The following is a 919,417-nucleotide window of genomic DNA, read 5'->3' on the forward strand; positions in this document are numbered from 1 at the left end:
GAGCTCACAGTCCATGCTTGTTATGCTGATCGTCAGGGTAAGGGGGAGAATTTTCTCCATGCTACACCGCACTGTTGGATCACTGGCCAAGTGCACATGGGTGGGGAGGGGTCCTCTTTAAAGAAAGGCCCAGGTAGGGAGGATCTGATCCAGCAGGGAAAACACCACCATCTGAGCGCCTGGCCAGGGTTTAGAACGGAAGTGGTGTCACTGAAGGGGCACCTTAGTGCCAGACATAAGGCTGATTAGCTCATTCCTGTCGCATCCATCATCCTTGCAGGTCTCAGAGAAGGAGAGAAACAGTCAGTAAAATGTTCATCTTTTTATTTTAATGGCAAGAAACGACAACATCCAAACTGTCAAAGATGAAAAGCGATGGGAACACAGGCTGCTGCCCAAGCACTCGGCCTGCCAGAGCTGCAGTCCCAACAGAGTTACAAATATACAGTCCTAATGAGTCTAGGAGACAGGAACCGGGCATTGCACAGAATCTCCACCCTCCAGTATTACAAAATACTCTCCTCCTTACATAAAAACAAGCCAGGCTTGGAATTGCACAGCAACTCAGCTCATGGGCGCGCGCACACACACACACACACACGGGGGAAGTGGTCAGCGTGTGTTTGAACTACCTGTACAAAGACTAAGAGTGCGTACAAAACGGGGAACGAGAGGATGGGCTCAGGGTGTAAATGCTTCCAGGCCAGGCTCAGTGTCCCAGCAGAGAGCGAGCAATTTGTGCCATTAAAGAGACATAGTGTCTGTCCTGCTGTTGGCTAATGAGCAGCCATAGCTGGATGATGAGGCCCTTTACCCTGACCCTCTGCATGTGTGAGAGAGATGGACATGGAGATCCATCCATCAGGCAGCATCCTCCATGGTGCCCAGCACATGACCAACAGCCTAAACTGGTTCAGAATCACCTTCCTCTTTAATGCACAACGGCAGGCCCATGATGGCCCACCTGACCCAAACAGCTTGCCCACAGTGCAAGCCAGGGCCTTCAGTTCCCAGGGGCTGCTGCGCTCCTGCATAGGAGAGCAGCACTCACTTTATGGATGCTGGGTACAAGCTTGGTAAACTGCCATTCCCCCTCCCGCAAGCATCTGGAGAGATGGGTCACTCTGGCCCCTTTGTGCCCCAGGGCACGGCTGGATGCAAGAAAGTCCTGTTCCCCTCCCCCGCCGCCTCCCCCCCCCCACCAGAACATGTGCTGGTTGTTTGCTGGTGTCCCATACATCTCCTGCAGATCCAAATCCTCCCTCTGCCTCAGAACTGGGGGCATCTGGCTTGCAACTCATCAATGATTGTGCCTGTGGTGGCCAGGCGTGTGTTGGTTTTCACCATATGGTTCTATCTTCACCTAGGGGGTGGGTGGGTGTCAGTCAAGACCATGCAGAGGATGGGCACACAGCACAGGAGGGGGAATCCCTGGCAGCAGCAGAGACCCAACACCCCTGTCATCATAGTACTGATACAGCAGGTTAATTAGGACAGATCACAGCAACCAGTTCTGTACCAGAGCAGCCCCCAAAGACATAAGCTCCACCCCAACAGGAATAATAGGGGGGAGGGGGGAGAAGTGGATCCAGGGCCTTCCTGGCCCCAATCCTGCTCTCCTTCCACCCATGCCAGGTACAATTAGCTACTGAAAACAAACTAAAAAGCAGGTTCCCGCCCTCTGTAAACAAAACAGAAGGGTGCTAAGGAACACCAGCCCCTCTCCCTGAGCTTCGAGCACAGGCTCCCACAGCCCCAGTGGTCAAAGACCTGCTGGGCAAGTGGAGCTCCCTGGTGCCTTGTTTCTCAGAGCCGCCTAGGAACCCAAGGCTGAGATGGACTCACCAGAAGGCAGTCACCTCCTGGCTGCTTCAGGGTACAACATGACCCACTGAGCCTTCATCTTTCACTACTTGTGCTCCACACCAGATTCACCCCTGAACTACTCAAGTTCTGGTCCGGACAGGCCTGGTAACAGCCTGCCCTCCTTCAGCCAGCTCCCAGCTCCCGTGCTCTGGCAGGGTCAGACACTGGCGCAGTGTGAAGGGTCACACCCCAAACAGCCCTGGACTATTTAAGGCTGCTGCACCCACCCCAGCACAAAGCCAAGTGCAGGCCAGCTGGCTACCTGCTTGATAAGTCTCCCAGGTCCCAGGATGAGAGCTCCCCCCGAGGCAGAGGAGGGAGCCTCATTGTTCTGGAATGTTTGGGGCAGACTGCACTGCCTCTGCCTGGGATCGGGGCCATTGCAGGGAGGTAGCTCCCCCTCCCCTTCTTTATTTGTGTATCTGTTGAAATGAAGGCAAATGAAGTGACAGCAATGGGGCAGGCGCGCGGTGCTGGGTGAGCACGGAGCTCCAAGCAGCTCAGGGCAGACAGGAGGGGCCACACACAGAGAACTGGGGGCCCCGGCCCAGACAGTGGGTGGAATTATGCAGGGCCCCGCAGGGAGCAAGGTGGAGGAGTAGGGAGAGCTCGGCAAAGGGGGACAGGCTGCATCTTGTGAACCATGCTGATAGGGGCCTGGCGTGCGAGCCCTACTGCTTGGGCAAAGCCCTGGGAATAGACTGTAGGGACTACTCCTGCCCTGGCCATGGGGCCAGAGGGCTAGACAGGGTCTCATCTATCCCTTACCTCTAGGAGCTGTAGCTCTTAGGCCCTGGGGTGCTCGTACCAGATGCTGGATCTGGCTCCCTGGGACTCTCGGTACGGGAGTATCTGGTCTATGGCACACTCCAAACACAAGAGGCCTCCCCAATGCTGAAAGGGTTCAGGGCAAGTGTTTCCAATGCGGGTGCTGGCGCGGCAGGAACCCTGTACTAAGGTTAGATACAAGCTCCCTCCTCAGCCTGGCAGCCTCCCTGCTGCGTAAGCAGCACATTTTTTTATCCACACTTCAAGCATGCTGGTGTTCAGCAAATTAGAAACACATGTGAAGGAAGGGGAGGCAGCGGATGAAGTTGGGGAGAGGAATCAGGAAAGAGTGGGGGGAGTGCCAGGAGGAGGAAGCATGGGAGACCCGGGCACATGGCTGAAATTTTGTTGTGGCACCTGGGTCCAGTTTCAAGAAGCAGACAGCTTGCTTGGAACTCAGGGCAGATTTATGGGCATGGCTCCACTGGACATGCCAGGGGTCCCCTCCAGCTGTCGGGGGCAGAGAGACTCAGGGCAAAGGGAGGAAGTAGGAGTAGGAGGTGGTATGTCAACTGGATAGCAGTCAACTTGTCCCAGGCCCCAAAACATCCCCAATTATTCTGCAGTCTGGACAGCAGAGCTAGTGCCACTGCAGGAGCCGGGCTGCTCTCTGGTGACCCCCTGTGGCTGACCCAGGGAGTGGTGTGGGCAGGTTCTGGGGGTAGGCTCCTGAGGGTGGGTAGGGGTGGTACTAGTGGCGATGAGTCCAGTGGAAAGGCAGCACATGGAGCCATGACTGGGGCAGGCAGGTGGAGGCTGAACAACAAGAGCCCACAAGGGCTACTGAGTCTGTTGAGAGGGCACCAGTCATCACTAACTCCCACTTACAGGGGCAGCACAGAGGCTCCATCTCTCCCCAGCTGTGGAGCTGGCTCCTGTAGGGTGCGCGGGTGGGAGAGCTGCCGGAGCAGATCCATCCAGTGCAGGGTGTATGGAATGTGGTGGGAGATGGCGGGGGAGAGCGAGCCAGGCTCTGAGTCCCAAATGTCCACCATACAAATGAATACAGCTTCAGCCAGGCCTGGGTCAGAGCTGCTGCCACCTCTTCCCCCTCCTCTGGGACTAAGTAGAGATCCGGGAAGGGCTGGGCCGGACCTGCAGCATGGCAGTCGCCCTCCTGTCCTGCCCGCACTGGCAGGACCGCGGGGTAAGGCACACTGAGCACTACACAGCTGTCTCCTGATCCTCCCGCTGGATCATCTGGTAGTGCTGTCGATTTTCGAGGTAGGCAGCCAGGTCAGGGTCGTTGGCCTTCTCGGCTCTGTGCTTGGGGGTGTCTCCCTGTGCAGAGGAAAAGGAAGCAAAGCGGAGGTGAAACGTCCAAACTCAGCCCACAGGAGATCCCGCCCCACAGCCAGTAACTGTGCAAGTGTCAGAGGGGCTCCTCCGTCCCCAATCCGCAGAGGCTGAGTCTGTTACAGCCCCTGTCACAGAGCATTGAACCTAGAGCTCCAGCTAGAGCAGCTGGTGCTTTTAGCTCTGGAGGCCCCCAGCTCAATCCCCAGTGTGGTAGCCAAGATGGCAACCACACTTGCACCCCTTTCTCTCTGCCATTTTACGTCCTGCTGGGCTGACCATGGGCATCAGAGAGCTGCTCTTACCATATGGGGAGAACTCTGCCTACAGCTTCTGCTTGGCCTGGTGTCTCTAGTGAAGAGCTGCGACACCACTAGTATTATGCTGCTCTCCTTCCAGCAGACACCTGGGTCCCTCCCTGCCTTAACAACTCCATGCCTGGGGTAGCCCTCCCATGCCTTCCCCTTTCATGGCTGTGTTTGTAGCCTAGTAAACTGGTTTTCAAACTGTGAGGCACGTCGGGGGGGAGGGGGAGGCAGCGCACAGTTAAGTTACTGAGGGGGTGCGAGGACCTGACTGGTTACAAATTTTTTCTTGTTTCTTCAAAATATTGTTGACAAAATAAGGATTCCTCACACTAGCTGCCAGGCTGAAAGATGGAGGAGGAGGGGCCTCTCCCTGCACAGGAGGTTGGGTGGGGGAGGGAGAGGGGCCCTTATAGGCGTGGGCATAAGGACAGGGGTGCAGCCCACCTGTCTGTGTCCTGCTGGGGTCGCTCACCTGGAGTGGGTCACAGGCAGGCGATGCTCATGGGCTGGGGAGCAAGGGGGCGCCCTGGCTAGGTTGGGCTCCCAGCCCCCAGGCATCCATGGAAATAGTTTCTAAGAAAAAGGGGCAGTGCTCCTGGGACATGAATCTCTGAAGGGGGGCCCAGCAAAAGAGTTTGGAAACTTCTGGCCTAGCAGAAGTACTGCTTTCCCCAAAAGCCACAGGCTGGGAGGAGGGTTTCTAGGAGTGCAGAGCCCAGGGTCAAACTGCTGCTGTCCATATTTGGTCCCCTACAGGGCACATGGCCGAGATGTGCGGTGCGCTATGTCTGGTGGGAACAGGTTTGCCATAAAGGGAAGGGAAGCATGACTGGAAGATATAGGTGCATGCTGGAAAGGATACTTAGATTTTGCTAAGAGACTGGAAGGTGCTGGCTAGGTAAGTCCGTGTCAAGCCCATTTGCACCTCCTGCTGGCTAGAACAGAGACTGTCCTGTCACGTGTATTCCCCTCCCCACGCACTGCATATAAAGATGACCAAGACTGGTCTCTCTGACCGTCCAGTCCCTGTAACCTGTGCTCTCTCAGCTCTGTGGAAGGCAGGCTAGACAGAGTGAGGGGGAGAGAGCTGAGGGAGGTGTGGGGATGGGGGGGAGGAGTGAGGTGTATGTCTGGGGAGAGCTTTGAAACACCATCCCTCCCCCTGCCCCTCCCCCCAGTAACTGCTCATGCTCCTCAAGGAGGCTCACATTTCACCAGCTTATTGCAGCCATCTGGACTGTGTCCACTAATGAACTCCCGCACTCCATAAAAAGCAAATCTGTTAACAGCTTTCAGCTCCGTCTCCTCTCTCCTCCCTTCCCCCTCCCGCTGGTTAACTGCCCCAGCTCCTCCGCGCTGAACAAACCCTCTGCTGAGCAGGGCCAAGGAAACCTGGCACTCTGCCGCTTCCATTGAAAACCCCCTCCCCAAGGAGAGTGCAACTTATCCACACTGGCCCTCAGAGCTCAGCAGGGTGAAGGCAGCCAGAACAAGGGGGAAGGGATCCCAAGCCTCTGGGACAATCCACATCTATATTTCATTTGGGCAAACAATGCTCAGACACGCAAGGGTCTCACAAACATGGATGCAGCTGCAGACGCAAGCCCACACACACACACACACAGAGGAACACAGAGGCACAAAGGCAGATAGATGCAAGGCTCACACAAGTCCACTTGCAGTCAGTCAGACTCTCTCCCTCCCCCCCAGCAGGGCTGGAGCCAGTGTGCTGTGCTTCACTGCCCAGTGCTCCTCCAGGAGTCTCCTCAGTATGCAGAATCTAAACGCTCATTTAGCAAAAGGAAATATTGTTTCTCCTCTGACTGCACAAGCCCTGATGCAGCGCTGCCTGCCCGAGTCTGCAGAAACGCAGTCTGAAACAAGAGCTGCAAGGGGCCCTCGGCACAGTCCAACTGATTCATGTAACATGATGAAGCCTAGCCCCATTCTACCCTTGCTTTGCCTGAGGTGTATGGGACCCAACTGTATTGTATGCACATTACCAAACTATTACACTCTGTAAGGATCAGGATTCACATACAGCGTCCAGAATGGGGTTTGTTCTTGTCCAAACTACAGGCAAGTTCTAAGAGGTCAGTGCTGGGGAGGATGCAGGACTTCCTAGACAGTCACAAGGCCAGGTGTGCATTTATACAAACAAATACACCCTAGCTGGGCCCCCTCTCCTACACAGCTGGGCAGTCAGTCCTTAAAATCCCTTCAGCACTGGTGGGGGGAGGAGACTCGCCCCCAAGAACTCAGGGTGACAGACGGACATCCAGGCCGTTCTCACTTCAACAGAGAGGATTCCATGCCCAGAGACCTTGTGGTGGGACCTCAGCACAGCTGCCCTGGCAAACTCTTTCCAGCCCCCACCCAGTCCTCAGCCTCCTACGTTGGTCCTTTTCTCCTTTGTTTCTATGGCCACTCAATGTGCCCCCAAGCAAAGCCATTCCTGATCTGGGCACATCTCAAGGCCCAAGTCATTCGCTGGAGTTAGGAAGGCAGGGCAGCTGCCGGGGAGTGTTTGTAGAGCATCTCCCTGGCTGCTGGCAAAGGGCTTGATCGCGGTCTAAAGCGTTCAAAAGCTTTTATAGCCTCATTAGGCTTGGCTGCCCAGGTGAGCTCCTCTCCTGTATCCCAGCCCTGGGCAGCTCTGGCACCAAGACATGACTGCACCTCTTGGCCATCTACCAGCTCCCAGAGCTGGCCCGGCACTGAGATGCTATTATGTTCATCCCAACACACAGAGCCTTGAAACAGAGACACGTCTGCTTCCCCACTGCTGTACGCCAGTCCCTGGGAACCTCTTGTATCAAAACATAACCTTGCCCTCTTCGCTACAACTCCTCTGGCAGAGACATGACTGCATCCCAGCCCGTGTGTCTTGTTCTTCACGAGCCACCGGCACCAAGACACAGCAGAATTTATTCTGCACATAAGTGACACTGCCTGACTCACTTGCTAACACACTCTGCGGGGCTGGCTATTCTAAAGCATGCCCTGCCTTTGCATCTCTCAGAGCTCCCTCCCCTCCCCATCCCCTCACTCGGGAGAGCTGACAGCGCTGCTGGGAGGGGAACTCTCTGGCAAGACTGTCCTTGCAATGACCTCAGATGGTGGGAAGGGGGGAAAAGAAACATTCCACCCACTCATTTAGAAAAACCACAGGGGAAGCAGAGAAGAGCTAGGAGGAGACACTCTCTTTGTGCAGCTGTAAGGTTCTGCTCCTTAGTGAGTGGGCAGGGCTAGGTGAGATTTTGTGCTCCATGCTGAACTACTGGAGAAGCCTGAGACTCCAGACTGTATCCAGGGACCCCCTTCACATAGGGAATGTGTGGCACATTTGGCTGGGCTCTAAGCTAGTGCTCTCACATTCCCTCCACCGCTCCTCTGCCAAGCCAGCTGGCTCACACCTTCTGTATCTCTGTTCCAGCCATTCACCAGTGCCCCATGTACATCCTTGTTCCCAACACTCCCATCTCCCATTCCCAGCCCGTCTGACCTTACCTGCAGGTCTGTTTTCATGAGTGAAGCCCCAGCCTCCACAATGTAGTGGCAGATAGTGCGCTGGCGCAGAGCGGCCGCCTGATGCAAGCTTGTCTCACCACTGGGGAGAAGTGACAAGAGGAAGGAGTGAGATCCCCAAGCAAAGTGAGAGGGCAAGTGACATACACAGGGGCTGCAGTGAGGGACCCCTGCAAGGGAGGCCTGGGATGGGAAGCGAATTCAGTCTGGTCACACTTCTTCACTAGTGAACCCCACCCCTGCATCAGAGAGCACCTGGGTGAGAGGAGAATTCAGTCCTTGGGATTGTTCAGTCCAAGCCTGGTATGGAAGTGGTGGCTGGAGGTTGCAGTGAAGGCAGCTGGGTATAGAAAACAGGGTTTGGGCAATGAATAATACAAACCACAAGCAACTTACTTCTCTTCTTCTGTCGCATCAAGGATCTCTGCAGGGGCTGGGGAAAGAAAGACAATGTGGGGTAATGAGACCAGCCTGCTTGACAGAGACCACCTTCTTGCTCCCCAGCAATGCACAACACAGCCTCTTCTCACACATCTGCGATCTCCTGAATACCACTACAGAGACCTCATCTGATAACGGAGGGAGACTCAAGCAGCTAGGGTTGTAGCTGCCTGGGAACAATGGCGGGATCTGACCGGTAGGGTTGGGGAGGAGTTGCCCCTGGACCCAAATACAGAGAAATGTAAAAGAAAAACCAGCCCTCATTCTGGTGAGATCCACCAGAACCCAAGCTGTGAGCTGCCTCCAGTGGCAAAAGCAGGTATCTAGCAAAGAGACAGGAGAACCAGGTATCAATACTCAAAACACACCAAAATACACCAAGCCATGTTGCAGCCTCAGTTGCCTCTGGCTTTGGTGAGATCACACCGGTATCACACAGATCTGAGGCCTTGTGTTTGCCAGCGGGAATACATACAACAGAAAGGAGGGACAGGACACTTCCCAACCCTTGCAGGGAGGAGAGAGGTTTTCACTAACACAGCAAGGCAGAGAGAAGGGCATCTGAACACTAGCATCATCCCCGTCAAGCAGAGACTCATAGGGAGGGTCAGTGAAATCGGCCTCCATCTTTCTGTGCCAGCTCCAGGGGTCACGGCACCCCCATCCCAGAGCTGTACCAACAGCTGGATCCGGGCTCCCAGCTTACCATTCTCAATGACGTACTTGACAATCTCCTTGCTCCCCGATTTGACAGCATGGTGTAGCACGGTCTGACCTGAGGAGTCTCGCATCATCAGGTCCCCTCCCACCTGGTGCAGCTCTCGGAACTACAGGAACACAAGTCAGCTATGGATTAGCTTCTCCTACTCAGACCTCCTCTAACCTCTGAGCACCAGAGCAAGAGCTGTGCCTGTGGGAAGGCCCTCCCCACTCTCACCCTGCAGGGCGGGCCTTCGCCAGCAGAACCTGGAGCAAGATTACCTGGGTAGGGAACTGAACCGCTCCCCAAGCTCAGCCAGCAAGGCTACAGCTGCCTTAATCTAATGCTGCATGTGCCAGCCCTCCCAGAACAGGATTCCTTGTTGTGAGCCTGTCTGGACCCCATCCGACACTGTTCGGAGGAAGCTCACACTGTTAAGGACTCTCCCTCACTGCTGTGAGGAAGGAGTCACAGCTGGGGCTGGCAGGGCAATGAAAGACCCTGGCTAGCAGGCACCAACAGGGTGCTGGAGAAGGGATGCTCATGCCACACTGGGGTCCTAGCTAGCTGCTGTGGGGAAAGGCACAGTGCACCTCCAAGCTCTGTGGCTGGGTTCATGGCACATGGCAGCTCTTACCTTCTGGAAATCATTACTTTTGGCAGCAGCTATCAAGGCGTTATCTGCAAAGAGGAGACACTGGTCAGGATGACAGAAGCCAAGCAGGAGATGGGGGGAGAGAGGGCTGCTTGTGCGGGGGAACTCTCTCTGTATGCGCATGCATGCGCACTGGGAGAGGTTGAGCTGCCGCGTATCCTGCAGTGGGGCAGGTGGAAACACCAAGGAGGTGCAGGTGGGAGGCAGCCTCTTTTTCCCAGGCTTCCTTCTGTTTCAGTCTCCCCTGGGAGTAAGAGGCAGTTTCAATAGCAGAGTGACACTGCGCTCGCCCCAGGCCAGTTCACATCGTGCACTTCTGGAGCTGTCTTGGGACACTGCTCACAGCCTGTTAGCGCCTGTGCAATGGGAGCTGCTGGAGGCATGTTCCTCCAGCACCACAGTCCGTGCCGGTGACCACCTCCTAATGTGGGAGAAGGGCCAAAATCTCCCCTCCCTCCCCAGCTGCTGGGCACAGCTGGCTGCTTCCTGCTGACAGTCCCTGAACATCAGGGCGCTGCTGGCAGGGCATCCCTGGGCCTGGAATTCCCGTGAGTCCAATCCCCTCGCGCAGGGCTTGGGAGGAAAGAGGTTCGGGGGAGTCCGGAAATCAGCGGCCACTGGCCAGGCTGGTTTTGCCTGGAACATGGCGTGCACCAGAGGGTTAGTGGGGGGCTCAGCTTTATAATGCTGGGTGCCCCCAGGGGTGGGGGAGAGGTAAGGAGAAAATGGGGGCAGCCCACAGGCTGGGCTGTGAGGGGAGAAACACCCATGGGAGGGGGGAGGAGTTAGACCACATTCCCGGGGGCAAGGCCAGGCCACAGCTTTGGCGAGGTCCGGAAGGAATGTTTTCAAGACCATGGGAAAAGTAACTCCTGAGGTGGAGGGGGAGAGCAGGGCAAAGGGCAAACGCGGGGGTCCCTGGGGAGCCAGCCAGCTGGGATGCCTCTCACCAGTGACTCACTCACACTTCCAGGAATCGGCTCTGTTCAAGCTCCAGGAAACTCGTTCCATTTGCTCAGCTGAGGGAGGCCCCTGACCTTGTGCTCCCCACTCCCAGAGCCCCTGCCGGTGCCTGGCAGAGACAAACCCCACCCGCAGCAATACAGCTCAAGGCATGGGCTTTGCAGGTGGGAGATTAACCTCACCACCCTGTCATTTCCTGCCGTCCCCAACTGGGAGCTCCACACTTCACAAGCAGGCTGGGAAAAGGCTCCCTGCACTGCTCCACTGTGCGAGCAAATTGCTATCAGGTCTCTCCAGGCAGTCACTCCTGCCACTCCCCTCAGGGCATCTCCCCGGAGAACCTGAGCCCCGATACCCCTGAATGGCAGTGCATTGTGCAGTCACTGCAGCCCCAGGTGTGACCACTCCCTCGCCACCCCATAGGCTGTGCAGTGCTTGCAGAGCCTGTGCTTGGCTCTGGATCCCTGACAGAGTGGTGCCATGCGACAGCAGCAGGGGCGGGGCTCTCCAGACATTCCCATCACCCCCGTTTTCTCAGACGACGATAGTGTTCAGTTTGTGGGGAAACACAGAATCAGGGCAGAGACTCGGGAGCATCTGCTAGTGTAACCCTAAGTGTGACAGGAACAGGGACGCCTGAGATGTGCCAGAGGCCTGCAGCGCAAGTTGAAGGACTCACCTTCACGGCAGGGGCAGCCCCCTGCTTCTGAGCTGGAAGAGAAGAGAGGGAGAGATTCAGAACTGATGCTGTCAAATGCCATTGTATGCAAGTCTTCTGCAGCAAATTCCCTCCCCTGCAATCTTCTCTGTGATCCCCACAGACAGAGCCCATCAGCATCCCTTGCTGGGAGAGGCCAGGACTGGACTAGTTGGGAACTCCTTGTGGGAATTTTCTGTAATATTTTTTGAGTCCTCTTTGTGCCTCAGTTTCCCCTATGGGCTGCGCTGTTACTTAAGGGGTAGAAAAGGGCTGTTTGCTCAGATGTAGATATGGGTGTCACCTAAATGTCTGGGGCTTAGTCCCCATATCAATGGAACCTCTGAAAAGAGGACGGAAAATCCAGTTGTCTGGACATTGAGACCTAGCAACCAACGACCTAGAGAGATGTACACTTCCCCGCCTCTCACTGGGGGTGGGGACGGCGCACAGCTGAGCAGCATTTCCCAGGTCTGGAATGAAGGAGGACTCTAGGTGGGGGGATAAGTATTGGCTGCTGGAGGCAGCCAGGGAGACTCTCACCTGGAGCTTGACGGGCGGGGGGGAGAGAGAGAGAGCGAGCGCACGCTTGAACAATGGGGTTCACTACAGCTTGGCTGGGCTCCGGCTAACCAGAATGGACTAGGCTTTAACCTTCCTTCCTCTTTGCTCACTTAAGGACAGCCAATGCTTTGTTCCAGATAACTTCTAACCCCCCCTGTTTTGTCAATGCTGTATGTCACTGCACATGCTTGGCAAGGCGCATTAATCCCTAAAGAGCATACAAATCTTCTGTCTCAGTTGGACTTGCTGAACGGCGCTCGCAGTGTGAAGCAGGAGCGCTGCAGGCCCGAGGTCTAGTCTAAGGAGGCGGTGACGCCGCATGGCTTCCTCTGAAGGAAGTAAGAGACGCCTTTGGGGTCTGGCACACTGAAGGGGTGTCCCCCCCCGACACTGTTCCAAAGCTGGGGCTGTAGCACCAATCCTATGGATCTGTGACACTTCCCCATTGCCGGAGCCCCACCTGATGGCTAGTCAAGCTGGGGCTGTGTGAGTGGCAGAAGTTTCCTGTGTACCAGCCTGCCACACAGTGCACTGTCACTGGAGAGACACTGCTGCTGAGAGGCCAGCTGCATCGATGCCAGCTCGGATAGGACAGGAGAAAGGAATCACAGAAATGTGGGGCTGGGTGGGACATTGAGAGATCATCTAGTCCAGCCCCCTCCGCTGTGGCAGGGCCAAACAAACCTAGACACGTGTTTGTCCAACCTGGTCTTAAAAAACTTCCAATGACAGAGATTTCACAACCTCCCTTGGAAGCTTAGTCTAGAGCCTAACTATCCTTATAGCTAGAAAGTTTTTCTTAATATCTAACCTGAATCTCTCTTTCAGCAGATTAAGCCAGTTACTATTTGTCCTACCTTCAGTGGACATGGAGAACAATTGATCACAGGCCTCTTTACAACAGCCCTTAACATATTTGTAGACTATCATTAGGTCCCCCCTTCAGTCTTCTTTTCTCAAGACTGAACATACCCAGTTTTTTTAAACCTTTCCTCATAGCTCAGGTTTTCTAAACCTTTGATCATTGTAGTTGCTCTCCTCTGGACTCGCTCCAATTTGTCCACATTTTTGCTAAAGTGTGGTGCCCAGAATGGGACATAGCACCCCAGCTGCGGCCTCACCAGTGCTGAGTAGCACAGGACAATCACCTCCCCTGTCTTACATACGACACTCCTGTTAATACACCCCAGAAAGACATTAGCCGTTTTTACAACTGCATCACATTGTTACTCGTATTCAATTTGTGATCCACTAGAACACCCCGATCCTCTTCAGCAGTACTCCCACCTAGCCAGTTATTCCCTATTTTGCAGTTGTACAGCTAACTTTTTTCTCTCCCTAGTGAAGTACTTTGCACTTGTCTTTATTGAATTTCATTTTATTGATTTCAGACCAATTCTCTAATTGTTCAAGGCTGTTTTGAATTCTCATCCTGCCCTCCAAAGTGCTTCCAGCCCCTCCCAGCTTTCTGTCTTCTGCACATTTTATAAGAATACTTTCCACTTTGTTATCCAAGTCACTAATGAAAATATTGAATAGTGCCAGGCCCAAGACTGACCCCTGTGAGACCCCACTAGATACACTGTCCCAGTTTGACAGTGAACCATTCAGAACTACTCAGAGTACAGTTTTTCAACCAGTTGTATATCCACCTTATAGTAATTTCATGCAGACCACACTTCCCTAGTTTCCTTATGAGTATGTCATATGGGACTGTCTCAAAAATCAAGCTGTATCATGGCAATTGCTTCCCCTTAATCAGTAGGCCCATAACCCTCTTAGGCCCATAACCCTGTTAAAGAAGGAAATTAGGTTCATTTGGCAAGATTTGTTCTTGACAAATCCATACGGGTTATTCCTTATAACCCTATTATCTACCAGGTGCTCACAAACTGAAAGACTGAGGGAATAAACCTTGCCTTAGCAGTGACACCCATCCCTTCCCAGACTTGGTTTCTTTCCCCATCCTGGCCCATCTCCACCTCTAATTTCTTCCCTTCCCAGCTCAGTCAGTGGCACCTACCCCATCCCAGCTCTGTGTCTCGAGCCCCCAGAGAACCATCTCCCTTTGCCATGGGGGCTAACAATGGGGAACGAGTTCTGGAGTCTCAGTCAGCCCTGGGCTGATGCGGCTAAGCTACAGCCATGGGTGCAATCCCCCGATGCAGCCCCACTGCCCCAGAGTCACGCTTTCCTAGGGTGGAATACGCATGGAGGAGGAAGGGGAAGATTGTCGGTCTCCACAGAGACCGGCCCTGCTGTCTTTTGGAGACTAGCTGCAGACACAATTCTCACTCGTGTCACACAGAGCTGGTGTTTCACTTCAGAACTCAGGATTCAGAGCTGCTAGGCCTCTCAGGCTGGTCCTTCTTCCACTCCTCTCTCATACCCTTCTCCCCACCCCACAAGGCCATTCTCACCTGCAGACCAGAGTGGTCAGTCTCACCTGAGGGCTGGTGAGGAGGGTGGAGAGGATGAGGAAGAAGGGAAAGCAAAATGGTGCCCTGTGGGTGTGGAGGACGAGTCAACGAGGTCAGGCATGGCGGGCGAGGTGCCCACGGTCTGGGTGATCACCAGCTCCGGGTCCAGCACAAAGAGGTCGTCCTGGGAGATCTCCGTCACGTAGTTGAGGTGCTCCTGGAAGGCAGAAATCAGCCCTTCAGAGAGGGGATCCACACACCCCAGGCCAGTCACCCTGGGGAACCCCCCCCCCACTAGTGACCAGAGCAACAGTCAGTGGGGTGATGGCCCATGGCAGCTCAAAGGAGCTGGCATGAGAATGGAGTTGGGACTGGTGCCACAGCCTCGCACATATCACTGCCAGGGTGTCTGCAGAGATTCCACTGGAACATCGCCTCTCCAAATCCCCTCCCAAATCTCTCATTATGACTATGTAATCCCTTTCCACCCTCAGCGGTTACCCCGGGATGATGTTTGCAGACTGTCAGCACACGCTAAGTGCTCCTTAGCAACCTGGATGGATTCAACTCTCTTAATCTCATCCTACAAGCCCTTATTCATTCCCGTTGCCCTCCTCTAACGCCTTCCAATCTCCCTCTGTCAGCAAGGGGCCCAGAGCTGAATGCCACAGGCCAGGTGTGGGTGCATTAGAACTGCAAAGGAAGGGATCCTCTCCCTGCATCTTGACGTGAGGCTTCTTGGCTTAGGAGACCCAGAGCTGACTCCAGGTGGGATCTCTCCAGAGCTGTAGATAGAGGGACTGGCCCCTCCCTACGCTGGGACTGAGGACTTTGCACCCCCACTCCCCAGAGCATCCCTGGTGTTTTGCAGCCATCTCATTGTAAAATCTTTTGTTTCCTCCTCTCCTTGCAGAGTCTCTCTCAGCCATTCCTGCTCCCGGCGTTCTCCTCCCATTGAGGATCAAGGTTTCGGGTTATTTTTCTCCCAGCTGCAGGATCTACATTTCCCCAGGCTGAGTCTCACTTAGTTGTTTCCTGCCCATGAGTCTAACGACTCTGGGTTCCTCTGGATTTTCTCTATCCTCTCTAGGGTTTACAACTCCTCCCATTTCAGTGTGACCCACTGGTTGCATCATGATCCTCTTTCTAGATCATGAACGGATATATTTAATAACACTTGAGTTTACACCTGAGATCAAGCCCTGCAGGTCCTCATGGACACCTTCCTCAACTCAATACACTGCTATTTATCACCATCCTTTCGTTCAGGTCCTTCAGGCACTTTCCAACCCACATCTCAGCGTTCCTAGCCAAACCAACTTGCATTCATTTTTCAAATAAGACTGTGAGACGCTGATCCTAAGTCTGAGCTATGTCCCAGCCCCTTTACATCATTCCAACAGCATAATGCTCCTGCTGCCCAGCCAGATCTCCCTACTGAGAATAACCCAGTATAAGGTGGATTTCCCAGTGAGTAGGGCCAGCAGCATGACCCTCTGCTGTCCCCACGAGTAGGGGTATATCTAAGTGAGGGACGGGGTGTGTTTGGTTATGCTCTAAGCTCTAGCTATTCTGGGATGCCAGGTATCTAGGGTGCAAGTTAGAGCAATCCCTGGGATCACTCTGGTTTACGATCGAGGCTGAATTAGCTTCCAGCAGCCTCATAGTCCAAGTGGTGCAGAGGTGGCTAAAGTCCCCTTTGCCCTCATGTCCTGGGCTGTGCGGAACCCAGAATGGGGGCCACAGTCTGAGATACGTTACTGGCATCCAGTTATATCCAGTGATTGCACTGCCTCCATCCTCTAACTTTGCGATATTATCAACCAGGGCAATGAGATCGGCATGGCAAGGCTTCTCACTAATCCTCACCACTGCCCACTGCTCCCGGGGGGCATTATCCTCCAGACCTTTTGTCAGTTATTCCTCTCAATATTTCCTCCATTAATTCACTAGGACAGAGGTTGAAGGAGATGGTGAGCCACCTGAAGCATCCAATACCAGATGATCCCAGGGGTGCCTGACTGCAGAGGGCAGAGCACCTCTATTTCCCGGGGTCTACAACCTTCCCAGGAAATTGTATCCCCTTGTCCATAATGTAATCACAGGACTTGGGCAGCATGGGGACAAAGCATACAAGCAGTGGCCCTTGTGCATGCATGTGTCTGCATGTCTGAACACACATGTGCTGCTGGTCAAGCGTAGCTGCGTCGGTCCCCACAGTCCCAAGGCTGCACTCACCTGTGCGCGGTCTATCCTGTAAAACCGATCAGCTGTAGTTGCTGAGAGAGAGAGAGAGAGAGAGAGAGAGAGAGAAAACTGTGATTCCTGCCCCCAGAACCTGGCAGGAGACCAGGGGGCAATGGGACTGTCTATAACCACTGCATTCCACCCCTGGGCAACAGGAAACTGTTCAGCCACCTTACAATCCCTTGAGTGAGTGCACCCACGCAACAGCAGGGAAAACAGTTAACTCTTGACCACAGATGGCCCATCGACTTCCACAATGTGCCCTAAAGACACAGCCGTTCTCTTCATAGACTACAGATCGCAGCACACAACATCCAGCCCGACTGAGCAACCAGCCCTTGTCCCAGGCCCTGATCACCATTAGGAGCAGGAGAAGCAGCAAGGTAAGGCGGGACACACCTGGCTACCTTCAGGCTGCTGGCCTGGAATTCCAGCTTTCTGGGGATTTTCCAGGCCACCTGACCTGCCTCCTGGGTCTCCGGATTTTTGGTGCTGACTCTGTGACACAGACATTGTACAGAACAGAGCCTTGCCTGAGCGGGCTGTGGAGACGACAGCCCATTGCTTACATCAGAGGAGAGATTATCCCTCATGGCCTAACATCCCTCATGGCCACTTTTATTGTGACAGAACAACTGCGGGGACATGGAGCAGCCCAGATGGAGAGCTCAGGCCTTTCTGTTCTCCACTTCCGGGGACTTGGTGCCACTACACCAGGGGTTCTCAAACTGGGGGTCGGGACCCCTCAGGGGGATGCGAGGTTATTAAATGGAGGGTCTCCAGCTGTCAGCCTCCAACCCAAAGCCCGCTTTGCCTCCAGCATTTATAATGGTGTTAAATATATAAAAAGTTGTTCTTAATTTATAAGGGAGGGTCACACTCAGAGGCTTGCTATGTGAAAGGGGTCACCAGTACAGAAGTTTGAGAGCCACAGCACTACGTGTTTACATTATTGACTAGGGCTCATCGCAAACCAGCACCAAGGCTCCAGGCCTTCTGTATTATCCCTGGCCTTGGCAGACCACACTTCCCTAATGGGGCATGGGCTGGACATTGGTCCCTGTCCCCCAGGATGGCAGCAGTTTAAAACCAGCACCCAACATCCACTCTCCCAGTGGGGGCTAAGAATTGCACCCAAGCGGGTACCCAAGAATTGCACCCAAGCGGGTCGATAGTCTGTCCCTCTGTCCTGGGATGCTTGTTGCTGTCCCTGCTGAGCACCAGCTCAAGGGACAGAAAAGCCTCACATTGATATACTGGGGCAAGAGGAGCAGAGTGGACTGGGGGTGTGTTTTGGAAGCACTTTGTAACTCTGGGATGCAGCCGGTAACTATGAAAATCACAATCAAAATTCTAGCGAGGTGAAGGGGCTGAGGAGGGAATGGGGGCTCCTGAGCCTTGTTTCAATGTGGCGAAGAGGGCCAGGACAGATCAGGGTTACTGGGCTCAAGTGGTTTATGGGCATTTTCTCCATGGGCTCTGTGCCCCCCACAGGGCTGAGGACTGCTGCCCAGACTGGGGTTGCTATGGCTGGGCCCTAAAGGGACTGGGGAATTCTCTCTAGGAACAGAACAAGAATAAGGGGGAGGGGTGTCCATGACACAAGCCAGAGCAGATTAGAGGAGTGAAAGAGCCCCGTTTATCCTGTCCCTGCAAGAGATTTACAGCCACGGAGCTGCTAACGAAGGTCTGTAATTCAGCCACTTTAATGAGCCTGTGTCACCCCTGAATGCAGCTCCAACCTCTTTCCTGGCACATTTTCCTCAGCGCTGAATTTGCTGCTGGGAAACCAGCAAAAGGAGGAAATAATCCACAGCAGCAATATCTGGGAGCAGGGATCATGTGAGAGGTGCATGCAGTGGGGTGTCTGCCCCACCCCCGCCGGGTGGGACCCCACACTCCCAGGAGACAAGGGATAGCACCCCTCTCACTGGAATGAACCTAACTTGGCTTGGCTCTCCACCACCGGCCAAATTCAGGGGGTAATGTCTGCACCCCTGCTGGGACTGCTCCTGGCACACACACCCCTCCTGGATGACGTGGTAGTGATGGGGCCAAGGTGTGCTCCTGAAATCAGAGATTTGGTGGGGAGCCTGGAGGGAGACAGAGCCAGAGGGAAATGAACATAAGGCAAACAGGGAGAGGAGCAGAAACTCCAGAAACTTGATAGGAAATAGCAACCTTTCCTCACAGCGTCTGGGACAAGGCTCTGGCCTTTTCATTCCCCTGGTCCCTCCAGCGTCTCCCGGGTGGGGTCAAATGCTGGTCTCCCCCTTGAACTCCAGCTTGTCTGTCTGCGGTCAGGCTCCTCAGGTGGTGCGGCTGGTGCCCAGTGAGTGCCTGGTGCAGGCCTGCTGGCTCTGAAGATCAGTGCAGTGCCCTGCTTGGTGCCCCTGCATGAGCTTCTCCCTGTGTGTTTGGGAACTTGCTCCAGCACCATTACGAGGGCACAAAAGCCCCTATTGTCCCAGGCTGTGGGGGATTCCCAGGGAATCGCTCAAACCAAAAACAGACACACCAAAAATATGCTTGTAAAAGTGAACGTGCAGCCTGGAGCTTCAGGAACAAAGTGTCAACCTCGGGCGGGGGCGGAAAGGGGAGAAGGGGCTGAGAAAGGACCTGGAACAAAGCCGTGTTTGTAAACAAGTCCCCACTGCTTTGCCTCAGCACTCGGGGGCTCCTGCAAACACAGCAGGTTGGGTCACAGGCTCAGCACATCAGGCACTCTCCTCCTCCTCCTCCAGGCACCAATGTACAGCCTGTAATTGAAGGAGATGTACAAACGCATCTCCCCCTGCAGCAGCTATGCTGCTCTGTAGAGCATCTCCTGCTGGAGAAGCTGTCACTGCAGCAGCTCCCCCCTGACCAAGGCTCCAACACTATTCACTGCAGTGCCTCCTGCTGGGAGAATCTGGGACCAGCTCTCAGTTTTCACCTTCCCTCTCCCCGGTCCACTTCCCCTCTGGCCCACACTGACTTGTCATTATCGCACTGGACTTATTTTTCAGGCACAGGGCTCCTAATTCACTTCTCCCCCAACCTCCCACGCTCGGAACACTTAGTACAGGGCTAGGAGTACTCACTTGCTCTATTAAAGACCACAGTACTATTTGTAGTTAGGAAACTCTCCTTGGAAGTCATTGGGCTGGAGTGCCACTGGTAGTCCTCTCCCACATACAGAGGGAGAATAATGGGCCCTTCGGACTGGGGTAGCACCCCGAGTACTGGGGAGGAGAAGGCTGTTTGCACGAAGAGGCCAGTCTGTGTCAGCCAGGCACAGAACGTAGCCAGTGGCTGCACCCAAAGCCCACTCCCGACAGGCACAGAAGATTCTGCAGTGCCTCCCTGAGGATGCGTTCCCAGCCCGAGGGAGCCCCCTGTCCGTCAGACACAGGCACAGCACCTCAGCCCAATCCTGGAGAGCCTGCTCCATGCACAGGCCAGAAGGAAGGACTGGAGGCCAGGTGTGCTGTTAGCAAACACTCCACACCTGGCAGTCTTTGCTGGATTCACATGACCAGCGGCACTGGGCACAGCTGCTGCTCTGGGGGCAGGGGAGGCATATTCCCTCAGCTCAGAGCTGCCGCACTCAGGCACCTAAGCAAACTGAGAAAAAGGTAATGGGGCAACTGCTTGACTGCTGGGGAGCCACATGCAGATAGCACCAGGCCGATGGAAATGATGCCATGGGGTGAGCCAGTCAGTATGTCCCAAGGAACAAGCATTCCCAGAGGGCATTATTGGTCTGGGACTTTTGCTACATCCCTAGAGCGGATCAGAGCTTGACCCCACCTCCCAGGGCAGACCAGTGCTACTGTACTGTATGGAGAGGATACTCACAGTCTAAGAAACACCACTTGGGAGACAGCTTCTGGGATGAAAGTGTCTTTAATTTGGCTCCATCTCCTTCCTGCACAGAGAGAAGAGAGTGACGTTTCCCAGCTCCTCGTTGTTCCCCCCAACCTTTCCTGGGTTCGTTCCTGCACTGGGCGTTCAGACAGGCTCAGATTTATGGCCCTTTGACAGAAGCAGTTTGCATCCAGGCGTGGCACAGAGACAGTGAGGCACAGGGGGGCATGGCACAGGCGGTGGAAAACACAGGCATGGCATGGGGTGCAGCTGGAGACAAATATGCCAAACTCACTGGGGAGGTGTTCAAACAAGCCCACAAGATTGGCACCATGTACATGACAGAGACCCCCGGGAGGGGAGGGAGGCGGGTGATACACACCTGAAGGAGCAGGCACTGTAAAGAAGAAGGGCATGGAAGAAAATCCTGCGAAGAGGGAAGGGGGTGGGTTACCACCTTCATTCAGCTGCCCCCCTTCTGTCTCTCAGAGCCTGTTCTGTGCCCTCTCCTGTATGATGAGCCAGCCCTGCCACCGCATGTAGCCATCCCGGCCTATGCATTCCCAGTACTGAGCCCCCACTGCCCTGCAGCATGCAGCTGGGTTCAGAGTTTAGTGAGGACGTGCTCCAGATGGAATGAGAAATAGGGGAGAAAGGCAGCAGCTGAAACCAATAGCTACGTGTCCCAAGCTGCCCAGCTTCTGTGTGCTCAGACATGTCATCTAAAGCATCAGCCAGGAGACAGGCCAGGCCACTCTCTAGAACCCCCACCCCTTCCAGCTGCAGGAACTTCCCCATGTTGTGGCCATAGTTGCTTCCCATGACTTTATGAGAGGGATGGCACTGGGTAAGGGCTGAGATGCTAGGCCCTCACCTAGCCCATCATCATGGCTGCCCAGCCACCTGCCTGCGAGTGTCCCCGCTCCTGGACACCTGACTCAGCCACTGCAGGGAAGGGTCCATCAGAAATGCAGAGACGAGAGAGAGAGAGGGATAGGCAGGTCCCTTCATGCCAGCCTGCCTAATGTGCTCTGCAATTAAACATGGTAGATTGCTCCGCTCTCTGTGGTCACGGATTCAAACTGGACAGGGATCCTGCAGCACTTCCTAGGCCACAAGGAGCCCACTTTCAGGCTGCGCAAGGCCCCTCCAGGCGAGGCAAAATCCCTTCCAGGAGGTAGGGAAGGAAGAAGCCCAGGTACTGGGCTAGTGCAATGTCATCGGACACTCCCTCCAGAGCTTCCCGGTCTGTGCGGGAGAGGAGAGCTGGGCAGGGGAAAAGCATAAATCCACAGGCACTGGGGAGAGGCAGAACTCTCTGCCCCCCAGAGGTGAGGGCTGAGAAGGAGCTCACAATAGTGCAAGAGGGGAGAGAAAGGGGCACCTGACACAGGGGAGACTGACTGCAGTGTACCCAGGTTTGGGGGAAGGACTAAGATCCTGTGGAACATACTTCAGGGCAGGACAAAGCCTTCTCTTTCCACCTGCCTAGCGGCCTCTCCTTGCCCAACACCCTGGGGAGGACTAGAGGGCAGGGTGAGCAGGATGGCGAAAAGGGGAATAGTGAGGCCAATACACGGGAGCTGTCAGACTCAACAGATCAATGATCCCTCTAGCCTGGGATCCGGTCTCCATCAAAGGCCAATGCTGGATGCTCAGAACGCCATCTGTGCGAGGCTACAATAACCGGGGGTCAGGAGAGACCTCTCCAGAGCCTCCCTCCCCTCAACGATCAGTTCCTGCCATCTCCCACGCCCCCTGCAATGCCTCACCTCCTGCAGCCTCTCGATGTGGGTCCGACAGACCTCCAGGTCACTATCTCCCGGAACCACAATGATCCCCAGGGGCACAGCTGAAAGCAAAGCACAGACATCTCAGGGAGCTGCCTGCTGCCAGTCGTCCCCCCAGTCTCTGGGGCCCTGAGACAGCATGGCCACTGCCCAGTGGAGGACAGCACCAGAGACATGGTGAGAACAACAGGGCATTGCCACTTTGTATAAAACAGGGCTGACCACAGCCACCCACAGAGACTACAGCTCAAGCACGCAATACTCCATCTGCAGACCATGGCTTCATTACAGCAGAGCTGCGGCTGCCCAGAGCTGCCCCAATGGCCCAAAGTGCTCAAGGAGGCCTCCCCCATCACCCCCTAGGATAGCACACTCCCAAAGCCCCCAGGCACCCGGACTGGTCACTCACAGGCTTCCTTGAGCTTCTCCTTGTCGTAGTGAAGTGCCTCATAGTCATGCATGCTGATTCGGTTCACCCGGATTCGCAGCCGCTCGGGCACTGGTTGCTGGCTGCACGCAGGCAGGAGGAAAAGGGCAGGGGTTAGAAAGGAGGCCCTATAGATGTAGGCAGAAGCTCATAGCTACAGTAGCCCAGCCTCCTCCAGCAAGAGGCAACTGAGGAAACTAGGCAAGAGCACTGTCTTAGGGAGCTCCCAGCTAACCAGTACTTCTCTCTCCCAGCAAGTGGTGCTGTAAGCAGAATGGGAGGAGCACTGGTGTGGCAGGCTAGGGACATGGGGTGATGTGCCCAGCCATTCCAGTACTTGACTCCCCCAGGGAGTGGTGCTGCAGGCAGTGTGACAGAACCCCTTGCTAACCTAGTCCCAGCAGCAGGTGACAACAGTTAAGGCTTCATTTTCTGCAGCGGATGGCTGCCATAACTCAAGCCTCCTCTCACTCTCCTTCCAGTGTTGCCCAGAGGTCCTTTGAAAGACTCCCTGCTCATGCCTCTTGGAGGCAACTGTGAAGTGTGAAGAGCCGGGAGAGGCCACCCAGAATAAATGGGTGAATAATGCCCTCTTGGATTGGTACCACCCCATGCCCTGCTGCTGTGGAGGCGAGGAACCGATCCAAATTGGACAAGTTGCTGGGTTTGGGGCCCCCAGGGCTGCCCTGTGCCAGGTGAACGTACTCATTGAGCAGGGGCATGGAGTTGCGTCGCTTGGTCTTCTGCACCATATTGGCCTGGTTGCGCAGGGAGATGTGAATACAGGAGGGTGCCAGCTTGCACGGCTCCCCGTCCACCTGCATAGGAATGGCCTTGGATGTGGTGAGCATCACCTCCCGGCACTGGTGCAGCCGCTCTCCATGTCCACCCACCTGCAAGGCAGCCTGCAAACAGAACCAGGGTTACAGTGGGGCTGCTTGTAGTGAAAAGGCTCACGGCCATACCTCAGAGCAGCAGCATCCAACACCAAGTGGAATCACAAGCAAACTGAGCTTGGAGGGGCTCAGCTCAGTCCCCAGGGAGAAGGAATCCACAAAGACCAGCACACGCTGGAGTCCTCACAGGTGTCTCAGCTCTGGAGAGGCCCTGGGTGGGGAGGCAGGCGAGAGGATGCAGTGGCACACAAAGACCCCAGCAAACAAGGCTTATGGTGTTTGAATTCTCTCCCACCACTAGCCACCCAGGCACAGGCTGCAGGCTGGTGAGCGTTCTAGGGAAGGCTGCTCTGCTGTCCTGCACACAAGGCTCTGCTGTTCCTGGCAGAGGTCCCCCCAAGCTATACCTGGGGGTGCACCTCCAGGGTCCTGCTCCTGACTACACTGAGCCATGCTGGCTGCAGACTGGAAGGTCCCACAGGCTCAGAGGATGGGTGCCGCCTGGAGCCCTCAGGCACAGCTGGATTTCAAGTCAAGGTCGCAGGGTCGGGAGCTGTGGGTCAGGCAGGGTGCAGGGCAACAGGGCCAGAACCTGCTGCAGTGGCTGAGCTGATTTACCAGGGATGTCATGGTGAAGCCGATGACCTCAATGCAGCCATCGTCATGGCGCTGGGGCTCGAAGTCATGGTGCTCCCCAGGGTTGCCCCAGGGCATGGTGCCCGCACAGTACCTGCAGAGAGACAACGGGAGCAGAGTATTACCTGGGACCAACGGGAGGGCTCCTCAAACACCGGGCAGGGAGCTGCTCAGCATCCAGGGGTGCAGGAGCCACTCACCTCGGAATGTTCAGAAAGACAAGGCACTGGGGCTTCAGGTCCTGGATCTTGGGGGTCAGGTCTGTCCCATCACACTGAAAACAGACAGACGGAGAGACAGTCAGACACCTAGGCTGGCTGCAGGAGAAGGGCCCAGCCCTAGTATTTTGGGGGGAATGAACTCCCCATTTCTGAGTGAGAGCTGTTGCCCTGCAGCACCCAAGGAATGTCCCTCATAGTGCAACAGCTGCTTCAGCCACTGCGGTACCAGTTACTGTTACCCCAAAGGAACGATGCCCTGGATTCACCAATCCCCACCGCTCCCAGGGAACGATCCCAGCCCCTCCTCTCCAGACACTCACCACCACTTTGACGTGCTTCGCTAAGTCTTTGGAGCTGCCCGTAAGAAAGTCGGAAAACGCCGTCTGCCAACACAAGGGACAAGGTTAATGCCTGGAGACCGCGTCCCTGAGCACCAGCTGGATCGCATGGACCCTTCATGCTCTACTGAGTCTCAATTCAAGCCCCCGAGACTCCTGAGACTGGGCAAATCCTCTTCCAGGCCTCACTGCACCCTCTGCAGATTGGCCCTCCTGATACAGTGCTGCAGATGCTCCTCACTCCTGACCTGGCGCACCCCATGATAACCCAGCTCTGACAATGGACTTCAGTCCTAACTCGCAACTCCCCCATGTCCAGGCCGGGCCTCCAGGAGCAGCTGTGATCTAGGGCTAGGGCACCTCCTTCTCCAGGTGGGACGCAGTACTGGGGGCACAGAATGCAAGATCATTCTCTGGCTGTGAGAAAATATGGCCAAATAAAAGTTACTGGGCCCAATACAGGAGCAAGACACCAGGCTCCTCAGTGCGAGAGTTATGAGAGGGCACGAAACAATATGACATGCAGTCTAGGGTAACAGCTAATTCTCCAAACCCAGACCCTCAATGGGAGGGACAGCTCTGGGAAGTAGAAGCAACCAAGACTCAAGGGGAAGAACAAATTAGCCAGGGGGCTGCACTGCGATAGGGTTGGACAAAGGCTAATGCAACCTGGGGACTGCATATGCAGAGACCTCATCCCAGGGCAGGAAGCAGATAATCACCCTCTAATGCAGGTCTAGGGAGGTCCTGTCTGTGACACTATTTTTGGGCCTGGGCCCCTCAGTACAAGAAGGCCAGTGGGAGGAGTTCAGAGAAGAGTTAAAACAATCATCATGGGGCTGGAGGGACATACTGATGGGGAGATTAAAAGAGCTGAATCCTTATAGTTCAGACATCCCATTAGTAGCTACCCAGAGAAAGCAGCTTTGGAAATCTCTAAGAGTAGCTGGAGCTTAGACAGACAGTGCTCGTCTCCAAGGAGTCCCACACACTCACCCCAGCATAGAACATTTTATTCCGAAACCGGCTGTTAAATTTCTCTGGATTGGCCTCTAGGGAAAAAGAAGAAAAAAAACAAAAACAAAACCAAGACAGATGTTAGTGTCATTCACTCACTGCCAGGAGCAACTCAGCCGCCTGTCGCCCCAGCCTCGCTCTCCCAGGCTCACTAACCAACCTCCCCCAAGACTCGCCAGCTGCCTCTGCCACACGCCTCGGTTTCTTCCTTCCCCTCCCATTCATTCATGCACACTCTGCAGCTTCCTCTCCCCTATCTGGCTGTTCCCACACTCTTCCTGGTCAGTTCCCCCCACCCTCTCCCCAGTTGGTTCTCTCTCTGCCATCTCCCTACCACAAAGGCGTTTCAATTGACCAAGCTGGGAGCACTCCCAGGTTACAAACCTGCTTCCCCCATTCACCCCCACTCTAAATCTCAAGATTCTCCCACTCTGCAGCCCGGCCCTGCAGCTCTGCACAGAGAGCACCAGCCAGAACCTACTCCAGCCCCCACCTACCACGAGATTCGTGGAACTCGAGTGTCACGCGAGCATCAAAGCCGAGGCTGAAATAGTTATTGAAGACATCGAGGGGAAGCTGAAAAGGGAAAAAGAGGAGGCTGAGAACCGTGGTGCCCAGACATGGGGCTAGGAACGTAGGGTTACTGCAAGGGAGAGATGATACTTCACTAGCCATGTACGGGGCCACTGCCAGCAGAGGGAATAATTGAGACAGAGGCGGCTATTGGCCTGAAAGAGGGATATACTGAGGGGGATGGAATAGCCCTTTCTGCTGCCGTGAGCACATCCATGCTCAGCCCAGGCTCAGCATCCACACAGGCAACCGGGATGCAGTGTCCAGCCCAGATCAGCACCTAGGGTGGAACGGGGTGGCAACTGCAGTCAGTGGATGCTTTCTCTGTGCCAAATGCACCAGGGGTTGGGGCCTGTTTCCCCAGGAACCTTCAGGATCCCCAGAGAGGGTTTTCCAGAGAAGCAGGGATGTCTCCTCTCCACCAAACCCCATTCCAGCTGCTCAGTCCCCCTCCTTACAGGGTCACAGCTGGCTCACCAAGCAGTCAGACGATCTCTGCTCCCTGAGACACTTGCTGTTCTCAGGGTCTCTGCGCCAAAGGAATGGTCTTCTGCTTGCAGCGAGTCCTCCAAGTCTCTTGCAGACCTGCACCTTTGGGCCAGCTCTGGCTGCCACTAGTCCCTGGGGCTGCTTCTCCCAGATGGGAGGCAGGGAGGGGCCTCTGAGCCATGAGGAGAGAAAGTGGAAACGGGGGGGAAATATTCCCTGGGGAGTCAAGTGCTGCCTGAGCTGGGGACAGATGGAGAATGCTGGCCCGTGGAGGAGCTCTGTTTGTCGCTCACCTTGTCTGTGGCCGTCTCGTCTTTTTCCTCAGGGTTCACCTCGGAGTTTGACTCCACCTGGAGATTCCAGCGGTCGAGCTGCACAATGTTTCCCTCCTCCACGTGAGAGAGGATCTTTGACAAGGGCTCGTCCGTGTAACCCTATGGGCCAAAGCAGAGCTCATTGAGCCACCCAACCTGGCTCCCCTAACCGGGGAAGGGGTGGGCAGGGCCAAGTGCCCCAAAGCAAAGAGTGGGGAGAACACAGGGCTGGGATTTGTCACTGTGTAACCTGTAGCCTAAAAGGCTCCATCTCTGTGGGTGTTTTCCACAGTGACTCCCAGCCCACCACAGCAGCTTGCCAGGTGGCACAATTAGTTACTTCTCCCAAGGGGGTGGATTCCTATTTACAGCTGATGTCATTGGTGGGGGCAAAGGTGATCTGGGGAGAAACCAGGCCTCTGGGTGATGCATACACCACAGGGATCCCCATGTGCCAGCCACAGGCCAATTTCAGCCCCGTGGCATCTATGCCATATACCACATCTCCAGCATGTAGCCCTTACCACATCCAGCCACAGCCGCCCCTCGCTGCACTCACCTCCTCTGCTGGGAGCTCTTGGGCACACTGTGCACGGCTCCGAGATAGCAGCGCATGGAGTGCAAGTGGGAAAGCTCCCCACGCCAGAGAAAAGAGCTCAGCTTCCCCCCCCCCCCCCAACCCTGACCCCGGGGGCTTAGCTCCGCTTCTCCCACACACCAAACCTCTGTCCTGCCATCACAGCTCAGATCCCTCCTCCCCTCCAACCACCTGGGCCCAAGCTCAGGAGCCAGTAGTACCAGGGCCCTATGAGTGCCCCCGCCCAGGGCAAGTACCCCTCTCCGCCCCCTCCTCCCGAGTCACTTACCCCGCCCCAGTTCAGAGTCCTGGCCAGGTCATTCCCTGTCCCCAGAGGGAGGATGGCTACAGGAGGAGGGGGATTCAGACGTAACTGGTCCAGGATGGAGAGGATCCACCCCACCTGGCCAAACAGGACAGACACCAAAGAGGCAGCTGGTTACTTCAGAGCCCTACAAGGTGATCAGCTTGAGGGGGTAGAGTGCGTTACCAAGAGCCAGAGACATGGAGACTGGGCCCCCCAACTTCCAAGCCATTACGGGAGATGCTCAGCCAATAACCATCAGTGCTCCAGAGGGGACAAACCACATCCTTCTACCCAATGTTCTGGGGAAATGCCTGCCCCACCCCAAATGGCAAGTGAGTGAGGCTCCCCAGAGGTGGCATCTCATGCAGTTAACAGCCTGTTGGTGCCCTAGTATGTGTCAATGCCCCTGTACAGTGGATTCTGCCAGGACCCATGGGGCTGAGAATCCCCACTGCTATTTGCCCCGACAGCTGATCAGCCCCTTTCTATACCTAACCTACACTGGGAGCGTGAGAGTTAATCTTCCAGGAGTGCTGCAGACAGCTTAGATGGGGGAAGCCTGAACTCACTCTGGTTCCCAAACTTTGCCCAGCTGAGGACTGTGCCAGCAACTCGTCAGGAGCTCAAGGGATGCACCTATATGGCATCAAAAGGAGACCATTGCAGCTGCCCTCATCTCTAGTATGGAGACATAGACCACAAGGACTACTGGCCCCAGCACACCATGCAGCTAGCTTCTGAGATGAAGATGGAGCATGGCATGCTGGGACCTGTAGTCACAGGGGGCGGTGAGCCATATTATAGAACTTGGGGGACCCATTTTGCCCACCTCTGAGCAAGGGGTTTGGATCAAGGCACCAGCCACATCCCTTGATAGCTCAGTGAGAGCTGAGAGGTCAGGGTCACTCACCGTGCCATCCCCCCCACACGCCAGGATCCGCAGGTTGTGCACTTTCCGATACATCTCCAGCCTGCAGGGAAGCAGAAAGCAGAGGGGGTCAGGGAAAGGCGGGAGAATCACCGAGACGCTTGAAGCTGGGAATGCACCAGCCAGTGTTTGCAATGGGTTCCTCTCTCAGGCTGTCCACTGGAGGAGTCACAACCTTAGACCCCTCTCTTCACCCTAGAGCCTCATGGCATCTGACACATTGTAATGAATTTATCTTCACAGGCCCCTGGAAAAGGAAGCCAGGATTATTATCCCCATTGTACAGACGGAGAAACCTCTAGGTGTAGAGAGGGAATGGGATTGGGCCCAGGTCACAGAACAGGCTAGTGACAGAGCTGGGAATAGAACCCAGGAGTCTGGCTCCCAGCCCTGTCCCTTAACCATTCAGCCATCCTTCCTCCTGGAAACACAAGGGAGCCAGGACTGACTGGGAAGTGAAATGGGATCAGTCCCCAGAGACACTTCCCAGGCTTTGAACTTGCAGTAGGTGTCCAGCCACACAGCTCTTCCCAAGGGCCTTTCCTAGAGCATCAGTCCCTCACTAGCGGCCAGCTGGAAGAGAAGGGGCCAAGGCTCCTATTGGGGGAGACAGTGGGAGAAGGGGATGGGGCTCCCTGAGTCAGTACTCACGCCTCTTTGGGGCCGCCCTGGTTGAGATCAAAGACTTGTCGTGGGTTGAGATACCACATGAAGGACTGGATGATCTTGGCTCCCTAAAAGGATGAAAGACTTCAGGAAACAGTATACAGACAATCCCGATGGGGTGGGGTGGGGGGGGCAGGGAGGAAGCAGAGTCTTAGACAGAGGTGATGGAAATCTGCAGTCCTGGGTAGTCAGGCAAGGCCTGGCCTCAAGAGGAGATGCCAGGGAGTAAGTTGCTTCTGTATTTGCAGCTGAGACATCACCGAACATGCTGGATTCTCAGCAGTTGGGATAAAAGGCCTCCATGGAGCTGGCTATCCAGGAACATGTCAGGAAATGTCCCTACCTGATTCCCACCACTCTTGGGGTTCACAAACACCAGCAGGGGCTTCATGAGTGGGGCTGGCGTAGGCTTGATGACAAAGGGTTTCCATCGCCCCTCCTGCAAGAGACACCACAACACCATCAACAAACATGGGGAAACACAACCTCTTGCCTGCATCGGAAATTTAAAGTTACTAAGGTCTAAAGTTGGAGACAAAATACTGAACAAAATACCAGCCACCCCCAGAGCCCCAGCACCGGGATCCACCCCCCAGGGCCCTAGCACTCCAGTGGGAGTGGGATCCACATGCCAGCCTTTCTGTTCTCTTTTTAAACACCCCTTTGAGATACCTTACAATTGCAAATCACCCTCATATCCCAGCACCTTCCCTCCACCTCATTTTTCTCTGCTCCATGTCTCAGACCATACCGTGACCAGCGATCTTCCTTCTCCAACTCCCACTCCCCCCCCACCCCCCGCCAATTCCCAGTCAACACAGGCCTCATTCTCTGACCTCTGCCCCCTTTTTGCTGGATTTCCGCTTGAACGACGTCCTCTTCTTTTTCTTACTGGACTTCAGTGGATTCTAGCAAAGGAGAAAAACCAGGTCAGCAGCTGCCAGTTGAGCAGGAGCTGCTGATTAAACAGGAGCGAAGCCTGAGGGAGTGACTCACCTGGGGGCGTCGGACCCGCAGAATCCAGGTCGGCGGGACGACGACAGCAGCATGAGCCCCCAGCGAGCACGGCTCCTCGATGCATTGCAGCATGAAGCACGACACCTTACTGTGATACTGCGAGGGAGAGAGAATGGAGCACTCGATTGCTGAAGCCTGGCCTGGGAAGCCCAGCTCTGAACACTCACAGCACCTCTGCCTCCAGCAGGGAGCGCTGTAGGAAATGCAGCAGGAGCCTAACAATGTGAAAGCTCCCAACAGGAGGCATTGCAGGGAAAGGGCGGGAACCCTGGCTGTGAGAGGCGCTCCCAGCTACTCCAATCCCAGCCTCTCTCAGTAAGAGGTGCTGCAGGGTATGGGGCAGGAGCTTCCAGCTTGCACTAGAACGTACCCGGCCATCAGAAGTCATTAGGCCATTAACTCAGGGTAGGGCTGCACTCACCGCTTGTTTACACCAGGAACAGCTGATGGCTACAATCTCCTTGCTGTGAAAGGCAAACTTCTGCTGGAAACCCTGCAGAGGGAAGGAGGCGGGTTGTGAAGCTCCTGACAACTCTCCGCAGTGCAGCGAGGGGCACACAGGAAGGGGAACAGCAGCTCCCCAGCTACGACAGATGTTAGCCACAAGAGTCCTTCTGCAGCCAATGCAGCTCGGGTCTCAGTTGGACAGTTCCCCACCCACAGCCCTGGCATGAGGGAATTCAAAATGTTTGGGACAAGCATCTCTGGACCCAAGGGCAAGGACCCAGCCAAAGGTGCCTGGGGGGGGGGGGGTGTCCCTCCAGAACAGATTGGGAGATCAGTTTGTGTGGAAATCTGATGACTGGATGAACGTGGGGATTGAGAGAGTGCTGTCTGTGATGCCAGTAGGCGGCAATGTAGGGAATGGTAGCATCACTGACTGCGAGGGGGCTGCCCCTCCCAGCAGGGCTTGTGTGCGTCCTGCTCCAAGTGGTTCCTCTCTATGTTCCCCACACCTACCACCTTCCCTTTCCCTGCCTAACCTCGGCTTTTCCTTCAGCCCTTCTTACCTTTCCGCACTGCCGGCACTTCCCTTCCTGGCGTCTCCGGTGCACCCAGTGATGCCGGACGACTATGGGCTAAATGGAAACACAAGGGCCAGGTTCAAAGAGAACGCAGAGAAAAGTACGGACATGATCCTGTTAGCACACTCCTTGGCTGGGACCCAAAGTGGCCTTGCCTCTTCTCTGGCCCATACGGAATGGAATCCTCCTCTGCAATCTCTTTAGTACTGAGAGGACACTGCAGAAGCCCCTGGGAACATCTCAGCCCAGACACTGGAGAAGTTCAGAAGCACGAGCACTCAGCTCTGGGAGAGGCCAGGGAGATGAAAGCCCAGACACAGGGTACCTGACTGAGATGCCAGGTGTCTTATCCTCCAGTGCTGCTCTCAACAGCCCCCAGGAGAAATCCATGTGGGGAGGGGAGGAGGAAACCCTATCATGAGGTGCATGTCAAAGGTTTGTTCTGGTACATTTGGGGGGCAAAGAGAACACCCAGGCATCCTTCACCCTAAACAGACAGCATGTTTGCATCATGAGAAAGGAATCTCAACCAGGCTTGGTTGAAAATGCTGGAGAGAACTGTGGGTGAGATGAGCTTCTTTAGACAGGAGGGTAATTTGTTCGTTATGTTTAGTCTCTAGAAAGCGTATTGTGATTTTGTATTATACGTAACCATTTGTTTCCAATATTCTCACTGTCACCTGACTCTCTGTTCTTTGATAATAAATGTATTCTTGCTTTCACTGGGAATATGTGTAAGTGCTGTGTGTTTAGCAGAGCTGTGTAGTCAGCTTTGGGACAACAGGCCTGATAATTCTGTGAGTGTCCAGTGGAGCAGGGGCTGGACTCAACAGGGGATGCTTGGAGGACAGGGAGGTTAGGGTGTGCCTACTGCTAACCTGCAGAGAGAAAACAAGGTCTGCAGAGGCTTGGAGGGGAGTGTTTGCATGGCTGGTGGAGTCAGGGAGCTAACACACAGCAGGCACAGACAAGACTTCCTCACCCTAAGGACAGGCAACAGCAAGGTGCCTCACACAGCCCTGGGTACCCTGGGAAGTGTCACAATTATGACGAATAATCAGAAAAATAAATGCTGTGAATCCACGCTGCCTCCCCTCAGGCAAACCATTTCTCTGCCACAGGCCTAATGGAAAACAGATGCCCCACCTAGCTCACGGTCACAGAAGACACACTGGAGACACCTGTGGCCCTGAACACAGATGACGAAGGCAAAGAGCTGAAACTGCTGAGCTCCAGACCACATCAGTCACTGAGGAGAGAAATTAAGTTCCTCCAAACTCCCTCTGCTCACCCTGTTCTCCCAGCAGTCCGACTTAATCATGAGTGGAGCTAAATCCGTATGCCGATGGTCGGCCAGCACGTGCTGCCTGAACTGGCGCCTCCTCACGCTGGCAACAACAGAGTGCGGGTCATTCAAACACAGCCATCTTCTCTGTGCCTGAGCCTGGGAGCCCCGTGGGGCAAGGGCAGCTCGTTCTGTGACAGGAGACCACCAAGCACAGTGCTGGTCCCTAACGGCTACCGGGATGGCATGTCCACCCTCCCCAGCCAGGGGAGTAATTTTAGGGAGAGATGGAAGAAGGAGGCAGTACGTTTCCCCCAGCTTGTACTGGGTGGTGAGGAGGGGGAAGGGGTGCGTCTGTTTAAACACAGCGTTTCTTCTCTCTTCCCCCCCGTTTTACTCCTCCATCTGGAGGGGAGAAGGAAGCAGCACAGGGTGGGGGGCACAGGGGAGTCCGAGTTTGCTGCTTAGTCCAAGAGCACTCTCTGCCCCCGCTTGCTGCTGAACAGCTGCTGTCCATGCAGTCACACCTCTGTTTATTCTTCCTTCTCTAGGTTCTGTTTCCTACTATACAGTGGTTGGAATGATGAATTCTGGAGGGTGCTTTCCTTATAGCACCGTCGAGGTCTGGGATCTAACCCCTATTTCCTGGTTAAAGCTGGTAAGGTAAGTTTGAGGGATAAGAGAGCCCAGATACCATAATGATGGGCACCTTGGAAACAGATGAGATTAGGTTCTCTATGGAGACCGCAGAGGAGAGATCCTCGGGTGCTTCAAAGCTAGTGCAGTAGCTGTTCAGGTGAATCCCAGGTGTGCGTATTCCCCATGGAGATCTCTGGCCTATGTCCTACCAAAAGCTCCTCTAGACACGTCTGCTAGTTTGGAACTGCCTTAGGACTAGTTTGTGTGGATACTCTCCAGTTCCCTCCACCCACAACTTTCAGCACCACGGAGAGTTCCATATCCCTAGGGAAGGCACAGGGTGCTGTTGCTGGTCACACCCCTGCAGCACAGAGGTTTGCAGGAGAGCTCCTGAGGGGGCATGCAGACATTTACTCCTTCCTGGGTGGCACTGTAGGGCATACTGGAGAGATGGCAGCAAGGGGCACCACAGGGAAAATGGTTTAAAGTGCTACAGTGCACGTTTAACCTGGCCTGGACACAGCCATGCAATACAGACTACAGGGGACAATCCTGCCCTGGCTGGGAGAGATGAAGTAGATAAGACCTAACAGACATACAAGCCAGAGTCCTCACAGGTAAGGGGTGCACAAGAGTTAAGCAGGGGCAAGTTCAGGTACTGTGGCAATAAGTGCAGCTAACCTGGGCTGGGCGATAGAGCAAAAACGCAGCTCTTCTCCCCAAACTCCACACAACCTTCCAAGAGGCCTGCAAAAGTTCAACTGTTTTCATTCTCTCAGGGCCAGCACCAGATGGGCTGAAATTCCTCCTGGGAAAGGCTGGCCTTGAGGTGTCTTTGGATCTGCCCCTGAATGATCTGAGATTCGCCCCATATTAGCACCAATCCCGTGCAGGTGCACTTCAAAGAAATGCCCCACAGGATGGGTGACTGTGCCTCTTCAGTGCCCAGAGGTTTCACAAGTAGCACAGACTCAGGGGCTCCTGCCACACTTGAAAATGCCCAGACTTTCTGCTGCTTCCACAACAAATCAAGCTAAGCCCTTCCCCTGAGCCCTCTGCCACCAAACTAGAAGGGGACGGGACTTCCTCCTGGCAAACACAGCAAGCAGTCCAGCTGAGTCACTCACCTCCCGAACGTTCCTTGATCCCGACTCCCTGAAGGAAGGTTTGCAGCGGAAATTTATCTGCAGATTTAACACACATAAGGGAGGCAACAGTGAAACCATCTACTAAAAGAAGCCTTCTGGAGTCGTGTTCAATGTGGCAGGTCTGGGAGCTTCCTGGGACATTTGATGCTTATCTGGAATCCTCATCCAACCCCCTACCGAAGGAACAATTCACCAGCCCTTGGGGCTAAAATGCCCGGAGATCTGCTAAAAGTCTGTTTCCCCACTAAACTGCCCCCTCAGGAGGCACCTGCCTGTCACGACAATGGTTAGCCAAAGCACACGGGGTTCAGTGCTGGCCCCATGCTGTTGCCCAGGTAAGGGGTAACCAGCAATTCAGGCCCAGGAGCGGCCTGTGTTGGGCTTTACTCACTTTCTCCAGCTGTTCTATGCAGGGCGTATGCACTACAATTTTGCAGGCTGCACACTTGCGTCTGGTCAGAGGTTTCTGCTGAAAAAGGGAAAAGTCCCTATGTTAACGTCAGTATTTATTTACACTCTGGAAGCCTTGGAGCTCCACTCACTCACTCCTCCTCCTCCACTCCGAGGCGGGCACTCCTGAGAGCGAGCAGCTCAGTACACTTCAGAATGGGAAGCCATAAGGTAAAAGCCTCCTCCCTTGATCTGAATGCCCAACCCCCAGCCTCCCTCAGCCCTGCCCTGGGGCAAGAGGCAAAGGCACTCTCCATTGGCCAATCACTCCTCAATCTCTTCTGACACTGGCACCAGGCAGTCAATCACTGCCACCTGTGGCAGTTTTGGTGCTGCTCATCAGGCTGTGACCCCAAGCTCATTTCACCCAGACCAACGAACATCCATCAGATGGGCACCATCCTCAGACCCCAGCACTCGCAGCTGGACCGGACCTGCACTTAGAGAGGGATGGCTGCAGCATCTACGAGGGCATTGCCCCTATGGGCGGCCCAGCCTTCTGGCTTTCACTTCTTGGTTCTTCTTTTTATTGCAAGATCCTTCCTGGAAAGTTCTGGAATTAAATTCTCTCTTGGGGCATCTGGGGTCACTACAGCCACTCACAGAAACTCGGTATCAACTCAGCCAGCTGGGTCCTAGCCACAGAGATACCCAGAGGCCCTGGCGCCTGCTGCCCACTCAAATGCAGCAACTTTCCAGACTCAAAGCAGCATTAGCAGCAGGCAGAGTCCAGAGCAGAACATTTTCCATATCCCTCACTGGCCCCACAAGTGTTAACCCCTTCTTTGTTGGACCCCAGAATGCCCGAGAACTTCCACTGGGGTTCTCACAACAAATGTTTTGGTGGGCTCGGAGTGCGGCTCAATTTTAGGAAAAACTCAATAAATATGCATATACACATGTCCAAACCATTGTAATTTATTTATGTAGGGGTTTTTTTGCAGACACAATAATAAAAATAATGCATAGTTGTCTCTATTCTTTATAAACAGAACAGAAACACAAATAAGGCGCATAGCATGTTCTTGTCTTTTTTCTTGTTTCTTTTGCATTTCTGGTTGCTTTTTTTGAGGGTGGGGAGGGACTGGCTAGCTACTAAGTCTGCTGTGAAAAGTGATATTAACTAACATACAAATATCACTTTTCACAGCAGACATACTCCGTTCCGGCAAGCCTGGGGACAAATTAAGCCCTGGATAGGAAAGTGGGTACAGAGGCAGCAGGGGCCAGGGGCACTGGGAGAGGCAGCAGGGGGGCAGAGGTGATGATGGGGGCTAAGCTTGGGGCTAGAGCCTGCCACCGCAGAGTCAGAGAACGGAGAATGAAGCCTCACGCACAGGGGATGGGGCCTGGAGATGGAGTTCGAAGCCACATGGGTGGAACCTGCCACCAGCCACCCCAAAGGCTGAAGCCTGACCCCCCCCCCCCCCCAAAGTGGGGAACTCACATTGGCTGTCTGCTCCTCCAGCTTGTGTCTCCGCAGAGGAGGGCAAGGCCCAACCATTGATGGCAGCCCTAGAGGAGGGGCTGCTGCTTTGGGTCCCTCCCCCATCACCACCCAGCAGGCTGTGGCCGCAAGAAAAGACCTTGGTGGCTGCATTTGAGAAATGCCAGGCTACTGAGTGCAGAAAGGGATCCCCAGGTTTTTCCACTAGGTGGCAGCACAGTCTTGTATCTAGACCAAGCCGAGCTGATGACGGGGTCACTGTGTCTGACTTACCAGCATCTTGGCCACACAGTTCTGTTCCCCTACATAGCAGAAATCCCCAGAGCCGCTGGTCTCAAACCAGATGTGCTCCCCGTAGATTGCAGTTTCCTGGAAGGCACAAGAGATACATTGTACTTCTCCGATGGGCCACAAGAGTCCCCAAACTTTCAGGGCCTGGCCTTGGATCCCAGCAGTCACCTCCAACATGATGAATATCCCGTTGACCATCCCAGACCCACAATACACTGTGCTACAGAGCACCGCTGTGATCACAGGCTGCACAGAGGCCCACTCTCCAGAGCGAGGGCATATCCAGAAAACCTGCCCAAAGCTCCCATCATGGCCCAGAAGTGTCAGAAATGTAGAAGTACTGCCTGTAGGATGCTATCCTGTCTAGCTGTAAGCAATGGGGCCGTCCAGGAGAGGATTCACCTCATTGCTAGGGAGTTTTCCTGAGATTCAGCTTACATGTTCCCCTTACTTACCGTCACCCGCTCCGAGGTCTGCACCCCTCGCTCTATTACTGGCAGACTGTCACGTCCCCACTCACGCATTGCTGAGCTGAACTGGACACATCTCTCCTCACAGGTCAATCCCTTCAGCCCCCTGACTGTTTCTGCTCTTCTCTGAATGCCCTTCACAGTGTTCCAGGTGAGAACCATCCCCTCTCAGCTTCCAAACACAAGGCCTCTAGGGACGAGGGGACCAGAGCAGAAGGCACTATCCCAGCTAGGTTTCCCCACAGGTGTAGAGAGGGATTGTCCCCACCTCTGAGGATGCAGTTCACAATGGGTGCAGCTTTGTCTGTGCATCTCCGACAAGGAGAGCAGTGCCTTCCACCACTCACCAGGTCTCCATTCCCACGTGCAGAATGGATGGCTGTGTAGTAGCAGTGGGGAATGAGAGCGAATGCACTGTCTGTTTTCCCCAGCATCAAGGCACTTTACCCAGCAACATCAGAAAGCACCAGCTGCTAGCCACAAGGCTACGAGTGTCAAAACAGGAGCCACTTGGTACAGCCTTATAGCCCTCCTTCTGGGAACGGCCACAAGCTGAGTCAGCCACTGTAACATCAGAGAGTCCCCTCCCAAGCACCAAGGAAAATTAAAGGCAACCTACACTCCAGTCCACAGTGCTGCGGATCTGCCTCTCTGATTCACTCCTCAGGGCTAGTGTGGGGTTCGGCTGGGCTACCATGTGCTGGAGGCCGGACTTGGCGATGGCTTTCCTGGAAGAAAGAGGGAGGGGTGGCTATAAAAACAGGCAGGAACATAAATGCACGCAAGGCATCATAAGCTCTTCAGAAGGAAGAGGCTAAGGGGGGCAGAGCATCGTTCATTAGTATCACTCAAAGCCAGAAACCTGGGCTGAGGCTGAATTCACTATAATGACAGGCTGGGCAATATCCACCCTTCCTGAATATGCCATGAGGATGAGCTGGTGAAGGGTTCCCTGCAGTGGTGATATATAGGCTCTCACAAGCCATACCTACACAGTATGCCCCTCTAGCAGTGACCGGGCCACAGAGCAGCTTGAGAGTCTGCTAGAACCCCTGAGCTACAGATCTGGGTTTTGCCCAGGCAGTAGATGCTCATGTTTTTAGATCCAGTGGCCCTGGGGGTTGATGCCCCACTCAGGGGCATCACATTACACACAAAAAGCTTCAGACTTGACCTGGTGGGAGCAGCCCCTCTTCCCAAAGATGGGCAAAGATCACAAGGGTGGGGACTCTTCCTGAAGACATTGGGACATCCCAGAGATGCCCCCTCTCACTTGAATGTCACAAATCGAGAATCGAGAGCCAGCAGAAGTGGGGCAGAGTGCATTGAGAAGTGGGGGAAGCAGCTCACGGCCCCTGCTCACAAGAGGCTCTTGCTGTCTCCAGGTCAGCAGCCATTCACTTGGGACTGACAACCTCAGCAAAGATTTTGACCCCTCCCACCATGGCAGTGCCATTTCCAGTAGCTGCCTGGGCAGGGAGTTGTGCAGCCTCTGAGCCCAGCAGCCAGTGGAGCTGGGCATAGAAAGCTAATTGGAGAAACTGGACACATCCTTCCCCCATCCCAGAAACATCCCCTCTCATGATCCCTTATTCACGCCTGCACCTGGCACCAGCAGCTGGGAGAAGCAGCAAGCACAGGGGTACTGCAAACAGCCTGAAAAACTCAGAAGCCAGTCGGACACACACAGATGGACAAGAGGCTGATTGGCGCTTCTTCAGAGGAGAAGGAAATGGAGACAATGATTCCCTGGCTTCTCCTAGTCCACAAGCGTATGGAGCACATGGCTGGGAGCTGCAGCTAGGCCTGGCAGAGGGTCCTGTGCTAGCCCCTTCCCTCATCCTACCCCAAGGCCCCATGCAGACCCTCCAGCTCCCTCTCCCCACTTGCCCTGATCCAGCAGGGTCTGGTACTCCATGCCAATGCGTCAGCCATGCCCTCACCTTTCCCACCCATGCCAGATAAGCTAGACACCCTATGCCAATCTCTGCTCCCTTCAATACTGCCCCAGCTATGGCCTGGACTATCCCTCTGAACCCTTCCCCCCCTCCACCTCCGGGAACACCATACATACAGCAGCTGGGGGCTCCAGGCTTTAGGGAAGGCACTGGCATAGTTGCCATAGGCAGGCTCAGTTCCCAAGCATTCATATATGGTTTCTGATGGCCGCCTGGCTCTAGTAGGAACCTTCCATCTCTTGGCAACCAGCCGTGCTCTGCATGGTGGGAGCAGAGCGCCTGGCCTGGGGATCTCCCCTGAGAGCCGTGGCTGGCTGAGGCGTCGGTAATAGCCCTGCAGCCCGCAGGCTGCCTTGCTGTACACAAAATCTGCAGGCAGGAGGTGGGTGGAGCGGCGGCGCAGGCAGCCTGGAGCTCGCAGGAGAGACCTCATGCCGATAGGGTGCAGGGTAGGGCTCCTGCTCCTTGGGGGAAGCTTAGCCTGCAGCTCACGCCGATCCAACCTGGCTCCTGAGGCGACAGTCTCCTCCCTGCCACAGCCCTCCTTTAGCTCCTCCCAGGGCGACTCGGATCCAGAGCCTTCGGCACAGGCCATCCGCCTCCCTTCCTCTGCCTCGCTTACTTGGATGAGGCTGGCCAGTAGCATGGAGGGGCCCATGAGTTGGGTATCGATGGTGTGCACCTGGCCCCCGCGCTTCTTCTGGACAGCAAACCTGGGGCTGAGGTGGGGCGGGGTGGTGCTGGAGCGACGCCGGGGGCTCATGCTGCCCTTGTCTGGGGAGCCCAGGCAGGAAAAGCTCTGCAGCTGGGTACTGGACCTGCGGCGGCGCTGTGCCAGTGAGGCCGAGGGCATGCCCACCATGGAGCGCCGCCTGGCTTTGCCAGTGGGCACTGACACAACGCTGGCACGCTGGGAACCCAACGACGACACCTTCCTCCTGAAGTGCCTTTTAAAAAAGGTGTCCATAGTGACTGGGGGTGCCCCGAGCAGTGGCTGTTAACACAAAAACCAGCAATTAAAGGGGGAGGGGCTCTCGTCAAACCTCCTACAAGGTCCGCAAGCCCCAGTCAGGGCTGGGTACTACCACTCTCTGCAGGGAAGGATGCTGTGAGGGAGCTCTGGGGGGACTCAACGGGTACTGTTGTGAGGGGCATCAGAGAGAAAGAGGGGGACACATGGGAAAGCTAACATGGGGTGCTGCTGCCAGGAGACCTATACTGGATATTACAACATTAGAGGCCAATGCAGGGCAAGGAAACCCCCGTGCAAGGCAAAAAAGGAGAAGTGGGATGGTGAGAAGCCTGAAGGGCTTGTCTGGTGGTTCAGGAGTTGTTCATGAGTGATGAGGCAGAACACCTAGATTTGGGGACATCCCATACTGGACCAGCTGGCAGATAGGAGACAAGTCCCAACCCTGCACCTGAGGACAGCTAGGGGCAGTTCTCTCCATGCAGGAGACACCAGCCTGGATTTGCAGCCAGTCTCTGCCTTCCAAGGCAGCTGGGGGTGGGAATGCTGTGGAGGCACTATACTCAGCCCCACTGAGGGGTGTACAACATTGCTCCCTACCTGCCAATATACCGAGCACCTCAAGGATGCTCCAATTTCACGCTCCCCCCCCCCACTCTCCCAGGGGTTGCTGACCATGGCTAGGACAGGAGGGAGGGAAAGGTGTTGGGTATGATCTGGCCTCCATCTGGGTTACAAGGTCCCTGCAGAGATGAGTGCCATTCATTCTGCCCCGGGAGGGAGCAGAGCTGGAACCAAACCAAAGAGGGACACCTCCAGCCCCATGGTCCAGTTCTGGGAAGGGGTCAGGACTGCAGATCCCAGCCCTTCCACTGAACAGTGAATGGATTCTAAGCTCCCACTTGTCTTGACTACTAAAAAGTGCATCTGATGGTGCTGGAAAAGGGCATAAGCAGGAAGGAGTCTGCACAGGGGACCCCTACTTCAACCCAGTCTCCTGATTAACACTGCAACAGTGTATGCTCCTGCAGCAGCTTTCCACAGAGTGAGACCCACAGCACCCTCTTGAGTACAGGACTCCAACTTCAGTCCTAACCGAGCAGAGTCACGGACACCTCTGGGGAGTCTGGGCCTGGGTGCAAACTCAGTCCACCACTTGCTGGTTAAAAGGAGACCTGGGGGTAGTTGTGCAATGACGGAGCACTGCACTGAGAGTCACAGTGCCACTCTGCAGACAAGTGCTTTTCTTTGGCCCGGTCTATGCTTAAACGTTTTCACCATGTAGCTGTGAAAAATTCCTGTCCCTGAGCACTGTATGCCAACCCACCCCCGGTGCAGATGGAAGAATGCTTCTGTGGCCCTAGCCACCGCCACTCAAGGAGGTGGATTACCTACAGTGCCAGAACGACCCCTTCAGTTGCTCTGAGAAGTGTCTACACTATGGCACTACAGCAACGAAGGTACAGCACCACAGTTGTGCTGCTGTAGCACCTGCAGTGTAGGCATGGCCTTAAAGAGATGCAGCCACGAAACACCACTTGCCCCTTGGGTTAGGGACCAAGCAAACATTTAGACCTAATGCACTTGTCCCCACTGAGGCGGTTTCTGTGCCTTTCCCAGCATGCTGAGCTGGGCAGGGTTACTCTCCGCTGCTAGTTCCCTCTGTATCCCACCTCCATCACCATGGGAGCTGGCTCCTGAGGCTCCTTCTCTTGTACTCTAGTTTTCCCTTTCTATGTCTCAGGGACTAGCCCAGGCTGCTATGATCTCCTGGTTCCCAGCACTGGAGGAAGCTGAAGGATCTCATTGTTTAAATGCAAATGCCCTGACAGCACTGAGTTTACAGCCCGTTCCTAGAACCATTGCTCTGCAGAGAACTTTAGGTAAAAAACGGAACTGACATTTTTTAAAGCCAGGTGTAACCGCTGGACTTAGCACTGCTGAGAGGCGATTCCCTTTAACCCAAACTGACATTCGCCTACATTCTCACTTGAGGATGAGGTAATATGCTGAGCAAGATGGAGCATGGCACAGGATGCTTTCAATGCAGGTATCTGGGAGCTCCCTACTCCAGTTACACAGTGATTCCTGCTGGATTTCCCACAGTCTGCAGGAGAACAGCTCCCTTCCTGTGCATGACCCAAGGGTGCATGACGATAGCTCCCCTCTGGGAGATCTTGGGAAGATCCCCTCTTTGCCCACTACCCTCTGTTACTCAATTTCCTCCCTCTCCTGCCACCCCATCAAGTTTTCTACTCGTAAATTTTAAGTGCTGACATTTCAGACATTACAGAATTCTAGACATATCAGATCTTAGCACTCAGAGTTTACAAGTAGAAACTAACAGTAAATGTAGGGCGGAAGGTGCCTGCCTAGCACTTGGAGAATAGAGACTGGTTAAGAGACTTGGAGCAGGGCTGGGGAAATAATCATATCTGCTCTGCTCAAACCCTCACTCTTCAGCTGGAGAGAGCTTTAAATGACTCTCAAGCTCTCTGCCCAGTGCTGTCAGGTTGCCAAGATACTGCAGCTGCAGGAGAAAAGCTTTGAGCAGCAGATGGAGAAGGCTTCAGCACTGGCCTGATGGGCACATTTGTAAATGGAGGCGATGTTATTTGACCAGATCCACACTCCTATTCTCCAGCTAGCAATTCTCTTCTGCCTCTCCAAGCTTCAGTTTCCAGCCACGTGTCCTCAGCCTCCATCCATTTCTTCTAGCCTTAATTCCAGCTATATAGGGTCGGCTCTTTGAGTCCTTCTTCTCTATTCCATTGTCTTGAAGTTTCTTGGCTAGGCTGCAGCTAATGAAATCCTTTTGTATGACATGCATCCTCCTAGGTTTGGGTTTTCCAACCCTTCCCTTACCCTCCACTTCTAAGTTTAACATCCTGTTTCCTATATATTCGTCCGATCTTTTTTTCACATGCCCTAACCATCAAAGCCTCAACTTCTCTCTAAGGGCATGGCTACACTTGCAGCTGTACAGCGCTGGGAGTTAAACCTGTCTTCGTACAGCTAAGTAGGGAAAGCGCTGCAGTCTGTCCACACTGACAGTTACCAGTGCACTGTCGTGGCCACATTTGCAGCATCTGCAGCGGCATTGGGAGCGGTGCATTATGGGCAGCTATCCCAGCATTCAAGTGGCTGCAACGTGCTTTTCAAAAGGGGTGGGGTGGGGTGGAGTGTGACAGGGAGCGTGGGGGAAGAGAGTGGATTTTTGGAGCCGACACTGTGCCTTGCAAGTTCCAACCCCTTCCCCCACCCTTCTCTCACTCACTGAAAGTAAACAGACCAGATAAGCAGCCGCTCCCCAAAACAGACCCCACCCCTCCCTCCCACGCGCTGCTTCTCTCCTCAAGCCCCCTCCCTCCCCCTCTCTTCAAGCAAACACTAGCTGTGGGCGTTCCAAAGGGAGCCCCCGCCTCTGCTCATTCACAGCAAACACGAGCTGGTTTTTTTTGATAAGCAGCTCCGGGAGCCCGGAGTTCACAACAAAACAAAGAGCAGAACCTTCACTTAAAAGGATTATGGGAAGCTTCGGGAGGTCAGACACAGCATACTAAAATTATTCCCTGTTTACACTGGTGCCCCAGCGCTGCAGCGCTATACTCTTTATTCCTTTCGGGGAGGTGGAGTACAAGCAGCCCTGTAGCCAGGGAGATACAGCGCTGTATGTGCCTTGCCAGTGTGGACGGGGAGTGAGTTACAGCACTATAAAGCCACCACCAACGCTGTAACTCTCAAGTGTAGCCAAGGCCTAAGTGGTACCACTTTCACACTTCCCTTCATCTGTTCATTCCAAACATGGTCCACCCTTATAACTCCAAGCATCCACCTTAATATTTTAATTTCCACTGTATTCAATATCTGCCCCTTTCTCTTCCTCAGCCCCATACAAAAGTGAAGGCCTAATTACTGTCTTGTAGATCTTACTTTTCAATTTGATAGGCACTCTCCTATCACAAACCACTCTGCTCACGTCTCTCCAGTTAGTCCATACCTTTCCTGTTCTGCTTATAAATTCGTCGTTGAGTTCACTATTATCCTGCACTATCTAACCTAGGCACTTGAACTTCTGTGCCTTTGATAGTGGCTGGCCCCAAAGACTTAGAGTCTCATTGTCTTCCTTTAGTGTATAATCAAATCTACAGACACACATTCAGTTTTATTTCTGCTGATTTTCATGCCATTTCTTTCAAGTACGCATCTCCATCTTCTTCCACTTACAAGCACACTGTCTGCAAAAGCATACACCTGGATGTTTTCTGTAAGCGCATCAAGCACCAAGGCAAACAAAAAGGGGTTCAGTGATGAGCCTTGACATTCCAACTCTTACTAGAAACTATTCAGTTTCTCCATGTGGCCTTTTAACTATGGTAACAGCACCCGCATAATACCCTGGACAAGTCAGGTATCTGCTTCATTCTCATACACCACCAGCCAACCTCTCTTGAAACACGGTCATAAGCCTTCTTAAGATCCACAAATACCATGTGCAATGTTTCCCCTCTTTTTTCTATATTTTTCCACAGCAATCTTAATGCAAAGATAGCATCCACTGGTGACTTGCCTGTCACGGATCCAAACTGATTGTCACTGACCTTTACTTTTCTTCGTAGTCTCTTATCAATAACTTTCTCCCAGATCTTCACTGTGTGACTCATGAGTTTAATGCTGCCATAGTTACCACAGACTTGGTAAGTAAGAGATAGTGAGCGTATGATTAACTCCTCCTTCCCCCTCTGCCTGGCATGTGGTACGTAAAAATCCTAGAACTGTAATTTTAAGCTAAGTATCATTACATTACAGTAGCATAGTGCGGGAAGGCGGGAGGCATGATTGTGCACTGCAGAGGTCTTTGAAGTTCTAGCACGGGTGTCTTGTGGTCTACAGTCCTGCTAAATCGAAAGTGAACACGAAGGGCCTTGTCTACACGGCAGATTTTCTACTATTCTCCTACCATTGCACTATCATGCAGCTCCACCACAGTGAGCAACAGTGGCAAGGCTAGCACAAACTGGCCAACAGAACTTTAACCACCGTGTAATCTAGAGCAGCTCTGAGCAGCCTTACAGAGTTGCTAGTGCACTGGTGCGTGGTCACACTCAGGGTCATGCTGGTGGTATGCTAAATGCCTGGATGCTGCTATTGTGGTGGGTGGGAATGACTTGTCTTAACACCATTTCCTTCCTTTTTCAGGCTGACATTCTTCAGAGCAAATACACTTGAGCAATCTGAACTCTGAGCTAAAAGGTTTTGTACGGTACTTTGCTATGGCTCCTTCTATCTGGAGGGGTCCCAAAGTGCTACATCCAGTACACACAAGAATCGTGTTACTTACTGTCGGCATGGGACACACATGGCAGCTATTTAACAGCTGCACAGCAATGCTACACAACATCTTAGATCTAAGATGGAAGAAGAAACCCGTGTCCAGTGGAAATTGCAGGGAATTTTAGAGCAGGTTGGCAGAACAAAATAAATCTTCCAAACCACATCATGGGATCTTTTAGGGCCTGCTTGGGTTTGTCTACACAGCATTTTTTGGAGAGTGCGGGAGTGAGCCCCTCCAGCCCGGGTTGACAGACTCTGGCTGGTCAGGCTTGTGCTCTAAAACTAGCTATGTAGTCAGCGCTTTGGAGTCGCGGCTCAGGATGGAGCTCAGGCTCTGAAGCCCACCCCATCACTAGGCTCTGGAGCCCAAGCTCCAGCCAAAATGGCTATTTCAAAGCACCAGCTGCTCAGCTAGTTTTAGACTCCTAGTGCGAGCCCTGCTAGCTAGAATCTGAGAGTCTGGGCTGGGAGGCTTGCTCAAAAATATGTAGACATACCCGAGGGCCGGGACTAATGTGCTTTGGCAGTGCTGTAGGTGGGGAGGACTAGCAAGGGGGTGCCGCAGCCCAGGTTTGAGGGGCAGAGCTGTGCGCAGAGCCCAGACCTGAGGGACGACTGCGTGTTGGGAGCAAGGGGCATTAACAGAGCTGTGAGAGACCCCACAGCAGTCATCGGTCTGAGCCTTTCAGATTTCTATGATCTTGCTGTGGTTTGGAAGCTTTTTAAAATATTCTTTGACGGTAAGATGGGAAGGAACGTTTAGTGCCTGTGATTATTCCAGAGTGAACATAACTTGGGATACGTTGGATAAAGGGGCCTTGCAGAGGCCATCTGGCATTCACCGGGGTGGGGGGAAGAGAAATAATGTTGTATACTCCAGGGCCCTGCATTATTATAATCCCTCTGTACTCACAATGTGGTGGCTTTGATCTGCTAATGATCTGCCATCAGGGTCATGATGAGCTTTCTTAACCGAGACCATATCACTCTGACAAAAGGCAGATGGGGTCCCAGCATAATAAACAGGCTGGCAAAGTCACGCAGGCAGGGTCCTCTGGCTCTTATAGCTGGAAGAGATGAATAAAGTAACCTTGGAAAGAGCCTTTTCCCCCCAGGCAACACATCTCCACGGTCCCATCCTCAGGAGTTTTCTGCCCAGGTTTAGCTGCAGATTCAGAGCCCCCCTACACGCAGCCCTGGGCAGCAGGGACAGCACTGTAGGCCAGGAGAGCCAGTGGAGGAGCACACAAAGCTGCCTAGGCACTAGGAGGAAGATAAGGAAAAACATCAGGAATCCTAACCATTAACCTTGGTTGCTGACCCTACTGCAGAGTTACAATTGGGGATACTCTGACGACAACACAGATGGAGACAGTCCAGTGGCGAGGTTGTCAGTTGCTGATCTACAACTTCTCTGTGACCAAAGCAAATGGCAAGGTTTCACAATAGCAGATGGGCCACAGGTTCCTCACCCAACATCATCTTCTAGGCAAATGCTGCCAGTGGCCATACAACAGAAAGTGTTTAAAGCTTTTCCAAAGTCTCTGCATCAGCCATCTTTGATCACCACAGGCCTGTGGATATCAGCAACAAATGGCTTACCAAGGCCCAGTGCAATTTTTGAAAGCTCGATGGGTCTTTTAAACAGAACTAGACACATCTGTCAGCAAACTGGCTGAGTTGGACTTGACATGTCCAACCAGAATAAATGACACTTACCAAATTTTCTGCAAATTAAGTTGGGTAGCTGCTAATAAATTGATCCCTAGAGGCTATTGCCAACAGTATATCCCTAGGTGGTGGTCAGAGGCAATTAAGTTGTACCAGGAATTCAAATCAGCTGGTAACAAACAGGAACTCATTCAACTGCTGGATCAAACCAAGCGTGATCGATGGAGAGACATTGAGTCAATTAAGATTGACTGTTCTCACTCTAGCTGGCTAGCCTGGCAAACCATCAAAAGACTTTCCGAAGATTATTCTGTCCTTTGCAAAAAGGCGTTTCCAGTCACCACAAATGCATCCCAGCTAGTGGACATACACAGAACTTGGGTAAGTCTTCAGCCATGCAGTCAAAATTGAGCTTTCAGAGAGGTAGCAGGCTCCTACTGTGGATTCAAACCTGATGGCTCCTTTTCCAGACAAAGAACTGGACCAGGCCATAAAGCTTATAAAAGCCAGAAAGACTCCAGGTCTGGATTATATCTATAGAGTTCCTGCTTCACCTAGGCCCAAAAGCTGACTGCTTCGGCTCCTCAACCGATGTTTCCAAGATAACTGCATCCCAAAAATCTCATGCAGGGCAAAGGTTGTAGCTATTTCAAAACCAGGAAAACCACTGGAAGATGAGCTACCAACCCACCTCTTTCCTTTGTGTCACATACTCTTTTAATAAGCTTGTGACACTGATGTGCACCAACGAGGTTATTGAACTACAACTGCTCTTTGTTCAAGCTGGCTTCAGACAAGGACAGTGTACACAAGAGCAAGTCATTCACATAACACAAAATACCAATGATGCCTTCAAAAAGGGTATGAACGGAGACGGGAACGGCCTAGGAAATCAGCCACTCCATCTCCTGAAGCCCAGGCATGATGGGTCCCTCCTGCACATTTTCCAGGGCTTCTCCGTCCAGAAGTGCTTCCTGAGATTAAGCCTAAGTTCCCCTGTCTCCCCAATCATCCCTAGTTACAGCCCTGCACATCACACTGAACAATCCCTTTACATCTTTCTCTGATTGTAAACTGCTTTGCTCACCCTTTAGCTGTTCCTCTAGCACTACTTGAGTTTCGTGTTATTCTTTGAGCTCCTCCACTTTCTTGATCTATTCCTGGTACTGAGCTGCCCAGAACCGAATGAAATCCCAAAGTGGCATTCTACCTTACACACCCTGCCAGTCTTGGCACTCCATCTCCCACCACCAAATCTGCTAGGAGGGCAGCGCTCCAGAGGCTCAGACCAGCAGCATTCAAGACATGCTCTTGCCTTGGGGCAGTGGGTGGGTTCCTGTGGCCTCCTCCCTGCAGTGTTAGTGATTTGGCAAGAATTTGTTTCAAACAGAGGAGAGGGGCAGGCAGGAGGCTACAGGAATTTCCTCACCTCTGACTACCCAAAGCCAAGAGCTTGGCATGGATGTTTTGAGCGCCTGCGGCAATGCCCTCCTTGCAGACTGCTGATTTGCTAACGGGGTGCCAAGGCTGGCAGGGTGTGTAAAAGGCCCTTTCTGGTTTGCTAGATGGGGTTTTTCCTCTGTCGAGGGCTGCCAGCCTCCTCAGCTCAGGAAAACACAAAGTACAAGTGCTATTAATAGCCCTCACCACATGACACAGAGACCTTCTGGGATCTGCTGTGTCCTTGCCATCAGAATGCTGAGGGGACCAGGGGGGCACAGGCCTGGGAGTTCGTCCAGGGAGTGCATTATGACTCCCGCTCAGTTCACATACCATAGCTTTCCCTCAGCTTCGGTTTCCATAGAAATCTCCTACTCCCCCACTCTCTTAATTTTCCCATGCATGATGCTTCCTCAATTCCCCTTTGCCGAGATCCCTACTAGTCCCCCTTCTCAGCCCGGGGCCACTGCTGCTCCCTCCTCCATGACTTCCCCAGCCCACACGCAATGCTGCACAATTGGCCAGGCGCATCGGGGGAGATTTCCTTTCAAGTACCAGGCACTGACCATTGCCAGAGACTGGACACCCAATTAGATGAGCCAACAATCTGATGTGGTGCAGGAAAGCTGGTGTGTCTGAGATCCCGTGGTCTTACAGGTGGGAGGGTATGCTGCTTTCAGGGAGACACCAAGCTTTCTGTGGTTTATCGCTAGGGGAAATCGCTGGTAAAAATAATCTGCCACACACACACAGCATCCAGTTAAAATAATCTGAGCATCAACTGACATTTCTATACATTGCTCTTGCCACCCCAGGGAATGCAAGCACTCTACTAACTTTATACTGAGAGTACAGGAGTCACCTCACACAGCACTTAAATGCACAGACCTCTGGGGTAGGATGTAGCAGCAGTTTAATCACACAGAGCAACACTCCACAATGGTTTTATGACAGCAAATGAAAATCTCTGGGCTACAGGATTCTTCAACGGTTTTCACAGTGGGGATCAAAATTTAGCAGAAAGCTTGCCTCATGTACACCAGCTCTCCCATCTGCTGTCACCCAGCCCTGCTTCCACTCCCATTCGCTATCACAGACTGTGCATGAACACAACACAACACACACAGCCCCTGCTCACAAGAACAAGAAAACAGGCTTGATACTGGGAGGTGCACAGCTCCCCTTGAAGCTCCTGCCGCTCAACACCTTGATATGAGCCCTCAGCATTTTGCAGGATCAGGCCCTTAGTGAGACACAACTGCTCCTCCTTATCTGCCATTTGACCCCAGGGGAAGGGATCCTAGGACACAGAGGGCTCTGGAATACATTGGAACTGACAGCACAGAGGTCTCAGCCCCTTCTGGGCTCCCTGCCTCTACAACTGAGATGCTGAATTACTGTACAGGGAGCAGCTGCTGAGAGGGGTGGGCTCCTGGCTGTGTTTGTTTTCTATTTTAAGCTTCATTCAGTTGATGAACTGCAACAAGTGCCAATGTCTGTGTGAGGAACGGGTGCAGCTGCTCACCTTCAGGCTCAGTGGCTAGTGACAGAGTGCCATGAACACATGCAGCCTTTTGCTACCCCTCAGGCTGGCTGTGGCCTGGGCAATCTCAGCAGTATGATCCTTACCCCTTTTTTCTCACAGGAAATAGGGGGAAGATCTACTAGACAATCCTCAGTTCCAGTCAGTTTGATCCAGGAGAGTCTGAAACCACATGAAGGGATGGGCCCCCCAGCATGCAGATGAGATGCCTAGGAACAGACTGGCTGTTAACAGTGCAATAAGCAGCAAATGACTTCCCCAAGGCCCTGAGATCTCTGCCTGTGCAGCTCGAAGTGCCCAGTGAAGGCCTCTCTGTAGGTGGCACCTCAGACACACCCAGTTGTAACCACTGAGAGACCAACTCCACCACACACCAACATGACATGTCAGACACCTTCTTCAGGAGCTCCTCCCTGCTACTCTAGACTAATAGCTCTCAACCTTTCCAGACTACTGTACCCCTTGCAGGAATCTGATTTGTCTTACGTACCCCCAAGTTTTGCCTCACTTAAAAACTACTTGCTTACAAAATCAGACATAAAATACAAGAGTCTCACAGCCACAAGTACTGAAAAATTGCTTACTTTCTCATTTTCACTATATAATTGTAAATTAAATCAATTGGAATATAAATATTGTACTTACATGTCAGTGTAAGTTTTTTCTAAAGTAGAAAAAACAAGTCATTGTCAGTATGACATTTTAGTTTGTACCGACTTTGCTAGTGCTTGTTGCCAGTTGTAAAACTAGGCAAATCTCTAGATGAGTTGATGCATCCCCTGGAAGACCTCTGTGTACCACCAGGGGTACACATACCCCTGGTTGAGAGCCACTGCTCTAGATAACATTTCACTGGACACAGAAACCATCCTCTCTTACCATGTGGAGCCAACAGTCTATGGCTGCAGACGCTGGTCAACCGCTAAATGCGGAGCACTAGGCCCAAGATACTTGATTTTATTTCTGAAAGAAAAATGCACATGCTCCAGGGTCATGAGCCACATGCTCAGTGGGGCGGGTTCATTCCCCCTTATTCACCGTCATTATATTGCTCTCAATAGTCAGGGACTGCCTTTCTCCCTGGCTCTTCCTCCCCATCCCTGTCTGCCACTCCTCCTCCTTCCCCTTATTCTTTTCCATCTTTCTCTTTCTTCGCTTCCCGAGACTCTAGTGACCTGGTTACATCTCCCTCCAGTGGTTTCCCCAGGAATTGAAATTAGGTGGGGTGTTCGAATTTACAGGGGGGGTGTCAGGACCAATGAGATATATAAAAAAAGATATGAATAAAGTAAATGTTTTGTTAGGATTATGCAAATTTAACATAAGAATAATGCAAGTTACACCAAAACACATAACAGATCTAGATTTCTAAAAAAATATACATTTAAAAAAAAAGTATTTAAATTGACTTTTGAAAAGTAAGCCATCATGGGGTAAGAGGAAAGTCCTCTCATGGATCAGTAACTGGTTAAAAGATGGGAAACAAAGGGTAGGAATAAAATATCAGTTTTCAGAATGGAGAGAAAAATAGTGGTATCCCTGAGGGGTCGGTACTGGGACCAGTGCTGTTCAACATATTCATAAATGATCTGGAAAAATGGGTAAACAGTGAGGTGGCAAAATTTGCAGGTGATACAAAACTATTTAAGATAGGTAAGTCCCAGGCAGACTGCGAAGAATTACAAAGGGATCTCATAAAACTGGGTGACTGGGCAACAAAAATGGCAGATGAAATTTAATGTTGATAAATGCAAAGTAATGTACATGAGATTGTTTTCCAAACTATACATACAAAATGAAGGAGTCTGAATTAGCTGTTAACACTTAAGAAAGATCTTGCAGTCATTGTGGATAGTTCTCTGAAAACTTCCACTCACAGTGTGCAGCGGCAGTCAGTGATTCCCAACATTCTGTTTGCTTTTTTTAAAAAGAACAGAAGCACTTGTGGCACCTTAGAGACTAATAAATTTATTTGAGCATAAGCTTTCATGGGCTACAGTCCACTTCATCAGATGTAGCCCACGAAAGCTTATGTTCTTTTTGCAATACAGACTAACATGGCTGCTACTCTGAAACCTTTGCTTTTTAAAGAAAGGGATAGATAATAAGACAGAAAATATCATATTGCCTCTATATAAATCCATGGCACATGTACACCTTGAATACTGTGTGCAGATCTGGTTACCCCATCCCAAAAAAGACATACTGGAAATGCAAAAAGTACAGAGATGGGCAACTAAAATGATTAGGGGTATGAAACAGGAGAAGAAATTAAAATGACTGGGAATTTTCAGCTTAAAAAAGAGATGACTAAGGGGGGATATGCTAAAGGTCTATAAAATCTTGACTGATGCGAAGAAAGTGAATAAAGTAAATGTTTTGTTAGGATAATGTGAATTTAACATAAGGAAAATGCAAGTTACACCAAAACACATAACAGATCTAGATTTCTAAAAAAATATATAATTTTAAAAAATGTATTTAATTTAAATTGACTTTTGAAAAGTAAGCCATCATGGGGTAAGAGGGAAGATCCTCTCATGGATCAGTAACTGGTTAAAAGATGGGAAACAAAGGGTAGGAATAAATTATCAGTTTTCAGAATGGAGAGAGATAAATAGTGGTATCCTTGAGGGGTCAGTAGTGGGACCAGTCCTATTCAACATATTCATCTGGAAAAATGGGTAAACAGTGAGATGGCAAAATTTGCAGATGATACAAAACTATTCAAGATAGTTAAGTCCCAGGCAGACTGCGAAGAGCTACAAAGGGATCTCACAAAACTGGGTGACTGGGCAACAAAATGGCAAATTAAATTCAATGTTGATAAATGCAAAGTAATGCACATTGGAAAGCAATCTCAACTATACATACAAAATGATGGCATCTGAATTAGCTGTTAACACTCAAGGAAGAGATCTTGGAGTCATTGTGGATAGTTCTCTGAAAACATCCACTCCATGTGCAGCAACAGTCACAAAAGCAAACAATGTTGGGAATCATTAAGAAAGGGATAGATAATAAGACAGAAAATATCATATTGCCTCTATATAAATCCATGGTACATGCACACCTTGAATAGTGTGTGTAGATCTGGTCACCCATCCTAAAAATATATATATAGGAATTGGAAAAGGTACAGAGATGGGCAACTTAAATGATGAGGGGTATGAAACAGGAGGAGAGATTAAAGTGACTGGGAATTTTCAGCTTAGAAAAGAGATGACTAATGGGGATATGATAGAGGTGTACAAAATCTTGACTGGTGCGAAGAAAGTGAATAAGGAAATTTTATTTAATCCTTCACATAACACAAGAACTAGCAGTCACCCAATGAAATTAATAGGTAGCAGATTTAAAAAAAACAAAAGGAAGTATTTCTTCACACAATATAAAGTCAACCCAGGGAACTCTTTGCCAGGGGATGCTGTGAAGACCAAAACTATAACAGGATTTTAAAAAGAACTAGATAAATTCCTGGAGAACAGGTCCATCTGTGGCTATTAGCCAGGATGAGAGGGATGCAATGCCATGCTCTGGGTGTCCCTAGCCTGTTTGCCAGAAGCTGGGAATGGGCAACAGGGGATGGATCACTTGATGATTCCCTGTTCTATTCATTCCCTCTGAAGCACCTGGCCTTGACCACTGTTGTAAGACAGGATGCTGGGCTATATGGACCATGGGTCTGACCCAGTATGACCATTCTTATGTAAAAATTAATTGTAATAAAAATGTTTAGTACAGAAACTCCCCAACATAATGACCTCCCAAGATAGCAACAATATGAGATAACAACCTTGGCAAATAATGCATTTTAAAAATCTTGGCCTACTGGGAAACACATTTATATAAGTTTCCATTCCCAGTCACAAATCTAGCATTCTGGAGCAAAGTGACTAAAATATAGTCCAACAAACAAATGTTTATTTAACGTGCCCCTCACTTTTCCCTCCACCGCACTCCACTCACCGGTGTTGCCCTTGGTCAGTGGAGACTCAGAGTTCAGAAGGGCTTTCACATGAGTACACCTTCCAGGTGGGGGACAAAAAGGCACAGTTTGCTGTGGCCATGGCTGTTCGTTGTGCCACCATTCACTCCACCACTCTGTTGCCAATGGCCCTGCACAGTCACCTTCTGCTGTCATCTACCACTGTGACCTCTGTGAGTTGGTCTCTTGAGGTTCCACCAACTCTCAGTGATTTCAGCTGAGCCCTCAGTGCGGGAACCTTGCTGCTAGTGCAGTCTGGGTTGTCTCTTACACAAAAACACTGTACCTACAGGAACACTGTCCCCACAACAGGACTAAGCACTTAGACCTGATTGTCAGTGATTTCAGCTGCAGTGGTCACTTAACAGAACAAAAGACTATCTATGGAGCCTAATCAGCTCTGTCTTTAAACAGTGGAGAGGGACAGGTCCCCACCCTCTCTCTTGATGCCTTCAAATCATCACAGGCTAAGCACAGTTCTACTGCCCTTTACTCATACAATAAAGAACAACATTTCATCCCCCCCTTGCCCCCACATTCAAGTGGTTTGTAACCCAACCCCAGCCAAAAACTATCACTTGGACAACACAGCTCTGTTTGCTGGATACCTAGGTAGATTAGGTGTGAATGTAACTATAATCTGGCCCTGAAGCCTTAGCCCCCAGCTCATCACTAGCTGTCAGGGAGAGCTCATTTAGACTTTGCTTACAAATCATCATTTGAAATTATTAGGTTGGCCAACATCACCAAAATGAATGCACTGACATCATAAAAAACAGCTGTATAAGGAAGCAAGGAAGCTAGTCTATGGTCATACTTTTCAAATCTATTATACTTTTTCAGATACACATATTTTATCATACACTGTATAAGCTTTTAAAGTGTGTATTAATGTTTCAGTTTAAATTCAGATTTCCAAACAGTCACTAAATTGGTATGTAACTAGCTCACAAAACTGGGGGGGGGGGTGTTGGGAAAATTCAGGGGGGGTGTAGGGAAATCACTGTCTCCCTCCCCTTCTAGTTCCTGTCTGCTTTCTCCAGCCTGCTCCACCTAGGAAGGAAGAAGCACAGTGACAATGACGTGCTCCTGAGACAGGCAATCTTGTCACTCTCCCTTTAGTGCCTGGCTCCCACCAAGAATGGAAGAGACGGGAGAGCAGTGACATGCAGTGTCAGTGCAGAGGCTGCTAACTCACACGCTTTACTCCATAGGGCAGGAATTTCATGGCACAGCCAGATGCCATCCCAGCCTACAGCTGCCCAATCCAGCGAAAGGTCTATACTACAGAATTACTTTGGACTCCGAAGCCCAGCATAGCTTACACAGGGGTAAAGAACCAGAAACAAGACAACTTTGCTGACAGCTCTGCTATCCCAGTTCATCATGCACCTTTGTCTTTTTTGTGCCAGAGGGCAGCATGCAGACTCCCAGGAAAAAAGGAGCAAACAGCCAAGTAAGGCTTCCACCATCAAATGTGAGTGGGAGAGAAAGGAACAGTCATTACACAATTTCCCTCCAGATCTGCCTAAGGGCAGGTCAGGTGGCTACCGCCTTTCCCAGCAAAGATGGAACTGACTAAGCCCCCTTCCATCTGATAAATTCCTGGTCATTCCATTCTTGCTTAAATATAATAATGCTGCCTGCCTCCCCTGCCTGAAGTCATCACATTGAATAATCCCTCCTCAGGGTCTTCTCAAAAGAGCCTCTCTCAATAAAACCCCAGATCCCCCAGCTTCGGCCTGCCAAGCACCCTCACACCTTCAAGCTTCATGTTATAATTACGGCTACAATTTAATCACAGGTATTTTTAGTAAAAGTCATGGACAGGTCACAGGCAAGAAACAAAAAAACCCACAGTCTGTGACCTGTCCATGAATTATACCATAAATACCCTGATTGAATCTTAGGGGGAGGAGGGGTGCTGCGGGCAGAGGAGAAGCCTGCAGCACCAGCTGCTGGAGGGGGAAGCCCCAGGGGACCCACTGCTGGGGGGGGGAAGCCTAGAGGGGGGCAACTGCAGAAAAAACACATTAGTTGGCTGGCCCTGTTGTAACCAAGGGCAGCCACCCTAGGGTTAACATGACCAGGTAACGAACACCCTTTTCCTAATCAAGACAAAGCTTGGAGACAAGCTGAGCAAACACCACTCACCCCCAAACAACGACCACCCACTCTCTTCAGACACCCACCACGGTACCACCCAGACTTGCAGGCTCCCTCCTGCTCTCATGGAGTAAGGATCTGACTCACAGGAGTGCTGGTAAGACCTGCCCCTTAACTACCCCAACCCCTGCTACCAACCCCCATAACCCTACACTCCCCCATGACTCTCTAGCCATGTCTTCATGGGTAAAAGAGATGCATTTTACATCGAGACAGCTTTTTCGATGTCAAATCCCAGTGGAAACAAGACTTGGGTAGCTTTCACCTGGATATAGCCAGTGAAGTAAACTTCAGGTGTGCGTGGGATGGTATTGGGTTTACCTCCGCGATCTACATCAAAATAAAACCACCCGTGACTTGTCCTCACTGCGTTTTACACTGAGAGGCCTGACTCCATGTAAAAAACACACACTTTTTAAAAAAAACCAGTGAACACAAAGTCATTCACATTTTTCTGGTGAGTATAAGACAAAAGACAAAAAAAACAAAAAGTGGAGACCCCAAACTGATGTGGGGAGCTGAAGGCAACAGCGAGACGACAACAGTTGGAGTAATAAACAGCGGTCACAGCACACTGACAGCCTAGCCATCACTGAGTGTTTTGTAGGCGTCACGGAAGAAGTTAGTTTTAAGGAGGGGAATACAGGAGCTTTGAGGTTCTTTACAGGGAGCAAGTGCAATAGGGACGGGTTACTGCTGATTTTGTGATTTCTCTCCATCCACCACTACAGGCAAAATGTCTGGACGAAGCAAAGGGTGACAACTCTCTCCACTACCCTGCACAGGAACTGAACTCTTTCAGGGTTCTGTCTGTAGGACAGTGGGAGAGGGAGAGTCAGAAACCAGCTGGGAATTTTACTGACCACTTCTTGCCCCGTCATTCTGCATGGTAGTGCCCCTGAGACTCCACAGGTCGTCTTCCCCACTGCACTCCCAAACCATACCTAGCCATCCTGACCAACTTCAGGGGGAGGGATAGCTCAGTGGTGTAAGCATTAGCCTGCTAAACCCAGGGTTGTCAGTTCAATCCTTGAGGGGGCCACTTAGGGATCTGGGGCAAAATCAGTACTTGGTCCTGCTAGTGAAGGCAGAGGGCTGGACTCGATGACCTTTCAGGGTCCCTTCCAGCTCTACGAGATAGGTATATCTCCATATATTAATTCAGCACACGCTCCTATAAAGAGTTACCAAATAAAATGTCCTAGCTCCCCTCTTCTTAAGTGGCCCATGTGCAATGCAAGCCTCAGACTGGCACCAAAGAGCAGAACATTTCTCAGTTCCCACAGCTATACACCAACCCCAGATGATACAGTACAGGCTGCCTCAGCCTCTCAGTGCAGTCCTTTCCTCATCAGCTACACTCTTTTCACTGCTCTGCCTGCAGCCCAAAGTCAGTTCTCAGCCTGCTTAAAGGGATCCCATCAAACTGACTTAGGCTCTACATTTAAGTTTTATATTAAGGGTTTGCCAACCCTAAGACCAATGGAAAAGTTCCTGTACAATATTGGAGGTGTGTGTGTGTGTGTATATATATGCACATAAATACACACACACACACCCCTCCATTTTTTTTTTATACAAAGGCCAAAGATAAAAATATTTTGTATGGATCTAAACAATCCCCTGTTGTGTTTGCAACACCAACACTGCAGCCTTGAGCTAGTGCGGGAGATCCAGAAAGCAAAAACGACTGATCCAGTTCCATTGTCCAAGCAGAATGAAGTACAAAAACTGAGCAGGTAGCACGAGTGGGGGGAGAAGACCATTTGGTTTCTGTTTTAATCATCTTAGGGCAGTGGTTTTCAACCTGTGGTCCATGAACCTCTGGGGGGTCCGCAGACTATGTCTAAGATTTCCAAAGGAGTCTGCATCTGCAGCTGAAATTTTTTAGGGGTCCACAAATGAAAAAAGGTTGAAAACCACTGTCTTAGGGGTTACTAGAGACTCAGGGAGGGAAGGACATTAGTGTTTCTTATCTATCCAAGCGCCCTCTGCAGAATTCCATGCATAAGAGCAAAGTAAAGCATGGTGGGAGTTAGACAGTCTCCCCCGGCAGCTTGGGTGCACTGCGAGGCCCAAGATGCCTGGCGTAAGGAAACTAAACTGGTCTTGAGCTGATGTTCTGTCGCAGACTCCAGTGTCATCCCATCTTACAGTATATACAGCTCTGGGGCTCACACGCTGGGGTTTCAACAGACTCAAACCAAGTGACACACTGTTTACAAAAAGTTTGTCCAACAGCCCAGCCGTCTGATTCACAGCTCCCCGCCTGGGTTCCAGCGTTTTCCCCCAGCCGCACAGGAGCAAGAGGGAGAAATTCCTGGCAGGGGTCCATCTGAAGGGCTGTTTGTACTGCTATGATAGCTGCCTAGTATGGCTGCAATGAAACCAAGATAAAGGACTCGGAGCAGCATAGCTTTGCCCATACCATTATAGCTGGACAAGGCCGTGGGTAAACAAGTGTAAGTGCTTCCCACTGGAGAAGCTGGAAAGGCTAGCTGAAAGCATGCAGGAAAGGCAGTAGACCCTAGTCACTCAGCTGCAGGCTCCTGGGCAGCTGAAAACACAGAGACCCTCACAAAAGCCATGGGCCTTCCTGTGACATGCCATGGGGACAGCCCATGCTACAGCCAGAGAGAAGGGAGCTTCCGAGAGCCCAGGAGTCTTTGTCCCACCCTCCCAAACTAATAGAGGATGAATTCCCGGTGAGATTATCGGCTCTTCAGGGCAGATCTGGGTCAGGGACTTTTCCTGCAAACAAGAGTCCCTGGCTGCACAGAATGACTTTGTTATTTCCTGAGCTCCATTAGCATGCTGGGTGTGCAGATGGCACACAGGCAATAAACCGACAGGCAGGTCATGCAGCTGGAGACTCGTGTCCCCTAAGACACCCCTTCCTTCCTCCCCGAAGTCAATTCACACTTGTGCGCAGCAGGGTGGCATTGTGACTACAGTTGCATGCACCGGGGGCCTTGGCTCCAAGACCCTCCGTGTCAACATTCAGGAAACTGGTAGCGCAACACAGCAGCTCTGACCTGCTCCACTGCCCAGAGAAACGGCTCAGCAGGGAGTAGGCTGGAGGGCTCAGAGTTCACCCTGGGATTGGTTCTCTCCCCCTGCCCAGGGCCTGTCCTCCCTGCCTTTTAACCAGTGTGGTGGGGTGAGGAACCCACTCAGCCTATACCCACTGAGCCAGAGATTCACCCCCTTCCCCAAAGCCCTCACTTCCTCCTCCCCTCCCCCCACAACACCACCCAAACGGGAGACCCGACCCTAGGGGAGAGGAGGAAGGGGAAAGGGTGGGAAAAGCCCGTGTGACCTGATCCGATGCAGAGGAGCCGAGTTCCTGCAAGTGAAGAGCCCGTGGCAGTGGAGGAGCAGAGCCAGCCCTGCACAGATTAAGTCCTAGTTTGGAGAGCGAGGGCTCTGTTTATCCCTCCGCCTCCTCCCCACGCTGCAAACTGTGACAGCGCTTGTTAAAATAACTGAATGTACTTCCTCTTTGAGCAGCTCCGAAGGCAGGCTCTCCCGGAGGTGGGCGGGGGGGGGGGAAGAGACTCTCACTGTCTCTCAACTCTCAGACACCCCAGTGGCCCCCAGCACACACACCTGAGTGCAATGATACTTTATTGGTCTGACAAACTCAAGCATAAAAGAATGAGCTCTCAGCTGCTCTGTGTCCGAGATGGGGACAATCTGCCTGGGACAGGACTTCACCCTGTGTTCAAGGTACCCTCACCCCATCCACTGTCATTAGTGTCCATCCCTGACCCAATGGCAGGCTTCTGTATATTCCAAACAAACACGGACACAGCAAAAGGTTGCAGGCAGCCCAATACCAACTCAGATAACTGTCCTCATTTCCCCCGTCGCCCCTCGGCTCTCCCTCCCATGTGTCCCTGCCATTCAGCCAGGGCACGGACATGCCTGGAGCCAGTCACTCCAGCAAACGTCACCCTTCCAACTCATTTCCTTCCCTTTAACAACAGCTTCTCTAGATAAACAGATTTAGTGACATGGCTCCCACTTACAGGGACACTCCATTCATTGGGAGGGATGCGACCGGGGCACACAGTGACTGCACACAGAGAAGGCAGCACATGACGTTGCTGTTGCATTCAGATGTGATTTCATGGAGTAATCCCAACCTAACCCTCCACCCGCCCCAGGCACCACCCTGGGCTGGAGGCTGGCCGAGAGCAGGGAACTTCCTGTTGGACAGTCCCTGTCTGGCCTCCCTGCAGGGACACAGAGAGGGGCACACGCCCTGTTGGTTCCTTTCACAAACTACCCACTTCTGCAACTGCATTTGTACATGTGACAAGAGTTTCTTCTTGAGCCTAAGCAGTGAGATAGAGAGGTGAGGGCTGGGGTGGTGATGTGGCGGGGAGTGGGGGTTTCCTGCTCACTTAGCATTTAATAATTTAAAAAAATAGTAAATTTAGCGCTCCTGAAAGGTGCCGAATTGACAACCCTGGAGACTGAGGCAACTGTTTTTCCACAGATCAAGTACAGCATCCCTTCTCTCCACCTGAGAGATCCCCCTTTGGGGCAAGAAGTCTCCATGGCTCATTCAGTTCTTGGCCTCCCTGCTGGGTCTACCAATAAGGAGGGAGACTAGCATCCAGGCTAGGGGTGGTACGTGTGCTGTGGATACCAGCCCACTAGGGTCTGTATTGAGGTCCATCAAATCATTTCACACAGCAGCTAAAGAACAAGTATCAGATGGGAACAGCCTTTGGTCCCTACTGACATATGCTGGACTGGAACCAGTGACCTAGAGGTGAAAGCCTCCCTGTATCCTATTCACCAGGCCCCCTTAGCCTGCCAGTCCCCTTGATCAGGGTCCAGATAGGAACCAGTGACCTAGAGGATTGCAGCCCTGCATCAATCCGAGTTCACTTGGGCCTGTCAGTCCCTCAGGATTCTCTCTTGTGACCTGTAGAAGTGTTATGGTGCTTTGCCCAAGTGTTGAATACGTCCACCCGTGACACCCAGAAAGTAGTCTGGGGGTGCGACTGTAGAGAATGCAGGCACTGGAGGGTGTTATCTGCTGCTGACATTTTGTACACCCCCCCTCCCAAGTTTTTTCATGTTGCCCTCTACCCACAGGGCCCCCTACCAATTCCTATCTGACCAGACGGCAGAGCTGTGACTGACACACGAGGAACAGCTCCGCAGGCTATGAAGGGGCCATTGCTGCAGTCATTTTGCAGAGCAGAGTGGCACTGAAGACTCACTCTTCCTACGATATTCATAAGAAGTAAGTGAGTCAGTGGTTATTGTTATTTAAGACAAAACCACTGGTAATTAGAGCCTCTAGAAATGCACACAGCTGTACTGAGTCACTGCATGACCTTACTCTGATGGACCTCGTCTTTTCTCCCCTTGTCTCCTTTGACGGTTTGTTCCCCTCACCTCACCATGTCACCTCTAAAATTAGCCTGGGAGAACTCTTTGCGTTTGTTTGAACAGCACCCAGCACACTTTGGGGGCTGGTGAGAGACTATAGTAAATTCATAATAACCAAATGTCAAGGTTCTTTCTGCCAGAGCAGCACAGTCAAACACAGGGCCAGCTGCCTGCTGCTGATGGGTATCTAGAAAGCAGCTCACAGGAAACCATTAACCAGAGGAGAGCCGGGGCCCAAAGGCTGAGCAGCAACTACCGTTACATGCAGCTATATATCCTGACAAGATCTTTGTCACTGCAGAGGGAACAAACAGTTGTAGCAAAGCAGCAGCAGGAGATGCCGGTAGGACAAGACATTAGCAATTCTTGAACCTTGCAGTACAGAGCTGCTGCTTTTGCAGCAAATGCAGTTGGTTTTGGCCCTGTTTTTGTTTTGCTGGCTAGGAAGGGAACCAGGGTTCTGCAGATGCCCAAGGGGGGACAGCAGGAAACATTAACTTGAAGAGCCATGCTCAGCTCACTCTCCAGTAAAGCCCAGCTCGCATACAGGGGAGGAATCTGTCCTACTCCCTGCATAAACACAATCACTTATATCTCCCCCTCTGATGCCAAAAAGCATCTGCAGAGAGCTCCTGCAGGGAGGGGCCTAGCAGAGAGCAGACACTATGCCTCTCCAGCCCCTACAGCACCCCGTTTCCTGCCAGCTCCATTCCAGGCTCTGGGCCATTTCCTGCCCCAAGTACTTGTCTCTTCTAGCTATGAAGAGCAACAGCCCTCAGCTCTGCATGATGTTCCAAAGGAGCCTAAAGGGCCTGCAAAGGGGCTGCCTGATCTCAGGATCTGGAGGGGGTGTGGATTTCTTGGGCACGCCAGTGTGCCTCTGCGCTCCCAGAGTGGTTGGGGTGCTAGCTGTAACAAGCATGGGTGTGGTGCTGAAAGGAAGGAGGCACAAATTGTAGCTGGGCTACCCAGAAGGTGGTTCCTGAGTTGCCCATCATCATCATCATCATCCAGATTCACATAGTGGGACTGGGGGATTATTTTTCCCAATTTATTTTTTTTAAGACATAAAAATTGAGATGTATTTGGCCTCCATTGCTTTCAAGTGTCAGCGAGATGCCAGGTCAGGGTGGTTGGGAGCAGCAGCACAGATCTTTCTAGGCCCCCATCGTAGGCAGTGAAATTCACCCTGCAGAGATCAGCCAGAGGCACTTGTGTCCTACTGACACGCTTTGCATCTCTGGGCCCAGCGGCTCTGACAGCCCTAGGAAAGAACAGAGGCTCCATCAATTCCTGTTTCTCAACTATGTCACATGCAGACTTCCTGTTTTGGCCCTGCAGGAGGAGGACATGCACGTGAAAATACTACCGCCCCACAAGCAGGTGCTCAGCTCCACGTGGATTCTGGCCACCCCCTGAAAAGCCCTTCATAATCCTGAGTTAAGAACAAGCAAAGCTCCACTTCCAAGGTGCTTCCAAAAGGCAAAGCAGCCAAAGGCCCCTCCATGGACCCATCCAGTCCTCCAAAGTCCTGTCTGTCAGAAGACTGTTTAGAGGCCAGTGTGGAATAAAATGGAGGGTTTCATCCAGTTCCCAGTGCATAAATGGCAATCACAGCACAGAGCCTGGGAACTGAGTGGGCCATAGAGGCTGAACTCTTCTCTCTTCCCAAATAGGCTGGTGTCCCCTCCAGTGCGGTTCGAAAGGAAAGAGAAACACTTGCACAGAATCAACAATGCAAATCTCTTTCTAAAGCCCACATACATGAGAGACTAACACCCATGTGCAGTTTGGACGGGGAAACTAAAGGGCTCTGTCGCCTTCTATTGCTGTCACCAGTTTCAGTCTGATGCATTCAAGCAGAAACCACAGCTCTCAGCAATGATCCTCCAAAGGGCTGTTCCCCCTGAGCCACCACCACATAGCCCTGAGTCAAGTTTTCCAAGCAACTGAGCTTGGGCTCCATTCTGGGAAATGCACCTGTAATCACAGAGCAAGCAGCAGTTCCTGCAGGTGCCCAGCCAGCTAGCAGAGTCTGTCATGAAGAGGAGAGAGGGGACTTGGAGGGCTAGGAATCAATGGCACTTCTGAAAAATCAGGCCCAAAGCGACTTGCCTGAAGTCACACAGGAAGTCCATGGCAGACCCAGGAAACAAAACCCAGACTTTCTGGGTCCCAGTCCAGTGTTGTAACCATAAGCCCAAGCACAGTATGCTTTCGCCCATGCCCAGGAGGAGTTTCCATCCTAGCTAATTTAACTGGGGACATTATTATTCATGTAAGCGTCTAATCCTGTTTTTAATCTTTGGTGTCACATATAATTTGTGGTAGTGAGTTCCACAGGTTAATCATGCATTATGTAAATAGTAATGCCTTTTAGCAGTTTTAAATTTTCTGCCTTTCACAAAATGTCCACTGGATTTTGTATTATGAGAAAGGGTAAGTAAGAGTGATTTCCCTCCTCCAGACCATTCATTATTCTGTGTACCTCTATCATGTCCCCTCTTATTTTCCTCCTCTCTAAATTTATCATTCTCAGTCTCTCTTCATGTGAAAGTCTCTCCAGGCCACTAATCTTTTTCATGGACGGTCTCTCTGGCCGGTTTCTTTTTCTGTGCTGTCCTTTTGGAGACAAGGCGACCAAAATTCCAGGCGAGGAGGTAACATTAATTTGTAGAATGGCATAATAGTCTCTCCTGTCCTTTACATAGCCAGACACGCTGATAGGAGCTAGCAGTCCAGGGCTTCATGCAACATGGAAAAAGACCTTTGGCCACTGGCCAGGTTTCTACCTATTGCTTGTTGACACAGCCCACAGTAAGATGACTTTGCTAGTGCCCCCAACCCCAGACTGCTGCCTTTGCTCACTCGCTTCCAGTACTGCTGGGGAAAGCACTCTGGGAGCACCAGCATAAGAGAGCAATCTGAACACCAGGCGTCAGTGTCTCACAATGGTTGGGTGGATGTTGCAGGAATGGGCAGTAAAGGGTTAACATACACAATAATGGGACCCAAGAATTGCTGTCAGCATAGAAGCCAGTTAGCTGGCTAATGGCTTCCTTTGGCTATGTATTTGCCCCTGAGGGGGCAGGCCTGAGCGTCAAGGGAACTGGGGCCAGAGCTAATGGGTAAATGCTATTGATCTCACTCATTCCACTCCAGGCCAGAGCTAAATAACCCATGTGTGCAGACTCTGCTGAGCTTCCTCTCAGAGGAGTGATTTTAAAAAGCTAAATAATCTGCCTAACTGGGCTAAGTTGCATGTGTGTCAGAAAAAAGTCTCCAAATGTTTGGAGGGGTAAATTTCAAAAGAGGGAGATGACTTAGAAGAAACTTGGGGCAGAACTTGGAGCATGAGATGAAGCGACAATGGGTTGGTTTGGAAGGCTTAAGATTTTTGTTGGTAAACGTTGATTTCAATGTATACACACAAACTGACCAAAAATATTTCCACTGATAATAATCGAAGTGTAGAGAGGCAAAGTAAGAAAAATGCTGTGTGAGAACTTGGAGTTTGATTTAAGGTGAAGATTTGGACATATGCTGTGGACAGTGTGTGTTTGAATGGTAATATAGCTTTAACATTCTGAATCTCATCTACTATCATTACATAATTGCTGGCTGACACCCCCCACACATTGTCTGACCCTCCATAATTTCCCACAACTTCAGAAGTGGGAATCAATAAAAATTGGGGGGAAATACTTAAAAATAAACATCAGTGTCGTCCATCAAAATGATTTTAAAAAAAATCAAATTTGCCAAGGCTACTAATGGGACAACAAGCTGAGCTCTGGAGAAAGGTCCCAATAGCAAGACCGACGAGGCTGAGGAATTATCTCCTGGTGGGAGTCTCATCATTGGGAATGGTAGAGCCTGGCTGGACAAAGCACCAGAAAACTGCTGTTGCAGTTACTGCACTGAGCCCTGGGGAGCTTTCCTCCATCTCAAACTCCTCTAAGAGCACAGCACAGAGGAGCACCCGCGCCCCCTGGCGTTCAACCTGCAGCACTTCATTTCCTTCCAAACCTCTTCATTCCGCCTCACAGAGATTTAGGACTCGCACAGTTGTCCCCCAGGCATGCCACACAAAGATGTAGGGTCTCAGCCACACTGCCTCCACCCAAAAGTCTTCCAAGGAGTCCCAGACTGAGCAGTGAACTGCTCACATCTCTGCTTGATTAAGCCTTTGGTGTCTAACAAAGGAGATGTCAAGTATCAGGGGGTAGCCGGGTTAGTCTGAATCCACAAAAACAACAAGGAGTCCGGTGGCACCTTAAAGACGAACAGATTTATTTGGGCATAAGCTTTCGTAGGTAAAAAAAAAAAAAAATCTTACTTCTTCAGATGCATGGAGTGAAAATGTAATGCCTGCATCTGTAATTTCCACTCTATGCATCTGAAGAACTGCGGCTTTTTTACCCACGAAAGCTTATGCCCAAATAAATCTGTTCGTCTTTAAGGTGCCACCGGACTCCTCCTTGTTTTTAACAAAGGAGGGACACAGGACTGGGGATTACAAAGGGACTTGGCCTGGAAGGCACTGCTCACCACTGACCTGCCACCCACCACACAAGGCACTGAGGGAAGAGCAGGAAACACTAGGGTTATTGTGCAGAGAGGATGGCACAAGCACATTAAGCGATAGGGTGACCAGATGTCCCGATTTTATAGGGACAGTCCCAATTTTTGGATCTTTTTCTTATATAGGCTCCTATTACCCCCCACCCCAACCCGATTTTTCACATTTGCTGTCTGGGCACCCTATTAAGTGAAAACAAGGAAACAAAGATCTTCAGAGCAGGCACTACACGCTCCAGTGTGTCTGTGCAGCACCCAGCACAGCGGGCACAATGGGAGCCTCTGAGTGTTACCATACTACAAAGAACAATTAAAGAGAATTTGGGACCAAAACCTGGGAACACCCCCTCAGCTCACCCAATGGAATCTGCCCTCAGGACTCACCTCTCTAGGTCCTGCCCCACTTCAATGAAGAGAGATGGTCTGAGGTCTCACTCCTGGGGCACAACTTGTCTAACGCCAGACATGGCCTGACCAAAGGGGTTCCCATCCATAACCCACCATACCTGGCATGCTCAGACTCTCCTGAAGCTTGGCTTCATGCCCTGATCTGACCCAAATGCCCTCCTGCAACCCCTTGGACACTCTTAGGTAATAGGTAATATAAAGGTAATAATTGGAGATATACCAATCTCCTAGAACTGGAAGGGACCTTGAAAGGTCATCGAGTCCAGCCCACTGCCTTCACTAGCAGGACCAATTTTTTGCCCCAGATCCCTAAGTGACCTCCTCAAGGATTGAACTCACAACCCTGGGTTTAGCAGGCCAATGCTCAAACCACTGAGCTATCCCTCCCCCCATCTAAACTCTTGTTTAGATCAGTAGCTCACAACTTTTCCAGACTACTGTGCCCCTTTCAGGAGTTTGATTTGTCTTGTGTACCCCCAAGTTTCACCTCACTTAAAAACTACTTGCTTTCAAAATCAGACACAAAAATACAAAAGTGTCACAGCCCACTAGTACTGAAATATTGCTTACTGTCTCATTTTTACCATATAATTATAAAAAAATCAATTGGAATATGAATATTGCACTTACATTTCAGTGTATAGTATATAGAGCAGTATAAACAAGCCATTGTTTGTATGAAATTTTAGTTTGTACTGACTTTGCTAGTGCTTTTTATGTAGCCTGCTGTAAAATTAGGCAAATATCTAGATGAGTTCATGTACCCCCTGGAAGATCTCTGCGTACCCTGGGTTGAGAACCACTGATTTAGATCATCTACCAGTCTTAGGTCTTTATAGAGCGCGAGTTGTCATGGTTCTAGGCACTATAGTGTCATAAATCTGGAACTGTTGGGGGGAGGGGAGAGCCACCAGCTGCTCCACTGTCCCCCACCTCTGCGGCCAGCAGAAATGCTCATGGACAGTGACACTGTAAGGTCATAAGCTTCACGGTAGCAAAATAAGCAGGGCAAGGCTGCCACGTTAGCAGATTAAAGTCCAGCAGAGCACTGCCCTCTGGGCCAAGGTTAGTGACACACAAGGTGGGCAGGCAGCCTGGCCCTCAGCAGCCTTGTTTAGTGCAGACACAAGAGGGTAATGTTAGGTGAGACATGGATGGGAGGGAAGAGAGCTCTTGATCAGCAATGCTGCTGCAGCTGCCGAAACTACACGGCTTGGGCAAGCTAATAAAAATGCCACATACTTATAAACTGCTGGCCTGTGCTTTATCCTCCTGGATCCCCAACGGCTGGGCTGGCTGCCCTGGAGGAAAGGGAGGACACCTTTGTGGGGCAGGTGGAGTCTAGGGACACAAAGAGAGTGGTCAGCAAGCTCCATAGACCCCCCCCCCCCCATCTGCCAGCACTATGACATGCACAGCCTCCCCTCCCACCACGAAGCAACCTTGCCCTCTCACCCCCATCCTCAACACCCAGCACTCTGAGGCCCCCACCTTGGTTGCACTCCCCTGGGAAGTTATTGTTTGGGGGAAGTTCTGTGGCCTGTGTTACACGTCAGATTAGATGATCACAATGGTCCCTTCTGACCTTGGCCTCTGTGAGTCACTCCAGCAGCTTAATGCCAGCAACATGTCACTGGAGCCCATACCTGTGCCTTGGGTGTAATACCACATTACTAAATTCACTTTAAATACAATAAAAGGCCACACCATGGTGGGAAGGGAAAGACCTCCGTTTCCATTTTACAGCCAGCAAAGACCAAACACAGCCCTCAGGCCGCTACTGCCATCAGCTGGGACTATCCTGGGAAGTGAGCAGCAGGGCCCGTTTGTGCCCATAGTCAGCCAGCCACCAAGCCCAAAACACACGGGGCAAAGTCTGAAAATTTGCACTACTGACCCTCTGCATGGGACCCCTCAGCCTCTGGCCAGGAGGACAGGATGCCCTTCAGGTCACATCTCTAATTCCTGCACCCCTGGAAACACTGTGGGGACCTCAGGAATGGCAGGGGTGGGGGGAAATTAGACCATATCTCTTCTATATCCTCTTCCACTGATTCACAGCACCTGTAGGCTCAACTCTGAGACAACAGACTAGATGCAGCAGATGACTTTCACCACCAGGTGGCAGCACTGCCCTATGAGCACCAAGAGTGCATGGGTCTGTGTCAATGTGCTTCAAACCGCTGCCTGTGTGTGACCCAGATACTTGTCAGCAAGGCTGAGGGAGGAGAGTCAGGTGGTTGATCTAACAGCAGGAACTGTGTTCCCCGCCCCCGCCCCCCTGTCCATTGCACCACATTGGTTCCTGTCCCTTGGCAGCCCTCACTCCAACACCTTGGCTGCTAGTCACAGCTATTGATTTGAATTTCAAATAAATGATAGAGGCACCTGACAAACTTTGCATGAACCAGCACAAAGCCTTGTTTAGTCAGGGCAGCTGGGAAAACAGGAGCCAAGATATTTGCACCCCGAATTCCACCACAGCTCAACCTCTGGACTCCAGCCTTAGGGAAAAGCAGTCGCACTTCCGACCAGGCAAAGGGGCAGTGGGAATGGCTTACTTGGTTTTCGGTCAGCAATTCAAATCCAAACCAAATGAGTGGCCTGTGTGTGCAGTGAGTTACTCACCACAGAAACTAGAGGTGGGAAAGGGCCCATTTAGCCTGCTGCCTGCTCTCCACAGTATTCAAATTACAGTCAAAGTTTTCAGGCAGGTGACAGCCTGATGTCAGGCACCTGTACAATTGGGTCCTTGCTGACAGCTTCAGACAAGAGGTGTGACGCCCTCCTTTACTTCCCAGAGGAGGCATGCAGGGCAGTGATGAGATGTACACACAGCACCCAAGTCACCGATGAACAACAGTGTCTATTAAAAGCCCCTACCTGGACTGACAGCTCCGATTCCAAGCTCCAGCTGAATGACACATCCTTGAAACAAGGTTTATAAGGCAGCCCCAGCACAGCCTGAGAGGGTTGCAGGACTGCAGTGCTACCCACCTGAAATGTGAAGCTTGAATTGCCCTGCTGCTGCTCCTCATGTACTACACAGGACAGCCCAGTCATACATCCCAGCCTCTCTCTTGGGCAGCCCACCAGCCTCCACCGTAGGGCACAACCAGCTCCCAGAGCCAGCATCCTGCCTGTCCCATGTGCCTCTCCCACTGATCTGATAACCACATGATCACCTTCTGATGGCACCGTGCCCCCTATTAAAGGGGAGAGGGGGACACTCATGGGGAAGATCGCAAGAAAGGAGCTCTTGTCACATGCATCTGGAAAACATGGGACAGCAAGGCAGGGTGGGTGTGTTTCTTGGGGGAGGGGGATTACTGCAGTTACAAGGACTACCAAGTACCTAGATAGGTAGAAAGGCAGATGGATTTACAAGTGGAGTTAGCTGGGTCTGGAGAAGCAATGACACATGCAGGCCTATGTCCGCCAGCATCCAGCACAAGGGCACAACAGCAAGAAAACAGCCCAGCAAGTGTGTCTGAGCCCCTGGCCTAAGCCCTGCTGTCCCCTACACTGGGTTGATCTACTGCTCCACATAGGAAAGGAAGGATTGCTGGATCTCATCTCTTCCCTGATTAGGAGCTGGCTGAGAGGGATGCTACTGTGTTAATGCTCCTGCAAGCCCCAGTAAGACAGATCACAGTTCAATGCTTAAAGAAAGTCACTGAGGGACCCCATCCCAGTGGAGCAGCCCCTTAATCCTGCCATCCCCTAAGGGGGGCAAAATCCATGGAGACCCTCCGGTGTTTTAACACAGTCAGCTGGCTGCCAAGTGCCTGCAGCAATGCTCCTGGGTGAGATGTGCTTTTTAACGGTGACCCCGGGTTTTGCAGTAAGAGGCTTACAGCAGAATCAGGGCAACTCAAGGCACTGGTCATTGATGGCACTGACTAGAAGATAAGATACAAATAATCCGATTGAGAGAACTTTCACACAGAGCAGCCAGCACGTGGCCCAGCACATTCCCCTTCCCCTGAGGGCTACATGGGGAAAGTGGGTCCCAACCAGCATCTGCATGGACCCCCGGTCCTTAAGCACTTCAGGGCTGATGTGTGTTGAGGCTTGAGATTCTTCACCCACCAATGGAGCCAGACAATCTCCCCTAGGGGGAGAGGAGAATTCAGCTCCGGGCTTCCCTGGGCTCCTGACCCAGACTTCAGGAGAGGGAGGGGGAGATGTGACCTAGGAGGAAGAGAAGGGAGACTGCTAGGGCTGAAGCGTCAACTCTACTGGATACACGCGGTGGAACTGCACCTGGGCCATCTGTCACACTAGAGTTCCAGCAGCGGGTGAACGGCAGGCTGTTTGTGGCACCAGCACTTCCCGTAGAGACAAGCTGCACCACAGTAGGGGAAACCCCTTTGCAGTGAGGTGCTTTGTTAGCTTCCTGGGACAGAAGCCCATGGACTCATGTCACTTCCAACACAGACTTGCCCCCCAAATAGCCATCCTGGGAAGAGATTAACCTAGCATCCTGTTCCCCCTTGAAATGGACCTGGGGTGAAGCCCCTTTGGAGTGTGAGGAAAAATGAATCTGAACCAGATTTCTATGGCCCAAGGGGATGGCGTCAGGGCAGCATTTATTGGAACACACCCAAATGTGGGGTTGTGACCACCTTCGCATTGTGACTCAAGTTTGCCATTACTTGCTGCTCCATGAATAGTTTGCTGAGCTGTTAAACTACTCTGTTTAGTGACCATTACTGACAGCAGGGAATGTTCTGCAGGGCACACAGAAGACAGTTGCAGTAGCCTTTGTAAGCACAGTGTGGCAGGCACATGCATGCACATGTGACTACGTGAGCAGTTGGTGGGGATTAATCTGGGATGTTTGACTGAATTCAAATCAAAACCATGCTTCAGTCCTATAGCACCATGGTCAGGTCTCACCTCCCGACCAGGAGAGCACACAACCTCCCGCAAAGGTGAACGATGCTCAGTGTACCAGACCAACATCCAAATCATAGGGATGGACAAATAACTACAGTTGCCTGCAAGGATCCCTCACCCCAGCAGATCCCTCATTGCAGGGAGAGGTGCAAACCTATGACAGACTCTCATCAGATGCAGAACCTGTGATCATAAACCAGAGGTGGAGACTGAGTCACAAAGCACATTCCAAACCTAGCAAGGAGCAACTTCAACCAGCGTCACAGGGAGACACTGGCCATGGTCCGCACACAAAGGAGCCAGAAAGTCCCCAAATGATCACGGACAAAAAAAAAGACTTAATCAAAAAGCAATGAGGAGGAGCTGGGCCAGGACAAGGGAGAGTTGTGGAGATGGCACCAAGCTACCTATCATTGGGCATTAACCCCCAACAGAGGGTGAAGCCCTGCCCTAGGCAGATCATGCCATCTGTGACACAGACCTGAGAGCTCCACCTCCGTTACACACTGGCTGTGTTTGTATAGCTTGTCAAGCCAAGGAAGTATAAACTGAATGCAGGCATTTCACATCAGTGTCTCACTGAATATACTCAGTGCAGGGAGGGGAGGGAGAAAAAAAGCCTCTGTTTCCCATTCCTTTCTCCCACCGGCCACTGGCTTTCAGCTCCCCTGAGTGAGGCAGTGGCCACCTGCACAGCATGACCATGCAGAATTTAACTTTTTATTAGCTGAATTTGGGCCTGATGAAAGATGCCTGACTCAGAGCCCAGGAGATGGAGGCCTCTATTTCTCCCCAGACTGGGGACAGCATAGGAAGCAGACTTCCCACACACCCAACTTTCTCCTTAGCCAGATCCAAACTCCACTGAAGGATCTAGGGATCTTGCTGCAGAAAGTCTCAGCATTCTACAGCTACTTCCGATCCATGCTGAAAAGTGTGAAAGTGTCTAACGGTCGCTGCAGCTTGTTTTGATGTTGATGTCCCCACACTTTCACTAGGCCACAGACTCATCTTGCTGAAGAGTTACAGTCCTATCACAGAGTGGCTGGTCCCTGTAAAGGACGCATGTCCAGTCCTCCTGTGACAAAACGTGTGCTCCCAGTTTGGCCAATTAAGAGGGTGGGGCAGCACCTGGGGGCTAAAAAAGGCCAGGAATGACACCCAGTGAATCAGAGCAGTGTGGAGGAGACTGGAGGAGGTCTCTAGGGAAAGCTTTGCATGATAGAGGTGACAGAGGCACCTGCAAAGAGGAAGGAATTATCATCAAGAATTAAAGCAGAGGGGCTAACTGGCTGATCTTATAGACCCAAAGACAGGGCTGGGAGGCTGAAAAGGGCAGGGCAGGGGGAGGAAGCCAGGGAGAGGATAGCCAGCTGTCCTTCCTGAGCCAGAGAGCCAAGGCCAGAGAAGGCTGGAGAGGGATGAAGGCTGGGAGCAGCAATGGGAGATGCCTGCTGGCTCTTGGAGCCGGACAGCTGGACCTAGAGGACCCGGGAAAGGCAAGGGAAATGAGGGAGGATGCTCCGGGGGTTTCTTCTGAAAATAGCAGGACTGCAAGCCACTGGGAATGGGGGGGGAAAGAGGGCATCCGCATACAGACAGGGGAGGACTGAGAATCTGGGCATGGTTGAAGGCACTAGTCCCTCATTGCTCCAGATACCACACACAAGATGTCCTGAGTTTTTATGACTGCTTGTATTGGGGTGAGAAACAGACTGTGTGTGGGGGACTTTTGTTATGGACTATTTGGACTATATTGTTTTAATTATCCAACCCCATCGAGGTGTAGCACTGAGACAAAAAAGCCTGAAGTGAAGTTATTGGGCCACCGTAGGGGGGAAACTGAGGCAGGCATGCCTGTCATGCAGGGGCATATCATAGGAGGGTGCGCCAGGCAGGGCTACCCTATAACAAGCCCATTAGATGAAAGAGCAGTTCACTCCTCTCGGGGATATTGTTTCAGGCCCTCTACAAGCTCAGGAAGACAATGCTGTATTGGTTACCCTGAGTTCACCTTTCTGAGGTTTCCTTCACCACCACCACCACGGCGAGAAACTATTTATTTATTTAAAAGCAGAGATTCCAGGACACAGTTCTGTGGCCAGGGGTGAATTTAATAGCCACAGAATTGTGGGATACACCGCATCCTGCCAATGTCCTTCAGTCACGCCCTGGAAGGGCCAGCTGTAGGGGTGCAAAGGGCATTCAAGTCCCAAAACCTATCTGGTTTCTTTGCTAGGACTATGGACTGGGGCTAATGAGTCCCACCAGAGGTGCTGGACTCCGCAATGCAGACACCTGCCCATGTGAGGCTGGACTGACAGCCTGACAGCGTCAGATGGCAAAGATGTTCACCACTGACCTGGGCTGCACTGGAATCAATGACCTTGAGGAGGTAACAGGCTCCAACCCTCTCACCACAGGAGACAGCAAGTGCATGCTTGAGAACAGGCTCCTGGGAGTCATCTCAAAGGATGACCTGGGAACAGCAGGAAATGAAACCAGAGGACCAAGGAAGCTATATTTAGAGGCTTCAACAGGTCTCAGGAGAGACTGTCTGCTCCTCTGCATTACAACACAAGAGACCAGCCCTAACTCAGTATCTCTGCCCTCCTTCCAGAGCCATATCACCCTCTGACAGAACCTCTGTTCTCCCCACCTGACAGGGCCTGTCCAGCTCCTCACAACTCAGTGTTTTCATTTCCTGACAGGGCCCAGGCCTGCCTGGCCAATTCACAACATCTCACCACATGAATTCGACCCCACTACTGTCCCGAGCTTTCCTGGTGCCTTACACAGCTGTGTTCTTTGCGTATGGGTAAGGACGGCCCTGAATGTTCCCCTCTGCACTCTAATGAAGGGCCCACTCCCCCAGGACAAAGGGGTTTGTAGCCCTCCCCTGGGTCTCCTGTCCCCTTGACCGGATTACAGAGTTTCCTGGAAGGCACACTCTGGCCCCTAATCAGATTAGGAGACCTGCCACCTTCTCCACAGCAGCAAACATGGAGACAGACTGGGCTTGGCTACACTTACAAATTTGCAGCGCTGCAGCAGGGTGTGAAAACACACCCTCTCCAGCGCTGCAAATTACGGCACTGCAAAGTGCCAGTGTGGTCAAAGCCCCAGCGCTGGGAGCGCGGCTCCCAGCGCTGTACGTTATTCCCCACGGGGAGGTGGAGTACGGACAGCGCTGGGAGAGCTCTCTCCCAGCGCTGGCGCTTTGACTACACTTAGCGCTTTGAAGTGCTAAGTGTAGCCACAGCCACAGACAGCCCACTGCTCTGACCTCTGCAGGGCAGCACAAGCAGGAGCTGTAGCTTGTCACCTCCCCCACAAACAAACAGAAGTGTCAGCAGGAGAGGAGCAGCTGCCCGAAACTCCTGCAGATGCAGCTCAGCTCAGGAGCCCAGGCCTTGGCTCCTGCACAGGCACGCAAATAGCAAAGCCCTTCTTCCCTTTTCCCTGACCATGCTCATTATCTGTGAAGTGAAAGGAATGGGAAGAACCGGAGGTTGAAGGGCTCACCATGGGTAGCTTCTGGGACCCCAGCTAGTATGTGTGTCGGGGTGGGTGGGGAGGGAGGTGTCTTTTCCCATCCCCTGCTCAAGAGCCACATCCAGGCGCAGCTGTCTCTGAGTCCCTAGTGGGACTTCTGCGTTGAATTCTTGACGGGAGCTCTGCTTGGATCACAGCAGGTTGCAGGCTTTAAATACTAGGTCATCCCCATGGCTGTCTGATCTCCATACAGCAGTGATTCTCAAACTTTTGCTCTGGTGACCCCTTTCCCCATAGCAAGCCTCTGAGTTCAACCCCCCTTAAATATATAAAAAAGTGTTTTTAATTGATAACACCATTGTAAATGCTGGAGGCAAAGCGGGGTTTGGGGTGGAGGCTGACAGCTCGCGACCCCCCACATAATAACTTCATGACCTCCGAGAGGTTCTGACCGCCAGTTTGAGAACCCCTGCCATACAGGGTCTCTTGGTTCCTGGAACCAGTCCTCCGCAAGGTCTCTGCACCATTAGCTGCTTTTCCCTGGCAACAGCATGGAGATATATACAAGGCCCCACGTACTACTCTGCAGCAAACTGGGCCCATATTCTGTGGCAAGGCCCCTTGGTTTGTGACAAGAGCAACAGACTGAAAATTTGGTAGTGGATTTAGATGAGTTCACATACAGAAAGGTAGCCAATTAAAGAGGACAGTGAACAATACAGTTAGTGCAATGGGAACTGGGGGAGGAGGAGACAGCCCAGCAGAGTACAGGCTGCAGAGCCTCCTCTCACCCACCTCCACACATACATGAAACAAAGAGACACCAAGTCCCCAAACTGAGTAACACCTCAGAGAGGCGTAGGCGGGAGTTTGCTTTGGTTTCATGTTTGCCAGCACACTGCCTCACCCCACAGACCTTCCCCAGAGTAACTGCTCCTCTCACCCCGTTCCCAGGGTCACAGTGTGACAGCACAGTGCCAAGGGAAGGAGGTCAGCCAGATTCATACCACAAGCTAGCTGGCAGCTCCATCTACAAGCCTGGATTGGGGCTTGTACCGCCATCACTGCTGATCATTAACATCCCCATGGTTTATAACTCTCAGTGTTTGTTCTGATCACCCTATTTACCCCCTCTCACAAAGAACCCATTACACTCCATGGGTGGGGCCCTATTTCAACTGCTCACCTATAGGGCAAGGAAGGTTAGGAAAGGATTTAATCCCCATCACATGCATCCCTCCCCCCTCATGGGAGGGACTTCATTCTGACTGATCACTTACACCATGAGGAGTGGGGTAGCCAGAAAGGTGGTGGGGATTAAATTCCATATCACCTGATCAGCTTCAACCTCTTCATCAGCCCAATTAAAAGAATTGCCCATCTGGGGCCCGGATACATGCACTGTGCGCTTGTCTGTATCAATTCCGGAGCCTCCCTTTATGGCAATTACAAGATACAGAAATAAGCCTGTTCTCAGAATGCATGAACCTATCTTGCTGCAATTGTGGCTTTCAGAGAAAGCTAGTGCCACTGTCTCTTCCGCCTACCAGGCCCATTCCCAGCTCTTCAGGGAGCACTTTATTAGAGGTGTCACCAAGTTCACAGGCATCCTGATGCCCACTCTGGATCCCAGAGAAAAGAGTGGAAAGCAGGGAGAATGCCCTCACTGTTTGGATTTGTTGCCCCTGCAGTGTCACTGCATTTTTATGAGAGCTGAATGTGGTTGTAAGCAGCTTGAGCTATGCTGCAATCCACCTGCAGGATTCCATTGCAGTGAGGTAGTGGTGACACATCAGGTGTCAGCTATTTGGGTGGGTGGGTATCTGGGGCATACATTGCTGATGAAGGCACACACCAGGCAAAGGGCAGGGGGGCTGGCATTGGCTCAGTCTCTCCTACACAGTATTGCCTGTAGTTCCATGTATTCACTGCTTACCTGATTGAATGCGAGAAGGCTGTCGCCATGTCACCTGAGGCTACAAGCTCATCAGCTCAAGCTACAGTGAGCAATGTCAGGTCTGGGCAGTGCTAGGATGGGAGACTTTCAAGGAGCAGTCAAGTGCTTTAGATAGTGGTGTGAACGACTCAGCAGGGGGTGCCCACCTATATAAGTGAGGAATGACCCAAATGCTAGGGGGCATTGTGATGCTGGAGGGGACATCTTTCAGACAGGACATAAACCCAAATTCCTGATCATTTGTGGTCACAAAAGGTCCCTGTGGATTTAACCCCTATGTGCTAGCCACATTCCAGCCTAAGGGAGGTGTACGCTTCTCAGTCAATCACTGTTAGAAGGAAGTGCATACCAGGGATAAAGACTGTCCAGTACTATCCTCCCCAAAACACTGCCCCTAATACACCAAATGCCAGCCCCACCTCACTCCCAATCAGGTGGGACTCGAACCCACTTGCCACTCTGAAATTCACATGGGAGCCACTTGCATAGCAACTGATGCAGCTCACAGGTGATGTCCTACCTGGTACTCACATCCCACCCCAAGGATCACTGTACAAGGACTTTCCCTTTCTCCAAGGCCCACAGAGAATTCTAACTACCCTATATTTTTCTGCAGAGCCCATGACTGAGGTTCTTTAGTATCTAAATCATCCCCATCCAGAGGGGAACAACCTACTCCTCCAGCATGGTGCTTCTGCTGAAAGAAGAGGTACAAGAAAGGATACAGCCACCAAATAGCTGGACTAGAGATTCCAGCAATGCTGGACAGTACAATGTCATGAGTATGCAGGACGTCCCTTCCCCCCGCCCAACACCTCACACCCCCCCCCCACACACACACACCCTGCCTCCTTCTATACTGTCCTGTGTGACACTCCCATCCTCCTCATCACCAAGGGGTCCACTCAGATACACACCCCACAGTTCTCTCCCTACAGATAATGCTGCACTTAAAACTGCAGTATATATACCCTCAAGGACACGTGCCCCGTTGGGAAGGAGAGGAGAGACACTATCTAATCTTGGGAGAAGGACAGAGATGGCATCATGCACTGTGCCAGCCTCTGCCGCCAAATCTGAAACCGGAGCAGAAGGAAGACGCTCCCACTCTGACACTCAGCCTCTGCTTAGAGCCAGCCTTGCGATGGAGTCACCTTGGCAACATGTCAGGCCTGCTCATATCAATATAAGGGCTGGCATGGGAGAGGGAGCAAAGAGGACTCCTGACGAGGATGCGAATCAAACAGTCTCCAGAACACTGAACAATGAGCTAGTGCCCCAGAGCATTAAGGCTGAGGAGGAATGGGGCAAACACTGGGAATCTGACAAATTCAGGTGGGTGATGGGGGAGGAAGCAGCACATGGGGCCTGTAGGCAAGGAAAATGGAGTACAAGCAAGCACCCCAGAGCCTCACAGCCATGGGGACATCACAATCATTGCCTGAAGCACCTGCTAGGCTTGCAGGCTTAATGCTCTGTGAGGGGCAGATGGCACTCATTTCCTACCCTCTCCCAGGGGCTCCAGGATTGTTCTGTCACACCCAGAGAGGAAAGGAGATGTTACTCAGTCAGCTCTGAGAGTGCAGAAACAAACCAGAGAGGCCAGAGTCCCATATCTGCAGAAAAGAGAGCTGTGGGGGAGGATAAAGTTTCCCTTTACTCAACTTACATTCAGAGATTCAAAGGAAACAGTGCTCACTGAGAGTCCAAAAACATCACCAACCCCATCACTCTTGTGTCCAGCTCATCCCCAGGACACTTCACAGCTTAGCCAGGCTCTTAACCCTGTAAAGTTCTGCACCTGCCTCAAAACTTCTGACATTACCAGGAAAAATAACCCTCACATACTCCCCGCACACAGTCAGCAGCTTCAGCTGTGGACATGTCCCAGGACTGGAATAGCAGGGTGTGGGGAAAGGGGCATTGTCAGAGCTGTATATGGACTGCCCGGGACTAGAATAGCAGAGGCCAGGAGGGCAGGAACAAGGTGTATTTGATTCACACTTATTCACCACGTATTACCTTGAATTATTTTGCAATGTGTGAACAGACTAGCAACCGCTTAGTAACACTTACCATACAGGTGACCACTTAGTAACACCCACCATACAGAGCACAGTGCAGCCTCCGCAATGACCAATGTGATTACACACCGACTCAACCAGCTGTCACCACAACATCTGGTCCAGTCCTTTGCCATTGCATATTGTTCACTGCCTAATCAGACACTAGGCCGCTCTCTTGTGGGCAGGAGCCTCTAATTACATCTCTAGGACTGAAATTATGGCCTGTTCCTATCCACACCATCAGCCTCCCACACAGAGCTCCCTGCTCAGCCCAGTGAGGGTACATCTGTGACACACAGAATCCGTGAGTCTAAGGACAGCAGCCTGACCCTGCTTGCCAGGCGCACAGACCTACACAGCCCCTTCCCACACTCCCCATCAAAGCAAGCGGTACTGACACTACTTGCACAAAGAGGAAGCAGAGAGCTTAAATATCTTTCTGAAGAGAAGCTCCTCAGCCGAAGAATGGAATGTGGCCCATGAGAAGAAGGAGAAAGGAGCACAAGATACAGAGGAAGACATGGTGCTTGCTCCTATGGCTACAGCTATATTGCAAAAAACACCTAACAACTCTCGGCAGCAAATCTCAGAGCCCGGGTCAACTGACTCGGGCTCACACTACAGGTTTCAAAATAGCAGTATCTATACCAATGGTTCTCAAACTTTTTTTTCCACGGACCACTTGAAAATTGCTAAGGGCCACAGCAGACCACTTAATGATCTTTCCAAATGTTGCTTGTACCATTAGCTAACTATTGTAAAGTGTTTTCGATAAAAGTGCTATGTGAATAAACCTTAATAATAAATGTTTTTTGTTCTACAAATAAAAGCACAAAACTCATATTTTAATACCAGTAGTCTTACCTTTCTAATGCAATGGATGTGCCCTCTCTCTCCTGCTGTGGGGGGAGGGGGGGTCTCGCCCCAGCAGCCACAGCCTTGGAGCGGGGGAAAGTCACCTCTTTCTCTAGCTGCCGCCGCAGTCCTGCACATCTCAAATTCCCCCCACCCCTTTTTCTCACCCCACTGCCCCCTCCCACCTAACCCCTATTCCCCACAAGGCCATCCCCTCACCTTACATCTTCTCTAGGGTCCGGGCACCTAATTAGTGGAGCCACACTTGCACAGCTCCACTAATTAGGTGGGTGGCCCTTCATTTTTTTGTGTGCGGCCGCCCAGGCATGCGCACCTTAAAGGGAACTATCTGCGGACCACCTGAATGGAGCTCGCGGACCACTGGTGAGCCGTGGACCAGTTTGAGAACCTCTGATCTATACTATACTACAGGTATCAATACTGCCATTTTGAGCCTTGTAGCATAAGCCCAAGTCAGTTGACCTGGGCTCTGAGACTCGCTGCTATGGATTTCCTCCCCCCACCCCCCAGTACAGACATACCCTAAGAGACCCAACCTTTCCTGGTCTGGAGATCCCCCTGCCCCACAAGCACTAAGTCAAGTCACAAACACAGGAGCAACAGGAAACCTGAAGAAACAGCTCCTTCTGGTCACCAGTCCCCATACCCCAACCCAGCTGATATGTGCCTCTCTGTTCATCTGGGATGCATACTGTCCCTAATACTGACTCCTGGGATGCCACTCCCAACACACTTCTTCGATAGCCAAGCTCTGTCTCTACTCCAGCTGTGCTCTTATCTCTAATTGGATAAGAGACTGGAATAATGAAAATTGGGGGAGGGGTTTGTTGGGGTTTTTTTTGTTTTTTTTTTTTAAACAGTGAAGGTAATTAACCATTGGAACAATTTATGAAGGGTCATGGTGAATTCTTCATCACTGACAATGCTTAAATCAAGACTGGGTGTTTTTCTAAAAGCTCTGCTCCAGGAATTATTTACGGGAAGTTCTATGGCCTGTGTTACTCAGGAAGTCAGGCTAGATGGTCAAAATGGTCCCTTCTGGCTTTATTATCTATGAACAGTCCTGCCTCCTCTCGGACCTCCAAGGCAGGCTGATCCAATGCAATGAGAGGATGAGACAAGGGCTTTATATCTAGGAGCTGCTAGATTCTCCACATAAGCCCACACAGAACCTCTTCCACTGGTTTTGCAGGGGAGAATTCCCAATCTGGTTATTTAGTATTTCTATTACATAAACACCCAGAGTCTCCAGTCAGGATCAGGTCCCCATTATACTTGGTACCGTACATACACAAACAGTAAAAAGACATGGTCCCTGCTCCAAAGAACCATAGTCTAAATTCTACAGGAATCAGCAAACGTCAGGAAGTGTGAACCAGCAACAACATGGCTCAAGTTCACTCACCAGAGGGTGAACAGTACCAAGGGAAAGGTGTGTCTAGGGGAAATGGATTGGGTATGAATAATAGGGAGTTCCTTTCTCATATCACCTCCCACCGTAGCAAAAAAACAAAAACAAACACACACACACACACAGACCAATGGTCCATGTAGCCTCCTCTTCTATTTCCAACAGCCAGAAGCTAGTTTCATGACACTATATGCTCGGATTTCTTGCTGACCCTACCTAGTGATCAACTGATGTTCTGAAGTATGAGGATCAATACCCCTTGCGCTTGTACAAAAGCCAATGTCACTGCTGTTATACTAGTGGGGTTTTTTGTTTTCTGACTCAATAGTATATTGCAGCAGTGAGTTCCAAAGTTTAACCATATAGTAAGCAACAAAATAAAGAAGTCCAATGGCAAGCATGAGGGAAGGGGAAGAGGTGTTGTGCCGGACTTGTGAAGTTCTTTGGAAATGCTAAACTGTAGTTTGTTCTCTCCAAACTCTACATACCTCCCACCCTGCAAGTTGCAGCATCAGGAATATGACAGTAAAGACTTGGGCCTGGTCTACATTAGAAAACCATAGCTATAGTAACAAACCCTTCTAGCAGAGATGCAGCTTACACCAGCAAGACTTCTTTTGCCAGTATAGCTCAAGCCAGTCCCCAAAATGAAATAAGCTATAATGGCAAAAAGTACCTTTCTGCTGGTATAACTTGGCTGGGGCTTCTGCAGGCATTGCTACACTGGTTAGGGGCATGATTTATTTCCCCTCGTAAGTGACATAGCTGTACGCACAAAACTTAAGTGCAGACCCTAAGACCAGAGCTTCGGGGCAGCGAGCGAGCTCTGGGCACCAGCACAGCAGGCACCTGTGTTAGGGCAAGCCAGGCTAGGGTGCCCAGGATCCTGAACCAAAGCCCACATTAAGACACAGCTGCAGGCAAGCGGCCCCGGGGACAGTCTGGCCGCGAACACTGCAGCCCCTGGCTACCTGCCCCGCGGCCCAGTTCCCACGAGGGCACGCTGCTCCCTCGCCGCTCACCTGCGCCCGAAGATCCTGAGCCCCGTGAATCTCTTGTTGCTGTGCCTTCGCCCCAGCGCGGGGCCCTTCTCCGGCTCCAGCGAGATCTCCGAGCTGGTGGAGGACGGGGAGCTGGAGGCGCTGGCCCCCGCGCACCCCTCCTGCTCCTGCGGCTCCATGACCCGTGGCGGCCCCCGGGCTCCGCGCTCACCTGCCGCCGGGCGCCCCTGTCATCCCCGTGGGTGCCGGCGGTCAGCGGGGGCCACCTGCCCATGCGGTGCCGCGGCAGGAGCGCGCCGGAGACAGCCCGGCCCCCCGCCTGGCCCCGGGGCTGGGAAAGCACAGCACGCCCCGCCCCCGCCGGCAGCCTGGCTCATGCCCCGCCGGGCCCCGGCAGCGGGCGCGCCCCAGTGGCAGCCGGAGCGATGCAGGAAGAGGCAGCGCTGAGCCGCGCAAGGTAGCGCCCGAGGACCCCGATAGCTGCCCGCGCCGCTGCCTCCGCGCCGCAACGCCGGGCCGCCAGCCCCACCTGCCGTCGGAGCCCCACACTGCAGCCAGCCGGCGGGGCCGCTCCGGCCTCCAGGCGGGAGCGGGCTGCAAAGGGGCGGGGGCGATGCGGCGCGGGGCAGCCGGTGCAGAGCCCCCGGGGAGGGGACAGCCCCGCTCTGGGGCCGCCGCTTTCGGGCCCAGCGAGCTGCTGGAGGGAGCTCAGAGCCCCACGCAACTCTATCGTGCCCGGCCGGGCCCGCCGGCGCCCCAGTCCCCGGCCCTGCCGCTGCGCTCAGCTCAGCGCCCGCTTGCACGCTGGACAGTTCCCCGGGGCACTGGGCAGCCTGCTCGGTGAGGGGGGGGAACCAGCGCAGGGCAGGAAGGGAGGGAAATGACTCGCCAGCGGAAACTGCAGGGGGAAATGAAGGAGGCCAAGGGGATTTGACAGAGTCCCTGGGGAAAGAGCCCTGTGGGATCCTTCCTGACCTCGCTGGGATGGCTCATCCAATGGCTCCCGCACTGTGCAGGGAGACTAGTTTGGTGCTGACTGTGCATATAGTGCCACCTGCTGAAGCACCAGCACCCTGGGGATGTTCTTCGGAGGTCTGCCATCTAAATACTGACCAGAACTGACCCTGTTTAGCTTGAATTAAGATTCTACTGATGTGAGCTTCCTCAGAGCAGTGCCTTGTTGGTGCCAGCACAAAGACTATCTCGGCAGTGCCTTCGTTATGTTTGGATTGGTTCATCTGCAGCAAAGCCACATCCTGCCAACCCTTTCACTTTCATGCAATTGTCTCAACACCTTATTTGTCTTAGTGCATTAAAGAAGCCTTACATTATCTGACACCAAATCAACCTCATATGACAACAGTTAACACCTCTTAGCCAAAAAGCTGCCGCGCAGAGACAAAACTCAATGCCACTGATCCACATTAGAATGAGGATGGTGTCATTCTGGTTAAGGAGGAGTTAACTAGGACTCCAGTAGCACAAGCTTCCACACAGCACTGCCAGGCAATGCCATCTGTGACTCTAGCTGTGTGAACTTCCTTGCTGTAGTGCCCTGTTGATATCCTAGATTTCAGGCCACTTGGTCACCATCACCCCAAGCAAGTCAGAGGCTGAGCTCCAATCTCATCCATTCTCTGTCTAAATGCCACCTTGGCTTCAGCTGGCTCTCCATGTCCCAGAAATGCTTTAGCAAGACCTAATTTACCAGGCAGCAAGAAAGTGTGATCCAGGGACAGCCTCATTCCATAGACTTGGTTCCCCCATGGGAAGCTGCTGTTGCTCCCCTTTGGATCAGTAGCCTGCAAGCAACTCACACAGCAAGACACAAATAGCCACACTGGTAGATGCTTGAGTGGTGAAGCCTTACTGGAATGGGAGCTGGTATCAATAGGAGCAGGTAGCTTTGAAATGAACCCATTCCAGCTCACAGTGTACTTGGAGGGGCAAGGATGTTTCAGGACCTGTCCCAAGGGCCACCCCATGCCTGATTCCTGTGGCTACTACTGTTATTGGCCTATGGGCCATAGCAAGGTGTATGGAGGACTAAAGTGTTTACACAGCAAAGGGAGGAGGAGAAGGACTAGTGCTTACCACTTATCCAGTACTTCTGTGATGGGGTGTTCACACCACACCACCCCTAAAGGAGTTAAAATGGCTCAGAAGGATGTACCTGCCAGGATGGGCTGCACCGAGTGAGGGATACACTGGTCATACAGCCCTCATTGAATCTGAAGCCCAGCTAGGCAGGAAGAGGAGAGCAGAAAGGGGCTGCTCCAGGGGGAGAGAGTCAGCGTCACTCTCAGGGTGGAGAGAAAGGAGTAGGAAGAAGCCTAGGGGAAACAACAGCAAGGCTGAAACTATCTGGATCTTAGCTGCTGAGTGTAGGGTCCCTACGCCGGAACCCAGTGTAGAAGGTGGGCCTGGGCTCCCTACCAGTTGCTGCGGGAGTGGCACAGACAAGGCACTAGACTTTGAAGATTGCCTGAGGCCGTTTGTTTACAGAGACTGATACTCTGAAAGGGGAAAAACTACAGTGACCTGGCCAGAGGGCCAAGCGATGAAGAGAAAGCGCTGAAGTGTGTGGAGTGTGAGAGAGGCCCCGGAGTGAAAGACTGGGACAAAGGGCAGAGAAACCACAAGAAAAGGTGTCAAACCAGTGGCGAGCCACAAAGAGGTGCCCTAGCAGTGAGTGGCATAAACCCTGTGACAACCTCCCATTGTTAAAATTCTCTGCTGACACTACTAACTCCTGAAGCCTCACAATCCCTCTGCCCAGAGGGTCAAGACCACGTCCCCCATGTTGCAGATGGGAAAACACAGGCAGAGGGGGAAGAGCCCTGCCCAAGATCATGTAGGGCACCACTGTCAGGGCCAGAATTAAAACTCAGGAGATCCAGCCCCTCAACTGTGTGTTCAGCACCTTAGAGTGCAGGGGGCCTGTATGTGCTGAGCCCCCTCCCAGTCAGCCTGTCAGCTCAGGAAGTAAAGTAGTGTCGCTCACACTCCCTCTCTCATGCTAGCAGGAAGCTGCTGCCCAAACTCAAAAACAAGAGCGCTTCCCCTTCCCTCTTTTGTTACACTCACTGTAGCATCCTGTTTAAAACTGGACTGTGAGCCCTTCTGGTCAGCATTGTGTTAACGCAGTGTCCAGCTCAATGATACCCAGTGCCAATTAGGGCCTCTGGATACAGATAATGATGATACTAAAATCAAAGCAAGGGGAAAGCGAGGCCAGATTCTCGACTGTGCATCTCCCCAGACGAACCATCTGAATTTTCCCTGGGTGTGTCCCCAAAACACACCCAGGCTTAGGCCCTAAAATCAGCTCTCTTGATGCATATCAATTCAGGAAAGCCCCAGAGACATGGCAGGGACGGTCCAGCAGCTTTCAAGTGCCTCTCCTTAAAAGCTGCCCCATGCGCTCTGTCCACGTCTCTCTTTATCCCCCACATGTCACACAGAGACCTGGACACATTATTTCTCAAGTTCCTAAGCAAACAGATGATTCCAGCAAAGGCAGAAGCAAGGCGGGTTGCTTATTTCCTTGTCCAAACCACCACACAGGTTGCAATATGTTCCTGTGACAAACAGTGAGCGCTATTCCCCCACTGCCAGTATTCTCTAGCCTAGCACATGTTGTGGCCATATCATACTTGCTAAATGGCAAGATCTTTGCAAGAAGCAGGGAGCTGTAAAATTATATTACTCACCATACTCTACTCTCCAACACTATTTGCCCCCTTTGCACCAAGCTCTGGCAATATCCTGTGCACAAGTTCTGAACTGCAGTGTCTCCTATTCTGTATGGCTAGGAAGACTTGTTAAATCATGCAGGATTGTTACCTGCTGCTTGGCCAGCCCTAGCCACATGCTCCTGTTTTCTGTGGAAGAATGGGCAGGAACACCACACACACAGGGTGGGCTAGTAGCCAAACAGGCGTCCTCCCGTTCTGCATCTAAGCTCGTGAGAGCAGGATCTCAGAGCAGCCCAGGAGCTTGCTGGAAACTCCCCTCGCTACATTCTCCAATATTACTGATTACAGGTCACTGCATTTTATTCAGAGTAAAAATCCCTCCCCATCTCCTTGGTGGTTGGGAATGAGAGATCAGCCCAGCTAATTCTTACCCCAGAGAGAGACATGGGCTGAGCTCATATAGCTGCCTCAGAAACTATCGTTCCCCCAGACTGCCCTCCCTCAGCATCTCCTACCCCCACAACCTCTCGGGTTCCAAGCCCCTTCCTTTTGCTGCCTCACTCATACACCCACAATTCAAGCCTATAACGCTTAACTGTCAGAACAAGCAGTAGGAATGCAACTAAAAGGTCAGATGCAGACCACGAGGTTGCTGCAGAGCTGGAGACAGCATCTCCCCAGGATAGGGCTGTACAGTGGACTTGGGTTTAATCCCCTCTATACATTTCCAAGTCAGCGTCAAGCTTATTTCACACTTCGAAGGTCTCTCTATTTTCTCCCAGGTGCTCAAATGTTTTCCTCACAGATTTTGAAATGGAAAGTAGGGCTGTCAAGCGATTCAAAAAATTGATCACGATTAATCACACTATTAATAATAGAATACTATTTATTTAAATATTTTTGGATGTTTTCTACATTTTCAAATATATTGATTTCAATTACAACACAGAATACAAAGTGTACACTGCTCCCTTTATATTTATTTTTATTACAAATATTTGCACTGTAAAAAACAAAAGAAATAGTATTTTTCAATTCACCTCAGACAAGTATTGTAGTGCAATCTCTTTATCATGAAAATGGAACTTACAAATGTAGAATCATGTACAAACAATGCATTAAAATAAAACAATGTGAAGTTAAGAAACAAAAATATATATACATGTGTAGTTTCACTTTCATGATAAAGAGATTGCACTACAGTACTTGTATGACGTGAATTGAAAAAGACTATTTCTTTTATCTATCATTTTACAATGCAGATATTTGTAATAAAAATAATATAAAGTGAGCACTGTACACTTTGTATTCTGTGTTGTAACTGAAATCAATATATTTGATAATGTAAAAAAACATCAAAAATATTTAATACATTTCAATTGGTATTCAATTGTTTAACAGTGCGATTAATCGCCATTAATTTTTTTAATTGCCATTAATTTTTTTGAGTTAATCGTGTGAGTTAACTGCGATTAATTGACAGCCCTAACTGAAAGCTTTGCACGTGCTGGCCTGCTCCACAGATCAACATCCCTGAGGACACACCGAGGTTTTAGAGTTATGTTTAATAATGGAGATGTTGATTTCACCAAGGAAACCTGTTTCCTGGTGATGGGAGCTGCCAATCCTTTTTGCACAGAAAAAAAGTAACTTTGGAAGTGAGATGGGACCCTGTGAGCTCAGTGTCTCTCCCTGAACCAGGCAAAGTCAGGCTGAGGGCTCAGTGTGTAAAGGCTGGAAGGGGAAGACCCCCTGCTAGATATCTGGGGGGGTTGTCATTGTGGGCCAGGCACCCCAGCGAAATGCTTAGTCCTAGGTGTCCCCACAACCTTTTCTAGGCAGGAGTTAAGGAGCCTCATCCACAACCCATTTCCAACAGACTCGGGGGAGGGGGAGGGGCAGACAGTCTTATGACCCTCTCCCCCACCCCTTTCCCTAGCAGGACACACCACACGCTCCATATGCCAATGGAATCAGATGCAGGAACAAACTGACTATGTACGTAGACACCCATTGAATGTTAGAGCCAGGAAATCTCAATACCCTACCACAGCCATTGGGATAAGGGAAGGGGATTACAGGCAAGGATCTGGGAACCCAATAGATACACTACAACAAACTGAGTATATGATGGATTCACATTCGCAAGGTATATTTTACCTTCCATGTGATATCAAAACAGAACCGAACTACTTGACAGCAACGCTAGGATATTCTACTCTTATGTATTTGGCCACTTTTGCAGAAAATATTGTAATGAAGTATTAGTTATAACCTGCCTTTTAAAAAGAAAAAAAACACAGCAAGCTCCAAAGAAACCTTCCCCCTCAAGGTAAGATATAAGTGGCTGCTGTCAGCACTAGAAGCAGAAGGCATCAGCCCAACAAGCAAGAGAAAACTATCAGAGACCCAGGCACAGGGGGGGGTACCTTGTATCTGTGGCCTCTGGTAGGCTTTGGGGGACGTCCCATGACTGGTGCCGCCACATCTGCTGCAGTGCAGGCAGGTGTTCCTCACTGTAGCCTGGGTCCACTCTCCTGCTTCTCCCTGTGGTTGAGTTTTGGAGTCATTCTACGGGCAGGTCCTTGCCAGCTCTCTGCCATCAGAATTGTGAGGGAATAGTGGCTTTGTTCATTCTCTTCACCTGGTTCCTCTTTCTGCACTTCCTGAAAGCACAGCTAACGCTGTTGCTGCACCTCGCTGAACAATGCTCCAGCCCCAGACAGCCCACACCACAAGCTAAGTTCCTTTGCAGAGCTGGGATGCCCAGAAGCCTGTCCAGAGAAGCCTCTACTCCAACTTAGGCAAGAGGAAACAAGCCTTGGTGCACAGGACTCTGGGATGGAGAAATCAGTCCCCCAGGGGCAAAGCACCTCAGATCAGCCAGACACCTCAAAAGAGGCAGCCTCAGTAGCAAATACACTGAATGGCACCCCAGGCTGCCACCTGCCTGGACTCAGGATTGACTCAGACACTGCAAGTAACACACAATATACATGCTGTAGGGACAGTTGTATTCCCCAGGCTTGGGAACATTTCATCTATCCAGGTTCTTATATCACACCCACCAGTGGGATCCAAGCACCTTTCAGATCCAGTAAACTTCACCACAAATTAACAGATCAACAAAACAAGAAAGCACAAGAGTAAAGTCTCCATAGCAGAATATAGAATGTCTCTCACCTCCACCCCCATCATACAGTCACAGAAAATGGCAGCTGCTCAAGACAGGCAGAGAGAGACCTGAGATATTTAAAGGTCCAGTACACAGAAAAACTCAGAACTGTCACAATCACAGCTACTCAGTCCGTCTTATTGCAGCTACTCCATTCTCACTCCAAAACAGCACTAACTAACACTGAGACAGTTTCTGGTAGTGGCAGTTCAGAAGGAAGCCGGGTAAACAAGCTACAGACCTTGTGGAAATGGCAAAAGCACATTATGTTATGAGACTGATATGTCTGAACATGTCTATTATGATGACTTATCATACCTGAAACTCACAGCCACCACCTGCGTCAGCAGGGGAAAAGCAAGACCGCCCGGTGTAATGTGGTGGGAGCTAGACAAGAATGAGCACTTTTACAAGCACATGGCTACTCAGCTTAGTCTGAATCTGCTCAGGCTTTAGGAAACCTTTAGATCTCACCAGACACGCCCAGAGGCTCAACACAGCCCATACTTGCTGAATACAGTTACAAGGTGTAGTCCTGGGGGAATTCTGTGCCACTGCGCACATGCAGAATTTATGTCCCCCACAGATTTCTTTGCTTCCCCACAGAAAAATGACTTTCTGATGGGGAAGCCACAAGAGCAGTTATGCGACCCTCCCCAGCAGTATGTTTTGGGTGCCCAGGGCAGCCAGCAGAGAGGTAAATCACTGTGGTGCAGGTGGTAGGACTGGGGAAGACTCCGCTCCCTACCCTGCTCAGCTCAGCTACTAGTCCTGGCTGAGCTGGGGAGGATGGGACTTCCTCTTTTCCCACCCCCAGATTTCTCCCCCAGCTGCAGGAAGCTCTGCAAACTTCCCCCCTGCACCCTCACCCCCACCCCAACCCTGATTCCTGCACCCATCACTCCTCAGCTGCAGGGGGAGGGATGCCTGTACAGGGAGCTGCTCCCACAACCACCCAACCCCTGTGCATCCAGAACCCCTCATACTCACACCCTCCCGCCGATCCTCACCCCACCACACACTCAGAACCTCCGCAATGAGCCCCACTCCCCCTGCACGTGTATCACCCCAACGAGCCACCCGCACCCGGATCCCCACCCCACTGAGCCACACTCCCCCAGCATCTGGACACCCCCCTCGAATCCCTCACACCCAGACCCACCTTCCAAGCTCTACCCCCCCCACATCCAGACCCCCCCGCTGAGCCCCAACCACCTTCACCTGGACCTCCCTGCAGAGTCCCATTACCGTTGCACCCAGAACCCCCCAACAAGCCCCTGTGCATCCAGATCTTCCCCGGACCCAGATCCCCCACTGAGCTGCCCACATCCAGATTGCTCCACACAGAACCTTCTCAACCCACAGCGGGATCCCCCCACACTAAGTCCCTCCACACTTGGATCCTGACTTGCTGAGCTTGCCTGCCCACACCTGGTGCACGTGGCATGGAGGAGGGGCATGTTTCTGGGGCAGGCCCAGTCCTTGTGCTGTGTCAGGCTTGGATGCAGCCTCCCCACTGAGTCCATGTCCAGGGTGGGAGGGAGCCGCACAGTGATCTCCTGCCTCTGTGCAGCCAGTGGCCTGTGCTCCCTAATGCCATCCTGGAGCCTTCACATTTATTTGGCAAATAAAATTTGCAGAATTTTAAAATATTGTGCACAGAATTTTTAATTTTTTGGGTGCAGGATTCCCCCACGAGTAAAGGTGGAAGAGCCAAGCACTGCATGTCAGTCTCTGACCCAGAATTTGGGATGATAATTCCCCTGGCCGTTACAGACACTATCCAAGGAACACTGGCCCTGTGACTCTAGTTCCACTGATCAAGACCTTGCCACACAAAGGAACCCCCTGTTCTTTGAGACTTTCATATTTCTGTAACCTCCCCCTCCCATTCTCCCTCTTTCATTACAAAGTAGATGGTAGGGCTAACACAAGCCAACTTTCCCTGTACATTTTTAGCCTCCAGCAGCTCCTACTTACTTAGGCCGCATAACTCCAGGGAAACACTGGGCACTTTTGTGACCTGTTCCTCCTGTACTGTGGCAGGTTAATGGAAACACAAACATGCTCCAGCAAGGTCCCTCGCTGGATCCCATTCACATTGCATGTGTATCCCCTCAAGAAAGGCTCTCTGAACTTCCAAAGTCCTGCCCCAGCATGCACCGGGCGTAGTATAAATGCTAGAAAGGCGTCTCTGGGCCAGTGTCTGGTGAACAGCACAGGAGCGGAGGCAGCCTGGTCAGTCTGCTCAGGCTTCAGGAAACCTAGATCACACCAGGCAGGTCTAGAGGCTTAACACAGCCCAGACTTGCTGAATGAGGGTTACGGGGTAAAAGAGCCCAGGGATTGTACGCCAACCTGCTCTGCCCCAGATTTGGGATTGCCCCTGTCACTCCCTCACAGACACTGCCCCCAGAAAACTCGGGGAAGCACAGACAGGCTGCATCCCTGTGTCACTAACACCCACGTGGGAGGACCTGAAATTGCCAACTGACTCTCCCCTACCATGCAGCAGATCCAGGGCAGTTTGCAGCAGCCCTAAGACGGGATCTCTTTGCCCCAGCACTCCCCGGCCAGCCGGCATGGTACTGTACTTCCAGAAGCCTGCCAGAAGATGGCGCAAGGTTCTCCGCCGCACTGCACACGTACTGAGCGAGCGCAAGGAACGCGCCGCGGAGGGAAGAGGAGAGGACCGGGCTAGAGCAGGGTGCTGGGAATGGCACGTGCCTGCCCTCCACATAGCCAGGCTCGGTCGTAGCCCGCCGCCTCCAGGGGCGCTGGAACAATTTGTAGAGTGGGGGTGCTGAGAGCCATTGAACCAAACTGTAAACCCTGTATAGAATGGAAACCACTTTAAGCCAGCCCTTCCCAAGCCAGGACCTGGGCTACACTCAGTGTGAAACAGCCTGCACTTACATGGAGGAAATGGGGCTGTGAGAGCCTCCCCCATGCATTTAGGAGCAGGGGCCTCGTTTCCTACGGGAGTTGCCCTCCCCTAAACTTTTCAGAGGTCTATATGCTCCATTAGAACTTCCACTTCTCCCACCTTTTCAGGCTATAATATCACCTATGTGCTGTATTCTGACACAACTTTGCCACAACAGTTTTCTGAAATGAGGCCCCTGCCTGGGAGCTCTCAGCCTGCTGAGCCCAGGAAGCACCTGCCTAACTCTATGCAGCTCCTGAGAGGGGAACAAACTCTTGCTCAAAAAGCTGACTGAGTTCCAGAGCAGGAGTGGCCAAGTGACTCCCTGACACATAGCACAGGCTGGATTTTTTCCACGTCCTCAGTCCCATGGACAGGATTCCAGCTAGAGCAGGGCAGGTGGAAGGAGAATACATTAGCAAGTGAATCCATCTACCCACGTGGAACAAGGGAAACACAGGGAGTCAGGGACACCTCCCCAAATTCTTCGGAGATCTGAACTACAAGGAGCAAACAGTTTATCTACTAGGCCTTCCTGTCAGCGTGTAGCTGAGACTCTGGCAGTGTGAGCTTCCCCACAGTGGTACCCAGCTGGGACTCCAGAAGCGTGAGCTTAGCTACAGCAGTGCCAGTGAGCAGCAGCCTCTTGCAGCAGCACTCCCTTTCTCCCAGATGCACAGAGGGAAGCCTAGATGGATGGCTCTGTCAAAGAGCTGCAGGCACAGCTTGGTGGGAATAATTGGGAATTCGATTAGGTGGTTCTGTGCAGCCGATTAATGTGATTAAAAGGCTAGCAGGCAGGATTCAGAGGAAAGGCTGAGCTGGAAGAAGCTGTTCTTCCCTTCCGCACACAGTCCCCCTGCTGATGTGCTCTTGCATCTCATTTCCTCACACCCACATTCAATGACAGCAGCTCCAGGATTCTGCTCGGTGTTGAGCTACCCAGGACTTCGTGACAGTCCATGAGCTGCACAGCAAGACCACCCAGAGACTCTCAAAGAGCATCAGGGATAGAGCTCAGGGGCTCCTGCTCTATAAGACACATGGGCTAAAGAAGAATCTCCATTACCTGTTTAGCAGTACAGGACCTATGACACACAACTGAGCAGTGATATTTCCATCCACAAGAGAGCAGTGGTGTGCACTGCCTTACCCAGATAGCTATTCTATTATGTTCCTAGTGCAGCCAGTGGAGTCAAGGAGAGAGATTTAGACCACCTTGTAATTGATGGGGAAGGGAGTTCATTGTGCTCAGTGTAAACATGGGATAGTTTATAAAAGGGTCAAGTTCTGCTGACTTTAATCTTATGAATTAATAAAACCCAACCCTGCACATCCCATGCACTTATAACAGATAATGGTCTGGATAAGCCTTTACTTTACCTGCCTGTTACCCATACAGGGAGCAGTAATATCATATGCTAGCTGAGGCCACAGGAATTAGTGTGTTGGCCATGCAGATGCAGCTCCTATTCTGATTTCAGCCCCAGCCTTACTTCACATCAGGGGGAAATGTCCCATCCAGAAGTAGATGGTGTCACCTGCAAGTACATAGCATCTGGTAGTAGTTTGTCTGACTGTTGGCACATTCAGGCTGGCACACAGCCTGGCACAGGGTAAAGTGGAGGCACTTGGACTGCCCGGAGCCCTAATTCCTGCCCAGGTGCCTGTGTGCCTTGCAGCTTTTGGGAGAATCCAGGGTGCAAGAACACCCAGCCACACTTCCTGTTGTCCCCAGTCCAACCCTATTCCCCAGGGCTTTTGCCAGGGCTCATAACCATCTCTGCAGCTCCTGCAGAAGGCCTTGTCCATTGGGAGTACCCTCCTGAGGGCCCTGTGCAGCTCCTTTAATCTGACTAAAAGAACAGGAGTACTTGTGGCACCTTGGAGACTAACACATTTATTTGAGCATAAGCTTTCGTGGGCTACAGCCCACTTCATCGGATGCTTTAGCCCACAAAAGCTTATGCTCAAACAAATGTGTTAGTCTCTAAGGTGCCACAAGTAGTCCTGTTCTTTTTGCGGATACAGACTAACACAGCTGCTACTCTGAAACCTGACATTTAATCTGACTATACCACAGCAACTGCAAAGGGGCCATTAGGCAGTGGCTCAGCAGAAGGGGTTTACAAATGGGCTGCATCTCAGGCCTTGTCTACACTACTTAAGTCGAATTTGTGGATTCGAATCTACTTAAGTCGAATTTGTGGATTCGACCTTATGAAGTCGAATTTGTGTATCCACAGTAAATACACTAATTCGAATTTCTGAGTCCACAGTAACGGGGCTGGCGTCGACTTTGGAAGCGGTGCACTGTGGGAAGCTATCCCACAGTTCCCGCAGTCCCCGCTGCCCATTGGAATGCTGGGTAGAGCTCCCAATGCCTCCTGGGGGAAAAATGTGTCGAGGGTGCTTTTGGGTAACTGTTGTCATTGAACCGTCAATCACGCCCTCCCTCCCTGAAAGCTCCGGCGGGAAATCTGTTCGCGCCCTTCTCTTGTCAGTTACAGCGCGTACGCCACAGCACTGCGAGCATGGAGCCCGCTGCGATCATCGCTGCACTTATGGCCGTTGTCAACTCCTCGCACCTTATCGTCCACCTCTTCCACAGTCAGCTGCTGAGAAATCGGGCGAGGAGGCTCCGGCAGCGCGGTGACAGAGTGGCGCAGACCTCTCACAAAGCAGGGTACGCCGCGCCGTGGAGATCATGGTGGCAATGGGTCAAGTTCATGGTGTGGAACGGCGATTCTGGGCCCGGGAAACAAGCACGGACTGGTGGGACCGCATAGTGCTGCAGGTCTGGGATGAATCACAGTGGCTGCGAAACTTCAGGATGCGTAAGGGCACTTTCCTTGAACTCTGTGACTTGCTGTCCCCTGCCCTGAAGCGCCAGGACACCCGGATGCGAGCAGCCCTGAGTGTGCAGAAGCGAGTGGCCATAGCCCTCTGGAAACTTGCAACGCCAGACAGCTACCGGTCAGTAGCGAACCACTTTGGCGTGGGCAAATCTACCGTGGGGGTTGCTGTGATTGAAGTAGCCCACACAATCGTTGAGCAACTTCTCTCAAAGGTAGTGACTCTCGGAAAGTTCCAGGACATCATAGATGGCTTCGCCGCGATGGGATTCCCAAACTGCGGTGGGGCTATAGATGGGACTCACATCCCTATCCTGGCACCAGCCCACCAGGCCAGCGAGTACATTAACCGAAAGGGCTACTTTTCAATGGTGCTGCAAGCACTGGTAGACCATAGGGGACGTTTTACCAACATCTTCGTTGGGTGGGCGGGCAAGGTTCATGACGCGCGTGTGTTCAGGAACTCTGGTCTGTTTAAACGCCTCCAGGCAGGTACTTTCTTCCCGGACCACAAAATAACGGTTGGGGATGTGCAGATGCCTACAGTGATCCTCGGGGACCCAGCCTACCCGCTAATGCCCTGGCTCATGAAGCCCTATACAGGCGCCTTTGACAGAGAGAAGGAACTCTTCAACTACCGGCTGAGCAAGTGCAGAATGGTAGTGGAGTGTGCTTTCGGACGTCTCAAGGGAAGATGGCGGAGCTTACTGACTCGCTCGGACATCAGCGAAAAGAATATCCCCGTAGTTATTGCTGCTTGCTGTGTGCTACACAATCTCTGTGAGAGCAAGGGCGAGACCTTTTTGTCCGGATGGGAGGTTGAGGCAAATCGCCTGGCTGCAGTTTACGCTCAGCCAGACACCCGTGCCGAGAGAATATCCCAGCGGGAAGCGCTGTGTATCCGGGAGACTTTGAAAGCAAGTTTCCTCGGCGAGCAGGGTAACCTATGACTCTCCACTTGCTTTCAAGATAAACTGAACCTGGGCCTGTGTCTGTATGTGTCGATTTCGATCTGCGGTTACATACCCCGTTCTCCAAGTTTCCCCCACTTCCAAAGCACGTTTTAAAGCAAATTAATTGTAACACTCATTATTAATAAATCTTTGTTTTACTTTGCATTTCTGTTCAGGTGTTGAAACATGGACGCATACTGTGCTGGGCACGGTGTGCACTGATGTACAGACCGCTTGTTCCATAGAGGAATGACATCCTCCTGCTCCTACATAGGTCTCTGGGGTGGGGGACGGTTGCAAGTGGTTGTGCATAAAGGGGAGGGTTTGCAGGAAGGGGTGGGTTTGCAGGAAGGGGCGAGTGGTGCCTTCTTTGGATAGGGGTTTGGATGACGGCAGTGGGCTGCGGGTTTGGGCGTAGGAAGGGGTGAGGGGTGTGGGGGAAGGGTGAGTATCTGTCCGTGGATGAGGGCTCTTGTTGGGGCTCAGGGCAGCGGAGAGGCTCGTTGCTACGGTGGAAGTGCATGGTAAGGGCAGCGTGCCTTAACATTAAGGGGGTGGCAGGCGCTAGGACCCTGGACAAGCATACACATCACAGAATGACCCGGGGCAGCATACACCACACAGAGTGACCCTGGTGCCTACTGACTGCAGTGTGTGTGTGCCCTGCAGTTGATCATGCCCCCAAGTCTGTACCCTGGTAATGTAGGCTATACCGTGCAATTATAAATCCCCTCCCCCCCCCATACACAAAAAAATCCTCTGACACGAAAGACGTGACCGAAACAGTGAATAACAGCAAACAGCTTTTAATAATCTAATACACAGTGCGGGGATGAAACTTGGATTTGGGACTGGGTGAGCCTGTAAGGGAAGCACTTCTACAAATTTATAGCGTGAGAGGTGTGTGGTACATTAGCGCTATGCAGTGGTGCAGTGACAGTTCTCACGGCCCCTACCGCCCCTCCGTCTTGTACTTTTGGGTGAGGGGGGGCAGGACTTCTTGGCGGGGGAGGGCGGTTGCAGATACACTGCAGGAGGGCTCTGTCCTCCTGCCTGCGGTCCTGCAGAACATCAACAAGGCGCCGGAGCGTGTCCGTTTGCTCCCTCATTAGCCCAAGCAGCGTTTGAGTCGCCAGCTGGTCTTTCTGCCGCCACCTATCCTCCCGTTCGATGTGTGTGCGATGCTGTTGACATAGGGTCTCCCTCCACTGTCTCTGCTCTGCCGCCTCGGCTCTGGAGCAGGCCATCAGTTCCGCGAACATCTCGTCCCTAGTCTTTTTCTTTCGCCACCTAATCTGCGCCAGCCTCTGCGAGGGGGATGCCGGGGCAGTCCGGGAAAGAGCCGAAGCTGTGTGATGGGAAAAGTAAGTGATTTCCTTGAACAGATACATGTTTGCGAACAGTGAACACAGTCTAGTCAGTTTCTCTGAACAAGACCATACAGGGCAACAAGTCTCACGAGATCTCAGGACAAGTTCGAGATTTCGGAATACGCTCTCATTGGCTGCGGCATTGCACAGGAGAGCGGACAAGTGGGGAGAGACAGCTGAATCCGTCTAGCAGACAGTCCTGGTAAGCCTTACAGTACATTCTGCTTATCAGTTAATGGATAGCTGTGCCCTCCCGCTAAAGGCAATCTGGAAATCATATACTCTGACCCTTTTCCAGCCACTCCCGCCAGTGCACGGGAAAGATCAATGTATGCTTTTCCTATGTGGCCTACAACACGTGGCTGTTAAGCGAGGGTCATTGTTATGCAAAGTAAAAGTCAACCATTCACAACAGTAACAATACACTAATTGCCCTAATTAGATGCAGCATTTCATGAACGAGATCACCCTGAGGTGGGTCCCTCGGAGTCACAAAGAGCGGATGCTAAGGGAAGCCCTGCAGAGACCAGGACCATATGCGGCCATGCTTGTGGAGGCGATGATTCCCATGTACATAAGGATGTCCTGGCGCGGAAGAGTGTGCTTCCACGGAGCACCCAACAAGGCACCTCTCCCCAGGAACCTCCTGCGGAGGCTTTTCAAGGACCTAAATGAGACCTTTGTTGAATTGTCCCTGGAGGATTATTGTTCAATCCCTATATGTGTGGACCTACTTTTCATATAGTTTTTCATTGAAAATTTTATATATAGTATTTCTATTTTTTTATACCTGTTTTATAAAAAATAAATGTTTACATGTTTATAGCACTTACCGTCTGATCCTTCCCCTGATTCAGAGTCCGGGTTAACAGCCGGGGAGGGTTGGTAGGGGATCTCTGTGAGGGTGATGAAGAGATCCTGGCTGTCAGGGAAAGCGGTATTGTGTTCGCTGTCGCCTGCGCCGTCCTCCACAGACCCTTCCTCATCTTCCCCATCGGCGAACATCGAGGAGGAACTGTCCAGGTTCACTATGCCATCCACTGAGTCCACGGTCACTGGTGGGGCAGTGGTGGCAGACCCACCTAGAATGGCATGCAGTGCCTCGTAGAAGCGGCATGTCTGGGGCTGGGCTCCGGAGCGTCCGTTTGCTGCTCTGACTTTTTGGTAGCCTTGTCTCAGGTCCTTGATTTTCACGCGGCACTGCGTTGCATCCCGGCTGTATCCTTTCTCTATCATTGCTTTGGAGACCTTCTCGAAGGTCTTTGCATTCCGCTTGTTGGAGCGCAGCTCCGACAGCACAGACTCCTCGCCCCACACACCGATCAGATCCAGGACTTCCTGGTCTGTCCATGCTGGGGACCTCTTTCTATTCTTGGATTGGCCGGACTCCTCTGCTGGAGAGCTCTGCATTGTTGCAGGTGCTGCGGAGCTCGCCCCGATGTCCAGCCAGGACGTCAGATTCAAAGTGCCCAGACAGGAAAAGGAATTCAAATTTTCCCGGGTCATTTCCTGTGTGGCTGGTCAGAGAATCCAAGCTCGGACTGCTGTCCAGAGCGTCAACAGAGTGGTGCACTGTGGGATAGCTCCCGGAGCTACTAAGTTCGATTTGCATCCACACCTAGCCTAATTCGAGCTAGCCATGTCGAATTTAGCGTTACTCCACCTGTCGGGGTGGAGTACCGAATTCGAACTAAAGAGCCCTCTAGTTCGAATTAAATGGCTTCCTGGTGTGGACGGTTGAGCGGTTAGTTCGAATTAACGCTGCTAAATTCGATTTAAAGTCCTAGTGTAGACCAGGCCTCAGAAGTGGAGCAGGGCACAGTTTTTCTCCTGTCCTCAGTCTCCTGGTATCAGCTGCCTTCTCTGGGGTTTGGATGCCTTAGCTTTACCCGTGTTTCAATAGTTTCTCTCTGCAACATAGCAAGCAGAGCAGCTAATGAATGAGCTGGAACCCCTGGGCTGCACAGGAGCCAGCCACAGCTGAATGAGAGCAGAGGTGCAGATGCAACCAGCTCCCCTGGCTGTCCAGATTCCTCTCCTCCGCAGGTCTTGCTGGCTCTCCCTGGCTCCACTCTGCCCTTTGCATGTGAAGCAGGCTGCCATAGAGCTCTCCCCCCACCTCGCTATTTACAATGCAAAGCAGCCCCCTCCCGCGGCTCTGGGTTATATTTAGCTCCCTGGCACAGCCTGTGAGAAGCATCAGGTGCATACTACCTGCCATCCCTGTGGCCCTGCTGAGAAGCCATGATGCTGTAGCCCCAGCCCTCATTAGCGGCCCATGATTCACCTTGGGGCCTCATTCTCTGCAAAGCAGGCATAGGAGCAGACACGCTACAGCACAACCGGTCTCCGTGTGGGGCTAATGCCACGCTGGAGGCCAGGGCAGATAAGAGCTCATCGCTGGACCACTGCAGGCAATAAGCACGAGGCTGCTGCAGCAGGCCCCGCTCTGCCTCAAGAGGGGCAGTATGGGGCTGTCAGCAGAAAGTATCAGGATAGAACAGAGGGGCTGACTGGCCCAAGCAACCCCAGAGGAGAGGGTCTGGCAGGGCAGGAATGAGACCTATTAGCCCCAGCCTTGGTAGAGCAAAAGAGGGCCAAGAGCTAGGGATTGCTGAGTGTGCAGTTGGGCCAGCTGAGGTGACCAGTGCTGGAGCTGGCTGCTGCCTTCGGGGAAGTCTCCCAGAGCCCAGGTGTAGCCCTGCTGGTTGAGAAGGAAAAGGGAAATGGACTCACTCCCTGCTGCTCTCCTGCCCTTGCCAGAGCCACAGCACATTTCCTGTCCTGGGCACATGAGCAACAACAAGCCCAAGCCAGAGGGACAGCTTAGCCTCAGGCTGGCACACTGTCTAACCTCTGTGCCCCTGCTGTTTGCTTTCTGGGGTGCAGTGCAAACAGGCCCAGCTGCATTGGCATAGTTTGACTTCTATATTTTGGGGGAGGAAAGGGTCATAATACTATTAATAACAGGTCTAACTGCTGGATTTAGCGATTGTTAGCGATACTTAAATTACAGTGTACTTGAAATCACAAATGTGGTTCATTCGTTATTTAATCACCCGTAGTTTTTTGTTTTAACTTATTTGCCATGTTTACCAGCTACCACTTAAAAATCAACACAGCATAAAAACAAATTCTTGAATAAATAGAACTGAACACTTTCATGTAACTATGTTGTTGACATTACTAAACTGAAATGAAATCCTTATATGACACGTCAAAATGTGTGTCTTTCAGAAAGACTGGTAGATTACATTTTCTCTTTCCCTATGTCACCTTTTTTGAAAGAAAAACACCCTGTTCTCCTGGGATGGGAGGGCTTTGTTGCTGTTCAATAAAACAAGTGAAAACTGTTTTCTCAGCACAAAACGGACCCTGTCGAGTAATTATGATTTTCTTCAGCACATGCAATGCACACATCAAAGAAATCTGTTGCTAAAGCCTCTCCCCTTTGCCCATCTGCCTAAGCACATTCCACTCACATTTAACCTTCCCTCTTCTCTCGGTCACTCACCTGGGCTTGACACACTCAATGCTGTACACTGAGACGCTTGGGAAGAAGCTCAGATCTTACGTTCACTTGCTACGATGTGATTAGAATGTGGCCCCTATGTCTAGAGGTCTGTGTTTCAGGGACAAGTCTCTTATTTTAAAAACTAGTAAAATTGAAACGGACCCACGCTGGAGTTCTGCTGCGAGGGTGAGGAGTTGCTCTCCTGCCCTCTCCTGAGGCAGCCCATGTGGGGAAACTGACAAAATCTGGGAGCCCCCACCACCATGCAGCAACTCTGTGATGTATCCAGTGGGGGGGCAATGCCCTCCCACGCCCGCCTCCCACCCCAGTCTCTGCCCATGCCCATCTTCCTGCACAGCCCACAGAGCTGAGAGGCTGTGATGGTGAAGGGAGGCTCATGCTGTGAGCTGCATCCCAAGCACCTGCAGGGAACCTCTGCGGAGGTGCCAAAGACATGAGAGACCCAAACTGCTGAGATCCCTGAGGCTGCAGCAGGGACAGGCCCAAGCCCTGCCATGCAGCCCCCAGGTTTCTGCTGGAGAAAGAAGAGGATGCTCCGCTTCAGGGGCTTCGTCACTTGCCATATGTCTTCTGGGGCAGTCTCTGATTCCCTGGCACTGGGGCAGCTGGTGCGGGGATGATTATTGACTCAGCCAGTGTCACAGATGAATCCGAATGTGTCACTTCCTGTGCAGGGCTACCTGGGCCAGTGAGCCAGGGCGGGTTCCCCATTGGGGGCTTGTCTGGGCGTGAGTGCAGGACAGAGTGTGGCCCAAAATATTCAACCATACAGGCCTAAAATGAGGCACCTCAGTCTGGTAAATGGTCTGATTCCCACAGTGGCCAAGCACCCCTGATTGCTGCTGCCAGGCCTGGGAGCTACAGGTGCCTAGAACCGTGGGAAACCAGCCCACTTCAGTAGAAGGGCCTAAATAAAAGGGGATTTGAGCCTAACTTTATGCCGCTTACTTTGACAATTTTGGCTTAAGCGTTGCCCAGAGTCACAGCATGAGTGACTGTCAGAGCGTCAAGCATTAAAATCTGGCACCTGCTTAGCCTCTTATCGCGGTGGCAGAGGGAGCAAGAATTGCTGGTACTTCGGAGGCATCTCCCCAGTGGGGTAGTTGTCCCTGAGTCAGTGAGTTTGTGGCATAATTCAGCGTCATTAGCAGGGTTGGCACGAACCTGCTGCTGGAAGCACTAAATATAATCTGTGCACTGAGCCCCCATTCCACCACTCCATGAACCACAGGAGCTAATTCTGGAAGGCACTAAATATCCAGAGGCTTAAAATATCATTTCTGATCATTTCAAACCCCTTTATATAATGACTGACGTCACCTCTCCCTCATGCTGGCTAATGGGGCCACAGCAGGAGCTGGGCAAGCTAGTGATGCCAGCGGGTAGGGACTCAGAAACCTCATTTATTCTGCTGGCCAGTGCACCTTCATGTGGCATGAAACCTGCTTTGATCAGTGTGACACATGGAGGAGACCGTCCTGCACAGCAGTGTCCACACTCAGCAGCTACCGCAGGAGCCCTCTGCACCCTCCCACATCTAAAGTCTTGGGTAAGCACCTACCGAGTCTTACACCATGACTGAGCAACGGCCAAAGGAGGTGCTCAAGTACAACACGCAGGGCTGCCCTTGTCTAGAAGGGCTGAGCATACGGGAGAAGAGAGCAAGGGCTAGATGCTGCCTGCAGCTCTCTACCCTTCCAGCTGCCAAAGGCTCCATCATATCCCCACCTCACCCAGAGCTGACCTCTTAATCCAGTGTATCATAATGGAATAAAGACCTGCGCCTGTTCCACACTGTCCCTGCAGAGCAGCCAGGCCTGGTGGCTTCACAGGACCCCTAGGGCAGAGTCCTGCTTTGAGACACTTTCCCGCCACAGCACCCCCATCCCGTTTTTGCTCAGATGCCAGCAAAGCCTGATCAGGGCACAAGTGAGATCTCCCTAGTTCTGAATGCCCTGTCAACCCGTCACCTTCACAGAAACACCATAAAATTCAGTACCACAGGCAGAGTCTCTTCCAGAGAGCCCTGGTGCTGGGGGTCAGGATGAGGGGCATCTGCAAGCTGCGTAGGACCCAGGGCTGGAAGAGTAGCAGGGGCTCTGCAGGTCAGGACTGAGGAGTATCAGTAGAGCTGTCACTGGGGGGAGATCAGGCCTGGCATAGCAGGATGAAAGTGATCCCCAGAAATATTAGAGCTGGAACAAGTCCAGGCTGATTAAATTAGGTTGCAATATGTTCCATTCCTCCCCTGGGGGGTTGGGATAATTGCAGCCAGCTAATCCGTTCATGCACATCTGTAGGAAAACAGCTAAGAAAGGAAAATCCTGCTCTGCGGCCTCCACTGTGTACGATAAGCCCTCACTCTCGCTGGTGGTAGGGCAGAAACCTTTTAAAGCAGCTGATAAAGCACCAAACTAAGGCAAATCATCCCCATGGTCCAAACCATGCAGCCTGCTGCACCTCCCAATAAGGCATTTTTGTGAGTATGTGGGGGGCCCAGAGATCCTGACCCAGTAACATGGTGGGGAGGGGCCTGCCCATGCAGGATTGGGACTTCCCCTTTCCCCACTCAGAGGCTAGCAACCAGCTGAGTTTGGTCAGCTCTTGGCAGAAGGTTGCCATACTGCCCTGCCAGAAAGATAGGCATCTTTCTAAGGTACCTGCATGGCCCCCCGGTTAGGGCAGTATTTGAGTGCCGTACAATCTTTATCGCATTTAGTCTCATCACATCTCTCTGAGCTAGGGAAGTGCTAGTATCTCCACAGGGAACTGAGGCACAAAGAAACCAAGAGACTTGCCCAAGGTCACACAGGAAGTCTGTGGCAGAGCAGAGAACTGAACCCAGGTCGCCCCAAGGCCTAAGTGAGCATCCTAATCACAGGACCAGCCTTCTACTCTGCATGTCTCCTCAGCATAAGATATTTAGACTCTGAGCTCCTCAGGGCAGACTCTCTTTGTAACTCATCAGGCCCCCTGATGAATAATCAATCACACAGAGCCCAGGGGAGATTGCAGGATCCAGTGGGATGGATTATCCAAGCCAGCTCACAAGAAAGCAATAGCTGTTCCCCGCCTTTCTCCTCTTGACCCAATCCCATGGCATCTAACCATCCCAAAGTCCATACTGTATGTGCCCCCTCCTACTCTGGGCGAGCAGTGCTAGATCCTGGGTCTCCTCTCACTTACACCAGTGACTCCACAGAGATCAATGGTGTTACACCAGGGTTCAAATGGAGAGAGAGGACAATCTGGCCCCAGGCCTTCCTTCACCTCTTGGAGGAGGGAAAATGGAGTCCAAGCTACTGGAGGCACCATGACATGAGCAGAACCCTAGGCAGGAGGCTGGAGCTACTCAGGAATAAAAACAAAACTAGGTATCCAGACCGGGGATGTGTGTGGTAACGGCTCACAGAAGTGGGCAGCCTCATTAGGGGCCATGAAGAGTAGCAAGAACGCCGTCTCTCCCCCCGGCTAACTTTTCTTGGATGTAGAGGATGGGGGAATTGGGGGCAGAGCAAACTCAGTGGAACAAGAGCCATGCAAGGAGCAAATCATTCCACACTGGGTCCCTTTGCAACAACGTGCCTCAGAAGATTTCCCAGGTCAGAGCTAGAGAACCGGCATCAGTCCCCTCAGCGACTTATCACTGCTCAGGGGTTTTAAGCTCCCAGGGTGCCTGCAGCTGAGGCCCACTGACCTTGTGGGATACAAGGGGGAGAGGAAGAACAATGTCTCAGCTCAGACCAGGAGAGCCCAACAACGAGGAGAGGGAGGAAAATGGCACCACAGAGGGCAAAGCAACTGTCAAGGCCATGCCAGTGTCCTCAGGAGGCAGCTGTGCAGATGTGTGGGGCCTCCCATGCTAGGCAAGGGCCTGAGGAAATCCATCGCCCCATGGATAGAGAAGGGAAGCAGGAGAGGGCAGTTAGAGGAAAAGGGAAAGAGGGGCTGTGGGGATGGTAGTGGGGAAACAGCCTGGGGGAGAGACGGTTGTTTCCCTGGGCAGAGGTTGTGGGGGGACCCTATTTGATCTGTACCTTCCAGGATTGCTGGGCCTAGCACCGGACTTCGGGGAAAATTTAAAGTGACAGGCATGATGGAGAAAAGAACCGAAAGGCCCAAGGTCAATGAGAATACAGGCTACCAGCTATTGAACCAAGAGACACCCCTCACCACCACCCTCTTTCTCTGCATGGTGACTCTCTCCACCCACAGCAGTTTGGAACAAGGTCCCTCAATGGGATAGGTACACCAGGGCTCAGCTCCCACAGCCTCTTGTGTAAAATAACCCCACGCAGACATGGGTCAGTGAGGGGGGTCAGCAGGTGCCCCCAGAGTCATGCACATTGGAGCACAGGCACATCTCCCTGCTACCCCAGGGGATGACCTCAGAAATCTGGGGTGAGAAAAGAAGCTTCTGTTGTGCAGAAGGTCCCACGCACACCTGCAGTGAAGGGCTGACAATGTTTTGCAGCTCCCTGCTACCGTGAAGGGAACAGGGGAGCCGTGAAGTTCCCAGGACTGGCCGGGGAAGCTTCCATCACTATGTTTGCATTATCCTCAAAGTCGTGCAGTGAGGGGGAGGCTCCTACCTGTAGGACACCTGCTTTCTGATGGCCAGGTTCAGGAACTGCTCCTCCATCTGTGCCCTTGCTGCCACTCTGGCTCCTCTCATCTCGTCCAGTTGAGGGTCCAAGTCCTGGTGCAGTTGGAGGCCTGCAGGTTGCATCAGTCCTACACTGCCTTCTCTTGCCGCCCCTTGGGGGTTTTCCTGGGTCCCCCCATCCTCTCTGGCTGGCATGCAGCCTCTCCAGCTCCGGGGCGCTTCAGCCATTCGCAGTGGTGATATGAACAGCCAACCAGACACCTGCCCAGAAGAGTCCTGCTCCCTCTGTGCACGCTGCCTGGTACGCTCAGCCCAGCCCCACGACGGTGCTGCACCTCACTTGCCTCTCCAGGGCCCCAGCAAGGTTCCTGGGGTGGATTGAGTTTCCTGGGAAGAAAAAAAAAACAGTCCAACTTTTTGCCAATCTTATTTATCGGCTTCCTGGCTGGACGGTTAATGCAGCTCAGAATCTGCAGCTCAGCCTCAGTCTGTCTCCTCTGCCCCTTGGAGGGTGGTCAGCAAAAGGCAAACTGGAACAGTCTGGATGGGGGGAACCCAGGCACGGCTGAGCTCCTTGACTGAGATCTGCCTGGCCCAGCAAACGCAGGAGGATGAAGGGGAGGAGGGTGAATAAGAAACAGTCCTGATCAGAAACAGGGATCCCAGGAGGCAACAAAGCCGTGAAGAGCACAGCTCCCACCAGGAGCCCAAGAGCCCAACTCTTCCGCTGCTGGGAGAAGGGGTCAGGGCTGAGTCACCAGGGACCTCAGTGTCTCCTCCAACAGCAGCCAAACTCAGCAGCAAAAAAGAGCAAGGTTCCTGTGCACAGATCCTGCCGCAGAAGCAGCAGCCAGAAGACAGACAACGCACAGAGAGAGGGGGAAAGGGGCTGTGCTAGTGCTACACCGGAGCGCAGTGTCACCTAGAGACACTCCAAAACTGGCACTTAACCCTTTGGAGCCCAGAGAGTTGCAGAGACCTGGGAACACGGCACAGCCCTCACTGCTCTCTGCCAGGGCTCCCTCTGACTGACACACACTATTCTGGCTCAGTCTCTCCTCATGGAGCTAGCTGCCCAGTCAAGTTAACAAGACATGCAAATTCACACGCAGTGAGATCTGATTGGCCTGAAAAGCTGCACAAGGCTGCCAAAGAGTTACAAAGAGTTTCACTGCTCTAGTCTCCGACATGGGGTGGGGCTGGGGGTGTGCAGCGTGCCCAGGGCAGGGCTTCACCCTGTGCAGGGGGATGAATGCCCAGTGGTAGGTAGGTCCATGCTGTCTCAGTGACTCTCCTTCCCTCAGGACCAGCCCAGCCCCAGCTCCTGCTCGTCCCTTTTTGATGAAAAGTCATTTCTCATCCCTGATCATCTGGGGACTCGCCTTGTGTCTCCCTCGTGTCCAGACCTCGGAGCAGAAAGGGGCTTCCGGGCCATCTCTCCCTGTCCTGCTGGTTGCAGTAGCTCCTTGCTGCCCTGGTCCTACTGCCCTTGCTGAGGCCACCCACCCCAGTGAGTGCCATGCTCACTCCCCATCATCACCTCTCAGCTGGTACCCAGGCCAGCCCTGCTGCAACAGCACAGGAATCAGCCTGAGTTGGTCTCCCCCTGCCAAGGCTCTTTCCAATCCCAGGAGCTCCCACCCTTGCCTTCTTCCTCCCTCAACCTCACTGGTTCACTGGCCTTCCAGCCAAAGGGGGGGTGGGCAGAGCTCATCAGCATGTGTCTGAGAGCGGTTGCTGGAGAGTGGCATGAGGTGCTCCCACTCCCACTCCTGGTCCAACTGCAGACTGGAGGAGCATGCAAACACAAACTAGAAAAACCCATCCCCAGCCTCAGGGACCAGGACAGCACAGGACCCTACAGTCTAGTTACCAGAACTTTATCCAGCCTTAAGTGTCACTTGTGACATTTCCCCCTTGTTCTTCCCCTCCTTGGGGTTTACACCTTACAGATGCTGTGCACAGTGATCAAGCCCAGCTCCACCCACCCCACCCACATAGTCGTGACTTGTCACAGAGCCAAGCTCCCAACATGCAGCTCTTCTCTCTCTGTGCGTGAGTCAGCTCCGCCAGCCCCCACATACATTTTGTTCCTCTTCTCTGGATTCCCTCCAGTTGATCATCAGCTTTTCCCAAGCTACACTGTCTGGGTGGAATTAACACCCAAAAGTTGCAGACATTCTTGGTCCCTGACAAAATCAGCGCATTCATTGTTTGCCAGCCGGGCTGAGAGCCGACTGTGTGCTGTGCAGTGTGTTTCCTGCCTGCATGGATGTGTGATTGTTTTATGGTTTATTGCTCCCCACAAGAAGCCTTGAAATCAAGAATATTGGAGCACAATGGAAGAAAAGGACATTTTTCTAGTACTGAGGTCCCCAGGGCTGAACATGGCAACCCAGGTGAGGTCTCTCCAGAGGGTGACTAACCCCCTCCCTGCTCTGGGACTGAGGCCTTTGAGTACCCAGCTTAAGAATTTCACCAGTGTTTCGTGGCCATATCGTTGCAAACTACTATCCCGTTTTCTGCCCCGCAGCCCTGTCTTTCCGGGCCATTCCTGCCCTTCCACCACCCCACCCCCCCCGTTCTCCCTCCTACTGAGGATCTAGGTTTCAGGTTATTTTTCTCCAGCTGCGTTTCCCCAGACTGAGTCTCACCTTGCTGTTTGGGGCCTGTGTCTCTGATTTGCCTCTCAGGTGCTTTTCTGTCTTCACTGGAGATCATGGCTCCTCGCAGGTTGATATAATCTATGCTATTCACCCATCATCTTTCAGCTCAGTCAGGAAGAGTCCAGTATTACTGAGTCTTGACCTTGACTCTGGGTTTACTCTACTTCATACATTACCCTTTGCTTATGTGGTACTGGAGACTGTGCCTTTAAGGGCGGAACTTCCCCGAGAAGAGAGTCTAGATGGGGCGCTGGGAAGCTCCTGTTGCTATGCACAGTCAGCCAGCTAGAACCAGACCCAGAGAAAAGCAGCTCTCTGCAAGCATCATAAGCACTTAGTGATCACTGAACACCACGTGGGAGCAGCAGTCGAAAGGAACTAAGAAATATCCTGAGCGGAAGAATGGGGACTCTGAACTGCTCCAGAATTAACTCTCTGGATATATAGAAAACAACAAGAGAAGGTTTGCACCCCTCCCCCACCCTCTGTATCTGCAAGCAATGGGTGCCAGCAAAAAGGGAGATAGTCAGAAGGTTGCCCTGATTCCTAAGAGCTGGTTCTGAAGCACACGGTGTGCTTACCAGTTGTCAGGGAACTAGGAAAGCGCATTACACAGATTTGAGCAGTACTGTGCACTCCATGCCAAAATGAAACGCAAGAAAGAGGTTTTCAAGCAGAGCACGGAAAGAAAGTGAAACCACACAGGAGTTTGTGACTGCTCCAAGGCTGCAGAGCCAGTCTTGCAAGTTTAGGGTGCAGAGTCCCTGATAAGGGACCAGTTTGGGATTGGAATCTGGGAAAGGGAGAAAACAGCGAGAGACTATTGGAAGCCCCAGAATTCACCCTGCACAAAGCAATCCGAATTTGCCAAGCAAAGGAAGTCACCCAGTCCAGAATGGAGCTTATGAGGGCTGGACAGTGCTTGGACTGTGGAGACATGATAAATGATCCCAAATGTGACAAGAAAAGAGACATGAGGCAGTAGGGCACGGAGAGCTCAAAACCAGCACACGGAACCCACACAAACGGAGACAATGCCTGGCCTGCAGGCTGTAACAAGCTCCACTTCTCCTCTCTGCCACACCCCCACTCTCATTCAAGCAGGTTTATTGTCCATCCAAACAAACCAGTTTCTCAGCTCCCCCCCTTATATTTCAGGGTTTCACTTTCTCCAGCTTCTAGGCCCTCTCAGCCAGTCTCTCCTCCCTCCCCTGACTCTTTATAGCCTCACCTTAACTGATCCAACTGGGAGGGAGAGCCTCTGTTGTATGGGGGAGCTGGACTCACTTCAGTTAGAGGGTCAGCCACCCTGAGACACACCTCCCCCCTTTTCAGGAAAACCTGCCTCTTTCACAGGCACTTATTTTCAGAGCTGCAAGGCCCCATCTGGACAGCTCTCACCCCAAACCCCATATAAATTCATACACATCAGTGTTCCCTAAATTCCCCACAATCCTTAAAGCCAGCCAGCCTTCCAATCTAGCCTTCCCCACCAGGTAGGGTGACCAGATCTCCCGATATGTAGGCATTTGTCCAGGATTTGTCCCGATATTTTGCACTCCTGCGTTTTTGGTTTTGTTTTTGTTTTGCTCCGCTGGTGCGACTCATGTGTCCCAGTGTTTTCTTCATCCCATCTGGTCACCCTACCACCAGGGTAGTCCATGTAATCTTCTCTGGGGCTTCCAGCTGTCTCCACATAGAGACGCTAATTCTCCCTCAAGGTCACTGACCATGATGATCAGGTGACCGGTCCCTTCCAGAGTGGTCCAATGTGCCACAGCTTGCGGCTTTCTTCATTGGAACCATCTGTAGCTTGCATTCTGTGGCTGCCAGTTGCTCTGACAGTTCCCCTGTTCTCATAATGGAGCCCATAGAGCGGGTGTCCTCTGCCTCTCCACCCACAAAGGACCACTGCATTTGCCCCGGCCTCTTAGGCAATGCAATCACTCCACTCTGGGCTCTGCAAGCCCTGCTCTTTCCTGCCAGAGGATAGTAGCTTACACACCCCACCTTGTTACACCTGAGTGCCCACCTTGTTACACCTGAGTGCCCTATCTTCTGGCCACCCACAATGTGCACTGATCCACTGCCTCGGTTTACTGGCTTCGCCTCATTTCAATACTCTGCTTAGCACAAGGCACTTAGACATGTTTATAGTAAAACCAAAGTGAAGTTTATTTAATAGAGCTTGAGTTTAAGGTTCAAATAAAAGGATTTGGAAACAGAAGGTTACGTAAAAGAAAAATGTATCATGCACTCTATAGCTATACTTAAATAAGTTACTTTCCTGACTAATTAGGTATTTCTCACCCAATGGTCACTCCATACCTCGCTTGTCCAGTCCAGAGAGCTGGGCTCTATTTTTCATGAGACAGTCATGCTGGCAGAGCATCCCCATAATGGATAACATTTTGTGCCCCTTTCCCGTCTCTCATACAGTCCCAGACTTTTGTCTCATTTCGTAATCAGGGCGTTTCATTAACTTCAGTTCAGACCTGATGATCCCTTACTGAGCGTTTTCCTTTGGGGTTCTTTTGTCTTTGTCCATGCTCAAGCCTGCATCTACTCCAGACTGTATACAGAAGGTTGCACTGGGTCCAGGGATGTCAGCATTGACTGAGTCAGCTCTGAGACCCACCCTGCCTCAGGTGACATTTTTCACCTCCAACAGTTGTGGAACCTAATATTCTACAAATTACATAACTCTAAAACTATTTCTCATACAACGTCCCACACTAACAGTGATAACCAGCTAGTGCTTAGCTTTGGAGAGACCCCACAAGATCCCCTTCAGTGAAATATTGGGGAGATGGTTGGGCACAGGTATAATATTCCTTTCTGGGCATGTCTGGGTAGCAGGACTCTCTAGGTCCCCACTATACCCTGATCCATCTCTGCCATCACTGTTTGTCCCCGGCCCCTTTCTGTATCTGGAGCCCAGCCAACTCCTGGACCAGCATTAAGCACTGCCGCTTCCCACTCTCTGCCTCTACCTTATCGTGGGCTAATTTCTGTTCCTGTTCTATTAGCAGATAGATAATCTTCTGCTGGAGGTGCTGACATTTTGTTCAACAGAAAACAAGAACGCCAGCCCTGTTAGAAACTGATGTCAGAGTCACTGGGGACGTGCAGACGTATGAAGAGACAGATGAGGCAAAACAAAAAAAATCAATATAATTTGGGGTCACTGGAGGTGCCACCACTTCATAAAAATGACCCTGTGCAGCTCTGTGATGGGAAGTGGTGTCACAAGGGGTTGCCCTGCGGTCATATGAGCTTGTCTCCCCAGACAGACACATACTGAGGAGGAATAGGCGACGCTGTGTCCAAGTCCCAGACAGGAGGGAGATAAGGGATCTGAGTCTGCTGTTTTGCCCAAGAGGATCACAGACAGGCAACAACCACACCATGTTAAGACAACGGCGCCCCAGGACATGGAACAACCAGAACAAGTAGTCTCGCCATCGCCTGACAGCAGTAGTGGTGTTCCAGGGGAGCCCCAGTGCTCCAAGCGACAGTACACGGCAGCTCAAAGACTAATTGAATGCATTTAGTTATGAAGTTGTTTATAAGTATTTTTGTAATTTTGCAGTATATTTATGTTGGTTGTTTTAAGTGTTATTCAGTTTTGACTTGGAAGGGTTGTGCTTTTAAGGGCTGAGCTTCCCAGAGAGTGTTGTTATGCACAGTCAGCTGGAACCAGACGCCAAATAAAGCAGATGTCTTGCAAGCATCTTAAGCACTAAGTGATCATGAGCACCACAACTTATTCTCTCTCAGTTGGTTTTCAGTATATGGGAGAGAGTCGTGCACAAGCCAAGTAGAGTTAATATGTTGCTAAGAAACTAATTCTCATTGACACCAGCTCAATTACACCTTCCTTTTATCTCCTCCACTTGGGATTTTATCAAAGGAAGTGATTGAATTTATTGGGCATGGATTGTGTTGTGTTCCATGCCAAACAAGAGAGAAGTTAGATAAAAACATAAATACTTTTGCTGGAACGTTGCATTGTAACACTACTTTCTCTCCTTGAATTCAGAATAACACATACGAGCCCCAAAACAGAGAGTGAGAAAACAGGCTGCTCCCTAAGGCAGCAAGGTGCAACTCATCCCCCCATACTTGGCTCTTTCCAGACTGGCTGGCTGCTGACTGCCTCAGATCACATGGTTTTCCTCAGAGTTCCCTAGCCAGGAAATGATAGCTTGTCATTTTGAACCAGTTCCCAACACACCACATTTTATTCCTCATAAACTTCACCATGATGATAGCTCCTGGCTCCATCACCAGCCAGAAAGACTCACCATCTGGTAGCACATTCCCTGCTACAGGCTGTTAGAGCAGCGCTGTCACCCAGGGCTACCACCCTTTGCCCCAGCTTTCAAAGTTGCCCATTATGGGGTGACCTGTTTTTCCTTTGGGAGGAATGATATGGTTGTAGTGTGTGAGGTCATGAGCCATTTATTCCTGCAACAGCTGGGAGAGAGGCAGCTAGCGCTCATATCACGCCGGTCCAAAGTGAATTTGAGAGGATCCAGCTCCCTGTCCTTGAAGGGTCTGGCTCAGATTCAGCGCTATGCTCAGCTTCTGGAATTTTCCTGACATTTCCAAAACAAGCTGGGGCTAGTCCCATCAGACTGCCCAAGTGAGTCCCAGCTATGCCCTTCCTTCCCCTTGCCCCCGACTGTTAAGTTAGCATCAATGCCCCGGCCTGCTACAGGAGTGCTTGTAAGGAGAGATGAATGGACAGAGGTACGGTAGTTAATAGATGAAGTGCCAGGAGATGGTGCTAAGTAACATGCAGCATTGTGTCTGAGTTTTATAAGCCCAATATAACTTAGAATCATAGAATATCAGGGTTGGAAGGGACCTCAGGAGGTCATCTAGTCCAACCCCCTACTCAAAGCAGGACCTATCTCCAACTAAATCATCCCAGCCAGGGCTTTGTCAAGCCTGACCTTAAAAACCTCTAAGGAAGGAGATTCCACCACCTCCCTAGGCAACCCATTCCAGTGCTTCACCACCCTCCTTGTGAAAAAGTTTTTCCTAATATCCAACCTAAACCTCCCCCACTGCAACTTGAGACCATTACTCCTTGTTCTGTTATCTGCTACCACTGAGAACAGTCTAGATCAGGGGTCGGCAACCGGTGGCTCGCGGCTCGCCAGGGTAAGCACCCTGGCGGACCGGACCGGTTTGTTTATCTGCCGCGTCGGCAAGTTCGGCCGATCGCGGCTCCCACTGGCGCGGTTCACGGTTCCAGGCCAATGCGGGAGGCAGGAAGCGGCACGAGACGAGGGATGTTCTGGCCGCGGCTTCCTGCCTCCCACATTGGCCTGGGACCGCGAACCGCGGCCAGTGGGAGCCGCGATCGGCCGAACTTGCCGACGCGGCAGATAAACAAACCGGTCCGGCCCGCCAGGGTGCTTACCCTGGCGAGCCGCGAGCCACCGGTTGCCGACCCCTGGTCTAGATCTATCCTCTTTGGAACCCCCTTTCAGGTAGTTGAAAGCAGCTATCAAATCCCCCCTCAGTCTTCTCTTCTGCAGACTAAACAATCCCAGTTCCTTCAGCCTCTCCTCATAAGTCTTGTGCTCCAGCCCCCTAGTCATTTTTGTTGCCCTCTGCTGGACTCTTTCCAATTTTTCCACATCCTTCTTGTAGTGTGGGGCCCAAAACTGAACACAGTACTCCAGATGAGGCCTCACCAATATCGAATAGACGGGAATGATCACGTCCCTCGATCTGCTGGCAATGCCCCTACTTATACAGCCCAAAATGCCGTTAGCCTTCTTGGCAACAAGGGCACACTGCTGACTCATATCCAACTTCTCGTCCACTGTAACCTCTAGGTCCTTTTCTGCAGAACTGCTGCCCAGCCACTCGGTCCCTAGTCTGTAGCAGTGCATGGGATTCTTTCATCTTAAATGCAAGACTCTGCTCTTGTCCTTGTTGAACCTCATCAGATTTCTTTTGGCCCAATCCTCTAATTTGTCTAAGTCCCTCTGTATCCTATCCCTACCCTTCAGCATATCTACCACTCCTCCCAGTTTAGTGTCAGCTGCAAACTTGCTGAGGGTGCAATCCATGCCATCATCCAGCTAATTAATGAAAATATTGACCAAAACCGGACCCAGGACTGACCCTTGATACCGGCTGCCAACTAGACATGGAGCTATTGATCACTATCTGTTGAGCCTGATGATCTAGCCGGCTTTCTATCCACCTTATAGTCCATTCATCCAGCCCATACTTCTTTAACTTGCTGGCAAGAATACTGTGGGAGACCGTATCAAAAGCTTTGCTAACTTCTTATGTGTGCACTTGCAAATGGCTTCTGGGGTGCAGCTCTCAACACTGGCCACAAGAAAAGGTGCAGGAGTCCTAGAGGTGCGGGAGTTTATTGCTCCTTTTCCTGACCGTTCCTAGAGGAGGCACTTTAGGAAACAGGGCAGGAACACTGGTAGAGGGGCTGGGGTCTCAGTTACTCCAAGCCCAGCCTATCCCAGCAGATGCTTAGGAAGCAAGCGCTGGTTGTGTGCCAGCTCACAGCTGCTGCAGCCCGAACCCCTCGCAGCAGGAGGTGCTGTAGCATTTCCATTTTAGCTATTTACTAACCCCTGGAGCTAGTTCATTAGTGACTTTTGTGCTCTGACATTTCCTCTAATACCTGTGCTTGACACCCTGGGCTAATTAGACGAGTCATCTGCAGTGATTCTGGGGGTTGTGGGGGGTGATTTCCCTTCTCCCTGGGAGAACTGAGTCAACATTAGCTGGGGGTGGCTGCCTGTGACATATTTCTCTTAGTGGTGATGACGGTATTGAGATTATGCAGGGCTGGTGAAAGGAAGTTTCGCACCCTAGGCGAAACTTCCACCTTGCGCCACCCCCCGCCCCACCAAGCTAACCCTGCCCATCGCCTCCCCCCTACTCCCCGTGGCAGCTAGTTTGCCTAAGTGGTTGCTCCAGCCCTGAGGTTATGGCTACAAGGAGGGGACTTGGGGGGCGGCCTGTGTTTGCAAGGTCTCCTGAGTTACCTGGTACACCAGTTCCCAGAATTTGGAGTCCCAGCTGCAGGATATTGTTCCAGGAGCTGCAGCTAATAAATAGCCTGGCATGGGAGAGAGAAGCAGGATGATAAACATATCTCTCTCCTTTCCTGTCCACTGCTGCTGTCATCCTGTTTCTATGGGGGAAGGCCTCGTTCTCTCTGTATTTTGTGGTTCTTTTCAAGCAAGCCACTGAGAGCTTTGCCTGCATTTGGAGCCCACGGTTGGCCCCTGTGCACCAGAAGGGAAAAGATGGGAGCGTGGAGAAGGGGCAAGTGATATAATACCCAGGGCAAGGACTGAGCAAGGAGAGATAGGGGAGTTCTTGGGCCTCTGCAGGGTCTGTGCCAGCTGCAGCTCTCCCCTGCCCATCTCCTCAGCTGGCATAGAACAAGTCAGAGTGTGGGGCTGGAGTTTTCAGGGAATCTGCTGCATACAGTAGCTGATTCTGCCACTGAGGGGAGCAATCCTATCTTGGTCTTCAGCTGGGAACAGCTCTGATGTGTGGTGCCCCAGCTGCGTGGTCTCTGGGGTAGCTAGCAGCTGCCGCCGAGGCAATGGATGGACTCTGAGGTGGGTCTGGAATGGAATCCTGGGGAGCTCATCTCACCTCTCCCTTCTCTCTATTTAGCAAAGGCATTTTCTAATTCAAAGGTGGGTGCCTGCCGGTTGGCAGCTGCTGTATCTCTGTGGGGAAGGGACAAGAGGGAACTGGGCGGGCACAGCCCATCATTGCAGCACAGAGCCCATCTGGGCATTTCCTGTCACTTGGCTAGAGTTTGGGACAGAACAGGTTAGCTAAGGGAGCAAAGTCCTTGGCTCTTTGAATTCGGAGTCACTTCCTATTATCACTGAACCCGAGGACGGGCCTCAGCCAGACAGTGAAGGAGGGAGATGTCATGCTGAGGAGAGGAGCTCCAGCGTTGCTCACGTGCAAACCTTGTCTTGGCCAGCCGGTTGGAAGAATAATATGGGCTTTTAAAGGTGCCTGAAGATTTGGGCTTGAGGTGGGTCTTTGGGGTCCAACTCCAGGGAATGGGGGCCTGCAAGATGGCCTTCATTATCGATTAACACTAAGAAACACAGGAGAGCTTATATGGGACTTTTAAGAATTGTAAGCGCTATCTGGTTACTGCACTTTTCGGGTCTGGAACATTCCTGGTGGTGGCAGAGTTTGAAGCACTGGTCAGCTGGTGCTCATAGGAGACTGAGACGAGCAATAAAGTGAGGCTGGAGGTGGCTTGTAAACAAGGGACTTGCTGGGATCCATGAAGGGACTTAGGCATTGCAGTGCTGAGCATCATGGGCCCTAGGAAATCACAGGAACAACAGTGTGATCCACAAAGCCAGGGCTAGGCACCTAGGCTCCCTATGCAAGGACGGGGGAGAGCTGGGTGCCTTACAATGGGATCCACAAAAGCCAGCATGCTAGGCTGGGAGCCACCTCAGCTAGCCAATGGGAGATGCTGGTGATAGGGGTGTGCCCCTTCCAGAGGTAGATGCCTGGGGCTGGGCTGCAAGGAGATGCCTATCTCGGCTTAGTGATCCACAAATGGGAGTCAGCCTATGGCTGAGGTGCCTAAGGTGTTTCTGGCAGGAATGAGTTGGGTGCCTGCTTCACACCACACAAAACAGCTGGAGGAAGATGTGATGCCCAGCTTGTAACCCAGTGCCTACCACACACACACCTGGGAGGGATGGAATCTTACAAGCTATCACAGGGTTAGCTGGTTGCTTGTTTAGGAAAGGTACCAGAGAGAAAACTCCTCCAATCTCTACTTAAACCCATGTAAGGGCTGCAAACGATGAGCAGCCCCCACACCAGAAATGCATAGAGGGAAAAGCCAGAATACCAAACCTGAGTACATTCCCTCCATCTACATCTTTCTGCCTTACCCTCTTCCCCTGGTGACAGACCATGCCAGACCTCACCTAAAGAGTGTGCATTATTTTAAATGCATGTCACTGACTGACCGACCGGCAAGTGCAGCCCAGCCCAGGATACAAACTGCAGCCACATGGATCATAGGGCAAAAAGTCAGACTTCCTTTTCTCTCCTGTACGATGTGGACTGAAATAGAGGGGGGCAGCCAACTCTCCCTGCAAAGGGACTCTGGAGAGACCCTACGTCAGAGATTAACCAGCCACAGGAACTACATCAGATCCTGGGGTGCAAACTCACCCAAAGACAGTGCATCTCACACCCCAGTCAGGTAGTGGGTCCATTCAGCTCCCCACAAAGAAAATGGTCAGAAATAACAAGCCCCGTTCTTTTAATGGGTGACATCAATTCAGATTTGCACCCTTTCCATCTCCGTAAAGTTCCAGGTGTGAAAGCAGTCAGTCAGAGGGGTCTGAACAAAAGGTAGACCACAAGTGTGGAAACATAAGAAGGGGCCACTTCAATCCCTCCAATGGGATGGAGCCATTTGGAACCTTCTAGAAAGCTAAGGGCCTGATTCTCCATTGCCCTACACCTTGTGCAAAGTAGGTGTCAAATGCTACTACTTTTGCTGGTGTAAATGGTACAACAGGTGCAGGATAACAGAGAAACAGGCCCCAAGTCTTTACCCTAAAAGTAGGTGCAGGCATTTTGTTGTGATGCCCACAAAGAGATTTAAGTGCTGCTTTAATTGAAACCTTACCTACGGAGCTACTAATGATGCCCCATCCATAGACATAACAGCCCTAGGCCCATTGGTAGCACTTTACAGATTTTTATTCATAATCCTCACCAACCCATGGGAGGAAGGCAGTAACACTGTGTTACAGATGTGGAAGCTGAGGCACAGTGTACTCCTGGGGGAATTCTGCACCACTGCGCATGCACAGAATTCATGTCGCCTGCAGATTTCTTTGCTTCTCCACAGAAAAATGACTTTCTGACAGGGAAGCTGCAGGAGCAGTCACACACCACTCCTTAGCTGCACAGGTACATCATTTCAGGCACCTGGAGCAGCCAGCAGAGAGGTAAATCCCTGCAGGGCTGGGGACACCCAGCCAGTGGCTCCGACCCTGAGCTGGGATCAGCTGCTAGTCCTGGCTGGACTGGAGACAGGAGAGGACGGGATTTCCCCTTCCCCTGCAAGGAGTGGCTGGGGCTGTGTCAGACCCATTCCCAGAAACCTCCCACAGCTGCAGGAAGCTCAGCATCCTCCCCTGCTTTCTGCCCCCGTCGCTCTTCAGCTGCGGGGGGAGGGGTCACTGTATGGGGAGCTGCTCCCCCATCCGCCCAACCCCCACGCATCCAGATCTTCCATATCCAGACACCTCTGCCAACCCTCACCCTGTACACCCAGAACCCCTCGAGCCCCCCATACCCAAACCCCACCCCATTGAACCTCAACCTCTGCATCTGGAGCCCCTGCACCCAGCACCCCTGCCTTTGGGCCCCTGCACCCAGACCACCTTCCCACTGAGCTCCCTGCACTCAAACCCCCACCCTGACAAGCCCCACCCCCTGCATCCCTCTGAGCCCGCACATCCGGACTCGCATGCCACTGACATGGGGGTTCCACGACCACCACTCCCAAGAGGAGGAGGAGGAGGAGGGTGGTGGTGGTCGGGGACTCTCTCCTCAGGGGGACTGAGTCATCTATCTGCTGCCCTGACTGGGAAAACCGAGAGGTGTGCTGCTTGCCAGGGGCTAGGATTCATGATGTGACGGAGAGACTGCCGAGACGCATCAAGCCCTCAGATCGCTACCCCTTCCTACTTCTCCACGTGGGCACCAATGATACTGCCAAGAATGACCTTGAGCGTATCACTGCAGACTACGTGGCTCTGGGAAGAAGGATAAAGGAGTTTGAGGCACAAGTGGTGTTCTCGTCTATCCTCCCTGTGGCAGGAAAAGGCCAGAGTAGAGATCGTCGAATCGTGGAAGTCAACAAATGGCTACGCAGATGGTGTCGGAGAGAAGGGTTTGGATTCTTTGACCATGGGATGGTCTTCCAAGAAGAAGGAGTGCTAGGCAGAGACGGGCTCCACCTCACGAAGAGAGGGAAGAGCATCTTTGCAAGCAGGCTGGCTAACCTAGTGAGGAGGGCTTTAAACTAGGTTCACCGGGGAAAGGAGACCAAAGCCCCGAGGTAAGTGGGGAAGTGGGATATCGGGAGAAAGCACAAGTAGGTGAGTGCAAGAGGGGAGGGCTTCTGCCACATACTGGGACAGCAGGACAATCAGTGAGTTATCTTACATGCCTATACATAAATGCAAGAAGCCTGGGGAACAAGCAGGGAGAACTAGAAGTCCTGGCACAGTCAAGGAATTATGATGTAAGTGGAATAACAGAGACTTGGTGGGATAACTCACATGATTGGAGTACTGTTATGGATGGATATAAACTGTTCAGGAAGGATAGGCAGGGCAGAAAAGGTGGGGGAGTTGCATTGTATGTAAGAGAGCAGTATGACTGCTCAGAGCTCCAGTATGAAACTGCAGAAAAACCTGAGAGTCTCTGGATTAAATTTAGAAGTATGAACAACAAGGGTAATGTCGTGGTGGGAGTCTGCTACAGACCACCAGACCAGGGGGATGAGGTGGACGAGGCTTTCTTCCAGCAACTAACAGAAGTTGCTAGATCACAGGCCCTGGCTCTCATGGGTGACTTTAATCACCCCGATATCTGCTGGGAGAGCAATACAGCAGTACACAGACAATCCAGGAAGTTTCTGGAAAGTGTAGGGGACAATTTCCTGCTGCAAGTGCTGGAGGAACCAACTAGGGGAAAAGCTCTTCTTGACCTGCTGCTCACAAACAGGGAAGAAATAGTAGAGGAAGCAATAGTGGATGGGAACCTGGGAGGCAGTGACCATGAGATGGTCGAGTTCAGGATCCTGACACAAGGAAGAAAGGAGAGCAGTAGAACAGAGACCCTGGACTTCAGAAAAGCAGACTTCGACTCCCTCAGGGAACTGATGGGCAAGGTCCCCTGGGAGAATAACATGACGGGGAAAGGAGTCGAGGAAAGCTGGCTGTATTTTAAAGAATCCTTATTGAGGTTGCAGGAACAAACCATCCCGATGTGTAGGAAGAAAAGTAAATATGGCAGGCGACCAGCTTGGCTTAACAGTGAAATCCTTGCTCGTCTTAAACACAAAAGAACAGCTTACAAGAAGTGGAAGATTGGACAAATAACCAGGGAGGAGTATAAAAGTATTGCTCAGGCATGCAGGAGTGAAATTAGGAAGGCCAAATCACACTTGGAGTTGCAGCTAGCCGGAGATGTTAGGAGTAACAAGAAGGGTTTCTTCAGGTATGTTAGCAACAAGAAGAAAGTCAAGGAAAGTGTGGGCCCCTTGCTGAATGAGGGAGGGAACCTAGTGACAGAGGATGTGGAGAAAGCTAGTGTACTCAATGCTTTTTTTGCCTCTGTCTTCACAGACAAGGTCAGCTCCCAGACAGCTGCACTCTGCAGCACAGTATGAGGAGGAGGTGACCAGCTCTCTGTGGAGAAAGAAGTAGTTCGGGACTATTTAGAAAAGCTGGACGAGCACAAGTCCATGGGGCCGGATGCACTGCATCCGAGGGAGCTAAAGGAGTTGGCTGATGAGATTGCAGAGCCTTTGGCCATTATCTTTGAAAAATCATGGCGATCGGGGGAGGTCCCGGATGACTGGAAAAAAGCTAATGTAGTGCCCATCTTTAAAAAAGGGAAGAAGGAAGATCCAGGGAACTACAGGCTAGTCAGTCTCACCTCAGTCCCTGGAAAAATCATGGAACAGGTCCTCAAGGAATCAATTCTGAACCACTTAAAGGAGGGGAAAGTGATCAGGAACAGTCAGCATGGATTCACCAAGGGCAAGTCATGCCTGACTAACCTAATTGCCTTCTATGATGAGATAACCAGCTCTGTGGATGAGGGGAAAGCAGTGGATGTGCTATTTCTGGACTTTAGCAAAGCTTTTGATACAATCTCCCACAGTATTCTTGCCAGCAAGTTAAAGAAGTATGGGCTGGATGAATGGACGGTAAGGTGGATAGAAAACTGGCTAGATGGTCGGGCTCAACGGGTAGTGATCAATGGTTCCATGTCTAGTTGGCAGCCGGTATCAAGTGGAGTGCCCCAAAGGTCGGTGCTGGGGCCGGTTTTGTTCAATATCTTCATTAACGATCTGGAGGATGGTGTGGACTGCACCCTTAGCAAGTTTGCAGATGACACTAAACTGGGAGGAGTGGTTGATACGCTGGAGGGTAGGGATAGGATACAGAGGGCCTAGACAAATTAGAGGATTGGGCCAAAAGAAATATGATAAGGTTCAACAAGGACAAGTGCAGAGTCCTGCACTTAGGACGGAAGAATCCCATGCACTGCTACAGACTAGGGACCGAATGGCTGAGCAGCAGTTCTGCAGAAAAGGACCTAGGGGTTACGGTGGACGAAAAGCTGAATATGAGTCAACAGTGTGCCCTTGTTGCCAAGAAGGCTAACGGCATTTTGGGTTGTATAACAGCAGATCGAGGGACGTGATCATTCCCCTCTATTCAGCACTGGTGAGGCCTCATTTGGAGTACTGTGTCCAGTTTTGGGCCCCACACTACAAGAAGGATGTGGATAAATTGGAGAGAGTCCAGCGGAGGGCAACAAAAATGATTAGGGGGCTGGAGCACATGACTTATGAGGAGAGGCTGAGGGAACTGAGATTGTTTAGCCTGCAGAAGAGAAGAATGAGGGGGGATTTGATAGCTGTTTTCAACTACCTGAAAGGGGGTTCCAAAGAGGATGGATCTAGACTGTTCTCAGTGGTAGAAGATGACAGAACAAGGAGTAATGGTCTCAAGTTGCAGAGGGGGAGGTTTAGGTTGGACATTAGGAAAAACTTTTTCACTAGTAGGGTGGTAAAGAACTGGAATGGGTTACCTAGGGAGGTGGTGGAATCTCCTTCCTTAGAGGTTTTTAAGGTCAGGCTTGACAAAGCCCTGGCTGGGATGATTTTAGTTGGGTTTGGTCCTGCTTTGAGCAGGGGGTTGGACTAGATGTACTCCTCAGGTCCCTTCCAACCCTGAGATTCTATGATTCTATGAGTCCCAACTAGCTGCACCCAGACCCCCACCCCACCAAACCTTACTCCCCAGCACTCAGACCCCCCTATTGAGACCCCCACACCTAGACCCCTCCACTGAGCCCCAACTACTTTCACCTGGAAGCGCCTGCAGAGTCCAATTGTCCCTGCACCTGGAACCCCCCCAACAACCCTCCGTGCATCCAGATCCCCCCACATCTAGACCCCTCACTGAGCTGCCTGCACTCAGATTGTCCCACACAGAATCTTCTCACTCCATACCTGGATCCTCCCATACTGAACCCCTCCAGACTTGGATACTGCCTGGTTGAGCCTGCCTGCCCTTGGTATGCCTGGTGCAGAGGGGCAGGGCCCCAGGGTATTTCTGGGTCAGGCCCAGGCCTTGTGCTGGGTCAGGACTGGGTGCAGCCTCACCACTGAGTCCGTGTCCTGGGGGTGGGGGGCTGTAGGGTGATTCCCCACCTTTGTACAGCCAGTGACCTGTGCTTCCCACTGCCATGCTGGAGCCTCTGCATTTATTTATTGATAAATAAAACTTGCAGAATTTTTCAGAATTTTAAATTTTGTGTGCAGAATTTTTCATTTCTTGGCACAGAATGTCCTCAGGAGTAACAGTGGTTGTGACTTGCCTATAGCTACAAAACAAGTCACTGGCTCAGGTGAAAACAGAACTCCCAAGTTCACGCCCAGATGCCAGCTCTGACCACCAGGTCCCACTGCTTAGGGACTTCTGTGCATGTAGGGAGAGCTGGGAGCACGTTAGGGGCAATGCTGCACATATAAGTTAGCAAGATAACGCCTGAAAAAAGGCCCAAACAAAGTGCTGATGCTGCATCTTTTTTTTAATTTTGCTTCTCTAAAGCGAAAGCAGAGCAAGTGACAGGAGGAAAAAAGTTATTTAAAAAAAAAAAAAGGAAAAGGCAGCTGCTGGGCTATATGGGGAAAAAAGAGTCCCCAAAAGGGAGGAAATTCATAGAGGCCAAGCCCGCACTAACTCTTAATAAAATACAATACTGAAAATAAGATCAGAGAGTCTCCAAAATACAATATCTTAAGGGGTCGGCAATAATACAAAATAAGGTTCATTATGTACAAACAATTTCTGCTCTTGGTCTCTGTACAATGGTGTGAATGGGAGGCCCATGTGGGCGGTGCCTAGTGGAATTGTTGGGTAAGGAGACGTGGGGGAAGAGTGTATACTCAGACCTGACAGTGGTTCTGTACTGTGGAGTGGGGCACAAGGAAGGGAGGTGCAGTGGTGTCTGGTGAGTGGGTCCTGGGTGGACCTTGACTGGAGCAGAGTTGTTCTGAAGGATCTTCCTCTTCCAATGCCCATGGCAGAGTGCATGTGGAATCATGGCTGGGGTTTGCTGTGTCCAGGTCTGTCCCAAGTGGCTCCAAGAGACAAACAAAACAAAACGGAGAAGAGAGGGAAGTGAGGGCAGCCCTCCTGCCCCATCCGGTTCCTTGACTTGAAGTCCACAAGTCAGCAAGAGCCTTCCCATCCCTCCTCCTCTGGGAGTCACCTCCTATTTGCAGTCTCAGGGTGGAGGAGGAGGTGGACAGAGGAGGAGAGAAGGGCAGCAGCAAGGTGTTGAGAGGGGACTTCTTTTTATTATTATTTTGGGGGAGGTTGAGAAAAATGAGCCAAAGAAGTGTCTGGAGGAGAGTGAGACCGGGCAAGGACATGGTAACACCTCTTTACAAAAGTAGGGCAACCCAGACCAGGTGTGGTCTCAGGGACGGCTCCAGGCACTGGGCCTGGAACAGTTCCTTTAACAAGGGGCAGCTGAAGGAAGAGGAGCAAGGAAACATGCAACTCTTCCAGCAGGGCCTTTCCAGGTAGGGCAAAGGGACCAAAACTAGCATCTGGGAGCTACAGGGAGATTTTGTGGGGAGGGGGGAACCTCCCTGGGTTGGAGTGAGGCCTCTGACACAGAGCTAGAGATGAGACAGTTTCAACACCAGATTCAGCAAGTCTGGAGTTAAAGGGGTGAATAGCTTGGTAACTTTGGTGCCAGCATCTAGAGAGTGGAGACCCACAGCTCTCTTTGGTGACCCTCATTTATTCCATTTTTTATGGATACTGGGGCCCCACCATCACATGACGGAGAACTTCGTTCCATAAGGAAGAGTCTGTGGGGAGTGGGCTGGGAGGATCATACTCTGTCTTAGGGAGCTTTGGTTTCCCAGGAGCTGTGGACTGAATTTTAAGTCTATTTCTCAGAGTCTGGGGTCTTCCCCACAAAATCTGTGCACTGATCTCTGCAGATGATCAGAATGGAAGTTACGTGGGCAATCCATCAAGAGACAACTAGATCAAGGTAGGTCTTCTCTCAGCTGAGGCAGAAGCATATTAACCATGGAGTGAGGGGAGGAAATTATCTCACTCCCAAATTCTCTAGGAGACTAACCCCAAAGTTACCATGGCCATAGCCTCTCAGCTAGGCAATAAACTTAGCTCTCTTTCCTTCAGGTGCATCTGACATGAGCAAGGGGTACAGAATTGGGCACTGGCCCCTGTATCTGGAGGCTTTGGGGAATGAGTTGGATACCTCTGGGGTCACATACAGATCTCCTCCTCCTCCAGCCCAGCAACAGGGTGAACACACACTGGTGAGGCAATGCTCACACGGGGAGGAGAGAAGGGCTTGGGCAGACACAATCTGTGGTTCTGGCAGTCATTGTGAATCCCATCCGAGAGATCAGCACTAACATGGGCTGTGCGGAAATGACAGGCTGAACTCAAGACCAGCATGGGAGTGTCTGAATGCAGTGTCCTCTCCCACCAAGTCCCCTCAATCACTCAGCGAGGAGGGGAGTCTGCATCCAGAGGGACGAGGCCTTGAGGTTCAGCAACTGCTACAAAGATTCAGCTGTGTCCCTGGAGCGTGCCTCCCTGCGGGAAAGAAAAGACAGCAATCAGATCTGCTGTGTTTACCATCTATTCCCAGCCATGGGCACTACTCCAACCCTAGCCAAGGGAGTGCAGCATTTTCTTTCCCACCCACTGGGCCCACTTCTTTCCACAATCCCAGGAGAGTTAATTTCATACCTCCCCTTATTTCAGTTTTGGGAGCAGAGAACTCCTCTGGGATCCCTTTTTCCTCTCCCTTTATTCCCCACCCACTCTATCTGCACCTAGCTGATCTGCCCTTCTGCCCAGCAGGGTGAGGAGTGAGAGGAAACTTCAATCCCATCTCTGTGCCCCCTTCGGTGATGGCCTCACTGCTCAGACTGTCTACAATGGGAACAAAGAGGGCCAAATAAGAGGGGGTGTATTTTGCTGTGGGTACTGGTTTGTACTGATCAGGATTGGAGTCTCCCAGTCCCAGCCCATTGCACCTGGCCACTGACCAGCCTGAAAATGTTGGAACCCTTTAGCCATCCAGCCCCCTCGTATCTACTGGTCGCTATGCCAGAGCTACTCCACTTTCTAGACCCCACTCTTCTGATCCATGGAGCTTCACGTGGTCCTCTGTTCCCTGCAGGGATCAGCCCCCTGCAGCCACAGTGCCTGGATTAGTGCACTCCCAGGAGACAGAAACAGGAAGGGAGCTTGTCTATCCTGCTAGCTCCGAGCCTTGTGTCAAAGAGCTCCCCTTGCTGGGAGCACAGGGTTACTCTGATGCTCTCCCCCTCTCAGACTCCGCCGTTTTGGGGTTTGGAGACAAAGGCCCTGGAGTAGGTGGGGCAGGGAGAGGAGTTTCCAGCCTGCTTACCTCTCCTGGATCTGCTCTTTGAGGTGAGTCAGAGTTGGGTCAGTTTGGTTCTGGTCCGGGCCCCCCAGCTGGGATTTGCTCAGGTACTTGGCTGTCTCGTGGGCCCTGGCCAGGTGGCCCAGTATGGGCTCCTGAGGCCTCCTCTCCTCAGATTGCCCTTCGTCAGTCTCCCTGCCCACAGGATGCTCCACAGGGAGGAAGGAGCTGTAGCCCTCCTCTAAGGAGCCAGCACCCTCGTCATAGAACAGGAGGCTCCGGGACTGAACTGTAAATGGAGAGAGCACCATTAAAATGCTGAGAACAGGAACAGAACCCAGGGGCATAAGCCGTCCAGCACAGAGTCACCCCAGCACATTGTAAGCCACACACGCCAACACAGCCTGTCCCACTTAATCTGCCTGAGCCTAACACCTACGTACATACACAGCGTCCCTGGAGTACACTCAGCCTGCTCTGTGGGGAATGGAGACGAGTCCGTGATTTTCTTCTCCCATCCTGTCTTTTAGCACCTGTCAGGTTTTGGTACAATGGCAAATGGAGAAGGGCACTGCTGTGAGACAGCTCTCCCTGGCAGGGCCCAGGCAGGCACAGACAGGGGCATAGGCACCGACTTCCCCTCTGCCCAGTGGGTGCTCGCCCACACCCCCGCCCCCAGGCCTGGTCCCCCACCCCCGGCCCTGTCCCTGCACTGCCCTCACCCCACCCCCATTCTACCCCCTTCCCCCAAGTCCCCACCCCTGCCCTGCCTCTTCTCTGCCTCCTCCCCTGAGCGCGCTGCGTCCCCGCTCCTCCCCCCTCCCTCCCAGAAAGTCCTAAGCGCTGCCAAACAACTGATAGGCAGTGGGAGGGAAGTGCTGGGAGGGAGGGGGAGGAGCGGGGAGATGGCACTCAGGAGAGGAGGAGGAGGAGGCAAGGAGGGGGTGGGGGCATGGGGAGCTTGGCTGCCAGTGGGGGCGGAGCACCCGCTATTTCCCGCGGGTGCTCCAGCCCCCCAGCACCCACAGAGTCGGTGCCTATGGACAGGACACTGCTGTGAGACAGCTCTCCCTGGTAGGGCCCAGGCAGGCATAGACAGGGCACTGTTGTGAGACAGCTCTCCCTGCTGTATATCTATCAAGAGGAGAGGGGTTGGGAGCACTTCCAGGGGATTAGAGGAATGTGTCACGTCGGACTCACTTTTACTGGTTGTATAAATGTCTGGTGCTGGAGCTGCTTTCACTGTCTGTGATGTGGAGGAGAATTCCGGGAGACATGGCATCATGGATCCCAGGACCAGAACAAAGCACAGCACCAGTACCTGGGGGTGAGACATTGAAAAAACATCAGCGCTGCCAGCCACAAGACAATGCTGTGATCCCAGCACACAAACCCTCAGCAGTGGGAGCCCATGTGCTCAGATTGACAGCTGGGTCACTCACTCTGCTCATTTTAGATTATCAAGAGAAAGGATTAAGTCTGCTGTCTTCTACTTTTGCTTTCTCTGAAATACTGCCAGCTCCTTGTGCAGGGCAAGCTAGACAGGCAACTTCAGAGTCTCATTGCATGGGTGGGAGATGGTATAAAGAGAAAGGGGTTAGATTCACTAGACAACAGTTTGGGAACGAGGAGCCTACACCTAAGAGGTGGAGCTAGACTGCTGGTACAGACAATGAATACAGTTTGGGGGCATTGTTTAAAGCAGGAGCTAGGGGAAAGCCAACAGGTGCTGAGGAGCACTCAGGCCAAATACATTTGCTAAGGATGTCAGCTAAATAAAGATATCTCTGTATCCAGTAAAGGACAGGACCAAAATGACTGATTAACTGGACCAGTGACAGCCTGAGATCAGACATCCTGTTGATTGATCAGAATTCAGATTAAGGAGTTACATAAAAACAGGCAAATGGTCAAAAATAAAAACTATCGGTGTCTATACGAATGTGAGAAGATGAAAAGCACGAATAGGTGAATGAGCATGTCTGGCAGTGGAAGAAGATCTTGACATAATTAGAATTACTGAAACATAGTAGAATGATGAAAATCAATAGGCTATTGTAATAATTAAAAATGAAGTGGCTGAGCTGCTAACAAAAGTATGCAATCTCTCATTAAAATCTTCTTGTACATGGGAGCCCTGGAGACTAGCAAATGTTTTATCTAACTGTAAAAAGGGGAGATGCTAGGAATTACAGGCTCACTTCAGTACCAAGTGTCCTGAAGCAGGATTAAAAATAAATTTGGAAACACCTGATGTACTAGGAAGAAATCAGCACAACTTCTGTAAGACAAGTGTAGCCTCCCAATCTACTAGAATTTGATGGCTCTGTCAACAAAGGGATGGATAAGGGAGAACTGATTTAATTTATTTGGATTTTCAAAAGAACTTTTGACAAAAGTCCTGCACAAGAAGCTATTAAGAAAATGACTCTAGATGTCACAAGATGAGAGGTCAAGATCTGTCATGGACCAGGAACTATCCAAGAGGCAAAAAACCAGAAAGTACGAATAAATAAGTCAATTTTCCCCATGGCAGAAGGTTAATAGTGGCGTGGCCTGTGTGTCCATTCTAGGACTTGTGGTGTTGAATGAATCTACCAACGATCTGTGAAAAGAGCAAACAGGGAGGTAGCACAAAATGATGTGGTTAGTGCAGGCTAGAGCAGACTTTGAGGTATTTCAGAGGAATTTAACAAAGTTAGATGAATAGGCAGCACAATACTGGATAAAATTCACTGTTGAGAAATACAAGATAATGCACGTCGGAAGGAATAATTTGAACTATTAATACATCTTGCTGCATTAAGCATTAACTAGAACCATACAGGAGAAAAGATCTAGGCACCATTGTCAGTGCTCAATTACAGCTTTTGCTTGATGTGCAGTGGTTGACAAAAAGCAAAGAAAAGGCTGTTTGCATGACGAATGAGATAGAAAATATTATAATGCCGTTATAATGGCATACGCTCACCAGGGGATACTATGCTCAGTTCTACTCACCCACTCTCAAAAAATGAAATAGCAGCTGTAGGGGGGTTCAAAGCTGGGCAATGAGAATGAGTGAAGGCATGGAGAGACTCTGTATGATGAGAGATTGAAAAGAATGGGATTGCTTAGTTTAGAGAGGATACAAAGAAGGAGCAAGAGAGAGTTAAATAATGAATGGTGCAGAGAAGGTAGATCAGACACTCCGGTTTATCCTTTCTCATAATAAAAGAACTAGGGGGAATTCAATGAAACTGAAAGGCAACAGAGTTAGAACAGGTAAAAAGGAATGATTTTTAAATAGTGCAGAATTAATTTGTGGGACTCCTGCCACAAGCTATCTGAGGCTAAGAGCTTAGTAGGATTTATAAAAAGGATCAGGCATTTATGGTTAATGAGAACATCCACACTGACATTAGAGGGGATAAAAAATACAGTACAGGTATAAACCCTCCTGCTTCAGTGCATAAACTTCCCCTGTGGACAGGTTATTTCATCAGAACTGCCTACAGCAGGGTTTCTTACACCTTCTTCTGAAACATCTAGCACTGGCCACTGTTGGACGTGGGATAGTGGACTAGAGGAACCCCTGGTCCCACCTGGTCTGGCAATTCCTATATTTGGCCTCAAAGGTGGGGAATATAAAGCAGTGAAACAGGGAAAAGGCTCTTCTGGGGTCCGAGAAGGATACTGAGGATCCTTGGAGAGAGGGCTGTGTGCTTGATTTCCCCCCTTTATTCCAAGGAAATAATTAGCCTAAATAAAGCCCCTCTTTTTGTTGGACACTGGCATAATATCCACTAGTGATTCAAGGCTGGAAGCATGCTATAGGGAACAATCTCTGGCTTGTCTGGGAATGGGGGGATGGATAAAGGTGCAAAAGGAATCATGGCCAATAAAGAATGGAGGGCCTGAGGCACATACCATTAGGCAGGTTCCGGTCTGTGTGGAAGCCATTTTATATGGTCTGGAGACCTTCCCAGCCACTAGGGCCTGGAGCTTCTGTAATTGCTGGAGCAGAGTCCTAGGAGAGAACACAACCACGAGACAATGCAATGAAGAGGGAACGATCACAGAGGGATATGAGACTGAAGGTGAACTCTCCAATGTCCACCCCAGCTTTTCTCTGAATGAGAAGAGCTCCTTCACTTCTCCAAGTCCTCCCACCAGATAGGCCTGGGAAGCAGAGAAATGAAGGTGATAGTGATGCAGGCAATGGAGCTGAAAGGAATTGGGCAAAGGACACCTCTTCTCCTGCTACATAAACCCCCTCTGCCCTGATCTCCCACAATCAGATTTAGCCAGTCCAGGCTGCCCAGGTACATCCAATACCCAGGGTGGGGTGCATAGTATGGCCACTGCCACAACCCCGCAATACAGGAGATTCCAGTACTTCTGGGAACGGCATGACCCCGCCCTCGGTGGTGTGACCTCACAGACACGGGGTGGGTGAGCTCACACCGGCAGGGGAAGGGCAGCACGCTGTTCAAAATGGCATCCCTCATCTGTGAAGCCAGACAAACCCACATCTGGTTTGTTTCGGTACCAGACAGGGGACAAACCCTAGAAAATTAGGGCTGTCTGGCCCAAACCAGATTAATGGCCTGCCTAGGGGGGCACATCCCATAGCACTACCCACACCCCCTGGAGCATAAGGCTGAGAGGGAAGCAAAAATAAAATGTGATCCGTTTCAACTTCATCTCTCTTGGCAGACGCTGCAGGGGGCTGTGGGCAAAGCCAAATGTAGAGCTGAGTGAATAATTCCTCCTCTGGTTGCCCTGGCTGACACATAGCAGGCTCACTGTCTTGTTTAAATTACCTCACATGTACCCGCCCCCCAGTTCTGAACATATTACTAAAGAGCAGAACTGTTTAGCTGGCATGGCAAAGGAATTTTCCGGGGCGGGGGGGCTGCAAGGAGCATTAGTGAGCCTTGGGCTCTGTAGCCAGGGGGCCCAGATTTTCTTGTAACAAATTGCCTAGTAATTTCCCCTCTGCAGCATTGCCAACTCTTGCAATCTTATTGCAAGTCTTGTGGTAGTTGGTGTTTTTCTTAAAGCCCCAGCTCCTGAAGTCAGGTGATTCCAGGAGAATCTTAGATTTCATGTTTTAAAAGTTAGTTTCTAGCCCGCATGGCCATAGAAGAAAGTGGAAAACATGACCTCCAGAGGCTTACAAGGCCAATAAAATGAACTCAGTGTTTCTTATTTTGTAACAACTCGTGATTTTTAAGCCAATCACATGAATATGGGATCCTGACTCATGACTTTTGAATGCTTGGGATTGACAATGCTGCTTCTGCTCCTGGCTGCTTCTCAAAAGCACAGATGGAGGAAATTCAGGGGTTGTGCTGGGAAGGGAGGGATGGGTTGCCGTTCACAATCTTTCCAGCAGGTGGCAGGCCCCAACCATCTATGAGGTTGCAAAAGTTAAACACCAATTGAAAGCTGGGAAGGCATTTGCCTGACATCTCCGGGGTCTCTAAAGAGCAGCATCTGACCTGGAAGCTGGGGTCAGAGCCTCAGCGTCAGGGGATCAGAGAAAAAGAATCTGACAAAGAGCCTCAAAGCAAGGTCAGGGAGGACAATAGCCCCTGGTGAGCTCCAATCATGGTGGTGGAGTTAAGTGGGAAGATGGGTTTGCTTAATAGGGTCACCGCTCAGTTCCTGTCCCATTGACCAAAGGCTCATGGATGAAAGGAATCCCCATGTGCAGCTGCCAGAGCCTGTGCGGCTGTGAGGAGTGTATCTAAGTGCATGTGCAGGAGGTTGTGAATTCAGAACAAAGGGAACATGTGCGTAGGAATATGTTAAGGAGAGCCCTCCCTACTCACCCCAAACTTCTGGCAGTCCCTAGCTGCTGACTCTGCTCTTGCTCTGCCACACAAGCACAGGGAACGGAGGCCGAGCTAACTCCAATTCCAAATGCTGCTTCCTATTTCTATGGCATGCGTATGTGCCTTCCATGTTATAGATTCAAAGGAAACAAATTCCTGGGGTGGAGAGGCTGCCAGCTCCAAGCACTGAGACCCCACGCGCTCTCCACATTTTCAGCCCAGGAAGCCAGGGGCCTGCTTTAGGGCTGAGAGGAGAGATTTACTCCCTTGGGCAAGCAGCTGTGCCAGTGTCAGACAAGGAGGAAGCTCCCACAGGTTTGGTGGAGCGGGGGGGATACAATGGGATCTGCGTGGGTGCCAGACACCGAGAAGGCCCCGTCAGGCTGCAGGGGATAACAGGGTATGCACTGGTGTCAGGTTTGGAGAGAGCTGCTTTGGGTTAGATGGGACCTATGCCCATGTCAGATGAGGAGAAAGTTCCTACAGTCTGTCCAGTCACCTTGTAAACCTAGCTCTTTCTTCTAGGGAAATCCCAAACTGGTATCTTATGCCCTTGTCTTCTCCCAGGCTTTCTCCAAAGCCCTCTGTGCTTCAGAGAGCAGAGCAAGGGGGTTGAGAGATGAGTGTCATGCCTTCTGGGGCCTCCTGCATGGGAGCTGCCATGGAGACAAGGAGAAGAGTGGAGGGGTTTGAGTGACAGTCAGAATCCAGAGAAGGATTCTGGGCTGTGGGGAGAGGAGAGGAAGGAAGGGAGGCAGAAAGCTCCCTTGCTCCTTCCCTTTCTCTGCTGACAGCCCCTGCCTGGCTGACCCAACACAAACATTCCACATTCTCTAACCAAACCCAGCTGAATTGCTGCTGCCATTGGAGGGGAACCAGGCTCTGCTGAGCAGCCCAGACTCTGCCAGGAATTGGGGGAGGGTTGCCTTTCCTTTCCTTCCAAGCACTCCCCTGGCCTCCCTCCTTGGCAGCCCACCCCAGAAGAGATCGAGGTTGGCTTCTCTCACCTGTTTGCATTTTCTAAGGTCTCCACTTTTTTCCACAGTTCATTGTTTTCAGATGTGAAAGTCTCAACTCTGCAGGAATAAAACCCAAATCCTGTTAGTTACAAATGCTGCATAAAAGAGACAAACATTGGACCCCGTCCTCCATCAGAGTCCAGCCCCTGAACAGCCCTGTGCCCTCAGCCTCCGGAAGATGTGCTCCCACCTTTAGGAGTCAAATGATCATGTGCTGTCCAGCTACATGTTCTCAGCTGATGCTAACAATCAAGGGATCAGAGCAAAGACTGAATCCCTTCAATGCACATTAATTCCTTTGCAGTGTTTCACTCACATGGTGCCAAGTGGCTACAAGATTCAGACCTGGGAAGAGACTCTCACTGGGTCTGGGAGAGTCACTACAGCCATGTTACATGTAGGACAATTTGTAACATATGCAAGGCCACATAGCTGTCTCCATCATCAGCAAATTACATCCATGGGCCATGGAAAACATTAACAGAGGACCTTCCACTAGAACAATTCTGGCCTCTCTACCCTCTGAGCTAAAGGAGAATTTGCATTAGCTGCACCCTATTAGGAAAAGAGAATCCCTGGCTCAAACATGTGACCAGCTCTAGCCATTGGAGGGCAGTGGAGAACCTACACACTCTCTTTTCTCCAAGTTCTTCTCTGTAACTACTATGGTGAAAGCATCCAGCAAAGTACGGGGAACAGCTGAAGGGAAATTTCTGCTGGGCTGGGGGAAGAATAGTGGCCATGGAAGTGACAATAATAAAACAGAAGACTTTCCAATACATACAACCACGTGAAATAACCTTGTTCAGTTTCTGAACTACCCATTCAATATAAAAATTGTGCTTAAAGGGACACAGCCAGGTTGAACCTTTTAACCCCAAACTGTAGGTTTTGTACTAACTAAAGTCAATAAAAGTGTTTTGGTTACACTTGAAATTCCAATGAACATTTTTTGGCTAAAAATTTAAATCTACACTGTAGCCCAAATATTGCAGCACAGTGCTAGAGTAATAAACAGCCATGTACATACAGACACCATGGCCAGGAGTGGGGATGAACCTAGGACCTTCAGGACTGAAAGTACATAACCCTGCCATTCAAACTAGAGGAGCAATCCCATCAGCTGTAAGAGGTAGACTTTTATCCTTAATATGGGCTAACCACCAGAGGGAGACATGCTCACACACACAGCTACTGTATTCCATAAGGGCATAAGAGCCAGAAGGTGAAACTGACTCATCTGTTTTCACAGTAAATTCCTCTCCACTTAGAGAAGAAAGCGAAAAGCTAATTAGGCCTTTTAAAGACTCTGACCACTGTAATGATCTCAGGTGTTATTAATGACATAGGAAAGGGCGCTATTTTAAAATACTGGTCATGAAATTCGATCCTTGCGGACTGGCTTCTGTGTCTGAGAGGCCCATTTGGGGCTCCACACAAATGCAGGGAGTCTCTTGTATGGATCTGGCTGCAGGGCCATGGCATAGATTATTTCTAACCTGATAGTGTCCCATTACTTTAAACTTGTAACTGCAGCACAGCCAGCCAGCCAAACCGGGAACTATGAAGAGAAGTAGACCCTGTTGCCCTAGCTCACATTATAAGGAAAAAACCAAAGCTCAAGCAGGGGACTTTGGGGAACAAACATGGCCTTAGCGTCTTCCTGGCTATCAGCCATTTGCGTCATCATCTTTTCATACAGGGATGAGGAGATTGTATTTAATGCCCTAAAATGTCCATGCTCCCATGGCATCCACCATATGCAAAGTAGATAACAGCCTATGCAGAAAGCAGTGAGATGTACAATTACTCCATATGTTCATGCAAATGTGGGATTTCTGATTTGAGCAGATGCACACGTAATGTAGTGGTAGTCACACTACCACGACCAAAATTTGAATATAGGATGTCAGAAGAATCTGTATTTGGGGATGTACTTGACAAGTCATTTACTTGGTTTGATCCACATTGTAGTTAGCATAGGCTGCAAAGCCAGAAGGGGGCCTGGGCCATGGCCTGACCACTTTTTGGCTGGGCCAAACCTCAGTGGCACTGTGACCCAGCGTGCTCACTCAGATTTCGAGGTGGTGGGCATAGGCGCTCACAGACTAGGAGTGTCAGGTGCTGGTGGGGGATGCACCTCAGAGGGAAAGAAGAGAGGGCCATTAGATGGTGGGGAAAATCTGTGCCTCCCCCCACCATTTTTAACGGCACTCCAAAGCCCCTGATTAGTGATCAGACAGACCACAGCAGCTTCTACTATGGAATCATTCATCTCGCCAAACACGCTACCCGAACAACGGCTCATGGGGCCTGGAATATTGGGGGCAAACAGAATAAGGCAAACAGAAGTGAGTGGGCTTTTTAAGGAATAATCTAGTGCTGCAAGGGTCTGATAGGCTGTCTGGGGGCAGGGGGAGGAGGGGTGGGGGGTCTGTGCACAAACCAAATCTGTGTGTCAAGAAACCCATACAATGCTCACGAAATAACCTGACACCTGTACAGAGAATCACATTTAGAACTAAAACCCCAAACACCCCAAAGTAGGGTGCATGCTGAGGACTCTCCACTGTCAAACAGGTTGTCACCACTACTAGACTGTGCTCTGAGCCACAGAAATTAATTAAAGGAGTCAGCTGAAATCTCAGATACTTTAAGAATATTTTTAACTTAACAGCCCTCGGAACAGGGTACTATCAAGGGCAGCCAGCCCAAGCATTGCAGTGCCGTTGCTTTTGCTAGCAGTCGTATTTTGGACCATCCCTCTACAGTACTGTGATTGGGAGAGAGAGCTTTGGGGCTGATGCAGCCACTTCTGGGGGGAAACGCCTAGAGCTGAATTCCAGCCCCCAGAAGTGGCATGTGGAGTGGACAGCACGGCACAAACAGGATGAGTAGTGACAGTACGCAGGCCAGTGGCCCTCATCTCCAGTAACACCTTTGTTAGGATGCTTAGAAGGGAGGAGAAGACACTTACTTTTTCTCTAGACACTCTACATATTCCTTCTTCTTCCTGCGACTCTCCTGAGCAGAGATCTGGGAGGTGAGGAAGTACCAAACATGAGTCAGCACTATAAGCATCAAGCCACTTCTCCGCCCTTCCCCCCCCCACAGTTTTGTTACATGCCTGCTTCCTTTGCGCACGCTTTCATCCGTCCAAAGGCAGAACGGGCTATCACACTTGCCATTCACATTTGGCCACAAAACACTCAGGAAGCCAAGAATGGGACATTTAGCATTGCCCAATGTGAAGGTTACAAAGCTCTTTTGCAATGTGCCTGAACCCCATCCCCCCACCCCCACAGGCATCTCTGGGGTCACTTGGAAACCTACTGACTCATGTGGCTACGTGATGGGGTTGGCTGGAAAGAATCTTGCCCTAACCCATCTTTGAATTACCCATGGTGACTAATACATGCTGCAGGATCTCATCAGCTCCCCCATGGGGCTCCTGCTAATCTGAGTGGCTCAGGGAATCTCACAGCTGGTACCCAATTATGTGACTGAATATGTATGTTATGGAAGTGCCCAGCGGCTCCATTCAGGATTTGGATTCCTTTGTGCTGGGTGCTGAACAAACAATAGAGGAGAACATGGTCCCTGCCCCAAAGAGCTTACAATATACTTTGGAACAAGCTGCAAGAGGTGATTGTAGGAAGGAGGGGGAGAGGCGAGGGTAACAATAGCAATAGGACGGTATGGTTACACTGGCTGGCTATGACATCTGTGCAACTTGATGTTTCTGAATCATTTAAACCAGAGGTGGGCAAACTACGGCCCATGGGCTACATCCGGCCCGCGGGACCATCCTGCCCAGCCCCATAGCTCCCAGCCAGGAAGGCTAGCCCCCGGCCCCTCCCCCACTGTCCCCCCCTTCCCCACAGAGCCACACCGGGCAGCGGAGCTGCGCGCTCCTGCCAAGCAGAGTGGCAGCATGTCTGGCTCCAGCAAGCGCGGCAGCCGGACATGCTGCTCTGCATGCTCTGCTCGGCATGGTAAGTGGTAAGTGAGCCGGGGCTGGAGGGTTGTATAAGGGGTGGGAGGCCCCAGGGGGCAGTCAGGGGACAGGGAGCAGGGGCGGTTGAATGGGGCAGAGGTTCTGGGGGCGGGGCAGTCAGGGGATGGGGAACAGGGAGGGTTGGATAGGCAGGGGCGGCTCCAGGCACCAGCGCAGCAAGCGCGTGCCTGGGGCAGCAAGCCGCAGGGGGTGGCCTGCTGGTTGCTGTGAGGATGGCAGGCAGGCAGCTTTCAGCGCGCCTGTGGGAAGTCCGCCGGTCCCGCGGCTTTGGCGGCGGGGACGATGATGGCGCTGCACTGGCGGATCTCCCGCAGGCATGCTGCCGAATCCGCATGACCAGAGGACCTCCCGCAGGCATGCTGCCGAATCCATGTGACCAGAGGACTGCCCTCAGGCGCGCCACCGAAAGCCGCCTGCCTGCCATGCTTGGGGCAGCAAAAAACATAGAGTGGCCCCTGTGGATGGGCATGCGGTTCCAGGGGGCCTGTCAGGGGGCGGGGATATGGATGGGGTTGGGGCAGTCAGGGGACTGGGAGCAGGGGGGTTGGATATGGGATGGGGTCCCGGGAGGGGGCAGTTAGGGGACAAGGAGCAGGGGGGATTGGATGGGTTGGGAGTTCTGAGGGGGGGCAGTCAGTGGGCGGGAAGTGGGAGGGGGCAGATAGGGGGCAGGGGCCAGGCTGTTTGGGGAGGCACAGCCTTTCTGACCCAGCCCTCCATCCAGTTTGGAACCCCAGTGTGGCCCTCGGGCCAAAAAGGTTGCCCACTCCTGATTTAAACTATTTGCTTAAGATGTAATGAAATGAGAGACCTTATTCTTGATTTTCCTCCTGACCCTCTTCAGTGCTTTCTCCTCTGCTTTGGTGAGGGGCAGCTTGGTAGGTATGGGGTAGCCCTCGGCAATCAGGGTGCGTTTCTCCTCCTCGGTCAAGAGCAAGGGGCCTGATGTCCCTTGTAACTTCTGAAATACACAGGCAAAGGGTATCAGTGGCAGACAGAGCATCAGCAACAAATCCCACCTCACAGGTCCTCACCACAGCCACCGCAACAGGGGACCTCACTGTAAGTATACCCATGGCAATGGTCTTCACTGCAGCCACGGGAACCTGTCCACAGTGACAGAGCCAGCCAGCTGCTTCCCGCTCTGCTCACTAATACATCTGCTCCCCAAGCTGTTGTTGGCTATGGGCATTTGTTGTAGAGCTCATGAAAAGCAGTTACCACATGTCCCTTCGACGTGACTTCTCAGTTAGTCCTGTGCCAGGAACTCCCTTAAGTGTTCTTTAGTGAATTCGGTGGTCGTGAAAGTGAAAGACTAACCTAATACTGGCTGGAGCATGGCAGTCACAGGCAGGCGCTATGCAAGTCTCTTTTCATCACTCTCGACCTGGCATATATCTCAACCCTGACCTGCAACACTCCCCCTGGCTCACCACTTCAGGCCTGGGGTCCCATCCAGCTCTGCCAATTGACCTCACTCCTGATCTGCAGCGCCCCTCTGGTTATCCAGTCCTGGGCCTGAGCAGAGATTATCAACAGTGAGACTAACAACTAATGTCACCCTTTGACCTTCAGCCAGGTAAATTCTCCCAGCTCCTGTGAGCACAAAGAACCCTGCACTGTAGGCTGTGGTGGAGCTCATATCCTGCTGGAATTCTGATGTCTCCTTTCTAGTTCCTTACGTGTGGTGCTGTGAGGAGAGGCGAGGTGGAGATTGCACTGGAAGAGCGAGCGGCTGGCCGGGCTGGGCTGGAGGGAGGCAGGGACCGTGGACTCTGGGATCCATCACTATCACTGCCATGGCTGCTGGGAGGTGTTGGAGGCATCTGCACCAGGTCATCTAATGGGAAGTAAGGCGAGAACGTTTATCACTACACATCAACCTACTGGGATAGGTGTGGGGCCACGGACAGCACCAGGGCAAAGTGCTTCCATGAGAGAGGGATGGAAAGAAAAAGCACTGCCCCTAGCACACTGGGGGCTGGAGGAGGGCAAGTTAGCTGAGGCTCAACCCAGGAAAGACACAGACAATGTTGGTAGCTTGGGGGAAATAAATGGAAGAACCATCCAAGGTTGTGCCATGACCCCCACACAGAGAGCACATTCTCCATATTTGCCCTTAAGGCGTTTATTGGAGCCTGGGCTGTTTTGGGCCACAGGCACTACCTGGGCACCAAGTCGCTTTCTTTGAACGATGCTCAAGAAGAAGGATGCAAGCTAGCCATCCTTATCCAGGCCTTTGTCGCCTTGAGATTCCATTGCTATGATGTGCTCTGTATGGGGCCTGAAAGCATGCAGGAGCTCTGATTTTGGGTGCTTCAATTTTTGAGTGTCCTGTTTGAGACATTCAGAATCATGGACACTTGAAAATTCAGCCCCAGAAAGCTTGGCAGTTGGACACTTCAGCAGTGCCTCTCATCCCATGTGATACAGCTGCAGCTACAGTCAGTGGTGCCAATTAGGAAGGGTTGGGGGTGAACGCTTCTTCCTCTTCCACTTGCTCAGAGTTCCGTAGGCTGCAAAACTGAGGGGATGGGAGAGGCGTGACCTGACCACTTTTAAGCAGTGGTCCCATACTAAATCAGTACTACTGCAGTGCCACTGAAATTTGACCCTGTTGCCCCTCTTGTACAGATGAAGGGACAGCCAGGACAAATGGTGTTGCAACCTGGGGCACAGGGAGTCTGTTCCTATACAACAGATTGCAAGGGAGTCCCCCGAGAACTTGGCTCCCAGTAGCACTGGCTCACACACTGTGTAGGTAAGAGAGAAGGGAAATCCCTGGGTTGAGGGAGAGCTGGGTCCCGTGTGGAGGAGGCATGAGTGGGGACTGGCATGAGGTCCCTGCCGGGGAGAATGGGACCAGAACTTGCTTCCCAAAGAAATACTTGAATTGGAACCACTTATTATAGTCAGCAGAGGTGCTTATGCTGCCATGTACTTGGCTCAAAGGAGAGGGAATTGTTGGCTGTGGTCCCCTGCACAGGGTGCTAGTCCTTGGATACAGTTCCCTGTTCCGTCTGCCTCAGCTTATATTTGCTAACCTGGCCATGCTGCAAGGCCCACCATTCTTCATAGACGTTTGGGGAAGAGGCAGGCTGAAGAGATGGGATATGGTGAATTTGACGAGGGTCATAGTTAGCAAGGAGGCCAGTTTTATTGATATTCATAAAAGCAACTGTGCTATAGGGTGTACTATAGGGGTGTGATATTTGTAAGCATATTGTTAGTTTTAATTAGTATGAAGCAGATGGCCCAACAGGCCTGGATTTCACATGGCTGTCCAATTTGATCCTCAAAACCCCTGTCTTGGCTCAGGGCCTGCTCCAGGGTTTCTGCCGCCCCAAGCGGGGAAAAAAAAAAAGAAAAAAATCCGCGGCAGCGCGATCACGCGGCTCCACTCTTCGGTGGCAGGTCCTTCGCTCCAAGAGGGACTGAGGGACCCGCCGCCGAATTGCCGCCGAAGACCCGGACAGGCCGCCCCAATAGCGGCCAGAGGGCCGCCCCTTGGTATTGGCCGCCCCAAGCACCTGCTTCTTTAGCTGGTGCCTGGAGCCGGCCTTGCTTGGTTGAAACAGAACATTTCCCACATTCGGTGGCGCCCGCCCACCCGCAGCTGTACGCATGTTACACACGGTGCTTACCATTGGCAGGGGGTTGGGCAGAGGCAGAGAGGCAGCAGCTTCACTGATGCCACTGCTCTTCTACAGCCAAGGGACAATACTTTTACTAGATCTGAATCAGGTATTTCAGACAGATGTAGGACATAAGTAGGTGACATCATAATTTAAGATTCTTCTAATGTATCCCTACAATCTTGGTTACAAAATGAGTTCTCTAATGGATCTTGGTGAGGTGTAGTGCCCAGGACAAAATCAGAGATGTCAGAAAGCATGTCTCAAAAGGCAATGCCTGAATCGAGCCAGTTTCCATCTTTAGGGAGTTTGCCAAAATGCTGAGGATCTTTACAAGGTATCCGGATACCACAATGATTGGCTGGTATAAGAACCAAAACAGTATGCAAAGTCTGTTGTGCCCTGGCTCAGCTATACTGCTCCAAAGCGCCTCCCAGCACACACTCTCAAACACAGGAAGGTCTCCAGGGGACAAGAACCACTCTGTGCCTCGGTTTCCTCATCTGTAAAATGGGAATAAAGCTATTGACCTCCTTTGCAGTGCACTTTGATGAAAAGTGCTATATGGGAGTTAGGCATTATTATTATTAAAGCATTTCAGGGGCTCACACACTTGCCACTGTACTTAATGCACTCAGGTGGCTCTGGTTGCTCAGCATCACAACAGGTCACCAGGTGCTTGAGAAGTGCCTCAGCTCTGGCTTAGAGGGCTGACCCCACTCCTGTGGGCCCTATTGTATGTGGGAGCATGATTAGGCTAGGTCTCTCTGGGGCAGTCAGAGTTCCTAATGGCGCCTTAATCGCGCATTTTTGGACTTCAAATATTTGGGTTCCTTTCAAATTAAACTGAATTTTGAATTTTCTGGCTTTTGAATGGTTGTTTTTGGATAGCTCCAAGGTCCTTTTGAGGTTTTCAATGCTCAGATCTCTCATATATATTTTCAGCTGTAAGGTAGTTTCTTGTGCATAGGAGTTGCAAACAATTCTGTATGTGGCAATTTGTTGGCAATTACATGCTGGAATTCCATTTGTATCTGAACACAGGTAATTCTGCATGAAGATAGGGGTTCCATGGTAATCCACCTCAGCCTGCCCTGTTGTTATTCTATGTGTAAGGCTCGGTGTATCAGAGTTGTTTCGTGTGTCTATATGCATGGCTTGGAGTAACAAGGCTTTGCAGCCAGATCTGTGTAATATTGAGTGGATGCATGACTGGGCTAAGTACCAGCTGGCTGATTCTATTTTCTTACCTGCTGGTACATTTAGAAACTGGTTCACTTCTTTGGGCTCAGCTTTGATCACAGGTGCTGGAGTCATTTCTACTGGAGCCTGTGAAAGAGCAAGAGCACACAGCTGTCTCTGAGTGTCTTTTTCACTTCCTTTCCCCACCTTTCACAAACAGCCCTCGCAGAGTGTATTGATTGCAGCTACTGCTTCACCAACTCTCTACTCTGCCACATTCCACCCCGTGCCCTGGAGTCCGCCCCACCAGCCTGCTCGCTGCATTAGCAGCAGGTACACTGACAACCAACAGCACACAATCACGTCAAAAATCTCTGTCTTTGCCTGAAACACCGAATACAAACAAGTGTATTTGCTGAGGGAGGGGAAGCCACACACAGCCCTGCTGCCATTGCAGATGATCAGGCAACATCTCTGAATGAAGACATTTACCTCCTTGGCCATTAGCCCAGCTCAAGACCCAGAAAGCACTATTTAAACTGCCCTGCCAATTCAAGAGGGATGCCTCTCTGAGATCTGCCTTAATCAGAGCTGGGAGAATGTATACAGACTTTGAGAAACGGAGTAAACCCCCTCCAGTGCTCTTACGACTTTCACCAGGGCCACTGAACAGCTGTTTCTGATCAAATGGATTAAGAGTTAACATGAACAGCACGTTGTTCCCAGCTGGACTGAACTGCCTCTCTGCTCCCAGCCTCCCTTCCCCCATTCCATCACAGGCAAGAGAGATTTTTACACTAAACAGATACATTGCAAACTCCCCCAGACAGTAAACACAGCTGAGGGGGGCCCTTGCTACAATTGTCAGGCACACAAAACCGATCTGCATTTGAGGGCACGGCAAGTTCAAGTTGCGTAAATAATGGAGGGAGTTTATGTGCATTTTTGGCGTGAATAGTTGATTTATTTAATAGAATTGTCTGAAAGGGAAGATGCCCAACATGAGTGAAAAAAGGAAGAGAACCCAGGAAAGGATCTAGTGTACCTGATGGGCCACAAGCTACAAGACAGTTCGGCACCATGCAAGATTGGACAAACCTCCCTTCTCACAAGATCCTCCACCGGAACCAGGGCCAAACAGAGCCCTCAGTCACCCCCATGTCACCAAGGGCAGCAAGTATCCAAGGGTGTTCTTCAGAGAAACAGACATCTTGAGAACTTGGGAGTGGGCGAGAGCTTTGGTTCCTCAGTTCTTGGAAACATTCATAACAATCGTTGACACTTAGTGTGTGGCATCCACCTGCCCTCACAAACAGGAACAACTGGAACCTCAGAGAAGGGTTGTTATCCTCATTGTTCAGCTTGGGAAAGTGAGAGGTTTTATGATGTGCCCAAGGCCACATGACACATGTCAGCGGCAGGGCTGGGAGAAGGACTCAGGAGTATGAGGCTCATATTTGGCCCATTAGTTAATTCTGCCTTCCCTAAAATTATCTCATTGGGGAACCGCCTTTGAACACTCACCAGCAGAATGGGCTCCCCGCTTGATAAAAACAACCCAAGGGCTAAAGAAATATCAGCAGATTGGAAGGAAAGGGCCTTCCATCAAGTAGAAATGCTAGTGAATAACTAGATGGCTCTGGAGCTGGTAAATTGCACACCGAGTGCCTCAAGGACATTGGTTTGAATCTAACCCACACTGTTAATAATTTCAAATCTATTGTGTTGTAGAAGGGTAAATCTTTCAGTGTCTACACAGGAGGAGCAAGTGCCCCTTGGTCCTTTTGCTCTTTTAATTAAAACTGGGGGGTGAGTTTACCACTGAGCCTGAGTCTGTTCTAATTGTCATTTCAAGTGAGAAATTACTAGCAATACGAGAATAGTTGGGCATCAGCTCTGTTTCACCTTCAGCCTCCTGTCCAGGAGGAGCCTATAACTGCAGTCAAGAGGCCCACAGAACCAAGCCAGTGTCAGAGTTTGTTGTTGGGAAGTTCCAGTTACCAGACACACATTCTGAGTAAAATGGGCTCACCTCCTCAGGTGCTGGCAGTCTCTGCAGTGGGTTGAGGTTCAGCGCTGGCACTAAGCTGGCTGCAAACTGGGATTCAGGAAGTTCTGGAGCCAGGTTCTGTTCCTGCTTCACCATAATGGAGCATAGCTTGTGCCCAAGGGACCACACTCCGCTCTCCAGGTCTGAAACAAGCACAGCATGAGAATCAAACTCCACCAAGCTTCTTGGGACACCAGCAATAACAGGACAAGGCAAGAGACATCAGAAGCCTTTACTCTATCTGCAAAGGGTCCCATTCCAAGGTGTGTAGGGAATATAGGTGTCTCTCTTCTGCATTAAGATCTGTGATAGGCACTGCTGCTGCACAAGTGTGTGTACACTCTCAATATTTAAGGGGTCAGTTAATCCCTCTCTTCATGGACACTACTGGTGCTGACATTCATTTTCCAGGTGTGGAGGAATGCATGTATGCTGCTCCACAGCCCCAGGCAGAAGCAGGCTGCAGCCTCCACCATGAGGAGCATTAGTGTGGAGGGAGAGGGAAAGCCCTCTGAGGAATATTTAATGGGCCTTAGTTTCCCCCTCTGTGTGCGTGCTTGGGGTGTGAATATTTAGGGGGACAGGAGGTCACAGGAGTTGGAGCTCAGACAAAAAGAGATAATGGTTAATTCAGAGAAGGTGAAGTCACTTGGCCTCTTTTCTGGAGTTTTGGTCCCATCCTTCCTGCTCCTTAGACACCTCAGCCTGCCAAGAAGCTATTCTGCACCTGGTTCAGGTCATACATCTTCCTCCCTAATGTACTTCCCTTCTTCATTTATCTCAGCACCAGAAAATCATTGGCCCTGCCACACTATGACCGTTAACACAGCATATCACCAGTTAGTGTGCTGGTTAGTTCTAACCATGTCCTGCTTAGCTCTAACCAGGAGGACAGATTCTCTGCCACTACCCTGGTCCCTAGACATTGCTCTGGCAGCAGCTAGGGACTGTAAAGGGGTCATAAAAGCCCAGAAAAGAGTTCCTCTGGTGTAGGACCTGCATAGGGCCTGTGTATGCAGCCATAAACTGCTTCTCTGTGCAGTTCCCAGTGTAAGGAACATGCCAGGGGCAGGGAATGAGTGGTCATCCTGCACTGTAGAGTAGCCTTTAGGCAGCCATAAGAAGGGTGCCATAAGTCAGAACAGGCACTTATGTTGGGGCCCCATCAGCCCTGAGTGTACTCAGAATCCAGGTAGATTCTTAAAGCCACCTTTGCCCAAACTTCTTCTGGGTTATGCTTTCTGGGAGGCACAGCACAGAATTTAGCCTCTGGTTTTTGCCCACACAGAATGTAGTTAAAACTCTGGCCATATAAACCATGTGTCACCCTTGGCAGTGGCCTATGCTGGCTGTCTTCCTGTAACTAGTCTGGCACACTTATTTTGCTGTGTGGACAGGACTCCCTAACTGTGCCTGTGTAACTGGTTGGGCTTGTCCTCCTTCCTTCTCTGTGCAGTAGTATGTCCCCGAGTACATTTCCCCATCCATGCCCTGCGGGTGCTGCTCTGTAGGTATATCCCCCATGCCTATTCCCTGCTGAGGCACTATGGGATAGCTACCTAGATTTTCCCAGAATGCACCAATGCAAACATGATTAGGCACCCTAGTAGGTGTGAATGCATAACACAATAGTGATGGCAGCAAAGCTGCTGTGTGGACATAAGCTGAACTGTTATATGTTAAGGAGGCCAAGTCATAACCAGTCACAGAACTCACAGTTGTAGCTTTAATGTGGATGGGCCCTGTATTCTGGACGGAGGGGGCAAGAATGGGTTACAAGGCCACAGGTAACTGCACCCAGCAAACTTGGATGAACTGTCCCCTCCATCCAGCTGTTCTGCTACAACGGAAAGCTTTACACATCCCTTTCTGTAAGAGGAATGACGCTCCCTCTGCCTGTGAGTGCTGTGGCTGGTGGTCCCAAAGGTACAGATGATCTAGAAACACTGAAGATGCGTCTGGATCCTGCTGTGTGAGTGGTGCCAGGTGATTCTGCCTCAGCACGCTTCTCTAGATACATTGTTTATGGTCAGATATTTGGAATGTGTGTGCAGTAAAAAATACGGACCCATCACACACAGATATGAGAAATTTATTGCTCCTCTGGAAACAGGGAAGGGAGTGAAGAGAAATGAGGGGAGAAGGGGAATATATTTAAATGTAGTGTCTTCATTTCTCTTTCCTCCCTGTGCTATAGAACCACAGCCTGATTGTTGGCATGGAATTGGACTTCACAGATCAACAGCTCACCCACTTGCATGTAATCAGACCTACACCTTCTACTCTAGAGAACTGTAGCCTGCTCTTGGGCATGAAATCATGACTGCACTCCCTGGTCTGCAGAACTGCAATCTGGTACCTGGAACCAGAGGTTCCATATTTGTACCCATAACCCATTAGGCAAGTGGATTCCACTGAAAAGCAAGCTCATGAGACTGATAAGCAACCTGAACCTCGCAACCTAACTGAATTAGTGGGTGCCTAGCCTCGGATGGGCAGGATTCTGAAGTTTTTGAGGACAGCAGGGAAGTATGGAGAAGCCAATGTGTAAAAAGCCACAGCCGGCTCCAAAACTAGAGACAGCCTAGGTTCCCTTGAGAATGCTGCAGGCTGAAAGGGCATACTGAAGCCTCACAGATGTTAAAGGAAAACCATTAGTGGCACTGCATTTTAAGGGCAGCACTAATAGGTACAATGCAGAGATAGATCTGGATTTGGGTCCAAATATAAATACACATTAAAATGAAGGTTTAACCCACACAATTTCAGCATAGGGCTATTGCCCCCAATTCACAGATGGACTAAAACATGTATCACATTCAAATACGAGCCAGATATAACCCTGGACATGTGACTGTGAGTGTGCACATGTATGCACAAAGATATCTTGTACTCATTCACTACACAGATGTGAACTGCACCCTCTGACTAGTAATGTAAGGCTGGCACAACACTTCAGTCCTATTGATTTCAGTGGGGTTTAACTGATGCATAGCCTGCACAAGAGCAATTGTCACCCTCAGTGTCCCAAATATGGCTAGGGTTTCTACAGACATAAAAAGCCCCAAAGAGCTTGCAGTCTAAGCAGAGACATGACAATATATGGAAAGAGGATGCGGGGGAAGAGATGACGAGTGTAACAGATACAAGCTCCTGAGTTAGCTTAGTACAACTGCACATCTTCGTTTTGTTTCATTGCTCCATCCTGTTTGCTTCTCCCCTATCATTATAATCTTTATTCTCATTTATTTATTTTCAACGTGTGCGATTGTCAAGACCACGTGTGTTAAGGTGTGTGCCCTCACCTGCGTGGTTTTTGCTAATTGCCCAAGAAGACTTGCTTCTCCTGAGCCCCCTGCAGGGACGTGTTAGTGTTAAAGTCAGGGCCAGGAAACCCTTCTGAATGTTTGAAGGTTAAGGAAAAGCTGTCAGGCCTGATGTTAGGCCTCTTGCTTGGTGACCCTCTGATGCACTGTCTGAGTTATCGGTACTGACCCTAAAGGTGTTGACTGTGTAATTTGCAAAGAAGAGGCAGCAGATGGCAGTTTCTCTCCTTTCTTGGTGTTCGTTATCACAGAGCAGGGATAGTTCCTGGCTATGATGGGGAAACCTCTATCCCAGACCTTGCTCTTGCTAAAAGGAAGGGCTTTCTTCTCATGTATATACTGAATCAGTGACACAGCTTTTTCAGGCAGCCTGGTGTCCATCAGCTGCCAGGACACCCACACAGTCCCGCAAATTATAGGACTCTCTGTTGGGATTGCTCTAAAAATATCCAGCCATCATGAATTATCCTGAAATGAATTGTTTTAAAAATAGGGTTTGAAATAACTGTTCCTCTCTGTCTTCCTCTAAGTGAGATCCACTCACAAGGAAGCCACTTACTTTTCCACATGAGCCAACTGGCTGCAGGCGGAGACTTGTGCTCCCTATATCCAGGCCAAACCTCACTGGTAAGCTCCAGGAAGGGACTTGAGTCCAGTGCATCCACTCCCAACTTACCAGGGTCCTATGGAACTGCTGCCTGTAGTTTGCCAGGAGCACACAGCACACAGAGACACAAACCATAATCATCCGCACAAATAACGCACAGCAATAAAAATGAATAATTATACTGTGAGCATAGCAAATTTAAGAAAAAACGTGGACCACATTCATAAAACAACAGACAAATTTATCCATTGACTAACTGTACTAAGTCAAAGCAGTTAGGCAGTGCCCCAGTGCTGAGGAGCCTGAATTGGGTCAAGCAGGCCCCACCTCTGCTCAAAGACATCAGCTCTTCTAGGACATGCAGTACATCTTTTGGAGACACGGCAATCTGCATATGGGTTTCTTGTGCTCACCATTGGCATTATCTTCAGTCTTGATAGGCATGAGGGGGCTCTGGGGAGCAGAATCTCCACTGAGCGAGTAGCTGTGCTCTGCCTGGATGCCTGGAGTAGGAGGGTCCAAGTCCATGTCCAGTAAAGGGTTCTTTTCAGCCAACATTGGATCATCAAAGAAACTGCTGAAGAGTTCATTGGAGAAATCCTCCATGTTCTCAGAGAAATGATCCAGATTCTCGGAGAAATGCTGAGAAGGAACCAAGTGAAAGAGAATATTATTGTCAACTCCAGTAGGGGCTAGGGAGCCTTCCACTGAACTGTGATCAAAACTTCAGCAACCACATCATTTGGATGAAAAATAACAATCTCCATCCTTTATTCAGATCAGTGATGATAGCTAGATAAAATCAGCTTTCTATTTATAAGGTAGGGTTCAAATGCTCAATGATATATCTGCCTTTTTATCTATTTATCCTGTACATACCCAACTAGCTATCTCTCTGTCTCCCTTATATACCCACCTATCTGTCTATGTAGGGTTTATACCATATACTATTTAATAGAAGAAAGAGCTCAAGGAAAACTTGCGTGGTAAAAAAATGTAAGTACACCAAAATGTGTTGTTCTGAGACTGTGCTTAGTGACATAAATGTTCCCATATGTTCTCCAAGCAGCAGTGGGCACCCTGGTACCAAAGATAACAAAACCCAACCACTGATTTCTATCAGTGAGAAAACATTAGTGTAATCAAAATAACAGGAAGGCCCCATGTTGTATTTAATTTCCTTTAGGATTTCACAGCCCCTCTGTGGACCCTATGAGAATGTCCTAAGGCCAGTTAACGCCTGTGAAATTCTGCTTCCTGATGAAATTTAAACACCACAGATGGCCGCCTGTTAACAGCAAACAATCATTCCACTGATAGCCAATAAATCTGATCCCATGCAGAACCTGTTTCCCCTGAGAAATGCGCTCCTATTGAGAAATCAGATCACTAACTTTTCCATTTGATACAACAAAACATTGGTGGGGCAATGAGAAAAATGATGGCTACCCATAGCCAGCTGAAAATGGATCCCATTTATCAGCAGAGTGACGCTTTGGGGTCAGAGAGAAGAAAGAGAAACCTAGATTACGTAGGTGGTCTTAAAAGATCTGGATAGAGCTGACTCAAAGTCAGAGAAGACTAGGCAGGCCAGGAGTGGCTAAAGAGGGGAGAATGTGGGGTGGGGCGGGGGGCACTGCAAGCAAAATACTGAAATATTGAGAGCAATGGCATGTGTGTGTGTGAGAGAGCGAGATAGAGGCATATATTACAGCCCTCTGAGTACCAGTGGAAGGAGACCATGTACCAGGAGGAGCCTGAGAGGGTATAGGTGTGTGTATTCCCTTCATTCTCTAAAAGCAGAGCTGAGGGAGGAGTTGGCCAGGGGACCCCGGATATCACACTCCACTAGTTCCTGTTCCAACAGGAAGGTGTGTTTGTTTTACTTTAGCACAATATCTTTCTGCAAACAGAGCTCTGGCACTGAGAGGGTTGGAGAGAGGAGCGGGCTGCAACTGGGCAGCCCCCCTGCCTTGCCAGGGGGAAGATGGAGAGAGCAAAGAGTGTGGGGGGGGCAGGTTTGCAGTTGGTCGCACCCTCCCACGCCCCTGCCTTCGATTTGAAAATCAGACAACAAAGGAGCACTAAGGACGCATTTCTCCCTTCCAGCTCTGGAGTCTGCAACTCCTGCTTTCCTCCTGGCACTAGCTTTTCTGTGCCTTTGTTTCCCTCACCCTCACTCCTGTCCTCCCAGTCACCCCAGGGGCAGGCTGACATGGAGCCATCCAAACCTCCCTTGGGATTACCGAGAGTATGGCGAGGACTGAGAAGGAGGTACTTTCATTCTAAGCCCTGGTTTTCAGACACTCACAGGACATTTGGGCACAGTAAATCTTCTAAGCTTGTTCTCTGGCAAAGGCAAATTTGGTTCAGTAGCTTAGTAAAACCCACTTGGCCCTTTTCAAGTATGCATTTTTGTGCTTGGATGAGTAACAGAAAACAACTCAAAGTTGCCCTTGGCATAACCCTTTGTGAGGAGAAGGCCACTGAGTCAGAGGAAGACACCTGGTTTACCCAAGTTACCTAATTAGCATTGGGAAAGTAGCATCTCTGTCTCTTCCTGTGTGTTTGGAGGCCGCATTGCTCAGAACATTGGCTCTAAAGAGCACACATCCATACAGATGCTGCTGCACCTCCTCTGTGTCTTTTCTTTTTTAAATGAAACAAGCAAACTCAGTGTAAGAAAGGATGATCGTGTAACTATAAGGGTGGGAATGTAAGAAGAAAAGTGAAAGAATCCAGAGTTCCGACATACCAGGCTCCCTCCAAGGTGAGCAAATATACGAAAGAACAAATCCACAGTCAAACCTACGTATGTGCTGAGGGGTGGAGGAACAGCTGCTGTGGGAATCATCAATGACTTTTCTGTGAGTTTCAAATCTCCTCCATAACTTTGTATTAACAAAAGGGATGAGGGTGGGGAGAGAATCAGGGAGAAGTTGCACTGAATCATGCAGTAATTTCACATAAAATCCTCATATCTGCATCCCAACTCCAGTTAGAACAAGGATCCCTGATCACACTGTGGTCTCCCAAGTAGAGGATAAACAGAGGAAGTGTGATGGCATGACATTGATTTAAAACAAAAGGGTCATCTCACCACTGGAGGAGGGTTATTTACAGGTTATAAATGAGGGAAGGTGAGCTTTTTTTCTTAATTTCATAGCTGTTTGGCTCAAACACCAACATTTTTCAAAACAGCCATTGATTTAGGGCACTTTTTCTTTTAGGCACCCACAAATTAAAGGGACTCAAAATGAGTGGCCACTTTTGAAAATGTGGCTACAGATGTCAAAGCTGTCATTACAGAGATGCAAGAGGGCTGCTTCAAGGTACCACTTTTCCTCCAGGGATGTTAGCTAATTTGTACAGTGAGGAGAGAACTGGAGGTGGGAGAGATAAAGGGGTCCATACCCGCTCTGCAGATCCAAAAGGCAATTACATCAGGGGGTGCAAACCTGGCATTGGCCACTGTCGGAAGACAGGATACTGGGCGAGATGGAGCTTTGGTCTGACCCCGTATGGCCGTTCTTATGATTCTGATCCTTCAGCAGATGTAAATATTCTAACTGCCTGTTCACCAGTGCTGCTCCCTTTCATCTCTCACCAGACACTCATTTACCAGCTCAGGACTAATCTAGGGTGTCTCTGAGTGAGGGTAGCAGACCAGGGCTTTGGAGCAGAGCCCAGAGCTGGAGCGTGGAGCAGCACACAGAACAATTAGATTTGTAAATTGTTATTTTTACCCAGAAAAGCTGGCAGGGGCTCAGAAGCAAGAAATGGGTGGGATGGGGGCAGGGAAGGAAAGGAAGGAGAGATAAAGGGGAGGCAGAGCCAATGCGGGTGAATGACTGTGAATGGCTTGCCAACTACAAAAGCAGTTTCTCCTCCCTTGGTGTTCACACCTCAACTGCTAGAAGAGGGCCTCATCCTCCCTGATTGAACTAACCTCGTTATCTCTAGCCTGATTCTTGCTTGCATATATATACCTGCCCCTGGAAATTTCCACTACATGCATCTGACAAAGTGGGTATTCACCCACGAAAGCTCATGCTCCAATACGTCTGTTAGTCTATAAGGTGCCACAGGGTTCTTTGCTGCTTTTAGCAAAGCGGGTGATAACACCACTTTACAATTGGACATATCTATGTTGGAGATGACTGGGCAGTGAACTGCCCAGTCACAGAAGTGCTGTTGTGTCCCTCATGATGGGCTTTGGTCTCCCATGCTGCCAACACATAAAATTAGCTTGGAGATAAATTTCTGAGCAGTAAATTTATCCATGTTCATCTGGCAAAATGATAAAATAGAGTCTGCGTGTCCAGATCCTTTGGTGATGAGCATCCTGAACCCTGTGGTAATGGGCAGTCTAGAGCCTTTGATGATGAACGCCTCTGAAACACATCTAATAAATACATATACAACTAACACAGGATGCTCAAACTCTATCCCCCTGAGGCCTCCACTGGCATCTGGCCAAGAGCCAGAGAGCTGCATCTTATTTGCGTAGAAGGCTTCAGATTTACAACTACCCTCATCTTTAGAAAGGAGCATTGCATATTGGGGTCTGTAGTCTCTGCAGACCACATCTCCATATTAAAGAGGAGGACCTCTGTGGACCACATTGTAGAAGTCCCTGGACTAGACTTTGTATAGACTTTACTTAATGCTCTGGCAGTAAGGAGATCAATAGAGCAAAGGCCAGAAACACACAATTAAGAGTGAGGCCTAAGAAAGGAATTCACAAAGGCTTGGATATGAATGAAGATGAGGATAATAAGGAGATGCATAGAACAGGCTCAGAGTCCCACAGCATCTTCCTAGTCTAGAATCTCCTTCTGGAAGCATCTTCTTCCTGCTAGGTGAGACCTGCCAAGTCTCCCATGGGATTCAGCTGTGATATGATGAAGGATTCTGCAGTGAGCTTCACATAGCTAGAATCTCCCTCATGATTTTTTGAAATCAAGTTCTTATAAATGGTTCAGTTTAAGCCAGCTAGGAAATGTGATCTTCATCATCTTAGTCCAAAAGGAGGGACGTGAAATTGACTTGGAGAAAACTTCTTCCAGATAGGATCCAAAGCTAACAGCTCACTCTCCGTTCACATCATTCCCTCCTGCTATCTCCCCCTCCCTTTCATGCTCTCCTTCTTTCTCATTCCCTTTGACCATGCTCTGCAGCCAAGAAATATCACGAGATATATTTCCAAAGCGGTACTGCCAATGAGCGGTCAGGAAGGGGGCAGCCAAGGGACATCAGCCCCATGGTGATGATGTGCAGGATTTCCTGATCCAAACCACGGTCTCTGGCGCCCCTCCCCTTCAACACTGTTCCATGGAGATGGGATATGCATGTGTGCATGTGTGTGCTGAAGCCATGGAGCAGCCTATCTCCAAACACAGCTATCCCAAAAGCATCTCTAAGATCACAGGAAAATCTGCTCAAGTTAAGACAACTCATCAGCAAAGAGAGAGTGTGAGTCTTTGAGACACTGGTTCCTGCACCCTCCCAAGCCTGGTGACTGACACATGCATTGAATAGTCCAAACATGTTTCCACCACATGTTTTCACCCAGACCTCACACTCAGAGTTGCTTGAATGGCAAGCTCCATGTGTTTGTGCCTCTCATTTAAAGAGCCCCTTCCTGGTATACAAGAGTTACCTTGGGAGCTAGCATAAGACATCCAAATGTGAGCTCTCCATTTCCCCCACCTCAACAGTCACCTGAGCTTGGACCCTCATCTCTCTCCTCCACTAGCCCCACTATTGTGGGCTCTCCCCTCCCCATCTTTTATTGAGCTGCTTTGGGACAATCTCCCTTCAGATTCAGTTCAGTTCTCACAGCCTTGTCACTGCTGCTATGAAACTCAGTGGTTTCACTCCAAAGAGTAACCAGCAAAGAGCCAGTCCAGTTGAGCTGTAGCCCATCCAGAAGTTTAAGACCTTTGCAGGTTGGAGGTACTGCACATGTTGGCAGACTAGCAAATACGGAGGGGATTCTTCTAAGTTTTCTCTTTTATTTTTAAAATATTTTTCCTCTCTGCTTGCCAAGATAAATCTCCCATTCCAGCTGTGACATCTGCATTTCCTTTCTCTGCTTTCACTGAGGAATGAAGCCTCTGCACTCCAGCTTCACAGCAGAGATTTCCTATTCATTCCAAGAAAGAAGAGCCCACATGCTCCAGCCAGTCCTTTCACCCTCTTAAAAATGTGGTGAATTTTAGTGCTCATGAAAGTGAAGGCCTGACAGTGCTAACAAGAGCCAGGCAGAATGTGGGCAGATGCTATGCAAGCTTTCCTCTCAGAATGCAGTCAATGCATCTCCATCCTGACCTTCAATCCCTCCTGCTATCGTAGTCTGGACTTCTAAAGAGCTATTCCAATGCACTTCAGTCCTGATCTGCACACCAGCTATTCCAATCTAGTCCCTCCCCAACATGCACCTCCATCCTAACCTGCAGCTCCCTGCTATTCCAGTCCTTTCCCACAGCTCTGCGAATACACCTCAGTGCTAACCCACAATTCTCCGTGCTATTCCAATCCTGGATATCTATGCATCCCAGCTGAAACACTTCAATCCAATTGATTGGGATCTGCTGACCCCACTGCTATCCCAGGCCCTCAATTCTGACCTGCAGCACCACCTGCTATTCCAGTCTTCAATCTTTCCCAGAGATTGCCAAACATGACGAGTTTTTCTGTAATCGTTTTTAGTGGCAAGACTTCAGAAAACATCCAAATCCCTGACATGCTGCACTTTCAGAAGACTCACAGGCTGACTGTACAGCTCTAGAGCCTGTACCAAAGTTTGTCATTAAAATTAACAGATAGGCATGGGAGGAGGGGAGTTTCACACCATCACAAACAATGCAGGGGGTCCAATCCCGCACAGGAGAGGTACGATATTTACTTATTTTCAACCTGTAATGTATTTTGAAACTTAGATGGAAGGTGCTTGTGTTATTATTCCTTGGCTGTGGCCCCTGTCCCTGACATTTCATGGAATCACAATGAATATCATGCACATTTCATTGCAAAAGCTCCTTCCACAAAATATCTGTGTCAAGGGCCTGGATTTACAATTTCTAGAGATAGGTGCCACATGTCATGCTAGGGATGACGCAGACTCCAGATAGTCAGAAGAAAGTGTTCAGTAAACTGGGACAGGATAACCTGCTACCCCAGATATCATAGAGAGGAAGTGGCAGTTGTTAGAAACGTCATACTACTCTTACCCAGGATCTCTTCTGGATATTAATGATTCCTCTGCACTTTGGCCACATAAAACTAGAAGAGATCAGTTTCCAGCTAATAACTAACTCATTTATTTATTTTACAAATGTTTTCAATTGCAATTTTTTTCTTAAACGTATGCCCATCTTAGATATGTATGTGATTCCAACAATGTAATATACCTCACACCCCTCTGAGAGGTAAGGTAGTGCTATATTCTGCATTTTATAGATGGGGAACTGAGGCACAGGGAGGCTACAGCCTTCTCCGCACCGGCAGCAGCCTAGGCTGTAGGGTACGTATAGCTTGACACTACAGCGAAAAGCAGGCTGCATCCATTTTCGTGTGTAGCCGTGAAAGGTTCTGGTACGGGGCAGGCAATGGGGAAAGGCTCCGGCAGCAGGGAGCAGCTAACACAGCCTTTCCTCACTGCTTTCCCTCTGCCAGAGCCTTACTGGATGCTTTCCCTGGGGTGGGGAAAGGCTCCGGCAGCTCCCTGCAGTGAGGAAAGGTTTCAGCAGCATGGAGGCACTGGGATGCTAACCTGCTAAAAACAGCAGCGTAGATGGGGAGGCACTGGTTGGGCATGTAGAGAGCCGTACATATCCTAAGGTTCTGGTGGGTCTTTACTCACTTAAGCAGTGCCTCACTGCAGGGGCACTGGAACCATGAGAGGGCATGGCCCTCCCACTTTCTAACATGGGCATAGTTTGGGGGGCATAGGGCTGCATTGCCCACCCAAACTTCAAGCCTCAGATAGGCACATTGATTACTTACCACTGCCCAGCTCCAGCTTTCCACCTGACCAGGGGGTGGGTCCTCTGGGGGAAAGAGGAGGAGCAAGGGGATGGGAGTCTCATTCCTCCCCCGGAACTGCTACCAAGGCTCTGGGTAGACATAGCCTAAGTGACTTGCCCAAGATCACACAGGAAATCTGTGGTGGCCCAGGGAATCAAAGTTAAGTTCTAGACTAGTGCCCTAACCATCCTGGCCTGCTTGGGACTCCCTTGGAACATGAGCAGACTGGGGCTATTGGGCCAGTTCAGCCTCCTACTCAGACCGAGAGGGAGGGCGGGAGACCCCTCACCTGGCCCAGACACAGAAGGAGAGACCGTGGCGACCAATCGTGCGCTGTGGCTACCGCACCAGGTCATTTCCACCTGGCAGCTCTGTGCCAACAAGAGCGGGGCCGGGAGGCTGCTGCCAGGGGGGAAGGAAAGCTGAGGAGAGGTGGAAGAAAGGAGGGCAAGCACAGGACGCGAGGAGAAAGGGGAAACGGGCGGTAGGGAGGGCTAGCGAGCTGCAGGAGCGAGGAGCGCTGCTGGAACCCACCCCAGCCCCGGGGCCTGCAAAGGGTTAACCTACGTCCCGAAGAGGCCTTCTAAAGAACACAGTGAGGAAGCTGACAGCCCATTGGCCAGCTCCGAGGGACCCAGGGCCAATGGGGAAGCGCCTGCCAGCCGAGCAGCTGTTCGGCGACGCTGAGCTGTGCCGATCAGGAGGAGTGCAGGGTTAGAACGGAGCTGCTCGCCGCGCGCTCGCAGGCAGAGCCGGGCCCGGGCCGGCCCGCACGTGCAGCTCGCGCGGGGGCAGCCGGCCAGGCCCGGCCCGGCCCGAGGTTGTGCGAGGGGATGCGCTCCTGCCGGGACGCCACCGGCGCTCCGCGTTCCCTTTGGTCCTAGGGCCGCTGTCACCGCAGCTAGCCGGCCCCGCAGCGCTCTGCCTTTGTCACGCCGGCTCCTGGAGTCAGAGGGTGCGAGGCACCCCCGGCAGACAGCCCGCCCGCGCAAAGCTTGTGCCCCCGCCCCCAGATCTCACCCGGGACTCGGGTAGTGCCTAGGTCTGTACGGGTGCTCTGCCCGGGGTGAGCGTGACCTGGGGAAAGCAGGATGGGGCACAAGCACCTCTCTGGGTTTCTGTATCACGTTCACACTGTAGTAGCTGAGCACCTCACTGAGTCATCACTACCTCTTGTGAATAGGGTGCCACTTCCCCCAGGCCACCTAGGACCACGAATGGGGCACAGCCCTTCACAGGGTGGGATTAAGGGGGAAGAAATCCAGCCTTCAGCGAGCAAGTGGGGCAAGTGTCCAAGAGGAGGAAATTCTCCTCCCTTTTGCTTCAGATTTCCATGTTCCAGCTGTCTGTGCTGTGAATCATAGTGTGATAAAGCAGGCGAGCCCAGCAGGTCCCCACGCACAGGATGGGGGTATTCCTACAGAGAATGCTGCTGCCCGCAGCCTGAATTCAGAGCCTGTTGGGGAGATGTAGTTGGTGCATGGTATTTTCATGGTCAGACAAGCTATTGCCTCATTTTCATACAAAGAGACCTTGGCCTCCCCAAGGCCCATGAGTCTGTGCCTTTGAGTCATTGTGTTTGTGTAGGGGTGGAGTGGGAATGGAGCCACACAGATTCATACAACAGATCCACTAACCAGCTGCAAACTGCTAAAACTAACTCAGCCACCCAACTCTTGAAACCGGCATGGCTAGCTCTGAGTTTCCTGGCAGACACTGGGATCTAGACATGGTTGGGTCTAAACAGAACCATCCCTGGTCTCCATCTGCTTCCCTAAAACCAGTTACAAATCAATCTGGATCATGTGTGGCAGTCTGAAGCCCAGGGCATCTGGGAGCATGTGTTGCTATCATGAAGGAAATACAGAAGGCTGGAGGGTGACTGCCCCACTCCATAGAGAACACTCCCAGGGTTACTCAATTCCCAACTCCCACTGACTAACAACCTGACCCAATGCAAGAGAATGTTAGAAATGTCACTTCACACAAACCCACATCAGAGCCGCCTTCTTCCAAAGCTACACTCAGACGGTCACTCACAGAACCCAATTCTAGTTCTCTCTTTCCCTGGGGCTGCATTCAGAGGACATTCACACAAATAATAATCCTACAGTACAAGTCTTCCCTCATTTGTGCTATACAAACATGAAACAGTTAATCCAGGCATGAGATCGGACGGGGGCATAGAAATCCAGTTCAGATTCTTTCACTGCTGGACCTGTACCAGACTTCAGTGCTGCCAGGCTCTTGCTTTGTTTGTTTGTTTTTAAAGGATTCAAGTCCAGAGCACACCTGGGAGTGTTTTGAACTTGTCACACACATACAATCTGCACAAGGTCCCAGTGCTTGCCTGTCTGCAGCCCCTGCTCTCAGCCCCAGGCCACCCATGCAATACCAGTTTTTTATCTGGGTTCCAGTACCACCTTTTAGTTCCGGTGTCAAAGCGTTCTGTGTTCTGACACAGCTTGCTGATCACACACTGGAGCTCAGAGACCCAGTAGCAGAATTCCCAAACCATCTCAAATTATGCTTCACATGAGATTCTTCCAGGTTACTGATGCACCCAGTCCCCATGTATCAGACCTAACTAGGAATCAGATTCTGGTCCTCTGATTCCCAGTGTGATTTGGTCTCAGTACCGCATCCCTTCATGTTTCTGACTTTTTGCCCAGTTCTCTCTGGCTGTTTTTAATGAGTGTCTATGAAGAGACAATTCCAGTCTGGGAGCTCTGTTGACTTAGCACTTTGGTACTCACTCATTCCACAGTTTGCATCTCCATCTGTGGCAGACACAGAGGTTTACTATTCACCCCCTCCTCCCTCACAACCCCCAATGGAAAAATCAGCTGATGGAATGCACAATATTGTTAAAAACACACACACACACTACAGACCACATCAAACCCATGTGGCTGGAATCAGTCATGCAATGCTAACCTTAAACTTTTCACGTCCTTCATTGGGGAGGAATTTTGAGAGACAACCAGGCACTTGGGGGTGGTTGGATTTGTTTTTTAACTTTATGATTTTGTCCCAAAAGGAATAAGGAAAATGTATAAATCACACTCTGATTGGATCTCCCAACAGACACACTAAAAGCACCTTCTATTACAGTCCCAGAGAAATCTAGGTCCACCAACATCTCCCTCACATCTGGGCTCAGCTTGTTTTGTGTAAATGTGTTTGACAATTGGCCATGTTGGTTTTGCTGCAGGGAGCAGAGCCCCAGAAACTGCGAGTATCCAAGAGGTTAAAAGCATCTTGGTAGGTGTGTGATGCTGTGGGTGTGGGGCACAGCCCCCCAAACTGAAGGTACCAAAAGGATTGGTATTGCAGTAGTATGATCACCTGTGCACCATGGGGAACACTTGCATCAAATCTATGCCAAATTTCTCAAATGCAGACAAGGCCCATATATTCTTTGTACAGTGAATATAGATGGAAAGTCTAGTTTGCCAGCTGCAAGGAACTAGCTGAGTCTGCAGAGTCCTGAATGGAGACAGGCAACTCTCCATTCCAGTCATCAGCATCCTGAAGGACAGAAGAAGGAATTCCTGCTCTTTCCTTCTACCATCACTTCATATATAGTACATACACAACAAAAGCCAAAATTCTGCCCTGGATTACAGCTCATCGTAGCCTAATGGGGTATAAAGTCAGAGCAGAACTTGACCCACACACACTTGAGGGAGCACAACCCTGTTATTCCAAAGTGACGCATTTAGACAAATGGGAGTGATCCCTCCCCTAAGGTTAGGAGTGTAACCCCACTTTGGTTATCCAGGAATCTTGCCTTCATAGGGTTTTAGCTGTGAAAACTTCAGCTTTGAGAACTCATAACATCTCCCAATTAAAAATTCTAGCATTCTTTATTTATGGCTATTAATGCCAATAGTATATTCCTATCTCAATCAGCTCTTGTAAGCAGAGCTTCTGCAGAATGACTTGTGTTTCTCTGTGCAGCACTCCATAATGAAACTACAGAAACCCCCACAGATATTTCATTATTCTCTATCCCCTTACTAGTCCAGGCCCCGGCAAAGACTTAATGCCAGCAACAGCTTTGAGAGGAAGCAGATTTGTAATACTCATCACTACTCATCAGTAATGGACATCCTCAGCCCCTTCACTAGGGTTAATGCAGATGCCCTTCTTAGGAGTAGCTTAACAGTCTCAACAAAAGGTTTTTAACAGACTCACTAGAATCCCAAGTGTAAATGCTGAAGGGGTCAACTGAGCCATCAGCCTTTAGAGGCAGATAATGTAAATTCTATGCCATTGTGTGATGACATCTTAAAAAGCATGGTTCTGTTTGTGGCCATGGGAGAGTCCAGAACTCTTTTGGTAAGATATGGGGTTGATGTCTTTTGCCAAAATTTCTCCTCCCCTCTCTGTTGTACAAAGTGTGTTTGTTGGCTGATGCATCCCACCCTGAGGTGGCTCTATGATGGTGGGGCTGTGCAGTTAGTTGAGTGCTTTGGGACAGGTTGCATTGAAAAGCTAGAGGAATGCAAGGAACGGGATTATCCTTATTAACAATTCATCATCTTATAGGAAGTGCCTTTCAAATCCAACTCTGCTACATCTTCATCTCCTCCCAGACACTTTCCCTTAAAAAAATATCCCAAACAGCTCCCACCCCAGGGCTCTCAAAGACGCTGCAGCCAAAAAGCAATCAGAGTTCTCTTGTGATGCACATCTGCATAAAATGTCACTATGCAGCCTGCAAAAGAAGCCAGACCCCAAACTGCAAACCTACAGACAAACCCTGCAGGTCTGCCCAGAGAGCTTAAGGAAAACTTCTGCCTGATGAATAGCAGCAATCAAAATGTTAGGATACATGAGATAAAGGATGGGCAATAATACTGAGAATAATAATATGCCAGGTTCTGAATCAATTGTAGGGGGTCATCTGAAATATTGTGTTCAGTTTTTACCACCCTGTCACCAAAAGGCTAGGGCAGAATAAAAAGAGTCCAGAGACAGTGTAGACATATAAGTGATTAGAGGCCTGGAGAGAGTTTCATATGAGGAGAGACTGAAAAGATTGGGACTGCTTAAAGAAGACACAAGAGATGATATGTTAGAGGTATACAAAATAATGAATGTTCTAATAAAGGTAAATCGGGAGCCCCTATTCACTTTTTATTATAATTCATGTAGGTGGAGACATAGAAGGAAACTGAAAGACAACAAATTTGAAACAAATAAAAGGAATTACTTTTTACTCAGTGAAAAATAGCATGTGGAACTAACTGCCACAATATATCAATGGAGCCAAGATCTTAATAGGGTTCAGAGGATTAGACATTTATATGGATAATGAGAACATCCACTGTTACATTAGGTAATATTAAAAATAAGATAAAAAGATATACAGCTTTCTGCTTCTGCACATTAACCAACCACTAGCTGATGGGGTTAGGAAGAAACTTCCCTTATGAACAGCTTATTCCATAATTGTCACTTTTTGCATCTTCCTCTGAAGCATTTGGTACTGGCAGCTGATACTGGGCTTCTGGAGTAGGTGGACCATTGATCTCATCTGGTACAGCAACTCCCATGTTCCTATGAGCCTGCTGTTCCACAGAGTGTGGGGAAGGAGGGACACAATATAGTAAGAACACAGGCCTGGGAGATAGAGGGAGACTGTTTTGGGGTGGGAATTTGTTTTTCCTTTATGATTAGATTCAGTTATCTCATTCAACCCATTTCTCTCAATACCCAAGGAGTGAATCAGAAACAACCCCTATCCTGCCTCAGGGTAGGTCCCAGAAGAGCAATGGAGGAAGCAGGCTTCTGAGGTGGAAGACAGCACTACGCTATTCAGTTCAGAAGGCTCAGGCTTTAACACCACACACTGCTAGTGGCTTTGAACCCTGATCCTCCATGAAGGGCAACCCCAGACCAAGAAGGTCTGGACCAGAAAGGAGAGAACTTGTGATTCGCAGCTGAGAGGCTTTCACCCAAAATCGCGAGAGAAGTCAAGCCATGCTGCTGGAAAACTCTTCAATGGGCAGACTGAGAGGGAGCTGCCCCCAGCATGTTTATGTAACTAACAGATTGAATAGGGTCTCACCAGCTGCTAAATTGTTTATGGCTTTAAGGCTGTGATATGCACAGGCATCACGGCAAGGGGGGAGCTCTCTGTGAGGCTGGAGCGGGAGGTAAATGTGTCTCTAGCTCTGCAATGTTCATGCTTCTGGGCACGGGCTGTTTTCAAAGTGACTCGGCTTGGAATGCAGATTTCTGACCTGCTGCCAGTAACCCAATGGAAAGTCTGTGCCCTGAAAAACAGATAGGAAATTTAACTTTAACTCGTACTTTGAGGGTATCATTTTCACCTCAGCATCAGAGCTGGAGAAGTGAGAGTCTGGAGAAAGCAGGACAAAGTTAATTTCCTTCTTAGCCCCAGCAAGGTGATGGGCCCTCTAGGTCAGGTTGCTGTTCACTGTTGGGGCATGCGAGGGGCTAACCCCAAGGCTAATTCCATTCTCCCCCACAAGCAAGGCTGTGGTGCTAACTGGTGGTAGCAGGAAGATAGGGGAAATCCATAGTTCTGTGAAAAAAGCATTGTTCCCCTCAGATCAGGGGCGCTAGTCCCTCTGCTCAGCTGGAGAGAGTCCTGTTGCATTGGCTGCATAATAAAATTTCAAGGTTGAGGTGCCAAGGCAGCATGGGTCAACGCCATCCCACCACTTTCTTCCCTCACCCCAGGCATTATATCTCTCGCGATTATCATCCCAAAGAAGGTAGACTTCTCCCTGACAGGGCACAGCAGCTGTGTCCTAAGTTCCTTCCCAGCAAGGTTTCCTTAGATCCCTAACTAGCAAAAAGAAACAAAAGGAGTTCATTCACCTGAAAGCGGAGACCCATGCACTTTCCCGGGAATAAATATCACATTTTCCTTTGACAATGGCAAATCCCCAAAGACCCACCCCTGAACATCCCAAGTCAGGCACATGTATTCCAACTGCAAAGAGTCTGCAGAAACCTGCAGATTTCAGGGTGTTATCACAGGCATGTTTGCAAATTACAATAGGATACAACTGATAATTTTGTAGATTTTAATGCCAGAAAGGACAATTATGATAATCTAGTCCAGTGGTCCCCAAACCTAGGGTAGGGAGACTGCTTTAGCCCTGCCGACTGGACTTTTAGCGGCCTATTAAAATCTCCCGGATTGCTCTTAACAGTCACTGGGAGATCGATGCCAATTCCGGTAGACTTCCGGCCAATCCAAGGAGGGTTGGCAACCCTAGTGGCCCTGGCAGCTGGCCTGGCCATGGCTCGACTCCCAGCCCCGGACCCAGCTTCAGGCCCCCAACCCCAGCTCGGCCGCAGCCCCATCCCATCCCCCATCCTCAGCCCCTGGCCACGGTTCCCACCCTACTCCCAGCCCCCAACCCACCCCCCGCTGCAGCCCCAGCCCTTGGCTCTGGCCCCGAACATGGTCCCGCTCCCAGCCCCGGCTCCCAACTGTGGCTTGGGGGGCGGGGCATGGACAGAGGTAAGGGAGGGCATGAGGTAAAAAGTTTGGGGCCACTGATCTAGTCTGACCTCCTGCATAACATAGACCATAGAATTTCATTCAGTCCAATACTCATAACTGAGCTACTGCATATATTTTGGAAAAACGTCTAATCTTTATTTTAAAAGACTTCCAGTTATGGAAAAATCATCAAGTCCCTGGGTAAATGGTTCCAATGGTGAATCACCCTCACTTAAAAATTGTGCATTATTTCTAGTCTGAAGTTGCCTAGCCTTAGCTTCCACCCATTTAATCTCATTATGCCTTTGTCTGTGGTATTAAAGAGACTTCTATCAGAGATCTTCTCCTCAGGTAGGTACCTATAGATCAGGGGTTGGCAACCTTTCGGAAGTGGGGTGCCGAGTCTTCATTTATTCACTCTAATTTAAGGTTTCTCATGTCAGTAATACATGTTAACATTTTTAGAAGCTCTCTTTCTATAAGTCTATAATATAGAACTAAACTATTGTTGTATGTAAAGTAAATAAGGTTTTTAAAATGTTTAAGAAGCTTCATTTAAAACTAAATTAAAATGCAGAGCCCCCCAGACCGGTGGCCAGGACCCGGGCAGTGTGAGTGCCACTGAAAATCAGCTCGCGTGCCGCCTTCGGCACCCATGCCATAGGTTGCCTACCCCTGCTATAGATCATAATCAAGTTCCATCTTAACCAATGCAACAGCTTGGTGGATACCTATCCTAGCTGATTATTTTGCTAACTATAGATACAATCTTCCTCCCATTAAAGGCAATGGGAGTTTTGACATTTATTTCAGAGAAAGTAGGATCTAGCTATTTAGGTAAATTTTACCATTGAGTTTAAAGATTAATTATTATATTACTTGTATTCAGATTTTAAGATAAATAGATCACAGATGGACGCAAGCAACTCCTCTGGGAAAACAAGAAAGTTTGGTGTGAAATGGTCAACAGTGATGTGAAAAATGCAGAGGTAACAAGATTATTTGACCCCTGGAAAATTAAGGCAAAGTCCCCAGTGGTTTGGCTTTCCAACATTCTTTCAGATACTACCCAGTTAAATAGTTATATAGCCATGCAGAACTGAAAGCAGTGACAGGCCCCGTGTGTCTGGGATGATTTTGTGCCAAAGGAGACAGACAAATCCATAATTAATCTGCAGGAAAAAGGCACGACCAACAAAATATTCCCCTTCTGGCCCCCAAAGAGCAAATGGCTTTTCCTAAGTATGAAACTCTTTTCATTTATTAAATTCCACAACTTGTCAAGTTTGTGCTCCAGTATATGAGTTTGTGACTCCAGGATCTCATCTGGAGGTTCATGGCACCCATTCACTATTCTGTAAGAATTCTTCTGATGTGATCACTCTTAATTTAAATCTCTAGGCCTGATTCTCCCCTGCTTTGTTCCTTATTCTTCCTTCTCAGCCTCTCAAACAGGGTACACACGTCCTTCCCTCCCTCCATGCCTCTCTCCTCTCTCTCTGTCTAATTCTGGTGTCCTACCCTCATTAATTGGGTGATAAATCTCACCCTGCATCTTGGGTTAATTTTCTGTAGGGTTTGAATGGAGTTTTGGAAATGCTCTTGGACAATAAAAACTGTTCCTTTGAACTGGGGCCAGCTGGAAGGAGCTCCCCACACTGCAGCTGACATTCAGGCTTTGGCTTTCATTCTCACCAATTCTTTCCTCTCCTATTCTCTCTAGTTTTTGCAGAGTTTGAGTTTTCCTTGGGATTCATTTATGGAGCAGGCAGTGAGTTTGTGAATCTCTCTATTAATTATTATTAATTATTATTATTTCTGTTTCTGGTGGACCCTCTGAGTGGCAAGGGGTGGTTTCCTCTCTCTGTCCCAGACATAAAAGAGCCCAGGCATGAAACTATCTCTGTTGCCACCAGCCAAAGCAATGACTCAAAATCCTTGGCCCACTCCCAGGAAAGGTGCTGGATTTTCACCAGAGGCTGTCATCTTTCCTCAGCAACTCTCTTGCTCAGCAAGGATCAGTCCCTGCCTCCAGGCAGAACATGCCTGACCCTCCTGCACAGGACCACCTTCAGCACATTATCCAGCAACGAGAGCAAGGCACTGCTCCCTCTAAGCACAGTCAGTCAATGTGGCATCTTAATCAGCCAGTGAAATTCATACTAGACAAAATGTCACTCAACAGAGGCTGAACCGGCCATGTACTCAACAATCCCAGCCCTGAATCCCTGGAGAAAGCAAGAATAAAGCACATGGCCAGGAGAAGGAGTCATGGGTAAGAAGTCATAATGTGCTGTCGTCAAACTGTTGCTTACTGATTCACCCCAGTGCTGTCTACATCTCTTGAATCAGAGCTGAGATCAACATGTCCTTGAGCAGGGATTGTAGCATAAGCATGGCAGGGCCGGGCAATGGTTGCAGCTATGTTACTCTGTGAGGGAAATCTTTTCTTCAGGCCCAGAGCATCCACAAGCTCATCTATGCCCATGCCTCTGTGTGTTGCTCCATTTCGTCAGGATACAGGGATAAACCCTGTACTATTTGCTTCTCCTTGAATTTACCCAAAACAGAAATAACACTGTGCATCTAGATGGGCCTTTTCACTTAAAGATCTCAAAGCACTTTGAAGAGAAGGAAACTGTAGCACAGAGAAGAGAAATGATTTGCCCCAGGTTACACATAGTCAGTGGCAAAGTCAGGATGAAAACTCAGACCTAGGACCTATCCACCGGACCACACTGCCGTAAATGAATGAAAATTAACCACCACATTACTCTGTGATATAGTGTATACAGAGAGTGGTACCAAATTAGGGGGCTTGAGAGCTGATGGCCCTGATGCTAGCAGCTCACCACAGATAGCTTCTCCCAGACAGGGTAGGATGAACATTTAGCACAGTGGGCAGTATCAAACAATGCATTAACCCAGTCTTCCCCCTTTTCCACCAACCCCTGCAAGCCTGGCTGATTTCCAGAGCAGCAATGGCTTTATGATTATTGGGCCCCAGCATACTAGAATTAGTGACTGAGATCACACATTGCCTCTTCCTTCACTTCCACTAGAGTGTTGGATCAAGTAAATTGTGCCTCGTACCAACAGGGGAAGTCCACAAGCTGCAGAACTTGAATGGAATGCAAGATTCTCAACAGTCACTGTCTTTGCTGATGCTTAAGGGCAGGGGCGGCTCTAGACATTTTGCCGCCCCAAGCAGGCTCTAGACATTTCACTGCTCCAAAGCCGCGGGACCAGCGGACCCTCCGCAGGCACGCCTGCGGGAGGTCCACCGGAGCCACCTGCCGCCCTCCCGGCGACTGGCAGAGTGCCCCCCGCGGCATGCCGCCCTGCTTGGGGCGGCAAAATGTCTAGAGCCGCCCCTGAACCAGAGCCGCCTGCCGCCCTCCCGGCGACCGGCAAAGCGCCCCCCGCGGCTTGCCGCCCTGCTTGGGGCAGCGAAATGTCTAGAGCCGCCCCTGCACTGGAGCCACCTGCCGCCCTCCCGGCGACCGGCAGAGCGCCCCCTGCGGCATGCCGCCCTGCTTGGGGTGGCGAAATGTCTAGAGCCGCCCCTGCACCGGAGCCGCCTGCCGCCCTCCCGGCGACCGGCAGAGCGCCCCCCGCAGCATGCCGCCCCAAGCACGCGCTTGGCATGCTGGGGCCTGGAGCCGCCCCTGCTTAAGGGAGACCTCCTCCAGGGCTGAGCAACAACGTTCCAAACATTATCCTGAGGGATCATCCTACTTCCACGCCAAGGTGTTGTTCAAGCCAACACACACTTTGTGCAAGGATCTGGCTCCCAAGGTGACAAAGCTGTCAGCAAAATGGTGTGCAGTTTCTCAGTTTGCAGAAATGCAAAACACACCAGCAGCTACTGAGGACCAGCCAGGAGAACTCCACAAATAGCAACAGGAAATCAAAGTGCCCACACCAGACATGCGCCAGCTAAGAGGCTATCCAGAGCATGAAAAAAATCAAAGCTGGACAGTGGAGATTACATCATGCAGTGGATAAACCTGTGAGCCTGTCCAACTGGAGCCAGGCCAACAGGTCCAGATGGCTGAAGAATGTGCTGAATAAATAGCTACCTCTGTCTCCTCCTCTTCTCTCTTTCTTCATTGTTCACTCTATTTTCCCTCTTTCTTCCCATATTCTCCTCCTCTCTTGCCCTTTTTCTCCTTCCTCTTCTCTCAGAAAAATAATGTATCCTCAAGAGATGGTGCATAAAAATATTGATGATATATTTAACTATAATTATCACATTATGCATTGAAAGGCAGCCCCGTACAGCTGACAGGGCACAGGAGAATTGGGTTCTATCTGCAGCTCTGTCACTGACCAGCTGCATGATCTTGTGCAAGTCACTTCACCTCTCAGTACCTCTTCCCCTCCCACTCATTGTCTATTTAAACTGTAAGTTCTTTAGAGAAGGGCCTGTCTCTTACTATGTATTTGTACAGTACCTAGCACCGTGAAGCCTCAATCTCAGTTTGGGGCCTTTAGGCACTACTCTGGGGCATATTAAAATTAACAGTTAAAATACTGTTAAATCAGACTCTTCTTTGTGCATAACAGTATCAATGGTGCCATCTGATACACCCCATAAGCTCTTCAGACCATCTTCTAGCACTCAGGATAAGTGAAAGGGGGCAACAATTCTACCAGGTTTATAAAAAGCAGGTAAAGGGACTACTTGGAAAAACTAAAATATGTACAGTTTGGCAGGCCTGGGCGGTATCATAAGGGAATTTACTAATAAATATACTGAACCCATGACAATTGTTTTTGATAAGTCACAGAGAACAGGACAGGTGCCAAAGAACTGGAAAAAACAAATATGATACTATTCTTAAAAAATGGACGAAGGAGCAATCCGTGCTAACACCATCCAGAAAATCGAACTTTAAACACAAAGGAAACAACTACTTACTATTTAAGGAAAAAATCTCCAAACATCTACAAGACAATGCACCCATGTGCAATAAGCAGCTTTGGGGAATGTTAGATCAACAGGGATCTTCTATTGTCCCCCAGTTAGCAGGTGTTAGTATCCTGCATAAAGCGGCTGAAGTTCTGCTGGCTCACTGAGACAGGTGCAGCGTGTTAAATCCTTCCTGTATATAATTGAGGTGGGAGCGTCTTTTGGGGACAGAAGCAACTTTGCCCAGGGGGCAATCCTAGGGGCAGCCATACCTAGGGAGTAAGCTTTGATCGAAGTTTATGTTGTGTTATTGAGTTGCAAAGCCCAGGAAGGGGTTAAGTTTTGACACTGACTCAGAGTCTGTTTGTTCTCTTGGGGATGGAGTAGGGACAGGGACTCAAGCCCAGCTTCACAAAGGTACTTAGGCACCTAAGTCCCAGTTTTGGCTCCACTGCAATCCACAAGATTCCTACCAAATCCTGTAGGCTCCTAAACTCACTCGGCACCTACATTTTCAGGGTACAAGTTCTTTCAATACCTATGTATCTACCTCTGAGCATGCACATTGCTGCCTCCCTCTAGGCATTCAGATGTCTATCTCTTGCCTAAGCTCCAGGACAATTTGCAAACTGGGGGAAGATAGACATTTGTCTACCTATGTCATGTGCAGGGCCAGATTCAGTAGGTGTGCTCAGAGGCCACCTAATGAATTAGGTCCCACTCAAAGTCTGATTGGAAGAGGTACCCCTCCGACAGCATTACTTTTAGCCCAGTGGTTAGAACACCTGACTTGGATGTGGGAAATCCAGGTTCAGCTCTCTCCCCCACCCCCAGCTAGAGGAGGAGACAGATTTGAACAGGGGTCTCCCACCTCACAGGAGGCCCAATGGCTATTTAAGTATTTATCCACAGCAGAACAGTCACTGGGCCAGAGAAAGATGAGAATGACTCTGTAGTCCAGTGTTAAGGCACTCACCTGGCAGGTGGAAGACTCCAGGGCCCAGTTCCCCAGCTCCTACCTCTCTTTCATTATTTACCCACCATGGAACAACTTCCACAGGGGAAACTGAGGGAACCCCAAATCAGACTATCCAATAGCTCACTGGTTATAGCACTCCCATAACAGGTGGGAGACGCCTGTTCAAATTCTCTCTCACTTTCTGGCAGAGAGGGGGAAATTGAACCTGCATCTCCCACATCCCTAACTCATTCCTGCAAGAAACGCCTCAGGCACCTAAGCTTCCTGTCACCAAGTGGCTGGTTCCCATTTGTGGATCACTAAACATAGATATCTTATCTCTGAGAAGGGCAGAGCTTAGGACTCAGTATGTTGTCGACATCTCCCACTGGGTAGCTTAGGCGGCTCCCCTATTAGGATGCTGGCTTTTCTGCATCTCATTCTAAGGCATCTCTCTCCCCTCATTCACTGTATACTGAGCCTAGGTGCCTAACTTGGCTTTGTGAATCAGTGTTGTTCCTGTGATTTTCTAGGTGCCTAAAAGTTAGGTTCCATGATGATCAGTGTTGCAGTGTCTAGGTCCTCTTGTGAATCCCACTTCAGTTCATCCATTGGGTTCAGAAGGAACAAATCTTTTTATTTTCAGTTTGGAATATAGAAAGCAAGAGTAGCAATGCAGCATTGTTACACTTGTGTAAATCCTGAAGCTATCTGAGGCCTGCTCTACACTAAGAAGGGGGGTCGAACTAGGGTACGCAAATTCAGCTACGTGAATAGCATAGCTGAATTCGAAGTACCCTAGTTCGACCTACTCACCGGTCCAGATGCGGCGGGGTCAAACTCCGCAGCTCCCCCGTCGACTCCGCCACCGCCGTTTGCAGTGGTGGAGTACTGGAGTCGACTGCAGCGCTTCCGGAGTTCGAACTATCGCGTCTAGATCAGACACGATAGTTTGAACTCCCAGAAGTCGAACTCACCGCGTCAACCGGGAAGGTAAGTGTAAACCTACCCTGAGTAAATCTGGACTGACTTCAGTAAAGTTACTCTAGATTTACTTGGTGTATCTGAGATCAGAATCAGACCTATAGAGTTCAAAGGTATGGAATAAGGATCTTATGACTCCTTCAGTTCAGCTGTATTCATTCAGTGCCTGATTCACTGAAGCCAATGCAAGAACTTCACTGACTACAATGGGCTTTGGATGAGGTCCTTCATGCAGAGTGCTGTGGAAGTAAAGTATATGATACAGTGAGGGACTTCCCAAAGTCTTAACAGTAAAATTAACTCAAATTGAGTTGCATGGGAGCACCATTAGGTGGACTGACATTGGCTATAGGTGTGTAAGCCAGGGATAAATGGAGGCAGGGAGAGGTGTCCTTGGGATAGTGCAGGGAGTAGTTAGCCCAAAAGGCTGCTGGTGGCAACAGCATGTGAATTAAATGTGCAAATGACACTAACTTGGTGCTGTTCGCAAGAATCAAGTAGCAATACCAAGGTATTACTTGGACAGGAACATGAAATACAGCCTGCAGAATATTTGAGGTCTTATGCACCTGGCAGAAACCAACCACAGTTTATAATGCCCAACATTTATGTAGCCCATTTCATCCATAGATTGCAAAGCACTGCACAAATATGAATAAGTATTATCATCCTCCTTAATTAACCTACCCAAGATCACACACCAAGTAACTAACAGAGCTGAGAATAGAACACAGGTCTCCTAACTCCCTGGGCTAATGGCCCATTCACAGGACCACTGACCTTTACCAGCTCAGTTCAATTGGCAAGTAAATTGCACCTCACAGCACCTCACCAACTCCCATGTCACCATATTAGCATGAAAACAACAGAGAGAGTTCAGAGATGATCTAATTACTATGCCAAGAACTTTGAGATAGAGAGACTGAAAAAGGCTTTGAAAAAAAGTGTTCCATCAACATTCTTTAAAAATGTCATAGCTTATTTCCCTTCAACTAAACTGCTTATCTTTCAGTTCCTTCCCTGGGGCAGCTGTTAGCTCAGCCAAAAGCACTTGCCTGTCCTCCCTCCCTCTCTCCTTTGGGTGTCATTAATTTACCATCTAGATTCCATTAAGCCATTCTGAATGCAAAACTTAACTAACAATGAAATGCACCCACAAACATTGACCTCTTCTTTATTCAGCTCTGCTCATGCCTCAGAACAGCCTTTTTCATGTGTCATAGTATGTGCACTCAAACTCTCCATACAATATTTCTTTCTGAAAAAGCTCTACTAGGAAAAGGAGTATCACTAACAGTGGAAATCCAGGAGGATCAAGGACTCTCTGCATATTGGCTGGTGGGGACATGTTGACATAGGTAGAAGCTCACCATGCAAGAATTCCAGCAGCATTGCAGTGAGGAAGCTTATCCTGCTAGAAATGAATTCCAGTGGGTACCAAGAGAGTAAATGTATCCTGCTAGATTTCTAGTAGGCACTGCAGTGAGGAAGCTTACCCTGCTAGAATTCCACTGGGCATCAGAGTAAGGAAGCTCACACTGCAGAAGGACCCCTGACAACTTATCTATAAGCACCAAAAAAGAATGTACTAGCCACCTCCCTCCTATGCAATATACCTCGTAACTGATACAAAATGTATGTATAGTGCTACCTCTGCCACCAAGTGAATGATAACACTCCTGTTGAACAGGAGCTTGATCATCAAACTAAAGATGTTACTTTCTATTTGTTCTAGGAAAATGACCAAGTTTAAGTCAGGCTTACCTAATACAAGTGTCATCACTGTTTGAGATAGTGTGACTCATGCAACCTTAGAAGGACATAGGGTTCATCACAGCCCAGAGAGAGAGAGATGAACAGGGAGAGGTTACTGGACAGCATGTATCATAGTACACGCATTCAAACCCTCCATGTGACCTTGTCTGGTGTGTAGAGAAGACCTACCTCAAGCACCTTTTCACTTTGACACTGACCAGGCCAGAAAAAGTCCATAGGATTATGAAGGCAGACAGATAATGAGAGATTTAGCAACAGAAAGGGTGAGAAAAGGAGGAAGGAGAAAAAAGGAGAGAGAGGGTAAGGGAATACAGGAGACCATAAAGAAAAAAGGAGAGGGGATAGTCAGGTGGGTTCATGAGCATCATGAATGAGAGAAAGGACTTTTCAAACTCTTCTTCCTTGCAGCAGGAGAGAAACGGAAGTTTGTTTTCTAGAGCAGCCAGGAATAACTAGACAGATGTAAACATTGCATGGTGGGTACATGGAAAGCAACTGGATTGAAACACACAGCCTGCCTTTCAGTGCACTACCTGCAGTCACCTCCTATTCTGGCATTGCACTAAGGTTCCCACTCCCTGCTCTAGCTTTTCCTGCTCTGAGAGCAAATACAAACCATGCAATGGTAGACATACTAAGCCAAGAAAGCACCTAACCATTCAGTCCTATTTTTACCAGGCCTTATGTGAGCTTCCCATACAGGAACAAAAAAGGAGATCCTGAGAGTCACCAGCTTGCTTCTTGCTTGCATATATATATCTGCCCCTGGAAATTTCCACTACTTGCATCTGACGAAGTGGGTATTCACCCACAAAAGCTCATGCTGCAAAACGTCTGTTAGTCTATAAGGTGCCACAGGATTCTTTGCTGCTTTTACAGATCCAGACTAACACGGCTACCCCTCTGATACTCAGCTCTCTTCCATCACACAAGCCTAAAACAAATCATATATAGTTTCTATACCATTCACCCAATGAATATCAAAGTGCATATAAACAAAAAAATATATATAGGAGTCACTTCACCCACCAGTGCTGCCACCTCTGGGGTAGGAAGCAGCTGCTGTTTAACTGCACACCAAAAAATACATATTATTATTAATATTAATAGTAAATAACATGTACAAACATTATCCAAAAATTAGATCAGTGAGCAAAGAAGAATATTGTGTTTAATTGAAACTGCAGTGGGAGTTTAGGTTGGTGCAATATAATTACCCGAGATTGAATTTGGCCTGGAGACCAGGACTAACAACCCTGACTCCTATAAAAAGTGCCATGGGATCTTTAATTGCAATAGGTATTCAGAATCTCCATTCTACCTCTGATCGAAAAGATGGTGCCTCTACTGCTTGGGAACTAACCCAGTGCTATCTCTCAAGGAAGGATGGCTACTAGTGAGTCCTCATCACCACTTCTTGCAGTGCCTGGGTTTTCCTAGATAGTCTGCTATCCAAGGAATGACTAGATATGACTCTTCTTAGCTTATTAGAACTGAGATCACAGTTGGCAATGAGCTTTCCTCCCATCAGCTATCTGTTCCTCAACATCAACACAACAGCAAACGGTATAATCAGGGTGATTTTTTTAGTTCCATCTTGGTTCCTGAAGTGGACTTTCCAATAGTAGAGTCAGCTAGTGGGCCTGAGTTGTTGCAATCCAAGTAGTGTGGGCAGAATGCACAGATTTTAATAATTGGAATAATCTATTTTCTAAGTTGTACCAAAATAAATAAATCTTGAGAAGAATTACAATCACCTTTACACCAAAACACAGTCTTCACCACCTGGCTGTGAGGGGAAACCTGTCATGTTGTTACCCTGGGACCAACTTCATAGATTAAATTAAATTCCCTCATCTCCATTGGTATTATAAGGATTCCCTACATACAAAGAGATGGTTTGGAAACATGAAGTGATCACGTGGAGCCCAGAGTTATACCCTTCTCAGAGACAACACATGATTCATAGGGGAAGATTTATAGCCAAAGGTGGACTGTTATTATAAAGTCACTCTCCCCAGGACTCCACTTTAAGAGCCTGTTTGGGAGAGAAATCCATTTATTATTCCTTTTTCCACTTGCTGAAACCAAGCTGCTACTAGAAATGGATCCTGTTCCAGTCTTTCAGAATACAACCAAGATACACCATGGTAAATAGATATTGTAACCAACCTAGTGTCTGTGTATAACACCACAATACCCTATGGGTATTTAGAACCCACTCACTATTCATGAGTATGTCATCTATCTCTTTAAATCCCTCCACTAGCTCTCCCTTCTCTATCGCTTCAAACATAAGCTGCTTGTATTCACTGCCAAGGGCCTTCACAGTCAATCCCCACCCTACCTACCTTCTCTCATTCACTATCAAGTGTTGACACATACCTCTGGTAGGTCCATAATGCCAGCCTCTAGTGCTCACTTGTTAAATTGTCAGACAAGCACCTTGGGGCTTTCATCATGCTGTCCACATGCTTCAGACTCTACCTTATTATCCACCTTCAAATCCCTCCTCAAAACTTTCCTTTGCTGTGACACCCACATAAAATTTGACAATAGCTGTTATTGTGCAGAGACCTTCATGCGACAATACTGGGCTGTATTGTTTACTAGGACTCCTCTATTGGTCCATCTGTATCCATGTTGTCTTTTGACGGATAGTTAGATTGTAATTTCCCTGGAACAGGGACTGTATTTTTGCTCTGTGTTTGTACAGCACCTAGCACAATGGGGGCCTGGTCCATGCCCGGGGCTCCTAGGTACTATGGTAATACAAATAAATAAAATAATAATAATTCAGGTGTCCTAACATGCCTGAGAACCTGAAGGTGTCTCCTACCCATGAGCACCATTAAACTCTGAAATTCCCCCAAGGATAATCAAGTATCCTGACCTATCAACTATCTGTAAAAATGCTGGTTGGGTATTTTCTTACCCACCAGATAGTATTCCCCCAGCATCCCCTCTCCCCACCACCAAAAACAAAACAGCAATCTGAGGTTGCACCAAAGACCAGCCTTCAGGTGTATTCAGCACCAAGGCCAGAGCCTGAGGGGGGAAACCCCAAGCACCATGACAATGGAAGCTGAGAATCAAAAAGGAAAATAGGCATTTGAAGCATGTGATTTACTTCCTTCCTTTGGGTATGTAGTGTGTGTAGTGAAGACCAGCACCAGTGGCTTATCTTGCTATTTAGCAACCAGGCTTTCATCTACTGGAGAAAGGAAGGGGCCAAGAATCCCTCACATATGTTTCTCAGAAGATGAGTCATCCTTTGAATCTAAGTGAATCAAGCCATGTTCCTAGCAGGACTCTTGAGGGTGGGGGTAAAATTAGTTGATTTACAATCTGGGAGGTTTTCCATATTCTGATGCTCTCACCTGATCTATTACAGCAAGGTCCTCCTGCCTCCACCAAAACTGCCAGCAGCACTGACTGCTGGGCATGTCTCAGGAGACAGCAATTTTCTGACAGATCTGTCCAAAGTGCATTTCTAGGTACAGTAATTTAGACACCTTCCCCAACATCTGCAGAGCTACTATCTTGCAGTTTCTGATTCACAATTGCTGCTGCTGCTGACGTGCTCTTCTGGATCGGCCTGTGTAACCAATGACTTCAGCACACGTTACAGGAAGCTTCCACCCTTTGCTCGTTGCTTAATATATTTACTTTGCAAACATTTTCACATAATCCCTTCCTGTTTCTCCCCACTCAGATGCACGTTTATGTCTCTCTCTTTTATTCCTCTTTCTGATGTCTAGCTCTCTGCAAACATGGCCCAAGGCCCTCTCTTCTTGTCTGCCTCTGAACAGCAGCAGTCAGGCACTACCATAACCATCAACTGTGGCATGCCACCATGATTACAGGGATCTCCTCAGGACATGAGGATGGTGGCTGAGATTAGATTGTCCAGCTGATCCCAACCCACATGCCAGAAGTTGTCTAGTAGGAGAGTATGCTGTTTCCAGGATGACGTTTCTCAAGTGTTCCTGACAAAGAGTTCTTAGTTTCCTTCAGAATGTGTTAGGTATACACAACCCTCCACCACTCAACAGATGATGAGACCTTCTAAAGCAGGGATAGGCAACCTATGGCACGGGTGCCGAAGGCGGCACGCGAGCTGATTTTCAGTGGCACTCACAGTGCCTGGGTCCTGGCCACTGGTCCGGGGGGCTCTGCATGTTATTTAATTTTAAATGAAGCTTCTTAAACATTTTAAAAACCTTATTTACTTTACATACAACAATAGTTTAGTTATATATTATCGACTTATAGAAAGAGACCTTCTAAAAACATTAAAATGTATTACTGGCACGCGAAACCTTAAACGAGAGTGAATGAATGAGGACTTGGCACACCACTTCTGAAAGGTTGCCGACCCCTGTTCTAAAGAAAGGTCATATCTCCCCACTGCCAAAAAATAAATGTTGATTTTCAGTTTAAGGCTACAAAGTGACATTGTTGTAGGCTCAGGAGGTACCTTATGCCACAGAGGAGAATGATAGTCCAGTGGTTAGACTGCTAGTCTGTAAAGTCTAAGGCCTTTTTCTGCAGCCACATTAGGACAGCAGCAGCCATGAGCTACAAGGCAGAAAGTCACATCCTCACATTCCATCTAAAGTGCATTAAAACAATGAAATATTGTGCTGTTAAGAAGGTGCTCCTGTCCTAATAGTACCCACCATCACCAGATAAAGAAACAGATCTTTAAACATCTCAAGAAAACTTTGTTTGATGGCATTCTGTCGGGCAAGGAATCACTTATTAAGAGTTGTGATTGTGAAATCTATACTTCTCTATTGTTTTGCCTTCATGGTCCTGTAGCAGGGTGGTCCCCTGCTCCTGCCCTGAAAGGCTTGAAACAGCCCAGGAGAGGGCTGTGGCTGGGGCAAGAAGCCTGGGCTGATTGGGGAAAGTAGGCTCAGCTGTGGCCATGCCCCAATCAGGCCCAGCTGGCCCCTATAAGAGGCAGTAAGCCAGAGGCCCAGAGAGTGTCTCTCTGCCTGTAGAGGGAGAAGGGTCTGGCTGCAGGGAGCTAGACACAAAGCACCTGAGTGGAGCAGGGCTGGGGACAGGCTGAGGAGCTGGGGAGCTCCAGCCTGGAAAGCCCCAGGCTGTGGCCTAACATTGGGCTAACAGGTACTGTGGGTTGCAGAGGGCAGCCCAGGGGTAGGCCAAGGCAGCAGGTCCAAACCCTCCTTGCCAGTGATGAGTAGGCTGATACTGCAGTCTGCCCCAGGGCATGGGACTAGATGATGACTGGCAGTAGCCTTATACTGAGGCAAGGTGGGAATAGTGGGTGGCGGTTCCCTGGGGAGGGGAGACCCTAAGACTGAGGGGTTACTGCCAGGGGTCAGCACCCCAGGTAAAAGGGCACTGGGGTCCAGGGAGGGACATGGGGCCAGAGGACAGGTGGATCATTGGCCTGCAGAGGGTGCTCTGGAGCTGGAATGAGCTAATTCCTGAAAGTCACCAGCAGGAGGTGCTGCAGGGGTGAGTCCGCTCCTCTATAGGTCCCTACTTCTTTATTGTTTATCTGTATGGTTTCTGTCTGATTCTTCGATTGTTTCGGTCACATAACTAATTTTGCAAGATCTAAATCAACTAAGGGGATGGGATACGATTAGTTAAAGGATTGTTTTGCAATATGTTAGGATTGGTCAAAGAATTATTTTGCAGTACTTTAGTTTAAAATGATTGGTTAAGGTATAGCTAAGCAGGACTCAAGTTTCACTACATAAATTGGGGTTCAAAAGGAAGTTCTTTGGAACCTACCTCCAGGACACAGCCCAGGATCAGAGCTGCCAGACTCAACACCCTGCCAATCATATCAGGCAGAAGCTGGAGGAGCTCCAGATAACCTGATCCTGACTGGCCACCAGGAAAACTTTGTTTGCCTTATTGGCAGTGGTGAGCACTGTCTGCTTAGCATATGCATTCTGTTTTGGTAACTGTTAACAAATAGAGGTTAAGAATATTACTGGGTAAGGCACTTTCACTGATAAAAGGCCCTCAAAACCCTCAGAAGAATACGCCCTGAGTCCTAGGAACTGAGTATGGGTGGCCGTGAATCCTAGGAAATAGGTATTGGTGGATGCCTTTCACCTGGAGCCCTAGGAACTGGGAAAGGGTGGGGATGCCTAAATTAACTTGGTTACCCCTTGAGCCCACAGAAGAGTAAAGGTGGGGTGCCCTAGAAAGTGTGGGTAACAAGCCCAGAATTTGCAAGACCTGGGTGCGATTCCCTATATGGCCGTAGTCTTCCTAAGTGACCATGGGCAAGTCAGTTAGCCTCTCTCTGCCACTCACCCCATCTGTAAAATGGGAACAATAGCATTTCCCTACCTCATAGAGGTATTGTGAGGATAAATACATTAAAGATTGTGAGATACTCAGACTACAGTAACTGGGGCCATATAAATATCTTTGAAAATATCAACAGTGGAGAAGTGTCTTTACTTTCTTCCTTTTGATTTCTGATCATAAGGAACTGTACTATTGTGTTCCATTGAGGGCTGCCAATGCTGGGTTAACTGCCCTATTCCACTGATGCTTCTCAGACGTCTCTGGATCAGCTGCAAGGGAATGTCCAAGAAGAGGAGCTGGCGGAACAAAGTGACTGAGCCAAAGGAAAATCTGGGAACGTTTTTTTATTTAAATGCATTCCTTCCGCCAATGTCTCTCCATATCTACTACATCTCCACTGGGGTCACAGAACTATTTCTTGACAAGCCCAATTCTAAGCAGGATAAAGATCATATATTTTTATTGACCTGCCCAATGCTAAGCAGAGCCTGGGAAAGGCTCAGATGCTGTGCCCAGCTTGGAAACTTGGAGACAGCCTCCAGGGAAGAGGGGCTGTGCTCTGTGTAAGACTTGGGTAGAAGAGATTTTGTTGTATGTTAATAACAAGACAACAAGAAGAGGTGATGTTATTGGACACAAGCTTTGGTGGAGTTATTGAGGAGCCTGAGTGAAAGGGAAACTGAGGTAGCCAGCAGGAGGCTGGTGTGTGGATGCACTATCAAAGTCTGTCTGCATATGGGTAGACAATGGAAGCCTCAATAATCAAACACAAGTTTTAATGAGTGGCAACCAAGGAAGCTGAAACATGAATACCGTGTGGCTGGAGACAAGGAACCTGAGGTGTGAACAGACTGGATTTTTAGCATGTGGGTGCAGATACAGAGTATGTCTGCTCTGCAATTGAGGTGTGTGATTGCAGCATGAGTAAACACACCCATGCTATCTTTAGTCTTGCAAGCTTGGGTACCAACAGCAATATGGGCTGCAATGTGGGCTATACAAGCCTGCCCAAGTCCCTGGGTACTTACTCGGAAGCGAGTCCATGCTGAAATCCATGCCGCTGCAGTGTCACTACTATTGGTACCCAAACTAGCTAGATTAAAACTAGCTCTGGTATGTTTACATATTCTGCAATCACACCTCTGAGTGCAGCCTAGTCGTACCCACACAGTGAGAGAGACCAAAGGAAATTGCAGGGGAGCATGGAATATTGGGACAGTTGCTTCTGCCAATACACTGTCTTGGCTTGGCTGTTCCATGCTGCCCCTCAGATTCTGTATTCTAACTGACACAAGGCAGCCTTTTAAAAACAAATGCTTACTGGGTGCATGCTTCCTGAAGGGGGAGAAGTATCACCAGAAGTCTGAACACACTGAAGAGCACAGAGTGAGAAATGGGGTGCTGGAGCCTGAAGGCCCAGTCTCAGAATCATAGAGCTGAGAAGCTTGATACTGAGGAGGGCTGAGAGAGAGTGAGAGCTCCCTCAGCCATCGCTCTGTTAAAACAAGGAGTGAGTACATGTATTCTGAAAAGAATAATGAAAAATGCCAAAGCCTGGTGTGGACACTGCAGAATTCAGAAAGGTTATTGCAATGAGCAAACATCACATGAAGGATTAACCTTATTAATAAACAGTCATTGCCAGTGAAAACACTGAACAAACTCCTCTGTGTTCAAAAGCAGTAAGTGACCTAGAAAGCTGAAGGAGAATCTGTTTTTGCTGTCATTAGTAATATACTCATCTTGATGAACAAAAGGAGCATTTTCCATAGACACCTTTCCCCTTGGAGTTCACTCATCCAAGCACTGATTAAACCCAGCCCTGTTTATGCTTTTTAAACTAGATATCAGTCAGACTCCAACCAATAACACTGTTCTCTTTCAAGCATCCCTTTTCAATCACATTAATTTATTAATTCCAAGATGCACTTAGACCTATGATCCCATTATTTCAGCTTGTAACATCCTTAAATAAAGGAGTTATAAACTACTGCTTAAGTGACAAGACGATTAACTAAGGAAGGTTACTGTTTCAGGAAGAGGTTGATGGTGAACACAATATCCTAACAGTGTCCAACCTCTTTAGAGGAAACTACATTTGCTGAACAATACATGGAAGGGTCTCCATGTTGAACCTCGTCGTACTCTGAAGTGAAATCGTTGATGGTTTTAAGAATTATCATGCAACCATAGCGCTTTGATTTTAAGTGCAATACATTGGAAAGCGATTATGTAAAAATAAGACCTCCTTACTTTACAGACCCCTTCCCATCATTATCACAGTAAGATTTGCTGGATTTACTAAAGTTCATCTTTACTCCTTTTTCTGGCTGTTATCCCTGCAGAGCCACTACACAGAGGGTGAATTGGATTACAGTACATTCAGGCTCCGGTATCATCAACAGATTTGTTATCTGAATTAAGATTACAAAATCTTTATAGTTGATCATGCACAAGAACAAAGAGTCTCAGATCCCCAGGGGAGTCTGTGGTGCGAAAGAAAAAAAAGCTTTTACTTGTCAACTGAGTGCAATAAATCTAGAGTCACTGAGAAATAATGCACATGGAGACCTTTCATGCCAGTTTTGCAGTCACCGTTAGAGCAGAAATGGAATTTAATCAGTCAGGAAAGTAACATACTGAATATGGTCAGTACACATTTTTAAATATAGTGTCATGGCAGGTATCACAGGGTGGTGTTGGTATGTACAGTCTTCCAAGTTATTTTTCTTAGGCCTTGTCTAATTTATACAACTCCCCTTGTGCGGATCCAGTTATAGAGACATAAGAATGCATATAATGGTACAGATTATTTTTATATAAGAATAACCTAATTTGCTGTAAGATACTTTTATACTAATATAACTACATCCATACTAGGGCTTTTACTAGTATTACTATTTCTGGAAAAATAATCATACCCATGACTGAAATAGTTACACCAGTCAAACTTTCAAAAGTATGTAGACCAGGCCTTAGGGTGTGAGCAAATGTTCAGTCTTGAGAAGACCTGCTGTGTGTGTTAGTTTTGCCATGCAAAGGTTCTCAGTAGGGGGAGCAGTGCAAGGAGTAGAAGATTTTGCTCTTTCCTATGGGTATGTCTACACTGCAAATAGAAGTGTGACTTCAGCACATGTAAACATAGCGGTGCTAGATTTGATCTAATTAGCTGAACTAATGTACAGTGAAGTTGCAGCAGTACAGGCTAGCCACTTGAATGTGTCACCAGAGTCCTGGGAGGGGTTGTACAGCCCTTGCTGCTGGGATTCACTGCTACTGACTGAGCTAGCTAGAGCAAAGCTAGCTTAGACATGTCTACATGTTCTGCCATCACCCACTGACTGTCATGTAGACATACCCTTTGCCTCAAGAATTTACTCCAATCAGAGACAGAGGTGCACCCTTGAAGGGGGGGGGGACTTGGGGTGAGATTATTGAAAGAAGGGATTAGCTGCATGCTGCTTGTGACCATCTCTGCTCCAGGACTGATGTATGTGTAACTAAAACAAGTTACACTTAGAATATACCCAAATTCTGTGTCACTGATTTATCCTCCACTGGGAAGGTGACCTGAAAAGCCCCAGAAGTCCTCTACTGCTTGGCAGAGGGACAGCAATATTCATACTAGTTCAAAGCTAAATTTGCTCACAAACACAAAACTCTCACTCCTCATTTGGAACAACATCCTAGTTTGAAGTTTTAAAATGGACCAACTGTACATGTGAGTGCACAAAGTCTGGACAATTTTCTTAAAGGTGAATACACTGTTTTTACACACTGGGAATCAGCTGAATAGATCCCGCCCCCAGTAAGTCACAACTGTGTTAGCCAAGCAACAGATGTTTCACCCCCCAAATGTCATTTTACAAAAAGCTGTTAGCAAGGGAAAGTAGAGGTTTCCAACAGAAGGGCCTGCTGCTCCCTAACTTTAGTGTCTCCAGTACCGCTAGAGTGGGAAGAGTTAGTTAAGCAACGGAACAAAGTGCCAGGACCCGCTGCGGAATTCCCATTAGACGTGGTTTAAAAAACTGGCAACAGTCTTGCCAAAGGGGAGGCTGATCCCTAGAGGAGTCGCAGGAGTGTCTGCCAGTGTGTGGGGGGAGGGGGGTACAGCTGTAGGGGACTCTCAGTGAGAGGGGTCTCAGGCCGGCTGAGCTTTGCAGGGCCATGGGCAGCACTGGCCTTGGGGCGCTCAGTGCTGGAGCCAGGTTCAGGGAAACGGGCGCTGCGCTGCCCAGGCTCACGCTTCCCTGCCCGGCGGACAGGCGGGAATTCCCCGAGCAGCGGCACGACTAGGCGCCGTTTGGAGGGGAGCCCGGGGCACCCCAGGACGAGCCCAAGCGCCCCCCGCCCACCCCGGCTCCCTTACCACATTGCTGAGGAAATCCGCTTCGTTCAGGTCGCCCAGGTCCAGGAAGCCGGAGCCGCCCCCGGGGAAGAGGCGCTCGGAGGGGAAGGGCTCCAGGATACTGTCCATGGTGCCGGGCAGCGCCCCGCCGGAGCAGGGTTGGGTGAGGGGCAGAGCCGCCTTCCCGCCAGCGCGGCGGGCCGGATCCCGGGCGTCCCTCGCTCCCTCCGCCGATCCGAGGCTCGGGGTTACTCCAGCGCTGCCCGGCGCAGCCGATGGCAGGGCCCCGGGCCCCCACGGGGCATGGCTCCTCCTCCCACGGGACGGCTGCAATCCATAGGGCACGGGGGCAGAGGGGCTCCCCGGGGCGGCGGGGGCAGCCGGGGGCCCCGCGGCGGCTGAGGACGGGGGCCCGGGGGCCGCGCCTGGGGCTGGGCAGGATCCGAACCCCGCGGGAGCGTGCGGGGGCCCGGGCTGCCGCCTGGGGCTGTGCAGGAGGCAGGAGGGGCGGCGTACTCCTCCGGGACTCCCCTCTGCCCAGCTGTCACTTTCACACTCCGCAGAGAATCCCCAGGCTCAGCCGCCTGGCCGGCCTGAACATCACGCCCCCCAGCTCATGAATATTAACGAGGGCGCGAGGCATAACTCCCCTCCTGGAACAGCCTCTTAAGGAAGCTCTGGTGCAATGCATTGCTCCTCCCTTGCTCTTGCACTGACAGCTCAGGAGAATGGACGCAACCCAGGGCAGGGAACAGAACTCACGGCAGATCTGAACAGTCATCGGGACTCATGCAGCTCCGGGGCAACCACAGACAGAAGAGACGATGTGGGGAGATGTAAGAGGGAGAATGCTGTGAAAGACCATTACAGGCAGGGGTGACAGGCCGGGGCTAGTCGCTCAGCATTTTGCAGCTGCCCTATGTGCATGTGTGTCCCCTGCACATTCTAGAATTTCTCCTGGACAACCCGATGACTCTTACAAGAATTGACATGGAATTCTTGATGACCACATGTGATCAGAACCATAGTCTTCTATATCATACCAAAGTCAACCTCTGCAGCACTGCGCTCAGTACTCCCTGGGAATCATAGAATGTCAGGGTTGGAAGGGACCTCAGGAGGTCATCTAGTCCAACCTCCTGGCTCAAAGCAGGGCCAATCCCCAGACAGATTTTTGCCCCAGATCCCTAAATGGCCCCCTCAAGGACTGAACTCACAACCCTGGGTTTAGCACTGAGCTATCCCTCCCCCACACTGAGTTTCACCACTTGCTGCAGTACAATGTTCCCTACCATTGTATGGCGTTGGTACACTACTGACTTAGAAGAAAGAGTACCACCTAGTGAATTTCCAGCACCCTATGTTCTAGGTATTCTCTTCAGTACCTAGAACAGGGGTGGCCAAACTTACTGACTCTCTGAGCTGCATGCGACAATCTTCAGAAGTTCAAGAGTGGGGGCTCACCTGTTGGGGCTTCGGCTCTGTGGTAGGTGCCTGCCAGGGCTCTGAGCTTCAGCCCTGCTCCTGCTGAAGCCCCAAGCCCCAGCAGGCACCTTAACTGTAAAAGAGCTGCATGTGGCTCATGAGCCATGGTTTGGCTACCTTTGACCTAGAACATATGAAGATGATTTTCTGGGATGAAGTAAATTGATTAAGAGGCCCTGCATCTGAGGACCATAATTTCAGTTTTGTTGCCAAATTCTTTAGTGGTTATTGATTTCCAATTAATTACCAATTTAAAGAGCTGGGGGACTGTTGGGTCCTAGGCCCAGAATCAAGTACAACAGAAGCAAAGTTATCAAGGTCAATATGGAAGAGAGGAAGGTGATCAGGAACAGTCAACATGCATTCACCAAGGGCAAGTCATGCCTGACCAACCTGATTGCCTTCTATAATGAGATAACTGGCTATGTGGATAAGGGGAAAGCAGTGGTTGAGAAGTATGGATTGGATGAATGGACTATAAGGTGGATAGAAAGCTGGCTAGATCGTCGGGCTCAATGGGTAGTGATCAACGGCTCACTGTCTAGTTGGCAGCCGGTATCAAGCAGAGTGCCGCAGGGGTCGTTCCTGGGGCCCGTTTTGTTCAACATCTTCATTAATGATCTGGATGATGGGACGGATTGCACCCTTAGCAAGTTCGCAGATGACACTAAGTTGGGGGGAGAGGTAGATATGCTGGAGGGTAGGGATAGGGTCCAGAGTGACCTAGACAAATTGGAGGATTGGGCCAAAAGAAACCTGATGAGGTTCAGCAAGGACAAGTGAAGAGTCCTGCACTTAGGATGGAAGAATCCCATGCACTGCTACAGGCTGGGGACCGACTGGCTAAGCAGCAGTTCTGCAGAAAAGGACCTGGTGATTACAGGCCGGGGCTAGTCGCTCAGCTGGATATGAGTCAATAGTGTATCCTTGCCAAGAAGGCTAACAGCATATTGGGCTGCATTAGTAGGCGAATTGCCAGCAGATTGAGGGAAGTGATTATTCCCCTCTATTCGGCACTGGTGAGGCCACATCTGCAGTATTGTATCCAGTTTTGGACCCCCCACTACAGAAAGAATGGACAGATTTGAGAGAGTCCAGCGGAGGGCAATGGAAATGATTAGGGGGCTGGGACACATGACTTATGATGCGAGGCTGAGGGAACTGGGTTTATTTAGTCTGCAGAAGAGAAGGGTGAGGGGGGATTTGATAGCAGCCTTTAACTACCTGAAGGGGGGTTCCAAAGAGGATGGGGATAGGCTGTTCTCAGTGGTGGCAAATGACAGAACAAGGAGCAATGGTCTCAAGGTGCAGTGAGGGAGGTCTGGGTTTGATATTAGGAAAATCTATTTCACAAGGAGGGTGGTGAAGCACTGGAATGGGTTACCTAGGGAGGTGGTGGAATCTCCATCCTTAGAGGTTTTTAAGGCCCAGCTTGACAAAGCCCTGTCTGGGATGATTGAGTTGCGGTTGGTCCTGCTTTGAGCAGGGGGTTGGACTAGATGACCTCCTGAAGTCTCTTCCAACTCATATCTTCTATGATTCTATATCTGGGGGGGAACCCAGTGTGCACAATGATGAAACCTACACTGAGGGCAAAGCAAACCTTTAACCACTTCTGTTAGCACAATTAGCAAAGACACACACACTTCAAACATGTAAAAAGAAAGCAAAAATACATTATTAAAGCAGTCTCTTGTACCATTCCTCATACATAGTCACATCTTTCCTTGGGGATCTGATGGTAAGAGACAAAGATCCTGCTTTGTCTCTGAAATGCCAAACGAATCTCCCTTTTACATGGTGGTCTGGCCTATTATAGGGGCTAAGGGCTGTCATGAATACTCATACAAATACTCAGCCTCCTTTCTCCATATTTAACCTCCTCACCCTAATTATGTTGGGGTATCCCTGTCTGAAAGATTAATATATATTAATGATTTCAACTAATTATCATATACCTCAATTAATTGCCAAGGCAAGTTCATGGTTAAGCATCAGCCAACATTTTATCCTAAAATATTCAAGCCTAGTATCAGCTCAGTGTTCATGTGGTTACTTGGTATCATTTTGTTCTGACCCTCCCCTGCCCCCAAGTACAATGTTCCCAATTCCCCAAAACTGAGGGTCAGTGTTGGGCCACTTATCTGTGCTAAAGTTCATAGGCCGTAAAGTTTTAAGTCAACTTCTTAAGCTAATGCCTTACAGGATTCAGGCCTGTAAGTTCCTTGTGTTACAGCTGAGTAAAGTAAAATGCTGAAGCTAGCTCTATGGATACAGTTTGATGAACTGAAAAAGAAACCTTTCCTTTAGCAGGTTCAGTGTCATCACTGGCTTCTGCAGACAGAAATCCAGTGACTGTATCAGTAGGTACTGAAGTATCCTTGGGGAGGAAAGTCAAATAGAAGATACGTCTTTAGAGAGTTAAATTTTTGAAGGTAAAATGAAAGCATGTAAGTGGATCTTACTGCCAATTACCCTCAGCAAAAGTCAGTGCAGGTGGGCCTGTTTGCAGCAGCCCATCTTGCAGTTCTGTAATTAAAGATTCAGGCACCATTTAAGAGCTTCAGGAAGATTATATGGCTTCAAATAAATAGGATTTATCCCTGTCCTCTCTGATCTTCACGCCAATGAACACTCAGGAAAACCTCTTAGAATAATCCTGTCGAAGAAGCGCTGGTATCTCTCCATCCCTACCCTCATGGCTCAGCCAGAGTAGCCTGAGGAATCCTGACTTCCACAAAGGCTCTCCCTTTATCAATGTCTCAGCCGCCCCAGAGAGGGGCGAGTCCTTACGGACGCCAAAGTGGGCGGAGTCACTGGAGCCTGCGCCCGCCCCCCAGAGGTCAAGGCGCAGGGCAGGAAGTATATAAGTCCAGCCCCAGGGCTCAGAAGCTGCCTGGCCGCCGGAGAGGCCAAATGCTGATGCCCTAGCTCCTGCTGGGGAAACTCCTGCCACCGACCCGAGGACTGGCCATACCTGCAAAGACTAGATGCCGACCAGATGCTGGAAGAGCCCCTAAGCTGGCCAGTACAAACGGACCCCGAGGAGCTGCCCAGTTTACCCCTCGCTCAGTATCCCGAGGAGCCCATGGTGTGGGACGCTGTGGAAGACGCCGCTGAGACAGAGGTACCGGTAAAGCGGGAGGTCGGAAGTAGCCCGGGGGCAGCCGACCCTAGTCTGGCTGCAGCACACCCAGAGCCAATGTCAGTGTGTTGCAGCCAGGATCCCCACTGACACAGCAGCAGGCTGCCTGCTGCTGTTAGGGCCCCGGGCTGGGACGCAGAGGAGTGGGTGGGTCTGCGTCCCCCCTGCCACCCCACTCACGGGTGGCAGTCTCCCCCTCGCCCCAAGGCTCAGGCCCAGGAGCCTGGGCTTGAACTGCTAACTGTTTGCTCAGCCCCTGCCTGAGGGTCTGAGCCCTGAACTGTGGTTTGCTGCCCTGCCCTGACCTAGGGCCTGGGCTTCCAATACTAGACTATTGGCTCAGCCCCTGCCTGAGGGCCTGAGCTCCTGGCTGTTCCCTGCCCCACCAGGCTCATTCACCAGTGCACCGGACTCGTGTAGTGAGGCGGCCTGGCTCCCAGCCACCCCAGAGTGGGGCGAACCCCAACAGTGGACGCTTACAGTCAGGGAAACAAATTCTGCAGAGAGAATCAAGGTACATTACTCCCAAAAGAAACCTGGCTGGTGACTTCCAATGACAAGAGTAACTTAAAAAGGCCAAACTCACCAGAAGGGGATATGCACTTTGGTGACACCTGGAAGGCCTGAGTTTGTGTCAGACTTTGAGATTTCATCCACAACTGAAGCTTCATATGCACACTCTTTTCTTGATTCCACCCAGGTCTCAGGGCTAATGCTACAGCCCTAGAGACTGACCTGAGGCTGCCCCTCACACTAGCCCCCACATGCAAACCCTCTGCACGCATAGTGTAAACTAGGGCCTCAGGCCACTTAAATTAAATTTGCTCTCACTTTACCAATCCCTTTCTGCTGTCCATGAGGTGTAAAGTGGCCTTACTGTAAATGGGAATCATAGACACAGACCAGCCAGCAGAAAGTTGGGCCATGGTTCCAGAGACTTTCAGCTAGCCACTCACATCAGGGACGGATGGTATTTGGGACTAATTGTTTAACATGGGAGGAACCTTGCAATGTCCACAGTGATGCACTTCTTACCCACTGCAAGGAGACACTGGGAACAAAACAAGAACCTTACACTCCCTGTCTGAGCCCGTAGGTCCTGGTAACAGAACCATCTCAGAGCCAGCTCTCTTTTGGGGGCTGGAGGGCTGGACATCAATGGCCCCAATTAGGGGGGGCAGGGGAGGGCAGAAGCCCCCTCCCCCCCAGAGTTTCATACAGGAAGAGTGCCAGCTCCCAGGTGGAGCTCTTAACTACAGCACAGCATTAGCGTGGAATGTGAGTTCTGCAGAGGAGAGGTGCCCCTGCGGCAGGGAGTCAGTATTTTATTTACAAAGAGAGGCAGGGTGATTAAGATAAAAAGGGGCTGGTGATTAAATTAAGGATATGGAAGTTTAGCCTGTAAAAGAGGAATCCCTCTGTGAAGGGTTGTTTTAGAGAGAACATGGGGGGGGGGGGAATTGAGGCAAGAATTCATAAAAAATACAGCAAAGCAGTGAGCCTAGGTTACATACAGAAAAGGGGGCGATTTGGAGGCATAGGTGAAAAGAAGAGGTCAAACCCAGGGAAGGGCTAGTAGTGTATACAGAAGATCCCATTCTACCTGTGGTACTTATGTGGCCCCATCACTAGGGTATCTGAGACTGCGCCTCACAACGTCTAACCTATTTCTCCTCACAGCCCCTTGGCGAGGTAGAGCAGTGCTGTTATCCCCATTGTACCAATGGGGTACAAGGCACACACAGACTAAAGGCCAGATTTTCAAAGGTATTCAGGCACCTAGTGAGATTTTCAAATGCACTTAGAAGGTTTGGTGCTTTGTAAACCCCACTAGATATCTAGCTGCATCTTTGGGTGCCTAGAAACCTTTGAAATTCTATCCTTAAAGCATTGGCCTGGGGCCAGACAGGAACTCCATGGGGGTGGGGAATAGAACCCAGGTCTTTCAGAGGTAGCTCCTTATCCAGCAGACCAGTCATTCTCTCTCTGTTGCATGCTGCAAAAAAAGAGGACTCTGATAGATTGGAGCAAAACCAAGGCAGCCAGTTCTCTGAGACTCCAGCAAACAGTCCCAGGATGGATGTCATGGTTGACAGCATGAAAAGCAGCACAGAGGTTAGAAGGGTTAGGAATGAGAGTCAGATTAGAGGAGACCACTTAATTCCCAAGGGGTGGCAGGTTCTGCACCACGCTGGGGTGTACAACAATGGCTACTGTGCAATTTTACATTTTAACTGACAACCATTTTGTTTAGTCATTTTTTGTTCTGAGTTTGAGAAAAAGAAAGGAATGAGAAAGTGTCATAAGTATCAGATGTGTTTATGCCTCAAATTCTTAGGGTGTCAGCTGTATTCAGGCAAATTCCAGAACAAAGAACAGAAACTGCATCCACAGAGCCCATAAAGTTGACGATTATTGTCATAATTTGCATTATTCACTGGGCACCATGTGTGCCCAGCACTGTTCAGAATATGCCAGAAAATCCAGTCCCTGAGCCAATGCATATAAGATGTGTAACTCTGGATAAGATGGCTCAGATATTTAAGTATGAAGTGTATAATTATTTACCACACATGTTATCACATTGTCAATGTGATGTTTATATCTATGAGTGGAGGTACTGATGGCAATAGAAGTTTTACTTGATTAAGGACTAGAAGATTTGACCCTCCAACTTTCTTTCTAAAGGAAGACCTGTCCAGAGCTCCTGTGCCTGGTTATTTTCCTTTCCTGCCTTCAGTGGCCCTGATATACCTCAGAAGTGTCAATTTTTTTCTCAACTTTAAAATATAGAATTTTCTTGGTGTTTGGTTTTAAATATTCTCCTGTGAGAACTGCAACTCAATCACTGAAGTGTGTTTAAGAGCCTTCTGGAAAGTAACTAGCCTTTAAACAGAAGTGTAAGCAGTGTTGCCAACTCTAGTGATTGTCATGAGTCTCGCATCCGAAGAAGTGGGTATTCACCCACGAAAGCTCATGCTGCAAAACGTCTGTTAGTCTATAAGGTGCCACAGGATTCTTTGCTGCTTTTACAGAACCAGACTAACACGGCTACCCCTCTGATTCATGATCATTGTTTTCCTTAAAGCACCAGCTCCTGGAGCCAAGTGGATATGTGATGATTTCAACCTTCATTCTTAAAGAAAAATTAAGTTTCTAGCCCTCATGGCTGTGGAGAAAGCTTCAAAATGTGACCCAAGTGCACCCTAAAGGCTCAAAAAGCTGAAGGCAAATAAAAAGAACCCCAAATCTGTTATTTTTACATAAATCTCATGATTTTAAAGCCAATCTCATGATTTTTGGTGAGCCTGATTCATGATTTTTGAACATTTGGGATTGGCAATATTTTAAAATGACTTGAAAGTGTCAGCTTCACTCCTGTTTAAGGTTAGTTTCTAGTCTATTAACACCTCTAGATCCCCAGGCAGCTGCAGTATAACCTCATGGCGCCTTGCTCTAGTAGGATGTTTCCAAAGTTAAATGATCTATTCCAAGCTTGGTAAACTGCAAAAAAGTGATAGAAAGTAATCTAGATTTTTCTACAGTTGTTTCAGTTGTTGTATACAAGATTTAGTAACAAAGAATATACATTAAAATTTTAAACCTAACCAGTGTTAAGTGACTTGACACAAGATGTGAGAACATGTTAGTATTAGAGCTGAGTGGGTCTAATATTTATAAAATCTTCTTTTTCATATATAGGAATTAGATAAAGTGCTCCTGTCAGCTAATTTCTAAGTTATCTGCAAAAAAAAACACCCTGGAGTTTTCAGGTGCCTAAGTAGCCCTTGGAATCACAGTTAAAGTTGCCCCCCACCCTCCACCAAAATCTTAAATGGTGCCCCTGCTGGACATGGACCAGTATAGCTACATTACACTTTGATGAAAGAGCCCCTTCTTGATGGTGTTAGAGGTCTGCTCATGCAGTGCCCATCCTGCCAGGTATACTGGAGAAACACACTGATTGGTGCTTAGTTCACTCTGCCAGCATCTAGGCAGAGGAAATGGCTTGTCACTGGACTGCTCCTCATTCTTTTAGGCAGCCCCAGAAGTGCTGAGGAAATAGATGTGTCAGTCTTCTGGGAGTAAGTGGGTGCCCCTGTGAAGAAGGTGAGAGGAGCCATAGAGAAACTCCTACCACTGCGAGAGGAGAGAAGATATTTCCAGCTTCCTCAGGAAGGTAAGAGTGGAGCCCTTTTCTCCTAGCTTTCTAGGCAGAGGACTCTCTTCCCCCTACCCTTCCCTCTAAGGATTAGGGTTGTTCAGGGGGTAATGTGCAAAAGTGGAACTAGGGATGGTGGTGGTAGCAGAACTGAGAGCTGAAACAGCAGTAAGTGCTAGGGTCAGAACTGAGGTGCATTGGTAGAACTATAATAGGGGAAGCTTGCACAGTACCTGTCCTCACTAGCCTAATACTTAGGGCCCTACCCACATTCATGGTCCATTTTGGTCAATTTCACGGTCATAGGATTTTAAAAATTGTAAATTTAATGATTTCAGCTATTTAAATCTGAAATTTCACAGTGTTGTAATTTTAGAGGTCCTGACCCAAAAAGGAGTTGGAGAGGGGGGTCACAAGGTTGGGGGGAGGTTGCGGTACTGCTACCCTTATTTCTGCACTGCTGCTGGCAGCGGTGCTGCCTTCAGAGCTGGGCAGCTGGGGAGTTGGCAGCTGCTGGCTGGATTCCCAGCTCTGAAGGCAGAGCCACCACCAGCAGCATCACAGAAGCACGAATGCCATGGTATGGTTGCCACTCTTTACTTCTGCGCTGCTGCTAGTGGGCCAACAGCTCCAGCCACCCAGCTCTGAAGGCAGCACAGAAGTAAGGGTGGCAATACCATGACCCCCTAAAATAACTTTGTGGGCCCCCCAACTCCCTTTTAGGTCAAGACCCCCAATTTGAGAAATGCTGGTCTCCTCTGTGAAATCTGCATATTATAGGGTAAAAGCACACAAGAGACCAGATTTCATGGTCGGTGATGTGATTTTCATGGCTGTGAATTTGGTAGGGCCCTACTAATATTAGTTTCACTTTTGTAAGCACTAAAATTCACCCCACTAATTTAAAAAAAAATTACTTTGAATTACATAAAGCCTCCCTGATTTAGTGTCTCACCCAAGTTTAACTTAAGGAAATCTCCTTACAGGATCTGAACTCTGATCACCCTTTACACACAATAAGGGAGGATGTGAGGTAGAGCTAGTGTTTGCATTAACTAGGTAGGCGTGTTTTCATTAAAGGTCAAGCAAAGTAAACCAACTTGTTTGTCTGAATTGCAAAGGAAAAACACTTTGGCACTTTCAAACAGGGACTTCTCCATCCTGGAGATTAAAAATATCTCAGAAAACGAAGTCTGCCAGCTCAAAGATCCTGCTTTGTATTTACACTTTTTTTCTAAAACATAAATGTTCTAAGCTCATATTCTCCTGTTGACAGTACTGTTATAAACATGTGATGAATGATCATATTGAACCTTCCTCACTAGTGCTTGTGCTGTGACATCACTATGCTATATCCAGGAGAGAGCTACCATAGCCACAACCATAGGGTTTTGAAAAGGTCACATAACATCCTTCTCACTTTGACCTCAGTGGATACAGGCTACAGCCCAATGTAAATGTTGCCATTGACTTCAAAGGGTATGCACAATCAAACTCTTTATGCCCAATGAGGGAGGTATTTCTGCAACCCGAGTTCAACCCAGGAGTTTTGTATTATACAGAAAGACATAAACAAGATAATTGGGGGTGACGGAAGATGTCACATGGTAACATGAGACTGTCTAGGTCACAGTGCTCAGAGCTCCCAAGCATTATATTCAACTTACCCCTTTATACTTAGCCTATTCTGCCACACCATGGTCCAGGAAGGCTGACTCTTTATAGGGTCATAGACCAATTAAAAAAAAGTCCACACAAAATGCCATATTTCTGCAATATCTCATACCCAGACAAAGGTAAAGACAACACAGTCCTATATGGATAATTTCAGATAAAATGGCAGAAATCTCCCTTTATGGAAACCTGTGCCATTAAAGGAAATTAAACCAATAGGGGATCTATTGATAGACGTTACTCTAAAAACCTATGGAATTTAACAGAGAATGGTCTCCTTTCTCTAGGTTTATGGAAACATCCTATTGAATGCTATAGATGGGTTTTAATTTTCTATTTAATTCCATAGCACAGAACCTACCTTCCCCAGAGGACATTTTATTCAAGGTGCCACCTGTTTATAAGCTGTGATGATGAAGAATTTTGACAAATGTACATTTTCCTTTGACTCCCTGGCTCTCCTTCTTGGAGGGTCTGAAGACAGAAACATCACCTGTTTCTTTGCTTATTGGAATTAGCAAAGGGTTCTTGATAATAAAAAGGATCCTAATCTTTCTGGATTTCTCTACATCTGTGATTGAAAAACACAGTTGTCCTGATTCTCCTTTGGCTTATATGATAATGTAGTGTAATTTATACCTGTAGAAAGGGGGAGTAGAATAATTCCAGCATGGTAGCATTTTACACCCATTCACTCTACACAGGTGTACATGATGACTCAAGATGCATGACAGTGGAGAGTTAGTCTCAGTGACTTTAAATTTGTATACAGGAATTTAGACCATTTTAGAAACATCTTTTCCACTTTACATCCTACAAAACAGAAACTGTTTCTCCAGGACGGAGGTAAGGTGTCCAGTAGTCCTATAGAGGTGGAGCGTTTTTTGAGGAATGTGGGGTGAATTGCAGATACCATTGATTTCATGTTTCTCTGTGTATATACTGCTTTAATATAGAAGGGACTGTTTGGGCTGGAGTCACCATTCTTTTTAAGCCTAGATCGCCAGTTTTATGATGATTCATGCAGTTAGAACTGTTTGTGGGGGATTCAGGATGGTTAGACTGGCTTTTTGGGATTGCCACCATATCATGGAGTTTTGGCTTCAAGCATGGCTGAAAATATCACTTGACCTGTTTAGTTATCCAGCTTGGATGTTCATATAAACTGAACTGCTAGCTTCTGTTACACATTTTCTTCATAGCCTATAAGGTTCTACTGAGTCTATTGGATGCAAACTTCAGTGTGTCCTTTGGATTTGATATTTCTTGCTCTTTCTGCTTTTGTTCCTCCCCCTTTATTTTCTGGCTTATTATTTATTATTTGTCGAATGATGACAGTTTGCTCACAGCAATGCAGAACATAAAGGCAGACAAGACAGTCCTTGTTCTGTGGGGTTTATGATCTAAGGACCCACTTTTATCCTCTCTTATACACAGGGCTGTCTCTAGCCATTTTGGTGCCCTATGCAGCCCCCCCCCCCCACACTGGGTGGGGGCATCCCCAGGCATCCACAGGTGGGGCAGGAGCAGGCTTGAGGGGGTGGGGGGAAATCACCACCCAGCACGAGCCGGCAGCGCAGAACGGGTGGGGGTCGGGTCGCTCCACTTCCTGCCCCAAATTTCCTGCTGCCCTACACAGCTGCGTACTTTGCGTATGGGTAAGGACAGCCCTGCTTATACCCCATACAATCCCTCTAAGGAAAATGGAGCTGCACAGGGCATAAGTGAGGGAAGAATGTCAGCCCAAGTGAGGTACAGGAGCAGAGCAGGCCAAAGATGACCTTTTCTGCACATAAGACACACCAGATGTTGTGGTAAGGATTGAACCTTCATGCAACCAGGGCTTTTAGTTTGTTTTTTGTTTGTGAGGTTGATTTGACAAGTGTGAATAAGGCAAGATGGAGGATGAGCAACCACTGAAAAATCTTGCAGCAAAAATGTCTTTTGAGGCGAGATCTGAAGATGCTTGAACCTATCTTTCCCCTCTTTATCCCTCAGTCCTGCCTCATCTAAGAAATCTGCACACTTTCTCATTTTCTTTCAACTACTGGTTTAAACACAGTTTTCCCTGCAACCGGATTCAACTGCTTTCCATTTCCTGCTTCCTTGTCCATTCTGTCCCCCTGCCAGGTACACAACACCTGTTCCTATCCACCTGGAAGCACTGGGGAAGGGCAAAGATTAAAGAATCGCTCATATCTCACCTTTCTGCTACAACCAGAAGAAGAAGAAAGAGTTATGAGATTAGAGTGTTCATAAATCTACGGCAGCACTTCAGACAAGGAATAAATTGTGTTGTGTGTGTCGTGCGTGCAAATATGCAGAGCTGTCACTGTGTAAGCTTCCTTTTCTGTGTCTGTGAGTGTACACATACTCTTTAGTTATTGAGCTCAGACAGTGTGCTAGGTGTACAGGTGTGTTTATGTGTGCTAGAAGCATCTATGTGTGTCAGAAGAATGTCTATGCACAAATTGTGCTTATTTTCCCATTTGCTCAGATCAGCAGGAAGAGCAGGGAAAAGTGAATAGAATATTAGTTACATTTTTGTATGTGGCTGAGCTCCATGAATGTTGTGGTTTCAGTGAGCACCCTGATGCTATGCAGAGAATGAAGGGGAAGCCACAGAGGTTCACATTAAATTTATTATTCCTAATAGGATGAACTCAGTGCCCTCACACAGGACTAAGTCAGCCTTCTAAAGATTGAGTGAGCCAGGCACAAGAAAGATAGGGAACTACAGAATTATGAAAAGGAAACCATTTTTACAAGACAGAGATCTGCCTGTAAGACCCTAGGAGCTATTCCTATATGGTGCCCCTTCATGGTGTTGTACATATGATTAAGCTGCCAGTCTCAGGTCTTTAATATGTTGGAAAGTTAAGCCTTAACACTGCTAATGGATGAACATAAAGCAACAAGAATGAGGAACTATCAATATTAAAGGTGACGTATAAAGAAAACAAATCAGTATTTAACCTACTTTGATTCTTTATAACTTTCTTTGTTTTTTTTTTTAAAGTTTGTCTTCTCTTTTTTACCTCAGAAACAGAAGCAATATTAAGTCTTGTTTTTGCTGCAGTTCTCCTTGAAGGATCATAAATTTTATGAGCACTGAACTGAAGGGGAGAGTGTCTTTCACAGAGAGGATTTTCCTCCCAACTGTTTGTCAGGCATTTGAGTTTACTGGGCATCAACAAAACCAGAATTTAAAACAATATGAGTAAAAACGACTTCCCCTCTCAGTTAATCAGGACACTCAGGATACTGAGAAGCAGAAGTACATAGAAAAGAATAGGGGCAGATTACAGCATAGAAACTATAGACATATACCTAGGACCCCATCTCCTAGGGTTATGTAATGATATCAAAATCTCACCTTTCATTTAAAATTATGTTTCTAGCCCTCCTGGTTGTGAGGAAAAGCTTGAAAATGTGACTTAAGTGTAACCAATGTGATGATATCTACCTGAGTTTGCAGAGAGCCTGAAACAATAGCTCTGAAGGCTTGAATAGCCTCATTCATCATCTTAATGGTTTGCTAACTCTGAAACCTGTTGCTCAGTTAGTGGGGCAGGGGAGGGTTTGGTCGAGATTAGCCGAGCACAAGACGGAGGGCTTGTCTACACTTCAAATGCAACAGCAGCACAGCTGCACCTGAACTGCTCTAGTACTTCAGTGTAGATAGAACCTGTGCCAATGGGAGGGGTTCTCCTCTCAGTGTAGGTAATCCACCTCCCCATCAGGTGGTAGCTAGGTTGACTAAATAATTCTTCCATTGACCTAGTGCTGTCTACACTGTGGGTTAGGTCATCTTAACTTCGTCACTCAGGGGTGTGGATTTTTTTACACCCTTGAGTGACATAGTTAAGCCAACTTAATTTTCTAGTGTAGACCAGGTGCAAGTGTGAGGCACTCACTGTAGCTATCCCATCATGGTTCTGCTGGAATGGTATTGGCAGCCCCTCCCACACACAGTGGTCCTATGTTGGGGTGGGGGGAGAGCAAGCGGCTGAGATCCCTCCTCTGGGACAAACCTCCATCTTCCTGAAGGCAGGTAGTGGTGGTCCAGAACAGGGGTGGCACAGCTCAAAGCAGAGTGGTGGCAGGCCCCCAACCAGCCTAGCACATGGCTCTGAGGTGAGTGGCCCCTTCTACCACCACCAGAGGGAGGGATGAGATCATAGCATGGGGGCAGAGGCAGGTTGTTCCATGGGGGTGTTCCTGGGAACCTGCGTTGCCTTAATTTGGCCCTGAGCAAAAGCAAGATACATGAAAATAGAATGGAAATAGTTGGGGTCTGAGCAGGAGGACACTGAACACCTTGGGAAAGAGAACAAGTTGAGCTTTGCTTTGACATACTGTGTGTCCTCTTGGCCCTAGTATCAACATTAAAAACTTCAGTACCCAGGTGAAACTCTGATGGGTCACCCCTGCTGACCTCTTGGCCGTGCTGACATTTTAACCCGCTGCTCATAATGGAAGATGCACATGACCATGATCATGTGCGACAGAGTCTACCCACTGATCTGAGCAGAGCAGATTCTAGTACAGGCATCCTTGTCTATGTATAGAAGAACAGCTTTCTCAGACTCCTAAAGGGTTAAAAAAAAGTCTGGATTTCATATACAGAACTGTACAAGAGAAAAGTACAGACTAGCAATCCAGTCATGTCTCATCCCAGTTCAAATGACATTGTTTCAGTCTTGGCTGCCTCGCCCCTCAGAGGGTAATTAAAGACTTTCACTAGGGGGAAAGATAGACATGGTGGAGGAAACCTTTATTACAGACTCATCTCTCAAAGAAAAATAAACCCCAATGTAATGTCTGAGGCAAGTTGCCAGGCTCATCCTTGAGGAAAAAAATTACATTTAGGGCTAAAATAAAAGGGGAGGAAGTGTTAAGAGATCTGAAAGGATCAGAAACATTTCAAGCTATAGTAGAACCTCAGAGTTATGAACACCAGAGTTACGAACTGACCGGTCACCCAGACACCTCATTTGGAACCAGAAGTATGCAGTCAGGCAGCAGCAGAGACAAGAGCAAAAAAAAAAGCAATACTGTACATTACTGTGTTAAATGTAAACTAGTAAAACAATAAAGGGAAAGTTTAAGAAAAGATTTGACAAAGTAAGGAAACTCTCTGTGCTTGTTTCATTTAAATTAAGATGGTTAAAAGCAGCATTTTTCTTCTGCATAGTCAAGTTTCAAAGCTATATTAAGTCAATGTTCAGTTGTAAACTTTTGAAAGAACAACCATAACATTTTGTTCAGAGCTACAAACATTTCAGAGTTACGAACAACCTCCATTCCCAAGGTGTTCGTAACTCTGAGGTGCTACTGTAGTTGTTTTACAGCATCTGGACGGGTGAATCCTGAGAATGAATTTACAATCCTTCACTCACTTTCAGGAGTGTGGGCTTTTGCTCTTGGTTTCCTTCTTTCTTTCTCTTTCTTCCTTCCTTTTTGTGCATGCATGTTCCCATGGTATCTGCATATGGAGTCATCTTCATCACCCTGACCATGGGCCAAGGGAAGAGAGGGGGTCCTAGCGTAACACTAATCAAAGGAGCATGCCTAGGGCTAGAGGTCCCTAGGTGGACCCATAAGAACTCTCCCATACCACATCTGATCTGGATCAAGAGCTTGTACCAAAGGAGGGCCCACCTATGTCCAAGGGTGGGCTCCTCCTCATTCTTCTCTTTGACCCTTTATCAGGTATATTCCTTTGAGAGGGCACATCTGGACCAAAAGCACCAAACTCCTTATGATGTGCACAAAGACTGTAGAGGAATTATTTCTGAGCAGGACATGTCATGTTTTGTCAGTATTTATTGGAGAGCTCATTTTAGTTACATTCAGAGCTTATTTTGTCTACTGCCCTGGGTCAGCCAGCACCTCACTCGCCCAGGGTTCTGTTGCTTTGATGCCACATTTGAAATACCCTCTAAACCACAGGGACTTGCTCCCATGTGGATGTAGCTGTAGGAAGGTGTGTGATGCGAGGGGTGGATTTCATCTGATTGCCATTAAACTGTTTCCAGTGCACTGGCTGAATTTTAATTGCCCTTTTTCACTCAGTCAGTGAGTTCAGGAAAAGATTTACCTTCTGGCCTTTCCATTCAGACAAGTTGACATTTCCAGTCAGAGCTCTTCTCTGATGGAGAGGTTTGACGTCAGGTGGACTGATTAGAAGCTTGAATGCCTGTGACTCATTCAGCAAATGACTGTGCAGAGGGATTCATAACACCTCTCTTCCCTCTTTATCATTTGTTATGGTTGGTTTTAAATAAAGCTAAGCCTGATTCACAAATTCAGGGAAGATGCAGCTCAATGCAGGCTCTAATAGGCATCTCCATGGCAACAGACTTTATCGGGCACACTTGCAAATGTCATTGTTAACAGCAACCCTAATCCCTGCCTCATGCTGGAAGACTAATAGGGCTAGTTTACAGCTCTGTAGGGCTGAAACCAGGTTAGCTGAACCAGATTGAAACTGTTTCAGGATAACTATTTTAAACACAGTTTGGCCCCATCCAGACTGGTCAGCCAGATGATATAAAATGAGCTAGCTTGAACATTTATCAAACGCTAAGGTGGATGAAGCCTTGTTTCCTGATATATTCGCAGAGCTCCCACCTAAGCTGCATTTTCCAAGTGGAAACCCCAGGGTAGCTCTCCTAAATCTGCAAATGGATCAGTTGCCAGTGAGCCCTTTGATATTGCTGTGCACAATATAGCGCTCAATCCAGCATGAATCAAATCCATGACAATGGCCTTTAAGGTCTGTGACAATATAGAAACAACATGAAGCACCAAATACATCTGAGACAACACTAGTAAGGAAGAAACTCTCTCAACACCTTAACTGCTTTGTCTAACCTCAGGGTCAGGAGTGTGCAGTTGTTGTGATATCAATTGACTTACGGGGGGAAAAATGCAACATTCAGGTTTGCATGGCATGGGGATAACAATACTATTTGCAAGTACTGGGACAAGTGAGTCTAGGTGCACCCAAAACTACAGGCCCACCCCCTCAACTGAAGGGGAGGTGCCATTGGACCCAGGCCACAACTGGATACGGGGGACAACAAATGAAAGAAAAGGAGTGAGGTCAAGGTTGAAAATCAGGGAACCAGAGGTGGACATCAAGCAGAAAAGCCCAGAATGCGCCCACTGACCCTTAAAGGTGTCTAAGAAGTCTGTGGATACTGCCCAGAGGAGCTCTGCTCGGCGATGTGATTGAGTAAGGGAGCGGAAATAGACCCCATAGTCGCAGAACACTCCTCGTTCAACTTCCTCCTCCTGGAGTGATGGGTCATCTGGGGCAGCGCCAGGAGGAGGTTGATGAGGCAGTCCCACAACTTTGTGTGGTCACAGATTGGGTGTGAGGTGCAGAGAAAAGTGCAGAACCTTAGTAAGAGGTTCTGGAGGAGCTTGAAGAGAGGCTGCAACCTGACACATCCTACATAGATGTACAGCAGGGTCTTCCTCTTGCCACAAAAGGGACTGGTGTTGGGGGAGTTTGTGAACCTCCCCACGTACATGCCTGTGCTCATGGCTCCATGGAGGAGCCCATGGGGGTATCAATGTTGTCAAGTCTCATGATTTTGTCATGCGTCTTGCTTTATTTAGTGCTTTTCTTTAAGCCCCAGCTCCTGGAGTCATGGGATTACATGAAAATCTTAGTTTTCATTTAAAAGTTTCTAAACCTGGTGGTTGTAAAGAACAGCCTGAAAATGTGACTCCTAAAGGCTACAACACCAGAAGACAAAAAGAAACCAAAAATTTTAATTTTATAAATCTCATGATTTTTAAGCCAATCTCATGATTTTTTTGAGGTCTGACACATATTTTGAATTTTAGGGTTGCCAATCCTGGTATATTCAGTGAGGCAGCTGAGAGCTCTTGGGCTGCACTTTGTGGATGCAGCAGATCAACAGCTTCTACTATAGCAGAAGCATCCTTTTAGGATTCCATACACTGGAGTCATTTTAGCCCCAGGGAGTAGTAATGAAATAAGGAGCTCCCACTACAGAAAAAAGGGATGCTTCCCCCTTCCCTGTGAAAAACAGCTCATCCTACAGCTCCAGACGTGTTGGGCCAATCAGAGACAGCACAACAGGAGCATGGGGAGGACCCAGCTTGCTTGTGGCCTCCAAGAGAAGGGAGAAGTACTTTACTCCGCCTTGTTGGAGCCCAAGCTTCCCAGAGAAGAGAGACACAGTATTTGAAGTTACCCCTCCTCAGACCAGAGACGAAAGAGGTCATGAGAGGACATCATCCTTCTGGGATTGAATACCTAATGTACTCAGGAGCCCCTTACCAAGATTCATGCTGGCAAGCGACGCCATGTCAGGAGTCTCTGCAGATTGCAACGCAGGTCTTTCCTAAATGCACTGCAATGGCCATGGGGTGATTTAACATATGCATCCTTTAGGATTCCAAACACTGGCAGCAGTAATGAAATAAGGAGCAACTGGAAATGATAGGAAAGGACAGACACACATGCACCTCCCCATTTAAACTCTAAAGGACAGGCAGACACAGACCACCCAAAACCCTTTTAGTGACACTGACTGACAGGTTTGTGATTTATTTTCTGGTTTTGCCCTCATTTCATGTTTTCATTTTTTTCTCTAGACGTGTTGTATAAATTTTTTGTACCCTAGACAGATTTAAAATCAACCTTAAATATAGCCCTTGTCGGAGGGGCCACTATATATATTGTGCCACAACACATATAATAAACTTCATGAAAAGGTATCAGTTTGATAATAGCTTTAAATACAACAAATCTTCTATATTTTCATATAGATATAGTCACTCATGATTTTTTAAAATATACTTACAAAATAAAACATTTTCCTGACAAGTATATGGAACCCGGACAATCAAGTTTATTACAAAACTCTGTTCTTTATAGATCTATCTGCACTCAAATCCAAATCAGAATCTCTCTGGGCTCTCCATGACTCTAGTCTAGTCTAGTAAATACCATAGGTGTAGGGAAAGCCACAGATGAAAAGCAGTTGTACCACAATGGCTGGTCCACAATGACTCCAAACCCTAAATTGCTTGCCCTCTGAGCGTGGTTTATGACTGTGAATGATGCTGACCAAGCTTGCTAACCAGCATTTAAATAAAGGGGAGGCAGAAAGCCCTCCTGAATCAGTGTCATTTGCTTTGGGAAGGGTTGACCCAAGGACAGCCGCAATTGGAGGAAATCAAAACCCACTGTCTCCTCCTGGGATCAGAATTGAAGGTCATAAAGCAAAGACCCTTGTAACAAATTTTGGCATCTGATTAAAAATAATTTCCTTTCATGTGCAAATGATGCTTGGATAAGAAGAAATTCTGAAATGAAAAAATGGACCCAGACAGCCAAAATCTGGGGAGAGATGGATGTAAGAAACTTGAAATTAAAGGACAAACACTAGTATTTTAAATATAAACTTTACACCCAAAACTATTAGTAATGAATGTATGGCCTTATTTTTTCTTTTATTTATTTAACTTGCTTCAAAAGTAAAACAAGATTGATTTTATGGTACTGTGATTTGAGGAGAAACTTTGAGAAGTCAGAAATGAAAAGCCATTTTAGATACCATCTGGTCCATCTCCCAGGGGAAGGACAACATTGTCCTCTGTTGTACATTTAGTGTTTTGCCCAGTCTAAAATTATTGTTATTCCAAAGTTATAGGGTTGCCATCACCTTTAATATTCTATAAAGAGTGAAAATGAATACTTTTCAAAGCTAGTAAAGGTGGCTGTTATAACAGGGGTTAATTGGACTCTCTTATTTATCCTTTTCTGTATTATCAGAACCAGAAAATAAGGCACTTAAAAGGCACATTCATACATTTAAAACTGATCAAAGGAAATACTTTTTTATACAATGCATAGAACTCCCTGCCAAAAGTTATCTCTGAGGTACAAACTAAAGATCAGATGTTGATATGAACAAGACAATCCCCAGTTGTACCAGCTAGGAGAAAAAATACATAAATTATCAGGCCAAGATTTTCAAAGGTAACTTATGAATTTGGGTGCCTCGATTTTTGGGTTCCCCTCTTCAGACACTTTAAAGGGTCTTGATTTTAAGCAAGCAGGTGCTCCACGCCTTCTGAAAATCAGGTCTCTTTAAGGTGTCTTCAAAAACTGAGGCACTTTTGGAAATCCTGGCCTCATCCCTTATATTTCAGGATACTTCCCTCATAAGCAGGATAGCGCATAAATATCTATTAGACTTCCCCGCCACAACACACTCTTCCTCTGACACAGCTGGTACCAGCCACTGATGGAAACAGGATACTGGCTAGATGGATCATTGGACTGATGCAGTATGGAAGTTCTTGTGCTCCTGTGACCCACAATAGCTTACAAAAGATCTTGCTTTATTTTACACAAAAGTTAGTCCTGGTGCCAAGTGCCAGGCGAGACTAAAGGTGTTTCCAGCTAAAAGCTCTGCCTAGTCTTTTGTCCCATCTGATCGTTCTCTTGGCTTCATTCTCCATTGCCCCTCCCTGTAGGTTGCTATACTTTCCTACTTCACCAGCTGCCTGGTGGATTATTTTTGTCTTGTATCACATAGTCCCAATGCTGCAATTACACTCTGACCTCAAAGGCTTACTTTTAAAATTACACTGCTTTAGAAAACCCTCTGTCTCGTGGGTTGTGTTTTTATTTTTACATCTAAATGGTTAAATTGTGGGTGTGGATGGGGAGAGAGGAAAAACAGACAGAATTAGAGAAAAAGCAAGGCAGAAGGAGAAAGGCAGCGAGAGCCAGGGAGTATTTTTCTCAAGTTAGCAAAGGCTGTGGGTTCTGGAGAGGTGACACTTTGCTTCTTGGAGACCAAAGGACCCTTTCTTCCCTCAATAGCACCTGCTTCTGCCGGGTAGTCTGGAGCAGCATTAGTTGTAGTCCTCAATAGAGTTTTATTCAGTTCTTGTAACTGATGGACACCATTTCACTTACAGACAATGGCAAGCTGCATGCCACTATATCCCTTACTCTCCAGTCCCCAAATAATTCCTGATAGCAAAGCTAAGTACTTCACATCAGGCACTATGTAAAACTTCTTATTTCTGCTAGTGTCCATAGGGTACAAAGCATTTTTTAAACACGGGAGATATGAATCCTGCACTGAACTGCTCATGGCATAGAGACAGATGAGTAAAAAACTTGGGATAAGAGAGCAACAAATATAGATTCATAGATTCTAGGACTGGAAGGGACCTCGAGAGGTCATCGAGTCCAGTCCCCTGCCCTCATGGCAGGACCAAATACTGTCTAGACCATCCCTGATAGACATTTATCTAACCTGCTCTTAAATATCTCCAGAGATGGAGATTCTACAACCTCCCTAGGCAATTTATTCCAGTGTTTAACCTCCCTAACAGTTAGGAACTTTTTCCTACTGTCCAACCTAAACCTCCCTTGCTGCAGTTTAAACCCACTGCTTCTTGTTCTATCCTTAGAGGCTAAGATGAACAAGTTTATAGTAGTGTTCATAATTATAAGAAAATTGGTTGTGTAAAATAGAGCCAAGGTACTGATTAAGCATGACAGTGTCACTGAGTTTCTTATAGGCATCCTGATCACATCAGTATCCAATACCTTCCTTAGAAAATGGGTGGAGAGAAAGCACTTTATCTGGGCGGTGGAACTTCCTGTCTTGGAAGGTAGGGAAAGGGCCATGGTATATTACTGGAATAATGCGCTGATGGGAAGAAATGCAACAGCTTCGGTAACATCACAGACTTGTGTTCACCAACACCTCTCTGTCTTGGTGTGCATTGAGCAAATTCCCCCCTCCCCCCAAAAAAAATTCGAAGTGGTTTTCAAATCAGTTCAGCTAAACTGATTTTAAAACTGATTGGAGACATAGTGAAGACAAGGCTCCCACCGGCATGAACAGGTTTTTAAACCTGTCCTCTTTATAGACACTTGCTGCTTGGCCAATAGTTGCTCTTCCATCTACCTGAATTGGCATGTGCTCACATATTTACATGTCCTCCCAGGTGCATATCACTTATATCATTTTCTGAACTTGTTACCTTTCTGTAGCTTTTCCGTACTCTGACTATTCCTCAGCTATCACATGGTGAGCTTTGATCGTGTCAAATTTCATAAGCTAAAGCATCAGTCCAGGTTAGTGCTTGGGTAGGAGACTGCCAAAGAAAAACCAAGAGTTGCAGGTGTTTCAGTAGGTGGCACTCTGAGTCAGTTTGACACCAATGTGCCTATGCTGTGGGAGGTTCTGTCTTTTGGATGAGATACAAAACAGAGATCCTGATCACCTGTGGCTATTAAAAATCCCATGGCACTTTACAGAAGAGTCAGGGTGGTAGTGTTGGTGTCCTGGCCAGAATTCCATTTGAGTAATTACATTTTGCCTTCCTACATTCCTCTGGCAGTTTCAACTGGATCTTTTCCCCTAAATTGTTGTTTAGTATTACCATGTGCTGTTAAACAACTGGTCTTTTTCACTTGAGAAGTGGCTGCAATTTACTGATGGGTGAACTCCTTATTTTATATTGCTTGTGAAATGCTTTAGAATCCTGTAAGATTAAAAGGGATTTCTCACACACACACACACCATTTATAATAGTTGGTACAGATATCTTTCTATTCATTTCCTACAACCAGGAGATCCCGGACAGCATGGGGCAGGTAGTGATTTCATAACTGCTTTTACCAGCAGATCCAGAATTCAGCAAAACTTAGAAATGGTGACAGGGGAACCGGGCATGATCTACTGGCACAAGAGAACTCCAAGTTTCCCCCAGCTGGATTAAATAGGCCATATCCATTTACAAGCATGTGCTGAATGGAATGCTTGTTTCACTGGGTATCAATATCCAAGAAATGAGCCCCAGAAATAAAAAATCCAAACTCCAAACTCAGCTCGTGTGACAAGCTCTGATAGTTTGGCCCCTGTTTGGTCTTGGGGTCAATCAGTGAGTCACTGCCTCGGGAGAAGCTTAATTAAGCTCAGATAACACAACAGAACTTGAAAAAACCTCCTGCCCTCCCCCTACATACACATCTTCCTTTGCACATCTGGATAAAAGCTTCCAAGCAAAGCCCAGAGAGAGATGAATGGCAGCAGTAGCTTCAGGCACAGAGTCCCCCCAGGAGCAGGGCTGACTTTCCAAAAAGCATTGCAAACTCTTGCATCAGACAGGGGCAAGAGAAGCCAGAGTTGCTAGCAAGTCAGAAGAGATACTCCGGCAGCTGTTGCCATAGGGTACTGGTTGTCACTCAGCACAGTGCACGGTGTTTTTATGGGGAAACTCATTGCCATGATTTATTAATCTTCTACCAGAGACAGGGCTCAGAATCTTCCCAGTTTGCCTAACACTCCTGCTGCAGGCAAGGCTGAGCCTGCCCTTCAGTACTGGTCTGACAAATCTGGCTCCAGCCGCTCTGCTTTATTAATGACAGGAGCCCTGAAGGGGTGGGATCCAAAGGCATCAGACAGATTTTTTTTTCCCCCTTCATAAGCACAAAAGACAAGTGGAATGTTCCTGAGGAATTTCTTGCCCTTGGAAGGGGTGTAATAAATCTCCCGGGTTTGTGATATTCCGTTTATTCCATGGGAGTCATTCATTATGCTGGCAAAGGATGTCTTAGAAAGAATGTTTATTGGCACTGGATTTCCTGACTTTGCAAGTGAGCAGCCTCCTCTTTTAGAGTCATTGTAAAGCTGTCTGCCGTGACTTAAGTGTGTGAGTACCAACCTGAGGGCAGACTGTTAGGAACCAGGGAAAAAACTCCAAACAGGCTGTTCTATACTTAGATGTCACCAATCAATTATCAAGTGTAAATGCCTCAGGCACTAGAACAGCCTGAACATGGAGTCAGACAGTTCCCTTGGGTACTCCGATCTATCTTGCCATCCAAGTAAGTATATCTTTGTGACAGATGGTCCCTTACACCAAGGATCATGACAATATTCAGGTTACTCCCAGTCCCAAAGGACCAGTCACTTACCCCAGGTCAATTGCACTTTAGATCTCACCCTGAAGACAACTCTTGTAGCCAATCCCATAATGAACTATATGAAGATTTATTAAATAGGAAGAGGAAACAAGAGAGTTATTTACAAGGTTAAAGCAGGGAAACATACTCAAATGAGTTACAATCTTAAGTTTCAAAAAGTAATAGAAGCTTCTACAACATGCAAGCTCTATCTATCCTTTAGGACTAACCCAGGCTAAGCATTGGAGATCTCTGCTTATGGCTATGAAACTTTGCCCCCACCCCGCCCCACAAGTCCAAGTAGCATAGATATCCAGTTTCTTCTTGTTAGGGGTTTTTATCCCCCTTCTCCCTTGTGCTTTGAGCTGCAAACTCAGCTGATGGGAAGAATCCGCTTGCATGACTCATCTTCCCAGGGAGGGGAGATAGTGAAAAAATCTCTTTTGTCTTTTTTATCATTCCACAATAGTCCATCTGGTATCACTGGACCTATATTAATATATACCGTGTGCTGCATAAATATTGAATTTTGACATGATCTATGGCCCATATGCAGGTACTATGCTGAAGGCAAAGTCTGCAGGGATGAGATGTGAACTGCCTGAAACTCTCAACTTTTAATGTAGTGCCTCAGTCAATTTGCAGGGCCCTGGGGAGTTTTCAGCCACCCCTTCACTTGAGATTCCAATTTTCACTATATACACCTCATCTTCCCTGGGTTTTCTCAGCAATTGAGCTCTTCTCCTGTACATGCTTGGTATTCCAGGTGAGGCCTCACCAGTGTTGTTCACAAAGGAGACTTTTATTTTCACTCTAGTCTTAACATGTAATACCTCTGTCTGTACATCTCAGTGTAGTTTTTGCCAGATCGAATCAAATCAAGTCAATTGAATCTCCAAATATTTTATATATGGGCCAGTGAGTATCAGAGTTTCTTGGGTAAGAGATTTATTTTCAACTTATTTGTGACATCTCATTCCACTCACCAGACCTGTGAATATATATAAACCATTGGAGGTGTTTAAAATAAAAGGACCCGAGGCAGTATCTGTCATCCCCAGAAGCTAGAGAAGGAGAGAGGGTGGAAGTGTGAGAAGTTCATTTCAGTTAGCTAGACAACTGAGGGTTGTCTTTTAGTAATAGGATGTCCTTGTCACACCCTGACATCTTTGCAATCAGATTGTCACAAGGTTTTTCACAAGCTATATGCTGTACTGAAAGTAATACAGGAAATTCCCCATGGAGGTTTCTTTTATATACCCTGTTTCTGGAGGAGAAATGTATCCTTTCCTTTCAATTTTTCTCTTTTATGCTGCAAGTTAGATGTTTATTTCTACCCTTTGTTTCCTGTCTCTTTACAAAAATAACATTATAACTTGCCAACTGGGACCAATCAATGGCCCCATCTAGTTCTGAAACCTGCTTCCTGTGGTGCTGGGACAGACCAGTGATCTACCTGGTCCACTATCTTGTATCACTGTCAGCCTTTCGGAAAGAAAACAAGGGTGACAGAGCATCCAGGGAGGTGGAGAGGACTGCAAAATTGTGTTCTCTCCATTTCTCCCCCTTTCATCTTCTCTCTTCTTATGGACCCCCAGGTCTGGTTGATAGGAGAACTGGTTGATAGGAGAGAAAAGCTGAATGGTTTCCTCCATACAAAACATTGCCTGTGGGCTGTTGAAAATGCTGCAGCATCTGAGTGTGAGAGAAGCAAGTATTGAATCTAAATGGGTACATAACTTCCTTGTAGGTAGCCACGAGGGAAGGAAACAAGACCCAAACCAACAGGCCAAATGTCAGGGGCAGCAGATGTGTTTTTTAGGGTGAGAGTGGGAAGTCAGGTCTCCCCAAGGTCTGCAGTGATCCCCATCTATGCTCTCCCTGCTCCTAGGATGGGATCTGGAAGATAGGAAACTTCAGGCCAACAAGGTTCCAAATCAGTCACAACATATTTATGTTACAGGAAATGAAAATGTTTAGAGGGTGAATAAGTAAAAAAAACCTGAATTTGCAGGTGTCACCATAAAACGCAGGTAAATTGACACCCTCAAAACATGACTCCTCCTAAGAGACCAGAGGAAGATACCAAGTAGTTTATTTAAGTCTGTTATCCTGCCCTCTGCCCTATAAGGAGAGATCAATAACCCCATCCACTCTGGTATCTCAACTCCTGCCATACTGTGAAAAATGTAACAGTCCATCTAGTGTGTCATTGGGGCCCACAAGCCTCCCCTCCCCACATGACCGAGTTGCATTGCCAGAAGCATTCTTCCGAGGGCATCCTATAAAAAGCCCCAGTTCCTACAAAAAAGCCTTCCACCTACTTGCAGTTTCCAGGAGTAGCCTGACCATATATTCCGTGCTCTCCCATTCTTGATGCCACTGGGTCTTCACACTTTGACTGCCAGGGCTCCAGTCACTACTCTAACAGCAATGACCACAAATATGATAGAGCAAATAGGGACATTTCTTGCAGTCCCAGATGGTGAACATCTAATGCTCCACATGATGACAACTGATAACCTTTGTAAGTTTACCATTAGCTAGAGTAACGGGAGTTTCTATATTTATCCATGGGTTCAATCCTTTCTGAAGGGCATTACCCTATTTACCTCTCTAGTATCATACAAAAGGGAGTTCAACAATTGTATGATAAACCAGAACTTTTTACCTAGTTTCAATCTATTGCCTTTTAATTTAAATGCAAGTCCCTTTGTTGTTGTAACATGGGAAAGGGTAGGTAAGAAAACATGACTGGCCTCCTCCAGAGTGTTGTCATTAGTTTATACATCTACCATGCAAAAATCTAGAGATAATGCACCTTCGTCGTCTTGCCTTGACTTTTCACCTTTTCTGTGTGGGCCTAGCACTGTCTCACTTTGAGCAAGAGAAACCAACATACTGGTCACTGTGATGGATACTGAAATTAAAAGGAGGTAACAATGAATGCATTGCAGCCTAACGCAGAAGAACATGAAGAAACTGCCCTCTGCTGGCTAGACAGTGCAAATACCATGAAGAGCCTGTCTTGGGCTAGGCAATCTCTCACTCCAGCCTATATAGCAACTGGAAGCTCTGGGAGCATCTCTCAACCCGTGAAGCACCCAGTTCACTCCAGCCAACATTAGAGTCCCGATAGTCCAACATCACCTTAAACCTTCTACCTTTTTCTTTTTTTTTTGCCTTTTCCATGATGAATCATGTCAAACTCTTTAAAAAATTTAACTCCTGGTTTAAAAACAAAGTGCCAACTTTCAAACCAAATGGCCAACCATGCTCTAAGTATAGGGAATGGACACTTTTGTGCAACTTCAACTAGAGGCATCACTTTACTCTACATCTCTAACAATGCCCCTATTTCAGAAAGTTATTGCTTTTTCCAAGACCTGTAGAATGGTATGCAGTGGTCTCACAACACTATACTTATCGTTACACCACAGTTATTAAAAGGATTGTGTGAATGGCAAGAAAGCCACATACATGTTAAGATTGAAGTACCTTTAACATGGTTGGCAATTTTTCATGGTTTTAAATTGTTCTCTACACAACTTGCCTCTAACTAAGACCCGATTCATAGATTCTAAGGCCAGAAGGAACCACTGTGATCATCTAGTCTAACTTCCTCTATAGCACAGGTTATAGAATTTCCCCAAAATAATGCCTAGAGCAGAGCTTTTAGAAAAACATCCAGTCTTGATTTAAACATTGTCAGGAATGGAGAATCCACCACGACCTTTGGTAAATTGTTCCAGTGGTTAATTACTCTCACCATTAAAATATAAACCTTATTTCCGATCTGAATTTGTCTAGCTCAGTGGTTCCCAACCTATTTATCACTGTGGGCTGCATATGTGCCCACAGCGTGTTAAGTGGGCCACATCCAATACTACCTGTATGGCCTTGAGGATGTCACATGGGCTGCATCTGTGTGCTGATTGGGCCGCAGGTTGAGAACCACTCTAGCTTCAACTTCCAGCCACTGGATTTCTCTGCTAGATTGAAGACCCTGGGCCATTATTATATATTTGTTCCCCATTGTTATGGAGTCCCTGAGCGATGCTTTGGGACTGCTCCCCACAAAGCCAGTCAGGACTTTGGGGAGCCTCCTCTCCCTTGGAGCAGACTGTCTTCAGGGCAAGAAGCTCACACGGCTTCACCTCCTGGGTCTCTCCTTGGAGCATTCAGCATATGCCCCTCCATGCGCTTCCCACAGCAAGTCTGCCCAGGCGAGGTCCTGGGGAAGCCAGAGGGTCCTGCATGCACCCCCACTTCGCTTCGCAGTCAGACGTGACACTTAGCCAGCCAGTAAAACAGAGGTTTATTAGATGACAGGAACACAGTCTAAAACAGAGCTTGTAAGTACAGAGAACCGGACCCCTCAGCGGGTCCATTCTGGGGCCCAGCAAGGCAGACAACCCCGTCTACCCTCACTTCCTGTCCCCAGCCAGCTCCAAACTGAAACCCCCTCCAGCCCCTCCTTTCTGGCCTTTGTCTTTTTCCCAGGCCAGGAGGTCACCTGATCTCTTTGTTCTCCCACACCTTTAGTATCCCCTTGCAGGGGGGGAGGGCCCGGACCATTAGTTGCCACAGAGACAGCGTGTCGGCCAGAAAGTGAGGCACCTACACAGTATTCAGAGGAAACATTAAGAACAGCCCCACTTCGTCACACCTATGTAGGAAAATCCACACTTCTGAGTGACGTAATTATACCGACCTAATCCCCTTTGTAGACAGCGCTGTCAACCAGAAGGCTTCTCTCGTCGAAATAGCTCCCGCCTCTTGTGGAGGTGGAATATTTAGGCCAATGGGAGAATCTCTCCCATCGGTGTAGGTAGTGTCTTCGCTAAACACTACAGTGGCGTAGCTGCACCAGCCGCTGCAATGCTATAAGTGTAGACAACTCCTCTTTGTTAAATTAAATAGATTGAGCTCCTTGTCTTTCACTATAAGGCAGGTTTTATAATCCTTGAACCTGCCTTTTTTAGGTAACAGTCTTACCTGAGGCTAGCTGCAAAGATTGTAGCAATTCGGGGTAAATTGAGAACAGCAATACAGGCTTTTCTTATTATTCTTATATCCGTTCTGTATTATGGGTGTGGTGTTCATGCATGCTCTATGGTTAGATTGTGTTGAAAAATAAAGTTAAAGTAGGGACTTATTCCCTTAGATTTGTAAGTAAACTAAATATTCCCTCCCTCACTCACCCCACTTGCTGAAGGGGTCTAGATGGAATTCTTGTGAATGTTTATGTGATTCTGCTAAATATATATTACAAGTTAGAGGCATTTAAAATTACTTATTTTTATATCATTTGGGTCCTTTTAGTTTAATGCTGGGGGGAGGAATCTTCTGAAAAAGCCTAATAAACCTAAAACTTTCTACATTTATACACCTTAATAATGTCTCCAGTATATGGTAGGTGAAGAATTTAATTTCCGTTTACATTTTTGACCATAACCCTTTGTAACTAAATTGCAATAATTGCTGATGACTATTTTTGTCTTGCTAAGGACATTTAGCAAGATTAAAAAAGGGATTGGACATATATATGAATAACAAGAATATCTAGAGTTATCATAGTTAATGCTAACAACATTTTTGGAAGGGATATTAAATCTCATGCTTCAGGGCTTCAGCCAATCTCTATTAGGGATCAGGGTGAGATCTAATATTGGGGCAAATTATCCCACATTTGTCTATTGTGGGGTTCTTACACCTTCCTCTGAAGCTGGCCACTATCGGAGAAAGGAGACTGGAACATGGCTCTGATCCAAATGGCAATACTATGTTCCTATGTCTACAGTATTATCATTGTCTAATATTATTGCTGTTGAATATATGCTCCAGGAGCTAAGCTTTCATTTAAAAAATAATTCTCTTGGAGAAATACTTCAAATATGTTAAACATTGTTTCAATATTTATATTGCAGATCATCTACTACCCGTTTTGCAGTCACTTTGTGCCAGCAGAGCAGCACAAAGAGGCCAGACGCCTGAGAGAGAACTGGTCAGTAACTTGCATGGTTCTCCCCTTCTGTGCTTTGGGCCCCTCATTTCTTTTCCCTTTGAGGAGAGTTTCTCGGTATCAGTGAGCAGACTGGAAAGACCCTGGCAACTTGAGTCCTGCAGGAACCTTGCTGTCCAGGGAAAGCTGGATAGCAGGGCAGAGGCCAGGGGGATTCACGGATTTAGGGGACTGGAATCTCTTGCCTCTTCTGCAGGAGGTAGGGATTGGGGAACAACACCCGCCTCACCCCAAAGTATTTCAAAGAAACTTCCCTTCCTGGGAATAACCCACATATCAAGGGTGGGAGGTGGATTTGGCTGCCTGCTTCGCAATGCTAAGCTTTAAGCTAGCTAACCGTGGGGGGACATCAGATACTCCTGGCTCAGCTAAATACATTCAACAATCCACTTCTCCTGGCTCCGATCCCTGGGCTGCACTGAGCCAGCAATGGAGTCACACTTTAAAACAAAGCCGGAGGACGGACTTCCTGTTCGGCTGGGCGGGCTGCTGAGCAGATGCCGCGGCAGCAGTTTCAGACCTCGGGCTGTTCTGCTTGCAAGGGAAGTTTGCAGTTGTTGTTTTTAAGCCACGGTCTTTAAGCGCGTTTTAAAGCGGAGACCAGGAGAGCTGCGGCGGCGCGTACTTTCCAATCCCTCCCCCCAGACCAACATGTTCGCCAGCATTCAAACCAAACCTCTCGGCTCTTTTGTGGCTCGGGGGCTAGACGCGCGGGGCCTCGTTTTCCCTACAAAGGACCTGGGCTCTTCCTTCCGCCAGCTCTTTCATCCCCACCACCCCCGCGCGGGGCAGGAAAGGGAGCCCTACGAGCCCCGGCCTTTTCTTCGGAAGTTCCGCTCTTGCCCGATTTTATGTCTTATTACACAAAATGGCTCAGGGCCGCCTTCTCAGCTTTCCCCGCGTGATATCGCACATTGCCAGCAGAGGGCGCCAGAGGAGAGGGAATGCGGAACGCTGCAGGACGTGTCTGTTTCTCACTGTGTTAGCTGAGCTTGCCCAACATGTTGCTGCTTAGCAGATACAGCAGGGGCACGCTGTGCTTAAGAGCCGTACAAACCTTTCAGATATACCACGCAACCGAGCGCCAGCTTCCTGTCTATAAAACCTCATGCTCCTCTTCCAGAAACACAGCCTCTGCGAATGGCCCTCTCCTGGGAAACTCAGTGTAGTTGTAGTACTACTCCTTCCCTTTCTTATACAAAGCAAAGCGCACACACACAGCAATACTGTATCTCTTCCCTCTAGTGGCTCAATCCAGGGAGTGAACAGGAGGACCTACTAGAAAAAGCCTCCCTTCTGCTTGCCTGCAACAGACTCTGCAGTAACAAGAGTACCGGTAGTTGCTTAGTTGTTTAAGAACACTATTTTTACTTGGGCCTTAAAAGCAGAAGGATTATGAGAAAACAAAAATTAACCCCCTGAAGAACACATGTGCAGTGAGTTTTTGTTAGTGACAAAGCGGGTGAGGTAATCTTTATTGGACCAACTTCTGTTGGTGAGAGAGAGAGAGAGAAAAACTTTCGAGCTACACAGAGCTCTTCAGGTTGAGGATGTTTTGTTATCTGTATTGAGGTTGGGTTCGTTACATACAGTAGAAGACAGTCCCACTGAAGCCTTTATAAAGCATAAAATGCAAAGTTAATAACAAATACAGTGCACTTGCACATCACATTTCATCTGGGAATCTCTAAGCGCTTTGTAAACATGAGTTAACTAGGCCTCACAACACTACAGTGGAGCTACAGTGTTCACTTCACTCACCTCTGTGGTAGTGTGAAGCAGCTATTTTTCACTGCACATCAACATTATAGAACAGTTTAAGACAGGAAGAAGACTCTGGGATCCAATTAAACTGCAGGCAGGAGCGGCTCTAGAAAATAGGCTGCCCCAAGCAGCCGTGCGCAGCGCCGCCCCTTCCCCGGTCCCGCGGCCGGTCCCCTCTTCGCGCGGCTCCGGCTGAGCTCCCGCAGGCATGCCTGCGGGAGCTCAACTGGAGCCGCGGGAAGAGGGGACCCGCCGCAGTCATGCCTGCGGCAGGTCCGCTCGTCCCGGGCTCCGGTGGACCTCCCGCAGGCATGCCTGCGGCAGGTCCACAGGAGCCAAATGCCGCCCCCCAGGGAAAGGGCCGCCCCACGCGCCTGCTTGGCGCGCTGGGGTCTAGAGCCGGCCCTGACTGCAGGTGGAATTTACAAAGATAGAATGGAATTCACTGAGTTGGAATTTGGTCAGAACATAGGAATTAAACATTCACTCCTTTCAAATGAAATCTTTAATGGCTACAGTTTTACATTCATCATGTGAAAAATGGCCTCTTCAACATCACAGTATTACCTAACAATAGGGTGACCAGATGTCTCGATTTTGGGGGCTTTTTCTTATATAAGGTTTCAGAGTAGCAGCCGTGTTAGTCTGTATCCGCAAAAAGAACAGGAGTACTTGTGGCACCTTAGAGACTAACAAATTTATTTCAGCATGAGCTTTCGTGTAGCTCACGAAAGCTCATGCTGAAATAAATTTTAGTCTCTAAGGTGCTACAAGTACTCCTGTTCTTTTTTCTTATATAGGCACCTATTACCCTCCAGCCCCGTCCTGATTTTTTACATTTGCTATCTGGTCACCCTAACCTAACAGTGTGTTGAAGCATTGGCTCAGTATTGGCTGAAAGAAAAATGTACTACCTCCTGAATCACCAACATTATTTTTGTTGGTGTTGCATCTGAAATACTGACCCATCCCAGTCAGACACAGCTTGTGAGAGCTGAAAGGATCACCACATATGTGGGTATGATCACAAAGCTCTGTAAATAGGAACCTGGACAGCTTAATCAATGGACCATCCCTTTAACCTGAAGGTCTGTATATAGAAGGAAATTTATAGGCAGATACTGACCACGTTGACATATGTGGTGTAATAACCTGACTAGAATGCCACATGTGTATGGCTCACGCCAGTGACAATCTAACCTCCCCAGCAAGCCAAGGTAATGCACACATGGCTGTACACCTTATGGGGGACACAGGGTCCACTCCTCTCCACAGCCATCCAGCACTGCTAACCTCCACATAGTCCTTGCACTTAGGTCTGTGATCATGAATGACTGCAATGGAAGTGTCCAGTGTGCCTGATCTGTGGCACCCTCTGATCTAGTGTGGTGCTACAGGAACTCCCTCCCTCAGTTTCCCTTTGCTCAGGGCCCCTTAAGAACTCCACACAGTCCAAAAGGCTAAGGTAAGATTCCCCTGCTGGGCTCCACTTTATTAAATCCAAACAAAACTTGAAATAAAGCCTGTCCCCTTGGGCTCAGGGGTTGCACAGCCCTTCTTGCTAGGGTCTGTGATCTTTGGGTGCAGCTCTCCCTTAGAAGGGTTCTTTTCTCTCTCTCCCCCCCCCCCCCCTTCTCTGAAACAGCTCCTTGAAGCTGAATCCTGATGGCCTTTTATCTGGTGCATGTGTTCATTATTCAACTAACTACCCAAATGGGCTTGTTCCCCTTAAATTAGCTCTCACTGGTAGCCTGAGCCCAGATTCCCTTTAAAGGGCCCAGCAGCCCCACGACAGGGGAATTGAGGGAGGGACATTTCCTTGCTTCTTCTCTCCCCGTGCACACCATCCAGTGACCAGTTATGACCTGGCCTCAGTGTATAAGGTTAACTTCTAATATGATTTGCTATAAAAGAACAAATGCAAATATGATTCTGCCCAAAAGAGATTGCTATAAAGAATAAACAGCTTGAGTACTTTCTGTTGTGCTCTTATACCAATTCCAAACATACCCACTAATAAAACATTACATGGAATTTAAAAAGTCACCAAGTGATGGCATAAAAAGCTCAGGTGTAAATATTCAGCCCAAAATCCTAGAACAGTGAAGAGAAGGTTACAGTCAATGATTTGAAACATTTTACAAGTACACTAATGTTAAGGTAGGGGGAAAAAGTTATATAAAGATGAGATATTCATGTTCTAACATCCATATAAAAGGTGTCACAACCATTTTAGAAATGGGTCATTTAAATGGTCCAGTTAGATAAGGCATGAGAATAATGAAGTTTGTTCCCTGCTATGGTTCATAAACCTACAAATTGGACCTGTGAACTGAGGAGTGAGAACTAAGTTTACCATAACCCAATCAACATGACCCAGTTTTTTTCTAACATGCTTGGTTCCCTAATTATCATTGCAATACAGTGATAAATAACCCTCAAAAGTTCACAGGCCTGTTCAGCTCAGAGGGCCTTGTCTACACTTGAAAGTTTTACTAGTATAATTATATTGGTTAGGGGTGTGATTTTTTTACCAATATAATTATACTAGTGTAAGCCCTAGTGTGGAGACAGTTATAAAGGTACCTTATACCAGTATAGTTTATTTCCACTGCCATACAAGAACACCTATACCAGTATAAAGCACCCTTATATCCATATAACCGCATCCACATTAGGGGGGTTGTACCACTTTAAGTATATTCAGCAAAGAATGCTGTGGCACCTTATAGACTAACAGACGTTTTGCAGCATGAGCTTTCGTGGGTGAATACCCACTTCTTCGGATGCATGCATCCGAAGAAGTGGGTATTCACCCACGAAAGCTCATGCTGCAAAACGTCTGTTAGTCTATAAGGTGCCACAGGATTCTTTGCTGCTTCTACAGAACCAGACTATCACGGCTACCCCTCTGATACTTTAAGTATATTGGTATATTTAAAATGGTACAGCTTTCTAATGCACACAAGGCCTATATCGCAGCAGTGTCCAAAGGTCCCAGTCAGACTCAGAGAGGAAGGATAGACTGCAGAATAGTAGGGCACTGGACTTGGACACAGGAGCTCCGTGTCCAATTTCTGACCCAGCCACAAACTTCCTATGTGACCCTGACTTGGTCTATCTTGTGCCTCAGTCTCCCATTTGTAAAATGAGTATAATATTGTCCTACTGCCCAGGGATGTTGTGAGGATAAAATTAACTAATGATTGCGAGGTGCTCAGATACTAAAGTGATTGGATTCGTGTGAATATCTAGATAGATGAGGCCCTGTCATGCTGGATGCTGAAAAAACAAAAACAACAAAAAAAACCCCAAAAAAACCCCACCACATGGCAAGGCCAAAGACTTTGAAACAAAATGCAACAAGTGAGTGAAGGATGCGATAAACACAAAGCTTATGATAATAAGTTTACATGGATAGAGGTGTGCAAAGCTTGATGGTTCAAGTCATCTGAAACATTTTTTCTTATATAAATAAAATCAGCTGACATGCCTTCCTCCCCTCATCTTCTCCTCAAGCTAGTAATCATTACTGGTTAGCTGATTTCTTGTAGGCATCATAGCAGTGCAAATCTTGAAGAGCAATCTGAATGAAGAGAAGGTAGTGGGCTTGCAGATTATATTTTTAACTTAACTTTTCTTTCTTTTTAAGATTGTGAGATGTTCCACCTTGCTATGAATTGCTGGCTTCTTGTCTGAATGACATTCCCAACCTGCATTATGCAGGACATGTCATATCAGCCATTGACTCCTGCTGGAACCCAGAGCTGGCCTATGGAGGGGTCAGGTAAGCAGGGTTTTCATTATATATTTAATGGTTTGCAGAGTGTTTAATTATAATCCAAATTATATGACATTTTTATTACAGAACCTTAAAAAAAACCATGTAATATTATAAAACAAGAATCAAACAATCCTCAAGCAAAACCCCACCATTTATGGTGCCTCTAGGTTACCTCCATGCTCTAGTGAGATTGCAAAATGTGTAAGGAGTTCATAGGACTAGCCAGAAAGAGAACTCTATATTCAAGAAATGAGGGGAAGCTGTAATATGGAAAGAAGAAAACATGAGAATCTAGAAACAAATAGGACTGGGGAAGCCTATGCTTTGCCCAACTGAGAGCTGACTTAACAGCTCAGGAACTACAGAGGGGGCCATTTACATGGTGATAGTGCTATATTAGCACATAGGAGGAGGCCACACCTTGTCTGTATACATTAGAGATGATTGCAGCCACCTAATCTTTAATATTGAGATGTTGCTTCTCGTTTCATTGCATGCTCAGACCTGTAGTTTGTGCACACCATAGCACCACATTGAAGAAGTGGAAAATCAAAGTCCATAGGAGTGCATTTGGCTCACAGGTTGCATGCAAGTCACCCTTGAACTACAGAAAGGGCTTCTAGCTAAACAGAAGCATAAAAGAAAATAGTTATAAAATATGTAGACCAATATCATCTCACCAAAGTTGAGTAGAAACTTAAATAACTTGATTTTGAGATATGTCAGAGAAGCTGTTAAGTGAGTAGAGCATTTCTACATATTTTTGATGGAGTGTCCAAGAAAATAAAAAATGTGGATAGAAATACTAAGCATTAGAAGAGAAAATACACAATCTCAGATACCATTAGTACTCCCAATAAATGGAATGTACAGCCTGAGAAATTACAAGCCAATGATGTACCTGTAACATACCCAATTGTAGCCAGTCATGACAAACAGATGTTTGAGTTTACTACAATTCTTTAACAAAGATGGGAGGTCCTCGTTGTGAACACATTAATTGACAGTATGGTCACCTCCATACCTACAATTCCCAGAAAAAAATATCACTTCAGACAGCATGAATGAAAAATGGATACTCTTTAATTTAAATCCATCACGTTTATTAAGGAGCAAAATAGTCAATCACCTGTATCTTCAAGGGCCTTTGCAACTTATTTTAAGTAAATCACATCTAGATCAGTGCCCTGTTGTGCTAGTCAGTGATCATAAACATAGTAGGGGACACTCCCTGCCCTGAAGAGCTTATAGTCTAAATCAGTGATACTCAGACTGAGGCTTGCAAGCTACAAATGGCTCTTTAATGTGTCTCCAGCACATGATATTAAAACACTGTGTGATTTAATTATTAACCAGTCTAAGTGATTAACCAATCAGGATTCTTTTACTATGTTATTGAACCACTGAGGTCTGAATATCATTGGTCTAAATGGACAAGAAGGACAAAGGGTGAGTAAAGTAACTTGCATAAGGTCACACAGCATGTCAGGGGCTGTTAAGAACATAAGAACAGCCGTACTGGGTCAGACCAATGGTCCATCTAACCCAGTATCCTGTCTTCCAACAGTGGCCAATGCCAGGTGCTTGAACAGAACAGGGCAAAGTTATTGAGCAATCCACCCAGTGTTGTCTAGTCCCAGCTTCTGGCAGTTAGAGGTTTAGGGACACCCAGACCATGCAGTTGCATCCCTGACCACCTTGGCTAATAGTCATTGGTGGACGTATCCTCCATGAACTTATCTAATTCTTTTTTGAACCCAATTACACTTTTGGCCTTCAAACATCTCCTGGCAATGAGTTCAACAGGTTGACTGTGCGTTGTGTGAAGAAGTACTTCTGTATGTTTGTTTTAAACCTGCTGCCTATTAGTTTCATTGGGTGACCCTGGTTCTTGTGTTATGTGATACCCAGCCCCTAATCATTTTTTTCTTTTTTTTTTGCTCTTCTCTATATTTTCCAATTCTAATGTATCTTTTTGAGGTGGAGCAACCAGAACTGCATGCAGTATTCAAGGTGTGGGTGTACCATGGATCTATATAGTGACATTATGATCTTTTCTGTCTTATTATTTATCATTTTCCTAATGATTCTTAACATTCTGTTACCTTTTATGACTGCCGCTGGACACTGAGCAGATGTTTTCAGAGAACTATCCACAATGACTCCAAATCCCTTTCTTTGAGTGGTAACATCTAATTTAGACCCCATCATTTTGTACAAATAGTTGGGATTATGTTTTCCAGTGTGCATTACTTGCATTTATGAACACTGAATTTCATCTGTCATTTTGTTGCTCAGTCACCCAGTTATGAATGATGGTCCTCAAAATAAAAGATCTTTGGGAGGTATAGATAAGTCCTCATAAGCAAAGTCATCGACAGGATCCGTTCCAAGTACAAGCTATTGCAATGTTGCAAGACATACATAGATCTATGCATCTGTTGATTTTTGCATTGAAACTTTTGGCTCCAGTTCTACATTCTTCTGTTCCAGTGCATAAAAGGCACACTCCCCATACTCTGGGGCAGCTGTGGGGTCTGACTATGCTCAGTGAGTTAGAGGACCTCAGGGCAGCTCTACTTAATGCTTTTTTTCTTAGAGACGCATGTGCCATGGGAAGCAGAGAATGCCCACAGCCAGGGGTGAAGGGGGCGGGGAAAGGGGGAAAGTTATATCAGGCCCCTGAGCTTGTGGTCAACTAAAACATCTGTAACATCTGTGTAAATAAAATGAAATGGGAGGGAGTGGGGCCCCAATGAACATGATGTCCTGGGGCCCCAAATTTCTCTTGACAGCCCTGGCCACAGTGCAGAGGACTTCAGCCACTCCCCCTCCCCTGGAATGCCTCCTCCTGTTTCAACCTTGCCTCCTCTTGTTCACATCACAGCCTCTACGCTAGGAACTGAGAAGGGGGCTGGCATTGGGCCACCCCAAAAGCTGTATTCAAGCCAGGGATATCTTGCACAAGGGATATTCCTGCATTCTTTATGGTCCAACTTAAACTGCCAAAGCAGTTTAAAGGGGCTGCATTGCAAGATAGAACTGGGCCTCACGTTTAAAACATGCCCAAAGCTATAAAAATGAAAGTAAGTTACAAGATACCCAGTGCACCAGTACAGAAGTCCAAACTCAGGGATCTTCATGCGCCTTAGGAATAGAGAGGCTGCAGAGAACACACATGCGAATAACTGATTTCATTACAGCTATAAGTTTTTTACTTTGCAGCTCATAGAAGGTCATCTTCAGTCATAACAATGCAAACATTTTGTAACAGCCATGAGGCAGCACAGGGCACTCTCTATGCATGTCCAATAAGGTGTTCACTCTGCCATCACCAGATGCTGTTGCTCACATTGGACCAGTAACAAACTCAGAATTTCCATTCCATGGGAAATGTCAACATTTTGAAATGTCCATTCATGCTAATTGGAACGGAAAATTGAAATTTCTCATGAAACAAAATTTCCGAAAAATTTCGTTTCAGAGCTGTCAAAACAATCCTATTGATTCATTTCATTTTGGAAAGGTGGAAGTGCTTTGTTTTGAATCGATCATTTTAGCTTTTATATAATAGCAAAATTGAAGCAAAAAAGTTGAAATTAAACAATGTGACTTTATCAAAACAAAGTACTTGACATTATCAAAATGAAAAATATTGATAATTTTTCATCAAAAATTTTGACATCATTGATACATTCCCCCCCCAAAATTTCAGTTTTATCAAATCAGCATTTCCCAGTGGAAAACAGTTCTATCAGAAATTTTTCAACCAGCTCTATTAAGCGGTGAATTCCTTCTTAAAACTAGCTACCATGTAGACAACAACATCAACAAAATCACTTCTTAAACACCATAAAGCAGCCAGGAATAAAGACACACCATCCTGCAAAAAGTCGTCTCTGAGTCACATATTCCATCTACAATAGTGATTCAAATGTCCCTAGTTGATTTTCATGATGCTTGAAAAAAAGAATCAGAAACAACGGTGTTCTTATCATTCATTTGTACTGAAGTAGCACCTAGCCTTTTGCCCTGAGAGCAAAGGTAAATTTGACCCTTTATAATCCAATGAAGATGTGTTTTCAAGAATGATGGAAGTAACCAATATGCACAGAATTTTCAGAACAATCTCTGATCTAGATTGATATAAAAATATATAAAACATCCATGAATATCCAAAGTGCTTTTACTTGTGGAAGGTGTGTATCTCAGGCTGTACTGACTTTTCCCTGTGATAATAATGTGCCTCTTTGAAGTTTTAATCAAGGTAACATAGGGTGTTATGATACAGCAAATGTTTTTAATCCAAAGAGTGGATAGTTTAACCCAGGAAGCCTTAAGACTGGTTAGCTGGTTACTCAGGCCTGCTCTACACTAGGAAATTAGGTTGGTATAATTATGTTATTCAGGGATGTGAAAAATCCACATCCCTGAATGACAGTGTTAAACTGACAACCCCCCAGTGTAGACAGCGCTCACTATGTCGACAGGAGAATTTTCTCATCAACCTACTTACAGCCTCTCGGGGAGGTGGATTACCTATGCCGACTGGAGAAGCACTCCTATTGGCCTAGTTAGTGTTTTCACTGAAGTGCTACAGTGGCGCAGCTGCACTGCTACAGTGTTTTAAGTGTTGACAACCCCTAAATGATGACTTTTTTAAAACTCTAACCCAAAATATTTATGAAAAACTGTTTCTAATTCGTGATAATTCTGTTTATTTTATAGGCTGTCTCACATGGGATTAGTTTATCGGTAACATACATTATATTGTGAACACTAGTTGGCACAACAAGTATTTTAATATTGCAATTAAATTACTTCAGGTTAAATGCTTGATAGTGCATTTAAATTGATCGAATGCACTGTTTTTTATACTGATAAATTCTGGAAGCAAATGCTTGCCTTAAGATTAATAGTGTATATAATCCTTTTACCCTAATTTACTCTAGTTTTGAACTATTAAGCCACGTAAGTTGTGTTCATCACAAAAAAGGCCACAGAGCACATTAAGCTCTTATATAGCATTTTTCAATCGATAGACCTCAAAGTTATTAAAAGAGAAAGGCAAGCAACACTATCCCATGTTTATAGATGGAAATACTGTGACATAGGCAGGTCCCACCTGCCCTGGGGCTTCTGGTGGCCCCGCTCCAGAATCTGAAGTTTTGGACCTTGGTCTTCTCATGAGATGTTCAACCCCATAGTGCAGGCAATATCTTGGAGACCTTAGAAAGCAGGGCTGAAATTCTCTGACTTCTCCACAAGCCAGGCAGCATTGTCGACATAGTTTTTACCAACCAAGACTGTTTGACCAACCCTGATTCCGACTTGTGCATCAGCAAGTCCTAATATCCAGTTGATACCTGGACAGAATAGTGCCAGAGTGAGAATGCATTCCTGCTGCACACCTTAAGTAGTGTAGAAACATGGCAAAAGGCATGAACTAACGCCCACCCTTGCACTGGTACTGGTGTGATGATTGTGCAACAGATTTAGCAGAGTGTTTGGGACCCCATTATTTTTGGTGTGAGCTGAAGTGCTGACCTATCAGCTGAATTAAAACCCACTTTGATTTTGATCTATGCCACATAAAGCAGGAAGTTAAATTCTCTGTACAGTGCAGCCAGAAGCTGAGGGTAAGGACAGTGTCCATTATTGATTACCCTGCAGAGAAACGTGATTGCTGTGGACAATGATGTCTGTTAACGAGCAGCTGCATCCTACCCAGCAGAACATGAGCAGACCTTTCCAGAGACCGATAACAGTGAGATTGGCCTGTAATTGCCACACTTGACATTGCCCTTGGTTCAGAGAGACAATGATGCTGTCTTTCCATTCTGATGGTATTTTGCGTAATGCCTACACTTACAAGAACAGTTGATGCAGGCTGATGCTTCCAAGGCACCTTTGAACAGCTCAGATGGAATATCATCAGGTCCAACAGCATGTCCATTCTGTAACTTTTGGGTGGCCTTTTGTACTTCCGAGTGATGAAGGATCAGCGTTCATCCCTGGATCTGCAACTGTTCAGTTTGCCAGATCACATAGCTCTAGACAGACATCTGCAGGTCCATGGTTCAGCATGCTTTCAGAATTTGTCATCTATCTGTTCAGGAGTTCATCCGTCGATGAGTAGGGAGATCCATCTTGTTTCATAATGAGGATATAAGTTTGTTTATGGTTGCCAGACAGGTGCATGACGACTCTGTAGGCAGGACGCAGATTCTTGTTCTTTAGGCCATCCTCTGCTTCGTCAGCCAGGCAGCTGACATAGATCTTATGTCATGTTTTGCCATGGCCTGGAAAATGCCAGTCAGATGTTTACATTATTGGACATCTCCCTGCTTACATACATCTGCCTCTTTTGCTAATATATGAAACACCTCTTCAGAAAGCCATGATTTCTTGTACAACTATCTGAAGCCAATTATTCCAGTGATTGCGTGTAATATAGCATATACCATTCTAGGCAATCTCCACAGTCTGAGAGGATATTGAGGTTGCGTAGGTGATCCTTAACACCCTGTGTGTATTTCATGGCTCAACAGGCTCCTCAGAAAGAAGCTGAACATTGTAGCGTTAGTGGACATCTGGCTTGCGAGGAGTGGAAAGATGCATTGAGAGCTGAGCAACAACTAGTCTATGGTCTGAGTTTGCTGGTGCTTCTGCGACATTGAAAATATGGTGAGATGAGGCTGTGATCAGTTTTCTTCAGGGCACATCCCCTATTTGAAAGCTAGGTTCACCAATGGTTATTAAGGCAGCTAAACCATGAGCCCATAACAGACAAGTCCTTGGCTGCAGACAATGTCAAAAGCAAGGTAGTAGTGTCATTTGTGGAACCTGAACTAAAGGGACCTATCACAGTTTCATACCCAGTTCTATTGCAGCCATTCACAGCATTGAAATCTCTGAGCACTAACAGTGTGTCATGTGATAGAGTTGTGGCACACTGATTTATACTAATATACCCATCATTCCTCAGTGATTCTAATTTATGTACCATTTCTATATTATGAAATCCCCAGTGCAGTCTGAGCATCATTTCAAGGAAATATATCTACTATCATAGACTACTTACAAATTGTCATTAGACATCAGACATTACATTAGACAAGCATTTGCTGTTAGAAGCACGTCACATACTAAGGTAACAGCCAGGTGACTGTCTGTCTGAGTCACATCTCTATAACAAGGCACTTTATAGCTCCCATCACCATAGTATCTCAGCAGCTTAATCCTACAAACCCATGTGTTAGAGCATCTGCCTAACTCTAAGGAAATCCTTCTTTTTAGGAAAGCTAATACCTTATACTGAGATACTTTTGTTTCCATAATATAATCCAACATTACAAAGGGAAATGGCATGTTTTGAAAAAACAAAACAAAACAGTAATCATTGATACAGTGATTTGCATCCATAGATTTTACAATAGTGCCTACGTGTCACTTTCCCTTTATTTACATAAGGGAAAAATAGACAGAGAAATCCAGTGAAGTGGATCTCACACAAAGCAAGTTGATGGTAAAAATAGGATTTGAATCTAGATCTCCTCATTTCCATAAAGTTTTGCGATTCCCTGCTGCCTGTCTGAAATGCAGCATTTCAGAATACGCAATCCCTTTCAGTGCTTAAACCTATGTCCTATGTCACTACATGATGCTGTAAGTATCCTTGTGCCACAAGAACTGGATGAAGAGAAGGGGTAGGGGAAGCAACAAGCTATCTTCAGGAGAGCTGCAATAGATGGGAGACATACCCACTCCAACTTTAGTCTAACTAGCAGAGGTAACAACAGTAATGTGGACGTGGTGGAATGGCCTTTTGCATGGGCCAGTCACCTGATTACAAGCCCACTGGGAATCCTGGGGCGCATACTCAGATTGCTAGGCCATGCTGAAGCCTGTGCCAGCATGTCTACACTACTGTTGTTAGCTATCTGTACTAACTAGATTAAAGCTATCACAGGTATGCCTACCTATGCTACAATCACAACTCCACTTGCTGTTTAGACATGGGTTCATGGTGCCCTAGGCATCAGTACCAAATCCTTTAAATAGATTTTACAGTCTCTTTTGGGTGTCTGATGAAGCTAACATATCTTTGCTGTCTGAAGAGGCATCCCTATCTGTAAGAACGTAGTTGCAATTGTAAATACCAAACTGTATTAAATCCCACCCTCCTTCCCATGGCCGGATTACACATAAGATGTTAAGCAAGTAGGAATCACTAAGCAGTGGCTCCAAAATACATATTCAAATGTCATGGTGATGAGTGTGGCATAAGCATTTCCTAGACAGTCATCATGAAGTCACTGCCACAGCAGCAGAAATATGAAACATTTAGAAGTTAAAAACAAAGATTTCAATATCTGATTTTTTAAGAGTAAAACTGAGCAGTTGCAACCCAATTCTCTTTGGACAATAATGTATACCAATGCAAAGTGAGTGCAAAATGTTACCAAATCAGAAGGATAGAGTTTTATACCCACTTTGCATTTCACTTTGCACTGGTGAAAATGACTATACCAGGAGCAGGGCAACAGTCAGTTGGGCTACTAGAGTACAGCCTTGACTTAGTTTCTCCTTTCTGATAGATCATAAATGGGGAGGCAATTTGGTATCTAGTAGGGCTGTTGATTAATCACAGTTAACTCATGTGATTAACTCAAAAAATTAATTGCGATTAAAAAAATCATAATTAATCACAGTTGTAATTGATGTTAATCAATAGAATACCAATTGAAATGTATTAAATATTTTTTGATTTTTTTATATTTTCAAATATATTGATTTCAATTACAACACAGAACACAAAGTGTACACTGCTCACTTTATATTATTTTTATTACAAATATTTGCACTAAAAATGATAAAAGAAATGGTATTTTCCAGTTCACCTCATACAAGTACTGTAGTGCAATCTCTTTATTGTGAAAATGGAATTTACAAATATAGATTTTTTTTGTTACATAACTGCACTCCAAAACCAAACAATGCAAAACTTTACAGCCTACAAGTCCACTCAGTCCTACTTCTTGTACAGCCAATCACTAAGACAAACAAGTTTGTTTACATTTGCGGGAGATAATGCTACTCACTTGTTATTTACGTCACCTGAAAGTGAGAACAGGCATTCACATGGGACTTTTGTAGCCGGCGTCGCAAGGTATTTACATACTAGATGCTCTAAAGATTCCTACGTCCCTCCATGCTTCAGCCACCATTCTAGAGGACATGCTTCCATGCTGATGATGATAGTTAAAAAAATAATGTGTTAATTCAATTTGTGATTGAACTCCTTGGGGGAGAATTGTATGTCTCCAGATCTGTTTTATTGGCATTCTGCCATATATTTCATGTTATAGTAGTCTCGGATGATGACTCAGCACATGTTCATTTTAAGAACACTTTCGCTGCAGATTTGACAAAACGCGAAGAAGGTACCAATGTGAGATTTCTAAAGAGAGCTACAGCACTCGACCCAAAGCTTAAGAATCTGAAGTGCCTTCCAAAATTTGAGAGGGATGAGATGTGGAGCATGCTTTCAGAAGTCTTAAAAGACCAACACTCTGAGGCAGAAACTACAGAAAAAGAAAATCAACCTTCTGCTGGTGGCATCGGGCTCAAATTATGAAAATGAACATGTGTCAGTCCACATTGCTTTGGATTGTTATTGAGCAGAACCTGTCATCAGCATGGACACATGTCCACTGGAATGATGGATGAAGCATGAAGGGACGTATGAATCTTTAGCACATCTGGTATGTATATATCTTGCGACGCCGGCTGCAACAGTGCCATGTGAATGCCTGTTCTCACTTTCAGGTGACACTGTGAACAAGAAGCAGGCAGCATTATCTCCTGCAAATGTAAACAAACTTGTTTGTCTGAGCAATTGGCTGAATAATAAATAGGACTGAGTGGACTTGTAGGATATAAAGTTTTACATTGTTTTATTTTTAAATGAAGTTATTTTTGTACATATTTCTACATTTTTAAGTTCAACTTTCATTTTAAAGAGATAACACTACAGTATTTGTATTAGGTAAATTGAAAAATACTATCTCTTGTTTTTTATAGTGCAAATATTTGTAATAAAAATAAATATAAAGTGAGCACTGTTCATTTTGTATTCTGTGTTGTAATTTAAATAAATATATTTGAAAATGTAGAAAGCATCCAAAAATATTTAAATAAATGGTGTTCTATCATTGTTTAACAGTGTGATTAATAGCGTGATTAATCACGATTAATTTTTTTAATTGTGCGATTAATCACTATTTTTTTAATCGCTTGACAGCCCTAGTATCTACATGTGGTATATACCACATGCACAGGATCTATCTAGAAAAGGATGGTTCAAAGAGAGCACGTTGCCTTTAGCCCTTCATTCTTAGCCCCTGGGAAGAGTAAAAAGGGCGGGTTCCAGCAATTTAGTTGTCCCAGGAATATGTTAATCTCTTCGCAGGCTTCAGTCCAGATTTTTTTCCTTGCTCACATGTCTATTATATTAAACAGAGCTTCTGTCTTCCTGAACATGTAAACATCATGGTGCTTACGAGACTGAAATAGCAATGCATTGTCATTGCTGTGTGGTTGCTGACTGGCTTTCTGACCTTCAGGCATGGCTACACTTGCAGATGTAGAGCGCTTTGAGTTAAACCAGCCTTCGGAGAGCGCAGTAGGGAAAGCACTGCAGTCTGTTCACACTGACAGCTTCAAGCGCACTGGCGTGGCCACATTTGCGGCACTTGCAGCAGCATTGGGAGCAGTACATTATGGGCAGCTATCCCGGCATGCAAGTGACCGCAACGTGCTTTTCAAATGGGGTGGGGTGGGGTGTGACAGGGAGTGTGTTGTGTGTATGTGGAGGGAGAGAGAGTGGGTTTGGGGGGGGGCTGAAAGCATGTCAGCATGCTCTCTTGTGAGTTCAGAGAGCAGCAGACCCCCATCTCCCCCCGTCTCTCTCTCTCTCTCTCTCTCACACACACACACACACACACACACACACAGAGTAATGGTTGATTTGTCTCAGAACAGATAAGCAGCCGGCTGTCAGAAATGGAGCTTTCAAAGGGCACTTCCGCATTCCTAGAGTGATTCAAAACAATGACAAGAGTGGACACTTGACTTTAGGGGATTATGGGACATTTCCAGAGGCCGATCAGAGCGCAATAATGCAACACCTCGTTCACACTGGCAACGCAGCGCTCCAGCGGGGGCGCAGCAAATGTTATTCCTCTCACCGAGGTGGAGTGCCAGGAGCACTCTAGCTGCGGAGTCAGGGCGCTCCACATGCCTTGCCAGTGTGGACGGGGAGTGAGCTAGTGCGCACGGGGCTCCTTTATTGCACTGTAACTCGCAAGTGTAGCCAAGCCCTTCAAACGTCAATCAATCAGAAATCACGGATGCAGGGGAAAAAATATATATATACACGACAGGTCATTCCAGGATGGGGAAATAGCCTATATGGAATGATGGGAGAAGGAGTGAGAAATCAAGAATTCTGCACTTTAGATCAGAGATCAGTTAGCTCAGATCAAAAATAATTTGGATCAGAGGTGGAGGTCAGTAGAGATAAAAGACCTTTTGAATTACAAACAGGGGGACCAGAGATCAGAGAATTTGGGTAAGAACTGTAAGTGTCTGGAGATGTGCAATGGGATTATACATAGAGGGATATTTGCTTCCCTCTCTACTGCTGTTCAAACAGCAAAGGAAATGTCTTAGATGATGACCTTTAAATAGAAAGGGTGGAATATTAGAAAGAGAAGGTTCCATGGGATGGGGGTCATGAATGATACTTGGGGAACGCATTCAGATATGGTGATGGGTGCAACTTAACTGCTTAACCAGATAGATAGTGGCAGACTGGTAGCTGGAAGATGGCAATTAGAGTTGGGCAGCTGAAGAGAAAGGGAGAGACATAAATAAAAGGACAATGACAGCAGCAGGGCACCCATCAGGCATGGGAATAAGATTGGTAAAATCCAAAGAAGAATGGAGAGTAGGAAATAGAGTAAATTGTATGAGATCAGTGACCAGACAGTGAAAGTTAGCTGCAGAAAGGGAAAGAGAGAGAGAGATTAAGAAAACAAAAACAAAAACAGAACCAGGGAGAAAGTGAGAATAGAGAGAGAGGAAAGCAGACTGTGCAATACACCTGAAAAGATAAGTGAGTTCCAAGCTACCATATCTTTCACTGCAGTGAATGTTTGGAAGATGTATTGCTGCCTGAGACAGGTTATGGTAAGAAATGGGGTTTACACATGGAGGGATCTTCTTTCCTCTCTACTGCCAGTCAACCAAAATATGTAATGTTTTGGATGATGCCTCTTTTGCAATTGAAGGAACCTACAGTGTACCATGGATTTTACAATGAGGTTTGGGACGGGGGAGATGGCTCACCCTTGTTTTGGAATGTTTTCAATATTTTAAAGGTGTGTGTGTGTGGTTTGTTTATATCAAACAAATTTTACAAAATTCTGATAAACATTCAGCATCAGACTTTTTATAGAATGATTATAAAAAACACTGCCTACCTTACTGTTCTCTTTCCCCGTTTATCTCCTATGTTTTGATTTATCTTTTCTGCAGAATTTAAACAATTGTAACCATTTCTTTGTAATATAGTTTTAGAATCACTGAAGTCTCTTATTTGTTATTTTCTCTCCTGTTCTCTTGCCTCCCAATTTTTTTTCTCTTCCCCCCCCCACCCCGCCCCAATTTTCTCCTGTAGTCTCCCTCATTTCTTCTGGAACTGTTTTCTTTCACCTCTCTTTTGCCTATATTTTTCTCTTCTACCTCCTCTAATGTGTTTTCCTTCCTTGCTTCCAGTTTGAATTTCACCTTTAATTACTCCCTCCCTCTAGTCTCTCCTCCCCCATAACATGTCTGCCGTTTCCTCTTTTCTTATTCCTTCCCCTGCTTTCCATCTCACCTGATCTCCTCTGGACCCCCCCCCCCATCCTCTACTCCTATTCTTTCCTCACACCCTATTTTCTGTCTCTACTCCTGCCTCTAGCCCATTGTCCATATCATCCCAGGTGCCCTCACAACCCCAATTTCCCCATTTTCCTCTGCTTCCTTCCACCTCTACTGCCCTTCAGTTTTCCCATTTCCTCTCTTCTGCCCTGTACCAATCAGTTTCCCCCCGTTTACCCCTCTCTTCTCCAATCCTTGCTGTCTACACTGTCCCCCTACCTGGGGTTGACCTTGCCTAATTTTACCATGAGGTAAAACTAAAGTGCCTTGTCTTCACTGTTTTTACCATGGGATAGCTCATGTGCGTTAGGTACCCTGAGGCAAAAAATGCAGCTTTTTTAGCAGTAAAGGCAAGGCCAGGGAGAACGAGAGGAAGGGGGAACATAGGCTGAGGATGAATGGGGAGTTTGGGCCATTTCCTGGACCTTGCCAGATGGAGCACGGGAGTGGGATGTCCTTCATGGCTCAGTATGTGGGGAATCTCAGCTGGGGGGGTTGGGTGATGAAAGTGAGTAACATGTGTGTGAGTTGGGTAGTTACAGTTAGGTTGAGAGTAAGAGGGAATATCAGTTGGGGTGACAATTGCTGGGAAATGGTAGGGAGTGATATTAGGCAGGTGGCAGTTGGGGAGTATGGAGCGCCAGTGGGGGTGACAGGAAGTGACAGTTGGAGGGGACAACTGGAGCTGGGGGATTGACATTTCAGGGGTGGAAGAGCTGGCAGATATTGACAGTTGCAGGCAATATATGGGGGAGACAACATGTGACAGTGAATTATAGTTGGTCAACTGGGAATAATAGAGAATGAGTGTTGGGGCATGGGTAATCAGTAGTGACAGAGAGTGTGCAGGTGGAATTGACAGTTGGGGAGTAGGCAGTAAGTAGGGAAGTGGAGTGGGCAGCTGGGAACCACCACTATTAGTGATATTTGAAAATGGCAGGAGTGACAGTTGGGGACTGGACAGTTGAGAAATAAAATCCAAGAATGATCATTGGGAAGTGAGAAGCTGAAGTCTGACAGGAAAATGTAGTTGGGGATAGCACTATGGGAGGGTGACAGTTGGGTGTGACAGCACTTATGACTTCTAGGGATAGTGGCAAGTCGAGCTGGGTAGCTGACAAAAGAAAGGTCTGAAGAGAGTGTAATTACAGCAGCGTGATCCCCTTGAGAAAGAACAGGATTGGGAACAGACCATGACAAAAGGGAATAGGCAATGAGCATTCAGTGTAAACTGTCTGAGAAGAAGTCTGTAAGGAAAATGAGTTGACTCAGTTGAGGAAAACAAAATATTACAGCAGAAGAATGAACCAACAGAATCAGGGAAAATTTGAAACAAACAAAAAGAGAGAGAGAATGAAACAGACTATGATATCCACCTGAGAAGATAAGTGTGTTCCTAGCTATATTTTACTGCAGTGAATGAGGGTGTGTCTATACTACAAATGCTACAGCTGCATAGCATACACACTTACTACAGTGACAGAAGATGTTTTTCCTTCGCTATCGTAAATCCACCCACTTGAGAGATGGTGGCTGGGTTGATGGAAGAATTCTTCGATTGATTTAGCTGGATCTACAGTGTGTGTGGAGGTGGGGGTTAGATGAAGTCTTCACAGCCCTGAGCGAGGTAGCCAGGTTGACCTGTTTTAGGTGTAGGGACCAGGCCTGAGTTGGAATCACTGACTCTCCTATCCTTTATTTAAATGTGAAAATATTATTTATTTGTGTGTTTTGAGGTAGCACCAAAAAGGCCCTAGTCAGATCAGGTCCCCATAGTGATTCAGGTTATTAACACACGAAACACAGTCCTTGCCCTGAAATGTTTACAGTGTAAGACAAAAAGCAGACAAAGGGACAGGGTACAGGATACAAATTGTATGTAAAAGTTAGCAGGGAAATTATATTAGAGACACACGCTGGGTGAGGGAATATCTTTTCTCCTGAAGAAGAGCTCTGTGTAGCTTGAAAGCTTGTCTCTCTCACCAACAAAAGTTGGTCCAACAAAAGATACTACCTCACCCACCTTTTCTCTCTAATATCCTGGGACCAACACAGCTGCAACAATACTGCAAACAAAAAGGGAAGCAGTAGGCATATGACTTTATTTTCCCCCCCACCAAAGACAAGTAACATATGGAGAGTCAAGGAGAGGGAGATCAGTAAAATATATACAACATTGAATACTTACTTTAAAAAAATAAATACACATTGCCTATGCTCTGAATTTGTCTATTGTCAGTCGGCCAATTTTTTGTAGGCCTTTTTTCTCACCCCCTCAGAACCTTAACTTAGGCCTCACTATCCAACCTCAACCATCCACACACTCTTGGGATCAACCACATGAAGTAAGAGTTCTCACCACTTCCCGGAAGGTCAGGGATTTTTTCCAGTTGCTGCACCTTTACAGATATGGGAACTTCCTTTGCAACCTTAGAGAGTGTTCCTCTGCTCATTTCTGCTGACAGACAGATGCACAGAGAGAGCCTTTTAATTAAGAGTGTGGGTTGTATTCTCAATGTGGGGGGCTATGCCTGAGAGTTTTGGTTGAACTTTTGCAAAGAGGAATTTTGTATTTTTATTCTTAAAATAACTAAATAAAAATAAAACATGGTGAATCAATGGGCAACAGTGAAATAGAGGGGAAAATAGGTTGTGTTAAATAAAAATAGAAATTAGGCTGGGTAAAAGTTAAAATTGAAAACTCCAGCAATTTGGAAGTGGGCAGTTGAGGGTAACTTTTATATATAAATATAAAGAAGCTAATGAAATACATATCTAACATTGCCCTGAACTCTGTACTGGTATGTTTTATCACTTTCCCCGACTTTTTCATGTGTCTTTTTAGATTGTAAGATCTTTGGGAAAGGGGCAATGTCTTACGTTTGTACAGCATCTAACACAAAGAGCTCTAATGATTGGGGCCTTTGGATGCTACCAATAAATAATATCCAAAGAAATAATGTCATGGATCAGGAAGGTCATAATCACTCTCTGTAGAGGTCTGTGAGCTCTGTAGTGCACATGGAATATTGTGTTACAGTATTATGAGCAATATGGGTGGGATCCACAAAGGTACCTAGGTGTTGCAATGCTGTGTCAATAGCACCTAACTTCTGCCCCCCCCCGCCATCTTTGCTTGACCCAAAATAACGTTTCCAAGGCATACTGTAGATGTATTTGTGAACCTGTACTTAGCAGTAAAAATAAAAGGAGAAAAAAATCAAGAGACAATAACCAAAAAATACCCCGAGGTAAAACAAATGGCTGTAATCTGGAACAAGTAAGAAACATATACAAAACAGTCTCCACCGTGTCACAAAAAGGACATGACACAGACACCTGCAGAGTCAATGAACAAACACATTTGTGGAAATGACTCCATGAAGAATTCTCCACTGGAGATCATCCATCCTCTTTGCAATCAGAGGCTCGTATACAGTTCACCAGGCTGGCTGGCTGGCATCTGCCTCTAGAAGCTGTGTTCTCCATACCGTATCGGGATAATCAACAAGCATCCAAAAATGATGAATCTTTACCACAGGCATATACAATGATTATGGCCTAAGCAATTAAACGTAAATTAAAAAAAAAACCAAACAAACAACAACAAAAAACACAATTGAAGACAAGTAAGCTGCCAGGCTTGTCAACATCCCAGTCCGTAGCAGGAGGAACAGCAAGAAAATAGAAGCCTTAGTATAATCAGGAATGGTTCACTCAAGGAGGTAACTGTCTAGACTGGCAATACTGCCCCTACGAAATGCTGATTCCACCTCTGATAAAAACCGAGAAACCCAGGAGAACAGAATGAAAATCAGCCTTGACCACTAAGATATCAGCTGAGACCCATGTAAAATTAGTAAAATCAATTAAATGAACAAGTTTTGTTACATGTGCTGCAGTGAGGGAAGAGACAAGACTATTAGAAACAAGATTAGGAATCTTAATGGCAGGGTTATAAACAAGGGGTACAGCAAGCAGCCCTGGGAACTCCAGCCGCCTATCTTGTGTCCTCAGCTTAAAATATCTCCAAGCCTTAAAAAGGCTTTGATAAAAAACAGGTAACACCTCAAAATTGAGGCACCTAGGGTCCAAAAGAAAAAGTTCCTGATCAAAACCCAAACTCCCTACCTACCAAAGAAAAGCAAAGGCCAGTTGCTTCCAAGGAACAGGCTCATCTCCGAACAGTTGCTGCAGAGACTGTAACTGAAAAGTAGTGACTCTGCTCAAAAGATTAATGAGCTATAGACCCACTTCCACAACGGGCAGATACAAAATACTCTGTCTCAGCCAGTGATGGCCATCCCAGAAAAAGTTCATAAACTTTAACTTATGCCACAACATGGAGAAAATTCAATTATAAATGACTAACACCTGCCCTTAGAAGGAGAACTGAGGTACACACCACTTTTGCCTTTGCAACCTCCCCTCCAACTTTTCCATAACTCCCTCCAATTCCAACCCAAAATATCATCCTGTCCCAGCATAATTCCCAGTGCCTTCAAGCCAGTTCAGCTCCACAATAGCCCCATCCCCTGACTATGCCAGTGGGGAGATCACCCAAGGTCCCAGCAGGAGTGTTTCACTCTTCCGCCAATTTATGCAAGCTAAGGAAGCCTGCTAAATAGAGAGCGCTGACATTCAGTCAAAACCTGGACATTGTAATCATGAGTAATTAACACAGTCATATCGTCAGCATATGCAGAGACTATCACCAGAGTACAAGCTGGAACAGGGAAAGAAAGGCATTTACACAGCATGCATAACCGAGGCTTGATGGAAAAAACATACAATAACGCAAACGGTACAACTCTATCTGATTCCCCTACAGAGTACAAAGGGGTGCTCAAAACTCCATTCACCTTAAGTAGACTTTATATATTAACTGAATGCAGGAGACAAACCTGGGCCCAAACCCAAAAGCACAAAGGGTGCAAAACAAATATCCCTGATCTACATAATCAAGGTGTTCTCTCAGTCAAGGGAAATGAACCCAATATTCAAATCAAACATTTTTGAGGCCTAAATCTTTTCCTACTGTGGGATGTAATTATCAAAAATAGGCCTGTTGGGGACAGAAAAGGTCAGATCAAGGATGCATGACTGAACCAATAACAGTTTTCAGTCTATTTGCCAAGGCTTTTGAAAAAAGTTTAGAGTTGGCACAAAGCAGAGACACGGGTCTCCAATTCTACATCTCTCCAAGGTTCCTCTTCTTACACAGAGTAAGAACTGTTTGATATCTGAGTGGCAATATCGTCTCTCTGATGCTTTTCTGAAAAACCTGGAGCAAGTCAGGCCCAGGAAAGGTCCAAACAACCTTAGAAAACTCAGTAGACAAACCATCAATACTAGGTGCCTTCCCTGGAGCAACGCCATTTAGGGCAGAAGTCAATTCTGAGAGTGTCAGCTCCTGTTCAAGTCTGTCTACATCCAATGTTGAGATCCTAGAAAGGTCCTCAAGGAGCCACTAAGTCTCAGATGGTCATATAGGCTCTACCACATACATGTCTGAGAAAAAAAATCCACAGCAAATTTCCTAAACCCCACAGGATCTGAAAGCACTTGGCCTGATGTCATCTTAAAGTGGCCAATCATCTTCCACACCACATGTTTTTCTCCAGGTCAAAGAAAGACTGAGTAGGTGCATCTATTTGAGAAAGGCCCTGAAATCGGGCCCTATCTAACAGGTCCCACAAGAGCTGTTTTTTATATTTCAAGCTGTCATGCAATCCAGCATCAGTAATGCCATGAAAGGCTTTTTCAGGCTCCATGATCCCCAACTCTAACTCCATATTCTGGTGAAGGCTCAGGTTTGTCTGCTATGTGTATTGCTGACAAAAACATTTAAAATTTATGTTACCCACCTCCCACCATTGGTTCAAGGAGAGGAAAAGATCTTTTGAGGCAACCCAGGCTCCCCCAAAATGTGTCCTGAAAGGGAGAATCTTGTAGTATGCGAGTGTTAAAATGCCAGTATGATAACAGTTTTGCATAGAAGGAATAGACAACACAAATAAGACCAAACCATGATTTGAAATCCCAGTAGGGAGAATACAACTAGAATGCAAATGAGAGAAATGATGAGTAAAAACATAAAAACGGTCCAAACAGGCCATTGAGAAAGAGCTGGCACTAGCACTCAACAAGGTGTACTGCTGTGCGTAAGGGTGAAAAATTCACCACACATCAGTCAGGTCAGAAGGCTATAAAAGAGTTGCAAGTTGCTGAGCAGGCAGTGGATGTGGTTCCAAATTCTTCCTATCTAATCTCTGCTTAAGAGTTCAATTAAAATCGCCCCCAAAATTAAAATATCACTTGTCAAACAATTTGTCAAAAGAGCACCCAAGCTCTGAAAAACACACACACACACACACACACACACACACACACACACACACACACACACACACACTAGGAGCACAGACATTAAAACATTGACATTGCTCAAAAGTTGGTTGAACTGTCAATATACAGCCAGGGATAACTTCCTGCACAACCACCAAATCAAGCTTCACCTTGTCCACAAAGAGAATGTCAAGTCCTGCACTTACAGCAGACCCATGGCTCAGAAAAACCTCTTCTCTCCAACCAGCAGGCTAATTAGTTTGGTTACCTGTATCTGTGTGAGTCTCTTGCAAAAATGAAATATCCACCTTTTTCTGGGACGGGTACTCAAAAAGAGCCATTTGTTCTTTTAATGTCCCCGCACGCATTCACATTCAGAAAGCCACATACAAAATTGTCCATCAGACCAGTATTCATCAGAAAAAATAAGAAAAAGACAGACACAGAAACACGCCGTGAACACCTCAAACAAAAATTACCAACTTCTCCAGTATCTATTAATTCCCAACATTTCCATTGTTCAAAGAGATACGCACTTGAAAAAAAATTATGACCAATCTGTACCACTTCTGTTTGTGAAATTCAGACACAGAGAAGCATCTCACAGTAAACTGAGCAAACAAAAACAGATTAAGGTCAGGAAACCAATCTGTCACCTCTACTCCATGTTTCCCTTTAGTCTCATCCAGAAACCTACAAATAGCATCGGAGGTTGTAGATGGGCTCGGCCGAGGCTCGGCCCTCAGTGGGGCATCCCACTGCCTCGCACTAGTTCACTCTGGGCCCAAGCCCTGGGACAGGGCTGGACGGTAAACAAACAGGCAGGGGCTTGGGGCCCTTAGGCGGGGGCTGAGCCAATAGTCCAATAGAAGCCCTGGCCCTAGGTCAGGGCGGGGCAGCAAACACACAGTCAGGAGCTCAGGCCCTTAAGCAGGGGCTGAGCCAGTAGTTCAGTACAAGCCCAGGCCCTAGGTCAGGGCAGGGCAGCAAACACACAGTCTGGTGCGAGGGGGAGACTGCCACCCGTAAGTGGGGTGGCAGGGGGGACGCAGGCTCACCCACTCCACTGCATCCCAGCCCGGGGCCCTAGCAATGGCAGGAGACTCGCTGTTGCATCAGTGGGGATCCTGAGTGCAACACACTGACATTGGTTCTGGCCCTGCTGTGGCCAGGCCAGGGTCGGCTGCCCCTGGGCTACTTCCGGACTCCCCCTCGTAAGGTACCTGGGTTTGGCTGGCATCCTTGGCGGTTCCCAGCACCATCGGTTCCTCCGGGTAACTAGCGAAGGGTAGGCTCGGCTCCTCGGGGTAGCTAGCGAGGGGTAAGCGCGGCTCCTCCTTGGGGTAGCTGGCAAGGGGTAGGCTCGGCTGGCCTGGCCAGTCATCGGGTCGGCTGCGGCTGGCCAGCGTCCTCTAACCTGGAGCTAGGCCACAGACATCTTGCCTCTCCAGCGGCTTGCTTTTAACGGAGCTTTGCAGCAGGGCTTTTCTACTTCCTGTCCTGCACCGTGACCTCTGTGGGGCGGGTACAGGATCCACTGGCTCTGCCCACATTGGTGCTAGGGGAGGCTCATCCCTCAGCGGGGCTGTGGGGTATCCCACCGCCTCGCTACAGAGGTATATACCACCTCTTTCAGGGAGTTCAGGACCCACAGAATCTGACTTTTTCATTCCCTACACACTCAGATTCAGAAGCCCTACCAACCTCAAGGGGGGAATGTCAAAGAGACTGGAGGGAGGGGACTGCTGGGACCGATTGGGCAAAACTTGAGAATTCTCCATGCCCCCAACCAAAGAACCACCGTCAACAGTGTGCTTCCCAACTGCACAGAGCAAACTAGCCTGCTTTGCAGGACCTTCAGAAACTGGAGCCTTCTCCACCTTCAGTAGCTGTTTTGTGCTGTAAGGCTTTGCCAGAAAGTCAGAATCCTGAGCCCAGGCCACAGATGCCATAGCAACAGGCTCAGACTGAGAGGCCACTGAGTCAGGAGCCACAGAACAAATAATACCATCTTTGCAGGTTGTAAAGGGGGACTAGTTCCCCAGAATCAACATTCCCAGAGACACCTGGAGTCTGTTGGGACCCAGTCTCTGCCACAGCCACCTCATGCTGTGCTTTACTCTCAGAAACGCCCACATTCCCAGGCATAGGGTGAACATTCCCAGGGACAGCCTGCCTCTTCTCAGGGTACTGATTAACTGAACGTGTCACCCTCCCACAACAAAAACAGGCCATGTTCTCAGTTACAACAAACACTATGTAGTCACTTTCCTCAATCCTATACTTCAGGGAAACTTTTAACACTTCGTAAGCATTGTTTACTATCTCATAAACCTGCCTATGAAGGATGAGACATGCTGAACCTCTGGGGCTTTACAGCCCAAAGGAATCCTCCTAGAAGGGCTAGTGATAATCACCATAACTTGCCAGGTCTCTAGATAGTGACTTTAACTGCAGGTGTTGGGAGGGGCACAAAGGGACACACCCACCCCACAGAACAATCCTCTCCACAGCCACCTGCTCAACAAGGCTAAAGGGCTTGGCTACACTTACAAATTTGCAGCGCTGCAGCAGGGTGTGAAAACGCACCCTCTCCAGCGCTGCAAATTGCGGCGCTGCAAAGCGCCAGTGTAGTCAAAGCCCCAGCGCTGGGAGCGCGGCTCCCAGCGCTGTCCGTTATTCCCCACAGGGAGGTGGAGTACGGACAGCGCTGGGAGAGCTCTCTCCCAGCGCTGGCGCTTTGACTACACTTAGCGCTTCAAAGCACTGCCGCGGCAGCGCTTTGAAGTGTAAGTGTAGCCAAAGCCTAAGAGAGACAACAAACACAATAGTGTTGATCATGGAAAAAGCAGTTCTCACATTTTTAAACCCAGTCACCTTCCCCAGAGCTAGAACATCCTACTCGACAGAGGCAGAGTCTGGAAGCAAAATCCACAACCCATGATTATGGGTGAAGCCCTCAGGATCCACAACAATCTGAGGCCTCTGTTCCCTTTGGCTGGCCATGTAAGCCCAGAAGGCAGACAAAAGTCTGCTAAAACAAAATAAGCCCTGAAATTATACCCACAACCACAAAACTAAAACACAAAAAAACAAACCCCACTTGCCCAACAGAAAGAAACAGAGAAAACAGCAAAGCACACCCACTCTCAGACATGTTCCCAAACACTTCCACAATCCTCTAAGTAAGTAGTCCAGTGGTTAGGGCACCTATGTGGGAGTTGAGGGACCCTGAATCCAGACCCCCTTCTTCAACCCTCTCTCATTATTTAGCCACAGTGGAATAGCTTAAACGGGAGAGATAGAAGGAGCCCCACATCAGAATATCCCATAGCTCAGTGGTTGCAGTAGGTAGAAAATGTTCAAATCCTTTTGTCCCATCAAGCAGAGGGGCAAATTGAAACTAGGTCTCCCATGTTCCAGATGAGTGCGCTAGCCCCTAGGTTAAAAGTTATAACAGGACACCTCTTCCAGACAGATTCTGAATGGAACCTCATGAGCCGGGCAGCCTCTGAACATGCCTGCCAGGTCCAATCCTATATGCGACTTATGCCCACAAATGCCTATCTGTCCCAACTGATGAATCACTCTGGGGCTTAGTTGGGAGATAGGCGTCCAGATGCCTAGAGGGGTGCAGCAGTGCGTATGCTCAGAGGTAGAGACATAGGCACCTAGGGAATTTTTTCTTTGAAAACGTAGGTCTCTACAGGGTTTGGCAGGAGTTTTGTGGATTTCACTGGAGCCAAAACTGTGACGTAGGTGCCTAAACCTGAGACTTAGGTGCCTAAGTCTTTTTGCAGATCTAGGCCTATGTTGCCAAAAAGATATTAACAAGCTGAAGGCTGTTCAGAGAAGAATAACAAAAATAATCAGGAAACTGGAAGGGATGACTGTCGAAGAACGATAAGAGCTACATATGTCTCTTTTTCCTAAGAGATTAATAAAGAGGAACATGCTAAGAATCAACACATATTCCAAAAGAGAAGAATTATGTAGTCCCTTTTCCTGCCCAGTACAGATGAGGAGTCCTGTGTGTATTAACATACGGTAGAAAGTGATGAGCTGGACAGAGAGCACAGGGTACTTCTAGCCTCCATTAATGGGATGTTGCTGTGCAGCTGCCAAGTTCCTCAGGTCTTGCAGCAGAAGTGAGGCCTAAGAAGGGAGTGAATATTTAAGAGCCTTACAGATATATTGAGGATCAAACTTAGGGCTTGTCTTTACACAAAAGTTGTATCAATTTAATAAAATTGGTTTAGAAACTAATTAGGTTGAATTGGTGCAACCCTCTTATGTGGATACTCTTGAATCAGTATAAAGAAATTTTATATTACTTTAAAGGTGCTCTGAAACTGATTTACAAGGGTCCACACAAGGGAATTGCACTGACTGAATAAAGAAGTGTCTAAAATGAGTTAGTTAAACTATTATAACTTGTGTGTGTAGACAAGGCCTAAAACTCATGTCATTTTTGAAATGCTCATTCTCCATCCATACTCCACCTCTTTTTTTTTTTAACCTTGAGCTCTTAAGAGTAAGGGAACAGCTGCATAAGGGACCTCACACACTTTCCAAGACAGAGGATCACACTTTCTGCTTAAACATACTTACTCCAAGTAGCCTCCACATGTGCTGGTGTGAAACAAACTTACATTCCCTGTTGTTCACCATGTAAGGAATTGCAAGATCAAGAGGTGTGATACACAGGTATATAACTAGGAAAAATGGCATGAAATTAAGAAAGGGAAAAATTTGGCTGAATCTCTGGAAAATCTTCCTGACAATGTGATGTATGATGCTGTAGACTGGTCTCCCAGGAGAAGTTGTGGGAGCCCCATCACTTGGGACTTTTAAACTAGACTAGGAGAAAATACTAGAAATGTGTCTTGGGGAACATTCCTGCCTTGGCTCTTGGGAGATGGATTGGATGATCTCATAGATTTTTTTTTAATCTCTTGTTCTTTGCTCAATATTTCCAGCCCAGCCTATCACTTAGATATTAAGATGATAGGTAGTTTATAAATAACTAGGTGTTTAGTTGTTCTGTGTAGGCCCAGGTAAGGAGCAGTGCAGAATTACTTCACCCCATGGTGACTTCCAAGAGGCAAAGCAGCTTTAGCAGACTAGAAAATCTGGCGATATGTGTTTGTACAGTGCCTAGCACAATGAGGCTCTGATCGGACTGGAGCTTTTGGACACTACCATAAATAATAATAATATTAGACTGCCTCCTCTCAGGCAATCCTAGCTCATATTAAATAATTCTATTGCAACCCAGCACACCTCAAGTATTCCCAGTCTAATCAATGCATCAATCCCACCTAAGATATCTCTGACTTTAAACACATTTTTGGGGGATAATGGAATTCCATCTTATTCAAGTGTAGGCAAAGTGATAATATTGTATATTTTTGTTCCAATACTGAGAGAAGAAATTGTTTGATTCTTTTTAAAGAATTAAACCACTACCTTCTTCATATATGAATCAGAGACTCAGTATACAGCTTGGCCTCCTAGGGAGTTCCCCCAACAAACAGCTCACACTAGCCAGCCAAAAGCAGACATAGTGACCTAGGAAACCAAAAATCAGCAAAAATCTCTGCTGTTTCTGCAGCTGCCTATGGTGAAAAGGAGCCATCTCAATGCCAGAAGGAGATAATCCGCTGACAGCCGGTTATGCTAGTAAAGATGAATAAACAGAAGCTATTCGATCCCCTCCAAGGACTCCACAGTAGAGAGGGAGTGATGCGCAACAGTTCCTATCCCTAAGCTCTTTACAAATAGTAGGGAAACATTTGTTTCTTGGGAATAATTAATTTTTTTCCAGTTATGGTCAAAAATAGAATTGAGGAGGGGGGAGTGATATTGTGGCACTCTGAAAATTTTTCCCTACTATGTATGGTAGTTATTTTATCTCCATGCAGGCAAACAGAGTTTAGGGGGTTTTGATTTATCCATCAAGGCTAATATTTCTACCAAAGACTTATCTCTCTGTCAGGAAGGAACTCCCCAAAGATTTTTTAACTCTTGAATGAATGTCCCCGAAATACCCATGGATATAATTACTGCCTGACCCACTCTTGTCATGCTAGATTCTGCTCTCTGCTGTAACTGTGGAAGAAAGGCACGTATCTTGTGCAGACACTATGTGACAATCTCCACGTTTACAAGAGAAAAAGTTATGTGCCTAGGAATTTAAAAATTATATATATATCGAATCATAATATTATGTAACCTTTATCAACATAATTTTATGATTGTTTTAACTTGTTTTGTTTTGTCTCAGGAAGGCTATTTTATTACATATTTCCATCTGCCCAAACCTACATTCCTGTTGAAGGAATGTGACATCTGCTTGCTATCATTACCTAGGGTCACATGTTCAAGATAATAAAGGGTATTTGCAGAGGGGTAACTTCTCAATCATTTTTAATAGCTGATATAGCAAATTAGACTGGCTCCTATTTCTCTCTGTAATTGTCCCTTTCATTTTGTGTACTCGCGATAATTATATTTTAGCAATACTTAGCACTTTTATATATTTTACATAGACTCATATACTCATAGACTTTAAGGTCAAAAGAGACCATTATGATCATCTAGTCTGACCTCTTGCACATTGCTGGCCACAGAACCTTACCCACCCACTCCTGTAATAAATCCTTAATCTCTGTCTGAGTTACTGAAGTCCTCAAATCATGATTTAAAGACTTAAAGTTACAGACACACATTTCATGCTCACAGTTGGCAGCTCCAGTCCCTGCCAGTAGCTCCTAATTCCCCCTCCTGCTCCTTTATGAAGCAATGCTCTAGTTGAGGCCGATAGTTTGATTCCTCCTTGTTTCCAGATTCTTTGCAATGAAGAGCTTTGATGCTCAGGTTGGCATAAAAGGAGATGCAAATCAGGATGATCTAGCACCAACAAGATAGCTCTTTGCAAAACATCAGCAAGTGCTCCAAGGAGCACCAATGGTTTCACAGATCAGAACTTGGGAACTTCTGTCTTAAGGCAATCAACATTTTCTGATGCAGCTTGTCCCTTAATTCCAGGAAATATTGTTTTGGAGACTGGAGGTATGTTGACATCAATTGAGTTTGTAAGAGTTAATGGGTAACAAATTATACAAGGCCTTCAAACAGCACTATTCATATTTCTTAGTATGAGTTACTACTTTTTAATAAAAAAGTTGTCTTCCATTTCCATAAATATAAAGAGAATATTAGTGCAGTGTAGTATACCATGTAACTAGGGAGTCATAGAATGAAGCCAATTGTATAGTGTAGGCAAATATAAACAGAGTAGAAACTTCTTATGCTGATTGTTTTCAAAAAAACAACTTCACTACTGACCAAATCTTACTCAATTTACTCATGGAAAGAGTTCACTCATGTGAATAAGGTGAGCAGGATTTAGCTGTGTAACTGGAAATGGAGTTTGCACTTTGCAGTGTATTGAAATAATTTGAGACTTTCATTCTATTCACTGCAGTATATCCAAAGTAACGAATAGTGGATCTAATAGAATCAAATCTGAGTGCATTACAGCATTTTGGAAGAAACAGATTTTTTAGCTCCTTTCCACCCTCTAGTCAGCGGCAATTTGTTTTTGGTTGGGAAAGCTAGATGCAAGAGGTTAATAAATGTGTTAACATTATCTATACATCTTTTTCAGTTGCAAAACATGGATGTATCTACATTACTATGATTAATTATTATTTCTGAACACCCAAAAACATGCTCAGGCAACCTTAACTGTGGCATTTACTAACTACTGCGTGATCGACTTTGCAATCTTAATAACATTCTTATAATATAGGCTTTTAATGGAATATAGTAAAAATAAATGATAAATGAAATTATATGGGTGTAGTCATACATATATACACATATATTATGACTATGCCCATATTATTTTATAGTGCAGTTCTTTTATGAAACTTGACTAAGTAAAAAGACACATTCTTACTTAATGGATTTACTCCCTATATGTATTTAGTTATATCACCTTTTCTCTGACATCCCTAATTTCCACTTTGCTTCTTTCCAGTCTGTCCCAAATGCAACTACTAAAATTATCTTCTTCGCATCTATATCAGACCATGTTATGCATCTCTAATGGACTGACCACCCCTCCTCCCTGATGGATTATATTTAAATTTCAAGGACCTGCACAGTAGTGTCCCATTTTACATCTTAGATTTTGTTTATCATGTTTCCCGTAACTTCTGTCATTTAATCAGTGAAGCTAATGTCATTGCATGTTTGGTTTCCTTCTCACATTCCTTGTCTCTGCCCATCTTCTGTGCTGATTCTTGTTAATGGAATGACCTTCCAATCCCAAATACCAAGGTAATGGATGACGTATAAAAAATTTAATTTGACATACTTCTTCCATGAGGCTTTCATACACTAAACTGCATCACCTTTCTTCTTGCCCAAATATTGTATCAGAGAAGGAGAGATACAGATTGAGATAAAATTAATGGCAAAGGTTTTCAAAACTGGGAGCCTGAACTTAGGCTCTGAAGACCATAGTTAGGCACTTGCATAAAAGTGGCCTGATTTTTAGTTGCTTAGTACATTTGAAAATCAAGCCACTTAGGCACCCAGTTGTAGAATTTAGGAGCCTTACTTTAGGCATAGGTTTTTTGAAACTTCGGTCAACATTAATATTTAAAGTAGTTAAAAATACTAAGTTATCACCATCCTCTGAATTTTCCAGTGCATCTTGTTTTCTCTGTATCTTTTTTTTTTAATTGTAAGCTCCCCAAGGCAGGGTTTGTGTTTTTATTTGCATTTTGTATAGTGCCAAGCATATTGCCAGTGCTTAACAAATGGAATAGTAATAGAATGTGCTGCACTGTCTGTTGGTGTTGTCCTTTCCTGTGTATGTATTTTATTGTTTGTAGACAATGGGCTAATTTTCCCATGTGTGTTGTTTACTTGTTGATATATCTATTTCTGTTGTTTGTTTGTTGAGGTGGTTATCTACCTGTGTACAGAATCTGACCGTTAGTGACACGTGTCTTTGGTTTACTGATGTGGCCTTCTGCTTGTTTATGTGGCTTATAATGGCTGATGTGATCTTGTATAAAAGATGTCATTTTCACTTTTGTGAGCTCTTCAAAACTCATGACATGATTTTATTTGTAATCATTGCATTTCCCTCTCTCTCTCTCACCCCTGCTGAACTTTTTAAATGTAGAGGAGAGGGATCAAATCAGTCTGTTGATGGGATCTGGAAGAATGCTGGTTGCAGGATATGGGATGCACCATGATCATCAATTAGCCTCCCTACTACCAGTAGCAACATGTACTGTGATAACTAATGCTAAAAAATTAGTTGAATGGTCTGATATTTTGTTGTTTAATAAACACTAAAATTGGGTGTTGGATGCCCCCTTTCTCCACATAGTGGCAATTGTTCATATGGTTTATTTCATACCTTAGGCTTAAAAAGTGAATAGTTATTCACTGAAATATTTCAAATCTTGGCAAATAGGCTATATTTAATTGTAATTGTAAACAGTGTATGGGGTTGTATGCAGGCTTATCCAGCATAGCCTAAGAGTCCTAGGTAGTGCCTCCCTTATGATTGCTCAGATCTTCCTAAAAATATCATCTTGATTACTAAGGGCAGAAGACACTGCCTAGATCTTGTTAGTCCTTCGCTATTTGTTGGAAGGTACTGGAACCCCCATACTATGTCTGTGTATTTCCATATGTATTAAGGATTAATTTATCTGGTGAAAGATATTCCCTAGGTGACCCAGAAGTTGCAGACCTGATACAGAATTACTGGGTGAAATTCTATGGCCTGTGTCGTGCAGGTCAGACTAGATTAACATAATGGTCCCTTCTGGCCTTAATATCTAACACTCTGTTAGTACATATTATCCTAGAATATTCAGCCAATTTCATTGCTTCACTAAGCATTCCAACGCCTCCTGTAGGAAAATAAATGGTACCTACTGTAACAGAACTACTAACAGATTGAGAGAGGGGCTTCTGACAGGCTTTCTCAGAAAAATCTGCAAGACAAGGTTTAGGGTGAGAAACCTTGTGGAATTTTCTTAAAATCATTTCTTTAAGGTTGAGATATCCCTCCTGCAGAAATGGCCCACATATCCCATGGGTCTGCCCAGATACCGTGAATCCACACGCACAGGCACATTATTCCATTGGATTTGCACTGGTAGGACTTCCTCTACCTGCCACTACCCCTGCAAGGGGAGGGACAAACCAAAGGTAGCTCAGCCTCAGGCTGCATTACTTTTTTAGCAAGAATACTATACTGCTAGTTGCCAGGGGGTACCTCCTGGCTCTGCTCTGATCCACACAAGCCCTCTTAGTCACACATAGATCCTCAGAAACACAAGGATATGAGTGCAGTATACTACAGTATACTAAATAGTGCTTTCTCCAATCTTGCTTTAAATGTCCCAAGCATCAGCACCATGCCGTTATTACCTAGGAAGAAGGAGGGAGAGTGACAGTGGCATGAGATCATGTAATTTTGATAATTTTTAAAAAGTAAATGTTGATAAATTGATTTTCAGCGATACTTCCATATTAATGTTTCATCTTCTTAATGGTGATGTTGCCTTCCAATCTTCTTGGTTTCTGCCAAACTGATAGGAAGACACTTAAATATGAAAAGCAATGTCATTGGGACCAGTTGTTCATATATGTTTTGAGCCAAACCTCAGTGAGATCAAAGGTAATCTTTCCTTTGGCTTCCATGGGCTTTACATCAGGCCCATATATTGCAGAGGTTTTAGGAAATATACTTGGAAGGGAATTTGACTGATTACATTATATCTTTGACATTTACCAGAGAAAGTGTAGTATCTGTATGGATTGAAATTTGAATTTTAACAAACATCAACAACACTTTACTTTGGTGTGTGTGTGTGTGTGAATATTCTCTTGTACACTAATTGAGAAAACAGCCACCAAGTGTTCTTTTAGAGTTTCAGATAAATGATTTCTGGGGTGGCTATGCTGCCACTGCAAAGGAGACACACCAGGTACATGTATGTGGGCACAATATTCCATAATAATCAGTTTGTTTGAAACCTTATCTGGATACCTGGGGGTATAATCAGCTCTTACCACATGCATGAAGCCACCATTAGTGCTCCTGGGAATCATACTCAGACATCCATGACAGATTCTACTGTTTATAGTTTAATTTACATATCTAGTTATGAGGTTGATGAGATCATTTTAATTTTTAAAATCACAGATTTAAAAGCAGGAATGACATTGCAAATTCTTAATACACTCAGTTACACTTCTGATAATCAGTATCTGTGGATTACCTGTTCTCTTCATTCCCTCTGGGGCACCTGGCATTGGCCACTGTCAAAAGACAGGATACTCGGCTAGATGGACCATTGGTCTGACTCAGAATGGCCGTTCTGATGTTCTATGTTTAGAAGGTTGGAGTTATGACAGTAGAATGGTCACATAGTCTGTGTGAGGAGACCCTATTAAGGAGATGAAAGTCATTATTTCTAGATATTCATTAAGGTATTGAATATGTATGACCTCAGTGCCACACAAGATTTATATTCTGCCTATGGGTAATTTTCAAGTACATGTAAATGTTCTTTGGTGGACTTTGTCCAATTTTCTGAATTTACAAGGATAAACTAATTACTAGAATCTCATCCATTTCTACACAATATAACTTATTCAAACTGCATATAACAGATTAAACCCACTAACCATATATTTCACCATCACTAGATTTTTTTTAATTCACAAAAAATAGATAAAATGTAGTGCCCTTCATACAGAATTCTAAACAGAACCAAACACAAGAGTTAGAATGAGCCCAAGCCTATTTTTAGAATACACTGACTCACCTTTTTACCAAAGCTTTCCCACAATAACTGAAGATAGGAATTAAGTATACACATTAACTAAAGACACCTGCTCTGATCTACAGGGTCTGAATACCCACAACTTGTGCTGATGTCAATGCAAGTCACTGAGAGTTAGTGCTACAGCTATGCCGCTGTAGCACCATAGTGTAGACACTTGTGACAGTGATGGAAGAGGTTTTTCAGTTGCTGTACTTAATCCACTGCTCCCAGAGGCAGTAGCTAGGTTGACAGAATTCTTCCACTGATCTAGTGGTGTCTATACTGGGGTTTAGGTCACCTTAACTACATCTCTGAGGGGTGTGAATTCTTCATACCCCTGAGGGACACACCCAGGTTGACCTAAGTTTTAGGTGTAGATCAGACATTATGCCCCTTTAAAAGTCCCAGGCCAGGCCAAGTAAATTGAGGTAGCTGAACTTAAGAGAGGTTAAGAGCAGGCTCCAATATAGTCAACCCATCTGAATATTAAGTGCTGTATTTGTTTGTTATAGATAGCATAGACTGAAGAGGGAAGTGTATAAAGTAAAATACAAATATTTCTTTAAAATGGATAGAGTTTAATAAACATATTATATATTATTTAACATATATGTTCCAGTCACTATACAATAATCTAGGTTATATGCTGCAATGGCTATCAAGACTTTTGTGGCAGTCACAAGCATTTGGCTTCACCTGTTGATTCTCAAGACATCCAAGCAATGCCAATACTGTATCCACTGTAAAAAAAACCCAACAACATAGCTTGGTATGTTCTTCTATGTCTTCATCTTTTAGTATTGCTAACCGCAAGGATTCAAAAATCACGTCAAGACCCCCAAAATCACATGGTTATTTAGAAAAATTGGGGGTCTTTTTATTTGCCTACTGTTTGAGCCTTTAGGTTAAGGTTAGGTGTTCAAGCTTGTATCCACAACCCCACAGGCTAGAAACATACTTAAAAATAAACAGAAGCTGATATTCTCTCATCATCACATGACTCGAGAAGTGAGGGCTTTAAGAAATGTCGGGAGATTCATGATTAAATCATGAGTTGACAACACCAGAAACTGACTGAAAAGCACTGGAAAATTAGCAGTTAATTAAATAAACAATACCACGGTAGCCCAGTTTTTTTTAGACAGTTCTGATAGTAAGCATTCTGGTAAATCCCCACTCACTTTGAACACATAAGAATTCTCTAGATGATAAAATTGTATATTACTACCCAATTACAATGAGTCCCTGAGTTACTCATCATGACTGCTTTATGGATTTAGTTTCACAACATAATAATGAGTTCATCCTGGCTTCCTGAAATATCTGTAGAGATTATACACACACTTACTTTTTTCACAAATTGTGACAATATTAAATAAATAAGACAACATGATAACTGCTTAAAAAATAAAATCACTTTTGAATTACACTAAAAATTGACTTTCTGTAAACATTTCTGAGAATCCTGTAGTGTTTAGCAAATGAAGGGTCCCACTGATTCAGCAATGATGACTCAGATGGGCAAAGTAAGGCCCAAATGTTTTTGAGAAACACATGATAGTTTTACAGTCCACAGATACATGTGAGAAGAGTATGTGTTATCTGTGTTAATATATTATAAATTATAAGCATAAAGACTAATACTTTACAAGCAAATTATTATTATTATTTGTATTTTTGTGACACCTAAGAGACCTAGTAATGGATCTGGGCCCTATTGTGCTAGGTACTGTACAAACACAGAACAAAAAGATTTTCCCTGTCCCCCTTCATACTTATTTTAAATATATACATTAAATGCTTTGGATGTATAAACAGAGTTACATATCTGTATATTTTGATTATATTGCTATTAAAAACCCTAATTTCCCAAATTCCCTCCTTATTTATCTCTCAGATATAACTTATTGCAACAACATTAATAGAAATAACTTTGCCTGTTTTGATTCCTCCTGAAATTTTAGCTTTCCACTATTTTTGAAAAACAGTAGTTTATAGATTACTGCTGTTTTCTGTTACTCAGTAAAGCATGAAACCAAATGGCAGCATCACCCAGAAATAACAGAAAATAAATAAATAACTTAGAAAAACAAAAACAAGTGCATTAAAGGGAAAGAGAAGAGCAGCAGTGAAGAAGCAATGAAATCCTCCCTGCATCCTAAGAAAATGTCTGTACTAATTCTAAAAATAATATGCAAAGAGCTGGCAGTTTGTTGTGGATGGAGGATGGTTGCTCCTGGGAGGTTATAATTTGCTTTGGGAATAAGGATGTATGAATTTGTCCTCTCTTCCTCCTGCCTTGGTGCATTACCAAAGAACCCCTTGAATTGGGATGAGAATGCTGGTGTTTCTCTTTCTCTTCTTTCCCCCTGATGCATCAGTTTCCTGTGCAGAGCCCTTTGCACTGGGGGTGATTATTCTTGTGTTTCTCCTGCTACCCTGTTGCATCAACTTCCTGTGCAAAGCCCCATGCATTGGGGTGATGATTCTTGTGTTTTTTCCTGTTGCTCTTATGTGTCGGTTTCCTATGCAAAATCCTTTACAGTAGGGTAAAGATGCTTGTGTTGCTGCTGCCTTAGTGCATGAACTGCCTGTGTAAAAGCCCCTTGCATTGGGGTGAGTATTTATGTTTCTCCTCCTGCCATGGTGCATCAACTTCCTGTGTAGAATCCCTTGCATTGGGGGTGAGGATGCTTGTGCTTCTGCTAGTGCCCTGGTGCATCAGCTTCCTGTGCAGAATCCTTTGCATTGGGGTGAGGATGCTTATGTTTCTCCCCCTGTCTTGGTGCATCGGCTTTCCTACGCAGAGCCCCTTGCGCATTGGGGTGAGGATGCTTGTGCTGCTCTCCTGCTGCTGCTGCCTGCCCCGGTGCATGCTCCCTCCCGCCTCCGCTGCTGCTCTACTAGAGTTTGCTGCCCTACTTCACTCTACTTTAGTTTCACTCACTTTACATCCGGGTTTTTTCCCTAGGCAATGAGAGCCGAAGCACAGCCCGTTCCTTAGGCAAAGGGAAATAAATTCGCCGCACCAACACGTCAAGTAGTCCCCTCAGGAGGAGCCAGCGAACCCTCCCCCCCCAGCGGAGGCCGGCGACCCCTCCTCCTTCACTCCCAGGGAGGCGGCATGGGGTCCAGAGAGGGGGGCGTCCGCCTCCCCCCCAGTCTCTGTTTCCTCCCCCGTCTCCTCCGCCTCCTCCCCTTCCCCGCTTCAGAGCCGGAGTAGCTGTGAGAGAGCGTGTCGGGCGCGCGCAGCGGTAGCTCGGGCGCGCGCCCCAGGCAGGCAGGGAGGCCGACGGCGGAGTGATCCCGGCGAACGGGTGCTGCGGCCGGGCCGGGTGAATGGGATTGAAGAAGAGTTCAGCTTCTCGGCTTGTTTTTGTGTCACAGTTTCTCTTCTCCTGCGCCTCTTCTGCTTCGTTCCTTTCTTCCCGTCCGCCCCCTGCAGGAGGAGCCCCCTGGGGAGAGGGGGAAGGAAAAGGACCTCCCAGAGGAGAGAGAGAAGAGGAGGAGGAGAAGGGAGCAACCTACCATCTTCCACTCCCAGCTTAGATTAAAGAAAGTGAGAGGAGGAGAGAGAGGAGCCCAGAAGAGGGGGACAGGGAGGCCCAGAGGAGCCGCAGCACCTTCCCCCTATGAAGAAGAGCCCTCCCCCTCAGAGAGAGGTCCTGCCAGGGGGACCCCAGCCAGCCACCACCAGCAGCACCACCAGCAGGGTGTAGTATCCCACCTTTTGGATTCTCCTCCTCCTCCCTATTCTCTCCTTCTGCTCTTTTCTATGAGTAGCTCTATCCCTCGCCTCCCCCGTGCTTTTCTGTCTGTGTCTCAGGGAGTTGGTTGGGGGAGGGTGGAAGAGAATAGCGGGGGGGGGGGAAGGAGCAGTCTACATAGGACGCTTCAGCCAACTTGGAGCTAAGGAGCAACAACTTCAGTGTAAACCCCCCCCCCATCCCAGGCCTCCGACCCCCAAGGGGATAGAGCCCTAGGGGGCCATGTCCTTTCTCTCGCCCCTGCATGCACTGAACTAAGTTTCTGAGGAGGGGGAGCGAGAGATGGAGGTGGGTGACACATTGGGGTTGTGGTGAGGAGCAGGGGGAAGGAGATGACACATTGCACTGGGGATGGGGTGGGGGAGGGAGGTTTATTCCCTCCTCTCTGGTTTTCTTCAGAATGATTATTTCCAGGCCTTTTGCTTTTGGTTTGATTTTGTTCCCTGTGATGCCGAGAGGGAAGTTTTATTATTATTTTTGAAACGATGCTGCTCTGATTATTGAGAATTTGTAGTAAAGCTGCTACTGCAGTTTTTTTCCTCTTTAATTTGCCTTTGTGGCCAGAGCAGTACTGGGAAAATTCCGTTTCTGCAAGTTGTAATTCAGAAGTATCTCCTGCCTCCCTCGTTCTGGGTCTGCCCTTCTTGCACAGGTACAAAGCTCAGTGGAAGGACACCTCTGGGATTTCACACTCCTACTTTGGCACATATTTGCGATGATTAGAGACGTGTACCTTTTCTCTTCCATTTCTCTCTCTCTGTGTAGGAGTGGGGCTGTGTGTGGGACTCTGCCATTTGGTCTAGTCCCGTTGTGCACACCCCTCTCACCACTTCTTTTTCTGTTTGCTTCTTTATTATTCTGAGCTTCACTGTTGATAGGATTTCTTTCTCTCTGACCACATTTTTAGCGTGGTGGGTGCTTGCAGGACTGCACTGTTAGATTTTAGATGAATTTATATTGGATCCGCACATGGAGTCCTTCATTCAACTTCTATTCACTTGAGTGTCACAGAATGAGTGTGCACTGTTAGGGTACAAATGTGGTTGATCAGAGTAATTTCCAAGTTCCTAATTCTTTTAATGGGGCATGGTTGCTAGTGGAGTGGTGGTTTTTGTTTTCCTTGGTTTATAAATGTCATCACAGTTCAGTCACATGCTAGAATATTCTTTGTTTAGATATCAAAGTAGAGTATCTATTCAATATGTCCCCACTTTTTTATTTGAAGTGATGGTGCTCCCCTACAAGTTTTATACATTTATAATTGTAGATGTGAGGTTCTTTTACTTGATGCTTGTTTAGGCCCAAGCACTGAACTTGACATGAACTTTTGTTCATTTTTTTTTATCTCAGTAGTGACTGGGTTTAAAAATATCCTATTGGGGACAGTAATTGTCATGTTGTGTATTGTTGTGTACAGTGGGTCTGAGTGAGGGAAAAATTTGATATGGGCAACTTGTGCCCTGGAATCTTAACATTTTAATAATTAGAGAGTGACATTGCTACATTTGCACATTGGTTAGTTGGATGTGTGCAAAATTTTTCTCAGCCTAAGTTCATTCTAATAAATAATGAATTTATTATCATATTAAACATATATCACTATTTCAGAAGGAAAACGAAAGGGCAGTTACCCCAAATGCTTATATTAATGGGGCACTTTTATTAATATCTTAGAATTTTAAGTATCTAATGTGCTTTCTGCTATTTAAAACGTTGGTTTGCTTTTTGCCTTCTACTCAACATGGACAATGAAAACAAGTGGTTAGTTTCACTTTTGATTGTAGTCAGTTTCATATTTGAGATTTCTTCATTCTCTAACCCAGAGCTGGTGCTGTTTGGATTCCCTATATTGTAGGGGAATGTTTAAATATCAAAAGAAACTTATTTGTCATTAAAATTAATTGAAGAAAAATGGTAACAGTTTTTATAGAAGCTTAATAAAAACTTAGATTGTTTTTAAGTTTTGTGCCTTAACCTACTTACCAGTGTTCCTGTAAAGATATAATGCAAAACACAAACAATGCCCCCACCCCATCCAACCTACAAACTTTTGAAAGGTCTGTTTTAGGTAAAATATGTGAATAGTCCAACATTAACATACTACTGTATATTTAAAATTGTATTTGATTAGCATTTAAGAGCAAGGTCTCCAACCAACCAACCAAAAACTTCACCCACAGCACAGCTAGTGTTTTATAAATCCATACTAGTTAAAGTAGTTATTCACCCACATTTTAGTACAAACATCACTTTTTTTTTTTAAATCTGGGAAACGCTTTGATTTCTGAATGAAATTATAAGTTTTCCTGAAGTAAAGAATTTTGTAGTTTAGTAAATATTGTGATAGTTTTAAACATTTATTTTTCCATGGAATTGTTTTTCACTTTAAACTTTTGTCTTAGTGAGATGAAAAAATTAGATTCTCGTGTGTGTGTGTGTGCTTATATCTTTTAGGAGTTTGAGCAACTGACAGTAGGGATGTTAAGCAATCCTCTTACGTGATTGGAAAGTTAAAGGTATCCTCGCCTTTTGTCATCCTGGAGATTCTCTTTTTGCACAAGCAAATCTTGGTAAGGTATTATCCAGCAGGAGGTGCTTGTGCTGCAAATGCCCATCAGCACCTGGAAGTCTACATCATACCTGCAACATACTTGAGCTCTATTGATCTGGGCAATGAAGGATATGATTTTGCTCCTAAATTTGGGTTACTGAGTTTCATTTAAGAAGTAGCAAGCTTGGTGTACTGATACATAATTAAAGGGAGCCTCTCAAGGTACTTTTCATAATTCAAAAAGTATTTTTACTATTGTCTATGAATAATTAGCCATTGGAAGGTTAATATTTGAAGTCTTTCCTTCTGGTTTTGTTTTTCCCTGTGCATGTAGGGTTATTTATGCATCCTGAACTGGGTTACTCTTGCCAGTTTGTTTTTATAAGGGTGCAGAAGTCTGCTGGGTTGCTGGCATTGACTTTCTTCCCTTTTGGAAATGAAAATATAAAAAGCATTTTATTTTTAAAATGTTTGGAGAGGAGTTATAGGAAGTCATGGATTTTACAGTTGTGGCTTTTTAATATTTGTATGTTCAGTTTTGGCTATCCAACTTTGACAGTAACTCAAAGTTTTAATGTAGAATTTTTAAAGTGTATCCCCTGCCCCTTAGTGTTGAACTTGCATTTCTATTCATAGTACAGGGCCTGAGTATTTCTTCTTCTCTCTATATTCCTATTTTGGGGGTGATATAGTTTTGAAAATGCAAATAGAAATTGTAAACTTTTTGCATATTATTGAACTGATTGGATATGTACAAAACGGTTCAGTTTCTTGTTTTAAAAATATAAAGTTTGTTTTAATTGGGCCCTTGGAGGTTTTGTTGTTTTGTATACTGTTGGAAAGTTCTAATAGTGAAGATATGTCATAATTGTAATTGTTCATGCAGTTTGTTTTATAGGGAAAGAACTGTCCTTTAAATATGAAAAAATTAGAGCTATTTAACTGTTTCAGAGTATTTTGTATGCTTTGTGCTCTGGGGGACTTTACTTGAATGAAATGAATTAATATCATTGGAATTTGTTTACTACTGGTATTTCTAGTTAAATCTAACATAAATTTTAAAATTTACAGAGACTTTGTGGGGTATCTTATTTAGTATGTTTTGGACACTGCATATTAGATAAACTGCCCTGGTGCTTTATTATTCTGTGCATCTTCATGTATATGTCTATAATTAGATATATTTTTAAACTCTCTGCAACTTGGTATGGCCACAGACTATGGAGGAAAGCTTCTTTACAGAATTTAAGAAGTGGACATCATCTTTAACTGTTTCCACCAAGACTTAAGTATCAAGGGAAACAGAGCATAATGCTGTAAAGATATATAATTTTTGAGATATCTGAACCCATAGTGTCCAACTACTGTGGCTAGAAAGAGGGGGAGGGATAGCTTAGTGGTTTGAGCATTAGCCTGCTAAACCCAGGGTTGTGAGTTCAGTCCTTGGGGGGACCATTTAGGGATCTGGGGCAAAAAATCTGTCTGGGGATTGGTCCTGCTTTGAGCAGGGGGTTGGACTAGATGACCTCCTGTGGTCCCTTCCAACCCTGATATTCTAACCTTGTTTTGAATTTTTTCTGTGCCAGGCATGAGGGTACTGTGGGTTTTACCACACAAACCTTTACTTGTACAAATAGTCCCACTGAAATGGAGAATATCTAGTCTCTTCTATAGGTGTGGAGTCACCCTAGAAGAGGGAGCTGGTGCAGTTCCACTGTGCAGAGGGCCATTCCGTGGGCCTGACCGTGCTGGAGGAGAGGCCCTGATATAGGAGGGAAAATGCAAGAAGATCCATCATTATATGCATCTTGTCTTCTCCTACCCCCACATGGGGCAGTGTAAGAATCTACTGAGGCTAGTTCTGCCACCTAAGGTCTGGAGAGAAGATTCCTGCCCCTGTGCATGTTCTGAATGCCCCATCAAGTTACTTGTGCCAGAAACTAGGCTCAGGGTTTTTGCTAATGCTTTCTACTTACACAAAAGTTTGTAGGATCAAACCATATATTGAGAAGGCGGAACAAGTGTGGTACAGGTTTTTGTGTGTATTGACTGCAACAGGCAAGATGTTTGTGTCCTGTCTTGTTAATAGAGGGTGGACTTGAAGATAGTTTTTGTACATGTCGTACATGTAATAGGTGGTGAAAAGATTAATATGTCAAGTTTGGTCTGGGGTCGAGGAGGTGTTTGGCTCGTGTCAGTTATGAAGGTGCAGAGTGTGCCTGTAGAAAGTGGGCTTAATTTTGGATGGAGGGTATTAGGAGTACTTTTACATTTCTTTATTTTCCCAATCTTTTTATTTTGTCATGTTATAAGGACTCCACCAATTTAAAAGTCTCTTCTATATGATTCTTGTTACATACTATTGTTACTTGTAATAGATTATTATAACTATTTTATTCTTTGTTTTTTTCTTTGTACATTTGACAACACTTTGTATATTTAGTTTCGCCTTTTGTGTGTGTGAGGTTTTTGACACAGCAACAATGGAGAGAAAAATATCTTAAAATACTGAATATGTTAGTACTACAACAATAATTGGCAAGGAGACTTGGGACGTGGGAGCTGAATCAACTACTAATTTATTTGTTTTTAAAATTGACTACAGTTTGAGTTGAATTTATCTCAACTCTAGAATTTCATGGCCTTCAAATTGTTTTAAAACTATATAAAGCTCTTTTAGGCCCCTTATATTCCCCCTTAAATTGTTACACTTAAAGCTTTAACAACATTTTTAGTCTTGAAATTTCTATAAGTTTTTAAATAAAGTTTTTTTTTTATTAAAAATGATTCTGTGACACATGGTTCATTATAAGCTTCAAAAGCAAGGATGTATTTGTCTCTGTATTTGTTAATATTAATGCAAACCAGTGCAGGATCCCTTGCAGAGTTTATAATCTCTACAGGAGTCACTAAGTAATCTCTGCCTAGAAGCTCCACACCCTGATGTCTTGACCTATTCCAGACCCTCTCTGTATTCAGTCTCTCTCTCTCTTTCTCTTTTTTTTTTTTTTTCATCTGCTATTGCAAACACCCACTCTTTAGTCAGAGGTAATATGTGGAGGCTGTGTTTCTCAAAAAACTGGATCATGTAACTTAAAAATTAACTCTCTCTCTAAAACTCTTACGTAGATGCTCTCTTAAAAAAATCAGATGTGTCAGGAGTGTATTTCTGTTTGTGAGTTTATTATAGGCATACATTTTATTTTAAATTATTATTTCTTAAAATAGCATTTTTTTCCTGAATAATTTTACATTTCCACACTACTGTGCTTTAGGGATAAAAGGCTACCTTACCAAATTCATTCACTATAAAAATGGCATTGAATATGCCTTAAATGAAGGACAGGGTGAGTGAGGTAATATCTTTTATTGGACCAACTTATTTAAGTGAGACAGAGCTCTTCTTAAGCTGTTCTCCTTATCATGTAATTAGGAATGCGCTCTGAAAACTTTAGCTGGTGTTGGGGACTATCAAATGCCTGAATGGTTAAAATAGAGTGAGGAAGAGGATAGGGTCTAACAGGTTGGAGACTAGGGCTATGATGAGCTAATCTATATTTGGACTCAGTAGGGCTGTGAAAGAGAACTCAAACACAAGAGCCAAAAGATGGGTTTTGTCTTATTGTTTTGGCTGCATACAGAATACAAACTCTCTGCTGTTCCTTCTTCCCTTCAAGTCCTGAAAGGCATTGATTCCTCCCCCACTTCCCGCTGGGGATACAAGTATTGTTAACCATGTGCAGCTCTAAAGTAGTGTAAATGCAAGCAAAATAGTAGTTGATTTCTTTAGTCAATTAATTATCAGAGCTTTAAAATTTTAATGAAAACTTCTAAGTAATAACTAATTATTTTCTAATAAACTGGCTGATAGTAACCATGGCAACAGCTGTCTTTGGCCTTATGGACAGTATTATTGCTGTATTGACGAAGCCTTTAGTTGCTTTTGTAGCCTGTCGGCTATGTGGGGAAGTGCAGTAGAATGTCTTTCAGGTGACTTCAGCAGCATTGCCAGTCCGTTTGTTGCAGTGTGCCGTTGCCTGTCTCTCTCATGTTCCAGAATTTCTTGGCCCTTTTTCTGCCTGCATGTTTGTGGAGGTGCTGATGATGCCTGGCTGCCTGGAAATGCAAGAGCTGTGCTATGCCTCTTAGTACAGACTGTACTTGCCTTTTTTCACTGGTTTTGCAGGGAATATATATATCTTTAATTCAGAGCTCAAAATAATGACTTCTGGGTTTGGAACACAGTATGATTTTCCTTCCATGATAAATCCTTCTTAGAACAGGCTGGTAGGGGGAGCTGCCCTTCCCTCTATTGAACTGGAATACGGTGTATGTTTTCAGAGGCCTATACTGAAATACAGCCATTTAATTTTCAGCTAAGCTCAACTCCCTTTTTAGAGAAAGGGCAAGCTGCTGTTTCAGTGCATTTTGGTGATTGAGAAAAAGAGTAATATATTTCCAGATAATAAGTAGTAGGCAAGGGAAATACTCCCTTCACAAAAATACTTTTCCCAGTGAAAATCAGAAGTGTTGTTTGAAAATCTTCTCTAATGTTATTGAATGTAACAGTCCTGATAAAAATCTGAGTTGTTTAAAAAAATAATGTATGCAAGCCAGAGCCTTTTCTATAGATTTTAATCTAGACAATTGCTGCTTTTTTTTTAGTTATTGGTGAGTTTAGTGATGATGTTGAACTCTGTGTTCATCTTAAATTTGATTAATATAATGAATAATGTTGACTCTGGTATAATGTACTTCGGGATCTCTGTGTGATATGTATATATGATACTGTAAAATGAGATGGTCAAAATATGGCCCCTGGAGATGTGTATTATAGCCTACATCTGGCCTCATCTTAAATAAGAATAGGGCTTATCATGGAGGCTACAGGTCCCAGTATACAGAGCTTTATTTTATTTTAGCAGCCTGCTAGATAAAGATGAACCATTGCATGCTGGGATCTGTAGTTTTCATGAGCCAAACTTTCATATTCACGATAATGGCTAGTGAACACAGCTATACTTTATGTAAACTAGATATGGTCCTCATGCTCCCAGCAAGCTGCTTAAGTGGCCCTTAGTTGAGCAGTTTGGAAATCCTTGATGTTCATATTATGCAGTAGAAATATTCTTTATTTACAAGTTCCTTGTAACCTCCAGTTGAGTAGTTTGTTTAGAGAACAGTAGTTGTTGGAAGACTTCTTTCTGCATGCAGAAGAATTATATAATTAAGTGCACTAATATACTACTTGATTTGTGATTGTAAAGGATACTAATTGTGATTCTTGAGAGTTTTTTACATGTTTCAGAGTAATTCTGATGTTATGGATGTTTAACATTTGGCACCAAAAGTCTTTACTCATCTGCTACCAATATTATTTCCTCCTTCTAAGTTAAAGCATTGTAGCTGTGTGGCTTGTACTGCTATAGTTTAAGGTGAATAGAAAGGGTTTTTGCCTGCCAAGATATGACTTCAGTGTTCTGTGTTTATTGAGGTCCAGTGATACCATAACTAACCTCTAAAACAGAGCAGAGAAGTGCTTTTCTTTCACTGCTTTAGGGGTTAGTGATGTCATTAGCTGTTACCAGGGGAACACAGAACCCTGAATTCAGGTTTTGGCAGGTAAGAGAAGGATTAAATTATGTTCAGATATTTTGATTTCAAGTGTCTTTGAGCATTGCTCTTCATTCCCTAACATAGGGAGAGTTCCTATTGAAGTCAGTGGAAGTCTTGCCTGAGTAAGGACTGCAGAATCAATTAATTAATTTTAACCCTTATAAATATATTGGGCCAATTTAATCCCTTGCATACCTTGATAGGCTTCGGTGGAGTTAAACTAGAGATGAATTTGGTTCAGTTTGTTAATTAATGTTATAAATTTGTTCCTTGTCCAAGGTCTTGCACACCAAATTTGATACAGAAATTAACTGGTGTCTAAATTTTTGCTTTAAGTAAACAAACAGTTTTAACTCTTTTTAGTTATACAAGTATTTAGAGAGAACACCTTTTTGTTATATAATTTGTTCTTAGTGGTTTATTTTAAAAATCAAAGCAGTTGTGAAGTTATGCAAGAGCAAAAAATCTGAAATCAGTGGTTGAAGAAATAAGTTAAAATATTTAAGGCCCCTGTCATGGTTCCTTCCCCACTCTGAACTTTAGGGTACAGACGTGGGGACCTGCATGAGAACCTTTAAGCTTAATTATGAGCTTAGATCTGGTTTTGCTGCCACCACTCAAATTATTTAAGAGTTATTTGGGAAACTCTGTCTACCTCTATCGCCCTCTCAAGTACTATAACCCTTCCCTGGGTAGCCTTGAGAGACTCCTCCACCAGTTCCCTGGTGAACACTGATCCAAACCTTTGGATCTTAAAACAAGGAAAAATCAATCAGTTTCTTAAAAAGAAGGCTTTTAATTAAAGAAAGAAAGGTAAAAATCATCTCTGTAAAATCAGGATGGAAAATAACTTTACAGGGTAATCAGGTTCAAAGAGCCCAGAGGAACCCCCTCTAGCCTTAGTTTCAAAGTTACAGCAAATAGAGGTAAAATCCTCTCAGCAAAAAGGAACACTTACAAGTTGAGAAAACAAAGATAAACCTAACGCGCCTTACCTGGCTGTACTTATAAGTTTGAAATATGTGAGACTGGTTCAGAAGATTTGGAGAGCATGGATTGATGTCTAGTCCCTCTTAGTCCCAAGAGCGAACAACCCCCAAAACAAAGAGCACACAAATACAAGCCTTCCCCCCCACCAAGATTTGAAAGTATCTTGTCCCCTTATTGGTCCTTTGGGTCAGGTATCAGCCAGGTTACCTCAGCTTCTGAACCCTTTACAGGTAAAAGGATTTTGGTGTCTCTGGCCAGGAGGGATTTTATAGTATTGTACACAGGAGGGCTGTTACCCTTCCCTTCATAGTTATGACAGCCCCAATCCTCCAAAACCTTATATATGTACTTGACTTAAACATGTGAGTAGTCCTATTGAAATCAGTAAGAAAACTCACATACTTAAACTTCAGCATGTGTACGTTTTTGCTGTATGAGGGCCTTAGATGTTTAATCTTGGAAAGTGGCTTCTGGGCATATGCAGTAATTAGTTTGCATACAGGTCCTTACGGTAAAAATGTTTTCTCTGATTCACTGAGCAAATCTAGTTGTCCGTATGCTCTCCTTATACCTGTGCGGAATGTTGGAGCTCTGCTATGAAGATCTGAGAGGGAATTTTATCCGGAGTACACATTATTGGAATATATATTTGCATAACAGCTATCCAAATAGTAACTCTCTCTTCTACCCATTATATGCATTTCAAAATATTTTAAATATTTAGATGGTAATGAGCTCCTTTTGAGGCATGAAGTTTATTTTTTCAGAGCTGGTGTATTTGTGTATATTAAGCATTTTATTTCTGGTGGTTGTCTTTAAAACTCATCTACAAAAAAGGAAATAAATATAGAAATTTGTTTAAATAATGCCTTGTATGTAGATATGAGTTTGCAACTAGTTAGTCATAGCTTTCTCTAAATATGTTCTGTATCCACACACAACATAGTTAATACACTGTTAGTAACTGTGTCAGCTAACCATGTGTCACCCTTGCCAGAAGAGTGCTCTGTAAGATAGTGTAATGACCTGGTTACAGGAGGATGACCATTATTGTGCTGTAAGGGTGAAACCCCTAATTATTCTTATGTATCTGGGTAGGCTGGACCTCTTTCCTAGCTCTTTGTAGGGTAGGCCACCTCAGAGGCCATGCCAAACATGTTGCTGGTGCTGCTCTTTGTGCGTGTCTTCCAAAGACTCTAACCCTGCTGAGGTAGTGTGTGATAGTTGCCCTATTTACCCAGAATGCACTGATAAATATACTGTTAGAGAGTGCGATAAATGTGGATGTACAGATGTACGTGGTACACAGTTGTGTTGTGAAAAAAGCTGGTCTGTAAGCCTATCCTGTCTTGTAACAGGGTTGGATAAATGTGTCATGACTTGGAGTGAAATCCTGGCCCCACTGAAGTCAATGACATTGACTTCAATGGGGTCAAGTTTTCACGCTGTTAACAAAAACATAATTGGACCTAGTGCATAAGGGTAAGAGTGAAACTTCACTAGGCAATGTGGTCTAATGGATGGATCACTGGACTGGGACTCAGGAGGCCTGAGTTCTGTTCCTGTCTCTTCCATTGGCCTGTTGGGTGGCCTTAGTTAAGTCACTTAATCTCACTGTGTCTCAGTTTCCCCATCTGTAAAACTAGGATAATGATACTAACCTCGTTTGGAAAGCACTTTGAGATCTACTGACAAAAAGCACTATATAAGAGCTAGATGATATTAAAGGGTTTTTTGCTTTAATTGACCAAAGTAGTAGCCAGAAATTAATCACTGTTATGACTAAGCTATAGCATTGATATAGTCTCTAACCTCTCTTGCTGGTACAACAGAATGGTTTAAATACAAATACCCAACCTTAACTTTGAATAAGTGGTCAATTTTTAACAGCACTGTAAACATATCTTTCTGTAACTTTAAAAAAAAAAAGGAACCTGGAGGGCTCAGGGGACTGGTAGTGAGATATGAAGCCTTAAACTGGCTTGAATCCAGTTTAAGTCCATAATAAACAAAATTTCTTACAATTTCACAACTGTGTGGTCTCTGTGAATTGAGATGGTGATACCAATCCTGTTCCTATAGACATCTGTTTTGTCTTACAAATTCACCATCATATTTGGAATTAATTGGCTCTCTTGTTGGCATTCCTTTCATTTTTGGTCTCTCTGAAGAGATCTGGCAAACAGAACTCTCCCTTTGTCCCATAGAGAGGATGTCTCCAGATTAAGGCTGAAATGAGTTAGAATAATGAACTACTTCTGTCCATTCAGTACTTGTACTTTGGGTCACTAGAGCTTGAGTCCTGAAGTGAATTCTATGTAGGTGGACATTTGTATCCCACAGAGCCCTATTGACTTCTCTAGGACTCTACTCGAGGGCAGGGGAACTCATTGCAGGATCAGAGCTTAAGGTTTCAGTTTTAAGGGCTGCTGATTACCATGTTTTACCAGATCGCTTCAAACTCAAATTAAACAAAACTCCTTCCCCTGCTTCAAGTATTTCTCATTGTTTATATAACAATTTTGCCATAGCTTAAAATTTGAGATGTTTTTGCCGTGTTGTTACGGAGGCTGTTCATGGATGTCTGATTGTTGGTGTAGAATTTTTATAGAAAAAGACCATTGGATCAGTTGCTTTAAAAAAAAAAAAAGTATTTGAGTACTGTAATTGTTATACTGAAATACAGTTGTTTTAGCCAATCAAATCATAGACATGTTGGACAATTACTTTAAATGTTAAATTGAAGGTGATTCCTGTTTAGGGGTTAATAACAGTATCCTCTTGGCCTCAGAGTTGATTAGCTCATGATAAGACTATTACTGTGTTAATAGGAAGTTTGTTATACTGACATTTTAAATTAAATATTGAAATTGTAAATGAAGAAAAAAAGCTGTTTAAACACAAACTAAAGTTGCTGTCAAACTGCTGAAAGGAAAATTGTTTAAATTAAAAAAAAAGACCCTTTTGGACCTTTCTTTTCACAGCTTCTTAACTCCTGTAATTTCCCTTCTTCCTTCAATTTTTTTTTTTTTTTGTAATCCTTTACCCATTCTCCTCACTGCAGGTCATCAGGGTTTTTGTCCCAAAAATAAATGTTCTATTTTGTTTACAGTAAGCCAAATATATCCCTGGCATAATTAGTGACTTCAGCGTGCTACATAAGGGGTAACTTTGTCTCATTGTTTTTAAGAATTGAGGTTCATGTGGTCCCTTGCATGAGCAAAGGGATGAAAATCTGTCAGATCTCTTCTTATGGCCATAGAAGATGTTGTTGGATAGATAGCACTTCATTGTCTGTCTTCATCCAGGCCCGGCAGAAGTTAGTCCTCAGGAATCCATCTCTGTGGCTATGGAAGGGGTGGACCAAAGGTCAGGAGAGGTTAGGGATGGAAGATGGATGTTCTCCATATACTTTGCTGTCTTTCCCTCACCTCTCTAATAAGGTTAAGAAATCCATTAAAAGAAATTAACACTGACAGTACCATTATTAACTTTTGTGTTTACTTCCTCTGCACTGTTGCCCCTTCCTGTCTCGTTGGGCTTCTAGGAACAGTGGACAGTAAGAACCATGTCACATTTTAGAGGACTAAAACTTATTATATTGTGGGAAGGGAGCTTGCCCTTGCTTTCTTTGTGGGACCCTTTCACAGCAGTTTCCAGTCCCCTATGTGACTTTTTTCCTGGCATGTAATGATCAGTCTGAATTGTGAGGGGTTGATATTCTTCCAGTATAAACAATGTCAGAGAAAAGTCTCGAACTGTAGGGAGTGAAAGATGCAAAGAAAGAGGTGAAGGAAAGGAATGAAATATTTCAATGGTTTGTAGTGTGTTTTTTTTGTTTATAAACATCATTTTAGAAGTGGAATTGATCCATTTAAAACTTTTTGGTAGTTTTTTCTTTTTTCGTGTAAAACGTGGAATTTTTCTGCTTCCTGCGACTTTGTTGGTAGCACAGAACTTTAACATTTGAGTGTGTCAGTTAATCTGTACAACGAGATTATAATAGCCATTCAGAACAGAGAGGTGTGCATGATAATTTTATTGGTAAATGACCATACAGTGACTATTCAAATAAAATATCTATAATAATCAGAGAGCAGGGAATTGCAGAACTGGAAAGTGGCATTTTGGACACTTGTGCTATATGAATAACAAACAATAAAAATGTCCATATCTACCTCAGTTGTACAGCAGTCTTGCATGCTGGCTGTGAATTCCATTTAATTTCACTGTACACAAACTAAAATTGTACACTTACACAATTTCTTATAATCTGATTGGAATAAGTGTTCCCATTACATATTTTATAATGTTTGCAAATCTCTCTGCTCATATTGGCTAATAATGGCCATCAGAAAAAAAATTTGCATTAGTAACTGTACAGTTACAGTAGAACCTCCATTATGAACAGCTTGAGAATGGAGGTTGTAGCTCTAAAATGTTTGTAACTCTGAACAAAACATTGATTGTTCTTCAAGAAGTTTACAACTGAACATTGACTTAATACAGCTTTGAAACTTTACTATGCAGAAGGAAAAATGCTGCTTTTAACCATCTTAATTTAAACGAGACAAGCACGGAAAAAGTTTCCTTACTTTCTCAATTTTTAAAAAACTTTCCCTTTATATTTTTTTTAGCAGTTTACATTTAACACAATATTACCCAGTATTTGCTTATTTATTTGTTTTATTTTCTGGTCTCTGCTGCCTGATTGCGTACTTCTGGTTTCAAATGAGATGTGTGGTTGACCTATCAGTTTTTAACTCTGGTGTTCGTAACTCTGAGATTCGTTCTACTCTATTTAAATCCCTCCTGCTGGCTAGTTGCTACTCTCAGAACTCCCAGTCTGTATGTCCACAATAAATGTGGCCACCCCAGCTTTTGATGCCTTCCCCATCTAATCCCAGATACTACATTAAAAGGATGAATTACTTGTATAGAGGGAGGAGAGAGCTAAACCTTCCTTAAGGTCCTTCCAAGGAGGAATAGTAGTAGGGAGATAGAGTGTAGAGGGAAGGCCCAAATTGAGGTGGGTAAGTATGCTTGTGGGCATATGGGGTCTGGTAATTTTGAGAGCAATAACTAGTCAGAGCATAGAGGTGGGAGGGAGAGGGCAGAGAGCACAGTACAGTATAATAAAAATTTAGGATGTTCCTTGTTGGCTAATAACATATCCAGAGTTGCTCATAATATTATATATATTCAAAAGACTTTACAAAGTTTGGGTTAGACTGACAGCTGATGTAAATACGCTTAGCTCCATTTAGATCAATTGAGGTAGTCTGATTTTCATCACTTGAGAATATGGCCCATTATTTTATTCTGTGAGGGAAGTAGGCAGCTAAATATTATTATTCCCATGTTACAGATTAGGGGGCTGAGAGAGAGGGAAAATGATTTGCTCAAGATCAGAGTAAATCAGTTGCAGACCTGGAACTAGAACACAGGCCTCCTTGATTTTTTGCTTAATTCAGTAGAATTCTGCCTCCTGTAGTTTTTGATAGCCTTGAATATGGTTACCTTCTGAACAGGAACATCCTCAAATTATGTAGTTACTGAGCATTACTGTACAAACAGACTCTGCCCCACAGAAGTTTATAGTCTTATAAGACACAGACTGTACAGTTCAGACATACAAATATATTGGGTGGTTGTTCATTCTTGAAGTCCTGCAGATTTCTTTTTCTTTAACTTATATTTGTTGAGTTATCACTAGAATGACAGGGTGAAATGTGCTTTCAAGCAGGGATTTGAATGAGGAAAGGGAGGTTGTTTGGGGCACAAAGAAATGAGGAAATGAGTACTAAATGTAGGCTGTGCACCAAAGAACCATGTAATATTCAGGTTACATAGATCATAGGGAAGCACCAGCTCCATTATAGGTAAGATTAATAAACATTCAAATTAGGACATGTAAAAATTAAGGTTGCATGCACAACCGTAACTGCTCTCTTGTATGTGTGCATTATGGTACGATCTTTCATTGCATTATCAGGTACTGTTTCTTATATAAGGATAATGGTAATGTAGCTACACTTGGACAACCAACACAGCCTTCCTTTTGGTTCAGTTCAGAGAATGGTGCAGTTACATAAAGCTAATTTAATTTCATGATCAGGTGTACTGTGTCAGCCAGTCTTCCCTGTTGTTCTGTGTTTTATCTACTAGGTTGTTTGAAGCATAGTTTACTACATACTTCTCACAGTATTCAGTTACAGGAGTACCTATCTGTGTGTACACACAAGCGGGCAGAGGTTTTTTAAATTTTATTTGTATTGTTTTAGGGGACAGAATTAAGGTTAAGGATTTTTGCTTTCTAACTTCTGAATAAAGCTTGACATAATGAGCACTGAATGAGGCCGTGTGTAATAAGTGGCCTGCTGTGTTTGATACTTAGTAAAGTTAGCTTTATTCTCTGCCATATAAAAAAGTTACATTGAGAACTTTGTTTGTAAAGTGAAGCATTCAGAAGTCAAGAAATGGCAAAGCTATAAGTCCATGTACAATCTTAACTCTTCTCCCTTGTGAGGATGCATTATGATCTTTAATTACATGATCATATGCTATTAGTTCTCATTTTGTTCATTGTGCTGGTTGGACGATGTGCAGTAATTGAATTGGGAGAAATGTATTTTTAAATAACTTGTTAGAGCAAAAGTCGAGATGAAAGATGCAGAGTCAGCTAAAAATGAAAAATATATTTTTGCACATTACATTGTAATTTGTATCTCTATATCTCTGGATATTAGTCATCGACCAGGACCCCGGTACTTGGCATGGTACAAACACAGAACAAAAAGATGGCCTCTGCCCCAAAGACATTAGATTGATAAGGAAACAGTATACACAATATATTGATTTCCATCACAGAATAATATAACACTTTAATTATGACCTTGATATCAGCAAATACTCAGTTGGTGCGTACAGGTTAAAATGTGCAGTTTGTTGTGTGATTATAGGGCTAGCATAAGATTGTAAATAAGATTTTGTATTGTATAGTGAGAGGAAATTAGTTTGATGTATGTAGTGTTTGTTTATCAGTTGGAGGCAGAAGAAAGTTCCCTGTGATGTGAGTCTGCTACTCTAAGTGGAAATAGTTTACATGAGCATTAGAGTATGGAGAAGAGTTGTCCCATAATTTTATGCCTTTTTAGGGTTCCTGCTAGGGAGTAGGGCAGGGTGATGTTACACTTGAAGTTTAATTCCTTTTAAACTGAGTTTTAAGTGTACAGAATATAATACATCAAAATGAGCTACATAGTGCTTAGTAGGTCCATCTGAGACAGGCAACTGCCCTATTATATATGTGCCCACATGGGATGATGTAGACACATACATAGTATGCCTATGGTACAGGGTGTCAGTTTATGGTTTTGCCACTTTGTCTGACAATTACTTGGTAATAGGGCTGTTGATTAATTGCAGTTAACTTACACGATTAACTCAAATTGCGATTAATTGCACTGTTAAAGAATAGAATACCAATTGAAATTTATTAAATATTTTTGGATGTTTTTCTTCATTTTCAAATATATCTATTTCAATTAGAGTGCAGAATACAAAGTGTACAGTGCTCACTTTTTATATTTTTATTACAAATATTTGCACTGTAAGAATGATAAAAGAAATATTATTTTTCAATTCACCACATACAAATACTGTAGTGCAAACTCTTTATCATAAAAGTGCAACTTACAAATGTAGTGGTTTATTTTTTACATAACTGCACTCAGTCAAAACAGTGTAAAACTTTAGAGCCTATAAGTCCATTCAGTCCTACTTCTTGTTCAGCCAATCACTAAGAGAAACAAGTTGATTTACATTTACGGGAGCTAATGCTGCCCACTTCTTGTTTACAATGTCACCTGAAAGCGAGAACAGCCATTCACATAGTGCTGTTGTAGCTGGCGTTGCAATATGACATGCCATATGCACTAAAGATTCATATGCTTCTTTATGTTTTAGCCATTGTTCCAGAGGACGTGTTTCCATGCTGATGGTGCTCGTTTTTTGTTTTTTTTAAAGCATTAATTAAATCAGTGACTGAATTCCTTGGGTGAGAATTCTATTTCTCCTGTTCCATTTAACCTGCATTCTGCCATATATTTCATGTTATAGCAGTCTCAGATTTGTTTTAAGAACACTTTCACTGCAAATTTGACAAAATGCAAAGAAGATACCAATGTGAAATTTCTAAAGATAGCTACAGCACTCGACCCAAAATTTAAGAATCTGAAGCAGTGGTCCCCAACGTGGTGCCTGTGGGCGCCATGGTGCCCGCGGGGGCATCTTAATGTGCCCGCCTCCTGGGAGAGCACCCGCTGGCATTTCGGCAGGGATGCCTCTCGATGACGCTGCTTGTCGCTGACAAGTGACATCATTGAGAGGCGTCGCTGCGGCAGCGACGCCTCTCACTGACGCCGCTTGTCGACGGCAAGCGGCGTCATCGAGAGGCGTCGCCGCCGAAATTCAGCGGCATTTCGGTGGGTGCTCCACCGCCGCAGTAGTCCTTCGGCTGGCGCCCGCCAGCCAAAAAGGTTGGGGACCACTGATCTGAAGTATCTTCCAAAATCTGAGCAGGATCAGGTATGGAGCATGCTTTTTAGAAGTCTTAAAAGAGCAACACTCTGATGTGGAAACTACAGAACCCAAACCATCAAAAAAAAAGAGTCAACTTTCTGCTGGTGGCATCTGACTCGGATGATGAAAATGAACATGTGTTGGTCCACACTGTTTTGGATCGTTAGCGAGCAGAACCCGTCATCAGCATGGACGCATGTCCTCTGGAATGATGGTTGAAGCATGAAGGGACATATGAATCTTTAGCGCATCTGCATGTAAATATCTTGCAATGCTGGCTACAACAGTGCCATGTGAATGCCTGTTCTCACTTTCAGGTGACATTGTAAACAAGAAGCAGGCAGCATTATCTTCTGCAAAAGTAAATAAATGTGTCTGAGTGATTGGCTGAACAAGGACTTGTAGGCTCTAAAGTTTTACATTGTTTTATTTTTGAATGCAGATTTTTATTGTACATAATTCTACATTTGTAAGTTCAACTTTCATGATAGAGATTGCACTACATTACATGTAGTAGGTGAATTGAAAAATACTTTTTTTTGTTTTTTACAGTGCAAATATTTATAATAAATACAAAATGAGCACTGTACACTTTGTATTCTGTTATAATTGAAATCATTATATTTGAAAATGTTGAAAACATCCAAAAATATTTAAATAAATGGTATTCTATTATTAACAGTGTGATTAATTGCAATTAAATTTTTTAATCGCTTGACAGCTCTACTTAACATACAAATTGTTGAGAAGATTTTCTCTTATAGTGGGCATGATACAATTTTATAGAACAATGAATGGTACAAAAACGGTAAATCAGGTACACTTATTTTATCCTCCTTAGTGGTACAAGAACAAAGGCACAGCCATTGAAATTGAAAGGCAACAAATTTTAAAGTTTGTATAAAATTTATTTTCTTTTACTATCAGTAATTTGTGAAACTCCCTCTACAATATTATTGAGGCAAGGAACTTAATAAGATTCAAGCAAGGTTTAGATAACCTGAATAACAAGAATATCCTCAGTTATACAGGATAAACATTTTAAGGGATATAAACCCATATGCTTCATGACATAAGGCAACCAGTGCCTTGGGTTGGAAGAAATTTTAACTGTGGGCATGTTTGTGAATAATTTTTTTGTGGGGGGAAGCTTGTGCTTTTTGAAGAATTTTATGTTGACCACTGTCAGACAGGAGAGATTGGATCAGATGGACCAACTAGTTAAATCCTGTGTGGTGGTTTCATTGTTCCTGGAGTTGTAATACAATAGAACCTCAGAGTTGCAAACACCTAGGGAATGGAAAAGCAGCAAAGAGTCCTGTGGCACCTTATAGACTAACAGAAGTATTGGGGCATGAGCTTTCGTGGGTGAATACCCACTTCGTCGCTATGGTTGTTCTTTCAGAAGTTTTACAACTGAACTTGATTTAATACAGGTTTGAAACTTTATATGCAGAAGAAAAATGCTGCTTTTAACCATCTTAATTTAAATGAAACAAGCCCAGAAACAGTTTCCTTTTCTGTCAAATCTTTTTTGTTTTAAACGTTCCCTTTATTTTTTTAGTCGTTTACATTTAACACGGTCCTGTACTTTATTTGTCTTTTTTGTGTCTTTGCTGCTGCCTGATCGCATACTTCCAGTTCCAAATGATGTGTATGATTGATTGGTCAGTTTTTAACTCTGGTGTTAAATACTCTGCGATTCTACTGTAGTTCTGTTGAAATTGTTACATTTGCAGCAGTTTCTTCACAGACTTGGAGAATACCAACTGCAATGCATTAGTGATACATTGTGTTATACAGATATGAATACCGTATTGTCCCGAGTATAGGCCGCACTTTTTTCCCCTAATGTGAGTGTTTAAACTAGGGGTGCGGCCTACAATCAGGACAATAGCTGCGGCGGGGAGCCCAGAGCCCTTTAAATCCCAGCCGTGGCCGGGACTCAGAGGGCTCTGGGCTGCCCGCTGCGGCGGGGAGCCCAGAGCCCTTTAAATCCCAGCCGTGGCCGGGACTCAGAGGGCTCTGGGCTGCCCGCTGCGGTGGGGAGCCCAGAGCCCTTTAAATCCCAGCCGCGGCCGGGACTCAGAGGGCTCTGGGCTGCCCGCTGCGGTGGGGAGCCCAGAGCCCTTTAAATCCCAGCCGCGGCCGGGACTCAGAGGGCTCTGGGCTGCCCGCTGCGGTGGGGAGCCCAGAGCCCTTTAAATCCCAGCCGCGGCCGGGACTCAGAGGGCTCTGGGCTGCCCGCTGCGGTGGGGAGCCCAGAGCCCTTTAAATCCCAGCCGCCGCCAGGAATCAGAGGGCTCTGGACTGCCCCAGCTGTGTCCCCGCCTCCCCCGCCGCCCGGCTCCGACCCCGGCCACCTCCCCTACCGCCTGGCCCCGGCCCCGCGTACCCGCCTCCGCCGGCCCTGGCCTCGCGCTGCCCGGCTCCAACCCCGGCCACGTCCCCGCCCCCCCCCGCCGCCCGGCCCCAGCCCCACGTACCCACCTCCGCCGGCCCTGGCCTCGCGCTGCCCGGCCCCGGCCACGTCCCCGCCGCCCGGCTCCAGCCCCGGCCGCGTCCCCGCCCCCCCCCCCCCCCCGGCCCCAGCCCCGCATACCTGCCTCCGCCAGCCACGTTCCCGCCGCCCGGCTCCAGCCCCGGCCACGTCCCCGCCTCCCCCGCCGCCCGGCCCCAGCCCTGTGTATCCGCCTCCGCCGGCCCCGGCCTCAGGGCCGCCCAGAGGTGGGGTAAGGGGAGCAATTTGCCCCCGGGCCCAGCAGGGGCCCCCAAGAGAGTTTTTTGGGGCCCCCAGAGCGGGGTCCTTCACTCGCTCCGGGGGGGCCCGGAAAACTCTTGCGGGGCCGGGCGCAGGAGCTTCTTCTGCTCCTGGTCTTCGCCTGCGGGGGGGGCGGGAGGGGAGGTCCTTCCGCTCCGGGGCGGAAGGACCCCCCACTGGCGAGTTACTGCCCAAGTGGGACCCGCTGTCGAAGTGCAGCCCGGTCTTCGGCGGTAATTTGGCGGCGGGGGGCCCTTCCGTTCCAGGACCCGCCGCCGAAGTGCCCCAAAGACCCGCGGCGGGGCCTCCCGCCGCCGAATTACCGCCAAAGACCAGGCTGCACTTCAGCGGTGGGTCCCGCTTCGGCGGTAATTCGGCGGCGGGGGCGCCCCACGGCGGGTCTTCGGGACACTTCGGCGGCAGGTCCCGGAATGGAAGGGGCCCCCCCCCGCCGAAGACCCCAGGCCCCCGTAATTCTCTGGGCAGCCCTGCCTGGCCTCGCGTCGCCCGGCGCCGGCCCTGGCCGTGCGTCGCCCGTCCCCGCATCGCCCGTCCCCGTCCCTGCGTCCCCCGCCGCCCGGCTCCGGCCCCGGCCCCGCATCCCTTCCCAGCCGCCCTACTCTGGCCGGCCAGCTACCTGGTTCTGGCCGTCCGGCTCCTGCCACATCCTCCAGCTCCGGGCTCCGGCCGCGTGACTCCTGACCTGGCCCAGCATCCCGGGGCTCCTGGCTCCAGCCACGGCCGGACTGTAGTGCCGCCAGCCACATCCAGGCAGCGCAGTAAGGGGGCAGGGAGGGGGTGTTGGAGAGAGGGCAGGGAAGTTCGGGGTGGGGGGTGGATAGGGGTTGGGGGGGTCAGAGGGCAGGGAACAGGGGGATTGAATAGGGGCAAGGGTCCTGGTGGGGCAGTTAGAAAGGTTCAGGGGATGGATGGGGCGGTGGGAGGCAGTCAGGGGCAAGGGTTCCAGGGGCTGTCAGGGAACAGAGAGAAGGGGTGGTTGGATGGGGCAGGGGTCCCTGGGGTGGGGGGAGGTGTCAAGGAACGCAGGGGGTTGGATGGGGCAGGAGTTCGGGGGGGGAGGGCATGTACCCTAACCCTAAGAACATTTGCTAATGTTGTTGATTGTTGTGCAGGGGAGAGGGTGAGAACTGTTCCCATCAGTCTCCTTGTTGTCCATTCCTTTTCCCTTCTTTATTTACAGTATAACTACAAAATAGTTTTCAATATTTCTGAGTATATAACATATGCCGTCAAAAGCAGGACTACCAAAAGTGTTAAAAGTGTTAAAAATACTGGTACATGTCTTCCTATTCATTAAATAAAATACTGTTTTACTGTTCTACTAATGTGTATATTTTCTTTAAGTCAAAAAAAGTTAAAAATTTAATTTTTTAAAAATAGCACCAAACTTTAAGGGTGCGGCTTATAATCAGGAGCGGCCTATACTTGGAACAATACGGTATATGTCAGGGGTGGCCAAACTTATTGACCCTTTGAGCTGCATACGACAGTCTTCAGAAGTTCAAGAGCCGGGATGCACCTACCAGGGCTCGGGGCTTCAGCCCTGGAGGGAGAGTGGGTCTCGGGGCTTCAGCCTGGGGGGCGGCTTCAGGGCCTCAGTCCCGTGGGAGGCGCCTGGCCAGGCTCGGGGCTTCAGCCCCACTCCTACTGAAGCCCCAAGCCCCATCAGGTGCATCCTGTGGGGCTGAAGTCCTGAAACACGTTCTTCCCCCCCCCCCCCCGGCAGAAGCCCCTAGACCCACCGCCTCACTGCAGGGCTGAAGCCTTGAGCTCTCCCCACCTGTCTGGTAGATGGAGAATGGGGGGAGGGCGTGTGGGGCTCCGCGAGCTGCACTTTAACTGTAAAAGAGCTGAGTGCAGCTCATGAGCCATGGTTTGGCCATTCCTGGTATATGTTCTCAATGTATTGTAAATGGCTGACGCCTGAGTTGCCTTGCACTTATGGTTTTGTATGTGTTGCTTACATCTACACAGCTTCACGTTAGCATTTTTCCTGAATGCCTTTTTCAAGAGCTGGGAACTTTAACCAATAGTATAAATTCAGTCTGTATTATTGTAATCCCTCCAGTACTATGTTTCTTCTTCCTCTAGTGACATCTGTATATTCCCACTTATAGGATTGATGGTTCCTGGGATTGAGCTGTGGAATATTCTTGATAAGTGTCCATTGGGGGTCTTCTCTCCTTCTCCCTTTGTGGAGGATTCAGAGGGTCTAAAAGGGGCCCAAGCTGCCCTTCAGTTCCTTCTTAACAGCCAAAGTGCAGCAAGCTTATACTGCATGCAGTACCCTTGATGCTTACTTTGTTGATCTTTCCTTTTCTTCTGCCCTTTCAGGGCTGTTCAGTTTTAGTTTTTAAGCTTAATTTAAAAGAACAAATCAAAAATGGTATTTGTTGGGTACAAGCATTTTCTGGACGTGCATGGAGCAGGAGGGCTACCTCGTATCCTCTTATTGATGAGGGAAGCTCCTCAGGTCCAGTGGACTAAGTCTGGCAATGTGTAAATCCAGCATCATCTATGGAGATCTGCTAGTCCAAGTGTCTCTGTGCTGTGCTTAAGCATTGATTAGGTCCCCGGTCTTAACCAGTTGATTGAGACCAGTGCTGAAGTTCTGGTATAGTTCAGATGTTACTGAGGTCCCCGGGTCCCTTCAGGATGACCTCATTTGGTGTCAAGGTCCTGATGCTGTTGATTGTAGTGAGCTAGAAATGGTTTGTCCACTAGAAGAGCACTAAGGTCCTCAGATCTAGCCAGGTTGTCAGAGTCCAGTGCCTAGGGTATAATACCATGGACTCTATAACACTTCATCAAGTAGTTCTTGCCCATTTAGTGTCCACGCAGCATTCTGGGTCATCTTCATGTGGCACAATAGAGTCTGGTAATCAGTGCACAGTGTAAGTGTCACTCAGACCTCTGGTTCTACCAGTGAATTTGGAAAACCACTAGTTGACGTGATTCTGTACCCAACTCACAACAGTAGGATCCTTGGATCCATCTTGTTCAGTGTAGTTCAGAGCCAAATATCCAGCACTGTTATCTTGGATAAACCATTTTTCAGTGTGGTTTGGTGTCCATTACCAGAATACTCAGGTCCTTGGGTTTATCCAGGTCAACTGGGTCCAGCGCCAACACCAATGACTGTCCCTGTAATGCTGCTTACTAAAGGTGTGTGAATGTCAAGGTGCTGAAAGATCTGCACCCTTGATTTTTCTCCATCAACTCTATGCTTAGCAGTCCAGTGCTGAGGATCCAGTGCTGTAGGTTCAGGAGAATTGCATACATGGAAGTTCTACATCTAGCATAAGTGCCTTATAGGTCCCCAGACCTTTCTAGATTGACTGAGTCTGGTGCTGAGAACCTAGCATCATTGACTATTGGTTTTTATAGATGGCACCATAGTCCCCTGATTCTCTGGGGTACTACTGAGTCAACATTCTTAAATCTGGGTCTCCTATCCTGGAGTCTTTCCAGCATCAGACATTTAGTTTCACATACACACTACTCAGCAGTGATTTCTACTAATGGTTTACTTCTAGCCCCTACAGAGACAGTTGAATGGATCTCTAGGCATTCCTTTTGTTGGAGTCCCTCCAGATGAAATCAGTAGAACTGTTCATGTTTTCAGTCTGGGGTCCTGAGTAGGACCTGGAATGGCCTATGTTGGCTCTGAAACCCTTCAGCTAGGTTTCATAACTGAGGTGTCTGAGCTCTGAGACAACTTGGCACTGAAACCCTGGAAACTGTCCTTAGACTCAGATTGAAGTGGCATCATCGTTGCACTATGTAGTGGCTCTAAAAATGACAGACTTTTCATCTGGTGCTGATGCTCTGACTTTTTAACCATCAAATATCATTGTTGCCTGGAGACACCTAGATTCCAAACACCAGTATTAGTATTTTCTTTCGGAAGACGGGTTGTAAAAAGCTTTCCTAGATTGTGCACCTTTATCATTCACTGACATAGATTTAGCAAACCAGCATGCTTCTCCTACTTATGTGCAATTGACTGCACAGTGATGTCCCCTTAGCTTTCAGGGAACAACACCTTTTAAAATAAAAATTAGTTTTGGCAGCCACTCCTTGGACCACTCTGCCTTGCCACTGAAGGTCTCAATTCAGATCTGATTGAGCCTTCTGATGCCACATGTCCAATGCTTCATTTTGGGAATCAGTTCTGCTTCAGTGCCAGGAAGACCTTGGATTTGTATCTTTCATTTGGGTGTAGCAGATTATCTGTTTCAGGTGCAGGTGCCTTGGAAGTTTTTTTTATTATTGTTTTAGCTGAGCCTGATTATTCAGGTAGTAACAGTGCCCAATTGGAAAGCACTTAATTTGTAATTTTGGAATTCTTAACCGAGACTGATACCGACAAAGCCAAGAAATTAGTGTCCTGTGGTGCTATTCATCAGCCCTCACAGCACATGAAATAGTTCCTATAAGGTGACATATGCATTATATATTGCCTTTTAAAGTGACAAACTTGAGCCTACTATTAGGCCAACTATTCACAAATATCCATGAGATTCTTTCTTTCAAGCAGCAAACTTTAACCCCCGTCCCCACCCCACTTAAAAAAACCACCCTGCTATCCTGACCTCATCTGTCTCGAACTCAGGGCATTCATGGCTATATCTAGACTGGTCCACAAATTGATTTCATAACAGTGCAACTGGGTGATACCTTTATCCAGGCTATGTTTTTTGGAAATCTGATGGATCCTATTGAAAAGGAGGAACTTTTGACCAAACAAACCTCTCTTAATGTTGCAGTCTATTACAATTTGAACATTAAGAACTGTTTGAGATCCTACCAGGTGTTGTGGATTGTGATTTCAGCTTCCACCTTCACATGCTCAGAGCAGAAGTCTTTACTCACCTTAAGATAACCTAGTTTATGGAAAGGTTGCATCCCAGTGGGATACTTGAGGTTAATTGCTTTGCCTTGATGGCTGCTTCAAAGGAAGCCGTATTTCTTCTTAGCAATACACTTGGCTGTGCTGTGTACACCATGAGGTGGGTGTATCCATTCAGCTGCTCAGGTGATGTTCATTCCAGTGCACATTTCTCTTTTGCTTCGGGGTGGGAGTCTTGTGTCACAAAGCCCTTGGGACTTTTGGTCTGTTGTTTGTCAGAGTATCCTTTTAATACCAGTGGTTCTCAAATGTATTTGATCGGGTCCCCCTTTTTTGTGTCTGTTGTCGTTTATGTCCCCCTCCCCATATACCACCACCCAGCTCTGAAGGCAGAGCAGAGAGTAGCAACTACTGGCCCGGTGCCCACCTCTGAAAGCAGCGCCTCGCCAGTAGCAGCGCAGAAGGGAGGCAATGTGAAAAGTGATACTTGTCAAGTTCACTTTTCAGAGCAGACTTTGCTCTCCATTGCCACTCTTACTTCTGCACTGCTGCTGCCACCGTTGGGCTGACAGCCAGAGCACTGCCACCTCCAGCTGAGGGATTTGGGGGAGGGGAGAGCCTGAGCCTGGTCTGCTTCATGGTGAGGGATGGGCAGGGCGGGGAGGAGAGCCTGAGTCTGGACTGTAGGGCTCCAGCTGTTGGCGTCGGAGTGGGCGGGGCTCCAGCTGTCCCCTTTATCCCTGCCTCCTGGGTGTGCACGGCCCTTCCTCAGGAGCCTCAGCCACCTGGGGCTGACAGCCCAGAGCTCTTTTAAAGTACACAGCTTGCACCTCCCTTGACACATTCCTGTGCCTCCCTTGGGAGGCCGGCCCCATACTTTGAGAACCATTGCTTTATACTAGGGGTTCTCAACCTTTTTCTTTCTGAGGTCCCCCCAACATGCTATAAAAATCCCACAGCCTGTCTGTGCCACAACAGCTATTTTTCTGCTTATCTAGTAGATTAAAAATCAGGGATGGCATTAGGGGGTACTAAGCAGGGCAATTGTCTGGGGCCCCACACAACAGGGAACCCTGTGAAGCTAAGTTGCTTGCTTCAGCCCTGGGTGGTGAGGCTCAGGCTTCAGCCTTGAGTAGCAGAGCTTGGGCTTAGGATTTCTGCCCTGGGCACCAGTGAATCTACCGCCGGCCTGGCTCTCTAGTTTATTTTGGCAGACCCCCTGAAACCTGCTTGTGGTCCCCCGGGGGCCCTTGAACCTCTCGTTGAGAACTGCTGCTTTATACCATACACCTAGGAAGATGGCATTCCCCATAGCCATTGCTACAGACATAGTGAGATACAGGCCAAATGACCAGTCCTCTATAAACTGTCGTTCATATGGCAAATGTGATTTGGTCAATGACTTCATCCACACTTCTAGTTTCCTTTTCCATTCTGTACAGACCATTATCCTGTCTCTCTTTCCCCAAGTCTTTTTTTACACCCTTGTTATGACTTGGAAGGTGTTTAATTTACTTGACGATATCAAAAGGTATTCATCTAATCTGAAGGTAGCAGCCATTGCATGCTGCCTTGTTGTTTTTTTCAATAGAATTTGTATAGATGTGTGCTTGAAGCTCTGTGTGCTTTGAGGTCATCTGAGAGAGTGAAATTGTGATCACTTCTTATGCTCTCTGGATGACCAGTAAAGAGCTGATGCTCGCCTGGTGGTTTTGCAGTCCTTGTTTACATAAAATGCCTCATCCCACCTTCTGAGGGGGTTGTACTGCTCGTTCCTCTCCCACAAATGGGAACATTCAGGGGCCACTCAAAGGAGAGAGGTTATTTACCATAAACTGTTCTTCAAGAGTGTTTCCTCTGCATAGGCTACGTCTTCACTACCCGCCGTATCGGCGGGTAGCAATCGATTTCTCGGGGATCGATATATCGCGTCTCATCTAGATGGATGCGATATATCGATCCCCAAATGAGCTCTTGTCGACTCCGGAACTCCACCAACCCGAACGGCGGTAGCGGAGTCGACATGGGGAGCCGCGGACGTCGATCCCGCGCCGTGAGGACGGTAGGTAATTCGATCTAAGATACTTCGACTTCAGCTATATTATTCACGTAGCTGAAGTTGCGTATCTTAGATCGATTTCCCCCCGTAGTGTAGACCAGCCCATAGTCATATTCCCTGCCCACCTTCCCCACTTTGGAGACTCCGGTCAGGACTCTCAGATTTAGGGAAGCAACTGAAGGGTGGTTGGGGACGGGGTGAGCAGCCCAAACAAACACTGCTATCTAGAAGATACCTCAGGTCAAGGCCAGGAGGCACCAATCCCAGAATATGCAGAGATGACATTCCTGAAGAACAAGTTTACTGGTAAGTAACCTCTCCTTACGGTTGAGGTAGCACTTTCATTATAACCCTTTTATATTTGGGTGCTTATAATTTTTAGAAAAAAAAAATACTTCTGGGCTGCAATTACTGAAAGGATGTATCACCCAGGATATAAAAGGTTTATCTGGTGCAGGAGGGTGTACTTTATACCTCCTGGCACTGACTTAGCTGAATTTGGCTCCCTGTGGACTGCTACCCTCAAGATGTCAGGACCTGTTAGGGCATCATGCCATTTAAGCACTCTTAGACTGCACAGTACACAGAGTATTTGGAACTTTTATCATCTTTCATCTTATGACATTTCCTCGCTCCCTTAAAAAAGCAAGTAGGGTGTACAGTCCAGAAAATTCAAAGTTATCATTCTCATAGGTATCATAATGTGGTCAGCTTATGCATATATATTTTGGTGTAACATTTCATGGCATGTAGTATAGATTTTTACATGTCAGTAGTTCAGGTTATTTAGAATTTTCCTGACTTTGTTCATTTAATAATCTATTAATATATATTTTAATACAAAATAATAGTTCAAACTAGTTGTTTGATCAGTATATATACTTAAGTTTGTGTGAATGCATATTTTTAATGTTTGGCAAGTTGTGAATATTTTTTTCCTATAAATTAATACTAATCTTTTGTGGAATTTGAACAGTTTCTAGTATACTGCGTAACTGCAGTAGGAACCAGTTAACTGCCAAAAGTTTTCAATTTATAAAAATTGCTCTCATACAAAGGGTTTGTATTAGAACTTTCATTCTGACTTTGCTAGGGTAGGACTGATATTTCAGACACTATTGAGTGGCAGTCTGAAGTTACTTTTTATTTTATCTTTAGTGTCTGATAAGCCAAAGTTGGTTGGTTGGCATAATATGCATATATGCTAGTGCCACCCACCACAAAATCAACATCTGCTGTTTTGTTTGAGTAGCCCAGCTGAGATTTGAATTGTTTAATCCCTTTCTGATTTTTTTTCTCAAATCTCATGTGATACTGAAAATTTCACATCTTAATTATAAGTTAATTTTGGGGGCTGCTAACCATGATATTGTCTCTTTTTAAAATGGTGATAAGGATGGCTATCCTCAGAAGTCACTTTTAGTGCCATTAACTCCCTTTTTGTTTTAGAACTACATATATCTAAGGCAATCACATCTGTAGATTTCACTTGAGTCACTCTTGCTAGTGCAAGAATGCATACATCTCTTGAGCCAGGAAGGGCTGCTGTCAGGTAGAGGAATGGTCTCTTCCTCCTTCCCCTTAATTTCTTTCTTAGCTAGTGCAGGCAGATCTTGGAAGGCCAGGGATTTGGATAGGCCTTGGAATTCTGATCTCTAGAAAACACCTGTTTTCAAAAAGTGAAGAGGGAAGCAGCTGCTCAAGTCTTTAGCAAATGTAAATTCAAGAAAAGGACCATATTTAATGAGGACGGTGTGGCAGGAGTTCAAAGGGGGAAAACCAGCTCTCCATAATAATAGATGGCAGGACTTCCCAATTTATATACAAGATTTTATATAGTCGACTGTATTCCCTTTTCTCCATGCTTCAGTTGTCATTTGTCTTAGATTGTGAGCTCTTTGTGGCTTCTGTCTTTTAACCTGCTTTGTACAGTATCCAGCACAATGAGGCTTCTATTCTGATTGGAGCCTGTAGATGCTATCACAGTTCAAATGTTCAATATTAGCAGTAAAAGTGGATGGTGGTGGCTGGGGAGATCAAGTTGTGTGCTGATTCGATGCATTCTCTGGGAAATCATTAAGGTCACCCTTCTTTAGCAGAATCACTAAGGGAAGGTTGTTATCTTTGTATATATACAAGAAACAGGTGATTGTATTTGATATCTCCTGTGTAACAATTTGGAGGAGGTAATAAAACCCATTCTTGCTCACACTGTTTTTTTGGAGGGGAGGTGCTCAGTTTCATCTCCCTACTTAGCTCAAAGTTTGTCTAGATTTTTTGGATTTTTATTCACATTAAAAAAAATATAAACCTGGAAGTGTGTGTGTATATGTGTGTGAAAACAGCAGCTCCTTTGATCTCCAGAATGTATCTAGTTTCCTTTGGCCTAGAGATGTGAACGTAAGAATGATTATACCGAGTCAGGCTAATGATCCATCTAGTCCAGTATTGTGTCTTCTGACAGTGGCCAATGCCAGATGTTTCAAAGGGAAAGACCAGAGCAATCATCAAGTGATTCATTCCCTATCATCTGGAACCAGCATCTGGCAGTCAGAGGCTTAGGCACACCCAGAGCATGGGCTTGCATCCTTGACCATCTTGGCTAATAATATCCATCGATAGACCTATCCTCCATGAAATTCTAAGGCTTCTCCTAGTACTTAGCTTTCCATTCTGTATGCTGACACAAAGCCACTGGGCAGTCTCTTGAGACTCACTGTTACAGCTTTCACTGTACCCAGCATTCCATTCAGAGCAGAGCTATTAGAAAATGTGTATTGGCACTCAACCTGTTTGCTTCATTCCTGGGTGAACACAGGAATAAGACCTGTGACTGGGTGGACAAAATGCCTACTAGACTACAATGGGTCTTTTGTTTGTCCTGAAGACAAGAGCTGAAGTTAGCAGATGTTGCAGGTCAGACCAACAATATTAAGCCATGTCGGATAGCCTTTTAGTTGGAGAGAATAAAAAGGAAGGAGGCATGCTTCAGAACTGGGCTACTCTGAAAGAGAGATCCTAGGTCTGATGAAGAGAGGACTTGAGGTGCTACGGTCATCACTTAAATTAGAAACCCTATGAGCAGTCCATTTTAGGGCTTTGCCTTATTGATAGTTTGTTAATAAAATCAAACCTCAGGAAGGGGGATGATTTTTGACCCTGCACCATACTTGTAGAATGTATCTTAAAGCAAGTGGGGGATAATCACTTGCTCACAGGGTACAACAGGAAGCAGTTGTAATAGCGCTGCCCCCTTAGCCTCTCAGGGCTGCCATGAAAGCAATAACACAATCTATCAGAGTAAGTCTGATTGTATTTAACAAGCAAAAAAGGCAGCCATTGGTGGTATACTAGCTGGAGGAAAGCTGCTATAAAAGAAGGAAAACAGATCAAAGAAAAAAATAAGGCCAACGTGTTGTGCAATAAATTGAGGATTTTTTTAAAAATTTTTTTAAATGAAGAGACTGAAGGGCTTAAAAAAAGCAGACAAAAAGCTGATGCCCTGGTAGCCCTAAATTTAAAGGGAAATCATTAGCCTGGATGGCATACAGGTTATTTGGAACAGGGTCAAATGCAAAGAGCCTGCTTGACTCACTCAGGCCTAGTGGCAGTTATGTTGGAGGCCTTAGGAATGCAGATAGCTCAGCAAGTATGTTCTCTCAGTGACGTACATGGAGTGTGTGCAGCATGCATGCTAAATGCAAGTGGTTGAATTTGTCTTCACTGCAGCAGTTCTGAGACTATAATAAAACCCATTCTCACCCATGCTTTTTAAATTATTTTTGGGAGAGGGAGAATTAAATTTAATTGCCCTATTTTTGCTCAAAGTTTGAAACTGTTTTTTACCTCGTTTTATTCATTTAAATGTACATAAAAGTAAAAAAAAAAAATCCAGAATGTGGTGTTATACAAAGCATTGATGCCTCTAAGTGTTCTATAATAATTCATCAGTCCATAAAACTAAAAATCCAAGAACACCTTTGTTGTGGTGTTTATTTCCTTTGTATAAGCTATATGCACAGCATATTTTAATTGTTGTTGGACAAAGGTGATCTTGTTTTGAGTGGGCCTTTGTGCTCAGAGGAGATTAGGAATGCCAAATTGACAACCTAGCATAAAGAAATAATGGCCAGTGAAATAAAATAAATGTTCAACTAAAAAGCAAGCCAGATACAAATGTGGAATGAAAATATCCCTTAGTAAATGTTAGCAGACAGTATTCAGAACAGATGTTGCATTAATTCGAGTATAGAAAATGTGGCAACTCTATGATGGCAGTGGAGGAGCAACACTGGTTCTAATCTCCTTTTATTGGCTTCATAGAACCCAAGAGCCAACAGTATCAATGAAAGCTTATTTTCTTTTAAATATGTGTAGGCTTTTATAAAAATAAAAAATTAAGTGTGTGAAACCAAACTGCCTCTATCCCTTTTTTTTTTCTCTCTCCCCCTTTAGGGTTCACTTCTAGGAGGTGACAAGGGAGCTCATTCTTCATGCACGTTCAGATCTTGGCCTATTTTGAAATTTTAAAAGCAAGGAGACATGTTGCTTATTGTTCGTGTTTTCTTTGTCATGTGAACACTTCTTCAAGTAGGAAATCATTTCATGAAGGCTACTGAATTGTAGGTGACAATGACCTATGTAGATCAGTTAGATACATCTGGATCAAATAAGAACCAGCATTTTAAAGGTGAAGGGCTGTATATCCTATTTCCCATCCTTTTAGCCATCTAATATCCTGTTTTTCCTTTTTGAAAATTATCCTAACAAAGGTAAATTAAACTCTTGTATTTTTAACTTGGAAATACTTATAGCAGTAAGCAAAACAAACAAGATTCAGCTGCTTACTTGAATCCTCAGTTCATATCATCAAATGCTGTCTGTTCATTACACAGTTTAATTTTCAATGCACCTGCTAAAATAAAGAAATAAAATGCGAGGGGCAAGATCCTCAGCAGGTATAAATCATTGTAGCTGTAGTGGTTCAGTGGAGCTATGCCAGTCAAGGAACTGGCCCAAGTTTCTGTTACAGCATGTTAACTTTAAAGGTGACCTGCAAAATGGTTTGTGCTATTTTTGCTGCTTTGACGTATAAAGAAGGTGTGAGATGGCTTTTCTGCTTGCTTTTTTTTAAACATTAGAAATACATGTCATCTCTAGTTGCTTACAGTGTCTTTCGGGAAGCAGAGATAGAATTGGTATTCTTATAATATCACAAATACTAAGCAAAAATAACATGGTTAAATAAGAGAGGAAGTGATTTTTATTCTGACTGTTGAAAACTTCGGGTTTTTTTTTGGTTTGTTTTTAAACTCAAATGCCTGACAGATAGTTGGAAGAAAAGCTTTTTTCAATGATTCAACAGTCCGTGCACTTCATTTGAAGTCTGAAAGAGCCCCCAGTGCACATGTCTGAGTTATCAAAAAAACTAAACAACCCCCCCATCCCCCAGCCTAACCAACAAAACAAAGTAAGACAGACATTCCTGATTATTCCAAGATTTAAAACCAAACCAAACCCACAAGCAAGGAACTATTCAAATCTTCTTTATACATCATAAAGGGGCCTGCAGCACGAGTGGTCCAAGCTGTTCTGCCGGCTAGGGTGGAAAATGTTTTTGGTTTCCCTGCCCAAAAAAAAAAAAAGCTGAATGGCACAGCAGTCTGATGTCCCCTGGAAATTGGTACCTAGAGCAATCGCTCTGGTCACCTGCCCATACAACCAGCCCTAGGTAGGGGGCCCAAACCCATTTCTCCCTCACTCTTCCCCTGCTTTGTAGGACAACTTTAAAGGGAGACAGCCTGGTTTAATGAAAGCAAAGAAATCAGTTGAGGTAGAACTTGAATTTACTGAGGCCCAATAGAGAACGTAATTTTAGTATATTTAGGGGTTTAATATACTTCCCTTTGCATGGCTAACTCATTCAGATAATGTTTCATGAACACAATGAGAAAATACAAACAAAAAATACTTTTCATGTTGAAATCACTTTAAAAACATTAAATAATCAGCTCCCTAAGATCACCTACTATGAGATCCCTTGCATTATATAGTCACCAGTGATCTGAACTTGTTTGTGTTTATTTAATACACCCTTAGGGGTGTAATTTTTTTGTCTTATTTGCATAGGAAAATGTCTGCAGAAATTGTACAGCTAACCTTCATCTATGGCTCACTGAAAATCTATTCCTTATTGCATTTGGATCTGATCCTGCAAAGCGTGGAACTGCCATTGACCTCACTGGGAATCTCATATGGAGAGATTTCAAGATTTGGCCAGTCACATGACTTTTTGCCCTTAATGCATAAAAAAGTTTGTTTTAGCAGGTCTGTTTTACTATTTAGTGCAAAGATAGGTTTTTTTGTTTTGTTTTTTAAATTATTTATTAATTTAAGAATGCCTTCTGTAACACTGTCCATTTCATTTGAAGCAGAAAATACATTTTAAACACAGATTTATTCCTTTAAGCAGTATTCCATGAAATGGTTTTCATTGTGCTTTTTCTACGGAAATGGTGTACAGTTAATATTATTTATAAGGTGGAAGTAAAATAAGGTGCCTAATGGGACCACCTACCACTATGATAAAGAGACTTAGGGAAAATCTAGGCTCTTGGGATTTTCTATAAGGTTAGTGGAAGTCTCCTGTAATGAAAAATGTTTTTGGTTGTAAAAGACCAACATTTACAATAAACAAAGTTTATTATTTTAACTTTAGGTAACTATGTTGGACATCATTTAAAAGTTCATTTTCTTGTTTTGAATTTAATTTTCATAATACTTCCCAGAGTGGAGTGATTTTAAATAATTGATTTTAATCGTAACTTACATCGGTAAGCTGGAAACCCTGATTAAAATCAGTTATTTCAATCATGTTTTGCATTTGTACTTTTTAGTTATTTTCCCAACTCTTATTGGTTGGTAACCATTAAAATGTATCTGTTTGCAACTAAATTCAGACCTTACACTAGATTTGATTCTTTTTGCTAACTAGGACAGTAATCTGTTTCTCTACACGTTTATTTAAGGAGTTAAATTTCCGAACATACACTTATTCAGATGAATACATTTTTTACCACTTTTATTTCAGAAAAAAGGTGAAAGACACATTTCTTCTTAGAGTGGTTGCTCATGTGCATTCCACAATAGGTGTGCATGCTCGCCACGTGCATTGGTGCCAGAAGTTTTCCCTTTAGCAGTTCTCGTAGGGAAGTGCCCCAGCGACCCGTGGAGTGGCGTCGCCATGGCATGGTATAAGGGGTGCTGCGCGCTCCCCCGACCTTCAGTTCCTTCTTGCTGCCAGTGAAGGTGCTTTGGAATTGCTCTGCTGTAGCCTTCCCTCCTTGGACTCTGTTAGTTCATAGTTAGTAGTGCCTGTAGTTTGGTTTTCTTTTTGGGGTGTGTGTGTGTGTTTTTTTTTTTTTTTTAAAGTAGTTTCAGAATTAGTTAAGTGCACTCGGGTCAGGGTACGCCCCGGGTTTTAAGTCGTGCGACACTTGCAAACGGTTTATGCTATCTGGGGGAAACCCATCTCAGTGACCACTGCAAGATTTGCAGATCCTTCAAACCTTGGATCAAGAAGGAGCAGGACATTTGGCCCTGAGCCATTTTGATGGAGTCGGCCCTGACCCCGACACCGCTACACCGCTCCAAGTCAGCACTGAGCATTGCGGCATCAGTGCATGGCGACCCAACAGTGCCCTCCACCAGTCGGCACGGCTCCCCATCCACGGGACACTCTAAAAAGGGGAAGAAGAGATCTTCTCCGCCAAGGCACCGGAGCAAGACTGGGAGAGAGACTAAACCCGCGTTGGGCAGCTCTTGGTCCCCATCGGCCTTGCGGCCTCCGACTCAAGTTGAGCAGAGTAGCCCGGCCCACTCCGAGCCGACCTTCCCAGACACCAGTGACCACATTCAGGTGCCCTCCACTCCGGAGGCCCTGCAGGTGGCTTGAGACATTATGTCTCTACCGGTAGCACTGCTGTCATTGTCTCCCTGCTCCAGAGGCAAGCTACTGCTTGGACTCCCGCAGTCACCGCCTGGATGGTACTGTTCACGGTCGAGGGAAGGTTCCTGATGCTGTTCCCCGCTCAGTGACCACCCTGTGCGCAGTGCGTGCAGGTCCCCGTCGACCCCCACCAGGCTGTCTGGCTGGGTACCTACCAGCAGAGGTTCCAGGCACCGTGAAGAGAGCGTGCCCCGCCAAGACCGGGACAGATGGCACCAGAGGTTGTTCTCTCCGGGAAGCTACCATAGCCCCTCACGGTATGGGCATTGACGCCGTTCCTGCTCTTCATCCTGCTTGAGGTCCCCGCCGTAGCACTGCTCCCGCAGCCCTGGGCATTGATCGCCGGCACCCCGCCGTCTTGGATCTGCCTGTCGGAGCCATTCGTGGAGCAGCCGCTATAGACGGTACTCCCGCTTCTCCACACCGGGATCATGGTCTCGCATTCGGCACCGCTCCCAACGCTGCCACTCGTCCCAGTCCCAGGATAGCGGTTGATCGTATGCCAGCCCGGCCTCCCTTCAGAGTCATCAGTCATAGGCCAGGCTAGTCAGACTGGACAGCGCGCTCTGCCGGTGCCACAGCAGGTGCAGTGGCACCGGGGTCCCTGGCCAGCGCAATGGTACCAATGGGCCCTGTGGGTCCTGACACAGCCCCTGATGGTGGCTTGCTCGGTGGCCGGAGCCTCGGAAAGACCGTCGGCTTCCCTCTCTCAGCCACCCAAAAAAGAGTTTGGAGTGCTCATCCCCGGTCCCACACTCAGAAGGGGACCAAGTGGTGAGACCTACGGCACCGGTGGGGACACAGAGTACTGCATCCCCATCCTCCTCCTCCCCGGATGAGGCTATCATGGCCATTTCTATCTGTAGTTAGTGAATTGAACTTAACTGTTTCTGGTCACCATGTTCTTCAAGACTCAGAACTGGTAAATTTCATCCTCTAGTTTTTATCCATAGATTTAGAAGAAGAAGAAGAAAGCAACCCAGTTGGTTTCTTAACTTTGGATGAATTAGTCACTGAACTGATCTAGTTGAATAAACTGGAATGAAGAAAATATTCTTTCCACCTGCAGAAGGGGCTACTGCTATCACAAGCTGGCTTAGCATTCAACAAACTCTCTGATTCTTCGTTGAGTGTTGGTCCCTATTGTATTCATTCCACTGAGAGGCTACACGCGTATGGGATGTGTATAACCCCTCAGTGGAATACACACAGGGACCACACATCTCGAAGAACCTCCAGTTACAGGTAAGTAACCTCTCCTTCCAGGTGCTTAGTCAGTGACTTCCATCAGTTCTGTGGTTTGACTTTAAAACTTGGCAACAAACAGGTACAGCTTCATATTATTTTTAATTTAATTTAAATGATTTTAATAGATAATAAATTTTAGGCTTTTAACATGGGTTGTCATAATTTCAAACTTAATTTTAAGTAGGCTTATGTTTAAAAACAAAAATGTATTTAATTAAAAATATCTGATTTAAAATCAGATGTTTTCTTTTTAAAGAAATAATTGATTTCTGATAATTCTACGGTACATTTTAATTACTCTGCCCCAAAATGTTAGTTGGAGTTTAAGAAAAACTTGAATCTATTCATAATTAGTGCCTGCTGAAGTTAGGGCCTCAAAAGTTTTCACTATTAATCTTTTTCACTTGCTTGTAATTTTCTGAAATACTTATGTATTGTAGTTTGTGCCCAAAGCTGAATTTTCTGGAAAAGTGAGCACATCGCTTCAGTCACTTTCAGTTATGAATATGTGACGAACATACTTTCTCCTGGGTGGGTATCTTTTATGCTTCCACTGCTGCTGGGTTTTCTGCTTTTGTCCCAGGCTTTGGAACTTAGAGATCTTGTAATTTCACTTGGTTGCTGGCTCCCCCTGCTGGCACATTTAGATACTGCACTCTCATCAGCTTCTGCCTCTGCACTGGAAGGTAGGTCACAGCTCTTCTTGAGTGCCCCTCTGTTTTAGAGGCAGGATATTGTATGTTTTTCTTCTTGCTTCTTTTAGCCTACCAACGGTTCTGGTAGGGAGATGGTCTTTAACAAAGGGTTTAGGGAAGGCTGGGGTTTCCCTCAGCCATAGCACTTCCTAGTAGTAGTTGTAGCAGGCCTAGCCCTAGAATCAAAGGGGCCTCCCCACTCCTGACCTCAGCACCTGCAGTCTCTGCCCTACTCACAGCAGCTGTGCTAGTAAGATTACTGGAGCACTTTGAGCTTTTTTCAGAGACAGAATCTCGCTTTTTAGGGCTTTCCTGCCTCTCTAGCTACCTAGCTTCAACAACCTAGTGAGATGTCATCCAGGAGGAAGGACTTTGCTCAGTTTAAGGGGAAAAAATTCCTGAAGTGTGGGACCCTTCACTGGACTGCTGTAGTTGCAAGCTTTTTCTGTCTTGGAGGGTGGGGTCTAGCATCAGTGCCCATTCATTTCTTGTTTTATTATTCTTTGTGATCATTTTAGGGGTTTTGTGTGTTTTCCATCTTCCCACCCAGGGACTGAATAGACTCTCTCAGTCCAGGGAAAGCTCTGAATTCCATCCGGCCTTGTAATTTCACAGGAAATTCAGATCCTGCCACTTTTCCCCTTGTGTGGCACTGAAAGTTCAAAGTGTACTACTGCTCGGAGTCCCACATCTGCCCCACCATCCTTTAGTGGAAGAGAGAGAACTGTACTTTAGTACAATGATTTAGAATACCTTTTCCTCCAATGCAAAGTAGATTAGCTGGTAGATCATATTAATTTCTCTTTAAAAATAATACACCAAGCAACCCAGCTCCCTCCAAGACACTCTCTATACCAAAATTACTGGAAAAGACTGTGGACTCAGAATACATTCTAGAAAGGATTACGTTTATCAGCTAGGCTACCAAGAACTACCAATTTCAAGTAGGTAAGATTACCAGATTGGCCCAGCTTTTCTGTGTGATGGATCCTAAAACACTTCTAGCTCTTCTTTGAGTGCTTCCTCATGTCCATTCCAAAGTAGGGGTGTGCTCATCCCAAGCACCACCGCCGGAAAGTTTTTTCCTTTATTGGTATCCGTTGGGTTGGCTCCGGTACCCCCTGGAGTTGCACACTCATAGAGCCAGTATAAAGGGGCCTGCCACCCCTCCTCCGCCCCTTCACCTCCTTCTTACCGCCTGTGACGGTCGCTGGAACTTCAGCTCATCCTTGCGTTTCTTAGTACCTCTCTCAGTGGACTTAGTTCTCTTACTTGTACATAGTTAGTTAGTTTTTTGTAGTGGGTAAGTTTCAGTTATTTAGTTAGCAAATTAGATAGATTACCGGACCCCACTTAGCAAGATTAGTCCTATTGGGGCTTACCTCGGTCCCTGGGGTTTAAGCTGTGTTCATAGTGCCCTATTCCAGCTTCCTCAAGTATCTGGGGAAAGCCCACATGCAGGAGTGCTGCAGAATCTGTAAAGGGTTTGGACTCTGCACTAAGAAAGACGGGGACACCATGTTTAAGTTCCTTCTCATGGAGGCAGCAGTTCGTCCTCCCTCGGAGCCGAGCCATGCCGTCTTGCACCAAGTACTTCGGCCTCAATAAGAAGTGCCCTGGCTTCTCTTTAGATGCTGCACTGTTCTGCTTCTCCAGTACTGAGACAGAACGTTTCTTCTGCTTCTTGGGACTCCTAGCACTGACAGTAGTCCCCAGTGCCAAAGACCACTCCTGCAAGAGTTTCTCAGCATCACTCTACATTGCCCATGCCAAGAAAGAAGCAGAAGAAAATGGACTGGGGGTGATCCCAACCCTGAGGTCTGTCAGACACAGAGATGCAACCCATGCCAGGCCACTCGGAGATGCCAGCTATTCTCCTGGTACCGTTGACTCCGGCCCTGGAAAGGGCTCTGTTGAGCCCGGCACCTTTGGACTCGCCACCAAGAGAGAGCCATTGGAGCTCAACTACCCTGGCATTACCATCCATACCAGAGGCGTTTGAGGCAGTGAGGGAGTTATTGCTCCTGGTACTGCCGTTCCCTGCCATTCAGGAGCTGTCAGCGGCAGCACCAGAGGCAAGAGTTCCCATGGCACCAAGGCTCCAGGTACCATCAAAAGGGAAAAACCTGTCTCCCTCCCTCCAGGCACCGCTCCACCCTGCTCACCAGGAAGCGATTCCATGGAATTGTACACTTCTTGCAGGAGCTGACACTGCTCCAGCTGGTGTTACCCAATGGCAGGCATGGATCAGGTCATTCCACCGGCAGCCTGGCCACCAGGGCGGTGGTAGATGCCACTACAGTGGTTGTTTTGGAACCCCTGGGCTTTTTCACCAATCCAGGGATCACAGTCCAGGGAGTCCTGTTCCATTGTGTTGAAGTCTAGAGCTCCCCTACCACCATCCCTGTAACAGGGTCCAGGTTCCAATACTGAGCCCAGTGCTGAATTTCAAGACCTGGAAGTGTGAGACCCATCTGGTGCTAAAGGGGAGCCGGAACAGGGCCCCATGCCTCTCCTGATGAGGCGGTGGCTGGAACAAGTATAGCACCTTCTCAGGATGATTATAGGGCGCACCAGGAGCATCTCCAAAGGGTAGTTCAAAACCTGGGGATCCAGGTAGAGGAGATTAGAGTCCTCCCATGTCCTGGTGGATATTCTTGTAGTATCAGTCCCATCAGGAGTGGCTTTGTCCTTGAATGAGGTCATTTTGGACCCCCATCAAGACCTTATGGCAGACCCCAGTGTTCCTGTAACCAACGTCAAAAAGGATGGAGGAAAAAGTACTTTGTTCTAGCCAAAGGATTTGAATTCCTCTACATCCATCCAGCACTGGATTCACTGGTGGTATAAGAGGCCAACAAGCAAGAGCTGCAAGGTCCAACTCCCAAAGCCAGAGATGCCCAAAAATTAGACCAGTCTATTCAACTGGCAACCTCCAGCTCAGGATCGCAAACCAGCAAGCGCTCTTGAGCGGTTATGATTTTAATTCTTGGAACTCAATGGAAAATTCAGAGAACTATTGTCCCAGAAGTCCAGAAGTGAATTCTCAGCCCTAGTCGAGGAGGGAAAATTGGTGGCAAGGGCATCCCTACAGGCAGCCTTGGTCTCTGCATAGTCTGCAGCCCAATCCGTGTCTTTGGCTGTGGTTCTGAGGAGAAGTTCTTAGCTTCAGTTCTGAGGCTTATCCTATGAGGTGCAGCAGACCTTACTGGACCTCCCCTTTGAGGGCTCTTCTCGGAGCAAACAGATGTGAACTGCACAGCCTGAAGGACTCAAGAGCCATCCTGAAATCCCTAGGGCTACATACACCGGCTTCTTCTGTGAAGCACTATAAGCCCCAACCGGCTGCTCGCTTCTATCTGCCACAGTCTTGCTATAGTGAGAGAAGGAGCAGATGATACAAGAGGAGACCTACATCCCAGTCTTTGTCTGCTTCCATGCCTGCCCCCCCAGACCATTGACAGGGTCTAAGCAGGCCTCTTGAGGGGACACTCAAAGATGACATACCAGGACAATGTGTGGATCCAATTTTTCCCCATTTTTTGTGGACCAGTAATTCCACTTTTATCAGGCCTGGGCCTGCATTACCTGGGTGCTATGCACGATAGCACTGGGGTACACCCTTCAGTTCAGTTGTTCCCCTCCTTCCCACTCCTCCTCTCCATCCGTCTTCAGGGATCCTTCTCATGAGCAACTTCTAGCCCAAGAGATGCAGTCGCTCCTGAAGACGGGAGCAGTGGAGGAGGTTCCACCAGAGTTAAGGGGCTAGGGGTTCTATTTCCATCATTTCCTAATCACAAAAGCCAACAATGGTCTCTCACCGATTCTGGACCTGCGAAATTTCAACAGATTCATGAAGATGCTGAAGTTCCTGTGGTCTCGGCCTCCATCATCCCTTCCCCGGATCCAGGGGACTGGTACGCCACCCTGGATTTGAAGGATGCTTATTTTCACATTTCAATCTTTCAGGGAAACGGAAGGTTCCTCAGATTCATCATGAGCCACGTGCACTACCAATTTGCTGTATTCCCATTCGGTCTGTCAGCGGCCCCTTGGGTGTTCACAAAATGCATTGCAGTTGTCGCAGCCTTCCTGAGGAGACATGGGATTCAGAGCTACCCTTACCTCGATGACTGGCTGATCAGAGGTCGGGCCAAGATCCAGGTGTGGAGTCATATGTAAAGTTAATACAATCAGCTTTCCAGGACTATTGATAAATATGCAGAAGACTACTCTCTCCCTGGTTCAAAGGCTAGAATTTATCAGGGCAATCCTTGACACGGTTCAGGCCAGAGCCTTTCTCCCAGAAACCCAGTTATGAGCATTTGGAGTGCTCAGAGCCTCAAAAATCACCCCATCTCCATGGCAAGAAACTGCCTAAAGCTTCTGGGACATGTGCATCATGCATCTACGTGAGACTGCAGCTCAGACCTCTTCAGGCTTGGCTGGTGTCGGTATACGTGCTGGCCAACATCACTTGCAAGTGGTCTTCACGTTTCCCTCTTTGGTGATTTGCCACACCCTTGTTTGGTGGTTGGACCTGCGGGCAGTATGTGCGAGAGTCCCATTCTTCAGACCCCAACTGTCAATGTCTCTCATCTCAGACATGGGATGGGACAGGGAGCTCACTTGTGGACCCTCAGGACCTCTGGTCTCCGGAAGAGCTCTTGCTAGACATCAATGTCAGAGAGCTCAGAGCAGTTTGCCTAGCTTGCCAAGTGTTCCAGCCTTATCTGGGAGGGCAAGTGCATGTCAGTTCTTACAGATAAGATAGTGATTTTTTTTTTAAATATAAACAGGCAGGGTGGAGTACACTCCTCTCACCTGTGCCAGGAAACTTTTTGCTTGTGGGAATTCTGCATAGCCCACTCAATCTACCTCAAAACCTCCTCTCCTGGGGTCACAAAATGAGCCAGGAGATCGCCTCAGCAGATCCTTCTCCAACCACCATGAGTGGTCCATCCAACTGGAAAATGCCTTTCACATCCAGAAGCGGGGGACTCCCCAGATCAGTTTGTGATGAAGCAGAACAGGAAGTATCTTCAGTTCTGCTCCTTCCTGGGTCAGAGCCCAGGATCGCTCAGAGACTCCTTTCTCCTCCCTTGGACAGACCATCTTTTACCCATTCCCTCCCATCCTTCTCATACACAAGGTCCTGCTGTCGGTCAAAAGGGACAGGACGCATCTTATCCTGATAGCCCAGGCCTGGCTGCGTCAACACTGGTACACCGCCCTCCTAGACCTTGGTGAAAACACCAATCTGCCTGTCTCCGTTTCCAGACCTGATCTCCCAGGGCCATGGCTGTCTACATCATTTGAACCTCGAGTCCCTTCATCTCACAACCTGGAAGCTCCATGGCTGAATCCTGCAGAACTAACATGCTCTGGGCCTGTTTGTGAGGTGCTTTTAGGGAGCAGAAAACTATCCACTAGAGCCATTTAGCTGGCAAAATGGAAAAGATTCTCTGTCTGGTCCACACAGAAAGGTGTTTCACCTACACAGTCAACACTACCTATCATTCTAGATCAGGCATCTCAACCTGTTTTCTCAAACTCTGTAGTCATTTGTTCAAAGGCTTGGAGCGGTTATATCCCCAGGTACGGCAGCCACTCCCTCCCTAGGACTTTAACTTGGTGTTGGCAAGGCTATCAGGGCCTCCATTTGAACTGTTGGCAATGTGCTCCCTAGCCTATCTATCCTGGAAGGTGACCTTCCTGGTGGCCGTTGCTTCTGCCAGAACGTCTGAGATCTGAGCCCTTATTTCGGGAACCATCTTATACAGTCTTCTTCAAGGACAAGGTTCAGTTGTGGCCACATCTGGCCTTCCTTCCAAAGGTGGTCTTGCAATTCCATAGTAACCAGGATATCCTCCTACTGATTTTCTACCCAAAGCCGCATGCTAACAAGGAGGTACAGATACTCCACTCGGTGGATGTTAGATGTACATTAGCCATCTACATAGAAAGGACTAAATCTTTTTGAAAATCTACGCAGCTTTTTGTACCTATTGCAGATGGAATGAAAGAGCTTCCAGTCTCAGCCCAGAGAATTTCATCATGTATCACTTCCTGTATCCGCATGTGCTACAACCTGGCAAAGGTCCCTGTTCCTCCTGCCCTGATGGTGCATTCGACAAGGGCTCCAGGATCTTCAGTGGCATTCGTAGTTCAAATTCCTATCCAGGACATTTGTAGAGTGATAATGTGGTTGTCAGTTCACACCTTTTGCGTCTCATTATGCCATCACCTAGCAGGCTAGAGACGATGTAGGCTTCAGCCAAGCAGTATTACAGTCAGCATGCCAGTGAACTCTGAACCCTCCAACTGCACAACTGGTTGGGAGTCACCTACTTTGGAATGGATGTGAGCAAGCACTCGAAGAAGAAGAAACGGTTACTAACCTTCCGTAATTGTTGTTCTTGGAGATGTTGCTCATGTCCATTCCAAACCCCACCCCCACCTTCCCCTTTGTCAAAAAGGAACTGAGGTGTCGGCAGATTGGCAGGCCCCTTCACATCGCTGCTATTAGTGTGTGACTCCAGGGGGCACTAGAGCCTATCTGATGGATATCGCTGAGGGAAAAACTTTCCAGAGGCAGTACTTGGGGCAGGCATACTTTGGAATCCACGTGAGCAATACAGCTCGAAGAACAACAGTTACAGAAGGTTAGTAACCGTTTTTTCCCACTCAGATCTCTCCTCTGTGATAGTTTGCTGAAGCATGTGGTTTGGGACTGGGACATAAACACCATCTCCAAGAAGAACCTTATCTAGGCACTCTTTGAATAAGTGACACTTTTTGGAGGATCACTAAAGAAAGGATTTAAGGATTCTTTGGACCTGAAAAAGATCATGCCCGACCAGCCCTCTCTTTGAGTTTACAGGGGAACTTAAAATTTTTTCACTACAACTTTCAGCAGTTCTGAAAGTCCTATTTCTTTGCTTCTCTTAATCCATCAGCACCAGAAACTGTTTTCTAGGCATAAGTGAGATTGCCTCTCAGCTGGCTTCTCCTGCAGACAGTGAATCTTTGACAGTTCCAGAAACCCAACCCTACTGAACAAAAAATGTTTGTCTTCCTTCCAGACCAGTACCACATCAGATAGATTGACTCAAAATAATTCAAGACCCTCATAGTATGTCAAATTCTACCTTCCTCTATCCTTCCTATTGTCTTCACCTGTCAAATTCTGGATAGTATGGCAAACACATCTCCTTAGAGAACATGATTTCTGTGCTAGTAAGTGAGATTGAGGTTTCTATTAAAGATTCTTCATGGGGGGGAGGGAACCAAGAAATTCCCCTCCCACACACCCCACCGCACTCAAAACCAAGATCTGTATAGAGATTGTGCTACAGACAATGGTTACTTCTTCACTCCTTACAGAATGTTCTCTTTCATTGGAGTTATTAGAAGTGGGAATTAGCTCTTCTTTCATCAGTGTGGCTATCCCTTTTTGGGGTAGAAATCCCTACATTTATGAGCTAGTCTCTGGCTGATCTGAACAATGATCTGATTAACAGTGGAGATCAGACTGTTGGATGGGGGCACAGAGAGGCTCCCTCATGATTCATGGTGTACTCTGGAAATCCCAACATGGCATCCAGTTTTTGGAATTGCAGGCAGTTGTCATTGTCTTAGCGTATGCGTAATGTGTCTCAGATGGCATGTGACCAGGATTCATCACCAAATTTAGTCTGCTGGTTGGATCTTTAGCTTCCCTGGCTTGGGCCAGGTACTGATGGGGAGTGTGATGTGAACACTGAAGCATGACCCCATTGCAGGCAGTAAGGAGCATGATATTTAGCCTGCTTCCAAAAATTCCTCCAGAATTTACAACCCTAGGGGGAAAGCAACAACAAAACCAGTCATATATCTGGACTAATAGGAAGAAAATAAAGCAAAGTGCTGAAGAATGAAACCAGAGAGCTCCTACTGTTCCTTGGAGCAACAGGATCAGTCTATGGAAACCACATACATCCAGGGCACCAGTAACAGCCAGAACAGTTGGGTTAGTTGGCACCAGCTGGATGCAAGAGAATGGGAACTAAATCCACAGATTTTTTTCAGTCAGGTAATGGAGGAACGGTTTTTCCCTTAGGTCAACGTATCAGACAATGAAGCTTTTCTCCCAAAGGGTGAACACTTTTCTTGGATAGGCAGTGCTGCCTTATATCTGTTCTCCCTTCCTTCTAATTGCCAAGGTGGTAGCCACATAAGAGCTTATGTAAACTTATCTCCAAAGAATAGGTGCATGTTGTTCTGTCAAAACCCACTCTGGACTGTTTAGTGGAGAGGCTGATGAACCTGAAATTTCTTCTCTTAGCATGGAGAGAACTTACTTTGTCGTAAGATGGGATATTGATGAGGAGAAATTAAATGTTTTCTGCTTTCAATTTGGTTACTTGGTTTTGTGTAGGAAGAAAATGTCTCCCTGTATATTCTCTTCTTTGTTTTCTAATTTTATTCTCTAGCTCTTCAGTGGTGGCAAAATGCTTGAGAATCAAACATGAGTGCAGTACTTGTGTGCCAGCAAGGGGTGCTGACAGGAAAACACACACAAAACAATACCCCATCACCCAAACTGCCCCAAAAGCAAAACAACACACGAGGAATCTCTACCTCTGCAGTAAGGGATAAAGGCAGAAACCCATCAGTACTGAACTGATAGAGCAGATACAGTTAGAAAAGAAAACTACAGGTAAACAAACTAACTTTCTTTTCCCACTCAGAGAAGAAGGGAGGACTTCAAGGTAATTCAAATGGTGGTTATTTAAGCTTTGAAACATAACACTTAGTGGTCAACGGAGCTGGTTTAAAAAAAAAACCCAGGAAATTGAATTTTTCCCTTTAAAAAAAAAAATAATAATGTTGACTTTTTTTAATTTCAACTTTTTTTTTTAAAAGGGAAAAATTCAATCGACTCGGTTGTATGAATTTCTTAAAATGAGGAAGTCTGGCTTTAATCAGGAGAATAGCTTTTTCAAGTTGGAAAAAACTGGCTGTATAGTAAGCTAAGTTAAATTGAAAACACTTCTGAGAATGGTCAGAAGACAATTACTTGTTTAGACACAAGTTCCTACCCCTTTTTTTGGTGACAGTGCTTGTTCTTTGTGATCAAATAGGCTAGGGATTGCTGTTCTGAAGCTGCTGAAGGAGCAGTTTGTGTGAGAGAGGTGGTTAATGCCTCATTAAAATGCATACAGCAAAATCTTTCCCCAAAACCCAGGGACAGAAGAAAGTCATAGTTGACAATAATAGAAAATCTTGTGACTTTAGGATCTTTCACCAATTTTTGCTGTATTCTACAACATTGCTTAAATTTTAAAACTAAGGGCTTGTCTAAACTACCGCTGGATCGGTGGGCAGCGATGATCCAGCGGGGTTTGATTTATCGCGTCTAATATAGACGCGATAAATCAACTGCTGTGAGTGCTCTCCTGTCAACTCCGATACTCCACGAGAACGAGGAGTGCAAGCAGAGTTGACGGGAGAGCGTCAGCTGTCGACTTACTGCAGTGAAGACACCGCAGTAATTAGATCTAAGTACGTCGACTTCAGCTACACTATTCACATAGCTGAAGTTGCATCTTAGCTCGACTCTGTGCGGTAGTGTAGACAAGCCCTAAAAGTTTGTTACATACCTTGACAGTCTTGTATCTTGGCACAATGTAAACAGATATGCTGCTGCCCTCTTAATCTGGGTTTGCCGAAAATGTTTTCCAGCCAAACAGCAGCAAAAGTGTGAACTCTCTCCTTCCCCCTACTGTTAGCAAAGTGTGAACTTCAGATCCTAATGGGGGCTATTTATATGCTAATATTAATAAGCATGAGAAATTAAATGCAAGGGCTACATTAAAACAACAATGTTGCTCAGTTAAAAATTCAGATTCTCACAACAATATCAATTTAGTCATGTTGTGCAGCCTGGGTGTTTTGTGGTATAGCTCTAAAAACAAGCAGTTGTTTGAGTGAACTGAGGTCTAACCCTCAACTTGATGTCTGTAACACAATAACTTGAATGTCACATCCAATCAATTCAAAAATTTCAGGGAACATTCTAGACATCAGCAGACAGAACTCTATTGATTTTTGGTAAAAATCAAAAACCAGAAAGGAGGATTAGGGGGAACACAGAGCCCCTTATATCTGGTTAGCAAAGTCATTGTTTCACTTGTCTGTGATTTGTCTGTAGATCAAAGAACCAGTTAAAGGCAGCAGTTAACATCGTCCAGCATAACGGTACCCCCATTTCAACTCTGCCCTTACTCCTAGTACAATTTAAAAACATTGATAGCCTTGAATGACTTATCTCCTAGACACAAAGAAAAGAAATAAGGAGCACTCGAAGCCACTAATGTCGTGTAGGAAGAATGAAGGGAGCATGGAGTCCTGGCATGTGTGCATTTGGGAGAATAGGGGACAATGGTGGGAGGAGGCGGGGACACAAGCCCTTGGCACATGGGAGAGGGAGAATGTGGAGGACATATAGCTCCTGCCATGGTATGGAAGGAAGGAGTGGAGGAAACTGAGGGTATATCTTCGCTAGCTGGGTAAGTTGACGTAAGTTATGCTACTCAGCTACGTCATATAACATAGCTTATTTATATGCTAATATTAATAAGCATGAGAAATTAAATTCAAGGACCACATTAAAACAACAACGTTGATCAGTTAAAAATTCATATAACATAGCTGGAGTTGATTTAGCTTAGGTCAGCTTATCCCAGTGTCTTCACTGCACTGCATCGACAGGAGACGCTCTCCTATCGACTTACTTAATCTTCTTGGGGAGCTGGAGTACTGAGGTCGACCAGAGAGCACTCTGCCATCGATGGTCTTCACTAGACCTACTAAATCGACACCTGCTGATTGATTGTAGCAGCATTGATCTCCCTGGTAGCGAAGACAAGGCCAGAATCCAACACGAGGCGCGAAGCCTGGCCAACCGGATCACTGATTTCAAATTTCTGGACTCAATTGTGTTTTGGCACGATATCCTGTTCCAAGTAAATGTTGTAAGCAAGGCATTACAAACTGAGTCAGTGGACATTGTGACTGCTACTATTTTGATGAGAAGCTGCCTTGATTTCATTGTGGCCTACAGAGGCAACGGATTTCAATATGCCATCAGTGCTGCCAAAGAAATGGCAGAAAACTTAGGAGTTGAGCCTGTCTTCAAAGAAACTCCTATTCATCAGAAGAAGAGACAGTTTGGTTATGAGGGCAGAGATGAGGTGATGGGAAGCTCGGAAGAAAAATTCAAGAGGGAGTTCTTTTGCTTGCTTGTTGACACTGCTTGAGTGTCCATCAAAGAAAGGTTTGGACAAATGAAGCACCATAAAAAGACCTTTTTCTTTCTTTTCTTTCTCTCTCTCTCTCTCTCTTTGTATGACCGTAGTAAGCTGCAAGCAGACAGGAAAACACTCTTGAACAGTTGTACGGACCTTCACTGGATGTTGACACATGGGAAATGTTTGGACATCAGTGATAAAGACCTCTATGTTGAATTGGATGAAATCCATCAAATTTTGCAACACGGGAAGCACTCTTCACTCTAAGTTCTCCAATTCATTCATGATGCAGAACTGAAGGACAATTTTCCTAATGTGTGGCTAGCTTTGAGGATTCTGCTCACACTGCTAGTCACAGTCAGGAGTGGTGAGCGCAGCTTTTCAAAGCTTAGGCTCATTAAAACATTTCTTCGATCAATGATGGTTGATAAGAGACTGATGTTGCTTGCTGTTTGATTGCTTGAAAATGCCATTGGCCAGTCTTTGGATCTCTCTGACTCTGTGTTTCAGTTCGTGAGGACAAAGGCAAGAAAAGCGACCTTTTGAACTAAAGGACTAGGGTTAACATTATAAGGCTGTCACCTACTGTAACACTATTTAATACTGGTCCACCCAATGTTCGTGCACAGTTCAATTTCTCAATGTTAGTACATTTCAGTTATTCTTAATGAAAAAGTTTATAGAAACTTAGAGGAAACTAATTTTTTTATTTGCTTATGTATGGCATGAATAAATACAAATTTACAGACCCTAGTGTGCAAATTTATTGTCTTGTATGACAGAGATAAATCATGCATGCAAATCATACATCAGTCGTGAAATGGACTACTAATGCAATAAAAAAAAAGGCATTAAAAGGTTTAACAAATTGGGGGGTGGGGAACCGAAGAAACTCCTTGCGTGGGGCGCCATTTGGTCTCAGACTGGCCCTGACCATAAGGTTTGGTCATTTTTATTTATTTAATTTTGGTCTATCACAGATGCCTGAAATTGAAAACTGTTCATCTGGAAGTACTCTTTGATTATTCTTGGCTGTCATACAGTAGGAGTTTCTCTTTTTCTATTTGTATTTTAAAAACAAGACTGTAGAATAATTGTAGCTGTACAATAGGAAGTTTTTTTTTCCTTTTGCACTATGATTCAGCTTTAGGGTTTTAGCATTTGGCCAGTTTGTGTAATGTTACTACTTTTTTGAAGACTTCTGTTCTAGAATTTTTTTTTTGCATGTCTTGCCATTGTTTCTAAAATTCACTTCAAATTTTTAATGTTTAGTGTGGATGAACAGAAGTATTTCTGGGATAAATAAACATTGGTATTTAACAGTGGCCTCCTTTGGAAGCTTAGGGACAAAGTCAGCACTCCAGTGCATGTGTGGTGCTCTTGATGCAGTCAAAGCTGTGTGTATACAGGCAAGGATAGAATTGGGCCTATAGACTGAATTCTGTGTGCTTTGGAAATTCTGTTGGTCTGAGTGTTTTCCCATTGATGTGGCATAGCTCACTTAGTAATGTTAACAGAAATCACTTGCCAGCCTCAGTGGGGAAAATAGAAAGGAATTCTACACACACATTTGATTGAGGCTAACTCTAATTTCATTTCACTAGGATTTATAGCTGGATCTCTCACTAGTGTTAATAAGAGTCATTTGCACAAATTCCCACACAAAAATAAGAGCAGATCCCTTACACCAGTGGTCACCAATAGGTAGATCACGATTGACTGGTCGATCGTGGAGCCTCTGACAGTCATTCTGAGTCTCAGTCACTGTTGATCAGTCCACAGTTGATCAACAGTCCAGTGGCACAGCAGGGCTAAGGTAGCCTCCCTGCCTTCCCTGTCCCCACGTCACTCCTGGAAGTGGCCAGCATGTCTGATCAGCTCCTTAGGGGGAGAGAGGGAGGGGGTCTCCAGGCACTGCCCTTGCCTGCACCCCCACTGCATCTCAACCCCCTGCCCCAACCACCTCCCAGAGCCTACACCCTGTCTCCCCCCCGAGTCCCCTCCTGCACTCCAACCCCCTGCCCTAGGCTCAAGCTGGAGCCCCTCCCACACTGTAACATCTCGGCCCCAGCCCAGAGCCTGCACCCCAACCCCCTGTCCCAGCCCGGTGAAAGTGAGTGAGGGTGGGGGAGAGCAAGTGACAGGGGGAGGAGGGATGGAGTGAGCAGGGCAGGGCCTCATAGAATGGGCATGGTGTGGCCCCGGGCAGGGGCGGCTCCAGGCACCAGCACACCAAGCGCGTGCCTGGGGCGGCAAGCCACGGGGGGCGCTCTGCCGGTCGCCGCGAGGGCGGCAGGCAGGTTGCCTTCGGCGGCATGCCTGCGGAGGGTCCGCTGGTCCCGCGGCTTCGGCGGACCTCCCGCAGGCATGCCGCCGAATCCGCGGGACCGGGGACCTCCCGCAGGGAAGCTGCCGAAGGCAGCCTGCCTGCCATGCTTGGGGCGGCAAAATACCTAGAGCTGCCCCTGGCCCCAGGGAAGGGGTGGGGCAGGAGGCGGGGTGGTTTTGTGGGATTACTGTTATTTCTACACTTTCTTTGAGTTACATCCTGGGTTTCACTTAAATTCAAAAAGTGACCTTGTGCTTAAAAAGGTTGGAGACCACTGCCTCACGCTGTCATGCGGTTAACTGGTTTGATCTTTGTTGTTGCTGATTTTTTTTTTTTTTTACTACTAGTGCTTCTCTCTGAGTTATTGAAACATGATCTCTGTAATAAGGGGATAGTGAATGATTTACAAATTACAATCTAATTTTTTTGTTAACCTTGCAGAAATCTTACATACCTGGGGCAAGTAAGTTTTTATTTTTGACTGGCAAACCATGTTAAAATTCATACTTAATCATTTTCATAGCATGCAATTATCATTATTTGTGATACACGCTTTCCATTTAAGAAGGATGGCTGCTGTTGTGAGTAGCTGATAATGTGAAGACAGAGAGGTCAGGGGAATCCCCACCTAACATTTTCCACTCTTACATGTAGTGGCTTCCTCTGCATAAATTTATGGGTCATTACTAGCTTTCTCTGGAAACAAGAAGATTCACGATAAGTGCAGTAGAAGTGTGTTTTTAAGATGTTCTTAAATACGAACAAGGTAGGGGACTTGCAGATGAGCTTGAAGAGGGTGTAACATGCATGGGGGCTGGATAAAAGAAGGTATAGAGGTGATTGAATGAAAATCTGGCTAATGGGCAGACAAGTTTGGGAGCATGGGGTGGGGAACACAAAGCTTGAGAAGGGATGATATAGGGGAGAGGTAGAATTTTTAACATGGTGACAAGAAGTCTAAACTTGGTGTAATATATCATATGGGAAGTCAATAGAAGGATTCAATAATGTCATCAAACTGGTCAAGGAAGATGAGTTTAGCAGTGGCATTTTATATGGACTGACAGAGTTGTGTGGGTGTGGGTGACCAGAGAGGAATATGTTGCAGTTATCAAAATTGGATATAATGAGAGGATGAATGAGAGATGGCTATGTTGAAGGGGTATGGACAGATCTTAGAGATATCACAGAGGAAGAACTAATAGGATTGCTGGTGGCATACTTTTATCACAATTTTCCTGATTAATATGGACAAGACATTTTTTCTGAGACCCATGTTACAGGGCCAGTCTAATTTTTACTCTGTTTACAACTGAGTCCACATACAACATGGTTCACAGGTATTTCCTAGCTGTGTAGTTATACGATGTTTCAGCTTTGTCATGAAAAAGACTGTAATTAGTTTCTAACCATTATTCTGCTGTGTAGATGAAATGGCCTTACAGTATTTGTGTAACTGGGTTAGTCAGTCCCACCTGTCAAGTCTGCATGCACAATGGGGGATCCAGTGGATATAGTGCATTTAGATTTTCAGAAAGCCTTTGACAAGGTCCCTCACCAAAGGCTCTTAAGCAAAGTAAGCAGTCATGGGAAAGAGAGAAGGTTCTCTCATGGTAGGAATAAATGGCCAGTTTTCAGAATGGAGAAAGGTAAATAGTGTTGTCCCCCAGGGGTCTATACTGGCCCAGTCCTATTTAACATAATCATAAATGATCTGGAAAACGAGGTAAGCAATGAGGTGAAAAAATTTGCATATGATACAAAATTACTCAAGATAGTTAAGTCCCAGGCAGACTGCGAAGAGCTATAAAAGGATCTCTCAAAACTAGGTGACTGGACAACAAAATGGCAGATGAAATTCAGTGTTGATAAATGCAAAGTAATGCACACTGGAAAACGTAATCCCCACCATACATATAAAATTGTGGGGTCTAATTAGCTGTTACCACGCAAGAAAGAGATCTTGGAATCATTGTGGATAGTTCTTTGAAAACATCCACTCAATGTGCAGCGGCTGTCAAGAAAGCTAACAATGTTGGGAATCATTAAGATAGGAAATATCATATTGCCTCTATATAAATCCATGGTACATTCACATCTTGAATAATGCGTGGAGATGTGGTTGCCCCCATCCCAAAAATATATATATAGGATTTGGAAAAGGTTCAGAAAAGGGCAACAAAAATAATTAGGGGTATGGAATGACTGCCGTATGAGGAGAGATTAGTAAGACTGGGACTTTTCAGTTTGGAAATGAGTTGACTAAGGGGAGAATATGATAGAAGTTTATAAAATCATGTGTGCAGAAAGTAAATAAGGAAGTGTTATTTACGCCTTCTCATAACACAAGAACTAGGGGCCACCTAATGGAAATTAATAAGCAGCAGGTTTAAAAGAAACAAAAGGAAGTATTTTTTCACACAGTGTACAGTCAACCTGTGAAATGCCTTGCCAGAGGATGTTGTGAAGACTAACAGGGCTCAAAAAAGAACTAGATAAGTTCATTGAGGAGAGGTCCATCAATGGCTATTAGCCAGGATGGCCAGGGATGGTGTCCCTAGCCTCTGTTTGCCAGAAGCTGGGAATGGGCAACGGGATGGATCACTTGATGATGACCTGTTCTGTTCATTCCCTCTGGGGCACCTGGCATTAGCCACTGTTGGAAGACAGGACACTAGGCTAGATGGACCTTTGGTCTAACCCAGTATGGCTGTGCTTATATTCTTATGCTCATGTGAGGAAATGGTCCCAATTCTCTAACTTTGGCAGGAACAGCTGAGGCAGTTTGCGATATCTGCCCACAATTTTCCCAAATGCATTGACTTAAACACAGTTGTGTAGTGATGTGTGTGGATAGGCCAACACTGTTAAAGCGCTGCTGTGCTGGGAAAAATGTTGCTGCATTCAATGAAGTATATTAGCTCTGTGTGAAACACAAGTTAGGACTTGATTATGTTTAACATGGATCTGTCTGTCTGTAGTGTAGATAGAGCACTAAGTCATCATGTATAGTCTAAGGCTCTGTCAATACTAGTTTCAAATCCTGTTTAGAAACATCCTGTTTCTAGGGACTGAAAAAATATGTAATAGGAAACACTGGCCTAAACATGACTTTTCTTTCATATCCCATCCTTCTAATTATAGTGGTTTTTTTTGTTTTGTTGTTTTTTGGTTACAATAAAGTAAATTTACATTTTATAATTTAAAGCTTACAATAAATATCTGATCTCCATAATAGAAAACTTTGTTATACAATACACTTGTTATGAAGATTAAAAGTGCTATCTAAAAAGTGCTATACAAATATTAAATATTTAGGTCCCAGTCCTGCAAACACTTGTCTGTGTTTAACTTTAAGCACGTGTGTTGTCCTGTTGAAGTCCGTGGGAGCTTCTCATGCTTATAATTAGTCACAGGTAGAAATGTTTTATGATTGGGGTCTTAATTTTTACAACATGCCTGTGAGAGGTAAGCAAGTATTCTCATTTTAGCAACTGGATAGAGAAGTTAAAGTTGACCTGCAAAGGTGGGTTATATATACCATCTTTGTTTCTATATATAAAGAAACCACTCATACTCTTTTTCGGCTTTCTTTTGTTCAGGAAAATAAACTTTAGAAATATAAATAAAATAAAATTAGAAATATTTTTGTCCCCTGCTTTTCCTTCATGAACAAGGTCAGCTCCCAGACCGCTGCACTGGGCAGCACAGCATGGGGAGGAAGTGACCAGCCCTCTGTGGAGAAAGAAGTGGTTCAGGATTGTTTAGAAAAGTTGAATGAGCACAAGTCCATGGGGCCGGATGCACTGCATCCGATGGTGCTAAAGGAGTTGGCAGATGTGATTGCAGAGCCATTGGCCATTATCTTTGAAAACTCATGGCTATCAGGGGAGGTCCCGGATGACTGGAAAAAGGCTAATGTAGTGCCTATCTTTAAAAAAGGGAAGAAGGAGCATCCAGGGAACTACAGGCCAGTCAGCCTCACTTCAGTGCCTGGAAAAATCATGGAGCAGTTCCTCAAGGAATCAATTCTGAAGCACTTGAGGAGAGGAAAGTGGTCAGGAACAGTCAGCATGGATTCATCAAGGGCAACTTGACTGACTAACCTAGTTGCCTTCTATGAGGAGATAACTGGGTCTGTAGATGAGGGGAAAGCAGTGAATGTGTTATTCCTTGACTTTAGCAAAGCTTTTGATACGGTCTCCCACAGTATTGTTGCTGGCAAGTTAAAGAAGTATGGGCTGGATGAATGGACTATAAGGTGGATAGAAAGCTGGCTAGATCGTCGGGCTCAACGGGTAATGATCAATGGCTCCATGTCTAGTTGGCAGCCGGTATCAAGCGGAGTGCCTCACGGGTCGGTCATGAGGCTGGTTTTGTTCAGTATCTTCATTAATGATCTGGAGGATGGTATGGACTGCACTCTCAGCAAGTTTGCAGATGACACTAAACTGGGAGGAGTGGTAGATATGCTGGAGGGTAGGGATAGGATACAGAGGGACCTAGACAAATTAGAGGATTGGGCCAAAAGAAATCTGATGAGGTTCAACAAGGACAAGTGCAGAGTCCTGCACTTAGGACGGAAGAATCCCATGCACTGCTACTGACTAGGGACCGAATGGCTAGGCAGCAGTTCTATAGAAAAGGACCTAGGGGTTACAGTGGATGAGAAGCTGGATATGAGTCAACTGTGTACTCTTGTTGCCAAGAAGGCTAACGGCATTTTGAGCTGTATAAGTAGGGGCATTGCCAGCAGATCGAGGGATGTGATCATTCCCCTCTATTTGATATTGGTGAGGCCTCATCTGGAGTACAGTGTCCAGTTTTGGGCCCCACACTATAAGACGGATGTGGAAAAATGGAAAGAGTCCTGCGGAGGGCAACAAAAGTGATTCGGGGCTGGAGTACATGACTTATGAGGGGAGACTGAGGGAACTAGGATTGTTTAGTCTGCAGAAGAGAAGAATGAGGGGGGATTTGACAGCTGATTTCAGCTACCTGAAAGGGGGTTCCAAAGAGGATGGATCTAGACTGTTCTCAGTGGTAGCAGATGACAGAACAAGGAGTAATGGTCTCAAGTTGCAGTGGGGGAGGTTTAGATTGGATATTAGGAAAAACTTTTCGCTAGGAGAGTGGTGAAGCACTGGAATGGGTTACCTAGGGAAGTGGTGGAATCTCCTTTCTTAGAGGTTTTTAAGGTCAGGCTTGACAAAGACTTGGCTGGGATGATTTAGTTGGGGATTGGTCCTGCTTTGAGCAGGGGGTTGGACTAGATGACCTCCTGAGGTCCCTTCCAACCATGATATTCTATGATTCCTGGAATATTCTAGGAAATTGTAGGATTATGGTTTTGCAGACACTGATCAAGTAAAACCTGATCAGAATGCAGGAAATGATTTTTATTAGGACTAGGGCTGTCAAGCGATTTAAAAAAAAAGAATCACGATTAATCGCGCAATTAAAAAATGAATCATGATTAATCGCATTGTTAATAATAGAATACCATTTATTGAAATATTTTTTGATGTTTTCTACATTTTCAAATATATTGATTTCAATTTCAACACAGAATACAAAATGTACAGTGCTCACTTTATATTTATTTTTATTATAAATATTTACATTGTAAAAATAAGATGGTATTTTTCAATGTACTTAATACAAGAACTGTAGTGCAATTTATCATGGAAGTTGAACTTACAAATGTAGAATTATATTTAAAAAAAAAAACAACTTTAGAGCCTATAAGTCCACTCGGTCCAATTTCTTGTTCAGCCAGTCGCTCAGACGAACAAGTTTGTTTACATTTATGGGAGATAATTCTGCCTGCTTTTTGTTCACAATGTCACCTGAAAGTGAGAACAGGCGTTCTCATGGCACTGTTGTAGCCAATGCTGCATGATATTTACATGCCAGATGTGCTAAATATTCAATGTCCCTTCATGCTTCAACCACCATTCCAGAGGACATGCGTCCATGCTGATGAGGGGTTCTGCTTGATAACAATCTAAAGCAGTGCGGACCAATACATGTTCATTTTCATCATTTGAGTCAGATGCTACCAGTAGAAGATTGATTTTCTTTTTTGGTTGTTGAGGTTCTGTAGTTTCTGTAGCTGTGTGTTGCTCTTTTAAGACTTCTGAAAGCATGCTCTGCACCTTGTGCATTTCAGATTCTTAAATCTTGGGTTGGGTATCTTGTGGGGGAAGGGATAGCTCAGTGGTTTGAGCATTGGCCTACTAAACCTAGGGTTGTGAGTTCAATCCCTGAAGGGCCACTTAGGGATCTGGGGCAAAATCAGTACTTGGTCCTGCTAGTGAAGGCAGGGGGCTGGACTCAATGAACCCTTCAGGGTCCCTTCCAGTTCTAGGAGATAAGTATATCTCCATTATAAAAAAAAAATAATTAACTTTGGTACCTTCTTTGCATTTTGTGAAATCTGCACTGTAAGTGTATTTAAAATGAACAATGTGTGTTGGGGTCATCATTCGAGACTGTTGTAACATGAAATGGGTAAAACAGAGCTGTAGATCTACAATTTTCCCTCAAGGAGTTCAATCACAAATTTAATTAAAGCATTATTTTTTTAATGAGTGTTGTCAGCATGGAAGCATGTCCTCTGGAATGGTGGCCAAAGCATGAAGGGACATACAAATGTTTAGCATATCTGGCACGTAAATACCTTGCAATGCCAGCTACAGAAGTCCCATGTGAATGCCTGTTCTCGTTTTCTGGTGACATTGAAAATGAGAAGTGGGCAGCATTATCTCCCGTAAATGTAAACAATGTTTTTTGTCTTAGTGGTTGGCTGAACAAGGAGAGGGACTGAGTGGACTTGTAGATTCTAAAGTTGTACATTTTGTTTTTGAATGCAGTTATGTAACCAAAAAAAAATGTACATTTGTAAGTTACATTTTCATGATAGAGGTTGCACTACAGTACTTGTATGAGGTGAATTGAAAAATACAATTTCTTTTGTTTATCATTTTTAAAGTGCAAATATTTGTAATAAAAAAGAATAATAGAAAGTGAGTAGTGTACACTTTGTATTCTGTGTTCTAACTGAAATCAATATACTTGAAAATGTAGAAAAACATCAAAAACATTGAATTTCAATTGATATTCTATTTAATAATGCGATTAATGCAGCAATTGCGATTAATTATTTTTATTGTAATTAGTTTTTTTAATTTATCATGTGAGTTAACTGCAATTAATCAACAGCCCTAATTAGGACTATTAAAAGCTTTGTTTTTATTGACAATTGTTCAACTCAAACAATTGGAAGAAATTCTTTAACTTAAAGATTTCTGTTTAGCGGTAGTGCCAACTTCATGTGCTCAACAGTCAAGAATCAGGCCCCAAAAACCATGATACTGGCCTAAACATTATAAAATTAAAAAAAAATTGGAGGTTTAATTTGCCTTTTGGTTTTTGATCTTATTGGGTCTCGTTTTCAAGTGCGCCCTCACGTTTCTCTGCAAACATGAAGCTTTTTTTTTTTTAAATGAAAGTGGAGATTCTGACAAACACATGGCTCCAGAAGCAGAGGCTTTCAGAAAAATTTCAAATATTTTGAGACTTGACATTGCTTGTTTAGGGATGCAGTTCATATCTCTGGGTCCTTCAAGGGAAATCTAGACTTCTTTTCCCACTCACTTTATAAACAAACAAAGCAAAACTCTCAACTTTTCATGCCTTTGTTATAGGAGGAACAGTACTGACTCTTATATTTAGGTTGCCTGATATTTGAATATATTATTATTATTTTATTATTATTTTGTAAAGCACTCTAATGCCTCCATGGTTTGCAGCAAGGTTTTACATTGGGGGAGGGGGAAGGGGAGGAAATAGGCCTGGAGTCATAGAGGTGCTTTGAACTCAAAAAAATCTGATTAGATAGGGCAAAAGATGAGCTGTCTAAAATCACCATTACAGCTGCTTGTCACAGAATTACATATCTCTAGGAAATGACTTGCTAAACAACTATGTAAAAAAGAATGTTCATGTTAAGACTGCAAAGTCCAGTACCCAAAAATTAAGAAATGCCAGAATTAAGTTTGCCTATAAAAATCTTACTTCTGTCTTCTTGTGCATATACATTTATAATAGTCTTTAATTACATGGTCATATGTATTAGAATTAGGAGTCAGTATGTCCTAAATCCTAATCCTGGCTCTGCTCAGTCTGTGGTCTTGAGCAAGTTACATTGCCTTTTAGTTTTGGTTGTTTTCCCATTTGTAAAGTAGGGCAGTTATATCTATGTATGGGCACTGGGAGGCTTTTGGGGACAGACAACTGTTCTCACGGGATGGGCTCCACCTAAGTAGGGAAGGAAGTAGACTTCTAGGAGGGAGGCTGGCTCATCTGATTAAAAGAGCTTTAAACTAGACACTGGGGGGAGACGGTTGGGAGAGGCCCTGGTGCACTCCACGCCAAATTTATACATTGGGAGTGAGAACAAGAAGATAACAACAGATATAGCCAGAGGGGGACGGTTAGGTGTAAGGAAGAGGGGGGGGACAGATACTAGATCGACAGGTCATACTGGTAGTACTGTGTCCCTACCGAGCGGGGTGAGAAGAGTGAGAGGAGCCCAACAGCAAAAGGTAGGATGTTTGTTCACCAATGCGAGAAGCTTAGGTAATAAAATGGAGGAACTGGAGCCCCTGGTCCGAGAATTGAAACCGGATATCGTAGGAATAACCGAAACATGGTGGAACGATAGCCATGACTGGAGTACAGGTATGGAAGGGTATGTGCTGTTTAGAAAAGACCGATGCAAAGGTAAAGGTGGGGGAGTAGCATTGTATATCAATAATGAGGTGAAATGTAATGAAATAACTAGCAATGCAATGGTTAATACGGAGTCTGTGTGGGCAATGGTCACATTAGGGAAGAAAACTACCAGAGCCTCACCCGGGATAGTGATTGGGGTGTGCTATAGACCGCCAGGATCTAGCTTGGAGACGGATAGAGAGCTCTTTAATGTTTTTAAGGAGGTAAACACTAATAGGAACTGCTTGATCATGGGAGACTTTAACTTCCCAGATATAGATTGGGAAACAAATGCTAGTAATAACAATAGGGCTCAGCTTTTCCTAGACGTGATAGCTGATGAATTCCTCCATCAAGTGGTTGCTGAACCGACGAGGGGGGATGCCATTTTAGATCTGATTTTGGTGAGTAATGAGGACCTTGTTGAGGAAATAGTTGTAGGGGACAACCTTGGCTCGAGTGATCACGAGCTAATTCGTTTCAAAATTAATGAGAGGATAATCAATATTGCATCTGAGACTAGGGTTTACGATTTCAAAAGGGCTAACTTTACTAAATTAAGACAACTAGTTAGGGAAGTGGACTGGACCAACATATTTAGGAATCTAAAGGTAGATGACGCCTGGGGTTACTTCAGGTTGAAATTGCAGGAGATGTCAGAGGCATGTATCCCGAGAAAGGGAAAACGGCTCGTAGGTAGCAGTTTTAGACCGAGCTGGATGACCAAGCGTCTTAGAGGGGTCATTAAGAAAAAACAGAAAGCGTACCGGGAGTGGAAAATGGGAGGGATCAGCAAAGAAACCTACCTTATTGAGGTCAGAGGGTGTAGGGATGCAGTGAGAAAGGCAAAGCGACGGGTGGAGATGGACCTAGCGAAGGGGATTAAAACCAATAGCAAAAGGTTTTTTAGCCATATAAATAGGAAGAAAACCAAGAAGGAAGAAGTGGGACCGCTTAAAACTTTAAACGGAGTGGAGATTAGGGATAATCTTGGAATGGCACAATATCTGAATGATTATTTTGCCACGGTCTTTAATGAGGCTAATGAAGGGCTAAGGAATAGTGATAGAGGGACCGATGGGAATGGAGATATGGGGGTAGACATTACGGTACCTGAGGTGGAGGCTAAACTTGAACAGCTTAACGGAAGTAAATCGGGGGGCCCGGATAATCTTCATCCTAGAATATTAAGGGAATTGGCGAGTGATATTGCTAGCCCGTTAGCGATGATTTTTAATAAATCTCTAAATTCGGGGATTGTACCGTTGGACTGGAGATTAGCTAATGTAGTTCCTATATTCAAGAAGGGGAAAAAAAGTGACCCGGGTAACTACAGGCCTGTTAGTTTAACATCTGTAGTATGCAAAGTAATGGAAAAAATTTTGAAAGAGAGAGTGGTTAAGGAGCAGGAGGCCGATGACAACTGGGATAGATTACAGCATGGATTTACGAAAGGTAGATCGTGCCAAACCAATCTGATCTCCTTCTTTGAGAAAGTAACAGATTTTTTAGACAAGGGAAATGCGGTGGATCTAATATATCTGGATTTCAGTAAGGCGTTTGATACGGTACCGCATGAGGAATTATTGGTTAAATTGGAAAAGATGGGGATCGAAATGAAAATCCAGAGGTGGATAAGGAGTTGGTTAAAGGGGAGACTGCAGAGGGTAGTACTGAAAGGGGAACTGTCGGGTTGGAGGGGGGTTACCAGTGGAGTTCCTCAAGGTTTGGTTTTGGGTCCTATTTTATTCAATCTATTTATTGCTGACCTGGGAACCAAGAGTAGGAGTGGGCTGATAAAGTTTGCGGACGACACCAAGTTGGGAGGTATTGCCAATTCAGAGAAGGATCGGGATATCCTCCAGGGAGATTTGGATGACCTTGTAAACTGGAGTATTAGTAACAGGATGAAATTCAATAGTGAGAAGTGTAAGGTTATGCATTTAGGGATGACTAACAAGAATTTTAGTTATAAGCTAGGGACGCACCAGTTGGAAGTAACGGAGGAGGAGAAGGACCTGGGAGTCCTGGTTGATCGTAGGATGACTATGAGTAGGCAATGTGATGTGGCCGTTAAAAAAGCTAATGCGGTCTTGGGTTGCATTAGGCGGGGTATTTCTAGTAGGGATAAGGAAGTGCTAGTCCCGTTATATAAGGCGTTGGTGAGACCTCATTTGGAGTATTGTGTGCAGTTTTGGTCTCCCATGTTTAAGAAGGATGAGTTAAAACTGGAACGGGTACAAAGAAGGGCCACTAGAATGATCCGAGGAATGGAAGGCCTGTCGTATGACAGGAGACTTGAGGAGCTCGGTTTGTTTTCCTTAACCAAAAGAAGGATAAGGGGAGATATGATTGCACTCTTTAAATATATCAGAGGGATAAATACCAGGGAAGGAGAGGAATTATTTCAGCTCAGTGCTAATGTAGACACGAGGACAAACGGATATAAATTGTCAGTCAGGAAATTTAGGCTTGAAATTAGACGAAGGTTTCTAACCATCAGGGGAGTGCAATACTGGAACAGCCTACCGAGGGAAACAGTAGGGGCGAAGGACCTCCATGACTTTAAGATTAAGCTAGATAAGTTTATGGAGGAGATGGTATAATAGGATAACGGGCTTAGTCAATAGGTCAATTAAGTGCCAAACTGGTACTTAATTGGGTCAAATTGGGTCAATAATATGATATTCTTAACCTCTTTCAGAGGGTATGGCTGGAGAGTCTTGCCCGCATGCTCGGGGTTCAGCTGACCGCCATATTTGGGGTCGGGAAGGAATTTTCCTCCAGGGCAGATTGGCAGTGTCCCTGGAGGTTTTTCGCCTTCCTCCGAAGCATGGGGCAGGGGTCGCTTGCTAAAAGAGTGGGTAGATCGGCTAATGTGGCCTGCATCTTGCAGGAGGTCAGACTAGATGATCATAATGGTCCCTTCTGATCTTGAATTCTATGATTCTATGATACCTACCACACAGGAGTATTATGAGGATTGTTTAGGTAATATCTGTATATAAAAGACTATAAAAACAATAAGTACTCTGAAAAATTGAATCGTACATGTCTTAAGTTGAGAGCCCATTTACTTGGGCACTCAATGTTATTGGAGACTCTTGCAAATTTTGGCTTTAATGTCTGTGTGCCTCAGTTCCCTGTTTGTGGTAAATCTCTTACTTCACAGGGTTGTTGCAGAGAAAAAAATCATAACGTTTTTTAAAATCAGGATTTTCTATGGTGCTCATCTCCATACTATCTGTGAGAAAACTAATAATTCTTTACTCACTGCAGGGCTTGGTTGGTATTCAGTAAATAACGCCTGGGGCTGCACAAATGATGAGGGTATAAAGAAATATTGAACAGATGCCTCATTCTCTAAGTGCCAACCATCCTCTGCACTGAATGAGGCAGAGTTCCTGTGGGAAAAATAGTATGTGATCATGTAATTAAATACTGCATCATAATGTATATATGCACACAAGGGCAGAATTAAGGTTGCAGAGGCAGTCTTAATTCTGGCATTTCATAACGCTTGAGTGCTTGACTTTTCAAATGTTAATGTTCTTTTAACATTTTTTAAATGTAATATATTACGTGAAGCAGCAAAGGTACAAGCCTGTTTTACCACCTCTTTAGGTCCTATTTAAGTGACTTGTCCAAGGCACACAGCAAGTCACAGAGCCTGAATTAGAACTCTGGAGTTTGTGATTCACAGTCCTTTGAGTCCATGGGTTCTCAGGATTACAACCTTACAGAAAAGTGTCTGGGTTGAAACTATTCTGACTTTTCCATATTACTAGACTGGAAGGGGGCGGGGTTTTGATTTGATGGAATTGGGGTCCCAGAATGGAGGACAATCACAGCCTTGGTCATGCTCTGTCTCTAAAAATGGGTGATTCCTTCTTTAAAATAGAGAAAAATAAAATTGTTTTCTTGAACTTTCTACAAATGAATGTTGATTTTTTTTTCTTAATGAAAATTGAGACTTGATCACTCTAAGGTCGTAGTTGTAGATGTATTGTGAAAGCGTCTTTGCTTAGCTTTCCAGAGCCACAGCCTTTTATAGCACTCAGATATAGACACAACCTTAGTATGTTGTTGCTGAAAGGAGACGTGTTTGTGGTGATTAAATGACCTCATTGTGTGGGCTTTAGAGCCTATGAAGGGGGAAAAATGCAATCAAGTGTGGGGTTTGAATGGTTGAGAAACCACTATAATTTGTCAATTAAGGCTGATCTCTAAATAGCTGTCAGTGATCTGGATATTTCAGACCTTGCACTGCTTACATCCAAAATACTGATGTATAGGTTGCTTTGTGTACCCTTATGCAGAAATCAGCTGCTCAAAAAAACTCCACCTCATCAACATTTAGAAATTGTTATAACTTTCCTCAGAACTTAAATAAATAAATAAATAATTGACCCAAGTGCCATACTAAGGAAAAAATTGGTTCTAAACACACAATCTAAAAATTCTGACACTAAGTGGATCTGCATATTCACTACTTAACAGTAGGCATTAAATTTCCTGTACAGATTCTTCCCCAGGTCTGTAAATAGATTAGCAAGTGCAGTCTGTCTCTTGCATTTGTATTGAATCCCATTGACTTTGATGTGAGTGCACATGATCACAAGTCTGCACCAATGCATCTAGTTGTAGGATAGAGACCCAGAGCCTGAGCTCTGCAGTGGGATATCATTGATCACATTTTAGGATCAGCGCCTAAGATAAGGTTTGTATTAACACCCAGATTTTTCTAGCAAAGTTGTAAAATGTGTGTGGATTTTTAGTCTGTGACAAAGTTGGCTGAGCCTAAATACAAATGAGAATGCACTTGTAACCATCATAGTAAATATCTTGGAGTGGAGTTATTATAATCAAGTTGTGGATGGGGTAAGGCCCTAAACACAGTTTGGCCCAAGCTTTGCTATAATTAATTTTGTTACATAGACATGCAAGAAAAAGTGATGGTCAGTTGATTTTTTTCCTTTGTTTTAAAATTTCCATTCCAGTATTGGCAAAAGAAGACCCTCACATCACTGCTTGCACTTCAATCTGGTTTACAGTAACTGGGAAATAATAGAATTATAAGCACTCTCAGTTCTTCCCTTGCTATATCAAACTATATCAAACTCTTTTTTTTCGCCCTTCTCAGATCAATTTCATATTTGTCTGCTACATCTTTTAAAAAAAATAAATCATTTGGAGATATACTCCCCCCCCCAAAAAAATTCTTTTTGTTCCAAACTCAAATTAAATGTTATCTGATGATTCTCTTGTTTTTGTTTTGTTGTAGGGGGGGCTAGAGAGCTGAAGGGGAAAATCTGTTTTCCAGAACTGGTAAGTACCTTTTGCTAGACAAGTAATAATTCAGAATGTACAATATACTTTTATTAAGAGCTAGCATCCATAAATGAAGCAAGAAGTGTTGATGTTTGACTGAAACCAAAATCCTGCCCAGTTTTGCATACAGGAACAATGTTAAAAAACTGACTGAAACTTAGATGTTGCTAACTAAGGTCCCAATCCTGCAAGTGAAATACTTGTTTGTGTGCAAGGATCACTGTGCAGTTTGAAGGATTGGGGCCTAGAATTCCAGTAGTTTTACAGGTCCAGTAGGCTCCTGATTTAGGTAACTTGTTAAAATGTAAAGACATGAATGCTTAAAATGATTGTCAGGATCCTGGGTGAAGGTAAGTGGGACTGGTGGCAGGAGTTTGGGATCTCAGAACTGAATCCAGGGTTCAGAGCCAGTATGAGGGTCAAGAATCAAGCCCAGAGTCAGAACCAGACAGTCAGGAATTGGGCTGAGGCTTAGTTCCAGGTATTGGGATCTGTTTTGGAGTTCCAGGGGGTTGATCAGGAGTCAAAATCCAAGTCAGAGCCAAGGTTAGTCCCAGGAATTCAGGAACAGAGAAGCAGGCAATCATGGCAGCTAGGTAAGGTTCCACATAATTTCCTAGACACTTCCTGGTACATGCCGTGGCTTTATATAGGTTCAGGGGCCCAATCAGAGATCATTAAGACCACTGTCAGATCATTTGAGGAGGAACTTCCTGTGGTGTGCTGTCTCAGCAGATTGTGGGTCTCAGGGAGGGACTAGGTTCTTCGAATGATAGTCCCTATGCGTATTCCACATGTGGGTACGCATGTGCACCATATGCTAGAGTCCGGAAATTTTTCAAAGTAGTGTCTGTTGGCCCTCACATGCGTAGTAGCTACCCTCGTGCTTCCGACTGAAGGTATAAGAAGCAGTGCAGGTTGACACCTTTCCAGTTCCTTCTTACTGCAGCGATGGCCTCAGTTGGAATTGTGCCTTCCTTCACTTGGTTCTATAACCTATAAATAAAACATTTGTAGATAGTTATATTCTTAGATTTGTAGGTGATAGTTAAAGTTTATAGTATAGAGTGTTTTTTTTTCCCTCCAGTTGGGGAACCTCTCCCTGACTCTGGGATTATGCCCAGAGTCTGCTCAAGAATTGAGTTTCCTGCCTTCGACCCTTCTCCATCAGTAACAAACATCAGCAGTGCCTGTACAGTCTGGCTGAGGTGCATATTTCTGAAAAGTGCAGTATCTGTCGCTCCTTCCCACCCAGAACTTGAGCAACCTGGGAGCTTCATCTACAGAAGCACCTGATGAAGGCCCTGAGGCCCCTCTCCGATCTGGGCCAAGGAGACCACCCCCCCACATAGGTCAGCCTTAACTGACCAGCGGTGCCTTTCCAAGCACATTCCTTGGAGCAGGGTCCTAAACATATAAGCCCAAGGATTCTTCTTCAAGGACTCCACATGAGAGTAGAGTGCTCTCTCATGGACACAAAGATAGATCCCCATTGAGGAATGGTCATAAGAAACATGCTTCCTCCCTGAGCCTGTCCAGGTTGGGTGAGATGTTGCATATGGAACCTAAGGAACTGGCTCTGATGGAGACCCCCAGATCAAAGGGCAAGATACATAAAAAGAAATACCTTCTAATTCCATTGGTCATCTTGGTACCGAAGCCTAAGGATAGACTGGTTCCATCTATGAGTGCTAGTCCGGATCGATAGTCAGTACCACCTCATCTATCTAAAGACTGTTTAGTTGCTGCAGATGTACTGGATCTGTCAGATTTAACTGTGGGAATCCCTTGGACACCAAGGTGTCCCGAGACTTGTACAACAACAGAGGATGTATTCCTCCCTTATTCATAGTCTCCATTTCTTTCTGGCCCGGTCCCCCTGATGGGGATGATCTGACTCTGCTGGAGGAGTCAACATCACTGTCCAAGGAACTGTCTCACCTCCAATCATTTGGCTGGAGTGCCCTGGTACTGACAGCACCACTGCACCGATTGAGTAGTTCTCTCACTTGGATGAATCTGAGGAGATGGCTGCACTGGTATCTCCGTGGATGCTGTTAAGCTCCAATAGACAATTGAGGAGTTATGCTTGCCATTCCACTTGGTATGACCTTCAAACCTCTCCATCCCCAGGGACAGCTGGTACCAATGTCTTTGGGGGTCCCCGCGACCTATAGATCCCTCTTTCTGGCCTTATTGTGGGTCTGTGGGATCCTTATGACAGGTGTTTGGACCCCTCTGAAGAGTCGTACCACTCCTCTCCCTCTCACCAGTCAGTGTATGAGGAGGAGGAGATTGAACCATATCCACAGGTACCGAAGGGTGCCTCTTCATCATCCCTGGACAAGGTGGTCACTCCTTCTCTGCCGGATGACCACCTCCAATACCAGGAGCTGCCACAAAGAGTTCCCCGTAACCTACAGATCCTATTAGAGGAGGTCCAGGACTCTCATCACCAACATATTACAGCCTCGGGGACCAAATAAGGTGGCCCTGCCTATTAATGAAACCATACTGGGACCAACTGGAGTGGTATGGCACACTCCATCAGCCTGTGCCCCTACATCAAAAAGAGCTGAGAGGCAATACTTTGTTCCTGGCAAAGGAGCCGAATTATTATGTTCTCATCCTGCCCCTAACTTGCTGGTGGTTCAGGCAGCTCTCGTAAGGGCTAGGTCATACTATCAAAAGACCACCCTGGCAGATAAAGGTTCTAAGGGACTGAAGCTCCTGGGGAGGAAGGTGTTAGCAACATGAAATTGCAGGCCTGTAGAAAACTACCAAGCATTGTTAACAAAATGCAACTTTAATATCTATTCCAGGCTTGCAGTTTTCACAGGACCATCTCCCTTTTGATGAGTTGGATCTCTTCAGTGATAAAACGGACGAGTCCCTGCACTTGCTAAAAGACTTGAGATTGTCTCTGTATTCCCCTAGGATTTATACATTGGCCTCCAGGAGGAAACACCAGAGGCAATCTTATAGACCAAGGCCGCCGCCACCTCATGCAATTTATCAGCTGAGCCTTTGTGCAAACACCAAAAGATTCAGAGGCCTCGCTTCTTGGCCCCCTCTACTGCTCAGCCTCTACTCTTTCTCTCTTAATCACCAGCCAAGAGCCACGTTTGACATATTGGTCGAGACCCATGTACTGTCACTTATGCCAACCCCCCTGTCATCTTTGAGGGCTGTCTTACACTCTTTGCCCACAACTGGAACAAGATCACTATGGACAGCTGTGTTCTGGAGATTATCCGCCAAGAACACTCTGTAGCATTTCTCTCCTTCCCATCTCAGAAACCCGCTGCCCAATCCCCCTTTGGGGACCTCTCTCATGAGGTAATTTTTCAGTGGGAAGCAGAATCCCTTTTACACCGAGGGGCAATAGAGTGCTTCCCACTTCATTGCCGTTGGAGGGGGTTCTTCTATACCCTCCATCTTTTTGAGGGATTAGGAAATATGAAAAGACCCATCCCACACTTTCAGCAACTCAACCTTCTTATTTGAAAGTTGAAATTCTGGATGATTATGCTGGCATCTATAATATCCTCCCTTCAGGAAGTGATGTGGTTTGTGGCTCTTGACATAAAGGGTGCGTATTTCCATGTGGACATTCACCCATCACACAAGAAGTTCCTGCATTTTGTGGTAGGCCAGGAATACTTGGAGTTTTGAGTCCTCCCCTTTGGCTGGCTATGGCACCCAGAGTATTTACAAAGGTTTTCTCTGTAGTAGCAGCCCAGATGAAATGCCAGGACCATACGGTGTTCCCATATGTGGACAATTGGCTCCTGGTAGGCTGATCTTGTCAGAAGGTGAGGTGCATGACAGGCATACAACTTCTAACAGCCCTAGTCATGTGGATAAATGAAGAAAAGTCTGTTTTGTTACCCATAAGGTCAATAAACTTTATAGGGGCAAGGTTGGATTCAGTTTCTGTGAAAGTGTTCCTTCGCTCAGAAAGGTTTCATGCAATGGGCAACCTGATTTCACACATCACCCACAGATCACAAGCTACAGTGCACAAGTGCCTCTCACAGTTTGGCCACATGCACCTACGTGACTCCTTTCTCCAGACTCCACTTGCGGTGCTTGTAGACTTGGCTTCATTCAATCTATCGACAACCAAGGACCAAATCAACTCCAGGTTGCTCCTGCCAGAGTTGTTACCTCCTTAACTTGGTGGTTGAATCCAGAAAAGTTCATGGTGGGAGTTCCCTTCAGCCCTCCCACCCCCAGGGCCACCATTATGACCGACATCTCTCTTCTGGGATGGGGTGCTCACCTGGACAACCACACTGCTCATGGCATCTGGACTCCATTAGAGGCCAGGCTGCATATAAACTTATTGGAACTGAGAGAGATCCATCTTTTTTGCAAGCCTTCCTTCTGCTTATATGCTTACTCCATATACAGATAATATTGGACAATATAATTGCAATGGTCTATATAAAGCGCGCGTGTACACACACACACACACACACACACACACACACACACACACACACAGCAAGAGAGAGAAAAAGAAAAAAAATCTCATCCCCTCTGCCAGGAAGAGGTCAGACTTTGGAACTGGTGCATCAGGAACCACATCACAATACCAGGAATGTGCATTGCCTTATCAACAACACCCTGGCAGACAAACAGAAGCTTTGTGATAGGCCAGAAGTGGGAAGTTCACGACACAGTCGTAAGTGAGATATTTACACAGTGGAGTACTCAGTTATGACCTCTTTGTGTCCCAAATGAACAGACAGCTCCCCCTATGTTGCTCAAGGGAAGTCATGAGTTGCGACTCCCAAGGTGATGCTCTGCTCATGTCCTGGATGAATGGCTGCAGATATGTCTTTCGTCCCATTCTCCTGTTTCTGCAGCTCATAGGCAGGATACACTGCGACAAAGCCAGCATCATTCTCCGAGCACCCCACTGTCCCAGACAGTTCTGGTTCATGGAACTTCTAATAATGTCTGCCTGCCCAGCAGTCAGGATCCACCTCTTCCCAGATCTCCTAATCCACAACTGAGGGAAGACCAAGTATCCCAGTCTGGGTGAAGTCCACCTCACTTCCTGGTTTTTGGATGGGTGTTGGAAATAGAACTCTCATGTTCAGCCCCTGTTCAGGTGATCCTTAACGAGAGTAGAAAAGCGTATTCTAGAACCTGCTATCAGGCCAAGTGAAGACTTTTTTTGGCCTAGACCTGACTAAACCAACATTCTCCAGATACTGTAAGCATCCTGGTTGTTCTAGACTATCTCCTATTCCTGAAGACTTCACGTGTCTCCGTTAGTTCGCTAAGAGTACATGTAACAACGATTAGTGCCTTCCTACCTCTGGTGGACAGATGCTCCATTTTTACTCACAAAGCTACAGTATGATTCATGAAAGGCTTGACCAGGACCTTACCACCAGTATTTAAATCTGCCTCAGTGACACCTTCATCCGTGTCCTAGCCAAGCTCACTAGTGCACCTTTTGGACCCGTGGTGAATTGTACCATGGCCCACATGTTTGTGAAGGTGGCATTTATAGTAGCTATCACCTCAGCGAGCTCAGTGCCATCATGATGGCTCCTCTTTATACAGTGTTGCACAAGAAAAGGTTTCTCTTCAGCTATGCCCCAAGTTCCCCCCCAAGATGGTTTCTGAGTTCCATATCAAATGATACACTTGTATTTTTCCCAAAAACCTAGGCTTCCTCTGGAGATAAGAGACTTCATTCCCTCAATGTCCAGCATGGTCTGGCATTCTACCTGCAAAGAACCAAGCTCATTAGGAAATCACTGAGACTCTATCTCCATAGCAAGATATCACGGGGGCAAGCCATATCCTTCCAGAGGATTTCTAAGTGGGTCTCAGGAGGCGTCTTAGAGTGATGCAAGATAGCAAACATTCCTCCCTCTGGAGGTGTTGCAGCTCACTCCACATAAGCACAAGCTCCCTCCATGGCATTCCTATCAGATGTTTTGCTGCAGGACACCAGCAGAGCAGCCATTTGGAGTTTGATGCACACATTTGCGATTCACTACGCTCTAGTTTATGCCTCAGCTGTGGATGCAGCAGTGGGATCAGTAGAATTGTAAGGATTTTTGCTACCGGCTTTCTTGAACTTGCCTCCAGCCTGAACCCTGCTTGTCAGTCACCCAAATGTGGAATACACATAGGGACCATCACTTGAAGAAGTAGTGGAGGTTACTTACTGTAACTGGAGGTTCTTCAAGATGTTTGGTACCAACTGTATTCCACTACCTGCCCTCCATTCTGTCTGCTTCAGATTTTGTTGGATTTGCAGTGAGAAGAGGAACTGGAGAGGTGTTGACCCATGCTGCCTCTTATATCCTAGGTCAGGAGCATGAGGAGCACTACTGTGCATGTGCGTGCCATTGGACACTGCTTTGAAGAATTTCTGGACTTGAGAGTATGATGCACATGTGTATTCACTTGTGGAATATGGATAGGGACCACACATGTGAAAGAACCTCTAGTTCCAGTAAGTAATCTCCACTTTCAGCAGCTGTCAGATGGCAGTGTGAGGATGTGGGTTTCCTGGGAGCCCTGCAGGCCTGGGTTCATGTTCCACCATCCTTTTGCGAAGTGTCCTGAATATTAAGAATTGAAATGTACAAAAGTAATGAAACATAAAAAGTAAGGTTTCTTCAGCAAAGTTAACTCTGTCCCCTTGCATATAGCTTTTGTGTTCTACTAGGATTAAAAAATTAATCACGATGAATCACAGTTTTAATTGCACAGATTTAATTCTAATCACAATATTAGAATACCATTTATTTAAATATTTTGGGCTTTTTTCCCCTATATTTTCAAATATAGGATCAGGGCTGGGGGCTCTCGGTGCAGGGCTTTACCCCTCCCCGCACTCCTGCCTAGGAAATGGCGAGTGGGGGCTGGCCTCAGCCCCCTCTCGCCACTGACTGAGAAGCAGAGGGCTGAGGCTTCAGCTCACATTGCTGATGCCTCCTGCTGCTCCCACAGGTATGCGATTAACATGTTAATTTTGCTTTCAGTTAATCACAGACATTAACTGCAATTAATTTATTGCCCTAATTGCCACTTAATATGATGTTAAATGTATGCTTTTAAAATATAGTTTATTGACAACATAGTTGGATTAAAGTTGCACTGAGATCTTTAATTTTGAAGCTTTCTAACTTTTGTGTATTTGTTAGAGAAGAAAAACAGGTGCTAGTGCGTTTATGTAACTTCTATAACAGTATAATAAGTGTGTCATTCAATCTAGCTATTAATATTCATATTTTATATATAAATATATGCACTAACTTAACCACATTTGCCTGTTTGTCTGATTGTAGCAAGGTCTTGAAGTCACTAAATATCAATGAAGGATTATTCTTATTTGTGAAGAATCTATTCCAGCAAGAAATTGCACTGTGAACTACCGCCTCCAAAAGCAGAAACCTATTAAGCTAATGGCAAATCTGCTTCTTCAGTCAGCAGCATTCCTAGTTGAGGCTTGGTAGGAACAGTCTGATATACAAAAGATCTATATTCCACAGTCATCTTTTTTTTGCATTGGTGATTACCAGCTGAAGTACAGAGTAAGCCATTTCTCCTTTCCTTTTTAAAAAACACATGAGATTAAACACATTCAGGCCAACACAATCCTGCTCTTTCAAGTGTCAGTCCACTGCCTGTCTAATTGCAACTGTAATTTAGGGTTTGATCATGTTATCATTGAAGTCGAGAGAAAAACACCATAGACATCAGTGGAAACAGGATTGGGCCCTTATAAATCCAAAAAAGCATTTATACATCTGCAATATCACTTTTAAAGTTTTTAATGTCCAGTTTATTTTTATAAATCTCTGCACCTGCACAGATGACATAAAAAAGCTAATGAGTTATCTTCTAGGAAAAAAGATGGTGAACAGCACTCATCCTTTTATTTCTTTTAGATATTAATTTAAGTTCAAGTTCATTAAAAGTTGTAATAGACTTGCAAAATGTGCTTGAAAATTTACCGGCCCAGATACAATCTACTCATCCCTTTACCATGTTGTTAATGAAAATACTTGTGATATTTAACCCACCTGTTCCCGATAGGTCTAAGACTTGTAGGTGTTCATTGCTCTCCTTTCTCTACATTGGTAGCACCTAGTAGAAGTGATCTCATTCAAAATAAGACTTTTTGGAGTATTGCATGTAGTTGCATGCTTAAAGTTCTGACCGTGACTGTCTGACAGTGAGTTACTCCTCCCTACAGGAAAGGAAACTGTCAGTTCTTCTTCGAGAGCTGATCCCTGTGGGGACATGCTCTGTATGCTCAGGCCCAGAAATTCTTCAATAGCCATGCCAGCTCATCTGAAGCTGTGCCTCCTAGTGCTGCCCTCTGAGGGCATAAACACCGGTACGGACCGACTGACCCCCATTTCTTTTTCTGTCACCCATGGTTGGGGATGGAACCTCCTGTGTCCATTTCTTTTCTTTGGTGTGCATCTTAGTTGAGTCTGTAAATACTATAAAAAGTATTCCTTGTTAGTTAGCAAAGTTTAGTGCTTGTTAGTTGGGGTTGGGGTGGGGGTCTTCTCTTTCTAGTTTTCCCTTTTTCTTCAGTGCATCAATTATGCCCAAGTGCCAAGGCTTGCCTGACATGCCCCTTGGTTTTCCTAGTGAGCATCTTCATGAAATTTGTGCTGCCTCAGGGAATCACATGTCTCCCTCAAAGTGCAGTATCTGCCATGCCTTTCCTCCATGTATCAGACAAGCTTGTGATTTCAGGCTCCACAAGCACCTTGTGGCACTTTCCACAGGCCCTGTTAAGATCTAGGACCCTCTCCCATTCTGCTTCCTCTCATCCAGAACCACCAGGCAGCACATTGCTGGTTTTTGGTACTGGTGGTTTTCAGTTCTCCTCCAAACACAAGAACTCCGTGAAGCAGACATGAGACGGACCATGGCAAACTTTCCCACAAGAAGAGGGACAAATCCCCGCATAAGTCCTCCAAAAATATGCCTGCTTTTCCCCTTTCCCTGGCAGCACCAGAGATCTGTATCCTGGAATGAATGCACCTGAAGCTTGTACAGCAAAGAAGACATTGATGGTATCAGGAAGTCTCAGTGCCCAAACCTGCACATGGACAGACCATCAACAACTCCCGTGCCTCATATAGATAGGAGGGACTGGTCTCTCCTTCTCCAACAGTACTGACCATGCACAGACCTTCTGTCTCTAAGACAGCATTGATGGCCCTGACAAAGCCCAGGACCCTGGACAGTTCACCTCAGGCAGGTCCTTGATAGCCAAATCCTCCAGGAATGCATATCTATGGAGACCTGGAGTTCCTGATTTTCACAGAACCGAAACTGTTGCAGGAGGTTCCTGCTCCATCAGTCTACCCAATATTCACCGGTACCAAGCGTTAGCCAGGAACTGGAGGCTCAGGCTCGGTTTCTTTCCTACCTACTGCTCCTGCTTCTGATCAGATGGAATCAAATTCCATGGTACCCCAACAATGAAACATGAGGAGGCCTCTTCATTGGACAGATATGATCTGGTACCGACTGGCCCTCCAGTTAGCTGATTGGAGGACTAACAGTCCAGGCAAGGCTTCCAGATAAACTCTACCTCCCTGCCCTTGTTAACAGCAATTCTGGCCCAGGGACCAATGGTGCCCACCATGGGGGCCACCTCTGTTCCATAATAGTCCATTGCATCGACCTTCCTGGAGCCCCTGGAATATCCTTCCAGGCATCTGAATATGAGGATCCTGAGTTCTGCACCCAGGAATGGTCACCACCAAGCAAAGAAGCACAGTCTTTATAGTAGCAGTTGGAGTACCAACAGTACTAGTGGTACTCACTGCTTCATCTGGAAAGGACAAAATCACCAGCCTCTCCCTCTTCTCCAGACAATTTTAAGCAGTACTAGGACCTTCGAAGGATTGCAGACACTCTCTCCAGAGTCTTTTGGAGGAGGTCTAGGATTTAACTCACAAGCTCCTAGACATACTTCAGCCTATGGATCCATCTAAAGTAGAACTCCCAATTAATGAGGCCATCACAGAACTTGCCAGAGTAGTCTGGCAAACACCTGTGTCCTGTGCCCTGCCCCAAGAGTGGGCTGAGAAACATTGATTAAACTAGCTAGAGACATAAAGGGTAACAAGAAAACATTTTACAAATACATTAGAAGCAAGAGGACGATCAAGGACAAGGGTAGGCCCAATGCTCATTTTGGGGGCGGGGGGGGGGAACACAATAACAGAAAATGTGTAAATGGCAGAAGTTGCTAAATGACTTTTTTTTATTTCAGTTTTCACCACAAAGGATAGTGGCAATTGGTCATCTAACATAGTGAATGCCTATGAAAAATGAGTTAGGATCTGAGGCTAAAAATAGGGAAAGAACAAGTTAAAAATTACTTAGACAAGTTAGATATCTTCAAGGTGGCAGGGCTTAATGAAATACAACCTAGAATACTCAAGGAGCTGGATGACTGAGATATCTGAGCCATTAGCAATTCTCTTCTAAAACTCCTGGATGACGGGAGAGAATTAACTTCAGTACCTGGAAAGATAATGGAGCAAATAATAAAGCAATCAGTTTGCAAACACCTAGAAGATAATAAAGTGATAAGTAAAAGTCAACATGGATTTGCCAACCACAGATTCATGTCAAACCAACCCAATAGCTTTTTTTGACAGGATAACAAGCCTGGTGGATAGGAGAGAAGCGGTAGACGTGGTATATCTTGACCTTAATAAGGCTTTTGATTCTGTCTTTCATGACAGACAATATAGACAGCTGTAGCGGCACAGGAGCCAGCAAACACAGCTGTAAATAGGGGAGATTGAGTGGGAGTTTGCAAGGGGAGTTTGAGGAGAAGATTAAGAGAGCCAGGCAGAGGAACAGACAGGCTAGTGAAGGGAGTGTGTGATGGTCTGGCAGTGTTTTGGTGCTTGTTGGGGGTTTGTGGTGTTGTGGGTGGTTTGGTTTGGTTTGGTTTATCTTTCCCGGACTAACAGGACTTAAGTGAGAAGGCTATGACAGGTACAGCGGCAGCAATGGTAATGACCCAAGCTGTGGAAGACACAATGAAGATTACTGGATGTGGAAGCTGCGGCAAGTACGTGATCTTGGAGGGTGTAACTGAAAAGAGTTTCGTCTGCATGAAGTGCCGCCTGATAGAGCTGACGGAAGAAAAGATCCGAGGACTGGAGATGCAGGTGGAAACTGGTTGAGTTTAGAAGGGGGTTCGAGCGGATGATGGAGCAAAGACATGAGGAGACTGAAGGGAAAAGCTCAGATTAGCAGATGGAAACAGGACCAAAGAACTCTCAGGGGAGACTACTGGGTGAGGAAAGTGGACAGTGGAAGTATGTGACTAAGAGAACCAGGCAGAGGAAAAGTCAGGCTAGTGAAGGAGAAATAGAGCTCAGGAACGGGTTTGCGGAGTTGGAAAATGAAGAATAAGTTTATGGAAGGGATGGTATGATGGGATAGCCTAATTTTGGCAATTAGTTGATCTTTGACTATTAGCGGTAAATATACCCAATGGCCTGTGATGGGACATTAGATAGGATGGGATCTGAGTTAATACAGTTCATAGGGGTGGACCTGAACTCAGGTATATTGAGTTACTTGGGACTGGTTTCGAGTCATGAGTGGTCTCATCAGCTAGCTTTGTCTCAGCCCTCATGCTACAATCCAGTCTTGCCACATTCTATTAGACCACATGGCAACATGCATCTGTGTCACCCTGTTCGTACAAATGCATACACAATGTCTTCAAGTATGGTTATGGACAGTTTATACCCTGAACAGGGACTCCTTGGCCAAGGTCTCTTGTCCATGGGATGTGCTGACAATGCTCAGCTGATGGAAAAACAAAGACACAGTATATGTGAGGGTCCCTTTTGTTCCAGCACCACCTCAAAGACACTTACCACAGACACCTCCCTACTGGGATGCGTTGTGCCTCTCAAAGACCAGACATCCCAAGCATCCTGGTCCCTGCAGGAATCCAGGCTTATGACAGGTTCTTTAAGTATGCAAGAGATTCCTGCCCATCATTTGATCTACACACGACCAGGTCAGGTCAGGTCAGACAGTATATGACTACTGTCTACTCTATAAACAAGCAGGGAGGAGCAAGATTTCCCCCCTTCCCACTTTGCAGAAAAGGGATCCTCCTCTGGAACCTGGTGCACTGGATCACTTTCTCAGCCATTCACATATTGGACTAATGAATTCACTGGCGGACAGCCTCAGCAAGTACTTTCACAGAGACCATGAGTGGGAATTGCACCCATCAGTAGCATAGTGTGTCTTCTGGCAATGGGGAGTCCTGTCTTGGTACCTCTTTACAACACAGCACAACAAAAAACGCCTGGCTTACTGTCTCCAGACAGCCCAAAGTCTCAACTCTGGAGCAGATACCTCCTTGGTGCAGAGGTCAGAACCTCTGATGTATGTCTTCCCACTTCCAGTCCCACTGCTTGCTCAGATACTCCAGAAGATCAAACTCAACAAAACAACAGTGATCCTCATAACTCCCTGGTAGGCAAGGCAATTCTGGTTCACCACCATATCACAATTAGCCTCTTGCCTATGCATCCAGCTTCAGCCAGTCCATAACAAGGGTAAGGTGACCCCAATCTAGTTGTCATACTGTCCTGCAGTAGCCCAAGAGCGTGAGTACCAATCTCAGGGTAGACTGTTAAGAACCAGGACACAACCCCCAAATTGGTTGTAAGATCTATACTTAAATTTAATCAAGTAATTATCTTGCCTAAACAAGGAATTCACTTGCAAGACCCATCTTCATGGGGGGAGGGCTGGGGTGGAGGGGAAAGCGCAAAACAGTCTTGTCCTCTTTAGTGTTCCGCTCTAGTCAGTCCGGTGTCAATGGGCTTTCTTGTCAGACAGGACATAACACATTCTGTTGGAAACTAGCATTTTTTTCTTCGAGTGCTTGCTCACGTAGATTTCATTCTTTGTGTGTTCGCGCCCGTTGGTGCGCGAGGTCGTCGGAGATTTTTGTCTTAGCGGTATCTGTAGGGTTGGCAGTGGCATCCCCTTGAGTGCTGCGCTCATGTGCTGGTATGTCAGGTGCTCCCAATCCTACACCCTCTCAATGCCTTCTTACCACCCATGGTGGTTAGTTGGAGTGCATTTCCTTGCATTGCAAGGGCTAGAGGTTTTCATCTTACTGACTTTGAGCCTTAGGGCCTTGTAAATATTTTGTTTATAGTAGTTTAGTGTTCAGTAGTTGTTAAGTGTAGTTAGCAGTTAGAGTCTCAGCAGGAACTTCGCTCCAGGTGGGGCATGCCCCAGTCTCCAGGATTTAAACCATGTGTGGACTGCAGCTGGCCTATAAGTGACCCCCATAGCAGCTGCCTCAAGTGCCTGGGGGAGTTACACGTTAGAGATAAGTGCCGAATTTGTAAAAACTTTCTGCACCGCACGCAGAAGGAGTGGGATATTCGGTTACAGGCTCGCTTCATGGAGTCTGCCCTTCATCTGGCTTATGTGCTGTCCCATCAGGACTTACTGAGTACCTCGGCCTCTTTGCACAGTGCACTCCTGGTGCCAGGCTCTGCCCAGCACCGTTCCCCATCACCGGTGCGCAAAAAGAAGGCTAGGAAGCATGGCTTCCTGGCACCAGGCAAGAAAGGCCATGGGTAAGGCTGTGTGTGTCGGTCACGGAAGTTATGGAAGTCACGGATTATGTGGCTTTCCGTGACCTCTGTGATTTCTGTACTAGCTAGTGCTGGCTCAGGGACTGCCCAAGCTGAGCAGCCCCTGGGCCAGCAGCAGCAGTTTGGGTGTGTGGGAGGGGACTGATGGGCACGGGGGGGCTTACTTTGGGTGAGGGCTCCCCAGCTCCCACTGGCATAGGCGGAGGAGGGGCCAGGGGGCTCTGCGTGTTGCCCGCAACTCCCATTGGCTGGAGTTCCTGGCCAATGGAAGCTGTCCCTGAGGAGTCAGCATTTGTGGCAGGAACAATGATTGGAGCTCCCCCCTGCCTGGAGCTGCAGGGACACGCGGAGCCTGGTAGGGAGCCTGCAAGCCGCACCAATCCCCTCCCCCCCAGCACCAGCAACATGGCCTGGCTGCGTGCCATGGCTGGCCTGCCCCCTAGACCACCACCTCCTGAGCACCCATGGCTCTCCCTCCACCCCCAAGTTTTATTTAGGGGTATATTGTAAAAGTCATGGACAGGTCACAGGCCGTGAATTTTTGTTTACTGCTCGTGACTTGTCCGTGACTTTTACTAAAAATACCCATGACTAAAACATAGCTTTAGCCATGGGTCATTGGGCAAGGGACCCACTTCGGGCTGCCTGGCCACTCTGGAGCTGCGCGCTTGTGCCTCTCTGGTCGGGGCCCTTAGCCCCTTAAAATGTCCATCACCGACTCCTGGGAGCGGCATGGGACCTAAAACCCAACAGCACCAATGCCTTCACAAGCTCCTCCGGCACATGCCGATGCAGCATGTGCCTCAGAAACCATTAAAGGCTCTGCATGAGGGCAAGCCAGCTGCTAAGACCCCTCAGGGCAGTGGAGTGCTGCCAATCCTCTGAGACAAAGCAGTGCTCTGCACCACAGATCACTGATGTTGCAGCCCAGAACCTCTGGGGCTTGCCCTCAGGCACTGGCACCATGCTTGCGGTCTCCGCTGTCCTGACGTGGATTGCCTAGAGGAAGACGCCAGTCTCCGTACTACCAGTACTGTTCACCTTCCCGCCAGTCATCCTCTCGGTGCAGGTCATGGTCACCTGCCTTGTGGGAGTGCTCCGATGACGATGGCTCCACTGTGGTCACTGAAAGAGGGATTCTTCTGACACAGAAGCTCAGTTCAGCGCCTCACCTAGACTGCACCAGTGCAAATGGGCACCCGAGGCTGTGTCAACATCGATGGCACCTGTGATGGATTGGATCACAGAAACCCCTTTGGGAACTGCCAGCTGATGTGCCAAGACTACTTCTGCCCCTGCTTTCCTTGCCAGCTTGTGACTCCAGCACCCCGTCTTGCTGAGCCAGACATGCTAGTCTGCTCCAACACAGACCCAGGGTCTGAACCACATGCCACAAAGCTGCAGACTTAACTGAAAGCAGCTTACAGAAGTGTTCCTGTCTTTGATACTCCGTTGCCCAACTCCCAAAGGGGTCTAAACCCCAGATAAATCTGTTTTACCCTGTGTAAAGCTTATGCAGCTTTTAGTGGCCCTCCCATGCAGGCTGCCGCTCCGACCGGACCTCCTCTCCCAGGAAGGAGGATGTCTCCTCCACCCCAACCTGGCTGCGCTCCACTTGACAGCATGGGCTGCTCCGTGGCTGAATGAGGAGGAGGGGAGGTGTTCGGAGGGGGTTAGACAAGTCCTGCTCGACAGCAGGAAACCATCCACATGTCGAACCTACCTGGCCAAATGGTATCGGTTCTCCATGTGGGCAAGGGAGAGGGGTTCTTCCCCCCCCTTCTCCGCGTCTATTCAGCTCATCCTCAATTACCTCCTGTCCCTTAGGACCCAAGGCCCGACGCTCTCCTCGGTCAGGGTGCACCTGGCGGTCATTTCGACTTTCCACCTCCCGGTGCAGGGCCACTCAGTGTTTTCACACCACATCACCTCTCGGTTCCTCAAAGGGCTGGATCGGGCATTCCCTTACGCTAGACCCCCAGTCCCGCTCTGGGACCTGAACCTAGTTCTCTCCCGCCTCACAGGGCCTCCATTTGAGCCCTTAGCCACTTGTTCTTGGTTCCACTTATCGTATAAAGTGGTGTTCCTGGTAGCTTTCACCTCAACCCACTGGGTCTCAGCGCTTAGGCCCTGACCTCCGAACCCCCGTATATGGTCTTCCATAGGGATAAGGTCCAGCTCCGCCCGCACCCTGCTTTTCTGCCGAAGGTAGTCTTGGCTTTTCACATGGATCAGGACATCTTCCTCCCAGTCCTCTGTCCTAAGCCCCATGCCTCTAATGAGGAGCGACGCCTGCACGTGCTAGATGTGCGTACAGCGCTGGCCTTTTACTTAGACCGAACCAGGCTGTTCCATAAATCCCCTCAGCTTTTCATTGCTTATGCCAAGCGCATGGGGGGTGACCAGTATCCACCCTGCGGATCTCCTGCTGGATCACCTTGTGCATACGCACTTGTTATGACCTGGCAGGAATTCCCCCGCCTCCTATAGTGAAGGCTCACTCGACGAGAGCTCAGGCCTCGTCCGCTGCCTACATGGCTCACGTCCCTATTCAGGACATCTGCAGGGCTGCTACATGGTCCTCTGTCCATAACTTCTCATCATACTATGCGATCGTCTCCCAAACGCAGGATGACGCCGGGTTTGGTATGGCGGTGCTCTGCCCCGGTAACCTTTAAACTCCTACCCGCCTCCATCAGGTATAGCTCGGAGTCACCTACTGTGGAATACATATGAGCAGTCACTCGAAGAAGAAAGAACAGTTACCTGTTTTGTAACTGGCATTCTTTGAAATGTGTTGCTCAGGTGTATTCCACATCCCGCCCTCCTTCCCCTCTGTCAGAGTTGTCTGGCAAGAAGGAACTGAGGGTGGGGAGAGTGCGCAGCACCTCTTATAGCGCGATATAGAGGTGCCACCTCAGGGGTCGCAGCGGAGCTCCCCCACTACGGGTACTGCTAAGGGAAAAACTTCTGGCACCGGTGCACGTGGTGAGCATACACACCTACTGTAGAATACACCTGAGCAACACATCTCGAAGAACGCCAGTTACGGAACAGGTAACTGTCCTTTCTTAAACCTTGGGTTGAGTGCTGTATCTATTCTTAGAAATCTCGCCTAGGAACCTTCTTTATGTTTTGTCAAATCTGTTGTGAAAGTGTTCTTAAAACGAACATATGGTGGGTCATCATCTGAGACTGTTATAACATGAAATATATGGCAGAATGTGTGTAAAACAGGAGACATACAATTTTCCCTCAAGGAGTTCAGTCACAAATTTAATTAACACGTTTTTTTAATGAGCATTATCAGCATGGAAGCATGTCCTCTGGAATGGTGGGCGAAGTATGAAGGGGCATTGAATGTTTAGCATATCTGACACGTAAATACCTTGTAACACTGGCTACAAGAGTGCCATGCGAATGCCTGTTCTCACTTTCAAGTGACATTGTAAATAAGAAGCAGTCAGCAGTATCTCCCACCAATGTAAACAAATTTGTTTGTCTTAGCGATTGGCTGAACAAGAAGTAGGACTGAGTGGACTTGTAGGCTTTAAAGTTTTACATGGTTTTGTTTGTGAGTGCAATTATGTAACAAAAGAAATCTACATTTGTAAATTACACTTTCACGATAAAGAGATTGCACTACAGTACTTGTATGAGGTGAATTGAAAAATTATTTTGTATCATTTTTATAGTGCCAAATATAATAAATAATAATGTAACATGAGCACTGTACACTTTGTATTCTGTGTTGTAATAGAAATCAGTATATTTGAATATTTAGGAAAACATTAAAATATTTAATAAATTTCAATTAATTAAATTAATAATAGGAGATATACCAATCTCCTAGAACTGGAAGGGACCTTGAAAGGTCATTGAGTCCAGCCCCCTGCCTTCACTAGCAGGACCAATTTTTGTCCCAGATCCTTAAGTGGCCCCCTCAAGGATTGAACTCACAACCCTGGCTTTAGCAGGCCAATGCTGAAACCACTGAGCTATCCCACTCCCCCAATTAATATTCTATTGTTTAACAGTGCAATTAATCACAATTTATTATTTAATCACCGTTTATTTTTTTGAGTTAATTGCATGAGTTAACTGCGGTTAATTGATAGCCCTATATGTAAGTATTATTTTTATTACTAATAATGCAAAGCATTTATTTTGTGTAACATTTTATATGTATTTTTAACTATATTTTAAAAAAAGAATTGGGAACTTCTTCAGGGATCCTCATTCCATTTCTTCGAGAAAAGAATAATAGTGCTATCTGACAAATACAGCAGCTAGGCTGGAAGAATGGTTCAAGAGTTAAAAAGTGGCAGTTTTAAACTGCTTTCTGTGGGTCTGGCTGACCTTTTCAGGACTGGTTTGTGCCCTTAGCTACTTCTGATTATTTTTTCTTCTCTTTATAAAATAGGCTGCTTAACACTCACAGTTTAGCTTTGGCATTGAAAGGACTGTTGGGCCAAAATCAGTTCTTTTGAAAGTGTAACTGGGGTTGTGAGATGAGGGAGAAAGTCAAGAGTTTAGTGAACTTAAGAGGAAGAAAGGTTAGAGAAAGATGTTAATTTTCCTTGCTAGTTTCTCTTGCCCTGTGAGGTGAATGTTGGGCTTACCTAGAGCTCCTTTTATATGGAATCTGATCCGAAACTCTTTGAAATTTAAGGAGCTGCTTAACAACCCCCCCCCCCTTCCTTTTTTAATTGCAACAGACTCTGCAAAGCAGTGCATTAGTGAGACACTGATGCAGTTCTTGGCTGGCTTTGTCTTTGACCTCATGCCTGCCACAGTGTACCTGTGATGTGCACTAATTGCCAGTAATGCATACCCATTTTGCTTATTTCAGAAGGAAAACAGTGGACTGCAAATGTTTGAATCTGAAAATTTAGATTTAGCATGACCCAGACTTTTTAGCTGCACATATGCATGGTACTGCATATACTAACACATATTTTATAAAAATTTTGAACACATAGGTTGTTAAGAGTATTTTCAGAATAATTGAACTTTGCTTTTCATGCCCCACTGACACATTTGACAAATGAATTTGAGCTGTCAGCCCCTCATTAAGGGTAGTTCTTCTTCGAGTGATTGCTCCTATGCATTCCAGTCAGGTGTGCGCGCCGTGCGTGCACGGCTCTTCGGAACATTTTTACCCTAGCAACTCCGGCGGGCCGGCTGGTGCCCCCTGGAGTGGCGCCGCTATGCCGCCTGTTATATACCCCAGCCGGCCCGTCCGCTCCTCAGTTCCTTCTTACCGCCCGTGACAGCCAGCTGGAACTGTGGAGTGATCTCTGTCCTCCACAACCCTAGCTCTCGCTACTTTTTCCTGTATATAGTTCTTTCATTACTTAGTGTAGATAGTTCTGTTAGTTAGTTAGTTAGTTAGTTTTAGGATAAGGATAAGGGGGGTTCCCCCTCCCTTTCCTCTCCCGGTGCGGGCTCATGCCCAAGGCTCCGGGCTTTAAGCCCTGCGCACCTTGCCAGCGGCCTATGCCTGTCGGGGATCCTCACGACTCCTGCCTCCGTTGCCTCGGGGAGAGTCACAGGACAGATAAGTGCCCTATCTGCTCCGCTTTCAAACCCCGGACGCGTAAGGAGTGGGACATTAGGTTAAAGCAGCTCCTAATGGAGGCGTTGCTCCTGCCCCCGGCACCGTCTGCGCCGGCACCGAAGACTACATCGGTGCGGAGCGCACCGGCGGCCCCGAGCCGCTCCGGCACCGAGGCTCCGCGACCTCAGCCAGCGGCACCGAAGGCCCGGCACCGCTCCCTGTCGCCATCAAAGAAGCGCAAGCCGGTGAAGGCAGCTGCCAAGTCCCACGCTGAGGGCCCAGCAGCCAAGTCAATTACGCCACCTGCGGTCTCCGCTGTGGCCGTGCACAGGACGTGCACCGGGCCGTTGACTCCGGCGCCGCAAGGGCCGTCGAGTCCGGCACCGCCATGCTCCCCGGCACCGACCGCGGTTGAGCTTCGGCTGCCATCCATGCCTGAGACTTTCTCTACGGCGCACGAGCTCATAGAGCTCACAGAGGCTCCGAGCCTCCGGCCCCCGGCACCGCCGGTGCGGGCTGTTGTATCGGCGGGAAAGCCGGCAATGATGATCCGGCCCCCCTCTCCGGACGGACGACACAGACGGCGCTCCCGGTCCCGGTCTCGTTCACGGTCCCGACGCAGGTCACCGTCCCGCCGCTCAAGATCCCGGCGCCGCTCACCATCGCGGTACCGGTCGCCGTCCCGACGCTGGTCGCAGTCCCGGTACCGTTCAACATCGCGGTACCGGTCGCACTCCCGGCATTGCTCCAGGTCCCGATCGCCTGCGCGCCGGTACCGACGGAGGTCTGCTTCCCGGCACCGTTCCCGGCACCGTGACTCGCGCAGCCGCTCCCGGCACCGCAGATCCGGATCCCGGTCGAGCTCCCGTCACCGGTCGAGCTCCCGGCACGGCGGCGGACGTTGGTCTCGGTCACCATCCCAATACCGTGATGCCCGGCACCGATCCTCGGCACCGTCCGGGGCCAGACTGCCTCTTTCCACGGCGCAGTCCGTCAGCGCCTCTGCACCCCCATGGCCATCCCGCCTCGCGTCGGTCGCTTCCGGGGCGGACAGCAACGGGCACCTGCCACCTACTCGGCAGAGCCAGCCTCAGGGTGCACAACAGTGGGGCTTCTGGGTCCCCTGGGCCCAATACGACACTCAAGGGGGTACCCTTTCCTCCAAGAGCCCCTGCCTCCGAGCGCAGGGTACCGGAGGCCACCGTCAGCCGACCGCCCCCTTCGCCACCGGGTTCGGTTTCGGTACCGCCTGACCCCCAGAGGCATCCTCAGCCCGAGCCAGCCGATCAACCGCTGGAAGATCCATCCACGGAGGCTGTCGTCCAGGGCTTGTCCTCGTCGTCGTCACCAGACGAGGCGGTGGCCGGAGCATCTGCCAAGGATCCTCCACCGATAGACCTGAGGGCCCACCAAGACCTCCTTCGCCGCGTGGCGAAGGCCATAGATCTCCCCGTAGCAGAGGTCCAGGAGGATGAGGACCCCGTCACGAACGTCATTGGAGCGGAGGCTCCAGTACGGGTGGCCTTACCGTTCATTCGGACAATCCAGAAGAACGCCACCACGCTCTGGCAGTCGCCGGCATCCATCCCTCCTATGGCCCGCGGGGTCGAGCGCAAGTACTCAGTCCCCCCTACGGGCTATGAGTATTTGTATACTCACCCGACCCCAGACTTGTTGGTTGTGCAGTCGGTCAACGACAGGGAGAGGCAGGTTAACCCGCCCCTGCGCCAAAGTCAAAGGAGGCGCGGCGAATGGACCTGTTAGGCCGCAAGGTCTACTCGGCCGGAGGTCTGCAGCTTCGCATCGCCAACCAGATGGCCCTCCTCGCCAGGTACACGTATGACATCATGGTGTCCCTGGCGAAGTTTACAGAGCTGCTCCCAACAGCCTCCTGCCAAGAGTTCTCGGCGTTGTTGGATGAGGGGAAGAAATCTTCCAGGTCCTCCATCCAGGCCGCCCTTGACTCTGCGGACTCGGGAGCTCGGACCCTAGCCTCAGGAGTGACGATGCGGCGCATCTCCTGGCTGCAGTCCTCCACACTGCCATCGGAGGTGCAGTACACATTGCAGGACCTGCCATTTGACACCCAGGGTCTCTTTTCCAAGAAAACTGATGCCCGGATCCAGACCCTGAAGGACGGTCGCGTAGCGATCCGTACCCTCGGGATGCATACACCGGCTCCACAGCGCCGGTCCTTCAGGCAGCAACCCTCACGTCCTTTCTCTCAGCATCGGTATTGCCCTTACAACAGCAGGCAGCTGGGCCAAAATCGCCGTCGTCCATCCGGCAACAGGCGCAACCAGACCCAGGCCCCTTCCAAGGCCCCGCAAGGCTCCAAGCAGGCCTTTTGATGGGACGCCCGAGGACGGCCCATCAGTCTCTCCACCGGATCCTACCCTTTTGTTTTGCAACCGCCTCTCCCATTTCTTTTCGGCGTGGTCCCATATAACTACGGACAACTGGGTGCTCCAAACAATCCAGTCGGGATACCGCCTTCAGTTTGTTTCGCCCCCCCCTTCCCACCCACCCTCCCTGTCCCTCTTCAGGGACCCCTCTCACGAGCAATTCCTCTTACAAGAGGTCCAGACTCTGTTGAGTGTGGGTGCCATAGAGGCAGTGCCTCAAGACAGGCGGGGCAGGGGATTCTATTCCCGATATTTTCTCATCCCCAAAGCGAAAGGAGGGCTACGTCCTATACTGGACCTTCGAGAGCTAAACAAGTATCTGCTCAAGCCCAAGTTCCGCATGGTCACCCTGGGGACCATCATTCCCTCTCTGGATCCGGGAGACTGGTTTGCCGCCCTCGACATGAAGGACGCGTACTTCCATGTCGCGATCTACCCTCCCCATCGACGCTACCTGCGGTTCGTAGTCAACAACGTTCACTACCAGTTCGCATGGCATCCTGTACGTATGTCACCGTGTACGCGTGGCTCCACCTACGCCCGTTCCAGTCCTGGCTAGCGTCGGTGTACCGGCCGCATCGAGATCCCATCGACATGGTGGTCACAGTCACCAAGCCAACCCTCGAGTCCCTCAGCTGGTGGCTAGACCCGGAGGTCGTGTGTGCGGGAGTCCCGTTCCACCCTCCTCGCCCATCCGCCACTCTGACCACGGATGCCTCAGCGCTCGGCTGGGGAGCTCACCTGGGCGACCTACACACCCAAGGCCTTTGGTCACCCCAAGAGCTCGCTCTACACATCAACATCCGCGAGCTGCGAGCGATCCGTTTGGCGTGTCACACCTTCCGCACCCGCCTTCAAGGCCGCTGCCGCTGCGTGACAGTGTTCACGGACAACACGACGGCGATGTTCTACGTGAACAAGCAGGGCGGAGCCCGCTCCTCCCTCCTCTGCAAGGAAGCGATGCTCCGGTGGGATTTCTGCGTGACCCACTCCATTCACCTGGAAGCATCCTTTCTTCCGGGAATGCAGAACACGCTGGCCGACCATCTCAGCAGGTCGTTCCTCTCCCATGAGTGGTCTCTCCGTTCCGATGTCGTGCACACAATCTTCCAGAGGTGGGGGTTTCCCCAAGTAGACCTATTCGCGTCCAAGGAGAACAGGAAGTGCCACCTGTTTTGCTCGTTCCGGGGTCACTCGCCGGGCTCCCTGTTGGATGCCTTCCTTTACTCCTGGAAGGATCACCTCCTCTACGCCTTCCCTCCGTTCCCGCTCGTACACCGAGTGCTACAGAAGCTACGGAGGGACAGAGCCCACGTCATACTCGTAGCTCCGGCCTGGCCGAGGCAGCATTGGTACACCCTGCTGCTAGAGCTCTCCGTTCGGGATCCCATCCCCCTTCCGTTGTGGCCGGACCTCATCACACAGGACTTCGGCAGACTCCGCCATCCGAACCTGCAGTCCCTCCATCTTACAGCCTGGTACCTGCGTGGTTGACCCACGCAGAGCGGGGCTGTTCGGCGGCAGTACAGCACGTCCTGCTAGAGAGCAGAAAGCCTTCCACTCGCTCCACCTACCTTGCAAAATGGAAGCGATTCGCGCTCTGGTGTGACCAACGAGGACTCAATCCATTCGTAGTCCCTGTCCCTACCATCCTGGACTACCTCTGGTACCTTAAGGAGCAAGGTCTTGCAGTCTCCTCCCTGAGGGTACACCTGGCAGCAGTGTCCGCCTTTCGTCCATCTGTGGAAGGTCGGTCCATCTTCTCCAACCAGATGGTTTCCCGCTTCCTTAAAGGCCTGGACCGCTTGTACCCGCCGGTGCGGCGTCCTGCCCCGGCCTGGGATTTGAACCTCGTCCTGGCCAAGCTTATGGGTCTGCCCTTCGAGCCTCTGGCCACGTGCTCTCTGCTCTACCTCTCCTGGAAGACAGCCTTCCTCGTCGCAATTACATCAGCGAGACGAGTCTCTGAGCTCCGTGCTCTAACGGTTGGTCCACCATACACCGTCTTCCATGGTGACAAGGTGCAGCTTCGACCACATCCGGCCTTCCTCCCTAAGGTGGTGTCGGCCTTCCACCTCAACCAGGACATTTTCCTCCCGGTTTTCTTCCCGAAGCCGCACGCCTCACTTCGTGAGCAACAGCTGCACACCCTGGACGTCCGCAGGGCGCTTGCCTTTTACATGGAGCGGACGAAACCCTTCCGACGTTCGACCCAGCTGTTTATCGCAGTCGCCGACCGCATGAAGGGCGAGCAGGTCTCCTCACAAAGGATTTCCTCCTGGGTGACGGCATGTATCCGCACATGCTACGAGCTGGCTCGCGTGCCAGCATGCCGCCTCACCGCTCACTCCACGAGGGCGCAAGCCTCGTCGGCTGCCTTCCTGGCCCATGTCCCCATCCAGGACATCTGTAGAGCGGCTACCTGGTCTTCTGTCCACACCTTCGCCTCCCACTACGCGTTGGTGCAGCAGTCACGAGACGACGCAGCCTTCGGCTCAGCGGTTTTACACTCCGCCACGTCTCACTCCGACCCCACCGCCTAGGTAAGGCTTGGGAATCACCTGACTGGAATGCATAGGAGCAATCACTCGAAGAAGAAAAGACGGTTACTCACCGTAGTAACTGTTGTTCTTCGAGATGTGTTGCTTCTATCCATTCCAGACCCGCCCTCCTTCCCCACTGTCGGAGTAGCCGGCAAGAAGGAACTGAGGAGCGGACGGGCCGGCTGGGGTATATAACAGGCGCCATAGCGGCGCCACTCCAGGGGGCGCCAGCCGGCCCGCCGGAGTTGCTAGGGTAAAAATGTTCCGAAGAGCCGTGCACGCGCGGCGCGCACACCTGACTGGAATGGATAGGAGCAACACATCTCGAAGAACAACAGTTACTACGGTGAGTAACTGTCTTTTATAATGTCTTTATATTTCCAGTGCTCTGTTACTTTTTACATTCAATTTAAAGCACATGTGTAAAACCTGATTTTACTCTTTCTGTATTGTGTTTGGCAGCATAGTCTTTTAATTTTTCCTCTGCCTTTCACCATTTTTGTTTTAAGCTGGTGTAAATCTGCAGTGTTTAATACTCTGTTAGAATCATATAACCGTATTATGTGCTAGCTACAATAACAGATAAGCACTAGAGTTGAAGGCCTCAACGGTCTCAGTATTGGTCTCTTTTTTTCATTTGTAAAAAAATTTCTCTTGGACAGAAGGTTGGCAGGCAATCTAAAAAATGGAAACTATTGATTTTTCTTGGTTTAAAAAGAAAAAAATAGTCCTTTCTAGATGAAAAAATGTAATACGTAAAGTAGGGCAGAATATAGGTGAATTGTTTGCACTTCTATAACTCAAAGGATTAATATTTTATTGCAGGATACTAATTGTTTATAGATTTTTCTTGTTGTTTAAAGAGACGCTGATGAGAGAAATTATGGCTCAGATCTCTTTCTCCAGTGGTCATGAAGGGTTTGGGGAAAGCAGATGTCCATGAGGAATCCCATGCAGAGATTTTCCTCATGTCATCCAGTTGGGGATATGTGAGATTGGCCTAATCACAGACTCTGGGGCCTGCTCCGAAATCTGGTCAATTCCCTGAGGCCTGTGGAAGACCCTGTGCTTCTGAGGCTCCTTACCTCAGCATTCACCCCCCACTTAGCTCCCAAGTACTGCGTTTCAATTGGAGTTGCATCAGCAGCAATTTACCAGGACACGGGTCCTTCTGGAACCCTGGTGGGGCCTCTGAGGAAAGGGTAAGAGAGCCTAGAGTTGTATTTTCTCATAAAGGTTTGTAGCACAAGAGCTGGGAAATGATGTGTAGTTTCTCACCTAATTTCCACCTACTCGCCCATATGAACTTCATGAAACCTGTGGAAGAATCTCTGTGTGAGTGTGGTGCTGTATAAGCAGCTGCCCTGTCTCTTCAATATCAGATTCAGGGAGAGCCACACTCAGATGGTCCTTCCATTCACAGTTCTAGAAGACATGATTGGAGCCCCCCCTTGTTTTTAAAAAAACACTTTACCTATAACTAGTGTCTGTTAAACTTAAATTAATGAATTAAAATCTAATACTTATATTTTCACCATTTATATACTGAGTACTTTTTGCGATTTGACTCAGGACTGCAAAACTAGACTGGTAAATTTCACTTTGTTCTTAATCAGTTTCATTTTCTGCCCAACCCTGGTTTGTTTCCCATGGGCCAGTGGTTCTCAAACTCTGGGTCGGGACCCCATTTTAATGGGGTCGCTAGGGCTGGCTCAGACTTGTTGGGACATAGGGCTGTGGCACCGCCCGGGACCGAAGCCAAAGCCCAAGGACTTCTGCCCTGGGTGGTGGGGCTCAGGTTACAGACCCCTGCCTGGGGCTGAAGCTCTTTGGCTTTGGCCCCCGTGCCTCGGATGGTAGGGCTTGGGCTTTGGTCCTGCCACCTGGGGCAGCTGGGCTCAGGCTTTGGTCCTCTCGTCTGGGGTTGTGTAATAATTTTTGTTGTCAGAAGGGGGTCGCGGTACAATGAAGTTTGAGAACTGCCATAGAGAATGTTAAAATAAGACTCATTGACTTTATTAATAATCACCATGGATTGATTTAAATCACAGATTTTAATAATTGAGATCAGCAAGCAGGAAACCTTGATTGAAATCAGATTTTAATCTTGCTTTGCATTTGTACTTCAGCTATTTTCCTAAAGAGAGGTTAATTTTAACTGGTTGCTCACCGTTACAACATGCTGATTTTCAATTAAATATAGCCGTTACACTAAATTTGGTGCTGCTTTTATAAAACTAGGAGGCTACAGTACAAGTTTAATTAAGGAACTTTAGAGTTTAACATACATTTATTAGATTCCTAATTTTTACATTTTTGATTGTTAGAAAGTGGTGAATAATGCATTTCTTGTTTACTAGATTTTGTGTGTGTGTGAGAGAGAGAGAGATTGTGTAAAGCTGTATTTGGCTGGAAATTCTAATGCAACTAAAAATGCACTAAAACTTAATTTTTTTAATTCATTAAAAGTTCTGCCTTAAATGTGCTGAATGAATAAACATTTTTATAAAATATTTGAAAACATTTGCATTTAAAACTATAACTGATTTATTGAACAAAGCATTATCTATTGTTAATTAATTAAACTGATTCTTTAGTTTGTCTTCTGGATTTTAGAGCTAGTAAATCTCATTCCGTTGTATCACATTTTTATTCATAGATTGGAAGTGGAAAACAAGCTTTCATGCTTTTCAGCTTCCAATTGGTGTCTTAACTTTGAATGAACTAGTCATTGAACTGAACTAGTTAAACTGGCATGAAGAAAATATTTTCCCTGCGCTTCCAGAAGAGGCTATTGCTGTCTTAAACTGGTTTAGCACTTCAACAAACTCTGGTCCCGGGTACTTAGCCCATGACTACCACTAGTTCAGTGGTTTCACTTTCTTCAGAAATTCAGCTGTAAACATGTACCGCTTGAATATTCTTTTTTAATTTAATTTTAAATGGTCTTAATAGATTAGAGAGAGACAAAGTGGGTGAGGTAATAGCTTCTGTCAGACCAAATTCTGTTGGTGAGATACAAGCTTTTGAGCTTACGCAGCGCTATTCCTCCAATAAAAGCTATTAACTCACACACCTTCTCTCTCTCGTATCTTGGGCCTGACATGGCTGCTACAACACTGCATAAAATGTATTATAGTAAGTTTAGGCCTTAACATAGGCTGTCACAATTTCAAATTTTAATTTTAAATCGGTTTATTTTTTAAAATAGACCTGTATTTTATTTAATTAGAATATCCAGTTTAAATTAAAATGTTCAAATTTTTTATTTAAAAAATATCACTCTTTTAATAGTTCTTGGGTGTTTTTGAAAGCTAAAATGTATGACCTAAGCTAAATTGGCAGTGTCCCTTTAAAAAAATCCCATTATGAAGGTTTTCTACTTTAAAAAAAGATTTAAAAAATATCCTAGCTATTTTAATATCCTAGTATTCTGTAGTGTGTAACACCTGATGCGTCAATAATGGCTACAGAGATTGGATACATAATGAGTTCTGAAGATTTTAGAATAAATATTTAAAACTTTTTAAAAGGCTCCCCTGATACAGCGTGATCTCGGATGCAAGTGCATGAGGTTACGCCACATGGGAGTACTGTTTTTAAGACCTTGTGTACAAGGTCATGGTGGTCGGGGTGGAGCAGCATGCTCTTCAAAATGGTGTCCGACGTCTGATACCAGACAAATACACACCTGTGTGCTGGAAGAGAACAAACACTAGAAAAGCAGGACTGTCAATTTTAATACCAGATGAGTGGCCTGCCTAGGGATGGTCTGTCAAGTAGCAGTCTCTAGTCTAAAGAAAACATAAAAAACAAAAGTGTCTTCTGCTTTTCCTGAGCTACCCTTCTACCCTGTTCTGAGTGATGACCCTCAGGGCTTCTTCCCTGGAGTCTTTCCCCCAGTCTGGGTCTGTATTTCCAGTCTACTTTCAGGTAATCTGCCTGGGGATTGGCCTTTTCCTGGTTCTGCCACAGGAGCCTGCTTCTCCCCTGCTGCCCTCCTCCAATCAGAGCCCTCACAAGAGGCAACCTCCTTTCTGCAGCTCTCTCCCCAGCCGAACTCTCCCAGCCCTTATGGAAATTGCCCAACTCCTACCTCCCTGTCTGGGTGTGATAATTGAATGGAGTCACCTGACACCCAGACAATCAGGGTTATCTGGGGGGCAGGGGCGGCTCTAGAAATTCCGCCGCCCCAAGCAGGGTGGCGCGCCGCGCCGCTCGCGCCGCCCTTCCCCGGTCCCGCGGCCGGGGCAGAAGTGCCTGCGGACGGTCCCGTGGTCCCGCGGCTCCGGTGGAGCATCCGCAGGCATGCCTGCGGGAGCTCCGTCTGAGCCGCGGGACCAGCGCACCCGCCGCAGACATGCCTGCGGGAGCTCAAGCGGAGCCGCAGGAAGAGGGGACCCTCCGCAGTCATGCCTGCGGCAGGTCCGCTCCTCCCGGGGCTCCGGTGGACCTCCTGCAGGCATAACTGCGGAAGGTCCGCCGGAGCCAAATGCCGCCCTGCCAGGACAATGCCGCCCCACGTGCCTGCTTGGCGCGCTTGGGTCTGGAGCTGGCCCTGCTGGGGGGAGTGGTAGTCAATCCATCATGGGTCAGACTGAGCCAATCTCCGTTTAGAGGGCCAGCCAGCCTGTGTCAGGCAGGAAGAGAATATGAATATCCTATTCATTTGAGACTGAGGCTTTACTTACGCATGATCAGGAATAACCCTGATTCAGTAATTGGTGGCCTGTAACCAGTGGAGCTGTGCTGGTGCTGACCCCTAACGGTAGAAAAGGGCAAATTGTGTTTTGCATCAATTGAGGTAACCTGGGTTTACCTCTGCTTGAAACTCTAGTGAGCTTAGTTAATGCCATATTCTGTCTTGTTCTCATTAACACTAGTGCAGTGCAACAGATTACTGAATCAGGGCTATTCCCATGTGTACATGAGGTCTGTGTGGGTTATTAAGATTGACAGAATGTCATGGAAAGATATGTTTGAATCCCTTTCGTGCAGCACTGTGAATATATATTCTGTTCTAGTTTAATATATATGTTAGTAGAGCGTTTGTAGGCAAACGCCCGCAAACTTAAACACAGGGAGCAAGAATGCCAATTTTCAGGAGTTCAGAAAGTTTCCAGGGCAGGTTAAAAGATCAGAAGGAAAGCCTTCTTTGGGAATTTGTTATGTTCCTTATGTTTGCAAGGATCATCTGCAAATTAGATTCAGATGCTATTATGAAAGATGTTCTATTTCAGGGGTAGGCAACCTATGGCACGGGTGCCGAAGGCGGCAGGCAAGCTGATTTTCAGTGGCATTCACACTGCCCAGGTCCTGGCCACCAGTCTGGGGGGGCTCTGCATTTTAATTTAATTTTAAATGAAGCTTCTTAAACATTCTGAAACCTTATTTACTTTACATATGACAGTAGTTTAGTTATACATTATAGACTTATAGAAAGAGACCTTCTAAAAAGGTTTAAAATGTATTATTGGCATGCGAAACCTTAAATTAAAGTGAATAAACAAAGACTTGGCACACCACTTCTGAAAGGTTGCTGACCCCTGGTCTATTTGATTTCAGTATTCATGTTTTTTATTATAGTATAACTACTTTTTAAAAACTGCCTAATTTCTGGCTTCTGTTAACCATAAAATAAAAACTTTATTCTACAGCAATAGTGTGGAGAAAAGGAACTTTCATTTTCTGAAGCCAGAGACTGAACGCACTGTGGAATTAGTAAAGAGACAGCTAGAAAGAGTGGAGAAGGTAGAGAATGGAGTTGCAGACTCTACAGGAGGCTCTGAAAGTGGAAATTCAGGTTCACCAGGTAAGTTTGATTCTTTATTTCATAGTTTTCTTCTCATACATTTTAGTGCAAGTAATGGTTAGTCCTAAGAGGTCAGGTATAGCAATAGCCTGTTAAGTTTTGAAATTGCTATAGAACTTTACACTTTAAACTTTCTGTTTAACCATCAGTGGCTTCTTCATGCCAGTAAATATTTCATAAATCCATTGGTCTGAATTTTTTCTTTTTTTTTAACTGACATTCTTCAGCATTGAGGAAACAATCTAAAGAGGGCATTTTCAGTGAATTTTGGCTGAAAGGTCTTTCTGTGGTCTAAAGGCATGTACAGCCAACATGAGGGATAGGGAGAAAATCCTGGAATCATGGAGAGATGTGTTCCAGCGAGAACATGCTGAATGCTGATACAGCTGGGGCTTAGACACCAGGGTGAAAGCCACTCGAGTGGTATTTTAAATAGAACCCAAGATTTTTGGCTGCAGAAACAACCTCCTTTCACCTGAGCTCAAGAAGAATCTTTATTTTGTAGTGTTAGGATGCTTAAGCTTTGTCTGTCAGATGGTAAATGACAATAAAAATCAGTTACTCATTTGCGATGAAACGGAAAGGTTAATTTTAGTTAGATTGGTATAGGTTTGAGAAACGTAAGTGGAGGTGTATCAAAATGGTTTTTCAAATATAAGGTAAGGTCACAACCATAACTATGGAGTTACTACCATAATGTAGTGTTATCTTTTCAAAATACTAAATTAATATAAAATCAACTAACCATGTGAGTATCTCTGAGGGACATGTGAGAACTGCTGCTACTTTTACGCGAGTAAAATGAGATGTGTGTGGGATTCTGTGATGAAGTTTATAGAAAATTTGAACTGTAAACTTGGCTCTGACACTGACTTGCTGTGAGCAAGTTTCTTCACTTCTGTTTTTGTCAGCTACCACGATGAGCATAATACTTGAATGGCTAGATCAGTAAAATGAGGATGATTATATTTGTCTAGCTCACAGGGATGTTGTGAGCTCTAACTGAATAAAGTTTATGAAGTGTTAAGACCAAAACATGGAAGAGTGTGGAACAGAACTCAAGCCTTTCCTGTATTCTAGATTTAGATGCATTCTGATAGACCCTGAGGCCTTTTATTGGGAGCAGGTGGATCATTTAAAGAAAGCCAGATACCAGCTTCCAGAATTGCAGATTACCATTATGTGCTTGTGATGGGGCTCCACTCATCATACTAGTGCCTCTTGCTGGTTGTCTTGTCTTGTCGATCAGCTCTGCAGGTCAATATGTCTGCTCCCAATGTTCCTCACCCACTGTCACTCCTGCTCCTGGATCCGCATCACTCCAAGGACTACGGCATCTTCTTCATGACACAGTCCTCTGGCCATGGCCCACACACTGCGCTCCCCCTTCTGGGAGCCAGTCCAACCAGTGTCTCACTGTATGTGGGGGGACCTGGGCCCACCCACTATTCCAGGTTCTGGCCCAGGGACCCTGTAGATGCCAGCCACATGCTGCATCCCCTCCAACCTCTTAGTACATTTCCCTGGCCACTTCTCCACAGCTCCAGCACCTTCTTCACCCTTCCCTCAGGTCCTCGGCATGCCAGTCTTAGCCACCAGCCAGGAGCTCTCTTTAGCTTCCCCGGTAGTAGCACTGCTCCGTCCAGAGTGCTGGCACTACTCCTTCCTGCAAGGCAGCCAGGCCTTCCTCATTGAGCTCCAGGGAGCAACTGAACCTGTTTTGTTCTGCAGCTCTTCTTATATGGGTCTGCAAGGCTCTGATTGGCTGCTCCTTGCAGCCAAAAATGGTTTCATTTTTGCACAGCCTCCGTACGGCACCATTAACCCCTTACATGCAAGTGTGGGGTGGATGCTCTATAACAGTACTGCTCAGGAATTTGAAGGTCTTTATCTTCCATGTGGAGTTCATAAAGTTTTGTATTGAGGTTCTGAATGCTTTCTTAATGGCCCATGGCACTGTTGCAGGGTTATGAAGCATGCATCAGGCCTGTGCATGTTTCTTAGAATATGTGCCAACTGATATGCAGTGTTCAGAATGCTGTTTTCACATTGTGTCCTAAATACATTCCAAACTCTCCCCGAATTGCTCAAAGGTACCAGTACTTACTAAAGGCAACTGATATTTTTAGGTATAGGTCTACTAATGTTTTGTTGTGTGTGTTTTTTTAAGAAGTTGGATAATGTTTAGGAAGAGAAAATTATTTTCAAAAAATGGACCCATGTATCTTCTATTTTTTTTATTTTTATTTTCATTTTATTTTTTGTGTCCAATGTGCCTTAGGCTTTCCCAAAAAATTCTACCCTGAACTAAGACTGATTTCAGGCAAATTGGTTTTGATTTGGCAAAGTCAGAGGTGTCGTTTATAGCAGAAGGTTTATTTCAGCCCTAGTTATGGAAGTGTCTCTCTAGCATCTCGCCATAAAAGAAGAAATTGGCCTAAAGGACTTTGCCCCCTGTCTTCACTTTTATTTCTACTAATCATATTTTTCATTTTAAAAGGTAACTTTTTCAGGAGCATATAGGTGTGTCAGTAACAAAGTAAAGATAGAGTTCAGGAAACTTCATGGTTGTTTACTGCTGTACAGCTCAAATGGAGAGTGACATTAGGCAGTGTATTGGAAAAGTAAGTTATGTGATATAATTTTGATTTAAGAAAAATCCTGCATAGAAATATATATTGGTAATATTTTGTATTTCAGCAAAAGGTACAATATAGCACACTCAAAAGCCAGCACTACGTGTCACTGAGTGAATTGTCCTTCATCGTGTCATCTTTGTTTATCAGTTTTTTGACTCCCCAGATTTCTCTTTCAGATGGCTTCATTAAATTTAAGTTAACTGTACAAATTCCTCCTTTTCCTCATTCCCTGTACCCATGTTGCTGATGGGGACATGTATGCTTATCTAGAAATATATGAAATTAGTGGTTGTCAAATTTTTTCATATTGTACAACCTTCCAACCTCTTTATTCTGCACCTTACCTGTGGCAGCTATAGTATTCTGTTATATGAAAATGAATATTGTGATTATATTAAGGAGACATTATTAAAATAAACTCACTTTTAATGTGCTAGGTGTTTTTTTCCTTCATTGCATCTCCCCATTTTATATTTATGATTGTAGCCTTTTAAACTCATTAGGACTGACTCTCCCCTCCTTTCCTGCACCACCCACTGTACTAATGATCAAAAGTCTTACAGAAATAAGTCCTGGACAGGGCTGCCACTAGTGGGAATCATAACTTCTTGCAAATGGAAAGATGCTTCAGGTTTGAGACTCAGTTCTATCCTTCACTCTGAGCTAGAAGAGATAAGGAATCTTACTGAAGTCAACAACATGATGCAGCTGCAAAAAAGGCTAATATCATTCTGAGGTGAATTAATCGGATTGTCATATGTAAGACATGGACGATAATTGTCCTGCTCTACTCGGCACTGGTGAGGCCTCAGCTGGAGTACTGTGTCCAGTTCTGGGCACCAGGCTTTAGGAAAGATGTGGACAAATTGCAAAGAGTCCAGAGGAGAGCCACAAAAATGGTAAAAGATTTAGAAAACCTGTCCTATGAGGGAAAAAACTGAGCATGTTTAGTCGAGAAAAGAAGACTGAGTGGGGACCTGATGATAGTTTTCAGATGTGTTAAGGGCTGTTACAAAAAGGACACGGTGATCAACTGTTCTCCATGTTCACTGAAGGTAGAACAAGAAGTAATGGGTTGAATCTGCAGCATTGGAGATTTAGGATAGCTATTAAGAAAAACTTTCTAACTAAAGGCTTCCAAGGCAGGTTGTGGAATCTCCATTATTGGAGTTTTTTAAAAACAGGTTGTACAAACACCTGTCAGGGATGGTCTAGGTTTATTTGGTCCTGCCACAGCCTAGAGGGCTGGACTTGATGATTCTCAAGGTCCCTTCCAGCCCTACATTTCTGTGCTTCTGTGATTCTATGAAGTAGTGCTTTCAGCTGCTGTGTGGAAGGCAGTACTTGGTTTCATTCTAAAGCACCTTGCCCTTGTTAATTCACTTGTTATTGTTGAGGGGCTTCAAAGGGAGTTGCATTTGTCTGTCCTCACAGAAGAATTGGTCTCCACTAGTACTCTTGGGGCAGATTAATGGGAGAGCCTGGATTACCTCTTCCCTTCTCCCCATCTGAAGGAAAAGGAGAAGAGAAATATTTTAAACAACTTGAGCCCAGCTTCCATTGTTCTCTCTCACATTGAACTCCTGCCTACTTGGAGGATGGTGCAGTATTGTGATCCTAACTTACTAATATTTGCTGATACTTAATGCTGTATGAGAGAGAGTTTATAGTCAAGCTGACTTTTGCAAGTTGTCTTATGAAAAGTTGTGAGAAAATAATCTGTCTCCAAATTTTAAATACAATGTATATTAAAAACTAGCAGTTATTTTAACATAACTTTATCTGAGGTAGTGAGCACTGAGGAGCAGATGAAAATGGGCCAAGAATATAAACTTTTGGGAAGATATCCGCTTCTCTGCATGACTAAAGAGGCATGTCTGCTATCTGTCCTTTTTTTAGGGTATGAAAGGAGACTTTACAAATTTATTTGTATTTATTATTTATTTTAACTACAAATAAAGTCTGAAATCTTTAAGAAAGCAATTTGATGTGAGTGAAATGCAGTGTAATAATGGATCTGTTTATATTCTGGATTCTTTCTCACTTTTTTTTTCCTTTTCTTATAAGGGGATAGGGAAGCAAGTGTGGACTTTATTCATCTGTGAATCTGAAGGGGACATGGTAATTTGATGTGGTGAAATGGCCACCACTAAAACAGGAATTTTGCGTTGTTCGGTTTATCGCGCCTTATCATTCTGGGCTTCTGGTTTTCCTTAGTAAAATCCTGATAACCTCCCTCTTGCTTAGCTATATAAGCAACACCCTTCTGCAACTGCCTGAAGGAACTGAAGGAGGAACAGCAGTGAATGGTGTAATCATCTGTCTACTTCCCCTTGGATGTGGGGGGTATTTCATCCATGATGATCTGTCACTGCCAGTTCAAGGGATGAAAGTGGAAAAGTCTCTTTTGAACACGGGTCTCTCACATGGTACCAGCCAAACCAACACACAAGCAGTTCCTTACTGCCTAAAATGTGCTGCATTTGATTTATACAAACAAACAGCTATTGTATCTGAAGTAGTTCAGTCTGTTCAGTATTCCTTGTGGCTGTGGGCAAAGAAGGCAGCAGTTTTAGAGAAGACACAGCTATTTGATTAGGTTACCCAGCTGGCTTAAATTGTCCTTAAAGGGATTTTTTTTTTTTTTGCAGGAACTGTTTAAAAAGAGGTAACGTAGTAGCATCCTTCAGCTAAATATGAAATGTGACAGGCTGACTATAGAATTAATGGGGATGTCTCATTACGTTAAATACATTTCTGTGAATTATAAAATAATTTGGGTTCATGATGAGCTAAATCTTGCTATTTAAAAAAAAAATTTTTTTTAAGTACAGGATATCTTCTTTAAATTCCAACTTCTAATCAGGGCCATTACATAAACTGTCCAATAAACCCAACCTTGATTGAACCCTGTAATGTATTGATGAATATCTCCCTTTCTTTCTAGAAACTGGTTGCCCAAATGAAGCAAGATCCACAGGTAAAATATGTATTTTGTTTTATACTGCTTTTATTACTCCTGGAGTTAAGGTGTAAGAAATAAACTAAGTCCATGACCTCTTGTTTGCCATTGTTTATTTGCTCATCATCTACTGCCATGGTAAAGTAATGCTTTCTTTTTCTTTGCAAGTTATACATTTTAAAAATAAATGGGGAGTATTGGATAGCTGAGGGATTAATAATAGGATAAGGAGCCTTTCAACTCCATGTTGCCAATATTTTAAATTCAACCTAAGTCAGTAATAACTGCAATTTATTATCTAATGGTTATTTGACCTGTTTGAAATGAGTCGTTGGTCTCAGTTCAGTGGCTAGTGGATACCTTTCCACAACATAAACACTTCCACCACACTTGGCACTAATTGACTTTTTTAAGCACTGGTAACAGTCTGTACAAGTAATAGGGAAGATGAGGGCCCAGTTCCAAGGAACCTGCAAAATTAAGACACAGTTCATTGGTCAACTAGAAGAAAATGCTATTTTAGCACATACAGTTGCATTTGTTTGGTTTGTTTAAATGAGTTGATGTACATTGATGGACTAAACTGAGTTGCAATGAGGGATTTGAATAGAGTGAAAGAGTTCCAGGAATAGGGGCACCGTGGAAGGAAACATAATGGAAAAGGCACAAAAAGAAGTGGGGAGGTGGTTTTCTTGGGTACGTGCCAGGGGCACAAAGGCAGATAGTAAGAATGAGAGAAAAAATGTGCGCTAGGGTAGAGTAATGTAGAGTGTAGAAGGTGACAGAATTTGTCTGTCTTCTCATGAGAGAAGCTAATGACCAAATTAGCCATGCACATTTAAACTTCCCGTCCTGTTTCTAGCAATAGGCTTTTAAGGTCAGGGTTTAAGGCGCGTTAACAAAGGGATGGGTTTGGGAGGAAGCTTGTAGGCTGCTCCTGCTCTATCTGCTGTGCAAATAGAGGACTTTAGTTTCCAGGGCAGTTAACCTGGCTCTTTTTGCCAACCCTAAAATCACTTTGAGAAACTAAGTCAGTGCTTCACCTAGTGGTGCAAATATTTTCCCCTCAGTGCTTTAAATCTTTCTTTGCTGTGTCTGAATTGAGCCCAACAAATGCACTTCTGCTATCTTCTATAATTTGCATTATCTGAGTATGTGCTTGGTGAGTAGACACTGGAGCAAGACATTTCTGTTTTACTGGCATAGATACTGCAGGTCAGAAATGAGCTGTGAAGTGGCCCAGTATTGGAACAGCAAGGGAGGGATGAGAGTAAAGATTTGGAATAGCTTTTGGAGCTTTATGGTATCCTAGGACTAGAAGGGATTGTAGGTCAGGATTAGGATGCATTTCAAAGTTGTGTGGAGGAATGTAAAGGTGTAGAAGTTATTCTGAGAATGGTAGTCCCTGTAGTAGTAATAGAGGTTTGTTGGTTTCATGTTTTTACATAGTACTGAAGGTGTGCATGCCATTTTACAGAAATAATATGTGGCCCCTTATCAACAGAATCTACAGTCTAGGTGAGCTATGACTTGACATAGAAAGAGATTGCATGAGGAGAAAATGGAAGAAGAAAAATGCAGGGAGACTTATGCAAAACAAGATTTTGAAGCTGTTAAGCACATTTTGTGTGTGTGTGTGTGTTGGTTTGATTTTTTTTTTTGTATTTTTTTTAGATTTAGTAAATAAAAAACAAGTTCCCTATCACATCCTGTACAGTGAGTTGTTTATGGCTCTCAGAATCTTAAACTTGAGAAAATGTCCTTGTAGGCAAATTGCTAACATGAGTGGTGCATTGTTAAGGCTGCTGCATCTGTTGCAACTTTTCTAAATATAAGCTAAGGTGTAAAAAGACATACACAATTGTACCGAAAAGGGGGGAAGAGGATGTAGTAGACATATTCCACCTCTCATTTGGAGTGCATGGTTGTTTAATTCCTACTAATAGATATGATTACTGAAGGCCTTGACAGTCAATTGTCTGTCTGTCTGTCACTGAATAAGTAATGGAGGTGAGACAGTACTTTTAGGTAGTATGGGATGGGTACTATAGAAATCCCTAAGATAAAAAGTTTTCCTTCTTGCTTCTCTGACCTGAAAATACAGTGATATACAAATTAACCTTATTACAGCATATTGTGAAGCACCCAGGGATGTTTTAACTAACTCCTTCGAAACTGAGCCACACCTCTTCCTTCCCCCCAAACTTTTTTTTGAACACTGGAAAAATCCACTAATAATTATTGCACCAGATGACTTTTGAATAAGTCTCTACTTGGCCGTTTGCATAATCTGATTGGTGGTATGTCCAGAGGTGCTTTATTATTTGTAGTACACTGTGCAAGAAGTCCTGCTACTATTGTGTTAACAAATGGAATATCTTTCTCACAGATATTTTTTTCTTTCTGATTAGAATGCTGATTTGAAGAAACAGCTTCATGAACTCCAAGCCAAAATCACAGCTTTGAGTGAGAAACAGGTAGGGAAACGGATATTTTTAACACCATGTTCTAAAGAAATGTCTGCTCTCACCTTCCAAGAGAGCTGCTAAATTTCTTCGTGTGGATGTAAGTATGGGCAGTCAGACGTTTTGGGGGGTTGTTTAATTTCTCTAACACAACAAAAAATAAAGACAAGTAAATGGAGGTTGAACAAACAGACTAGTCTATCTGTTGGCCTGGATTGATAAATGTGGCAAGAAAGCGTTCTGTTTAAACTATATTTTACCTGATACAAAACAGAAGTGGGAGGAGACTGGCAATCTGGTACAGTGATTTGAACTTGAGACCGGAGTTATAGTCTAAAGTTCACTCACTTTATTCTAAAACAAGAAGTCCTTACTCAGGCAAAACTCTTTGAAGTCTATTACACATTACGGACTGAGAAACTGAGAAAGAGCTTCTGGATTCATCCCTTTGAACACTGGATACCTCTTAGTCCATAGCAAGCCAGTATGTTAGTCTTTGCTAGGCTAAATGCTCGTCTTGACTGGTGCTTGGTTTCTAATTGACTGCTCCACAATTGACTGCTAATGGCTTTAGTCACCTGGTGAGGATTGCTCCATATATAGACTGAAAATAGTTGTCATTGGCAGACAAATGATTACTCTATAGAATGTCTAGAGGACTTGCAAAACCATATGGGTAACTATTTAATTTAGATTTTCTTGTGATGGGATACATAGTTCTACTGACCTATGCATTAAAAAAAAAAAAATCAGTCAAAAGCCCCTGTTTTGTTAGTTCGTGTTTACAATACTACTATGAAAATATAACTGCATCGAGCCAGCTCTTGGTCGCTGTGGCCTAAATCCACAAAGGACTTTATTGACTTTTTTCCTGCATGGAAAAAAAAGAGTTTGAAACATGTTTAAACAGAATGTATAGCTGTATCCCACATAACATCTAGCTTCCTGCATTTGTATTTATGCTGCATATATTCTGTTTAAGAATTAAATAGTCTTTATGAAAGTAAAAGTTTACTTCCATGACCTGTGTAGTTTTAAAGGGAAGTAGTAGGAATCAATTAACATTATTTTTGAAACTTTGTTTGAAGATGGAACTTCGCATTGTATTTCCTTAACTCATTGTCTAGTTACTATAATGTAGTGAAGAAAACCATTTAAATTCAACTAAAAACTGAAGTTTGCTGTTTATGTTGTGTCTCCTGTGAAGGGGATTTGTTCTCTAAAATCAGCACAATAGTGTGGTTGTGTGTCAGAGTGAGAAAGAGACTGCAGCTTCAGAATTTTTCAGTTAGGTCAGAGGGCTCCTGATAGTTTCAGGTTTAGTTTGCCATCAAGCCAGAGGATTGACTATCAGTTTACGTGTTCAGACAGGGACAGGAGGTGAGGTACTGGAAGTGGGGAGAAGGAACTTCAGAGCTTAGAAAAACATAGACATCTGTCTTATGGTGGTTTTATAACTCTGATTTGATAGTCTTTAAAGTTACAATTATAAAAAGCTGAACAGAAAATACGATTTGCAGTTGAGAATAAGTTAGTTGCTTTTGACTCTCTTTTCTCTTCAGTCATTGTTTATGGCAGGGGTGGGAAAACTACGGCCCACGGACCACATGTGGCCCGCCAGCCGATTTAATCCGACCCTTGAGCTCCTGCTGGGGAAGGGGGGTCAGGGGCTGCTCCATGCGCCGCAGCTCCCGGAAGCCATGGCATGTCACTCATCCGGCTCCTACATTTATGGGCAGCCAGAGGGCTCCACGTGTTGCCCCGAGCTCCCATTGGCCAGGAACTGCGGCAAATGGGAGCTGCAGGGGTGGTGCCTGCAGATGGGGCAGCGCACAGAGCCACCTGGCCGTGCCCCCACATAGGAGCCAGAAGGGGGACTTGCCGCTGCTACCGAGAGCTGCTTGAGGTAAGTGCCACCCGGAGTCTGCACCCCCGAGCCCCTCCCCAGCCCTGATCCCTCCCTTGCCCCCCCGAACCCCTCGGTCCCAGCTTGGAGCACCCTCCTACACTCCAAATCCCTCACCCCAGCCCCACCCCAGAGGCAGCACCTCCAGTTGGAGCCCTCACCCCCTCCATGCCCTAACTCCCTGCTCCAGCCTGGAGTCCCCTCCCGCACCCTGAACTCCTCATTTCTGGCCCCACCCCAGAGTCCGCATCCCGTCCTGCACCCCAACCCCAATTTCATGAGCATTCATGGCCTGACATACAATTTCCATACCCAGAGGTGGCCCTCGGGCCAAAAAGTTTGCCCACCCCTCGTTTATGGGGACATTCATCTAAGGAGAAGCTGCACCCTGTTTGCTCAGCATAGCATCTTGAAGTTTCACATGGTGAAGCATTTTTTGTCATGTGATAAAGCATGAGTTGTATTTAAAAAGCTTTGATTTACTTCAGTTTCTGAATTGTTGGCTGCCAGTAATCATGAAAAGGGACCTCATTTGTGACACAGAAAGTGTGAAGTGTTAAATTGTAAACCAGTTTCCTACTTTACATTCCTATTATTTATTTTTGCTAAATGTTGAACAGTGATGTTCTTGTGATTATCAAAATATTAAAACAGGAGGTAAAACAGATGCTTTATCCTCTCTACCATTGGGTCCATGAGCTGCTAGTGTCCTCAAAAAGACCCTTTTAAAAGAGCATGGCTGCTAAAATGGGGATTATATGAAATTGTGTTTAAACTGAACATACATTTTCTACATGAAGAGAAGACATGCTTCTTGTGTATGTAGTTGTAGTGTGTGTGAGGGGAGGAGGGAGAGGGGCCCTTTTGAGTTTTGGAAAGTCTCTGCAGACACAGCTGTGATTTTGCAAGGCATAGGGATGCATCTTGTTAAGAGTCAGACACTGTGCTTTTGATGGAGTCTTTACTTTTGTTCTCATTTTCATTATTTTTCCTTTATAACAAATGTAACTGAGAAAATATTGGTTTGATCTTTGCTAACTTCTAAAGTGGTTTTATGAGCAAAATTGGTGTGTACTCCTGTTTCCTCACATCTTTTACATACATTTCTAAAGCACTTTTTACTGTAATGCCTCACTCACTTCCTCTGGCTAAGGGACTGTGTTGTAGCACATGCTTAGTTCAGAGAGAGACAGTGCTAGAGCTTTTGACTAGAAGGGAGTCAGGGTTCCCAGTTTCTGCTGTTCCAAGAATTGGAGACTTAGCTCTCATTTCCCCCTAGGTAGGTTCATGGGGCATCTTTTAACCACAGCTGTGGGATGATGATGATTCAGCTTTTAATTTGTGGACACATTTGCCATTGTTTAATCAACTTTCACTGAAGTGAGGTGTATAACATTCTGCTTTTCCGATTGTCCCTCCTCTTATGCTTGAGGACAGAGTGAGAACCTACGGTTGTAAAAATTGAATTAAATACAGTATTGTTGTTGCTGACATTTTATAAATTATTCTTTGCTCTCTTCTTTACTGAAGATGCACAAAAGCTTCTAGTGCAAGTGCCAAATCTGTGGCAGTTAAGCCAAGACTTCCAGTTGCTGTAGAATTTCTCTCCCATTCTGAAGCATTGTGGGAGTAGTGCTAATATGCTGGAATTTGCTGTCTGTCATTGCAGTGATTCATAGTGGTTAAGACTTCTTGCTGAGAGTTAATAATGAGAGCTCTGTTCAGAAGTTTGTGAAATTGAAGAGATCTGGCAATCTACAAGGAGAAAGCAAGTAGTCTGTGTCACATGTAGGCATAAACATAAAAAGAGAAACTGGTTAGTTGATGCAGAATTAAGCTGTACAGAAAAAGGCAAGCCAAAAATTCATACAGTTGATGAAAATGTAAAGAGCGGTGAAAGTGAATGCTTTGATTTGTTTCACTTGGGAGGTAATGAAGCTGTGCATGCTGTAGGTTTCACTGAATCACATGAAAGGCAACTTAAAAGGGAACAAACTTTTCTTGAACATAAGTTTCATTTAGAGGGGGAGTGTAAATTTTAAATTTTAAACTGTTCTTTTTTCCTGATAATTTTAACTTTAAATAATTAACAATGAAAGTTTAAAAATTCAGTGAAAATAAGTGAGGTCAGTTTGGCTTTTGTTTTAAGTTTAGTGATTTCAGAGCTACAGTCTTTCAGTTGTAGAAGAATGTGTTTGTTTAAAAAAATCAGTTGGAATTTTTAAAAGGCAGCATTTCTTAGGTTTTGCACAAACAGTTTTTACCAAGTCTAAGTTTGGGACCAGATTTGATTATGTCCCTTTAAAACTTCCTTTTACATGTTTACTTTCATTTTCATCCCAGTTGATTTTAAGATTTTTGTACCATAAAATAGCTGGTTAAACTTTACTAATCTTTCCCCACTAAGTGGTAAAATTTCTGTTTCATGGGGGGTTAGCTATGATTTCCTGATAACCATAGTGGTAACCGGGAGCTAAATCCCTGCTCTGGAAGTGTACTCTTTAAAGTATAAATGTTTAGAATTAGCAACTGAAGTATCAGAAAAGCTACCAACATACATGTTGTAGATTTTCAGCGTTGGAGAACCTGTAGCTCTCGTGAAAGACTGAGAAGGAGCAGGGCTGGCATGAAAGAAGACATGCAGGATGAAGACTTCCAACAGACATCTGTTCTCCTCTTCCATGCCCTCCCCAATCAAATACAAATGGCATCACTCTGTCACAGATACGTCATCACTAAATGTGCCCCACATTACTTTGTTTTCAGTGGCAAGGAAGAGTTCACCTTACTTGAGTGAAAATGTGGAATTGTGCCAATAGTTAAGTGACTGAATTAAGGTCACAGAGAAAGTCAGTGGCAGAGCCAGGAGTTTACCACTGATTTTCAAATTTAGTATTCTGGTGCCTTACCACAAGACCACCTTTCCTCCCAAGGTTGAACACTTCTGCCTGTTTAACCAGAATTTTTTCTAAGGTGTTGTTCAGTAATATTGCCTTGCAGCACCAGCGTTAAGGTTGGATTACCTAAAATCATAACTTCCTTTTCAGAAATGCTTCTTCATGTTTTGTGAATGTTGTTCTTGGCTTCCTTGAACACATTATGATGCTCTCTGGCCTTTTTTGGTGCTGTTTCACTTTCCTTCCCCATCTTACCATCTTGACCAAGTCTCTAATTTAAACCATTTAACAGGTAATTTTAATATGGGCTCTACCGCATACTAATTTTGGCAGCAGAAATCTCATTACACGGCCTTGTTTTCAAACAAGAACAAAGCGGAGAGGGTACTTTTTCTGTAATTAAATTTGCAATAAAATTAAATGATTCATCCAGGTTTCACAGAATTTTTCATCTTTGTGTTGCACTTTAGTGTGTTTTCCTTAACAGTGCCCTGACGTTGAAGGAATTGAGAGGATTCCTTTGCATAAGCCTAAAGAGAAACAGAGCCTTTTTGTTGATAAAGCTGAAAACAGGTATCCATTGTCACAAGATATCTAAGTTTTTGATGGACTTATCACTTTGGTATGTAAGTGCTGAACAGAATTATATTAAGACACAAAAAATAGTTCTCTTTGCAGTGATGTCAGGTGGTTTTATTTATTTTTCCTTCAGAAGGAAGTCGATTCACAAACATGTTTTACTGTGGAGAACAGGTGATTACTGAATCCTATAGAGAACACACTGCAAAAGCAAGCCACTGTGCTTTGTCTCTTAAGAACTGGCAAGTTTATTCTCCGTGTTCGAATTTAAAGCAACTTTAGGCAGCCCTTTTGGATAACTCAGATTACCAATCCACATTCTGTTTGTTTATAATCTGCCAAGTTTCTTCCAGTCTTGCTACTTAATTGTGTGTAATGAGAGAAAAGGTTTTTGTTTTTTTATAAAAGTAGTAATGATGAATAATTAGCCACAATTATAGCAATAAATAGTTGATATGCATTTGAGTAAATGCAAACAAATCACTTAAGCAACAAAGAAAAACTGCCATAACTGAAGTCTTCAGAAATGTATCATGAATAAGCTGTAAAATTTATTACAGGGATCCATATCAACCTGAAGAGTATAGTAAAATTGAAGGGTGCATAAATGTATCCTGGGACTCCACCCTTCCTGCATACTAATCACAAGTAGTAGAGTGGAATTTTCATGAAACCCACTTAAAAGGTCTAAACAGAATGTCTAATACTAGCACACTTCACTCAAAACACGTTTTGTGGTCTACACGGTGTATGCAGGCAAAATGATTTTGTTGGGGAAGGAAAGCTCAAGAAAGGCCATAGAACATAGGAGGAAGAGGAGAAACTGGTATAAGCTATCAAAAAACATTCATAAACTATGCAGAAGCATTTCTGAAAAGACAGGTATGTAAATTTTGACAAGCCCAAAAACTTCTCTCATTGATGTAGTGCCATTGCACAGCAGGTGATCCTGGCTTTGCAGGCTAACATGATTGGATAACCTCTTAACCAGGATTTAGTAGAGGTACATCTAGGATAAAGTTCATGAACTTGGATGTCTATATTTTAGATATTTAAATTCATAATTAGGAACCTAAATAAGAGCTAAGCTTTTCAGATATGCTGAATACTTTGGAATATCCTTCGAAATCCATGGGAGCTGTGGATGCTCAGAATCTCTGAAAACTCATGCCACTCCACTCTCAATCTTGTAAATTATGCCCCAAGTACCAATCAAACAAACAAACAAACACCACCAAACCCAGTCCAGGTGTGTGTTAGAGCACCTTTTCTATTGCCAGTGGAAGAAATGTGCAAATGTGCCATTTGAATTTATGGTAATGAATATAATTGTGACATTAGAAAAAAGTGCCAGAGGCTGTTGGTTTATTTTGGTGATCTGGGACTGCTTCTATTAAGCATGGATCTTCCCCTCTTTTGAATGAATAATATAAAAAGATAAAAACACCTATTACCAAGTGGCAGTAAGCAGACACCTTTCCTGAACTGCTTTATGAACACAATCCACCCAGCATGAAAAGTCCCAATTCGCTTTTCTGAGGTTTGGCTTTAATAATAAAGAACACAGCAATAAGATATAAGACAAAGACCAGCTTAAACCGTCTCCCCAAAGTTGGCTACTTCTAGGCTTCCTTTCTGAAAACTGCTCAACCCAAGTGTCTTTCTTTTTAGACACACTCCTACTTCCTTTATATGCAGCTGGGACAATGAGTCACCCGCCTCAATGAGTAAACAGAACCCTCTTAATCTTTTCCTAGTATGATCGACACCTGCTTAACTGTGAGATTTTGGACAAAACAGTGCCAAGCTGTTACAATACCAACTCCAGCCATAGAGGTATAAAATAATATATTGTCTTGGAAATCATCATAAAAATACAGACTTATTCTCAATATGATAATTGAAAGATGGATAAGGAACTGGTGAAAGGGGAGGCTACAATGGGTCATACTAAAAGGTGAACTGTCAGTCTGGAGGGAAGTTACTAATGGAGTGCCTCAGGGATTAGTCTTGGGACCAGTTTTATTTAACATTTTCATTCATGTCCTGGGCACAAAAAGTGGGAGTGTGCTAATAAAATTGCAACTGACACAAAGGTGAGAGGTATTGCCAATAAGGAGGAGGACCAGAATATCAAACAAGATCTAGAGGACCTTGAAAACTGGAGTAATAGAAATGGGATGAAATTTAATAGTGCAAGGTCATGCACTTTGGGACTAACAACAAGAATTTTTGCTGTCAGCTGGGGACATATCAGTTGGAAGCAACAGAGGAGGAGAAGACCTGGGTGTATTAGGTGATCACTGGATGACTATGAGCTGCCAATGTAATGCAGCTGTGAAAAAGGCTAATGTAATCCAAAAATGCATCAGGTGCAATATTTCCAGTAGAGATAGGGAAGCGTTATTGCTATCATACAAGGTACTGGTGAGACCTCATCTGGAATACTATGTGTAATTCTCCTATGTTTAAGAAAGATGAAATCAAACTGGAACAGGTCCAGAAAAGGGCTACATGGATGGTCCGAGGAATGGAAAACCTACCTTTATGAGAGGGAGTTTGGCTTGGTTAGCCTAACCAAACAAAGGCTGAGGGGAGATCAGATTGCTCTCTGTAAACACCAGGGAAGGAGACAAATTATTTAAGTTAAGTACCAGCATTGATACAAGAATAAATGGCTATCAGCTGGCTATCAACAAGTTTAGGCTTGAAATTAGATTAAGGTTTCTAACAATCAGAGGAGTGAAGTTCTGGAACAGCATCCAAGAGGAGCAGTAGAGGCTTCAAAAACTGAGCTTGATATGTTTATGGAGTGGATGGTATGATGAGATTGCCTACAATAGTATGTGGCCCATCTGCAACTGTTAGTCGCAAACATCCCCAATGACTGAAGATGGGGCACTAGATGGGGAGAGCTCTGAGTTACTACAGAGAATTCTTTCACCAGTGTCTGGCTGGTGGGTCTTGCTGACATGCTCAGGGTCTAACTGATCACCATATTTGGGATTGGGAAGGAATTTTCTCCCAGGTCAAAGACCTTGGCGGAGACCCTGGGTTTTATTTTGCCTTCCTCTGCAGTATGAGGCATGGGTCACTTGCTGGTTTAAACTAGAGTAAATGGTGGATTCCCTGTAACATGAAGTCTTTAAATCATGATTTGAGGACTTCAGTAACTCTGCCAGAGGTTAGGGGTCTGTTACAGAAGAGGGTGGGTGAGGTTCTGTAGCCTGCAATGTGCAGGAGGTCAGACTAGATGGTGCCTTCTGGCCTTGAAGTGTATGAGTCAATATGTAATGGAGGAAAACAGGTTTCTTTTTATTGGGAGATGCAGTAGATTCTCTTCATTAGCAACCCCTCAGTTGCCATAAATAAGTTTCCATTATCTGGTTGTTCTCAGTTAGTGGAAGGCAGGTTTGCAAGGCTGCAGCCAATGAAGAAAGGTGCTGGCATGTGTCTTCCCTGGCTGCAGCCCTGCAAACCTGGCTGCAGGCAGGGCAGCAGCAGAGAGGGCGGCTGTGTCCATGATGCCAGGGCTTTCTACAGGGATTGTGGGTGCTTGGGGCCCACAGAGCTGCACAGTACCTCTCCCTGTGCTCTCAGGGCGTCAGGATTAGCTCATCCCAGTGTTTCCTTCCCTGAGTGTTGTTCGCTGGCAGGGTGCAGCCTGGAGAGCACAGGGAGAAGTACCATGTAGTTCCAGCATCTGGGCTGCTGCAGCTCTCCTGCCCACAGCCTCCCATCCTAGCCTCTTGCCTCCTGTGTGATCCCTGTCCATAGGCAGATTTGCAGGGCTGCAGCCAGAGAAGATACATCTCAGCACTTCCTTCCCTGGCTGCAGCCTTGCAAACCTGCCTAGAGTTGAGGCTTTTTTCCCAAAATATGTTCTTAATAAGTGGCATTCTATTGCCAATATTCAAATCCCATTCCCATTAAAACTAATGGGAAGTATTGCTATTAACCAGAGGTTCTAATATCTGGGTTTCTGTTAAGCGGAATCTACTGTTTGTGAGGATGTCATCTCGTCAATGATGAGAGAGGTAAAAATATCATAGGAAACACTTACTAGTTGGAAGGGGAGGAGAATCAACTGCCAAATATCCACTTTAGAGCTACAGTTGTTTGTGTCTTCTAAATCTAAAGGCTTAGCTATCCAAAAAGCACATGATAAAAGGCCTATATGAAAAGGATGACAGTACATTATGGTGTATCAGTAGTAGCTAGGCAGTTGTAAAGAAAGATGCTTCTCTGCATCCTTTTCCATCCTTTTTGAGGGTAAAGAATCTGATTGAAAGACATCCCCAGATTCTCCAGGTTGGATCCTGGTGTTCAAAATAGAGAAGTCCAGAGGTGATTTAAAGGGCCTGGGGCTCCCCGCAGCAGCCAGAGCCCCTGACCCTTTAAAGTGCCGCTGGAGCCCCACTGCTACCGCGCTATACACGAACCCGTGTTATATCGGGTCACATTATAGCGAGGTAGAGGGGTGTGTGTGTGTGTATATCTTCCTACTGTATTTTCCACTCCATGCATCTGATGAAGTGGGTTTTAGCCCACGAAAGCTTATGCCCAAACAAATTTGTTAGTCTCTAAGGTGCCACAAGTAGTCCTTGTTCTTTTTGCTAATACAGACTAACAAGGCTACCACTCTGAAACATGTTAACACAGTTACCCAAACCACAGTATCCTCAGTGTACCTGAAGGCAGTACTGTTGTGGGTGGCATTTCTGGTGCTTCTTATGCTGGTCTCACTCAACACAGCTGATGCTGAAGCATTCTCCAGTAATTCTCCTTTATTTTTCACATAAATGCAGTTATCTGTTACACCTGTTTAGGATATGGGAGACATTGAGGAGAAGTATCAGAATGAATGTTGTTTGGACACATAAGGGACTAATAACTCTTCAAAGTCCAAATACCATTCTGCCTGAGTGAGAAGACAACAAAGGAAATTGTCCTTCCTAGGATGATCTTACCTCCCCACTGCCCTGTACTGGTTGGAGGCTTTGTTGTAGTCTCAAGCAATTGTTTCCAAAGTTAACTGGGACTGTTGGACCTGGAAATAGATATAAAAGCTGGGTGGGCCTGCTAATAATGGTACATTTGGCAAGTATGCAAAGATTGGTCTGTTGTACAACAATCTCTTTGCTTTTAATGCTTTGTCATCTCTACATTTTTACACTTATCACCATGAGGAAAAAATAACTGTCTTTTAGATATAAGACCCCAATCTATGTGAAAATGCAGTGTAAGATACTTGAATATTTACCCTCAATTGGTCATATAGTGGGCAAGCTGGGCTATTTGATAGAAGGCTGACTGGGGTGAGAAGGGAAAAAGACTTGGCAAAGATTGAAACATTCACTTTATTCCAGTTGTGCTTCATGTTGTACCAGGATATGAGATCTAAATGTGGGAACTCACTATCAAGACATCTTATGGAAATCTTTAAGAGATGTTTCCTGTCTTCCTCACCTTCCTGCACAGCACTGAGTACAGTGACAGGAGTAGCCCAATGTTCTGCCTCGTGACAGTCCTTCTTACAAAAAGAATGAAGAAACATACACCAAACAGCAGAATCCCTTGTTTTGCAACCAGATCTGAGGATGCTTGTTTGTGTTTGACATTTCCATTCCTAGTACTCAGTAAAACTAGTTAGAAGTTGTGATGTCAGTAATATTAGGCATCTTGGCATTGTAATTCACATCATTGTAGGGTGTGAGCGTATGTGCAAGGGTGAGTTAGAGTTTGACATGTTAACCCAATCTTAACTCGGCATTCCTTGATTTTTCAGGTTTTAAATCACTCTTGCCATTACTTATGTTTTTTTTAATGAGGTGAATAAGTTTAATTCACATTGATCAGAGAAAGTAAATGACTAATCAGTCCCTGCATAGGAAGGTGGGTATATTCTGTGTCTCCATCATGAGCACATTGGCCTTATTCTGGGTCCCCTCATGTTACCTTCACACCAACTTTCCCACATAACCCATCATGGCCCTTATGATCAGCCAAAATGTTCTTGCCATCTGTCCTCAGGATTGAATTCCTGGAGCGAGTAATTGAGTTAAGTTCTCATATGAGAGCCTTCAGTTTTGGGATTCACTCCATCTTGCAGTATTCCAAAACCCGAAGGACATGCTTCAGATCATGTATTAAACCTGTCTTTTTGCCTGGAAGAGCTTTGTTACTGATCATGAGGAGCAGCAGGTGGTGGTCTTTCAATAGGTTTAGCTTTGTCCGCAGGTAGGGATGAAGGAAAGGGAGTGACTTCATTGTGAGGATTGATTGTTTAGACCTTGGTATTAAATATCTAACTCTTGTCCAGATACTGCATAATAATTAGCACATAATAATTCAGGCAAATGATAACCAGTCATGGAATAGATTTTTTGTGTGTGTGTGTGTGTGTCTTTGTCTCTTCCATAAAACTCTGCAGTTGTTTTGCCATGCCTGGAGTCAACATATAGCTGGTGGCTCAGGCAATTACACCCTTGTCTTTTATTTCAATTTACTTTTCTTTCACTTGCAATTAAATTTTTAGTCATAAATACAAAAAAGCAGAACACTAGGTGGCAATAAGCCCTGTGCAGTACCGCCCTCCATTCTGGGATTTTTGTGTGTCACTTAAGAGTGCTTCATTTTTCTGCTTGCACCTTTGGAGTTATTTGTCACTGTATGTTTTTTGTGTATGATCACAAGATCTTCGGTAGAGGAAGAGGGCCCTCCCTTGGAAGAAATTATGATGATTCTCTGTGTCACTAACACCATTACCTATTCTTTTGGTTTTTGAAGGCTTATGTGTTTTCTCTCTTAATGAGCAACAGATGAGGCAAGCTCAGAATGTTCCTCCTGTGTTCCCTCAAGGGACGTTATTGCTTTGTTTGGTAAGAGTGTTCTCCTCCCAAACTCCTGAGATATACTGGTTGAAATAGAGGTGATAACTGAGTCCACATCTCAGCTTGGGTTTTCCACTTTGCTGCCTGATGAATTGTCACCAAAATCCCATAGTACAGTGATACTCAGACCTCCAGTGGTTCAGGAGCCAAACTAGCGATCAACATTACCCAGAAGAGCCACAGTAGCGTGAATTCATTGTTACATTTATTATATTTCTCGCAAAATGACTATTATTTTATCAACTACAATTGGTTAATAACATAGTAAAAGCATCCTGATTGGTTAATAATTAAATGACAGTGTTTTAATATCATGTGCTGCAAATAGCCGCAGACACATTAAAGAGCCACTTGCCGCTCAAGAGCCTCAGTTTGAGTATTACTGACCTAGTATTTGTCGTCTGAGTTGATTTTTTGCCTTGGTGTACCTGCTTATGCTATTTTAAAGAAACATTAACACCCCCATGCCCTTCCTTTGTGGCACCAGCAGTATCTATGCAACCGCCGAAGCCCCACCATGCATATAAGCAGCATGGGCATAAGGCCATCTCCCTGATGGGGACTGCCTCTAAATGCAGTGTTGCCTCCCCGAGCCACGCCAGGTTGGGTGAGAAATAGTGTGTAGACTCAGCTGCTCCGCCACCTAAGAAATCTCGTATGGAGCATAAGTCCAAGCTCCGCTGTGATCTGCCAGCGCTGCCTCCAGCCACGGTAACTGGTCCACTGCCTTCACCTCTGGCACCATGGACACCGCTGGAGCCATCTGGACTTTCATACCTGGTTCCATGCACACCAGAACATTTGTACTCTCTGATGCCTCCAGCCGAGCTTATGCTGCCATATGCAGGCTCCCCTAGGCGCTCGAGGTCTCCGGCCGCTTTGAAGCTTCTATCTCCAGTGGATGAATCTCTCCTGCTCTGCTCTGCCTCTCAGCCGGTACCTCTCTTGCTCCCGGACTGCCCTGTTCCACCCCATCTGCTGCTGGCAGCACCAACAGCCTCACTTCTGCCAGAGCCTCCTCTGATTCTGAGTGGTCCTCTGAGCCAGACCCCGCATTCTACCCTGTGTGCTCCTATAGCCCGGATCCTCGGTGCCAGCCCTACCCTCTGGCATACAGCCCTTCTGCCAAGGCATGGTTTCCTTACCCCTGGGGGCTGCCGATGCCTGGTGACCCATATGCCTGGCCCTACTGGCCCGCTGGGGATCCTTACTGGGACCACTGCTACATCACTGGCCATCTCCTACCCGCACCCAGTAGCATAGCTAGGGGGGAAGCGGGGCAGTGGCCGCTCTCCCACTGAGCACAAGTGGTGCACTTTCAATTTCTTGGTGGCTTTTTAATTTTTACTCACCTGGCGGCGCTCCGGGTCTTCGGCGGCACTTTGGCAGCGGGTCCTTCACTCGCTCTGGGTGTGTTTGGCAGCACTGAAGGACCCACCACCGAAATGCCGCCGAAGACCCGCGGAGCGAGTGAAGGACCTGAAGTGCCGTCGAAGAACTGGAGTGCTGCCGGGTGAATAAAAGTGCTACAGCAGGTGGCGCCTTTTTTTGTGATTGCTCCCCCTGTTCGTTCCACCTCGCTATGCCACTGCCCGCACCGCCCTTCTTTCTGTCTGCGACAAAACCCAGGACATTTCTGCACTGTTGGTACTTTCAGCACCACCAGTCCCGACTGGCCCTTCCTCATCCTCGGACAATGCATTCGTCCCACCTTCCCTTACTCCCCCACCCTCCTGACGACCATAGTCAGTACCAGGACTTACTTCGGTGCATGGCTGCAGATCTCAAGCTGCCAGTGGAAGATGTTCAGGACTCTCAGAACCAGTTCCTGGACACCTTCAGCCTTCTTGCACTGCTCTCTCTATCCACGAAGCCATCTTGCAACCAGGTCAAGTGGACTGGCATACACCAGCTTCCTACCCCAAAGCGGGCAGACTGCCGCTACTTCATGCCATCTAAGGGTATGTACTTCCTATTTACTAAACTCACACTCCAACTCACTCTTGATTCACGCAGCGACTGAGCACACCTAACATCACCTCAAGGCCACCCCTCCTGATTGTGCAGCAAAGAAACTTGACCTGCTGGGGCTTAAGGTCTGCTCCTCCGCAGGCATCCAGTTCCTCACTGCCAACTACCAGACCATCTTGCCAAAAGTACGACTTTCTCTCTTACTCCAAGTTGGTGGAGATCCAGGCCTTTCTCCTGACAGAGAAACAGGAGTGTTTTTTCAGGGCCTACTGGATGAGGGCATGGTAGTTGCCTAGGTGGTTCTCCAACCTGTGGTTGATGCTGCTGACACCTCAGCTTCAACCCACCAGCTTTCCCAAGGTGGTCGAGACCACCCTTGAGGACCTCCCCTTTGACAGTCACAAACACTTCAGTGATAAAATGGAGGAGTCCCTCCATTCTCTTAAGGACTCCCATGCCACCCTTCGGTCGCTTGGCATCTACGCCCTGGCCCCAGCCCACAGGCAGCAGCGGTCATCCTTCCGACCCTGCCCTCACACTTCCTACCAGCCCCACCCTCAACGGCCGAAAGAGCCATCTCTCTGACACCCAGGCACACAGCGACCTTGCTACTCTGCCACTGCCACCTCCATCATCACCACCGTCCCACAACGTCCATCCAAGCAGTCCTTTTGACTTTCCCCCTGAGATCCGCGAACCTCTCTTCACCCCTCCTGTGGTGCCTCAGATCTTTTTAGGGGATTGTCCTGCCCTGTTTGCCCACAGTTGGGTGATGGACGTTGTTCACTGGGGGTACCTGAAAGGAGAGGAACTCTATCCTCCTCATTGCCTGCCCCATGGTGGCCCTGGGGATCCTTCTGAATATGATCTCCTCCGAGAAGAAGCAAATAGTTTCCTCTGGAAGGATGTCATAGAACACGTCCCGTGCTGCTACCATAGCTGTGGTTTCTACTTCCTTCATTTTCTTGTGCTGAAGGGCAGGAGGGGTAGCCTGGATCTCCGATTGCTGAACAAATCCATACGCATATTCCACTCATGGATAGTCACACTGCCTCTCATTATCCCATCCATCCCCCATGGAGCCTGGTTTGTGGCTGTCGATATGAAGGATGCATATTTTCATATAGATACCAACCCCGCTCATTGTAAGTTCCTTCCTTTCACAGTGGGGGACTCCCACTGCCAGTTCAGGTCCTCTCCTTTGGGATCGGCACTGCTTCCCACGTCTTCATGAAGGTCTTTGCAGTGGTCTACATTGCACCATCTAGGCCAGTGATTTTCAAACTTTTTTCTGGCAACCCAGGTTAAGAAAATTGTTGCCCACGACCCAACAGAGCTGGGGATGTGGGGTTTGGGGTATGGGAGGGGCTCAGGGCTGGGGCAGAGGGTTAGGGTGTGGGGGTGAGGGCTGCGGGGTGGGGCCAGGAATAAAAGGGGTTCAGGGTGTTGAGGGGGCTCTGAGCTGGGGCAGGGGGCTGCAGTGTGGGAGGGGGTCAGGGCTCTGGGCTGGGGGTGCAGGCTCTGGGGTGGGGCCAGGGATGAGGGATTTGGGGTGCAGGAAGGGGCTCTGGGTTTGGGGGGGTCAGGGTGGGGGCATGGGATTGGAGTGCGGGCTTAACTCGAGTGGCTCCTGGTCAGCGGTGCAGCAGGGGTGCTAAGGCAGGATTCCTGCCTGTCCTGGCACCGTAGACTGCACTGCGCCCTAGAAGTGGCCAGCAGCGGGTCCGGCTCTCCTAGTTGGAGGTATGCAACTCTCGCCTGCTGGGCGCCCCCCCCCCAGCTCCTATTGGCCGGTTCCTGGCCAATGGGAATGCAGAGCCAGTGCTTGGGGCAGGGGCAGCACACAGAGCCCCATGGCCCCCGCACCTAGGAGCCGGACATGCTGCTGACCACTTCTTGGGTGCAGCGTGGTGTCAGAACAGGTAGGCACTAGCCTGCCTTAGCTGGGCAGCACAGGAATTTTAATGGCCCAGTTGTCAGTGCTGACCAGAGCTGCCACGACCCAGTGCCTTACATTCTGCGAGCAAATGCTGCGTCATGATCCACAGGTGGAAAACCATTGATCTAGGCCACTCCATATTTCCCTAACTGGATGTCTGGCTCCTCGTTGCACCGATTTGCGACTGCCTCCTTGCCCCCATCCAGACTCTCCACAACCTCCTTGCCAGCCTGGGGATCTGCATCAATGAGGACAAGTCAGTTCTCATCCCTGCCCGCACGCTTACCTTCCTAGGGGCGCACCTGGACTCTCTAGTGGCCCACGCCTTTCTCCCATCAGACTGATTCGCTGCACTCATTCCGCAGCTGTGTGCCTCTTCCTCTTTGGCCACATGACAGCCTGCACCTTGGTCCCACCGTATGCCTGCCTGCATATGTGCTGGCTCCAACTGTGGCTCTGGGCTGTCTATAATCATAATCCACAGTTAAACCACCTGGGCAAGCCAGTCCTGATCCTGATCCCCACCTCTGTCCTGGCTTCCCTCACCTGGTGGTGCAACCCATCAAGGTCTTGGCTGGCACTCTATTCACTCCCCCCACACCACTCGCCACGGATGCCTTACTTGTGGGATGGGGTTCCCATTTGGAGGGCCACACAGCTCAGAGCCTCTGGTCGCCCAGGCAAACATGGATGTGTATCAGCATTCTGGAACTGCGGGACGCCTGCCTTACTTGCTGGGCGTTCCTGCCCCTCATCACATCCCGCCCCATTCAACTGCTGTCCACCAACATGACAGTGGTTGTATATATCAACAAGCAGGGCAGGGCCTGGTCCCCCTCCCTCTGCGTGGAGACCATCCTCCTCTGGAACTGGTGCCTTAGGCATGGGGTCACCTTCCATGCCGTGCACCTCCCAGGCACCAGCAGCTCTCTGGTGGACATGCTTAGCAGGTCCCATCACATAAATCACAAGTGGGAACTCCACTCAAAGATGATGAAGAGGAGGTGACTTACTGTAATTGTAGTTCTTTGAGACATGTGGTCCCTATTTGGATTCCAGTACTGCCTTCTATCTCCTCTGCTGCAGGGTCCATCACTTGGTGGTAAAAGGGACCTGGAGCAGCATCAACCCACACAGACTCTCAAAGCCTCGGACGCACCATGCAGGCAATGGGTCAATAGACACTAGTACAAACAGTTCCAGCTCTGGCCAGGGATGCTGAGTTTTTATTCTCTGACCAAGCATTAAACTTTCTGGTTGTGGACACAGTCAATGGAAGGGGCGGATAGCATACCCAGAAGGCCACACCTTATAATAAAGACCAGAAAGACCAGGGTTCTTTTGTCATAAGAGCTATTCATCAGCAGCACTTCAGTTCAGTATCACTAATCACCAGGTAATGATGTCAAAATACGACTAAGTGAACTATGAGACAATTAAGGTTTTTATTGACCATGTACCATGGGAACATCAAGAACAGTTCAGCGCTATAATAAAATATGGTCAGCTTTTGGCAAAGATTTCACTGCAGGTTTCACTAGATGCAGCGGACATTTCAGCCTGGTATATTTCCTTGGCAGTACTGATGAGGCAAGCTTCCTGGTTTCAGTTGTCTCTACTTCCTGCAGAAACCCAATCAACCATGGAAGATTTACCTTTCGATGACCAGAAGTTTTTTGCAGATTCCACGGACAACTCACTTCACACCCTAAAAGACGCTCTATGGTTATACACACCTGCAATTAAGAGAAAATTTAGCCAGTCTCAGTTTGCACAGAGATTTGATCCTGCTCAATTTTCCATCTTCCATGGGTCATCGGAGCCACTAGCTAAGAGGTCAAGATTTTCAAAGAGAGAGCCTGCAACTACCTCGACTGAGTCTTCCCAGCCTTCCGTATTGTCCAAACACCAGTTTTGATGGTTTGGTCAAGAGTCCAGACCATATAATAATCAGGTTCTCTTAGCTGCACGACACAACCCCTCATCTTCATATTGGGCACCACCTCTATTTCATGAAGCATGGGAGGCTATAACATCAGACAAATGGTATTGGAGGCCATTTCTTCAGGTGATACTATCCAACTTACTTCCTTTCTGCCCTTCCAGTCCCCTTTCCCATATCTCTTCAGGGACCCCTCTCACAATTAGTTTGCTTACACAGGAGATCTCATTGCTCCTAAGTCTAGAAGCCATAGAACCAGTTCCTCTTCAACCCAGTGGAAAGGGGTTCTAGTCAAGATATTTTGTGATAACCAAGAAAAATGGGCTGGAGGCCAATACTAGGTTTCTGACAACTGAACAAGTTTGTAAATGTCTGAAATTCAGGATGGTGTCCCTAACAGCTGTAGTTCCCTCCATGGAATCAGGGGACTGGTTTGCAACCCTCAAAGATGCCTACTTCCAAATAGAGATACATCCTTCCCACAAAAGATTTCTTCAATTCTTTTTCACAGTCGTTACCAGTACTGGGTCCTGCTCTTTGGCCTGTCATCTGCCCCAAGGGTATTCTCAAAACTCATGGTGGTTGTAGCTGCCTACCTCCCTTGTCTAGGAGTAACTGTCTTTCCCTACCTCAATGATTGGTTCATCAAGGGTTGGTCACATCAGGAGATATGGTGGCAGTTCAAACAACAAATTCATTATTCCAAAGTCTAAGCCAGCAGATAAATCTTGAGAAATCGATTTTTGATCCCCTCTAGTCAGCAAATTCTCTTTATAGGAGGACTTCTGGATTTGGTAATGGGCAGAGCTTATCTCCTTTTCAACAGGCACCTTGCTCTAAGGAGCCTTATGCAAAGAGTTAAGCTCAGCCAGCAAGTTCCACAATGGATATGTCTACAACATGGCGGCTTCCATTTTTGTGACCAAAAGCCAGGCTCATCTTCAGTGTCTCCAGGGATGACTCGGGACTGCTCATGTACCCAATATACACAGTATGAACAAGCAGGTATCTATACCAAGCCAGGTCCTACAGTCACTCACCTGGTGGATGAATCCATCAAAGTTTGTGAAGGAATCCTATTCAACCAGTATCCTCCCACAGTCCTATTAACAGCGGGGTCCTCATACAGTCCAGGGTACCGTGGCACAACAGGAACAGCGCTTGCTCATCAATCTGTTGGAATTAAGGGCAGTCAGAAATGCTTGCCTGTGCTTTCTTCCCCTAGTCAGAACCAGGTTCATCGGGATCTTGAAAGACAACATAACGTGCATGTACTATATCAGTTGTCAAGATGGAGCATGTTCCTCGTCATTCTATGCCAAAGCAATAAATCTTTGGAACCGATACATAACCAATGTTATGCTTCTTACATCCTGGGGATACAAAACACCATGGAGGACATCTTTTATAAATATTTCTCCATAAATTATGAATGGGAGTTAAACTCTTATAGTCTCATCAAAATATTCCTAGCTTAGGGATTTCCAGAGGTTGACCTCTTTGTCACAGCAACCAACACAGAGCGCAAGAAATTCTGTTCCAGGTGGGGCTCGATCCCCAATTTCTAGCATATGCTTTCCTCATTACATGGACAAAAGATTTTTTTTTAAATGCATATCCTCCAATTCCATTGCTCTTAAAGGTCCTTATCAAGATCAGACAGGACCAAGCCAAAGTCATTCTGATTGCACCAACTTGGCCAAGACAAGTTTGGTTTCCTTGCCGCATCAGACTTATCTCTTGCCTTCTATGGTGGCTCCTGATCACACCTTGATTGTTGTCTCAGGATGTGGGTCAGACACTTCACTCTAATCTGAATGTCCTGCAGGCTGCAAGCTTGGTTCCTCAGTTGTTCTCAGGACTAGGGACCACATGTTCATCATAAGTACAAAAGATTCTATTAAATAGCTGAAAGGAATCTACTTATTTACCTTCAGAAATGGAGAAGATAAAATCTTTGGTGTAACTGATGCCATCTTTCTCTGACCCACTCGTCTTTTTCCTCAATCCTGGACTACCTGTTGGAATTATAAAATTCCAGCCTTTCTACAAATTCCACTAAGGTTCATTTATTGGCAGTAACAGTTTTCCATGTGCCAATAGGTTTCTCAGTATTTGCTCGTCTAACCACAGCAAGATTCCTAAAAGAGCTTTATCAATCTTTTCCCACAGATTAGAGCCCCTACGCCTCTTTGGGATCTCAACCTCGTTCTTAACCATTTGATGAAAGAGCCCTTTGAGCCACTAGCTAGGTGTTTGCTGCTACATCTCTCTCTGAAGACAGCCTTCTTGGTAGCCATCACCTCTGCTCCAAGGGTTGGGGAAATGGGAGCTCTTACGAGGTCATAAAGATACCACCTCATCCAAAGTTCTTACATAAAGTGTCGTCTTAGTTTCATATCAAACAAACTATTCACCTTCTGTTTTTTCCCTAAGCTGCATCAATCTACACAGAAATCTGTTTTGCATACACTGGACATTAAGAGGGTATTAGACTTTACTTGGACAGGACTAGGCCATTCAGGAAGACTCCTAGACTCTTTTGTTTCTGTTCCAGGTAGATCTAAGGGAGCACCTCTATCCACTCAGGACTTTCTTGATGGATATCTGGATGTATAATTGCCTATTATAGTTTTGGTCATGTTACATTTCCCTTTAGAGTGACTGTGTACTCAACAGGCTACATAAAAAGCACTACAGTTTCATACAGACAATGACTTGTTTATACTGCTTTATATATTACACACTGAAATTGAAATTCCAATTGATTTATTTTATAATTAGATGTAAAAATTAGAAAGTAAGCAATTTTTCAGTGATTGTGTGCTGTGACACTTCTGTATTTTTATGTCTGATTTTTGTAAACAAGCAGTTTTTAAGTGAGGTGTAACTTGTGGGTACGCAAGACAAATCAGTCTCCTGAAAGGGGTACAGTAGTCTGGGAAGGTTGAGAGGCACTCCTCTAGTAGATCACAGTCTACATCAGTAGCCCAATTCAAAGATGTTTCAGTAACTGAAATCTGCAGGGCTGCAACTGTTAAAAAATTTTATGCCTTATTTCCAGCCAGAATTTGTCTAGCTTCAGCTTTCAGCCATTGGATCGTGTTATGCTTTTCTCTGATATAATGAAGACCCTGTTATCAAATATTGGTTTCCCATGTAGGTAACTATGAACTGTGGTCAAATCACCCCTTAATCTTCTGTTTAAGATAAATTGAGTTCCTGGAGTCTTTCACTATAAGACATGTTTTAATCATTCTTGTGGCTCTTCTCTGAACCCTCTCCATTTTATCAACACCCTTCTAGAGGATTGTGGACACGAGAACTGGACACAGTATTCCAGCAACAGTCATACCAGTGCCAAATACAGAGATAAAATAACCTCTCTATTCTTACTTAACATTCCCCTGTTTATGCATCCAACAATCATATTAGTCTTTTTGGCACAGTATCTGTCCGTCCCCCCACTAGCCCTTCTGAACCCCAGTCTGTGACTCTCCAGCAGCCCCACGTGTCCCACTTTGCCTCCTAACATGGCTTCAGGGGCAGGCTGCTGTGATGAATGCAGCCCACAGCTGTTACTGCCAGTCAGCCGGCTGTTCTGGCACCAGAGTGGCATCTGGTGGACAAAAGGTGGAACTACAGCACTTCTTGAACAGAATGTATTTTCTGCTGGGAAAAAAAATTCTGCGCCGGACATGAATTCTGTGCATGCACAGTGTGCAGAATTCCCCCCAGGAGTATGGTTCATGAAAGAAGATACCTCAGACATCTAGGTTTATCAGGCAGAATTATTGGAACCCTTTAAAGCACTGAAACTATCTACTCCAAAAGAATAGAGAGCAGAATCCTGCACTATATTCCAGGTGTTAGAGTTCCTTCAGCAGGCGTAGACAAAGAGTTGCATCTTAATAGCTTATGAAGAAAATGGTCCTCTCTAGGATCCATTAAATACCAAATACACAGTTATTGCCTGTGTCAAGCTGTCTGGAGGGGCACACAACTGAGAATAGAACAGGAGTACTTGTGGCAACTTAAAGACTAACAAATTTATTTTAGCATGAGCTTTCGTGAGCTGCAGCTCTCCGAAGAAGTGAGCTGCAGCTCACGAAAGCTCATGCTAAAATAAATTTGTTAGTCTTTAAGGTGCCACAAGTACTCCTGTTCTTTTTGCGGATACAGACTACCACGGCTGCTACTCTGACAACTGAGAATGTGAACCTCTGGGCAGACTGTCAAAAGCAAGGCTAAAACCTCGAAGTGGTGGTATGTTCTATAATTAGATTTCACCAACCCAGTAACAAATGTGAACTCCTAGATCACTTTAACAGTCTTATCATAGAGTCACGGACAGTCCCCCTGGGTTCCTCAGTTTATCTTGACACTCAGGCAAGCTGGACTGATTGATAATTGGTCACCTATACCAAAGATCACAAAATCAGCTTCCTTGCAGTCCCAGGGGACAAGTCACATGTCTCACATCAGTTTATACCCTAGATCTCACACTAAAGACAAAACCTGTAGCTAATCCTGTAATAAACTAACTAAAGGTTATTAACTAGGAAAAAGAAATTAGAGAGTTATTTACAGGTGAAAGCAAGCAAACATACAAGCACACGTAAGTTGCCATCTATGGTTCCTAAAGATGATGGCAATGTTGTAATTTGTCAATTCAAAATGTCTTTCAGGGTAGACCCCCAGAGGTAATTCTTGGAGAATCTCTGCCTTAGTTTAGTGTCTTTGATCCTGTGAGAGTTCAGACAGAAAAGAGATGAAAAGTTTTATTGTGACCCAGTTTTATCTTTTACATTTAGCCTTCCAGTCCATGGCTATGTCTACACTACACAGCGTTTAGCAACATGGCTGTGTTGCCGCAGCCGTGTCGCTAAAAGTTGTGCAGTGTAGCCGCTGTTTGTTGGCTGTCCTGCTGACAAAAAGCTTCCACCCCCAATGAGCAGCATTAGCGTTGTCAGCAAGAGTGCGCTGTTCACACTGGTGCTTGTCGCAGCAAAACGTTTGTCTTTCGAGGGGAGGAGGGGTGTAGAGAGTTTAGCCAGGGCTTGTGTCTCTCGGGGCAGTGGGGAACCACACTGCCTCACTAAATTGGGGAATAGGTCTAGTGGGGAATTAGTCCGGCCACAGGAGTCGTCCTCTGTGGCCTTTGTGAAGGTAGACATAACACAGTAAGCCCAGGCCCTAGGTCAGGGCGGGGCAATGGTGAGTCAGGTGCTCAGGCCCTCAGGCAGGGGCTGAGCAATAACAGTATATAATAGCAGTAGGCCCGGGCCCCAGGTTCCTGCGGGGGCGGGCTCAGAGCTCCCTGGCTGCGCCCACTCTGGTGTCCGGAGGGTCTCGTCTCTCTCCGGGGCGGCAGGGAGGTTTAAAACCTCTGAAAGATAAGTTTTGTTGTTCAATTGCCAGTGTAGACATAACCTTAGTTGTGGTAACAAGAATTTGCACTGTTTTTAGTATTTCTATCAGTATGTGTATGGATATGTAGTTATCTTAGGTGTGTAGTAACATGCATATCCTTATACTGTCACAGGAGCTCTGGATCAGCCATCAACGAACACCAAATCAGAGCCACTAATATCTTGGATAGTGCCCTTCACTACTTCTAATGTAATAAGCCAAAGAGTCCTTCGCCCCATATATTTAAAATTTTAAAGAAAAGTGCCTTCATTTACCTACACAAAGAAAATATTACATGCAAGTTAAAAAACCAAAACCCCACACATGGGAAATTTCCCAAACAAATCACTTTGCTTTGCAAACCATTAAAAAAATTGCTATACTCCATTATCACCTCAAGATCAAAATGCAAGCACTTAAAAGAAGGAAATGAATAGCTGAGGACATAAATCTTAGACATGTAATAAACTTTCTAAACAAAGTGGGTCTGACTAACTGATGCTCTGTGGTGTCTGCAATGGCTGAACAAACCAGACATAGGCACAGAAGGTTTTCCAGCTAACTGCAAAGCTATTATGTGGGGTTTTTTTATAGTTGGGCAAGGGGACGATGGAGGGAACGTACTGGGCCAGGGTGTCCCTATATTCTGGCTAGTCTCTGGCTATTGCCAGGACCCTAGGAACAATGATAGCCAAAGCACAAGTTATGGCAGCCCCAGAGTAAAAGATGCATCTGAATAAATTGTGTCTGTTATTTTTAGCAAATGAAATGCCACATTTAATTGCAATACAGCAAATTTAATTCTGATGCCCAAATAAATACTTTTCTATTGTCTGTATTCTTCAAGTATTAACATAATTTTCTTAAAATTGAGGGCCACTTCCTCAATCAATATAGCTCATTGACTGCTTTTTTCATCTTGATATTTTTATTTTTTTGAATTAGCTTTAAAATACTATTTATATGCTCCTTGGACTACGAATTATGTCTACTTATTTGTATCAAGTGTCAGAGGGGGGGTAGCCTTGTTAGTCTGGATCTGTAAAAGCGGCAAAGAGTTCTGTGGCACCTTATAGACTAACAAATATATTGGAGCATGAGCTTTCGTGGGTGAATGTCGACATGCATCCGACGAAGTGGGTATTCACCCACGAAAGCTCATGCTCCAATATGTTTGTTAGTCTATAAGGTGCCACAGAACTCTTTGCCACTTTTACTATTTGTATGTTACAGCCCCTAACACAATAAGGCATTGTCTCAGTGAAAGCATCTACCGTAAGTGCTACTGTAATGCAAATTAACAAAACAATATTTGTGTTGCATTTATAAAAGGCAAGGAGTAAGTATTCCTCCCCCATCTCCCTGTTTCTGATGGTATGTCAAGAGTGGGATAGTGATGTAGATGTTTATTTTATTCAAGAACAGCATGGAGAGTATGCCAGCAGTCAGAGGGAAATACACAGAAGCAAACACGATGTATTTATTCTGGAGTCATCGTGGGTGCAGATCTAAACAAAACTGGTTTACACAAGTCACTGACCTGTTTTGAAACCTTACAGGTGAAAGATGAGTCTACCACTCTCCCCCCAACTTTTAATTACAGTTTAAAGGACCGTTATTTTATTAGCTTTTCTTTACTGTATTTCTCTCTGCAGGAAGATTTTTTTTTTTAAAGTAATGAAAGAATTGTGGCACTAAGGGGGCAGTGTTAGCTTCTCTTCTTACCTTTTCCTGTATTAGAGACCAGTTTCACTGATGTATAAAGAATCATTCCAAGCTTTAGCTTTCAAAAACATTTTAGTAGGTGAGATGTCTCAAAAAATTCATCACATCCTTTATTTGTCTTTAAAATATTAATGTTGTGCTCATGAAAAACACTGCTTAAGGCTAGAAACTGCTGAGAATGGGATTCATGTCACTAGTTCTAGCTTATGGAGTTATTTTTGCATGTAACTAACCAAAAAAATCCCTAACCATATCAAATACATTAAGACCTCTTGAGGTCTTAAGAGATGACCACTCTTCTCTTTAAAGGGTGAAATTCATTTCACTTACATAAAATGCCAGTAATCAAACTCTGCATGGGAGAAATGAGACATGGTTTCAACAGCTTAAATCCAACCCTGATCTTGGTACAGGGCTGTGGGATAGCCCCCACATGGTTGCAGTCTAGCACAAAGGCTAGAGTAGTGACCACACATCCTCTGTGACACTTACATGTTACTAAGACGACTAGATCTGTGAAAATGTGGGCCCTACCTGGTCCACTTTGATTATTGTTTTCTACTCCATGGCTGGCCTAAAGACTATCCACAGTGCATATGAGATATTCAGGGAGTTTTCTGTTACTACTCTACTTCGAGTCCCTAGCACATCCCCCATGCAGAGCTTACTTAGCAAAGCCCTGTGCACTATGTCCCTCATAGCTACAGGTTAATTTCACACATTCTATTTTTCTGTCCTCCTTTGATGGAACTACTTTCTCAGTTATTTATATATTTGTTTTAAAGAAATTATTGAATCCTTTGTATATTTTAAATTAAACTATTTATTAATAAACACCAAAAGCATACTTCAAATATTAACCAAAAAGAAGGCTGCTACAGTACTGTGGTTCAAATAATTCACTTAGCAAGAGCGATAACTTCTTTGTTTTTCTGTTTTTCAGAGATATCAGTCTTTCTGTTTGGTATGTTATGGTTCAATAGGATTATTCTTTTATTCAGATGTTCACTGCATTTAGTTCTTGTAGTTGATGCAGAGTGGCCATTTTAATCAGTCATCTAGGTTAAGTCTGTGCTTCCAATAGGGAGATGATTGCAACCTGTGTAGATATACCTGAGCTAGCTCACTAAAAATAACAGTATTGCTGCAGTACAGTTCTGCCCAGCTGCAGGCCTGCCCAGGACACTGGGGTATATATTTGGGTGGCTAGCATGTGACACTATGGTTACACTGCTATTTTTAATGAATTAGCTCAGATACCTCTGCTTGTGTTGCAGTCACACCTCCCAATTGCAGTATAGATATACCCTTTGTATCTCCTTTTATTAATGTGTTTTGGAAATTAGTATTATAAGTTTTATGTCCCCCTCCCCCCCAAGGAGGGATATAACATGGTGGAAGACCCTAAGCCCTTGTACTGGAATGCAGTGCTTCTTTGAGTAACCAACCCAGGCTCATTTCCTAAAATTCTACATTAAGATTCGGGGCAATTACTGGTGCATCATGCTGAAAGATGGATTCAATTAACTTTGACCAGAATAGGGATGGGAGTGTATCTTAGAGCCAGAAGGAACAGGAAGCTAGGAAAGAGGAAGCTCTGGAGCGACACCCTATTAACAGCCAACTTTGGGGAGGAAGATGGAGCCTGAGGTTTATGTTGTGTTACTAATAAAGCCAGGCCCTAGGCATGGGGATTAGTTTAAATATTAACTCAGGGTCTGCATGCTCTCTTGAGGACTGGGTAGGGACTCTGCCCATTCATAGTTGGTTCCTTTTGTCTGCCTCCCGGAGGAGGAGAAGGAAGCACTTGTTTATCTAACTGTAACTTAGCTTCTCATATTGAAGAGATCATAACAAATACTTTACATTCATGCCAAGAGAAATACTGGCCTTTAAAACATGAATTCTGAATTAGAAGAGCAATTACACTAAAAAACATTTAGTGGAACTGGTTAGAACAGGTTTTGTGCCAATCACTCATCTAACTTTGGCTTTACGTATGATGCTTTTCCAATTATCATAATTTCCATTTAGTACATCCCACTAAGGCATGCTTCTTTGTAGCATTCTGTGACACGCTCCCTTCACAGCCTTCTCCTCTAGCTACCTCTATCAGCCTAGGGTTAAAGCTCTCTCCAGAACATCACCTCTTGACATTAGAGGGCCAGCAGTGTCACTGATGTGTAGCTGGTACTGCTTTCCCTTGCTATGAGCTGTGAGAGTGGTGGCAGTGAGGAATCAAGCTGTTGTCACCCTACACTGGCCAGCGGAGCTGGCAGGCTGCAGAGAATGGAGCAGGTTGCTCTATCTGAAGGATGGTGTAGCTTGATCAAAGGTGCATGGGTGATTTTAACAATTCATCTTCAAGTTCACCTGGGGCCTTGCAACTCCATGTTGCCCCCAAAGCAGTGCTATCCTTTAAAAGTACAATCTAGCCTCAGTGGTAAGCTCTGAGTTCTAGCCCTTAAAGGTAGCAAGATACTGGACTTCTTCAACCTGTCATTGTCATAGATTGAAAATTGCCCATTGTAGGTTTTTGGTCTGTTTGATTTTGGGCGGGGGAGGGACAGGCGGAGGGAAACACTTTTTAGGCAATCTGATGTTTAAAAATAAGTTTGTTTTGAAGTTGTTTAAGTGGTCAGAATATCAGAATAAGTTCAGTGAGAGACATATTAGTAGGCAGAGTATAAAGTGAAGTAATCAAAAGTGTAATGATTAAAGTTGTTGTTTTGTGTTTATTTTAAGTTATACTCTTATCTGGATTTCCTAGTGCATTCTATCTATCTTGTCTCTCTCTTTTAGAGTGTAAGAGATTTTTCTGTTATAGAGTCAGAGTTTAAGGCCAAAAGGGACCTGAGCTCATCTAATCTGACCATCTGTATGTCACAGGCCCCCAAAACTGCCCAGCACAGGAACACTAACCCCAACAACTGAAATGAGACTGAAGTGTAACAACCCACAAGAAAGTGAACTGTTATGTGCTAGAGGTAGAGAATAGGAGGGACTGAGCTGCATCAGTACCCAAGGCCCTTGCAATGGCAGGGAAATGATTAAGTGAGATAAACCCAGATAATCCTGATGACCTGAACCCAAGTGCCCCAGAAGAAGGTGAAAAAAGAAACTGAGGTCACTGCCACTGTGACCTGGGGGAAGATTGCTTCCTGACCCCACATGTGATGATCAGTTAGATCCTAAGCATCTGAATGAAAGCCAGCTGGCTAGGCACCTGAGAGAGAGAATGCTGGGTGCCAACTCAGAGCACTGGACCACCCCATTCAGTGTCCCATCTCCATCCATGGCCTTCTCTGAAGCTTCAGAAGAAGGAGATCAAACCTCCCCCTCAAATACATTGTTTGGGGGAGGTAGTAATCTCTTCCAGATCCCTGCGGGTGGCTAGTTGAAGCCCTGCATGAGCTTTTGGGGACATAAAATAGAAACGATCCCCAGGGCTGCTGAGTCTGGTGGACATAAACTGGTGGACATTCTACATTCCTTCACCTGTTCCAGGGTGGCCCTTCCTATTAATGAGGCTCTACTTGACGCCACCATGGTGATATGGCAGACCCCGGCATCCATGCCACCAACTTGTAAGAGGGCAGACAAGAAATATTATGTGCCTGCACAGGGCACTGTTCTCACATCCGTCTCCTAATTCAATCGTTGATGCAGTTAACTCTAAAGCCCTCCACCACCACTTATGACTGGGTCTGGAAGCGCCTGAACCTGTTTGGCAGGAAGGCCTACTTGGCCACTCATCAAATCAGAGCTATGTGAAGCTTAGTTCTTTTATTGAGCAGCTCCCTAATTCTCACAAGAAACAATTTAAAGTCATGGTTAACAAGGGCCAGATGGTGGCAAAAAGTCTCTCCAGTTTGCACTTGATGCAGCTGATACGACAGCACGTTCTATTTCAACTGCCATTGTGATGAGATGGGCCTCGAGGCTTCATATCTCCGGCTTCCCCAAGGAGGTCTAAATGATGGTGGAGGACCTCCTGTTTGAGGAGATGAAATTATTTTCTGAAAAGACTGATGTCTCCCTCCACACATTAAAAGATTTGAGGTTCACTCTTCGATCCCTCGGGATCTATATATCTGGGTACAAAAGAAAATAGAACGCTCAGCCACCATTCAAGCCTCATTCACAATACTTGTCCCAATATCCATCTCACTATACACAGAGATCGTATGAACCTCAGAGGAAGAAGCCCAGATTCTCCAGACGAAAGATGTCAGGATCTTGGCAAACTTTTTCTGAGCCCTCCACTTCAAAGAGACAGTTTGACGGGTTGGTTTAGGTACCCCTAGAACATTAATCCTCATTTCATGCTGGAAAACCCTACCTATCCCTTTGGAGATTGTCTTGCTCTGTTCTGCAGCACCTGGGAACAGAGAACCTCTGACAAGTGGGTGTTGGAGATTATCCAAGGTAGATACTCCATCCATTTCTCCTCCCTTACTCCACCAAAACCCTTCCCCCGCCCTCTTTAGGGACCCTTCTCACAAGAGCCTACTACGTCAGGAGAGAAACAACCTCCTCAGCGTAGGAGCCATAGAGCCAGTACCCGCACATTTAAAGGGCAGAAGCTTCTACTCTCATTACTTCCTGATACTGAAGGAAAAAAGGGGTTGGAGACCCATACCAGACCTCAGAGTGCTCAACAAGTTTATCAAGGCTCAAAAGTTCAAGATGGTCACGTTATCTGTGATCATTTGAGCATTAGAAAAAGGAGACTGGTTCTCAGTTCTTGACTTCCACGATGCTTATTTTTTACATCACGATCATACTGAGCCACAGGCATTATGTCAGGGTCACGCTAGGCCAAGATCACTACTGTTACAGAGTACTCCCTTTTGACTTTTCATTGGCCCCCATAGTATTCTCTCTCAGTAGTGGCAGCCCATTTATGCTCTCAATGCATCATGATTTATCCTTATCTAGACCAGTGGTCTCCAAACTTTTTTGGTCGCACACCCCTATCAGTAAAAATTTTTTGAGCATGCACCCCCTGGTACGCTGCAGGGCTGGCTGTACCATTTTTGCTGCCCCAAGCAAAAAAAAACCCGCCCAAACTGCCCCGCACCCCGAAGGATCCTCTTCCGCACCCCATTTTGGAGACCACTGATCTAGACAACTTTCTTCTCAGAGCACGGTCCTTTGCAGAGGCCCAGCAAGTCACTCAGACCACACTGGACCTGTTCCAGAATCGGGGCATACAGTTCAACAAACAAAAATCGACATTAACACCAGTACAGAGGCTAGAATTCATAGACGCTGACCTCGGCTCTATTCAGGCGAAAGTGCTCATGCCACATCACAGATTTCTCAGTCTCTCCCTGTTGATAGAGACAGCACAGGTGCTGACTCCATGGGGGCTGGAGCACCCACGGGGGAAAAATTAGCGGGTGCGCTGCGCATACCGGCAGCCAAGCTCTCCCCTCCTTGTCGTCTCCTCTTTCCCCCTCTCCCTCTGAAGCATGCTGTGTCCCCGCCCCTCCCTTCCAGCACTTAGGTAGTGCTTAGGACTTTCCACAAGGGAGGGGGAGGACTGGGGATGTGGCACGCTCAGGGGAGGAGGCAGAGCAGGGGCGGGGAATTGGGGTGGGAAGGGGGTGGGGACTTTGGGGAAGGGGTGGAATGGAGGTGGGGTGAGGACAGTGCAGGAGCATGGCCAGGCGAGGGTGGGGGTTGAGCATCTCCCGGACAGAAGGGAAGTCGGTGCCTATGAGAGACAGTCTAATCTAACCCCAAATTTCAGTGAAACATTGCCTCTAGCTCCTGAGGCACATGACTTCAGACACATCAATTATTGCTCATGCTAGACTATGCATGAGATGCCTCCAAACGTGGTTTGGTTTGCTTTACAGACTGAATGGAGACTACATAAGAAACTACTATCGATACTCACCAGGGTCGAGCAGTCCTTGGACTGGTGGAAGGACCCAGTAAATGGCTATAGGGGAATCCCATTTGTTTACTTTTCCCCATCTCTACTCCTGACCCCACTGATGCATCCCTCATAGGGATGGGGCACAGATCTTAATGGTCTCACAGTACAGGGCAAATGGTGTCCAGCCGAGACGTACCTCCACATCAACTTGCTCAAACTCAGAGCGGTCAGAAACTTGTGGGCTCACTTCTTCCCACTGATCAAAGACACACATGGAAGGTGTCAAGGCTGATCCCTACTCTGGCACTTCGAGTGCAGAAGATGGGGGCCCTCAAGGATTCTAAAAATTAATAGTGGCCACTCTAGTCTCCCATGGTTATAGCTTTTTTCTGACCTTGGATGGGTAGATGCTGCCACCACCCAAGTGCAAAAACCTCCTTGAGAATCCAGGAAGGCGCACTTGGGAATTCCTTCCTGTGAGGTATCCTCAAGCTCTTTCCTGCCCCCTCTAGGGAAGAGCTGAGAAAAAAAATAAAGGAAATCAGCTGTTGCCACCAGCTAATTAAACAACATGTGCACAAACCTCTTAGGGACACAAAAATCCAACCCTGTTCTTAAAAAAGGTAAATTATTAAAAATAAAAAGAAAGAAAATACATCTGGAACTTAGCCTTTTTGCTAGGTTTAAAAAAAATACTAAAATTAAGCATCAAGATAGCTCTCTTGATGTCCAGCTTAAAGATTACAAGCAAAACAAAAGCACCTGGGGTTAGCACAGCAGAGTCCACAAGCCATAAAGAAATAAGAGAAACCTAATTGTGTCTTCCTAGACATTTCCTGATCTACTTACATATCTGGGGTTTCAAATGTTCAAGGTATGATCTGATGATTTTCATACCTGGCCCAAAGCTTTTTACAGCATAGTTCCAGCCCTGTCGCTGCTCTCCAGGAGAACAACACAGACAGACAAGGGGGAAGTTTTTTTCCCCAATTTTAAAAAGTTCTAGCCTTCCCATTGGCTCTTTTGGTCACGTGCTCACTCCCTTTCTTTTACCAATGGACTTTTAACCCTTTACAGGCAAAGCAAATAACTAACTGGCTGGCTGGGTAGCTATCTCCCCGACTTCATTTATCACAGAAGGGTAATGACAGACAATATGGCCTGCATGTACTAAATAAACCATCAGGGAGTCACCAGATCTCATTCCCTGTGCGTAAAAGCGCTAAAACTGTGGAACTGGTGCATCACCCACAATATCTTAATATCAGCAGCCTACTTATCAGGAATGTACAACACAATGGAGGACAGTCTCAGCGGCAAATTCCCACATAACCAGAAATGGGAGATAGATTTGGTGGTACTCCATGGCATATTCCAACAATGGGGGACAGCTATAATAGACCTATTTGCTATTTACCAGAACAAGAAATATCCACAGTACTGCTCCAGAGTGGGGATCAGATGACACTCCATGGAAGATGCCCTCCTCCTTTCATGGGCCCAGGGCCTTCTTTATGCCTTTCCCCCATTCCCTCTAATACTGAAAGTCCTGTTGAAAGTGAAAAGAGAAAGAGTAAACATCATACTGATTGCCCCCACCTGGCCCAGGCAGACATGGTATCCTTACCTGTCACAGCTCGCATTATGTCCACCGATGACTCTTCCATCACTCCTTACCTTCCATCACAGAACGAGAGATGCACTCTCTGTCCCTAAAGATTCTGTGGCTCAAATCCTGGCTTTTTCATGCTTCCGGCATAAAGACATCTTTTATTAGACCAACTCCACTCTGAAACTGGTGAGAGAGACAAACTTTCAAGCCACATAGGCTATGTCTACACAGCACCATGAGCCTGGGGTTAGTGGAACTTGAGTCAGCTGACCCATGTCAGGGAACCCTGGGCTTGAGCATCTACATTGCATTTTAGCCCTAGGTTAAGAATTTTCTGACCCGTGCTCAAACCTAAGGGTCGGGCATCCACCCTGCACAGACCTGAGTCAAAATAAACATATCCTAAAGTGCCTTGTGAGCCTCCCACCTCCAGTGTCGACACTCTAGCCCTAGGAATATGGTACACTGGGGGAAAACTTGACCATGGCCCTTTTTTCCTAACTATGATGGTGCTATTGCTGGATCTCAGGTGCCCATAAGGAGCACATAAACTGCATAATTAGCTCCTTTGGTGGCTGTCAGAGTAGAATGTCTGCAGTTTGAGAAGGCTTTACACTAACTACTATCTAATCTGAGATTTGGGCTCTCCAGCTCTAGGTAGAGTCACAGTGGCAGGAAAATGCCCATGTGCACCTGTTCTGGGGATAATTAGGACATCAGTCTCCAGGACTGTCAAACTAATAAAACGAAACTTTGCAATTCTTAATTTTTAAAATGGGATGTTCAGTGTTTTTGTTGCATTGGTTTTCTGTTTATTTTTGTCTGTTTTGAAGTTTGACATAAAATGTAGGTTTCAGAGTAAAAACACACACACACACACACGATCCTGGCTGGGGAGTGGTGAAGTGCATCTCCAGGGCTTGGGTGCAGTGTGCTCCAGCACCCATTGGGGATCTGTTATCCCTGTCTCCACTGCACCCTGGGAGGCTGTGGGGAAGTTTTGGGGCTGGCTCCCACTCATTGCCCTCATAATGCATGCTGCCCAGATGCCTCTGCACAAGCAGCCCTCGGGGGAGGTGGGTAGGAGCAAAGCACAGAGAGAGGAGCAGGACCAATAGGCTGCCCTGCAGGAAAGGTGAGTGGCAGAACTCCCAGCTCAGCACGGAACAACCTCAACATCCCGGTAGTTGGGTGCTGCCTCCTGCCTGTCCGCTTTGCTCCCTGCTTCAGGCAAGGTCTGTATAGCTGCGGGGAAGAGCTGGATCAGGAAGGGGAACCATGCTCTGCTGGCAGTAATGGTGTTTTCAGCCACTTTGTCCGCTGCCTGCAGCTGTGCTCCTTTGCCTCCGGGAACTCTGGGATACATCCAGAGGACTTCTGGGACCCAAGTCAAGCTGGGACTGTGTACACACAGTAAAGCAATAGGGCTCAGACTCTAGGTCCCAGCTTAACATGGGCTTATACCCTCCTGCCCTTCTGGGTCCTGAGACCCTGGGTTAGCACAGTTGGTGTGTGGATGTAAAGGGGTTTGGCTTAAGCCTGTGATTACATTGCTTTGTAGAGATACCCACAGAGCAATGCTTTAGGTCTGGGAAAGGTACTCTGAGCATCATAGCTAAATGCAAGATGGAACAGATAGTTTAGCATAAGTATTTAGCACATCATCTAAGAGACCATTCAAGGTAGAGTAGCCTGTTAATACCTCTACAATCATAGGACAATAGCAGGGGAGCAGGGAAAGTTAGTAGGTTACAGAGTGTTATAATATACCATAATTCCAGTGTCTCGGTTCTGTCCATGACTTTTTGTGTCTAGCAAAATTATAAATTTATGCTCTTAGGCTTGTCTTTTGAAAGTATTGTTTAGGTTGTTTGTGAAAAGTGCTCACCGATAGTTGATAGGGTGTTTTTTGTCCTTTCTCATTTTTCTGCGTGAGTTTATTTGAGATGGTAGTGATTGTCTGGTTTCATCTATATAGTTGTTATTGGGGCATTTAGTGCACTGGATGAGGTATAGTATACCACATATTGTAATAGGCATAAGAAAGTCAGGGATAAAAAACAATGAGGAGTCTGGTGGCACCTTAAAAACTAACATTTATTTGGGCATAAGCTTTTGTGGGTAAAAAACTCACTTCTTTAGATGCATGGATCTGAATCTCCATGCATCTGAAGAAGTGGGTTATTTACCCCCCAAAAGTTTATGCCCAAATAAATCTGTTAGTCAGTAAGGTGCCCCTAGACTTCTCGTTGTTTTTGTGGATACAGACTAACATGGCTACCCCTGTGATACTTAGTCAGGGATGTACACCTTAATACACTCAAACAAGGACACTCCACCAGAGAAGTAGATCGCATCATGAAATGGGCCACCCAAATAACCTGAGAGAACCTGCTTCAATACAGAAATAAACCCCCCTCTGACTGCATACCCCTAGTTGTCACCTACCACCTCACATTGGAATCCATATGGGGTATCATCAAATAACTACAACCCATACTTTATGGGGATCCCATTCTGAAAGAAATATTTCCTAAACCCCCACTTCTGGCCTTCAAACAACCCCCCCAAGCTCATCACCAAAAGCAAGCTCCACACAGACCAAGATATACCAACTCAAAGCAGCACTGGACCCTGCCAGCACAACAGGTGCAAAACCTGCTAACATATCTCGACTACTACAATGATCCCCCCAATACACCTTTCATCAAGATCCATGCATTCTGCACATGCCTATCACAACATGTGATGAACCTCATCAGTGCACTAAATGCCCCCAATAACAACTATATGGGTGAAACTGGACAATCCCTACACTCAAATGAACTCTCGCAGGAAAATGATAAAAGACAAAAACACTATATCTCCTGTGGTTGAACACTTTTCACAAAGAGGTCATTCTATATCGACCTATCAGTACTCATCCTCAAAGGAAACCACTTTCAAAAGACAAGTCTGGGAGATTAAATTCATAATATTGCTAGACACAAAAAATATGGATTGAACAGACACTAGGTTTATGCTTTATTATAACATTCTAAAATCCACCAACCCCCCTTTTATCTTATGACTGTAGAGGTGTTACTGGGCCATTCTACCTTGGATGGTCTCTTTAGAATATGTGCTAACTATTTATGGATATCTGTTTAATCTTGCATTTAGCTGTAACTCTTGGACTAACTTTCCCAGACCTGAAGAAGAGCCCTGTGTTGCTTGAAAGCTTGTCTCTCTCACCAACAGAAGTTGGTCCAATAAAATATATGCCCTTACCCACCTTGTCTTAGGAACATTCTAAGGTTGGGTTGATACAGTCACTGCTGTCCTTCTCCCTTTCACAGGAGGAGAAGCAGCAGCAGCATCACAACACACTGTACTAGAAATTACTGGGAGCTGCTGAACTAATTGTGTAGGAGTGAGGAGAGCCACGCTGGGTCCACCCCCCTGGACTTGGTTTGTGGCTCCAGTGGCCCATGCCCTTCACTCCAGAGGCATCAAATGGTGTAGGAACCACCTCCTATGGTGTGGGGAGGTAAAGCTGACCTGGGTTTATGTCTACCTCATGAATCCGCTTAGACTCAGTACATGGCCTGAGCAGCCCATCCTCCTTTCTAGGGGTGGGAGTGCCCCCAACTCCTGGTGATGTGGAGAGAATGTGTGTGGGACAATGCTAGAGATGTGTTCACCCTCATCACTGCCACTCTGGGATGAGTCATCTTCTCCTGCTGAGTGTTAATGTAGGTTGCCCTTTGGCTCTAGTGGTAGAAGTGTGTGCAGCAGTGCTGAAGGGTCAGGGTTCAAACCCTGCTTATCAAGCATGAGGGGGTTATTAGTTCTCTCTCCTTCCTTTTTTTTTTTTTTTTACCTTTTCCATTTAAAGAAACCCAAAAAAATTACATACAAAAAACTCAATTAAATAACATTATTTAGATTTCAGTGTCAAGCACTGGAAAGTTAAGAAATGCTAGTTTTGTGATTGCTATGAAATCTTATTTCTTCCCCCTTGTGAGTAAATAGCATTACATTAGTCTTTAATTACATGGTCGCACACATTTTTTTTCCACAGGACCCACTAGCGTTCAGTACACAGGATGAATGCACAAGTACACAGAATTAAAGTTGCACAGGCAATGTAGATCTGTCACTTCCCAAATTTTGAGTGCTTGAATTTGCAACCTAAATACTGTTCCTTTAATGTAGGTTTTTTATGTAATATGTATATAAATGAGAGAGGGTATTTGTGTATGATTGAGAACATATGAAGCAAAGATATCTTATGGTTTATTAGGAAATTTATAAAAGCAAATAATATAATTTTTATTAAACATCATGCTCTATTTCTAATATTATTCCTACATTCTTTCATATTGACAAGTTGTAGGACGATTGAAAGGGAGGAAGTAATACTACTACTTATTTAATTTTCATTTAATACAAAAAAGTCAAAAAGAAGCACAGAACATCAAGCCATTTGAAACAGTTCTCTACTGGTGTTCTTTTAGGAACTGGTAAAGGTAATGACATCTTAAGCTTGTACATTGGAAAGACAGGGATAAGGAAATTAATTTTTTTGCAGATGTTTGCTCATTGATAAGAAGGAGCAATCCGAAAAATTCCAAAGTAGCTCTAACCATTTCTCATGGTAAATTTCAAACTAAAGCGGTACATCTGCAGAATGTACACATTTGAAATAAACATGTTTTCTGAGCATTTATTTTCTTAGAGTTTGAGATGCTGGATTTGATTAAGCTAACTTGTAAATCAGGAAGTAAGAAGGTATCTTTGAAACATTTATGTCCAGAGTTGTTTCTTAGCAATACACATCACTCTCTGATTTCATATGAAATACAATTACACTTGTGCACAAGCCAAACTTGCGGGAGAGGAGGTAGATTTTCTCAGTGGAAAGGGCTAAAAACCCATATCTACAGAGAAAGAGACTGGATTTGATAGGTCTGCCATTGTCATCAGTGAGGTCACACAGATGTGACCAAGGACTGAATTTGCCCTGCACTGGAAACTTGGTTAACAAATCTGTTAATTATGTATGAGTCAATAGAATTTAGTGCGTTCTCGCTCTCTCAGAGTTTCAACAGCTCTGCAGGCCTAACAATAGTAAAAAATAATTAAAACTAATTTCTATCACTAAAATCAACAGGCAGGAAACATGAAATACATATGGGGCAGATCTGTTGAGTAAGGTGGGTCATATTTTATAGTCACTTTTCAGAGTGGAGCTGAATCAGTGACAGAAGTTAGAGGCCTGATTTAGCCAAAATTACAATCTGTATCAGATGCTCTAAAGGCCTCCTTCATAATCCGGGACAGAATTGTCCTTCTCTAACAACTGTGCAGTGCTAGATTGAGCATTCTGCTTAATATGTGTCAGAACAAGCTATACAAATGTTGCAAAATATAAAAAGATAGACACATTAAGCCTCTGTCAGAGATAGATATGGTACATCAAGCAGCATCCCAGGACAGGGCTTTATACTGTTCTTTATACTAATCTTTCTTATCTTCCCAATAATGGAGTCTCTTCCTCTTCCCAGCTCATTTGCTTTACATGGTTATGGTAATCTAGGGAAGAATGTCAGAGAAACTTCAGAGACCATGCTCAGTGAATTACCTCCAGTATGCTAGTATGGGGCAGTCTGCCAGGAATAATTATTCTCTAATCCTGTGGACTATACTTGGATATGAGAGAGAGACTCCCAAAGACTCCTATGACATTGGGGAAAGGAAGACTCCTTTTTCAACATGGAGGAAATAGGAAACATCCTAATACAATAACTGTTGTCTGAGCCCTGGTCTACACTATGAGTTTAGGTTGAATTTAACAGCGTTAGATTGATTTAATCCTGCACCTGTCCACACAACGAAGCCATTTTTGTCGCCTTACAGGGCTCTTAAAATTGATTTCTGTACTCCACCCCGACAAGGGGCTTAGTGCTGAAATTGACCCTGCTGGGTCGAATTTGGGGTAGTGTGGACGCAATTCAATGGTATTGACCTCTGGGAGCTATCCCAGAGTGCTCCATAGTGACCGCTCTGGACAGCACTCTCAACTCAGATGCACTGGCCAGGTAGATAGGAATAGCCCTGCGAACTTTTGAATTTCATTTCCTGTTTGGCCAGCATGGCAAGCTGATCAGCACAGGTGACCATGCAGAGCTCATCAGCACAGGTAACCATGGAGTCCCAGAATCGCAAAAGAGCTCCAGCATGGACCAAACGGGAGGTACTGCATCTGATCGCTGTATGGGGAGATGAATCTGTGCTATCCGAACTCCATTCCAAAAGACGAAATGCCGAAATATTTGAAAAAATCTCCAAGGGCATGAAGGACAGAGGTTATAACAGGGACCCGCAGCAGTGCTGCGTGAAGCCTACCAGAGAGGCAAACAGCCACTCCAGGTCAGAGCCCCAGACATGCCGCTTCTATGATGAGCTGTGTGCCATTCTAGGGGGTGCCCCTACAACTACCCCACCCCTGTGCTTCCCTCCTCCCCCACTCCTCCCGGGCTACCTTGGCAGTTATCCCCTCATTTGTGTGACGAATTAATAAAGAATGCATGAATTTGAAACAACAATGACTTTATTGCCTTTGCAAGCGGAGATCAAAGACGGGAGGGGAGGGCAGTTGGCTTACAGGGAAGTAGAGTGAACCAAGGGGGCAGGTTTTCATCAAGGAGAAACAAACAGAACTTTCACACTGTAGCCTGGCCAGTCATGAAACTGGTTTTCAAAGCTTCTCTGAGGCCTGGTCTACACTAGGACTTTAATTCGAATTTAGCAGCGTTAATTCGAATTAACCGTGCACCCGTCCACACCAGGAAGCCATTTAATTCGACCTAGAGGGCTCTTTAGTTCGAATTCGGTACTCCACCCCGACGAGGGGAGTAGCGCTAAATTCGACATGGCTATGTCGAATTAGGCTAGGTGTGGATGCAAATCGAACTTACTAGCTCCGGGAGCTATCCCACACTGCACCACTCTGTTGACGCTCTGGACAGCAGTCCGAGCTCAGATGTTCTGATCAGCCATACAGGAAAAGCACCGGGAAAATTTGAATTCCTTTTCCTGTCTGTCCAGTTTGAATCTCATTTCCTGTGTGGACGTCGTGGCGAGCTCAGCAGCACTGGCAGCGATGCAGAGCTCTCCAGCAGAGGAGTCCATGCAATCTCAGAGTAGAAAGAGGGCCCCAGCATGGACTGACCGGGAAGTCTTGGATCTGATCGCTGTGTGGGGCGATGAGTCTGTGCTTTCGGAGCTGCGCTCCAAAAAACGGAATGCAAAGACCTACGAGAAGGTCTCCAAAGCCATGGCACTCAGAGGATACAGCCGGGATGCAACGCAGTGCCGCGTGAAAATCAAGGACCTGAGACAAAGCTACCAAAAAATCAAAGCGGCAAACGGACGCTCCGGAGCCCAGCCCCAGACATGCCGCTTCTACGAGGCACTGCATGCCATTCTCGGTGGGTCTACCACCACTGCCCCACCAGTGACCGTGGACTCTGAGGATGGGATAGTGTCGAGGGGCAGTTTCTCGGCGATGTTCGCCGATGGGGAAGATGAGGAAGGGTTTGTGGAAGACGAGGCAGGCGACAGCGCTTACAATACTGCTTTCCCCGACAGCCAGGATCTCTTCATCACCCTCACAGAGATCCCCTACCAACCCTCCCCGGCCGTTAACCCGGACTCCGAATCAGGGGAAGGATCAGTCGGTAAGTGCTATAAACATGTAAACATTTATTTTTTAACAAAACAGGAATAAAAACTATATAAAAAGAAGGTCAATGCATATAGGGATCGAACAGAAATCCTCTTGGGACAGTTCTACGAAGCTCTCTGAGAGGTACTCGAAAAGCCTCCGCAGGAGGTTCCTGGGGAGAGGTGCCTTGTTGGGTGCTCCGTGGAAGCACACTCTTCCGCGCCAGGCCATCCTGAGGTATAATGGGAGCATCGCCTCGACCAGCATGGCAGCATAGGGCCCTGGTCTGTGCAGGGATTCACGCAGCATTCGCTCTCTGTTTCTCCTGGAGACCCGCCTCAGGGTGATCTCGCTCGGCGACTGCTGCATCTAATTAGGGGAATTACTTTAATGTTACTATTGTGAATGCTTGACTTTTCCTTTGCATAACAATGACCGTTGTTTAACAGCCACGTGTTGTAGGCTGCAGAGGAAAAGCATACAGGGATCTTTCCCGGGGACAGCCGCAAGGGGCTGGAACAGGGTCAGACTTTATGCTTTCCAGATTGCCTGCAGCAGGAGGGCACTGCTATCCATTAACTGTTAAGCAGCCTAAAGTTTACGGCTTACCAGGCCTGGCTGCTACACGGATTCTGCTGTCCTGCCCCGCTTGTCCGATCTCCAGTGCAAGACCCCAGGCAATGAAAGCGAATGCCGAAAATTCGAACTTGTCCTGAGAGCACATGAGATTAGGTGCCCTGTATGGTCTTGTTCACAGAAACTGAGTAGACTGTGTTCAGTGTTCGCAAACATGTATCTTTGGAAGGAAATCACTTCCTTTTTCCCATCACACAGCTGCGGCTCTTTCACGAACTGCCCCGGCATCCCCCTCACAGAGGCTGGCGCAGATTAGGCGGCGAAAGAAAAAGACTCAGGACGAGATGTTCGCTGAACTGATGGCCTGCTCCAGAGCCGAGGCTGCCCAGCAGAGCCAGTGGAGGGAGACCCTCTCTCAGCAGCAGCGCTCACACAGCGAACGGGAGGACAGGTGGCGGCAGGAAGACCAGCAGGCGACTCAAACGCTGCTTGGACTAATGAGGGAGCAAACGGACACGCTCCGGCGCCTTGTGGATGTTCTGCAGGACCGCAGGCAGGAGCAGAGAGCCCCCCTGAACTGTATCTGCAACCGCCCTCCCCCGCCACAAAGTCCTGTCCCCCCCTCACCCAAAATCACAAGAAGGAGGGGCGCTAGGGGCCGTGAAAACTGTCACTCCACCCCAGCAGAGCGCTCATGTACCAAACAGCTCTCATTCCCTAAAGTATGAGAATTGCTTGCCTTCCTGGCTCACCCGATCCCAAATCCCAGTTTCATCCCCCAACTGTGTAGTTGAGTATTAAAAATAGTTTGCTGTTCATTACTGTTTCCGTCATGTTTCTTTGCAGAAGACTTTGTGTGAAGGCGAGGGGGAGGGGTTTGTTAATTGCATAGGACAGCCACCATTAACAGGGTACAGACATGGGGGCTGGATCAACAGCAGGTCACACACAGAGTGCAGTCACTAGGCACCCGGGTCACTCTGCGAGGTGTCTGCTGCCCCAGGTCAGTCTGGGAGGCGTATGTTGCCCCAGGGTCCGAGCGCCTGGCATCCACAAATGGCAAGGCAGGCTGCCCTTACCATGCCCTTCCACCCTAGCCATGAACCTCTCCGATGCCCTGAGCCCCAGCCAGAGCCATCATCCCCCCACACCTACTCACCCTTCCCACACACCCCTCACCCCTTCCTGCACACCCTCCGGTAACCGTCCTCCCCCCAGAGACCGCTGTAGGAGCAGGAGCCTGTCAGTCCTCGAGTGTAGAAGCGGTCTGTACATCACTGCACACCGTACCCACCACAGTCTGCGTCCCTGTTGGAACCCTTGAACGAGAATTCGTTAGTAAAGAAAACTTTGTTAATTAAAAATGTTCCAATAACTTTATTTTTAAACGTCTGTTGGAAGGGGGGAAACCTGGTGAACGGGGTATGTAACCGCTGAAAAAAGTCAATAGTAACTGAAACAGGGGCAGGTTCAGCTTCTCTGTAAAGAGACTGGACAGTCATAGGTTACCCTGCTCTCTGAGGAACCTAGCTTTCAAAGCCTCCCGGATGCACAGCGCTTCCCGCTGGGCTCTTCTAATCGCACGGGTGTCTGGCTGAGCGTAATCAGCAGCCATGCGATTTGCCTCAACCTCCCATCCCGCCATAAAGGTCTCCCCCTTGCTCTCACAGAGATTGTGGAGCACACAGCAAGCTGCAATAACAATGGGGATATTGGTTTCGCTGAGATCCGAGCGAGTGAGTAAGCTCCTCCATCTCCCCTTGAGACGTCCGAAAGCACACTCCACCACCATTCTGCACTTGCTCAGCCGGTAGTTGAAGAGCTTCTTGTCACTGTCCAGGGCGCCTGTATAGGGCTTCATGAGCCAGGGCATTAGCGGGTAGGCTGGGTCCCCGAGGATCACTGTAGGCATCTCCACATCCCCAACACTTACTTTGTGGTCCGGGAAGAAACTACCTTCCTGCAGGCGTCTAAACAGACCAGAGTTCCTGAACACACGCGCGTCATGAACCTTGCCCGGCCACCCGACGTAGATGTTGGTAAAACGTCCCCTATGGTCCACCAGTGCTTGCAGCACCATTGAAAAGTAGCCTTTTCGGTTAATATACTGGTTGGCCTGGTGGGCCGGTCCCAGGATAGGGATGTGAGTGCCATCTATAGCCCCACCGCAGTTTGGGAATCCCATTGCGGCGAAGCCATCTATGACGACCTGGACGTTTCCCAGGGTCACCACCTTTGAGAGCAGTAGGTCAACGATTGCGTGGGCTACTTGCATCACAGCAACCCCCACGGTAGATTTGCCCACGCCAAAGTGGTTCGCTACTGACCGGTAGCTGTCTGGCGCTGCAAGTTTCCAGAGGGCTATGCCCACTCGCTTCTGCACAGTCAGAGCTGCTCGCATCCGTGTGTCCTGGCGCTTCAGGGCAGGGGCCAGCAAGTCACAGAGTTCAAGGAAAGTGCCCTTACGCATCCTGAAGTTTCGCAGCCACTGTGATTCATCCCAGACCTGCAGCACTATGCGGTCCCACCAGTCCGTGCTTGTTTCCCGGGCCCAGAATCGCCGTCCCATAGCATGAATGTGACCCATTGCCACCATGATCTCCGCGGCGCGGGATCCCGTGCTTTGTGAGAGGTCTGTGCCACTCTGACACTTCATGTTCTCACCGCGCTGCCGGAGCCTCCTCGCCCGATTTCTCAGCAGCTGACTGTGGAAGAGGTGTTCGATAAGGTGCGAGGAGTTGACAACGGCCATAAGTGCAGCGATGATCGCAGCGGGCTCCATGCTCGCAGTGCTGTGGCGTCCGCGCTGTCACTGACCAGAAAAGTGCGCGAACAGAGTTCCCGCCGGCGCTTTCAAGGAGAGAGGGCGGGAGTGACGGTTGAATGACGACAGTTACCCAAAACCACCCTCGACACATTTTTCCCCCAGAAGGCATTGGGGGCTCTACCCAGCATTCCAATGGGAAGCGGGGACTGCGGGAACTGTGGGATAGCTGCCCAGAATGCACCGCTTCCAATGTCGACACTTGCCCCGTTAGTGTGGACTCACAAAGTCGAATTAGTGTCCTTAGTGTGGATACACAAATTCGAATTCATCAGGTCGAATCCACAAATTCGACCTAAGTTAAATCGAACTACTCTTGTAGTGTAGACATACCCTGATACACAGTGCACCCTGCTATGCTCTTCTAACCGCCCTGGTGTCTGGATGCACATAATCAGCGGCCAGGCGATTTGCCTCAACCTCCCACCCCACCATAAACGTCTCCCCCTTACTCTCACAGATATTGTGGAGCACACAGCAAGCAGTAATAATGATGGGAATATTGGTTTCGCTGAGGTTTAACCAAGTCAGTAAACTGTACCAGCACACTTTTAAACATCCAAAGGCACATTCTACCACCATTATGCACTTGCTCAGCCTGTAGTTGAACTGCTCCTTACTACTGTTCAGGCTTCATAAGCCATGGGAGCAAGGAGTAGGCTGGGGTAGGTGCGACCGCACGGTGCTGCTAACTGGGAGAGCAGCCTGAGGCAGAAACCTCCAGCTGGCATGATATTCCAGGCAGGACTGAATCTCCATTAGATGAAACTTGAAGAGAATTACCTGGAGTCATTCCCATTTTTGTCCAGGTGCTCCTGACCGACCTTACCGAGGCTGGCCAGGAGCACCCATGGGACGACGACGATGGCTAGCAGTCGTATTGCACCGTCTGCCATCTGCAAGGCAAGGCAAGGGGATGCTGCTGTGTAGCACTCAGTACCGCATCTGCCAGCAGCACTCAGGAGACATACAGTGACAGTGAGCTGAGCAGGCTCCATGCTTGTCGTGGTATGTCGCCTGCACGGGTAACCAAGGAAAAAAAGCAAGAAACGATTTTTTCCCATTGCTTTCACGGAGGGAAGGCTGGGGGCCTGATGACATGTACTCAGAACCACCCGTGACAATGTTTTTGCTCCATCAGGCATCAGAATTCCAGTGGGCAGCGGAGACTGCAGGAACTGTGGGATAACTACCACAGTGCAATGCTCCGAAAGTCGACGCTAGCCTCGGTACTGTGGACGCACACCACCAACTTTATGTGCTTAGTGGGGACACAATCGACTGTATCAAATCGATTTCTTAAATCGACCTAATTTCATAGTGTAGAAATACCCTTAGAATTTTTAAACACAATTCTGGGCAACAGGGGGGGCCAGTGTCCTTAGTTCCCCCTCCTATAACTACATAGCAGATTGACTTAATCTTTTACGTCAAATTAACTCCTGTAGAATGTAAAGTCTCAGATGTGGATTGTGGCCCAATGACATAAGAATCAGAATTATTACAACATAGCTATCGTGTGCTCATGTGCTTCAGAAGTGTGTGGGTAATTTGTTCTGGATCAGGTCCTATGTTTTCTTTTCTAAATTTTCTGATCATCTATCTCATCCCTTTTCAGTGTGAACATAAACTTTTAGGACTCTGTTTTCTTTTTGTCCATTCCTACTACTACTCTGATCCTTTGTGATGTAGAGTACACTTCATGGTGTGTACTCTACAAGGGATGTGCTGCTGTAGAAACATTTGAGAGATGTAGAAAAGACTGAAAAGTTCAAGACATGGTCATAGGTCTACCCACTGTGCATGGCACCTAGCATTAGTATTAGGACTGGCAAGCGATAAAAATATTATCGCAATTAATTGCACTGTTAAACAATAATACAATACCATTTATTTAAATATTTTTGGATGTTTTCTACATTTCAAATATATTGATTTCAATTAAAACAGTGTGTACAGTGTACAGTGCTCACTTTATTTTTGATTACAAGTATTTCTACTGTAAAAAAACAAAAGAAATAGTATTTTTCAATTCACCTAATACAAGTACTGTAGTGTAACATATTTATCATGAAAGTTGAACTTAAAAATGTAGAATTATGTAAAAAAAACTGCATTAAAAAACAAAACAATGTAAAATTTTAGTCTGCAAGTCCACTCAGTCCTACTTCTTGTTCAGCCAATCAAGTGTGGTTACATTTTCAGGAGATAATGCTGCCTGCTTCTTGTTTACAGTGTCACCTGAAAGTGAGAACAGGCGTTCTCATGGCACTGTTGTAGCTGGCGTTCCAAGATATTTACGTGCCAGATGCGCTAAAGATTCATAAGTCCCTTCATCCTTCAACCACCATTCCAGAGGACATGCGTCCATGCTGATGACGGATTCTGTTTGATAACAATCCAAAGCAATGCGGCTCAACGTATGTTCATTTTCATTATCAGAGTCAGATGCCACCAGCAGAAGGTTGATTTTCTTTTTTGGTCGGTTCATGTTTCCACATCAGAGTGTTGCTCTTTTAAGACTTCTGAAAGCATGCTCCATGCCTCGTCCCTCTCAAATTTTGGAAGGCACTTCAGATTCTTAAACCTTGGGTCGAGTGCTATAGCTGTCTTTAGAAATCTCACATTGGTACTTTATTTGTGTTTTGTCAAATCTGCAGGGAAAGTGTTATTAAAATGAACAACATGTGCTGGGTCAGCATCCGAGACTGCCATAACATGAAATATATGGCAGAATGTGGGTAAAACAGAGCTGGGGGCATACAATTCTCCACCAAGGAGTTCAGTCACAGATTTAATTAACACATTTTTTTAACGAGCGTCATCAGGATGGAAGCGTTTCCTCTCGAATAGTGGCCGAAGCGTTTGAAGGGTCATCCGAATGTTTAGCATATCTGGCATGTAAATATCTTGAAAATGCCTGTTCTCACTTTCTGGTGACATTGTAAATAAGAAGCGGGCAGCATTATCTCCTGTAAATGTAAACTAACTTGTTTGTCTTAGCACTTGGCTGAACAAGAAGTAGGACTGAGTGGATTTGTAGGCTCAAAAAATGTAAACCTTCAGTTTTTTAGTGCAGTTATGTAACAAAAAAAGTCTACATTTGTAAGTTGCACTTTGCCGGCAAAGAGAATGTACTACAATACTTGTATGAAGTAAATTGAAAAATACTATTTCTTTTATCATTTTTACAGTGCATATATTTATAATAAAAATAATATACGCTTTGCGTTCAAATACAACACAGAATACAATATATGAAAATGTAGAAGAACATAGAAAATATTTAGTAAATGTCAATTGGTATTCTGTTGTTGAATAATGCAATTAAAACAGCAATTAATCACGAATAATTTTTTTAATTGCGATTAATTTTTTTGAGTTAATCTCGTGAGTTTACTGTGATTAATCGACAGCCCTAATTAGTATTACTTTGTGAAGTGCAGTTAGTGATATTCAACTAATAACGAATGGCCTGTACTAAAGCGTAGTCCATGTGCACTTCCTGGATGCATATTGATACTGTGTGATTCAGTTTCTCCATTTCCACTATGCAAAGATCCAGTCTGTACTCAGTTTATGTACCATCAGTCTGAGAGTAATCTCACTTATTAATTGGGGATCCTGTTTTCTTTACCTAGGAGTGAATGCCCCACCAGTACATCCAAAAAACCCTTCCTAAAGTCTTTTCCATGTTGAGGATTTTCTGAAATTCTCCTACTGTTCCTTTAGTCCTGGTGCAACTCCACTGGTTCTAAAAACAATAGGAGTGATACTGAAAATGAGCAGCCATTTTTAAAACTGTGTTGTCGTCTTATCCTGCTTTTGACAAGAGAAGACAATGCCTAAACTAAACCGGTGCTCCCAACCATTGCTAATTGCAGAGGAACTACCCTAGTATCCTTTGTGTAGATGCAGTACGCATTAGTCAGCTTTTGCATATGTCCATCTGTAAAGCTTGATCCAAGCTCTGAACAAAAAATTTAAATTCAGTATTTCAATACCGGTGTTTGAGAAGAGGTCTGTCCTGGTCATACTTAACCTGGTGCTGTCTGTGAAGCATGTATTTTGTTTATTGTTTTTTTTTAAATTGGTGGTGGGTGGAAAACTTACAGTATTCACAAATGGTTTTCCTTGAATATTAGCCTTGTTGATGCTCCATATCCATAGGAAAGGTAGCTCCAGAGATGGCTCTGTCCTCTGTACAGTAAATTAAATTCCTGCCATGGGTCTGGATTTCTACACTTTCTGTTCAGTGATGTGTGTGAATTTACTGAAGAACATATACTCATATGCACACACAAACAGAAGGGGGAAAAATCAGGGGAAAACAGAAAAGAAAGATGGGGCTGTATTTGGCTTGGTAATCGATCATGCTAAATGCCAGTGTGTGCAAAAATTACAACCACAGAATAAACCATAGAAAGGCATATCTTATCTTTGGGGAGCAAAAGCTATTTAGTTCTAATGTATTGCTTTATTTCCTTAAGCCACAAGCCATAATAGACAAGTATTCCTTGACCGTTGGTACATATCCTTGGTATGTTTTAAGTGCTTTCAACCATCTGAGAATCCCCCTATGGCTCAGAAACACACAAGCAGATGTGGCTTACTGTTATAATAGGGGTCTCTTAATTTTACATTTCATGTTTTAAAACAAAAATCTTTTTTTAAAAAAATAAACCAATCTTGAGGACTTAGCAACTTTTAATGTCTTAGTTAAAATTCCCAGAAGCCAAACTGGCTGTAAAACTCAATGCTAGAGAAATGTGATTGTTCTCTGGCGTTGAGTCCTCTGTATCCCGGCCTCTTACTTGGGTATTGCCCCTAAGCCTCCTTCCTTTCACACACAAAAACCTCTCCCCACAGTTAAATGGTGCTTTCAGCCTTCGCTACCTTGCATTGCTGGGGATGTGGGTTAGAGCCAGGGTTCCATTTTCATTCATACTAGTAGACTATTCACTTTGCATTGAGGATACAGACATTACTCAAGTGCTGATGGTTCTTCAGTGTCTTCCCACAATTCAGTCTGTGTGCCTAGGACAGATTCTCCCACAATCCACTCAGACAGAATCATAGAGCCTCTCAGCTTACTGCAGCATGAAAGAACCAAGGGATATGGCGCAGAAGTCTGACCGACATGGGCGAGTGCAGCACCAGTGAGGACACAGTAACATGGGTGTGGCTTTGCAGCGTGGCTTCTTACAACTGAGCTAGGCTCAGCTTAGGTGCTCAGATACAAGTATTGATCACCTGATGTAACTCTTCAGTGAAGATACACCCTTGGAAGTTTGACCGCGAATGCTTTTTAAGTGGCTAAAATTCAAAGAAAAATTTCAGACTTTCCCTCTAGCCTAGCTGTGATTCTTAGCAGCACTGAGGCTGCTTTAAATTCTACTTCAAAAAGTAAGTATTTTGTTGTCTGCAATTCAGTTTCTTATATCAAATTAAAATGCTAAAATAGCCCAGTTGCCTGCAAGCCCAGCAGCTGGCCTGGAGGAGGCGAGTGGGGAGGATTGATAGTGAGGTTTGGGGAGAAAATACAGTTTTTTGCTGCTTTTGCTGCTGAAGCTTGTGATATTTACTTAAAATAAGAGGAAAAGATATTGACTGTCTATCATTTCCCTTTTTTCACCATATTCTCTGTGTCCTGGGAATTTGGCAGTCCATTCTGTTAAATGAGATGGCAGAGTGGTAAAAGCTAGGAATTAGGAACTCATCTGAATTCTAATTTAAATTTTTCCATTATTCATTTGGTATTTTTATGCTTTCTGCTTCACCTCTATATCTGATTTTTCCCATGAAAAAATGGGAATAATAATACTTTGCTCCTCAAAGTCATTGTGAGGATTCATTCATTAATGTATACAAAATGTGTAGGGATGGAAAGTGCTAAGTTCAGAGGTGAAAGTAAGCCGGTCCGGTACGGTACAGCGTACTGGCAAGAGCCAGTGTGCCATGCTGGACAGCACCAGCTTCCACGGCGGGGTTTGAAAGGGCTCTGGGTTGCCTGCGGCTGCGGGCAGCCAAGAGCCCTTTGAATCCCTGCCGCGGCTCCGGCGGCCCGGCAGGGGCCAAGATTTAAAGGGCTCAAAGCTCCCCACAGCTGCGGGCAGCCCAGAGCCCTTTAAATCCTGTCTGCAGCTGGGATTTAAAGGGCTCAGAGCTCCCCACCACTGCGGGCAGCCCAGAGCCCTTTAAATGCTGTCCGCGGCTGGGATTTAAAGGGCTCAGAGCTCCCCACAGCTGCGGGCAGCCCAGAGCCCTTTGAATCCCGACTGCGGCTCTGGCGGCCGGGCAGGGGCCGGGATTTAAAGGGCTCAAAGCTCCCCACAGCTGTGGGCAGCCCAGAGCCCTTTAAATCCTGTCCGCAGCTGGGATTTAAAGGGCTCAGAGCTCCCCGCCGCTGTGGGCAGCCCAGAGCCCTTTAAATGCTGTCCGCGGCTGGGATTTAAAGGGCTCAGAGCTCCCCACAGCTGCGGGCAGCCCAGAGCCCTTTGAATCCCGACTGCGGCTCTGGCGGCCGGGCAGGGGCCGGGATTTAAAGGGCTCAAAGCTCCCCACAGCTGTGGGCAGCCCAGAGCCCTTTAAATCCTGTCCGCAGCTGGGATTTAAAGGGCTCAGAGCTCCCCGCCGCTGCGGGCAGCCCAGAGCCCTTTAAATGCTGTCCGCGGCTGGGATTTAAAGGGCTCAGAGCTCCCCGCCGCTGCGGGCAGCCCAGAGCCCTTTGAATCCCAGCTGCGGCTCCGGCAGCCGGGCAGGGGCCGGGATTTAAAGGGCTCAAAGCTCCCCGCGACTGCAGGCAGCCCAGAGCCCTTTGAATCCCTGCAGTGGCTCTGGCGGCCGGGTTGGGGCCAGGATTTAAAGGGCTCCGGGCTCCCCTCAGTGGCAGGAGCTCTGGGCCCTTTAAATCCCTGCCCCAGGCCCGCAAAGCTCGGGGTTCCCCCCGGCAGCCGGAGCCCCGGGCCCTTTAATTTGCCCCTGAGCCCCAGGGGGCTCCCAGCCACCTCTTCAGCTGGGAGCCCCTGGTTGATTTAAAGGCCCTGGGTCTCCCAGGCTCAGCGTGGCCTCTTCCAGATGCGGCCATGCCCCCCTCAGGACTCCGGCAGTACCGGTAAGTCCTGTAAGTTACTTTCACCCCTGGCTAAGTTTTATTTATTACTAAATGTTTGTGAGGTGATTTGATGATATCATACATGTGCACATGTATACAGTGTTATCAGAAAGGCCCAACTAGTGACATGGACCATGGCTGTAGATAATCATTGTCCAAAACCATCTTTTTATTCCAGATTGCCTGTTAGCTGGAAGTACATTCTTAAAACTCTATGATTTTTTTTCCCAGAGACATTCTAGTCCTTATTGTCAAGGAAAAATACACATGGAGAAATAAATGCTTGTTCATTAGGCAATTGTGCAAGATAGTGGTTAGGAGTCATGTCGCTTGGCTAGTGTAACTAGAGAGAGAGCTGTTGTGGAACAAGAAAAGGGGAATTAAAGATTATCATAAATTAATTAGAACATTAAAAAAGATTGGAGGTAAAGTTTTAACACTGCATATTTTTCAGTTAACCCACCTTTAGATTATCAGATTAGGGGATTTTTAATTCTGTTTGGTTTCTTGCACAGTACCACCAGTTCAGAGAAAATTGATCAGAAGCTGTCAAAGGGGGTGAGCCTTCTATTCAGTTTAACCAAGGCTTGTTAGGACACGATCTTGATAGAAAGAGTAACTCCCTGTAGGATATTGTTGTGGGTTTGTTTTGTAGACTGCAATGTTTCTTGGGTTTTTTTCTTGGAGTATGCTGTATAAATAGTTACCACAATCAATCTGTTTTAGCAACAGTGCTCAGGTTGGAAGAGGATTCCAGAAAATGTTATGATAGGTTTATCCTTGCCTAAAACATAAAGCTCATCTGTAAAGCGTTGTTAATCTGTGACAAAGGTAGAAACAAATTTACAACTGTTAACCACAAACCCAAACTTCCCCAGTCCACTTATTTACTGCCAATTAAATTATAATATACCTCATATAAATCATGAAATGTAAATATTTAAGTTCTAGCAGAGATCCATCTTTCATTGTTTTTTTTCACACAGAAGCCCCCTCCCCTCCTCCTCCACAGCTTGTTGTTGCAGAGCGGATGACATTATTAGAGAACGGTCCTTTGAGACTAAGTGAAACAATGTCATTCTAGTGTATGGCAGCAGGATCTTTTCATATCAGAGTAGCACTGGAGAGGTACAATAGGTAGTCAAGGAGAAAACATTCCATCCTGACTCATCTTTTGATTTAAATATTTATACTTCACCTGGAGGAAAAAGCTACTGGTTTTTAAAAGTGGGTCAGGTTTTTTTAAAAATGGGTCTTTTGGCACTTTGCAATGTGTTAATGCTACTGGCTCTGGGGAATTGTCTGGTAATGCATAGCTATATACATCTGTCTGTATTCAGTGAAAGCTTGGATGGGCTATCTGTAACTTAATCCAGACAGGAGGCAGATCATTTGAGGAGAATTTATATTAGCACCTACAATTGAGGGACTGCAACAGCTATTTGTAAAACAGATATAGAATTTTAGGTGTGTTCATTAGAGTCTGGATTGCTCTTGAAGGACCAAGTAGTGCCTGTGGCCAGGAGACCTTTTTTTCAGAACAAGAGCACAACTTTTCTCTCTGACAAAGTGACCTTGCCCACTCATCTAGGTCTTTGTCAATTAAGTTTAGACTTCTGTGCTGTGCTCTCTATGGGTCTATCCATTGAGATCATTCAGGAACTGAATATAAATGGGCTGCTGCATTCTGCACTATTAAGCAAGTTTCACACTGAGAGCTCACTATACCAGTGCTCCAGAATCTGCAGTGGCTGCCAGTGGAAGCGTGCAAGTGGAATTCCCTGTGTTGGAGTTTACATTTAAAGATTTAAGTTAAACTAAGAATAAACTAGGATGTGAATTTACAGTGCAATAGCTATTCCACACTAACTGCCAATGTGGATATGTTTATTCCACACTGAGTGCCTTTGTGCAGTTTATTTTAATTCACTTCAAAGTGGACTAAGCTAAAGTGCACAAAGGCACATTTACTGCATAATAAAGCATGTCCACACAGGGATTGAATGTAGAATATCTCTTGTGCTTTAAATTAATATCCTAGTTTTTTCAGCCCAACTTCCTGTGTAGAGAAACCCTGACTTTGCGCTGATTGGCTTATCCAGAAGTAATTAAGTTGGGAGAAGCCATTTGTGTATAAAGTGAAGAGTCAAGCAAGCAGGGGAACTGTTGGAATTCAAAAAAAGTTGCTCCAGCACCCACACAAATATACGCAAAATTAATTTACCTTTGTACAATTTTTTTTAAAATGTCTGGATTAATTGGTAAATGTTCGTGTAGTGCTCTGAAGAGGGTACATTCTTTATAAAAGGAAGGGATTAGACCGGGGTAAGCAACCTATGGCACGAGTACCAAAGACGGCACACGAGCTGATTTTCAGTGGCACTCACACTGCCCGGGTCCTGGCCACCAGTCTGGGGGGTTCTTCATTTTAATTTAATTTTAAATGAAGCTTCTTAAACATTTTAAAAACCTTATTTACTTTACATATGACAGTAGTTTAGTTATACATTATAGACTTATAGAAAGAGACCTTCTAAAAACGTTAAAATTTATGACTGGCACACAAAACCTTAAATTAGAGTGAATAAATGAAGACTTGGCACACCACTTCTGAAAGGTTGCCGACCCCTGGATTAGACACTATTTTAACCCAGTTTGGTTCTCTCATATACAGGGCAAAACAAATTGTGTTTTAAACACACTTGATTTAATACAGTGCAATAATGATCACCCATCTTCATCCCTACATAGTTGATTTGGCTGTGTAGATAGACCCATAAGCATGCAACTAGTGTTGAAAAGGCCAAAATGTGCGTCTACAAATGGTGTGTCTGGACGTGCCTCCATGCTTCTCATTCACTATGTGAAGGTGATATGAGAACAAGGAAATAGGAAGTGGAGACAGATCCACGTTTGATACTCTTCAACCTGACATATATATTTAATCACATAAAAGCTAGCGAACTGTTTTCAAGGACCCTAGACATTTTTAGGTTGTACAATTGTCCCTTCTTTCATTGATATTTTATGATCCTTCACTGTTTTTCCTGGTGATTGTTTCTCTTGGAATCTCCTTTGTCTTTGATATAAGGGAACCCCAGGAAAACTAAGAAAAGAAGGGAGATCTTGGGATAGATTTTAGTTGCCTATTACAAGGCAATGTTTTTCAATATGCATATGGCGAAGGTAGAGAAAGGCAGAGAGAGAAGAAGGAAATGGGGTGGCTCTGTTACATTCTGTCCATTTGGTGCACTAAACATAACATCCTGTTGCTGATTTTAATGACTTGAAGCTCTGTGTACCCAAGAGCATTTCCCACCTTTCCTTTTGTTAAGCTTTGTATGGGTATCATCTGTGAATCCTTTTAGATACTTCAGTTTGTTGATTGTATCTTTAGTAAATCAATCGGAAAAATTAGATACCTAGTTGCACACACTAGGTAAAATGGCTAACTTGTGTACTGCATTCCTTCAAGAATTTTTGTGCTTTCCAGAGTCCTGTGAACCTGAAAGTGATAAAGCCATAGAAAGTGAAGGGACACTATTACGGTTTACAAGCCTAAAGTTCTGACCTTCCTGAGTATTGGTATATGCAACAGGAAAGTTAAAAATATCTTTGTCACAACATACAGAAACAGTCAGGCATCTATCTCACAAACAGTGCTGTTCTGGGCTCCCTCTACTGGCTTTGCAGCATCAATAACTATTAAACACTATTGTCTATCAGCTGTACTAACATTTTCAGTGCTTCTGCTGCAGAAACTAAGCTGAACTAATATTATGAAAAGAAGCTGAAGTTCTTCAGGTACTGGTCCATGTGTGTATTCTACACGTTGGTATGCATGAGCACCATGTGCCTGACCTGAAATTCTTCAAAGCAGTGTCAGTTGGCCCACACATGCACAGTAGCTCCCCTCATGCTCCTGACTGAGGGTATATGAGGCAGTGCAGATCAGTGCCTCTTCAATTCCTTCCTACCACCACATGGCCTGAGTTGGAATCGTAGCCTCCTTTACTCCATTGTATAGCCTGCAAAGAGAGAAAATATGTGTAAATAGTTATATATTTTAGCTTAGTAGTTAGTAGTTCAAGTTATGGTTAACAATATTTCCTTCCCCTGGTTGGGGAATACTTCCCCAGCTCTGGGACTGTGCCCCGAGTCCTGGGATTTAAGAATTGTGTCTCCTGCCCTCAATCCTCCATCAGTGATGAACATCCACACTGCCTATGTTGACTGGGTGAGGTGCAGATGTCTGTGAAGTGTAGTATCTGTCGTTCCTTCCCACCCAGAACTTGAGAAGCCCAGGAGCTTAGCCTATGGGAGCACCTAATGGAGGTTACGAGGCCCCTCTCTGCTCCGGGCCAAGGAGACCCCTCTGTGCAATTGGCCTCAACTGACCAGTAGTGCCACTCCAACATTGTGCCTTGGAGTGGAGCCTTCAACATCTAAGACCAAGGACTCTTCTTCTGGAGCAAGGACAGAGCCCTTTTGAGGACTGTCCATAAGAAACGTGCTTCTTCCCTGAGCCTGTCCAGGTCGGGTGAGACATCATGAACAGAACTTAAGGAACCAGCCCCCTGAAGACCCCCAGATTAGAGGGCCAGGCGCATAAAAAGAAAGATCCGCCTGTTCAGTTGGTCACCCTTGATACCGAAGCTTAATGACAGATATTCACCAGTTCCATCTATGAGTGCTGGGTCTGGACCCATTGTCAGTACCACTATCTAAAGACTGACTGGCTGCCCCAGATGCACCGGGTCTTCCAGACTTGACTGCTGGAAGACATCAGGGCTTACAGAAACATATATAAACACCGGAGGATATATTCCTCCCTCTTCCACAGTCTCCACTTCTTTCTGGTCCTGTCCGCCTGAGGGATGTCCTTATTCCAGAGGAGGAATCTCTCAGTGTTCTAGGAGCAGTCACAACTCCAACCATGTGGCAACAGTGACCCAATACTAATGGCACACTTGCTACCAATGGAACAGAACAGGTCTTGGACTCGAGTGACTCAGAGGAGATAGCCATTCTAGTATCTCCATGGAGACATTTGAGCCCCAGCAGACAGTCTAAGGGTTAGGCTTGTCATTTCTCTGGGTATGACTCCCCAGGGACCATTGGCACCAATTTATTTGGGGACTCCTGCAACTGATTGATCCCCTTTTCTGGCCTTATTGGGGTTTGTGGGATCCTTATGGCAGGCATCCAGGCCCTTCTCAGAAGTCGTTTGCTCCTCTACCTCTCACCATCCGGTTCCATCTGTGTACATGGAGGAAGAGCCAGAACTAGAGCCACAGGTACCGATTGTTCCAACGAGAGCCTGTTCATCATCCCTTGATGACATCGTCAATCCTTCTTCACCGTCTCCACTGAATGAGTACTACCAGAACCAGGAACTGTTACAAAGAGTTGCCAATGACTTACAGATCCCATTGGAGAAGATCAAGGACCTTCAACGCTGGCTCCTGGACATATTGCAACCACAGTGACTGAGCAAGGGGGCCCTTCTGATCAATGAGGCCATACTGAAACTGACCAAAGCGGTATGGTACACTCCAGCATTCTGTGCTCCTACACCAAAAAGAGCCAAGAGGTGATACTTTGTTCCTGCTAAAGGTGTTGAATTTTTATTTTGCTATCCTGACCCCCAACTCACTGGTGGTACAGGCAGCTACAGAAAGAGGTTGGTCACACCATCAAAGGGCCAACTTGGCACATAAAGGCTCTAAGAGACTGAACTTCCTGGGGAGGAAGGTATTCTCCACTGTAGGCTTGCAATTTTGTGTTGCTAACTATCAAGTTTTGTTAGTGAAATGTGACTTTAATAACTATTTCAGGCTTGTGGATTTCAGATATAAGCATCCCATGGAGGGCATGGCCCAATTTCTGTCCCTTTTAAATGAGGGGAACCTAGTGGCAAAAGTAGCCCTCCAGTCTGCAATGGACACTGCAGACCCAGCTTCCAGAAATTTGGCCACTGATTTAGTAATGAGAAAGGACTCTTGGCTACAATTGTCAGGGCACTAGGGAGACCAAATACTACCCAGGACCTTTCCTTCCATGAGTCCCACCTCTTTAATGAGAAAATGGATGAGTCCTTGCACTCACTAAAGGACTAGAGAAGGACTCTACATTCCCTGGGATTTATACTCCAGCCCTCAGGAGGAAACACCAGAGGCAGCTCTATAGACTAGGAACACCTCCTCCCCAGGCATCTTATTACCACTGCCCAGACGAGCCTCCGCACGAATGCCAGAGAACTGAGAGGCCTTGCTTCTCAGTCCCCACTACTGCCACAACCTCTAGTCTCTCTCAGCCATCGGCCAAGAACCATTTTTGACATATTGGTAGAGATCTGCATACCACCACTGATGACATCAACCTCTTCCCCTGTAATCTTTTGGGGACCATTTTACACTCTTCGCTCACAACTGGAACAAGATCACTATAAACTGTTGGGTTTTGGAGATTATCCATCAGGGATACTCTATAGAATCTCTTTCCTTCCTACCTCACAAACCCTCTTTCAGGTCCTCCTTCAGGAATCACTCTCACAAACATAAGAACGGCTATAGTAGGTGAGACTAATGGTCCATCTAGCCCAGTATCCTGTCTTCTGACAGTGGCCAATGCCAGGTGCTTCATAGGGAATGAACAGAATAGGGGCAAACAGAGGCTAGGGACACTTCAGAGCATGATTTTGCATCCCTGCCCATCCTGGCTAATAGCCATTGTTGGATCTATTCTCCATGAATTTATCTAGTTCTATTTTTGAACCCTGTTATAGTCTTGGCCTTCACAACATCCTCTGGCAAAGAGCGCCACAGGTTGACTGTGCATTATGTGAAGAAATACTTCCTACTGTTTGTTTTAAACCTGCTGCCTATTAATTTCAGTTGGTGATCCTTAGTTCTTATGTTATGAGAAGGAGAAAATAACACATCCTTATTTACTTTCTCCACATCAATCATGATTTTATAGACCTCTATCATATCCCCCCTTAGTCATCTCTTTTCCAACATTAAAAGTTCCAGTTTTATTAATCTCTCCTCATATGGCAGCTGTTCCATATCCCTAATAATTTTTGTTGCCCTTTTCTGTACCTTTTCCAATTCCAATGTATCTTTTTGGAGATGGGGCAGCCACATCTGCATGCAGTATTCAAGATGAGGGCATACCATGGATTTATATAGAGACAATATATTTTCTCATTATCTATCCTTTTCCTAATGATTCCCTACATTCTGTTAGCTTTTTTAACTGCCGTTGCATATTGAGTGGATGTTTTCAGAGAAACAGCAGAGAGTCCTGTGGCACCTTATAGACTAACAGACGTATTGGGGCATGAGCTTTTTCAGAGAACTATTACAATGACTCCAAGATCTCTTTCATGAGTGCTAATAGCTAATTTAGACCACATCATTTTATATGTATAGTTGGGATTATGTTTTCTAATGTGCATTACTTTGCATTTATCAACATTTAATTTCATCTGCCATTTTGTTGCCCTGTTACCCAGTTTTGTGAGATCCCTTTGTAACCCTTAGCTGTCTGCTTTGAACTTAACTACCTTGAGTAGTTTTGTATCATCATCTGCAAATTTTGCCACCTCACTATTTACCCCTTTTTCCAGATCATTTATGAATATGTTGAACAGTACTGGTCCCAGTAGGGACACCTGGGGGACACCAGTATTTACCTCTCTCCATTCTGAAAACTGACCATTTATTCCTTTCCTTTGTTTCCTATCTTTTAACCAGTTACCAATCCATGAGAGGACCTTCCCTGTTATCCCATGACAGCTTACTTTGCTTAAGAGCCTTTGGTGAGGGACCTTGTCAAAGGCTTTCTGAAAATCTAAATATACTGTATCCACTGGATCACCCTTGTCCACATGCTTGTTGACCCCCTCAAAGAATTCTAGTAGATTGGTGAGGCATTACTTCCCTTTATCAAAGCCGTGTTGACTCTTCCCCAACAAATTGTGTTCATCTATGTGTCTGATAATTCTGTTCTTTACTATAGTTTTAACCAATTTCCTTGGTACTGAGTTAGGTTTACAAGCCTGTAATGGTCGGGATCGCCTCTGGAGCCTTTTTTAAAAATTGGTGTCACATCAGCTTCTGTACCAAATGACTGGAGGATAGCTCATTTAAATTATAGGTTACATACCACAGTTAGTAGTTCTGCATTTCACATTTGAGTTCCTTCAGAAGTCTTGGGTGAACACTGTCTGGTCCTGGTGACTTATTACTGTTTAATTTATCCATTTGTTCCCAAACCACCTTTAATGACACCTCAACCTGGGACAGTTCCTCAGATTTGTCACCTAAAAAGAATGGCTCCGGTTTGGGACTCTCCCTCGTATCCTATACATTTCAGAAAGTGTATATTTGGGGCTTGTTAATTATTGAAAGCAGGATGCATTTCCTACTATCACAATGTTTGATCTTGATCTAGTAAAATAAACAGGCAGTTTTCTGTTCACTTGAATGGGAACAGGATTAAGTCCCCCTAGAATAATCTTATGTTCTTAGTGCATGGTCAATTTTATAACAGGCAATATCAGGAATTATTAGAATGGAGGAAAGGTGGAGGAGTTGCATTGTATGTAAGAGAGCGGTATGATTGCTCAGAGCTCCAGTATGAAACTGGAGAAAAGCCTGTTGAGAGTCTTTGGGTTAAGTTTAGAGGTGAGAGCAACAAGTTTGATGTCATGGTGGGCGTGCGCTATAGACCACCGGATCAGAAGGATGAGGTAGACAAGGCTTTCTTCGGACAACAAACTGAAGTTTCCAGATCACAGGCCCTAGTTCTAATGGGGTACTTCAGTCACCTTGACATCTGTTGGGAGAGCAATACAGCAATGCACAGACAATCCAGGAAGTTTTTGGAGAGTGTTGGGGACAACATCCGGGTACAAGTGCAGGAGGAACCAACTAGGGGTCGTACTACTCTTGACCTGCTGCTTACAAACAGGGAAGAATTGGCAGGGGAAGTAGAAGTGGGTGGCAACCTAGGCAGCAGTGACCATGAGACGGTTGAGTTCAGGATCCCAACAAAAGGAAGAAAGGAGAGTAGCAAAATATGGACCCTGGACTTCAGAAAAGCAGACTTTGACTCCCTTAGGGAACTGTTGAGCAGGATCCCCTGGGAGGCTAATATGAGGGGAGTCCAGGAGAGCTGGATGTATTTTAAAGAAGTCTTATTGAGGGCGCAGGAACAAATCATCCTGATGTGCAGAAAGAATAGCAAATATGGCAGGCGACCAGCTTGGCTTAACAGTGAAATCTTCGGTGAGCTTAAACACAAAAAGGAGGCTTACAAGAAGTGGAAATTTGGACAAATGACTAGGGAGGAGTATAAAAATATTGCTCGAGCATGCAGGGGTCTAATCAGGAAGGCCAAGGCACAGTTGGAGTTGCAGCTAGCAAGGGATGTGAAGGGTAACAAGAAGTGTTTCTACAGGTATGTTAGCAACAAGAAGAAGGTCAGGGAAAGTTGGGACCCTTACTGAATTGGAGAGGCAACATAATGACAGATGATGTGGAAAAAGCTGAAGTTTTCAATGCTTTTTTTGCCTCGGTCTTCACAGACAAGGTCAGCTCCCAGACTGCTGCGCTGGGCAACACAGTGTGGGGAGAAGGTGAGCAGCCCTCAGTGGTGAAAGAAAAGGTTAAGGACTATTTAGAAAAGCTGGACATGCAGAAGTCCATGGGTCCAGATCTAATGCATCCAGGGGTGCCAAGGGAGTTGGTTGATGTGATTGCAGAGCCATCAGCCATTATCTTTGAAAATTTGTGGCGATCGGGGGAGGTCCCAGAGGATTGGAAAAAGGCAAATATAGGCCTGGTCTACACTACGCGTTTAAACCGGTTTTAGGAGCATTAAACCGATTTAACACCACACCCGTCCACACTAAGAGGCCCTTTATATCGGTATAAAGGGCTCTTTAAACCGGTTTCTGTACTCCTCCCTAACGAGAGGAGTAGCGCTAATATCGGTATTACCATATCGGATTAGGGTTAGTGTGGCCGCAGATCGACGGTATTGGCCTCCGGGCGGTATCCCACAGTGCACCACTGACCGCTCTGGACAGCAATCTGAACTCGGATGCAGTGGCCAGGTAGACAGGAAAAGCCCCGCGAACTTTTGAATATTTCCTGTTTGCCCAGCGTGGAACTCCGATCAGCACGTGTGGTGATGCAGTTAAAAATCAAAATAAAGAAAGAGCTCCCGCATGGACCATGCGGACGTGATCGCTGTAAGGGCAGGCAAATCTGTTCTATCAGCGCTTCGTTACAGAAGACGAATTAAAAAACATTTTTTAAAAATCTCCAGACAGACGCCATAGCAGGGACTCAGCGCACTGCTGCGTGACAAGCGTAACGGAAAGCCAAGGAATCAAATGGATGCTCATGGACTGGAGGACTCAAGCTATCCCACAGTTCCTGCAGTCTCTCTGAAAAGCATTTGCATTCTTGGCTGAGCTCCAAATGCTTCTAGGGTCAAACACAGTGTCCGCGGTGGGTCAGGGCATAGCTCAGCAATTTACGCAACCCCCCACCCACCCCCAGAAGTGAAAGGGAAAACAATCCTCTCTTGACTCTTTTACATGTCACCCTATCTTTACTGAATGCTGCAGATAGACGCGATGCTGCAGCACTCAACACCAACATCCTTGCTCCCCCCTGCCATGGATGGCTGATGGTGCAAAACGACTGGTACCCGTCCTCATCATCAGCCTATTGGCACATGGGGCAGTGCAAAAGGGCTGGTAACCATGCTGACTAGCATCCGTCAGGTCGATCAAGGGCGCCTGGCCCTAATTTTTCCTGGTAGATGGTACAATATGGCTGATAACCATCGTCATCATAGAAACAGGGGGCTGAGCTCCGTCAGCCCCCACCCTTCATGTGTAAAAAAAAGATTCAATTGCCCCTGGACTAGCAGAGGGATGCTGGGCTCCTCTCCTCCACACTCCTTACTGTCCTGTCTGGACTATCATAGCAGCTGGAGGCTGCCTTCCACTCATTTCTCACTAACAAGTCAGTGTGTCTTATTCCTGCATTCTTTATTACTTCATCACACAGGTGGGGGGACAATGCTACGGTAGCCCAGGAAGGCTGGGGGAAGAACGGAATCAACAGGTGGGGTTGTTGCAGGAGCATCTCCTGTGAATAGCATACAGCTCATAATTTCTGCAGGATCTGACACAGAGCAGCTGTGCTCTCTGGTTCTATGATACAGTGGTTCTCTAGTACACTTGCCCATATTCTAGGCAGGACTGATTCTATTTTTAAATACCAAAAAGGAGGGATTGACTCAGGGAGTCATTCCCAATTTTGGCTTTTGCGCCCCTGGCTAAAAGCAGCCAGGGGCACTTATGACAGCAGCAAATGGTGCAAAAGGACTGGTAACCATGATCATCTTATTACCAATTTATGGTATGGTAGATGGTACAGTATGGCTGGTAACCATCTCTGCTGTCATGCAAAAGCAAAAGCATGCTTCTGTGTAGCGCTGCTGAATCGCCTCTGTGAGAGGCATCTAGTACACATACGGTGACAGTCACAAAAGGCAAAACAGGCTCCATGATTGCCATGCTATGGCATCTGCCAGGGCAATCCAGGGAAAAAAGGCGCGAAATGCTTGTCTGCCGTTGCTTTCCCAGAGGAAGGAGTGACTGACGACATTTACCCAGAACCACCTGCGACAATGATTTTTGCCCCATCAGGCACTGGGATCTCAACCTGGAAATTCCAAGGGGCGGGGTAGGCTGCGGGAACTATGGGATAGCTACGGAATAGCTACCCACAGTGCAATGCTCCAGAAATCGACGCTAGCCTCGGACCGTGGACGCACACCACCGATTTAATGTGTTTAGTGTGGCCGCGCGCACTCGATTTTATACAATCTGTTTTGCTAAACCGGTTTATGTACATTCGGAATAATCCCGTAGTGTAGACGTACCCATAGTGCCCCTATTTTAAAAAGGGAAGAAAGAGAACCCGGGGAACTACAGACCAGTCACCCTCACTTCAGTCCCCGGCAAAATCATGGAGCAGGTCCTCAAGGAATCCATTTTGAAGCACTTGGAGGAGAGGAAGGTGATCAGGAACAGTCAACATGGTTTTACCAAGGGCAAGTCATGCCTGACCAACCTGATTGCCTTCTAAGATGAGATAACTGGCTCTGTGGATATGGGGAAAGCAGTGGATGTGATATATCTTGGCTTTAGCAAAGCTTTTGATACGGTGTCTCACAGTATTCTTGCCAGCAAATTAAAGAATTGTGGATTGGATGAATGGACTGTAAGGTTGATAGAAAGCTGGCTAGATTGTTGGGCTCAACGGGTAGTGATCAACAGCTTAATGTCTAGTTGGCAACTGGTATCAAGTGGAGTGCCCCAGGGGTCAGTCCTGGGGCCGGTTTTGTTCAACATCTTTATTAATGATCTGAATGATGGCATGAATTGCAACCTCAGCAAGTTTTCAGATGACACTAAGCTGAGGGGAAAGGTAGATATGCTGGAGGGTAGGGATAGGGTTCAGAGTGACCTAGACATTGGAGTATTGGGCCAAAAGAAATCTAATGAGGTTCAACAAGGACAAGTGCAGAGTCCTGCACTTAGGAAGGAAGAATCCCATGCACTGCTACAGGCTGGGGACCAACTGGCCAAGCAGCAGTTCTGCAGAAAAGGACCTGGTGATTAGAGTGGACGAGAAGCTGGATATGAGTCAGCAGTGTGCCCTTGTTGCCAAGAAGGCCAACGGCATATTGGGCTGTATTAGTAGAAGTATTGCCAGCAGATCGAGGGAAGTGACCTGGAGTATTGCGTCCAGTTTTGGTCCTCCACTACAGAAGGGATGTGGACAAATTGGAGAGAGTCCAGCGGAGGGCAGTGAAGATGATTAGGGGGTTGGGGCACATGACTTATGAGGAGTGGCTGAGGGAACTGGGCTTATTTAGTCTGCAGAAGAGACAAATGAGGGGGGATTTGATAGCAGCCTTCAGCTACCTGAAGGGGAGTTCCAAAGAGGATGGAGCTAGGCTGTTCTCAGTGGTGGCAGATGACAGAACAAGAAGCAATGGTCTCAAGTTGCAGTGGGGGAGGTCTAGGTTGGATATTAGGAAACACAATTTCACTAGGAGGGTGGTGAAGCACTGGAACGGGTTATCTAGGGAGGTGATAGAATCTCCATCCTTAGAGGTTTTTAAGGCCCGACTTGGCAAAGCCCTGGCGGGGATGATTTAGTTGGTGTTGGTCGTGCTTTGAGCAGGGGGTTGGACTAGATGACTTCCTGAGGTCTCTTCCAACCCTAATATTCTATGATTCTAACAGTTAGACTATGAGTCTCCCCTTATAATGAAATAGTAAGCTTTTCTCCATTGTTCAGATCTGCTTTTTGTTAGTTAGCAGTAGAAGTAGGCAAGGATGGAACCCAGAAACATGGCCTATCTTTGCGTATACTAGCGTAACCTGCTCTTGGTGCTGTCTCTGTACGGGTCCTGGCTTTCTCCTAACTGATCTCCTTCAGTTTGCCTCTTTTGCATCTCTGCTATCCCAGGCCTTTCTGCCTTCCTTTCCCACTCTGTTTTCCTTCCATTATAGATGGGCTTGTTTTCTTTATTGGTCACAGCTGTGGGTGCCTTCCTCAATGATTGGCAGTTCTGGCAGCTGTGCTGGGATGTGATCAGCCTGATTGCCTGTAAGCAGGGAAGACTCTCCCCACCCTTCTGCCTATGCTCAGTATGGGGGTTGTAAACCCTAGTACTTTGGGCAGGACTGTTTTATATAATAGAATTCTAAACAATGAAGAGTAATTGTATACCAGATTGACAAGATGCTATCAAACAATGGAAAGTTAACACATTTGTTTAAGTTCACAACATTTACAGTTGATGTTCAATCCAAAGGCCTTTATGAATCTTTATGAATTATGGAAATACATGTCCCTATTATATTTATGTTTGAATTTTAGAGGCCAGATTTAAGAGAACTGGGCAGCTGACAATTTGGTTTTAAAATATAAAAAGAAAGGCTAGGTATTTAGCTAGCGCAATTATCTAATTAGTATAAGCATGCAGACATTTGTTTATGGAAGTAGGCACAGTATTAAACTGTTTTGTTGCCTCTGAGCAGGTGGAAATTCAGAGCAGAAATGGAAACTATTAGGATTTTAGTAGATTGGCGTTTTAAAAGGACACAGTCAGGTTAAAAATTATGGGTCAAATCCTGCATTTGGGCAAGTACCCACTGAAGTCAATGAGTATTTTGCTTGGCTGAAAAGTGAGTAAGGATCACAGAAAGTGAGCCCACATATTTAAAAAAGAAAACATTCCTTGAAAGGGTATTGTTAACAACAGCCCTTAGCGTATTGAAACCAAAGGATTTTTAAAAATTAAATGCACTTTTCACTGCTATGTATTTTGCTTACTTTTTGCAACTTCGATAATGGTAACTTTAGCTTTTCATCAGTTTTATTAGTTCTCATTTAATGTGTAGATTGCAAAGATTGATAGGAAAAGTTGATGTACCAACAACGTTGTTTTAATTTTTTTTTTTTAAATCATGGAATGATTTGTTAATCTTTTTAAAAAACATGGATTTACATAGATCAAAATCGATAATGTAATTTGTCTTTCTATGTCCCTTTTACTATTTGAAGAAAGACACCAGAGGTAAAATTTTCAAAAGGACCTAAAACCCATTTTCAAAACTAGGACTCATTGACTTTAAATGAGGCTTATGCATTTAAATCCCCAAGTCACTTTTGAAAATGGAACTTAGGCTCCAGTCCCGTCAGCCTTTTTGAAAATTTTACCTTAAGTTTATTGTAGTATTCAAATTAATTTGTAAATGTTGATTCCTAACAGTAGTACAGGGAAGATGTGTACAATACAGCCAAATTCTGGAGTTCTTGCCGAACAGAGTATAAGTTATTCTTTTTTGGCAAGAATGTTATTTTAAATATTCATATTGTAGCCAAAAATGCAGTCAAAGTTATTGCTAAACATTGTGAAACATTAAATATCAAATAAGATTAATCAGTGGAAAAAATGTGTTGGGACATGAGATGCAGAAATTGTCTTAAATCTGATGCTCTGGTTGTGAAAGGAAGAATGGCTTTTAGCTCCTTAGTTAGCACCTTGATTTTCCCCTAGTGTTGCAGTGGGCCATAATAATCTGAATGTGTTCATAAACTTCACTTTTATTCTAATTCTTTATAATATTATCTCCAGATCAGTTATTCAGTGTGATATCTACTCTGTCACACCTATAACATCTCCTTTTGGATGTCTTGTCATCATCGTAAACTTAGCATGGCCAAAACCGAATTCCTTGAGTGAAACTCTGACACCATTGAAGTCAATGTGAGTTTTGCCATTGACTTCAGTGATGCAAGATTTCACCTTTTATCCTCCCTCCCCTCTCAATCCTCTTCATTTGTCTCTTTTTCTATCATTGTCAACACCTCTGTACTTCAGGGCCACAAACTAGGGGTTATTTTTGACTACTCCCTCTTCTAGTCATCCAGGCCATATCCAAATCCTTCCACTTCTTCCTTCTCAGCATCTCCAGATCATGTCCCCTTTGTTGCATTTCCGTAGCCAAGACTGTCAGTCATGCCCTCATTATATATCCTGTCTTGATGACCGCAGTATCCTCTTCTCAGGCCTCTAGGACACATATGAATTACTGTCCTTTAGTTCATATAAAATGTAGCTGCTAAAGTAAACTTTCTTTACTGTTGATTTAATTGTCATTCCTCCCTTCGTTTCCCGCCACTGGCTTCCTATTCATTATTGTATCAGATTTAAGCTTCTTGTCACTATCTTCAACTCTCTATGTAGTTCTACCCATTCCTACTTACCTTCTTTTGTTGAGTTTTGCATTGCTTTACACTGCTCCCCCACCTCTTCTACTTCTCAGCCTTGTTCTTTTCAGTTTCTTGCACTGTTGCCACCATGCATTCTTCAATTCTACCCCTTGTGCATAGTACGATCTCCGTGAGCTCATTCACAAGGCCCCTACCTTGTGTACGTGTAAGTCCCTCATATGATATGTCTATACAGCAAAGAAAAACCTGTGGCTGGCCTGTGCCAGCTGACTAGGGCTCTCAGGGCTGGGATTGCAGGGCTGTTTCATTGCTGTGTAGACTTATGGGTTTGACCTGGGGCCCAAGCTCTAGGACCCTGAGGCAGGGATGGCTCTATGTTTTTTGCTGCCCCAAGCACAGCAGTCAGGGAGCCTTGGGCGGCGGTTCTGTGGGTGATCTGCTGGTCCCGCGCCTTCGGTGTACCTGCTGCCGAATTGCCGCTGAAGCTGCAGGACCAGCCGATCTCCCGCAGAAACACCACTGAAGGCTCATTGATTGCCGCTCTCCAGTGACCGGCAGCCTGCCCCCCATGGCTTGCCGCCCCAGGCATGCGCTTGCCCTGAGGGGAGGGAGAGTCCCAGAGTTCTGGGTCTAGTCTGAGCAGGAAGTCTACACTGCAATGAAACAGCCCTGCATGGGCCAGCTGTGGGTTTTTCTTTGCAGTGTAGACATACTCTGAAAGACCCACTTCTGCCATGCTGCCTGTAATGAATCTAGTTGACTTGTATTTAATAAACAAAAAATAAACAGCCATTTTCATTGTCCCTCTTCTGCTAACTTCTACTATTTGTTTGTTCACATAAACTGTGCACTGCTCAGAGCAGGAACCATCCCTCTTTGAACGTCTGGAGGATTACTAGTACATTATGGGTGCTGTCACAAAGAGATAACAATGATGTAAAAATGAGTCTCTTTCAGATTCATAAATTGTTTAAACATGTCTGACAGTATAGCCTACATTATATTCATGAAAGGTTACTAATAGATTTCTAGGGAAATGTGCTGTCACTCAGTAAGTGGGTGGACAATAATGAAAATATCTTACAATCTGATAGTGAAAATACACCTGAGAGGTAAGAAAAAAGCCCTGCTTTTTGTTTGCCTGTGTGTCTAACCTACATTGCTCTGGTTACTATTCCATTTAGGTAACAATCCACAAACTTTAAATTTCAGCATGGTTTTAGTGAGACTATTCTTTGGTCCACCCTCAGAGAGGCATTAGGTCTTGGATTTTCATTTATGTTTGTTTTAGTCTGTGTAACCCTTCCTCCTCTTCTTCCAGCTCACTGGCCAGAGCGTCTTTACTTCGAGGACAAGCTAGAGCAAACAAATGAGTCTTGCCTCCTTTAGAGCACAGTGCAACACATATGTTCATCCTGATCTGTGAGAGATCTCTGCAGCTGGGTTATTTCACTGAGAACACCTTGTCTCCAGCACCCTTGAATTTTATTCTGGGAACCAGTAGCTGCATTATACATGTTGATTTCAATGTTCAAGGGGAAGTGTGGGTGGAAGAGGCAATTCCTTACGTAGTTGATCCCATTGAGATCTGTCACAGTTTACAGGCTGGGTAACATTGTGTGTGTACATTAAAATGAAATAATGTACCTTTACTGAAAACTGTCACTAAACCAACTAAACTTGGAAGCTGTAAGGCTGAGGAGAATAAAGTGAAATTCAAGCGTATTCTAAATCGAGGAAATATCAGAGGATTGTAACCATTGTTCCTCTTTCCCCTTAAGCCCTTTAGAAAATTTGCAACCCTTGCTTTCAGAGAGAGTCCTTGAATTTCCAGCCTATTGGCCTATTATTTGTATAACCCTGTTCAATGATACAGTAATGTCCTAACATAACATGTTGATGCTTTCAGGGTGAAATGAAACTAATGCTTATCTGGCAGTAAGGGTAACTTTCCATAGCCAAGCAAAATACAAAACAATCACAGAGAGTAAATTTTCCAAATAGGCCAAGTAACAAAGCTTAAAGTGCTGGCAAACAAGAAAATAAAATATAGACCACTTTACTTATTAAGTATTTTCATAGTATGAATTATATGCTGAAACCTGGATAAAAACAAGACAAAAATCATTCATTAAAACGGATGTCCTGGAATACTAATTATAGTAAGGTAGTTTTTATGATATTTCTACATATAGAGTAGGAAGCAAATGGTGTTTAATCATAGCTTTGCGTTTCAGTCCTTTAGGAATGAAATATGCACTGGAAAACTCTTTAGCACTTGGCTTCATTACACTGGTGTTTGATAAATCTTATGCATCACATTTAGCTGATTGGTTTGCAGCCTTTATGTGTTAAAAGCATAAAAAGGTTGCATAGTATCTTGTGATTATTTTTTCCTGCATGTTTCAGTGTTCAGGTGTATATAGTGCTTTTGCCTATGTCTGAAAAGGGCAAGTTGCTCAGTTTCCTTTTTAAAGGCAATTTATTGGTTGGCTGTGACTGAGTGCTAAATTACAATTCTGAGGGTTTAATTTATAACAGAAAATGCAAGTGTGCAGACCTGTTAATCTGTACATATATAAATAAGGCAAACAGTGGCAGATTAGTATGGAATTTTGTTTGCTATGAATAATCTTAAAAACAAATGTAATTGTGCTTGTGCATATACCTATTACAGGGCATAGCAAAAATATGCAGAAATCACATCACATTAGAAATCTAATAAAAATGGGGAGAGAAAGCAGAATGATGGGAGACAGCTGCTGCTGCTGCTGGATTGGCAGCCTATTTATAATCATGCAGACTGGTAGCTAGATTGTGGTGCTGTGCTGTAACACATCAGATAGGAATGATAATTGTGTATATACTCCTAGCATTTTAATTTTTAAGAAAAGGACACACTTTCCTCTTCTGCTAAAGAAATTAAATAAACCGACAAAAGCAAATTCCCAAAATTCTGAATAGTTAACTATTTTGAATGATGTGGTTTTCTTTTTCCATTAGGAAAATGTCATTAATGGTACCTTATGGAAGACCTTACCTGAGCCAAATATGTGAAGTATTAGGCCTTCACTGCATTGTCCATGATGCTGTCTGAAATGACTAAGTCAGATATGATTGGATGTCAAATATTTGCGTACTTTTGGCTATATATGAAAGTCACACAATAACAGTTGCCAATGCCGTTTTTTTTTAATTTCAGATTTAAATAAACAGGAGCACTGCTTAGCATGTGAATTCACTTTTTTAATGTGAAAGTAATTCTGTTCCCAACTCTCACATGGAATTATAAAGGCAGGCAGCCAGTCCACTTGGGGACAATGTTTTAGTTAAGACTTTTTTAGAGACAAACAGGCCATAGGAAGTAAGTGAAATATTTAATGTCTCATATTTTGGAGGAGTAGTTTTGTCAATTAGACTAATTTCTTTAACGTGTTAGGAGGTATTTGCAAAAAAGAACTTGCATTTATGTAGTGCCTTTCCTTCAGCAATCCTAAAGCACTTCATACATTGCATATTACACACTGTATGTTGTACAAAGGGATCATTTCAACCATTATTGATGAGCAGCCTTTAAACAGCATATAGCAACACTTTGATTTTTTTCTGTCCTCAACTGCTGTGTAAAATACTTTGTCCAGGTGAAACTACAGGGCCATTTTAGCTAGGTAAAATGTAATTTACTGATGTTGGAATCTGGTTAGTTAACCTCCCTATTTTTCCAAAAAGTTGAGTGGGATTTAATGACTAAAGTGGTTTATGTCCTGAACAGCATGAGGGTTTCTATCTCTTTGTGACAAAACTGACAACTAAGTGTGGATGTTCTCATTATCCATATAAATCTCTCTAACCCTTTTTTGAATCCTACTAAGTTTTTTGCCTCAGTGATATCTTGTGGCAGTGAGTTCCACACATTTAAAACAATTTTTTTCCAATTTGAAATGTGTTGGCTTTTGTTGAATTGAATATTCCATATTTATTGATTTTTAAGAAGGGATAAATAGAAGCACCTTACTTACCTTCTCTATACCTTGTTGTTTTACATACCTTATCATGTCCTCTCTTTTCTAAAGAAGACAGCCTCAATTTTTTCAGTCTCTCTTCATATGAAAGTCTTTCCAGGCCTTTAGTAATATTTTTGCCCATTTCTGGACCGCTTCTGTTTCTGTTATGTTTTTTGTTTGGTTGGTTGTTTGAGATAGAGTGACCAGAACTGAAAACAATATTCCAGGTGAGGGTATACCACTGATTTATATAATGGTATTATATTATATTTAGTATTGTTTTCTATCCTATTCCTTATATAATTTAAATATTTATTTTCCTTTTGATCACCTTTTCACACTAAGCGAAAATTGAGCTGTCCACAAAGATAACCAGTGCTTTTTCTTCTTTTGATTACATTTTACAGCCTCACTTTTCACTCCATTTACCAGATGATTAATAAATATATTAAACAGCATTAGTCCTAGTATGGAAACTTTGATTAGCCTTTGATTAATCTTTTGCTATGCTGAACATTAACCATTTATTCCTACATTTTTTTTTGTCACAGAACCAGTTTCTAATCCGTGACAATACTTTACTTCTCACCTATGATGACTTAATAACTTGTTTGGACTAAAGAAATTATCAACGGATTCTTTTACCCAATTTTTTGCTAACTTGCTTAAAGAATTCTAGTAGACTAGAAAGGCATAGTGTCCGTTTACAGAAGTAAAACTATGTTCCTATATTGTCATAGTCATCTATAGGTGCTTCTTTGTTTGTTTGTTTGTTTATAGCAGGCTTTTCTAGGGTAATCATTCAGTAGTCCTGGTATTGAAGTAAAGCTCATTGGTCTGTAATTCCTAAAATTACTCCTTGCATCTTTTTGAAGATAGATATAACATTTGCTGCTCTCCAATCTCCAGGTGTAGTAGAGAGAGTGCATATTTTTGCTAGTAGCTCAACTACTTCATCGTAAATTCCTTCAGACCTCTTATTTATCTACCATTCGCTCCTGATGACTTGTTGATCCATAATGTTATCAATTTGTTCCAACCCCCCATCTCTTTTGGCATCTCAATAATAATATTTATTATTGTACCTGAAAGTAGTAGTTGTAGCATAGGAGTGTTTTCTGTGATGAAGACTGATACAAAGAAATCATTTTATTCTTAATTGTTAAATTTACTTCCTTATTATGTAGCAGAGTTAGTGATTTTTTGGTAGGCCTTCTGTTTATGAAACATTTAAAGAACGCCTTGTTATTTGTTAATATGACTCTGATTATTTGCTCTTCATATGTTTGCTCAGATCTCAAAATTTCAGTCTTTCATTTCTCCTACCAATGACAATTGACACTTCTTGCTACTGTCTTCACTAGGGTTGAATTTCTTTTGTGAAGGATACCTGTTTGCCTCTGATAACTTCTTGAATCTTGCCAGTTAGTCACATTGGTATATTTCTTGCCTATTTGCTTACTTTTTTTGTTTAGGGGTATATATACTTCTGTGATTCTATTATATTTGCTTAGGTAGTACCCAGGGCCGCCCAGAGAATTCAGGGGGCCTGGGACAAAGAAATTTTGGGGGCCCTTTCTATAAAAAAAAGTTGCAATACTATATTCTCCTGGGGGCCCTTGCGGGGCCCACGGCAAATTGCCCCACTTGCTCCCCTCCACAGGCGCCCCTGGGAAAAATAAACCTTCCGCATTTCAGCACAAACCCAGTTTTGAGAAAACTTCTTTACAAGGTATCACTGGTTCTCAGCATCAGCTAGTGCTAAAAGGCACTAAAGCTCATTAAAAGGGTTGGACAAATATTTTCCATCAAAACTTTTTCTGGATCGAAAACTAGGGGTTTTTAAAAAGCAGAAAAAAATCACGGACAATGTCTGCTTTCCTTCAAAATTTGTTGTGGTTTTTTTAATTGAAAAGCTGAAATTAGTCTGCCAAAACCTGAATATGGTTTGAGGTTTCAGAAGTGTGTGGCCAAATATTTGCTGCTTGATGTATTTGATTGTGTAAAGAAACAATAAAAAAAATTCTGCTTAAAAAAAAATCTAAAACTTTTGAACCACCTCAGCTTGTAACCAAACACCTGAGCCCATCCAGGCAGAGATTTTTCCAGGTTTCTGATACTCTGCTGGCTTCCTTGACTCATATCTGTCATAACTCATAACTTTGGGTTCATTTAGGTTAGAACATAAGAACAGCCATACTGGGTCAAACCAAAGGCCATCCTGCCCAGTATCCTGTCTACTGACAATGGCCAATGCCAAGTGCCCCAGAGGGAGTGAACCTATCAGGTAATGATCAAGTGATCTCGCTCCTGCCATCCATCTCCACTCTCTGAGAAACAGAGGATAGGGACACCATTCCTTACCCATCCTGGCTAATAGCCATTAATGGACTTAATCTCCATGCATTTATCTGTTTCCTAGAGACTGGCTCCATGTGGTCCCTCACAAACTGGAGACGGTTACTGTGGGTTTTTCTTTACTATAGCTTATGTACATACTCCACGAACTGAGCATTTGAGCTTGTTCCAGAATCTGGGATGAGCCTATGTTGTCAAAACTGAAATGCTCAAAATAGCACATGCGTGTGAATGGACACAGGGTGCTAAAATTAAATTAATCCAGGGGTTCTCAAACTGGAGGTCAGGACCCCTCAGGGGGTCACGAGGTTATTACTAGGGGTCGTGAGCTGTCAGCCTCCACCTCAAACCCCGCTTTGCCTCCAGCATTTATAATAGTGTTAAATATATAAAAAAGAGTTTTCAATTTATAAAGGGGGGGGGTCGCATCAGAGGTTTGCTATGTGAAAGGGTCACCAGGACAAAAGTTTGAGAACCACTGAATTAACCCCTCTGAAGCCTCAGGGAATGCAGGGGAGGAGGGTCTCCCTTGGTAGGGTTGGGAAGGATATTGCTCTTCTCATGTGATCCTTCCCCCCAGTGGCTAATTTTAAATGAAGCTACCCTCCCCTGACATGAATCTCCCTATGGCACTGAAATTACATGTAGACTATAATTTGGCACTTGAGAAGTGGAAGGGATGGTAGCCCTAATGGAAAAGCTAACAGCTTGGCTCTTCTGCAAGCCTCAAACTGCTGAATGAGCTTTAGGGTAGGGAAGGCTGTGCCTCCCCAAACAGCCTGGCCCTGCCCCCTATCTGACCTCCACCCACTTCCTGCCCCCCAACTGCCTGCCCCCCTCAGAATCTCCAACCCATCCTGCTCCTTGTCCCCTCACCGTCCCCCAGAGACCCCACCCCCCCAACCACCACCCTGGAACCCCACCCCACCCCTGCTCCCTGTCTGCCCCAACCCCTAGCCACCCCCCCGAGTCCTGACAGACCCCCCCAGAACGCCCACAATCCAACCCCCCCATTCCCTGCCCCCTGACCACCCCCCCAACCTCTGCCCCCTCCCTGTGCCCTAACTGTCCCTAGGACCCCCTGCCCCTTAGCCAACCCCAGCCTCTTACCCCCGGCTCCCTCCTCACCCGGAGCCTGAGCGCGCCGCTGAACAGTTGCAGCGTGTCTCCGGCGGGGCCTGAGCTCCGTCCCACTCCGAACCGCGTGGTGAGGGGGCGGGGCTGTGAGCTCCACGCCGAGCGGAGGGAGTGGAGCTAAGCCTGGAGCTCGCAGCCCCGCCCCCTCACCACACGGCTCTGAGCAGGGCGGGGCTCAGGGGCCCCGCCGGAGACACGCCGCTTGATGTGCTAAGGCTCCAGGAGAGGGGCGGAGGCAGGAGCCTCAGCTGTTCTCTTGGGGGCCCCTGCGGAGCCCGGGGCCCGGGGCAAATTGCCCCCTTTGCCCCCCCCCTCTGGGCGGCCCTGTTAGGTAGCCTCCTTGTTAAGTCTTTTTAGGTTTTAATTTTCTAAATTTTGACTGTAAAGCCCTTTTGAACAGCTTTATTTTTCTGAAATCTTCCTGTCTAAAGTTTAATGTTACAGTGTTAGTTTTTGGTATTCCCAGGGCAGCATCCCTCAGCTCAAATCCTGTCCTGCATTGTGCCAGTGGATCCTATGCAGCTGTGAATCATTATTCATAGATATGCTGTGCATATGTGTCCAGCTAGATATGTTGTACACTTATTTAGTCAAGGAATTTACAAGCTTCACCAGAGAAGCTAGTGGACCTTGTAAACTCTGCAAGCTGAATAGCTCTGGTTTTTTTTATCCTTTTCAAACAAACAAACAAACCAACCCTGTATGAACAGTTAAATGCAAACAGCTATAACAATGCTTTTAATTTTGGCTGGGACTGCAGGGGATGCTTCAGATCAGAACATCCTCTGGTCAGCATTCCATTGCCCCCTTCCCAACCAATACAATGCATTATATAGGCTACACTGGCCCCCTTTGGCACCATCACCACCACCCACAGTGGAGAGGTGGTGTCCGCTTTATACTGTGGCAGCTCCGTTACCTGGAGTGGGAGTTTCTGCCAGTGAGGCAAATGTGTTGAATATATAAAGGATTAATCTGATTAATTATAGAAATACATATATATTGTGAGCATGAATGCACTTCACATGACAGCTGCAGGAACACATTTACTTCCCTTTGCCACTAGATTATCAACACCCATGGATAAATGTAAGACACAAGTTTCTTGTTTCATGATGGCTGTTGTAATGAAATCTTGGTTTGCAGCAGGAGAATAGCAGCCCCATGGAAAATGTTAATACTGTCCCAAAGTGATGTCACAAGATCTTATTATAGATTCAAAATGTGCAAATGAAATGTCATATCAGAGAACTTTAACTGGCAAAGAAATAAAGAAGTGATACCACTGGTGCCCCAAAAAGGAGTGGAAGTCAAGTTAAGAGTAACTATACACTTAAATCCGATGTCAAGAATTATAACATTAAAAAACCAGTCAGAGAAAACTTCAGCCTCCCTGGACACTCAATAACAGACTTAAGTGGCAATTCCTCAACAAAAAAAACTTCAAAAACAGACTCCAATGAGAAACTGCAGAACTGGAATTAATTTGCAAACTGGACACCATCAAATTAGACCTGAATAAAGACTGGGAGTGGATAGGTCACTACAAGAACTAAAAACTAATTTCCCCATGCTAATTTTCCCCCCTACTGTTACTCTCACCTTCTTGTCAACTGTTTGAGATGGGCCACCCTGATTACCTCTACAAAAATAATTTTTCTTCCTGTTAATAATAGCCCACTTTAATTGAATTGTCTCGTTAGAATTGGTGAGGCAACTCCCATCTTTTCATGTACTATGTATATATATCTTCCCACTGTATTTTCCACTCCATGCATCTGATGAAGTGGGTCTTAGCCCACGAAAGCTTATGCCCAAATAAATTTGTTAGTTTGTAAGGTGCCACAAGTACTCCTCGTTGTTCTTGCTGATAACAGACTAACACGGCTACAACTCTGAAATCTATACACTCATTGGTAGGCATCTAATAGACCAGACCAATAGAGCAGAGGCGTGTTGCTCATTTTCCTGTGGTAAATACCAGAATAACCAAAGAAGAGCAGTGATGTATAAAACAGGTTCATGTATAAAAGTGTCTTCACAGAGGGGTTTGGGCTTCATCTCAGACTGTCTTCCTGTCAGATTTCATAAGCAGAAAAATGAGCCCAGGCCGGTACTTAGACATTCCTTAGAGGTGGCTCATCTAAGTGCTACAGGAAGTGGTGTTGATTCAGTAGCTGTTTTCTAATTCTTATTACTTTTGTACCAGTGCCCCAACATGTGTGTTTCTGTGAAATTAACATTCATATTGGGACACAGCTTAAATTCATGAAAATTTAGCACAGAGAGGTGGGGAGCATGTGCTAGATGAGGGAACAAAGGACTAGGGGCTGGGAACTCCTCAGTAATCCTGGCTCTGATGACCACTCCCAATCTGTGGCTTTGGGAAAGTCATTTAAAATAAATTACAAACAAAAAATTAAGCCAAAATTGTTAAACTTGGATTAGACTCCTAAATAAAAGTAACCTGATTTTTAGAAGTGCTGAACACCCATAGTTTCTATTAACTTCAACACCTTTGACAATTGGGCCACTTTTTGTTTAGAGGCCTAATTATGGATTTTAGTGCCTAACTTTGAGTATCCAAGTTTGAAATTTTCTTATTAATTTCTCTGCTACAATTTCCCCATCTGTAAAATTAAGGAATAAAAGATACTTGCCTACTTCCCTATGTCACAAGGACTTTGTGAGGATTAATCAATTAATGTTTTTAAAGCATATGAAAGATAACTTGCTGAATATTAGTAGTAATATTGCTGTGTGATATTAAACATTTGCCAAAGGCAGTTGAATAATACGTCAGTGGTGGATTAAATGAATCCTGTATGTAGTTAGCATATCACTGGAAATGCCATTTAATGCATGTGCACCTGGTAATGTAGGTATAACTGCAAAGCAGAGGTTTCCTTTAGGAGCCACACAGTGCACTGCTGATGTCTGAGAGCTTTTCCCTGTATGTGTTCATCACTGTTTTCTTAGCACATGCTCAGTTCTGTCCATAATACACTATCCATGTAGGCCGTCTTCTTTGCCTGGGCATATGAAGAGGGAGGTGTGCAGGAAGCAGGAGGTTGACAAAACCATGCTCTTGTTTTATTGTAGGCAGTCTGTTGTTGATACAGATTTTAGTGTCAGCATGTCCGATAGTCATATTGCCTTAAATGTTCAATTTAAACTGACCGGGTAGACACTTCATTTTTTATTTAAGGGTGATTCTAAACTGTGATATTTATTTCAGAAAGTGATTCAGTCATTCCACTATGTTTGTATCTTTTTCCATTTCCTTTTTCTATTGGAGAGACTTAAAATGCAGCTTGCTTTCTGACATAGTATGAATTATGAATTTTGCATATTTAGTTACAACATGGTTTTATCACACTTGTTCTTGAATGATAAACTGAGTAATATTCAGTTGATTTGATTTGATATAACTTTATTTGAAACTCAAGTTCTGAGATTATCGGAAAGTGCTTCTAGTGGCAAATTAAAATGCTGATGCTTATTTTTGTCATCTGGAAAGCATTAAAACTAGCTTCTTCCTTCTATGTTCAGGGAAGATAAAACAAAACTCAACCATTTAAAATTAGAGCTGCAAAAGTTTGGACAACGTAGTCTGCAACTCACAGAGCCATCACAATGATGAGAAGATATTAATTTTTAATTTGAGCCTATTAAAGACCTGCTGAAGCTTCATAAGAAATTATTTTTTAAAATTCTTTTTAGAAACCATTGTGCTTTATAGACCAGGGGCCAAATTTTCAAAAGTGCTCAATATCCACTTTGGGGACTGGATTTTCAAAACAATTCAATTCCCATTAGGCATTGAAATGAAATGCCCAGATTTTCAAATGAGAACTGCTAGGTGATGAGTACTTTTGAAAATCTGTTTCTGTATTATTTTTGTACATTCCTTCCATTATTCATTACAACTTAAGCTAAGATCCTGCTTTAATGAAAATTATTTGTGTGTTCTTGTTGCTTATGCTAGTGACATGCATTAATTTTGCAGTTGAGATGCAGGAACTAACCATCCTGATGTGTAGAAAGAATAGTAAATATGGCAGGCGACCAGCTTGGCTTAACAGTGAAATCCTTGCTCGTCTTAAACACAAAAAAGAAGCTTACAAAAAGTGGAAGATTGGACAAATGACCAGGGAAGAGTATAAAAATATTGCTTAGGCATGCAGGAGTGAAATCAGGAAGGCCAAATCACACTTGGAGTTGCAGCTAGCAAGAGATGTTAAGAGTAACAAGAAGGGTTTCTTCAGGTATGTTAGCAACAAGAAGAAAGTCAAGGAAAGTGTGGGCCCCTTACTGAATGAAGGAGGCAACCTAGTGACAAAGGATGTGGAAAAAGCTAATGTACTCAATGCTTTTTTTGCTTCTGTCTTCACGAACAAGGTCAGCTCCCAGACTGGTGCACTGGGCAGCACAGCATGGGGAGGAGGTGACCAGCCCTCTGTGGAGAAAGAAATAGTTCAGGACTATTTAGAAAAGCTGGATGAGCACAAGTCCATGAGCCCGGATGCGCTGCATCTGAGGGTGCTAAAGGAGTTGGCAGATGTGACTGCAGAGCCATTGGCCATTACCTTTGAAAACTCATGGTGATTGAGGGAGGTCCCGGATGACTGAAAAAAGGCTAATGTAGTGCCCATCTTTAAAAAAGGGAAGAAGGAGCATCTGGGGAACTGCAGGCCAGTCAGCCTCACCTCAGTGCCTGGAAAAATCATGGAGCAGTTCCTCAAGGAATCAATTCTGAAGCACTTAGAGGAGAGGGAAGTGATCAGGAACAGTCAGCATGGATTCACCAAGGGCAAGTCATGTCTGACTAACCTAATTGCCTTCTATGAGGAGATAACTGGGTCTGTGGATGAGGGGAAAGCAGTGAATGTGTTATTCCTTGACTTTAGCAAAGCTTTTGATACGGTCTCCCACAGTATTTTTGCTGGCAAGTTAAAGAAGTATGGGCTGGATGAATGGACTATAAGGTGGATAGAAAGCTGGCTAGATTGTCGTGCTCAATGGGTAATGATCAATGGCTCCATGTCTAGTTGGCAGCCGGTATCAAGCGGAGTGCCCCAAGGGTCAATCCTGGGGCCGGTTTTGTTCAATATCTTCATTAATGATCTGGAGGATGGTGTGGACTGCACTCTCAGCAAGTTTGCAGATGACACTAAATTGGGAGGAGTGGTAGATATGCTGGAGGGTAGGGATAGGATACAGAGGGACCTAGACAAATTAGAGGATTGGGCCAAAAGAAATCTGATGAGGTTCAACAAGGACAAGTGAAGAGTCCTGCACTTAGGACAGAAGAATCCCATGCACTGCTACAGACTAAGGACCGAATGCCGTGGCAGCATTTCTGCAGAAAAGGACGTAGGGCTTACAGTGGACGAGAAGCTGGATGAGTCAACAGTGTGCCCTTGTTGCCAAGAAGGCTAATGGCATTTTGGGCTTTATAAGTAGGGCCATTGCCAGCAGATCAAGGGATGTGATCATTGTGAGGCCTCATCTGGAGTACTGTGTCCAGTTTTGAGCCCCACACTTCAAGAAGGATATGGAAAAATTGGAAAGAGTCCAGTGGAGGGAAACAAAAATGATTGGGGGGCTGGAGCACATGACTTATGAGGAGAGGCTGCGGGAACTGGGGTTGTTTAGTCTGCAGAAGAGAAGAATGAGGGGGGATTTGATAGCTGCTTTCAACTACCTGAAAGGGGGTTCCAAAGAGGATGGATCTAGACTGTTCTCAGTGGTAGCAGATGACAGAACAAGGAGTAATGGTCTCAAGTTGCAGTGGGGGAGGTTTAGGTTGGATATTAGGAAAAACTTTTTCACTAGGAAAGTGGTGAAGCACTGGAATGGGTTACCTAGGGAAGTGGTAGAATCTCCTTCCTTAGAGGTTTTTAAGGTCAGGCTTGACAAAGCCCTGGCAGGGATGATTTTGTTGGGGATTGGTGCTGCTTTGAGCAGGGGATTGGACTAGATGACCTCCTGAGGTCTCTTCCAGTCCTGATATTCTATGATTCTATGTGTTGTATCTGTTCCCAGCATCATGAACCAGGCTGTATTACTGTGGGATGTTGTCCCTCTAATGGACAGGTGTACATGCGTGCAAGAATTTGAAGAGATACAAAGAAATGCATTGTATTACGCCATAATATGTCCATAACATTTCTCTTTTGTATTATCTACTTGAGAGAGAGAGTGTGTGTGTGTGTGTTTGTTTTGTGGCATCACAGTAATTTCTCCAGCAACTGAATGTGTGGTGCAGATTTCTTCTCTTTGTGATCGCCTCCTGCAATGTTTACCAATGCAAACATTTCATTGGAATAAATGTCAGTTTTGTCTGAATTGACTGCAAGATTAGACCCATATGGTTTTATGTCTTATTACCATTCATTTCTTTGCAAATATATTATTGTAAATTATACAATTTAGAATATTAGCCTGATTTTTTTAATCTATATTGAAGTCTGTGGAGGTCTTTCCGTAGACTTAAATAGAATCATGACCAAACCTTTTATAGTTGTAATTTTATAGAACTGATTTCTGTAAGAAAATGAGTCCAAAGACAGTTTTAAAAGTTCAAATGAAATATTAATAAATATGGTATACACCATGATAGAAGCTCAGTTCAAATTGACAAGGGACAACGGATTGTAAGGCCAGAAGGGACCATTATGACAATCTAGTCTGACATCCTACATATAAAAGCCATAAAATGTTACCCAGTAATTCCTGTGTCATATTTTTCTTGCAGAATTTGGGAAGAGGAATTTTTGCCAAATAACCTGTACAGACTTGTGTGTGAGGCATTGCTTTCCCCTGCATTACTGAGCGTAGGCCACTGCTGCAAGCAGAATACTAGACTAGATGGACCATTGGGCAGATCTGGTAATGCAATTCTTATAAGTGTACTTTTGTGATGTATATTTTTTGTTTTTTCTCTGTAGTGAGAGAAGACAAAAAAGGAAGATCTGAAATAGAATTAGCATACTGACTTACCCAAATAACACCACATTTTTCTTTTTGTGAGGCAGCCGGAAAAAAGAATGTTTAATAAGGAAATATGCAGTGAGACTCAGTTTCATAGCATTTGACAACTGAATGCAGCTTACATTGCAATAGTGTTCCTCATTTTGTACTCTGATGTGTTAAATAAACACAGTCTTCTGCAATCAAGCAGCACCGGATTAATAAATCGTGACTTTAGTGGGAAAAACCCTCTTTTTGTTGACATTATTGTTAACTATTTTTAGAGATTTGACAAAAAAAAAAGCAAGGAAGAAATTAATCTAAGGGCAGGTCTACACTACGGGGGAAAATCGATATAAGATACGCAACTTCAGCTACGTTATTCACGTAGCTGAAGTCGAAGCATCTTATATCGAATTACCTACCGTCCTCATGGCGCGGGATCGATGTCTGTGGCTCCCCATGTCGACTCTGCTACCGCCGTTCGGGTTGGTGGAGTTACGGAGTCGACAGGAGCGCGTTCGGGGATCGATATATCACGTCTAGATGAGACGCGATATATCGATCCCCGAGAAATCGATTGCTACCCGCCAATACGGCAGGTAGTGAAGACGTACCCTAAGAATGTTCAGTGATACAAAACTGAATTAGTGATCCCCAGTGAGAGCTAGCAATATGCTGATTTGTACAATGAGATGGTATGAATTAAATAGGCTAGGTCTTTGAAAAGAAAATTGGAAAACAAATTCCACCATGGGCAACCATAATCATAACACACATACATACACACCCCACATGTGGTTTAGGAGTAGGATTTGAATCAAGAACCTTAGGTTCCTCAGTTTAGTGCTTTCCTCCAGGTGGAACAGCCAGTATGGGGGAAAGTGTTACTTGCTTTGCTGGGGTCTCATACAGCAGCTATTTGCTAGACAGCAGTAGAATTTTGAATATCAGGATTCCTGGGTTTTGTTCCTTACTTTGGAAGGGAGTGTGGCCTAGGGTTGCCAACTTTCTAATCACACAAAACCAAACACCCTTGCCGTGCTCCAAGCCCTGCCCCTTCTCCAAGGCCTCACCCCCGCTCACTTCATCCCCCCTCCCTCCATTGCTCGACCTCCCGCATCCTCACTTGCTTTCACTGAGCTTGGGCAGGGGGTTGGGGTGCGAGAGGGAGTGAGGGCTCTGGATGGGGGTGCAGGCTCTGGGGTGTGTCCAGAAATGAGGGGCTCAGGATGCGGAAGGGGGCTCTGGGCCTGGGCTGAGGGGTTTGGAGTGCAGGAGGGAGCTCAGGGCTGGGGTAGGGGGTTGGGATGCGGAAGGGAGTGCGGGCTCGGGCTGGGGGTGTGGAATCTGGGGTGGGGCCAGGGATGAGGGGGTTTGGGTGCAGGAGGGAGCTCAGGGCTGGGGTGGGGGTTGGAGTGCAGGAGGGGATGCAGGGTGCAGGCTCTGGGAGGGAGTTTTGGGTGCAGAAGGGGACAGAGGGTTGGGGTGCATGCTCTGGGAGGGAGTTAGGGTGCAGGAGGGGCTTTCAACCTGGGGCAGGGGGTTGGAGTGTGGGAGGGGGTGTGGGCTGTGGCCAGGCAGCGCTTACCTCAGGTGGCTCCTGGTTGGTGGCGCAGTGGGGCTAAAGCAGGCTCCCTGTGGCTCCTGGAAGAAGCCAGCATGTCCGGCTTCTAGGCAGAGGGGCCAGGGGGTTCTACGCGCTGCCCACCCCGCAGGCGCCTCTCCCATTGGTCACACTTTCCAGCCAATGGGAGCTGTGGAGCCAGTGCTTGGGGCAACATACGGAGCTCCCTGGCCCCTCCGCCTAGGAGCCGGACATGCCGGCTGCTCTGCACCGCCAATTGGGCTTTTAATGGCCCGATCAGTCATACTGATCGGAGCTGCCAGGGTCCCTCTTTGACTGGCATTCTGGTCAAAAAACGGATGCCTGGCAACCCCAGTGTGGTCCAGTGTTTAGAGCAGTGGTTTCAGACAGTATAGTCAAGTATTTTGTAGCCTGATTTGGGGTGGGTTAGTAGGGTTGGTGGAATTTATCCACTTAATTTAAGTTTATTTAATAATTAATTTTCTAATTAATTAATAATTAATATATATTAATAATATGGGTATGGGTCGCCAATATGTGTGATCAGAAGATAAAGTTCATCTTGAATCATGCTTCACAGAGTTTATACAAGGAGCTTCGGGGTATATGACAGGAACTTACACTGAGACAGAAATAGTCATAAAGACCTTTTATTAAAATCAATGAAACAATAAGTAAATGTAAAAATGTTAAAAACAGTTTGAGATTACAAAGTTACAAAATATCACAGTTCTTTAAGAGATATATTTATGATAATACACAGTTCTAAATTCACTCTGTGCAGTAGCACTTTTGTGTGTTGTTAACACTTATAATAAAGGAAATGATAAAAAAAAGACTGGGTATAAGTTTAACCCTCTATATAAACTAGATGCTTTTTGAAAGGTAAAACAAAAATTAGATTCTTTTATACTTACAGCTTTGAAAAGAAATAATACTACAACCTGTCAATAGTTAACAGCCTTCGTAGGAGAGGGGGGCATCAATGCATAGTTGAGGCGATAGAGAGACAGGAACTGAAAGATGGGTGTATCGCCTGCCTCATGGTGAATTGTCACACCTTTTTATAGAGCATTTATTCGGAAATCCTCCCTCCTATGCCCAAATTTCGTCTTTCCCCCACGGAAATGTTAGGGTACACATGCCTCATAGGCTAACATATGTGTGCGTATGAGTGACAGATATGTACGCATTTGTGGTGTACTTGTTAGATTTGTGGGCAAAAATCCCCACTTTCCACCCTTTACTGCTATTGGCTTAGGTAAAGGTCTCCAGACTTTTGCGTAGGTAATTTGTCTATTATTACTTTTCTGAGTAAGGGTCCTCAAAGGTTGCCTTCAGCGTCATACAGGATGTCTGACCTGGGTGTCTGACCTGAATGGCTGTCTTGCATTTCAGCTATTGCAAAAATCTATAATTCTATAAAGCCTACATACTTAAATTTATCAAAAAGACATTTTATACAGACCAACAGATTAATCCTCAGGGCTACAATTTGGATTTGGTGCAAAAATCTGAAACGGAGTGGGGCTGCATGGATGACACTTGTTTCTGTCTGGTTAGAAACCTGTGCTGTATTTTCAGGTTTGTCAAAAGTGCCCTTGGGCAATCTCTCAACAAACTCATTTGTAAAATGGGAGGACTAATACTTACCTCCCTCTTAGAGTAAGGGGTTTGAGACCATGTTCAGTAATAATGAAGTTCACAGTAGTAAGCGGAAGAGGTAAACTTAGCAGCCATGGCCTTTTGACTTGTAGTTCAGTGCACCTTCCCCAAGGCTACAGAGTATTTTATTAGACCCAGAGCATACAGTCCAGGGTGAATAAAAATCAATGATTTAAAAAAAAATTGGATTTTTTTATTTAAATTGGATTTTTTGATAAAATGCTTTTTGAGGAAAAAAACTATCTAAAGGTAGTTTTAATTAAGATACATTATAGCTCAAAGATATCTCATCATGGAATAGGGATTATACATTCTAATTCTGTAGTATGAGACAATATATTCATGTAATGTTTAAAAAAAGTTTTGTAAATGAGTTCCAATTCATGGATTAGGGACCCAATTTTATGGGATTCCATGGGCTTTTGTATAGATTATTTAGGTTAATCTTTCTATCTACCCAATGGGACTCAGTGCTCAGTCTAGAAGATACCATCAGGGATGCTTAGTTTTGCAGTTCTCAAACTACGGATTTGTGTCTCCAAAGGTAACATGCTTGCTAACAGCAAAAATGTTTTTAAATAAATAAATAATATATAGAGGTGAGAAATAACAGACCTCAACTCTATTGTTCCTCTGCAAATTGGTGTACACAGAATCAATCCCTTACCTCTCTGTAAAAATGCAAAGTTTCAAAAAGTTCAATGAATAGAAGATTGTTGGGGGCGGAATAGATCTGGACAAGGAGAAGAAGTCTGGAGATAAATGTGAGAAGCGAGAGACATATGCTTGTTTTGTTAAAATATTATATGTTTGCTGTTGAAGAAAAAAATCCAGAATACTTAATGTTGTTGTTTTAGTTAAATAAAACAATGTAAATGTCTGTCTGGTGATGTTCTCCTCCTAATACAGCATGGCAAGAAAATCCTCCAAATATTAATGATTAACCTGTTGAAATGGAGCTAGTTCACCTCCCAATGACTTTATAAATATCTGCTTCAATTACCTTTGGTAAATGAAATAACCAAACAATCATTCATTTTCTGATATAACTGTAAAACTAATCTGAAAAGTTTTCAAAATAAGTCACTGTTTAAAAATGTATAGTGTGTACCTTCTAAAAGTGAAACCTACATCTATCTCTGAGTTGTGAAGAATATGGATTAAGCTTATAACAACCAACAAGAATGCACTTTTATGTAGAAATCCATGATTAAATCAAGTCTTCCTGACTAGTAATTTAAATCAAATTCACCCTGATTTATGCTCTGTTCCGTCCCAACTTCAACTTGGTGGTAATGCATGGCAGGAGATTGATTCACTCAAAAAGTGGAATGTAACTTGAAACTTAGGACACTTGAGAGGTTGGTATGGGAGAGAAATAGTGGGGGTGTTAGTGATTCTTTTATAGCCATAATATTTATATTACCTGTATAATTTTGGGCCAGATTCTCTGCTGGCTTCAATCTATTGAAGATAACAGAGTTACACCAGTGCAGAATTTGGCTATTTTGTATTTAAGTAAAGTTTTCTTAATTTTTTGTCTAGTGATTATGGATATGCAAATCAGCCTTGGTTCATTTTTTAGTTGTCCATAATCCAATGAAAGAAAGATGGGGATAAATAAGATGGCGATGGAGAGAGGGGGAAAGAGAAGAAAATGGAAATAAAAAGATGGATGCATGCTTTTTAAAAAATCAAACAATGAGCCAGATTCTTTGATCCTGTCAAGTTGCAGTTCACACAGGACTAAAGAAATGTGGAGAGGAGCAAAGATGGCTTTAAGTTATCTTTTCTGTTCTTTTGATCCTAGGACTGACTGGAGACCAAGCTGATATCCATTGTTAGTTAAGGCAGCCTGAGGGCTGCTGTCTTTAATCTTGTTTCCCACAGCCCATTACAGCAGTTGGGGAGGTATGGAAAGTGAGGGTGTATGGAAGCTCTGGTCAGAGTCCCTATGCTAACTTCCTGCAGCGAGTGGTGTATGAGTTTCTGTGCCCTTTGGGGTTTCCCTGCATTGAGTGAATCCTTGGGTTGCTGATTATACTTGGTTTCCAGCTGCTTTGAACTGATGGAGCAGTGCAAAGCAGCAGGAGTTGGATTGGAGATTTTGTTTTCAGTTAGAACCTTTGTAAATAAGGTAATGTACACCTCTACCCCCAATATAACGCGACCTGATACAACACGAATTCGGATATAACTTGGTAAAGCAGTGCTCTGGGGGAGCAGGGCTGCGCACTCCAGCAGATCAGAGCAAGTTTGATATAACGTGGTTTCACCTATAACGCGGTAAGATTTTTTGGCTCCCGAGGACAGTGTTATATCAGGGTAGAGGTGTATTGTGTTTTAACACTAAACAATGTCATACAGGAGAGATCTAATCTTGACTGTGGAGTTAAGGCTAACAGTAATTTTATTGACTGTTTATAGTTTGAAGATTGACATGAATTAAATACCTTTACACCATGATTGAAATATTTCAGAGCTTTTTCATTGCAAGTAAATTTAGAACATTTTCAGAGGGTTGAGAGATATGTCAGGAATTAAAGTAACAATATTTTCTTCTGCGAAGAGAAACTTCCCCATCCTTTAATTAAATGTCTAATCAGAAAACACTCCCATTAGTGTAAATAATAACTGCTATATCCAATTTTTACCAGTAAGTTTTAGCCAATTGGTAATAGGTGACTGTAAACTCATTTAAACTGAAATCCCCTCTGTCCCACTAGGTGGCATTAATTCATTAAGCAACACTTTTTCCTTGTCATCTCAGGAAGGCAACAGTTCATGGAAATAAATTCATTTGGGATTCTTAGCTCTGAATTCTCAATAGGAAATCCAAAGTAAGCATCCTATAGGTCTAACAGTCACACAGTGATATGTATAAGGCAAATAAAAGGGTGTTGAGCCCTCAGGTAAGCAAATATTCCGGCTGGTGCAGTCTTTCTTCTTTTGTGAGAAAAAGATTGACTCATTGATCCTGGGCATTAAAAACGCAAAAGTAAGAACAGGTTATAATATTGAGTATTAGAGACTTCTATTTTAGAATATAATAATTTGTTTAATCTCTAACCTTCTACTAGTTTTTATTTATAAATACCCTAGAAAGCTGTTTAAAATTTAAAGTTGGCATTTATCTCTTGAAACATGCCTCTTGTCACTGGTTTGAAAATCTTTGTATATATTTTATTTATAAAAATGTAATTTACAACAAATAGGATTAACAAACAATCCAGTTGTTGGGTATTTTGGCTGTTTAGACACCAGACGTGAAATAGAAAAGTAACTTCTCAGTTGTTTTTATATTTCTCCTTGTGATGTGTATTATTTATAGTCTATATAGAATGTTTTTTTAAAATCACCTGATTTTCAAAAAGGAAAAAAAGTGTTTCTACAAGCCATTGTGGGCATTTAAATAATTAAAGTGTATTATTTTTACATAGTTTTTTTTTAACAAGTTATTCTTCTTCAGAGACCATCAGTTAATAATTTCAAGGCTCACTGGTGGCCTACAAACCCCCTTTTCCCCCAAACCAATTTCCTTATCCTTTTGGAAGTGATTTGAGTCTAATCAGATGAACACACTTTTGAATAGTGAGATTACTTCTAGACTGATGGGACAGTCAGTATTTTGAACTGTGGAGACTTAATTGTGAAGCACACAGTAAGCTTTTTGGTGCATGTGGGAAAACCTGATTGGTACTGATGCTGTCTTTAATGCTTGTTTTGCAGTTGCTAGTTTGTTGGAATTCAAGTTTTGCAATACAAAGGCTGTTTCTAGCCTCATTCATTTATAACTAATAGAGAAACACTTGCAGAGGCATGTTTCTGAGGATACATATTTTCCTGTATGCAATAGGATCATATGTATATCAGTTTGAAGTAGGTTTTAAACTCATTTTAGGGGGGAAAAAGACAATGCTGAGAAAGACCAAACCAATTACTGGGGTGATGAGAAAGTAATCTAGTGCAGTACTAAAGGTTTGAACCAAAAAGTTTGATTCTTCATAACAAGATGTAGCAAAACAGTTGCAACACAGTATTTATCTGCCTTTAAGAGATAAGTACTTACTCCATGTTGTGTAGATATGGTTTACCTGAAAATATTATAGTCAGTTTAATAAGAGTGCAAAGAATAGAATCTCTGAAGAATATCTTGTCCAGTAAAAGGATGTATTTTAGAGGCAACAACTTGAAATGGTTGGACATTTAAAAGCATGCTGTCAGCTACTTTGTTTTTATAGCTTCTAATACCATTTTCCCCCCTCTTGATTGTTTGTAAAAAGACTCTTAGAAACTTGAAAGGTATTTATTTTTCACCAACACTATCCTTTTCCATGTGGCAAATCTTAATGTATTTGCTGTGTTTTTTGTGGAGGTGAAATTAGCAGAACTCTTTTGGTTGACTTTCTTGTTTATGCACCATAATTACTGATGGTGTTGGCACAATTCTAAAATTAGCATTTATCTGTTGCAGATCATGTTTCCTTGTCTTTCTGTACAGGTGGCATGAAAATGTTTCACGAACTTTTGTTTTAATTTCTTATTGACAGAAAAGTAAACTTTTAAAAATACAAATATATAAAATCACGAAGAAACAAAAGCCTTAAGTCAAAGTACGGTTAAACATGTTATGTGTCTGTTTGACCATGTTCCTTTTTAATATTTCATTCCTCCAGCCTTTGTAAGTCTGAAATAATTTATCTTCTCTTTTTTTAGGTAGATATTGGAAGTGCTTTTCTAAAAGAATCAGATAAAATTTAACATATCAAATCATTTTTATCTTAGGGAGGTGTGTATTTACATAATGATACATGTTTAAGATTGAAATAACATGGGTGTTAGGTAAAGATTGCATCTTTCCAGGTTAGTCTTGAGAGTGCTTGGGGGAATAGTATTGAATAGCAACACTCAAAAGGGGACTATATTATGAAGGGCAAGTGTCTGCAGATTTTAATAGAACATTTTAAAGGCATTTGCACAGGCCCAGATTTTAAGGTTCTCTGTTCCAATTTTAAATGTTACAATCCCTCTAATTTTGGATTATTTTGACTAGGCACAGCTGTTAATCCATTCTGTGCTCTCCCTCTTCTCCTTTCCCCAAAGAAGATAAACCTCCTAAAACTATATAGTGGTCAATCTTGCTATGAGCCCTGTTAGCTATCATACATTTAACAAAGACTGTGTTTGGATTGAAAGAAGAAGGAGAATAAATTTAACAGGGGCAATGACTGATGGGGGAAATAATCTCTATAATATGTCAGATGTTGAAAATGTACCAAGTTGCAAAATAATATATTGTGCATTTAAAACACATATTCATTAAGGAATCCTTAACTGGATTTGTAATGGGAACTGTGTATGTGAACTCCACATTTGAAAACAATAGAAAAAACACTTAAAATTCTTGCTTAAGGGGTATTGACTAATGTGAGCTAAACAAGCTTGACTGTTACAGCTATCTGTGTCTCCAGAATACTCAGTCACCATTCTATTCTGTAGTGAAGTTTCTGCCATTGATGAGAAATAACTGCATCCGGCTTTGACAGTTGGCCAGTTAATATATTCAAACCCTACATTAATGTTTTTGCAGCATCACTGTTAGTGTTACCAAAGCATTTCACTTCTGCACTATTGTTAATCTAACTTCTTCAGTTGAGATGAATGTTGTTATATGTGCCTTCTGCAGAAGGTTCAAGGAGGACTAGTGCAGAGGCAGACACTGAGAAAAAGACTGAGAAGTAACTCATAGAGCTAAACTAGTCATGAAAATACAGCGTGATGACAAATGTGCCTGTTTATAGTGATTTAAGTAAGTTAATAAAATCCATGTTATTTTTGGGTCCTGTTTTTCACTCTTGATGTCTGCTGGTAATTTTCCAGTAGTCTAGTTTTTAATGAAAACATTTACTCACGTAAATTAGGATTTCAGTTTTTTGGTATTGACTTTATTTATTTTTATAGAGAAATGTGACTTCTTTCTCCATCCTTTGTTTCCTAAATCTTTGAGCCTGTGGCTGAAATGTCATCCTTTTTTAACATTTGTGGTTTTTGTTGTTGTTGGGGGGGGCGGTTTCATTTTAGTTTGTATAAAGTAGTGCAAACTCTGGCTTAATTTGATTTGGCATCCCTGCAATTGAACATTTGTAAGTATCTTGTATTGTGGCCCATCTGGGTTGTCATAGAAACCAGAGACCTCCATCCTCCTCCTTGTTGTTAGAATTGGAATGCAAACAGGGCATCAAAGTGACGTTTTTCTAGTAAAAGTGACAGCCTTGTGAAGAACTGAACGGAAAGGTTTCTTATTGGTTTTATTCTCTCATGGCTTCTTGTCACAGTTATTATAATGTATCCAGTTTTCTCTTGAAAGTCTGGCAACTGTGTAATAGAAAAAAGGTAAGCATCATGAAAAAGCCAAACATGCGGTTAAATTTGTTTATGCTTTCTTCTTTTCTGTCTTTAAAATAAATTATACACACACACATACACTCTCTCTCTGTCTCTCTCTTGGACTGTACTGCTAACTAATGTGTGTCCAGGGGAAGTAGGAGGATGATTGAACTGCTTAAGCTGTTCCAGGTAAGCTGCTCTGCTAGTGACTGAAAGAACCAGTTATGTAGCACATATCTATGTCTTAATATTTTTGCTCATAACTAGACTCCTATACTACTAACAAATCAAACAAAAACACTGATGTAAATCTTCAACTAGAACAACCAGCAATAATCTGCACTGATCATTCAGAAGTGTATGTATCTAATAGATATGTTTACAGAAATGTATACCATTTCCCCTCCCCTAAGTATGTTTCAACCATGTGTTCAGCAGTATTTCAAAGTATGTTAACATCTGGTCTCCATGCCAAAGAATCTCTGAAATCTACTGAATTCTGACCAACACAGCTGATTGTGCTTGAGAGTTAATTTCCAGTATGGGCTAAGAAAATTCTTTTCTAAATAACAAATTGCTCATCAACTAAGAGGCAGGCTCAGTCAGCGCTAAGGGGCACAGAAACAGTTTGGTTTTGTGTGTGGGAGAAAAATCTTTTAGTACAGTCTGTTCATTCTGAATATACTGTTGCTGGCCTAAAAGCGGTTGCCTTTATAGCCTCTGCTATTGGTGCAGTTTCTCAAGCAATGTGGGTCACTGGCCATGTTTGTGGTCTTCTTTAGCCAAGATAAAGAAAATCAGTCTCTGGCCTGGTCTACACTACGCGTTTAAACCGGTTTTAGGAGCATTAAACCGATTTAACGCCACACCCGTCCACACTAAGAGGCCCTTTATATCGATATAAAGGTCTCTTTAAACCGGTTTCTGTACTCCTCCCTAACGAGAGGAGTAGCGCTAGTATCGGTATTACCATATCGGATTAGAATTAGTGTGGCCGCAGATCGACGGTATTGGCCTCCGGGCGGTATCCCACAGTGCACCACTGACCGCTCTGGACAGCAATCTGAACTCGGATGCAGTGGCCAGGTAGACAGGAAAAGCCCCGTGAACTTTTGAATATTTCCTGTTTGCTCAGCGTGGAGCTCCGATCAGCACATGTGGCGAGGCAGTTAAAAATCAAAATAAAGAAAGAGCTCCAGCATGGACCATGCGGATGTGATTGCTGTAAGGGCAGGCAAATCTGTTCTATCAGTGCTCCGTTACAGAAGACAAAATTCAAAATCATTTTTAAAAAATCTCCAAACAGACGCCATAGCAGGGACTCAGCTCACTGCTGCGTGACAAGCGTAACGGAAAGCCAAAGAATCAAATGGACGCTCATGGCCTGGAGGACTCAAGCTATCCCCACAGTTCTTGCAGTCTCCGAAAAGTATTTGCATTCTTGGCTGAGCTCTAAATGCTTCTAGGGTCAAACACAGTGTCCGCGGTGGGTCAGGGCATAGCTCGGCAATTTACGCACCCCCCACCCACCCCCAGAAGTGAAAGGGAAAACAATCCTCTTTTGACTCTTTTACATGTCACCCTATCTTTACTGAATGCTGCAGATAGACACGATGCTGCAGCACTCAACACCAACATCCTTGCTCCCCCCCTGCCATGGGTGGCTGATGGTGCAATAAGACTGATACCCATCGTCATCATCAGCCTATTGGCACATGGGGCAGTCCAAAAGGACTGGTAACCATGCCGACTAGCATCAGTTAGGTCGATCAAGGGTGCCTGCCCCTAATTTTTCCTGGTAGATGGTGCAATATGGCTGGTAACCGTCTTCATCATAGCAACAGGGGGCTGAGCTCCATCAGCCCCCACCCTTCATGTGTAAAGAAAAGATTCAGTTGCCCCTGGACTAGCAGTGGGATGCTGGGCTCCTCTCCTACAAACTGCTTAATGTCCTGTCTGGACTATCATAGCAGCTGGAGGCTGCCTTCCACTCATTTCTCACTAACAAGTCACTGTGTCATCACACAAGTGGGGGGACAATGCTATGGTAGCCCAGGAAGGCTGGGGGAAGAACAGAATGAACAGGTGGGGTTGTTGCAGGAGCACCCCCTGTGAATAGCATACAGCTCATAATTTCTGCAGGATCTGACACAGAGCAGCTGTGCTCTCTGGTTATGATATACAGTGGTTCTCTAGTACACTTGCCCATATTCTAGGCAGGACTGATTCTATTTTTAGATACCAAAAAGGAGGGATTGACTCAGGGAGTCATTCCCAATTTTGGCTTTTGCGCCCCTGGCTAAGAGCAGCCAGGGGTACTTATGACCAGGGCCGCCCAGAGGATTCCGGGGGCCCGGGGTCTTCGGCGGCGGGGGGGGCCCTTCCGTTCCGGGACCCGCCGCCAAAGTGCCCCGAAGACCCGCGGCGGGAGCCGCCCGCCGCCGAATTACCGCCGAAGCGGGACCCGCCGCCGAAGCGCAGCCCGGTCTTCGGCGGTAATTCGGTGCCGGGTGGTGGGGTCCCCGCCGCGGGCCTTTCGGGCACTTAGGCGGTGGGTCCTGGAACAGAAGGGGCCCCCCGCCGCCGAAGACCGGGCTGCGCTTCGGCGGCGGCGGGTCCCGCTCCCCCCGGCCCCGGCCCGGCCTCTTACCGAGCGCGTCTCCGGCGGGGCCTGAGCTCCATCCCGCTCAGAGCCGTGTGGTGAGGGGGCGGGGCTGTGAGCTCCACGCCGAGCGGAGGCAGCTGCCCCGCCCCCTCCCCACGGCGCTCTGAGCGGGGCGGGGCTCAGGCCCCGTTGGAGCTCCCAGCCCCGCCCCCTCCCCACGGCGCTCTGAGCGGGGCGGGGCTCAGGCCCCGTTGGAGCTCCCAGCCCCGCCCCCTCACCACGCGGCTCTGAGTGGGACAGAGCTCAGGCCCCGCCAGAGACGTGCTCGGTAAGGGGCCGGGGCCGGGGCGGGATCGTCTCTGAGCGGGGCGGGGCTCAGGGGCCCCGCCGGAGACGCTGAGGCTCCAGGAGAGGGGCGGAGGCGGGAGCCTCCGCTCTTCTCTTGGGGGCCCCTGCGGAGCCCGGGGCCCGGGGCAAATTGCCCCCTTTGCCCCCCCCTCTGGGCGGCCCTGCTTATGACAGCAACAGATGGTGCAGTGCAAAAGGACTGGTAGCCACGATCATCTTATTACCAATTTATGGTATGGTAGATGGTGCAATATGGCTGGTAACCATCTCTGCTGTCATGCAAAAGCAAAAGCATGCTGCTGTGTAGCGCTGCTGAATCGCCTCTGTGAGCGGCATCTAGTACACATACGGTGACAGTCACAAAAGGCAAAACAGGCTCCATGATTGCCATGCTATGGCATCTGCCAGGGCAATCCAGGGAAAAAAGGCGCGAAATGCTTGTCTGCTGTTGCTTTCCCAGCGGAAGGAGTGACTGACGACATTTACCCAGAACCATCCGCGATAATGATTTTTGCCCCATCAGGCACTGGGATCTCAACCCGGAAATTCCAAGGGGCGGGGGAGGCTGCGGGAACTATGGAATAGCTACGGAATAGCTACCCACAGTGCAATGCTCCAGAAATCGACGCTAGCCTCGGACCGTGGACGCACACCACCGATTTAATGTGTTTAGTGTGGCCGCGCACACTCGATTTTATACAATCTGTTTTGCTAAACCGGTTTATGTAAATTCGGAATAATCCCATAGTGTAGACGTACCCTCTGTCCCCATACAAAAAATGGAACCACTGGTGCAGACTGTCACTGAGACCTAGAAGCTGCACAAAGGTATTCAGGATTTGTGGAAAGAGCTTGTACTTTATCATTGCTCTGCTAAACTGGAATAGGAAAATTTGAGGAACTCAAACAGAAGGATATAATCCTTTATTGTTTGTCTTGCACATAATAAATATATTCACAGTGCGGACCAGAATAAGAATGTCTGATGAATTATTAGTTTTACTGTTTGTATAGTTCTAAAGTTTGTTAGATGCTTTGCAGACAGATTTTTGAAGACTGGGTCTATGCCCTGTAGGTCTTAAAGGATAATTACATGACAGACAAAGCAGCAAAGAGTCTTGTGGCACCTTATAGACTAACAGACGTTTTGGAGCATGAGCTTTCGTGGGTGAATACCCACTTCGTTGGATGACAGACAGGACATTAGGGGGAAGAGAAACGAGGAAATCAGTGCAACTGAATAGTGAAGTTCAGCACATTTTTTTTCTTTGTTCTACATGTTTTATGTGTCTGTGTGTGTAATATATAGTAGGATAAAAACAACAAGGAGTCTGGTGGCATCTTAAAGACTAACAGATTTATTTGTGCATAAGCTTTCGTGGGTAAAAAATCCACTTCTTCAGATGCACAGAGTGAAGCTTATAGAAACAGGCATAAATATATATTGGCACATGAAGAGAAGGGAGTTACCTTACAAGTGGAGAACCAATGTTGAAGGCCAGTTTAGTTAGGATGGATGTGGTACACATCCCAATTGATGAGGAGGTGTCAATAGCAAGAGAGGGGAAAATTGCTTTTGTAGTGAGCCAACCACTCCTAGTCCCTATTTAAGCCCAAATTGATGGTGTTAAGTTTGCAAATGAATTGTAGTTCAGCAGTTTCTCTTTGAAGTCTGTTTTTGAAGTTTCTTTGTTGAAGTATGGCTACTTTTAAATCTGTAATTGAATGTCCAGGGAGATTGAAGTGTTCTCCTACTGGCTTTTGTATGTTACCATTCCTGATGTCTGATTTGTGTCCATTTATTCTTTTATGTAGAGACTGTCTGGTTTGGCCAGTGTACATAGCAGAGGGGCACTACTGGCACATGACGGCATACATCACATTAGTAGATGTGCAGGTGAATGAGCCTCTAATGGTGTGGTTGGGTCCTATGATGGTGTCGCTAGAGTAGATATGGGGACAGAGAAGGCAACAGGATTTGTTACAGGGATTGGTTCCTGGGTTAGTGTTTCTGTAGTGTGGTGTGTAGTTGCTGGTGAGTATTTGCTTCAGGTTTGGGGGCTGTCTGTAAGCAAGGATTGGCCTGCCTCCCAAGGCCTGTGAGAGTGGAGGATCATTTTCCAGGATAGATTGTAGATCATTGAGGATGCACTGGAGAGGTTTTAGCTGGGGGCTGTACATGATGGCCAGTAGTGTTCTGTTATTTTCCTTGTTGGGCCTGTCCTGTAGTAGGTGACTCCTTGGTACCCATCTCGCTCTCTCAATCTGTTTCCTCACTTCCCCAGGTGGGTATTGTAGTTTTAAGAATGCTTGATAGAGATCTTGTAGGTGTTTGTCTCTGTCTGAGGGATTGGAGCAAATACGATTGTATCTTAGGGCTTGGCAGTAGACAATGGATCGTGTGATGTGTCCTGGATGGAAGCTGGAGGCATGTAGGTAAGTATAGCGGTCAGTAGGTTTCCAGTATAGGGTGGTGTTTACTTGACCATCGCTTATTTGCACTATAGTGTCCAGGAAGTGGATCTCTTGTGTTGACTGGTCCAGGCTGAGGTTGATGGTGGGGTGGAAATGGTTGAAATCGAGGTAGAAATCTTCAAGGAGGCCCTTCAAGATTTCTACCTGGATTTCAACAATTTCCATCCCACCATTGTGGGTGGCCAGAGAGTGGCTGCTGATAAATGAGGGCCCAGCTCTGCAGGTAGCAGTGCAGAAGTAAGGGTGGCAATACCATACAATGCCATCCTTACTTGTGTGCTGCTACTGGTGGTGACCCTGCCTTCAGAGCTGGGCTCCCAGCCAGCAGCCACCACTCTCCAGCTGCCCAGCTCTGAAGGCAGCACCACCACCAGCAGCAGCGCAGAAGTAAGGGTAGCAGTACCTCAACACCCCCTACAATAACCTTGTGACCACCCCACTACTCCTTTCTGGGTCAGGATCTCTACAATTACAACACCATAAAATTTCAGATTTAAATAGCTGAAATCATAAAATTTATTATTTTTAAACTCTTATGACCGTGAAATTGACCAAAATGGACCATAAATTGGGTAGGGCCTTACTTATATGCCTTTCTTTTCAGAAATGCTTGTACATTGATCATAAATGTTCTTTGCTCCCTTGTACCTGTTTCTGCTCCTTTTCTGCTTTCTCTGGTCTTTTTTGTAGCTTGTTTTCTTTTCTTTCCCAGGTCCACACAACCAGTGGCTTAACTATATCCCCAGTGTAGACCAAGAAACTCATTTTAGATGAAGTGTGCTGGTAATAGGCATATTACATAGTCCTCCAAACAAGTTCCATGAAAATCCTACTCTGCTAATGATAAAATAGTATGTAGAATGGGCAAAATCCCAGAATGTATTTTTGCACCATTCTGTCTGTTCATGTTGATAGGACATCTTTTACACACTTAGCAACCCTGAGACTTATTTCCATTCATGACCAGTTTTTGAGAGATTTTGATGATAACATTTCTTTTTTTGTAGCTTTAAAGTAACTGGTCTCAATTATTCAGCTGCACTTTAGCACCTTGCTGCTGTAGTTGAGATAGATTAGATAGATGATTGATTTTTCCAAAAGCCCTGAACCCTTTCTTCCTATTCCACTCCAGTTCAGTGGTAAGATAAGATGGGAATGTTTGCATCTTGGACAAATAGAAAGCAGATTTTATAGTTTGACTGATTCAAAATACTCAGCTCCGGAGGTTCTTTAACTCTAGGTTAATAACAGAAGTGGAAACCCAGCTATGAGAGTTGCCAGTCTTTAAGACAAACAGTAGACGCATACGCACACACACACAAAATCTGAAACTATGGGGAGGAGAACTATTTCATGCGTTTCAGCAGTTGGGTACCAAGACAGGTGTGTTAGAAATACCTAAGACAGACGATTGATTGCTAATGTTTTTAGAATGCTCTGGAGCAGGGGTGGCCAACCTGAACCTGAGAAGGAGCCAGAATTTACCAATGTACATTGCCAAAGAGCCACAGTAATACCTCAGCAGTCCCCCATCCACTCCCCAGCGCCTCCCGCCTGCCGGCAGCCCCCACCAATCAGCATCTCCTCCTCCCTGCCCCGCCCACTGCAATCAGCTGTTTCACGTGGGCAGGAGGCTGGGGGGTGGGGGGAAAGGGAGGGCATGCAAGGCTCTGGGAAAGGGGCAGGGGCCTTGGGGGAAGGAGTGGGGTCAGAGCAGGGGGTTGAGCAGTGAGTACCTCCCAGCAAATTAGAAAGTTAGCATCTATAGCTCCAGCCACGGAATCAGTGCCTAGGTAAGGAGCCGCATATTAACCTCTGAAGAGCTGCATGTGGCTCCGGAGCCACAGGTTGGCCACCCCTGCTCTGGAGGAAGACAAATTGTGTTTCCATTCTCCTCAGTATCTCTTGTATGCTAAACCTGGGATTAATGCTTCTACACACATTCACAGTTGAACTGTCATTGGATTTAGGTCCAATGAGGTAACAATTCTGAGTTTAACTAAGATTATCTGTTATCTGTAAGAGCAGGTTGAGCTGCTGGAACTGGTTTGCAGCATGAAACATTTACCCAGCAGTGTGTTGATGTGCTCCACAACAGGCAGCCAGCATAAACATACAGCAAAAAAAGAGTTGAAACAACAGTTTGAAAAGGTACAGTGGGTTTTGCCCAATTCTTACACCAGCATTAAGTGCAAATTAAATTTTAAATCTGTTTTTAATGCTGGCCTGGATCCCACATACATACTCTGTCTTTCTTTTTGTTTCTTTATGATGTATAAAGAAGGCCTGAAAAGGTAATTTTATGAGTTTTTATTGTCCATTGTTTTTTACAGTAGATAGTAGGAATGCCACATCTTGTCTTTCATTTTGGTCCAGAACTCCTTGGAGAACTAGAGAATTGAATTGAGGGCTTTTTCAGACCTCATTTTAAATCTGTAATACAGTTTCTCTCCAAAATGTTTTTGTCAAGGAGTTTGAATTAAGTAGTTCTTAACGCGCGCACACACTCACACACACACACACATCTTAGACAATCTGACTAAAAATCCCTTCCCTTTCTCAGTTGCACAAGTTTCACTCTTGTCACTTGTGATGTCATAATTTCTCTGGTCCTCCAAGGAGTTCTCCTGCAAAAAGATTAGAAAAAGACATGATATTTCTAATCTGAAAAACAAACACATTATGCATGTGTGTTTAAATAACACATAAAACCAAAAACTTCATTAAGCCTTCTTTATATATCAAACAATCAAAACAATGTGCAAACAAATTTTTTTCGTGGCAGTAAAGCATAAAGATAAGCAATTTATAGAAGAAAATTCTTTGTGAGTTTTTTGTAATATTGTAAATAGTGTTGGGAATAGGAGAAATGTCACAGAAAATTTCAGAAGCAGCAACATCTCTCTTATGATAAGAGATGATGCCTTCAGCTGCAGCATGATGTTCTTGAGAGAGGCGGGCTTGCTCCAACTGTCAGTACATAGTTTTTCAACTGCATTTTACAGTGACTCATAATTTTCAGAGGTGTTGGTACTCAGTACCTTTGAAACTCTTTGCTCTAAAAGTAACGTCAGTGATGAAGTCTTAGAAATCATGGACTCAGGAGTTTTCAGACATAGCTCTAATACGTACTCTGAGAAAGAGTGTAAAGTTGTAGCAGTATCAAGTGAAATTAAGATATACACAAATTCAAAATCTCTCTGTTTTCAGAAATAAAAGTGCAATGCAAATCTAAAATATGATCAGGTGTTCAGAAAAAGTGATATATTAACTCTCCAAAACACTTAAGAAATCGTAAACATCCTTACATCTCCAAAGGATTTAGTTGCAATGTAGCATTAAGAGACAGTGGATGAAATTTTCAAAAGTACCTAAATGATTTAGGAACTTAAGGCTATGTCTATTCTAGGAGCACTTCATTAGCATAGGAGCACTGGTATACTATATCATCAAAGTGCTCCTAGAGTGGATATAGCTGTACTGGCAAAACTTTGCTCTGTATTGGTATAGTAAAACCACCTCCTACAAGGGAAACAAACTATACTGATTAAATTGCACTTTTGTGGCATAACTGAATCTCCTCTAGAATCAACACAGCTGTTGGTCAGGGATCCACCTTCGCGCCACTGACTGACAGAGATATACTGGGTGAAATCTGTAGTGCAGACAATGAATAAGTCTCACTTTTTAAAATGGGCTTTGTCTATATGATGGGGTTATGCATCCTATTTCTAAAGCACACTCATATGTTGTGTGTTAATTGGTCCATGGAAACCCTCCTGGTGTGGCCTAAAGGCTCTCTAGTATGCTTTAATGCAGTACTGTTTCAAACAACATTACATTACAATGCACCAGCAGCATATATGGACCAGTTAATATGCAACACATGAGCGTGAGTTAGAAATCATACCATGGTAGAGTGCATTACACCACTGTGTTGATAAGCCTGAAGTCTCCTAAGTCACTTAGGTGCTTTTGAAAATGTTACCCAAAGTCTTAAGACAATTTGCTTCATATGTCTTAGATACGTTCTCATGGTAAACCACTGTTTAAAGAGAGATTGTATCTGACATGAGTACCCCCCTCCTATTTGTGATCACACAGATTCTACATACCCTCCATTTGTGATCAAATAACATCCCTGCAACTACAGTCATTGTTTACCCCAGAAAGTAATATTACAAATGTATTTACATATTTGTAGCTTCTTGTAAAAGCTATTTAGAAGCTATAAAAGAGGAAGAGAACCAGCACCTTGCAACTCGTCAGCTCTCAGTGGTCCAGCAGTAAGTGCTCTGCAACCTCCCAGTTTTGGAACCAGAGTAGTGGATTACAATGTGAACTTTGATTGAGCTTGCTATGTCATAAAAACGTTGACTATAAAGTTGGGTTATGCTAGGCTGTACTAAAGTCTGAATTGGCATTATTAAATTCAGTACAATCTGAGAAAGGAAGTTCAAGATCTTCAAAAGCAGCTAGTCATTTTGGGTGCCTGATTCAAGACATTAGAGGAATTTGATGTACAGAGTGCTGAGTATACTCTCTCTGAAAATCAGACCCCTTTAAGGAGTCTCGGGTTGGGCACAACTATAGCAGTGCCTTACCTCTCGTCTCATAAGGCAGTTCTGCCTCAGTTTTCCACTCAGTCATGTGAGATCTTTATATTGCTGTCCCCTTTCCCAACATGCATTGTTTGAGGCCTACAACTCCCATCAGCCCTGTGAAATCTGCCTGGATTCTACTGCTTTTTGGCTGATACTAAGATCAAGGACAGTGCTGGGCCTATTGCCTCTCTTAAAGGGCCAGCATGTCCTGTTTCAGGCACTCCAGAGTTACCAAGTTTTAAAAAACCCAAAAACGTAGCTAAAGGTTATCAAAATGTATCTTTAAAAAAAGTATTGTTTGATTATATTTCTGTTTATTAAGATGCATACAGGTGCCAGTAGCACAGTGTAACAAACAGTAGAGGGAGACTGTTGAGGGAGAAGCAGGTTAATTACAAGAATAGTATTACCCACTTACATGTGCACAACTTGTTGGCTTCAAATTATTTGAAAGTATTTTAAAAACATTTCTTTAAAGATGCCAGTGGATATTGTTATTGTTAATGCCAGTGTTAAGAGCAGGTTTTATAGCACTGTTTGGTTTTTCAAATAATTCAGATTCTATTCCAGATTAATTGCCCATAGTCCCTCCTTCCCAAATTGGTTTCTGCTTTATCTGCAAAAGCATGTGCCAGCAGCACTGCTCAATGTACACAAACGCTAATCTACTTTTGTGCACATGGAAAACAGCATTCCTGGCACTGAGTTAAAAACTCCCAGAGAATACATTATTAATAGGATAAGTCTCTCTTTCAGAAAGGCCTATCATTTATGTGACCACTGTTGAGAAGGCTATAGATAGATCTAGTGTTGTTTGTTAACCATGCTGGTTTCTTTAAAAAAAGATACTGAGAAGTACATGGAGAGATTTAATTTTAGAAAGTAATTTTCCCTTTTGCTATACTCTAGTTGCAGACAGACACTAATATGATCTAATTATAATGTAGTGTCACCTTCTTTTATATTGCTCCATATGCTTTAATACTCTAAACAAGTTTTTCTTGGGAAGACTGCAATGAAGGAAAAGCATAGTAATATTCAGTTTAATATAGGGAACAATTTTTTCATTTTGTAGAATTGTATTTGGCATATAGAGTCAAGATCATGTATTTCCATAGCTTAAGAGGGGATATGTGTTGTGTATAATAGAGCTACATATGAGTTTTGCTTAAGTCTGCAGTATTAAAGTGTTCCTTTTGTTACATATGCTGGACTTGCAGATGCTGTTGAGCCTTATCAAACACAGCCAGTTGGTGCTGCTGGTATGAAAGCATAGGGGAGCTCTCATGTGGAAGGTTAATGGAGTGTAATTATAAAGAAAAATGAACTGCACAACCATTCTATCTCATTCAACCTGCACTGAGAGTGACAAGTGCTCTGATCTTTTATAAACCCTGGAGCAGAGGTTTAACAGTCTAAAATTATGACAGTATAACTGTCAAACAAACAAACACCCTGTGAAGTATACGTATGAACTTATTGATAGGAATGTTTACATTCCCTTATGTGTGATCTCTGTTAGGAATGACATACCTTCAGCCACCAAGACAAGCTACATGTAAAACATAATTATTTTATATTGCCTCCACTTTCCACTCAGTTTGTCCATTTTTCTTTTACCAAAGGTGCTTTATCTTCATTGGGTAGCGTCTTGATGAAACAGAGTGCATTTTCCTCTGAGGTGTCCACCAAAACCCAAAAGACCTGCATGTTCCATGAGTGGCTTCTTCCTCCCTACTATTCAGATCATTGTTATCATGACAGCTTACTTCCTGCTGTGGAGGAAGTGATTACGTCTTTCAAGGCATGGTGCCCAAACCACCTGATAGATTTCACTTCAGCAGGGGCAAGCACGGTCACAGTATCCACCTCCCATGAGCTAAACATGGTTTGAGGTTACATGCTGTGACCTGATCCTAGTATTTTGTTAGTCATTATGTATGTATACCTAATTCATCATGTTTAGAGGGTCCTCTTGCCATGACATCTGGTACATTGATTTTTTTTTGCTTTAAAATAATGTTAGAACACTTTAGTTTTGAAAATGTAGCCATGAAATAGAAGGGAGATGTTAAGGGAGATTGGATGACTTGACCAAATCTTGGTAAGGTAGTGTTTTTGAGTATCTGTACCTTTCCCTGCCTCTGAAATATCTGACAGGTAATCAAAGCTATGTTGATTTTAGAGCTTTTGCCAAGTCCACATAGGATTGAAAAGAGTGATGGCAACAACAGTATCAGAGGAGTAGCCGTGTTAGTCTGGATCTGTAAAAGCAGCAAAGAGTGCTGTGCAGGGGCGGCTCTAGGAATTTCGCCGCCCCAAGCATGGCGGCACGCCGCGGGGGGCGCTCTGGCAGTCGCCGGTCCCGCGGCTCTGGTGGACCTCCTGCAGACGTGCCTGCGGAGGGTCCGCTGGTCCCGCGGCTCCGGTGGAGCATCCGCAGGCATGTCTGCGGGAGGTCCACCGGAGCCGCCTGCCGCCCTCCCGGTGACAGGCAGAGTGCCCCCCACGGCATGCCGCCCCAAGCACGCGCTTGGCGTGCTGGGGTCTGGAGCCGGCCCTGGTCCTGTGGCACCTTATAGACTAACAGACGTTTTGGAGCATGAGCTTTCGTGTGTGAATACCCACTTCATCAGATGCAACAACAGTGAAAATCCTGACTTGTTCTTACAAAGTCTAAAACATAACCCCACTTAGTGAGGCTGTGCTTCCTACTGAGATAGATTAACACATCATGTACATTAGGCCCATGGAGGAGAAGCAGAACTGATGGCTTTGTTGCTTTCAGAGACGAATTATTGACTGATCCCTGATCCTTGGTATGATTAAAGGAGGGCAGTTGAGGCTAGCAGTGACCACCACTGGAAGGGGAAAGAGGTGATTTAAGTTTAATTTTGCTTTGTAATTCAAACATTTTGCCTTGCCATAATAGATACATTTTGATCATGCACAGTCTTCTCTCACATTTAATAAAGAGAAAAACAACAATGTAGCTTGAGTTTCCTTGGATATAGTATACATATTCATGCTACAATTGGAATGAATGAAAATTAAACTTGGTGTTCAGCCAGATCATGATCCTGTGGTCTGACACGTGTCTACACTGTGAAATAGAACCATTACTAACATGGCTGTCAGCAAGCTGTTCAGCTGAACCAGTGCTGAACACTATTTAGCTGTAAGTGTAAACAATGATAAATGTCCTATACTATTTCAGCAACCTGTTTAATCCCTGATGAGACCGTCACACCTTTCCTCTATTTCTTGTTATACCCAGAGTACTGATGAAAATTCAACAGGACAGAGCTGGGGTGATCTTGGTAACAAGTTTATTATGCACTGTGTAAAAGAGAATTTCCTTTTTATAAGTTTTAAATTTGTGTCTGTTCAATTTAATTGAATATCTCCTTGTTTTTGTACTGAGAGAGAATAAATAGGAGTGCCTGATTTACAACCTCTATATCATGTTGTTCTGTAGTCCTTTATTGTATCCCTTCTCATTCATCCTCTCTAATCTAAATAGTCCCAGAAGTTTCAATCAGTGATTGATGTCTGTAAAGCATTTTTAGATGTTAAATGCTAAGTGATATTGACAAAAACATCAAGGTTAATTTATTGTAGATCATTGTACAACATGTTATGGAGACCAATCCTTTTATTTCTATATCCATTTATTACTTTTACTGTAAATGAACTTAGTGATCTTGCAATTAATACTTTTGCCTTTGACTGTGCATGAAATGCATAAATATGAACTGTATGTACTTGTCCCCTCACAACTGGTAAAGAATGTGTGATTCAGTCATGAGAAGTGGCTCTAGATCGCACCAGTGTACTGCTGAAAGTGAAAGTGGCTTCATTTCACATTCGAGGCACTGGGTCGCTATATAGTAGTACATAGTATAAAGATCTGATTTATAATCCCTTCCACTTGCATTATTCAGAAGTGTTAGGGTTCACCAGATTATAAAGTAGGTTGCTTCATTTAAGGTTTGTTTGTTAATTTGTTAAACAAGAAATTAACTAATTCACATTGCTTCACTGTTCCTGTATAACTGACATAATCACCTCAGTTTTAAGGCTGTAACTTGACACATACTGGTAGTTGTACATAATATGAGTTAAATCACGAATGATAGAGGAAGAAATAGTTGCCCAGTGAGGTTTAGCTTAGACCAGTGGCTAGCATGCATGTATATTAGCTGCTACCCCATAAGGGCTATTCCTGTGGGTTCCCATGCATAAGAATAAATACAGTCGAACCCATTTATGTCGACCTCGGTTAACTTGCCAATCCTGTTAAGTCGACGGTTTACAAGTGGAACCGCCAGACTCCCTCTTTGGCTTATGAGTTTCTCATCCGTTATGTCGATTTGCCGAACCCTAATATCTCGAGCCCGTCCCCGACCCACCGTGTCCCCAGCCGCCAGCTCCCCGGCTCTCCAGCCGCGCGGTTCCCCAGCCGCCCGCTTCCCGCGTCCCCAGCCGCCGGCTCCCCGGCTCTCCAGCCGCGCGGTTCCCCAGCCGCCCGCTTCCCGCGTCCCCAGCCGCCCGCTTCCCGCGTCCCCAGCCGCCCGGCTCCCCGCGTCCCCGACCCACCGTGTCCCCAGCCGCCCGCTCCCCGGCTCCCCAGCCCCGCGGTTCCCCGCTTCGCCGCCCGCCCGTCCGCCCGGCTCCGCTTCCCCGCCCGCCCCCGTATACCCGGTCCCTGCCTGTCCCCGCCCGCCTGGCCCCGCATACCTGGTCCCTGCCCGTCCCCGCCCCACATACCTGGTCCCGGCTTCTCCTGCCGCCCGCCCGCCGGCTCCGCTTCCCCGCCCGCCGGTCCCCGCTTCCCCGCCCCCGCATACCCGGTCCCTGCCTGTCCCCGCCCGCCCGCCCGGCCCGCATACCTGGTCCCTGCCCGTCCCCGCCCGTCCCCGCCCCACATACCTGGTCCCGGCTTCTCCTGCCGCCCGCCCGCCGGCTCCGCTTCCCCGCCCGCCGGTCCCCGCTTCCCCGCCCCGCATACCCGGTCCCTGCCTGTCCCCGCCCCCCCCGCCCGGCCCGCATACCTGGTCCCTGCCCGTCCCCGCCCGTCCCCGCCCCACATACCTGGTCCCGGCTTCTCCTGCCGCCCGCCCGCCGGCTCCGCTTCCCCACCCGCCGGTCCCCGCTTCCCCGCCCCCGCATACCCGGTCCCTGCCTGTCCCCGCCCGCCCGCCCGGCCCGCATACCTGGTCCCTGCCCGTCCCCGCCCCACATACCTGGTCCCGGCTTCTCCTGCCACCCGCCCGCCGGCTCCGCTTCCCCGCCCGCCGGTCCCCGCTTCCCCGCCCCGCATACCCGGTCCCTGCCTGTCCCCGCCCGCCCGCCCGGCCCGCATACCTGGTCCCTGCCCGTCCCCGCCCGCCCCGCCCCACATACCTGGTCCCGGCTTCTCCTGCCGCCCGCCCGCCGGCTCCGCTTCCCCGCCCGCCGGTCCCCGCTTCCCCGCCCCCGCATACCCGGTCCCTGCCTGTCCCCGCCCACCCGCCCGGCCCGCATACCTGGTCCCTGCCCGTCCCCGCCCCACATACCTGGTCCCGGCTTCGCCTGCCGCCCGCCCGCCGGCTCCGCTTGCCCGTCCGCCCGTCCGCCCGGCTCCGCTTTGCCGGATCCAGCCACGTGCAGGCAGCGCGGTAAGGGGGCAGGGAGGGGGTGGGGAGGTGGATAGGGGTTTATCTCGATCATTGGTTATCTCGATGGCTTTTGGCAAACCCCTAGGCTGTCGAGATAACAGGGTTTAACTGTAATCATAATTCTTGAGCTAAGACTTTATATACCAAGCTTCAGCCCATAACACATTTATAGGGCCATGTTATACACCTTTGTAAAACCAGGATCATTGGAACCACTGACACTACTTTAACTATAATATTGCAATAGTATCTTGAAAGCATGCGTGTTAAATATCAAAACCTTCTTTATGCACAGAATATGCTTTAATTTATTCATCTTTGAATCATACAATCATATAAATTAGGTTTAGTTTAGACCCATGAAGTCACAACTCTCTTAGGACCAGTGCAATATAGTTTTCCACAGAATATTTTCTAGTGCTTTGTCCAAACTGCTTTTAAATACTCAGTCATGGAATGTCAACTGCTTTTGTATTTTTAATATTATTATTTATAGGTGTTCCAGTCAGGGATTAGGCACTATACCAGGCACTTTACACACTAGTAACAAAACAGTCCTTGCTCCAAAGAGATCACAGGTTAGTTTTATGAAAAATGTGACAGGTAGGTGAAACTGACGAATGGGAGGAGAGGGTGAAGGAGCGGGAGGACAAAGTAACAGTAAAATATGAATGTTTTGATAGTAGTCAACAGTTTGTTTGCCACCTGCCTTGCTGTTGTACAGGGAGAATATTTACTTTTTTTAAAACACTCTATACTGTTAGGAAGTTTTCCTGATGGTAAGGCTAATATTTTGTTTAATTTCATCCCATTTCTCCTAATTATACCCCTTCTCTTCCTCCCCCCCCCACATTTAATGTCATATTTGTATACTGACCAAGCTACTCATATTAAAGTGTTTTAATTTTTCCTCATGAATCCCTCCAACCCTTAGTAATTTTAGTTGCTCTTATCTGAATTCCCTCCAGTTAATAAATATTTTATATGTAGAGTAGATAGAGATTCTTAATTTGCTCAATTTGTAGATCAGAAATAAAACTTGTCAGGACTGCACATTTGGTCTCCACTCATTACCAACAGCAACAATAACGATTGAGTCAGCACTAACTGTTTAATTCTGTTGATGCTTGACCTTCCACAGACGAATTGGTTCAGTAGTGTTGGCAGTAATAAAGACTTGGTTTTACAAGTAATGTAAGCAGGAAGATGTATACAGAGCAGATATGGGCAGCACCAAGGTGCTATCTGCACAGTCACTTTTGTGACTACCTCTGTTTTTAAACTAAATACAAATAATTGATAAGCACATTTTGATTAAGAACAAAAGACCTACAGTAGTTTGTGGGTTTAAATGACCTGATAATCTTATAAAGAATTTCTAGTGGTTTTGCAAAATATTTTAGAATTTAAATTTTTGTTTGCTTTCCAAAGGAAAGAAATTTCACATTCTGTCTAAAAACAAGGAATGTTAACCCAGGAACTTCTTGTAAATTCCTGAATTATGCAGCTGGAGTTTTGAGTAAATAATTTAACTGTAAAATATAGTGGTCCTCATCATTCAGATAACATACAAGCGCCAGTCATTTTCATTTTAGCAGCACATAATAATGACAGAAGCGCTATTCACATGACCTCATCTCAATATTAGGTGATAAGATTACAGATGTTAAATGTTAATGAAGATTTCTAAGCAGTTGAATGTAGAATCATATATATCCCACTTTATAATGTACGTAATATCACATACAAAAAACTTTGTTAAAAGAATGTTAAAGATGCAAAATCAAGAACTCAAAATTTAGGAAATGCCAGTATTAAAATTGCCAGTGAACCTTAATTCATCTCCCTGCTGCATTTGCATGATAAGAACATAACATAAGAATGGCCATCCTGGGTCAGATCAAAGGTCTGTCTAGCCCAGTATCCTGTCTTCCAACAGTGGCCAATGTCAGGTGCTTCAGAGGGAATGAACAGAACAGGCAATCATCAAGTGAACCCTGTCGCCCAATCCCAGCTTCTAGCAAACGGAGGCTAGGGACACCATCCCTGTCCATCCTGGCTAATAGCCATTGATGGACCTATCCCCTATGAATTTTTTTCTCATTCTTTCTTGAACCCTGTTATAGTCTTGGCCTTCACAACACAAGAGTATTGCACAAGTTATATAGGCAGTTAGTGGCAGAGCTAGGAATGGAACCCAGCTATCATGAGTCCTATTTCAGTGCCTTTAAACCCAAGAAAACATCTTTCCTCTTCTTGCAGCCCTCTTTCTCCTATGGACTGAATGAGACAGTCATCCTTTAGAACAAATAATACGTACTCATATAATTAAAAAATAATTCAAAATTCATATGTGAAATGGGGTTGAATTAGGGTTGTATGGGAGCCTTAATTCTGACATTTCCTAACTTTGGAATGCTTGACATGGCAATCTTAGTGTTAAAATAGGGTTTGTATTTAATTTGTATTTATTTGTATTTAATTTCCTAGAGTTTAAACAAACAAATGAACAAAATATTAAAAAGACAGTAATTCTATCATACAAAACCATACTTAGCCCCCCCTCCCCTGGGTCATTAGCAGGCTCTGAACCCACAATTTTTAATCACATGAGGAAAATGGTAGCAGTAGTTGGCTGTTATCCTCTACATGGACCAGCCACTAGAGTGAAATAGAACACTCACTTTGCCAGTGTTTTACACAACTGTTTGCTAAACTTCAAAGGAATGTTGAGAATCCACAAGCTGTAGAAGAAAGCCATTTAGTGAACATAGACAGCACAGCCAAGCACATAAATTTGGCACATTAATTCTAAAAATCACTGAGACTGTTGCTGTGAAGTTGGTCTGCAATATAATATTAGAGGCAGGACTGTATTATCAGCTCTTCCAGAAATGACCTTGTTTAACCTCTGTTACACCTTCAGGAAAATGCGGGGAATTGTACTTGCCTGACTTCAGTGAGAGTAGAACAATGCAATAAAAGGGAGGTTCTCAAAATTCAAATCCTTTAGCCTGCAGGGAGGTGTATAATGTAAACATCGTCATGGCTTTGACTACCACATCATAGAATTTTTTTATATACATGTGTGTATTCCACTGTGTATAGTACATGCAGCTCAGTTTCTTCAGTAAAGTGAGACTTGCATATTTTACAGGGGTCCTTCAGCATATATGCTCCTTCCCTGGAACAGCCACCATTTTGTTTGTGCCTCCAACAGCAGAAGTGGATTAGGGTTTTGGGGGGCCCTGGATGGGGGCCCCTCCCCACAACTTCTGCATGCAGTCCCCCCCTCCACTCCCCTTGCACTCCTGCTGGGGAAATGGGGTTGGGGTGCTGGGGAGTGGGGTTAGGTCAGGGGCTCCACACACACACACACACCCCTCCTGCAGAGGCGTGGAATCACCAGGCGGAGCGGGTTGAGGTGGAGGGACACCCATTTTTCCAGGGCCTCTAGGCAAGGGCCCCATTGGCCCAGTGGCTAATCTGCCACTGTCCAACAGCTTCATGCAGACTGATAAATCTCCTGTTATATGCAACATTGTTGTAGCCATTTCGGTCCCAGGATATTAGAGAGACAAGGAGGGCAAGGTATTATCTTTTATTGGTCCAACTTCTGTTGGTGAGAGAGACAAGCTATTATAAGGGACCAAAAGAATGTGCTAACTGCTTATGCTAAACTATATGTTCAATCTAGTATTTAGCTGTGACACTCTGAGTACCTTTCCCAGACTCGAAGATGAACTCTGTGTAGCTCAAAGCTTATCTCTCTCACCAACAGAAGTTGGTCCAATAAAATATATTACCTCACCCACAAACTCTCCTGTTACACAGTTTCAAATTAGTTGTTAGAAAAATTACTCCAAGGATTTTTTGTTTTGTTCTCCTTCAATTTGTCCTTAATTCAATTTGTGAAACCAGTTTGGCAACCATCTATCAATGCCCTAATTATTGCACCTGCCAAATACTGTATGACAGCATGGAGCTGTGGTCATTATTATGGCAAGTTGGATTCAGTGATTTAGAACAGTGATGATATGAAAGCATCCCAGACAACTCCAGTTTCCAACCTGGTCCTGGCTGGCATTGCTCCTCCAGCAATTAGGCATAAAGGCAGGGCCCTGGCCTTATTACTGCATGCAGCCAACTATCAGAACAGCTTACTTCACAATTTTACCTCAAAGCCACATGAAAAACGCTGAGTTAAGTTAAGACACTCCTTTTCTGAAATATTTGAGCCTCTCAGACAGTATATCAGACATGACCCGTCTAAGGAACAGCAGCAACAGTTGGTGCAGGGTTGCATTTTGGATTGATGGTGCATTTCTTGACAGATAGACAACTCAGGTCTGCATCCCCTAGTCTCTCCAGATCGGTTCTTGAATGTGTCTCTTTGAATAACCATATGAACCAAAAGATCCTTATTTGTTATAACAGGATATGTTGTGGTCACGGGCAGTTTAACTTCCATCTTTACCATTGGGGCTTTTTGAACATCCTCCTAGCCTTGTGGAGCTCAAGAACAAACAGCATGCCAACAGGTTATGGACTGCCCTCTTTATCATCCTGTTGATGGATGGATTCACTTGATGTCTTCGGCTGCTGCTGTCGTGATAGAGTGGCTACATTACTTACCCAATATCTAATTCATTGTTTGTATCATTGGAAACCATATGTCAGAAGAAGGCAACTTTTTTGGCAAAGACCAGTAAATCTGGGGCATTTTTTAAATCACGTTTCCCTAAGATTTTTTTCCCCTTCCTACTTGAGCAGCAGTGCTCACAAGTATGAACCCCGAGTAGAAAATAACGTGGCAGATAAGCAGTATAGGAAGAAGGGGAGGAACCGCTCCTTGACCCTTATTGAGTGTGTGGTCAGGGACTTACACCTAACCTATGGCCAGGATCTTCCACCATGGCACTGACAAGGAAGTGATAATTTACCTTCCCTCTATTGGCCTCTGGCCTTTTGTTCTAGATTGGGATCAGCTTCTCTGTGGCTGCTGGCTCCTGCATGGGCACAGCAGCTATGGAAGCTGGTTCCTTTCTAGAAACAAAGGTGAATGGCAGAGTCCCCCTGCCTTTCCAAAAGGGATCAACATCTGACAGGAAGTATTAAAGAAGGGGTGAAAGTTCATTCATGCTACCTGAGCCTGCATCAGTAGCCACTCCTGGTGACTGCAGCTCCACTACACCTCAGCTATTGTTGCCCCATGCACTCAGACTATAGAGGAAAAAGAACACACCCTGTACAGACACAAAGAAGCTAAAGGACCACTAGACTCAGCTGTGGCTCTCTCTTTTTCTTTCTTATTCCTATACCAGTAATATTCTTAGACTGTCCTACTGTTTGAGTGCACCACATTTAGGATTTCCACTCCACCAGCAGGCCAAATACATTTTTAATGAGGACCTATTATCATGGAGACTTGTCTGTCTGAGATACCACACAGCTCTGCCTCTCCTCCAGGCCCTTGGACTCCCCATTCTCTGCCCCCTTAGCAGGCCAAGTAACTTCTCAGCTCTAAGAGTTACAACCCCTTCCTCAAACACCACCAAAGGACTCTCAGTTGACTTCAGTAGACCTGTTGGTGCTCCGTATCTCTGAAAATCAGAAAAACTTACTAAATACAGATATGTTTCTAACTTTAGGCACCCACAACTGAAAATTTTGGCCTATATCTTTTGACCTACACAAGAGTCACAAAGCTGCTAACAGTCAGTTGTAGACTTTGCTTCCTTGAAGAAGAGGAACATTTATTTGTGCTGACTTGAACATTTCCTTCTTCTAGTCAGAAAAAGGTCCATAGATAAGGCCCATGCTGGGCGTAACTGAGGAGATACAGAAGAGACTATCTAATAGCATGCCATATCATGCAATAGCAATTGTAGTGAGTAATCTCGAATTCTTCAGTATGTTATTACTTTATTTATTAAAGTTCCGTTAGAGTTAATTTAAAGCTAATATGCTAAAGATCCTTTGTAGGATCTGTTCACCTTGCTCCTAAACACAAAAAAACTTCCAAATAAGTGAAAATTTCCCTAATCTGAATTTGGAAGACTAGGATTGCCAAAGTGTGGCCTGCAAGCCAGATATCCTCAAGATAATTGGAGTCTGGCCCTTGACCTCTGTAATCTTTAATCCAGAGCTCTGGCTAAGGACACTACAAGTCCCACCATGTAATTCCAGCAGGCTAATTATACAGAGCTAGGCTTACAAACACAGATTCATAACTCCTGGGTCTGTCAAATCTCCTCCCTCCAGCAGTAAAACTGAAGGGAAGGCAAATGTCCAGGTCCCCTTATCTCACTTTGTCAGTGAGGCAACTTTACTACCCATTCTCTTCCTCTTTACGACATTTTGGTATCCATCCACTCCTACTCCCACCATATCACACCCCCTCTGTTCTACCCTGGCGTGTCCCAGAATACCCCCTGTGCTGGGACTTCTGTGGAACCAGCTCTGCTCTGGGCAGGTGTATTTTCAGCATCAAAGGACTGTTAACATCACTATGCTTTAGTGAAGAATTTTCCCCATTAAGTTCAGCCCTTTGTCTCCTGATAAGTTGGGCAGATTTTGGAAGTTTCTGTTTTAAATGCAGTATTGGAAAAAATGTAAGGATTTGCCTATTAAAATGTAAATAAATAAATCTGTACATTTCAATTATCACTCTCAGTAAATGGATCCTGTGGATATGGCACTTCAGTCTCGTTGACGCTAATGGCAGTTACACGCATACATCAAGAAGGGAATAGATCCCAAAGAGAGCATTATTTTTTAAATAAAACTATAAGCAGTGGTTTAATCAATATTATGATACATGGAATCTTGACTTCCTGCTAAATATAAATATGTATTCAGAAAATCAAGTGCTTTCTAAATGAGTGGGCTTGGTTTTTGTTAACAAAAGGTTATGGGCTAAAACCAGCACAGTAGTTGCTGCATTGTTTCCTAAAAGTGCAGACTAGCCATTCAAATATCTCAGAGATTTCTATAAATCTTGAATCATTTTGTCAGTGGAATACATTTCAGTTATTTCTACACCAATTTCTGTCCCCTCTGGCCTAGAATCCTGCACTATATCTCTGAATCCTCAGTCATATTCACTGATACAGTTCTTCATTTTTTACTGTATTACTGTTTTTTACTATTGATAGTTGTACATTTCTCCTCCTCGTTAAATATATATGCATTTAGCTTTGCTACTCCTAAGTTATGGCTTTAGTAAATATTTTCCAGTTTAAAGAATAAATATGTGGCCGTGTTCCTTAATCAGCTCCGTTGTCTACAGTATACGTTTTGGTATCTTTCTGTTTTATTTAAAAGCACAGCTACTATATTTCCCATTGGGTAACAGCAGGATAGTTTTGAAGGGAATGGAGGAAGGGGTGATTGTCTTTAATAAGTTCTGGCATAGCCAGCAAATACTTTTTTTTTTCCCAGACAAGAGTTCAGGTCTTATTTGAAATCATTGTTTTCTCTTGCTGTTTCATTCTCAGCAGTTGGCAAATCTTAAATCATAGAGAATGTTCCAAGTGCATTGTGAAAATGTAGTAGAGTAAACTTAATAGTGCACTTCCTGAACTTGGTGGAAAGTTACAGCAACTCGCTAGCAGGCAGCTGGTACATTGAAACAGAGTTAGCTTTGTTTCCATGGTAGAAAAAGGTGTAGAATGGATAGCCTTGTAATATTCTCCCTCTTTGTCTCTGATGTTTAAACAATAAAAATAGGATGCTCTTTTTATAGGAATAGTTTTTGGTGGATGTTCTAAAAAGAAAATACAAAATCACCAAAGGGAATTTAGGGACATGGTGCAAAAGTTCCTAAATCCCTTGCGGTGTGAGTGTGTGTGTGTATGTGTGTGTAATGTTAAAAATGTAAATAACCCTTCTAATAAAGTTGCACTTTAAAGTGAGGAAAATATAGTCCTGCTTCAGAGAGCATTTCTGACGGGCATCTTATGAAAACCTTTTCATCTGAATTATCTGGATGAGGACGATGAGTGGACCCAGTTTAAATATATTGTTTCTGGAGGGCCATAGTAGCCCACAAAATTTTGGCCTATGCATCATGGAAGCCAGGAAAAATTCTGCCGCATCAGACCTTAAAATTCTTTTTATGCCTTAATAGGAACAGGCTTGCTACATGAATGAGACAATAGCATCACTGAATGTATCAATATTGATAACAATTACAATTGTAAGAAACACTCAGGTAAGTTGTCAAGGACTCTTTGAACTCTTCATTGTGAACAGGACTTAATGAAACATAGTAATGAGGACATCAAGGGACTAGGAGCCCTGAAATGATGCAGTAGACTTAATGAGCAGTGTTTAACAAATGGGTTTTGGAGTGGTCTGACACTAGCCACTGCAGAGGACTGGCAGGTCTTCTTTGGATAGAATACAGTAAAGAAATAAAGCGAAGGAAGTGTGTGTTTATAAGGGCTTGTCTACACTACAGGTTATGTTGGTATAACTTATAAGCATATAGCATCTTCACCAGATACACTACAGCAGTGCAGCTGCACCAATGCAGCTGCGCTGCTGTAATGCTTCTAGTGTAGACTAGCCATTAGTTTCCATTTTCTTATGGGTGGAAAGGTGTGGTAGGCTTCAGATGGATTCAACTAATTTTAAAATGATGAGAGACAGGCAGCTTTTCATAAATGTCCAGTATTGAGAAAACACAACTACAGGGGAATTTGGACATGTTTGAAACCTTTCCTTATGTGTGTGTGATGTAGAAAAAACTATCAAATGCTGTTTGATAGTTTATCTGAGTTTAAAAATGTGAAGAAACTGTTAATAAAGAGATAAGAACGGGGACAAAAGAGTTGCAAATGTCTAGGTTTCCAGACCTTAAGGAGATATTTTCAAAGGGTTGTGCAGGGTTTTAGATATGTAATTCCTGTTGATTTTAATAGGAAACATGTGGCTAGAACTGTTCACCGTGCCTTGCAAATTTACCCTGAAGACTTGTATGTACTGGAGCACAAACTGTATTCAAAGCTGATTAAGTATAGTCCTGGCAACATCATGCTTGAGAACTATTTTTTACCACAGTTCTAGCATGATTTAATGCCCTAGAGTGGATAGGGATTTTTTTTTCAAACCACTATGCTGTCAAATCCAGCTCTAGCAAGGTTCCACTGCAATTGTTGACTATAGTCCCCAGTCCTGCAAACAGAGCTGTGTGGGTGGACCCTTGCGGAATCCAGGCCTGCTTGGTGTAGTGCTCTGTCCCCCTCTATTGTCACCTAGCCCAGCTAGAGATTGATGAGTCTGCTACAGTGTTAGCTAAGAGGCATGTGGCTTTTAGCTCATGCAGTAATAGCTCATACACCTGAACTTCAGGGATCCCAGGTTTGATCCCGCCTGCTGATGACTGGGATCTGTCAGCATTGTGCCTGTGCTGGTAGATCCCCATTGATTTCAATAGGGCTCCATAAATGTGCAAAGGTTTGCCCTCACAGATCTGACTGCCCAGAATACAATTGTTTTCACTGTGGTACAGACTGGCACCATTGTAGCAAAGTTTGAAAACTTGTTTCAGACATGGCTATGAGCTCTAATATGGACAGGTCCCTTAGGAGTTGTGTGGTAAACTGTCTGATTTTGCAGGTGAAACTAAATTATTTGTGTATGTACAATTCACAGTTGCCCTTGGTAATCAATAATGAACACACTGTCCTGAGGCCCTCTGGCTGTGGAGCAATTTTGTAGCTTCAATGCACGTGTATTTTTATTGGCAGTTGTTAGAAGGAATTTAACTGACAGAAGTTATTGGTATCTCCTGCAAACTTTCAGTTTTACTAGTGGTTCCTCCCAACTGAGTATCCTTATAATAAATATGGATAGTAGAAAATGAGGCTATCAAGCAGTTCTCAGCATGTTCTAAAAAGCCAGAGTAGACTTCCAAAGAAACAAGTTTTTTCTGCTTACACTATCTGTCCTGTGTCAAATATGCAGTCTTCTTTTTCCAGCAGGGTAATAATGAAAGTTTGCAAATGTTTCACTCCTGTTTTTTCTCCCCTGCTCTCCTGGGCTTTGTTTCAGAACCTGGAGGAGCATCAGTTGTGAATGTGATGTGACTCACTTGACTCCTACTCTCCGAAATCCTGTTCTGATTGGCTGTCACCTTGCTGTAGCTGTATGGTTTAGGAGTACTCAAGCCTGACTGCCCTTTTTTTCTCTCCCTACTGTTCCCTTCTGTTGTAAAGAACACTGTGGGAATGAGTTCTTGCATGGTTGCTGCTGGTTTCCTTGAGCTAGGAAATCAGTAGGAGAGCACCATTATCACTGAATTTCTTACGGATGGCTTCCTGTTTGTGTCGGGTACAGTAATTCTTTAGTTTCCTGTGCAGTTTTTATGTGGAGTTCATTTTTGGCAGGTATTACAGATTTGAGTTATATCCTGTCCCCTGCTGTGTTCTCCTCTCCTCCCCCTCAATTTGAGTTACTTTCTGGAAATTTGTTCTCTCAGTTCCTGTCTCTGCTTGCTGACATGGCACTTTAGCTTGTTAACATGGTTGATGTTTTCAGAAAATAATTTTAGATTATTGTTAAATTGTTAAAATATATGAATGGGGCTGACAAACACAGACCAGTTAAGTCTCCATATAAAATTCTTGAATTAAAAGAATATTTTTTTACACTGCTGTCTTTACTATGTGCTGTAGGAGGAAACAAATTCAGGCATTGTTAGTCCTTGGCAGTTTTTGGCACTTTTGTGAATACAATAGGAAGTTGTTAATTTTCACTTTGATCATTTGCAAACTCCCAATTTTTCTGGGACTTCGGATCTGCTTTTCTTTTAATCTCAAGTATCTGGCATAGAGAGAGAGTTGTCAGCTGACTCTTCTCAGAATATCAAAGAGCATTTTTATCAGCCAAATAGCCTTTACTCAATACACTTGATAGTTGCTGAATTCAGTCTTTTGCAAAAAGGTCAATAATGTGAATTCACAAGTTTCAGTTGTGTACTTAACAAGAGTTGAATTTCCTTTCTAGTGGGCAGTATCTCTGATCTACTTTCTTAAAATTACAGATATGAAACCCTCCAATTTGGCATCCCACACCTACTGCTTTCTTTCTCTGGGTTTGGCTACACTTGCAGCTGTAGAGTGCTGGGAGTTAAAGCTGTCTTCGTACAGCTGTGTAGGGAAAGCGCTGCAGTGTGGCCACACTGACAGCTACCAGCGATGCAGTGTGGCCACATTTGCAGCATTTGCAGCAGTGTTGGGAGTGGTGCATTATGGGCAGCTATCCCAGCGTTCAAGTGGCTGCAACATGCTTTTCAAAAGAGGGGGGTTGGTTGGAGTGTGACAGGGAGTGTAGGGGAGACAGAGAGAGTGGATTTTTGGAGCTGACACTGTGTCAGCTCCCTGCCTTGCAAGTTCCAACCCCTTCCCCCACCCCTCTCTCTGCAGCAGCTGCTCCGAAACGGACACCCCCCCCCCGCCGTGCTGCTTCTCTCCTCAAGCAAACACTAGCTGTGGACATTCCAAAGGGATCCTCCTGCCTGCCTCTGCTCATTCACTGCAAACAGTAGCTGTGTTTGTTTTTTAGATAAGCAGCTCCGGGAGCCCCGAGTTCACAACAAAACAAACAGAGGCATCACAACAAAACAAAGAGTGTTATCTTTACTTAAAAGCATTATGGGAAGGTTCCAGAGGTCCATTACAGTGTAGTAAGATTAATCACTGTTTACACTGGCACTCCAGCGCTGCAACAGCAGCGCTGTTCTCTTTATTCCTCTTGTCGAGGTGGAGTACATGCAGCGCTGTAGCCAGGGAGATACAGCGCTGTATGTGCCTTGCCAGTGTGGACGGGGAGTAAGTTACAGCGCTGTAAAGCCACCACCAGCGCTGTAAATCTCAAGTGTAGCCAAGCCCTCTGGGAGATTGGGTAGGTGAGAGCATAGTCTTAATTTTCCTTAGGCAGGGAATTTGGAACCAAGAGCATGGATTGTTACAGCTAGGGTTGTGTAGAGGACAGAAGTTCTGTTTTGCTAAGGAATTTCAGTTTGCAAAATTTAGCTTAGTTCCAAATCGGTGCAAAAACCAAAAACTTGAAAGTTCTCCACAAAGGAAAATCCCCCCCACACACACTCACAAATTGTTTCAGGTAATTCAAAATATTTGATTTCAGTTTTGACTTTTTAGAATTTTGTATTATAGTATACCATAACAAAAAGTAAAAATTAGTTTCAAAACAAAAAAATCAAAATGTTTCATTCCAGAAATATCAAATCAGGATATTTTTGACATTGCTAGAACTTTTCTTTCTTGGTTTTAAAAAAACAAAATCAATTCAATTTCACATAGTGTTTTGATTTTGATGGCATTGCATATTCCAGTGGAATTCGATACCATTAAAATTTATCTACTCCACTCCAATTTTAGCTGTATCCTTTCTACTAAGCCACCATTTTTCCCATTTACTTAATTGCTCCTGAGGTGGACTGACTGTAGAGTTGGATTGGAGCATTTGACCTCATAGTCAAGAGGGATTTACTTGTTCCTCCTGAGACTTTGAATCTACCCTAAATTGACCACAGGAGGAGGGATGTGGAAAGCAAGATAGCCTTTTCCTGTGCCCCCAAAAAACTGAAAGTATCCCATTCATGTTGTTCCCAATCCCAGCCTGCCTTAAGGTGCAAGTGTGAAGCTGAGCTTATCCTAGATCCCAGGTTGCCCATATGAGGCAGCTAATCAGCCCTTCAACCTGTAAAGTGATCCTCTGAGGATGACAAAAGCTATCAGGAGAGGGAACTTTTATATTAAGTCATCCTTGCCTTTCATAAAATCCGTAAAGTAGTAGGAAACCCTTAACCCCCCCCCCATAAATGACTTTGCCATGATTTCTCCCCCCACCCACCCCGATCCAAACTGTTTGCCCTACTAGTCCCTCTTTTAGGTTCTGGTGGTGGTGGTAGTAATAATAATGACATTTTTAAAAGCTACCTAAAAAAATGTTAAGGTTGCAAAGTCCAGGAATCAGACGTTAGGAAATGTCAGAATTAAGGGTGCCCATGCAACTTTCATTTGGACACCTTAAGTAGAGCAGGTGTTCTACTGTAGTTAAAACTGAGATTCGCTTACTGTTTAACTGTGAGTTTTTTGAGGTATCCAGTATTTAATTACATGATCACATACTATTTTTTCCACTGTCTCGTTCAGTGCACAGGATACTCTATATTTTGGGAACGAAACAGGGCTGTGTAGTGCATGAAGCTGTTGTCTGTACAATCCCATCCTTATCTGTTTTGGATGTTGAAAGATGTATAATCAATTTTCTGCATGCCCAATTTCAAACAACAGTGGCGATACTTGCAGAACTTCTGAGTATTCCTTGATTGGAGCTGTATTTTGAATGCATACAATGATTAAAAATGCTAAGTAGTCTGAAAAATCAGGCCCTAGGTGTCCCACCCAAATTAGTAGACATTTTTTACCTTAATTTCTCTATGCCTCTGTTCCCAATTTGTAAAATGGGGGTAGTAATGCCACCTCTTCTGTATAAGGGTGTTTTGAAAATAAATTCATTGATGTTTGTGAAGTACTTGGATAGTATAGTGAATGCACCTTGGAAATGCCCATGAGGAAATTAATAGTTTTGCATTCAGTACAGGGGTTGGATCATGGGTGGCATGTGAACCACCGGCTGGGGGAGGCTAAACCCCAGCCCTGCCCCTTCTGCCCAAGGCCCTACTGCCCAAGCAGCACACAGATCCAGCCTCCCAACCCAGGGGAGTGGGAGGGAGCGGGAAGGCAAGCGGTGCGCGGCCCCATCCTCCCCAGCTCAGGAGGGCAGGCAGCATGCAGCCCCAGTCCCGGAGCGTGGTAGGGCAGGTGGCACATGGCCCAGCCTCCCTAGCTCCGGAGTGTGGGGTGGTAGGCGGCCCCAGCCTCCCTAGCTCTGGAGCACAGGAAGGTGGGCAGTGCACGGCCCCAGACCCAGAGCACTGGGGACTGGATTCGGAGCCCAGAAGACTACTGGAGCTGCAGCCGCACACAGGGAGCGTCACAGCACGGGGCTGGGTCACGCCTGGCTGTTTGGGGTGGCAACGCCTCCCCCTGCCTATGCGACCCGCTGCCCATAAGTTGGATGATATATAATAGATAAGACCTGAAGCCATACTTTGAATGAGGAAGATAAAAAGAATATTGAATAACAATGGACTCCCTGAACATTGTCCATTCTGTACTCTGGATGAGGTAGGGGTCTGTGGAAAATATAGTATGAAATCATTTAATTAAGACAGTCATAAAGCACACAAAGATCGGGCCTGTGATGGGATTTATCAGGCCTTTTTTGGTTGCCTGGGTTTTCCTTGAGCAGTGGTGGTCTCAGGCGTAGGCCATCTCATAGGAGATGGATGAATTCAACCGCTACAAGATAAGACAGACGGCCTGCATTCTCACACCCAAGAAACAGGTAGTCTTTCCTGGGACTGACCAGCTGTTACTGAAGGTTCATGTCCCATTTTGCAATGCTTGAAAGTCACTGCAACTAGAGCAATCCAGTGAATAACTGAATGTAGCAATCCCTTTACCAAAAATCAAGACTTTCTTCTTCAAGTGATGGTCCCTTTCTGAATTTTGCTGAGGGTTAAGAACATGCACCATGCACCTGGAGCCAAAGCTTTTAAAGGTAGTACTGTGGTCTGGGCATGCGCCCTGTGCTGCCTTGTGGTCTCGCCAGAGGTGATAAAGGGTGCGACAGGCTGCCAGCAGCTCCAGTTCCTTCTCAAGGCTGCATGGTCCAAGCTGGAACTTCTACTCCTATCATCCTCGTGATGCACTTTCCAAAACTTTCAAAACTATCCTTAGTGCTGTTCATAGTTTAAATTTCTTACCTGTTCTGCATTTATTTTTTGGTTTTTGTTTGATTGTTCCTTTTTTTACCTGATTAAAACCGGTCCTTCCTGCCCTCACTAGTTTTCCATCGGTAACAAGCACCAGTGCTGTTTGCACTGCTTGGAGGAAGCCCATATCACGTCCAGGTGCAGTATGTGCCTCTCCTGCCCATACTTGGGAGAACCCGAGTCTCCTCTTCAGGAAATACTTTTTGGAGGCTGCCATGGGACCAGCATCAGATCTTGGATGGGGAACCCCCCTCCTCCCCAGTACATCAGCCTGAATAGGCGAAGAGCACCCCTCCCGCCGCAGAACCTCCATCAGGGTCTGCTGGTACCAGTGCTAAGGACCCCACCCTGGGGCTTAGCCATGAACTAAGGAAAGATGCGCATAACCATGGCAGTAAGTCTTCCTCCAAGTCTAAGTAGGACTCTGCACTATCCATGGGTTATGGCCACGAATGAACCACGCGTTCCAAGTTTCATGAGACCAAGAAATAGCTGCATCAGTCACGGATCCACCAGTACATATTACAGACCCAGTGACTCCGCTGGCATCCTGGGAACCATCGGTCTCCAGACAGATGCAGTTCACAATATTGACTCCTCCAGCAGAATGAATACCATTAATCCCATGGAGACTCGGAAGCGCCTTGGGTCCCCACGAGTTATTCACATTGGAGGGACTACTGTCTCCACAACCCCCAATCTGATCACCAAGTTGAAGAGACCCTTCACCAGCTATGTTCCTGCCGCCTCCCGTTCTGGCGGTTCCAGTGGCACCATCATTTGGTGAGGTTTTTGACTCCTCTGATTTGGAGACTATAGATGTCCAACAAGGTTCACCACTCCCGTTCCAGAAGCATGACTACCCAAAGTCTCTGACAGCACCATGGCCACTCCCCACCTTGCCTTACCCGCAGAGTTGGTATCCAGCACCGTGGTCACAGGGTATGCAACAGCAGGGTCAACCAGGCTGGCAATACTTGAGCTCATGGCCCTAATATTTACCCTCCAAATGATCCTACTTAGTTTGGGAGGACTCTCCCACTTCACCACCACAACCCTCGTCAGGCAGTTCTCTCCAACATAGCGCTGGATAATGCACCAATTAGCACAACTCTGACGGATCCAGAGAGGCATCCCTCATATTCTCCAGACACAGATGCCTCTTCAATCCACTCCTCCCCATTGGACAACTATTGCCAGTTTCAGGAATTGCTGCAGAGACTAGGCAATGCCCTAGAAATTCCTTTAGAGGAGGCACAAGACAGTCAACATTAGCTGCTTGACATCTTGCACACGTATGTACCAGCGAAGGTGGTCCTACCAATCAATGATGCCATCATCCAGTTGGCACATGCTGTATGGAACAACCCCGTCACATCTGCACCCACCCCGAAAGAAGAGATACTATGTCCCCACCAAAGGGTCAGAATTTCTGTTCTCTTATTCTCCACCAAACTTATTGGTCATCAGGCGACTTCTGAGTGTTCCAAGCAACAACCCCATCTGATAGAGAGGGTAAGAGGCTAGACCTCATGGGCAGAAAGGTCTTCTCCTCGGTGGGACTCCAATTTTGTATTTCAAATTACTTAGCCCTGAGGGCCAAATATGATTTTATTAACTATGGGCAATTGGCTGAGTTTGCAGACAAGTTGCCCTCGTGAGATCGCAACCAATTCTAGGCAGTTTTGCAGGAAGGCAAGTTACTCTCCAGGTCCATGCTACAGATTGCAGTGGACTCTGCAGACATGGCTTCCCGTGTCCTGATAATGGGGATTGTCATGAAAAGGGACTCCTGGTTACACTCCTCTGGCTTCCCCAAGGAGGTGCAAAACACTATAAAAGACCTCCCATTTGACAAATTGCCTCTCTTCAGTCAGAAGACAGACAAGTCCCTACATTCCCAGAAGGACTCTAGAGCCTCTATCTACACACCAGCACTTCTCTACCACCTACTGCACAATGGACAAGTGGGTCCTAGATATCATCCACAGCAGCTACGTCACAGAGTTTATGGCAACACCCCCATCTCGCCCTCCTCCTCAGTCCACACACATAGAACACTCACGCGACGACCTCCTCCAACTCAAGGTTAATTCCCTATTGCAGAGGGGAGCTTTGGAGCTAATACCAGACTCCTTTCAGGGAACAGGGTTCTACTTGAGATACTTCCTAGACCCCAAAAAGACTCAAGGATGGACACCAATATTGGATCTCTGATGCCTCAACCATTTGATTTCCAGTCCAAGATTTTGCATGTCATGCTCATAACAATCATTCTCTCTTTAGAAAAAGGAATATGGTTTATGTCTCTTGATTATGCAAGACGCCTACTTCCATATCGATATGCACCCAACACATGAAAGGTTCCTGAGGTTCAAGATGGGGCCTCGGCATCTTCAATACAGGGTTCTACCGTTCAGACTTACCATTTCCCTCTGAGTATTCACAAAAGTTTTCTCAGTGGTGGCAGCCAATCTCAGACATCAAGGAACTCTTGTTTTTCCATATCTGGATGACTGGCTGATAGGAGCATGGACCAAACAAGAGGTCCAGGAATCAACATCCCAACTGCTTCTACCGCTGTCCTCCCTGGGGGTCAACATAAAAAGATCAACTTTAAGCCCTATGCAATCCCTGGAGTTCATAGGAGCTCTCATAGACGTGACTTCCACCCCAGTTTATCTACCAAGGGAATGATTCCAGACAGTGAGGGAATTAATCATTTTAGTGTCTTCCAACCCTTTGGTTTTGGCCAAAATCTGCCTCTTTCTCTTGGACACTTGACAGCCTGCACATGTCATTCCCGTCGCTCACCTACACCTGCACTGCATTCAATTGTGGCTACAAAGGGTCTACTCCCCCACGCATCAACCCATGCACACACTGCTCCTCATGCCACCAGAAGTTCTCTCCTCACTCCAGTGGTGGATGATCCCGGTACAAGTCCACTCGGGGATGACCTTCCTCCCATCCTCGCCCACCATGATGACCATAACAAACACATCCCTCATGAACTGGGGCGCCCACATGAGTGACCATGTGACACAAGGCATGTGGACAACAGGAGAGGCCAGGATGCACATAAACATGTTGGAATTCCAGGCAGTACGCAAAGCTTGACAGGCATTCCTTCCAACCATCCAAGACCAACATGTTCTTGTCATGTCAGACAATACCACCATGGTCTTCTATATAAACAAGCAAGGGGGGACAATATCTTGAGTGTGTGGAAGCTAGGCACCTTTGGGAATAGTGCACCACTTTTGACAGCAGCCTATCTACTGGGCATCCAGAACATGATTGCCAGTGCTCTCAGCAGAAACTTTGCAACCGACCACGAATGGGAGTTGCACAACTCCATAATGATGGACTTCTTTGGCCGATGGGGAACCCCAGTGCGGGATCTTTTTGCATCCCACGACAATACCAAATGCACACAGTACTGTTCAAGGGGAGGAGTTGGAACTCAATCAAAGGGGGACACCCTAGTCCTCGATTGGTCGGACAGGACGAATTATGCCTTCCCCTCCCAACCCCTCCTATCACAAGCGATCCACAAAGTCAGACAGGAGAAAGCAACAATTATCCTGATCGCCTACTTCAGGACTCGCCAATTTTGGCTCCCACTTCTCTGCATGTTGAAGCACTCCCCACTGACGCTTTGGACATTGCCAGAGGTGCTGACCCAACACAACGGCAGACTCAGATACCCCAACCCGCACACTCTTTACCTGATGGGTTGGGTTTTGGATGGACATGTCCACTAGTGCAGGAATGCTCTCTGGCAGTGTGATATGTCCTCTCAAGCAGCAGGAAGGAGTCCACAAGATGCTTGTATCGAGCCAAATAGATGCGTTTCGCTGCCTGGGAAGGCCGTCCAGCAGGGCCTTGTCTCTGAAGCAGTGAGCATCCCACTACTCTGGGAATATTTCCTTTATCTGAAGGACTCAGGACTGGTCCTCAGTTCCATGAAGATGTATGCAGCTGCCATTAGTGCTTTTCACCCACCAGAGGACAGCCATTCAATCTTTACCCACCCATTAACTGTATGGTTCTGGAAGTACCTTCTGCGAAAATACTCCACCCCCCCATTCAGCCTATTGCCACCCAGTGGGACCTTAACCTAGTCTTCACCTCGTTGATGTCCGACCCCTTCAAACCTATGGCTTGATGCTCACTATTTCTCCTTTCCATGAAAGTCACTTTCTTTGTCACCATTACATCGGCTAGGATGACTAGCAAACTGGGAGCCATGATGGCTATCCCCCCGCCCCCCCTTTACCACTTTCCATAAAGACAAGATCTCTTTATGCCTTCATCCCAAGTTCCTATCCAGGGTGGTTTCCCAATTCCACCTCAATTACCTACCTTCTTCCTCAAGCCTCGAATGAGGAAAGAAGGCTTCACTCATTAGAAGTTTGAAGGGCATTGGCTTTTTATCTTGAGCGAACAAAGCTGTATAGGAAATCCCCTGGGCTTTCCATTGCCATAGTGGAGAGAATGAAAGGGCAAATTATTTCCACCCAGAGACTCTCCATGTGGATTTCCAGGGTGTATTACATGCTGCTATCAGGATGTTCCCCGCCTGGATGGATTCGGGCCCATTCCATGAGATCATAAGCATCAACTACAGCCGCACGCCACAATGTGCCCCTCGCAGATATATGCAAGGCAGCCACATGGAGTTCAGTACACACCTTTTCCACACACTACACTCTAGTGCATGATTCTCCAATGGATGCTTGGTTATTTGTTACTCACCCTAAGTGGAATACCATAGGGACCATCGGTTGAAGAAGAAAACGAGATTACTTACCTCTAACTTAAGGTTCTTCTTCGAGTGATTGCTCCTATGCATTCCAGTCAGGTGTGCGCGCCGCGCGGGCACGGCTCTCCGGAACATTTTTACCCTAGCAACTCCGGCGGGCCGGCTGGCGCCCCCTGGAGTGGCACCGCTATGGCACCTGTTATATACCCCAGCCGGCCCGTCAGCTCCTCAGTTCCTTCTTACCGCCCGTGACGGCCAGTTGGAACTGTGGAGTGCTCTCTGTCCTCCACAACCCTAGCTCTTGCTACTTTCTCGTGTATATAGTTCGTTTAGTGATTAGTGTAGATAGTTTCTGTTAGTTAGATAGTTAGTTTTAGGATAAGGTTAAGGGGGGTTTTCCCCTCCCTTTCCTCCCCCGGTGCGGGCTCATGCCCAAGGCACCGGGCTTTAAGCCCTGTGCATCTTGCCAGCGGCCTATGCCAGTAGGGGATCCGCACGACTCCTGCCTCCGGTGCCTCGGCGAGAGTCACAGGACAGATAAGTGCTCTATCTGTTCCTCGTTCAAACCCCGGACGCGTAAGGAGCGGGACATACGTTTAAAGCAGCTCCTCATGGAGGCTTCGCTCCAGCCCCCGGCACCGTCCGCGCCGGCGCCGAAGGGTTCATTGGTCCGGAGCGCTCCGCCGGCCCCAGGCCATTCCGGCACCGAGACTACGCATCCTCAGCCACCGTCACCGAAGGCCCGGCACCGCTCCCTCTCGCCGTCAAGGAAGCGGAAGCCGGCGAAAGCGGGTGCCAAGCCCCACGCTGAGGGCCCAGCAGCCAAGACAGTTGCGCCACCTGCGGTCCCCGCTGTGGCTGTGCACAGGACGTGCACCGGGCCGTTGACTCCGGCGCCGCAAGGGCCGTCAAGTCTGGCACCGCCATGCTCTCCGGCACCGGCCGCGGTTGAGCTCCGGCTGCCATCGACGCCGGAGACCTTCTCCACGGCGCGCGAGCTCATAGAGCTCACAGAGGCACCGAGCCTCCGGCCCCCGGCACCGCCGGTGCGGGCTGTCGTTTCGGCGGGAAAGCCGGCAATGATGGTTCGGCCCCCCTCTCCGGACAGACGGCACGGACGACGCTCCCGGTCCCGGTCACGCTCCCGGTCCCGCCGCAGGTCACCGTCCCGTCGCTCGCGATCGCGGCACCGCTCGCCATCCCGGTACCGGTCGCCGTCCCGGTACCGTTCGTCATCGCGGTACCGGTCGCACTCCTGGCGTCGCACCAGGTCCCGATCGCCATCGCGTCGGCACCGACGGAGGTCTGCTTCCCGGCACCGTTCCCGGCACCGCGATTCGCGCAGCTGCTCCCGGCGCCGCAGGTCCGGATCCCGGTCGAGCTCCCGGCACCGGTCGAGCTCCCGGCACCGCAGCGGACGGTGGTCTCAGTCACCATCCCGGTACCGTGCAGACTGGCACCGATCCTCGGCACCGTCCGGGGACAGACTGCCTCAGTCGGCGGCGCAATTCGTCAGTGCCTCAGCGCCTCCATGGCCATCCCGCCCCGCGTCGGTTGCTTCCGGGGCAGACAGTAACGGGCACCTGCCACCTACCCCACAAGGCCAACCTCAGGGGGTTCCCTGGGCCCAGTACGAGACTCAGGGGGTGCCATTCCCCCCTAGAGCCCCTGCCTCCGAGCGCAGGGTACCAGAGGCGACCGTCAGCCGACCGGCCCCTTCGTCACCAGGCGCGGTTTCCATACCGCCTGAACCCCAGAGGCATACGCAGCCCGACCCAGCCGACGAGCAGTCAGCAGGTCCGTCGTCGGAGGCGGTCGTCCAGGGCTTATCCTCCTCGTCCTCACCTGATGAGGCGGTGGCCGGAGCGTCGGCCAAGGAGCCCCCGCCGATAGATCTAAAGGTGCACCAAGACATGCTTCGCCGCGTGGCGACAGCTATGGCTCTCCCAGTGGCAGAGGTCCAGGAGGACGAGGACCCCATAACCAATGTCGTTGGAGCAGAGGCTCCAGTGCGCGTGGCATTACCGTTCGTGCGGACGATACAAAAGAATGCCACCACACTCTGGCAGACGCCGGCGTCCATCCCTCCTACGGCCCGTGGGGTTGAGCGCAAGTACTCTGTCCCCCCCATGGGCTACGAGTATCTATATACTCACCCGACCCCGGACTCGTTGGTCGTTCAGTCGGTCAACGACAGGGAGAGGCATGGTCAACCTGCCCCTGCGCCAAAGTCGAAGGACGCGCGGCGAATGGACCTGTTAGGCCGCAAGGTCTACTCGGCGGGCGGCCTGCAACTTCGCATCGCCAACCAGATGGTCCTCCTCGCCAGGTACGTGTATGACATCATGGCGTCCCTGGCGAAATTTACGGAGCTCCTACCAACAGCATCCCGCCAGGAGTTCTCCGCGTTGTTGGAGGAGGGGATGAAGTCATCCAGGTCCTCCATCCAGGCCGCCCTTGACTCTGCGGACTCGGGAGCTCGCACCTTGGCCTCAGGGGTGACGATGCGGCGCATCTCCTGGCTGCAGTCCTCCACCCTGCCACCGGAGGTGCAGTATACGTTGCAGGACCTGCCCTTTGACACCCAGGGTCTTTTCTCCGAGAAAACTGATACCCGGATCCAGACCCTGAAGGACGGTCGCATCGCCATCCGCACCCTCGGGATGCACACACCGGCCCCGCAGCGCAGGTCCTTCCGGCAACAGCCCTCCCGGTCTTTCCCTCAACAATGGTACCGCCCGTACAACAGCAGGCGACCAGGCCCGAATCGACGTCGACCATCCGGCAACAGGCGCAACCAGGCCCAGGCCCCTTCCAAGGCCCCTCAGGGGTCCAAGCAGGCCTTTTGATGGGACGCCCAAGGACGGCCCATCACTCTCCCTACCGGATCCTGCCCTTTTATTTTACAACCGCCTCTCCCATTTCTTTTCGGCGTGGTCCCAAATAACAACGGACAACTGGGTGCTTCAAACAGTCCAGTCGGGATACCGCCTTCAGTTTGTTTCGCCCCCTCCTTCCCACCCACCGTCCCTGTCCCTCTTCAGGGACCCCTCTCACGAGCAATTCCTCTTACAAGAGGTCCAGACTCTGTTGAGCGTGGGTGCCATAGAGGCAGTGCCTCAAGACAGGCGGGGCAGGGGATTCTATTCCCGTTATTTTCTCATCCCCAAAGCGAAAGGAGGGCTACGTCCTATCCTGGACCTTCGCGAGCTGAACAAATACCTGCTCAAGCCCAAGTTTCGCATGGTCACCCTGGGGACCATCATTCCCTCTCTGGATCCGGGAGACTGGTTTGCCGCCCTCGACATGAAGGACGCCTACTTCCATGTCGCGATCTATCCTCCTCATCGTCGTTACCTCCGTTTTGGGGTCAACAACGCCCACTACCAGTTCGCCGTGTTACCATTCGGACTCGCTACCGCACCAAGGGTGTTTACCAAATGCATGGCAGTGGTTGCCGCAGCCCTCCGCCGTCGTCATATACACGTCTACCCGTATCTCGACGACTGGCTGGTTCGCGGACAGTCTCGACAGCTGGTAATGGGCCAGATGACAGAAATCCTGTCCCTCTTTCAGCGACTCGGTCTTCTCATCAACGCCGAGAAGTCCACCTTGATTCCATCACAGCGGGTGGAGTTCATTGGAGCGGTCCTCGACTCCTCGTTGGCCCGAGCCTGCCTACCGCAATCTCGGCATCAGACGATGGCCTCCATCATCCGGGACCTCGTCACCTTTCCGACCACGACGGTGCGCTCTTGCCTCCGCCTCCTCGGCCACATGGCATCATGCACGTATGTCACCGCGTACGCGCGGCTCCACCTCCGCCCGTTCCAGTCTTGGCTCGCGTCGGTGTACCGGCCGCATCGAGATCCTATCGACATGGTGGTCACGGTCACCAAGCCGACCCTCGACTCCCTCCGCTGGTGGCTCGACCCGGAGGTCATGTGTGCGGGAGTCCCGTTCCACCCTCCTCGCCCATCCGCCACTCTGACCACGGATGCCTCAGCGCTCGGTTGGGGAGCTCACCTCGGCGACCTTCACACCCAAGGCCTTTGGTCGCCCCAAGAGCTCGCTCTCCACATCAATGTCCGCGAGCTCCGAGCGATCCGTTTGGCGTGTCACACCTTCCGCGCCCGCCTACAAGGCCGCTGTGTGACAGTGTTCACGGACAACACGACGGCAATGTTCTACGTGAACAAGCAGGGCGGAGCCCGCTCCTCCCTCCTCTGCAAAGAAGCGATGCTCCTGTGGGACTTCTGCGTAACCCACTCGATTCACCTGGAAGCGTCCTTTCTTCTGGGAGTGCAGAACACGCTGGCCGACCATCTCAGCAGGTCGTTCCTCTCCCACGAGTGGTCTCTCCATCCCGACGTCGTATACACAATCTTCCGGAGGTGGGGCTTTCCCCAAATAGACCTATTTGCCTCCAAGGAGAACAGGAAGTGCCACCTGTTTTGCTCGTTCCGGGGTCACTCGCCGGGCTCCCTGTCGGACGCCTTCCTGTATTCCTGGAAGGATCACCTCCTCTACACCTTCCCTCCGTTCCCGCTCGTGCACCGAGTGCTACAGAAGCTTCGGAGGGACAGAGCCAGCGTCATACTCGTGGCTCCGGCCTGGCCACGGCAACATTGGTACACCCTGCTGCTCGAGCTCTCCGTTCGGGATCCTATCCCCCTTCCCTTATGGCCGGACCTCATCACCCAGGACTTCGGCAGACTCCGCCATCCGAACCTGCAGTCCCTCCATCTTACAGCTTGGTGCCTGCGTGGTTGACCCGCACAGAGAGGGACTGTTCGGCGGCAGTTCAGCACGTCCTGCTAGAGAGCAGAAAGCCTTCCACTCGCTCCACCTATCTGGCAAAATGGAAGCGGTTCGCACTCTGGTGTGACCAACGAGGCCTCAATCCCTTCGTAGTCCCTGTCCCTACCATCCTGGACTACCTCTGGTACCTTAAGGAGCAAGGTCTTGCGGTCTCCTCCTTGAGAGTTCACCTGGCAGCAGTGTCCGCCTTTCGTCCATCTGTGGAAGGTCGGTCCATCTTCTCCAACCAGATGGTTTCCCGCTTCCTTAAAGGCCTGGACCGCTTGTACCCGCCGGTGCGGCGTCCTGCCCCGACCTGGGATTTGAACCTCGTGCTGGCCAAGCTGATGGGTCCCCCCTTCGAGCCCTTGGCCACGTGCTCCCTGCTCTACCTCTCCTGGAAGACAGCCTTCCTAGTCGCTATTACATCTGCGAGACGAGTCTTGGAGCTCCGGGCTCTGACGGTGGGTCCACCATACACCGTCTTCCACGGAGACAAGGTGCAGCTTCGACCACACCCGGCCTTCCTCCCTAAGGTGGTGTCGGCCTTTCACCTTAATCAGGAGATCTTCCTCCCGGTCTTCTTCCCGAAGCCGCACGCCTCACCTCGGGAGCAACAGCTTCACACCCTCGACGTACGCAGGGCCCTCGCTTTTTACATCGAGCGGACGAAGCCCTTCCGGCGTTCGCCCCAGCTGTTCGTAGCGGTTGCCGATCGCATGAAAGGCGAGCCGGTCTCCTCCCAGCGGATTTCCTCCTGGGTCACGGCATGTATCCGGACCTGCTACGAGCTTGCAATACAGATAGGGACCAAACATCTCAAAGAACTTTCAGTTACAGGTAAATAATCTCATTATCCTATGTCAACTTCCTTCGGTGTCTGGACTTCTCATGCTCGTTTTTACTGCAAATTCAAACTTCCCCAATTGCTTTGGGAACAGTGTTATCATACAGTTTTCAAGGTGTGGAACATCCAGTATTATACCTAAATTGGAAACTGCAGTGAGGAGAGATTAGATTCTCCACCATCAAGCAGGAGTGCTTGATCATCAGATTGGCTGTAGGGCCTTAAAATTATTATCTTTTAGGGATTCCCTTTTACCTAATAATGGATCATGCATCCTGGTGCTACTCGGTGGTATTTGGTGCTGCAACAATGTGCCTTGCATGTGCAAAACCAAAGGGGTTCACAGTACTAGGTTGCGGTTTCCTTTTCCCAAGATAGTGGGGTTATTGCAGAAGGGGGAGATTGGGCCCTAAAGTCCATTCTGCAGGGGGGAGGTGTGTGATGGGGTCTATCAGGCCTTCTCTGCCCCATGCTGGACATTCCCTGATACTCCCAGCTAAAAGTAAACCTGCTCAGACCAGGCTACCAACAAGATTTAGTCATCCAGAGGCCAAGATGGGTCTGGAAACAGTGACCAATCAGGAGCCAGCAGACTAGTTAAGAAGGCTTGTCTGCCTCTTCTGAGGAAATGAGGGATCCACGTCTCATCCAGTTCTTAGTGCAGGATGAGACTGGGACAGAGGAGGAGCTCTCAGTGCTGTGCGAAAACCCCAGGGCCAGTTCAGGGACTTGCCCTCAAGCACTGCAGCTAAGAGCTTGCTTTTGAGTTTTGTTTGTTTGTTTGTTTGTTTAAAGGTGCAGACAGCCAGATTCTGAAACTCTGGGGTTTAGAGACTGATGCCAAGTTTATGGCACAAGCCAGCTTGGTCTGAGCAGGTGGCCACAACTTGACAGGGAAAATGCCTGCAGCACCATGGTTGGCCCTGTAGGTACACTGTGGAGCAGCCCCACCTATGACAGAGCCAAATTACAGTTGCACAGGCAACCTTAATTCAGGCATTTCCTAACTTGATAGCTTGACTTTGCAACCTGAATGTTCTTTTACCATAGGTTTTTTTATGTAATTTCTTAATGTTAAAAAAAGAAAAAAAAAAGAAAAAAAACCCAACCCAAAAACAAGTATTTCATTTGTTGGAACCAAGCTGATCCCTGACATAGGTCATCAGCAGGGTTGATATTGTTAGATCTCCAGCACAGTCCTCTACTACTTGAACTAATGGAATAACAGGTAGCAGTAGAAGGCCATTATCTTGTGTGTAGACCTGCCATAAGAGATGATGGAGAAACACTTTGCAAATGGATGTCATAGCTGTTTGCTAGAGAGCAAAGGAGTGTCAAAACTCAGCAGTTGTGGATTCAATTCCAGATTCTGTAGGGAAATGTTTTCTAATTATTTTAGTGTCCCCAGCCTGTCTGTGTCCTTCTGCTCCTGTCCCCCATGTCCCCTTCCCCAGCTCCTTCCCATCCCTCTGCTCCTGCCCTTACCTCTTGACCATGACTCCCCTCTGTTCCTCTCCCCTCCCATCCCTGGCTCCCACTCTTCTATCAGGTCCCAACCCTTTTGTACCTGTTTCCCTTCTGCTCCTGTTTGCCCCTCCTGGCTCCTGCTCCTAACCTCCCTCCTCTCTAGGCTCCTTTTACCACCTCCATGTGCTCTGCCCTTATTCCCCTGCCCTGCATCACTACCCCTCGTGCTTGATTCTCATCCCTTTGCATTCAAGTTGGGCTGTGTCCTGGGTGCCAGCAGTGGGGAGCATTGAGAGCACAGGAGGAACAGTATCCCTTTTCTCACTTCCTGTGCCAGGCACCATAGAGACTCCCCAGATGGCGGGAGGAGTAATTGCAGGGAAAATCCTGCTCAATCCCTGCAGCTGCAAGCTGGAGCCTGTTCACTTTGTAGGGATAGTGCATGTGCAGTCTCGCTAACATGTAGGTGCTGTGTGGGGATGGAACATGCTCAATGCAGATGGAATCTTCAGAGAATTTAGCTCTGAGACTCTTAACAAATCTCTATTGAGCATGTGCCAACTGAGATTTTTCAGAAGCTTATGAATTGGCCAAATTTTGGTGAATTTTCATAGGGACAGCAAAAAGCGCATCTCTGTCACTAGGGCAACACTCCTGCTAAACTTAAAGTCCCTGTTCCAAAGCATGGAGGCAAGTCACCCATTAGGCCAATGGCAGAGTTGGGAATAAAACCCCCGTCTCATGAGTCCCAATCCAGTGCTCTATCCACTAGACCTCACTGCTTCCCAAATCCTAAAAAAAGAAATCCTGCTGGAACTTGTGAACAAGACTTTTTCAGTAAACACTTTACTCTTTCTTCTTGAGCACTGCAGGAGAAAAGGGTTTATTTTAGGCAGTCCTGGGGTCAGGATTTCTTTTATTTCTAAACATATCACCTGTTTCTCTTATCAGAGTGACAGTATGACTCCTTTGTGTTTTGCCTTCATAATCCAGTAGAAAAGGTCCTAAAGCATTGTCCTCTTATATATATATGCAACTAAATTCTATAACCATTTATTTCTGTTTGTGTTTCTGTTCTGATAGAAGAGAGTGGTGGAACAGCTGCGGAAGAATCTGATAGTAAAGCAAGAGCAGCCAGATAATAAGTTTCAAATACAGCCATTGGTACAGTCAGAAAACAAACTACAAAATCCACAACAGCAACCACTACAACTACAGCAGCACCACCATCTGCAGCAGCAATCTACTGCACCCTCTCCAAACCTGATTGGATCACAGGTAAAAACACTGGAAGCCTTTCTGTCATATGCAGGGCATGTTGCTTATTTAGGGTGAAATTCATCTCTGTGCAGAGGGATGAGCATAAAGGCTAATTTAAGTCCTCAAAACAGAGTTCAAGTGGGATTTAAATGGTATGTAGGTCTTGTGGTAGCCCTCTGTGCAAATGAATTTGCCCCTTTGTGCACATACATGTGGGGTTCCGTTCCTGGTTCCTTCTTTTGCTGTCACTTCTAACCAAAGTCAAAATAAATTGCAGTTTATGATTTCTGTTATTTCTTTTAAAAGCGGGGTCAGAACCTCCAAGTTCAGGAATGGAGGAAGTACCACTTTTTTAAAAATAAATTGTAACCTGTATTTCTTCTAGTATGCAAGAGCAAGAATTACAGCCCATAAGGCATCTATAAGTACTGAGACTGAAGAAGCAGTTAAGGTCTATTATATCAGTATGACTCACCCCATACAGTGGAACAGTTTTCTAGTTCAGGAGCACAGAAGAACAGAGGTTAGAACACAATGCACTGTAGAGCAGGTAATGTTTACCTATATAGGAGTATGGTAGAATTCACTCTTGGAGTTCCTTTAAGTATATGATTATTTCTTTTTAACCTTCAGGGTCTACTCTTCACGTAAAACTTATACTTGGAACTAGGAACTTGGAACTGTGATCACAAAGATCCCAGTTCAATAAAATACTCAAGTACTTGAAGTTGAGTATATGCTTTAGTGTTTTGTTGTATCAGAGTAATAGTTCTTCTTTGAGTGCTTGCTCATGTCGATTCCATTCTAGGTTTGTGCACGCCCATGTGCGCAGTCGTCGGAGATTTTTGCCTTAGCAGTATCCATAGGGTTGGCAGTGGCACCCTCTGGAGTGCTATGCTCATGCATTGGTATATTAGGCACTCCCAACCCTACTCCCTCTCAGTTCCTTCTTACCACCCGTGATAGTTGGTCAGAGTGCCTTACCTTGCATTGCAAGAGTGTTAGCGGTTCTTAATAGCCCATTGTCTGTCTTCTTTGTATATAGTTCTTAGGTAGGTAGTTAGCCATTAAGTTAAATGTTAGTTTAGTTGCTAGAGTCCTGGCTGGGACTTTGCCCCGGAGTAGAGTGTGCCGTTCCCCGGGCTTCAAACTGTGTTCACCATGCAACAGACTGATGCCTGTTAGTGACCCCCACAGCAGCTGTTTGAAGTGCGTGGGAGAATCCCATATAAAGAACAAGTGCAGGATTTGCAAGAACTTTTGTCTCAAAACCCAGAAGGAGTGGGATATCCCCTTGAAAGCCCTCCTCATGGAGGCTGCACTTCGTCCAGCATCGGAGGCCTCCCGGTCAGATTCCACTTCCAGCACCTTGGTGTTGGTGTGGAGCACTCCGCCCGGCACCGTTCACCCTCGTCAGGGCCCAAAAAGCATCCCCATGACTTAGGACCCAGCCCCACAACCTCGGTCTCCAGCACCATGCTCTCCTTCTACAAAGCATGGAACACCAGAATCGAGGCACTGATCTCCATACTCACAGTATCAGCCAGCCTCTCACCAGAGATTGCCCTGGCGCAGATCCCTATCACCTAGATGATCTCCCAGGCATCGAACCCCACCGGTGTGGGACCGCTCACCATTGCAGCACTGGTCTCCACTGTCCCGGTACCACTTGATGGACAGATACCGATCCCCACACTCTAGGCATCGGTCTCCTGCGAGGGTCAGCCAGCAGACAGGCCTCCAGAGCCCCACCTTGATCACTGGAAGGGGACTGGTCCAAGTCAGAGCCGGAATTCAGTCCCTTGTCAAGGAAGCATGGATCTCAGTTGGCCCAGAGCCCGGCACGACATCCGTGGTGGCAGCATGGCAGCAGGGCCAGTGGCCTGCTCAATGGTCTTGTTGGAATCCTTGGGGCATACCAATGATGCCGGTTCCATACTCCCATCACTCCTCCCTGGCCGCTTCAGACAAACCACTCCCGGCACTGGGTTCAAAGCACAGTGCAGAATCTGACACAGGGACAGCACAAAAGGCGCCAATGCCTAGGGAGCCATCCTGAGAAGGGGAAGGGGAACCCACCCCTCCACCTGCAATGCCCTCGTTGTCTTCATCACTGGATGAAGCAGTGGCAGGGACTTCCCAGACTCATAGTCTTCTCCCCACAACTTTAAAGAGCACCAGGCTCTCCTTAAGAGAGTGGCTGACAACTTAAACCTGGAAATTAAGGAGTTGGCAGAGCAATCTGATGACCTTTTCAATGCCATATCTTTCACCACCCAGGCCCACATCGTGCTGCCAGTCCACCCAAGGGTCCTCAAGATCACTAAGGCGTTGTGGCAGACCTCTTCCATTCTGCCCACTTTGAAAAGGGCAGAAAAGAAGTATTATGTCCCTGCAGAGGGGTTTGAATACCTCTATACGCACCCACCTGCTGGGTCTCTGGTTGTGTCCACAGTCAACAAGAGGAACAGGCAGGGACAGGTGAGCAGCATGCCTAAGAATAAAGATGTCAAGAGACTGGACCTTTATAGCAGAAAGATTTATTAGACAGACTTGGTGGCCAGGGTTGTTGCTTCTGCAGTGGTGATGTGGCGCAGCTCTTGACTGCAATCCTTGGGTTTATCCCAGGACATGCAGCCCACTCTCCAGGACCTCCCGTATGAGGGAGCAGGGCTCTTTTCTGAGCTCACGGATACAAGGCTGAATGACCTTAAAGACTCCCGTGCCAGCCATCGCACTCCACAGCAGGCTAGGAAGCAGTTCTCTCCTCCTCCTCCTAGGTCCTGGGGGCCTCCCCGGAAGGGCACCTATAAGAGAAAGGACAGAGACAAGGGGTTTAAATGACGATGCCCCTCATCCTCCCGTTCACTTTCTCAGCCCAGTCCTTCAAGACACCATGGGAGCCAAACACAGGCATTCTGAGGGTGTGCTCAAGGATTGCACCCCAGTCATACTCCAAGATCCACTCTCCTATTTTTCCCTCAACCGTTTGCGCCCCTTCTGGTCAGCCTGGACGCGAATAACCTCGGACCGTTAAGTGCTCGACGTAATATCCTCAGGCTACATCCTACAGTTCTTAGCCTCCCCTCCTCTCCACCCCCCTTCCCCATTCCTCTTCAAGGACCCGTCTCATGAGCAACTCCTCGCCCAGGAGGTAGACAACCTCCTCGACATGGGGGCAGTAGAGGAGATCCCTCGGGAAATGAGGAGAAAAGGGTTCTACTCCCATTATTTCCTAATCCTGAAAGCAAAAGAGGGCCTGCAACCCATCCTAGATTTGCGACGCCTCAACAAGCATCTCAAAAAGTTGAAGTTCCACATGGTTTCTGTAGCCTCCATTATTCCCTCCCTGGATCTGAGAGACTGGTATGTCGCCCTCAACTTAAAGGAAGCATATTTCCATATCTCCATCTTCCAAGGACACAGACGGTTCCTCCATTTTATGCTGGGCCAGCACCATTTCCAATTCCTGGCACTACCCTTTGGTCTCTCGTCAGCCCTGAGAGTGTTTACAAAGTGCATGCCATCAGTGGCCATTTACCTGAGGCATTAGGGTATTCAGATTTATCTGTACCTCAATGACTGGTTCATCAAAAGCTGATCCTGGGATCAGGTGTAGCAGCACCTTGATCTGGTTCACTCCACTTGTCATGATCTAGGTCTGTTAATAAATGAGAAAAAAATCAACTTTAGTTCCAGTGCAGCGCGTAGAGATCATTGGAGCAGTCCACTTGGTCCAGATCTTTCCTCCCCGAAGTCCGATTCCGAGCCATGACAGACCTTATCTCATGCATGCGTGCCCACCCTCTCACCACCATTCACACATGCCTGAGGTTGTTGAGTCACATGGCAGCCTGTACTTACATGGTCCAGCACGCATGGATTCACCTCAGGCCCCTACAGGCGTGGCTGTGGCCCAACAGACACAACATAGACCTTGTAGTCAAGGTACTGGACCACATACTGTCATCACTCACATGGTGTTTGAATCCCGTATCGGGTGTTGGAGGGAGTCCCCTTTGTGGCCCTGGCCCTGTTGGTTACCCTAGTCTACAATGCCTCAGATCTGGGGTGGGGAGCCCACCTGGGAAATCTCAGTACGCAAGGTTGTTGGTTGAGTAACAGTCACTTCCTATACATAAACGTCAGAGAGCTCAGAGTGGTTCGCTTGGCTTGCCAAGCTTTCTTGCCTCATATAAAGGGCAGGTTGATTCAGATCCTGACGGACAACACTGCCCCAATGTTCTATATCGACAAGCAAGGTGGAACCCAATCATCAGTCCTTTGCCAAGAAGCTCTCAGGCTGTGGAACTTCTGTGTTCAGCATGCCATTCATCTCTTAGCTGTGCACCTCCCTCAGGCCAGAAATGCATTGGCAGATTGCCTCAGCAGGACCTTCTCATCTCGCCATGAATGGTCACTCCATCCGGAGGTGATCAGCATCATCTTCCAGTAGATTTGTTCGCGTCCAGGCAGAACAGGAAGTGCCATATTTTCTGCTCAATTCAGGGGATCGACAGGTCGGGGGCCTTCATGTATGCCTTCACTCCAGTGCCATTAATCCATAGAGTCCTCATGAAGATCAAGCAGGACAGGGTAAAGGTGATTCTCATAGCGTCGGCTTGGCTTCACCAGCACTGGTTCAGCACGCTACTGTACCTTTTGGTGGCCGCCCCGTTACAGCTGCTGCTCCAGCTGGACCTGCTGTCCCAGAACCACAGCAGTCATCTGCACCCAAACCTCGCAGCGCTGTACCTGACATCTTGGCTGCTACATGGTTAAATGCGGAGGAGCAAGATGCTTGGCTGGTGTCCAACAGGTCCTGTTGGGCAGCAGAAAGCCCTCTACCTGGCCAAATGGAATCGGTTCACATGCTGGACCTTGAATAAAGGTATTCGGCCTGAGTGGGCCTCACTGCAGTTAATCCTGGACTACCTTCTGTATCTCAAACTCCAAGGCCTGTCTCTTTCATCTGTTAAGGTCCACTTGGCCGCTATTTCAGCCTTCCATCCAGGGCAGGTCGGTTTTCGCTCAGGACATTAAGGTCAGGTTCCTCAATGGCCTTGAGCGCCTCTACCCCACGTCCGGGACCCCATCCCTCCGTGGGACCTGAATCTTGTTCTGTCGTGGCTCCTGGGTCCCCCCCTTCAAGCCTCTGGCTTCCTGCTCCCTCCTCTTCTCCTGGGAGGTTGTGCTTTTGGTTGCAATAACATCTGACCACAGGATCTTTGAGATTAGGGCACTTGCCTCAGAACTGCCCTATACGGTGTTATACAAGGACAAGGTCCAGCTCCAGCTGCACCCAGCATTCCTGCCCAAGGTGGTCTCACAGTTTCATACAGGCCAGGACATATATTTACCTGTCTTCTTTCCAAAAACACATAAGTCAGAGGAGGAGCACAGGTTGCATTCTCTAGATGTCAGGAGGGCGCTAGCCTTCTACATTGAAAGGACTAAGCCATTCCATAAGTCAATGCAGTTGTTCGTCGTGGTGGCAGACAGGATGCAAGGTCGTCCAGTGTCTGCTCAGAGAATTTTGTCCTGGATAATTGCCTGTATCTGCTGCTGCTATGATCAGGCAAAAGTGCCTCCTCCAGCGATTGTGACCGCCCCCTCAACCAGGGCACAAGCTTCTTCAGCAGCTTTCCTAACCCAAGTGCCTGTCCAAGATATCTTCAGGGCCACTAGTTGGTTCTCCATCCACATGTTTACTTCCCATTACACGCTTACCCAGCAGGCCCAAGATGATACAGGCTTTGGTAGAGCAGTGTTGCAGGCCGCACAACCATGAACTCCAACCCCACCTCCTGGGGTACTGCTTGTGAGTCACCTAGAATGGAATCAACATGAGCAAGCACTCGAAGAAGAAAACATGGTTACCTACCTTTTGTAACTGTTGTTTGTCGAGATGTGTTGGTAATATCCATTCCATTCCCCACCCTCCTACTCCTCTGTCGGAGTTGCAGGAAAGAAGGAACTGAGAGAGCGTAGGGTCGGTGACGCCTAATATACCGACACATGAGTGTGGCACTCCAGAGGGCGCCACTGCCGACCCTACAGATACCGCTAAGGCAAAAATTTCCAATGACTGTACACGTGGGTGCACGCACACCTAGAATGGAATGGACATGAGCAACACATCTCGAAGAACAATAGTTACGAAAGGTAGGTAACCTTTTTTTTGGACCGGTTATTCAGTTGCTTTCCCTGTTAATCTTTTCCCTTGGAACAGTGGGGGAATGATTGGGGCATAGAATCCCTAACTAGTTAATCAGGCTGACTCATCTAGCTGTTTTGGATCTACATTTTTTTTAAATTTTCTATTTATGAGGTTTAGCTAATTTATATTACTTGTGACATAATATAAAATAAAAAGGAAATACAACAATTGAACAAAATCAGTTTCTCTTATTGAGTGTTGAACAATAAAATTCTATCAAAAAAGTCTAAACAAAAAAGAAAACCTAAATGAGAGCAGAGAGAACAATATGTATTAATGTGTCTCAAACATTTACAGGCTGACAGTGGATCACAGTTTGCTATGTGATTGGCCTTTGGAAACTTGATTGCAAAAGAAATCTTCTGCTAGTCTCTGTGTTCCATGCTTTGCATTTGTGTATTAACTTCCAGATCATCTCCTATGTTGTGTAACTTGAGCTTTTGTTCAAAGTTAAGAGCCTCTAGTGAAACTACCACAAAACTGCCAGACACAGACTCTGAAAAAGATATGGGGTTGTGGTGGCTAATCAGCTGAACATGAGTGCCCAGTGCAACGCTATGGCCAAAGTATGTAATTTGATCATTGGACACCTAAACAGGAGTCTCTCACTCCAGGGCAACAGTACCTGTATTTCCCTTTAGTGGCCCAACAAGGGCACCCAGTCTCAGGCTTCAAGACCCCCAGCCATCGCCTCTCTTGGATGGAAACTCATGTCTTTCTCCCTTCTGACCAGAGTATTTCCAGGTTTAAGAGTTCCCTGCCTTCACTGTTATTCCCAGCAAAAGACAGTCTGCCTAAGCAGGCCTGCTTCTCTTCTCTCCTTGGAGATGGTACACAGTGTAATTGCTCCAGATATAAGTTACCACACAGCACTTTCTATGCAAGCATATTTATTCTTAGGGTAAAACTATTTACAAAAACAATAAAATAACCTCCAAAAATGCTAATAAATTTACCGGGGATTCCCCCAACATGGGGCTGGTAGGTGAGTCCTTCAGACTGCACAAATGGGTCTCTCTTTTGGTCACAAGTTCATTACAGGCTCCACTCAGAACTAACACACTCCTGGAGAGTTTAGTCCCTCCTTTATTCAGTTTGGAGATCTTTGAACTGGAGTTTTCAGGAGCAGGTAATCAGCAGACAGTTGGTTTCTCTCCCCAGGCCATAGCTTCAAAGGATGGATTTGAAGTGCATCATTTGCATTACCTTACCCCCTCCCCCAAGAATTTCCTAGGAAATCCACTTCCCATGCATCTGACGAAGTGGGTATTCACCCACGAAAGCTCATGCTCCAATACGTCTGTTACTCTATAAGGTGCCACAGGACTCTTCGCTGCTTTTACAGATCCAGACTAACACGGCTACCCCTCTGATACTTCCCATGTATTGCCCCAAAAAGTCATTTGAAGTTCCGAATGTCACCCAGAGATTGCATTAATCCTCCTTCCTCATAGAAAAATTCCATACAATCCGACAGTAGTACACACATATTTGCATTTTCACTAGAATGGACCCCAAATGTAATTCAATAAGGTTTAACTTAATTCCATAAGGTTTTCCCAGATTAGTGGAGGATACTGTCATATCTGTCATGGTGAATCTCAAGTAGGAGCTGAGACATTATTTTACCTCTGTATTTTGCATTGGTGTGACCACAGCTGGAATACTGTGTCCAGTTCTGGTGTCCAGAATTCAAGAAGGATGTTGATAAATTGGAGAGGGTTCAGAGAAGGGCCAGGCGAATGGTTGAAGGATTAGAAAACCTGCCTTACAGTGATAGATTCAAGGAGCTCAATCTATTTAGTTTAACAAAGAAAGTTAAGGGTGTCTTGAGCACAGTCCTTAAGTACCCTACATGGGGAACAAATATTTGATAGTGGGGTCTTCAAGATAGCAGAGAAAGATACAACATGATACAATGGCTGGAAGTTGAAGCTAGACAAATTCAGACTAGAAATAAGGTGTACATTTTTAGCAGCGAGGGTAATTAACCACTGGAACAATTTACTAAGGGTTGTAGTGAATGCACCATCATTGGTCATCTTTAAATCAAGATAGGATGTTTTTTCTAAAAGCTCTGCTCTAGGAATTATCTTGGGGAAGTTCTATGATCTTTGTTGCACAGGAGGTCAGACTGTTGATCATAATGAACAGTGTTGCATCCTAAAAACTATTCTAATCTCAGTTACACTGATATAAATCTGGAGAAACTCTGCTCGCTACCATTCACACACTGCCCCATTTCTACTGACTAACAAAATGTGCCTTTTCTCCTCGAAGAGAAAAGCCTTTTTACCTACTAGGGAAAGTAAAATATTTGCCTCTTTTTAAAGTTTCCTGATGTCCAGTTTTGTAACTAATATATCTTCCAAGGCACTTCAGCAGAATTAATTTTTAGGTGCAAGTTTAAGTGCAATTCAAGTTAGGACTAGAGACAACCTAATTAGAGGTAAATATACTGCCCTAATAGTAATATTTTACTATAATCCAGTATCATATGATTTGTAAAAATCTTCCTAAAGCAGCAAACCTGTTTTTTAAAAGTCACATTATTATGGATATGAAATTTTATGGTCTTATTGCTGATGTTACATCAGTATTAATACATAAACTGAAAACATTTCATATAGAAATATTCCATCTTTAGCTGCCAAAAAATAATTAACATGCAGCAATGTGACAGAGAGAAATTCATTATTTGGACTCTGCTGATTAGAGGTTTGCTTTCGTTATGTACGATCTCACTAGAAGCCCTTGATAGAGTCATGTCTTGCATTACATGATTGATTACATTTTTCTTTAAAATGTATGTGGGTGAATGTAGTATTCATGAAAATGATCCTCTTACTGTAATATCTCACTTGAACACTTCGTTCAATGCCACTTCACAATTGAAAGGAGGTCGTTTGTCCTGGAGAGAGTGCAGCAGAGGTCAATAAAGAAACTCATGAATAGAAGATATAAAGAAAGGTTAAGGGAGTTATTCTTATTCTTGTGATACAGAAGACAAAGGTATGAGTGTCAAGTATCAGAGGGGTAGCTGTGTTAATCTGGATCTGTAAAAGTAGCAAAGAGTCCTGTGGCACCTTATAGATTAACAGTCGTATTGGAGCATGAGCTTTCGTGAGTGAATACGCACTTCGTCGGATGGCACCTTATAGACTAAGGGTTTGGCTACACTTGCAGCTGTACAGCGCTGGGAGTTAAAGCTGTCTTCGTACAGCTGTGTAGGGAAAGCGCTGCAGTGTGGCCACACTGACAGCTACCAGCGCTGCAGTGTGGCCACATTTGCAGCATTTGCAGCGGTGTTGGGAGTGGTGCATTATGGGCAGCTATCCCAGCGTTCAAGTGGCTGCAACGTGCTTTTCAAAAGACGGGGGTGGGGTGGAGTGTGACGGAGCGTGGAGGAGAGAGAGAGTGGATTTTTGGAGCTGACACTGTGTCAGCTCCCTGCCTTGCAAGTTCCGACCCCTTCCCCCACCCCTCTCTCATTCACTAAATGCAAATAGCCTTTTGTTTTTTTCCTCACAGACCAGATAAGCAGCTCCTCCGAAACGGACCGCCCCCCGCCCCCGCAAGCCGTGCTGCTTCTCTCCTCAAGCAAAGACTAGCTGTGGACATTCATCCCCCTGCCTGCCTCTGCTCGAGCAAACAGTAGCTGTGTTTGTTTTTTAGATAAGCAGCTCCGGGAGACCCGAGTTCACAACAAAACAAAGAGAGGCATCACAACAAAACAAAGAGTGTTATCTTTACTTAAAAGCATTATGGGAAAATTCCGGAGGTCAGTTACAGCGTAGTAAGATTAATCACTGTTTACACTGGCACTCCAGCGCTGCAGCACCAGCGCTGTTCTCTTTATTCCCCTTGTCGAGGTGGAGTACAACCAGCGCTGTAGCCAGGGAGATACAGCGCTGTATGTGCCTTGCCAGTGTGGACGGGGAGTAAGTTACAGCGCTGTAAAGCCACCACCAGCGCTGTAACTCTCCAGTGTGGCCAAGCCCTAACAGACGTATTGGAGCATGAGCATTCGTGGGTGAATACCCACTTCGTCGGATGCATCCGAAGAAGTGGGTATTCACCCACAAAAGCTCATGCTCCAATACGTCTGTTAGTCTATAAGGTGCCACAGGACTCTTTGCTGCTTTTAAAGTTATGAATGGGGTTGATAAAACTTATAAAGGGTCAAATTCACTGCTAGTGCAAATAGTTCACATGTGAGGGGTTCAATAACTAGAGGATATAGTCTAAACAGTAGGAAATTAGAAGAATACTGGTAATTAGGGCAAAATTAATTCCTGAATAATATAATAAACATACTGAAAAAGTTACCTGGGAAAACAATTGAAATTACACATGTATTTGTTTTTAAGGAGGGGAAAGAATGGTGAGATTAAAATAAGTCGACACAAAGCAGGCATGTTAGCACCAGAAAAAAGTATCACCTGATACCTGGCCCAACATTTCTTCTGTTCTAGGGCATAGTAGCACTTGCACCAGAGAGATGCAGGCCATGGTTTTCATTTTGTACTGGGAACTCAGACCCTATGCTACCAGCACTCCCAGCTATCTCCGTGACACCACTGATTTCCTGAGGAAACTACAATGCATTGGTGACCTTCCAGAAAACACCATCCTGGCCACCATGGATGTAGAGGCTCTCTACACAAACATCCCACATACTGATGGAATACAAGCTGTCAGGAACAGTATCCCTGATGATGCCACAGCACACCTGGTTGCTGAGCTCTGTGGCTTTATCCTCACACACAACTATTTCAAATTTGCTGACAATATATATCTCCAGATCAGTGGCACCGCTATGGGCACCCGTATGGCCCCACAATATGCCAATATTTTTATGGCCGACCTAGAACAACGCTTCCTCAGCTCCCGTCCACTCACGCCCCTTCTCTACCTACGCTACATCGATGACATCTTCATCATCTGGACCCATGGGAAGGAGACTCTGGAAAAATTCCACCACGATTTCAACAGCTTCCACCCCTCCATCAACCTCAGCCTGGACCAATCTACACGGGAGGTCCACTTCCTAGACACCACGGTGCAAATAAGTGATGGTCACATCAACACCACCCTATACCGAAAACCTACCGACCGCTATGCCTACCTTCATGCCTCCAGCTTCCATCCCGGACACACCACAAGATCCATTGTCTACAGCCAAGCACTGAGGTACAACCGTATCTGCTCTAACCCCACAGACAGAGACCAACACCTAGAAAATCTCCACCAAGCATTCTCAAGACTACAGTACCCACACGAGGAAATAAGGAAACAGATCAACAGAGCCAGACGTGTACCCAGAAGCCTCCTACTGGAAGACAAACCCAAGAAAGAAACCAACAGGACTCCACTGGCCATCACATACAGTCCCCAGCTAAAACCCCTACAACGCATCATCAGGGATCTACAACCCATCCTGGACAATGATCCCACACTTTCACAGGCCTTGGGTGGCAGACCAGTTCTCGCCCACAGACAACCTGCCAACCTGAAGCATATTCTCACCAGCAACTGCACACCGCACCATAGTAACTCTAGCTCAGGAACCAATCCATGCAACAAACCTCGATGCCAACTCTGCCCATATATCTACACCAGCAACACCATCACAGGACCAAACCAGATCAGCCACAACATCACCGGTTCATTCACCTGCACTTCCACCAATGTAATATATGCCATCATATGCCAGCAATGCCCCTCTGCTATGTACATCGGCCAAACTGGACAGTCTCTAAGGAAAAGGATAAATGGACACAAATCAGACATTAGGAATGGCAATATACAAAAACCTGTAGGAGAACACTTCAACCTCCCTGGCCACACAATAGCAGATCTTAAGGTGGCCATCCTACAGCAAAAAAACTTTAGGACCAGACTTCAAAGAGAAACTGCTGAGCTCCAGTTCATCTGCAAATTTGACACCATCAGCTCAGGACTAAACAAAGACTGTGAATGGCTTGCCAATTACAGAACCAGTTTCTCCTCCCTTGGTTTTCACACCTCAACTGCTAGAACAGGGCCTCATCCACCCTGATTGATCTAACCTCGTTACCTCTAGCTTGCTTCTTGCTTGCTTATATATACCTGCCCCAGGAAATTTCCACCACTTGCATCCGAAGAAGTGGGTATTCACCCACGAAAGCTCATGCTGCAAAACGTCTGTTAGTCTATAAGGTGCCACAGGATTCTTTGCTGCTTCTGGGAACATTTGATCTTTGATGAAAAGTCTGGAAAGATGCACTGACATCAGTATAGTAGATCTGATGGAAAAGAAAGCAAGTTCATTCACCAGTTCTTTTAGCTGCCATTTATCTCCATTTTTTAAAAAATGTATATTTTTATCTGGCATCATTTAATCTGGAAATAGTTGCCTTGTTCTCTTCTGCATGATTATTTCTCCTTTCCCATCTCTCCTTAACAAATATTTCAGTAAAAGTAAAATTTAAAGGAAAATATTGCAGGTATAGTCTCTTTGGCCCAGATTTTTAAAGGTGCTTAGGCATTGCTTTTCTCAGTGTTGTAATGCCTAACTGATTTGGGAGCCTAAATCTCATTTTCAAATGGGATTTAGGCACTTGGGAGACAAATGCCTATTTAACGTTGATGGGATTTAGATAAGGTGCCTAAATCACTTTTGAAAATATTTAGATTCCTAAACCAGTTAGGCATTGCAGCTCTAAGCACAGCACTACCTAAATATATTTAAAAATCTGGGCCTTAACATATAAATCTTGGGAACTACAAACAATAATAAGCAACAGCTGCATTTTGTTTATACATAGGTCATCCTAATATCTTGTTTTTCTTACTTAAAAAACTCCAGTTTACATATTGTATTATCTACACAAGGTCAAAAAACAACTTTTTACACAGTTCTTTTTTACTTGCTTTACACAATTCTTGCTTTTACAAATTTCGCGTTATTAGGGTTATTGCTAGCCTAACTCTGGCTAACAAAAACTGTCATGCATTAAGATCTCCTACAAATCCCTGTCAGTTATTTCTTTACTTTCACAATATTTGCAGCTGTAGTAGAATTAGGCATTTCATATGTGTGCTAGGACTAGAGGCTCCAAAATCACTGTCTTCAGGTCAGGCCAAGAGAAATCCCATTGTCCAGCAACCTAGGACAAGGAAAATTCCGGTATGAACAAGTTAAATTTAATTGCTTACTGCCTGTTGGGCAAACTAAAAGTCAACAACTTAAAATGCCAAGCTGCATCCAGCCTGAGGCTGAAAATAAAAACTGGCTCCCTCCCACATCAGTTTCCTTGTAACAGAAATAGTGATGGAGGATTTTTCCACCAAGCTTATTATTTTTCTAGTTTCCTTCTGTAGCTGCAGTTAGCTAGTTGGCCTCCTGCTCTTCTCAGGGAAGGGAAGAGTCCAGATAGCTAAATTACTGTACATAAAACTAAAAATAAAAAATGGATATCCAAAATTGAGATTTAGCTTTGTCCTTAAAGATGTCAATGTTAAAATGTTTCCTCCTCCTTTCTCTACTAAAATGATCATTTTGGATAACTAAATTATCTGAAAAATAGAAAACTTTCCTCTAAAGGTTTGTATCTCAGCTGATGAGAGATGCTGGGACTGTTTCTTTCCTAGATGTGCTTCATAAATTTTCACATTTAAAGGATTGAGACTGAAACTGACACTCATGACAATATGCTTGTGGCAATAATACAAAGCTAAAAGATGTAAGAGAAGTGTTATACCTCTACTAACACCTGATTAATCTCTCAATGTGTTTTCCCATTGCACATGCATACCATATGCATTGTTCACAATATTTTCTGTATGATCGCAAGTTTTAGTAAAAATTTATCTCAGTGCTTTCTCAGATGAGGGATTTTTTCCATCTCTCCAGTTTTTGCAGGCACAGGGTAAAGTGTGTGTATATAGAGAGCAGACAGAATCAAAGCTGTTTTTTTCCTCCCATTTTTACCTATCATTTCTGACTGACTGAGCTCAAGTATAAGCAACATCCTGTCCAATATGTAATGTTCCAGACTCTTAAGCTGTGTTTTCTGTTTCCCTTAGAAAACTGTAACTACAGGTTCTATGATCACCAAGACACTACCTCTCGTCTTGAAAGCAGCACCTGCAACCATGCCTGCCTCTGTTGTGGGTCAAAGACCTACCATTGCCATGGTTACTGCAATCAACAGTCAGAAAGCAGTCCTCAGCACCGATGCACAGAATACACCAGTCAACCTCCAGACAACAAATAAGGTTACTGGTCAAGGAGCAGAGGCAGTCCAAATAGTGGCAAAAAACACAGTTACTTTGGTAAGACAGAAGAAATAGTTTGTGTGTGTGAATGGGGGACTGTGTGCACCTGTGGAGCTGTGTGTATTTACAAAGGAGGACTACTTAAAATACTGCTTATAAACAGGCTGGTTTTGCCCCACAGAAGGAAAAATGAACTCTTACACGTAGGGACACACAGTACCTCACTGATATTGTGAGGCTTAATTAGTTGAAATGCTTTGAGAGCCTAAGGGAAAAATATTTATTATTTATGTATGTTAATATTTTTATTGAATTACATCATTGTTGTTGTCATTTTCTGTGTAAAGCTTGCCCTAGAAGCTGGGTCTATGGAGGAATACTGTTACTAGTATGAAGTTTGTCCTACCTGATCTGCAGAGCTCTGTTGTGCTAAAATAGTTCTGGTTTTGGAGGCTTTGTGGACTTTATTTATTTGGTTGGTATAGATCAGGGGTAGGCAACCTATGGCACAGGTGCCGAAGTCGCCACACGAGCTGATTTTCAGTGGCACTCACACTGCCCGGGTGCTGGCCACCAGTCCTTGGGGCTCTGCATTTTAGTTTAATTTTAAATGAAGCTTCTTAAACATTTTAAAAACCTTATTTACTTTACATACAACAATAGTTTAGTTAGATATTATAGACTTATAGAAAGAGACCTTCTAAAAACATTTAAAATGTATTACTGGCACGCAAAACCTTAAATTAGAGTGAATAAATGAAGGCTTGGCACACCACTTCTGAAAGGTTGCCGAACCCTGGTATAGATCCTCATCTTATCTAATGTGTCAAACGTCTCTTGTTTTCTTTGCTCACTGAATCTACATAGAGTTAGGATACACCTCCCATCCTATCAAGTCTTCATTTACCACATCCTCTTAGCAGGATCCAGCCATCATAAGCCCATATTATGGAAAGTGTCTCACTTTTGAGTATATCAGGCTTTCAGAGAGTGCCTAGCAGCTGCTGTGTAACTGATCAGCTACACAGAATTCTGTTTAAAAACATAAACAATAGCAACTGTGGAATTGGCCATTTGGGTTTCTGAGACTAGAGACCAGGCAATTGAACAGAGCCATTACAGGGAAGTTTTACTTTGTGGCTAGGCTGATCCAGGGCTTCATCAACAGTGAGGCCAATTTATATCGTAAATTTTCCTTTATAAAAGAATATAGCTTTGATGGATGTAAATAATCAGTGTTTTGCTTCTAAATGAGCCAAATAGTTGTATTTGGGGTGGAGAAATCTCTTTAAGTGGAGTCTTTTTCCACCATCCGCAATGATGTGGTTATCTCCCAGAAGGATTGATAAATCTCTGCGCAGGCTCAGTCCTTGCTGAATAACTTACCCTGGTCTACAGAGGTGACCTTTCTTTTAATAATCACTGATGGTTAAAGCTACAATTTAGTCACTGGTATTTTTAGTAAAAGTCATGGACAGGTCACAGACAATAAACAAAAAGTCACTGCAAGTGACCTGTCCATGACTTTTACTAAAAATACTCCTAACTAAATCTTAGGTTCTGGGGGACGGAGGTCACTCCAGAGGACGCTGCTGCTCTGGGGGCGGGGGGTAGTCCGGCGGTCACTGCTGCTCCTGGGGGCGGGAAGTGCGGCCCTGAGCCCCACCGCTGCCGCTGCTGCTCCAGGCAGGGGGTCGCCGCTGCTGCTCTGGGGGGGCGGAGGGGAGGGAGCAGCTGGCCCCGGGGCCATCCCAGCTGCTAGGGCGGCCCTGGGGTCAGCTGTACCAGCCACTGCGGAAGTCATGGACGTCCTTCCGTGAACTCCATGAAAGACTCTCAGCTTTACTAATTATATGTGTTTCTATAGTGTTTCTATCAAGGATCTCAAAACATTTTCCCACATATTAATTAAACCTTACCAGCACACTGGTGAAGTGTTAGTATTGCTATTTTATATTGCTGAACAGAGCTACAGAGAGGGGAAGCTAACATTTTCAAGTGTACGCTAAAGTTGTGTGTGTCTCAATTTTGGGTGCTCCACTGAAGACAACTGAGATCTACTTTTCAGAGGTGTTGGGCCACAGTAGCTTCCACTGATTTCAGTTAGAGTTGAGAGTGCTTAGCTTAGCCCCTCTAAAAATCAGGGCCAAGATGTGTCAAGCTGGATATTCAAAATTAAAAGCCACTTTTGAAAATTCAGGCCAAAGTTATTAATTCAGAGTCATGTACTGTGTCATTTACAATGCTAGAAATAGACGATGGGTTCTAGCTCCCAGACCTTGTTCTAACTACTAGAGACACTGCTTTATTCTTCTGCATATCATTCCACATGAGAAGACAGAAGTGCATTTACCATGTGAAGGTCCATCTGGTGGGGCAGCCAAATCTGGTTTTACTTTCTATCTTTTGTGAAGGCAGTTTTGACTTGTAAAACAAATGTGAAAGTTCATTACCTTCAAAGGAAATTGCTTTAGATGGCAGAGCCTAGTATTATGTACATTTAGATGAAACAAAAGGATGGTTAGCTTCAATTTGCAATACAGGATGTGCAGGAACCAAAGTGTAAGGCCAGCTCTTTCTTAATGTAGTTCTAATACAGAAACTGTTGCTGTGAGAATTTATTTACAGTGAGGGAAACCAGCCTAAACTGAGGAGCATCAGGACTGAAAATACTATCAGTGTGCTAGGTTTTGATGAATGACTTCAAAGCTATTTTCCTCTTATTGAACTCTCTCTAATGTTTGTATAGCAGGTTCAGGCTACACCTCAGCCCATCAAAGTGCCACAGTTCATCCCTCCTCCCAGACTCACTCCTCGTCCAAATTTTCTTCCACAGGTGAGTGTATCAAGAACAAGAAAGATAGGAGGGAAGTTGGCCATAAAGTAAATAAGGGATGTTTTCTTTTCATTTTATTACCTTCAAGATGTGTGAAATGAAACTACTGAAAGTGTAGGAACAGAATCAGTCTGTCACCGAAGGCTGCAAAATCTCTCCAATCATCATTGCTCAGTATTCAAGAGCAGGTGAAGAGAAATAGCTGAAGTCTTTTCTGCAGCTTCCATTCTTTATACCATTTGCAACTGAGCAATACAGCTTTAAATTGTTTTATTTTTCACTGTTTTTAGAAAAGACACTAGTTGCTTCTTCACATTTTTTGATGTGACAAGGAGCAAGGGGGTATTACTGGGAGTACTGGGATGAAATTAAGAAAGGAAAACTTTAGGCTGATTATCAGAACAAGACATTGGGACAGTAAATTCTGTTAATCTGTGACATAGTTTCCAGACATAAATGAAGGCTACACGCTGTATTTTGAGACATTAAAGGTAAAATGGACAAGATACCAGAAAATGTATGATGGGAAACAATATTGTATTGGTAGAGAGAGAGCGATTAGATGACCTAATGGATTTTGTTTCTACTTGCCTTTTCTGTAACTCTGAGATATTTGTATAATTGGGACTATGCCAGGTATAGCCAAAGATAATGATGGTACAGGACCAGGAAATATTTTGGACCTGAATTTTGTAGAGCTGTTTCCTAGCTTCATACCTATGGATGTCTTCTCAAATATTATGCTTTACCATAGCATCAGAGAAAGAAAAGAGCAAGTGGCAATATGGCTGTATTTACTAGTAAAGGCTTTGATATTTTCAGTGAGGGGGCAGTTTGCTGTTCATAGTCTAGCAGGACTAGTTGCACAGTGTAAAAGGTTGCACAATGTATCTGCATAATGCATGAAGTTAACACAGGCCGTGGTGACTTATTCGACATCTCTGAAGACTTTGTTTTAGCTCTTGAGTCAGCTGTTTAGATACTAGATCTCTTGGCCAATGTAAAAAGTGCTACAATATTGAAAGCTGTGTAAAGCTTTTGAAACATACTTTCAAAACCGGTTGCCCAAGTTGCTCCTGCAAATATTGCATGGGTATCTGTTGTCCTCACAAAATCAAAAAGTAGATTTGCACATACAAAACAGTTAGCATTAAACATGTAAATGACTATTTGGGCATGCAAATGTGTGCAGAAGCAAAAGCTGTGTGTGCAAATGTTATGGATGGGTTTTATGCAAGCAAATTGAAAATGTGGTTCTTTATTGTCGATGCACACTTATGACACTATTATAAAAATGTGTTCTGTAAGAAATGTAGATAGTTTTGCAGAATTTAGACAAGCTGAGTCAAAAGATTTAAAACAGAGAATATATTCAATAAATTAATTTAAAATATATTTCTGTTTGTCTGGGGTTTTTTCCTTGTAGGTTCGACCCAAACCAGTTGCCCAGAATAACATTCCTATTGCCCCAGCACCACCTCCGATGCTTGCAGCTCCTCAGCTTATTCAAAGGCCTGTGATGCTGACAACAAAGTTCACACCCAGCTCTTTACCCACCTCACAGAACTCCATACACCCAGTTCGTGTTGTTAATGGGCAGACAGCAACCATAGCCAAAACTTTCCCTATGGCACAGCTCACCAGCATTGTGATAGCAGCCCCAGGTACCAGGCTCGCTGGACCTCAGACTCTACAGATCAGCAAACCAAACCTTGAAAAACAGGTACAGATGGGCAATGCGTCTACTAAATGCTGCAGTTCTACTTTTGTGGGTTAATGCTGCCAAGGTGGAGAGGACTAACGATCATCAGGGGAATTTTCAATGGAGAATTAAATATCAGAGTCCCACTAACAGTGACCAAATATTAATAATATAATGACTTTGGAGAGGGGGTTAAGAGACAACCCCAGGACAGAAAGTTTGGCATTCTTTCAAAGGCCCATTGGAATCATTACAGTTCTTCAGTGATTTGGTGCTCCCCCTACTGGATCAGCAGAAAATGTTCATCTGAGGTGTGCTGACATCTGTGATGATGCCGACACACAGACAATATAGTAAACCAAAAGCCATGTTCATGTCAAATCCTTTAGAAACACAGGAACAAAATATGTTTTTATTTCTAAACTTCTTTAAATTATAAACAATGGAGAGTAGTGGGGAAGGATAGCTAAGTGGGTTGAGCATTGGCCTGCTAAACCCAAGGTTGTGAGTTCAATCCTTGAGGGGGCCACTTAGGGATCTGGGGCAAAAATTGGTCCTGCTAGTGAAGGCAGGGGGCTGGACTCGATGACTTTTCAAGGTCCCTTCCAGTTCTAGGAGATAGGTATATCTCCAATTATTATTATTATTAGCGGAATAAAAACTATTCAAAATATTTAACAAGGCCTGTTTAAGAGAATCCGACCACATTTGATTTGATTCTGGAGCCTGTTGATTTGTATTCTCCTCGGAATCCCCCTTTAAATTGCAGGGAAACAAAATGGCCAGTAGGCTTCTTGAGGTTGGTCAAGACTCCCATGACTGACCTGAGCTTGAATGGATGGAAGAAATGCCTCAAAAATAGAGTTTCTAGATATTTAGTTATTAAATCTCACTTCCGGAAAGAGCAAATGGGGAAGGTATCCTAAAAAATAATATGCAACTTCAAATAAAATGATTTAATTGGGTCATAACTGTAGACTCTTCCAATTCAGTTCATGTGACATCTTTGGTTTCACTTCAAACACTTTCTTGTCAGTTAATGTACCTTGGAGTTGTCCATGAAGCTATGGACAATCTTGTGCACGAAAGATGCACTATTGCTTCACTAAATTCACGGGTAGGTTGTTGCATATCTTTTAAGGCAGATTTACAAGCTGTGCTCTGCAACAATGCATGCCTGTTACCTATGAGCTTGATGAATCCCTGTGCTGCATGTCCACAATGTTTATTCCTTAAAGAACTGCTGAAAGTCAGGAAAACTTCGAAAAACATTCAGAGACAAGTAACAATGATTTAATTAGCTGTGTACTGTTTTTGGTATGATTTCCTCAGTCTTTATGATTAAGGATGTTTACACGAAACAAAATTTGTGTCTCTTCAGCATTCATCTCCTCACTCTGAGTTTGTGACATCACAGCCATGCCACAAACTGAGGGTCATCATGCTGGTGATTGTGATGTTGAGAGTCAAGGATTCTGACTTCAGGGAGGGCATAAGCCACAGGAATATCTGAGCTCTTAGGAGTCACAGTGCCAGTTTTCAGGCAAATGTTACTCATAATGACAAATGAAGGGAAAGAAATGGAGAATGTATATACCATTCAGAATGGGTTCTGAACAGGGGCTTTTCATAGAATGATTTTCCATAAGGCTTCAGCTGGTCTGTAATCAATCCACTTTTCATGCAGCTTTATAAATATTTCTGCCAAAAATGTTAACTGCAGGATGACTGTTATCACTTGTGTGGTTGTTTGATTGGGTTGCCTGAGTTGCTGTGATGCTGCACGTTCTTGGGTTTGGGCCTGTTCTGTTTCTTTGCCAAAGCAGGACACATTATGTAAACTTCCCTCATATTCCTGGAGAAAATGTCTTTTTGGGGCACTGCCAGTTGGTTCTACAACTGTTTTTCCCATTGTTCTACTAAACTGAATTTACTCATTTCACTTAGTTTTTCTCTAACTAAAAAAATGCTTTCTGAGTATTGAGTTGTACTTGTTTCTTTTCAGACTATTAAACCCCATGTGGAAGCAGAGGAGAAGCAAACAGAGAGTCGTACCGTTACTCCACCAGCTGCACCCAAGCCAAAACGAGAAGAAAATCCACAGGTATCAGAGCAAATTCGGTGTTCTCTCCCTAGAAGAAAAAGGAGGCATTCTATCTTTCAAAAAACATTATAAACCAGGATGGAAGACAGTGTATCTATTTGTTCTTCTTCAAGTGGTTGTTCATGTCCATTCAAAGTAGGTGTGCGCGCACCGTGTGCACGCCAGCCAGAAGATTTTCCCTAGCAGCGTCCGTAGGGTCGGCCCCGGCGCCCCCTGGAGTGGCGCCACCGCGGCACCCTATAAAGGGGCCTGCCGACCCTGTACCCCCTCAGTTCCTTCTTTCCGCCGGTGATGGCTAGCTGGAACTTCTCTTGCGCATAGCAAGTTTGCAGTGTCCTATCCATATGTATAGTCCGTGTATACAGTTGCATTATAGTTGGTTTACTTAGATCATTGTATATAGTTCTTCGTAGTTGGGGGGTCCCCCCCCATGAGTTTTCGTCGCCCACTGGGGCATGCCCGGGTCCCCCGGGTTCAAACTCTGCAAGGACTGCGGGAAATTCATGCCCCAGAGTGACCCGCACTCTGCTTGTTTGAGGTGCCTCGGAGAGAGCCACCAAAAGGACCAGTGCTCTATCTGTAGAGGCTTCCGCCCGAGAACTCTCAAGGACAGAGCTCAAAGACTTAAGGTCCTCCTGATGGAGGCTGCCCTGCGGCCACCCTCGGACCCGGAACCGGCCGAGGCAGTGCCCAGCACGTCTTCCTTGGTGCGGAGCGCCCCGGCACCGGCATCAGGACTTAGGGCCCAGCCCAAGTCGTCAAAAACCCGGCACCGGATGGAGTCGGGTCATAGAAAGTCAGCCTCAGTGCGGCACCGCTCACCATCGCCGGTGCCCTCCAAGAGGAGGAAGCTGGTGAGGGAACGGTCACCCCACCAGGATCCGAGGCCGACGCCGTCCGCGGGTGCAAGCAGACAGGCTGGGCTACAGCCCTCGGCGGCTCCGTCGACTCCCGCACCGCAGAGAGGGCGGTCGAGTCCGGACCAGCCTAGATCCCCGGACCTCAGCGGAGACTTGCGCCCCCCTTCGACGCCGGAGGTGTTCGAGGCGGCCTCAGATTTGATGGGACTCCCAGTGCCGGCCTCCCCGCACCGTAGGGAGTTGCCTACTGTGGTCCGTCCCCCAGTACAATCAAGGGGCAAGCCGGCCATGCTGTCGCCTCCCTCCCCGCACCGCACCACCAGGGTGGCACCGGACCAGATGAGAAGCTCCCCGCCGCCTCCGCACCGCTCTCCAACAGCATCGGGTGCTGCTCCCCCCAGGTCCTCGTACTCAGAGACCTCAGACTCAGAGGCAGACTCCTATCACTCCAGCCGGTCGCAGAGCAGGAGATCGATGTCGGGGGCGAGCCACCAGCGTTACCCACAGTGGCAGCAACAATGGCAGCCGCCCTTGCAATGGCCGTTTTGGACTTCCTGGGCCTACCACCAGTCGGTAGGCCAGGCGTTTGGTCCTCGATCAAGGTCAGCCTCGGTGTCCTCGGCGTCGGTGGCCCCGGTGCAGCTGCCTCCTCCACCGGCTCCGTCGCCAGGCAGGGGTGTGCCATTTCCAGGTTCAGCACCCCTTAGCTGGGCAGCGGCACCGGCAGCGGCTTCAGTTCGGGCTCCGCAGGCACCGCATGATACGCCAAGCTGCTCACTGGCGACCCCGGTACCGGTCGCGGTGCCACATTTAGACTCGGAACCGGCACTGCAACCACAATACCGTGTGCCGCAGGACCCCGAGTGGCTGCATGCATCAGAGGAAGGGCCGCTCCATGTAATCTCCTCGTCTTCCTCCCCGGACGAAGCGGTCTCTGGCACGGCTGTTGCACCGGCCCTAGAGGATACTCGAATCCTCCAACAATTGCTCCGGCGAGCAGCTCAGAGCCTTGCAATCCAAGCGGAGGAAATCGAGGTGGACGCGGACCCTGTAGTAGACATCCTGGCTCCCTCGGGGCCATCCAGGGTGGCCCTCCTGCTGATAAAGACTAAAGCGGATACATCCCGCACCTTATGGCAAACACCGGCCTCACTGGCCCCTACTGCCAAGAGAACGGAGCGGCGCTATTTCGTCCCCTCTAAGGGGCACGAACACCTGTACCCCCCCCCCAGACTCTCTGGTAGTGGATGCGGCCAACCAGCAGGAGCGTCAAGGGTTTCAGGGGTCAACACCAAAGAGCAGGGACGCTAAAAGACTCGAGCTCTTTGGTAGAAAGGTGTACTCCACGGGGGGCCTACAACCCCGCATTGCCAACCAACAGGCAACTGTAAGCCGATATGGTCACAACATGTGTTCGGCCATGTCGAAGTTTACGGAGCTCCTTCCCCAGGACTCGAGGTCAGAGTTTTCGGCCCTAGTGGAGGAGAGCAAGCTGATCTCCCGAGCCTCTCTCCAGGCTGCCTTAGATGCGGCGGACTCAGCCTCGCGCACCCTGGCCACGGGCCTGGTCATGCGGCGGGGAGCCTGGCTCCAGGTCTCAGGCCTGCCCTATGAGGTCCAGCAGACAATTCAAGACCTCCCCTTCGAGGGGCAGATGCTCTTTTCAGAAAAAACAGACAAATGTCTGCACAGCCTAAAGGACTCGAGGGCCACGCTTCGCTCGCTGGGCTTGCATACCCCTGTGACCCAGCGCAGACAATTTAGGCCGCGGACAGCCCCTCACCCATACCAGCCACAGACTCGCCAGGAGCTGGGGCGCAGGAGGGGCAGAAATGGCAGGAGGAACCACCAACGCCACCCCTCCGGCCAGGCGTCTGGTCAATCGAGACCACCATCGGGGCCTAGACCCCCTATTTGATGGTACAGTCGAGGGTGACCTACCTATTGAGACTCTGGATCCTTCCACCCCTATCTTTGGGTCACATCTGTCCCCCTTCTACCGTGCCTGGTTCCGAATCACATCGGAAAGCTGGGTGCTCCGCACGGTAGAGAGGGGATATTCTATCCAGTTCTCCTCCCTCCCGCCCCACCAGCCCCCCTCCCCGGCCCTCTTCAGGGACCCATCTCACGAGCAACTTCTAACTCAAGAAGTGAAGTCCCTCACGGAGGCGGGGGTGGTGGAGGAAGTCTCTCGGGAGCTCAGGGGCAAAGGCTTCTACTCCCGGTATTTCCTAATACCGAAGGCGAAAGGGGGCCTGAGATCCATCCTAGACTTGCAGCGGCTGAACAAGTTTGTGCGAAAACTCAAGTTCCACATGGTCTCCCTGTCCTCGATTATCCCCTCCCTGGATCCAGGAGATTGGTATGCCGCCCTCGACTTAAAGGACGCCTATTTCCACATTGCCATAATTCCCCGACACCGTCGGTACCTCAGGTTCGTCGTGGCCGACGCCCATCTGTAGTTCGCGGTGCTCCCGTTCGGCCTGTCAGCTACTCCCAGGGTCTTCACGAAGTGCATGGCAGTCATGGCAGCCTTTCTGCGCAGGCAGGGCATCCAGGTATTCCCCTACCTGGATGACTGGCTCATAAAGGGCCGCTCCAAGGAGCAGGTGGAGTCCCAGGTGTTGTTCATCAGGCGGGCCTTTCTCGATCCCGGCCTCCTCTTGAATGAAGCCAAGTCTACCCTGTCTCCGATGCAACAAATAGAATTCATAGGAGCAGTTCTGGACTCCACCCATGGCAGAGCGTACCTACCGGAATCCAGGTTCCATGCGATTTCCGAGCTCATCCTCGGACTGCACCGCGCCCTCGTTACCACAGCGCGAGTTTGCCTTCGGCTGTTGGGTCACATGGCGGCGTGCACCTATGTGGTGGTCCATGCCAGACTTCGGCTTCGCCCGCTACAGTCCTGGTTAGCGACAGTTTATCGCCCGGCTAGGGACCCCTTGGACTCTGGTGTCCATTCCCCGCTTGGTGCTAAGCTCGCTGCGGTGGTGGCTCGACCCGCAGAAAGTCTGCATGGATGTCCCCTTCGCTGCCCTGCAGCCCTCCCTCTCCCTGGTGACATGCCTCGGATCGGGGTTGGGGAGCGCACCTGGGACATCTCAGGACGCAGGGCTTGTGGTCGCCGGAGGACCTCGAGTTGCATATCAATGTCAGGGAGCTGAGAGCGGTTCGCATGGCTTGTTTGACCTTCCGGTCCCACCTGGCCGGCAGATGTGTTTCAGTCCTCTCGGACAACACGGCGGCAGTCTTTTATATCAACAAACAAGGAGGTGCACGCTCCTCTCCCCTGTGCAGGGAAGCCCTCACGCTGTGGGATTTCTGCGTCCACAATGCTACCCACCTGTTCTACCTTCCGGGGGAGCAGAATGGTTTGGCGGACACCCTCAGCTGCTCGTTCCAGGGTCACAAGTTGTCCCTCCGATGGGATGTGGTGCACTCAATTTTCCAGCTCTGGGGTTTTCCCCGGTTAGACCTGTTTGCTTCGAGGGAAAACAGGAAGTGCCGACGGTTTGCTCCCTCCTGGGCCGCAGTCAGAGGTCTCTGTCGAACGCCTTCCTACAGTCTTGGGAGGTCGGTCTGCTCTACGCCTTCCCGCCGATCCCCCTGATACACAGGGTGATTTTGAAGATTCGCAGGGATCACGCGAGGGTAATCCTGATAGCTTTGGCATGGCTGCGCCAGCATAGGTACACGTCACTCCTGCACATGTCCGTTCAGGCGCCCCTGACGCTGCCCCTGCTCCCGGACCTGATCACACAGGACCGGGGCTCCCTACACCATCCGAACCTCGAGTCCCTTCACCTCACAGTCTGGATGCTCCATGGCTGAACCCGGTGGAGATGCAGTGCTCCCAGCAGGTCAGGCAAGTGCTGCTAGGTAGCAGGAAACAGTCAACTAGGGCCACCTACCTGGCCAAATGGAAGCGCTTCTCCATATGGTCGGGTCAGCGGGGTCACAACCCGCTGGGGGTCCCAATCCCCATTGTCCTAAACTATTTGCTTCACCTAAGACAACTGGGCCTTTCCCTTTCCTCCATTCGTGTTCACTTGGCGGCCATATCCGCTTTTCATCCGGGAGAGGGGGGTGCCTCAGTGTTTGCGAACCTGCTGGTCGGGCATTTCCTCAAGGTATGGACAGGCTATTCCCGCATGTTCGTCAGCCGACCCCTGCTTGGGACCTGAATTTGGTCCTCTCCGCCCTCTCGGGGCCTCCCTTTGAGCCTATGGCTTCGTGCTCCCTGCTGTACCTGTCGTACAAGACCGCTTTCCTGGTGGCGATCACCTCGGCCAGAAGGGTGTCGGAGCTCCGGGCGTTAACATCTGAGCCCCCGTACACTGTCTTCTATAAGGACAAGGTCCATCTTAGACCTCATCGGCTTTTCTACCCAAGGTCGTTTCAGTTCCACATGGGTCAAGATATCTTTCTCCCGGTGTTTTATCCGAAACCACACTCTTCCAATGAGGAGCGGAGGCTACATTCCCTGGATGTCCGCAGGGCCTTGGCTTTTTACATCGAGCGTACCAAGCCGTTCAGACGCTCGACTCAGCTCTTCATCGCAGTGGCGGAGAGGTTGAAAGGGCTCCCGGTCTCCTCTCAGCGAATCTCTTTGTGGATCGCGACCTGCATCCGGGAATGCTACCGCATAACTAAGACCCCTGTCTGTCTGGTCACGGCCTACTCCACTAGGGCGCAGGCCTCCTCTGCGGCGTTCCTGGCTCAGATCCCGACTCAGGAGATTTGTAGAGCGGCCACGTGGTCCTCCATCCACACGTTCTCGTCTCACTATGCCATCACGCACCAGGCTAGGGATGACGCAGCCTTCAGTTGTGCAGTACTCCAGTCAGCAGTGATCTCCGACCCCACCACCTAAGGTTAGGCTTGTGAGTCACCTACTTTGAATGGACATGAACAACCACTCGAAGAAGAAAAAACGGTTACCCACTTTTTAGTAACTGTTGTTCTTCGAGATGTGTTGTTCATGTCCATTCCAATACCCACCCTCCTTACCCCTCTGTCGGAGTGCCGGCAAGAAGGAACTGAGGGGGTGGATGGTCGGCGGGCCCCTTTATAGGGCGCCGCGGTGGCGCCACTCCAGGGGGCACCGGGGCCGACCCTACAGACGCTGCTAGGGAAAATCTTCCGGCTGGCATGCACGCGGCGCGCGCACACCTACTTTGAATGGACATGAACAACACATCTCGAAGAACAACAGTTACTAAAAGGTGGGTAACCGTTTTTTTCCTCATTTCCCCCTCACCCTACACAGACATGTTCTTTTTCTCACACACAATTTCTTTTTTTCCCTGTTCCCTTCTCAAGACTCATTTTCTTTCCTTACAGTGTTCTTGCCGGAGAGGACTGGGAAATAAGAATGGGGAATAATAAATCTAAACGTAAATAGTGCATAAAATTGTTCAGAACTGGCAGAATTGTGGTCTGTGAGCCTTTTACTCCTAAAAGTTCAGAATACCCTTCAAACAGCTCACCCAGTATACAGTACATCTTTTGATTTCCATACCTTTGAGATCTCAGACTTGTAGAATCGTTCCCTAGAGAGTTATCTTTATCTTGCTTGAGACACTTTTACCATCTTGACAACTTCATTCTAGTAAACAGGAAAGAAAGGAACATCTTTGCCATAGATCCTCTGCTGTTGCTGCTACTTTTGATCTTAAGACAGACAGGTTATGAACCTATCCCAACTTATCCAGATAGTCTGATCCCTTTTTCTGAATGGGCATTTCTTAGTGCCTGTCTACACTACAAAACATCAGGCCTGGTTACAGTTAAAATGTGTAGTGTAGAGGGTATCTAATCATGTTGCAACCAGGTTCCCTAACTCAGCTGTATTTTGTAGTGTAGCTAGATTCATAGTGACCATCGGTTTCATCTGAGTATTTCCAGTACAGATTCCTATTCTTGGATGCAATTGCACGTTCTGTACTGTAATAGGAACCCTCTAAAAAGCTGTGGCCATTAGAGAACTAAGGTGATAATAGGAGCCATGGCTCTGAATGTTGATTCCTTTCAACCGCAGTAGCAGTGTGGTTGTTAAATCTGTGTCCTTCCCATTCTTTGCTCCATCATTTGTTGTTTTTGCCTTCTTAGCCAAATTCTTTGTAAACAGTCTTTCTAGTTAATCTTGAAAAGCTATTTACAATGAGTGAATCTGTTAGTAGTTGAAATATGTAGTATTGTATCATGGGGTATTATTACTGGGCCTATTATTTCCTGTTCTATCAGTGCCATGTTAAGTCCATTGCTATAACAAAGACATGGCCAAAACTTTAAAACAAAAAGGATAAAACGGGTTCAAATGGTGCTCATCTTGCTGTGGAAAGATGTTGTCAATCCTAACTTCTGGTGTCTGAGGTTCCTTGAGGTGAGTCACTTGTCATGGTGGTGTTCAATTTCTATGTTATTTTGCACCCCTTCCTCTCTCCCGTGCTCATAAGACTGAATTCTTTCTCCAGTCTTTCCTCATAGAAAAGGCACTAAAGGCCTCTCAAACAGCACCTCTCAGGTGCTGCTTCTGAATTGGTACCTAGTCCTTCTTTTGTCCCATGGGACAAGCTGAAGTCCAGATCCACCTGACCACACATCTTGAGAGGGCTTGGAAACTAAGATCAAGGACAGAGGCCTGTTGCTATCCTTTTCACTATCGTTCACCTAGTTTCAACTCAAGCTCCTGGACAGGGCTCAGATCCAAAGGCAGGTTGGTACAAAAAGAGGCCTTGCAACTATGAGATGCTCAAAGAGAAGCTCTACCTTTCTCAGTGAAGGCTGATCCTATAGATCTAAGCACAGCCGAGGATCCAAGGAATAGCTCCAGATTTATTAGGTTATCTTTGCCACCTTCTAGCACCAACTATTTGAATTGATTCTGACTGCCAACATTGGCAGAGTTGTTGAAACCCTCTGTTGTTGGTGTTAGAGTAGTAGTTCTTGAACTGTGGTCCTCAGAGTACCAGTGGTTTCCAGAGCCCCTACCTGGTGGCTCACAATGTTAAATACTTTGGGAATCAAACAATGAGGATTTTGTTGCTGTGTAACCAGCAATGTTTAACTGGCAGTTGAACTGTGCTGGTATCTGCTAAGGGTCAGTGATGATGGTTTGGGAATTGAGACCTTGAGTCTGTTCCCAGCTCTCCCAGTGACTTGTTGTATCACATTGTGGAAGTTGCTTCTCCCTGTCTCTGATTTTTTCTCCACATCTATAAAATAGGGCTAGTGTCTCTCTTTGGAAAGCAATTTGAGATCTATAGATGAAAAGTGGTATATAAGTGCAAAGAATTATTAATATTTTCCTTATTTGGTTGGCTACCAACTGACTTTGGGCTAAATGAAGTTGCTCCTGATAATGACTGTAACTGGAATGAACTCTGTTCTCCCTCTCTCTGACACAGAAACTTGCCTTCATGGTGTCTTTGGGACTAGTTACACATGACCATCTGGAAGGTAAGAAAAGTAACTGAGAATGGTTCCTGTGCTCTCCTGTTTCTCAGCAAGTCTAGATTGGAAGTAAAAGTCCCAAAAGTTCTTGTGTGATGTGCACTCTTTTTTTCCTTGCACCAAGGAAAAGATCACACTTGGGCTATGCTCATACAGCACTTGGGGAGCAACTTGTCCCTGGCCCCTCAGTTCCTTGTTAGATGGAATAAAGGCAATTGCTTAGGTATCTGAGATCAATGGTTGGGGAGGCAGTGCATGCTCTGCTGTCTGGGAGGAAACTGAAAAAACTAATTGACTATTATGTAGGCCTTATGTGTGAAGAAGTTACCTAATAGGTCAGTGTACCGTAGCCCCTTCTCTGGATTTCTCATTTCTGTAAATTGGTGAGCATGTTGGGTTACTGGATTTCAGTAGCTCTGATAATTTCTTTAGTCCTCGCCTACAGTGAAATCAAGCCTGAATCTACATAAATTCAAGGACTTGCACATCACTGTACTGAATTTAGCCTCAGCAGAAGTCCATTTTTATTTTTATAATTTCAACAGATAATATAGATGCTTATTTTTAAGCATTTTTTTCTATTTTTATTTATTTTAATTTTCATAGTTGCACAAAATTATGGATTCTAAGTAATTTTTTTTCCGTTTTTATCTATTTGAATTTTCACAATTGTGGAAAATTGTGGGTCAGACAACTAATATTTAATGACAGGAGAAGTTGAGATTCAATAATTTAAAGCTTTATAACCATTAAAACACAAATTCTCAACATCATGTCAAAGTATACAAAGTAAATATCCTTTAGTCAAACTCTAGTAAGTTTTCATTCAGGATTTTTCTTACTTTGCCTATCTGTAAATTTTGATTATCATCAATGGAAATTTCCTTTTTGTCCATTTGTGTGTGGATAGATGTTTTTGACATTTACTGATTAAAAATCGAATCCTTCAAAGCCTAACTATATTTGCCTTAAATAGCAATGAGGTTTCCTCATGTGCTACTGTATTTAGGTTCCCAATTATGTTGAACTTCACTATAAAATATCTGTGTTCAGATGCTCTCATTTGGGAGGGGCAGCCAATCATTTCATAAACCAATCTGGAAGTGTATTTATTTTTACCATTATCTATTCATTTTCAAACTCAGGAGTGTAGCAGAGATGGCTGTCTTCAGCATTGTTGGCTTCCCATGGAAAGCCTCACAGTTAGAACTTACTTGCTTGCAGACTATATAACATAGACATTGTTGCATGCTTTCTGAATCCATGGTTTCTAACCTGAACCTTTCTTTTCACAAGAAATCCAAAGTAAGAGACAAGAGAGGAAAAGAAGAACAACAGCAAATCCAGTGTACAGTGGAGCCGTTTTTGAGCCTGAGGTATCAGTCTCTTGCTGGGGGGGAAGCTGGCAATTTCATTCTGTACTGCTGCCATTTTGCTACCTACTAAGATCTCTGAAGCCCAGCTAAACAGATAGGCTGTCATTATAGTTTGAGAGACCAATGTAGTGATGTGACCCTCAGGGTTTTATATAGTAAATACAGTTATTTCTGCTTAATACTTCTCTCCCCCTCCACCACCACCCGCATTATAAACCTGCCATTAAATAGCAGTGAGTGTTGGTCCTGCCATTAGAAGATCAGCTTGTGCACTGGCCTGCAGCAGTCCAGATGTCAGAAGCAGAATGGAAGGCTAACATTTCCAAAGATATGTTCCCAACAACAGGATAGACATTAAGCCCAGTTTCAACTGTACTGCTCTGCCTGAGCTCTTACAGATGTAATTGTTACAAAAAATTAGCCAGCTAAAGTTATTTTCCTCCCCTTTAAAGCGTAAGAAGAGTGCAGTCACATACCTGAACAGCACAATGCATCCTGGGACACGTAAAAGAGGTGAGTTATTTTCAACAATGCCATCTTGCGGTATGCTTATTTCTCCGTCTCCCATCAGCAGTCCCATGTTTCACTTTCTTTCCGTCCTCAAGGGAAGGATTTTGTGATACTGCATTTGCACAATAAATTCCAATGGTAAATAAGGACCAACATTTCTGGGGTTAGCATAGCTGGCTTTATGGGGCAGCTCAAGGCAATATGTCAGTCTCACTCTACACAAATAAGAACAGAGTGTAAGATAAGATGTTGGAACACCATTTAATGGAAGAGAGTTGCTGGCAAGGTGTTCTTAATACTGCCTAAGCTGCAGTGCTACTGCCAGGAAAGCAAAACATTATGGAAAAAGTGTATTTAATCTTACAGGAAGGGAAATTCAGAGTGTGAAGAGCTCATTCCTCACAATGTGTTGCTTTTCTAAGGGAAGGATCCCCCAAAGCATTTTCACTTCCACAGGGAAAGCTTCCCACAGACCTTAAGCACTCTTCAGAAACAACTACCATCCTGGAACCTTAAAATGCCACCTGTCCTGCAAGAAAGGAGGGTGTTTCTTATATCTACTAAATGTTATTCAGTGGAATTCATCTACAGTGCAGCAGTTCTTGTGCAGAACAGGTCACATTTTAAAACTCTTACTTTTAAGGATAAAATTGATCTCTTGGAACATTACAGTAGAGCTTAACTGTTTTGTTCTCTTTCTGTGTGTGTGCTGAATATCAGAGCTGAGATCTGCCATGCAGATCTGAAAAGAAAATCTTTCCCTAACTTCTGATGCTTGCCTTTAATGGCTCTTAATGGTTTCCAACATGGCTTCTCTGCTCTTTGGTTTGCTGTCCAAAAACAAATGACCGAGCAATTTAACGTCATGACCACCCAAGAAATCAGAAAGCATGCTGTATAGTTTGTGATTAAAGTCAGAGGTCTGTGTATTCCATATGTGGGGTCATGAACCTGAGACCATGTATGCAGCAGTGTGTATTGTGTGTGTGTGTGTGTGCGCACGCGCGCATGCGTGTGTAACTGACTAGATGGCTCAGGATATTAGTGATGGAATACTTAACATTTCATCTCCAAGTTATTGATCTGAATCTGTCCGAGGATAGTAGTGACTGAAAATCTTTAATTCTTTGGTGGCTGTTTGGTGGGCTAGATGACCTGGTGATCCCAGTCCAGTCTGTATTGAACAGGTGCCTACATGACACAAACCATGATCATAACTAGCACTGATCATTTCCAATGTTGGTATTCTTGGCCAAGAGGTCAGGTATTCAAATGACCCTTGCTCTCCTTGAGGCAGCCTCTTCAGTGCAGGATGGAAGCACATAGGTGGGGTAATATAGATAAATTTGCACTTCTGCTGGCATGCTGTCTTTGAGTAAATAAAGGACATCCAGTGCCACCTTCCATTACCTTAAATATGTTTTCAAAAAAGAAAGACAAGAAAACAAGTGTGTGTGCCTGTGTGTGCGCGCGCGTGTGCACTGTACCTAAGGATATGTTCCTTCATATAGTAATGTTTCCAATGACCTTTTAATTCCATTATATAACGTGTGAAGAATTACTTCTAGATTTTTAAATGCACAAGATTACATATATGTATACATGGTATTTTCTTAGACTGTTTTTGCACAATGCTGTCTTCCTGTCCTTATTTTCACTCTCTGTTGTGAGTGTACACCCCTCATCAGCACCAGATTAGTAACATATTTTCAAATGGGGTGGACAAGATTTGAGGCCTACAGTAGTTTTATTATATGAATTAATATAGCAGTATATTAGGAGGATAGTTTGTGCAGCCCTGTGCCCTTTAGGGGCTTGGTTTAATTCTAGATGCTGTTGGTCATGTCAGAAATTTCAGCTATGGACATCACCATCAGAAATTCTTTCCAAGAATGCACATCTCTCTGGAAAGTATCTAGAATTCAAGTGTACTGGGTATACCCTGGCAATCTGTAAATACTATTATAAGTAGGGCCCTACCAAATTCATGGTCATGAAAAATGTCTCACAGACCGTGAAATCTGGTCTCCCACTATGAAATCTTTTTGTGTGCTTTTTGTGTGCTTTTACCCTATACTACACAGCTTTCATGGGAGAGACCAGCATTTCTCAAAATGGGGGTTCTGACCCAAAAGGGAGTTGTAGCAGCGGTCACAAGGTTATTTTAGGGGCGGGGGCGTGATATTGCCACCCTTACTTCTGCGCTGCCTTCAGAGCTGGGTTGCCAGAGAGCAGCGGCTGGTGGCCGGAGAGCTCTGAAGGTGGCGCCCCGCTAGCAGCAGTGCAGAAGTAAGGGTGGCAATACCATACCATGCTACCCTTACTTCTGTGCTGCTACCTTCAGAGCTGGGCGGCCAGAGAGTGGTGGCTGCTGATTGAGGGCCCAACTCTGCAGGCAGCAGCGCAGAAGTAAGGGTGGCAGTACCACAACTCCCCCTACAATAACCTTGCCACCCTCTTCCCAGAATTCCTTTTTGGGTCAGGACCCCTACAATTATAACACCATCAAATTTCAGATTTAAATAGCTGAAATGAAATTTACAATTTTAAAAATCCCATGATTGTGAAAATGGCCAAAATGGACCATGAATTTGGTAGGGCCCTAATTATAAGAGCTGGGTAATTATTCCTAGATTTTTATTCCTTGTGATCTTTCCATATCTGTAGAGTAACTTGGTATGTGGAAAGATGGGGAGAGTGCTAAGCACATATAGTTTTACATAGTCATACAATACATAGCTAATATCTCAGTTGTATGAAGGCTGTTCTTAGCAGATTTTGTACTTAGTGCTTTTCTAAAGGAGTCTAAAATAGATATATATGATTGGGGCAGTGAGTGCTTGACTATAGAAGCTTAGGAAAGAATTTAGAGTTAGTTTGGAAGATGCTTGGGGTCATGGGTAGGACAGTAGTACCTGCCGTTGAGATAGTGGGCATAGGTCTGAGATGGGAGGTGCTGACCTATAGGAAATGTAGGGAAGAAAAGGAGACTTGAAATGGTAAATGCTAGCTATGAGAGAAGGACCTTTGGGTAGGTATATGCTGGCACAGGATAGATAGGGAGAGGTGGGATAACAGTAGACAAATTGAACTAACAGAAATCATTGCAGCCTGTCTGTGGGTTTGGTGCCAGCACAATTTCCTGATAACTGGGTGGTCTCATTGCTAGGAATGAAGAGGCCCCACTCTGCACTTGGGAGCATGACTCTTTGACCCTTAGCAGAGCCTGTTTTCACACTCTTCTGATATGCATCTTTCAAGCGTTCATTTCTTGAAAAATTCCACTTGTACGTTTCTAAAAAAATGTTTAAATCTTTGCTTCTCTTCTTCCACTTGTGACTCCTATATTAATTTCCTCTCTGTGCTACATCATTTCCTTTTTCATGCTAGCCAATGAGGACCACTGGCCAAAGGTATGTAAGATCATTTCCCCCCCCCCTTTTTTTGTTCCCTTTTGTTAATGTGTAGGTCGTCCACCTAAATACAACACGGTGCTGGGATTTGGGGCTCTGACCCCCACATCCCCTCTATCCAGTCATCCTGACTCCCCTGAAAATGAAAAGACAGAGACCACATTTACTTTCCCCGCATCTGTTCAGCCTGTGTCCCTGCCTAGCCCCAGCTCCACAGACGTAAGTAATTCTTGGGGAAGGGTTGGCTTTTGCAAAGACGTGTAGAGTGAGCCACACTGGAAACTGCTTCCGATTTTGTTTCTTTAGCGTTCATTCCTTGAACACTGTTTGTCATGGTTCAGTGCAGTGAAACAGGCCGATGTTCTTTTACTCCCCGACCCTTTACTTTTACCTTCTTGTGCCTGTGTTATAGTACTGCAGATATTTCCTGTGACATTCAGTCATTGATTGGAATGTTGGGATACACTAGGCATGCTTAGATGAGCATGTTTTCTCAGTGTATAGTGTCTGAGATCTTGTGTGACTGAATTAAATCTGTATTCCAGTGAGGAACTGGGAAGGGGAGAATGAGTCCTATTATTCAGAGAGACCGTAGTAGCAGTAAGTTGCTGGTGTTTCTGTAACAAGAGGAGGAAGAGAAGGAACTTCTTGGATCGCCCAGATAGCTGGGCACAGTGTTCATAGCACTGATCACAAGAGGTTCTCGTGTCCTGGTGTGATTGAGTACACTGCCTCTGCACTCCCTGCTCATGAGACTTTTCTTGAACAAAGTCTAGTTATTCTGTTAGCATTTCTAAAGCAGGAGATAAAAATATTTTATTTGTCAAAATGCAAAGATTTCCCCTTCACAGCACAGCCTCTTTTGAGTAACTTTCTGAGAACCTTCAGATTGTCTCATTCTTCTTATTCCTTGTAAAAAATATGGTGACAGAATTGTAAAGGTCAGATCTAAACCCTAGAAAGCAAATAAATGAAGTAAGGTTGAGTTTCCTCCCAGGCCACTGATCTATCCTTCATTACCCTAAGTGACACTATCACAATAAACTACAATTGAAAAAGGTGACTGCAAGAAATAAGAGAAGGCCAGTGTAACATCACCTGGGTCTGCTTAAAGATCTCAGTATAAAGGAAATACTGTAGTAGGACTATACTGGGAATAGAGGAATGAGACAACTAAGTACACAAGAATGCTCAGCAGTCAAAGTGCACTTCTAGTCTGAAAAGTGACTCTGTAAAAGTTTGTCTGTCAATAACTCCTATCATTTGGGGCTCAGTTTATAGGTAAAAAGATGCTTTTTTTTCAATTGCCAGTGCTGCAAACTACCCCTGGGATCTGAGAGTCATGGTGGACTCTTTCCTTTGCATACATCATCAGCTGTAATAAAGGTTCTAAAGTCCAACATTGGTCCTCAGTAACTCCTGTGCTGCCCCCTTGCCTCTTATGCACTGATGTAACTGCTTGGAACTGTGAGTAGCCAATTCTACTGACAGGGCACAAGATGGAATAGAATCCAGTTCCCTCCCTCTGAACTCTACCAGCTCTGCAGGGCTAACAGTCAAAACATACTTTAGTCACTAAAGTTGGCAAGTGCGACCCTGATACACAGGAAGCACATCTGTGAAATAAGCAGGGACCCTTTTTAAATAGTCACTTTTCAGAGTGGAACATTATTTGAATATCCAAAAAAATGTCCTGACAGTCAGGTACATGAGTCTGTGGAACAGACTCCTGAAGGAAAGGTGCAGCATCTCCATCTTTTGGGACGAAAATGTACAAACCATTGGAAATTATGCTGTAGAGAACAAACATGTGCTGGCTCCAAGAGATGGACTGGGTAACATACTAGGTCTCTTCCATCTCTGATTTCAGTGATTTTTTTTTTACCAGCCTTGTGACCAGAGCATAACAGTTCTCAGAACAGTGTGATATGTTATCATGTGTATTTCAATGCCTGACTACCACAGGCTAAGTTAAGGACAGAGTATCATTCTAGTGTTCCCAGCCTGATTCTGAATTTCTTGCCTTTGGTGAAATTGCTTAATATTTAAGCTTAGTTTCCATGATTTAACATACTTTTTAAATTAAATGATAGTTTTTAAAAATACAAAGATTCCAGAGGAAACATGCAAGTTGACACAATAGGTGGTTAAAATATATAACAAATATGCATACACTTGGATAACTTGTTAAAATTATCTCAGTTCTGTGTGATATACTGTGTCAGCAAGTTAGCACGGCATTCCTCCTGGAGTAATACAAATCTGTATACTAAAACGCTTACAGACAGGTTACCCAGTTTGTGCACAAAGGTAACATTAACACATTAATAGTGCACATTTTCCAACAACTGAGCTAGACAACTTTCATTTTAAAAGGAAATAGATACCACAGTGATAGATGCCTTTTGAAATATCTAAGACTTATGAATTCTAGGAGCAGAAAATGTATCAGAAACCATGATACATGTATCACGAGTCCTTTATCTTAAAAACGCCTCCATTAATTTGTTTAAAAAAATCTGTACTTTCACATATTTCGTAGAAATTATAATTATTAGGCAGTCAATTAATTGCAGTTAACTCATGCGAATAACTAAAAAAAAATTAATTGTGATAAAAAAAATTAATCATGATTAATCTCATTTTTAATCACATTGTTAAACAATAGAATACCAATTGAAATTTATTAAATATGTTTTGATGTTTTTCTACATTTTCAGAAATATTGATTTCAATTACAACATAGAATACAAAGTGTAGACTGCTCACTCTATTTATTTTTATTACAAATATTTGCACTGTAAAAATGATAAACAAAAGAAACAGTATTTTTCAATTAACCTTGTACAAGTACTGTAGTGCAATCTCTATCATGAAAGTGCAACTTACAAATATAGATTTTTTTGTTACATAACTGCACTCAAAAACAAAACAATGCAAAGCTTTAGAGCCTACAAGTCCACTCAGTCCTACTTCTCGTTCAGCAAATCACTAAGACAAACAAGTTTGTTTACATTTATGGGAGATAATGCTGCCCACTTCTTATTTACAACGTCAACAGAAAGTGAGAACAGGCGTTCGCCTGGGACTTTTTTAGCCAGCATTGCAAGGTATTTACATGCCAGATATGCTAAACATTCATATGCCCCTTCATGCTTCAACCACCATTTCAGAGGACATGCCTCTATGCTGATGACGCTCATTTAAAAAAAAGTGTTAATTAAATTTGTGACTGAACTCCTTGGTGGAGAATTGTAGTCTCCGGCTCTGTTTTACCCACATTCTGCCAAATATTTCATGTTATAGCAGTCTTGGATGATGACTCAACACATGTTGTTCATTTTAAGCACACTTTCGCTTCAGATTTGACAAAATGCAAAGAAAGTACCAATGTGAGATTTCTAAATATAGCTACAGCACTCGACCTAAGGTTTAAGAATCTGAAGTGCCTTCCAAAATCTGAGAGGGATGAAGTGTGGAGCATGCTTTTAGAAGTCTTAAGTGAGCAACACTCTGATGTGGAAACTACAGAACCCGAACCACCAAAAAAGAAAATCAACCTTCTGCTGGTGGCATCTGACTCAGATGATGAAAATGAACGTGTGTCGGTCCTCACTGCTTTGGATTGTTATCAAGCAGAACCCGTCATCAGCATTGATGCATGTCCTGGAATGGTGGTTGAAGCATGAAGGGAAATATGAATCTTTAGCACATCTGGCATGTAAATATCTTTTCAACGCTGGCTACAACAATGGCATGAAAACACCTGTTCTCACTTTCAGGTGACACTGTAAACAAGAAGCAGGCAGCATTATCACCTGCAAATGTATACGAACTTTTTTGTCTGAGTGATTGGCTGAACAATAGGATTGAGTGGACTCATAGGCTCTCAAGTTTTGCTTTGTTTTATTTTTGAATGCACGGGGTTTTTTGTACATAATTCTACATTTGCAAGTTCGAATTTCATGATAAAGAGATTGCATGACAGCACTTGTATTAGGTGAATTGAAAAATACTATTTCCTTTGCTTTTTACAGTGCAAATATTTGTAATAAAGAAAATATAAAGTGAGTACTGTACACTTTGTATTCTGTGTTATAATCAAAATCAATATATTTGAAACTGTAGAAAACATCCAAAAATATTTAAATAAATGGTATTCTATTATTGTTTAACAGTGCGATTAATTGCGATTAATTTTTTTTAATCGCTTGGCAGTCCTAATAACTACTATGAGGAAAAATGGTCTTTTGATGTAAGAACGGGGCTGAAAGTAAGGAGATCTGTGTTCTGTTCATAGTCTTCCACAAACTCACAGTGTAGCCTTGTGAAAGCAAATCGTTTTTGTGACTCAGTTTCCCCTTCTGTAAAATGGGATAATGGTAGTCCACATGGGTGCTGAGACTTAATATTTGTAAAACTCTTTGAGATTCTTGGCTATAGAAATACAAAATACTAATTATTTAAGCACCAGCAATATATTGGTGTTGTATATGAAGACAAAGAGAAAGATATGGTCCTTTGCGTCAAGGAGCTTACAGTCTAATTAGTAGGGCCCTACCAAATTCATGGTCTGTTTTGGTCAATTTCATGGCCGGGGGTAAAATTACTCAGTTTCATGTTTACATCTGAAAATTTACATTGTTGTAACTGTGGAGGTACTGACCCAAAAGGCGTTCAGGGTGCAAGGTTCACAAGGCTATTGTAGGTGGGTTATGAGATTGTCACCCTACTTCCGCCATGCTACTGGCAGTGGGGACAATGAGCTGGACAATCAGAGAGGAAGGCTGCTGGCTGGGGGCCCAGCTCTAAAAGCCAGCGCCAGCAGCAGCGCAGAAGTGAGGGTCACACCGATTATGGAGGGTGGGTTACCATAGGTCTGGTTTTCCTGGCAGTCTCCCGCCTGAGTGGATGGGAGGTGACATCTGGAGCCACAGCGTCTCTGTGCAGGGAGGTAATAGCTGCAGCTGGAGCTTCAGCCTCTGCACAGGGGGTGTGACAGTTGCAGCTGCAGCCTCTCCACATGGGGAGGTGACAGCTCAAGCTGCAGCCTCTCTGCATGAGGGGGAGCAGTGACAGCTTGAACCGCCAAGCTTCCTACAGCTGGGGGAAATTTCCAGAGATGGGTCTGACCCATCTCAGGAGCAGCCCCTGCAGGGGAAGAGGACGTCTTGTCCCTCCTCATCCCCAGCTGGGACTAGCAGCTGGAGCCCTGCGCAGGATAGGAGCCCCTGGCTCCATGCCAGATTTCACAGGGTAGATCAGATTTCACAGTTCGTGATATGTTTTCACAGCCATGAATTTGGTAGGTCCCTACTAATTAGATATTCAACACAAGATATACTGAGATAGTCAGAGAATGGTGCTAGTTTATAAAGATCTTAATTTATTATAAGTGATTCAGGTTGCCCGATGTCTTCCATTTTAAGACCCTATTTTCAGTTGCTGACAACTTTGCCAAATTTAAATTGCTTGGGCTGAAACTTTCCACGATAGGTGTCTAACTCAAGTTGAATTTTTTTTAAAGTTTCACCTAAAACAGTTCAGCTATTTAACACAACAAAATTAAGGAAAATAACTTGTTCTGCCCAAGCTAAAATTTTTTTTGATAACTGTTTTTGTTACAACTATGTTTTGGAGCAAAGACTTGAAATTTAGCATGGGTATGGCCTTTGAGTCAGAGATGGTCTTCTGACATCCATGTGAAAATCCCTCCAAATTTGGCTACACTACATGCCTGTGAAAAATCTGTTTGCACATTCTCAGTAGAGGCTTGTTACAGTTTGGCAGCAAAATTCTCTGATGAATCCAGCTCCACTGAGCATGCTCCATCTCCTCACATCTTCTACAAGCCGACCAGACTGCACATGCAGAATGACTAATCGTGCTCCTTCCCGAGGCTAAGCAGGAATTTTACTGCAATTGCTGCTCCCAGGTTCCAGGTATGCCTGTGATACCAGGCACCAGAACTGAGAGCAGTGAGACTCTCTCCTGTGCTGTCTCTGCTGTGACACAGGCAGTTTGGAGGAGAGCGAGGAGACAAACTGACTTGAGTGCAGCAGAGTAAGGAATAGGGTGCTGGAGGGGAAGAGATGAAAAGTGTGGGGACAAGGGCAGGACCTCTGGCTGGGAGGATGGATAAAAGCCTAGGAAGGAACAGAGTTAGGAGCAGGAGCGAGGGTACAGGCACAAGAGCAGGGGGGCAATAATGAGGGTCATGGGAGTAGGAACAAGAGGTAGGAGGGAGAGGCAGAAGCTGGGCTGGGGGAGGGCAAGATGGGCAGGGTCAAGACTGAGGCAGAGGGAGAAAGAAGCAGAGGCGACAGAGAGGTCTGTCATCACTTGAGTGTACTCTCCTAAAGAACCTGGAATGAATCCCATTATTCTGGAGTCTTGACATTCCTATGATGTCTCGTAAATAGCTCCAAAACCCACTGGCAAAGCATGTGTCTCCATGCCACTGTAGTGGCAGGTCTGCTTAGAAGAAAACAGCCATCTATTGCTACCAGTTACTGTTGGGCTGAAGTGGTAGAGGACTGTGCTGTGGATCTAACTATTCCAATCATGGTGATGACCCATGTGTGGGAGTCAGTATGGTACCACAGGATGGCATTTTTATCTTTCAGTTTTTAAGTTTTTAAAAAACTTGGGAAATTACATCCAAACAACAATGTTCATTCAGTTTGCAAAGGCAAGCCCTCAAATGTTAGGGGATGTCAGAATTAAGGTTGCCAGTGCAACCTTAATTCAGCCCTTTTGTGCATAATTCAGCCCTTTTGTGCACAAGGCATAATGATGCTGTCTTTAAATACATGGTCGCCTACTCTTTTTTCCACAGGCTTTTTATGATGTAATATCTATCTGTCTAGATAGATAGATAGATAGATCTAAATACAGAGGTTATACACCCACATACATACAGTGCTGGTTTATTGTTATATTTATTTTTCTGACAGTGACACCTAAATTCCAGGGTCCCGTTGTACTAGATACTGTACAAACATAACAAAGACCCAGTCTCTGCCCTAAAGAGCTTAGGGTTGATTTTTTGTTCTGTCTAGGCTACAGTTGATGTAGGAACAGAGGAGGTGTGGCCAAAAGTTACTTTTGTTACCTTTTGTGCTTCCCCTATTCTGGGGCCAGCTTCAGGCCTTCTCAGCCTCCAGCATGCATTACACTAGGCTGCTTATGGCCCCTCAGAGCTGTTTCAGAAGCCTGTAGCCAGAGTGCAGCAATGTAGAGGACATAGCACACAATCTGGCCCATATTATACATATATTTATTAACAACAAATAAAACACGGGACATTTCCTGGGAATTAAATACTCGTTGTGGGGAGTTCAGGAACCATCCCCACGAAATGCCCTGCACTCAGGGCCAGTGCAAGGAAGTTTTGCGCCCTAGGTGAAACTTCCACCTTGTGCCACCCCCCCCACCCCCCGTGGCAGCTAACCACGCCCACCTGCCCCCCCACCAGAGGAGCCCCCCCACCCCCTGCAGCAGCTAACCCAGCCCCCAACCGGGGGAGCCTGCCCCCCCCAGCAGCTACCCCCCTGCGGAAGCTAACCCCGCCCAGGGAGACACCACCCCCCTGCGGCAGCTAACCCTGCCTAGGGAGCCCGCCCCAGCTCACCTTGGCTCCACCTCCTCCGCTGAGCACGCCGGTGCTGCTCTAAGTCTCCTCCCCTCCCAGGCTTGCGGCACTGATTGGAGGAGAATTAGAGCTGGGCTGTGTGCTCAGTGGAGGAGGCAGAGCGGAGGTGATCTGGGGCAGGGAGCGGTTCCCCTGTGCGACCCGCTACTCCCCCGTTACTGCGGGTGGCCCTTCCTGTGCCCCCTGCCCCAGCTCACCTCCACTCCACCTCCTCGCCTGAGTGGGCTTTTAGGCACCCTCAACCACTAGGCGCCCTAGGTGGCCACCTAGTTTGCCTAAGTGGTTGCACCGGCCCTGCCTGCACTATTGCATTATTGCCTTGATAAGATGAAAATAGGGCTATGGATTTGTGTGTGTATATGTGTGTGTATGTGTGTGTCCATTCCAGTTGGTATATATGGAACATTACTAGAAAATTAATACCTCGCTTATTAACCCATCTTGTTACATGAATCATCACTCAACATTCCATTGAATTTAGAAGTTCTAAACCTGAATTGTTGAGCAACTGATACTTGCATGAGAGATTAAGGAAATCACCTGCTTAGATCTGATTCTGCAGGATATCAGATGTCACGGTGTTTAATGGGTTTGATCCTGAAAGATACTGATCGCCCTGGCAACATGCAGAATGCTCTCAATTGCCATTGTATTGAGTGGTAGTTGAGGATGCTCAGCACCTCACAAGATTGGGCCATGCATTAACATAGAACTTCAAAAGGCTCTAGGATGAATTTCCTTTGAAGACTGGATTGCAGAGGATTTTCTGTTTGCCTTTATCTTGTTTCCTGTCTGCCTTCTGTTCCATCTATGCATTCACACAATGCAGGAAAGAGGAAAAGGAAGCTCTTCCCAGCAACACAAATTTCATTTCAAGGGAGGCATGAAATCTCACTGATTTGCTTCTTCAATTAACATTTAAGAACTCTCTTTAGTATTAAAGATTAAATTATCTCAGAACCCTATTCTCATTTGATTCATGGAAGTTATGGAATTAAAACATGACACTGAGCTTCAAGAAAGATTGACCCTTTAGAAAACAGGACAGCAGTGTTAACCTTGGGAGTTAAGGGACAAAGAGCAGCTCCCGATACAGTAAGACTTATCTGTCATGGAGTCCGAAAGTTAAACCTCAGCAGACTGTATTTGTGTGTGATTGTCTTTGAAAATATGGTGGATCTCTTGCTGCATACATTTAATACATTATCCCTAGGGCCCTACCAAATTCACAGCCATGAAAAATGCATCACAGATCGTGAAATCTGGTCTTTTTTGTGCTTTTACCCTATACGATACAGATTTCATAGGGCAGACCAGCGGTTCTCAAATTGGGGGTCCTGACCCAAAAGGGAGTTGCAGGGAAGGTCACAAGGTTATTTTAGGGTGGTTGTGGTATTGCCATCCTTACTTCTGCACTGCTTTCAGAGCTGGGCAGCGGGAGAGCGGTGGCTATTGGCTGGACACCCAGCTGTGAGGGCAGCACCCTGCCAGCAGCAGCACAGAAGTAAGGGTCACAATACCATACCATGCCATCCTTTACTTCTGCACTGTTGCCTTCAGAGCTGGGCAGCCAGAGAGTGGCGGCTGCTGGTTGAGGGCCTCGCTCTGCAGGCAACAGTGCACAAGGAAGGGTGGCAATACCATACCATGCCATCTGTACTTCTGCACTGGTGCTGGAAATGGCTCTGCCTTCAGAGCTGGGCTCCCGGCCAGCAGCCACCACTCTCCAACTGCCCAGCTCCGAAGGCAGCATTGCTGTCAGCAGCAGCACAGAAGTAAGGGTAGCAGTACTGCAAACCCCTCCCCACATAATAACCTTGCGACCCTCCCACAACTCCTGTTTGGGTCAGGATCCCTACAATTACAACACTGTGAAATTTCAGATTAAATGGCTGAAATAATGAAATGTATGATTTTTAAAATCCTATGACTGTGAAATTAACCAAAATGGACCGTGAATTTGGTGGGGCCCTAATTATCTCTAATAAAGAAAAAATCCACTTTTTCTTGCCCAGCCACATACTATATAGGAGCGAGGCAAAGTCTAGAATGATTCTAAAATGGCAAAACTCCTCAAACGTGAGCAAGCTACTCAGGTCAAACTGGAACATTGCATGCCCTGATATTTCATACTAAAGAGGCATGCAGCTACAATTTGCTTCATTTTAGACAAATTAGGGTTAAGATCCTACAAGTGTTGTGTGTATGGAACTTCATTGAAGTCAATGAGAATTGTATGTGTCTTAGGTGTGGCAAGTTGCCAGAGTAGCCCCGCAGGTGGATAAAGGGTAGAGTTTGGGTGTCCCTGTTCTGCTCTCTGGTTTTTAAGTTGTTTTCCTTGTGTGTTCTTCTGTTCAAACGTCTACTTATTTAAAAATCACAAAAGCATGAGATGGGAATGATGGGATGAAAGAGAGAGAGGAATAAAGAGATAAAAACAAACCTAACCTTGCCATGAATTTTGCTTTGTGGGGGAGGGTCGTTGGGGAGTGAATAGTTGGGGAAAGGAAGTGCCTCCACTGATAATGCAAAAATTGTAAAACATAGATTTTTAAAAGGACACTATCTACTAACTTTTCAGTTCCTTGTGAAAGCCTCTTATGGCTGAAAATAACATTTTCCCCTCTTGGTTTTGTGAACTGTTGATATCCCCTCGTTCTGCCCCTCACAGGCCTTGGTTAATGATGAAGCAGAATCAGTAGTCATTGTGGGGCTGGGGCAATGGGCTTTAAAATATAATCGGCTAAATATATCCTGATGTAACTTCAGTGAAGTTAAAGGAGTTACCTCAGGGATGAATTGGGTCCATTCTTTTTAATTTACAAATCAGAGCACTTTTCTCTTTCAGTATAACAGAAAAGATGTCACATATGTGCTCTAAATACTTACTGGTGTTGTTTTAAAGTTCAATATTGTCCTCTGTGGGTTTCTTAGGAAAGACTGTGGACATGAGGCAACCTCATTTATATGCTCCCCACATGGAGCTGTGCTTACATCCAAAGATTAGAAGGACCAAGGAAAGTGGGTATCTTACCAGTGCAGGCTGAAACCAGTGAAAATTTTCCTAATTAAGATGGATGGTGGGGTAGGGATTGTTACTAGAGACAGTGGTAACAAATATTCACTAGGGCCTCTCACCTGGGGAGGGCAGAGGGAGTTGTACTTCTGACATCCTCGCTGGTTTTCTGGTTACACCTCCTAAAAAGAATTTAGCCATATAGAATCCCATAGCTGTAGCTTGTGCAGAAGCATTTACATTCAACTAGGATGTAGATGTCAAAGGTCAAAGTTCACGTTTTGCCTTCTTCTTTCTCACCCCCTTCCCTCAATTTTATAGGGCGATATCCATGAGGATTTTTGCAGTGTTTGCAGGAAAAGCGGGCAGTTGCTGATGTGTGACACATGTTCACGTGTGTATCACCTGGACTGTCTGGACCCACCTCTGAAAACCATTCCCAAGGGCATGTGGATCTGTCCCAAATGTCAAGACCAGGTATTGTTTGAAAGATAGGGAGTTACACACAGTGCACTACAAAGATTTTCCGAGTTAAAGAAAATAACCTGATCACTTGGCTTAGTTAGATTGGAACAGCCTGACATTGAGCAAATCTATTTGATCTGTAATTAGGCTTGTGTGAATTTAATCAAATTGCCACTGTTCGAATGCTCACAAATACTAAGCCTTTAAGTCTTGCTTTTGTGCTCCCAGACTCAGGGTCCTTTTGTGTTACCCTTGTGTTTCAATTCTGCTTTTCTGGGGCAAAGCACACAAACTTTTGGGAAAGGTTCTCTATGACCCATAAGGATTTTCCTGTAGCTTTTTTACTCCGAATTTCTCAGAAAGGTGGTAGTTCTTTGTCTAAAGTGAATAGGATATTTGCACAAGCCTACCCGTAATAGAGAAAATACTGAACCAGTGCTTGCTGGTAAAACCCAAACATTAGAGAGGTTGTCATTCCTGTTCTCTTTCGTGGTACATTCAGTGTCAGAATAATGACTATCGATGAATGACTTGGACGTTCTTCCCTCAAAAAATCTATGTAAAAGTATACAAATGGATTGGAATAATGAGATGATATTTCATCCATTAATGGCATAAAGATTACAAGATAAAGAAATAAACTGCTATTTTCATTTTCTCTATTTTGGAATGTCAAGAATTACAGTGGATTGCTTTTAAGCCAGCAGCCAAAAGCTATTAACATACTGTCTGACCTAAGAGTAGGGTGACCAGACAGCAAGTGTGAAAAATCAGGACGGGGTGAGGGGTAATAGGAGGCTATATAAGAAAAAGACCCAAAAATCGGGACTGTCCCTATAAAATCTGGACATCTGGTCACCCTACCTAAGAGAGTGCCTTAGTAGTCTATGTGTGCCTCTGTTAACCAGATGATAACATAAGAAAGCAACCTGGCATTTCCACATGCATGTTACATAACACAACAAAAAAACAAACAAAAACTCCCAGTAGATTAAATTACTCGATATGGTTGTAGCTGAAGGAGGAGGGGGCACAGCCTGGCTTTCACACTCAGCCCCGCCACCACCACCGCCGGTTTATGTTTTACTGAAAAGTTACCAGAAAATAAATTTAAAAGTGTCAGAGACATTTTGCTTTAGAGTGACTCCAGTCTCAGTCCCCTGGGTCATTCCTCTGGTGAGCTACCAAGATTCATTCTTCCTCCCTAAATAAGGTATCTTAAGAGGGAATCTGTTTATCCTCTTAAAGATAAGTATGATGCTTATCCTTATAAGGAGAGTTTGGCAACACCAGTAATGTGGTCCTGAGAGCAGCTGGAGATGGGAAAGTGACATGTCTTATCTGTTTGAAAGTGTGAAGTTCATATGTGTGGTGCAGAGGCTTTCCAGGAACAACTTAGATCAGCAGTTTGTCTGAGCCATGAAGCCATGTTCCTGTCCTCTGGCAAGTTTGAGATCAGATACGTTGTCTTTTCATTCCTCTTTAACCTGTTAAGTTTCATGAGCAGAAGATGTTTGTGGTTATGAGGGAGTGAGAAAATGCTGATATTTATGATAAATCGGCCTCTGTTGTGGAGGCTATAACACAGATGCAAATAATTCCCTCTGTTGAACCTCGGAACAAGATTGCAAGGCATTATGTTAACAGGTTGTGCCTAATGATAGCCATGAAAGAAACTCTTTTGTCTCACCCTCTCTTTTTGTCTCTTCCCTTTTTCTTTCTCCCTTTCCCAGAGGTAAAATGTGTGCCAGTTAAATGTACACACTCTTTTCTTTCAGATGCTGAAGAAGGAAGAAGCAATCCCATGGCCAGGGACATTAGCAATTGTTCATTCATATATTGCATACAAAGCAGGTAGGAAAACAGAGAACACCTTTGTATTGCTTTCATGTTTGTAAAATGTTATTTTGGGAATGGTATTGGGTCGGACTTGTTTTAAAGAGGAAATTAAGAGGGAAAACCCTTGATAACCCAAGTAATAATGTGAAAAGGGCAGTCTGGGTACTTTGTGAAAGCTTCATGTGACTCTTCATTTATGCAGGTGCAATTTCAGGTATGATACAATGTGTCCATTGTATAAAGTAGCTTAGAGATTCCATCTGAAGGGCATAACAGGGACTCTTTAAATATTCATCATTGAGAGGATTATTATTCTCTTTTACAGCAAAAGAAGAGGAGAAACAGAAGCTACTTAAATGGAGTTCAGATTTAAAACAAGAAAGAGAACAACTAGAGCAGAAGGTCAAACAGCTCAGCAATTCCATAACAGTAAGTATTTTTCTCCGCTGTAATGCTACACTTGTTCTCTGCAGCCCTTTCATTCTAGCACCATGCAAGCAGGCAGAGCATAAGTCTGGAGACTGGTACTATAGGCCTGATCCAACTTCCATAGAAGTCAGTGGGAGTTGGGTAAGCTTCTATTTGAGCTTTGCTCTTTCTCCTGCCCTTTGGATCTTTTGGATGTTTAAAGTACAGCTACATTAACTCATGCTAGCTGTACCTTGCAGATGTACAGTAACCCATAATACGAACAGTTGACAAACACAACCCATGGAGATGTATAGTGGACTCTATGGCTCTTATTTTTATTACAGAGGAGCAGCCTAAGTAGCTACAGATCTTAATATCTGATGCTTCATTTTATTCTGGATCAGTAGGCCAAATTGCATGGTGAGACTTACAGCATTGGTGCACGGCCCCATCATATCTAAAATGAAAGCAACTGCAGTGGTCTTCATGTTACTCACAGGTTTGGCCCTCAGATTCCTGACAAGTTACCAAGGCAGTCTTCATTTGGGCAAACTTTGGGTGCCCCTGCCTAATGTTAATTACAGCTTCCCACACTTTTTCTCCCTAACCAGAAACTAGGTTTTCCACCTTGTTTTGTAACAGTAATAACTAGAACCTATGTGTTAGCATGTAACTTTCTCTCATCATCACACACAAGGTGGACTCCTAAGTCACCACATATAAACATGAGCCCCTCAGGAGGTCCCATGTTAATATCAGAGAACTATAAATGCTAAGTTCTGTTCCATAGCCAACATTTATGACATCATAAAGTTCTTCTTCGAGTGATTGTTCATGTGTATTCCACAATAGGTGTGCGTGCTCGCCACGTGCACTTGTGTCGGACGTTTTTCCCCTAGCAGTACCGTAGGGGAACGCTCCAGCGACTCCTGGAGTGGCACCTCAATAGCACAGTATAAGGGGCGCTGCGCGCTTCCCCCACCCTCAGTTCTTTCTTCACTGTGCCGAAGCACCTTGCCAGTGAAGGTGCTTCGGAACTGCTCTTCTCCAGCTTTCCTATAGCTCGTCCCCGAAACTGCTTGTTCATTCAGTGTATGGTACCTGTAGTTAGTTAGTTGTTTAGTTTAGCTGGAGCGCCCGGGCCGGGGCATGCCTTGTGTCCGGGTTTTAAGTCGTGCAACACTTGTAGGCGATCTGTGCCACTGAGTGATCTGCATGGGGACTGTCTACGCTGTTTGGGGGAAACCCATCTCAGCAATCGCTGCAAGATTTGCAAGTCATTTAAGCCTCAGACCAAGAGAGAAAAGGACACTAGGCTCCAGGCTATCCTGATGGAGTCGTCAGAGGAGATGAAGGAGCCCTCGGACTCCCTGTTTAATGTGCTGTCCTCCTCAGCACCGGGCAGGGTGGCCTTGCCTCTCCATGAAGGAGTGGCTAAAATTTCAAATGCCCTGTGGCAAACTCTGGCCTCATTGGCCGCCATCTCTAAAAGAGCGGAACGCAAGTATTTTGTTCCCGCCAAGGGGCATGAATATTTATACACCCACCTTGCTCCTAACTCCCTGGTGATCAAGTCGGTCAACCACAAGAACGGCAGGGCCAGCCAGCCCCTACCCCAAAAAATAAAGATTCGCGGAGGCTGGACTCTTTTGGAAGAAAAATTTATTCGTCCTCGAGCTTCCAGTTACGGATGGCGAACCACCAGGCTCTCCTGGGCCAGTATGAGTTCAAGCTGTGGGGCTCCCTGCCCAAGTTCGAGGACTCCCTCCAGGAGCGTGACAGGAAGGAGTTCAAAGCGCTGGTGGAGGAGGGTACAGCGGCTGCCAGGGCAACCCTGCAGGCAGCTTGGGATGCAGCAGACACGGCTGAGTGGTCCATGGCCTCCGCAGTGTCCATGAGAAGGGCGTCATGGCTCCTGCTCTCTGGGTTGTCAGCAAGGCGCAGACCTCCCTGCAGGACCTCCCATTTGACAGCAAAGCTCCGTTTGTGGAACAAACGGATACAAAGCTGCATGGCTTGAAAGACTCCTGCACGACTCTCCAGACTCTGGGTCTCTCTGTTCCGGCTCTGGCTAAACCTAAGTTCAAGCCACAGCAGACTCCCGCTCAGGCCACCCACCCAAAATATGAGATCGCTTATAAGAAGTCGCGGGACTATAAGAGGTGCCCACAGAGGCAGTCTCGCCTTGGCCCCCAGCCTGGATCCTCCAAGGGCAAGCAAATGGGGAAAAGGTGATTTTGATGGGATGCCTGGGGGTGCCCTGCCAGTTCTCATCAGGGATCCACCCTCAATAAAGCTTCCCTTCTCCAATCGGTTGTGTGCTTTCCTCCCGGAGTGGTCGCAGCTGACCTCGGATCGATGGGTCCTCAACACCATCTCCTGGTGCTACACCCTCCAGTTTATTTCCTCCCCTCCCAACCAGCCCCCACCCCTGGTCCCTCCTGGGGGACCCCTCGCACAAGGCTCGGCTCGAGCAGGAGGTGGGGCGGCTCCTGGGCCTAGGAGCAATGGAAGTGGTACCTGGGGAGTTCAAGGCAAGGGGTACTACTCCCACTATTTCCTTATCCCGAAGGCCAAAGAGATGCTCAGGCCCATCTTGGATCTGCGAGGCCTGAACCAATACATGGTGAAGCTCAAGTTCCGCATGGTCTCCCTGGCCTCCATCATCCCCTCCCTGGCTCCCGGGGACTGGTACGCTGCCCTCGATCTGTAGGACGCGTACTTCCACATTCATATATTTGAGGGGCACAGATGCTTCCTCCGTTTCACGGTGGGGCAGGAACACTACCAATTTATGGTCCTCCCATTTGGCCAATCCACTGCCCCCAGGGTATTCACGAAATGTATGTCAGTGGTGGCGGCCTACCTCAGGTGCCGAGGGGTCCAGATCTTCCCCTATCTGGATGACTGGTTGGTCAAGAACAGCTCCCAGTTGCAGGCGCGGGATCATGTGGTGCTTCTTTTCACATGCACCACTTTGGGCCTGTTGGTAAACAACACCAAGTCCACGTTAGTCCTGGTTCAACGCATAGAGTTTATTGCGGCGGTCCTGGACGCATCATCGGCCAGAGCCTCCCTCTCACCAGACAGGTTCAAGACCCTGAAGGGGCTCATCGACACAGTCACAAGGTTTCTGGTGACAACAGCCAGAGCGTGCCTCCAGCTCTTGGGTCACGTGTCGGCGTACACGTATGTGGTCCTTCTCGCCAAACTCAGGATGTGGCCCCTCCAGCTCTGATTGGCCTCGGAGTTCTCCCAGGCCAGGGACGGGATGGACAAAGTCCTCATGGTACCCAAGCCAGTGATCACCTCCCTACAGTGGTGGTCCTCCCTGAGAAACATGCTCCAAGGGGTCCCATTCAGGGGCAGGCCCCCCGTCGCTGGAGCTGGTGTCCGATACGTCGGGCCTGGGATGGGGGGCCCATGTGGGGAACATTCAGACGCAAGGCCTATGGTCGGCTCAGAATCTGACCCTCCACATAAATGTCAAGGAGCTCAGGGTGGTATGGCTGGCGTGCATGGCCTTCCGCTCACACCTGGAGGGCTGGGTGGTCAGGGACCACCCACGGACAACATGGCCTCAATGTTCTACATCAACAAGCAAGGCGGGGCCCGATCCTCTGCCCTCTTCCGCGAAGCCCTCAGGCTGTGGGATTTTTGTATAGTCCACGACATCTGCCTACAGGCCTTCCATCTGCAGAGCGCCCAGAATGCGCAGGCAGATCGCTTGAGCAGGGACTTCTTCTCTCAGCACGAGTGGTCTTTCCACCCAGAGGTGGTTCATAGACTTTTCCAAGTGTGGGGAACTCCCCAGGTGGACCTTTTCGCAACTCGGCAGAACCGTCACTGTCCCCGGTTCTGCCCCGGGGCCAGGGGATGGGGTGCTATCTCAGATGCCATCCTCCTGTCCTGGTCAGGCCAGTTTCTCTATGCCTTTTCCCCATTCCCGCTGATCGGCAAGGTCCTGGAAAAGATAAAGACAGACAAGGCCAGGGTCCTTCTGATTGCCCTGGCATGGCCCAGGCAGCATTGGTACGGGACCCTCACAGGCCTGGCAGTCGCCCCGCAGTAGCCATTGCTGTCCCGCCCAGACCTGCTCTCCCAGGACCAGGGTCGCCTCCTCCACCCCAGCCTAGCGGCAATCTACCTCATGGCGTGGGTGCTCAATGGTTAGGTCGAGAGGAAAGGATGTGCTTGGAAGGGGTTCAGCGCATCCTCCTAGAAAGCAGGCTGCCCTCCGCATGCCGATCCTACTTGGCAAAGTGGTCTCGGTTTTCCAGATGGGCGGTGAGCGGGGTGTTTCCCCAGTGGCCATTCCAATCCAGCTTAGTCTGGACTACCTCCTTCGCCTTAGAGCCCAGGGCCTGGCGCCCTTGTCAGTCAAGGTGCACCTGGCGACCATATTGGCCTTCCATCCGCCGGTGCAGGGCCACACGGTATTTTCCCATGCTATGACTGTCCGATTCCTTAAGGGGTTAGATCGCCTCTTCCCATATGTTAGGCCCCCTGTCCCGCAGTGGGACCTAAACCTGGTGTTGGCCCATCTCACGGGGTCTCTGTTTGAGCTGCTAGCCATGCGCTCCTGGTCACACCTCTTTTGGAAGGTGGCCTTCCTGGTTGCGATCACGTCGGCTAGGCAGGTCTCGGCGCTCAGGGCCCTGACCTCCAAGCCCCTGTACACAATGTTTCATAAAGATAAGGTCCAGCTCCGCCCACACCCTTCTTTCCTCCCAAAGGTGGTCTCCGCCTATCACATGGCTCAGGACATTTTTCTGCCCCAAGCCCCATGCATCAGTGAGGAGCGCTGCCTCCACAGGCTGGATGTGAGACGGGCTCTGGCTTTCTACCTGGAGTGGATGAAACCATTCAGAAAGTTCTCACAACTGTTCATCGCCTCGGCCTAGCGCATGATATGTCGGCCGATCTCCACTCAGCGGCTCTCCAACTGGATCACCTCGTGCATCCGTACCTGTTATGACCTGGTGGGAATCCCTCCACACCAATTGCACACTCGACTCGGGCGCAGGCCTCGTCGGCTGCCGCCTTGGCCCATGTCCCCATTCAGGACATTTGTAGGGCTGCTACATGGTCTTCAGTTCACACATTCACCTCACACTATGCGATCGTCTCCCAGACCAGGGATGACGCCGGGTTCAGCAGGGCTGTGCTCTGTCCCGAGAATTTGTGAACTCCTACCCACCTCCAACAGATATAGCTTGGAATCACCTATTGTGGAATACACATGAGCAATCATGTGAAGAAGAAAAGACAGTTACCTTTTCCATAACTGGTGTTCTTCAAGATGTGTTGCTCGTGTCTATTTCACATCCCGCCCTCCTTCCCCTCTGTCGGAGTTGTCTGGCAAGAAGGAACTGAGGGTGGGGGAAGCGCACAGCGCTCCTTATACTGCGCCATGGAGGTGCCACTCCAGGGGTTGCTGGGGCGCTCCCCTATGGGTACTGCTAGGGGAAAAACTTACGGCACTGGTGCACATGGGGAGCACACACACCTATTGTGGAATAGACATGAGCAACACATCTCGAAGAACACCAGTTACGGAAAGGTAACTGTCTTTTCAATTTTCACTGTACTCACCCTCACATACTTTGGGATATATTTTTTTTCTATTTAAAAAAATATTTATAAGGTGTCTAATGTCCAAAGATATCTAATGCTGAACATAGTAGAATAACTCAGATAAATAATATATATGAAAAGGCTACATATATCCTTTTAAGAAAGTAAAAATCATAGAGGTGAAAGGTGCTGGATTAACAGCTTTGGGGACTAGAATGTTCTCTTTATCACCAGAAGGCTAGGCTGAGCTGACCTGGCAAGCAATAGTGCATGTGTTCTCAAGCGACGTACATGGGCAGCACCCACTCACTGACATGCTTCAACCCTCACCTAGAAGAACTATCTATAGGTGAAGAGAGCAGTCCACTCTCCATGGACCACTCATTATTTACCTCTTAACTCAAACTGCCAACATGGAGCCAATTAGTTCCAGTTGTGGTGGTGGTTTTTCTGCTGCTGTCATATATATGTTAAAAGTTGGACTCAGACCAGGAGGGTTTGAAGATCAGTGTAGACAAAAGGCTTCAAAACTTTTTAAAAAAAGATACCATCTTTCTGCAGGACATCTGTTGGGGCCTATATGGTTTATACATCATTATATTGAACCACATCCGAAGAGAAGGTATTGGCTGCCTTCTCCTTTTTCTTTTAGTGAGTTTCAACCATGGACTCCTGACATCAGGTCGTTAAGTTGATTTGCCTTGCCTGTTGTTAGAGCTTCTTGATTTTTTTTGTAACATGCAAGAAAAAAATGGCCACAAAATAAGATTTTTAAATGAAGAGGGCACTGCATCTTTCTCTTCAAGTCCCCCTTTTTATTTATGGGGCGGGAATGATGTTTCTGCTAAAATAGGCAAAACTGTACGTGAAAGCAAGGCTCTATCCCATTAGCAGGACCTACGTGCTATCAACAAAGTCATCTCTTACAGTAAGCCTGCATTTGCAGATCTGAGTTGGAGGAATTTCAGAAATGCAATACTAATAGAAAATTATCAAAACTTGCTAGTTTCAGCTGGACATTAACCCCATATTTTCCTCCAGAAGAAACACAATAGGATGGCGGCATCTCTGGTGATTTCCTAATCTGTAAGGGAAATGACATAAATGGGGGCAGAGCAGGTGGTAGTTACTTGCTGGCAATTTAACTTATCTGTCTGTAAATATTAATTTGTGTGTGCAGCTTTGAGGTTTGTCTTCCTCCAAGCTGGGAAAGTGAACTTCCAGGTGCAACCGTTTCTGGAATTCTCCTCCTTGCTAGATGCCTATACCTGGGTTGATGAACATCCAAATTCCTTGCCCTCTTCCATTCTGCTAATTATCCTTATGGGTGTAATGGTTGAGCTTTTTGTTGTTCTAATTTGCTGCAGAAATGTATGGAAATGAAGAATACCATCCTGGCAAAACAGAAGGAGATGCACAGCTCCTTGGAGAAGGTAAAACAGCTGGTCCGCCTCATCCAAGGCATTGACCTTTCAAAATCCATAAACTCTGAGGTCAATTCGGTAGCCATCTCTAATGGCATGGACACAACTAACAATGCTAATGCTGCCGCCTCCACCCCAGCCCCTTCCCAGGGCTGCATGGTGAACTGTAACAAAGGTGATGAGACTAAATAACACAGTGGAGTAAGAAGGAGCCAAGGAAGGTGGCGGCGAGGAGGAGCAGCGAAATAATGAAACTCTAGAAAAGCAAAACCGGATTTCTTCTGGAAAGTGCAGAATTCTTTAGTTCTTTGGTTCCAGAGAGAGCGTGAAGATGCTTGTGCCAGGCGGCACCGGAGTTTGCCAATTGATCCTTCTTATTCTGTGTGTACATGCAAAGTTTGGATCATGTTACATGAATAGTGCCAGCTGGGGGTTCTTTGCCAGCACCATGCCAAGTGAAATAATATATTTACTCTCTCTATATTTTACACCAGTGTGTGCCTGCAGCAGCCTCCACAGCCACTATAGGTTTGTTTTATTTTTGTTTGGGGTGAGGAGCAGGGATGAGGGAGGAGAGCAGGTTTCAAATCCTTATTTGCAGAACAGTTTGTTTAGCTAGGGAAAAAATAAGTCCAAAGAGCCTGTGGGCTTTTCCTGTTTCTAAACTCTCAGTACTATTAAACCAAAAAAACAGAAGTATAAATTAACAAATCCCAGTGCCCAGAGGGGACAAGTCTATCAAATAAGCAGTATTTACTATTGTTTAGACAGGAGATGTACAAAACAAAATGGGGATGGATTTTTCACTGAGTAACGAGCACATGTGCAGGCTAGGGATTTTCTGTCCTGGCAGCTTTGGGTTAACCCTGTTTCTTCACACTAGACAAATGAAATGCATTGGAGAATTGGATTGGTTTGGATCTTCAAGTTGATCCAGGAAGCCTTTGTTGGGAGAGAGAGAAGAGGGGACCAAAATGGTTGAGTTGAAGCATTGAAAGGGGGTGTCAAGGGAAAATGTGCATCAATGACTTTACTTGAAAACGAGGTTCCAACCCTTTTCTATATTTATAAAACAACAAAAATATCCTGAACAAAGCAGCACATGACCCAGATGTGTGAACTGAACAGAGAAATGTCCTTTTCTTTCATTTCCTCTCTTTCTTTTGGTAACAAAAAATAAATAAGGAATAGAAAAGCTGTTATTCAGGCTGACCGTCTAATTAAAGAGGTAGATGGGACCTTGCATGGTATAGATTAGAAGTAATAGTGTCAGTGAGATACAGTGAGTCTTTGTGAGTCCTTGTGTCATCGTTTTGGGCACTGTTTTTTTATGCAAGGGCAAAATCTTTGTATCTGGGGAAAAACAACTTTTTTAAAATTAAAAAGGAAAATAAAAGATATTGAGGTCTTCCTAGTGTTACTTAAAATAAGATCAAGGTAAGAAACATTGTAAAAATTATAAAAGTGCTATTTGTTTCCTAAACAAGTGATTTCTATTAAAAAGGTGTCAGAACTGGAGAAAATGCTGTGTGCTTAGAATTTTTTGACACAGACTTTGCCTATTATGATGACATTCTGCTGTGTTTGTGTTTTAAAATCCCATGGGGCAGGTTTCCGTAGATTATATCATACATGCCACTGGCTGAATTCTAAGTGCTGCAACTCACTCTCCATCGGTAGGAGCTCTCTGTGTTGTCTCTCCTTTTATCACATCTCCCCATTCTTTTGTGTGTTAGTAGCCCAGAAAAGAGCACTGGCAGCTTGATTGTTAAAGCCTTTATGCTTTTGTAATATTTAAATATGGATTGATTAGAGCACAGGTGTAGAATTAATTGGGATGAAAGACAGTGGATTTGTTACACCTGAAATCTCCTTTTGTCATATCAACTTATTTCAGAAACCCATCTCTTTCATATTATAGTGTGACGGGGGGAGCAGAGCACGTCTTGTGAGTTCCATTGTTATAGGGATTGTTTGTGTCAGTTAAGAGTGCTGGACATGCAGTGCTATCAGTTCTGCTAATGCATATGAATACATTGGGCCAAGGCCTGTTCTCATTTAAATCAATGGCCAAACTCCCTCTGGCTTCAGTGGGAGCAATGTTTGGCATACTATGCAGAGGGACTCAGGCAGAGCTCCTTGTGTGGTGGTGAGTGGTGCGTGTGTTTTAATAGCCAGGTAGACCTGCTCTGGTGGTGGCAATGCAACACTGAAAAGCTTTGCATTTTGCCTACTATGTTCTGGGCAAAGCAGAGTGAATACCCTGACCTTGGCATAGCCTGAGAATCTCACTGCAGCCACAGCTGCATATGCTTTTTGGAGATTCTTGGCGCTGTTTCCTTCACTCTCCTTTAGTGTGTGTTTTCGCTAGCACTTTGTTCCTCAAGGACACTTCCCCTTCTCCAGTGAAGTGAACACACACTTTTTTCAGCTCTGAGCCCAGGAGTTGATCCTCAGTTCTTACATTTGTCAGTAGATTTGGAGGAAGAATTCTTGTGTGCTCTTTTCAGCTTGCCCTATGATAAACTAGACATTATCTTCAGATATCTTTGTTCTGTTCTGAAGCCAGTTAAGCAGCAAAGATCAGTTAGCAGGAGTGGCAAAGCAGGAACGCAGCCCTTGAAACATATTTAAAACTGATCAAAGGAAATACTTTTTTTTTTTTTAAACAACACACAATTAACCTGAGTAATTCGTTGCCACGAGGTATCATTGGGGCCAATTGCTTAGTAGGATTTTTAAAAGGATCCAGTATTTATAGGGATAATGAGAGACAAATAAACTAGGGATATAAGCCTTCTTGCTTTAGGGCATAAGCCACTACAGAGAGATTTCTTGCACCTCTCTCTCTGAAGATACTATATCAGAGACAGGCTACTGGATTAGATGGACCCGCAGTCCTACCTGGCATGGCAATTCCCATGTTCCTGTGATTCCCCCAGTGTTATCTTCATAGTCCTGTTTGGAGCAATGTGCCATTGGGGGTCGCAGTGCATTTGAAGGCTGAGAACTGGTTTGATTTCTCCTCCGCCTGTTACTGGCAGGGGCTGAGGTTGGAATTCAGTGATGGTCTTACTTGTTTTGAAAGGCAGTGCAGCACCCAGGAGCTGTTAATACCTTGCCCTTTTCATTCCATCCCTGTGACACACACCCACTGCCCCTTTCAGAAGGTGTCGGCTTGTCTCTAGGCTCTGAAGAGATATGTCAGTTTATTTAAGTCTAATTTCTACCCATGTTAAAGTTTTTGTTAGAAAAAATTCTCCAGACTACGAAAGCCTACCGTCAGCTCCACTGTGACCTGGTAGAGAAATGGTCTTAGGATAGAGTTTTTGTCTCTGGTAGATTGTTTCCTTCTCTATGATCCTTTTTGGTATGCTTCCCCTATTGGCTCTGCAGCAACATCAGTTAATAGGCAAGTACCATTCCAAGAGCTGTGCTGATATTAGTAATGCTGCTGCTGCACAGACATTAAGTAAACAGGAGCCACTACTGTCCAGCTGGAAACATTGGGCAGTGAGGGAATTGACATTTACTAAATAGAAAATTATATATATATATATATATATATATAGCTGCTCAAAGGAGTCCCAAACAATGCAGAAATTACAACTGTTTGGTAGTTAGCTTTTAGCTTGCACTAATATCTGCTGCCATTTCTTTCCTGTCATATTTGATATGGTCTGATGGTGTTGAAACCTCTCCAATTCTACATTTCTCTGAACTGAGGCCATATGGAAAACTACATATAATAATACATAGTATTTTGTATTTCCTAAGCAGCATACGGACATTTAGCTAATCCTTATATCACTGCTAGGAGTAGGTGACTTCTTATTCCCATTTTAAAGATGGGGAAACTGAGGCAGGGAGCTAAAGTGGTGCCACAAAGGGAGTCGGTATCAGATGCATCTCCAGCTCCCAGCCCAATGCTCAGTTCACTAAGTCATGCTGCCTCTCTCACTACTCAGAAAAAGAACAAGTTAATTTTAGAAACAGCTTTTCTCTTATCCTTGCAATCTGTTCTTAAAAAGTCTGGAAGTTGTATTTGTGGGATATCACACAGCCTTGACAGAATACTTAGTATGATGATGGGTTGTTATTTGTTTAGAGCCAGAAGTGCTGTACAAAACAGCCAGTCACAAAGTAGTGCTGGTATGCTTTATTGGTGGACAGTGTAGGAGACTTAATGGTTCTGTGAGTGCATCACTGGCAGGTAATTATCAGTGGTAAGATAAAATGCTTTGCACCTGAGGAATCCTGGTTAACAGGATCTGTTACATGAGCAACACAAGAATCTTATTCGCTCTTAGTTTTAAACATGACTCTATTGGTAATTATGATAATTTACATCTGCCTACCTAGAGTTAAATGGTTGTGGAGATTTTGTGGGCAGATCTGTTAGATTAGTTGTTGACAGGAAGTCAGTGATGTATTTTATTGACAGTATGACAAGGCTTCAGAAAGCAAATCCATATCCAAGCCGTCTGGAGATATGAACATTAATCCTGGCCTCAACTTCAGATCAGCTTCTTCCAGGGACTGTCGCAGGCCCAGCCCTTGTACTCTGAGCCTGGCCAGCATTCACAAAGCCCAGAGTGAAATCCTCCTCCTGTGGCTGCCTGAGGTACGTGGAATAAATGGAGGTGTCCTTATAATACAGATGTAGCAAAACGTCATCAATGAATTTGCACTTCAGGTGTACCCCCTAGCAAGGCTGAACCATGTTTGATTTGCTCTCTCAGCACCAGCTTAATACAGTGTGAAAATTAAGCCTATTTTTAAAAAATGGAATATTCAGATGTCAAAACCTAAACTCTTTTTGCGGGAGGCTTTCCTGGTCCAGCCTTCTCAAAGCACAGAAGAGTAGTGATGACGTGACCAGGCATAGGGTAGGATGTTTTGTGGCACCTGCCCCTAAGTACTTCAGGTCTATCCCCATCCCCGCTCAGGGCACAGACAAGAATTTTGGCTGACATAGGGTCTGAGGTGAGCAGTGGGTCCAACTCTCCTTTGGCCACCTTCCAGGACCCAGACCAGGGCTAGTTTGATGAGACTCAATCCTTGGCACTACATGTGGTTTACTAAGAAGTCCAGCATGCCTCAGCTACAGTTAGAGCCTCTTCTCCATGCTCCACCATAGCAAGAGGCGCCTCAAGAGCAGCGGTTCCAAGGTGTTCCTGCACCATAAATAATTTTACCACCAGCCTCTTGGCTCTCCCTCCCGCCTCTTCACACATGCATATGGGGAACATGCTAAATACTCCCTCAGCAGCCCAGCCACGATGAGCTCTACTGCTCCCCTACCCTTATGAACTTCTCCAGTAATCGTACTACTTTCTTCCCCCCAAAAGAGGGATGCCCAAGCCACATCCACTATAAAGCTCCCTCAGTCCCTTCTTCCCCTCCCCTTGTCCTGCTGGCAATAGCAATTATAGTCTGGTAATCAGGCTTTAAGGACTTCTTGAACACTGAGGATTCAGGGCAAGTTCAGGCTTGCCAGGTTGTCACAGAAGACTTACTGCCAAGACTGCTTCCTCCTGGATTTTTCTGTACAGAAGAGGATTTGCATAGATGGCTTTTTCAACCCAAAGAGAGAGGATAAATGTTTTCCCCTGCACCTGACTTGCTTGGCATTATCAAGGAATCCTGGGCTCACTTGATCAGCAAACTGCTGCACTCAAGGCCATTCACAAGCTGTATCACCAGCCAGAAGCGGGCTCTGCAGTCTTCTCTATTTAGAAGACACAATGTCTCTTAAGGCCTCTGCAACAGACAGCTAAATCTCTAAATGCACCTTGGCTGAGCCGCTGCAGTATGTTGCCTCAGATCCATGCTGTTGGCCATCAGACGTAGAACAGGAAGTGCCCAAGGAATTAGCTCTGGAGCTCCTGCTCCTATATATCTCCAAGCTTCCACCCTCTTTTCATTCACATCCCTCATATAAAGGTTTACGTTGATAACATCCACAAGAAGGGCTGTGATGATACTTCATAAATCCTTCTCTGGCATTCCCTCCTGTGGGCTACCCAGTGTATCCCATCTTTCCCATTTCATCTTGTAGACTGGGACAAGGACTGTCTGTATTTTTGTGTCCAGGATGAGCATATATGAGCACATATTTGGAACTTACACAATAAAGTATAATTATTTATACATCGCAGTGGTGTGCATGGTATTAATAGATCAATAAAACAACAGGCCTTTTTCCCTATGTTTCCCCAGCACTGAAGTTCCACTAAAGGCAGCAACAGCAGGAGCTCTAATGTAGGCAAGGTTCTGCTGACCCTCTGGTTTTCCAGCTGCTATCTTGCCTGAACCTACACTGACAGGCAGCTGGTCTATGCTAGTGCTCTCCTGGGTGAAGTTGGAGCAGTGGTAGCAACAGTAAGATATTTTTAGAGGAAAAAATGCTAGTGTAAACACAGCCTGTGATTCTGGGCAGTGCAGCGAATGATAAGCCTAAAGACACATATGCTCAGCCATACTGTCACCACGTACAGGAGCTACTGACCTGCCTCGACCAGCATCTGTGCGTCTCCTCACCTCCCTGTTCTGGAGGGGAACACTGGATGGGCACAGTGGAAACAAAAGGTAGCCTTTTTCTCAGAGCAGCGGCATGTAAAGGCCTGAGAGTCAACGTGTGGTACAGAGAGTAAGGGGAGGAACAGAGGGGAAGAGCTAGGGTCAGAAGAGGAAAGGGAGAATAGATGGGAGGGAAAGGAGAAATGACACGGGGTGGGGGAAGGTAAAAGCATAGAAAATATCCCAGCGGAGTAGGGCTGCAGTTATAGAGTTGAAGGTAAAGGGGCTGGCCCTAGGACCCAGAGGGGCAGGTACTCTCTTTTCCTATCTTGACCTCTCCTGTGACTTGGTTTGATTCTTTTTCCAAAAGAGGAATTTCCCTAATTTAGGCAAGCGCTTCAAAAGACAAAAGGCAAGTGTCTTGGGAAGCAGCAGCAAGGGGTGGGCCCATTGTCAGAATCTCTTGGAGCATCGATCTAAGTTAAGAAGCAGTGCATTGGTACCAGACTGGGGATACTTCTCACACAAATTCAGTGCACAGGTAAGGGAACAATTGCTCCATTGTTACTATTTTTACTAGTTCTGTAGTGCCCAAATGTGTGGCAGTGCTTCAGAAACAGAGACCCCCTGCCCAGAAGCGCTCACTGTCTAAGTGGACAAAGGGCAAGAAAAGGCTGCTAACTGGTCCAGGTTGTTAGGTTGATGCCAGTCTCCTGTCATTTTAGCAGTGTTTTTACCACTTTCGGTTTTTGAAATTACTTTTATTTACAATGCAGGCAGCATAAACACAGCCAATCCTACTCCTTTGTTCTCTGGCATTCAGAAAGCGTCCTTTAGCCGTGTTGCTGGAAAAAATGAAGAAATTGGCTGGTGCCTCTGAGCCAGAAAAGAGAGAAATTGTACTTTCACTAAGCAAGCAGAGTTGCGCAGTGGATTGAGCACAAGACTAGGACCGAGTAACTCCTGAGTTACAATCCCAGCTCTGCTATGTGTTTATTGTGTGGCCTTGGGTAAGTCTCTAGGGAAAATTTTTCAACAGTTGCCTCTGAATTTTGGGTAGCTAGTGTAAGAGCAAGGGCCAGATTTTTCTGAAGTACTGTACTGAGCACCCACACTTCCAGTTAAAGCAAGTGAAGCTGCCTGGGCTCAGTACCTCTGAAAATCAAAATGAAAGCGTCTGAAGTTGAGCACTCAAAAAATCAGCTGCCACTTTTGGGAAAAAATAAATAAATCTGTGCCTCAGTTTCCCCTCTATTAAATAGTAATAGGGGTGGTAATTCTATACTTGCTGTATAAGGGCCAAGTGTTGTTTTTCTCATTCTTTGGTCACTGAGAGAATGGGTATATAACAGTAATAGATTAACAGAGCAGAAGTCTGCATGTTATTGCTTGCTCTGGGCTAGTCTGTAATTCTGAAACGTTTCCTCATTTTAATGATCATTGTGTTGAAAATAGTTGACTGACTCTCAGGCTTGGAGCAGAATTTAACATGGACCTTTCCCTTTCAAAATTTACTTTGCCTCTGGGTCACTCCCTGTACCACCCATGACAGGCAGCCAGGGCTCCTTAGGGCGATTTAAAAATAATCTCCTAAGAACAATGCCAGCTTCCCAGCCTGAACCCACCAGCCCCATCCAGCCATACACTGCTGGAGATTCTGCTCTGAGCTCCCACGTTCAGGCTATAGCTTCACTGACAAAAAAATGTTTTTACTATGGGCTCACTAATATGTGTGTGTTGTCATGCTGGAAGAAACTAGGGAAGACAGGGCACCTGTAGTTTTACAGGGAGCTAACCTAGGCAGAGTCAGTTACAAGTGGGAGTATAGGGTTGATCTCACCTAGTTTACCTCACCATAAATGCTACAAGTGCCTTGTCTCCTCTTAAGATTTTACAGTGAGATTCCTCACACAGGATAGTTAATCTCACTGCAAAAATTAAAGGAATAAATTAAACCTGTCAGTGTCAGTGGTGAGGGGTTTAGCCCTGGTGTGAAAGGAAGGAGTGGCTGAGCTACGCTCTAGCTGTACAGTGACTGGAGTGGAGGACACAGGCAAGGACTTTGGAAAAGGACTAGGCCGTGCTGAGCAGTACAGTGGGTTATGAAGGAGCACATGGCTGAGGAATTAACATCATGTTTAAACATGCTTCTTTATCAATGTCTTTTTACCCTTTACAGACAGGGACCAGGTTATTTCTGGGGTCAAATCACTCCTTGACCTTGGCTGCATATGCTAATGAAAGGTAAAATTAGTGCCAAGGACATTGTGATGGACTTGGTGATGTAGATACTGGTTCGCTAGGAGCTGCAGTTAGACCCAGTAACTCATTTCACTCATGGGCCCTGACCAGCTTTAAAATTGTCATGGTTCATATTGAAGCCATTGAGCTAGAGGTGAAAGATGCCGTATCTTAGTTCCAGTCACCTGAGCCATCTTATCCTCTCCCATTCACCTGACTTTCTTGAAATGCTCTTTAGTAACAGATCCCACATTCCCTGCCTGTGCCTTCAGCCCCTGGCTATGTTACATCTACCTGTGAGCTAATTCCAAGTCGCTGTAGAAGGGGAAAAGATCAAAGAGGCTAATAATTTGGGCACTGGGTTCTAGATAAAGAAACAGGAAAGCAGCTGATTTTGAGGGGTCCTTCATTTCAGTAATAAGGCAGTGGCCCCAACATCCCATATACCTGTAGCAGGATTGAGTAGTTACACTTGAAACTAGCACCTTCAGTGCAAGTGCATGTAAAAGAGCAGCAGCACTTCCTTGGTGCTCCAGGGCACTACCAGGAAAAGTAGCAGGTTTTGTCTTTCGTTGAATAATTTCCACAGCCATGTGTGACATATTTAGTCATGCACAGGAACGAAGAACTTTAATATCCAAATACCATCCAACCTCTTCTCACCTCTGTCTCATTTATCATTCGTGCCAGACAGCCCCAGCGTCTCTTGTGTTCCCTCCCATTTCTGAGAATCCCATATCATTGCAGGCCTTGGTGTAAAATACCTTTTTGAATGGTACCACTTTGTTTTCACAGAATTGCATATTGAGAATAATACTGACTCGTGAGCTGGTTTGGTTTTTTTAAATATCTCTATTTTTTTTAGCCTGATGCTAATAGTGAATTGCAGTCTCTTTGCTGCCTTCTCTCTGTAGCCTTCAAGTCCCTTGTGGTTTCAGTTTTGGTACAACTGTGTTTAGATTTTAGCAAATTAAAGTGAGGGGAGGGAGCGGGAGAGGGATACAGAGCATCTGATCAATTTGTATTTATTTATTTTAACATTTTACTAAATAAAACACAATAAAATCTCTTGTCTCTGTAGCCATGTTTACCAGGTGAGGGAAGCATTTCCCATCACTACACGGAACACCCGGGCCTGGAAGAGCTTTCTACTGTAACAGCTCCCAACGAAGTGATACAGAGCCCAGACCTAATCTCAGTCTACTGGGAGCTCAGGCTTCACTTCCATCAGTGGGTGAACATGTTCAGGTCGAGGTTGAAAGCGTAGCTTTGTCAAACAGCTGTATTTTCCACAAGGCAAGAGGGCCACTAGCGTCTGCAGCCAGAACTCATTTCTGCTTTCACTAGCTCTCCCTTATGCACCAAAGCTGCAATTTTGTTCATTAAGTTTGTGTTCAGGGGTGAGAACACAGGGCCATAACGCCTGCTGCTTCAACGGTGCAGGATGTTCACTGCACACGTCAGCGGTTCCCTCAAGATCACATGCCCAGAAGGAGTACTGGGGACTCAGCCTGGACTCAATTTTACTTTGGGTCAGTAGCTCTTAACTCTTTTTTTTTAAAGCATTGGCCACAGCGTAGGGCTTGGCTAAGGCCAGGTCTGTACTAGAAAAGATTTCCTGGTACAGCTGTAATGGTAAACCCTCTTAACACAGACATAGCTTATACTGGCAGAAGTGTTTCTGGCAGTATAATCACCTCCCCAAACAAAATAAGCTATCATTTTTAAGCCAGGATAAAACTGCATCTCAACTAGGGCTTTTGGGGCTAGAGAAATGTCACCAAAACACTCCCACCTGTAGCAGGCCTTATTATACCAGCAAAAATTCTAGTCTAGAGCTGGCCTAAGAAAAGTGGTCGAGTATAGGCAGGCTTAGCTAACATGCGCTAGCTCAACTTGACCTAACATCACCATTTCTCCTAGCACAGATGCTAGGTAACAAGATTAGCTTGATTTTAGTTATGCTGCAGTCTAGGCACATGCTGCTATGGGCAGGTGGTTACTGCTGGTCTCAGCTTGTGTTGTGAGGATGCCAGGAAGAAGGAACTCTTGTTAGTACAGGAAAAGCTTCCCAGCCAATTCACAAATAGGCTCAAAGTGTGGGTTTGGTCTGATGTAACTGTACAAATGGGCCCCTCTTACCCCTCAGAGCTCCTCCCTCTGAATGTCACAGCTACTGCCTGTAGGGACTAAAACATGGTCTTAGTGCTGTTAGCCCCATAGCTACACTCCAGTCCCTCTTGTGCACCATCAATAGAACTGGGTAATAGGTTCTGATTGGTTGCACTTGCGGAAGGCGACAGGGCTACAGAAGTGACAGAAGGCAGAATTTGCCCTGTAGCATGTTTGTTTGTTAAAGGGGATGATGTGTGAGATGGAAAGAGCCCAGCTTGACTGTTTGGGGGGGACGGGACACTTGCAGCACTGGCAGAAAAAACAATACATGTTTTTAGCTGTTTGACCTTAAGTTAGCAAGGGCCAGCCCCCATGGAATCCTGCAATGCCCTTCGTACAGTCACTTTGAAAGAGCACTCTCAGCCAAAGCATAACAGCAGCCACCCACCACCACAACACTTTGGTAGACCATGAACTGATCTCCCTCGTGTTAGTAAATGCCAAAGGGTCCAGGGCTGGGTAGGGGATGAGTTCTGTCTTGCTCGGTGGAGCTGACATTTCTACAGCTTGTTGTCACTGCTGCCCCCAACCCTTTAAATCCCCACACTGTACTTGCCATCCCTCCACAAGCTTGTGACGCAGTATCAGCTCCTCACACAACCCTCTCTCCTGGGGAAGTGACCTTGCCCTCATTTCCTACCTGCCTATAAGCCCTGCCTAACCCCAGGATCAGACAGAATGTGACAAAATAACCACATGGCTTCCCAGGGTTTGAAAAAGAATTTTAAAAAAAGCTTTAATTAAAAATTACCAGAGACACTTGTGCCTTTTCCATACAAAGAGTGCAGGACAACGGCCCCTGGGCCTGGCCGGAATGTTTCGTTCCCAGCACGGTGGCGGCTCTTGTGGTTCAGATTAATGCCAGGAAGTGAAGAGCAGAATCGAGCAATGACGGGCCTGAAGATACTTCAGAACCATCAGCAAGGAAGAGAAAAGCTAAAAACCCCAGGCCCTCCTAATCATTTACACCCTGTGAGGAAATCATCTTAAATAACTTAAATAGAGAGTGAGGAAAGCAAATGTGCCTCTGTGCTCCAGTGTGTGACGACTGTGGAAAAGCACCTGGCCGAAGCTGCTCCCAGCACAGGCTCTGACCATGGCTTCCAGCTACAATGTCAACTGTGTCCCTGATTGTCAGTGTCAGTATTACTGAGATTCAGGCTCTTTCCTTCTGAGACTTGGAAGTGACCCCCTGAGAGGTTTCTCCGAGCAGGTAGTGGCTACCAGGGGACAATTTTACCTACTCCCAGAGTGGCAGGGACAGGATGGTTTTATCACAACAGGCACCACAATTTGGCAATACATCCAATACTCGCTCAGCTCCAAAGCACAGACCAGAACGAAACCTGCTGTTAACCCCAGCAGCTGACCAGGGCCTCAGACCTGCAGCACCAACCCTCACTAGCCACGTGCAGGAGAATCCGGGGATGTGACACCAAGTGGCAGCAGCCTGAAATCCCGTCCAGACAGCATGGGGAAGAGGGACAGGACTTCCCCTCCTCTGGGGGAAGATGGCCATGAAGGTTAATGGTATAGGCTGGCCAGAGGCAGTGCCTATGCAGGGATCTTAGCTGTCAGGTGTTGTGTACAGACCCTCAGCCAGCAAAAGATGGGCACACTTGTGCACATACAGCCACCTGCAAAACAAGCAGGAAGGGTCACAGAGCCTCAGCTCCAGCCTGACCCCCAACGTCTACACTGCAGTTTTATAGCCCTGCACCCCGCTCCAGCTGAGCGTGTTTCACAGCAGTGTAGGCAAGCCCTAAGAGACCAATTCTGTAGGCCACGGTCCCCTTGGGGAAACATGGGGGTGCTTCAGTCCCCTCTAGGCACAGGGAAAGAGTTCAGACAATCACAAACAGGGGGGTTCATCAGAAGAAATTAAGAACTAAGTTCAGCCTGTCTTGCAGGGCTAAGCTACACCCGACAGCAGTAACTGCAGGGCCTGGAAGGAGGCAAAGCCCAGAGGGTGCACAGGGGAGGAGCTAATGAAACCAAGCAAGGGAGCATCTTGCAGAACGTCAGGTAAAGCTTTCTGGCAAGTGCCCCAGGGGACTGCATGGGAGCCCCATCAGTGGGGTCATTCACAGTGGCCAAAGCTCTGGAAACTGAACAATAGGGACCAATCCCACCCTGGCCCTTGAAGTAAGAAATAGGCTCCAGGTAACCCCCTTGCTGGGAGATTAGCAATGTTGTCCTGTCTCTGGGTGAGGCTTTCAGCTGCTGTGAGGAAACCCTCAGCCCTGAGGCTCTGCTCCCTCAGCCACTTAGGGGCTCTTGGTTCTTAAACTGCTCCTTTCTCTTGATTCTTTCTATCCCTAGTGGGATCTACTGTTCCTGTGATGAGGAAACTGTGCTGCAGGTTTGATCCGTTTCAGGCAGTGAGCCGCGTAGGAAGGAAGTGGTCTGTGCCCTTCCCCCTCCAGCCCACCACCACGCTGTCCCTCGGCATCACAGGCTCCTCTCGGCAGTGAGGTATTTGAGTGCGGCGGCGCCATACCTACGCGACAGGTCCTGGTGGAACTCCTCCCGCAGCGTCTGCAGGCAGTCCCGGTAGCCAGCGCTCAAGCGGAACTTGGAGATGTCAAAGCTGGGAGCGTGAGGCATGTGGATCATGAAGGCATTGGGGAGGACCAGCAGCTCGTACTCCTGGGAAGAAGAAGGAGGTCAGCAAGCAGGCACAGAGCAGGGCTCTGCCCACACCCATGGGGGCCAGATCACCTGCTCAGGGGCATCAAAGCTTAGTCCAGCGGAAGCACTGTGCTGGGAGGGACCCAGAAGGCACCTGCCCAAGGCAGCAGTATGGGGTCCCTAGGAAGAAAGCAGAGTCTGGGTGCAGGAAATTCCACTGGCTCCTCACTCACCTGGGCATCAAGCTCCATGATATGGGACACCTTGTTCCAACCAAAGCCCACGAATCTCTGGTCATACTGGGGGCAGTCACGCCTCACTACAACGTAAGGCTCAAAGTCCGGCTGCCACTCCACACGGTATGGCACCGTGGCTGTCCGCCACTTGGCATAGTCAGTTGGGGCATGGCCCTTTGGCCACACATGGTACCTTCAGAGAGAAACAAATGAAGCACCAGATAAATGTGACACACTGGGGGAGACTAGCGGCGCAGCGAACCGTGGGGTTGCAGGGAGAGACACACACTTCTCACTACCTGTGGGGCAGCAGCTTCAGAACAGAGATCCAGACACAGGCACAGACTGAGGGTGGGGGATGACACGAGAGGTGCTTGGGTCTGGGTTGCACCACAGCCCCTAGGAATGGGGAGGGACCAGGGAGCCTCCTGCTGCCTGTGGCCTGGGCCCTGCGGCGTGGACGAGAGTGGCTCCAGCACCTACCTGAAGGTGTAGAGGGAGCCCATGTCCAGCATGGAGAGCAGCTCCGCTTTGGACTTGGGGAAGGCAAGACGGTAGCGCAGAGTCTCAAATGCTGGCACAATGAGTGCTGCCTTCCGCTGGGGCAGCTCCAGCTGCCGGATGGAGTTCCTGGAGCAGGGAAGGGGAGAGTGTGAGGCCTTGCAAGGATGGCATGGAGCCAGCAAGAGGTGACTGCCACACACCCCACTGGGAGCTAAGAGCCCTACGCACAGCTGTGTTCCTGGGCCCCCTTAGCAGATGCTGGAAGGGCATCCGCAGGCTCTAGAGGATCCTGTCTTTTCTTAGTGTGAGGTTGGTGGGAGGAGAGTCTAAAGGCCCTTGGGATCCACCATGCAGGGAAAGGGTGCAGCACCCCCATCCACCAGTGGTGCAAAAGGGGCATCTCCTTCCCCAAGCAAGGGTTCTCTCTCCCACGTGACAGCGGGACCCTCCCAGAAGGCTCAAGCTCAGCCTGCGCCTACAGAATGAGAAACTTCCTGGCAGCAAGAACTCCCAGGCTGGGGAATCACCTCCTGAGGGAAGGGCTGGGAGCCCCATTGTTTGGGACACAGACTGAACCTTGGGTAACATCCTGGAGGGAACCATCCCACCTGGGCCCCTTGGGGTGAATGACTAGCTTGGGCTAGACGGAGAGGGCCACACCTGAGGTAATCATAGAGACCATACATGGGCAGGAAGTCAATGTCCGTCAGGAAGACATAGGGTGTTTCTGCATTGGTCAGCGCAACATTGCGCAGCAGGTTGACAGGGTAAAACTGCCCTTCCTTGTACACAATGTGGTAGGCAACATTCCTGCGGCTGCTCAACACCTCCGAGCCCTGGGCATAGCGCAGGAACTGCTGGGCCTCTGCGTCTGACATGTACAGCGCCAGGCTGATGGGGCCTGCCCAGTGTTTGCAGATTGCCTCCAGCATCTGTAACCTGTAAGCCAAAGGGAAACGGCATGAGACTGGCTGTGCCAGAGCCAGACACATGGGGAGAGCTCCAGGTGACTGAGCAGGCAGGAAAGAGCAGTGGACACAGCCAAGCAGAAGAGACTGAGCTAGCCTCCCACTCTGCAATGCTGATGCCACTCATCTTGCCCTACTGCCACTGACCCTCTTTTTATCCTCCCCTCAGCAGGCTACCACAGAACATAACGTCCAAGGCCCTGCCGCATACTCCACAGCAAACAACCTGGATTCTATAGCAAGTTCCTTACATTCTGTGGCCTTGGCTGGAAACGCTGGGAATTCTGTGGCAGCTCCAGGCACGTTCCACAGTGCAGGTTTTTATTTAATTAAGCATGAAAATGACTCATCCCATCAGTGCAGCAGTCCCTTGTGGTGGTGGTTTTAATATTGAATTCAATTTATTTTACTCTCTCTGCCTTTCTGTTTTGACATGCCACAGGTGTGTGTGTTAGCATGTAACTGCACTACAGAAATCAGAGAGTAGGAGAGTTAAACGGCTATCTAGAGGGCTTTGGGGATGTGGGGAGGGAGTCTGGAATTGTGGGATACGCACATTCTTTGCCTATTTCTGCTACTATGTTCAGCAATTAAATAATTAAACACTGTTAACTGTGAAACCTAAATATGAAATTACCAGCGTTAACACCCCACTAAGACAAAGGAGCAGTTCATACCTCTTGCAGCTGGTGTTTCAGGCTTGCTGCAAACTAAGGCAGATGCTGCTGCATCAGGTACACTAGGTTTGTAGTTACAAGGTTTTCTTTGCAGCCAGGAGGACTAGAAACTTTTTTTTTTTTTTAATATAAGGTTCAGATTTTGGGGCATGATTCTGAGGTGAAGTGTGATTTTGCAATCCCAGAATCAAAATACAAACATTTCATTTGTGGCACAACTCCCATTTGAGCCCCAGACTCTACAAGGACAGTCTCCGGCACCCCCTGAAGAAGTAATGTTTCTATTAGTGCAGAACTAACCTTGGGTCAGTTTGAAAGTTCCACGTACAGAAGTTCCAGGGCTAATGAACCATCTTACAGAGCCCACAGTTCCTCAGTCCTCAGCAGGGGGAGCCACCCCTCCTCCCATCCCAGTCCCTGCCCAAGTACCTGTCCATGGAGAGCTGGGCCACCAGGGTGACATCAGCAGGGTCAGGCGAGGCCAGGACCTCATACTGCAGGAAGAACAGGTGGATGCGGTGCAGCATAAGGTGCTGCCGGCGGAAATCATAGCAGGGGTCATCCTCATCGAGATCCTCCAGGGCCTCCTGCAGCTAGAACATAAGAACAAAGTGGGGCAGGGGCAGGGGTGAGGCGGGGGCAGACAGATGCTGCAGCTGGAACACATGGGATGCTTTCAACTAGACTGGACGGAGCCTTCGCAGAGTCCCAGGAGATGGAGCCTGCTCGGGGGATGGAATGTCCCATGTCCCACATGTTAAGGGCAAGTGAGGATCAAGGGTGGGGCTAGCAACCAGCAAGGGCTCACTTGGTTTCTGGGTGGGCTGGGCAGGTTGGCACAACCAAAGAGCTCCCTGCGCAGCAGGTTCCCATCATACTCCAGGAAGGTCAGGTAGAGGTTCCGGAAGAACTCCACATGCTTGTTCTTCACCCGCAGCTTCTTGGGCGAGTTCCAGTGGATCACCTGAAAAAGATGGGCTGGAGCGTCAGGGACACAGTATTCCCCCTCCCCTTTGGGCCTACCACCCACCAGGCCTGGGGTGCAAGCTGCATCACAGGACCCAACACCCCATCCCCCAGGCCAGGAGGGTTCAGTGCCTGCAGCAGTGGAGATGTGAGACTCCTGGGCCCAGTGCAGCTCCTCCTGGGAATGGGGAAAGGCCCCAGCCAGGGACCGGGAGACCCACCTTAAGATCAGAGACCTCTGAGTAACACTGCTCTGAGAGGGTATGGTCGGACAGCTGCACGTTCCAGAAGCAGGGAAGCTTGTACACCAGCACTGGGCTCTGCTTAATCACTGCATTAAAGATGTCCTGGAAGAGAATCACCAGTGAGCACACGGGGAGCTGGACACCTCTGGAGACCCCCCTGAGGGTTGGAGGGGAAACCCTGAGTGGAAAAGAGAGGTCAGACTAGGGATCCCTACAGGTGGACATGGTAACCAGACCCTGCTCAGGAGGTGTCCAGGGCTGAAATACAAGGAATGCTGCAGGTCAGGACCAAGGCTGAGCTGATGGAGCGGAAGATTACAGATCTCTAGCATGAGTCCCAGGGCATCCACTCACAGCCTTTGTTGTCTGTAGTGTCAGCAGCATCCCATGGCCCCAGCGTTTGCTCCCCCACCTGCAGCTTCCTGCATCTATAGTTTGCCCAAGAGTAGGAACTGGGGTCAAAGAAGAGCCTGCAGCTGGGACGCAGCTTGGCTCCATACCTGATCTGCCAGCGAGGTGGATAACATGCTCATGAGCTCCCGCTCCGCCGTCAGCCGCCACATCTGCTCCCAGCCAATCTGGCGCAGACGCTCCAGCAGCAGCAGGATCACTCCTGGGAAGTGGGGGAGGAGAGGTCACAGGTGTCCCCACGTCACACAGGCACTAGCCAGCCCAGCACTGTGTTTGATGCAGTCGATCCAGCCTTAAGCCACCCTTGAGCTCAGCTCCAGTCAGCCCCTTCTGAAGCGTACTAGGTCAATGCTCTGGGACGCCATCCCCATAGCAAGTTCTCTAACAGCAAGGCTCTTTGCTGGGTGTCCCAGCCGGGGACTGGATTCTAGGCTTACTGGTAGCCTGGACATGGCATCCCTGTGTCCCACACCCCTCTCAACAGCAGCATCTCCTCCTGGAGGAGTCCTGGGAACTCACCTCTGATAGGATTCCCAGAGTACAGGGAGTGGGGGCTCTTACCTCACCAGCTTTCTGATTGGCCTGGGCAGCTCTGTCACTCACACTCAGTCACTAAAGGACGGGCCTAGGGGAGCAGTCACCTCTGCGGGATGCCACTGAGTGACCCTAAGAAACCATCCCTGGGGAAGCAGCAGAGTGCAGTGCAGCACTGGCAGCCAAGGAGCAAGGCTGGCACATATGGCTCTAGTTCAGACTCGAGAGACACATTAAGTGAGTTTAAGGGGTCTCAGAGCAGCTCCCTGGGACCACTTATCCCTATTATAAAATCAAAGGGTGGCACAACATAAGAGAGGCCCTGTGCTGGAACAGCAGGGAATGGCGGCCAGTCATGACAGAGGCACAGACAGAGCTACTGGGGAGACCTGCCATCAGCCCCTTGTGGCCAAGGCCACGCACAGTTCAATTCCCAGTGGATTTGCTGACAGGGCCTGGGCTGGCAGTTTGCTCCCCAAGTCACAGAGGGCAGCAGCAGCAGCATTTCTCTGGGACAGGAGGGGAGTCACAGCAACAGCTCTTAATACCAGGAACGAGCAGAAGAAGCTGCTTCCTCATCCCAGCCCCGTCCCCCCAGACATGCTGGAGGCCTTGCCCTGCACCGACCTCACCACTGACAGAGACAGGATAAACCCCCACCCAACAGGAGTTGACCTGTGGATGTTCTGGGCTCACCTGTGTTGAAGCCACGTCCCAGCGCTGGCCATGGCCTGTGGTTCTTCCAGAGGTTTCCCAGGTACCAGTCACTCTGGTTCTCCACCAGCCCAATCACTTGCTTGTCTGGAAAGCAAGACAGATCCACCTCACCAGAGGAGTATGTGCCCACCACAGATCCATGCCCCCGCCCACAAGTGGCTGACGAGGACAGACTGGGAGAGCCAACCAGAACAGACTCCTAAACACCACCCAATGCCAAGGGGCCGCAGGTGTTCAGAGGAATCAGGGGAATGGGCCTGGCTCCTCTCCCAGAGGTACAGCTACTCAACTGGGCCCAAGGCCCCTCCTCTCCACAACTGCCCCTCACCAGAGAACTTCCCGAAGACGGCCCACAGCTCAGCAATGTCAGTGGCAAAGGTGATGTCTGTGTCCAGGACAATGACCTTGGAGAGGTTGGAGGGCAGCGCCTTAGTGAGCGTCAGCTTCATCAGCCCATAAATCCCAGAGTAATGCTTGTTGGGAATCCACGACACCTCTGCCTGCAACAGGGAGGGAAGGAGCCCTCAGGGCCAGGACATGGCCATTCCTGAACACCCCTGGGGCTAGACACACAGCACCGAGTCTGTACCACAAATCCAACACTTCCCCCAGAAACAGAAGTGTCAAGTGGTGTGGCCCTTCCCCAAATCCAACCCCCACTGCCCCAGAGGCTAACGAGGCAGCACAACTGTGCCACAGAGCTTCAGAACCGTCAGGAGGTATGAGTGAGTCCTAGCAAGGCAAGGCAACTGCATTCCACGTGTGGGTGGGAGGCACACCCCCGGGATCCCAGGGGATATAACATGGGGGATTTTACTGCCGCACTGTACAACATTCTGGCTGCTCAGGCCTTCACCCAGGGCCTATTCCACAGATTGCACCCACTATGGCAGCTGCCACCAGGGGGCGCACAGATTCCAAGCTTAGTGCTAATGTATTTTCCATTTGAAGTGTTTAAGGCAGATGGGAATCAGAGGCCTCCATGGATCTTATCCTCACCCCCTCCCTACCGACTCACTCAATGTCCCCACAGGCAGCAAAGATGGAAAAGGCCCAAGAGAGCAGCCAGTCACTCTCCCAGAGGCCACAAAGGACTGACCCCTACAGTCCATTCTCCAGTCTGTTCCACATTAGTGTTCAACAGCTGGGCAATGGGCTCCTCCCCCCAGCGAGTGTCAGGATGTCTCAGCCAAGATTCCTTCTGCCCTGCCCTGCCCCGCCCCACATTGCACCCTATGTATCAGCTTGAAAAAATCTTCCCCTCCCCCACTTGGGGTTTACACATCCAGATATCTCCCATCCCCACATTCTCCCTCCCTCCTTACAGTCACTAGCCCAGATGGACGGATTCCGTTCCTTAATTGCTCCCCACAACTCCTTGTTCATTCCTGTAGCCCTTCCCTGCACTCCCTCCAGTATGCATGTCAGCTCTGGGCCCCTCAGGACCAATGTCACCTGCTGAGTGTCTCCTCCCTGCTCCGTGAGAAGACACCCCAGGGACTGAGGTTTTCAGAGCCATACAAAGAGCAGCTATCCCCTCCCGGCTTTGGGACACAAATCCTCTTGAGTACACAGCCCTCAACTGCAGGGGTCTTTGTGCAGCTCTGTCCCATCACAGCCCCACTCTCCCCAGGCTCTGCCAGCCCCTCTCATCGAGGATCTGGGTTTCAGGTTATATTTCCCCTCATGTATTAGCACTATTTCCTGAGGCTGAATCTCACTTTAATCCTGCCCACATGCCTGTTCTCTTTTGGGCCCTTTGGGATATTTCTCTGTGCTCTGTCCACAGCTCCTCCCTGTTCCCCATCATCTGTGCTCGATTGTGAGTGACCAGACTGAACTCTGATGCCCAGGCTTCCCACTGCCCCTTAGCATGCCCCACTGCGCTTCTGTGGACGGTTTTGACTCTGGCTGTTTCATATCCAAGCCAGTGAATCCCACCTTGCTGTGGAGGGGCCGTCTCTAGGTGAGAGTGCATGGCCCTGTTACACCTGGCTCTCTGAGGTGACTGCCAACCAGGGGACCAGTTAGTGTCACCTGGGCTAGTGGTTGTGTCATCTTGACATGTGCTTACTAGGAATGGGTCTGAGACTTGCCAGCTCCTTCATACAGGAACCACCTGGGAACTCACAGAAGGGAGCAGCTTTCAGCTACTACAGACCAGAGCCAAAGCGGAGGAGAAAGTCCCCTTCATAACCCCCACGCCAACCAAGTGCCCCCTTATCAGTCAAATGATAACAGACACCACAAGGAGAACAGATGAGAGAGGGGCCAGCAGCAAAAGAGTTAATAGTCTGGTGAACTCTCTCTAGCACCCCCATCCCCTCACCTCCCTGAGGGGCTGCTCACTTCCCTGGAATACTGAGTCTGGAAAGAGAAGCTGAGAAAGGGGGGAGAGGAACAGTTGAGGGAGGAAGGGATCTGGGGCTCCTGCCTTCAAATCATCTGCGTTGTAGAAGCTAACGTGGATAGAGGGCACCATCCAGGACTGGAAGAGAGTCTGCAGGATCTGCTGAGCCACGGAGTCCGTGATGAGGTGGAAATGGAGAGGGTTCTTCCTGCCAGGGGGAAATGCAGGCAGCTGTCAGAGACCCCCACTGAGCCCAGGGACAGCTTCCTCCACCACCAAAACTGGTGGCATCTGGGAGAAGATGCCCCATCCTGGGCCAGGGTCAACCTGGGACAGGTGGGACCCAGAGCACCTTCACCACCCCCCACCTCACTCAGCCCCTACCCAGACAGCACAGCCCCCTTCACATGGGACCCTCAAACACTGGTCACAGTAACAAAGGATCCTGGGAGTTGTGACTGGGGAGGAGGGATAGGTTAAGTTCACCACCACAACAGCCTGGGCTTCCCAGCTATGCACCTCCCCTTCCCACTACTCTGTGACGGGGGAGCCAAGCTGCAGGAGTGGTTCATTTTACCTGAACCCCCAAAACACATGGGTCGAAAATGGAGACAGAAGGCCACCAGCCCCTGAAGACAGGGTAAGTGCAGGGTAAGAACTTGTATAAATTAGTGTAACATAGCACAGGCTCCCCCAGCACCGCCGCCTGGGTTACCTGTGGAAGAGGATGGATTTCACCAGGGTGACCACGTCTCGGCTCGCATTGTGACCAGCGCACACAATCGCTACGTGCAGGAGCTGCCCAGAGACAGAAGGCACCGTCAGCCCTGCCCAAAGCAGCACCCTTGGGGCAAGGGTTGTCCAGCATGCACAGCCTCTGGGGCAATAACACTCTACAGTATCATCCCCCACCCCAGGATCTTGGCACTGATTAGAGTCCTCCCCTCCCAAGGCAGATGGCGACAGCGGCTGCGTAACATTCTGGTCAGGCAGTTCCCCTACCTGCCCATCTCACCTCACACAGCACATCTCACACAGAAACAGCCTCAGCAACCCAGCCCCCCAGGGACACAGGTCAGGGTCATTACCCACAGGTGAGAGGTGGAGAAACTGAGGCAGAGAGTGAGGAAGGACTTGCCCCGGATCACACAACAGTGGCAGAGCTGGGAAGAGAACCCAGGAGTCCTGATGCTGCCTCCCCACCTGTATGCTCAGACACTTTGAGGCACTGAGGTGGGGCACTAACGTCTCCCAGCGGGAGGCAAGAAGGGGTCATTCTTTTGGCTGTCAGCATCACACCCTTAACTGCAAATAAAATGCCCAAGTGTTTGAGGCATGAACAAAGCAGACAACAAGGGGGAGGCCCTGGCACAGCCAGTGCACTCGGGCAGCTGTACAGAGGCGATTGAATCTAGGGACTCAGGCCATCACCCTAGGCCATGGGGACCCTCAGCACCCAGTGTCATTGGCCATATGTGCAGGTCCCTCAGGGTGCCTGCCCTCCCCAAGGACAGCGCCATGAAGCCGGCTGCACTCGCTCACCTCACACTTCTGCACCGTCTGCTGCTTGGGGCAGCCTGTGCGGTTGCTCCTGTCATCCCCTGGGGTGTCCCCATCCTCAAAGGAGGCTGCCCACTGCTGGCTGCCATCGCTCCCGTCCACAGCCCCAGCTTGCCCCTGAGCCTGGCTAAGCCGCAGGCGCAGTTGCAGGTTCTCCTCTTCCACCTTGCGCACCTGAGATGCCAAGGCCTCTCGCTCCAGGTCCTGGCTCGGCCGGTCCCCAAAGCAAGGAGACAATAGGAGGGAACGGCCATCTGTGGGGAGAGAGCCCCCCAAATCACTGAGAGTTCGCACCCCAGGACATGGTGGGACAGCACCCCATGCACTGCCCCATAACCATGGAAATGGGGAGGGAGAAGAGAGAACAGCTGGCCATGTGTGGGGAGAGAGAACCCCAAAGCCACAGTGAGTGTAGGGCATGGGGAGGGAGGGGGATACTATGGGAGTGGCACCGGTGGCTGAGGACAGCCATTTGCGGAGAAAGAAGGCCCCAAATCCCCACAGAGGCATGTGCATAGCTGCCTCCCTCTAGGCTCTGGACACCTGACTATTCACAAACCAGGCACTGGGCCACCTGCGTCACATGCACAGTCCAATCCAGTAGAGGCTCAGAGGCTACCTGACTCCAATCAACAGCTTGTGGGGCATGGGCAATATTCTGATGTGCATCTCCCTCAATCTCTTCTACTGAAGTTATTCCACTTTAAACAAACATTAATTGGGCCAGAGAGAGAATCACTTTTTCTCTCACTGGTTAGAGCATTCACCTGAGAAGTGGCAGATCCCTGTTCAAATCCCTTCTCCTCTTCAGGCAGAGGGAGGTTTTGAACCAGGGGTCTCCCACATCCCAGCTGAGCACCCAACCAGGTTATGAGGGAGAACCTCCTCCGCTCCCTCCTCCCTGCTGTTTTAAGTGGAGTTAGGTGGCCTCTGGGCAGGCCTATCGAATCAGGCCCCACACACCAGTGAAGCACAGGAGCACCTACCTCCCCCCGGTTTGGATCACAAGCAGAGATAGGACCTCCCCGCAGCCCAGCCCAGGCACCTCTCTCTGTGGGAGGTTGGGGCTTAGTGCACCTCTCTCATCAGCATCTCCCATTGGCCAGCTGAGGTGGCTCCCAGACTAGCATGCTGGCTTTTGTGGATCCCATTGTAAGGCACCCAGCTCTCCCCCGTCCTTGCCTAGGGAGCCTAGGTGCCTAGCCCAGGCTTTGTGGATCACAGTGTTGTTCCTGTGATTTCCTACACACCTAGAAGTTAAGCACCTGTGATGCTCAGCCTTGCAGCCTTTTTGGATCCCAGCCCCCGTCCATCTCTAAGCCCCTCTCCTAGCTCCACCTCCACCCATAATGCTTTATACACAGTAATGTACTTGCCCTCACAAGCCCCCCAGAGACAGGGCAGGGGCATCACCCCATGTTACAGCAGATAAGGAATTTGAGGCAGAGAGAGGGAAGGACTGGGCCCACAGCAAGTTAGTGGCAGAACCAGAAGCCAAGAGCCCTGGCTGGCAGCTGTCTGTCTGCTGTCGCTCATTCCCCTGTCCTGGGCCGTACCTCAACCCACAGCCAGGCCACACTCACATTCTGAACTGCCCACAAAGATACAGAGCCACGAGAGAAGGATCACCAGCACTGCAATGGCGAGCAGCAGCTTCAGCTTTCCACGCCAGGAGCGCAGCATGATGGGCAGGCAGGGCGAGGGCTGGAAGCAGTGAGGATCACGTGGGCAGGTCTAGCCTAGCTGGCCCCAGCATCCTAGAGCCTGCAATGGAGGAGAAGCACATGGAAGCGACACAGCCAAGGCACAAGCCTTCAGGGCTCTCCCATCTCAGTCCAACATCTGGGCACGGAGGATGGCACTAGCTCAGAGTCTCTGAGTGAAGCAGCTGTGTAACCACGATGGCAGCTCAGCTCTGGCATAGCTCTCCCAGGCATGCTGAGAGGGCACCCTTTGCCCCATTTAGGGATTACAGTGAAGCTGACTAGGGGAGTCTGGAGACGCTGCCTCCTGTACCCACTGATGAAGGCTCCAGCGTTGCTGGCTTTACCCCTTGTTACTGTTCAATGCAGCACCCTGCCTGGTCCCTGACTATTATTAGACTGAGGCTGTCACTGCAGGACCTGAGTGAGTACCAATTACTAAGCAGAGACCCAAAATGCTACCCCAAAGCTGGCAACAATCTGACCTAGCTAAGGAGAAGCCAGCCTGCAGACCACATCCAGCTCCAGCTCCAGCTCCACAGCAGCTACTGTTCTGCCTTCTCCAGCACCCCGTGAATGCACCTTAACAAATTTCCATTCATCCAACCTCTCAGCCCCACAATGGAGGATCAGGATCATCATCCCCATGGCACACAGAGGGGAAGGCACTCACCCAGGCACAGGCAGTGAATTGCTGGCTGAGTTGAGATCTGACTCCTGAGTCAGTGCCCTCTTCTAATCACTAGGCCATGCTCCCTCCTCTTCCTCAGGATGCTCAGCACTCTGATGGCACTTCAAAGCAAAGGACCCTCCCCTGGGAATACTCTGCCACACGCTCCCACAAGTTTGACCTGGGGGCCCCCAGCTAGGATGAAGCACTCCTACAGGGCACAGGGAGAGGGATCTCAGATCCCCAGGCTGACTTAGAGATTGACAGGTAACATTCCACAGCTTGAAATCCCTTCAGACACAGACTGGCCCAAAATGTCAATGCTGTACTGGAGAGGCCCCCAGGGACCCTCCAGGAAACGGGGGGGATCCCCTGAGGCTCTGGTGAAAAGCTGTCAGTGGACAAGTGCGGAGCAGGCTGGTCCCAACACCTGGCATCAGAATTCCAGGGACCTAAGCTGAGTCTGCCAGGGAAGAGGCAGTGCACTGCCCTACAGAACCCCACTCCGGTGAATACCTGGAATGCCACAAATTGGGCTGCTACATGGGGACACCAGTGAGAATCCACTCACCCTCACAACCTTGCAAAGCCAGTGAGGAGGTGGCCTGAGAAAGATGTGCAGGGAGGGGTGGGATGATGTCTTACACCCCTTGTGTCACTCTCCTTGGCCATGGCTGTCACTGGGAACTGGCTAGATCCGACCAGAGAGAAACTGCCTCCCAGACTGATCCCTACAGAAAGCACTAAAGCGATGCCCTACTGCTGGGGCACTTCCAGCAACTGCACCTCAGCAATCTCAGCAGGCAGCACAGAGACCTAAACCTGTGGCTCCCACAAGATCCCAGGCCCAAGGCTTGGCCCCCAGCCAGCTGTTGAGCACAAGATGGGGTTTAGTAAGTTGCTCTCACAGAGCTCTGAGCCACTGCCAGGTCACCTGATGTTTAATTAAACCTGCCCTTGAGTTAAAGAACAAATTTCCCCTCCCCCACTCTGTCTGGAGGGGCCAGAACCATTCCCGAGATACCGGACTGAAGGACAAGGCGCCCGAGGCCACACTGCCCTGGGATCCTTACTCAAGCAGAGAGAAGCAAGTAGCCAAAACTCAGCACTCTGGCTCCTTTCCCAACCTCCTCCATCCAGCTGACCTGCTCCTGTGGAACAAAACCATGACAATCCCTGGGCTGGCTCCCAGCTGGCCACGTAGGGGCTGGACTCACAGCCAGACACCTCCCTCCTCCCCTTGCTGGCTGTGTATGATTACCTGCTCTAACAAAGTTTGGCATTGTGTGGAGCAAGTGTTCCTACCTTAAAGGGACATGCAGCCCCTTTACATGCCTGAGCTGGAGAAGACTTGTCCAAGCCCAGGGAGCTGTGTTCCACGGGCCCAAGCAGTGGATCCAGCTTCAGTTCCCTGTCTGTCTTGTCCCCAGGGCTAGAAGTCCTGTGGGAGTAGCCTGTTCAGCCCTTGTGGGGGGACAGCAGAGCCCTTGACAGCTCACAGCACCACCCAGACAGCTTCTCACTGCGCTGCCAGGATCCAAAGGGAGCCCCTGGCCTCCTGCACAGAGAAGCTCGGGGCTTCTCTGTGGGGAGAGAAAGTGGGTGATGCAGAGAAATGTTCTCAGGGAACTAGAATGAGACACCCTCCCCCCCCCCATTCATTTCACTCATCACATGAGCCCTCTGCAGAGGTGACCACAGCACACTTTAACCCCCAGTTTCCCAGAGTCTTGCCCCTGGTCAGAGAGCTGCACTTACCCTAGTGCCTGTGCCAGGGCAGAGCCTGATCAGCACAGATAAACAGGGACTTGCTAAGTCACTCGTCAAAATGTGATGGTGACCCACCTTACAACAGCTTCAAGCCAGGGGAAACCAGAGGTTTGGGGAAAGCCCCACCCACTTGAGAGAGCAAAATGGGGCACTCAGTATACTGTGCAGATCACAATACATCTGGCCTGTCCCTTTCTTCAATGTTTTGATCATCAGTGAAACAGCTGACAATGGTGAGTTAAATTGTCACTGTTGGGTTAACAGCCCCATGAGTTCATGCCCCTCAGGTCTATTGTTTCAGGCTGTCTGAAGTCTCAAGCAAATGTCACTGCATCAGTTACACTCTAGTCATGTTTGTAATGTTACCTTTGCAACTGGAAGTGCTACAGACAGTTGCTGCACACCAGCCCTGTCCAAGCCCTCAGGGGAGTCACGATTGGGATAGCTAGAAATGTATACTTAGAAATAAAAGATTGGCCATGTACTGCAGCAAACTACCCTGCCTCCCCAGTAGCACTGGCATCACGGCAGAGGAAGCAAATAAATCAGCCATCAGAAACATGGGAATGAGAGAGTTAGTCAAGGGAGGTGGGGAGAGAGAAAAGCCAAGAGACATCCCTACTTCAGGAGGGATACATCAAAAGGAGTCAAACAATGAAAATTCAGCTGCTAGCAGAGACACACACCCCCCCCCCCGCGCACGCACACACATTCCCCGCCTCCAACAGTGATCTTCTGGCAGCACATGCTCCTCTCCCTCTCCCGCCTCTGACCCATGACTGGCAGGTATTATAGGGAGGCAGAGATTCTCATGTGACTCTCCCACCTCTCCCCCCCTTTTAGCTCCCCGCTGTTCGCTCAGCTAATCTCCAAGCCTTGCTGCCTCCAATGATGCATGCTTCATTCTTCAGACTTGTGGGACAGTTACCAACTAGACAGGGCCTCTGCTTAGGATCAAGGGCCACAAGCCAAACCTCGTGACAAACACCACAGCTACCTGTGGCTGGTTCCTCTTCTTCCTCTTCTTCCCCTCATTTCCCTGCTTGATCCTTAGAGCACTGAAACTTCAACCCTCATTACTCCTCCCAACATTTTCCCTACAGAACCCCAGGGACCAAGTTCTCCTCTGCCTTGCACCTCGTGTGGTCATTGACACCTGTATGATGGCTGCCTAAGATCCCAGCCTCCTACAGCATAAAAGCTTCCAGCTCTGGAGACACCCCAGAGAGGCATGGAGCTGCTGCCGAGGAGGCTCCTCTCACCAAAGAGGAGGAAAGGAGAGCAGCAAAGAGAAAGTTGTTCACTCCATGGAGGAGAACAAGTTCATCTTCCAGTTCCTCAGAGCACCAAGGGGCAGAGACATTTTGCCTTTAGAATAGACATTTCAATTCCAGAGCAAAGAGTGAAATATGCAAGAAAGGCTCAGATTCCACAGGCCTGGCCAGCCCGCCGCCCCCCTCCCCACCCGCCCACTTCTCTACTGGCCCAGCCCCCACAAGCCAAAACTGACCCCCCCCTCCCCCAATTAGTCTGGCCCAACCAGACCCCCTCACAGGCCCAGTCAACTTTTCATCTCTGTCTTTGCTGGCAAATAACAGAGAACTGATCCCTGCCCTCTATACACAACCTCTGGAGACCATTCAAACAATAGCCTCCCTCCTGCCAGTGGACTAAATGGGCCTGGATTGGGTACTTCCCTCCTATTCAAAGACCCAAGCCTATTGATGTGCAGATGCTTCAGATGAGCCTTTAATTCCTGTGGGGCAGGGAGCAGGGGGCTGTTTTCCTTTCTTCCACTGTGACAGTAATGGGCACCCAGTGACACAGCCCAAAAAATTAAACCCAACAGACAACAGGTCCTCAGTGTGAAGGCCTCTCCTGCAGGTCATCCATTCCTCCAGGCACTGTAGATACAATCACATATCCGCTAGACAAGTCTACACATGCAATGAGGAGCTTTCCACCGAATACTTGGAATGTGGTGACTTGGCTGCAGGAAGTCTGCCTCTGCCTCAAGGGTAGCCAAGATCTTGGTGGCTTCTCCACAGAACAAGCATGTTGCAACAGCCCACCCGCTCTGGGATACCAGGCAGCTAATTCTAGGTCAGTGGTGGGCAACCTGCAGCCCATCAGGATAATCCGCTGGCAGGCTACGAGACAGTGTTTACATTGACCGTCCGCAGGCACGGCCGCCCGCAGCTCCCAGTGGCCATGGTTCGCTGTTCCCAGCCAACAGGAGCTGTGGGAAGTGACAGCCAGCACATCCCTGCAGACTGCACCATTTCCCGTAGCTCCCATTGTCTGGGAACGGCAAACTGTGGCCTCTGGTCGCTGTGGGCGGCTGTGCCTGCGAACGGTCAATGTAAACACTGTCTTGCAGCCTGCCAGCGGATTACCCTGACCGGCCGTGTGCAGCCCGCAGGCTGCAGGTTGTCTACCACTGCTCTAGGTTCTCCTCCAATGACATCAAACTCTGCCAAAGACAGTCAGCAACATGCAAGAAACCCAAGGGCTGAATCTATTGGGCATATAATGGAGCAGATTGCAGATGTCCTCATGTGTAGCCCCCAGAGACCAGGCTCCCCAGAGTGCCATGCAGCCAACCACTCAGAGCAAGAGGGTGCATGGCATGCTCAGACTTGTAGTTTCTAGGAGACTGCACCCTCAAAACACAGAGAGGGACACCAGCTGCACTGCAGATCTCTGAGGGCCTCGTCTGACCTTTTGTGTCTTTTGCTCTCAAAAACATGCCTCTCCACGGAAATCTTTAGTAAAAGGTGAAAGATTTATATGAACTGAAGAGAAACACACTATGAAAGAACTACACAGGCACAATAGAGATCGAATACCCATAATATTCTGGGATGTATTAACAGGAGTGTCACATGTAAGACACAGGAGGTAACTGTCATGCTCTACTTGGCACTGGTGATGCCTCAGCTGGAGTGTTGTGTCCAACTCTGGGTGCCACACTTTTTCTGCGGACAAATCAGAGATAGTCCTGAGTAGAACAACAAAAATGATAAAAAGTTTAGAAAACCTGACCTATGAGGAAAGGTTAAATAAACTGGGTATGTTTCATCTGGAGAAAGGAAAACTTTGTGTGTGGGGGGAGGGGGAGGCAAGGGTGGGGCGGGGGACAGTCTTCAAACATGTTAAGAGGTGTTGCAAAGAGGGCTGAAGTAAATTGTTCCTCATGTCCACTGAAGGTAGGGCAAGAAGTAATGGGCTTAATCTGCAGCAACAGAAATTTAGGTTAGATAATTAGGGAAAAAAAATTAACTATGGGGTAGCTAAGGTCTGGACTAGACTTCTAAGGGAGATTGTGGAATCCCCATCATTGCAAGTTTTTAAGAACAGGTTGGACAAACACCTGTCAGGGATAGTCTAGATCAGGGGTAGGCAACCTATGGCATGAGTGCCGAAGGCAGCACACGAGCTGATTTTCAGTGGCACTCACACTGCCCAGGTCCTGGCCACCGGTCCAGAGGGCTCTGCATTTTAATTTAATTTTAAATGAAGCTTCTTAAACATTTTAAAAAGCTTATTTACTTTACATACAACAATAGTTTAGTTAGATATTATAGACTTATAGAAAGAGACCTTCTAAAAATGTTAAAATGTATTACCGGCACGCGAAACCTTAAATCAGAGTGAATAAATGAAGACTCGGCACACCACTTCTGAAAGGTTGCCGACCCCATGTCTAGATCAAGGGTCGGTAACCTCTGGCACGCGGCTCGCCAGGGTAAGCACCCTGGCGGGCCGGGCCAGTTTGTTTACCTGCCGCATCCGCAAGTATGGCCAATCGCGGCTCCCACTGGCCGTGGTTCGCCATCCCAGGCCAATGGGGGCAGCGGGATGTGCTGGCAGCGGCTTCCCACAGCCCCCATTGGCCTGGGACGGCAAACCGTGGCCAGTGGGAGCCGCGATTGGCCAAACCTGCCGACACGGCAGGTAAACAAACTGGCCCGGCCCGCCAGGGTGCTTACCCTGGAGAGCTGCTTGCCAGAGATTGCCGATCCCTGGCCTAGATTTATTTGGCGTGGGACTGGACTAGAATCACTAGCTGACCTCTTGAGATGCATTCCAGCCCTACATTTCTAGGATTCTATGTGTACGTACAAGTGTGTACACACACACACACACACACCCCCCCCCAAGGATCTGAAACATATGAGACAGTAAGGACCACTAGAGGGCTCACAAACTATTTAAAGAGATACTACCCAATTCCTACATACTACAGATCCATGGGCTGCCCTTTGGTCACCTTTATTCTGTTCTGTTCCAATGCCATGATTCTCCTCCCTTCTCTCTTGTCTGGCCTGGGACCAGGGGGATGCCCTTCACCCAAGCTCCATTGTGTCAGGCACCGGATGCCAGATCACTAGTAACCAAGTTTAATGGTCAGTGACAGCAAGCAGGCAGCTGCAGACAACGTGGCTGTCCTTAATGGTCTGATAAACGGGGCTCTTCAAAGCAGCAAATTGAGTCCCCGTTGGGATTAACAGCTTGGCAAGTGTACCAGAAAGGCACAGTGGGGACTGGTGGCGGAGGAGAAAGAGCTCTGAGACATCCAGGGGATGAGGCCAAGTGGGAGGCTGGCCAGACTCAGGAGAGGAGCTTTACCTACTCCCATTCCCACTCAGTGATCTCCAGCTGGCTGTCTCCATCGTGAAGGTGAAATGGGAGGTGGGGAGTCTGCTAAAGAGATTGCATAACTCCCTGTCCACAGCCTGGCCCTGGGGACAGCACAGGGGCCAACCACGGAGCGCGGCAAAGACTCTGCAGCTTCTCTTCCAAGTTACCCTTCTAGCCAGAAACTTTCCCGGGCTCACACAGCTCCCTCCACAGGCAACCGGCATCACTCCATTGCCGCCACTAATTCCCTCCCCCCAGCCCCATGCCATGCCCCATTCACCACTCGCTCACACTCCCGCCCAGCACCATCGCCCCCCCCCCCCCCCGCTGTGCCTCCCCACTGGCCCAGATCTCCTTACCTGGCTTTCGCCTCGCGTCATCCCAGAGCAGCTCCCAGCCCAGCGCGCAGTCTGGGGCTTCCTGTCCCACTCCTCCCTTTCAGACCAGCCACTTTCCCCCTCCTGGCTCTTGCAGCCCTGGCTCTCCCGCCCTGTGGGGGGAGAAAGAACCAACCAACCAAGAGGTTCAGTTCACTTTCTGCTTCACGAGTCCCAGCGCCAGGAGCCGGCTGCGCACCCGGATTCGCCCAAAGTTAGTTACAGCATCTGCCTTCCAAGGCCGCCCACGTACCCACTACCTTGACTCAAACGTCTCCTCCCCCTCCGCGGGCGGGGCATTGAGCAGGGACAAATCACCGCCCGGGCACCTGGCTGGAGCAAATGATTGCAGAGGGGAAGGCTGGGACAGCCCTGGAGCTCCAGGGAGAGGGGAGCGCTGCGCCAGGCTCCCTAGTGCTTGGAAAGGCGGTGCGGGCTAGTGGCTAGAGCAGGGGCCCGGGGGCATCAGGCTGCCAGGGCTCTGTTCCCAGCTCTGTCACTGTGACCTCCATTTCCCCTTCTGCACTGTACGGCTCCTGTTACCCACCTCTCATGGGAAGGGGGAGGATTCATTAAATGAGCATTTACAAAGTGCTCAGAGACCCTCCTCTGGAAGGGCAGAGGGAAAAGGGGAACCCCTGTAACCCAGCTGTGGAGGGCAGGCCTGAGCCAGGCAGGGGAGGAGGGGAGCACCTGCAGTGCCTCAGGGTAGGGCGCTCGGATGTGGAGCATAAGGAGACAGGGAAGACCGGGGGTGCAGGGCAAAGTCTTAGCTCCTGTAGGGCCTCCAGACAGGGGCAGCTCTAGCCATTTCGCCGCCCCAAGCAGGGCGGCACGCAGTGGGGGGCACTCTGCCGGTCGCCGGTCCCGCGGCTCCGGTGAACCTCCCGCAGGCGTGCCTGTGGATGCTCCACCGAAGCCGCGGGACCAGCGGACCCTCCGCAGGCACGTCTGCGGGAGGTCCACCGGAGCTGCCAGCCGCCCCCCCCGCAGCATGCCGCCCCAAGCACGCGCTTGGCGTGCTGGGGCCTGGAGCCGCCCCTGCCTCCAGTTATATATTAAATTGAATGGCAAAAAGCAGCACTGCCCCAAACACCCCGAGAAAGGCAGAATAGGTCCCGGACAGCCCAGGAATACAGTGGGAAATCCTGGCACACAAAACTGCATGGGGAACACGAAGTGATCAGGGTTTTCTTTGTGCAAAGGAGGAGAGGGGCCCAGCTGAAGAGCTCAGGTTTGGAACAAAATGCTAGTTCTGCGGAGGCTGCCTGTACCTGCAACTTCTCTCCTGCTCCGCCTCCAGGGTTACAGAAAGAAAGCCAGGCTTGCCTCTCTCCAGGCTGCAGACACTACCTGCCCCTCTCCCCACTTTGCATTTCAGAAGAGCAGCTGGGAGCATGCACAGGGTGTGGCAGGAGGTAGGAAGGGGAGTGAGAGGCACTAGTAAAACCATAGCCAGCAAGCACAGACCTGCCAGCCAGAAAGATAACATCTCCTCCAATGCAACACATGCCTGCAGGGCTGGGCTGCCACCTGTGCACAGATCACTGCCCCAGGGAAGACATTTACCTCCAGACCAAGCGGCTCTTGTCCTTATGAAATCCCAGTTCAAACATGCAATTGCTCCTTAATAGCTTTCTTATGTGCAGCCCATTCCTGAGCACCAGGGAGGGGGCTGGGGCTGCCCTACCCCCACATAGTACATGAGCTGCTACATCCTTCTGGGCTGAGAAAGGAGCAGCACTGTACCTTGCAGACACACCAGCAGGGCTTCTTTCCTTGCCACAAGCCATCAGAAACATGGGGGCACAGGGCGCATTAGCTACTGATTAGAGCAGACAGCCTGAAGCCTTTGCTGTATAGGTTCCTATGTTGCACTCATCACCACAGTATCTGAACGCCTTCCAGTAGTGCAGTAAGTGCTATGCCGAGCATGAGTCTGTCATGTGTAACAAGGAGTCCGGTGGCACCTTAAAGACTAACAGATTTATTTGGGCATAAGCTTTCATGGGTAAAAAAAACCCACTTCTTCAGATGCATCATGTGTAGTTTGTTCTCTCATCCTATCCTTGGGGGAGATGCACCTATAATGGAGTGTTTTGTTTTGGAAGGGTTTTATTTTGTTTACTTTACCTGTTGCTCTGTATTTAAGTTAGAGAAGGCAAGGTCAACGAAAGGCACCTTGCACTTAGAGCAAAAGGTGGTGAGGTTTGTGATGGTCTCTAGCTTCTGTGGGAGTTCATTCCAGTCTCAAACTGGCCTCAGCTGAGCATTACCCTCACTGTAGACAGTTCCACTGTGCCAGGGGAGTCAGACTCTCTCTGCTCCCCACTACCACCTTTGAGAAAGAAGTGTTATCTAGGGGTTAAAACACGGACAAGTGAGTTGGCAGTCCTGGCTTCTAGGCCCCTCCCTGGGAGGGAGTGGGATCCAGTGGTCAGAATAGGGGGCTGAGATTGAGGACTCCTGGCTCTGCCACTGGCCCAGTTTGGGTCCCAGGGTGAGCTCCTTCACCTCTGGATACCAGTTTACTCTCCTATAACTGGCTATAATAACCATGGGGGTTGTGAGGTTTCCATATTTAACGTGTGTGAGGTCTCTGAGATCCTCCTATGGAAAGAGACACCACAGAAGGGCCCCGCTTGTTCCCCCTCCTTTCAATTGAGAGAGATCACAACTCCCACCCCAAGCCCAACACCTCTGCACCAGTTGGTGAAGCTAGGATCTTATATGAGACCCCTCTGCCTTGACGGAGCTGCTTGTATGGGCTGACCATGGCAGCTCAGCCCAGAAGCCCCTATTGGCTAGCTAGATTGGCACCTCCACACCTCAAGCTGCTGGGGTCACTGGCTGGGAGGCCAGAGGACTAATTACTCCCTAGCATTAGCTATGCAGTATCCATCCCATACCAGCAAAGCTCCTGCCTTGCGCCTCCAGCACTTAGGCAGCAGGTACAGAACCAGGACAGCAAGCCTTGAGCCATCACTGGTCAGTTTGCATGTGAAGCGCTCACTGCCCCACAGAAAAGAAGAGAAAAAGGACAGCAGGGATTGCAAGCAGAGCCAGAGTCCAGCTGAAAAACTGGGATGGGGCAAAGTTACCCTCCTTCCTTGTACAATCATCATTCAGCCTCATGAGTCCTGGCTCCCAGCTGAGTGAACATGGCTTCTTCCGGAATTCAGCAGAGTGCTCCAAGCACTGGTGTGGGTAGGAAAGTTCTGCCATTAGGTCAGACAGAGGACACTGTCCCTTCCCCCAACCATCCACACACAGTCCACCTGGCCTCTGTGGAATACCAAGCAAGGGACCCAACTCCACTCCCAGCCCTGTAAGGGCCTTTCTTTTGACCCAATCCTACAACATAAGAATCAGAGCTCCCCTGCTGCTGGAATTAACCAGCTGGAAGAAACTCTTCTCTAGGGCAGATGGAAGTTACAGCTGTGTGACATAAGACTACATGGGGCATAATCAGAGCTGGGGAATTTTATGACGGTTGTAGCTCTGCAGCTGAGATGACAATCAGGGAGATCACAGCTCCAGCTGCAGGGTGTGTGAACTGGACAGGAAGCAATCACCAGAGCCCCACAGGAGCAGCAGTAGTGAATGAACAGCAGGTGCACAACAGGAGTGAGGGTAGGAGTAGGAAAGGATTCTGGGAAAGGTGAGAATTAGGTATTGGCCACTGCTGGAACCAGTCTGGATGGCCCTGAAATAAAAATGTCTCTGTCTCTGCCTGCATGCACACTTGTACACTCAGGCCTCTGTATGCAGGCTCACACATGAAGGGATATAGAGGTACGTGCATGAGGGCACATGCCACAGACAGGGGCATGAATGCTGGTATCTACACACACCACATGCTGTATGCTTCTGGCTGTCTTTATGCTTCCCTCACCATTTTGGCAGGGCTCCCACCCTCCTTCCCTCTCCAGCCAAATGCTCCTCGCTCACTCCCTTGCTCTGTTCAGACACATGCTGACAGTGGAAAGATAAGAGGTTTCCCACTAATGCCCTTCTCCGCCACACATCCCCATTAGACCGGTGCAGAGTAATAAGTGCTGCTTATAGGGAGGTGTTGTTCTGGCTTTTCCAGAGCACAGAACTCTCCTCACCTGAGGAGCCATCCATATTACTCATCTGCAGCTCCCAGCCCAGAAATCTCCCTATTCTCTGGCTATTCACCCCCTGCCTGCGTGAGCAGTTCTGGTACTGGCTGGTCCCAGGAAGAGCCTTTTCCTTTCCCCTAGCCTAAGGGCTTACCTTTGCATGAGCAGCTCAGCCCATTCAGAGCCATTACAATAGGACCCATTCAGGGCCCCAGCCTGGCTACCCTTTCCCTGTTCAGATGATTGTCAGGTGAATAATTAGTTTATGGTATGCTGGTGCAGGGAATTTCTTCCTTAATTTGTGCCATCCCCCAAGGTGCATGCCAGGGTGTTGTACAAGAGCACAGCAAGAGGACTATTTGGTCTCCTTAATAAGAATCTCATACACAAAGGAGCAGCACCATACTAGACTTGAGGTTACTTCCTTATAACAAATCTATCCAAAATGATTAAAGAAGCCATTCGGTGAGTAACAAGACTGTCCTAGCTCCTAGGTTCAATGTTTTTCCCCAGCAGCTCTCCTGAGGCTGCTGCTAATCCCCAGGGCCGGCTCCAGGCACCAGCACAGCAAGCAGGTGCTTGGGGGAGCCAATAGAGAGGGGCAGCACGTCCAGCTCTTTGGAGGGAAGGACCTGTCCCCGAATTGCCGCTGAAGAAGGAAGTGGCGGCGGTAGAAGTGCCGATCGTGGCTTTTTTTCCCCCCCACCACCACTTGGGGCAGCAAAAATGCTGGTGCTGGCCCTGCTAATTAATCCCTTGCCTCCCATCATAACACACAGGTGGACACTACACAGGAGGTGTATGTGTCAGAACTTCCTCAACATGTCTGCAACTGCAGGTGGTGACAGCAGCCATTAAGGGAACCAGCAAAGGAGATTCAGGACTTGAAACATCTCCTCTAACCATTACAAAATAAAAAGGGAGGGGGGGACGGCTTGGTTATTTTCTACTATTAGAAGCGTTAAATCTGTTCTTCCCTGTCAGTAGCAGACTGTCAGGAGGGGGGGCTGTCTCAGACTCTTCAACAACTGGGAGATGGATAACGCTATGAAGGCAGTAAGGTGGCAGGATGTGTTTAACATTTTGGAGAAAGTGAATCTTTGTTGGAATTAGGTGTGTGTTATCAATAGGTTTGGAAAGAAATGGTGTGTCACCTATGTATGTAACACATGCACTAGATGCCACAGAATTCATTAAAAAAACCCATGGCCCAGCTGGCATCCCACAGGTCAGATCCAGGCCCTCAACACCCATTGTAGAACAAAATGGCATCCTCCCCCTGGTGTGACCTCACACATGTACTTGTGGGGTCCTGCCACATGGAGGATGCCCTTTTGAGGAATGTCACTATAATGGCTGTGCCCTTTAAGGCATCCAAGTGTAGAACTGAATCATCCATGACAGAACAGAGCTAGTGGTATGAACTCTTCATCAGGATGGAAAGTTTAGCGCAAAACTTGTTTGCTAAAAATTGTTGCGTGCCTTATACAAAATGTCCTGGCATGCCCCCGTTTGACAGCCACACAAAAATCTCTTCCCTGGGAGGTGCCCCAGCATTCACTGCCTTGCCTCAGGGGATACTACACGAGTTTTGGAAAGTGCAAGGCCTGAATTGCTAAGGACTTGGCTACACTTTAGAAATTTGCAGCGCTGCAGCAGGGTGTGAAAACACACCCTCTCCAGCGCTGCAAATTGCGGCGCTGCAAAGCACCAGTGTGGTCAAAGCCCCAGCATTGGGAGCGCGGCTCCCAGCGCTGTACGTTATTCCCCACAGGGAGGTGGAGTACGGACAGCGCTGTGAGAGCTTTCTCCCAGCGCTGGCGCTTTGACTACACTTAGCGCTTCAAAGCGCTGCTGTGGCAGCGCTTTGAAGTGCAAGTGTAGCCAAAGCCTAAGGCAAGAACCCCATGTGGGGGGAAGGAGAGGGAGGGAGAAAGTCCACTTTTTTTTTTTTTAAATTCCTCCCTGGCCTTCTTTCTCCATCCAATTTTTAAATCATTTTTTTAAAGGCCCAGGTAGTTTTTTCCCTTTTACAGGTTACTTTTAAATCTCATATCACAACACTGCAGTGACAGAGGTAACATAGGGATTATTTCACACACTGTTGAAATGCAAACACCTCTGAGAGGGACAGGGCTGGCTCCAGCTTTTTTGCCGCCCCAAGCAGCGGCACTTCGGCAGCAGCTCAATCGCGCCGCTTCATTCTTCTGCAGCAATTGGTGGGGGGTCCTTCGCTCCCAGGGACTGAGGGACCCGCAGCCGAATTGCCGAACACACCGCCCCTTTCCATTGGCCACCCCAAGCACCTGCTTCCTTCGCTGGTGCCTGGAGCCAGCCCTGGGGAGGGAGTAGGGCAGCATCTGAACTACACAGCAGTTCAGAGGAGCAAAGGAAGTGAGGAAGAATAAAAGTGAAACTGCAGAAGGAATTTACAGAGGGAGAATGGAATTCAGCCAGGAAAACCCCTATGCTCAGGATTATCGTCCCCTGGTTTTATGACAAGTGGAACCTTTAACAGATGGCAGGATCTTGCTTCAACATCTCATCAGAAAGATGGCAACCTCTGGCAGAATAGCCAATGTATTCCACAGACATAAAACAGTGCTCCAGAATATGAGTCTTCATTAAAAAAATAGTCTGATCTCCCTGGCTGCAAAGAAACCCCTGAAAACTTTTATATAATGTAACTGATGCAGTGATGTTTTCCTGAGTCTGCAGGCAGCCTGCATCACCCTATTCTTAGTCATGCCCATGTGTCAAACCCCTCTCCAGCCAGTTGGCTCATTATTACATACAGTTCTAAGGCTCCAGCACCTAAGTACATATTCCATAAATTAATAGAAAAATTACCACACCCTCTATTCTCTGACAGAATTATAGTGCTCAGATAAGGAAGAGGGACAGACTTCCCCACACACTCACGTTGTATAGCAGCTTGCTCCATAAGTCTCTGGAGTACAGATATTAGAATCTAGTCATCAGTAATGCCACCAGAATCTCAGGCTTTTCTGTAACATTGCAGCTATAGGTACAGGTACCATTGAAATTTAGAGGGCAACGAGTCCATCTAGGCCACTGGGACCATAGCAGAGGCATTGTCCCCATCATTGTATAGACTCACCATACCTGGAGAGAGATTTTCCCTCTAAATGTCAGACTCACATCTATGCCATGTCTGAATTAATGCTTCCCTCTTCTCTCTGACAGGACAACACCCTCTGATGGGACACACCGAACTACCTGCAGTCCAGGAAGAGAGGGGAAAAGGAACAGTCCCCTGGCTGGTAGAACACACACCCCATCCATGTCTGCCTCACTTATGGAGAAGCTAGGAGTATTCACCCAATTTCACCCTTCAGACGGACTGGTTTGTGGGGATACACAGGCAGCAGGAAATGATGTGCTGGGCTGAACTCAAGTGCAACAACCTGGTCAGCAGGAGCATAAAATTAGCTTCCTCCCATGCCACAGACAAAGCCAGCAGCAGGAAGACATGCACCAGACACTGGTTGACAGCAGCCCCACCTGTCAGAGCCAGTCCAGTAACAGCAGCAGCAGCTGCCGCCCCTTGGCTGGTCCCCAGGCACCTTGTGGCAATTTCACACACTCCGTTCAGCAGGGATCCTTTCTGGCGTGGTAAATGACACACCTGAGATAATTTAGTCTGGTAACAGGCCATATCTGAGCAGACCTTGAAAGAGCCTGTGCGTCACACTTGCCAGAGCCCAAGGCCAGGTCTACACTAGAGACTGTTGCTAGCATAGCAATGTCAGTTAGGGGTGTGATATTTTGTTTTGGTGACATTTCTGCAGCAAAAGCCCTAGTGTACCACAGTTATACCAGCAAAAAAGGGTTTTTAGTGGTGTAGGTTTTTTGCTTGCTGGACCAGTGTACCAGCAAAAGCACTTTTTGCCGGTATAAGCTGCATGAACAGTTTTGCCAGTATAGCTCCACTAGCAGTCCCTCCTAGTGCAGACCTGGCCTACAGGAGATCTCCGAACACCAGCACCAACATCCAGCTCCCCCCTGGGCTTAAGCAAAAAAGTCTTCAGCCCTCTCCCTCCCTGCTGTCTGGAGCCCATAAAGCAGCATTGCTCCCCACCTGCCTGGGGCAACTGACTAATATTAAACAGCCACTTTGCAGAGCAGGAGAAGGGCTGCACAGCACAGGCACCATCCTTCACCAAGGCACTGCTAGAGAAGGCAGTCCAGCAATGAGGGACACAGGACACCACCAGCTTGGAGAAGGGAGATGTTGGGATGGTACCAAACTGGTGTGGCCGTACTGAATGAATGATGTGTGAGCATAACTTGGCATGACTTAAACATGGCTGAATGGCTGCAGAGGATCCTGGGAGCAGGTTCTCTTTAAGCAGAAGCAAATTTGATAAAGGACTGGCAAAGTCTGTGTGTCTGATCGATAGTGGTCGGCAAATATGGGCCCATACAAAAGTAAGTATCACATGTATAAAGTTCCAACCTGGAGCACAGGTTGACCTGGTTATAGTGACCTTACAGCAGGACCATCACGCAGAGAGAGAGAGCGAATGATTGATGAGTGAGTAAATGTGGATGATCTTCATTCAGTACCACCCCTCAACCCCTTCTAAAATACTAATCAGGTAAAAATTGGAAACCACACGCCCTCTGGGCATGCTTTTAAGACTCCTTTAAGGAAAGAGTATAAGAATCAGGCAAAGTAAATTACTGTGGCTGGGACTCCTTAATTAACGCTTGAAGCGGCAATGCTGCTAGACAGAGTAGCCAAAACTCTGCTCCAAGGGCTCAAGTAGGATTGTGAACCAAAGGGGTCTCAAGGCAATCAAGGCCTTCCCTCGAGGGAAGCCGAGACAGACCAGAGGGCTGAGAAGATCAGACCAGGAAGAAAGAAGCCGTCTATAAAATTGGTAACCATCTTCTTCTCTGTTTGTCAAGCAGGAACTGCGTGAGGCTAGTGCAGGGCTTGTTTGTGAAAGAAAGACTCATTAAGAGGATTGTATAGCTCTTAATGTCTAACATAGGAGTTATGTGCTTAATATAACCCTTCACTGCTTGTGTAATTCCTTCTCAATAAACACCTTTGTACTGAAGATAATTACTGTGGACCTTTTTCCACTGGTATGACAGTAATCTACTGCACCGGGAGCCAGTAAAGATCCATTTTGGGGTAGTAGCACCCCCTGTTGTCAACATTTGGTAACAGAGGATGGTTTACTGTCATGTCTAAGTGAAAAGGTCTTTAAAATGACTCAAACTGTGTCTGAACCGGTTGCCCATTAAGAACTTGGTATCTTGAATCACTAGTGTTAACTGACTAATTTGAATGTTGTTCTGAATCAGTTCTGACATATTAATTATAGCTCTGGGGCCAGATTTAGTTACAGTATGAAGAGACGGAAATATACCGGGGAGCAGGGTTGTACTGGTCGTTCCTGGAGTCAATGATGTTTTGCAAACACAGACCGGGAAGGGTCGTCATACCGGGGGACAAGGGGGATGCCCCAAAGCCCCCAGGTATGGTTGAGAGGTGCTTACTGAGACAGGCATGTGAAGATCTTGGCTCTGATCCATGGTTGCCAAATGCTGTTCCGGTCCCATACAAAGAAGGGTGTTTGGATGAAATGCTGTTAAAATATCAGACATGTGGCACTCTTACTCCTAAAAAGGAACACAATGTTTGGACAAATGCTGCTTTTTGGATTATGTATCAGGCTGTGAATACGTTTGCAGAGGAGCGTGAGATTTGAAAACAGGAGAAGGGAAGTTTGCAACAGGAGCTGGAAAAGCTGAGATTACAAAATGAGGGGATGAAAAGAGATTTGCAAAACGCAAAATGTAACTAATGTCCAGCAGACGGCTGCTTTAACTCAAACTTGTCAGGAATTGGAATGCGAAATGGATGCACAAATGCGGGGGGTGGGGTGTATAAATTGGAGGCAAAACAATCTAAAGGGGCTGTGTCAGTTTTAACTGAACAGGCTACAAAGCCACCTGGAAAAGAGAATCATAAGAAATGCATTGAAGTGATTAATAAGCTGGAGTCTGCTTTGGTGGCTAGGAAAACTATTTGTAGCATGGGTCTTTGATCATAATCCCTGGAATGAGGAGGGTTGGGGAAATGTCGTGAAGGAGTGGCAGAGGGCAAACGCGCAAGAGAAGGTGGAGGAATATGTAAAGCCAAGTGCCCCTCCACCTCCATATGAATGTGTGAAAGAGGAAAAGAATGGCAAAATGGGGGAGAGATTCATGAAGAGTCATTAGGTAATGTTACAAATTCCCCAGCCAATCACCTGTTCCCAGAAGTCCAACATCTTCCCTCCTATTCATTACAGTGAGGAGCATGTTACAAATATACCTGAAAGATCCCAAAGGATCTCACAGCTCTTCACACAACTCTATTGAAATGGAGCCATTTCTGGAGCAGAAGGGAGTTTGGCCAAGGACACCGGGGCAAACAAATCCAACTCTCACAGAAATGCCCTGGGATGTTTCATGCTTCTGCACAGTCCACAGAGTCTCTGGTTTCAAAGCCCCATCTGAACATCACACATACAGCAAAGTGCATGAAGCCAGGTTAGCTACAGTGACAAGGATACAAGACTGATCTGAATCATCTGAGATCTAAACTGCTGCTTCCAGCCCATCCAAGGCTTTGAAAGCCTACGATGAAGCCAGGAATTCATCCCATTCAGTGGATTACAACTCTTGCAAACAACAACTATGGGTACCTCTGATCCAGGCCTGCATCTGCTGCATCCAGACCTGCTCAAGGTAAGGAGTGAAAGTTTATAAACTGTCACAATCTCAAACAACAAAGTTGACAAGGAAAGGTGCAAAAGTGAGGCAAAGACTGAATTAGTCCAAACAAAAGGGCCTATTGATATAACTCAAGGACTGTGTTAAGGTCATGCTTGGTAAACAGAAAAAGTGTGGAACTGGAAACTAGCGAACCAAAAATCAGTGTGTTGGAAACTAGGCCTAACTGGTGAGCAATATAATGAGGGGATGGGCTAGTCTGTCCATCACATCCTTTCTTCAAGGACTCCAGAAGGAAACTTTGAGGAGAAGAACTGGCTACTGGAACAAGCTTCACCATCATGCTTACAGACATCTTGCTTATACTCATGCTATGTGTAGGGTCACACCCTGCAAATCAGCTCAGCCCACCACCGCCCTGACCAATCTGGGGATGGGGGGGGGGAGGGAAGGGGGAGCTCTTGTCCCAGTGAACTTTGAGTGGGAAAAATGGAGGGAAACCAGCCAGCAAAGTTGGATACAGAAGGGGAGCAAGTCCAGCAGCTACCCAAGACACACCACAAGGGAAGAGGTTATGCTACTAACTCTGCACCTGAAAAGTCCTGCCCCTGGATAGCACGCAGTGCAGGCAGCCAAGTGCGCTGGGGGGGAAGCTGCCCCAGCAGGGCCCCCACTCTCACTCTGGACAGTTTGAATTTATTGCCAGCCTGGGGAAGGCAGAGTCCTTCCCCGGGACAGAGATGAAGACAAAGCATCATTATCAGAACATTAAACTCATCCAAGCCATAAAATCAATCCAGAGAGTGGATGGACAGGAGAATTCTGTGCAATAAGCACTTTTGCAAGATGATCAGTCACCAGGATGATGATGAGGTGATGGTGTTTTATGGCTATCAGAGGACAGCAGCCCACAGCTAGCTCTCCCCCTCCCCACTATTCACTTTCAATAACTTGACTCATGAGGTAATATTGACTTTAGCAGCCCTGCCCCTCACTCTGCTGCTCCCCTCACCTCCAAACTCAGTGTGAATACAGAGCTTAGCATATTTTTTAGAAATCTCTCTCTAAGAAAGACTCTATGCAACCCTTTCTCCTGCAGCATCTGGGCCCTGAACAGAACTACACTGGGACCCCCCAGGGAGCACTGCTGGCCAGGGAAGGGGGGCCAGGCCACTATCATAGTAGTATTATGGTAACCCAGAGGCTCCAGTTGAGACAGGGTCCCACTGTGCCTTAGCACTGTACAGACACACAGGCTATGTCCACATTTCAAACATTACAGCGGTACAGTTGCTGTAGTGCTTCAGTGGAGACACTTACTACAGCAACAGGTGGGGTTCTCCAAACCAGGTGCCAGCTCATGCCAAAGTCTCCCTCTCTCAATGGAATACTGACAAATACACCTGGAATCAGTCTGGCTCATCTGTGTGTTAGTATTGTTAAAATAAATATTAGAATTCTAAGAATGTGTTTAGAGTTCATTGAATGCTTGTGAGTTGCTGCATGAATTAATCTCAGTTATAACATCCATATTCCACATTGCAAAGTAATATTTGAGTGGTTGTATTGTGAGCCTCAGTGACTGTGTCAGTCACCAGACAGGAGAGACATATTAACTAGTGTGATGTACTGACCTCCTACAGAAGGTTTTATGTTCTGCCCAATAGGAAAGGTCCAGTGATACCAGATGGACTATTGTGGGATGTTAGAGAGGACAAAAGACATTGGTTGTTCTGCCCTCCCTGCGAAGATGAGTCATACAAGAGAATTCCTCCCATTAGCTGAGTGTGCGACTCAGAGCAAAAGGAAGAAAGGGGATAAAACAAACCTTTACAAGAAGGAACAGGATCTCTCCGCTTAGACAAAGTTTTCTAGACACAAGCAAGAGAACCCCAGTGCTTAGCCTGGGTTAGCCCTAAAGGACATGAAGCTTCTGTAATAAGCAAGCTCTTTTATTACTTTTAAAAACTTAAGATTGTAACTCATTTGTGTATGTGTTTCCCTGCTTGAATCTTGTAAAAAATTATTTTTCCTACTTAACAAATCTTTATATAGTTTATTATAGGCTTGGATACAAACATTGTCTTTGGAATGAAATCTAAGTGCAATTGACCTGGGGTAAGTGACTGGTCCTTTGGGACTGGGAGTACCCTGAATATTGGTGTGATTCTTGGTGTAAGAGACCATCTATCAAAGGTTTGCTCACCTGGGTGGCGAGACAGATTGGAGAACCCAAGGGGGCTGTCTGACTCCATGTTCAGGCTGTTCTAGTGCCTGAGGAGTTTACACTTGATAATTGGCTGGTGAAATCTAAGTATAGAACTCACAACCAATTTGAGGTTTCTGCCCTGGTTCTTAACAGGCTGCCCCGCTTCGGTACTCAGGCTCTTAGGTCACTGCAGGCAGCATTACAGCTAGGACAAAGAATTATTCCATCATTTTAGTGCTGTCTACACCAGGGATTAGATCAGTTTAACTATGTCGCTCAGGAGTGTAGATTTGTCACGTTTTTGAGATGCAGCGATGCTGATGTAACTTTGGAGTACAGACCAGTGCATAGTGGGACATAGGCCCTGCCTTGGAGAGTTTACCATCTAAAGACAGCTGAAGGATGGGAAGAGAGGCACAGAGGGGTGGTGACTTGCCCAGTGTCATCCAGCAGGTCGGTGGCAGAGCTAGGGATAGAACCCCAGGTCTCCAGTCTCCCAGGCCAGTGTTCCGCCAATTAGGTCCCTATCTGGAAGCCTGCCATGCAGTGGGAACCCAACGGCATCATGGGGAATTCAAGCCCATGCTCAGGAGATTATGGCTTCCAACTTGGTTGATGGATTAATCCATCCCCTGCCCCACTAGCTTGCACTATGATAACTCTTTGAAGAGCTGGTTCGGGAGGAGAAGAACCATGTCTCCCCTTCTTACTACACAGAAGCCCTCGCTGCCCAAAGGAGACAGCAGAGACTGGTAACACCAGGGCTGGCTTAAGCTTCCCACTCTGCACTGTATCTGTCTGGCAGGGGGCACCAGCGAGAGAAGATATCTGCCTTCCCCTTCCTACTACTGACATTTGTGAGGAGAAGAGATTTTATTTTCCATATGAAACCCAAGGTTTGGGTAGCCTGAATTTACTGCTAGCCTGGGGAAGGCAGCACTGAGCCAGACACCTCTCCCCCTGCAGCTTACCCCTGCCTTCAATCTAACCAGGGTGCTCAGGGCAGGTGAGTAGTGTAAAAAGAGTGCAGTACCTGATGCTGGAACACAAGATAGTCTGCATACTCTGGCACATGCACTGCACTGGAATACCAGGGGATGGGGTCTCTGCAAGAGAGAGAAATAACATGGCGGGGAGATGAGCATTATATGAAGGTCATCAATTAATTGCAAGCGTGTGATGGACTCACTGGCCATGACAGGAGCTTTCTAGCTCAAGCACTTCGCAACCCTGCTGAACTGCATAGCTGATTTATACCTGTGCTGAGCCCACCAGCCCAGCAATTACCCTGTAAAATACAGAAGTGGAAACATGTGCTCGCTTTGACGGAACATGATTTTGTTTGACTGGAAAGGCATAAACCTTCAATACAATCACTTCGACACAAAGGTTTTGCTGGTCAATAACCCCACAGTGGAGCTTGACCTGTCTGGGCTGCAGCAACAGAGGCATTACACCATGGAGCGGGGCAAGGACAGTCCCTCTGTAGAATGCACCTGAAATAGCAAAATCCGTCTGGGTTCCTCTTTACCAAGAAGATCATCAGTTAGGAGCAGTCACAGAAAACTAACTTACCATGCAAGCCCACCCAGGGAATTAAAAGAACAAACTCCTCACACCTGCGTGGCTTACCTAGATCACCCCTCTGGACAGTGTGTATGGTGGGAGTGGGGGTGGGAACTGGGAGTCCCATCTCCCACTGATTCTGTGCACATAGAATGGACAAAGAATGTGGGGAAATATGTGAAGCTTTGGAGTTTGGCTAGGAGACCTCCCTGAGGAGAGGGACATGGTAAGAGAATGCAAATACCTGAAGGGCATGAATGAATACCAAGCAAGGAGCGGGATTAGTAACACCAAAGCCACACATTTCATAGCTTAAGCACTTTACAGAGCTCTCTAATTAAAGCCCTGAGAGTGCTGATTATTTGAGGGTTACATACGGGGGAGAATGAGAAAGAAGAGGATGAAAGGAAAATATAGGCTGAGCCCCAAGAAAAAGCTTCCTAGAGACTGACAGTTAGAATTGGACAGGTGAGGATGCATTTCACACTGTAGTGGCTGCATCACTATGCTGGGACTTCATGTTTTTTAATTTCTCCTGGCAGATTAATACTGAGGCTGTGAGCAGAGGGCAGAAGAGATCAAGAGAAGGTGGGGGAGGGAAGTTTGAAGGGCTTGATGAGAATGCCAGGGGTGGGATTAACATCAACCAGAAAAGTGCTGAGACCAGAATGTTGGGTCAGGCTCCCTTCACACTGAAGTCTCCTGCCTCAACAGAAAGTCTGATCTTGACTATCAGCTGCCAAACCCTGGATGCTGTTTCCCCAAAACCAGGTTAGCATCCTCCTCACAGACCTGGCTGCACAAAAAGCCCTTGTTCAGAGTCCTTATCTGGCTCAGGGTGGGGAGGAGCCGGAAAGTCCTGCTGCTTAATGTCCTGTACAGATGCCAGGAGCCGTCAGAGCTCTGCATTGGGTTCATTAGGGGCTGGCTGGCTGGAGCAGCCCTTTGCTAGTGCAGGTAATGAGGAAACCCTCTCAGCACAGGGCACGTTAAAAATAAAGCAGTAAAAATAACAGCCCACTTACACTGGAGATTAATTTGGGTCCCCATGCCACAGTGCCCCTGCTGGGGGAGAAGGAGCCTCTTCCCACTGGTGTGGGTATTTTAGTAGGCAATGCTGCAGCCTGGCTGTTTAGACTAGGGCTGTCTGGGTTACGAGGTCAGTAGTGGAGGGAACAGCCTCGGCTGCAGCACACACCCAGTGCAGGCAGCAGTTCCATAGGAACATGACCAAGGGAGCAGGTGAACCATGAAGCCAGCTAGTGGCAGAGCTGGGAACAGAATGCAGAAGCCCTGACTCAGGCTAGAGGCAGGGGGAAGGCACTGCCTTCTGAAGTGAACTGTACTGGCTTTAGCTTTGCCCCAGGAGAGCTGGAAGGGGGAGGGGTGCAAGGGGTAGCCTGTCACTCACTTCCCTCACTCCTATTCTCAGGCCCTTTCTTCTCCCATTTCCTTTGTTTCAATCTTCAATGAACAGGAAGAAAAGGGAAGGAGCCTTGACAAATCCGATCAAGGTTTAGACAAGCCAGGCCATGCACTAATGAGGGGCGGGGGAGGCAGCAGAGAAGAATGGCAGCCCCCCAAAATGCTTGGTGCACGGAGGGAAAGGGATTAATGCCAAACAAGGCAAAGAGCCACAAGGAGTAGGTCCCCAGTCTGCTAAAATAAATTGCTGCAGGGTCCCTTCTGGTCCTCCACCCTAAAAATGGACTTTTCCCTTCCAATCCTTTAGTTCTCAAGCGAAGCAGCCCAGGCCTCTGCCATTGTGTCCAGCTGAGCTTGGAATTTAGAGATCAAAGGTTCTCTGGAAACAGAGGATTTGAGGAGAGGAATCTCCAAATGTGCATTAAAGGGACATCCCTTTGTAACAGACACAAAGGAAGATCCTTTGCTCACCAGGGTTTAGCTGGACAAAAAAGGAGGAATGTTCTTCCTTCTCCTTTTACAAGGCAGGTGCTGTGGGAGGCTAATGGGAATCTCAGGGGCTGTCCTGAGGATTTAGCGCCCCCCCCCAACTCAGGGATGAGGAGTGGTGTCTGATAGTAAGGGACTGAGTAGAGTGCGCCATTGAACAGAGAGGGAGCCAGCAATCCCGGCGTCCTTCCCCATCTTACCTTCTACCCTAAACTCACTGGTCTGGGCAAGCAGAGACTGGGACAGCAGGAGACTGAGTAGCTTTAACTTCTCTACAAGAGGAGCAAGAAAACCAACCTTTGGAGGATGCTGAGGTGACAGGGCAGCTGGCTCCTGTACTGCAGATCTGGTGGTAACACGCTGGTTGAGGGGAAGCTTCCCCAGTTACAAGTTCATGGCTTCTGCAGGCAGAGAGCAGGGATAGCACCAGTATCACAGAGACTTCTAGTTCCAGCTAAGTTTGGGGTCATCCCATCTCACCATCACCTGGAAACACAAAAACTGCTAATAAATAATTATCAGGTTACAAAACAAAAGGAGAGTGGGAGAGAGATCGAGGCGAGGCCCCAGGAACAGCCCCAGAGGTGCAGTGGGGTTTAGGGTGACCAGATAGAAAGTGTGAAAAATCAGGGGTTGGAGGGAAATAGATGCCTATATAAGTAAAAGCCCGATATATCGGGACTGTCCCTATAAAATTGGGACATCTGGTCACCCTAAGTGGGTGAGGTGGAAACTCCTCAGTGTGAAGTCATCCTGCAGAAGGAGTCTAGGACACATGCATAAAGGACCCTGCACCTCCACCAGCTCAGTCCCCTTTGAGTCCCAGCAATGGGACAATCTCACTTGAGCAGACTCTCCAAATCTGGGCATTAGGCTACTACAGTAAATAGGCTCAAAACTGCAACTCAGCGCTGCCCAGATCCCCAAGTACTGCATCTGGATGAAGGTTGATCCCTTCAGGATCCTTGTATCTCTGGTCAAATCTGTCTTAACCAAAAACTCAATTGATCAGCAACATTTGGTCTTCCAACACTGCTGGTCTAAAGGTTGAGGCTGTAATGAAGCAGCATGGTCCTGTGGAGAGAACGCTGGGGTGAAACCAGGACTCCTGGGTTCCATTTCTTAGGGTACGTCTACACTACGGGACTATTCCGAATTTGCATAAACCGGTTTTGTAAAACAGATTGTATAAAATCGAGTGCACGCGGCCACACTAAACACATTAAATCGGTGGTGTGCGTCCACGGTCCGAGGCTAGCATCGACTTCTGGAGCGTTGCACTGTTGGTAGCTATTCCGTAGCTATCCCATAGTTCCCGCAGCCTCCCCCGCCCCTTGGAATTTCCGGGTTGAGATCCCAGTGCCTGATGGGGCAAAAATCATTGTCGCGGGTGGTTCTGGGTAAATGTTGTCAGTCACTCCTTCCTCTGGGAAAGCAACAGCAGACAAGCATTTCGCGCCTTTTTTCCCTGGATTGCCCTGGCAGATGCCATAGCATGGCAATCATGGAGCCTGTTTTGCCTTTTGTGACTGTCACTGTATGTGTACTAGATGCCGCTGACAGAGGCGATTCAGCAGCGCTACACAGCAGCATGCTTTTGCTTTTGCATGACAGCAGAGATGGTTACCAGCCATACCGTACCATCTACCAATCCATAAATTGGTAAAAAGATGATCATGGTTACCAGTCCTTTTGCACTGCACCATCTGTTGCTGTCATAAGTGCCCCTGGCTGCTCTTAGCCAGGGGCGCAAAATCCAAAATTGGGAATGACTCCCTGAGTCAATCCCTCCTTTTTGGTATCTAAAAATAGAATCAGTCCTGCTTAGAATATGGGCAAGTGTACTAGAGAACCACTGTATATTATAACCAGAGAGCACAGCTGCTCTGTGTCAGATCCTGCAGAAATTATGAGCTGTATGCTATTCACAGGGGGTGCTCCTGCAACAACCCCACCTGTTCATTCTGTTCTTCCCCCAGCCTTCCTGGGCTACCATAGCATTGTCCCCCCACTTGTGTGATGACACAGTGACTTGTTAGTGAGAAATGAGTGGAAGGCAGCCTCCAGCTGCTATGATAGTCCAGACAGGACATTAAGCAGTGTGTAGGAGAGGAGCCCAGCATCCCACTCCTAGTCCAGGTGCACTGTGGGACAGGGCCGCCCAGAGGGGGGGGGCAAAGGGGGCAATTTGCCCCGGGCCCCGGGCTCCGCAGGGGCCCCCAAGAGAAGAGCGGAGGCTCCCGCCTGCGCCCCTCTCCTGGATGCGCCGAGACTCCGGCCGAGCCCCTGAGCCCCGCCCCGATCTGAGCCGCGTGGTGAGGGGGCGGGGCTGGGAGCTCCAACGGGGCCTGAGCCCCGCCCCGCTCAGAGCGGCGTGGGGAGGGGGCGGGGCAGCTGCCTCCGCTGGGCGTGGAGCTCACAGCCCCGCCCCCTCACCACGCGGCTCTGAGCAGGACAGAGCTCAGGCCCCGCCGGCGACGTGCTCGGTAAGAGGCCGAGGCCGAGGAGAAGCCGGGGCCGAGGCCGAGGAGAAGCCGGGGCCGAGGCCGGGGGTGGAAAGCGGGGGCCGGGCGGGGGGGGAGAAGCGGCGGCCGGGGCCGGGCGGGGGGGGGGGGCAGAAGCGGCGGCCGGGGCCGGGCGGGGGGGGGGAAAGGCCGGGGCCGGGGCCGGGCGGGAGAAGCGGGACCCGCCGCCGTCGAAGCGCAGCCCGGTCTTCGGCGGCGGGGGGGCCCTTCTGTTCCGGGACCCGCCGCCGAAGTGCCCCGAAGGCCCGCGGCGGGGACCCCCCCCCGCCGCCGAATTACCGCCGAAGACCGGGCGGCGGGTCCCGCTTCGGCGGTAATTTGGCGGCGGGGGGCTCCCGCCGCGGGTCTTCAGGGCACTTTGGCGGCGGGTCCCGGAACGGAAGGGCCCCCCGCCGCCGAAGACCCCAGGCCCCCGGAATCCTCTGGGCGGCCCTGCTGTGGGATACCACCCGGAGGCCAATACCGTCGATCTGCGGCCACACTAACCCTAATCCGATATGGTAATACCGATATTAGCGCTACTCCTCTCGTTAGGGAGGAGTACAGAAACCGGTTTAAAGTGCCCTTTATACCGATATAAAGGGCCTCTCAGTGTGGACGGGTGTGGCGTTAAATCGGTTTTACTCTCCTAAAACCGGTTTAAACGCCTAGTGTAGACCAGGCCTTACTCTGCCACTGACTATGTGGCCTTGAAAGAATCCCTTCCCCTATCAGGGCATCAATTTCCCCATCTGTAACATGGGGATAAGAAAACTTCTTCCACCCCAGTGAAGTGCTTTGATCTCTGTACAGTAAATGCTAAATGTATTATGTCAAACTTGACCAGAAACTTTGGGGATACGAGTGTGATTAAGACAGTTGTTGCCTGTTGTGAGTTCTCCCTAGTGCAGGACTCCCTGGCTTTTCCCTTCATACAGCATATGTATACGGAATGGACAGAAAGAGCACTGAACAACATTTGTTTAACCACTTCTCTGCCCGGTGAGCATCCCAAATTAGCAACCTGAGCCCCAGTGACACACATGAGAAAGTCAGGAGTATCTATACAGGGACATTCCAATACTAAGCAGCAGTAGGGCGGGAAGTACATGGAGGGAGGAATCATAACATTCTTGGGATGAAGCAGACATTGGTTTCTTAAAAGTTTTTTTCCAGGGCTGGCTCCAGGCACCAGCAGAGGAAGCATGTGCCCGGGGGGGCACATGCTAAGGGACGGCATTCCGTCCATTCTTGGGGCAGCACAGTCCGGGTGGCTTTTTTTTTTTTGCGCGCTTGGGATGGCAAAAATGGTAGAGCTGGCCCTGGTCTTTTCCATCCAGTTTAAGTGACACCCACATCCCCCAGGCTGAGATCTCTTTCAGCAGTACCTCCCCCCAGGCTCCTAGGTCACACAGATTCACTTGCTTAGTCCCAGAGATACAAGCTAAGAAGAGGAGAGAGTGAGCTGCCATGTGCAAACACTGCAGTTACATAGCAGTATGGATGGATGGACAGTGTGACATGAAGGATGGCACATCTCCTCTCTCCAAACCACAGTCAGACTGCTGCCTAGCCTCTTGATTGGCAACAAGAGCAGGGCTCTGACCTCCAGCTGTATTCTATGGTTCCCAAGATTCAAAATCCCCTTTCAGGCTCCTTTAGCCTCTGACTTCTCACACTAGATTCACACAAAATGCATTCATACTGGGCCCCAAATTAGGGGGAAATATTTACTATTGTATTTCCCTTCTCTTATGCATTTCACATGAGCACCTCATGGCAACGCTGTGCAAAATTTACTCCTCACATGCCACTATGAGATAGCAAAGTATCATCTCCATTTCACAGACAGGAAAATGGAGGCACAGCCTGGCAAAGTAATTTGCCCACAGCCACGCAAGAAATTTGCAGCACAGCCGTAAAGAGAACCCTGGAGTTCTAATTCCAAGTCATCACCCCCCCACCCCTGTTCTAACGGCTAGACATCATTCCCTCCTTCTAGAAGAGCAGGAGCTGTTGCAGAGCATGACTGAGATGCTTTGGCAGGGCTGTGTGGGGAAGTTTTCACAGTCCCTGTAGGCCTGGGCCCAGCCAGTTGGCTATTACCCTGTCCAGGATTCTCTGGCAGGTGCAGTAGAGAAGAGACACAGCACTTTTCTTTTTTCTTATAATTGAGACTTTGGGCCCCATTGATGTCAGAAGCTCTGGCAGTGAGCCACAGAGGATACTGCCTTCAATCTCCAACCCAATTCTTAATCTTCCAAATGAGACTTCAGGGTGAACTAACGATTAATTAATAAAGTTGTGGTGTAGTTATCACAGCCCTGCTGTGAGGATTCCTGCTGGCAGAGCTGCAACAGTGAAGCCAGGAGGAGACAGATTGTTCCCATAGTTGAAATTTTTCCTACCCCTGCAGGAGAAGCACCTCCCACAAAGTTGAGGGGGAGTGTAGGAAGGGAAGGTCTCCATGCCAGCAGAGTTGATCCTGAGTTAATGAAGTTGGAAGCCTTGTCAGAGTAATTTTTCTGCCCTTCAGGAGATGCAAGGCTTGACCACCTTCCCTGAGCAAACTCTAGGCTCATTACAGAGACCTACACAGAAAGAACATCCCTTTCGTACCCTTTGGGGACTCTTTACCAAGTACAGATTTTATGTAAATATTTAACCTGGACAGGTTACATATTTTTACATTATGTATTCAGGACTCATCTTCCCTACTTCTCCTAAAAGACTATGACCAACTGGAGAACTAACAGTACCACGCAAAAGAAACCAGAGAGAAGAAGCTGTGGAACATTTAAAGATTGTTTGGGGCTTGCTTTTATCAGCCCAAACAGTTGGAAAAGAAAGCTTTCACTGGTGAAGAGTCAAACACCTCCCTCCCTCGTTTTCAGTTGAGAGCTGGAAAAAGCTCCTATTTCACCTCACTCAGCCCCTCATGGAGACTTCCAGCAAAGACAGGGAAGACCACACTTGACATTGTTGCTGTTTCTAAGGGAAAGTGTAAATAGTTTTTTGGAGGGAATGGTGAGGAAGCTCTCAGTCCCCCTTCCATCCATCATAAACCAACAAAGGCACAAACCTAGTCTCTTACTAGCACATTTTGGAGGTCCCCTTTAACAAAATAAACCAAACCTCAGGGCTTGTCTACACTTACATTTTATAGCGCTCTAACTCGCTGGCACAGGGGGGTGAAAAATCACCCCCCTGAGCGCAGCAAGTCTGAGCGCTTTAAAGTGCTGGTGTAGACAGGGGCAGCTCCCAGTGCTCGGAGCTAATCCCCTCGGGGAGGTGGATTACCAGGAGTGCTAGGATAGCTCTCTCCCAGCGCTCGTGGGCGACCACACTCGCACTTCAAAGCACTGCTGCGGGAGCGTTCCCGCGGCAGTACTTTGAAGTTTCCAGTGTAGACATACCCTTAAATAGCCCTAGCATGCTCCCAAGCCAGCTCCCTTCCATTAAACTCCATCTCCTCCTCATGGAGAATAAACCTGGGAGAACAGGCCAGTCTTACAGCATTCCAAAGTTCATCAAAGCCAGACACTGGCACCAGCCCTCTCCAGGAGGCTGTTGGTTCATATACCTTGAATGACTGCACGTTCCATACTACCAGATGGGGAGAGTATCACTAGGTCACTAGTTCCCCAGCTCTATGGGCTAAAGCCAACACTATTCCCAGGTCAGGTTTGAGATCTGGCAGCACGTGCAGACCCCAGAGCTCAGGCGTAATGTGCACCTGCAATCTGCTCTAGCTGCAGCTTCCAGCTTGTTTCAAGGTTCAGCCCCCTGCAAAGCATGGTCAAAAGCCTAACCTTAGAGGGACAGAGGCCTGAATCACTCACAGGAAGTCCAGGGTGTCGTTATCTTGCCAAATGCTGGTGATAAGCAGCAAGCTTAGCAACTGCTACCACCTAGACATCCAGGAGCAGATGGGATTTCAGTAAGCATGGGCAACTAAATCCTTCCCTTTGGAGTTGGAGAAGTGTCAAGCACAGCACAAAATACACAGCACTTAGGGCAAGTGCACCAAGAGTGATGCTATGGTATGTAATAGTCCCACACCGTAACTAGCTAGTATGGAATCTCCAAGCAGGTTGGAGAGGGCAGACAGACAGACAAGAAAGGGAGTTATAGTAACTTGTGTTAATAGACTATGAAAGTCTCGCCTGCTTTCCCTCCCTCCTTGGAAACCACACCCTGCCCCCGCTTTTCCTGAATTGTCTTCTGGGGTCTTGTCTTATCTCAGACTGGAAGATCCTCAGGACAGGAAACCTCTCATACTAGGTTTGTAAAACAGATTGAATTAGCCTATTCAATGTTAGTTATAACTGCAGTTAGCGGGCTCTGCTAAGGGAGCACATTCTTCTAAGTCAGTGTTTCCCAAACTTGGGACACCGCTTGTGTAGGGAAAGCCCCTGGCAGGCTGGGCCGGTTTGTTTACCTGCCCCACCCACAGGTTCGGCCAACTGCAGCTCCCACTGGCCACGGTTTGCTGCTCCAGGCCAATGGGAGCTGCTGGAAGCAGCGCGGACCGAGGGATGTACTGGCCGCCGCTTCCAGCAGCTCCCATTGGCCGGGAGCAGTGAACCGCGGCCAGTGGGAGCTGCGATCAGCCGGACCTGCGGATGCAGCAGGTAAACAAACCGGCCCGGCCCACCAGGGGCTTTCCCTACACAAGCGGTGTCCCAAGTTTGGGAAACACTGTTCTAGGTCACAGTTTTAGTAACTATCTCTGCAGCAAGAGAGAGCTATCAGTTAAGATAGATTACCCACGTGAATGAGGAAAGGGAGCCGGTAGGAATGGGACATGGAATAATTCAGATGAATAGATTGGATAATTGAAGGATCTTCCAGTGTAGTTAACGTACAGTGGGGGAAGTCAATTGTGTTTTGGTTAAACAAGGTTCTGATTATGCATTATCCATAGGGATCCTTAATACCATGAGACATCAAGGACACAGGGAAAGGGACCCTTCCAGAGACTGTGGCAACAATCTGCTGCTCCTAATCACCAAGGAGCAGCTCACATCAGACTGTCAGAGTCCAAATACTTCAAATTGTTTACACAGGATCATGGTTGAGACCTGTGAAAAATTCTCAGCCTCGTGGGATTGATGCTAGAGCAGCTTCTCTTCTCTGGGGTAACAGAGGAAGGGGACGCAGCCAGAAAGGGTTTTAAGAAGGCACCCAAGGCTTGGGGAGGACAGAAAGATATACCTAGTACAGGACTGGCTGATCTCTGGCTAATAGCCAGAAACCCCAAGCTATTGCTACTCATGTCCAATTGCTGGGTTTCAAATGGCAGCATTCACTTCAGATTCTGGAGAACCTGCACAGCCTCTTGCTTGACACTCATTCATTAATTCTGACTGATTATAGGAAAGATAGCACATTGCTAATGATTCAGACAGAGAATGCAGGAACATGGAGATAAGTGGGGGGGGGGGACCATAAATAAAAGGTGTTACCTGTACAAGCAATTCCAAACAACAGGAGCCAAATAATGATAGCTCCAGGCCCTAGATGCATTTCTGGAAAAGTCTTTCTGCACAAGGCAGATACCACTACTCTATAACTGTGCTCTACACATAGAAGGTGTTATTTAAACAAGACACTGTTCTTAGTCAAGGAGAAATTAGCCTCCTTGACAATGTATCCTGTCCCAGTTGGAGACAGGAAGGGTAGAGGCACCAGGAAACTGGAGAAGAGTTAAGAGGAGAAGGGGTAATTGAACTTTCCAAGCTACAAGGCCCAGGGCTAAGTCTGTGTAGTGTGATGGCTTGTAACAGTCTGCCCAGCTCCAGTTCTAATGCATACTAACAGAACAAGGTGTAGCATTTGGGTCAGCAAGGAGAGTCCCAGTTCAGTTTGTGGGATATTCCAACCCCACAGCAGCCTCAGCATGCTTCAGACAAACCCCAGGGCTTCCCTCCCATTTCTGAAGTCACTCAGGGTGTGTGCGGCATGCAATGGGTCCGGTGCTTTTGTCATTTAGCTCCCAGCAACATTGAAGATGGGGCTGGCAGCAGCACTTCAAACTGGATTATTGAATGTTACCCAGCACTGAACTGCCCCCTATGAACTGCAAAATCCTGCCAAAGGGATGTTTTCCAGACCCCAGAAGGACCATGCGGGTTCTGAGAGGCTTGTTCGTGTCACCAGCTCTGCTGTCCAAAGCACTTCTGAGCAGAGACTCCTGGGTCTGGTTCAGACTGGCTTCTTCATTTAGATCTAGGTTAGAAAGTTACCCATAAGGCCTTGCTCCCCACAAGATGCCACAGTGAATCAGGCCTGCTATTTTATGCAGGACTCATGTGTCAGGGACTAAAGTAGTCTCTGTATGTCCGTCTGTCCACAGGTTATCCGGGGCCGGTAATTTATTTCAGCTATTCCAGGGGTATGCGGTGAACTCACAAAGGGGTGGAATAAATAAAGAACGTCAGTGACACAGCAAGTGGAATAGCTAAGCCACAAAGGAGATCCATACAAGGACTCAGTGCCCCTTTCTTCAGCCGTCCCAATCTGAGAGTCAGAAAACTAGTGTGGAGAGGCAGAGTCCCACACTACTGGGAGATCATCTCACTACTAACTGAACAGCCAATCACTTGGTGTAGCAACTGAAGAGAGTGTACCCTCCGGCTTCACAGGAATACCATCTCACCTCTGCTAATATGCTACAAGAGAGTGCCTCCGCCCTAGATATGGAATTGGTACAATGCATTGGCCACTACTCCACATGTTACAAGCATTAAGGAGGCAATTCCTCCCAGCATAGATAAACCCCCAAAGTCTGGGTGCCCCCTGATGTATTTCCATTAACATTTAAATGCACACCCGTGTTTCACTACCTATACATCACTTTCTATAGCTCTAATGCTGGCGGGTGCTGTAGAATTGCATATGCCTGTTGAGATGAGTTCCTGTCTGCATCCTGTAAAACTTGCCCAGACCAATATTGCCCTGGCCTCTTCTTTTGTCATTCAGTGTTGAACGCATTCTAAAACAATATGCATTTCCTCACCTTTTGGGGGCAAAGCCAGACTTTAAGGCACCTGCTCCCCTACATGGTGTTAACTTCGCTTGTGCCAATCAGAAACAAACACAAACAGGTTTTGGGCCCCATCCCCTATGACACTTCTATGATGTCATAGTGGGTACTTTATGGCCTGCCTGCCATGTGCAGGCAGGGAGAGGAGAAAGAAAAACGAATCCTGTGTATACCCGTAACCGAGCCTGATCACCTCGAAGCCTCTCTCTCAGCTCACGTGTTTCAAACAGAGCTTCTACGTTTGCCGGTCATTATGCGTTGGTTTGTATTTGTAAGTATCAGTTATTACTAAATGCTGCATCTTTGTTTATAAATATTGTTAGTAGATATTTTAGTCATTGTGTGTTTTAAGTTTCATTAACTCTATTAGCTAATCATACACTGCTCCCTTACCCCTTGTAATTATCCCCAATAAAACTTTTAAATTGATTGAGGGTGAGGGGGAGGGGGAGGGGGAGGGGGAGTGTGTGTGTGTGTGTGTTTTGCATCATGACCCACACTCTCCTTGCATCCCTTACCAATATAGTCTGTTGCCACGTGCAGCCTGGTAAATAACAGGCCTGCATTTTCTTTCGCCCCTGCGAGTCCGTGGCAATCTACAATGCCAAAGGGGTATAACCTTCAGGCTCCTGGAAGTTGTGCCACAATGTCATTTCAGGCGCTTCTGGTCTAGGAGCGTGGTAACTATAAGGTTGCAGCATGGTAAGTATTATAGCATGGTAACTATAAGGCTCTGTGTCCAACTCTACAGGAGTCAATCCCCCCAAGTATAGTCTAATCTGGCAGATTTTAGCCAGCTAGAGTGCAAGTTACTGGCAGCAGAGCAAATTGGAGGCACTGAGAGGATAGAGCACTGATTGGACTTGCACAGTCAGCTTACTTTTGGTTTTATTGTCATATCAAGACTAGTGCTGAGTCTGCACTCTCCTTCTTACTGCCCAATAATGACCTGACCCTACCATGGCCATTACCCAAGCTGAGCTTTAACAGTAAATTGCTGAGAAGCCTGAACTTTGATTTGCATAGTGGAACATCTCACCCTTACCCCAACCATGGGCCATTTCCCACATACTCCATGTGACAGGGTGCTGAGCAGGAGGATTGCAGAACCAGTCCCCTGCCATGCCAGCCCCATTTAAGTGAATAAAGTGGAGCTGGCTGGAAAGAACCTGCCTTAATTGGGGAATGAGAGCCAGCTGCCAGCCCAATTAGCCCAGGGCCATGTAAACATCTGGGAAGAAGGAAGCAGGGTGGTGGGACGGAGGAGAGCGAGGGGGTGCAGAGAGGGAGAAAGCCCTTCTCTTCTGGATTCAGACCCAAGGAACCCAGAGTTGTGTATATTATACAGTGAGAAGGTGGAGGGCACACAAACTTGTAAATAAAAGTACCAGTGGTTTCCGAACCTGAGGGTCTCTGAGTGACTATCTGAGCCTAGCAGAGGAAGGAGCCAGGAGTGCTCTGTTACACCCCAATAAGCCCCATAAACCAAGGAAGTCTGAGAGCCTAACTTCCTAGGCAGGGTAATTTCACGTGCTTTGAGTAGCAATGCCCATAGCGCTTTCACCCTTTCCCATCTTCATTATGAAAGCACTAGGGGGCCAGATTGACTCAGCATGTTAGCCACTTTCCTGGACAGGCTGGGGTGGAGAACAGAAGTGATTAGCCAAAAAGGAGAGCAGGAAGCGGGAAAAGTTACAGACATCAGGGAGGTTTGCACCCTGGGTGAATCCTCTGTCAGAGTGTCCCCTGCTTACTCACAGACTAGCACTGTCTGGTCATATGCCCAGGAGAAGCCAGAGGACTCCAACCATCTGATTGAAGACAAGCTGTTGGGCACTCTGATCTCAAGCTGCTGTCTGGCAGGGCCGGGGTATTTCATTGAAAAATTATGTCACAGCAGCTCAGATAGTCTGCAGTGGATCTCACGCTGGCTTGAGTGGTGTAGCTGCATGTCCCCAAAGCCAGGGTCAGCACATTCCTGGCTGGCATGAAGAAGTCATGCTCAGCACCTCTCAAACATAAGTTGAATTCTTTTTCACGCACCACTCTTCTGATGATAGATGTTCCTTATGCTCAATACCCTATCTCCAAATGCTCTGTACAGGAGAACCAAGAGGTGCTGCTGCACATAATGAGAAACTGGGCCCAACTCATAAGATTAAGAGATGGAAAATGACTAGTAGATCCCATCTCCTAACTGGGGCAAGACTGTCCGCTGCTGTCTATTCTCCAGGACTTTGTTCCAAACTAGTTTTAAAAATGCCCCAGAAATAGGGCTTCTGATCCTTGTGAGCAGGGGCGGCTCCAGGCCCCAGCACGCCAAGCATGTGCTTGGGGCGGCATGCCACGGGGGGCGCTCTGCTGGTTGCCGGGAGAGCGGAAGGTGGCTCCAGTGGACCTCTAGCAGACATGCCTGTGGGAGGTCCACTGAAGCCGCGGGACCAGCGGACCCTCCGCAGGCACGTCTGCGATAGGTCCACCGGAGCCGCGGGACTGGCGACCGGCATAGCGCCCCCCACGGCGTGGTGCCGTGCTTGGGGCGGCGAAATCGCTAGAGCCGCCCCTGCTTGTGAGATCCTTCTACACTGTACTTTAAAGGGAGCAGGAACTGTAACACATCACATATTCCCTGGCAGATAAGCCAACTGCAACACACTGAGAAGTCCTAGCTTCCAGCCTTCTGTCTGGCTCATTGTGACCTGTACATGCTTTCTTGCCATATAGTCACACAGTAGCTGCCAGTTCAAAAGCAAGTGGAGGAAAGGAAAAACCATGCCAAGTCTGCAGGTGAGTCCCCAGTGTATACCAGGCTCCCCTCACAACACACCAGGGCCTGCCCAATGACCTTGTGGGGAGCAGAGGGTGGTGCAGGGCATGGAGACTCTATGGAGTTTGTAAAGGTACAATAGAACCTCAAAGTTATGAGCACCAGAGTTACAAACTGAATGGTCAACCTTATACCTACCTCATTGGGAACCGGAAGTATGCAATCAGGCAGCAGAGACAAAAAAAAAAAAAGCAAATACTATTCAGTACTGTGTTAAACATAAACTACTAAAAAAAATAAAAGGAAAGTTAAAAAGATTTGACAAGGTAAGGAAACTGTTTCTGTGCTTGTTTCACTTAAATTAAGATGGTTAAAAGTAGCATTTTTCTTCTGCATAATAAAGTTTCAAAGGTGTATTAAGTCAATGTTCAGTTGTAAACTTTTGGAAGAACTACTGTAATGTTTTGTTCAGAATTAAGAACAAGCTCCGTTCCTGAGGTATTTGTAACTTTCAGGTTCTACTGTATATCATGGAGCATTCTTTGAGGCCCCAAAGTTTCTTTAATGTGAAATCTCACTGCTCTCCTCCAGGGTCAGATTTTAGCTGATCTTTACACATGCATATTTCACTGTAGAGAATGGAATTAACTTTCCCACATTAATTTCAGAGGTGGATACCAGAGACAGATTTCCCCCAAATACCAGGGACCTGTGGATTGTGTTAGTGTAAATGGGGCTCTTCCTTCCCTTCCCCTCTCCAGTTATGAAGAGCAGCAGTCACATCCAACATATGATGGTACAAATGCCCTAGACTCACAGGAAATTCCAGCTAGTGCCCCCTCCTTCTAGAGACACTCAACGCCTCTTTGCCATCCACTGACAGCTGGTTAGCCCATCAGCAGGGTTCACAGCCCTAAATTAAGGTTCCCTGCAGAGTTGTACTGGAGGTTTCAAACCTATTCATTTATGTGAAGCACCACCCACTTCCAGATCCCACCCCTCTCCCTAGTTTTACCACAAGCCTTAGAGGGCAGTGGCCCCATCACACATTTTTAATCCCACCCAGGCTTAGTCTTTTCTATAACAATTTCTGAAGCTTTTACTCACTCTCCACCTCCAAACTGACTAATTTTGCCTTTACACTCATCCTTCTGATACACCCAGGCTGTGTGAGAGTTTAGGGCTGCTGAAAAGCTGCCAAACTGATGGCCCTAAAAATGAAGACCCCCCCCCAAATATTGGTAGCATAGACAGTAGGAAAGCAAGCACCCCAACACTGCCCTGCTGCATTATGATGGGAGTTCTCTAATGCACAGAGCACTTCACCAATCAGGTCACAAGCCCTAGAGAGTCTGACTCCTGGCTCTGGGAAAAGCAGAGCTCAGACTCCATGACTTATTAATACTTGGCTTCTCTACTGAGTCTGACAACAAAGAGGCCAGTTAAAGCTGCATCAAAACACTGTGGACATCTTCCTACTGGGAAATGAATGAGACCTCCCAACTCATCTCACAACGGGCGCTGAACAGCCACAGGGTAGGACAGCACCGACCCAGCCTACACTGAATCCAGCAACCTCAAAGGCCAAGGTTTGGTGAGGCCATCGCTGACCCGCTCCCTGCCCGAACCCGCGTCTCTGTTAGGGGCTGTTCAGGGTGTCAAAGGGAAACCTGCCGCCTGCTTTCCCCGCTCTTCCCACACCCACTCCCGGGGCTGAAGGAGCGAGGCGGGAACCGCACTTCGGCGGGCCTGGGGAGGGCGGTCCCCGGTGGGGCCGGTCGCCCGGCATGGAAAGGGGCAGAGCCCCCCGCGCTGTCAGTGTCATCACACCCCGAAGGGGGTCGCGGGGCGTCTCGCTATTCAGCGCTGCAGCCGCTCAGCCTGGGGGCACCGCGCGCGGCTCAGGTCTGTGCCGAGCCGAGCCGACGGGGAGCCCGGGCCGGCCACAGCGGGGAGCCCGGGCCGGCCGGAGAGGGGGAGCCCGGGCCGGCCGGAGAGGGGGAGCCCGGGCCGGCCGGAGGGGGGGGGGGTCGGAGGGGTGACGGCTCCGGCGCGTCTCAAGAGAAGAGTGGCCGGAACCGGAGGGAGCAGGGGGCGCCCGGGCAGGGCTCAGCGCTGGGCGGCGGGAAGGGACCGCAGGGCCGCTCACACCGCCGGTCCTGCGGGGCACATCCCGGGGCAGGTGCCGCAGCCCCCGGACCCTCCGCCCGCGGCGCCGCCCTGCAGGGGGCTCTGTCCCCGGGCGCCGCCTCGTACCTGCTGCTGCTGCTGCCGCCGCCGCGCTCGCTCCCTCTCAGCCCTTTAAATCGCCTCCTCCCAGTCCCGGCTGCGGACCAGCCGCTCCGCGCTCGATTCATCCGCCTCGCTGCTCTGTGCTCGATTCAAGAGGCTAGCGGGTCTTGGCAGCTTGCGCCTGACCGCCCTCGGTGCGCAGGCGCAGAGGGAGAATCCGGCATGTGAATAGCCCAGTGCGCAGGCGCGCAGCTTCCTACCCGGAAGTGTGTGGGGGCGGCGGCGGCGGAGCTAAGTGGTCCCGGGGAGCCATGGCCGCCGCCGGGCCCCTGGGGAGGCTGCGGCGCTTGTGTCACCGCTACCAGGAGTACGTGAGGCAGCACCCGGCCGCCACTGCGCAGCTGGAGGGCACCGTGCGGGGCCTCTCCTACCTGCTGCCAGGTACCGGGGCGAGCGAGCGAGCGAGCCTAGAACGCCCGTCGCTACGGGCAGCTGCGGCAGGAACCCAGGCGTCCTGCCCCGCCCACAGACCCCGCTCCCCGGGTAGCTGGGGCAGGAACCCAGGTGTCCAGACTCGGTCTGATGAGAACTCTGGGAGTGCCCCCTCCACCTGTGCTACAGAGAAGTCTGCTCCGCCCCTGTTAGCCAGTCCCTCCCATTAAGCAATAGGGTTTTTTATTGCTCTGTCACGAGTTGCATGGACAGGGCCCCACTACATCATAACCATCGTAAATAAGGTCCATCTGCAATGCCTCGAGTTACTAAGATTCAGATAAAGATGGACTTGTATCTCTGCGATTCATACACTGCTGTGCTAGCAGGATCAGCCTGCTCTGAACTCAGGCATGTGGTGGAGAAGACAATGAAGGTCCGTGCTCCAGGTGTAGCTCACACTGTGCTTGGTCGTTTAATAAAGTAAAAAAAAAACCCTGAATGCATGGTTAAAATATTTTGGCACATCACCTTTTGCCTGTTAGACCCCTGAAGAAATGAAGGAGCATCTGTCATCAGCCTGCAGGACACCCACCCTCACCCACTGGACTTGCACAGATATTGGAAGGTTGAAGAAAAAATAATAAAGCTTCATCTAGTAGTTGGCCAGAAAGAGGCAGAGCAATGGGAAGGGGAGGGAGTAACCTGTTGTTTTTGAGGGCAGGAGAATGTTAATCTCTGGGCTCCTTGAGAGACATCCTTGATGGATACCTCAAACCCTTTTACTTAGCTCAGAATTCCCTATCAGCTTTGATTAAAGTAATTGTTTCCCTCTGAAGCAGTGATTGTAGTGGTTTTCAGCAGCATGACAGAATCCTTCTCTAACATCTCTCCTTTATTTCCCAGGTCGCTTTTCTGATTCCCATGAACTTTCTGAGCTTGGTATGTATGCTGGTGAATTGATATGCGGCACCAGAACTGTGCCATCTGCAACTGTGTTGTGTAGATAATGGCAGACTTTGGAGAGGGAGGGCTGAGCATTGCACCAGGGAAAGAGTGCAGGTCTGAAATCAGAGCACTGCTGCTGCGTAGCTGGGATTGTTCAGTGGCTGTGGTTTCCTAATGCTCCTGCAAGTGTCGCTGGGGCAGTGTGAGGTGAGGTATTCCCTTGGGTGTGATGGGAATGTTTGTTTCTTTGCCAGCAACTAGTCTAGGCTCTCATGGGGCTCCCTGTTCCCTCTGGTGCTAATGGCTGCTATTTGGCCATTGGTTTTGTTAAATTTGTTAACCTTGCCTTCCTGAACCAACTAGCAGGTGGGTACTCTTTTCACCGTGTTGAAGGAACCTGGTGATCTGAAGCTCAATACCAGCTGCTGTTTGAATAAAACCAAAAAGAGTGGCTATGTTACTAACTTGGAGTTGGCCAGAGACCCTGCCCCACAGCAAGATCAGTCTATCTCCCACTCTGTCTGGGGTCAAATTCCTGGAAGATAGTCCTTGCTTAAAACTCGTCATTGTCTTAACTTTGCTGTTGGCTGCATTGCCTCTCTCAGCCATCAGGAGTCTGTCTGCCCCATCTAGGGTTGCCAAGTTTGGTTGGACAAATTCCTGGAGGTTTCATCACATGACATAATTAATTAATCTTTAATTCCTGGTGACTCCAGGATGATCCTGGAGGGTTGGCAATCCTAGTCCCAGCCATTTGCCTCAGTGGAAAGATTTTTCTGCCATATCCTATGACTGGGTGGGGAGAGGTTCAGTCAGTGGCTGGATCTCTTTGTGAATCACTTTCTTCTTTCCCAGTGTACTCTGCCTCCAACCTCCTGGTGCTGTTAAATGACTGGATCCTCCGAAAGGAGCTACAGCGGACCCTGCCTGTGGTGAGGCTCTTGTGCACTGGGGGAGGGGTTGGCACAAGCATTTCCCATGCTCATCTGCAGAGGCTGTGCTTCCAGAAATATTTCTGTAGAAGCTACTGGGCCAGATTCCAATCCCTGCTGCAGCCCCTTTACACTGTTCCACTCTGGTGGCATAAAGGGGCCGGAAGAGCCCTCTGAATATGTGGCATGCACTAGTGCTATGCTGTCCTGGCTTGCTGGCCCTGGCATGGGGGGAGTGACCAGAGCGCTCTGCACTTTAGCAATTCTGGGCTGTACGGAAGTCCCTAGGCAGCCTGTGTAAGGCTGCCATAAATTAGAGCAGCCTCTGACTTACGCTCTGGACCACACCAGTCACTGAGAAGCTCAGAATCTGGGATGCACAAGGGAGGTATAAAGCTACCTTTGCCCTTCCCCTCTCCTGGACTGCTCCTCCTGACTGGTGCAACACAGAATCAGGCTCCTTGGGTCTTCCTTTACGCCATTCTATGTACAGTAAAACAAAAAAAATCCAAGCCCAACCCTGACTGCTTTTTTCCTGTAAGAATCTCTCCATACCCCAAGCAGCCTTCAGCGATCACTATGTTAGAGGTTCCATTAGAAAGGCCTCTGTTCTGATAACCTGCCTATTCTGTGGGCTTGGATGTTTCAGGCCCTGTGCCAGCTGAAGAATGCGAGTCTGTAGCCAGGATCTCAGCTGTATAGCAAACAAGAATGTTGAACTGGATGGGCCTAACTGGCTTTTCACTGCTGAAGGCCACATGTGAAATGAGTGGGATCTCAGCCAGTCCTCTTCATCAGTGGGCTACAAGTGCCTAAAGGAAATCTGCCATTTACTCCCAGGAGCCCCCATCTAACCCCTCCTTGGTTCACCCTGAAAGTAGAACTTTCAGACTGGGCCGGACTTACACCCCATGTGGCACACAGCCAGAAGCTGCTGACTCTCACTCTCTCCCCCTCTTTGTGTTTTGCAGTCGCTACCCCAGCAGAAGTTGCTGACATGGCTGAGTGTGCTGGAGTGTGTGGAAGTCTTTGCGGAGATGGGAGCTGCCAAGGTGTGGGGTGAGATGGGCCGATGGACCATCATCATCCTCATCCAGCTGGCTAAGTGAGTGCTGCAGGTGGAGGGAGGAGGGTATATGTGTACAGAAAGGGACGGGATAGAGGGCTCATTGGCACGGGCTCATGAGTGAGATGTTACCTAGTGAGCATCCAGCAGATCTGAGCTCATGGAAGAAGATGGTGCAAGCCTGTTCCATGAGGCTGTGTATGTTTGGGGCTGCACAGGACGTTAGATTTCCCACTGCTGGAGATGCTCACCTTTGTGGTGCTCCTGGCTGTGGTAAGGCAGTGTTCAGAGTAAGGGTGAAGAAGGGACAGCCAATGATGAGATGTGTTGGTTCTCGTTGCCATGTGCAGAGTGGCTGTCGGCCCCATTCGCTCAGTGCAAAGCAGAGATTGTGTGTTCTCTGTCTCCTATGGCTGCTGCCTCACCAGGAAGCTGGGTTTCTGTAGTGTGTGCCTGATGCTTACACCTCCTGGCTTGTCTGTGCCCCATAGAGCCATCCTGCGCCTCCTGCTCTTGCTATGGTACAAAGCTGGTATCCAGACATCCCCTCCGATCATGCCAGTGGACAGGGAACAGCAGCAGCTCCAACCAGAAGGTGAGTCCATTGCACTGGAATTGCCTCAGCTTCTTGCAACTTACCAGACATTTGGGGTAGTTTGGAGACTTTGGGGGGCACAGTGGAGTGGACTTGTCATCCAGTTAGTTTTGCTTGAAAGTCCTCATTAGCCGAGTGGTTTGGGCAACAGGGAAGTTGTAAGAATTCCACAAGCCAAGCTGCCGGAACTGTGCTACTCTCCAGTACCATCCTTCTCCACAGCATGCACCTACGCACACCTTGGTTAGCTTAACGGTACTGCTCCCTTAGACTGTCAGCCCTAATGGGATAATGGGCCTTAGCCTGGAATAGCAAAGAAGCTGCAAGACTGGCTGGAGGTGCATTAGTAGAGCTGGGAGAAGGAGAGGCAGGATTGGAGTAGCAGCTGTATGTGCAACCATGTACCTTCCTGCACTTTGCTTGGCTCTGCTCAGTGTTAGCAGTTTCAGAAAAGCCAGACTTAATAGCTGAAACATAAAGTCATCAGACATAAAGCACTCAGACTAGCTGGCCTCATGCAGTTAGTACTCTAGGGAGGTGAAGGGGCTGCAATGAGAACTTTGTCCTGGGAGAGGATGCTCCTGTGTCACCTCAGAGCAGTGTTAACAGAGAGCTGCAGGGAAGTTTAACCCAGAGTTGCAGCCTTGATCTCACTGTGGTGCCTCTCTCCTGGCAGACAAGGAGGGCAGCTCGGCAGGGAAGGAACAGACATATGTTGGGAGGCGCTCCAGCCGTGTTGTGAGGTCCCTCGAAAGCAGTAAGTACCTTTCCCTGGCCAGCTTGTGCCCTGGCACAGGCCCTGACACTTTCTGCGTCTGCCTCGACTCGGTGGCCATTCTACAAGTTCTTTTGGAGTGTAACCAGCGGGAGCTCGCTGACTTACCCAAGCCAGTGCTGTTCCCACCGCTGGCCTGTTTCTCCCCTGCCGCCGCCCCTCCCCCCACCGAAAGGAACAGGGTTGGTGCTTGTGCTGGGGCTGGCATCAGGATCATTTCAGCCTAGGCTTACCTGTGTCATGGGATAAGACTTCAGAATGACTATTCAGCTCCCCATGCTTTGAGGTAGCCAGATCCCCAGGGAAGCCTTCTCTGACTATCTGCCCCAGCTCCTAGGGGAGCTCCCTCTGTGTTGGCTATAACCAGCTGTTTCTCCATGCTTGGGGAAAACCAGAGCCACAGCCTCTGCCATGTGGCTGTAGTCCTCAGAGTTCTCCCATTTCAACCCCTCCCCTGGGCGTCACTGAAAGGCCAATGTTAATGTACTGGATGCTCGAGAAAGGCACAGTTTGCATTAGAAACCTTGTCTGCAACTCTGTTTCAGCCCCAGCCTTGCAATCCAGACATTGGGGATCTCCCCAACAGAGGGAGGGAAAACAGAACCGAAGAGCAGAGGAGATGAACCAGGCTCCCACCCCTCTGGGGCTTCAGGAAACCATTGCAGAATCTGTCTACATCACCCGGCCTCTGTTCCACTGTATCCTAACGTGGCTTTTGTTAGTGCCTGCAGTGTGCCTTGTACCCCCCCACCGGAGTACTACATCCTCAGTGCGCAGCCTTCCATGCAGCTGTTCACGAACGAACAGGCACAGAAGGGGCTCTAGCAAGGGTCCCTGTTTGTGCTCAGCCATTTGGGCTACAAGAGCGGGTCATGCCAGCCTCTTCCATGGGGCCCTTACTGCACTGACTTGTTGGAGCTTAATCTTGTAGGGCTGCCTGGAGGGTCATTTTGCCTACCCAGCTGCTGCCAACCATGTCTGTTCTCTCCTTTCCTTGACCCTTCTGCTCCCAGTGTTGAGTTTAGGCATATGGGGCCAGAGATCATGGAAGCCCTGGCTCCTCTCGGGAATCCTGGATATCACAAGGTCAGTTGGAAGGAGGCCACCTACGGCTTCAGCGTTGGGTTCCATTTGGGTGTTTTGGGGCTGAACTCCCAGTCCTGTTTGTCTCAATTGTCCCCATTTGATCCCACTGCTGCCCTGCTGTTCTGTGCCGCATAAGCTCTTCAGGCTGAAGCGGCAGTGGCGGGCAGGGGTGCAGCTGCAGGTGGGAGTGGTCATTTGTGACAGCAAGAAGTCCCATGCCAAGATTCTCAGGGTCCGTCCCTGCAGCACCTTCGTGCGGCACTAACCCTAACTGGGTGGTTAGCCTTTCCTCTGAAGAGGAGCAGGGAAGCCTGCTCAGTGCTCCACTTCACATGGAGCTGAGAGCAGCAGGGACTAGATGCTAAAACTCCCCTGCTGTGGCCATAGATCTCTGAGTTAACTTCCTGCCCTTCTCTTTCCAGCCTAAGTTTACTGAGTGATATGAAAGACCTGAATAAGCGAGAGCGCTTGGAGCTGAGACGCCGAACCATCCTGCTGCTGTACTACCTGCTGAGATCTCCTTTTTATGACCGATACTCAGAGTAAGGGGTCCTGCTGGCTGTTCTGAATCTCCCCCCATAAAGGAGCCAGTCCCCCAACAGGATATTTTATGAGCAAGGTGCCCTAAGAATATAACAATGGCTATACTGGGGCAGACCAAGGGTCCATCTAGGTCAGTATCCTGTCTTCTGACAGTGGCCAATGCCAGGTGCCCCAGGGGGAATGAACAGAGGTAATTTTGAGTGATCCATTCCCGGTCAACCAGTCTCTGCTGTCAGTCAGAGGTTTAGGGACACGCAGAGCAGGGGGTTGTGTCCCTGCCCATCCTGGCTAATAACCATTGATGGACCTATCCTCCATGAACTTACCTAGATCTTTTTTTAACACAGTTATACTTCGGGCCTTCACTAAGGGGCTTTGATGCCTCTACCTAGGTAGGAAGCCAGAGTGGGCTCAGGCTCTATTGAAGAACTCAAGCATCTTTCACTCTGACGCTTCATCTGCATCACTGTTGTTTGCATTAAAATCCTGACATGGGAAGTTGTGGGGAGCTGGCAGTTTGGGGGTGCAGGATATTCAAGGGCAGCAAAGCAGCTGAGCTGAGAAAAATCCAGTTCCCATTACCAAAGGAGGAGGCCTCTTCTAGTGCATTAGGAAGACTGGAACATGAGGTCATTGCACGGGACTCATCCACACTTTCTATTCCCCTAGGGGCCGGATCCTCTTCCTGCTCCGCCTGCTGGCTGATTATGTTCCTGGAGTTGGGTTAGTCACGCGTAAGTAGGCAGCTGTAGTGGCTGCATTTCCACTGGGAAGGACTGGAGCTGGGGTGGGGTGTATGTCACAGGCTAGAGCCTGACTGGCAAAGGAGTGAGGAAAAGCCCGTGGGATATTTGCCACCAGAATTCCTATCATTAACACTCATGTGCTGGTTTAAATCCAAACAGTAAGGGGTTAAATATCGTAGGGACTTAAGCACCATGATTGTAATCATTCAAATACCTCCCCCAGATTCCAGACCTGGCTGGATTCCAGTCCTGGGTTCCCTGCACAGCTCTGCCAGTGCACCTCAGTCCTGACCTCCAGTGCACACTGCTGCGCTGATCCTGCTATGCCCCCCATATAGAGCTCTGCTGATGCCTCTCCATCCTATCTTCACCCACCTCATAAGCACTGAGCTGTGCAAAGCACAACGCAGAGTGAGCAGTAACCCCCTCCAAACTGCTACCAGGGACACTTACTCCAAGGTCGTTTTGGATGGACTGTGAATTAAAGAATGGAAACAATCTTGCATTTCTCTTGCACCTCTTCCAAAAGGACCCCAAAGCACTTTACAATCTACAATCTCCTCTCTTCTTCCACTTCCTGCTGAAACACAGCCCTCTCTGGAGTGGGCCATGGAAGCATAGCAGCACTACATGAGTTTAGTCAGGAACTGAGGGAGACTGTGTCTTTGCAGCTGATCTTTGGTGCTGAGTGGTTACTGCCCCTTCCCTATACTTTGGCTGGGGCTCTCCTGTCCCACAGGTTTCTTCCTGGATGGGCAGCAGCAGTTCTGGGGCAGAGGGGAAACCCCTTCTCCAGTGCACAGGTGTCAGTGCACCTCACCTGTTGCCTCCGTTGTCCAAGTTTCAAGGGTCATATGAGTCTTGTCCTGCTCTGCTTCCAGTGGGCGCATCAGCACCACCACCCAGCATGGCACAGTCGGTGATTTTGCTTGGGGAAAAGCTAGGGATGGCATAATGGGAGGCTGTGGGCTGGGATTGAGGGGCATCAGCAGAGATATGTGGGAAATCCATGCTCAAGTGTACATCTTTAAAATGTTGTTCCCCACTCTGGCTCACCTGGTCCCTCTGTTCTCTCATTTCAGGACCAATGATGAATTACCTGCCAGCTTGGCAGAAAATCTATTTCTATAACTGGGGTTGATGGAGAAGTGGCCCTTTGCTGCTGTGACCGGGGCTGGCTCAGAGTGGCGACAGGATGTCTCTGGAGAGCAAGCTAGCTGGAGGGATGTTTCTATCGTATCTATTTTTCAGTTAAACCATTGATTAGAGACTCCCATTCTCCAGGGGGCTTGTAACTCTTTTTTACATAGCTAGCTGTGACCAATGGACCCTACATGGGGTGAGACCTTTGCCACCGCTAGCCTGTACAATATGGTGGCTTCAGTGCTGGTCTAGGACCTCTTTTATAAGCACTTGACTTTTGTATGGCTGCACGGTAATAAAGTCAGGCAGTGGCACCAGTGCTTTTGGGACTGTCTGTCTGCTCTGGGTGCTGGGACAGGTCCTGTGCCCGGCTTGTGTTAGTGAGACGTTTTCCTCCTTGCCCTAACTGTTGGAGGGTTCTTCCTGTTAAGGAAGCTGGCTGTGCTGAAGAGGCAGCTAAGAGCCTCTGGCCTCCCAGGATTTCTCCCCCCGACTGAGTTCTCTGCCCTGGGCTGCAGCTGTCTTCCCCCCAGGGCAACTCCTGCTCTCACAAGGTCATTCAGGGGCGTTCTTCCCATACAGGGCTGTGTGCTGGGGCAAAAGAGCTTTGCACGGCAGGAACATTCTTTCCAGCCCCCAGCTACTGGTTTGGGGGCATCTCAGGCTGCTGGGCAGCTGACCCCCACCACAGCTAGCTCTAGCAGCAAGGCCCACCTCTGCAGTTCCCTGTTTCAGGGGCTCTCACTTATTGCCATGGCCACCATCTGTCTCTCAAGCACTCCCCTCGGTGCTCTTTCCTCTGGGGAATGCAGGGCTCCATCATGCCCACGTGCTGCTCAGCTGGCATCTGCCTTGCCCACAGCTGGGACTGTTGGTGGTTGGTTCAGGCTGTTTAATTTCCTGCAGCTCTCCTTTGGGTATTGCATGCCACAGTTTGTACATTGCTTTTCTAGCAGCTAATGTACGCTAAAAGGACTTGCTGAGCAGCTGCCAGCCGGGGGGCGGGGGCTGGAAAGCAATGCTGAGGAGGCTGGCCAATGCAGGAAGTGCAGACAAATCAATTCAACAAACATTTACCTATGTGCAAAGCTTAATGGCCGGGGCCCAGCTGAGCCCTAGAGCAACCCAAGAAATGGGGGTGGTTAGTATCTTTGCTGGCTGAGGAATGGTAGAGGGAAATGCAGCACTGTTCTGCCAAAACTATGCACAGACTCCCATTCACAGCTGCAGCATGTCTGGCCCTGGAGTGTGAGGTATCTTCTAGTCCCGGGTTTCCCAGGCCCAGCTCTGATGATGCAGTCTCAGTCATGCCCAACCACCCTGCTGCTCTTCCAGGCCTGCCCTGCCAACGCCGCTTTGTTCTCTCTCTAGGGAATCCCCTGACAAGAGAGGAACCGTGGGTTTGTTGCAGTCTGAGCAGCTCCCATAAGTCTCTCACTGAGCTCAGTGTATCATAACCATCTTATAGTCTCACCAGCTCTTCCCTTTGTGGCAACTTTCACCCAACAGGAGACCTCGAGTAGTTTCCCACTGGTTATCAACACCCAGAATGACACCTCAGCAAGAATTCGTTTCACAGAGGTGGGCACAGAATAGGGGCTGAACTGGGTGAGGATAATGCTCTTACTTAAACTGGCCTCGGGGCCCCTGACACTACAGTGGTGGGTGTGCAACACGTACAACTTGGGCTTCTCACAGGAGTGCTTGGAGCAGAAGCAGCTGTATTCCCTGCAGGGCTATCAGTGAGAGAAAACCTGGGCCTCACAGCCACTCCAACACAGGCCAGCCAGTTTGGATAGTATCATTCATGCAGTATACTTCAAGTACTACACGGCAGGAGGCAGACACAGCATGTGGTCCAGGCTGCAGCAGCATGGAGCCAGAGGCTGGGGAATATGCTCCATTCAGTCCAGAGGCTCCTAGTGAAGGGAAAGAAAAGAGGACTTCACCCAGCCTATGCAGACATCTACAATGAGATAGATGGAGCTAGGGAAACTGCAGAGAAGATGCACATTGCGGGAAGTGGTAAGGCTTGTGGGAAGAGAGAAAGGCTTTGAGGCAAACATTAGGGAGTTAAACATGAGGAGGGCAATTCTGAACTCTACCAGAATGGTGGGGGAATCCAGTGGAGACTACACAGCATGAGCTGTGCATTTGCCTGCCAATGCCACACTTACCTAGACACACTTTTCCTCCAGCTGGAGTGCCAGCCTGAGGAGAGCCCAGAAGGATGCTTAGGTTAGGTGTGGAGGTAATGGATTGCTCTGTGTCAGGAAGATCATCTGGATCCTGGGCTGCATGTGATGAGCAGGGGTCTAAGAGCTGCTCCTGCAGGAGATGCCCTTTTTAAATTAGCTTAGGGGGTTGAGTCCTGCCCTCAGAGAGAGGCTCTCAAAGCCTCTGTGGGCTGCTGTGATGTGAGATGGTAGGTGCATTGAGGAGGCTGAATGGGGTCATTAGCTATGTTGCTATCACAGTTACATTCAAAGGGGATAATATTGTCCAGACACCTATGTAGTTGCCCTAACACTTGCATCATCCCCCACTTGCTACTTGGTGCCATGCTTCTCTACCTCCAGGCCTCGCTGTCTGCTAGCGTCTCCTGATGTGTTACCCAGCACTCCAGCTACCAGTGCAAGTGATACCTCATGTGTTTGCTCCTTTTGTGATGTCACTGTAGGGCCTCGTGATGTCATAACGTTCCATCAATGACAACCAATGAAAGAAAAGGAGGATAGGCTGAGCCCAGCCTGCTTCTGCAAGGACACAGCATAGTTGGGTTGGGCTCCATGAAGCTGCACCTGCTGCTGCCACTCCTGCTGGGGGCTGTGCTCCCTGTGCCACTTTCCCAAAGGTAACATGGCCTCTGCAATGTTTGTGTCCACTCCCCTGCCCCAGTGCTTGCCCTAGAACACATGCAGGAGACTCAGGCATGAGCTGAGTCCACTCCTCTGCAGCTGGGAACTGGAGCAGGTGAGTTGGATACTCAAGGCCTAGGTCAAAGCAGGGGGAATTGCCATTTGAACCATGCAGAAGAGCCAGAGTGTGCACCACCTATCTGCTGCACCGTAAAGCTTCCCCCACCCCCATTCCAGGGGGCACCTTTCCCTTCAGAGCCTGCCTCTGTCACTGCAACACCGCAAGCTGTAAAATGCACCCCTCCTTACTGAGGGAAGCCAATGCACAAGTCACCCTGTCCACATTAAGGGCTAGCATCAAATGCATGTAACCTGGCCAAATCAGCCTGTTTCCTGGGGCCCTGGCTGCTCCACCATTTAAGTGCTAACAGTAGGCTAAGTTGCTCCTAGGCCAAGTGCAATTACCCACTGTCTCATTCTAGCCCAGCTGCTGTCATTTATGCCCAGCACCCTAAGACCTGTGGCCAGGACAGGCTGAGGTTCAACTGGAAATGCACAGGCAGCCCCAGCTCTGCCACCGGGAGGACACTGGTGAATTCATCAGCCCCGGGAGCTTCCTGCTCCCCTGACCATGCATTTCTATTGCAGGCTCAGCGGCTCAGTCCCTGAGGATTTCTCTGCTCCCCTGGAGCTCCCACAGCAGCACTTCGGCCTGGTGGATGGTACCAACTTACTCTGCTCTAACATGCTGTCATGGGGGACATGGACAGTTCCCATTCAGCCTCCTGCACCATCAAAGCCAAGTCCCCACAGCCAGGGAATGTGACAGGAAGGCTTATTAGGCAGGGGCACAAGACAGTGGCTTCCTCATGGGCTCACAGATCACTATTTCCCAGGCATAGGTCTGTGGAAGCCAACTGCTGCCACTCAGGGTTGTAAGCCTGAGTCTCAAGACTTGCCTTGTGCAGGGCTCCTGCTTCCAGGGGCAAGCAGGCTTTCCCCCTTCCCCCTGCAGTGAGCATGGAAGAGCCTGATTGGCTGCATACAGGGTCCACTTCAAAGCCTCAGCTTACCCTCCTACTGCCACTGCAATCCCTGGAGTGGTTGGGGATTACTAATTCAACTGAGAGACAGCCTCACTTAGCCAGCAGGGTCTCCCATCACTGGCAGCTATGGCTCACCCAGCAGCCACACCCTCTCCTCAGCAGCCTGCCTCTCTCTAGGCAGCTGGCTGGGAGTCCAAACTGCCCCACCCCTGCCATAGTTCAGCTGGCTAGGCTGTGGGGAAAGCCCCTGAGAAGCCAGCCAGTGCCACTTGCCCCCTCATTTGCAGTGATTTTCCCTCCCTGTGCATGGCCACTTAACAGGCACCTGCTGTTGCTGGCTGCTATTGTGCATGGCACAGAAGTTGCTGCACCTGCTACTGCAGAGGGATGGCTGCACTGCTCTAGGAGCAGCCCTGTCTGGGGTGCTGCCACAGCCTAGGTTTACTTTTTGTAGTTCCCAAAAGCACACACCACATCCGGGGGTTGTGTGTGTGTACCTGTGAGCACTGGACCCAAACTTGGATCATTAGTGGCTGCAGGCAGTTTCCCCACAACTGAGGCTGTTTTGGGCCCTGCGTTTCTCCCCCTCTCCATCACCAGCTCTCTGTCCTTCCCTAGATTATGGCATTAAGCCGAAGCACCCCCAATTCCAGACTCGAGCACCCTGGAAGCAGCCTGCAGGCCTGCACCAAGCACACAAGAGCAAGCGGGATGAGTCAGATTTGGCAGAGTATTATGATGACAATGTCCTGTGAGCTGCCCAGGGACTTGTTGCAGTGGGGTCTTCACGAGCCCCATAGGCAGCTCTAGCCCTGTGCACTAGCTGCTTTATAAAGGTGTGCAGTACAGCAAGACAGACTGAGGGTCTGCTCAGCGATGTCTGTTGGTGGGGAAGGTGAAGGCTGAGGGCTGCCTCTGCTCCAGCCTACTGTCTTTAGTCCGGTGGATGTTTCTTTGGCTGCTGAAAACAGCGTAGCTGAAGCCCCTAAAATTACTCCTACTCTCTAATGAAGGCAACCTGTCTCCACATGAGTGTAGAGGTGGGGATCCCAGGCACAGATAACTGAGATCACTCATCCATAGAAAGCCATTTTGTACAGCCCCCCAGCTGCCAGGTAAGCTGCTCAGCCATGACACTCAATCTCCCTTGGGCTTGAGGTGCTGGGTGGGGCTCTCTGAGGGGTGGAGAGGCCCCTGGGAAGGAGAAAATGGGGTGGGGGCAGGATGTCCATGTAGCAAGGCTGTGGCAGAGGAGCTGCAGGCCTTGCCCAGCGCTCTGCTGTGACGCACAGAGACATATAGAGCAGCTCCATGAAACTTTGTTTAATAGTTTTGCCACCACAGCAGATCCAGCTGAAGGCCAGAGACCTTGACTGGAGGGGAGAAGTGCCATCCCCTAGATATTAGCACAGTTCACTGCAGTCCTGAGCCCCTTGCTGCTCCCTCTCTTGTCTCAGGCCCCCAGCTCATCTCTTAGGTCACTGCTGCCTCTCCCCCTCGGTGGAGCCACTGCCATCATGGAGGCTGGGAAGGGAATTCATGTTGTGCTCATCCCACTGCAGATGGACCAGAGCCACTGCCTCTCAGCATCTCATGCTTTCAAATATGCATCCCCATATGCAAATAGCCCACAGCTGGTGGGGTGAGGAGCAGAGGAGTTCCCCCCAACCTGGAGACTGAAGGGCAGGGGGCCCCATAGGAATTGTCCCCCTGCAACCCTTACAGGATGGGAGGGCACTGACTCGTCTTCTCCCTGCTCCTTCTCCTCACACTCACTCCTCTACAGGGAGGAGAAATAGGGTCCCATAGTCTCAGCCCAGGCTAATATTCACCCCTGGAAAGCAGGCGGTTCTCTCAGGATGTCTGGGTGCGAATGGCAGGGAGGCTACAAACCAGGCTGCTCTTCCCTCCTAGGATGAGCACAGGGGTGAGTCAATCTTCCATGTGGTACCCATCAAGTTGTTCCAAGGCTTTTAGCAGTTGCCCCTCTCTGCCATGCCCATGCCCCCCTGCCCCTAAGGGGGTGGGGCGGAGCTACCCCCTTCCCCTCAGTCAGGGCTTAGGCTGGCCTGTTCCTATCAGCTCCTGTTCTCAGCACCTGACGTGGCTTCACAGTGCGAGGCCAATGCTGCCCTGGAGTTAAAAATCAACCTGAGGGACCAAGAAAGGGAGCTGGAGAAAGCTGGCTAAGGCTGTAAGCCATGCCAGGAGCAGAGAGGAGTCCTCACTCCAGCACCCAGGAGGGAGGAGGATGAGTGCTCTCATCACACCAGGCCAGCCCTCTCACTTACACAGTGACAGGGCTGCTCTGTCCTAGGCCAACTCCAGTGCCACAGCTGCATTCCTGCCCCAGGCTGCCTATTCCCCCTTCAGAGCCCACAGCCGTGCTGCTTCTTCAATATAATAAACTAAAAGAGTATTTTACAATAAACCCCATTTTTCAGTCCCCCCACTCCCATCCCCCGGCCCGAGGAAGGAGAGTCCCGAAAAGAGGCAGTGCTCCATGCACCAAGGGAGCCATCCCCAGCTCTGTTCCTCCTCCAGTGTCAAAGCAGCTTGTCCATGCATGATGGGGAATGGGCGAGTTTGCTGGCCCTGTCTGTACAGAAGGGCGCTCGGCCCAGTCCCTACTCCAGGTAGATGTCTTCTGTGGGGCAGGTGTACTCCACGTACTCCTTGTAGAACTGCTGGAAAGCCCTCCTGCAACAGACAGAGCAGAGAGCAGGCTGAGGCACGGCTGCCACTCAGTGCACTGGCAGCTCCCCCACCCAAGCCACGTGTACCTTGCATGCACACCCCCACTTTGGTCAGGGATTTATTTTCATAGAGTTCTAGAAACTGGAGCTGGAAAGAGCCCATTAGGTGCTTTCTAGTCTATCCCCTAGGGCAGGATTGGCCGCTACTGTCTATCTCCCAAGGTTGTGTCAGCCTGCCCGGAATGTCTCCAGTGATGGTCTCCATCCTTTCCTTTTGGGGGCAATCCCTCAGTCTCCTACACATCCCTGTCTACTCCTCTGTGAAGTCTGCACATCCTGTCCCTAAGAGCCCCTGGGGCTTGTTTCAATGCTGTTGGGGTTTGGCTCCCTTTAACCCAGCACAGGCTTGTTGCTGGCCTCTGTTCCTGTCATAGGGGGTTACTGAAGCAGCCTATTCTTGCTGGTCACTCCCAGGATTCCACGGGGCTTCTTGGGCAATCCCAGGATTCCACGGGGCTTCTTGGGCAATAAGAAGACAAAGGTCTTAGCCCGTGGCAGTCCTGCAAACCCTCCATCCTTTGCTCCTTCCCCTGCGGCACTGGTGTGTGAATGGAGACGCAGAGGCCAAATCCATCCTTGAACCATTCACCTGACATCGCACAGCAGTGGGGAATGGCATGGACACAGATCCATAGGCCTCACCACTGAGTAGCTAGAAGGACTCAGGTCAGCCACATGGTGTCGCTATTGAGAGCATTTGTGTGGCACTCAGCGGCAGTTCCAAACCTGTCTGGACAAGTGCTCCATTCTGGGGTGGCTCAGGGGATTGGGATCCAGAGCCTTTCACCTCTAGGGCACCTGCTCCAACCCAGCCCAAGGCATCAGTTATCACCATACAATGTCTCAGCTGGTTGGGGCCTCCTGTGAAGTCAGTTGCTGGCTCTCAGTCCCGTGTCCACTGCACAGCAGTCTTGCTCTAACTGGCCCATATCCCTAGAAGATGTCAGCCCCAAGATCTTCTCTACACAGCACTAAACTGCCATGGAAAATACTTGGGGGTTTAAGTAACCTAATCCTCACTCTCTCTGGCTGCCCCAACCAGAGCTCCTCACCCCTAGCTCAGCTCAGCTCCAGTCCATAGCCTATGGTCCATAGCTGGTGAGAGCACCACAATTCAAGGCAAGGCAGTAGCGCCCCAGGGAACAGCCCAGCCTAGTCTCATAACTGAGGCAGAAAACAGATCCTGGAGCGGGGACTAGAAACTGCTTCCTGAGAGAAGAAAGATCTATCCCCTCCTCCAGTTGCCCCCGGGACTCACCCTACAGACTCCGCAAGCGGCTTGGTGGACTCCTCTGAGACGAAGACATGACAGGCAAATCTGTGGTCGGCTGGGTGCTTGGTGATAAACCCAAAATATCTGGGAGAGAAGAGAGCAGGTGAGGCTGGAGTGGAGGCCATGCACAGGGCTGTGCTGCAGAGGAAGGTCTGCCTGCCCCCCAGGCTGCATGCCCCATTAGAACAACAGCCCAGGAGCCAGGAAGTATTCACAGCAGGGCCTTTGGGAAGTGGGGAGGGGTGGGAAGAGCCTAGAAACTGGGATCCAGCCACTCTAATTCTGGTGGCAGGGGGACAATACTGGGCTAGGGAGCCCCAAGAAAGAAGGATCCCAAAAAGAGTCACTTGTGACGCTTATGCAAATGCCCAGCCCTGGGCACAATGAAATGGGGAAAAGAGGAAAATTCCCAACAGGAAAAACCCTTCCACTGTCCAGTGACTCAGCTTTGGTCCAATAACAATCACTCACTGCACCTTCCTAGCCCCAGCTTTGGAACCCACTGCAAATACCTTTTAACCATCACAAGACCCTGGGGCAGAAAGCATCGAACTCCCAGGGCTGGTCCACACCTGGAGCTGCAGGGAAAAGTGGGTAGCATTTACAGGGAAGGGAAACCCATAGGGAGGAAGAGGAGGAGAACGACGACGACAGCTGGAATGCTGCCCTTTCCCACCCTTGCTCCCAGGGAACACAACTGAGTCTATAAGAGAGCAGGCTGAGAAGGAAAGGGGGCTTCTCTCCCCCAGGATCAGGATCTCGGAGGCCCTTGGGCCCGTGGGCACTCACTTGTTGTTCTTTGGATGGTATCCACAGAAGGAAATGTTCTTCAGCTGGAAAAAGTGGCTACATTTATTACCCTGTGGGACAGAGAAAAGAGCTGTCAGACTCAGCCTGCACTGCTAGGGTGATACAGGGCTGCCACTATGGGGCGCAGTAGGGTAACATGCTGCCCATCTCTCACCCATGGAGATACAGAATCAGGTCCCACATGAAAGTGTCTCTTGGCCTGACCCCATTTCTGCCCATCACAAACCTCCATACAATTTGACAATTGGTGACTGCTTTGCGGAGGTCTGGACTGCAATACAGCAAGGTGTTGCAGGTCAGAGCTGGGGAGGCATGGCCAGGGCTGCGGGGAGTGGGGGTGGATCCAGGACTGGGATAACATATCAGGACTGAGGTGCGTGAGCACGGCTGTGCGCGGCGCCTGAGCCTGGAATTTCAGGGGGTGTTGTGAGCAAGGGCTGAGGTGCCTTGTCAGAGCTGGGGGAAACTTGCTCAGCATTTGTAGGCATGATTCCTGGCTCTAGCTGGTAGCTTGAACCTCTCCCTGGTATGAACTTGCAAGAGGCACTGTCTACTTGTGAAATCACACCTCTTCTGGGAAGGACTATAGCTGCTCTTGTTACAGGTTAGGCTCATGATTCCCATCACTGACAGACATTAGCATTCACAGCGGGCATAGCATTTTCTCTCTCTCTGTGAGTGTGAGTGAGAGACAGACAAAGTGGGTGAGGTCATCTCTTATATTGGACCAACTTCTGGTTAGAGAGACCAGCTTTGAGCTTACACAGAGCTCTTGCTCAGTTCCTCTGGGTTTTCTTTGTGCATTTGAGAGCACTTTTAGCATCAGTGTCACTGTTTGCCCTGTATAGTCAGTTTTTCCCTTTCTGAAAAGACCTTTATAAACCCCAGCCAGGGAGCAGAAAAGCAGTTATATGTATGTATATAATTTAATATCTCTAAGCTAGGGCCTTTCCCACAGCTAAAATGCTCCTCCAGGCTCTCATGCAACCTTGCCTACTCACATTCCTTCAGAATGCTGCATCGCCCACCTGTTACATTTTCAAACAAGTACCTTTGCACTTTCTCCCATGCTGCCCCATCTGATTTGGAGGAGCTCCCTGTGAACACCCACAAAACTCACTCAAGTCATTATCCACCTTAAAACTCCTCTGCTGTGACACCTACCAAAAACCTGACAACAGTTAGGCTCCTAGTGTGCTGAGACCACTGCCCATCATGCCAACCAATGTTGTCTCATTGTTTCCCTGTATTCCCCTGTCTGTCTCTGTCCATCTGAGGTCTCATCTTCTATTTAGCTTGTAAGCTCTTTGGGGCAGAGACCATCTTTTTGTTCTCTTTGTACAGCACCCAGCATAAAGGGTTCCCGGTCCCTGAACAGGGCTCCTAGGCACAATGGGAATGTAAAAGAACAACAGGAATTAAATCCATCACTCAGGCCTGACTGTTTAAAGGGGTCCTATCAGAAACCGGAAGTTTTAAATATTAGTTTTAAAAATAATCAAGTTGACAGTGTCCCTTAATTACAGTCTGAGTAAAATCCAGGCTGCTAGTACCTGGCACCCTTGAATTACTCCAGCAGGGAAACTGCATCACCATTTGGGAAGGCTTTCTGAATGGCTTTGCCTAAAGGCCTCATGTGGCTCCGCACCTGCCTCTTGTAGGCTCTGCATAGGCTACTTATGCAGAACGCTAATCAGAAGCCTCCAATGTCCATCTAAAGAGCTTTGCTGCTCAGATCCAAGAGCAGCACTCAAAATAGCAGCAGAAGGGTTTAGAAACAGCTCACAGATTATCAGAGCAGCTCAGCTCACTAACATTCTGGTGAAGTAGTGCACCCGCTGGCTGGGAGGGTGGACCTCAGTGTTAGGGCCTAGTGGGCAGGGGATTCTGCTCCCCTCAGGGGCTGGGAGGCTGGACTTGAAGCTAGGGCCCTGGGAGGTAGATCCTGTTGTGTTTGGGAGGGGTGGATCCTACTATATAAACTCCAACCCCTCAGGGTGCATTTCTGGGGTCCAGAAACAACCAATTAGGTAGTGGTGCAAATCAGGGATCTCTTATTGCTTTTATAAGAATATTGTCCTTATTTTAGTGGGCATGAGCTAATGTGGAGCTGTGACTGGCGGGTGATATGCTGGGCATTGAGAATGTGATCAGGTGGAGCAGGGATAGCCCGGAGATGTATGTGAGCAGAACTGATGGTCGGGAGGTCTGTTACCTTGTTCTGCTCCTTGGAATCATCAGATTTCACAGCAATCTTGACTCCTCGCACATTGATCTCCAGGATGCAGCTGGAGGGTGGGTTAAAGTGCACAGTGAGGCGGCGGGTGGTGGCGATCTGGGAGGAGACAAAGGGACAGACCATCACACCCACAAACCACATGAGTACTTACCGCCCTCGTTCCCCCAAATGAGGTCTCGGCCCCCCTCCCATCCCCAGGGAAATGTTTGCCTTGCTCCCAGATCTTCCCAGAAAGCCTTTTGCTCTGCAGGTAGGAATATAGGTTCTTTGCCCCCTTGGGAGGCCAGGACTCAGGGGCTGCTGTACCTTCTGCATAGCCGCACACAGCACATCATTGCCTTTGTGATATGGAACCTGGACTGAGCCAAGGAACTTCACCTGGAACTGATCCATCCAGTCACTGTTCTTGGTCAGGGCTGGAAGATAAAGTGCAAAGCAGATGAGAATGTGCAATCCCCTCCCCATATCAGTGCATAGTGCCCCCCCCGCACACACACACACACTCACACTCACACCGCATCCGTGCAAACGTGTGTACACCCCCCCCCCATGGCATCAGTGTGCATCCATACAACATGCACACACCCATAGCATCCCAGGGCTACGGATGCACCCTTCCCAAAGTTCCAGGCAGAGGTCCTGGGACACAGAGCTATGAACAGAAGTTGGCACGGTCTCTATTTACTTCTTAACTGAACTTTGTGCACAACATAATCATCTCTCCACCCCAGCAAGACTGGCAGCCTCTGCTCAGGAGAGGCCATAGGCTGGAATAGCAAGGGACATGCTGTAGGTCAGGATTGGGAGGCAACATGCGAGCTATAGAGAGGGGCCCAGTACCTGTAATGTGGTCAGGATCCTTGGTGACCTCAATCGCATAGTAAGCAGGGAAGATGCCCCGGTCACCTGTCCTCATGTTGTAGGCCTCGTACCAATAATCTTCTGCCTGCACCTCCACCAGCAGAGGGTCGTCCACCTCCAGCTCCAGCTCATCCGCATGACGAGGCACAAACCTGAGGGGGAAGTCACCAGCACTTTGCCAACAATGAGCACTGGTTGCCTAGCAGCTACAACACTACCTAGCAGCTAGGGACAGGTTGAGATGGAGAATCCTCTGTGCCACAGTTTCAGGGTAACTGCAACTGTATATCCTCCCAACCCCAATCCATGGTCCACTCCAGAGTGCCCAGTCAGGTCTCCAGCCATCACCCAGGGGTGAAAGTAACATTCAACACTTACAGGTACGGGGGCCAGCTCTGGCCCCTGAAGGGGCGGGACCTCAGGCAGAAGGGATGGGGCTGAGGGTCAGCATCCCCCTGCCAGCCCATCCACAGTGCCTGGCCCACACTTCCCGGGGCTCCAGCGGCAATTTAAAGGTCCCTTGTCCCACTCCCTTCTGCCTATGGATTTTAAGGCTGCACATCTCCCTGCCCTTACTCTGTGATATCCCCAGCAAGCCAGTCTGTCTAACGGCCAGTGCCTGTGCATTGCTGTCTCTCCCTGAGGGCTGTGAGCAGTGCACCGCCAGCAGCTACAAGTTACCACAAAGCTCTTTCTAAGCAAGCCCATTTATTCTTCTGTTAAAAGCGTTAGAGAGAAAACGTAATAAAAACAACAAACTGATTTAATCACACGCTAACCAGACCAGGAGTCACCCATCAATCATATGGGGCCCTAGTAGGCCAACGTCTTTCCAATCCTTCCACAAGGGTTGGGGACCCCTTGGACAGAAGGTCCTGTCCACTTGCTGGATCAGAAAGAAAGCCTGGAGTCAGTTCAAGCTCAGCCTTTTATACCAAAAGCCCTCTGTGTCTCCTGGTCTCTGGAAAAGCCAGTTTGAAGCAGTATATACAAACCACTGCAGAGGATGGTATCTCTTTAGAGTTGTTTAGTCTCCATGACTTGCTTTAGTCACCCCCCACTGATATTAGTTCCTGTTGGAGCTGTGGTAACTCTCCCCCGGGGAGTGGAACACAATCATACCTAAACCATTCATAGATTTCATACCTATGAACCCCAAAGATACTGCATGTGACTGCAACATTTGTCACACACTGCCAGGCAGAAACAGGCAAAATGGCCTCCCCAGAGCTGCAACTGGCCAGCACACCGGGGCTTGAGTAAAGAGCTCAGGCATCCCTAATGACCATGAGGGTTACAATCGACAGACAGCACAGTGCCCTCAATACCATCCTGGAGCTTTGAGGTCAGCACTGAAAAGGGGACCCTACTGAATCACCCAGAACCCTTCCAGATTTCCTTGGAGGTCTCCCACCCCAGTAGTGACCAGGCTTGATACTGCTTAGCTTGTGCACCAGCTGGAATTGGGACTGATACAGGCCAATTACAAGAGTTTGGTCACTGGTGCTCCCCTTCCCCCAGAAGCATGTTGGTGAGAGGGAAGCAGAGATTTGGAATGGGCTCAGTACAGCCAGGCACAGAGCAGCACCTGTTGTGAGGAAGTCCCCCCTCCCCCCATCTTCTGGGCTAGAGACAGAACAAGCGCTCTGGGAAGAAAGGCTGACTGGACTGGGGTGTAGGGTGCGTCTACACTCACCTAAAGACAGCGCGGTGAGTCTGTTCCTGCTCCTCCCCATTGATCATACAGGAGAACAACCCAAATGATTCTGCACCTGTGTATGCAAAGGGGAACATTACAGTCTCTAGGGGGATGAGTGAGGGAGACTGTTCTCAGGACCCACTCTGGGAGCAGCTGTGCCCTGGCATGTACTTCATGTTTCCCTTATGTGGTATCTGTTTAACAGTACAAGGCAGCAGAAGTTAACCCATGTTTTTTGGGGGAGACCTGTAATTTGGGAACCTCTCTGTCAAATGACCTCAAATGTGGTTCACTAATGCTACCCTGAACCCCAATGAGGCACACCAAATTTCAAAGCAATGCAAGTAACCATTCAGATTGTAGAGCACTTACAAGAGTGGAGGTTGCTGCAATTTGTAAGTCATGGGTAGAGCTGCCAAGTGTCCAGTTTTCGACTGGAAAGTCCAGTCGAAAAGGAGACCTGGCAGTATCCAGTCAGATGTACTGACTGGACACTAAGTGTCCGGTTACCACAGGAGGGGAGGAGACATAGGGGGGAAAACCAGGATCACTTTGCAATACAGTTACAAAGCCCTCTGCCACCCAACCCCCACTCCCAGGCTCAGCACTCACTGGAGGAGGAGCCCAATCTATGTTGAGCCCCATCTCATACTCCTCCTTCCCCGCTTAGCCCAGGACTCACTAGAGGAACGCGACCGGCCACTCATGAAGACATTGAGGAACTTCTTGGAGAAATGGATGTCAGCCTCGGGGGTGGAGTCCTCAGACAGGCAGACCGAATCACGCTTCAGCGCATCCTCCTCATACTCCTCACCAATGGCCGACTCGTAGGGTGAGGAGACACAGTTGTCATAGACGGTTGCTGAGTCGCTCTCGTCGCTGTAGCCCGAGTAGCACTGCTTCAGGCTGACTAATTCCAGCTGCACGTTCTCATCTACCACCAGCGTGTACTTGACTGAGTCGTAAGAGAGGGCACTGGTGTCTGAGCTCACTGACGCCCTCTGGAGGCTGTGCCCATGCCGGTAGCCACCATTGCTGCTGCTGCTGCACGAGGTCCTGGGCAGGCTCATCTTCTCGGGCGAGGACATGTAGTCCAGCACCTCGTCCTCCTCGCTGATGGAGGGGTTGGGCTTCCCCATCAGTGGGGGGTAGCTGGAGGTGTCGATGTCAGAACTGATGGACATGCGGTTCTCACTGGACTGTGACAGGAAGGGCTTCTCAGACTCCAGTGGGTCCGAGTTCTTCTGTACAGGTGTCAGGTAGATCTCCTCAGTGGCCTCTAGCCTTACGTCCGTCTGGTAGCGGATGCGGTCCCGGTGGGCTTCTGGCCCCCTCGTCACCACCACCACACTGGGGTTGTGGGGTGGGAGCCGGCCGGCAGCCTGGTGCTTCTCAGGCACCCGGGAGGACACAACACAGGCAGGGGCGATCTGTGTGGCGGCTGTGCGCCGGCACGGGCTCTCTGTGGACGTGCCCCGATCTTTGGTGGAGGTTGTGCTGTTTTGGTGATTGACCTCATCACTTAGGCAAACATGGTCATGGGGAGGGGTCTGCTCACCTGTGGGGTGGGCAAGAGGGAGAGAGAAAAAGAGCAATATCCATCCATCAAATCCAGAGCACAAGCAGCCTAGGAGCACTCTGTGCTGGGATACACAGTGAGGACATACCCAAGCTGCTGCCAGCCCCCCCCCATCCCCCCCCGGGGCTGGGACTGAGGTTATGGGCCGAAGAAGAGTTCCCTGCTGAGCCTACGTCCCATGCCAGCTAAACAATATTCAGATTACCCTTCTGCATATCCGTAGGCCGCAGTAGGATCAGGAGCTTATCCTGGGCTCTGCCTCCTGATCGCTACCCCCAGAATAGCTATTCATGCTCCAAGGTTGCTACAAAAACATCTGAGTACAATCCATCTCTCACTTTTGGTCCAAGCTGGAATGCTACCAGCACCCAGGACACCAGGAAAGGAAGGACTTTACCAACTGGGGCAGGTACCCAGTAAAAGGGGGCGGGCAGAGGGGAATCAACTCCCAGCTGGCCAAATGTTCCTCCATCAGCCTGTGGATAAGCACAGCACCCACCTCACTGGGCACAGGCCAGAGGGAAGGGGCACTGGGAGGATGCAGGATTGCGGTTGTTCCTCTGAGATCCAGGCACTGAAGGAACTGCCAGGAGACAGAAGGGGAAAACTGGAGAGAGTGAGAGAAGCAGCCTCCTGCTGAGAGCTTGGACTCACCAGTTTTCAGTGGGGATGACGACCGGGACACCCGCTCCTGCCAACTGTGCTTTTTCCCTAGAGAGTTGTTATTCAGAGTGTCCTGAGGAGAAGAACAAAGCTGCCTTGTAGCTGGAACAGTAAACAGCGCATGGCACAAAGATGCCCTGTCCCTCCCCCAGCCCACCACTCCACTTCCCTAGCCTTCCTCCACATCACCCAACAACTGTCCATGCGCATCAGAGGATCTGGCTGCTCAGAGGGATCCACAAGCTAATCCCAGATCTGCAGCTGCTGCTGGGAAAGCCTGGGCAGTAGCTTGGGAGCTAACTCAAGGCACAGGAGGGAACGAGCCACGAACAATGAGGAAGAACCTGATCTGGATTTTTGTACCCCAACCCTTGGGGCACTGCCCCAAGGACCCACACAGATTGTGTTTTCTTTCAGCAGGAAAATCCCAAGCAAACCTTGCACCTGCATGCTCTCCCCCGCCACCCCAACATTAACTTTGTGATCTTCACTCTCCATGTTACCAGAGGAGCTCATGAATTCTAGTACACTTGAACCACCAATGAGAGGCACATTAAACCCCTGGATGGGGAGTGCCAGAGGCCAGGTCATGCATCTGGCAATTGTTGGCGTGAGAAGCTCTAGACACTGGGTATGTGGCACAGGAAGTACAAGCCCTTCAGTGTCATTGGGCACAGAGGGCCAAGAGAAATGTATGTGAGCATGGCAGGCAGTATGTACACACACTGGTTGTTCCTCTGCTGTGTCCCACACCTCTCCAGGGCACAGCCAGCACTTTGTACATACGCTCTGCTCCCATCACAGCAGGCCAGGCAAGAGAAAAACGACGTGTTATCGCCAGGACCAACATTTCTCCCATGGGCAACATAACTGCCCCGCTGCCTATGCCACTCTGGGCATGAGGGCCACAAAGGTTACTCTGTTCGGTTCCTGCCCCAGGACCTGCTTTTTCTGGCCTTGTCTGCACTGGGAAACTGCATCTTTTTAGAAAACACCAGAACTATGATGTCTGAACTACTGTGATGTTCAACACAATTTTGCCCTTCCTCTGGATAAGGCAGGCGTGTTTAAAACACGTTAGCTGGTCATGGTTAATCCAAAGGGGGACTTGATGCATTTTCCCAGTGTAGACATGGCCTCAGTGAGATGCCATTCAGAGAATCAAGCTGGTACTGGGCATCAAGCATCCTGCAGTTGCTACTCCTGAGTGTTCCTGGCAGAGCTAGAGAAACCATGAGCGCAGCCAGATCCTACAACCCCCACCAGCTGCTTCCAGGCATTAGCTGACAAATTCTGAGGGGCGGGCACTGGGGTAGGTCTACACTACAGGTAGGAGCAAGCCTGCCAGCCTGGGCAGACAGAAGCACACTAGCAGGCAGGGCCGGCTCCAGACCCCAGCGCGCCAAGCGCGCGCTTGGGGCGGCGTGCCCCGCGGGAGGGTGGCAGGCGGCTCTGGTGGACCTCCCGCAGACATGCCTGGGTCTGCTGGTCCCGCGGCTTCGGTGGAGCATCCGCAGGTGTGCCTGCGGGAGGTCCGCCGGAGCCGGGGGACCAGCAGACCCTCCGCAGGCACGTCTGCGGGAGGTCCACCGGGGCTGCGGGACCGGCGACCGCCAGCGTGCGGCCCCTGCTAGGGGCGGCGCAATTCCTAGAGCCGCCCCTGCTAGCAGGGCCTGAGCTAGCGTCCTAAAAACTGCAGTGTGCACTGTGAAGCACCAGTGGAAGCTTGGGCTAGCCACCAGAGCTCAAGCCACCCTATACCCTAGGTCCAAGCTTGGGTGGCTAGCCCGAGCCTCTGGCAGTGCCATGTGTCCACACAGCTATTTTTAGCACCTGTGAGTCTGTCTACCCAGGTTAGCAGGCTCGCTCCAAGCTGCGGTGTGGACATATTCCCAGTGAACAGGGTCCACCACAGGGAGATGGACCATCCAGTCTGGTATCCCTCTCCCTTCTGTGCCAGAGCAGACCCATGGCCCATCTAACCCTGGGCCCATTTAAACCCTCCATCACATTCTCTAGGGCTCTGTCCCAATCTAGCATTGTGTGTCCCACGCCGTCCTCTGTAGACTCATCCACATCTCAGTGTCAAGACACCTCCCGAGGTTAAATCAAAATATCCCCTCTTAGTCTCACCCCACCGCTCTAGTTACACCTCAGTATACTGCCCTAAAGATTCCTTCCCCTCCTCGGGGTTTACATCCTTCAGTCACCTGCAAACATCACCTTCCCCCTCACATTTAGTCATCACTGAGCCATAAATTGACCTCTCGGGCCCCAGAATGAGAGCTCTCTGGGACTGAGTGTCCCACCACTGAGTGTGGGATCTGAGGTGAGGTCTCTCCAAAGTCCCCAGTCTGGGACTGAGGATTTTGCATACCCAGCCCGCAGAACGTCACTGGTGTTCTGCCGCCACCTCATTGTAAACTCCTGTCCTGTTTGCTTTTCCCCACCCCCACAGACACACTCTCAGCCTAAGAGGAAGGAATCTGCCCTCTGGGTTCCCCTCCCATTGAGGATCGAGCTTTTGGGTTATTTTTCCCCAGCTGCAGGATCTATATTGACCTAGGCTGAGTCTCACTTAGTTGTTTCCTGTGTATGTGTCATGTCTCTGGGGCCCTTTGGATTTTCTCTGCCATCAGCAGGGTTTGCAGATCCTCCTAACATTCCTACACCTCCCCCAAAGAGAAGGATTTAGATCTGCTAGGGAATCTCTAGCTCTGAGTCTCTGAGCTGCCTAATAATCATCTCATTCCCCTTTCCAAGTGCAAAGAGCCCTTGGCATGGGAAGCCTCTGAGAAGGCACATGCTGTATAAAGAGTCTGCCAGTTCCCTCCCTCTGCCCAGGAAAGGGGAGATCCATGCCTCCCGAACCAGAAGGGCTGGTACAGGCTGCCAACATAACCCCAAAAGCCCTGCTCATGCCAGTGCAAAGAACTAAGTGTCCCCATTTGCCTCATTGCAGCTCCCAGTCACTTGTCAGAATGGGATCGCAGCCAGCCCAGCTGCCATAGTGACCACCTCTGCCAAGGCTCCTGCACACTGTGCCCAGAGGGGCAGCTCTGGCTACAGAGGAGGGAGAGACGGCTGGGCGCTGCCACATCAGCGCATGAGCTGGCCAGGGGACTATAAGAATGTGCAGGGCCCCTTGTGGTGGGGATCGGATGCACCAGACCCAGCATGGAGAATGCAGGCAGCTTGCCCAGGGATAGGATGCATTGAGGTTACCATCGTGGAAATGCAGAGAGCCACAAAGGGCTTGAATGGGGGATGACCAGATACTCTCGTGCCCCCACAGAGTCTGATCAAGCAGGTGTTTGGTCCCAGCAGCTGGCAGATTGATTTCTCTCCCTCCCCTGACCCTTGGAGTGCCTCAGATCTCAGGGTATCTGCATCTGAGCTCAGCAGGTCCTCCCCCAGAATGATAGGAAATGGAGTCAGAAGCACCCCTGTCACTGAGGACCATTGGGCGGCACCAGAGGGAGATCGGAGGTGCCCTTCACTCCGTCATACACCAGAGCTTATGTCAGCTCACTGGGGCCCAGCACACACCCAGATGTGCCCAGTACTTAGCCACAGAGAGATGGAGGGGACTGCAGGCCATGGATGGGAAGAAGTATGAGCGCCTGGGCCGGATGGTAGTTAGTGTCATGGAGTGGCTGGGATCGCCCTAAAAGCCAAGGTGCTCTGGGAGTCTATCCCACAGCCCAGAACAGAGCAGTATAAACGAGAACACCCCCATGTGCTCTAGTGAGCTGGAGCATCTATCTGGGAGGATTCCCAGGCAGAGGGAAAGTAGCAGCTTGGAAAGTGGCAGGACAGCTGCTCAAACAGCAGCAGCAGGCTGGCTCCTGGGACCATAAAGTGGTGAGTGCAACTGAGTTTGTGGGGGATGCCTGGGACTGAAGCCAGAGGATGGTCTTCGCCCCTGCCTTTGGAAGAATATATGAGGCTTTGCCCCCTCCCTGCCCTAATGGTGGGGATGCTAAAGGAGGGCTCTGAGCAGATCCTGGCTGCAGTCTCTACACTGGTTGAGGTGGGAGAGAACACTGATGTGTTTCCTGTTTAAAACCTAACCCCCTTTTTCTACCCAAATGGAAGAGGGAGCTTGGCTGTGAAGGGAAGGGTCTGGAAGCAGCAGAACCGGGCATCAGTTGAGAGCCATCAGCCCCAAATGGGAGGCAAAGGAAGCTATTGCCAGATGCTATAAGGAAAGGGATTAAATGTAGTTCCCAACCCCCTGCCCCTACCCTGCTCATCTTGCTGCTGTCACCACCTGACATACCTTCCGAGAAGCTAGTCAGTGCCCTTTCCTCCTATTTCCTCATCCAAGTGTCCAACAGGCCCAAAGGATGGTCCAGTTGTTAGGGCACTAGCCTAGGACTTGGGAGACCTGGGTTCAATGCCAGACTCCTCCTCCACAGGCTTCCTGTGTAGCACTGGGTAAGTCATCTCTCTCTAGTACCTGTACAGAGGGGAGAAGAGTGCTTTCCCGCCACACTAAGGAGTGTGGGGTGCTCAGAGTCTATGGTAATGGGGATCTAAGATAGACAAACTCTTTTTAAACATGCCTACAGCACCTCAGGCTAGACAGATCAGCTAGGGAGTGGGTGGAGTCCCAGGGAGAGGCAGCACTGCAAAGGAGAGCCATGGGCAAGTCAACAGAGATCACAAGCATCTCTGAGAGACCCTTTTGTGTGGAGATCATTGGGGGCGTAGGGAAAAGCAGAGGCTGAATTTGCCCAGCCTCACCATCAGCTGCAGCAGCAGCAGGATACACTGCAGGCCCAGAGGTAGAGACAATGCACCATGGGGCCCAGTTTCAGCTCCTGCCCTGTTTGCAACATGAGTCACAGTCGGAGCCTTCCCACATCAAGAGATCAGCTCTGCTCGGAAAAAAGAAGAGAAGACAGGAGGTGAGTGTGCAGGGTAAAGCAGGGGGAGGGGAGAGTACCAGGCTACAGGAGGAGTGCTGCTGGCCACACCCATCAAACCTATGACAAGGAGGGAATGAAGAGAGATGACAGCCTGGAGCCACTGGAAGGATGGACGGAGGCTGAGGAGGTTGTGAACAGTGCTATTTGCCTGCAGGCAGGGCCGGCTCCAGACCCCAGCACGCCAAGCGTGTGCTTGGGGCGGCATTTTACCCACAGGGCGGCAGGCGGCTCGGGTGGACCTCCCGCAGGCATGCCAGTGGATGCTCCACCGGAGCCACGGGACCAGCGGAACCTCCACAGGCATGTCTGCAAGAGGTCCCCCGGAGCCGCGGGACCGGCGACCACCAGAGCGCGCCCCGCGGCGCGCCACCCTGCTTGGGGCAGCGGGATTCCTAGAGCCGCCCCTGCCTGCAGGCCTTCTGCCACGGCTGCTACTCTGAAACCTGCCTCTCCAGTGTAACTCTCTCACTGGGACCTGCAGCACTCTTCACTGACAGTGAAGCCACATGCTTTTACAATAGCAAACCCTTATGTGTAATGGCACCAAGGGCAGTTCGGCTCCCAAAAGTGACTCTAAACAAATGACATCATTGGATTCCATGACAGCGACTCCAGATCACATGGGCCCAGACTGCAAAGAACAGCTTTCTTCCTAACTGCCTATGCCACACACTCCCCTTGGGATCTGGGAGCCAAGTAGGATGACCAGATGTCCCGATTTTATAGGGACAGTCTCGATATTTGGGTTTTTTTCTTATATAGGCTCCTATTACCCTCCCACCCCATGTCCCTATTTTTCACACTTGCTGTCTAGTCACCCTAGAGCCAAGTGCAGGGCCGGCTCCAGGCACCAGCATTCCAAGCAGGTGCTTGGGGTGGCAGTCCGTGTGTTTTTGCCCCCAAGCAGAGCGCCAAATTGCCGTCGCAGACGGCGGGGGCAGTCCGTGTGCCGTTAGGACGGCACACGCATTGCGGTGGCAATTCGGCAGCAGCTTCTATGTTCCGCTGTCCGCGGCAGCGCAGCTTTTGTCTTCCGGCTGAAGACAGAAGCTGCTGCCGAATTGCCGCTGAAGAAATGCGCATGCCGCCCTAACAGCACGCAGACTGCCCCCGCCGTCTGCGGCGGCAATTCGGCATGCGCTTGGGGCGACAAAAACTGTAGAGCCAGCCCTGGCCAAATGGGACTCTCTCCATGTCACACACAGCAACTCATAATACAGGTTCTGCCACCTGAACAGAACAAAAATGCTGCTGATGCGGAGAGGATCGACCCTCCCACCCTCTCAGAGCCAGGTAGGTTCTGCAGGGCTAAGGAGGACAGAGCAGTAAGAATGTGTTTTAGTCACTGAAGTGAGCAATTCTGACTCTAATACACATACATGCGCAGGGGAGCAGGGCTGTGGGGAAAGAAAGGGCCATTGGTACAGAGGGTACGTCTATACTGCAATCGCACAGTGAGTCTGTAGACATACTCTAGATAGCTTAGGTCCTAGACCAGTGAAGCTGTGGCACCATGGCTTGTACAGCCTATGCTGAAGCCCATCTGGACAATTATTCAGGTAGCTAGCCCATGCTGAAACCTGCACTACCATGGCTTCACTGCTCCAGTATTCGAGTTAGTAAGAAAAAGGCTAGCTTGGGTGTGTCCACATGAGCTGCAATCACACTCTGTGATTGAAATGTAGAATGACCCCTAGTCCCTTTCCAGACTAGAACTACTCTGAACTTGTGTTTGCATTTCTGACCCAATCAACCTATGTACATTAAATATCTCCTGTCTGTGTGTTCCATTCTATGCATCCGAAGAAGTGAGCTGTAGCCCACGAAAGCTTATGCCCAAATAAAGTTGTTAGTCTCTAAGATGCCACAAGTACTCCTGTTCTTTTTGCGGATACAGACTAACACGGCTGCTACTCTGAAACCAATCAACCTACCGAGTCTCTGAGTGACACATGCAACCCCCAGCCTCATCCAACTCCAGAGGAAGACCTGAAGCATTGACTAGAGTCACTAATCTGATACTATAGTATTTTCAGGGCAAATGCTGGCTGCTGCTTCCTTACAAAGAGGTTATAATGGCAAATCCAAAGAGGAAGAAGTGAAAGTGAAGAAGAAATCTCTCCTTCCCACGGTGACTCTCGCTGCACTCCATCAGGAGGACTCTTCCACTTGCTCTACTCTACGTAACAGCAGAAGCTGTGAGGAAGTATTATCCTGGTGTTAGAGGCAGACACTCCACATCAGTGAGGCTTCCCTTCCATTCAGCTGGTGCTCTCTTCCATCACCCAGCCTTCCCCTCTGGCACCAACATTGCACTCCCTCTTCACTAGGATGCTCTCTCTACATTTATTTTCCTTTTGCCATAACAAGAAGCCAGCAATGCCTGCTTCTGCACAGCAGTGCCCCACCATGTCAGTGCCTATTCAGGCTGCCCTGCGCCAGCAACACTAACGAGGACGTGTCAGAGTGGCAGCCGTGTTAGTCTGTATCAGCAAAAAGAACAGGAGTACTTGTGGCACCTTAGAGACTAACAAATTTATTTGGGCATAAGTTTTTGTGGGCTAAAACCCACTTCATTGGATGCATGCAGTGGAAAATATAGTAGGAAGATATATACACACACACACACACACACACAGAGAACATGAAAAAATGGGTGTTGCCAGGATGTGACGCTCAGATTCCTACTCTCTCAAGCCCATTCTGTGGACTCAGGGTCTGAAAGGATTACAGCAGGCCCCAGCTGTCACTGCCAGGCACTTCGGGCTCTGCACTTGTCTGTCCATCTGGCAGCTCCATGTGCACAGGACCACGAGCAGTTGATTTAAAAGACAGCAAGAGCTGCTTGGAAAGGAGCCTGCATGAAAACCTGACTGGCCTGGAGACCCCCCTCTCCCCTAGTTCTGCTTCAAGGGGGGTGGGGGAGGCATTCTGGCCAGCCAGGTCTAAGACCAGCATTGCTCCTGGACAAGACCAAAATGAGAAGAGGTTTCCAGCCCCCAGAGATCCAGCCCCAGGTGGCTCCAGTTACAGTCTTCCCTCAGTGAAAAGCCCAGGAGGCAGACCCCAACCCCCAGCCAGGTGTGAAGGCCCTTCCTGGACAAAGCCCCTCCCCCCAGTACAGTCTCCACAGCCTGTGAGGGCAGCCAGGCACAGCTGTCTATATACACAGCAATGAAGAGGGGGAACAGGAACATAACTGGGGCAAGTTTCAACCCATATTCTGGGGGAGGACGACTCAGCTCTCATTTGCAGTACAATGAAGAGAAATAGCATCACAAACGATTCAACAGCCAGTGAGGTCAGCCAGCTTGATAGGGCCTTTCAGCCACATGGACGCTCCCCACCCTAGCCAACCCCTGCCACACTGCACACACCCATCCTAACCCCCAGTCCTATCCATCCTCCTCCCACTCTCCCTTCCATCCCCATGCACCATCTTCTCCCACTGCACATTCCCACCAACCCACTCAGCTTCTGCACCAAACCCATCTTTCCCCATACACTCCCATCCCTCTGGCTCTGACCCCCCTCCACACCTGTCCATTCTCCCCAACGCACAGAAAATCAGACAGACACCCCCCTCGGACACCCCCACTATGTCTCTCCCCAAAGCCATTGCCCTGGAGTTTCACCAGGGACTGGCTTCCTGGATCAAACTTCCTGATTCAGACGACAGAACAGAACCCCCAACCCTAAGCTAACAGGGCAGCAGGGCATTCCCCTCCAGAGACCTAGCCTTCTCCTCTGAGCTGTAAAGACCAGACTTCATCTCCTCGCTCCCTCTCTGGTGTCCTCTGCTTGCTCCATCTCTACCTTGGCTCCCCTTCCTCTCTGCCAAGGGTTTGCTACTTGCTCTCACTCCAGAATGACAAGCAGCTGCTGTAATTCTGTGGCTGCCAAACCACCTCTTCCTACTTCCTCCAAGCCTCCTTCCCTCCTGCATAGCCCCCCACCCCAATTTCCAGCACTTCTGCCCACACTGGCATCACCTTCCCCGCAAAGGTCTCGCACCTTCCTGAGTCCCATGCCATCTCATGTCAGCCTGCTTCTCCTCTGCCATCACTGATAGCTCCTAACTGTCCCACCCTATGGCTGGGGGGCTCTATCCTTGGCCCCCTTCTTCTCTCCCATGTTCCCCTCTCCTCAGTGCCTCAATTGGCAATTTAAGATCAGCTGCCAGTTTTATGTGGATGCAATCCGATGCCATATCCACCAACTCCTCCCATCTGTCATACACAGAAACACCTGCCTCTCATTTCATTCTCCTCAGCTGAACGTCACCAGGATGAAAATCCTCTTACTTGGCAAGAGAAGCCACCTCTCAATAACAGAGAATGATAAATATAACCTTCCGTATGTATCGCACCGTGCACTACTTTGCAAACTCTGCAGGAGACAGACGAGCAAAGGGATTCCTGCTAGTGCACACAAGCACTGCACACAACACTGAAATGCAGCCCCCTCACAGTTAGTTGCTTAGGAGAGGAAGTGAAGAAGCATCTCTTGTCTAGCTGAAACTGCAGGGGGAATTTTGGGAGACAGAATGGAATCACCTGAAGCACCACTAGTCAGGACCTTGGGCTCCTATCTCACTCAGAGGAGAGCACCAGCACTGTACCCTCTAGCACTGACTGTGCTGGGACATGGGGGTCAGCAAGCATCCCCTACTGAGTCACCCACACTACCTGCACCAGCCCCTGTAGGTTCAGACTTAGGAGCTCTCCCATTAGGGTGCCCAGATGTCCCAATTTTATAGGGACAGTCCCGATTTGTGTGTTTTTTTTCTTATATAGGCTCCTATTACCCACCCACCCCACATCCCAATTTTTCACATTTGCTGTCTGGTCACCCTATCTCCCATCCACATCCTGACCAGGCTGAGCCCTGCCTTTCCCTCTGAGAGCAGGCAGGGAGATAGCCCAGCTATAGCCTCCAGCTGAACCATCCATCCCCTTGCTGTAACCCAAAGCTTTCCAGTACCCATCACACTGCTTTGTCCTGCATGTCCTCCTGGATGACTTCCCTCCTCCCACCCGCCCCCACACACAAACCTCTGGCCCAGCACACTCTGCTCAATGGCTCATTCATAAATTTGTCACTTCATGCCTCATTTACTGAAGCTCTCCCCTATGGCCTCCCAAAGCTGCTTCACCTCAAATCCAGCCTCCCCAGACTCTTCTAGCCCCCAAAACCCACAATCCCTTCACCACCACCAGACTGACTTGCCATGGCTACGCCCCCATCTACCTCCTCTCACACTCCTCATCGCCGCCCAGAGGTTGACTCTTTGCTCCTGCCCCTCCACTCCCTACCTGACCAGTGCCCCACCAGGCCTCTGTCACCGTCCTATGGTGACTCACCCAGAACCATCACTGCCTCCCACACTCCAGACAATGATTTCTAGGGGTCAGTAGGACAAAGTGACCCTGGACAACCCCACAATACCCAGAACAGAAGGCCGTGGCTGACAGGGCCGGCTCCAGACCCCAGCGTGCCAAGCACACGCTTGGGGCGGCATGCCGCTGGGGACGCTCTGCTGGTCGCCGGGAGGGCGGCAGGCGGCTCGGGTGGACCTCCCGCAGGCGTGCCTGCGGAGGGTCTGCTGGTCCCGCGGCTCCGGTGGACCTGCCGCAGGCATGCCTGTGGATGCTCCACCGGAGCCGCGGGACCAGACACCGCCAGAGCGCCCCCCCGCAGCGTGCCGCCGTGCTTGGGGCGGCCAAATTGCTAGAGCCGCCCCTGGTGGCTGAGCATCTCTGCCAGGCCAGCATCCTGGTGCTGCCTTCTTGGAATGCTGGCTGGGAATCTCCGCAAGGGGACACCGTATCCCTCCAAGCCTCACTCAATTATCAAGTTGTTAACGAATGATCTCAGAGGAGAGGGATGTGTGACTCCCCAGCCATTCAACACCTCCAGCCCAAAAGCAAGAGAGACGATTTCAACTCCCCACCCCCACTTTCTGCCTCCACGTCACTCTCATGGTTTCAGCCTCTTCCATTCACCAGCCGAGCTGTGTCATCCCAAACAAAAGCCTCTGGAAAAGGGATTAACCCCCTCCTGACCCCACACCAGGGGCTGAGTTACATAGACTGGAGCTTGGCCCAATACCACCCAGTAGCTCTCACCTCCCCAGTTGCTATTGCCACTGCTGAGCTTGCTTGAGGCCCCAAGGAGATGACTGGCATCTGGGACCATCAGGAGGTTGGGAATCCTCCCTGCACTCCCTAGGAGCCCAGGGGACAGGCAAAGAGGATGGGTGCATTTAAAAGCCCCCTCTATCACCCTAGGTTCTAGGCCCCTCGTCCCCTGGACATGCTTCAATCCAGACTTACCTGGGTCCGAGGCACCTGTGGGAAGAGGTTGAGAGTTGTGGGCCGCTTGGGTCTGTAGGTGTCCATGGTTACCGGCGGGGGCTCCTTCTTGAGCGGCTCTGGGGCGGTTTCCTCTTCCGCAGAGGTCTCCCCGGCAGCATCGATCAGGTCCAGCTGAAGCATCTCTGCCTGGAGCCGGCTCGCCTCCCCGCCACCCACCCCCAGGCCGCTATTGGTCTGCAGGCTCACATGGCTCTGGGAGGATTAAGAGACAGAATCATGAGACTGGGAGGGAAGGTCGGGCAGTCGCATCGCATCACATCAGCCCCGGAGGGAAGAAGGAGGGAGGGAGCCAGAGCTGGGACGCAGCAGCAGCAAGTCTGTGCTGAGCTGCCTTTTATTTTTAAGGGGACAGGAAAAAAATATTCAAGTCTCCCAGTGCAGCTAAAAGCAAAGGTATCCATCTTCCCCCACTGCAGGCACATAGGCACTCACGCAGCTTCTTTATTCACCCAACTGCTTCAGCTCCCTGCCCAGACACTGCAGCTACAATTGCAGCAACATGGCTATTCTCTGGTTCATAACAAGTGGCAGGGAGGGACGGACACAGGGGCACTAAGATTGCACTGGCTGATACCATGAGAAACACAGGTTATACCAGAAACACACAGTTTGAAAATCAGTCCCTCAGTCACTCCACAGAGAATCACAGGCAGCAGAAAGATCCTGTTAATCCAGCAGCTCCTCCTCCCAGGGCCAAGGCAGGACTGGTTCCTAAAATCAATTCTCCAAGACTCTGTCTCAGTCTAGCTTTAAAAGTCCCAGGTGATCACACTGCCAACCCTTCCCCTGAGAGACTGTTCCACAGACTCATGCATTTCACTGCCAGGGAGTATCTCCTGAGAGTTTCCCCTTCTCCATTTCATCCCATTCTGCCAGCTATACCTTTACTTATCCAGTTAAAGAGCCCAAATCTGCACAGGAGGCAGCAGAGCTTGTTTCCAGCTTTTGGACTGTAAGTGGTTGAATTTTTCCATTGTCTCTTTGGATTTTAAATATTAGTACAGGTAGGTTGGCCCAGGGTAGATACCTACATCTATTGTGCATACATTGATATAGAAATAGTTCCTCTCTGTCAGAAGGGCAGCCCTGCCCTGAGCACCCTCATGCTGTGGGCCACAGCACAATAAGTGCACCTGCCTCAGTTTCTCTCCTTCTGAGTCCCCAGAAATACTGCCCAGTCTTCCCAAGTATAAACATTGCCCCTGTGAGGTTCATTTATTATGGAAGTCCCATGTACAGAAACCATAACAGAAGTCCCACAGCCACAGTGCAGATCTTCCCCAGCATATTCCCACATGCAGCCCTCACATTCCTCCCCACACCATGGGTCTCCAGCACAGCCCCAGCAATCCTCACCACAGCCTGGCTCTCCAGGGCAGTCCTCTCCTGCCATTGTACCAGGACAGCCACTCCAGCCTTTCCAACTGGAGTGCAACCCCCCCCCACTTCCCAGCATGAACCCCCACAGCCTCTCTGCTAGGAGCAGCCCTCATTCCCTCGGCCTTCTCATGGTTCCTCTGGGTCCAGCTCTCTGGCCCAAGACATGTCAACAGGTAAGTTCCTCTGCTGCTCCCCTCCCATCAGCCGTCTGGCTCTAGCTTGGGTACACCAGCCAGCAAACCCTTCTTGCTGCTCTCCTGACTACAACCTTCTCCCAGGAAACACCTGGTTCTTTCCAGGATTCCTCCAGTCCCCTAGTAGCTCTCCCCTGCCCTTCTTGACTAAGCCAGTCTGCTCTGACTTACCAGGACTCCACCCCCCCGGTCTCTCTTTTGCTAGATCTTCCTTCATCACTGGCTATCCCGCAGTCCAATATAGCCCCCAGGGGCTGCCCCACCCTCTTAATTGGCCAGTGGGAGCACCTGTGCTGGCACAGGGGCACTGAACATACTTCATTTACTGGGACCACTCACCCTGTAAAAGCAGCAAAGAATGCTGTGGTACCTTATAGACTAACAGATGTTTTGCAGCATGAGCTTTCGTGGGTGAATGCCCACTTCATCGGATGCAAGAGTGGAAATTTCCAGGGGCAGGTAAATATAAGCAAGCAAGAAGCAAGCTAGAGATAACGAGGTTAGATCAATCAGGGAGGATGAGGCCCTGTTCTAGCAGTTGAGGTGTGAAAACCAAGGGAGGAGAAACTGGTTCTGTAGTTGGCAAGCCATACAAGTTGGCTGCACTTTGAACTTAAGATAAATGGTTTAATTCCTGTGGTGTGTGTTGCAATAATCAAGCCTTGAGGTCATACCTGGGTGGGTCCCTGTGGCCAGCAGGATGGGCTGAAATCTCCTGAACAGGCAGAAGTAGGAGAGAGCATTTTACACAAAGAATGCCAGCCGTGAATCCAGCAGGACTCCATGGCTGTAGGCAGACCTGACATCCTCAGAGCAGCCACCTGGGATACAAAAAGGCACGATGGTGGCAGTGGATTTTTTGACGTGCTTCCGTCTCCCCATGAACATCAACTCCATCTTGCTTCATATGTCAATCCCTCTCGCCTTTCATGTCTCTGCCAGGATCCAAATACAGCCGCCCATAAAATTCTGGCAGCAGTAGCTGCTGCCATCACACACACCTAAGATGAGCCTTTGGCCCCAATGTCTGTGCTGTTGGTACTGGTAGCTGTTACCAGAGAAACTCAGCCTCCTATAATCAGGTCCTGGCAGGGAGTATGTGAGTACCCACAGAGAGCACATCACTCTGGCCTCCCATTGAAAACCAGCCTACATGCAAAGTTTCAGTCCTAATCTACAAGGCTTGGTATAGCATTGGCACAAACTATACCAGGAGCCACTGGGAGGACTCTGTTCACACAGCCATTCAAGATTCCTCCCCATAACATTGCAAACAGAAGAGCATCACTGATCCTTGAACTGTACTCTAGGCTTGGCCTTTCCACTACCTCACTTCCATGTACAGAGGGATTCACCTCCAAATTAGTGAGAAGCAGCATGGATCATGAGACCACTGAGTCCAAACGAGCATATGAGGGTGTGAGCAAGCACATATGAGAGAGCCAACATTCATCAGTACTAAGGCCCCAATCCTGCAACTGGATACACACAGGCAGATGCACCTGTGTGGTGGCCTGCTGAAGTCCGTGGGATTCTGCGCAGCCATGGTGATCACTACTGGCTTGGGGCCTAAGGCAGCAGGGGAGACAGATAGGTGATGCTGCTGTTTGCAGCCTCAGAAAGAGGGGTTCTTGAAAGTGAAGTGAAGATTTAGTGTAAATTAGTGGGGTGCTGTACAAAGACAGGTCCCACAGCTAACTGGTCTGTAAAACAGTAAAGGCCCCTGCCCTGCAACCTTGTGAGGAGGTGTCCACATCCCCCAGTCCTGGGCTGCTGCCTGCTTCTTCGATGCCATAAGGATGGTAGCTGTGACCAGTGGCCCTGCAAGTTGGAAGGGGATGGGGTATAGTGGAAAAAACAGGGACAAAGCCTGCAGCTGTGCCAATTTTTCCAGCTTATTTTTATATAAAATGGGATTTATGCAGGAAATGCTGAGCAGTTCCAAATTGGCAGAGCTGTAATTCCTTCTAATATGTTAAGCCAGGCTTTACCCCGATCCCTCCCCCTATGTAATTCCCAGCAGCCTGAGAAAGGCAACTGCATGCCCTACTCACCACCCCAGCATCAGCTGTACTGGCACAGTGGCCCTATGAATGATACTGGCAGCACTAACCAGCCCCATCCTGGGCCTGCTGAGATACTCCAGGGTCCCCTTAGACCAGACGTGGGCAAACTATGACCCGTGGGCCGGATCCATCCTGCCCGGCCCCTGAGCACCCGTCCGGGGAGCCTAGTCCCCGGCCCCTCCCCCGCTGTCCCCTCTCCTCCGCAGCCATGCCCCTGCACGGGCCGCACTCTGGCCCACCACTCCCACTGGGCAGCGCGGGGAGCAGGGAGTCCTGGGGGGCAGTCAGGGAGGAGGGGGTGGTTGGATGGGGCAGAAGTTCTGGGGGGGGGCGGTCAGGGGATGGGGAACAGGGAGGGCTGGGAGTGGGAGTCCTGGGGGGCCTGTCAGGGGGCAGGGATGTGGATAGGGGTCAGGGCAGTCAGGGGACAAGGAGGTTGGATGGGGGCGGGGGTCTCGGGAGGGGGCAGTCAGGGGACAAGGAGCAGGGGGGGTTGGATGGTTTGGGAGTTCTGAGGGGGGCAGTCAGGGGGCGGGAAGTGGGAGGGGGTGGGGGCCAAGCTGTTCGGGGAGGCACATCCTTCCCTACTCAGCCCTCCATACAGTTGCATAACCCAGATGTGGCCATCGGGCCAAAAAGTTTGCTCACCCCTGCCTTAGACCTGTTGCTCCTGGCCTCCGCTGCCACCTTCAGGGCATTTCCAAGAACTACGTTATCATAAGGAGAAGAATGGTGGGGGACAGCGGGAGTAGAGCTTTGCTTCTCAAAGGCATTATGATAGAAACAAAAGGGCAACATTTTCAACTACAGCTGAAGTCAAGCTGAAGTCAAGGGGAGCTGTAGCTGCTCAGGACTTCTGAAAATCCCAGCCAATGGGAGCTGCGGAATTGGCGCTCTGGGTGCGGGTAGCGCGCAGAGACCCACTGCCCCCCCTTAGACCCAGAGATGCCTGTCTCTGAGGCAGGGGGACCTAGTATTCCGCAATGAGTGAGACAGTTTTAGGGCAACCTATTTATTTAACAAACAAGTCAAAACCCATATGCAGTAAACAGGATTACTGTTACTGTACTCTAGCCTGGCTATATTTCCTGCCTCAGCCTCTGCAACTGGTTCCCCATCTCTGTGCATGAGTCAACAGGCCGTGTGGCTCTGGATAGTATTCGGCAGGAGGGATGGCAACTATAATACTCCTTGCTGAAGCTTAACCCTTTGTAGCAGCAGGGCCACCAGAGGATTCAGGGGGCCTGGGGCAAAGCAATTTCAGGGGCCCCTTCCATAAAAAAAAGTTGCAATACTATAGAATACTATATTCTCATGGGGGCCCCTGCGGGGCCCGAGGCCTGGGGCAAATTGCCCCACTTGCCTCCCCCTCCCCCGGCCAGGTGTAGCAGGCCTGCCCTTTACAATTTTGTCCTAAATTTCCTGCTTGAAAAAATTCTAACAATTAGAGGGATTATCAACTTTTTACATATAGTTATGCTATCAACAGGTCTCAGACAGTCTTTTTGACAATTTCAAGAGTCTTCCAGATGTATCATAAAGCAAAATGTCCTTCTATTTCTTCAATGGCTTGTTTAGTCTTTTTCATGCAGTCCAGAACAGGATCGATCCATGTCGGTTATCGTACAGCCAGTGTATCTGCTCTCCCTCTGCTGTCTGCTTGTTTGCTCTCTCAGCCACATGCTCAGGTACCTTAGAAGACATCTGAGCAAAATGCTTTCACTTTCTGTTGATCATGAAATATGAATGAGATGACATTCCTTTAATCACTGCAGCCTCTGCTGGCCACTAACTATCTTTTTAAATTCAAACATAGTCTTTGAGTATTTAAAAACAAAAGAACTATGATAAGGGTCTTCCTCCTCTTTAATAATTTTCTATTGGTTTTAACTTGTCTGACCTCTTTGCTGAAAATTAGTTATTTGCCATCCTTTGGTTATGCCTTGTGTCTGGTAATAGGCCATGTCTATTATACAGAAGTTTTGCTGGTGGTTTTTCACATTGCAGAGGTGTTGCTCTGTAGATGAGCAGAGCTAAAGATGGCTCTGCTCATGCATCAATTGCTTTTCTGAGCGAGTCCTTCACTGTACTCTACATTCTGCTAATCCATCCCTATCTTTCCAGAAACTTCTGAATTTCAACATGAGTTCCCTATTCTTGAGGTGTGGCCCCCTGTCCATTACTACAGACCATGGCATTTTATGGAATTCCCTCATACGCAAACATTGATTTAATGGGACCGAGCCAGATTGCACTGAAGTTGTGATACGTTTAAGTGTCGAGCTTTGGGAAAGTTGCTAAAATAGTCTACGATAAGGTCATCATGTTTTTTTCAAGAACAAACAAATCTAACTCAAGCTGTGTCTCTGTTCTCTCTGTTGTCCATCTCTGTACTTCCAGCAGGTTTCACACACACTCACCATTTTGTCAACGTCACTGTTGTCTCTAGACAGAATATGACTTCTCCCGCTCTTCTTGGCTTAGTCATTCTCAGGAGTGTTTCCTCTATTTTCTCCAACTGTTCCCTCCCACCACTGGAGGGAATGACTTGTCGAAATGACTATATATGTACCTTTCTCTGCAGGCTCTCCTGTATGTTGGAATGGGAGGGTGAGAGAGGTGTGGATTTCGCCAGGGCCGGCTCTGGGTTTTTTGCCACCCCAAGCAAAAAAATTTTTGGCTGCCCCCACCCCAGCCCTGGGCTCCCCGCCACACTCCCCTGCTGCCCCAGCCCTGGGATCCCCCCCCCACACCTGCACCCCCTGCCACCCCAGCCCTGGGCTCTCCCCCCCAACCCGCACCTCCCTGCCATCCCAGCCCTGGGCTCACCCCCCCCGACCCGCACCCCCCCGACCCTAGCCCTGGGCTCTTCCCCCCCACACACCCCGTGCTGCCCCAGCTCTGGGCTACCCTCTTCCCCCCCACCAGTGCTCCCCCACCCACACACACCCTGCCGCCCCAGCCCTGGGCTCTGCCCCCTCCACCCACCTGCCCCCTCCTTCTGCCCCAGCCCTGGGTCACTGGTAACTTGCTCCCAGGGTGGGTCATTCAGCAGGAATTTTGGATGTGCACAGAACACAGACAGGATTGGTTCCCATATGGTTACAGAACTGCAGTAAAGTGGAACAATTTTCAGCTTGTGTGATTGAAGGATATCTGGATGCATATTATAAGACTGTCCTCCATAAATGAGGAAAATTGAGATGCCTTTATTATTCTTTTGTTCCACTCTTTGTTTCTGTGGGGAATTTGCCAATGCAATATCACTGTCTTCCTTTTAAACAAATAAAACTTAAAAAAAAAAAAGGGCAATGGCTCTTGAAAATAACAATTCTAGTCCTAAAAACCACTGGGAAGCATTTCTTGCTCAATTTTATCCTACTTTTTCTACAGCAAAGTACAGTGGATCAGTATATTTGATTTGGGAGAAATGACGTAACAGCTGCCCAAATTGAGCTTGAGCCCTCCTGAATTTTGAGGTGTTCAAATCTGGAAGGCAGGTGCTAGATTCCCTTTCTGAATATTAGTTAAATCTGGAAAGGAAAAGTCAATTTCTGCTTCCATGGCTCAGAAGTGGAAATCTTCTTACGTGCCTGGAACTGTATCTAAAGCTGCCCAGGTCCAGAGCCTCCCCTCCCTTACTTTTCATTTTAAATTCTAGTGGGATCCACATACCTCCCTTGCTAGGCTTCAGATAGAGAGGGGCACTGTCCATTTAGTCCACTCAATTCCTTCTTTGGGGGCTGCAAGGTGAGGTAACACCAGTATCCCTAATCCAGTCTGGGGATGTCTTCTGAAGGGGATATCTGGGCCAATGCCTTCTACTCCTTGGGCACACTTGTTCCCCATTCACAGTGTCACCCCCCTCTAGCAGTGAGCTCTCCATTCACAGCAAGCTGCAGCATGAGGTTTTAGCTATCATACTCCCTCCCCCTCCCTCTCCTGTTGATAGCAGCCAAGGGAATGCTGGGAAATGTAGTTCTTTCCCTGGCTCTATAGGCAGGGAGCTAACCAAGGAACTACAGCTCCCAGGGCCCCCTGCTGGTTCTCAGCTCCCAGGCTGGATCCCTGCCGGCTGCTGCCCCTGCAAATGGGCTGCCCCAAGCAGCTGCTTGCTTTGCTGGTGCCTAGAACCGCCCCTGGATTTCGCCATCCATTACCTATAGCTTGTATTACTCCTCATAGTATTTCATCCTTAGTCTGTTTTCCTCTTTCTAGTTCATCCCATATTCTTAGTGATACAGCCTGAGGCTTTTATCATCAGGTTCAGACAGACTATCATGGCTTGTTCCAGGTCACCTCATGGGTCAGCAAGTGGAGCATGTGGTCTTGATAGTGCATATACCACTACTTGACAATGCCAGTAATTGCTATATTCTTGACTGTGCTTCTCCACCTCCTTTTATGTATCACAGTCATTACTTTATGGTCCATTTCAGGTTTGAAAAGCACAGCCACAGAAAGACATGAGACTTTGTACAGGCATACACAAGGCCTAGCATCTTTTGATTTGCAAGTTCTCTGACACTGTCATAGGTCTTGCAGCATGTGTGACAGGCAGCCGTCAGTCCCATGGCTCCTTTTGAAACATCTGCTGAGTGTTTGAACTCTTCTGTGTGTTGAAGCATTACAGCACTAGTGCTGAAGTCAGTACATATTACAAATCTTTTAACTCTGTCATACTCCAACATCCAGATCCATTCTATATCCATGTGGCAGCATGTTCTTAGGTGAGTTGTTTGAATTGCATAGGTGGATACAAGCTTGCAGATCTAAAGTCTAGATGCCTTGCAGTCTCAGAATGCCTTTATCTTTGGGTCTCTGCATATTCACTAGTGCTTGACTCCTGAGAATCTGTCACTTTTTGTGGTCCACTTCTCTGCTCAGTAGGTGATTTCAGTAACTCAAAATGGACAGTTGGGCCCTATTGGTTGTTTCTTCTTGTGGTTTCCAGTCACCTCTGTAGTTGTCCCTGAAGTTCAGTAGTGGAGCTCCCCCAAACAATGATAGCATAAATATGCAGAGACATTTCTGCATCTGGGACACTGTGCAGAGAAATACTTCCTGGTGCCAAATATATTCTGAAAGGCAACCTCACGAGGCAGGCAAATGGTGCATTGAAAGTGTAAATCTCAAAGCTTTATGTCCAAAGTATCTGCCAAAATCCTGCTGATGCATCCAATTTGCTAAAGAATTTGGTTCCTGACATCTCAGCAAATGTTTTTCTCCTTGTGGCAAATGTAACCTCCCCTTGTGATGTTCTTGTTCAGCTCCTTGGGTCAACACCAAGCCTCCCTTTTCACCCAACAGTTACTAAGGAGTGAACCCTGTCCGTTGATTCTCCTGTTCTATGAATGATGCTGTCTGTCATGTTTTGCAACTTTTTCTCTGGTTTCTGTAAGAACGTGTCTGCTGGCATGTATAACAGATTCCTGACCGCCTGTAACTATCTATGTCACCAGGCAGGGCTGCCTGGGGAGGGGGGGGCAAGTGGGGCAATTTGCCCCGGGCCCTGCAGGGGCCCCCACGAGAATATAGTATTGCATAGTATTGCAACTTTTTTTTTATGGAAGGGACCCCCGAAATTGCTTTGCCCCAGGCCCCCTGAATCCTCTGGGCGGCCCTGTCACCAGGAGACACCTCTTCTGGGATCACATCTTCATGTGATGCAGTTAGTGCTTTTTCACATCCGGTTCAAGTTTAATACCTGTTATTCAATTTCTGATTCCTTATGGCATACACCCTTTAGGGTGACCAGCTGTCCCGATTTTATAGGGACAGTCCTGATTTTTGGGTCTTTTTTTTTTATATATATATATAGGCTTCTATTACCCCCCACCCCATCCCAATTTTTCACATTTGTTGTCTGGTGACTCTAACACCCTTGGTCAAGCCAAGCATCTCATGTGCAGAAATAAACACCTGGTTGCTTTCTTCAACAAGCTACTACAAATTCTTGTTTTACTGTCTTGCCTCTTAACTCCCCCAGGACTGGGACAGGAGTTGACAGCCCTTTGACTTTTCAAGCTGTACACTTCCTTTAAACCTCTCTATTGCCATTTCTATCATTGCTTTCACTTATGCTCCTGGGGTGCTTTTGTACATTCCAAGTAGGCCATTTGTGCATATTTTTAGTAGCCATTCTTCCGAGTGCAAGGTTCCTTTCTTAGTTGTATTTATGAATAGCTCATTCTCATTCTCAACCTATTTACCATTGTGGGCAGCATCCAATACTATCTGTATGGCCCTGAGGATGTCACATGGGCCGCAGCTCTGTGCTGATTGGGCTGCAGGTTGAGAAACACTGCCCTAGAGGAATCCTCAAATTCCATTTTTAACATGCACGTTTTTACAAAGTGGTTATTACAGATTTTACAGGTGTATACATTACATGACATACAAAACACTACGCTGAGAAAATGTTATGGCTGCAAAGTCAAGCACAGCACTCAGAAGTTAGGAATTGTCAGTGCAACCTTAATTTGGCCCCCTGGTGCATATGCCTTATGATACACACTTTAATTACATGATCATATACTATTTATTTCCACAGGTCCCCTGCCTCCTTCAGTGCACAGGATCCCAAATCAGTGTCTGAGGGCCTCCACCCCATCCCGGCCCCTTGTCCCTAGTCTCAACCTTGGATCCTCTCTTTGCTCTACATCACAATTTATATTCCTGCCCCCCTTACCACCCCCAGCATCTCATTCCTCTGCATTCACATCAGGCTCTTTCCTCCTCCTCATCCATGCTGCCTTGGTACCAGCGAAGGAAGCATTGAGAGCACAGAAAAGTGTCTCTTTGCTCTCATGTCTCAAGTCCTGAGACACCATGGCCCTGGCTGCAAGTCCTGAGACACCATGGCCCTTGGCTGCAGGGAAAGTGCTGCTCAGCCCGTGTAGTCCTGGGCTGGAACATGCAAAGGCAGTTGGCACATATGAGCATTGAAAGGCTGGAGCATTCTCAAGATGCACAGAATCTCCAGAGAATTTAGCTGCCAAACTCTATAGTATGTCTCTATTGAGTTTGTGCTAACTGATTTCCAGAGGCTCACAACTTGGCCAAATTTGGGTGGATCTTCACGGGGACAGCAAAAGGCACATTCCTGATGCCAAGGCCTCCCTGACAAATTTCAAGTCTCTGGGTCAAAGTACAGAGGCACTAGATCTCCTTAACAAAATGGCTGTAAGAATTTTTTTATAAATAGGCAAAACAATGTATTTTTCCCTAATCTTGTTCCAAGAAACCACTGAACTCTCTTTGCTGAAATTGTTTGGAAAATTTCAACCTGAGACTGATATACAACATGATGAATTTCAGCCCATATGGTTAACATTTGGCAAAGTTTTAAGCAACTGCAAATAGGGTCTTATAATGGCAAGCGTTGGGCAACCTTACTCATGGGTGTCACTATATGCACCCCCTTTAATATCCTGAATATTTTCTCAATACTGGATATCCTCTCTATGCTAAATGCAGCTGCCACATTGCTTACATCCTTCCTTGTTTGGTTTCTCTTACCCTTTTATTTTTGAAGCTTTTCTTTCCTTCCTACCTGTCTACCTACCTACCAACCAGGTGCACTGAGCCTTGCTGGCCTGTATTTACAGTTGTAGTCATTTCGCTGCATGGCAGATGAACAATAGCCAAGAACTGCTTCAGTGTCAAGATTCTCTAAAGTGCCCTGCATTTTTGGATTCCCAAGGTAAAACACCTTAAAGTGGCCTGATTTTCAGAAGACACCCATCCTCTGTAAAACAGGCCCCATTAAGGTGTCTCAGATTCCAAAGTACCAAAAGTTTGTGTGTGGCCAAAGTCTTAATCCCTGCCTTTCCAAGTATCAGGTCTATGTCTCTCTGCTCCTTTCACGTACCTCTTTACAGACTGAAGAGTTTTGGTGTCCAACAGTAATGAGGAAGTCCTGATAAAAAGCCAATTTTGTGAATTTAGATTAATTTTAAGTCTGGGATGAACTCTTAACATTTCCCCTTCTTTGTGGCTCCTTACCCAGAAAATTCATTTTTCATATGGAACATTTTTTCTAAAGACACAATGCTCCTCACACCTGTATATTACTTCTTCAAAGCTTTCTTCCCTTTAGTATGAAAGACATCGTAAACATCCCATGTTTCTGCTACTGCTCAACCAATGCAATTTTGCACTCATCCTCCATTTTACTAGCTGCTGTGGCTTTCAAAGAGAGTTCAAATGGCAGTTTGAACCTTTTCCAGGTCTCCTCAGCATTCTCCAGAACATTTAAGGCTGGTGTGGGATTTACTTGTTGCACATCGACAGGTTTCAGAGCAACCATTTTTATTTCACCTGTCTCTTCACTGTAGTCAGCATCCCTTTTATCAAACATTTCCAATCTGCGTCCTCTTTCCCTGCATTCACCTGCACTCGAGAGAGAGAGAATCTGTGCAAGTCAACAGGACATGCAGCACGGCATGTTGCAACTTACAGCTCCTTGCTGAAGTTTAACCCACTATTGCACCACTGGCACATCAATAGATTCCAGCTAATACAAATTCCTGCAGCAAGAAGAAGATTAAAACAACATTTATAGAGCACCTAGCCTCTTGGTGCTAGGGGCGGATACAATGTTTAGTTCTAACATACAAACAAAGGCGGAAATTCCCAAGTCTTGCCTTACCATTTTATCTGTCACCTGCAACACCACACCCCCTCCACAAAGGCAGAGAAAACACATGAGCCCTTCAGCTTGAAGGTCAAGCAACTTTGGCTCTGTCAGGGAGAAGTGAAGGTCAGTTCCAGAGCTGAGGGGCACTCTCAGAACCCCTCTGATAACTGCCCCATCTTTTAGCCAGGTGGCCATAAGCTCAAGCACCTCTGCAGATCTCAGCAGCCCTAGGACCCTATGAAGAGAGGTAGCTCACTGCTAAAGAGGTCCCAAACCACTTAGAGCCAGATTTTCAAGGGTGTTTAGGAGCCTAAAGAAGCAGATAGGCTCCTAGTGGGATTTTCAAAAGCACCTAAGCAGGTTAGGCATCTAACTTCCTTAGTGCTTTTGAAAATCCCATGCCCCTACATACCTTTGAAAATCTAACCATTCTACGTCAAGAGCAACACCTCCAACTCCACCTGGAAACTAATTCTGACCTGCGAGATCCCCTACCACTCCTGCAACGCACCCGCTCTGAAGCACAGATTAATAAGTAGGCAGCTGCATTCTGCACCAATGCTAGGTCCCAAATGCTCCCAAGGTGCCGCCCATGTGCAGTGCATTGCAGCAGTGTCACCTCAGGATGCCACGGGCAAAAGATCTGTGAATGCTTTATACAGCGTATGCCCAATAAACAGTGCTCTTAGCCACAGGGAGCAACTGGGATCTAAGCAGCAGGAATGACCCTTAGTCAAGGAGGGGGTTGATATACCTTCTGCTATTGCTTCCACTGGCCCACAAAAAAACTTGGCTGATCCTCAGGCAGCTTTGCCCTCATATCTGATAAGTTCACTGTGTTGCCAGACAAATAGAAATCCAGAGCTGAGTGTCTGTGCAGCCCACACCTCCTCAGTGAGGTATGACAGCCCACTATGAAACTGGATATCAGGCTAGGGCAAAAACATTCCAACTGCTCCCTATCCCCTATCACATCAGATTCCAGCTCTTCACCCACCTACAACGCCTTACAGAATATCACCCTTCACCCACCACTTACATTTCTACCACTACCCTACGCTCACCCTAGCCCTTTCACACAGGGCTGTGTGCCCTGTAGGCTTGGAACTTCATCAGATTCAAAAAGGATTCAGCATTTAAATGGCTAATGGGAACACCCAGAGTTACATTAGCTAAGGTTAGAAACATATAAGGACTATAAATCCTCCTGCTTCAGCCGAACCAGCCACTAACTGATGGGGTAGAGAGGAAGCTTCCCTCAGGATTGTCCATTTCAAGGTTTCTTGCACCTTGCTCTGAAGTGTCTGGTACTGGCCACTATCAGAGACAAGATACTATACTACAAGGATCACTGGTCTCATCTGGTATGGCATGTCCTATCTTCCATTGTCTGTCCAATTCTCTCCACATTTAAATCCCACTAAGATCTTCTCCAGAAATGCTCCTCCCCTGAGCTCCTGCCTGGATCAGCATAGAGCTCCTTGGGGACAGGGACATGTGTTTCACTTGTTCTCTGAGGGGTTTATTCTAGCTGTGGAAGGCTAGCTCATTAGTACTTTGCTCCACGAATGAAACAGAAAAGGCACAGACATAGCAAATCCCCTGGCCTGCTTCCGACTGCTCAAAGGGCTTTCACCTTTCACTTCAGCCCCCTCCCCCAGTGAGAGGGAACCACTCTAATGGTGGCACAGTCATGGTGTTGCTGACAGGAACTGCCAGAGCTTGGTGCCTTGGAATCATAGGGACATCAGCAGGAATCTTACAGATTTACCTGGGATGGTTTCACATGCACTTCCTTAGGTACCAGGGCCTGCAATGGGGCCAGACTGAAAGAGCTCTCCCTTGGGCTGGAATCTGTGCCAGGGTCAGATGGGGAGAGAGCTCATCAGGATGGGGGTAGGGATAATGGAGTTTTGCACTGGCATCAAAAGGGACAAGAGGGCCATCACGCTGGAAGGTGGGAGGTTAATGGGTTCTGTGCCAGGGTCAGATGGGGAGAGACTTCCATTGGGCTGGGGTTAAAAGCATCTGTGCTGGTCACAGCGTGGTCCACAGAATTCAACAGCATGGCCTGATGCTGCCTTATTATTCATACGGATGCAGCTGACGGATGCAGCTGATGGATACTGCAGGGCCCAGTTGCCAGGCTCCATATTGATCCACGCAGCCAGGCCACAAGCTGGGACCTGCAATTTCCACAAGCCGCACCAGTGTATTCAGAATGAAGTCAGACAACTTTGTCCCTCCCCCGCCAGGTCCCTGGCTCCCCACTCCGCCCCATCCCCAAGGGCTATTGGCATCCTTACCCGGGGGGCCAGGCTGTCTTTACAGTGCAGGCTGATTCCACACTCATCGGTGATTTCAGAGAGGTCTTCATCCTCAAACTCCTCAAGGCTGATGTCATGGGTGAGCCTGGTGGAGGCAAAGACCATGCAGTTACTGCCAAACAGACCTAACTTGCTAGGAAATGCCCACAGAGCTGTCTGGGCAGCGTCAGGCTGCCAGCACTGGGCCCACGAGGAATGGTGTGAGGGTGCATGACACTTACAAGTGAAATGAGGTGCATACTAGCAGGGATCAGTGTACCTGGGCTAGGAGAGAGGGATTAGGGGGCAGTTTCTCTGGTCTATATTGGGAAGACATATGAGATCTATCTCTTGAATGGGGGTAGAGCCCCCCACCAGCTCTGCCCCTCCCACAGTGCCAGGTTTGGATACAGCATGTGGTGACCCTGCTGGATGCCTGCTGTCGAGGTGTCTTCAGCATTGCTCTTCATCAACAGGGCCCAGAAAGCTGTCTCTCAAAGTGTGTTGGTGGAGAGGCAGTGGCCAGACCCCTTCTGGGAAGATCAGCATGTGTACTGGTCCAAAGAGTACTGTGCTGGGGTCTGGTGCTCTCCAGGCAGGGCCTTGTGGCTTCCAGGGAGAAGAAAACTACTGTACACATTGCTGCTGGGCCTGGGCTCAAAGAATACCAGCCACTGCACACAAAGGAAAATACAAGGGGTCTCACAGTAGGAAAGGGATGGGGAAGGAAGTAGAGGGGGCAGGAAGAATCTGCATTCTCCTGCCCCTATTCCCACCAACAATGCATAGCTAGGTGAAACCAGAGATTTAACATTTTAGGAACAAGATCCTATATTAGGAACACAGGCTGAGATGGACGATTATCCATCTAATCCAGTAACTTACTCTGACAGGAGTCAGTAGCAGATGCTTCAGAGGAAGGTACAAGAAATCCCCATAGTGGACAATTATGTGAATCATTTGCCCACAGGGGAAACAACCACTGGCAGTTAGTGGCTGGTTTATGCTCTAAAACACAGGAGATTTTCCCTTTTTTCCTTGTACTATCTAACATCATTATCCATAAAAATACTCAATTCTTTTTTTAATCCATCTAAGCTCTTGGGTTTCAGTGATACTTTGTGGCAGTGAATTCCACAGGCTAATTGTGCCTTGTTTACAAATGTATTTCCTTTTAGCAGTTTCATTGCATGCCCCCTTGTTCTTGTATTCTGAGCACATGTGAATAGGAGCACCCAATTTCCCTTGTTCAAACATTTGTTATTTTATATACCTCCATCATATAGCTCTCATCTAACATGTCTGTAAACTGAACAGTCTCTAGTCTCATCTACATACAAACTTTCACCATTTTGACTATAGATGTGGTTTTAAAATGATTTAGTAGAACTTTGTTGTAGAGACTGTTATTTCAGTTTACGAGTGGCTTCTTTTTGTCCAGAATAATATGTTTAAAAACAGATTATGGTAAACCAAAATAAACTACTCTTAAACTGAAATCATAGCAGCTACACAGGGGTTTGCACCTGTTTAAACTTAAATCAGTTTTTAAGCCAGTTTAGTTAAACTGGTGCAAGTTGTGTGTGTAGATAAGGTTGCAGGCTATTTTCTCTACTCATACAGAAGAGCATTTTCATCACGAGTGTCTGAATCCAGCTGGAGCAGAGATTTTGGCCAGAAAACCCCAATGGCTAACATGGTCCATGGAGAAGAGAAGGCCTCAATATTGGAGTGGAGAGGAACAGAACCAAAGGCAAGGTCACTCTGGGGGAGTGCCATGCTGGGATCTTAAAGACCAGGAAGGGGAATGGGTCAGGGTTCCAGATGATACAAGTGAGCAAGGGCAGGGGGGATACTTACATAATCCACTGTTTCTCAGAAAGGCCAAGGGTCTTTGAAAGACCAATCTCACCCTCCAGGTTTGTTTAGATCCCCATCGGTCCTGGATGCCAAGGCAGCAGCCATGCCCAGGAGCCCTTTTTATGCTTCTTGTATCCCCCCCATGAACATCCAGAGTCATAATGCCAGAAAGCAGGAACCCGCCCCACGCTACCCCCAGTCATGTCATTGCTGAATCCTCCTGAGACACCAAGGCAGCAGCAAGAAACATCCTTCCCCCGTGCTGGTAAGAAACTCAAGGGAAGAGCATGTCAATCTGTCCATTCCTAGAGAGACAGGGCAGAAAAGGGGTGGGGAGGGTAATCTCCCCTCCTAGGTATTTCTAAGGATCTAGCTCCCCTCCCAGGGTCCCTTTCACATGCAGCCTCCTGCCAGCATCCAGCAGTGGGAAAGAGGCCATTTTGGGCAAGGGTATTGGGGCAAACCTCTGGGACTTTTACTATCTGCACAGAGTAGACAGGAGCTGGGGGAAAGAGAGCCTGCAGCATAGAGCTTCTTTCGGATGATCTTTATTGCAGGGGTCGGCATTTGCACTGCTTCCTCAGCTGCTCTCAACAGATACCCCCTCTCGGCTTCCTCTTCACAGGCCTGAGGCTCCTCTGCCTTACAGCCAGCTGGTGTTACTTATCACCCTGGTACAAAATGAGCATGAAATGCTGGCATTCTGATTTGGGGAAGTTTAACACACACTGAACAGGTGTAAGTGTTGCACAAGTGCCAAATTAGAGGGAAACCAGACCCCATGTTCCCCAGCTGCTTCCCCCTCGGCCTGCTGTTCAGTAGGAAGTGGGGAGAGAAGATCTAGCACTGAACCTTCAAAGCATGAATCGATTCCCTCTCCAGTTACACAGGGTCAGATAGGATCTACCACTAACGCTCATTCTCTCATGCACTGCTGAGAGTCAGGGCCCTGGGACACAGGCAGACTGAGAGAGACCCCCTTGTAGCTGAGCAAAACGGGGCCCTTACAAGATCCACAACTTCTCCAAAAGGCCATGGCTGCCTGCACTCCAAATGCTGCAGAACTGACCTCTTGGGATGGCAGCTCCAGGCCTGCCCAGTGGGATGGCTGGAGAGCAGAGAGTGCTCAGCTTTCTCTTTGGGACAGGGCGCAGCCATGCAAACTAGAACTGGATCCGAGGGCTGCTTGCTGCAGTAAGCACTGGGGAGCCCACAGGTTTATCGCCAGCCATGGGAAGCAGAGATGCCAGGCCAGAGCTTGGAAGAATCACCTGGGGGCACCAGGATCTCCAATCTCGTCAGTCCTCCCTCTCCATGAAGCACCTGCATTAACACTGCTCATACCCAAGGAGGCTCCCCTGCTCTCACCCCTTTCACCTGCTGCTAAAATAAACACATTTCCAGCAACTGCTCCTCCCTCAGACACTGAGGGGCTTCCTGCGTGTGAGCTCATGACTGCTCTGATGGGGAGGAACCAGCAGTCTTGGCTGCTCTGGTCTCCTCTGTACCCAGCTACCATGCAGCCCCATATGCAGCAAATAAACTATGGGCCAAGTTCGTACCAAGTTCACTCCTGCTCTGCAGGCATCACATGCAGAAGGAGGGGATGCACCCAGAGGTGCTTGACTGCTTCCCGGCCCTCCCTTCCCACAGTTCCCTACCATTTCTCCCACTGATCCTCCAGCCAGCTCTCCTCTTCTGTGTTCGACTCCATTCTCAAGGCCAGCTGCATTTAAGAGGAACCCCTTCCTTGTTGTTTCAGGGCCCCAGGGAGAGGAGCCAGGCTCAAAGGAGCTGAGCTCTGCGTGTACTGCCCCTCTGCCTGCCCCAGCTCACAGCCCGTTGCTTCCTGCGCCACTCTCTGCCTCCCCACTGCGCAATCTAGGGGAGCTCATTAAAAATAGATCGAATCAGCTGTCTTGGAAAAAAAATAACCCACTGAGCTGAGATGGTGCCAGGCCCTGCATTCTGCCTGGGCTGCTGAGTCTCTCCGCCAGCCAGCCAGCCAGCCAGGCTCCTGCTCAATAGCAGTTCCTGCACCCCCCCAGCCCTTATCACCAGCAGACAGGGTAGGGGGCATTGAGTTACCACATCATTGATACCAGCTCTGCTGAGCCACCTTCTCCTGCCCTTGCAAGGCCCCTACTTGGTCTAGTCAGACTCTGCATGGACCACAGTCCCAGGTGGGAATGGGGCAGTCTGCGGCTTTTACTTGTCAATGAGAGAACCATCATTTAATCTACAAAAAGAAATTTAAAGGGGCAGCAGAGTATTTAGACACACATGTAAGTGCCTGACAAGGACAAGGTGGGGCTGCTTGTGTTTCATGTGCTTTCCGAAATGATCTAAATCCCCAGACTTTCAGCCTCTCCCCCACACCCCTCTGCTGGCCCATTCTGGGGATAGTCTCTCTGCCCAGGGTCTGGCAATGGTGTGGTCCAGGATAGCAGTGAGCACAACCAGCTCCCCTGGGTCAGGTGCTGAGGTTGGGTTCATGTCAAGCTTTTAAGAGAGTGGAGGGGAGTTAGAACAACATCAACAGCTACTCTGGTAACCAAGCATTCAATTCCACAAGTTTAACAGGAACAAGCGAGATCTGCCCAATGAAAGCATCACAATAGAAAGACCTCTTGCTGCCAGTGAGCCCTGACACAGGGAGACCAACAATCAGGGCTTGAAACACTTACCCAAAACATACTAGCTCTAGGACTAATCTTACCATACAGGGCAGAGTCCTGTATTGTAACACCCCCAACCTACACCCCTTGTGAGTTAAACAAATTAACTCAGTGTACTTTTTAATGAGTGCTGCACTGAACTGTAAGTTAAATCACCAATGAACTTTCTATTTAATACCCTTTAAAAAGTGTAACCTACATAATCTTCCTGGCTTTAATTCCACTTCCCCCATCTTCTTTCTTTCCTATAATAAATCATGAGGTATCTTTTCCTGTATTGTTTTTGGTGTCTATTTCCTCTTTTCCTTCTCTCTCTTCCTTTTCCTGTATTTTCTTTTCTATATCCTCCCCTTCAATTTCTCTCTAATTTGTTTTCCCATCTCTCCCCCGCCCATCCCCTCACACTGAGGTGTCTGGGTAACATTTCCAAGCCTAAGGAGTCAGAGGACTAAACATGCTAAGCTAAATATCACCCCATTCCAGCTGCTTGGAAATGGGAGGTGCCGGAACCTCTACCATGGAGCTGTCCCTGGACTCCGCTTGTCATAGATTTTAAGGCCACAAGGGACCATTATGTTCTTCTAGAGACTGACCCCCTGCATTACACAGCTCTTATAACTTCACCAAGCAGTTCCTGCTGCATTAGATCCATAACTTGTGGTCGAGCTAGAGCAGATGGTTTCAAAAGACATTCAGTCATGATTTAGAGACTTCAAATGATGGAGAGTCTACTACATCCCTAGGGTAATTCACCATGGGAACAGTTTACCTCATTGTTAAAAATGTGCACCTTATTTCTTGTCTGAATTTGCCTAGCCTCAGCTTCCAGCCATTAGATGTAATTATACCTTTGTCTGTTAGATTAAAGAGCCTTCTGCTATAAGCAGTCTTCTCCCCAAGTAGGTACTTGTAGACCATGATCAAGTCACCTCTTAGCTTTCTCTTTAAGTTAAAGCTAATTAGAAGGGAGCTTCTTTACTCTCGCTCTCTCTAAGGCAGGTTTTCCAGATCTCAAATCATTCTTTTCTGAACCCTTTCTAGTTTGTCAGCATCATTGTTAAAGTGTGGACACCAGAACTGGACACAATATTCCAGTATTGGTCATGCTAATGGCAAATACAGAGGTAATAACACCTCCATATTTCTACCATTATTCCCTTGCATATAAATCCAAAGATCACATTTGCTGTCTTAGCCACAGCACCACACTGGAAGCTCATGACCACTTGATTATCCACCATCCTCCCAAAATCCTTTTCAGACTCTCTGTTTTCCAACTTATAGTTACTCTTCTTACAACCAGATAGATATACACTGGTTCCTAGATATACATTTGACTATATTAAAAATAATGTTGTTCAAGTGAGTCCAATTTACCAAGTGATCCAAAGTGCTCTGTAACTGACCTGTCCTTATCATTTACTATGCCATCAATTTTTGGGTCATTTGCAAACTTTATCAGCAATGATTTTCTAGCAGATCATTGATAAAGATTATCAAGGGCTCACAGGCTCCATCTTTTTTATCAGCTAGTAGGCGTCTGATACATTTTAAGTCCCTCAGCTGATGGAAGGGAGAAAGAGCTCTCTCGACCTATTTCCCCCTGCCCCTCCCACTCAGAAACTTCCTGGCTGCTGCAAATGTAGGTCTCCATTTGCCCATATCCATTTTTGATTCTCCTCCCCCAATGACTAGTTCCTACACTTGCCTCTGCTGCTGCTCAGAGCTTCCCCAAGTAATAGCAGAGTGAAACAACCCTCATTTCCATCAGTTTCACTACTGTTTGTAGAAATCTGAATAGCTGCTGTCAAGCCCACTAAGGCTCTGGTCAGTTTTCACTGTGAGCACTGGCAGAAGCAATGGAGCCATCAGTCTGCAGACTCAGGCAGATATAGTTGCATCCATTATACCTAGGTGACTTGAAGATTTTCCTCACAACCATACGAGCTAAAATGTTTATTTTTTAATGAAAGTTCACTTGGAGAAGCTTCCTATTCACCCTAGGTGAGGGGATTTTTCAAGCCCTGTTAACAACAATAATAATAATAATGTTTAGCATTTACATAGCATGTTTCACCTTTCTGGCGCTCACACTGACAGCCCCCTTAAAAGAAAGGAAATATCATCTGCATGTTACAGGTTGTGAAACTGCGGCAGAGAGAGAAGGGACTTGTCCAAGGTCACAACAGCAGGCCAGCGGCAGAGCCAGGAACAAAACCCATGACAATCCTGTCTCCCAGTCCTATGCTCAGTCTGCTAAACCACGCTCCCTTTCAGAACCAGGAATAGGACCCAAGTCCCTGCATGCTCAATCCACTAGACCAGTTTCAGAGTAGCAGCCGTGTTAGTCTGTATCTGCAAAAAGAACAGGAGTACTTGTGTTTCTCAACCTTTTTGATACCAGGGACCAGCTGCCTTCCTAAACTGTGTCAGGGAGATCTCAGGGACTGGTGCCAATCCACAGACCGGCCGTTGAGAAACACTGCACTAGACCACACAGTCTCTCTGCTTCCTCATTCTGAAGAGAACAAGGAAGTAGATCTAGACTTTGTGCAGCCCATGAGGATAGCAAGCATGATGGCTGCTGGCTTTACAGGGTAACTCTTTCATAGTGTCCCATCTACCCACCATTCTTTGGAGTGGGGAGGAGGAGGGAGAATATAAGGCAGTCCATGACCCCCACCTTCCCCCATACACACACACACTCCACAAGATGAGCGCTTATGCAGGCTGATGTGGGCAGGTGTGAGTGGGCAGCCTGGTAAATTGCCATATTAAAACATGTTCCTTTCCATTAATTTTATCATCATCAGAGTCATAATTCTTTGTATTATTTCATGGACCAAGACTGCACCCACCCAAATCCTGTCAGTAGCAAAAGAGTCAGTTGTCACGTCCCTAGCTGCTCTTCTCCAACCCCGCCTCACTTTAGCAGGTATGTGTGTGTTATGAAATTAGCCTTCACTCCTTGAAAGGCCCAAGGTGGAATAGCAGGGAATGCTGCAACTCAAAATTGAGGTGCATTGACAGAACTGTCCGTGGTGCTTTTGCATTAAAAACTGGACACCAGCTAGTCTTCTTCATTCCTGCTCCTGCAGGGATCCACACTGGCTTGGAAGAAGTCATTAGAATCCCCTAAAGATGCTCAAACCCTTCCTAGCAACAGCTTACATGCTGCATGAGCAACAAGCAGACAGCCAGGTCACTTCCTGCAAAATGCACCAGGTCCCAGAGCATGGAGAGATCTCGTTATTACCCAGCAGGCCAGTCTCCTTGTTACCTGTAACACTGTGTGTAGCAAGAGTTTCCTACCCAGGTCACTTAACATAGGCAAGGCAAATCACAAATGTATCTTTGCAGGTGACACATCTTGCCTCTATCAGCACCTCAAAAGCTGCAGACCCCAGTTGCCAAAGCCAGTGGTAAAAGTTGCATTTTAATAACTTATGTTTCTCCAGGGCACTAACATACAGAAGTCACTTTACCAGCCACTTTAATGCAGCCACCTCTGGGGAAGGAGCTGGCAGCTGATTAACAGACAGAGTCATGCTACACAACAGTTCAGGAAAGGAAGTGAAGAATAATTCTGTGTCCACCTGAACCTGTGGAGGGAATGTAGGATCACGGAACAGAATCACCTGAGCTGGAATTTGGCTAGGATAGCAAGGTTACCATCCTGACTCTTGCGAAATTGCAAAGAGATCTTTGATGAACAGAAGCAGTCAGGACTTTGTTCTGATATTCCATCTGCAAGTCAGCATTCAGATGTACTGGGGCATTCAGTACAGTGCTAGTTCAGAGGGAAACACCTTTGTGGCTGGGCTCCAGTTCCTGTTCCCCCACACAGGAACCAGAGGGTCTTTTGCTTAAGCCAAAGAGAAACATCCTCAGAGCAGCCTCATTTTGTAGACCAGAGGTCAGCAACCTTTCAGAAGTGGTGTGCTGAGACTTCATTTATTTAGTCTGATTTAAGGATTCACATGCCAATCATACATTTTAATGTTTTTAGAAGGTCTCTTTCTATAAGCCTATAATATATAACTAAAACTATTGTTGTATGTAAAGTAAATAAGGTTTTTAAAAAGTTTAAGAAGCTTCATTTAAAATTAAATTAAAATGCAGAGCCCCCCAGACCGGTGGCCAGGACCCGGGCAGTGTGAGTGCCATTGAAAATCAACTCGCGTGCCGTCTTCGGCACGCGTGCCATAGATTGCCTACCCCTGTTGTAGAACATTAAAACAAATGCCCTGCCCATTGCCTCTGAGCTGACTACTCAGACACTCCAACACATACACAGACAAATCAACCTGTAGCGCGGGGCTTGATCTCCACCTCAGCCTAGACTCCCCTGAGCTTCCTGGGGAAATACAAAAGGGTTCACTGAGACCCTTTTCCTAGAGACAGCCCTCTCTTTAGAAGCCCTTCTAATAGGAATGCTGCCCAGCTCCCTTTGTGATAGTCAGACTCCCAGAGGGATTAAGGTATTCTCTCTCAACTTCCCTGAACCATGCAAATAGCTCCTCTAGGGGGTAGCTTTCCCAGGAGCCCTGCTGTTCAGCATCTAGACTGATGCTATAGCTCTTTATTAGGAAAGCTGGAAATGGGTGTGCCTCAGGGCCAAAAGATGCCCCCCAAACATCTCTGCCACCCACCACCCCCTTCTGTTACATTCCTAACACCACTTTTTGCAGCATCTGCTGGATGGCTCCCTTCCGAGTACTGGTCACCTTCCAAATTCTTCTCAGACTCAGGTCAGAGTGATTTGTCTGCAGGCTGCTAAAGGGAGCTGACCCTTCCTCCCCACCCTCTTTCTTCCTTCTCAGACCTGGTCACTGCTATGGACAGGGGTCAGATTCATTGGTGCTCTGCACCTTATGCAGTCATTTACACCAGTGCAAAGTAGATGTAAAACACCACCAAGTCAGAATGCTTACCCAGGGGTGTCAATGACTACACAAGGTGCAGGGTTGTGGAGAATCGGGCCTGGGGCCACTAGCAGCTGTGAGCTTTGCCTAACACTTTACACCCCACTCCTGCTTTAAAAGTGAAGCTCCTACACATCAACTATCGAGAGCTCCTTTAGTAACAGGATTTCAGGTGAAGCATCTCTCACTTGTCCCCATCCCTATCCCCTCCTCCCTGGGCACAGACTAGGAGACACTAACACAGCTGCAGCAGCCTACCTCCTGTCCCAGCTCAAGGATGAGCACTGGCAATCCTTCCCCAGAGGGCTGGCAAACAGCTCCAGTGCAAAACCCTCTGTGAAACTCACCCTGCTGGGCCCTCACCCTGGCTCAGACAGCCCTGACACACTCTACCCCTGGCCTGCACAAATGGCCATCCCTGATATGACCACAACCAGACTACAGAACTATTAGCAGCCACACAGGGGCCTCTTCCTCCAGCTGACAGGTAATTTAGAGTTAGAAAGTCCAGTGAGTGGCAGTAAAAGTTTCTGACATTAACATTGCAAAGAAAGGTATCCTGCTGCCTGGTCAGGAGTCTCCTTAGTAACTAGGATTGACTGGCCCCAGGGCTCTAGCCCTTACGGGGGCAAGCCACCCTGTTACAGGGTAGAAGTAGGAATTGGAGGATGAGACAATGCAAAGAAAAACTTAATCATAGAATCATAGAATATTAGGGTTGGAAGGAACCTCAGGAGGTCATCTAGTCCAACTCCCCGCTCAAAGCAACTTGGGCTGAATCTCAGGAGCTTCTTGGCAGTGGGGTATGTGAGGCTGTGGGACTGTCTCCTAAAGAAAGGGAAGGGAGCCCCATTGCTTGGGATATTTAAAGCTGATGGGGGCACAACCCTGGAGAATAGATTGTAGGGACTCAATCCTGCCTTGGGACCAGGGGACAAATGGAACCTAATGGGATTTTTCCATCTCTAATGTCTAGAATTCCCTTCACTGAGACAAGGTGACCACCCAAGGATGCTGCCCTAAAAAAGAAGGGCCTCATCCCACACTGTTGCTTCCCAGACCCTTTTCAGATGGTGCGAGGCCTTCATACTAGAGAACTAATCAGAACTTCTTAGCCCCAAAATGGAGGCGATGAGTGGGGGCATCTGGCAGTGCTGATTCTCTTATGTATTAAAGGGTGACACACCACCTCGTGGCTCTGCTGTCCTTTGCTGGGAGCCTGTGTGTTGCCATTCAGAAGGGGTAGGAATAGCAGCAGGAAATGTGGGTGGGATTCCCCTTGTGCCGGGAGCACAATGTCCACATGATTCATTCAGCACCTCACTTCACCCTTGACTGAAGTCTCTGCTGCCCTTTTCAGCCCAAAACAATGGAAGCCCTAAGGCAACCCACGAGTGGGAGGTCTCTCCTCTCACAGGTGCTGGAGCTGGCTACAGTAGAAAGGATGGGTTAGTGACTTTTGGACTCTGTCACCCCAGATACTCTCTGTTTACACAGCTTCCCACTCCCCAGTGCTTACACCTGCCAGATAACACACCCTGGCAGGGAAGCAAGTGAGGGTGTGTGTGTCCAACTGCCCCCCCCATCCTTAAATATTTCAACATTATCTCTGGGTCTTCAAAATTCCCCCCCAAGTTCAGAGACCTCAGAATTGTTTCCATCAATCCCAAGAACTTGATCCCAAACTCCAGGCTCCTGGAATGATTTGTCCTAACTTCAGAGATCCCTGAGTTCTCCCCATTAAATCTCAGGGCTCTGACACTTCCCCGTACAAGGTATGACTATTCCCTGCTCCCTTTTCCATCAAAAGTTGCTTCCTGGGAATTTGGACTCCACTTCTGGAGACCTGGACAACAGAAGGAGCTGGCACCTTGCTCTTCTTTCCCTGGGTGTTGCTGTTTACATTGGAGAGGACAGAGCCCAGGAGACAAACGTTGTATCTAGGACAGCAGCACACAGCAAGCCGGAGACTGTCACGGGACCAGGCTGAGCTGAGCTCTGCTGCTCAGCTCACATTACCCAGCTCTGTGGCTGAGCCTTTTCTCCATGGTGGACCTTTCCAGAGGCAGCTTTAATTGCTTAATTTGCATGGTTTATGCAGCCATGTTGTGTGCAATGGCTTCAAACAAATCAAACAGGCAGCATTAGAACTGAAAGGAAGAGAGTGGACTGCTGTTTACAGAGGAAACTCCAGAACCAAATGACAGTCTGCATAGGAGCAGGGCCTTTACAGGTAAATCACCCAGCCTCACAATGCCCAAACAACACATCAGCTTCCCCTCCAAAATGATGGCAGATAATCTCTTTCCTCAACTCTCAGACCCCTGGACTCCCGACAGTCAAATGTGAAACATTTACCTCTGATCACAGGTGTGGAGCATCTCTCCTGCCCCCCCAAATCTCTCAGCATAAACAACGCATTACAGATCTCACCTCCCTGCCCAGCTCAGACCCAGTTCTAGGGTTAGTGCCCCACCATTCAAGACACACACATATGATAACCAGAGAACAACTGCTCAGAATTTCAGAAAAACAAATTACATCAAGCCCACCAAATCGGAGGAAAAAATAGTGGCAGGGCCTATATATGGTCTAATGCCAGGCGCTGCCCCTACCCCTACCCCAAGTGCACCTCTTTGCTAATCCTGCTCTCCAAAAGTCATTGGCAGGCATCCTGGCCCCCAAGCCCACCTGTACCCTTATCTCAGCTAGGCACCTGTAGGTTCTTCACTCCACCTCTGCTCCTGTCCCTGCTTCTGCCTGGGGCTGTCAGGCCATATTGTGAACAGTTTCGCAGCCTTCAGATTAAAGGGCTCCATGTCCCACATGGATGGGGGTGCTCAGTATTTCTGAGAGGATCAATTCTAAATCTGCAGCACCCTCCTGGGTTTGTTTTCTGTTTCAGGTCTGTACCTGGGGCAGGGGTCTCTGAGGGGACATAAAAAAAAGGGGTTGTTTGAGAGGAAGGAAGAATTTCCTGGGGAGGAAGGTTGTTTTGGGGAAGGGGGGGTGTTTTTTGGGTGTGGAGGAAGGCTTTTGAGTGGGGTGTGTATGTGTGTGGGGGGGGAGAAGATGGGGGAGGTGTTGGGGATTGGGTGGGAAGTAGGGAGGATTTGGGAGGTAGTGGGGGGGTGAGAGGACTGGAGGTAGGTGTGTGAAGAGTTGGGTAGGAGGTGGGGGGCTGCTTGGGGGAAGCATGTGCAAGACATCTGAGGGGGATATAAGGGAGGATTTTGGGGGGCAGAAGGGTGCTAGAGGAGGAGGCTGTGGAGGGATTTGGGGTTGGAGGTGGGGGCGATGTTTGAGTTTGCAGCCCCTCCCTACACAAAGCCGGCAGGGAAAAGTGGGCCCAGAGCCCAGCCCTCCCCACTGGGCTGCAGGCACAAGCCCCCGCCGGCTCCACACTTCCCCATGCCCCCGCCTCCTCCAGAGAGCAGAGCAGAGCACCGCCCGCGGCAGACACCACCTGTTCCAGGGCAGACGGCTCCTTCGCAGCTGCTGGCGGGGCGGGGACGGCGGGTTTGACCCCCTGGCCCGTGGGGAGGGTTACACTGTCCCGAGCCTGCTGAGAGGGGACCTGGCTGGCTGAAGCCCCAGGCAGGCATTGTTCCCCCCCGGCCCCCGGCCAGGGCAATGCAGCCTGTGCATGCCCGCTCGAGGGGGGACTTACCCCTTCCCTCGCCCAGCCTCGGTGGGGAGCGGGCACCGCCGCCTGGTTCCCAGCCTCGGGGGGGGGGAGTAGCCAGCAAGCGGCGGGGGCTGCCGGCGTCGGCCCGCGATGGAGCGGAGGATGCAGCAGCAGCAGCCTGTGCCCAGCCCGGCTCTGCAGAGCAGGGATAGGTGGGGGAAGGGGCAGGGCCAACGAGATCTGCAGCGAACCCCCCCCTCCCCGCCCCCCGGGAAAGGGACTGAGGGGTTTGGGGTGGGGGGAGGCTCCGGTACCTGAAATTGGGGGGCGAGGCCAGGTGCAGCCCCAGGAACGGAGACGATCCGGCCGGGGAGGTGGCTCCTTTCTCCCTCTCCGCCATTCTCTCTCTCCATGCAGGCGGAGGGAGGGAGGGAGGGGAGATGGATGCTGCTGATGCTGGCAGGGGAGGGGAGAGCAGGGCCGCCAGACAGGAATTCACTGGGGGGCACCGGGGCTGGCAGGGAAGGGCGCTTCTGAAAGCCAAAGCCGAGAAAGCCCCCGGAGGTGGCAACTGCAGGAGAGATGCCCCCGCCTGGGCGCTGCAGCCTGGCTCCCCCTCCCGCCGGCCGAGCTGCAGCGGGTGGAGGGGGCCCAGGAGTCCCACGGGGTGGGGCAGCTGCCGGACGCGTCCTGCTCCTCGGGGAGCGCCCGGGACAGGCGGGAGGTAGCGGGGTGAAGGCTGAAGCAGGAGCGAGCAGAGCGGGCAGAGGGTAAAGAGGGGGATTGGCAGGGAGATGGGCGTGGGGGCTGGCAGGGGGTGAGGAAGGGAGGTTGACATGGGGTGAAGTGTTGTGATACTCTGTGAAAGGCTCCTGGGGAGGTGGGTCCTCTGAAGTAATGATAGCTCCTCTACAGAAAAAGCCGGTGCAGTGCCTAACATCTTGGGGATCTAAGGCAGGGGTTCTCAAGCTGGGGGTCGGGACCCCTCAGGGGGTCGCAAGGTTATTACATGGGGAGTCGTGAGCTGTCAACCTCCACCCCAAACCCCACTCTGCCTCCAGCATTTATAATGGTGTTAAATACACCTCTACTCCAATATAACACTGTCCTTGGGAGCCAAAAAATCTTACCACATTGTAGGTGAAACCAGGTTATATCGAACTTGCTTTGATCCGCCTGCGTGCGCAACCCCGCCCCCCCCCCCAAGCACTGCTTTACTGTGTTATATCTGAATTCGTGTTATATTGAGTTGTGTTATATCGGGGTAGAGGTGTATATAAAAAAGTATTTTTAATTTATTAGGGGGCTCGAACTCTGAGGCTTTCTATGTGAAAGGGGTCACCAGTACAAAAGTTTGAGAACCACTTATCTAAGGAGTGGGAGGGGAACAAGGAACTACTGACCCTCCCCCACAACGTCAGGCACCTTGGAGACCTCCAGGGTAGCAGCAGCCTCCCTCCCCCCCAGAGATGTCTCAGCACAGCCTTTAGGATTGCAGGCAGAGCAGCAGAACCCTCCCTCACTCCATGCTATTTGGCAGCCAAGCAGCTGAGGGGAGTCCAGCAAACGCAGCCTGGGCCTGGGCCAGCAGAGAGGGGCAGGCTGGGGCTAAAGATACTGTGCAGTAGCCTCCAAGGGGTCTGGAGAGGGCAAGACAATCAAAAGAACAGGTATTTTAATTTCCCATGCCCTCCCCCCGCCCCGTGACAATGCCCCATCAGCATTTCTTCAGCACCCTGACCCCAAATGGGGATGGTGGGTCCTTTCTCCAGTTTAGAATACAAATATTTTTCCAAGGGTCCTTTCAGAAAGTGATGATAAGGAGTTTCCTCTGCTGCAGCATTACTTTCCCCAGGGATGGTTCAATCCTGCAATTTCAGCCTTCATGGGTCAGGTTCCGAGAACTGCTTCAGAGCAAATGGATCACCACCTCCTGATCTGATATCCAAATTGATTAGGTGGGCCCAGTGAGTCCATGCTCCTCCCAAGAGAGCCAGTACATTCACACAGGAACCTGCCTGTTTACAGAATGGGTAGAGGCTTTACCTGCTCCCAGTGATACACCCTGAACCACAGCTATGGTATTGATTAATCATGTTGTTAGTAGAGGGGGTTTGCTGTTCAAGAAGACATGCCAAACCCATGAAAAAAAAATGTAGAAATAGGGCTTTGTTTTGGGCTTAATTGGCTTATTGGCTATTTTTTGGCTTGTAACTTGTTGGGCTTGTGGCTTCTTTTTGATCGGCTCCTGGCAAGCAGGGGCGGGGAGGGGGGAAAAGAGTCAGGGTGCACAGCGGGCCCACCACAGTCCCAGACTGCACACTGCGGGGATCCAGTCACATAGAGTATTGGGGTTCTTAGGGTTTGGCTTGTTTTAGCCTTGTTTTGAAATGGGATTAGCTTGATTTTTGGCTTATTGTGAAAGTCGGGGTGCTTATTTACTGTGTGAAAGTTGGCAATTGTGCGTTCAAGCTGGAATCAGATACTGGCTCCCACTTTACCTCTGCCCTTATGAGGCACTCTTCAGGATAATAGGGTACCTGGAGTTCTCTTTTTATTCCTAAGAAGAGCTCTGTGTAAGCTCAAAAGTATCTCTCTTTCGCCAACAGAAGTTGGTCTAATAAAAGATATTACCATCCTCACTCACCTTGTGGGTAATATTCCTATCACCACCTGGGCTAATCAAGCACTTGAACCAGATAGTGATAAATATACTTAGAAATGTGTCTCAGAAAATGCCTGAGTAGGCTCTGAAGCAGGAAAGATGCAAGGAGCACCGTGAGGGACAATTATGGAGATACAATTTGGGATATAGCCTGAAACAGAAAGTAAGATATATTTAATTCTGTTGTATCCAGGGATGTTCACATTATCTATATCAACATCTAGTCTTGCTTTACAACACTCCTCCTAGGCTCACTGAGTTCCACATATCTCTCATGCATTGTATAGAAAGGTTTTTCCTTTTGCTAGCTTTGAGTTTTAGATCCCATGGTCTTAGTTAGGGTGCTCACTCTTGTACTATATGCCAATCTTTATACCATGTCGCCTTCTGTACATCTCTGTCATCTCCTCTCAAGACAGTACTGAACTTTTCACTTTCTACCTCTAATCATTTTCATCTCCCATCTCTGCACCCCTCCTATTTCTGCTTTTTAAGCTTATATTATTTATACACGAGTGACCAGAACTGAACTAAAATTGACAAAGTTTCATAGAAGTATCATAGAATATCAGGGTTGGACGGGACCTCAAGAGGTCATCTAGTCCAACCCCCTGCTCAAAGCAGGACCAATCCCCAGACAGATTTTTGCCCCAAATGGCCCCCTCAAGGATTGAACTCCCAACCCTGGGCTTCTTGCTGCAAAATTAATAGTAGTTACTGTTTCAATGTTTCCTGCTACAGAAGCAGCTCCTGAGGTAGTAGATGGAATACTAGTTAAACAAAACCTGTTCCCACTATTGTGCTCACATCAGCTTTCACACCCTCTTCACCATACATAATTCTTCCCTATTCACACACCATTTAGATTTTACATTCATTTGTTCTGGTGCATTAGTTCGGGAGCTTTGCTCTCAAACTCAACAGTTTCAGCCACTGCCTCCCTAAGAAAGGGAAACTCCAGAGAAACTAACCGTGTACCTACGCAACAGCTTAGATATTAACGCATCCCAGTAGATATACTTGTTCTAATACAAACCTATAGAAAAATCTACAAAGGCAAGGGAGTGTAGGCCTGTCTGTTGTCATCTGGGGGGAGAGTACTACTTTAGACAAAAGTCATAGATCAGCCCGACTTCAAAATTCACAGAAAATTACAGACCTAAAACACAGCCACCCGATTTTAACCCTGACCCCGGGACTAGAATGCCCACAGCTATATTTAATTAACAGAGTAGCACTCAGTGGTTCTGGTAATTTTCACTCACTGTACTCACACCATCCACCGCAACACTGCACCTTTCACCCTGCCCTATCCTAACAGCTTTTGTCTGGCCCCATCCCCCCTTTTCACCCCCAGTACAGCTTTTCTACCTTCATAGCTTGAAGCCAGTCTCTTCTGAAGCCACGGTCAAGGCAACTCTTCACTGCATCTTGGTGCTTGAGAATAGCCAGCGCCAAGGCAGCTGCACTACAGAATGGGCTGTTGCTTGGGAAGATAAGATTAAAGATTGGGCCAGAGGGTAAGGGCAGCTCCTGTAGACCTGTAGTGACTAGAATTAGCTTGTGGCCAGACAAAACTGATGCTCTTGGTTTGGGGAGATCCCCTCCCTGCCATTGGATGGAGCAGCCAGTCACTTCTGACTTGAACTTGGTGTGCTACAGTTACTGGGACCTGGGATAGCAGATTGCTGTGTGTGACTAGCCTGCTGCAACTCCTCTTGCATTGAAACTGGAGAGATTTTGGGCTGCTCAGAAGGGAGTAGTCCACACAGCCTTTCACCCCTTTTATCCTGCACTACACACTGAGCAATCAGCACTGTTTTGAACCATCAAAGGTCCATTTAGCTTCAATCTTGGCTTTCCACCCTCTGATACATGGGCTGACAGTCTTTGTTCACCCTGCAATAACCACATATCCAATCCTCTCCAGCGCACAAACCACTTCTGCCATGGGACTGGAATCTTGTTCTCACAAAGCTCCTGGGGCTTCTGTCAAACTGTTCCCTATCATCTGTCTATAAAGCTGGCATTTACTGTAGCCATAACATCAGCCTACAGTTAAGGAGATACATAGCCCATGATTAATGCCCCTCTTACGTAGCACTCCATGTGCATAAGGTGGCCATGCATTCGCATCCAAATTTGTCTAAGGTAATCTGATTTTCTTCTTAAGCCATTTGCCTGGTTTTTCCTTCTCAAACATTTGCATCTAAAGGAGTCCAGTCTTCATATTTTAGATGTCAAAGGGTTTTAAAATGATAGTGGCATTGCATCACCACCATACTTGAGGTTGCATTGTGACTGTTTAAAAGTTGATCTTCCTATAGTCCTCTAAAATTGACATGCTTAGTAGGATTTCTTTGAAATTTGGTGTGCCACAGGAAAGTCAGGTTAGTGGCCCAAAAATTGAATAATTTGAGCCAAGGGATCCATCCAGAGATACAAGCCTTGAAAATAAATAGCAATTTAAAAAAAAGTTTTTTGTTTTTTTTTGTACAGGTCTAGAGATCAAACTATTGATGTGATGCAGGCCAAAATGATCTCAATCTGTCAAATTTTACCCCAAGGTAGTACATGCTGCCCAGTTTGGGGGACCCAAACTGGGAACAATTTTTAAGACTGTGTACATTTTTACACTGCATATGCACCAACACAGGAAAAACAGCTAGGCCGTTTCCATTCCCACTATTTTACAGGCTTTAAAGCTTGACCCCTGTTAAGTGTACTAAAATCTGAGTGATTATTCACATTGCTTTGAAATTTGGTGTGCCTCAGGGGAGTATGGAGTTGCAGCACTAATCCAAAATTGGGGTTATTTGAGGTGTCTGAGTTACAGCCCCTCTCCCCCTCAAAAAAGCCCAGTTTCCTTCTGCTGCCTTGTATTGTTAAAGGGAGAGGCACTACTGACTGGATAAATCGCAACAGGCCTCTTGATGGCTGTGAACAGGGCCGGATTAACTTTTTGTGAGCCCCATGGGGCAAGGTGCAGGGGGGCGGAGCAGGATGATCAGTCTCCAGTGTGAAGGGCAGGCTGGGGGCAATGAGGCACAGCGTGGTGGGAACACCCCTGCTCTGCGCAGCCCAGGAGGAGGGCACTGTTTATGAACCTGCAGCTTCCAGATGCACATGGGCTTGTCTAGCCCTGTGCTGCCCCTTCCCCTTGAGGTTGGACCCAAACCACACTGTCCCCCTGCCCAGTGCCCCACCCTTATGCCCAGCGCCCCCTTGCCCAGACATCTCCACCACAGATCTGTATGCCCAGCCCCCACACCTCCCATAGACCACCTCCGCTGGCCTCCCACAACTGCACAGCACCCTGCACACCACACCGCTCGTCCAATGTCCCCCCGCCCATAGACCCTCTCACTGCCCACCACCTTCCTCACAGTCCCACCATCACAGCTGCACAGCACCCCATATTCCTGAGGGGATTCTGCACCAAAAAATTAAAAATTCTGCACACAATATTTTAAAATTCTGCAAATTTTATTTATCAATACATGTGGAGGCTCCAACGTGGCAGTGGAGAGCACAGGCCACTGGTTGCATGGAGGTGGGAGATTACGCTGCAGCCCCCCCACCCCACCTCACCCCCGGACAGGGACTCGGCAGTGAGGCTGCACCCGGCCCTGATGCAGTGCAAGGGCCAGGCCTGCCCCAGAAATACCCTGGGGCCAGGGGCGGCTCTAGAAATGAGGCTGCCCCAAGCAGCGCGGTGCGCTGCGCCGCCCTTCCCCGGTCCCGCGGCGGGTCCCCTCTTCCCGCGGCTCCGGTTGAGCTCCCGCAGGCATGCCTGCGGCAGGTCCACCGGAGCCCGGGAGGAGCGGACCTGCCGCAGGCATCACTGCGGCGGGTGCCGTAGTCCCGCGGCTCCGGTTGACCTGCCGCAGGCATGCCTGCGGGAGCTCAACCGGAGCCGTGGGAAGAGGGGACCCGCCGCAGTCATGCCTGCGGCAGGTCCGCTCGTCCCGGGCTCCGGTGGACCTGCCGCAGGCATGCCTGCGGGAGCTCAACCGGAGCCAAATGCCGCCCCCCCGGGAAAGGGCTGCCCCACGCGCCTGCTTGGCGCGCTGGGGTCTAGAGCCGCCCCTGCCTGGGGCCCTGTCCCCCCTGTGCCAGGCGCACCAGGTGTGTGTGATCAGGCTCAGCCCAGCAGCAGGATCCAAGTGCAGAGGAACTTAGTGTGGGGGTAAGAGAGTTCTCTGTGGGGCAATCTGGGTGTGAGTGGCTCAGTGGGAGATCTGGATTCACAGAAGCTCATTGGGGGGTTCCAGGTGCAGGGGAGGTGGGGTTCATTTGGGTGGGGAGCCAGATGCAGGTGGTTGGGGCTCAGTGGGGTGGTACAGATGCAGAGGAGGTGGGGCTTGTCAGGGTGAGGGTTCGATGGGCCTGCTTAACAGGGGAGCCCCAGCTTCTTCCAAGGGGATGCCACATGCTGGGCTCTAGCTTCCCCCTCCCCATCTCTTCCCCACTGCTCCATCTGCTCCCCATCCCACCGCCTTCCTTCCTTCCCCCTGCCTCCACTTCCCCCATCCCCTTCTCTTTCCCATCCCATGCCCCTTCCCCAGCACTCCCTCTCCTCCCCAGGCTTGGGGGGCAGGAGGGAAACCGCCCCCCAGCATGAGCCGGCGGAGCAGAGTAGGTTGGGGCTGGTTCATTCCACTTCCTGCCACCTGGTGATTGCAGGGCAGGCCTGCCCCCACACTCACCAGGCAGCAGGAAGTGGGAGTGACCCGGCCTCAGCCCATTTGGCTCTGCTCCCCTGGCTCCCAGCCTTGGGGGGCAGGGGGAACCACCCCCCAGCACTCACTGGTGGCACAGCTGGGAGCCAGCGGAGCAGGCTGGGGCCAGGTCACTCCACTTCGCGCTGCCCGGTGAGTGCAGGGTTGCGCCCGACCCCTGCTGCAGTCCCCTGGCTGGGACATAGCTCAGGGGAAGGGCTGGTGTGGGGGTAGGACTGGGGCAGAGTAGGGGTGGGAAGAGGCAGGGTGGGGCAGAGCAAGGGCAGCTTTTCTGGCCTACTCAGCTGGCTGGGGGTAAGGAGGGGGGAGATCGGGCTGGGGCCCCTTCTGACTCTGGGCCCGGCCCCATGGTAAACCCAGTACTGCCTGTGAACCCACCCTTCAATTAACATAACTAAGGATAAATTAATCCCAAGCCTCCACACCTAAGGCAAAAAGAGTTTTGAACTGAGCCTCTGGATGTTGCTCTGATTTGAGAGTCATGAGTGGCAATTTTATTTTGAGGGAGAATGTAACCCAAGTCTTTGGTGGGGGGGGGGGAAAGAGAGGGAATAGGCCTGTGAATGCTTCCTGGCAGGAGAGGGGCATTAAGGGGTGGAGTGGGGGAACAGAAGGAGGGAAGCATGACACTGCTAGCTCAGCCAGTGCACCTTAACCCTCATGCACTCCACAGCTATGCCAGTGCACCCCAACCCATGGACAACCCGAGCCTGCAGCTCCAGTTCCATCAATGCACCCCCAACCACCCCACAGCCCTGCCAAGTGCACTCCAGCAAAGTAACAGCAATAGTATACCAGGGAAAGAAGACTTCAGAGAAGTGGGTTCCCTGCTTGCAGGGGGGAGGTTGGGGCACAGTAGTGGGGAGGCAGCCAGGCTGCAGGAGAGAATGCACTGAATGGGTAAGAGCATGGCTGAGGAGACGTGCTGAAGCAAGGTTGGTGGGGTTAGGGTTTCAACTCCTCCAGGTTTTACCTGGACAGTCCAGTCTTTGGCTTCTGTGTCTGGGTGCCATTTAGGGTTGCCACTGCCAGGTGCCTGGTTTTTGACTGGAAAGTCCCATAGAAAAGGGGACCTGGTCGTGCCAGTCAGAGGTACTGACCGGACACCAAAAGTCCAGTTACCACAGGGCAGGGGGAGGTATCCGATTATTAACACAGGCCAGCCCCTGCTCAGCCAGGGCTGCCTCCTACCTGCAGGCAGTCTCCTTGTCAGGCTGCAGCAGCTCCTGTCCCAGCCCCAAAGGGAGCCCAGGCAGTGGGGGGGAAGGTGGAGATGATTCAGCAAGCAAAGGGGGAGGGGGGAGCTTGGGGGGAGAGGCAGGGCCTGGGGGATCTGGTAACCAGCAATTAGAAAGGTGGCAACCCCAAGTGGGGTGCAGCCAATAGGTGCACACATGGTGGGAGAGATGCAGCTGGCTCAGTATGCTCATTACAAGACATATATACAACTGTCTAAATCATTACTAATGCCTATGTTTTCCTGTTCAAAAAGCTAAGAAATTCAATGGCAAGAAAAATACATTAATGCAGAGTTAAGGTTGGTGGCATACTGTCCCCTTTCACCATGCTGAGCTGTCAAAACTCTAAAGTCTGAAAACCAGGAAATGCAATTAAGGTTGCCCATACAACCTTAACTCCGCCCTCTTTCGCAATGCCCCAATATGCCTATTAGCGCACACACCTTTATTCTGCCAACCCCACAGTTACTGAAACGTACAAGCTTTTCATACAATGTCCTGAATCTTATAATGCCAAGGGCCAGTGTGAGTATGGGCTGTGTGCACACTGAGGCATTGCTGAAAGAGGGTAGAGGGGAGCTAGTGTGGGTAATCTTTCCTCATCCCCTGCCCCTTTTGTCCTTTAATAATATTAGCTGGAATAGGTGAGAGTGAATGGGTGGAAAGGAAGTGAAAAGTTTGTACATTTCAGCAACTGTACAAGTTTGACAGAGTAAAAGTATGTGTGTTAATGGTGTGTATTGGGGCATTGCTGAAAGAGAACAGAGTTAAGGTTGCCTGGGCAACCTTAACTCTGCATTTCCTGGGGTTTTTAGAATTTCCTGGGTTTTACTTAATGTTATGCAAGGGGACAACATACCAACATGTAATATTAACTCTGCATAAGTGTAATTTTTTTGCCATTGAAAATATATGTCTATCTGCAATGTCCCTTACTTCTGGTGTCATACAAAGATAAAACCAAGAGGCAAGCCATCTTGGCTCCAAGGCTGTCCAAATACACTTGAAAAGCCTTTGAAGTGAAAGGCATAATACAAAATTCAAGGTTATCTCCAGCATTTGTGCTCAATTAACTATTCCCAGATTTTACATTGCTTGAAGTTAGTCCTCCACCTATTAGTCTCTAGCTAAGCCACTCTTGTATTTGCATACAATCAGTTCATGGTTTGACTGAGTTAATCAGAGATGGTTCTGTTACTGATACCATCCATTTTCCATCACTCAGACTCAATCTAGGTATCATCTTTGAAACGCCACCATCCACTCCTTTGTTCCTCCCATCCTGGCAGTGTCCAAATCCCACCACTTCCTCCGTAACATCTAGGATTTAATCATTTCTCCATCCATCCAAAGCTAAAATTTGACAAGACCCTTATCTCCCACCTTAATTAAAAATATAGGCAGAGCTGTCATCAGTGGCAATCCCTCAATTCAAGAATCTCTACCAGAGATTTACACATGGGTCCTGAGATGACTCAGGAGTCTGATCCTGGAACTGCATATCTGCCCGCAGTAGGTACAGACATTTCTTGGTGGGTCAGCTGCCTGCAGGGAGAAAGTTGTTTCTTTTTCCTTCCTTCTCTTTTTTCAGCTTCAAGGGCAAGGTGCTTCTCCTCCAAGCAGGCCACTGTCTGATGGAGGATGTGGCACCATTAAGGTTGGTTGGTGGCTTGCCCCTCCCAGCTTGCAATGTCCACGTCAATTTTCTTGATATGCTTTCAGTATGTCTTTGTAGCTTTTCCTCTGACCACCACAGGATCTCTAACCATGGGTGAGAGTAGAAGGCTTGTTTTGGGAGGTGAAAGTCTGGCATTCACACACAATGTCCAGCCTAGCGGAGTTGGTGAATGGGCAGATTTGTGAACACTAGTGTCTCATTCATCTTCTCTACTCCAAAGATAGTGGTCTCAACCCCACATTGGTTGTTGAAGTGGGTAGTCTATTCAGGGCCATCCCTAGGTATTCTGGGGCCTGATGCAGCCCCTCCACCCCTCACAAGTGTGTGCGCGGGGCCCCAAGCCTCCACAGGGGGGGCTGGCTTGGGGGGCACAGGGGAACAGCTCACCAGCAGCGCAGCTGGGGCTGGGCCCTGCACTTCCCATCACTGGTGAGTACAGGCCCAGCCCTGCAGCACTCCTCAGGGGCAGGGCTGGGGCGGGAAGAGGTGGGGCTGGGCAGGGGCCATGGGGAAGAGGCAGAGCAGGGGCTGGAGCAGTAAGCAGCTGCGCAGGGCACCAGGAAATTTGGTGCCCCAAATTTCCTGGTGCCCTACGAATCTGTGTACTTTGCGTATGGGTAAGGACGATCCCTGTCTCTATTCTTCCCATGCCACTCTCTCCACATGGAATACCCTTTAAGACGGTCTGAAAAGTCACTACGCTCTCATCAAGACCTAAGATAAACTGTGTACTTTGCCTCTCTTCTCCCTTCACATTTATATCTTCTCAGATGAGAACTCTTCAAAGCAGGTTGTCTGTCTTGTATGAACTGCACCTAGCCAACTGTGGGTGCTCCGGCTGCCAGAATACAAATACTGGGGATGACAGAGGAGAACAGCACACATTCCCCTCCCCTGACATCCACAAAGCTTTGGAACAGGCTACTTGAGGACTTTCTGCCCCGGCACAGAAAGTCCCTCCAACCTACACCTGACTCACTTGAAATAAGTGAAAACACAGCAAGTAGAGGGTTAAAGACATTTATAAAACAATGTCATATTTACAGACAAGCATGAAACCTTCCATATGACAGAAGTCACAATTTCTAAATTCTAAGTGTACAAAGTGCATTTCTTTCCCCTTCTCTCTGCAGCAGAGGACAGGGGTCTCTCCTTCCCCTAACCCCTACAGCTACTAGACTATAGGGGCTCCTCTGGGTAAAGATTTGGAGACAAAACCCCAGCTATGCTGGTTTACTGTGTTATTTCTAAATCCTCGCTAGAGGATATTAGTCTGGAAAAATAGACACCAAAACAAGGTCAGGAGGGGTGACTCACTGTTTGCTTGGAAAATCTGGTCAATAGATTCCACTGGAAAAGGAAATCTGGGGTCAATGCCCTAGTGTTAGTAGGAAGGTAAGATTATTTATCGGCTGTTTAATAAACTAGCTCTTGGTTCTGATACAACTGCCCCATCTCCCCATATTGTAAACCTTTCATATGCCCCTGAATCAGTGGATACTTGTAACCTCAGCGTCATTTATGAGGGTCCCAAAATTGAATCCAAATCTATTCAAGATGGGAAACTATGGTCTACCACTGTCATGGTAAGGGAGCAGGTTATTAGTAGGTGAGGCTATATGTGAACCTAAGCTGCTGTTTCGGCTAGGGGCTATGTCTGTGCCAAGTAGGGGTTTCAGACTGAATAAATATGTAGTGCCAAGAACAGCTACTGGAGAGAATTCCTTATGAAGGCTGCAGAAACAGAGGCCCCTCTATTCTATTCCACCCATCATCTGGGGAGGCAGCCTGAGGGCCTGTGAGCACCCTATTGAAACAGCATGAAATACAGAACAAGACCAAGGGATGTATGGTTAACAGCCTGTATGTCCTACAAAGCTGCCAGGTTAGAATACAAAGCACTGAATGCAGGTGTGGGGGGAAAGGATGCTGTGCAGGGTACATGGCCATAGGGTTACACGATGCAGAAATCAAACACAGATGCAAATGCACTGCAACCTACAGGAAGGGAAGCTGATATCCACAAAGAATGGGCTATGGAGCCCAAGGAAGACTCGCTAATAAGAGCTGCCCAACAGCCCAGCCTCATTCTAGTGGTACATTCACTCCACATCAGACACTGCACAGGCTCCACACTGGACATTGCTCACTCTTCGTTTGAAAGGGCGGCTTCTTAAGGAAGGAAAAAGTGCAGGAAGGGTAGAGTCCAGAGCCCAGTATGGCCAGAATAGTTTTCCCAACCAGGTGTAGCTTTCTCTGCTACTCAGAGGAGCAAATTTCTGGGAGAAAGCTTCACCTATGATCAAGTCATAGTCTTATTCTCAGAAGAGTCACCCTTCTCTTGAAATTTCCTCTCAAGATGACCCCCAGAGGCAAAAGCCTGTGTTCAACAGCCTATTCTAGGCATCTGCCCCATTTGGAGACTGGCTAGGGTCACGATCAGGCACCAGTATGAATGTTATTTGCTCAATGAATCTTAAAGGGCTCCCTGGGCCATGGAGGGTGGTCATGGTTACTGCCGTACTGATGTCCCATTACTACAGCTTCATCCTTTTCCCAATCCCACTACTTTGCTGATTGTCTCATACAGGTGGACATTTCAACATGCTTTGAGACTGGAGCTGTTCAAACAGATGCCTCAGGGAGCACCCTGTTATGCAGACAGGAGAATTGGCCTGTTTGGGGGCAACAGACAATTCACTGCCTGCCATTTAACAGGAAGGGTGAATATTTCTTCTGACATGCTGCCTAATTACAGGAAGCATCATCTGCAAATGGACCAGTGCATGAGACAAATGGGAAGGAAAGATACGCTTGGGAGTGAATGGAAAAAACTTTTCCCCCTTCCAATCTGGGCAGATTCTAGGTTTGGCTGAGAAGAGACAGGTTTAGGTCCCAGGGCTTCTGTATGCCAGTGAGCCAAAATGTACTCAAGCACAAGTGATGCAATCTCTCTCTGTGGCAGCCACCAGAATTACACATTCACACAGACTTCCCACATTTTCAGCTGTTGGTCAAAAGCTCTGATCCCTCTGGAAGCAGCACCCCTCCACTGCTGTGGCAAACACTCCAGCACCCCAACTCTTCCCTTGTGATTCTCCCATCTCTGGCTGCAAGAAAAAAAGGAGAAAGAAGCATTTAGGTATCAGTCCTCTTTGCAGAACTCAAGATGGAGAAAAGCTGACTGTGTTCTGTTCTAACAGGAGTGTCAGGAGCATTTCAAGTGGAGTATGAACAGCATCTTGCCCCCACAAAGATGTTCTGCTCTCCCTCCCAGCCTGCAACTTTTGGAGCAGATTGGAACCAGGCTGTGAAGTCTGAGTATGTGGGACAGCTGGTTCCTGTTAAGAAGGGAGCAAAACCCCGCAGAACAGGTCCATAAGATAAAAGCAGTCTGTGTTTGCTAAATTAACAAGGCTGCTGCCCTCTACTGGCCAGCTAAGCTAGAACCTTGCCAAGCAATATACCAGTAGCAACATGAATACAAGACAGGAGACCCACTAGAAGTTACTTGGTAGTATTGTGGGGCTATCAAACCATAGTAAGATAGTTTTAGATTTTTAAACTGACAGCATTTAAAGTTGGGCACCACCAAATGTCAAGAAACAAGACTGAGGATGGCCACAGCACTACAATTATCCCAGAACAAGATCATGGGGCTACTCACGTTCACAAGTTCTTGATGGGGATCTCTGAAATGTGCAGACCCGTCACTTTGGCTCGTTTGTACAGCTCTTCAGTGCACAGCTCCTCCACTCCCTCATGTTTACGCTTTGGAGAGGTCTGGCCACAATGCAACAGCCTCTGCACTACAAGAGGGAGAGGAGTGTCACTGCAACATTTCCTCTGGCCCTATGGCTTCTCACATTTACTGCTTTAGGCACCTACGTGCCAAGACAGCAGGGGAAAAGGAGAGCCTACAATGCCAAATCAATGGGAAGTGCAGCCACAACCTCCCCCCACTTTTTTTTGGGGGGGACACTAACGTTTAACAGACAGGATACTGAATCTCAGCAACTCCAGCCCAAGACAATCACCAGAGTCTTCCTGCTCTAGTAAAGGGCTAGTTTTATAGAAAAATTATTTCCATCTCCCCACCCCTCCATGTTCTGTGTGTCTAGACAGGTTCCATGGAACCGTAGTACATGATGCCAAAAAGAATCGCTGACTAGAGTTCTGTGGGCCTTTTAGGAAGAGCTCTCTTGGGAATTCCCAGCAAGTCTAAATGAAAGTGAATAAGATCTATACTGAGGCAGGCAAAATACAGCCCGGGGGCTGGTTCCGGCCCGTCTAACATTTCTGTCTGGCATCTTCTGCCCTCTCGCGACCTCTGAGTCCAGGCCTCTAAAAGTCCTGTGGCACTGTGGGGCGCTCAGGCACGCTGCCTGCCTGCTGTGGCCCCACGCCGCTCCCAGAAGCGGCCAGCTGCTGCTGACACATCTCTGCGCGCCCCTGGTGGGGGTGGGAGAGGCGGCTCGGCGCACTGCCCCTGCCCCCAGCACTGTCCTCACAGCTTCCATTGGCCGGCTTCTGGCCAATGGGAGCTCCGGGGGCAGTGCTTGTGGGCACAGGCAGTGCACAGAGACCCTGTGCTTGCCTCCCTCCCCGCAAGGGGCGCGCAGAGACATGCCAGCAGCAGCTGGCCGCAGCCGCTTCTGGAAGCGGCGTGGGGGCCATGACATACAGGCAGCCTGCTTGAACACCCTGCTGCATTGCCGGCCGGGAGCCACCTGTGGCAAGCGCTTCCCGGCCAGTGCCTGCACCTCACACCCCACCCCATCCTGCACCCCAACACTCTGCACCAGCCCGGAGCTCCCTCTTGCACCCAAAGTCCCTCACAGGCCCCCTTACCCCCTCCATTAATATAGTAGAAATGTGCAGCCTGTGACGACTTACCAAAATTAATGGAGTGGCCCCCCCTGCGAAAATTGCCCACCCCTGATCTACACCATTCTACCTCCCCCCCCCACACCTGTTCCTTGCTGAAGTAACCTTCCAGTTATGGGCTCCAAGTGCCCATTAATTTGTCTAGGTAATTTACCAACAACTCCTGCTCACCTGTACTGGTGCTGCTGCCCTGGCCTGACGCTGGGTCTGTGACTGGGCTACTGAGATCTTCCACACAGGAAGGGACGGAGGCCAACAAACCTGGGAAGAGAACGATCACTGAGACGTCCACTGAGGAAGAGGCTCTTGCTTTTCATGGGGAGCTCAGAACGCCCTGGGTGCAAATACCTAGTGGTGCACGTGTTGATGAAAGACAAGCTGGGTTTAAAGCTCAGTTGGTACAGTGCTTGCTGGGGATCCAGGTCCTGGCCCCCACGATCCCTTCTCATTGGGATCTTATGCATGGGCTTTAGGAGTGAAGCACAGGGTTTCTGGTCCCCAGTAGGCGCCTTCCCAATTTCAGTTACCTGAGACCTATTCCCAACCTCCACAGCTTGCCATACTGAGGTGCTCATGGTCTTGTCTGCATTCCCAGGGAAAACATGTACCTTTAGAGAAACTTTTGGCAGATGCCACTTCCTCCTGCAAAGGGCTGGTCAGGCACACAGCTGCCATTTGCTGTATTGTGAATCCTCCTCCCATCCCAACCATCTTATCTCCTTCAGCTGATACAGGGTTAAAGTGCACAATGCAGCACGTGTCTCACAGTGTCTTGTACTTACAGAGGCCCCTGTAGCGTGACAGCTGCTGGTAGATCTGTTTCATGCGTTCAATGTTTAGCCGGCTGGTCTCTGCATGGTTTACCATGGGTTTGGGGTAGTCCACCCCAATGATGCACTTGGCTGCCTTCTGCACTGACTCAGGGGCATTCCATGGCTCATAGATGTACCGTGAGGGGAAGCCCTTTAACTTGGGCAAATACCGCCTGCAGCACATAAAGAGATGACACCTTATTCAGAGTACAGCCACAAAGAGTTCACAAGTCTGGGAGAAACAACAAGTCAGCCACCCAGGCAGGCAGATTGTGCAGCTGTGTGTCACTGGCATGCTAGGAGATATGTGAGAAGCACCCACCCATATTACTCACCTAACATAGTCACCACTGGGATCTGTGCGGCGCCCAAAACCCACGGGGCAGTAGCAGTGGAAGAACTGCTGGAAAAAAGCACTGCACGAAAGCCACATCCAGCTGCCAGCGTTCACGCTGAAATCTGCATCCAGCAGTAGCTCATCAAACACCTGCAGCAATCAGAGGGAAAGATTGTGAGGGAATCAACCTCCAAGGGAAAGACTCAGTAGCAGGGAACACTAGAAGATAGCCTCAGATGCTAAGTATCAGGTTGTCAGGAAACAGATCTTGGTAACTGGAACAGGAGCAGTAATGCAGACACCGGACCATGCTTCCTTATCTCTCAATCATTTCCAATGAGAAGCCCTGTCTGGTCAGGTTTTAAAACACTACCAGTTAGCTCCTGCTGCTTTGGACTCTGCTGTACAGTTTTACTGCAAGATTTGGACACCAACCCTAAACTTGGAAGTATAATGTAAGTATGCAGAATAGAGCAGTTCTGTGCAGCAGAACACTCAAAAGTGAATAAGGGTTTTTCCTTCTAGGCCTCACATTATCCATCCCCCACTCTGAGTGGAAGCAGGATACTAGTAATAACCCATTGAATTCCTGTCCAATTTGGTTCCTAGGAGTTGTGTATTCCAATTTCAGCCGTCTATCAGAGTTTCAGCCCCTTGGGGCAGGGATGCCTCTGCCTCCACTTGGGCTGGGGGCACTTTTTAATAAACAGCCCATATTAACCAATGGTTCCCATTTACATAGGTAACTGTAGACTATCCCATATTTGCTTTTAGGACTTAATTGAACTAGGCAGAAAAAGCTAGGCTTGTGACCAAAGCAAAGCCAGCTAGATCATCCTCTCTTCCACATTCCTCTACATGCCAAATGACTGCCATCCCAGCAGAATGTGCCACCAGGATTTTGCCCTCCCCATTGCCTAGGTCTGGAAATGCCTGACTTACCCTGACTCCAGACTCCCAGCTGATCCAGAGGTCACCCCTGGTCAGGAAGCAGGCCACAGCATGCCTGGCCAGGTGGTGGATCCAACCTTCTTGTTTCAGTTGGGTCATGATAGCATCAATCCAAGGGAAGCCTGTCTTGCCCTCTGCCCATTTTGCCAAGGCTTCAGGATTCCTGTCCCAGGGGATCTGGATGCAGATTGGGTTCCCCTCCATGCGGTCAAATTTGGGATTGTTAGTGGCTGCCGTATAGAAAAATTCCCGCCAGAGAAGCTGCCCATATAGTGAGAGTGGTGGTGTATTGTTACGCTTCACCTATGGAAGAGGAGTAGCAAGGACAAAGATATTAGCCATTCCCAGCTCCTGCACCTGGGCAGCTCAGCTCAACCCTCCCTCTGCCCCATCACTACAGGCAATTCCCACTCAGTGACCAAGACTGCTAGCTACATTTGGAGCTATCCTCTGAACAGCCCTTTACCAGAAACCAGACTCACTGTGGCAGAAAACACCTGTCTTTAATCTAGTCTGAGATACTGAAAGAACTGATCTGTCCAGAACAAGAGGACAAGCACTAGAGCCAACCTAGAACTAATGATTATGAGGGCTCAGGCTTGAGAATCCAGATAGCTACTGTTAAAATCTACTAATTATGTCTACAAGAGTCTCGCCTTTTTGTAAGTTTCCCCCAGGAGGGGCAACTATATTTAAAGAGCTGAGCACTGCTTCATAGCCAGAAAAGTTAGAGGCAATGGGGAGGAGGAGGGGGGAATGTCAACCTACAGCTTCTTGAGTCAGAAACAATGGAATATGACAGAACTGCAAGGGAATTAACACAACCCCCATCCTCAGAACCAGCCTGGTCCCTGGCTTGTCTGCTTGGGAGGAATCCCCCACCCTCCCATCCCCCTTTTCCTCACCTTTTTATACAGCTCCCAGAGGCGGTAGTAGAACAAGCGGCAGGACAAGCAGCCGAAGCGCAGGTAGGGACTGAGCCCAGTGGGGCTCGCCAGCAGCGAGTTAGCGTTCATCCTTGGCCTTTCATAGTTTGCAACCCAAGCCTAGGAGCATTCGGGAAAGAGAATGGGTTTCAGAAATGCAGTAGTTCAAGGAGCAGGCTGCTGGGCAGGGACACAACTATCTCCGGTAGGTTCATTAAAGACCCTTACATTTCTCAGACCGTATCCCTAGTGAACTGGCTTCATCCATTTGTTGGAGACGTTTCAAGCTGGCTATTCCACACTCCCACAGCAGTGAGAGGAACACAAATCACTTCCCATGTAAAGGGAATTTGATCTAGTCATGCTGATCTGGGAGGGGGCTATTAGCTCTGGTCTGCAGCATAAGTCTGGGCCTAGGACCTCCCAAAGGTACATCCTAGTACTTCAGGTACATCCAACTCTGAGCTGCATGAGGAGAGATCTTAACTGACTCCCTGACATATGCAGCAAGTGACTCCAGGAGGAAAGACTATCATTGAACATGGCAGCCTGCAATTACATAAAGCTGAGATTCAGCACTACCTGCAGAGTACTACACTGAAGTTTTATTTCCCCCCAATGCAGCATGGCAGGATGAAAGTTGTGAACTGCACAACTACCATCAAGAAAGGTTAGCATTAAAGAGACAACTCAGTCATTTCTGTCTGAGTAATTTCATCTTGTATTGTTACTAGTAACACCCAATACTCCTGTTCTTATTGTTATTTACTTTGTGTGAAGCCATAAAGAGAACAGGGTCAACAGAAAGGGTCTAGATATTACAATGTGTGGCTCAAGGTGTAACATGGCATGTCGTATTAACAGTCCTCTCATGCCCTGCCTGGGAAAAGCCTTGTCCTGTTAGTGCACCTGCACAAATGTCTCCAAATGAAGATTAAAAAGGAGGTGGAAGGCAGTCTGCAGCCAGCATTGTACCTTGGTAGAAGGCTCTTCATTTATGCTACCCCAGAGAGAATGGGGCTCAACACCCTTCATGCTCCAAGGGCACTGCAACACCAGCATTGCTTGGTGAGTGAATTCCACCCCTAAGTGCATGTACATCAATGAACTTCCACTTCAGTTTGGGTCCTACAGAGTCATTCCCTTCAACACAGAGGTGTGTCTGCTGCTACAAGCAACAGAAACAAGGGTGACAACCAGCGTTAATATTTCTTAGCCAGGGGCCTCAGCATGCAGAAAGTACCATTTTCTGAGTGAAAGTAGGTTGGTTACCTTTCTTTCCAAATGCTTATCCAGCCGGGTCAAGGCCTCTGTCTCCCCTCCTTTCCAAACTGCTGGGGCAAGACCATCTGTGGGGAAACCTGAGAGGAACAAACAGGGTGGTAAGGCTGAAAGCCAACACTATGCAAAGGGCCCAGCAGGGCTTCAGCAGCAACTATATCAGACTTGAGAAAGACGGCTCCTGAGTTCTCTGATTATTTGGTTTATTGTTGCTGCTCTGATCCTTCTACAGCAAAGCAAGCATGACTGCTTTGACACCCCAGTACGAAGCCTGTCCCCAAATTAAGTTCTCCAGTCAGCATTCTTGGGGCACCCCACCATCATCCATACACAAACCCTATCAATGCAGAGTGGTCATCTACTGCATCCTCTATCAGGTTCAGTATCAACGATAAACAGAACAGCCAGCAGGGGGCATGTTGTATTAATTCAGATGGATTATATGGGTCCAAACAGTTGAAGGTTATTGACAATCATAATTAGAAAAGCCAAGGCATAAAATGAGTTAAATCTAGCAAGGGTCATAAAATGCAACAAGATGAAGTTCTTTAAATGCAGTAACAGCAAGAGATAGACCAAGCATAGGTCCTCTACTTAGCAGGGAAGGAGAGCAAACAACTGATGACATCAAGAAAGCTAAAGAGTTTAATGCCTATTTTGCTTTAGTCTTCACTAAAATGTTTAATGGTGAACCGATAACTCAACACAATTAATATTAACAACAAGGGGAAAGAACGTAAGCCAGAATAGAGAAGAACAGGTTAAATAACATTGAGATAAGTTAGATATATTCAAGTAGACAGGACCTGATGAAATTCATCATGGTACTTAAGGAACTAGCTGAAGCAATCTCAGAACCATTAGCAATTATCTTTGAGAACTCCTGCAGGACGGGTGAGGCCCCAGAAGACTGGAGAAGGGCAAACAGTTACCTGTCCTTAAAAAGAGGAACAAAGAGGACCTGGGGAATTATAAATCAGTCAGCCTAACTTTGTTTCGTGGAAAGATACTGGAACAAATTATTAAACAATCAATTTGTAAGCACCTGGAGGATAACACCATTATAAGGAACAGGTAGCATGAAGTTGTCAAGAACAAATCATGCCAAACCAGCCTAACTTCCTTCTTAGACAGGCTTACTTGCTTAGTGGATAGTGGGGAAGCAGTGGATGTGATGTGTCTTTATTTTTGTAAGACTTTTGACAGTCCCAAAAGATAGTCTCATAAGCAAAGTAAGGAAATATGGTCTAGATGAAATTATTATAAGGTGGGTTCACAGCTAGTTGAAAGACCATACTCAAAGGAGCAGTTATCAATAGTTCACTGTCAAATTGTGACAGCATATCTAGTGGGATCCTGCTGCAGTCCGCCACTATTCAGTATTTTCATTAATGACTTGGATAATGGAGTGGAGAGTATGCCTCTAAAATTTGCAGACACCACCAAGCTGGGAAGGGTTGCAAGCACTTTGGAAGACAGGATGAGAATTCACAGCGACCTTTTTTGAGAATTGGCCTGAAATCAACAAAATGACATTCAATAAAGACAAGTGCAAAGTACTTCATTTAGGAAGGAAAAAAATCAAATGCACAACTAGAAAATAATTGGCTAGGAAGTGGTCCTGCTTAAAGGATCCTGGGATTACAGTGGATCAGAAACTGAACACGAGTCAATGTGATGCTGCCGTGAAAAAGGCTAACATAATTGTGGGGTGTAGTAACAGGAGCGCTATATGTAAGACACAAAAAGTAACGTCCTGCTCTATTTGGCACTGGTTAGGCCTCAGCTGCAGTACTTGTTGAGATGAGTTCCTGTCTGCATCCTGTAGAACTTGCCCATACCGGTATTGCCCTGGCCTCTTCTTTTGTCATTCAGTGTTGAATGCATTCTAAGACAATATGCATTTCCTCACCTTTTGGGGGCGAAGCCAGACTTTAAGGCACCTGCTCCCCTACATGGTGTAAACTTTGCTTGTGCCAATCAGAAACGAACACAAACAGGTTTTGGGCCCCGTCCCCTATGACACTTCTATGATGTCATTGTGGGTACTTTATGGCCTGCCTGCCATGTGCAGGCAGGGAGAGGAGAAAGAAAAACGAATCCTGTGTATACCCGTAACCGAGCCTGATCACCTCGAAGCCTCTCTCTCAGCTCACGTGTTTCAAACAGAGCTTCTACGTTTGCCGGTCGTTATGCGTTGGTTTGTATTTGTAAGTATCAGTTATTACTAAATGCTGCATCTTTGTTTATAAATATTGTTAGTAGATATTTTAGTCATTGTGTGTTTTAAGTTTCATTAACTCTATTAGCTAATCATACGCTGCTCCCTTACCCCTTGTAATTATCCCCAATAAAACTTTTAAATTGATTAAGTTTAGTGTGTGTGTGTCTGCAGTTTGCATCGTGACCCACACTCTCCTTGCATCCCTTACCAATATAGTCTGTTGCCACGTGCAGCCTGGTAAATAACAGGCCTGCATTTTCTTTCGCCCCTGCGAGTCCGTGGCAATCTACATGGCGTCACGAACAGGATGCAAGGGAGTTGGGCCATGCCCATGGCACGCTGCAGACCGCGCAGATGATGAAACTGAACAGTTCCAACATTTGCAGTTTCACCTTTTTACTAGCCAAAATTCGACCAATCCAAAAATAGAATGGATCTGTTCCCTTGGCTCGGGCAAAACTCTAAAAGGCTATACTGTACCATTAACCCTGGCAGATACTCTGAGGATGTTTCCACCGTCCTGTTTAGCATGATATGCAAGGCCCTTGATCTGTGCTCTGTCCTCCACGGGGGCACAATGTTTGCAGCTAAACAGGCAGCCCCAGGCTCTCCTAAAGATGATAATGAGGAGAAGACAGAAAAGGTAGAGCCCATCACTACCCACCCCCAAGTCCCTCTCAGAAAATTTTGCCACCCCCATATGAAGCTCCTAAAACTCCTCTGTATCCAGCTCTGCCAACAGCCCCAGAATTTACTGAATCTAAAACTGTAGCAGAAGCTTTGCCTATTGCGATAACTAACCTCGATGGAGTTAATCTTTCTTGGCTCAGGTCTCGCTACGTTCCTAGGTTGCTCTTCACCCCCCTTTCCCCCCCTCCGCCTCTCCTCACTTCAGCTCTCTCTTTTTGTTTTAAAAATTAAAAGCTATAGTTTTTACAGAAACCTCCAAAAAATAAAGCAATTGAAAACAGAACAAAACAAGAAACAAAAAGAAAACAAGGTAAAAACTTTAAATCCAGTAAATTAATTATTTTAACCCTTCAGGAATGCAACAGCTGGAATTATTCCTAACTTTCTTGAAGATATGGTTGCCAAGCAACAGAAGTGCACTCTCTGCTTCTTATCCTAACCACTAACTAATATTTGAAACATGGGCTTTTCTTATTTCCATATAGCAGAGTTTTAAAATAATGTTAAATATAAAGTAATGCAAAATTCCTTGTTACCGAATTAATACAATACATTTGGCAAATACTAATATATTTTTATCAATTTTATGCTACAAGTTTTAAATAAGGTAATAATTTGTTTATTCAAATGTTTAACCCTTTTACTTTTTATTTTTGGTTGTGTTATTTTGTATAAATATGAATAGAATTTTGGCGCCATTTGTTTTTAATTGTACGTTTGTCCTGTATGTCATGTGTGTGTGTTGTGTCTATGTTGTGTGTGTCACGTGACTATTTTTTTAAAATTATTTTTACTTTATTACAACAAAAGTCAATTTTATACCCTTTTAAAAATATATATATAAGATGTGGTACCACACTATTTTAAAATCATGGTTGGGGTGTAATCATAGTATATTAACACCAATTTTTTGTGCAAAGTTCAAAAAGGTTTCAGTTACAAATATATATACATATATTTCTGCCTCAACAAATAATGCAATTGCAAACAACGGAATCCTCTTTTATCAATAACAGTTTTGTTTTTTAAGTTTCTTTTTTTTTAAATTTGTTATTCAAAAAAAATGTAAGGGGAAACCTCAACATTAAGGTAAAGATAATATTAACAAATGACAATTTCTTGTTTGGAATTTTTATAAACTTGTTTGCACTTTTAATTATAGTTATAAGAATGTCATAACCAAAATGTTTTAAAATAACAATTTATGCATAAAGCTAACCAAACAATTTCAACAGGTTTCCACCTTTGGCTCCCAAACATAACAAAGCATCATAAAAGTATACCCTCAAATACCCTCAAAGTATTTGCATGTATCTGTATTTAAAATTTATTTTGGTTTAATTTTATAGTTGGTTTGTATTTGTTATACTGCTCTCCCTCACAGCATCTTTGCCCACGGAGCCCTTAGGAGAGGGTGGACTACAAACTTGCTTTGCCGCCTACTGATTGCAGGAGGTCAGCGGAAACCAGTCCCTGTCAGCGCTGAGTCCAGAAGGTTGTCTTGTTTGCTCCGCTCAGTTCTCACCTAAATATCCATTACCCTTTCAATTTGTACCAAGAGTTTATAATTTTTCTTCATTTAATATATCTAGTGTAAATTGTTCTTCCCCCTATGTGCAGTGGGCTGCTTCTAGTGTTTGGAATAATTATTCTTCACAATTTAATTCTTATGTGTTTCCAGTTCTTAATGCTTCAGGTCGAAGTGATCATAGCTTTCCTTTAATTGAGCGTATTAGAGTTCCAGCATCTCATTGTTGGGTTTTTGTTGGTAATAGTTTAACCCCAGCCCCTACTTGGGTTGGTACTTATTCTAATTGTTCTATGTGGAGTTTCTCTTATGCTAATACCTCCCTAACTAAACCCACTCTTAATTTTACCTACCCCCCTCCCATTAATTGTTCTTATCGTCTTAATTATAATATTTTTTTTGGAACCTTCTATACCTCCATAACACATACGTATCTGTTTCATGCCCAGCATATGCATCATGCTGAGGCTGCATGTATCAATCGTGCATCCAGCTTTTATTCTGTAACCAATAATGGGTGGAGCCATACCACAGTTTCTTCCTTAAGACCCGGTCATTTTTGGATTTGTGGTAATGTTGCATTTGCTGTGCTTCCTCCCAACCTCCGGGGTATATGCACCATTGGCACCCTGTATCTACAGGGTGGAGGTATTTATACCTTGCCATCTGGCCACCGACACCATCGTAGTACCCACTCTTTTTGGACTCGTTTGCAAACAGCAGCTTCCTCCCTCGCCTCCTCTATTGTTAGTTTTAACCCTGTTGGTTATATGATGTTACATGATCAAGTGCTGTTTCAATCCCTTGCTATTGAAATGCTTGCTAATACTACGGGCAAGGGCCTCTCCCTAATTTGCAGTTAAATTCCCTTGTTCAGTATAGTATTCAAAATAGATTAACGATTCAATATTTGTTACAATCTTCCTCATTTTGTACTAAATTTGCTGAAGTATATCCTGACTTTGCTGATGTGAAAAAGGCTAACATAATTGTGGGGTGTAGTAACAGGAGCGCTATATGTAAGACACAAAAAGTAACGTCCTGCTCTATTTGGCACTGGTTAGGCCTCAGCTGCAGTACTGTGTCCAATTCTGAGTGCCACACTTTAGGAAAGATGTGGACAAATTGGAAAGACTCTAGAGGAGAGCAACAAAAATAAGAGATTTAGAAAACCTGACCTATGAGGAAAGGTTAAGAAACTGGGCACTTTTAGCCTTGAGAAAAGGAGACTGCGTAGGGACCAGATAACAGTCAATTACTCTCCATGTCCATTGAAGGCAGGACAAATAGTAAGGGGCTTAATCTGCAGCAAGGGAGATTTAGGTTACATATTTGTTGAGATGAGTTCCTGTCTGCATCCTGTAGAACTTGCCCTGGCCTCTTCGTTTGTCATTCAGTGTTGAACGCATTCTAAGACAATATGCATTTCCTCACCTTTTGGGGGCGAAGCCAGACTTTAAGGCACCTGCTCCCCTACATGGTGTTAACTTCGCTTGTGCCAATCAGAAACAAACACAAACAGGTTTTGGGCCCCGTCCCCTATGACACTTCTATGATGTCATAGTGGGTACTTTATGGCCTGCCTGCCATGTGCACGCAGGGAGAGGAGAAAGAAAAACTAATCCTGTGTATACCTGTGTATCCTGTGTATACCCGTGTATCCTGTGTATGCCCGTAACCGAGCCTGATCACCTCGAAGCCTCTCTCTCAGCTCACGTGTTTCAAACAGAGCTTCTACGTTTGCCGGTCGTTATGCGTTGGTTTGTATTTGTAAGTATCAGTTATTACTAAATGCTGCATCTTTGTTTATAAATATTGTTAGTAGATATTTTAGTCATTGTGTGTTTTAAATTTCATTAACTCTATTAGCTAATCATACACTGCTCCCTTACCCCTTGTAATTATCCCCAATAAAACTTTTAAATTGATTAAGTTTAGTGTGTGTGTGTGTGTGTGTCTGCAGTTTGCATCGTGACCCACACTCTCCTTGCATCCCTTACCAATATAGTCTGTTGCCACGTGCAGCCTGGTAAATAACAGGCCTGCATTTTCTTTCGCCCCTGCGAGTCCGTGGCAATCCACATGGCGTCACGAACAGGATGCAAGGGAGTTGGGCCATGCCCGTGGCATGCTGCAGACCGCGCAGATTATGAAACTGAACAGTTCCAACATTTGCAGTTTCACCTTTTTACTAGCCAAAATTCGACTAATCCAAAAATAGAATGGATCTGTTCCCTTGGCTCGGGCAAAACTCTAAAAGGCTATACTGTGCCTTTAACCCTGGCAGATACTCTGAGGCTGTTTCCACCGTCCTGTTTAGCATAATATGCAAGGCCCTTGATCTGTGCTCTGTCCTCCACGGGGGGCACAATGTTTGCAGCTAAATAGGCAGCCCCAGGCTCTCCTAAAGATGATAATGAGGAGAAGACAGAAAAGGTAGAGCCCATCATTACCCCCCCCCAAGTCCCTCTCAGAAAATTTTGCCACCCCCATATGAAGCTCCTAAAACTCCTCTGTATCCAGCTCTGCCAACAGCCCCAGAATTTACTGAATCTAAAACTGTAGCAGAAGCTTTGCCTATTGCGATAACTAACCTTGATGGAGTTAATCTTTCTTGGCTCAGGTCTCGCTACCTTCCTAGGTTGCTCTTCACCCCCCCTTCCCCCCCCTCCGCCTCTCCTCACTTCGGCTCTCTCTTTTTGTTTTAAAAGTTAAAAGTTATAGTTTTTACAGAAACCTCCAAAAAATAAAGCAATTGAAAACGGAACAAAACAAGAAACAAAAAGAAAACAAGGTAAAAACTTTAAATCCAGTAAATTAATTATTTTAACCCTCCAGGAATGCAACAGCTGGAATTATTCCTAACTTTCTTGAAGATATGGTTGCCAAGCAACAGAAGTGCACTCTCTGCTTCTTATCCTAACCACTAACTAATATTTGAAACATGGGCTTTTCTTATTTCCATATAGCAGAGTTTTAAAATAATGTTAAATATAAAGTAATGCAAAATTCCTTGTTACCGAATTAATACAATACATTTGGCAAATACTAATATATTTTTATCAAATTTATGCTACAAGTTTTAAATAAGGTAATAATTTATTTATTCAAATGTTTAATCCTTTTACTTTTCATTTTTGGTTGTGTTATTTTGTATAAATATGAATAGAATTTTGGCGCCATTTGTTTTTAATTGTAAGTTTGTCCTGTATGTCATGTGTGTGTGTGTCGTGTCTATGTTGTGTGTGTCACGTGACTATTTTTTTTAATTATTTTTATTTTGTTGCAACAAAAGTCAATTTTATACCCTTTTAAAAATATATATATAAGATGTGGTACCACATTATTTTAAAATCATGGTTGGGGTGTAATCATAGTATATTAACACCAATTTTTTGTGCAAAGTTCAAAAAGGTTTCAGTTACAAATATATGTACATATATTTCTGCCTCAACAAATAATGCAATTGCAAACAACGGAATTCTTTTTTATCAATCACAGTTTTGTTTTTTAAGTTTCTTTTTTTTTTAATTTGTTATTCAAAAAAAAAAATGTAAGGGGAAACCTCAACGTTAAGGTAAAGATAATATTAACAAATGTCAATTTCTTGTTTGGAATTTTTATAAACTTGTTTGCACTTTTAATTATAGTTATAAGAATGTCATAACCAAAATGTTTTAAAATAACAATTTATGCATAAAGCTAACCAAACAATTTCAACAGGTTTCCACCTTTGGCTCCCAAACATAACAAAGCATCATAAAAGTATACCCTCAAATACCCTCAAAGTATTTGCATGTATCTATATTTAAAATTTATTTTGGTTTAATTTTATAGTTGGTTTGTATTTGTTATACTGCTCTCCCTCACAACATCTTTGCCCACGGAGCCCTTAGGAGAGGGTGGACTACAAACTTGGTTCGCCGCCTACTGGGTGCAGGAGGTCAGCGGAAACCAGTCCCTGTCAGCGCTGAGTCCAGAAGGTTGTCTTGTTTGCTCCACTCAGTTCTCACCTAAATATCCATTACCCTTTCAATTTGTACCAATAGTTTATAATTTTTCTTCATTTAATATATCTAGTGTAAATTGTTCTTCCCCCTATGTGCAGTGGGCTGCTTCTAGTGTTTGGAATAATTATTCTTCACAGTTTAATTCTTATGTGTTTCCAGTTCTTAATGCTTCAGGTCGAAGTGATCATAGCTTTCCTTTAATTGAGAGTATTAGAGTTCCAGCATCTCATTGTTGGGTTTTTGTTGGTAATAGTTTAACCCCAGCCCCTACTTGGGTTGGTACTTATTCTAATTGTTCTATGTGGAGTTTCTCTTATGCTAATACCTCCCTAACTAAACCCACTCTTAATTTTACCGACCCCCCTCCCATTAATTGTTCTTATCGTCTTAATTATAATATTTTTTTTGGAACCTTCTATACCTCCATAACACATACGTATCTGTTTCATGCCCAGCATATGCATCATGCTGAGGCTGCATGTATCAATCGTGCATCCAGCTTTTATTCTGTAACCAATAATGGGTGGAGCCATACCACAGTTTCTTCCTTAAGACCAGGTCATTTTTGGATTTGTGGGTTACATATTAAGAAAAACTTCTTAACGATAACGGTAATTAAGCTCTGGACTAGGCTGCCAAAGGGGTTGTGGAATCCTTATCATTGGATGTTTAAGAACAGGTTGGACAAACACCTGTCAGGGATAGTCCAGCTTTACTTAGTCCTGCCACAGAACAGAGGGCTGGACTTGACTTTTCCAAGTCCCTTCCGCCCTACTGTTCTAGGATTTTATAACCCAGTCACTCTCTAACATTAAAGAATTTTAAACAAGTTTAGGGATTTGTTGTACAGAAACCTCACCCTGCTTAGCACCCTGGCAAACACTATTAGAAATCCCTCTAACTTTGTATTAAAGATACAGGGGAAAAAAGGAAAAAAGAGTTAAAGCATTTGAAATGCAAGTACTGAGTAAGGCTTTCATTTTAACAACATCCCTTGGTCACTTGAGCTGGGTGATTGTCCTTCTAAAAACTCTCCTTGTTTGATAGTGTTTTAGATTGTACTAAAGATGGTAATAACTGCCCTTTTGGGGAGATGGACCAGAGCAGCTGCTGCTAAGTCAGATCCTGTTTTCTAGAAGACTAAACACCACAAACTTACACAAAACGAGAGAAAAGGACAGCAAGGATAGAAAATGCTGCTTCTGTATCTCACGTTGACTCTTACTGACACCCTCACTGCCAGAAAAAACAGACACAGCACATGGTCCTATCAGCCACTCCAAGACCTGGCAAAGTTGTACCAGCACTAGGCTGTTCAAGACACTGCATTTAACTGGCTCTTTCCGGTCACAGGCTTACAGAAGCATTGCAAAATAGAGTCTTCGCTGGCTAAGCCAGACTCTTGTAAGAGGAAAAAAAAAAAAAAAAGAAGAGAGATAAGAAAGAAGAAAAGATAGAGAAGGAAAAGGACAGATGGGGACGCAGGTGGAGACAAAGTCTCACATCCCAGCTGGTGTCTGGGATTCAGCTGGAGTTGGTGAGAAGCGGCTGTGTCATCTGGGTCCATCCCTCATCAGGACATCTCTCAGGATCACGATGCCCGGGTGGGAGTAGCAGCCATGATGATGAAACATGCTCCAGTAGCCCATTTTCCTTCCTAAAGTCTCATTCTTTAGGAACCCAAAAGGGAGTGATGGGTGGAACACCCCACCCCCTAATTGTTTAGTCCATCAGTTAGGCCCAATAGCCAATATACCAATTTTGGATTATTAGTTTTCCGGTTCCACACTACTTGTATATCAAGCATGATCTTAGCAGTTCTTGAGTTGCATCAGTAGGCCTTTTTGTTTGACTAATTCAGTCTGTCTCGCTTTTGCACCTTTTCTGACCAACATTTATTGTTATGTGTTAATGTGACATCTTATGACGTTATACTTTTTACAGCTGAGCTCACAATTAGGGTAAACCTGGAGGCCCAATTATCACAATAGGCACCTCTGCCCTATCAGATTTGCTAATCGATGAAATATCTTCCAGTCAACCCAGAAGTATCTCATCACACAGTCTGCAAGTCAAGGAAGACTCTTAGTTTCTCAGTCTGGTACTAGTGAAGATACTGGACTAAACAGCACTGAGCACCTACATCATATTAATCCCCAGAAGAAGTACAATACGGGTAGCAGCAATGCAGTTTTCCTATACAGCTCCCTGCTTACAAATTGATAGGGGAGTTCAGATACATTCTTCATTTTGATCTGAGACTATCCTCAAGAGCCAAATTCCCCATTATTTTCATATATAAGGACTTCTGCTGAGTCCTACCAACTTTTCACACAGCTCTCCCCTTCCCAGCCTACTGAGGCAGTGTCCCACAGTACCCAGATACTACTGGAAAGCTGACAGCTGCACTGTTATCTATATATGAACAATACTCCAAATGCAAGCAATAACCTTGCCCTTTGCTTACATTTAGATTCAGATCCTTGATCTGGGGTTGGGTTTGTGCATCACCCTCTGCCTTGAGCATTCTTTTCTGATGCCGTAGAGTCATCAGCAGCTGATGGGACTGAAGCTGACAAGCGTGGAACTGTGACGCTGCCAGCTCATGCCAAGGTCACTAGGCCTCACTGAACACTGACAAATTCATAGCTAGAAACCAGCCTGAGCATTAGCATTGTTAAAATAGATAAGTTTATAAGAATGTGTTTAGTGGTTAGACTTGATGAAATGTTTGTAGGATGCTGCATGTACTGATCTGACTTACAACATCTATATCCCTTGGTATAAAGTTATATTGAATGTTTTCATTGTAAACCTTTACTGTGTAACTCACAAAACAGGAAAGAAGCATTAATTATTGTAAAGTGCTGGGCCTGCACACAAGGTGGCCCATTGAAACCAAATGAGCCATTTTGAAACATCAAAGGACAAAGACTGTTGATTTCTCCCCCTCCCCCATCTCCAAATCTATGAAGAGGAGATGGCACAAACAGTCCCATCAGTTTGGGCTCTGAGGGAAGGGAATACAAATCCCTGAACACAAGTAACTGGATCATTATGCTGCTTGGAATTTGGAGAGGGAAATATTTCTAAGCATAAGCAAGGGATCCCCAAGCTGCTAGGCTTGGGTTAGCTTTAGAGGACATAGAAAGCTTGCATATCATAGCATTCTGAACCTCAGTGGTTCAGGAGCCAAATTAGTGATTAACATTACGCAAAAGAGCCACAGTAGTGGGAATTCATTGTTTCATTTTCTCTCTCTAGAGTAAATGAAACAATGAATTCCCATTACTGTGGCATGTTAATCACTAATCATATATAAAAATCTATCTCACAGCTAAATGAATGACCAAGTATTATTTTATCAACTACAATTGATTAACATAATAAAAGCATCCTGATTGGTTAATAATTAAATCACAGTGTTTTAATACCATGTGCTGCAAAGAGCCACTTGCAACTCCTGAGCCTCAGTCTCACTGCTAGAACTCATGTGTGTGTATAGGTTTACCTACTTTAACTGGGTAAACAACATGTTCCTTTTTCTTAGTTAAATTATAGGATTGGCTACAAGTGTGAGGTCTAAGATGTAATTGACCTGAGATAAGCAACTGGACTGTTGGGCCTGGGAGTAACTTGAGTACTGTTGTGATTTTTGGTGAAAAGGATCATCTACCACAAAGGCAAGTTTGCCTGGGTGGCAGGATAGACAGTACCCAAGAGGACTGTCTGACTTCATGGTTAAGTTGCTATAATGCTTGAGGAGATATCACTTGTTGCTTGGTTAGTGAAATTTAAGTACAGAACTCTCAACCAATTTGGCACTCATGCTTGTGAACTATTCCAGACAGTCTGACAGGAACTATTCATACATATTTTCTCCCTCCCCTCTCTACCATCGATTTCTCTCCTCCAAATCAAATCCAAGCACTTACACCACTTGAAAGCAAACACTGATTCCCTCAACACCAATGGGTACTTAAGGGTGGATGGTAGCAGTTTCAACAAAAACTTTTGTCGGAGTCTCCAAATTAATCCTTTTTAGTCACAGCAAAGCACGTGTGACAGTCTCAGCTTAGCATGATTAACACTCCCAGATCTGTCACAAGCAGCCTGTCAGGGACCAAAATAGCAGAGGATTCAGTGGGTCCGGACTGAGCAGCACTGTGAGAGCCTCGGGGCTGAAAAAGCGTGCAAAGGATGGCAGCTCATACCTGAGGGGTATCAACAAAAATGTGGGGAGGAAGGAGAGGAGTTTGCACTAGAATCAAGCACAACAGACAGCTGGACAATCAGTGTCTCATTTTCCCAAATTCCATGGCTCATTCAGTGTGCTGCTCCCAAGGCTGTAGCCTGCCCAGGTCAGATGAAAACAGTGAAACCATTTTGGAAGCATTCCTGCCAGCAGAAACATCCTAATAGAGCTTGTTTGGTTGGTAGTTAAGCCCCCTCAACTCTGGACACATACCCAGCTCCTCCAGAGATGGGACTCCATACGTGTCATCATGATTCTCCTGGATCTCAGACTTGCACTTCTCCATCTGCTGGCTTGTTATGCTGCTCACTGGCTTTTTAGGAAGCTCCATGCGACTAATGATGGTCTGGAAACGCTTGTACGTGAGAGGTGGTTTGTGGCCATTCAGCTCGATTATTCTAGACACAGGCCCAGGAGAGAGAGAGAGAGTTAGAAAACAGCTTCATTCTCATGGGAGGGGTGGGGAAGAGCACTCGAGCACTAGCCCCCTTGGATTCAGGGACACTTTTCTCTGGATAGAGATATCCCAGACAGACTCACCCTCATCCATTTGGATCCGTCCCTTCAACTAGTTATTAAAGAAACTCCAGGCTAACCCCATTTGCAGGAAAAGATACCTCAGCCTGCACTAGTCCCCATGCCATGGCCTGCTCCCAGAAAAACCCAAGCCTGAGACAATATGTGCCCCCACCCAAAGTGAGAAATCCAACCTACAGTCACCCTCTTTTCTATTGCTCCCCCAGATGACAAATCCCAGTTTAGTTGTCCCATCCCTCACTCTCTAGATCAGCAAAATCCAAGCTTCCATCATTTCATGTGCTCCGCACCCATCTTTGAGAAATCCCAGCCTGCATCCAGCCCCCTCCCTGCACTAGAGAAATCCAGCCTGTGCTTGTTCCTGTTTCCTCCACACTAAAAAAATCCGAGTCCATCTGTCACTCTCCCCTCCTCTACCCCCTCAGAGGAGAGAAATCCCAGTGTGCCTCACTCCTCTCCTGGGAGAGGAAAAATCCCCATCCCTCCCCAACTCCATATGATTGCAAGCAATTCTGCCACATACTCAGTATGCCATTTACTTTTTAGTGTTCAAACCAGGAGCACAGGCTTCAAGGTAGGCACAGCTCCCTTCTACCTTCCTAAGCGCCCACAACCTGCCCAAGTCTCTACTGGGGAATAAAATGTGATGCTTCCCAGAAGAGCTGTCTCCCTCCCCTGGGGAACAGAGCTAAAAAAAATTTGGAGAAGACTGTGTGGCAGTCTCCATGCGTAGAAACAAGGGCATTTTTCCTCAGCACTGTCCCCAGCACAGTGCCAGGAGCAAAAGAGTTAACAGGAAAACAGGGAGAACTCAGAGTGTCAGGTTTATATAAGGCTGAAACAGCCAAGCCGCACTCCTGCAGGAGCACTTGCAACGGCTGCTACCCTCCCCATCCTGACAGTCAACAACTTATGCAAGGAATGAGCTGGGAGCCTAGTGTTGCAGGAGATGCCACGTGCCTGCCTCCCCCCCCCACCCCCATCAGCTGCACGTGTAGAAGGGAGGAGCTCCATGCTAGCCTGGAGCCTTCACAGAGCAGCTGGTCACATGGGATACTGTGTGACAGGTCTTCCCAGCTCTATACAGCAGCCAGAAGGCAGGAGGCTGCTCCCTAATAAATCTATCATAGCTGCTGCTGCTGCTTGGATCTAGGTCATAAATGCCAGGATCTCTCGTGCATACTGGGGGAGGGACAGGGAGCCTTTTAAAGGCAGAGCATGGTCATGTTAAAGATTTTCAACAGATTCTCACCACATTCTCTCTTATTTCTTCATGTAGATAAGAAAGGTAAGATACAGGGTAGGAAACATCGAAAAGGAGTAAACTTTTGCTGGTATATAGCAAAGTCACCCAAACAAGCCCTGTGCAGCTTGAAGGAAGCTGATTGCTTCCCTGCAATCTTCAAAAAGTAATTCAGAAATTTCCACCCTTATGAATATACCCTCATCCCCTACAGTCTTCCCCACTTTTTGCACTATGCCACTTGCCCCCCTGGAACTCCACACTGGAAAGAGGCAGGAGAGAAAGAAACCTGAGACCTGTCCCTCCAATATATTGTAAGAAGCTTCTCAGTACATCTACATCACTGATGTAATGGGAGCATGAGGCCTTGACAAGTACAGCAACTGCTCCAACAGGTTTGTGCCAGAGTGTGACAATCTGATAGTGTTGTGCAAGTTTCCCCACTTCTCCAGCTCCTGCTCTACAGAGGCACCTCAGCTGTGCCTTGCCACACTACCCAGTCCTCTTCCATATATGTGCTGATGGCCTCAGTCTGCAGTCCCCACTAATATCCAGTCCTAGGATTCCCACCCACAGCTCTGGGAATGCACCTTAATCATGACAGTAGCACTCCTCTAGTCACAGGGTCTGCCTTGAACAGAAACTGCAATTTGGACCAAACTGTGGCTTTTGTGATGAGCCCTCCTTTCACTAGAATAAAAACAAGGATGAAAACCCTCTGTGCCTTCATCTCCCAACCAAGCAAGCTACTGGGGCAGGCTTAGGAACAGAAGCCTTCCTAAATGATAGGGCATGGATGTTATCTTGTATATATTTTTACAGCACCTAGCACAATGGCTGAGGCCTCCAGAGGCTATTAGGTTCAGACAGGAACTGGAAAGTAACTACAATGTACAGACAGCCAGTGTACAAAGGACAGACTATGCCACGCCTCCAGACCGCACCAGGGAAAACATTATATAAGAATATCAAAGGTGCCTTGATCAACCTGTAAGTACCTACATAGGAAGAAGATATCTGATACTAGAGGGCTTTAATCAAGCAGGCAGGCTTAACAACCTCCAAAGGCTGAAAGCTCTAGTCAGAAAAATTCAAATTGGAATAAAATGCAATTTTGACATTGAGGGTTATAATATGTTGCCAAGGGATATGAAATTCTCCATCACTTGGTGTCCTCAAATCAAGATTATAAAAAAAACAAACCTATATATCTATCTATTCTAGCTCAGTCACTTGTTATTGGCTTGATACAGAAGCTGCCAAGTTAAATTTTACGGCTTGTGCTATAATAAGGGCTCAGACAAGATCATAATGCTCCCTAATAGATCACTTCATAGATTTTTTTTTTTTTTTTTTTTTTTTAAAGGCCAGGCCTGCCTGGCCTGGAATTCGGGCGAAACTCTCACAATGGCCATCAGCAAGTCTGGCCTATGAAGGATTTAGATCCCAGGGAACAGAAAGCAGGGAGACCCAACTGGAGGAAGAAAATGACTTGCCATCGAAACAGAAGGGAGCTGTCAGACAGCAATTGTGAGACAAGGACTTGGGCCACTCTGAGCCAACATCTAAGCTGTTATCTTTTCAATCTGAATTCAAAAATCTGAGTGTAGTTAGCATTCACTGGGGACTGTCAGTTCTTAAAATGGGTTACACCATTTATGCTGAACATGATTATTTTTCTACAATCAATTCCTGTTTTGCAAGTTTGTGCAGGCCATCCCAACGAAACAAAAAGCCTTCAATTTCTAAGTATTAACAGAAACATATCTGAAGGGTAACCTATCTCAGGCTTCTCAATCAGAAAGAACACAATAAGGGGGCATCACAAGCAGGGCTGCAGAGAGCAGGACACACTAGAACTACTCAATGACCACAGAAGAGAACAATTTACTGGGACTGAGGCAACATCTATCCCAACACTCATCACCATCAACACTTTGTGATGCTCTTGTAAAAGACATGCCTCAGTGACATATAATCCCTACAACCCCCATCTGCGCTCACATGCAAATCATGTTTTAAATAGTTGCCAAATTATATGGATCAGGGGACTGAAACCTTCCCCAGACTAGAACTCTCCTACAGTCCTCCTCAGACAGCACAATATGTCCCTTATAGCTACCTCTCCTTGACCTCTTACCTATCCAGGTCATAGAGAGTGTGAGAATTCTCTATCACCACCTCCACGCCAGCTTCCTGGGCCAGTTTGACGATAGCTGCATCTCTCTCCTTCCCAAATGGTTCGGAGTCATACTCAAAGGTGAGACGGGTCACTCGCCATTCCTGTGAAGAACACAAAACAAAGTTGTCATTACAAATACCAGACCTCTCAGCAGCTAGCATAATCACTGAAGAGCATGACAAAGGTTCCTTAAGGTCATGCCAATGAAGTCCTGGAGTCTTTTGCTTTACAGGAAACTAGGACTTGATGAGAGAAACCACGGAGGGAGCCCTGTGGACAGACGTGGTAACAGACATGGAATAGAGAATCTGGGACGTATTTGGTTTTATTATCACCACTATGAAAGGTCAGGGTAAGAATCTTAGTATTATACTAACTCATCCATGTTACTGAACTCCAAGATTGCAGAACTTTAAGAACCTCATTCCTCTCTCCTCCTCCAATACATATTTTCCCTTTGTCTGCACTGCCCTCAGCTTGGCCAGTAAGACTGCAATGGCGTGGTTCATTTCCCAGTTCTCTGACACCACTCCAAGGCTGAAATATTAGGGCTACAAAGTGCAGGGGAAATTTTCAATGCAAACTGCTTAAAACTTATGTATTTATACAGAGAAACTGTCAAGAAGTTTAAGCCAAAAATGTAGGATCTGAAGTAAAGTTTTCCAACATCCCTTTAAGGCCGCCACACAAGAGAACTTCTGTCCAACCCTGGAAGCCAGAAGCGTGGAGAGGAAACCAGAATAAGGAATAACTAAGGAGAACACAAGTATGGCTGTCAACTTTCAAAAATACAGGACAGACCTCAGACATCCCCTCTGGGGGCAAGTCCCTTCTCCTCTACCTTCCTTCATAGAGGTGCTCAAGCTTTGGGAGCTGCAGGTGCTAGCCTGGGCAGCAGCTCCTGTTCAGGCACCAGGAACTGAGTTGGAGGTGAAGTTGCTGATCTCTGCCAGCTGCAGCACCACATGTCACCAGAGGTGGGGCCTGAAAGAATGAGTGTGGACTGGAGGAAGGCAGCATTTGAAGGAGACTTTGCTACAGTCATCAGGGTGCCATTTCAGATTTCAATGGAAGGGGCAACTTTCAGTGGTAGTCCAGGGATCGAAATGCAGCTGGCTCAAATTTGAGTGGCATTGTGACACCGTGTGCTAGGTTGCAATGCCACTCAAATTTGCCCCAGTTGGCTCTCAGTCAGCAATGTCACTTAAATTTAGCCTGGCCCCCACTGTCGGCATGACTAGTCAAGTTGCCAACCAGCAGCACTTTGCAAAGTGATTTTGTACTGATTTAAATAAGGGACGTCCCTTATAATACAGGACTGTTAGCAACTCTTCTCTAGCGGAAGGAGAAATCAAAACTAGAGGGACTGATTTCTTCCTCAGAATGGTAGAGGAAGATGCAGGAATCCAGACTTGGGGCATTCATCCTCCAAATAGTGGTACTGGTTTTGCCTTATCCCATCTATGAACCTGGCAAGGTATCAGACAACACACCTCTAGAACACTTTATAGACAAGGACTTGGTTCTGAAACACACAGGCCTGAGAAGAGCTGGGCAGCTTTCCTGTCTCTTTCAGCCCTTTGCAAAACATGATTTCCTCTCTGAAACCATGGCCTAGTTTTCTCAGCAAATGAATGCTATAAGAGGAGAGTTAATGGTTTCCACAGTGACACTCCAGAAGTCACTGTCAAACACAGAGCTAACAAAATCTGTGGTCTGTGGAAAACACTCTGCTGAGCTTAGCCAGAGAGCCATGGGGGGTGGTTTGCTTTAAAAAGTCACAAATAATAGGCAACACAATTAACATAGGGTCACATTTTCCAATTGAAACAGCATGGGACACCCTCTCCCCACTACCCCCGGAGGCCCAGTCTCCTCTGAATAGTTGTGCAGGAGGCTTTGCCTTTTCCTGAACAGGAGCTGAGGGTTTAGCACGGCCAGCAACACAAGCAAAATGTGACAGTAGAAGCTTTGTAATTTTGCATAAATTACACAGACACAATGATGCTGGTGTGTGTGGGGGGGGAAGGGGGTGGGGAAGGAAGCATGGCAGAATTGGGAAAGTTCATAGCAGGACACAACTCCCCACTTGTCTCCGATGTTTCCTGCTCCCCCTGGAAACTCAATTCTAAAGTCAGTCCTCTCATCAAAAAGGAGGTAAAGCTGGTTTGCTGGTTTTCAGTGATAACATTATAAAAAACAAACAAACAGTCTTAGATATGCAATGGGGCAGAGCATTTCAAAGTCAATATCCACCCCTTCCAGCTTCACATTGCCTGGCTATCATTTGCCTTTCCCCAAACTAGGAAGTACAGCATTAACAAAACTTACTACCCAAGTGTTTAGATGCCTTTCAAAGTCAGTCCTCTCCCCATACTGGAATTTGATTTGTCACATTAGTTTTAATTATATGATAGATTAACAAGGGACAACGCTACTGGGTCACACAGAAAATAAAGATTTGGTTTAAAAGAGCATGTATGCATATGGAAGGAGGGAACATATTTTATCATGACAAAAGTTAAAAAACCTCTCAAAATTCTGATATTTCTTTATAGTGTGGGAAAGCTGAAAACAATGGCATTGGGCTAGTAAAAGGCAACAGAACATACATGATTAGAAACTGAGAAACTGTCTGATAATATACAAAGATTAAGTGAGAAGTTTCAAATGTAGTTTTCATCCTCCATATTATTAAGTGGCAAGGAAGCATTTAGGATTTATATTACACAGTATTTCTATAAAAAAAAGTCACCACAAGCCATTTTGCTGCCTTGCATGCCTGGCAGGACTATTTTCCCCAAAACACCGAACTCCCGAAGACAAGCAATCAACCAGTATCTTTGGTGTCTGAATATGGTACAGACTGAGGTCAAATCCACACACATACAAAAATAAACTAGAGACCATAACGCTCTACAGCACACAAGCACAGTGGGGGGCTCTTAATGAACTGTGACCACAGGGTGGCAGCGACCACAGGGTTTAGTTCAGTGCAGAAGATCAAACTCCAAGTGACTGGTTAGAGAAAAGAGGGGATTGTTTTTAAAGATACCTTGTGGTAGTGACAAAGCAGCAGAGCAAGCTGCATATGCCTTCTGCCATTGAAACAAACACCCTTTGTAGCTGAATTCTCCACAAGTACATCTCTATCAGCAGTAACGATACTTGAAGCTGTAGTGTAGACACTGCTGTTGCACGACTATTGTGCCACCTAGCCCTGTTCTGAATAGCATTAGACAACATGGCATGAACACCTGAGCCCTGTCTATACTGCTTCCTTGGTTGCTACTGCTGTTGGAGCTGCATGCTTGAAATAAATTACAGCTATGAAGTCTGCTATTGCAGATAAGGCTCAAGAGCATGCTGTGCAAGCTTCAACTTCCCTCTTTCTAAAGCCATTGCATCCTCCTTCCTACCCCAGCGGTTGTCATTTGCACTATTTATAAATAACGACAGGCATTCACCCCCAGGCTCTGCTTACCCTTACAAAACAAACCACTAGACAATCTCTAATTCTAAGACCATCTAAGAACACCCCTCAAAGAAACCGAATGTAATCATATGTCTCTCTATTATATACCAGGTCAGTGCTGCACTGTTTGGGACACTAGCTCTGCAAAGGAAAATCTAAATCCCCAAAAAAACTGCATAAGCTCAAGTTTAAAAAGCTTCACAAACATTTCTATTCATATGCAGTATTTTATGCCTAAAATACCTGACAATGTCTATTAACCAAACCCAATTACTTAGGAACCATAGGCTACAGTGAAATTTAGGCTGACTCCTCAGTAGGCAAATCAATTACAACTACTGTTCTTTAAATTTAGAATATAAAGCAACTGGCTGAGTTCCATGAAACAAGTTAGTAGGTTTCCTTTATTTTTAATAATCCTGGGATTATATTTAGTCCTTAACTAAAATAAGGAGAGGACATGGACTGTAAATAGCCAGAATTTATTTGCAGCCTACTAGATAAAAATAACCTGGATTCTGGAAAGGCTAAAAGCAGTGTAGAGGATATTTTTGTAATGCACTAAAATACAGTTCCAGAAAGAATAGCAACATATCTTCTGACCCTGGTAATCTGATTCTCCCTGCCTCTCTTGCCAAGTGGACAGCTATGACTGCTTACCATGCCCTGACAAAGCATTCAGACTCATTTGAACTGCATATTCTTCCCCTATCCTCATCATCTATGGCAGGTTTTGAGAAGCAGGGTGGATAAAAATCAATGTTTTTTTATTTAAAATTAATACACTTTTCTTTTAAAAAAAAGCCTGTTTATTTCATAGTTTAAACTATGTTGGGGCCTAAATTTATTACAATCTATTAAAATCGTATAATTAAAAAATGCTGCATCAAAAGGTCCTCAAATTTTAATAAATTAAAGATGCTGCTTTTAAAATTATATATAGAATCATGGGGAACATATTTAACTTCTGAGGTTCACTCAGGCTATATAAATATGTCACAACATTATTTTTGGTCTTTACTATAGAACAAAAGCAGCTATTTATACTTTTCCACACACAAAGTAGTTTGTTTGTTGTGCAGAAAAGCTTTTACCTTAATGCTTTTTGGTCTCAATTTAGCTAGCCGTGCAGAGAAACTATTTTCTCATTTGGACTAGTTCATTTAAAGCTGAGATACCGATTCAGAGTTGAGAAAGCAGGAATGCTTGTTTTATCTTTGACTGGAAAAAGAAAACAAGTGGGAGATCTACTAATTAAAAAAAACATGAAAGACATGAGGCCAGATTTTTAAAAGGTAGTTAGGTGCCTAGTGGGATTTCCGAAGTACCTCAGAATGTCAGGCACTTAACTCCGGCTCATTTCAATGGGAGTCAGGCACCTAACCTGCTTAAGCATTGTTATAAATTCCACTAGGTACCTATCTGCAACTTTAGTTACCTAAATAACTTCTGAAAGGCTAACCCACGGAAGCCAGAGCAGGTTATTAAACAAACTTCCTTTGTTTAATAAAGCAGTTTTAAATGCATAAAATGTTCTGATAAACTGAAAAGCAACAAAATCCAGCACATTAAATAAAACTATATTGTATACAAACAATTTTAAAATGGCATTTTTGTACATTAATTTTCAATTTCCATCCAAATGGAGCTAGACACAAATCCAAAATAAAAAATTATCTAGTAAATAAGTATGAGACATTTACCATTTTTAACACAATAAAAAAAGCAAAACAATCTGAATAAATGCATGTTACACTATATTATTGCTTAAATAAATGTGCATCGTTATCTTCCTGGTTAGCAAAAAACAACAAGTTTCATGTAAAGGCTACATTTGTTTGCAAGTCAACATATTTTAACAGTTATACCAACCAATAAGATTGAACCTCTCTAGGAAACGAACGAAAATAAATGTAGAACAAGATCAGAATCAATTATTTAAATCAAGGTATCGTGCACACGGATTTAAAATCAAACAGGGCTGGGGAGCAACCTCGGGACCATCAGGGACTAGGGTACAAGGACATAAGAAGTAAAAACGAGGATTCCAAATGGGATCTTATGTCTTCCTGACCCAGATGTAGAAAATATGTTTAGCCTCTTACTTTGAAAAGTCTTGGGAAGACATCTGTTGGCTGCCCTCGTACCACAAACAAGCAGGAGCCAAGTTTTCTTAAACTGTTGTCCAAGTCTTCCAGGGACTGGAGTAGGAACCTGTGGAGGAGAAACAAACCTAGTTATCAGTATAGCTCAAGATCACACAGCCAGCAAACCTAAGATTCAATTCAGCTCTGAGATAAATGTTAAGGCAGGAAATACAACTTCCAAGAATTCTGCTCAGTCCAACAGTTGGCAGACAGAACAGAGAGACTGCTGTGCCAGCCAAATTCCCTACCAACCACACCAACACTGCACAGACAAATGCAAGATGTGCAAGAGCTCTCCAGGTCCTTCTTGCTCTTGTAATCCTGTCTACTTATGATAGTTACTCTCCAGGCTTTTAATGCCCATCTGGCAGTTAGAGCGTCCTTCAAACTGAGTCGTCCCAGACATGGTAATATCTATGTGGAGAACTTCAGACAACATTGCATTTGGCAGAATATATTGTAGAGAATAATCCTCTCCTGGAGGAATTTCAGATGTGAAATAATATGGTCTCTCTCCTCTAGTCTCCTATTTCAAAGCAGTGTGCCACAGAAAGCCACGGATTACCCCAAAGATGACAGTGCTGGGTAGGTACAGGCCATGCACAGCATAAAGTGACACAAACATTTCTATCCCATCAGTAACACAGGCCAAACATACAACCAAGACTTCAAAGGTGCAGCATCACTACCCAGGACAGCTGCAACTGTGCAATAAATTTGTATTCCCCTGTGACCCCTGACAACTAGGTCCTTTGTCCACACTGCATCTTCTTTCATACCTGGGATACTAACTTCACCCCTAACTCAGCCCCAAAAGCTGCTGCCAAAAATTCTCTCACAAAAGTGTTTTGATCTTATGCTTCACATGCATCAGTTCACTAACTATAGCTAATGCTTCCTTTGTATAATAGTCCAGTTACAAAACATAATTGGATACACTTTTCATTCTTGTGTATCCAGCAGAGTTAAGGTAGTTTTATTTAACTAACAGAACAATTTTAAAATGCTGTTTTTGTGCATTTTAAATTGAATTCTAAATTTCCAGCTTGATACAAATCACAAGTAAATAGGAAATATGTCATTCACCATTTTCTGACAAAAATTAAAGATCTGAATAAATGTATGTAAGCTATACAACTACTTAAATTAATATGCATAGATAGAGTGTATCCTCCTGGTAAGCAAATAGCAGTACCTAATTCAGGGTAAAGGCTAAACGTAGTAAGAAATCAACATGTTTTAAAGTCAACAGTCAATGAAAATCAAACTTAAAAAAAAAACTAAGTACAAATGAAAAACATGATTAAAATTACTTAAATCAAGACTCCCTGCTTGCTCAATTAAATCATGATTTAAAATCATGCTGCATATCAAGTCCAAGTTTCTTTACCTTGTTTTCAAGACCCTACAAAAAGCAACTCCCCATCTACATCTCTGCCATGTTCTGCTTTTGCATAGTCAATGGTTTTTTTTTGTGATGCTGCCAGCCTTAATAAACTTTTCATTTGTTCACTGGCCGCTTCAGGATGCCATGACACTTGGAATTCCTTCCAAAGTTTATTTTCCAAATGTCTACGTCACCTCATTCAAATTACTCCTAAAAGCCCACTTCTGCAGCATCACCCACAAAACACTAGTGCCTGCAATCATTTAAGAAGCCTTCATAAACGTAGGCCTGACAGTGGGTGTATGGCTAACAATTATACCTCATAAGCCAGGAGCTCCCTCACTCCTCTTCTGATCTGCTGGATCCTCACTTGTCTATCAAGTCCATCATTTAAAACCACAAGCTTTTTGTGGTAGGGACTTGTCTATGCATTTCCTGTGAAGCAGGAAGACAGTGTTTAAAGGAAGGGGCACTGGACTCAAGAACAGGAATTCCAGGGTTCTACACTCAGCTCACTATGCTACCTTGGGCATCTCAGTTCCCCTTTCTGTGTTTCCCCATCTGTAAAATGGAACTAATACCCCACCTACCTCAGTAAGGTATTGAGGGGGTTAATAATAAATGCAGGTATTAAATTCATAACACATGTATGGGCACTAAGACAATATGTAATTTCCAACATGACGAGTTTCACAGAGTTAAGTAAAACATGGGTTAACATATCTGCCTTATGATGCAGCTCTCGGGTCCGACTCCTAATATAGATCACCAGTGAACATGAGAGGCAGAAAAGCAAGCAAAATACAAACCTCTCCTACATAGAGGCAATCTGAGTCCTGATTAATATTATATATTTACATAGCACCTTTCTGCCTAACAATCAGGTGTAATAATCTCATACACTGAGAATTGTGGCTATGGGGATGTAACTGTAGGGAGAACATTGGATTCCTAATAAATTCTTATGTAATTTAAAGTGTATTCTCATAATAGATTATCCAGCGCAGCAGTGCCCAAAGGTGGATCATGACACAGTCCCGGGTGGTCTGCTGTCACAACTGCATTCTTTAATTCCATGTGACTTGTGTAATCTAAGTACAAGATATGTAAATGTAATGTTTTGAGCTGTATATGTTGGACAGAATATAGAAAAAACTATTTAAAAAAAAGCTGCAACGTGTCAAGTTTAGTTCTCATGAGAACAACGGCGCATTTCACTACAAGATAACATAGCAGCGTACACACAGTCCACCATTTACAACTGTAAAAAACTGGCAAGTAGTATTGCAATCTGACATGAATCACTTTATTTTTTGAAAATTAGAAGGGTGCACTAGTGGAGAAGAAAATGAAAGTCCTGGACCATCCACAACTACACAAAATGAACTGGCCAAAAAAATAAAGTGGTAAGAAAATATGATGAGACACACTTGAAGCTTGGATTCTCGGATGAATACCTGTTGCATCAGTGTGTTATATTATAACTTATTTTATATTTTTATTTACAATATTTGATTATTTTCTAATTAGCAGAGGGTAGGGTTGGGTTTTTACTTACACAGCAGAGATATTCAGATTTCTAAAAAATATAGTGTTCAAAGTTGGACTACTATTTTGTTTTAAAATCAACAAATAACACTTTTTAAACAATTTTGTTAACATTGTTGTGTTGCTTATTGTTCAGTTTTATACAAAATTGTCTTTTCCCTGTTTTAACACTCATTTTTCTCTGAACATTTTTTAAAATTGTAGTTTTACTAAAACTGTTTGGTTTCAAAGATCCTGAAGCATTTCTTTGAGTGCCAAGTATCAGAGGGGTAGCATTGTTAGGCTGGATCTGTAAAAGCAGCAAAGAGTCCTGTGGCACCTTATAGACTAACAGACATATTGAAGCATGAGCTTTCGTGAGTGAATACCCACTTCGTCGGATGCATGTCACCCACGAATGCTCATGCTCCAATACGTCTATAAGGTGCCACAGGACTCTTTGCTGCTCCTTTGAGTGCATATTTCTAGGGATTTCTATCATTATAATTGTTTACACCAAAATGAAAAGGAAACATGTACATTGTTTATTTACAGTGTTATAGTTTATATGTATGTAATAATTAAAATTAATAATTTTCCTCAAGAAGTGTGAACAGTGGGCCGCAGTGCCTATTGCAGCTGCACTTGTGGGCCTCAGGGAAAAAAGTTTGGGAACCCCTGATCCAGGGGACCAGGCAGTTTGGAGTGGGGGACATTAATGGGATAGGGGAGTCTTTCTAATTCAACTTAAGTTGGAAGTGACAAAGTCTCACCTGCTTATGGCTGTTTGATGGCAGATGTGAAAAGGGTCACAAGCAGCTTGTTCATTTCGTAGTGAATGAAGCCCATATCACTAAGAATAGTGCCTATGTCAATGGGGCCCTGACTGGATCCTATAGGCATTTCCGCAGTACAAACAGAACCACCACAGTTGCTTCTGATTCACTGTGTCAGTGGAAAAGCCAAGGACTGAATGGGTCAGATCAACTAACCCCTCTCATACAAAGTTGTGGTCCTCCCAGACCAGGAGTAAGTCACTGGTGCAGCAGTGTAATCCTCCCTTCTACCCAGGCTTTTCCCATTTTGTGGGTGGATTGCAGTCCTGAAAACTAAAGTTAAACCAGAACAAAATTCACAGAAAATGTTGAATACCTGCATTTCTAGTAGTTTTGGTACTTTTAGAACTTTTGAGTTGTGCTATGTAGTGCTTTTAAAAAACATCAGAAGTCAGAATTTAGCAATAATCTTGCCACTCAAAGACGAAGTGGTGATGCACAACATGAGTGACTGATGAGTTAGTCCTACAATTTCCCAAATCTCATTCAGAAATTCATTTTACATTCTAAAGAGCATGCAGAGGATTTTTAACCAAGTGACTGTTCCCTCATTAAAACCTTGCAACTAGACACAAATGCTGGAAGGGCGCAAAGAAGGAGATCAGGTTATGCCTGCTCTTGCCTGCTCTTGCCTTGGTGTAGAACTCCTGTTTGTGTGCAGAGCAGCATTGTTAAGATAAATCCCCACTTGGCTGCCTGCATATTTGGACAGCCAAGACAGTAACATCAGTATTATATAACGTTAGAAGAGCACAACTTTGACGCCTACTAGGTTAAAAATCCTGCTCCTTGCACAGGCATTACACGCCCAGCAACATTCGTTCAGTTCCATAACTGAGGAAAAACCCTGAAAAAAAATCTGTCCACCCCAGTCCCTGTCCTCCCAGAAGCAGCTAAAGTATATTTTCCTAAGAATTTGGGGGGATGGGAAGAGGATAAGGGTTTGTGTATAAGTGCACACCCACACAATACCTGAAAGCTAGAGACAGTGTGTTGCTTATTGCTATCATATCTGAGGTTTCAGGGACTCGTACAGAGTAAATGGGAAAAAGGAGTTTCCCACAGTGAAACATGCACCAGCCACAGCTGCTTTACATAATTTGGCATCCTTTAAGTTATGAGATTTTTCTAAAGCCCATGGCACCTTCCCACGTGGTCAGAAATGAGATTCCAAAGGCTGCAACTGGGCTGATGACATGAAACAAGGTAACTTCTGCATGGAACTGGTTTTGAGCAAAGTTAGTAGAATTGACAGTCCAAGCTTAGGGGGAGTATACAGAATTTTTACTGTGGAGCGAGACAGAGTAACAAGATCAGCTAGACCCACACAAATAAAGTAATTCCTCAAAAATGTTCTAGTATTTAGGAAGAAATTCTCTCCCTCCCCGCATCCTTAAAGCAACACATCTTTAAAGTATGTGATAAACGCTACTCTCGATGGAAGGGTGAACTAATTTGGGGCTAATACTTTACCATCACTCTCCACTGGAGCATAGAATATTAGAGAACACAGTTTTTCAAGGCCAGGATCTGTCCTTTACCAGCTGCTTTTTAACATAGCTGAGTGATGTTTGAGGGCACCAGGAATCTCAGATTAAGCATTAGAACAATCCTGCACTGGACTGGCCCCGACGATTAACTAGCTGTGACATAAGAGGTCTTTCCCATCTCTAACATCTAGGATTCTATATGCCGGGTCAAGGCCAGCTACAAATCTGAAGCATTTCCAGACCAGTGGAACAGGAATGGACTACTAATTAAAAGAGGTGCAGCACTGGCATTACACACCTTCCAAAAGCTGAGCCAAACAACAAGATTACGCCCATCTGTGGGCTTCCCAGCAGGTTCCAGTCTTTTCCAGTTCTTTCACACTATAAACATTCTTTAGAGGTTGGTCTGTAGTTTCTATAGTGGGGAGCACAGGGCATTCCCTTCAATTATGTGAAAAAGTAGACATTTATATACTGTTTAAACTGCCCTCATTTCAGCAGGGATCACAAAACTGGCCATTAACTGTGTTTTGACCAATGACTTAGTTTTCTCTAAGACAGCACTTAAAAACACCACACACAAAAATCACGGGTGCGCAAGGTGAAGAATTCTTCTTTTCACTTCCTATTTAGAGACCTCATGACTCAGAGCAGACAAAAGGCTTGTCTACTATTGCAAGTACAGGTCAGCACCCCACTGCTTGTTCTAACTACCATCAGGGAGAATATATAACCATGGAGATGAAACACATGAAGTGGTGCACTTCTCTGCTGCTGTAGCTCACCTTACGAACATTGTTTGTGGACCACTAAGATTAGCTTCTTCACTGACTCAGGGAGTGTTTGGGAAGAGTCTGCCCCTACTGAAGCAGTAAGTGGGAGAATGACGTAAAAGGCAAACACAGCTTGGCCTCTACCGCAATGAAGTCCATCTCCACAACAAAATGTACTCGGCCCATGTGTTAAATAACACATTGCACAACCATCCCCAGTACACTGACATACCCCGAAGCAGATCACGCTTCTTGCTGACATGTTACAGCTTGTGCTGTGTTCACTGGGTCTGATCTCAGAACGACCCAAATATCCACGTAAGGGGGCTGAGATGTGTCTCTCTCCTGTCAGGCACCCGGACAGACTGGTGACCTGCAACCCTGACGCACCGATCCCAGAGGGGAAGAAGACAGCGACCAAACGAACACGCAGCCAGGCCCCTCTTACCTAGCGCCCGTGTCCTGGGGGCGAGGGCCCAGGGCCCTGCAGCCTAACAGAGGCAGCAGCAGCGGAGACTCAACATAGCCGGGAAGGGGCAACAAAATCGGGGCGGGAGGACTGGCCGGGCTGGGGCTACCGGCCCTTCCCGAGCCCACACGGGCCGCAGGGGAGGGGCTCCTGGAGGCACCAGCCGCGTCGCTAATGCACCGGACTCCCCGCCCCCTGGGGCCGCTGCCCGGGGGAGCCCGGCCCGGGAACCTCCGTCTCCCGCCCCGGGTCCGGGGAGGGCGGGAGGCAGCCCGCGAGCCGGGGGGCCCGGAGAGCCGCGCCCGCCCCCCCTCCTTACCGCCAGCGGTTGATGCCCACGGCGGAGGAGGCGGCGAACCAGGGGTCCAGGATGTAGATGCATCGGACGGAGCTGGCGTCCCGCAGCGCGGCCTGCAGCGCCGGGTTGTCGTGGAGCCGGAGCCCCCGGCGGAACCAGTGGACGGAGCGGGCCAGGCCGACCGGAGTCGAAGCTGCAGCCGCCATCTCCGCCGCGTCGCTTCTGCCGACACCAAGTCCGCCCCGCCCGCGCGCCGGCACCGCCCACCGCGTCCGTCATTGCCCGGGGAGTCCATTGGGCAAAGCCTCAGCGGCACGTTCCTGCCGCGTGCCGAGGGGGCGGGGCTGCGGCGAGTCGGAGGTCGCGCCGACGGGTCCGGACGAAGAGGGCCATGGGGGGCGGGGCATAAGGGGGGCGGGGCCCCCAGGCGTCATTAACCGTCTGGGCCCAGAGAACCCCGCGGCGCCCCGTGACTTCCGCAGCCCGGTCCCGGCTGCACGAGCCCCGAGCCTGCGCCCCTCCTCTCAGCGCCGTTTACACTGCAGGATCCTCCAGTCCCGGAGCAGCGCCTCGGCGCCGCTCCGCGAGACTCCGCACCTTCCTAGCCCCCCCGCCGCCCCCCCATGAGATTTACACAGCGCCCCGCACTGGGAATCGTGGGTAGCTGCCTCCAGGGTTGAAGTTTTCGAGCTAATCTCAAGGACTGATTTATTTATTTTTTTAAGATACGATTCAACCCTGTTCACGTGACTTCAGGGTCAGGGGCTTTGAGAAAAAGACTCTCACAAGTCTGATCTTAAAATCACGAGAGTTGGCAACACTATCTGATTTGCCTCCCATCCTCCTCGGTGATCTGTGTGAGCGGCGCTAATAACGTATAGCTGCACCCATGACTTCTGGGAAATCCAGCTGAGACACACAGCTGCCTAGAGCCAAAAGGGTTAATCAGGCTGAGAAATCCTTCTCCTAGCACAGTGATTTTCAACCTTTTTTTATTTGCAGACCCCTAAAAAATTTCAAACGCAGGTGCAGACCCCTTTGGAAATCTTAGGCATAAGACTACAGGTTGAAAACCACTGTCCTATGAATCCCAAGGAAATTGATCCAATGATGCATAGAGAGCAAGTACGGAGGATGCAGATGATGGGGGATTCCCAATGCAGCACTCTTAAGGAGGACAGAATATCAGCTCAGTGACTGCACAACCGCTATTATCTGAGGCACTCAGGGAGCACCCAGAATCTGTTTGGTGACATGGTGCTGGTTGCTTGAGACTATAAACTACCAGAACAATTCCTTCAGTCCAGCAAAACACAGGAGTGAGTCCTATCCATACACACAGCAGCGAATATGCATGGAGGGAGATGGGTAATGTCCTTCATGCAGCCACATCTGAGCTCAGTGTTGAAAATCTCAGACATTCCAGACCACATCATTTAACAAACATGAAACTATGGCTCTCAGAAAGTGATTACAGGCCAACAAGTCTGAGGGGAGAGGCTACAATGACAATTCAGTGTCAGGTTCAATGACAGGCAATAGTGAAAGGCCAGGACTGCTACCATGCTGAAGCAAGTAGAAGGAATTTAGGGTCTCCCCGTGTGCTAGGAGCACTGCAGAAACCACTATTATCTTGCACACTTTGCCAGCTCTGCAGACCAAAACAGTCCCCAAGGTTCCAATCCACACTTTTATTAAACAAGTTTGACAATCACAGGTCGGTGTTTGCAACCTAAAATTTATCCCAGTAGAAAAAATAACAGAGACCATGGGAAAAAATCCATCCTCCTACCAAAAAAAGTGGCCTTCAATGAGGCAAATGTGATTCAGAACTCCAGTGAGGTGAATTGGAATCAGGAACAATTCACCCAGCAAGAGTGGGAGTGGAAGAAAGAGAGAGGAAAAAAATGTCCTACTGCTTTCATAATAGTGGCCTGGTACTCTTTGGGACTTGTTAGTGCACTGTGGGATAGATCACACCAGCTCCCACCATACCCCACTTTAGGAATCCTCGGAAGGTGAAGGAGCTCAGAGGTTAGATATTTACTAGGGAGGAAGAATCGATGTCTGTGAATCAAGACGAGAAGAAGGTAGCTCTTCTGTAGCCACAATGGCACTTGAATGAGACGGTAGGGCACAGAGGTTTCTGTGCTAATCAGACTCTTAAGTGGGAGCCTGGATATGAATTCAGCCCAACTGCATTCATCCCTGATCTGGGATTTCTTAGTAAAAGAGTTGCAACTTCCCAGTAAGTTCTTGATGCAGCTGAATTATGGCATTTTCCATGTTCAAGTGTCAATTTTCACGCAGTGGGCACCCCTTCTAGTGAGGATCACCGAGTAAGGCAACCATCTGGGGCAGAGAGAAATTCACCCTGAAACTTGCCTAATTACGAGAGCATTATTGCCAGAAAGGCAACTCTACCCCTAATACAGAAGGCTAATGAGAAATGTCTTGAATTCCCCAATTCATTATTATGGGGTACTCACCCCAGAACAGCAGATGGTTCAAAAAGCCATAAAAAGAGAGAGCCAGCTACTCTTTCACCAAGGCAGAGTCCCAGGTACCCAGTAAAGGAAGGAACCAGCAATATGTGAAAGGGCCATCACCATCCCCCTGCCCAACACAAGGAATGTTGCTAGCTTTTGGAAGTGGGATAAAAATTCTGTCCCATCCTTTTAGTCATTTATTGGACAAGCAAACCCTTGGGTGTGGGAGTAAAACAGAGTTAACATACAACCTTGAAGGATCCACGCCAAGAAATACTGACTCCTTGGACAGGCAATTTAGAGGCCTCAGAACTGTTGGTGAGGGGATTTCCAAGTGTATATTGCAATGGGGTAGGAACAGGAAGAACATCCATTTTCATTTATAATTAAGGCTAGATTATGTCACAGAGGTCACAGAAGTCACAGATTCAGTGACTTCCAGAGACCTCTATGACATTTTCTGCCTCAGCCCGGGGTAGTGGGGCCAGAGCTATCAGCTGCTGTTCCCACTCTCCCCCACAGCCCTCAGCTGCTGTGGGAGGGACACAGCCCCCAGGTGGTGGGTGCTGTACCCCCCCCCCCCATGCGCAGCAGTGCTCTGGCTTTCATTCTCCCCCACCTTTACCCAGGCTTCAGTCATCCCCTGTCAGCCTTCTCTGCCCTCCCATTATTTTTAGTAAAAGTCAGACAGGTCATGGGTTTCCGTAAATTCGTGTTTACTGCCCACAACCTGTCTGTGACTTTTACTAAAAATAACTGTGACAAAATCTTAACCTTACTTATAATAGGAGGAAGGAGTAGCCTGGAAAGTCTGGCTACCTGCTCCTCCCCTACATTTAGGTGCAAGATCTTACCACTTAAATTTGTGGCTAATCTAGAAGTAGCCATTATCTGTCCCCAGACACACACACCTCATGCCCTTTTCCCGCTCCATCACCAGGGGAGCAGTTGGGTGTCCATATAGTGTTTAAATGGTAGCAGCAGTTTAAAAAAGCCCCAGTACTGACAGAAGGTCCCCCTAATACACCCTCGTTCCATCAACAAATGCCCTCTCCTATTCAAGAAATGGTGAAATCCAAAGGAAGTAATATTCTCCTCCCCTCCATCACAATTTTAGTAAACACACTGTATACACGGGACGTCTTTGGCTTCACTTTCGACACCCCTTTCTGTGCATTGCATAATTCAATGTTTTCCTGCCCTGAAGGTTCCTGATCCTGGCTTCTTTCCCATTGAAGCTCCACTCCATAGGGGCAGCAGCAGAAGTGCAGACAGGAGCTAGCCTAGACGCCAGTCTCATTTTTCTCGCCTGTTTTTGGAGTGGATTCCTCCTGTGCCTTCTTCATCTCCAGCCCTTTTACCCATGTGTAGGCAAAGGAGCCTCCTAGAACCATCATGTTGCTCGTCCACCATAGGAAGCTTTTGGTCTCCTCATAGTAGCAGACAGCCAGCACTGTCTGGGCACAGGCCTTGGCCGTCCCAGACACATTGTGGGTGAGTGGGCTGGTGAACTTGATCTGGAGTCCCGTCACATAACCGATTGCAAAGCCAAGTACTCCTCCCAGGGTCATCATGCCCCAGAAACCAGGGTTCCCCAGCTTGTCGAAATGGTAGAGGGTGTGGAACTCACCGAGCAGCAGCATGAGGGGCAAGAATAGGACACAGGCATTCATATTGTTGTAGAAGGTCAGGCGCCAGATGCTGCCATCCACGGCAGGCAGCACTTTCTTGGTGTAGATGGCATTGAGTGAGACACAGAGACTTGCCAGGATCCCAAAGATTATGCCAGCCCATGACAGAGTGCCCTCTGCTCCCTCTTGGTCTATGCCCAGCCAGAATCCACCTGCAACCATACAGAATTAGTGACATACTGACAGGGAATTAGGGACACCAGAGATTCAAACACTACACACACTCCCTTAAAAAAATCCATTGCTAGTTGCTTTTTAAATGGGTCTGTGACTCTCTCTCCCCTCCACCTTACATGGAGGAACATGACCTGAATGCAGCACCAAGGTAAAGATTCTCCTCTTTGGTTTTTTTTGTTTTGTTTTTATAATCTTTACGATCTCAAGAATGTCAAATCTTGTCTTCCCTAGTTTGGTTTGAGGATACGTATTATGAGGTCTCATAAAAGGTTTATTTAGTCATTGGAATAAGATAGAGGTGTTTTAACGCTTAAGAACTGAAAACTCCCTAAGAACTAAACCAGTCTAACAAAAAATTCTATCAGTTGCTCAACTTTCACTCTCTTGGCTCCAGGGTTGTCATTATTTCTCTACTTTTCCAGTTACTAGAGAGTCTTCCAGCCTAGAGAGTCCAAATGTCTAAAGTTAAAAAAAAAAAGGAGGGGGGGCATACTTTACTAGACAAACAAAAAACAAAACAAACATCTCCAAAAACCTCCCAGGGTCTTTTTCTCCTCCATAAATGGGGGGGGGGGAAGGGGGAGGAGGAAAGGTATAAGCTCAACTATTTTTCCTTTGAAAGGTCACCTTTGAAGTTCATCCACTTTTGAGCTGTTGCAAGACATCAAACTGGACACACAGGTATAGCCAGACTCAACAGGCGCTACTCACCTATAATGACCCCACAGGCTATCAGGGCATACAGGGAAGTGGTTTGCTTGAGGAGCAGGTAGGAGAGCAGGACATTGAAGACAGTGGTGAGCGAGCGCCCCACATTGTAGAAGGCCACGCCAACGTATTTGAGGCACAGGTTGTTGAAGGTGATCATGCTGATGAAGACCACAGAGAGGGGCAGGATGCTGCGGGACACCTTGAGGTCCATGCGGATGGAGGGGAAGTCCAGGTAGCCCAGTGGACAGCAGGAGGCCAGCAGGCTGAGGGCCTTGCAGAAGAAGACGGTGACAGCACACTGATAGAAGGTGACAAAGAGCGGGGTGTCGAGGCGCAGCGAGGGGCTGTCCAGGAGGTACTTGTTGAGGAAGACCATGGTGATGGAGATGAACCAGTAGAGAGAGACTACCAAGGCGATCTGGAGAGCCTTCAACAGGAAGGGGGTCTCCCTGCTGCCGCTGCCACCCTCCTCCTGCTGCAGCAGGGGGTCGGAGGAGCCACTCAGAGCCATCCTGAGGATCCCAGAGCGCTTCAGCTGCGTCCTGTTCATGACAGAGGTGCACGGGGGGGGAAGCAGGGGTCAGTCAGGCAGCGCGGGATCCCGGCGCGGAGAGGGGCAGCCCCCGTGCGCTGCTGGGACCGAGTGCGCCCCAGTGCGCGGCAGCGCAGCGGAGACACCCCGTGCAGCGCGAGGTCGCGCAGCCGGAGGCTGGAGCCAGGGACCCGGCTGGAGCCGCCGCACTCACTTCCTCACCCGCCCCAGCGCTCGGCTCCGCCCACACAGACGCAGCGCCTTGGTAATAGCTTAAAGGGGACGTGTCCTGCCAGAGCCAGGTCCCTGTCTCAGACACCCACCGCCCTTCCCAGGCTCCCGGTCCCGCAGCCCCCCGCACTCCGAGCTGTCGCTCACCTTCCTCCTGTGCAGGGGGCTCCTGTTCCTCCGCCTCCTCCTCCTGCTGCTGCTGCTGCTACCTGGCTTTCCGGAGCGCTGTCGCTTCCTGGTCCTGCACCCGCAGCCCCGCCTGCTAGCCTGGGGCCTTTTATTCACGCCTCCCGGACATTAGGTGTCAAACTCCCGTTCGCTTGCCTCATCGCCGCTGCCCGCCTCCTCCCTCCCTTGGGGACACCTACAACAAGAGCAGCGTCTCATGCACCTGCCCAAGGCCACATTAACGTGTGGGCCGCAAACACGACAAGGGCAAGGAAAGCCCTTTCCAGCGGGATTTTGGGCCAATCCTGAGCGTGACCTTTAAACCCAAACAAGAACATTTCCACTGAAATAATACAAAAATTCTGAGCACAATCTAGCTAATGTTTAAGAAGCATTAGGAAAGGGACAGAAAGTAAGACAGAAAACATCACAATCCCACTACAAAAATCCCTGGGTGCAATCACACTGTACTGTGGCCAGTTCTGCTTGCCCCATCTCAAAAAGGGTATAGCACAGGGCTGGGCAAACTACTGGCCTGCGAGCCGTTTTAAGCCGGCCCCTGTTCCGGTGCGCCGGCTGGTGCACCGGGTTGGGGCCACACCATGCTGCTCAGCCCTGGTCCGACTGGGGTGCTGGGTTGGGGCCGCACCATGCGGCTTGGCCCCGCTCCAGCGCTCCAGATAGGGCAGGCCACTGCTTCCAAGAGCCACTTGAGGTAAGTGCTACTTGGAACCTGCACCCCTTGAGCCTCTCCCCATGCCCCAACCCTCTGCCCCAGCCCTGATCCTGCTCCCACTCTCCAAACCCCTCAATCCCAGCCAGGAGCATCTTCCTGCACCCCAGACTCCTCATCCCCAGCCCCACCCCATAGCCCACACCCCCAGCCGGAACCTGCACCTCTTCCCTCACCCCTGCCCCAGCCCGGATCCCTCTCCTGCCCTCTGAACCCCTTGGTCCAAGTCCAGAGCACCCTCCTACACTCCAAACTGCTGATCCCCAGCCCCACCCCCACTCCCACCCCAGAGCCCACACCCCCTCCCACACCCCAAACACAATTTTGTGAGTATTCATGGCCCGCCATACAATTTCTATTCCCTGATGTGGCCCTCAGGCCAAAAAGTTTGTCCACCCCTGGTATAGCGGAACTGGAAGAGGTTCAGAGAAGGGCAACAGAGCTCTCATCAAGGGTATGAAATGGCTTTCCTATGCAGAGACTAAAAAGATTAGGACTGTTCAGTTTAGAAAAGAGATGATGAAGGGGGGAATATGATAGAGCTCTGTAAAATCATGAATGGTGTGGAAAAGGTGAATGGCGAGATTACCCTTTCCTACAATACAAAAAGCAGTGGTCACCTAATGAAATTAATAGGCAGCAGGTTTAATACATAGAAGAAGAAGTACTTCTTTACACAGTGCACAATTAACCTATGGAACTCATTGCCTTGTGATGGCCAAAAGTATAACAGGGTTCAAAAAAGAACTAGATAAGTTCATGGAGGATAGGTCCATCAATGGCTATTAGCCAAGATGGTCAGAGATGCAAACCCATGCTTGGGACAACCCTAAACATCTGACTGCTAGAAGCCAGGAGGTGGATCCCTCCAATTGCCCTGTTCTGTAGACTCCCCCTGAAGCCCTGGTACTGCCACTGTCAGAGACAGAATACTGATAGGGTTGCCAATTTTGGTTGGACATATTCCTGTAGGTTTCATCACATGGCATAATCTTTAATTCCTGGAGACATCTGGACAACCCTGGAGGGTTGGCAACCCTAGATACTGGGTTAGATGGACCATTGATCTGATCCAATATGGCAGTTCTTATGTTCGAATGTTTGTAAAATATCTTACTCCTGGTGGAATTCTGCAACAAAAAAATTAAAAATTATGCACACTGTTGTAGGAGCAGCAGGGTCTGGCTCGAGCCTGTGTAAAAAGTGGTAGGCTAGCCACCCACTGCAGGGTGAAAAGGATGCCACTGTTGAGTGTCGGTGTGGGGAAAGGGAGAGAATTAGGTGTAAATCCCCTGGTGCCCCCCTGATGGTCTCTTGGGTGGGTCTGGCTTGAGCCTGTGTAAAAAGTGGCTTTCCCTCTTCCCCTGGAATGCTTGTGGGGTGAATAGGCTGGTTGAACAGCTGGAAGCTCAGAAGAGCTCCCAGGTAGACAAGGTGTCTGTGACTCTAATTAGGCAGCGCTCACACACCCAATTGCACCACCCTGTCCCTATGTGGCTCTGTACCCCCCTCCCCTGTCCCCATATGTCTCTGTGCCCCCACCCAGGCACTCCCCTGTCCCTATGTGGCTCTGTACCCCATCCCGGTCCCCATGTGGGTCTGTGTCCCCACTCAGCCACCACCCAGTCCCTAGGTGTCCCTGTACCCCACCCTCTGTCACCATGTGTCTCTGTGACCCCACTCAGCCACTGCCCTGTCCCTATGTAGCTCTGAAACCCCGCCCCCACCACCGTGTGGCCCTGTACTTCCCTCCCCCCTGTGGCCCTGTGCCTCCATTCCCATTCAGCCCCTGCCCCAGTCTATCTTCCCCAACTAACCCTTATGAGCCCCTGTCTGACCCTCACCCCCAGCATGCCACGCTGTTTGTCTCCCCACAGCCCTGTACCCTGACCTGGCCGGACAGGCGCTGTGAAGAAGGCAGGCTCTTTCTCTACCCTAGCTGTCCTGGAGTTGCTGATGCTGTGTTCTAGTTCCACAGCGCCCTCTGGTGGGCAAAAAATGGAACTGCAGCAACATCTAAGCAAAAGCTTTTTTCTGCCCAAAAACTAAAAAATATGCACAGTTCATTAATTATGCACACGTGCAGTAATGCAAAATTCCCCCAGGAGTAATATCTGCTTGAAGGAGCCTGTTAGACCTACCTTCTCCATTCCCCCACCACGAGAGTGCTATGGCTACCCTTTGACAGCTGTTGGTTGCCTGCCATGGTAATCTGCAAGATCCTGCAATTGGAACTGCACAGGTAATGGTCACACAGGAGGATCTGATTACAGGATCAGTGCTAAAACCATTCTAGAAACTGGGCTCCTCTCAGCTACAATAAACCTCATTATTATTACTGTTACATTGTGCTTTGCCTGGCAATCAGGTAGCATGGGTAAGGCAGAGTGACTCCTGTACATTTTTAGTGTCCCATGGGAATGGTGTGACTCATTTTGCAGCTTGGCTCCACTGACAGAGCAGCAACTTTGCTCTGACTGGCATCAAACTAAACTAAAAGAAGCTTTTCTCCTGGCCTGCTCTGATGAGTCAGGTTTGCCATGTGATGCTAGAGAACAGAACAGAAAAACAGCAGTGTCTCCACAGGGATACACTGTAGGGGCTGTACCAATCATTCCCAAGCACTACTGCAACAGAAAAAATAATAATCTGTTTTCTCTGTAGAGAATGCTAGTGCCCAGACAAGAGCCTCTGTGCTTCTGGTCCTGCTTTGGCTGTTGGAGAGGGAGAAACAAATAGCCCCTTCCCCTCTCCCCATTATTGCTGTAGGAAGATATTACAGCAAAGGTATCAAACTCCTATGGAGAGGGCTGAATTCTATTTCTAATTAGGGGCAGCCCTTACATACTCCCTTCAATCTACTGGGGAACTCCCATGGACATCAATGGGAGGTTTGCACAAAGATCAATGGTCAAATATGACTCGCATCTACTAATTAAACATGTTGTTATTATTTCTTCAGACCTTATTGGCACATTCAGCATTGATCCTGAAAGCTGTTTCATCTTCAGGATACTTGCGGTTTCTGCTCTTCGTTGTTCTTCTTTCTCTATTTAAAATGTCTTATTGTGAAAGATTTAAGAAGCTCGCTCTATTTAGTCTATTCAAGAGAAGCTTAAGAGGTGACTTGATCATGAGTTATCAGTATCTACATGGGAAAGAGATGTCTGATAATAGACAGCTCTTTAATCTAACAGAAAAAGGGACAGAAAGACCCAGTAATAGAATGCTGAAGCTAGACAAATTCAGAAGTAAGTTGTCAACTTCTAACAGTGAGGATAATTAATCATGTGAATGACTTAAAGGACATGACGAATTCTTCATCACTCAAAGTCTTTAAATCAAGCTGCGATGTCTTTCTAAAAGTATATGCTCTCGTTCAACCAGGTCTTGATGCAGGAATTACTATTGATGTTCTATGGCCAGTATAATGCAGAAAGATAAGACTAGATCAGGGGTAGGCAACCTATGGCACTCACACTGCCCGGGTCCTGGCCACTGGTCCGGGGGGCTCTGCATTTTAATTTAATTTTAAATGAAGCTTCTTAAATATTTTTAAAACCTTATTTATTTTACATACAACATTAGTTTAGTTATATATTATAGACTTATAGAAAGAGACCTTCTAAAAATGTTAAAATGTATTACTGGCATGCAAAACCTTAAATTAGAGTAAATAAATGAAGACTCGGCACACCATTTCTGAAAGGTTGCCGACCCCTGGACTAGATGATAGTTTCTTTGGGATTTAAAATCTAGAAATAGAACAGAGGACATCCTGTCATGGAACAGCCTACCTCTTCATTACACAGGTCACAGCATCACCATACTAATTTCCTGCTGCTGTTACTCATATCTTCTTGTCAACTGTTTGAAATGGGCCACCCTCATTACCACTACAAAAGTGATTTTTCCTTCCTTGGTATTCTACTGTTAATTGAATTGTCTCATTAGACTGACTGACTTGGTAAGGCAACTCGCATCTTTTCATGTACTATGTGTATTTATACCTGCTACTGTATTTTCCACTCCATGCATCTGATGAAGTGGGTTCTAGCCCATGAAAGCTTATGCCCAAATAAATTTGTTAGTCTCTAAGGTGCCACAAGGACTCCTCGTTGTTTTAGCATCAAGGAAGTAATTGATAGGGCGGATATTCCTGAAACAGGTGCCGCTGCCCTGACTCAACATCCTGTGCTATTCAGAGTCAATACAATCATGGCCCTGTGTAATCAATGATTCTGCAGGTGTGGATTTTGCTGCAGGCCACTCTTTGCTGCAGATTTGTAGGTCAAAAACTAAGCCTCATTTAAAAGAACAAGTTTCTAGTCTTTATAGTTGCATATAAAACCTTTCCAATTGAACTTTGGAACTTACACAGCAATATTTACCTGCGTCTGAGGCTAGCCTGAAAAGATAGTTCTGAGGGGTGTGAACTGTCCCATTCTTCTCAATGGTGTGTTAACTTTGAAATCTAACCACACAAGTGTTGTTGTCAACATTGTTAAATATTCCACTGCTAATAATTTTGACACCCAGCGATTGTGATTACCAGGGCCGGTGCAAGGATGTTTCGCGCCCTAGGTGAAACTTCCACCTTGCGCCCTCCCCCCCTCGTACCCCCTCCCTGAGACACCCCCGCAGCAGCTCCCCCCTCCACCCTGAGGCGCCCCCCTTGCGGTAGCTCCCCACCCACCACCCTTTGCCCTGAGGCACCCCCCTGCCCCAGCTCACCCCTGCTCCACGCACGAGCACCCCGAGCACGCTGTGGCTGCTTCTCTTCTCCCGCCTCCCAGGCTTGCGGCGCCTAAGCTGATTGGCGCTGCAAGTCTGGGAGGCGGGAGAGGTGAAGCAGCTCACCCCTGCCCCGCCTCCTCCCCGAGCACGCTGTGGCTGCTTCACTTCTCCTGCCTCTCAGGCTTGCGGTGCCAATCAGCTTAGGCGCCGCAAGCCTGGGAGGCGGGAGAAGTGAAGCGGCCACGGCGTGCTCGGGGAGGAGGCGGGGCAGGGGTGAGCTGGAGCAGTGAGCGGTTCCCCTGCGTGCCGCCCCCCCTTACTTGCTGCAGGGGGCGCTCCCCTGCCCCAGCTCCCTCTGCCTAAATGCCGGCAGCGACTGGGGCGGGCGAAGATCCGGCCGCTGCAGTCACTGCCAAAGAAAATGGCACCCCCCAAATCCTAGCGCCCTAGGCGACCACCTAGGTTGCCTCAATGGTTACACCGGCCCTGGTGATTACCCACAATCCCAAACTGCTTCCCCATGTACCAAATCCCAACTGTGCACTACTCATGAGCAAAAACCTCCAGCTTCCACCTGACAACTTCTAACAACAGTGATGCATTTTCAATACAGAGCTCTGCAGCATGTTGCAAACTGAAAATGTTGGGGCAGCATAAAATAAATTAAAATTAATATAAAATAGGGCTGTCAAGTGATTAAAAAAGTAATCATGATTAATTGTGCGATTAATCGCACTGTTAAACAATAAGAGAATACAATTTATTTAAATACTTTTTGATGTTTTCTACATTTATTGATTTCAATTACAACACAGAATACAAAGTGTACAGTGCTCACTTTATATTTATTTTTTATTACAAATATTTGCACTATAAAAAAGAAATAGTATATTTCAATTCACGTAATACAAGTACTGTAGTGCAATCTCTTTATAATGAAAGTTGAACTTAAAAATGTAGAACTATGTACAAAAAATAACTGCATAGTAAATAAAACAATGTAAAACTTTAGAACCTACAAGTCCACTGAGTCCTACTTCAGCTAATTGCTCAGACAAATAAGTTTGGTTACAATCTGCAGGAGATAATAATGCCCACATCTTGATTACAATGCCACCTGAAAGTGAGAACAGGCATTCACATGGCACTGTTGTAGCTGGCATCGCAAAATATTTATGTGCCAGATATGTCCCTTCATGCTTCAGCCACCATTCCAGAAGACGTGTCCATGCTGATGACGGGTTCTGCTTGCTAATGATCCAAAGCAGCGTGGAGGTTTTTAAGGTCAGGCTAGACAAAGCCCTGGCTGGGATGATTTAGTTGGGAATTGGTCCTGCCTTGAGCAGGGGGTTGGACTAGATGACCTCCTGAGGTCCCTTCCAACCCTGATATTCTATGATTCTATGGACTGATGCATATTCATTTTCATAATCTGAGTCAGATGTCACCAGCAGAAGGTTGGTTTTCTTTTTTGGTGGTTCAGGTTCTGTAGTTTCCGCATTGGAGTGTTGCTCTTTTAAGACATCTGAAAGCATTCTCTACACCTCATCCCTCAGATTTTGGAAGGCACTTCAGATTCTTAAACCTTGGGTCGAGTGCTGTATCTATCCTTAGAAATCTCACATTGGTACCATCTTTACATTTTGTCAAATCTGCTGTGAAAGTGTTCTTAAAACGAACATGTGCTGGGTCATCAACCGAGACTGCCATAACATGACATATGTGGCAGAATGCGGTAAAACAGAACAGGAGACATGCAATTCTTCCCCAAGGAGTTCAGTCACAAATTTAATTAACGCCTTCTTTTTTTTAACAAGCATCATCAGCATGGAAGCATGTCCTCTGGAATGGTGGCCAAAGCATGAAGGGGCATACGAGTATTTAGCATATCTGGCAACACCTGCTACAAAAGTGCCATGCGAATGCCTGTTCTCACTTTCAGGTGACATTGTAAATAAGAAGCAGTCAGCAGTATCGCCTGTAAATGTAAACTAACTTGTTTGTTTTAGCAATTGGCTGAACAAGAAGTAGGACTGAGTGGATTTGTAGGCTCTAAAGTTTTACATTGTTTTATTTTTGTTTGCAGTTATGTATAAAAAATCTACATTTGTAAATTATACTTTCACGATAAAGAGATTGCACTATATTACTTGTATAAGGTGAATTGAAAAATACTATTTCTTTTGTTTATCATTTTTACAGTGCAAATATTTGTAATAAAAATAATAATATAAAGTGAGCACTGTACACTTTGTAATCTGTGTTGTAATTGAAATCAATATATTTGAAAATCTAGAAAAACATCAAAAAATATTTAATAAATTTCAATGGGTATTCTATTGTTTAACAGTGAGATTAATCGCGATTAATTTTTTTAATCTCAGTTAATTTTTTTGAGTTAATCACGTGAGTTAACTGCGATTAATTGACAGTGCTAATATAAAACTAAATAAGGCACAGGCGATGTCAGTGAATTTAGTCTCATTTAATTCAAAAGTACCCTCCATTTCTTAGATTAGCAGAATTTTTCACCTGCTGTACTGGAGGCTGCAGATTTATCTGTCTCAACTAGAAGAGTTTACTCTTGAGCTCAACATTTTCAAATAGCCCCTTGGCCTCAAGCAGGAAATGAGTGCTGAGGAGATTTTCAAAGTTAGTGTCTGAGTGGTGCCCAGTTATCAGAATGCTTGCTCTAAACTGGCCAGCCAAATCCCCCAGCAGAGCACCCAACAGCAACTTTTGAACATTCTCCTGTGTATGTGTGTAGAACTTCACAACAATGCTTTAGCAGAGGATAGAGCAGTACTAGGCAGACACCCTTACAATCTGATCAGAGCACATGCAATTCCAGTAGAGTTTTGTCTCCTTCACTGACCTCTCTGCTAAGTCTGCCAATCAAAGCTGTCTGTTAGCAGCAACAGTAAAGACAGTTTATGGGGACCCCTGTTTTCTAGGAAGTGAGTTGAGATGCACCAAGTCCTGACTCTTTCCATGTAAGCTATAGAGCTCTCTATTCTGTAGGGAAGCAGGCTTCAGGGACAGGGGAAGCTGTGACTAGGTTGGGAGTTACAGGCCAATGCTCCCTATGGCCCAGCCAGCTCAGCAGTTCTGCAACCCTACATTCCTGGTAGTGGGGCTAAAACTGACTCTTCTGGGCACCCTTGTCCCAATTCCCTTCTGCCCTAGGTCCTTGAGCCTTCTCTAGTGTCAATCCCCCTTCAGCCCTAGGCCCACTCCAGTCTCGTAGACTATAAGGTCAGAAGCAACCTGAACCCTGTAGCAGGTGTTTCTTTTGTAAAGTTGTGTTCATTGGAGAAGGAGAAGAAAAGGAAACATCTGGCTACTTGTAAGGTACCAGTTAGATTCTGAGGGTCCTGAGGGCTCACCATTGAGGGGGCTAAACTGTGACCGCCAACCTCTTGGATTGCTCTTATAAAAATTTCTTTTCCTGCCAATAATATCACAGCTATGACACACGTCATCCGGTGAAGTCATAATTGTGTTGCTGGCCCAAAAGGCCTGAGGCAGCAAACAGTGATTCGTTGCCCGGAGTGCCTCGCTCCAATTAGACACACCAGGGTGGAGAAGCAAAAAAAAGTTTATTTGAGATCTCAAAGCGCAGGATGCTTGGAGGAACACACCTCAGATCAAGCACACCCCAGAAAAGCAGCTCTCTGTCTTTATACATGATCTTAGCTAAGCATGTCTATTACCCCCAATGCCCAGCTTTCCCCCTTCGCCCCCCTCTTCTCCCTCCTTTTTAGTTCCCATACAGCAAATACATTATGAAGCAGCAATTACTCTAAACAGGTTAGATCATTCTTGGCAAAAAACATATTATCTCGTTAGTAACTTTTCTTGACCGGTCATTCTGTTTCACTCCCTTTAGCCAGGTGCAAGCAGGCTGTATAATTGCCTCCTGGTACTGATAACTAGTTGCCACACATTCCATTCTTTCCATCTAGCCTGTGGGTTAATTAAAGTTTAAACATGGAAGCAGTTCAGACAAGCAGAGGCCTAATACAGGGAGCCTTCATTGGCACTGTCATTTTCCACCCCTCTGTCAACACTGGGTCATGCCTGGTGCCACCAACAATTCCCTCCTTTGAGAATACTCAACAAACCTTTGGCTGAGTGTTCTCATATACTGTGGACAAAACGTAATTGAGTTCTATGGAGCTGGGGCTGTCAATGAGAGGGTACATAGGGACCTTCGGGACACGGGGGGTACAAAGTTTACGGAGGAGCAGTTTAAAACAAAAGGGACCAGGCCCACAGGTTAGGCTGGCCCTGTGAAAATAAACACAGCCAACGCTCAGAGTGTTCACGGGGAGTGCGCTGTAACTGTCCAAAGGGGTCACAGGGCATTCCCAGCAGGCCTTACTGTCGCCTGAATAACAGCTTAAGTCCCAGATCGTCGTTGGCAGTCTTCTCTGCAGGTTGGACGGTCCACCGTTCAGGAGCTGGCACTGCTTTCAGACGGGAGTAGTGGATCCAGTTCTTGTATCCCTCGACCTTTGCTGCTGTGTGGGTGATCAGCAGGACGGTGTGAGGTCCCTTCCACTTCTCTTGGAGAGGCTCGTCCTTCCAGGTACGAACGAGAACGGAGTCACCAGGCTGCAGGGAGTGGACAGGGGCATCCAGCGGGAGAGGCTGCAAATCTTTGGTATACCTGTGGAGAGAACAGAGAACAGCAGACAGAGAGCACATGTACTGAGATAAGAAACCGCAGCCTACCTCCCACTCCCCTAACAGAACCGGTGTACCATTCATAGGCCATGCCCTCCCAAACATAATCTCAAAGGGACTAAGCCCTAACCTGCCCTTTGGGAGAGCACGAACTCGGAGCAAAACAAGGGGTAAGGCATCAGGCCACCGAAGAGAAGCCTCTTGGCAGACCTTTGAGAGATGCCGCTTGAGTGTCTGATTAGTACGTTCCACTACTCCACTGGCCTGTGGTCGCCATGGAGTGTGGAGCTTCCAGGTGATTTGTAGAACATCCGAAATCCCCTGAATGACTTGCGATGTGAAATGTGTTCCATTGTCAGATTCCATCCACTGGGGGAGTCCAAAGCGAGGAATGATCTCCTTGACAAACTTGAGAGCCACAGTTCTGGCAGTGTTGTTTCGGCATGGGAAGGCTTCAGGCCATCCGCTGAATCGATCCACCATGACAAGGAGGTACCTGAACCCTTGGGTCGGGGGAATTCAGTGAAGTCTACTTGCCACACCAATCCTGGCCCTGGGGTAGGTTCCAGAGTGGCTGGTGGCACTGACACTCCTGGTCGAGGGTTGTTCTTTTGACAGACTAAACACTCAGCCTGTACCTGGGAAGCCAGGGGTCTTAATCCAGAGGTTAGAAAATACTTATTCATAAGCTGGGTGAGAGCCTCCCTTCCAGCGTGAGTGGTCTGATGTAGTTTCTGTAGTACTGGCCGTATTAGGCTTTTAGGTAGGAGGATTTTTCCTTCTGTGGAGTGGAACCATCCCTCCTTTTCCTGGAGCCCAAGGGAGTCGGCCAGATTCCTTTCTTCACGAGAGTACCGAGGGGCTGGGAGCTCACCCACTGATGGGATGAGGGCATGCACATGGGCCTCCTCAGCTTCCAATGGTTCCAGGGTGGCAGCCCGCTTGGCTTCCCTGTCGGCCCTGGCGTTGCCCTTGGCTACGTCCTGGTCTTCTCTTTGATGAGCCTTGCAGTGCACCACTGCTACCTCTGAGGGGAGCTGCACCGCTTCCAGAAGCCGGAGAATCTGTGTCCCATGCTTGACCGGGGACCCCTGAGCTGTAAGCATTCCCCTTTGTTTCCACAGACCAGCGTGAGCATGCAATACCCCAAAAGCATATTTTGAGTCAGTAAAAATATTAACCCGTTTGTCTTTTGCCAGTTCAAGTGCACGGGTTAATGCTACAAGTTCAGCAAGCTGGGCAGATGTTCCAGCAGGTAAACTCTCTGCTTCCACTGTATCGTAGAGGGTCACAACAGCATAGCCCGCCCTCCTTTGCCCATCTATGACAGCACTGCTCCCATCAGTATACCACTCACAGTCTGCATTTGAGAGCGGTTGATCTTTTAAATCTGGACGGCTGGAGTACTGGGCATCTATGATTTCTAAACAGTCATGTTCCTGCTCCTCTGTTTCTGGTAACATAGTGGCTGGGTTGAGGGAGGGGCAGGTCTGCAGGGTAACTTCAGGATTTTCTAGGAGTTTAGCCTGGTACCGAGCTACCCGAGCCTGCGTGAGCCAAAGACCACCCTTAGTGTCCAGCAGGGCTTGAACCATATGAGGGGTATACACCTGCACAGTCCCCCCCAAAGTCAGTTTCTTTGCTTCACCAAGCACTAGGGCAGTTGCCGCGACAGCTCGCAAGCAAGCTGGCCACCCCTTGGCAACTTGATCCAGTTGTTTAGAGAAATATGCCACAGGACGTTTCCAAGTGCCTAATAATTGAGTAAGCACCCCTAGAGCCACTCCCTTCCTTTCATGCACATACAGTTGAAACGGCTTAAAGGTCTGGAAGACCGAGTGCTGGAGCTTCCATTAGCTTTCTCTTTAACACTTTAAATGCCTTGTCAGCTTCTGAGGACCAGTGAAAGGGATCGTGATCCATTCCCTTAACACATTCATACAAGGGCTTAGCCCACAGTCCGAACTCTGGGATTCATATTCTGCAAAAGCCTGCCATGCCCAGAAAAGCCCTGAGCTGTTTACGATTGCTTGGGATAGGAATTTGACAGATGGCTTCCTTCCTCTCGTTTGAAAGCTGTCTCTCCCCCTGTCTTATGTGAAATCCTAAGTACTGTACTTCTGAGAGGGCAATTTGAGCCTTGCTCTGAGCTACCCGGTATCCTCTGAGTCCAACAAAGTTCAGGAGGCTCACAGTGGCGTGGAGGCAAGGGGTTAATCCCACTGCCCCTATTAACAGGTCGTCCACATACTGCAGGAGGAGAATCCCGTCCGGAATATTCCACTCCTCCAGGTCTTTGGCCAGAGCCTGGCCGAACAGCGTAGGGGAGTTCTTAAATCCTTGGGCTAACACAGTCCAGCAAAACTGCCTTTTAACCCTTCGGTCGTCTTCCCACTCGAAGGAGAAAATCTCCTGAGATTGTGTGTCGACCGGAATTGTGAAGAAAGCATCTTTCAGGTCTAGGACTGAAAAGTGGGTGTACTGCCCTCCTATAGATGCCAACAGTGTATATGGGTTTGGAACAAGGGGGTGCAGAGTCTTAACCCGTTCATTAACTGCCCTCAGGTCCTGGACCAGCCGATAGGTGCCATTGGGCTTTCGAACAGGCAGGATGGGGGTGTTCCAGGCTGACTGACATTCTCGCAGTACCCCGTACTTCAGAAACTGATTTATAGTTTCCTGCAGCCCTTCTCTGGCCTCCCTCTTGATCGGATACTGCTTGATCCGCACCGGACTTTTTCCTGGCAGGAGCTGAACTTTAATGGGGGTGTGATGTGCTGCCTTTCCTGGGACCCCCGATGCCCATACTAGAGGAAAAACCTGGTCCTCCCACTGGCTCCACTCTGGGGCTTGCATGGCTGAGGGCTCAACTGCAAGAGTCATTATCCAGGCATTCTCTGGGGGCAAGGTGAGGGTGATTTCATCTTGGGTGAAGTGCAGGGTGGCACCTAAGCGACAAAGCAGATCCCGTCCCAGTAGAGGCGTTGGGCAGTCGGGGAGGTAAACCAGCTTGTGGGAGAGAGTTCTGTCTCCCAAAGCACATTCTGCTGGGGCATACACTGGACATTTGATTCCTTTTCCTGTAGCGCCGACCACAGTGAGGGAATCTGCCACGGGCAGCTGGAGGGGTTGATTTACAGCGGTTCGAGCTGCTCCAGAGTCTACTAAAAAGTCTATTTCAGAATTTCCCCTGCCTGTGCCTTAAAGGCTGCTAGGTCCACTGGGTTAAAAGGCACATGTGAGTAAACTAGCATAGTAGTGGCCCGGCGCCCCTCTGCTCCCGGGCGAGCCACCACAGTCTCAGTAATCAACGGATAAAATCCCACTGAAGGAGCAATCTCTGAAACCTGAGGCACCTGGTCTTTATACGGTGGGGGTGTAGGAGCCGAAGGGGACACCGACTCTGCCATTACAACCGGGGAGGGGTTCGGGGAACTAACAACAGTGACTGCCGAGCCTGTCGGAGTCAGATTACACTCTTGCAACAGATCTGACCTATCTCTCAACAACATAAACAACTGTGCATACATAAATTCATTCCACTTATTCATTCGCTGACAAAACAAAGCTAATTGAAGGATCGTGTTGTAATTAAGTGATCCCTCCGGTGGCCACCTTTCCTGGCCCTCTAGCTGGTACTGAGGCCAGTTTACTGTACAGAATCTTTTCAGTTTACTTTTAGTCAATGGATCTTTTTCAAACACTTTCCAATTCATCAGAATGCATTCTAAGGGTGTACACCGTACCCTGCCTGTACTCTGTCCCTGCCCCATACCTATGGGAAGACACTGGGCGTCCCCAGGTCTTAACAGGCAAACAAAAGGTTAACAGCACTGGACTGTTCCTACCTTATCCACGAGACCGGTTCCCCACCGTCGCCCGTAGCTGCTTCTCCACTATCTGAGCGCGTTGCACCGTAGTGCCCTCCGGGGTCGACCACACCGCGTCTCCGCCGAGGCCCCCGATGAACTCACCGGTGCGCGCTAGGCATCGGTCGTCGCCGCAATCCGTCGACCTCCAGGAGGGGTCCGGGCAAGGCTAAATTTAGCCTCAAGCCCACCCAGGGACGCCAAAACTGTTGCTGGCCCAAAAGGCCTGAGGCAGCAAACAGTGATTCGTTGCCCGGAGTGCCTCGCTCCAATTAGACACACCAGGGTGGAGAAGCAAAAAAAAGTTTATTTGAGATCTCAAAGCGCAGGATGCTTGGAGGAACACACCTCAGATCAAGCACACCCCAGAAAAGCAGCTCTGTCTTTATACATGATCTTAGCTAAGCATGTCTATTACCCCCAATGCCCAGCTGTGCCCCTTCGGGCCCCGCGGGGGCCGCCGTGTTAGTTCCCATACAGCAAATACATTATGAAGCAGCAATTACTCTAAACAGGTTAGATCATTCTTGGCAAAAAACATATTATCTCGTTAGTAACTTTTCTTGACCGGTCATTCTGTTTCACTCCCTTTAGCCAGGTGCAAGCAGGCTGTATAATTGCCTCCTGGTACTGATAACTAGTTGCCACACATTCCATTCTTTCCATCTAGCCTGTGGGGTTAATTAAAGTTTAAACATGGAAGCAGTTCAGACAAGCAGAGGCCTAATACAGGGAGCCTTCATTGGCACTGTCATTTTCCACCCCTCTGTCAACACTGGGTCATGCCTGGTGCCACCAACAATTGGGCACAGATCACACTTTTTTGTCCTTTACCTGCTAGTGTCATTCAAAATTGCTTCACTAATTTAATATAAACATAAAAATTAGAGACGGAAAAGCCCCATTGGGTCCCAGCTAGTCTGTTCCCACAACAAATAAAATACACCACTACCTCGATATAACGCCACCCGATATAACACAAATTTGGATATAATGTGGTAAAGCAGTGCTCGGGGGGGAGAGGGGGGGAGGGAAGGGAAGGGGGCTGCGCACTCCGGTGGATCAAAGCAAGTTCAATATAACATGGTTTCACCTATAAAGCGGTAAGATTTTTTGGCTCCCAAGGACAGCGTTATATCAAGGTAGAGGTGTATTGTTCCCTACACTGTAGTTGTTAATGCTTTGTCCCAGAAATGTTCCAAACATTGGGATGTTTGTTGCTTCCCTTGGGAGACTATTCTCCAGCCTTATAGCAGTGTGTGATTATACACAGTAGCAAATGTGTGCTACTGTGCCTATATAAAGTAGCAAATTGCTTTGACAGTTGCTCTGAATAAGGGCTTGTCTACATGGGGAAACTGACCAGCATAATTTTTCTGCTATAGCTAAACTGGTAGCTGCTTCACATGGACACTTTATTCTGGAATAAAAATAACTAGATTCCAGAATAATTATTTTGTTATAGCTATGCCAATCAATTTCCCCCTTTAGATAAGCCCTAAATCTCTGTTCCTGAGTCTGGCTTGTAGATTAACATACAAGTACATATAATAAAGCAGCAAGATCATGTGATTATCCTCCCCTCCACTTCTCTGGGAAGGTGTCATGTCATGCAGACTGAGTGCTTTCAAGATGTACAGTTGTCATTGGCTTAGATCTCAGACTGGAAAATAAACAGCTTTGACCGGCCCCTCATGTTGGGGAATTTGGCACTGTCTGAGATATTCTTGTTCAAATATCCAGACACACATCTGCACTCAGCCCTTCTTGTAGCATCCCTTTCTTTGCCCAGCTAGCTGAGAAAGGTTGACATACATGCACATGCTTACTCTTTAAGTTTAACCATTTCTTATGTACATAAGAAACCTTTAAAAAGATTTAGGGCAGGGGTAGGCAACTTATGGCAAGCGTGCCGAAGGCAGCACTTGAGCTGATTTTCAGCAGCACTCACATTGCCAGGGTCCTGGCCACCAGTCCGGGGGGCTCTGCATTTTAATTTAATTTTAAATGAAGCTTCTTAAACATTTTAAAAAGCTTATTTACTTTACATACAACAATAGTTTAGTTATATATTATAGACTTATAGAAAGAGACCTTCTAAAAACATTAAAATGTATGACTGGCACGCAAAACCTTAAATTAGAGTGAATAAATGAAGACTCGGCACACCATTTCTGAAAGGTTGCCGACCCCTGATTTAGGGTCTTGGCTGGCCCTCAAATATATGCACAGTCAAATAGATCCATCTGCCAGTCATGTGGCATTGGTGAAGGAGGCCAATGCAGAATCCAGCCTTGCTTTAGCCGAGAAGAATAAAGGCAGTATAGCAGGGTTTCTCAAACAGGGGTTACTGCTTGTGCAGGGAAAGCCCCTGGAAGGCCGGACCGGTTTGTTTACCTGCCCCGTCCACAGGTCCAGCCAATCGCGGCTCCCACTGGCCGTGGATCGTGGCTCCGGGCCAATGGGAGCCATGATTGACTGGACCTGCGGACAGGGCAGATAAACAAACCAACCCGGCCCACCAGGGGCTTTCCTTACACAAGCGGTGACCCTTGTTTGAGAAACCCTGCAGTATGCGCCCTCTCCTCCGTCCACCTTGCCTGATTATACACAGCAGCAGTGAGGCCTGCCCGCTCATCTGGGTGTGGGTGTGGGGTGGGGTGGGGAAGCATGCCTGGGGCCCAAGCAGAGGTGGTGGCAGGTGAAGGAAAATGAGGGGTGGCAATAGGAACCAGACAACCAGTGCTGGCACCCTACCAGGTCTGGGGGGTGCCAGGTGCCCCTCTGTGCCAGGTCATGGAGCAGTCTCTCCCCGTTGCCCGGCAGAGGAAACATTGAGCCTCCCCCGAGGAATAATGCACCCAGTACTGGGCTCCCTGATGGGACACCAGAAAGGACTCCTCAAAAGCCTCTCCATCATGTGCTGCTGTCAGTAGCTGGATCTGCACCTGCCGGCAGAACAAAAGGATGTGGCAGAGGGCGGGGTCCTTGCAGCCTAACAGGAGAGGGCTGATAGTGGAGAACGGCTTCCCCAGGGTGGAAAGGAAAGGCAGAAGGGCAACATTGGGAGGGAAGGGTGAAACAGAGGTTAAAAACCACTCATAAACCCAGGTCCTCCAGGGGCTTGAGGGGGACTTAGAGGCCCCCACCACCATGAGGCTCCTCTTCACCATCTTCTGGGTGGTGGCCTCCAATGCCAAGAAGATGACAACCTTCCCCTACTTCTTGGAGGCCACCATGCTGGCTGCAGGCCCCACCACCCGTGCCAATGCCCTCGCATAAGGTCTCTGCAGAGCATTTGTTTGGCTAAAACATATAAGGTGTAGTAATAATGCAGTGACACTAGAGGGCACCACAGACACACAAACTAATATCCTACATAAGTAGGGATGGGAGCAAGTGACCGGCTAAAATCCATTCCTGTGTTGCCTTCAGGACTCTAGTGTGGGATTTAACGGTCATTTCCACAGGTGAAAAGCAGGAGTGAGTAGGCTCCATTTAGTAAGGGCTGGGAGCGCTGTGATTATAGTCCCTTGTTGTGTGGCCTGAGGCTGGTGAGGCCTAGGGCACATCCATATGAGTGTCCCTGGTCTGTGCACTCAGGACTCCTGCTTCAGCACTGATGAAAGGAGCTGGGGAGGTTACTGGAGATGTCCCCTCTTGTTATTGCTAGGAGCAACTTGTGTCCCAGCCCTGCTACAGGTCTACCACATTCCCTGCTCTTGGAGGCCACTGGCCTTTCTGCAGCTATCTGTAAAATCCTGAGCACATCTCACCAGATCTGGCTAACATCAATGTGGCAGTGACCCATCTGCATTCCCACTGTGGGGGAATACAGGGACAGGCAGATGGGGAAGGAAGCCTCTGTCACCACTGAGAAGAGGCCTATCCCCTGCTGGAATCCAGCCTACGGGACTTTGTCACTTTGTTTCCTCCCGTCCCCAAGCTTATTCCCTTGGCAGCACCTCTCCCAGGGAGTGCAGCAGGGGATTCATTGGGCAGGCCCCTGGAAGCGAGACTGAACCCAGGGTCTAAATACTCCCAAATAACGGCATTAATTACTATTAAACCCACACATTTATCTCTCTCTCATCTGCTTTAAATCCTGTGAAATTAGATTTTCCACCCATCCCCTCCAGCCTCAGTAGCAGCTTGAGGTGTTTTATGGGCCTATAAAGCCCTGCAGTGCCTGCAGCCTACACTGGCTCTTATTTATGAGGCCTTGAACAGGCAACCTGGCTGCACAGTTGAGCCCCTGTGGTGATTTCATTTATTTCCCTTGGATGAAACAATCCCCTCAGCTTCTGTTCCTCAGAGTTTCTTTTTGGGGGGGGGGGTGAGGAAGGAGTGGCTGATGCAGAAAGCAATATGCTGCTGCAAACCCTGGCAGGGAGCATCACCTGGAAGCATTACACCTGTTAGGAGTGGGATTACTATGGTTGGGGCTCATGGGTGCTGGAGGAATCTTCAATGGCAGAGCTGCTTCCCTGTTGCTCACAGTGCCACCTGCTGGGACAGGCTGAGATTGGAATATCTGGGAGCTCCTCACAGCCAGTGTATCTGTCCCATTCTCTATAGCAGTGGCTCTCAACCTTTCCAGGCTAAAATAAATCAATTGTAATATAAATATTGTACTTACATTTCAGTGTATTGTATATAGAGCAGTATAAACAAGCCATTGTTTGTATGAAATTTTAGTTTGTACTGACGTTCCTAGTGCTTTTCATGTAGCCTGCTGTAAAACTAGGCAAATCTCTAGATGAGTTGATGTACCCCCTGGAAGACCTCTATATACCCCCAGGGGTACACATACTCCTGGTGGAGAACCACTGCTCTATAATATTTTTTAAAATATTTAATATATGGAGATATACCTATCTCATAGAACTGGAAGGGACCCTGAAAAGTCATTGGGTCCAGCCCCCTGCCTTCACTAGCAGGACAAAGTACTGATTTTGCCCTAGATGGCCCCCTCAAAGATTGAGCTCACAATGCTGGGTTTAGTAGGTCAGTGCTCAAACCACGGAGCTATCCCTCCCCACCCAAGCTGGGGCTGGAGCTCCTCATAGCCATGAGCATTTGGAGGGAGTGAGAAATTTGCCTCTGCTGTGGCCTTGGGGAAGTCCCTTCAGCACACATTTTCAGAAGTGGCCTCCATTTTGGGGTGCTCAGCTTGAGACACCTTGTTCCTGATTTTTCAAAGATGCTGAGTACCCACAGTTCCAGCTGAAGTCAAGGGAACTGAATTGCAGGTGCTCAGCAGCTCTGAAAAGTCAGACATGAGGATTCTCATGCTGAGCACCCAAAAACTGAGGCACCACAAAACTCCTGCTTTTGAAAACTTGGCCTAACCTCTCTGACTTGGTCTCTGTCTATAACAGGGGTCGGCAACCTTTACTATCAAAAGAGCCATTTTGCCCCCTCTTCCACTAAAGAAAAATAGTCTGGAGCCGCAAAACATAACACTGCTTATAAACTTTTAAAAGTTTTAATCTTTTTTTAATTTTACCTGTTACAACAACAGAATACAACAAACAGAAGTGCAGTGTGCATGTGTAGGCCTACTTTGAAATAAATTAAACACTGAACTATGCAGGCCTTTTTGAGTCCTTCCCGTATTTGTGTAAAATTAAAATAAAACGTAGCCCACTTTAATATAAAAAAACATATAGTTGCAGCTTAGCAGTTTTAAAAAAGTAAACATAAAATTAGGAACATTTTTTGACAAGTCCATTTCAGTGTGCTCTCATCCTCTTCGGGTTTCTTTCTCGGCCAGCAATCAACCAAAGTACCTGAACATACAATAAAAAACTACATCAGCTCCGGGTCTGAAATAAATGTTTTTTTCTGAATAATAATAGCCTATTAAATGCTAGTGTTCTCACCTGTTTAATGTGACTTCTGTTTCTGAAGCTCGATGCTGATCTTCCCTATGTCGGGGCTGTAAGATGTGACTTTGATCTTCACACAGGACTGTAGGCTCTCATTTGTGAGGCGGGAGCGATATTTGGACTTTATGAAGTTCATGCTCGAGAAAACTTGCTCGCGTAAGTATGTTGAGCCAAAGATGGACAGGACTCCAAATGCATACTTTTTCATGTTCATATACGTGTCGGGAATGGCACTCCATGTTTCAAAAACAAGTTTGTCGGGTTTGGGGAGGTTTTCAATATCATTCCATTTGTGCTCTTTAGCGAGAGTGGCCTTCTGACGGGCGACTTCTTCGAGATCTGCTGTCAGGCTTTTGAACTTGGACACCCATAAGTCTTTATCCGCTATGTCGGCCAGTTCAATTTCAAGATCGGGCTGACTTATCCCTGTGAATGCAGATATGTTCACCAGGGATGGGTCGATGTCCAGCGGTGTGACAGGGAAGTACAGAGTGTTTTTTTCCTTTCTGAACTCGCTGAATCTTTCTCCAAATGCAGCTTGCATTGCCATAATTGCATGGTGTAAATAATCACAATTTATGTGATTGTTCTCTTCTTTGAACTCTCTCATGGAGGGGAAGTGAGAGAGCGTACCTCTCTGTACATCTCTGGCAAATACTGTCATCTTGCGCTCAAACGCCAGAACATCCTCCAGCAACTGCAGGGCCGTGCTTCCCTTTCCCTGGAGATTTTTATTCAGCGTGTTTAAGTGACTTGTCATATCCACCATGAAATAAAACTTTTCCAGCCAATCGAGGTCTCCCAGTTCGGGATAGCTGAGGCCTTTGCTTTCCAAGAAGGTTTTCACATGTTCCAGACAAGCAGCGAAGCGTTTCAGCACGTCTCCCCTTGACAGCCACCGAACTCTGTTGTGCAGCAGGAGATCCAAATATGCGCTCTCGACTTCATCTAACCATGAACAAAACTGTCGGTGGTTTAACCCGTTTGCAATTATTTTGTTCACTATCTTAATAACGAGGTTCATCACTTCCACACATTCAGGGGGGGAATGTTTGAGCGCACAGTGCTTCTTGGTGCAAGATGCAGTGAAACGTCATCAGCTCTCGATCCAGCGACTTTTGAAGTAAATTCACAAAGCCCTTCTGTGCTCCTCTCATACTGGGAGCATCATCAGTAGACACTGACACCAGGTGAGTGGTGTTTATTCCTTTGGCTTTTAGACAACTCAAAACAGCCTCACAAATGTCCTGTCCCCGTGTTTGGCCCTTTAGCGGTATGAGTTCAATCAGTTCTTCCTGCGGCCCATCAGAGTTCACATATCTGCATAACAGTGCTGTCTGCTCAATATCGTTTACATCACTTGACTCATCACAGGCAATTGAATATGCTTGAGCTGAATTGATGTCATCAATTTGCTTACTGGTGATGTTTGTTGCCATTTTAATGGTCCTGTCCTTGATGGTCTTTGCAGAGAGAGGCATTTCTTTAATTTTCTGAATAATTTCCTGTTTGTTTTTGAAGTCGGAGAATAGATGCTCTGATATTTTTATGAATGATTCTTTCATGTATTCTCCGTCTGTGAACGGCTTCCCCCTCCTTACGATCTCATGAGCTGCCACAAAACTAGCAGCTGTAGTTGAGTTTGGAGAGTTGATCCACTTCTTGAAAGTATGTTTGCTCTGCTCAACTTTCCATAGTAGTTCCGAAATCGCTCTCTTTCACCCATCTTCAGTTGGGTACTTTTCAGAAAATGCTGAGTGCTTGTTTTGAAAATGTCTTTCAACGTTACATTTTTTGTTGTTTGCTAATTTCTCGCCACATATCAAGCACACAGGTAAGCCAGCGTCGTTGGCAGTGAAGGCAAAGGAATCTGTCCATGCAGAATTAAACTCTCTATTTTCTTCTGAGATTTTTCTTTTTTGGGATGTATTCATGGTTAGCTTACCGCGGGGGTCGCACACTCAAGAAGCCGCCTGCAGGTAAAGGTGAGGGCTATAGACGTGGATGTGACGCATATTTTAATTGACAAATTATAAAAACTTTTAAAAAATTCGATGTTAAAGTATCACCTCGAACTCCAAGATAACTGTGCAACAAAATAAACAAAAATAAAATAATATATAAATAAAAATTAAATTAATAAATAACCGTTATTCTTTTTTTTTCTTTTTTTTTTCTTTTGTCAAGGCCGAAGGGAGCCACAACAAGGAGGCTGAAGAGCCGCATGCGGCTCCGGAGCCGCGGGTTGCAGACCCCTGGTCTATAAAGTGGGGCTAATGATTCATCCACCTCACAGGGGTATTGTGATTGTGTCATCATCATTGATTAGTCAGTCGCTACTGGATAGCTGCTGCCAAATATCACCAGAAGGCACGCACTAGGCTTGGTGCCTAGTGAGCTACAGACCCCACATTTCTTTGTTGCAAAGCTAGCAAGGAGCATGCAAACTACTGTTTTTATGTAGGCCCTGCATAAAATAGTGTCCATTACTATTTATTTGAAAATATACATTATATATTGGCAGTAGCATGGGCAACCACTTCCTACTGGATTGCAACAATTTTACAACCCATCACTTGTTGATCCTCACCTTGATGGTGTGTTGAAAAGTACAATATGCATGTGGACTGATAACTGATGCACTGTGGGCTGTGGTGAACCCCTCCTGCTCCTTGTCAGAATTGCCATGGGCAATGTGTACAAGGCTCTGGTGGAGGAGAAATTAGGAAGTTTTCTTATGTTTAATTTCCCTGTCACTTGCTCAGGCCTCAAAATGCTTCCAGATTCTTTGACCTGTTGGAGACGGGATGCATCTCTGGGGAACTGGCCAAATTTGTGTGCGAGTGGCAGCCTGCCAGGGAGAAATGGATAGATATCGCTTTCTCCCAACTCCTGAGCTGAGCATGTAAATTTATAGATTAGATCTGTCACTCCAGATAAACGATATCTCACTTCCCTAACACCATCTTCAAAATCAATTTTTAAGGCAGGGTCAGCTGGGGAAAACATGGGGCAACTCTTCTCTTTCTTTGTCTTGGCTTCATTCTCTCTGTTCACATTTAAATCAGCCTCCTGCTTTGGAGCCAGGCTTTGGGGCAGGAACATTTGGAAGAAGTCAGGGCCATGCTAATGAAACTTCCCCAGACACAGGGTTCCAACTGCCACAATGGTCACCTCAAACATGACTTGTGTCATTCTCCCCAGGATCTCACAAACACTCACTCATCTCAGGAGAGCTCCAGCCTGGGCCAGCTTCTCCTCTCTCTGTGACCCCAGCTGCTCTGGTGAAAGAGACTAGGACATAGGCAGTCTTGTCTAACAATCACAGCTGGGCTGAGGTCTGCCCACCAGGGACAGAAGTTACTGGGCTGGAGTGAGAAGAAGTGCAAGGCCCAGTTCCATAAACAAGAGTCAGGCCAGGGTTGGAGAGTAGAGATAGTACCAGGTTAGGATCATGAGGCAGGAGTCAGGCTCCAAGTCAGAGATCAGGTGACAAGGCAAAATCCAACATAGTAACAGGCCAAGGTCTGTGTGCTTGCCCAGACAACCTCCTGGCCTGACCCAGTTAAGTAGGGGCACTTGGCCAATCAGAGGGCTGTAGGCAGGGTGAACATATTTCCCAAAGGGAAAACAGGACACCACACAGGGCACACCTGAGCTACCTGACCTCTCCCACACTCCACACAGGGCTCTCCTGAGCCTCAGCGCCTGGTGTTGCCACTTGCCCTCACCCCGAACATTCCTCCCTCCTTCCTCTCCAGGGTGTGTGCGCCATGTTTTGGCAAAACCTGGCATTTGTCCCCTTTGCTCTTGCCTACTGATGATCAGTTGTCAAGAGCAAAGGGGACAAATGCCCAGTTTTCCCCAAAAAAGTCAGGTCATCTGGGACAGGGCTTAAAAAGGGGACTGTTCCGGCCAAAGTGGGATATATGGTCACCTGAGCTGCAGGGTACTATCATTCTGGGTCCACAGTGCTCCCCAAATGTACCTCTGCAGAGTCTTCCAGTGGCAAGGTGGGACTATCCGCTGCCTCAGACTTTTCAGACCTGGCTTCTAGTCCCTGGCTCCTTGTATTTAGCTACAGCCCTGCAGATATTTGCAGATTGGATATAGATACAATTTTTTTATTTGCACAGGGCTCTACATCTAACCCCTCACAGAACAGCTCCAGTTCCAGCTCAGCTCCCTACTGCAGTGGCTGCTCCCCCAGCACACTGGACAAAAGCAGCCCCAACATCAGTCCTCCCGGCTCTCTCTAGCATCTTGCAGCCCTTTATCAGCCATGGGGACCAGTTGGGCTAACAACTGCTCTGACGTGCACTGCAGATCAGGATGCCCAGAAAGGAAGAATCCTGAAACACAGCAGCTGCTTTCATGCTGTGGTGACACAGTTAGGGGCCATTTAGGGGAAATTCCCGCTTTTCTCCTCAAGGTGGCACACAGTTTCTTCTTTGGAGCCTGAGGTGTTTTCTGTGCTGGGCAGGGACAGCCCTTCCCTATCACTGTGGGTGAGGTGGGGAAAGGGGACACTCACAGGTCAGGATCTTCATGCTTCTCATGCTGTCACTTGAGAGGCTTCTCCAGTAGCTGATGGATCTGCCTCATTGGCTGTTCTGCTGCTTATTCTGCTTTAGGCAGCGCTCCTATTATTTAAGGAGCAGCTCCTGGCTTGAGAGCCAGGAGTAGAGCTTCTGCCTGTAGCCAGTTCTGGGGCTGCGGTGGGTGCATGTGAGCAGATGCGAAGGGCACCTGGGAGCATCTGGAGCTAGTGAAGAAGTTGGGTTCAGGTTTCATTTCAAGCCTGGAAAGAGGGCTTGCTGAGTTCTCCACAAGCCACTCTGATGAGCAGAGCCCTACCGGAAGTGAGTGAATTGGTTCCCTGCCTGTGGATTGAAGTTCTCTCTGCACCGAGGGTGCCACTTGCAGTTCTGAGAGCAAGCAAATCAGACTCATACAGCATGTGGGGAGAGCCGAGTATCTGATTTTCCTCCCTTCCTCTGGGGTGATGCAGAAGATTCTCCTCAACCCAAAAGGTTAGGACTGCTAGCTGGGCAAATAGGCCAGGTTTGGGCTCAAATTTCTTTATCAATCCCAGCCCCTAACTTTCCAAACACTCACCTAGCCAAGCCCCTGCTCCCTACCTGGCCTGCCACCCAACAACCCCCACTCTCGATCTTTCTATCCTTGTGTCCCTTTGCTTACATGTAATTTCAGGAAGAGGGACGAGGCATGTGCAGTGGTACCTAGGTGCAATGGGGCAGATGTGGGCATGTGTCTGACTGCCATGTATCTTGTTCCACAGGGGAGACTGTAACATTGGGTGTCCAATGGAGCAGGTGCTGCCAAACTAAGTAGGTGTCAGGGTAGCCTGAGAGTGCTATTCTCAGGAGCTCAATGCACAGTGGCTCTCAGCTTCTTTGCATTCGCCTTGTACCATGAGCTGGGTGACAGGGCTCATAGCTGCCTAACGGGGATTGATGGTTTTATGTTTCCTAAGCCAACAGTGTGCAATTGCAGCTCCCAGCCAAAGCAGCGGGAGTGGTGAAGCAGGCAGAGTCTCCCACTCTGGTGGAGGGAAAGGCTTCATGAAGCATTAGCCAAAGGGCCTGGCAGGGGGAGCAGGTACATGAAGGTGACTGTGGCAGGACACACACCTGGAGACCTAGGGTTGAGGCAGAGCTTTCACCAGGAAAGGGCCTGAGAAGAAGCATCCTCTCAGGAAACATGCAGCAGGCAAGGTGTAACACTGATTTACCTTCCACCCTGCCTCACCCTCCCTATATTCACTCCCTCCCCTCCCCGCCCCCCCCACATTCTCTCTCTCTCTCTCATTGTTTATTTAATCATAAATATAAATGGGGGCAAATCACTCTTTTATCCCCTCCATATCACTGCCTTCAAGTCGGTGCATCAGGGCATATCCTGTATTGCAGCAAGTGCAAAGAGAGCTGCAGGAGTAGGTGTAAACAAAGGACCGGGGCAGTGTAAGCAGCATGGACAGGAGTGCAACAGGCACAAGCTGGGCACTTCAGAGGGGGATGGGGCAGCGAGAGCAGGAGCAGGTGCAGAGAAGGCAACCCGGGAAGCACATGCACATTTATCTTTGTAAAGCACAGTTTGTAAATTCCCCTGAGCCTGTTGTCGTGCACCCCAAGGCCACCTTCAATGGCCCAGTCCACTATCACAGCCTTAGCCCTGCCCAGCCCACTGAACAAAGCAGCTTCTGCTGAGCCAAGTGACCTGACTGGCCAAAGAGGCTCCAAGTGCTTGTACCGGGGAGAAATGATGTATGGGCCCAGTCGGAGAGCCCCAGGAAGAGAAAACTTTCTGGAGAGAAGTTGGCCCAGTCAGTGCTTGCCTAGGAACCCATGTCCTCTTTAGTGCCTTCACGAGAAGGATGGATGGCTGTAGCTGATAGCAGGCTCCTCCTTACATATATGGAGTCAATAAAATCCCTAACCCATCTCTGCTGACTTCATGGCACAGAGGCATTGCCAGGAACTTCCCTTCCCCTAGTCATCCACTTTCTCGTGAGCCAGGCAGTGTCTGCTGGGCATCAACTGCCTGGGCACTGAACGGCTTTGGCCGTGTCAGCATGTGCACAGGAACTGGGGGATGTTCTTCCTCAGCAGGGGAAGCAATGTGTATTGTCTATGGAACACTGCCAGCCACTCGGCCCTATGCAGAAGAGAGCAGGACAGGGCCTACCCGACGGAGCTAACAATATTAGACACAGCCTGAGCATCCTGGATTAAGCATAGCTCTGCTGCAACCCTACTGAAGTTGATGTAAGTAACCCACAGACACAGTTGGGTCTCATTATATTCAGGGCCCTGGGTATTTTGTGATTCAGTTGCCATGACCTTTGCAAGAGAATCCATTCCTTGCCCTGGGTACATGCTCTTGAACTTTCATTAAAACAAAAAGAGCTAGGAAAAAAAAATTCCAAATGTGACCAATGTATAACGGATGCAGTAAAGCCTGCCTGAGCCTGCAGACAGCCTGAAACAATGGTTTGCAGATATGTGAACTTCCTCATTTGTCTCTATTAGGCGTTAACCCTGAAGCATAACAACACAGTGTCCATTGTTAACTATTTTGGGTGGTTATTTTAACATTTGAGTAATGTGCTTATCACCAGAACTATCTCCCATGCCTTCTTAGGTGCCAGAAGTTTCAGCTGTCCCTTCTCCACTACTAAAGCTTCTAATGCACAGCAATGCAGTTACAGTACAAAATTCTGCAGCACACTGAATATTAAAAATTGCGGGGCAGCAGAGAAAAAATTGAATTTAATTTCAAATTGAAAAACACAGGTGGGGGGATGGCTGCGATTCAGTTCAGATTGAATTTAATAAAACCCTCCATTTTGGGGGGCATTTCTGAAGCTGCTACAGAATGTACCATCAGCTGCACTGCATGACACAGAATAGGGGAGTCTTGCTGCAGAATTTAGGTCAAGCTTGCTAGGGAGCATGAGGCCTTGGTTATTATTAAATCCATTCAGTTAGCACTAATGCAACAGTAAGGGAGGGGTGCGAGGTCAGCTCCTCCCTAGGATTCCTCTCCTGAAGGATCAGGGGACCAAAGAATGAGGGGTGCCCAAGAGCTGCTGTGCCCCTGGACTGATGAGGGGAGAGCGAGGGGACAGCCCTCAGGCACCGTGCTCTGGGATCAAGGTCCCTCATGGGGCAGGGAAGGTTGCCCTGCCCACCAACAGCTGAAGGAAGAAAATGACTTTTTCAAAGGTAGCTAGGGAATACAGGGCAGAGCTCAGGCAGGCAAGGGAGAGGCTGCTGTGAGCATGCCAATGAGCAACACCCTCTCCTCTGTGGCCCCCTGTCATTCCAGCTGGCTGCACAGGAGCATTATCACCGTAATTATATTTGTACTTTTTAATCTCTGGCTCTAGTTGGAGTGATGCTGAGTAGTCTCACACCCAGAATATTAATGATAGCATTGCAGGGGAACAGGGGAGCCAGGCACCTGGGAAAGAAACAAAGGGAGGTGGGCAATAAGCCCAAAAGAGACAGCAAGGCTGCAACCTGCTCAGCCAGCTCCACTGGGTCACCCTGGGATGAACTGTGAAGACCTTATCCATTGTTTGGCAGGGAAAACATTAACACGTTGTCCCAGAACAGGAGATGAATAAAAGGCATCTGCCTCACTGCTGGGATTGCCCAGGAGCCCAGGCATAGGGAGGCCACTGGGTAGGGCTGATTGCTCCATCAGGGGAAGTGAGTAAAGGAGAGAGCTGGCAGTGGAACCGATGTGGAGCTAGGAGTGCAGCATGGCTCAGGTGATACCCGAGGAAGACTCCTTCATGCTTCGTTTTTGAACACAGGCTATATTACTACATTGCATACGTACAAAATAATGGGGTTTAAATTAGCTGTTATCATTGAAGAAAGATCTCGGAGACACGGTGGGTAGTTCCCTGAAAACATCTGCTCAAAGTGCAGCAGCAGTTAAAAAAGCTAATGGAATGTTAGGAATTATTGAGAAAGGGATAGATAATAAAACAGAAACCGTCATAATGCCACAATATAAATCCCTGGTACGCCCATGCCTTGAATACTGCATGCACGTCTAGTCACCCCATCTCAAAAAAGCTATATTAGAATTGGAAAAGGTGCACAGAAACACAACAAAAGTTACTAGGGGTATGGAACAGCTTTTATATGAGGAGCGATTAAAAAGACTAGGACTGTTCAGCTCCAAAAGGGATGACTAAGAGAGATATGACAAATCTATAAAATCATGAATGGTGTGGAGACAGTGAATAAGGAAGTATTACTTATCTCTTCACATAACACAAGAACCAGGAGTCACCCAATGAAATTAATAGGCAGCAGATACACCTACACTGGACATTTCCCCCACCTTCAACCAGCCTGTGTTAGCTGCCTTCCACCATTCTCCCCACCTCTACAAGACAATGCAGTAAACGAGCCAGTACATAGCCCCAGCACCATCAGCCTGTGTTATCAGTATCTCCACTTACAATCACATGATGGTGAAGCAAACGGGCACCTTTGTGCTAAGAATGGGGCCTGAGCTGCTGGTTCTGTCTCCTTCCTCACCAATTTTAAGTCCTGGGTTGCTGGGAATTCCCAACACTTAACAGCAAGATATATGACTCTGACAGTGCCTACACTGCACGAGTGTGCCCATAATATTAGCTAAACTCCCCAAGTCCTGTCCCAGTCCATGCTGGCTTCAGACTTCCTGAGTTTACCAGAAGCCCTGCTCAGGAATTGGGAGGGGCTGATCCCCAGGATGTTCCCTATGATCCTGTTTGTCTGCTAATTCTAGTCCTCAAGCAACTGTCTGGTCTTCTTGGATGTTTGTTAAAATTTTGACCCAAAGATCTCATGTTGGGTGCTGGCATTGTGACATCAGAGGTTACTCAGCCAGACACCATGTTCGACTCTAATTATTTGCCTATTGCAATCCCAGTGGTCCAAAGATTTCCTGGAAGGTTACATGGGGGGAGTTTAGCTTCATCCATTAAATCTCTGATGCTCACAGTCCTGGGAGGCAAGTGAAGATCATTATCCTCATGTTACAGCTAGGGAAACTGAGGCACAGACAGTTGCCCCACATCACACAACTCTGTGGCAGGACTAGAAATAGCACCCAGGAGTCCTGTGCTGAACCTACTAGACCATGGATCTTCCCATATAAATATCTAATAGCAATTTTAATATTATTATAAACAGCATTAGATTAATCTCCCTACTTGCCCTTGAACAAACACCTTCCCCTGATTTCCACTCAGTCGCCAGAGGGACCAAAGGTTCCTTTGAGCAATATACTGAATAAAATAGAATAAAAACCAAACACCCAAATGAGTTCCAATCTGCACAGAGGCCATGTCACATTGCCTTAACCCCTCCTACACCCCTAGTGGGTTGGCTGCTGTGGCAGGAAGGAGGGGGCTCCTGAGAGGAGGAGGTGCCAAGGTCAAGCAAGGAATCTAATGGCAGTGCTAGTCCTGCTAAGTAAGTGATTCCGAGGGAGGGAGGGAGAGGAAAGGCCTGTCTGTTTGGATCCATCCATCAGGCCGCAGGTGATCACTGTGCAGGGATGAAGAGAGGGAGCGAGAGCCAAAGGGAAACAAAGCCACTGAGGCGTGAAACACCTGGAGGCAGCTGAGGACAGAGAGAGAGGTGGAACCAGTACAAAGCTCTGGGGTGAGAAGAAAATGAAACCAGTTGCCATTCTGCCCAGTGCAGATAACTCTGCCCCTGTGTCCCCATCTCCTCACCGCTCAATTTTTGTGGGAGAGGGTGGCGGTGACATGTTGCACCCTGGGGACAGAGGGTTGCTTGCTCTCCTACTTGGGTGAGAGCCTTGCTCTAAGAATTCTCCTATTTCTAGCTTACATCTTGTCAAATGTTCCCTGCAAATCAGAGGCAGACAAGTGGCATCACCACCCCATCACCATGGCTTACCCTGGCTTTGCCAGCCAGATGCCCCAGTAACTGCACCCTCCCCTAGGCCTGAACTCTGGTCCCTGGACATGTTAGTGCTGAGTGTTAATTCTGCATTAACTGGGCTGTTGTGAGCCTAATTGCCTGATAAACGTAATTGAATCTTATGGATTACCCGGTGTTATTACATGGAGCCATTTAAGGGAGTTAATGGGAGCTAAAGTGCTGTTGTAATTCCTCTTGCCCTTGCTGTAGCATTGCAGCTGCTCTCTGTCCTGCTCTGGTTCCCTTCCTCACCACAGACTGGATCCAAGCTCTGTCTCTGTGCTGGGTGGATACAGGCTGCATCTGCACTCCTTTCCCTCTGGAGTTTTGCCCTCTCATTTCATGGGGCTATCACTTGAGAACTGGTTTATTGCAACTTTGCAAGGGAGTGGGTGTCTGAGCCCCCCACAGCGGAGTCAGCTGGAGATGGCGGAGGAAGCATCTTGCTCTGGGGATCCTTGTGTAGCCAATGAGGGCTGTTTTGCTGATGTAACACGTTTAACTGATGCCTCATGGGTTGCATGGAATCTCTTACTTGCGGATGCAGTTGAATAAAGCTCATTATTTTCTGTCTCACTCCCCTCTAGACTCTTAAGTATTATCATGCCAAACCCACCAAAATTATACTATAAGTTACCTACAACCAGGCAAAGAATCTTCTTGAAGATGCATGTCTAGTTGCATTTCACAGTCCATGGAATGAGCTCACACAAACAGCTGCATTTCTTAATCAAACTCACCTGCAGCCTTCGGATAGAGGGGTAGAAACATGCTTCTCTGCAGGGGTAGACTTATGACTGAGACTCGTGGGTGAAGGTAGATAATCTGTATGCCCAGCAATTATAGCATGCAAGGGGAGAAAGATGTGACACACAGAAGTGTTCATAAGAGACTTTTTTATTTCCTGGCTCCAGTCATGGGTCAAAGGGATAGAATATTAATACCGTGGTCACACAACAGGGTGCAGTAGCCACTGTGTCTAGTGGCTATAATCTTCCCTGTCCCTCTTTATAAAAGAAACCAAAATTATATCAATTAACCCCAGTGCAGTCAACATAATAAACCCACAGCTAGAGATGTCTACAATGAAGGTCAGAGTAGGCCACCTGATCCCCAGTAGATGGAAGGAGGTCTCTTATTGGACATCTGTCACTAACCCCAGTGGCTTTCTGACCACACAGCCACTTCTTGCTCACAAGCTAGTTCTTTTGGCAGTGGCCTGTTCAGATGCCAAGATGGTTCTGCCACAGAGCCAGTGTTTTTTCACTGTCAGTGACTAGGTGGGTGTATGTTACTTCTCTCCATAGGACTCTGGATGTCTTTGAGAAACAGGGAGCTAGTGTTCCCTTTGGTTTGTGTGATGTCTTCTGTTCTTCCTGGAGGACTGACCCTCAGGTGTGGTCAAGGTCAGATATCTTAGTGCCCATAGTAAACCTATGACCTTGGCAAACTACCAGCCACTTTCTGTTTGGAATCTAACCTTCTCTCTGTCATAAACAAACAGATCAGGGTTAAGGTCTCTTTTACCTGGAAAGGGTTAACAAGCTCAGTAACCTAAGAAACACCTGACCAGAGGACCAATCAAGGGACAGGATAATTTCAAATCTCTGTGGAGGGAAGCCTTTGTCTGTGTTCCTTGTTTGCTCTGTGTTCTCTCTTTGGATCTAAGAGAGACCAGACATGTCTCCAAGTTCTCCTGGAGTAGTTCCTACTATCCAATAGTGAGTATTAATTAGAAAGGCGGATTAGTCTTATAATTTGATTTCTACATTTGCAATTGTGTGTTTGCTATAGAATTTCTTTAATTCTGTACTGTTATTGCTTTTACTGAGAAAGAAAGGAGGGGGGATTCTCTCCAGAGATTGATAAGTTTAGACCCTGTGTATTGTTCCATCTTGGTATTACAGAGACAGTTTACTTTCTTTTTATTCTTTAATAAATCTTTTCTGTTAAGGACTTGGTTGATCTTTCCTTGGGTGAATTCTCAGGGAAAGGGGAGGAGGAAGGCATCCCTCTGTAGTTAAATCCCAGTATCTCTCCTAGGAAAAGGGAGGGGGGAGGAAGCAGGGGAGAATGGTTTACTTCTCCTAGGTGTAAGAACTCCATGGATTTGGGGCTCTTGGGATCCCCAAGGATTTTGGGGAAGGACTGTGTCCCAATACACGTACATTATTGGGTGGTGGCAGCTTTTACCAGATCTAAACTAGGATTTTAGTTTAGAGGAGTCCATGCAGGTCCCCATTTTGGAACCCAACAGCTCTAAGTGGGGGTGAGGCCTATGACACCTTTGGTTTGTGTGATGTCTTCTGTTCTTCCTGGAGGACTGACCCTCAGGTGTGGTCAAGGTCAGATATCTTAGTGCCCATAGTAAACCTATGACCTTGGCAAACTACCAGTCACTTTCTGTTTGGAATCTAACCTTCTCTCCTACTTGCACTGCGTGCAATTGTTTGGTATTTTTGTACATAAGACTATAAGAATGATCATATTGCGTCAGAAATATGGTTTATTTAGCCCAGTATCCTGTTTTCCAACAGTGGCCAATGCCAGGTGCTTCAGAGGGAATGAACAAAACAGGCCATCATCGAGTGATCTGCCCCCTGTTGTCTGCTCCCAGCTTTTGGCAAAGAGAGGCTAGGGACACTCAGAGTATGGGGTTGCATTCCTGCCTGATAGATCCATTAATGGATCTATCCTCCATGAACTTATCGAGTTCTTTTTTGAACCCAGTTATACTTTTGACCTTTACAACGTCCCCTGTGCACTGTGTGAAGAAGTACTTCCTTATGTTTTTTTTTAAACCTGCTGCCTGTTAATTTCACTGGGTGACCCCTAGTTGTTGTTTTATGTAAAGAAGTAAATAACGTTTCCTTATTTGCTTTCTCCACATCAGTCAAGATTTTATAGACCTCTATCATATCCCGTTTTATTTATCTTTTGTCTAAGATGAAAAATCCCAGTCTTTTTAATCTCTTCTCATAGGGAAGCTGTTACCCTTCTCTGCACCTTTTCCAATTCTAATATATATTTTTTGAGATGGGGTGACCAGAACTGCACACAGTATTCAAGATGTGGGCGTACCATGGATTTATATAGTGGTTATGATATTTTCTGTCTTATTACCTATCCCTTTCCTAATGGTTCCTAACATTTGTCATGTCAATGCTGCTGCACATTGAGTGGATGTTGTCAGAGAACTATCCACAATGACTCCAGGATCTCTTTCTTGAGTGGTAACACCTAATTTAGACCCCATCATTTTAGAAGTATAGTTGGGATTATGTTTTCCAATGTGCATTACTCTGTATTTATCAACATTGAATTTCATCTGCCATTTTGTTGCTCAGTCACCCATTTTTCTAGTATTTCCTCTGCTCTAGCTTTCTGGGTGTGATTCTTTTGTAACTACTTTAGGGTTAATGATCTCCATTTCTTTGCCAGGTTCTCTTGTCATTACTAGTAGTACTATGGTAGTGCAGAGAGCCTCAACTGAGATCAGAGCCCCCTGGTGCAAGGCACTGTGCAAACACATAGGGTACGTACACAACAATTAAACACACACGGCTGGCCCAGGTCAGATGAGTTGGGCTCCCCGGGGTCGGGCTGTGGGGCTGTAAAATGGCTGTGCAGACATCTGGGCTTGGCCTACAGCTCAAGCTCAGGGACCTTGTGAGCAGGGAGGGTTGCTGTGGGTTTCTTTTTCCAGGGTGAGATACGCTATCTGCTCCAAGCAGTTTACAACTTAAATAGACCAGATCAACAAAGGGTGGGGAAAAGGAAGGATTATTATTACCCCTGTTGTATAGATGGGGAATGAAGCATAGAGAGATTAAGTAACTTGCTGAAGGCCATGCAATACCTCTGTGGCAGAGCCAAGAATTGGGCCCCAATCGTATACCAGTGCCTTGAGTAAAAGATCAACAATTTTCTCTTCCAGACCAAGATTCAGGAAGCTTCTTTTGTTCCATATTTGTCAAATAAAAAAAAAAAATTAGGCCTTGCCTAGACTAGAAGGAGAGAGATTGAATTAGCCTTCTATCGGTAGGACGCACCCTCCCAACCCCACACAGATTGTCTACAATGGATTTTTCATTGCCTTATCAATCAGTACGGGAGTGGGGGTAAGTCTCAGGGCATTTTAGCTTAATAGATTAAAGCACATGGATGCATTTCACCACCAAGGCAAGAAATAATCTTCCCACAGTTCCCTAGCACCCTCTGGAGGTATCCCACAACACAGAGCAAAAACACTGCCCTAGGTACACGACACCAGTGAGCTATGCCAAAATGAGAGAGAGAGAGAGAGAGTGAGATCTTACAGTGGCACAGCACCATGAGTGTAGACATCCTCAAAGTTTGAATGAACATATTAACTCAATCAATTGCTATCACATTGAATGATTTTCCTACTGTAGGCAAGGCCTCTATTTACGCATACCACCCTGTAATTGATATGCAGGAGTGCTGGAAAGAGACCAGTCTTCATTTCCAGGCAAGCGCTTTGGCTCAAAGTTTCAAAAGGTTATATCACCTCCTGACGTATGGCAGGGGTCAATATCCACTAATTCCAGTGGCTGCTGTTAGGTTTCGCGTTCCATTTCCGTGCCCACCTCAGCCCAGCCTCTGATAAAACAGTGCATTGTATGTTTTGATGTAGTGCGGCATTTATACTACACTCTCAGCATAAGACCTTGTCTACAGCAGGTGTTTTGGGGGCAAAGTCACCCACCTTTGCAGCTCCTAATCACCTTATAACACAAGGATCGGGAGCTGCTGAGGGGTTGGTGCTAGCTAATTGGAGGCCGGCTGTGACTGCGGTCTTCATGGCTGAGATTTCATGAGCCTGCCCTCTCCTTGATGGAGGGGAGGGGGTACCGCAGGAACCCAGACATAAGCACAGATGTTTCATTTGCTTCTTGGATCCCATCCTGTTTTTTTCCTCTTCCCCTAATTCCAGGATTTGGCTACATCTCTTGTCCAATTCATATTCCAATGTCAACACTGCATAATTTTCTGTGAACACCGACAGCTTCTCCTTGGAGCAGGAGGGGGAGGGGAAAATGAGCCAGCTCAGTACCAGCCGCAAGTGGAACAAATTGTAAGGATGGAGCCGAGCCCTTTGTGGGACGAAAGGAACAAGAGAAGGGGGGTCTCCTCCACTGCACACCTGTCTGTTCTCCTCTCCTCCCCTGCCACTCTCTCTATCATTTGTTTGGCCACAAGTGAAATGAGTTTGCTGGTCCTAGCCCAAAGTTTAGGAAGTGTCTGGACTATCAGACTGGAGGCAGCTGAGCTGGGTTAGTTTAATCCCTTGCTATCCAGACTGTGGCCCCTAGAGGGTGAATATGAAATGGACTGATGCGGGGAGATGGAGGAAGAACACAGCCTCAGTAATCTGAGAGATCCTGTCACCTCCCACTGCTGCCGGCAACAAGGAGCTCCCCTCTGCCTTGAGCATCTGAGCCCTGCCTCCTCCTGCAGACAGCTCCCACTGCAGGCCAGTCTGCTGCCCTGGGGGATGCTGAACCATACCTTTGGTTGGGTTTGGCACAGGCAGAGCTCATGGCAGTCAGACAGTTTCACGCACTACTCTCCCCCTGCATCAAAACCCTCAGAGAATCCCTTTTTTAAAAACCGGCCTTTGAAGATGCTAGTTGCCATGGAAACATGCTTTAAAGAGTGCCTTTTTTTCTTTGCTTGATCTTGAGAGCTTGTTACCATAACAACTAGGCCCTGCCCCTCCCTTAGCTCAGTCTCGCTATTGGGTTTTGAGCCCTGAACCAGGTCATCACCATTTGCTGAAGAAAACCACAAAAATGCGGGTGAAACCTCAAAGGAGTCTAGTGTGTTGCTGGTGACTCTGATTTGCAAAAGGTAGTGACAGTCTCCCCACCTTTCTCTGTCATTAGGACTACTCCTAAGTGTAGGGGGGCACTCTTGATGTTGGAGCCTGAGGGCTTGTCTAACACATGCAGAATCTCACCCCAGCGAGGTGAGGCCGTGTCTTCCAGTCTCTGTACTGTGGTAGCACACAGAGTCCCCCTGCATTAGGATCAGGGTCCAGTTGAGCTGGGCACTATATTGACATAGAAGGGCATGGCCCCTGCCCTCATTGGCGTAGATCTCTGCTGTCCCTAGGACAGCTTGTTCCCCACCTCACTTCTCTCTTACTTCCTCATTTATTTCTCCTGTCAGTACTGTGGCAGCTTATTTACAGTGGGCCTTTTAATTGACAGGATGAGTGGCATACTGGACAGAGCACTGAACTGGGATTCAGGAGACCTGAGTTCTGTTCCTAGCTCTGCTGCTGGGTGACCTTGGGCAAGTCACATCACCTCACTGTGCCTCAGTTTCCCCATGTGTAAAATGGGGATAATGATACTAGCCTACTTTGTAACATGCCTTGAGCTCTACTAATGAGAAGCAATATATAAAATCCACATGGTATTAATTTCCCCCAGCTTCATCTGGCTGTATCAGTGGCCAGGTGGAGTACTGGATTTGAAGTGGTGTGATGCCCTCTAGTGCCTTGTCAGTGACACACATGAGAAGGCTGCACACTGGGGTGATTGTTCCTGAGACTGGGCTGCTGTTTTGGCAGCACTTGGTGCCTTACAGAAATATAGCCCAAAGAGAGGGCAAGAACCTAGTTAAATGACCCACCTGTCACCTCACCCCCCAATACTGGTTACTGCTCTCTCCACACATGGAAACTGAAACAGCTTCTGGAGCATTAGAGACACAGTCTTCACAGAAGCCTCCATAGCAGTGCAGTGACGGACAAAATGGGTTGTGGAAACCTCATTTTGCTGCCTGCTGGGAGGAGTGTGTGTGTGTGTGGGGGGGGGGGGGTCCCATGAAGGCTACACCTGGGTGAGGCGTCAGTCAATCCAGTAACAGTGTCTCTAGCAGAGGCCCCATCCTGCAGCTCATGGTAAGTTACTAATGGGGACCCTCTCACATGAATAGTTTTAAGTCTTCACTCTGAGCTTGTTCAAATGGAGGGGATGTTAGATATTAAATGAACTCCTCCTTCTTGTTGCTTTTTGCTTCCCAGGGGTATTTTTTTCAGTTTGGACAAGAATAGACTGCTCAGTTTCTCATTTATTTCCAGCCAGTTTCCCACTCCGGGTCTCATGCACTAGCCCAGTGCTGCAATGCGAGGAACACACACACAGTAGAGGAACGTTAAAATACTTGATCTCTGATTTCCACTTGAATTTTTAAGAGTTAATGGAAATGTTTCCATTTTGGTACAAATCCCAGATCTGAGTCAAATGGAGCCTAAAATGCCACCTTAAACAAACCGTCTGCACATCAGCAGCTTTGGAGCAATCTGTGACAGCTGCAGGACCTTGGAAGCATGCAACTTCAAGTTTCAAAGGACTATTATATTGAGATGTGCTAAGCCTGATGGGCCCAGGGATTAGTCAATCTTCTGTATCTATAAATGTTATATGTACCTTTGGGAGCTGGGGATTGTATTCTAGCTCCAAGGGGGAGGGTTACCAAGCTTTTCCCAGGAATCAAAACTAGCGGGGGGTGGGGTGGGGGGAGTAATTACTGCAGATCCCAGGAGAGCTAAAACAACTTCAAAGAAGTCCCATCTCCTGGGGAAGAGTTGCTCAGACTGGGTTAAAAAAGGCCCAACAGACAAAGAAAGTCTTGGGGGTAAGGGATCAGCCTGAAGTAGCTGAGGGATCCCTCATTTTGATCCAAAACTGACATGAGGCGGTAACCCTGCTGGAAGGGATTGACAGTAATCTGCCAGGGTCTCCCTGTGGAAGAGCAGCAGCTGGGGGTAGACTGTTTATTGCTTTAGGATATGTTTTCTCTGCAACGCTTTTGTCCTTGTGCTGTGTTTTGTGAAAGCTGGCTGGACACTGGTAATCAGGGTGATGGACCTGGGGGGGGGGGAGTAGTGGGGGCTAGCACCCCTGCAATGGAAACATTGTGGGGGCTAGTCAATGTTTCCATCCCTGTGCATTGTTCCATTACACATGCTGGGAATCAATTTTCCCTGTAAATTGTGTGCACACATGTGGAGGTGTGGAGACAGGGAAAGAGGTGAGAATGGGAATCAGAGGGGCTGCAGTAGCTGTTGTGGTGCCTGGGATCAGGCTGGGGAGCACGTATGAACCAGGGTGATCGTGTTGGATCTGGGAACAGCCAATGAGAGAGATGCAAACTGCAGGGACCCCACTTCCCAGCCTGGAGCCAACTGCCTCCCTGCTGAGTCTCAGTAGCTCCCCCACACTCCCCATGCTAGAGCATCCCCTCCATCCCCCACACTCAGTGTGAGCTTCTGCTGCCAATCATTGTCCCTTGTGAGAGAGCCCAGCTCAGGTGCTGAGTAAGGTCAGAGCTGCTGGGATGGGCAGAGTGAACTGCAGCCTAAATCTCCAGTCTGGAGGGAGAGTGACACAGGTGCCTGCTCATAAAGAGGTGAGAGCCGAGCCTAGGGTGACCAGATGTCCCAATTTTATAGGGACAGTCCTGATTTTTGGGTCTTTTTCTTATATGGGCTCCTATTACCCCTCACCCCCGTCCCGATTTTTCACACTTGCTGTCTGGTCAGCCTACCCAAGCCCTAAAGGAGCACCCTTGAGTGGACCACGGAGGGGGCAGAGTAGAGCAAACCCCAGTGCTGTGACACAGGCCGCTAGAGGGAGTTGATTGCTGTGATTCACACACCTTTCCATTCCTCTCCTCCAGCCTCCACCTCAGACAGACACCAGCCTGCATGCACACAGGCAAACAAGCCTGTGAATGCATAGTTATGTGTCCTAGACACACTCTCTTCCCCCTGCATACACTCCTACCTGTGTGCATGCATAGACATCCACTGACACGTTCACCTCTCTCTTCTGTGTTGAAGGGAAATTGCTTCCACCCACTGTTTACACCATTCTTTTAAATTTCATTTTGAAGATGTGCAAGTTGTGAGAGTGGGACACTAATGGGGAGTAGGAGCCAGGTACAATGCAGACAGGCTCTACATAAGTTTTCCATGAACAGCTCTGCCAATGCACCTCAGTCCTGACCTGCACCTGGGGCTCAATCATTCCAGCCCTAGGCTCCCCACCCTCAGCTCTACTCAAACACCTGCTTGCTGTTCCAGCTGGGCATTTCCTACATAGCCCTGAACCCTGATCCACACCACACCCGGCTGCTCCAGTTCTGGGTTTCCACCTGAAGTGTTTCTAAGGCACCTCAGTCCTGACCTGCAACACCTTCTGCTATGCTAGTCATGGGCTTCTTCTGGGTAACTGCCAGTTACACTGAATTTCATAGTGGATTTGGAGCGTTGACAAATGTACACTAGAGACTAGGCTGAGACCCAATAAACTTGTTCCATTTATGTCCTAACCACAGTTTGAGCTAAGTCTCCAGAGACTTATACCCCAGGCAGGTTATGCCCCCCCACCCCCTCCTCTTCTCAAGTCCTGTATTGGCAATAGTAGAAGCTTTTCTGCATCATTTATCATAAAGGCCTTGATTAAACAATTTCCCCACGGATCATTAGGCAGCTTCCAGGAAGAACTCAAAGGAGTATCTGCATTTAACATAGCTTTAATCTCCCCAATGCTCTAGGCATTGCTAGTCTTGACTCTTCTCTGCAAGAAGCCACAGATAGCAGGGCCTCTTCTTCTTACTATAGACCTCAGCCTGGAATGTCTGAAGGATGCAAGTCAGGGAAGGGGGCATGAGGACTCTGTCTCTTTAGGAGAGGACCCTTGGGTTCCTTGGCTTTAGCCTGAGAGGAGAGATTTGGGCCAGGCATGCTGCCTGCTGCTGGCCATACTCTGGCTGTCTCACAGCAGCAGCAGCCCTGCGAATCTAGTTTCTATTCCAGACATGCTATAGCAAATAACCTGTTTCCTTCTGATCTGATTTGCAGCCAAAAAGCTGCTGTGGCCACAGCTCCAGGTTCCTCCCCAGCAGCTGAGTGATTTTGCATGTGCTTTGAATCCTGCATAACAGGCACTGCCATCTGGGAGGGGAAATTTGGGATTAACAGCAACAAAATGACAGAGGAGCAAAGCAACCCCCTTATCCCCCCTCCAACAGCTTTCCAGTTTGTTGTATGGACAGTAGTGGGAATTTATGGTCATAAAAGGGAAGGCATAAGATGCACAGAACCTGGGGCCTAAAACCCTCGCCAAACTCTGCTAACATGACTTAATTCTGACCCACAGCATACATGCTGCTATTTTGCTCCCAGGCATCCCCCCACAGCTTTGCCAATGTCCCTTACTCCTGTCTGACAACACTTCTGCTATTCTAGCCCTGGACTCCCCACCCAGCGCTGCTAAAGCTTGTCAAACCTGACCTGCAGCCCTGCCGTTATTCCAATCTCAGGTGTTGCCTGAGCAACGGCTTCCAATTGAGTCAATCTGTGATTCACACAGTTATACTAGAAACCAGACTGAGACCCAGTAAACTCATTTCACCCATGAACGATCTAAAGAAGATTTGTATGCAGGCCACCACAGCTGAAACAGAAACTCATTAGCACCACTCTCCCAGGTCTCTTCCTCTTCTCAGGAAACTTAGGGTCTAGGCTGGGTTTTCTAGGGGCAGCAGACACAACACAATGGAAAATTGGATTCTGACCTCTATGGGTTTGCTTCTTCCACACAAACTGCTGCAGAGCCAAGACTAACTGAGAGCACATCCCCGGCTGCAGCCATTCCAATTAATGTCCTGCTTGCTTTAGCAATTACCTGCCAGTGGCTCACAGCCCACTTACAGACGGAGATCAGCTGTCAGGGTTTAGAACAGGCAGCGTGAAGAGCAAGTAGGCAGGGCACTCTTCTCCAGCAAAACCCCCAAGATCCAGTGGACCAGGCTCTCCCCTCTGACAGGAGGTCTTTGCTATGTGCATGCCTGGGGTGTATGTATGGGGGAGAAAGCAATAGGGAATGGTGGGAATAAGCCTCTCATTAACAACACTCTCATATTGTGTGGGCTCCAGAAACAGGCAAGATACACCCCTACCTCTGATGGTAATGCTGAGTGGAAAATGGTCCCCATCCCCCAGTCACAGAATTGTTAGATCCAGATGGAGTTGGTGTGCCTGGCCCTGTTGGTAAGGTAGAAGGCTAGGAAAGCTGTTGGGACCAAGGCTGATTCTGTGGTGATGTCAGACATGCACTCTGTGCAGCCTTTTAAGTACACCCAGGAAAGGATGTTACAGACCTCTGCTAGTGCTGAGTGCTTCCCAGGCAGATGATTATGCTAGCCAAATATTTGTAGAACTAAACAACAGACACAAACTGCTCTGTGCAGGAAAACAACACCCTGCTGAAAAATGGTATCAGCACCGTGTAGCAATATGGTGCACCCTTCAGTGGGTAGTTGACAGCAAACCCTCTGTCCTGAATCCCACATGTCCCTTATACCCTATCCCTTCCCATTGTTTCTGCTTGTCCCCCCACCCCAAGCATTGCCTGTGTTGCATTTTCAGACCAGGTAGGGTGACCAGATAGCAATGTGAAAAATCAAGACCTAGGCGTGGGGGGCGGGTGGTGGTAATAGAAGCCTAAATAAGAAAAAGGCCCAAAAAATCAGGATTGTCCCTATAAAAATTGGGACATCTGGTCACCCTAAGACCAGGCCTTGTCTGATCAGGTGAGTTCTGTTAATACATCTGCAGATTCAAAGTCAATCCAGCTCACTATGGAAGTATTGTAGGGAGCTGAAATCCTGCAGCAAAGCACGGCCCCAGTCTGCTAAACATAAATTACAGCAATTCTAAACCAGTTGAAGTATTAACATGAAATGAAGTTACAAAGGCAAACACTATTCCACAGGTAAAGCATAAATGTCTCTAGCATTCTCCAGTTACTGCATGTACCAGCTGCAGTGACTTTAACAGTGATTTAAATGACCACAATGCAATTTCATCTAAAACTGTTACCAGACTTCAGTTTTAAACAAGTTACAATTGTTTCCATAGCATTAGTATTTGCTTCATGCTTTTCAGAGCACTAAATTCAGTCAGAACATTTTCCTTTTTGGAATTCTATGCTGCAGCTTTTTTGTTGAAACCAAAACCCCCTCACTTTTCTAAAGTCATCCTTTATAATTGCTGTTTAAGCTTTACAACATCTCTACAGATCAACAGAACAAGGAGAGTTTAACTAGAAGGGTTACACATTCTCAGATCTCCCAGCTCAAACCCCTACAGCAGAGTGCTTTGTGGTCACCTGAATTGTTGACCTGGAAACAGAGTGTCAGATTTAAAGAGACAGAGTGTGGGCTATCTAGAGCTCTGGTATTTTACTCACCTTTGTGTAGAGCTAACTATTTAAAAAAAATAGCCTAAATTTCTATTGAAGGAATACTGTAGCATACAACACAGCATTGAAGTTCTACATCTGTCCTCTCCTCAAGGCAGGGACCTTATTTGTATTTGCAATCCCCTGTCTGCAACATCATCAAGCTCATGGCACCAACTGGAGGTGACTTGTGTTTCTGTTTGGTGACTGGGAATGAGCAGTGATGGGAAGCATCTGGGACTGACTTTGGTTAATCAGACCTGGCAAACAGCTGTACCAGCTCAGGCTATGGTCTCGTTTGATCACAAGCAGAGCAGTATCAGGCCACGTGTGTGGTTGAGAGATCTATGAAGAATGCTCAGACACTGCAGGAAGTAGTACTGGGAATTCAGCAGGGAATGCTATTTCTTCTGGGACAGCATTAACCCTAGTGCCCCAGAGTGTTGGGTTTTGTTTTTTTTAAACAAGGCTTAAATGAAATCCTGCTTGCTAAACATCCCATGGTGCTCCTTGTAAGAATCAAAGCATTAACTCCATGTTCTGGCCAAATTCCAACTCAGGTAATTCTATTCTGCCTCCCTAACTCCCCTAAGCAGTGTCTATTGGATATAATATTATTTTACTTCCTGTTTTAAAATATTGTATAATATTGATGGGCAGTTATTAAATGGCTGCCAAGTTCCACCCCAGAGGTAGTTGCATTTCTATGGCAGGTGAAGTGATTCCTTGTCCTTGTATAATTGGACAAATGATGTTCATGAATGGTGGTATGGAGCTCTAGAAAGTAGGGGCTGGATACTTTTGACATGCAGCCTGCTGTACCCCCATTTGGGGCACCTTTTCTGAGCTCAGGCAGCAGCAAGTGGCAGTGCATTAGGGATGTTGCCTAGGGAGGTCATGGAATCTCCTTCTTTAGAGGTTTTTAAAAGTCAGGCTTGTTGAAGCCCTGGCTGGGATGATTTAGTTGGTGTGTGTCCTGCTTTGAGCAGGGGGTTGGACGGGACCTCAGGAGGTCCCGTCCAACCCTGATAGTCTATGATTTGTTATAATACCACACTCTGATGCCCTTTTTTTAATCTGCAGGTGGCTGTGAAATTCCATGGAGCGTTAGTGTAGCCAGAAGCAGCTGAGCTGCACAGTCTGAGCCCAGAGCCCTTTCACTCAGTGTAGGGATGGGGACCCTACAGGGGTCAGTGACCTTTGATTGTGACGACCATGGGTCCTTGCTGGGAGCCACACCTGTCTGCTGTGATAGTACATAGTGGTTAGTGGGATGTGGATAAGCAGAGCAGTGTGTGTGTGTGTTTGGGGGGGGGCAGGCAGGCAGGATAAATTAACAAGCTTCATGCTTGTTTGCTCCATTTCCTTTCTGGTGACCCTGGCTGGCAACTTCCTCGTGCTGACTGGGCAGCAGGCAGATCTTCAGTCCTGGATGCAGCTGCTACCAGGATTGCCTCTTAAATGTCTGGGATGTGTCCGAGAAGCAGGAAGGTCCCTGGCCAGTGTTTGGCTAGAGCCCACAAGAGACCCAGAGTATATCTATACAGCAAAAGCTGTGGCCAGGCCAGCCTACCTGAGCTATCTTGAATCCAGATAGTGAAGCAGGACAGCACAGACTTCAGAGTGAGCTAGCAAGCCCAGCATGTACCCAGGGTCTGTGCCAGGCTTGTATGACACGCTATGAAGTCTTCACTGCTATTGTTACCTGCACTAGCTGGATACAAGCTGGTCTGGGTATGTTACTCCATGCAGATCATTTGCTGTGTAGACATATTCCAAGTCTCCAGAAGCTCTTGGGGGGGCATTGAATTAGCTCACATATGTAGACAGCAACATAACTCCCTGACTGCCCCCCCTCCAAGTCCTGTTTCTAACACATCCAGCAGTCTGACAAAAAATGAATCACTAACTCCAGCTGAAATCACAAAATGCTCACTGGAGTCAGCAGATGGGCAGCAGCCTCCACCTGCTCTTCCAGTCCTGGCCTACCCCAGGTCTGCCAATGTATCTCAGTCCTGACCCATAAGCCGTCCTGCTAACCTAGGTCGCCATCTCACCTCTGCCAGTGCTGTTCAAAGTAGTCTTGTCCTTAGCTGTCAGGATCATGGAGCTGAGAGGGTGGATCAGAGGGCAGGGAAATGGCCACGTGGAATAGCAGGGGCTGCTGTAGGACAGGCCTGAGGTGCACTGGCAGACCTCAGGTGGGGATGGAATAGCATGGCTGCAGGAAGAGCTGCCCCTGAGGGGCACAATTCCCTTGTGGCAATGGAAATATCCCTGGCCCCGCTCGCTGAGTGTGCAGGTTGTGTCTGACAGGCCTGTGCTGGCACCAGATTGATGTCCTCTTTGTTCCGGATAAGGATCTGAACTCTCCTCTGGGTTCCACGTAGCAATTCTTTTATCCTTTCTGATAGTGGCATCCACGCTATGAGAGTCCTCAGAGGCGCATCAATCGCGGGGCTGCAGGCAGGGTGGCTGCTATCGGCAGAGATGATGGAAAAGCTACAGGAGCAGCTGTCATTTCTCCCTGTTTGTGTATTGCTCTCAGGCTATCAGCAGGACGTTTTCCTCCAGACACCTATCAATCTACCATGGCGGAGCTCAGCTCTGCCAGCTGAGGCGTGTGCTGCAGTTTGCTTCCATGGCTGCCTTCTGCTCCATGTCAGCCCCATGCAGCCCCTCTGCCTCCTCTCACATTGGGCCCAGCTTCCAAACTAGCAAAAACAAAACCTCAGTTTCCTAGCTCTGTACTGGAGTTGAGGGGATGTAAAACTTCCAGGGCTGCAACCAGCATCAGAGCAGACATGGGCTCAGGCACTGACAGACAAGCCTCTGCTGTTGGTGGAGGGGCAGATGGGAGCCCTCAGTATGAAATGACTGAGTTAAGTTAGTGCGGGGCAGCCCCATTCATTTTTGCAAGGTCTCTCACGTTTGACATGCAGAAAGCCACTGACCGGTCTAGTGTCCTCAGCAGAAAAGTTAGTCTCCTGTCCAAGGCCAGTGGAAAGGTGTCTGTTGGCTCCAGCAGGGCTGTCACTATTCCATATCCTGCTCTGAAACCTGACTGAGAAAGATCCAAGATACTGGAAGAAGAAAGGTCCCCTTGGAAAGTGGATGCCCCATGTTCTTTGTAGGCCTGGCCATTGAGGAGAGGTTGGAAACAGGGGCAGTGGATGAGATTACGGGTGTCAAATCTAGGCTTCTTCTATTGCATTTTCCAAGATGGCTAAGAGTCGCCTTTGAAGGAGGCGATGATGATCTCCATTATCATGGGGCCCCGATGCTCTTTCCTTGCCCTTGCCATCCAGGAGGGAAGGACTCCGTTTCATAGGTAGGACTGTGCTAGCAATGGTGAAGAAATTTTAGAGGAAGAAAGCAGGTGGGATCCTGTGAAAACTGATCTGCCCAAGCCTAGCCTGCTCAGTAAACACTCCAGGTCTCTGCTTCTGTCACTGAATGAAGGTGCTTGGAGTTTTTCCATCATTCCTCTCTGGACTGTTCTACACGGCCGTGCACCATGTGAGGCTAGGCCATGTCACTGTGTGTAGGACTTGGGATAGGGACAGCAAGAGGACAAGGAACAGCGTGACTAGATTATAAGCGTGAGCCATTGTGCAGTGACAGAAATAAAGGGGCTGGAGTCTGTGCTAAACCCCAGGCCTCCAGAGCGATGTGGAAAGTGCTTCACGAGGGGCTCGGAGAGCAATGGATGGCAGAGACTGGCAGTAGGGGTCTCATCAGGAAGTGTTCCTCTTTTTCCCCTTTCCCTGGCAGAGGAAGCTGAGCTGCTGTGTCTGACAGCCCAGCCTCTGTGTCCCCAGCAAGTTCTCACCAGTTCTACCACAGATGTTTTACTGCTCCCTTCATTGTGAGTTATTATAGGTAAAGGGCTCACACCTTGGGATGCCAGAGGGGGACTTGGAGTTCAGCCTGTGCCCTGAAGGTCAAGTGGGACCTGGAAAATACAGTGGCACATCTGAACTAGTGGGAACAGGGGCATAGCATCAGCCAGTGGGGAAATTCAGTCCCACGCGTAGACCGGGGGGAGCAGGAACTTGGCATCGGATGACAGGCAAATCCATTAAACTCATGACTAGAGAGAGCAGGAGCCTAGTGCCAGCAGGGGCATGGTGCCAGGTGACTGGCACAGCTGTTATCTGTCAGGCACGTGGGCATTGCCAGTGCGAGGTCTACAGAGTTCATAATCTGGAGAGGCATTTTGGATTGTACCTTAATTCTGCCCCTGCCACCTCCCTGGCCCCTTCTGTACGCAATCCGCCCGCGTGATTTGGGAATCATTCCTTGGGGAGTGTATACAACCTCAGTCCATCTCATCTCAGTGTCTATAGTGCCTATCACTGTAGCACCCAGGTTTTCAGTTCCTGCTCTGGGCAGTTTACCGATAAATTGACAGCAGGGGGCATCCAAATGCAATACATTGTCTCCCTGAGCAGATGCTGTGCTTTGGGGCTTGGATGAAAGGGACTGAGCACGTGAATGAAGCCTCCTCTGAGACACTGAAGCAGCCATAGGGCTGCTCTCTCTGCAGCAGGTGCCTCAGCAGGGATCTGGGGAGGAGGCTGCTTCCTGCTGAGCAGCCTCCTAGTGGCGGTGTGACTTTCTGCATGCTGAAAGCCCTGTGGAGAGGCAGGGGTGCTTTACCGTCCTCAGCCCATCTTGTGTGTATAAAAAGCAAGTTTAGCAATGAATTGGTTTTGGGTGTGAAGAATCGGAGCCCACCCCTCACCATTGCTGCTCCAGGACCGGAGGTTTGGCAGCTCCTTGTCTGAAAGTGTGCAATGGGAACCCAGGAGGAGATGCTGCGGGAGCAATGGTTGGTGTCTGATACTCTAGGGCTGCTAGGGAGAGGGAGATGAGGCGAACGTGTGAGGGTGGGAGTGGAGGTGGAGACATGAGCTCTGCAGCCACCTAGCTCCCCCAGGGCTCCAGAGGTGGGTGCACTGTAGGGCTTTTTGAAGAGAAGATGGGCTGGGGAATTGCTGAGCAGTATTACTTGGAAAGGGAATCCTGTGGAGCTAAGGATGCATCTGAGTGGAGTGGGCTGTACTTCCTACCCCTCCTGGAATAGCAGCTGCTTGAGACATCAGGGTTCTCTCTCTCCCCCGCCCCAGTAATGAGTGCCTATTCCCCCAAGTCAATAGGAGCCATTTGTCTCCTGCAAGAGCAGCACTGGGCCTCTAGCTGTGATCTAGGGCAGGAGCAGAACCCCCCTCCTCCTATACAGTTATTCAGCAGGCAGGAGGCCTGGGCCCAAGGCTCTGCTTCCCTAGTGCTCTAGTCCATTCTCCTGCATCCTCTTCCCTGTGACTCTAGGATGACATACCCATTCAGTTGCTTGTTTAAGCGATGCCATGCACCCCACAAGGGCTCTGCAGCCCCAGCATGCCATGTGCCCTATAGAGCAAACGAGAGGCTGTCTGCCCTGGAAAGTGCACAGCAGTAATGGTAATTTGTCTAGATTGCCCAGCAATAGCAATCACCTCCTGTACAGGGACTTTGGCATTTGGAGCTAGAATACCAGAACTTGTAGTCACATTTTTCACAGGCTTTTTTCAGCACTTTAGTAGGAGTGAGAGAGCTAATGTGAGCCCTGGTTTCCTTGGGGTGTTTCCATCCCCTGAGGAGACCAGACCTGATGTAGGACCCTGTTACTGCTCTCCGAGGCAGTGAAAAGCCCATGAAAACAAAACACAAATATTCCTGGCCTGGGTCCTAATCCTGGTTGGACCACTGACTCCCTGCATGGCCTAGGGAAATCATTTCCCCTCTCTGCACCTCAGGCCCGGTCTACATCTTAAAACTAGATTGACCTAGCTACATCACTCAGGGCTGTGAAAAATGTCATGGCCTGTGCAACAGTTAGGTCGGCCTAATCCCCTCCTAGACACAGCTAGATTGAGAGAAGAATTCTTCTACTGACCCAGCTACAGCCTTTCAGGCCTGGACTACACCTGTATTGACAGAAGGGGTTTTTCTGTCGATTTAGTAAATCCACCTCTCTGAGGGCAGGAAGCCTCTACACTACGGCAGTGCTGCAGCACCCTCACTGTGCCACTGCAGTGTAGACATAGCCTCAGTTTCCACTTGCAGATGCAAATGATTGCTATTAAATGCACATACCAAGCTATAGGACATTATTCCTGTTCCTGGGACCTGGGTGCACAGCCCTAATATTCCCCAATGGGACAGGCTTAATTCTGCTCTTAACTCCAAGCTGGCATCTCTGCTTTCACGTCCCCTGACTCACCTCCACCTTGCTCCCTACATTCCTCCTCCTCCTCCCTGCACTCTTGGCCTCCATCTCAGCTGTGAGCCTTTTTTCTGGGCTCCCCCTACATCTGGACCAGACTGAAATCCCTCCCTCTTTTTGCGAAGCCTCTTTGGCTAATCCTCTCCCCATTGTTGTCCAGTGCCAGCTTGTGCCCGAAGCCTTGTCCCATGCATCATATACTCTGCTAGCACTTCAGGACTGCGACTCTGCCTTCTTCTGCAACAGAGAAAATGCCCTTTACCTTAAAGGTGAACTACAAAGAGGGAAGAATGGTGTTTGTGCCCATTGTTGTTTTTCTCTGGCGCAAGTGTTCGTTTCAATTTTTTCCTGTTATTGATGTAACCCACTGAGTGTGTGTTACAGGTCTGCCTCTGTGCCTGATCCACAGAGGACAGGAGTCTGTTACAGCCCCAGCAACAGCCTGAGGTACCTGGTTTAATCCCTGGTGTGTTGGACAAAAGATGGCGGCCAACACACTGACATTAGAAACATCAGCCTTTGATCAAAGTGCTTTTTCCTGGAGGATTGGAATGGGATAGGGACATCACAATGCACTGCCCTCAGCTTAGACAAGAAGGGATTTTTTTAGGTCCCACAAGTTTAAAACAAAATAAATAATTTATCTAAAACTCCTGACAAAGAGCTGGGAGGAAGTCTCTGGGTGAAAGATTCAGGCTCCCCTCTACCTTTCTGTTGAGCTACAGTTCAGGGTTCAACCTGTTGTGCTGTTCCAAGCTTAGTTGAGCTCATCTGTCTTCCAGGCCAGAGGATCCCCCAGCAAAGCCAAGACTTGATACTCCTGGTATTTCTGAAATGAAAAGCATACTGGAAAAGCCTTGTAGTTACCTTTACAAGGCGCAATCAAAGTACACAAGCAAATCACTCTCTTCCTTTGTAGCTCACTTTGAATATTGCTTCTTGGAATCAAATCTGCTGTCTGCACCCTGCACTGCTAACTGCTGCTGCTTTCCTGGGCCCTGGACTCCCCAGTGCAACTTTATCCCAGTCCATGCTATGATTGCTCTAATTAAACAAATAAATCTCAATTCTAATGAATATCTGCAGTGGGATTTATGTGACAAGTCACAGCAGGACGTGTGTTGCCAGTCAGCTGTGGAATTTATTGGGCCTTCTGGCTAAATATCCTTCTCGTGTCAATAAACTTTAATGGTGATTGAGATCTCCAACCTCTCTCTGCTTGGGGTTAACCCTCTCGTGTTGTCTTTGGTGCCCAATCCTGCCACCCCTCCATGTGCAGAGCTCCCTCCTTGACTTCCTTGGGAGGTCCTGGCACAGAGTGGGCCCAAAGTCCCATGCACCAGGCCAGTGAGTGGTGTGTTGCTGATTGGATACGTCTCGGCTTCCGATTGACTGAGTCTTGTTATTTGCCTTGTGCAATAACGGGCGTCAGGGAACTCTTGTCTCACACAGTTTTGCATCCCATAAGCCTTTTGGTACAAGAATTAAAGTATTAGCTAGAGGAGAGGCAAGGCCCAAATCTGGGACCCTCATGACTCCTTGTGAGACTTTCCAGGGATACCTAGGTTGTGTTGAAATACACAAACCTACCTTCTAGGATATATGGTCCTAACATCTTGCTTGACTGTCCTTACCTCTATCTTAACTGATTAATAGCAATGATAATACAACCTAGGTCTTGTTATCAGTAGATCTCAAAGTGCTTTACAAAGGAGGTTGGTATCATAATTCCCATTTTACAGAGGGGAAAACTGAGGCACTGAGGTGAAGTGACTTGCCCAAGGTCACATAGCAGGTTAATGGCAGAAGCGGGGGAGGGGGGAACCTAGAGCTCCTGAGTCACAGTCCAGTGCTCTGTTCATTAGGCTACATTGTCTCATTTGTTCTATTCTTCTTCACTGAAACCAAACAGAGGTGTTTCCAGGGCCACTCGAGATCCTGAGCTCTAGCCTGTTGCAATCCTCTTCAACCTCCTTCACAGCTGCTACTCCATTAGCAAAAAGGGGGTCTCAGGTTTGCATTTCAGACTGCAGTTCCCTACCTCCATGTGCCTTTGTTCCCTAGATGCTTTTCAATGAAACCCCACTTGTCCCCATCTTGATAAGATACAAAACTCCACATCTGGAATTGGGGTAAGATGTTTTTGTGAAGCTCTGTGCATGGGAACCTCCACATGGACTTTTACATTCAGTCAGGATCCCAGTTCACAGGTCTTGGAGGTAAACAATGGGTTCCTACTTGTCTCTGGTAATACTGCAGCAGAGATCAGTATCGTGTTTACAGCAACTCTTCCTTACACGATGTAGAGAACAGGTGTAAGGGTACGTCTACACTACAAGACTATTTCGAATCTACTTAACTCGAATTTGTGGAATCGACCTTATGAAGTCGAATTTGTGTATCCACACTAAGTACACTAATTCGACTGTCTGAGTCCACAGTAACGGGGCCAGCGTCGACTTTGGAAGCGGTGCACTGTGGGAAGCTATCCCACAGTTCCCGCAGTCCCCGCTGCCCATTGGAATGCTGGGTAGAGCCCCCAATGCCTGCTGGGGGAAAAAATGTGTCGAGGGTGGTTTTGGGTAACTGTCATCATTGAACCGTCAATCACGCCCTCCCTCCCTGAAAGCGCCGGCGGGAAATCTGTTCGCGCCCTTCTCTGTTCGGTTACAGCGCGGACGCCACAGCACTGCGAGCATGGAGCCCGCTGCGATCATCGCTGCACTTATGGCCGTTGTCAACTCCTCGCACCTTATCGTCCACCTCTTCCACAGTCAGCTGCTGAGAAATCGGGCGAGGAGGCTCCGTCAGCGCGGTGAGGACAGGAAGTCACAGAGTGGCGCAGACCTCTCACAAAGCAGGGTACGCCGCGCAGTGGAGATCATGGTGGCAATGGGTCAAGTTCATGGTGTGGAACGGCGATTCTGGGCCCGGGAAACAAGCACGGACTGGTGGGACCGCATAGTGCTGCAGGTCTGGGATGAATCACAGTGGCTGCGAAACTTCAGGATGCGTAAGGGCACTTTCCTTGAACTCTGTGACTTGCTGGCCCCTGCCCTGAAGCGCCAGGACACCCGGATGCGAGCAGCCCTGAGTGTGCAGAAGCGAGTGGCCATAGCCCTCTGGAAACTTGCAACGCCAGACAGCTACCGGTCAGTAGCGAACCACTTTGGCGTGGGCAAATCTACCGTAGGGCTTGCTGTGATTCAAGTAGCCCACGCAATCGTTGAGCAACTGCTCTCAAAGGTAGTGACTCTAGGAAACGTCCAGGTCGTCATAGATGGCTTCGCCGCGATGGGATTCCCAAACTGCGGTGGGGCTATAGATGGGACTCACATCCCTATCCTGGGACCAGCCCACCAGGCCAGCCAGTACATTAACCGAAAGGGCTACTTTTCTATCGTGCTGCAAGCACTGGTGGACCATAGGGGACGTTTTACCAACATCTACGTCGGGTGGCCGGGCAAGGTTCATGACGCGCGTGTGTTCAGGAACTCTGGTCTGTTTAAACGCCTCCAGGCAGGTAGTTTCTTCCCGGACCACAAAATAACGGTTGGAGATGTGCAGATGCCTACAGTGATCCTCGGGGACCCAGCCTACCCGCTAATGCCCTGGCTCATGAAGCCCTATACAGGCGCCTTGGACAGTGAGAAGGAACTCTTCAACTACTGGCTGAGCAAGTGCAGAATGGTGGTGGAGTATGCTTTCGGACGTCTCAAGGGGAGATGGCGGAGCTTACTGACTCGCTCGGACCTCAGCGAAAAAAATATCCCCGTTGTTATTGCTGCTTGCTGTGTGCTCCACAATGTCTGTGAGAGCAAGGGGGAGACCTTTATGGCGGGATGGGAGGTTGAGGCCAATCGCCTGGCTGCTGATTACGCTCAGCCAGACAGCCGTGCCGATAGAAGATCCCAGCGGGAAGCGCTGTGCATCCGGGAGGCTTTGAAAGCTAGGTTCCTCGGAGAGCAGGGTAACCTATGACTGTCCACTTGATTTACAGAGAAGCTGAACCTGAGCCTGTTTCAGTGACTGTTGACTTTGATCTGCGGTTACATACCCCGTTCTCCAGGTTTCCCCCCTTCCAACACACGTTTTAAAATAAATTTAATGGAACACTGATTATTAACAAAGTTTTCTTTAATTATGAATTCCTGTTCAAGGGTTGAAACATGGACGCAGACTGTGGTGGGTACGGTGTGCACTGATGTACAGACCGCTTCTACACTAGAGGAATGACAGGCTCCTGCTCCTACAGCGGTCTCTGGGGGGAGGACGGTTGCAGGTGGGTGTGCAGGAAGGGGTGGGTTTGCAGGAAGGGGTGAGCGGTGCCGTCTTTGGGACGGAGTTTGGATGCAGGCTCTGGGCTGGGGCGTAGGAAGGGGTGAGGGGTGTGTGGGAAGGGTGAGTATGTGTCCGTGGATGAGGGCTCTTGCTGGGGCTCAGGGCATCGGAGAGGCTCGTGGCTAGGGTGGAAGGGCATGGTAAGGGCAGCCTGCCTTGCCATTTGTGGATGGCAGGTGCTAGGACCCTGGGGCAGCATACACCTCACAGACTGACCCGGGGCAGCATACACCTCACAGACTGACCCTGGTGCCTAGTGACTGCAGTCTGTGTGTGTCCTGCTGTTGATCCTGCCCCCAAGTCTGTACCATGGTAATGGAGGCTGTCCTATGCAATTAAAAAACCCCTCCCCCCCCCTTCACACAAAGTCTTCTGACAAGGAAAATGTGACGGAAACAGTGAATAACAACAAACTACTCTTAATACTCAACTACACAGTGGGGGGATGAAACTTGGATTTGGGACTGGGTGATCCAGGAAGGGAAGCACTTCTCAAAATTTATGGCATGAGAGCTGTTTGGTACATGAGCGCTCTGCTGGGGTGGAGTGACAGTTTTCACGGCCCCTAGCGCCCCTCCTTCTTGTGATTTTGGGTGAGGGGGGGACAGGACTTTGTGGCGGGGGAGGGCGGTTGCAGATACAGTTCAGGGGGGCTCTCTGCTCCTGCCTGCGGTCCTGCAGAACATCTACAAGGCGCCGGAGCGTGTCCGTTTGCTCCCTCATTAGCCCAAGCAGTGTTTGAGTCGCCTGCTGGTCTTCCTGCCGCCACCTGTCCTCCCGTTCGCTGTGTGAGCGCTGGTGCTGACATAGGGTCTCCCTCCACTGTCTCTGCTCGGCCGCCTCGGCTCTGGAGCAGGCCATCAGTTCCGAGAACATGTCGTCCCTAGTCTTTTTCTTTCACCGCCTAATCTGTGCCAGCCTCTGTGAGGGGGATGCCGGGGCAGTTCGTGAAAGAACCGCAGCTGTGTGATGGGAAAAAGGAAGTGATTTCCTTGAAAAGATACATGTTTGCGAACACTGAACACAGTCTACTCAGTTTCTGTGAACAAGACCATACAGGGCACCTAGTCTCACGAGCTCTCAGGACAAGTTCGAGATTTCAGAATACGCTTTCATTGGCTGCGGTCTTGCACAGGAGATCGGACAAGCGGGGCGGTACTACTGAATCCGTGTAGCAGCCAGGCCTGGTAAGCCCTACACTATAGGCTGCTTAACAGTTAATGGATAGCTGTGCCCTCCCGCTGAAGGCAATCTGGAAAGCATAAAGTCTGACCCTGTTCCAGCCCCTCGCGGCTGTGCCCGGGAAAGATCACTGTATGCTTTTCCTCTGCGGCCTCCAACACGTGGCTGTTAAACGAAGGTCATTGCTATGCAAAGTAAAAGTCAAGCATTCACAATAGTAACAGTACACTAATTGCCCTAATTAGATGCAGCAGTCGCCGAACGAGATTACCCTGAGGCGGGTCACTCGGAGAGAGAGAGAGAGGATGCTGCTAGAATCCCTGCACAGACCAGGACCGTACGCTGCCATGCTGGTGGAGGCAATGATTCCGCTGTACATTAGGATGGCCTGGCGCGGAAGAGTGTGCTTCCACGGAGCACCAAATAAGGCACCTCTCCCCAGGAACCTCCTGCGGAGACTTTTCGAGCTCCTCTACGAGAGCTTCGTGGAAGTGTCCCAAGAGGATTTCTGTTCCATACCTATATGTGTGGACCTTCTTTTTATATAGTTTTATATGGAAAAGTTTTTATAGTTTTTATTCCTGTTTTTAAAAAAATAAATGTTTCCATGTTTATAGCACTTACCGCCTGATCCTTCCCCTGATTCAGAGTCCGGGTTAACGGCCGGGGAGGGTTGGTAGGGGATCTCTGTGAGGGTGATGAAGAGATCCTGGCTGTTGGGGAAAGCGGTATTGTAAGCGCTGTCGCCTGCGTCGTCCTCCACAAACCCTTCCTCATCTTCCCCATCGGCGAACATCGCCGAGGAACTGCCCGTCGACACTATGCCATCCTCAGAGTCCACGATCACTGGTGGGGCAGTGGTGGCAGACCCACCTAGAATGGCATGCAGTGCCTCGTAGAAGCGGCATGTCTGGGGCTGGGCTCCGGAGCGTCCGTTTGCCGCTCTGACTTTTTGGTAGCCTTGTCTCAGGTCCTTGATTTTCACACGGCACTGCGTTGTATCCCGGCTGTATCCTCTGAGTGCCATGGCTTTGGAGACCTTCTCGTAGGTCTTTGCATTCTGTTTGTTGGAGCGCAGCTCCGAAAGCACAGACTCATCGCCCCACACAGCGATCAGATCCAGGACTTCCCGGTCTGTCCATGCTGGGGACCTCTTTCTATTCCGGGATTGCATGGACTCCTCTGCTGGAGAGCTCTGCATCATTGCAGGTGCTGCTGAGCTCGCCCCGATGTCCAACCAGGACATCAGATTCAAAGTGCCCAGACAGGAAAAGGAATTCAAATTTTCCCGGGTCGTTTCCTGTGTGGCTGGTCAGAGAATCCAAGCTTGGACTGCTGTCCAGAGCGTCAACAGAGTGGTGCACTGTGGGATAGCTCCCGGAGCTACTAAGTTCGATTTGCATCCACACATAGCCTAATTCGAGATAGCCATGTCGAATTTAGCGCTACTCCCCTTGTCGGGGTGGAGTACCGAATTCGAACTAAAGAGCCCTCTAGGTCGAATTAAACGGCTTCCTGGTGTGGACGGTTGAGCGGTTAATTTGAATTAACGCTGCTAAATTCGATTTAAAGTCCTAGTGTAGACCAGGCCAAAGAGAGCAGTAGAGGTGGCTCAGCATCCAAAGTGGAGGGATAAGGTTCTTCATGGGATCTCTGAGGACTCTTCCTTCTGTAGCCCTCCTAGGAGAGGTATCGCAGAAGGCAGTTTCCACATTCCAACAACATTGCATGTTGTCTATGTGTCAGGCCAGTGGGATCCAATAATGCCGACACTAGTAAAAAGTAACACAGGAGAAATGATTGTGATGAAGCCACTATCTCCTCTTTCACTGAGGCTCCTCATCCGAGGTGCTCTTTCTTTATTCTCACTAGCACTCCTCAGGACAGTCTCATATCAAGAACATGCTGGCACCTTCTTGAAATCCAAGGACAATCTCCAGGGGTTAAGAGTGCAGTCCATGCTAAAGCAGGGAGGGGTTGATTCCTTTCTCTGCGGAGCTGGTCAGGCCATGCTTGGCACACTACCTTCATCTGGCACCTGGTCAGCAGGGGATGTAGACAAACTGGAGAAGACACCTCAGAGAAGACTAAAACAAACAAACAATGCCCATGTGCCTGAAAGGCTTGTGTAACCAGAGGTGAAAGTAAGCCCCTATGGGCCGTCACGCTGTGCCGGATCGGACCGGCTTCTCCGGCGGTGATTTAAAGGGCCCAGGGCTCCAGCCGCTGCGGGGAGCCCCGGGCCCTTTAAAGCACCGCCCGAGCCCAGCTGCCAGAGCTCCAGTGGCGCTTTAAAGGGCCCTGGGCTCCCCGCAGCGGCCGGAGCCCTGGGCCCTTTAAATCCCCGCTCGAGTCCTGCCACCGCTACCTCAGCCCTAGCCTGAGCCCTCCTGTCCTAGGGTAGCAGCGGCAGGGCTCCCACGGTGATTTAAAGGGCTTGGAACTCCACGGTGGCCAGGGACCGGGCCCTTTGATTTGCCCCTGAGTCCCAGGGCTCCCAGCCGCCTCTGCAGCTGGTAGCTCCAGGATGATTTAAAGGCCCTGGGGCTCCCAGCCACAGCTGGAGCCCCAGGGCCTTTAAATCTTGAAAGGCCCTGACTCTTCTGGTTGAGGCCACGCTCCACTCAGGACTCCAGCATACCAGTAAGTCCTTTAAACTAGTTTCACCCCTGCATGTATCCCATACATCTCCTGGGTGTGGTGTTCTGTCCCATCTAGTGGCACCGAGACCACTTAGAGAGAGATTACGAGTCTGCTCTACAGCCTTAGCTATCAGCTATCTGGCTTTTAGCTCATGCGGTAGAGGTTCATGCACTAAGCTCCAGAGGCCCCAGGTTCAAACAGGACTGGTTTTTGTCAGTGTTACACTTGATTAATGAGAGATGAAAAAACACCCTCCCCCAATCTATCAAGCTTGGCTAAGCAGCCAATAAGGGGGCAGAAGGCCAAGGACAGTCTAACAAGAACCTGAAGAGACACCCAGGAGGGGGAGGGATATTGAGAGGGATCCAAGGAGGATAACTAGGAGGAAGGGGATGGATTAAGAAAGAAATCCCTGCAGTGTGCTGTGGGAGACCATGGGCTCATCCTCCAGGGCATGGGGTGGGAACTAATCACTTTGGCCATTTCAAGCTGACTGGGCAGAGCCTGGAACACAGGCTGAAGGGACCCAGAGCCTGGAAGGATGAACTACATCCCTTGTGGGGTGTTTCCAACTCTAAAGATTCCCTGCAACAACGACCTTTCCCAGCCTTGACCCAGTTAACATGAACCTGGGTTGGTCACAGGTTTCAGTTGTTTTGGCCCAGTGAAGGGGTGATCCCCCTGTATCCCCTTGGTGCCAGTCCTTCATCCCAGGCCATTAGTCCAGGTATGAAGGCTGCATGGGCCCATTTCTCAACCATGGCACCAAGGTCTTTTTGTGCCCCTTAATCAAGGCACTTTAGCCAGTCTGCCAGGGCATGAGGTTAATATTATCGGGGAATATTTCTATTGTGGCAACATGCAGAGGTCCAGTTACAAATATATATGAGGAGATATGGAGGCAGCACTGGGACAGGGATTAGCTGAGGACATCCTGCTGCTCACTCAGGGTGGGATTCCCAGAGTGCTGGGCCGGGAGTTCACAGCTCCTGTTCTACTCCCCCTCTGCCTTAGGGCTCATTAAGTGCTCATAAATATTCCACTTGCATTTCATGCTTAAGTGAGCCCGGGGCAGGCCCATTGCTGTATCATCATTCAGTGGCTTGCATGATTCACACGGCCATTGTCTTCCATTCCCCTCTGGGAGGGACAGTTTCCAAGGGGAAATATGGAGGGTGTGACGCTGGACTCCATAATGTTTTATGGAAGTATGCTTATGAGTGTAAATGTAATGTAGCTAGAATATGCCTTATGCAAAAGGTCTCTTGTAAGGTATCATTACAAAGCTTATAATCTACTGTGTGTGTTCATCCTATTTGTATGCATGTATCATTCTTGTATCTGAAGCTAGAAATATAAAGTATAACTCTGAGGTACTATTGTAATTGTGCAAAGCGTGAGCCATTGATGATGGTTTAGAATCTTGATGGCTCCCATTGACTAGGACAATTGGTTGTAAATGGCTCTGTTTACTTGCAAGCCTTCCTGTGTTCATGTAAGCCAGCCCAGGAAGAATGGTAGAATCCATCTTAAACCTCGTGCTTTTCCATTTAGAAGGAGGGGTGGGAATCCAGACAGACAAAAGATTCCTGCCTTGTGCCAAAGCTATAAAAGGGGGTGGAAGAGAAAAAAGGAGGGTCCCAGTTATGAGAGAACCCCTGTTTTCACCTAAGATGCCCGGTGGAACTAACAAGGACTGTACCAGGGGAAAGGATTGGGCCCAGACTAGGAAGGAGTCTAGTCTGTGAAAGAAGCTTATTGGAACATCTCTGAGGGTGAGATATTATCTGTAAACTGTTTCTTAATGTATTAGGCTGAGACTTGCGTGGTTTTGCTTGTTTACTTACTTTGTTCTGTTATTACTTGAAACCACTTAAATCCTACTTTTTATACTTAATAAAATCACTTTTGTTTATTAATTAACCCAGAGTAAGTATTAATACCTGGGGGAGCAAACAGCTGTGCAGGTCTCTCTATCAGTGTTATAGAAGGTGGACAATTTATGAGTTTACCCTGTATAAGCTTTATACAGAGTAAAACAGATTTATTTGGGGTTTGGATCCCATTGGGAGCTGGGTGTGTTGGTGGTGGAGTCAAGTAACTGCTGAGCAGTTTTTGGTTAAAGTCTGCAGCTTTGGGGGCGTGGACCAGACCTGGGTCTGTGTTGCAGCAGACTAGTGTGTCTGGCTCAGCAAGGCAGGGTTCTGGAGTCCCAAGCTGGCAGGGTAAATGGGCTCAGAGGTAACTTCAGCATGTCATGTGGCAATCCCAAAGGGATCTCTGTGACCGAACCCATCACACGGGGTACTTGCTTGTAACTCCCCTGCTCCCCAAAAGGATAGCAACTGGCTCCTCATCTCCAGCTTGAAGGCTCTGTCTCCTTCCTGCTCTTCTCTGTTACTTTTAGGACTGTGTTTAATTAGCACTGCACCCTCTGATTACTACTCTCAGCAATCTCACCTGGGGCAGGAGGGGAGTGTCACTGGATGGTATGACTGTCTGAGCTCAGCTACAGGGGATAGAGGTCTTTGGAAAAAGTGTGCTGGGGGGAAGAAGAAGTGGCACTCTTGGAGTGGGGGTGTTCCCAGAAGAGTTTCTACCTCACCAGTCAGTGCTTGTCTACACACACAAATAGCCTGGTTCCTGCTGCTCACAGTATTTGCAAGGGGCTGGGGGGAAGGCAGATTGCAGGAGAGACGCGAGATGGCTTAGATTTTAAGTCAGCCCTCACTTCCCCCTGACCTTTATTTTCCAGTTTTATTGTGTGGGACTGGATTTAAGAACTGGTCTGGTATTAACGGTGGGATACCAGGATAACAATAGAGCAATGATGAAGTGCTGAGGAACTGACCAATGTGAATGGCTTGAATGCGTGTCATAGATCCTGTACTGATAACAGCTCAGGGAAACTCTGCTTTAGCTCATATGACAAGAAGGCCAGTGCTTTTGGAAGAGGAGGCGGCTCACAGTTTGCTCTCGGTTGTCACCGTGAAGTTCCGAGTAGCCCCATTATGAAGCACAGAGACAGCTGTGAAAGACTGAGTGGCCATGGATTGTCATTTTGTCTTACATTCCACTCCCACTGCATTTTGCAAGCTCTGGGTGTACATACAATTATGTGATGGGAGCGTTACAGTGCCAGCACCAGCCTCCGGGGGTGCGGGGAGGGTCAGGGTCCATATCCTGTGGAGTGGGAGGGGAGGATCATACTCCAAAAGCAGCTGCGAGGGGCACAGTTAAATGCCAGGCTGTGATTCTGCAGCCTGTAGAAAGTGACTGACAGCACCCCTAACTGCTGATTTTGACTGGCCTGTGCACTGCAGAGCAGTCGGGTACATTTGGTCCCACCAAAGACTCCAGCCAAGGACAACCAGCCCCAGCCATATGTGCTTTTCATTGCTGGGAGGGGCATGGAGGATGAAGCCAGAGATGAAGCTGCAGGGAAAGAAGCTCATTAAAGTGAAGCATAATAAATAATAATATTAACAGGAGATGAGGTGCTCTCCACACCCTCCCCAGCAACTGGGAGAGCTGGTGCAGATGAGGGGCAAACTCCTCAGTGCTGGTGCTTTTAAGTTACCATAGCAACTCCAGACTCTTTCCTTTTGTTTCCAGTTTGGGTCAATGGTAGAGCACTCTATGAAATAAAGTATGGGTCGGCTACCTGGAGAGTGCAAGAGAGAGAAGGCATGGGAGGGGGGAAAGATTGGGGGGCAGGGAAGAGAAAGAGTTAGATATCGAGAACTCTACTGTGAGAGGACAGTGAATAGGGGAGTGGAGACAGACAGACAGACAGACACACACACAGAGGGATGAGCGAATCCCCCTCCTTCAACAGCTTCCTGTCCAATAGTTTCCCACCTCCCCAGATTTCAGCAAGCCACTGTTTGCTTTCCCACAGGTACCCCCCATTCCCAGAAATCTCCATCAGCTCTCTGCTCTTTTCAGGATCCCAGGTCAAGATTCCCTTCTTTGTTTTACAACCCTCCATAGACTTACTTGCTCTTCATGAACTTCTTCTCTCTCTCTCTCCTCCTCACTCCTTTCATTCATCCAGCCCCTGGCTCTCTCATAAGTGATCTGGAAAAGGGGGTGAAGTGTGAGGTGTTAAAATTTGCAGATGATACAAAGTTACTTAAGATAGTTACGTCCAAAGTTGACTGTGCAGAGTTCCAAAGGGATCTCACCAAATTGGGTGACTGGGCAACAAAATGGCAGATGAAATTCCATGTTGATAAATGCAAAGTAATGCACACTGGAAAACGTAATCCCAACTATACATACAAAATGATGGGGTTTAAGTTAGCTGTTATCTCTCAGGAAAGAGATCTTGGGGTTGTTGTGGATAGTTCTCTGAAAACACCTAAAAAGCTAACAGTGTTAGGAACCATTAGGAAAGGGATAGATAATAAGACAGAAAACATGTTACTATATAAATCCATGGTACACCCACATCTTGAATACTGTGTGTAGTTCTGGTTGCCTCATCTAAAAAGATATACAAGAATTGGAAAAGGTACAAAGAAAGGCAACAAAAATGACTAGGGGCATTGAACAGCTTCTATAAAGGAGAAATTAAAAAGACTGGGATTGTTCAGCTTAGAAAAGAGACGACTCAAGGGGATATGATAGAGGTCTATAAAATCATGAATGGTGTAGGGAAATGAATAAGGAAGTGTTATTTCCCCTTCACATAACACAAGAAGCAGGGTCATCCAATGAAATTAATAGGCTGCAGGTTAAAACAAACAAAAGAAAGTAGTACTTCTCACAATGCACAGTCATTGTATCATCTGTGGAACTCATTGCCAGGGGTTGTTGTGAAGGCCGAAACTATAACTGGGTTCAAAACAGAACTGGATAAATTCATGAAACATGGCTCCATCGATGGCCAAGAAAGTCATGCTCTGGGTGTCCCTAAACCTCCAACTGCCCGAAGCTGGGACTGGATGACAAGGGATGATCACTCAAAATTTCCCTGTTTTGTTCATTCCCTCTGAACAACTGACACTAGCCACTGGAGGAGGACAGGATACTTGGCTGGAAGGACTATTGGTCTGACCCAGAATGGCCATCTTATATTTTCTTTGCTCTGCCTCACACTCCCCTACTGTAGGCATAGGCATCCTCTCCTCCGTAGCTTCTGGAACAGTCTCTTTGTAGCTCTCTGCCTCATGCACGCTCCATCTCATTTGGACTTCTTTCCTCCTGGCCAGACCCTCTCTTTCTCAGCTACACTCTACTATTTCACCACATGACCAGGATAGCTGACTCTGGTGCCAGTTTACAGCTGTCTCGTGACAGCATTAGTCAGGTCCTGGCTGGGAGAGGATTCTAACAAGCTGCTGCTGTCAAAAGGGGCCATAGAGCTCTGGGGAAGAACCACCATCTTCTCTGCTTCAAAAGAGTGGGGATTCTCTGAGACCCTGATAGCTTTCCTCAGCACATGATGGATAGACTCAGGTGGCACCTGTGCAGCTTGTGAAGAGGCTCTTAGGAGAAGCCACAGCAGTGAGCTTGTAATGCTAAGATAGCAGGGTGGTGGAATCCCTACCCCATCTCCCCTCCACTCCCCAGGGGTCTGTGCAGAGTCCTCCTGCTTTCATCTTAGCTCTATCTGCACCATAGCTGCCACTGCTGGTAACCTGAGGAGTGTTCTCTTCATCTGGCTATATGCTGATTGCTGAGTATTTATTGGCAGCCATTAGCTATGTGCCTGCTTCTCCCTGTAGGACCTGGTGCATGTGCATGGCCATGAAACAAGAGGAGTTCTGTGCTGGAGGGAGAGGCCTGTACTGTAAAGATCAGTGCTGGCAGCTGGGAAACTATTACCCCCTCCCCTGCCTTGCCTTTCAGTTACATTGCCCTTCATTAACTCTTGGGCTAGGTTTAGCAGGTATACCAACCGTCACTGCTCCCTGAAGAACCTGCTTCAATAATATGAATATTGTAACAAACCAGCATAAATGCACCTCTCAACACTTGTGCATCACTGCCCTCTTCTGGATAGAATTGTTCAACCTTGTGTCAGAAACCTCATGCTGCTGTCATTCAAAGGAGAGCTCACATTGAAGGCATCTCTGTTCTGAAGCAGAAAAATCCGAGTTCTAACCTCAATTAAATGAAGCACAGCAGGGTCTAATAACGTTGTGCAAGTCTCCATAGAAGCGTTAAGCTGGAGAGGCAGCGTTATTCAGAAATCCCTACTGCAATGGCTGCTCTCCCAGAACGCTCGACAAAAGCAGCCAGCATCAGCCTTCCCTTATGACAGAGGATCTCTATTCAGAGAGCTTTGCCATCTTGCAGCCCTTTGTGAGTTATGGGGTAACAACAAATCCCTCCATTCTCCTCCTTTCCCCCAAGCATCAGCTGGAGGGCAAAGGGATCAGAAAGCAACAACCCTGTGCAGCCCCGTGGTGTGGGATCAGACCAACGTGCTCTGTAATTCACTGAGTGTCACGTTCACTGTTCTACAGCCACAGTGCCCAGGTGCCGGAAAGCTTCGGCCTATGCCTCTGAGGGGAAGTGCCCATTTGGGGTAAGCACAGTGCAGCTGTGTGTTATGGCTACCACATCGGGTGGGGAGCAGATGGGAGCAGGGGGTGGAATGCAGCAAGGACTTTAGCCCCAGGGTGCCTTGTTTCTGAACACTCAGCAGAGGGTTGACTTAATGAAGCTCATTTACCTAATTATTCTGGACCAACTGCTCCATCATCCCCATAACGTCCCAGTGCTGGTTGGCTGAGCATTACTCATCTAGCCAGTTAGTGCCTTTGCCCTCCTCCTCTGTACCTGTGGCAATCCATCACTGCCGCCCGGCTGGAGCGCTGGCTTCGTGCTGCCCCATTGCTGCACTACAGCTTCCTCCTGGCCGATTAGCACAGCCTGAACGTTCGTATGGACACCGAATGGGATGAGGAAATGGGGCCAGCTCCAGAGTGAGATGAATGGAACAGGGAGGCAAGGACAGGAAAGTCCGGGCATAGCTGCATCAGGACAGAGAACAGGGGGACTGGCTCAGGGCTGCGAGAGGAGAACAATGTGCATAATTTTAGGCAAGAAGGTATCTGCAACTGTGTACACAGCACAAGGGTGGGTCAGAGGTATGCGTTACTGGGGAGTGAGGACTGCATGTCCAACACACATCAGCAGGACACATTTGTGTCTAAGGTGCATATATACAGCAGACGGGTCTCCCTTCTCCACTTTGGTCAGTGTCCCCTTCCCCGGTTCCCTCCCTGCTATAGATGGCCATGCTCAGGAAGTGCCACCTGCACCTATCTCCTCTGACTTTTCATTACTACTACATAGCAAATGTATGAGGCAGCTTGGTGATGCAGGCTAGGGGAGGGGGACCCAGCCTCCCCACCCTTCCCTGCAGCTCCTTGCATCCCACCCTGGCTTTCAACACCCCTGCTTTGGGCCAGTGCTGAGCAGATTAAAATCTTACCACAGTCCAGGCTCAGGAGCAATCAGTCACTGTAAACAGGGCTTTTAATTACCCCTGTGATTTATGGAGCCCATGCCGCATAATTAAGATTCATTCTCAGATGCGATCAATGAGCCAAAGAGAACGACCATGTTTTTATTTGTATGATTGAAGAGCCAATTCCCCCCAGGAGGGCTTGCGCCAAGTTCATTCATCTCAGAGGCCCCTTTGAATGTTTTCTGCCCTTAATTGAAGGCTTTGCACCATATTTTCTATTAGCCACATTGGCATGGGCTCTGGTGGGCCTGCCTCAGAGCTGTGCGAGCTCCCTCATCCATCCTCCTCTCCTTTTTGGATCCTGTTCTTCCTTTTCAGAGTAACGAGAAGTGAACTGAAGTCACCTGTTGCCTGTGGGCCCACAGATGGGCCAACACACTTTCGTCCCCCATCCCTTATATTTCTTATGTACTGAGCAGCTTGGTATGGAGGCTTGTTTCCTGTAGAGCTTTACATCAGCTTGCCTCCCCGCACTGTACTCCAAGCTCCTCAACAGACTATCCACAGCAAGTAACTTAGCCACATTTCTGGTGCGAACTCTCCGCTGGTGGACTCTGGTTTCTGGGCATGTGTTTGTTAGTGGATGAGTGGTTTGTACAAACATATTTCAGCTCTTGGGGCCAATTTGCTGCAACTGTTGCTTTGGAGCATTTGCAATGTGTGACTGGTCCACTCAAATCACATGGCCCCATGATCCCAGCTTCCTGACTGGATGACTGAAAGGCTGAGAATGAGTATGAGGGCTTAGGTAAGCCGTGTGTGCCATGTGTGGCAGTTTGCAACATGTTCTTTTTACATTCTTTGTGAATAAGACCCGGCTTGGGAAGCAAAAGCCAGGGGCTGGCACCAAAGCAAAATTTGAGGGTTGCATTCGAACAATTGTTGGCTAGTGCTCCTCTCACACTTCCCCCAGCTCTGGTTGCGGGATTCCAGCTCCAGTCACAACCATATCTTGACATTTCTGTACTCAGGGGAGATCTGTATCTCAGGACTGAGCTGTCACAGGACTGGCTGATCATCACTCTACCCGATGGGGCTCAAGGGTGTGACGTTACCTTGTGATTAATCACAAATTAGCTGTGTTCACAGGGCTCCAGTTTTCCATTTTCTTTCCATTTCTGAGCTGTCAGAGAAGAGCTTTATCTCATGCCAAGTCCCCTGTCTGTGTTGGGGGACTGGGGTGAGCCAGGCAGAAAATGAAAATAAATCGCTAATTCTTCCTAATAATGCCTAATTTCCTGATTTGATATCCCACATTAATTCTAATTACTCATCCAGAGTCAGGACATTAATCAACATGTTAAAACTTCTTCTTGCTTAGCAATTGATGTGGCAGGCATCTGGCATGGCACCCATGCCCAGGCACTGGGGATATGTCTCTGTCACACCGACTGGGGTCTCCAACACCCTTGCAGGGGGGGCTCTGTCTCGTGCCTTGCCCTGGCAAGGTGGCCATGTACACGGACTTTGGTGGGCAGCTGTTCCATGGGCCTCAGAGGAGAAGGGCAGTAGCACAGTTAAGTCTGTGACACCTGCTCTTGGGAACTGCTGCCACAGTTGCTTGAGAGCCAGTGACTCGTTCTGGGGCTTAAAGGTCACAGGAAGAGACCCACATGCCCTCACAATCATTATCATCCCCTCTATTGCATGTAAGGGAGGTGCCTTGCAGAGCAAAGGAGGTGCCACTAACTGCTGGGTGGGAGTCAGAAGTGACTGGCTGTGAAGGAGACATCAGTGGCTTCTGACAACGGAATGTGGGGCAGGATTAGAATAGTTGGGGGACCGTGGGTCAGGACTGAGATGTATCTGCCAAGCTGCGTGGGGGAAGCCCAGGGCTAGAATATCAGGGAGTGCTCTACGAGAAGGGAGATGCACTGGCAAAAAAACATTACCCTGGGAAGCCAGGGTAGGAATAGCACGGAGTGCTGCAGGGCAGGATTGAGGTGCCTTTACTATGTCCTTAATGACAGGCTGTGGCTAGCACAAGACAACCCTTACTTCTATGAGCACCAAATTCACTCTAAGCTCAGATATACTGCACAATACCTCCTCTCCTGAGCTTCATGAGTTGCCCACTCTGCTGTCAGAACCCAATCCTGCAACCTGCTTTCCCCATGTCCCTATACCTGTAGGAGAGACACTGCCTCACTATGCAATAGAGATGAATCTCTACCTTCCCTTCCCACTGTGTCTTGTGTCAGCATGTGCACCATTAAGAATGTTGTAAGTCCAGGAAGAGCCACTGTCCCCCGTCTGGAGGAATCTCCTCTAAGCACACAGACTCCCTGAGATCTCAGTGCTGCTATTTCTTTATCAATTCATTAACATCCGCACATCATCCAAGAGCACCAAAGGGTCACGTGACTGAGATTCCCACACAGCTCTCACGCACCGAGGCGGCCTGCCCATACGTCTGAAGTGTGGGCAGCTCTGACAGGACCTGCCCTGGGTGCAAGGCTGCAGCAGCAACACACAAACTATTTCTGCTGAAGCTGGATGAGTAATCAGGGGATAGCCATGACAGACTCTTTCAGCCTGGCTGCCCCTGGCCACGGAGGAATTAGCCATCACCAGTGAGCAGAGCATTTCATCAGAGAATTTAAGGAATGGTCTGTGACCCCTTAACTGCTTTGGAACTTTTTGATTTTCAGAAATAACTCTGGAACAGGTTCAAGCAGAACCAGATATCATTGCCTGGGCCACAACCGACACCCTTTTTGGCCCCAGTGGTTAGCCAATATGCAGGACTTTGCTAGATTGTTTCTGTTACAGGGAGAAACTGAGGATACGCATCATGTATTTCTTTGGTGCAATCTTGTTTATTTACAAATACGGTCCACAAAGTCCTGTTTCCCTGACCACAGTAGGGACAAACAGCAGGCTCATGCGTCAATACTTCTGTTAGACTGTAAGGTGCCACAGGACTCTGTTGCTTTTTACAGATCCAGACTAACACGGCTACTTCTCTGATACTTGATTTCCAAGACAGTTTTCCCACCAGTCCTGTGCCCCGAGGAGCTCTGTCTGTTCCCTCCCCACAGCTTGTTTCTCAGTTTGCTGGCTCACTTGGCCATAGACGTGGGAACTAAGGATACAGGGGGTTCTGCAGCACCTTCAAGTTTTTGTGCAGGGTCCCGCCCACCACCCCGCACCCAGGGTCCCAGCCCGGGGCCCAGGGCTCCGCTCCTGGCCCTGCACCTGAGGTCCCAACTCCCGGCTGCAGGACCTGTGCCTGGGGCTCTGTTCTCAGTCCTGCATGGGGAGTTCTGGCTGCCCCTGGGGCTCTGCATGCAGGATCCTGGCTTCTGCTGGCCACATACCCAGGGCTCTGTTCCTGGTCCCGTGCCCGGAGGCTCCGCTCCTGGCTGTCGCCAGCCCCGCACCCAGGGCTTTGTTCGTGGCCCCCACCTGAAGTCTGCATGCAGGGTCCTGGCTGCCACCGGCCCCACTCTGGGGACTCTTCTCCCAGCCCCGCACACGGGGTCCCAGCCTTGGCACCCCTACTTTTGTTCATCTGGAAGGTAGCACCGTGCCCCCTAGTGACCTACTGGGGCATTGATTCAGTATTGACAGAGTGGAGTGACACCTGCTGAATCACCAGCACCACTTTCTATAGCCCTTAAGTTTTCCTTAGAGGTTTCTCATTTATCTACTGATCAGACTGACCTTGCTTAGCTTGTAACATCCGAGTGAATCACAGCCCAAGGTTGCATGGGCACAAAACACCAAGCAGTACTCATGTAAATTACAGGAACAGAACCAAGTACCACTGAAATGCTCTCCTTCCGCATTTTGTTTCTTTCCTCTGCACATGCAGCTCCTTAATTCGCATCTCAGGAATTTGCAACTATAATGCGAGAATTGCCAGCAGCAGGTCTAGTGTGGGCCTGGGAGTAATGGAGGAGGATTTGGGTGAAAAGTTCCTCTATGCAGAGGGCCGGGCAGGCAGCTGAGGTGTGCCAAGCAGATCGATGCTGATTGCTGGCCACACAAAGGGTGCTGGAATGCAGATTATGGCTGCTGGAGTCCCAAGGCACTGGCTGAAGAGTGGAATGAATTTACTGCACATCATGCAAAACAGTAGCCACTCCAAGCTTCCAGTTTCACCTGGTATTACTGAGCTGTAGAGTACTGTGCCCCAGTATGGGCCCACTTGAGCTATGCACACACAATTGATACTGAACTCAATCCTGTAGGATCACCACAGGGGCTTTGAAACTGATCCCCGCACTGTCCCTGTATTGCCTCACAGGGACTGTATCACCATCAGTGAGGCGGGATGCCTTCAGTAAAAAGGACAGACAAAACTAGGTGTGTGTGATCGAAGACATCCACTGCGTGGACACATTCCACCACCCAAGAGGCTGAAGTCCAGAAAGAGCTTTGCCTCTGAAAATCCCTTACCTCAATATATCACTGTGGGAGGCTGCAGAGTAACAAGATGGCAGGAAATGCTGGAGAACCTGGTTCCTTTAGAACAACTCCCTACAGGCACTGACCTCCGATGAAAACACTGGTGTATACTAAATCGAGCGAGAGCTGGGGTGGCCAATACTGGTGACAGTATGGCCAAGTGGAAGGCACGAAACAATCCTAAACATGGAGAGCCTAGGCACACACTTGAACATTTCCTGATGTAGCACCCCTGTTGTATATGAAGTAGTTATAGCTGTGTTGGCCCCGGAGATCAGAAAGACAAGGGGGGTGAGGTAATACCTTTTATTGGACCGACTTCAGTTGGTGAGAGAGAGAAGCTTTCGAGCTACACAGAGCTGTACTTCAGGTGCAGTTCCCCAGTCAATCCTTACTCCTAAGGAACTAGTCAAGATAAGTGACAATGCCAGCTCCTGGCTGCAATTTGGAGAGGCAAGAGCTGAGGAAAAGTAGCCACTGGAGTGAAGCAGCTGGGGCCAACCAATCAACCTCTCTCTCAGCACTCCTCTAAATTACACCTCTATTACAGTGGGTGATTTATTAGCCCTCTGATTGCACTCTGCATATGCCGAGCTGGTCTATAGATGGATAGCTGGCCGTTGAAAGGTTGAGTGGATGTCTTTCCCAGTTGCTCCTGGGGAAATGGTGTGGGCAACTCCCTTGGATTCATACATCGGTTCTAAGGCCAGTAGAGACCATTATGCTAATCTAGGCTGACCTGCATAATGCAGGCCATCGACTTTTGCTCTGAGATTCCTTCATCAAGCTGAGTTAAAACATATCTTTTAGTGACACCCCGTCTAGATGTCAAGACTGCCAGGGGTAAAGAATCCACCACCTCCCTAGGTAAATTTTACCAGAGATTTTCTTTTAAAGCCTTATTTCTTGCCTGAATTTGTCTAGCTTCCAGCCACTGGATCTCCTTCTACCTTTTACTGATAGATTAAAGAGCCACGTACTGTCAGAAATCTCTTTCTCTGTGGGTGCTGTAGATGATCAAGTCACCTCTTAACCTTCTTTTTGATAAACTAAAGAGACTGAAGTAGATTTGGGTGTATCAGAAGAAAATAGCAGAGCTCACAGTCACTGGGCACACTGCACCCCTGTCTTCTCCTGGTCTCTCCAAGGGCACCCCCTCCAGCTCTCAGGCCTTGAGCCATCATCTGAGCTCGGGGTGGAATCATGTGATTCTCCCACTCTCAGACCAGGCCTTTGGTGCAGTTCCATGGTACTAATTGGGATTACCTCAGAAGATCTGATTTATGTCCAGACCCTGCAACTCTATTCCCTTCTCTGGGGCATGGACAGTGGTAATCAGTGACCAAACAGCCTTCTTAAAGCAAAGATGTTATTTATTTAGAACAAAAGCATTTCAGAGAAAGCACATCACAAAAACCATGAACCACACACTACATGTCTGTCTGCTTACCAGGCGTTTAACCGTTTTCCACACAGGGACCCTAGTAGGACAAGCTCCCTATAGACTCTCCTGGAAAGCCTCTCTCCATCTCCGTGTCTGAGCTCACTGAAAGCACCCTGGACGGCCCCTGGCAACTCAGCCCCCTTCACAGGAATAAAGGCACTCTTTAAATGTTACAGTCCTTTGGTCTGGCAACTCCCAGCTCTGGCAAAGGTTTACAACAGGAGACAGGATTTCTGAAGCTTACAGCCTGCCCTATAGTCTTTCAAGCGTGCGCCTAGATGTTCTTACCTGGGAATCTATTGTGTTACTTCCCTGTTTATTCTTCCCATTGCCCCCTAGTAAGCTAGATCAGTGCATTCACACGGGCAAGTCTTAACCCCAATATACATCTTCCCCTCGCTGCTCAGATCACATTCAGGAGCATTAAAATTGTTATGTCTCGGTATTCATAACTATTACATAGCAGCTCCACTTCTGTCACAATGCCCACCCCAACAGCAGGTCAAAGCTGCACCCATGAAGACCCCTTTCCCCTCTGCGGAGGGACCAAAGATTTCAGTGATTTCCCTTTGCTCTGGGGTTCCCACTAAGGTGAGCTCCTTCTAGAGCATCACCCACTAAGGAGGAATTGGCTAACTCAGCCTCTGCTTGCTCCCACTCCACTGGTTTTAGTAAGTTACCTATCAGCATGGTATGGCAGGTCAGGCTGACAGGGGCTCCATTAGTAGCATGGCTTCCAAGTGCCATCTCCATGTGCACCCCGTGTGCAACTGAATCATCCGGCTCAAAACAAACTCACCAGAAAGAACTAATTAGCCGAGCAGGGATCTCGGACACAGGGAACAACAGTGGCCCATAAAACAAACAAGCAGCAGCATGCTTTGCTGCTGCAGGAGCTACTGGCACACACTTCCAGAGAGATTAATATGCACCAAGCAACGGCCAGGGGGGAGAGACACTCCAAAGGTTCTTCTCATTAGCTCATTGTTCCAACTGAGTTAGTGACCACCCGCTCCTTGCAGCTCTTGCTCTGCCTCCTATTAAATGGTACCACAAATTAGTGGAGAGTCGAGGGGGGCTATGGAAGCTTCCTCAGGCCTCTGAGGGGAGAGAGGAGGACAAGGGGAAAGACATCCCTAATGGGCTGGGATGCAAATGGATACTGGAGAAAGAAGCCATTGCCCATCTGCTGGCAGCCCCTCAATCAGCCCTAAGTTTGTTCCTGAAACAGGAGAGTCTGGCCTATGTATGGGGGGTGGGGTAGGGAAGGGAAGGCGTTCATGGTTTAGTTTTAAAGGGAATTGGTGCTGGCAAAACTGGAGAGCATGTGCCTGGGGGAAGGGAACTTGGGGCCAGGAATGTGCACAGGGGAGCAAGGGGGAAATGAGCACAGGCCACGGGGAAGCGTGTTCCGGCAGAATAGGAGACAGGATAACAAAGGAGAAGGGGTCACAGGGAAGCGTGAGTTGCGACAGGGAATACCCCTATCAAATTGCAAGGGGCAGCATCCACTGCATTCTGTTTTTAGTGTCCCCCACTGCGCCCTTGAAGATGGCAGGCATCATACAACTCCCACCCCCTCGGCCCCCGTAAAGTGATCAATCACATCAAGTCCTGCTGCCAGTGAATGGGACTGTCCTTAGGAGCCCAGCCCCCTGGAGGTATGACACAGCGCCACCTAGTGGAATAGGGATTGCACATACATGTGTGAAATTGTGACAGAATGGCTTGTGTTCAGAAGATTTACAAAACAAACACACACCACTCTGGGGCAGGGATTAAATTTAAGGAAATAGCTGTTGAAAAGAGAATTGGGGAAAAGCCTGTTCCTGTAGCGGGTTGCAAATGTGTGCAATCCCCGGCAGGGGCAGCAGCACTAAATCCTTCCAAGGAGGAGGAAGGATCATCCTATGAAAAATACCAGGTGCTGAAAAGATTGATCATTTGTCTGAACAAAGCAGAAATCCATAGTGGGGAGCTCAGCAAGGGTTGGGGTCAGATCCCATTCCAGGTACAAATGTTTAGTGGGTCTTATCCAAGGCCACTCTGGATATAGGTTCACATCACAAAAGCATCACAAAATTTGGAACAATTTATCGTATCTGGCACTCTCTGTTGAGGAGCCAGGACTGGGATAGCAGGTGGTAAAGCAAGTCTGTATTGAGGGGCATTAGTAGAGTGGCTGGACTGGGATAGCAGGGTCAAGCTGCAGAAGTGTGGGCAGGAGTCTAGGACAGTAAGAGTAGAGGGTGGAGCTGTAGGTCAGGACTGAAGTGCATCGCAGAGCTTTGTGAAAGTCCATGATGAGATTAGTGAGGCACAGCAGGTGCGTCGGACAAGCAGCGTATGTGAACCCTACATGATGCCTACTTGCACTAGACCTTGTTCTAGCTGGTGCCCTCAGCCAGTCAGTAAAATTTGTTCCATTCACAGAGAGGGAGAAAAACAGTTCTCATGTCACACTAATTTATTTGGCTGAAAGGTCAAGAAATCTTCTGCATTCCTGTCTGGGCCAGCAAAGCCAGCTGGCTTCTTAGGCCCCCATCCTGCTGAGGTCCTGTGCTGCTTTCTGCTGCTGACAGTCTGCCAGCCCAGTGCCACAGCTCCGGCCCCAGCAGACTCTGACTAATGCTTCTGAAAAGGCATCTGCTGGGTTCCCCTATCTTTCAGCACCACCTGCAGCTCCACAGCCTGCATGCTTGTCCTATTTTCTATTGTTCACCTTCAATAGCTCAGCTTTTGTGTTCCAGCTCTGGTTCCTTTGTCAGGCAGGTGCCCTGTGATAGCCTCCTCCCACAGCCCCGAGTGGGCCAGCCATATGGAAGAGCAGGAGGCAGATTCTCCCCCTTATCTTTCTTTCTGATATTTCTCTCTCTTCCCTCCCCTCTCTTTTATTCTTTGAGTCAGGAGCAGAATGAAAACACCTCCTCCCCACCCCTCAATAGCCCCAGACGGCAGCAGGAGGGAGTCAGGCTTCATCTTATTGATTTGCAAAAAGAAATACATAGACACGACTTGGTAGCATTGTATCAAAAGCCACTGCCGTGCTGCACTCAGATCTGTCCCGGGAGACTGGGACTCATCTCTGCTGGCTGCTTGAAGGCTCAGTTATTCTCTGGGGATCTCTGGTGCTCTAATCTGCCACTACTGAGTGGGAGAATCATATGCATCCGCTGTTGGCAAAGGTTTCCCCTGTCGAAATCAAAGGAGACTGCATGGAAGCTGTATAGTTTCAGTACAGCTGGGGAAGAATAAGATGCATGAAGAGAGGCTGAGGGAGCTAAATTTATACATCCTGGAAGACAGAAGAGTTGGGGGGGGGGAGGGAGAGAGACGAGGACATGATCACAGTCTATAAATACTATCAAAGTAATAATATAAAGGAAGGACGGGGGATTAGTCACAGTCTTGCAAGATGGAAGGACAAGAAGTGGCCTTGAAACTTGAGAGAAGGAAAATTTATTCTAGTTGTTAGGAAACGGCCCTCAACTGTGAGAGCAAATGGGCAGGAGAAGTGACTCAAGGGAGTGGGATGAGGGAGGAAAAGAGGACAGGTGGGGTGGAGGTGCCAGAGGTCCAGGAATAGGGTAGCTGGAATATGTTGCCATAGGAAGTCAGACTCAAGGACCCCAGTATTCTTTCCTGACTGTTGCCTGATTTATAGGGGGTTAATATCTGTATCTTATAGGCTTGCCAATGGATCTGACCAGAAGATAATAAGGTTCTTGTCCAAGAATCAGGCTACCCAGAGTTAAATGTAGTGAGTTCAATATCTTGCAAGGACCCCTGGGGTGTGTGGCAAGAACACACATGCTGAACACAAAACAAAGCCTTAGAGACTTTTATTAAAATAAATGAAAAAAAGTTATCAAAGCTCCAATCCACAGAACCAAAAGGGAATAATACAGTATTGGGGTTATCTGTGTTCTCATCCCTTAGAAAAGCTTCCTAAACCGGCAAACTCACCCTCTTCCTTGGGGACCTGGTGGTAAGAGACAAAGGACCAGCCTCATTGCTGGTATGCCCAATGGGTCAGGTTCCTCAATGTTTGAGATTGATGGTGAATAATCGAACTGAAGGGTCAAATGCTGAATAGCTAAACAGCTAAGAGAGACTCAAAACTAAAGGTGGCGGAAAAGCTAAAGCAGACAAAAAACCCCCAAAGCTCAAAGCTACTCCCGCGTGGTGGTTTGCCCTCTTACAGGTCTGAGCATTATCCTGAATATTCATGTCAGTGCCCAACCTTCCATGCCCAAATTTAATTTCTTCACCCACGTAATATTGGGGAGCACGAATTCTATAGGCTACTATATTCATACCTATTAATGACAATTAGCTCATTCTCTAAACCTGTTACTTCTTGAACCGGTTTCTAGTCATTACTTCCATGTTCTTGTGGTGTGGTCTGTGGTCACCGTTAAGTCAGGGGTGTTGGAACAGGGGCAGGCCAAGGGGACATGTCCCCACCATTTTTTTTTTACTGGCCATAAGGGCTAGCGATTGGGGGGGGCTGGAGAAGAGTGAGTAGGGGGCGGGGTCATGGGGGGAAGGGGCGGGGGCTCAAGAAGAAGGGGCAATATGACGGGGTGAGGCCATGGTTTGGGCACTGGTGGCCCCCCCACTTTTAGGAAGCTTCCTCCACTCCTGTGTTAAGTCCCAACTTTCTTAGCTAAACGCATCTGGTTCCCCAAAATCTAAAAGGATAATTGTTAGGCCATTTAACTGTGCCAAAGGTCACAAGCATACTTAACCATGCTTATGCTAACTTGCTTAAGCTGATTATATATGATACAGGCCAGTAGGTTCTGTGCATTACGGCCAAATACAATAAGGTAATCTAATACTAGCCAAATATACTACAAACAGCAAACCAGTAAGTAAAGGCAGACTATAATAAAGTACGCCAGCAGGTTACCCTGTGGGCTACATGGCTCTACTCTTTGTGACTCATAACGATGGTTATTTAAGGGGTGGGGCTGGAGTAGCAGTGCATTTGTGTGTGTCTGTATTTTCACCATGTCTCCTGCTCCTTGAGGAGCCAGTGATTCTGGAACAACATTCCCGGGGAGCATGTGTGCTAATGCCCCTGAACAGTTTGGGCAAGGATCATGGTATCACATGGCAGAGACCCAGCTCCATCACCTTCCCCAGGCTCAGAGGCTTTTACATTGTTGCTGAAGCTCATCTGTAAAGGTCATAACCCCAGCCACCCGCACACTTGCTCCTCATTTTTGCTCTTGTGCCCAAAGCCTGCTCCTGAGATTTCAACACCAGATGCAGGTGTGGTGAGCGAGCACTTCTGGAGAATGCTCTTCTGTGGCCTTCCCAGGTCAACTGGTCTGAACCTGAGAAATACAGACCACCTGAGAACCAGGATCTTCTCCTTTTCTCACCTTCCATGGGTTTAAAGTTAATTCTGAAGAAAAGGTAGGTGTTAGCACTGCCCTTCCTTGACCCAATGAGCCTGACTGCTCCTGGGACTGAGGATGGCAGCTGAACGTAGGATTTGTGGAAGAATATTCTGCCTCCTGGACCTAATAGACTCACATCCCCCAAGTTCCCATCAGTCTCCTCTCCTGGGCTCCCGGTGTCTTCAGGAGGGGAGGATGGAGCTAGCCCGACACAGGCAGGTGATGAGAATATCTCATTGCTGCTTACTGGGGCAGAACAACAAAAAGTTAATGAGGATCCTGAGGGTCCTTCTGTTCTCAGCACCATTCCCGGGTACCCAGATTGTATCTGTCATCTGCCAGGCTTTTTACAGTGATTCACACATTCACCACTCTGGCGTCAGTTAACAGCTCCCTGTTTACTACCAGATCTAGTTTAAGCCCCTGATCTTCAAAGCCCTCAATGAATTGGGCTGTGGCTGTCTCGGGAACCACCTCTCTCTTCTCATGGCTGTGACAGCTGGTCCTGGGGGAAAACAATGGAGTTAATAGCATCAAGAATGAGAATAGTGGGATCTTGTGGCTAGATCCACTTAGCTGGAGACCCAGGATGGCTGTGGAACCGCCTTTCCACCACCTCAGGCTAGTCATTAACAGGGGCGGCTCTAGGTATTTTGCCTCCCCAAGCACGGCAGGCAGGCTGCCTTCGACAGCTTGCCTGCGGGAGGTCCCCGGTCCCGTGGATTCGGCGGCAGCCTGCGGGAGGTCCGCTGAAGCCGCAGGACCAGGGGACCCTCTGCAGGCAAGCCGCCAAAGGCAACCTGACTGCCGCCCTCGCGGAGACCAGCAGAGCCCCCCCCCGCGGCTTGCCGCCCCAAGCACGCACTTGGCATGCTGGTGCCTGGAGCCACCCCGGTCATTAATCTAGCTATACATTAATTGTACCATACTCAGAGAGAGAGCGGGGAGGGGTAAAGCTCATTTCATAGAATCATAGAATCATAGAATCTCAGGGTTGGAAGGGACCTCAGGAGGTCATCTAGTCCAACCCCCTGCTCAAAGCAGGACCAAACCCAACTAAATCATCCCAGCCAGGGCTTTGTCAAGCCTGACCTTAAAAACCTCTAAGGAAGGAGCTTCCACTACCTCCCTAGGTAACCCATTCCAGTTCTTCACCACCCTACTAGTGAAAAAGTTTTTCCTAATATCCAACCTAAACCTCCCCCTCTGCAACTTGAGACCATTACTCCTTGTTCTGTCATCTTCTACCACTGAGAACAGTCTAGATCCATCCTCTTTGGAACCCCCTTTCAGGTAGTTGAAAGCAGCTATCAAATCCCCCCTCATTCTTCTCTTCTGCAGACTAAACAATCCCAGTTCCCTCAGCCTCTCCTCATAAGTCATGTGCTCCAGCCCCCTAATCATTTTTGTTGCCCTCCGCTGGACTCTCTCCAATTTATCCACATCCTTCTTGTAGTGTGGGGCCCAAAACTGGACACAGTACTCCAAATGAGGCCTCACCAGTGCTGAGTAGAGGGGGATGATCACATCCCTTGATCTGCTGGAAATGCCCCTACTTATACAACCCAAAATGCCATTAGCCTTCTTGGCAACAAGGGCACACTGTTGACTCATATTCAGCTTTTCGTCCACCGTAACCCCTAGGTCCTTTTCTGCAGAACTGCTACCCAGCCATTCGGTCCCTAGTCTGTAGCAGTGCATGGGATTCTTCCGTCCTAAGTGCAGGACTCTGCACTTGTCCTTGTTGAACCTCATCATATTTCTTTTGGCCCAATCCTCTAATTTGTCTAGGTCCCTCTGTATCCTATCCCTACCCTCCAGCGTATCAACCACTCCTCCCAGTTTAGTGTCATCTGCAAACTTGCTAAGGGTGCAGTCCACACCATCCTCCAGATCGTTAATGATCGTTAATAATTTCTCTCTGGCCTCACTAACACCTCCAGGAATACCGGTGGGGGGGAGGGAAGAAATGGACAGATACATGAAAATAAGAGAAGGAAGAGGGATAAAGAAAGAACAAAATCAATCATGCTAGCACTTTGACGGTACAAAGGAAGACAGGCTGGGATTTTCAGCCTCTCTGATTGCATGACTGCTAGTGCTCAAATGCTGTGCTGATGGGCACATTACAGACTAAATGCCTTTATCTCAGACACTGGGTTTGTGAGAGATGGGACTGCACCTGTCCTAGAGAACACTCCTGATCCCAGGCAAGATGTCAACTTGGGACCAGGTGAGCACTGTTAGCACCCAGTGTCGTTCATTCATTCTGGTCTCCAATAAGGAGCCAAGCAGATGGGCTGGGAGGGGAAGAGGCCATTCCACAGCCCTCCAGATGTTTCTTAGCAGGTGTGCTGTATTGTGAGCTCAGTTGATCAAAGCTCCCTGTTACCTGCTGGAACATTCCCTTAGTTCTGAAACACAGATGCCAATTGCACAGAAGGGCCCAGAGATAGAATGCTGCCTTCCCACCTGTTCCTGCCTCTGGCCTCAAGCCATGTGTGTGTCATTTATAAAGGAGACTTGGACCAGACAGTAGGAACCAATCACACCCTGGCTCTCCGGGCATGGAATAGATGAGGTGCAGGGTCCAGGAGGGGGTTTGGGAGGAGGTTCGGGGTGCAGGCTCCAGGAGGCAATTTGGGTGCGGGAAAGTGCTCAGGGGGTTGGGGTGTGTACTCTGGGAGGGAGGGGCTCAGGGCTGAGGCAAGGGGTTTGGATGAAGGAGGGGGTTCAGGGTGTGGGTTCTGAGAGGGTGCGGGAGGGGGTTCCAACCTGGGTCAGGGGGTTGGGATGTGGGTGTGGGGTCTGGGAAGGAGTTAGGGTGTGGGAGGGGGTGCCGACTTGGGGCAGGAGGTTGGGGTGTGGGAGGAAGTTCGGGGTGCAGGCTCTGGCCGGACAGGGCTTACTTCAGGTGGCTCCTGGTCAGCAGCACAGCTGGGTTAAGGTAGGCTCCATGCTGCTCCTGAAAGCGGCCAGCATGTCTGGCCCCTAGGCAGAGGTGTGGCGAGGCAGCTCTGTGTGGCACTGCCCCCGCAGCTCCCATTAGCCGGGAACCATGGCCCATGGGAGCTGCGGAGCTGGCGCTGCGGGCAGTGAGCAGAGCTTCCCTGATCGCCCCCGTGCCTAGGGCAGCAGGGATGTGCCGGCCACTTCTGGGAGCTGTGTGGAGCCAGGGCAGGCAGGGAGCCTGCCTTAACGGCCCGGCCAGAGGTGCTGACTGGAGATGCTAGGGTCCCTTTTCCACTGCCCGTTCCAGTCAAAAACCCAACGCGTGGCAACCCTAATACAGATATGTGAAAATATTCAGAGGCAAATATCTAGGTAGATTTATGCATGGATTCTTGAAGCCTGATTCACCAGGAGTCATCAGTTTTAAGCCAGTGCACTATCACTCCTTTGTTTAAAAGGCTGTAAAATTGGAGTAACTCAGTGATGAGCCAGGCTTCATATTTATTCTTTAGGGGTGTTTTTATTTTATTTTATTTTTTTAAAGTCTCTCTCCTTGCCTGGACATCCATATGTGCAGTCTCTGCAAACTGGTAGGGCACAGTAGAACATCAACATGCTCAAAACTTCATAGGTCTCCCTTCCTTCAAGCTACCGTGCATCCACCTCAGCTGCTCCAATCCCCACTGCAGACCAAAGGCCTTCACTGTGCTATTCCTATTATTATTAAACATGTATTTTACCAGAGTGCCTAGAGAGCAACCAGTTCAGGGCCCCATCATGCTGAATGCTGCCCAAACACATAGGAAATGATGGTTCCCTGAAAGAGCATCCATCCATCCCAGCTACTGCTATCCCCACTGCAGAGTGGGGGCCTCTCCGCACTGCCTCTGCTCATCCATTCATCTCAGCCACTCCCATCCCCACCATCGTGCAGGAGAGGCCCTTGCCTTGTTGCTGCGCACCCAGGCCATGCCTGCTTCACCAGCCTACCTGTGTTTATATTATGAACAGATGGGCCCTGTCGTGAGAAACGGAATAATCCTCACCTGTTTCCCCCATGTCCTGGCTATGCCCCATCAGCATTTCCTCCAGGTCCAGTTTCACCCCCTCAACTTCTACCGAATAAGTTGTAGCATTTCTGTACTCCTTGCCTCTCAGCCTGGACTGCTCCCAATATACACATCTCCTCCACCAGCTGGGGAGGTAGATATGGAGAGGGGCGGCTCTGAGGGCCTGGCTCTACCAGGCTGGCGTGTTCAGGAGTCAGCTGTTATGAAAATTTTAGGACAGCTAGAACCCTCAACTCTCTGTCCAAAGATGGTACAGGGTACCTAGGGCAGGGCCTCAGCCTGTGTTGGGGGTTAATGGCCAGTGGTAGGTCACTCTGTAGTTCTATGTAGTCTCAGTGACTCACCCTCCTCTATGCCCAGGCCAGCTCTTCCTCCTCGTCCCTTTTTGATGAAAAGTCTTTTCTTGTCCCTGATCATTTGGGGACTTCCTTTTGGAGTCCCTCGTGTGTGGAGCCTGGAGCAGAAAGGGCCTCCCTGGCCAGCCTCTCCCTGTCCTGCTGGTTGCAGTTCCTCCTCACTGGGTTTGGCCCCGGCTTTTTGATGTCATTTATGCGTCTGGTTTAGGGTCACCAGTTCTGCATGTGGTGCGCGTCTGCCTTAGGTTTGCACGGCTCCCTGCAGCGAGGGATCTGCTGGGCTGAGAGATTCTGCAGGCATCTGTAGCAGTCTAGTTGGTGGCGGTGGTTGTTGTTGTTTCTCTCTCCGTTTTCCAGCTCCGACACTGCTTTCCCCAGTGTTGCCATAACAACAGGCGTTAAGAGCTTGTTGACATTGCCCTGTTGTACTAATTGCACATTTTCCTGCCTCTGTTACATGCCAGTTGTTCCTTTCAAAAGGCTGAAATTGCTTTTGGCCAGTCTGTCTGTTCCCTTTCTGACTCTGTGGGTCTGATTAGGGAGCTTGAGTGAGGGAACAAATGATCCTGAAATGCTCTAGGGGAAATGTTGTTTAACCCTGCTCAGAGCAGGTCTAGATGACTCAGTGGCTAAAATGCTGATGGCTACCAGTGTCACGTCTATACAAGTGCTCCCACTGTTGCTTCTATTGATGCATCTGAAATTGTGGTAGCAATGATGGGAAATTTTAGGGATGAATGTCTGGTGTCTACAAGATGTATGGGTCTGACTGTGCTGGCTAGAGCCAGCCAGCTATAGCGCATACACCTGGTGCCGTGCGGACTTCCGACACACAGCTTAATCCTTTGCGTGAAGGAAGTTGATAAATTAAGGAGGGTTCAGAGAAGAGCCACAAGAATGATTAAAGGATTAGAAAACCTGCCTTATAGTAACAGAGTCCAGGAGCTCAATCGATTTAGGTTAACAAAGAGAAAGTCAAGGGTGACTTGATTACAGACTACACATACCTACATAGGGAACAAATATTTGATAATGGGCTCTTCAGTCCAGCAGATAAAAGTATAACATGATGCAACGTCTGGAAGTTGAAGCTAAACAAACTCACACTAGAAATTTGGGTTACATTTTTAACAGTGAGCGTAATTAACCACTGGAACAATTTACCAAGGGTTGTGGTGGATTCTCCATCACTGACCATGTTTAAATCAAGCCTGGATATTTTTCCAAAAGCTCTGCTCCAGGAATTATTTTAGGGAACGTGCTGTGGCTTGTGTTACACAAGAGGTCAGACAAGATGACCACAATGGTCCCTTCTGACCTCGGAATCTATGAAAACCTGATTCCAAGGCCCAGGACAGGTCAAAAGCAAAGGATCTTGTGGGTCAAGAGTGACGGTGACTGGCAGAAGGGTGTGGGGCCCAGGGATGGAGTAACGGGGGTGTTTCAGGTCAGGACTGAGGTACATCAGAAGGGCTCCAAGAGGGAAGCTTGCACAGAGCCCACCTTCACTTCTCTTGGCTGTGGCAACTCCATCAGACTCTCACTCTCAGTTTTAGAGAGGAAGGGGGATGAAAACAAGGGGCCTGGCAGCACGCAGTCAACTTGTGGAATTCCTTACCTGAGGAAGTTGTGAAGGCTGGGACTATAACAGCGTTGAAAAGAGAACTGGATAAATTCATGGTGGTTAAGTCCATTAATGGCTATTAGTCAGGATGGGTAAGGAATGGTGTCCCTAGCCTCTGTTTGTCAGAGGGTGGGGATGGATGGCAGGAGAGAGATCACTTGATCATTACCTGTTAGGTTCACTCCCTCTGGGGCACCTGGCACTGGCCACTGTCGGTAGACAGGATACTGGGCTAGATGGACCTTTGGTATGACCCGGTATGGCCGTTCTTATGTTCTTAAATCTGTAGCTGTCCTGGCTTCACTCAAGCGCTCCTGAAGCTCCTTAGGGCTGAGGCCAGCAGGGATCAGGTGAAGTGCTTGCATTACTCCAAGGCCATTACCGAGCACTCTGGCTATGACAGCAAGGAAGAGGGAGAGATTTTGGAGTCAGAGCCAAGTCTCTCGCCTGCAGGCAGAGCGTGGCAGTGGGAACATTCTGCTAATTAGTGTCTGGCTCTGATCCATCCGGAACATTCTCTTGCTAGACCGCCTCCTGCTCTCGGCTCACCTGATGGAGTTACCTCTCTGGGTCTGGCAGCCCTGCTGGGCTTGGGCCTGGTGCTTTCTGAGGTGGAACAGCTGTACTGGAGGTATTAAGTCAAGGCTTGCTCTCTGCAAGGCTGGGAGTGCTGCAGAGACTAGGACCTTGGCCCATTGCTTAGTGCTCCTACCCACCTTATTCTTTGCCACTCTGTTCCTGTGCTCAGTGCAGGAATGATCTGACGGTGGGCAGCTGTAGGACTCCTGCCTGGCCCTGGTATTTGCAGCCCCAGGGCTACTTTGACTGATGTTCTGTTTTCCATAGAAGGCAAAGGGAGCCAAGAAAAGCCAGAGCAGCATTCAGGATAAATGCCCCTTCCATGCTTGTCCCCAACATGCTTCATACACCATGGTCTAGCATAGAGTTTCTCCAGCCACTCTGCACCTTGTGGGGAACCTCTGTATGCCTCCTTATGACTCTGGGGTGCAACAGACAAGCATTCATTCCCTAACACAACAGCTGCAGAGCAGGGGCAGGCAAAGTAGCATGGAGATGAGTTAAATGCAGCTCTCAGGTCATCTGTGCTAGGTGGGGGGCTGGATCTGAGTAGTTCCTCTGTCAGGAGCACCTCTCCTCCCCTTTCTCAGACAAAGTGATCCCTTGCACTCCCATCTCTCCACGTTTATCCCAGAGCTTAATTTGTAATGAAAGAGGTGCCAGGGCTCAAGCAATTTTTTTACTTTAATAAATGACGGGGCAAACCCAGAGGTGCCGGGTCTCTGAACTGCCAAGCTTGGAGGTGCTGGGGCTCAGCCCTGGCACAAGTTAAGCACTGGTCTATCCCTCTTACTCTCTAGATTTTAGGCCAACAGTCCTACTTGTGAGTTCACAGGCTCCGCTCTCTGCTGAGAGGGAAACGATTAGCAGGATCAATTCCATCGATCCATCTAAGTTTCCAAACTGCACTCAGGTCACCTTGAGAGTCTCTCTGTTACAGTGCATAGCATCCCAGCCCCCTCAGCCTCTCTCCAGCCCGGCTCACAGGGGCTCCTCTCAGCCCCTAAGACTAACACTCCAATCTGGCTGGAATATCAATGTTCCCCAGTGCCCCATTGTCATCTGGGGTAAGGCGGAGGCTAGTGACCAATCAGCTCTGCTCTCCCGCAGTGAGGGGCACTGCCAACTGGCAAATCTTGTTACTGATCCACTCTGCCCTTTCCATGGGTGGCACTATAGCAGCTTGGGGTGGACAGTTGGGATTTCTATTGGACTGGGTGGATCCCAAGTAGGGATGTCCATCTCTTACATCAGTGCACAGAAGCTCCAGGCAATGGAATGCCTCACAAAGCCTGAGGTTGACTTCCAGCTGTAAACAGAGTCACCAGCACCTGGGAGGCTGCTTGGCAATGGCTTCCACCATCAGCACAGTTTGGAAAGTGCAGGCATTGCAGATAGGTAGAGCTGTTATAAGAATTCAGTTCAGGCCCATTCCATGCACATTGTCAAAGGCTTTTTCCTTCACTGTCCCAGTGCCAGCGACACCAGGACCAGGGAGAGGGTGCATGAGGAGCTGCAGCCTGTTGGCAGACCAAAGAGCCCACAGTGCAAACAGCAAACCCATCTGCAGCTGCTGTCCCATCCTGAGGAGATACTGCCACAGGGGAGGGTGGGGCTGAAGGGAAACCCAACCAACAATCAGAAGGGGCAGGGGAAGGGGATCTGAGGGAGCACAAGGGCCCAGCAACTTTCCAGAGCAGAGGAAGAAGGTTGACATCCTCCACATAATCAACAAGGCCCTGGGAGAGCCCACCTCCAGCCCCTCAGCCCTCATCTCACTAGGAAACTGGATGAGGGTGAAGGCTCTCAACCTCACCCATCCCATCAAAAGACTATATTATAGAGGGGATGGGAAGAAGCTTCAGGCCACCAGCTGGATTCCCCCCCCCCCCAGTGTGTGGTGCTGTGACTACCTGGGGAGAAGCACAGCCTACCACCAAATGAGTTCAGGTCTCAAACCTTTCACGCCAGTGGGTTAGTAGAGAAATTTCTTCTCCATTCCTTGTCCCCTGTTAGCACCCCAAGTCCAGCACAGCACCCACTGATGGGCCAATTACTGTGCTGGGCTTAAGGAAACAGGGAGAGTCACTCCAAAGGGAGTCCCCAGCATTCATCAGGCTCCACCACTTGAAGGGGGAAAGGCTGTGCTGTTTTGTTCCTCAGTAATTTATGACCAAAGCAGTCAGCACCTTATAAATATTGGATAAAGGGCTCCATAAATCTTTAAAGCAGAAATAAAGATGCATTTGGTGGGGGAAAATGTCACCCGCCCACTCCATCCTTGTCTCTCTCCCCCTTGTCTATACTAGATAATGGCACCATTGCAATTCACACTGCTATGCTTGTAAAGGCAACGTGAAAGTCTGTGATCTGTGTTCACAGCCCAGGTACTAGCTAATCAGGTGTGCTCTGTTAGTTCAGCTGCAGCTTTAAGGCCAACCCAGCTCACTATGGAGGTGTTACAAGGAGCTAAAACCCTGCAGCAAAGCATATCCTGGAACAGCTAAACATCTTTGACAGAAATTCTGGTTAGTTGTAGAATTAACTCAAAATGAAGTTACAAAGGCAAACACAGTTTCACAGGTGATGCATAAACATCTTCCACATTCTCCACACTTCCTGCATAACCAGCAGCCATGATTAACAATGGTTTAAAATTATCACCATGCAGTTCCTTAAGAACTACCAAACTTCATTTCTAACCCAAATGCAATTCTTCACATGCCACCAGCATTTGCTTCATGCAATAGCTGCTTTTCAGAGCACTAAACTCAGGCACAATGTTTGCAACCACATACTTCGTTTACTTTGCCTCTGCCCACCACAGCTTTTTGTGAAGACTCACAGTTTCATAAAGTCATCATATGTGATCGTTATTTCCCTATTTGACACTTCAAATTGTACAACATCTCTACAGACCATCATAAGAAAGAGAGTTTAACTAAAAGAGTTACAGTACCTTCATATCCAAAAAAGCCCCAGTTTCCTCAGAGGGAGGTGGGTGAATGAATTTAGCAGGCAGCTCATATATCTTCCTGCTGCTGGGGCCTTGGAGAAGTCTAGATTTAAAGAGACAGATGGTAGCTGCCTTTAAGGGTGAATTCCCTCCAAGATTTCCACCATGAGGAAGATATTGTTCTCAGGAGCCACCAGAAAGGAGCCCAAGAGTGATACATCCATGGGGAGAAGATGGAATCAGAGAAGTGAATCCCCTGTGACAGAAACAGGCCAATTACAAAGGTAGTGCAGGGAACGGATACCCCTAGTCTCTGGGGCCCTACCCCCTCACAGCATCTGCCTCTTCAGGGCAATGCCAACGTGTCTGGTGCCCCCATCTCTGGTGCTTCATTCACTTGCAACTAACAACCACTTTCAAAAGAAAATTCTAATCACAAATTGCTTCCACTTACAGCATCCATATTCAAACACAGGACCAAACAGGACAATGGGGATTGTAGACGTTGCCTCCCTGCAGCGTTGTTATAAGTCTCTGGGGTTGACTTGGTGTTTGCATGGGTGAGTGACTGGTAGCTCTGGATGCAATTCAGGCACAATTTGGAGAGGAGCAGTTCAGACCTCTGACACACAGCTCTGCCACTGCCCCTCTGACCTGACCTCAGCAATTCTTATTATTCTAGTGCTCCCCACACAACTCTGCTCATACACCTTGATCTTGGTCCTGCAGCCCCCTACTGTTCTAGCGGTGGGCCTGTCCAGGACAATGGCACTTAGCACAATGGTTTTGTTATGTGATTGGGCTGAGATGCCAGTTTCATGTATGTATAACTTAACTAGGCTCTGAAGCCATTAATTGAACAGTTTGTGAATTAACCCACCTTGCCAGCCTTAGTTCTCTCCCCTCACCAACCTGAGATGACTTCCACTGGCTCTCCCCTTTAATGCCATTTCAGATATGGAGCAGGTGTTCACCGGCGCCTACTGTACTGAGCCATAAAGAGCAGGGATCACCTACTTTAGACTGAGAAGCCAGGCATAATGGCCATATAACTTTGTATGGGCTTGTGTCCTGTGAACTGAGGGCAAGGTGCTCAGAATAAAGACTGCCCACCCAAGGAAACCCATGGAAATAAACACAATTTTCTACATTGCCCATATTACAGTGGATGAAAATCTCCCCCACCAGCTACAGAGAGAGAAACACAGAAGAACCCCAATGAACTCATTAAGACAGGTGTTAGTACAGCCAAGAGCAAATCAATAATGATTGGACATGTGGCAAATCATAGTTTTTTGCTCAAGTGTGTCACTCTTCTGAATTCAGTTGTGGTTCATTGTGCTAACCCCCAACAGGTGTGGGCGATGTTTAACCGGGTCACATTGCCCACACTCCAGTTCCATCAGATGCTCTCCTGCAATTCAGCTGCAGTTAAATCATCCCACCTGCAAACTGAGGATTAGTGGTCATGGGTATGGCAATGGCCCATCTGTCCATCTAATCAATCCCCCTATTGATACCGTACAGAATCATCATACTGAGCATCTGATTGCCTTATAGAAAGTGCAACAAAGCAGCACCATCTGAAGCCAATTTGAATTGTGTCTTTTGTTCCCTCCTGCCTAACCTGTGTACTGCAGGAGGCCCTTTGCCTCAGTAGGGTATAGCTACACTTGCAGCTGTACAGCGCTGCTGTGGGAGCTATTGGGATGGCAGGACTTGCAGCAGTCCCTGCTAGCACAGTCACCATCTCCAGGAAATAATGGCAACTTGCTGACACCAAAGGATCCAGTTGGATTCCTGCCTGGAGGAGAAGGCAATAATCTGGAGTCCCCTCGGTTAGCCCCTGGGAAGTGCAATTTCCAGTGGGAAATAACATAAATGTCTATCACTGAATTTTGACCTTATTTTGCAGCAGGATTTTTTTTTTCAGCAAATCTCAGAACACTTGTGAGATTGTGCTAATGTTATGGAAGTTCCAAATTGAGTTTAGTTTTGCAAGATATCACTAATTCCCTGCCAGCTGAGGAGCTTCACAGCCCCAGCTCATAATGCTGTATGGCTACAAAGTGATTAGCCCACATCCTAGTGAAACAAGTGAACAACCCTTCTGCATGTGAAACAATCCCTGCTGCCATCAAAACCTGGGAGAAGCTGGCTAGGGAGACCACACTATCTGAAAAGGCTTTTCTTTAGCTGGAGCAGTCTCTAAATAGCTAATACCCTACTGATTGTCTAACCCCACCCAGATGATTTACAGCCTCTGACTCTGGGGTGTGCCCACAGTGCTGATGTCATGAATGATATTACTGGTCAGCACTGTGGCCCCATTAAGGGCTCCATTCTGTTCCCATAGTTGTCAGTGGCAAAACTCCCACTGACTTTAATGGAGCAGGATCATGCTGTAAGTCAGCAGGAGACTCAGAACTAGCCATCTGAATGAGACATTTTAATTCCAAGTACAATTCTCATCTTATACAAGGTGAGAAGGGCCTCTACTGCCATGCGGCCTCTGAAGAGACCACATGGAGTCTGGTGATACTAGCTTTGTGCTCACTGCCTTGTCAGAGCTGTATCTTCTCTGCCAAATGAGGGACCTCTAAGATAAGACCCTGCATGGAGCACAAATTTAGTCCAGCAAAGTCCTGGGCTGTGTTTTCAGCAAAAGGGGCATCTGAGGTTAGATGCAAGCCTGATCCTGGCAGCCTGATAGTGCTGAGCTGCCTCAGAGGGATGCAGCTGCGTGAAACACTTTCACACATTTACAGTCAAATAATGGAATGAGAGCCAAATCAGCAAGTGATTTGATTAGGTGTGATATAAAGTGTATGGCCAGGGATGTTATTACCCTGGGTTTATTACACTTGTTAGCATGGCATCAAGGCAACACACAGAGAGTTCACAGAGGTGCTGAACAGAGGGGGAGCCTACTAAATGGAGGGATCAAGTCATGCTGGGAACTTTGTTAGTCTGGTGGTATCAGGTGCCTGTGCTTTTCACTCTGATCTCAGCCCTTAGGGATCCTAGCAGCCTCACCCACAGTCACTGCACCTGGGCAGCACGGAGAAGGAGGGAAAGGGAAAGAGGAAAAGGGATAGAATTGATCTTGGAAGGTTTAAGTGAATTCATATAGATGGACAAATGGAGCCAGGAAGTAATGCTGTTGGAGCACCAACCTCCATCCAAAGGCAGAGGAGGACTCAGGGAGGGTAGGAGTATAAGGGGGAGGGAGGGGAGAGAGATCTTTGGTAATTTAACATTTCTATTCTGCAAAACATAAGAGTACAACACATAACAGAACATTTGTGACTGGTGACCCTGCCCATCCTTGTCCCCATACTCATGCCTGTCCTCAAATCCACTCACCCCTGGCCCCCATGATAAACCAACTGCCCTAACTCTATCTCCATGCTCCCAGCCCCAGGCTATCTGGTTTATGAGTCTGCAGGACATGGGAAGAGCTGCCTAATACAGCCTGACCTGCAGAGTCAAGGGGGATTTCAATGGGTTCTCAGGGGGTGGGGCGTTGTTGCACTGATATGGGGTTCTGCTCTGTCAATGATGATGGACAATTAAATATCAAAAGGAGCTAGCATAATGAAACAGCTTTTGCAAAGGGAAAACATGTGTTGAGAATATTTTGCTAGCTTGGCAGTTGGTAGTGTGGGAAGCTAAGATGTTTAGGTTTTTAGGATGGGTTAATTAGGCTTTGAGCTTTGTTTTGAGAAGTTGGCATTGGCTAGTTCTATGAAGTTACAGCTGCGGGTGTGTTAAATTTGTTAACCAATTAGCAACTGCTTGCTTGCCTGCTTTAAGAGTATAAAGAGCATGCTGGAAATGAATAAAGTACTCTCTGCTTATGATCACATGGGTTGTCAGACTCTGTCCCTGCTCCTCTGCGATGCAACAAATGGTGACCCCGACGTGATTGAATGAGGACAGTGTTGGTGGCCTGAACTGAAAAGAAGAAAAGGAGGCGCACCTGAGTCTCAGTGTCGAGCGGCTAGGAGCCGCAGGGCGTCCGAAAAGAGGGGCGCACCTGAGCTCAGTGTTGAGCGGCGGCCGCAGGGCGTCCGAAAAGAAGGGCGCACCTGAGTTCAGTGTCGAGCGGCTAGGAGCCGCAGGGCGTCCGAAAAGAGGGGCGCACCTGAGCTCAGTGTCGAGCGGCAAGCCGCAGGGCGTCTGAAAAGGGAGGCACACCCCAGCCCAGAGGTGAGCAGCTAACATGGGAACCGCTGCATCAGCGGAAGAAAGGACGGTGCATGAATATTTGATGCGCATCGCGGAGCGGCAGGGAGAGAAGCTCCCCTCTGATAAGTTATCCCGTCTGCTGCGGTGGGGACGGAGAAGGGGACTTTCTGTTCAACCAAGTACAATTTTTGATAAAACTGTTTGGGAGCGGCTAGGCTCCGAGCTTTGGAAGTCGGTGGCTCGGGGCGATAAGGAGGCCTTCTCCCTGAGTCCAGTATGGAATAAGGCGAAGGAGATAGTAGAAACTCTCGCGGCCGAGGCAGGAGTGCAGGCGGCCCTTTCTGAGCTTTGCCGCCCAACGCCCGGAATGCCTTCTGTGTTGCCGGTTGGAGCCAGAGAGTTTTTCGGTGGTGAGGACACGGTGATACCTTTGGCTTCCAACCCCTACCCTATGGATGATGTTGCCCCTGCTACGGCCCCACTACCCTCCAATGTGGCTATCGGCCCCGACATGATTGATCCTGCTACGGTCCCGTTACCCCCCGATACGCCCGAGCCTATGGAGACAGCCTTGCCGTATGCACCCCCTCCAAAGCCATGCCGTGTCCACGGGGCCTGGGGGTGCCTCGATTGCGGGGGGACAGAGGAGGCTCGGGTGGAACGTGTGCCATCAAACCCATATCCCGATTTGACTACGTTTACTCAGTTTACTCAGTTTGATGCCTTCTATAAGGAGATGGAGCGCCAGGGTCGACAGCTGCAGCATATGTGTGATAAGTTGGACCAATTGGAAAGTTTTCCACCTGGATCATCGCGGTCGCATCTTCACAAGTGCTTTCATTCGACTCGCCCCCCCGCCCCGCCTGGCCCCGGGGACCCTCCAACTGGGGACCCTCCGGATCCGGTACAGCGCTGGCATGGGGTTTTAAGAGAAGCCATCCTTGAAGGTCTAACACCTGAGGCCTTTCCGGTGATTACGCCAGACCCTCAACACCCTAATCATAGACGGTGGGCCCCTTTGGACTGGAAGTTGCTTGTTTGCTATGCCAGGATTCTTTTTGTTTGATCCTCCCTGAATGATTTAATTGATTGAGATAATTTTTGCTTTGCCTGAATGTATAGGATGATGTCCTGATAATTTCCCCCGTAGAACTTGAACCACGATGGTGGTGGAACAGGAGAAAAAACACTTACATTATTGATATTGCCAATGTCTAGAAATTCCTGACTAAAAAGACATTGAGAACTGACCCTGGTAAAGAAGCAAAGAATTGCACACTGGCAGGAAAAAATTTGGGACTCCTGCTAAAAACTGTGGTATTGATTGGATTTTGGGGTTTATTTTGCAGGCTGCGCCCTGTGTTGTGGAATTTTTTTTTTAGCATGTATTGCCCTCCCTAATTGGATTGTAAATGATATTACCCCTCCCCATTACTAACCCCTGTTTTTTAGAGCCTATTTGTTTTTTGTTTTTGAAGTTTGAGAAAATTCGGCCTAAAGGTTTGTTGAGTATTCTTAAAGCGGGGAGTTGTAGGCATAAATCTAGGAAATTTGGGAGAATGGCTTTGAATTTATGTGACCCAAAATACCTTTATGTAAAGTGCTTTGGATCGGGCCCAGGCAGGCACGCAATAGATAGAGAACTTGAGGAGGAAAAAAGGATCGGGCCCAGGCGGCGGGCAACAGACAACAAGCTTGGAATACTGGTTGATAACCTTGAGGGTGTAGTTGATAGAAAAGGTAATTAATTACTAGCGAGTAATGTTAGGCAGAGTACAAAGTTAACTCTGTGGTTGCTGGAGGGAATAGCAGTTGAATTTAGAAGTAAGTTAGGATGCAATTGTATTACTGTAAATGATTTAATTGATGATGTAATTTTCCTTTTTTGCCTGATGGTACTAAGGGTATTTGTATATTGTATGTAATGATTGATTGCCCAGTAGGGGTAGTTTTGTTTTGTTTTTTAGATATTAAGAAAATTGGTGTTAGCTGCATAGCATTTTATGTACCATGCATTTATTTACAGAGTTAAATTTATGTTATGTGTTTTTTGTTTTGTTTTGTGGTGTTTGTTTGTTTGTTTTTTTCTGGCCAGGATTGTTTTTTGTGTTTTATGTGGTTTATGTTGTGTTTTTTCTAGGACCCCCCCCTCCCTCAGTGTCAGTTTGATCGCCTGACATCTGAGGGATAATTTGGTAATAGAAGTTTGCCACAAGTTGGTGTGCTATTGAGTAGGGGGGAATCCTGTAGAATTTACACCATTTATTTGTTGTGCTTTGTTTTTGTTTGGTGTTGTTGGGGTTATGTTAAGAATTGCATGGTTATATAGGTTGGCTTTATAAAGTTTTAATTTTGGTTTGTGATAGATTGTGGTGTTATGTTGTTATAAGTTGGAAATGTTTTGCTAATGTTTTTATCCCTTTTTTTTTTCCCCTCCTTTTTGATTTTGGGTGGAGGGGGGAGGTGTTGAGAATATTTTGCTAGCTTGGCAGTTGGTAGTGTGGGAAGCTAAGATGTTTAGGTTTTTAGGATGGGTTAATTAGGCTTTGAGCTTTGTTTTGAGAAGTTGGCCTTGGCTAGTTCTATGAAGTTACAGCTGCGGGTGTGTTAAATTTGTTAACCAATTAGCAACTGCTTGCTTGCCTGCTTTAAGAGTATAAAGAGCATGCTGGAAATGAATAAAGTACTCTCTGCTTATGATCACATGGGTTGTCAGACTCTGTCCCTGCTCCTCTGCGATGCAACAAACATGCCTCACCAATCTATTAGAATTCTTTGAGGGGGTGAACAAATATGTGAAGAGTGATCCTGTGGATATATTGTACTTGGACTTTCAGAAAGCCTTTGACAAGGTTCCTCTCCAAAGACTCTTGAGCAAAATAAGCAGCCATGGGGTAAGAGGGAAGGTCCTTTCATGGATCAGTGACTGGTTAAAAGACAGGAAACAAAGTGTACGAATAAATGGTCAGTTTTCAGAATGGAGAGAGGTAAACAATAGTGTCCTCCAGGGATCTGTACTGGGACCAGTGCTGTTCAACATATTCATAAATGGTCTAGGAAAATGGGTAAACAGTGTGGTGGCAAAATTTGCAGGCGACACAAAATTACTCAAGACAGTTAAGTCCAAATCAGACTGCAAAGAGTTACATGTGACTGGGCAGCAAAATGGCAGATGAAATTCAGTGCTGATAAATGCAAAGTAATGCACACTGGAAAACATAATCACAACTATACATACAAAATGATTGGGTCTAAATTAGCTGTTACCACTCAAAAAAGAGATCTTGGCATCATTGTGGATAGTTCTCTGAAAACATCCGCTCAATGTGCAGCAGCAGTCAAAAGAACTAACAGAACATTAGGAACCATTAGGAAAGAGATAGATAGTAAGACAGAAAATATCATAACGCCATTATATAAATCCACAGTACACCCCCACCTTAACTACTGTGTGCAGTTCTGGTCGCTCCACCTCAAAAAGGCTATTTTAGAGTTGGAAAAGGTACAAAAATGATTAGGGGCATGAAATAGCTTCCATATAAGGAGAGATTAAAAAGACTAGGACTTTTCAGCTTGGAAAAGAGATGTCTAAGGGGGTGGGATATGATAGAGGTCTATAAAATCATGACTGGTGTGGAGAAAGTGAATAAGGAAGTGTTATTTACCCCTTCCCATAACACAAGAACCAGAGGTCACCTGATGAAATTAACAGGCAGCAGATTTAAAACAAACAAAAGGAAGTACTTCTTCGCACAATCCACAGTCAACATGTGGAACTCGTTGCCAGGGGATGTTATGAAGGCCAAAAGTATAACTGGGTTAAAAAAAGAATTAGATAAGTGCATGGAGGATACGTTCACCAATGGCTGTTAGCTAAGATGGTCAGGGATATAACCCCATGATCTGGGTATCTCTAAATCTTTAACTGACAGAAGCTGGGACTGGATGACAGGGGATGATTTACTTGATAATTTTTCTGTTCATTCCTTCTGAACCATCTGGCATTGGCCACTGTCAGAAGATGGGATACTGGGCTAAATGGATCATTGTTCTGACCTAGTATGGCTGTTCTTAAGTTCCAATGCACTGGCTGCCTAGCATCTGCCTAGCATCTGGTCTAGGTTAGGGACATGCCTGTGACCCGCACCTTAACCAGTGACCATACCTCACGAGAAAAGCTGCACTGAGCAGGAGAGATGATAATTCAGGGCAACATGCAGGTTTAGTTTCACTCTCCTGGGAAACCCCAGAGCCCTGTAGCTGAGTGGTTTCCAAGGGACCAGTCAAAAAGAAACACACAAAAGACACCTTGCAGCTGCTGCGCTCATCTTGTTAACATTCCAGATAGTACATAGGCCTGTTGGAAATACCACACAAGTCAGATAGAGTCTCCTGAAGGAGAAGTGAGAGCTGGAACTGGCAGACAGAGGATCTGTACACGCTTCCACATGCTGCCTACCTCACATTCTGAGCATGGAGCTTTAGAGCTTTGAGAACCTCCAGCAAGATTACCCAAGGGGCTCTCCATCCCAATAAGAAGGCAATAAGATGAGATTCTTTAAATACAGTCAGAGCAAGAGAAAGACGAAGTCCAAGTCCTCTACTTTGCGGGGAAGGAGAGCTAATAACTGAAAACATCAAGAAGGCTGAGGTATTTAATGCTTATTTTGCTTTAGTCTGCACTGAAAAGATTAATGGTGACCAGATATTCAACACAATTAATATTAACAACACGGAGGAAGGAACTGAAGCCAAAACAAGGAAAAAACTGGTTGAAGAACTATTTAGATAAGTTAGATATGTTTAAGTCAGCAGGTGTTGATGAAATTCATCCTAGGGTACTTAAGGAACTAGCTGAAGCAATCTTGGAACCATAAGAAATTATCTTTGAGCATTCATGGAGGATGGCAGATGTCCCAGAGGACGGCAGAGGTCCCAGAGGACTGGAGAAGGGCAAACAGCACCTGTCTTTAAAATGAGGAACAGAGAGGACCAGTATTATAGACCAGTCAGCCTAACTTTGATACCTGATTATTAAACAATCAATTTTTAAGCACCTAGAGGATAATAGGGTTATAAGAAATAGCCATCATGGATTTGTCAAGAACAAATCATCCCAAGCCAATCTAATTTCCTTCTTTGACAGGGTTACTAGCTTAGTGCATGGGGGGAAGCAGTAGGTGTGATATATCTTGATTTTAGTAAGGCTTGTTTTAACACAGTTCTGCATGACATTCTCATAAACAAACTAGGGAAATGTGGTCTAGATGAAATTATTACAAAATGGGTGCACACTTGGTTGAAAGACTGTACTCAAAGAGCAATTAACTGTTCATTTTCAAACTGGGAGGACGTCTCTAGTGAGGTTCCACAGGGATCAGTCCTGGGTCCCCTACTAGTCAATAGTTTAATTAATGATTTGGATAATGAAGTGGAGAATATACTTGTAAAATTTGCATGACACCAAGCTGGGAGGGGCTGGAAGCACTTTGGAGGACAGGATTAGAATTCAAAATGACCTTGACAAACTGGAGAATTGGGCTGAAATGAATAAGATGAAATTCAATAAAGACAAGTGCAAAGTACTTCACTTAGGAAGGAAAAGTGGGGCAAGGTGGAAGTATTGCTGAAAAGGAATTGGGGATTGTAGTAAATCACAAACTGAATATGAGTCAACAATGCTGTTGCAAAAAGGGCTAGTGTCACTCTGGCTGTATTAGCAGGAGTGTTGTATCTAACACCCAGGAAGTAATGGTCCCACTCTACTCGGCATTAGTGACACCTCAGATGGAGTATTGTGTCCAAGTCTCCCTTTAGGAAAGATGAGGAGAAATTGGAGAGAGTCCAGAGATCAAGAAAAATGATAAATGGCTTAGAAATCCAGACCTATGAGGAAAGGTTTTAAACACTGGGTATGTTTAGTCTTGCGAAAAGAAGAGTATGTGTGTTGGGGGAACCTAATAACAGTCTTCAAATATGTTAAGGGCTGTTATAAAGAGGACAGTGATCAATTATTCTCCATGTCCACTGAAGGTAGGATGAGAAATAACTGGCTGAATCTGCTGCGAGGGAGATTTAGGTTAGATATTAGGGAAAACTTTCTAACTATAAGGGTAGTTAAATTCTAGACTAGGCTTCCAAGGGAGGTTGTGGACACAATAGTCACTAACTGCCCCCTTATAGGCAGCGTCAGCAGAGAAGCCAAGGACTACATGGGCCATGGAGACTGAACTCACCTCTCACATTAGTGGTTGACTCCACAGGACAGGGTGAGGCATACTGATGGTGGGGAGCTGTGTGTGTGTGTGGAGGGGTGGGGGTGGCGGCGGGGAAGCTTGCCATGTCAGTGTCCCAGTCCTGTGAATAAATGAGGACTCCAGTGCCCAGGGCTGTCAATCTACACAACAGAGTGAGTTTCTATTTTGTTTGATGACTAATAAAACTGATTTAAAAAATAATGGCAATGTGTGTTGTTAAAATCCCTGCTCAGTAGGGTGTGGGGTTATTGAGTACTTTCCTGCCTTCTCGTCACGCTGTGGGATTGCCCCAGACACCGGGGGCAGAGTGTATGACAAGGAGAGACAACGATCAATGTTTAATATTGCATATTTAAGCAGGCTTGGGCTCTAATCCATCATATCCCCCGGCTTTTCCTAAAATTAATCTTCAATAGCTTATTGAGAACTTCACAAAATTAATATCCCAGCATTTCACCTTAGGGGGAAGTCGAATATGCATGTGAGAGAAACACACACACACAGAACTGAAATGCTTCCCTGAAAAAACTCCTCCTCCAGGTTCTAAAGATGATCTTAAAAAGCCATCATCCAAATTTGTAGGAATCAAACTCTGTGTCTGCCCCACAGGCCCTTCTCATGTCACTGCTGTAGTGCCAGGTAAAGTCATTTCAGAAATTGCATAAGGCAGAGAGAGACACAGACTTCAGGAGCAGCCCAAAGCCCATCCATGATCCACTACTGAGCCCCTGCCATTGCCTACATGACTAAAACCAATTGGGGTGGAACATAGCTTTTGATTGCTAATGAAGACAGGAAAAAAACATTTCCAGTCCCATTCCAGGAAGTGTGACACACACGCACACACACACAGCCCCATCAAGTCTCACATGTGTCTTGTAATGGGGATGGAAGTGATTTAGTTCCATCTACTCTAGTAGCAGCTAAATTATTCTCAGTGCCAGTCCAGCGGAGCATGGGGTGGGGAAACAGGAACAAGTAATTTTCCTAGTGTAGATGGACTCTCAGACCTCTGAATGAATAACGGGTTGAGCACCATGGGCCTGAAGATCCATGCACTTTGGTGGTGGTAGACACAGGGGAAGTGAAGACCACTCCCTGAGAATGTTCTGACATTCATATCTGAGGATCATTAGAAGGTCCCAGCTGATCTCAGGTCAACTTTCACTGCGATTGGTGCGTATTAGTGAGACATCTCTGAAGGACAGCCAGAATCCAGACCCCATGTGGCTTTGTAGATTAAAACCAACACCATGAATAGTCACAGAAAGTGAAGAGAAGACTGGTGCTGTCTATGAATCACAGGTGTAATTTGTTCTATATGGCTCATACACTGCTGCTACACTAACCATGCGATAGAAACACCTCAGTCATAAATGAATATATTTTAAGGCCATAAGCAGGGGCGGCTCTAGGCATTTTGCCGCCCCAAGCACGGCAGGCAGGCTGCCTTCGGAGGCGTGCCTGCGGGAGGTCCTCCGAAGCCGCGGGACCAACAGACCTTGCACAGGCACTCCTGCGGGAGGTCCGCTGAAGCCGTGGGACCAGCGGACCCTCCGCAGGCATGCCGCCGAAGGCAACCTGCCTGCCGCCCTTGCGGCGCCGGCAGAGTGCCCCCTGTGGCTTGCTACTAGGGTGACCAGACAGCAAGTGTGAAAAATCGGGACAGGGGGTGGGGGGTAATAGGAGCCTATATAAGAAAAAGACCCTAAAATCGGGACTGTCCCTATAAAATCGGGACATCTGGTCACCCTACTTGCTACCCCAAGCACGCGCTTGGCGTGCTGGGGCCTGGAGCCGCTCCTGGCCACAAGGAACCATTATGATCATCTGCATGAGGGTAGTGAGGCAAAACAGAAGCCTCAGAACTTCACCAAGTGGTCCCTGCATCAAGCCCAAAACGTCTGGCTGAGCTAGATCAGATCTTTGACAAAGTGATATCCAGTCTTGATTTAAAGACTTCAAGTGAAGGAGAATCCACCACATCCCTGGGTAAGTTATTCCAATGATTGCTGACCTTCACTGTTAAAATATATGCCTTATGTCTAGTCTAGATTCAGCTTCTAATAATTGGATCTCATTATACCTTTGTCTATTAGACCCCTCTATTGTCAGAAATCTTCTCCCCATGTAGGTACTTAGGGATCACTGTTGTGTATTTTGTTGTCATCGTTTTTGTTGCTATGGCAACTGAGTTAGATTATTATGGGTTAGCTCAGCCGGTTTCAACTGGCTGAGTGAGCTCTCTGTGTCTGTAAATAAAATGGAGGTTTTGGTTAGCTGTCTGCTCTCTGGCCTCAAGTGCTTGCTTCCTACACCGGCTGCCCCTAGGACATAACAATCACGATCTTAACCTTCTCTTTGTTAAGTTAAATAGATTGAGCAGCTTTAGTTTTTCTCTGTAAGGCAGGTTTTCCAGATCTTAACTCATTCTTGTGGCTCTTTTCGGAACCCTTTCCTGTTTGTCAAGATCCCTGTTAAAGTGAGGATGTCAGAACTGGACACAGGATTCAGTCATGGTCTCACTAATGCCAATACGGTGGTAATAACACCTTCCTTAAGTCTACTCAATATTCCCCTGCTTATGCATCCAAGGATTGCATTAGTTTTTAGCCACCAGATCACTCTGGGATCTCATGTTCACTTGGTATCCAGCATGACTCCCAAGTCTCTGTCAGAGTCATTGCTTTCCAAAATACAGTCCCCAGTCCTGTAAGAGTGGCCTACATCCTTTGTTCTTGGATGTATAATCTTGCATTTGGCTGTTGGGTGAGCATATTATGGACCCAGATCCATCTTCACTGTCTGCTCTTGGTGTCTGTACAGTTAAAGGTCAATGTACGCTATTGTGAAGGTTATAGAACTAGCCAGTGGCAGAGCCATACAGAGCACATTACTGTAGCAGGTAACCACAGGCCTGCACACTCTACCAAGCATGGGTGGTGTGTGCACCCACCTGTTCTGGGATGCTAGCTCTCTGCCCTGCCTCTTCCACCTGAGGTCCCACCCTGCTTCACCCTTTCACCTGAGGCCCTGCCCCACTCTGCCTTTTTCCCCCATTCACCAGCCGACTCACCAGCACAGCCTGGAACCCCGGCTGGCACCTGGAGCAGCCCTGAGACAGGGCCAAGCTCTAATCTTGGGCCACCCAGAGGAGCTCTGAACCCTGCTGCGGCCTGGCCCCAGGGCTGCGGTGCGGAGCATTAGTGGAAGTTTGGGGAGTCTTAGCCTCCCGCAGCCTCCATTACCTGCTGCCCTGGCAACCAAATAGAGGCTGAGGTTCAGCAGTACCTGAATTTTCACTGTTTGAGGCTGGACTGCCCATCACCTCCCTCCCATATCTCTTTCCTCCCTCTCCCCCAGCCTCCATTGTTGTCTCTCTCCCTGACAAACTCTGCTCATGTGAGCTCGAGGCACGTGCTGGCTATTAGATTTTAACACACTTGCAATGAGCTCTGGGTATGTTAGCTGCTCTGGCTTATTTTCGAGGCAGCTTGTCTCTGAGACACACGAGAGATGACAGCACACGTGGTGGGAGCAGCACAGCCTGTCAGGTTGTGTGCTGAGGCAGAGCCTCATGTCTCTTCCAATCTGACTGTGGGGCTTGGCAAGCTGTAGAAATGAGAAGAGATGCCGCAAGCTCTCTGCACAGAAGCTCTGGGTTCCCCAGTGCACCATCCCACACCCCGTTTGCTCACCATGCTGAGGGACAGATGAGTGACAGCTGCTGCTGTCACTCGTGTCCTCAAACACAGGCTTCCATTCAAAGGGAGAGCTCAGAGGTGGGAGTGGGACAACTGGAGACCCTTGCTGAGGGTGAGTACCACTGCTAGCTGAACTAAAAGAGTAGCTCATACCTAAGGCCCTCAGAGAGAGGCATCTGAGACTGTGAGATAGAAGAGAGCAGCCCACCTACTCACTGCTGCTCACACTACTCACACACAGGTTCCCTGTAGGTCACATGGAGGTGCCCATTTCATGTGGGAGCTACCTTGGGTTAGGAGTTCATCGCACCCAGAAGCCCCATTTCTGAGCACAATAGACTTTAGAGGAACCCAGTGGCCCTGAGAGGAATTTGCCACAAAAGCCAAATCTGTACCTATAGCTGTGCTGAGTCTTTAACTGGGGAGCTGGGGAGGTTCCCTAAGCTCTGATCTTCCATAGATCCATGGGCAGCACGTAACCACCCCCCACCCACCGCTGCCTTCGGGGAAGCTAGTCTCCTGGCCCCACCCCTTCCACACGAGGCCTCACCCCTTCCCTGACCTTTTGCTTCCCCTTGCCAACCAGAGCTCCAAGCCCCCCACCCCCAGCCAGAGGAGCCCCAGCCAAATTGCCCCACCTCCCAGGCCAGCCCCAGGCTGCCCCCAGTCCGAAGCTTCAGGCTGCCTGCTTGAGCTGACCCCTGCTGGCTTTGGGGGAGAGGGGGAGCAAGGGCGGAGATTCAGGGTGGAGCATGGGTGGGGCCACGGCCTGGGTTAGGGGAGGCTTAGCCTCCCTTGCCCATGATATTCGCCACTCATGCATAGATCAGTGCATTCCTTCTACAGGGCTGCACCTAGCATAGTGGACTCAGAGAGAGGTGACCAGATGGACCGATTTTCAAGGAATGTGGCACATTTGTGGTTGATTATATTGAAATCAATTGTTTTGGCTTCAGAACAATCAGCTGGTTTGTTGGATTCCCCATGCTCTGTGACATCTGCCTCATGAGGAGGGACTAGGTCAGTCTCCTATTAGATCTCATGAAATTACTGTCTAGCACAAGAAGAAATGCAAGGATCCATGAACATTAAACAGGATTCAGAGGCAGAAATGTGCATTGTTGTGCAGGGGAGGGATGGGGAAAGGCTTGAATGACAGAGCAAATAGCTGAGGGCTGGATGGGAAGCCCAGGACAGTTTCATAGAAGCCCTCACTGGCTTCCTCATTAAATAGCAAATAGGATCAGAGGCTCAGGGATCATGGGCCTGAGGCAGAGATTGGATTACTCGGAGCAGAATTAAGTGGAGATAATCTCCAGCCCAGCATCTGTCAGTCAGGACCAGGTCACACTACTTGTTAAATCCACCTGGCATTGGAGAGCTTTGAAAGCCCAGCATCTCTTCATAAAGATGGTGGCCAGAGGGACTGTCTCTGAGGGATGGAGCAAAGGACATGGTGGTCTATTGAAAACTGTGTAAAAATTACCCAATCAATCACTCTAAATTGTAAGGGTTTTCCTGCTCTTGTTTGCAGGCTATGGGATGCCGTAGGGACGTGTGCAATCCAGGCCTAGCAGCAGTCAGTTTGCAGACAGCCTAGAGTCAGGTGGGGTGAGTTGTTCCTCTCTATTTTAGAGAGCGGCCTGCTTTGTCTCTTGCTGGTTTGAGGTTCCTGGGTGCAATCATGTTGAGTTCTAAGAAATAAAGTATCCTATTGCAACCTTCCAGCAAGAGGATTTTGTGTTTTTAATCTAACATCTCTATTTTTATGCCATGAACCTAACAGACAGCACTTCTGGCCCCCGCATACCAAAATCAAAACTGAGCTCAGGGCTTCACCCAGTCTGGGCTGTGACATCAATGCCCCATACTAGGCATATTAGTAATAGGGTACAATTTACAGAAGCAATCAACCCAAGTGTATTGATGCTGTCAGACATGTGGTCTGTTCCCCCTCCTGCCTTAGTCAGCACCCAGTGCATGCAAAGGGAGGCCCTTAGGGGATTTGCTTGATTGTAGAGTGTTTAGACAATGGAGAAAGTAAGGTGTCTAGTGCAAGGAGCATTGCCCCCTTTTATAGATGGGAAGCAGGTCAAGTTACGTGCCCAAGCTCACACAGAGAAAAGTCAGTGGTAGAAATGGCAGCAAAGTCTAGGATCTCCTGAATCCCAATCCAATGCTCAGTCCAACCGACAGTGTTGGGCTCAGTCACTGGGTCCACCTGATCTCTGTTCAGGGCAGAATTCAGGAAGGGAGGAGTGGAGGTAAGCTTCTAGGGGCTAGTGTAATAATTAGGCCTACAAATGTACCCTAATTGTGAGCTTGTGTGTAAAAAAGGAAGTAGAAGTTTGTAAAATGTCACAATAACTTGTTGATTGGAAAAGATATGAAAGGAAAACAGAGACTAAATTAGTCCAAACAAAAGACCTCCTACTATAACTCAAGGACTGTGTTGAGATCATGTCTGGTAAACAAGAAAAGTGTAGGACCAGAAATCAATGGATCAAAATTGGTTGTGTAAGAAATTAGGCCTAAGTGGTGGACAAAATAAGAAAGGGATGGGCTATTCCACCCTACACTCAATTTTGGGACACACACAAGACTGGGGATCGGAGGGAATTAGTGGACATGAACAGAGCAATTACTGACAAAGTGGGAATGAATAAATTTCATCATCATGGCTGCCATCCCCCAAGTCTCCAGGGACTCACTGTAACACTGTTGACCCTCCAGCAGACCAGGCCAGAGAGAGGGTTCCAGATGACATTGCCACCTCCACCACTTCTGCTGTAAGACTTTCTTTCTCCCCCACCTTGTGTGTCCTTTTCCTTCCCTACCTTTTTTCTTCTCTCTCTCTCCCCCTCCTTTTGCCTTGGGTTCCATAACAGTTTGACTTAGCCAGCCAAGACTGTATATTTTGCAACACTTCTGTGAACCTGTGACCAGAGAACTTGCTAAAAGCACTTTCCTAACAGCCCAATGCTGCTACAAGTTGGCCAAGTTTTGGATAGCCTGGTAACAGGCACCAGCGCAGCAAGCAGGTGCTTGGGGCAGCCAACAGAAAGGGGCGGCACATACGGCTCTTCGGCGGCAATTCAGCAGCAGGTCCCTCAGTCCCTCTCAGAGGGAAGGACCTGCCACTGAAGTGCTGCCAAAGAATGAAGCGGCAGCAGTAGAGCTGCTGCCGATAGAGGTTTTTTTCCGCCCCCCTCCGCTTGGGGCAGCAAAAACGCTGGAGCCGGCCCTGCCTGCAGGGCCGGTGCTACCATTTAGGCCAACTAGGCGGTTGCCTAGAGCGCCAAGATTTGGGGGCGCCAAAAAGCTACGCCCCCAATTTTTTTTAAAGCATTTCAGCGGCCGCTGCGCTGGGAGGGAGAGGGAGTCTGAGCCGCCGGCAGGCAGCCCAGGGGTTCCCCTGGGTCAGCGCGCCGCCCCAGCATCCAGCCCAGGGCTTCCCCTGTGTCAGTGCGCCGCCGGCGGCAGCCAGCCCAGGGGTTCCCCTGGGTCAGTGTGCCACCAGCAGCAAAGGGGTTCGGGCTGCCTGTGGCAGGCTGACTCAGGGGAACCCCTGGGCTTCCTGCCTGCGGCTCAGACTCCCTCTCCCTCCCAGCGCAGCGGCCGCTCCATCCCATGCGATTCTTCTCATTGCCAGCGGTGGCGCCGGTGGCTGGGCAGAGCTCCGCAGCTCTGCTTAGCGCACGTGGCACGAGCCTGGCGATGGGCGTGACAGCAGGGCTTCTGGAGCAGAGGTGAGGTGGGGTGGGGAGGTGCTGCATGGCTCCCGGGGGGCGGGGAGCTGCCGCAGAGGGTGGGCACCTCAGGGTAAGGGGGGGACCTGCCACGGGGGGCAGGGGGGCACTCAGGGCAGAGCTGCCACAGGGCAGGGGTTGAGGGCACAAGGTAGAAGTTTCGCCTAGGGCGTGAAACTTCCTTGCACCGGCCCTGCCTGCCACGTGCCATGCTTGTGTTTCTCCAGCAGTGAGGTTGTAAGTGAGAGTCAATACCAGAGACAGCCACTGCATGTTCAATCTTTGCTGTTCCTTTCTCTCCACTTCTGTGTGTGCCAGGATGGGCAGGGATGGTGTCCCTAGCCTCTGTTCACCACAAGCTAGGAATGGATCATTTGACGATTACCTGTTCTGTTCATTCCCTCTGGGGCACCTGGCATTGGCCACTGTCAGAAGACAGGATACTGGGCTAGATGGAGCTTTGGTCTGATCCAGTATGGCCATTCTTATGTGTGTGTTTGGCTTGGTTGTTTTCTAGGAAATGGGATCAGACTTGAATAAACAGCAGCAACAGTGACAGCTCTAGCCCACCTCAACTAACGTTTCCTCTTACCAAAAAAGGATATTATTACCTTCTTTAATGCCATTGAAAAGAGAGTCAGACAGGGGTTCTCCTAGTAAAACTTCTCCCCCTGCTAAAGGAAAAGGAAACTAGGGATGTTATTAAAAGACAGCTTTACTGCAGGCTTTACATTTCAAATATTTTAACTTTTTCCTTCTTTTCTGTATCTTTAATAAATGGTTTCAATGATTTTTAATGTTGCCTTTGCCATGGGAGGCCAAAAATCTCTGTACTCAAAGCCACAACCTTGTTTAAAACTTAATGTTGGACAGTGACTGGTCATTTTAACACTGACACTCTGGTCCCACAGACCCCACTGAAATTAGTACAATAGGGCCAGGTCAGACCTCAGCATAAATTAAGCCTTATGGCTGTTCTAATTTACACAGGCTGCTTATGGCCCCACTTCTATCTGTCTTAGGTACTTATATAGCTCACATTGCTATAAATGTATCAGTGCCTTACAGTCTTTAAGGGATTGATCCTGGGAGGTAGGGAAGTGCTCTTACCTCCAGCTTACAGATGGGGAACTGAGGCAGAGAGCCTAAGTGACTTGCCTAACATAAGAACATAAGAAAGGCCGTACCGGGTCAGACCAAAGGTCCATCTAGCCCAGTATCTGTCTACCGACAGTGGCCAATGCCAGGTGCCCCAGAGGGAGTGAATCTAACAGGCAATGATCAAGTGATCTCTCTCCTGCCATCCATCTCCATCCTCTGACGAACAGAGGCTAGGGACACCATTCTTACCCATTCTGGCTAATAGCCATTTATGGACTTAGCCACCATGAATTTATCCAGTCCCCTTTTAAACATTGTTATAGTCCTAGCCTTCACAACCTCCTCAGGTAAGGAGTTCCACAAGTTGACTGTGCGCTGCGTGAAGAAGAACTTCCTTTTATTTGTTTTAAACCTGCTGCCTATTAATTTCATTTGGTGACCCCTAGTTCTTGTATTATGAGAATAAGTAAATAACTTTTCCTTATCCACTTTCTCAACATCACTCATGATTTTATATACCTCTATCATGTCCCCCCTTAGTCTTCTCTTTTCCAAGCTGAAGAGTCCTAGCCTCTTTAATCTTTCCTCGTATGGGACCCTCTCTAAACCCCTAATCATTTTAGTTGCCCTTTTCTGAACCTTTTCTAGTGCTAGAATATCTTTTTTGAGGTGAGGAGACCACATCTGTACACAGTATTCGAGATGTGGGCATACCATGGATTTATACAAGGGCAATAATATATTCTCAGTCTTATTCTCTATCCCCTTTTTAATGATTCCTAACATCCTATTTGCTTTTTTGACCGCCTCTGCACACTGCGTGGACATCTTCAGAGAACTATCCACGATGACGCCAAGATCTTTTTCCTGACTCGTTGTAGCTAAGTTAGCCCCCATCATGTTGTATGTATAGTTGGGGTTATTTTTTCCAATGTGCATTACTTTACATTTATCCACATTAAATTTCATTTGCCATTTTGTTGCCCAATCACTTAGTTTTGTGAGATCTTTTTGAAGTTCTTCACAATCTGCTTTGGTCTTAACTATCTTGAGAAGTTTAGTATCATCTGCAAACTTGGCCACCTCACTGTTTACCCCTTTCTCCAGATCATTTATGAATAAATTGAATAGGATTGGTCCGAGGACTGACCCTTGGGGAACACCACTAGTTACCCCTCTCCATTCTGAGAATTTACCATTAATTCCTACCCTTTGTTCCCTGTCCTTTAACCAGTTCTCAATCCATGAAAGGACCTTCCCTTTTATCCCATGACAGCTTAATTTACGTAAGAGCCTTTGGTGAGGGACCTTGTCAAAGGCTTTCTGGAAATCCAAGTACACTATGTCCACCGGATCTCCCTTGTCCACATGTTTGTTGACCCCTTCAAAGAATTCTAATAGATTAGTAAGACACGATGTCCCTTTACAGAAACCATGTTGACTATTGCTCAAGAGTTTATGTTTATCTATGTGTCTGACAATTTTATTCTTTACTATTGTTTCAACTAATTTGCCCGGTACCGACGTTAGACTTACCGGTCTGTAATTGCCGGGATCACCCCTAGAGACCTTTTTAAATATTGGCGTTAGCTAATGTAACTTCCAGTCATTGGGTACCGAAGCCGATTTAAAGGACAGGTTACAAACCTTAGTTAATAGTTCCGCAACTTCACATTTGAGTTCTTTCAGAACTCTTGGGTGAATGCCATCTGGTCCCGGTGACTTGTTAATGTTGAGTTTATCAATTAATTCCAAAACCTCCTCTAGTGACACTTCAATCTGTGACAGTTCCTCAGATTTGTCACCTACAAAAGCCAGCTCAGGTTTGGGAATCTCCCTAACATCCTCAGCCGTGAAGACTGAAGCAAAGAATCCATTTAGTTTCTCCGCAATGACTTTATCGTCTTTAAGCGCTCCTTTTGTATTTTGATCATCAAGGGGCCCCACTGGTTGTTTAGCAGGCTTCCTGCTTCTGATGTACTTAAAAACGTTTTGTTATTACCTTTGGAGTTTTTGGCTAGCCGTTCTTCAAACTCCTCTTTGGCTTTTCTTATTACACTCTTGCATTTAAGTTGGCAGTGTTTGTGCTCCTTTCTATTTGCCTCACTAGGATTTGACTTCCACTTTTTAAAGGAAGTCTTTTTATCTCTCACTGCTTCTTTTACATGGTTGTTAAGCCACGGTGGCTCTTTTTTAGTTCTTTTACTGTTTTTCTTAATTTGGGGTATACATTGAAGTTGGGCCTCTATTATGGTGTCTTTAAAAAGGGCCCATGCAACTTGCAGGGATTTCACTTTAGTCACTGTACCTTTTAACTTTTGTCTAACTAACCCCCTCATTTTTGTATAGTTCCCCCTTTTGAATTTAAATGGCACAGTGTTGGGCAGTTGTGTTCTTCCCACCACAGGGATGTTGAATGCTATTGTATTATGGTCACTATTTCCAAGCGGTCCTGCTATAGTTACCTCTTGGACCAGCTCCTGCGCTCCACTCAGGATTAAATCTAGAGTTGCCTCTCCCCTTGTGGGTTCCCGTACCAGCTGCTCCATGAAGCAGTCATTTAAAGTATCGAGAAATTTTATCTCTGCATTTCGTCCTGAAGTGAAATGTTCCCAGTCAATATGGGGATAATTGAAATCCCCCACTATTATTGGGTTCTTAATTTTGATAGCCTCTCTAATTTCCCTTAGCATTTCATCATCACTATTACTGTCCTGGTCAGGTGGTCGATAATAGATCCCTAATGTTATATTTTTACTAGAGCATGAAATTTCTATCCATAGAGACTCTATGGAACATGTGGATTCGCTTATGATTTTTGCTTCATTTGAATCTACACTTTCTTTCACATATAGTGCCACTCCTCCCCCTGCACGACCTGTTCTGTCCTTCCGATATATTTTGTACCCCGGAATGATTGTGTCCCATTGGTTGCTCTCAGTCCACCAGGTTTCTGTGATGCCTATTATAGCTATATCCTCCTTTATCACAAGACACTCTAGTTCACCCATCTTATTATTTAGACTTCTGGCATTTGTGTACAAGCACTTTAAAAACTTGTCCCTGTTTATTAGCCTGCCTTTTTCTGATGTGCCAGATTCTTTTTTATGTGACTGTTTATCATCTGATCCGGCCCTTACATTATACTTCTCATTCCTCTGCTCCTGACTATAACCTGGAGATTCTCTATCATCAGACTCTCCCCTAAGAGAAGTCTGTGTCCGATCCACACGCTTCTCTGCAGCAGTCGGCTTTCCCCCATCTCCTAGTTTAAAAACTGCTCTACAACCTTTTTAATGTTTAGCGCCAGCAGTCTGGTTCCACTTTGGTTTAGGTGGAGCCCATCTCTCCTGTACAGGCTCCTCCCATCCCAGAAGTTTCCTCAGTTCCTAATGAACGTGAACCCCTCCTCTCTACACCATCGTCTCATCCACGCATTGAGACTCTGAAGCTCTGCCTGCCTACCTGGCCCTGCACGTGGAACTGGGAGCATTTCTGAAAATGCCACCATAGAGGTCCTGGATTTCAGTCTCTTCCCTAGCAGCCTAAATTTGGCTTCCAGGACATCTCTCCTACCCTTCCCTATGTCATTGGTACATACATGTACCACGACCACCAGCTCCTCCCCAGCACTACACATAAGTCTATCTAGATGTCTCGAGAGACCCGCAACCTTCGCACCAGGCAGGCAAGTCACCATACGGTTCTCCCGGTCATCACAGACCCAGCTATCTACATTTCTAATAATCGAATCTCCCATTACTAACACCTGCCTTTTCCTAGAAACTGGAGTTCCCTCCCCCGGAGAGGCAACCTCAGTGCGAGAGGCAACCCCAGCACGAGAGGCAACCCCAGCACCATCTGGAAGGAGGGTCCCGACTACGGGAAGGTTTCCCTCTGCTCCCATTGACTGCTCTGCTTCCCTGGGCCTTTCTTCCTCCTCAACAACACAGGAGCTGTCTGAGCGGAGGTGGGACAATTCTACAGTGTCCCAGAAAGCCTCATCAACATACCTCTCTGCCTCTCTTAGCTCCTCCAGTTCCGCCACCCTGGCCTCCAAAGTCCGTACATGGTCTCTGAGGGCCAGGAGCTCCTTGCACCGACTGCACACATACGCCACCTGCCCACAGGGCAGGTAATCATACATGCAACACTCAGCGCAATAAACTGGATAGCCCCCACCCTGCTGCTGGGCTTCTGCCTGCATTGTCTCCTAGTTAATGTAAGGGTGGCTTAAAGAAAGAGGTTTTGAATGTAGTTTGGTTTATAGGTTTTAGGATTTTGGGGGGGGGGCACAGGGAAGGGGTTACGGCCGGCGAGGGACTCCCGCTCCCTTCCCACTCCCTTTCTAAACTCCCTTGCGAAACTCCCTGTTAGCAGAAGACGTTTGTGACAGAGCAGGAATTGAACCCAGGTCTCTCACAGCATTCTAACCATTGGTCCACTCTTTAGGGCCCATAGTGGGGGTGGAGCACAGATCACTGAGTGCAGTAGTATGTCCCAGCTACAACGCTAGGGAGCAAAGGCAGGGTCAGGCGAGGGTAGGGCACAGCCAGTTACAGCCATCCTATACCATCCAGGGATTCCGCACGCCCACTTAGGGCAGCTTTATAGTCCTTTGCTCTGCAGAAACACTACAAAGGAGCCATGTCTGGGGCCAGGATCTAGCCCCTTGCCTCTTATATAAAAGCAAGATAGGATTTTGTTTTTAAATCATTGAATACCTGAGAGGAAGGTGAGCAAAGTAGCGCACAAACATCAGCAGATCCCTGGAGAGTCAGATGATAAAAGTCCTTGAGCCACAGGCCATTCCTGTAACCCACCCATCAGCATGTTGCAGCCATGTACATGAGAGTTACAGTACATCGCAGGGTAATGGAAGGGACTGAAAGGGGACAGGAAGACGTGAAGGTGTGAGGTTGAGACAGGGCAAGGGGAGATGGCAGAGTGCGGACAATACAGGAGCTCACATTGTGACATCATGGGGAGAAGAGCCAATGGTAGGGGAACCAGGTCTCACACTGGGGTAGTGAGAGGCGCCTTTCCCCTGGAATAGCATTTGCAGCTCTAGGCCCCTCCCAGGATCAGAAGATGACAGACTTGATTATGGAAAGAAGGAGAAGAGCCATTACAAAGAAGGGCAACAAAAATAATCCTCACTTGGGATGATGAGACAAATGAGGAGAGAGCAAGGGAGCTAAATTTATACCATCTGGCAAGGCAGAGACTCAGGGATGGGATAGCAGATTATAACTACCTTCAGGGGAGCAGTCTCCACTAAAGAGGGGGAATTAGTCACAGGCTCAGATGGCAGCAGGACAAGGGGAAATGGATGTGAATGAACAATGCTGAAGTTCTGTCTCAATGTCAGCAGAAAATTCTGAACAGTGCCAGCAAGTCCCTAATTAGTGTTTGCACCATACCAAATAATAGGTACAGAGGCAACACCCCTGGGAAGGCAGGGGAAGCCCCCTCACTGCAGAGATGCATAAGCAGGTTAGATAAGGTGCTAGAGGAAGCAGGGAAAGGGTGCAGCCTGGATGCCCATGTGTCCCTAATATCTGTGATTCTATAGTACTGTTGTGTGAGAGCAGAGATCCATGGGATGAGGTGACTGCTGACATCCTGGACAGTGGATATTTCATATGACAGAGAGTTCCAGTGGTGGAATAGGAGATCTGGACACAGCTCCTCCAATTCTGTTGAATTTCTTGGCTTTGTTCTCTTATTTCCTGAAAGGAAATTGTGTCTCTCTGGTTAGCTGTAGCCAGCTGCTCTCCCTTCCTTACTTCCCCCATTAGAGTGAAAGGGGCAGATGACCACTTGTCCCATTTTTATTAAACTGATAAGTACCCTTTTAAACATTAAATGGACCCTTATGATAATTGCATTGTACACTTGTGGGCCACAGAAATGTACACTTGAGAGAAAAAGATACATGATACGCTAAAGAAAAGGACATGTCCCTAAAATGTCCCTTAAAATAAAGTAGTGTCCCTTATGTTTCATGTGTTTTTTCCCCTTATTTCCCATCCAACAAATGTGATCACCCTCATTGTGTCTGGCCTGGTGTTAGCATGCAAGAATGGTGAGGAATGCACAGGATGACTTTTTCCAGGAGGCCCTCACAGGCCAGTCACTGTTGGTGGAGGAGAGGGCATATGCACTGTGCTAAGTTAATGCTGATGACAGGACTGGCCTCCCCAAAGGGGTGGCACAGGGTGGGAAACCCCCCCCCCCGCAATCACTGTGGCAGCACTGCCATTCTAAATTGGAACCTATCAGCCAGGGACTCAACTGCTGCATAACCCCTCCGCACCACCCTCCAAGGTGGTGAGTGACTTATATCCGCAACTTGGCTCAGGACACTCTGTGTTTGTAGCAGGCAGTTTCTTGCTAGAGAGCATGCTTACCTAACAGTGTAGACTGCATCCCATGGGAACACTTGTGTAACCTGGCATAAGGGGCTAGTGAGGGGATATCCAGCTGCCTACAGGGCTTTTACAGAACTAGTGATGCTAATGTCCTGACCCGCCCCATGCCTGTCTAAAAGCCACGACTCATCCACCATGTCTCCTTTGAGTCAAACCCTTTGTTCGTCAACTAGTGTCCTATGGGTGCTCCACTGTAGGTGTGTCTGCATCCCTGTGCTGCTGATCAGAGAACTTTGGTAGCAGGGTCTTGACTGTCTCTCTCTGTCAAGAACACCAGACTCCAAAATTCCTCCCTTCCCCAAACAGCTCTCTGGCCAGATGAGTGCCTGGGTGCAGGTGGATGGGGCTGGACTGACAGCTCTGAAGACTGACGATCCAGCTACTGGTCATGCAAATTCCTTAAGGCCTTTTGAATCAGGTCCAAAGCACTCACGCTAATATGCCTCAGACCTGTCCTGGAAGGAGGGAGTGCCTGTGCTTCAGAGAAGTTGGTACAATATTCAAGGCCCATTCAGTCCTTGGTCCCTGTCCTTTCTGGGGCTGCCAACAAGACAGCCAGTTGGTGACAGTCATATCGTTCATATGTGAGACATGGACACCAGGACTGATGCTCATCAACTCATTCCACACAGGATCCACTCAAGAGCCACCATATGGGAATGGCTAACCTGGTCTGGACAGGAGCAACTGACAGAAATGAAAGGCTCTGTAGCCCATTAGCTAGGTCCCTGAGCCAGCCAGACAGCTCCCCTTAAGCTAATTTCTAAGAATCTGTGTTTCATTTGCAAACAGCTGGTCTGTTTCATGCTGCTTATCCCTTTTTCATTTTCAGCTACAGACATGCTCTCTAGGGCCAGCACAGCAAATATGTCTACCTTGCTGAGCTCACAATCTCCCCAGTTATGGGATGTCACTAGCCAGTATTGGAGGTGCTTAAAGCAGTTATTCTCCAGAAAGAGCCATCATGTATCTCCATAAAGGTTACACTTACCATGCTATCAAATATGTCTGTTAGTCTATAAGGTGCCACAGAACTCTTTGTCGCTTTTTACCATGCTATGTTCATCTTCTCTAACACCTCCCATAACTGGGCCTCACATGGCTTTATAAACAGTACATGAAGTAAGCCTCATAGCCCTCCTGGAAGATGGGTTAGGATCATTTATCCTCCTGTTACAGAAGGGGAAACTTGAGGCACAGATTAGTTAAAAATGAGTAAATCAGTGGCAGGGCTGGGAACAGAACTCAGGATTCCCCACTCCTAGCTCCTGCTCCAATCCACTAGACACACTTGCAACCATTTTGAACCAAACATAAGTCCTTCAAAATCTGGAAATCTGAACTAGTGATGCCAATAAAACAGGAGCATAAATTAAAGCAGTCAATAAGAGGGAAATTAGAACAGCTAAAATGGATTTCAAAGAGCAATTAGCTAACGGTATAAAAACAAAGTGATTCTTTTAATGTATCACAAGCAGGAAGCCTGTGAAAGAACTGGTGGGTCTGCTGGATCAACAGTGCTAAGGGGAGCAATTAAGGAAATTAAGGACATTTCTGAGAAGCTAAATGATTTGGATCTGTGTTCACCAGTAAGACTGTTGGGGAGATTTACCCCAGTCTCTCTCTCCATAAAGGTGAGGTGGTCTCAAAGAGTGAGGTGATAGAAGAAGAGATGCTGGAGCAAACAGATGATTTAAAAAGACAGACACCCAGCCCAAACTGTTTACACCCAAGAGCTCTGCAGGAGCTGAAATATAAGGCAGCTGAGCTGCTAACAAAAATATGCACTCTTTAAAAACCAGTTACTGTTCCAGTGGATTGGAAGGTAGCAAGTATTTTACCTATACTAAAAATTAAAGGCTGTAGGGGTGATCTGGTGAGCTATAGACCAATAAATCTTACCTGGCAGATTGGTTGAAATGATAATTAACAAAAAACAGAGCAACAAAACATGAGGATAGAACAGGGTCCAGTCAGCAGGGATTCTGCAAAAGAAAATCATGCCTCACTAATTATCTTAGAATTCTTTGAACAGGTCAATAAAGTAGTGGCTAAAGGAGAACCAGTTGACATAATTTAGATTCCCTTCAACAAGGTCTTGCACAAGAGGCTACTAAAGAAGTTAAGTCATCACAGGCAAAGTATTGTCATGGATCAAAACTGGCTAGGAGACAATACAGAGAGTAGATATAAATGGTCATTTTTTTAAATCATGGCAAAGGTTAACAGTGTGGGGGCCTCAAGGTGCTGTACTATGCCTGTGTTGTTTAATAGAGTTATTAGTGGTTTGGGAAGGGGAAGCAGTGAGGCAGGACTAGAGAGGTGTGCAAGGAACTTCAGTGAAATAGACAAGCTCTGAATGGGCACCATAATGGCCAGTGAAATTCAGTGTCCATAAATGCAAAGTAATGCAGATTAGAGGGAAAAATTTAAGCTACGTATACACCATTGAGTTCTAAGTTAAATGTATTAATTTAAAAAAAAAGGGGGGGGGGGAGAGATGTAGGCATCACTGTGGGCAGCTCAATGAAGACCTCTGCTCAGTGTCAAAAAAGCAAACAAAATGTTCGGATGCTTAAGGAATGGGGTGGCAAATAACAGAGACTATTATAATGCCTTTATATAAATCAGTGGTGCTGCTTCATCTGGAACAGAGCCCACAGTTCAAGTCACCTCATGTCCAGAGGGGGATTACACAGCTACAGCGGCTCAGAGAAGAGCAATGAGTCTGATCAAGGATCTGGAAAAAGCTTTCCTATAAAGAGACTTGGACTATTTTCCTTGGAAAGGGGACAAATAAGAGCAGACATAATAAAAGAATATAAAATAATGAATGGCACAGAGAAGGTAGGCTGAGAACTTGTGCTCTCCCTGTTTCATAACACAAAACAAGGGGACATTAGTCAATGGAATTCAAAGCAGATAAATACTGTTTATTTAAACTGGGATTAGACTGTGGAACTCGTTACCTCATTAACACAGGAAGTTGTCAAGGCCAAGAATTTAACAAGGTTCAAAAAGGGGTGGGACATCATAACTGGGCTTACCCCCACAGCCCACTAGGGTATCTTCCTACATCCAACTGCAGCCACATCCTGCCTCGGTTTCCCCTACATTCCCTGGGACTAATGAAGATGCCCATCTTTTCCACCAAACATCAGACCGAGGGTCACCTTTGCCACCCAGGAAAGGAATGTTGTCCCTCTTAGAGTCCAATTCAAGCCTGCTTCCCTGCATTATTTGTATGTATGTGAAACTATCAGCAGATCCCTCAGGGTAAGGCAACCTGCAAAACCACAGAGTAAAATAGGTCACCATCTACAGGCCACCCACCCAAGTATCAACCACCACTTCATTCTGCAGTTCCTCTGCCTGGTGCCAGGCCACTTACCTGTTAACAGTCCCTCTTCTTCAGTTCCTGTGCCCTCACACCCCAGGCAATTCTCAGGGCTTCTTGGAACTCTTCTCCCGCAGTCCCCAGCACAAATGATCTGAGAGAAAAGACTCCCCTCAGTGTTCTACTCCCCTGGCCCTTTTGTCCTTGAGTCCTACCTCTGCTGAGCCCCTGGTCATGAGAACCTCCCTCCAGAATTAATCCTCCTTTTCTGGGTTTGGGCTACCCTTACAGAGCTGGCTCTCCCCTTTTACCTAGGGTCCCTGTGGAAGCCTTTTACTCAACAAGGCTCCCCAGCTCTGGCCAGTTTTCTCTAACAGTTCTCATCAGTCATCCCTCTGGGCCAGCTCTCTTCACTAGCATCTCCCAGCCACTTCTCTCTTGGTCCCATGTAGCAAACAACTCTGATCAGCTCCCTGCTATGCCTTCCTGGGTCTTTATAGAGGCCAGGTGCCCTTTATCAGACCCCACTGGGAGGCCAGTGCTGATTCCCTCTTAATGAGTCCAGGCAGCCTGTGACAGACATTTATACGGGTAACAAGACTATCCACAGTTACAACTGGTGACAAATTTTAGAAGAGACATTAAACCTGGTGCTTCAGGGCTACAGCTGATCTGTAATAACAAACATCAGGAGGAGAACTACTGTGGGGGCAGATCATCCCCCCCCGCCCGACCGGCCTACTGTGGAGTTTTATACCAGCCTTTGAAGCATCTGGAACTGAGCACTGTCAGAGTCAGGATACTTTAAAGTTATTAAAAAATAGAATGTTTGTCAAAGAGTGAGAGACTTGCTGAGCCCAGGGAGAATTTCACACTGAGAGAATATTCTCCCATCCTTGTTACAAAAAAAATCTCACCAGGTGAAAAGCAGGAGGTTAGCTGTGGCCTCACAGATTATGTTTACACTGCAATTAAAAACCTGCAGTTGGCCCATGCCAGCTGACTCAGGCTCACAAAACTCAGGCTAATGGGCTGTTTAACTGTAGTGTAGATGTTTGGGCTCGGTCGGGAGCCTGGGCTCTAGGACCTTGAAAAGTGGAAGGGTCTCCCCAAGCTTGAATGTCTACACTGCAATTAAACAGCCCTTTAGCCTGAGTTAACTGGCACAAGTGTCTAATTGCAGCAGACATATCCACAAAGGCTGAAGGGGTGACAGCTACAGGTAATGAGACCAAATCCCTAATATATAGAGAGGTGAAGGCCAAGGTTCAAGGTCATATAAAACATGACCTGCAGTCCCCTCTGCTCTTCCATTCCTCAGCCTTTCAGAAGAAATGGCTGCTGAGCATGCCACACTGAATGGTGATTTGTGATCTCTACAACTGGAGGCTATTGTAAAATGAGAGAGGCCTAAAATCACTTTAATTTGTGATGAAATTCAGGTTTGAAGCCAGGTCTGCAGGGATGAAAGGTTAGCGCATTAACACCCTACTCCTTTCCCTCTTGCCATCTCTTGGGAAAGGAAGTTTGAAAGGCATCTGGCATTTCTCTCTGGCTTCTGTCTGACACAAAATTATTTCTCATTATAGCGAGCAGATTCCACTTTCTTCTTACGCAGAAATCTGGTGACTCTGGACTTGACCTAATCCCATGGGTTCATCTCACTAAACACAAGATAAGACTCAGGTTATTACATTGGGAATATTACATCCCTGCTTGGTTGCCAAGCACCCCTTACAAACTAATATCTTCCCATTACCCATCTCCTTTTTAATGTATAAATTTAACAGAGGAACAAAGAGCTGTGTGGAAGGTGAGAGCCGGCTGGGCTGTGTGAGACAGGGCTTTGAGAGCTGTCTGCAAAGCAGCTTCCAAAAATATACACCCAGGCCAGATGTGTGTCTTGTGAGCAGCGGGCCGGGAGAGGCCAGGATCAGAATTCTGAAGCAACACATGATCAATAAACAGGACCATTTGTCATCTGGGAACTAGAGTAGCTAACTTAGTCCCTATCACACACCTGACTCCCTTCTTCCAGGAATCAAGAGAGTCCTGCTGGAAAATCTCCCTCTTCACATCTCATCTGTCCCAACCCTATTTCCCCCTTCCTCTCTCTCATCCCTATCCCAGCCTGGGTGTGCTGATGACACACTTTCTTCCAGGGCTAGTTTCAGTCTCTCTCATGAGTGCTGACCACTTTCTGGCATATATACATAGCTGGTGTCCTTCCATCTTTGTACTGATAATGAATCCTTTGCCCCTATTTTTAATCAAAGGAAGGAAGACCCTGTTAACATTCTGCCTATGTGACCCCCTGGAAATCCATCTCTATTTATTTTTAAGGGAGGAGACACTCCCTCCCTTCCAACTTCTGTACTCCAGATCCATCATCATTAGTAACCATAAACATCAGTGCAGGAGCCAGTTGGCTGCTGTTCCTAGATAAATAGTGCTTTCCCATATTTAATTTATGAGTGGTTGCAGATACTCTTTGGGGTGCATGGGGTTAATTAAGAGCTGAATTTGATGGAGATGTTTCTCCCTGAGGAGACTCAATTAAACTCCTCTTGCATAAAAATAAGAAGTGTCATAATTTCTCCCTACACAACGTTGTGGCATGAGCTGGGGCGACCAGTCTGGTGAGTGGTGACTGGGTTGCTATATCTATTCTCATTGCTTACCATGGCACAGGAGTGTGCTCATCTGCACATGGGTGTGTGCTCACCTACCAGCATTGGTAGGCTAGCTTGTCTAAGTGGTCACAGGTAGTGGATTGGCTGGCTGAGTCAGATTCCCATCCGACAGAAGGCAAAGAGAGAAATAGGAGGAATGAGCCAGGGGAGAAAAATGAAGAGGGTTGGAAGTAGTAGTAGCGACTCTGGGTTCACATTTCAGGAGCTGCTCAGGACACAGCCATGGAGATAGTGATCTCCTCTAGTTATCTCCCCTCATTGGGTCTGAACAACCTTCAGGATAAAAAAGGTCATTGGCATGCTCTCTGGGTCCCTGTGTGTGGCACCAGCAGTGATGATGCTGGTTGATGCTCCCTGCTGTGCACAAGCCAGCTGCCAAGTGCATCCTCCAAAGAGGGTGGTGGAACATAGCCCTGCTAGGCAAGCAAGGGGAGTTTCTGAGTCCAGCATTACCCTGTTCTACGCTTCTGCTCAGCAGCAAGAAGTGCAATCCAAGGGGGACAGCGGGGAATTGCAGGCTACCATAGCAAGGCAGGATAAACAAGAGGGCAGGGCAGGGCAGGGCAGAGGGCAGGATAAACAAACAGCTCCCTTTCCTCCTAACAAAGAGAGCCTGGGATGGAGCAGGTACTGCTGCCAGGGTCTGTATTCAAGGGTAGGAGCTAGAGAGTGGGAGAAAAAACTCTAGGGCGAGGAAGTGAGATCTTCTGGAGGGAAGGGCAAGTTATTTATTTGGACTTTCCCATAGATCCTTTGTGGGGAGCAGACACGCTCACAAGAAGGAATCCCAGGAGAGTTAGGGTTTTGTTCAGCTGAAGAAACAGACAGCTGTAAAGAGAGCTGTCAAGTGGCAAATACATTCCATATAGAGACTGATCAATCCAAACAAGTATCCAGTGGCCTCATATATGCAACACTTCCCATCACTTTTATGTATCTGTAACCCCACCAGGAGCCCTCAGCACCTCTGATCCACCGCTCTGCCAGTTCAGACAGATACAGCTTACTCCATTTCTTTGACTCTGTTCCATGTGTCCTTTCAACAACAATTTGACAAAACAAGTTTCATGGTACAAATGACCCTTCTGTCACTTTTCACACATGTCAGATAGTCCTAGACTCCAGCGCAGAGTAGGGCTCAACACACCACCTCAGAAATGTTTTCCAGAGCTGCTATTGAGCAGCTGCTATCTTGGCTAAAGGTGCAATTCAACGTTCCTGATGAGAGCTAGTAACTATTGTGTTCGACTGCTAGCAGCGTGCATTGACTGAACAGATTATGGGGACACTGTGGCAGGGGCACGGGAACAATTTGTATAGTAGGGGTGCTGAAAGCCACTGAAACAAACTATAAAACCTGTATATAATGGAAGCCATTTCAAGCCAGAGGGTGCAGCCCCGCCCCCTCCAGCGCTCCTAGCTCCAGCACCTATGCACGGTGGTGGATTTTTACCTGGAATTCCACCACTGCAAATCACAAGTAGCTACATTGACATGGACATAAAGTTGGCACGTGTGTGGGCAGAATCAGGCCCATCCTTCCTTTAACTATGGAGTTGCTCTGCAAGAAATGGAAGGGCTACTGCAGCAGCGTCCTGCCCTTTAGCCTGAGAGCTCCTCTGGGCTCTTGGTCAGGGCAGTGAGGCCCTGTCTTTGCAACAGAATGAACTTGTAAAACACACTTCAAATAGGGCTGCACCCTAAAGCAGTTCTGAACACAGCCTGCCAGCTGGCCAGTGAGCGTAGGGCCCTCTTGTCACCCACGCTTCTGCCAACTCTTATCTCCTCCTTGGCCTTTCGGTTTTCCCCCTAAGTTAGCTGGCCACCATCCTTTGCATGATACCCTAACAGGAGAGGAAACCTCTGTTTATACCCTGTGTGACTGACACCACGAAGGGGGGAGCCTTAGGCTCCAGCACTCCTGATATTCAGCACCTCTCTCTAGAGATCAAGGATTCTTGTCTCATTGGGGTCATAAGTGTGAAGTTACCTAGACAACAGCAATCTTTTCAAAAGCAAGATTTAATTGAAAGAGAGAGTGGTAGCAAATCAAAAGAAACAGTGCATAACATACCTCATCTGACTACTTTACAAATTCCTCCCCCCTTAACCTAGTTATAGAGACAGGGGCGGCTCCAGGCCCCAGCATGCCAAGCGTGTGCTTGGGGCGGCAAGCTGCGGGGGGTGCTCTGCCGGCGCCGCGAGGGCGGCAGGCAGGCTGCCTTTGGCGGCTTGCCTGCGGAGGGTCCGCGGGTCCCGCGACTTCGGTGGACCTCCCGCAGGCACGCCCACAGGACCTCCAGCGGACCCTCCGCAGGCAAACTGCTGGAGGCAGCCTGCCTGCCGTGCTTGGGGCGGCAAAATCCCTAGAGCCGCCCCTGTGTAGAGAAAAGAAATCCTTCCATCTCTAGAAATGAAGCCCCTCTCTGCCCACTCCCTCCCTGGTCAGCTTGACAGCCTCTCCCTGCTGTGTCCAGAGAAGTCTTGTCCCTATTCCCTGCCCAGCCTGCTCATCAAGTGCCCAGGGTTAGAGTTTGCAGGTTGCATCAACCTTGTCACAAGGAGCGTTTGATCAGTAGTGCCTGGAGCACATACCACAGGCTATGCCTCCCCCGTTCCCCCAGGACTATTATCATCTTGGCTATAGATGCTAGATTATGCCCTCATGCTGAATGCACCCAATTTCTGTGTTAGCTGCTCACATGGTAGTACGGATTTATAAGTTTTCCCCTTGTCAGGAAATATCAGTTATTGCCAGACCCTAGGCCCCTGCCACACCAAGCAGGCCCAAAACCGTATGCAAGCCTCAGCGATGGTTTGGTCTCATGTGCAACAGGCATTAGCCAATGCTGTGCTGTGATTATTTGTGCAGGGGGAAAGAGGGAGAGGAAGAGGGACCAGGTTTGTGCTGTAATCATATTTGCAAACATAGATCATTCTGCAGTGAGGCTGGAGACTAACTCTCCATCAAACTTGCCACTTAGTCCTGAAAGAACATATAGGAGCTCCTCAGACCAGCTCAGGTTCAGCTTGCTCCTTTGCTGAATCTCAGGTTGCATCATAACATTTAGCCAGGCTCTCTCCCTCTCAGTGCTCGAAGCAGTTTGCTCTTCTATTGCTAGGCAGGGTGTGAAACGAACCCCTCCTTGCTCAAAACCTGCCATAGATGAAACAGGAACTTTTAAGTTGGGAGGTTGTTAATGAGAGAACCAGTGTAAATCTGGAGTAACGGCACTGACGTCAGAGGAATTATCCCCAGCTACACCAGTGAAACTGAGATGAGCACATATACATCTTAGCACGTTGCTAAGGCCATGGCTGCTAAGGCCACAGGCCTGGTTAGGGACCCAGCTGCTGTGTGTATGGGGTAGGTTGCATTTTCTGGGCACACATCTAGGTTGCTAGGGCAGGTTTCCTCTTGTTCTTGCTTCTCTCCTCTTGTGTTGAGTCCTATGCGCTGGTCCCTGCAGCATGGAGACAATGCTGCTCTGCTGACCATCACCCTGAGAAGACAGCAAAGGATACCCCAACAGCAGCAGGAAAAAGATTATGGGAGAATGTCCCTAGGCCCTGAAACCTCACTCGAGCAGTGAGGCAAGAATCAGGCCACACGTAAAGCCCAATCAGCTGATCGGGCTGCCCCAAACCTATTGTTTCTGAGCAATGTTGAAAAGCCCCAGACAATTTGGCTCTGTCTTCTAGCCTAGGTCAGACTCCAATCTGGGCAGCTGCACCTGCTGGCTGGTTTTAAATTGCTAGGACACTGCCAGGGGAACATGACTCTGCCAGACTTGCTGGGAAGAGCCTGGGACTCTGTCTGACAGATTCCCTCCCCTCCCTCTGCTCCCCTAAGTACGTTTCATATGTAATTAGAAACCGGGAAAACACTGTCCTTGTGTGAGAGTGAATCATCGCTCGGGTGGCTGAGTCTGTGCCTACAGGAAACAGACCCCAAAGGAACATTGAATCCCCTGCATGGTACCCAACTAAACCTTAGACCTGCAGGGACCGTGCTTTGCAAATGTTGTACAGTCACAGAATAAGCATCACCTGAACAATCAGCTGCCTCACAGTGAGCCCTCCATGGGAGAGAGGCACCAGGCAGCCATTCTGGGTGGACTCTGCCAGATCCTCAGGAGCATTGGGCCTGGTCTTCACTACAAATTTTATCAGTGTAATTTGCCTTTTGGCAGCACAGCCTAGTATGTAGCCACACCAGACTCAGTTTTGAGTTCTCCCAACAAACCCCTGAACTCCTGCCAGAGAAGCAATATGAGATCCCCAAGTGGTGTGAGATCTGCTACCAGCCCAGTTCCATGGCACAATGCCTCTGTGGATGCTTCATTACCCGTACTGTACAAACAGACCTCCAACAACAATCCCACAATGCCGCTGTCCCTGCAGCTGTGACTGCTTTGGTTGAATTTTTGGCCTCTATTGCCCAAAGGTCACAAGTGCCCATAAGCTCACCCCCACTTCTTAAACCCCCAGGGTGCTTTGGAAAGGGCACTCTTCCTGCTAGTCCACCTTTGCAAGCGCACCAGTTTGGCTCCAGGGAAAGCTGAAGCTAAGGAAACCTCAGGCAAAGCACATGCTGCTGGCTGGTCCAGGAAAGATCCTGGATTTCCTCAGCCTGTGGGGAGAAGGGGTCATGCAGGCACCGCTGCAGAATTCCTGCAACAATAAAAACGTCTATGGGGACATGTCAAAGAGATGCAGAACCTGGGGCATGACAGGGACGAGTGCCAATGATAGGCAAAAGGGAAGGGGCTGCGGTGGCAGGCCTACCAAAAGGCAAAGGAGGGCAACAACACACATGGTGCTGTTGCTGTGGTACAGCATTTTCATTTGTCACCATTCACACCACGAGGAGACACAATTGCACAACAGCAGCCAGTCGCCTATCCTTGTCCTCCTAGAGCAGTGGTCCCCAACGCGGTGCCCGTGGGTGCCATGGCACCCGCTAGGGCATTTATGTGCGCCCGCCTAGTGCCCAGCAGGGGAGAGAAGCCGCAGCCCCATGCCTGCCGGGGACAGAGAACTCCGGGGCTACAGGCTGCGGGCGCCGGTGTTCTCGGTCCCGGCAGGCGCGGGGCTGCGGCTTCTCTCCGGCTTCTCTGGGGCTGCAGACTGCGGGCACCAGTGTTTTCTGTCCCTGGCAGGCACGGGGCCATGGCTTAAGCCGCAGAGAAGCCGCGGCCCTGCGCCTGCCGGGGACAGAGAACTCTGGGGCTGCAGGCTGCGGGCGCCAGTGTTCTCTGTCCTCCTGGCTTCTCTCCAGCTTCTCTCTGCACTGCCCAGAACTGGTGCCAACACCCCCCCCTCCAAATGCTCTGACTCTGCAGAATGGACAGAATGCCACCCTGTAGCATGTGCTTCCCCAGACACGTGCTTGCTCCACTGGTGCCTGGAGCCGGCCCTGTAGGTGAGTAATTGTTGGCGCCCGCCACACTCTTCTGAAAAATGAATGTGCTACTGGCCACAAAAAGGTTGGGGAACCACTGTCCTAGAGTGAGCTTCTCTCCCTGCTCTGCTCCCACCCCCTCGAATCCCCAGGAGGTGAGACTCATGCCAGCCCCAGGCTGTCATTGCTGGGAAATTAGTTCAGGTGCCAGTCACATTGCTGGGGGAGAGAGAAATGATTCAGAGCCAGATCTCTGTGGTATACTGTGTGCAAACACAGTGGATTTGTGTGTGTGCTGTGCACGTCTAATTGGCTGAGCATCCGAGGCTTTACGCTTAACTCAATGGCATTTCTGAGTCTGTCTGTAACATAGGTGGTAACTTTTGAATGCTGTATCGTACCAATTCTAAAATCTCCGGGATTGTTCTAAGCATAAGTGGGCAAAACCCTATTGATTTGGTGAAAATTTGAAAACCAGAAAGAAACAAACGGGGGACACACAGAGCCCCTTTCTTAGCACAGCCACAGCTTCAGACAACTCTGCAATCATCTATAGATCAAACAACCAGTTGATGGCACCCATTCCAGCAGAACAATACTCCATCTCATCTTTGCCCATTCTCCAAATAGAGTTTAACATGTTGACACCCTGAATTACCTAGCTCCTTGACAGAAAGAAAAAAATGGGGGTGGGGTGGAGCCTGACATAGCCCCTGGCAGGTGTGAGGGAGAATGGAAGATCCTGGAATGGGTGGAGAGGGGAATGGGGGGACATGCAAAGCCCGAGGTATAAGGAAGGAGGTGGGGGAAGTTACATGGAGCTCCTGAAATAGAGGGGGATGCAAGGGAGGCACGCAGAGCTTTTGGGAGGTAATGGAGGGGTGCAAGGAGCCCCGGGTGTGTGCACGTGTTCAGCCTACAGAGGCAATAAAGTAGAGCAGACATAGCATACATATGTACCCACATCCAGAATGCTCACAAATGCACTCATCCATCTACCCACACTGCTCACACGTGCATGCACACGCACACTGCTAACAATACACGGACACAACAGACCCCTTGCCTGCTCTTTCCTATAGGCACAGTCTACTAGGCCGTACACATGGATCAGAGCTGTTAATCTGAGCTGTGGGTGTTTTGCTTGTGACCCTTCTGCATTCTGAGAGCTCCTGCGAGTGGAGGGATATTAATGATGCTGCCTTTTGATATGCAAAGGGAGTGCTCATTACGTCTTTCGCCCCACATCCTCTGAGCTGTTAATTAAAGAGTGTGCAGCAGGCAGAAAATTATCATTGTCTCCTTCAAAATAAACCAACAGTGTCTGGGTGACTGACCCCCCTGCATGGAGAAAGACCTTCTTCGTTTTGCCAGCCTGACAGGCCCAGACTAGCCTGGAAGCACCCACGGTGCTGGAGCAGCAGGCAGGTCATCCATGTGGACTTCACACAGAGAGAGAGACACAGGAGTGATCAGCACCATGGTGCATGTAACTAATGTGTGGCGCTGTGGGGCAATGTGAAGGCAGCTGTGGCTGTACTTGCCAGCCTAGTGGGTCCCCTTGCCATGAGACAGTAGCCACGGCAGATGGGGAAGTTCACAGCCCCCAGTTTGAAAAGGAAGCAGTGAGGAAGCACTGCCTTTGCCCCCAGTTCCATCCTCCGGCATCTCATCCCACAGCACCAAGTCCCCAGACTGCTTGATTGGTTTCCCATGCCCATCCCAGCCTTTCCTAGGGCTCAGTGCCCATATGCACTGGAAAGAACCTGTTCTGGGCGGTTCAGCATCTGGGAGACGTCCCCTCTCCCGACTCCTCCCTGCCAGGAGCAGAGATGCAACAGAATGGCTCATTTCAAGACTAACCTCCATGGTGGCTCTGCTTCTCCTGGGGAGAGGGAAGCCTGGCTCCTTGTCATCTCTTTGCAGGGAAGCAGTGGAGGCCGGTGTGCCCTTGAGGGTGATCCCTGGAGAGTTCCCACTGCAGAGCTCACCTGCAGCCCTGAGGCAAGGTTAATTGGGCTGATGTGGCAGAAACAAAGCAATGTTTCAGTCCTGACAGGCCTTTTGGGGAAGAGAGGGGGTAAGCAGATGGGGAATAAGGTGTGTGCAGGGCCGGCTCTAGGCACCAGCGGGCCAAGCACCCACTTGGGGCGGCATCCTGGGGAGGGCGGCAGATGGCCCCGGTGGACCTCCCGCAGACATGCCTGCGGGTGGTCCACCGGAGCCGCCGACCCGCAACCGCCAGAGCGCCGCCCCCGCCCCAGCAAATCCTAGCCGCGGCTGGGAGTTAAAAGGCTCCGGGCTCCCCGCCGCCGCGGGCAGCCCGGAGCCTTCTGATTCCCGGCCGCGGCTGGGAGTTAAAAGGCTCCGGGCTCCCCGCCGCCGCGGGCAGCCCGGAGCCTTCTGATTCCCAGCCGCGGCTGGGAGTTAAAAGGCTCTGGGCTCCCCGCCGCCGCGGGCAGCCCGGAGCCTTCTGCTCCCCAGCCGTGGCTGGGAGTTAAAAGGCTCTGGGCTCCCCGCCGCCACGGGCAGCCCGGAGCCTTCTGATTCCCAGCCGCGGCTGGGAGTTAAAAGGCTCTGGGCTCCCTGCCGCGGCGGGCAGCCCGGAGCCTTCTGATTCCCGGCCACGGCTGGGATTTAAAAGGCTCTGGGCTCCCCGCCGCAGCGGGCAGCCCGGAGCCTTCTGATTCCCGGCGGCGGCTGGGATTTAAAAGGCTCTGGGCTCCCCGCAGCGGGGAGCCCAGAGCCCTTTAGACACGCCTGCCGCCCTAAGGGCGCACGGACTGCCCCCCCAGCCCAGGGCGGCAATTCAGTGCGCTGCTTGGGGCGGCAAAAACTCTAGAGCCGGCCCTGGGTGTGTGTGAAGATGCTTTGATTTCTTGCATTAGCAATTCCTCATCTTCCTCTCCAAGGGGCTGCACGCCTCTCCTCCTCCCACACGCCTGTCTCCCTTTGCGCTGCACAAACCTCTCCCACACTCTCAGCTTCACCCCTACACCCATGCTGCCCCCTGCTTCCCATATACTGTGCCCCCTCCCTTTAGGTCCCTTGCCAAACTCCAATTCCTTAGCTGTGCTGGCCTTGCTGTGCTCTTTCTACTGCATGGGATACGTCACAAAACTGGGCCTGAACTGCAGGGCAGAGAGTTGGGCTGCCCCCCAGTGTTTTGCTCACTCCCTCCTGCCAGTCTGGACACAACTGAGCATGGCAGTGCAGCAGAGGACAAAACCCTAAGTCTGTGGGCCAGCTCCTGTTGGTCAGGGGAGCAGGTAAAGCAACACGGCACTGGGCAGAGAGCCCTGCTGATGGCCACGGAACTGTGTGGTCATAGGTGCTGGAGCTAGGGGTGCTGCTGCACCCCCTGGTTTGAAGTAGTTTCCATCATACACAGGATTTACAGTTGGTTCAATGGCTCTCGGCAGCCCCACTCTACAAATTGTTCCAGCCCCCCTGCGTGTGGTTTTATTTATAAATGCTGGACCCAGCCCTTGGCCTGTCTCAAAGGTTCAGCAAGAATCGTATTATAGGCGATGCCTACAGCACTGCTTTCCCCTGCCCTAGGCCCAGCCGGGCAAACTGAGTGCTCAGCTCAGATGATCACCCACAGGGGCTTCATGTGAAACTGCTTCACTTGGCTCAGGGAGCTTTACCGCCATGTAATTGAAACTGGTCAGCTCAAGCCATGGGGCCGCATAGAGGCCCTGAGGCTGACCCAGAGATGCCGCATGAAACACCTGAGCCGTGGTTTGTTGATCACCAGGCACTGTATGAAATGCATTCCATTTTGTTATTTAATTCTCAGACCGACGGAGATTTATTTCTTTGCTACTATCGGGACTCTGCTGAGCCTACCCTCCCTCCTTCTGCTGTAGTTCTGCTCCTCCCTTCTCACCTCCATAGGGCGGAGAGAGGGTCCCACAGCCTGTGTCCTCCTGGTATTGCCTGTTGGAGCCTGTTTGTGCTCGCTGCTAAATATCAAAGCATCTCTCAAACAAGCAATGCAAAGGCTGCCCTGCAGGAGTACCCAGCATGGCATCTTCCTCTTCAAGTCCTCCTCTCTCCCTTTGATAGAAATACGTGGTGGATCACATTCGCCATGTGGCCACCAGGACTCAGCACACAGGGGCTATTGAATAAAGCACCCTTTAACTGCAGTTGCCTTTTATTAGCATGGGTCTTTCTTAGGCTCTCGCTCGCTCTAGTTTAGGATTTTATTCTAACTAAATAACTGGGAGATTTCTATAGCTAGTTATTGACTCAGCCAGTAACAGGTGCCTAGAGCAAGCACAACTGATCAAAGGAAAGGATGGGAGTTGGGGGAATGAGGCACCTGAGATTTTGATCAAATTAAATGGAGGATCAGATTAACCAATTAGTGAACTGAGGAGAAACCTCTCTAACCCACTTTAGCTTTCATGTTTGTTTCTGTTTAACTCCAGATACTAAACTTTATGTTTTGCAACTTCCACGGCCTGTTTGCTCTCAGCCCTGCCATTTCTCCCAATGACGTGTTCTACATCTTTAACAGAGCTGATGCCCCCAGGTGTACATGCATTGGTCCTTCTTGAGACAGAGGGGGAACCTTCCTCCCTATTGAAAAAGGGAGTGGAGCCTTCAGGCTACTGCCTCTGATGCCAGTTACAAGTGGCTCTCTGGTGGGTTGCCCACACAACCCTGGGTGGGGCCTATTTTGGGTTCCCTGTGTCACTCCTGGGAATAGGGTTGCCAACTTTCTAATTGCACAAAACTGAACATCCTAGCCCCACCCCTTTCCCAAGGCTGTGTCCCCCTACCCCAGCCCTGGGCCCTGCTCCCCACATTCCCCCTCCCTCAGTGGCTTGCTTGTAGAATATCAGGGTTGGAATGGACCTCAGGAGATCATCTAGTTCAACCTGCTGCTCAAAGCAGGGCAAATTCCCAGACATTTTTTTAAAACCCCAGTTCCCTAAATGGCCCCCTCAAAGATTGAACTCACAATGCTGGGTTTAGCAGGCCAAATGCTCAAACCACTGAGCTATCCCCCCAACCCTTTTTAGAACTGGAAGTGACCCTGAAAGGTCATTGAGTCCAGCCCCCTGCCTTCACTAGCAGGACCAAGTACTGATTTTGCCCCAGATCCCTAAGTGGCCCCCTTTTCCCCACCCTCACTCGCTTTCACTGGGCTGAGGCAGGGGGTTGGAGTGCAGGAGTGGATGAGGGCTCCATCTGGGGGTGCAGGCTCTGGGTGGGGCCGGAGATGTTGAGTTTGGGGTACAGGAGCGGGCTCTGGGTTTGGGGAGGGCTCAGGGCTTGGACAGGGGGTTGGGGTGCAGGCTTACCTCCACGGCTCCTGGTCAGCGGCACAGCAAGGTAGGTAAGGCAGGCTTCCTGCTGTCCTGGCTCTGTGCTGCACCCTGGAAGCGGCCGGCAGGTCCAGCTCCTAGGCGCAGGAGGTTCTGTGCGCTGTTCTCACCCTCAGGCACCCCCCCACAGCTCCCATTGGCCACGGGTTCCTGGCCAATGGGAGTGTGGTGCTGGTGCTCGGGGTGGGGGCAGTGCGTGGAGTCCCATGGCCCTGCTGCCTAGGAGCCAGACCTGCTGGCCGTTTCCGGGGTGCAACGCGGAGCCAGGACAGGTAAGGACTAGCCTGCCTTAGCTCTGTAGCACCGCTGACTGGACTTTTAATGGCCTGGCTGGTGGTGCTGACTGGAGCCTCCAGGGTCTCTTTTCGACTGGGTGTTCTGGTCGAAAATCGGACACCTAGTCCCTACCAGGGATTTGTCACTGCTTCTAAGGGATTCCATCTTGAGAAGGTGGCAATCTCCTCAGCAAGAAGCAGGAGGCAGGGCACTGTTTGTTTATCCTCCATGCAGCTTTGAAGACAGTGCCTGCATTTGTCTCTGCTGTTAGAAAACATGTATTATTGCAAGAACTAGAACCACACACTCACTCCTCACATGGAGCTAGTTAGAAACAATACAAACAGCCTTCCTGCCTGAAGACAGCAGCAAGCAGAACCGTCTCTCCCCTTATCTCCTGGAAAGCAGCAAAAGAGGGTCTCATTTATGACCCTTAGCCACCTTAGGAGAGAGTTTGCAAGCTGGAGAGGCTCAGAGCCCAGAGGGAGGCAGCTTCTTATAATGTAGTGCATTTTTATCATCATTCTAAATGTAAATAAACCCTTAAAAGCAGTATTTACAGTAGGCCTTACAGGTAAACAGGGGGATGTAGTGGTTAATGCTAGCTAATGATGTTCCCCTTGGCTTTGCTTATACAGAGAGCCTACAGACTGTGCTCTGTGTGTGCCTTGTTATCCCCCACATCCTTTCCCTCTCCCCATCTCCCATTAGCTCCTCCCCATTCTCACTAGTTTAAGGTTGCTTGCATCCCCTAGAAGGTCCATTCTCCTTTTTGGTTGGAGAGACTTGTCCATTTCCTCTGCAGCTAGTAATCTAGCATGACTGAGCATCTCTTGGCTAGCCTAGTCTCTGAGCTGCACATGTGCAGTGTTATGTCCTAGGGGCAGCCGGTGTAGGAAGCAATCACTTGAGGCCAGAGAGCAGACAGCTAACCAAAACCTCCATTTTATTTACAGAAACAGAGAGCTCACTCAGCCGGTTGAAACCAGCTGAGCTATCCCTTAATAGTCTAACTCAGTTGCCATAGTAACAAAACCCATGACAACCAAATACACAACATATTCCTCCCCCCCTAATAAGAACATCCCCTAAATAAAACACACACTAAACTAGAGAAGGAGGGTAGACTGCCTCCATTCCCGGCTAAACCCTGGGGATTATTTTGCCCCATAACCGTGGGTTCGCCCTAACTAAAGATCCAGCCAATGAGGAGGCCTTCTGTCTCTAGGTGGATTACGGCGAACTTCTGGTGTTGTTGCACCCGAAAGTACTAGGGGCTCAGGGTCCGCAGCACGAATAGGTGAGGAGGTGGTATCGGCTCGTGCTGGGCAAAGGGGTATCTCAGCTGCCGGCAGTAATGGAGGAGAACAGTCAGGAACAGGTAACTCATGATTCGGTGTCTCACCAGGAGGGGTGAAGTCAGACCCCTCAACTGCAGATGGGTCCTGAAGACTGGCATGACCTGGCAACAGCTGATCTACATGTCGCCGCCAGGTAAGATTCTCTGCAGTCCGGACTGTATAGGAAACAGGTCCTGTTTGAGTGATGACTGTGGCCGGGACCCATTTAGCTCTGGAAGTATAATTCCGAGCCAAAACTGGCTGCCCTGGGCTAAAGGTTCGGTCTTTTGCTCTGGGTGCCTGTCTGATTACTTGATATTGCTGCTGATGTTGCACAGTTTGTCTGGGTTCAGAAGGTTTCAGCAGATCAAAGCAAGTGCGCAGCTGTCGTCCCATCATTAGAAAGGCTGGGGAAGCCTGGGTCGTAGCATGAGGTGTGTTTCTATAGGAAAGTAAGAAGGTATCCAGACGCTTTTGAATGGAGTGTTGTCCCTTTGCTGATTTCAAAGCGTTTTTCATTGTCTGCACAAATCTTTCAGCTAATCCGTTGGTGGACGGATGATATGGTGCTGACGTGATGTGGTGTATCCCATTTGCCTTCATAAAATTTTGAAACTCCTGAGAGACGAACTGCGGTCCGTTGTCGCTCACAAGTTGTTCTGGCAGACCAAAACGACTAACGAGTCCTCGTAGTTTTTGGATAGTACTCTCTGCAGTAGTGGACTGCATTATAGAGACTTCTGGCCATTTAGAATGGGCATCTACTGCCACCAAGAACATGCTTCCTTCAAGGGGGCCAGCAAAGTCAACGTGAATACGTTGCCACAGGTTTTCAGGCCAGTCCCATGGGTGTAGGGGTGCCCACTGGGGTGCATTTCTTACACTCTGACATGACATACAAGCTTTTGCCTTCTCTTCAATAGCACTGTCCAATCTAGGCCACCAAAAATAGCTTCGTGCAATTTCCTTCATGCGCACTATTCCACAGTGACCGGAATGTAGCTGTTCTAACATCTGTGATCTCAGGGGTGGTGGAATAATGACACGCCTCCCCCACAACAAACAACCAGATTGGACCGATAACTCCGTCCGCCTGGACATGTAGGGAACAAGGTCGGGTGAGACCGGAGAGGTTTGTCGAGATTTTCCATGCATCACCAGGTCCATAACTTGGGATAATACTGGGTCAACGCGGGTTGCCTTCTTTATCTGAGTAGCAGTGATGGGTGTATTCTCTACCTGTTCAAAGTAGAAGATTTCCTTTTGGGCACTTTCTTGATGTTTGACTGGTAAAGGCAACCTTGAGAGGCCATCTGCATTGCCGTGCAGAGTGGATTTCCGATATTTGATTTCATATGTGTGTGCAGAAAGTATCAATGCCCAACGTTGCATACGACTAGCAGCTAATGGGGGAATGCCTGTGTAGGGTCCAAAAATTGATGTCAGAGGTCGATGGTCTGTAAGAAGAGTAAACTTTCGCCCAAACAGGTACTGATGAAACTTCCTAATTCCAAAAACAATTCCTAATGCCTCACGTTCGATTTGGGCGTAGTTAGTTTCTGCTTTGCTTAGAGTGCGTGAAGCAAAAGCAATAGGTCTTTCTTCTCCCGAAGGCATAATGTGTGACACGACCGCTCCCACTCCATAAGGGGAAGCATCGCAGGCCAATTGCAGGGGTAAGGATGGATCAAAGTGCGTTAGAACTTCAGAATTTAACAATGCATCCTTAGCTTTGTTAAATGCAACATCACAGGCTTCAGTCCACTTCCAGGCCTTGTTCTGCCCAAGGAGCTCATGAAGTGGTTTTAGCAGTGTGGCTAACTGTGAGATGAACTTTCCATAATAGTTCAGTAGTCCTAGAAATGAGCGTAGCTGGCTTACATTTCGAGGTGGGGGAGCCTCCACAATAGCTTTAACTTTTGCAGGGGCCTTATGAAGACCTGCAGAATCGATGATGTGTCCCAAATATTCAACAGAGGGCTTGAAGAATTCACACTTGTCTTTGCGAACTCGTAGGCCATACTCTTCCAGTCTTTGTAGGGTAGCCTCTAAATTCTTTAAGTGATCCTCTTCATTTCTTCCAGTGACCAGGATATCATCCAGATAGCACTGAACTCCTGACAAGCCACACAAGATCTGGTCCATAGCCCTCTGGAACAGGGCGGGAGCCGATGTGATTCCGAAGGGTAGGCGACAGTATCGATAAAGCCCCTTATGAGTCACAATAGTCAACAGCTCTTGGGACTTTTCATCGACGTGCATCTGTAAATATGCTTGACTCAGATCAATCTTACTGAACTTTTGTCCCCCAGCCAGGCCTGCGAAGAGGTCATTGATGCGGGGAAGCGGGTATTGCTCTGCACACAACACTGGGTTGACAGTGACTTTAAAATCACCGCAAATCCGGAGAGAGCCATCTTTCTTCACTATTGGAACGATAGGAGTGGCCCATGAGCTATGGGTAACTGGTATTAGGACTCCATTGGTGACCAGGCGCTCCAGGTCTGCTTCAACTTTTGGCCTGATGGCATATGGCACAGTTCGGGCTTTCAGATATTTTGGTGGACTGCCAGGTTTAATGTTCAATGTCACAGTGATTCCCTTCATACTTCCCAAATCATCTCCAAAAACAGCAGCATGTTTCCTTAGTATAGGGGTTAGACTGGTTTCTTCTTTAGTCATCCGGTGCACTTCTGCCCAGTTCAGCTGAATCTTCCCAAGCCAAGACCTACCCATTAAGGCTGGGTAGTCACCTCTCACCACAAACAGTGGCAATTTAGCCGCCTGTCCATTGAGCTCCACCTTAACATCAATAGTGCCCAACATGGGCACAGCTTCACCTGTATACGTCTTCAGAACAGTTTTTGTTGCCTTAAGCGGAAGATGCTGTAGCTTTTCCTTATACACAGTCTCAGGAACCAGCGAGACAGCTGCACCGGTGTCTAGTTCCATGCGTATAGGTTTGCCCTCCAATAAGGGGGTTACCCAGTATTCATGTGAGCCCGCTGCCAAAGACAAAACATGCAGTGGCACTTCCTCTTGTGAGGAGGTGTCACCTTGATCATCCTGGGTCTGCTCTAGGGTATGCAAGGTTCCTCTTTTTGTCGGCCAGACCACAGGCCTCTTTTTCTTTTGTTTACAGGCATACTCAATGTGTCCCTTTTTGCCACAGTGTCGACACACCAGGTCCTTACACCAGCATTCTGATGCCTGGTGACCCAGCTTACCACAGCGGTAACATTCTTGACTCTGCACCATTTTGTGGGTCAGTTCTTGTGACACTTTTTGCATCCTAGGGGATGCACCGATGTATTGTGCCTCCCTTGTAGCCAGTTCCATGAAGACAGCAATATCAACAGCCTTCTGTAATGTAAGCTGAGCCTCTGTCAGTAGGCGCTTCCGTATAGCTTCACTGCAGAGGCCACACACTAACCTGTCACGCAGGGCATCATTTAACATCTCTTTAAATTCACAGTGTTCTGCTAGCTTTTTTAAAATGGCTACAAATTGTACAACTGTTTCATCTTCCTTTTGGTCTCTTTTGTGGAACCTATATCTTTCAGCAATTACCAGTGGTTTTGGGGAGAAATGAGACCCCAGGATTTCCACAATGTCACTGTAAGATTTAGTCTCAGGCTTAACAGGGTGTAGTAAGCTGCGTAGCAGAGAGTAGGTTTTAGCCCCTACAACAGTTAAGAATATTGGCACCTTCTTCGCTTCTGTAATGTCATTTGCAATACCAAAAAGCTCAAAATGCTCAGTATACACATGCCACTGCTCTGTATTCTCCTCAAAAGGCTCCAGGGGCCTGGTCAGAGTAGCCATGATTTTTAGTTTCACTTTCACAGTCAGTGCAAACAAGCAGCTTTTTTTCTTTGTTTGGTCTTTACCTTGACTTCTACTTCCTTCTGTTACTGGAGCAGCACCAGGATCCCATCCTCGTCGCCAGTGTTATGTCCTAGGGACAGCCGGTGTAGGAAGCAATCACTTGAGGCCAGAGAGCAGACAGCTAACCAAAACCTCCATTTTATTTACAGAAACAGAGAGCTCACTCAGCCGGTTGAAACCGGCTGAGCTATCCCTTAAAAGTCTAACTCAGTTGCCATAGTAACAAAACCCATGACAACCAAATACACAACATGCAGAGCACTTTGTTTGAGGGTGCTGGGACCCATCAATCCAAACTCTATGTGGCATCTTCTGCCTTTGTCTCTCATTCATTTCTAATGCTTCCAATTACTGTAATATTTAGGTGCCATCTTCTCTTCTCTGATCGGCTGACTCAGCTCAGCTGGGTCTGCTCTGAAAGACAAACAAGCCACAGTCTCTTCATCAGCATTTGCTCTTTCCATTGCACCAGGTTATTTTCCAGCCCTTTGAGACCTTGCACCAGGTGCTTCTAGACTCCGCGTCCATGCAGCCAGTGGATAGCGGCTGCTATGGCAGTGCAGACCCACTGGCTTCGTTAAACTGGACCCAACAATTCTGAACTCAGTTTGAAAGGGACGAGGGAAGTTTGTGAGGACTGGAAGCCAAGGCAGCGGAGTGGACTTCAGGGTGCCGGTTATAAGTGTCATAGTCCCAGTTAGCCGGGTATTGACAAGGTCCCAGTAGGAGGCAAACTGCTTCCCCAAACAGTGCACAGTACTCATCCATGGAGTAAACTAATGCCAGCATTGCCATTCATAGCATTGGAGCATCACAACGCCAGCTAGAACCTTCTAGCTATTGGATGATGTTAATGTGTCTCTTTGTTTTATGGCTCACTTGCTTCAGATGTTGCTGATGGGTAAGGCTGAGTCCTAGGTAGTAAGGGGTTATCGTGGGCGGTTGCTTTGCCACAGAAATTTATGCTTAGCATCCTCTTAGCTTCAGAATTGTTGCAATGGAAAACTGATGACCCCTTTTTTAACGGTTTGGTTTGAGCCACCAATATCGAAAATAGTTTTCCATCCTCTTCAAAGGATCATTAAGGGTGTCTTCGGCTTCCTTGAATGTTTTGGCCTGGGTCATTAGTGCCAGACCTTTGGCATAAATGAACTCGCGGCATATCATTTTGGGCACATCGCATCTATAAGATAAAAAGGGTATGGTGCTAGTACTGATCCCTGTGTGAAGCCATTGTGCTAACTCCACTTTTTTTGCTAACCTGACTTCTGAGATGGCACGGAATGTTCTGTCCAAGAGCATTAACTGAACGAGGCAAAATCTCTGGTTGCATTGAAGCGGGTTGTGTAACTTCAGCTGTAGGCCCTTATGCCAGATGGTGTCATAGGCTGATGACAAGACAAATACCGTGGCCGTTTTGAGTTTCTGAGGGAAGCCAACCTCAATATGTGTAGTCAGTACAAGCCCTTGGCCACAGCAGCTTTTCCCTGCCCTGAAACCTGCTGTTCTGGAAGGATTGCGGTCTACCGAATGGGGCGGGGAAGAGTCAGCCTCACCAGGACCACCCGCTCCCGTAGTTTGTATATTGTACAGAGGAAAGATATAGAGTGATAGCTTCTGGGGTCATCTGGCGCCTTTCCAGGTTTTAAAATGGCAATGACTTTTGATAATCTGCAAACTGTTGGGAGTTTGCTAGTGGTAATGACTTCTGTGAACAGTGCTCCCGCCAGGCGTGCCCTCTCGGCCCAAGATATTTAAGAAAGGCTGGAAGGATGCTTTTCCTGTTGTAGTAACAGAGAGGGCAGCCTCAACCTCGGCTCTTGGGAAGGGTTAGCAGAAACAAGGGGCACTTCGTGCGCAAGATTCCTTGAGAGCTGTTTTCACTTCTCGTTTCATTTGTTAGCTTACAGTCGTCTTTGAGTTGCTTAGTAGACCGGTGATGCTGTGAGCAGTGAATTGCTGTGTCTGTGTGTCTGACGCATTATACATATGCTGCAACCACAGTACCGATCACGCTGTAGGCATGACCACAGACTGCTAGATGAAGTCTAGGCTCCTGGTTATCCACTCACGTAGGTTGGTTACAATGACCCTGACAGGCCGCACAGGGGACCGTATTGAGTAATGTTTGCCAAGTGCTTTGAAATTCTTCTCTGGAAGGAGGTGCTAGAGAGAGAGAGATGCAAAGTACCGGTGTTAATTATGCACCTCCATGTTTGCCTGAGTGTGGCAGAGGGAGGCTGATGAATACTTACGAATCCAATGGCCAGGCAGGGGCCTGCTGGGATGCAGACAGACAGGGATGATGGCTGAAGGAGGAGTATTATTGCCCAAGTCCCTGGATGATTTATATTGACAAAGGAAGTACAAAAGCCAGAGATGCAGCTTTCTGGAGGGCAGGATTTGCCAGCACAGAGGATATACGGTGATATATGGTGACCGGGGCCCAGCTACTTCTCCCCTGCTGGCTCCACCATGACAACCTGAGGAAGTGGCAGGAAGGCTGACATCAAGCAGTTTTTGTGCAGTGCCAGGTGATGCTGAGCAGCTGCTGCTGCCTGTGTCAGCAGAGACCTCAGCCTGCTTTACCTGCTGGACTTTGCCCCATTATCAGCAATTCAGGGATCCCCCTGGGGCGCAGGCTAAGGAGAGGCAATCTTTCTGGGTCTGTCCAGCATTGCACTAGCTCACCCTACATGTGGAATGACTCCCTTCCAGCAGTCATGACACGCACCACAGGGGCTTTGTAGCTTATTGCCCCTGGGTTCTCATTGGACTCTCCCTCCCAAGTTCAAGTCAAGCCCCTTCAAATTCTTGGAAGGGCAGCATTGGCTAGTGCCCAGGGCACTGACCTGGGAGTGAAGAGACCTGGGATAAATTTCTAACTCTGCTGCTGACCTGTTGTGTGACTTTGGGCAAGTCACCTCATCTCTGCGTCTCTTTGCCCTCCCACACTTTGTCTAGTTCGACTGTGAGCAGTTTGGGGCAGAGACTCTCTCTTACTAAGAGTGTGTACAACACCTAACCCTGACCCTGGCTGTGGCCTCTTGCTGCAGCTGTGATAGAAATACTAAATGGCAGCGAGGCACGTCTCCGCCCACTTGGTGAGCCCAGCGCAGTGTCCAGAGGCACTGGGGAGAGCAGGGTGCTGCATGCTACAAGGGCTGGGTTTGATGATTGTGCGGAGTCATGCTGGTGCACTGAGCACTGTGCTGTGTTGCGTTAGGCTCTTGCTCTTGGTTGCTAGACAATGCACATTATCGTGGTGACTGAGTCCTTGGAGCCCCATTTGCATTTGAACATTTAAAGGGGCCAGGCCCAAGAAACATCACCCCAAGTTCTGAAGGCAGTGAAAACAGAAACAGCCTTGGCTAAGATTTTGGAGAGCTCTAATAACAGGGTCCCTACCTAGAACTGGCAAGCAAGCAGGGGCGGCTCCAGGCACCAGCATGCCAAGCGCGTGCTTGGGGTGGCAAGCCATGGGGGGCGCTCTGCTGGTCACCATTAGGGCAGCAGGCAGGCTGCCTTCGGCGGCTTGCCTGCGGGAGGTCCCCAGTCCCGCGGATTCGGCGGCACGCCTTGGGGAGGTCTGCCGAAGCCGCAGGACCGGGGACCTCCCGCAGGCAAGCCACTGAAGGCAGCCTGCCTGCCGTGCTTGGGGCGGCAAAATACCTAGAGCCGCCCCTGCAGGCAAGGGGCTAGTGTGGTGGGGAAGAGTTCTGGGATTGAGACAGCACCGCACGTAGCAGGCAGTAATTCTATCTGGGGCCATTCGCCACAGGGATTCATTAAGAGAGGATCAGGATGGCAGCTGAGGAATGTGCTGGAGACCCCGATTACATTACTGCATGGTGGGATTAGAGCAAACAGACAGCACTGATCCGCATTACAGGCAGCCATTTGATACGGTCCCACAGTGCAGCCTGGGTTCAGGGTTTGAAGGCATATGGCAGAGAATGAAGAGTGCAGCTGATTAATGATAATCCCCTGCCATTCTCCAGCACCTCCCATCTGAGACCCTCAAAACCCTTCACATGATGGCTGAATTAACCCCTCACAACTCAGGATCTTTATCTCCTCAGGAGAGAGGGGTAACTGCATGGGCACAGAGAGGGGAAGTGACTTGCTCAACTCTACGCAGGGAGTCAGTGATAGAACTGGGACTAGATCCCCAGGACTCCTGACTTCCAGGCCTATGTGTTACCCAGGGTTCTTTCAACCAAAGCTCTTGGTAACTTTTACTCTGTGCGAGGAGGTGTCAGGAAATAAATCAGGGGAGACACGGCCGTCCGACCGATAGATGGCTGGCACAAACAGGACAACACAAGAGAGCCTTCACTTAAAGCTAAACTTTACTTAGTCTCAAGCACTTACACACGTCTGCAACAGGTTAGTAAAACACCCCCAACCCTCGATAATTACCAAAGCTGAGTGTGGCTCTCGAGTGACACAGCAGCAGTGTGCACAAGATGCATCCAGAGGGAGAGACCAGTCCCAAAGAGTCCCCGCCTACCTCACACTTTTCCCCCTTATTTATAACACGACATGTCCCTTAAAGAAAACTTGTTACAAGCAGTTTCAATGGTCCAGCAAGAGGTTTCCTTCTGATTACTGATTAACCAGGTGTGGGTTTTTCCCAGAGTTTGCAGCCTTGAGGCCCTAACAGACACATTCCTGAGGGCATATCCTGCTCTTTTAAAATGCATGTATCAGCAACTTCAACACAGTTCTTATCAGGAAGGACACGCGATCAAGCTGCCTGTAGTGAGTCGGTGTGGCTCCCCTCCTGCCCAGCAGAGGGAGTGCCCCTGCAGACACCCAAGTGAGCGGAGCCACCACTGCCTGTTCCGGCCCCCCCCCCGCCCGGAAGTCAAGGGGCGGGACAGGAAGTATAAAAGCCGGCCGCCAGAACTCAGTCAGGCCCCAGCCGCCACAGGGAACAGACGTGCTGCCGGGAGCTCACGACTGGGAAACCTCCAGGACCCGAGGCAGTTGCCCTGACTGGCCGGAGTCCCCCCGCGCCCGCTACGAGGAGGAGCCGCCAGAGCCCCCCCGCGCCCGTTACTGGGAGGAGCCGCTGGAACTTCCCCGCGCCCGCTATGAGGAGGAGCCGCTGGAGCCTCCCCGTCCCTGCTGTTACCCGGAGGAGCCGCCCGAGCCCGCCTGGCCGGACTTCCCCGAGGAGCTGCCGGATCTGCCACCAAGCCCCGGTCGAGAGGAACCTATGCTGGTAGACTGGCCTGGGACCGGTGTCATGGATGAGGTAGGCCCTGAGGGGGAAGCTGGAAGTGGCCCGGGGGTGGTCAGGCTGCAGACACGCACGAGCCTATGTCAGTGTGTTGCGGTCAGGACCCCACTGACCTGCAGCAGTGATAGCCTCTGCTAGGGCCCCGGGCTGGGACGCAGTGGAGTGGGTGGGCCTGCGTCCCCCCTGCCACCCCACTCATGGGTGGCAGTTTTCCCCCTCACCCAACGCTCAGGTGTAAGGACCTGGGCCTATATACCAAACCGTTAATCTGCTCTGCCCCTGCACCAGGGCCTGAGTCTGAGCCTTGACTGTTCGTGGCCCCGCCCTGATCCAGGGCCTGTGCCTGGGTAACAAACTGCTGGTTGCTCAGCCCCTGCACCAGAGGGCCTGGGCTTCCTTGAACTGTGTATTGTTGCTCAGCCCCTGCACCAGAGGGCCTGAGCACCATGACTGTGTGTTTGGTGCCCGCCCGAACCTAGGGCGGGCCCCTCTAAGTGGTACCGTTGCGCAGCCCCGAGACAGGGGGCCCGTGCCGTGCGATACTGCGTTGGTTGCCCCAGAATGCCGGGGCCAGACCGGAACAGAGGATGTGTAGTGAGCCGGTATGGCTCCCCTCTGCCCAGGAGGGTTGAGCCCCAGTGCGAACCTTTACACTGACCTTTCTGTGGCACCCAAAAACCCCTCCCCTCCTGCCTTGGTCAAGCTGAGGCTGCTGCATGGCCACAGCTGACTTGGCTGCTTTTAGCAATAAGCAGTAGTGGTTTCAAGCACTTTACTGGTTTGCCAAAAATCTCCCCATACATGTGGTTTATCCACTAGGTCTTAAACACCAGCCCTAGGGCAGTAAAGAGAAGTGAGTGAGTAGGAGGCAGGGAGCATCAGGAAAAGGTAATGGCTCAGTGGGGAGCGCTAACGGAGGGATGTCTCTTCTCCGAGGGTGTCATTTGTAGAATTGGCACCTACAGTTTGGTGAGGGAATGAGGCTAGAGATTTGGCTAAAAGGGAGCAGGAATGAGGTGGGAGGGTAGCAGCTAGCTCAAGCACAGAAGTGAGAATCCAGGTGAATGGGATGCAACACACCAGCCAGGGTGTGTTGCATCCCCAAATTTTATGCTTGCCTCTGGCCACAGGGATCAGCTGGAGCAGCTCACTCCTCCCAGTGTGGGACCCTGTGAAAGCTCCTACTTGTTAAGCCACCAATATTCCTTTAGCTTTCTTGGATGCTGCAGAGACACTGTAACCTTAATGGTGTCCTGCCTGCCTGCTCGCTCCCCAAGGCCTGGCCCAGCCTGTGGGTAAGTCTGATGTGTTCTGTTCACCAGACCTTGACAGACTCTGCTGTCCCCTTTCAACTGATTGCAGGCATCATCCCCATCCACAGAGGCAGTGGGGTCTGCTCCTCAAAGGGCAGGAATGGTCTTCAACAGCCCCAACTGGAGAGGGACCAATTCAAACCACAAGCATGCTAGTCTTCCTGGAACTGCACAGCCCACACGAGAACCTGCTGCTGGGCAAACTGCTGAACTTGAAAGGAAACAAGCCTGCCCCTCTCCTGGGACAGGGAAAGGATTGCCAAGGAAAGCAGAGCATGGCCAGCCCTCTTTACCTGATAGGAAATACACTCCCTCAGCACAGCAGGTACCCCCCTGTGCCTGGCCAGCTCTAGGCCCTACCCATACTATGGTTAAAACCCTGCTAGCAACAGCATGTGACTATTTAAAATCATGATGTTACCTGCGGGTGAAGCCACTGCTCACCAGGGTCACTTTACTGCCTTTTGCTCATCCTTGGATACTGGCACCAGCCAGTCAGCTTCCCTTTGCTGTTTCATAGATTCTAAGGCCAGAATGGACCATTATGATCACGTAGTGTGACCTCCTGTGTAACACAGGCCCTAGACCTTCGCCAAAATAATGCATTGGGCAGAGCTTTTAGAAAAACACCCAGTCTTGACTTAAACATTGTCAGTGGTGGAGAATCCCACCCCTCATGGGTAAATTACTCCAATGGTTAAATTACACTCCTGTTAAAAATGTAAGCCTTATTTCCATTCTGAACTTGTCTAGCAGCAACATTCAGCAATTAGAGTGTGTTGTACCTTTTTCTGCTAGACTGAAGAGCCCATTATCAAATATTTGTTCCCCATGTTGGTGCTTATATACTGTAATCTAGTTACCCCTTATCCTTCTCTTTGTTAAGCTAAATAGATTTAGCTCCTTGAGTGTGTAACTATAAGGCATGTTTTCTAATTTTTTAATCATTCTTGTGATTCTTCTCTGAACCTGCTCCAATTTATCAACATCCTTCTTGAATTGTGGGCACCAGAACTGGACACAGTATTCCAGCAGTGGTCACACCAGTGCCAAATACAGAGGTTAAATAACATCTCTACTCCTACTCGAGATTCTCCTGTTTATTTATCTCATGATTGCATTAGCTCGTTTGGCCACAGCATCACACTGGAAGTTCATGTTCAGCTGATTATCCACCAGGATCCCTAAATCTTTCACAGAGTCCCTTATCCTGTAAGTGTGGCCAACATTCTTTTTTCCTAGATGTATACAGTTATATTTAGCCATATTAAAATGCATATTGTTTGCTTGTGCCCAGTTTACTCTGAATCGGTGACCTGTCCTCTTCATTATTTACCACTCCCCCAATCTGGGGGTCATCTGAAAACTTTATCAGTGATGATTTTATGTTTTCTTCCAGATCATTGATAAAAATGTTCAATAGCATAGGGCCAAGAGCTGATCCCTAGGCGACCTTGCTGTAAAGAGACCTGCTCAGTGACAATTCCCCATAGACAGTTACATTTTGAGACCTATCAGTTACAGAATTTTGAATTCATTTAATATGTCCCATGTTAATTATATATTGTTCTAGTTTTTTTAATTAAATGGTCATGCAGTACACCATCAAATGCTTTACAGAAGTCTACGTATGCTATGTCAATACTATTACCTTTTATTAACCAAATTTGAAATCTCATCAAAAAAGATATCCAGTTAGTTTGACAGGATCTAGTTTCCATAAACATATGTTGATTTGCATTAATTATATTATCCTTCTTTAGTTCTTTATTAATTGAGTTCCATATCAGCTGCTCCATTATCATACCCGGGATCAATGTCAGACTGACAGGCCTATAATTACCCAGGTCATCCCATTTACCTTTGTTAAATATTGGCACAGCATTAGCGCTCTTCCATTCTTCTGGAACTTCCCCAGTGCTCCAAGACTTAGTGAAAAATCAATATTCTGTGTTCTAGACCAATACGGCTCTGCCAGAGGTTTCTTCAGTGCTGCATGATAATTTTGGACCCTGCAAGTGGCTGGCATATTGGAGGGGTAGGGCACTGAGCCCTAAATCCCTACCAAAAAAATGAGTGAGCTAAAATATAAATTCTGAAACTTGACATTAGAGAGTCTGTAAGACCCTGCTCTTTCCACTTCCAGACCCTGGGACAGAGCCTCAGCTGGTGGAGATCTGACAATTTACACATGCCAAAGATCCACCCTACATTTTAGACTGATACTTCTCAATATGAAGAGAGCAGAGGGAGCAGGGCAGGATTCCTCATGCCCAGGATGGCTAAGCAATAATCCTCTGGAATTTCTGAATTTACTTGGACCCCTGTGAAACTCAGTGACTTTCTCAACAGCCAGATGAAAAATAGCAACATTTCAGAGGGTTTGGGAGTGACTGAAATTAACTGATGGGGGCAAGTTGTGAGTGGAGTGGAAGAGGGGGCACCAGAAACATTTCCTCAAAATAACACAGAGCAGGATTTATGGCTAATATCTCACCAAGCAAAAGACAGGGGGCCAGCTTTGGTGCAGAGTTCTCTTCCACCACCAGGCCTGGGACCAAGCAAAGGTGGGCTATGGGGGTGTTCGCTTTCTGCTCCCATTCTCTGCCCTTTAATTGGTCAGTTCAGCCAAGTGATACATAATTATATTAAAAGATAAGTTTTAAGGTTACAAAGTCAAGCACTCCAAAATTAGGAAATGCCACAGTTCAGGTTGTTGTGTAACCTCAGTTGGGCCATCTTGTGTATATGTGTTATGATACAGTCATTAATTATTCCCCCTGCCCCTGCAGCACCTCAGCCTTATTCAGTGCACAGAATGGACCTGCCTGGGGATGAATCAGGGTTGTGTAGCAGAAAAGGCTGTTGTCTGTAGGATCCCTACTTCATTTGTTGCAAAAGTTGGAAGGTAGGCAATGAACGAGGCAGGAGATTGCAGAGAGAGGAAGGGTGGGCTTGTGGTTAAGGAAGTTGCATGCTGCCCTTTGGAGAGTTTAACTGTGGTCTAGCAAATCTTTTTGAACATGGGCAAACTGTCATTTTTCAAAGGCTTGGCCACATTTAGGCAGATTTTCAAGGAGATGGTAAAAGGCTCATTGCTGACAGAGGCCATTTTCCTGTCAAATTTCAACTCCTTGTTCCAAAGCATGTGGACACTTGAGCTTTTCTTTAAAAAGCTCACCAGAATTTTTTATCATCATGAGCCAAACAACATATTTTTCCCCTGACTCATTCTTGGAAGTGACTGAACTGTTTTGGCTGAAATTTTCTAATTAAAAAAGAAAAATTTAACCTGAGGCATAGAAAATTTCAGCACAGATAGATAAAGTTAGGTAATGTTACTGAAAACTGGGCCTTATCATGAGACGTGTCAAGAAAACTTACTAACAAGTGGTACTACCAGCTTTGCCTATAATGTAATAACTCTGTGATGAATTGAGAACTCCCCTGGTGTTGTACACCACAGCCATACCGAACTTCACAACTGCAGCGGGGAAAGACTCAGATCCACTTGTTTGAAAAACACAGTTCTCAACCACATGACCTTAAAGAGGACCTCAATTAGCTGTTAGCGGTACAGGGCCTCTGACCAAAGAAAGCTGAAATGAATTAGAGCTGCTCACATCTGATTTCAATAGCTGTGCATTAGGAATGTACACCCCACTGGGAGGAGGGCAGATAGGAACATGTTATCCTACCACGTTAGTCAGATAAAGAAATAATTACAACAGTGTTTGCTCTGATCCATTCAACATAAAGAACCCAGCAGGAGAAAACTGTGATGAAAACTGATTGTCCCACCTCCTGGGTTGCCATAATAACAGCATCTATAATAGCACTGTGGCAGTGATGCTGATGTCAAGGATGAGGTGGCGCTTCCATTCCATAGCCTTACATAGTACATGGGTACCAAACAAGCCTCATTTGATATCCCATAAAAGATATAGGGCCATCCCTTCAGCTGCTCAACAGAGTTATCCCAATTTACACTGGCTCAGGATTTGGCCCACAGGGTGAGTCTAAATATCATGTTCTAGACATTAAATTTGCTTTAAGGTAGGATGCAGCCAAACAGCAAAGAGGTGAAAGGTGCCAGTCAGGCCCTGCAAGGCTCACATCGATGGGGCTCATTATTTGCTTTTGTTTGGATAAAAGAGTCTAGCCTTTTGCTTTTTGAGGCGCCTTGACAATATTAACCAGCATAGAAGCCTGAAATCTGCTTGCTAGGTACAACAGCATCAGCTGCCTCTTATTCCTTTTCTGGGATCCAATTTATTAAGTCCTGGACAGTTTTTTAAAATAGAACTCAAACCTACAGTCTTCACCCCACTTTCAAGCTGGGCCCAGCCCCTCCATCTGAGAATCTGTCCTTTTTGAAGTTCCCTTCTTTCACCTCAGTCCTAAGCTGGGCCCAGCCCCTCTTCCCTGAGGGTCTGCCTTCTCTTTGGAGTTCAGACACTCTTCTGCTCCAGTCCTAACTTGGGCACAGCCCTTCCTCCCTTGCCTGCAGTTTGGTCTTCTCCACGGGCCTCCTTCCCTGCTGCTATCATCCAGCCACTGACTCAGGACAGTACAGGAGCCTTCTACTACCAACATCCATCTGCTACTCCTCTCGCTAGCTTCTTCCTTATCTACAGCAGTTCTGATTGGGTCACCTGACCCTCCTCATTCTCCCTACCCGTGAAGGAGAGCTGGCTATGTCACAGGTGGGGCTTTGCCCAGCTCCCCTTAAAGGGGCCAGCCACCCTGTGACACTAGGGTTGAAAGGAACAAGTGACTGGGCTCCACTTCTACAACAGAAGAATGGGGAACCTGAAGATCCACAAGGCCTTTGTACATTAAGTGAGTCTGTTATGTTTGGGGTGTAACCAGGAGTATAGTCGAGGGTAAACGGAGTACCTGCCCCTACTTCTCATTTGGGGAACATAGAGTTTAGCGTAGATCAGTTTACCCACTTCTTTTTTTACCATTAGACTACAGGGTATATCCCAAAGAATCATCTCATTCATGCTCTCCCCTATGGTGATAAACCTCAAGCTTCTGCTGCTCAGGTAGTTGGTGGCTTCTGATGGTTAGCCACGAGGTGCTGGAAATCCACAAGGAAACACAGCAGGTATGGAGCCCTGGAGGGGTCACCCATGACCTCTCTGCTTTTCAACATTAATCTGCGGCCATGTGAGTATGTTGTACGATATGCTGTCAATATGCATGACCAATACATTGTCAGCACTCAGCTCTGCCGTAGCTACATTACCAAAGCTTATGGCAGTGATAACACTGTGCTAGCAGCAGATAAGCACCTGGAAGAAAAGCAGCTGCCTAGAGCTCAACCCTGGAGTTCCCACTGGTAAGGAGAGGAAAACTCTTTAAGGAGCTGGCTAAGAAGCTCCCCACACCTTCCATGAAGGGGTTTATCCTCCTGCTGTCAGACATGCATAGCTTGGATTCACATTAGCTTCTGGATAGTCAAATAGTGACAGTAGCAAGAAATGCCTCCTTGTACTTCTGAATTGTTAGGTGGTTACACCTGTTCTCTTTGTATCAGTGGTGAGCTTGAGCGGGTTCGCAGGAACTGGTTGTTAAATTTAGAAGGCCTTTTACAACTGGTTGTTCCAGGACAACCGGTTCTATAAGGGCTTTATTTACCAAAAGCTCCGGCACTCTGCCCCGCCCAAGCTCACTTCCCTCTCCTCAATGCTCCTCCCCCTCCCCTGCTTCCTGGGAATCAGATGTTCGTGGGAAGCCTGAACAAGCAGCAGGCAGGCAGGTAAGCTGGGGTGAAGACGGGGGTGGGGGGGGAAGGTGTGGCCGGCTCAGCGGCTCCCTCCAGCCCAGGTCCTGGTCCCGGTGAGCGGCTCCCTCCGGCCTGGCACCCCCGGCCCCAGACCGGTCCCGGCCACAGCCGAGTGCCCCTGGCTCCAGTCCCGTGGCTCCCTCAGGCCCAGCTCCTGGGCCCGGCCGAGTGCCCCTAGCCCCGTCCTATCCCGGCCCCCGCCGAGCGCCCCCAGCTTTGGCCCCGCAGCTCCAGCCCGGCCCGGCCCGAGCGGTGCCGGTGTTGGTCCTGGCCCCGCGGCTCCAGCCCAGTCCGGCCCCCTCAGCGCGGTGCTGATCCCAGCCCCGCGGTTCCAGCTCGGCCCGGCCCCCGCGGCGCCGGTACTGGTGCTGGGCCCGGCCCCGCGGTTGCAGCTCTGGCCTGGCCCAGCTCGGGCCCCACGGTGCCGGTGCTGGTCCTGGCCAAGCAGCTCCAGGCAGCGTGGTAAGGGGGCAGGGAGCAGGGAGGGGGTGTTGGAAGAGGGCAGGGGAGTTTGGAGGGTCGTGGGGGAGTGGATAGGGGTGCGGTGGTCAGAGAGCAGGGAACAGGAGGATTGAATGGGGGCAAGGGTCCTGGGGGGACAGTCAGGAAGAAGCAGGGGTTGGATGGGGTGGCGGTGGGCAGTCAGAGGACAAGGAGAAGGGGTGGTTAGATGGGGCAGGGGTCCCGGGGGGCAATCAGGAATGAGAGGAGGGATTGGATGGGGCGGCAGGGGGTAGTCAGGGGACAGGGAAGGGGGGCGGATGGGGCAGGTGTGACGTTATTGATATAAATTGGGACCATATAGAACATGGGTTGCAACCAAGGTCTTGTAGTGGCCCCAAATCTTAGGTAAAGGGGGTCATATAAGGTGTCTAAGACCAGGTTATGGGTTGCTGGTTATAATTATGCTGTCTGTATGTCTGTATCATTTTTAGTTGAAGTTATGAATGTTGGCTCTATGCTGTCTGTATTTCAAGTTGGTGCTGTACTTCTGGGGGAAGCATCCCAGACAAGCTGGTGTTAGCTCTGCTTAGCCTGCTTGATGGCCCATTAAGGACCATCAGCTACACAATTGACCCATGGAGAGAAGGCAGACACGCCTTGTGACTCAGCAAGGTATGCAGAGACTTGTCCATGTGACTGCAGACTCCATTTTGCTGGGATTTTCCACAGTAAGAACAAAGAGATTCTTACACCTGGAAAAGCCTATATAAGGCTGATGCATCATCTCCATCTGGTCTTCAACCCTGCTTCTTACCTCTGGAGGGACTTTGCTACAAGCTGAAGCTCTGCACAAAGGACAGAGGACCCATCCCAGCGGGGGATGTACTCCAGAGACTTGATTTGAACCTGCAGTTTACTCCATCACTGCTGCAAGCCTGAACTAAGAACTTTGCCATTACTGTATGTAATTGATTCCATTTAACCAATTCTACCTCTCATTTCTACCTTTTTCCCTTTGTAAATAAACCTTTAGATTTTAGATTCTAAAGGATTGGCAACAGCGTGATTTGTGGGTAAGATCTGATGTGTATCTTGACCTGGGTCTGGGGCTTGGTCCTTTGGGATCAAGAGAACCTTTTTCTTTTATTGGGGTGTTGGTTTTCATAACCATTTATCCCCAGGACGAGTGCACTGGTGGTGATACTGGGAAACTGGAGTGTCTAAGGAAATTGCTTGTGTGACTTGTGGTTAACCAGTGGGGTGAGACCGAAGTCCTTTTTGTCTGGCTTGTTTGGTTTGCCTTAGAATGGAAAAACCCCAGCCTAGGGCTGTGACTGCCCTGTTTGAGCAATTGGTCCTGATTTGGCACTCTCAGTTGGGTCCCGCCAGAACTGCATCGTCACAGCAGGGTCCCGGGGGGGTTGGATGGGGCAGGAGTCCCGGGAGGGGGTGGCCATGACCCCCTTGTGGGGTGAGGAGGAGGGAACCTGTTGTTAATATTTTCACAGCTCATCACTGCTTTGGATGAGGACTTAACCACCATGATCTACATGCTCGTCACTCAAGACTGGATGGCTACAACTCTTTCTTTTAGGCTTGTTGGGGGAAGCTTGATGGAAAAACTCCTTCCTGTACAAGTCAGCTTGTTTCCTGAGCCGGAATAGCTGCCAAGAGATGCTCGTCCCAGTGCTCTGCTCCCTCCACTGGCTTCTCATTTGGTTCTGGGGTCCAATTCAAGATGATGTCTGGGCTTTAGCTTTCCACTCTCAGTAGTCTGGAAACAGGTTACCTTAGAGATATCCTCACCAAGACAGCTAAGATCACTGGGGATGCAGACACTCAGAGAGCCTAGGGTACTGGAAATTTTCAGTGTTAATTTCTATAGTGAGTTTCACCCTTTGAAGGAGGGCATCAGCATGTGCCTTAGGCTACGTCTATACTACCCGCCCGGGTCGGCGGGTAGCGTTCAACTTCTCGGAGTTCGATATCACGTCTCATCTAGACGCGATATATCGAACTCCAAACGCGCTCCCGTCGACTCCGGAACTCCACCACCACAGACGGCGGTGGCGGAATCGATGAGGGAGCCACGGACTTCAATCCCGCGGCGTCTGGATGGGTGAGTAGTTCGAACTATGGTAGTTCGAGTTCAGCTACGCGAATATACTTGCATACCTTAGTTCGACCCCCCCCCCTTTTTGCAGATGTCTCATCTAGACGCGATATATCGAACTCCAAACGCGCTCCCGTCGACTCCGGAACTCCACCACCGCAAACGGCGGTGGCAGAATCGACGAGGGAGCCACGGACTTCAATCCCGCGGCATCTGGATGGGTGAGTAGTTCGAACTATGGTAGTTCGAGTTCAGCTACGCGAATATACTTGCATACCTTAGTTCGACCCCCCCCCCCAGTGTAGACCAGGCCTTAGTCTAGCCATTGTAAAGCCACCTTTTTGCAGACGTTAACCTACAATAATAGGGAGAGGATGGGAGAAGGAAAAAGGATAGAAATTCCAGTGTAAGTGGTTGAATCCCCTGCAGGCGCGGAAGAGTCCAGTTCAGTGATTCCTCTGCTTTTCCTAGAGACTGTATTTTACAGTGATTGGCTCCTTATAAATATATGAGAGAGAGAAAGCAAGAGATGGATAATAATAGCCACATTGTTAAAACCCCATTACCATTGTGAAACTCACCCTATAGATAGCTGATGTATTAACTTTGGCAACCCTCCTAACTACACATGCCAATAAAGCTATTGAAATTGACACACAGAGGGGGAAAAAAGAGACAGCTGGAGGCAATTTTCAAAGAGTTGTTTGGAAACTTCGAGCCGAGGCCCCTGCCCTCGCTGAGCCATGAGGAGCTTCATGGTGAATCTCCCTACGGAGCTGGCTGCTCATTGGCACTTGATTAATACACAGAGAGGTTAGAGATGGGAAAAGCCCGAATAGGTCTTTTCCAGCCCATCTCCCTGGGGCCAAAGCATTCCCTGTAGTATATTTGTGGTGCTTTGTCCAGTGTAATATTAAAACATCCCACCCCTTCCCTATGGGGACAATTCTACAGACTCACCAACCACACTATCGGCAAGCTTTCCTTGAGATTCAGCTATTTCCTCTAGTTTTTCCCCTTGGTGCCCACCACCCTAGATGATTTATTTCCTTCCTTGGTGTTTAAACTCCTCCATTATTTGCAGTCTGCTATCAGGTTTCCACCTCGCCAAGCTAGACACATTAACCTCTTTTCATGTCAGTCCTTCCAGCCCTGCTTAATATTTTCTCCTGTCAGCTATGAACTCCTTCCGATCTGTCTCTGTCTCCTTTGTGATGAGGTGTCCATAACTGAAGGCCATGCACCAGGTGCAAGCAATGTGCAGGACTGTTGGGGTCCCGCTAGCCAGACGTGCAGATCACTCACTGACTATCTCCACCAGGCCAAGAATGTGTCCAAAAACAGATCCAGATCCTGCTCTTGGTTACATTCCTGCAACCATAGGGACTTGAGATACCTGTGGCATGGATATAACTCAGAGAAAAACTTGGACAGCTGTTACTGCAAGGAACATGCTTCTCTAACAGGCATGCCAGCCCCACAATCCACCATCCCTTCCCGTTCTTGCCCCAAGAAGCTTGATGGGGACTCTGTTCCCTCTCAGTCCACCCTATTACGGATGGAGTATGGACCAGGCTTTGTCTTTGCATAGAACTCCAATGAATCCTTTTCTGAGGGTTGAAGAATGTCCATTAACTATTCTGTTCACATTCACAGCTGCCTCCTTACTTCCTGTTTCCAAACAAGACAGGAAGTGCTGCCAATATGGCCTGAGAGAGGCTGTTCTGGGCATGCCAGACCTCCTAGCACTGGGTCTCCCCAGTGAGGCTGTTCTGGATGTGCCTGGCCCCTGACAGTGGGAGGCAATAAGCATGTCTCCCCAGGGGGGCTGTTCTGCTGTGTCCAGTCTCCCAGCAGAGGGAGACATTGGGTCCCCCAGGGAGGCAGCTGTGGGTGTGCCAAGCTCCCCTCCTCCCCCTGGCACTGGGTCTCTGCTGTGAGACTGCTCTCCCCACCTTGGTTTGCAGACCTGGGAGCTGTGCCTAGTTTGGTTACACATCCAGACGTGGGGTTGTTTCTCTGGAATGAACCCGACTCTTTTTCAAGTTGCTTGTGGCTCTCACCCTGCCCCAGCTTCGCTCCTGGGCAGCATCTTCAGTGACATTCCCATCACAATCCCTGAATCAAACCCAGAAACAGCTGTAACCAGCCACCTTGTCATCTCCCCACCCCTGCACTGTGGGGGAGGCTCCCTCAGTTTCCTTCTTGCCATTTCCCAGTGGGAGAAGCTCTCTTGTATGCCTGCCTGGCGTGGGCTCCATTGTTACGCTGCGCTCCCATCACCATGCCAACGAGTCAGATCTCATTACGCTGGGCTGCCTGGGAGGCACTCGTCCTCCGCCTGGTGAATGGAATAAAATGGGCAGAAAATGCACTAAAGCCTTTGCCACTTGTTTACGGTTGACAAATTAGTTTTGCATTAAGTTTTTAATGTGCCTGGCTTGTTCGCTCTTCTCAGAGAATTGCTCAAGCAGGCAGCAGTGCTGGGAGAGGAAAAGAGAGATGGGGAGCGAGGGAGGGGGCGGCAGAGACAGGCTGTATCTCGCTGGAGCAGATGGCATGTGTGAACGTTTGGATGCATCCCCACTGTTCAGGCAGACCAAGCTCCTCCAGCGAAGGTGACAAAACAATTAGGTTTCTCATGTGCACATCCAAAAGGGTCTGGAGGACTTCCATGCATGGGGCAAGGTTCATGCTTCAGGGAGATGGAGTGGCTGGGCGGGGACCTCCAGGGGGCGCACTTACAGTCCTCGAGGTGAACCCCTCCTTTCACCACCCACACTGGCAACCTGAGGTCAGCCCAACCACCCACTGCAGTTCATTGAATTTCACCTGGAAGCTGCACCAGAGCCCTGTAATGAAGCCTTGACATAAGTGTGGTCAGACAAACTGTGATGGGTCACTGCTCCGGCCCCTACATGCCTTTCTTATAGTGTATAGGGGCCACAAAATGAGCTGCAGAATTCCTCTGGCACCCGAGCAACATATGATGCCTCTGTGACAACTGAGGTGTCCGGGTGAATTACTACCACCTACTTACAGCAGGAGGTAGCCCTGTCTGTACCCACCAGGAGACATTCTCGTCAGCCACCAGCTGCTGGCCACACAGGTGTTCTGCTCTGGGCTCCATGAGCCCAGCTCTTTCCTTCTGCAGGACAGGAATTTACACGTTGTTACACTCGAGTGCCTGGGCCCCTATCTTCTGAACACCAGCACTGCACACTGACCTGCTGCCTCCATTGGAACAGAGCACCCTCATTCACTGATTTGACCGAAGTTCAGCACTCACCCAAGCACAAGGCACTTAGACAGGTTTATAGTAAAACCAAACTGAAGTTCATGTCATGGAGCTTGAGAGACGGATTCAATATAACAAAAGAATTTGGAAACATAAGGTTACAGGTAAAAGAAAAACGTAACATGCAATTAGCCTATACTTATTAACAAGCTAGTTTCCTGTCTAACAAGGTATTTCTCACCCAATTGTCAGTTCTCACCCAATGGCGCGTGTCCAATCCAGAGAGCTGGGATCCACTTTTCAGGAGACACTCTTGCTGGCAGAGTCTTTCCTCCATAATTGATAAAAGTGTGTGCCATTTCTTCTGCTGCGATACAGTTACTGATTATTATCACTTAGCCTGGGGGCCTCCTATTCAGGGATCTTTCCTGGGGGTTCTTTGTCTTTGTAAATACTCAAGTCATCAGCTGGTCCAGAGAGAGTGCTGGCTCCACAGCTGTCCATGGTTAGCCCTGAGACCCACCTCACCTCGGGTGAGAAGTTTCACCTCAACCGTTTTGAAATCTAAAATTCTACATTTTGCATCTCCAACTGTTTCCTGTACAAACCTCTTGCAATAACCATGACCATCAGCTACACATTAGCTTGTGGCAGAGACCACACGTGACCCCCCACCCCATTTCAGTGAAATACTGAGAAGATGGCTAATATAGTTGTCTGGGGATGCCTGGACAGGTCTGTGTCACAGCCCCCCCACGCTTGAGCCCTGGCATAGAGAGGAAGATGGGGGTGGGGCAGGATGGGGAGTAGTTGTAGCACTTAGTGTATGGGTAGAACTGGTCAAAATGCTTTTGATGGAAGGAACAGTTTTCAGCTGGAAAAAGAAGTTTAGTCAAAATCAAAACATTTCGTGGGTATGTGTCAATTTCAATGACATTTTAGATGGGGAAAAACCACAATGATTTGTTTTGATGCTTATATTAAAATATTAACTAGAATATATATGAAATATATGATTCATATATAAATACATGTAATATAATGTCAACACAAAACGATAAAGTCTAAAGAAAATGTTTTAACTTTATCAAAGTGAGACATTTGTATTGAAACAAAACAATCTGACATCATCTAAATGAAATGTTTCAATAGTCCCAAACTGGGATTTTTCTGAGTTTTTATTCTGCAGGAAATTTCAACGTTTTGCCTTTTCATTCTGATTTGGAGCAAATATTTTTTGGAAATGTCAAAATTTCCTGAAGAATGGGAATTCTGGTTCCTGACCATCTCTAGTTACAGGGATTCTGGCCTGGTTAAGGCTGCCATAAGCCAGAGCAGTTCCAAGGTTGCTCTAATTTACATGGGGATGGGCTGTTTCAGCCCCTTACTGGATCCCAGAGTCTGGGTGGCACAATAATGAGATGCCACTTTTGTATCCTCCCTCTGGGCTGTACCTTTCTGAAATGCACCTTTCAGGAGACACCCTTCATCTCACAGTTCCTTCTGTCCCAATGCTGGAGACCAGGGATGTATGGATCCCATGCATGCATCCCGAGGCCCCTTTCTCCTGTGACCAGTACACAGCTACCCACAGGCTTTAGGCAGAATGGGGCACGAGGCATAGGTGGTGGGAAAGCAGAATGGTTGGCATGGTCAGGGCAAAGCAGAAGCTACAGAAGTAGCAACTCTACAATGAGCCCTGCTGGCCTCTACCCTCCACCTCAGAGGAGAAGGTCAGAATGTCGAGAGACAAGTCAGAGGGATAAAAATGGTTCCCACGCTCTAGCGAGGGGATCCTGGCCTCCCCCAAGACAGGGAGGCAGCCCCAGGTTGCACAAACAGTGAGGGAGGCAGCCCCAGGCAGCACAAACAGTGAGGGAGGCAATTTTCTAAGCTGAGCTGAGATTCAGCTCTGACAGTGAAGCTAACAGCCTGTCTCTGGGGGACAAGGAGACCCTAATGTCCAGAGGTGGTCAGGGAAAAGGCTGGGCTCGGTTTTACCGTTTGTAATCCTGAGCTAACTAAAAGGGGCTCTGACTGTTCCCAGCCCCCAGCTGAGGCTGGAGAAATCAGTGCACCTTCTTCCTATGTCTGCAGGGTGTACAGAGACAGAAGGGAGTATAAGAGGGGAAGCATATTACCCCTTTGGCTGCTGGGCCCCCTACAGGCAGTTTGTGGTATGGCACCCCCACATTTCCTCGGAGTCTACAATGGAGAAATGTAATGAGAAGATCTTTGCTGCAATGTTGACACTATCTCTGCCCCCTCAGCTCTGTAGACAGGCAAAAAAGCTCTTTATGAAAGGGACCTGCTGATCTGGGCTCTCAATCTTCCAGGCAGTTGCTCTTTACCCCCTAGCATTATAGAAGCCTCTACCATTTACTACTATTCATCAGTCATTCTAGGGATCTCTTAATTTTAGGGTCAATTTAGTGCCCATGAAAGCAAACAACAGTCAATGCTGCTTAAATGTAGACAGAGTAGGGCAGGTGCAGTACAGTTCTGCACTCTGGTTCAAACTAACAACCCTCCCTGCTATTACCCTGTCTAGCAGCCCATGCACACCTCTGCCAATGCACCTCAATCCTGACTCTCAGCACCTCTTGCTATTCCAGTCTTGGCCTGTCATACAGCTCTGCCCATGCACTTCACTCCTGACCTGAGGCCCCCATGCTGTTCCAGTCCAGGGGGCTCCTCACATCTTTGCCAATACATCCTCTCCTTTTAAATCTTCATGGCCCTGGGCCGGTCAGACCTTCAGCCCTGTGCAGTGTGAAACTGGCCAGAGCAGTGTAAAGTGTCTGTCAAGAGGCTGGGTCAGATATGAGGGGACATTGGGACTGGAGGGGGAAGGATCCCCAAGGATGCAGAGGCCCAGAGAAGTACTTTGTTATTCACCTCAGAATGACGTTTGCTATTCAATTCTGATCTTGTTTTTCCTGGAAGGCATTTCCCAGCGCAGCGCACGTCCATTCAGACTGCAAAGTGGACGCCTCACCTAGCAGCTTGTAACTATTAGCGCGGTGAGTGTCTTCAAAGGAAACTAAGTGATGGGCTCCTGCGTCGGTGAAAGACAACATCCATGTTTCATAGCAAGCAGCAGCATTTGTAAAAGTCACATAAGGAGGGAAATCAATAGAGTTCTAAAACAGACAACAAAGGAACAAATAAAAATCAACCCCCTGCAAAACAAGGGGCTCTGGAGGGCAAATGGGGATCTGACAGCTACTTGGGATGGCAGGGGAAAGCCACTCGATAATGGCATGTATATTTCCCACAGAGCCACAGCACAGGAAACACAGGAAGCCATATAAAGCAGGGGGGTTGAGGTGTAAAACCATTTTGCAAGTATCCACAATGACTTGTCCCATTCTGAGGACAGCCTCCCCACCCCCATATCCTCCTCTCATGTAGCTGGGCTCTAGGAGGGATTCCTCCCATTTAGATGGGTAGGATGGTTGTGATCCCTTCAGATTCGACCAGAGCTCCTCCTGTTTAGGCGGTCATGAGAGTGGAGAAAATATATTGTATGTGGCTTCCTTATACATGCACTAGTGACTGAGAGGGAATTCGTTTCTGGGTAGTTAATGGCCAGTTGGCTGGAGGGTTTGAGCACCTCACCCCAGCCTTAACAACCAGAAAATGCCCAGGCTGGGGATCAGTGCTCTGCTTAATTACTGCAAAAAATAGATACAAGAAAACAAAATACAGCAGTTGCCCTGTTTCTGCACTGGAAGGTTGAATGGTGATCTGCACAGTGCGTGGCTATGTGAACAGGGCTGATTGTCTCTCCATGGTAATAACTGTAAAGTAACCAAGAGAAAGGCAAGTGGGGAATGGGGCGGGGGTGGGGTGGGGAGGTTGGTGGGCAGCGTTGTGGTTAAGGAACAGGAAGAGGAATCAGGACTCCTGGGTTCCATTTCAGTCTCTGCCACAGACTCACCGTGGAACCTTGGGAAAGTCCTTTCCCCCCTCTGTGGATTGTTTCCCATACTGGTAACAAGAGGATAACAACAATGAAGAACTACCCCTGGGTTCTTCTTCCACATGGAAAATACTCCCTGAGCTGAGCTGTAAGGACCCCCAGCTTCAAATTCCTCCTCAAGACCCGCTTTGCCATGAAGCTTACAAGAAACCAACCCCCTGAGTTTGACTAATCCATTCCCTCTGCGTCTCCCACACCTGTATACAGAGATTTGCCCCATCATGTGTCACTGAATCACTGTATTACTTTTATCAGGCCTGCCCCACCCACCCTCTGTAATCATCCTTTCTTTTCCCCATTGCTGTGTCATGTCTGACCATGTTTGTAACTTCCTCAGGGCGGGAATTGTGCCTTTTAGCTGGACTGCAAACTGCCCACTACATTCTCTACTGAAAGAACACATAACCAGTCAATCAATCTATGGGACAGGTCTCATTTTTGGACCCAAGAATATTGGAAGAACCTATGAGATAAGCCAAGAAAGTGTGTGCATGGGAAGCAGGAGTTAAAGCTCTGAAGTCTCCTACTGGTGACCCCTTCAAGCCTTGGGGAGGCCCCTGGCCACATCATCACCACCTTGTCTTCCTCCTGCTGGGAGATCTGTCAAACCCTCTCAGAGCTGACTCAGCATATCGTGGAGCCATTCGCCTTGAGGAAGTGCAGCACCTGGAGGTGCTGACTCATCAGAAGAGTGAGAGCGGAGGGGGGGGGGGGTTTGGGATGGGACACTAGAAGAAAAAGCTGCCTCCCTGTTCCCACCTTAGAGGCCACTGTCCAAAGGAACCAGTGAAGCAGTCCAGGCTAGAGCTGCCACACAGGAAGAGGGAAGCACAGGCAGGGAGACAGAGAGCGGATGGGAGCAGGAAAGAGCCAGAAGGAGAAGCTGAGATTTGGCTGACCCTTGGGCTCAGAAAGCACCTCAAATTCTTTCATGGCTTTAGGTTAATTTGGGGGATTTTAGCAAATTCTCAGCAAAACTGGAAACCGAGAGCACTGGCTACAGCTAAGCAGGTAGGTGCTGGGAAAATATCTCCAGCATAACTCAGCCGATGTGCCTCACCCCTGACTCACAGCACCGCCCGCTATCCCAGTCCTGGGCTCCCCAGGCACAGCTCTCACTTCGGAAGGTAGTACCCGCCTGCCAAATCCCCTTTCGGCATTTTGCCCCAATCTGCATGTAAGGCCAGATCCTGCAAGTTCACAGCAGCCTTAACTCCCATGGGAGTTGGAGGGAGCTGAGGTTACTCATCTCCTTTCAGGATCAGGCTTATAGAAGGTAAGCCCTGCCTGCACAGGTCCCCGAGGACCAGCGTGGCTGAGGGGCAGGAAGTTTTCCCAGGGGTTGTGACACCAGCAGGGAGTTTGCTTATTCCTGATTATAATTATTGATCACACCAGCCTTGTGCGCTGCGCTGCCCCTGGCCACTCCCAGGGCCTGTTTACCTTATGCTGCCTGCTCTCTCACACATGGCCCTGGCAGACAAACCAAGAGTGTCATTGTGTTGGCTCCAGGGCTCCCTGAATAGGCCCATTATTCCCCAAAGAGAGCGAGCAAGGAGGCTTTGACACAAGGCAGCATTGACACTCGGCTCTACAGCTCACTCCCTGCGGTTAGGTAGGACAGGATGTACGGCTGAAGCTCCACATGGCTGGGGCAGACAGTATGGAATCACCCTGCCTGGTGCTGGCAGCTCTGGCCGCTGAGCCTTCGTATGAAAAGGCCGGTTTATAACACTGTCCATGGTTGCGATTGTGGCAGGGCCAGGAGGACTCGGCAGGAGCAGAGCTGATCTGATACCCTAGTGCTGGGCACACTAGAAACATGTATCTGGAAGAGAGAGGCCTTCGCATTTAATCCACTCTCTCCCTCCCCATCCCTCTCCCCCTTATAAAACAGCAGGGACCTACAAAGTGCAGATCCTCAGATCAGAGCCCTATCACTCCCGCACCCAGCCAAGATAATCCAGAAAGCTCCAGCTAGACAGCAGGCATCCCCACGAGCTACCCTTCCAGCCTGGATCCCTCTAAAAGCAGCTGCTTTGATGCTCTGGGTTGCTTTTCCCACTCTCTGTTTATTCAGTACAGGATAAAAATGTTGAGTTGGAGCCTTGGGGATGGGGAGACAGGACCCTGCCCCCATCTCAGCCCCAGAATCTGGTCATCTGTAATGCCCTAACATTAAAGATGGGCCGGGGGAGACTCTGGAGGACACACTCAAGGTGCATGTCTCAAGCCCAGTATTGCTTGACTCCCACTGGGGGGCTGACTCCTCTACTCTCCATGGCCATTCTTCCGGCTTATTCACTATGTTCCCCTCCCATCTAACAGGGCTCAGGGCTGTTGTGATGGGATAAGCACCAGAACCTGCCTGAACCCTGGCTGGGAGTTGACTATGTTCTCTTCTCGCTCGTTACCCCTCAGTTGAAGGAGTGACTGTTCCCAAGAGATCCTAGAGAACAGAAATGGGAATGTCCCAGGTAAAACAACAGGGGTGGCAGCAGGGCCTGGGCAAAGGGTTGTGCTGAGCATTCAATAGAGAGTGATATTGCTTCCAAGTCATTACAAAAAGGGGAGGCAGGGGTCCCTGTTTGAGAGAGTGAATAACTGACAATGTGCTGAGTGTGACAATCCAATATTGTTAACAAATAGCCTTATTTCAGAACACTACTGTGATTCACCCTTCATGAGCCCTGGAGGACAGGGCAGAGCCCTCAGGCCATATCAGTTATGCTGACACCGGCATTAGATTTTGTAGGGCATCACTCTGTAAGGGTTTACATGGTAAGCTGGGGGTTATAAGAAAGACGGTAGTTCTGTCGTGTTCCCACTGTAGCCAACCCCACTGTAGGGTGCTGCTGTGGCATGCCCGTCCCGCTAGGGGTTTGGTAGTGCACTCTGCGTACCGCAGGCTCCAGGCAAGTGCTGAAGGTGCACCAGGCTCTAGCCCTGGGGGGTTTTCTCCTAAATACATGCACATTTTCCACAACAGAGGGTTCCTTTACAAGGGCAGCCAGAAATAAAATACCCAAGACAACATGACTTTAACAGCAGCCACAAAAGATTAACCCAGCAGTTCCCAAACTAGCCCCTACATGTAGTTCAGCACACGGGGTATAACCATACGGGCTTGTTGTACCTTCTTCACTCTGACCTCTGCCTGCAAGCTGCTGCCCTGTAGCTTCCTGCTGAGGCTACTGCCGGCAACAGTGTGTGTCACTGCCTGACCTCTCTGCAGCCAGTTCCTAGCTTGTTGTTCCTGACTGCTACAGGGCCCAGCTCTCCCTGATCTGGTCACCTCTGACCTCAGGCTATACTCCATACTCCGGGGATTACAGAGCCCTCGCTGGCTGGATGTTGACCTGGGGATTAAGTCAGTGCCTGGTAATGAGCCAGTAGGTTCATTACACTATTTGTAAAAGATCCAGCAAAACCCAGCCTGCCACTGCATGGGGGAGAATCCAGTGCCACAGCTCGATCATTGTCTCGTATACAATGCCATTAGTGAACAGCATGCTGCATAAAGGGTGAGATCCCCCCAGATACTGCCCCACAGGCGCACACAACAGAGAACAGGAAGCTGTGGTCTGAAGACTGTCTGCGTTCTCTCTGAGGTCACAGCACTCAGACTAACTGCAAAGTTTTTCCTCCTGTTTCTCCTATTCTCAACCAAACCGAACGGTACGAAAAAATAACCAGGGCTGACAGATGGGTGTTTGTTAGTGCAGGTTAGGGACCAGGGCAGGAGGGGCTGAGGGCAGGACACATTGGATAGATGAATCCAAGACCTTGATTTGTTTGTTAATATCATGGGACCTCCTGTGAGTGTGTAAAACAGCAAAAGGAAAGTGTGACAGACTCTAAACCCCTCTGCTGCCAGCCCCGGCCAAAAGTGCTTGAGCCTTTGTGTTCAAGAGGTAGGTACACAGAATTTCCTCCTCTGGATTTTTGCCACACCCCCCATTTGTTTCCATGCCCTGTCTCTAGTGTTGGAAATAGCCACCACTCTCTTGGCCCTGGACCCAGCTGCCTTTTGCTGAGTTCATTCCTGACAGTGCCATTATACATGTAGGTTGGGACTCTCTGCTGCCTGGTTTTAAGAGGCCTCAGATTCCTGTCAGGATTACACCATAAAGAGCTCCTTTCTCTCCCTGCCGCACAGTAAACCTGAGCCTGTTTTCACCCAGTGACTCTTCTCAGGGGCCCTGGCACCATGCCTGGAACCCCATTTGTGATGGGATGTTGCTGTGTATTGTGAGAGGGTCCAGGAGCTGAATGCTGTACTATCAGGCAAACCCTGGGTTTATAACACAGCCCTCACCTCACTGGCCAGGGAGGCTTCTCTACAGGCTATTGCTTTTGGCACCAGTATGTCTAATGGTTAGAGCAAAGTACAGGGAGTCTGGATTCTTGGCTTCTATTCCTGGTTCTGCCTGTTGCATTGACCCATCAGCTTTGTATAATTAGCCAGCTCTACTCTCTCTTGAAGCTACAGGTGCAGCTCAATCATATCCTGTAGCACAATAAGCTCTGTAAAGAATGGCTCCTGCCAGAGACCAGCTCAATGTGGATCCTACCAGGTCAGGACTCTCTTTGCCTACAGCCCACGATTTGCATTCCCAATTTGATGCCTGGCTGTGCACAGTGCTGGAAATGAGCTCCCTGCCTCAAGGAGTTTATAATCGGAGAGAGACACCGGGCTCCAAGTCCTCCCCTGCTTCACACCTTATCATTATTGACTCTGTGCAAAGTGGGTGCAAAAATGCTACCACTTGGGCCAGTGAGTGAAGAATCTTATTTGGTAGCATCTTGCCTCCACACTGGGCAGGAATAAGTGACACAAGACACAGGGGGGTGTCAGGGCCAGACAGTCCAAACACAACTGGGCTCATACATACCTGTTACTGTACATGACACATGGTGTGGGTGAGTTCCATCTGAGAGCAGAGGGGACCACGGCTGACTGGCAAAGCCCAATCCAGCGCTGGGCCTCCAGTAGCAGTGACAAGAAGCTTCTGTCACACTATCTAACCAGCTCCTCTTCCCTCCATTCCTGAAATCACTGCACCAAATCATGAAGAAATCCTATTCTAAGCAAATCAGATAAAAAATTGACAAATCAGGGATTATGAACTGGTGTCACTGATTCACATAGTTCCTTGTGCTGCTCGCCAGAATCATTTTCTCTGCTCTCTGATTCTGTCTCCCTTTCCTGTTTCCAGGGGTTCCAGTACCACTGGTGTTGCCACAGCTCCCTTATGTAGTACCGACTCTACTCCTCCTGCGGTTCCAAAATGCAGTAAAGATGCAATTCATTCCCGTGTGGAGGACTGGTCAACACAAGGCACAAGACCTTCCTGGTGGGAAAGCTCCCTACTCCATTAGGATCCATGCCAGAAGAAGAGCTGCTCAGGTACTTTCATAGTATTGTTTTAACTTGGCAATGTTTCCCTCCCTCTCTCTCTTATGAAATTGTTTCTAATGTTGTTAAATGTGTGTTAAAGGACATCATTTTAATGGGAAAAAGTAGTAGAAATTTAATGCTTAAATAACTCTGCATTTGGAGAGCTTCTGAACTCCCTTTGTTACTTTGCTCTGGGGCATTTATAAACTTGCTTCCACATGATAGTTTCTTCATCTTTGGAGAGGGATTCTCCACCAGCTGCAGCCCCTCTACACCACCCAGAAGCACAGAGGCACCATGAAAAGCCCCACAGCAGGCTGATGGAGAATTCTTCTGGTGTAGCTCTGCTTATTTTGAACTCTAAAAAGCCAAGAAAATGTAAAGGCCTCACCCTCATGTTGGCTTGGCCACAGCATTCATCCTCTATGGTTTACGGAACACATTTAGTACATCACAAGTTGTGTCATTAAAGTACACATTTAGAGAGGAAACCAAGAATAAAAAATATTGCATGGGCGCAAAAGCTGACTGGCTACACGGTAGCCTGCAAAGTTTGTCTGAAACACCTGTGAGCAGGTGGGAAAGGGAAGGTCTGTGTTGTAGATTCATTACCGTGTTATAGAAAAGTTGTAGCATTATATTGTTTACAAGGCAGAGGTAATATTTCATCCTTTCCCATGGATAGTTGATGCATTGTGCTGCTACAGTATGTTATAAAGGTGCTAACAGCCTGTTGTTGGTTTACACAGTTGAGTTAATACTTTACTGTTTTGTTTCAGAACTTCACATTTCTGTTTGTCTTTTAAAGGGATTATGCCATATTGTGCTGATGTCACAGCAGCTGGTCTGCAATGTGATGTCCTCTTGCAATGAAGGTGTGTTCTGCACTTATAAGAAGCATTTGCTTCAGCTTATGCTTTCAGGGCCCCAAGTGAAAGCAGGGAAATTGGTTAGTGGTGTAATAAGCAAGTGACCCACTGTGCTTTCAAAATTCAAACGAGCAGCCTTCATACTCTCCCATCCTACTACTGATCATCCCAAATTTAGAGAACAATGCAGGCCCATCTCTCCGGGCTTGAGACCCTAGTCCTGAACTGCTGTTAACAGTGGGAACTTCATCCACCAGGAGGTAATGCAACCTCTCTCTGAAATCATACTTGTGGGTCCTACCTTCCTGCTACAAATCCTGCTCCCAGGCTTTTTGCTGGTAATGCTGGAACAGCCACCAGTGCGTCTCTGCAGAAAGCTGGGATGACTTGTAGCACATTCTCATGGATCCCAGGCAAAGCTGTTCCTGATGGGATGCTCTCTACTCCATGAGGTATCCATGCCAGAAGAGGAAGTCAGGAACCAGTAGCCGAAACAAGTTGGCTGCCAAGGCAGCTGTTCACAACTGGAGCCTGCACTGGGAAAAAAATCAAATTGTTAGGCGGTTTCCAGGACCTTGGAGGAATTATGGGAAAGTTTATGGAGGGATTGTATGATGAGATTGCCTACCATGGCACATGGCCCATTTGTGACCACTAATGCAACTATTCTCTGACCTCCCAGGCTCTTTGGTGGTAATGCTGGAACGGCCACCACTGCCTCGCTGCAGTCAGATGGGACGAGTCATAGCACATTTGCATGGAGTGCAGGAAAAGCTGTTCCTGGTGGCATACCCTCTACTCCGTGAGGAATTGTAGCAGGGCACACCTTTGCTCCTGTCTTCTTGCCCCACAGAAGCAACACACTCCACTAGTTGTGCATTCACAGTGCCATTTATTTTTTAGTTCCTTCCACCAATATCACGACTGTCCCTGTGCAACAGTCTACTTACAATATCTTCTCTGCTTGTGGCCCTCATCAGTATCTGAGGGGAGCAGAGGTCTCCTTTCTCTGAGGTCTCTGTGTAGCTGAGCTCAGCTAGCCCTATTTTATTCCCTCCTTCCACTCCCCCTTTCTCCCCCAATCTTGGTACTCCCTGTCTGTGCCTCTTTATCAGATTTGGGCTGATGGACTAATTGGCTCTTTATCCCATCCAGTCTGCCAGCCTGATTATCTAATTACCTCAATCAGCCTTCCCTGGGGAACAAATTGGCATCTAAGTGATCAGAGTGCAGGCTCACCTGTTCACTCCCTGCACTCAGTCACAGACCTGCCCACCTTTGTCTACTGGCCAGGTTTCTCTTCCTCTGCACCCTCCCTTCTTTAGAGGAGGCATTGGACTCCAGCTCATGCTTGCCCCCAGGCTGGTTGTCCACATTCCACCCACAGAAGTAAATCACATTTGGGAGTTGTCCCCATAAGTCGGTTTCTGTCCATAGGCCCTCACACTATGGGCAGCCTGTTTCCTTGCTCTCCTTGCCCTTTCCTTTTTCAGTTTTGGGCAGGGCCTGTTGCTATTCCTTCTTTTTCTCCTCCACTAGGGACTCTGGTTTCCCCCAACCCCACAAATTGATCCCAGGATTCCTCCTCCTGCTGTTCTGATGGCGAGGTTCCTTGGAACTGTCTGATTTTCTCCAGCAAGGTAGGGACACCATTTCCCCCTATGTCTTGTTCTAAGCTGTTTTTTCCCCTCCCTTCGTTTCCCTAGTGAGGTCCCATTTCCCTCCTGGCTTGTGCCCTTTTGTCTAGGGTTCTCTCTGATTTTTCTATGTCAAGCCCCATTTCTTGAAGGTGCTCCAGTCTCTCTCTAACAACTTGATGGAGGCAGTTTATCTACCACCCCACCCACTTCCACATCCCCTTCACTTCTAGGGGTATTTCTGTCATTGGGCAGAAACTCCTCTTGCCATGGATACATTCTAGTTTTAAGCTCCCACCCGGCAGCATCTAATGGGGCTTCACCAAATATCTCTGGACCAGTGAGCAGCCTGAGGGAGCATCCACCAGTCCAATCTGTTGCCTCCTCTCCAGTTTTACAGGGATAGAAGGCATTTTCATTTTCTGCCTGTCTCCAATAGTTTTAGTCCATCTACGATATTCTGGGAACCCACATTCTATAACCAGGCAGTCCTGCTTTACATGTTTCAACTGCCCACACCCGTAGAAAACCACTCCCCAGTTCTCTGAAGGAGGTCCTTTGTCTCCTCCTTTTCCTTTTCAATGGTCTCTGGTGTGGCAAAATTGCCCCCTTTCTTCTCTGAGTCTGTTCCCTGAAACAGCTGGAATTATTACCTGGGAAAGTCTGTGTCCACAAACTCTCCTGCAAGCTTTACTACTTCCCCTAGGGTCATTGGCTGGTGCCTCTGGACCCAAATGTGTGCACGTTTGGGAGCCTCTTGAGAAATTGCTCCAATATTATTATATCTATTATTTTCCCTGCACTTCAGGTGTCTGGCTTTGGCCAGTGACTGCCCAGTCTGAATTTTTGCTGAATGCGCTGGGTCACATCGCCTGATCCATCTAGCAGCCTGAAATGTCTGTCTGTATTTTTCAACTGAAAGGCCAACCCAGTCCAGAATGGCTGGTTTTCCTCCTTCATAGTCCTGGGCCTGTTCTTCACTCAGGGCCATATAGGCCACCTAGGTTTCCCCTGTCAAATAGGATGCCAGTCAGAGGCACATGATCCTTCTCCCATCTGGCTACCATTGCTACCCTCTTAAAAAGTTAGTGAAGACACAGCAGGATCATCTTCTGGGACCACCTTACACAGTCTAATCCGTGTGTCCTACTCCTATATCCCACTGTGGGTCTCACCTGACCTTATACCAGTTGCTGCTGCATCTGCACCTGTTTCTTTATGAACTCTTGCAGGTTCTTCAGTTGCTCAGCCTGTCAAGCAAGAAGGGGCTGTCTTTTCAGCCAATAGGATTCCTAGAACAAATGCATGGTCTTCTGCATCTTTCTGTTACTCCACCAACTGTAGAGTCTGCTCTAATGCCCAAGTGCCAAATCTTCACACCAGCTTCCCCCATCTAGCCTTCTGGGGGAAATCAGACCCCTGGTCTTGCCCCCGTGTGTAACAGGGCTCAGCTCTGCTCTGGTGGTCTTGCCCTGCAGAAACTGCACAGACTGCCCTGGCTGTGCATTCACAGTACAACTACAGGCCCCATGCAACAGTGTATTTACAGCATCTTCTGTGCTTTTGGCCCTCTCATCAGAGCCTGAGGGGAACAGAGGTCTTCTTTCCCTGCATTAGCTCTGTTCTTCTCTCTTTCCTTAGCACTTCCTTCCTGTGCCTCTTTTTCAGATTTGGGCTGATGGACTAATTGGCTCTTTATCCCCCCAGTGTGATTATCTAATTAACTCAATCAGCCTTCCCTAGGGGAACTAATTGGGCTCTAAGAGTATGTCTACATTGCAATTAAAAACCCAAACTGGCCCATACCAGCTGACTCAGGCTCATGGGGAACAGGCTAAGGAGCTGTTTAATTGTGGTGTGGACATTTGGATGTGGGTTGGAACCAGGGCCCTAGGACCCTGTGAGGTGGGAGGGTCCCAGAGCTCTGGCTGCAGCCCAGCCCCAAACATCTTTACCCCAAGCCCCACAAGCCTGAGTCAATTGGCATGGGCCAGACACACCCTAAGTGATCAGAGTGCAGGCTCACCTATTCACTCCCTGCCCATCCATTGCACCAGGAGGAGGATGCTGGATGGGGATGTGCTCCGTGACTGCGGGGCCTATTTCTGCTTCTCCCTGGGTTCACGTATCTGGGCCACCTCCGCTGGCTCCCTAAGCACCTTTGAGGAGCAGTGGGTGCTGTTCTCCACTTGACGTCCCCTTGTGGATCTCCGATTCTGAATCTGTAACCCTCATCCTGTCCCTGTTTTCTCATTACTTGTCCCCCATAATTACTTGAGCCCCGGGTTCAGTAGCTGGGGGAGGGGCCTTCAGGTGTGGGCAGGCTTGTGCCCGCCCACTTTCCAGGTGCTCAATAGGTATTTGCTCCCTGCACTCTGTCACAGGAATCCAGCCGGGAAGAGAGATCAGGAACTAGTTAGCCAAAAGAAGTTGGGTGCCAGGAAACCTGCTCACAGCTGGAGACTACCAGTTGATATTTTGGATTTTGAAAGTGCATTGCTTCATTGTCTTATTACACACTAACTGATTACTTACCCCGCTCTTGCTTGGGACCTTGACAGCATTAGTTGAAGCAAACACTTATGAGTGCAAAACACAACTATATTGCACAGAGACCAGCTGCTGAGGCATCAGAGCAGTATATGCCTTCAAAAACAAGGGCAGGTATGCAATTCCTGGAGTAAACCAGTAAAACTCTGTAAGAAACAGCAGGCCCTTATGACTTTATAACATAACAGCTCAGTATCAACTTTGTGTAAATTCTAAATGACAAGTGAAATATTAACTCTCATAACCTTTTAAATAAACTACATAATGCTACAACTTTGTATAAATAGCATGTGCTTGCCCTAAAATACGTACAGCAAGTTCAGAATTCTGGGACACGCAAGACCCCAGAGGTAGCGGAAGTGCATCTTTGTTCTCTTCGCCTCTTCTGTGCATTGAGTAGGGTGCAAAAGGTAAGGTTGAGACAGGTTGCTATTGCTGAGGTGTCTACCCCAACCACTAGAGATCTGCATGTTCTGGAGCACATGGTGGTGTTCTGGATAGGCAACAGATTAAGGTAGACCATGTATAGCAGAGAGAGCAGTGCTTGAAGATTTTGAAGATCAGCTATTTGTCTCTGAGTTCCCTGTCTTCCTTTAGCATGTTCCCGTCATGCTGAGTGCATTCAGCCGTAGCCTCCTGGTTTTCCTGTTGGGGTTCAGCCTGCAGCCTCATTGTTTTCAACTCCAGCTGATGGCAATGGTCATACTTCTGGCTAATGTCCCTCTGAAGGTCCAGAAGCATGTCCTCCTTTATTTGTCTTTTTCTCCCAGACTGAAGCTTGACAAACCTGGCCAGTGGTTGCCTGGCTCTTTTTGAAGGAGGCTGGAACCAGCATTGGAAGTAAAAAGGAAAAGCCAAAGTATCTTATTAATGGCCACGGAAACATAATCCAAGATATTTTCTACACAGGAAAGGGAAAAATGGATACTTCTATTTACACTTTCATATTCCAATGCTGTATTCCACACCTCTCCACCAAGAGAGGCAGGCAGCTTCATGGAGAGGTTATCTTAGCTCTTTACACCTCCCAGAGATTAAAGACCCCTCAGCAGGTCCTGAGACTCAAGTTCTTCAGCTTCCAGGGTCTCAGAAGGCTGGGACTCATCTAGGCTTGGAGGAGTGGTCTGGGATTCACCAGGCTCACTGTTACTGTCCTGCCTACCCATATTGATGCAGATTGCTGTGGAGGTGTCCATTAAGTCTTTTGCTCTCATACTTGGGCAGTCTCTAGTTAGGGTATTGGCTCTATTCCTTGAAAGAATGGATAACATCCGGGTGCCCTCTCAGACTTCTATTATCATCAGTGGCTGCCTTCTGGCACTGGTTCCTGGTCTAGTTAATGCCGAGCTTGGCAAGATGCCTTGAAATCGTGCCATAGATCTTTTGGTTCCTGCACTTCCAATGTCTTGGCCCAAAAGGCAATTGGAGATCTGATGTGGCCACAGGCCAGCTGGAAGTCTGCTCATAGCTCCTCTCCATCAGACACTGTAGATCTAGACCATATATCTTTAATAGACCACTAATATAGACATCTGTTGTAGATCTGTGAAATACAGCTGTTCTGCGCAGATCTATGTAGTACTGATCTATACCATAGCAGCTATAGGTTTGTACAATGTGACTCAGATGGGTCAGGAACAGGTTTACTGAGCAACCATCAAAAGAGGATTGTCATTGTGGAAGCAGCTCACAGCTGGGGCCCATATGGTTGTGCTGGGAGCATGTATATAGTTGTCTGGCTGGATTGATCCCTGGGCAGAGGAGGTTAAGGAGATCCACACAGAGGACATTTTTGCAGTGTGAAAGTACTGAGAGAGAGTCTGTGAAGGACTAGGTCACATAGTTTGCTGTAGCCTCCATTCACATGGGCCCCAGCACAAATGAGCTGGCACAATTGAACCTCAGCCCTGGTGCACCTGACACAACATATAGCACGACCTCAACACCACTAAGGCACTGTTGTGTTCAGACACAGGGCATGTTAAGTGAGAGGGAACAATGGAGATTAAACATGCCCAAAATATCTTTGCAGACATAGCCATGGTGGCTGCCTGCTTCAGTGCAGGGCGGGGAGTGGTATGTGACATTCAGAAAAAATATTCTGTGGCGTTCATAAACCTAGCAGGGTTCATCACACAGCAACGTCCTTAATAACATTGCTCCACAAAATTCTCCCAAACTAGCAAAAGCCACCAGTCCTTGCTGAGGCCAACTGACTAACCAAATGTGGAGCTTCTGGGCCAAATAACGGCGTTTAAATGAGCTTAAGAAAATAGAAACAGGTCCAAGAAAGAAGATCATCTCAGTTTCAAACCCTCACACTCCCAAATTCCAATTTGCCTCATACCTTCAGAAAAATTCTGCCCTGTCATAGGAATGAACGTGTGTAGTGTCAGGTAGCTTGATTTCATTTTGGTTCAGAAGAGGTGGTAGGTCAAAACTGGCCTTACAGCAGCAGGTTTGTTTCAGCTTTAACTATGGAGAGATTTGTGTCTTTTCAAAGCACAGCGCATGTATCAGGTAACTGCACTGGCTCACGTAGGTTTCCCAGCTAGGACTGGCATTGTCTCTTGCTCAGGTGTCTGCATAGCGTGTATATCAAAAGGGAAAGCTTTAGTCACTGGGTCCTGAGTCAGTGCTTGATAGCACTGTGGGAATCCTAGGGGAGCATGCAGACCTCCTCCTATCCCAGTTGGAGTATTTTTATCTGAGACAATGACATGCCAAGGGCTATTGTGCCAATATTGTTTTCTTGTTTCCAGAAGTAGCCAGAAGTACTGGTGTTTCTATAAGCTGAGGTGAAGTTCAGGCAAGACAGGAGTTTTGAACACGGCTACTGGTGTTATCTTGTAAATGGCCTCGTTGAGATCCAGGTAGATGAGACAGGGAGGTGGGGAGACCTTAAATCAAACAAGAGGCCATCAGTTTAACAGTGGATGAGGTAATACATGACATGAATGGCACTAGATGCTGCTGCTATGGACAGAGGTGTGACATTAAAAAGCAATAATTGCACAACAAACAAACAAACCCTATGAAGTGGCCATTGGATGTCCAGCCACTGCAAGAATGAGGACACAGTCCCCTTCCAAAGTTTTCTCCAATTAGATTAAGGGGATTAGTATTGATGTGATATTTCAAAAAATAGGAACAAAAGGTTAGAGAACTTTAGAGATCAGCTTTAAGACCCAGATATTCCTGAAGTTGGAGATTAGATCCTGAAATGCCAAAGATACAGGTGAAGACTGTGATATTCCCAAATTATGGTTCATGGGACTTGAATTAAGAGCCTGGTAACTTTGAATTCCACATTGCACCTCTGGAATATTAGGATTCCTGCACTTCCAGAACTGTTTGTTTTTATTAGTACAATTCCAGAGAATGGACTTGGAATCCACTGTTCCTCCTACCCTGGTTACCACTCTGCAGGCTGCTAAAGGGAACGGGCATTTCTGAGCTTCTTATTAACATTCAAATACCATGAATCCTTAGTTACATTTTGTGAATTCTAGAATTCGAGGTGGAAATTTAGCAATCCCTGAACTGGAGAGACAGCTTCCAGCAAACCTGAGGGTCGTTAGGAGTTTAGTATTTCTAAAATTAGAGTTAAAGGAAAACTGCTGTGATTCTTTATAACGTCTCGGACCGTCCATTAAACAAATACTAAATAAGATGGGATACATAAAAAAGGAACGTGCACCGTACGGTCTCCAGAACGATAAACAGTGTCCCATTGGAAGTTGCCATTTAAAATTAAGCCTCGTCTGACGATGTAGGTTAGGGCACAGAAACTGCAGCTCAGCAATGCATGGCAAAAAGGAAACATTCAGAGTTGTTGGAAGGAAACTTCTAACCTATTTGAGGTAATGTAGTTGGGACACTTTGAAATAAACCAAAAAATACTGTAAAAAAAGCAAAATGGGACTTAGAACCGCTTTGAAAGTCCCTATTTCCCCCTGCATTCAAATGGGAGCTGCATTTCCTGACCCTCACCCGGTGCCCCCTAGACTGTCATGATGGCATCTTTCTGTCTGATTTTTAATTATTCTTTCATTTTAAATGATACTACAAGTCTCTTCTCAGACTACTGATCCCTAGCTGCAGCAGAGCTACTAAGATCCCAGGAGCAGAGAACCCGAGGCATTCCTAACACAGGTAATTGTTACAAAATAAATTAAAAAAAAATTAAAACCAGGCCTCATCAGCCATTCAGAAGCCAGCAATCTGGCCTGAGGCAAGCAAGTGGAGTGGTGAAATGATGCTCTGTCAGTTCACAGTTGGAGACCTGAGTGAGTCTCAGTTTAACCCCTAATGGATGTTCGTTCACATCACAAATTCACAGCCCAGTCTGTCTTGTTGGCTGCTTATGCTTACAAGCAGGGCCAGGTTACTGTTCTTCCATCCCCCCACCTAGGAGGGGCTTTCGTCATTTAGTTCGCTACTGTCCAGAAACAGCAATGAGTGATTTTTATATAAATGGAGCATGAAGATCTTTAGGGGGTTGGCCCATTTAAGACGGAGAGAAGACTTATCTGGAAGCATAAAAGTTCTTTGCTGGTTGGGCAGAACAAAGCAGCTAATGCTGAGGTCTAGTGCTCCTGACTTACCCTAGGCAGAATCGACTGGCTCTCCTGCTGCCAATCTCCATTGAAAGTAGAAGGAAGCCAGACTAGAGATTGGGAACGGGGCTGTTTCACCTACTGAGGCAGTGCAGAGCATGGGCTGTGCACTAACCCTAGCGAGGGGTGGGGATGATGACAGAGCGAGAGACGGGGGCTGGCTGCATATTTGGCTCTACTGAGCAGGCTGCTTGTTGTGCAGTTGTAGCTCAAGCCCAGAGCAGCTGCCAGCCTGAGAAAAGCTGTGCAAGGAGGAAAAGAGAGAGAGGCTCTGCTCTCACATCCTGGACCGTGCGTGCTGGAAGAGGGACTCCGGGGCTGCAAGGGGGCGGGGGGGAGCTGAGCTGGAGGGGCGTGGACACAGGGACCTGCCCCACATGCCTTGTTTGCTGCTTTCCCTGGGGTCTCCGCACAGGCAGCAGAAGGATTTACCTTGCTTGTTACAGGCATGAGTCCCCATTGCAGCGCCTGCTGAAGCGCCCCCCAGGTGCCTGGCTCGCTCTCTCAGTGACTGGGGGAGGCTGGTCCCCCCCAGGGAAGGGGGGGGCAACTTGTGCCCGGCTCTGTAGAAGCTGGTCCCCTTGGCTGCAGCAGGAGGGGGCAGGGCAGCGGGGACTCCCGGGGCCGAGCTGCCCCCTGGGCCATGCAGAGGGGCCAGCGAGGGCTCAGCCGGCCGGGAAGGATGCTGCCGCCGCTGCTCGCCGGGACGGAGGGAGCCTGAACTGCGGCTAGAGGACGGGGCCAGCAGCCGCCCCGGCTCAATGAGCTGCGGGGAGGTCCTGCCGCTGCGCCCGGAGCGGCTCCGCACTTCATCCCCAGGTAGGTGGATGGGGGCGAACCCGGCCGCTCAGGCTCCTGCAGGGGCGGGCTGGGCACGGATGTGCGACCCCCTCCTTCCCGGACAGCTGGGCAGAGCTCACCGGCTGCTCCTCCCAGGAGAGCCAGCAACGGTGGGTGGGGGCGACTCCGATTTAGGGGGACGATGCATGGGGGCCAGGACCGAGCCCCCATTCTGGAGGGGACGTACGGTGCGGGCAAGGGCTGATCCCCATTTTTGCAGGAGGGAAACTGCACTGGAATATGGGATTTGCTTTGTTGGCTCAGACCAGGGTGTCCACCCAGCCAGTAGCCTGTCACAGGCCTTGGCCAGGTATTTCAGAGGAAGAAATCCCTTAGCAAAGTGATGGGGAGGCGATTCCCATTGAGGGGAGAGGAGGAATGGGGATGATACCAATTTAAGAGGGTGGCATCAGCATATGGTGGATGATTCCCACTCAGGGCAGTGAGGTGGCTCAGTGCCGGGTGCTTAGGGGGCTTTACTTATCACCCTTAATAACATTAGCAACTGTACCAAAAATGCTAGTAAGTTCCAGCCTTGTGCTGAGCTGGGAGGCTGCACTGAGGACACCTGGGGCAGAAGGCTTCAGACTCCCATGGAGCTGATCTTTCCTCGTGCAAAAATAGTGGGCACTTCAGCTGTGCCATTTCTTCCCAAGAGTAAAGGCATGGAGTGGGCAGGGTAGGAAGATTTCCTATTCCCCAGCCATATCAAGCACAGGGCAGGGCTCCGTGGGAATGTCCTGTTGGTTACTTCCTTCTTCCTACCTTCCCCGGAGGTGATGGGGTGTCTGCTACTTACCCACTCTCCTGCCCTTGCAACCTTTTCCTTAGCGTTACCTGCCACAGTTTTCCAGGGGAATGAAAAAAAATCACCTGGTGTGCTTAGGCAGAGTCATTTATCCAGCCATTCCTATTTTTCAGACCTTTGTTCTCTCTGCACAGACCAGAACAGCCCTTCTCCTGCCAAATTTGGATTTCCTCTATTCACAGATCCACAATGATGCCAGTCCTGAGATATGAACCCTTAGGAGCTCCCTCTGGGGCAAAAGGGGAAGCAATTACAAGTGGGCTTTAGCAACCTCTTGATCAAAACCTGGTGGTAGAAATGAGCCTTGGTGAAAACTTCCTTTTCTTTATAAATGATCACAATTGCTTGGAATAATTTCCCTAATGCCACACGGAGGCCAGACTCCCTGTCCCTTTGTGCAATCGTGTCTGGTTTGCTTGGGTATTTGTAGCGTGTGGAAGGACTTTAGAGGCTGGAAACAATCAGTTGCTTATATAACTGGATGCTGGCACATCCTTTAGTCCCACGCTGGTCTGAACTACCTGAAACAGGTGAGGGGCAAGGGGGTTGAGTGCTCACCAATACCCAGCCTAGTGTAAATGGAGGGACTTTTGATAATGGAGATTCCATACAGGAACGCTGAATAGTTCAGGGGTTGGGGTTTTGAAGGAACCAGATATTTAATTAAAAGGGGAAGCAGGGGGAGGAGGGATGGCTCAGTGGAGATCCGGGTTCTAGTCCCTGCTATGCCCTGAACTACCTGTGTGAGCTTGGGCAAGTCACTTAGCTTTTCTATGCCTCAGTTTCCCATATGTAAAATGGGGATAATAATGCTTTCTTACTTCACGGGGAGCCCAGAGAGGAGATGAGAACTGCTGGGATAAAAGCACTACTCATTGAAATATCATGAAATGATGCCCCTATGAACAAGTTGGTCATGGGACAGATAGATAGAAAGAGGGAGCTGCTGTAAGGAGGTTATAATGAGCTTTCAAATAGCCAGAGAAGCTCCTGGTGTGAATTGACAGAATGGGCTGGAAGAGAGTTCAGAGGAAGATGGAAGCAAGGAAAAGCTGTACCAGGCATAGCCAGACAGTTACAGAGTGAAAGGCAGATGCGGTGCAGAGGGATAACTAGATACAGGTTGATTGTTGTGACAGGAAAACATTTGGGTTGGTTGGGGCTGGAGTTTGTTGCCAACAATTAATTAGTTCAAAATGCCTGTGCCAGCAAAAATAAGGCTCTAAAAAAATAAAAATAATAATAAAAAAATCACAATCAGAAATCACTACGGAGGATTTTTGGGGGGGGGGGAAGGTGAGTGCATTGTCCTACTGCACATTCTGATGGTGCCTTTCATCCTAAAGGATCCCACAGCCACCTCTGGGGTGGAGGAGGCAGCTTGGTGGATGAACAACCCACCACGTAAGAGTAAGAAAGGTTTAGAGCAGGGACACCCTACTCTTAGGAAAGGTACCATGGGATCTTTCATGCAGAACAGACAGGTCCTCAGCTTTTAAGGTCCCATTTGAAGTGCTCACCTTAGCTCTTCAGGAAAATGACCCTGCTGGGATTTGTACAGAAGCTGTATTCCTACGGGACTAAAGAAGAGGCAAAACTATTCCATGGCAATACTGGACCCCTCCTCACTTCCATCTTAACTGGCCTTGCTGTGCCTAGGTGCCGGGACAGATACTGCACATGCCTGGGTCCCCTGCAGTGCCTAGAGGTGGGTGTCTGCCATTAGTAAGGGGTGGGTAGGAAATGGCTCCTTCCTGTTATTTTAAGACCAGCTTTCCCAGTTTGAGCCCCCTTTGCTCCTGCGGAGCAGCATGTGGCACAGCTTGTAGAGGGAGATATGAACAGCTCCATCAGAGCTGTCCCAGGTGGCCGTATCTCACCCCAATGGCCCTACAGATTTCCAGAGACTCAAATCTGACTAAGTCACTGTAGCTGAGCCTAATGCTCGGCATTAAACCCCATCAAGACTCTGTCTCCCCTGCCTGAATGGCCTCAACAGTTTGCTTTAAGAAACAAAGTCATTCCTCAATCACGGGGTGTCAAGAAGCAGTGGAGCCAGAGCCTGCTGGTCCTTACTGGGCTTTGTTTTGCAATCCTGCAACTTCGTTGTTGTGGCTGAGCTGTGAGCTCCTACAGAAACAGCCCTGCAAAGTGAGAGTGGCTGGCCTGTTAACCGGCCAGCACCACAAAGAGGCACTGCTGGTCTCTCCATGTCTCTGCATCCCTCTCTGCAAAGTAGGGATGGTAACAATTCACCCTGCCTGGAGAGCATGTTGGGCTCCAGGGATGGAAGGTGCTATGATGAGACAGTGCTACTGAATTATTCTTAGCTGCAGGGTCAAGGGTAGGGCAGCTGGGCTAAGATTGTGTAAAAGGTAAAGGGAACTGCAGCAAGTCCATAATGGTTGGTATGGGTGGGTGTGGCACCTGTGCACAAGCGTGGCTAGGCCTTGGGTTAGGTCTGTTTTTTTGGGTGTTACCCCAGAGTAGCCTACTTCAGTAATGACTCCCAACTGCTGCAGTAACGCCAGTGTCAGTGGAAGTGGTTTGGCTCGAGGCTGTAGACTCGTGAAGTAGATTTGATATGGTTGTGCGTGTGCACCGCCCTGTGTATCTGTGGAAGTGTGTGTACATAACTGCCTGCCAGGGGGGCGTCGGCACTGCAGTCCATCTGCTGCTGTCCCTTTCGTTCTCAGACTTCAGGACCCTAAATCTCCCTGAACATTCGATATTCACAATCATGTTCCGAGCTGGTCCCAAAGTCCTGAGTCACTGTATGGTTTCCATGGAAACAGACTTGTTCATTGTAATCAGTTTTGGGGGGAGACACAATGTTTGGAGGCAACATTGCACACCTGCAGAGAGGGGTCGCCCCCATCCAGACCCACTGTGGTGGGAGAGGTGCAGGGCTCTACTGGATAGGAATGAAGGGCTCGTGCTTCCCTCCTTCCCTCAGCCACAGCAACAGGCTGTCAGCAAGGTGGCTGCCTTTTACTTTGGCTCTCAGTAGGGCTGCGCATGGTGTGATGCGGCACCTCCACTGTCTTCAGGTGCCTCTGGCTTCCAACCCTTTGCCCTAACCGCACGGTCCCTCTCCGCCCTGCTGTCTGTCTGAATCTTCTCCTTCTCTCCCCCCCCAATCTTCTTTCCCCGCTAGCCCTATTTTCACCAGTGAGCCAGGCCTCAGTACAGCCCTTCACTTCACAGAGATTGCATAGAGGGGAAGGCAGGAGCTGCTGAAAGAGGCTGGGGCACCCAAATCCGGCTAGCAAAGCCGAGAGCATGAAATAGTGAGGGAGAGAGAGGCGAGCAGTCTCATCGACACTCCAAACGAGGAGTGAGCAACCACAAAACATAACCCTCAGAAGCTTCAGTAAGTTCCCCAACAGCAATGATAATACATAATTAATTTATTATTAACACCTTCCATTCTAAAGCATATGCCACTCCAGAGGAATCCAAAAGTACTTTACAGAGCCTAGGAATTACTTCACTTGCACTGGGTGCAGCCACCTTTTGGGAGGAGCAACAAGTAAGGCAGCTGCACGGCAATACTACACAACCTTTTAGGGCAAGGGGGGGAAAGATTCCTGTATTCAGTCAAAGCTACAGAGGGAATTTAAGGCAGCAGAATGGACTAACCTGCATTGGGATTTGATCAGGACATAGGGTGATGGGTGGGAGACACACCCCAGCTTCAGAGAAGTGACATGAGTTCTTGAATGACCACAAGAGATTTCACAGCACCTCTCAGCACCAGGCTGGAACGTTGGGCTCAGCAGCTTCAGAGAGCGGAATTCCCCCGGCCTACACCAATCACTGCAGCAGCTTGCGTTGTCTACTGACCAGATGCAACCTGCTTAGTTTGTGAGATCAGCCATGATCAGAGCATACAGCTGTGCATGCCCATTATGGAGCTATAAAAGCAAGTGAGTAGCATCAAACTTGTTAAGAGAATCCCAAGCTCAGGGACTCCCTCCCAGGGGCTTTGTGGTGTCCAGCCATGCTTGTTGCTCTGTTTGAGGGTAATTCACTTATACCCTTCAGGTTAATTCACTGCGCTGATCTCTAAAGCTCCTGGATTGCCAGGCTGGCTTTCTGCCTGCACTCTGTGAGCAGGGTAGCTGTGCCAGCCAGGAGAGGTGGATGCAGGTGTTTGCACCCACCTCTGCCTCCTTTCATGGGTGTTTCACTGCCTTTAACCCCTTCCTATGGGGCAGTGGGAATCTGGGGTGGGAAGGGGAGAGTGGAGCAGCCCCTCTGGAATTTTACTTTTAAAATTGACACTCTCCCTATCCCAGTGCCAAGAATGGCTGGGAGCATCCTGCTACAATTGGCGCTATTCCACTGGTCATTGCATGGCATCCTGGGGACAGCATGGGCCTGAAGTGATCACAGACAGTTTTCAGAGGTTAAAGGAATGCCAACCCCAAAGGTTAAAAAATCAGGAGTCAGGCTCACAAAATAATGAGATTGGCCCCAAAATGATGATTTAAAAAAATGTCTTGTTTTTGGCCTGTCATTTGATTTTTGAATTCACAATTAGCAATGCCCACTATCCCAAATTTGCTGGACAAGGTGATTTCTGGCCCCCCGTGCAGGCATTCTCACCTCCACATCTGCCTGTCCTCTGCCCAACAATTTATTCTGTTTACCCAGCCTCTGAATCAATCTTCAGTCCCTGCATCAGTTCTGCCCAGATGTCAGTTCTGGTTGTCTCCCCAACCCCCAGCTCAAGTCTGCAACCCCAGCCTCACCTCTACTCCTCCTGCAGCTTGTGGGGTTCTTCATTCTCTCTCCCAGGCATGATGGGGATGGGCTGCAGCTAGGTCTTTCTCCCACTTCCAGGCTGGGTATGGCAGTGAGACAGAGGAGCGGGGAGCAGAGCCTCCCTGAGCTGCTGGGAACTTTCTTCTCCCTCCTCCTCTTCAGTGAGACTGGTGTGGGCTCTTGGGGGGTGGGGAGGAAGCAATGAGCTCTGCCTGCTTCCTGCAGCTGTGCTGATAGGATGCTCTTCCCCAGGAGGTGGGTCAGTGGGGCAGGGAACCAATCAGAAGGGGTTTCCCACAGGCAGGGGTGAAATTCCCATGTGGGCTGGAGCTTCCCTCCTCACCACAAGATGGGATCCAGCCGTGGCAAAAATCCTCTCACTTGCAAAAAAATCAGAAGAGTTGACAACACTGAATTAGCCTAGAGCCCTTCCTGGTAGTAGTGGCAGGCACTGGCAGATGAAGGCCATGAACAAAGGCCAAGGAAGGGCAGAGTTCAGGTCCCCATGCTGGGCGCTCCCAGCACATGAAAGGTCACTCCTCCCTGCTTGTAGCTGGTGTACTGGGGCAATGCAGCCCATGCATAGCACTGTCATGTGTAAAAACAACTCACATATAAAGAGGACAATGAGAGCATGCAGGCTCAGATGGTGGGGACAGCTCTCTGTACTCCCCCACCCCATTATCACTTTCCCCATCTGGGTAGAGATAGAGCCTTGAGCTCCACCCACCCAGGGGAAACCCTGGGTCTGTAGCTCCAGCACTGAACAGTTCCAAACAGCCCCATCTCCCTCAGCTGGAAGGAGAGTGGCTTTGAGATAGGGTGTGTAAAGCCAGGAAGGGTGGGGACAGTAGCCTGCTGAGGGGGAGGGGGCTGTGTATGAGCATGCAGGGAGGGAGGTCCTGGAAAGCTGCACCTTCCAGAACTGGAGAACCCTGGCAAGGTTACACCATGGGCCCCAGGACTGGGAAAGGCTTTGTCCCTGGCAATGGCTATATTTCCCACTGCTACTACTAGTAGTTTAGCTCCACCAGTGGCAGCATTAAGTTACACAGAGCGCTGGCATTTCTACCACCACATCATCTAACTCTGCCTGGAGCAGGTCCACAGGACACACTGGGTACAATTCTGGCACCCACCAGTCCCGTGTCTGCCTTTGAAGCGCCATTTTTGGGAGAGGGAGCAGGAAATTCTAGACCAATAAACCCAGTGTAGCAGCACCTGTGGGGCCACATTTTCAAAAGAGCGTAGGGCTAGATTTCCAAGCTCTGGGCACCCACCAGTGGAGCTGGATTTTCCAAAGAACTCAGCTCCCATTTAGGCACCTAAATATGGGCCAGGTTCTTGTAAGTGCTCAGCACCCAGCTGCTGCCTCTGTGACACCAGTGGGCAGATTTCCAAAAGAGCTCAGTGTGCAATGTGCCGACCTCTTCCGATTATAGTGCTTAAATGGCAGCTGGGCAGTTTTGAAACTCTGGCTGCACAGGTGGGGGCTGAGCCCTTCTGAAAATTCGAGCCCTACCATGTGCATGTGTGCCTGCAGCGGTGTGCTGTGTGTTAGGTGTAGTGAGCTGGGGTGTGTCTGTCTCCCCCTCTGGCGGCATTTGTTACAGCAGCCTGGTTGTAGGCTCTATGTTTGGCAAGCGGAAGCCAGGAAAAGCCTGGATGGAAGATGATGCCCACCCTTGCCAGCAGCTCCCCAATGCCGGTGGGTTAGCACTGTCTGGAACAGCAGTGCCATGAGGCCAGGAGCCATCTCAGTCACAGCCCTGCCAAGCCACTTGGAGAGGGGAGTGTCCCCTGGCCTTTCTGGGGGCTGCCTGCCTTTCCTCATTCACTGCTTCCCATCCCACCTCTGCCCCTGGAGGGGCTGCAGCACAGACTCACCCGTCTCCTTCCTGGGATTAGACTAAACCCAATGAGTGCAGGACTGGGAGGTGGACCCTCCCCACCCTCCCCCTGCTGGGGAGGGGAAAAGGGGGGCTGGGATGCCCAGGTAAGTCCTTAGATGATGAAAGCATCTCTGCTTAAGAGGACGCCAGTTTCAGTGATAGCAGAAGGGTTTCTTTTCTACAGCTGGTAGGAGCTGCACTGAACTGGCTTGGAGTTGCCTTCCACTTGGGATGCTCTGGTAGGCGTTGTGCTATGCTGGTTCCTGCTGGGAGTCGCCTCTCCCTGGCTGCACTGAGCTGGTCTCAATGGAGAGTTGCTGGTTCTAGATTTGACAGTGACCTCCCGCCCCCAATAGCATGCAATAGGGTTGTTGATGCTGAGGTCAGCTCTCTTGCTGAAGTAGCTGTGACACAAGCACTGCTGCTGGGAGGCATGAGGGCCTGGCCCTGGGCAAAGGGAGGGAAGACACTTCACACTTACTTTCAAAATGCAAATCAGGCATCCTGGATGCCTCACCGCAGCAGCTCTCCACTGTCTGCAGCAGGCCAAGGGGCAACAGCCTGCCGGACCGACGGGTGCTGAGTCCTATGAAGGGGGCAGAGAGAGGGCACAATTCAGGCAGGTCACTCACCCCTAGAGTGCTGCCTAGGTTTGGCTTCAAATTTGCTTTCGGTCTCACATGTGTGTCCATACAAATCTCTCCCCCTCTCCCCAGTGCAACCTGGCATAGCTGAAATACAAAGGGTGCTGCAGGTCAGGAGTGAGATGGGGCATCAGCAGAGCTGTGTGTTTTTGGGGAACCCAGGAATGGAACAACCGAATGGGTTGTAGGTCAGTATTCAGGTTTAGTGGCAGAACCTAGACTCCGGAAGCTTACTCAGCACCTGGCTTCACTCTGTGTGGCTGTGGCCGGCATGGTATATCCCTCACTTTCCACGCTTATACACCACACCTGCCCCAATATAGTCCAGGAGAAAGGAAAGAAAGTTCAGAGCCTTTTAGGGGGCCGCAGTGGAACTGGTGGCCACCAGAGGGGAATGGAGAGTTCTCCGCTTGGATACTGCACATAGAAAACTGAAGCTAAGTATTGCTGTTTGGCAAAGATGCTGCTGTGCCTGAGAGCGGTGTGCGTGTGAGCCAGGAGCAGAGAGTAAACCAGGGTCTTGCCCTTCATCTCTCCTAATTGTGAACAATGAGCCTTAGTAACTGGAATGGTGCGATGGGCGTGTGGCTGGGGAAGCACAGGAAGAACATGCAGAGGCGAAGGCTGTGATGGGAGGCGTTGGAAGAAGCAAGAGGTGGTAAGATATAGGTGGGCCCAAAAGAATTCTCTGGGGGAGGGGGGGAGGGTTCGACAGGACACTAGAGAAGCTGTGAGATTACGTGTATGGATACACTAGTGCCTGGGTCCCTCTGGGGCACCCTCCCTATGCTAGGTGGGTACTGATATGCCAAGGCTATGGTATAGTAGGATCACCAATGGATACATCTTGCATCTCCCTGTCCCCAAGACACAGCATGGCACTGGCAGGCAGCAACCCAGTAAACCGTATTAAAACAAAGTGTGAACACTGGTGAAAAGCGCTAGCTCCAGACCTGATCCTCCTGTTTAGCCCCAGAACAGGTTCAATATGGACAAGGGGAGGGCACACTTCCCTCTGCCCCATCAGTGTGGCTCAGCCCTGCCTTAGAGTCCTTGGACCCTCTGCTCAGGCTGTCAGGAAGAGCACAATTTAGTAATGGTGCAGGTTTGGATCATGGACACCTGTCTAATGGGGGGTTGAACTGAAAGCCACCAGTTCCTCTCTTCTAGGGGCCACCAAACAGCCATCAGAGAGGAAGAACTTGTGGTCACGGTCAGCCTGGGATGCATAGATGCTGGAACTAGGGGTTGGCTTGAACCCCTGGCTTGAAGTAGTACTAACAACCAAATACATGGTAATAGCTTTCAACACACCCACTTTAAAAATTGTTCCAGCACCTATGTTGGGATGGATTTGACATGGTGGTGAAAAGCTCCTTGCCCCATTCTCAATGCTCCAAGTCATCCCACGCCCAGAAAAACATGCCCGAGCCTCATGTAGGATTATCAGAGCTGGGCTCAGTCGCTAAATAAAATCAAGAGTAAAAACACTGGGGGTTTAAGCTAGGCTCCATGCTTAGCAAAGCATTCCCCCACCCCCGTTGTGTTTTGGAGTGAATGACGCTCGCAGCCTCTCCTGAGAGTCAGGCACATCAGGGTGATGGGTGTGCCACATGCCGCCAACAGCAGAAACCTCTCAGGGGGAAAATCACCAGGAACTTTGTGCTTTTCCAGGCCTGTCAGGAATTTTAATATGCTGAAACCACAGACGCTTTGTGGTTGAACAGGCCCTGCATACTAAAGCTGGCCTGGCCAGTTCAGCTCCCTGATGGAACTCAGAAATCCCCACCTAGTGTTGTCCCTTAGCTGCTTCTTTCATTTGCCCTAGAGGAGCCAGCGGTGTTGAGTTTTAGTGGCCAGCATGCTCCAGGGGAGGGAGGGGGAAGGAAGATTGTGTATGTGTGAGAGAGAAAGAGAAACAGGCCTCCCTGCTCTGCTGGGTGTACAGGAACAATGGATTAATTCAGGGAAATCTCAGAGCTGTTACTCTGGATCAGCGAGTGAGTCTGTGTGTAGAAAAGAGAGGAAAGAAGAGGAGGAATTGGCTAAGGGGAGAGCCTCAGAGGGACCTACTAATATCACCGGGTGATTTGAAAATACCTGGGTCCATTAAATTGGTTTTGTCTGAAGTTACTGGTCAGCACTTTGATTAGAACCTCAAAGTCCTGCGGCATCTCACTGATGCATATGGATACACAGGCAGCAACATGCAGGCGCATGCACCATACTCTCACAGAGACATGGATACCCATACATGCAAAGACCCATCTGCCTATGGTTCTTCTATAGCACCCATCACTGCAAAATTTAATTGTTAATGTGCAACTCACACAAGCACACATGGGGGCCTACATACATACATAACCATGTGTGTCATGGCTAAAGGCACACAGATAGTCATACAGAGACACGGACGTCACTGACACATGCAGAACCTTATTCACAGATAGAGACATGCACCCAGTGCTGCAGCTACAAATGCACAGAGCTACACGGAGGCACATTCTGTGAGATGTATGTGTAAGGCACTAAATCAGGAGGGAAAAAAGAGTCCCCAGGGGAAGCTCGTAGAGGGAAGGTTGAGGCTGGGAAGCGTCTAAACCACATTGCTACCCTGCAGGGTGGACTGGCTTGGTCACTGCAGTTAGCATTAGCCATTTGAGTTTGATTTCAGACTCCCTTGGGGAGCAGTCTGGGATAGGGGAGGGTAGGATAGCCCCCCCCAAAGTGATGGAGGAGAATCTGGTTGTGTGACCCCTTAGTTGTGTGCGCACATACCCTTGTGCATGTATGGACACAAATGCCAGTGTACATAGAGATACCCATCGTTGCAACGCGTGCGCATCCACACATGCCCCCTCCCATCCATACACGGAGAGCAGATGCCCTGAGCCTGGTTCACAGCTACTCACGAGAGAGAAGAATAGGATCAATTGCATCACAGCTGTCTCCAATTTACCTGCTCTGCCAGCGAGCAGATGAGCAGAGTATCCTGCGGGCAGCAGGAAAGCCGCGTGCTGGGCCAACCCTTTGTGGCAGGCTGCAGCCAAGGCTATGAGAGACAATAGTATGTAGGAGAGCAGGGCAGCTGCTGGCCAGGGCTGACCCCCCACCCCTTCTGCTCCAGCCCCTGTACATGCTCTTCCCCTTGCTGAGCTCAGGGTCCCGTTATGGGTGAGCAGCAGCTGCATGCTGGGCTGCCCTGGAGCAAACGGATGCTGGTGAGTTCAGACAACAAACCAGCACCGACACCCTGGGGTGCAGAGGGGGAGGGGCCTACATTATCCAGCTCATTAAACAGGACTTTAAATATTCAAAGGTTATTTTAAATATTTTAAAAGCCTGTTTCTAATGCTTGGGGGCCTACCAGGCCACATGGGTCACAGTCACAGGGTTCTGCCCCTTCTGTTCCAGGGGGCTGGGCTGCAGCCTCACTCTCACCCACAGGAAACGCTTCCTACTCTCCAGCCTCTCCATCCTTTGCTCATGGTGCTCCCCTTTCGCCTGCTCTTGCCTCCGTGTCACATCCTCACTGCCCCTGCCATTTGCACACCCTGTTCCACCTTCAGTACTGGGTCCCAGGGGGTTCTGCCACTGACCCCCCTTTGCCAGACTTTCTAGGTTTCCCTTTGAGACTCTCCTGGGAAGGATCAGCCCCTTGCCCTATCTGTGTCTTATAAAGTCTGCCACAAGCTGCTGAAAACACCAGACAACTTAGGCGGAGGTGGTGTCATCATCATCGTCACCATCAGCTGTTGTAAGGGAGACTGTGTGCCCTAGGGGATAGTGCACTAGATTAGGACTCAGGAGATGTGTGTTCTATTTCTGACTCTGCCACTGGCCTGTTGAGTGACCTTGGACAAATCACTTTGCTGCCCGGTGCCTCAGTTTCCCCATCTGTAAAATAACTATACTGACCACCTTGTAAAGGTCTTTGAGATCTATAGGTGTAGCGGGAGCTTGCTATTATCATTGCAATATAGAGGAGTGTCTAGTCATTGCTCCCAATGCCAACAAGGAGGAAATCACTGCAAAAAAAGTATAAAGCAGAATGAATTAATAAGCTGCCGGGTAGATGGCTGTGACAGCAGGATGACATAGGGTGGGGCTGGGCCCCCCTCCATTTGAATGCAGGAGGCAGCAGGGATATTTTTGTTCTCTATAACTGAAATCTCTATAATTTGTTTCTGGGTTGGGGATCTTCTTGGGTTTTTTTCCAGTGCATTTCTGGGAGGTTGGTTCTCATGTTGTTTGTCTTCCAATAGTTTGATTCTATGGACAGTTGTCACCACCCCAGACATTGAACGTCTCCTGCTTTCGCACGCGCTCAAACATTGCTGCTTCCCCTCATCAGCACCAGGCTGGGCTCCTGCCGAGCTCTGCTTCCACCAAGAGGCCCAGGCCCAGCTCTGCAGGTAGCAAAGGAGTGAGAGCTCTTGCTGAAAGCTGCTGTTGTGAGCGTACATCCAGGGAAAGCCTCACTAAGGTGCTGAGGGCTTTAGCACTAATTGCTGAGTCTCCATGTTTCTTGCTTTGAATGCTCACAGGCTTGGAAGCAGTGGTGTAGAGGGCACAATATGGGAAGATCAGTGGTCTCCAGCATAAACTGTCTTTCAGCAGTTTTATTTGCTGCAGCATGCAGAAGCAGGAAAACCACCTCCCTCCACTGCCTCAGTCAATCATCTTCCACTCCTGGCAAATATCCCCTGTACTGGAGCATGTGGCCTCATGGCTGCCCTCAAGCCCTGCACCCACATCAGCCACAATCCATTTTTCTAGCTGTTTCTAGGGAACTGCTCATTCTGGACTCTAGCTCCCACTGGCAGTGAAAGGAACATGCCCAGCTCTAGGAGCTCTGCCATGTGTCAGCAAAGTGCCTTGCATTCAGTCTGTGGTGCTGTCTTTGTTGGTAGCCCAGACAGGGAGAGAACTTGTGCTGTGTGAGTGTTGTTTCTACTATGCCCAATACCGTAGTATCTTGGGCACAGGATTGGCCCCAGCTCATGGGGACTTCAGCTGAGAACAGGATCTGAAGGTGGTGGGATTGCACAGCAGCAACTGAGGGCAGAACCGTTATCACAGGTGTGAGAAGACAAGAATCTCACTTGATTGTCAGATCCCAGGCTGGGTTTGCAGGTTGGCAGTTAGAAAAGCATGTTGGATCTGGAAGCCCACAATGCTGTGTCAGGCCCATCCAGCTTGCTGAAATCCTTTGAATCTGGACTCTGCACCATGACTCAGGTTTACCAAGCTACCCTGGCCAGGGGGGACTTTTGCAGCTCTAGGCGAGAGAAGTGAATGTGCTGCCACTTGCCTCACTCTGAGCAGGCACTTGCTGGCACACACTGGTCACTCTACTGCACTGCCAGCTGGCAGAAAGATGGACTCACCCCGTCTCTAGGCCCCCCGTCCTGTTCTTGCACTCCTACCAGGGCTGGCTGCTAGCGACTCTGACTGATGGGGTGACAGCTGACTTACATACATGGCACAGCACACAGCCTATGTTTATTGGATTCCATGAGTTTGCACAGCTGCCATGATCTCCCCTGGACTGACAGTACATGAAGGTATGTCCATAGTGTAGCCGGGGCCATTGCTCACCTCCTTTCCCACAGTCTCGGGTGCCTGGCACAGAGGGAGCTGAGAGCCATACATTTTCTACATGCCTTTCATGCAGGAAGGACCCTATTTCCTGGGTTGAAGTTCTCTGTGGATATGGCTTCTGAGGCTAACAGGGTATGCCTTAATGTTCATTCATCTTGCTGGGATAGGATGGGGAGGTGCGTAGCATGGGAATGATTCCCTGAGCCATGAAGTTATGGCTGATATCCACCTTGTTAGAGTGCTTACTGGCCTCACTTGTCATTTCACAGTCTGAGCTCCATTCAGTGCAGGGAATACCCGGGGTCCTGAGCAATATTGAACTTGTGACCTCTCTTTGTGTTGCAGATACTAAGACAACCTGTAAAGAAGCTCCATGAAGGTGACCAGCCATGCAATGTTCCTGGAAGGCTGTCCTCCTACTAGCCTTGGCATCCATCGCGATCCAGTACACGGCGATCCGAACCTTCACAGCCAAGTCCTTCCACAGCTGCCCTGTCCCCAATCCCATGAACTGCAGCCTGAGCCAGGAGAATGAGTCGGCTGACAGACTATGTGATGAGAGCCCAACCTTTGCTTATAACCTCTCCAGAAAGACGCACATCCTGATCCTGGCCACCACCAGGAGTGGCTCCTCTTTTGTTGGACAGTTGTTTAACCAGCACTTTGATGTCTTCTATTTATTTGAGCCCCTCTACCATGTCCAGTACACCTTGATCCCGAAGCTGACGCAGAGCAAGAGCACCACTGACAGGAGGGTCATGCTGGGCGCCAGCAGAGACTTGCTGAGGAGCCTTTATGACTGCGACCTCTACTTTCTCGAGAACTACATCAAACCCCAGCCGGTGAACCATACGACGGACCGGCTCTTCCGCAGGGGGGCCAGCAAGGCCCTGTGCTCGCCGCCGGTTTGTGAATCACTGGGGCCAATTGACATCCACCTGGAGGAAGGGGACTGTGTGAAAAAGTGTGGCACCTTGAACCTGACATTGGCCACTGAGTCATGCAAAGAGCATGGGCATGTGGCTATCAAAACAGTGCGGGTGCCAGAGGTCAGTGACCTCAGAGCCTTGGTGGAGGATCCCAGACTAAACCTGAAGGTTATACAGCTGGTGAGGGACCCCAGAGGTATCTTGGCTTCCAGGAGCGAGACCTTTCGAGACACCTACAGGCTTTGGAGGATCTGGGATGGTACTGGCAGGAAGCCCTATAACCTGGATGTGACCCAGCTCACCATGGTCTGCGAGGACTTCTTGAACTCTGTATCCACTGGACTAAACCGACCACCTTGGCTTAAGGGCAAATACATGCTGGTAAGGTACGAAGACCTGGCCAGAAATCCCATGAAAAAGACTGAGGAGATTTATGGTTTCCTGGGTATTCCCATGGACAGCAACGTCGAGCGATGGATACAAAACAACACAAGAGGGGACAGGTCCTCAGCCAAACACAAGTATGGGACCGTCCGGAACTCGGCGGCGACGGCAGAGAAATGGCGGTTCCGCCTCTCCTACGAGATTGTGGAGTTTACTCAGAACGCCTGTCAGCAGGTGCTGGCGCAGCTCGGCTACAAAATGGTGGGCTCAGAGGAAGAGCTGAAGAACCTCTCCATCAGCCTGGTGGAAGAAAGGGACTTCCTGCCCTTCTCGTAACCCAGGCATTGCACCCTCTTTTTGATACGGACTGTTTCTAACTGTTGCCTTATTTGATTTTATTTTATTCCCTCTCTCTCTCTCTCTCTCCAAAATTTGCACTAAATCTTGAATGGGAATCTCAATGGCATTAACGCGAGGCGGCTGCTCCCTCTCACGGTGCGCTTTGGACGCAAGGGCATTGGGTGTCTCAGAGCAAGAGCTAGAACTGTGGCTGGGTAACAATGTTTACAAAACACACATACAATGTATAAAACAACCTTCAAGTTTTCCAAACCGAAGGGTACCTGGGGTACTGTACTTTTGCACTGTTTACTTTTACAATGTAAGAGATAAATATATATATATAATTTATGAATGGTGGTGTCCCCTTGACAATAATTCCCCTTGCCTCCCGGTTCTGAGCAGGTTATGCTGTTAGCTGAATGTGGAATAACCTCCTCATTTTTCAATTTCGTTTCGATATGTCTGTTTGTTTAAGTCATGTTATTGGACTGGGCAGTTAGTCGGTTGCTGATCCATGGTTGTTTGGTAACACCTGTGACATTTCTTTGTGCCAAAAAAAAAAATTAGTTGATTGGGCGGTTTGCTAAAAACAAACAAACAAAATTAATGCTTTATCTCTGTGTTTTCTGTAAATAAAAGAGTGCAATGAAACTGACCGTTCCTGGGGGGTGAAATTCAACTGGAAGAGCTCAGTAAATGCAGCTAGGGCATAAATATGATATGACCTCCCCTGGCATCAATAGGACTGACCCACCCTGTGGGGTGGGATGTAGCTGTCCCCTTCACAGTATAGGAATGGCACAAGGGAATGAAGGTGAGGGAGACAGGGTACAGAGATGCAAGCCAAGAGTGGGTTGGGCTGACCCTGGAGATTCATTCATCGCTGGGGGAAGGAATGGGGTTTCAGAATTTGCCACTGGCTGCAATTCACTCTCTCTCGCTCAGGTGTGTGCATGCTCGTAGCCGAAGTATGTAAAAATGCAGCTCGTTCAGTAAAATAATAATAATTTGAAAGCATCTTCTGGCCTGAGGCCTGCTTAGAAGGGGCCTTTTGCAGGAGTGCTGACAGGGGGTGCATGTAGCATGCCCAGCAGCCTGGGTATTGCGCCGAGAGAAATCATGTGCCCAGGTACTGATTCAATCAGCATGGCCTCTGGCCAAGGCATTAAAAATAACAGCCAAAATCTAGGGTCTGACACCTTTGCTGCAGAATATTAGGTGTTAGTAGAGTGCCCTGCCCTGGAGGTCCAGGTAAAATGCTGAAGATCAGTTTGTAAATTGAAGGAAAAATGGACATTTTTCATCCGTATGATTTATTTGTGTCACCGTAGCCCCAGGTGTCCCAACTAGATCAGGGTCTCATTGTGCTACAGCTTGTGCAAACACATGGCAAGAGACAGCTGTGGCCCTGGAGCGCCTACAGTCTAAATAAAGAAGACAGCTTAAGGGTGAGAGGGAAACAGAGGCACAGAAAAGTGAAGTGTCTCACCCAACGTCACACAACCAGTGAGCAGAAGAGCAAGAAGCTAGATCTCCTGGATCCCAAGTCCGTCCCCTTATGCACTGGAGCACTCCATTTCTTGTCCTTGGAGCAGGCATGGGGACTCACCTATAGGAGAGCTCCACTGGACAATGGAGCACCTGGCTCAGGGGTTCTCTCGGGGTGGGGTGCGTTTGAGTGTGTCATCCTAAGGGGCACTTTCTTCTTGATTTGTGACTGAGCTCTTAGCAGGCAGTGGAGCTGAGATGGGAAACTGCAGTTGCTGTGCACAAAGACAGAAAAAATCCCACCAGCAGGAGCTGCCTGCTTTCTGCTCACCTAAAAGCCAAGGAAGGGAGGAGGAGTGGGAAGGGGGTGGGAGGCTGCACGAATTCTCTATTAAACTCTCCTTTACGGGCCTTTAGAAGGGCAGGAATGTCTGCTGCAGCTGCCTGAGCTCATCTTGCTGGCCGCATTTTGCAAACTGCCCCAACCTGGAAGATGAAAAGTCATTTTAACTAGGAATGGCTGTTAAAGGTCAGCAGAAAAATGAGTTTGGTGGCCTCTCCTCAGGGTTTGCAGGGAGAGAAGTGGCACCTTATAAATCATCTGAACTGGCTGCAGGGAGCGGGACTGGCAGCCTTGACTCAGTGAGAGGGGATGGGAGAGAGACCTGCAACAATCACTACCACAGCTCGCCCTTGCTCATTGCCGGCCTTAACCATGGGTAGGGTGACCAGACGTCCCGATTTTATCGGGACTGTCCCGATATTTGCTTGTTTGTCCCGCGTCCCGACCAATGTTAGGTCGGGACACTGGACAAACAAGCAAAGGCTCCGGAGTCCGAAGGGCTCGCGCCCTCCCCTGCCCCGACTCCGCCCCCTCCTTCCCCCATTGGATCCTTCCCCAAATCCTCGCCCCCATCCCCGCCCCCTCACTGCCCCATTGTCTCCCTCCCCAAATCCCCGCCTCTTTCCAAGCATGCCATGCCCAGGAGACTCAGGGGAGTGCGGGGCCGGGGTGAGTGTGAGTCTGGCCTGGCCCCGAGCAGGCAGGACTCGGGTGCGGTACCTGGAGGGAGAGTAGGGGGGCGGCCCGTGGGGCTAGGTGGCGGCTGTTCTCCCCACCTGGGCAGGGGACTCGGGAGCAGCCGCTGCTGCAGCTCCCACTGCTGAGGGGGGAGGAAGTGGCCAAGCACGTGGCGCTCGGCGGCTGTGGCTTTGGTGCCCGGGCCCGAACCCCCCGAGCCCGGGCCTGCTGCGGGGCAGCGCGCACACTGCGCCCAGCCCCTGGCCAGTCGCGTCTGGGCTGGCTGCCCAGCTGGTGCAATCCCGTGGCGGAGGCATCGGCAGCCCAGTCCCGTTCGTTCCCCTGCAGGACCCGAGCGGGATGCGGGGGGCTGGGGCCTGCTGCCCCCACTCCGAGGCCGCCCGCAGGATTGCACCAGCTGGGCAGCCAGCCCAGACGCGAGTGGCCAAGGGCTGGGTCTGCGCAGCGTGCGCGCTGGGTCCCCGCAGCAGGCCCGGGCTCGGGGGGTTCGTGGGCGCCAGAGCCGCAGCTGCTGAGCTTGGCCAGCGGCCGCTTCCTCCCCCCGCGGCAGTGGGAGCTGCAGCAGCGGCTGCTCCCGAGTCCTGCTGCCCAGGTGGGGAGAACAGCCGCTGCCTGGCCCCGCAGGCCACCCCGTACTCTCCCTCCAGATACCGCGCCTGAGTCCTGCCTGCTCGGGGCCAGGCTGGACTCACACTCACCCCGGCCCTGTGCTCCCCTGAGTCTCCCGGGCCTCCCTCCAGCGCTTGCGGAGGGAGGAGGAATCGGGGGTGGGGGATTTTTTTTTTTTTGCTCTGCCGCCATTTTTTCCCCCTCTGCCCCCGCCCCGCCCCGCCCCCCCGCGTCCCGATATTTGACCTGGGTGATCTGGTCACCCTAACCATGGGCCACATCTGGTAACTGCTGGGAGCACCAAGACTGCAGCTGCCTTCATCTAATACAGCCTTGCAGAGATGGTAGGTCCCAGCCTGTGATGCCTCATCCCCAGCTAATCCTGGGATGAGTTGTCTCTGTGGGCTGAATCTCCATACCAGAGATGAGGGGAGCTGCAGGCCCCCGGAACTGCCTGTTGGTCACCCCCTGATTAGTAGATTACACACCAAACACAGGCAGGGGGAAGAGGGCTGTGTATTGTTTGGCTGAAGAGGTGCTGTTGGGCTGAGCTCATAAGGGCCCCTGTGGCCCAGAGACCTATACAGAGAAATCAAGCAGTCCTGTTCTCCAGAGATGATAAGCATGCTGCTGTGGAGACAAGGGCTTTGCCTTTTCCTCTCCTTTGAAAGGCTTTAGCTGGGAAGAGGGGCATTTGGGTAAATCTTGATAAGAAAGCCAGTCCTAAAGACAGAAACTCCCATTCTCCAGTAGATATAGCCTGAAACAGTGGCCTTTGGCGTTTAGTTTTGATGCCCCATCTGGCTCTGAACAAAACCTTGGACAAAAGCCCCAACTACATGGGATTTTTAAACCAATATTAGGAACCAGGTTTAAATACTTCTTCTGAACTGGTTTCTAACAGTTTGACCAATTAGTGTAGCTGGGGCAAAATGGCTTTGGAATCACATTTGAAAACCATGTTCTAGTATAAGCAGGGAGAGAGATTCAACACTGTTTGCTGCCCTGACACATGGGTCCTAGGTGTGACAGTTGAGTTTCCATTGAATTTCTAATGTCTTTTCTTAACAGTATTATTTTTGTTTGTTTCCTCCCACTGGAGACAAGGATCCAAAAGAGGTATTTAGCCTCAAATTTTACTGTAACTGAAATAGAGAGATGGAGAATATTCCCAGAAATGCACTGCAAAAAAACCCAAGAAGAATCCCAAACCCAGAAACAAATTACAGAGATTTCAATTATAGAGAACAAAAATATCCCTGAGCCTCAGGCATTCTCTCTAGCATGACGGTGTGGGCAGGGATGTGGGGCTGGAGGAGTTGTTTAGCGTGTGAATGTTTCACTAGAGTTGGCTTACTCCAAAGGGTGGGAAACATCTGGAGCCAGAGGTGGTCAGCAACATCCTGCCCCTGGCAGCTCCACATCCCACTGCTGTCTCTATATTTACATGCAGCCTGTATTTTATAAGAGCTACTTCAGGACCATGGAAACAGAGACAACAAGACCCACTCACAGGAGGTGCAGCCTAGGAAGGTACACAGACAAAACAGAGACATTTCCACAAGCAGAATGACTGGACTGACAGCAGCTGAGGAAATGTACTCCCTTGCGTCCCCCAGTCAGAGAAACAGTCTGAACCAGCGGAGCCTCTCTTACCCCTTCCGTTTCAGGGCCAGGCACAAGAGTGACTTTTTAACAAGAGGCTCCCACTCATAAGCATTCTGACCTGGGAAGGAGAGACAAGTGAAGGAAGAAATAGAATGAGAGAAGGAAAAGACAACAACGAGAGAAAAGCGAAAGAGGAAGGCAAAGGAACCACTAGTGAATGGATGGTTCTCTCCTTCATAGTATAGGGCACATTCTCTAGCACCCACAACTGGAGCATTCACCAGCCTTCACTCACAGCAAGCCCTCCACAAGACAGGCAAGAAGTCATCACCACCTGGTTTTGAAGTCGCCACAGCTCCTGGCTGTGAGCTCCTTTAGCTCCTAGTTTCACCTTCGCAAACTATTACTCAAGCCATTCCTGAGCTAATGGAGATTTTTATTCTATTTACTTAAAAAAGAAAAAGAACGAAAGAAAGATGCGGATGGTAGGAGAAAAGATGAGAAAATGCATTGTATGCACAAGGGGACCCTGAAGTCAATGGAGTTGCACCTGGGATGAAAATATGTGCTTTCACCTTATTCTGCTAGTGCTATTCCAAACATAGTTCTGGGAACTGGTGTCTTGAGATGGATCTAGTAGTGCAGAGCTCTCCACCGCACCCCACCAGAACTGATGGCAAAGGGCTAATGGGGGAGAGGACAGCTAAGAGTTTCTTGATCTTCTCATCACCCCCTAGAGCAGTGGTTCTTCTCCTTTACTGCAGTCTGCACCCCTTTGGTTCTCAAAATATGTTCTCACGTCCCTTATCAAAAATCAAAATATGTTCTTGCCCCCCCTTAAACCTAAAAAATACGTTCTCACACCCCTTAAACCTAGTTACAAAGTAGTTCTACTTATGTGCCTGTGCTTAATTTGTGTTTTTGATGATTTACCTTCTAAAAAAATCTGGCATGTCTCGCACCCCCAGAAAGGGCATCTTGCACCCCTAGGGGTGCATGCACTCCAGGTT

At 47.6% G+C, this 919,417-nt stretch overlaps 10 protein-coding genes, 5 long non-coding RNA genes and 1 pseudogene across 57 annotated transcripts; 6 read left to right on the top strand and 10 right to left on the bottom strand.

The window, feature by feature from the left end:
* Positions 1-302: 302 nt before the first annotated feature.
* On the bottom strand, positions 303-108,479 carry DGKZ (diacylglycerol kinase zeta). Of its 15 annotated transcripts, XM_045015604.1 has the most exons (34): positions 108,265-108,479; positions 105,597-105,997; positions 68,027-68,125; positions 37,933-38,041; positions 36,826-36,921; positions 35,047-35,124; positions 34,635-34,691; positions 31,569-31,637; positions 30,980-31,051; positions 30,538-30,654; positions 30,378-30,449; positions 29,885-29,980; positions 29,527-29,609; positions 28,858-28,918; positions 27,930-28,043; positions 27,043-27,183; positions 26,185-26,263; positions 25,667-25,722; positions 24,653-24,715; positions 24,312-24,385; positions 24,094-24,205; positions 23,285-23,484; positions 22,562-22,662; positions 22,135-22,214; positions 20,745-20,789; positions 20,354-20,423; positions 16,505-16,545; positions 14,293-14,483; positions 11,265-11,296; positions 9,605-9,648; positions 8,974-9,094; positions 8,223-8,259; positions 7,809-7,908; positions 303-3,975 (listed from the first exon to the last, which is right to left on the bottom strand). In XM_045015604.1, exons 2-34 carry the CDS (start codon positions 105,836-105,838, stop codon positions 3,859-3,861), a joined length of 3,069 nt encoding a protein of 1,022 aa, XP_044871539.1. In that variant the 5' UTR covers positions 105,839-105,997; positions 108,265-108,479; the 3' UTR covers positions 303-3,858. The 15 variants fall into 15 exon arrangements, with proteins under 15 accessions (XP_044871539.1, XP_044871538.1, XP_044871543.1 ...); XM_045015603.1 differs by lacking the exon at positions 108,265-108,479 and having other exon boundaries at positions 105,597-106,625; XM_045015608.1 differs by lacking the exons at positions 105,597-105,997; positions 108,265-108,479 and adding an exon at positions 88,620-88,953.
* A 14,695-nt stretch (positions 108,480-123,174) lies between these two features.
* Positions 123,175-239,146, bottom strand: CREB3L1 (cAMP responsive element binding protein 3 like 1). 4 transcript variants are annotated; one of them, XM_045016429.1, is made up of 12 exons: positions 239,105-239,146; positions 148,121-148,349; positions 143,757-143,917; positions 141,793-141,871; positions 138,590-138,747; positions 137,719-137,868; positions 135,867-135,925; positions 132,878-132,946; positions 129,958-130,057; positions 127,249-127,369; positions 126,073-126,337; positions 123,175-125,249 (listed from the first exon to the last, which is right to left on the bottom strand). In XM_045016429.1, exons 1-12 carry the CDS (start codon positions 239,141-239,143, stop codon positions 125,213-125,215), a joined length of 1,467 nt encoding a protein of 488 aa, XP_044872364.1. In that variant the 5' UTR covers positions 239,144-239,146; the 3' UTR covers positions 123,175-125,212. The 4 variants fall into 4 exon arrangements, with proteins under 4 accessions (XP_044872364.1, XP_044872361.1, XP_044872365.1 ...); XM_045016426.1 differs by lacking the exon at positions 239,105-239,146 and adding an exon at positions 182,539-183,062; XM_045016430.1 differs by lacking the exon at positions 239,105-239,146 and adding an exon at positions 155,718-156,275.
* LOC123370156 lies at positions 186,916-193,403 on the top strand. The gene is made up of 3 exons (XR_006579297.1): positions 186,916-187,129; positions 191,187-191,327; positions 193,333-193,403. It is a non-coding gene; the product is annotated as an uncharacterized LOC123370156 (long non-coding RNA).
* A 13,882-nt stretch (positions 239,147-253,028) lies between the features above and the next one.
* On the top strand, positions 253,029-548,011 carry PHF21A (PHD finger protein 21A). 3 transcript variants are annotated; one of them, XM_045015878.1, is made up of 18 exons: positions 253,029-253,467; positions 318,591-318,634; positions 348,476-348,630; positions 354,217-354,249; positions 356,643-356,708; positions 491,176-491,370; positions 505,643-505,891; positions 508,584-508,670; positions 510,097-510,393; positions 512,378-512,476; positions 520,749-520,800; positions 522,091-522,170; positions 522,623-522,683; positions 526,071-526,093; positions 537,085-537,240; positions 539,007-539,082; positions 539,393-539,496; positions 546,423-548,011. In XM_045015878.1, the coding sequence occupies exons 3-18, from the start codon at positions 348,577-348,579 to the stop codon at positions 546,669-546,671; spliced, it is 1,881 nt and encodes a 626-aa protein (XP_044871813.1). In that variant the 5' UTR covers positions 253,029-253,467; positions 318,591-318,634; positions 348,476-348,576; the 3' UTR covers positions 546,672-548,011. The 3 variants fall into 3 exon arrangements, with proteins under 3 accessions (XP_044871813.1, XP_044871814.1, XP_044871812.1); XM_045015877.1 differs by lacking the exon at positions 526,071-526,093 and adding an exon at positions 526,149-526,312 and having other exon boundaries at positions 253,037-253,467; XM_045015879.1 differs by lacking the exons at positions 526,071-526,093; positions 537,085-537,240 and adding an exon at positions 526,149-526,312 and having other exon boundaries at positions 253,031-253,467.
* On the bottom strand, positions 374,340-382,420 carry LOC123369851. 3 transcript variants are annotated; one of them, XR_006579159.1, is made up of 4 exons: positions 382,291-382,420; positions 376,755-376,841; positions 375,864-375,996; positions 374,340-374,617 (listed from the first exon to the last, which is right to left on the bottom strand). It is a non-coding gene; the product is annotated as an uncharacterized LOC123369851 (long non-coding RNA). The 3 variants fall into 3 exon arrangements; XR_006579157.1 differs by lacking the exon at positions 382,291-382,420 and adding an exon at positions 381,961-382,270; XR_006579158.1 differs by lacking the exon at positions 376,755-376,841 and having other exon boundaries at positions 382,291-382,403.
* A 9,767-nt stretch (positions 548,012-557,778) lies between the features above and the next one.
* On the bottom strand, positions 557,779-609,643 carry LARGE2 (LARGE xylosyl- and glucuronyltransferase 2). Of its 6 annotated transcripts, none has more exons than XM_045014901.1 (18): positions 609,507-609,643; positions 595,229-595,417; positions 592,485-592,557; positions 578,363-578,493; positions 570,800-570,980; positions 569,199-569,470; positions 568,372-568,454; positions 567,636-567,864; positions 565,635-565,806; positions 565,286-565,390; positions 564,145-564,257; positions 563,621-563,746; positions 563,242-563,397; positions 562,863-563,020; positions 561,449-561,727; positions 560,768-560,914; positions 560,282-560,477; positions 557,779-560,066 (listed from the first exon to the last, which is right to left on the bottom strand). In XM_045014901.1, the coding sequence occupies exons 5-18, from the start codon at positions 570,897-570,899 to the stop codon at positions 559,869-559,871; spliced, it is 2,334 nt and encodes a 777-aa protein (XP_044870836.1). In that variant the 5' UTR covers positions 570,900-570,980; positions 578,363-578,493; positions 592,485-592,557; positions 595,229-595,417; positions 609,507-609,643; the 3' UTR covers positions 557,779-559,868. The 6 variants fall into 6 exon arrangements, with proteins under 6 accessions (XP_044870836.1, XP_044870831.1, XP_044870832.1 ...); XM_045014896.1 differs by having other exon boundaries at positions 557,780-560,066; positions 562,863-563,026; positions 609,507-609,642; XM_045014897.1 differs by lacking the exon at positions 609,507-609,643 and adding an exon at positions 604,457-604,517 and having other exon boundaries at positions 557,780-560,066; positions 562,863-563,026.
* LOC123370559 lies at positions 576,110-576,163 on the bottom strand (annotated as a pseudogene).
* Positions 582,797-591,073, top strand: LOC123369383. The gene is made up of 3 exons (XR_006579019.1): positions 582,797-582,951; positions 585,694-587,393; positions 590,910-591,073. It is a non-coding gene; the product is annotated as an uncharacterized LOC123369383 (long non-coding RNA).
* On the top strand, positions 609,023-618,066 carry PEX16 (peroxisomal biogenesis factor 16). 2 transcript variants are annotated; one of them, XM_045014914.1, is made up of 11 exons: positions 609,023-609,155; positions 610,821-610,856; positions 611,718-611,794; positions 612,766-612,899; positions 613,352-613,455; positions 614,132-614,212; positions 614,776-614,928; positions 615,244-615,316; positions 615,739-615,858; positions 616,529-616,593; positions 617,688-618,066. In XM_045014914.1, the coding sequence occupies exons 1-11, from the start codon at positions 609,038-609,040 to the stop codon at positions 617,744-617,746; spliced, it is 1,020 nt and encodes a 339-aa protein (XP_044870849.1). In that variant the 5' UTR covers positions 609,023-609,037; the 3' UTR covers positions 617,747-618,066. The 2 variants fall into 2 exon arrangements, with proteins under 2 accessions (XP_044870849.1, XP_044870848.1); XM_045014913.1 differs by lacking the exon at positions 609,023-609,155 and adding an exon at positions 609,735-609,923.
* Positions 618,067-618,662: 596 nt separating this feature from the next.
* On the top strand, positions 618,663-622,590 carry C4H11orf94 (chromosome 4 C11orf94 homolog). Its single transcript, XM_045014915.1, has 4 exons — positions 618,663-619,329; positions 620,429-620,602; positions 621,255-621,328; positions 622,271-622,590. The coding sequence occupies exons 2-4, from the start codon at positions 620,538-620,540 to the stop codon at positions 622,405-622,407; spliced, it is 276 nt and encodes a 91-aa protein (XP_044870850.1). The 5' UTR covers positions 618,663-619,329; positions 620,429-620,537; the 3' UTR covers positions 622,408-622,590.
* Positions 621,652-673,141, bottom strand: MAPK8IP1 (mitogen-activated protein kinase 8 interacting protein 1). Of its 9 annotated transcripts, none has more exons than XM_045014904.1 (13): positions 672,836-673,141; positions 659,431-659,536; positions 647,092-647,238; positions 644,802-645,035; positions 633,524-633,605; positions 631,973-632,848; positions 631,288-631,363; positions 629,571-629,743; positions 629,037-629,146; positions 628,707-628,826; positions 626,471-626,541; positions 625,667-625,765; positions 621,652-624,352 (listed from the first exon to the last, which is right to left on the bottom strand). In XM_045014904.1, the coding sequence occupies exons 1-13, from the start codon at positions 672,919-672,921 to the stop codon at positions 624,280-624,282; spliced, it is 2,253 nt and encodes a 750-aa protein (XP_044870839.1). In that variant the 5' UTR covers positions 672,922-673,141; the 3' UTR covers positions 621,652-624,279. The 9 variants fall into 9 exon arrangements, with proteins under 9 accessions (XP_044870839.1, XP_044870845.1, XP_044870847.1 ...); XM_045014910.1 differs by lacking the exon at positions 672,836-673,141 and adding an exon at positions 672,564-672,660; XM_045014912.1 differs by lacking the exon at positions 672,836-673,141 and adding an exon at positions 662,952-663,037.
* Positions 673,142-683,848: 10,707 nt separating this feature from the next.
* Positions 683,849-721,404, bottom strand: CRY2 (cryptochrome circadian regulator 2). The gene is given in 13 exon segments (XM_045014758.1): positions 683,849-685,954; positions 686,512-686,653; positions 687,903-687,992; positions 688,514-688,716; positions 688,879-689,030; positions 689,823-690,134; positions 690,737-690,877; positions 692,030-692,118; positions 704,959-705,143; positions 708,666-708,808; positions 714,288-714,396; positions 721,131-721,368; positions 721,371-721,404. Coding segments are annotated over 12 exon segments (1,836 nt in total). The 3' UTR covers positions 683,849-685,954; positions 686,512-686,513.
* A 1,381-nt stretch (positions 721,405-722,785) lies between these two features.
* On the bottom strand, positions 722,786-766,464 carry SLC35C1 (solute carrier family 35 member C1). 3 transcript variants are annotated; one of them, XM_045016842.1, is made up of 4 exons: positions 766,331-766,464; positions 727,088-727,304; positions 726,178-726,719; positions 722,786-725,441 (listed from the first exon to the last, which is right to left on the bottom strand). In XM_045016842.1, the coding sequence occupies exons 3-4, from the start codon at positions 726,686-726,688 to the stop codon at positions 724,882-724,884; spliced, it is 1,071 nt and encodes a 356-aa protein (XP_044872777.1). In that variant the 5' UTR covers positions 726,689-726,719; positions 727,088-727,304; positions 766,331-766,464; the 3' UTR covers positions 722,786-724,881. The 3 variants fall into 3 exon arrangements, with proteins under 3 accessions (XP_044872777.1, XP_044872778.1, XP_044872776.1); XM_045016843.1 differs by lacking the exon at positions 766,331-766,464 and having other exon boundaries at positions 727,088-727,316; XM_045016841.1 differs by lacking the exons at positions 727,088-727,304; positions 766,331-766,464 and having other exon boundaries at positions 726,178-726,927.
* A 74,504-nt stretch (positions 766,465-840,968) lies between these two features.
* Positions 840,969-841,830, bottom strand: LOC123368095. The gene is made up of 3 exons (XR_006578685.1): positions 841,605-841,830; positions 841,348-841,447; positions 840,969-841,242 (listed from the first exon to the last, which is right to left on the bottom strand). It is a non-coding gene; the product is annotated as an uncharacterized LOC123368095 (long non-coding RNA).
* Positions 841,831-878,303: 36,473 nt separating this feature from the next.
* LOC123370112 lies at positions 878,304-904,190 on the bottom strand. Of its 5 annotated transcripts, none has more exons than XR_006579283.1 (5): positions 903,853-904,190; positions 893,141-895,728; positions 888,943-889,177; positions 887,267-887,421; positions 878,304-881,529 (listed from the first exon to the last, which is right to left on the bottom strand). It is a non-coding gene; the product is annotated as an uncharacterized LOC123370112 (long non-coding RNA). The 5 variants fall into 5 exon arrangements; XR_006579282.1 differs by having other exon boundaries at positions 887,267-887,453; XR_006579280.1 differs by having other exon boundaries at positions 887,267-887,458.
* Positions 897,621-914,231, top strand: CHST1 (carbohydrate sulfotransferase 1). 2 transcript variants are annotated; one of them, XM_045016356.1, is made up of 2 exons: positions 897,621-898,266; positions 912,351-914,231. In XM_045016356.1, the coding sequence occupies exon 2, from the start codon at positions 912,395-912,397 to the stop codon at positions 913,652-913,654; it is 1,260 nt and encodes a 419-aa protein (XP_044872291.1). In that variant the 5' UTR covers positions 897,621-898,266; positions 912,351-912,394; the 3' UTR covers positions 913,655-914,231. The 2 variants fall into 2 exon arrangements, with proteins under 2 accessions (XP_044872291.1, XP_044872292.1); XM_045016357.1 differs by lacking the exon at positions 897,621-898,266 and adding an exon at positions 909,582-909,622.
* Positions 914,232-919,417: the final 5,186 nt, after the last annotated feature.

Source organism: Mauremys mutica, chromosome 4 (genome assembly GCF_020497125.1).
Source record: "Mauremys mutica isolate MM-2020 ecotype Southern chromosome 4, ASM2049712v1, whole genome shotgun sequence".
In the NCBI taxonomy this organism is placed as follows: domain Eukaryota; kingdom Metazoa; phylum Chordata; order Testudines; family Geoemydidae; genus Mauremys; species Mauremys mutica.

Excerpts from the sequence above, each read along its gene's own strand:
- DGKZ (XM_045015598.1), bottom strand. The coding sequence starts at position 40,238 with ATGGACACCTTTTTTAAAAGGCACTTCAGGAGGAAGGTGTCGTCGTTG. Across the intron at positions 20,424-20,744 it reads TACAGTGCCTGCTCCTTCAG|GAAGGAGATGGAGCCAAATT; the intron begins GTGTGTATCACC and ends CTCTCTGTGCAG. Across the intron at positions 16,546-20,353 it reads CAAGTGGTGTTTCTTAGACT|CAACTACAGCTGATCGGTTT; the intron begins GTGAGTATCCTC and ends TCTCTCTCTCAG.
- CREB3L1 (XM_045016426.1), bottom strand. The coding sequence starts at position 182,646 with ATGGACAGTATCCTGGAGCCCTTCCCCTCCGAGCGCCTCTTCCCCGGG. Across the intron at positions 135,926-137,718 it reads GGAGGAAAATCAAGAATAAG|ATCTCTGCTCAGGAGAGTCG; the intron begins GTCTCTCATTTC and ends CTCACCTCCCAG. Across the intron at positions 126,338-127,248 it reads CATTTATACAACCAGTAAAA|TTCAGTCCCGGAGCCTCCTG; the intron begins GTGAGTCCGACG and ends CTCCATTTACAG.
- PHF21A (XM_045015877.1), top strand. The coding sequence starts at position 348,577 with ATGGAGTTGCAGACTCTACAGGAGGCTCTGAAAGTGGAAATTCAGGTT. Across the intron at positions 491,371-505,642 it reads CAAACCTGATTGGATCACAG|AAAACTGTAACTACAGGTTC; the intron begins GTAAAAACACTG and ends TGTTTCCCTTAG. Across the intron at positions 510,394-512,377 it reads AACCAAACCTTGAAAAACAG|ACTATTAAACCCCATGTGGA; the intron begins GTACAGATGGGC and ends GTTTCTTTTCAG.
- LARGE2 (XM_045014898.1), bottom strand. The coding sequence starts at position 570,899 with ATGCTGCGCTCCTGGCGTGGAAAGCTGAAGCTGCTGCTCGCCATTGCA. Across the intron at positions 568,455-569,198 it reads AGACGGTGCAGAAGTGTGAG|CTCCTGCACGTAGCGATTGT; the intron begins GTGAGCGAGTGC and ends GTCTCTGGGCAG. Across the intron at positions 560,067-560,281 it reads TCATGGAGCTTGATGCCCAG|GAGTACGAGCTGCTGGTCCT; the intron begins GTGAGTGAGGAG and ends TCTTCTTCCCAG.
- PEX16 (XM_045014913.1), top strand. The coding sequence starts at position 609,794 with ATGGCCGCCGCCGGGCCCCTGGGGAGGCTGCGGCGCTTGTGTCACCGC. Across the intron at positions 614,213-614,775 it reads TGTGAGGTCCCTCGAAAGCA|CCCCAGCCTTGCAATCCAGA; the intron begins GTAAGTACCTTT and ends ACTCTGTTTCAG. Across the intron at positions 615,317-615,738 it reads GGAATCCTGGATATCACAAG|CCTAAGTTTACTGAGTGATA; the intron begins GTCAGTTGGAAG and ends TTCTCTTTCCAG.
- C4H11orf94 (XM_045014915.1), top strand. The coding sequence starts at position 620,538 with ATGAAGCTGCACCTGCTGCTGCCACTCCTGCTGGGGGCTGTGCTCCCT. Across the intron at positions 620,603-621,254 it reads CCTGTGCCACTTTCCCAAAG|GCTCAGCGGCTCAGTCCCTG; the intron begins GTAACATGGCCT and ends TTTCTATTGCAG. Across the intron at positions 621,329-622,270 it reads GCACTTCGGCCTGGTGGATG|ATTATGGCATTAAGCCGAAG; the intron begins GTACCAACTTAC and ends GTCCTTCCCTAG.
- MAPK8IP1 (XM_045014903.1), bottom strand. The coding sequence starts at position 662,448 with ATGGCTGCGCCCTGTCCCAAAGAGAAAGCTGAGCACTCTCTGCTCTCC. Across the intron at positions 629,744-631,287 it reads ACTCACCGCGCTGTCTTTAG|GTTTGTGCCTCGTCATGCGG; the intron begins GTGAGTGTAGAC and ends CTTCCCCCTCAG. Across the intron at positions 624,353-625,666 it reads CCGCTTGCGGAGTCTGTAGG|GAGGGCTTTCCAGCAGTTCT; the intron begins GTGAGTCCCGGG and ends TGTCTGTTGCAG.
- SLC35C1 (XM_045016841.1), bottom strand. The coding sequence starts at position 726,727 with ATGAACAGGACGCAGCTGAAGCGCTCTGGGATCCTCAGGATGGCTCTG. Across the intron at positions 725,442-726,177 it reads AGCCTGTGGGGTCATTATAG|GTGGATTCTGGCTGGGCATA; the intron begins GTGAGTAGCGCC and ends GTATGGTTGCAG.
- CHST1 (XM_045016356.1), top strand. The coding sequence starts at position 912,395 with ATGCAATGTTCCTGGAAGGCTGTCCTCCTACTAGCCTTGGCATCCATC.